We start from the raw sequence: 982,403 nt of genomic DNA, 5'->3' as shown, positions 1-982,403 counted from the left end.
AACGACACCCCTGTGATCTTATAACTTTGTAACCATTCTTAAATCCCATGCACACACACCCTAGTAAGATTTGACTCATGGTTAACACTGCAGTCTTATTCCCTACTTCTCATTCACTCTGATCTTGCAACACTAACATCCTTCCTGTCCTTTGTGTATTTCCTGTGTATGTCCTTGCAGTTCCCTAACTTAGTACAGTCTTTGTCAATTTCTCCCCCTATAATTAACTAATTTTTTTTTTTTTTAATAATTCCAGTGCTTCTTGAAGACTGTCCCATGTCCCCAATGTCCCTGGTCCCCACTGTCCCTGTTAATCTCAGAGACGGGGAAATGAGAGAGAGGAGAGAAAGCACCACTCCTCCACTCTTTATAAAGAGCTTCACCTGATGCTTTGCATAGTGCTCTGATGTGATGCTGGGCACACAAACCCATGTCCTCTCATGGTAGAGAGTGCTCTACCGAGTGAGATATGCTCTCGGTCCAGCTGACTTTTATTTACTCAAGTAACTGTTTATTCGCACTAATTTTTTTTTTAAGCCATTAGGCTTATCTCTGGGGCTCAGTGCCTGTGTGATGAATCTACCATTCCTGGTGATCTTTTTTTTTTTTTTTTTCCTTTCCTTCCTTCCTTCCTTCCTCCCTTCCTCCCTCCCATCCTTCCTTCCTTCCTTCCTTTCCTCCTTCCTTCCTTCCTTCCTTCCTTCTTTAGAGACAGAGAGAAATAGTGTGTGTGTGTGGGGGGGGGGGTTAGCATAATGGTTATGCAAAAAGACTCTTGCTGAGGTTATGAGTCCCAGGTGCAATCCTCCACACCACCTTAAACCAGAGCTGAGCAGTGTCTGGTAAAATAAATAAATAAATACTTTGGGAGAGAGAGACTCTCCTACAGCACTGCTCCACTACCTGTCAATGTTCCCCCTGTAGAACTGGGAACTAGGGTTTGAACCCAGGTCCTTGTGCATGGTAAAGTGTGTGTTCTACTGGGTATGCCACCTCCCACATCCCTTTTCTCATCTCTTGTTGTTGTTACTATCACCAGGGTTTCACCACTTCGTGCTGACTTTCTCAGAGAAAGGAAGGAAGACACCACCAGCTCAAGGCTTCCCTCAATACAGTGGTCAGGCTTGAGCCTGGTTCACACACATTTTGTTTAATGCTGCATCTCTCAACTGTGGCATCCTATGACTTAATGAAGGAATGAATGAATTTATTGTCCATCACTTGTCCGACATCAAGGAAGGTTGCCTGAATACATCCTTAACCTCTTGTCAAGAAAACCGATGGGCCCATCTTATGTATTTACTTATTTTATCAGAGCACTGCTCAGCTCTGGCTTCTAGTGGTATGGGCAATATAATTTGGGACTTGGGAACTTCAGGCATAAAAGACTTTTGGACACCCATTATGCCATCTTCCCAACCCTGGTGTGTCTTTTAATGTGCTTTGAATAGTACCCGTCTGCTGAGGGCTACCTAACCTGCTCTCTTTGCATAACCATTATGCTGTCTACCCCAGCCCACATACTCTTTGTTAAGAGAAATAGTGATTTATGATAACTTGTTGCCACATGTGTACATTTATATATATGATTTATTTTGAGTAAAGACAGAGATTGAGAGAAAAGGAGGAGGTAGAGAGGGGAAAGAGAGATACCTCCAGCGCTGCTTCATCACTCTTGAAGCTTCACCCCAGCAGGTAGGGTCATGGGATTTGATTCTAAGTCCTTGCACACTGTGATATATGCTCTGAACCAGAGGTGTCTACACCATACCCATCACTTTTTTTTTTTCTCCTCCTTAAATGTGACAGCAGAGCCTCTCTCTCAAATATGTCAGGCTAAGCAGTGTCCTTGACAACCTTTTTTTTTTTTTTAATTTTATTTATTCCCTTTTTGTTGCCCTTGTTTTATTGTTGTTGATGTTATTGGTGTCGTTGTTGTTGGATAGGATAGAGAGAAATGGAGAGATGAGGGGAAGACAGAGAGGGGGAGAGAAAGATAAACACCTGCAGACCTGCTTCACCACCTGTGAAGCAACTCCCCTGCAGGTGGGGAGCCAGGGGCTCGAACCAGCATCCTTACGCTAGTCCTTGTGCTTTGCGCCACGTGCGCTTAACCCGGCTTTGCTACCGCCCAACCCCCCGACAACCTTTTTTTTTTCTTTCTTTCTTGCTAGGGCTTCACTGTTCTAGGTTGACTTAGAAATAGACAGACAAATTGTGCTGCCAAGAACATATGTGTACACAGATCTTTTTGGATGGATGTGTTGAGTTCCTTAGGATATATCCCCAGGAGAGGAATTGCAGGGTCTTAAATGGGAAACTGGGGAATGTTATGCATGTACAAACTATTGTATTTACTGTTGAATGTAAAACATTAATTCCCCAATAAAGAAATAAATTAAAAAAAAAAAAAAAAACAGAAAAGAAATAGACAGAGAAAGCAGAGACTGCAGTCCTAAGCTTCATCCAGTGTAGTGGGGGAGTTGACTTGAACATGAGTTGTGTACATGCCAAAGCATGTGAGCTATTTTGCCAGCTCCAAACTTTCATTTTTTCCTTTAGACAGTAAGGAGAGAGGGAGAGACAGGGAGGAGAGGAACCCTAGCACCCTCTACTTACCATGAAGGACTCCCCAGAGGTGACCCATAGTGCTTCTGTGGGATGTGAAGGTTCAAGCCCAGTTCTCCCACACAGCTGGTATATGCTCTACTAAGTGAATTCTCTCTTGGCCCCTCTTAGTCTCCAGTTAAATCATTTTTGCTCCCCTTCCTTGGTAAAAGTTGAGGAAAATTTAAATGCTTACCCATACAATAAAATGATCATGGACTTTATTAGCTTATAGAAGTTGGTCAAAGAAGTACTTTTCACAACAGTTCAAATAACAGGGTGGAAACATTTCTTATTCTGTGTAATATCTGGCCAAAACAGTACTCGCTAGCCATATATGAACATTTAAATTAATTAAATTTCAGTAAAATTAGAAATTCAGTTCTTTAGTCACATTAACCCCATTCCTTATTAGCAAACAGTGCAGAAAAATAACCCTTTGCCTCATTCCAGTCAGTGCAGTTGAGCACTTTCAGAAGATGTTTGCTTAGCGCAGGCTGATGAAATTGGGAAGGAAGAAACTTTGATCCCTTCCCAGTTTGAAGTTTATCTCGTTGTCTCACCCAATCACAGGCCCTAGTGCAGAGGCCCATTGACTACTCTTTTTTTTAGATTTATTTATTAACTTGTGAGAGAAGGAATAAGAACCAAAGCATTACTTGGGCATATGTGTTGCAGGGACGGAACTCAGGACCCTGTGCTCTCAAGTCCAAAACTCTAGCCACTCTGCCACCTCCCAGGCTGAATCAACTAAGAGTTTTATATACCATTCCTTTTTTTTTCCCCTTTTTTTTCTACCTTCCCTTTATTCACTTCTGTCAGCAGCAGTAGCTTTCTCCTTGATGGCTTTATTTTTACCAAGAGTAAAATTTATTCATTCAGTGCAGTGACTGTGCTAGTGTGAGAACTGACTAATGAATCCAACTGAGTGAGATAGGTATCCACACATCAGTCACTGGTAGAGCAAGTTGTAGCTGAGATGACATGATTGACAGTCATGCCCAACAGAATGAGAAATTGCTATGATATCAGTGTCTCGAATTGAGTCTAAGTAGGCCAGGTACTTATAGTATTTGTCTACTTAAAGGTTTCTTTTAAAAAATATATTTATTTACTTATTTGGATAGAAACATAGATTGAGTGAAAAGGGGGAAATAGGAGAGAGAGAGACTTGCAGCGCTGCTCCAATGCTCATGAAGTATTCCGGCTGCGGGGGGCGGGCACGGGCTTGAAGTTGAGTCCTTGTGCGTTGTAACATATGCTCAGCTAGGTGCGCCACCATCTGCCCCCCTTAGTTATTCCTAGGAAGGCGTATAGGGCCGAACATGGAGTGAGAATGAATGGAGGAATATAAGGTAGATAACATAAGCCAAACCTGGAGCTTATTCACAGGGAGCAATGAGAAGCATGTGTATAGGACCAGCAAAACAGTTCACTTGGATAGGGTGCTGCTTTGTCAAGTCAGAACCCAGGTTCAAGCCCAACCCACATCACATTCCCAGTGTACATTTAGGTTATGTCTAAAGGCACTTAGAAGCATTTCTAGTCAGACTAGCACTTGGGTGGACATTAGCTAAACCCTGTGGAGTATTTCCTTTGAGGCTAGCCTTATCCTATGCTCAGTCAGTGCTATAGACGCTGTGAGGTGTTCATGCTGTATAAGCCATACCATTGACTTTAAGACATAAGCAGACAAGATATATCAAATTGAATTATATATATATATATATATATTTTTTTTTTTTTTAACCAGAGCACCACTCAGTTCTGATGCATGGTGGTACAGGGGTTTGAATTTGAGATTTTGGAGCCTCAGGCATGAAAATCTTTTTGCATAACCATTATGCTATCTCCCTAGCCCTCAAAGACTTGTTTGATTATAGCCCTTGATCTCTATTGTGTGAACTATCTCTAGGCCCATAAATAAAATTTTGGGGATAAGGAGGCAGAGTTGAGTATTTTTTACAAAGACTGGTCCATAGTGACTAAAGCATTTACTGTTTGGCCCTTTATAGAAGATTTATCAATGACTGATTTAGAACAAAGATTCTTACAAGGATCATTATGAAATCCTTTTCTTCCTGTCTCATGACTTGCTATTTAAATTGTTTTTGCAGTAGGTATCTGTCTTTTTTCTTTAGGCTGTTCATTGTGAATGTAAACCTAATTTTGTGTGTGTGTGTATTTTAAGCAGTGAATCAAGAGTGATGAATTCTCAGTATATTTTATCAAAAGCCTCTTGCCAGGTTATATTGATGAAGAGAAAACAGACATTATTTGGAAAGAAGCACTATCAGATTTTAATATAAGCTACTGGCCAGCACTCATCTTCACGAGGCCAGGCGGTGGTGCATTTGGTTGAGCGCACATATTACCATGTCCAAGAACAGAAGTTTGAGCCCCCGTTTCCCACCTGCACAGGGGAAGCCTCATGTACTTCCCCCACCCCTTTCAATTTCTCTCTGCCCTATCAAATAAAATTGAAAAAGGGGGAGTTGGGCAGTAGCACAGTGGGTTAAGCACAGGTGGCGCAAAGTGCAAGGACTGGCGTGGAGCAGCATAAGGATGCCGGTTCAAGCCTCTGGCTCCCCACCTGCAGGGGTATTGCTTCACAAGCGGTGAAGCAGGCCTATCCCCCAACTACAACAATAATACAAGGGCAATAAAAGGGAATAAATAAATAAATAAATATTTTTAAAAATTGAAAAAAGGGAGAGGAAGGAAGGAATACTAATCTTCACTGATACTTAGCATACCTCATTGGGTGAAGTTTTACCTGTTATTTAGATTCAAATGGAAAGTTGGAGGAGAAAGAAGAAACCACACTGTAAAGTAGCCACTTGCTAAAGCAGTAGTCAGGGTAGCCCCTTAAACTGGACATCGTCCTGAATGATTTAACTTATCTTGACAACCTGCAAGATACTGTTATTCTCATCTTCCACTTGAGAAACCCTGATGCACAGAAAGAATAACTTGTCCAAGGTGACACACACAGCTAGTCAATGAACGGATAAGCTGAATTCCAGTTAATCAGACTCAAGAATGCATGCTTTTTCTTTTTTTGCCTCCAGGGTTATCAATGGGGCTCCATGTCTGCACTGTGAATCCATTGCTCTTGGCAGCCATATTTTTTCCCCATTGTTATTGTTGTTGTTGCTGCTAGATAGGACAGAGAAATTGAGAGAGATGGGGAAGACAGAGAAGGGGGAGAGAAAGATAGACACCAGCTTCACTGCTTGTGAAGTGACCCTCTCCAGCAGGTGTAGAGCTGGGGCCTTGAACTGGAGTCCTTGAGCTTCGCACTATGCGCACTTAACCCTGTGTGCTATCATCTGGCTCCAAGAGTGCTCGCTTTTTTTTTTCCTTTTTTAATTTTCTTACATTTATTTTCCCTTTTGTTGCAGTTGTTTTTTATTGTTGTTATTGACGTTGCCAATAGGACAGAGAAATGGAGAGAGAAGGGGAAGACAGGGAGGGGGGGAGAGAAAGATAGACCCCTGCAGACCTGCTTCACCGCCTGTGAATTGATTCCCCTGCAGGTGGGGAGGCGGGGGCTCAAACCGGGATCTTACGCCAGGTCCTTGCACTTTGTGCCACATGTGCTTAACTCGCTATGCTACTGCCCGACTCCCAGAATACTTGCTTTTAAGGACTATATTGTGAGAGTTTGGGTGGTAGCACACATGGTTGAGCGCACATGTTGCAGTGCACAAGGACCTGGGTTCAAGTACTTGGTCCCCACCTGCAGGAGGGAGTTTGCAAGTGGTGAAGCAGTGCTGTAGGTGTCTCTCTCCCTCTATTATCCCCTTCCCTCTTGATTTCTGGCTGTCTCTATCAAATAAAGATAATTTTAAAAAATTAATAAAGGATTATATTGTGTTGCTTTTTAAGAATTATGATGATAGCTAACATTACCACTTATTGCAGGAAATGCCTTTTTCTTCTCCTTCCTTTTTATTTGCAACTTTGTTTGAGAGGACAGAAAGAAATTGAGAGGGAAGAAGGGTAGAGGGGAGAGAGAGAGAGGCAGACACTTGCAGAGAGACACCCGCAGCACTGCTTCATGGGTTGTGAAGCTTTCTCCTAGCAGGTCAGGACCAGCACTTTACCAGGTGTGTCACCACCCAGTCCCAGGAAAGGAAGTTTTCTAAGGTTATTTGTTAGCATATTTAAAGATGAGGAGATTGAAGCACTTGCCTTGAGGTGTAACAGGGCTACAGTGCTGGACTACAGTAGGACTTCTTCCTACTCAGTCTGACTCCAAATAACCTGTGCTCTTTTCTTTTTTTAAATATTAATTTATTCCCTTTTGTTGCCCTTGTTTTATTGTTTTAGTTATTGTTGTTGATGTCGTCGTTGTTGGATAGGACAGAGAGAAATGGAGAGAGGGAGGGGAAGACAGAGGGGGAGAAAAAGATAGACACCCACAGACCTGCTTCACCACCTGTGAAGTGACTCCCCTGCAGGTGGGGAGCCGGGGCTCAAACTGAGATCCTTACGCCTGTCCTTGCGCTTTGCGCCACGTGCGCTACCGCCCAACTCCTACAAAAGACTTTCATGCCTGAAGTTTGAGGTCCCAGGTTCAATTCCCATCAAATATCACTTCCTTGGCCTTTGAGATTGAGGAGCACTTCTTCCAGTTTCCTCTAAATATTCAACTGTCCCCAGGATGGGTTCTGTCAACCCCATGGGCTTTAGGTATCCTGAGTCATGACTGTGCCTACTATGGCCATCCTATCTCCCCAGCACTCAGCACAGGGCAGGGAAGATCAGAGCACCTTTCCTAGTGGGAGCTGGGCAGAGACACACTGGGTAGAGTGGACATGTCAGCTTGCACAAAGACCCTGGTTCAAGCCCTGGGTTCCCACCTGCAGGGGGAAAGCTTCATGGGCAGTGGAGCAGAGCTACAGGTATCTGTGTCTCTCCCCACTATATTTCTCTGTGTCTCGTCCTCTATCAAAAAGAAATAAAAAGGAAAAGAAATTTCTGTCAGGTGCCGGGCTAGCGTGGGGGTGACTCTTCCTGGGCGCGTACTCTCTGGGTTGGAGAGATGGTGACCGGAGCCAGCCTGGGCTGCTCCTCACTCAGCGATGCGAGAGAGATGACCCAGGAACAGAGCTGGTGGTGGCGAGGCGATTCAATCCCGTGCTCTTTTCTTTATCACTGCACTGAGCAGCTGTAGCATGTCTGTCTCCATTCTTGCTCATAATGAGAATTTGATACTTCTTGTGAGAACCACACAGCTAAGTGACAGGTCTAGGACAAATGTTCAAATGTGCAGTATTCTCCAGAGAACAACGTACTTATCAGCCATGGCTGCTCTGTATGTGCATATACACGAAACACAGTATCAACTACATGAGAACTAGGAAAGACCACTTTTTTTTTCTTGCCACTAGGCAAAAATCACTGGGACTCTATGGCTGCACTGCTTCACCACTGCCAGTGGCTTTTTTTTTTTTTTCCCCGTCTATTATTTTCTTTTTTTTAAGTTTTTTTTTGTTATCTTTATTTATTTTATTGGATAAAGAAAGCCAGAAATTGAGAGAGAGGGGGGTGATATTATAGAGAGAGAGAGAGACACCTGCAGCCCTGCATCACCACTCGTGAAGCTTCCCCCCTGCAGGTGGGGGCCGGGGGCTCAAACCTGGGTCCTTGCACACTGTAACGTGCTCAACCAGGTGTACCACTACCCGGCCCTCCCTCTATTATTTTCTGAGGTGAGAGAGACAATGGGAGGGAGATAGGCTGTACCACTGCTTTACTACTCATGAAACACACACACACTGAATTCCTATGTGCTAGTCAGAGGTACAAACTCAGGTCCTTATGCATGTCATTATATGTACTGACCACTCATGCAGAAAACTATTAGCTTCCGACAACATTTAAAATAGATACCACGCTTCATCTCACAGCAATAGCAAAAGGACAGACTGAAATTACTGTGGTAGTACAGTAAGGAGTGAAGACTCCATTTTTACATTTGTTCTCATTTCTCTTGATTATGATTGGTGCTATGTATATTCTGTGTTTGCATGCATAAAAATTTTAAAATTTCAACACTACCACTATAGCAAAAAATAAAATTGGGGCCATCGAGATAATTTGCTAGATAGAACAGCAGCATTCCTATGTTCACAGCCCAGGCGCAGCCTCAGCACCACAAGGAAGGTGCTGAGGCAACAGCCAAGTTCCAGTGCCGTGATGGTTTCCCTTCCTGTTTCCCTGTATCTCTTTTTGTCTCCCTATCTGAATGAAAATATGACCCAGGGTGATTACTCTGCAGTGTCTCCCTCTCTCTCTCTCTCTCTTATTTCTAGATGTTTGTTTTGTTCATTGATTTATTTGTTGGCTCTAGAGCTTCAACATTCTGGTCTGAGTTTTTTAGATAGAAGGAGCAGGGCAGAGAGAGAGAGAAGGGGAAAGAAACCCCAGCGCTGGGGAGTCGGGCTGTAGTGCAGCGGGCTAAGCGCAGGTGGCGCAAAGCACAAGGACCGGCATAAGGATCCCGGTTCGAACCCTGGCTCCCCACCTGCAGGGGAGTCGCTTCACAGGCGGTGAAGCAGGTCTGCAGGTGTCTATCTTTCTCTCCTCCTCTCTGTCTTCCCCTCCTCTCTCCATTTCTCTCTGTCCTATCCAACAACGACGACAACAACAATAATAACTACAACAATAAAACAACAAGGGCAACAAAAGGGAATAAATAAATAAAATAAATATAAAAAAAAAGAAACCCCAGCACTGAAGCTTCCTTCAATGCAGTGGGGACTGGGCTTGAGCCTGAGTCGTGCACGTGCTAAAACAGCACACTATCCAAGTGAGTTAGTTTTGCTGGCCCTAACTGATGTTTATAATGTCGGTTTTTTAGATTAACTGTAGACTTTGACTTTGTTACTGTGGTAGATTAAGAGAAACTTTTTTTATAGTTTGTTTTAAAGGACAGCCTAATTGTACCTCTTTCAAATGAATAATGTGATGATTTTTTTCCCCCTCTCAATGCATGCATGATTTCACTGCTCCCAGAATGACTCTTTTATTCAGATAGGAAGATGGAGCAGAGAGCCGGCTGGTGGCACATCTGATACAGCACATGTAATCTGCAGAGAAGAGTTCAGGTCCTGGGCCCCATAAGCTTCAGGAGTGATGAAGCAGTGCTACACATTTGTGTCTTTCCCCATCTCTATCTCTCCCTCCCCTCTCAATTTCTCTGTCTCTTTTCCAAAATAGTAAAACAAAATTTTAAAAAAGATGGGGGGCGGGGGAATCCCTGGCAGAGAGAAAAGGAAAGGGAAGGAGGGGAGGAAGGAGAGATAATAGCACTGAAACTTCCGCTGGTGTCTTAACATCTCCTGTGATATATTGGGGTTTGAACCTGAGTCGCACATGTGGCAACACACACACACTGCCTGATGAGCCCTCTTTCCAGCCCTACTGTCATGGTTTTTGAAGCACATTAGGTTCTACTTTTTAAGTTGGGAAATTGTCATGTCAGTTCTAACTTCCTATGTGAGGTGGTACAGTTTTTTTATTTTTGTTTTTACTCTGATCATCACCGCATACTTTTGTTTTGTTCTCCAGAGTTATTACTGGGACTCAGTACCAATACTACAAATCCACTGCTCCTGGAGGCCTTTTTTTTTTTTTTTTTAATTGGATAGAAGAGAAATTGAGAGAGGAAGGGAAGAAAAAGATGCCTGCAGACTTGCTTCACTGCTTGTGAAGCAACCCCTCTGTAGGGGGAGCCGGAGGCTCAAACTGGGACCATATATATATATATATATATATATTATTCCCTTTTGTTGCCCTTATAGTTATTATTGTTGCTGTTATTGATATCATTGTTGTTGATATCGTTGTTGGATAGGACAGAGAGAAATGGAGAGAGGAGGGGAAGACAGAGAGGGGGAGAGAAAGATAGACACCTGCAGACCTGCTTCACCACTTGTGAAGTGACTCCCCTGCAGGTGGGGAGCCGGGGCCTCAAACCGGGATTCTTATACCAGTCCTTGTGCTTTGCGCCATGTGTGCTTGACCTGCTGCGCTACTGCCGACTCCCAACCTCATATATTTTTTAATAGTGTCCTGTTGATTTGCTATGACTTTAATTCATTGATTTTTTTTTTGTCAATAAATCATTTAAGTCCATTCTACTTCTGTGACTAAACAAAAATTGTTATCTAAGCCATTATTGATGAATGCCGGGAAGATGGAGGAAATGTGCGAAGTTTTGAGTGGACAGTGCTAGATGTTGTCATTCTAACAATATCACCAAGAAGCAGGTGTGTTCCCACCCCCACCCCCCAATTTACAGATGAAGAGACTGAAGTTTAAGAGATAAACTTGCCCTTGGTCTCATAGCTAGTTACCAAGATGATTTGGATCTTACCAGTTAGACCTCGGAACTCATTTAGAGGTAGACATCAACAATTTAAAATGCTTTAATTTAAGATATCTACACAGAAAAAGTGATTCATAAGTATAAAGCTCAATGAGCTATCAAAAAGTATAGCAACAACTAATGGAAAAAAGATGGCCTCCAGGAGCAGTGGATTCATAGTGCAGGCACCAAGCCCTAGGGATAACTCTTGAGGCAAAAAAGAAAAAAAAAAAGTATAACATGAATGTCACCACTAGTAAGTTCAAGGATGTTGCCAGCATCCCATCAGGCACCTTCAAAACCCTTCCCAGTGACCACTCTCCTGCCATTCCTCTAACAGTAACCCTTAGCATGACCCCTGACACCATAGATTTGTTTTGCTTAAGTAATGGGAGTTTGAGAACAAAATTTAATGTTACTGGTAATTTTAAGCTCCTTAGATTTTTTTTTGTTGTTGTTACCACACCTAGAAATTGGTGACTTTTTTTTTTTAAAGAAGGCAGTCACCCCATTTCTTTCTTTCTTTTTTTTTTTTTTTTTGCCTCCAGGGTTATTGCTGGGGCTCAGTGCCTGCACCATGAATCCACTGCTCCTGGAGGCCATTTTTTTCCCCTTTTGTTGCCCTTGTTTTTGTAGCCTTGTTTTGGTTTTTATTGTTGTTGATGTCGTTCGTTGTTGGATAGGACAGAGAGAAATTGAGAGAGGAGGGGAAGACAGAGTGGGAGAGAAAGACAAAGACACCCGCAGACCTGCTTCATCACCTGTGAAGCTACTCCCCTGTATGTCAGGAGCCGGGGGCTTGAACCCGGGTCCTTATGCCAGTCCTTGCACTTTGCGCCACGTGCACTTAACCTGCTGCGCTACCGCCAACCCCCCGCCCATTTCTTTTTCTTTGCAGAAGAAAATAAGAAAAGCATTGTACCATCATATGAACTTCTTGTTTTGTATTAAATGCTTTCCTCTCTTGAGGTAAATGATTGTCATTTCTTGGCTTCTTAATCTGGGTCACAGTGAAGAACTCTTCAAAACCAGTGACCACTGTAAATGTATCATACAGAGGAAAAGCAGTGTTGAGTCCTCCCTAAGGGGCTTGCTATAATAGTAAATGCTACTGGCTAGGGTTTGAAAGTATAATAAGATTATTGTAAATACTACTTTATTTTAGCCAGTCTTTCTTCTTTTTTCCTTAAAATTTTATTTCAGAAGATAGGAAGTATGCCCGGAGATATTTTAAGCAAGAAAGTCAGCAGTTTTTGTGTCGGGGTAAATTTGATACCCTGTGAGTGAAAGAGTTATCTACAATAACTCCCATATCCCTTGTTCACTACTAATTTGCTTGTTGCACGAGGGACCTATGAGGAAAGAACATGGGCATGGCGAATTGGAGATACCCATAGGCCCTAGGGAGAAATGTCTGTTGGGCTAACAGGTAGGTGAGAGATTGGGGAATCAAAGGGTGGATCTGTGAGTTTTTGACTCCTAATTGTGGTGTCAACCATAATCCAAAGACCTGATGGCACCCTTCCCAGTAGAACATACAGTTGGAAAGAGGGACAACAGAATTGTCCTGGGGAGGGTCGGTAGTCAAAGATTGGGAAGGATACTATGTTCAAGTCCTAGTCCCCACCTACAAGGGGAAGCTTGGTGAGTGGTAAAGCAGTGCTGCAGGTGTGTTTCTTTCTCTCTCTCCTTCCCACCTCAACTTCTGTCTGTCCTGTTGAATTAAAAAAAAAAAAGAAAGAAAACAATGAAATTGGGGGAAGACAAGTGTTGTTTCTTAGAGGAGGGAAGGAAAACAACATAGATACATCTGCTATATGCTGTGTCATAGAGACTCAGGAAGGAAATTACTACCTGGTGTACTGGATTTCATCACTGTAAGAGGATTGTTAGGGGTAGGTGGAGGGAATGGCAGGGAAGTGGTGTGTTGGGTCTCTAGAAGCGAAAGGGCAGAGGCTGTTAGATATGTGGGAGAGTTCTGACAGACTTCACAGGTTTATGTGCTGATGACAACACAGTTTAAAGATACTGAAATTGCTGCTGAAGATATTATTGATAATTAAGCAAAAACATGAGGGGGTTGAAACAGGTGGGATAAACATAAGGATTAACTTTGGATAGAAGGGAGATATTTTAAAAGCTTGGGCTGGGAGCCAGCAAAATCCAGTAGCTCGCTTATATAGTAGGCTGCTTTGCCATGTGCATGACCCAGGTTCTAGCCTGCACCTCACCACATTGAGGGAAGCTTTAGTGCTGTGGTGTCTCTCTGCATCCCCCCCACCTTGCCTCTTTATATATAAGGACAAAAGTCAGATTGGAAGTACGTACTGGTGGAATGGAAGTTGTTGGCAATAGCTAAGTTTTCACCAGACATTGGCTGAGAATGAGGTAGGATGTGGCATGTTTGTCTGTCGGCATTGTCTAGAGAGAGGCAGGGTGAAGGATCAAAGCCCACAGCGGCGCTGTGATTCCATAATTACTGCCCTTCCATTATAGATACTGATTTTTTTTTTTCCTCCAGGGTTATTGCTGGGCTTGGTGCCTGCACCATGAATCCACTGCTCCTGGAGGCCATTTTTCCCCCCTTTTGTTGCCATTGTTGTAGCCTCGTTGTGGTTATTATTATTGCCATTGTTGATGTTGTTCGTTGTTGGATAGGACAGAGAGAAATGGAGAGAGGAGGGGAAGACAGAGGGGGAGAGAAAGATAGACACCTGCAGACCTGCTTCACCGCCTATGAAGCAACTCCCCTACAGGTGGGGAGCAGGGGGCTCGAACCGGGATCCTTACGCCGGTCCTTGCGCTTTGCGCCACATGCGCTTAACCCACTGCGCCACCGCCCAACCCCCTAGATACTGATTTTTATGGTTACACAAATCCCCACCATGACCCAAGTGAGTGAAGAAACAAATTTATTGACTGCTTCCATTCTCAGAGAAGCTTTACTTTGGAATCCAAAGTTAAATTTTCTGTATTTATAGAGTTCAATACCAGAGGAATAATTTTGCATTTTACTGTTGTGATTTTAATTACACTTAACGTTTCCCAGTAACTAAAAGATCTGAGAAAAATGGTTTGATTTTGTTTACCACTATGTATTGTTTGGCACCTAATAGACACCTGGTATATATGCTTATTGAATTTAGTGAGTCAGATCCAAAGCTTCTCTACCTTTTAAATCTGCTGCAGGACGCCTATGGAATATACTTGCTTCCTTCTGAACCATTATTAACTTCCTGGTTATTCCCTTAAGCAGAGCTGATGTTCAGGTAGTGTGAGGTAAGGGCCAGTGAGGTCACAGGTCCTGAAAATGAGATGGCCAGCTCCTAGCCCAGCTCTACTTCTTACCAGCTTCCTGACTTCTGGGTAAATTCTTCGTTTCTCTGTGCCCCAGTATTCTCATCTGTGAAGTATGACTATAGATCTTTGTGGAGTTGTCATGAAGATTGCATGAGAGCATTATTAGTGGAGACTTTGAGAACAGGATAGGTCAGATAGAAGAAGAATTACACTAGTGGCTAAAAAAAAAAAAAAAAAAAAAAAGCCACCCAGATGATTTTGATACTCCTCCCCGCCCAAGATTCCTGGTTTTACAGTACAGCATTTGCAGTGCAGGTGTCTGTCAGCATTTTATTTGTATTTACTTATTACCATGTATTACACACAAAGAAATTCCTACTAGGCTATGTGGGGTTTTTTTGTTTGTTGTTTTTCTCTAGCTCACTGGCACCCTAAAACAAAGCCATTCTTAGTTCTTGAGATATTTAAGGATTTATAGAAAAGTCACATGACTAGTCAATCCTTTAGGTATCTGATCTATGGGATATGTAACTAGTCTGCTTTTATACTTCCCGTTGTAAATGTGATTTCTTTTTGTTTTCCTTACAGAGGAGGTGGCCAAGTTGGAAAAGCACTTGATGCTTCTTCGACAAGAGTATGTCAGATTGCAGAAAAAGCTGGCAGAAACAGAGAAAAGATGCAGCCTTTTGGCTGCACAAGCAAACACGGAAAACAACAATGAATCCTTCATCAGCCGCCTGCTGACCATTGTCGCAGACCTCTTTGAGCAAGAGCAGTATAGGTGAGTTCTAGACAGAACCAGTTTGCAAAGCATACCTTTATTTTTTTACTCCCCTGACCACAGTGCAGTTTCTCCTCTTACTTTCTTTAAAAAAAATTTTTTTTTAATTTATTAGTGAGCGAGAAAGAACATCACTCTGGTAGATATGTTGCCAGGGATTGAACTCAGGACCTCATGCTTGAGAATCTAAAACTTCATCCACTGTGCCACCTCCCAGACCACACTCTTCGTTTGCCTTCTTCCCAAATTTATGTCCTGTAATCAAATCATTATCAAACTGTCAGTTCCTAGAATATAAACCCCCTGAATCCAAAATTTAATTAATCAATTAATTATGTTGGCATTGGGGCCTCCTACATGCTTAATTTCACCATTCCTCAGCAAATTTTGTCATTCTTTTTCTTTTCTGATAGAGACGGAGAAGGAGGGAGGGGGAAAGCACAGCACTGGAACTTCCTCTGGTGCTATGGCTTTCCCATGTGGTGCTGGGACTCAGACCTGGGCCACACACTTACTTGGCAAGGCACATGCCCTGCCAGGCGAGCCATTTTCCAGCCCCAGTTGAAACAGACTTTTGTTTCTTTGCTTTCCTATCTCATGTTGAAGCAAGATTTTGTCTCTTGTCTTCTCCTGTTTCTTGTTTTCTTTTTAGTACTGAACTGTGGGGGCCATGGTGATGGCACAGCTGTTGCAGGCAGGTTACATGTCCAGGGAGAGGTTACTTTCTCTTGTAATCTCTAAAGGAGTGTTGCAACTAGTGAGCAGTGTTGATGGTTAAGGTGGACTCTGGAGCCACAGAGCCTATATTCAGAGCTCAGCTGGCCACTCACTACCTCTATTTCCTGGAGTTGTCTAACCTGTGACATGGGGCTAATAATATACCTACTTGCCCTCAGGTTAGATGGAGGATTAAATTCATGCTTTAAGCAGCTGGAAGACTGTCAGTGCACCTGGCTCAGCATCACTTCTTTTCGAGTTGTTTCATTGCTTTTCTTTTCTTTTTCACCAGAGCACTGCAGCTCTGGCTTATGGTAGTGATGGCGATTGAACCTGGGAGTTTTGCTATCTCAGGTATGAAAATCTTTTTGCATAGCCATTATGCTGTCTCTCCAGGCCCCCTTTTCAAGTTTTTTTCACCGAGGCTTCATGCCTGCAGGATTCCACTACTCCCAGCAGAATCCCCACCCTTACCCCCTTCATCTTCACCACTCTAGACACTTCACGTGTTTGGTGCTCCCATGTGGTGGCCAGGGGCTCATGTCATTGTGCATAATGAGGTATATATTCTGCTGGGTGAGCTATTTCCCAGCCTCATTTTGTTTGTTTGTTTTGTTAATTTACCTTTACTGTGTTTGAATACAAAAGAGAAAAATAGTGGGAGTCGGGCAGTAGCGCAGCGGGTTAAGCACAGGTGGTGCAAAGTGCAAGGACCTGCTGGGCTCCTGGTTCGAGCCCCCGGCTCCACATCTGCAGGGGAGTCACTTCACAGGTGGTGAAGCAGGTCTGCAGCCATCTCTATGTCTCTCTTCCTCTCTGTCTCCCACTTCTCTCTCAATTTCTCTGTCTCTATCCAATAATAAATAAAATTTAAAAAAAGACATGAAAAAAGAGAAAAATAGTTTACCTAATATTCATGACTAGTAGTAGTAGTAATAGTAGTAGTAGTAGTAGGTATTATATTTACCAGAGCACTACTCAGCTCTGGTTTATGATGGTGCTGGGATTGACCTTATGACTTCAGAACCCCAGGCATGAAAGTTTCTTAGGGATTTTATAGAAACATATTTTTATTTATTGTTATTATTTTTAATAATTTATTTCTTTATTGGGGAATTAATGTTTTACATTCAACAGTAAATACAATAGTTTGTACATGCATAACATTCCCCAGATTCCCATTTAACAATACAACCCCCACTAGAAACATATTTTTAGGTCCAGGGATTAAACTCAGGACCTCATAAATTGGAGCTTGTGTTCACGACTGAGCTATATAACCAGCCCGGGAGCATTCCTTTTCATAATTTTATGGCTAAAAGTAAAGCTTAAGTCAGAGAGAGATTCAGTGAAATAGAATGCAAAACTGGCATATGTCAGCTCTTGAATTTCATCCCTTTTTCTTTTTTTTTTAAATATTTATTTATTATTGGATATGGAGAGAGGAGGGGGAGATAGAGAGGGAGAGAGACAGAGAGACACCTGCAGCCCTGCTTCTCCACTTACGAAGCTTTTCCCCTGCAGGTGGGGTGTAGGGGCTTTTTCTTTTCTTTTTTTTTTTATTTCCGTTTGTTGCCCTTGTTTTATTGTTGTAGTTATTATTGTTATCGTCATTGTTGGATAGGACAGAGAGAAATGGAGAGAGGAGGGGAAGACAGAGAGGAGGAGAGAAAGATAGACACCTGCAGACCTGCTTCACCGCCTGTGAAACGACTCCCCTGCAGGTGGGGAGCCGGGGGCTCGAACCAGGATCCTTACGCCACCACTGGTCCTTGCACTTTGCGCCACCTGCCATTTTCTTTTTAAAGATTAAATGAGATTCAGAAAGACCAGAGCACTGCTCAGCTTGTGGTGGTACTGAGGTTTGACCCTGGGACCTGAGAGTCTCAGGCAGGAAAACCTTTTGCTTATCCATTTTGCTATCTCCTCAACTCCTTTCCCTTCTCCTCCCCCACCCCTCCCCTCCCCTCCTCTCCCTTTCCTCTCCTGCCTCTCCCTTCCCCTTCCCATCTTGTCTTGCTCTCCCTCCCCTCCTCCTCTTTCTTCCCCCCACCAGAGCATTGTTGAGTTCTGGTTTATGGTGGTACTGGCAATTGAACCTGGGACTTTTGGTGCATGTGGCATGAAAGTCTTTTTTGCACAACCATTGTGCTGTCTCCCCTGCCCCCAGAATGCCATCCCATTCACTAATAATAAAGAAACCAGGCTGAGGAGCCAGTGTAGTGGTTAAACAAAAGACTTTCATGTATGAGACTCCGAGATCCCAGGCTTAATCCCCAGTAACCATATGTCAGAGCTGAGCAGCTCTCTGTTCTTGCTTTCTGTATCTCTCTCATTAAAATAATAAAAATATTAGAAAAAGTAATAATAATAAGTAAATCTTAAAAAATAAAATTCAAGGGAGTCGAGTGGGTTAAGCACAGGTGGCGCAAAACGCAAGAACTGGCGGAAGGATCCCGGTTCCAGCCTCTGGCTCCCTACCTGCACCTTCACAAGCAGTGAAGCAGGTCTGCAGGTGTCTATCTTTCTCTTGCTCTCTCTGTCTTCCCCTCCTTTCTCGATTTCTCTCTGTCCTATCCAACAACAGCAATAGCAACAACAATAATAACAAAGACGACGATAAACAAGGGCAACAAAAGGGGAAATTTTTTTTAATTAAAAAAATAAAATTCAGATTTGTGATTAAAACTTGTGCTTTGTAGCTAGCTTCTTGCTTTCATAACATTTAAAACTTTATCATAGGATATGATTTGAGATAATTTTTGATTTTTTTAATTAAATTTATTTGATAGGACAGAGAAATTGAGAGAGGAGAGGGAGAAAGAGAGAGGCCTGTAGTGCTGCTTCATTGCTAGTTGAGCAGGTGGGGATTAGGGACAGGAGTTTCATGTTCTGCTCCAAATAGAATCTCCATTCTATTTCTCCTTTACTGTTAATATTCTGCTACACTAGGAGTAGTTTATAATAATTTGAAATATTAAGTACTCTTCTGATTGAATATAGCTAGCTGCATCTTGGAATTTAGTTGAACAGACTATTTCAGGAGGTAGAATATGTTTGCATCGGCTGGGAGTGTGGATCGACCTGCGCCCATGTTCAGCGGGGAAGCAATTACAGAAGCCAGAAGCCAGACCTTCCACCATCTGCATCCCACAATGATCCTGGGTCCATACTCCCAGAGGGTTAGAGAATAGGAAAGCTATCAGGGGAGGGGATGGGATATGGAGTTTTGGTGGTGGGAATTGTGTGGAGTTGTACCCCTCCTATCCTATGGTTTTGTCAGTGTTTCCCTTTTATAAATAAAAATTTGAAAAAGACATAAAAATAAATATATTTAAAAAATGTCTACATCAAGCATTACTATTTAACTTCCTTTTTTTTTTTCTTTTGTGCAGTGCCAGGAAGAATGCAGAACCTTGCACATGCATGATAAGCATCACCGAACAGCCTCCCTAGGCCTGTTCCTTTCCTTTCTTATATTTGCCACCAGAATGTCACTTAGGCTTCACGCCTATGCAGTCCTACCACTCCTGGCAGGTTTTTGGCTTTTTCTTCTTTTTTCCAGATAGATGAGATGAGACACATGACTGTCGCACATGACTGCACTATTCATAGAGTTTCTCCTTTTCATGGTGCTCTCATGTAGTCATCAGGGGCTTGAGCCCAGGGCCTTGTACATGCTAAAGTACCTTGTACAGAGTGAGCTATCTCCTAGCTCCTATGATTCTTTATTTTAGATAGACAAAGGGTGGGGGTGAAGACAAATAAGAGGAAAGACACCACAACACTGGTTTGCCATCCCTGGAGTTCCCCAGGTGCCATCCACAGTGCTCCTGTGTGGTGCTGAGGCTCCAAGCGAGACGTAGGTTCTCTGATAAGGTATGGGCTCTCCTGGGTGAGCTCACTCATTACCACCTCCCTCACCCCCATTTACTGTTTTATTTTTTGTTTTTGGCCGCTAGGGTTTCTACTGCTTCTTGGGGGATTTTCATTTGAAAGTTAATCATGCTATTTCACTTGTCTATTTACCACCATAAGAATTCAGTTGAGAAAAAAAATAAAGAGTTCATTTGAGGTGCTGGAGAGAGAGAGCTCGCTGGATATGGTGCCTGCATTTCTGTGTGCAACCCAGGCTCAAGGCCGGTACTACATGGGAGTGCTGTGGCAAAGGAGGAAGCTTCAGTGCTGTTCTCTCTCTCTCTCTCTCTCTCTCTCTCTCTCTGTAGATAGATACATAGGAGTACAAAAGTGGCCAAAAGCAGTGATATTAGACATGTGTGAGGCCCAGGTCCAAAAAAAAAAAAAAATCCTACTAGTGAATGTCTTTGAAAGGAGACCATCTCATATGAGCTAAAGCTAGAAGTTAGGAATAGCAAACATGTTGGGACCAGGCAGTGGCATACCTGGTTAAATGCACATGTTGCCATGCATGAGGACCCAGGTTGGAGGCCCGGCTCCCCACCTGCTTGGAGATGTTTCATGAGCAGTAAAGCAGGTACTGCTGCTGTCTCTCCCTCCCCTTTCAATTTCTCTCTGCCTTCTCAAATAAAGGAAAGAAAAAAAAAAAAGGCCACCAGGAGCAGTGGATTTGTTATGCAGGCACCAAGCCCCAGCAATAATCCTGGTGTCAATGAAAAGAAAGAAAGAAAACATATCTAGAAACATATAAACATTATCTGTCAGAATTCAGTGCTTGCATAGAGAAAGAATCTTGCTGTTTATTTTTTCTTTTACAGATGCATAGTTGTTTTTTTTTTTTTAATTTGTGATGGTAAGATTACAGTATAATTCCACGCCATACTCACCACCAAGTCTCTGTGTCCCCACTCACCCGCCTCCCCAAGGTAACCACCATAGTTCTCACAGATCTTAGAAGCAGTTTGCTACAGATGCAAGTTCTTGAGTCAGTGCCCATATATTTATCAGCAATGGACTCTAGCTTTATCTAGTTATGGTGGCTTTTTCTTCTTACATCAATGAATATTTTTCTTCATCAGTGATCTGAAGATAAAAGTTGGGGGCAAACACATCCATGCCCATAAGTTCGTCCTGGCAGCCCGAAGTGACAGCTGGAGCCTGGCCAGTTTATCTTCCACTGAGGAGCTGGATCTGTCAGGTGAGCCTCTGAATGTCAGGGATGCAAAACTGGCAGTAAGAGACATCTCAGAAGATTATAGGGTATCATATTGAGGTATTTGCAGTTTAATAAAATTTGAACACACTTCTTGTCAGCTGATGGTGACTGTGTTCTAGTTAATTGTTAATGAATCAATAGATTGTACATTTTGGATGTTTAATATCAGGCTTATAAATATTTGGTTATCTACAATGTTCTTATAACAAATATCTGTCCAGAAATCATATTCACATAATAGTATGTTAGTACTATGGAAGGAATGTGCAGGAAACATTTTTCTCCCACTAACAAAGAAAGAAAGAAAGAAAGTAAAGAAATACCTTCTGTTCAGTTGCTTGAAATTTAATAATAATTGCCAAAATACTTTTTCTGGTGTCCAGGAACAGAATTTAGAAGTAAATAATCATTAAAGAATTAGAAAGCTGTGAAGATAGCATAGCGGTATGCTGAAAGAGTTTCATGCCAGAGTCAGCAAAGGTCCCACGTTCACTTCCCACAGCCATCATAGGGCAGAACTGACAAGTACTCTGGTAAAAAGAAATAAAAAATTATAAAATAGGGAGTCGGACGGTAGCACAGCAGGCTAAGTGCACATGGCACAAAGCACAAGGACTGACGTAAGGATCCCGGTTCGAACCCCCGGCTCCCCACCTGCAGGGGAGTTGCTTCAAAGGCAGTGAAGCAGGTCTGCAGGTGTCTATCTTTCTCTCCCCCCTCTCTGTCTTCCCCTCCTTTCTCCATTTCTCTCTGTCCTATCTAACAATGACGACAACATCAATAACAATAATAACTACAACAATGAAAAACAACAAGGGCAACAAAAGGGGAAATAAATAAATATTTTAAAAAGGTTTTTTAATTAAAAAAATTTTTTTTTAAGATATAGGCAGTGGCCCACCTGGTAGAGTGATAAAGTAGGCGTCAGTGTTGGTTAATTCCTGAACAGCTGCAAAGGTTAAGTAGGCTTTATGCATTTAGAGGAACAGATGTCTTAAGTTCTGCCACTGTGAATGAATTCACTTTCTGATAATTTCTAGCATTTAAGCTAAGATCTATAAGCCAGAGTTGTAAACACAGACATGCACATACGCACTCCTGCCTGTGACTACAGTACCCACTGGAGAAACAATTCTCACTGGAATAGCACCAGTGTACATGTCTAAAACCTTTCTGCCCAGCTTTTATTTATTAAAACAATCTTCTAAGGCCATATGTGCATCTTATATATGATATATGAGCCTGTGTGTAGCAGAATGGTGGATACCGTCTAAAACCTGTCACATTGTGAGGTGTTATGACAAAGTGCATGATAGGATCCTGATTGCATGACAGCCTGTTTACATAGAGTATAATATAAAAATTATGGAAACGGGAGTCAGGCGGTAGCGCAGTGGGTTAAGTACAGGTGGCGCAAAGCGCAAGGACCGGTGTAAAGATCAAGCTCCCGGCTCCCCACCTGCAGGAGAGTCGCTTCACAGGCAGTGAAGCAGGTCTATAGGTGTCTGTCTTTCTCTCCCCCTCTCTGTCTTCCCCTCCTCTCTCCATTTCTCTCTGTCCTATCCAACAACGAAGACAGACAGTAATAACTACAACAATAAAACAACAAGGGCAACAAAAAGGGAGTAAATAAATAAATAATATTTTTTAAAAAAATTATGGAAACCAGCTTTGTGAGAAAAAAAGCATGTCTATCACTGATAGCCACATTATCAAAAATTGATGATCTCAGTAGGTGTGAAGTTGGTGGACTTGGTACTCTTGCACATTACCAGTCACATTTGCAGTGGGAGTAGCATTTTTTTTTCTTTGCCTCCAAGCTTATTGCTGGGGCTCAGTGCCTACACCACGAATCCACTGCTCCTGGAGGCTGTTTTCTCCCCCTTTTGTTGCCCTTGTTTTATCTTTGTTGTAACTATTATTGTTGTTATTGCTGTAGTTGTTAGTAGATACCACAGAGAGAAATCAAGAGAGGAAGGGAAGAGAGAGAGCAGGAGAGAAAAATAGACACCAGCAGACCTGCTTCACCACCTGTGAAGCGACCCCTCTGCAGGTGGGGAGCCAGGGCGTCAGATCCTTACACTGGTCCTTGCGCTTTGCTCCATGTGTGCTTAACCCGCTGTGCTCTACCACCCAACTTCCGGGAGTGGCTCTTTAACCTCATCATCTTGCTGCTGTCAGATAGCTCACACAACATAACTTTATGTATAATCATGAAATACCGAGTGTAAGCAGCATGCACCAGTACAGTAAATGAGTAAAAGTGGGAGGGAAAAGTTGCTCCCTAGAAAAAATGAAAATTATCTAAGAACACAGAAACCTGCACTGAAGCATAAGGAGCCTAATTTAAATATTGAATTAAAATTTGCTTTTGCTGACATCTGTCATGGAGCCATATGGAACTGCCCACCTGTGACAACAATGGCCATGTAAATTAGTTCCCAATAAAATTATATATATATATATTGCTTTTAGTAGCTCAGGAGTTGGCACAGGAGATAGATAGATAGATAGATAGATAGATAGATAGATAGGTAGATAGATAGATAGATAGATAAAGCATTTATTTCTCAAGTGTGAAGTCTGAGTTTGATCCTTGGCATCACATGAGCCAGAGGGGTGCTCTGATTCTCTGTCCCACTCTCTCACCCACTGTACCATTTCCTGGGTCTCAGAATGTATATTCATAAAAGAGATTGATTTTCTTGAGTTTCACATTTTCTTTTGAAGTACTTGTGTACTTGATGTTTTTTCTTTTCGATAGAGGGTGAGAGACAGAGAAAAAAGGAGAGAGGCCTGTTCCACTCCAGATAACTAATAATCGCACCAGGTGGTGGCGCACCTATTTTGGTGCCCACGTGACGTGGCACACGTGATGTTGGGGATCGAACCTCATGCCTGAGAATCCTATGCTTTGTTCACTTGTGCCATTTTCTGGGTCACCTGACAAAAACTTTGAACAGTTTTTTGGTGTCAAGTGCTACGCAGACTATTTAATCACCGTTTTTAATAGCTGTGTAATATTTCAGTTAGTGGTGTGGACCATGATTTACTTTTATTAACCTCAAATTGTAGCGGTCTTCAAGAAGGGTTAAGGTTCTCTCTTTCTTTAAGCAGATGCCAACCCTGAGGTGACAATGACAATGCTTCGCTGGATCTATACGGATGAATTGGAGTTCCGAGAAGATGATGCATTCCTGACTGAGTTGATGAAACTAGCTAACCGTTTTCAGCTACAGCTCCTTAGGGAGAGGCAAGTCACAGCAGATAGATTCAAGCACCTCAGATGGTGGTGGCTGAGCTTTAATTATGCCAAGCTCTGGGAAAACAGCTTCTTCTGCTAATGTAAATAACTTTTGCAAGGTGTTCTTTTAAAGGTGCTACTGGGGAAGAGACTCTTACCTATCAGTTTATATTATGTGCTAATCCCTTAAACTAAACTTCACCAACACTTTCAGTTTCTCTTTTCTTTCAGTGGTTCATTCCCTGAGATTACATAACTGCATGGACTGATAAATTAGATTTGAAACATAGACAATTGTCCAAAACCCCTCAGATTTCCTATGCCATGTGCTTCAACATTTTTTTTCTGCTTTCTGTCATATGTGTACACACACATTCAGATAAAGTCCTTGGTTGTTTTTGTTGGGAACATATTAATGCTTATACAAACACTCAAAAATATGACTCATAAATCTCCTCTTAAAAATACTACAGTTGTTTATTTTTTGAGAGAAAGAGGGAGAAATCTAGGCCAGAGCCCTGCTCTGGCATTTGTGGTGCTTTGGACCAGTCCCAGAGTCTGACACATGCACGTTCTCCATTCTGTCTGCCGTGGCACCTCCCTGGTAGACTTCATAGCCTGCATTTCTGAGACCTCATTTCTGTTAAGTTGCTTTTTTTTTAAAAAAAAATTTAATATTTATTTCCTTTTGTTACCCTTGTTGTTTTATTGTTGTAGTTATTGTTGTTATTGATGTCATTGTTGCTGGATAGGACAGAGAGAAATGGAGAGAGGAGGAAAAGACGGGGGGGGGGAGAGGAAGTGAAGTGACTCCCCTGCAGGTGGGGAGCCAAGGGCTCGAACCAGGATCCTTACATCGGTCCTTGTGCTTTTCACCACCTGTGCTTAACCTGCTGTGCTACCACCCGACTCCCCAAGTTGCTTCTTTTTTTTTTTTTAGATTCCCAAGTTGGGCTTTAGAGCAACAGAAAACAAAATGTTCGCCACATGATGTCCAGCAAAATGCTCCTTTCTTTCTATTGGAGATGGTCGATGAAGTGACTTTTTCTATCTTTTATGCTCTGTTGGCTTCTTGAAGTAATGACTTTTCTACTTAGTGTTGGTTTCTGCCACCAAGAGGCATCCACCTGTTGTGTTGTGCTCAGAGCCTAGAGCAACCTTGCTACTTAGAGCTGCTTGCTCTGTTTTCACTGGGAGGTGGCGACTTCCCAGGGGAGGCTTACTGTGCCCCGTGTGAGTCACTACCCATAGGTTCTGCTATCTCCCTGTAATTAACGTGGGCTTGAATGAATTTTAATTTCTAGACCCCATAACTGAAAAATAGGTATCAGGACTAGCAATGTTATCTTTATGGTGGAGACCTTGAAGTTAGCTCTTTTGTTTGTCTGGGTGAGTTTCAACCATCTGAGGGTGAAATGAGAAAGACTTTAATTTGATCTCATGTAATTGATATCTTTTCTCTTTTCAGCTGTTCTGATCTTTCTCCCATTGATCTTACCAAACTTGTTCATAAATTAAATTGCCTTGATAAAAGTGCTAGGAACTTAGATTAACTTATATAAGTACAATCTGTGTAATTGATGTTTTAAATTAAAATGTTATTTATTAACTGATTAGACTTCATAACTATCAACACTGCCAGATGCTCACTTTGGACACAGGGACTAAGTTGTTATGTTACAGTTATGTTAAAAGCCTGGATGGCAGAGATAGGGGATGAGATTCAAGTGTTGATTTTTGTTTTCCCTTCAGGCTTATCGCTGGGGCTCAGTGCCTGCACTATGAATCCACTGCTCCTGGAGGCTGTTTTTTTTTTTTTCCCTTTTGTTGTCCTTATTTTATCATGGTTATTATTATTATTGTCATTGTTGTTGGATAGAACAGAGAAAAATTGAGAGGAGGGGAGGACAGATAGGGGAAGAGAAAGAGAAACACCTGCAAACCTGCTTCACTGCTAGTGAAGCAACCCCTTGCTTGTGGGGAGCTGGGGGCTCGAACTGGGATCTTTATGCCGGTCCCTGCGCTTTTTGTCATGTGTGCTTAACCCGCTGCTGCACTACCACCCGACTCCCAGTGTTAATTTATAAAATATTGCAAAGTCCCCTCTTGTGTCTACAGGAGAAATCACACGTGCAGATACATTTAAGACAGTGAGAGTGCGGTGACATAGATGTCTGCAGTTGAATAGGAAGCAGGTATGACTTGTTCTGTAGGCTGAGTTTTGATGGTTTGAGAATGCTGTGTACCAACTTGATGAAAAGGAAAATTGTTGATAAATATTGCCAGGAAAATACTCTTGTTTAAAATATTTATCTAATTTATGGTTGTCACTAGGGCACCATGCTTAATGCTTTGATGTCATAAACCAAGGTCAGAACTATTTGATGGAATATTTTGTGGTGAATAACTTGATGAAATATTTCTGAAGTGTGGTAGAGACTAATGGTGTAATGTACACATGCAACAGACACACCGAGCAGAGACTCAGAAATGTTAACATTGTCACTCATTATCCTAGTAAGGTATTAAGATACTGTGACTTGGGGCCAGGCGGTGGCACACCTAGTTAAGCATACACACTGTAGTATGCAAGGACCCAGGTTCAAGTTCCTGGTCCCCACTTGTAGTGGGAAGCTTCGTGAGTGGGACTGCAGCTGTTTCTCTGGCTCTTTCCCTCTCTGTCTCCCCCTCCCCTCTCAATTTCTCTCTCTCTTTATCAAAAATAAATAAATAAATAATTTGAAAAAAAGATACTGTAGTTTGATTTGAAAAAGCCCTGAGGGATTTGCTTCTTATACCTAGTAAGCTTTGTTACTTGGAAACAAAGCTTTTAAGTTTAGATCTTTGAATCAAATTGCCTGTGTTTACCACTAGGTGGAGAAATGACTCTGATTATTAATGGTTCTGCTCTAAGGTCTCATTTGTAAAGTTTTGAAACTTTCTCATTCATCTATCACAATTCCTACTTTCTCCCCCTCTCCCATTCCCATGTCTGTCTGTCTGTCTGTCTATCTCCTCCCCCATCTCCTCCTGTTACCTAAAATTTCAATAGTTAAGGCTGGACAATATTGATAGTCAGTTTCTCTTTCTCTCTCTCTCTCTCTTTCTCTTAACCAGAGCACTGCTCAGCTCTAGTGGTTTATGGTGATATGGGGGATTGAACCTGGGATTTTTGAGTCTCAGGCATGAGAGTTTGTTTGCATAACCATTATGCTACCTACCCACACCCAGTGTTTCTGATTGATAACGGAACTGAAACCGATTCCTATTATCTCTTCTTTGTCTTTCCTTAGTAAAGGGATTTCAGACCTTAGTGAAGGGGAAGAATAGGAGAAAAGTTTCCAGCTTATAGCATACCTATTCCGCACCTCATACTGTACGAAATATACATAACATTCCTTTAATAAAGGCTGCACAGAGAACTCTGTAATTTGGCCTCTAAAATCCAGTAGGCCTCAACCTCACAGTTCATTTTGCTCTTCTCAGTATATTCTGTCCTGATCAGAAAAAAGGTTTTTGTGGGTGCAGTAGGGCTGAAGAAGCAATGGTGGATTGTCAGGGACGACTGCTGATACCATGTATGTCTCTGTACTGCTTCTAGATGTGAACCCCAGCAGACAGAAGAGCCGAGCCCCAGACACCCCTCTTCCGTCATCTCTTCATCCTAGTTAACTCACTTGACTCAACTGTTTCTATACATGATGCATTTAAAATTTTTTTTATATTTATTTTCCCTTTTGTTGACCTTGTTGTTTTTTTAATTGTTGTTGTTATTGATGTCATCGTTAGATAGAAAGAGAGAAATGGAGAGAGGAGGGGAAGACAGAGAGGGGGAGAGAAAGATAGACTCTTGCAGACCTGCTTCACTGCCTGTGAAGTGACTCCCCTGCAGTTGGGGAGCCGGGGGCTCAAACGGGGATCCTTAGGTCCTTGTGCTTTGCACCACGTGCGCTTAACCCACTGTGCTACCACTAAATTTTTTTTATATTTATTTATTTTCCCTTTTGTTGCTCTTATTGTTGTAGCTGTTGTTGTTATTGATGTCGTTGTTAGATAGGACAGAGTGAAATGGAGAGAGGAGGGAAAACAAAGGAGGAGAGAAAGACAGACACCTGCAGACCTACTTCACCAACCTGTGAAGCGACTCTCCTGCAGGTGGGGAGCCGGGGGCTCGAACTGCGATCCTTCTGCCGGTCCCTGCGCCACCTGCGGTTAACCCGCTGAGCTACCGCCTGACTCCCCAGGGAAGCTCTTTAGGTTTGGGGCAGTGCTGTGTTGTGTTTCTGTCTCTCCAGGTTTCTCTCTCACACCCTGTCTCGCCACCTGAACTAAAAATAACAAAACCTGGGAGCAGTGGTGTCACACATGGTGAGACACCAGCACCATAGAGAAAGAAGACAAATATGATAGCTCAGCTGCAATTTGTTATCTATACATTTATAATTTATCCTTCAGTGTTTTGAGTTATAGCCCGTCACATACGCAGATAATTGCTTTGATTTGTTTATAAATTTATTTATAAATGTATTTGTCATCAATAATCTCTTTTAGATGTGAGAAAGGTGTTATGTCTCTGGTGAATGTCAGGAACTGTATTCGCTTCTATCAGACAGCAGAGGAACTGAACGCCAGCACACTGATGAACTACTGTGCAGAAATTATTGCAAGCCACTGGGTGAGTGAGAGCCCGAGGGGCGTGAACAAAGATCCCTCATTCAAAAGCAGGAAACCTGGTTCCATGGAAAGTTAGCTCTCTGACCCTTAGATTCCTTATTACAAAATCAAAGGCAAGTAGTTGATGAGATCTGTGAGAGGACTAGGGTTTTTTGTTGTTGTTGTTTGGTTGGCTGGCTTCTTTTTTTCTTTTAGTTTTTTTTTTTTTTAATCTTTATTGGATACAGACAGCTAGAAGTGGAGAGAGGGAAGTGGGAGATTGAGATGAAGAAAGACAGAGAGACACCTGCAGCATTGCTTCACCACTCACAAAGCTTCCCCCTGCAGGTGGACACTGGGGGCTCAAACCTGGGTCTTTGTACATTATAACATGGTGCACCACCACCTGGCCCCCGCGGATTGGCTTTTTTGTTGTTGTTGTTTTGGTTTTGCTTTTGGTCTATTAGCTATGGGACCATCAGCCCTGCTGTGCACAGCAGCACCTCTTCACGGCTCTCTCTTTTCTTGTCTTCTCCGTTGCACAGTGTGGAGAATATGGTTCATTTTCGTGTTGCCCTTCTAAGGTAGCTTTTGTCCATACAGAACAGTTTGCATTCCCTTGAGATGTTGTCTGTTTTATACTTAAAAAAAACTATCATTATATATTTTAATTTTTTAAGTATTTATTTATTTACTCCTTTTTGTTGCCCTTGTTTTATTGTTGTAGTTATTGTAGTTGTTATTGATGTTGTTGTTGAATAGGACAGAGAGAAATGGAGAGAGAAAGGGAAGACAGAGAAGGGGAGAGAAAGATAGACACCTGCAGACCTGCTTCACCGCCTGTGAAACGACTCCCCTGCAGGTGGGGAGCCGTTGGCTCGAACTGGAATCCTTATGCTGGTCCTTGCACTTTGCACCACCTGCGCTTAACCCGCTGCGCTACCGTCCCACTCCCTTTTTTATTGTTGTTGTTGTTGTAGTTATTATTGCTGTTGTTATTGATGTTGTCCTTGTTGGATAGGACAGAGAGAAATGGAGAGAGGAGGAGAAGACAGAGGGGGAGAGAAAGATAGACACCTGTAGACCTGCTTCACTGCTTGTGAAGCGACTCCCCTGCAGATGGGGAGCTGGGAGCTGGAACCAGGATCCTTAAGCCGGTCCTTGCACTTTGTGCCACCTGTGCTTGCTTAACCTGCTGCGCTACACCCGACTCCCAGTTATATGTTTTATGACAAAGCTTTTGCAGACTGATAACATCATGAGGAAGGGTGTCTTAAAGTACTGGATTTTAAAGAATTGAAACAGAATAATAACCTTTCTGACGTAAGAAATAGGAAGATAGGGATCTGCAGTAGTAGAGACCAGCAGTGACTTGATGGAGTGAATTGTTTGGGGAGTCTTGATTAATTCAGTCTTTACCATCTTGTAGGCTTGGACTTGGGGAGCAGGAAAGGTCTATATCCTCATGTGGAGGGGCCCTTGTTGCTTTGTTTTTGCTGGCTGTTAGTGTTACTTGTTTATGCGTTACCATCACACTGAGAAGCACAGTAGTCTTTAGTGGAGAGTATAGGCTTGGGAGGTGAACCTCTTGGCTCTGAGTCCCAACTTGGCAAGTTACTATAAACTCTTCATACTTTCTTCATCTATCAGATAGATGTAGTAGTACCTACCTTATGTGGTGTTTGTGAAAGTTAAAGGAACTGGGAAATCCTAAGCCCTTTCAAATAGGGCCTAGCAAGTCCGAACTGCTTAGTAAATATCACTTGTGTTGATTTGATTTTCTTTTTCACCGTTTCCTCAATCTTTAGGATGACTTACGGAAGGAGGACTTCAGCAGCATGAGTGCCCAGCTGTTATACAAAATGATCAAATCCAAGACTGAGTACCCATTACATAAAGCTATCAAAGTAGAGAGAGAAGATGTGGTCTTCCTTTATCTCATTGAAATGGATTCACAGGTATTATCACTGGTTTTTGTTTGTTTGTCTAGTGTGTGTGTGTGTGTGTGTTCCTGTTTTTCAGATCTTTTCCCCATATCTATACCTCTATCCTTATTTTCCCTCTATAATAATCCTCTCTTTCTTTCAAACTATCACTGGCACAGTTTTTATTTATTTTGGCATGTACAACATTTCTACTGGTCCTATGCTTTTCAAAAATTTTCCACCTTCTGCCTAATGCCCAATTCCAAAGCCTCATGTTTAGGGAGGTGGTACAGTAACCAATTTTCAGTTACCAAAATCTGTTTCAGTTTTCCCTTGCTGCTATAAAAATTATGATCATCCTGGTGATTCAGTGAAACAGTGTCTTACAGTAAGTTATTTATTTATTTAGTTAGTTATTTTTACCAGAGTACTACTTAGATCTTTTTTATGGTGGTGTGGGGGACTGAATCTGGGGTTTCAGAGCCTTAGGCATAGAGTCTGTAAAACTACTATGCTGTCAAAAACCATTCATAAGTTTTTTCCACCTTGGGGAGGAAGATAGCTCACTTAGTAATGCATATGCCTTACCATTTGTGAGGCCTAGTTACAATCTCGAGCACCACAAGGAAGCACTATGACACCAGAGGGAGATTTGTGGGTGGAGTGCTGTGGGGGTTCTCGCTATATACATTTGAAGAGAGGGAAGTAAATATATATATGAAAAGAATGAAAAAGTCAGCTGAGGAGCAGTGGGACCACCAAAAAAAAGAAAAGAAAAAAATTTTTTTGTTTGTTTGTTTTTCACATTGTTTTAGACTGAATGCCCAGTACAGACATTTCCTATTCAAAATCAAATTGGGCATCCTTCAGGCCTCCAACTCTTCTGCCATGCTTGGATGAGATACAGTGGCTCTGAACAGAAGGGAGTATAGAATGTTTTTTCCTTGTAGGTAGGAGACCTTTAATTGTTCTGAGGAATTAGATAGTCTTTGATGAAAATATTAGCTGTTTCCCTCAGGAACTGTGTATGTTCTTACAGCACAAACATTTGTATTCTCACCCCCCTTGGTCCTTGAATCAGCTTCCATGGTGTTTGTGTCTGCTGTGTGGTCTTTGTTAACTCTGTGCTCCATACACAGTATGTGTCCAGAGGTTGCCTACGAGACTTTTGTGAGTGCAGTTGAATGTGAGGAGTAAGAAGTGTTACAGCACTAAAATTTGACATTTGTATAAGAGATTATGTTTAGGGGTTAAGGTGGGGGAGATTAAAATTAGTACTGTTTTCTCCTGGATAAGTGCTAATGTACAAAATTATCTGTGCAGCTCCCTGGGAAGCTGAATGAAGTGGATCACAATGGAGATCTTGCTTTAGATTTGGCCCTTTCACGAAAACTAGAGAGCATCGCCTCCACACTGGTTAGCCACAAAGCTGACGTGGACATGCTAGACAAGAATGGCTGCAGCTTGTTGCATAAAGGAATCCAAAGAGGTAGGAAGAAGTTTTGCTTTTTTTGTTTGGTTTTGTTTTCCCTACAGGCAGCTTTGCTCTTGTCTTAAGTCATTTATGAAGACTCTGACCCTCTTCCAGAAATACCCAGATGCTTCTGGGTCTGTACTCATAGGTTATATGATTAGAACATGTGTCAGAGGAGGGACTGAAGAGCTGTTGCTGAGCCTTGTTGATAACTCTTCATAGTGTCGAGGTGTTAGGAAGAAAAACTAGAAAGATGGGAGTCAGGCAGTAGCGAGCGGGTTAAGCGCAGGTGGTGCAAAGTGCAAGAACCGGTGTAAGGATCCCAGTTCGAGCCCCGGATCCCCACCTGCAGGGGAGTCGCTTCACAGGCAGTGAAGCAGGTCTACTGGTGTCTGTCTTTCTCTCCCCCTCTCTGTCTTTCCCATCTCTCTCCATTTCTCTCTGTCCTATCCAACAACAACATCAATAACAACAACAATAAAAACTTGTAGTACAAGTTTTTTTACAACAGTAAAAAAAACAAGGGCAACAAAAGAGAAAAAAAAATGTATATATATATATATATATATATATATGTATTAGAAAGATGATACTTTCTCAGTTGCTTACAACCTTTTAGTTGTAAGCAATTGATGTGTTGTTTGTTCAGTATATCACTGAACCCAAGATCAAAACCCACTTTGACCTGTAAAGCTAATGTATTTGTCCCTTCATAGAAACACCATCCATTAACTAAAATGTGAGTTAATGTCATCAGGAATTGTGATGGGAAATCAGTTACAAGAAGAGGAAAAGTACCAGAACCATGAATGTTGAAGTATATTCATGGGTTCAGAACTTTCATCTTTACATACTCAGCTTCTGTTACAGCAAAGTGAAAAATTTGGAGGTGGCACAGTCGATCAAGAGTTGGACTCAAAGCCATGAGGTCTGGCATATGCCAGAGTGATGCTCTTAAGTTCTCCCCTCTCTGTCTCATTAATAAATACATTAAATAAAAGTTTGATTTTTGTCCTAGAAAAGTTACTGAAATTGTAGCTATATTTTGAGTACATTGTCATTATTTATAGGAAGAATATAGAAATAAATGAGGACAAAACATTATACACATACATATAAATATGTATATATATATATTTAATAATCTATACTTTTTTTCCTAAGAATGTATTTATTAATGAGAAAGATAGGAGAGAGAGAAAGAACCAGTCATCACTCTGGTACTCTGTGCTGCCTGGGATTAAACTTGGGACCTCATGCTTGAGAATCCAATGCTTTACCACTGCACCACCTCCCAGACCACTAGGCCTCTTTTCTGTTGGGGGAAAGAGACATCACAGCACTGAAACATGCTCCCTTGCTATTGCACCTCCCATGAGCCAAGGCAGGTACACTATCCGCTGAGCTATTGCTCCTACCATTTTAATCTTTTTTGTTGTCGCTTGGGCTTCATCACTCTAGGTCAGCTTTTTCAGATAGAAAGAGAAAGATGGGGACAGAGAGAAAGACACATCACCAAACCTTCCTTCAATGCTGTGAGGCCTAGAATTGAGCCTGGGTCACACACATGGGTCACACACATACAAGGTAGACTCCTTCTAGGTGAGTGAGCTTACCAACCACTTTTTTTTTCCTTTTTTTAAAGATTTCTTTCTTTCTTATTGAGGGGGATAGGAGAAAGAGGGAGAGAATATGAGGGAGAATGAGAGCAATCATCCTAGCACATGAGGCGCCAGGGGTTGAACTCAGGACCTCATGCTCCAGGGCCCATGACTTTATCCGTTGCACTATCTCCTGACCCCTCTCCACCCCACCAACATCACATTTTGTATCTTAATGAATTAATTTTTCAAGGGGAAAAGGTGCTGTACTTTTGTTTTTCTCTGACATTGCTAATTCTTAAATCCTGAGTGACTCCTGCTTGACTGTTTTTCAGTAGTCATTTTTGACAAAGTGAAAATATGTATAGAGGTAAAGTGATTGTGTGCATCGAAAGCTTTCAGAAATGTCAAGGCCTTAATATTAGAGAGGGGTAGATGCGTTGTCTGAAGTACTTGGCCATCACCATTTTTTGGTTTCCATGGAGATGTTAGAGATGAAGACTGTATTGGCTTCCCCACATCTTAATCATGCATGTTTATCCTTCCAATTATGCTTTATTGTACTACTATTGTCTTTGCTATACTTTGTGCCATTCACAAGTTACTTCTACTTGGTGGGGTGTAGTTATTTCAAATATGGCCCTATTGTAGCTGTGGCATTCCCCTTTTTGGTTAAAGGTTTTACTGTAAATATTCCTCTAAGCTATGTGTTAGGTTGTTCAATTTGCTGGCTGATAAAAAAGGAAAATTTTGTTCCCTAGGAAGGAAATCCTTAGAATATGTCAGTGTCAGGAGCAGATGCATTTTTCCCAGACAACACTTTGCATGGAACAGAGCCACCGAATGCTTAGCACTGGGTGTGTATCCAGTGGGGAAAGATTCCACCACACAGAGAATTATTTTTTCCCATACTGTTAGTGTCTGCAATGTTTATTTTGGAAACATTGTAATAAAAAAAAAAATTGCAGAACTATGTTCTTTCCTTTTAGGGAGTTAAATTCTTATGTTTCATGAACAAACATATTTGACAAGTTATTAAATATTTTGGTGATTGCTTAGTTACAAAAATTGGTGATGCATTTTTTGATGTTTATGTTCAGATGATTTAATCTTTTTTTAAAAAAAGATAGTCTTTTTTTTCTTTTTTCTTTTGGACAGAGACAGAAATTGAGAGAGATGGGGGGGATAGAAAAGGAGAGAGAGTTCAGCCACCAGGTTCCAGATGCCAGCATGATGCCAACCAGACTTCCCTGGACTGACGATCCCACCAATGTGTCCTGGAGCTCTGCTTCCCCAGAGATCCACCCTACTAGGGAAAGAGAGAGGCAGACCGGGACTATGGATCGACCAGTCAACACCCATGTTCAGCGGGGAAGCAATTACAGAAGCCAGACCTTCCACCTTCTGCAACCCACTATGACCTTGGGTCCTTATTCCCAGAGGGATAAAGAATGGGAAAGCTATCAGGGGAGGGGATGGGATATGGAGATCTGGTGATGGGAATTGTGTGGAGTTGTACCCCTCCTATCCTACAGTTTTGTTAATGTCTCCTTTTTTAAATAAATAAATAAAAGAAAAGGAGAGAGAAAGACATCTGCAGCCTTACTTCACCACACATGAAGCTGTCCCCCTGCAACTGGGGACAAGGGCTTAAACTGGGATCTTTGTGCACTATAATCTGTGCCCTCATGCAGGTGCGCCACCACCTGCCCCTCTGCATGATTTAGTCTTTAATTCTGAGTCTCAGAGGCCACAGAGCACCATAGCTGGAGGTCTGGTGCACCAGGATGTAGTTCTGGTTAATCCATCTGTACTTTGACCTTGAAGTCAGTCATTCTTGAGTCTCCTCCTCATCTGTAAAGGTGGGATCCTTTTTGCTTTACAAGTTATTGAGATAATGGGAAACAGAATTAGTGGATACCTCTTGGTAGAGTCAGACTGCAGCTCTTAGCTTGATCCTGAGTTGTAGCACCATAGCCAGTACCAATTCCTTTAAGGATTATTTTCACTGTTCCTTTTCCAGTTTGAGTTGTCAGCCTGTAGATCTGTCCAAATGATTAAATTGAGTTATGTACTAAAGATATCCACTTAAAGTGAACCTAAAGTAAGGTTAAACTTACTTATTTTAGAGAAAGAAAGTAAAAAGAGGGGGGCCAGGCAGTGGTGCACCAGGTTAAGCACACATAGTATGAAGTGCAAGGATCCCAGTTCACCATCCTGGTTCTCCACCTGTGAGGTGTGGGGGTGGGGTCAGAAGTGGTGAAGCAGGTCTGCAGATGTCTGTCTTTCTCTCTCCCTCTCTATCTTCCCCTCTCAATTTCTTTCTGTCCATTCCAAAAAAATCAAAGAAAAAAAAAAGCACTGAAGTAGGTCTGCAGGTGTCTTTCTCTTCTCTATCTATCCTTACCCTCTCAATTTCTCTCTGTCCTATCCAATAAAAAAATAGAAAAAATGGCCAACAGAAGCAGTGGATTCATAGTGCAGGCACCGAGCCCAAGCAATAAACCTGGAGGTAAAAAAAAAAAAAAAAAAAAAAGAGTAAGAGAGAGATCACAGCACCAAAGCTTCTTTCAATACAGTGGGACCTGGGCTCTAACCTGGGTCACAACTATGACAAAACAGCATACTATCCAGGGGAGCCTCTTCACCTGCCTGTAAGGTTTAAATTTAAGTCTAAGAGATTTGATCTGCTTCTGGACACCTGTTAAAATCTATAAATAAACAGTAATCAATCATCTTAGTAGCCAATTAAACCAGTCAGTTTGTGGGAAAAGTGAAATTAACAGCCGTTGTCTGTGAGTCCTAGGGGCAGAGGGATGACATCTCCTCTGCCCATATGCATCTAACCAAAAGGTAAATCAGTCCATCCTCCATCCTCTCTCTCTCTTTGCATAACCATAATTCTGCCTCCATGGCTTTTCTCTCTCTCTCTCTCTCCCTCCCTCGATCCCTCCCTCCCTTTTTTTCTTTCTTTTTTCTCATGATTTGGGCCCCCTTTTCACAAATTAGCTGACCATAGGTGTGGGGGTTTAGCTTTGGTATTCTTAATTAGTGAAGTGACATTCAGGTGAAGGAGCAAGACAAATGATAAGATGTCATACGTTAACCAGAATCTATTATTCATTTATTTACTTATTTATTTTAACTGCCACTGGATTTAATGCTGGATCTCAGTGCCTGCACAACAAATCCAGTACTTCTAGTGGTTGGTCATTTTTTTTTTTTTCTTCCTTTTTCCTTTTTTGATAGGACATAAATAAATTGAGAGGGGAGGAGGAGATAGAGAGGAGATACTTGTAGCACTGCTTTGCCACTTGTGAAGCTCCCCTCCCTCTCCACTGCAGATGGAGACTGGGGGCTTGAACTTCATTCCTCGCACACTGTAATGTGTACTCTAACCAGAACCTTTTAAATCAGAATATGTAATGATTCTGTGTTCTTTACTAATTAGTTGTTCCAGTGTGTCCACTGCAGTCACAGTTGTCTGTACCTCTTTGTTGCAGTTATTGCCATTACCTTTTTAAGGTAGCTACAGTGGTTTCTCCTGGAGACCAGCAGAATATCTCACTTGGTTAGTGTACCTAGAGTCAAGCCTGACCCACACCATTGAAGGCAGCTTTGGTGCTGTGTCCTCTCTGCCTTTCTGTCTCTTATCTTAAAAAATAAAATAATAAGGGGTCAGGTGGTAGCACAGCAGGTTAAGCACACATGGTGCAAAATGCAAGGACCTGCGTAAAGATCCCGGTTCGAGCCCCCATCTCCCCCACCTGCAGGGGGGTCCCTTCACAAGCCGTGAAGCAGGTCTGCAGGTGTCTATCTTTCTCTCTCCCTCTTTGCCTTCCCCTCCTCTCTTGGTTTCTTTCTGTCCTATCCAACAGCAATAGCAATGGCAATAATAACAACAACAACAAGAGCAACAAAATGGGAAAGGTGGCCTCCAGAAGCAGTGGATTCGTGGTGCAGGCACTGAGCCCCAGCAATAACCCTAAAAAATTATCTTGGGTGTCGGGCGGTAGCGCAGCGGCTTAAGCACAGGTGGTGCAAAGCGCAAGGACCGGCGTAAGGATCCCAGTTCGAGCCCCTGGCTCCCCATCTGCAGAGGAGTCGCTTCACAAGCGGTGAAGCAGGTCTGTAGGTGTCTATCTTTCTCTCCCCTTCTCTGTCTTCCCCACCTCTCTCCATTTCTCTCTGTCCTATCCAACAACATCAATAATAGCAACAAGGGCAACAAGGGCAACAAAAGGGAATAAATAAATAAATAATATATTAAAAAATTATCTTGGGTGTTATCATTTGTCACCATTTCTTTTGTTGTTTCTTTTAAGGAGATCTCTTCACTGCCACTTTCCTCATTAAGAATGGGGCCCTTGTCAATGCTGCTACATTGGGTGCCCAGGAGACACCATTGCACCTTGTGGCATTGTACAGTCCAAAGAAACACTCAGCAGATGTGATGTCTCAGATGGCACAGATTGCAGAGGCTCTCTTACAGGCTGGCGCAAACCCCAATATGCAAGATAGCAAGGGCAGGTAAGTTGGGTAGCAGCTAGACGGTTCTTAGTACTGTTACCGTAAAGTTATTTTATTGGACCACATAGTTGGCAGATAGGGACTTCATGGTCTTTGGTTTGACATTTCAGTTGATATTTTTGCATCATCATCATTGTCATCATCATTATTATTTTAGGTAGGGAAGAGATTGAGACAGTGAAAGAGACCACAGCACCAAAGCTTATGTCATGGTGGTGCGAGCAGGGCTCAAACATGGGTCATGTACACAGCAAAGCAGCGCGCTGCGCAAGTGAGCCATTTTACTGACACTTAGTAAGTTCTTTTCTTGTTTCTTCTTTTCTCTTCTTTTTTAAATTGAAGTCAAAAACTTTTTTTTAATGCAAAACAGGTACAGCCAAGAACCATGGGCATTTAAGAAAACTATTTCCATCTTGGGTAACAGAAGCCTTTCTATTTTTAAACAGTTTATGTCATCTTAGTCCATCTCACCCAAAGAAACCTTCCAACATCTTTGTTAGTGTTGTTTAGTTTCTTTTAGGAGGAGTTTGTTACTTATTGCTGCTGGAGCTTTGTGCTTGCATAATTCTATCACTCCCCAGAGGACTTCCCTCCCCTCAGTTATAGACAGAGAGAGACAGGCATCTATAGATAGGAGAGACACCACAGCGCCACTCCACCACATATGAAGTTCCCCTTTGTGCATGGTACTCCTGTGTGGTGTCAGGGGCTCAAACCCAGGTCCTTGCATATGGTACACTACATTCTACCAGGTGAGCTATCTCCCGCCTTCATAAATGTTTTTTCTGTGATGTCTAATTGTTAGAAATTTCTCTGTATTAAATCCAGTTTCTTCCTTGTAAATATTTCCAGTTTAGACAACTCTTAGTTTTTGAGCATCTTCTTTCACAGCACAGCCCTTTGCACACATGATAGTTGTTGGCTGGTTACTGTTTTCCTTTTTGCCTCTTCCCAGAAATACTTAGTTAAGGAGTTTGTATAATTACATAGTCTAAGATCTAAGACGGGGCCCAGGTAGTGGCGCACCTGGTTAAGCGCAGATACCACAATGCGCAATGAATGACTCAGGTTGAAGCCCCTGGTCCCCACCTGCAGGGGAGAAGCTTCATGAGTGGTGAAGCAGGACTGCAGGTGTCTCTCTGTCTCTTTCCTTCTCTATCTCCTCTGCCCCCTCAAGTTTTCTCTGTCTCTATCTAATAAGAAATAAATAAAAAAATTAAAAACGAGGGCAAAATATATGTGTATTTATAACAAATAAAATCTGAGAAAGGACTTGCTTTTGGGGGGATGGCAAAGGCACTGCAGGTGAGTTAAGTCACATGAATCACCAACAGCAGATGGAACCAACTTCAAACTGGACTCGCTCAGTATGTGTGTAAGAGAGCTTCTTACTAGGACCTGGGGGGGTGGCAGCACGGTTATGTAATAGAATTTCGTGTTTGAGGCTCTGAGGCCTCAGATTCCAAACTCTCCCCACCCACACCACCATAAACCGGAACTGACTAGCGCTGTGCTTTAAAAATTAAAGAAAAATGGGAGTCAGGTGGTAGCGCAGCAGGTTAAGTGCACGTGGCACAAAGCACAAGGACTGACTTAAGGATCCCATTTCCTGCCCCTGGCTCCCCACCTGCAAGGGAGTCACAAGCAGTGAAGCAGGTCTGCAGGTGTCTATCTTTCTCTCCCCCTCTCTGTCTTCCCCTCCTCTCTCCATTTCTCTCTGCCCTATCCAACAACGACAACATCAATAACTACAATAAAACAACAAGGGCAGCAAAAGGGAATAGATAAATAAATAAATACTTTTAAAAATTAAAGAACAATGAAAGAATTACTTACTGGGTGTCAGAGAGATAGGTAGGATGCTTTTTTTTTTTTTTTTGCCATGTTTGTGATCCAAGTTCAAGCTTTGGCTCCACACGAGAAGTCCCGTGGCATTGGGAGGAAGTTCCAGTGCTATGGTATTTCCCCCCCTCTCTATCTGAATTTTTATTTTAAATTTGTGATGGAGAAGGAGAATCAGAATGGGAGTTGGGCAGTAGCACAGCAGGTTAAGCGCATGTGGTGCAAAGCACAAGGGCTAGCGTAAGGATCCCGGTTCAAGCCCCTGGCTCCCCACCTGCAGGGGAGTCGCTTCACAAGCGGTGAAGCAGGTCTGCAGGTGTCTATCTTTCTTTCCCCTCTCTGTCTTCCCCTCTTCCCTCCATTTCTCTCTGTCCTATCCAACAACGATGACATCAATAACAACAGCAATAATAACTACAACAACAATGAAAAACAAAAGCAACAAAAGGGTAAATAAATAAATAAAATATATTTTAAAAAAAGAAGGAGAATCAGCACTGTTCTGAGTAGGGATGGAACTCAGGACCTTTCCTTATAAGTCCTATGCTCTATCTACTGAGCCATCTCCCCAGCTTCCAACTCAGTATTTATACCTTTTGCATGCCCTCACAAACAATAAGAATTCAGGGTTGGGATAGGTAGCATAATAGTTATACTAAGAGACTTTCATGCCTAAGGCTCCAAAGTACCAGGTTCAATCCCCTGCACCATCCTAAGTCAGAGCTGAGCAGTGCTCTGGTAAAAATAAATAAATAAATAAATAAAAATTCTGTGCTGTTGTCAGACTAGAATAACAAATTCATGCGATAAACTAATGAACTTTGACTATGAACTTTCACTGCCATCTGATAATCGCCTGACTTCCCAAAGCAGTTGCTGTCCAGCGTTGACTTCACTTCCTCTTTCTCTTGCAGGACACCCTTACACTTGTCTATCATGGCCCGGAACGAATATGTTTTCAGTCAGTTGCTGCAGTGTAAACAGTACGTAGGGAAACATGGAAAATGAAAAAGCAGTTGTGAGGGTGGGATTGTGAATGAAAAATATTTTTAAAATGTTTTTTTTTTGATGTTGTAAATTTTAATGAGTCTAAGTAAAATTAAAACTTTTTTTTCCAAAAAGTATAACAAGTAAAAATGAGGCAGTACAGACCTTCTGCAGATTGTTTACTGTCCACACTGCTTCCTTACTTCAGATTAGATTTAGAACTGAAAGATCATGAGGGCAGCACGGCTCTGTGGCTTGCGGTACAGTACATCACTGTGTCTTCCGACCAGTCTGTCAACCCCTTCGAAGACCTCCCTGTGGTAAACGGGACTTCATTTGATGAGAACAGCTTTGCCGCCAGACTTATTCAGCGTGGCAGCAACACAAATGCACCTGATACAGTAACAGGTAAAGCTTAAGTCCCTGGGAGATGATGTGCGGGCCTGGAGGCTCCTTCAGCTGTTGTGAAATAGCTCACTTGGATAATGCGCTGCTGCTTTGCCACGTACATTCACAGCCCACCTCTGAGCCTGACTCCGACTGCACTGGAGGAAGAAGGATCCGTGATGAATTTTTAATACTCTGTCTCTAGCTTAAAAACAAAACAAGTAGACAAAATACATTGTGTCAGTGTTTTAACCAAGCATTTAGAAGTGGAATGACTTACTGTTATGAGAATTATTTTTCATTTAATTTGAACTACAGTAAAAGCTCAAGTTATTATTTTCCAATCTTGTTTCAAATTTATTTATTGGAGAGAAACAAATTGAGAGGGAAGGAGAAGATAGGGAGAGAGAGAAAGAGACACTTGCAGTACTGCTTCATCGCTCAGAAGTGTCCTCTCTGCAGGTGGGGAGCAGGGCTTGAACCTTGGTCCTTGTGCTCTGTAATATGTGTAATATTTTTTTTATTTATTATCAGAGAGAGACAAATTAAGAGGGGTGGTTTGGGAGAAAGCGCAGTGGATAAGGCATTAGACTATCAAGCATGACATCCCAACTTTTAATTCTCAGCAGCACATGTGCAGAGTGGTGTCTGGTTTTCTCTCTCTCTTCTCCTTTCTCATTAATAAATAAATAAAATCTTTAAAAAAAGAAAAGAAATAAAAAAAGAAATTAAAAGGGGCGGAGGACGTAGAGGAGACACCTGCAGCTCTTCTTCATCATTTGTGAAGACTTCCCCCTACCAGGGGCTTGAACTTGGGTCCTGTGCACTGTAATGTGTGTGCTTAACCAGGTGCACCTCACCTGGCTCTGCTGGTTAAATGTTTTGAAGCACAAGAATGGAAAATAGACTAGGTGGTGGTACACTTAGTTGAGCTCTGAGCTTTCAGGATCAGCCCCCAGCACTGCCACAAACTAGATCTGGGCAGTGGTCTGATTTCAAAAAACAAAAAACAAAACAGGGTGGGGAGACATTTGTGTGTATCCAAAAAGGAAATTCCACTTGATAGAGAAAGATAGCCCCAGACTAGAAACTGTTTTGAGAAAAAAAGAAGTAAGATGACTTTTCTTTGTAAGATTCGTTTTTATAAAGGAACTATAATGCTAATCAAAACACTGCTATGCAGAAAACATATTTAAGATCCATTGAGCAACACTATATATTTTTTAAGACTGATTGATTAATGAGAGAGAGGACCCCAGGTTCAGCTGGCGTGTATCACTAGCACAGGCAATGCCTGGGGATTGAACTCAGAACCCCATGTTTGAGTGCCTAATGCTGTACCCACTACACCACTTTCCAGGCCAATCAATGAGTATTAAGCATAGTTTTCTCCTAGAATTTCAGTTAAGTCATAGTGTTTTCAAAATGGTCACCTAGCCCAATGATTTTCAGATAGGGACAACTCTCCCTTCCCTACTTGCCCCCCTCTCAGGGCATTTAGCAATAGCTATAGTTATTTTTCTAACTGAAGCCAGAGGTGTTGCTAAATGTTGTACAATGTGCTATACAGATCCCTCACCACAAAGAATTCCCTGGCCTGATATGTCCCCAATATGGAGACAAAACTTACCTCTGATCTTGGCCAGTGGTGGTGCGAGTGGCAAAGGTAGGGCACAGTGAGTGTCTGCGGCAGTCTAACCAGACCAGGTCTGTGCTCTGCCCAGGCTTATCCTTAATCTCTGTGTCCACATACAGAGAGTGCCCATGTAGAATTAACTGGCACCTACTTGACGTGTGGGCTTACCAGTTGTGAATTGTGTGTGAGGGTGTTGGGAGCTGGGGCGGTGGTGCCTGGGAAATGGCACAGTGGACAAAGCCTTGGACTTCTTTTTTTTTTTGCCTCCAGGGTTATTGCTGGGGCTCAGTGCCTTCACTATGAATCCACTGCTCCTGGAGGCCATTTTTTCCCTTTTGTTACCCTGGTTGTTTTTATCATTGTTGTGGTTATTATTATCGTTGCTATTGATGTCATTGTTGCTGGACAGGACAGAGAGAAATGGAGAGAGGAGGGGTAGACAGAGAGGGGGCGAGAAAGACAGACACCTGCAGACCTGCTTCACCGCCTGTGAAGCGACTCCCCTGCAGGTGGGGAGCCGGGGGCTCGAACTGGGATCCCTATGCCGGTCCCCGCGCCCTGCACCACCTGCGCTTAACCCACTGCACTACTGCCCGACCCCCAAGCCTTGGACTTCTAAGCATGAGGTTTTCAGTTTGACTTCTGGCATCCCATGTGCCAGCCACAGTGTGATCTGATTTTCTCCCCACCTTCCACCCCCTTCCCCCTCTTTCTTTTTGGTAGGACATAAAAATTGAGAGGGATAGGGGAGAGACAGTGAGAGGAAGAGAAACACCGGCAGCCCTGTTTTATCAATCATGAAGCTTCCCTTCTGCAAGTGGGGACTGTGTGCTTGAACTTGGGACCTTGTACGTGATAACCTGTGCTCTCAACAGAGTGTGTTACCACCTGCCCTTTCCCCATTAACAAATAAATCTTAAAAAAAAAAATTTTTTTTAAAAAAGACCATACTACTACAAATCAGAGTTGAGCAGTGCTCTGGCAAAAAAAAAAAAAAAAGAACAAAAGAAAAGTGAAGGGACCAGGTGGTGGCGCACCTGGTTGTGTGCATGTATTGCAATGTGCAAGAACCCAGGTTTGAGCCCCTGGTCCCCACCTGCAGGGGAGAAACTTTATGAGTGGTGAAGCAGGGCTGCAGGTGTCTCTCTACCTCTCTCCTTCTCTGTCACACCCCTACCTCTTGATTTCTGGCTGTCTGTATCCAATATATATATAAAGATAATAATAAATAAATAAAACTTTTTTTTTTTTTTAAAGTGAAGATGGGCCAGTATGGTACAGAGTAGAACTTGACCTCATGTTTATGCAAATGGAGATTGAATGTGCTCTTTTCTCCTAGAAAATTGCTTACTGCAGAGGGCAGCTGGAGCCGGAAATGAGGCAGCAGCTCTTTTTCTGGCAACCAACGGTGCCCATGTCAACCACAGAAACAAGTGGGTAAGTGTTACAAGGCAGCAAGGGGAACTGCTCTTGGTCTAAGGAAGAAATGGCAGGGGTAGTATGTAGCAGAAATAGATTATTGTTCTTCCAAGCTTTGTTAAAATAATGCATACTTTAAAAAAAAACTGGAAATTTTTTATCCTCAAATATTAGCTGATTGATGAATTCAACAACTGCTTCCTAAGCATGTATTATATGCTAGATCCTGAAGCAGATGTTACAGAATTCAGGACCTTGCAGGGATTAGCAGACATACTTCAAAACCTACCATAGTGGCATCTTCATTTCTTTTTTCTTACATTTCACATTTATGGAGTCTTTCCTAAGTGAATATTTATTTAGTCTGTATCATAGCAGACTTGACTATATGGCATTGTGGCTCTTTGGGGGTGGATGTTTGTGGGTTCATCAGGTTTCTCATTTCCCCTCCCTCCTTATGTGAGCTTAGGCAAGCTGCTTAACCCAAGCTTCAGTTTCCTCATCTGTAAAATGGGATTAATGTTGATTTTATAAAGTGTGATTAAGATGGAAAGAACTGAGATTTTTTTTAGTACTGACAGCAGACATTAGCTACTAAACAGTAGTTGCTTCACTTTGTTATTTTCAGACTAGGAGGAAATATTTATCTTTAAGATCACATTTACTTTACCAAATACATTTTGCTAGGAACCCTAAGAATTTTTTTTTTTTCAATTTTGATTCTCGATGGATTTAGAAGAGGTGTTTCTGACATTTATTAATGAATCCCTTATTTCAGGGTAAAGGATATTAAGATTTCAGTTTTAAGTAACCCATAAATAATAGAGTCAGTGTGGTCCAGGAGGTGGTGCAGTGATAAGGCTTATAACTCTCAAGGATGAGGTCCTCAGTTTGATCCCTGGCAGCACATGTGCCAGAGTGATGTCTGGTTCTTTCTCTCTTCTATCTTTCTCATTAATAAATAAATAAAATCTTTTTTTAAAATAATAATAATAGAGTCAGTATTAAGACCTTGCACATTTTATTTTATTTTATTTTAAATATTTTTCATGAGAAAGGAGAATAGAGAGAACCAGACATCACTCTGGTACATGGGTTGCCAGGAATTGAACTCGGGACCTCATGCTTGACTTGAGAGTCCAGTGCTTTATCCACTGCACCACCTCCCAGACCACTGATCAAAATTTTTACTGTGCAGTTAGGTTTGTCCTTCCTTCCTGCTTTCCTTCCTTCCTTCCTTCCTTCCTTCCTTCCTTCCTTTCTTCCTTTCTCCCTTTCTTTCCTGATAGAGAAAGCTAGAAGCATTACAGCACTGATTCAACATCATAGAACTCAACTTGGTTCTACCCTTGGTGCTTTCTTGTGGTGAGACTTGAACCCAGGGCCTCAAGAGCATTAAGACTCTACCACTCCCCCGCTCCGTGTTATTAATTTTTTAATGTAGGGGAAGGAGGTCTTGTTTACAGTTCAAAAATGAGCTCATATGCCAGTGGGTTTTAAAGAGAGAGATATGGTCAGATTTAGCAGTGCTCATCTCTTAAGACTGTGACTCTGAGCCTCTTACCTTTTCACAGTGTTCATTTTAGTGATAACTGGGAGATGTCTGTTATGATTGCTTAATAATAGTTTCATACTTAGCAAACTAATTACTAAAAAACTGAAGGCCATTTAAGATCATTAGAGGGTCCAGCAAGTAGTTCATCTAGTAGAGTGAACATCACCATGTTCAAGGACCCAAGTTCAAACTTTAGGCCACTTCATGAGCATGGAGTAATACTGTGGTGTCTCTCCTACTCTCTCACCACCCTCTGTCGGGGGGGGGGAGTGCCACCGGCAGCGGTGGAATTGTGCAGAAACCGAGCCTCTTTATTAACCCTGGTGGCAAAAAAAAATCATCATTGAAAATTATGAAGATGAGAAGCCAGAGTGTTTGGAGGGTACTGAAAAGACACTGGGAACAATAAAGATGATGACATAGGGGACTGACATGGAGAGGAGACAGGCAGGAGTGGAGGTCTGCTGGTGAGAGGATTAGCTAAAGGCTGTGACTGACAGTAGGAATGTGAGTTTTAGCACTTAGGCTGATAGCCCTTTGTAAAGGAAATTCCCAGTCTCTAGAAGTGCACCAACTTGGAGTATGTTTCTTTTCAGGGAGAAACCCCACTGCACACAGCCTGTCGACATGGCCTAGCCAACCTCACTGCAGAGCTTCTGCAGCAGGGTGCCAACCCAAACCTGCAGACAGATGAAGCTCTGCCCTTGCCAAAGGAGGCCGCATCCCTGGCCAGCTCAGTGGACAGCATCTATCTGCAGACACCACTGCACATGGCGATTGCCTATAATCATCCAGATGTGGTATCTGTCATCCTTGAGCAGAAAGGTAACACGGTGGAAATTATTCCTATTTTTACTCATGTTCTGATTCTTTAATTACAGAACTGATGTTTACTCCTTTGATGAATTGTCTTCTAAGAAGGAAGGAAGGGCCTTTGATGATCTAGGAGGAGGCTTAATGGCTAGAATATTGGACTTGGAACCATGAGTTTTGAAGTTCGGTCCCTGGCAACGCATGTACTAGAGTGATACTCTGGTTCCCCACCACCACATTATTATTTTTCTCTGTCTGTGTCTGTCTCTGTCTCTTCTCTCTCTCTCTCTTTCTCTTTCTCTCTCTGTCTCTGTGTGTGTATGTCTCAGTAATAAATAAATAAAATATTTTAAATTATCCTTTTAGGTCCAAGTAGGTGAGTATAGTCTGGCTATGTTTTTTCTTATGTACATTTTCAGGATAGGACCTTCCATTTCACCTATTGAATTAAGCTGTTATAACCTCTACTTCTCTTTTATTTGTGGTTCATTTTCCAAGTCCAAAGCCTTGCCTTGGTGTGAACACTTTATCCTATAGTCTTGTCAATATTTCCATGTTATAAATTAAAAAAAATAAATAACACCAGAGTAAGCCTCCAGTTTCAAGAAGAGTGTAAAAAGAACACAAATGGGAGTTGGGTGGTAGAGCAGCGGATTAAGCACAGGTGGCACAAAGTGCAAGGACCAGTGTATGGATCCCGGTTTGAGCCCCCGGCTCCCCACCTGCAGGGGGGTCGCTTAACAGGTGGTGAAATGTTGTTTTCGCCGGGCTGGCTTCACGGGCGGGTAACAGACGACCAGGGGCTCATGGTTGAACTGTAGGCAGTATCTCTTTATTCATGCAGGACGCAGCGCAATCTATACCGAGCTAAGCTAAACTAAACTCTACACTACAAACAATCTTGTCCTTATAAATATACTAGCCCAGTAGGGTGGGAACAGGATGCGACGCAGAGGGTGGAGAGAAAAGTGACTGGTGAAAATCAGGGTATGACAAGGAGAGGGGGCGGAGCAGGCAAGAATTCTACCACTGAACCACCAATGCCCTGGAGGGAAGGTGGTGCTTGTTAACAGAGGTTATGTAAATAGCATGAAGTGGTTATGTAAATAGAATAGTGTTAAGCAGGGGGGATTAAACTAATGAAACAGAAGGGGTTTTTAGAAGCATACCAACAGTGAAAGAGGTCTGCAGGTGTCTGTCTTTCTCTCCCCCTCTCTGTCTTCCCCTCCTCTCTCCATTTCTCTCTGTCCTATCCAACAACAATAATAACAGTAATAACTACAACAACAATAAAACAACAAGGGCAACAAAAGGGAATAAAATAAATACTTAAAAAAAAAAAGGACACAGATCTAAACATAAGACACCCTGGATTCTAGTTCCCAGTCTTCTGCTAACCATTGCATACTCTTTGGTTCTTCATTTCTTGGTCAGTAAAATAGAATACATAAGGAAAAAGAGAGAGAGAAATACCAACAACTGTGCTGTAGCAGATGCTCCATACTCTAGTGATTCCTTTCATCTGCCTCCAGGTGAGCCAGGAAAAAAAAAAAAAAAAAAAGGCCAGGGGAAGCCTCTGTAGTGGACAAGGCCAGTATCCCTATGTTTTCTTGTCTAGCCTCAAATTGGTTTTATTTTTACCTGCCTCCTTATTAAGAACAGCAGTTTTAACACTATGCTTGGGAAAGGAAGGAAATGGAATTTTGTTAGAATGTACCTTTGTCTTGGCATGTAGAAGCTTTATTATGGTAGGAATAATGTATTGGAAAACTTGTCCAAAGCATTGGCTTGTTAGGTTGGTTGGTTTGTGTTTTGTTTTGTTACCATGGTTATTACTAGGGCTCAGTATCTACATGACTCCATTTCCGGTGGGCTTTTTTTTTTTTTTTTTTTAGTTCCCCTCTTCCTAATAAAGACAAACAGGCAGAGAGAGAAGAGACATCTGTTGAATAGCTCAGCTGCTTCTGAAACTCTGTAACTCCCCCACTGCAGTGGGGACCAGGTGTTTGAACCCTAGTCCTCCAGTGTGGTGATGTGGGCTCTACATCTGAGCCACCATCCCACCTCTTCCAGGGCATTGTTATAAAAGTCTTTTCAATGGTTGATGCAGTGAGTATTTACATAGTAATTTTTGTTTGTCATGATTTAATGTTTTAAGCTTTAAAATAATTTTTTTTCCCTCCAGGGTTATTGCTGGGCTCGGTGCCTGCACCACGAATCCACTGCTCCTAGAGGCCATTTTTTCCTCCTTTTGTTGCCCTTGTTGTTGTAGCCTCGTTGTGGTTATTATTATTGCCATTGTTGATGTTGTTCGTTGTTGGATAGGACAGAGAGAAATGGAGAGAGGAAGGGAAGACAGAGAGGGGGAGAGACAGATAGACACCTGCAGACCTGCTTCACTGCCTGTGAAGTGACTCCCCTGCAGGTGGGGAGCCGGGGGCTCGAACCTGGATCCTTGAACTAGTCCTTGCACTTTGTGCCACGTGCGCTTCACCCACTGCGCCACCGCCCAATCCCCTAAAATAATTTTTAAAAGATTTAATTAATTTATTTATTTTGAAATATAGAGGGAAAGAAGCAGATAGAGGCCAGAACACTGCTTAGCTCTGGTTTTTGCTGGTGCTGGGGATTGAACCTCAGTAAAATAATTAATTTTAGCCCATAAACTTTGCCCCAAAATATCTTTGTTATTTTGGGGCCTCCACTTCCCACAGACTTATCAATTCTCAATGTAAAAATGATCACCTTGTGGCCAATCATTCAATTTGAAACTGAACTCTGATTCTTTTGAATATTTTAAATGTGATTCATGTGATGGTAAACTTATTGTTGTTTTCATTTTCAAAAATTTAGCTAATGCTCTCCATGCCACCAACAACTTGCAAATCATCCCAGACTTCAGCCTTAAGGATTCTCGAGACCAGACTGTTCTGGGCTTGGCATTATGGACTGGTAAGTCAGTGCCAGAGGCTGTTGACATCTGCAGACAGCTAGACCTCAGATAGGTTGGGGAGGGGGCAGGATATGGAGGGATGGAGATGTATGAAAGTGTTAGTGCTAATCATTTAGCTGTAAAAATAACCTTTCTGTTTGGGTTAACCCTGTAATACACAACAGGAAACTGCTGGCTTTGAGAAATTGAGAGCATGTGTTTGTTGTAGTAAGACATTGGGGACGGGGAAGCTTGGCACGCGTTGATCAGGGCTTGTCTGTTTCTCAGGCATGCATACTATCGCAGCCCAGCTGCTGGGCTCTGGGGCTTGCATCAACGACACCATGTCAGATGGGCAGACCTTGCTGCACATGGCCATGCAGCGGCAGGACAGCAAAAGCGCCCTCTTTCTGCTAGAGCACCAAGCAGACATAAATATCAGGTAGGTAGGAACACGACTACTCTACCACCACAAGGCCATATTTAATAGTTGGCTCAGAAGCATACCCTTGCGTATAAAAAGATTTTTGTTCCTTGGTAAGTAAAGGAAGCAATGATAAAAAAAGTACAAGCACTGTACTGTCTCTGAATATAAAGTGTTTTAAGTAGGAGTTTCAGTTATAATGAAGAGCATCCCAACATGAACTACCAGAAAGCCTTAAGGGGAAAAAATACTTACACTTCTACTGTTTTTTTTTTTTTTTTTCTCAGAGGTATTTATCTGGAGTGTCAAGTTGCTGTGAATGTGTGCATGGGTGAAAGCAGTATTTTACCAAGTGGATAGTTGAGGTGAAATTTTGTTAAGATAGTTTTAAAAGAGCACTAGGAAGAGTCAAAAACCCAAATGGTCTATAACCCTACACCCTGAAGTTGTGTTTCTCCATTGCTCAGCACGCCTCCTAATTAGGTGCCTACGAGGAGTTTTAAAAGAGCACACACGTTACAGTATACAAGGACACAGATGCAAGCCCCCCGTCCTCACCTACAGGAGGAAAGCTTCTGTCGCACACCCTCTCTATATCCCCCTTCCTCTCAATTCTGGCTGTCTTTATTATCAAATAAAGATAATTTTTTAAAGGTAGTTTTTTTAAAAAAAGATTCCCTTTTGTTGCCCTTGTTTTATTGTTGCAGTTATTATTGTTGTTGTTATTGATGTCGTCGTTGTTGGATAGGACAGAGAGAAATGGAGAGAGGAAGGGAAGACAGAGGGGGGAGAGAAAGATAGATGCCTGAAGCAACTCCCCTGCAGGTGGGGAGCCGGGGGGTTGAACCCAGGTCCTGACGCCAGTCCTTGTGCTTTGCGCCACCTGTGCTTAACCCACTGCCCTACTGCCCAACTCCCTAAAGATAGTCCTAAAAGCATGGCTTATGTCATCAGATGTCTCTATTCTAAGATGTTGGACTATTCATTTTCTAGGTTCAATAAAGTCAGACTGTACTTTAAAAAAGAGACAAAGCGGGAGTCGGGCTGCAGCGCAGCAGGTTAAGCGCAGGTGGCGCAAAGTGTAAGGACCGGCGTAAGGATCCCGGTTCAAGCCCCCAGCTCCCCACCTGCAGGGGAGTCACATCACAAGCGCTGAAGCAGGTCTGCAGGTGTCTATCTTTCTCTCCCCCTCTCTGTCTTCCCCTCCTCTCTCCATTTCTCTCTGTCCTATCCAACAACAATGACATCAATGGTGACTACAACAATAAAACAGCAAGGGCAACAAAAGGGAATAAGTAAGTAATAAAAAATAAAATAAAAAATAAATTAAAAAAAAGAGACAAAGCAAAAGGCATTGCCTGAGGGGCATCCCGTATACTAGGCACCAGCTACAAACATGCTTTTGCTGTGCTTGTCCTTGCAGAACTCGGGATGGGGAAACGGCTCTTCAGCTGGCCATCAGAAACCAGCTCCCACTTGTTGTGGATGCCATATGCACACGAGGAGCTGACATGTCTGTGCCAGATGAGAAGGGGAACCCTCCTCTGTGGCTTGCATTGGCAAGTAACCTGGAGGACATCGCATCCACTCTGGTGAGACAAGCTCAACGTAGGTCTCTATTTACACACCGGCGTATTTACACCAGGCCGGAATTTGTTACTGCCACAAGGGGCATGAAATGAGCTATGTAACAAAATAAACCAATGACGAGCATTTGAAAGTCACACTAAAGAATAGTATGGAAGTTCTTCACCAACACTTTTGTGTTAGACTGTCTTTGTCAAGAAAACTACCAAGTGGCCAGAGTTGAGACCTTTCTTCCGAGACGGGTAATGTGATATGGGCTGTGCTCACTGTCACCATAGTGATAAGTTCCTAAAGCTCAGGTTTGTCTCCCTTGCTCAGAAGGCAGAGGTAACCCTGCAAGTTCTTCTTTAACTTTCTGGAGGGCCTCAAATGTGAGGCTAAGGTATTTTGCACGTGAGAATTTGCGCCACATGCGCTTATCCCGCTGCGTTACCCTCCGACTCCCCGCACATGAGAATTTTGTCTAGTTATTGGGGTTACCTGTTAATGACAGATACAGTTTTGTTGTTGCTGCTGTTGAGCTTGTGAGTGTGTGTATGCACTTGTACTGGTCATAGCTCTCGAGGACACAGCTTCTGACGGTGCCCAAATCTGTTCCATAGAACCTGTTGTAAAACTTGCACAGAGATATTTTAACTTCATCTGTGTGTGTACAAATGAATCAGTGGTACAGATTCCTGTAACAGACAGATCTAATGATATGTTGAGAGCACAAAGATGATTATAAAAATGTTTGTCTTTGCTAGAAAATATATTGGGAATAACCTGTGTTTTTCTGTAGGTCAGACATGGTTGTGATGCCACTTGTTGGGGTCCAGGACCTAGTGGGTGCCTCCAGACACTCCTGCACAGGGCCATTGATGAAAACAATGAGTCCACTGCCTGCTTTCTTATTCGCAGGTGAGAGAGATCTAAGTATCTCTTTAAAATCATATTGTTTGGGGGGTCAGGCTGTAGCACAGCGGGTAAAGCACATATGGTGCGAAACTCAAGGACCAGTGTAAGGATCCCAGTTCAAGCCCCCGGCTCCCCACCTGCAGGGCGGGGGTCACTTCACAAGCAGTGAAGTAGGTCTGCAGGTGTCTATCTTTCTCTTCCCCTCCTTTCTCCATTTCTCTCTATCCTATTCAGCAACAATGACATCAATAACAACAATAATAATAACCACAACAATGATAAAAACAATGGCAACAAAAAGGAAAATACATAAATAAAATGCTATTTTTAAAAAATCATATTGCTTATTGCAAATTAGCTCTTATTTTAATCTGCCTACAGGCTTAACAAGCATAGGCTTGACATTCATTATTCAGGTTCATAGAGGTCACTGTTCTGTTATTTCAAGTTGGTTTATTTGTAAGGAGAGGGACTTGTGTACCAAAGAACTTCAGAGCTAAGCCACCTCCCTGCTTTGCCAGCCATATGGGCTCCATGGTCATATGAGATCAGTTCACACCTTGAAGTCGGGAAGTTGGAGTGGCCTCTGTAGAATCCTGTGAGATGCATGACTCATAACCTCCATGGCCCTCCACAGAGTGCAGCATCTGCGACAGGGAAGGCTAGTCAGGAGGCCTTTAAAATAAGTGGTTCCAGATGTTAGAATACATGTAGATGCCTCAAGGAGTTTTTAACAACTCTGATGCCCAAGCGGCCCTGAGGATAGTTGTAGGAGAGTTCATAAAAGTTGAACCAAAATACTAGTATTTGAGACCAAGGACAGCACCCCCTGCTAGATGTAGCTTTTGTTTTGGATTTTTTAGGTTAGATATAGCATGACTGTCAAAGTCTTCTTTTTATTTTTTCCCTCTCAGTGGCTGCAATGTAAATAGTCCCAGGCAACCGGGTGCTAATGGAGAAGGAGAGGAAGAGGCCAGAGATGGGCAGACCCCTTTGCATTTGGCAGCGTCTTGGGGACTGGAAGAGACAGTACAGTGTCTTCTGGAATTTGGTGCCAATGTAAATGCACAGGTACGGAGACTTGCTCTTTCCTGCAGAGACAGATGGTAACTCAAATTGGGGGAATTCCTCTTACGGCAAAGAACCTCCATTGCCTGGTAGATCCTCCATTCCTAGACCTCTGCCTTACCCATGGATAAAGGCACAAACAGATGAATATACAGCCCGCCTCGTAATGTGATGGCATCAGGGTGAGAGTTTTCTTCTTTGTGCCTTTTTCCTCTCTACAGCATGAAGAACACTTGTTCTACCTCTCTGTTCTTTTTTTGTTCTATTTTTCTCTGCCTTTTCTTATTATAGATTTCCATTGACGGTTTCCTTCTAGTTCCAAACTCAGTACTATGTATCAGAAAAGTATTCTGGGGGCCGGGCGGTAGCACACCACGTTTAGCGCACATGGCAAAAAGCTCAAGGACCTGTGTAAGGGTCCCGATTCGAGCCCCTGGATCCTCACCTGCAGGGGAGTCACTTCACAGATGGTGAAGCAGGTCTGCAGGTGTCTATCTTTCTGTTCCCCCCCCTCTGTCTTCCCGTCCTCCTCTCTTGATTTCTCTCTGTTCTATGCAATAACAACAATAATAATAACAAAAACAAGGGCAAAAAAAAATGGCTTCCAAGAGTAGTGGATTCATATACAGGTACCAAACCCCAGAGAGGCAAAAATGAAAGGAAGAAAGGAAGGAGGAGGGGGAGAGGGAGAGAGGGAGAAAGAAAGGAAGAAAGATATTCTGGGGGCCCAGGTGGTGGTGCACGTGGCTGAGTGCACATGTTACGGTGCACAAGCACCCAGATTCAGGTCTCTGGTCCCCTCCTACAGGGGGAAAGCTTCACAAATGGTGAAGCAGTGCTGCAGGTGTCTCTCTCCCTCTCTGTCATGCCCTTTCTCGATTTCTGGTTGTCTCTTTCCAATAAGTGAATAAAGATAATAAGAAATTTAAAAGAAAGTATTCTAGGTGGTAGGAGACAGCATAGTGGTTATGCAAAGAAACTCTCATGAATCCCCCACATCACCATAAACCAGAGCTGAGTAGTACTCTGGTAAACAACAACAACAAAAAAGTGGCAGAGAACCTAGTGGGGGCTGTATTGTTATATAGAAGACTGAGAAATGGGAGTCAGGGCGGTAACGCAGCGGGTCAAGCGCATGTGGTGCGAAGCGCAAGGACCAGCATAAGGATCCCGGTTCGAGCCCCCAGCTCTCCACCTGCAGGGGAGTCGCTTCACAGGCAGTGAAGCAGGTCTGCAGGTGTCTTATCTTTCCCTTCTGTGTCTTCCCCTCCTCTCTCCATTTCTATCTTATCCAACAAGGACATCAATAGCAACAACAATAATAACTACAACAATAATAAAAACAACAAGGGCAACAAAAAGGAATAAAGAAAAAGAAAGAAAACTTGGAAATATTATGCATGTACAAATTATTGTTTTTTACTCTTGACTATAAAACATTAATCCTCCAATGAAATTTTTAAAAAATCTACTGGCTCAACTGAGTACCCCCCTGAGTTATGTCTTCTTTGTTTTTCAACATTGTTGCCTATGAAAGTGTATGTATGATGCTCTGTAGCCACATGAGGGGTGCTATAACTTAGAGATGGGGTTGACTACAGATTTTCTGAACCAAGTATATTAGTTTTGAGCCTGCTGTCACCCCTGGGTCACTGATTGTGGTATAATGGGGAATGATGATCAGTAAATTCTGTCTGGCCCCTTTAGAAGCTGATTTCAAATATTGGGTGATAGTATTGATTTTCAATACCATGTTTGAAAAGTTATCCTAGGGAGTCGGGCAGTAGCACAGTGGGTTAAGCATACATGCAAGGACCGGCATAAGGATCCCACTTCAAGCCCCTGGCTTCCCACCTGCAGGGGGGTCATTTCACAGGCGGTGAAGCAGCTCTGCAGGTGTCTGTCTTTCTCTCCCCCTGTCTTCCCATCCTCTCTCCATTTCTCTCTCTCCTATCCAACAACAAGGGCAACAAAAGGAGAAAAAAATAGCCTCTAGTGGATTCATAGTGGAGGCACCAAGCCCCAGCAATAACCCTGGTGGCAAAAAAAGGAAAGTTATCCTAGTAGGGGTTGTGTAGTGTGGAAAACTGAGAAATGTTATCCATTTACGAACTATTTTTCTCTCTCTCTCTCCTGTCTCTTAATAAACAAATATATGTCTTAAAATAGAGTAAATGAAAGTCATCCCCCTTTTCACTTCCCTGAGTTTGGTCTTTTATTTGGATATTGAAGTGTTGGCCTTGCCTCCTTAGGATTCAGAAGGAAGAACCCCTGTCCATGTGGCCATCAGCAACCAACACAGTGTTATTATTCAGCTGTTGATATCTCACCCTGATATCCACCTGAATGTGCGAGACCGACAAGGCCTGACCCCTTTTGCCTGTGCCATGACTTACAAGAACAACAAGGCAGCTGAGGCCATCCTAAAACGAGAGCCTGGGGCTGCTGAACAGGTGAGTGAGGCCCAACCTTTTCTTTTCTTTTTTTTTTTTATTCCATAGGACAGAGAGAAATTGATTAGGGAGGTAGAGATACAGTGGGAGAGAGAAAGATAGACACCTGCAAACCTGCTTCACCACTTGTGAGGTGTCTCTGCGGCAGGTGGGGAGTGGAGGCTCAAATCCAAATCCTTCATGGGTCCTTGTGCATAGTACTGTGTGCACAGATGGCCCACTGTCTGGCCCTTCTTCTTTTTATTTTTATTATTAATACCTTTTTTTTTTTAATTGCCAGGGTTATTATTGCTGGTGCTAGGTGCAATCCACCACTGTTGGTGGCCATTAATTTTGTGTTTTTCTTATTTGATAGGACAGAGAGTAATTCAGAGGTGCTGGGGAGATAGAGAGGGAGAATGACAGAGACACCTGTCGCACTTGCTTCACTGCTCATGTGCACAGTGACACGTGCACTCAACGAGGTGTTTCACCACCCAGCCCCATCACCCAACATTTTCTGTGGTTCCCTGAGCATGGCAGAAGCTATTATATGGAGGCTAAAGAAATGTCACCAACTAAACGGGCCTCCTCTTTATAGATGTCTCTGTCTATGTCTTAAAGGTTTATTCAAGTGGGGTGGGGGCAAGAGTAGCCACAGAACATCACTCAGGCATCTGCAGTTTCAGGGACCAAACCGGGACTTCATGCTTTGAAGTCTGAAGTTCTGCTACAGAGATGTCCCCTCAACTCTAAGATGTTTGTTTTTTCAATTCAAATATGGCCACTCCGATGTCCTGTCATAGCAAGGCAGGATGGCCGAACGGTCTATGGCGCTGAGTTCAGATGTCCTGTCAGTGTTGGATGAGATTTGACTCCTCTGCCCTGTGTTTCAGATGCCCGGTGCTGCCGTATGTAGAAGGAAGTGGGAGCTGGCCAAACCCAGTAATAAGAATTCTGTGGCGCATGCAACTGAGCTCACTCTTTGCTTTGGCTTGGCTGTTTTTTACCTTAATAATGAATGTCTCTAAAACATGTAAATTGTACTAGAAGAGCTTTTGGTATGATATTGAGTCAACTTTCAGAGTGTTTTGGTGAAAATAATTTGTTGTCATTCAGCAGGCTTCGTTGTCCTTGTTCTCTGTTGGCTCATGACCAGTCTCTTCATGGTAACTTGTTGGTCTACAGCGACAGTTTCTGGGGGACAGCACAGTAGCAACTGTCCTGATTAAGTTAGTCCTACACAGACTTAACTAGCCAGCACTCAGAACATTGCCAAGATTTATCAAGAACCATTCATGAAAGTAAAATGGAAATTTGGAATGTAAATGCAGTAACGCTCTGGTGTGGTTGAAAACTATTGCTTTTGTTATTTTAGCTTCTCTATATCCCTTCATTTTTCTTAAGCATTTGTGTATTTTTTCTGTTGTTTATTTATTATTGGATAGAGACAGAGAGGAGTTGCGAGGGGAAGGGAGATAGAGAGGGAGAGAGACAGAGAGACCTGCAGCTCTACTTCACCGCTCGAGAAGCTTTCCCCCTGCAGGTGGGGACCACAGGCTTGAACCTGCAACCTTGAGCACTGCGATGTGTTCGCTTAACCAGGTGTGCCACTACCTGGCCCCACATTTGTGTATTTCTTAACTGTATAATTATTTTTTTAATTGGGAAGCTGATGGCACATGGGTACAACTTCCTATCTCGCCATAATAGATGTCTGTAAACACTCTCCCTCACCCCAAATTAGGTCCTTTTTGATCATCTTGTTCCAAGGCCTGAAAGCCCCTCCTCCTGCTCCCCTACCCGACCTCTTTCCCATAGTCCTTTGCCTTAGTGCAATACATCACCGGTCCAGGTTTTACTTTGTGTTTCCCCTTTCTGCTCTTGTTTCTTAAGTTCTGCCCATGACTAAAATCATCCCACATTCAGCCTTTCTCTTTCTGACTTATCTCACTTAACATGATGATTCCTTCAAGCGCCATCTGATAGGAAGTGAGGAAGGTGACTTCATGATTATGTAACTCAACTTTATCCTTGCTCAGAAAGTGTAAAATGTTGGATGTGAGGGTGATCTGGCTGCGACATCTGTCACCCCATTGATCGCCAGGGTTGATTTGGCTGATCTGGCTGGCTAGGCGGGTGTCCCCTTCCTCCCTCACTGCTCCATGTGTGTCCCTCCCGAAGCTGTGCACTCAGTCGAAGAGGATGGCCTTCCCCGAATAGAGATGGACCGGTCTTCGGTCGAGGGTATACGAGTAGCTACGCTCCCCTGCTAGAACCTCCAAACAGGCTCTCAGAAAGTGTGAAATGTTGAGGAGTAAAGATAGCGTCTCATATCCTCCCTCTTCCTGGTGTGTATCTGCACATGTGTGAATGTTCTGTTCTTTATTACATTAATATCTCTGTTACTTCTTTCTCACTGAGCACACATAGTTAGCTCTTGTTACTATAGTCTCATCTGTGGTTTGATTTGAGTGAGCTTTTTTGTCTGCTTTACATCAGTGTAACAAAGTGTGTGACGTGCTGTCCTAAGTTCATGAGAGCAGCATCTCCCATTGTGTACTAGTATCCTTTAACTTGGTGAAAGAGAAGACTTTGAAGAATTTGGACTGTCTAGAGTTGAGACTCTGGCTTGGCACCTGCAGCGTTAGGATGCTGAATGCTTATTTTAGCCAAAGCAATAAACTCCCAGCTCTGCTTTTCATCTTTGCCTTTCTCTGAATATCCCAATCTTTTGGTGCCTTCCTTTCCTTTTCCTCCAGGTTGTCTCTTTCTTGGCTTTCCAAATCCAGTTCTCTAGTAGAGCAACCCAAGGTAACTTGCATTAGTGCAGTGACTTCCTTTCCCTGACCATGTGGGTGTGACCAAGCGCATGTGGTCCTGTATGCAGATACAGAGCAGATCAGCTGTCTGGGTAGGCAAGCAGAGAGTAGCATTTATGTTAGTTTTTAAAAAATTATTATTATCTTTATTTATTGGGTAGATACAGCCAGAAATTGAGACACCTGCAGTACTGCTTCACCACTTGCAAAGACTCCCCCTCTGCAGGTGGGAACCAGGGGCTCAAACCCAGGTCCTTGAGCACTGTAACATGTGCGCTCAACCAGGTGCGCCACCACCAGGTCCCTTGATGTTAGTTTTTAAGTTCCTGCAGCCAAGGGAAGGATGACACTGTAACCTCTTACATGGTTACTGTAAATGGCTCAGGAGCCAGCCTTATTCTTATTTTGGGTTTCTTATTTTATTTGTGGAGCACAGGCCTCTCATTAGCTGCTTTGGGGACAACTTAAAAAGTACTTATTTGGAGGTCAGGTGGTAGCACAGTGGGTTAAGCGCACATGGCACATAGCACAAGGACCGGCCCAGGGATCCTGGGTCAAGCCCCCGGCTCCCCGCCTGCAGGGGAGTTGCTTCACAGGCAGTGAAGCAGGTCTGTAGGTGTCTACCTTTCTTTCCCCTTCTCTGTCTTCCCCTCCTCTCTCCTTTTCTCTCTGTCCTATCCAACAATAATGACATCATCATCAACAACAATAATAATAACCACAACAGCAACAAAAAGGGGAAAAAAACAGCCTCCAGGAGCAGCGGATTTGTAGTGTAGGCACCAAACCCCAGCAGTAACCCTGGAGGCAAATATATATATTTGTTAATGAGAAGAGAGATATAGAAAACAACAGAGCATCATTCTGGTACATATGATGTGGGAAAGTAAACTCAGGACCTCGTGCTTAAGAGTCCAACATTTTATCTACTGTGCCACCTCTCAGGTCATTTTGTGTCTATTTTTTCATTGAGTAAAAGAGAGGGGCAGCACAGCACTGGAGCTTCCTTTCACTTTCTGGCATTCTCATGGAGTGCCAGGACTTGACCCATGGCTAATTGCATGGTGATGCACGCCCCTACCCAGTGAGATACCTGTCAGTCCTTGGATTCTTACTTTGGTCCATTCATTGCCTTAGGTGGATAACAAGGGCCGGAATTTTCTTCACCTGGCAGTTCAGAACTCTGACATTGAAAGCGTCCTATTCCTGATCAGTGTCCAGGCTAATGTGAACTCCAGAGTCCAGGATGCTTCTAAGCTGACCCCTTTGCATCTTGCTGTCCAGGCAGGCTCAGAAATCATTGTCCGCAATCTGGTAAGTGCCACTGAGACATGACTGCTTGCAGCGTGGGGAAAGCCTGGTTACACAGAGCGTGTGCAGGAGTCCTTGAGCGTGAGCAGGACTCACGCAGGTGGCAGACACAGTGGGGATAGCAAGTGAAGGGGGATTAGTTTCTGGTGTCAGCAGGTTCTTCAAGTGAGCCATCCCTCTCTAATTCTCAAAACCACCCGGAGGCAATGTGGGGCATTTTCAACAGAAGAGACAAAGCTCAAGGTCAGAAAGAATCCACATCTCCCACTCCCCACCCCCTGAGATTGTCAGCTTCTCAATAGTATGGCTGGAATCTGAACTGTTCGTCTTTGGCTCTGGAGTCACCTTTGCCAATACAACATCGTGCCACCCAGCAGTGGAGAAATCTGAGCAAAGATGCAGAGAGTGGAAATTGCATATGGTGTGTCGAGTAGAAAAGTTTTCTTGGGCGCCGTTCGGTGGTGCAGTGGGTTAAGCGCACATAGTACAAAGCGCAAGGACCCATGCAAGGATCCTGGTTCCAGTGCCCGGCTCGCCACCTGCAGGGGGGTCACTCACAACCACTGAAGCAGGTCTGCAGGTGTCTATCTATCTCTCCTCTCTATCTCCCCCTCCCCTCTCAGTTTCTCTCTGTCCTATCTAATTTTTTTAAAAAATGTTTAACTTTGAATACAGAGTAGATGTGCCTAGTGCCTCTTACTCATTCATGCTCACTAGGGAGCTCACGTGTGCTCCCTTTGCTCCCTGCTTTGCCAGAAGGGCAGATTCTGTGGGTGTCAGAAGATGGGCGGGCTTGACCTGAATGAGATCTTAGCTGGTTGTGGTAGAGAGGATACTCATCTAGTCAACTTTAACAGCTTCTTGCAGGAGCCAAAGTGAATGAATTGACCAAGCACCGCCAGACGGCCCTCCATCTTGCTGCCCAGCAGGACCTGCCCACAATCTGTTCTGTTCTCTTGGAAAACGGAGTAGACTTTGCTGCTGTGGATGAGAATGGCAACAATGGTAAGCCCCAGTCATCCCTTTGTGGCCAGTACCTTAAGCAGGACTTTCACTGACCCTTTATATACGCTTCCCTCGAGGGATGATAGCTTTTTTGTTTTGCTTTCTTTTATTGTTGTTGTTCAGGGATGTTAGCTTTTACAGAAGCAAAGTTCTGACAGGAAATACCCTAAACCAGGCATCCAGCATGTCCTGAACAGCCTCCTGATCTGAGTGGCAACTCTGAAAGTCTAACGTGGCTTCTTGAGAAGCCGTTAATCTCCCCTGTAGATTAATTACAGAAGCATAAAGCAAACCATACAAGGTGGCTTTCGTGGCTCATTCTTGGTAGATGGTGAGGAAGGAAGAGGCTTTGTCAGCTCCCCTTGGCTGCACCACATTTAGAGAGAGTATCCTGAGGGTGAGAAGGAGTTGGGATATTCTGCATGTGCCTCGGGGCTTGCACAGTAAGAGGATTTACTCCCCAGCTCTCCATCTCGCTGTCATGCATGGGCGGCTGAACAACATCCGAGCCCTTCTGACTGAGTGCACTGTAGATGCTGAAGCCTTTAATCTGAGGTAAGTGTGTTCGCTCCTGAGCTGAGGCCAGGGTTGCCCCTTAGAGCTGGTGGCCTCTGGTAGCTCGCATCAGCCCCAAGTGCACACCGCAGAACATGCTACTGGGGCACTGGATCAACCTTCGGCGCCCTAGCTTTTTTCATTTTGAAAAGTCTCTGTTGGAAGATCTTTTTTTTTCTTTTGGCCTACTAAGCACTCTTTTATTTTATTATTGCCACCAGGACTATTGCTGGTGGTGCCTGCGCAATGAACCCACTGCTCCTGGCAGCCTTTCCTCCCTCCCCTCCCCTGCCCTTCCTTTGCCTTCCCCTCTCTTTTTACTAGATAGGATAGAGAGAAATTGAGAGGGGAGGGGGACAGAGAGAGGAAGAGAGAAAGAGAGACACCTGCAACACTGCTTCACTGCTTGTGAAGCTTCCCCTCTTCCCCCTGTAGGTGGGGAGTCAGAGCTTGAACCCAGGCCCTTGCACAGTCATGTGTGCTTGTCCCAGTGTTCCACTGCCTGGCCCCCACTAAGTGCTCTGTAGCTCCGTCAGAACTCAGAAAATTCCACTTATTTTCTGTAAAATATCTGGGGACATATATATGACTTTTCCAATGGTTTGTTTCCTCAGAGGCCAGTCGCCATTGCACATTTTGGGACAGTACGGCAAAGAGAATGCGGCAGCTGTCTTTGACCTCTTCGTAGAGTGCATGCCCGAGTATCCCCTGGATAAGCCAGATGCAGAAGGAAACACAGGTGTGTAATAAGGTATTGGTCCTGTCTCACACTGCTTACGTTTTGCAGAAACAAAATTCCAGACACACCTCATTATTTACTTTAAAAGTATTGGTGATTTAACAATAGTTCACAGATTATAAGATTACAGGGATATGGTGCCATGATGTAGCCAACACCAAAGTTTTGTGACACTCATCCCCCTACCACCATTCAGCACCACCACAAGAATTCTCACAAAGTCTTAGAGAAAGTTTGGTCACTTCTTTTGTTCGCAAGTGCATCTATTTTAATTCCCTGTATTCCACATGAATGAAACCATCCAGTAGTTATCTTTAACTTGCTTACTTCATTAAGTATAATCACCATCTATTTTGTCCTGAAGGACACAATATCATCTTTAATTTAATGCAGAGTGGTGTTCTCTTGAATATATACCCCATAACTACCACTACTACTACTTTTTTGTTGGGAGGTTAATGGCTTATGGTATGGTATCATGATATTTGGGTACAATTCTCATCTTATTGAGATAGGTATCTTGTAAAACAAATCTCACCCCCAAATTTAGTCCATCCTCCTGCCCCAGGACCTGAAAGCCCCTGTACCCTTACTCCTCTCCCTGTCCTCCTTCTCTTGTCCCATAACTTCTTTATCCAGTCTGCTGTCAGTGGACATTTAGGTTGCTTCCAACCCTTGGCACTTGTGGTTTAAGGAACTATGAACACAGGGTACGTGTGTCCCTTTGCGTTAGTGTTTTCATGTCCTTTGGTTATATGCCAAGGAGTGGCACTGCTGGAGCATGAGGTGATTCCATTTTTCTCTGAGGACTCTCCACACTGTTTATATTCTATAGAGTCTACACCAGTCTGCATCCCTCCCTGTGCTTTCATTTTCCAGTGCTGCTTTTAGCATACATGAAAGGAAATGCCAACTTGTGCCGCGCCATTGTTAGATCTGGGGCTCGTCTTGGAGTGAATAATAACCAGGGAGTCAACATTTTCAACTACCAAGTTGCCACCAAGCAACTTTTGTTTAGACTGTTAGGTAAGTTGGCTTGCTCTCTACTTGTACAGTGTAAGCAGTAGTGTTAACTATCTACTGAACTTGATGTCGCTGTCCAAAGTCACAAAGCTGGCTTGTGGCAGAGACAGTTCTCTTTCTTTCTTTCTCTCTTTCTTTCTTTCTTTCTTTCTTTCTTTCTTTCCTTTTTTTTCTTTTTTTTTTTATACCAGAGCACTGCTCAACTCTGGCTTATGGTGGTGCTAGGGAACCTGGGAGCGTCAGGTGTAAAGGTCATTGACATGACCATTATGCTGTCTCCCCAGCACAAGCATAGTACTTTTATGATATTTGGTTTACTCTTGGCCTTCAACTTCATTGGCCTTTAAGTGGGAGCCTATCACTGTACAGACAGACGGTGCCTGGGGAATGATTGACTCGTGTGCCGATCCTTCCCTTTGAGCTCAGTCTCCTGCTGTGTCCAGAGTACTCAGAACAGAGCCTGGCTTACAGTTATGTTCAGTAAAGAAAAACTAGTAGTTGTTACTATCTGCGTTGCTAACTCCCAGTCGGAATGCCTTGTAGCTTCTGCAGACTCAAACTCAACTCCTCACCTGCTTTGCTGGCGGTCCCACCAGACTCAGCCACTACATGCAGAAACCTGAGCGTCCATCACCTTCCCTTCCTCCTGCTGCCTCTCTCCCCCTCACAACCTCACTTCATTCACCAGATCTTGAAGTCGGCCTCCTTAATGTCTCCTGTACTTGGGTCTTTTCTTCCTTGTTCTTCTTACCATTTGACTCTTGTGTTTTTTCTCTCCATAGTAACTGTTCCTGACTACACACCACACAGATACTGTGCCATTTCTCTACTTTGAGGTTTTTGTTATTGCTTGTTTTTATTTCTTTCTTTATTTGCTTTTTGGTTTTAGATTTACCTTTATGAGAGTGAGAAGCCAGAGCACCACTTAGCATACGGAAGTGCCAGGGATTGAACCTGTGGCCTCCAGGCATGCAGGTCTTGCACTCTTTTAACACTGTGTTCTCTCTCACTACTTCATACACCATTTCCGTCTCTCCCAGCCTGCCTATCAGATGCTGGTTTTCATATTCTTTCTGTGATGCTTTCTGTAGTACAGCTAGAATGGTTTACCCCTTCATCCCTCAAGTCATTCTGTGGTGTGTTGCTTTCCTGTTTCCCGGCTTCCCCTTCTCTTTCACACTGACTACCTGACAGGAACTTGCCTTCCTTCTCATGCCTGTGTTCCAGATATGCTATCCAAGGAGCCTCCATGGTGTGATGGTTCCAACTGCTACGAGTGCACTGCCAAGTTTGGAGTCACAACTCGAAAACATCATTGGTAAGAGTCACTTACACGTAAGGAGCCAGGTACTGGCACACTCGGTAGAAGGCACACATTTCAGTGTTCAAGGACCTGGGTTCAAGCCCCTGGTCCCTACCCGCAGGGGGCAAGTTTCACAAGCGATGAAATGGTGCTTCAGGTCCTTTTTTCTTTCTTTTCTTTCTTTCTTTTGTTTTAATTTTTTTTTAATTTATTTTCTCTTTTGTTGCCCTTGTTTTTCATTGTTGTTGTAGTTATTATTGTTGTTATTGTACAGGACAGAGAGAAATGTAGAGAGGAGGGGAAGACAGAGGGGGAGAGAAAGATAGACACCTGCAGACCTGCTTCACCGCCTGTGAAGAGACTCCTCCCTTACAGGTGGGGAGCCGGGGGCTCGAACTGGGATCCTTAAGCTGGTCCTTGTGCTTTGTGCCACGTGCACTTAACCCGCTGTGCCTGACTCCCAAAGTCCTTCTCTTTCTCTTCTTCCTCTTCCTTTGCCCCCCCCATCTCCTCTATCCCTTTTAATTTCTCCGTCTCTTATCTATTTAAAAAGTAGTTTAAAAAAAAAAGACATACACATAAGCACCATCATTTCCCAGAGGACTGAGGGGATTGCCACTGACGCAGTGCTTCATTTTCCAGGCCTGTGCACTCTCACGGGTGGAACCTGACTGAATGGAGCAGTGAGCTCATCAGTGTGTGTCCCAGGGTTGTACTGAGAGATTGGGGTAGGAAGGGTGGGTGGAGACCAGTGACTTCCCTGCAGAGCGCTCCTCACTGGTTTCAGGCAGCCTGTCAGGACTTGCCTCATCTTCCCCAGGCTTCCTGTTTCAGTGGCTGAATTACTGTCCTCATTAGAAGTACACTTCTAGCCTGAGTACAGGCTTCTGGGTCAAAGAGCTGTTCCCATTTTAAAAACACATTTTTTTTTTTTTCCTCCAGAGTTATTGCTGGGGCTTGTTGTCAAATCCATTGCTCCTGGAAGCTTTTTTTTTCCCCCTTTTGTTGATCTTGTTGTTTTATCGTTGTTGTGGTTATTATCATTCTTAGTCATTGACGTCGTTGTTGGGATAGGACAGAGAGAAATAGAGGAGGGGAAGACAAAGGGGGAGAGAAAGACAGACACCTGCAGACCTGCTTCACTGCTTGTGAAGCGACTCCCCTGCAGTTGGGGAGCCGGGGGCTCAAACCAGAATCCTTAGGCCGGTCCTTGTGCTTTGCACTATGTGCACTTAATCCGCTGCGCTACCGCCCGACGCCCAAAACACAATTTTTTCACTATTGTTGAGTTGCTCTTGATCTTTTAAGAAATTTAAGAAAAGAGGGAAGTCAGGCGGTAGCACAGCAGGTTAAGTGCAGGTGGCGCAAAGCGTAAGGACCAGCGTGAGGATTCCAGTTCAAGCCCCGGCTCCCCACCCGCAGGAGAGTCGCTTCACAGGTGGTAAAGCAGGTCTGCAGGTGTTTGTCTTTCTCTCCCCCTCTGTCTTCCCCTCCTTTCTCTATTTCTCTCTGTCCTATCCAACAACAAAGACAACAATAACTACAACAATAAAAAAAAAAAGGCCAACAAAAGAGAATAAATATTAAAAAAAGAAAGAAATAGAAAAGAGCCTTCTCTAGCATCGCTTGAGCTTAACTGTTGACTAGAATTTTGCTGTCATGGACCAGCAGTTGTGCGCCTGTTGCTGTGACAGCTCTCTAGTGCCTTTCTCATGCTCCCTTTCTTTGCTTCCACAGTCGTCACTGCGGACGTCTTCTTTGCCACAAATGTTCGACCAAGGAGATTCCTATTATAAAATTTGATCTGAACAAGCCTGTGCGAGTTTGCAACATTTGCTTTGATGTACTAACTCTGGGAGGAGTCTCTTAGTGAGACCCCAAAATGTCCATACCATTTCCCTGGTCTCCCCAGCAGCTGCTCTGCTCACCAGCCTGACCCCACCCAGAGCAGGAGCTGGCAGTCTTCCTGCGGCAATAGACTGGAATAATTAAGGACCACGGTGTGATAGACCCCACGGGAATGATTCTGTATGATTGTCAGTGTGTCAGACTGCGACCAAGTTCACAGATCGGACCAGGCCATTTAGCCTAACTGGTAAATATGATAGGAATTAGGCTCTTTCTGCTAACAACATACAAGGACATAATCCAAAACCATTTTCCCTTTCCGTAGCTTAGTGTCCCTCTCAAGAGCATTCACAAAGTCTTCCCCTCTGGGCTGACTTACTAGGCAGAGCTGGTGTGTGGCTTGTCAATGAGAGCTGAGTTTACTCTGCGTAAGTGACTGTGGACTTTTCTGCACAGTGTTTTCATAAAGTGAATAGGATCCTCTTGCCCTGAATTTGTTTTGTTGTTATTGTAAAAGTGAAACTGTATTTTTCATCAGCTATCCCTTAAAAAAAAAAAAAAGTGAAATCTTTCTAAACAGGGTTCAAAGATGAGAGCTGAAAAACTGTGGCCTTAACAACTGAAAGCTTTACCAGTATTCATGTCACTCAGGTGTCAGGAGTGCAGTTTGGCAGCTTGACACCTCCTTGCAGCCGGTTCACTCTCATCTTGCTGTGTCCTGTCAGTCACTCTGCCGCTGGAAAGTGGTGGAGGAAATGCACTTTTCCTGTGCTGCACTTTCTGTAGAGTCACATTATTGTTGATTCCAATTTAAAAAACCATATTCAAAAACCACTCCCATGCATTTGAGTCTTAAACAAAAACAACTTCTGCAGACTGTCGTGTGTGGAGTAAGAGTCACACAAGCCAACTGATAAAAAGGGAAATCCCTCATGTCAAGCTGGGAAACCCCATCTCCTTGACTTGAATGCTTCCTGCTGAAATCTAGTTAGATACATTAGAGCTGTTGGTCCTTAGTCCCAGTCTCCTTAACATTCTGTCCTGCCCTATACAGTCAGCTATCCAAGGCCCTGGCCAAACATGTGTGATTCGGTTTTGGCCTTGTATGATGAACAAGGCCCCCAGAATTTGTTGGGCTTTAGTTGCTGCTAGTACTTATATATATTATCCCTGAGGTATTAAGCTTCTTCTCTTTTGAAAGTTTGGCCAGTTTTTTTTTTTTTTATTTTTTTATGCACATTTAAAAAGAAACTTCTAACACTGCTAAAAACAAACAAAAAACAAACCTGAGATGAACAGTGTGTTGTGCATTTATATTCTGAGATTAATGATCTCAGTCAGACATGCTGATTTTGCTTTCAGACATTTAATGACCACTACATTTGTTTTGCATTAATGAGGTATGGATATATGTGTAAAAGGGAATATATATATATATATATATATATATATATATATATATATATATATATATTTTGCAATAGCTTGTTTGTTTTAGATAGAGGTATGTTCTCAATGTTGCTGTAGACTTACTTTCTGTTGTCTAAATTTGTGTGTAAAATGAACTGGTAAACCAGAGTGTTACTTTTTTTTTTTCTCATATTTCTGTGATTTATAAGATATATGTTTTCTATGTTAATGAGCTTGTGTTCAATGTTTAAAAGAGAATTTTACCTAGAAGAGGTCCCCTGTCCCCTAAAATCAGTGAAGCATTTCATATCAAATTTTTATAGAAAAATAACACACTTGATCATGTGAGGTGTGTGGTCAGGTTTCAGTTTCTGTTGCCCGAATAGGGCTATAAAGAAGGTTGAACTTAGGTGATTCGATTCTGTAAATGGAAAGTGAGATCATTATGCTTCTGGTATGAATTGAGGTGATCGGTACTTTTATACTCAACATACATGGTAGAGAGAGGACAGGAACTTACAAGGATGACGCTGATGATGCCTTTGTCCTACCATACCAATTTAAGTCTTATCTCTTGATTGCACTTAAGATCATGTTTAAAATCTGTTAACTCAAGCTTCTGTTTCCAGAGACATGGGATAGTTATAGTACTGAGCAGTCATGATTGGTGGTACTATTTTTATTTTATTTTTTTGCCTCAAGGGTTATTGCTGGGGTTCGGTGCCTGCACTATGAATCCACTGCTCCTGGAGGCCATTTTTCCCATTTTGTTGCCCTTGTTATTGTTGCCACTGCTGCTGCTGTTATTGGATAGGACAGAGAGAAATGGAGAGAAAGATAGACACCTGCAGACCTGCTTCACCCCCCATGAAATGACTCCCCTGCAGGTGGGGAGCCAGGGGCATGATCTGCTACACTACCACCCGAGTCCCAGAACTATTGTTTTGAGTTGTACACTGGCTTCAGAGTGCATTCCCGTAGAGCTAGAAATGAAATGAATGAAATGAGCACCTTTCCATGATCTTATGAAATCTCCTTGACTTTGCTGATGCTCAATGGACTGCGCTCAGCAGATTCCTTGAGTGGCACCTGCCTTGGTGGGATTCCCCATGCAATGCCCTGGCTGGGACTGTACATGTTCAGTCTCCTTTGTGCTCTTCAAGCTGTCAAGACTTGACAAAAGAACTGCCTGGCTGTTCTTATTGCCATTTAATACATAGCTTAATACGAGTAGCAGAAGTTCATTTTTACTCATTCAGAAATTTGCCAAGTGTGAATGAGTAGACCAGGAAGACTAAACTTTATTGAAATAGAACTTGCTGCTTCAGTCACCATTGCTATATTGAACTAGCTTTTGATTGCTTCTTGCTTATCACCAGAATATACAGTGTATTCTTAACAGCCTTTTCTTTAAACAAAATGAAGGTACAAACCATGTGCTCCATATAAATCAAATGACTAAAACTAACTTGCTATGATCCTCTAACACAGGAGTTTCCCTTAAACATAAGTGCCTACATTTAGGACTTTTTAACTCTCACTTTTATCTTTTTGGTGGTGTCTTGCTGAATGATGTCTTAGAACGTGTGTTCCCTGTGGAGTTTGTTGCTTGTGCACTGTCAATCCCAATTACCAGTTGAGTAGAGGCTAGATTAGACTGCACAGCTCCCTTGCCATATTCTCTCCAGGAGTGGGGTCCATGAGACCATAGGTCCTCTACCTCAGAGCCCTGAGTCATTTCTGACCTCCCCATTCAGCTTCCTCACGCCTCTCCCTGAATGGGGTCCCTGCATGGAGATCAGCGTGCTTGTGGGTTCACCACTCCTCCCAATTCACATCCCACACCTGGTATATTGAATGATATTGTGCTAAGTTTATTTGATTTTTTTTAAACTTTATTTTATTTTAATGAAAGGGAGAGAGATGCAGAGAGAAAGACCAGACCACTGATCAGCTCTGGCTTATGGTGGTGCTGGAGATTGAACCTGGGAGCTCAGAACCTCAGCCATGAAAGTCTTTTGCATAACCATTATACTGTCTCCTTGGCCCAATACTGTACCAGTTTTTTCCAAAGGTATGGAGTAGAGGGAAAGTCTACAGTTAGAGAAGGTTGGTCACCATCTAGGTTTCTTTAATATAGAGAAAATAACACTATTGAACTATACAATGCATAGACCTCAAAGGCGAACCAACTCTCCAGGTGACAGTAGCATGAGCAAGTAAATAGTGTAGTATTTCCATGACAGACCTACTTGGAACTTACAGGTTGAATCTGTGAATGAACTCTTGAAACAAGCTTTCCTCCAGGACCTGGGATTGCTTCCCTCAAGACAAGCCCTGGAAGGAACTGGGCATGCAAGCCTAGTACCTCTTGATCTGAAGCACCAAAGCTCCTACCCCAGCAAGAAGAGCAAGCAGAAGGGAAACAGCTTTCTAAAGGGGTTTAGAAGACACATTCTTATTTTGCAGACGTGATTTAGTTAGAAATTGACTGACAAGATATAAACTAACAATTCCCAGAAATTATCATAATGCCTTAAAAGACTTTTCTTTGGAAGATCATGGCCTGTACAATTCCTTTTTGTGTGTGGCATAATAATATATTACCCTGTTACAACTGACAACATTGGTTTCTGTAGCTCGGGAATCTTGAGTAACTTGATGACTTGCCCTTTTTTGGCAAATGTATAGAGTTGGTTGTTACCAGCACTTACCTGTGTGATACCAAGAAGAGAGGCAGTAGCTGGGCAAAGACTAGAGGCACACATTTGGGCTGATCACCTGACTTCCAAACTGTTTGGGTGGTGCTCAGTATGGAGTGATGGCATCAAATAGGACCATAGCGCTTATCAGCATTGTTTCTTTGGAATCCGTGTAATGGAATGTATTTTTCAAATATTGATATTTGCATTTTCTGTAACAATTCCTTATAATAAAATGAGGTAAAATTGTGCATTTAAAGTGGAAACTTTAATAAGATGTTTGTAGTTACTTTTAATGCAAACATACCAGTAAGTATTAAAAACAATTGATTTTTAGAAACTCCTGACATGTAAGTTTTTTAACAACTGTCATCTAGAAAAGTTTGAATGTCCAACACTTATCAAAAACATTGTTGATAGCAGTTTTTAAAGTAGCTATTATATGCATAATAATAAAGCACATAATTTTTGTGCTTTGGGCTCATGGCAAACGTGTGATCACAACTGTAGTTTCAACCCACTGCAGTACTCAACCCACTGAAGTTCTTGAAAAGACCCTAAGAGTCGTCTAGTGACATTATAATTAATGCAACTCAAGAATATCTACCTGAGGCCTGGTGGTGACGCACCTAGTTGAGCACACATGTTACAGTGCACAAGAACCCGGGTTCAAGCCCCCAGCCCCCACCTGCAGGGGGAAAGCTTCACAAGTGGTGAAGCAGGACTGTAAGTGTCTCTCTGTCTTCACCCTCCTCTCAGTTTCTGGCTGTCTCTACCCAGTAGGTAAATATAGTTTTTTAAAAATCTTTTTTTTTTTTTTTAAAAAAGAATACCTATGAATTCTCTGCTGGTGGAGTCTGGCAAGCTCAGAGAATGCTAAAGTGTAGGGGCTTGAACGAAACTTTAGTGATCTATAAAGCCCTGTACAAATCATACTAATTGAATAGTTCATGTGGTAATCACACTTTTTTATCTAATGACTTTTTTTTTTTTTTTTACCAAAGCACTGATGAGCTCTGGCTTACGGTGGTTTGGGGGATTGAAACTGTTACTTCAGAGCCTCTGGCATGAGAGTCTCTGCATAAGCACTATGCTATCTATCCTCACCCTCTAATGTATTTTTTTTTAACTTATCTTCCACTCTACTTCTAGTTCAAACCAGCTGCAGTAATTTATCTCCTTTCTGATGGTGGTTTTCACTCATAGCTAATGGGCACTGTTAAACGCTTCCATGTAACAATCCCAAGTGATACTAATAGTTACTCTTGAGATGAACACTGGTCATAATGTATCATAACATATGCAGAGAAGGACCTAACAAATACCAGCTTTTGCTCTGCCAAAGAAGAGCCCTGGATTTTAGTTCTGTCTTAGCAATGATAAACTGGCAGTACTGTACAACGTTCCTAATTTCAGTGCCTTAGTTTCTTTATCTATAGAAAGAAGTGGCCGTGGTCTTTCATAGCTCACAGGATTGCCTTGAAGAAGGTATTTCCTTCCCGTCAACAATAAGTAGATGCTGATGTTTTTATGAGTCCCGTCCAAGAAGGACTGATGGATGCAATGTCTAGGGACTCTGTTAATAGTGCTCCTGGGGTGGGAGTTCATCCTTGGTCACTCTCTAAACAGGGCCACAGATAGTCCAACCTTAGCATGAGGTCCAGCTTTCAGATCACAGCTTTTCCTAGAGCAAAGCTAATGGGGTGGGGGGGTGGGGATTCTTACAAAGTCAATCCCTGGATTCTTTGGTTTTGGGGGGCTCTCAGAATTAAAAGGGAAACATTACAATGTCCTATCACATGCTGCAGGGCGGTCACCAGGCTTCACTTGAGCACTGTTCATTACAGAGAGCAGACTTAGGGGAAATGACCCATTCTGCCTGTGATGGCTGTTGTAGCCATTAGAAAAGGTAGCCCACTTTTTCTAGGCCATAAAATAGGACCCTCTCAAAACTGGTTTAGAGGTTAAATGAGAACATGGAAAATTCCCCTCCCAGCAGAGTTGTCCAACACTTATTACTGCTCAGTTTTCCTCCACCATTAAGTCTTAGTTGCCCAAGCTGAACTTCTGCGGCTCAGTTGCTCTATACTGCAGTACTCGATCCACTGAAGTTCTTGAAAAGACCCTAGGAGTCCTCTAGCGACATTATAATTAATGCAACTCAAGAATATCTACCTGGGGCCTGGTGGTGGCGCACCTGGTTGAGCACACATGTTACAGTGCACAAGGACCTGGGTTTGAGCCCCTGGTCCCACCTGCAGGGGGAAAGCTTCACAAGTGGTGAAACAGGGCTGTAGGTGTCTCTCTGTGACTTTACCAGTTCTTTTGAGTCTTGGTTGCCTCATCTCTAAAAGTAGACTTAATCTCTGTAACTACTATGTGCTAGTACTGTGGGTATGGGTTACAAAGCTAAGTGACTGACCCTCAGTCCCTGTCTTCAAAAGCAGCTCAATAGGAGAAGTGATGGGAAATTCCCATCTACAGAACCCTGGTAATGCTGTTTCAGAAGTGAGCACAGGGTGTTAACAGGAATGTGGTGGAAAATGTATCTAAATTCCACTTGTGAGCTGTGGTTAATGAAAACTTACAGGAAGTGCTGCCTGAGCTGTGTTTTGAGGAGATAAGAGGTGAGCAAACTGAGTGGAGGAAGAGACGTCATTCCAGGCAGGAGGAAGTGCTTGTGTGAAGACATCACATGCCTAATGCAGGAGCCAGAGTGTCAGTGGTGATGGACAGTGGCTGTGGGAGCTAGAAGAACCATAAGGAAGGTGGAGGTGAAATCTCAGGAGCCATCTGAATCAGACATACTTGGCAGCAGATGTAGGGTTAAGAGGAAATCACAGAGGGAGTCAGGTGGTAGCGCAGCGGGTTAAGCCCAGGTGGCGCAAAGCGCAAGGACCGCCATAAGGATCCCGGTTCCAGCCCCCGGCTCCCCACCTGCAGGGGAGTGGCTTCACAAGTGGTGAAGCAGGTCTGCAGGTGTCTTATCTTTCTTTCCCCCTTACTTCCCCTCCTCTCTCCATTTCTCTCTGTCCTATCCAACAACGACAACAATAAAAAAAGGGAAACAAAAGGGGATAAATATTTTTAAAAAGAGGGACACAGGAGCGCGTGGAAAAAGAGGCTTTCAGTGAGACCAAGAGCAGAGGGAGATGTGGGAAATCAAGAAAAAGCTAAGGACAGGCTTCATGGAGGCCCTCAAATACGGCAGGTCTAGCAGTTGAGAACTGAATGTCACTGTGGAACTTGCCAATATGGAAAGTATTCTGCTGTTAAGCAAATGGCAGAATCCAGTCAACTGTGTTGTATAGTGAATAGGAACTGGAGCAAACAGTGGGTACATGCAACTTTTTCAAAAAGCCTAGCTGGGACTGAAGAATGTGCTGTGTAGGAGAGGGCTTTATTTCTGATGTGATAAAATGAGTTTAATGCCTACTTCTAGATTAAAGAGTCAGGAGGTAGGAAGAGGTAGCACAGACAGAGGAGCCAGGCGGTCAGCACCTGGCTAAGTTCACACGTTACAGTGCCCAAGGACAAAGGCTCAAGCCCCTGGTCCCCCTGCTGGGGGCAGGCTTCATGACTGCTGGGGACAGGCTTCATGACTGGTGAAGCAGGATTGCAACTGTCTGTTTCTCTCCCTATTTCCGACTGGTGAAGCAGGACTGCAGCTGTCTGTTTCTCTCCCTATTTCCACCTACCTTCTCAATTTCTCTCTGCCTCTATCCAATAATAAATAAAATATATATTTAAAAAGAGCACATAAAGGGCAGATGAGGAAGATCCTGGAGTAGTAAAAGATGTAGAACAGGGTCCAGGTATAAGGAATAGCCAAGACTGACAGGGAATAGCCAATGAATCTGACATGCTAGCAAGACATAGTGAAAGAGAAAAGGAGAGTAAGAAAGGATAAGAGTTTAGAAAATCAGTGAAAGGGCTTGAGGAAAGGAGATAAAGGATAAAAGCTTTGGAGGGAAGACTACTAGTCTATAACTGAACCAGCTTTCATTTCTTTATGAAACAGAACACTCGACCCTAACTCACTGAGAATTCAAGAGGTAATAGGCATGGGATTGGTCATGTGTAGAGATTACAAATGGTGTTAGAGATAAAAAAACCACTGGGAAATTGACAAGTCCAGTCACTATTGATGCCGCTGGTACTGACATTTCCACCCTGCCCAAACTTTGATGTTATGCTAACCAGTTATTTTGCTAGAACTGTGAAACTACTGTTAGCTCAAAAGGCAGAGTCTCCCTTTGGATATAGAGCACTTTTGGTTTAAATGTTTTCAAAGAGAAACAGCATCCTTATTTGAAATAACTGCTTTTTCAAAAGCATCTAGATTCACTGCTTCCATGTAGGCATAAATTTATTGTCATCTCTCGTTGTTTTGGCCCAACTCAAATCGACTCAGTGTGGCTTCAGGTTCTAAATTCAAATTGCCTTAGATGGAGATCTTACATATAAAAACTGTTGTAAAAGCCAGGAGTCACAAGTTAGGCCACGGGGAACCTGGAACAGTTACGGTGTTTACTTATATGGCTTTTCTAGACGTGCCTGCTTGTTCTGAATTAGAAAGGGATTGTGTAGTCCCTTTCTGCCAGTGTCCCTGATGCACTGACAAGTTAGGGCCCAGGTTTCACCTCATCTGAGCAACCTGAAAATCCAAGAGGAGGAAGCTGTTAGAGCTCAAAGCTCTTTGCTTGTCTGAGTTAGTCATATTTAAGCCTACTAATATCTGAGGGCTCTGAGGGAGGCTAGCAAATGGATCTAGGGAAATAGTGGCAAAAACTGACAAATACGAGGTAGGTTGCCATTTCACCAGAATGGTGAACCCACAGTGAGGGGGGCACGAGTATAACCAAAGTCCTTCCAGGCCCTGCTACTTCAAGTCAGGAGCCATCACAGGGCAAAATTGAGGGCCTAGTAGCAGGGTTCTTCTCTTTGTGTCCTCCACACGTAGAGCACGTGTTTAGGGTGAGGAGAAGCACGTGACAGCTCGGGGCGAACAATCTGCATATTCCCTCAAGTTGGGGTGGTCCAAGTCTCCGCGATTTCTTTGTGTAGGGTCGCCTGGCTTCTGGTCACTAGGGGGCCCCGTTGTTTTCACACATACGCAGTGGGACTCCTCGGTACCTGGCTTATAGAGCTTCCTGGGGACGCCGATCCAGTCTCTGTCCACACCTCCACTAAGGACAGAAGGAAAGAGGAATTCGTAAAAGCATGAACCCACGAGTCTCTCTGGGAGGGGAGAGGAGAAAGCAGTGAGTCAGCCTGTATGAACAGTAGGAGTCATTCCACTTCGCTCCCCACTGTGCTACTTTCCCAGGCTGGTGGTCTACAGTGGCAGCCCCTGGACTTTCACATTCCCTCCTAACTGGCTTCAGCTTCTGCCAGCAGCAGAGTGCACGCACTGTATTCTCCTAGTCAGTCCCTGCCTTCCTAGAAGGTGGCACCACTCCCCTGCACTGGTGGCAACAGCTGTGACAGGATTTCCCCCAACTAGTCTATGAGCTTCTCAGAAGCAGTGTCTGGGTTTGGTACTTTTCTTCCTTCTCTACTAGATCCCAGGCAGGGAGGTCTAGGGACTCTGAGTGGGGCCAGGCAGCTGAAGCAGCCACCGAGGCCCTGATGGCTCGGCTTTGGCTGGGAGGCTTTTTCATAGGGTGCAGTTGCAGACTGTCATGCCTCTTAACACAGGCCCAGTCCTTGAAGTTGCCAGACTTCTGAGATGGAGGCTCAGACACTGGCCCAACATAACCTGACATAAGCTCCTACCCTGGGCCGGAGGACCTGTTAGGATACTGAGCTATATTTCCTGTAGATTCATAAGTCTTGCAAAAGGTACACAAGATCCTTGGAATGGATGTTCCATACACATTCCAGTACAGGAGAACAAGATTATTGCTGTCTGAGGAACCCTTGCGACTCAAAACCACTCTACTAGTAGCTTATTCAAAATCATGGCTGGAGTGGTCTGGGAGGTGGTGCAGTGGATAAAGCATTGGACTTACAAGTGTGAGGCTCTGAGTTCAATCCCTGGTAGCACATGTACCAGAGTGATGCTCTGGTTTCTTTTTTCTCTCTCCTATCTCTCTAGTAAATAAACAAAATATTTAAAATGATAAAAAACAAAAACAGCTGGACACTTCCTTTTAGTCAGCCATCTCATGATGAGTGATCCTTCCTGCACTCCTGGCCCGTCTTCAGGACTTCTTGTCCCAGTCTAATGGGAGATACATACGTGTAAGCAGAAAACAGTGAGCTGGGCTATGATACAACAGATAGGACCAAGCTGGTGGTGGGAGAGCTTTTGAGAAAGAACATAACAGCTCAGTTACGAAGCAAAGGTGAGGGCTATGGTGAGAGGAAGGGAGGCTCTCTCTGCCTGGGCTAAGTCAAGCATCTGGAAGCACACAGGTCAGAGTGTAGCAACAAACACATGTGCACTGTCCCATGATTCCATGTGCACTGTCCCAGACTCAATGCCTGGCACCACCAATAGTCAAGAGTAGCAGTGCTCTGGTCAATACACAGATAAATAAAAATAAGGGCCAGAGTGGTCATGCACCTGGTTGAGTGCCTATCTTTTTATTATTATTATTATTTTTTAAAAATATTCCCTTTTGTTGCCATTGTTCTTTTATTGTTATTGTTATTGTTATTATTGTTGTTGTTATTGATATCATCATCATTGTATAGGACAGAAAGAAATTGAGAGAGGAGGGGAAGACAGAGAGGGGGAGAGAAAGATAGACATCTGCAGACCTGCTTCACCACTTGTGAAGTGACTCCCCTGCAGGTGGGGAGCTGGGGGCTCGAACTGCGATCCTTAGGCCGGTCCTTGCACTTTGCGTCACCTGGGCGCTTTGCATCACCACTGTGCTACTGCCCGACTCCCTTTTTTTTAATTTTATTTATTCATGAGAAATGATAGGTGAGAGAGGCAAACGCTAGAAGAAGAAGAATAGGTGAGAGAAGGAACCGGACATGACTCTGGTACATGAACTCAGGACGTCATGCTTGAAAGTCCAATGCCTTATCCATTGCACCACCTCCCAGAACACAGAAACTCTTTTTTTTCCAGATACCTGATCAGCTCTGGTTTATGGTGGTGCTGGGGGATTAAACCTGGGACCTTGAAGCCTCAGGTATAATAATCACTTTGCATAACCATTACGCTGTCTTCCCAGCCCCAGTGCACATCTTATAATGTGCAAGGGCCCAGGTTCAAGCCTCCAGTCCCCACTTGCAGGGGAGAAGCTTTGGAGTGGTGAAACAATGCTGCAGGTGTTTTTCTCTCTCCTTATCTCCCCTTTTCCTCTCAATTTAGCTCTGTCTCTATCCAATAAATAATAAGGGCCAGGGATATAAAGTCATGGCAGTGCATCAGACTTGCATGCCTGAGGCCACAGGGGACTCTGATTCAACTTCCAACACCACCATGTGCCAGAGTTGAGCAGTGCTTTTGTCTCTTTCATATACTCACTCATTACATAATACACATAAATCTTTAAAAAATAAAAGCTCACATGCTTCCAGATATCCCCCTACTGGAGAAAGCATACCTCTGCCACACCAACTGCACTCAGGCTGTGTCCCATCAACACCCACTTTTGTTGTGCAGTGAGCAGAACAAGTTCTTAGAACTTACTCCACCCCCTTGTGGAGACTTGACACTGGACAAGTTGTGTCACTGCAAAAGTTGTGTACAGATGCTTTTATTTGTGGATTGTTTTTTTCCTGCTCTCTCTGCCCCTGCTCTACCTGGATTAAGGTGGAAGAGCTGTGTAATGGAGACACAGTGGCTAAACCTAAACAGAGCCACCAGCTTTGTCTATTTACTATCATTCCATAAAAGAACAGCTTCAGAAAGAGCAATGATTATGATCTCTAGCCATAGAAAAGGCAGATTTACTTGGCTAAATACTTTGGAAGTGGCCCTTCTCAAATTAGCTCATGACAAGGTTTCCCTGCCCCTCTGTGAGAGCTAAGGGCCTTTGAGACCTAATGCCCTTGAGGCTGGATGCCCCACTGGAGAAAGCAGGTTTGCAGTTTCTGCCTTCAACTTTCCCTTTACCAGAATTAAAGGGGACTTGAGGGGCTCAAGCTGCATTAGAGCTCAGTCGGGCCAGATCATCTTAAAGCAGGATTTTTTTCCCCCTTGGAGCATCTCCAAACCAACCTGGAATAATCCCCAGAGCATTTATTCATTCTAATATTCACTTCCTTTGTTCAGAAAAAGGCTTCTCTGTGTAGTTCATACTTACTAAAATCACTCCAAGTCTGTAGGATTTTCAAGATGCCACTTCCAGGGCATCACTGTAAGTGCCCTTGTACATCCCTAGCTCCTGTGGGCACTGCTGATTTGTACTGACAAGCAGGAAACTCGGCTCCTTGGGTGGATAAATGGGCCACAGAGAGCAAGAACTAGTATTTGTGCCTTCTTGATCCCAGAGGTTCTTCAGCAAGGTCTTTAGGGAATGAGAAAACAAAAAGAAAAAAACAAACAAAAAAAAAACACCCACCTACCACAAGTCTCAGCCCTAATATTCTCATTTAATTACCTAAAGTGAGATTCCACCATTCATAATGTTTCTTTTCTTTTAAGAATTTATTTATTTGGGAGTCAGGCAGTAGTGTAGCGGGTTAAGCACAGGTGGCGCAAAGCGCAAGGACCAGCATAAAGAACCTGGTTTGAGCCCCCAGCTTCCCACTTGCAGGGGAGTCGCTCCTCAAGTGGTGAAGCAGGTCTGCAAGTGTCTGTCTTTCTCTCCCCGTCTTTCCCTCTTCTCTCCATTTCTCTCTGTCCTATTCAACAACGATGACATCAATAACAACAACAATAAAACTACAACAATAAAACAAGGGCAACAAAAGGGAATAAAGAAAGAAAGAAATAAAGAAAATTTATTCATGAGAAAGACGGGAGAATGAACTAGATATCACTCTAGTGCATGTGCTGCCGGGATTGAACTCAGGACCTCGTGGTTGAGAATCCAATGCTTTATCCACTGCACCATCTCCCAGACCACCCACCATTCATGTTTAAGATTGCTCAGATGGCGCAGTTGGTAGAGCATGGGGCTTGCATGCCTGAGGCTCCTGGTTCAATCCCTGTTCCACATGTACTAACTGCAGTGGCGTTCTGTCTTTTATTCCTCCCCCTCTCGCTTCCTCTCTCTCAACTTTACCTCATATGAAATGTATAGAATAAAAAGGAAACTCTTCAGAAAGTTTTAGGTTTTAAGGTTGAAAATCACTGCCCCAAAATACATGTGTTTTGTGGAAAAAGTTCTCCTAACAGTTAATTTATGGTTTCAACAAATAAGATAGAAAAGATGACTTTGAGTTTGATTTGGGAAGGACAGAAAGGAGCAGAAGCTTATTTACCTCTTTTGGGAACACCAGAATCGGCTGCCCCTGGTTGAACTCCACTCAACATTGCATGGTGGAAACCTCTCCTTCTCCTTCAGTTTCTGCTTCTTTGCCTCCAAACTCTTGGTCATCATGGTTTCTACCTGGGTCAGTTCTGGAGTCGGCAGCCCATCCTCTCCGTAGAACCTTCCTATTACCTTTCCTGTGGTGACAGGGGAGCTGATGTTAGAGTAACAATAAGTAGATGCTTCTTATTTTCTTTTAGCATTTTATTCATTTATTTTTATTATTTATTGGAGACTTAAAGAAATCAAGAGGGAAGACACCTGTAGCACAGCTTCTCTGAGTGTGAAGCTTTCCCCCTGCAGGTGGGGACCAGGGGCTTGAATCTGAGTCCTTGTGCTTTGTAACATGTGCTCAAACCAGTGTGCCACCACCCAGCACCTAGATTCTTTTTCTTTTTTTAATATTTTTAACTATTTTTTATTTGGTAGGACAGAAATTGAGAAAGGCATGAAGACGGGGAGGTAGAGAGACCTACAGTACTGCTTCACCACTCATGAAGCTTCCTCCTTACAGGTGGGGAGCAAGAGATGAACAGGGTCCTGTGCATGGGAGCACATGCACTTAACCAGGGGCACCCAATTACTAGCTTCTTATTCTTAAGCAGTCGTAGGGCAATTTTCCAGGCTTTCTGATTTCAGTAGCTAGCTTGGTGCTTATAATTTATCAATATCTCAAACTGGAGGGGCTTGTGGTGCCTTCTATCCCAATTTATCTCTAGATATTACAAACGCTAGACAAAAGCAGCCCTGTCCTAATTGTAGAGCCCTTCAGTACAGAAACGATAAAATATTTCTGATTTCCAGATGCTAGCTCCCTGAGAGTGAATCACGAGTGACACATTCATTCATGCGTTACAGTGTTTGGGGCACATGGTGGGTATTCAATAAGTATTTGATGATAGTTTAGTGAATAATATTCTTTCTTTTTTAATGTTTTATTTCTTTTATTAGAAAGAGATGGGGGGGATGCCAGAACACTGCTCAGTTCTGGTTTATGGTGGTGCTGGGGACTGAACCTGGGACCTGGGAGCCTCAGGCGTGAGAGTTTTTTGCATGATCACTATGCTGTATATGCCCAGCTATAACTCATTTTTGAGCTTTTATTCAGTGTCAGCACTGTAATCATTTGTTAATTCTCACAAGTGTATGAAAGAGAACTCGCATTCGTAGGAGAGAGGCTGGGAGATTAAATAACTCTGGGAAGTCTTAAAATGCTAGTACTTGCACCTGGTCCCAAGATCCTTATCCCCCTTCCATTGTTTTCTGGTTTAGGATTTAGGTGAACAATTTAAAAAGTATCTATTTAGTGCCTAGAAACAGAAATCAAGAGGGAAATGGGGGGGGGGGGTAGAGGAAAAAGAGACAACTGCAGCACCACTGCACTGTTCTTAAAGCTTCTACCCTAGCACATAAGGACTAGGGGCTTAAACTCAGGTCCTTGTGCACAGTAACGTGTGCTTAACCAGCTGTGCCATTTGGTGGACACTGTTAAGTGTAAACTGGTTTATTTATTTGTAGCAAAGAGTATAGATTGGGGGGTCAGTAGCGCAGCAGGTTAATGGGGGGGTCGGTCAGTAGTGCAGCAGGTTAAACGCACATGACACAAAGTTCAAGGACCGGCAGAAGGATCCCGGTTTGAACCCCCACTCCCTACCTGCAGGGGGGTTGTTTCGCAGGTGGTGAAGCAGGTCTGCAGATGTCTACTTTTCTCTCCCCCTCTGCCTTCCCCTCCTCTATTTCTCTCTATCCTATCCAACAATAACGGCAGCAATAACAAAGTGGGGGGGGGGGTGGCCTCCAGGAGCAGTGGATTTGTAGTGCAGGCACTGAGTCCCAGCAATAACCCTGGAGGCAAGAAAAAAAAAGGACATATTTCTTTAGGAAGAGAAGTACAGGGGCCTGGTGGTGGTGCACCTGGTTAAGTGTACACATTACAGTGCACAAGGACCCAGGCTCAAGTTCCCTGTCTCCACCTGCAGGAGGAAAGCTTCATGAGTGGTGAAGCAGGGCTGCAGATGTCTCTCTGTCTCTCTCCATCTCTATCCCTCTCCCCTCTATATTTCTCTCTGTATCCTTATGCAGGTTCTTGCACTTTGCGCCACCTGCGCTTAACTCACTGCGCTACCACTCACCTCCCCAATAAAAATGTTTTTAAAAAAGAACTTGCGCGAGTTGGGCGGTAGCGCAGTGATTAAGTGCAGGTGGCGCAAAGCACAAGGACCGGCATAAGGGTCTCGGTTCAAGCCCCCGGCTCTCACCTGCAGGGGAGTCGCTTCACAAGCGGTGAAGCAGGTCTGCAGGTGTCTATCTTTCTCTCTCCCTGTCTCCCCCTCCTCTCTCCATTTCTCTCTGTCCTATCCAACAACAAAGCATCAGTAACAACAACAATGACTACAACAATAAAACAACAAGGGCAAAAACAAAGAGAAAATAAATAAATTTTAAAAAAGAAGAAGAACTTGAAGGGCCAGATGGTGGCACACCTGGTTGAGCATACATGTTACAGTGCACAAGGACCCAGGTTCAAGTCCCCGGTCCCCACCTGCAGGGGGAAAGCTTCACGAGTGGTGAAGCAGGGCTTCAAGTATCTCTCTGTCTTTCCCTCTCTATCTCCCCCTCTCTTCTGAATTTCTCTCTGTCACTATCCAGTAAATAAAAAGAAAAAATTTTTTAAAAAAGAACTTGCAATAAAAAAAGGAAAAAAGAAATACATACCAAAGGCAAATGTGAGTTTTTTTTTTTTTTCCTCCAGGGTTATTGCTGGGCTCGGTGCCTGCACCATGAATCCACCGCTCCTGGAGGCCATTTTTCCCCCTTTTTGTTGCCCTAGTTGTCGCAGCCTCGTTGCGGTTATTATTGCCATTGTTGACGTTGCTTTGTTGTTGGATAGGACAGAGAGAAATGGAGAGAGGAGGGGAAGACAGAGAGAGAGGGGAGAGAAAGATAGACACTTGCAGACCTGCTTCACCGCCCGTGAAGCGATTCCCCTGCAGGTGGGGAGCCGGGGGCTCCAACCGGGATCCTTACGCCGGTCCCTGCGCTTTGCGCCACGTGCGCTTAACCCACTGCGCCACCGCCCGACTCCCAAAATGTGAGTTTTATCTCAAGAAAAAGCCTAAATTAAAACTGTTCTTGGAGTAGAAGATTAAAAATTAAGTAAAGAAAGAAAAGCAGGGGAGAGGGCAGGAGGTCCCAAATTCAGTCCCTAGCATTAAATATGCCAGAGTGATACTCTGGTTCCTCTCTCTCTCTTTTTCTCCTTTTACCTCTCCTTCACTCTACTCTCTCAATGGTAAGAATAGATCTTTAAAGAAAAGGACACATATTTGTCAGAGTGTGGGCTTGACTTAAAGGAAAGCCTAAAATGGCTTTATTTTAAAATCCCTGTCAGAATTTCCTTTTAAGATTTGATTTATTTATTCATGAGAAAAATAGGAGGAGACAGAGAAAGAAATACAGCACTTTGGTACATGTGCTGCAGGGGCTTGAACTCAGGACCTCATGCTTGAGAGTCCAATGCTCTATCTACTGTGCCACCTCCTGGACGACCCTGTCAAAATTCTTTAAAATTTTATTTATTTATTTATTTTTGGGTAGAGGCAGAAAGTGAGAGGAGAGGAGGGGTAGGGGCGAAGAAGCGACCTACAACAGTATTTCAGTGTTGTGAAGCTTCTCCCTTGCGGGTGGGGACTGGGAGTTTGAACCTGGGTCCTTGCACACTGTAATGTCCACTCAGTCAAAAAAATACTCTAATTCTGTCCATTCCATTTCCATGGCTACCATCCTTCTAAACTATGGGCTAGGGTCAAAGAGCTATCCCACTGATAGGGCATGTGTCTCTTCATGTACCATTACCCAGGTCTGAGCCCCCCAGCACATGTGTCACTGAACCATAGGGAACCCATGGATATTGAAGCAGTGTTCTAATGTTTCCTTTGCACTCGATCTGAGGTAAAGAGAATTAAAAGATTGGTCTGGGAGTGGCTGAATCATGCATTCATGAGGCACCAGTACTGCAAAAAAAAAGTTTTAATTTAATTTAAAAATTAGGCCAGAGAGGTGGAATGGCAGTAGAGTGCATACATGAAGCCCTGGGTTTGATCTCCAGCACTGTATACACAAACTAAATCAAAAGCAGACATTCGGAGTAGTGAGAGAAGAAAAAGAAATCTCCCAATTTGGGCCTGTTCCAATGATGATGTAACACCAGTGTTTCTCAGGAAAATTCAAGTGGGGCTATAGACTGATGAGAAAACAGGCACTAACCACCCCAGTGTTTGCAAAAGTAACCTAGTGTGTAGCACCTAACATGTCCTTTTTTTGGTTATCACTGTTCTGGGCCAACTTTTTCAGATAGAGAGACGGAAAGACACTACAGCACTGCAGTTTCCTCCAATATGGTGAGGGCCTGAACTTAGGTCACACACATGCAAAGCAAGCATACTGCTGAGATGAGCTATCTTGTCAATACTGCTTTAACAGGCCTCTAGGACACCAATTGGAGTCTTCCATTTAAAAGTTGCCTTCCGGTAGTCGGGTGGTGGCGCAGTGGGTTAAGCGCACGTGGCACAAAGCGCAAGGACCAGCGGAAGGATCCTGGTTCAAGCCCCCGGGCTCCCCACCTGCAGGGGAGTCACTTCAAAGGCAGTGAAGCAGGTCTGCAGGTGTCTGTCGTTCTCTCCCCCTCTCTGTCTTTCCCTCCTCTCTCCATTTCTCTCTGTCCTATCTAACAACAATGATATCAATAACTACAATGTTAAACAACAAGGGCAACAAAAGAGAAAATAAATAAATATAAAATATAAATAAATAAATAAATAAATAAATAAATGTTGCCTTCCCTCTGTATCACCTAAAGTAGCAAGTGCAGTACCCTGCATATCTGGTTTAACAAACATTCGACTTGTATAGCTTCCATCTGGGAGGCAATTCCTTCAGGATAGACACAAGCTAAGACTTCAAGTTCTTCTGAGCTGTGTTGAAGCCAGATGCCTAGAGTTCAACAAGCTAGGAAAGCTGCCCGCTCTAGCTGGCTGCTCAAGGGTAATGCAGGCTTGGGGGCAACAAAGGCCAAAAAAAATGGTCATAAAATCCTCTCCCAATTAAGAATGAGAAAAACAAGTCCCCTAAACATCTTCTGGGATTCACTGTAAGTCTAAAGATTTATTTATTTATTTATGAGAGAGTGGAGAAAGGCAGAGGAAAGAGATAGCATATCAGAGCATCACTCTGGCACATGTGATGCCAGGGATTGAACTAGGAATCTAATGCCTGAGAATCCAACACTTTAACCATTGCACCACCTCCCAGGTCACTTACTACCATTGTAAACACCAGAGTTTGAGTGGAAAACCCATGGATGGTGGCTTTGGAGGTGGCACAGTAGATAAAGTGTTAAGACTCTCAAGAGTGAGGTCCCAACTTTGGTCCCCAGCACTGTGTATGCCAGTCCGGTTCTTTCTCTTCCTCTCTCACAAATAAGTAAAAAATAAGTCTTTTTGTTTTATTTTGTTTAGTTTAACCTCCAGTTATCACTGGAGCTCGGTGCCTGTACTACGAATCCACTGCTCCTGGTGGCCATTTTTCCCGTTTTGTAATGGATAGGACAGAGAGAAGTTGAGAGAGGAGGGGAGATAGAGAGAGAGCGAGACAGACACCTGCAGACCTGCTTCACCTCAGTGCCTGCTTGTGAAGTGACCCTCCTACAGGTAGGGAGCCAGGGGCTTGAACCGGGATCCTTGAGCAGGTCCTTGAACTTCATACTATGTGTACTTAACCCAGTGTACTACTGCCTGGCCCTCAATAAATAAATCTTTGAAAAAAATATGTGTGGAGGGGAGTAGGGTGGTAGCACAGTGGGTAAAACGCAGGTGGCACAAAGCCTAAGGACCAGTGTAAGGATCCCGGTTCGAGCCCCCGGCTCCCCACCTGCAGGGGAGTTGCTTTACAGGTGGTGAAGCAGGTCTGCAGGTGTCTATCTTTCTCTCCCCGTCTGTTTTCCCTCCTCTCTCCATTTCTCTCTGTCCCATCCAACAACAACAACAACAACAACTACAACAATAAAACAACAAGGGCAACAAAAGGGAATAAATAAATTTAAAAAATTAAAAAATATATATGTGGAAAAAAATCCATGGCTTGCTTGCTTTCTTCCTTTCTTTCTCCCTTCCTTCCTTCCTTCCTTTCCCTTTAGTCCGAATCCTCAAAGGAATCTAACCCCTTTAAAAAAGTTGTAAGAACATAGCATCTAAAGGCAATCTAAAAAACAAAACTGTATACATTCTACAAACATGACCTGTGGAGTGCCTACCAACAAATTCATAATTCTTCTCATAAAATGAAAGCCAGTTTCGAAGTGTCAGCATCTCGGAATATGACAGGTCAGATACATCATCCACAAGGCCTGCTTCAGAGTAGTCTCCTGTCACAAATGCTCTGGACGCGTCTCGGCCTGCAGAAGAGACATTTTCAATAGATTACATTGTAAAGAACTGATATTATACCAGTTTCCTCGTGATCAGGGAGATACATCTGGGATAAGTGCTATGCGATTCCTCTGACCATTTCCCACTGTTTAACCTCATGGAGTTAAAGTTTATTTTTGTCTTGTTAACTGAATTGTTTTTGTTTCTTTTTGACTTATTTACTTGTTATCAGAGAATAAGAGAGTTAAGATAATTTATTTTCCGGCAGCCAAGAAGATAAAGTGTTAGACCTGAGAACAGGAGCTCCTGAATTCAGTCAGGCACCACATATGCTGGAGTGATGCCCTTATTCTCTCTCATAAATAGTAGATCTTTTTAAAAAAAGAAGAGAAAGAATCTATTTTCTGGACTGGGGAGATAGCAGATTAGCAGCACACAGAACGTATATATGAGAAGTATCAGGTTGATTGCTTCTATTAACAATAGCCAAAGCTGAGTGGTACTCGGCTTTTTAAAAAAAAAAAAAAATCTGCCCACATACCTATGAACATCTAATCTTTGACAAAGGTGCCCGGACTATTAAATGGGGAAAGCAGAGTCTCTTCAACATGTGGTGTTAGAAAAACTGGGTTGAAACATGCAGAAGAATGAAACTGAACCACTATCTTTCACCAAACACAGAAGTAAATTCCAAGTGAATCAAGGACTTGGATTTAGACCAGAAACTATCAAATACTTATAGGAAAATATTGGCAGAATTCTTTTCCATCTAAATTCTGAAGGCATCTTCAGTGATATGAACCTAGTTACAAAGAAGACAAAAACAGAAAGAAGCCAATGGGACTGCCTCAAAAGCTTCTGCACAGCAAAAGAAACCACCACCCAAACAAAAAGACTCCCATGGAGTGGGAGAAGATCTTTACATGTCATACATCAGCCAAGACGATAGTAACCAAAATTTATATGGAGCGCACCAAACTCAGCAGCAACAACAAAAACAAACAAACAAACAAACAAAAATGACCTTATCCCAAAATAGGGAGAGGATATGAACAGAATATTCTCCACAGAAGAGATCCAAAAGAATCCCAGAAAACTTCACTTTTCTTTCTTTTTTTTTTTTTTTTAAAGATTTTATTTATTTATGAGAAAGATAGGAGGACAGAAAAAGAACCAGACATCACTCTGACACATGTGCTGCCAGGGATCGAACTTGGGACCTCATGCTAAAGAATCCAAAGCCTTATCTCTGTGCCACCTCCCGGATCACAAAACTTCACTTTTCAAATAACAGTATCTTCCTATTAATAGTAAGCAAGATGTAAGGAGATTATTAATTCTATGACCTAAAATCAGAAATTGACTTTTATGCTGATAATTAAATTTATCCAATGTAATGCACATTTTTGGTTTAAAGTATTTAATGTATTAGACAATAGAAGTCTGGAGGTAGAAAGCAAAAAAAAAAAAAAAAAAAGAGATCCAAAAGGCCAACAAACATGAAAAAATGCTCCAAGTCATTGATTATCAGAGAAATGCAAATAAAGACAACAATGAGATACCACTTCACTCCTGTGAGACTGTCATACATCAGAAAAGGTAACAGTAGCAAATGCTGGAGAGGGTGTGGGGACAAGGGAACCCTCCTGCACTGCTGGTGGTAATGTAAATTGGTCCAACCCCTGTGGAGAGCAGTCTGGAAAACTCTCAGAAGGCTAGAAGTGGACCTACCCTCTGACCCTGCAATTCCTCTCCTGGGGATATATCCTAAGGAACCAAACACACCCATTCAAAAAGATCTGTGTACACCTATGTTTACAGAAGCATAATTTGTAATAGCCAAAACCTGGAAGCAACCCAAGTGTCCAACAACAGATGAATGACTAAGTTGTGGTATAAATACACAATGGAATTCTACTCAGCTATTAAAAATGGTGAATTCACCTTCTTTACCCCATATTGGATAGAGCTTGAAGGAATCATGTTAAGTGAGATGTTAGAAACAAAAAGATGAATATTGGATGGTCTCATAGACAGAAGTTGAAAAACAAAACCAGAAGGGAAAACTCTAAGCAGAACTTGGACTGGAGTTGGTGTATTGCACCAAAGTAAAAGCCTCTGGGGTGGGGGTAAGGGTTCAGGTCCTGGATCATGATGGCAGAGGAGGGCCTAGTGGGGGTTGAATTATTATGTGGAAAACTGAGAAATGTTATACTTGTACAAACTACTGTATTTTACTGTCAACTGTAAACCATTAATCCCCCAATAAAGAAATTTTTTAAAAATCTATTTTCTGAGAAACATCTGGAAACACTCAAGGAAGCCTAATCCCTCTACCTTTGTGATAGAAACTCCTGATTCTTGGACATACATTTTTTGTATATATCTCATTCTTTTTCTTTTTAAGGACTTTAAGGGGGTTGAGCGAGCGGTAGCACACCCAACAAAGTGCACAAGGACCAGCTCAAAGATTCGATTCGAGTACTTGGCTCACCTCCTGCAAGGGGAAAACTTCATGAATGGTGAAGCAGCATAATCTGTAATAGCCAAAACCTGGAAGCAACCCAAGTGCCCAACAACAGATGAGTGGCTGAGAAAGCTGTAGTAAATATACTCAGTGGAATACTACTCACTATTAAGAATAATGAACCCACCTTCTCCAACCCATCCTGGATGGAGCTAAAAGGAATCATGTTGAGATAAGTCAGAAAGAGAAAGATGAATATGGGATGATTCCACTCATAAACAGAAGTTGAGTTTGAAGAATTGCACCAAAGTAAAAAAAAAAAAAATTCTGAAGGGAGGGGGAGGGTAGATTTTCAGCTCCACTATAGGGGTGGAGGTAGGGACACAGACCTTTAGTACCAGGAATGGTGTTAATATACACTCCTATTAACTTTACAGTCTTATAAATCACTAATCAATATGAGAAGAGAAAATAAATTGAATGTCTCAAAATTTTTCATGCATAGACCCCAGTTCTGGGTATATATTCCTTCAATCTAAGCACTTAAGATTTCAAATTGGTAACATGATTGAATTTTAACAGTGGGCTTTAATTGTTGATACACTTCTAATAATGACTTTTTAAAAAATACTAAATTACCTATAATCTTAAAAGTAGGGAGACAAGAAGCAACTGGTCTTTTTTTTTTAAATATTAATTTTATTTATTTATTCCCTTTTGTTGCCCTTGTTGTGGTTATTATTGTTGTTGTCGTTGTTGGATAGGACAGAGAGAAATGGAGAGAGGAGGGGAAGACAGAGAGGAGGAGAGAAAGACACCTGCAGACCTGCTTCACCGCCTGTGAAGCGACTCCCCTGCAGGTGGGGAGCCGGGGTTGGAACCAGGATCCTTATGCCGGTCCTTGTGCTTTGCGCCACCTGCGCTTAACCCGCTGCACTACAGCCTGACTCCCCAGCAACTGGTCTTATCAGTATATATGATAAAGTTAATTGTAAGTAGCATTAAATGACATAAATCATGGTAAGGTCTTATATGGTCCAGTAAATGCTAACCATGGGATTTTCGAAGTAAACCAAATTCCCAAATAACTAGGTTATGACAATAACTATCAAGGGTGTCGGGTGGTAGTGCAGCGGGTTAAGCGCACGTGATGCAAAGCTCAAGGACCGGCTTAAGGATCCCAGTTCGAGCCCCTGGCTCCCCACCTTCAGGGGAGTTGCTTCACAGGCGGTGAAGCAGGTCTGCTGGTGTCTGTCTTTCTCTCCCTCTCTCTGTCTTCTCCTCCTCTCTCCATTTCTCTCTGTCCTATGCAACAACGATGACATCAATAACAACAACAATAATAACTACAACAATAAAACAGCAAGGGCAACAAAAGGGAACAAATTAATTAATTTTTAAAAAGCAATAACTATCTATTGCCTTCTTAAACTCTAAGACAGCAGGAACCATCTCCATTCTCTATAAAACTTGTATTTCTCCCAGTCTTGGAACTTCTGGGGCTTGGCTCATTTTCCTGCATGCTTCTCTAGATCTGTACCATTTGATACTGCATTTGCTGATCTCAACCAAAGCAATGCAACCAGTACCACCTCACCATGTTTCATTGTGGACAGTGTCCAGAAACTCCAGGCAGGGCATGTCAACCTTTCATCTCCCTTACTTTGGTGAGACCTTTCCTAGCTCATCAGACTCCTTAATTCCATTTCAGGTGATGCACTTTCTAACGAAGCCACAGAACCTAGATATAGGCCAGGGCCCATGAGATAGGCACATGTGCACATGCTAGGGATAATAAGTTAGGGAAAATCTATTATACCTTAAAGTAAAAGCGCACAATAGTTTGCAGTGACTCAGTAAGTGCAGCAAGAAAGTAGAAAGACCTAAAAAAGACACCATAAAGTACTTAATCAGACAGTTTCTAATTAGACAGAGACACCCTCTTCACTGTCCTGTTTCACTTCTCTCAATCACTGTAAGGCTAACCTTGTCAGATGAAGTGACTACAAAAGTTGGATAAGGGCAAGAGACCACCACACTTTATTTATTTTCCCTTTTGTTGAACTTGTTTTTTTATTGTTGTTGTAGTTACTATTGTTGTTGTTGATGATGTCCTTGTTGTTGGATAGGACAGAGAGAAATGGAGAGAGGAAGGGAAGACAAGAGAGGGGAAGAGAAAGACAGACACCTGTAGAACTGCTTCACCGCCCATGAAGCGACTCCTCCATAGGTGGGGAGCTGGGGTCTCAAACCAGGATCCTTAAGCTGGTTCTTGAGCTTTGCATCATGTGCGCTTAACCCGCTGTGCAAGGCCCTACTCCCGACCGGCACACTAATGATGGCTCTTTTGGTCACTACCAGGCCATCTCTATTAAGGGAATCCTGGGATTCCTACACAGACATGATGGGCCTAGACCTCTTACAGATCCCTCCCTCCACCATCACTGGTCATCTCCATCAGGAACAGCATCGTGGACCCTCTTGTGGGGCTCTATAAGACCTTCCCCTCAATGTGGGTCAACATTGGTAGGGGCTGCCCCACTCTCCAAAGGCAGACTGGGTCAATACACTCTGCCACTTGAGAAAGATGGGCCCTGACATGAGTGCAGCCTAGAATGTTCCTAGCTATGACCACAGAAAAGGAGCTCAGACCTACAGGGTCGCAGAGGTTACACAGGCTCCTGTGCTGAGTATGGGCCATAGATGAGATCAATGGGGTTTATAGTTAATGGTATTTATATACTTTTCCCATAGCTGGGAGCTACTCTCTTCCCTGACCCAGCTTTCCAGTCCTATTTCCAAGTCTGACACCATGTCCTCAGACAGTAGTACCTTTAGCCCTCCTGCATGTTAGCTGTCGGGCTCAAGAAAAAATTAGTAAAGTCACGGGCCCCTTGGAATATACCTAAAATAGGCTTCCTAGCTTTTTCCAGAATGGAGACCCCAAATCTCATCTACTCTACTCTTAACTTTGGGATCCTGATTATTAAACAAGTTGTTCTGCTTTATACCTTAATGCTTTTAAGCCATCAAGTTGCAAATGCTACCATGATGCCAACCTGACTTTCCTGGGCAGACAAACTCACCAATGTGTCCTGGAACCTCATGTCTCTAGAGCCCTGCCCCGCTAGGGAAAGATAGAAACAGCCTGGGAGTATAGGCCAACCTGCCAAAGCCCATGTCCAATGAAGAAGCAATTACAGCAGCCAGACCTTCCTCCTTCTGTGCTCCATAATGATCCTGGGTCCATACTCCCACAGGGATAAAGAATAGGAAAGCTTCCAATGGAGGGGATGGGTCTTACAACTCTGGTGGTGGGAATTGTGTGGAATTGTACCCTTCTTATCCAACAGACTTGTCGGTCACAATTAAGTTAATAAGAAAAAATAATACTAACTGAACATACATGCCAGTACACCAGGGATGCACCTTGAAAATATGCTAAGTGGGAGTCGGGCATAGTGCAGCAGGTTAAGCGCACATGGCATGAAGCGCAGGGACCTGTGTAAGGATCCCGGTTCGAGCCCTGGACTCCCCACCTGCAGGGGAGTCGCTTCACGGGCAGTGAAGCAGGTCTGCAGGTGTCTATCTTTCTCTCTTCGTCTGTCTTCCCTTCCTCTCTCCCATTCATCTCTGTCCTGTCTAACAACAACAGCATCAATAACAACAATAATAAGTAACAACAACAATAAAAAAGGGCAACAAAAGGGAAAATAAATAAATACTTAAAATTAAAAAAAAAAAAAAGAACATATGCTAAGGGAAAGAAGCCAGACACAAAAGGCCACATGTACGGTTACACTTACAATGCCCAGAAAGGGGAAATCCTTTTGATTGCATGTGCATCCAGTCTCATACATGCTCAGCTTTGCCATTCCTTGACTGCTTTTCTTTCAGACAAAAAAGAGTCCACAGAAACGATATTTCCTTCAGTGCTGTGGCACTCCCATTTAGAGACTCAGACCTGGACCATGAGCATAGTATAGCACTTGCCCTACTGGTAAGCTATCTCTCTGGACCCAGAGGAACTCTTTCAAGACAGAAACGTCATTGACGGTTGCTAGCAGCCTCGGAGGTGACACACTGGATAAAGCATTAGTAGATTTTTTAATGTTTATCTTTTTAAAAAATGCATTTATTATTGGAGAGAGACAGAAATAGAGAGGAGAGGGAGATATAAAGAGGGAGAGACAGAGAGACACCTGTAGCTCTGCTTCACGACTTGTGAAGCTTTCCCCCTGCCGGTGGGGACCAGGGAGAAGCCTGAACCTAGGTCCTTGTGCATTATACTGTGTGCACTTAACCAGGTGCACCACTGCCTAGCCCTGTTAGTAGATTCTTGTAATGTGCACTCTACCAGGTGTGCCACCACCCAGCCTCTAGTTGCATTAGGAAACTTTTTAAAAACAGTATTTATTCCCTTTTGTTGCTCTTGTATTTTTTTTATTGTTGTAGTTATTGTTGTTGTTATTGATGTTGGATGGGATAGAGAGAAATGAGAGGGGAAGACAGAGAGGGGGAAAGATAGACACCTGCAGACCTGCTTCACTGCCTGTGAAGTGACCCCTCTGCAGGTGGGGAGCCGGAGGCTCGAATCAGGATCCTTATGTCAGTCCTTGCACTTTTCGCCACCTGTGTTTTAATCTGCTGCGCTACCACCCAACTCCCTGAATTAGTAGACTTTTAAACATGCATGAGGTCTAGAGTTTGTTGCCCCACATTGCATGTTCTAGTATGAGGCTCTGGTCCTCTCTCCTGCCCCATTAATAAAGAAACCGTTTTTTTCTTTTTTAAATTACTGATTGCTAGGAACTGAGGAGCAGGAAGGAAAGGGGCATGTATACTAATGAATAAAGGGTTACTTCTGTGGTGATGAAAGTGTTTTTTGATATTCTCTAAAAAACCACTCGTGGTCCGGGAGGTGGCGCAGTGGATGTAGCGTTGGACTCTCAAGCATGAGGTCCTGAGTTCAATCCCCGACAGCACGTGTACCAGAGTGATGTCTGGTTCTTTCTCTCTTTTCTTATCACTTCTCATGAATAAATAAAATATTAAAAAAAACAACAACACTGAATTGTGTCTTTTAAGGGAAGGATTTTGTATTTTGTAAACAGTAAGTTGAAAAAAACTGGTAAAAATATTAAATGAAAAAATAACTGAGGGGGCCAGGTGTGGTGCACCTGGTCAAGCGCACACGTTACAATGTGCAAGGATCCAGGTTCAAGGCCCTGGCCCCTTCCTACAGGGGAAATGCTTCGCGAGTGGTGAAGCAGGACTGCAGGTGTATCTTCTATCTCCCCCTTCTTGATTTCTGGCTGTCTCTATCCAATAAATAAATAGATGAAATAATAAATGAGTATTATCTGCTTCCCGACTAGACTGGGTAGTGGGAGCATGTTATAGACATCTCATACTACTCAGCACCTAGCACAAGGCAAGCTTACATGGTAGTGGACAATAAACAGATGTTGGATGAATACTAGGCACAAAGGAACTTTGTAGACAGTAGAGCACAATGGAAAAAGAAAAACCCTATACATGGAGCATTTATGCTCACACTTGTGCATTCACCTGGCAGGTAAAACAAAACAAAAATCCTTTTGATTCCTGCCCCAGACCATTTTCACACTCTCTGTGTGGGCACAGCTAAGCTGCCTCTTCTGATAAGACTGTTGAGGAGCTTGGCAACACCACTGAACTTAATTCCTTCCCTATTTAGCTTTGTGATGTCTTGCAGAAGACTTGGCAAGTGACACATATTCAAGGGCCAGATGCAGATTCCTCAGTCCCCCCTAAGATAATGACAAGCAGAGATGCATATTTAATATTAGTCAAACCACCCGCCTTAAGCTTGCATGGTATTTGGTTTCTCTTTTAGTCTGTGTGCAGGAGATGGTAAGGCATCATCTCTGAAGGTAACAGATCAGGTCCTAGTCCAGTCCTTCAGCACTTAGTTGTGAAGGCTTTAGACAAATCACATGCTTCAGCTGTAAAATATGGACAGCAGAATAAATGTTGGAAGACGTTCTTTGGGGCCTAGTATATGCACAGCTATGTTCCAAGTACTGAAAGACTTTAAAGGTGACCACACTTCTAGTCTGCATGATAACCTTAAGCTCTTTCAGACAGGCAGACAAATAGTTATACTAGATGTAAGAATAACTCCAACTAGAGCTGGGGAGACAGTATATTGGTTATGCAAACACCTTTTTTTTTTTTTGCAAAATATTTTCATACCTGAGGCTTCTAGGCTCCAGGTTCGATTCGTGGCACCACCAAAAGCCAGAATTGAGCAGTGCTCTGGTTTGTCTCTCTGTATATCTCTTTCTCAATAAAACATAAAAAAATAAAATAAACTCATACTAAATAACACTGCTTTAGGGGAAACAAGGGGTGAGGATAGGGGCAGAAAAGCTATTTCAGATTGGGGTTAATTAAAAGAGATGGCTGGAATAGAAAAGGGAAGACATAGATGAGCTATAAATGGAAAAAAAAAAAACGACAACTTTAATTCCACGAAGACGGTTATAAGAAGACTTATTTTGAAGAGGACGTGGAGCAATTGCAGCTCTAACTGGAATCGGGCCTCACATAATTCATGTATCTCAGTGGCTCTGAGAACCACGCAGTCTGGCACAAAAGCAGGACTCCCAGAGCTTCTGACAGTGAGTAATAGGGGAAGACAAGAGGAGGGGGGAGTGTTTCTCTCGGACCCGCGTCATGCACAACACTGGGGAATGACAGCGGGTGACAGAGGCCGGCAAATCTGGCTTTAATCGCGCGTGTCACACAGAGACAAGAAGGATGCTGAGCCCAGCCCCCCAACACTGGGCCGATCAACCGCGGCGGGGAATGAATGAACGAACGACGCCAGGGTGGCTGCCGGGCAGCATCGGAGCAGAAAAGGGCGTGAGCCGCCTCGCTAATACCTGCGAAGCCGCTATAGTGGGCCCCGGGCTCGTAGTGCCGTCGGCCCGAGGACACGTCGAAGACGCGGCCGAGCAACGCCAAGTAGAGGCCCGGGTCCCTCGGGCCGCCGCGGTAGCGGGCCAGCTCCTCGGGTATGAAAACGCGGATGTCAGCGTGGGGATTCCACCAGCCCAACAGCCGTGCCGCCATCGCTGCCGCCGCCGCCACGGCCAGGCTCAGCAAGAGCCAACGCCTGTCGAGCTTCCGCATTTAGACAGCCTCACCCCGTCAGACCTTCCGAAGCTGCCCCCTCCCAGTCCACAACCAAGATGGCGCAGACGCAGTCCGTGACGTCACAGGCGCGACGCTCGCGATCTCCCCTCCCCCCAACACTAGTCCGCTTATCATTAAGGGGACAAGGGAAGACTGAACGGGGAAAAGGCTGGACCCCCGACTCTTTCTCGTACTTTCCCATGATGCAGCCGAGAATGTGAAGCGGCGAAAGGCCTCCTTGGGTCGCAGGTTGTCAGCCCCCAACAATGACGGTAGCAAAGGGGACTGCGGGGTGACATTACGTCATGACAGATGCGCCCTCTTGGAAGTCCGGACGCCGCCGTTGAGCGGTTGTCTTGGTTAGCTGCCGTGAGCCGCCAGCGTCCGCTTGACGGCGTCTTTGCGACAGCAATCCTCGCTTGACGGTGAGGAAGCCGGAAGCCGCCGCTGCCGCCGTGGTCCCCTCCCCGTCCCCGCCCGCCGGGTGCTGTCTGAGGTTGACAGGTCGCGGCGGGGAGGCGGCAGCGGCGGCGGCGGCAGAGCCGGGCGCCGGAGACGAGAGACCCCCATGGGGAACTCGGCGAGTCACAGCAGTGAGGACGAAGCGGCGGCAGCCGGGGGCGAGGGCTGGGGTCCGCACCAAGACTGGGCTGCGGACTCCGGCACGACCTCCGGCCCCGGCCCTGCGGCGCCCGCGCTGCCGCCCGCCGCGGCGCTCCTGGAGCCGGCCCGGCTGCGAGAGGCGGCGGCTGCGCTGCGGCCCGTGCCGCCCTGCGAGTCCCTGGTGTCTCGGCACCACGGCGCGCTGCTGCGCTGGCTGGAGGAGCGGCTGGGCCGCGGCGAGGAGTCCGTCACCCTGGAACAGTTCCGGGAGCTGCTGGAGGCTCGCGGCGCCGGCTGCTCGGGCGAGCAGTTCGAGGAGGTCAGGGCTGCGTGGCGACTGCGGGGACGGGAGGTGTGGGGGGCCGGGGGGAGCAGGGCGGGCGCCCCCAAGGGCGTGAGGAAGTGGGTGGTGGCTGTGGACACCCAGGCGGGAACCCCCAGGGTCCGCTGGCTCTGAGAATATGGAAGCTCCGGGGAGCCGGAACCCACATGGGGCGCTTTGCAGCTTGTCCACTTTGGGATGATTCCTACGAGAATCCTCTTTACCCGCTGCTCCAAAGTGTGGAAAGCCTAGAATAGGTCGTCCTTGCTCTGAAGAACTGGACAAGCCCAGATTCTTTTGCATGTTGTTTCGGTTGGTACATGACGCCTGATCAATTGTTGTCTGGGCCTACCTTCCTCTTAATATGCTCCGGGTTAAGGGAGGGATTGAAGGGATCAAGGGGAGAGGAGAGGCTGAGAAAACATTTCTGTTTGGTTGACCAGTATTTTTACTATTATTATTATTATTTTAAATTATCTTTATTTATTTATTTATTGGATAGAAATAGTCAGAAATTGAGAGGGAGGGGGGAGAGAGAGAGGCACCTACAGACCAGCTTCACCACTTGCAAAGCTTTCCCGCTGCAGGTGGGGGCCGGGGGCTAGAACCCGGGTCCTTGTGCACTGTACCATGTGCACTCAACCAGGTGCGCCACCACCCGGCCCCCTTATTATTATTAATTATCTGTGCGCAACACCTTATGAATCCAGTGTGGGCATCTAACAGATGTGAGGACAGACTTACTGACATGGGGAAATACCCATCTTTTTTTTTATTTTATTTATTCCCTTTTGTTGCCCTTCTTGTTTTATTGTTGTAGTTGCTATTGTTGTCGTTATTGGATAGAACAGAGAGAAATGGAGAGAGGGGGAAAGAAAGACAGACACCTGCAGATCAGCTTCACCGCTTGTGAAGCGACTCTCCTGTAGGTGGGGAGCCAGGGGCTCGAACCGGGAACCTTAACGCTAGTTTTTGAGCTTTGCGCCACGTGCGCTTAACCAGCTGTGTTACCGTTCAGCTCCCAGAAATACCCATCTTAAAAGCTACTCTTGTCACACGAAAGCCACTTTTTCTAGAATACACTTTTGTTTTTAGGTTCATGAAGAGCCATGTTTTAGCTTCATTTACACTCTCAAAGAGCACAGAAAAAACAAAACAAAACAAAAAACCGGATAGGCAGATAACAGGTTTCCTTTGAATGCTTGGAATTCTAGTTTTGGGCATAATCAGCTTCACCTCTATTAAATCGTTTAGGGCAAATTATATGGCAGCAAGATGTTTTTCTTGGAATGAAATTATCTGTACTGCACAATTCATTTTGGACCAAAAAAGTTCTAAACCAGGGCCACCCAGTGCATTATTGGCAAAACAGAGGCTACTGAATATTTTTGGGTTTTGGTTGCTTTTGCACTGCACTCTCCTTCTTGGGACCTTATTCCTCTAGTTCAACATTATAATTTTAAAAAAGGTGCTTAGTTTGAGAAAAAATGAGTAAGCCACATAGACTCTTCAGTGTTAATGAAGGGAATGTATGTAAAGCAATAAACTAGAAGGTACTTGTAGTGCCATTAAAAGTGATGTGCGTGGTCCGGAAGGTGGCGCAGTGGATAAAGCAAGGGACTCTCAAGCATGAGGTTCTGAGTTCAGTTCCCGGCAGCACATGTACCAGAGTTATGTCTGGCTCTTTCTCTCTCTTCCTATGCTTCTCATTAATAAAAAATAAAAAAATCTTAAAAAAAAAAAGTAATGTGCATTTAAAAACCAAAGAGTTTTGAAAGATTTACTTATTAATGAGAGAGGACCATAATATCACCTTGGAGCGTACAATATGGAGATTGAACTCAGCATCCCCTGCTTTTAGGTCCAAAGCTTTAGTGACTATGCAACCTCTTGACCTGCATTTAAAAAATATTTTTGGGGCCCGGGTGGTGGCACATCAGGCCAAGCACACATAATGTGAAGCGCAAGGACCAGCGCCAAGGATCCCAGTTCTAGCCCTGGCTCCCCACCTGCAGGGGCAGTTGCTTAACAAGCAGTGAAGCAGGTCTGCAGGTGTCTTTCTCCTCCCTCTCTCTTGTTTTCCCCTCCTCTCTCAATTTGTCTCTGTCTTATCCAACAACAGAAGCAGCAACAACAACAGTAACAACATTGGAAACAAAAAATGGCCTCCAGGAGCAGTGGATTCATAGTGCGGGCACTGAGCCCTGGCAGTAATCCTGCAGGCAAAATAATAATATGTATATGTGTATACATATATACATTCTTGTATTTGACCAGAATTCTGATAATGTCTGTTATTTATATTTCCTTTATTTATTTCTTAATGAAGCCTAACCTTTTCATTAGAGAAAAAAGAGAAACAGAGAGAAAGAAGAGGCACTTTAGCAGTGCTCCACCATCCATGGAACTCCCCCAGTGCCATCCATCTTGCACCCATTTGGTGCCAGGGTCTCATGCTCTGCTGATTGCAGTAACTCCTGGTCCATACTTATATTTTAATTAAAAAAAAAAACAAAAAACTCTAAGACAGCCCAGTCCTTGAAAGTGTTAGTTGTATTAATTAGTGGAGGGTTTGCAGTTAAAAAAAAAAAAAGCAAGAGTACACATATTACCTTCCACTCTAGATGTAGGTGTGTTATAAGAAAATGAAGCAGTGCCATAAAGAACTGCAACTCTATTGACTAGGTAGGGTGTTTCAGAACAGACCAGAGGAAAATGGAGAGAGAAAGGTATTCACAGTGTGAAAGTGTCTGACATAGGAATAGAGTTACAGGTAGACTTTCCAGGAGTCCTGTAATGTAAGGCCAAGAAGTCCTTGAGGCGTAGTCCAGAAATCACTCAAGGACAATGACATTATTTATTTGTTCATTGAGCAAATATTTGTTTGGAATGTACTGAGTGCTAAGAATTTGAATGATTGTGTGGACTGTTTTAACCTAGCATTTCTAAGTTTAAGTACTAAAGGAAAATGTAAGAGGAATAATAGCAAGAGTATTTAACCTCATCTAGAGAAGTAAGATTTGTCTGAGAAAGTGAAATTTCAACTCAGATTTGAAAGATGAAAGCAGACAAAAAAGAAAGTCGTAGCAATGTTTCAGGTTAAGGGAATCACAAGCATAAGCCCAGACCTCAGAAGATGGAGAATCTGGAAGAATAGCAGAATGAATTGGGGTTAGAAAAACTGTTTCAAGAAACAAAAGTCCAGTGCAACTGTAGTTTAAACAGTTAAAAGCCTCTTATGTATGAAAAGCCCCCGATGAACAACACTGACAGTTTCACGGTGTTCAGGGACCTGGCTCCATCCATCTTGTGCTGTCATTCTTCCTAGGTATGATATCCAAATGATTCTTCAGAACTGTCACTTTTCGCAGTTGAACCAGCAAGGAAGGGAAGGAGAAAGTCCCCTTCTTTATCTCCCACTGACCCAGACCTAGTCAGATTGCTACACTTAGCTGCAAGGGAAACTGACATGGGAAACCCAAATTGGAGAAGAAGCATTATTAAAAAAATTAACCTATTTATTTGATATAAAATTGAAATAAATATAATAAGAGTTAGAGTTTCACATGAAAAAAGAGATGGTAAAGTATCATTCTGGCACATAAGGCAGTAGGGTTCAAATCAGGAGTCTTAGGCATGCAAGTCCTGCACTTTACCTGCTGAGCTATACCTTCCCCTCCCCATGTAATTGTCTTCCTATTGTAAAGGGGGTTTCACCAGTTTGAAGTAACTTTTTCAGATAGAAGAGAGAGAGACACTAGCACCAGAGCTTCTGCCAGTGTGGTGAAGGCTGGGCTTGAACCTGAGTCATGTGCATGGCAAAGTAGGACTCTCCTACTAGATGAGCTATCTTACTCTTCTGCTTCCCCATCACACATGTGTGTGAGTGAGTGAGTGAGTGAGTGAGTGAGTGAGTGTGTGTGTGTGTGTGTTTTCTTTAAGTCTACTTACATTTATTGGATTTAAGGTAAATAAGTCTAAGAGTCTGGTTGTTCAGTTTCTATTATCTTCTGATACTATATTGTGGTATTTTAATTTACTTGTAAGAGTTTTTTGTGATACACTAGAATATGTCTTTATGGTAGCAAATATAATGAGGAATTAGCTTCCCTTCATTCACTCATAAAGATGTTTGTATTTATTTATTTACTTTATGAGAGAGAGTAAGCAAGAGAAAACGAGACCAGACCACCCCTCTGGCATTACCATGGGGCCAGGATTGAACCTAGGGGCTTCATGCTTGCAAGTCCTGAATCCTGTCTGCTGAGCCACCTTCTTGCCTGCACTACATTCTCCCCCACCCCCATCAGAACACAGCTCAGCTTTGGTTTATGGTGGTGCCGGGAACTGAACCTGGGACTTTGGAGTCTCAGACATGAAAGTCTGTCTTGTAAACTGCTGTGCTTTCTTCCCGGCGTGCCCTCACTCATTTTTACGAGAGCTAGTGTGGTAGATCAGCTTGCCACTGGTGTACACTATTTGCTAGTACGTCGCCAAGAGTTTCCAAGCTGTATATATTCTTTAGTCTTCTAATTTGTATTGCAGTTCATGTCTGCCTGCCTTGTTCATATTACATCCCTGTGACTTCACTTTCTTGAGGTGATATCCTAAAGAAGTTCTTGGAGTTGAGCCATGGATCAAAGTCTGAAACATTATCATTTTATAACACACCTTTTCTCATAGTAGGTGTGGTCCAGGACCGAAGGACTCAGGCTTGACCACAGAGAGTAATATTTAATTTACTCCTGTAAATAAAAGGAATTAGTGTGAAAATTAAGTTCTTAATCAACAGTGGACATTAAAGAGTAGGTGGTTTTGTTCTTAATATGGTATACATCTATAAAATCATGTTGAATCTAGTGTAGAAAAAAGTACTGAATACAGGATGATAGCAGATGGCTTTTTTTTTTTTTTTTAAATCATCTTATGTATACAAATAATTTATTTTAAAAACTATTGCTGAGAATAGTTTCAATATAACTTGAGCATACAGCCTTTCACACTTCTGTTACTATCTCCTTTTTTACAGATTATTTTTATTGTGATTTATCATTTACAGTAAATACAGTTGTTGACACATGTATAAAGTTTCTCAATTTTAGCAGATATCCTTTTTAAATTTTTTTTAAAATTTATTTTATTTTCCTTTTTGTTGCACTAGTTGTTTTTATTGCTGTTGTAGTTATTATTGTTGTTGTTATTGATGTCGTTGTTGTTAGATAGGACAGAGAGAAATGGAGAGAAGACGGGAAGACAGAGAGGGGGAGAGAAAGATAGACACCTGCAGCCCTGCTCCACCGCTCATGAAGGTGGGGACCAGGGACTACAACCTTGCGCACTGCAATGTGTGCACTTAACCAGGTGCGCCACTGCCTGTCCCCCTCTCTTTTTTTTTTTTTTTTAATATTTATTCCCTTTTGTTGCCTTTGTTGCTTTTTATTGTTGTTATAGTTGTTGTTGTTATTGATGTCGTCATAGTTGGATAGGACAGAGAGAAATGGAGAGAGGAGGGGAAGACAGAGAGGAGGAGAGAAAGACAGACACCTGCAGACCTGCTTCACCGCCTGTGAAGCGACTCCCCTGCAGGTGGGGAGCCGGGGGCTCAAACTGGGATCCTTATGCCGGTCCTTGTGCTTTGTGCCACATGCGCTTAACCCACTGCGCTACAGCCCGACTCCTTCCTTTCTCTCTCTATTAGATAGAGACAGAGAGACAGAAGGGAGGGGGAGATAGAGACCGGGATTTGAACCCAGGTCCTTGTGCATTGTAACATATGTACTCAATTAGGTGCACCACTGGCCCCTGGTTAAGATATTTTAAGAGAGGCCCCGTGGTGGTGCACCCAGTAGAGCACACACATTCCAGTGCACAAGGACCCAGGTTTAAGCCCCTGGTCCCCACCTGCGGGGAGGAGGGGAAGCCTTACAAGTGGTGAAGCTAGTACTGCATCACTCCCCCCCTCTCTCTCTCTGCTTCTCTCTCTCTCTCTCTCTCTCTCTATATATATATATATATATATATATAGTCATATCCCCTTCTCCTTTCAGTTTCTCTCTGCCCTATGAAATAAGGGGGGAAAAAAGTAAATTAAAAACAGATATTTTAAGAGTGGTAAAGTAGTGCTTTATTAAAAAAAAAAAGTAGTGCTACAGGTATCTCTCCTCTATGTCTCTCTTCCTGTCTCTGTCTCTCACCCTCTATTTCTGAATGGTCCAAGGAGGAAGATTTCCATTCATTCTAGAGAAGAGAGATGCTCTCAGAAATGACCAGAAGACAAGAACTTCTGGTTAGCAGTGTGTGTTAGAGACTGGCAAAAGGGCTTACCTACTACACAGGCACTTACTGTCAAGATTTGTAGGTCCATTTAATATGAGTGTTTATATAAATACGGGATGATTAGCCCCACCTCCAATGTTCTTCATTGACCCTTGGTGCTGTCACTGTAGGATCTGAGCTCCTCTGCCTGCCTGGTCAGGCTCTACTCTGAGCTTGGTCAGTCTCTTCACCCCTCGCCCCTGCTGCCTTACCAGGCAAGTTGCAGTTCTTACAGTCTGTCAAACATTATATGTGCACAGTATCCATGCGCACACTGTGCCTCCTACCCAGGATGACCTCCTAGTACACACTCCTAGTTATTCATTAAAACTCAGTTCAAGGGTTGGTTTGTTCAGGGCCTTTTTCCCAAAATGTCCCTCCGCCTCCTGGGCTTCTGGCCTCTGGAGAGTATTATTATCTCATGGCTTAGTGATTGATAGCATGGGTCCTGAATCATAGGAGGGTTCAGAAAATCCAGTTTCCATTACTTACCAGCACTAAACATGTGACCTTGAACAAAATAATTACCCTTATTTTTTAAAAAAATATTTATTTATTCCCTTTTGTTGCCCTTGTTTTTTTTATTGTTGTTGTAGTTATTATTATTGATGTTGTCATTGTTGGATAGGACAGAGAGAAATGGATAGAGGAAGGGAAGACAGAGAGAGGGAGAGAAAGACACCTGCAGACCTGCTTCACTGCCTGTGAAGCGACTCCCTGCAGGTGGGGAGCCAGGGGCTCGAACCAGGATCCTTACACCCGTCCTTGTGCTTTGCACCACCTGCGCTTAACCCGCTGTGCTACCGACTCCCATGATTACCCTTCTTATCCCTCATTAGTAAAGTGGTAGGACCTACCTTTAGTATAAACAACCTGAGGGTTATTGCTGGGGATCGATGCCTGCACTACGAATCTACTGCTCCTGGAGGCCATTTTTCCCATTTTGTTGTCCTTGTTGTGGTTATTGTTGTCATAGCTGTTGTCATTGTTGGATAGGACAGAGAGAAACCAAGAGAGGAGGGAAAGACACAGAGGAGGAGAGAAAGACAGACACCTACAGACCTGCTTCACTGCTTGTGAAGCGACCCCCCCCCCAGGTGGGGAGCTGGGGACTCGAACCGGGATCCTTATGCTGGCCCTTGCACTTTGTGCCACATGCGCTTAACCCACTGCATTACCACCCAGCTCCCCCCCCTTTTTAAAAAAATTTTTTAATGCTCAGAAATTAAAAATATTTAATTTCTGAGCATTAGGAAATTATGTATTTAACAGCTGTTCTGATTTTTCTTATTGAAAGTGTTTTTGTTTGTGTTTGATAATTTGCTTGTTGTATCCATTAACTACTGACATATCAACAGTTTGTTTAAAATAGCAAGAATGTCACCTTTATTTTATAGTCTTGTTTATATGCAACTTTTGTTAACAAAAACAGAAGTTGTGGGAGCCAGGCGGTAGTACATCTGGTTAAGTGCACATAATTCTGTGTGTGAGGACCTGCAGGAGAACCCAGGTTTGAGCCCCGCTCTCCACCTGCTGTGGGGATGCTTCATGAGCTGTGAAGCAGGTCTGCAGGTGTTTTTCTCTCTCCCTCTCTTTCTCCCCTTCCCCTCTCAATTTCTCTCTGTCTTATCCAATAAAATAGAAAAAGAAAAAGAAAGAAAAGCTGGCTTCTGGTAGTGGTGTGTTCGTAGTGCTGTCAGTGAGCCCCAGCGATAATCCTGGAGGCAAAAAAACAAAACACAGACATTGTGTTAGAAATTGTGAACCAAACAGAACTTAAGATGCAGGTAGTACTTGAAATGCAGCTTTTTATTTTTTTTTCTTTCCAATCAGGGCTTTGATGTTCTGGGCTGACTTCTTTTTCAGACAGAGAAAATGGAGAGCCCTCCTGTTTCCCCAGTACAGTAATACTCCTGTTTGGTAACTGTGTGTGTGTGTGTGTGGGGGGGGGGTAACCTCGGTCTCACATTTGACAAGGCAGGTGCCTTCCCAGCTGAGCTGTCTTGCCGGCCCTGATGTGTATGTGTTGGTGTAAGTAGGACTTGATTACTGCCTTGAGATTTAGAGATGCAGAACCTTAGTTTTAAGGTTGATATTGAATTAATATGGGTAAGAAGTGCAGAAAACAAGTTTCGCAGATGGGGAAAAAGAAGTGACGTTAAAAGAGGTTTTAAGTATTTGGCCTCAGGTGGAGAGGAATCTCAGGGTGATCTGGTCGCAGGAGCATGGGAGTTTAGGTGAAAAGCAGCTCTGGAGTCTGACTAAAATCCTAGCTGCTCCACCTGGAGCAAGTTATGTGACTTTTCTACGCAGTGTAAAAGTAATAAGAATTTCTGTTACTGTGATGTGGAGTGATATAGTGCATGGTACCTGGAAGTTGGTGGGTATTCAAATAATAAATCAGAGCTCCCAAGCTGTATGTTGTTACTGAGTGAATGAGTTACAGCTGTACTAGTCCCCTCAGACCTTGAGTCACACAGATACTGTTTGCCGTAATGTACTATACTATGAAGAATTGGGGGTGTCAGGCGGTAGCTCAGCGGGTTAAGCACACGTGGCACGAAGCGCAGGGAACAGCATAAGGATCCCAGTTCGAGTACCTGGCTCCTCACCTGCAGGGGAGTCCCTTCACAGGCAGTGAAAAGCATGTCTGCAGGTGTCTTTCTTTCTCTCCCCCTCTGTCTTTCCCGCCTCTCTCCATTTCTCTCTGTCCTAATAAAAATGACATCAATAACAACAACAATAATAACTACAACAACAATAAAAACAACAATGGCAACAAAAGGGAAAATAAATAAATAAAATTAAAAAAAAAGAATTGGGAAGTAGTCATTAGCTGGTAGTGCACTATTTGCACCAAGGGGCCTCAGGGCAGATGGAAGCTATGCTTTTGTTCTACATCTCTCCATACTCATTGGCTTCACTTTTTATATTATGGTTGTATGTAACATTTCTTAATATTTAAAAAGTACTCTCATGGGGGCCTAGTTAAGTGCACATAGTAAAAATGACTCTTTATCTACAAAAGCAACATGTAGATGGCCACATCACCACTATTAGCATCTTGATATCCCTCAGGTTGTTTATACTGCATATATATGTATGTATATGATTTTATTTATGAGAGAGCAGAGAGAACCAGAGCATCACTCTGGCACATATGATGGCAGGGATCCACTCAGGACTTAATGCTGATGGGCGTCTAACACTTTAGCTACTGCTACCTCCCAGGCTGACATAGATTTACATACATGTGTATAAATGTATATATGTTAGAGAGAGACAGAGAGAGAAGGAGAAAATGAGACCATGGCATTGAAACTTCCTTCAGTGCAATGGAGGCTGGGCTTGAACCTCGAGGTGCACATGGTCAAAGAGTGAACTATCCACCAGCCCTTATGCATGAATTTTCATGCGAGAGTCTCCAAATTGCTTCAGTCTGGACTTGGTATTCTTTAGGTCACCTGTGTAGGGTAGGTATTATCGTGGAGTCTTCTTTACCCAGGGGATTCTCATTCTTTCTCTCTGTTGAATTTCTTCTCTTTTTGGCATATTCCTTCACCCTGGTAACTATATTTCCTAGTAGCTTTCTGAATAAAGAAGCATTCAGTAGATCATTTTTAAAGGCCCTTGTGTATATAAATAATGCCTTTACTCTCTCAAAGTTAATATTTTGGTTGAGTACTGGCCTCCAAGTTAGAAAGAACGCCCCCCCCCCCATAATATTGAAGGCATTGCCACCACTGCCTGTTAGCTTCCTACATAGCTGCTGAATCAGTTCTGTTGTGAATTTATGTGGAAACTATTTTCTCTGTTAAAGTTGAAACCTCTCATTTCATTAAGATGTACTTTTTTTTTTTTTGGGTTGCATTACGTTTATTTTCGGGTTTAATTTATCAAAATCTGTTCCCTCAAACCTGTTTTTTTTTTTAATTTCTTTATTGGGGAATTAATGTTTTACATTCAGCAGTAAATACAATAGTTTGTACATACATAACATTTCCCAGTTTCCCATATAACAGTACAACCCCCACTAGATCCTCTGTCATCCTTCTTGGATCTGTATTCTCCCCACCCACCTACCCCAGAGTCTTTTACTTTGGTGCAATACGTCAATTCCAGTTCAGGTTCTACTTGTGTTTTCTTTTCTGATCTTGTTTTTCAACTTCTGCCTGAGAGTGAGATCATCCCGTATTCATCCTTCTGTTTCTGACTTATTTCACTCAACATAAATTTTTCAAGGTCCATCCAAGATCGGCTGAAACCAGTGAAGTCACCATTTCTTATAGCTGAGTAGTATTCCATTGTATATATATATATATATACACCACAACTTGCTCAGCCACTCATCTGTTGTTGGACACCTGGGTTGCTTCCAGGTTTTGGCTATTACAAGTTGTGCTGCCAAGAACATATGTGTACACAGATCTTTTTGGATGGATATGTTGGGTTCCTTAGGATATATCCCCAGGAGAGGAATTGCAGGGTCATAGGGTAGCCTTCAGAGAGTTCTCCAGACTGTTCTCCACAGAGGTTGGACCAATTGACATTCCCACCAGCAGTGTAGGAGGGTTCCTTTGACCCCACACCCTCTCCAACATTTGCTGCTGTTACCTTTTCTGATGTATGACATTCTCACAGGAGTGAAGTTGTATCTTGCTGTTGTCTTTATTTGCATTTCTCTGACAGAGACTTGGAGCATTTTTTCATGTGTTTCTCGGCCTTTTGGATCTCTTCTGTGGTGAATATTCTGTCCATGTCCTCCCCCCATTTTTGCATGGGGTTATTTGTTGTCTTGCTTAGATTTGCAGGTTCTTTATATATTCTGTCTCTTGTCTGATATATGGCATGTAAAGATCTTCTCACATTCTGTGAGGGGTCTCTTGGTTTGGGTAGTAGTTTCTTTAGCTGTGCAGAAGCTTTTTAATGTTATGTAGTCCCATAGGTTTATGCTTGTCTTAGTCTTCTTTGTAATTGGATTCGTTTCATTGAAGATGTCTTTAAAATGTATGCGGAAAAGAGTTATGCCAATATTTTCCTCGAAGTATCTGATAGTTTGTGGTCTAACATTCAAGTCCTTGATCCATTTGGAATTTACTAAGATGTGCTTTTATGCGGTACCGCAGCAGGTTAAGTGCACATGGCACAAAGCTCAAGGACCGGTGTAAGGATCCCGGTTTGAGCCCCTGGCTCCCCACCTGCAGGGGAGTCACTTCATAGCTGGTGAAGCAGGTCTGCAGGTATCTATCTTTCTCTTCCCCTCTCTGTCTTCCCCTCCTCTCTCCATTTCTCTCTGTCCTATCCAACAATGACGACACAAATAACAACAACAATAATAACTACAACAACAATGAAAAACAACAAGGGCAACAAAAAGGGAAAACTATATATATATATAGTGCTTTTATCCATTGTAGAGGGTATCCAGTCTCTTCAATCTCAAAATTGCCATGCATAGTGCTCCCATGTGGTCAGATGTCATCTTAGCTCATGGGTGTGCTCTTTACCAGGTGAGCTATCATTTCCAGGCTCCAAGGAGCAGGAACTTTAAGAGGAAGAATTCCTAAGGAGAGCGGACAGACCATTTCTAAAGTATTTCAAAGTGAGGGGTATGAGTGTGTATATCAGCAGGAGTAAAGATGCTACTGATGAGGGAGGTTTAGACTTGGGTCAAGGGGAAAGTCTTTTTTTTTTTTTTTTTAAATATTTATTTATTTATTTCCTTTTGTTGCCCTTGTTGTCTCTTTTTATTGTTGTAGTTACTATTGTTGTCATCATTGTTGGACAGGACAGAGAGAAATGGAGAGAGGAGGGGAAGACAAAGAGGGGGAGAGAAAGACAGATACCTACTTCACCGCTCATGCAGCAACTGCCCTGCAGGTGGGAAGCCAGGGGCTCGAACCAGGATTCTTACTCTGGTCCTTGTGCTTTGAGCCACCTGCGCTTAACCCACTGCACTACCTCCCGACTCCTTTTTTTTTTTTAATTTTTTTTTTATTTAAGAAAGGATTAAAGGGGAAAGTCTTGTAATGAGAGGAAATGGGGCCAGAGATAGCAGAGAGCAGCACTGCAGGCTAGAGGAAAAAGTGGAACACTTTTTTATTGTTGCTGTACTTCAGTCTAGTGGGTTCTGTTCACATGTTACTTAAGGAAGGCAACAGACAGTGATTTGGCAACATTTTCTCCCTCTTTGAGATCAAGAAGCTCAGACTCTGGAGGCAAAGCAACATGTATAAAGTCTTATACCTGAGGGCGGAGGGTAGATAGCATAATGGTTATGCAAATAGACTTTTATGCCTGAGGCTCCAAAGTCCCAGGTTCAGTGTCCTGCACCTTCATAAACCAGAGCTGAGCAGTGATAAAAAAAAAAAAAAGGTCATATGCCTTATTAATAATAGAACAGTATTCAAAACTAAATTCTAAGTTGTACCAGTTCCATAGATGACCTAACATAGGCATGGATGAGTTAGGTTTTGGTTAAAGGTTAGTGGAGGTCTGGGAGGTAACACAGTAGATAAGGCATTGGACTCTCAAGCATGAGGTTAGTGGAAGTGGGCTATGAAGTAGTTAGACCAAGTGAGCTCTTGTGTCTGAAGAGTATTTACAAGAAAAAGCTGAGCTAGCAGCTGCTGGTGGGATAGAATAGTGGCAATGCTTAATGTCCTGAATTTGGTCTCTGGTAGTGCTTATACCAGTGTGAGTGCTGTGGTCACCTACTTTCTCATTCTTTTCCCTTCTCTTTAATTATATAAATAAGTAAGTGAGTAAACACACACACACACACACATATATTCCAACTAAACCCGGTATGCTAATTCTTTTGGATTTTTGTTTAGTAGTTGGCAAGTAGTAAGCAGTTTAAAATTCTTTTATTATTATTTATTTTCCCTTTTGTTGCTCTTGTCGTTTTATTGTTGTAGTAGTTATTGTTGTTGTTGATGTCATCGTTGTGAGATAGGACAGAGAGAAATGGAGAAGGGGAGAAAGAGAGACACCTGCAAACCTGCTTCACCACCTGTGAAGTGACTCGCCTACAGGTGGGGAGCCAGAGGCTTGAACCGGATCCTTATGCCAGTCTTTGAGCTTTGCGCCACCTGCACTTAACTTGCTGCACTACCGCTGGACCTCCTCAGTTTAAAAATTTTATGTTTGGCTCAGGAGATGGCACAGTGGATGAAGAAGCAATGAATTCTCAAGCATGAGGTCTCAAGTTCAAATCCTTGCATCACATGTGCCTGAGTGATACTCTGGTTCTCCCCCCCCAACTCCCTCATCTAAATACATAAATAAATATCATTTTAAAATTTGTATAGTGACTACTTCTGAAATCTTTTTGGGAAGGGGAACTATGCTTTTGCAATAGAGATAAAAATAAGCATGTATTAATTAATATATACAGTTCTGCAAAGAAAATGAACTATAATCCTGAATTTGTTCTTTGAATTATATGCATGCTCCCTGCAACAACAATAACGAATTTTCTTGCATCTCTTACCTTGTAGGCCTTTGCTCAATTTGATGCTGAGGGTGATGGTACAGTTGATGCTGAGAACATGTTGGAGGCCCTCAAGAATTCCAGTGGAGCTAATCTTCAGGGGGAGCTGAGCCACATCATCAGGCAGCTGCAGGCCTGTTCTCTTGTTCCAGGTAAGTCTCTCTGAGTGTTGAATGTGAAAGAGTGGCTTCAATGCTAAAAATGAATTTGTTGGAGTATAGCTTGTCATTAGGCACACAACTTAAAATATTATTTTGGGGCCAGGTGGTGGCACATCTGTCTGCGTGCACGCATTACAGTGCACAAGGACCTAGGTTCAAGCCCCTGATCCCTACCTGCATGGGGAAAGCTTCATGAGTGGTGAAGCAGGGCTATAGGTGTCTCTCTGTCCCTCTCCCTCTCTATTTCTCCCTCCCCTCCCAATTTATCTATCTCTATCCAATAATAAATAAATAAATAAATAAATATTTTTAAAAATAATTATTTTATCATAATCTCAGGACAGGTTACAACTTCTTCAGTTTTAAATAAGGATTAGTATTTTGGTGCCTACTCTCCCCACCCCCACCTAATTGTGTGTATTGAAGTCCCTTATAAGCTGTAAAATGCCACCAGAAATTGTGGCAAGAGAGTAATGATTTATCATTGTCATTGCTATGTAACGTAGTATGAAAGTAGTTTGCTTTACTCATGAATGTTATAAACTTTATTTCTAGCCCATATTCTCTATGTCAAACTCCTGTGAAAGCTTCTGGTTAATATTTAGATGCTTACATATTTTTATTTGATGCTTGGATTAAAACAAGTAATTATTATTCTAAGTTTTCCAACATTGTTACTCTGCAATGAAATTAGCTATTGCATTCAGACCACCTCTAGTTGACTGGGTTTCTATGTGGTGCTGGGGATCAGACCGACAGCCTCATACCTGTGGAGCGTGCATTCAACCACTGAGCTACATCCCCAGCACCAATGGTTATTTCTTAAAATTCTACTTAGATTTTTTTTTTCAATTTTTTAAATTTGTGATTAGTAGTGAGCTACAAGATTGTAAGATGATACAAAGTATAGTTCCATACCACACCTACCACTCCCACCTCCCTTCTGTTTTTTTTTTTTGCAAGTTCATGTGTATCTAGATTACACTTATGAGTGAAGCCGTCAGGTCATTGTTTTTCATTTCTCTACTGTTTTGTTAAGCATAATAATCTCTAGTTCCATCCATCTTGTCCCAGAGGATACAATGTTATCTTTTTTGATTGCGGAGTCATATTCCATGGAGTATATATCCCAAAACTTCTTTAGCCAGTCATCTGTTGATGGACATTTTGGCTCCTTCCACTCTCTGCTTTTGTCAGTAATGCAGTTAGGGACATAGGGGTACACATGTTCCATCAAATTAGTGATTCTGAATCTTCTAAATAAATGCCCAAGAGTGGTATTAATGAAGCAGAAGGCAATTTTTTTTCTTTTTTTCTTCTTACCAGAGCACTGCTCAGCTCTGGCTCATGGTGGTATGTGGGGGATTGACCTGGAACTTTGGAGCCTCAGGCATGAGAGTCTGTTTGCATAATCATCATGTTATGTCCCCCATAGTCATTCCATTTTTTTTTAAGTCCTCACCATACTGTCTTCCAAAGGGCCTGAACCAGTTTGCATTCCCACCACCTGTGTCCTCTCCAACACCTGACATTTCCTGGTCTGTTGACATAAGCCATTCTCACAGGTGTGAGATAGAATCTCAGTGCAGTTTTAATTTGCATTTCTCTAATGATAAATGAAATGGAGCATTTCTTCATATGTCTGTGGGCCATGTATATCTCTTCTTTAGAAAACTATATACTCTTTGGCTCAGTGACTGCTTTTAATACTGTCAATTCAGGTAGAACACTAGGGAGGGGGTGTGGAAACTATTGTGATGGGTTCTTCAAATACTAAAAGTGGATTCTGTCTGCTTAGGTTTCATAGACATATTTGCAGAGTCAAAAGAGGGCCTGGATGTCCACTCATCAGTGATTCTGCGCTTCCTGCATCGCAATCGAGCCTCTGGCATGAGCATCCCCTACCCCATGCTGGACCACTGCAGTAACATGTGCACCATGAGGGCTTCTGTTCTAAAGGAGTCTCTGGATCAACTGGTACAAAAAGAAAAAGGTGTGTGTCTATGGTGGTCGTTATGGTGGGGTGGTCCTTAAAATGTTTTATCATTTCTTTTTAGTGTAATTATAACTCAGGATAAGCCAGCCTTTCTTCCTTCATTTTTGAAAATAGAATAGTGGCCGGTTTATAAGTTAAAAATGTAATTTGCCTGCTCACCCTTCTGTTCATCTGTCCATCTTTCCTTCCCTCCCTCCACCCCACTCCTTCACTCAACTCCTCTTCTTACCTTCATCATCTTCTTCTTTTTACCATAAGGGTCACCCTTTGACTCAGTGCCAACAGGGATGAAAAATGGCCACCATCTTTTCCTTTTTCATTCTGTTTTATTTATTTATTTTAGATAAAGACAGGGAGAAGTTGAAAGGGAAAGGGATATAGAGAGAAAGACAGAGAGACTCCAAGAGCACCGCTTCACCCCTCGTGAAGCTTCCCCCTTGCAGGTGCAGAATAGGGGATTTACCCCAGGTCCTTGCACACTGTAGTGTAGATACACCACCACTTAGCCTCCTTTTTCATTCTTTTTCAGTAGAGACAGAGAGAAATAAGGGGGGGGGGAGAGAGTGGAGAGTGAGAGATAGACATTTGTAGCACTGCTCCACCACTTATGAAGCTTCCCCCTTCCTGGTAAGGTCCAGGGTTTGAACCCCTATTGTCATACAAGGCAGTGCATGTACTCTGCTGGGTGCACCACTCCCCTTCCCCCTTCCTTAATTTTTAGTTAATGAAAGAGTGTGTGTGAGAAAAAACTAGAGTGTCACTCTTGACATATCCTAAGCCAGGGATTGAACTGGAGCCTCATACCCAAGAATCTAATCCCTTATCCATTGTGCCACTTTCTGGGCCACCCATGGAAACTCTTTATAAGCAAGATATGATACTCAAAAACTACACACACACACACACACACACACACACAATAGACTGAAAAATTTTAAGTTCTCTATAGTAAAAAAAAAAATCACAAGGCAAGTCAAAAGGCAAATGGCAGTGTAGGGAACAAAATCCAGTTGAAAATGGAAGAGGGTGGGGCCAGTCTATATTCAGAAACACAAGTGGATTAAAACAAGTAACTTAAAAAAAATAGCATTCATTGGGTCAAGAAACAGCACACCTTATCATGAAAGAAACCCTAGATTTGAGTTCTGGCTCTAGAGGAACCTTATGCCTCCAAAAGAAGCTGTATGGAATGATAAACTGTATTATATGCCTGTCTATACCTCTCCTCTCACAATTTCTCTCTGTCCTATCCAATAAAATGGAAAACATGGCCTCTAGGAGCAAGGGGATTCTAGTATCAGCACTAAACCCCAGCAATAACCCCGGAGACAAAAACAAGAACGAGGAGGGGGAGAGGGAGGGGGTGAAGGACGAGGAGGAGGAGGAGGAGAAGAAGAATCAAACTATATGACATAATTTCTTTCTCTTGGAATGGTTTGCAATTTTATCAGTGATTTCAGTATAACATAATGGGTGCTCATGGAGCATTCTTTGGCCAAGATTTTCTTTTTATGGATTTTTAGGTGGAAGATTTTAAGGAACGTTAGCTTCTCTGTACCAAAATGCCAAGTATAGTCTGGTTGAGTATTTTTTTGGGGGGAAGGTATTTTTATTTTTATTTTTTTAAGAGAGAGAGACAGAGAGGAGCAGACTGACCACCATTGTCATATGTGGTGCCAGGGATTGAACTGGGGTCTCGTGTGCGCATGACATGTACTCTTCCTTCTGAGCCACCTTCTTGGCCATAGATACTTTAAATATTTTTTCCTTTGCGAAATAAATATATGGCATGTACCAAAATCTGCCTTTCTCTGCAGAAAGCCCTGGAGACCTAACTAGAAGCCCAGAGATGGATAAGCTCAAGTCAGTAGCAAAGTGCTATGCTTACATAGAAACATCATCCAACCCTGCAGATATTGACAAGATGACAAATGGAGAAACGTCATCCTACTGGCAGTCAGATGGCAGTGCCCGATCACACTGGATTCGGTGAGTAATAGAATATTAAATCTTGAGAAAAGGCCAAGAACGTCTCTTGCTTCCTTTCTCCTATGATTAATATATTAAAAGAAATATATACACATATATATTTTAAAACCTTTTAAAAAGATTTGTGTACACATTTACTAATGAGATAAAGAACCAGAGCATTACTCTGACATATATGGCACCAGGGTTTCAACTCAGGACCTTACAATGCAGGTCTTAAGGGCCTGCCACCTCCCTGGCCACCCTAGCTGTAAGTGATAACCTGTAAGAATAATTAAGGGCTATTGGGCCCAGCTGGTGGTGTACCTGGTTGAGTGCACGCATTACCATGATTAAGGGCCCAAGTTTAAGCCCTTGATCCCCACCTGCAGGGCAGGGGGAAGCTTTGCAAGTAGTGAAGCAGTGCTGCATATGTTTCTCTTTCACTCTGCCCCTTAATCTCCCACTTCTGTCTCAATTTCTCTCTGTCTGATTAAGTAAAAGAAAGGAATAAAAGGGGATGGGAAGTGACACAGTGAGTAGGGCGCTGAATTTGCAAATATGAGGTCCTGAGTTTGATCTCTCACATTTTACAGGCCAGAGTGATGCTCTGGTTCTCTATCTTGTGTTAATAAGTAAATAAATAAAGTAATTTTAAAAAAGGGAAGAAAGAAAGAAAAAATGACTGCCAAGAGCAAGTCAGTTCCTACCATTGCTGTCATGGGGGCACTGAGCCCCAGTGATAACAACCATTGTGGCAATAAAAGAAAAAATGGAAAAAAAAAAAAAGGACTGGGACTGGGGTCACTCATAGAGTGCACCTGTTACTATGCACAAGCACCCAGGCTCAAGTCCCCTGTCCTCACCTGTAGGTGGAAAGCTTCATAAGCAGTGCTGCAGGTATCTCTCTTCCTCTCTGTCGCTCTCTCCCTCTGTTTTCCCTTCTCTGTATCTATTTCTTATCCTCTGTCAAAAACAAACAAATAAGATAATTAAGTTCTGCAGCCTGGGATGCAGCACAGTGAATACTGTGTCGGACCCTCAAGCACGCAGTCTTGAGTTCAGTCTGTAGTGTTACAGGTGCTGGATTAATGGGCTGGTTTCCTCTCTCTTTCTCAGTCTCTCATTCTCTCTCTCTCTCATAAATAAAGAAATCTGAAAATTTAAAAAATAGTTAAGGGCTGGTAGAGAGCTCAACTAGTAGGACTTGTGCCCTGCCGTGAGCATCACTCTTGTCCGAGCCCTGCCACCACATGGAAATACCCTGGCACCAGGAGAAGCTTCAGTGCTGTGGTGTCTCTCCTTCTCTTACTCACAGTCTCTCTCTGTGTGAAATAAAAATAATGAAAAGGATGGCCTGGGAACCATGAAATAGCATATATGTAAGCCCCAAAGACATCAGTAAATCAAGTAAAAGAAATCAGGTAAAATCACATAATTTGGCACTTATATTCATACTCATGAATAATTACTAGGTATATTAATAGAGAAAGTAGCATGTGAGTAGTATTTTATGACACTAATTTTATATATTTTCCACTCAAGAACATTGGCACCACAAAGGAAAAGAGCCTTTAATTATGTCAGTGTGGTTTTACTTTCATTCTGTGCCGTGTTAATAATGACTCTAGGGCTTCATACAAATGCAGTGCCTCTGAGCTGCCTCTCTGGCCTAATTCTTTTTTTTTTTTTATATTTATTTATTTATTTTATTTATTCCCTTTTGTTGCCCTTGTTGTTTTATTGTTGTAGTTATTATTGTTGTTGATGTTGTCGTTGTTGGATAGAACAGAGAGAAGTAGAGAGAGGAAGGGAAGACAGAGAGGGAGAGAGAAAAATAGACACCTGCAGACCTGCTTCACTGTTTGTGAAGTGACTCCCCTACAGGTGGGGAGCCAGGGGCTCAAACCGGGATCCTTAGGCCAGTCCTTGTGCTTTGTGCCACATGCGCTTAACCCGCTTTGCTACCACCCGACTCCCTCTGGCCCAATTCTTTTTTTTTTCAGTCTTTTTAAAAATTTTTATTTATTCTTTTCTTTTCTTTTTTTATTATTTAAGAAAGGAGGCATTAACAAAACCATAGGATAAGAGGGGTACAGTTCCACATAATTCCCACCACCTGATCTCCATATCCCATCCCCTCCCCTGATAGCTTTCCCATTCTCTATCCCTCTGGGAGCATGGACTCAGGGTCGTTTTGGGTTGCAGAAGGTGGAAGGTCTGGCTTCTGTAATTGCTTCCCCACTGAACATGGGCATTGATTGGTCGATCCATACGCCCAGTCTGTCTGGCCCAATTCCTTTTTTTTTTTTTTTTCTTCTCCAGGGTTATTGCTGGGCTCGGTGCCTGCACCATGAATCCACCGCTCCTGGAGGCCATTTTTCCCCCTTTTTGTTGCCCTAGTTGTTGCAGCCTCGTTGCGATTATTATTGCCATTGTTGACGTTGCTTTGTTGTTGGATAGGACAGAGAGAAATGGAGAGAAGAAGGGGAAGACAGAGAGAGAGGGGGAGAGAAAGATAGACACCTGCATACCTGCTTCACCGCCTGTGAAGCGACTCCCCTGCAGGTGGGGAGCCGGGGGCTCGAACCGGGATCCTTACGTATGCTTAACCCACTGAGCCACCGCCCGACCCCCCTGGCCCAATTCTTAACCTATACTTTTTAGAGACAGAGAAGGACAAAGGGAGAGACACCAGAGCACTACTCCATTATCCATGGAGTTCCTTTGGTGCTTAATCTTGGGGAATCAGACTCAGGACCTCCAGCACCAAAGGCATGTGATATCATGCTAAGTCATATGTGAAGACAGCATATGCTGTCCTTCCAATCTTGCAATTTTACTTTTTTTTAAAAAGTTATTTATTTATTTTAATGAGGGAGAGATATAAAGAGAAAGACCCAGAGAAGGAGAGAGAGAGAGAGAGAGAGAGAGAGGTAGGCAGCCAGACAGATACACTGAACACTGTTCAGCTCTGGCTTATGGTAGTGCTGGTGATTCAGTCTAGGATTTTAGTAGAGCCTTTTGCATAACTATTATGCTGTCTCCCTAGCCTGTGATTGTATCTTTTAAGATTCTTTCTGCATATTAAAAAAATCAGTGTTTAGAAACTGAGGATGCAGTGACTGGTAGAACACATGTTTGCGTGTGTGAGGCCCTGAGCTTGATTTCCAGCACCAGCACCAGTGGGAAAAGATCAGCACGCAGCTGAGGCAACCAGCCTACAAGTGGCAATCGAGTGGTCAGGAATTCTGGTATTGGACTACCAGAACCACACTGATATTTCTAGAGGCCCTGAAGCTGCTATCTAAATTTTCACCTAGAGGCCAGGTGGTGGCGGACCTGACTGAGGGCACATGTTATAGTGTGTAAGAACACAGGTTCAGGCCCCCAGTCCCCACCTGCAGGGGGAAAGCTTTGCAAGTGGTGAAGCAGTGCTGTAGATGTCCCTCTGTCTCTGTCCCTGTCTACCCCCCCTTTCTTCTCAATTTCTGACTGTCTCTATACAGTAAATAAAGATAATACAAAAAATTAATAAAAATAAATTTTCACCTATTCTTCAGATAGTGGGCTTATTTCAGTTGATAGGAATAGAAGGAGCAGTCTTTATTTCACATATGTCATAAGCTATATGGCCTGTTAGTTATCTACCTAATATATAGATAAGGGAATGCATTCAGTTCTTTGGATACAGATTAGAATTTACTTCTTGCGAGATGATGTCTGGCAAGATACTCTCTGCCTGAACTAGTAACTTAAAAGAACATAAAAGATTAATCTTGAACTGAAAGGTATTTTACAAACTTGGGAATGCCATAGGACTTTGAAACTAATAGCCTACACTTTAGATTAGTTGCTATTAGGAAAACTAGACTTTGGGTATTAGATATAAGATACTGGACATAGAACTTGTTCTTGACCTGTATCGGCACTTGTAGTTTCTGCTTCTTGTGTTTTCCAGTTTAAAAATGAAGCCAGATGTTGTGCTTAGGCACCTGTCTATTGCAGTGGCTGCCACTGACCAGAGCTACATGCCACAGCAGGTGACAGTAGCCGTGGGGAGGAGTGCCGGCGACCTTCAGGAAGTCCGTGACGTGCACATTCCCAGCAATGTCACTGGCTATGTAACTCTGCTGGAAAATGCCAACATCAGTCAACTCTGTGAGTCAGCCAAGATTCATTTTGCTCTTTGAATTAAGGGAATTGGAATGGGAGGTAGGAGATAATATTTTTAGTAGGAAGAATGCTGAGATGGAGATGTGTTAACTTTTCTTTTTCTTTTAATATATTTTGCTGGTTTTACTCTAGCAGGAGAGAGAGAGAGAGATCATAAATTATGCTGAGAGAGACCAGAGCACTACTCAACTCTAGCTTGCAGGGGTGCTGGGAATTGAGCCTAGGACTTTAGAACCTCAGGCATGAAAGCCTTTTTAAAAAAATTTTTAAATTATTATTTATTTTCCCTTTTGTTGCCCTTGTTGTTTTTATTGTTGTATGTTGTTGTCGTCGTTGTTGGATAGGACAGAGAGAAATGGAGAGAGGAGGGGAAAACAGGGGGAGAGAAAGATAGACACCTGCAGACCTGCATCACCACCTGTGAAGTGACTCCCCTGCAGGTGGGGAGCCGGGGGCTCAAACCGGGATCCTTATTGCTGGTCCTTGTGTTTTGCACCACCTGCGCTTAACCTGCTGTGCTAATGCCCGATCCCCAAAAGTCTTTTTGTGTACATACATCATGCTATCTTCCCAGCCCTTATCTTTTGATATTTTTTCTTTAAAATTTGTTATCTTATTTGCTTTTTTATAATGCACATTATAAAAAACTTATAGAAAAACAGGAAAGTCTTGCTTCTAACTTAAAATATTTTATTTGGGACCAGGTGGTGGCACACTTGATTGATTTACACATGTTACCATGTGCAAGGGACCGAGTTTAAGCCCCTGGTCTCCACCTGCAGGGGAAAAACGTCACAAGCAGTAAAACAGTGCTGCAAGACTCTCTCTCTCTCTCCCCCCCTTCCATCTGAGTTTCTCTCACTAGTAAATTAATAAAGATAGAAAAATTTTAAATTATTTTTTATTATCATTATTGATTTGTTATCATTATTTGTTGGATAGAGACAGCCAGAAACTGAGAGGGGTGGGGAGATAGAGAGGGAGAGAGACAGTGGGACATTGCAACCCTGTTTCACCACTTGTGAAGCTTTCCCCCTGCAGGTGGGACCAGGGTCTTGAACCCAGGTCCTTGTGCACTGTAACATGTGCGCTTAACCAGGTGTGCCACCACCTGGCCCTTAGAAAGAAAATATTTTAAAATATTCTTTATTCTTGGGAAACTAAAAGAATGAAGACAAACAAATTGCTAAAAAATTATATAACCAAGGGATTGTCACTGACTACTTTGGTCTGGATCCTTCCAGACTTTTTCTGTGTTTGTGTATTTGTGTGCATATTTATGACTATAGACAAATACACATACACACATTTTTTTCCTTAGAAATAAGATTGTGTATCTGTATTATGTGCATATCCTTACTAAAATGATGATATTCTGTTCATATTCTTTTGTGATTCTTTAAAAGTTTCATCACCTTATATATTCATGTACACTTCATTTAGTGTTGTAAGCATGAGTCTAAATGTCAATTATACGTTTGTTCTTGGACATTTAGGCTGTATCCATTTTCATACTGCTATTAGCCTTGTGTCACACATAGTGTTTGGAAATAATCACAATTCTGTGATTTTTTTCCAGGCTTATTTCATTCAGGGAACTGGAATGCTTCATGTTCTATCTCATTTCTTCTAATACTTTCCTGGGTCAAAAGAAGTGTTCTTATTTTGCACAAAGGAACTGAGACCTAGGGAGGTAGATAGAGTCTTTGTGTCTTACCTCTAGGCCGTAGTTAAGCTTGTGGAGTAGAAGCTTCCTGTCTTAAACTATGGTGACCTTTTCTCTAAGTTGTGTCCTTTTTAACTTCTCATCTCCTCTCTAATCCAAATTAGAAATCGTAGCATCTCTTAAAAAGTGGGTCATGCCTATGTCATCTATTTGGATTTGGTTAGTATTAAGAGGATATGCTCACAATTGCTTTGGCCCACCACTGTTTTATAACTATCTAACTTAAGAACTCTAGGGAAAATTAAAAAAATAAAATCTGACTATATATTTAATCAGAACTTAAATAGTATTTTTGTGTTTATTTCCAAGACTCATAAATTCTTAAGAAGCTTTGTGATGTAAGATTTAAACCACCGGGAGTCGGGCTGTAGCGCAGCGGGTTAATCGCAGGTGGCGCAAAGCACAAGGACTGGCATAAGGATCCCTGTTCGAACCCCGGCTCCCCACCTGCAGGGCAGTCGCTTCACAGGTGGTGAAGCAGGTCTGCAGGTGTCTATCTTTCTCTCCTCCTCTCTATCTTCCCCTCCTCTCTCCATTTCTCTCTGTCCTATCCAACAATGACAACAACAATAAAACAACAAGGGCAACAAAAGGGAATAAATAAATAAAATAAATATTTTAAAAAAAAAGATTTAAACCACCTTTGGTTTTATACATTATTCTTATGACTTCTCTGAGTGGTCAACTTTTTTTTTTGACATGTTTATTATGTGCTAGTTCCATTGCTCACAGTATTTATGCCATCAAAGTATATCTTTAGAGTTTTCATTTCAAAATATGAACTTTTATTTTGCTTTTGGTTGGGAGCATAGCATTTGCTGAACTGTAAATCCAATACTAAATTTGTTGTCTGTGCTTGACAGATGTCCAGATTAACATAAAGCGTTGTTTTAGCGATGGATGTGACACTAGAATTCATGGTCTGAGGGCTGTTGGCTTTCAGAGAGTTAAGAAGTCTGGGGTATCAGTCTCAGATGCTTCTGCAATATGGTATTGGTCTCTGTTGACATCTCTGGTGACAGCTTCCATGGAGACAAATCCTGCCTTTGTCCAGACAGTGCTGCACAATACTCAGTAAGTAACTCTCTACTTTTCATGTTCCAGGATAAGTGTGTGTCCTCATTCTTCCCTAGCCCTTCATAACATGTCATTGGACAGCTTTTAGTCACTGATCATCACTGATTCTGGTCAATAGCTCAGCTCATATACATATCATTCACCTCAATAATTATTTCTATAAATGTAGGATTGAAAACAGTCTGCACTGAAACATCTAACCCTCACCCAACTCTACAGTGTTTATTCTAGTTGTTCTTTCACATATGGTACACAGAGGGAAGGAGACAAGTCAGAGCACCACTGTGGTATATTGGCACCAAGAATTGAACCAGGAACCCCCGGCCTGCAAGTCTGATGCTTTACTAGCTGAGTGATTTCCCTAGCTATAAGGACATTGTTGTTGACATTAAACTTGTTAGATGACTGCTTGTCCAGGGAAGGTAAAGCTCTTTGGGGATTCGGAAAGACAAATGTAAAGTTAAACAAATAACAACAAAAATAGACAGTAAGGTAGAAAGACCTACAACCAGGAATAGAGAAAATGATAGATATTTGTTTAAGAGAAAACAGAACTCATGATGGATCTCTAGAAAGCATAGATCTCAAGATGCCGTATATAAAATGAGTACTATGCCACAAACTCTTCTGTGCCACAAACTCTTCTGCCCCCGGGGCCAGTTTCTCAGAATGCTAGGGTTTCCTGTTAAATATATATACTTCTGCTCTTATTACCTAAAAAGAATGTATGATTCAGGAGAGTTAAATAAGTTTTTTTTTTCTTTACAGAGGAAAATAGAACTCTTGAAAGAAAGGAGAAAGAAATTTTACTGAACTACTTACTACTTGTGTCTCTTTTTAATTTTAATTTTATTTATTTATTATTGGATAGAGACAGAGAAATTGAGAGATGAGGAGGATGTAGAGAGGGAACGAGATAGAGAGACACCTGCAGCCCTGCTTCACCCCTTGTGAATCTTTCCCCTGCAGGTGGAGACCAGGGGCTTGAACCCAGGTCGTTGCGCACTGTTCTTCTTCTTCTAGCGTTTGCCCTTCTTCCGTAGCCAGTCAATAGCGTCAGGTTGAGCCTGATGTAAAGTTTCGAGACCTCCTTTTCTGTAAAGTGTGCACTTAACCAGGTGCATCACCTCCTGGCCCTACTACTTAGCATTTTGACTTGTAGGAAAAAATGACTAGTTTATATTGTGTGCCAGCTTCTCTGTAGGAACACCCTTATGAGGGATTAAAGCATGCCTCTACTAGTTTAGTTTTCTCTAATATGTCTGGGTTTATTCTGATTTCAGCTTTTTACTCTTCTAGGAAGGCACTGCAGCATATGCCTCCACTATCCCTTTCACCAGGATCTGCAGATTTTTCAACTTTCTTATCTCCCAATGTACTAGAGGAAGTAGACAGCTTCCTCATAAGGATAACTAGGTAAAATCAAGGTTGAGTATATCAATTCATCGAGGGCTTATGTGCTTCTTAAGTCTTCTTCTTCGTCCTTTTTTTTTTTGTCTTAAACTTTTAAAGATCACTCCTAAAAATAGTTCATTTTTAGCAGCTGAAGAGAGAATAAGGTAATAGTTTACTCATCTAAATGGCATTATCTAGTATTATCACCTGACCTCAGGGACTGGGGGTGAAGAGGGTGGAGTCCTCTGATTCATCTAGAGCATAAATCTCTTAAGTCCAAAGTGTAAGCCCTCGACCCAGTTCACTCATATTCCCAACCTGTGTTCTTACTCAGTGCCTGCTTTCCTGAAACACAGGTCTAATGAGCCTGATTGTCTTTAAAACTGGAAAAGGGCACTCTAATAGCTTGAGAATGATTACTTGATGTGGGGACAGTTAACTCTGTCTTCATGAGTCTTGAGGATATTACTATATTAGAGGACAAATCAGACCTTGAGCCATCTAGATGTTTTAAATGTTTTAGTTCTGTATGTTTACAAAGTCAGAGAAGTGTAAGTAGGGTAGAAATGTTTTGGGTGTTTTTGAAGGAATAAATCTTTTTCTGCTTAGCTGTGGTTTATGATGGGCTTGGGGATTAAACCAGGTACCTTTAGTTGACCAGGCGAGAAAGTCTTTTTGTGTAACCATTGCGCTGTCTCCCCAACCTTCCTTTGTGCTGCTGTTTTATTTCTTTTTGTCCCTGCTCCAGGCTAACTATTTCAAATAGAAAGATAGAGGCAGACAGATACAGAGAAAGACAACACAGCGCTAAAGTTTCTTTCAGTGCCCGGTTTGTGTACGTATCAAAGCAAGTGCATTGTCCAAGTGGGCTTTCTTGCTGGTCCAGAGGAATATACCATTAGCTCTCTGGCCAGTTCATTGCCCAAAGCTCTTTGTTAACAGGCTTACTACAGCAGCTTATTTATTTTTGATTTTTAGCAAATGACTTGTTAAGGTCGATGATACTAGTTTTATTTTTGGTTGTAACAATTGACTTAAGACTAATGGCACTAATATCATTTAATACTTTATAGATCACGGTTATCAAAGTGAGGATTTTACTTTCCTTTTCCTCAGAGTTGAATTAGTTTCTGAGTTTATATAAGGATTTTGAAAAAGTATTACTGTAAACATCTAGAAAGTATATGGTAGGTTGGTCTTACTTATGATGATCAATTACTTAGGGCTTGAGCCTCCTGGATTTTCTTATGATAAGCAAAAATATTTTTGTTTCTTATTTGTAGCTGCTGCTCTACTCCAGAGGTAGAGCTAACTCTCTTAGCTTTTGCACTAGCAAGAGGAAGTGTTGCCAAAGTGCTGAGCTCTCTGTGTACCGTCACCGACCACTTGGATACACACTATGATGCTTCATCTCTCATCTCATCCATGGCATCAGTCAGGCAGAACTTACTCTTGAAATATGGTAAGTGGCCTACCCACATGAATTATAAAATCATCAACATGGAATCATCTAGCATCTTCTTGACCTTTGGGGTCGTATGTGGGTTGTGGATGTTATAGTTATATCATATTCTTGGAGTTGCTTGGGAGAAGGAGGACGTTGGTTCATATATAGAAGTCATAGCAGGAGAGGGCCTGAGCTATACACAGCTATATTCCCAGAATTTACTACTTAATTCACTTAGCATTGTTGACCATCTAGTCAAAGGAGTCTTCAGTGAAGTATAGGGACATCTCACTACTTAGGCCAAGTAGACTGGAAGTTGAAGTCCTCATCCAGAGGAGGAAGGGAACAAACCCAATCACAGTGCAAAGGATTTTTGTCTTTGAATGTATTCCCATGGTGACTGCTCAGAAGGACGTATGTCACCCTAAAGTACATATGTTTAAATGTAAATATAATGAAATTGATTATTGGCTTAAACTTGGATCCTTACACCAGTCCTTGCGAAAACTGGTAAATTTTTAGTAAGCAGTCTGGGTAGCAAAGGGCACTCTTATTTCCTCTGATGAGTACACTAGTTTTCATTTTTCTTAGTACTTGTTAAAATTATCTCTTTTTGATTAGGTAAACCTCTTCAGTTGACTCTTCAAGCCTGTGATGTCAAAGGGAAGGAAGAGAAATCTGGACCTGAAAATCTCCTTGTTGAGCCATGGACAAGGGATGGTGAGTAGTGATCTGTCTGTTTTTAGTGAATGGAAAAGACCACAGCATGTCTACTGGACAGCTATGTGAAATTACACACACTGGTGTTTGAAATTTTCAGTTCTTACTTCAGAGGTCAGTCAGATGTCAGTGCTCCCTGGGTCACTGCTGTGGTTTCTTTATTACAGCACTATAATCTGTCTAGGTGACAGTCACCTAAACAACTCAGATATGTTGGAGAGCTTGCTGTTTTGAAAAGAAAGAACTATTCTTTTTGAAATATAAAGGTGACCATTTTTCAGGTCTTATGTTCAGATTGTCTTTCTGTTAAGGTATTTAGAAACTCAGTGGGTCAGTAGCATTGTGCTATTGAGACAGCATCTAGAAGGAAAGGTATTTCTTTCTCTGATGTATCTGGCATTTGCAGTGTGTAGGAGGAAGCCTCATTCCTTCTCTCATCTCACCAGGAAAATTGCTGATGTCATTCTTCACCTTTGCTTTAGGCTTATTTCCCCATCCGTGGGGGTGTTTGTGTCTCTTCCTTATCTATCTTGTTTGCTAGCCACCTAGTCTCATCCATATTATCTCCTTTTTACTTACTGTACTGATCTGAATTTTGCCAACTTGGAATTCATCAAGGAAGCAGAAAGTTCCAACAGTTGTCAGACATTGAAAGAAATTGACCTTACTGCTTTGGATGTAGTCTCTTTCTCCCTTCCTTCCTTCCTTCCTTCCTTCCTTCCTTCCTTCCTTCCTTCCTTCCTTCCTTTCTTTAATAATGATTGACAAAACCATACGATAAGAGGGGTACAATTCCCACCACCAGAGTTCCATATCCCACCCCTTTATTGAAAGCTTTCCTATTCCCTTTTTTAAAAAAATTTCTTTATTGGAGAATTAATGGTTTACAGTCAACAGTAATATAAAATACAGAAGTTTTTACATATGTAACATCTCAATTTTCCACATAACAATTCAAACCCCGGTAGGTACTCCTCTGCTTTTCAAGTCCTGAACCCTCTCCCTCACCCCAGAGTCTTTTACTTTGGTACAATACACCAATTCCAGTCCAGGTTCTGCTTTGTGTTTTCCTATTCTTTATCCCTCTGGAAGCATGGGCCCAGTATCATTATGGGGTGCAGAAGGTGGACGCTCTGGCTTCTGTAATTGCTTCTCCACTGGACGTGAGCATTGGCAGTTTGATCCATACCCCCAGCCTGTTTCTGTCTTTTCCTAGTGGGGCAGGGCTCTGGAGAAGTGGGGTTCCAGGACACATTGGTGAGGTCCTCTGCCCAGGGAAGTCAGGTTGGTGTCATGGTAGCATCTACATCTTGGTGGCTGAAAAAGCATTAAGATATAAAGCAGAACAAATTGTTTAATAACCAGGAACCTAAAGGTAAGAATAGAGCAGATGAGATTTGGGGTCTCCATTTTGGAAAAATCTAGTAGTTCTATTTTAGGTATATTCCAAGGGGCCCATAAGTTTACTGATTTTTGTCTGAGTCCAACAGCTAGCATGCATTGTCTGAGGAGATGGTATCAGAGTTGCAAATAGGACTAGAAAGTTAGGGGGAAATATATATCGTAAAGTAAAAATACACAATAGTTTCTAGTGACTCAGTAAGTAACAAGCAAGTAGAAAGTCCTAAAAAAAAAAAAAAGGCATCATAAAGTACATAATCAAATAGTTTATATTTAAACCTAGGTACCCTCCTCACCTACTTCCTATTTCACTTTCCTTGACAACTCCAGACAAAGTTAGGACTACAAAAGCTGAATAAAGGGAAGAGACCAGTATACTTTAATAATGGCTCTTTTGATTACTACCAGGCTACCCCATCACCTGGGGCCCTAGTCACAAGTCCCTGGATTCCCACATAGACATGATGGGCCTAGTGGAGATCCCTCTCCACTGTCACTGGTCATCTCCATCAGGAACAACGTAGTGGACCTTTTTGTAGGCCTCTACAGGATCTTGCCCTCAAGGTGGATCAACAGTGGTAGGGACTGCCCCATTCTTGGAAGGGAGGTTGGGCTAAATACTCTGCTACTCAAAGACGGATCCTGAAATGAGGACAGCCAATAATGTTCCTAGCTACGACCACAGAATGGGAGTTCAGACCTACAGGGATGCAGAGGTTACACAGGCTCCTGTGCTGAATATGGGCCCCAGATCAGATTGGTGGGGTTCACAGTTAATTATATTTACATACTTTTCCCATATTTGGGAGCTACTCTCTTCCCGGATGTAGTTTCTTTTTGACATTCCTCATGGTGACATAGTCCTTAGGCCTTAGTGGCTACCTCTTTTCTGTCTTATGTCATGAATTCATTCTTGAAAAAATTTTTCTTACCTGAGCACTGCTTAACTCAGGATTATGGTGGTACTGGGGATTGAGCCTGCTAACTTTGGTGCCTCAGGCATGGAAGTCCACTGTGTAAACCACTGTACTCCTTTCTCATCTTGCATGCATTCATCCTTAGCACCAGGGTAAGGCAAAAGGCCACTGGAAAAATGAACTTTTCTCAGTTGTGCTTCCTTTCCTCGATGATCCTTTAAACATTAGACTCTTGAGTCTGCTATAGCAGTTCACTCTTGAGTCTGCTATAGCAGTTCAATCTTTGCAAATATCTTTTTTTCATTTTCTTTCTTTCTTGCATGATGCTGGGACATCATACATGTATGATTCCATTGTTCTCATACTGATTTTTTCATTTTTTTATTGTTATTTTCGATAAAAGGAGGGAGGGTGGTAGAGATGTCCACCATTTATGGAGCATCCTCTGATGTCACGGTGCTCTCCCTGGCATCAGGTCAAAGGCTTTTTCTTCACTGTATCACCCACCTCCTGCATACATGGCAAAGCAGCACGCTATCCAAGTGAGCTATTTTGTATCTGTCTTTTTCTTCCTTTTCCTTTTTTTAAAAATATTTATTTATTTTTCCTTTTTGTTGCCTTGTTGTTTTATTGTTGTAGCTATTATTGATGTTGTCATTTGTTGGATAGGACAGAGAGAAATAGAGAGAGGAGAGGAAGAAGGGGGTGAGAAAGATAGACACCTTCATACCTGCTTCACCGCCTGTGAAGCAACTTCCCTGCAGGTGGGGAGCCGGGGGCTCTAACCGAGATCCTTATGCCTGTCCTTGGGTTTCGCGCAACATGTGCTTAGCCCGCTATGCTACTGCCTGACTCCTTCCTTTTTCTTTTTTTTACCAGTGCACTGCTCAGCTCTGACTTATGGTGGTGTGGGGGATTGAACCTGGGACTTGAGAGCCTCAGGGATGAAAGTCTCTTTGCATAACCATTATGCTATACCCTCACCCATTTTTTTTAATAAATTTTTTTATTATTTATTTATTCCCTTTTGTTGCCCTTGTTGTTTTATTGTTGTAGTTATTGTTGTTGTCGGATAGGAGAGAGAGAAATGGAGAGAGGAGGGGAAGACAGGGGGAGAGAAAGATACCTGCAGACCTGCTTCACTGCTTGTGAAGCAATTCACCTGCAGGTGGGGAGCTGGGGCCTCGAACCGGGATCCTTATGCCGGTCCTTGCACTTTGCGCCACGTGCACTTAACACGCTGCACTACCTCCTGACTCCCTGTTTTTTTGTTTTTTTTTAAGTACCCTTATTATTATCATCAGAGTCATCTCTTTTGCTTTATTTTATCATTTGTTTTTTTATGGTCATTTTTAAAAGCATGTCTCTCTTTTTCTTTCTTTCCACCATGGTGCTCACACGCTTCCACTGTTCCTAGTCATTAACCTTTTTCCTTTCTTTCTTCTTGGTAGAGGGTAAGAAACAGAGAGAAGGGGAGGCACCTGCAGCACTGCTCCACTGCTCATGAAGCGTCCCACCTGCAAGTGGATGTTGGGAGCTTGATCTCAGGTCTTCACACATGGTGACACATGTATGTTCTAGCCATGTGACCTACCACTATGCCTATATATATATATCTTAAGACTTTTTTTTTTGTCTTTTTTTGCTATCAGAATTTTTGCTGGGGCTTCATGCCTGCACACTGCCACCACTCCTGTTAGACTCTCCCCCACTCCCTTTTATTAGACTGATGGTGATCAGCAGACAGTTCCACTTTGCTATCCTGAAGTTCTTTCTCCATTTGATTACTGAGGCCTAAACACTGGCTCCTCATTCTTGCTAAACTGTGTGCTCTATGTGAAGAGCTGTGATCAGCCTCCTGGCTCTTTATTTGTTGATTGATTTGTTTATTCATGAGAGAGGGTAGAGGGATGGAGTGTGAACCAGCACATCATTCTAAAATATGCAATTCTGGAGATCAAACTCAGGACTTCATGTTTCCAAGTCTCACGCTTTACACACTGTGCCATGTCCCTGGCTGCCACAATTTTTATTTCTGTAGACAAGAATAGTTTGCATTACTACAGTTATTTTACCATTTATTGACAAAATAACTCAGAGACGATGAAAGATAAACCAAGGAGTCTTGTAGATAAAATACCCAATAATCTTTTTTTTTTTTTTTAATGTATTTCTCCTGAGGCTCTAAAATCCCAGATTCAGTCCCCAGTACCTACCACCACAAGCCAGATCTGAACAGTCCTTTGGTGAAAAAAAAAAACTATTATTTTTTTAACTTTATTTTATTTGGTAGAACAGAGAAAATTGAGAGAGAAGGGGGAGATAGAGAGGGATAGAGACAGAGAGACATCTACAGCCCTGCTTTACCACTTGTGAAACTTCTACTAGTGGGGAGTAGGGACTCAAACCCAGGTCCTTGTGTATGGTAATATGTGCACATAACCAGCCCCCTCCCCCCCAAAAAAATCTATTTAACTGAGAGAAGAAGAAAGAGAGAGAATTGGAGTATCACTCTGGCACAAGTGGGTCAAATTCTAGACTTCATGCTTCTTCTTCTTCTTCTTTTTTAATTATGCATTTGTTAATAAGAAAGAGGGAGAAGAGTAAAGAACCAGAGCCTCACTCTGGCACATGGGATGTCAGGGCTTGAACTTGGAACCTCATTCTTAAGAATCCAAGACTTTATTCTGTGTGCTACCTTTTGGCCACCCATGCTTTTAAGTCCAAAGCTCTAACAACTATACCAATGTTTGTTGTGCCCCAGTTATCCTTTTTTCTCATTTCAGGATCACAGTCTTTCCTGACAGAGTATTCTAGCAGCTATCTAATCCATCTCTCACTTTCTATATCTGTTTCCCTAGTCAGTCCAGTCAAATATCAGCCATAGTTATAGGAATGGTTTAAAAAGATGATTGATTGTTCTGTTCAGTCCTTTGTTTAGAATTGAAATCACAATAGTATAAACTTTTTTAAAATTACTTTTTATTATTTATTTTATTTTTGAGAGAGATGCAGAGAAAGAAGACACAGAGAGAAACACCAGAGCACTGCTCAGCTCTGGCTCATGGTGGTGCAGGGGATTGAACCTGGGACTTTGGAGCCTCAGGCATGAGAGTCTCTTTGCATAACCATTATGCTATCTACCCCTGCCCTATTATAAACTTTTAAAAATATATTTATTTATTGGTTAGAGACAGAGAAATTAAGAGAGGACAGAGAGAGAGAAAGGGGGACAGGTGGTAGCGCAGCGGGTTAAGCACACATAGCACAAAGTGCAAGGATTGGCATAAGGATCCCAGTTCAAGCAACTGGCTCTATACCTGCAGGAGGGTTGCTTTACAAGAGGTGAAGCAGGTCTGCAGGTGTCTTATCTTTCTTCCCCCTTCTCTGTCTTCCCCTCCTCTCTCCATTTCTCTTTGTACTATCCAACAACAACAGCAATAACAATAGTAACAACAAGGGCAACAAAGATGGGAAAACAATGACCTCCAGAAACAGTGGATTTGTGATGTAGTCACCGAGCCCCAGCAATAACCCTGGAGGCAGAAAATAAAACAAACCCAAAAACAGGATCCCGGCTCGATCCTCCAATTCCCCACCTGCAAGAAGGTCACTTCACAAGAAGTGAAGCAGGTCTGCAGTTGTCTATCTTTCTCTCCCCCTCTGTCTTTCCTTTCTCTCTAGATTTCTTTCTTTTTTTAATTATCTTTATTTATTTATTGGATAGAGACAGCCAGAAATCAAGAAGGAAGGGGAAATTAGAGAGGGAGAGAGGCAGGGAGACGCCTGTAGCCCTGCTTCACCACTCACAAAGCTTTCCCCCTACAGGTGGGGGCCAGGGGCTCAAACCTGGGTTCTTGGACACTGTAACATGTGTGTTCAACCAGGTGTGCCACCACCCAGCCCCTCCTCTCTCCATTTCTCTCTGTCCTATCCAACAACAAGGGCAACAAAATGGGAAAAATGGCCTCCAGGAACAGTGGATTTGTAGTGCAGGCACTGAGCCCCAGCAATAACCCAGGAGGAGAGAGAGAGAGAGAGAGAGAGAGAGAGAGAGGAGAGAGATATGCCTGCTTCACTATTTCACCATTGTGAAACTTTCTCCCTGCATGTGGAGAGCGTGGGCTTGAACCTGGATCCTTGCATATTGTAACATATGCACTCAACCTGGTGCACCACCAATAGGCCACAACTTTTTATTTCTGAGCGTGGGCTTGAACCTGGATCCTTGCATATTGTAACATATGCACTCAACCTGGTGCACCACCAATAGGCCACAACTTTTTATTTCTTTATTATTACTTTGTAGCAGAGCTAATGACTGGTAAGGTTTAGAGAATGATGCATAGAGGATGCTGTGCTAACCAGTGGTCCATTACCTAGGGCTTTACCAGTGGGATTCCATCTGTCCTGTGGAGATTTTTTTCTAATTATCATGAAAAGTTTCAGACAGAATAATTTCCTCCCCCACCCCCACCCCAAAGCATATAGTTTGCTTTTGTTTGTCTTACTTCTTAGGGTCATAGCAAAAGAGTCAATTATCCTAACTAATTTCCTTACTGGTAAATATGTTGTGTCTTTATGGAAAACATGCCACCAGCCTGTTTTCAATGGCCAGGAGCATTCAGTGCTTCCTAGTAGCATTAATGAGGCTGTGTATTTTAATGATCTTTTTCTTTTTGCAGGTTTTCTTACAGAGACTGGGAAAACCAGAGCAAGTACTATTTTTTCTACAGGAACTGAGTCTGCCTTCCAAGTTACACAAATCAGAATTAAGGTAATCAAATCAGAATTAAGGTAACCTTAATCTGTCTCCTATAGGCAACGATAATACTGTTGTTTATTTTTAAACAGTCTGAAGACAAGGAGCTAGCGCAGCTACCATGCATGAAATCCTGGATTTGAGCCCCACCACCTCATGGGAGTGTCATGGCACTGGGAGAAGCTCCAGGGGGGTGGTGGGGCAGTATTGTGGTGTCTATCTTTATTCCTGGTCTTTCTCTCGCTACATCTAAAATAAAATGAATGAAAATGCCAGCCTGGGAGCAGTGGAATTACGTGTTTACAGCCCAGGCACTAGAAGGGAAAAAAAAAAAAGATAGTCTTTTAGAGGCCCACATCATTGTTTTTTCATTAAACATTTAATGAGTATTTGCTGTGTGTAGAGAAGACAGGGATTCAAAGATAAATAGTTAAATTTGTGGATAGTAAAGATAAAAGGATTGAGAAAAGTAAAAAGCATCATTTTTGTAAAGTGGGTTAAGCTATTGAATTTTTTTTTGCCTCCAGGGTTATTGCTGGGGCTTGGTGCCTGCACCATGAATCCACTGCTCCTGGAGGCTGTTTTTTTTTACCTTTTGTTGCCCTTGTTGTTTATCGTTGTTGTGGTTATTATTATTGTTGTTACTGCTGTCGTCATTGTTTGATAGGACAGAGAGAAATGGAGAAGAGGGGAAGACAGGGGGAAAGAAAGACAGACACCTGTAGACCTGCTTCACTGCCTATGAAGCGACTCCCCTGCAGGTGGGGAGCTGGGGGCTCAAACCGGGATCCTTGTGCTGGTCCTTGTGAGTCGTGCCATGTGCGTTTAACCCGCTGTGCTAACACCCAGCCCCCTAATCTGTTGAATTTAACCATGTTATTGGGAGACAAAATGGCAGCAGAACCTTTGCTACTTTGGCTCTCTGTTCCAGGTTCGACGTGGGGGCATTGGTGCCCAGTGTGGATTGGTGTTTGCCTATAACTCATCTTCTGATAAATTTCATGCAGAAGAACATTTTAAAAGGTTTGAAAAATATGATAAATGGAAATTTCAGGAATTCAAGCAGTTTGTGAAAAGCAGGTAAGAAGAAAAATAAAAATCTTTGCAGTCAGTAAAATTTTAAAAAATATTTCTTTTTTCCCTTTTGTTGCCCTTGTTGTTTTATTGTTGTAGTTATTAATGTTGTTGGATAGGACAGAGAGAAATGGAGAGAGGAGGAGAAGACAGAAAAGGGGAGAGAAAGATAGACACCTGTATACCTGCTTCACCACTTGGGAAGCGACTCCCCTGCAGGTAGAGAGCCAGCAGCTTGAACCGGTATCTTTACACTGGTCCTTGCACTTTGCGCCACCTGCGCTTAACCCGCTGCGCTACCACCCACCTCCCTCAGTCAGTAAATTTTTATAAATTTCCTTACTGGTAAATATGTTGTGTCTTTATGAAGAATATGCCACCAGCCTGTTCTCAATGGCCAGGAGCATTCAGTGCTTCCTAGTGGCATTAATGAGGCTGTGTATTTTAATGTGTTTTTTTTTTTAATTTTCAATTTGCGATTAATAGTGAGTTATAAGATTGTAAGATTACAGGGTAGAGTTCCTTTTTTTAAAAAAAGACTTTTAATTTTAATTTATTTATTTTCCCTATTATTGCCCTTGTTTTAGTTATTGATGATGTCATTGTTAGATAGGACAGAGAGAAATGGAGAGAGGAGAAGACAGAGAGAGGGAGAGAAAGATAGACAGCTGCAGACCTGCTTCATCACCTGTGAAGCGACTCCCCTGCAGGTGGGGAGCCAGGGGCTCAAACAGGGATCCTTACACCAGTCCTTGCACTTTGTACCACGTGCACTTAACCCGCTGCACTATTGCCCGATTCCCAAGAGTTCCTTTTGTTGTTGTTTTACCAGAGCACTGCTCAGCTCTGGCTTATAGTGGCACTGGGGATTGAATGTGGCATCTTCGGTGCCTCAGGCATGAAAAACTTTTTGCATAATCACTATGCTGTCTTCCCGGTCCTTACAGGGTATAGTTCTACATCGCACCACCAAAATTCTGTGTCCCCATCCTCCCACCTACCAAAAACAACCACCATTGTTCTCACAAATCTTTAGAAACAGTTGGCTGGTTTTGAGTTTTTTGCAAGGTCATGTTTATCAGTTTTCTAGATTCCACATATGAGTGAAGCCATTCAGTAGTTGTCTTTTATCTCTCTACTTATTTCAACAAGCATAATCATGCCCATCTATTTTGTCCCAAAGGACACAATATAATCTCTTTTGATTGTAGAGGAGTTAATGACTCTTTCTTCATTCCTTCTGTGACCAGGTCACACATTTCAGTAATGTGTATAGTCATATTTGTCTGAGTTGTGGGCAGCTTAAGTCTGTGATTTTAACTGGTCTCTGAGAAATTTACCCATATCCAAACCACTCTCTTTGAATTTATGCTTTTGTCAAAAATATGTATTAGGTAGCCAGAGAGGTGGTGTAGTGGTAGAGTCCAGGACTTGCAAGCAAAGTTCAATCCCAAGCACCACATATTAACAGAATGTTGCTCTGGCTCATTCATTCTCTCTCTTGCTAGTGAAGAAATAAATCAGTCTTAAAGATATTTTATTAAACACCTGCTGTGTGTCAGCCTAAGTCTGGTGCTGAAGATAATGTAATGTGCAAATTAGTCTATGCCCAGCTCCATCGAACTTACTGTTTAACTCAGAAAGACAGATGATAAACTTTGCATTGTCACCATGCTATGAATGTTGGGCAGAAGTAAGGTGCTATGGGAGCAAATGGCAGCAGTCAGGAAAGGCTAAGTGTCATAGATGCTGAGAGCTGAATGATGAGTTAGACTATATTGCCCACTTGAAGTAGAATAAGTATTTTTTTAAATATTCTTTTTAAAAAATATTTATTTATTCCCTTTTGTTGCCCTTGTTTTATTGTTGTAGTTATTGTTGTTGTTATTCATGTTCTTGTTGGATAGAACAGAGAGAAATGGAGAGAGGAGGGAAAGACAGATGGGGAGAGAAAGATAGACACCTGCAGACCTGCTTCACCGCTTGTGAAGCGACTCCCCTGTAGGTGGGGAGCTGGGGGCTCGAACCGGTATCCCTACACTGGTCCTTTCACTTTGTGCCACCTGCGTTTAACCTGCTGCACTGCCACCTGACTCCCAGAATGAGTATTTTAAGGAATGAAATGGGAAGCTCTGAGACTTCAAAGCTGAAGCATGGCCTACTGAAGGAAGTGACAGGCTTCCTGTTGATAAAGCACACATGACACAGAGAGTTATAAGAGACATAAAAGGGAGCTAGAAAAGGCCCAAGTCCTCCAACGTCTGCCTTTTTTTTTTTTTCTTAAGATTATTTTTGGGAGTCGGGCTGTAGCGCAGCGGGTTAAGCGCAGGTGGCACTAAGCACAAGGACCCGCATAAGGATCCTGGTTCAAGCCCTGGCTCCCCACCTGCAGGGGTGTCACTTCACAAGCGGTGAAACAGGTCTGCAGGTGTCTAGCTTTCTCTCCCTCTCTCTGTCTTCCCCCTCCCCTCTCCATTTCTCTCTGTCCTATCCAACAACAATGACAACAATAATAATTACAACAATAAAACAACAAGGGCAACAAAAGGGAATAAATAAATAAAAATAAATATAAAAAAAAGATTATTTTTATGTGTGAGATACAACTAGACCACTGTTCTTCTCTGGCATATGCAATGTCAGGCATGGAGTCCAGGGCTCATGCATACAAGCTCTGTAGCTTACTGACTGAGTCACCTTCCCTGGTTGTTATTGGTGGTCTTTTTTTTTTCTTAATTTATTTCAGGGATTAGACTTTATAGTGAGGCAGGAGGGTGGACAGGGAATAAGGTGGAGTGTGCTGTTGAGGAATTTCAAGAAGAATGAGGAGAACTACTCAATAAGCCTGATTTGGTATATATTGATTTCTTCTCCATTCTGGAAATCAAAATGCTAGTGTGTATGTATCCTCCTCTTTCTCTTCCTCCTCCGCCTCCTTCTCCCCCTCCTCTTTCTTTATACACCAGAGCACTGCTCAGCTCTGGCTTATGGTGTAATAGGGGATTGAATCTGAGACTTAGAAACCATCTTCTTCTTTTTAACTGGGCAGTGGGGGTGAATGATAGTTTACAGTACAGTGTTGACACATGGGTACAATTTCTCATCCCCTTCACAGGCCTCTGCGAGACATTTCCACTTATCCAAAGAAGCAAACTTTTTCTTTATTTCCCAGGTTATATTTGGCACTGATAATAGTTCCCACATTACAGTTGAAGAGGCTGAGAAATGGGGAAGAAATTGCCACCAACCACTATATATTCAAAGAGGTACCAAGTGCCATACTCAGTATTGATTGTTAGTTGATAGGCCATATACAAGCTAAATGCTGCTAGGATGGTACCTTATTAACTTCTTGAGAAGTTTAGACATAGGAAAATATTTTGTGATTACTCTTGTATTTACAGGATTGGTTGCTCATCTGATGATCTTGGAGAAGATGATCCTATCGGATGGTTTGAACTGGAGGAAGAGTGGGATGAAGTAGACATTAAATTGCAGCAGTGCAGAATTGCCAAAGTAAGCATTAGTAACTTGTGGCCTTCATGGATATGCCTGCTCCCCTCTTTCCATTCTGTTTTCTTTGACTGGCTAGCCATGCCAGCACTGACCCTGGAAGTAAATCAAACATGATTGTGAACCCTGAGAAGTCCATAGTCTAATAGGAAAGACAGGTGTCTAAGGCTTTGAGAAAAGGTATTTATAGGAGGCCCAGAGGAAGAATATCCAACTGAGGCTGAAATTTATTAGGGGTCACTTCTCAGGAGAGACATTGTGATGTCAAATGCTGAACATGAATTACCATCATCAGGCTATGATATGTAGAGAGGGACATCTCAGACCAAGAGAGTAGCAAGCACACAGGTCTAGGTACAAAAGAAATGTGTTTTCATACTAATGAAAGAAACAGTGATTATCTGGCTACTTAATTTGTTTTTCCTCTAGTGTAAACGTTAGTAAGTTTAAATAAGACATATAACATCCTCAGGGTTATGCACAGTAGGTAAAATCAGTACATATTTGTATAGTTGAATAATGGATTCTGAAAGGAAGAGACAGATAATTGTCATAGAAGTTGGTCTTTGAAAATGACTTTAGGGGCCATCTGGTAGCACACCCTATTGAGCACACATATTAGCACTTGCAAGGCCCCTGGTCTCTACTGCAAGGGGGAAGCTGGTGGCAATAAAACAAAAAGGAAAAACAAAAAGAGTGGCTTTAGCTCTGAGCAGAAAAGACAGTTGTACTGGAGTCCCAGTGTTTAGGTTGCACATATTCCCTGGGTGGCTTTCAGATAGTTCCTTAGGGCATTGATTGTTTGCACCATATATCTGATTTCTTTTTTTTTTAAATATTTATTTTAGTTATTTATTCCCTTTTGTTGCCCTTGTTGCTTTATTGTTGTAGTTATTATTGTTGTTGTCGTTGTTGGATAGGACAGAGAGAAATGGAGAGAGGAGGGGAAGACAGAGGAGGAGAGAAAGACAGACACCTGCAGACCTGCTTCACCACCTGTGAAGCGACTCCCCTGCAGGTGGGGAGCCGGGGTTCGAACCGGGATCCTTATGCCAGTCCTTGTGCTTTGCGCCACCTGCGCTTAACCCTCTGCGCCACCTGCGCTTAACCCTCTGCGCTACAGCCCGACTCCCATATATCTGATTTCTGCTTCAAAATGATCGACTGTGCCACAGAGCAAACTTATTCTTCTTACTCATCCTCTCTTGACCTGCTTCTGCCTTTAAGAGGGATTGGTGCCATTTCTCTTCATGCAACATCCAGTCATAATTGATATTGTTCTTTTTGTTGTTGTTGTTGTTGTTGTTTCAGTGTTAGACATATTTTATGGTCCTAGTACTGGGCATAGTTATACCTAATAAATTATTTACATCTGCAGCAGGGAGGTAGCATTATCTGTGGAATCCAGGACTTGGAAACATGAGGTCCAAAGTTCAGTTGCTGATGCCACTTATGTCAGAATGGTACTCTGATTCTTCCTTCCTTCCTTCCTTCCTTCCTTCCTTCCTTCCTTCCTTCCTTTCTTCCTTTCTTTCTTTCTTAAATATTTTTATTTTATTTTAATGAGAGACTAGAACATTGCTCAATTCTGGCTTATAGTGGTACTGGGGATTGAACCTGGGACCTCAGAGCCTCAGGCTTAAAAGGCTCTTGCATTACCATTGCACTGTCTCCCTAGCCCTATTTTTCTTTTTAATAAATAAAAATAACCTACAGTAAAAATTAAATTATAGGACGGCCTTTACCTCCATTTAACTTATTCAGAGATTCTGAGTCCCTTTCTTTAACTCTCTCTTGTCCTTTTCAGTATTTGATGGTGAAGTTCCTCTGCACCCGTCAGGAGTCAGCAGAGCGCTTGGGAGTACAAGGTTTGAGTATCAGTGGGTATCTTCGGCCTGCAAGAACAGAAGCAGAACAGAGTGTGGTCTGCGCCCACTGCAGAAAGGATACAGAGGAGAGTGTCTGTGGGGCCACCCTACTCCTCAAGACCCTTCAGTTCATCCAGCAGCTCGCCCATGATCTGGTAGTGTTTCCTCTATTGTTAGACCTCATTCCTTTGGAAAACATAAATGACAGTTGTCAGGGAAGTAAACACCAAGCTCTGAAACCTGGCCCTGTTGAAACCATCTATGAATGAACACATCAGGCATCATCTGCTGTGATGATGGAAGGTCAAGGGGAGTGAGATGGTAGGCATGATGGCATCATCAGTGAAAGATTGTGTGGCACGTGGCCATTTTGTGAGGATCCCTGGATCGACCTACAGACAGGTCTTAAAGTATCAGTTGATTAACAGTAGAGTGGGGAGACAAAGCAAGCATATATGACTTGTGTCCCCTTAAATTCTGGCCAAATTGTAACTGAAATGTGGGTGGATTCTGATTATGCAGCGTGCCCCCAAAAGGTCAGGATTTGGATACAATTTTGTATTTCATATTGACTTCAATATTCAGTGCTAAAAACACAGTGACAACTAGCTTAGTGGGAGACTTATACCACTTGTACATTACCACAGAGAACATGGCTCTCTTCAGGTATTCAATAGCACCCTCTCATGTGGGTTACAGCAGTGTTCCCTCTTGGCCTTCATCCAGCTTCAGACCACACTTGGAGACTGGTGATTCAATTTATATATGACTTGTTTGGTCTTTGCTGTTCAAGGTCTCTTATAACAGCAGAAAATTGTAATTGAGATAAAGATGTTTAGTTAGGAGGGGAAGCTTATTTTTAGGCCAAATTGATATCTCAGTTCACATGTAGGGAAGGGTCAAAATAGATTATAATAGAATGCTAGACAGTGATCATTAAGTAAGACCCATTTATGTTCCATGACGTTTTTGAGATCAGAGAGCCTTCATAGATGTGTAAGTTATGTGTACACATTTATACACACACATGTATATGTGTACATGTATGTATACACATAAATACACTCATAGATTTATGTATACACACATAAACTTTAGAAATATTTTACACCAAAAAATGGTTAACAGAGAATTTTTAGTAGTTAAGAGTAAGTATCAGTTATATGAGAATTTTAGCCCTGTGGATTCACCTTGTCCCTTAAAGTAAGAAGTAAATGATCCATTATCATTGTTCTCTAAATACATTTTTCAACTTTATTTTTTCTGGTCTTTATAATTTTTTAGGTGCAGCAGAAGGAAAGTGGCTTAAAATATAAATCTTTTCTGGACTTCGCGGGTCTTGATTTGCAGATCTTCTGGAATTTTTACAATAAATTAAAGCAAAAGTAGGTCAGAATTTATTATAAGGTGATAAACACATAAGCAAAACTAAAGAAACTGAAATTTGCTATTCTAAATGGACAGTTTTTCCTCCTAATTGAAAAGAATCTTCCTATTAATTGATACTGTTTTGAGATATTTAATGATTATTAAAAGTAGCACTTCATATTTCTGTAAAATATTTGGGCAGTACTTTCACAAGGATTTTCTTACTTGATGATTGCGACAACCTTGTGAGCTAAGCAGGCCAGGTATTATAGTAATGTCTTCATTTTACAGATGCAGAAACAAAGTCAGAAATTCATTTCCTCCTTTCACGGTGGGCAGAGACAGGCAGGGTCTGATTTCCATTCCCTGTCTATTACAGTCTTCTTTTTATTCCACCTTTCTTCCTTATGATTGACATTCTTTTTTTTTTTAACTTAAATTTTTTTTTTTTTATTTAAGAAAGGATTAACAAAACCATAGGGTAGGAGGGGTACAACTCCACACAATTCCCACCACCCAATCTCCATATCCCACCCCCTCCCCCGATAGCTTTCCCATTCTCTATCCCTCTGGGAGCATGGACCCAGGGTCATTGAGGGTTGCAGAAGGTAGAAGGTCTGGCTTTTGTAATTGCTTCCCCGCTGAACATGGGCGTTGACTGGTCGGTCCATACTCCCAGTCTGCCTCTCTCTTTCCCTAGTAGGGTGGGTCTCTGGGGAAGCTGAGGTCCAGGACACATTGGTGGGGTCTTCAATCCAGGGAAGTCTGGCCGGCATCCTGATGGCATCTGGAACCTGGTGATTGAAAAGAGAGTTAACATACAAAGCCAAACAAATTGTTGAGCAATCATGGACCCAAAGCTTGGAATAGTGGAGAGGAAGTGTTAGGGAGGTACTCACTGCAAACTCTAGTATACTTTCAGGTATATATATTTGCAGTAGTTTATGGATACGTGTGAACATAAGCTCTCTCTCACAGAAACTGGTGTATATCTAGGTTTTGGGACTTTGTTAGAAAGTGAACCACCTGAGATGAAATTAGAGTGTACTATAAAAGGAAAGGTCTCACCCGAGTAATGAAGCTGAAGGGTTGTCATTCCACATGTGAAGTCTCTGGACACAGTCTGAGGTGAAGCATGTTGAGGTGGCAATCGTTGTGTTGGTTAGGTTGTGATCGGCGGATGCAATATTATTTGATATGGATTGGGAGAGGCATACGGGAAAGTGGGCCCTATCCAAGGGTTCCAGGACTGGGGGAAGTAGGGGCTCTATAGTGAAGATGTGAGGTTCCTGCTGTCTTAGGGTTCAAAAAGACAATCGATAGTTAATGTTATCATCACATTATTTGGTAATTGGGTTAACTTTGAAAAGTCCTTTTGTTAGAGTTTGCTGTACAGTACGATTGACATTCTTTTATGAAGCTTGCTGCCTAGAGGCAAATTCCTATTTAGAAAGATGTTAACACTTGCTTTTTATGCTCTCTGGTGTTCTTTTTCTGTAGTGCAAGGGAAGAATGCCTCTGTGCTCAGACCCTACTTCTACAACTCCTCCAGAGCTGCTTCTCAGTGCTGCAGGGAGGAGACACGCCAGCTGCCTCTGAGGGGTCAAAGACTCCAAGCCAGAATCCTGGACGGGTGGAGGCTGCCAAGGAGCTCTATACACACTTATGTGATGGTAGGCATTGGGTTTTTCTTCAGTGTGACCCTGTGCTAAGAGCTTGCAGGGACTTTACTGTAGACAATAAGGAGTCCTGTGATCATGTTATCTTTGAAAAGGAGTCCCTTCTTTGGAAAATGGGATATTGAGTCATCATCATTATTTCTACTTAAAAAAATTTTTTTTAAATATTTATTTATATTTATTTTTCCCTTTTTGTTGCCCTTGCTTTTTATTGTTGTTGTAGTTGTTGTTGATGTTGTCATTGTTAGATAGGACAGAGAGAAATGGACAGAAGAGGGGAAGACAGAGAAGGGGAGAGAAAGATAGACACCTGCAGACCTGCTTCACTGCCTGTGAAGCGACTCCTCTGCAGATGGGGAGCCAGGGGCTCAAACCGGGATCCTTATGCCAGTCCTTGCGCTTTGCGCCACGTGTGCTTAACCCGCTATACTACCACCCGACTCCCAACTTCTTTATTCTTTTATTTTAGAGAGAAGGAGAAAGAGGTAGGGAAGAGAAAAGTATATAGAAATAAGAGACACCTTTTACCATCCATGGAGCTCCCCTGATGCTGTCCATGGAACACCCATATGGGGCTCAAGCTTAAATTCAAGGCGTCAGATATAGTGGGGGACATACTCAGCTGGATGAGCTGCCTCCTTGCCCTTAAATCATTATTTTGAGGTTAGAAATTATTTTTTCATCAATGACTTTCTCCTGGCTTCTGATAAATAGTTCTGTTGTTTTGAGAGTAACTGCTATCCGATCATTCAGTTTTTATTTTCACTAAGTCATTGAGAGAAGGCTGATAAATTTGGGGGGGGGGGTCAGGTTCCAGTGATAAATTGAGGATAACACACATGTGATTGAAGTCTTTTTTAAGGCTAAGTTGTATGTCATAAGGACAGAGAAAGGTTGAAATAAAAACTAGTATAGAGGGTGGAGGAGATAGCATAGTGGTTATGTAAACTGACACTTATGTCTGAGGGTCCTAGGTTCAGTCCCCCACACCACCATAAGCCAGAACTGAGCAGTGCTCTGGCAAAAAAAAAAAAAAAAAAAAACACTATAAATAGTCTTTGTTTTTATTAGATTCAAACAAACAAAAACTAATTTTCTTACAGTATTTAGACTATATGTAAGTATTTGGTGCACTGGTATTAAGTACAAAATGGTTACTTAAATGATAAGTGTATTAAAGCTACACTTACACATGAAATGATGTGAAATGAATATAGTAAAGTTGACTCAATTGTTTTTTTTGTTGTTTGTTTGTTTGTTTTTGCAGTGGTAGACAGAGTGGATGGAGACTCTATTCCCATGGAAATGTTAAAACAAGAAGTCAGGAATACTCTTCTCAATGGAGCTGCCATCTTTTTTCCTGATCAACAGACCCGGAGGAACCACCTCTTCACCATGATGGTAATTATTTACATTAAAATTATGGATTCCACTCCTTAATACATAACATTTATTTTTGTTTTCTCTGAATACCTTATCAGTTTCAGTTATCCTAAGGTATGTATAATAGGTATGCAAAGCTTTGTGTGGGACACAGATCTGCAGAAATGACAGTATATTTAAGAGGGAGATAGCAGGTGTGAAAATCTCTATTCAATCATCTGTTGTTTCACAAAGGGACAGCTTACTTTCCTTCATCTTCTTGAGTTGCCTACAGCCAAGAATTATTTTTAACATTTTAACTTTCTAATTATGGGAAAACCAATCAAAAATCAAAAAGCAGATAACTAAACAGTAAACCTCTTGTCCCCTAAATGTACCCATACCTAATGTCAGCATTTATAAACTCAGGCTAATTTTGCTTCATCTGCAGTGAGTGTGATACAAAACTTCCTTAAGCCATTCCAAATATACATCAAAGTAAAACTTCAAAAATTTCAGTGATACAGTGATGGTAAGACACAGGGAAACAGAATACTAAGGGAAACTAGGCAAGTTATGTAAGAAAATAAAATTACAGGCCTATCATACTTTAAATAGGAAAAGTTCCAACTAGACGGTTGTGACCCAGTCTAGAATAATGTGAACAAAATTTTGACGGAGTTAGAATTAGCCTATCAGGAGTTGGGGTGGTAGCATAGCGGGTTAAGCACACGTGGCACGAAGTGCAAGGACTGACAGAAGGATCTCGGTTTAAGCCCCTGGCTCCCCACCTGCAGGGGAGTCACTTCACAAGTGGTGAAACAGGTCTGCAGGTGTCCACTATCTTTCTCTCTCCCTCTCTGTCTTCCCCTCCTCTCTCCATTTCTCTGTCCTTTCTAACAACAACAACATCAGTAATAACAATAATAGCTACAACAATAAAAAAGGACGACAAAAGGGAAAATAAATAAATATTTAAAAAATTAAAAAAAAAAAAAAAAGAATTAGCCTAGCAGCACAAGATGATCTAATGTTAGTACAGCTATGTGTTGTCTAACAATGGAGATACATTCTGAGGATGTTTTCGTAGGCAGTTTCATTACGGTGCAAGCATAGACTGTAGTTACACAAATGTAGGTTGTATGGCATACTACATACCAAAGCTATATGCTGAGGTCTGTTGGGACCACCATCATGCATGCTGTCTGTCACTGATTGAAATATACTGAAGCAGTACACGACTTTAAATCAGAACAAAATCATGTCAGTAAACACAGGAAAAATTAGCAAAATTAACTTTCTGATGAGATCAAAATGACAAAACCATTAGTGCATTTGAAATAAAAGGGAACTCCTTTAGTCTAGAGGAAAGCATGCATCCAAAACCTGCAAGTGATCAGTAACGGTGGGTCACTTTCAGAAGCATTCCTTTCAAAATGAGGACAAAAAAACAGGGATGTAACTTAGTATCACTGCTTTTCTTTTATATTGTATTGAAGGGCCTAGTCAATGCTATAGGACAAGTCAATGCTATAAAACAGAAATTTTATTTGTTTACTTAGCCTGTTGAAGCTTTGTGCCTCTGATCCCACTGATACTGATAGATGCTTGCTTTTCCCTTTTACTTTCAAAGAAAGAGAGGGACACCACAGTACCACTCCACCACTCATGAAGCTCCCCTGGTGTCTTATATGGTGTTCTCATGTGAGCTTGAACCCACATCCTCACACTTGGTAAAATGTGAGTTCTGTGGGGTGATCTACCTCCTGACCTTAAAAAAAAATTTTTTTAAATAGCAATTCGAAAGAATAAAACAAATAAGTTTTTATAAATGATATGATTATGGTTTGTCTGCTTGTATAGATAAGCAGTTAGTAGAATGAGTAATAAGAATCTTATAAAGTAGATAGAGCATTTTATTTATTTATTTTTATTGCGACCAGGATTGTCTCTAGGGCTCAGTACCACTCCCATTATTACCCCCCCGTTTCCCTTTCAATTATACTTGATAGGATAGAGAGAAATTGAGAGGGGAAAGGAGATAGAGAGGGAAGTGGAAAGGTAGATACCTGCATATATGCTTCACTGCTTGTGAAGCACCCCCCTGCAGGTGGAGAGCGGGGACTCGAACCTGGGTCCTTATGCGTGGTACTACATGTACTTAACCACCTGATAGAACATTTTATTTTTTAATGCACTAAATTATTTTTATTTGCTGGAAGACTGATTTATATAAGGAACAACATCTAACACCTTGATGAAATAATTAAGAATAGTAGTTAAATTTACCAATAACTACAATCTCAAGTGTGAAAATTAGTTGTATATTTTCCCCACCACAGTAAAATGTGCAAGTAGAGTACAAGAGAAAAGATGATATGAAGTATATTCTATTGCTCACAACTTTGAAGACAGTCAAACATCTATTATATAAGAAATAGTTGGGTTAAAACATTCAAAGAAAAGATCTTGGCAGAAAAGATTTCTGTTGCTTGCATCTTGGAGTGAGGGGTCACAACATGGGAGACTGGGCAAAGTGATTCCAGTTGGTTTCCCAGTATATGCAACATTTTAAAAGTGGCATATCTATATGCAGCAGTTGGCAAATGTAGTAAACGTACTCTGTCGTGTCTAGTGTCAAAGAACTGCTTTCAGACAATGACATCTGCCTCAAGCAAAAATTGTTCTATGTGCAAGTAGGTATTAGAGGACACTCTGAGCTGAGGGTAAGTGATTGAGGTGGAGGCCAAGTCATTAGGAAGGCCTCAGAGAAGAAGGGTCTTTGCAGTCTGCAAAATTTGCATATCAACTTGAAGGATCATTTACCACATTGTGCATTACGACCTTTTCTTTTTCCTTCACTGAGGTAATACTGGTTTATAAGACTGTATATATGGTTTTAGGAGTGAATTATACTGTCTGACAGGATCACTAGACTCTGGGCAGGACTCTGTTCTGCTTATTTTTTGGAAACTTTTATCAGGCAGCTGAGCAAATGATTTATTTGTTAATGTGTGTCCTACACAGGAAAATAGAAAGAGGACATAATATTTCTTGAATGATTGTGTGTGTGTGTGTGTGTGTGTGTGTGTGTGTGTGTGTGTGTGTGTGTGTGTGTGTGTGTTATTACAGCCACTTTTCCTTTGCCCATGTCTTCTGACATTAGTAGTAAGGGTTCTTTCTTTTTCTCATGTGAATAAATTAAATAGTACTGCTGTCATTTGTAGCCATCTCTTAATTTGTCCCATTCTCCTGTGCCAGGCAGAGGCCTTGGTCTTAAATTTTCTGAAAACCCCCCTTAGTGCCTTGCATAGCAGTAGTAGTTCAATATATAAGCAGCCCAGTAGCTTCATTCAGGGCTGTGGTTCATATAACTGCCACTGTAGGCTGTCCTTGCTTCTATCGAGAACTTAGATCCTGTTTAAAAACAAGCAGAAAGCTCACAAGAAAAGCACTTTGTCTCTGCTCTTTCCTCTTTTGATGGCATACTCAGTAACGAAAAACATTAATCTTCTTAAACATTTGCATATATATGGTGAGTCTGCATCCTCTTAGCACTAAGCCAGGTCTTCACTGCGTGCTGTGAGGGAGTCTGCTAATCTTGGCCATCTTCAAGTTTGGGAATAGTGGGTGGTGACATTTCATGTTGCTCTTGTCTCTGGAACATGGAATACATTTCTAAATGTCTAGTTTCTCTCTCTCTCTTTTTTTTTTTTAGAAGAATATCACTGACCAGGAACATAAGCAGTCCTTACAGCTCACTTTCCGATCACTGTGCACATATTTTAGGTAAGTTTACTAATTATTTTCATTTGATAAATATTTCAGATTTTTAGTTATTTTCTTTAGTTATCCCCTTCTTTTATGTACTATTACAGTAACTAAGTTCTCCTTCTGCTCAGCCATTTTCTAGAATAAGATTTCACTAATCACAGAAGTGACTAAAATAACAACAGAACAATAATCTTGTTAAGAACTTTATCCAAGTTCCAGTCATAATTTAGAATTGAACCCATTGATGATCTCTGAATATTTCAGTTTTGGAATTTGGGGTTCTGTGCTCCTAAAAACTCAGCTACATTAAAATTCACCTGTATAATCACAGAATTGTCCATTAGCCAAAATGTGTATATATTCTGATTACCAACAAAACTAGTGACTCTCTAGGTTGCAATTTTGGAGAGATAGGCTCTTGAAGAAGGGAGAAAACTAATAATACAAGTTACATTTCAAACCTAGTGCAGACTCAGAGGACTCTGTAAAATGTATTCAGAATTGAATGTCAAGAATAATGAAAGGACCAGGGCTGTCATATGAAGAATACATAAGATATAGGAAATCATTAACCTGGATTGTCAAATTAATCAGCTTGAAGTTAGGCCTGTTTCCTGTTGGTCTGGAAGGTGATTTATTTATGAGATTTGTTCTTTGAAACCTCTTCTAAGGGCTGAGGGATTTATGGCCTATACTTACCTAAGACTTGAGGGTAGATAGTGGTACAGCCACCTAGGACTATCACCTTTTTTTTTAAAAAAAAATATATATATATATTTTTTAATATTTATTTATTCCTTTTTGTTGCCCTTGTTTTTATTGTTGTAGTTATTATTGTTTTTGTTGTTATTGTTGTTGTTGGATAGGGCAGAGAGAAATAGAAAGAGGAGGGGAAGACAGAGAAGGGGAGAGAAAGACAGACACCTGCAGACCTGCTTCACCGCTTGTGAAGCGACTCCCCTGCAGGTGGGGAGCCAGGGGCTCAAACCGGGATCCTTATGCCGGTCCTTGTGTTTTGCGCCACCTGCGCTTAACCCACTGCTCTACCACCCGACTCCCGGACCATCGCCTTTTTTCTGACCCAAACTCATCATTCCCGTAGAAGTGACACTGAAATATTATGGTAGATCATTCCTTGGAGCATTTTAAGGTAGAAAGTACGAAAATCTCCTGAAGCATTGTGTCATGATTTTGTGTCCTTTTAGTGATAAGGATCCGGGAGGTCTTCTGCGTTTACCTGAGAAAGGTGATCTGGCTGACTTGAGCATCACTGAAGTACTGACGGTCATGAGCACCCTCCTTTCTGTTGCTGCCCGAGAGGTAACTGCTGGCTGCCACTGTTTTCTTTGCCTTGTTACCTTTAGGAACACATGATGCAGCCGGCATAGTGCCCTCCCTTTAGCCTTCACTTATAGTGAGAGTATAGCCTTGTTTCTGTGACCATTGCAGATGAGCACAAGGTTTTCCTGCCAGCTTTCCTTTGCCCTTCCTTCCTTCCTTCCTTCCTTCCTTCCTTCCTCCCTCCCTTCCTTCCTTTCTTTTTTTCTTACCTCCAGGGTTATTGCTGGGGCTCGGTGTCTGCACTACGAATCCACAGCTCTTTTTCCCTTTTATTCCCCTTGTTGTTTATCGTTGATGTTATTATTATTGTTGTTGTTATTGCTGTCATTGTTGTTGGTAGGACAGAGAGAAATGGAGAGAGGAGGGGAAGACAGAGAAGTGGAGAGAAAGATAGACAGGTCAAGAAGGATTCAGAGGACCTACTGGGGGTTGTATTGTTATATGGGAATCTGGGGAATTTTATGCATGTACAAACTATTGTACTTACTGTTAAATGTAAAACATTAATTTCCCAATAATAATTAAAAAAAAAAACTGACAATGGCAGAGGGTAGATAGCATAATGGTTATGGAAACAGAGTCTGATGCCTGAGGCTCCAAAGTCCCAGGTTCAATCCCCTGCACCACTATAAACCAAAATTGAACAGTGTTCTGGTTACAGAAAAAGAAAAAAAAAATACTGACAATGTTCTTGGTCTTTTTTGGCTATTACAAATTGTGCTGCCAAGAACGTATGTGTACACAGATCTTTTTGGATGGATGTGTTGGGTTCCTTAGGATATTTACTTAGGAAATTCCCAGGAGAGGAATTGCAGGGTCATAGGGTAGGTCCATTTCTAGCCTTCTGAGAGTTCTCCAGACTGTTCTACACATAGGCTGGACCAATTGACATTCCCACCAGCAGTGTAGGAGGGTTCCTTTGACCCCACACCCTCTCCAGCATTTGCTGCTGTTAACCTTTTCTGATGTATGACATTCTAACAGGAGTGAAATGGTATCTTGTTGTTGTCTTTATTTGCATTTCTCTGACAATCAGAGGCTTGGAGCATTTTTTCATGTGTTTCTCAGCCTTTTGGATCTCTTCTGTGGTGAATATTCTGTCCATGTCCTCCCCCCATTTTTGGATGGGGTTATTTGTTATCTTGTTGTTGAGTTTGGCAAGCTCTTTATATATGTTGGCTATTAAACTCTTGTCTGATATATGGCATGTAAGATCTTCTCCCATTCTGTGAGGGGTCTCTTGGTTTGGGTAGTGGTTTCTTTTGCTGTGAAGAAGCTTTTTAATGTTATGTAGTCCCATAGATTTATACTTGCCTTAGTCTAAGTATCTGATAGTTTGTGGTCTAACATCCAAGTCCTTGATCCACTTGGAATTTACTTTTGTATTTGGTGAAATACAGTGGTTCAGTTTCATTCTTCTGCATGTTTCAACCCATTGTTTCCAACATCATTTGTTGAAGAGACTCTGCTTTCCCCATTTAATGTCTGAGCACCTTTGTCAAAAATTAGATGTCCATAGGTGTGGGGGCTCACTTCTGGGCTCTCAATTCTATTCCACTGGTCAGTGTGTCTATTCATGTTCCAGTACCAAGCAGTTTTGATGACAATGCCCTATAATACAATTTGAGATCTGGGAGTGTGATGCCTCCAGTTCTGTTCTTTTTTCTCAAGATTGTTTTGGCAATTCTAGGTCTTTTCTGGTTCCAGATAAACATTTGTAGCATTTGTTCTATTCTCCTAAAAAATGTACTTGGGATCTTGATGGGGATAGTATTAAATTTGTAGATGGCTCTGGGTAGTATATTCATTTTGATGATGTTAATTCTTCCAACCCATGAACATGGAATATCTTTCCACTTCTTTGTGTCTTTTTCAGTTTCCTTGAGAAGTGACTCATAATTTTCAGTATAGAAGTCTTTCACTTCTTTGGTTAGATTTACTCCTAGATATTTTATTGTTTTAGTTGCTATAGTAAAAGGAATTGATTTCTGGATTTCAGTTTCTTCTAGCTTACTGTTTGCATAGAGTAATGCCACTGACTTTTGAATGTTAATTTTGTAGCCTGACACATTACTGTATTGCCTGATGATTTCCAAAAGCTTCTTGCTGGATTCCTTAAGTTTTTCTGTATATACTATCATGTCATCTGCAAATAGGGAGAGTTTGACTTCTTCTCTTCCAATCTGTATCCTTTAATTCCTTGCTCCTGCCTGATTGCTATGGCAAGAACTTCCAACACTATGTTGAATAGTAATAATGATAGTGGGCAGCTCTGTCTAGTACCTGATCTGAGTGGAAATGCTTTCAGTTTTTCTCCATTGACTATGATGTTGGCTGTAGGTTTGCTATATATAGACTCCACTATCTTCAGGAATTTTCCATCTATTCCCATTTTTTGTAGTGTTTTGATTATATAGGGATGTTGTATTTGTCAAAGGCTTTCTCTGCATCTATTGATATGACCATGTGGTTTTTGGTCTTGCTTTTGTTGATGTGGTGGATCACATTGATTGATTTATGCATATTAAACCAACCTTGCATGCCTGGGATAAACCCCACTTGGTCATGATGAACAATCTTTTTAATATAGTGCTGTATCCGGTTGGCTAGAATTTTGTTCAGTGTTTTAGCATCTGTGTTCATCACAGATATTGGTCTGTAGTTTTCTTTTTTGGTTGTGTCCCTGTCTGTTTTTTTGTATCAGAGTGATGTTAGCTTCATAGAAGCTGGCAGGGAGTATTCCAGTGTCTTCAATCTTCTGGAAGACTTTTAAAAGTAGAGGTATTAGTTCTTCTTTGAAGATTTTGTAGAATTCATTTGTAAAACCATCTGGTCCAGGACTTTTATTTTTGGGAAGATTTTTGATAACTGTTTCAATTTCATTAGCTGTGATGGGCCTGTTCATGTTATCCACTTCCTCTTTACTTAGTTTTGGAAGTTGGTAGGTATCTAGGAAATCGTCCATTTCTTCCAGGTTCTCTAGCTTGGTGGCATATAGTTGTTCATAGAAGCCTCACATGATATATTGAATTTCTGTGGTGTCTGTTGTGATATCTCCTCTTTCATTTACTATCCAATTTATTTGGGTCTTCTCCCTTTTTTGTTTTGTGAGTCTGGCTAAAGGTTTGTCGATTTTGTTTACTCTTTCATAGAACCAACATTTACTTTCGTTGATCTTTTGTATGGTTTTCTTATTCTCAGTGTTATTGATTTCTGCCCTAACTTTAGTGATTTCTGTCCTTCTCGTTGCTTTAGGGTTCCTTTGTTGTTCTTCTTCTAGGTCTTTAAGATGTGCAATCAGGCTGTTTATTTGTGCTTTTTCTTGTTTCCTAATGTGTGCTTGTATGGCTATGAACTTCCCTCTCAGTACTGCCTTAGCTGTGTCCCAAATATTTTGATAGCTTATGTCTTCATTTTCATTGAAGTCTTGAAACATTTTGATTTCTTCCTTTATTTCCTCTTTGACCCAGAGGTTGTTAAGAAGTGTATTGTTGAGCTTCCACATTTTGGGACTATTACTAATCTTTTGTTGATTGTTAAGTGTTAGTTTATTTCCACTGTGGTCTGAGAAGATGCTTGGGATGATTTCAATGCTCTTGAATTTGCTGATGCTGTGTTTGTGGCCTAACAATATGGTCCTTGAGAATGACCCATGTGGATTTGAGTAAAATGTGTATTCCAGTTTCTTGGGATGAACGACTCTGAAAATGTCCAATAGTTCTAGTTTATCTCTTCATTTAGCTCCCTTGTGTCTTTATTGATTTTCTGCCTGGATGATCTGTCAAGTTGAGAGAGTGGGGTGTTGAAGTCCCCTACTGTGACTGTGTTGCTGTTAATATATTGCTGTAGCTCTTTAAGTAGAAGCTGATGTATTTAGATGGCTTCTCATTGGGTGCATAGATGTTAATAATTGTTAAGTCCTCTTGATTGACTGTTCCTCTGAGCATTAAGTAGTGTCCATTCCTATCTTTTTTAATCTTATCTATTTTAAAGTCTGTCATGTCAGATATGAGAATAGCTGTTCCTGCCCTTTTTTGTGGGCCATTGGCTTGTATGATAGTTTTCCATCCTTTCACTTTAAGTCTGTGTTTGTCTTACTGAGTTAGGTGGGTTTCCTGTAGACAGCATATTGTTGGGTTGTATTTTCTGATCCATCTTCCTACTCTGTGTCTTTAAATAAGTGAATTCAGGCCATTGACATTTATTGATATCAAAGATTGAAGATATTTTAACACCATTCTTGTAGAGTTTTAGAGCGTTCTGATATATATGTCCTATTAATGATGGTCTGACTATTTATAGAAGACCTTTCAGAATTTCTTTCAGGGCAGGCTTGGTGATAGTTGATTCCTTCGACTGTTGCTTGTCTGAGAAGGTTTTGATTCCTCCATCTAGTCTGAATGACAGTCTAGCAGGATACAGTATTCTTGGTTGAAAGCCTTTCTCATTGAGCACTCGATAGATATCTTGCCATTCTCTTCTGGCCTGTAGTGTTAGTGTGGAGAAATCTGCTGCTAATCTTATGGGTTTTCCTCTGTAGGTGACTCTTTGTTTTTCTCTTGCAGCCTTCAGGATCCTTTCTTTATCCTTATTCCTTTCCATTCTAAATATGATGTGTCTTGGTGTCTTTAAGTCTGGGTTAGTTCTGTTTGGGACCCTCTGGGCTTCTTGAATTTTTATGTCTTTGATGTTGTCTAGACTAGAGAAGTTTTCAGCTATTATGGCCTAAAGAATGCTTTCTTCCTCTCCCTCTCTTTCTTCCTCTGGTAAGCCAATAATGCATATATTGTTTCTTTTGAAGTCATCCCATAGATCTGTGTTGTTGTTTTCAGCATCTCTCAATCTCTTTTTGAGATCTCTTACTTCTTTTTTAGTTGTCTCTAATTCGTCCTCAATCTTGCTAATTCTGTCTTCAGCCTCATTGATTCTATTTTTCTGCCCTCTACTGTTTTCTAGAGTTCATCTATTTTGTTACCCTGTTCTGATACTGTTTTAGCTTGTTCAGCTAGTTGTGTTCTTAGCTCAGCTATTTCAGCTTTCAGCTCTCTAATAACCTTGAGATAGTGTTTTCTTCCAGAGTCTCATTTGTTGTTCCTGTATTTCTGATTACAATTCTTTCAAACTCTTTACTCACTCCTGTGATTATTTCCTTAGCTAATGATTGGATGTTGAACTCGTTATTTTGTGCCTCACCCTTTGGGGGGTTTTTAGCTGGACTGTTGTCTTGGTTTATTTATTTTCAATATTTTTTCTTGTTGGTTTACCCATTTTATATATTGTTATAAGTTCCCTCTCAGTACTTTTCAAATTACTGATCACTATTTCCTGGATTGACTTGTGTCTAAGTAAAATAATTAAAGCGTTCATAGTGGTGGAAGTTAACAGTTGTTTCAATAGTCTTTTAATCCCTGAGTTGGAGCTCAGTGATTTAAAAGCCTCTTTTTTTTTTTTCTTCTCTGTAGGGTATGGGAGCCTGAGGGCTTCTAAACTATAAGTAGGCTTCTTAGCTTAATCACTGACTCCTGACCAAGAGATAAGGCAGGTTGTGGCAGAGATAGTCCAGTGGTTATGCAAAGAGACTTTCACAGCCCCACAGCTATGCCACTGAGGTATAGGTCTTCTCCTGAGTTTCCTGGTTGGATCTCTGTCCCCCAGTGTCCCTCCCTGCTGCTGCTCCAGATTCTGAGGGCAGTAGCAATGGAGACTCAGAGTTGCACTTGGTGAGTCTCCGGGGAGTCCTCTCCTCCCTTCAGCTGTCCCCTTTCTGGTGGAACAGACTGGAGGTGGTGTCTCAACTGATAAACTGCCGGACTGTTACCAGCCACTTAGTCTCTCCCTAGGCTCCTCTCTGTCACCAGCCACACGTGTTTGCACTCACCGGTGATTTGGGGGTTCCTGTAGTCGTTCTAGTCCTGTCTTGTTTTGGTCCCAGGTGGTCTTCTTTGGTATTCCTAGTTGATCTGGGAGAGGAGAGGAGGGGAGGGAAACAGATCTGCTTCTGCTCGTGGCCCCGCCTCCGGAAGTCTCTCCATTGTCAGTATTTTTGAAGTCACCCTACCCACATACATGCTTGACCATGCCTTACCCTACTTTTTTCCTAGCTCCAAGTAGCCACTTCTCTGAAGCCTGTATTCATAATTTCCAGTTTTAGTTATAATTGCACAGCTTGTTTGTTTTACACATTTTATCATGTATTTTATTTATTTCATGAGATGGAGCAGAGAGGGACCAGAGGTACCAGATACTTTGGTATCTGCAGAGGGTGGGGGCTTTGGGCTTGGGGGTCTCCTGCTTGAACATCCGGAGCTCTACCACTGTGCATTTTATCTACCACTGTGCATTTACACATTTTATCACGTATTTTATTTATTTCATGAGATGGAGCAGAGAGGGACCAGAAGTACCAGATACTTTGGTATCTGCAGAGGGTGGGGGCTTTGGGCTTGGGGGTCTCCTGCTTGAACATCCGGAGCTCTACCACTGTGCAACCCCAGGCTTATTGTTTTGCAAGGTTTTGACCTTTAACTGAATGATAGGGTTTATGATTTTCTGTGACGTGCTGTTTCACCCAATAGTGTTAAGATTCATTCATGTTGGGTTATGTGCTATGTTTTTTTTTTCACTGATGCATACTTTTCCCTCTCTATGACACAACATCAATTTTTTTTATTTTAAAGATTTTCTTAACATTTACTTATTTACTCCCTTTTGTTGCCTTTGTTTTATTATTGTGGTTATTGTTATTATTTTATTGTTGTGGTTATGTTGTTATTGATGTTGTCGTTGTTGGATAGGACAGAGAGAAATGGAGAGAAGAGGGGAAGACAGAGGGGGAGAGAAAGATAGACACCTACAGACCTGCTTCACCGCTTGTGCAGGTGGGAAGCTGGGTGCTTGAACCAGGATCCTTATGCTGGTCCTTGTGCTTTGCACCACATGCACTTAGCCCACTGTGCTACCACCAGACTCCTACAACTTATAACTTTTCACTCAGATCTGGTTTGTAGTGGTTCTGGGGATTGAACCTGGGACCTCTTGGTGTCAGACATGTAAATCTTATGTTTTAATATGTTAGGCTATCTTCCCAGCTCCCAATTTATCTGTTTTACTTTGCAGGGGTAGTTGAATTATTTCCACTTTGGAGTGATTATGTAGTAGTAATGATATGAGTTTATCTTGTGCAAGAGTTTATCCCTAGAGGTCAGGTGACTCTTCAGGAAAAAAGCCGAGAAGATAGAAGTTGACTAGAGGGATTCAGGCGGTAGCGCAGCTGGTTAAGCACACATGGTACAAAGCACAAGGACCGGTGGAAGGATCCTGATTCAAGAACTTTGGCTCCCCACCTGTAGGGGAGTCACTTCACAAGCAGGTCTGCAGGTGTCTGTCTTTCTCTCCCCCTCTCTGTCTCCCCATCTCCATTTCTCTCTGTCCTATCCAACAATGACGACATCAGCAACAACAATAATAATATCTACAACAAGGGCAACAAAAGGGAATAAATAAATAAATATTTAAAGAAACAACAACAATGGCAACAAAAAGGAATAAATAAATAAAGGTTTAAAAAAAGGTTTTAAAAAAGGTTGATGAGAGGCGCACAGGAATGAAGCGTTGGGTTTTTTTAAAATTTTTATTCGTGATTTAATATCAATTTACAAAACTATAAAATAACAGGGGTATAATTCCACAGTTTCCACCACCAAAGTTCTGTGGCCCCATTCCCTCCATTGAAAACTGCAGCATTTCTCCCAAGGTCACAGATAATGGGTTGACTATTATTTCCATAACTATCTATATTTACATATGTTTGCCCATTTTTTCCTATGGTCCTGCCTTCTTTTCCTTTCTAAGTCACACCTACACCTGTTACTACTGAATGTCCTTTCTTTTTTTTTCCTCTTCTCTCTCCAGGTCTGATGGAATTGAACTTCAGAGCCCTCTCATAATCTTCTCCTGATATTTCTTATTTTATTTTATTTTTTAAAATTTATTTTAAAAAGGAGACATTAACAAAACCATAGGATAAGAGGGGTACAACTCCACACAGTTCCCACCACCAGAATTCCGTATCCCATCCCTCCCCTGATAGCTTTCCTATTCTTTATCCCTCTGGGAGTATGGACCCAGGGTCATTGTGGGATGCAGAAGGTAGAAGTCTCACTTCTGTAATTGCTTCCCCACTGAACATGGGTGTTGACTGGTCAATACATGCTCTCAGTCTTCCCCTAATATTTCTCCCCCTCTGGGAGCATGGACCAAAATTCTTTATGGGGTGCAGAAGGTGGGAGTTCTGGCTATTGTAATTGCTTCTCCACTAGATATGGTTGTTGGCAGGTCAGTCCATACCCCCATCCTGTTTCTGTCTTTCCCTGGTGGAGTAGGCCTCTGGAGAGGTGAAGTCCCAGGGTCATATTGATGAGGTCTTCTGCCCAGGGAGGTCAGGATGGAATTATAGAAGCAACTGCAACTTGGTGGCTAAAAGGAAGCAAGATATAAAGCAGGACAAAGTGTTTAATAAACAGGAACCAGAAAGTTGCAATAGACCAGATGAGAATAGGGATCTTAGGGTGAATAGAAGCTTGACTTTAGTATTTTTTGCTTGAGCTTGATAGCTGACATGCAAGTGACCTAAAAATATTGTCTGAGAAGATGGTGCCAGAGTTGAGAACAGGGCTAGAAAGCTGGATTACTTCAGAGAGTAGCTATCAAACTTGAAGAAAGCACATAAATACAGTGAACTGTTTACCCCATCAGTCTGACCCAGTGCCCATTTATATTCACATTTAATATCAGTCTGAGCTCGCAGTTAGTTCATGGTCATAGCTGGGAACATTCTTGGCTGCACTCATTTCAGGACCAGTGTTCCTTCCTCTAGTGGCAGTGTAGAATGACCCATCTCCCCTTCAGAGAGTAGGGCAGTCCCTATCATTGCTACTTTATAGTGAGAGCAAAATGCTGGAGAGGCCCATAGAGGACTTTTGATGGTATTCCTAATGGATGCAACCAGTGACAGTGGACAGAGGGATCTATTAGAAGTCTATAATAAATCCCACATATTAGGATTCTGTGACTAGGGCTCCAGATGATGGGATCACCTGGAATTGACCAAAGGAATGAAGACTTTTTGTGTGTAGGGGCCAGGTGGTAGTATACCTGATTAAGCACACACATTATAGTGCACAAGGACCTGGGTTCAAGTCCTGGGTCCCTACCTGCAGGGGGAAAGCTTTTCAAATAATGAAACAGTGCTGCAGGTGTCTCTCTCCGTCTTTCTTCTCTATCCACCCCCTATAATTTCTCTCTGTCTCTATTCCAATAATATATATATATATATATATATATATATATATATATATATATATATATATATAAAGAGTTTTTGTTCTTTTGTTTTGTTTAAGGTAAGAGAAATTTGATTGATGGCTTAGGGGAAGGAGCCAAAGAGGAAAGGGATTTGAAGGAAAGAACAAGAGAATAGATCACCAGTAGATCAAAGCTTACAAGGGCCCCAAGAAATGACATGTAAAATAAAATCTTCTGTAAAGGCTCTGAAAAGTGAACTGGCAAGATAACTCACCTGGGAAGGCACCTGCTTTATCATGAGAATAACCCAAGTTTAAATTCAGTTCCCACAACACTGGGGGAAGCTTGGGTACTGTAGTGTCTTTCTCTTTGTGTGTCTCTCTCTCCTTATCTGAAAAAGTTAACGCACAGCAGTGAATTCCTAGTGTTGACCAAAAAAAGAAAAAGAGGATAAGAGAAAGATGTTTTCATATCATCATCTTCCTTATTCACTCCTGTGTCGAAAGCTCTCTCATGATTATTTCCTATTTCCCTAGACTGTTTTTGCTAATGACAACTACTCTTGTAGATAATATTTTTGACTGTTCTGTGAAAGACTTTGTTGTAAAGCTTTCTCTTTGTCTCCTCTTTTGTAGTGTGAACTCTTGATGCTTGATGGACTACAAGGGGATGTTGGCTTTGTGCTCTTCTCCCTGTTCTGGTCCGTCCAGGGCAGCCTACTTTCCTGGTGCTACCTGCAGCTGAAGGGCACAGACTCCGGAGCCAAAGATCTTGCTGTTGACCTCGTTGAGAAATGTGAGTTTCCATTCAAAATCCTTCAAGACAGACAGATATCTGGGTTTTGACTGTATGTGTACTCACTTCTTTAGTGTCTCATTTTCTGAATGTGCATATGGTTTTGTTACAGTCAGAACTATCTTTGGATTGTGTTTTCTTCTTAAAATAGAATTCTAGGGCTGACAAATAGCCCATTTGATAGTGTATTGCTTTACCATATGCATGCCCCAAGTTTGAGCCCACCCACCACTGTATTGAAAGAAACTGGTGCTGTTATTTTTTTAACTTTCTTTCTGCTTCTCTCTCTCTCTGTGTCTCTCTATATATACGTGTGTGTGTGTGTGTGTGTGTGTGTGTAATACAGTATTTCTGTTTGCTTATAGTTTTCTGTCAGAATGTGTAGCATGCCTAAGTAAATTTAATGTAGGGTTGGGTTATTTCACATCCTAAATATTGCCATAATAGTAATACAGCATTGTTATTTGACACCACAGTTTTTAGTAGAGTTGATCATCCTTGTTTTAATTAAGTTAACCCTCCTCATACCCCCTTCTTCTTCCTCCTTCTCCTCCTACTCGTTCCTCCTTTCTCTTTTAAGATTTATTTTATTATCCATGAGAAAGAGAACCAGAGCATAACTCTACACATGTGATGCCAAGGATCAAACTCAGGACATCGTGCTTGAGAGCCCAGTATCTTATCCATGGTGCCAACTCCCAGGCCACAACCCACAGAAATTTCTATTAAACGCAACAGGGTGTAAGAAATTATATGTGAAAAATTCAGTTCTGTCACACCTGGTCTCAGTAGCTGTTACAGAAATGTTCACACTATTGATCCCTGATACCTGAATGGCAAATTTCAGAATTAGCCCATTATGAAAAACAAACAAATGGAAAGGAGAAGAGACTGGCATCTGGATGAGTCCCCCATATAACTTCACTTTGACAAGTGATATCTTCACTCTACTGGAAAGTGGCAAGACAAAAACAAATGAAAAATCAACTAATTGCTTTAAAAGTAATCATTTACTGAGACTTGTACTGTTGTCCCCCTCCTAGAGGAAAGCATTTGTATGACTCTTTGATCTCATGCAATGTGGAATCCCTCCATAGCTTCTGTGACTTCCTCTAGCTTTGCCTTTGATAATCAAACAAGTAATATTTCTACCATGTTAAAATATTATTTTTCTATTTATGTTTTGATAGATGTGAGCCAATTTCTAGCAAGCATGAGAGTGATTTTGGAATCCCTTTTGTCACAATATAGTGGAAAAACCGTAGTAGAAAAATTATGTAATTCAGTGTTTTCAATGGCATCTCGTCAACTGGTAAGAAAACCGTTTATGGCAGGTGGAAGGGGGTTGGTGACCTGCAACTTGGGCAGACTGGGGTGCACACTAAGTGCTTTGTTCATCTTCCTTTAGGTGATCTTTCTGCTGGACTTTTGCACTTTAGATATTGCACATTGTACACTCTTGCGAGAGTTCAGTACAGTAACAGAATTATTGAAGAAGCTCTGCAGTGACCCTGAAGGAGGACTAAATAAGGTAATTAATTCAAGATGGTGTTTGAATCTTCTTTGTAGCCTTTCTTAGCACTGATCCAGCTCTACTTAATAAATCATGACACTGAAAACAGACACACACAAGTAAATTGCCTCTAAGTGGCTGGGCAGTGGCATACCTGGTTGAGAGCTCATATCACCACTCTCAGAGACCAGGGTTCAAAGCCCAGTATCTTATCCATGGTAACTTGTAGAGGAAAGCTTGACAAAGAGTAAAGCAGTGTTGCTGGTATCTCTCTTTCTCCCTCCCTCTCTCTCTTTCTCTTTTTCCCTCTCTCCCTCTCCTTCTCTTCCTCCTCCTCCTCTCCCTTCTTCTTCCCCTCTCTCTCTCCCTCCCCCTCCCCGTCCGACCTTCTTTATCTTTCTGTCTCTTAACCTTCTATCAAAAAAGAAAAATGGCTTCTGGGAGCAGTGGAGTTGTCCTGCAGGTATCTAGCTGTTGTTTTCGCCGGGCTGGCTTCACGGGCAGGTAACAGACGACCAGGGACTCATGGTTGAGCTGTAGGCAGTATCTCTTTATACATGCAGGACTCAGCGCAATCTATACCAAGCTAAGCTAAACTAAAACTAAAATGAACAATGTTGTCTTTATATATACTTCCCAAGTAGGGCATGAACAGGATGTGACATAGAGAGGGTGGAGAGAAAAATGACTGGTGAAAATCAGAGTGTGACAAGGAGAGGGGGCAGAGCAAAAACATATCATGAAACAGTGGGGATTGAACCAATGCCCTGGAGGGAGGGTGGTGCTTGTTAACAGCGGTTATGTAAATAGAATGAAGTGGTTATGTAAATAGAATAGTGGTAAGCAGGGGGGATTTAAACCAAATGAAACAGAAGTGGTTTTTAAAAGCATACCAACATCTAGCCTCACTGATAATCCTGGTGGCAAAAAAAGAAAAAAAAAGGCAAAAACTCAAAAAAGGAAAGGAAGGAAAAGGGAGGGTGGTTTCATATCTGTCAAGATCTCAAACCGGAGTTTCAGGCCTTTAAACTCTAATTCAGTTTATTTTCTATTGAAAAGCCATGCTGTCAATGGTTTGTAAGAAATAGTTCTGTCGGGAGTCGGGCGGTAGCGCAGTGGGTTAAGCGCACGTGGTGCAAAGCGCAACTACTGGCATTAAGGATCCCAGTTTGAGCCCTCAGCTCCTCACCTGCAGGGGAGTCGCTTCACAAGTGGTGAAGCAGATCTGCAGGTGTCTTTCTCTGCCCTTCTCTGTCTTCAACCTCCTCTCTCCATTTCTCTCTATCCTATCCAATGACAAATGGCATCAGTAACAACAACAATAATAACTACAACAATAAAAAAAAACAAGGGCAACAAAAGGGAAAAATAAAATATATAAAAAAAGAAATAGATCTGTCATAGTTTAAAAAAGAAGAAAGAAAAGAAATTGAAACCAGTTACTGTAGTATAATTCACATCTACTCTGCTCATTAAATGTATTTTCATATATATGGAGAGAGAGAGAAGAGAGAGAGGAGAGAGAGGGAGAGAGAGATTTGACCTTTGATGATTTATATGTAGTTGATTGTTAGAGACTGTCTAACTGGAGCCCTGAAGGAGAAATACAACGTATTACCTGTAGTGAACTATAAGTGATGAAAACCTTTCTCTCTTTGTTTGTTTGCATAGCTGGATGCTGAGACTTGGCAGCAGGAGCAGCCTGTGGTGTTGCATACATGGACTAAGGAATCTGCCCACAACTATGAAAATAATTGCCATGAAGTATCTGTCTTTGTTAGTCCAGGGGCAACCTATTTCGAGGTGGAATTTGATGACAGATGTGAAACTGAAAAAAGGTAAAGCTTACATGTCCTTTCCTCCCAAGTAACAAAGGATAAAAACTGAGAATCAAAACCTGGTGGGTGGTGCAGTGGATAATGCATGGAACATTCAAGATGAGGTCCTGACTTCTCTTCCTGGAATCACCCTGGAATCACACACGCGCGCCCCCCCCCCCACTAATAAGCCAGTAAATGAGAAATGGAAAATGATAGGAATTATACTTTCACAGGTACGACTATCTGGAATTTACTGACTCTAGAGGTGGGAAAACACGCTACGACACAGCAGTTGGCACTGATAAATGGCCCAAGGTGAGTGGGATCCCTGAAAAAAAAAAAAGCCAACTGTTACCTCAGCGCTTCTTTCTATCAGCTCTCAGAAAGCACTAGAAATACGGCCTTTGAAGGAAAACATTTATCATTTATATTAACTTTTTGTAGAAGGAAGGCTACCTCTCACAGTCCAGCAAGCTGCAGCCCATCAACTGTTTTGTAAGGACAGTTGTTTCAGAATACAGCCACTCCCATTTATGTGTCATTGACGGTTGCTTTAGCACTGCAGGGGCTAAACTGAAAACCTCTGATGGGTTGCAACTCAGACCACGTAACCCTGAACGTCTAATAATTTACTCTCTTTGTTTTCATAGGAGAGCTCTTGCCAACCTCTGGTTGTTTTACAGATTGTCCATTGTAATCCTTAGCATGTCCAGGAGTGCCGGACTCTGGTGATCAAAGCCAGGAGTCCACCTCGCAGCTAGTTCTGCGTGGTCTCTGGTGGTGTGTAGCTAAGTGTTCCTCGGGCTGTAGAGCTTCGCCCTCCTACCAGTGGTCTTGGTTAGGAACAAAGGAATGAGCAGGCATGACTTCTGGCTGAGTAGATAGTGGGTGGGTGGGCACCCATACTTGTCCAGCAATTGTCTGCTGATTTTGCTTCTTATAGTGTCTAGTTCCAAGTTTTTTGTTTTTAGTTACCCCCGTTGATACTTTCAATTGTTATAGACTGATGGTGAAATTTAACTTTTTTTTAGTGGCACTGGACCCTTGGACATATGTGATGCCACTGTTCTTGGGCCCATTCTTTAATTTTAGAGAGAGAGACAGACAGGAAGAAGAGATATAACAGCACTGTTTTGCCCTCCATGGAGTTTCTCCTGGTGCTATGGTACTCCTATATGGTACCAGGGTTTGAGCCCAGGGCCTTAAAGCCCTAAGTTTATTTTATTTATTTTATTTGAGTTATGAAGAACATGGTATTCCTAGGGTGTTGGTTCAGCTGTTAGACTACAGGAGTTACACACATGAAGCCCTGGATTCACTCAATACCTTGCCTGGCAAATGCTGGAGAAATACTCTGATTTTCCACCCTTCTTCTCTTTCTCTCATATAAATTAAGTAAATGAGCAGATCTTTAACAAAGGGGTGGGAAAGGAGGAACAAATCAATAGCCTGTTTGGTAGAGCATGCACAACAAGTTGTGGGATGCTCTGGGAAGCACCATAGATAATGTGATGTCTCTCTCTCTCTCTCTACCTTTCTCTCCTCTTATCTTAAAAAATAATAATAATAAACCAGCAGGAGGCCACTCAGAAGTATTACACATACATTAGTCCCTGGGCTCATTCCCTGGTGCTGCATAAGATAAAATTAAGATATCATGCTTATTACTGAGATGCTGCCTCCTCAAAGCTGTTTAACCATCTGACTTTTTTTGTTTATCTCTAGAAAGTGACCTTTAAGGCTGGTCCTCGGCTGCAGTTTCTCTTTCACTCAGACAGCAGTAACAACGAGTGGGGCTACAAATTCACTGTCGTTGCTTATGGCCTACCTGATGTTGCAGTGTCGTGGGGGTTGGATTTACAACTCCTTGTTTCCCGACTGATGGGACGCCTTGCTTCCCAATGCATGGCGCTCAAGTCCGTACATCGTAAGTTCAAACACTAGTCCCTTCCCTTCTTGTTACTGTCCCATTGAAAAGCAAGCTAGGGAGTCGGGCGGTAGTGCAATGGGTTAAGTGCACATGGCGTAAGGATGCTGGTTCGAGCCCCCTGCTCCCCACCTGCAGGGGAGTCGTTTCACAGGTGGTGAAGCAGGTCTGCAGGTGTCTTTCTCTCCCCATCTCTGTTTTCCCTTCCTCTCTCCATTTCTCTCTGTCCTATCCAACAACGACAACATCAGTAACAACAATAATAACTACAACAAGGGCAACAAAATTTTTTTAAAAAAGAAAAGCAAGCTATATGTGCTGTCTCTGTGAATTGTCTTCACATAATGACAGAGCAAAGCTGTTGACACAATTCTCTGTTTCTTCATTTAAAAAATATTTAATATTGATTTATTTTTATTTGACAAGACAGAGAAATTGAGAGAGGAGGGGAGCTAGGTAGAGACAGAGAGAGACCTTCAGTACTGTTCCACCACTCATGAAGCTTACTCCCTGCAGGTCGGGCCTGGGAGCTTGTGCCCACATCCTGTGCATGATAATGTGTGTGTTCATCTGAATGTAAAACCACCCAGGGCCTCAATTTCCTTTAAACTTAACTAGAACAAAATGTCAGTGATGCAGTTTTTATCGGGTCTTGGATCAGACTTAGAAACACTTCACAAAGGATGCTGTGGATGCACTGGTAGTACAAGTAGGGGACACTGGTATTTAGCAGTATTGTCATCATATTTTTTTGAAAATGAATTTTGGTACACTCTAACAAGAATCCAGAAATGTAGACTAAATTAATTTGGTGTCCATCAGCTGTATGAATATATAAACATGCCAGTGTGTATTCTGCCTTAAAATGATTTATTTCAACTTAGTTACTATACAAGAAATAAGACTTACATAATAAAACTTTCTCATATATTTTACTTACATAACATTTATTGAGTTCTTCTCATCATGAGAGTAAAATGTTACAGGAGATTACATATGGAGAAGAGCCAAAAAGAAAAGTCATCTTAATCTTCATACACAGAGAGAGTTATTATCATTTTTATTTCTACCTAAGCTTTTTTCTTATCTATTCATAAATACATATACAGCAAGTATTTAATTATGTCACAGTCTTAAGTTTGTAAACTATGAACATTTTCCATGACTAAACACTCCTAATTGATCTTTTCCAATGTTGTAGAGGTGGGTTACATTGTTTGTCAGCTTACTGTGCGTATTAATCATGTCAGGCATACCTGGGAACTCAAGCTGCTCCTAGAGTGGCAACGCTTTAGGGCTTTCTTATATTTGGGTTTATTTGTATTTATATGTTTATAAAGTATCACAATTATATTTTGGTAAACAAAAGTAAATTCCCTGTAAGTTTTAACATTGCCTAGGTTTTTGTTTGTTTGTTTGTTTTTGTCATTGTTTAAGGGAGAAATAGAATTCTCCTAAACGTTTCTGTTTTTCCAGAGTTAGGAAACAACATGGCAGTGTCACAGTCCAAAATGACATTAGTCCTAAACTCTCCTTTATGGAAACCTGTCTTCAGACACCAAATGTGTCCAGAGTTGGGAACAGAAGCAAGTTGGCCCACTCATCCATACCCAGATAGGAAAGAGGTAATTAATTACTCTTCTGTTTTCTTTCTGTTTGGAGTAAAAAATATGCGTTAATCTTTATTGCACTGAATTATAAACATTTGTGTTTATATCTTATCATGCCCACTAAACCGTTACTTTCTTGAGGGCAAAACCTACTCCTTGATGTCCTATGGGGCTGACGTGTCATGGGTGTTCAGAAATATTGCATGATTGACACTTCAGTGGAGTATAGTAAGCACTCATAAAAATCACTCCTGATGGGGTTATCAAACAAACAGAGTCTAAGTCTAGTGCCCACTGAATACTTTATGCTGTGCTTTTGGTTCTTCATGGAACTGTATCACATTATATAGGATTATACTATTTTATAAATTAAACAAGTTTGCCCAGTATATCTTTTCCATCTCTCCTTATCTATCTCTGTTCTGCTGCTTCTCTTCCCTACTTCTTCTTTCTCTCCTCCCTCGGTAGTTGAATATCATATCTAGGGGCCCGTCCTCAAGCTTCTAGTCTCCTTTACCTCTCTGTTAAGTTTGGTGCCTTCACCCTCTCTTCTTTTGACTACTTCTATGATAGTTCACCCTCTTTATTGACCTCTCTTAGTCCTCCTTTTCTAAAGCATAGACTTTATTTAGCCTTTCTCCCCTTCCCCAAAATCCACCAAGAATTCACCCTTTCTTCTCTCTTCTGCTGTCACATCTGTGAGAATAACTCCTAAATATCAAGTTTCCAGCTCTAACTTTTCTCCCAGGTTCCAGTCATGTATCTTTACCTTCCTAATAGGTGTTTCCATTTTAATATTCCAATTCCCTTTAACCCAAAAGTGTAAAACCAGAATGTCTCCCTGACTGCTCATTCCTGTTGCTGTCATTGTTAACCCCAAAGGCGTTGAGCCACTGTTCTGTTTTCCCTACCTTGTTTTCACCGTTCCTATCCAGTCAGCTGCAAGCCTTATGGCCTCTTCCTTGTTATGTTCATCTCTTTCCATTTCCTGTGTCTCCATCTTTATCCAGGCTTTCATCTTGCACTTGTGTTGTAACACTGGTACTTACCAAATTAAAAAAAAAAAAAAAAAGTCACTGCATTATCTTGTCATTCCACTGCCAAACACCATTAATGGCTCCCCATTGCCCACAGGGTGAAGTCTAAACTCCTCAGTGTGACAGTCAAGGCTCTCTACAGTCTCCTTTCACCTTACCTATCTGACTCTAGTTCCCACCACTCCCCAGCTGAGACTTCAGGCCAGGTCAGTCTCCCCACTGACTCTTAACTTCTGCTATTGGTTATGTTCCTCAGGGCCAAGCCTGCCCACTCTTCAGAATCCAGTCTAAAACTCATATCCTCCAGGAAGTTTTTCTTAATAACTTTAACCTGCTAGGAACTCTCTCCTGTGAATTCACAGCACTGGGTGTCCCTTCTAGACATTTGGCACTCGTAACCTTTTGCTTTGTGGTAGTGCTAGTTTTAATGCTTTTATTGTTTCATTTATGTTCATCTTTATTTTTTTTATACCTATATATTTGTCTGGTCTCCTTAGAATAGATTTAAACTTCCTGAGAATATTCACCGTGTTTCATACTTCTGCTTTGACCTATAGGTGTTCAGTAAACTTAGTTATTTGAATGACTGTATTAAACATGATACTTTTTTTTATTTGTTCCCAGGTTAAGAGCATCCCTGACGATCCCTGTCGCCATTTTCTTCTTGATTTTGCACAGTCAGATCCTGCCCAGAACTTCAGTGGGCCATTTTCAGAACTTTTCAAAGGATTCATACAGGCATGTAGAAAACAGGCCCCAAAGACAGATATAGTTGCTGGTTCCACTATTGATCAAGCTGTGAACGCCACCTTTGCTGCTCTGGTGTATCGCACTCCAGACTTATATGAGAAGCTGCAAAAATATGGTAACTTATATTACAGGGAATATTTTCAATCTGAAGATCAGTTGCTAAGTTTTAGGAAAATCTATCTTAACTGAAATTTTAAAAATATTTTGAAATATAAACATTTCTGCAACTATAGACTTCATCTTGTTAATCTTGTTTTGCCAAGCTTTAAGAAAATCTGTCTTATATGAAAATTTAAAAAGTATTTTGGCACACCTGGTCAAGCACACACATTATAGTGCACAAGGACCCAGGTTCAAGCCCCTGGTCACCACCTGCTGGGGGAAAGCTTCACGAGTGGTGAAGCAAGGCTGCAGGTCTCTCTCTCTGTCTCTTTCCCTCTCTATCTTCCCCTCCCCTCAATTTCTCTCTGTCTCTATCCCATAATAAATAAGTAAAATAAGAAAGAATATTTTGAAATATGAACATATTTCTATAGCTGTAGACATCTTCTTAGTACTGCGTTACCGGTCAGAAGATGCATGACTAATTTATAGTTAGCAGATTATGGCAAGTAACCTTGAGTATTCTAACTAGCAAACAATTTGTCTTTATCTAAAATTATTATGGAAAACTGCCAAAAAATTTAATGGAAAGAAACTTTGTTTTGGGTTCTAGTCCCAACAAAACAAACTAGGTGACTAGGCGTTGTGCAGCTTCAGGTCAGTGAGACCTTTCTGCACATCTATACCCATAAAATCAGTTCAGCTTGTATTACCTCTGAATCAAATTGTAACTTAAACCTCAGATACTTAGGTAATTTGAGCGTGCTAATAATTAAGGAGCAAAATGTAGGTATCAATGCCTTGAAGCTTCTTTGTATTTTCATCCCTGGTCAGCTTCCTTGGTTGATAGCCTGCTCCTTACCTCTTCTTTTCCTCATGTCCCTGAGGGATACCATCTCTGTGTATTACACCTGAAGCCCAACAGGACCCACAAGGAAAGAGAGTCCCTCTCTATCCAGAATCTTTCACAGGAGTTTCCCAAGCACTTTGGTAGGGTGCGTGTTGATTCCATGGTGCAGATGAAATGAGCGAGCATAGATGCTTCTTTCCGTTAGAGTAGGTGATTCACTGTCACTCATATATTTGTTGCCATTATTATTGTTACTATGTTTTTTTTTTAAATCCTTTAGCACTCACATTGCAGAGTTTCTTTTCCCATTTTTAAACCGTCTGGATTGCTTCCTCAAATCTTAATCTCTTAAGAAACTGCTCACTAAATAAAACCATATTGAGGCATGAGTGACTTACAGGAAAACTGCTCTATGGAAGAGTATATCTCTAATGGGGGCAAGGTGACCTGTCTAATTTCAAAAAATGATCAGTGTTTATTTCATAGTCAACTTTAGTTAGAGAGCTGAGCAGTCTTTGCTATCTGTGGAAACTTTCAGTAGAGGGATAAAAGCCTTGTAAGCTAAAAGCTGGTGTGGTGTGGTAGATACATTGGTCAAGGTGTGAAACTACTCCAGAAACTTAGATAGTTGTGTAAGCTGGTATTACTGCAATTAAAAAGAGCAAGCTGAGAATCAGAGTTTCCTGATGGGGATGATATCAATACAGTCTGTGCTGGAGAGGAGCATAACTAAAGAACTAGAAATATTTCCCTGACTTTTATTTTATTTAATTTATTTATTTATTTACTTATTGCCTACCATTCTTGCTTTGAAGGAGACAATTCATCTCAGTTCTCTCTATCTTGGCCTTCAAATTCTGTTTGTGAGTTCAAGATGGGTCCATTTTGGCAGTGTTCTTTTTCTAGCTAACTTATTCATCTTTGTCTGAAATTAGTTACCCTTTGTGCTAGAAATGTACAGGACAAGTTTTTTAGCAAGACTATAAACCACTTGAGGACAGTGACCATATATGTTTTTCTCACCATTGTGTTCCAGTGCCTGGTATGGAGTCCAGCACATTCCAAGTATTCAGAAGATATTCACTGCATTATGCTTTGGCTCAACAGAGATCCTTACACTGTTTATTCATGGGTTTTCTTAGGTGAAAAGGAGAGAGAAACCTTTACACAGCAAATGACTATTTTATTTTTCCAATTATAAATATAATGCCCATTCATGTAGGAACTTATAAAGTACAGAAATATTTAAAATAACTATTGACTGTAGTCTCACCACTTAGAAAAGGCTTCAGCATCTTTCTGTATATCGACCTATCCATTTCTCTGAGTGTGTGTGTGTACATGTACAAAAACACATCATGACTTTCCTGACATCGATATATATCACATTTTTAATATGCATACTGTCTTAAAAATAATTTTGCCCTTTTTATTTAGCATATACCATGAAGTTTTTCCCTATATACACAGTTGTTGTTGTTTTTTACACAAGTTTAATATTTTTTTATATTTTGCTTTTAGAATTTTACTCATTTCAATAGTATATTTATTTCATAAGTTGGTACTTTGGGAAAAATTTTTAAATAGCAGAGAACTCATTACAGGTATATGTGGCTTAACTGATAATCACTCTCTCCTCAAGTCTCTTTTACTAGTAGCAATATATAAGTTTTAAGGGAAGGCCTTTTTCTGTGTTTTAAGAAATGTAGAAACTACTTTGTGCTTAATGTTGCAGTATTAAACTGTGTTTAACTGAATGTATCTTCTTTTCTCCTTTCCCCAGTAAACAGTGGCGGCAAGATAGCCCTGAGTGAAGAGTTTGCACAAGTATATTCCTTAGCAGATGGGATTCGAATATGGATGGTAAGATATTCTTTTGCATGCAGCTTTTATTTATTTTTAGTTTCCCCACCATGATATCATGGAATTAAAGTAAATCATTCTTTTTTTTAATTTCTTTATTGGGGAATTAATGTTTTACATTCAACAGTAAATACAATAGTTTGTACATGCATAACATTTCCCAGTTTTCTATATAACAATACAACCCCCACTAGGTCCTCTGTCATCCTTCTTGGACCTGTATTCTTCCCCCCACACCACCCTAGAGTCTTTTACTTTGGTGCAATACACCATAAAGTAAATTGTTCTTATGCTTATAAGTTTAGGAATGTTTTTCAGAGCCATGTATAATTTCACCACTCTCAGTCTGCTTTTTCATTCAGAGAGAGAGAGTCAGAGAGGGAGAGGCACCATAGTACTTGAAGCTTCCTGTATTGTAGTACCACCTCCCATGTGGTCCCAACACTTGAACCTGGGCCATGTGTATGGTAAGACACATACCCTACTTGGTGAGCTCTCTCTTTGGTTCAGAATTTAAAAAAAAATTTTTTTTGAACTTTTTTTTCGGGGTGTCTCTCTCCTTCTCCGGCAGGGGAAAGGTAACAGGCTGGTTCTTTCTCGCTCATGACAGGGGTGACACAAAGTAAAAGACACCAGGGGACTCTTAGCGTGAATCTAGAATCTGAGTCCTTAGAGTCCCAGAATCCTAGAGTCCGTTTATTAGCAAAATTGACACGAGTTAAATAGAAAAGCAATGGAGGTAATTATTGTTGAAATATGACAGAAATTACAGGTTTCTTAACAGTCAGCATGCCCCTAAGGTAGGGGGCTGGTATGACAGGAATTGATGAGATACAAAACAGTTATTCTCCATGACACAAGCAACTTAATTATCCAAAGGTATTTGAGAGAAGCATAGGGGTTAAACTCGTAGGGTGAGACAGAGAGAAGATGAATATCAAAAGGCCATATAGTTTGGAATTTCTCTTGTCTGGAGTCTGAGGTGTGTGATGAAGTGTGTGATAAGGTGTGTTCTTCTGTGATCAGAAGGTGACTTTGAATAAGTGAATCTGCAGCCATGTGGCCTGTGGTTAATGGAGAGAAGTACTGGGGTATCTGTGGGCCTGAGAGTCAAGAAGGAAAGAACCAAGTCTGAGTTTCCCCCCTTATGTTCACCTCGGTTGAGAGAGATTTACCAAGAGGTTATCTTCTCAGACCTCCATCCAAAGATGGGGGTGGTTCTCCCTAAGCTCTATCAGGCTTACACATGTTCCCAACACTTTTTTTTTTTTTTTAGACTGATTGTTTATTTTACCAGAGTACTGGTCAGCTCTGGCTTATGGTGGTGCAGGGGATTGAACTGGGGACTTTGGAGCCTCAAGCATGAGAGTTTCTTTGCATAACTATTATGCTATCTACCCCCACCTAAATATTTTTAATCTTTATTTATTGGATAGAGACAGCTGGAAATCAAGAGTGAAGGGGATGACAGAGAAGAGAGAGAGAAAGAGGGAGAGAGACACACCTGCAACACTGCTTCTCTACTCGCAAAGCTTTTCCTTTGCAAGTTGGGACCAAGGGCTCAGACCTGGGTCCTTACACATTGTAACACGTGGACCCAACCAAGTGCACCATCACATAGCCCCTCAATTTTTTTTATTAGTTTATTTTTTATTTGATAAGATAGAAATTGAAAGGGTAAGGAGAGGCAGAGACACCTGCAAGTCTGCTCTGCTGCTCGTGAAGCTTCCCTTCAGTAGATGGGATTGGCGATACAGCATCAGGCAGATGTTATCTGCCTACAAGAAACACATATAGCAGTCGATGAAGTTGCTCGATTCACCATCAGTGGATTCGATTTAATATGCATTAATCTCCATCCTAAACACGGCCGAGCCATCTACGCCAAATCGTGTCTTGCGGACATTTACCATACGGCCTCTTCGACCTTCTACGACTCCATTACTATTGGAACTATTCAGCTCGTCAACGTATATAAGCCTCCCAGTGCCTCATGGGATAATGAGGTCCTGCCTAGCCCGAATCACCCAGCCGTTTACGTTGGAGACTTTAATAGTCATCACCAAGACTGGGGATATTCCTTCACTCGTGCTGACGGCTCTATCTTAGCCGACTGGGCTTCAGCGAATGACCTCTCCCTATTATACGATCCCAAACAGCCAGGCTCTTTTCACAGTGCTAGATGGAATAAAGACTTGTCACCCGACCTGTGCTGGATTATCACAGTCAACAGCCAAGCCTTTCCCGCTACGAGACAAGTTCTCAAGATCTTCCCGCACAGTCATCACCGCCCAGCTATCATCCACATTGGTCTCCAGCTCCCACTGATTCTGTGCTCGGAGAAACTAAGATGGAACTTTCGGAAAGCAAACTGGCGTCTGTTCAGTGATCTTACCAACAAATCTATTCCTGCAATTCCAATTAACTCTATCCCCTCTGAAGATTCCTACAGGCGCTTCCGCCAAGCCATCTTCAAAGCAGCTTCCCAAGCCATTCCTCGTGGGAGACGTGCTAACTATACGCCTTGTCTTGATGCTGAATGCGAGCAACTACTAAAGCAGTATGATGAGTCGGGCGACCCAGATGTGGCTGACCATCTCATTGCCTCCCTGGATGCAGCACGCCAAGCCCGCTGGCAACAACTCACGGAAAGTCTGAACTTCACCCACTCAAGTAGGAAGGCCGGGAAGCTTCTTCACAGACTGGGTGCCGGTAGCACCCACCTCCTGTCTCCCATCCTCCCGTATCTCCAAACTCAGTGGCCAGTCACCTAACTCAAGTTGGACGTGCTAAGATCGACCCAGTCTGGAAAAGAGAAATTTCCCATGAGTGGTCATCCCACTTCCGTTTATCTTGTCCATCTCCAAAACTCTCTCCCTTTACACTGTCTGAACTGGAAGACGCTTTGAAGAGGGTTAAACCGGGAACAGCTGCTGGCTGTGATAACATCACCCCGGAACTCATTCTTAACCTGGGTCCCGCGGCAAAGAAGTGGCTCACTTCATTCTTGTCCCACATCTTGGAATCTGAGTCTATGCCCAAAGTTTGGCGTCGTGCGAAGATTATAGCGGTTTTGAAACCAAAGAAAGACCCAACACTGGCCGCCAGCTATAGACCAATTTCTCTCCTCGCCGTGTGTTACAAACTCCTTGAGAGGCTGCTTCTGTCACGTATTTCTCATCTTACACAGAAATTCCTATCACCCGCCCAAGCTGGTTTCCGCCCAGGAAGATCTACCTGCGAACAAGCCCTGGCCCTCTCAACTTACATTGAAAATGGATTCCAGAAGAATTTAAAGACGGGTGCTGTCTTTGTTGATCTCACAGCAGCCTATGACACGGTCTGGCACCGTGGTCTCCTAGTCAAGATCTCAAGATGCCTGCCTCCATGGGTGGCCAACACTATATCGCTTCTTCTCCAAAACAGAAGATTCCGGGTGCATCTGGGTGACAAGTCTAGCAGATGGAGACTTGTCTCAAGTGACCTCCCCCAGGGCTCTGTTCTGGCTCCTATGCTATTTAATATTTACATCAATGACTTCCCAGAAACTTCTTCAAGGAAGTTCATCTACGCCGATGACATCTGCTGTGCAACTCAGGCATCCAAGTTCGACATCCTCGAGGAAACACTCACGAAAGACATGTCTCTGATATCTGATTACTGTAAAAAATGGCAACTAATCCCTAGCACTGCAAAAACGATATCATCTGTTTTCCATCTACACCATGCCTCGGCCTCGCGTGAGCTTAATGTGCAGCTTGGTGATACGAGAATCCGGCATGAAGCCCAGCCAGTCTATCTACTCTCGATCGCACTCTGTCATTTCACGAACATCTCATAAAAACTGCAGCAAAGGTGGGCGCGAGGAATAACATCATTGCAAGACTGGCCAGCTCCTCATGGGGCGCGAGCGCTTCCACACTACGATCATCATCTCTGGCATTATGCTATTCCACTGCAGAATACTGTGCCCCAGTATAGTTCCGTAGCCCCATGTCCACTTGGTCGATTCCAAATTATATTCCTCCATGAGGATAATTTCTGGAACCATCCGTTCCACCCCGGTTCCATGGCTGCCAGTTCTTAGCAACATCACCCCGCCAGATATTCGTCAGGATGCGGCATCATCTAAGTTCATTTCCCACGTCTACGCTCGACCGGACCTGCCAATATATGCGGATATCTTCGCCCACCCTGTCCAACGCTTGACGTCTCGTCACCCAATCTGGTCCCCTATGCCTACACTGAACTTCTCTGTTCCAGTCTCTTGGAAACAGAGTTGGCAGTCAGCTGAGGTAAAGAACAAACACCTCATCACAGACCCCTGCGAGCGTCAACCCGGCTTTGACCTAGCACATTATGATTGGGCCCTCCTCAATCGCTATCGAACAGGCCATGGCCGGTGCGCCGCTATGTTCCATCGCTGGGGAGCCAGAGACGACCCAAATTGCCCCTGCGGCTACAGACAGACTATGACCCACATAGTCAACGACTGCCACCTCTCCAGATTCAAAGGAGGTCTCAAAACTTTACATCAGGCTCAACCTGACGCTGTTGACTGACTACGGAAGAAGGGCAAACGCTAGAAGAAGTAGATGGGAGCTGGGGGAGTGAATCCAGGTCCTTACACCTGGCAGATGTACCCTCCACTAGGTGTGCCACTGCCCGGCTGAGCTGACTTTTCTTTAGTTTATTTTTTTATTAGTGATTTAATAATGATTAACAAGATTATAAGATAACAGGAGTACAGTTTTCACCAGTTCTATGTCCCTTCCCTGTATTTGGAAGCTTCCCTATTCTTTATCCCTTTGGGATTATGGACCAGAATTCTTTATGGTGTGCAAAAGGTGGGAGTTCTGACTTCTATAATTACTTCTCTGCTGGACATGGTCATTGGCAGGTGGATCCATACCCCCGCCTGTTTATATTTTTCCCTAGTGGTATAGGGCTCTGGGGAAGTGAGACTTTGGAATACATTGGTGAGATCATCTCTACCAGAGGTTATTTTTATTTTATTTTATTTTATTCATGATTTAATAATGATCAGCAAGGTTGTGGGATAAGAGGGGTACAATTCGTCACAATTCCCACCACCAGAGTTCTGTGTCCCATCCCCTCCATTGAAAGTTTTTCTATTTTTTTTTGGGGGGGGTTGGCTGCTTTTGTCTTGTTTTGTTTTATTTTTTAATTTTATTCGTGATTTAATATTGATTTACAAAACTACATATCAACAGAGGTATAAATCCACTTCATTCCCACCACCAGGGTTCTGAATTTTTAGTCTCCCCAATTCAAGCCACTGCAGTTCCCTTAGGCCGTAGACATGGGCCAGCCATCATCTCTACATTTGCCCCCCTTTTCACCTGATCCAATCCTTTTCCCCTCCAAGCCACTTATGACAATATTACTACTTCTATATGTCCATCTCCTTCTCCTCTCTCTCTGGTTGCTGATGGAACTGAAGTTCTGAGCCCTCTTATCTTCTTCCTCCTATCACTTCTCCCCCACTGGGAGTAGGGATCAAGGTTGTCTTTCGGGTGCGGAAGGCAGGAGTTCTGGCTTCTGTAATTGCTTCTCCAGTGAACATGGGTGTTGGCAGGTCGATCTATACCCCCAGCCTGTTTCTACCTTTCCCTAGTGGGCCAGAGCTCTGGAGAGGCGAGGTTCCAGGGCTCATTAGTGAGGTCATCTGCTCAGAGAAATCAGGATAGAATCATGGTAGCATCTGCAACTTGGTGTCTGCAAGGTGGCAGGACATAAACTGAGACAAAATGGTTAATGAACAGGAGCCAAAAATTAGGAACAGAGCAGATGAGATTAGGGACCTTAGGGTAGACGAAAGCTAGAAAGTCTGTCTTAGGCATGTTCCTGGGGGCACACAATTATGACAGTTTTGCTTGAGTTTGATAGCTAGCCTGAAGTTGAGTAAAAATATTGTCTGAGAAAAAGGTGTCATAGTATAGAAAAGGGCTAGAAAGTTAGATTACAGCAGTGAGGATCTACCATTCCTAAAAAAAAAAATCTGTCGATACAGTTATTTACCTCCATCTATGTGACCTAAGGCATGCATATATATATGTTTATATTTAGTGCCAGAGCCTGTGTAACCCCTGAGTCCCTATTATTCTGAGTTCGCAGCTCATGGTCACAGCTGGGAACATTGCAGACTGCACTCATTTCAGGACCAGTCTTCTTTGAGTGGCAGGGCAGAATACCCCATTCTGCCTTCAGAGACTGGGGCTTTCCCTACCATTGCTGCTTTATGGTGAGGGAAAGGTCCTGGGAGGGCCCACAAAAGGGCTTATGATGACTTTCCTGATGTAAGTGACCAATGGTGGTGGAGAGAGGAATCTGTTAGAGGTCTAGACCCATTATTTAAAAAAAAAAAAAAAAAAAAAAAAAAGCAAAATAGAAGGAGAAGAAAAGAAACTGAAACTTATTAGAATGGTAAGAGAAATCAAGAGTATGTTGACCACAAGAAACTAAGATAATAGCACAAATTTAAGAAAAGAGTACTTGATAAGTTCTTTTTTTTTTTTTATATTTATTTTATTTATTTATTCCCTTTTGTTGCCCTTGTTGTTGATAAGTTCTTAGACCACTAAATTCAGTTAAAAAGAAATTGGCTCTTCACAAGGTACATTACAGACTATTCTCCTGCTTAGCAAAGGATAAAACTGGGCAAGATGTTACCCTTCCTCTCTTAAGACCTTCTCCTATTATTTCATATGTGTCCTTCTGCCTAGACTGTCAGTACTGTGACTGTTGCTTGGGCAAATACAAGGGCGCTACCCTCATTCACCATAGAATAGAGTTCAGATTTTGGCTCAACCTCTGCAACAAACCTTGATAACAATCATCACTTCCTAGAGTTCAGCTTCTTTATGTGTATGAGGCTTGCTTTTGAAAGGAGCCCCTATGAAAGCAGTGTTCAAGAATCTTAGGGGCCAGGAGATAGCTCCTGGCCTTGTAGAGCACATACTTGACGATGAGTAAGGAACACTTCCAGGCCCATTCAGTGAAACAGTACTGTAGCGTCCCTCCCCCCCACCCCCACCCCCGACTTTCCTCTCTGTTTAGAAAGCAGGCAAGTGAGCAAACAAGCAAGCAAGCAAGCAAGAACCTACCAGGAGCAGTAGAATATGAAGGTGCAAAGCCTTAGTGAAATCCTGGCAAAAAAAAAAAAAAATCATGGGTACAAACTACTCCCAAGTACTGCACAGTTGAAAAGAAGGTAGTTTTATTATCCTCAAAACCTGAATTACTTCAAGTACAGACAAAAAACAGCTCAGGTGTGTTCTTACCAGCTAGACCATAATTAGAGCATTCTCCATACCCTCAGCATTGTGTACATTTGAAGTTGTTTACTGCGGCTGCCCTTGCTGCCCTTGTGTTCTCTGTCAGGACAGCATAATCATATGGCTCTATCTCCCCCCAGCTAGAGATGAAGCAGAAGTCCCTGATGAGTCTGGGGAGTGAGGCAGAAGAAAAACGTGGAACTGAAGCTACAGAGCTGAACCCTGAGAGCTTGGGTGAGTGTGCTGAGACTTCAGTTGCTGTTACTGGTACTGGCCCCTCTCTGTTCATGCCATAGAAAACCGAATGACCTCTCTTCTAGATTGTTTTCGTAAAACTGTTGATCTAAAGAAACTAACAAATGTTAAATGTAGTTTTCCAAGGGTATAGCAGAAGTAGAAAATCCAGAGAGGGATACATTTTATTGACATGGTCCATATAAAACATCTTGCTCATTATCTATAAAACATCTTGCTCACGATTTCTCATGATTTCTTTTTGAGATAGCAGGTCCTTCTGGAACTACATCTTTTACGTTTTTTTAAAGGGTGCTCACACTGAGTATTCTGTTATTTTATTCATTAGGCAGAGAGAAAGTGAAAGAGATCATAGCACCATAGCTTCCTTGTCGTATGCTTTACATTGGCTTGTTCTAGCCCTCCCCCTCCAAGAGAATTGGATGAGTCCTGTTAATTTCGCGGGCCTGCTTGGCCCCGCCCCAAGGGACCCTGGGAGAGGGTTCCGGAGTCCGAGAGTTCCTGAGTTCGAGAGTACGAGAGTGCGAGAGTGCGAGAGTTTCTGAGTTCGAGAGTAAGGGAGAGGGTTCCTGAGTTCCAGAGTAAAAGAGAGAGTGCTTGCGCCGCCGCAAAGAGACAGCAGAGTTCTGTTTGGTGATTAGTTTGTCTTAGTTTGTGAATCGTTGTTCCTGAATAAAGAAATACAGCTGCCCTGCCCAGCCGTTGTCTCCGCGTCTCTGTTACCCACCGTGAAGCTAGCAAGCCCGGCCAGAGCCTCTGAAAATTTTAACAACACTTCCTTCAGTGCGGTAAGGGCTGAGCTCAGAGTCGGATTGTGAGGCAGGTAGATAGCAGAATGTGTATGCGAAGTTGCAATGTGCACGTGGCAAAACTGCACACTGTCCATGGGAGCAATTCTGAAGCCCTGATTTATTAAAATTTATTTTTATTTGAGGGTTACTGTTATTTTAAAAAATGATGTCATGGTTATGTAATTTTAACTTTTTGATTGATTTTTTTCCACCAGGTTTATTGCTAGGTTTATACCTACTTGATGATTCTCTCATTCTTTGTGATCATATTTATCACCCCCTCACGTTTTTTTTTTCTTTTCTGAAAGTGAAAGAGGGAGAAAAAGAGGGGGGAGGGGGGAAAGTGATAGAAAAAAAGAAAGAAAAGGAAGGAAGGAAGAAAAGGATAAAGGAAGAAAGAAAGAAAGAAAGAAAGAAAGAAAGAAAGAAAGAAAGAAAGAAAGAAAGAAAGAAAGAAAGACCTGCAGGACTGCTCCACTGTTCATGCACTTTAATCCCTACAGTTGCGGGCTGGGGACTTAAACCCAAGTCCTCATACTTAGTGACGTGTGTGCTCTAGTGGGAGCACCACCACCTGGTCCCTAGGCATGAAAACCTTTTGCATAATCATTATGCTCTTTTCCCTGCCCAGATGAATAGTGTGATGCCTGGGATCTGTATGGAAATAATTTAGGGCGTGGGGAGCGAGTAGGGGTGAAACAAGATGGCTGTGTGTTTAATAATTCTTGAAACTGTGTAAAGGTATTTGTCTCTGTTTGGATTATCTGTACACAACCTTTTATAAAGTGTGCTGACAGTGCTGGAGAGAGAGATCTTGACTTATATAGTGAGATAACATTTGAGTCTATTCTGCCTGTAGATGTGTATATTATTGTGTTAATGGAAGTATTTTTCCCCCGAATTGTAAGGTTTAAATCTATTACATTCTCTCCAAAAGGAGGAAATAAGTTTAATTTGACTCCCTCCCATTATCTTCTTTGCATTTAGCAAAAGAATGTATTCAGAAGAGTCTTCTATTATTAAAATTTTTACCTGTGAGTTTAAGTTCAAAAGAAAACTGTGACAAGCTGGCTACTACAGATGAACCGGCTCATCTGCAACGACTTGACAGACGCCAGAGGACAAGCTCTGTGGTGGAAGAGCATTTCCAGGCCTCTGCCTCTCCCACTGAAACAGCTCCCCCTGCTGCAGGAGATGGGAGTCCTGGCTTGGATGCCCAGCCCAAACCACTGTCCAGTAGTGGTCCTCTTGCTGCAGATATGTCTTCTTCTGTAGCTGATGAGCCCTCATCACCTTCCACACCCTCCCGGAGGCCTCCCTTCACTCGAGGGAGACTCCGCCTGCTTTCCTTCCGATCCATGGAGGAGGCCAGACCAGTGCCCACAGTGAAAGAGAAATACCCTGTGCTGAAGGATGTCATGGACTTTATTAAGGACCAGTCACTCTCACATGAGAAGTAAGCTAGCACTTTCTTTTTATTTTTTCTTAAGTTTTATTTATTTATTTGTTTATTTTTCCTTTTTTGCCCTTGTTGTTTTCTATTGTTGTTGTAGTTATTGTTGTTGTTATTGATGTCATCATTGTTAGATAGGACAGAGAGAACTGGAGAGAGGAGGGGAAGACAGAGAGGGGGAGAGAAGGACACCTCCAGACCTGCTTCACCGCCTGTGAAGCGACTCTCCTGCAGGTGGGGAGCTGGGGGCTCGAACTGGGATCCTTACGCTGGTCCTTGCGCTTTGCACCACATGCGCTTAATCCGCTGCACTACCGTCCGCCTCCTAAGCCATCACTTTCTTTATTTAAGCTGTAGGTGCCCACTCTAGTCAGAGTCTTTATGTTCACATTAAAAATTAAACTGAAAGGTCATTATTTGTTATAGAATGTTCAAGAAGAGGGGGCCAGGCAGCAGCACATGGTGCGAAGCATAAGGACTGGTGTAACGATCCCAATTCAAGCCCCTGGCTCCCCACCTGACGAAAGGATCACTTCACAAGCAGTGAAGCAGATCTGCAGGTGTCTTTATCACCTCCTCTCTGCTTCCCCTCCTCTCTCGATTTCTCTGTCCTGTCCAACAACAATGGCAGCAGTGACAACAATAACAATAACAACAACAAAAGGCAACAAGGGCAACAAAAATGGGAAAAAATGGCTTCCAGGAGCAGTGGATTCGTAGTGCAGGCACTGAGCCCCAGCAGTAACCCCGGAGGCAAAAAAAAAAAAAAAAAAAGAAAGAAAGGAGAGAAAAGAATGTTCAAAAAGACAATTTGCTTTTTTTTTCCCCCCTAAAGATTTTACAAGATTTGAAACTGGGGAGATAATGCAGAGGTTGCAACCAGATTTGCATGGCTGAGGTCCTAGAGCTCCCTAGTTCAGTCCTCAACACCACCACATGCCAGAACTGAGCAGTGCCCTAGTCTTTCCGTCAAGGGAATTTTTTAAAGTATTTTTGCAAAGATTCTTTAAGATTTGTACATTGTAACATCTGTAAATTCCATCTCAATAATGTAGTTAGTATAAAAATAAAACATTTCATGGGCAAAATAGCATAGCAATTTACACAATAGACTTTAATGCATGTGGCACTGGAGGTCCCAGGTTCAATACCCAGCACCAACCACCATAAATCAGAGCTGAGCAGTGCTCTGATAAAAAGGGAAGAAAGAAGGAAGGAAGGAAGATTTCTTTTTAGTAGTTGCTACTTTTATGCTTACCTTATTTAAACTTAACATGGGAGAAATTTCAAAACTCAAAAATTCAAAACAAGATTTCAAAATTATTTGTCAGTGGGTCTCCATTTCTGGAAATATTGCATGACTTAATTGCTTATCATGCAAATTCATACTTTTTCTCTGTAAGAAAGTGGAGGTATCTGAAAGTTCATTTTGAACAAATTCATTTTTTGATATGGGTTATTGGGCCTTGGGATACTTGGTGTTAACTGACTCATTTTCCTACAGAATTATGATTACAGTAGTAAACAGATGCTGACATCCTTTCTGAATGCTGTTTCAAATACTTCAATAACATTTCCTTTTTATTAATATCGCATCAAATCCTGGTTGGATGGTATGTTTTCTTTCTGCCCAACTCAAGAGTTTTCTGGACATTCCTGACTTGAGTTCTGTTTCCAGTGTTGTGAAGGTTCTTTCCTTGAGGAAAGCACAAGCCCAAAATATCCTTGAAGCCCTGAGGATAATTCAATATTGTACAGAATCCCTTGGACAACCTCACTGCTTTCACCCACCTTACATACTTTTCCTGCTGGAACTTCTGACTTGCCAGAAAGAATTTACCAAGTAAGTACAAATTAGAGGTCTGTAAGGAGAACAAGTAGAGGCTATTTTCAGGATCTCCAGGACCAATGAAATAGCTCACTTGAATAGTGTGCTGATCCACCATGTGTACCACTCAGGTTTGAGTCTGGCCCCCACTGCAGCGAAGGAAGCTTTAGTGTGGTGGTCTCATTCACTCTAACTCTCTGCCTCTGACTTAAAGATATCCAAATGATCTTCTGTAATCAGTGATTTCCTTGTAGAATACAAATTGACATTTTTGGTTGATTTTTTTTTTTTCTCCTATATGAAGGACAAGTGGATTCTCTTTCAATAAGGACCAGAAACATGTTTATTCCACCTGATGAGTTTCTCATCTTTGTTTTGCCACATAGTGAGGATGGCATTCCCCACATACCCACACTCATAATTTGGCTCCCAAATGCTGTGAGCTAAATGTAGTGTCTGTTTATAGTAATGGTATAAATGTACACACCTCACAAGGTGTTCTAACATCTACTGAGTAAATATTCTTTGGATGTTTATTATGGTAAACAGTCTTCTAGGTGTTGTACATATAGCAATGAATTAAAAAAGGTCTGTGTTCTAATGGAGCTTATATTGAGGCAAGATAGGTAATTAAATTTATATCAGGTAGTGGCATTAGGTGGTCAGGGTAAAGTGGGCTGAAGAGTTCACATGTAGATCAAGACATAAATAACCAGCAGAGATTAGGAGAAAGACCACCAAAAGGAAATAACATAAAGAACCTAGGAAAATGTTTAAGTTTAATATGAACACACTATGACTTACATTTGTAAGAGATATAAGCTGTGAAAAGGAGTAGAAATAAGTGCTTTGATTTTTTTAATTATCTTTATTTATTTATTGCATAGAGACAGCCAGAAATTGAAAGGGAGAGGGGGTGATAGAGAGGGAGAAAGACAAAAAGATACTACAGCACTGCTTTACCACTTGCAAAGCTTTCATCCTACAAGTGGGGATCAGGAGCTTGAACCTGGGTCCTTGCACATTGTGACATGTACACTCAACCAGCTATGCCACCACCCAGCCCCAAGGAGTAGAAATAAGAAAAGCAGTTAGGAGTCTGTTGTAGTGGGACAGACGAGATGGCGGTTTAAACTAGGAGATGGAGAAAAAGGGGTTTAAACAAGATAGAGAAAAAGCGATGAAATTCACAATATATTTTAGAGGGAAAATTGTCAGAACTTACTTACAGATTAAATGTAGATGATAAATGAAAGAAAGGAACAATGGGGAAAGAAATTTCTAGGATATTGGCTTGAACAGTTAGGTAGATGGTGATGCATTCTAATGAGAGGAAGAGTATAGGAGAAATAAACTGGGGTGAAAGGGGCCAGCAAGTGGCTCTCTCAGTAGAGCGCACACGCTACCTTGTACAAGGTACTGGCTTTGAGCTCCCAAGGCACTGCATGGGAGCACCTGCTAAGGGGAAGCTTCACAAGAGTGGAGCAGTGTTGTGGCATCTTTCCCTCTCTTATCTCTCTAAGTCTTTCACCCTCTGTCAAAAAAAATGAGGTGAAAATTTCAAGTTTTCCCATTGAACTCCCTGGGTGGATAACCTTTCCGATGTGTCCTGGAACTTCACCTCTTCAGAGCGCTTCCTCACTAGGAAAAGGTAGAAACAGGCTGGAGGTATGGATCAGCGTGCCAACACCCATGTCCAGTAGAGAAGCAATTACAGAAGCCAGAACTGCCACCTTCTGCACCCCCAAAAGAATTTTGGTCCATATCCCCAGAGGGGGAGAAATGTTAGGGGAAGATGACCAGAGAGCTCTGAACCCACTTCGATCAGGACCCGGAGAGAGGAGGGGGAAAATAGGAAGGACACTCAGAAGTAGTCATATGTGCAGGTGTAATGAGAAAGGAAGAGGAGGCAGGACCATCGAAAAAATGGGCAAAGAGGCCAAGGGTTAGTGCACTGGATTAAGCCCACATGGCACAAAGTGCAAGGACTGGCGTAAGGATCCCAGTTCAAGCCTCTGGCTCCCCACCTTCAGGGGCTGGGGGTGGATTCTTCACAAGCAGTGAAGTAGATCTGTAGGTGTCTTTCTCTCCCATTCTGCCTTCCTCTCTCGAGTTCTCTCTGACCTATCCAACAATGACAGCAGTAAAAACAATAACAACAATGACGATGAGTAGTAAGGTCAACAAAAGGGGAAAATAGTCTCCAGGAGTAGTGGCTTCATAGTGCAGGCACCGAGTGCCAGTGATAACCCTGGAGACAAAAAAAAGAAAAAGAAAAAAAGAAAAGAAAAGAAAAATAAAAAAAGAAAAGAAAAAAATGGGCAGAAATATAAAAATAGAAAAGTTAAAAAATAGAAAAATAGAAAAGTTTTGCCTAGCCATATCAAATTAGTATTCCTTCCAAATAATAGTATCAAAAATATATAGAGATAAGCCTAAAGTTCTAGAAAGAAATCAGTACTAGGTATAGATTTTTTTTCTTCTTTAATTGTTAAGCAGTCTGAAGAGTTAAGTGAGGAGACCAAGAAGAAGTCACCGACTGAGTAGAACAAAATTCACAGAGTAGTAGTGTGATAGATGCCAAGAGTAGAGTGCGTCTCCGTCGGTAGGAAATACTAGTTTTGTCAAATCCTGATGTGAGTGGTTGAGTGAAATAAGAACACACTTAAGGACAGTCTGACTGGAGCTATGACGCTGAGCCCCCTTGGGCTGAGTTGAGAATAGAATGGAGGAGGCTGGTGATAATGGAGAGACTACAAATAATCCAATTTTCAAGAAAATTGCCTTAATTTGGGGCCGAAAAATAGGACAGTAATTGGAGGAGGCTGAAAGATTAACTGGAGCTTTTAAGAGATAGTAGAGTAGATTTGTCTCCTGGTGGGAATGAGTCATTAAGGAGGAAAACTTGATGCAGAGAGAAGCAACGATTATAACAGATGTATGAGTAGTGAAGTTGGCCTTTGATAGAATGCAATAGACTCTGGTGGCAGGAGGAGGCGCAGTGTGAATAGAACTGCGCAGTGTGAATAGAACTGCAAAGCGCCTGATTTGGTGGGACAAAGATGAAGGGATTCATGTGTGATCATTTCCATTTAAAAAGTAAACTAAACCAGTGGGGGAGGGGGAGTGGGGTTGTTTGGTGGCACATCTGGTTAAGCACACATGCTCCCATGCACAAGGACCCAGGTTCAAGGCCCCACTCTTGATCTGCAGGAGGAAAGGTTCATGAGTCTTGAAGCAGTGTTGCAGGTGTCTCTCTTCCTCTGTCTTCCTTCCCTTTCAATTTCTCTCTGTCCTGTCAAATAAGATAGGTAAATAAAATTTTTAAATGGGGTCTAGGTGAGGATAGTAGCAGATGGTAATGATGATGATTTTGTCACTCTGGGGCTATACTGATCCAGGCAGACATTTTCAGACCTAGAGACAGAAAGGAAAAGAGCTTCCTCCAGTGCAGTGGAGATGCATGGCAAAGCAGGCACACACAATCCAAGTAGATTGTTTTGCTGGCCTAGCAGTCACAATTTAAAGAGAAGTGGAAAAGATTTAAGATAGTGAATTGAGAATGCGTACTCACTTGCCTGACAATTTTTAGCGCCTATTTGAGAATTATGGCTTTGGATTTAGAGTGGCACTCGTTGGACCAGGGAGATATTCAGTGTTAGTACATGAGAATTTACATGTACTTCAATTCTGGAACCACTTAATGTAGCTTGCTTCTTTATCATGTAAAGAACAATGGGCAGAGTGCTGACCTGGTGTAGTGGCTCTACACGTGAACTCTGAGGCAGACAAGAGTTCAAACCCCATTCTTACCAGAAGCCAGTGGTTCACCCCTCTGGAGGGGGGGGAAACAATGGCAGGGCTGGGTGATAGCACACCTGGTTGACCACAAATGTTACAATGCACAAGGAACCAGGTTTAAACCCTTGGTCCCCACCTACAGGGGAAAAGCTTTGGGAGTGGTGAAGCAGTGCTGCAAGTGTCTCGGTCTCGCCCTCTCTATCTCCCCCTTCCCTCTTGATTTCTGACTGTATCTGTCCAATAAATAAATATAATAAAAGGAAAGAAGGAAAGAAAGAGAAAGGAAGAAAGGACACTGGCTATTAAGTTAGTGATTTTCTGGGAATTTAACTGGTGGTTTTCTCTTTTCTAGTTATTTTGGACACATGGAAGGCTGTGGTGCAGAACTACACAAAGAAATCCGAGACACTTACTATCAACTTGTTCTGTTTATGGTCAAGGCAATTAAAGAATCCAGTAGCATAAATGACAGGTACTGAATAACTTTTTAATTTCTAGAATAAAAATTTTTTTTGGTTATAAAAGAAATGCATGTTCAATGCTACAAGTATATAAATGCACAAAGAATAAAATACTACCTCTAATTTTAACATCTAGACCTAATGTTAGCATATCAATATAGTTTTTCCTAGCTCTTTTTTGTATGTAGTGCATACATTTTCTTAAAGGAGAATCTTGGTTTAAGAATTTGTAAATTTATTCTTTCTGATTTTGACATGTTATATGCAGCCTTAAAATGAACATAGGGGGCCAGATGGTAGTGCACTGGGTTAAGCACACATAGAACAAAGCCCAAGGACTGGCACAAGGATCCTAGTTTGAGCCTCCAACTCCTCACCTACAGGGGGGTCGCTTCATAAGCAGTAAAACAGGTCTGCAGGTGTCTATCTTTCTCTCCCCCCTCTCTGTCTTTCCCTCCTCTTTCAATTTCTCTCTGTCCTATCCAACAACAACGGCAACAACAACATCAACAACAATGGAAAAAAAGATGGCCTCCAGGAGCAGTGGATTCATAGTGCAGGCACCAAGCCCCAGTGATAACCCTGGAGACAAATAAAATAAAATTAAATTAAGATTAAAATAAAACTTGAACATAATTGGAGATAGTGCATTATGTTAGAACACAGGAGTTGCATGTCTGAGTGTGCAAAGGCTCCAGGTTTGATCGTTAGTACCTCAGTATGCCAGAGACAAGCAGTGCTGTGGCCTCTTTCTCTCTCTCTCTGTCTCTCTTTCTTTCTCTCTCATTCTCTCCCTTTGATGGAAAAAAACTTTAAATTAAAAAATAATAATAAATGAAAGGAAAAAACTAAATGCATGCTTCGTATGTATGAGACCCAGGGTTGTATCCCCAGCATCACAAAACACACATATGCACACACATGTGCACACATGTAACCCCCAAGGGGAAAAATAACACGTTGGTTATAAAATTATTTCCCAGACTTTTCCTTTGTAAATGTTTTAGATCGAAACCTTAAATCCTATAGCTATACTGTCGATCTAAATTATATGACTTTTACTGATTTGATATTACTAACTAATCAGGAAGTAGTTTCTGGTTGGCAGTCTTCCCTCATAAAACATCTCTTTTGGTAGTTCTGGCAGGATAGAAACCATACTTTGTACTTTAAAAATTATCTTATTTCAGCTCTCTTCTGAAGAGTGTTAGTATAGGAACCCAAGTTTAGCAGTCTTGAGTTTTTCCTCTGCTTTCCACCTACAAGTAAGGTCTCTGACTTAAATTGCTTCTGTTGTCTCCTTGGTGGTTAGCAACTTTGTAACTTTCTCCTTCCTGGCCTTTTTTTTTTTTTTTTTTTTTTTTAAGGAACTTGCTGCCTGCCTTATCCTGTGTGCAGACAGCAGTGCTTCATCTTCTGGATATGGGCTGGGAACCCAGTGATCTTGCTTTCTTTGTTGACATTCAGCTACCAGAACTTCTCATGAAAATGTCACAGGAAAATATCAGTGTCCATGACAGTGTGATCAGGTAAGGACACGGTCTTGCACTTTGTGGTTCCTAAGGCAGATGAGAATACAGTTCCAGATTATGTGTATCCCTCTTTTGTCATGTATTAGCTGGGTGACCTTTGGATACTTCTTTATCTAACTCTTCTATGCTTCATTTCTCTCCTTCATAGAGCTATACATAGTAGTAATATCTACCTTACAGGATGGTTGTGAAGAATTAATAAATTCTATTTCTACATGTTTAGCATTGTGTTAGGTCCATGGATACAGTGGTATTATAAATGCAAGTATGAAGATTTCTCTGTGTTATTGGAGATACCAGTATAACTTGTTGAATTATAGAATCCTTTCCATTTAAAAAAATTATCATGTCTGTTTATTGGTTAGAGATAGCCAGAAATTAAGAAGAATGGGGAGATAGAGAGGGAGAGAGACAGAGAGACCTGAACACTGCTTCACCACTTGTGAAGCTTTCCCCCTGCAGGTGGGGACTAGAGGCTTGAAACTGGGTCTTTGCACAGTGTAGCATTTGCACTCTACCAGGTGCACCACCACTAGGCCCCTATTTGTTTTGTTTAGTCTTATTTTTTTAAGGGGGGAGGGTTATATGACTGTGTGATTATAGTCATTATACCCCTTGCACATTATAAGGACTTAAGGAATGAGAAGGAAATAGTATACAAACTTTTTTTTTTTTTTAAGTTTTATATTTGTGTTGTCCCAAGGCTTTACAACTCTGGACCAACTTTTTCAAAAGAAAATCAGAGAAAGAGAGGGAAAGGCAACATAGAACCAATACTTCTCCCAGTCTGGTGGGGACTGGATTCAAATCTGGGTCAGTGTATGTAGAAGCAGGCACCCTCCCAGATGAGCTGCCTTATTGACCCTCTTTCTCTTTCTGAAAAGCAGGTTCTCTCCAACCTGCTCATCTCTGCCTGCCCATCAGCAACTTGAATGTGTGGAAGGGAGAGAATGGAAGGAGAACAGCTTGTCACTCTCTCAGAAGAGGTGCTCTGGGAAGATACAAGAGAGTTAAAGTTGTTTCCTTGTTTACCAACACCTAGTCATTGCCCTGCTGTCAGAAGGTTGTTGGTAGAGGGTGGAGACAGCTAAGAGTTAGTGGGTGTGGGATCCCTCTGCATGTTAATTTTTAAGTTTTGGGTTTTTTTTTAAGTTTTTCCTGTACCCCCCATGAAACAGTCCTTACAGATGAGGCTAAACTCTTTATTACCAACTTTTTATCATTATCATTTAGGGCACCTATTCCAGAACTAAATATGAGTAGACCTAAAGTCAGTTTGTTAGAATGCCTAAATGTATATTAATTAGTTGGTAGATATTTGCATTTGTTTTGAACAGATCCTTTTGTGTTTATAATTCTGGTTACTAAACAGATTGCAACTTACAATTTTGTAAATGAAAGGATGCTAAGAGATTACCTACCTGAAAAATCTTTATTTGAAGTGAAGAACTGAGGAATAGGACTGAATGCTGTCAAGGTCTTAAAACACCTAGCAGGAGATCTGAACCGTAGTGTTTCCTGACTCCCTTCTGCTGATTCCACTGCAATGTACCAAGCATTTCTAAATCTGACTTTTTTTTTTTTTTAATCATTTCATTTGGTCCCAGTTTCTGGCACATAATACATTTACCACCAGTGATTGTTGAATGAAATTATGCCAAGTAAGTATAACCTACCAGGCACTAGCTCCTCACTCATTATAGTTTACTCTGGAAAGAACTTTTTTTCCTTCCTACTACTATATCTTAAGCATCTAGTAAGTCCTGGAACTTTGAAAATCAAAATCAAATTGACCTCTTCCTCTCAGGAATTAAAAAAAAAAAAAAAAAAAAAACCTCCCCATATATGGGACTTAACCTGACAGTTTGCTGACCAGCACTTTCTCTGATTATTTGGAGAGTCATATCTTTCTCTCTTTATGTCCTTCTTTTAGCCAGTGGAGTGAGGAAGATGAGCTTGCTGATGCAAAGCAAAATTCAGAATGGATGGATGAATGTCAAGATGGCATGTTTGAGGCCTGGTATGAAAAAATAGCCCAAGAAGATCCAGAGAAGCAGAGGAAAGTAAGATCTCTCAACTTGAGTAATCTGAAATGACTTGCTAGGAGTTTGGAGAAAGTCCACCTGAGGTGGTGCCTGACTGAGAGGGCTCCAGGTGTCAGTCTGTACTTTAATAATCTGAACTTTGACTCCTGAAGCCGCAAATCTTGACTTGACCTCAGTCAGAGTGGTCTCTTCTGCAAAAATAAATCCATAAAAAAATGGGCTTGTGAGGTTTAAGTATGGTACAAAGTACTAGCTTGTTAATTTACAATGAAGGGCCAGCCAGTGGTGTGCCTGTTACAGTGCACATGCAAGCACCTGGGTTCAAGCTTCCAGTCCCCACCTGCATGGGGAAGAAGCTTCATGAGTGAGAAGGCAATGTTGCAGATGCCCCTATCTCCCTGCCCCTCAATTTTTCTGTCTCTGTCAACAAACAGAAGGAAAAAATTCAGCCACCAGGAGCAGTGAATTCACAGTGAAGGCACTGAGCCCCAGTGGTAACCCAGATGGCAAACAAACCAAAAATATGAATAAAATATATTTACAATGAGAAATAGAAGTGCTGAAACTCTGGGTTCGATATCTCTGCAGAATATGTTCTTTGCTTGTATGATGTGGGAAGCCATGTTTCTCTCTTTCTTTTTAAATTTACTTAATTGTTTAATTATTATTTTTGCCACCAAATTATCATTGGGGCTCAGTGCCTGCCTGTGTGATGATGACTTCACTATTCTAGCGACCTTTTTTTTCTCTTTCTTTTTTTTTTTTTTTTATAATCTAGATAAATAGAGAAGAGAAGGGGGGGAGATCTGGAGCATTGCTCCACTATTCATGAAGCTATACCCTACAGGTGGGTATAGTAACATGCACGCTCTTCCAGATAGGCCATTTCCTGGACCGACCGACCGACCTTCCTTCCTTCCTTCCTTCCTTCCTTCCTTCCTTCCTTCCTTCCTTCCTTCTTTCCTTTCTTTCTTTCTCTTTCTTTTTTAAAATAATGGTTTCTATTTGCTCTTGAGTAATCTTGGTTTATAAACCTGTAAATATTTTAGAAGTAAAATTTCTCACCTCCTCAAAATGTTTTACCCTCAGCCCTGACCCCAAAGTGCCGATATCTGTCTACCAAAGTTTATTAAATTCTTCTCTTTACCTGCAACCCCCTCCAAAATCTTCCTTGTTAACTTCAATTCTGTAGTTTGATTCCATGATACTTAGGTGGGACATACCAACTTGACCGTTGTAACCTTTTCTCTTGTAAATATCTTACTGGGAGTGATTCTATAGTTGTAAGTTAATTTGGCATGTTTTCTCTGTTCCACTATAGGTTGACTTAATCCCTTTGTTTTGTGGCATAAACTAGAAACTATACTACACCCTTGAGGTACTGTCCAGTAAAATAATTTGTTTTCTTTCCAGAAAGCTTTTCTTTGTGAATACTATCCTTGTCTAGCCAAGAATGTAAATCTAGATATTGTTCTTGGCTCCCTTTACTGACTCCCATACCCACGCAATCACCAAGGCCTTTCCCTCCTGCCTCAGTACCACTCAAGTCTGTCCTCTCAGCATCTCTTCCATCTCTTCTGTGCTCAGCCTAGCCCTAATCCCTGCTGTTGGTTTACTGGAACAGCTGCTGTCATGATCTCTCCCCAAATCGTACCTCTTTCATTCCACTTTTTACTCAGTCACTACAGGAACGTCAGAGTACTCAGGGTACTCAGATCTGGCCACATTACTCTTTCTTAAAGAGGGTTAATGACTCCTTCCCCCCCTTTTCTTTCTCCCCTCCTTCCTATGACTGATAATTCTTAGATTAGCAGCCTAAATTCTAAATGCTTCATGGTCTAATTTTCCTAAGTTCACCTGGTTATCCCGCACTCCCCCTCCCCATATTGTATTTTCTCTCTCACTTTTTTTTTTCCTGTTTTGAATTTCTTTTTTTTTATTATTTTTATTTTTATTTTTTTTATTTAAGAAAGGATTAATTAACAAAACCATAGGGTAGGAGGGGTACAATTCCACACAATTCCCACCACCCAATTTCCATATCCCATCCCCTCCCCTGATAGCTTTCCCATTCTCTATCCCTCTGGGAGCATGGACCCAGGGTCATTGTGGGTTGCAGAAGGTAGAAGGTCTGGCTTCTGTAATTGCTTCCCCGCTGAACATCAGTGTTGACTGGTCCATACTCCCAGTCTGCCTCTCTCTTTCCCTAGTAGGGTGGGTCTCTGGGGAAGCTGAGGTCCAGGACACATTGGTGGGGTCTTCAGTCTAGGGAAGCCTGGCCAGCATCCTGGTGGCATCTGGAACCTGGTGACTGAAAAGAGAGTTAACATACAAAGTCAAATAAATTGTTGAGCAATCATGGACCCAAAGCTTGGAATAGTGGAGAGGAAGTGTTAGGGGGGTACTCACTGCAAACTCTAGTGTGCTTCTGCTTTCAGGTATATATTTTGCAGTAGTTTACGGATACGTGTGAACATATGCTCTCTCTCACAGAAACTGGTGTATATCTAGGTTTTGGGACTTTGTTAGAAAGTGAACTACCTGAGATGAAATTAGAGTGTACTATAAAAGGAAAGGTCTCACCCGAGTAATGAAGTGAAGGGTTGTCATTCCACATGTGAAGTCTCTGGACACAGTCTGAGGTGAAGCATGTTGAGGTGGCAATCGTTGTGTTGGTTAGGTTGTGATCGGCAGATACAATATTATTTGATATGGATTGGGAGAGGCATACGGGAAAGTTGGCCCTATCCAAGGGTTCCAGGACTGGAGGAAGTAGGGGCTCTCTAGTGGAGATGTGAGGTTCCTGCTGTCTTAGGGTTCAAAAAGACAATCAATAGTTAATGTTATCATCACATTATTTGGTAATTGGGTTAACTTTGAAAAGTCCTTTTGTTAGGGTTTGCTGTACAGTACCCAGTATCTTGTATATAGCTGTGCTACTGGTTGCTTCTGATCTACTTGCTCTAGGCTTTTGAGAGAGTCTGCATATCAATTACACAGCCTATATATTGAAAAGATTCAGTTTGTGTTTTGAAAAACTTCGAGACATACAATTAATTTCCCCCTCTCGTATTAATTAACTAGTGATTTATATGATTACATTTTACTAGGAGTGTACATAAACACCATTCCCACCACCAAAAGACTGTGACCCATCCCTCCCACCCACTGCCACCTCCCACTGTCCCAGGAAGCTGCATGTCTACCCCTCACCACAGGGTTTTTACTTTGGTGCCCTACTTATAATTTGGTCAAGTCCTGCTTTTAGTTTCCCTTTCAGATCTTCTTACTCAACTTCTGTTGATGAGTGGGATCATCCCATACTCATCTTTATCTTTCTGACTTAGCTCACTGTTTTGAATTTCTTTACTGGGGGATTAGTGGTTTACAGTCGACAGTAAAATACAATAGCTTGTACATGCATAACATTTCCACATAACAGTTACAACCCCCCCCAGGTTGTTCCAGCACCTGAACACACACACACACTCACACACACACACACACACACACTCACACACACCCCAACTAGGTTGTTCCAGGGCCTTAATGCTCACACCCACCCCAGATTCTTTTACTTTGGTGCAGTACACCAACTCCAGTCCAAGTTCTTCTTAGTGTTTTTCCCTTTTGACCTTGTTTTTAACTTCCGTCTGAATAAGATCATCCCATATTCATCCTTTTGTTTCTGACGTATCTCACTTAACATGGTTCCTTCAAGCTCCATCCAAGATGGGGTGAAGAAGGTGAATTCACCAGTTTTAATAGCTGAATAGTATTCCATTGTGTATATATACCACAACTACTCAGTCACTCATCTGTTGTTGGACACCTGGGTTGCTTCCAGGTTTTGGCTATTAGAAATTGTACTACTATGAACATAGGTATACACAAATCTTTTTGAATAGGTAGGTTTGGTTCGTTAGGATATATACCCAGGAGAGGAAGAATTGCAGAGTCATAGGGTAGGTCCACTTCTAGCCTTCTGAGAGCTCTCTAGGCTGCTATAGAGGTTGGACCAATTGACATTCCCACCAATAGTGTATGTGGGAGGGGAGTTCCTTTGTCCCCACTATCTCTCCAGCATTTGTTGCTGCTACTTTTTCTGATGTATGACATTCTCACAGGAGTGAAGTGGTATCTCATTGTTGTCTTTATTTGCATTTCCCTGACAATGACTTGGAGCATTTTTTTTTTTCTCTGAAGGTACATTTTTTTTTAATATTTTAAGAGAGGATTAATGAACAAAAACATAAGGTAGGAGGGGTACAGCTCCACACAATTCCCACCACCCAATCTCCGTAACCCAACCCCTCCCATGATAGCTTTCCCATTCTCTAGCCCTCTGGGAGCATGGACCCAGAGTCGTTGAGGGTTGCAGAAGGTAGAAGGTCTGGCTTCTGTAATTGCTTCCCCGCTGAACATGGGCGTTGACTGGTCGGTCCATACTCCCAGTCTGCCTCTATCTTTCCCTAGTAAGGTGTGTCTCTGGGGAAGCTGAGCTCCAGGACACATTGGTGGGGTCTTCAGTCCAGGGAAGCCTGGCCAGCATCCTGGTGGCATCTGGAACCTGGTGATTGAAAAGAGAGTTAACATATGAAGCCAAACAATTTGTTGAGCAATCATGGATCCCAAGCTTGGAATAGTGGAGAGGAAGTGTTAGGGGGGTACTCACTGCAAACTCTAGTGTACTTCTGCTTTCAGGTATATATTTTGCAGTAGTTTATGGGTACGTGTGAACATAAGCTCGCTCTCACAGAAACTGGTGTATATCTAGGTTATGGGACTTTGTTAGAAAGTGAACTACCTGAGATGAAATTAGAGTGTACTATAAAAGGAAAGGTCTCACCCGAGTAATGAAGCTGAAGGGTTGTCATTCCACACGTGAAATCTCTGGACACAGTCTGAGGTGAAGCATGTTGAGGTGGCAATCGTTGCGTTGGTTAGGTTGTGATCGGCGGATGCAATATTATTTGGTTTGGATTGGGAGATGCATACGGGAAAGTGGGCCCTATCCAAGGGTTCTAGGACTGGAGGAAGTAGGGGCTCTCTAGTGGAGATGTGAGGTTCCTGCTGTCTTAGGGTTCAAAAAGACAATCGATAGTTAATGTTATCATCACATTATTTGGTAATTGGGTTAACTTTGAAAAGTCCTTTTGTTATGGTTTGCTGTAGGAGCATTTTTTTCATATGTTTATTGGCCTTTTGGTTCTCTTCTGTAGAGAATATTCTGTTCATATCCTCTCCCCATTTTTGGATGGGATCATTTGTTTTCTTGTTACTGAGTTTGGTGAGCTCTTTATATATTTTGGTTATCAGCCTCTTGTCTGATGTATGGCATGTAAAGATCTTCTCCCATTCTGTGGGAGGTCCCCCATACTGTATTTACTTACTGAAGTATTACCGTTTTCATGAACCATGTCTTGTTCCTTCTGCCTCCTATAAAATTTGGTGTTCCTTCTACATGGTTTGCCTACCATCCTTACTACTACTCAACTACTATGTACTGTCCAAAAGTAGGTCTTAATTGAAGAATTCTGGCCATTGGAAAACCTGATACCTATTGATATCCCTCCTTGGTGTGCTCTAGCCTCCAGGGTTATCCTGTAAAAGCCATTTTTGTCCTACTGTATGTTGCCATCTTTTTGAGGATATCGCTCACTAAATTCCTCAGCCTTCTCACGTTAGCAACTATTGGGTTGTTGGGAAAGTCATGACTTACTCTTTATGCAAAAGTGCATCATGACTTTCATGCCTGGTTTGTCTTAAGTCCCTACTGAATTGTATGGAGTGACTAATGGTAACAGCTGCACTACAGAATCTGTTGATTAATTGTGCTTATTTCATCTTACAGATGCATATGTTCATTGCTCGCTACTGCGACCTGTTAAACGTGGACATCTCTTGTGATGGGTGTGATGAGATCGCCCCTTGGCATCGCTACAGATGTCTGCAGTGCAGTGACATGGATCTCTGCAAAACCTGCTTCCTTGGTAAGCTTTGTGGACTGAGGTACAACACCCAAAAGTAATCTTTTTTTTTCCTTTTTCTATTTCTGTGTTCTTTTCATTTTTAGGCTCCCATTGTACTGAATAAGGACACCTCAGTGACCTGTTAGCAAATATGAATCTTATCTCCTCAACTAAATGATAATCTCTAGAACTCTGTCATCTAACATACTGCCCTCTTCCATTAGACCTAGGTGTCTAATAAATACTCAGGACCCATGGATGTTGAGTTCCAGGAAATTTCTTTTTCTCTCTGAATCATGTAGTATTTGTAAGTAGTAAAGTACTTACACATACAAATCAAACTTCAGAAGTTCTTGAATATTCTTAACTTGTGGTTGCTGAGGTAAAGCACACAACAGTGAAGCTGAATATTCTTTGTGCCCATGGCCTTATCACAAAGGGTGCAGTCCCTGCCCTGAAAGCATTTGAAATTTAGCAAGAGAGTAGGCATAACCACAAAAAGTATTTTCTGGTACCAGAATACCTGTATTGAGTTACAGGTGAGCAGTATGGGATATTCAGGGGAAAAAATCAGAAGTAGTAGCCAACAGTGTTGTAGAAAATCTTATGAAGGGGTATGATGTGGATTGGTCTTTAAAGAAAGCTGAAACTAGATGATGTTAAGGAAGCATTGGAGAGAGTGTTTCCAGCCAGGGCAGAGCAAGTGCAGGGATGGGGAATGAGTGCTGGCAGTGGGTGCAAACAGACGTACTCCATTGTCTGTCCAACTGAGTGATGGATTGAGACACACAAGTACCGTACTGTGGGGTTCCATAATGTGGGGCCATGAGATCAGAACAAGGTATGTGGAAAAGTTCATGGACAGAGGGGAAGGTTTTTAAGTAGAGCATTACTGTGATCAGATGATAGAGAAAGGTGGTTCTACAGAATCATTTCCTTTAGGAAATTGGTCACAGTAGTGACAAGAGGAGTAGGAGATCTGAGGGAATAGGAGCAAAAACTGAGGCACACTGTAAAAACCACCTCAGGTGGCACCACTTATGTAAAATGAGTCCCTTCAACTAGGTGTATTTTTTTTTTAACAGTGTGCACCCAGCTCCCAACTCCACTTACTTTGTTTACAGAGCATATTTTTTGAAATCTGTAAATGCCTCCAGTTCCCAAATTGGCATATGGACTTGCTACTGCAAAGAAGTGGTCATGGTGTGACTTCATATCCTCAGAGCCACCTGGGCTGAAGGCCCTTGTTTCTAGAGGAAGCCGGCAGCTCCTACTATCCTGAGCACTTAGTTGAGATTGGCCCTCACGTGAGGATCAGCTTAAGTTAGAAACTAGCCCTTCCACCTCACAGTGCTGTATTTTTTTCCTCAGGTGGGGTAAAGCCTGAGGGCCATGGGGATGACCATGAGATGGTGAACATGGAGTTTACTTGTGACCACTGCCAGGGTCTGATCATAGGCCGGAGGATGAATTGCAATGTATGCGATGATTTTGACCTTTGCTATGGATGCTACGCAGCCAAGAAATACTCCTATGGGTATGTCTCAGGTGACCTGTGTAGCCTTCATGTATTCCTTTGCTTTTACAAGGGAGTCTCTTACATTTAAGACATTTCTATTGTATTTGAAACCATTATCTTCCCACTCAAAAAAGAAAGAATTTCAAACATACCCACATGTAAGAGGACTAGTACAATGAACTTCTTTAATTTAATTACTCAGGTTCCAAACATAGAAAGATATTGCTTTGTGAGTTTAGTCATTTCTTTTTCCTTTGTTAAAAGAAACATGAAGGGAGTCGGGCTGTAGCGCAGCGGGTTAAGCGCAGATGGCGCAAAGCACAAGGACCGGCATAAGGATCCCGGTTCGAACCCCGGCTCCCCACATGCAGGGGAGTCGCTTCACAGGCGGTGAAGCAGGTCTGCAGGTGTCTATCTTTCTCTCCTCCTCTCTGTCTTCCCCTCCTCTCTCCATTTCTCTCTGTCCTATCCAACAACGACAACAACAATAATAACTACAACAATAAAACAACAAGGGCAACAAAAGGGAATAAATAAATAAAATAAATATTAAAAAAAAAAAGAAACATGAAGCATTGCAAAAGGAACACTGTTTCCTTGCACCAAAAAGAAAAGCCATGGAAATAGTAAAGGAATTCTTTCATGAGTAAACAAAGTGGCTTTTTTGTTGCTGTCCTTTCTTTGTTAACATATTTTAAAGCAAACTATAAGGATCAGGGAGATAATATAATGATTATACAAAAAGACACCTACTTAATGCTCCCAGGTTCAGTCCCTCACACCACCATAAACTAGAACTGAGCAGTTCTCTGGTAAATTAATAATAATAATAATAATAAGGAGAAGGAGAAGGAGAAGGAGAAATCAAATTACCGACTGGACCATTTCCTTCTTAGTACTTTATATTCATCTCTGAAAATTACCAACATTTTCTCACATTAGCGAAGTGTTCTTACAATATCAAGCAGAATTTCACCATAAAGAATTTTTACTGGGGGCAGGGTGGTGGCGCACCGGGTTAAGCACAGATAGTACGAAGCACTAGCCCCGCGCGCGAGGATCCCTGTTGGATCCTTTGGCTCCCCACCTGCAGGGGAGTTGCTTCACAAGCAGTAAAGCAGGTCTGCAGGTATCTTGCTGTCTCTCTCCCTCTTTGTCTTCCCTTCCCCTCTCAATTTTTCTCTGTCCTATCCAAAAAATTGAAAAAATGGCCACAGAAGCAGCGGATTCGTAGTGTGATGGTGCACAGGATTAAGCGCACATAATACAAAGCCCAAGGACCCGTGCAAGGGTCCCAGTCTAAGTCACCTTGGCTCCCCACCTGCGTGGTAGGGGCTTCACAAGCGGTGAAGCAGGTCTGCTGGTATCTATCTTTTCTCTCCCCTCTCAGTTTCTCTCTCTGTTCTTTTTAAACTTTTTTATATTTATTTCCTTTTGTTGCCCTTATTGTTTTATTGTTGTAGTTCTTATTGTTGTTGATGTTACTGTTGGATAGGACAGAGAGAATTGGAGAGAGGAGGGGAAGACAGAGAGGGGGAGAGAAAGATAGACACCTTCAGACCTACTTCACTGCCTGTGAAGCGACTCCCCTGCGGGTGGGGAGCTGGCGGCTCGAACCTGGATCCTTTGCCGTCCTTATGCTTTGCACCATGTGCGCTTAACCCGCTGTGCTACGGCCTGACTCCCAATTTCTCTCTGTTCTATCACAAAAAAAAAAAAAAGGAAGAGTTTTTTTTTTTACTTAGCTTGGTTTCTATAGAGAGTCTCCTGGGAGCTGTAAAACCCTGAAATGGCATCCACAGTATTGTTACTACCCATTTTTTCCGGAAAAAGAGCCTTTATCGTTCCTTGAATTTTCAGTAACCACAACCTAAAGGTAATGGATGCTTGGTCATGACCTCCATGCTTGGATGCTTCCCTGAAGACTTGAACTTTTTGGAGCTTGCAGAGACTTATGAGTTCTTCAATCTCTCTTGCCTTTGTAGCCATTTGCCTACCCACAGCATCACTGCCCATCCAATGGTGACCATTAGGATCAGTGACCGGCAGAGGCTCATCCAGCCCTACATTCACAACTACGCCTGGCTGCTCTTTGCTGGCCTGGCTCTCTATAGCGCCCACGTAGCCAGCGCAGAGGAAGTGGATGGCGAGAAGCTGGGTCCCCAGACCCGCAGCAGTGCTAACACCCTGAGGAGCCAGTGCATGCAGCTTGTTGGAGACTGTCTGATGAAGGCTCACCAGGGAAAAGGTAACTGTTACTCGTCACAGAAACCAAGTCAACCCTCAGTTGACTGTGAAGGAAAAGCCTCTAAAAACTGAAGTGCTATACTCAGTTTGAAAGCAATAAAATCTGGTTTTCTGTTGTGGAACTTCATTTTAAATTCAAAAATGCTTTTTGAGAAACACTGTTGGAATTAAAGTAGCACACAGTGTTCTATAAAATACACTCTCTGGGAGTCAGGCCGTAGCCCAGCAGGTTAAGCGCAAGTGCCATGAAGCGCAAGGACCGGCGGAAGAATCCCGTTTCAAGCCCCGGCCCCCCACCTGCAGGGGAGTCACTTCACAGGCAGCGAAGCAGGTCTGCAGGTGTCTTTCTCTCCCCTCTCTGTCTTCCCCCCCTCTCTCCATTTCTCTTTGTCTTATCTAACAACGACATCAGTAACAATAGCAATAGTAACTATATCAACAATAAAAAAACAAGGACAACAAAAAGAAAACTAAATAAATAAATAAAATTTTTTTAAAAATATTCTCTAAGGGGCTGGGCCGTAGTACACTTGGCTCAAAGCGCAAGGACTGGCGTAAGGATCCTGGTTAGAACCCCTGGCTCCCCACCTGCATGGGGGGTTGCTTCACAAGCGGTGAAGCAGGTCTGAAGGTGTCCGTCTTTCTTTCCCCCTCTCTGTCTCCCCTCCTCTCTCAATTTCTCCCTGTCCTATCTAACAAAAACAACAATGACAACAATAATAATAATGACAACAAGGGCAACAAAATGGGAAAAATGACTTCTAGGAGCAGTGGATTTGTAGTGCAGGCACTGAGCCCCAGCAATAACCCTGAAGGCAATATATGTATATATATATATATATATATATTTTTTTTTTTTTTTCTCTAAAATACTTACCTGAGGATGTAAAAAAGGGTCATCAGAATGCTCACTTGGATAGTGTGCTTGCTTTGTCATGGGCATGGCCCAGGTTCACGCCTAGCCCGCTCCCACTGAAGGATGCTTCTGTGCTATCTCTCTCTTTATTTCTCTATCTCTGTTTCTGTCTTTCTGTCTGAAAGGGTTTGATCTAGAGTGGTGAGGCCCCAGTGACCCCCCCAAAAAAAAAAAGAGAGAGAAAGAGAAAGAAAACAGAAAATGTACAAAATATTAATGTCTATAAATGGAACATTTGATATTTGAATTTACCAGGCAAAGTTTTGCTAAACTAGCACTGTTTTTTGTGTGTGTTTGTTTTTGGAAATGATTTTTACCAGATTGTTATTATTCACAGAGATACCCATTTCTTTTAACCTGGAGTATGAATCTACTTCTATACAACTATACTCCTTTTATTTTTCAGAAGGGGGTGGGGAGAGTAGCTCTACTCTGGTATATGTGGTAGTGGAGAGCAAACCTGGGCCCTCACGAACACAGTCACTGTACTATACCTACTGCACCATCCTCAGAACAAAACTGCATTTTTTGTTTTGTTTTGTTCTTTTAAGATTTATTAACTTCATGATAGAGAAATAGAGGGAAAGAGAAAGATCAGAGCACAGCCTCACTTCACTTGCAGTTGTGGGAATCCAACCTAGGGCCTCATGTACACAGTGCCTGCATTCTACCCACTGAGTCACCTTTCTGCCAGCACAGTTGGACTCTGGGTGAGAGCTATTCACAGCTGAAAATATCTACTTGATTTTGAATTTACTGAGTGTTTCCAAGGAGAGAAGAACTTGTCTATTAAACTTCTGAGACATTCAAGTTCCATTCATAACAGTGTACTTCCCATTTCTAGTAAGTAGGGAGATCCAGGCCTATGTCTGTAGCAGGTTGGTACTTAAAGCTAGTCTGTTCTCTGTGCTAGTGGGAACTTACAAATAATCTAGTTGTATGGGGTTCCTATAAATTTTCATTTTCTAAATAATTCCTGTTGTACTTTTTGTTTTCTGTTTTTAATAAAGATATCCCTCATTATCCAGATGTTTACTAAACTCAGGAGCTATGAATAGTCATGATGGGTGGTATTAAGTACTCTGAGTTTGTAGAGACCTCAGCCATGTTTTCATTTAGTGGCAAAGGGATTCATGGCATCTATAGGAAATAACCCTCATGATAAAACTTTTTAACCAAATCCTCTTATTTGCTTCCCATGTAGGTCTTAAAGCTCTAGCTCTTCTTGGTATATTGCCAGATGGTGACTCTACCCCAGAAAATCAGACCCTGCCAGTCACTGTACCCACCTCAAAATCAGAGGAACAGCTAGGGAAGAACACTGTCCAGGCTGCTGAGGAACCATCAGATACAGGCCCTTTAGTGCAGAGCAATGTAAGTAACAGTGGTGTAAATAACAACTGTGCAGAATCTCAGGTGACCTCTCAGAAAGAGCCATTCACTTGAGAACAGAGCTGACAGTTGAAGGGGATAAACGCAGCCCAGATTGCCTGGGTTCAGGTCCCTGCTCTGTCAGGCCTTGGGCATATTGCCATAGTCACTTCCCTTTAGTTTCTCACTGGTGAAAACCAGAGTGAGAATAATTATCTCATAGTGCTGTTCGGAGTTACATCACACATATTCAGTTAACATATGGAAAATACTAAAACCAGTATTGATATTAAATTACATAACAGTGTAAATTATTCCTGTCACATGCCTTTTGGTGGCTTTTATAAGGATTGAGCAAGATTATATACTTCAAGAGTTTAGTTCTTGGCCCATGGTAAACACCATGTGTGTCTGTTTTTATATTTGGTTAACAAATAGGTAATTCTGAGTATTTACTGATTATAATAGTTATGTTTATAATTGTTATGTAAAGAAAAGAAGAACCATTCTCAATCCAGGTATAATCTGTGGTAGTGACAGTATATGTTGTTCTGTGGAAGAAGGAGCACACCACCCCTTCTGTGATCCTGTCTCCAGTGACTGAGTGAATGCTAGAAATACTCCTTATTCTGTCTCAGGAGATACTAACCTTCCTGTCCTCTGTTGCTGTTATGTTAATTAGCTAGAAGCCCCCTCACCCCCCTCCGGTTTGGTGGTTGCCAGTAATTATTTAGAGGAAGATATAAGACAATAACCATAAAAAACAGCAAACATAAAAATTCTCTTTGTAACATTCAGCCAGAGAGCCAGCACAAAACAGGTAACATGACCTTCCAATCTATCTCTGAGGTGTAAACACCTCTGGCCAGCCATTCTGGCCTTCTCATGGAAGCATTAACTCCCAGTATATTAGGATGAGACAGAGAGAACACTTTAAGCAGAGACATCCAGGTTGGCAATCTTACCCCTTTTGAACCTGGGGATAATTATATCATTCTGTAAGCTCCTAGAATTTGCGCTCCCCACTTCATTTATTCATTTATTTATATCAGAATAGATTTGATGAAATGTTTTTTCAATGTATTAAAATCTATTAACTTTTTTTCTTCTTCTTTACCCTTTATCTCAAAGTCAGAGGGAATGAGTAGGAGGGAGGGAGGAGGGAAGGAGATAGAGAGAGAGAGAGAGAGAGAGAGAGAGAGCGCGAGCGCTGTAGCACTACTCCATTATTCATGGGGACTGGGGACTTGAATCCAGGTCCTGTGTATGGTTATTTGTGCACTCTATCAGGTGCACCAACTGACACCTTAAAATATATTGCTTTTTATGATTTATGTTGATGCTCAAGTTATTTCATGTTTGACCAGTAAAGGCTTCTGCTGGCAGTTTTTTTTGTCCTTTGGATGTCTCCATTGTTCTTCGAATACTTTACTAATTAAAAAAAATTGTTTGTTTGCTTGTTTGTTTATGAAGAGGAACCAGAGCCTCTCCTGGTCTAGGCAGTGCCATACTCCCATGTGTCTGCAATGTCCTGAGGCTAGTAATGAGGGCCCTTAGGTGTCAGATGGACTTGCTGAGCCTCTTTGGAATTTCTGTAGTAACAGGAAAGAAATCAAGTTTGAAGTTATTAGGCAGAACTTATATTGTCTTAGTGTCCATGTACCATAGAGTAGAGAGTATAATATCTGGGGTCTTTTTCAGAGAGTATAATTCAATAGCTCTTCAGTTTTTGGTCCTCTCCTCGGATAATTTTACAACTACTTTTTTCTTAAGATTGGTGCCAAGATTATAGCACCCAGAGAAGGAAGGATAAACAAACTGCCACTAAGAGATATCAGAATGTCTTGTATTTAACGTATTAACTGTATTTAACATTTCACTTTTTACTCCCAAATATACTGATTATCCCAAACTTCTTGAAGTTACAATGCCTCCACATGCACAAAAGACTTACTGCATTGCCCAAATCTCCCACGCAAGCCTATGTGACAACGAAGAAATGTAGCCTGAGAGCCCAAGGAGTACCAGTGACTTTTAGGTGACACTAAGGGACTCCTGAGGAAATTCAGCATGAGAATTGGCACCCAGCCACTAGAGGCAGCTTACCTTCAGACTCCTGAGCCCAGAAAACTCAGCTTCAGCACATGCCCCCCTAGTGAGCACCCCTTCTTGCCAAAGTGGAATTCTCAAAGATTTCAGCCAGCTTGGTGTTAGAAGGAAAACTATCCCCCCCCTTTTCCCTACAGAAAAATTTTCCATACTTCTGAAAGCTGACTGGAGTATATTAGAAGTTTTAATGGAACTATTGCTTGCACAGACAGACTCTGGCAGAACAGAAGTTGGAAGTTGTTTGAAAGGATGTGATGGAATGATTACTGTCTTTATTAGAGTGTGGGTTTAGTATACAAAATGAGTAACCTTTCTGTTGGAATCCAATAGTGTTTTAATCTATGAAGACTGAAGATTAAAAATGTTTTATTAATGAGTAAACTTTTGTTATATTTTAATTTTTACATTCATTGTTTTGTTTTCAGGAAAAGAGAGATATTCATAAGGATACTAGACCTTTGGACTATGAGCAGGGAAATAAGGCAGATGAAAGTGTCTCATTATCAAAGGATCCTTCAAGTCAGGCTGAAGTTACAGGGTCACCTGCAGACACTAGTGTACCTACAGGACTGACAGGTAACCACTATTTGACCACTACACAGATCACTTTCATCTTAAAATGCACATACAATTATCCCAGTTCTGTTTGTTGCGTACAATTTAAAACTGGCTGTTAATCAAAGGTGCATGGTTTCTCCAGTTTCTCAAATCTGATGGTGCTGATAACACTTCAGTGGCTATCATTTTACATTTTGCCCATATTTTTACCTTACTTACTCCCCAATTTACTGAGTCCCTTCTATGAATTTAAATACTGTGTTAAAAAGTAGACACGGGGGTCGGGCGGTGGCGCAGTGTGTTAAGTGCATGTGGTGCAATGCGCAAGGACCAGCATATGGATCCCAGTTCAAGCCCCCAGCTCCCCACCTGCAGAGGAGTCACTTCACAGGTGGTGAAGCAGGTCTGCAGATGTCTGTCTTTCTCTCCCCCTCTCTGTCTTCCCCTCTTCTCTCCATTTCTCTCTGTCCTGTCCAACAACGAACAACATCAACAATGGCAATAATAATAACTACAATGAGGCTACAACAACAAGGGCAACAAAAGGGGGAAAAAATGGCCTCCAGGAGCGGTGGATTCATGGTGCCGGCACGGGGCCCAGCAATAACCCTGGAGGGAAAAAAAAAAAGTAGACACAGTTGCATCTAAGGTGGACCCCACTAAAGTCTGGAGATGAAACAAAGGCAGCTCCTGCCTTCGTGGGACTCAGAGACTGGGATTGTGTAAGATAAAAATTCTGGTCACTAGTCTGAGGGGAAATGTGATTTAGTCCAGAAGAAAGATATGAATGGTGATAACTATCTATCTGGAACAGATTATAACCATAGAAAAGCTTTTAAAGAAAGGAATTTCAAGATACCTTGACTGTGGAGAAGGGCACTCAGGCAGAACAATGTGAGCAAAGACCCCAGGGTAGCAAAACTCCCAGGTGAACTCAGAGGCAAAGTCCTTTTGTCAGGTGTAGGGATGAATGGAGCACTAGAAGATGGAAGTGGAGGGGTGCCATGACGCTCTGCTGCAGAAGGCCTCTGGTGCCTGCCTGAGGACAGCAGAGCAAGACCAGAACTATGTTTCAGGGAGACTGATGGCTGGAGAGATAGTGGTGCTATGGGCTGAAGAGACTGAAAGCTCATCTCAGCTGCCTCCTTATGGGAGGCCAGGCAGACAGGTTCTTCCCCATAGACCTGCTCCGACAGAGGCAGAAGTGAGCGCCTGTCTATGGAGCCAGCTCTCAGAAGGGGCTGAAGTTCATCTCTTCAGAGTGCATTAGCTCTATGTTCCAGCTGAGTCTGAAACTCCACATCAGTACAGGTCATCCAGACCCACTCTAAGCTGTTTCTTCTGTGGCCACACATCCTGATTCACATGCAGTTGATTTGTTCATCAGGTATTTATCGGTTACCTGCTGTGCTCTAGGAACATGTAGATGCTTGAGACACACCACCACGCTTGTGTCTCCAAAAAGGGAAAAAGACCAAAAAAATTACAGTACAGATCAATGGTATGGTATGTTAAGAATTGATTAAATATTACTATGATCAGGGCTAAAGATCCAGTAAGTGCAGAATGAGTAGGGGAAATAGGCAGCTGAGCCCTCCATTTAAATAGTTTGATCAAGGTAGACTTCCTTGAGAAAGGGACATCTCAGCAAAGATGTGTTCGGCACCAGTTTTGAGTTTTAGTTTTACTCTGTGGCAGCACTAGAACATGGGAGTGGTTTACTTGCCTTTTCATTCATATATAGAACCTGCCAGAATCTGAACATTCTATGTTTTCATTCAGATGTTGAAAATCCAGAAGTGTCATCTCAGAAGCCCATTGAGGAGAAGGCTGAAGTCACTCCAAGCCCTGAACAGGTGTTTGCTGAGTGTTCCCAGAAGAGAATTTTGGGATTGCTAGCAGCCATGTTACCTCCCCTAAAGTCGGTGAGAGACAAATGGCACTTCTTTTCACACACCTCACAAGGAATGAGCCCCTACAGGGACATCTTCCTCACTCTTGTTAGACTCTGACACCCCTCAATCAAGATGCTTTCTTAACAATTGTTTTTACTTTCAATGATATTTGGTTGTTGTATAATAGATGTAGTGCCCTTCTCACATATCATATAGAACTAACAACTCAGAAATTACAATGTCAGGTGTACAGGGATATATGTACTAGTCTGCTTATGTGAGTGCTGTTTATAGTAATGTAGAGCTAGAAATATAGGAAGTGTCCGGCAGTAGAGAATCCATTATGTTTAAACTATAAAGTGTTATTGTGTGTAGTCACACAGAGATTAATGAGCTCTCTTCTGAGCCAGCAGAATAGTTCACTTGGACAGTGAGCTGCTTTTCCATGTGCGTGATCCAGGTCTGAGCCCAGCCCCCCACTGCACTGAAGGAAACTTTGGTCTGTGGTCTCTTTCTTTCAATCACTAGCTTAAAAAAGAAAACAGAAGAGGGAAAAAAGAATTTTCTTTTTATTAAATTGGGAAACAGTTTATTCTATTAATGGGGAAAAGTAAATTGCAGAATAGTATTTAGACAGGAAAAATAGAAGCTAGCTCACCTGGTAGAGCATGCGCTTGACCACGCATAAGACCCTTGGGTTCAAGCTCTAGCACCACAAGGGACACCAGGGACGACACTGGGGTGGTTCCACAGGTGCTAGTGTGGTACTAAGGTGTCTCTCCTTTCCCTCCCTCTGCCCTCTCTGTCTAAATACAGAGAATTTTTAAAAATTGAGGGCGGGGGGAAATAGCATAATAGTTATGCAAAAAGACTCTCATGCCTGAGGCTCCTAAGTCTCAGGTTCAGTCCCCCGCACCACCATAAGCCAGAGGTGAGCAGTGCTCTGGTGTTTCTGTCTGTCTCTCTGCATTTCTCTCAAAAATAAAATAAATAAAAATATTTTTTTAAAAAATTGAACCTAAGGGAGTTGGGCGGTAGCACAGCTGGTTAAACACGTGGTGCAAAGCGTGAGGACCGGCGTAAGGGTCCTGGTTCGAGCCCCCGGCTCCCCACCTGCAGGGGAGGGAGTTGCTTCACAGGCGGTGAAGCAGGTCTGCAGGTGTCTCTTTCTCTCCCCCTCTCTGCCTTCCACTCCTCTCTCTATTTCTCTCTGTCCTATCCAACAACGAATAACATCAACAATGGCAATAATAATAACCACAACGGGGCTACAACAACAAGGGCAACAAAAGGGGGAAAAAATAGCTTCCAGGAGTGGTGGATTCATGGTGCAGGCACCAAGCCCAGCAATAACCCTGGAGGAAAAGAAAAAAAAATTGAGCCAGAGATGCCTTTCAGTGGTATTGTGGTTTTATCCCCCAGTGTCTCATAGAAAAAAGCAAGAAAAATAACTATTTGAAAATTTAAATTTATTTTACTGTGTTACATGTAAATACGCATTGAGAAGAGTTAAAAACTATTCATAAAATTGTTAATTAACCCTTATCTTTTGAGCACTGGTAGAAACGTGGATTGTGAAGAAGTTTAACTTTGTTGAATTATTTGAATTCTGTATCCATTGATATATCAAGGAAAAAAAGTTAATTTTTTCAAGACAAAGGAAAATTAGAAGTGGAGTTGTAAGATGATACCTGGGAATGTTTATTTTTATGATTGTACATATTGCATTTATGAAAACCACTGCCTAATTCCTTTGGCACTGGATCAGATGTAAACAGTGCACAAAGGAGACACAGCACTTAGCTGGCCTGGTTTCCTGGGTTTTGTATTAAGCAGATTTTTCTCCTTCTCTTGGCAGGATCCCGCAGTCCCCCTGATAGATCTGGAGCATGTCCTCCCACTCATGTTCCAGGTTGTCATCTCTAACGCAGGCCACCTGAATGAAACCTACCACCTCACCTTGGGCCTTCTGGGCCAGTTAATCATCCGCCTTTTACCAGCAGAGGTAGATGCTGCAGTGATCAAGGTCCTGTCAGCCAAGCACAACCTGTTTGCAGCAGGGGACAATTCTAACATGCCAGATGGCTGGAAGACCACCCACCTGCTCTTTAGCCTGGGAGCTGTGTGCCTAGACAGGTAGGCACTCCCCACCCCCACCATCTGCCCCAATTTGGTGCTAATTTCTTTAAGTCAGAGACCTGGTTGTTGACTAATTTCAGTGCTGTTGTCTGGAAATCGTTGTTAGAATTAATCTTATTAACAGTACTGTTGGGGGAGTTGGGCGGCAGCACAGTGGGTTGAGTGCGCATGCACTGGCTTAAGGATCCCGGTTTGAGCCCCTGACTCCCCACTTGCAGGGGAGTCTCTTCACAGGCAGTGAAGCAGGTCTGTAGGTGTCTGTCTTTCTCTCCCCCTCTCTGTCTTCCCCTCCTCTCTCCGTCCTATCCAACAACAACAACTATAACAACTATAACAGTAAAACAACAAGGGCAACAATGGGAATTAAAAAAAACAGTACTGTCAACTGACACTAAGACTGTACATAAAGTCCATATTAAAATAGCTAGGCAGTCTGGACACTGCTGATTCATCTCTCTTATAATATATACTCAGCTTAGTTTTTTTTTTCTTGAGAACTGTAAGCATAGATTTTGGGAACAAAAAGCAAGAAACTAGATGTTTTCACTGTAAAACTAATAACCACAATACCAAAGTTGGAAAACAGAAATGATGAGAAAATAAAAAATCACACTGACTTACATATGTCTTTTTTTTTTAATTAAGTATCTGGTGTTTTAATACACTTCCCACCATTTTTTTCTATATATGAATGTGTATGTGTGATGACTTTTCATATATGTATTTTTTTATTGTTGTAGTTATTGTTGTTGTTATTGAGGTCATTGTTGTTAGGTAGGACAGAGAGAAATGGAGAGAGGAGGGGAGGGAAGACAGACAAGGGGAGAGAAAGATAGACACCTGCAGACCTGCTTCACCGCCTGTGAAACAACTCCCCTGCAGGTGGGGAGCCAGGTGTTCATACATGTATTTTAAAAACATTATTGTGGACTGATTACAAAACAGATCTGATGGTTCCCCCTCTCATCACTGTATGAAAAGCATCATCATCCATGTAGTTTTTAAAATAATTAACGAGTGGCTCCCTGACACACCTCGAGGCCTGCCTTGAGTATAGTGAGCTCTGCTGTGTTGATTTGGGAACCTGTGTGTTACCCCTAATGGCTCTCTTGTCTTCCAGCCGCGTGGGCTTGGACTGGGCATGCTCCATGGCAGAGATCCTGCGGTCACTTAACAGTGCCCCCCTGTGGCGTGATGTCATCGCCACCTTCACAGACCACTGCATTAAGCAACTGCCTTTCCAGCTGAAGCACACCAACATCTTCACTCTGCTTGTGCTGGTTGGCTTCCCCCAGGTACATCATTCCCAAAGTGTGGCTGCCCCTTCTCATCTTCATCACATCGTCTGTGTCTTGATAGCATGTAGTGTTTTATGTGTGTGTGTGTGTGTGTGTGTGTGTATATGTGCAAGTGTTTTAGTTTGCAGTTTTAGTTTTAGTCTTTGGAAGTTTGTTTTTTTTAATTAAGTTATGTAATTTGTTTTTGTAGTCTATTAACATACTCAGAATTGTGAAGTGTTTTTTCCTATTATTATTATTTTTAGCAATTTAACTATTTGATTTGTATTATTAGGTACTAGTTGGCTTTGAAACACAAACATCATGGTTTAATTGTTTTTCACTTTGGAATTCATCTTGACCTCATTTTTTTTTTAAATTTATTTACTGGGGGATTAATTTTTTACTGTTGACAGTAAATACAATAGTTTTACATTTGACCTCATTTATGTTTGTGTCTCTCGCTGGCTCGGACAAAGAGGACTGTAAAAAAGTGGCTTTATGCAGTGCTGTACCATGCCTGTGCCACGTCCTAGACTTAGAGTCGATAAGAAGCTTATTGTTGGGAGTCGAGTGGTAGCGCAGTGGGTTAAGCGCAGGTGGCGCAAAGCACAAGGACCGGCTTAAGGATCCCGGTTCGAGCCCCCAACTCCCCACCTGCAGGGGAGTCGCTTTACAGGCGGTGAAGCAGGTCTGCAGGTGTCTGTCTTTCTCTCCCCCTCTCTTTCTTCCCCTCCTCTCTCCATTTCTCTCTGTCCTATCCAACAACAATAATGTTGTTGATGACATCAACAGCAATAATAACTACAACAATAAAACAACAAGGGCAACAAAAGGGAATACATAAATGAATAATTTAAAAATTAAAAAAATAATAATAATAAAGCTTATTGTTATTTTTTTACCTTTTTAAAAATCTATTTATTTAATAATGATCAACAATACCATAGGATAAGAGGGGTATAATTCCACACAATTCTCAACAGCAGATTTCCATATCCCATCCTTATTTTTAAGTGCTTCATGAAATCAGGGGCATAAGCAAAAAAAAAAAAAAGACTGGACTTATGTCTAGTTAAGTGTACTTTTTCTATTATTTTTAATGTATTTATTTATAAAATGGAAACACTGACAAGACCACAAGACAAGAGGAGTACAATTCCCACCACCAGAGCTCCGTATCCCATCCTCTTCCCTGATAGCTTTCCTATTCTTTAAACCCATGGGAATATGGACCCAGGATCATCATGGGATGCAGAAGGTGGAAGGTCTGGCTTCTGTAATTCCTTCCCCACTGAACATGGGCGTAGACAGGTCGACCCATACTCCCAGCCTGCCTCTCTCTTTCCCTAGTGGGGCAGAGCTCTGAGGAAGCGGAGCTTCAGGGCACATTGGTGGGGTCATCTGTTCAGGGAAGTCTGGTTGGCATCATGGTAGCATCTGGAACCTGGTGGCCCAGGCAAAACTGAGGCTCTCTAAGTGCACTTTTGCTATTGAGTTACCTTTTTCTGTTTCTCTCTGTCACCTACTAGGTCCTCTGTGTGGGAACGCGCTGTGTTTATATGGATAACGCCAATGAACCACATAATGTGATCATCTTGAAGCATTTCACGGAGAAAAACAGGGCTGTGATAGTTGATGTCAAAACTCGGAAAAGGAAAACAGGTCCCAAGCATGATTATTATTTTTTTATAAGAGTGAAAGAACGTTTTCTAATCTCTTAAAAATCAAGATAGCTAGGTCCTTGCCCATGCATGCTCCTTGACTGAAGTAAAGGCACTGGCCTTGCCATTTTGTCCATGTACTTATATGACTGCGTGTCTATTAGATTTTGAATGTTGAATTTCTATATTTGTTGGTGTCATTGGTCTTCTGGTGGATAATTTAAACATATCACTGAATTAGGTGGCTGGCACCATGCATGTAAAATAACTTCAGATGGTTGTATTGATGTTCATGTTACTTTTAGGTTTGTCTCATAGATAGAAAGCTGAAAACACAATTAATGCCCTTCTAACTTACTTTGGTGGAATGCATGTACTGTGTTGTTTGGTGCAGTGTTTAATAGATGCCACTTAGTGAAGTTGTCAGTAGCATGTTCAGGTCTTCTGTGTGCTTCCTGGTTTTCTCCATTTGTTTATTTATTTTTGTATTTGTTTTATGAGAGAAAGAGATGCCAGTGTACCACTTTGCTCTGCATATGTGGTGCACTTGGTATCAAACCCAGGACCTACGTACAAGCCGTACACTCTACTGCTGAGCCACTCCTCCCACCTGATCACTCTCTCTTTTTTTCTTTTAAGATTTATTTACTTAATACGGGAAAGAAAAAGTGACAGAGTGGAGAGGCAGTACCCGTGCACTACTCAGCTCTTGCATAAGTGGTGCTAAAGATTGAACTTGTTAGCTCTGGGGCCTCGGGCATGCACACTGATGCTCCAATAGGCTGAGCTATCTCCCTAGTCCTGTTCTTTTAAGACTGCAATTTTGTTTTGTTTTTTAGTGAGAGAGTCCAGAGCACTTCTCTGTCATTTATATCTATAATATTCTATTTGTTTTTGCATTTCTTATTCTGATGTGGTACCAGGAGTCAAACCCAGGACTACTCACATGCAGGCATGCACTCCACTGTTAATCCACCTCCTGACCCACCAAGCCCCCACGTCACCCCCATTGCTGATTTTCTCTTTACTTTTTTTTTTTTCCCCCTCCAGGGTTATTGCTGGGCTCGGTGCCTGCACCATGAATCCACCGCTCCTGGAGGCCATTTTTCCCCCTTTCTGTTGCCCTAGTTGTTGCAGCCTCGTTGCGGTTATTATTGCCATTGTTAACGTTGCTTTGTTGTTGGATAGGACAGAGAGAAATGGAGAGAGGAGGGGAAGACAGAGAGAGAGGGGAGAGAAAGATAGACACCTGCAGACCTGCTTCACCGCCCGTGAAGTGACTCCCCTGCAGGTGGGGAGCCGGGGGCTCGAACCGGGATCCTTACGCCGGTCCCTGCACTTTGCGCCACGTGCGCTTAACCCACTGCGCCACCGCCCGACTCCCTTCTCTTTACTTTTTTAAACAATTACTGAGAGAGGAATTTTGAGGTCTTCAATTATAAGTATTAGTAATAAAAAAAAATACTCTAGAAGGAGTCGGGCGGTAGCACAGTAGGTTAAGCACATGTGGCACAAAGTGCGAGGACAGGCGTGAGGATCCTGGTTCGAGCCCCCAGCTCCTCCCTGCAGGGGAGTCGCTTCACAAGCGGTGAAGCAGGTCTGCAGGTGTCTATCTTTCTCTCCCCCTCTCTGTCTTCCCCTCCTCTCTCCATTTCTCTCTGTCCTGTCCAACAACGATATCAATAACAAGGGGAACAAAAAGGGAATAAATAAATAAATATTTAAAATTTTTAAAAATACTCTAGAGAGGCAGCACAAATATTAAAGTAGATTTAAGAATAAGAGCATTACCAGAGGGGCCTGGCGGTGTCGCAGTGAGTTAAGTGCACATAGCGCGAAGCCCAAGGACCCCGTAAGGATCCCGGTTAGAGTTTTCATCAGATGTTGAAAATTTTGACCATTATGTCTTTAAATAGATATACTTGAAGAATATTTGTCTTTCCACTGTAAGGGTGATTTATATATTTAATATATATAAGTATAGATGTGTTGTTATATATTAGATACATATTTTAAATCTCACAAATCAACATATACTTCTATCCATCTATATTTATACCCATACTTATATCTTTTAATCTCAGAAGCCACCATATACTTTTTTTTTTTATTGCTACCAGGATTATCATTGAGGTTTGGTGCCTACACTACAAATCCACCACTTCTGGTGGCCTTTTTTTTTTCTTTTTTCTTTTCCTTTTCATTATACATGATAGAACAGAGATAAATTAAAAGGAGAGGGGAGATAGAGAGGGAGAGAGAGAACGATGCCTGCAGACCTGCTTCACCACTCATTAAGCCCCCCCCCCCCCGCCCGCCCAGGTATAGAGCAGGGGTTCGAACTTGGGTCCTTGCACATGATAATATGTGTGCTTAACCTGGTGTGCTGCCTGCTGCCTGGCCCCATCATCATGTACTTCTACCCTTATAGTGGAAAGACAAAAATTCCTATATTCCTAGATTTGTTCTGCTCATTGGTAGTTCTTTCCTAGGTCACATCCGTGCAGATCAGTATTTAGCAAAAGACTCATACAGAATCCTCTTGGATATCCAAGAGGTCTCAACCTTCACCTTCTCTTTCTGTGCATCTCCCTTCTCTGTAATATTTTGTTCCTTAAGTTCTAGTTTCCTTGACTTCCTTTAACGCTGACCTCTGTCCCCACAATCTGTTGAGACTGCTGGGCTCAGCTTGGATTTCTCCTTGCTGCTCAGGGTCTCCAAATAACTGGAGCTCTTGGAGAGCTTACTTAACCTTTGTTCCCTTCTCTCAGGTATCATATTTCTGTACTACATACTGCTCAGTGTTGTAAATCATAATTCCGTAATTTTTTCCCCAATGTTCTGACTGTTAAAAGTAGAAGGGCAAATCTGATGCTTCTTACTCAGTTTTGTCTGGAAGCAGAAGTCTCTCGTGTATACAATTGTATTAACGTTTCTTCCACCAACTTTGGAAACAACCCGCTCATGCACAGTAGTAGAACATGAATTGCCTCTTCAGTTGCTTAGTGAATACGTCATCTGGTGCTATGTTTGTGCTCACTGGCAAGCTGACCTTTAATGACTAACATCAAAGCCAAGGAGATTTGTGTTTTGGGGTTTTCAGTTCTAGCTTCCATAAGGCGCATTACTAGGGAAGAAACTTAGCTGCAGGAAACACTAACTGTCCTTTCGGTGCCTTTCTCTTCCTGTTTGACATCATCCACTAGTGAAGGACTACCAGCTGATCCAGAAGGGTGGACAGGAATGCAGCAACTCTCAGGCCCAGCTGAGCCAATACTCCCAACACTTTGCCTTTATCGCCAGTCACCTTCTGCAGACCAGCATGGACAGCCATTGTCCTGAGGCAGTGGAAGCAACTTGGGTCCTGTCACTGGCCCTCAAAGGATTATATAAAACACTAAAGGTAACAGCTTCTTCCATTTGCTAGTGAATTTGGCTATGACTTAACAACTGCAAGAAATTAATTGAAGGAGACTCTTTGCCATGTTTATAGACGATTAGCCATGGGATCTTGATTATTTTTAGCAGTGCTTGGGACATTGAATGAACCTAATTTTAAGGAAGAAACAGAATTTCTGAGAATATGAAATCTATGTTGGTAGATAAGGATGGAGTCATCCATAGGGAAACTGAGCAGAGTGTAGCATGTAGGGGCAGAACAAAGTCCAGGTGCTGGAACAAGCATCATGGTCAGGGAGCAGACAATACTTTCAAGGCTTCGAGATAGTGTTCCAGAAGATGAGACCAACAGTTAGGCAGAGAGCCTGTAGTAACTTGTTAGACATGACTGGAGACTTGGATTGTCCTTTGAGGAACAGCAGGAAGCTTCTGAAAGAAAACAGACGAGAGGGACAAGAATTTCAGTTGTTATTGTAAGACTTAGCAAGTAGTATGTATTGGGCTTCAGAAAAATTGGTTAGGTAAATGATTTACAGAAAGTCTGGCTGGACTTGAGCTATGACTAAAATGCAGAGTTTCTTCCTTCCTGCTAACTAATGCTGGACCTTTCACCAGTAGGTGAGCTCGGGCTGCTAGCTAAACTTGAACTCTAACAGACTTGCAACTCCCCAAGGAACCTTGACTTTTTTCACTCTGAGACAGTTGCAAATCATTCTTTTTCTGTTTGGCAGTCCCACGGCTTTGAAGAGACTCATACTACTTTCCTTCAGACCGATCTGCTAAAACTGCTGGTAAAAAAGTGCAGCAAAGGAACCGGCTTCAGTAAAACGTGGCTCCTCCGGGATCTGGAAGTAAGTCAGTGCTGTGTGTGCACATCTGCTGCCAGGGAACAGGAAGAATCAGTTATTGCTGACTGTTCTCTGCGTACACATTCTGTGCAGTTGTTAAAATCATGTCTTACTGGGAGTTGGGCGGTAGCACAGAGGGTTAAGTGCGTGTGGCACGAAGTGCAAGGACTGGTGTAAGGATGCTGGTTCGAGCCCCCAGCTCCCCACCTGCAGGGGATTCGCTTCACAGGAGGTGAAGCAGGTCTGCAGGTGTCTATCTTTCTCCCCCCACCCCCTGTCTTCCCCTCCTCTCTCCATTTCTCTCTGTCCTGTCTGACGACATCAATAATAATAATAATAACTACAACAACAAAAAAACAAGGCAACAAAAGGGGAAATAAATATTAAAACATTATTTTTCCCACCAATGTGTCCTGGAGCTCAGCTTCCCCAGAGACACACCCTACTAGGGAAAGAGAGAGGCAGACTGGGGGTATGGACCGACCAGTCAACGCCCATGTTCAGCGGGGAAGCAATTACAGAAGCCAGACCTTCTACCTTCTGCAACCCTCAACGACCCTGGGTCTATGCTCCCAGAGGGATAGAGAATGGGAAAGCTACCATGGGAGGGGGTGGGTTATGGGGATTGGGTGGTGGGAATTGTGTGGAGTTGTACCCCTCCTACCTTATGCTTTTGTTCACTAATCCTTTCTTAAATAAAAAATTTTTTTAAAAAGTAAACATTACACATTTAAATAACAAAAAAAAACATTATTTTAAAAATTATGTCTTACTTTACCTTCCCCTTTGTAAATAGGAATTATGACACCTGTTCTCCCATCAGGGGAAATAAATACAATGTTTGTTCAAAGACATAGCAAGAGAACTATTTTATAGAAACAGATAGTCTACCATTATGTCATAGTAATGAAGCATGCTCTTGGATTCCTACTTCCTTCTAACATTCCTTTGAGCTAGAATTGCTTCCTACATTTGTCTTCACGTATGTGTATTGCATGTAAGATTATAGTCAGTAATTTTCATTTTATTACTATTCCTCCGATGTTGGGAAATTGTGCAGATGTGGTCAAGCTTGGCAGGGCTCACAAACCACCCTATTTCCATGCTAGTATTATTATCTACATGCCAATCTTCTGGTTTGTCTTACATATGATTAAAGGTCTCTCTCCTAAGTCCCCACAGGGTATTGCTAATTCCCGCCAATTGAATCCCTGGCAATGGTTGCTAGGGAGACCCCTACTATTTCCAGCCCCTCCCACTTATGGTATTGTAAAAGCCACTTCCGTTTCTGGTTTCTCTCTTCTTCCGTCCTGACCTAGAGGAGGTTAGGCCTGACCTAGAGGAGGTTAGGCGTGCAGACCAATAGGCGGACTCCGGCCATTGCAGTTGGCTCCACGTGGCTTAACCTGCTACACTCACGCAGACTCTGGGGTGCCCGCATGAATAAAGATTTGTATTGTTACCACCACGAGTTTGGTTCCTGGGTCATCTCTCCTGCTTAGTGAAAATTACTGTGGTGCCCTGTGGAGTTTCTGTGCCAAGTGTCTGCTTAGGGTCCAGAAAAGACCGCAGCTATGTGGGAGGTGGTGAACCAGCCTTTCTCAGTCTCACAGGGCCTTGAGACGAAATGGCTGTCATCAACTTCAGGATTACCTAAACAGCTTTTGGGCTCTTATTATTAGAACAATTTTAAATAAACTTTTTAATTATTTAAATAATAGAGCTACACTGCAGAAAAAAATTTTTAAATATCTAAAATTTCACGCCCCCCAAAAAACTACTACCAGCATTTTGTTTTCCTTATTCTTATTTCTCTTCTGGATCTATATATATGTTTAAGAGTATGTCATATATGTTTGTGTATATATTTACATACATATATGCATTTAGATCATACAATGAACCTAATATTTAAATTTAAACCACATAATGGCCATTTTCAAAACTACCATTTTTTAGAAACATTTATTTTATTTTAATGAGAGATAAATAGATCAAAGAACTGTTAAGCTCTGGTTTATGGTGGTCCTGAGTTTGCACCTGGGACTTTGAAGCCTCAAACATAAATGTCTTTTGCATAGACATTACACTGTCTTCCTAGCCCATAATTACCTTTTTTTTTTTAACTTTTTAAAAATATTTATTTATTCCCTTTTGTTGCCCTTGCTGTTTTTTTTTTTTTTATTGTTGTAGTTATTGTTGTTGTTGGAAAGGACACAGAAATGGAGAGAGAAGGGGAAGACAGAGAGGGGGAGAGATAGACACCTGCAGACCTGCTTCACTGATTGTGAAGAGAACCCCCTGCAGGTGGGGGGCCAGGGGCTTGACCCAGGATCCTTATGCCAGTCCTTGCACTTTGCACCATGTGTGCTTAACCCGCTGTGCTACTGCCTGACCCCCAACTTTTTTTTTTTTTAAGGAAATTTTGGTATCTGTTAAAAGCTTGGGTCAAGGGGCCAGGCAGTGAGTGGTACACTCAGTTGAACGAATGCACATGCTACAGTGCTTAAGGACCCAAGTTCAAACCCCCAGGTCCCACCTGTAGGGGGAAAGCTTTACTATAGCGGTGAAGCAGTACTGTATGTGTCTCCCTTTCTTGCTCCCTATATCCCCCTTCCCTCCTAATTTCTCTGTCTCTATCTAATAAAGGAGCATACACACAAGGAAAAAAAAAGATTAGATCAAATGTTTTCAGCCCTTCAGTTAGTTGTCTAAGATGTGTATAATCTTCTCACTCGCTAAATTTAACTCACATTTCTGCCCTGATTTTCATCTGTGTAGATTTTGTCCATCATGCTGTACTCCTCAAAAAAGGAAATCAGCACTTTGGCTGAGCATGGAGACCTGGAGCTAGATGAGCGAGGAGACCAAGAAGAGGAAACGGACCGGTCAGTCAGCAGCCCTAGTGACCCGGAGCAGAAAAAGCTAGACCCTCTTGAAAACCTGGATGAACCCACCCGAATCTGTTTCTTGGTATGCTTTTGGCTCATGGTTTTGAATGAGAAAAGAATAGATTCATTCTTTTGGGTTTTCACTGTGTTTCAGCTTCCATGTGAAAATGCTGTATGCAGTCTGATATCCTGAGAAGTTCACTTGCTGGCCGGGGACTTAGTTCAAGCTGTCAGAGGCCACAGGCTTTAATCCCTGGCACCACCTTGTGCCAGAGCTGAGACATGTTCCTCTCTTTCCCTTCTCTCTTACTACCCCAAATAAATAAATAGATCTCTTTTAAAAAGAAAGAAAAAGGAAGTTGGGCAGTAGCTCAGCGGGTTAAGCACATGTGCCGCAAAGTGCAAGGAGTAGCATAAGGATCCCGGTTTGAGCCCCCGGCTCCCCACCTGCAGGGAAGTCGCTTCACAAGCGGTAAAGCAGGTCTTCAGGTGTCTATCTTTCTCTCCCCCTCTCTGTTTTCCCTTCCTCTCTCCATTTCTCTCTGTCCTACCCAACAATGACGACATCAATAACAATAACAAGAACAATAAAACAACAATAAAAAGAAAAAAAAAAAACAAGGGCAACAAAAGGGAATAAATAAATATTTAAAAACTTTAAAAAAAAGAAAGATACTTCCTAAGGATTAAACCTGTGTTATATAGACTTGAACAATGAAAATGGAAAAGTCCTTATAACCATAGTTCTTAATTTTGGGGGGTCAGATTTCCCCAATTTTAGATTCTTTCTTCTATTAAATATATATTCTGGTATGAGTGTAAAGTGTTCTATGTCCTTTTCAAATCTTTTCATAAACTCCCAGATGTGTGGTCCTTTCCTCATAGTTTCTTGGTTTAAATTTATTTTATTACTTATTTATTTACTTATTTATTTATTTTTACCAGAGCACTACTCAGCTCTGGCTTATGGTGGTGCAGGGACTTTGGAGCCTCAGGCATGAGTCTGTTTGCATAACCATTATGCTATCTGCCCCTGCTCCACTTATTTAATTTTACTTATTTTATACGACAGAGAAACTAAGTAGAAAGGGGAGACAGAAAGGAGAGGAAGAGAGATACCTATAGCACAGCTTCACCACTAGTGAATCTTCCCCCCTGCCGGTGGGAATTAAGCTTGAATCTGGGTCCTTGCAATTGTAATCTGTGTGCTCAACCAGGTATACCACTGCCCAGCTCCTCTCATAGTTTCTTAGACATACTTTCTAACGTTTCCTGGGTAATCCACTCTCCCTTGGAATGGGAGAAAACAGACAAGGATTTGGACTTGAAAGAAATCTTAACTATATGAAGAATAATGGACTATGGGCTAGATGTCAGAAAAGCAGTAACTCAGCTCCTCAAGCACAGGACTGGAATGTATGAGGTTCTTGGTTTGATTCCTGGCACTGCATGTACCAGATTGGTGCTCTGGCTCCTCTCTCATGTGGAACTCACAACTCACTCACTCATTCTGTGTGTGTGTGTGTGTGTGTGTGTGTGTGTGTGTGTCTACTCTCTAGCTCGTATGAAATAAAGCAAATAAATCTTTAAAAAAATAAAAGAAGGGTTAGTACTACTTATATCCCAGCAAAATGACTATGAGGTAGTCTGGGAGTTGGCACAGTAGATAAAGTACTGGACTCTCAAGCATGAGATCCCAGGTTCAATCCCCAGCAGCACATGTACCAGAGTGATGTCTGGTTCTTTCTCTTCTAGCTTTCTCATTAATAAACCTTTTTTTTCCAAAATCTTTTTTTATCTTTATTTCATTTTTGTTTTTTTGCTTTTTATTTTTTTTATTTTTTATTTATAAAAATGAAATATTGACAAAACCATAGGATAAGAAGGGTATAACTCCACACAATTCCCACCACCAGATCTCCGTATCCCATCCCCTCCCCTGATAGCTTTCTTATTCTTTATCTCTCTAGGAGTATGGACCCAAGGTCACTGTTATTTATAAAAAGGAAACTGATAAAATCATAGGATAAGAGAAGTACTGCTCCACACAATTCCCACCACCAGAACTCTGTATCCCATCCCCTCCCCTGATAGCTTCCCTATTCTTTCACCCCATGGGAGCATGGACCCAGGGTCATTATGGGATGCAGAAGGTGGAAGGTCTGGCTTCTGTAATTCCTTCCCTGCTGAACATGAGCGTTGACAGGTCGATCCATACTCCCAACCTGTCTCTCTCTTTCCCTAGTGGGGCGGGCCTCTGGGGAAGTAGGGTTCCAGGACACATTGGTGGGGTCATCTGTCCAGGGAAGTCTGGTCGGCATCATGGTAGCATCTGGAACCTGGTGGCTGAAAAGAGAGGTAGCATTTAAAGCCAGACAAGTTGTTGACTAATCATGAACCTAGCTGGAATAGTGCAGATGAAGAGTTGGGGGTGTGAGTGGGGGAGTGTCTCCGTTTTGTACATAGCTAGTATTTTAGTTATATTCCAAAGGGCGTGTGGCTATACTAGTTTTTTTTTTTTCTCTGAGCCTGAAATCTGATATGCAGATGGATCCAAGTTATTGTCTGAGGAGATGATGTCATGGCTGGAAAAAGGACCAGAAACCTGGATCATGGAAGAGAGTAGCTCCCAGATATGAGAAAGGTGTATAAATATTGTTGACTATAAACCCCATTGATTTGATTTGATCTGATCTGATCTGGAGCCCATATTCAGCTTAGGAGCCTATGTAACCTCTGCATCCCTGTAGATCTGAGCTTACAATCTGTGGTCATGAGTAGGAATGTTCCAAGCTGCCCCAATTTTAGGACTCATCTTCTTCAGGTGGAACATAGAGTATGTTGTCCAGCCTCCCTTTGGAAGATGGAACATTCTCTACCATTGTTGATCCAAGTTGAGGGCAAGGTCCTATGGGGGCCTACAAAGGGGTCTATTGTGTTGTTCCTGATAGAGATGACTGGTAACATTAGGGAGAGGGATTTATTCAAGGTCCAGGTCCATCATGTCTGTTTGAGAATCTCAGGACTCCTTGATTAGGGCCCCAGCTGATGGGGTGGCCTGATAGTGACTAAAGAGTCATTGTTAAAGTATACCAGTCTCTTGCCCTTATTCAGCTTTTGCAGTCCTTGCTTTGATAAGGTCAGCTTTGGAGTAAGAGAAGTGTAATAGGAAGTAGGTGAGGAAGGTATCTAAGTCTAAGTAGACACTATTTCATTATGAACTTTATACTGACTCACTGCAGACTATTGTACTTTTGCTTTCAGGTATATATTTTGCTCTAATTTATGGATACATGTGAACCTATGTTCTATCTCATGGGACCTGGTCTATATCTAGGTTTTGGGACTTTGTTAGGAAGTGAGCCACCTGAAATGGAATTAGAGAATCCTATAAAAGGAAAGGTCTCACCCGAGTAATGAGGCTGAAGGGTTGATAATCCATGCCTGACATCTCTGGATACAGTCTGAAATGAAGCATGCTGAGGTGGTACACATTGTGTTGATTAGGTTGAGATCAGCAGATGCAGTATCATTTGGTATGACTTGAGAGAAGCATGCAGGAAAGTGAGCCCCACCCTAAAGGTTCCAGGACTGGGGGAAATACAGCCTTTATAGAGGAAGCGGGAGGTTCCTGCTGTCTTAGAGTTTAAGAAGGCAATAGATAATTATTGCTATAATCATATTATTTGGTAATTGGGTTAACTTTGAAAAATCCCTTTGTTAGGATTTGCTGTATCATATCAAAAGACTCAGCCTGTGGTCTGTACATTAAAAAGTTTGAGACATTCAATCAATTTTCCCCTCTCATATTAATTAAATAGTGATTTATATGACTACAAATTAGTAGGAGTGTACATAAACACCATTCCCACCACCAAAAGACTGTGTTCCATCCCATCTTCCCCCCGCCCCCTCCCCAGTGAAGCCAAACTTCCGCCCTCACCCTCATAAATAAAATCTTTAAAAAAAAATGCATATGAGACAATATCTGACAACAAATGCAATGTGGCAGATAATTGACTACTGACATTGTGTTTTACTGGCATATTTCCTTTTGTGTTTCAGTATTTTATTTTTCTTTGACTTTATAATAGTAGTACAGATTTTTTATAATCCATGTCTTCGGACTTAAAATTTTACATGTTTTTCTTAAGTATCCATAAGATGTTCTTATATCATAACCCATGGTAACTTTGGGAAATAGTCATTTTATCACTTGAGGATAAATTATTGATGTGTTGAAACTCCTTTTTTTTCACTCTTTCTTCCACTTCCTCCCCATGGCCTTCAGATGGCTCATGATGCTCTCAATGCCCCTTTGCATGTTCTCCGGGCCATATATGAACTGCAGATGAAAAGGACTGATTCTTTCTTCCTGGAAGTTCAGAAGAGGTGAGCACTAGTTAGATGCAGCTAGTTTGGCTGCAGAAGTGTGTGTGTGTATATGTGTGTTGGAGCAGGAGGGGGTGATAGTGTTTCTAGCTCCTATAAATGAGATCTAGAACAGAGGTCCCAAAAGATCAAGAAGCAGAAGTGGAACTAGTTTTTAGTTCTTCATAAAGGATATGAAAGCTGACTGATCTATATTTCATGGATTCTGTTTTCGTTGTATTGCATGTACCTTTAGAGAAAACTACATTTGCAAGTTGCCTCTTAGATTAATTTTACTATAGATCCAGAAATTAGGACAGACATTCAGAGTAGACTCTTCAGAGCATTGTTTTGTCTGTTCATTTGTTTTCAGTACTATATATTACTTTCCTATTTTCCCTCAAGAATTATTATAAACTTCACAGTGTTTGCTTTGTCTTGGCCAGGATATCTGGAGCTAGTTCTTAGACCTAGCCCTCAAACTTTGGTAGAACTTTACCTATCTGTAATCTAACCTCTTCCATCTCCCATATCCTAGTTTTGACTTTTGATTTTAATTAATTTAAATCTTTTAAATTAATTTATTTATTTGCCCTTTTGTTGCCCTTGTTTTTTATTGTTGTTGTAGTTATTGATGTCATCGTTGTTAGATAGGACAGAGAGAAATGGAGAGAGGAGGGGAAGATAGAGAGGGGGAGAGAAAGATAGACACCTACAGACCTGCTTCACTCCTGTGAAGTGACTCCCCTGCAGGTGGGGAGCTGGAGGCTCGAACCAGGTCCTTGCACTACGCGCCACGTGCGCTTAACCCACTGCACTACCACCCAACTCCCTTGATTTTAATTTATATTGAATCCTACCTTAAAGTTTTCATTTGTTGTTTTAGTTTCATATTTCTCTTTTCCCATATATATCTCTTGAATATTACCTTGATTAAAGCCCTTCTAAGATGAAGCAGGGCTGCATTAATGAGGGCATGGAAGTTTCCAAGCTACTGTAACTAAGAAACCCAGAGACACCATAGGTTAAGAAGCATTTGTTTTTCTCTCATGGCACAGCCTCAGAAGTGTGCTATAGTCCAGGGCGGATGAGCAGCTCCCGTGTTCCCAAGGGTGGTGTTCTCATCTGCGCAGTCAAAACTGGTTCACCCACACAACCTCTGTGTTCTAGGCAAGAGCAAAGGGGAGGGTGGGAGAGGGGGCAGAAGAATGCATCCCTATTCTCAGCACTTTTGAGTGAGCTCCAGCAGTGCTACATTTTGCTTCACTCGCCTCCTGCTGGCAAGCACTTAGTTGCATCCCTATGGCTTAGCTGCCAGGGGTAGGAAGGGGGGCTGGCCTCCAAGGGTGTCTTTAGCCGATTGTACATGTTGCTGAAGCTCCAGAAAGCTGCATGTAAAAGATAGGTGGGAGAATGGGTCCTGAGGGACAGCTTGCATTCTCCGTCCAAAGGGCATACATGCATACAGTTTGTGTGAATAAATAAATGTAGTGGATCTGTTTTCCAAAATAGACAGAGTCATAACGTAATTGAAAAATAGCAGGAAAATAACTCTGCCCAACATTTCTGATAAGTGTCATTGCAGGTTGACTCCTGCTTTTATATAACTTGTGTTCCCAACTTTATATTCATTTTCTTCAGGTTTGATGGAGATGAGCTCACCACAGATGAAAGGATACGGACTCTGGCTCAGAGGTGGCAGCCCAGTAGGAGTCTGAGACTGGACGAGCAGAATGCCAAAGCTGTGGATACAGACATGATTATCTTACCATGCTTGGTATGCCTCCTCCACCTTGGAAACAAAATGTCTGCCCCTAAGCCTCCCCTCACACACACACACACACCCCCGCCCCCGCCACCACCCCATAGTGAGAAGGGCAGGCTCTACAACAGTGGTGTTTGGCTTTGCAGTCCCGGCCAGCGCGCTGTGACCAAGCCACTGCAGAGTCAAGCCCCGTGACCCAGAAGTTGATCTCCAGCACTGAGAGTGAACTCCAGCAGAGCTATGCCAAACAGCGGCGCAGCAAGAGTGCCGTCCTCCTGCACAAGGAGCTGAACTGCAAGAGCAAGAGAGCTGTCCGGGACTACCTTTTCCGTGTGAATGAGGCCACAGCTGTCCTGTATGCTCGCCACGTGCTCGCATCCTTGCTCGCTGAATGGCCCACCCATGTGCCAGTGAGCGAGGACATCCTGGAGCTAAGTGGCCCTGCCCACATGACCTACATTTTGGATATGTTCATGCAGCTGGAAGAAAAGCACCAGTGGGAGAAGGTAACGAAGCAGGCAAAGCTGAACACTGGGCCAGTGTATCACCCTCTTCTCCCCTTCCACGCCCCGTGTTTGAGCAGGCTTCCCTACTTTCTGAGGGCCTTTCTAGAGTGAGGTTATTTATGAGACTCTCCAGCAAGTATATGAACGACAAACAACAAAAGCGGGGCAGGGTCGCTGCTAACATTTCCCAAAGAAATGTTAGCAGCGACCTAGAGCCAAGCTCACAGACTAGGGCCAGTGTTCAAATGGGATTTGAAATAATGATCACATGAAAGCCTTTAAAATTTTCCTTTTTTTGTTTCACACTTGCAAGTCTTTGCTAACCTGTTTCTTTCATGCCTCTTAGAGCCTTACATAATGCCAAGGTCAGAGGGCGAAGTTGGTTATGTCTCCATTGCCCGTGTCTGCAGAGCAGAGAGACTTGTAGGGAGGTGTGTTTCCTGTTGTGAACGGTCGCATCTAAAGACGTGTGTTCTTGATCAGACAGCACCAGCAGGTGTACTTTGTCACCTGCACTGTCACCCTGGGGGATTTTACTCATGGAGACGCCAAATTACTGGGCTCTGGTGATCACTCGGGTCTGTGCCGCGCTCCTGAGTCCAGTTCTCTAAAATTAAGTTTTTGTTTGATGGCCGGATGCCATTTTTTGTTTTGTTTGCAGATAAAACCTTCAGCTTATGCTTTTCAAGTGTTGTGTTAGCAAATCTTTTTCAGAACTAGAGGCACCCATTGTACCTCCTGAAGCACTCTGGGCATTTGTCCCATGCTACTGTGACTGTCTCTGTACTTTTCTCCCCCTGCTAGAGTCAGAACTCTTCAGGAACCAAGATCATTTCAGACTGATTCTGTTGGTTCTTTCAACCTCTGTGCTGTTCTGAAATGACTTCTGTGTCCGTATCTACAGTAAGGGCCCCTTCCAGTACAAGATGAGGGTGGGATCAGGGCTCAGGGCAATTAAGACTGATCCTTCAACCCTGCGTTTTAATAGGCTCTCCCTTCTTCCAGATGGGAAGGCAGCCCCTAACATCCCCTGCCTTGTGTCCCATTAGATCCTGCAGAAGGTGCTCCGAGGCTGCCGAGAGAGCATGCTGGGAACCATGGCCCTGGCTGCCTGTCAGTTCATGGAGGAGCCAGGAATGGAGGTGCAAGTGCGAGAGTCAAAGCACCCATATAACAACAACACCAACTTCGAGGTATGCTCCGGGGGTGACCGGGCTCACTCAGCCTCAAGGCACTCCGCGTCGCTACATAGCAAGGTCATCAGCTACCACTGCAGTTCCTTCCCCTCTGACAGTCCTGGGCAGCAAAGTGCATCTGTGGGAAGCTGTAGCCTGTCTCTGAAGCCAGGGCTTCTGCACGACCAGGTCTCTCCTTTCTCAACCTTTCTTGTTGTATAGGAAAAAAAAAAAAGGGGGGGTGGGGATAGGGAATGAGGCATCTGACCTTGGGAGTAGAAGGCTCCTGCAGCAAGTTCCTTAGAGTGGACCTGTGGCACCTTCGAGTGGTGAATCCAGGTTCAGTCCTCACTCTGCCCATGTTCTGATGACTGGGTTCACCTTGGATTTATTTATTTATTTATTTATTTTTGAGAGAGATGCATAGAGAGAGACAGAGAGAAACACTGCTCAGCTCTGGCTTATGGTGGTGCGGGGGATTGAACACCTGGGACCTCAGAGCCTCAGGCATGAGAGTCTGTTTGCATAACCATTATGCTGTCTCCTCCGCTGGGCTCACCTTATAGACTCTGTTTTGTTACACTTGCTGTTACTATGCAGAGCTGAAAAGCCTGATCTTTTCCGTTCTTGATTTTGTACTTGGACAGAGAGAAGTAGGAGTTTGGATGAGGCAGGGACGGTGTGGCCTCAGTTATTCTCACTGACTCAGTGCCACTTATGTTTCTGCAGCCCTCTTCAAAGTGTTGGAGTTAGAAGGACACATGTTTCTTTTTTTATGTATTGATTTTTTTTTAATTTTATTTATAAAATGGAAATATTGACAAGACTAGGATGAGAGGGGTACAGTTCCACACAATTCCCACCACCAGAACTCCATATACCATTCCCTCCCTGATAGCTTTCCTATTCTTTTTTTTTTAATATTTATTTACTCCCTTTTATTGCCCTTGTTGTTTTTTTGTTGTGGTGGTTATTATTGTTGTCGTCATTGTTGGATAGTACAGAGAGAAATGGAGAGAGGAAGGAAGACAGAGGGGGAGAGAAAGACACCTGCAAACCTGCTTCACCTGTGAAGCGACTCCCCTGCAGGTGAGGAGCCAGGGGCTTGAACCGGGATCTTTAAGCCTGTCCTTGTGCTTTGCACCAGGTACGCTTAAACCGCTGCATTACCACCTGACTCCCTAGCTTTCCTATTCTTTATCCTTCTGGGATTATGGACCCAGGATCATTATGGGGTGCAGAAGGCTTCTGTAATTGTTTCCTCACTGAACCTGGGCATTGGCAGGTCGATCCATACTCCCAGCCTGTCTGTCTCTTTCCCTAGTGGGACAGGGATCTAGGGAGGCAGGGCTGTAGGACACAGTGGTGGGATTGTCTGCCAAGGGAAGTCAGGTTGGCATCATGGTAGCATCTGGAACCTGGTGAGTTAAGATATAAAGCAGAACAAATTGTTGACTAATCATGAACCTAAAGGCAGGAATTTTGCAGATGCAGATTTGGGGTCTCCGTTTTGGAGAAAGCTAGTAGGTCTATTTTAGGTCTATTCCAAGGGCCCATGACTATACTAGTTTTTGCCTGAGCCTGTCATCTATTATGCAGGTGGACCCATGTTATTGTCTGGGGAGATGGTGTCATAGTTGTAAAAGGGACTAGAAAGCTGGAACAGGGAAGAGAGTAGCTCCCAAATATGGGAAATAAATATAAATATTATCAACTGTAAACCCCATTGATTTGATCTGGGGCCCATATTCAGCACAGGAGCCTATGTAACCTCTGCATCCCTGTACGTCTGAGCTCACATTCTGTGGTCATGGCTAGGAACATTCCAGGCTACACTAATTTCAAGATCCATTTTCCTCAGGTGGTAGAGTATGTTGTCCAGCCTCCATTCGGAGAATAGAATATTCCTTATCATTGTTGATCCACCTTTAGGGCAAGGTCCTATAGAGGCCCACAAAGTGGTCCATTATGTTGTTCCTGATGGAGATGACCAGTGACATTGGTGAGAGGGATCTGTTAGAGGTCTAGGCCCATCATGTCTGTGTCAGAATCCCAGGACTCCCTGACTAGGGCCCCAGGTGATGATGACAGAGAAGCTGCTATCTAGAAACTGGTTGTTACTCAACCAAGACTTTTTTTTTTTTTTTTTACATCGAACCTTGTAAGCCTTTTTTGTTTGTTTTCCTCCCCATGTTCCGGGGCTCTGTCATTCTTCTCCCCTCATGTGAGGCCACATCTAGTGAGCTACCAAGTTATGCCCCCCAAAAGGATCACTTTATCTTCTCTGCTGACCCCAGACTTTCTGCCTACCTCTGGGTTCCTGCAAGTGCTCCTTTCTGACTTCCCACCTCCCTCCTTGGTCCACACCAACTGTCAGAGTGATGCTTCAACAGCACAGACCTAGCCAAGACTTTTTCCTTTTGACATGATTTTCTTGGGCTCCCCCTGCTGTCCAGACAAAAACACCTCATTTTAGTACACAGACCACTGTCTATCCCTGCCAGCCTATCTATCTCCAGGGGCACATGTCACCCCATTCCCACACCCCAAGCAGAGTACAGCTTTTTACTCTAGACACCTTAAGCTCACTGACACCCCCCTGTGCACTCAGACTTCCCAGTACTGTCCCTCTACTTGAATGCACTAGCGCTTCCTCATACCTCCCACTCACCTTGCCTTGGGCCAGGCCTTCCTCACCCACAAGCTCCTCCTGCACAGCAGCTAGTGTATCCCTGCGCTGGGACCACAGACTCCTTCTCCAGGTGAATCCTGCTTCACATCTCGATGTGCATAGGTGTCCTTACTGTGTTTGCAGGTCTCTCTGAGCCCCCCAACCCAGCTAGACTGGGAGCTCATGTGAGGCCTGACTGGTCTCACTTATTCTTACACCCTCAGCTTCAGTTACAGGATTTGACACAAAGCAAGCCCTCCATGGCTAACCATGGCTGACCAATGACAATATGCTTTGCATATTTTGTTTCCCTTCCATAGGATAAAGTTCACATTCCTGGTGCAATCTACCTCTCAATCAAATTCGATTCTCAGTGCAATACGGAAGAAGGCTGCGATGAACTAGCCATGTCCAGCAGTAGTGACTTTCAGCAGGATCGTCACAACTTTAGTGGTTCTCAACAGAAATGGAAAGATTTTGAACTCCCAGGTAATACTTGGCTACATAGATACATGGCATTGCATATTTAAGCTTGAATACTGACAAGGGAAATTGCTGGATTTACAGGTGGGTAAATGTATGTAAGCAGAGACACCTCATTTGCCATTCCCTGTTGCTGCAGTGTCCTGACCTGTTTCTGATTCTTGTGTGACCCAGGAGATACTCTGTATTACCGCTTCACCTCAGACATGAGCAACACTGAGTGGGGCTACAAATTCACTGTGACGGCTGGACACCTGGGGCGGTTCCAGACAGGTGTGTGCTCTAGTCTTTCCAATCGTGTGCCCTCCCTGTCAGGAAAACTCTGGGGTATGGGTGCCATCACGCCGATGATCTTTGCTAAAGCCAAAAAGCAGGTACTTTTCTCTAAGACTTCCCCAAGCCCCATGTGTGTCCTTCTTAAAAATGCTACCGTTGGCTGTAAGTTGAATAGCCAGATAAAGAGCCGTGTGTTAGGACCTATGAAAGACACTTGTTCTCTTACAGTTTGCTAGGGTATTTTGCAAAAAGGCAGAACTTGAAAATGTGGTTCTTACATTACTTTTACAAAAGGCAAAACTTAAGTCTGTGTTTTGTGGGGGTGACAGGATTTGAAATTTTGAAGCAGATGTTATCAGAAGAAAGAGTTGTGCCGCACCTCCCATTGGCCAAAATTTGGGAGTGGCTGGTGGGTGTGGCCTGCCGCCAGACTGGTCATCAACGATTAAAAGCCATCCATCTGCTTCTGAGGATTGTTGGATGTTGTAGCCACAGGTAAGCATCCTCCTAGAAATGTCTCCTCTGGATGTCTGCACAGAGAGTCTCCCTTTTCTGTTGACTTTCACTCTCTTTATTGTCTTTGATGAAGTTTCTATAATATCTTCCAAATTATCAATCATTTCCTTAGTAGTAGTAGCAGTAGCAGCAGTAGTGTGTATTTTCGTTCTGTCTGGGAAATATTAGCCTTTCTTGACCTTGGAGTCATGAAGATACTGTCTAGTGATCTTCTAGAAGCTTGTTTTTCCTCTCACAGTTAGCTCTGTGGTCCATGTGGAATAAACTTTAGTGCATGCTATGTAGAGACGTCATTACTCTCTCTGGTGTGGGTCTCCATTTAACTTTAAAGATCACCTTTTCCTTCACCACATTCTAGTGTCATCTTTGTCACAAAGAAAGTGTCCTTCTATGTGTAGATCTGTTTCTGGGTTTTTTGTGGGTTTTTTTTTTTTGGTTCCACTGTTTGTTTTATTGATAGTTATCCTTGTGCCAGAACCATGCTGTCTTAAATGTAGTAACTTATATTGGTTTTTTTAGTCTTTTTAAATATTTTTTAATTGTCTTTATTTATTGGGTAGAGACAGCCAGAAATTGAGAGGGAATGAGGTGATACAGAGGGAAAGAGACAGAGAGACACCTTTTTTTTTTTTCACCATTTGGGTGAAATCTCAAATCTAGGTCCTTGTGCAGTGTAACATGTGCACTCAACCAGGTGCGCCACCACCCGGCCCTTGTAACTTAAATTGTTTGTTTTTTTGTTTGTTTATGAGAGTGAACAGGAGCATCACTGTACCATATGTGGTGCTTGGAGAACTCGGGACCTCGGGCGTGCAAGTCCTTCATTCTCCCACTGAACCACCTCCCTGCCTGCCTTAAATAGAGTAGCTTTAGAACAATTTTACATATTTAATAGCAGTTTGGTTATTTTCCTATTATTATTATTATTATTATTATTGTCACTGGAATTACACATTTAATAATCCCACTTCTTCTAGATGAGGACTCTACCTCCCCATTTTTTAGAAATTTGAGATGGAGACAGAAAGGAAGAAAGATACCAAAGCACTAATGCTAGGTATAATGCTTCCATGTGGTATCTAGGGGCTCGAACCCAGGTCTTCATGTGGTATAGTACACATTCTGCCAAAGGAACCATTTCTTTGTCCTTTCTTCTCTTTCTCCTTCTCCTATTGTATCTCTCTCTCTGTATTTTCTTTCTTTTTTTGTTTTGTTTTGTTTTGTTTTCATTTTACAGAGCCAAGGCTTCATCATGTGTGATTTCATCACTCTGAGGTCATTTTTGGTATTCAGACAATGGGATATACTTACCTTCTTGTTTTGATAAGAACACTTAAGTTCTAAATTTTACAGTAATTTTTAACACTGTTTTTGTTTTTCCACCAAGGTTATTAATGGGGTTTGGTGCCTGTACAATAAATCCACTGTTTCTGTTGGCCATTCCTCCTTTTTAAAAAAGTAATTAATTAATTTTTAATTTGATAGGGCAGAGAGAAATTGAGAGAGAAAGGTTGAGAGGGAGGGAGGGGAAGGGGAGAGAGAGAAACCTACATTTCTCCTTCACTACTCGTGAAGCTTCCCCCTGCAGGAGACCCAAGACTTGAACCCAGGTCTTGGATATATGCACCCAACTGGATGCACCACTGCCTGCCCCTTAAATTAATGCAGCATTACAGCTACCGGGACCGCGTTATACACCTCAGACCGTACTCATCTTATAGCTGACATTTTGTTTTTTACCAAAACTTTTACCTACCTCTCTCCATTTCCTCCACCCCTTGACCATTACTGTTTTACTCTGTTGCCATAAGTTTGAATTTTTTTTTATTCCACATATAAGTGACACTATGCAGTATTTGTCTTTCTCTGTTTAACTTACATGATAATTAACTTACTTTTTAAAAATATTTATTTATTCCCTTTTGTTGCCCTTGTTGTTTTTTATTGTTGTAGTTATTATTGTTGTTGTTATTAATGTAGTCATTGTTGAATAGGACAGAGAGAAATGGGGAGGCGGGGGGAAACAGGGGGAGAGAAAGATAGACACCTGCAGACCTGCTTTACCGCCGGTGAAGTGACTGGGCTTGAACTGGGATCCTTCCACCGGTCCTTGCGCTTTGTGCCACCTGCACTTGATAATTAACTTAACTTTGATAATGCTCTTATGGTTACCTACATTGTTAGGGAAAAAAAACAGGTTTTCCCTCTTCCTCATGGTTCAGTAACACACACACTTTAATCCATTCATCAATGGATAGACTCTTAGATTGTGTTCACATCTTAGCTACTCTGAATGCTTCAGTGAAATGAGAATACAGATACCTCTTTGAGAAATGATTTCATTTCCTTTAAATTTGTACCCAGAAGTGGGAATATTTGAACATTAACCAGGATCTTCTATTTTCAGTTTCTTGAGGAATGTTCATATTGTTTCCCATGGTGGCTATACAGTTTTACATTTCCATCAGCACTGTGCAAGGGCTCTCTTTTCTTCATATCCTTGTTAGCATTTGTTATCTCTTTATCTTTTTCTGATAGCCGTCCCCTAATATGTGCGGTGATGTCTTGTGGTTTCAGTTTGCATTTTGTGTTGAGCAACTTTTCATGAACCTGTTGGTACATAAAACTTCTTCTGACAGTTGTTCAGTCTCAGGACCCCTTGTATATCTTCTTTGGAAAAATGTCTGTTTGGGTCCTTTTTTAGGGTTGGTTTTTGCTATCGAATTGTATGAGTTCCTTGCATATTTTGCACATTAACCCTTCCTGAATATGTAGTTTGCAAAGTGTAACCTCCCTCCTAAGAGAAAGACATTAGTGTGGTCTCTGTGCAGGGAAGAAAACTGACAGAGACAAATGTTGCTATTTTGGTATGTTAGTTTACTGTTGTTTTAAATATAGTAACAGTGCAGTATGCAGATTTTTTTTTTACTTTTTAAATTTAGTTTTATATATGCAGTTGTGTATCTTTTTTTCACTTAACATTTATCTTGAAATGTTTCCACTGTCACTAAAGAGTCTTTGTAGCAACCATTTAAAGAGAATCATTATACTAACTACATATGAGAGTTTCACATGAGAAGCAGAGAAAAAGAGAGAGAGAAACCAGAGCACCACTCTGGTACTCGAACTGGGGAGCTCAGGCATGCAGATGGCTGCTCTGTCACTTGAACTGTTTGCCCAGCCGTTATGACAACCATTTTTTAAGATGTGCAGTTTATTTATGCGAATGTCCTTGGGGTTTCCTGTTTCGCTGGAGTCTGGTTTTGAAGTTTCGATTCTGCCTTTTTCCTTATTTACTGTTGGTGTATGTTGTTGGCTGTCTGAGGGGGCTGATGAGTAGGACTCCCTTCCAGTGACTTTACTAGGTCTGAGGGAAGTAAGAGTCAGGTCTGACATCTCTAAAAACACACTGCATTCTCCTTCTACAGTGACCTCTGTGACCTTGCACTACTGAAGCCCTTGTGGCAGCTCTTCACGCACATGGAGTACAGCCTGTTTGAGGACGTGACCCAGCCAGGCATCCTCCTCCCTCTGCACCGTGCCCTCACTGAGCTCTTCTTTGTCACCGAGAACCGTGCCCAGGTGAGGGCCCTGTGTCTCACCAGAGACCTTCGGATGCTGTGGCTCCCTCTGTTGCCAGACAGGAGGGCGGGACTCAGATTTCAGCCCCATTCCAAGCCCTGAGGTGTCTTTGGGTCCCAGCAGACCTGCACAGGGAGACAGACGGACGTGGCCTAGAGTCTCAGGGCCTCACCTCTCCCAGCCTGAGGAAGCCCTTAGGCCAGCATCAAGACTGCTTATTTTGTCAGGCCCAAAGCCAAAGGGAGAAAAAAAGTACCTTGGATCAGCCTTTGACAACAGTGAGTTTTGGAAAACAAGACGATGAGCTCTTTCTTCCTCTTCTTTTCCTCCTCCCTCAGCACAATAGACTCATTGAATGTGAAGGGTGAAAGAGTCCCTCAGAGTTCTTTAGCTTATCCCCTCATTTTACACAAAAGGGAACTGACCTGAGCAGGGGTCCCCTGCATGTCACCCTGTGAGTATGTGAGGACAGAACCCCCTGAAGCTGGGCACCTGACTCCTCCTAGTCCAGAGTCTGTCCACGACTCTCCGGTGAGGCGGTGCCAGGAGGTACCTGCAGCTGAGCAGCACTGTCCCCTGCTCAGGACTTCTGTGGTCACGGGTGAGTGTGTTAAAGGTGCACTGTGCTGTCTCCGCAGGAGCTCGGCTTGCTGCAGGACTACCTGCTGGCCTTAACCACTGAGGACCACCTTCTTCGCTGCGCAGCACAGGTATCTTCGCCCCCTTCCCTCCAAGGAGCTGACCCACTGGGGCCACCTCCCTGTGCCGGCTGTCCGCTCACTGTGGCCCAGACAAAGAGCCACTGTGTGGCCTGGGTCAGAATCCAGCAGGGTTTATACAAGCTCTGTTCCAGTTCAGTCACTTCCTTCTGGTGTCAGAGAGCAGTTATCCACATTGATCAGTGTCATTCAGGTTAAACTAGGGGGTTAGAAGACACTAGCAAGAATTTGTATCTTACAAGCCAAAACAACCGATGTCTTAATATTACAGTTTGGCTGATTCCTGAAGTTTCCATAGAGTTTGGTTTCAGATATTTTTGGATGTAACTTGCTTCCCTAGTTGGAAAACTCTACTTCTGACAATTTCGCAGTCTCAGGACTGCTTTACACTTTTAAATTACTGAGAACCCTAAAAAGCCTTAGTTCATGTGATTATATAGATATACACATTAGAATCTAAATTAGATTCAAATTTGAAAAAACGAAGTTAAAACAAGAATTTACAACCTGTTCATTTTAAGAGTATGGGTATGTATAAATTTATTAAAATGTATTTGTTGTTAATATAAATAATAAATAACATACTTTATGGAAAAGTGCTATAGTTTTCAAAACAAAATAATTATTGAAAGTGATAGCATTTAGTCGCATGGGGAGACAACATAATGGTTATGCAAAGGGACTTTCATGCCTGAGGCTCCAAGATAGGTCCAATTCTCAGCACCACCATATGCCTGAGCTGAGCAGTGCTCTGGTAAAAAAAAAAAAGTGATAAAATTATATTCCATTTTTGCAAATATCTTTAATGTCTGGCTTTAATAGAAAACAGCTGAATCATTTCTACTGCACTCGGCCACTACATTATCGCACATTAGTCACTGGAAGGGTCCACTATATCCTTCTAAGAGTATAAAAATGGGGAGTTGGGAGGTAGTACAGTGAGTTAAGCACAGATAGTTCAAAGCACAAGGACAGGTGTAAGGATCCTGGTTCAAGCCCCCGGCTCCCCACCTGCAGGGGAGTCGCTTCACAGGTGGTAAAGCAGGTCTGCAGGTGTCTATCTTTCTCTCCCCCTCTCTGTCTTCCCCTCCTCTCTCCATTTCTCTCTGTCCTATCCAACAACAACAATAAAGCAAGGGCAACAAAAAGAACTAAATAAATGTTACAAATATTTTTTTAAAAAAGTATAAAAATGAAAGGGCAAAGTAATGTTTTATGTTGAATGGCATAGAGGGTGAGGTTCAAGCCTCCTGGACAGACAGGCACAAAGGCTGAGAGGAGGGGAGGATTTGGCCAAGGTCACACTTTGAATAGGCATCTAACTGGAACCCCAAGCCAGAGCCCCCTGACATGTTTTCTTGGAGGATCTGAGTACCTGAAGAAGAGTTGTGTGAATTCTGTGAAAACCCACAGACAAATTTTGAGAAACAAATAACAATAGAAACAAACAAAAAATTTCCCTCTCCACCTAACAGTTAACAGTTAACTTACCAGCATTTCTCCACCTTAGCCTCATGACACAGTGAAGAGTTGAGATCTTAGCATTTTGGCACTGAAAGTTCAACACCTTGCTTCACGGGCTCCTCAGTTTTGCCTGTCCCCGTGTCCAGCCTCCTCACCTTCATTCTAATTCTCCCCAACTGCTGGGCCAACATTCTGCCCTTTCTCCTTATTTGCTACCTCTTCCGGCCTGGACACTTCCACTCCTACTGACCTGAGCAGGAGGACAGGTCTCAGCCTAGCTCTGGTGGCTTCTTCCTTTTGCATCTTTGTGCTGTTGCTTCCAGATCTCCAGCAGACAGCACCTCTGTGTCCACTGAGCCCCCTCAGTGTTACACCTGCCCCTCTTTTAGGGCAGCGGTGATGGGGAGTTTCATGTAGCCTCAGTAGCTTTTTAGCTCTTAATTTAGAATGTGGTCTTTTAGGTGAGGTTAGCCACATCTGGCCAGTGTCTATTTCCTCTCCCCCCTTCAGATGCTCAGATGAGGGTCTTGACATTGGTGATGACTTTGTTTTCCATCCACAGGCTCTACAGAATATTGCTGCTATCAGCCTGGCCATCAACTACCCCAACAAGGCAACCGGCCTCTGGAATGTTGAATGTTAGCCCTTGGTGTGTTGTTCATGGAACTACCTAATCTGTCCACAGGGATCTCAGAGCAGACATGTAGACTCATTCAGGAAAATTCCTGTGGTATCAGGTCCCTGCTCTCCTTGAGCTCCCACTCCCCCTCTTGATTAGAATGCCAAGCAGTCATGTCTCCAAGAACTCCTTGTGTCACAGGCTAGACACCTGCACATAGCACAGCATGTGAGGAGAAGTGAAGCAATACCGAGCTGGGTGGAAAGGGCAACAGAAGGCCCTTTGAGGCTCTTGCAGCCCCAGCTCTCTCCATGGTCAGTGCCTGCGGAAGCCACAGCCCTGGGACGAAGCTGGAAATGGCCTTGTTGAAATGTTTCACAGCCTGCACTTACCCTTTGGGTGGAGACAGTGTCTGCCCAAAGCCGTCTGCTCAGGAGACCTCCAACAGCAGCAGCAGAGACCTGGCCTAGGAGCTTATCTTCTGCTTTTGCTTGAGACTGAGTATTCCCAACCCAAACCAGTGAGAGCCCTGCCTAGCCACCAGCCGGCCCGCAGGCATTCAGCACAGGCCCAGGCGCTGTCCCAGAGAAGTCCTCATGAGAACAAGTGCCCTTGGGAGCAGTTAGCAGGCCACCATGCGTGTCTGCTCCTGCACTGGCTCCCAGCACATCCTTTTTTTTTTTTATCAGTTTTGTTTTAATATATTTTAATTCCCACCTCATGTTTTTAGAACAGAACCACAGTAATTCCCTTGAGAGGGCCTCCAGGGAATGACGGGGCCGGGTGGGGAGGGGTAGGCTGGTTTGTGTGGAAGTAGCAAAACTTAAGAAACACTCTTCAGCTTCTGTACCTAAAGACTTGAAGTTCTGTCAGAGGAGTTCTTATTTTAGATGTCAAAAACCCAAAACTAAAAAAAAAAAAAAACACCAACACACACAAACACGATTTTATTATTTGCTCCACAGTCACAGCAATTTGTCATGTCCACCTCTGGGTCTCCACACAGTCATTTGACTGTCACTTGTCTAGCAATAACTGCATTTGTTCTGGTGAATGCTGTTTTCCAGCTTTCTTTTTATGTTTGGAATCTTGCCCTGAAGTGCTGATTATCATTCTCTTTCCAAAGCCACACTTTGGAGTGTGGAGCTGGGTTGGCACGTGGGCTAAGTGTTGGCGCCGGGTCAGTTGGTGGGGGGCCCGTTAGTATGAGAAATGCTTGAAGTGGCTGCCACTTAAGGACAGGTATCTGGGCCCAAGCATGTCTCTCCACGTAGCGTGGAACCCAAGGAAGTCTCCTCTGGTCAGGGCCGAGTCAGTCAGATTGGCACGGCCATGGCCTCTGAAGTCCCCTCGGCAGTGTCTGCAGGGGTCTGGATTTCAGGCCCTCCCTGCACAAGCGCTTTTGCTTTCTGAGTCTGGAGGTCAAAGCTTAGTGACCTTCTGCAGCCCTAGAATGGGATTCTCAGCTATGCCCCAGGCAGCATGTGCAGCTGCCTTAGAAGGGAGAGTTCAGAGAGAAACATGTGGGTCCTGAAACACGGGCACCTAAAGCCCATCACCTTGCTAGCGATGAGACCTGCGCCTGGCCAGGCTTCCCGTTTGCTCTGTGGGGATAAAAGTAGACAGGCTCTGTCAGCTTGGTAGAAACCCCTTCTCCATCTTTTGCTCCGCTTCCTTCTCCAGAAAAAGCCCCATATTCTTTTACCACGCAGAACCGAACAGGTCTCACAGTAAGGAGGGAAATCAGAGAACAGGTGGGCTCCGTCCCTGGTGGACTGCACAGTAGCTAGACCATGAGATGGGGCAGCCCAGTGTTGAGCCCCCTTCATGTCTCCCACATCCCCTCCAGACCTCAGACCAACTCTGAGTAAAGCGGGACAGACGGATGAGGCAGGTGTCCTACCCCTCGTCACAGCCGCCACCAGCTTTGCTCAACTTTCTTCCCTCCGGAAGATAGACTGTAAATAAACGCTGGACTCCTCATACCTTCTCTCCATACACCACCCTGCTACTCTGGTCTCTGTGCACTTTGGTTTCTGTAGAACACGCCTAAGTTTTCCCCTCACACACAGCTGCTGCTCTCTCCTTCCTGGCACAGCCCCTCTGGCCTGGCATCCCTGCAAAACACCTCGCCACTGCTTCTAGCCACTAGGTGGCACTGCCGAGCCAGGCCCCTGCTACCCTGGCTCCCTCTGTTCCGGGTTCCTGCTCCCCAGCCAGGACCTACATTTGGGGGGGGGAAATGGATTTCCATCAAGACCAACATCCTTTTGATCCTTCTTAAGAGGCAGGACTGCCCAGAATGAGATACAACTGGCAGGAATAAAGATGTTGTGGAAACTTGTGCCTAATCTACAAAGAAAATCTATTCCAAATCCTATATATTGTACAGACACTGTTCCTAATGAGAGGAGTGACTTATTTTCATCATCGTTTTTAATTTGTTTTCTTACGGGTTTACGGTTTTCAATTTTTCTTATTGGTTGAAAGAAAGAATTTTGATTATATCAGCTGAGTGAGTTCAGCTTGTAAAAAGGATGTTAAGTTGTGGTAAAATATGCAAATGAAGAGAAATATATTGTACAAATTCTATATAAAATACAATTGTATGTTGTATTTGTTGGTTTGGTTTTTGCCTCCTTCCCTGAACTCTCCCTAGCTGCCTTGGGAAGATTTCTACCAAACTGCTGCAGTTTTTAGAATTTCAAGACTCAGGGTTGAAGATGTGTCGTTGCCGCTATTCCTCCCCGAAGCCTAGACTGCAGCCTGCACGAGAGGCAAGTCAGGCTGCTCCCTGGGCCTCTCCCTTCGGCACAGTTGTGCAGAGGTGTGAACACACTCACTGACCCCAGTCAGTGTCTGCTGCTCTCTTCCAGGAACTGGCTTCCTGCTCCTGATGAAACCCAGATCTGTTCTTAGGACTCTTGCTTCTTCCTCGATCTTCCACCCTCATGTCTCTGGTTTCCATTGGGCTGTTTCTTTTTCTTCTTTTCAGTTTTTTATCTTTATTTATTTATTGGATACAGATAGAGTCAGAAATAGAGAGGAAGAGAGAAAGAGAGACACCTGCAGCACGGCTTTACCACTCATGAAGCATTCCCCGTAGAGACGGTGAGCAGGGGCTCAAACCCAGGTCCGTGTACGTGGCGACTTGTGCACTCAGCCAGGTGTGCCACCACCTGGCCCCACCACTGGGTTGTTCTGGCCCCTTGTCCTCCACACAGCTGGTGCTGAGCACTGTCTCATGAATTAGAAGAGAGGCATTTCAGTGGAGGCGGGACTTAATAAAACTTGAGTCCCATTTGTTCCAGCCTGACAGCACCTGACACATCCTAATAACCCCAGACTGATTTCCAGAAGCCCTAGGCAGGAGTCTAGACCCACCCACAGACCCTACCATCCCTGAAGCCCAATAGAAAATAGTTCAGCAAGGGACTGACTCCACAGACATCCTTTAGGTCACACTGCCAACCACCCTCATCTCACCGTGTCACCTGAGCACACATGACCTTTCCTCTGAAAAGCGGGCTGGAGAGCCTGGCTATTTTGCTCTGACCCAGCCCTGGCCGCCTTAGCCTGACTAGGAAGCAGAAGCAGAGGTGCCTTGAATTACCTACCCGGCGAACCCACAAATTAACAGTAGAAGGTGACACAACTCAAAGACAACTTGATCTCAAGCTTGTTTGAATAGAAAGGAAAGAGTTCCACCAGGAGAACCTCCCGGTTTGGTAAAGAATGAGAAGCTGTGAGAGTTCAGCTAGGCACTGCACAGCAAGCGGCAGGACGGGACCAGCTCCGTTCTGATGCCGAATCCCAAAGCACTCACCAAAGTGCTTGTTCACAGGAGAAACAGCTCGCTTGGATGATGTGCTACTTTGCCATGTGTGTGGCACAGTTCTAGCCCGGCCCTCAACACATTATAGGAAACCTTTTTGTTTTCCCCCTTTACTGGGATTAATGGTTTGCGGTCAACAGTAAAATACAGTCGTTGGTACATGTGTAACATTTCTCAGTTTTGCACACGATACTCTAACCTCCTGCCTAGGGCCTGCTCCAAACATGTTCTGGGACCTGAACCCCAGAGTCCTTCACTTTGGTGCAATACACCGGGTCCAGCCCAATTTCCATTTTGTGTTTTCCCTTCGGTTCTTATTTTTCAACTTCTGTGAGTGGAATCATCCCATATTAATCCTTCTCTTTCTGGCTGGTCTCACTTAACATGATTCTGAAGGAAACTTGGGTACTGTTGTCTCTTTTACTCTTTGCTTCTCAAAAAAAAAAAAAAAAAAAGCTATTGGCTCTACAGATCTGCAGTATGCTAGCTACCCCACTAAAAATTCTTCTCTCAATATGCAAAAGACTTCTATGCCTGAGTGAGGCTCTAAGGTCCCAGGTTCAACCCCAGTACCACTATAAGCCAGAGTTAAGCAGTTCTGGGCTGTAGGTTTGTGTGTGTTTTCCCCTTCTCTCTTTCATTTTATAAAATTTTTAAAAATATTTTATTTTATTTATTCCCTTTTGTTGCACTTGTTGTTTTGTCGTAGTTGTTGTTGTTGTTGGATAGGACAGAGAGAAATGGAGAGAGGAGGGGAAGACAGAGAGAGGGGAGACAAAGACAGACACCTGCAGACCTGCTTCACAGTCTGTGAAGCGACTCCCCTGCAGGTGGGGAGCCAGGGCTTGAACCGGGATCCTTATGCCCCGGTCCTTGTGCTTTGTGCCACCTGCATTTAACCCATTGTGCTACAGCCCGACTCCCTATAAAATGTTTTTTTAAATAAAAATTGTAGCTATAGGGGGCCGAGTGGTAGCACAGTGGGTTAAGCACACATGGCGCAAAGTGCAAGGACTGGCGTAAGGATTCTGGTTTGAGCCCCCAGTTCCCCACTTGCAGGGGAGTCGCTTCACAGGCGGTGAAGCAGGTCTGCAGGTGTCTGTCTTTCTCTCCCCTTCTCTGTCTTCCCCTCCTCTCTCCATTTCTCTCTGTCCTGTCCAACAACGACGACAATGACAATACTAACAACAACGGCAAAAATGGGAAAAATAGCCTCCAGGAGCAGTGGATTCGGAGTACAGGCACCAAGCCCCAGCGATAACCCTGGAGGCAAATATATATATATTCCTAGAGCACACACATTACAATTCACAAGGACCAAGGCTCAAACCCCCAGTCTACACCTGCAGGGGGGAGGCTTCATAAGCAGTGAAACACTGCTACAGGCTCTCTCCCTCTCCACTTCCCCTTGTCCCTCCCAATTCCTCTGTCTTTATCCAAAATAAATAAAGTTGTTTTAAAAATCTCTCAAGCTGAGGAGATAGTGTAGCCCTAAGGCTCAGATACCCCTAGTTCAATTCCTAGCACCTCCATGAGCCAAGATCTAAGCAATACTCTGATCTCACTCTCATCAAAATAGATACATTAATGGGGGGGGGGGGTGGTAGTGCAGTGGGTTAAGCACACATGGTGCAAAGCACAGGGACCGGCGTAAGGATCCTGGTTTGAGCCCCCAGCTCCCCACCTGCAGGGGGGTCACTTCACAGGTGGTAAAGCAGGTCTGCAGGTGTCTATCTTTCTCTCCCCTTCTCTGTCTCCCCTCTTTCAATTTCTCTCTGTCCTATCCAACATCATCAATGGCAACAATAACAACAGCGACAATAGCAGTAATGACAGCAACAACAATAAGGACAACAAAAACGGGGAAAAAATTACTGGGGATGGGCGTTGGTATACCCAGTTAAGTGCACATACTACTACACAAAAGGATATGGTATGACCCAGGTTCAAACCCCCACTTCCCACCTGCAGGGAGAATGCTTCCCAAGTGATGAAAAGGGTCTGCAGGTGTCTTTCTCTCCCCCTCTCTGTCTCCCCATCCTCTCTGAGTTTCTCTCTGCCCTATGTAATTTATTAAAAAAAGGGGGGAGGGGGAATGGTTGCCAGAAGCTGTGGACTTGAGCCCCAGTGACTAGAGACCAAAAAAAAAAAAAAAGTCCCTAGGTTGAAATTAAATCTAAATCAAATCCTAAGTGTCTTTTGTAGCCCCTGCTGGTTAACTGCCTCTCCGGCACATGTCCTTTCTCTGCCAACGGAGTCCAGTTTCATTTACAGGGAATGACTCGAGCTCCTTCAGTCATCCTGAGTACTTGTGCCTAACGAAATATGTGTTTTTCTTATGACTTATCTATGTCATGAGACAGAGGGAGAGACCAGAGCACTGCTTGTATTTTAAATTTTTATTTATTTATTTGATAGGACAGAGAGAAATTGAGAGCGAAGGGGGATAGAGAGGAAGAAAGAGAAAGACACCTGCAGCCCTGCTTCACTGTTCATGAAGCTCCCCTCCCCTGCAGGCGGGGACTGTGGACAGAGCACTTTTCATTGTAGCAGTGCCAGTGATCACACCTGGGGCCAGGTGCATGGAAGTCTTATGTTCTCCCTTGGACTCACTTCCCCTCTACGGTTCTACCTTTCTTGAGTCTATCTTTCTCTCTCCCTCTCTGTCTTCCCCTCCTCTCTCAATTTCTCTCTGTCCTACCCAATAAAATGGAAAAAATGGCCACCAGGAGCAATGGATTTGTAATGCCAGCACCTAGCCCCATCGATAAGCATGGAGGAAAAAAAAAAAAAAAGCAAACCATCACCCAACACTTCACCTTCTCCTTTATGAAAGCCCAAGAGGAAGCAGAGCAGGGGAGCTGGGGGTGGGGGAGAGAATTGGGAGTGTGGGTGTGGGAGACAGACTGACTTGACCACTTGTGTACCCTAGAATCTAGCCTTGTCTGTGTAGTTGAAGTCAACAACTTCTCTTTTTAAATTTAGTTAGTTTGGAGTGGGTTTAACTTGTAACCACCTAAGTCCCAAGAATCTGGGACCACACCTCCGAAGGTCACATCTGGAACCTCAATGAGCATGAACCAAGCTGTGTATACAAGAATCCCAAGAAAGCAAAGTAACTGGGCAGTCACTGCAATTGGATGCCACTGTGACTTGACTTTTCTTGTTTTGGGAATTTTGACATATTTACTTTTCCATATGTGGCTCCTATTAATAGGCTGAGATAGAGAGCTGTGGCATTTTTAACGAACTGGAACCAAACTGTTGCCTAAATGTGGGTCACCAATTCTCCCTTCCAATAGCAACCTGACAACTAATACACACACACACACACACACACACACACACACACACACACACACACACATCTTGATAGTTCTAGGACTCATTCAGTACTCAAAAGGTATAAGGAGTCAGATGCTTATTCCCTCCCACACATACCTCCTCATGCCCATGTAAGCAAGGTTGTGGGTGTGTCAACATCAAGCTCTCTCGCCAAAGGGAGTGACAGGAACCAGAGCAAAATCCTTTCCTTAAAGCCTAGCAACAGGCTCTGCTTAATTCTCTTTTGCCAGATCTGGGCCGCATAGGTGTTCTGACTGCAGGAGGGACTGAATAAAAGAGGACTCAGGAAATAGAAATGAGATTCTCAGGAGGGACTTAAGCCCTCTTTTCTTCTCTTTCTGTTTTTCTTTCTTTGAGAAGAGAGGAGAGATAGAAAGGGAGAAAGATAGATACCTGCAAGGGGGCCGGGTGGTGGCACACCTTGTTGAGTGCACATTACAATGTACAAGGACATGGGTTCAAGCCCTCAGTCCCCCTGCAGGGGGGAAGCTTTGCGAGTGGTGAAATAGTGTTGCAGGTCTCTCTTAGTCTCTCTCTCTCTTTTTTTTTTAATATTTATTTATTTTCCCTTTTGTTGCTATTGTTTTTTTATTGTTGTTGTAGTTACTGCTATTATTGTTGATGTTGTCGTTGTTAGGGCAGAGAGAAATGGAGAGAGGAAGGGGAAGACAGAGAGGGAGAGAGAAAGACAGACACCTGCAGACCTGCTTCACCACCTGTGAAGCGACACCCCTGCAGGTGGGGAGCCGGGGGCTCGAACCGGGATCCTTATGCCAGTCCTTGTGCTTTGCGCCACCTACGCTTAACCTGCTGCACTACCACCCGACTCCCTCTCTCTCCCTTCCTATTACCTCCTCCCTTCTCGATTTCTGGCTATCTCTATCCAATAAATAAATAAAGATAATTAAAAATTTTTTAATATTTATTTTTTTGTTGCCCTTGTTGTTTTTATTGTTGTACTTATTATTGTTGTTGATGTCGTTGTTGTTGGATAGGACAGAGAGAAATGGAGAGAGGAGAAGACAGAGAGGGCGAGAGAAAGACAGACACCTGCAGACCTGCTTCACCGCCTGTGAAGCGACTCCCCTGCAAGTGGGGAGCCGGGGCTTGAACAATTTTTTAAAAAATTTTAAATACATACCTGCAGACTTGCTTCACCACTTGTGAGGGGCTAGAACCCGGGTCCTTGTACTTTGTACTATGTGTGCTTAACCAGCTGTGCCACTGCCCAGACCCCTGCTTTTTCTTTTTGATGAGAGCATTACTCAGCTTTAGGTCTTGGTAATAAGGGCCAGCTCAGGGAATGCTCATATGCAAGTTTTGTGCACTATTCTCCTGGCCCTTCTCCTTCCTTCCTTTCCTTTAATCCACTGTTCCTTCCTTCATTCTGCTATTTTTCTTTTATCAGAGAACTGCTCATCTCTGGCTTATGGTAGTGCCAGGAACTGAACCTGAGACCTCTGAACTCAGGCACACAAGTCCCTTGCACAAAGCACTGTGCTGTCTCCCTAACCTCTGACTCTCTTCTATTCAACGTGACTACTGACCACTGCAGATTACCCAGTAAAGTTTCCCGCTATCTAGCATGTGAGGAACAACATCTCCTCTGTTGAGATAACAAACATTTTCTGGCTGTGAGTCAATATAATGTTAAAAAAAAAAGAAAGAAAAGAAAAGAAAAGAAAAATCCAACTAGATCCGTGAGTTGGCAGGGTGTCATTGCAGACCTGCTGAGCAACGGAACATCACGACAACTGGGCAGACGGCTACTCAGGAGCCTCAGCCACTCAGCAGCTCTGCCAAGCAAGAGGACCCCAGCATGTGGCTGGCAGCATATACATTAGTGAGTATAGAAGTTTACCGTGCATAAGTGGAGCGAGGCATTCAAAGACAACCAGTGTGTAAAATAAAAAGGCTCAGTGGAAAAGAATAAGTCCACATCTATCTATCAAGCAGATACAAACAGAAAAATCAGGGTCAGTTGTACTAGACAATACTCAAGTGAAGACCAAAAAAAAAAAAAAAAAGTTAAACTGGGTCAAAAGTCATTTTATGTGCCAATACTTTCTGTGGATATGGAATGTAATTTGCAATTAAATACTAGCACTTTTCTATACCAAATCCCAGAAGAAATTACATAAGGCAAAAAAAAAAAATTGCTAACAATGTCTGGAGAATTGGGTTAACCCATCCTTCAGTGACTGGGCAGGTTATCTGAAAAAGAGAGCAGCAGGGTTATAATAATCTCATGACAAAGACCCCTTTTTGTTTGACCAACTAAGGAGGGGCTTTAGGAAAAGAGACAGTTGTCATAGGCCTGCCTTCTGTCCCTGTGGGTCCTTTTCCTGGAGGGGATGTCTCAGGGGTCCCTGTGAGCATGTCATGCTCCCTTTGTCTACCCGGCTGAGTTAGGACACGTTCTCATCTCTCTCTCTCTCTCTCTCTCTCTCTTCCTCCAGGGTTGTCACTGGGGCTCAGTGTTGGCACTATTGAATCCACCATGGCCATTTTTTTCCATTTTATTGGACAGGAAACTGAGAGGAGAGGGGAAAGAGAAAGATAGACACCCGTAGAACTGCTTCACTGCTTGTGAAGCATCCCCCTGCAGGTGGGGATCAGGGGCTCAAACCTGGATCCTTGCCTGGGTCCTTGCACTTTGTACTATGTGCGTTTAACTGAGTGCAGCACCACCTGCCCCCAACACAAATGCTCTCACGCTTTACAATGCAGCTGGGGCCAGCTGGGAAACTCATCAAGGCTTGTCAGATGATCAAGACAGGAGTCAGCTGAATCTGCCACCAGGTGATTGGCTGGCTCTTGTCATCAGTCGAGGGAGCTGCCATTGAAAGGACATGCCCTCCAGTACAGGTTGGCCTTTTGGGCTTCAGAGTGGGGAGGGAGGAAGAGCCTAGACCATTGTCAACAGCATCTCACCCCAGCTTCTGCTCCAATTCCTCACAGATTTTCAGACTTTCTTAAATGAATAGGCAGTGGATTGCCTGCTATCTAATGTGCTTTCATGGCACCTTATGCTTGCAAGTCTAGTGCTCTACCACTGAGCCACCTGTTTGGCCACTGAGCCATTTGTAAGTGTGGCGTATGTCTGTTTATGGGTGTGTATGCAAATTATATGCCCGCAGAAAAGACTTTCTTTTGCAATGCTCATGAAAAAGGCCCATGGATGGCCATTAGAGCAGATATGATGGGGAATGTGCCACTTCCCATATCCTTCTCTTTCTCTATCACTGAGACTTCACTACTCTGCGCTAATTTTTTTTTTAACCCCAGGGTTATTGCTGGGGCTCAGTGCCTGCATGAATCCACCGCTCCTGGTGGCCATCTTTTTTACATTGTTGTTGTTGCTGCTGCTGTTGGATAGGACAGAGAGAAATGGAGAGAGGAGGGGGAGACAAAGAGGGGGAGAGAAAGACAGACACCGGCAGACCTGCTTCACCACCTGTGAAGCGACTCCCCTGCAGGTGGGGAGCCGGGGGCTCAAACAGGGATCCTTGTGCAAGTCCTTACTCTTCACGCTATTGTGCGCTTAACCCAGTGTGCTGCCGCCCGGCCCCCTGGGCTAACTTTTTCAATATAGCAACAAAGACACCACAGCACAGAGGCTTTCTCCAATGTGGTGGAGGTCTAGGCTTGAACCTGGATCACTTATGGCAAAGCAATAAACAACAAGAAATTTTCATCTACCTAAAAATGCAAAAAAAAAAAAAAAAAAAAAGTTCACCTACTAGACTTGTAAAGATGACAATGACAGAGAAGCTGAGGTGGGAGTAGACACCAGTTCAGCAGATGGATGGTAGGACTCTCCCTGCCTACTGTCCCAAGTGGCCAAGGCCACACCGTCAGAGCCATAAAGGAGAGGGCCCTTTGCACCTGCTGTCTCCTTTCTAGAAATTCTTCCATAGAAGAATTAGCCAACAAGCCGAGATGTATCTTTGATGGCTCTAGAGACCTTGAAAACATTCACATGAGGGAATTCATGGCAATTAAATTAGGTACCTAAGACAATGATGCATGTATGTACACACACACACACACACACACACACACACACGTGCGTGTTCTGAAAACACACATTTTGGGGGTCGGGCGGTAGTGCAGTGGGTTAAATGCACATGGTGCAAAGCACAAGGACCGGCATAGGGATCCCAGTTCGAGCCCCCGGCTCCCCACCTGCAGGGGAGTTGCTTCACAGGCAGTGAAGCAGGTCTACAGGTGTCTATCTTTCTCTCCCCCCTCTCTGTCTTCCCCTCCTCTCTTGATTTCTCTCTGTCCTATCCAACAACAAGCAACATCAACAACAACAATAATAACCACAACAAGGCTACAACAACAAGGGCAACAAAAGGGGGGAAAAAGGCCTCCAGGAGCAGTGGATTCATGGTGCAGGCACTGAGCCCCAGCAATAACCCTGGAGGCAAAAAACAAAACAAAACAAAAACATTCTCAACATTTTACAAAGCCAAGACTTGTAAGTAATGCCAAACAATTCCATTTATGTAAGAAAACATAAATCTAACCTATTGGAAAGCCTGACAAAATGTGCAGTAAGATATTAGCATTGCTCATGACAGGCTCTGAAATTATGGAGGATTTTTCTCTCTGTTTATCTGTATTTTGAATTTTTCTTAAAGAATTGCAAGTACTTAAATAATAAAGAGGAAAATACTTTTTTTTTAGTGTTCTATTGTACGGGTTTGCTTTTACAGCGTTTGTTTTTCAATTGGTCATAGGGTTTGGCTTTCTGGGCTGCAGGCTGGACTGTGAGGCAGGTTTCCTGCTTGGGAAATTGTGTTTTTCCAGGTTGCCTTAGAGGCAGTGGGAGTTTGGAACAAACAGGAGCTGCGCTATCTCATGGGGCTCTGGCCCTAGGGAGCTCCCTGGGCCTGGGTCACCCTGCTTTACTGCCCAAAGAGCCCCACGTGGCAGCTTTGCCACTCTGGCCAGGCCGCAAACCTCACTGCACTCTGAACACCATGTGGGTCTATGCACTCAATTCTACTCATACTCAGGTGGCTGCAAAGTGAGCTTCTGTTGTCGCCAGTTTCCCTCCACCCCCTGCAGAGCACACACACACACACACACGCACACGCACACGCACACTGGGAGAGACACGTGACCCAGGCCTGGCCAATTCCAGCCTTCAGTCCCTGATGCTGTGATTGGGTCCCAGGTTGGGCAGATACCCCAACTGAATCCAGAGAAGCTCTGTCCCAAGACTTTTGCTACTACAATATAGGAAGAAAATTTCCCTTTTTTCTGGAGTTGCTGGAAGAAGGGAGTATTAGTCTGGAGCTGCAGCTGGCGCTTCTGCAGTCCTGTCAAGAGCCTTGTGAGAATACAGTCCTCAGATGTTTTGTCCCCTTGTATAGCTAGCTAGTTTGAGGCCAACTTAGCCCAGACTTTATGTCACCTGAGACAAGAGAGTCACATGTTTTCACCATCACTGGAAGATGAGTTTCTGTCAATTACAACCAAATGAAGTGGAACTAAACAACTCTAGAGCTAGAGGGCAAGGGCTGGTGAAGCCCAGGCACAGGGCAGAGACAAGGTAGAGCCCTTCTTGGCCCTTCAGCATCCACAGGCCAGTGAGGGAGTGTCATAATTAAACAAAAGAACTTTTGCTGCTGCATGTTGCGTAAGGAGCTGGCTGCATGGTGGCTGGGAGCGGGTTTAAACAATTCAAGGCTTGATTAGGGTGACACGGGTACAGGACAAATATCTAGGTACTCAAAACAAGCAGTTATCAGCTGGGGTAGAGAGCACACTAGGCCCATAAAGTTCATGAGTCAGTTACCAGAAGTTCAGCCTGTGTTCAGCTGTTCCCGTCATCAGCAGTCTGGCGGATCCTGGGAAGCCTCAGCTGGGGTCACCGTATCCCACAGAAAGAGCCGGGAAAATCAGGGGAAAGAGTCGGCCAGATCATGAGTAATCAGCAAGGTTGTAATTCACACGTGTCCAAGTCCAGAGGAAGGACCATGGTCCCGCCATCTCTCTGTCTAGAATCCGAATCCTGTGCGGCGGCTCTCAGACACTGCCTGCTGCCCCAGCATCCAGTCACCCCATGTACTCGGGCAAAGAAGGCCCGACTTCCGGCCACTTGCAAGTTCCATCAGGAACCATCTCCAGCCAATTATATTATACAACAAGGGAGGACGAGGCTTCTTCCCAGTGACTGTCCTCCCTGGTGGTCTCCCTCCAGCCAGCCCAATAAGTCAGTCCCCTGTGAACTTCCATCTAGAAATTTCTGCAGTTTGGGTCTATTTCCCATGCAAAGTCCCTCCATGGACAAAAGAACAAGATGTTAATGTCATATTCCTCCTTCCAAAGCACTTGACTTCAGGTTCCACATTTCCTACTGTCGCTCATGGTAGTCTACACTCTGTGATTCTGTGTTCCCTACCACTATGTCTTAACATCTAAAGAATGTTTTCTTGGGAGTCGGGCTGTAGCGCAGCGGGTTAAGCGCAGGTGGCGCAAAGCACAAGGACTGGCATAAGGATCCCGGTTCGAACCCCGGCTCCCCACCTGCAGGGGAATCGCTTCACAGGCGGTGAAGCAGGTCTGCAGGTGTCTGTCTTTCTCTCCTCCTCTCTGTCTTCCCCTCCTCTCTCCATTTGTCTCTGTCCTATCCAACAATGACAACAATAATAATAACTACAACAATAAAACAACAAGGGCAACAAAAGGGAATAAATAAATAAAATAAATATTTAAAAAAGAGAATGTTTTCTTTAAAAGTTATTTGAGTAAAAGTAAGATATACCCCCCACACATACTTAACCTGTGTTACTTTTGGAAATTAGAATCTTTTTTTTTTTTTATTTGAGAAAGGAGACATTAACAAGACCATAGGATAAGAGGGGTACAGTTCCACACAATTCCCACCACCCGATCTCCATATCCCATCCCCTCCCCTGGTAGCTTTCCCATTCTCTATCCCTCTGGGAGCATGGACCCAGGGTCGTTGTGGGTTGCAGAAGGTGGAAGGTCTGGCTTCTATAATTGCTTCCCCACTGTACATGGGCGTTGATTGCTCGATCCATACTCCCAGTCTGCCTATCTTTTTCCCTCTTATCATGTAGCTGACTTGTCATTTTTTTTTTTCCATTTTGTGGATTTCCCTTTCACTCTATAGTCACCCTGATAAACAAACATTTAAATATTTAAAAATCCAGTCCAGGAAGCTGGGCAGTAGTGCAATGGGTTAAGTGCACATGGCACAAAGCACAAGGACCAGAGTAAGGATCCCAGTTCGAGCCCCCAGCTCCTCACCTGCAGGGGGGTCGCTTCACAAGTGGTGAAGCAGGTCTGCAGGTGTCTATCTTTCTCTTCTCCTTTCTGTCTTCCCCTCCTCTCTCCATTTCTGTCTGTCTTACCCAACAACAACAGCAGCTATGACAACAATAACAGCTAAAACAAGTGCAACAACAAAGACAACAAAACGGAAAAAATGGCCTCCAGGAGCAGTGGATTCGTAGTGCAGGCACCGAGCCCCAACAATAACCCTGACGGCAAAAAAAATTAAAAAATAAAAAAATTAAAATCCAGCTCAGTCTATCTTTTTTGTGGTTTTCATGACATGGCTAAGAAACCACTCTCAGAATCAACATCATGAAGATTTACTTCTCCACTTTCTTCTAAGAATTTTATGGTTTTATGTCCTTGAGCATTTTGTGTTGGCTTTTTAATTTTTTATTAGTGATTTAATAATGATTAACAAGATTGTAAGATAACAGGGGTACAATTCCACACAGTTCTCACCACCCGCGTTCCATGTCCCATCTCCTCCATTGGAAGCTTTCAATTTTTTTCATTTCTTTATTTTCTTCAGTTTTTTTAAATTTTTATTTATAAAATGGAAATACTGATAAGACTATAGTATAAGAGAGATACATTTCCACATAATGCCCACCCCAGAGCTCCATATCTAATCCCTTCCCTTGATAGCTTCTCTATCCTTTATCCCTCTGGGAGTATGGACCCAGGATCATTATGGGATGCAGAAGGTGGGAGGTCTGGCTTCTGTAATTGCTTCCCCACTGAACATGAGCATTGGCAGGTCAATCCACACTCCCAGCCTGTCTCTCTCTCCCCAAAGTGGGATCTAGAGAGGGAGGGCACCAGGACACATGGTGGGGACACATGGTGGGGTCATCTGCCCAAGGAAGTCAGTTTGTCATCATGGTAGCATCTGGAACCTGGTGGCTGCAGACTTGCTTCACCACTGGTGAAACTTCCATAGTGAGGACTAGGGACTTCTTCAGTTTTGTGTTTTGTTTTGTTCTGTTTTGCCTCCGGGGTTATCGCCAGGGCTCAGTACCTGCACCATGAACCCACTGATCCTGGAGGTTATTTGTTCCCTTTTGTTGCCCTTGTTGTCTAACATTGTTATGGTTATTATTATTGTTGTTGCTGTTGATGTAATTGTTGGATAGCACAGAGAGAAATGGAGAGAGGAGGGGAAGACAGAGAGGAGGAAAGACAGACACCTGCAGACCTGTTTCACCACTTGTGAAGTGACCCCCCTGCAGGTGGGGAGCTGGGGGCTTGAACCGGGATCCTTACTCTGGTCCTTGTGCTTTGTGCCATGTGCACTCAACCCGCTGTGCTACTGCCCGACCCGCTGCAGTTGTGTTTTTATTGAAGGGATTTAACTAACTTGAAGAAAGACATGTTTTAGTCCTGTTCTGTCTAGAAACACGAGGGGCTATCTGGTGTAATTGCTTCTCCGATGGACATGGATGTAGGCAGGTTGATCCATACTCCCAGCCTGTGTCTATCTTTCCCTAGTGAGGTAGGGCTCTGGAGAGGAAAGGTTCAGGACATATTGGTGAGGTCTTCTTCATGGGGAGGGAGGTCATGGTGGCATCATGGTAGCATCTGAACCTTGGTGGCTGAAAATTGTTCAATAAACAGGATTATGTTGATTTTTATATATGATGTGAGGTAAGGGTTCACACATTCTTCTGCATGTGGATAGACTGATTCTAGCCACCCAGGCAGCTCCCAGAACACTGAAGAGAAGACACTCACATTTTGCAAAAGACAGTTTTGCTAAATGCCAGGATCAGTTCAGGACAAGATGGTTTGGATCTGGGAGGATCAGAGAAGACAGGCTGGGGATGGGACAGGAATATCACGAGTAAACACAGGACTAAAAGAGGAAGATGGGAGTCAGGTGGTAGCACAGCGGGTTAAGCGCACATGGCACAAAGCGCAAGGACCGGCAAGGATCCCGGTTCGAGCCCCCGGCTCCCCACCTGCAGGGGAGTCACTTCATAGGCGGTGAAGCAGGTCTACAGGTGTCTATCTTTCTCTCCCCCTTTCTGTCTTCCCCTCCACTCTCCATTTCTCTATGTCCTATCTAACAATGACAACATCAATAAAAATAATAACTATAATAACAATGAAAAACAACAAGGACAACAAGAGAGAAAATAAATTAAATATCAACAAAAAAAAAGAGGAAGACTTAGCAAGAAATGGGGTGGACGGGCACTGAAAGGAAAGGACAGGGATATGGAAGGGGAGAGAGCCCACCATTAGCCACAGTGAAGGGTCAGCTAACGTAGGGGCCTGAAGCTGAGAAGTGGGGCTAAGACAGGAGGCAGAGGAAGACCTGGCCCCAGGGATTCCTCACCCACTCTGCCTCTCCAGCACTGAGGATAAAGATACTCAGAATGAGACAAGGGCTTAAAGTGCATGAACAACAGTTATTAGTTCCTGGGAAGGAACATGCCATCCCTCACTTGAGAACAACAGGTGTTGAAGGGTACACGTCACCATGTGCGTAGCCCACGGACTGAGCCCACACGGCAGTACAATAGCACCCAGGAAAGCCCCACAGGTGGATACAATGCTGAGATATCTGTCTCTACCTCTCTATCTGAGGTGAAACTAATGGAGGAGATATATATATATACCCAGGATAGGCAAATCTGTAAGGTCCTAGCACCACAAAACAATATGGACCCTCTTCGGGCAGCATAGCACAGTGGTCAGGCTCAGGAATTCAGAGACCCACTTGTCAGAGTTCAGCTCCTGGATCCACTTAAAATAACTGCGATCTTAGCAAGCCACTTCCCCTCTAAACCTCTGGAGCTCAGATCAGAATAGGAAGACCTGGAATGGGATGGAGGGAGAGGGGGAGTAAAGTAATTCAAAATGCTCAGGTAATACCTAGCACATGCAAATATCAAGTATCAGCTAAAACCTTATGTCTGAGAAAAACTAGAGCTACCCAAAATGTCTAATCAGTCATTTTTAGAATCATTCTCATATTTACATTTATTTATTTTTAAATATTTATTTTTATTTATTTTCCCTTTTTTGCCCTTGTTGTTTATTATTGTTGTGGTTATTATTGTTGTTGTTGATGTCATCACTGTTGGATAAGACAGAGAGAAATAGAGAGATGGGGAAGACAGAGAGAGGGAGGAAGCTTTGTGTTGTCTTTATCTCTCTCTTTTCTTTTCTTTCCTTTTCACGTCTTTTTTAGAATTTTTATTGTCACCAGGGTCTTTACTGGGGCTTAGTGCCTGCACAACGAATCCACTGGCTTCCCCCCCATTCTCTTTATTTTTTTTATTTGATATGATAGAGAGCAATTGAAAGGGGAGGGGAAGATAGAGAGAAAAGACACCTGCAGCACTGTTTGATCACAGCTCATAAAGCTTCTCTCTACAGGTGGGGAGCTTGAATTCTGATCCTTGCACGTGGTGATATGTGTGCTTTACTTTAAGTCTGGCCCCTGTCTCTATCACTCTATCTGAAAAAAAATTGATCTAGAGGAGTGAAGTCCCAGTGACAACAAAATAATGTGTGAACCCCAGTGATAAAAAGGAGGATGGGAGTCAACAAAAATAAGAATATGATAGGAAGGTAGAGTGTATACCTGCATGAGCACAACATCCAGTAAAGCCTCGAAAGTCTAGGCATTTTAATTTAGGTCTGTTCCTGGCCCAGGACAAGGGGTGAGGGCAAAGGCCACGCTATTGGCTTGACCTGAGCACAGTTGGGCTGCACTTGGCTGAGAGCCTGCCCTGGCAGGAAGCATGTGCTGCCGGAGTCCCCGACCCTCGGCGTCCGGGGGCCTCCGGGTCAGGGCTGCCCGACTGCCTGTCTGAAGGCTCCCAGGCAGACCCTGTGTGAGTGTCAACTTTGGGAGTGTGACAGCTGCCACCAGGCTGGCCTGTGGCCCATCTTACTGCTCAGGAGTCGTCATAGTAGGGAGGAGACTTGCTCAGGGATCCTTGCATGTTGTTGGAGGTGGAGCCCCATTCTGCCCTGGGCTCTTGCACACACACATACACACACACACACACACACACACACACACACACACACACACACACACACCTGACACACACACACCTGACACACGCACAGGGGCCAGGGGCCAGGGGCTGGGAGCAGGAGCCATGAGAGTCCAGGCTGTCTGAGGTGAGCGTCTGTCCCACTCCTGTTGGAGAGTCACATCCTCTGTTTGGTTGTGGGTGTGGGCCTGAGGCACCTCCTTAGGGGGAAGCTGGCATTGTGTTCTCAATGGCCGGTTGTGGAAAAAGTCACACGCAGAGCACCAAGTAAACAGAGACGGACTGCTCCGCCGTCATGGGAACCACAGGGTGGAGGTGGCAGTGGAGGCCAGTGCGGGAGGCCATGCTTGGCCCAGGCTCACCCTGGAGCCAGGAATCACCAACACAGATCTGATGGCCTCAGAGGCGGCCTAAAGAGATCTAGGGTGGACGAGGTCATGTGGTGAGCAAGGTCAGCCTGCCAGAGAAACTGTGGGCAACAGCAGGAATTGCCTGGACCTTGGTCAAAGTCAATGTCTAGAAGGTGAAGGATGAAGGTTGAAATTCCATAATGCTCCTCGAAATGGCAGTTCACAAGAGCAAGGAGGCATCAGCTCCCAGGTGTCTCTGAGTGAGGCTCCACGATGTGCTTTGCACTGTTTCGTTGAGGCCCTTCACCCACCCTGAGAATCCCGTATGACTTGGGAGACACAGGCAGGTGGGGAGCTGGGCGCTCGAACCAGGATCCTTAGGCTGGTCCTTGCACTTTGTGCCACGTGTGCTTAACCTGCTTCGCTACCACCCAACTCCCTCTTTTCTTTTTTTTAAACAATTTTTAAAAATATTTTTATTCGGGGGTCGGGCGGTGGCGCAGTGGGTTAAGCGCATGCGGCGCAAAGCGCAGGGGCTGGCGTAAGGATCCCGGTTCAAGCCCCCGGCTCCCCACCTGCAGGGGAGTCGCTTCACAGGCGGTGAAGCAGGTCTGCAGGTGTCTATCTTTCTCTGCCCCTCTCTGTCTTCCCCTCCTCTCTCCATTTCTCTCTGTCCTATCCAACAACGAATAGCGTCAACAATGGCAATAATAATAACCACAACGAGGCTACAACAAGGGCAACAAAAGGGGGAAAAGATGGCCTCCAGGAGCTTTGGATTCATGGTGCAGGCACTGAGCCCATGGAGGGAAAAAAATATTTTTATTCATTTATTTTTGGGTAGAGGCAGAGAGAAATCGAGAGGAAGGGGGATATAGAGAGGGAGAGAATCAGAAAGACACCTGCAGCCCTACTTCACCACTCGTGAAGCTTTCCTCCTACAGGTGGAGACTAGGGGCTTGAACCCAGGTCCTTGTGCACTGTAATGTGTGTGCTCAATCAGGTGTGCCACCACCTGACCCCCAGGAGGAGGTTCTTGACCTGGACTTCCAGGTTCCTGGCTGCAGATCAGCCCTTTCTCCAGTGTCAGCACCTTGACTGTCCTTGGGAGGCCACCCTCTGCCCTTGTGCTATCTCTTCTCTCATCTCTGTCAGTGTCTCTTTCCCCACCACCGGGGACCCGTTGCTCCACGTAGTCAGTTAACTGGAGCATTACAAGGACTAGTTAAGGAACAGGCACAACACCCATGTTCCATGGAAGTGCCTACCAAGTGAGAGTCAAATCGGAGATTTTTGATCCAGCCACGTTCACAGCTTTGGACTTGTAAACATGAGTCCTGCAGGACTGGATATGCCAGAGTGTTGCTCCCCCCACCTCCCCACAAGTAAAACAAAATCTTTAGCAAGACGACAAGAGGTTTATATATATATATATTTATTTTCCCTTTTGTTGCCCTTTCATTGTTGTAGTTATTATTGCTGTTGTTGTTGATGTTGTCATTGTTGGGTAGGACAGAGAGAAATGGAGAGAGGAGGGGAAGACAGAGAGGGGGAGAGAAAGACAGACACCTGCAGACCTGCTTCACCGCCTGTGAAGCGACTCCCCTGCAGGTGGGGAGCCAAGGGCTCCAACTGGGATCCTTCTGATGCCATTTTGCCACCACGAGGTGAGACCTTCTGGAGACCTGAGCCACCACAAAAGAAGCAAAGCTCAGGGCAGAAGGGGGGAGGGGAGGGCCTAATGACATTACTTGAGAACACTTGATTAAGACATTTCTTCAAGAAAAGATTTATTTAGGGGGTCAGGTGTAGTGCAGTGGGTATGTGCATGTGGCACGAAGTGTAAGGACCGGAGTAAGGATCCCAGTTCGAGCCCCTGGCTTCACCTGCAGGGGAGTCGCTTCACAGGAGGTGTAACAGGTCAGCAGGTGTCTATCTTTCTCTCCCTTCTCTGTCTTCCTCTCCTCTCTCCATTTCTCTCTGTCCTAGCCAACAATAATAACTACCAACAATAAAACAAGGGCAACAAAAGGGAAAATAAATAATAATAATAATAATAAATTTTTTAAAGATTTATTTTATTTATTACATATGAGATCTAGAGCTTCACAAGAGACAGACATAGAGAGAGAGGGGTGAAGAGAGAGAGAGAGAGAGGGAGAGAGAGGGGGAGAGAGAGAGAGAGAGCAAGAGAGAATGAGAACCACTCCGGACAAACCAGGAGCCTCAGGTTTCTGAGTCCAGTTCAGTGCTATACCAGTGGAGCCTTCTCCCAACTGCTGATTCAGATATTTCTGAAAGCATCATGAACCTTGAAATTGTTATTAAATTGAGCCAATAATTCCCCCTTTTTTTGCCTCCTCCACAGTTATTGCTGGGGGTCAGTGCCAGCACTACTAATTCACTGCTCCTGGTGGCCATTTTTTCCATTTTATTGGATAGGACAGAGAGAAATTGAGAGAGAAGGGGGAGGTAGAGAGGAAGAGATAAAGACAGACACCTGCAGATCTGCTTCACTGCTTGTAAAGTGCCCCCCCCCGACTCCTGGCAGGTGGGGAACCAAATACTCGAACCAGGATCCTTGCACAGGTGCCTTGTGCTTAGTACTATGTGCGTTTAACCTGATGCACCACTGCCCGGCCCCCTCAATAATTTCTTCTTTGTACTCCAGTCCACTTAAACTGAGCTTCTGCATTCTGCAGTTGAGAGAGGCCTGACTTGTGCGTCTCATCCAGCTCAGCTCAGACACTGTTGGACCCCAGGGAACATTCTGAATGCCCCTCTCCTTTCCTCTACAGGGTCACAGGAATGACCCTGCAGGTGGGGAGCTGGGGGCTCGAACAGGGATCCTTACGCTGGAATACCTTATTTTTGGATAGAGACAGAAATTGAGAGAGCGAGAGAGGGAAGGAGGGAGGAATAGAGAGAGAGCTATATAGAGAGACTCAGAGTACTACTTCACCACTTGTGAAACTTTCCACTCTGCAGGTAGGGAGTGGGGCTTCCACCCGGATCCTTGCACACTGTGACGTGTGTACACTAACAGGAGTTCCATTAGTTAACAAGCGTGCCCCAAAGCCTACCAGAACGCCTGTCTCCTCCCAGTCCACACAGGTAAAGATGGGTATCATCATTCTCATTGACTTTTGTTAGCTTCCTAGGCATATAAGCCTGGAGGCATTAACATGTCCTTTATGGCAGGAGAGAAGCTCTGCTTTGCCCAGCACCCACCTGCTGTGTGAACATGAGGGGACAGACTGCCCCTCCGGCACGGTCAAGCCACACAGGAGTCTAGCAGGACCCATGTCTTCTCTCAGCCCCGACAGAACTTGGCTTCAGGGGTCAAGTTCCCACTGGGGGTTCATGGTTCATCTCACAGGGCCCACCTTTCATCAGGAGTGCAGTGCCTCCCCTCTTCATTGCTATTTATTTATTTTTATTGCTACCAGGGTTATCACTAAGTGTGTGTGGGGGGGTTTGGTGCCTGCACAATGAATCCACCACTCCTCCCAGCGGCCATTTTTTCCTTTTTGTTTTTTATTCTGATAGGTCAGAGAGAGGTTGAGAAGAGAAAGAAAGAGAGGGAGAGAGAAAAAGAGAGACAACTGCAAACCTACTTCACTTTGTGAAGCTTCCCCCCTGCAGGTGGGGATGTAGGGGCTCGAACCCAGGTCCTTACACATGTGTGCTTTTTACTGGGTGCACCACTGTGCCCACCCCCACCCCCTGTGATTGAGTGTAAGTGGCCCAAGATGTCAAGTTGTTCCACCCAGCTGCACTCACGCTTGGCTAGGAGGTTGCATGCAGTCTTTATAGGAAACAGCATTTGTTCATAAATTAAGACCATAATTAATCACTTGGGCTGTAAGTGAGCTGTGTCTCTCTCCCTTTTCCTTTCTTTGTTCTCCTTGGGAAACCTCTGGTGGGAGGGTCAGCCTCTTGGTCTGCTGGCCTCCCTCCAGCTATTCCATCCAACTCGGGCAACTGGCACCTCCAACATTTCTGATTCGAACACAAGGTAGGCTACACTCCTCGCTTCTTCCACCCATTGAAGTGGGAGGCATGAGGCAGAGATCCAGGAGGAGCAAAACCACCCTTGTGGCCCTCTTTGAAGGAGAGGAGAGCCAGATAGCATCAGTTCTCCTCTGACCAAGACCACTACCTTTCCTGCCAGGCCTGGGACAGGTCTTAGGAGCTGACACCCAAGGCCATCTTTATGCTCAAGGTCGTAAGACAAACTGAGAACAGCAGCTGCAGGGCTCCATCCCACTCCCCCACTGAGTGGAAAGACAGACAGAGTCTCCTACACCACCATCACCCTTCCTTCTTCTTGCCCACTCTGTCTACAGAGCACATAGAGATGAATAAGACATGGATGGTGACTTCTCTGTAAGACTTGTTACCATGTGCAAAGCATAATAAGGGTCAATATCATGAAACTCATTCAGCATGTTTATGAGAGAGAGAGAGAAGAGAGAGAGAGAGAGAAGCACCACTTGCTTATTCACATGTGGTGTCAAGGATTGAACGCCGGATCTCATTGGTACAAAGCACACATTCTACCTGCTAAACAACTTCTCCAGTCCCTAAATGAAGTACTTGTAACTTCTCTGTCAGATCAGAAAGTCTGCATGTAGATAATCCCAGGCTGGTGGTCCAGGAAGTGACACAGTAAATATAACACTGGACTCTCAAGCATGAAGTCCCAAATTCGACCCCTGGCAGCACATGTACCAGAATGATAGATATCAGGTTCATTCTCTCTATCTATCTATCTCTATCTCTCTCCTTCTCTATCTTCTTCATGAATAAAAATAAGACTTACAAAATAGATAATCCCAGACTTGTTAGAAGTTCATCAATGTTTCTTCCTCTAAATGCCTCTTACTGATTTGGGCATGTGGGCTTCACATTCTAAAGCTGAATGCCTCATGGCCACAAAATAGCTACCACTGCCTCAACATCATAACTCTTCACAGGCAGGAGATGGGAAAATCAAAGGCCTCATGCTCAGTATATTTAAAAAATATCTTTGTTTATTATTTTTTATTGAATAGAGACAGAGAGGAATTTAGAGGGGAGGGTAAACAGAGAAAGAGAGTCAGAAAGACACCTGCAGTCCTGTTTCACCACTGGTGAAGCTTTCCTCCTGCAGGTGGGGTCCAGACATTTGAACCTGGGTCCTTGCTCACCATAATGTGTGTGCTTAACCAGGTGAGCCACTGCCTCATCCCAGTGCTCAGTATTTTATTTGGGAAGCTCCCAGCAGACATCCCCTCATACTTCACTGGTCACAGGAGGCCAAAGGGTCATTTCTCAGCCATCTGAAAATAGGAACCTCAGTATCTCCAGCAAAGAGGAAGAACATGACTGTGATCGACTTCAGCCATTCATGATTCATGTCCCTGGCCCGGGCACTTTATTGCCTGTATCAAAGTCAAGGTTCTATTAGCAAAGGGGGGGGGGCGCTTATTGGGTAACCAGCTAACAATGCCTTATACTTTGGGGGTGACGTTTTGTATGCTCCATTGTTTTACAGCTTGAAGGTGTGTATCAACTCGGTGTGGAGCAAGTCTCTCCTTGCCGTTTTCCCCAATAACAGATGTTCACTTCCTGTGTCAGCACCACATGCAATGAAGGTATACACGTTTCTTTTAGATATAATGCTGTTGAACATCTAATAGACTACAACATGGTGTAAGCATGGCTTTTATATGTACTGGGAACCCCAAACGTTTGTGTGACTTGCTTTGCTGCAGTGGTCTGAACCCTCAATAGCTCTGTATCTGCCTGCATTTTCTCAGCAGCCTATCTGTCCCACTTCACAAACGATGAAAGACATTTAATGACTTGCCAAGACCATACAACTAGTAACTTATAGGAGTCTGATGCTCCTAAGAATGTGATTTCTTTTTTAAAAAAAATCTTTTTTTTGGTAAGATTCATTTTACTTACTTCTTATAAGGGAGAGTTTTACACAAGAGAGAATCCAGATCACCACTTTGGTGCATGCAGCACTAGGGCCTGAACCAGGAGCCTCAGGCAAGCAAGTTTTGAGAGCTATCAGCTAATATCTTCTTAGGCAACCCTAGGAGTGTTTTGTTTGTTTGTTTATTTGCTTGTTCTTTGTTTTTTTTCTTCCAGGGTTATTGCTGGGGCTCAGTACTGACACTACAAATCCTCTGCTTCTGGCAGCCATTTTTTCCACTTTATTGGAAAGGATAGAGAGAATTTGAGAGAGGAGGGAGAGATAAGAGCGGGAAAGAGGAAGAGAGACACCTGCAGACCTGCTTCACCACTTGTAACGTTTCCCCCCGCAGGTGGGGAGCCGGGGCTTGAACCGGGATCATTCTGTGGGTCCTTGTGCTTAGTTCTATGTGCGCTTCATTGGGTGTGCCCCCTAGCTCCAAGAGTGTGTTCTTAACCACTATATGTGTTTAGTACCCACTGCTCAAGGTACCCCCACCCTCACCTTGAACTTCCTAAGGGATGGGACCATGGTTTCTTCAGCTTTTTTTTTTTATTTTTTTAAAATATTTATTTCATTTATTTATTCCCTTTTGTTGCCCTTGTTGTTTTATTGTTGTAGTTATTATTGTTGTTGTCGTTGTTGGATAGGACAGAGAGAAATGGAGAGAGGAGGGGAAGACAGAGAGGAGGAGAGAAAGATAGACACCTGCAGACCTGCTTCACCGCCTGTGAAGCGACTCCCCTGCAGGTGGGGAGCCGGGGTTCGAACCGGGATCCTTATGCCGGTCCTTGTGCTTTGCGCCACCTGCGCTTAACCCGCTGCGCTACAGCCCGACTCCCCAGCTTTGTTTTTTAACAGTGTCTCTCAATCAACAGAAGCCCAAATGGTTTTGATACTTGCTGTTTTGTAATATGTTTTAATACTGAGCATGCAAGCTTGCCAATGCCACCTTTGAAAAATCTCCTCTGTATTGTTTTTCACTTCCCCATGCTGGGTTCCTGAAGTCCTGGGAAGAACTCCAACCTAAATATCACCCATGATGGAAATTTGAGGCAAGTAAAGGAGGGTGAAAGACTAATTGAGGCCCCGAAGAGTGTCAGTTCCTCATTAACTGTGGAGCCATGGAAAAATTCTTTGTCCCCGCCCATTGGCTTCTTGCCTCCAGGATCTGGGTGGGTATTGACCTTGGCTACTTTCCCAGCCAGGTCACAGACAGTCTGAGCAGAGCTGGAGAGTCCTGGAGAACCAGAGGCAGAACCAAGTTGGGTTGTTGGGAGTGGGCAGAAGACGGCCTAGAGCACTGCAAGTGTCTTGTGAGCCCACTGGGCCACTCTGCACACTGTCTCACTCGGCATTCACAGGGAGATGGGGGCCGGCACACACACTTGCATTTCATAGTTGAGAAAACCGGGTTCTGAGAGGTGAAGTCACTTGTCCAAGGTCACATGGTGGAGCTGAGATTTAAAACGAAAGCCTGTGGGGACTAGGTGGTGGCATACCCGGTTGAACACACATTGTTATGCACAAAGACACAGGTTCAAGCCTCCAGTTCCCACATGCAGGGCAATAGATTCACAAACTATGAAACAGTGCTACGGGTGTCTATCTCTCTCTCCCTCTGTCTCCACCTCCCCCTCAATTTCTCTCTGTCCTAGCAAATAAAAGAAGGGGGGAGGGGGAAATGGCTGCTGAGAGTGGTGGACTCATTGTGCAGGCACCAAACTCCAGTGATAACCTTGGCGGTAATAAAAACAAACAAATTAATAAAGCCCATGGACTTCCCCTGCAGGCTTCGCTACGCCAGGGACCTTGAAGAGATTGCTGAGAGGGGGCACACAAGTCGTGGCACACCTGGCTAAGTGCTCACATTACAATGCGCAAGGATGCAGGTTCAATCTTGCAGGGGGGATGTTTCACGAGTGGTGAGGCAGGGCTGCAGGTGTCTTTCTGTCTCTCTCCCTCTCTTTCTCCTCTTCCCCTTTCAATTTCTCTCTGTCTCTATCCAATAATAAATAAGTTAAAATATTAAAAAAAAGAAAGAGAGATTGTTGAGAGCATGTTGGGGACCCATACCCCAGGTAGGTCTCACCAGGTCTTGGGGGCAGAGCCACCGAGTGGGACCTGGGTGGGAGCCAGCCCTACAGACTGCAGCACCACACCCAGAGAACTTTCTGACCATAGCACCATGGCTAACGGTTTGAGTACTGAGGCCAGTGGTCAGGCTGAAGACCCTGCCTGCTCTCCCAGGCACCAACTGTGTGTGGCCTTTACCTCCCTGTACAAAGCTATCTCGTTGGGCCATGACAGGACCTGCTCAAATGACTGCTTATAAAGATGAATCATGCATCCAACCACTCAGTCAGTGCCTGCTGTGCTCTGTGACCTTGAACCCTCAGAACTGACAGTGCTGCTAGGAGGCACCAAAGATAGACCTCCCTTCAGATTCCATCCGTCCCTCTGCAGAGCAGTAGGCTGAGCCTGGAGGGCCTGGGCTGATTTGGGTGTGCAAATGAGGGCAGTGAGACCCCAGGGAATCAGAGGCAAATGGAGTCCAACTTGCAAATGAGGGCATTTCCATAGAGTGCCGCTGCTGGAAGGCAGGAGATGGAGTCCAGCTGCAGTGCCCCTCCCTGTCCCACCTCTCCATTCTGGGATTCTAGGCCTGCCCACACTCACCAGCCGGTCACCTGCAGGCCATCTGTCTGCTGGGCCTGGGCTGGGGCTCCTGTATGTCCGGGCCTCAGGGAGAGAGCACAGAGGACTAGAGGACACGCCAAGGTCACCCACAGGGCTTTCCTTGAAGCTGAGAGCATAGCCCATTCATCCTCGTAGAGGTTGGCCACTGCCCAGGCGTCAGGTGTCTTGGGCACTGTGCCCGGCTCTGCCACACTGGGGATCAGGGGCCTCTGCCAACTTCCTTAACCCCTCTGGGTTCCCGGGCCCCACCTGGGGACCTGGAAAGCACCCAGAGCTCTGGGCCGACCTGGCAGGGTGCAGTGCTAGGCTCTATGCCACAATGGCAGGATATCCCCAGGGAGCTGGGCTGATCGCCACATAGGGAACACCGGGGTGGAGACCTGGCAGCACTGCAGAGGCCCCAAAGGGCACTGAGGAGGGAAAGTCAGGACAGCTGGGCCTCGAGAGGGCCAGGAGTGGGCTAGGGTTGTCAAGGAGACTGTGACACAGGCATGGAGAGCCCACAGATGCTGACCTCAGTTTGGCTTCTGCCTCCAGCCTGGGAGCCATGGGAAGAACTCTATCTCTTGCCATTTTGTGAGGATTCTGCTTGACCCTCAGAGCTACAGGCCCACCCAGAGCAGAGGGGAGGGGACTTCCCAGACTCCCAGAGCAAAGGTGGTCCCAGGAGGCTTAGTCTTGACTGACAACTTGGCCAGAGGATATCTGGGTGAGACTGCGCCAGTTCTTGCATGGGGGGGGGGGGGGAGGGGCTCAACCTTGCCCTCAGGTGCCCCCAGGCCAAAGGCCTCTTCTCCATTCCAGGGAGCATGTCCCCAACTTCACATTCCCTTTCAAGCTGTGCCTCAGGCTCACAAGCCCAGTCAGGGAGAATAATTTACAAAGCAAATGGGAGGGATGTGTCTGATCTTCTCAGAACCCAACCATGAGTGGAGGCCTTGCAGGCAGGCCTGGCCTGGGATGACTGTCACCAGCCCCCCACCCTGCGCAGAAGATGCCCACACCCCCCCTCACTGGTTAGGGAGGTGCTAAGCCCCACCTAAGACCTACCAGACACTGTGACTGGGAAACCGCAAAGAGCTAGTGAGGACCTCAACAAGCAGTGTGACCCCAACAAACTCCAGTCCCCCCTGGGCCTTAAGCCCCAGCCATCCAATGGCAGTGTGGACAACAACGTAGCCCCCAATGGGAACGGCACAGCTCGTGCACATGGTGGGACTCATTCACAGACTTCTCTGCCTTTCCAGTGTTTGTATTCATTTCCTTTTCTTCCTTTATCACGTGGGCTAGAGCCCTCTCCTCTAGCTCATACTTCTCAGAGTCTAGTGCCAGACTGAACACAGGGCACTACATTTCAAAATGGTTGCTGTAGTGGCCCAGGAGGTGGTGCAGTGGGTAAAGAATTAAGACTCTAAGGGGGCTGGGTGGTGGCACACTGGGTTAAGTGCACATAGTGGGAAGTGCAGGAACCAGCATAAAGATCCTGGTGCAAGCCCCCCGGCTCCCCACCCCCACCAGCAGGAGGTGGCTTTACAAGCGGTGAAGCAGGCCTGAAGGCGTCCATCTTCCTCTTCTCCTCTCTGCCTTTCCCTCCTCTCTCAATTTTTCTCTGTGCTATCCAACAATAGAAATTGGAAAATGGCCACCAGGAGCAGTGGATTCATAGTGCAGGTACTGAGTCCCCAGGGGGGGAAAAAAAAATTAAGATTCTCAAGTAAGAGGTCCCAGATACAATCCCAGGCATCACATGTGCCAGAGTGATGCTGTGTTTTTATTTATTTATTTATTTATTTTCCCTTTTGTTGTCCTTGTTGTTTTATTGTCATCGTTTTTTTTTTAAATATTTTATTTATTTATTTATTCCCTTTTGTTGCCCTTGTTGTTTCATTGTTGTTGGATAGGACAGAGAGAAATGGAGAGAGGAGGGGAAGACAGAGAGGGGGAGAGAAAGGTAGACACCTGAAGACCTGCTTCACCGCCTGTGAAGTGACTCCCCTGCAGGTGGGGAGCCGGGGGCTCAAACTGGGATCCTTACACCGGTCCTTGCACTTTGTGCCATGTGTGCTTAACCCACTGCGCTACCGCCTGGCCCCCTTGTCATAGTTATTACAGTTGTTGTTATTGATGTCATTGTTGTTAGATAGGACAGAGAGAAATAGAGAGAGGAGGGGAAGACAGAGAAGGGGAGAGAAAGACAGACACCTGCAGACCTGCTTCACCTCCTGTGAAGTGACTCCCCTGTAGGTGGAGAGCCAGGGGCTCGAACTGGGATCCTTACACCGGTCCTTGTGCTTTGCGCCACATGCACTTAACCTGCTGCGCTACCGCCCGACTCCCAGATGCTCTGGGATTTTTGTTCTATCTCTCCATACTTTTTTGTCTCAAATTGAATAAATATTTTAAATTTAACTTCACTTTTCTTTTTTTTTTTTTTTCCTCTTTGAGGGTTTTCACTGGGACTTGGCAGTATGACTCCACTGCTCCTGGCGGCCATTTCCCCCCCATTTCATTGCATAGGATAGAGAGAAATTGAGAGAGGAGGAGGGAGATAGAGAGGAAGGAGAAAGACAGACACCTGCAGACCTGCTTCACCCTGCAGATGGGGAGCGTGGGCTCGAACCTGGATCCTTACACTTAGTACTATGTGTGCTTAACTGGGTGCACCACCACCCGGCCCCTAACTTCACTTTCTTTTTTACCAGAACACTGATCAGCCCTGGCATATGGTGGTATGGGGGTGGGGGGGAATAGGGGGAGATTAAATCTGGGACTTTGGAGCCTCAGTCATGAAATTTGTTTTTTGGGTTTTTTTGTATAACCATTATGTTATCTCCCCCTCTGAATTAAAAAAATCTTTAGAAAGAAAGAACAATATCAGAATTTTTAAAAAAAAAGTGGAGAGGGGAGGATGCCCCAGATGCAGTTGCAGCCTCAGGAGAATCCCCCAACCAGAGGCCACCTTTAAGATGGCTCTTGTGTACCTTGGAGGCCGGGCAGTGACTCAGATGCAGCTCCTACCTGGAAAGGATGCATGAGGCAGGTGCTGCAGATGCTACAGGTGGGCCAAGAAGGAGGAGCACACAAGTGCTGGACTACTGTGGAAGTGCAAGTTCACCAGCTCTTGAGGGGTCTAGGAGGACTTCTTGGAGAAGGCAGCATTTCTTTCTTTTTATTCATTTATTTTCCCTTTTGTTGCCCTTGTTGTTTTTTATTGTTGTTGTAGTTATTATTGTCATTTATGTCATTGTTGGATAGGACAGACGCTAGAAGAAGAAGAAGGACAGAGAGAAATGGAGAGAGGAGGGGAAGACAGAGAGGAGGAGAGAAAGATAGACACCTGCAGACCTGCTTCACCGCCTGTGCAGTGACTCCCCTGCAGGTGGGGTGCTGGGGTCTCCAACCAGGATCCTTGAGCTTTGCCCCACATGCGCTTAAACTGTTGCGCTACCGCCCGACTCCCTGAAGGCAGCATTTCAATCTGGTTTTGAAAAGTGAGGAGGGTTCAGATACATATACCAAGCAAACAAGTTTCCCAGCACAGCTAGCAGTATGGGGCAATGTTATTTTTTGCGGGCTGGCTTCACGGGCGGGTGGAAGGGAGGGAGGCAGGAACACTTGGGGAGGGAATGGAAGAGACAAAAAGGTCAAAAGAGGGCCAGGTGGTGGTATACCTGGTTAAGTGCACATATCACCCTGCGCAAAGACCTGGGTTCAAGCCCCCACTGTCCACCTGCAGGAAGAGCACTTCATGAGCAGTGAAGCAGGTCTGCAAGTGTCTATCTTTCTCTCTTCTGCTCTATCTCCCCTCTTCTTTCAATTTCTCTCTGTCCTGCCAAATAACATAGAAAGGAAAGAAGGGGGGGAGACAGGTCAGAGTAGCTCAGGAGAAGCCACATGGACAGGGGCATGAGAACAAGGCTGGTGAGCTGAGGTGCTTAATCTTGATTGGGGAGATCACAGGGAGCTATGACAGGCACTTAAACTGAAGATTAACAGCATAAGAGCCAGGTGGTGGCGTATCTGGCTGAGTGCACTTACTACCATGTGCTCAACCCCTGTTCCCATCTGCAGGGGGGAAGCTTCTTAAGGGGTGAAGCAGGTCAGCAGTTGTCTCTCTTTCTTTCTCCCTCTCTATTTCTCTCTCCTCTCTCAATTTCTCTCTGTCCTTTCCAATAAAACAAATAAAAAACATTTTAATATCCCATTTTTAAATGTTTTAATTTTTTTGTTGTTGTTTTTTTTGCCTCCAGGGTTATTGTGAGGGCTGGACTCCCTAAATGTTTTATTTTAATGACAGAAATACAGAGAGAAAGATCACAGCACTTCTCAGCTCTGGCTTATGGTAGTATTGGGGATTGAACCTGGGACCTCAGAGCCTCAGGCATAGAAATCTTTTGAAAAACCATTCTGGTGTCTCCCCAGCCCAAATAAAAAATGTTTTTAAAGATTTATAACGAGAAAAAAGAAAAAACAGAGGGAATAACGCATGACTGCTTTAGCCAGAGGCATGGTGTGTGCTTAACCGGGGACTGCTTCATGAGCAGTGAAGCAGGGCTGCAGGTGTCTCATTCTCTTCCCCTCTCTATCTCCCCTCCCCTCTCAATTTCTCTTTGTTCTGTCAAATGAAAAATAGAAGGAAAAAAATCCACAAACAAACAAGGAAAAAGTAGGCACCAGGAGCAGTGGATTCGTAGTACAGGCACCAAGTCCCAGAGATAACCCAGGTGGGGGAAAAAAAAAAAAGTCATGGTAGCAGCAACAAGAGAAGGCAGGTCTGGAAGGAGCAGGCCCACCCTCATGTGATGTGCTTACCCCTTTCTGAGGTCCAGAGGGTGTCTCTCTCTACCCTTGGGAGAGGACAACTTCCTCTCCTCAGCCTGGCCGGGGGAGATAAGGTGGCAAGGACAGGAAGTTGCCTCAGGGAGCTGAGGAGTGAGTAGCCCGGCCCAAGCCCCCCACACCTACCCAGTGCCGGGTGCCCCAAGAGAAATGAGTGCAGGGGGAATGGAGCCCAGGCTCCTGGAGCACAGATGAGTGGGCCCCAATCATCCTGAGCCTGCTCAAAGCCCTGGGTCCCTGCCCTGCCCCACTACTGGCATCTGGATTCCTGGTCTCTAGTCCTCGCAGGCAAGAGTACTTCTCACACACACACCTGGAAGCGGCTCAGAGTTTTCTTGCCTTAACTCAGTCATTCAAACTATCTCACTGAAGTGTCCTGGGAAGCAGGTGGCTAGGGGTGGGCGGGTCTGAGCACTCAAGGGTGTCTGCACACACGGAGAGAACCCCAGGGCATTGTCAGCCAGATGGGCCACCAGGCTGCAGATCTTAAAGACTAGTCAGAGCGGGCACTGAAAGCTGGCAGGGGCTCCAAGCAGAGAGGACAGCATGAGCAAAGATCAAGAGGTCAAGAGGCTTCCTTTGCTTATGCTGGAAATCAGCTGGGTGGTAACCGTGGGTGGCAGGAAGTGGTTAGAAGAGGAGAGGGGGCTGAAGGAGAGGCCTGGTAGGCTGTGGAGGCTGGACACCCCTCAAGGTTAACCCCAGGGTTAAGAGAGGTGAGGGGGTCCCCCATGTTAGAGCACAGGGAAGGCTAGACGTGCATTAGGCCTCAGTTCCCAGTGGGGCTTGGGACCAGGAGGGTGCCTCTAAGCTGAAAGGCTGAGATTAAAACCCAGAGAGAGAGAGAGAGAGAGAGAGAGAGAGAGAGAGAGTATTCTCAAGGTAGCAGCAGATAGGAAGGTTTCCCAGTCATAATAGCTTTCTCCCCATGCACAGCTCCAGAGGGCAGCTGTCAAAGCAGCAGGACTGGGGGCTAAGACAGTGGGTCCTCAAAACTGCTACTTGGGAAAGGAACAGCAGGGCCCAGGTGACCTTCATCGCCCCCAAGAAGAGGAAGTCAGGTTTCCGTTTGCATTTCTAGTCAAACCCATATACAAACCAAAGTGAGGTAATGTGTGTGTGTGTGGGGGGGGGCAACCATCCCCAGCCCACACCCACCCCCATCTCTAAGGACCACAGCTGCTTCAGCCTCTCCCACTGAGGACACTGACTAGACAGGTGGGGGAGAGGATGAGAGCTGAGGTCCAGAGATGGGCAGGCAGCTCTGAGGTGTCACAGCCAAGTCAACTTTGCACAGGCTGTTCATTCTCCTGTTCCTCCACATTTCAGCAGGAGGGTCACTTCTTCCAGGAAGTCTTCCCTGACCTGACTGGGAAAAGAGAACAGCTCCTCCACCCCCCACCCCCCCACACACACACTGTGTTCTCCCAGCACCTCTGTGCACTCTACGATCAGCTTCTGTGTGTGGGTACTGGACTAAACAACTTGTTCCTTCTCCACTGTGAGTGCCGAGGGAACAAAGACCATCTGGCCAGGGCCTGGCACTGTGCCTAGTGACTTCTGGGTCCTTGATGAATATTTTGGAAGGAAGGAAGAAGGGAAGAAGGAAGGATGAACCGCTGAGGTCTTCCCTGAGGTCTTGTTCAGAGCCAGTCAAAAGTGTGTGGGACGTGTGTGAGCACCCAGGGTTGGGGCGGCCTAGGGAATGAGTTTCCAGAGTGGGAAGAAATGTTTTTATTGTTGTTATCATGGGGGTGTCACTGCTCTGAGCTGCCTTTTTTCATATAGAAAGATACAGAGGGAGAGAAGGAAAGATACTGAAGTTTCCCTCAGTGTGTGTGTGTGTGGGGGGGGGTGCTGGGCTCCAACCTGGGTCCATGTGCATGGCAAAGCAGGCGCACTATGCAGGTGAGCTATCTTGCTGACCCAGTGCGGTGAGAAACTTTAGGGGGAGGAACCGGAAGAGCAGTCTAGGCCAGGGAACAGCATAAGCGAAGAGAATGTGCAAAGCCACTTTGGGGGATTTTTCAGGAGAGTGATTTGCCTGGATAAGTAGGGGTCAACTTTGAATACTAGATTGAAGAGATCGAAGCTCGTCGTGCCAGTAATAGGGAGCTCAGGAAGGTTCTTGACCAGAAGGATGAGAGGTGCACAGAGCGAAAAGCACAGGAGTGAAAGCACAGGCTGAGTCAGGCAAACTTGGTGTGTACAGGTGAGTCTGGAGGCCAGAAGGCCAGGGAGAAGGAGGCTGGGAAGGTTCTGCCTGAGAGAGGAGGTGGGGCCTGAGCTCAGGCAGTGCTGCCAACGTGAGGGTGGAGCCCACAGAGCACCCTTCTCAGCCTGGTCCAAGTTCTATTGACACTGAGCTTTTGGGGGGGGCACTTAGAGACTCATGTGGGGTGTTAGGAGACTCAGCTCTGGAAGCAGACTAGCCCAAGTCTGACTCTAAGCTGAGTGCCCTTGCAGAAGCCACCTAAACTCATGAAGTTTTCCAGAACCTTCCTTCATCTAGAAAAGGAGAACAGGTAGTTATAGGATTTGAAGGGCCCAGTGTAAAATGGATCTACGGGGAGCGGGGGGGAGTTCATCCCTATTTGTATGAGTTTATCTATGTAAAATGGATCTCTGATGAGGATCTCTTGTTAATGTCTTAGATGCATTCTAGATTGAGAAGCTCACACTATTTCCCATAATGAAAACCTTTCAAACATTTAATAATGCAACCTGAGGTGTTACACAATGGTCAGAGTGACAGACTTGCAAGCATGAGGTCCTGAGTTCAATCCCTGGCACTGCATGTGCCGAAGTGATATTCCGGTTCTCTCTCTCTCTCTCTCTCTCTCTCTGTCTCCTCTCTGTCTCTCTCCTCTCTCTCATAATTTTTTTTCCAGATAGAGATAAGGAGGGAAAGAAACCACAGCAATGAAGCTTCTACCAAGACAATGTGGGCCTGGTTCTAACCTGGGTTGGACACATGGCAAAGCAGTGCACTACCCAGGGAAGATACTGTGTTGGTCCAAAAATGAATCCTTTAAAGTAAATTAATAGGGAGGGGCTGAGTGGTGGCACGCACCTGGTTGAACGCACACATTACCATGCGCAGGGACCCAAGTTCGAGCCCCCGCTCCCTATCTTCAGGGCAGATGCTTCACAAGTGGTGAAGTAGGTCTGTGGGTGTCTCTCTTTCTCCACCTCTATCCCCCCAACCCTTCCAATTTCTCTCTGTCCTACTAAGTAAACCAGAAACAAATGGAATAGGGACCAGTGAAACAGCTCACCTTCTTAGCGCTGCTGCCTTGTCATATGCGTACATAGGTTCAAGCCCAGCTCTCACTGTATTGAAGGAAGCTTTGGTGTTGTGGTCTCCTCTACTCTTTCTGCCTCTATTTAAAATAAAGTAAAACAAAATAAGTAACGTGTTTAATAGGATGAATTTTAAAAGATTTAAAAATTTGTGACTCCATGTTAAAAAGAAAGTGCTAATTAAAGTTATTAAAACATAAAGACTTTTTAAAAAAATGTTGTTACTGTGTTAAGCCCATATGGTGATAATAATTTTAAAAATTTATTTGTTGGGAGTTGGGCGGTAGCGTGGCAGGTTAAGCGCATGTGGCACAAAGTGCAAGGACTGGCGTAAGGATCCCGGTTCGAGCCCCCGGCTCCCCACCTGCAGGGGGGGTCTCTTCACAAGTGGTGAAGCAGGTCTGCAGGTGTCTATCTTTCTCTCCTCTCTGTCTTCCCCTCCTCTCTCCATTTCTCTCTGTCTTATCTAACAACGACGACATCAGTAACAAGAACAACTACAACAACAATGAAAAACAACAAGGGCAACAAAAGGAAAATAAATATTTAAAAAAAATATTTATTTATTGCCACTAGGGTTATTATGGCTGGGGCTCGGTGCTGGCACTATGAGTTAATGGCTTCTGAAGGCCAATATTTTTTCTTCTTTTTATTTGATAGAGAGATAGAGAGGGAGAGAGATAGATACCTGAAGACCTGCTTCACCAATTGTAAAGCGTCCCTGCGATAGGTGGGAAGTGGAGGGTTCTCAAACCCATGTCCATGTGCACAGTAGTATGTGCGTTGAACTGGGTGTGCCACCACCCGGCCCCCGGAGGCTTTTTTTTCTTTTGTGGTCTTCCTCATAATTGGTCAAGATCATTTTTCATTTGCTATTTAAAATTCTAAGTAAAGAAAAATTCAGAGGCGGAGGGTAAATAGCATATGGTTATGCAAACAGACTCTCATGCCTGAGGCTCCAAAGTCCCAGGTTCAATCCCCTGCACCACCATAAGCAGAGCTGAACAGAGCTCTGGTTAAAAAAAAAAAGGAAAAAAAAAAGAAAAATTCAAATTAAAAATTTTAGCATATGTTTTACCATTCATTTTTATTTCATGCAACCCCAGTCGTAAATGCAAAACGAGAATTTCACTCATCTGTGTAGTCACTAAAATTTGTATTCCAAGGCTCACACATGCAAATGTGTCTAGTTTTGACCAGAACACTGGGGATCCTGCCCAACACTAGCCAAGTGTTTTCATTTCACTCAGTATGTGCTGGCTGGGGCTGTAAGATAAGGCCCAGTGTAAGGACAGCTGGGAAACCCTCATGCCCCCAATTCTGTATCCCAAACTAGCTGCTCCACAGCCCATGATGCAGTCCCTCCCCACAGCTGTTCCTACAATGATGCCAGAAACCATTCACTGCACATATACTACTTCTTTTTTTAAAATATTTATTTATTTCCTTTTGTTGCCCTTGTTTATTGTTGTAGTTATTGTTGTCATCGACATGGTCGTTGTTGGATAGAACAGAGAGAAATGGAGAGAGCAGGGTAAGACAGAGAAGGGGAGAGAAAGATAGACACCCGCAGACCTGCTTCACCGCCTGTGAAGCGACCCCCCTGCAGGTGGGGAGCCGGGGTCTGAACCAGGATCTCTATGCGGTTCCTTGTGCTTTGCGCCACGTGCGCTTAACCCGCTGCGCTACCTCCCGACTCCCACATGTACTACTTCTAAGCACTGTGCCTTATTAGCAAGTGAGTGGCCTGGAAGGTGGCACAGTGGATGATAAGATTTTGGACTCTCAAGCATGAGGTCCTGAGTTCAATTCCTGCCACCAGATGTACCAGAGTCATAATCTGTTCTCTCTCCTTAACAAATAAATAAATATATATTTTTTTAAAAAAAACATTAGCAAGCATCTGCAACAACCAGGTAAGACCTGAGTCTCCCCATTTTTGTTGCTCTTTTTTTTTTTTTTTTGCCTTCAGGGTTATTGCTGGGGTTCGGTGGCTGCACTCGAATCCACTGCTCCTGGAGGCCATTTTTCCCTTTTGTTGCCCTTGTTGTTTCTCGTTATTGTTGTTATAATTATTGTTGTTATTGTTGTTGGATAGGACTTCACCACTTGTGAAGCAACCCCACTGCAGGCGGGGAGCCAGGGGCTCGAACCAGGATCCTTGCACCATTCCTTGTGCTTTGTGCCATATGTGCTTAACCCGCTGCGCTACCGCCCGACCCCGTTTCTTTTTCTTTAGCTTCACTGCTGATCAAACTACCCTCATGGTGAGAAGGTGGCTGATGGCAGCATCAAGCTTACAATGCACAGCTTTACCACCACTTTGGGGGCCAAATAGGAAAGGTTTTGGTGACCTGGAAGGTGCATAGTGGCTAGACTGCTGGACTTTCAAGCGTGATTTCCTGAGTTTGATCCCTAACTTTGCATATCCCAGAGCAATACTATGGTTCTCCTTCTCTCTCTCTCTCCTTTAAAAAATTTTCATTTATGGGAGTCGGGCGGTAGCACAGTGGGTTAAGCGCATGTGGTGCAAAGCACAAGGGCCAGCATAAAGTTCCCGGTTCAAGCCCCTGGCTCCCCACCTGTAGGGGGTCGCTTTACAAATGGTGAAGCAGGTCTGCAGGTGTCTGTCTTTCTCTCTCCCTCTCTGTCTCCCCCTCCTCTCTCCATTTCTCTCTGTTCTATCCAACAACAACGACATCAACAACAACAATAATAACTACAACAATAAAAACAGGACAACAAAAAGGGAAAATAAATAAATATTAAAATTTTTTTCATTTATTTATATACATTATTTGCTTCATAATAGTGAGCACATATGAATCTTACCACACTTGTCACTTTTCTCATATATTCTTCAAATGTTAGAGACTTTTCACAATTCCAGTAGTCTCTAAGTACATTAAAAATCTGGCTATAAGACTGAGTCTGTACTAATACTCTACCTAATTGCCACCAAAGAGAAATTCAATAACTATATTGAGGTGATTTAATGTTAACTTTATTTTCTTTATCATTTTATCGAGGGCTCAATGGTCACAGTTCAGTGTTGGCACACAGGTAGTTTTCTCATCTCCCTGTGACAGGTGTCTACAAAACATTCTTACCACCAATTTGGGCCCATTTCCACCATTAGGCACCGTGACCCAACACCCTCTACCTCCTCCCACCCTTATTAATAAATCTTTGCTTTCAAAGAATATGTTTGCCCATCTTCCCAAAACAATCCAAGCCAACAGACTGACTCTGATCGGTGGACTTTTGGTTACATCTCACCTCAAACCGATCGATTTCTGTGGCCAGGAACTGTAGGTCCCTCTCTAGCCAGGAAGAGTCCTGGGTCTGCACCTGGATCTAGGAGTCAGAGTCAATTCTATGGGAAGCACAGGAGGTGCTGGGAAGGTTCCCAGACAAAAACAAAATAAAAAACAAGCAGGAGAATGCTGGCTTATAGCACCCCCTTCAATCCTAAGAGTAGGCTATGATAATTCAAATCCTATTTAGTTAAAGCTACCAGTTCAGACCTGCTCCTTCCTTCCTTCCTTCCTTCCTTCCTTCCTTCCTTCCTTCCTTCCTTTCTTTCTCCCCTTTCCTTTCTTTTCTTTCTTCCTTCCTTCCTTTTTTTTAATGTTTTTATTTATTATTGGATAGAGACAGAGAGGAACTGAGAGGGGAGGAGTAGACATAGGGGGAGAAAGCCAGAGAGACACCTGCAGCCCTGCTCCACCACTCGTGAAGCTTTCTCCCTGCAGATGGGGACCAGGGGCTTGAACCTGCAACCTTGTGCACCACAAGGTGTGCGCTTAGCCAGGTGTACTGCCACCTGGCCCCTTTCTTTCTTCCTTTCTCTCTCTCTTTCTTTCTTTCTCTCTATCTTCCTCTCTCTCTTTCTTTTAAAAGTTTTTTATCTTTATTTATTTATTGGATAGAGACAGCCAAAAATCAAGAGGGAAGGGGGTGATAGAGAGGGAGAGACAGAGAGACGCCTGCAACACTGCTTCACCACTTGGAAAGCTTTCCCCCTGCAGGTGGGGACTGGGGGTAGAAGCCAGGTCCTTACACATTATAACATGTGCGCTCAACCAGGTGTACCACCACATGGCCCCTTCTCTCTTTATTTTTTCAGAGCATAGCTAGACTTCACGTCTGAGTTTTCCCTGCAGTTAGATGTGCCCACAGGACTGGGTGCTACACGATGGAGTGTGACAGGGAATGATGCTGTCCCCTCCTGGAACTTGCGCCTATGTGAATGGACAGCCTGTACACTCTCTCATTCCATGGCTCAGGGCTGAGTGTGGAGAGAGGGAAGCCATGCTGAAAATGAAATGTCACAGTTGCTCAACAGAAGGATCCTCAAGCTCAGTGTCCCCAATTCCGCCAAGCAGAACACTTTTATGTGACGGGGTCTAGATTCAAAGTGGGGCCTCTCTGACTCTGCATAACACTTTGGCTGCAGAAGACAGAAACCTGCTCAAACTGTAATGAATGATGGAAGGTCCAAGGAAAGGGCTCAGAATTGTGCACTCTAGAATCTGGGGAGAGCCAAGGGCAACACACAGCGGAGGCGCTAGGCAGGTTGGCAGGTTGGCAGTCATCAGGCAGTTTTTGTCTCTGCATCTCTCTGACTTTCTCTGATGCTATGCGACTCCGTTTCCTGCTACATGTGGACTTGGTTTTCCTCCTCGTTCTCCCACTTTCATCTGAGGTGATGTTAAATGCTGGTAGTCTAATTCTGGCTTTGTTCTCTGGGTAGAATCTCTGGCTTAAGGGGGGTGGGTGGTGGCGCACCCAGTTAAGTGCACATAGTACAAAGGACCCACTCAAGGATCTGGGTTCAAGGGGCCCACTCCCCACCTCTAGGGGGGATGCTTCACAAGCAGTGAAGCAGGTCTGCAGGTGTCTATCTTTCTCTCTCTCTGTCTCTCCATCTCCCCTCCCCTCTCAATATCTCTCTGTCCTACTGCATAAAATAATTTTAAAAAATGGAAGGAGTCATGAGAAAGATAGGAGGAGAGAGAGAAAGAACCAGATATCACTCTGGTACATGTGCTGCCAGGGACTGAACTCAGTACCTCATGCTTGAGAATCCACCATGCTACCTCCCGGACCATGATTTCTCACGTTCAATTCAAGCTTTTTTTGTTGTTGTTGTTTGCAACAATGACTTACTAGTAAGTACTGTGATGGAGTTAAAAAAGTGAGGTTGGGTGGTGGCACACCTGTTTTGAGCACACATGTTGCAATGTGCAAGGACCCGGGTTCAAGCCCTTGGTCCCCACCTCCAGGGGGAAGCTTCATGAGTGGTAAAGCAGGGCTGCAGGTGTCTCTTTTTCTCTCTCCCTCTCTATCTCCCCCTACTCTCAATTTCTAGTTGTATCTATCCAATAAATAAAGATAACAAAAAAATAAAAAAGAAGAGCTGGGGTGGGGGCAGGCGATGGTGTACCTAGTAGACAGCACACATTACAGGGCTCCAGGACTCAGGTTCAAGCCCTTGGTCCACACCTGTGGGGGTGAGGAGCCCGGGAAGCTTCCCAAGCAGTGGACTAGTGCTGCAGGAGACCCCTTTTCTCCATCTCTCTATCTCCCTATCTCTCACTCTCTCTCAAAAAATAAAATAAAATGGCCACTGTGAACAGTGGAGTCATGCAGGAACTGAGTTCTAGTGATAACACTGGTGGCAAAAATAAAGAAAGAAATTTTTAGGAAGTTTCCATTGGAGGGGATGGGACACAAAACTGATGTTGGGGACTGTGTAGAAGTGTACCCCTGTTATCTTACAAACTCATTAATCATTATTAAATCACTAACCAAAATATTTTAATTTAAAAAGAAAGAGTTGGGGCTGGACTCCAAGCAAGCATAGAGCATAGAGCTCTCCATACGCGGCAGCTGGGAAACTGGGAGGACAGTTGTCCTTTGACCACATTGTCCCGGCCTCCAGCGACTTGACTGGGTGCAGACAGAGGCTGGGGGTGCGGGGATGCACAGAAAACTCTAGGTAACAAGCTGGAGTGTCAAGTGACAGCGTAGCTTCACTGGGAGCTCGGAGGGGTGTCCCAAGTTGGGCTGGCCAACAAGCCAACAGGTGGGAGCCAGTGTGGTGGTGGGCTGCTTGCCCTGCCTGTGGGGCTGAAGGCTGGGCGGAGTGGGCTGGAAAGAGAGAACACAGGCTGGGCTGCCAGAGCAAACAAGCAGGCCTCCTGGCCCTACCTTCAAGCAAACACCAACTGACAGTTGAGGGTGGGGTGAAGTGAGAAAGGCTGAGGTTAAGGTCCCCCGGGGCAAGCAGAAGGGAAGTCAGACCCCAGGATGTGGGAGAAGGGGAAGGAGTTCCCAACTGCCTGAATACCTAGGGCTGCCTGTCTCTGTGTGAGAGGCCTCTACTGGGGAGCTGGAGAGCTCTGTCCTCAATCCAGGCTTGAATGACATTTCTCCTGGCAACTCAGGGATGGGGTATTGTGGGTAGAAGAAAGAAAGGGAGGAAGAAAGAAGCAGAGATACTTGGAAATATTGCACTAGAGCTCTAAAGTGTCAAGCTGGAAGGAGCAGCCACCAGAAACCAGCATGCCCACATGTTACAATGAACAAGGACCTGGGTTCAAGCCCTCAGCCTCCACCTACAGGAGGAAGCCCCGCGAGCAGTGAAACAGTGCTGCAGGCGTCACTCTTTCTCCAACTCTCCATATTCCTTCTCAATTTCTGTCTCTCTACAAAAATAGATAGATAGATAGATAGTGGTGGTGTACGTAGTAGAGCACACATATTACTATGTATAAGGGCCCGAGTTCAAGCCCCCAGTCCCCACCTATAGGAGGAAAACTTCATGAGTGGTGAAGCAGTGCTGCAGGCGTCTCTCTGTCTCTCTCCCTCCCTATCTCCCCCTTCCTCTCGATTTCTGGCTGTCTCTATCAAAATAAATAGACAATTAAAAATAAAAATAGAATAAAGTAAAGTAAAACTATTCTATTAAAACAGATAGGTAGATAGATAGGATAAAGAATAGAAGCCAGCATTCCCCTACCTCCACAGAGCAGAGGAGACCCAGGAGTCAATATGTTTGATCCATCAAAAGCAACAGAGGGCTGGACCATTTGATTCAGGTGATTCTCACTGTCTGTGATGGAAGGGGCACAGGGGAGACAGAGGAAGGGCCCCCTATGCTGTCCTGGGAGGAAGAGATCAACAGGTGGGGGCACACATGGTGTCTGCAACAGGGTCAGGCTGGGAACTGTGTGTGTGTATTTCAGTGTGTGTACCCGCAGTTGCAGTATATGGAGAGATTTTTTTGGTCACAGAGGTGCATATTGGCTTCTAAGACTCTGTACAGCCATGAAAGATACAGAGGCTGGAGCTCTGGACAGCAGAGGCCAATTTGGTGGGGGACAGATGGACCATAGGGTAAGAGTAGGTATGTCTCTCAAGCTAAAGAGGGGTGCTGAGTAGGTTGATTTTTTAAAAAATTATTCAAGAGTGAGAGACAAAAACAAAGCAAAACACAAAAATTGGCATATGCCCTGTTGGGGAGCTTAAGAACCTTCTCAAGCAATCATGCAAGTCCTGTGCTCTCCCACGGAACCATCTCTCCCTGCAAACCGCCTCTGATCATCCTTGCGGTGAGTCTTGTCCGCTCTGCTTCTCCACATCTTCTGTCACTGACCTTCAGGCCTGAGCGGGCTGGAGTGCGGGTTGCTGGTTTTTCCCTTTCTGGGACTAGATCTCTCTCCCTGGGGGCCTGGCTAGAGGCCTCCACCCCAACCCCACCAGGGCTGTTCCATTTCCTGCTGCGGCGAGGGGGGAGTCAACAGGGCTGGTTCACTCTCTTATAGACAGGGGTTAGAGGGTTTGGCTGTGTTGGAGGAGGAATAACCAACCAACTGCTCATCACTGGACAGAGGGGAGAGAGAGAGAGACGAAAGAAAATACAGCTGTCAGAAGAAGAAAGCATCCAGCCATCTCTGGAGAAAGCAACCTTACTCACAGGCTTGGGAGTTCCCTCTGGACCCAGGGTCACATCTTGCACAATTCGGTCTGGAATATATGAAGTCTCTCCCTGCACATCTCCATTCACTAACCTCTCAGGACCCAGAAGGGCTCACCAGAAGGCAGCTCAGAGATCATCGTACCCTAGCGCAGCGCCCCGGAGTGTGCCCAAGAGCTAGGTGCTCCGGAGGCCCGCGGCCCCTGCCACCCGCCCCGCAGCGCGCTCCCCGCAGGCAGCCTCAGTTCCCCTTTCTGCAGAATGGGCTGTCGGCGCAGCCTCTGCGCCCCGGGCGCTGCGGGGGCGGGGCTGCGGCGGGCTCCGAGGGCGGCCGGAAGGGGTGTGAGTGCGGGGGCGGGCTCCGCGCCGCCCCGCCTCCGGGGAGGGAGCCCGGGGCGCAGCATCCTGGCGCGGGGCTCGGCCGCCGAGCCACAGCCGTCGGGGAAGGTCTCAGAGCGGTCATGGCCCTGCACCCCGCCCGCCCGGGCCCGCGCCCCCCGGGTCCGGCTCAGTAGCCCCGCGAAGAGGCGGCCTCGACGGTGCGGACGGTGCGGAAGGCCGGGCGGGCGGCATGGAGGCGGCGCACCTGCTCCCGGCCGCCGACGTGCTGCGCGGCTTCTCGGTGGCGGCCGAGGACGGCTTGAGCCCGGAGCAGGTGACCGCTGCTCGGGAGCGCTACGGCCTCAACGGTGAGAGCGCGCACGGCGGGGTGGGGGGGGGTGCACAGCGCGCCGCTGCCTCAGTTTCCCTCCCATCCCTCCCTATCCCCCCAGTTTCAGCCCCTGCAGGCGGGAGGGCGGGCAGGAAACGAGGGCTCCGGAAACGTCTTCAGATGCTCTTGTGGCTCCCCACGGGGCTGCGCTGCCACCTTCCCGGGGCTGGGCGGGTTCCGGGTTCCAGAGCCCGACTCCCCCGCCCCCCCCCCGAGGGCTCCTCCCCGCAGCCCCGGGAGCCGGGCACCCCGACCGGGCTTCCACCTGCAGCCCGGGCCGGTGCCCGCAGATGCTAGTCCTGGGGCACCCTGGGCAGGTGCACGCACCCGGGCCCGGCGGGCGGCTCTGAGGCTCAGCCTCGCAGCTGGCCCCGAGGACTCCACAAAGAAGGTGGTTTGTCGGCTGGCAGCCTCGGTGCCTCCACCCCCACCCCCAGGTCTTCCTCTTTCTGCAGCCCAAAGCGGATGTGGCTGGCGGGAGTCTGTGGGGGTTTTGAACTGCCGCTGGTGGGCCAGAGACCCACCTCCCCAGGGCTGGCCGTCCAGGCCTCACTCTAGAGAATTTCCTTGGGAGGCTTTCTCTCCCTCGGGGACCCGGAGCGATGCACGGAGAGGTATGGCTTCTTCCTGGGCTTCCAAGGAGCGTGGGAGCACCCATTTTGCCAAAAGGCCCAGCCCGTGTTTGGAGCTGTCCACTGGGCACATCTGAAGAGCCAGTGAGGAGGAAGAGGTAGAGAACCCTTCCCACCTACAAGTCTCTTCCAGGCACGACCTGCATCTCCCTTCTCCACCCGCAGGGCACCAGGGCATGTTAGGGGTTCAGAAAGCCCTGCCCTCTACATCCACCTAGTGTAGCCTGCACCTGCGAGCTTGCAGGACCGGGGCCTCACCCTCTGCCAGTCCCCTGACAGCCAGAAGGAAAGGTGTCCCGTTCTGTGTCTCTCAGCCTTTTGGCTTGCAAGTTAGGAAGAGCTGTCAGAGAGGGAGTTTTGGGTTTTGTATTAGCTTATGAAAACCACCTCTTATATAAATATTATCTTACTGGAGCAGAAATCCCTTTTCCCCAAAAAAGTTGCTTTCTATATTTAGATGAACTGTGGGAGGAACTAGGGAGATAAACATTATTTAACATCCCCCATTAGTGACTTGGCAGGGAGGGTGTCCTGCAAGAGAGAACAGGGCCACCCCCTCCACACACACACACACCCCGGGGTGGGGGTGGGCATCCAGTCTGGGGTGCTGTGGTTTCCTCTGTGCTGCTGTGGCTTCCAGCATGGTTCCCAGGCCTTGGCTCTAAACACCCCAATCTACGGACCCTGTGGGGGCTCCCCTTGCTCTCCTCATTGGTCCATCTTGACAAGTGGTAAAAGAAGAAAGCCTCTACTTCTCTCTCTGCGTTGTTGTGTTGTCTAGGTGGGGGGTGGGGGGGTTTTGGGGGTACCCTGGCTGCTGAGCGTCTTGAGGAGGAGGGTAAAGATACCTGTACGGTGTGAGGACTGAATGTGCCACGAAGCATGGTCCTCTGTGCTTAGGTAGTAGCAATAATAATAAGGTATTACTCACTGAGCACGTACTGTGTGCCAGGTACCGTGTGCCAGGTACCGTTCTCAGCATTTTTCACTTGTGATTTCATTGTGTGTGTCTCCCCCCTCCCACCACAAAGAAAAAGAAAAGAGAGCAGTGACAAACAACAAAGTCATCGCTGCTCCACAGGACGCTAGACAGATGCCTAAGGTCACATGTTCAGTGGTAAAACTGGCAGCCTGGGAGGTCGCTCAGTGGGCAGAGTGCAGGACTTGCATACATGAGGTCCCTGGTTCAATCCCAGACACTATATATGCCAGTCCAGTGGTCTGATCTTTCTTTCATAAGATACATGATTTTTTTTTTTTTTAAAGAAAATGGTAGAGCTGTAGCAAGCTTTGCTCTCCCTGTCTGTCAGGGGGCCACAGGCTTGTCAGGCTCCGGGTGCCTGGTGTGAGTCGCTGTGCTGGGAATTAGTGTCAGCTGGGCAGTAGCTGCTGTGGCTGTTTTCTTTGGAAGAATTCCAGGGCCCTGAAGTCTGTAGGTAAGGAAGAAGAGCCAGCTGCCCCTTCCTGCCCCTGCTGTTCTCCAGCTCCTGTAGGTGGGTGTCCTGTAGTTGCTATGGCACAGTCTTTGGGTTGGGACTGATGAAGTTTGGGTCTCCACCTCGGCCCCTTTGTAGCTGTGGGTGTTCACATCTGTCTGTCATGGGGCCGTGAGTATTCACATACGCCACCAGCCCTCTTGGTAGCAGAATAGACTGGGCAGGGCTCTGGGCTAGAAGCTGGTGGTGGGGTAGGTGGGACCTGCTGGTGGAGGGGAACACCCCAGGGACTAGTGTCCCTCTCACCACAGCAATCTGCACCTGTGAGGTTGTTAGTACTGGAAACCACAAGGAAGTCATTTGCTTAAGTACTGAAGTTCACACATTCTGCTAGGGAGGGTGGGGTGGAGGAAGAATAGGGTCCTGTCCTCCCATCTTCACACTCCTCTCCTTCCTTGGTGGGGGAAGCCTTAGCCGTGTTCAGTGTATGTGCCAGCAGAAAGCCTTCCCCACCACACCCGCCATACGTGAAGCACTGCTTGTTGAACCTGGCAGTGCAACTGTGTCCTCAGAGGCTCCACTGGGTCAGAGAAGGGGTGTGCCTGACTCAGTACATCCATAGCCCCCATTTTCCTTAGAGGCACGCACAGGGCTCAGCTTCCTCAGGGCATATGGAGGTGAGGAGGAACCTTCTACTTTTTTTTTTTTTTTTGCTTTTTCTCCAGGGCTATTGCTGGGACTCGGTGCCTGCACTACGATTCCACTGCCCCTGGAGGCCATTTCTTCTATTTTGTTGCCTTTGTTATTGTTGTTACTGTTATTGTTGGGGGCTGGCCGATAATGCACCAGATTAAGTTCACATGGTGCTGAAGCACAAGGACTAGTGTAAGGCTTCTGGTTTGAGACCCCAGTGGGGAGGTGAAGTAGGTCTGCAGGTGTCTATCTTTCTCTCCTCCTCTCTGTCTTCTCCTCCTCTCTTGATTTCTCTGTCCTATCCTATTTAGAAAAAGAAAGAAAGAGCCGCCAGGAGCAGTGGATTCATAGTGCAGGCACCAAGCCCCAGGGATAATTCTGGAGGGAAAAAAAAAAAAAAAAAAAGACCTGTTATAGCACTAACTTGCATGCCCGGGACCGCACCACCTTATAACAGAGGGGAGCTGCTCCAGTGCTTTGTTTCCCCCTGCCTCATCCTCTCTCATAATAAATACACCCTTGGTGTGGTCCGGGAGGTGGTGCAGTGATAAAGCTTTGGACTCTCAAGTATGAGGTCCCGAGTTTGATCCCTGGCAGCACATGTGCCAGAGTGATGTCTGGTTCTCTCTCTCCTCCTATGTGTCTCATAAATAAATAAAATCTTAAAAAAAATAAAAATAAATACACCCTTGGATCTCTTCTTAAATAAATAAATGGATTTTTGAATAAAAACGTGCACATGGGACAGCATTTAAAGTCTACAGAAAAGCTTCCTCAACTCGGTCACCAGCCACCGTTCCTGGGTCTGTGTCTCCTTCCCAGGTCTCCTGTGCGTGCCCTCACCCCAACAGTGAGTGATCTGAGTGGCAAGGAGTGGGATGTCAGTTCCCTCTCTTACTCTCTCTCTCTCTGCCTCCAGGGTTATCGCTGGGGCTCGGTGCCTGCACTACGAATCCACTGCTCTTGGCGGCCATTTTTTCCCGTGTTACTGGATAGGACTGAGAGAAATTGAAAGAGGAGAGAGAGAGACCTACAGACGTGCTTTGCTGCTGCTGCTGCATCTCCCCTGTGGGTGGGTAGTTGGGGTCTTGAACCTGGATCCTTGTGCGGGTCCTTGTGGTTAGTACTATGTGCTCTCGGCTGGGTGTGCCACTCCCTGGCCCCTGGATGTCAGTGCTCTCTTGCCCCCACTTTCCACTTGGCAAACCCTCGTGGAGACAGACGGTCCCATGTGGTATATCAGTGAGCTTCCCAGCTGACCCATTGTTTCACTCCACTTCTGATGGGTACTTGCTGTCCCAGCAGATACTATTACTAGCACTACTACACACACACACACACACACACACACACACACACGTTATGTTGCAGGGCATATCCGTGGACCCGTGTCATTCACCACACATGCAGATTTTGCCAAAGAACAAATTCCTAGAGGTGGAATTGCTAGGTTGAAGAGTGTGTACATTCAAATTTTGACAGCTGTTGCCGAATTGTTCTCCACTGACGTCGTGCCCGCTGGCCTGTCAGTCTCCCCACCGCCTCCCCCAATGCCATATTTTCAGACATGTTGGTCTCTGCCAAGCTGATAGGAAAATGTTTCAGTGTTTTCTCATCATTTGACTTTGCATCTTTTTTTTTTCTCTGCCTGCAGATCAGGTGATCTTTTAGTACATTTAGAATTCATTCTGTTTTCTAGTGTCTGGATGGGCTGCCCTCCACTTTTACTGGAAACAGGCTAAGGCAGGAGGCAGGGCATGGTTGTGGGTGCCCTGCCACATAACCACCTAAAAACTCCAGGGAGCTCAGTGATATGGGGTCATACCAGGTCCAAGAGATCTTTGGGGGTGGCCTCTGTTTAGGGGAGACGGGAAAGGGCCTGTGGTGGGATCTGGAGCCCATCTTCCTGGGCCTTGAGTGTCCGTCTGTGTTGTGGGTACAGTGGCCCCCGGGGTCCTGGGCGGGAGGAATGGTCCAGGTTTGGAGTGGTGCCAGGAGTGTCTGGGCTGCCAGGAGTGTCTCCTGCCCTCAACTCAGGCTCCATTTGGTCACTGGGACTGAGACATCCAGCTGAATAGCTTTCAGAAACCAGGCCAAGTGCGATGGGCACAGGCAGGAGTTTGGGGTGGCTGAACTGAGGCCCCAATTTTGGGCCTCAGTGTCTTCTGGAGAAGAGAAGGGGGAGCCTAACCCCCTGCAGGCCCCAGTGGGAGTTTCCTGAGTTTCCTGAGGCAAGTGCTCAGCCATGCAGCTGGGCAGACAGATGAGGAGCACACCCCCATCATCTAAGAGGTTTGAGCAAAGGTCCCTACAGAGCTGGGGTGCCCATCCTGTGGCCCCCTGCTGAGCAGGGCCAGGCTGTCCACTCCAGGAGGACCTTAGAGACCAAAGCAGGGCCAGGTGGGTCGGGTGGGGTCTACCCAGCCAGGGCCTCTCCCTGAGTCTGCAGGTGACGACTTAATTGCTCTGCAAATTTACCTTTGAGGAAGACCTTGGTGAGGACGTGCCTCTCCCAGCTGGAACTGACATTTAGAAGCTGAAATACCAGTTTCCAATGTTGTGAAAAGGAAGGAGTCCAGGGGGATTAGGAGAGCAGGTGGTGTGCGGAGCCTGGGGGGCAGCCCTGTCCCTGTCCCTCCTACTGCCCCCGCCCCTTCTCCTGGGCTCCAGGCTCAGTGCCCAAGACCCTGGCCTGAGCCACCGGCAACTGAGTAAACAGTTCTCGCAGGCTGTGTTTGCACCCGGGGATGACTCACCCCCTCCCCGCCCCGAGGTGCTCCGATCAGGTGTGGAGGCTCCTGGACTGATGAGTAGTGAGAGAAGGGGGGAGATGGGTGGATACAGAGACGGGGAAGGGTGCCTTGTACAGAAGAGATGAGGAAGGTAAAATCTTGGATAGGAAAAGATTTAGCAAGACCGAGACCAAGATGATGACCCAGGAGGTGGCATAGTGGATTAAGCATTGGACTCTCAAGCAGCATGTCCTGAGTTTGATCCCTGGCTTTGCATGTACCAGAGTGCTGCTCTGGTTCTCACTCGCCTCCTTCTCTTCTCTCTTAATTAATTAATTAAACAAGTAGATGGATAGATGGAGGCAATCCTGAGATGGCTTATTTGGCCAGCAGATGCAAAGAAGTTATGAGAATGATTATGGAAAGGCAGACGGACAGACCCAGGAAAATCTTGAAGGTGGTGCAAAGGCTGCTGTCTGTCCTGCAAGCCAGGGAGAACCAATGAAGTTCTGTGGGCAGGGCAGAGGCAGGGTCATTCATTTGTTCACAGATTTGTACCGAACATCTACGTGCCAAGAACTGTCCACGGCTGGGGACACTGCACTTTATCAAAGTCGGACTGTCATGGAGTTTGCATGTTAATAACTGTTGTTACAGGTGATGTTCACTGAACAGTAATGTGCCATGCATTATTTTATTTTCGTTTTTTACCAGAACACTACTCAGCTCTGGCATACAGTGATGCCAGGATTGAGTCTGGGCCCTAGAAGCCTCAGGCATGAAGGTCTTTTGCATAATCACCATGCTGTCTCCCTGGCCTCTGTTTGTAAACTCTGTTTGCATTGTAAACCCTTTAATCTTCACTGCAACCTTCTGAAGTAGTTACTGTTACTATCCCTACTTTTCAGGTGGGGAAATTGAGGCACAGAGGGCATTCATTCGGTGACATGTCCTTGATCTTAGGACTAATGAGAGAGAGCAGGGCTTGACCTTAAACCCTCTTGCTCAGAGTCTGCTTCCCTGATCACATCCCCCTGTGCCTTTCCCTCTTTCCTTGTGGTGCTACTACCACTGCTGAGCTCTCTCCTTGGCCCGATATTTATTTATTTATTATTTATTTATTTATTCTTTAATCAGAAAGTGAGGTTGAAGCCATAAAGCACTGCTCTGCCATCCATGGACTTCTTTCTGGACTTGTTTTGTCTTTGTTGCTCTTCTGTGATACCTAGGCTTGAACCCAGGGCCTCATGCATGCAAGGCAGGTGCCTTCCCACTGAGTCACCTCCCCAGCCTCGTATTCATTCCCTTTTGCCAACCCCAGGACCCACAGCCTGACCCTCAGGCACATCCAGTCCAGCCTCATGTCGGGCATTTGTGGGCTCATGCCAGCTGGTCTGGTAACAGTGACCAGAACAGGAGTCAGGTAGGAGAGGTGACCACATGAGAGGTTCTGACTAGAGCAGTGGAGGGTTTATGCCCCTGAGGCTGGTCCAGCTGGGGGTCTGGTGGGAGCAACTCCCTTTATTGCCTCTGCCAACACAGCCTGACAGACACAGTGTGAGCCAGAACCTAGGCAGTCTCTCTACTTAACAAATGGATATCTGGTACTACTGAGGACCCAGTGCTACCTGGTGATAGGAACCAGTACCTTCCAGAGATGTCAGGCAAGTGTGGAGAGGGGAGGGTTCTCTGCTTGGTTCTGGGACTCATATGAGGGAAGATTGGGTCACCTAGGGGCTTGGCAGTGTCTGAGTTTGAAGTTGAGCTAACTGGGGCAGGGTGGTGGCTGACCTGGTTAAGTACACATATTACCATGCACAAAGAGCCAGGTTCAAGCCCCCAGCTCTCACCTGTAGGGAGAAAGCTTCATGAGCAGTAAAGCAATGCTACAGGCATCTCCCTCTCTCTCTTTTCTCCCTCTCTCCCTCCTCCCTCTCTCTCTTTTTTCTTTTTTTTAAAAATATTTATTTATTCATTCCCTTTTTGTTGCCCTTGTTGTAGTTATTGTTATTGATGTCGTTGTTGTTGGATAGGATAGAGAGAAATGGAGAGAGGAGGGGAAGACAAGGGGAGAGAAAGATAGACACCTGCAGATCTGCTTCACTCTTGTGAAGTGACTCCCCTGCAGGTGGGGAGCTGGGGGCTCGAACTGGGATCCTTATGTCGTTGGTACTTGCACTTTGTGCCACCTGCGCTTAACCCACTGCGCTACTGCCCGACTCCCCTTCCTCCCTTTCTATCTCCCCATCCTCTCATTTTTTCCTCTGTTAAATAAAACAAGCAAATAAAGTGCAGTTGAGCCAACCTGAGCAGTCAGGGCCTCGTAACCCTAAAACTCGGCCTGTAAGACAGCAGGAGCTTCTGGATAGCAATGACTTTGAATGGTGGTACAGTAGTCAGGTGAACCCCACTGGTGAGAGGAGGGTGTCCAACTCAACAGTCAGCACATAAGATGCCATGTTTTCTTTTTTCAGGTGACCTTGTCTGGGGGTGATGGAACTACCAGGCTGGGAAAGCAGGAAAGCCCAGGACAACACAGGAGCCCAAATAGGGTGTTAAGAACCAGACAGCTTGAGTCTGAAATCCTTCCCTGCCACTTCCCAACTGTGGGATTGTGAGCTAGTTACTCAGCGTTTGTGTGCTTCCAGTGTCTGCTCTGTAATAGGCAATGAATGATGGTATCTTCCTTCCTGGGTGTTTGAGAATCCCAAGCAGGTAAAGTACCTGCAGAGTGAGCGTGGCAGGGAGCTCACTCAGCAGCCATCTTTCTGCTGTGATTGTCCTATTTGTGCAGAGCCTCCACCTGTGCTTGGCACATTCACCACCTTCCTTCCCACTTTGGCCTGGAGATAATATAAGTAAAGCTCCTGCCACGCTGCGTGGTGCATGGTGGGTGCTCAGTTAACGTGGCACCTGTGAATAGTGGGTGTGGTAGTCCTCCCTGAAGCCATGGGGGGCGGGTAATGCCCATTTGCAAATGAGACTCGGATCCACCAGGAGCCAGATGCCATGTGCCTAGGACCTGGTACAGGGATGGATGGAGGGACAGGATCCTGCTGTGACCTCATTACTGGCTGGACCCCAGTAGGCAGGGGAAGGTTAGGAGGAAAGGGTGAGAGCCTTGTGGCAGAAGCCAGGTCTAGAGAGAAAAAGCAGTCAGGGTCTGCTAGGTTATGCTGCAGTAATAGCCCCCAGATATCAGTGACTTCAAATAATGACGGTCATCTTTCACTCACACTGATGGCTATGGCAGGTCATCTGGGGACACTGTGTCTTCTGAACCACGTGATCCAGATGAACAGAACAGACGCCATCTCACAGCTTGCTGGTTGTCGGGGCAGAGGGACAGAGGGCTCCCGGCCTGAGCTGTCCTGCATGGCACTGCTAGTGGTCGCACTGGCCGGTGTCCTGTGAGAGACTCTCCCACTAGCGGTGTGATACCCCAGCCCAGAACTAACGAGGATCCTTCTTTCACAACTCTCACACGGGGAAGTGCAATCCTACCACTTGCCCACAAGATGGGGAGAATCACAAGTACGTGGGGAGCCACCGAAGTGTTGATCCCGGCTCAGGATGTGGGTCAGAGAGCAGAATGGTGACCTGGTTGGAAAGGAAATCTGAGACTTGCTTAGACAGTCAGAGGATGACTTGGGGCTGGAGGCAGTCTTACACGCTCTGCGGTATGTTTCCCAGCCTCAGGCCTCACCCTGCCCAGATAACATGCTCTAAGAAATACGGTAGCCAGGGGTCGGCTGGTTGAGCACACATGTTACAGTGCTCAAGGACCGAGGTTCAAGACCCGGGTCCCCACCTGCAGGGGGAAAGCTTCAGTCAGGAGTGGTGGAGCAGTGCTGCAGGTGTCTGCCTCTCTCCCTCTCTACCCCCCACTTCCCTCTCGATTTCTGGTTGTCTCTATCCAATAAGTTAATATAGATAATAAAAAGTTTTAAGGAAATATTGAAAGAAAGAAAGAAATACGATGGCCTAAGGGCTACACTACCTCTGCCTGGCAGAGGGAGGGTCAGGGAAGAGAGCAGGAGGAGTTCAGCTGAGACGGTCAGTTCTTCTTGTGAGAACCCTGATGGTAACCCGCAGAGGTAAGCTGCAGATTGCCATTAGGTCAGCACGACTATGTGCGGAGGCTGGGGCATGTCTGAGATGACCTCTAAAAGACCCTGTTTCATTGGAGAATTGGCCCAGAAATCAGGCCTGGTCCTCTCCCTGCCGCACCCCCCCCACACACACACACACACACACCCCGCCTTTCCTGTTCTCCTCAGCTAAATAGATCAGAAGGAAAAAGTCTGTTTGATTTTAATCTCAACGCAGGACACTGGAGATTACATTTTCCACGGAAAATGTCAGCCGTTGCCTAAAATAGGACTTTGGAGAAAATGCTAGAAAGTGTATTTTTAGGTTCTCTGTTCCCCTCCTAGATTCCTGCAGACCAGTGGGCTGCTTGCTGTGCTCCATGGTTCAGCTGCCAGGGACAGACCCCAGACTTTCCTGACAGGTGGCCTGGGGAGAGGACTCCACAGGGAGTAAATGCTTTTGAGCATTTGGACCAAAACATCTGGGCAGATGCTAGAACCTGTATCAGGAAGGTGGAGGAAGGGGGGGAGGGGGTGGCGAGTGCTCGTCCATTGGGCTTTAGGGTCTCCATTTACTCTCTCAGGGATGCCCGCACTGCTGGCCCAGACTGCCCTCTGAGTAGTAAGACGGGTCATTTGAGGCAGGGCTCAGGTAGACTGTGCACCAGAGGGGTCTCAGGCCTCAGGAGTCAGCATCCTCACCCTGTCTCTCTTTAGATTGTGGGAGGATGCAGAGACTTAAGGGACCTTAGCAGCCAGTTAGGCCTAGAAAAGCAGGTGTTTCCGAATAGGGCCAGTAGGTAGCTCAACTAGTAGAGCTCACTTACACTTCACCACGCACAAGGACATGGGTTCCAGCCCCAGCCGACCACATAGGAACACTGTGCTGGGGGGAGCTTCACAAGTCATGGAACAGTGCTGTGGTACCTCTCTCTTTTCTCTCTCTCTGGCTCTCACTGGGAATGGCACAGGTGGGAAGCCCCAGTGAAACCCTAGCAGGAAAAAATGGGGGGCTACAAGGAAAAGTAGGAGATAAAAATGGAACCCACTAAGTGACGAGCCCACAAAGTGATACTTGGAAACATTCTTCAGAGTGGTGTGTGTTTCTGGGACTGGTTGTGTAGGCATGGCAGGAGTGGTCCTTATTAAGCTTGTGGGGAGCTCAGTGCCTGGGCGGAGACTCAGCCTCTAGGAACCAAGCCCTGACTGGATTCTTCATTGCCCAGGCTGTGGGAGGCATACGGAGAGCTCCCTGCAGCTCTGAGAACTGGCTCTGCCTCAGACCCTGCGCGGTGATGCTGGGGCAGCAGGTGTGTCAGAGGCAGCCTGAATGAATGTGTGCTCTCAATTTGAGGGAAGATGACCCAGCCGTGGGGGTGGGAGACATTGACCAAAACCGTGTGACCGTCAGAAAGAGCAATGCAGAGTTTCTGTGAGAATGATAGACTCTGTGTGATCTCAGAGGTCCCTTCTCACCTCCAGGCCTCAGTTTCCCCTCTGCAGTGGGGAAGGGCCTGGGCTCGAAAGGGTTATTTTGCCTCTGGTCTGGTTTTATTGCAAGATGAACCAATTCACATCAAACCTGAGGAGGCGGAGGTGAAGGTGGAGGGACCACCTGGCCTCAGACCACCCACTTCATGGCTCAGAGAGCCATGGGCATGTGAGCAGGTCGTTGAGTTGTCTGAGTGTGCGTGGTAGTGGTGGTGGGGCTTTTCCGATGCGTCCGTGCCCCACAGTGTAACCCAGTGTCTCCTTTCTCCTCGTGGCTCCTGTGGCTTCCTGGACCCTACAGAACTCCCGACTGAGGAAGGTGAGACTTGGGGCAGGGCAGGCTGCATGGGCGTGGGACTGCATCCTGGGGCTACTCACTGTCAGAGCATGTCCCCCAGTAGGGAGGTCAGCTGAGCCCACATGTATTTCTCAGGGTCTCAGACTGTCCCTCTTCCAGCAAGAGGTGCGGGGGAGGGTGATCCCTGAGACTGTCCCGGCTCTGAATGGGCTCTGAATGGGGGGCCGGCTGGTCTGGGACCCAGGCCTCACACAGTGCTCCCATTCCCAGGGAAGCCCCTGTGGGAGCTGGTGCTGGAGCAATTTGAGGACCTGCTGGTGCGCATTCTGTTACTGGCCGCCCTGGTCTCCTTCGTAAGTAGGTGCTGCCCAGTGGGACTCCATCGCATGGCATTGGACAGCCTAGGCGGGGAAGCCAGGCTGGTACTGTAGAGCCCAGGGCCCCTGTCTGTTTCTGCCCTGCTCAGACTTCAGCTTCCCTTGCTTGAGTCTTTGCAGCCTCCACACCAATTTCTGGCTTCCATCTGGCCCCTGACCACCCTGCCTGTCAGAGTGAACTCACTTGCACAAGCCCACCCCTGTCCTCCCTGACTGAGTGCAGAGTTTCCTACCCTGAGTACTACTGACACTTGGGCCAGATTGGTCTTTGTGAACCAAAGATTGGTCTTGTCCTGTGAACTGTATGTAGCAGCATCCTTGGCCTCTTCTTACATGATGCCTATAAAGCTCTCCCACTGTGATCATCAAAAGTCTCCAGACCTTTCATAATCACCTCACTTGAAATCTCTTGCTGGGGCTCCCAGTATCCAGGCAAGCATGGGGCTTTAACCTGCTGCATCCTCCTCTAAGCTGCTACCACCGTTACTGCTCTCCTTTCGTTCCTGCTACCCACCCACACCATGGCCCCTAGGGACGGGGCAGATCAATGGGGAGGGAGGAAAATCATTAACATCAGTGACCAGGCAGCAGACACCCAAAGGGAAGTCAGAAAGTTGGCCCCCCTGAGGGTGGACATGATTCTACTCTTCTAACAAGACCCAGACGAAGATCACATCTTGGTGACTTGGCCTACCAGGTAGCAGGGGCCCTGGGTGGTATCAATTTGTTCCCCACCCCACATCCCCTTGGATGAAGGGTCCCAACTGCTGTGGCTGACTCTTTTGGTCACTCACAGTCCTTGTAAAAGTGGGGACTCTTTCAAAGGGAGAAAAAAAAATCTATCCATGCGGTGTCTAAAACAGCTGAGCTAAAAGGTGCTGCCACTCATGCCTGCATCATACAAGTGGATTCACAGGCCTTAGAAGGGAGGGACAGAGGGGCCAGGTGGTAGTGCAGCAGGTAAAGAACATAAGACACGAAGTGCAAGGAGTGGAGTAAGGATCCCGGTTCAAGCTCCCGACTCCCCACCTGCAGGGGAGTCACTTCATGTGTGGTGAAAAAGATCTGCAGGTGTCTATCTTTCTCTCCTCCTCTATGTCTTCCCTTCCTCTCTCGATTTCTCTCTGTCCTATCCAACAACAACAGCAGTGGCAACAATAACAACAACAAGGGCAACAAAATGGGAAAAATGGCCTCCAGGAGCAGTAGATTCGTAATGCACCAAGCCCCAGTGATAACCCTGGAGGCCAAAAAAAAAAAAGGGAGGGACAGGTACTCACAATGGCTCAGAGATGGAGCTGGGACTTAAACCTCTTGCCTGTCAGGCCTGGGCTCTCTCTGGACTGACACTTCTCTAGCCAGTAGGCCATGAACCTGAGTCTTCACCAGGACCACCTGGGTTTAAGAGAACAGACTCCTGGATCCCGGCCCTCTTTCCAACTCAGGACATCTAGAACTTGCTTTTCTGGCAAGTTATTAGGAATTACTGCTGTTGGCCTGGCACCACACTTTTTTTTTATGCTTGCATTTTATTTAGTTATTTTTTTGGACAGGGACAGAAAGAAATGGAGAGGGAGAGAAACAGAAACAGAGAGATACTTGCAGCCCTGCTCCACCATGCATGAAGCTTCCCCCCTGCAGGTAGGGACCGAGGACTTGAACCCCAGGTCCTTACTCATTATATAACATGCACTCATCCAAGTGTGCCACTGCCAGGCCTTCCTGGCATCAACTTAAAGAACCATACTAGATATGTTTGGGGACTCCCATTTTGCTGCATTTTCTTGTAGCTTTCTCTTTAGGTTAACACTTTGTACAGAAACAAATTAAAAAAAAAAAAAAAGAGGAGCCGGGCAGTGACACACCCGGTGAAGCACACGTAGTATGAAGTGCGAGGACCCAGGTTCGAGCTCCTGCTCCCCACTTGCAGGGGGTATGTTTCATGAGTGCTGAAGCAGGTCTGCAGTGTCTGTCTTTTTCTCTCCCTCTCTGTTTCCCTCTTCCCTTTCAATTTCTCTTTGTCCCATTGTATAAAATGGAAACAAATGGCCACCAGGAGCAGTGGATTCATAGTTCTGGCACTGAGCCCCAGTGATAACTCTAGAGGCAAAAAAAGAAAAGAAAAAAAAAAAAGAATCTCAGCTAGGCAGACAGCCACTAGCTCTGTGTGCTCAGCTAGCTTTTGTCACAACTGCCCAGGGGCCTGGAAAGTGGTCTGAGTGGAGGAGGGCTATAGCGCTGATGCCTGTGGAGGGCTGGGTCCTCTAAACCAGGGCCATTGCAGGGTAGCCTTCTCCCAAGGCCAGGCTGTCTCTCTCACTGCAGGAGAGCAGACAGGAAATCTGGGCTCCAAAGGCGACCCACAGAACAGCCCAAACTCACCAGCTCTGCTCTTCACAGGTCCTGGCATGGTTCGAGGAGGGCGAGGAGACCACCACAGCCTTTGTGGAGCCCTTCGTCATCATGCTGATCCTTGTGGCCAATGCCATTGTGGGTGTGTGGCAGGTGAGAGACTGGGGGCGGGGCTTGGGCCTCCCTGCTGCTAGGACCTCTGCTGGAGACTGGAGCCCTGCAGACCTCTCTGCTTCCAGCCTTCCTTCCAGTCGCTCTGAGGGGCTTACTTGCCAGGGCCAGTGGGGACAGACACCTTCCCCCTCCCCACTCGCCCGCTTTGTGCTGTGTAGGAGCGCAATGCTGAGAGCGCCATTGAGGCCCTGAAGGAGTATGAGCCCGAGATGGGCAAGGTGGTCCGCTCAGACCGCAGAGGCGTGCAGAGGATCCGCGCCCGGGACATCGTCCCCGGAGACATCGTGGAGGTGGCAGGTATGTGGGCATCTGTCTCCTCTCACTGGGTGCTGCTGCGGAGCCCAACCCTCAGTGTGCTGCCGTTTTTGTGACTGTATGTGCAGAGAGAGTGGCTCTTGGATCCCTCCAAAGCTCTTTGGACACAACCCCACTGGACAGAGACATGAGCCAAGGGTGTCACAGCTCATCCCTGACTCCCTGCTGGCCCAGCCTCGGCTCTTGGGGTCTCACCTGCTTTTCCCAGGGGATGAAACCCAAAGCCACACTCAGCCAAGCCATGTTTTGCCCACAGTGGGAGACAAAGTGCCGGCTGACCTACGCCTCATCGAGATCAAGTCCACCACGCTGAGGGTGGACCAGTCCATCCTGACAGGTGAGGCCGAGAAGCCAGGGCTGAGCAGGGTGCTGGGTCCAGGGGTAGGAGGGGGCCTCACATGGGGCTTCTCACTTCTGATTCCACAACCAGGTGAATCTGTGTCTGTGACCAAGCACACAGATGCTATTCCAGACCCAAGAGCTGTGAACCAGGACAAGAAGAACATGCTGTTTTCTGTAAGTCCTTAGAATGCTTGGGGCCTTGACCTAGATAGTGATTGTGAAAATAACAGCAGTTAGATCAGTCATCTAAAGCCATGTGGGGAGCCGGTGGTGACACACATGTTACAGTGCATAAAGATCCGGGTTCAAGCCCCCGGTCCCCACCTGTAGGGGGAAAGCTTTGCGAGTGGGAAAGCAGTGCTGCAAGTGTCTCTCTCTCTCTATCTCTCCTTTCCCTCTTGATTTCTGGCTGTTTCTATCCAGTAAATAAAGATAAATTTAAAAAAGTTCTAGCCCCCAGTCCCCACCTGCCGGGGGAAAGCTTTGCAAGTGGTGAAGCAGTGTAGAAGGTATCTCTGTATTGCCCCTTCCCTATCTCCCCTTTCCTTTTCGATTTCTGGCTGTCTCTATCCAATAAATAAAAGATAATACAAAAAAAAAAAAATGAAAGCCCTGTGGGGAAGGATCTTGTTGCTTATTGGCCATATATGCAAATACATGTTGGCCATATATGCAAACAGTGTGTTTAGTGAAGGCTGTGTGTCTAACACCGTCCTAAGCCCTTCATATCTATTTACTTAATCCTCATAATACCTCTGACATCAGCACTTTGATATCTACATTTTCTAATAAGGAAACAGTCACAGAGAGGCTACGAAGGTTGCCTGAGGTCACACAGCCCCTGAGGGGCAGAGCTAGGATCTAGCTGGCATTTGAACTCCAGAGCTTCTCCTCTTACCTGTTAGGCTTATCTGGCATTTTTCATTTGTCTGGAGAAGGGTAGAGATGACTCCTTTAGAGGATGGAGGGTTTCCACAGTGCTGAAGGATGGCAGGAATAGATGGAAATAACCAACCCTCAAGACAAAACACCAGGCTTTCCCCAAGCCCCATCACCCCATGGAGAATGATGGCCTTGGCTCTGCTGAGAGGGGTCTGCCCCTTACGGGCTCAGAGGGACTTAACTAGTGTTACCCACAGGCTGCCCAGCAAACGCCTGAAGGCAGGGCTGGCAAAACAGCTCACATGGATAGTGTGCTACCCAGGTTTGAGCCTGTTCCCCACCAAATTGAAGACGCTCCAGCGCTGTAGTCTCTGTCACTATCCTTACCTCGGTCTAAAAACAAATTAACAAACAGCCTGAATCCCAGCCTGCAGGTCTCTAAGAGGGACAAGCTGGTGGACAGGGGCCTAGGCACCAAATTTTAAGGGGCTAGAAGTGGGGCCGGGTGGTGGCGCACCTGGTTCAGTGCACATGTTACAATACACAAGGATCCGGGTTCGAGGCCCCAGTCCCCACCTGCAGGAGGAAAGTTTTGCAAGTGGTAAAGTAGTGTTGTAGGTGTCTCTCTGTCTTACTCCCTCTCTATCTCCCCCTTCCCTCTCAATTTCTGGCTGTCTCTATCAAATAAATAAAGATTAAAGATTTAAAGGGGGGGCCAGAAGTTCACTTTGCCCAAAAGTGAACAGAGGGGCCTGGTAGTGACGCACCTGGTAAAGCACAGGCGTTATGCCACACCAGGGCCCAGGTTCAGCCCCTTGGTTTCCACCTGCAGGGTGAGAGCTCCAGGGTTATCACTGGGACTCTGTGCCTGCACTGAAAATCCACTGCTCCTGGAGGCTATTTTCTCCCCATTTTGTTGCCCTTGTTATTGTTGTTTTTGTTATTGTTGCATTGTTGCTGTTGGATAGGACAGAGAGAAATGGAGAGAGGAGGGGAAGATGGAGAGAGTAAGATAGACACCTGCAGACCTGCTTCACCAATTGTGAAGAGTCCCTCCTCCCGGTGGGGAGCTGGGGGCTCAAACCGGGATACTTACACCAGTCCTTGTACTTCGTGCCATGTGCGCTTAACCTGGTGTGCTAACGGCAGGTGATTTTTATAGCTGCAGTCTCTGTAGTGAGGGTAGGGAAGAGAGGCTGAGGCCACCAGTGCCACCTTCTTGCCACCTTACCCATAATGCACCCCAACTCCAGGCTGCGGAGTTATTAGCCTTCTCAGAACAGCTGTGTCTTGGACTCTTTTGAACCACTTTACAGAAGAGAACACTGAGGCACAAGGTTGGGCATTTCAGTGCTGCCTTGAGAATGGGTGAACTTAAGCTCAACTTCTCTGGATTTTTTAAAATTTTATTTCTTTATTTATTGGATAGAGACCATCAGAAATCGAGAGGGAAGGGAGGGATAGAGAGGGTGAGAGACAGAGAGACACCTGCAGCACTGCTTCACCACTTGTGAAGCTTTCCCTGTGTGGGTGGGGACTGGGGGCTCGAACCTGGGTCCTTGCACACTGTAACATGTGCGCTCAACCAGGTGCGCCACCACCCGGCCTCTGGATTCTTTTATTTTTAAAATGTATTTGTTGGGGCTAGATGGTGGAGCACACTGTAGAGAGCACATGCATATGCAAGAATTAGGGTTCAATCCCCCGCTTCCCACCTGTTTGGGGGAAAGCTTCATAAGTGGTGAGGCAATGCTGCAAGTGTCTGTCTCTCCCTCTCTATTTTCCCCTCCGCTTTCAATTTACTTCTATCAAAAATAATGAAGCCAGTAAAGAGGTGAAAGACAGCTACATAATGGTTTCACTCATATGTAGAATGTAGAGAACTGAACATACAAATGTGAGAGAAAATGTCACTATATCTAAGACTGGGAGAACTGTAGTGGTTATCTGTGGGGATGGGGATGGGGTGTGGACACAGACATTTGGTGATGGGAGTGCTAAAAAAAAAGACTGTACTGTAAACCATTACTCACTAAAGTTCAAAAATTAAAAAGGAGTCGGGCAGTAGCGTGGCGGGTTAGGCGCACATGGCTCAAAGCACAAGGACCAGCCTAAGGATCCTGGTTCGAGCCCCCGGCTCCCCACCTGCAGGGAGTCGCTTCAGAGGTGATGAAGCAGGTCCGCAGGTATCTGTCTTTCTCTCCCCCTCTGTGTCTTCCCCTCCTCTCTCCATTTCTCTCTGTCCTATCCAACAACGACAACATCAATAACAACAACAGTAATAACTATAACAATAAAACAAAGGCAACAAAAGGGGATAAATAAATATTAAAACAAATTTTTTTAAAAGAAAGTTTAAAAAAGGGAGGGCAGGGGCGAGGTGGTGGCGCACCTGGTTGAGCGCACATGTTACAATGCGCAAGGACCTGGGTTTGAGTCCCCAACCCCCACTTGCAGGGGGAAAGCTTCACAAGTGGTGAAGCAGTGCTGCAGGTGTTTCTCTGTCTTTCACCCTCTCTATCCCTCCCTTTCCTCTCGATTTCTGACTGTCTCTATCCAATCAATAAATAAATATAATAAAAAAATTTTTTAAAAAGGGAGAGCAGCCACCTGGAACCATGGATTTGTCATGCAAGCACTTAGCCCCAGTGATAACACTGGTGACAATAAAATAAATGAAATGTATTTGTTGTTTTTTTAATATTTATGTATCTATTCCCTTTTGTTGCCCTTGTTTTTTTATTGTTGTAGTTATTATTATTTTTGTTATTGACGTCATTGTTGGATAGGGCAGAGAGAAATGGAGAGAGGAGGGGAAGAGAGAGAGGGGGGAGAGAAAGACAGATACCTGCAGACCTGCTTCACCGCCTGTGAAGTGACTCCTCTGCAGGTGGGGAGCTGGGGGCTCGAACTGGGGTCCTTACACCCGTCCTTGCGCTTTGCACCATGTGCGCTTAACCCGCTGCGCCACCACCCGACTCCCTGAAATGTATTTGTTTGCCTAAAGAGAGAGGGACAGAGACGAAAGCATCACTCAGCTCTGGTATATGCCGTGTTAAGTATCAAACATGGGGATCTTGGACATACACAGTCTTGTGCTCTACTATTGAGCAAGCTCCCTAGACCCGGATTCTTGAATAAACACCTATAGACTCTTTACCCGGGATCACTGTACTGATTTCTGAGTCACATTTTTGGTGGGTTGGTGAGGGATTGTGCAGGGCTTATTGTCATCATCAGCCCCAGGCCCCGTTACCAGGCATTGAGGATATGGGCTGAATCAGATTCCTGCTGTCAGCTCAGCTAACCCTTGGGGCCCAGGAACGACAGCAGTGACTCACTGATGCAGAACTCTATTCACTTACGTGACATGGAGAGAAAGCTAACAAGGCAGGCTGATGAGAGCTCACCCTGGTCTGAAGAAATCAGGGGTCCTGGGTCCTGGCTGTGGGGCCTTAGCAGCTCTTCTCTCATCTCTCATCTCTCCCTCTGCCAGGGCACCAACATTGCATCAGGCAAGGCTGTGGGCGTGGCAGTGGCCACAGGCCTGAGCACGGAGCTGGGGAAGATCCGGAGCCAGATGGCAGCGGTGGAACCAGAGCGGACACCTCTGCAGCGCAAACTGGATGAGTTTGGGCGGCAGTTGTCCCGAGCCATCTCTATCATCTGTGTGGCCGTCTGGGTCATCAATATCGGTCACTTTGCTGACCCGGCCCACGGCGGCTCCTGGCTCCGAGGCGCTGTGTACTACTTTAAGATCGCTGTGGCCCTGGCTGTAGCTGCCATCCCCGAGGGCCTTCCAGCCGTCATCACTACATGCCTTGCCCTGGGCACCCGGCGGATGGCACGGAAGAATGCCATCGTGCGCAGTCTACCCTCCGTGGAGACTCTAGGCTGCACCTCGGTCATCTGCTCGGACAAGACGGGCACGCTTACCACCAATCAGATGTCTGTCTGTCGGGTGAGTGACTGTGGCCAGCTTGGAGTCGTGGTGGTACTACTGTGTGACTGGGTAGCCTGGGCTCTCTCTGGATCTGACTCTGTTTTGACCAAGCATGGAGGAGAGAACCTGTGGACTGTCCCTTAGTAGTGAGGACAAACCAGATCCAGGCTTTCAGGGGACAGAGTGGACAACTGTTAGGTTTCAGCAAAGTTGCATGGCACCCATATGTCACTGCGAGTCCCTGGCCTACCCATGAGCCTCCATTTCTTCACCTGAAATTTGGAGATGCAAGCCCTGCTAGGTAAACCATAAAGAACACAGGAGGGAGTCAGATATAGCTTTGGCATGAAAGCCAACTTGGCCTTGGACTCAGCTCCTATCCTGCTCCATCATGACTCCACAGTTCATGCCTGTCACCAGATAGGCTGGGTCCAGTGGCCTGGGAAGGGCCAGGGCAGGAATTATTTATTCCCAGGCATTTGATCCCACATCCTGGGCCCGCTGCCTGCATGCTCCAGGGATTCTGACTGAAACCCCAGCAGTCCCATGGAGCACAGGGCCAGTGGGATGATGGCAAAGGCGGTGTTCCTCATCATTCTCTCCACCGCTACTCCCATAATCTGCTCGCTGAGGCTTGGAAGCCAAGGCTGCATATTTGAGATTTTATAGCCCCACAGAAGCCTATCAGAGGTGACTATGGGGTGGGGACACCAGTTAGTTTGACCTCCCACACAGCCCTGACTGCTAACAGCCTTACTGGGACTTACTTGATTGTGTCCCTTGACTAAACTAAAAATTTGAAAAAGCACATTATTGGGGGCCACCGAGGGGGTACTCCTGGTTGAGCACACATTACCGTGCACAAGGACTCAGGTTCAACCCCCTGGTTCCTACCTGCAGGAAAGAGGCTTCAGGAGCAGTGAAGGAGGGTTACAGGTGTCTCTTTTCCTCCTTATCTAGCTCCACCCCCGTCCCCTCTCATTTTCAAAGTGGAAAAATACAGCATAGGGAAGGTCCAGAGGCCTTACATCCTGCATGATGGGCTGAGAAACTGTGCAGCTGGGGGCAGGGGAGGTGCTGACCAGAGAGAACTGTGCTCATGAGGAGGAGGGCATTTACTGGGTAGAGACATTCACTGAGCACCTGCTGTGTGTTGGGCTGGACGCTGACTTAGAGTGCAGTGAGTCAGATTCAGAAGACTAGACTCTCCGAAGCACAGCTGACTGGCAGATAGAAATGGGCTTCCCTGGGAGGGATGAGCCCCCTCCCAGAGGTGCACAAGTCAGAGCCTGGTGGCTCAGCAGGTGGCCCGGCGGGCTCTGGGGGCAGGACCTCACTAAGGTAGGAGGCCTCTGTGGGTCAACATGGGGGTGGCTTGCTTTGCCCCTGGATAGGTCAGGAGCTCACCCCCTAGAGGGAAATTGGATGGGGAGGGAGAAACCGGGCTCAGGTGCCACTGTCACTCCACCTTCCCAGGGGAGAAACTCAGGTTCAGGTGCTCAGTTAGGGGTGGACAAAGAGACGGACAGAGCCCAGGCTGCTAGGACCAGATTTGCTGCCCAGCTTAGGGCTCCAGATGCCATTGCCCCCACAATGCTGAGGGGTCTGCTCAGGAGTTCAGAGCAAACTGACATACTTGGACTGCACGAGGTCGCATCACCTGCCGGGTCTGGACTCCTCTGAGACCCTGTAGGGAGGGGAGACCTCAGGCTGGCTCCCCAAGGAAGGAGGGGGGATCCGGACCCTCCTGAACATGCTCCTGTGCCCCCTGCCCCCCAGATGTTCGTGGTAGCAGAGGCGGAACCATGCTCCAGCCGTCTGCATGAGTTCACCATCTCGGGCACCACTTATACCCCGGAGGGTGACGTGTGAGTGTGGGCCTGGGGGCTCCGTTTCCTGGTGGGTGGGGCTACTCAGGGCAAGGGCGAGGGCGTGGGTAGGAGCGTGGCCAATGCCCCAGCACTGACGGCCTCCACTCGGCAGGCGGCAGGGGGAGCAGCCTGTGCGCTGTGGGCAGTTCGATGGGCTGGTGGAGCTGGCGACTATCTGCGCCTTGTGCAACGACTCCGCGCTAGACTACAACGAGGTGGGTCCCCGCTCCTCTCTTGACCTTTAGTTTCTAATCGCACTGGATAGCCCCCTTTTTCCAGAGTTGATGGCCCCTGGCCCTGTGGAGTACTGCACCCCAGGAGCACTGGCACCCGGGCTTGCTACCCAGCCCTGCTTCTCCTTACGCAGACTGGCTTCTGATCTCTACCTTAGGGTCTGGAGACTTTTGGGAACTGGAATGCAAGGGACTGCAGGGTGGGGTGCTTGCAGAGAGAGGCTTGGGGAAGGTAGCTGGGGAAGTAGCTTAGCACACAGAGCACAGGACGTGCACATGTGAAGACCTGGGTGTGACCCCCCAGCAACACATATGTGTGTGCTGGGGCTTCAGTCACTCTTTGTCGTGAGACTTGGGGGACATAAAGAGGGTGCTTCAAGCAAAAGAGGCTTACAGACGGTCGTGAACAGCTTAATGTGGTTTGGGCATTGAATGGCCAGCCCCTCAGCTGGAGAGTGAAATGAGAGCAGGAGAGTGCCCCCACCTGAGCGAGAAGGCGTGGCCAGACGGGAGCCACTAGGGTTTAGAGCAGGGGAAGGATATGCTCAGATCTGCATGTTCACAAAGTATCACCTAGGCTTCTGTGTGGACACTCGGCAGCCCTGTGTGGTTATCTAGTCCAGAGAGATGCTGGTCAAGCCCTGGTTGGAAGCTCAGAGAGAAGGGGAAAGGCATGGACTGGAGAGAGATTTTAGAGCCAAAATCCTGGTATTTAGTGGTTGTCTAGGTGTGAAAGAGGAAGAGGGGCTCGGTTACTGTCCTGACAATGTCACTAGAATATCAAATCTAGGGAGAGGAAGAGGTGGCCTGGGCTGCATTTGCACGTGGGACATGGGGTGCAGTAGAGAGGTTGTGTCTCAGGTGGGCCCTGGCAGTCATGAGCACATGAAAGGCAGTGAAGGCTGGGGACACAGATATGAAGCTTTAGGCAGAGGTGGAAGGGCAGGAGCAGGGCCCAACAGTCAGTGCTTAGAAAGGAGTTTGGGGGGGCCGGGTGGTGGTGCACCAGGTTAAGTGCACATAATGCAAAACACAAGGACTGCATATAGATCCCAGTTCAAGCCCCTGGCTCCCCACCTGTGGAGGGTCATTTCACAATCGGCGAAGCAGGTCTGCAGGTGTCTCTCTCTTCCTCTCTGTCTTCCCCTCCTCTCAATTTCTCTCTGTCCTATCTAACAACAGCAGCAACAACAACAATTAACAGCAACAATGGAAAAAAAGATGGCCTCTAGGAGCAGTGCATTAATAGTGTAGGTACTGAGCCCCAGTGATAACCTTGGAGACAAAAAAAAAAGTTTGGGGCCAGAAAAATTGTTCACTTGGATAGTGTACTGCTTTGCCAAGTACTCAGCCCAGGTTCAAACCTGGCCCCTGCTGTATTAAAGGAAGCCTTGGTGCTGTGTTCTCCTTCACTCTTTTCCTGTCTGCCTTCTCTGTCTCAATCTAAAAAAAGTAAAATGAAAAAGAAAAGAAAAGGGAATCTGATATAGCCCCAGTGGTGGTGCAGTGGATTGTGGATGGGACGTTGGACTCTCAAGCATGAGGTCCAGAGTTTGATTCCCAGCATTGTGTATGCCAGAGTGATGCTCTCGTTCCATCTCTCTCTTTCTCATATATAAATAGATCCTTAAAGAAAGGAGTCTGGTGACAGAGGGTGTTTGCAGAGTAAGGCAGAGGACAGAGAAGTAGGTGATCATTAATGGAAGAGGAGAAGAAAGGCTAGAAAGGGAGCGTTGTGCCAAACACCCCCCCAGACCACTAATGCCAGGCCCACTGGACTGAGAGAGGCCCCCAGACCTGATGCAAAAGAGGTTCAGTAATTGAGCAAAGGGAGCTTCAGGGGTCAGGAAGTGAGAGGTGAGGTTTGAGGTGCTCGCTCTGTCTCTCACTCTGTCCTCTGTGTTCCATTAGGCCAAGGGTGTGTATGAGAAGGTGGGAGAGGCAACGGAGACGGCTCTGACCTGCCTGGTGGAGAAGATGAATGTGTTCGACACTGATCTACAGGGCCTCTCCCGGGTGGAGCGAGCCAGTGCCTGCAACTCGGTAAGTGGGAAGGTGGGAAGAGTGGTGTCAGGCCACAGGCCCCTGGCTGGTGCTCTGGAGCATCGTGGAGAAAAGAGAGAGAGAAAAAAGGCTCTGGGGAGGCTTCTAGGAAGAGGAAGGACTTGAGATTCCCTAGGAAGAAGGTAATGTGGACAAGGGCTGGGAGTTGGAAGTGCACAACAGGTCAGGAAGCTTGGCATTTTGGGGACTGGAAGGGAGGTGGGGACTTGGAATGCCTGTGTCAGAGCGGGTAGCTGTCATCCAGGAGGGAGCAAGGGGCTTTACAGTGGGGTTGAGAAAGCCCTGAGGGTTAGTGGCTCTGCCCCTCACGTGCTGATCCATCTACCCGGGCCTGCAGGTCATCAAGCAGCTCATGCACAAGGGCTTCACCCTGGAGTTCTCACGTGACCGGAAGTCCATGTCGGTGTACTGCACACCCACCCGTCCCGACCCAGCAGCCCGGGGCAGCAAGATGTTTGTGAAGGTGGGTGGATCCCTGCACCCGGGGCCTTGCCTCCAGTTCTCTAAAAGGATCCCAGTTCAAGCCCCCGGCTCTCCACCTGCAGGGGAGTGGCTTCTCAAGCGGTGAAGCAGATATGCAGGTGTCTGTCTTTCTCCCTCTCTGTCTCCCTGGCCCCTCTCAATTTCTCTCTGTTCTATCAAAAAAGAAAAATATCAGGTGGGAAAAATGGCCACAGAAGTGGGGTTAGGTAGCATAATGGTTGTGCAAAGAGAATCTCATGCCTGAGGCTCTCAAGTCCCAGGTTCAATCCTCTGCCCCACCATAAACCAGAACTGATCAGTGCTCTGGTTTAAAAAAAAAAAAAAAAAAAGAGTGCGCAGGGCAAGAAGATGGCGTCTGCCACCCCATCATCCAGCGGCTGCAGAGCTGGGCTTCCGGGAAAGAACTGCAGGGGAAGCTGCAGCTGCAGTACCAGGAAATCGCCAAGTGGACGGACGCAGCCACCACCACGACCACCCATGCTCCCCGTGGACCCCAGCCACAAACTCTTCAACTACTGCTGCTCTCATGATGGCCGCCGGGAAGCCAGGCCGCCCTCCGTGCTCATGTCCACACAGAAGATGCTGATGGCCGGCACGTCGGCTGAGAGCCCCCATGGGGGCCGCCCAGAAGGCCCCCGTGACTCCAGCGCCCCCCCCATGAAGAAGTGGAAGTTGTCCTTGGACCAGCCTTACCTGTGACACAGCCCAGCCCCCACCAAGATCACTCACCTGCTTCCCAACTCCCCGGGGGAACGTGACCTAATTTATTACAAATATACTATCTCCTCTGGGGGGAAAAAAAAAGATTGCTGCAGGAGCAGTGGACTTGTGGTGTAGACACTGAGCCCCAGTGATAACCCTGGAGGCAAAAAAAAAAAGTAAAAGAGACAGAGGACAGAGACACCTGCAGCACTGCTTCACCACTCACAAAGCTTTCCCCCTGCAGGTGGGGACCGGGGGCTTGAGCTGTAGTGAGAGTGCTTAACCAGGTCCCTGTCTACAGAGCCTCCCTTCTGTCACAGCTTTAGAACCCGAAGCAGGAGTCACACAGCCCCATGTCACCTGCAGTGACAGCTTTAGCCCCTTTTGAAATGAGAAAACTCAGCTAGGAACTTGGGTCACTGTCAAAGCTTAATGTTTGGAGTGAATTTTGGTCCTCCAGGTAGGGCTGGTGAGGAAGCATTCAGAAAATATTCCTAGACCTGGAGTGAGGTTTGAGGCAAGACCTCAAGTCCATGGAGAAGCTTGCCATCCCAACCAAGGTCCCCTTCCCTGAGCCACCCCCCTCAGCATGCTTCTGTTTCTGGTCCCTCAGCTCAAGCCTCCTTCAGCACGGGGATCCTAGTAACATCCGGTTGGCAGGAGCCAGAGGCAGCAGGAGGGACTGCCATTCCCACTTACCCCCCAAAAAATGCTGCAGCAGACATCTTTTTTTTGTTTCAGGGTTATTGCTCGGGCTCAGTGTCTGCACCATGAATCCATTGCTCCTGGAGGCCTTTTTCCCCCCTTTTGTTGTCCTTGTTGTTTTAGCCTTGTTGTGGTTATTATTGTTGTTGTTGATGTCGTTTGGTGTTGGATAGGACAGAGAAATGGAGGGGAAGACAGAGAGGGGGAGAGAAAGATAGACACCTGCAGACCTGCTTCACTGCCTGTGAAGCGACTCCCCTGCAGGTGGGGAGCCGGGGGCTCAATCGGGATCCTCATGCCGGTCCTTGTGCTTTGCACCACATGCGATTAACCTGCTGTGCTACTGCCCGACCCCCTGCAGCAGACATCTTGAGCTGAACAGAGAAATGATACCACCCAAGGACACCATCGACCCTCCCCCCTCCCCCCCGCATTCTCATGGGGGTTTCTCACAGTGAACCCTGCTTGGCTCCCACTCTAGGCTTTCAGAGAATGGCTTCTGGCCCATGTCATGCTGTGTGTCCTATTGGGTGACTTCATTTGGACAAGAGGGAGAGGAGAGGTCCTGATTGATGGGTCTGCTTCCCTCTCTCTCTTCCTGCTGCAGGGGGCTCCTGAGAGTGTGATCGAGCGCTGCAGCTCAGTCCGGGTGGGGAGCCGCACAGTACCCCTGAATCCCACCTGCAGGGAGCAAATCCTGGCTAAGATCCGGGACTGGGGCTCAGGCTCAGACACACTGCGTTGTCTGGCACTGGCCACCCGGGATGCACCCCCAAAGAAGGAGGACATGCAGCTGGATGACTGCAGCAAGTTTGTGCAGTATGAGGTAGGTACGAGACAGGGCCCCAGGACCGGGAGTGGGGTGTGCCCACAACTGCTAGACAGGCAGCCCCAGGCCCCCAGCCCACGCTCATTCCCAGCCTGTCCCTGCAGATGGACCTGACCTTCGTGGGCTGTGTGGGCATGCTGGACCCCCCGCGGCCCGAGGTGGCCACTTGTATTGAGCGGTGCCGCCGGGCAGGCATCCGCGTCGTCATGATCACAGGCGACAACAAAGGCACAGCCGTGGCCATCTGCCGCCGGCTGGGAATCTTTGGGGCCACGGAGAACGTGGAGGGCAAGGCCTACACCGGCCGGGAATTCGATGACCTTAGTCCTGAGCAGCAGCGTCACGCCTGCCGTACTGCCCGGTGCTTCGCCAGGGTGGAGCCAGCACACAAGTCCCGTATCGTGGAGAACCTGCAGTCCTTTGATGAGATCACGGCCATGGTGAGACTACAGGGCAGAAACCCTGGGGGCGGGGAGGGGGGAAGCAGGGAGGCCTGTGAGGGGCAGTGGGGTGGGTAAAGGCACTTGCCACAGGTCTTGGAAAGAACATTTGTAGTCCCTGCCTCTGCTTCATTCAAGACATTTCTAGTGTGGTCCGGGAGGTGGCGCAGTGGATAAAGCATCGGACTCTCAAGCATGAGGTCCTGAGTTCAATCCCCGGCAGCACATGCATCAGAGTGATGTCTGGCTCTTTCTCTTTCCTCCTATGTTTCTCTTTAATAAATAAAATCTTTAGGGAGTCGGGCGGTAGCGCAGTGGGTTAAGCGCACATGGTGCAAAGCCCAAGGACCAGCATAAGGATCCCAGTTCGAGCCCCCAGCTCCCACCTGCAGGGGAGTCGCTTCACAAGCGGTGAAGTAGGTCTGCAAGTGTCTATCTTTCTTTCCCCCTCTCTGTCTTCCCCTCCTCTCTCCATTTCTCTCTGTCCTATGCAACAACGATGACAACAACAATAGCAATAATAACTACAACAATAAAAAAGAACGAGGGCAACAAAAGGGAAAATAAATATATAAAAAAATTAAAATAAAATAAAATCTTAAAAAAGACATTTCTGGCACATAAATTGAAAGAATTTTATAGTGAACACTTAAAGAATTCATCTGAATTCTACAGATACCATGGTTATATTTGCTTTATAACATACCTATCTATCCTAATCCAGCTTTTCATTTTTTTTCTTTTAACTGCCACTAGAGTTATTTGCTGGGGCTCAGTACCTGCATGATGAATCCACCACTATTAGTGACCATAATTTTTTCTTTAAATTTTTTTTTTTTTTTGGTAATAGAGACAGAAATTGAGAGGGAAGTGGGAGATCAAGAAGGAGAAAAGAAGAGAGACACTGCTTTACCACTTGTGAAGTTTCCCTCCTACAGGTGGGGACTAAGGGCTTGAACCCAGATCTTTGCACATGGTAACATGCTCTCAGTCAGGCGACTCCACTACCTCACCCTCATCTTTTCTTTTTTCTTATTGCCACCAAGGTTATTGATGGGGCTTGGTGTGTACACAATGAATTCACCACTCCCAGCTGCCATTTTTTTTCTTTAACTGTGAGTGTGTGTGTGTGTGTGTGTGTGTGTGTGTGTGTGTGTGTGTTTGTGTGAGGCGTAAGCCCAGGTCCTTGTGCATAGTGCTGTGCACACCCTAGTGGGTGCTCCACTGCCTGGTCCTCTGATCCATCTTTTCTTCCTTTTTTATGAATTTTATTAGTGGTTTAAAATTGATTTACAAAATTATAAGATAACAGAGCTATAATTCTGTACCATCCCCGCCACCAGAGAGCTCTGTATCCCACCCCCTCCATTGGAAGCTACAGCAGTTCTCCCAAGGACACAGATACGGGTTGACTATTGGGAGTCGGGCTGTAGCGCTGCGGGTTAAGCGCAGGTGGCGCAAAGCACAAGGACCGGCATAAGGATCCGGTTCGAACCCCAGCTCCCCACCTGCAGGGGAGTCGCTTCACAGGCGGTGAAGCAGGTCTGCAGGTGTCTGTCTTTCTCTCCTCCTCTCTGTCTTCCCCTCCCCTCTCCATTTCTCTCTGTCCTATCCAACAACGACAACAACAATAATAACTACAACAATAAAACAACAAGGGCAATAAAAGGGAATAAATTAAAAAAAGGGGTTGACTATTATTTCTACAACTGTCTGTTTATATTTATATACATTTGCCCATTTTTTTTTCTAGGGTTCTGCTTTCTCTTCCTTTCACATCTATACCTATTATTACTTCTGGGTGTCCCCCCCCCTTTTTTTTCCTCCGGGTCCTGATGGAATTGAAGTTCAGAACCCTTTGGTCATTTTCCCCTAATGTTTCTCCCTTCTGGCAGTATCAACCAAAAAAATTTTTTTTTGCTTCCAGAGTTACCGCTGGGGCTTGGCGCCAGTACTACCAATCCACTGCTCCTGCAGCCTTTCTTTCTTTCTCCCTCCCTTTCTTTCTTTCTTTCTTTCTTTCTTTCTTTCTTTCTTTCTTCTTTCCTTCCTTCCTTTCTTTCTTTCTTTCTTTCTTTCTATACTTTGGATAATACAGAGAGCAATTGAGAGGGCAGGGGGAGATAGGGAGGGAGAGAGAATGAACACTGTTTGTGAAATGACCCTCCCCCCTGCAGGTGGGAAGCCAGAGGCTCAAACTGGGATCCTTGCATTTAACCCGTGCACTGCCGAACAGCCTTCTAGACCAGAATTTTTTTTTTACTATCTTTATTTATTTATTGGCTAGAGACAGTCAGAAACTGAGAGGAAGGGGGAGACAGAGGGAAAGAGACAGAGAGACACCTGCAACCCTGCTTCACCACTCGCAAAGCTTTCCCCCTACTGGTGGGGAACGGGGGCTCGAACCTGGGTCCTTGTGTATTGCAACATGGGCACTCAACCAGGTATGCCACCACCCGGCCCCTAGACCAAAATTCTTTATAGGGTGCAGAAGATGGGAGTTCTGGCTTCTGTAATTGCTTCTTCACTGGACATAGATGTTGACAGCTAGATCCATACCCCCAGCTTGTTTCTATCTTTCCCTAGTGGGGTAGGGCTCTGGAGAGGTAGGGTTCTAGGACATATTGATGAGGTCATCTGCCCAGGAAGTTCAGGATGGAATTGTAGCAGCATCTGCAACTTGGTGGCTGAAAGGTGGTAAGATATAAAGCAGGAAAAAGTGATTAATGAATAGAAATAAAAAAGTAGGAATAGAGCAGATGAGATAGGGAATCTTAGGGTGGAAAGAAACTAGGATTATCTAGGTATGTTCCTAGGGGTCCATGACTTTAGTAGTTTTTGCTTGAGTTTGATAGATAACATGGAGCTAGACAAAAATAGTCTGGGAAGATGGTGTCAGAATTGACAGTAGGGTGCGAAAGTTGGATTAGGGCAGAGGGTAGCTTCCAAACTTGAAGAAAATCTATGAATAAAATCAACTGTTTACCCCATCCACCTGACCCAGGGCCCATATCTATTCATATTTAGCACAGGAGCCTGTGTAACGTCCGAGTCCCTGTCAGTCTGAGCTTGCAGTCTGTGGTCACAACTGGGAACATTCTAGGCTGCACTCATTTCAGGACCAGTCTTCCTCGAGTGGCAGAGTCGAGGGGCAGTCTCTACCATTGCTACTTTATAGGGAGTTTAATGCATCTTTTCTTAAAAGCATTTCCAAGCCAGTTGTAGACATCAGTGCACTTAACCCTCACATACTTTAGAATACATGTCATTAGCTAGAGAGCGGTTTGTGTTTGTGTCCTCTCACTGCTTGCTTTTTCCTTGTTATGTCACAATGTGCATTCAGCCTAATGTCTAATATGCCTGCCGTTCACATGACAAGTGCACACATTTTTGTCATCCAGACCCTTGCCAAGATGCAGCCCATCAGTCCATGAACTTCTCTCATACTCTTTCCCTACTAGGCCTCTCACCTATAGCTTCACCTATAGCTTCAGCTTCATCCCCCCCCCACATACACACACACATTTCTTTTTTTTTTTTTTTTTGCCTCCAAGGTTATCGTTGGGGCTCAGTGCCTGCACTACGAATCCACTGCTCCTGGAGGCCATTTTTCCCCCCATTTTGTTGTCCTTGTTGTTGCTTTTGTTGTAGTTGTTATTGTCATAGCTGTTGTTGTTGGATAGGACAGAGAGAAATCCAGAGAGGAGGGGAAGACAGAGAGGAGGAGGAGAGAAAGATAGATACCTGCAGACCTGCTTCACCGCTTGTGAAATGACCCCTCTGCAGATGGGGAGCCGGGGGCTCTAACCATGATCCTTACATCAGCCCTTGCGCTTTGGGCCACATGCGTTTAACCCACTGCACTACCTCCCAGCTCCCCCCCTTTTTTTTTTACCAGAACACTGATCAGCTCTGACTTTTGGTGGTTCATGGGACTGAATCTGGAACTTTGGGTTCTAAGAGCCATCTGAGAATCTCTTAGCATAACCATTATGCTATCTACTCCTGCCCCCCCCACACACATACACATTCCTCAATTGGGTTTGCCTCTACTGGATTTTCACATGACTGGAATCGTTTTTGTGTCTGGCTTCTTCTGATTTTATTCATGTTGCCGTAGTTATGAATAAATAAATAAATAGCTGCTTTTAAATTGTGGAGTCACACTGCATTCCATGACCACACAGTTCACTTATCCATTCACCTTAAGATGAGCATTTGGGGGAGCCAGGCAGGTGGTAGCATAGTGGGTTAAGTATACATAGTATAAAGCACAAGGATCCTGGTTTGAGCCCCCAGCTCTCTACCTGCAGTGGTTTGCTTCACAAGCAGTGAAGCAGGTCTGCAGGTGTCTGTCTTTCTGTCTCCCTCTCTTCCTCTCCCCGCTCAATTTCTCTCTGCCCTATCCAGCAACAACAATGGAAAAAAAGATGGCTTCTAGAAGCAGTGGATTCATAGTGCAGGCACTGAGCCCCAGCAATTAAAAAAAAAAATGAGCATTTGGTTTGGGCTTGGGCCCAATGTTTATTCCATTTCATTTTTTTGTTTACGGTGGCACTAGGGAATGAACCCATGTCCTCATGAATGTGTAATACCACCAAGTGACACCCCTGGCTCAATTTTCTTACTCTATTTTTAGTTTGAAAGAGAGGGAGAGACAGATAGATGGAGGAGAGACACCACTACACTTGTTCTGTCATCCATGGAGCTCCCTTAGTAATCCCATGTGGTGTCTGGGCTTGAGTTTTGGGCCTTAAAAAAACAACAAGGCATGCATTCCTTGAATCTCTCTCTCTCACTCTCTCTCTGTTTTTGCCTCCAGGGTTATTGCTGGGACTCCATGCCCGCACTAAGAATCCGCTGCTCCTGGAGGCTATTTTTTTCCTCTTTTGTTGCCCTTGTTGTTTTATTGTTGTTATTATTGTTGTGGTTATTGCTTTTGATGTTCTTGGATAGGACAAAGAAAAATAGAGAGAGAAGGGGAAGACAGGGAGAGAAAGATAGACACCTGCAGACCTGTTTCACTGCCTGTAAATTGACTCCCCTGCAGGTGGGGAACTGGGGGCTTGAACTGGGATCCTTACACCGGTCCTTGCGCTTCACACCATGTGCGTTTAACCCGCTGCACCACTGCCCAGCTGCCCCCCTTATTCTTTTGTTTTGTTTTGTTGCCTTTGTTTTTTTATAGTTGTTGTTGTTATTGATGTTGTTGTTGTTAGATAGGACAGAGAGAAATGGAGAGAGATGGGGAAGACAGAGACGGGGAGAGAAAGAGAGACACATGCAGACCTGCTTCACTGCCTGTAAATTGACTCCCCTGCAGGTGGGGAGCCGGGGGCTCGAACCGGGATCATTACACCGGTCCTGGTGTCTTGCACCACGTGCGCTTAACCTGCTGCGCTACCGCCTGATTCCTCTCTTTTATTCTTTTTTTTAAGTGGTTATTTATTTATTTATTTATTCCTTTTGTTGTTATTGATGTTGTCATTGTTGGATAGAACAGAGAGAAATAGAGAAAGGAGGGGAAGACAGAGGGGGAGAGAAAGATAGACACCTGCAGACCTTCACCACCTGTGAAGCGACACCCATGTAGGTGGGGAGCCGGGGGCTTGAACCGGGATCCTTACGCTGGTCCTTGCACTTTGCGCCACATGCGCTTAGCCCACTGTGCTACCGCCTGACTCCCTCCCCCCTGTTATTCTTTGTTGATTCATTCTTCACTAGCACTTTCTTGGTTCATGACCTCGACCTGACCCCTGACCTAATCCAGTCCTTAACCCTGATCTGTAGCAGAGTCCTTCTGTGGATTCTGAACAATTTAGACTTGGCTATAGCTATCATCTTGCTTTTCTGTCTTTACTCTGACTTGGTCCCTGGCCTTGACCGTCTCATTGTGCCTCACTTGATCCCTGACATGGACCTTGACTACAGCAACTCCAACTGCATCTGTGACATCACATCTGATGTGGACCGTGACCTTCGTCTGGCCTCTGTCTTTGTCTTGACCTCTACCTTAACCTCATTTTTCTCATCTTGAGTCTGAGCAGTCTTGACATCGACCTTCGCATCAGCCTTTGCCTTGATTGCAACACCTACCTGATCACAATCTTGACCTCATCGCTGACTTTGTCTTCACTCTGTTTCTAACCTCAGCCTCATCTTCTGCGCCCTGGCCGACCTGAGTCCCTCCTTGTTTTCCTCCTTTTCTCACCTTCCTGTCTCCATCTTGCCATCTTTGCTGATTTAGACTGGATCTTCTCCTCACCTTTTCCTTGTCTGCACTTCTTGCCTTCTCTTTACTCTCATCCACAGTCCAATTCTTTTTTTTTTAATTTTAAAATATTTTGTATTTACTTATTTATTGCCTTAAGGGTTATTGCTGGGGCTCGGTGCCTACACTACGAACCCACTGCTTCTGGAGGCCATTTTTCCCATTTTGTTGCCCTTGTTGTTGTTGTAGAGAACAGAGAGAAATCGAGAGAGGAGGGGGAAGAAGGAGGTGGGGAGAAAGATAGACACCCGCTTTACCACTTGTGAAGCAACCCCCCTGCAGGTGGGGAGCAAGGGGCTCGAGCCAGGATCCTTACTTTGGTCCTTGTGCTTCATGCCACATGCACTTAACCCACTGCGCTACTGTCCAGCCCCTATCTATCTTTCCTTTTTGGGTAGGACAGAGAGAAAATGATAGAGGAGGGGTAGGTAGGTAGGTAGATAGATAGATAGATAGATAGATAAAATGCAGACACCTGCAGACCTGCTTCACCACTTGTGAAGCATCCCCCCTGCAGGTGGGGAGCTGGGGGCTTAAACCCAGATTCTTGCACTGGTCCTAGCAATTAGTACTATTTGCACTTAACCAGGTACACCACCGCCTGGCCCCCAATATTTTGTTTATTTATATGATAAAGACAGGCAGACATTGAAAGGGGAAGAGAGATAGTAAGGGAGACAGAGAGACTCCTGCAGCCCTGCTTCACCATTTATGAAGCTTCCCCGCTGTAGATGGGGACCAGGGGCTTGAACAGCGTGCCACCACTAGGCTCCCCCCACAGCCCAGTTTCTAAGCTTACTCTTGACCTCGCTGTTCGTTTTATCCAGCCCTCTGCTTCCTTGGGACCATCCCTGAGCCTGAGGATAGGTGAAATTGATAAAAGTTGGGGGAATGTGGAAGAGAAATTTCTCAGGCACAATCCTCCTTTTCCTGCCCCCAGACTGGAGATGGGGTCAACGATGCCCCAGCCCTGAAGAAAGCGGAGATTGGCATTGCCATGGGCTCTGGCACCGCCGTGGCCAAATCAGCAGCAGAGATGGTGCTGTCAGATGACAACTTTGCCTCCATCGTGGCTGCAGTGGAGGAGGGCCGGGCCATCTACAGCAACATGAAGCAGTTTATCCGCTACCTCATCTCCTCCAACGTGGGCGAGGTGGTCTGGTGAGGCCCTACATCCCCTGCCCTCAGTCCTCTGGACCATCTCTGTCTCCCTGGGACGTGGGTGTGTTGTTCCCTGGATGAGACTGTGGGGATAGAGGGGCTGCACCCTGCCCTAGAGGGGGCCTTCCAGTGAACTGTCTCAGTGTGGGCAGGGATGGGGATACCTCAACTTCCTCCAGAGTCCCTAATGCACCCCAAGCCTCAAAGAGGAGGTGCCTGAAAAGGCCCCTGTATCCTTCTGGCCATATCACATCTTACTTTTTGAGCCACACAAGGAGAAATAGCCACCCCTCACACACACACACACACCTTTGGGCAGTAGTGTGCTTGTGTGTGTGTACATGTGCACAGGCGTGTGTGTCTGAGGGAGGGGTGTGTTCACGTGTGCGTGTGTGTTCTTGCACATCTTTGAGCATGTGTATAAGCCCAGAACCTTTGAGCCAACATGACACTGTGTCCACATGTAGGATTGCGTGAAAGTAATGCCCGTGGGGAATGGCAACATGTGTTTGCATGCACACATGTGGCTTATGCAGTTCTTCACTGGGGACAGATTGGGGAGGAAGGCTTGTGGCCTGAGCTAGATTTTACACACATCTGTGAACATTGTGTGTGTGTGTGTGTGTGTGTGTGTGTGTGTGTGTTTGTTTGTGTGTGTGTGTGTGTGTGTGTTAAAAAGGAGTTGTGGGAGTCGGGCGGTAATGCATTGGGTTAAGCACATGTGGCGCAAAGTGCAAGGACAGGCATAAGGATCCCAGTTCAAGCCCCCAGCTCCCCACCTGCAGGGGAATCGCTTCACAGGTGGTGAAGCAGGTCTGCGGGTATCTGTCTTTGCGGGTATCTTTCTCTCCCTCTAGTTATATCCTATTCTCTCTCAATTTTTGTCTTTATCAAATATATGTAAATGGGGGTCGGGCAGTAGCGCAGCGGGTTGAGCACATGTGGCACAAAGCTCAGGGACCGGCGTAGGGACCCTGGTTTGAGCTCACCTGCAGGGGAGTAACATCACAGGTGGTGAAGCAGATCTGCAGGTGTCTATCTTTCTCTCCCCCTCCTCTCTCCATGTCTCTCTGTCCTATCCAGAAATGACATCAATAACAACAACAATAATAACTACAACAACAATAAAAAAAGACAAGGGCAACAAAAGGGAAAGTAACTAAATAACTAACTAAATAAATAAGACATCAACAATAGCAATAATAACTACAACAAGGCTACAACATCAAGGGCAACAAAAGGGGGGAAATGGCCTCCAGGAGCAGTGGATTCATGGTGCAGGCACTGAGCCCCGGCAATAACCCTGGAGGAAAATAAATAAATAAATACCAAAATAAGTAAACAGGTGATGGATATATTTTTAAAAGAGTAGGTATGTCTGGGCTCCAGGGCTGGGGTGGTCCAGGCCACTGGTCTGTGTACTCACCCCTCACTCATGCTTGCACGGCACAACTAGCAGTACGTGGAGGGCAGTGGGCTGCCTCAGAGGTAGTGGGTGAGCTCCCAGCCTGGGGTATGAGCAGGAGCTAAGCCCTCCATTTACTGGGGCCTAGAACCCGTGACTCTGGTTCCAGCATCTTCCTCACGGCAATTCTGGGCCTGCCCGAAGCCTTGATCCCTGTGCAGCTTCTCTGGGTGAATCTGGTGACAGATGGCCTACCTGCCACAGCACTGGGCTTCAACCCTCCCGACCTGGACATCATGGAGAAGCTGCCCCGGAACCCACGAGAGGCCCTTATCAGTGGGTGGCTCTTCTTCCGCTATTTGGCAATTGGAGGTGAGTGGGCTGGAGGTGACACCCTTTAGTAGTGTTCTAAGGACTTCCTAAGACCCTTGCATCAGTTAAGCTTGCAAACTTGCAGACAATATGACACAGCCCACCTTACAGCAGAAGAAACCCCAGGCTCCTGTAACTGAAGAAATTAAGCCAGCCTTGTGTAGGGCTGGATCCAGGCTGTAGGCATTGTCAACATGTTTCAGCTTCATTGTTAGGCTGGTGCCCTCAGGGTGACAGAATGGCTGCCACAGCTCCACCCCTTATGCTTACTCATTTACATCCCCAAATATGTCCAAAAAGAGCTTTTTATCACAGTGCTTCCTCAACAGCATGATAAAATCTCAGATCTGCTCTCCTTGCCCCCAGCTTGGGTCACCAGTGGCACTGCAGATAGGTGGCTGCAAACGGTGTGACTATGCAGGGGAGGGGATGGTTCCCCCACAGAAGTAGAGGGAATGACAACAGAAGGGAAATGAATGGCTTCCCACCTTCCCTGCAGTATACGTAGGCCTGGCCACAGTGGCTGCCGCCACCTGGTGGTTCCTGTATGATGCCGATGGACCTCACATCACCTTCTACCAGCTGGTAAGCGAGGGGAGACTCAGGAGTTTATGTGTGTGTGTGTGTGTGTGTGTGTGTGTGTGTGTGTGTGTCACAAGTAGCTTGAATTGTGGTTGGGAGTTCCAGTAGTGCCAAACACCATGACTGGCCCGTCCCCACCCCACCCTCATGCAAATATATAGACTTCAGTGGCGTGACGGGCCAACCCCAGAAGCCATGAGAAGTTAACATAGCAGCGCAGCAACCCCTGCCCCTGGCCAGAGCAGAGTCTTTATCCTCTCCCACCATTAGTTGGAAGTGGGGACCAAAGGCCATAAGTTCCCAGAGGGTCTTAATTTTGTTGGGGAAACTCCAAACATTCTCAGCTCCGGAACACTGTGGTCTCAGAGATATGCACCTCTAAATAGGGAAGCTTCAGGCAGGGGGAGATGGGGAATCTCCTGGGCTCTCACCCAGTCCCCCGCAGCCAACGTGATTCTTGGAGAAGGAACCCACTGACCCCTGAAGTCGCCTGTCTGGCAGGTGCCTGCCTCTGTTGTGCCAGCTCTAGGAGTAAGTTAAGAGCTGCTCTCAGCTGAGGTCCATTAGTCTGTTTCTGTGACCAGCCAACGTATTCCTTTTCCTTGAAAGAGCCTTGGTGGCAGAACTGGCAAAGCCAGTTGTGGGGCCCTGGCCCTTTCTCCCATTTCTGGGAGTGTCAGGACTCAGCATCTCCTCGTGAGGGCTGGGTCAGCATCCCTCACACCCTTCCTGGGGAGGCTCAGACTTCTGGAATTCTGCAGCATCTACCTCTAATAGAGGCGGGTAGGTATGCTTTTTTATCCCACCCCGTTTTTTTAGCACGCCCCCGAGGCAGTAGTGCCTGAAGGCTGGTCCCCCTGCCCCCTAGGCCTGGGCTCCAAACTGAGGCTCTTCTGCTTACTTGGCATCTCAGGGAGCTGCAGAAGAGGGGGGATGTGAACTGTCTTTTCTGCCTTCTTCCTGTCCTGTCTCTGTTACTATCCTTGGTACTAAGACTCTCACATCTCCAGAGCCCTCCCCCCACCCTGTCCATCTTTCTTCTGAGCCCGGCTCACAGCCTCCTACCATCAGATATCCATTGCATTCACCAAGTTCACAGGCAAGCTTGTCGGTCTTTCTCCCATCCCGGTTCCTCTCCTCTGTCCCCATCTCAGTTGCTGCCTGCTGTCTTCCTGCTCAATCAAGCCAGACACATAGAGGAGCATGTTAGAGAGACACCCCAAGCCCACTGCCAGTTAAGGCCCAGAGCCCCTGGTGCCACCATGGCAGCTGTCCTGGCTTGAGAGGGGCCAGGTGGTGGCACACCTGGTTGAGCACACATGTTATAATGCGCAAGGACCTGGGTTCAAGCTCCCAGTCCCCGCCTGCAGGAGGAAAGCTTCATGAATAGTGAAGCAGGGCTGCAGGTGTCTCTCTATCTCCTCCTCCTTCTTGATTTCTGGCTGTCTTTACCCAATAAATAAAAATAGTTTAAAAAAATTAATGGCTTGAGAGGGAAAAAAAAAAGAAACATATACAAAAGATAAATAGGAAATGTGGGATAAAGGGATAAAAGGAAGGAAGGAGTGGGCAGAATGAAGCTTCACCTAAAGAAACAGCCCTCTGCCTCTTCATGGGACTCCCAGTAAACTCGAGGAAGGTCCAGGCCTGAGCCTGTCCTCTGTCAACATTTTGGAAGGCTAGATTCTGACCTGCAGCTAATGTGTGTAGGTAGCAGGTGCACAGTGGTGAGACCCAGAAGGTTTCAACTTACCAGGGTGTTTCTGTCAAAAGCATCAAGTCTAGTCTGCCTGGTAGACTGTGTTTTACCATGGTCAATTTCCCAGGTTAGACCCTGGTACCCCATAGGAACACCAGGGTGTCCAGGGAAGCTCCTTGGATGGTGGAGTGGTGCTGTGACGTCTCTCTTGTCTGTATGTCTGAAGCAAATTAAAAGGGCAGGGAAGAGTGCGTGCAAAGCTGTAGACAGGCAGAAACATCTGAATGTGACCTTAGTGGGCATCCTCTTCCCTGTGTACATGCATAAGGATCTAAGCGTGCCCTTCTGGCATGAGAGGGGTGTGTGTGTGTGTGTGTGTGTGTGTATGTATGTGTACTGTTTGTGTGTCCATGTGTAATAAGTCATTAGGATCTGGGGGAAAGGGCCTGAGAGCTGTGGCAGAACTAGCAGGACAATTTGACTCTCTTACTCGTGGGAATGTTTGAAGTTTAAGATGTTTTCCCTGTGCCATGGTCCTCGCCAAATAAAAACTTGTACCTTTGCCCCAAATACTAGAGTTTTGTTTTTAAGACATACCACCGCTGTCTTAAATGAGAAAGAGAAGCTCAATCTCTTTGTTACAGAAAGAAATCCAAGCCGCAGCCTTTCATAATTTCTCTCATCCAATCTGAGGAAAGGGAGAAGAGGCAGCAGCCTCTCCTCCAGACCCACAGTGTCCCCTCAGCCTTCTTCATGTTGCGTGGGGGAAAAGGGGGATGCTTTTCCTAGGCAGGAGGTCAGATGATGGCCATTTTATAAATTGCTTTATTTTTATTTATTTATTTTTTGCCTCCAGGGTTATTGCGGGGGCTCAGTGCCTGCACTACAAATCCACTGCTCCTGGAGGCTATTTTTTCCCATTTTGTTGCCCTTGTTGTTTTGCTTGTTGTAGTTGTTATTGTTGTCATAGCTGTTGTTGTTGGATAGGACAGAGAGAAATGGAGAGAGGAGGGGAAGACAGAGGGGGAGAGAAAGATAGACACCGGCAGACCTGCTTCACCACTTGTGAAGCGACCGCCTACAGGTGGGGAGCCAGGGGCTCCAACTGGGATCCTTATGCCGGTCCTTGCTCTTTGTGCCATGTGCACTTAACCCACTGCGCTACCGCCCGACTCCCATAAATTGCTTTTGCAGGGTTGTTTTCACAGCCTGTGGCCCCAGCTTCTAGACCCCGAGCTGAAAAGATCCCTGTGTTCAGATTAGACTCCTAAGGGCAGGTTTATATTATTGGAGGATGCAGCTTTTCAGCTGTGAGCATTCCTTATTGCCCTTTCTCACTGGGATACGGGAGAGGGTAAGACAGAAGTTCTCCTGCGTGTCCTCAGCCCAGCATCTTATCACAGCAGAATCTGTGAGGGAGGTTTATAAACAGGAAGGAAACTCCCTGGGCCTGCTAGGGTAAGGGCTGCTTCCTTTAGGGAGCCCCGAGGACTTCTTAGTGAACTTGTCACTGACAGTTGTCCTTGAGACAAGCAGTAGGCAGGTCTGGTGGGGCCTGAGTTCCATGACAGCTTGGTCGAAGGCATCTGTGGCCTACATCTGTTTACCCAGCAAAGGGGAATCCTACTCATGCATGTTGTTTTTAAGACACGCCACTGGTTTTGCTATTGGTTTGCATTATGCATTCATATGCTCTCAGATACTTGGCTACACACCTCCTCCTGTGCATCTTCAGGGTAACCCCTGGAACTTGGGGCCCCCTGTCATTCTCCCCAGCTTCATGCTTGCTGTTCTCTCCCCTCCCCCCTCTCTGCCTTTTAGGAGATAGGACAGAGAGAAATTGAGAGATCTGCTTCACTGTTTGTGAAGCGACTCCCCTGCAGGTGGAGACTAGGGCTTGAACCAGGATCCTTGTGCGAGTCCTTGCACTTTGTACCATGTGCACTTAACCCAGTGCACCACCGCTTGGTGCCCCTTGCTGTTTTCTCTCTACTGCACCAGAAAGACCCGCCCTTCTCCCTGACACACTGCAGCCCTGCAGCCTCCATTCTGGTTAATCACCTGCCCCTGGGCTTGCCCTGTGACAGTGCTTGGGTGGCTTGTTGTACTGAATCCCCAGATGTGGGGATAGAGGGTGGAGGGAGGGAGGCTCCCCAGTTTCCACACACTGCCCCCATCTCTGTACCTTCAGAGGAACTTCCTCAAGTGCTCGGAGGACAACCCGCTCTTTTCCGGCATTGACTGCGAGGTCTTTGAGTCCCGCTTCCCCACCACCATGGCCCTGTCTGTGCTGGTGACCATTGAGATGTGCAACGCGCTCAACAGGTGGGCTCTGGGATTGGAGAGGGGAGGCTGAGGGTCGGATGGATCCAGAAGAGAGTTCTGAGCATCAGTGGAGCCAGAATCGGGGCCCATAGGATTGGTGTCTGAAGACATAGAGGGGCCAGGATTAGGTCTGAGGGATGGAGCAGGGTCCTCTCATTAAAAGGTCCAAACCCCATGACAGGCCCCTAGGGGCTGAATGGACACAAGCAGTGACACCCCTGGTGGATGTAGAGCCTCCCAGGAGGGCCCCTCTGCTTGTCCACGTGGGTGGTGGAGGGGCGCCCACAGGAGGGCCTGCCCTGACCCCGGCTGAGATGAGTGCCCTGTGCCTTTGGCAGCGTGTCAGAGAACCAGTCACTGCTGCGCATGCCGCCCTGGCTCAACCCCTGGCTGCTGGCGGCAGTGGCCATGTCAATGGCGCTACACTTCCTCATCCTGCTCGTGCCACCCCTGCCTGTGAGTTACCCGCCCTCACTACCCTCCTCTGGCTCCTGGGGGAACGGGGTCTTAGTCCTCTGACCCTCCCTGGGCTGGTCACTGCATGGAGCCCAATCAGCATGGCAGGCAGTGTCCGAAGATGAGGGGTCTGTGTGTGTGTGTATATCCTCTTCCCAGGCCCAGGCCCTAGCCAGCCTCTCTTAGAAGCCCCGCACTTGGGGACCAGAAGAGATGGCCGTCCCTGGATGTGGGGCAGGAAGAAGGGCTACCTTCTCTCTTGGTGCAAACTCCCTCCCCCTCCCACAGGGCAGAAGGCAGGGGGGCCATTCAGGGACAGGAAAACTTGTGGATGAAGGTCTGGAGGTGGAGCCTCCAGTAGGCACCTTGGCCTTGCTTGTCACATCCGGGGTGACCTGGGTGAATGTCAGAGGTGCCGACACCTCATTAATCACACCTTCCTCTGCCCTCAAGCTCATTTTCCAGGTGACCCCACTGAGTGGGCGCCAGTGGGTGGTGGTGCTCCAGATTTCGTTGCCCGTCATCCTCCTGGATGAGGCCCTCAAGTACTTGTCCCGGCACCACATGGACGGTGAGTAGGGGGGACACAGCCCCCAGCCCTCCTCATCCCCCACCTGCTTCCCTGTCACCTCTGCTTCCAGGCTGCAGTGGGCCTGTGTCAGCTCCACTTCATCCCACTTCAGCCTCCATGTCTGCCCAGCCCAGGGGGATTCTCGTGGACACCAGCAGGGGCTCTGGAAGCGAGGGTCTTCAGGGCCTTGCGCTGCAGGGGCTAGAATCACTTTGCAGCTGGCGGGAGCACTACTCCCGCATCATGCCGCCTTGTTGGCCTCCCCTGCCTCCCTCCCTGCACAGCCAGGCCTCCTGTGCCCCCTGCTGGCCTCTGACTGCCCTGCACCTCACCCCTCTCTATCCAGGCATTCTCAGGACAGTTTCCCTGGCATGGAGTGGGCAGCCGCCGACCACCTCCTGGACCCCAGAACACACAGGGTTGGCCTCTTGGGTGTCACCTCGTGGGAGGACAGAGTGGGGAGCTTCTCTGTTGCTGAGTTCAGAGTTCTGTATCTTTCTTAACCAATGCTTTGGGGGTGGACAGTCTGGCAGGGGAGCAGACTGGGGCATAGCATCCACCCACTGCCCCTGCCAGGGGCCTCAGAGAGGAGATGAGAGGCATGTCTGCTGCCACATCCCCCAGAGAAGGAGGATGGATGCAGGGGCATGAGACTCCAGGTCCTGGGAGTGACCCCTCCTCCCCATGATCTCATCACTATGGTGGCTTCTGGGTTGGGCCCAGCAGTGGTTGGGATTGGGCAGCCTGGTGGGCCCTCGAGGGCCACCTCTGGCAGGAATGTGTCCCAACCCCAGGGGAGGGGAGCTATAAATAGATCACGTGCCTGTCGTTCCACAAGGCCGAGGAAATCGATGGCCCCCATCTCCCACACTGGCCAGCTCCCTCCCCAAGCCGCAAATATGCTGTCTTTTTTCTTTTTCTTTCTTATTTTTTTGTCACCAGGCCTGCACAATGAGTCCACTGCTTCCAGTGCCCACTTCTTTTTTTCTTTTTGATATAGAAAGAGAACTTGAGAAGGAAAAGAGAGATAGAAAGGGAGAGGGGAAGAAGCCCTGCTTCACCATTTGTGAAGCCTCTCCCTCGCAGGTGGGGACTGGGGGCTTCATCCCAGTTTCTTGTGCCTTGTCACATGTGCACTTCACTGGGTACACCACTGCCTGGCCCTGTCCTCTCTTTCTCTGTCTCTCTTTTAACAGCCCAAAATCAGTGTGTGGCTCCTCCTGGCTCACTCTCTAGGAATAGCCTGGAGAGATACAGAGGCTTCAAGAAATGGGTCTCTGCTGAAACTCCCATCCATGGAAGGCCAGGGTTTCCCCACCTCTGGCTGGAGCACAGGGGTGGCCTGTCAGGAAACCCACTGGCCTGTCTTGGGGAGGGATTTGTTTATTTCTCTTTTTATAGAGAAGCAGATATAGAGAGGGAGAGAGAGACAGAGAGACAGAGACCACAGCACTGCTCTACTGCTTGTGAAACTTCTCCTCTACCATGGTGCTCTCATGTACTACCTGCAGCTCTAACCCCAGTCCTCAGGCACAATTAAGCATACACTCTACCAGGTGAGCCTTCTGCCAACTCCCCAGATATTCAGTCTTGCCCACACTGACAGCCCTGGGGACATGAACATCTAGAGCAGAGTCTCTGACTTTCTCCAGAACCTTCCTGAGAAGCTACTGCTACCAAGGGGCTCTGCACATTTTCTTGAGAGAACTTAAGAGTGAAGAAAATAGTCCTGCTTGTGGCTAAACTGTCTGAGCCAGTGAGGAAGAGAACTGTGATTTGGGGGCCCCTCACCCCAGCAGGGGAGGTCAGCTTGGGAGGGCTGGATTTGGATGTTGCCTCCAGGAGAAGCAGGGCTGAGTGAAGTCTGTAAAGGAGAGTGAGGGCTGGAGAGCTAGCCCACTGGGTAAAGTCTTGCTGTGCACATGGTCCAGCCTTGGCACCATGTGGGAGGTGCTATGGACCCCAAAAAAGCTCTGGAGCTGTAGCATCTCTTTCCTGCCTCTATCTCTATCTGAGTAAAAAAAAAAAAAAAAAAAAGCAACCTGGGAGGGGTGGAATCATGCATGCATGAGGCCATGGTCCACTTGAAAAAATAGGGGTGAGGGTGGGAGCTGTGAAGAAAGAGCTGAGCATCTCTAGTGGAGCTGAGGCTCCATGCAGGATGGACAAGTGAGGCCAGAGTGTGGCAGGGTCTGGAAGTTCAGGCACTGGGCATTCATCCCCAGGTAACAGGGAGTCCAGAACAGGCATAAGCATGGGAGGGTCTGGGGTGGCCCAGGAGGACAGCTGAAGGGACGTGACTAAGGACAGGGAGTCTGGTGGGGGCGTGCTGAGCTCCTGTGAGGAGACGTTGTGTCCCGAACCATGAGCAGGTCCCGGGAATGTTTCCACCTCCCTCGTTAATCTGAGCTGCTGATCGTGGTCCAGAGAGGTTTATCTTGAAAGAGATCTGGGGTGATGGGGGGGGGGTTGCCCTCTGGCAGCCTGGACGGCAATGTCCCATGTGGCTGTAGTCCCTTGGGCCTCCTTAAAGCGTGTCGGGGCGGGAGTGAGAGAAGGGACCCTGTTACGTTCCCAAGCCAGCTGTGTGGCCTTTTAGGGAAATTTTTGCTGGGCTTGAAGCTCACGATTTCCCTCATGATTTACAAGGGAGAAATGCGGGTGCCAGGTTATCCCAAGGAGTGGGGGGATGTCATCCTTTTGCCCCACCTCCTGGCTCTGGCCAGGTGTGATTGAGCAGCTGTCAAACAGAGGCCTAGGACTCGGGGGAGGCCAGGGGAGGCCAGGCAGGACAGTTCTGGGAGAGTTCAGTGTGTGAGGGGACACACACTGAAGGAAATGGGAGGGGCAGGTGGCCAGTGTTGTAACGTGAGGCCAGGGTTGGAAGGATGATGGTGAAGTAGGATGGGGTGAGAGCAGCTCTCCTGGAGGCTTGGTGGGGGGAGTGGAAGGAGAAAGGGTAGGAGTGAAGCCTGCAGACCTAGGATGGGACAGGGGACAAGGATGCCCAGATCTTTGGGCCTTTTGATGCTGGGAAATAATGCTTCCAGCTAAGAGGAGAGGAGGATGTGCATGGGGTAGGGTCTGTATGGTGGGGACAAGTGGCATGCAGGAGGCTGCAGGGACATGCAGAGAGTTTCTCTGAGTGGCAGCTGGGGCTGAGGAGATTCTGAGACCTGGGGGAGAGATGCCTGAAGGGGTGAGGCTGTCCCGGGGCCACAACCAAGGAGGGGGCCTGAAGGAGGCAGTCTGGAGAGGGAGCAGCCTCTTAAGAGCAATCTGACAGTGCCCTTGGGTCTTTCTTCCAGAAGGAAAGGACCAGAAGTGAGTGTCGGGGGCAGAACGAAGTCTCCGGTGTGTAACTCAGACTGACGGTGCCCATGCGCTCACCCCCACCTGCCACTGCGCTCCCCGCTTGCTCACCTGGCCCAGCCCAGGTCTGCTACCCCCTCTACTGGCCTGCTCCTGGGCCTGGAGTGTGGGGGGGTCTCACCGCCACCTGACTGGGAGCTCTAGGATTTTCCTGAGAAGTTCTCCTGAAGCTCTGACCTGGGTCTGCAGCCCAGGAGGGGTCTGCCCAGGAGCCAGAGGTGGCAGCAGTTCCAGAGAACCTAGCCCTCCAGCCCTCCAGCCCTCCAGCCAGGAGCACATTCCAGAGCCTGCTTCCCTCGCCTAGAGGCTGGGTGTTTCCATGGTGATGGGGGGGAGGGAATTCTGGGGGCCACTCTGCTCTCTCTCACTTGTCTGGTCTGAGGCCTGGTCAGCACGGGTGGAAGGGGGCCATCTGGGCGCAGCTGTGCACACGGAAGGCATCAGCCCCTTCCACTCTGCTGTGCTTCCACAAAGTCGGCTCATGAGGGCTTGATCCTATTCCTGTTTACGTGTGGAGGGAGCTAAAGGGTCAGAGAGAGGGACACAGGCGAAGAGCAGGGCAGGGCAGCAACCCCTTTGGCTGGGTGACAGCCCTGCTGCCTGCCTCAGCTCTGGGTTCCCTCGCCAGTAGCCTGGCCTGCCAGGCAGAGGGGTGGATTTGCCCTGTGGGGCCCTGCCATCTGAGACCCCGACATCCCTGGCTGCCAGACCTCTATGGCCTTGTACCCTGATCCAGTGCAGGGTCATCTCAAGGCCGGCACTGCTGCATGGTTCTGAGTCCCAGGACTCTGGCCTCACTGCCCACTGCTCCATCCCACACACCAGTGAGCCGAAAAGCTATCACTGTGAGCAGCTCAGTCCCTGAGGACATTTCTTCTCTTCGTCTCCCCATCTCCTTAGAGGAACATGGGTCCCTTTAGATCAGGTCAGAGGGCAGGAGAGGAGTGTTCCATGAGCAGAAGTGTTCTCTTAACTCAGCATTTGCCCCTTTGGCAAAAATCAGCTTGGCAGAGAAGAAAACAGAGAATAGATGACCAAGCCTGCTCCTAGAATGTACAGAGTGATTATTTTACACGTAAGTCAGAGACCTACATCACATTCTGATCCCCAGAATCAAAGTCCCCCCAGACTTGCTCTGCAGACAAATGGCCTCTATGTTCTGTGCAAACCGCCCACCCCCCCCCCTTCTCTCTCCCCCTGGGTTCTGGAGAGGGGAGGGCTGAAGAGATTCTTTCATGCTGGGGGAGACGAGGTCTTGTGGCCCCCAAGGACAGCAGTTTGGTAGAAAAATAAAGGTTGAGTGCCTGGGGCAACAGAAGACCTGTCATGTCTGTTCCTGGGCTGTGGTCTCATCTCCCTTGCATGCCAACCTGGGCTCCCACACCAACAAGTCTGGGGCAGACCTGACATGTCCACATCATCTACTGGGAATCCTCTCCCCCCCCCCCGCCCTCCTGAGATGAGATTTGGTAGAGGCCACCCCTGCAGGATTGGCGGGGACGAGTTAGCCTGCATCACATGCAGACATTTGATAGTTTGTGTTGGTGTCCAAAGCCCTTTGCAAACATTAACATTCACATGGTCCCTCTATGGACACGGGCTGGGGTGGAGGGTCATGACTCAGCCTGGGGCTGGGCTAGGCCTGGAGCCTGACCATCCGGGGTCCCTTTACCTCACAGGAGGAACTGCCAGCCCTGGCTGATCTCCCTGAAGGTCCTCTCACTGTGTTTCCTGCTTCTCCTCAAACTCTGGGATCCCACTCACCACTTGCTTTTCTGAGTCCAGCTCAGCTGTGCTTCCCAAGACATTCCTCCACTAGCTGTCCAAGGGCCTTCTTTGCTGCCAAGTGATCCTGCCCTCAGGAGGGGGACTCTGGGAAGGGGACAGCCATGTGTCTCCATCTCCTTATTTCCCTTCTCCCGGGCTTGGAAAACACTCATCAAAGTGCTGCGTGCCACCCAGCTGCCCTGGGAAGGAGACTTGAGTCTTGCCAAGAAGCAGAGGGCCAGAGACAGAACCAGCTCTATCATTGGTGGAACCTCTTGTTCAAAGATAAAGAGTTTCCTAATGGGACTAGGGAGATAGCTCAGTGGTTATGCCAAAAGTCTTTCATGCCTGAGGCTCCCTGGCACCAGGTTTAATCCCCTAGCACCAACCATAAGCCAGAGCTGATCAGTGCTCTGGTTTCTCTCTGTGTGTATCTTTATCTCTCATTTAAATACCTAAATAAATAAATGAAATTTTGTAATAGTGCCAACAGAACATTAAACCAAAGACAGGATATTTCTAAAAAGTACAGAACTCTATGGGACTGTTTACATGCATCATCTGTGAAGCCGGCCGTGAGCAGTGCAAGCAGGGCCCGATCTAAGAGTCCCCAGGTCTTGGGGGAGGCAGGGAGGGCAGTAAAATTCTCCCTCCTACATGATTTTTTCTTTTTTAATAATAAATTCTCTTTAATATTTTTATTATCTTTACTTATTAGATAGGCACAGGCAGAAATTGAGAGGGGAGGGAAAGAAAAAAAGAGGCACGTGCAGCACTGCTTCACCACTCAAAAAGCTTTTCCCCTGCAGGTGGGGACTGGGGGCTTGAACCTGGGTCCTTGCACATTGCAACAGGTGCGCCAACACCCGACCTTCCTCCTACAAGATTTCCCAAAGTGATTGGGGAGCTGGCACTGGGCTTACATGCACAAGGACCCAAAGGTCCCAAGTTCAACCTCTGGCACTCCCAAATCCAGAATTGAACAGTGTTCTGATCTCTCTTCTTTGCTAGCTGGCATAAAAAAAATAATAGAACAGGGGAGTCGGGCGGTAGCGCAGTGGGTTAAGCGCACATGGCACGAAGCGCAAGGACCGGTGTAAGGATCCCGGTTCAAGCCCCCAGCTCCCTACATGCAGGGGAGTTGTTTCACAGGCAGTGAAGCAGGTCTGCAGGTGTCTTTCTCTTCCCCTCTGTCTTCCCCTCTTCTCTCCATTTCTCTGTCCTATCCAACAATGACAACATCAATAATAACTACAACAATAAAACAACAAGAGCCACAAAAGGGAATAAAATAAATTTTTTAAAATAAATAAAATGAAAGTTTGGGGAACTGGGGAGATAGTGCCATTAGAAGCACAGCAGACGAGCGTCAGGCGGTAGGTAGTTCAGTGGGTTAAGCGCACATGGTGCAAAGCTCAAGGACCGGCACAAGGATCCCAGTTCAAGCCACTGGCTCCCCAGCTACAGAAAGGTTGCTTCACAAGCGGTGAAGCAGATCTGCAGGTGTCTATCTTTCCTCCTCTCTGACTTCCCCTCTCTCAATTTCTCTCTGTCCTATCCAATGACAGCAATAACAACAATAATAATAACCGCAACAATGATAAACCAACCAGAGCAACAAAATGGAAAAAAAAATAGCCTCCAGGAGTAGTGGGTTCATAGTGCAGGCGCCGAGCCCCAGCAATAACCCTGGAGGCAAAACAAAAAAACCAGCAAACTTCTCATGCCCAGTGTACCAGAGTTCAATCCCCAGCATCACCATTAGCCAGAGTGCTTTGGTGACAAAAACAAAAACAACCATTCTTATCTCCCAGTGTTCTCAAGCAGTTGTGTGAGATGGGGTTGAGGCTCCCTCCATTTTACAGATGAAGAGCCTGTGGTCCTCAGAGTGTGACCATCTAGCTGGTCCAGTCATGGTGGACAGAGAGACTGAGAGCTCCGAGGGATATAGGGAGCTCTCGTGGGAGGGGGCAGCTTCAGCCTCACAGCAGCTGCTGGAGCTCACAGCGAGGTCTGGCTGCCTCCACCCCACCCAGGCTTGCCCAAGTCCAGCCTTGTCCAGTCCATAGCATGGAGTCCGGCAGGCCGAGATGGGGCAGCCAAGGTAAACAGATTTCCTACCTCGCAGCTGCTCGCCCAGGAGGGAATTCCGGGGTAAGTCCAGCTCAGACACACTTCTTGCTGGTGAGGGGACAGCAGCTGCCAAAATGCCTATGGCCTCCCCTGGCCCCTGAGGCCGGCATTTGGTGGCTCCACGTGCCCCATGCTGCAGCTCTCACAGGAGGAGGAGGAGGGACTCTCACAGAGCTGCATTGGGAAAAATGGAAAGTGAAGGTGCAAGTCTAAGTGAAGCCATTTACTTGCTGCAGTTACAGCGTGAGAACCCACATGTCTTTGTTGGGGAAGGATAAGCAGTGGTGGTATGTCCAAGCTGTGGAATAGCCCTCAGCAAGCAAAAGGAGCAAGTGGCCCACGTGTGCCACAGCATGGATAAAGCCACAGGACCCAGGTTCAAATCCCCAACCCCCATCTGCAGTAGGAAGGCTTCATGAGCTGTGAAGCAGTCCTGCAAGTGTGTCTTCTCTATCTTCCCCCCTTCTCTCTCAGTTTCTCTGTTCTATCAAATAAAAAGGAAAAAGGGGGGGTGACCATCATCACAGATTCATCATGCAGGCACCAAACCCTATCAATAACCCTGGTAACAATAAAAAAGTAATAGTAATAATAAATTCTTGTGCCAGGCCCCAGAAGACCTCATATTGAATGGCTTCATCTTTGTGAAGTTCTAGCAGAGACCAAACACATCTGTAGATCCATCATTGTCTCCGGAGTTGGGGGTGGGGTGGAGGTGTAGCGAGCGCTTGGGGAGAGACTGGCTGCAAGGGGGCAGGTGGGCATATTCCAGGGTGACAGGTTCAAGGAGGCGTGGTTTGAATATGTCAAAACTCATCAAGGTCTAGGAGATAATCTGGGAAGGGCACATGCTTTACAGTGTGTAAGGCCCAGGTTCAAGCCCTGGTACTACACAGGAAGTATAATGATTGTGTCACTTTTAAAAGATTTCTATAATTCAATAATCAGAGCATTACTCTGGAACATGGGATGCAGGGGATTGAACTCACAACCTCTTGCTTCCAAGTCTAATGTCTTATCCATAGTGCCATCTCCTGGCTCATGTCTGTCTCTTTCTTCTCTGCACAGAAGAAAGCAGTCCAGGAATGGTAAAATCACATAAGCGTGAAATCCCACCTGTGAGAGAAAGAAAAAAAAAAAAGTGGAGTCAGGGGTGTTACATCTGGTGGAGTGCACATGTTACAATGCACAAGGACCCGGGTTCAATCCCCTAGTCTCCACCTGTAGGAGGAAAGCTTCAGAAATGGTGAAGCAGTGCTGCAGGTGTCTCTCTGTCTTTCACCCTCTCTATCACCCCCTTCTCAATTTCTGGCTGTCTATCCAATAAATAAAGAAAACAATAAAAAAGAAAACTCACTAAACTAAAAATGGGTACATTTGATTATAAATCATACCTTAGACTGAAGAGGTGACTCAGTAATAAAGCGCCTGCCTGTGTGAAGCCCTGGGTTCCATCTCCAGAACCACATAAAAACAAAGACAAAAACAAATAGCACTTTATAAATGACTAAGCAGTAGCCCGGGAGGTGGCGCAGTGGATAAGGCATTGGACTCTCAAGCATGAGGTCCCAACTTCAATCCTCAGCAGCTCATGTACCAGAGTGATGTCTGGTTCTCTCTCCTATCATTTCTCATGAGTCAATAAATATAAAAAATTTAAAAAATGACCAGCAGTATTCTACCACCCCTGCCCCTCTGTCAAGTAAGTCCTGTCTCAGTGTAGCTTGACTTGGAAGGAAAAAAGTCAGGAGTCAGAGGAAGTGGGTGTACTGGCTCAGGATCATCAGGAAACGGGAGAAAGGTGTCTCCAAACAGATGCTCAGTGTCTGAGGGGCAGGGGCCTGGGCCAGGAGTCCTCATGTTCTAGGGGCAGGAGGTATACCATGGAGGAAGAACCATAATGGAAGGAGGATGACCAAGGAGTTGGGGCGCAGGGGTGTGTGAGGGTGGTCCAGTGGCTTGTAGTATGAGTAAGGTGTAGAAGAGGCTGGAGGTCTGGGCAGTGGGGGCAAGCAGGCTTGGTGAGCCTTGCTGAGGTCTCCCCTGAGACACCTGCCCCACTTCAAGCTCCCTTGACAGCTTCTGCTGGGCTGGCCAAGGGCTCTGCTCTGATGGTCTCTGAAGGACTGCCTGGCACTGGGTGGGTTTCTGGGCTCTGAGACAAGTCCAGAGGGTGTAAGGGGCCTGGACCGAACTCCTGTACATGCAGGAGTGGGCCTTAGTAACCTTGAGGCCCCGAGTGGCTAAAGAGACCCCTTGGAGCCTATGTTGTCCCCCTGAGGGATCAGACTAGCCTCCCAGATAGCCCAGGCCCCCTCCAAGCTCACGTAGCTGCTAAATTTAGCCAGAGAGAAAAGGCCGTCCTGGGGCTGAGTGCTTGGCAGCACTGTCTCGTCTCCCTACAAGGCCCTGCCCAGTACCCAAGCCGGCCACTCAGCCTTTGGGCATATAAGGCAGGCACGGTAACTTTAATGATGGAGTCCTGGGGTGGGCACTGGGTCAAGCTTTCAGACTTGGGGGAGCCTCCTGCCTGGCCACCAGCACATAGGGAAGATAACTTGTCCTGTGACCTTGGGAGGCTCCCAGAGCCTCAAGTTTCCTTATATGTAAAGTGGAAATTCACATGGGGCTGGGTTCTAGCATCAGTGACCTCTGAAAACCCTGACCTCTATCATGCCCATCCTTATCATCCCTTCCACCCCAAACTATCAAAGGTGTCTGTCCCTCAAATTCTGAAGTTGGGGCAAAGGGTACGGAAACCCGGGCCTCATATTGGAAAGATGTGTTTTAGTTAGCCCAGGAAGTGGTGCAGTGGATAAAGTCTCAGACTCTCAGGCATGAGGTGCTGAGTTCAAGCCCCAGTCTTGCACGTGTCAGAGTAGAGCTCTGGTTCTTCCCTCCTCCTCTCTCTCCAATTAATGAATAAACACAGTTTTTAACTGTGATTTAGAACCAGTGACAGATACCTTGGCCCTGCCAGTTGTCTATCTTGAAGAATTATTCACAATAAAATTAACTTGGGGAGAGAAATACAATTGTTTCCTTATTTGAGGGGTGGGGGTGAGGAGAAGACAGCCCACTTTGCATATGACACCATCCTTGGGTGAGCTGGTCCTCTTTGCCCTTTTGTTCCTGAGGAATCAAACCCACACTGTAACAGGAGCTCCGAGTAAGTCTGCCTGTCTGCCTGTCACCCAATCAGTCAGCAAGCCTGACTCGGAGGAGGACGACGATGATGATGATTACATGGGATGGTGCGATCAGGACAGACACAGAATGGAGAATGATCAACTGATTTCCTGCCCTCCCTCTCCCCTCTTTCCCTCCCTCCCTCTCCTCCTCCCTTCCTTCATCCCTCCTGCCCCCCATGCAGTGCTGTTGTCTGCCTTCACCCTGGGGGCACAGGGGAGGAAGAGGGTGATTCACTGATAGTTAGTATCCAAGTATCCACCCCACTCCCCCTCACAAACAGGTCATGTCCTAAGGCCTGCTACTCCAATAGCCATGCGGTCAGCAGTGAAGAGACAAGCCTTTTTATCTTAGGGTCAGGATGGGGTCAAAGAGACAAGGCCACGGCAGCCCTTGATTCCAGCATCTCTGGGTTTTTCCTTAGAAGAGCCCGTGATGTGGTTTCTGCCAACCCTTCTTGACAGTGGCGTCAGGCAGACAGCTGAGCCTGAGCTGGGCGGGAACTCCTCTACAGGGACTGTCTTCTGACCCTAGGAACTGGCCTGGGATGCTTCAGAGAAACATGGGCCTGCCCTGGGGGCGGGGGCAGCCCTGGCTGTCCAGGGAGCAGTTTTGCTCAGACAGGCTGTCGGGACTCATAGCCCAGGATCTGGCTGCCCACCCAAAGCCGCAGCCCAGCTGCAGGCCTGCCAGGAAGAAGCCTCTGGTCAGCCTTCACTGAGGATCAGTGTGACTGGGTGGGAGGTGGAAGCTCTGAAAACAGCCAGGATCCACCTCCCACCGCTGGGGGGGTGCTAGGCATCCAAGACACTCAGTCTGAGTTGTGGGATGGCCAGGGAAGCCTGACCTTCCATTGCCAGCCAGGGTGATCATGGGAGCTTCATTTCCCTCTCTGAGCTTGTGTCCTCATCTGCTAACTATGGAGGTGCACATAGAGAGGCTCCTCGGTTCTGGGATTCAGAGACCAAATGGGAGACCCCCACAACCCCAGCCTTCAGAGCCTGGGATAGGGTCAAGGGCAGGGACAGTGGAGGTCTGCCTCTAACCTCCAAATGGCCTCAAGTCTCTCCTCAGCATTGTAGGGATCCTCCCCCTCAGGCCCCTGCCTATGAGAAATGCTTCATTATCACCCCCACTTTACAGGTGACCAAGCAATCAGACAGGTGGGGCAACCTAGCAAGTGACAGAACCAGGGACACTGGTGGTGCAGGGTCAGGCACTGAGGAGCCCTATGACAAGGTGTTACAGCTGTCCACCCTAGCCTCCCTCTGCTGTGAGAAAGGGGAAACTGGTAGGACAGACAGGAGACACTGGCTCAAAGCGGTGGCTGATTGGACACAACAAGCAAGCTTGGAATCAGAGGACAAACGACAGGTGCTCTGCAGGGTGAGGGTGGGAGGAGCCCCGCCCAGCCGTAAAAAGCATCAAGCAATCAGACCAGAAGTGACCCCCTTGGCTGCAGGGCCTAAGTCCCAACCTGCGGACTGTGATAGATGGAGAGGGCTCTAGTCTGAAGCCTCTCTCTCTCTCTCTCTCTCTCTCTCTCTCTCTCTCTCTTTCTCTCTCTTTCCAGGGCCTAGCCTAATCCCCCAGCTCTGTCCTGCCAGGTTCCTGAGAGAGCCAATGACTTTATCTTTGTGATGGGTGGCCAGTGGTTTCCTGCCAACCGCTTCTGTTTCCGGAGGCTCAGCAGGGCCCAGGCGGAGCCAAGAGGGGCCCCACCAGCCCCGCCCCCAGCTATCTTTGGGAATTTATTTGTTCACAGGCAGCTGGCCCACAGACCATTGCCTGCCAGGAACCAAGATCAGCTTTGACTACCCCAGAATTCTCTCTCCCAACCCAAGTGCCTCCAACTGACCTCTGACTTCCAACCTCTAGTGGGGCCTGCCCTGCCCTGCTCTGCCCTTCCCAAGGAGCTGGGAGCCTCTAGGAGCTCTGTCAAAGCTCACTTCCAGAGCAGAGGCAGTGCAGGGGCTCAGTACTTGGTCCCGTCCTGGTCACCATGGCGCGGAGGTTCCAGGATGAGGTGGCCGCCTTCTTCTTTGAGTACGACACTCCCCGAATGGTGCTGGTCCGCAACAAGAAGGTGGGCATCATCTTCCGCCTGATCCAGCTCGCGGTTCTGGTCTACGTTGTGGGGTGAGTCTGGGACCCCACCCCTCCTCTCTTGCACTAGCCTCTCACTGCGAGGGAGCTCCGGCCTCTGGAATACCCCTCTGAGCCCCAGGAAGCTGGCTTTCTCTCCATGCGTTGTCTCCATCTGTGCCCTGTGGGAAATATAGAAGCCAGCTGTCACTTTTGAGATGGGGACACTGAGGCAGAGTGGGAACTGCTATCCTGGGTCATGTGGTGGTGGGCCAGTAGGATCTCTTCTTCCTCTTCCATCTCCTCCTCCCCCTCCCTCTCTCTCTTTTTTTCTTTTAGATTTAGATTTACTTAGTAGTGCGTGAAGAGAGAGAGCTAAAAGTGTCACTTTGGCACATGCAATAGTGGGAATCAAACTCAGGATGTCCCACTCGAGGGTCCAGTGCTTAATCCACTGTGCCACCTCCTGGGGTTTAGGGCCACTGGAGGTAACTAACTGTTCCCGCAAACACTTAGCTGCCTTGTAGGCTCGGGCTTCCTAGCCATAGTCAGAGTCCTTCTGTCTCAGAACTCCCAGCCAGATCAGGCCAAAAGGGTCTCGGCCCCGCCCGGGGTCTAAGAGCACTCACAGCCCTGGCCTGATTCCATTGTGTGATTCTGAGGACCCTGCCCCTCAGGTCTCCACATCTTCATTTTGTTGTGGGACCGACCAATCACAATAGCTGACTGGCAGGCTAATTAGGTGCCAGAGACTGTCCATATGGTCCTGTCCCCTCCCTGGTCACCAGAACCTCTGGCATCCTAAACAGGCTTCTCTTTGCTCAACTGGACTCCAAAGCCTCTTGAGTTGGTGGGGGGCGGTGCCCAAGCTTTCTGACACCTTTTGTCTCTGCCTCCTTCCTGCTCACAAACTATTTTTGACATCTGCAGTCTCATTGGAGCTTGTAAGGGAAACTGAGGCCTGGAGTTTTCCAGTCACATGGCAAGTTGGTAGCAAGCCCCAGTTAGAAGGGAGGCCTCCAGAATTCTCACCTGGACTCTGCCTTCTCTTTCCAGCCATCACAGGGGCTCTGTGTCACTTTCTGGTGGACGTGACAGTGAAAAGCCAGGTATAGCTCAGGCCTAAAACTCTGCCACTAGCCACACTGCTGACTTCCCAGGGAGCGAGATCTACCTGTCCTGGGCCCAGCTCGCCCCTTACATGAGGTGGCTGGGGGCATGCCCTCCTCACCGTGCCCTTTTTGACTTCCTGTTTCTGCCTTTGTGGGCAGCATTGGGAGTAGCACTGGGTCTCCAATGAGTTGGTCACAGACTAGCACTGGGAAAGGGATGGTCTACACCTCACTCCCGAGGCACTGTGCAAAACCTCAGTGATGGAGACCCCACTATCTCCTGCTCAGTCTTCAAATGCATCAAGAAGGTTCAGAGACAGGGAGCAGTTTAGCCTGGCTCACACCGCACCTGAGAGGCCAAACCAGGGTTTGGATGCAGCAATGTGGTTCCAGAGGCAGCCATGACATCCAGAAAAGGAAATAGTCTCAGGAACCTATAGGTACTGACTTGTCCAAAACACACAGTATGGGAGTTGAGGTAGTGCAGCGGCTTAAGTGCACATGGTGCAAAGTGCAAGGACCAGCATAAGGATCCCGGTTCGAGTCTCCGGCTCCCCACCTTCAGGGGAGTCCCTTCACAAGCAGTGAAGCAGTGAAACAGGTCTGCAGGTGACTATCTTTTCATACCCCTCTCTGTCTTCCCCTCCTCTCTCCATTTCTCTCTGTCCTATCCAACAACAGTAAAAAAAACAAGGGCAACCAAAAGGGAAAATAAATAAATATTTAACAATTTAGAAAAATAATAAAATAAGCAAAACATGCAGCAGAGTGGAGGAAGGCAGGGTCTTTGACCCCCACCCTTCCCCAAGTGGCTCATTCCAGTTCCTGCTTGGGCTGCTGCCCCTGCCTGTCTCTGGCGCCCTCGTCTGGTACTGCTTAGAGCTGCACTGACAGTTCCACTGAAAGTCTGCTGGGGCAAAGCCCTGTCCCAACCTGGACTTGGTCTCAGTACTTGAGGCCTCAGCTTCTTAATAGATCCGAGTGGCAGGTGTGGAAGAAATCCCCCTTAAGTTATTGCACAAAGGTGCAATTATTTGGTCTTCCCTAAGGAGGAGTGGACATTTTTTAAAAATATTTATTCATTAATGAGAGAGATACAGAGAGAACCAGAGCATCACTCCAGGATGGAGCCAAACGCAGGCCCTCATGCCTGAGTTTTATTCACTGTTCCAGCTCCCAGACTCCAGAAGGGGCTTTTCTTTAAGTACATCCCCACTCCTGAAGGCCCCCTCATCTGCCTCAATGTCTGGTCCTGTGGACAGTGCAGGGAGAAGAAGGCAACATGAGTCAAGAGCGATACTGCTGACCCCCAGAAACAGACATGGGTAGAGGTGGGCGGACACACAGACAAAAGCAGATGGACAAACATTGAAGAAGGGCCACACAAAGGAACTGAGAGACCTCTGAGAGATGAAGAGAGAAAGGTTACTGGGGCAGAGGTCAAGAGGCTGACCTGTTAAGAACCTGAGCAGATTCCAAGGAGGGAAACTGAGGTTGCAGTCTCTGTTGGTCACACTCTTCCAGAAAGCCCAAGATCGGCCAGGTGGTGGCGTATCCAATTAAATGTACATGTTACCATGTGCAAGGACCCAAGTTCAAGCCCCCAGGCCCCACCAGCAGAGGAAAAACTTCACAAGTGGTGGAGTAGCTGTGTGTGTGTCTCTCTCTCTCTTTCCCTCTCTATTCCACTTCCTTCTCAATTTCTCTGCTCAAACAAATTAAATAAAGTTGAAAATAGTAATAGTAGTAATACTAATAAACGAGAGGGCTGGACTACAGCATACCTGGTTAAATGCACAGGACCCATGTTTAACCCCCCAGGCCCCACCTACAAAGAGGAAACCATAAGCAGTGGAGCAGAGCTGCAGGTGTCTCTCTTTCCCTCTCCCTCTATCTCCCCCTTTCCTTTCAATTTCTCTATCTCTATGAAATATATTGATTAATTAATTAAAATAAATGACTCAGGAGCATATAGGGAAAGAGCAGATGAAAATAATAACTTACAAGCCAAGGCTCTCCAGAGGTTTCCAGAAACCATGCCCCCTCTGCTAGTTCCTGACCTTCTGACCTCCAGAATGAGACATAACTCTTGTGTCACTCAAGCCCCCCACACCCCCAAGGCTGACATAGCTAGTGGCAATCAGTGCTACACCCTCCCCCCCAAAAAAAGCCCAAGGTAAGTGGTAGGTGGATATGAGATCCTAGACTGAAGGAAGACATCACTCTTTGAAGCTCATATTGAATGGTTAATTAGCAGTGAGAGCTGGGAGATGAGGAATGCTCTGTGTTAGAGGTGTTTGGACAATAGGCTGTCACCATGGCCTAGCAGGGTCATACAAGAGATGCTCTAGGACATGTCCCCACACGGGGGGCTCTGGTTGGAGAAAGGGAAAAGGTGAGCTGGTTTTGGTACACAGGAAGGGATTTATGAAGGCTGCTTGGGAGAGAAGGCTTGAAAGACTTCCTGGAGGAGGTGACACAATGGTGAAACCGGCCTTAAGCAGACACCTAGCTGGGATCTGTAGGTCAGGTGGGTCTGTTCTTGGCTTTTCCTCAAGGCATCCCTGCAGCTCTTCTCACTTCAGTTTTCCTCCTCTTCCTGGTCCCCATAGAAATATCTGAAAGTCACAAGCTTTGAGATATCCAAATGAATCCTAGAGCAAACCTGTCAGGGATAAAGATAGATGTTTATGACTGCTGGGGATGTTTCTACAGCATACTCAGTGCCTACTCTGTGTCAGACTCTGTGGGATAGATGTAAACGGTGCACAGAGAGAGAGAATTTTGCTGAGCATCCATTAGCCAGAATTTTTGCTTCATAGTGACAGAAATTCAATTTGTTTGGAAGGCAAGTGGGACTATTGATTGTCTTATGTAACAAGAACAACAACAAAATCAAAGTGCTGGAAAATAGAAGCTAGTTCACCCTTTACTGTGCTCAAAGGCTCAGGTTCATGCCATGCACAAAGGAAGCTTCATGAGCAGTGGAACAGTGCTGTGGTGTCTCTCCCCTCTCAGCCTCTCTCCCTTTCCATCCCTGTTTCTCTCTGAGATTGAAAGGACAAAAAAGAGGAGTCGGGCAGTAGCGCAGCAGGTTAAGCGCAGGTGGCTCAAAGTGCAAGGACTGCCCTAAGGATCCTGCTTCGAGCCCCTGGCTCCCCACCTGGAGGGGAGTCACTTCACAGGAGGTGAAGCAGGTCTGCAGGTGTCTATCTTTCTCTCCCCCTCTCTGTCTTCCCCTCCTCTCTCCATTTCTCTCTGTCCTATCCAACAACATCAATAACAACAACAATAATAACTACAACAATAATAACTACAACAATAAAACAATAAGGGCAACAAAAGGGAATAAATAAATTTTTTTTTTAAAAAAAAAAGGACAAAAGGGAAAAATAATGGTTATACAACAAACTTTAATGCCAGAGACACCAGAGGTCCCAGGTTTAATCCCTCATACCACCATAAGCTGAGCAGTGCTCTGGAAAATAAATAAATAAATAAATAAATAAATAAATAAATAAAAATAAGGGCCAAGTTCACCTGTCTGAGTGCACATGCTACAGTGTGCAAGGACCCAGGTTTGAGCCCCCGGTACCCATCTGCAGGGGGGAACTTTCGCAAGTGGTGAAGCAGTGCTGCAGGTGTCTCTCTGTCTCTCTCCCTGTGTATCACCCCTTCCCTCTCAATTTCTGGCTGTCTTTATCCAATAAATAAAGATAATTAAAATTTTGATTTAAAAAGGAAACATTAAGTGAGATAAGCCAGAAAGAGAAGGATGAACACGGAATGGTCCCACTCACACACAAAAGTTGAAAAATAAGAACAGAGGGGGAAACACAAAGCAGAGCTTGGACTGGAGTTGGTGTACTGCGCCAAAGTGAAGAACTCAGGTGGAGGGAGTCAGGCGGTGGCGCAGTGGGATAAGCGCACGTGGTGCAAAGTGCAAGGGCCAGTGTAAGGATCCTGGTTCGAGCCCCTGGCTCCCCACCTGCAGGGGAGTCGCTTCACAAGCCGTGAAGCAGGTCTGCAGGTGTCTTATCTTTCTCTCCCTCTCTCTGTCGTCCCCTCCTCTCTGTATTTCTCTCTGTCCTATTCAACAACGATGACATTAATAACAACAATAACTACAACAACAAAGGTAACAAAAGGGAATAAATAAATAAAATAAAAAAAAAAGAACTCAGGTGGGAGGGGGAGTGAGGAGACCTAGAGGGGGGTTAGACTGTTATGTGGAAAACTGAGAAATATTACACATGTACCAACTACTGTATTTTACTGTCAGCTGTAAACCATTAATGCCCCCAGTATGAAAAAATACACTAAGAACTACAAAAAAAAAAAATCTCAATGCTTAATTAAAAAAAAATAGAAATAAATAAGCAGAAAGAAAGGCAAAGGATAATAAAGACTTTTCGGGGGGAAATGGCTGGTGGTGGCGCACCTGGTTGAGTGCACATGTTACAGTGTGCAAAGACCCAGGTTCAAGCCCCCACTCTCCAACTGCAGGGGGGTTGCTTCACAAATGGTGAAGCAGGTCTGCATGCCAGTCCCTGTTCAGGGCGCCATTTGCCGAACTAGCTTTGCAGGCAGGAGAGAGATGACCAGGGAGGGACTCATGGCTGAGCTGGGAAGCAGTATCTCGTTTATGAATCAGATACATCGCCTTTTATGCATCTTTTCACTGGAAGTGGCAAGGGAAAGGAAATGACTAGGAGAAGGGGCAGGGCAAAAAAAAGAGCGTGAACAGAACATAGAAAGCTTCCATCTAACCAGTGGGGATTAAACCAGTGCCCTGCAGGCAGGGCGGGACCCAGGTAAAAGAGTGATTATGTAAATAGACCACATCGTAAGTAATACAAGCCAACCTAATGTGATGATCAAAACAGGAGGTCTTATAAGCAGAATTTAGAAGCATACCAACATCTGCAGGTGTCTATCTTTCTCTCCCCCCTCTGTCTTCCCTTCCTCTCTTGATTTCTCTCTGTCCTATCCAGCAACAACAACAGCAACAATAATAACAACAACGATGAGCAACAAAAGGGATAAATAGCCTCCAGAAACAGTGGATTCATAGTGCAGACACTGAGCACCAGCAATAACCCTGAAGGGAAAAGAAACAAACGAAAAGAACACTCGGGAGCCAGGCAGTAGTTGGGCGGGTTAAGCGCAGGTGGCGCAAAGCGCAAGGACCGGTGTAAGGATCCCGGTTCGAGCCTCCAGCTCCCCACCTGCACAGGAGGTGAAGCAGGTCTGCAGGTGTCTTTCTCTCCCACTCTCTGTCTTCCCCTCCTCTCTCCATTTCTCTCTGTCCTATCCAACAATGACAACATCAATAACAACAACAATAATAACTACAATAATAAAACAACAAGGTCAACAAAAGAGAATAAATAAATAAATATTTTAAAAAAAAGGAGACAACGTGGTCATGTGAAGACCCAGCTTTGAGCCCGGCCCCCACAACACTGAAGGAAGCTTCAGTGCTGTGGTTTCTTTCACACTCTTTGCCTTCTGTCTCCATCTAAATTAAAAAAAATCAGTGTGGGCTGAGTCCTGCTTGGATCCTCCACAGTGAGGGAACGGGTGAAGCAAGCTTTGTGGGGAAATGAAGAGTTTGGGTTGTTCTCATGAGGGATCTCTGATGAAGCCAGCCAGCCTCCAGTTCCTCTTCTATGCTGTTTCTGCAGCGGAAGCTTCATTCCCAGGCAGGGCTCTATGCTCAGAGTGGCAAAGCAGCCAGCAACATCTCCAGGCTGGCACTGGTATCAGAGTCACACGCAGAGAGTTGGGGCACACTGAGGCTTCCATGGAGGAAGCAGACTCTTGAGCAGAAGCAGCGGATTCTTTTTCTTTTTTCTTTTTTTCTTTTTTTGCCTCCAGGGTTATTGCTGGGGCTCGGTGCTTGCACCACGAATCCACTGCTCCTGGAGACCATTTTCCCCCTTTTTGTTTTTCCCCCCCCCTTTTTGTTGCCCTTGTTGTTTTATCATTGTTGTGGTTATTGTTGTTGTTGTTGTTGCTGCTGTTGTTGGATAGGACAGAGAGAGATCAAGAGAGGAGGGGAGACAGAGAGAAAGACAGACACCTGCAGACCTGCTTCACCACCTGTGAAGCGACTCCCTTGCATGTGGGGAGCAAGGGGCTCGAACAGGGATCCTTCAGCCAGTCCTTGCGCTTTGCACCACGTGCGCTTAACCCGCTGCACTACCACCAACTCCCAAAACAGCAGATTCTAAGACCACTGCCCAAGGCTACTTTGATTACATCAATAGAAAGCCCTGTTTAGGGCTGCCCACTATCACCATTACTATTCAACATAGTGTTGGATGTTCTTGCCATAGCAATCAGGCAGGAGCAAGGAATTAAAGGGATACAGATAGGAAGAGAAGAAGTCAAACTCTCCCTGTTTGCAGATGACATGATAGTATACACAGAAAAACCTAAGGAATCCAGCAAGAAGCTTTTGGAAATCATCAGGCAATACAGTAAGGTGTCAGGCTACAAAATTAACATTCAAAAGTCAGTGGCAGGGTGTCAGGTGGTAGCGCAGCTGATTAAGCGCACGTGGCGCAAAACGCTAGGCCCGGAGTAAGGACCCCGGTTCGAGCCCTTGGCTCCCCAACTGCAGGAGAGTCACTTCAGAGGCGGTGAAGCAGGTCTGCAGGTGTCTATCTTTCTCTCCCCCTCTCTGTCTTTCCCTCCTTTCTCCATTTCTCTCTGTCCTATCCAACAATGAATGACATCAACAACAACAGTAATAACCATAACAAGGCTACAACAACAAGGGCAACAAAAAGGGGGGGGGGGAATGGCTTCCAGGAGCAGTGGATTCATGGTGCAGTCACTGAGCCCCAGCAATAACCCTGGAGGCAAAAAAAAAAGTCAGTGGGATTCCTTATGCAAACACTAAGAAGAACATGAAATCCAGAATTCAGTTCCTTTTACTATAGCAACAAAACAGTAAACTATCTAGGAATAAACCTAACCAAAGGAATGAAATACTTGTGTACTGAAAATTATGATTCACTACTCAAGGAAATTGAAAAAGACACAAAGAAGTGGAAAGATATTCCATGTTCATGGGTTGAAAGAATTTTAACATCATCAAAATGAATACACTACCTAGAGCCATCTACAAATTTAATGCTATCCCCATCAAAATCCCAACCAAATTTTTAGGAGAATAAAGCAAATCTACAAATGTTTATCTGGAACCAGAAAAGACCTAGAATTGCCAAAACAATCTTGAGAAGAAAGAACAGAACTGGTGGCATCACGCTCCCAGATCTCAAATTGTATTATAGGGCCATTGTCATCAAAACTGCTTGGTACTGGAACATGAATAGACACACTGACCAGTGTGTTGTATGCTTTACATTGGGTTCTAGTTCTCCCCCGCCAAAAGAATTAGATCAGTCCAGTTAATTTTGCGGGCCCGCTTGGCCCCGCCCCTAGGGACCCCGCCAGAGTTGAAGAGTTCCAGAGTTAGAGAGAGAGACCAGAGCACTGCTCAGCTCTTGCATATGGTGGTGCAGGGAATTGAACCTGGGACTTTGGAGCCTCAGGCATGAAAGTCTGTTTGCATAACCATTATGCTGTCTCCCCCGCAAAGAGTTCCAGAGCCAGTGGAATATAATTGAGAGCCCAGAAGTAAGCCCCCACACCTGTGGACATCTAATCTTTGACAAAGGTGCCCAGACTATTAAATGGGGAAAGCAGAGTCTCTTCAAATGGTGTTGGAAAAAATGGGTTGAAATATGCAGAAGAATGAAACTGAACCACTACATTTCACCAAATACAAAAGTAAATTCCAAGTGGATCAAGGACTTGGATGTTAGACCAGAAACTATCAGATACTTAGAGGAAAATATTGGCAGAACTCTTTTCCACATAAATTTTAAAGACATCTTCAGTAAAATGAATCCAATTACAAAGAAGACTAAGGCAAGCATAAATCTATGGGACTACATCAAATTAAAAAGCTTCTGGATGACAGAGGACCTGGTGGGGTTGTATTGTTATATGGAAAACTGAGAAATATTATGCATGTACAAACTATTGTACTTACTGTTGAGTGTAAAACATTAATTCCCCAATAAAGAAAAAAAAAAAAGCTTCTGCATAGCAAAAGAAACCACTACTCAAACCAAGAGACCCCTCACAGAATGGGAGAAGATCTTTACATGCCAAACATCAGACAAGAGGCTAATAACCAAAATATATGAAGAGCTTGCCAAACTCAACAACAAGACAACAAATAACCCCATCCAAAAATGGGGGGGGGGAGGACATGGACAGAATATTCACCACAGAAGAGATCCAAAAGGCCAAGAAACACATGAAAAATGCTCCAAGTCTTTGATTGTCAGAGAATTGCAAATAAAGACAACAATGAGAAACCACTTCACTCCTGTGAGAATGTCATACATCAGAAAAGGGAACAGCAGCAAATGCTGGAGAGGTTGCAGGGTCAAAGGAACCCTCCTACTGCTGGTGGGAATGTCAATTGGTCCAACCTCTGGGGAGAACAGTCTGGACAGCTCTCAAAAGGCTAGAAATGGACCTACCCTATGACCCTGCAATTCCTCTCCTGGGGATATATCCTAAGGAACCCAACACATTCATCCAAAAAGATCTGTGTACACATATGTTCTTGGCAGCACAATTTGTAATAGCCAAAACCTGGAAGCAACCCAGGTGTCCAACAACAGATGAGTGGCTGAGCAAGTTGTGGTATATATATATAATGGAATACTACTCAGCTATCAAAAATGGTGACTTCACCGTTTTTAGCTGATCTTGGATAGACCTTGAAAAATTAGTGTGAAAAAAAAAAAAGAAAAATTCATGTTAAGTGAAATAAGTCAGAAACAGAAGGATGAATATGGGATGATTTCACTCTCAGGCAGAAGTTGTAAAACAAGATCAGAAGAGAAAACACAGTAGAACCTGAACTGGAATTGGCGTATTGCACCAAAGTAAAAGACTCAGGGGTGGAGGTGGGGGGAATACCGGACCAAAAAGGATGCCAGAGGACCTAGTCGGGGTTGTATTGTTATATGGAAAACTGGGAAATGTTATGCATGTACAAACTATTGTATTTACTGTCGAATGTAACTCATTAATTCCCCAATAAAGAGATTTTTCTTAAAAAGAAAGCCCCGTTTATGCAGAGAGGAGGGGGGACGGTTGCGGCCAACTGCAGTTATTTTGAACTGAGACGTTAACCCTGGAAGTGAACCCTCTAGAAGTGAACCCTTGCTTGCCTCTACACCCCACCAGTTTGGTCCCCTCTGGGGCAGCACTCTCCTCTCTATAGAGTTCCAGCACAAATCCCAGGTCTGGCCCACCTTGGCTCCGGTTAGGTCACGTGCCTGACCCCGGGCCAATCACCGTTGGCCAAGGAAATAGAGCGCCCCAATTGGGTGTCCTGTCCTGGGTCCATCCTAGTGGTGGTGCTGCTGCTGAAAAACAGGATGGAATCAGAAGTCTTGGACTGGAAAAGATGAGTGAAGGAGTCATCTGGCCTAGCCTGAGGGAGTAGGCAAGGAGTCAGGGGAAAGAGGACTTGGAAGGCTGAGCCTCGTGGCCAAGCTGAGATTCATGGGCACTGGGAGGCCGTGGAAAGGGACATGTCAATAGCGGGGGAAAGGCCTGGGCCGTGCAGCTGCTGGGGTGGGAAGGCAGAGGTGCGACAGCCATGCAGAAGCAGCAGTGATACGAGGGGCCGATGAGGAATCTGCGCAGCTCAGCAGGTAGAGTGCTCGCCTTCCATGTGTGAGGCCCTGGTCCCCAACACCACGCGGGAAACCCTGAATGGTGGAGTGGTGCTTTCGAATCTCTCTTTCTCTTTTTCTCCCTCCCTCTCACCTTCTCAAAAAATATATAATACGGTCAGGGAGATGGTATAGTGAATTACACAATAGATTTTTCTTGCCTGAGGCTCTCAAGTTCAATCCCCAGCACCACTATAAGGCACAGCTGAACGGTGCTCTGACAATTCATTAACAAATTAAAATTTAAAAAGTATGGAACAGGGGGCTGAGCGGTAGTGCAGCGGATTAAGCGCACATGGCGCAAAGCGCAAGGAATGGTGAGAAGATCCAGGTTCGAGTCCCCTGTAAGGGTGTCGCTCCACAAGTGGTGAAACAGGTCTGTAGGTGTCTATCTTTTTAAAAAAAATTTTTTTAATATTTATTTATTCCCTTTTGTTGCCCCTGTTGTTTTATTGTTGTAGTTATTATTGTTGTTGTTATTGATGTCATCGTTGTCGGATAGGACAGAGAGAAATGGAGAGAGGAGGGGAAGACAGAGAGGGAGAGAAAGACAGACACCTGCAGACCTGCTTCACTGCCTGTGAAGTGACCCCCCACAGGTGGGGAGCCGGGGGCTTGAACAGGGATCCTTAGCCCGTCCTTGCGCTTTGCTCCACGTGCGCTTAACCAGCTGTGCTACCACCTGTAACAGGTGTCTTTCTCTCCCTTCTCTGTCTTCCCCTCCTCTCTCCATTTCTCTCTGTCCCATCCAACAGCGACAGCAATAACAATAATAATAACAGCGTTGATAAACATCAAGGGTAACAAAAAGGAAAAAATAGCCTCCAGGAGCAGTGGATTTGTAGTGCAGACATCGAGCCCCAGCAATAACCCTGGAGGCAAAAAAAAAAAAAAAAAAGTATAGAACAAAGATTGAGCCAGGGAAACAGTTCAATGGTATTGCAAATGCAGGGGTCCTCTGGTTTCAATCTCCCAAACCACTTAAAACACAAGGAAGAGGAGAGTTGGAAAGATAGCTCACCCAGGAGAATGCCTGCTGGAAGCTTCAGTGCTGTGGTATCTAATCTCTCTGTCTGAAAATGTTGGCCTAGAGTGGTGAAGCAAGAAAAATAAATAAGCAAGCAAGCAACAGTGGGCATGCAAGACAGAGGCTGTCTTCTGAGGTGGTGGTGGGGCACAGCTGGAGAGGCCTCTGCTCAGCTTCTGTCCTTCATTGCTGCAGGTGTACGTGTGCCCAGTACAGCCTGAATTTTCTGGCTTCTCAACTGAAGTGGGAAATTGGCATTTATGGGTTAAAGGAATTTTTTTAAGATAAAGAAATAGAGAAAGTGAAAGTGACCACAGCACTGAAGCTTCCTTCAATGTGATGGGGCCCAGGCTCAAACTGGGGTCATGTACAAGGCAACACTGTGATGATCCAAATCACAGGCCTCATTTATTTATTTGTTTATCTTTACCAGACCACTTCTTAGCTCTGGTTTATTTTGTGCATGAAAAATGTTTTATATAACCACTACACTGTCTCCCCTAGAAAGCTCTTGGTTTTAGAGATTGGCAACTACTTTTTAAAAAATAAGGGCCTGGGGGTGGGCTGGGGTGACAGCATAATGGTTATGCTGTATTGTATTTGGGACTTGGAGGTCCCAGGTTCAATCCCCAGCACCACCATAAGCCAGTGCTGAGCAGTGCAGTGGTCTTTGTCTCTATGTCTTCCTTTTTTTAATCTCTCTCATTAAAATAAATGATTAAAAAAAATAAGGGTGTGTGGTCCAGGAGGTGGCGCAATGGCTAAGACACTAGACTCTCAAGCATGAGGTCCTGAGTTCAATCCCTGGCAGCATATATACCAGAGTGATGTCTGGTTCTTTCTCTCTCTCCTATCTTTCTCATTAATAAATAAATAAAATATTTAAAAAAAATAATAAGGGTGTATATTGCACCAAAGTAAGGGACTCAGGTAGAGGAGAGGGTTCAGGTCCTGGAAGACAGAGGAGGACCTAGTGGGGTTTGAATTGTTACGTGGAAGGCTGGGAAATGTTACAAATGTTCAAACTATTGTGTTTTATTTTACTGTTGACTGTAAACCATTAATTCCCCAATAAAGGAATTGAAAAAATAAGGGGATGGGAGATACACACTTTCCTATGAGCAGGGACTAGGATTCAAGCACCTACATGGGGAAAGCTTCACAAGCAGTGACATGATGTTATGGTGTCTCTCTTCTCTCTGTCTCTCACCTTCTATCTGAAGAAAAATTTAAAAAGGAAAAGAATTCTAGGGGTAGTGGAACCATGCAGATATGAAAGCCAGAGTGATAACCCTGGTGGAAAAAAAGAAAACAGTCTAGGCCCGCATCATTGACCTGACAAGCCTGCAGGCTGCACGCTTATGAATCTCTGTGCCCCCCTCCAGCTTTGGACTCAGTCGGGTCTCACCCCTCACAAGGCTGCTGTGCCTCACAGTATGTGCCTGTGTCCACAGTTCCTGTGGCCTCCCAACCAGGCCAGAGCCACCCCCAGCACCTGCCTCAGTTACTCTGAGTCTCAGCCTCCTCATGGCGAGTCCTGTGGGGTCCTGAAATGAAGGGAGGACAGCAAGGCCAGAGTGGCCCAAAGAATTTGGGCATGTTGGAGTGAGAGGGTGTGAAGCTGTTACCTAGCCTTAGAGGCTCTGTGGTGAGAACACAGAGGAACAGGGTCCATGGGGACAGGAGAGCCACAAGCTGGTCCAGCTGAATTTTTTATTGAAAATGTAATTCACATGCCATGATTTTTACCCTTTCAAGATACACAGTTGGGTGATTTTCAGTACAGTCACTAAGTCATAGCAGCGTCACCAATATCCAGTTCCAGAACATTTTCACTATTCCTGATAGATACACTGTACCACTTAGCCATTCACTCCCCACGTCCCCTTCCCACACCCTACTTTGCCTTTCTGGACATCTCTTCAAAATAGATTTATTGGGGCCAAGTGGTGGCGCACCTGATTGCGTGCACACGCTACAATACACAAGGACCCGGGTTCAAAGCCCTGGTGCCCACCTGCAGGGGGGGAAGCTTCACAAGTGGTGAAGCAGTGCTGCAGATGTCTCTCTGTCTCTCTTGCTCTCTATCTCCCCCTTTCCTCTAGATTTATCTGTCTTTATCCAATAAATAAATAAAAGATTTTAAATATATATTTATAAATGGGAGCAACAGAAAGGGAGAGAGAACCAGAGTATCACTCTGGCACATTCTATGCCAGGGGTCAAACTTGGGACCTAGCACTCTACCCACTTAGCCACCTCCCAGGTTGCTTTTGGAATTTTTTTTTTCCTTCCGGAGCACTGGTTGCTCATAGCCTCAGGCATGAGACTTGTTTTGCACTACCATTATGCTGTCTCTCCAACCCACTTCTGGACATCAGAGATCAATAAAATCATAGACTAAATTTTCCTGCCTGGCTTCTTTCACTTAGTATAATGTCTGGAGGTCTACCCACATGGCTATAACGTGTCAGCAGTGCCTCATGCCTCTTGTGGCTGCATGCCGTTCCACAGTGTGGCTAGACCCACATTCTGTTTATTTCCTCCATCAGCCTTGTTGCCTCTTTTGGCTTATTCTGTACAATACTGCTGAAAACACTTGTGTACATTTTTGTGTGTGTATACGTATGTTTACATTTCTCTTGGAATAAATAGTCATGCATTGCTTAACAACATTTTGATCTGCAGCAGACTGTGTTCAGAATGGTGGTCCCAACAGGCTCTGCTACAGAGCTTAGGGGTATGACAGGTGACACCACCTGGGTCTGTATGAGGACACTCCAGTCTCAAAGCAATGAACTTTTCTGATTTGTAGATGCCAGATAACTTTGCCTTTATCAGAACGTGTTCTTACTGGTCTTGATTCTTCCTTCCTTTCTTTCTTTTTTTTAAATTTTTTTATTTTCTTTTTTGTTGCCCTTGTTGTTTTTATTGTTGTTGTATTTATTATTGTTGTTGATATCGTCATTGTTAGACAGGACAGAGAGAAATGGAGAGAGGAGGGGAAGGAAGACAGAGAGGGGGAGAGAAAGATAGACACCTGCAGGCCTGCTTCACCGCCTATGAAGCGACCCCCCTACCTGTGGGGAACTGGGGGCTCAAACTGGGATCCTTACCCCCAGTCCTTGTGCTTTGTGCCACCTGCGCTTAACCTGCTGTGCTACCACCTGACCCCCCACCCCTTTCTTTCTTTCTTCCTTTCTTTTTTTCTACCAGGATTACTGCAAGGGCCTGGAGCCTGCACAACAAATCCATTGCTCCTAGTAGCCCTATTTTTTTCTTCCTTTTGTTGTTGTTGTTTGTTTTTATAAAGACAGAGAGAAATTGAGAAGGGAAGGGGAGATAGAGAGGAAGGAAGAAATATACCTGAAGCAATGCTTTGGTGTGTGTATGTGTGTGAATATTCTCCCCTGCATGTGAGGACCAGGGGCTTGAATCCAGATCCTTGCATTTGATAACCTGTGCTCTCTACTGGGTACACCACTGCCTGGTTCTGTGTCATCGTTGTTAACTGGCATGTGGCTGTACCCAGGTGTGCAATTGTTGGATCAAGTGGTAATTGTGTGTTTAGCTGTTTGCAGAACGACCAGATCATTTTCCAAACTGTGAGGTGTCTGAGGCAGAGGGTCCAGCATGGGGAGGGAAGGCATGTCACCTGCAGTAGAGGGAAATTAGACTTTTTTTTTTTTTTTGTCCAGAGCACTGCTCAGCTCTGGCTTATGGTGGGGTCGGGAATTGAACCTGCAACTTAGGAGCCTCAGGCATGAGAGTCCTTTGCGTAATCATTATGCTATCTACCCTGACCCAGAGACATGGACATTTATATAGAGAAGTTCCTGGAGCACAGAAGTGAAGCTTGTTGTGTTCCCTTCTCCATTTTCAATGCCTAGCCTGGGGCTTGGTGCATAATAGAGACTTGTTAAGTAAATATTTGTTGGCTAAATGAACTTGTGGAACTGAGCATTGGCTGAGAATGCAGAACTGGAGATAGAGATCTGGGGACACGGTGTATCTGTGGCCTCTCACTGGGGTTCTGCTTGAGCTGAGAATAGAAGTTAGAGAGGATGGGGGCAGACAGATGGACATTTAGAGTGAAAGAGTAGAGACAGTGTGGGGGGGGTTAGTTGAGTATCTGCTTCTCTATGTCGGCCAAGCACTGCATTAACTTCCTTAAAGAGAACTCAAGAGAATTCCTTCCCCCTCTCCCCCCCAAAAAGGACAGACAAACAAACAAACAAAAATCACCTGGACTCTTCCTTCCTGGGACCCATCCAGCCCAGGGTCAAGTCCACAGGTGAGTCCCGCTTGTTTGCTGAACTAGCAATGTCCTTGTGGTGGGTGTGCCGTCACCTCTGCTTTCCTGAGAAAGTCAGAGCTCAGAGAGGTTTAGTCTTGCCACAGAGCTGGTGAGTGACAGTGCTCATGCCTGCACTTTGACCTGTGTGACCTAAGAGGTCACACTCCTGTGACCAGTTCTCACCTTGTGACCAGTTCCATGACAAGAGGCTGTTGAAGGAGAGAGACCCAGGACAAGGCTTAAGTGAGAATACAATGGAAAGAATAGAAAAAAAGAAATGATTATGTTTTTTGCCTCCAGGGTTACTATTGGAGCTCCCTGCCTTCACTACAAATCCACTGCTTCCTGGAGGCCATTCCCCTCCCCTTGTTGTTGGTGTTGGATAGGACAAAGAGAAATGGAGAGGAGGGGAAGACAGAGAGGGAGAGAGGGAGAGAGAAAGATAGACACCTATAGACCTGCTTCACTGCTTTCAAAGCAACCCTCCTTCAGGTGGGGAGCCAGGGACTCAAACTGGGATTCTGGTGCTGGTCCTTGCAATTTGTTCCATGTGCACTTAACCCAGTGCACTACCAACCAGCCCCCCCCCCCCCAAATTCTGGAGGTCTGGGCAGTGGCACACCCAGTTAAGGACACATATCACCATGAGCAAGGATCTGGGTTTGAGCCACCCCAACCCCCACAGTGCTTCATAAGCAGCGAAGCAGATCTGCAGGTGTCTTGTTTTTCTCTCTCCCTCTCTTTCCCCTCCTCTCAATTTCTCTGTCCTGCCAAAATAAATAAATAAATGAAAAAATGGCTGCTGGGAGGGGTGAATTCATAGTGTCAGCAACGAGCCCAGTGATAACCCTGGTGGCAATTTAAAAAATAAATAAAAGAAGAAGAGAAATTCTGGAAGGGGAGAGGCACTTTTTGAAGATGCCACTATCTGATATCAGGGCCCTTGGTGTTCTTCCTGGGGTGGTGGTCACAGACCAGGGAAGGGCCTGGAGTCATGGCCACCCTACCATCATCACTGTGGAGGTCCAACTAGACCTGACGTTTCCCTGTGAGTGACTCCCATGACTGACAGTCCCAAATCACTGTGTCCTTGGGCTCTGCTCCCTCCTGTTCCTGACTCTGGCAGACATGCTGACTCCAGACTGCTCATTTCAAGGGGTTGATTCTGGCATCTGCCTCCAGCTCAGGACAGACGCTCCCTTTTTTTTAGGCTTTTCCCTGTCTACATCGTAAGCGATTGGTTTGGGCAGACAGTCAAGTACTGGTGGAAAGTTAAGGTGAAGTTGCCCAGAGGGTGAGCAGTGACCTCTCCCTAGGGTATTGGCCAAAAGATGTATTGGTTGTCTCATCCCACCCCATCCCACCTCCTACATATAGTTCCCTTGAATGTGACCATGGAGCCAGAAGCCTTCCTGGAGGAAGAAATTTAAGGAGGGTGTGTATGGAGAGGGGTGCTGGGTGCTCCCACACTCGCTGATGGGGCTGAAGGTTCGCTGAAGGTTCTCTGCATGCTGAGGGCACATCGTCATGCCGCCGTCTGCTGCCATCAGGAACCTGCAGGGGGCAGCAGTGACCATGCTTAGGCGTAGGAGGCGCTGGCGTGGTTGGAGCATCAGGCTAGGAGAGGTACTTAAAAGAGGAGAGCCCCAAATGAGGTTAAATATTTAACTACTTGTACTGAGAGCTATTGTTTTTGTTTGGGGGTTCCATGGTGACTGGATGGAATCTTTAATCCATGTAGTTTTTTTTTTTCTATGGTTTAGTTTTTTGAACGTTTGCTTATAGTGTAGATCATCTTACCGAGAGTTGTACAAGCTTACGGGTGTGGTGTCAAAGCGGGTTTAAACCGCCTGAAGCATTATAAACATTCATTGCACAACTAGATTGTATAGGGCTGTTGACTGTGATGGGACGTGGGACTCGATGCATTAGTAGTGAGATCTGTTAAATCTCCGCTCCGTTCAATATGCACGAGATGAAAGAACATTAATGGTCTCTGGTGTTTTGGGGGGAGTGTCTTCCTTCATTAAATTTGGCCTTTTTGGATTGTTCAGTTTTGTTGTTGTTGTTGTTTTGTTTTTAAAGATTTTATTTACTTGTTAATGAGAAAGATAGGAGAGAGAGAAAGAACCAGACGTCACTCTGGTACATGTGCTGTCAGGATTGAACTCAGGACCTTGAGAGTCTAGTGCTTTAGCCACTGTGCTACCTCCTCGGCCACTGTTTTTGTTTGTTTTTACTAGAGCCTTACTCAACTCTGTCTTATGGTGGTGCTGGGGATTGAATCTGGGATCTCAGAGCTTCAGACACAAGAGTCATTTGCATAACCACTATGCTATCTCTCCTGCTGCAGTGCACTCTTGATAGTAAATTTTAAAAAATTCTTTTTTTAATATTTATTTATTTTCCCTTTTTTGTTGCCCTTGTTTTTTTTTTATTATTGTTGTAGTTATTGTTGTTATTGATGTTCTTGTAGTTGGATAGGACAGAGAGAAATGGAGAGAGGAGGGGAAGACAGAGAGGGGGAGAGAAAGATAGACACCTGCAGACCTGCTTCACCACCTGTGAAGCGACTCCCCTGCAGGTGGGGAGCTGGGGGCTCGAACCAGGATCCTTATGGTCCTTGCACTTTGCGCCACGTGCGCTTAACACACTGCGCTACAGCCCAACTCAGAAATTAAAGTTTCTTAAAGGAGAAAGAAAAAGGAAGGAAGGAAGGAAGGAAGAGAGGGGAGTGTGAAGGGAGAGGAGGGCTTGGATCAGCTGCTTTCCTGGGACCTGGAGCAGAGAAACAGTGTCCCAGGAAGTAACTAGTTGCGACTCCGAGACTGAGAGGCCAAGAGATTCTGTTACCACGTCAGAGCTCTGTGGCTAAGAGAGGGGCTTTAAGCTCTGCTTGGAGAGGTGATCTGAGGAGTGAAGGGGACATAGATAGACCTCTGTAGGCTTCGGAGACAGCGTAGTGGTTATTCAAATGAGTTCCATACCTGAGGCTCTGAGTTCTCAGGTTCAGTCCCCAGCACCACCATCAGTCAGAGCTGAACAGTGTTTGAATGAAACAAGTAAAAGTAAGTAAATAAATCATCACAGATCTGTCCTGAAGATATCCAGTTACTTTAATGGGGACACACAGAGTTACGCTGAATCTCCATGGAGTCTTTCCTGGAGACAGGGGACCACACCTTGGAAAGAAGTGTTATCCAGGATTCTCACTAGTAAAGAGCAGAAACCAGACCCAACCTGGCTTAAACAGAAGGGAAGCAGCCAGAAAGCATTCAGCTGGTAGAGCCCAGCCCGAGCCTCCTGGTTTGATTCTGGGTGCTGCCTGTAGCAGGCTGGTACACTGGCTTCTCTCTCATATGAAACTCTTTTTATTTCATATGAAATTAATTCAATCTTCAAAAGAGAGCAGTGGGGGTTAGGGAGTGGAGCACCTGATTAAGCACACGTTACCATATGCAAAGACCCAGGTTCAAGTCCCCAGTCACCAAGAGTGGTGAAGCAGTGCTGCATGTCTCTCTCCAGCTCTCCCTCTCTACCCATCTTCCCCTCAATTTCTCTCTGTCCTATCGAAAATAAGATAAATACAATTACAAAGAGAGGGGGTGGAACTTATCAGATGATATAATTTGAAATGTCCAGAAGTCAATTTTAATTTTTACTTTGTATTTATTAATGAGAGAAAGAGAGAACCAGAACATCACTCTGGCATGTATCAGCGGAAAGCCCAGCGGAAGGATCCCGTTTCGAGCCCCCGGCTCCCCACCTGCAGGGGAGTCGCTTCACAGGCGGTGAAGCAGGTCTGCAGGTGTCTGTCTTTCTCTCCCCCTCTCTGTCTTCCCCTCCTCTCTCCATTTCTCTCTGTCCTATCCAACAATGACAACAACAATAATAACTATAACAACAATAAAAAAACAAGGGCAACAAAAGGGAAAATAAATATAAAATTTTAAAAAAAAGATGATTTTAGGAGCAGAGAATGGCTCAGACATGCACCTGGGGAGGGAAGGGAATGAACTTGACTAGCTGGTGCTGAGAAGGAAAGCATGCCGCCCTTGGTGGGTTGTTCTCCTCCACCCCACCCCCACCCTACCCCTTCCAGGTGGGTGTTTGTCTACGAAAAGGGCTACCAGACCTCCAGTGGCCTCATCAGCAGTGTATCTGTGAAACTCAAGGGTCTGGCCGTGACGCAACTGCCAGGCCTAGGCCCTCAGGTGTGGGATGTAGCTGACTACGTCTTCCCGGCGCAGGTGAGCCAGCTGGGGTCCGTCTCCCACCCACAGGGTCTGGCCGAGAGCTGGCTGGGGCTCAGCACCATGGATTATGGGACCTGTACCGCTCCTTTTCCTCCAGAGAGCTAGGAGCCGGGGTTGGGTGGCAGCGCTCCTGGGTGAGCGCACCTGTTAACAGTGCACAAGGACCTAGGTTCAAGCCCCTGGTTCCCACCTGCAGGGGGAAAGCTTTGTAAGTGATGAAGCAGTATTGCAGGAGTTGCCTCTCTCTATATATATCTCTCCCTTCCCTCTTGATTTCTGACTGTCTTTATCCAGTAAATTAATAAAGACTAAAAAAAAAAAAAAAGAGCTAGGAGCAGAGTCCCTGGCCATGGGCAAGGGCCATCAGAGCTCTACTCTGGGAAAGATCTGCTCTCTCCTTGTTCCCCCTTTTCTGTCTCCACCTTTCCCTTACCTGTGGCTGCCAGATTAGGCTCTGCCCTGGCCCTGAGGCAACCAAGGGGCCTGAGGTCTCGCTTAGTTCCTAGGAGTGAATGAGGGACCAACACAGTCTCATACTGTCCCCTGAACTGACACTGCAGGGTGCAGAGTATCATGCCACACTGTCACGTGGATTCTAGGACCCTATGGAGGCATGCTTGGGCTCTTGGGGGCTCTTCTCCAACCCAGCTTGAAGCTCTGCCCCATCCTCCTTTCACCCCCCACTTCCAGGGTGACAACTCCTTTGTGGTCATGACCAATTTCATCGTGACGCCCCAGCAAGTTCAAGGCTACTGTGGTGAGGTGAGGACAGCTGCCTGTCCTCCTCTCCATGGACCTGCAAGGAAATGGGGAAGGAGACCCCCTTGGGCACCGGAGGGGAAGCCGGGTGGGTTTCCTATGAGGCCACAATGGGGGAGGGATATTCTGAGTGTAGATTCCCACATAGAAATGGTTCACGCTGGCAGAACCCTTCCTTCTAGGTGGGATGCTGAGCCTTGGTATCCGCCCACCCCCAGCTCTCAAACCCCCCACCACTGCCAGCTGGCATCAGCAACAGAGCCGCCCATGAGTCCAGAGTGGTTCTGGGAAAGGACTGAGGGAATAGCTTGTGAGCTAGGGCCACCCCAAGGGATCAAAGACTCTGCCCCCATGCCCAGGGGACAGGTAGGATGCTTGTCAAGATCCCACCCAGCAGCTGTCCCCTTTCCTAGAACCCAGAAGGGGGCACATGCAAGGATAACAGCAGCTGCACCCCTGGGAAGGCAGAAAGGAAGGCCCAAGGTGAGGCCAGCCTCTTGCCCCTCTGCAGCCCTGGACTCCGGGCTCCCCACCCCACCCCTGGCCCTCTGCACCCTCCCCCCTCCTGCTGCCTGGCCTAAGCCTGCCCTGGCACACCCAGCCACATGTCTGTCCCCAGACTACTCTTAGGTGTCCCATCACTGGAAGGGTGTGGTGCCCTTCAGGATTGGGGCCTGGGGGCCTCATCTACACCTCAAGCTTGAAGCGGGCTCCCAGGGGTTCCTCCCTCACTCTAGGCATCCGCACGGGCAAGTGTGTGGCCTTCAATGACACCGTGCAGACGTGTGAGATCTTTGGCTGGTGCCCCGTGGAGGTGGACGACAATGTCCCACGGTAACGGTCTGCTCTTCTCAGGAGATGGGACTCCAACCCGGACAGAAGGGGCATCTGAGTCCCGCTCTGGGAAGGATCTCCTCCCTCCCCACCCCCACCTCTCCCCATTTCTGACTCCACCTTTGGTCTGTAGCTCCCAGACTAAGATGTCCCCTGGCCCTGGCTCAAGTCAAGGGCCTGAATGTCCACATCACACAGTACTCACTCTCATTCCTGCATCCACCCGTGACTGCAGGAGGGTCTCATGGGTTCTCATCTCCACACATACACACACATGGTGCACAGCTCTGGCTGGCACCACAGGGGTCTCCGGGGAGGGGACTGTACATGAGTGTGGTCTCCTGCAGTCCCGCCCTTCTCCGAGAAGCCGAGAACTTCACTCTCTTCATCAAGAACAGCATCAGCTTCCCACGCTTCAGAGTCAACAGGTGCGTGGGCGACATGGCTGGGAGTGCACCCCAGGTCTCTTGGCTGCTCTCAGCTGTCGGTCTACCTCCTCTCCTGCCAATCTCACTCCAGAGACAGAAGCCCAGGCCGTGGGGTGGGCTGCCTACACTTTCTACACTGTGGAAGGGATGTTTCTAGAGCCCAGGAGGAAGCTCCAGAGGCCTGGAACTTGGCTGGCTCCCTCCAAGTTAGAGGATTCCCACGGCGCTGTCTTTCCATCCACACAGGCGCAACCTGGTAGAGGAGGTAGATGCCAACTACATGAAGACCTGCCTTTACCACAAGATCTTTCACCCGCTGTGCCCGGTGTTCAAGCTTGGCTATGTGGTACAAGAGTCAGGCCAGAATTTCAGTGCCCTGGCTGAGAAGGTAACATGCTAGGCTTGTGAGGAGGACTGGCCCGGGGAACTCTTCATGCCCACATGATCCCCCCCTGCCCAAGCCTTCCTGGTGTGAGTCAAATACATAGACACATCTCCCCCTGACTCTGTGTGTCCTTGGGGATCTGCCTCCTTGGCAGTGCCTGTCATGGGCCTGGCACAGAAGGGGTATCCAAGATTGGGTGGGTGTGTACTGATGCTACCACCTGGGCACCTGTTGAAGTCACACTGGCTTTTGACTTTTGAAGACTCACTTATTTATTTTATGTCTGTGAGAGAAAGACAAAAAAAAGATAGGCGGGAGATAGCTCACGTAGTAGAGTGCGTGTCTTACTGTGTGTGAGGTCTTAGGTTCAAGACCTGACACCATATGGGAACACCAGGGACAACACCAGGAGGAGCTCCCTGGATGGTGGAGTGATGCTGTTCTCTCTCTCTCTCCCTCTCTCTCTCTCTGACTCTCTCTCTCTGTCTCTCTGTCTCTCTCTCTCTCACACACATACACATACATACAGGAAAACTGGAATAGCTGGGGGAAACAGTTTAACTGATAGAACACAGGACTTGGTTTGATCTCCAGCTACTGGAGTAGTTCTCTGACTTCTCTCTCTCTCTCTTCTCTCACTTAATATAGAGACAGAGAAGGGAACCGGGCAGTGGTGCACCTCTTGAGCACACATGTTATAATGTGCAAGGAGCCAGGTTCAAGCCTCCATTCCCCACCTGCAGGGAGAAAGCTTTATGAATGGGGAAGCACTGATGCAGGTGTCTATTTCTCTTTCTCTCTCTCTTTCCCCTTCACTTTTGATTTCCCTCTGTCTCTGCCCAATAAGATAAATTAAATAAAAAAGTTTCCTTCAATGCAGTGTGGGGTGGTCTCGAACCTGGGTCACACACAAGGTAGAGCAACACACTATGGTTGTCTTGAGGGTCAAGTGAGTTCATTCCTGGGACACACCTGGGGACCACATGACACGGGTTCCCAAGTCATCTTTGTCCTTCTCTTGCAGTTTGGCTATCCAGGGGATGGAAACCAGTCCCTCCACACACAAACAAAAACGTTCATGCAGCCCAAAAGGTCATGCAGTGGATAAAGTGTTAGACTCATAAGCATGAATTCCTGAGTTTCATCCCCTGCATAACATGTGCTGGAGGGGTACTCTGTTCATTGCCAATCAATCAATCATCCATGTTTTTATAAATCTACTCATATTGTATTTGTCCACAACAGGGGCATCAAGCTTTTCTGCTTGCAGGGTCAGAGAATCCAGGCTTTCAGCCCTGCAGCAAGTATGTCTCTGTCCCAAAGCCCCAGTTAGCCATGGCAAGGCAAAAGCAGCCACACTGACACCATGTGGCACTTTCCAACCTTGGTTATATTTGCCAGCTCTCGGAGGGGGCTTCCACCATAACAACAAACCCCATCAGAAAGCTGACGGCTACACCTCCTTAAACCCCCCCCGCAGCCCCCACCCCTACTGAGATCTTCTCACCCAGCACCATCATCTACAAGTAGACATCCCACCCCCACCCATCATTCAGCTTCATGCAAGCACTGGGGACTTCCACCCGCCTTGCTCCTGAAAGCTTCTGCATTCTCAGGATTTCTCTTTCCAGCCCATGTCTTGATAAAAGGCCCACACTCTCATGAAGTTTACAGTCTTGGAGGAGATGAGCTAATTAATAAGCACACAACATAAAGATAGGATTTCAGGGGCTGGTCGGTGGCTTAACTGGTAGAGTGTACATATTACTGTGCTTGAGGATCTGGGTTCAAGTCCTTGACAACCACATGTCAGCACCTGCAAGGGGGAAGCAGGTGTCTCTCTGTCTCTCTCCCCTTCTATCTCCCTCTCCCCTCTTAATTTTTCTCTGTCTTTATCCAATAATAAATAAATAAGAACATCTCTAAGAGTTTTTATTTGTTTATTATTGGATAGAGGCAGACAGATATTGAGAGGAGAGGGGGAGGTAGAGATAGAAAGAGACAGAGACACCTGAAGCCCTGTTTCACCACTTGTGAAGCTTCTCCTTTGCAGGTGGGGTCAGGGGGCTTGAACTTGGGTCCTTTTGCACTGTAATATGTGCACTTAACCAGGTGCACCAGTGCCTAGCCCCTCCTCTCTATTTCTCCCCTGTCTCTCACCCTCTATCTAGAGGAAAGAAAAAAAATGACTACTAGACAAGGTGGAGTCGTACAGGCACTGAGTCACAGCAATAACCCTGGTGACAACAAAAGTAATCAAAAGATATGATTACAAAGTGACAAGTGCTCTCAGAGGAAACACAGAGCAGGACAAGAGGGAATAACCGCGACACTCTTCAGATTGGGGGTGGTGGTCAGGGAGGGTCTATCAGAGGAAGTGACCAAAGGAGGAGAAAGAGCCAACCTTGTGGAGAATCGCCGGTCAGTCCTGCAGGTGCAAAGGCCCTAAGGTAGGAAGAACTTGGTGTATTTAGGCTGGGTAGAGGCACACTCGGTTGAGTGACATGTTACCATGCACAAGGACCTAGGTTCAAGCCCCCAGTTCCCACCTGCTGGGGGGAAACATCACCGACAATGGTAAGACAGTGTTACAGGTGTCTCTTTCTCTATTTCCCCTTTCCTTCTCAATTTCTATCTCTAGCCAATATAATAAAAATAACTAAAAATAAATAAAATAAAGGACTTGGCATATTGTAGAAACAGAGCTGGAGTGTTGGGAAGGAGGTGAGGCCAGAGAAGCTGAGAGGACTGCCACACCAAAGCAGTTATCTGTGCCTCTTTTCTCAGACATACAAAAATGTTATTCCTGGTAGCAGGCAGGAATTGCTCTGTCCTGAAATCTGGGTCTTAAATGCCTGTGTCCCTGCCAGGGTGGGGTGGTGGGTATCACCATCGACTGGAACTGTGACCTGGACTGGCCCGTGCGACACTGCAAGCCCATCTATGAGTTCCACGGTTTGTATGAGGAGAAGAGTCTGTCTCGAGGCTTCAACTTCAGGTACCTGCCAGCCCCCAGCAATACACCCTTCCTTGGCGTCCCATGGGCTTGTCTACTCCCAGAACTGTTCAGAACCATGCAAGTGTCTCTGGACTCTGGAGACACTGGGTTGGGGGGTTTTGGGGACAGTGTGGGAACCTGGGCAGCTCCATCTTTCTGGGGGTGGTAGCCAGTTCAAGACAAGTCTTTGGAGGCCTGAGTCTCTTGCTACCACAACTTTCAGTTCCCTGCAGACCCATCTGGCCAGGACTAGCTGGGGAAATGGCTGATATCCAGAGTTACAACATTTTGGGGATGAGGATCCTGCTAGTGGTTCCTCCTCTGTATGATTGTGTGTGTGTGTGTGTGTGTGTGTGTGTGTGTGTAGGGGTGGGGTGGGGTGTTTGTGGGGCTGTAAGGGCTCCGGCATCCCTGATGCTTTAAGAACTCTGAACCCAAGATTCTTCTGCAACCCTCCATCACCCTCTGCTGAAACTTTACCCCTTCCCCAAGGTTTGCCAGGCACTTTGTGGAGAATGGAACCAACCACCGGCACCTCTTCAAGGTGTTTGGAATTCGATTTGATATCCTCGTGGATGGTAAGGTGAGTGTCTAGAATGTGGATCAGTCAGAGACTCATCAATCCTGTGAGTGTCCTATTGGGGGTCAAGTGACGTAGAGATAGGAAGATGGATGGGCTCCATTCTTCAATTTTACTTCTTCTTTTTTTAATTTTTATTTATTTATTTCCCTTTTGTTGCCCTTGTTTTTTTATTGTTGTAGTTATTATTATTGTTGTTGATGTTGTTGTTAGATAGGACAGAGAGAAATGGAGAGAGGAGGGGAAGACAGAGGGGGAGAGAAAGATAGACACCTGCAGATCTGCTTCACTGCCTGTGAAGCGACTCCCCCTGCAGGTGGGGAGCCGGGGGCTCGAACCTGGATCCTTACTCCGGTTCTTGTGCTTGGCGCCACGTACACTTAACCCGCTGCGCTACCGCCTGACTCCCCAATTTTACTTCTTTTTTTAAAAAATTTTTTAACCAGAGCACTATTCAGCTCTGGCTTATGGTGGTGTGGGATTGAACCTGGGACTTTGGAGCCTCTGACATGAGAGTGTGCTTGCATAACCATTATGCTATCTACCCTCCACCCCCCCCAATTTTATTTCTAATAACACAGGTGCATGGTGCCCTTGAGGGCAGGGGTTTCTAGTCTATGACCACATCTCTCCCACTACTACACTGCCCAAGGAGGCAGAGCTACACTGAAGCCCCAGAGGTGACGACTCGAAGTTGGGCTCCTAAGTAGAGCCAGAGTGGCAGGTAGCAGGTGGCGGGGTCAGCTAACAGTGTAGAGTGGGGACTTGTCTTATGATTTCTAAGAAAAGTCTTTCTTAGAAAAAGAGGAGTCAGGCAGTAGCACAGCAGGTTAAGTGCACTTGCTGCAAAGCGCAAGGACCAGCATAAGGATGCTGGTTCGAGCCCCCGGCTCCCCACCTGCAGGGGAGTCCCTTCACAAGCGGTGAAGCAAGTCTGCAGGTGTCTATCTTTCTCTCCCCCTCTCTGTATTCCCCTCCTCTCTCCATTTCTCTCTGTCCTGTCCAACAACAATAACATCAAGAACAACAACAATCATAACTACAAAAAAGGGCAAAAAAAGGGAATACATAAATATTCTTTAAAAAAAAGAAAGAAAAGAGAAGCCAGATGGTAGTGCATCTGGTTGAATTCACAAGTTACCAAGTGCAAGGACCCCGGTTCAAGCCCCCAGTCCCCACCTGCAGAGGGAAATCTTTGTGAGTGGTGAAGCAGTGATGCAGGTGTCTCTCTGTCTCTCTACCTCCCCCTCTATTTCTCTCTGTCTCTCTGTAATAAATAAGTGAAATACTTTAAAAATAAATATATATATTAAATGATTTAAAAAAGAAAGAATGTTAATGATAAAAACAAGAGAAGAGAGTACCAGAGCACCACTCAGGCCAGTGCAATGCTAGGGGTCAGACTCGGGACCTCGGGACCTCGTGCCCATGAGTCCAACACTTTACCCATTGTGCCACTTCCTAGGCTGCTAAGGAAAACCTTATTTTTTAAAAATATTTATTATTGGATTGAGGCAGAGAGAAATTGAGAGGGGAGGGAGACATAGGGAGGGAGAGAGGAAGGAGAGAGAGAGAGAGAGAGAGACCTGCAGCCCTGCTTCACTGCTTGTGAAGCTTTCCCTCTGCAGATGGGGACCAGGGGCTTGAACCTAGGTCCTTGCACATTTTAATGTGAGCACTTAACCAGATGTGCCACCACCTGGCTCCTAGGAAGGCCTTTCTAATTAAATCTCTTGTAATTATGGACCTTCTTCTGTCCTGGGTCCTGCCACCAGGCTGGCAAGTTTGACATCATTCCTACAATGACCACCATTGGCTCCGGGATTGGCATCTTTGGGGTGGTAAGTGCTGGGGTGATGGGGTCACTAAGTGGGGGATCATTTCCTCTTCTTCCAGTAACAGCAACAAATGTCTCACCCCAAAACTTGATCATAATAATTGCTCATCATAACTAGACCCATCCCACTACCCTAGACTCTGTCTGGGGAAACTGAGGCTCTGAGCTGGGACAGAACAGAGCTGGAATAGGATGGCTTAGGTTCCCTAAGGGATCTGTGGTGGCTCACCCCCCACTTCCAGGGTCTGGTCTGAACACAACACAATTCAGCCTGTTCCCCCACCCAAGTCACTAGGGGTTGAGGAAGGACATGGAGGGTTTTGTACTCAGTCTACCCCCATGTCCAAATGCCCCTTCCCCAGGCTACGGTTCTCTGTGACTTATTGCTGCTCCACATTCTGCCCAAAAGACACTACTACAAGCAAAAGAAATTCAAGTATGCAGAGGACATGGGGCCAAGGGCGGTAAGAGGACTCCCTGAACTGGATCCTTCAAAGGCCTCGGGTGCATGTCTGTGTTGGGGAACTAGCCACTCTGCCAGGGTTGACTGTTATCCCTCCTTACACAGGGTGAGTGTGACCCCGCAGCCACCAGCTCCACCCTTGGCCTGCAGGAGAACATGAAGATGTCTTGACCCTCAGCCTCCGACTCCTGACTGGATGCAGCATGAGGCTTCAGGCAGGGGTCTTCTGGGATCGCCGCCAGGGAGAGGGTTCTTCTCAGGAGTGCTCCTGCTCTGCCAGCCAGGCAGACACCTGGTTGTCAGCACCCAGAGTGGATTCATCCAGAGATCTCTGCAATTCAGAGCTCTGGCTCGCATCCTGCCATCCCATCCACCACCACCACCCCCTGCCCAAAGGTGTCTCACCCCAGCGGCAGCCACTCTGTGTCTGGAGAGGCTAGGTCTGGGTGAGGCCCCTCTCACACTCCTGACCCCCAGGTTTTATGCCTCTCTCTGGGTCCATAACCACCCCAACAGCCTCAGTGTCTTCCTGCTATGTTCGCCAATATGGCAGCCACTAGCCACACCGAAACTCATGAGACTCCAGTAAAAGTAAAGCATGGGCTTCTGAAACTTGTCAGGTTTCTGAACCCAGTCATGTTGCAACTATTTAAGTTGATGTACTTGGCTAGTGGCTGCCATCTTGGATAACTCAGTCAGACTTACTGAAATGCTTGGCTCCGGCCCCATCTTATTGGGAGATCTCTCTGGGAAGCCACCAACAGAGCAAATCCCTAGGCCCACTGCATGCCTCCTAAACCAGAATTTCCAAATTGGAATTGGCTATGTGATCTGCAGGTAATGCAAGCTCTCCAGGCTTGTAAGGATCTCAGCCTGGGCCTGCCTCATCCAGCAGATGCAGGCACTGAGCATGTGTGTGGTGTACTCGCCCAGGCCACATGGAGCCTCATGCACACACCCCCACCCCTCTGTGCACACTCATCAGCAAGTACATCCCCCTCCTGTCCACACTGTGTGTTTGAACAGCTTGGGCCCTGCAAACACAACCATCTGAACACTCCTACACCCCTAAGTGCAGACACCTGGTCCATGCCATGTCACTTTTAGGGAAATGCTTCTCCGCAAGTGTGTCAAGATGGAACTGCCCCTTCTAGTCCTGAATCGTTCCTTACTCAGCTACCTCCGGTCAGGGTGGCAGTCTTGGCCAAATTCTGGGCTTCCAGCCTACAGTCCCAGCTCCCAAGGCCCACTTGGCTCCATGTGAACACAAGGTCTGGGGAAAGTGAGGGGTGGAGCAGAATAAAAAGAATGAGGAGTGATGGTCTGGGAGGTGGAGCAGTGGATAAAGCATTGGACTTTCAAACATGGGGTCTTGAGATCAATCCCCAGCAGCACATGTACCAAAGTGATGTCTGGTTATTTCTCTCTCTCCTCCTATCTTTCTCATTAATAAATAAATAAAATCAAAAAAAAAAAGAAGAAGAAGAAGAATGTGGCCTTTCTGCCTCCTGCACTTTCTTCCTAGTTCTCTCTGAAGCTCAGCATCCCCATCTGTGAAATATAGGGCCGAACTAGGCTTTCTTTGAGCACTTTCTGGATCTGTCAGTGGGTAGTAGTGAGCTGACTCATGCCCTGGGCCCCGCAGGGTGAGCACTAGCAGTCAGTTTACCCCTGACCTAGCAGAGCTCCCAACTGTTGGCGCTCTTCCCAACCTCCTACAACTGTGAGGCTGACAATGGATAAGGCAGAAACCCTCAGGAGTGGTCTCCTAAAAGCCAGGGTGAAGAAGGGGCTGCCGTTTCAAACTGCCAAGGAGGGGGGGAGTCCTACAGAGGGGAGGAGGGTCTTGAATGTAAATAGTGTGGAAAGCTTCACCAGGGTCCTGCAGTGGGCACAGCCTCCTGCTCTGTCTAGAACTGTGGTGCCCAATAGCAATGAAGTATTTCTTTTTTTTTTTTTGCCTCCAGGGTTATTGCCGGGGCTCAGTGCCTGCACCACAAATCCACTGCTCCTGGAGACCATTTTTCCCCCTTTTTGTTGCCCTTGTTGTTTTATTGTTGTAGTTATTATTGTTGTCGTCATTGTTGGATAGGACAGAGAGAAATAGAGAGAGAAGGGGAAGACAGAGAGGGGGAAAGAAAGATAGACACCTGCAGACCTGCTTCACCACCTGTGAAGCAACTCCCCTGCAGGTGGGGAGCCAGGGACTCGAACTGGGATCCCTACGCTGGTCCTTGTACTTCGCGTCACACGCAGTTAACCCGCTGCGCTACCACCCGACTCCCAAAATAAGTATTTCTATCTATGCTACCCCATACCAGCATTCACTAACCACAGGAACACTTAAACTGAAGCTAGAGGAACTGAACAGTTTAATGTTTTTTTTAATTTTTTTTTTATTTGCCTCCAGAGTTATCACTGGAGCTCAGTGCCTGCACCACAAATCCACTGCTCCTGGAGGCCATTTTTTTTCCCCCACTTCTTTCCCATTTTTGTTGCCCTTGTTGTTGTTGTTGGATAGGACAAAGAGAAATGAAGAGAGGAGGGAAAACAGATTGGGGGGGGGAGATAGACACCAGTAGACCTGCTTGACTGCTTGTGAAGCAACCTCCCTGAAGGTGGGGAGCTGGGGGCTCGAACCAGGATCCTTACTCCAGTCCGTGCGCTTTGCTCTGCTACTGCCTGGCCCCCATCGTATATTTTTTAAAGATTTTTATTTATTTATGAGAAAGATAGGAGGAGAGAGAAAGAACCGGACATCACTCTGGCACATATGTTGCCGGGAATCGAACTCAGGACCTCATGCTTGAGAGTCCAAAGCTTTACCACTGTGCCACCTCCCGGACCACCGTATTCGTTTTTTAATTGCCCCCAGGGTTATTGCTGGAGCTTAGTGTCTAAAGGAGAAATCCACCACTGCTGGCAGCCATTTCTCCCTCACAAATGGAAGGCACCACTGAGCTATATTCTAGCCCCATTCTTCAGATTTCATAAGACAAAAACTCTTCCTTCACTTCTTTTTTCCAGGCCTCCCTGCCCCTTTGTACCTCCTGTCCCCTCCCCTCCTGAGTGAGCTGAAAAGGATTGCTGTTTGGAGCTAATCCTTCTCTCCAGATCACAGCCATCCCAGCAGAGGCTGCCTTGTCTACCCTACCATACTAGCTCCCTTCCTCTGCCTCCTCTTGGTCCAAGCTCCTCTGCCTGGCTCTTTCTTCACTACTGCCTTTCTGGAAAGACCTGTCTACACTGTGTCCCACCCTCTGCCATTGGCCTCCCTCCCCCACCCCAGCCCTACTTCTAGATAACCTGGGAATATTATCATGCGGCATCCTTGCTGCCAGATCCAAACATACTCTTCGGCCCACATCCTGCTTGACTTGTCCGTTTCTATAGACCAAGTGCTCCGCTTAGCAAGGTCTCCTTCCAGCAACTTCTAGAAGCAACCCTTTCTTGATTTTCCAGCCAACCTGGTATGCAGTGAAATGATGGGCTTTCGGAGACCAGGTGGTGGCACACCTGGTTGAGTGCACACATTACAATGCATAAGGACCTGGGGTTCAAGCCCCTGGTCCCTATCTGTAAGGGGGGAGCTTCACAAGTGGTGAAATAGTGTTGTAAGTCTCTCCTGCCCTCTCTCAACTTCTGTCTCTATCCAAAACAAAACAAAAAGATGTGCTTCAACTGCAGTTTTTCCAGGGATCACTGTGTGACCTTGGGCAAGTTAACTTACCAAACCTCATCTGTGATCAGGGATAATAATAGTCTCTAGTGAGTTTGAAGGACAAGGAGATAGGTGAATTGACCAGCACAGAGCTTGATGCAGTAGGGCTCTGCCCTTCTATTGTCTTCCATTTCAATGGCCAAGTCAGATATCTGTTCTCTCTCTTTTTTTTCCTAAGAAGTAGATTACTTGTTTATTATTGTTATTATCATTTTAAATGTTCTTTCTGATATTTTAAAAATCTCTTTTATTTGATAGGACAGAGAAATTTAGAAGGAAGAGGGAACTTAAGGAAGGAGAGACAGGGACACCTGCAGACCTGCTTCATTGCTTGTGAAGCTTTCCCCCCTGCAGTGGGAACTGGTGGTTTCCTTGTGCACCGCCCAACCCCCAGGTATCTGTTCTCTACCTTTTTTTTCCCCTTCCAATGTAGTTGATGGGGCTCAGTGCCTGCACTAAGAATGCACTGCTCTTGGTGGCCGTTTTTCATTTTTATTGGGTAGGACAGAGAGAAATTGAGAAGGAGGGGGACTTAGAGAAAGGCGGGAGTCGGGCTGTAGTGCAGCAGGTTAAGTGCACGTGGCACCAAGCACAAGGACCAGCGTAAGGATCCCGGTTCTAGACCCCAGCTCCTCACCTGCAGGGGAGTCACTTCACAGGTGGTGAAGCAGGTCTGCAGGTGTCTCTCTTTCTCTCCCCCTCCTCTATCCATTTCTCTCTTTCCTATCCAACAATGACATCAATAACAACAATAATAACTAAAACAATAAAAAAACAACAAGGGCAACAAAAGGGAAAATAAATAAATAAATAAATAAATAAATAGGAGAGAGACATCTGCAGACCTGCTTCACTTCTTGTGAAATGATTCCTTTGCAGGGGAGGAGCCAGTGGCTCGAACCGAGATTCTTGCTGGGGTCCTTGTGCTTTGTACTTTGTGCACTTAACCTGGTACGCCACCCTCTAGGCCCCATATGTGTTCTCTCTATGGTGATAGAACCCTTGGCTCTTGATTGGGCATGTGGTTGCCTAGAATGGACATGGCATTTCTCAACTTTCTCCTGCAACTGGGTCTGCTCCTGTGACTAAGTTATATCTAATAGGATGTAGGTGGAAGTGTCATATGACACCTTCTGGGAACCCTCCTTAAAAGAGAACTTGTGTAGTCCCTTTGCCCACTTCATTTTGGTCTCCATCACACTGCCTGGAACGCATATGTGATAGCTGGAGCTCTAGCCACCAGCCAGAACCATCAGGACAAGGTTGCTGCAGCAGTGAGTGGAAGGAAGTATTTCTGGGCTGTCTTTGTGGAGCAAAGCTGACATAACAGTCCAGGAATATCTCTCCAAAGGGTCTGATGTGGAATTTCTGTTACCTAAGTCAAAATTATTCTAACCCGGACAGAAATATTTCTGGGGAATTGGGCGGTAGCACCGCGGGTTAAGTGCACATGGCACAAAGTGCAAGGACCTGCATAAGGATCCCGGTTCGAGCCCCTGGCTCCCCACCTGCAGGGGAGTCGCTTCACAGGCAGTGAAGCCGGTCTGCAGGTGTCTATCTTTCTCTCCTCTCTGTCTTCCCCTCCTCTCTCCATTTCTCTCTGTCCTATCTAACAACAATGACATCAATAACAATAACAATAACTACAACAATAAAACAACAAGGGCAACAAAAGGGAAAATAAAGAAATAAATAGGGGCTGGATGGTGGCGCACCTTGTTGAGCACACATGTCACAATGCGCAAGGACCCGGGTTTGAGCCCCTAGTCCCCACCTGCAGGGGGAAAGCTTTGCAAGTGGTGAAGCAGTGTTGCAGGTGTCTCTCTGTTTCTCTCCCATCTCTACCACCCCCTTCCCTCTCAATTTCTGGCTGTCTCTATCCAATAAGTAAATAAAGATATTTAAAAAATTTTTTAAAAATATATTAAAAAATAATAAAAGAAGTATTCCCCCCTTAAAATAAATTATACTTCTTGTGTCCCCTGCAACCTTTGCTCTGAATCTTCTCTCCCTTTCCCATGGCTCAATGTATGACTATGGATACTTTTTAACTGTCTTCAAGACTGTGTCATTAGTTCAGGCCTGTCTCTTGAGCTCCAGCCCCACACATCCAACCACTCAATGACACTATCTAATAGCTGTTCATTGGACAAACACCTTTTGAGCACCTACATTGTTCACTGAGTGAATCAGGCAGAATCCCTGCCCTTAAGTAGCTCCTGGACCAGAGGGAGAACAAGCAAGAAAATGGATGCTGAAACATAAGGGCATCTTTAGAAGTTTCTCGTCTGTGCTAGGCATGAGGAAGTCACAGGAGAGGGGTCCTGAGAAGAAGCATTGAACAGAGCCTGGAGAGGAGTCAGAGAAGCAAGTTATTGAGACAGAAGAAAGCTTAATTGGATGTATTCTTAGGATACCAGTGTGCCATAGAAGGTTCCATAGATGGAACTGGCTAGTTAGACTTGTGTTTCTAAGATTCCTCTCACTGTGAAGTGGAGAAAGACTCACAGGGAGTGGAGCCCAAAGAAGAGGCTACTGCAGGTATCACGTCCAAGGTGATGGAAGCCTGAGCTAAGAGATGGATCCCAGGGATATTTAGAAGCCAGCAAGGTTAGGGCTTGGTGATGGACTGGTTGGGTCAGAAAAGGAGTAGGTTGTGGGGTGACTCCTGGGCTTCTCGGTTCAGATTAGAGATTAGGAAAGAGCAGGTCATGTTTGGGCGAGCCGTGGGTGTCTGTCTTAGGCAAGTGGTGGGGCGAGGTGCCAGAGGGCTCGCAGGTAGAACTTGCCAGGAAGTTGGCCAGGAGACAGGTGTGCTCTGGCACAGACTACGGGAGGATCAGCAAGTCCACTCCCTGTGCCTCAAGAAGGTCATTCTGCTCTGTTCACAGACCTTCCCCAAACACGAATCTGACAACGGCCCCAGCACTCTGTACTAAACCACTTCAAGTCTTTGCCCACCTCCAGCTAGCAGAAGGCAGAATACACACCCCTGAGCCTGCCACTCAAGGTCTTACTTCCCAGGCCTGGGCCCCTAGTCACATACCTCGCCTTGCCTCACCCCTAGAACTCATCGCGCCTCACCCCCAGGAGCTGGGGGGCGCTCATGCCTCTGGGGACAAAGGCTTTGGGGAGGCTTGCAGCCTTTGTGTCCTCCAGATGCGGCTAGAGGGCCCAGGCCGCAAGGGTTTCGGGGTGGGGGGACCCCAGGCAGCCAGCATCGCGGAGCCGGGGGCGTGACCAGACTGGGCCCGGCCGCAGGGGGAGGGTCCCCTCCAGAGCCACCGCCCGCCGCCGCCCCGCCCTCCCAGGCGCCGAGCGGGAGTCCGGGACTGTGATTGGGCGACGCTGGTGGGGGGGCCGGGCCTCCTGGCCAATGAGCGCGTGCCGGGAGCGGCGGCGGGCGGGGGAGTGAGAGCTGCCCGGAGCCGCGGCGCCGCCGGTCTGAGCTCGGCGATCTGGGCCCAGGCGAGGCGGGCGGAGCGGGGCGGGAGCGAGCCTGACCGCCCGCCGGGCCGCGAAGACTGTCTCCCCGCGCGGAGGTAGGGCGGCTGGGGGGCGGCTGAGGGCGGGCAGCGGGGCCTCCTGGCGAGGAGCAGGAGGGGACGAGCCGCCGGGAGAGAGGCACCGGCTGCGAGGCCGCGTCTACGAAGGCAGCAGGGACCCGGTGGGTGCAGGGATCCTCCCCCTGCTGTCCGCCCCGCGGGGTCTAGCCGAGCCCACCTCCCGGTGCACGGCGGCGGGAACCGCATCCCGGCGGGCGCCCGGGCATCTGCATCCCTTCCCAGCTCTGGTGGCCGGAATGCACCCGCAGCCCGCGCTCCACTCGCCTCCGCCCCGGCGCTGGGTGGGAGGGAGGCCGTGTCTGTGCAGAGTGGGCCCAGATGGGTGCACCCACGTGTGGCTTTGCGCGGAGCGCTCCTCCCACACGGCCCTTCCAGAGCTGGGGGATGGGAGAGGAGGCGGATGAATGGGACTGACGCGGCGCCGGGCTGGAGCTGCGCAGTCCTCCCGCGGCCGGGGCGGGGGCCGCGGGGTGGGCGGGTTCTGCGGCTGCTGCGGCCCAGGAGGCACCGAGGGTGCACACGTGCGCGGGGACCTGTGTGTGGTGTTTGGGGGCGGGTGTGCGAATGTCACGTGGGCACCGAAGTGTGCCGGTGTGTGTCTGTCTGGTGGTGGTGTGTGTGTGGGGGGGCTGCCTTACAGGATGGAGCGGTGTGTGTGGACGGGTCACGCGGACAGCGGCTTGCATCCGCCTGGAGAGGTGCGTGTGCATGGAGACGTCTTGAGGGCACAGGGGTGTGGAGAAAAGGTTGTGTCCCAGGTCCCACACCGTGCTTCTGTGAGGCAGGAGCACCCGGCTTGTGTCCTTGAGGATCCCTGGAAGATGCTCCAGCCTGCCCCGGGCTCCTTCATTCATGCTCAGGCAGGTGCAGCGCGCCTACAGATTGAATTCCAAACTGTATCCAAAGCCACAGACTGTGGGGACCCCTTGCCCCCACCTTGTTTTCCCACCAGCAGCCCTCACAGCAGTTACAAGGATTGTTTAAAACTTTACCCCACAAAGTTACTCTTAAAATCCCCCTTCTGGTGCTGGAGACCTCCTGATAACAGTCCACAAAGACCCCACCCCACAGGCAAGCCTTCAGTCGGAAACAGCTATCTGTGTTTCCTCTGAAGTCCCTACTTGAGTGGGGGCGGGGTGGGGGGGGGGCTGAACCGCCACCTCTTCCAGGGAACTGACCTTGAGACCAGGCACAGGAAATGACTGGACCTTCTCATCCAGACGTATGTCTACTCACCACTAAGCATTCCTGTCACATGCAACACCCTGTGCCAGAGACAATGACCTTCCTGCTCTTCGTCTTCTGGAGCCAATGCTGCCCTGGCTTTTGCAGTTGCTGACTGCTCTGCTTAAAGTGCTCTTTTCAGGTGTCCACACTGCTTGCTCCCTCACTTCTTTTAGATTTCTGCACAAACCTTGTATCAGAAAGGCCTTTCCTGTTCACACTGAATAAATGGCACTCCTGGCCCTTTACACTAATCCCCATTATACGATCCTACTTTTCTCCATGGCACATACGACTTGACATATCATCTATTAATCACAGCTTTCCTGTTTGTTGCTTCTTGCTCCCACTAGAAATCAAACTGTGCGACAGTAGAGACTTAGTCTGTTTGGCTCATAGAGAACTCCTTGCATGAATGAGTGATACTGGATTTGCATCCTAGGAGTCTTGGTCCTTGGCTTCACCCCAGCCTATAAGCTCTCAGTGTGAGGCTAGGTCTGCTGTTCATCTGTCCTACAGATTCCACTTTTCCTGGAAAGCTGGGTCTAGGGAAAACTGTGACCACATCAGCTTGTTAGAGTTATTCCCTCTAGCAATCAGTGTTGGGGATAGGATGGTGTTCTGGTGGGAGCCTAGAGGTGGAGGTACAGTAGGCACACCTGTGCAGTAGAAGTAATGGGCAAGGAAAGCAGAGAACAATATCTGAACTTTTTAAAAATATTTATTTATTCCTTTTTGTTGCCCTTGTTTTATTGTTGTAGTTATTGTTGTTATTGCTGTCATTGTTGTTGGATAGGAGAGGGAGAAATGGAGAGAGGAGGGGAAGACAGAGAGGAGAGAAAGATAGACACCTGTAGACCTGCTTCACCGCTTGTGAAGCGACTCCCCTGCAGGTGGGGAGCTGGGGGCTTGAACCAGGATCCTCACAGCGGTCCTTGCACTTTGTGTCACCTGCGCTCAACCCATTGCGCTACCGCCCAGCTCCCATATCTAGACTTTTTAAGGAGTTTCTGGCAGTGAGAAGAGCACCCAGCTCCCAGAGGAGGAGATGTCTGAGCTGTCCTCTGGCTACAAGGGAAAGGGAACCGTGTTACTGGCAGAAATCACAGCTTGTCCACTGGGCTGTCAGCAGAATAGAGTCTGCAGTTCAGAAAACTTTGAGGAGTGTGGTGCAGCCAGAGTAAAGTCAGCACCAGAGGGCCCAAAAGGAGAAGACCAAGGAGGCTAAGGAGGGCTCTTGGGTCTCTGGGCTGGGAGGGCTGGGGGAGTGACAGTCTTCTCTCTGTGATGGGGACAGAGGAGGCAGAACAGGCGGAGCTGAATGTGGGCACTGTAGCATCTGAGCCACTGAGGAACATGGAGGGGGAAGAGGCAGCCAGCTGAAGAGTTGGGCTGGAGGAGCAGATGTGGGTGTGGAGGGTGAGGAGGGACAGATGTAGGGATGAGGCCTGGAGATCTGTTGCTTGCATAGATGGGCTGGGATGCTGAACTGAGAGTGGCTGTGCTGAATTGGGCACAGAGCTCACCTTGGTGCTCAGGGCCTCCCTGGGGATGGTGGGAGGGGGGACCGTCCTCACAGCAGGAGTCTTCACGCATGACTTGTCACCAGACGGCTGGGCCTCCCTCGAGGGGACTGAGTCATCCTGGCGGGGGTGGGAGCCACAGAGGGCACCCGTTGCCAGGGCGGTCCAGACACTTGTCAGAAGCGTAAACACAGCTCCTGTGAGGCAACGCAGCAGGGATGTGGGGACCACCGTCTGTGTCTGCAGCAGGGTGTGTGTGTATGTAAACCTCCTCCCCTTTCAGCTTTCCCTCCTGACTAAGCCTCTTCTAGTTAGGACCACATGCTTTTTGCCTTGATGGCAGCTGGTCTCCTGCTGGATCTGACCCCAGGTTCCCAGGCTCCAGGAACTTCCAGTGAAACCCGAATGGTATCTGTAAGCATCCCAGCTGGAATGCTCAAACCAGCTTAGACGGATGAGAGCAGGCTTGGTCTTCCCTGGCCTGTCCTGGCCTGTTCTGTCCTGTCCCAAGGAACCCAGGTAACAAGATGTTCTGAGGAAGACACTAGGTCAAGTGAGTGTCTAGAGCCAGGGACCCAGCGCTCTGGGAAGTGACCGGACCCCTGGGGTGGTGGTGGGCACAGGCAGGAGGAAGAGGAGCTCACAGGGACTTGGGGTCTGTGCTTTGTAAATCTCACACTATGTTGGTGACTCCCTGCAGACACTCCCCTGCCCCATGTCAGCCGGGCACACACTGCATCTGGGTACACAAGTCCATCTCTTGCCTTCCATAACCTTTGGCATTGGCAGGACAGTGGCCATCTCTCCAGTTCACATAAGAGGAAACTGAGGCTGCAGGACACTTAATGGTACATGGGCGGCATTTGAGTCCCAGTCTGGGAGGACTATGGTCAGGGCGACTTTTTCCAGGAGGAAAAAAGGGAGGTCTGAGTCTGGTCATACTTGACTAGGCTGGTTCCTGGGAGACCCCCTGGACCTACAGGGGTCTGTGTGTTGCCCTGGACCTGAGTCCCAGCATGTCTGACTACCTTTTTTTTTTTTTTTTTGCTCTGCTATTTCTTTTTGAAAAAAAATTTTATGGGGGCTGAACAGTGGTGCACCTGATTAAGCATAAATATTACCAACTTCAAGGACCCAGGTTTGAACCCCCCAGCTTCCTTCCTGTAGGAGGGCTACTTAACAAGCAGGGAAACAGGTCTGCAGGTGTCTTTATTTCTCTCCCTGTGCTGTCCCCCCATCCCTCTCAATTCCTTATCTATCTTATCTAATAAAAATTAGAAAAATAAATAAATAAAAGGCCAGTGGGAACAGTGAATTCATAGTGCTGGCACTGAGCCCCAGCAATAATCCTGGTGGCAATAACAGAGAGAGACAGAGAAATTTATTTTTTATTGAGAGAGAAAGAGAGAGAGAAGTGGAACATCACTCTGGCATATGCAATGCCAGGGATCAAATTCTAGACTTTACACTTGAGAGTCCAAGGCTTTTTTTTTTTTCCTCCAGGGTTATTACTGGGCTCGGTTCCTGCACCATGAATCCACCGCTCCTGGAGGCCATCTTTTCCCCCTTTTGTTGCCCTTGTTGTTGTAGCCTTGTTGTGGTTATTATTACTACCATTGTTGATGTTGCTCATTGTTGGATAGGACAGAGAGAAATGGAGAGAGGAGGGGAAGACAGAGGGGGAGAGAAAGATAGACACCTGCAGACCTGCTTCACCGCCTGTGAAGCGACTCCCCTGCAAGTGGGGACCTGGGGGCTCCAACCGGGATCCTTACGGCAGTCCTTGTGCTTTGCGCCATGTGCACTTAACCCACTGCGCCACCGCCCGACCTCGAGAGTCCAAGGCTTTATCCATTGCACCACCTCCTGGGCCTCGCAGTGTCTATTTTCTGTGAAGCATCTGCTGAGACCCCAGCCAGGAAAAGGCCTTAAGCAATATCTTGCTTGAGCCCCGAGAGAGAGGTGCTTCTTGCCTAGTACATCCAGCCCAGCCCAGCACTTAGACACCAGTTAGTAGACAGGTGATTGACCAAGTGGGAAGTTCAAATTTGACCTGCAGGGGCTGGGTTCCTGAGGCCCTCAGAGGGTGCAGACCCTGTCCTTGTTCTGTGGTACATGAACACATGAAGACCTAAAGGCACATGAGTGCCCATGAGCACACACACATATGCAGGAATCACAGGGGTAATTGTTGCCTTCATGCAGATGTGCTCCTGTTTGTGGATGCAGAGACCCACCCTATCACTCCAGAGTTACAACCCCACTCTCACACACTCTCTAGACACATGCCGTCACATGCAGAGCCTTGGTGCCAGACCCTGTCGCCTGGACACAAGGCAGGAACCTGGGGCCTCCCGCACAGACATGCTTAGTCACCTAAGTTGATCCAGGTGGGAGGGAGGGTGAGGGCCTCACAGCCTCCATGTGCCTGCCTTGCTTCTATCTGGGCTATAACGCGTCCCAGGCAATCACAATAGTGGCACAACTGCTCACTTTTATGGGGCTCCCTGGGTGGTATTCCCCATGCTGAGTCTGGTATGAGCCTTCACTCTTTTGTTCTGCACAGCCACCCAGGGAGTGGGGCTGTGGCTGTCCCATTCTGCAGATGACAGAGACCACAGAAGCAAGGCCACCTATTCACAGGCTTGAGGCCAGGAAGGAGCAGGCCTGGGCAGCCTGGCCTCAGTCTGGGACTTCCTGTATGATCCCTGCCCCTTGCTGGCCTCACAGCCCCTGCCTGTGAAAAGGAGGAGGAGAGTTAAAGGGCAGTCAGTGACTTCTTGCTGGGAGAACAGCCTCAAGGGAAATCATATGCAAATCTTTGAAAAATATTTATTTATGTTCCCTTTTGTTGCCCTTGTTGTTTTATTATTGTTGTAGTTATTATTGTTGTTGTTATTGTTGTCATCATTGTTGGTTAGGACAGAGAGAAATGGAGAAAGGAGGGGAAGACAGAGAGGGGGAGAGAAAGATAGGCACCTGCAGACCTGCTTTACCACTTGTAAAGCAACTCCCCCTGTAGTGTGGTGCTGGAGGGTTTGAACAAGCATCCTTGTGCTTTGCACTATGTGAGTTAACCTGGTGTGCCACCGCCTGGCCCCCCTTCTCTCTTTCTTACTCATATATTTTTTAAATTACATATTTATTTTATCTAACGACCAATCTGGCATATATGGTGCTGGAGATCAAACTTGGGCCTTCACACATCCAGGCTCTACACCTCTTCCACTGGGCCTCCTCCCTGGCTACTAGCTCTAAGCTGGAATCTGGGGCAGTCCTGCACCCATATTGCAGATGGGGAGACTGAGACTGTGGGCCATGAAGAAGCTGCATGGGAGCTCCACAGTAAATTGATGGGCTGGTACTCACTTAGACTGCCGCAGTAGCTAGCGGACTCCCAAGTGTCCTATCTCCTCGAAGTCTGTCAAAGGCGACGGGGAGCCAGGGGTGACCCATGGGCTCAGAGCCACTGTGGGGACAGAGGAAGTTACCACTAAACAGGAAGGGCAGAGGGTCAGAAGTCCACTCACTTCCTTTGCCTGAGGAAATGCTGAGTTGGTTGGGGTGTGGGGTAGACAGGACCACTGCTCAGCCTGGGACAGAGGTGGATTCCCAGCTTGTATGTCAGAGTTCAGTCTGGGTTGTGGTTCAAGGTGAAGCTGGGACTGGAGGTTGGTTTGGGGTTGAAGCTGGGGTGAATTCTTGGCCTGGGGCCTGATTTGGGACTTGGGCTGCAATAAACTAGGGTAGAGATCAGGCCAGACCACAGGGAGCATCAGCCTGAGCTGACGTGACAAATGTTTTGACTGTGTGAATACACTGGAAGGGAGACACAGAAGATGTGGAATGGCCTTGATAGCTACCAAAGCAGTGTCCCCTCCCCTAGTGGGCCCTTTCCTATCCTGGAGCTTCTGCTAGAATGAGGAAGGGAAACTTGCCCTGTGGTCCTGGAGGGGCCTCCCTGGAGGGAGTGTCAGAAGATGGAGCCCCAAGAAGATCTTCCAAGAAGCAGTAAGAGGAATGGAGACTGGGGACCAGAAAATCAGAGGCCTCCCTTGAGGAAGTGAATGGGCCGGGTGTATCAGCAAGGCTTTAGGATTATAAACTGCCCAGCTCAGCTTCTAGGCATCAGTGTTGGAGTGTTCTGTTGTCAAGGGGTGGGACTGGTGAGTCACCAGGCTGTCTGCTGGATGGGGGCCTGGGCTGATCCCTCCCAGTGCTGCTGGGCTGCCAGTGTTCTGCCTGTGTCTGTCTGTCCTGACTCCAGGCTATCAAGGACTTCCTGCTTCCAGGGCAGATGTCACTGTGCATTTCATGGGCGGGGATCCCGAGGTCTAGAGGGCTGGTGGGCAGCAGGGCAGGAGGTGTCTTTGGAGTTCCTTCAGCTTTTTAAAAAAATTTTTTTTATTGTATTTATTTATTGGGTAGAGACAGCCAGAAATCAAGAGGGAAGGGGGTGATAGAGAGGGAGAGAGACAGAGATACACCTGCAACCCTGCTTCACCACTCAGAAAGCTTTCCCCCTGCAGGTGGGGACCGGGGGCTTGAACTTGGGTCCTTGCACACAATATGCGCTTAACCAGGTGCACCACCATCTGGCCCCCCTTCAGCTTTTTTGTTTTGTAAATATTTATTGCTTGGTAGGACAGAGAGAAATTGAGAAAGGGGAGATTGAGAAAGAGATACCTGCAGCATTGCTTCACCACTCGTGAGGTTTCCTTCCTGTAGGTGAGGTTCTGGAGCTTGAACCTGGGTCCTTGCTCATGGCAATGTGTGCGCTCAACCAGGTGTACCACCCCGCCCATCCTCCCATCCTTCAGCTTATAGGGACAGACCGGAGGCATCTGGTTGAGGAGAGGAGACTAGAAGCCTGGCTGCCTTGCTCTGTGGGCAAAGCCTTCTCTGCTCTTCCCTCAGCTTCCCCATACAGTGGCCCTGAGGACTCCCTGACTGTGATGATGGAGGGGGGCCCAGCTGTCTGCTGCCAGGACCCTCGGGCAGAGTTGGTGGAGCGAGTGGCAGCCATCGATGTGACCCGCTTGGAGGAGGTGGATGATGGCCCTGAGCCTGCCAGGAATGGTGTTGACCCTCCACCTCGGGCCAGAGCTGCCTCCATGATCCCCGACAGCACTTTAAGACCCGTCCCAGCTCGGCCTACCCTCTCAACCAGGAAGTTCTCCCTACAGGAGCGACCAGTGGGGAGCTGCCTAAAGGCCCAAGCTGGACCTTACGCCACTGGGCCTGCCAGCCACATCTCTCCACGGACCTGGCGGAGGCCTACCATCGAATCCCACCGTGTGGCCATTTCAGATGCAGAGGTGGGTGGGACAGGGTTGGGGGTGGTCACTGCTTGTGAGGGTCCCTCCCAGATATGTACATGTATTTATATAGGGCTTATCACTCACTGTTCCTGATGGCACTTTTCTTTTCCTCCCTTCCTTTCTTTCTCTCTTTTTTTTAGTAAGACAGAAATTGAGAGTGAAGGGAGAATAGGAACACACACACACACACACACACACACACACACACACACACACACACACACACACACTGTTTCACCATTTGGGAAGCTTGCCCCAACACATAGGTAAGTGACGGGTTTGAACCTGGCTCCTTATTCATGGTAACGTGCACTCAAAGCCGAGCACCCAAAATATTTCTACTAATTGAGAGGGAGGGAGGGAGGGAGGGAGAGAGAGAGAGAGAGATAGAGGGAGGGAGAGAGAGAGAGAGAGAGAGACACCACTCTGGCGCACATGCCAGGGATTGAACCTGAGATTTTTGGTTTGTGAAACATGAGCTCTACCCACTGAGCCACTCCCTGCCCTGGGATACCCACGAGCTTTTCAATAGTACTCATGAAAACTTCCTGCCACTAGCTATTCCTTGGCTTCTCAAACTCCAGAGCTGAAGGGCTCACGACTTTACCTCTTCCTACCCAGGGGAACTCCCATCTGCCTCCTGTCTGTCTCTCCATCTCTACCCGCCAGTCCAGGTGGAAGAAATAAGACCTGCCTTTGTCCCTGAGAATTGGAGATCTGGAAATAGTGTCCTCCTGCCCTATCTCTCCCCTGCCCCCAGCCCTGGCCCCCCAATCTTCCCATTCTTGAGCCCCCCACCTCTAATCCTGCCTCCTGGAGTCTGCTCTGACTCAGAAGCCAGGCTGCATGATCGCTTCCAGCCTCTGAGCTTCCACTGTCCTTGTCACTGAGATCTGGAAGTAAAGCCAAGTTCTGAGCTGTCTTCAGGCATCTGAAGCCAGGCTCTTTGGGCCTGAGCCAGGCTCTCAGACACTAGTCCACCAGCAGGCTCTTCCCTTTCTCACCCATGTCACCTAGACCTCCTCGTTCAGCTGCCTTTGGAAGTGCTTGCTCAGAGGGTCCTCGCAGATGAGGGTCTCCCAGGCCCCATTATCCAGCCAGGAGTCAGTGTATTTTCACACCACTCCCTGAGGAGCCTTGTCACGGCTTGGCATATATGAGTGCACACAGCACCCAAGGCTTTTTCTCGTTGCTTCCACTGACCTCTACACCACTGAGTCTTCTCATCCACGCTCCAAAGGTTATTGAAAGGACAGGGGAGATAACATAGTAGTTGTGCAAAAAGACTTTTATGTCTGAGGCACCAAAGGTGTCAGGCTCCGTTCTTAGCACCACCATAAGCCAGAGCTGAGCAATGCTTTGGTAAAATAAGTAATAGTAGGTGCCGGGTGGTGGTGCACCTGGTTAAGCACATGTATTACAGTGTGCAAGGACCCAGGTTCGAGCCCCCAGGCCCTACCTGCAGGGGGAAAGCTTTGCAAGTGGTGAAGCAGTGCTGCAGGTCTCTCTCTCTCTCTCTCTATCACCCACTTCTCTCTTGATTTTTGGCTGTCTCTATCCAATAAATAAAGATTAAAAAATTGAAAAGAAAAGTAATAGTAACAAACTTTAAGATCTGGGAGTGTGGGATTAGGGGGCAGGATTGGGCCCTAGCAGGGTTCTAAGATAGGAGCTTTGTTGGCCTTGGATCAAGCCTTACCAGATGCTCCTTCACACACGGTCCACCTCTTGTTCCCCCAGGACTGTGTGCAGCTGAACCAATATAAACTTCAGAGTGAGATCGGCAAGGTAGGACTAGGGTAGATGGGGCGGTGGGGCTTCTCTTGGGGCTGTGTGGAGCCGACTTGTCAGAACACCACATTCTCTTCTGGAATAATCCCTTCTCATCTGGGAGATGTAAGGCAGAGCCAGAAAGACTTCTTCCTCAGAGGGAGGGAGGGAGGTTGGTTTTGCCTTCTGCTAGAAATTTCCTGGGGCTGGGGTAACAGATGACTCCCCATTCCTGACTCTTCAGAGTTTTTAGTGGAAGATAAGAAGGGACTGGAAGGTGGGGAGAAGCTGGGTTGATCAAAGCCGAGACAGTCACCAGAGCACGAGTCCCTTCCCTGTCCTTCTGAAATGTATGCTACTGAGGTGGGGTGAGGGGAGGAGGGAGATGGAATGCAAGAGGACAGGGCTGGGTCTGTTGGGATGCCTCTCTCCTGGGGAAGATTGCCCAGCTTGGTGGGACTGACCAGTGCTTATTTTCAGGGTGCCTACGGTGTGGTGAGGTTGGCCTACAACGAAAGTGAAGATAGGCACTATGTGAGTTGGGAAAGGAGGGCAGCATTGCCCAACCAAGCCCTGGAAGCCTGGTTGGGGGGGAGGTGGCAGAAACTGGGGAGACAGAGGAAAAGACTGTCTCTACAGGAAGTGAGCTCCCTGTCTCTGAGGGTATGCAAAGGGAGTGCGCCTGGTGAGCCTGGGGATACTAAGCAAGCAGCCTTGGATGCCTCTGAGAGTAGAGCTCCAGGGAGGCCTGTGGGTGAGCGGGAGTTGGGCCACCTCCTAACCTAGCTGAACCACACCCTGGAAAGCCTTCTGGGCAGGTGGCAGGTGGCAGGTACCCAGTCTGCCTCTCAGGCCTTAGTCTGCTTGTACCCAGCCCATTCTCATTCTAGTGGCTCCACACAAGTGACCTTTCTTCCTTTTCTTTCCCCTTTTTAATATATATTTTGTTTTCACTAGTGACTTCATAGTGGTTTGATAAGATCATAAGATTATTAAAATATAGTTCATACTATACCCACCACCACAGTTCTGGTGTCCCAGCCCCAAGAATAGCCACCATAGTTCTTTTTGTTTAATTTTCTTTTCTTTCTTCCTTTCTTTTTATTTTTTGGCCTCCAGGGTTATTGCTGGGGTTCGGTGCTGGCACGCTGAATCCACAGTTGCTGGAGGCTATTTTTTCTATTTTATGCAATAGAAATTGAGTGAGGAGGGGGAGATAGAGAAGGAGAAAGAAAGACAGACACCTGCAGACCTGCTTCACTTCTCGTGTAGCGATACCCTCCTACCCCCTCTGCGGGTTTGAACGGGGGCTTGAACAGGGGTCCTTGTGCTTAGTACTATGTGTGTTTAACCAGATGTGCCACCGCCCAGACCACCACCATAGTTTTTACAGTTTTAGAGGCAGTTTGGCTACTACTGCTATTACTACTACTACTGCTATTACTGCTACTATTATAAGAATGAATGACATTTTTACTCCTTCCCCCTCAGGCAATGAAAGTTCTTTCCAAAAAGAAGTTACTGAAACAGTATGGCTTTCCACGTATGTATCTACCTGGCCCTGTGCTCTAGAGCACCTAGTGACAGAGGAGCAAGAGACCCCTGATCCTAGCTGGCTTTTGTTAGGGCTCTGTGGTGGGTGGGGTGGGGTTGTGAGGGGGACCAAGGCGTGATGGTGGGAATGTGCTTGGTGGACCTTGGAAAAAACTCGTGGGAGCTGATAATGGCAGGACCACAGAGAGGCCCAGCCTCCTGCTGCAGCTGGGGCTTAACCAACTTGCCTTCCTGGTCACAGGTCGCCCTCCACCGAGAGGTTCCCAGGCTGCTCAGGGGGGGCCAGCAAAACAGCTGCTGCCTCTGGATCGGGTGTACCAGGAGATCGCCATCCTGAAGAAGCTGGATCACCTGAACGTGGTCAAACTGATAGAGGTAGGTGGTGGCAGTGAGCAGGTGCAGCAGCGAGGGGGGCGGTTCTGAGGGTCCTCTGAGGTTGAGGCTGCCGGGTCTCTGAATGCAGGGCCAGGCTTGAGGTGGGACCTGCAGGTGTCAGTTCTGGTTGGCCTGCATGTTTTCAAGGTCCCACTGAATGTGCAGGGCTGCCCCAGAGACCAGAGATGAGCCTTCCATCACAACAGGAGGGGAACAGGGGTGCATGCTGTGTGGCGGGCCAGACTTGGGCTCAGTGACATCTGAGGCCTCATTTGTCTGGTGCCTGTACTGTCTGGGGTGGCTGCAGAGAATATTAGGGGTCCTGGGACTGGCAAGGACTGGGAGGTCTGGGGACCCCACACACATATACTCCCCAAGCCCCATCCACATGTCTACTCCTTCTGACCAGGTCCTGGATGACCCAGCGGAGGACAATCTCTATTTGGGTGAGTGACCCAGATATTTCCTAAAGCAGCTTACTTTCCCCGGGGGTGAATCTGAGGACACGCCAGGGACTTGCACACTGCCTACATGAACACACCAACCTCTGAGGGGCAGGGGGGAAATGCATGTTTCTATGCACTCGATTCCCTAGTCCAGCCCTGATGAGCAAGACTCAGAACATTCAAGTAGCTTCACAAATGTTCCCAGCCCCCACCTGCTGCCAGGTGACCCCGACGAGAGAGAGAGAAACAGAGAGGAGATGAGATAGATGCAGGAAGTAGGCTCTGTGATGTGGGTTCCCAGTCTCTGGCTGACAGTTCCTGTGCAGGTTTTATCAGTTGTAAATTGGGGATTATAATGGTGTCTACCTGGCAGGAGTAAATAAGCTATTACATGCAAGATGCATTTGTGCTGCTGCAGTGGTTTAAGTGGCCTGTGCCTGATTCAGGGATAAACCCAACAGCCCTCAGGAAATGGGGCAGAAGGAACAGTGGTTTTGGAATTAGCGGCCCAGCTCTTAGCCTCTACTCCCTCTCCTATCTACCTATCTGCTATGACTTTTAGGAAAATGTCTGCCCCTCCTCTGAGCCTCATTTTCCCACCCAACATCACACCCTGTAAAGGGAGGAGTTGTTGATGGTTCTCACCTGGCACCCACGAATCAGGTGAGGTAAATTCATAGTAGACCTCACTCTCACCCGTTCATTTGCTTTGATTCCAGGCCCCTCTCCTATCCCTTACATGTACCAGGGTGTCCCTCCCCTCTCCCATGTTCCAGAGGGGAAGGGACCTTGACAGAGCATACTTGGACAGTCTGGCTGCACCTTACCTACTTTTCTTTTCTTTTCTTTCAGTGTTTGACCTCCTGAGAAAGGGGTGAGTTCCCCATCCCATTCAGGCAGGTCAGGTCTAACCCAAGCCCTCTTTTTCATCCCTGTGTCCCTGGTCATGAGTCAGATACACTGGAAGAAAAATGAGGCCCAGGTGCTGCCCTGCAGAGCTGTGGTGGTGATGGTGGTTGGGGGGAGGGGGGTTGTATTGAGAGATAAAGAGAATAATGATTTGATGGTGGGGGTTGATAGCATAATGGCTGTGCAAAGAGACTCTCATACCTGAGGCTTAAAAGCCCCAGGTTCAGTCCCCCACGCCACCATAAGTCAGAGCTGATCAGTGCTCTGGATATATATATAATTTGAAAGGTGAGGGAGTCTGTGAGGCTGGAATAATCTGGGAGACCTCTAGAAAAGCAGATGGGTCGGGGTGGGAGCATGGGGGTGGGGTGGTGGTTGAGCACATGTTACCAGATTCAAGGACCCAGGTTCAAGGCCCTGTCTGCACTCTGGAGGGGACACCTTCATGAGTAGTGAAGCAGTGCTGCAGGTCTCTCATTCTCTCTCCCTATCTCCCCTGCTCCTTGCAGTTTCTCTCTGTCCTATCAAATAAATAAATAAATACCTAAAAAAGAAAGAAAGGGGAGTCGGGCAGTAGCTCACTGAGTTAAGTGCAGATGGCACGAAGTGCAAAGACTGGCTTAAGGATCCCGGTTCGTGCCCCCCCCCCCCCCCGCTCCCCACCTGCAGGGAAGTCACTTCACAGGCGGTGAAGCAGGTCTGCAGGTGTCTGTCTTTCTCTCCCCCATTCTGTCTTCCCCTCCTCTCTCCATTTCTCTCTGTCCTATCCAACAACAATGACAACATCAATAACAACAACTATAGTAACTACAACAACAATAAAAAGACTAGGGCAACAAAAGGGAAAATAAATAAATAAATATTTAAAGAGAGAAATAAAAAGAAAATTTGGGAGGTTTTGAGCCAGGCCTTAAAGAACTGGAAAGATTTTGGAAGCAGAATGAAGTTTTCTTCAGGTAAGGGTACAGAAGTGTCTCTCAGCTCTTAGCTGGAATCAGAGCTCTTTCAGCTGTATGAGTTCATGAATTAGGACTCAGTTTGTTTCCATTTACAGCAGGGGAAGCTGAGGTTCAGAGGGAGTAAGTGCCTGCCCTGGGCGACATCGTGATTGACCGATGAAATCTTGACTTCTAACTCCAGTCTGCCCTTTTTTTTTTTGGCCTGTTTGGGGCACTTGCAAAGCAGCAGACACAGAGCTGTAGGCCTGGGACTAGATTAGGTAGAGCAGAGGCCCCAACTAGAGGCTTTGAGGAGAGGTTGTGGCTTGTCTTCTTGCCTGGGCACTTTGCATAGATCCATTGGAGGGACGAAGGGCCAGGGAGTGGTGTCCCTCTATGACTCAGCTGCTTTTAAATTTTGGTTTTCTTTTTTTTTTTTTTTTTAAGTATTTATTTATCTATTCGTGAGAAAGACAGGAGGAGAGAAAGAACCATCCATCACTCTGGTACAAACTTGGATCAAACTTGGGACCTCATGGTTGAGAATCCAATGCTTTATCCACTGTGCCACCTCCCAGACCACAGTTTTCTTTCTTTTTACTGTGAAGCCAGAGCTATGCATGTGCAGTCCTCACTACCCCAGGATACACTTCCATTCAGATAGACACAGACAGAGAGAAACTCGACAGGACCAGAGTGTCGTCCAGTGCCATAGTACCTCCCGTGTAGTGCCAGGGCTCAAACCTGGACCAAGTACATGGTAAGCAGGATCCACTCCCTGGTGAAGTGTCTCTCAGGTCCTCCCCCACCCCAACCAATACTGATTTTTAAAGTTTTTATTTATCTTATTTTTAACCGGAGCATCACTCAGCTCTAGCTTATAATGGTGTTAGGAACCGAACCTGGAATATCAGAACCTCAGGCTTGGATGTCTTTTTTACATTACCATTATGCGATTTCCCCAGCTTTTAATTTTTTTTTAATCTTTATTTATTTGCTGGATAGAAACAGTCAGAAATTGAGAGAGAAGGAGTGATAGAGAGGGAGAGACACAGAGAGACACCTGCAGCACTGCTTCACCACTTGTGAAGCTTTCCCCCTGCAGATGGTGGCCAAGAGCTCAAACCTGGGTCTTTGCGCACTGTAACATGTGCCCTCAACCAGGTGCGCCACCACCTGGCCCCTCAGCTTTTAATTTTTTAAAAACTAAGACTTGTGTATTAACAAGAGAGAAAGGGTGAGGGGGCTAGATCATCGCTCTAGCATATTCAGAATGAATATGCTTACAACCCAGGGCTCCAGCCATGCTGCAGCCTCCAGGGCATGCAAACTTTCTTTCTTTCTTTTTTTTTTTAATGTTTATATATTTATTTCCTTTTTGTTTCCATTGTTGTTGTAGTTATTATTGTTTTTGGTGTCATCGTTTGTTGGATAGGACAGAAAGAAATGGAGAGAGGAGGGGAAGACAGAGAGGGGGAGAGAAAGATAGACACCTGCAGACCTGCTTCACCGCCTGTGAAGTGACCCCCCTGCAGGTGGGGAGCCAGGGGCTCAAACTGGGATCCTTACACCGGTCCTTGCGCTTTGCGCCACCTGCGTTTAACGCAAACTTTCTTTTTTAATGTGAGGAGGAAATTAGCTTGGGGCCTTACACATGTGTGATAACATCTGAGCAGCTTCCCTGGCCCAATTTTCTTTTTCTTTCTTTTTTTTAAAATTATTTTTTAATCTTTATTTTAATCTTTATTGGATAGAGACTGTCAGAAATCGAGAGGAAAGGGGGAAATAGAGAGGGAGAGAGACATCTGCAGCTCTGCTTCACCATGCATGAAGCTTCCCCACTAAGGCAGGGGCCAGGGGCTTGAGCCCAGATCCTTGTACATAGTAATGTGTATATTTTACCAGGTTATTCTTTCTTTCTTTTTTATTTGATATTTATTTATGTATTTATTTTTCCCTTTTGTTGCCCTTGTTGTTTTATTGTTGTAGTTATTATTGATGTTGTTGTTGTTGGATAGGACAGAGAGAAATGGAGAGAGGAGGGGAAGACAGAGAGGGGGAGAGAAAGATAGACACCTGCAGACCTGCTTCACCGCCTGTGAAGCGACTCCCCTGCAGGTGGGGAGCCGGGGGGCTCCAACCGAAATCCTTATGCTGGTCCTTGCACTTTGTGCCACCTGTGCTTAACCTGCTATGCTACTGCCCAACTCCCTTCATTCTTTTTTTTTTTTTTTAGGAGAGGGAGAGACAGAGGAGGAAGTATGGGGGGTTAGAGGGGAGGGAAGAGACATTATAATACTTCACTGCCATTCATGGAGCACCCTGACCATCCATACTGCTCCCATGTGGCTCTCTAACTCAAACCCCATGCACCACGATGTGTGCTCTCCACCCAGTGAGCTACCTACCAGCCCCTCCAAAGCTTTCTGATCTCTATTCAGAGTAAGAAATACAAGTTTTACATGGTCATCCCTGTTCGTAACTGAAACCAGTATTAGAAAACTGTATAGGGGGCCGGGCGGTGTGATACATCAGTTAAGTGCACATAGTACAAAGTGTAAGGACCCATGCAAGGATCCCGGTTCAAGCCCCCGGCTCCCCACCTGCAGGGGGATACCTCACAAGTGGTGAAGCAGGTCTGCAGGTTCTATCTTTCTCTCTCCCTCTCTATCTTCCCCTCCTCTCTCAGTTTCTCTGTCCTATCCAATGGAAGAAGAAATGGCTGCCAGGAGCAGTGGATTCATAGTACCTGCACGAGCCCCAGTGATAACCCTGGAGGCAAAATAAATAAATAAATAAATAAAGCTGTATATGTTCTTACCCTGTTTTATACTCTACTGGACTTAAAAAAAAAAAATCAGTTTTTCCATTGATTTCATGACCTATTGGTGCTACACCCATGGTTTGAAACAAAACAAAACAACAAAAAGCTACTCTGTCAGGACTCTTTGCAACTATTTGATTATGAATAATTAATTAAGTTTTTTTTTTTTTTTTAGTAGAAGGAAGATACTAGGCCAGTCAAAATCAACATAAAGCTAACTTGCAATCATGGATGATGGAAAAGGGTATTTGTGTCTGTGTGTTTTCAAATCTTTGTTAAGTAGGAGAGGCTAATAGCTTGGGCACTGGGCCCTGTTTGAACATAAGAGTACTAACCAGGGGACCCCGACGGGCCTGAATGGCCTAGGCCCTGCCCCTGCCCAGTAGTGTGCTGCCAGCCTCTGGACTGACCACTCCTCTCTCCTTCCCTCCCCTTAGGCCTGTCATGGAGGTGCCCTGTGATAAACCCTTGTCAGAGGAACAAGCTCGCCTCTACCTGCGGGACATCATCCTGGGTCTTGAGTATTGTGAGTAGGCGGGTGCTGACACCCTGGGGTGGACGGTGGCGCAGGAGGGGGCAGACTTCAGACTGAGCAGGCGCTGAACTGTTCCTGTCCGTCAACACTGATCTGCCAATCACCTTTAGCTGAGGGTGGGGTGTGGTCCTGTGGGTGGAGCCAAACCCTCCTGAACAGATTAGGACTGGTTTCTCTGTGAGTGATGCGAGATCTAGAGGGAGGATGGTAGTAGCTAGGCCTCAGTCTTGGGAATGCATGTATCCGTTCAGTCATTTCATTCCTTTCTTTGTATCTACTAAGTGCCTGCCGGCCCCTCCCACCCTAGGTGACCAAGACCTAGTAGTGACCTCAAGACTCTCACACCCTAAAAGGAGGGCCAGGAATCCTAATTAGCAGACAGCTAGTGCAGTACACTGCCTGCCTGGCAGGGGAGAGATGGGACACTAAGGTGAGCTTCTCAGAGAAGAGGCCACCTGTGGACAATGAGGCCTGCAGAATGAATAGGCGTGCACTGGCCAGGTTGGGGTTTTTGTCTTGTTTTTAATTTTGTCATCACTGGTGCTTTACTGCTGTGGGATAACTTTTGCAAACAGAGGAAGACAGAGACAGACAAAGAAGCAGAAAGAGAGAAGCAGACAGATTGGGGGGTGGGGGAGATAGACCACAGCACTGAAGCTTTCTTCAATGCAATGGGGGTGGGGTGGGGAGGCTGGGCTTGAACCTGGCTCACAAATGCAAAATAACACACTATCCAAGTGAGCTATTTTTTAAAAAAAATATCTTCACTGGGGGTTGGGCGGTAGTGCAGCGGGTTAATTGCACATGGCGCAAAGCCCAAGGACCAGTGTAAGGACCATAGTTTGAGCTCCCAGCTCCCCACCTGCAGGGGAGTAGCTTCACAGGCGGTGAAGCAGGTCTGCAGGTGTCTGTCTTTCTCCCCCCCCATCTTCCCCTCCTCTCTCCATTTCTCTCTGTCCTATCCAACAATGACGACATCAACAACAACAACAATAATAACTACAACAACAATAAAAAGACAACAAGGGCAACAAAAGGGAAAATAAATAAAATTAAAATAATTTTAAAATAAAAAAAAACATCTTCATTTATTTATTGGTAGAGACAGCCAGAAATTGAGAGGGAAGGGGGTGATAGAGAGGGAGTAAGGGATAGAGAGAGAAAGAGACCTGTAACACTGCTTCTTCACCACTTGCAAAGCTTTCCCCCTGCAGGTGAGGACAGGGGACTTGAACCCAGGTCCTTGTGCATTATAACATGCAACTCAACCAGGTGTGCCACCACCCAGCCCCCCCAAGTGAGCTCTTTTGCTCTTCCTCACTGGCCAGGTGTGAAGTAGGAGAGAGTATGAGAGAGCAGGCCAGATGGTGAGAAGCACAGAGGGCAGCGAGTGTGTCCTGACTGAGAATGAGAAGTCGAGTCTGGGTGAAGCGTAGGTGGGTGGGCGATAGTGAGAGAGGATACTGGGATTGCTGTGGGGGCTGCACTGTGAGGAGTGGAAATGCCGCCACAGCACCATCTGTAACATATCTTCTGTCGGCATCGTGAGCCCTCCAGCTTGTACTGGTAGTTGGGGAGGGTTTAATAGGATTTGCCTGCCTGCAGTTCTGCAGTGGTGGCTGCTAGGGCCACTGAGTGGAGAGGGGCCGGCTGGTTAGGGAGGAAACTTTCTGCAGCCCGAGTGACAGATGCAGCCTGGATTAAGGCAGGGGCAGTAGGGAGGAGCCCTGCAGCATGTGGGGTACCCAGCATTCAGTGGCTGACATGGGGAGAGGAGGTCCTGTAGACACCTGGGGGTCTATCCTGGGTTGGGGGGGCAGGGGTGTGTCATTTCTAGAGATGATAGAAGTGTTAGATGTCTCTGTCTTTAGAATTTAGGCTCACATCGTGACTTTTTCAGGAGTATATTCACTCTGTTTGAACAGACCCACATAGGTAGGAGCTTCGGGGGCAGAAAGCAGGTGTCAGTCTCCTTTGCACCATCCCGATACCTTGAGGGTGCTTTGTACTTTGAAGGTTGATGCTGTCTTTGTACAGCTGGGGAAACTTAACCACGGAGAAGAGAGGTCTTACCTAGCAAGTCAAGCTGGGAGATGGTGCAGTGCAGAAGTCATTGGACTCTCAAGCATGAGGTCCTGAGTTTGGTCCCTAGCACTACATGTACCAGAGCGATGCTCTGCTTTATGCTTTCCCCTTCCCTCTCTCAGAAAGAAAGGGAGGAAAGAAAGAAAGAAAGAAAGAAAGAAAGAAAGAAAGAAAGAAAGAAAGGAAGAAAGAGAAGACAGGAAGAAAGAGATGAAACAGGGGGTTGGGCGGTGGCGCAGTGGGTTAAGCGCATGTGGCGCAAAGCGCAGGGACGGGCGTAAGGATCCCGGTTCAAGCCCCTGGCTCCCCACCTGCAGGGGAGTCGCTTCACAGGTGGTGAAGCAGGTCTGCAGGTGTCTATCTTTCTCTCCTCCTCTCTGTCTTCCCCTCCTCTCTCCATTTCTCTCTGTCCTATCCAACAATGAACAACATCAACAATGGTAATAATAATAACCACAACGAGGCTACAACAAAAAGGGGGGAAAAATGGCCTCCAGGAGCGGTGGATTCATGGTGCAGGCACCGAGCCCAGCAATAACCCTGGAGGAAAAAAAAAAAAAACGAAAGAAAGAAAGAAAGAGAAGAAACAAAAACCCTATCCTGGACCTAAAGGTAGATAAAGGGGTCATTTTACCCTAGGTGTGGTTAATAACAGACACAAACCTCTACCAGCTGGCCTCCACCTGATTCCTGTCCTGGGACCTTCTCTTCAGCTGAGGACCTGTTGTCTCCTAGCTTCAACCCCTCCCCCCACCCACACAGAACAAACTTTTCCTCTCCGATTCTGGGGCAAAGCCTAGATTGGTTGCAGAGGCTAGACAGGCACTAAAGACCTGCCTTTGTGATTCTGGTCCCAAAAAGGGAGAGATGAGGCTACCTAGGATAGCTCTGTGGTTGGGGAAGTCCAGGCTTGATTCTTGGTAGACAGGGCAAGTGCAAAAATGCTTGAGAATGAGTTAGATCTAGATTATGTTTAGGGCTTGCTTGAGCCCCTGGTCCCCACCTACAGGAGGAAAGCTTTGTGTATGTTAAAGCAGTGTTGCAGGTGTCTCTCTGCCTCTTTCCCTATCACCCTCTTCCCTCTCAATTTCTGGCTGTCTTTATCCAATAGATAAATAAAGATAATAAAAAAATTTAAAATAGATTATGTAGGGGCTTGGTGGTGGCACACGTGGTTGAGCACACAAGGACCCAGGTTCGAGCCTCTAGTCCCCAACTGCAGGGGGAAAGCTTCACAAGTGGTGAAGTAGTGCTATAGATGTCTCTCTGTCTCTGTCTCTCTCTCTGTCTCTCTCCCTCTCTGTCACCCCCTTCCCTCTCAATTTCTGACTGTCTCTATCCAATAAATAAATAAAGATACTTTTTAAAAAGTTCATAAAAAATAGATTATGTATAGAAGTGAGCCCATGGGACATGCTGATGAAGTAAGTGTGTGTGTGTGTGTATACGTGTGTACACGAGAGGTGGGGGGATTGAGAATGATTCTGAGGTTTTGACCTAAGCAGCTGGGAATTTTCCATTAATCAAATTGGTAAGACTAGAGGAGGAGTAGGAATTTTCCCTCTCTTCCTCCCTCCCTTCCTGCCTTCCTGCCTTCCTTCCTGCCTTCCTGCCTTCCTTCCTGCCTTCCTGCCTTGTGTCTTCCCCACAGTGGTGCTGGTTGTGAAGCAGAGAAATTGAGTCTGAGTTAGAATCGTTAGTGAAAAATGTTAGGGTATATATTGAGATGTCTACTGGATATCCATCCATGTGGTGTAGGGGCCCAGAGGTTGAGCAGAAGGTCAGGGTTTGAAATAAGAATGCCAGCCCACTTCCAGTAATTCAAGGCCCCTGAGACTCAGTGCTCTGGTGGGTGCATGACATTAGCTTGTGTACACCCAGCACATAGGAGGCCATTACTATAGGGCTTTTCTCTCCTCTTCCCTCTCCTTTGTTCTTTTATTCCTCTTTCCTTTTCTATCCTTCCTCCTGTCCAACATCCTGGGGTCTGTTGGTCCAGGGAAGGAATTGCTGAGTGGAGAACCCATAAGTGGATGGCTATGGAGTGGGGTGAGTGCCCTGTCTCAGCTGGTCCTTCCCATGTTCATAGCCTGGGCTGTCTCTGCAGAAGCACTGAGTAGGAGGCAGGCTGAGCTCTCAGTCACCTGAACAAGACTAGCCCTTCCCCGGCCATGCTTACCGTACCTGTAATCCCAAGGCCTGCAACACCCAGAGTCCCTGGGGCTGAGACAGGACCTCTCCAGATTACCCTACAACTCCATGCTCACCCCAAGAACCAGGGCCGTGTCTAATTAGACCAGGTGGGAGCCATGCTGGGGAAAGGCTCTGAGTTCACTCACACGGGAAGGGCTGAGACGGCTCATGGAGAACACCACCCTCAGTGTCCTCTGAGTACTCCCCTTGGCAGCAAACACTTAAATGCCATGGAGAAAGCACGAGACACGGAGGCCAGAGACTTCTAAGAGTCCAGCCCTGCCTCTGCTGCTCGTAGCCCATGCTGGTCTCAGGGTCTTCACTGCACGGGGTGGGGGCAGGAACCTCCCGGGTCTTTTCTTGAGGGGCTCCAGGGATAAACATGTGCAGGGAATGGACCTTTTCTGTACACCCAGAGAGGAGTGGGATGCTGAGGGCAGGGCTGGGGGGTTCTTGAAACATCCCCCAGCTCCTCCCCTCAAGCTGCCTCTCTCCGCAGTGCACTACCAGAAGATTATCCACAGGGACATCAAGCCATCCAACCTGCTCTTGGGGGACGACGGGCATGTGAAGATTGCTGACTTCGGTGTCAGCAACCAGTTTGAAGGGAATGATGCTCAGTTATCCAGCACAGCCGGGACCCCAGCATTCATGGCTCCAGAGGCCATTTCTGATACTGGCCAGAGCTTCAGTGGGAAGGTGGGGCCTGGGGCCTGGGGCCTGGGCTGGGTTGGTGCTCTGGTGATCGCAAGCTCTGGTAGCTTGCAGTGTGTCTGGTTTCCAACTTGCTGGTGCCAGGATCTTTTGTGTCTAGGGAATGAGCTCTGAGCATGCTCTCCTTCTTCACGTTTGCCTCTTCCTGGAGTCCAGTGGGCTCCCCCTGGTCTTGACTCTGCAGCTATTTCCTTCCAGCAGCTCAGTGCTGACCTCTGGGCTGGACTGTGGAGCAGCCTTGCTGTCTGCTTTTCTGGAGGTGATGAAAACAGTAGGGGAGCTCATGGTTTTTTTGGGGGGAGGGGGGTTAATTGGAGGTCCCCCTCAGACTTTTTGGGAATGACAGAGTCTATGATTTTTTTTTTTCCTAGAGCAGGAGATATTTTCTTAGTGCAGGAGATTGAACCTGGGACCTCAAAGCCTCAGGCATGATAAACTCTCTGAATAACAGTTCTGTTATCTCCCCACCCATCTGTCCTGGAGCAGTTGAATTGCACTGACCTTGAAGAATGACTACTTCAGCAGAAAGTGGAACTCAGTGCCTAGGGAAGAGAACTGAGTTTGAGGGTGGGGGTAGATAGCATAATGGTTACGCAAACATACTCTCATGCTTGAGGCTCCATAGTCCCACGTTCAATCCCCTGCACCACCATAAGTCAAAGCTGAGCAGTGCTCTGGTTAAAAAAAATAATAATAAATTAAAAAAAGAAAATTGAGTGGGGTAGGAGACACAGTGGGACTTGGGTGTAGTTTAGAGGGCTCAGGAGTTTGGACTTTCTCCTAAGTGATGAAGGCAGGGGGCAGCACTTTCTGAGTAGAATGCTGTGGTGGGCACATGTGGGCAGGTGTATGTGCCCAGGCCTGTTCTTCCCTGTGGCATGGTGGCCACCTGCCAGTACCTCTACTAAGGATGTGATGGTTGAGAGGCATTTGGACTTGTGAATGGGTGTGGAGCTTAAGAAAGAGATCAGGGAATTTGTTAGAGATTTATTTCTAAGTCTGTATTTTGCTATAGTCTCAAATTTGCCCAAAACTTACATGGGTGTTAAAAAAAAATCCCTTGTATCTTATTACCCAGATTCACCAATTATTGTCATTTAATTCTATCTATCTTTTTATTGTCTATCCCTGTATTTATGTTTATATGTACTATGTATTTTCTTAAAAGATTTATTTTATTGATTGAGAAAGAATGAGAACCAGAGTATCACTCTGGTACATGTGATGCTGGGAATTGAAGTTGGGACCTCATGCTTGAAAGTCCAATGCTTGTTAACTGTGCTACCACCTAGGCTGAAGTTTTATATATATTTTTTGAACCATTCAAGAATGAAGTTGGGGGAGTCAGGCGGTAGCACAGCAGATTAAGCGGAGGTGGTGCAAAGCACAAGGACCGGCGTAAGGATACCCGTGCGAGCCCCCAGCTCCCCACCTGCAGGGAAGTCGCTTCACAAGCGGTGAAGCAGGTCTGCAGGTGTCTGTCTTTTTCTCCCTCTCTCTGTTTTCCCCTCCTCTCTCCATTTCTCTCTGTCCTGTCCAACAATGATGACAACAATAATGACCACAACAATAAAACAACAAGGGCAACAAAAGGGAATCAATCAATAAATAAATATTTTTAAAAAATTTAAAAAAAATGAAGTTGGAGACATTACCCTCCCTCATTAGTAATTATTTGAACAGATATGCTTTGAGAAGAAGGACATTCCCTTACATAGCCTTGGTATGATGATCACATTTAGATGAATTCATCATTGGTAACACACTGTCATCTAATTGACCTTTTCCAGATTTTGTCATTGTCCCACCACTGTCCTTTAAGACTTTTTCTTGGATCTGATCCAGAGTCTGTTACAGCATTTACTTTTCATCTTTCCTTGGGGTTCTTTCATCTCAGAATCTGAGAATCCTTGGCCTTCTGTTCTTTTTTTCTTGCTGCCAAGGTTCCATGCCTGCACAGTTCCACTGCTTCTGGTGGATTTTTTTTCTTTCTTTCAGATAGAGGGTGAAAGATAGGGAGAGAGTCAGAAAGAAGGAGACATCACAGCACTGCTTCACTGTTTGTGAAGATCCCCTTTTTATGGTGCTCTCCTGTGGTGGTTCAGGGCTTGGACCTGGTTCCTTACACAGTAAAGTGTATGCTCTAAGCCACCTATCAGCCCCTGGCTTTTCATTCTTTTCCTTCGATTTGTAGAGCACACAGCCCTGTATTTCTGAAGAGTGATGTCAGTTTACACTTGTCTAATATTGCTTGGTTGGATTCCAACAAAGCATCTGTGGCAGAAGTAGCCGGAGAGGAGGTTGGAGAATCACTCATGTGAGAGAGGAAAGGGATACCAGGAGAGGAGTGCGATGCCAGAGGGGGATATGTAGCGAGAGCACACGTTTGAGCCTATGTCATACGGGAACCCGGTGTCACTGTGGAGATGACCAAGGGCCAGCATGGCAGGGGTCGTCTCCAGTGTCAGGAAGAAGGTGGGTGGATGGTGGCATCTCCCGTGACTGTTAGGGATTGAATGAATAAATTCCTAAGCAAATCTGTTAAGGTTAAGTGGGTCTAAGTTCAATAGACACCACACATTCCTGGGGTGCATCTGAATCACAGGTAAAACAAAAGCACATGAAGAAAGTCTTTCTTATACTCATTGCATTGGAAATATATCTGGATTGGGACTGTCCCTAAGGGACTTGGAATCCCTGGAGATCAGGGACCATGTTCTTTTTTTTTTTTTTTTTAATTCTCTTTAAATTTTTAAAAATATTTTTATTTTTCCTTTTTTGTTGCCCTTGTTTTTTTTTTTTCATTGTTGTGGTTATTATTGTTGTTGTTGATGTCATGATTGTTAGATAGGACAGAGAGAAATGGAGAGAGGAGGGGAAGACAGAGATGGGGAGAGAAAGATAGACACCTGCAGGCCTGCTTCACTAACTGTGAAGCGATTCCCCTGCAGGTGGGTAGCCGGGGGCTCGAACTGGGATCCTTACGCCAGTCCTTGTGGTTTGCACCATGTGCGTTTAAACCGCTGCGCTACCGCCCGACTCCCAGGGACCATGTTCTTATCATCCTTGTGTTCCCAGTGCTCAGCACAGGAGCTGGAACAGGAGCAAGTGCCTGGGAGTGTGTGTTGAATGCATATCTTGCTCAGGAAGGAGGTTCCCTGTATGCCTTTTCTCACCTACCTCTGGAGCTGGGTGAGCAAGGTGTGTTGGCTGCTTTAGTGGAACTGACCAGAAATGTGTCTCTCTAGGCCTTGGATGTCTGGGCCACTGGAGTCACGCTGTACTGCTTTGTGTACGGGAAGGTGAGTGCTGGGTGGGCTGGCAGAATGCCATGTCCTCTTGTCCCTCTGAGAAGGAAGTCCTGATGCAGTAGACAGACTGAGAGAAGGTGTATTTGATGTTGACACCTCTCTCTCCTGCCCCTTAGTGCCATTCACTGTCACATGCACTCAGTTATTTAAAAAAACAAAAACATTTTTTAAACTTTATTTAATCTGATAGAACAAAGAGGAAATTGAGAGGGAGGGGGGAGGTAAAGAGGGGGAGACAGAGAGATAGATACCTGCAGCCCTGCTTCACCACTCGTGAAGCTTTCCCCCTATGGGTGGGGACCAGGGGCTTGAACCTGGGTCCTTGTGCACAGTAATACATGCACTTAACCAGGTGCACCACCACCCAGCCCCCATGCACTCTGTTGTTTATTCATTCATCAGACTGCGTTAACTCCTGCTGTAGGTCAGCCTTGGCCTTGGGGACACTAAACACTGACTTGGCCAAGATCCCTGTCCATGCTCCTACCTAGTGACTGCACTGAGAGACTGAAGGGAATCTCAGTGAACATGTCCGAAATTCTAGGTCCTGGGAGTAAAGGCCTTTCTGCAGGTGGCTGTGATGCAGGTATACCCAGCCTCAAAGTCTCCTGAGGGGCTCATTCATTCAGCCAGTGTGTGTGACAAGCACCTAGCAAGTTAGAATAAGAGAATAAGCATCTTTCTTCTCACAGGGAGCCCAGAGCTCCCACCCCAGGCCCCAGCAATAGATGGGCTGGTCACCCAGCAGGAGTTGAGCTCTCACCTGCGTTCTGCTTCTGCTTCTCCTCCTGCAGTGCCCATTCATTGATGACTACATCCTGGCCCTACACAAGAAGATCAAGAATGAGGCTGTGGTGTTTCCTGAAGAGTGAGTTCTCCATCAGGGGTCTACTGCTAGGGTGGGATGGCTTAGTTTCAGCAATAGTTCTTGCCCTTTGAGGTCCTGTATATCTGGAGGTGTGGGATTGCTGTTCCCAAGGGAAGGGTCTCTGAAATCTCTGACTTAGCTCTCCTGTCCAAATGGGCAGCCCCGAGCTGGCCAGGGGTGACCCCAGATCACACATTCTCCCTGCTTCTTCCTTGAAGGCCTCCATGGGCTGGTGATACCAACCAAAGGCTGATCCTGAACCAAAAGTGGGTACCCTTCCCTTTCCTCTTCCCCAAATGGAGTTGGGGAGCTTCAGGATACCACTGCCCTGCCCCAGTTCACAGATGGGAAAATGGAGACTGGAGGAAAGACATCAGTAATTCTGGGACTTGAAGCCGCTCCCTGCTCCCAGACCCTTGGGACAGGTCTCTGGACTAATGGCCTGTTTAGTTGTTCTGATAATGGTTGTTTGACCACCATGGACACTGGCCTGAGTCTCTTGGCTTCTCCTATTTGAGGATTCTTTTTTTTCTTTTTCTTTTCTTTTCTTTTTTTTTGCCTCCAGGGTTATTGCTGGCCCTCAGTGCCTGCACTATGAATCCACTGCTCCTGGAGGCCATTCTCCATTTTGTTGTCCTTGTTGTTGCCATTGTTGCCGCTGATGTTGTTGTTGGGTAGGACAGAGAGAAACTGAGAGGGGGGAGAAAAAGATAGACACCTGCAGACCTGCTTCACCAATTGTGAAGCGACCCCCCTGCAGGTGGGTGGGGGCAGGGGTCAGGATTCCTTTTTTCTTAAGATATATAATTATTGGGGGCAGAGTTAATAGTTGACAGTATAGTCATTGAAACATGAGTACAATTTCTCATCCTCCAGTGATAAGTGTCTGCAAAATACTGTCACCCCCAACTTGGGTCCTTTTCCACCACCGTGCACCAGGACCCCCACCCCTCCTTTCCCCTTCTTCCCTGGAGTCCTTCAACTTGGTACAAGGTATTTCAGAATTCTACCTTCTGCTCAGAGTACCTGGGGAAGATCAGAAATCAACTTGGGAGTAGGTCCTCAGTGACTCTGGTCCTCTGAAATCCTCTTCCATCTCTCTTAGTGCCACCCATCTTGGGCCTTAGCCTTGTCCAGCATCTTCTCTCCGCCCTCCTGCCAGCTCCCTCCAATCTAGCTCAAACACTCAGGCTGGTGTGGCCCATAAAGCACAACCAGTCTCACCAGTCTCCCACCTCATGCTTTCCCAAGGCCTCCTAGAGCCCACAGCCCACAACCCAACCCCTTGTCCTCTGCAGCCACCTTGTTGCCCTCCCCTGCAGAGCTAGGCAGCTGGATTGCAGTCTATCTCTGTCTTCTTTTTACCTCTTCTCATTTGAGGAGTTTAAAAAGGACTAAGTAGCTGGAGAGGGTGTGGGGTCAAAGGAACCCTCCTACACTGCTGGTGGGAATGTCAATTGGTCCAACCTCTGTGGAGAACAGTCTGGAGAACTCTCAGAAGGCTAGAAATGGACCTACCCTATGACCCTGCAATTCCTCTCCTGGGGATATATCCTAAGGAACCCAACACATCCATCCAAAAAGATCTGTGTACACATATGTTTTTGGCAGCACAATTTGTAATAGCCAAAACCTGGAAGCAACCCAGGTGTCCAACAACAGATGGGTGGCTGAGCAAGTTGTGTTATATATACACAATGGAATACTACTCAGCTGTAAAAAATGGTGACTTCACCGTTTTCAGCCGATCTTGGATGGACCTTGAAAAATTCATGTTAAGTGAAATAAGTCAGAAACAGAAGGATGAATATGGGATGATCTCACTCTCAGGCAGAAATTGAAAAACAAGATCAGAAAAAAAACACAAAAAAACACAAGTAGAACCTGAAATGGAATTGGCGTATCGCACCAAAATAAAAGACTCTGGGCTGGGCTGGGCTGGGGTGGGTGGGTGGGTGGGGAGAAAACAGGTCCAAGAAGGATGACAGAGGACCTAGTGGGGGTTGTATTGTTATATGGGAAACTGGGGAGTGTTATGCATGTACAAAGTATTGTATTTACTGTTGAATGTAAAATATTAATTTCCCAATAAAGAATTTTTTTTAAAAAGGACTAAGTAAGGCAGTTAGTCGGTAGCACAGCGGGTTAAGCGCATGTGGCGCAAAGTGCAAGGACCAGCGGAAGGATCCCGGTTGGAGCCCTCGGCTCCCCACCTGCAGGGGAGTTGCTTCACAGGTGGTGAAGCAGGTCTGCAGGTGTCTGCCTTTCTCTCCCCATCTCTGTCTTCTCCTCCTCTCTCCATTTCTCTCTGTCCTATCCAACAACAATGACATCAACAACAATAATAATAACTACAACGATAAAAGCAACAAGGGCAACAAAAGGGAAAATAAAAAAAAGTTTAAGGGAGTTGGGCTGTAGCGCAGCGGGTTAAGCGCAGGTGGCGCAAAGCACAAGGACCGGCATAAGGATCCCGGTTCGAGCCCCGGCTCCCCACCTGTAGGGGAGTCACTTCACAGGCGGTGAAGCAGGTCTGCAGGTGTCTATCTTTCTCTCCTCCTCTCTGTCTTCCCCTCCTCTCTCCATTTCTCTCTGTCCTATCCAACAATGACGACAACAACAATAATAACTACAACAATAAAACAACAAGGGCAACAAAAGGGAATAAATAACATAAAAAAAATTAAAAAATTTAAAAAATTTTAAAAAAGTTTAAAAACATTTTTTAAAAGGACTAGGTAATAACAACAACAATAATGATCACAACAAAGATAAAACAACAAGGGCAACAAAAGGGTAAAAAAAAAAAATGCCTCCAGGAGCAGTGGATTCATAGTGCAGGCACCAAGCCCCAGCAATAACCCTGGAGGCAAAAAAATAAAATATAAAAAATAAAAAAACAAGTATTTAGGACAACATACCAGGGACCAAGGTGATGGGTCCCAGAAGTTCCTGGGGTTCCTCCCTGATCTTGGGAGACAGGCATTCCAGGAGCATTGGGCAGTCCAAGAGGTGGTGCAGTGGATAAAGCATTGAGCTTAAATGCATAAGGTCCAGAGTTTGATTCCTTGGTGCCAGCACTATGAATCCACTGCTCCTGGAGGCCGTTTCCCCTGTTTTTATTGTATAGGATAGAGAGAAACTGAGAGGAGAGGGCAAGATGGAGAGAGAAAGATATAGACACTTGCAGACCTGCTTCCGCACTTGTGAAGCTTCCCTTCTGTAGGTGGGGAGTGTGGGGCTCGAACCTGGATCCTTGCACTTGGTACTATATATGCTTAACCAGGTGCGTCACCACCTGCCCCCAAATCTTTAAAAAAATAAATAATTTTAAAATGAGCATTGCTAGCAGCGAAGCCTAGAGTGTGGGCAGACAGCCTAGGCTCAGAAGGGCTGAGAGCTGCTTCCTCCTTGGAGTTTCTGGATAGCAGCCTCTAACTGGCCTGCTAAATTCTCTGGACCTTGGTTTCCTTTCTGTCAAATGAGAGTCTTCCCTGGCCACCTCAAAGGAGGAAAAAGGGGTAAGAGAGTGAATGTGTTGGACCTAGGAAGTGGTACAGTAGATGGCATGAGGTCCTGAGCTTACCCTCCTGTATAGCCAGCTCCACTCCCCCCCGCCCCCCGTGAATAAATCAATCTGAAGAGAAAGAAAGGAAGGGTGAGCCAGGCGGTGGCACACCTGGCTCTCTCCGTCTCTCTCCCTCTCTGTCTCTCCCCTCCTCTCAATTTCTTTATGTCTCTATCCAATAATAAATGAATAATATAAAGAGAGAGAGAGAAAAAGGAAGGAAGAGAGAAAGAAAGAAAGGAAGGAAGGAAGGAAGGAAGGAAGGAAGGAAGGAAGGGAGGGAGAAAGAAAAGGGTTGGGCGGTAGCGCAGCGGGTTAAGCACACGTAGGGCAAAGCACAAGGACCAGCGGAAGGATCCCGGTTCGAGCCCTCAGCTCCCCTCCTGCAGGGGAGTCACTTCACAGGCGGTGAAGCAGGTCTGCAGGTGTCTATCTTTCTCTCCCCCTCTCTCTCTGTCTTCCCCTCCTCTCTCCATTTCTCTCTGTCCTATCCAACAATGAATGACATCAACAACAACAATAATAACCACAACAAGGCTACAACAACAAGGGGGAAAAATGGCCTCCAGGAGCGGTGGATTTATGGTGCAGGCACCGAGCCTCAGCAATAACCCTGGAGGCAAAAAGAAAGAAAGAAAGAAAAATGGGAAGGAAGATCCCTTGTGTCCCCAAAGGTGACTCTTCTCAGCTGGTATCACCATCAGTGCCGCCCAAAGGAGTAGCTGCAGTTTCTGGGTCACTGGTTGTGGCCTCTGCCCTCCGAGGGAGACTGATGGTTTCCTGCTCAGGAAGGAAGGATATCTATATGTGTGTTCTGAATCTTTCCCTCCTGCTCTTCGAGATTGAGGGTGGTTGAGTCTCTGCTCTGGTGTATGCTAATCTGGGATCCCCTGGGCAGGGTTGGGGTATGTGGGACCAAAGGATACTAATCAACTGTCTCCCCCATCTTTTCTGTCCCCCTCTTTAGGCCAAAGGTCAGTGAGGAACTCAAAGACCTAATTCTGAAAATGCTAGACAAGAATCCCGAAACGAGGATCAGTGTGCCAGACATCAAGGTTGGGGATCCAGGGGTCTTGTGCTGGGTTGAGCTGGGCCATAACAAACAGGTGTCAGTTTCCCCTTCTGGAAAGCCCTATGCTGGGGCTTATGGGTATTGGGTTTGGTTGTGGGGTCTATGAGCTTCAAACCCTCTCAAAGTCCGTTTCTGACTTGGTGTCCCTCTGCCCATGGCCCTAACTCCTCCCTGCTCCCCTGGCCTTCACAGTTGCACCCCTGGGTGACCAAGAATGGGGAGGAGCCCTTGCCTTCAGAGGATGAGCACTGCAGCGTGGTGGAAGTGACAGAGGAGGAGGTGAAGAACTCAGTCAAGCTTATCCCCAGCTGGACCACGGTGGTAAGTTTGTGAGGGGCAGACGGCTGACTCGGGTGTATCAACTGGGCATTTGCTTTGTGCTGGGTCCTTGAGGAGGACAGAGAGCTGCTTGGTCAGCCAGCCTTAATGCCACTGCTGCTCCAGGGTGGGGGGATATATAAGATATATATATATATATATATATATACTGGTTTATGCAAACAGACTCTCATGTCTGAGTCTCTTAGGTCCCAGGTTCAATTCCCTGTACTACCATAAGCCAAGCTGGGTAGTGTTCTGGTAAGAAAGAAAGAAAGGAAGAGAGAAAGAAAGGAAGGAAGAGAGAAAGAAAGGAAGGAAGGAAGGAAGGGAGAGAAAGGGGGCTGGGTGGTGGAGTACTTGGTTGAACGCACATGTCGCAGTGCTCAAGGACCAGGGTTCGAACCCCTGGTCCTCACCTGCACGGGTAAAGCTTCACAAATGGTGAAGCAGGGCTGCAGGTGTTTCTCTGTCTCTCTTCCTCTCTATCTTCTTTTCCCTCTCCATTTCTGGCTCTGTCCAATAAATAAATAATTATAATAAAAATTTTTAAAAAGAAAGAAAGTAAAGAAAAGAAATATACTATCTTCCCTGGGTGTGAGCACTCTGCCATTCCATGCACTGAATTCTGTTTTGCAGGCACTGTTCTGGGTGTCAAGGACATGATGGTGGAAAGGCCCTGGATGCCTTTAACTGGGGTGTGGCCCCACTGCCCTCAGCTTATCAGACGCCATCCGTGTGCCCTTTCCCTTCTCACACTTTAGCTTTTCTCGGCTTCCTCTGGGCATCTTCCCCGTTAACCGTTGGAAGCTATTCATGTACCTTCCTTTTTTTTTTTTTTTTAAGTATTTATTTATTTATTTATTTATTTATTTATTTATTTATGAGAAAGATAGAAAGATAGGAGGAGAGAAAGAAAGAACCAGACATTAGGCTGGTACATGTGCTGCTAGGGATTGAACTCAGAACTTCATGCTTTATCCACTGTGCCACTTCCCAAACCACGTCATGTACCTTCTGATGGCTACTTGGGGATTTTTTTTTTTGCATTGTGGGGGGTGGGGTAACCATAGAGCGTAAGCTTGCCCTATGCTGAGATATTACAGAGGCAGCCAGGGTTAGTATAAGGCTGGAGAATGCCATGGCCCGTGCCCCTCATCAATGAATAGTAGTGATTGATTAAATGTGTGAGTGAGGGAATGGATGCGATGAATGAATAAGTGAAAGAACAAGTGAAGGTGCCCTTGACTATGCATGTGTGTGAATTAGTGTGGGCGGAGGACTGCCTGGAAGAGGGGGCGGTAAGAGCTGGCGTACCTTGCCTGTTGCCCTCCCAAGCGCACTTTTACTTTGCTCCCTGGGCAAGCACCCCAGACCATTGTGCACCTCTCTGCACCCCCTGGCTTAGCCTCCCCCACTCCACCTGCCCTGAGATTGCTGCAAGCTGTTTCCCCGGCCATGCTTCCCTGGCACAGCCCTCACTTCCAGCCTGTGGTTCTGACCCTTGACCCTTCTTGGCCCTTCCTGGTCTTCCCCTGACTCTGCCCATCACCCCAGCACTGGTTGCACTCAGCCTCTCAACATTCCTGAAATTCACCTTCCATGCTCTTGTCCCCTCTGCTTGGAATACTCTTCCTTTTTTGCAATTTCCTTTCTGCCCCTGGGCCAGTGTGCAAGTTTGTCTGAAAGCCCCAGGGGTCTGTGCTCTTCACCCTGATATGTCCTCCCCAGATCCTGGTTAAGTCCATGCTGAGAAAGCGTTCCTTTGGGAACCCATTTGAGTCCCAAGCACGGAGGGAAGAGAGATCCATGTCTGCACCAGGAAGCTTACTCTTGTAAGTATGAATGGACTACGGGTGCTCCCTGGGGTGGCAGAAGCCTGGGTGCAAGCTCTGACACACCTTCCCTCCCTGTCATCATCATCTGGAACCTCGAGACTCAGCTGAGTCTCAGAATGGGGCTCCTGAGCGTACTCAGCCCCTGGAAGCCTGATGGAGGTTTGCAGACAGCCTCATGTCTGCTTCTTCTGGAAGGCTGGCTGGCTCCTGGGTGGAGGAGGGCACTTTTTAAAATTTTTATTTATTTATTTATGTATTTATGTATTTATGTATTTTTGCCTCTAGGGCTATTGCTGGGTTTTGGTGCCTGCACTATGAGTCCACTGCTCCTGGAGGCCATTTTTTCCCATTTTGTTGCCCTTGTTGTTGTTATTGTTGCCACTGCTATTGGATAGGACAGAGAGAAATGGAGAGAGGAGGAGAGAAAAATAGACAGCTACAGACCTGCTTCACCGCTTGTGAAGTGACCCCCCTGCAGGCGGGGAGCCAGGGATTCAAACAGGGATCCTTACGCCGGTCCTTGCTCTTTGCATCATGTGCGCTTAACCCAGTACACTATCGCCTGGCCCCCCACTTTCTTTTTTTCTTTTTAGAGAGAGAAATAGAGAGAGGAGGAGAAGACAGAGAGGGAAGAAAAAGATAGACACCTGCAGACCTGCTTCACCGCTTGTGAAGCTACTCTCCTACAGATGGGGAGCTGGGGGCTCGAACCCCGATCCTTACTCTGGCCCTTATGCTTTGCGCCATATTTGCTTAACCTGCTGCACTACCACCCAGCACCCTACTTTCTTTTTTTTAAGATTTTTTTTTAAATTTATTGGGTTGTAGAAAAGTCATGATGTATTTTTCTTTTTTTTTTTAAATTATCTTTATTTATTGGATAGAGACAGGTAGAAATCAAGAGGAAAGGGGATGATAGGGAGGGAGAGAGACAGAGAGACACCTGCAGCCCTGCTTCACCACTTGTGAAGCTTTCCGCCTGCAGGTGGGAACCAGGGGATCAAACCTGGGTCCTTGCGCATTGTAACCAGTGCGCTCAACCAGTGCACCACCACCTGGCCCCATGATGTATTTTTCTATGTAAAAATGTGTTATGACTTTTTTAAGTTTTAAATTTATTTTAATTATTTTAGTTTTATTTATTTATTTTACATAGAGACAGAGAGAAATTGAGAGGGAAAGGGGAATCAGTGAAGGGGAGAGAGAGAGAAACCTGCAGCGCTGCTTCACCAATTGTGAAGCTTCCCCTGGGTCCTTGCACATTGCAGTGTATGCACTCAGCCAAGCGTACCACCACCTGGCTCCACGTCAGGACTTTTCCAGTGACCTGACATATATGAGAGAGTAAGGAGAAGAAATGAAACTGAGAGAGAGAGAGAGAAAGAGAACATGCAGTGCCCAGGGTTGAACTCGAGGCCTTATGCTTAAGAGTTAAGTACTTTCCACACCCCTTTGACCACTTCTGACTCTTCCTGGGCTGTGGGAGTGCTGGCTGCTTTTCTGAGTGAGCCCTGTAGCTCCTCTAGCCCTCTCTGAGTCCCTGTGTCTGGCCAGTACTTTCTAAGTGCTTGTCTGGTGGATAGGAGAGAGCAGACTGGCTGCTACATGAAGGTTCTCTCACTGGAGTCAGGCACCTGCCTTTATCTCTTTCCTGTCAAATCAAAGTGAGTTTGGGATGTCAACGAGGCCTCCTGGGGTGTACGCAGACCTGGAGAGAGACTGACATATGGGAGGGAGCCCCGGGCCACAGTGAGGTCCTGGGGAGGTTGCTCACTTCCTTTTAGCCTGAGAAAGGAACTGCAGGGAGTTGTGCCTTCCAGCTGGCTGTGTGAGTAGATGTGCTGCCCAGAGAGGTAAACCTTACTTAGTCCTGGGGCCTCCACCCCTTGGAAATGAACAGTCTCACTTGTGTTGTCCGGGGGCCCAGAATAATTTGCCTACTGGGAGGGAACTCCTTAGAAGTGCCAGGCCCGTAGGGAGTCGGGCTGTAGCGCAGCGGGTTAAGCGCAGGTGGCACAAAGCACAAGGACCGGCATAAGGATCCCGGTTCGAACCCCGGCTCCCCACCTGCAGGGGAGTCGCTTCACAGGCGGTGAAGCAGGTCTGCAGGTATCTATCTTTCTCTCCTCCTCTCTGTCTTCCCCTCCTCTGTCCATTTCTCTCTGTCCTATCCAATAACGACAACAACAATAATAACTACAACAATAAAACAAGGGCAACAAAAGGGAATAAATAAATAAAATAAATATTTAAAAAATGATAAAAAAAAAAAAAAAAGAAGTGCCAAGCCCCATTAGAATGGACGAGCTGGCGTTTACTCCCTCTGGAGGACATCTAGTCCTTCTTACAACAGATTCCCTGGCTGATGGGGGCCAGAGTACAGGCTGGGGTCTGCAAGAGGTCTTGACAATTCCCAGCTTTCATCTTCTTACTCTGCTGTCTGCAGTGCGACCTCCCCTAGGCCTGCAGGCCTCTGCTGCTGGAATTGGGCCTAGTGTACTGAATCACAGAGTAAAGCATCTCAATGGAGCTGCTTTTGTGAGAGTGGAAGCTGTTGTTAATCATTCCAGGAGAGCAGGCATAGCTCAGACTGACAAGGGAGCCTGAGCATCTGTGCCTGGAACTCAGCGCCCCCTACTGATAGGACAGGCCATTCACAGGTCAAAGATTCATAGCATCTACCACACTTGACCCAGGGCTGGGCACCAGAGATGCTGCTGAGTAAGTCATTGAACCTTAGAGGACACGTCATTGGGGACATGGGCCAGGTTCTCATCTGGATGGTGACAGAGTGGGGTCTTTATATTTTTCAACTGGGAGGGTGGGACACAGAACTCTGGTGGTGGTGTGGTGTGGAACCTGTAATCCTACTTATAACCCACTGTAATCACAAATAAAATTTAAAAAAATCCAGGAGCAGTCTGAGGGTCTGTGAAAGACCACAGCTGTCAGTGTCCACGTGCCTTCGTATGGGAATCTTCCTGAGCTCATGTTCTGACTCCTGACATCCCGGCACCTGTGTTCCCTGAACAGGAAAGAAGGCTCTGGTGAAGGGGGCAAGAGCCCAGAGCTCCCTGGAGTCCAGGAAGATGAGGCTGCATCCTGAGCTCCCGCATGCGCCGAGGGCCGCCTAGCAGCACGCTCATCTCGCGCCTCCAAAGGCCCACCGCCCTCATGCCGACAGCCGCCCCTGCAGGCAGGGGGCTGGGGACTGTGGCCCCTCTCCCGGCCCCCCTCCCCCTGTCGTGCTGCATGACCTCCACACGCGTGTCCAGGGACAGGATTGGAATATGTGTCATCTGGGATTGGGGGCGGGGGCAGGGCTCCTGTGTGGCCTCTTCCTCATCCTGGCTCTCCCTGGCAGGAAGCATCCTGTGGGGAAGCTGGGTGCCCATGGTGCCTTAGAAACCCCACTGGCTGATTGGCAAGGCCTAGAGACTAGAGGCAGGAAACCAAGATGACAGATGGAGGCCCAGATCACTACTAGTCGAAGAGACCTCCTTGCGGGGGGTGGGGGGGGTGGGGACTGAGTGGGCCTAGCTCACCTACCACACCCAGATGGAGAGGTGTACCTTGTCCACTTCAGGGGGTGCTCCCAGAGGTGTTACCTGTTGAGAGCACTGATTAGGAGACCTTGGATCCTGGGCCTCACTGGGGAGGGGCCAGCATAGGAGAATTCAGATTCCCTTGATGCTGTCTTTGGAAGCAAAAGGGGAGGGGAGAGTAAGGCCTTTGGGGGACTATCTGAAGACCTCTCCTACAGTTCAGGTGGTTCCCAGCACACCCCATCATTAGTTGGCAGCCAGGTGAACTGAACTGAACTTCCTGCATTGCATTTCCCACACAAACAAGCTGAAGTCAAACTGTGAGCAGAGGCCTTAACCAGGAGCACCAGAACTTTCCTGCCCATCTCCCTCCCTCCGTGGCTCCCCAGAGCTGTAGTTGCACAATAGACACCAAAGCAGACATGGTCCAAGGCCCTACGCTGGCAGGACGGTCACCTTGCATATGCTGGAATAACTGGAACCCGATCTCCTGACCTGCATTGGTCCTGCACATCCGGTCCGGCAAGCTGCCCTCACACTCCTACAGTTGAAAGACAAATTGCCCATTGTTGGGAGACAGCACTAGAAGCAGGATCCCAGTGGGGTCTGCATGTTGACAGGTGGCTGCAGAGAGTCAGGCCTTGATGGTCACACTCAGCCTGCTCAGAACTGGAGTGCTGGCACAGGCAGACACAACCATGCTGGGACAGACTCAGTCCTCTCTGGCTGACTGGCTTGGATACCCCACATGATCAAGAGATTATTCCCCCCTCCTCAAAGAATAACCAAGTAGGACTCAGGTACTAACCCCTCCCCTGCAAACCTGAGCTGCACAGGGAACTTTAGTTGCCAGAAGGGCTGTGCTCTGCAGGAGGATTTGTCAACGCTGAGGAGGAGGGCTGGGCTGGAGGAGGGCCTGGGTCCTGCACATCTCTGTGGCCGTGGGTGTCCGTCGCGCCTCCGCGCACACATGCGTGTGCGTGCCCATCTGCTGTCCACAGCACACCCGCATGCCTTGCACTGGCACATGCATCTGTACAACAGTTTCTGTGTCTATTTCAGGCTATGAGCAGAACGTGGCCCTTCGTCAGTGGGCCCACATCTCTCCCTGGCGCCTCTGCATTAAGGCATTGATAACCCAGGACTTAAAAGAAGAAAAAAATTAGGGACTGTTTTTAAGAACACTTTTTATAGAGTTCAAAAGAGGCAAGTCAAGCACTGGTCACAAGTCTGCGAGTGTTTCTTGAATAGCTCTGTGCAGGGGCTAGAGGGTGGGGGATAGGGGGTCTGTGTTGACTGGGTTGGCCCTGTCAGAACTCAAAAGGTGGACCCAGCTGTATCGGCTCGGTTGGAGCCCAGATGCCGGCCCCACCCCATCCTGAGGGTTGTGGTCAGCATCCTCGCTTTTCAGTGGTAGCACGAGGGATGAACAACTCCGTAAGAGTGTTTTGAAAATTAACTTCCCAGGAAGTGAGTTAAAAACAATAAAAGCCTGTTCTTGAGTTAAAAACTCTTCGCGTACACATCTTTGCATCTGGATGTTTGTTCTTTCTCACCAACGGAAATGGCTGGCTTTGCTACCTTTTCTGAAAGGGTCTGTGCAGGACAGTAGTGGGGGGAGCTCTAAGGGAGTTTTAGGAACCAGAGAGAGAAGAACTGATTCTGGATGGTGAGGGTCTACATTCCAGATAGTTGCTTGCGGAGACCCTGGGGCCTCTCCTTGGGAGGAATGGGGTATTTAGGGATCAGTGGGCTGCCCACAGATCATTCTGTCTGTTTTTGTTTGGGGGGGAGGGGGTCTTGGGGTTTTTTTTGTTTGTTTGTTTTTGCCTCCAGGGTTATCGCTGGGGCTTGGTGCGCTACAAATCAAATGACCGTTTTTTTTTCCATTTTGTTGTTATTGGATAGGGCAGAGATAAATCATGAGAAGACGGGAAGAGAGGGAGAGAGACAGCAAGACACTTGCAGACCTGCTTCACCACCTGTGAATCATCCCCCACCCCGCCCCCCGCAGGTGGGAAACCAGGGCCCAAACCTGGATCCCTGTGTGGGCCCTTGCACTTTGCACCATGTGTACTCAGCCCAGTGCACTACCACCCAGCCTCTGGTTTTGTTTTAAGATTTAATTACTGGGACCAGGTGGTGATGCACTTAATTGACCACACAGGCTATGGTCCGCAAGGAACCAGGATCAAGCCCCCCCTGCAGGAAAGAAGCTTCACTAGTGATGAAATAGCATTACAGATAGCTCTCTTTCTCCTTTTCTGTCTTCCCTTACTCTGTTTCTCTGTGTCCTATCAAATAAATAAAATAAAAAGATGTAATTATGTATAAGAAAGAGAGAGAATCAGAGCATTATTCTGGCGTACACTATGTCAAAGATCTAATTCGGGAGGCTCATGCTTGAAAGTCCAACACTTTATCCATTGTGCCACCCCTGGGCACCATTCTGTTTTAAGGGCCTTAAAGAGGCCAAAGTCTGGTTGTTGGGAACTGTTACCTTCTCTCATGGGGCCTCCTAGAAGTTTCTACAACATGGGCCTAGGGTGCTCTCTGTGCCCCTTTAGCCTTGGACACCAAGGAAAGCTTTTTGGCCCATCATAGCTGGTCTCTTCACAACCACAGTGAAGAGCTACGGCAGGTCAGGCAGCCTTGGGCTTGAACCCAAGCTTTGCCATTTCATACCTGTGGGATCTTTGGCTAGTCATTGCTAAGTCTTGGTTTCCTTTTCTGTAGATAGCAGATAATGTCAGCACCTCTTCCTGCAGTTTTTTGGGCTAAATGAAGTTCGCATGCACAGAGCTTGGTACAGAGCACTCAGCAAGTGAGACCTTCAAAGGCAAGACAGAACTTTTCTGCTTCTGGGCTGCCATAGGCAGGGAGTCTTGTGTGGCTGTTTTTGCCATCCCGTTTGGAAACTGGAAACTAAGCTAGGTGCTGCCCAACATGGGGATGAGATTTTCCATGTGAGAAGAGATGGGGGGGGGTGGAGAGCAATGGCACAGCTGGTTGAGTGCACATGCTACAATGCACAAGGACCCAGGTTCAAGCCCCTGGCCCTCACCTGCAGGGGGAAAGCTTTACAAGTGGTGAAACAGTGCTGCAGGTGTCTCTCTGTCTCTCTCCCTCTCTGTTTCTTCCCCTCTCAACTTCTGTCTCTACCCAAATAAATAAAATATTTAAAAAGAAGAGGAGGAGGAGGAGGAGGTGAAAGTCACACCTGCCTGCCTCTGGATCTTCCTGGAATGTTCCCAGGAGGAGTGCACCACCCCCTTTCTTTGCAGGAGAGGAGCTGGCAGCCAGGCAGACCTCCCCCCAAATGCCAAGACCAATAGCAAGACTCACTGCCCCCAGGAAGTGGTGCGGTGGATAAAGCATTAGAATCTCAAATTGGAGGTCCCAAGTTCAATCACACACACCAGAGTGATACTCCGGTTCTCTCTCTCAAGCAAACAGAAGGGCTGCATGGTCGCACACTTAGCAGAGTGCACATGTTACAATTAGCATGGACCCAGGTTCCCACCTGCAGGGGGGAAGTTTCAAGAGCTGCAAAGCAGTGCTGCAGGTGTCTCTCTTTCTCTCTCCTTCTCTTGCTCCTTCCCTATCAATTTCTGTCTGTTCCTATTCAATAAATAAAATATAAAAGAATGAAACAAACAGGTCTGAGGGCCAGCAGGATAGCTCACTTGGATAGTTTACTTGCTTTGTTGTGGGCGTGACCCAAGTTTGAGGCCAGCCCCCACCCCCCACTGCACTGAAGGATGCTTCAGTGCTGTGGTATGTCTGTCTCTTTATCTCTCTAACTGAAAAAGTCCAATTAGAGCAATGATGTCTCAATGATGATCAAACAAACAGCTCTCAGTCCCACTTCCCCCCTACCTACCACATGGCCCCTTAGTCTTAGACCTCACCACCTCTCACTGCCTCATGGCCTTGGTCCTCAGCCCTCTAAGCCATCTTTTTTTACGTTTTTTTTTTTTTTTTGTTATCTTTATTTATTGGATAGAGACAACCAGAAATTGAGAGGGAAGATGGTGATAGGGAGAGAGACAGAGAGACACCTGCAGCCCTACTTCACCACTCGTGAAGCTTCCCCCCTGCAGGTGGGGATCAGGGGCTCAAACCCAGGTCCTTGCGCACTGTAACGCGTGCTTAACCAGGTGTGCCACCACCTGGCCCCTTGTCACCGTCTTGAAGATGCCAGAGGAACCCCTGAGTACCTGCCTGCCCATATCCAACCCTCTCAGAAGACTTCTGTATTCCCCACAGTGGGAAGGGCCGGGGCTGGGGCGGAGAGAGCCTGTGGAGAGCCTCCTATTGTGTCACCCTGCAGAACAGGCTGGTCTGTCTCCCCTGTAGAACAGAGTCCTGGTCTCCCAGGGCTCCCTGCATAGCTTCAGCCTCCTGCTGGACAAGCATCCATGATTTATGTGACCATTTCCTGCCCCCTTCCTCACTCCTGGGGAATCTCAGTCGCATCAATGTCTTCAGCCAGGATGACTCAGCGGACAGTTTGTCCTCTTACCAGGTGGCTCACTACCTTGGCTTTGGGGCAGCCTCCTTACCCTCCTCACTGACCGACCCCCCCCCCCCCCCCCCCGTCCCCGCCAACATCTCCAAGTCACCTCCTGGCAAGCCCTGTAGTCTGGAGCCAGGGTCCCAACCTCACCTACAGACTGAGTCACTTTCAGAACTTTGTTGTTTCTAGGGCTATGCTGGTCTGAGAGAATTTATTTTATTTTGGATTGAGACAGAGGAAATTGAGAGGGAAGAGTAAGTGAGGGAGAGAGAGAGAGAGAGAGAGACGCCTGCAGCACTGCTCACTAAGATTCCCCCCTGCAGGTGGAGAAGGGGTGCTTGAACCTAGGTCCTTCTACACCATGTGTGTTCTCTACAAGGGAGTGTGCTACCTCCTGATCTCAAGCTCACTCTTTCTATCTTTTTTCTTCTTTTTTCTATCTTTCTTTTGGCTTTTTTCTTCTTCTTATCTTTCTTTTTAAAAAGATTTTATTTATTAATAAGAAAGATAGGAGAAGAGAGAGAGAAAGAAACAGACATCACTCTGGTACCTGTGCTGCCGGGAATTAAACTTGGGACCTCATGCTTGAGAGACCAATGCTTTATCCACTGTGCCACCTCCTGTTGTTAGAGTTTGGGGCACCAGCAGGCCAGGCTAGCTTCTCGGGCGGGTAACAGAGACGACCAGAGACACACGGCTGAGCTGAGAATGCAGTTTAATCTTGATTTACGAGCGGGCAAATCACCACACCATGTGCTTCTCCATCTTTCTCCTCCTCCCTGCGGCTGGGACTCTGGAAGTCCGTAGGGTTCTTGGGGCGGGGACAAGGGAGGCGCGAAACTAGCAGGGCTAAACCACAATCTCCCAGAGGTGGGGGGAAGGAGACCAAACCAATATGAAGCATACCAACAACCTCCCAAACCACCTTTCTTTCTTTTTCCTTTCCCCCCTTCTTCTTCAGATAGAAAGAAACAGAAACAAAGGAAGAGATGGAGAGACACCACAACATCCAAGTTTCCTCCAGTTCTGGGGTGGGGGAGTTGAGCTCAAACCGAGGTCATGTCTGTGACAAACCAGGCCCTCTATCCAGATGAGCTATCTTGCCAGCCCTCGTTCAGAACTTCTATTCTGTTACCCATTTCACCACAGTAGCAACACTGAAAGAGGGTCTGTCAGATCAGTGAAGGAAAAGACCTTCCCTCTCGGAGGGCATTCTTGTTGGATCGTCAATCAACCCCTCCCCTGACTCGAATCTCTGGCTTTTATGTCTGCTTCTGAGCCTGAAGATGAGTCCAGACCTCTCCTGGAGCTGTAACCCACATTTTCACCGCCATGGATTCTCCTCAGTCACTGCCCCACATTCCTGGCCTTGGAGGAGGCAGCCTCTCTGCCTTCACCCTCAGATGCCCTCTGCATGGGCTCCTTGTTCCCTATCACTATCTGGCTCACACTGTCCCATTTCTCCTGGCACCTGGCACTGTCCTCACCATGGTCCACACCAGTGGCAGATGCTGTCTTCATGGAGAGCCTCTGGACGCCCCAACCCTTTGGTCTCCCCTGTGACCCTTCCCCCATGGTCCAGGCACAAGTCTACACTGAAGAATAGAAGTAGATGAACCTACAAGCCCAGGAAAGGGTTGGTTGACCTTCACAGTTGGTCTCCACTGGGACAAATCCCTATGGCGTTGGCGCATTCACAGGAGAGGAGCCTCTAGTCATAGGTGTTACTCCTCCTTCAAGGCGACATGTACAGTATCTACCCACCTCCCAGGGAAACCCACCCACCCTAAAGCTGACAGAGGACCCCCAGTCCACTGTGATCTGCCTTCTCCCATTCTCAATCCTCCTATAGCGCTAGTTATCAGCCCAACTACCACCTGAATCTCCTAGGGAACTTAAAAAAAAGTGCGGGGGCCAGGCAGTACTGCAGAGGATTAAGCGCACACGGCGCAAAGCTTAAGAATCCTGGTTCGAGCCCCCGGCTCCCCACCTGTGGGGGGTGGTGGTCACTTTACAATTGGTGAAGCAGGTCTGCAGGTGTCTGTCATTCTCTCCCCCTGTCTTCCTCTCCTCTCTCCATTTCTCTCTGTCCTATCCAACAACAATGATAGCAAAAACAACAATAACAATTATAAACAACAAGGGCAACAAAAGGGGAAAAAAATAAGCCTCCAGGAGCAGTAGATTCATAGTGCAGACACAGTAACCTCAGCAGTAACCTTAGAGGCAACAAAACAAAACAAAAAACACAGATAGTACCTGGAATCCACCCTCATAGATTCTGATTTAATGTATCTGGGATGGAATTTGCATACCAGGGTTATTTATTTATTTTAATGATAGAAACACAGGGAGAGAGAAGAGAAAGACAGAGAACAGAGCACTGTTCACCTCTGATATGGTGATGCTGGGGATTGAACCTGGCACCACAGAGCCTCAGGCATGGAAGTTTTTTCTTTTTTTTTTTTTCTTTTTTTTTTTTAATTTTTTTTTTTAAATATTTATTTTATTTATTTATTCCCTTTTGTTGCCCTTGTTGTTTTATTGTTGTAGTTATTATTGTTGTTGTCATTGTTGGATAGGACAGAGAGAAATGGAGAGAGGGAGGGGAAGACAGAGAGGAGGAGAGAAAGATAGACACCTGCAGACCTGCTTCACCACCTGTGAAGCGACTCCCCTGCAGGTGCGGAGCCGGGGTTCGAACCGGATCCTTATGCTGGTCCTTGTGCTTTGCGCCACTTGCGCTTAGCCCGCTGCACTACAGCCCGACTCCCAGTTTTTTTCTTTTTAATGTTTATTTATTCCCTTTTGTTGCCTTGCTGTTTTACTGTTGTTGTTATTGATATTGTCGTTGTTGGATAGGACAGAGAGAAATGGAGGGAGGAAGGGAAGACAGAGTGGGGAAAAGGAAGATAGACACCTGCAGACCTGCTTCACTGCCTGTGAAGCGACTCCCCCGCAGACGGGGAGCTGGGGGCTCGAACAAGGACCCTTACGGTCCTTGCGCTTTGCAGCCACGTGCGCTTAACCTGCTGCGCTCCCGCCCCACTCCCAGGCATGAAAGTCTTTAGGGTAATGTGTACACTCTACCAAGTGAGTCACCACTCAGCCCCTGCTCTGTCATTTTATGTGATGCTGAGAATAGAACTGAGGGTCTCACAGCTGAAGGCATGCATTCTACTGCTGACTCACCTACTTGGCACTACAGCTTTGCTTTTCTGGTTAATAATAATAACAACAACATATATTAGGAGAGATAGCAAATGGTTATGCAAAAAGACTTTCATGCCTAAAGCTCTAAAGTCCCAAGTTTAAGCCTCAGTACCACTATCAGCCAGAATCGCCTAGGGAAGTGTGTCTCCTTACAACTGGCAGATAAATAAAATCTGGAGATCCAAGGCAGAGAATAGTAATTACAGACAACAACGCTGTATTATACACATAAAACTTGCTAAGAGACTAAATGATAATTTCCCCACCTTTAGAAGAAAGGGTAATTATGTAGCGAGACGGGGATGCTACCTGATGTTATAACAGCAATCATATCACAACACACATGAATGAAATCAGGGCGGTACAAGTTCAATTTACACAGTTTTATATGCTGATTCTATCTTGGTAAAATTAATTTAAAAAAATTCCAAAATCACTTAGGAAGCTAAAAGTGTTGCTTACTGTATGAGTCCAACTATATGACACCCTGGAAAAAGTAAAAGCTGGAGAGAATAAAGAGGTCAGGGCCTGGGTGGTGGTGTATATGGTTAAGTGCCCATGTTACCATGCACAAGGACCCAGGTTCAAGCCCCCAGTCCCCACCTGCAGGGAGGAAGCTTCATAAGTGGTGTTATAAGCAATGTTATAAGTGTCTATATCTCTCTTTCCTTCTCTATTCCCCTTCCCTCCAAATTTCTCTCTGTCCTATCAAATTAAGTAAAGTTTTAAAAAATATAAATGGGGAGTCAGGCAGTAGCACACGTGGCATGAAGTGCAAAGACCCGCGTAAGGATCCCGGTTCGAGTCCCCAGCTCCCCACCTACAGGAGAGTTGTTTCACAGGTGGTGAAGCAGGTCTGTAGGTGTCTATCTTTCTCTCCCCCTCTCTATCTTCCCCTCCTCTCTCCATTTCTCTCTGTCTTATTCAACAATGACAACATCAATAACAACAACAATAATAACCACAAAAATAAAACAAGGGCAACAAAAGGAAAAATAAACAAATAAGTAAATAAATATAAAAAAGAACAAATTAAAAAGAGAGAGACTAAAAAGGTCAATGGTTGTTAGAGGTTGAAGGGAGGGATGAGATGAGAAGAGATGAATAGGTGGAGCACAGGGGTTGGGGGCAATGAAACCATTCCGTTGGAAGAGGAATGGTGGGCACATGGCATTATACACAAAAAGACTAAACTGGGGGGCCAGGTGGTAGCGCAGCAGATGAAGCTCACATGGCACGAAGCACAAGGACTGGCATGAGGATCCTGGCTTGAGCCCCCCACTCCCCACCTGCAGTGTGGCCACTTCACAAGCAGTGAAGTAGGTCTGCAGGTATCTGTCTTTCTCTCCCCCTCTCTGTCTTCCCCTCCTCTCTCCATTTTCTCTCTGTCCTACCCAACAATGATGACATCATCATCATCAACAACAACAAAACAACAGAGGCAGCAAAAGGGAATAAATAAATAAATAAATAAAACTTAAAAAAAAAAAGGAGTGTAGTTGCACATTTGAATTAAGCTAACAGGGTCAGGTTGGCGAGTCAAGCACTTCAAAGAACTAGTCTTCCCACGGGTGATAGCCTAAGGTACATTCTGGACTCTGAGATCAGACTGCCTACACTCCAACCCCAGATTTCATTTCATTTCATTTCATTTCATTTCATTTCATTTCATTTCATTTCATTTCATTTCATTTCATTTCAATTTCATTGTTGGATAGAGACAGAAATCAGAAATTTAGAGGTAAGAGAAGGTAGAGCAGGGGAGGGAAGGAGGGAGATAGAGAGATAAATATAGAAAGAGACCTTTTAGCACTGCTTCATGGTTTGTGAAACTTCTCATCCTATAGTTAGGGACCCAGGGCTTCAACCTTGGCCCTTCTGCATTGTAACTTATGTGCTCTATTGTACATCCACTGCCTGACCCCCTTTTCCGTTGCCCCACTTGTTGTTTGTTTTTTTTTTAATTTTTTATATTTATTTATTTTCCCTTTTGTTGCCCTTGTTTTTCATAGTTGTTGTAGTTATTGTTGTTGTTACTGTACAGGACAGAGAGAAATGGAGAGAGGAGGGGAAGACAGAGAGGAGGAGAGAAAGATAGACACCTGCAGACCTGCTTCACCGCCTGTGAAGGATTACCTTACAGTTGGGGAGCCAGGGGCTTGAACCGGGATCCTTACACTGTGTTGTTTGTTTTTATGGCAGTGCCAGAGACTGAATTTGAGACCTCATAGCCTCATAGAAGAAAATCTCTTTTTTTTTCTTCTTTTAAATTTTTAAAAAATATTTATTTATTTCCTTTTGTTGCCCTTGTTTTATTGATGTCATTGTTGTTGGATAGGACAGAGAGAAACCGAGAGAGGAAGTGAAGACAGAGAGGGGGGGAGAGAAAGATAGACACCTGCAGACCTGCTTCACCGCCTTTGAAGTGACTCCCCTGCAGGTGGGGAGCCAGGGGTTGGAACCGGGATTCTTACTCCTTGCAGCCATGTGCGCTTAACCTGCTGTGCTACCCTCTGACTCCCCTTCTATTTTTTTTTTTTTTTAACCAGAGCACTGCTCAGCCCTGGTTTATGGTGGTGTGAGAGATTGAACCTAGGACTTTGGGGGCTCAGGCATGAGAGTCTCTTCGCATAACCTTTATGCTATGTAACCCCCCACCCCGAAAATATTTTTGCATAACTATTAAGTTATTTTCCCCACCCTGGGTTTTAAGCCTTGAACAACCTGTCATCTTAGAAAAATTTGTCTGCCTTACTTCCTGCATATGTGAAATGGGAGTAATAGTAAATAGTACATTCGTCTAGGATTGTTGCAAAGTTCAAGTGCTGGGGCCAGGTGGTGGCCCACCTGGTTAAGCACACACATAATAGTATGCAAGGACCCAAGTTCAAGCCCCTGGTCCCCACTTGCAGGGGGAAGCTTCATTAGTGGTGAAGCAGGGCTGCAGGTGTCTATCTCCCCCTCTCAATTTCTCTCTCTCTATCCAATAATAAATAAATAAATATATATATATTTAATAATGTATTTATTCTTTAGAAAGATAGGAGAGAAAGAACCAGACATCACTCTGGTACATGTGCTGCGGGGAATTGAACTCAGGACCTCATGCTTGAGAATCCAATGCTTTATCCACTGCGCCACCTCCCGAACCACATAAATAAAATATTAAAAAAAAAAAAAAAAGAGGGGAGTCTGGCGGTTGCACAGCAGGTTAAGTGCACGTGGCGCAAAGCACAAGGACCAGCATAAGGATCCTGGTTCAAACCCCGGCTCCCACCTGCAGGGGGAGTCTCTTTACAAGCGGTGAAGCAGGTCTGCAGGTGTCTTTTTCTCCCCCTCTCTGTCTTCCCCTCCTCTCTCCATTTCTCTCTGTCCTATCCAACTACAACAACATCAATAACAACAATAATAACTACAACAATAAAACAAGGACAACAAAAGGGAAAATAAATAAATATTAAAAAAGATTCAAGTGCTGTAGAGAACAGCAACTGGCACAGAGTGATCGTTCAGTAAAGTTATTTTTTATTAGTTTTCCTGCTCAAGGCGCAGCTATTTTCTGAATCCACTGACCAAACTCCCCCACGCTCCACTCCGTCCCTACTGGGCCAGTCACCTTCTGGGTTCCTCCGGCCGCCAGGGGGCGGCGGAACTCAGGCCGCCTTCTAGTCCAAGAAGGCGACGCTCTAGGTAGCGGCCGCGGTTGTTCTGTGGCCGGTGGCGGCGGCGCTCTAGCCGGCAAGAGTGTGGGGCGGACTCTCAGTGGTGCGGCCGGCTGGCGGCGATGGCGGCCGTACGGGGCCTGCGGGTGTCGGTGAAGGCAGAGGCCCCGGCGGGGCCGGCCCTGGGGCTCCCACTGCCGGAGACGGAGTCAGCTTTGGAACGTGGCGAGCCGGAGCCTATGGAGGTGGAGGAGGGCGAGTTGGAGATCGTGCCTGTGCGGCGCTCGCTGAAGGAGTTGATCCCGGTAGGGACGGGGTGGGGGGCGAGGGGCGAGCGGGTCGCGGGGCGAGCGGGCCGGAAGTGGAGGCGGGCGGGCGGCCGGGGGCGACCAGGACGCGGGGAGAGGGGAGCGATCGCCCGGCTGGTGCAGGGACAGCGGCTGGGGAGGACGCAGAGCTCCCGGAAATGGGTGTTGCGGGGCGGGGGTGGGGGGCTGTGCCCCTCGGAGCGGGTGTGAGCAAGGGGCGGGGCGGTGGGTCTGAGATGGAGGGGCAGCCCTGGGCGGGAAGAGAACCGGGAGCGGCGCCGCGAGGAACCGGCGGGTGGCGCCGGCAGCCGGGTCTCTCTCCTTGGCGTCCTGGCTCCCGAGCAGCCGGTGGCGGTGCAAACTGCTGCGGGGGGGCGGCGGGGGCTGGACTTGCGAGCAGCAGAACTCAGCGCTGCTGTTGTGACTTGCGGGGTCCCCATGTCCCCGCGCAACCCCACCGCTGGGTCGCACCCACCGTGGCCCCTGCCCCGCCCTCTGATGAGAAGCAGACAGCAGACGACCTGCAAGTGGTCGCTGGAGCTGGGTCTCATCCCGGTGGGCACGGCGAGAGATGTCTGAGCTTGTGGTCTGCTTGGTGGTCCTGTGTCTGCAGGACTAGGCTTTGTCTTGGATGGTTCCTTTCAGGTCAACTTAATTTCTCACCGAACGTGAATTTTTTGTGTTTGTTTTGTATTGTTTTGACCATGTCAATCAGTTTTTGCTTTTAAGCTGAAATTATGGAAAAAACGGTTAAGCTAGGGTAGTTGAAGATAGCAAACGGTGGCTCTGCTATCAGGGAACATGATGACTTTTTTTTTTTTTTTAAGTATACCATTGACTGCATCTTGTCATTGAAATGTCACTGCAATGGGGAAGTAGCTATTATTATCCCTTCATTCACTCGGTTCAATTGTATTTCTTGCCCTCACCATTGTCCGGGCAGCAGTCCTAGACCTTGATCAAGTTCAGACTCCCTCCTGGAGTTTTTTGTTGCATTTGAGAGAAACAGTAGACAAATACGCCCCGATAGTGGTAAGTGCTGTGAAGAACACAGCACACGTTATTGGGGTAGCAAGCAGACAGTAGGGACAATGGGCAGAGTGTGATAGGGTGGTCGGAGAAATCTGAGACAGTGACATTTAAAGCCCAAACAACAAAAAGGAACCAACCGCGCTTAGATTTAGAAGAGAGTGTGTTTCCAGTTGGGGCAACAGTAAACACAAAGGCTCTGAGATGGAAACAAGATTGTTTTGTTGGAGAAACAGAAAGTTCCCCAGATAGCACAAATGGGAGAGCAGTAAAAGAGGAAGGTTGGCAGATCCCACCAAAGAAAGCTAGATGAGAGAAGGCCAAAGAAATTCTACAGTGTGGGAGCTGGGCGGTGGCGCAGCCGGTTAAGCGCACATGGCAGAAAGCGCAAGGACTGGCATTAGGATCCCTGTTCTAGTCCCCGGCTCCCCACCTGCAGGGGAGTCGCTTCACAGGCGATGAAGCAGGCCTGCAGGTGTCTTTCTCTCCGCCTGTCTGTCTTCCCCTCCTCTCCCGATTTCTTTCTGTCCTATCCAACAACCACAGCAGTAACAGCAATGACGATAAACAACAAGGGCAACAAAAGGGGAAAAAATAAAGTAAAAAAATTCTACAGTGTCAAATAGTGTTTGTTAGAATTGCAACTTGAGCCATCTGTTTTCAAATTTCAGCCTCTTTCCTTGACACTGAGTTGGTATTTTTCCTAGGAGGTGAATCTGAACCTTCTGCGTTTTGGTGAAAACTTGTGGTCTGGCATGATGTCCAGTCTGGTTTGGGAAGATTAAGTGACTATCCTTCATGTTGGACATATTTCATACAATCCCTTAGATTTTTCTAAAGGATTTTAGGTTTCAGACAGGTTGTGATCTAGACAAGAGCCCTTTTAAGAGTGCTTGATTGCCACCACAGCGTCACTTAGGACAGGTTTGCTCATAATAAGAGGTTGTCAGATGGGGAAGGATTGCTGAAAAGAATGACTAAATGCAATCAGTCATAAGGTTGCTTTTGTTTGTTTGTTTTGTTTTTCTCATGAGTTTTACCTCAGTTACTGTCAGCATTTCTTTCCCTTCTCATTCTGTTAGGACACAAGCAGAAGATACGAAAACAAGGCTGGCAGCTTCATCACTGGAATTGATGTCACCTCCAAGGTAAGACAGACCAAGATTTATTTATTCATTTTGATAAATGAATGAACTTAATGAATTTAGTCCCTAGAACTTAGAGAACTGCATCTGCTCTTACTTTATTTTTTTGTTGTTGTTGTTATTGTTGAATTAGAAGTTTTAAATTTCAACAAGGGCAACAAAAGGGAAAAAGTGGCCTCCAGGAGCAGTAGACTCATAGTGCAAGCATCAAGCCCCAGCAATAACCCTGGAGGCAAAAAAAAAAAAGGAAATTTAAATTTAAGTTTTATCTTACACAATGATGCCCTTGTGCATCTGAAAATATCCTGCCAGTGTTTGTATAGTCTCAGATCCACAAAAGATAAAAATCACTGTACATACATGTTTGTGAAGTCTAGTTAACTATATGATTTTATTTTTTTCCCTTTTGTTGCCCTTTTTTGTTGTTGTTGTTGTAGTTGTTGTTATTGATGTCGTTGTTGCTGGATAGGACAGAGAGAAATGGAGAGAGGAGGGGAAGACAGAGGGGGAGAGAAAGATAGACACCTGCTGACCCTATTCACCGCTTGTGAAGAGAGATTCCCAGATAGTTGGGGAGCTGGGGACTCAAACTGGAATGCCTGTGCTGGTCCTTGTGCTTTGCTCCACGTGCACTTAATCCACTGTGCTACCGCCTGACTCCCTATCATTTTAACTTTTAAATTTTAACCGGAACACTGGTCAGCTTTGGCTTGTGGTGGTGCTAGGGATTGAATTTGGGCCATTGCCGCAGATCCTCAGGTTTTGCATGGCTGTTATGCTGTCGCCCTAGTCCAGTAGTACTGAGAAAAAGATTTGCATTGGGAGTGCCTTTTTTTCTCCCTTTCCTGTTCTGTATTTCTTTTCTTTTTTTTTTAATTAATTAATTAATTTATTCCCTTTTGTTGCCCTTGTTGTTTTATTGTTGTAGTTATTATTGATGTCGTTGTTGTTGGATAGGACAGAGAGAAATGGAGAGAGGAGGGGAAGACAGAGAGGGGGAGAGAAAGACAGACACCTACAGACCTGCTTCACCGCCTGTGAAGGGACCTGCCTGCAGGTGGGGAGCCGGGGCCTCGAACCGGGATCCTGACGCCGGTCCTTGAGCTTAGCGCCACCTGCGCTTAACCCACTGCGCTACAGCCCGACTCCCCTGTATTTCTTTTAAAACATTATTATTACTATTTTTTTATATGTATAAACTTTTTTTTTTTTTTTTTTTAAACCAGAGCACTGCTCAGCTCTGGCTTATGGTGGTTCTGGGGATTGAACTCGGAACTTTGAAGCCTCATACTTTAGAGTCTCTTTGCATAACCATTAAGCTATCTACCCCTGCCCCCAAAAAATGTATTTTCTTTTTTTAAAGCATTTATTTATTTATTTATTTTATTTTATTTTATTTTGTTGCCCTTGTTGTTTTTATTGTTGTAGTTATTATTGTTACTGATGTCGTTGTTGGATAGGACAGAGAGAAATGAAGAGAGGAGGGGAAGACAGAGAGGGAGAGAGAAAGATAGATACCTGCAGACCTGCTTCGCAGCTTGTGAAACGACTCCCCTGCAGGTGGGGAGCCTGGGGCTCGAACCCGGATCCTTTGAAAAATGTATTTTCTTAGTGATTTAATATTGGTTTATAAGATCATAAGATTACAGACGTATTTGTTCCATACTGCACCTACCACCATAGTTCTGTGCCCTTCCCCACCCCTCCCCCATCATTGTTTTCACAAACTCTTTGCTACAGTTTGGTTACTTTTTCCTTTTTTCACAAGTTCATGTGTTTCGATTTTTTTTTTTTCCTTCCACAGTTATAGCTGGGACTCAGTGCCTGCTTTACAAATCCACTGTTCCTGGTGGTCATTTTCCATTTTTATTGGATAGGACAGAGAGAAACTGAGAGGGGAGGGGTAGAGAAGGAGAAAGACATCTTCAGACCTGCTTCACCGAAGGCTTGTGAAGCGATGCCCCCTCCTCCGCCCCAGGGCTGGAGCCGGGATCCTTGTGCTTCATACTATATATGTTTAACCTGGTATGCCACCGCCTGACCCCTCGTTTCAATTCTTTATATTGCACATATGAATGAACGTATCTGGTAGTTACCTTTCAGAGAGATGTAGGTCATTTGGTAACAAACACTGACTAAGACTCCACCCCCCCATACACATACATTTTGGGAGTGTCTTTTTTTTTTCTTTTTTTAATGCTGTGCTCATTCTTAAAGACTGTGTATACTTTTTCCACAAGAAAAAAAATGTGAAAATTGCTGGGCACATAATAGGCTCTTAGTAAATATCCTTATTCTTTGATGAGGTTTAGAAAAATAGAATTTTCGGGGCCAGATGTTGATGCATCTGGTTGAGCATACATGTTGTACAAGAACCCAGGTTCAAGCCCCCAGTCCCCACCTGTGGGGAGAAAGCTTTGCAAGTGATGAAGCAGTGCTGCAGATGTCTCTTTCTCTTCCTCGCTATCATCCCTTCTGTCTTGATTTCTGGCTGTCTCTATCCAATAAATAAATAAAGATAATGGGAGTTGGGCGGTAGCGCAGTGGGTTAAGCGCAGGTGGCGCAAAACTCAAGGACCGCCAAAGGATCCAGGTTTGAGCCTCCGGCTCCCCACCTGCAGGGGAGTCGCTTCACAGGCAGTGAAGCAGGTCTGCAGGTGTCTTTCTCTCTCCTTTCTCCCTTACCCCCTTCTCTCCATTTCTCTCTGTTCTATCCAACAATGACGACATCAGTAACAACAACAGTAATAATAAGTACAATAGTAAAAAACAAGGGCAACAAAAGGAAAAATAAATAAATTTAAAAAATAAATAAATAGGGAGTCAGGCAGTAGCACAGCGGGATAAGCCCAGGTGGCGCAAAGCACAGGAACCGACCGATGTAAGGATCCCGGTTGGAGCCCCCGGCTCCCCACCTGCAAGGGAGTGGCTTCACAGATGGTGAAGCAGGTCTGCAAGTGTCTGTCTTTCTCTCCCCCCCTGTCCCCCCCTCCTCTCTCCATTTCTCTGTCCTATCTAAGAATGACAATATCAGTTACAACAACAATAACTACAACAATAAAACAATTAGGGCAACAAAAGGGAATAAATAAATATTATAAATAAATAAAGATAATAAAAAAAATTTTAAATGGAATTTTCCTGATCCTGTTGTTGTCTGACCTTTGAAGACCAAGTCAGCTGAATTATTTTCAGCACCTGAGAATATTGACTTTTAAAAACATATATAGTGGTCCAGGAGGTGGCGCAGTGATAAAGCTTTGGACTCTCAAACATGAGGTCCTGAGTTTGATCCCCGGCAGCACATGTGTCAGAGTGATGTCTGGTTCTTTCTCCTCCTGTCTTTCTCATAAATAAATAAATAAAATCTTTAAAAAAAACCAGATCTATAGGGAGCCGGGCTGTGGTGCACCAGGTGAGCGCACACATTACCAAGTGCATGGACGACCCAGCTTTGAGCTCCGGCTCCCTACCTACAGGGGGACACTTCACGAGTGGTGACACATGTCCGTAGGTGCTTATCTTTCTCCCTTTCTTTTTTTTTAATTTTTAAAAAATATTTATTTATTCCCTTTTGTTGCCCTTGTTGTTTTATTGTAGTTATTGTTGTTGTTGTTGGATAGGACAGAGAGAAGTGGAGAGAGGAAGGGAAGACAGGGGGAGAAAGACAGACACTTGTAGACCTGCCTCACCGCTTGTGAAGAGACTCCCCTGCAGGTGGGGAGCTGGGAGCTCGAACCGGGATCTTTACATCGGTTCTTGGGCTTTGTGCCACGTGCACATAACCCGCTGTGCTACCACTCCCTCTTTCTCCCTTTCTATCTGTCCCCCCCGTAATTTCTGTCTGTCTTATATAGACATATCATATAGAAAGACATCATATAGACATATCATGTAGAAAGAAAGAAGTGAAGGAGAAAATTGGTTACTAGGAGCGGTAGATTTGTAGTGCTGGCATGAAGCTCTAGTGACAATAAATAAATAAGATATATTTACATATTTTTAATAATATATTTGTATTTTATTAATTAAACAGAGCTCTTAATTAACTGTTAGCACTTGTTTATAGTGGTGCTGGGGACTAAACTTGGGGCCTCAGAACCTCAGGCATAAAAAGTGTATTGCCTTTTTTTCTTGTGATTGCTATTATCAGGAGTTGGGTGGTAGCACACCTGGCGTGAAGCGCATGGACCAGTGTAAGGATCCTGGTTCGAGACCTCGGCTCCCCACTTGGAAGGGTTTTTTTCTTCACAGGCGGTGAAGCAGGACTGCAGGTGTCTATCTTTCTCTCCCCCTCTCTGTCTTCCCTCCTCTCCATTTCTCTCTGTCCTATCCAATAGTGATGATGACGACAACAACAATAATAACTACAACAATAAAACAATGGGCAACAAAAGGGGAAATAGATCATAAAAAAATATCTTAAAAAAAGATTATCACCTTCATTGTAACTTCTTACAAAGTGAAATCTATTATTTTTTTTACAGCACTGCTTAGCTCTGGCTTATGGTAGTGTAGGGGATTGAATCTGGAACTTTGGAGGCTCAGAAATGAGTCTCTTTACATAACAATTATGCTATCTACCCCTAACCACTTATTATTTTTCTTATTATAAAGTCAGTCCATAGTTGCTGCTTTAGTTAGCTGTATCCAGTTTAGACATTCTTTCTGATTTTAGTTTGTACAATTAAGTTTGGAACAGAATTTTGAATTACAGCTATATTGCTATAGTTGGATGTGCTTAGTAAAGCTATATATATATATATATATATATATATATATATATATATGTCATACTCACATTTTTTATTTATTATATTTATTTTTTATTTTCCCTTTTGATGCCCTTGTTTTTTATTGTTGCTGTAGTTGTTGTTGTTATTGATGTCATCATTGTTAGATAGGACAGAGAGAAATAGGGAGGAGGGGAAGACTGAGAAGGGGAGAGAAATATAGACACCTGCAGACCTGTTTCACCGCTTGTAAAGTGACTCCCCTGCAGGTAGAGAGCCGGGGGCTCGAACTGGGATCCTTACGCCGGTCCTTGCACTTCACGCCTCGTGTGCTTAGCCTACTGCGCTACTGCCCAACTCCCCATACTCACATTTTTATATTTTACCTGCATTTTATTCAGTCTCAGATTGTTTCAAGGTCAAAAGAGTGAACTCATTATCTCAGACAAAAAAAAAGTTAAAAATAAAAAAATGTTTTTATTTTTATAATTGAATAGATTAAGATGATTTCTTCTTGACCCTGCAGATTACCATTATATGAGACAGATAAAGGATGAGAGGGTAGCAGGTCTGGAACTGGTACTTAAGTTGTTACTAGAGGAAGATAGATTAATTGTCTGCACTGGGAAGACTTCAGTGGAAAAAATCAACATAACAGAAGTGTTTCTGCTTTACCAGTCTCCACAAGCTCTCTGTAGCCAGCCCTTCAATTAGTGTGGTAAAGCCAGTATGCAATTAGCGCAGGACTCCTAGGAGATGACAGAAGCCCGCAGTTGGGCCTGGATTTATTTGAACTCTTGGGGGAGAAAAAAACTTAGGCAGCTAATTTTTTTTTCTTTTAGTGAAGCACCAATACTTTTTGTCACTTATAGATGAAAACTGGCAATTCTAGGGGCCAGGTGGTGGCACACCTGGTTGAGCGCACATGTTACAGTGCACAAAGACCCAGGTTCAAGCCCCCAGTCCCCACTTGCAGGGGGGGAATGCTTTGCAAGTGGTGAAGCAGTGTTGCAGGTGTCTCTCTGTCTCTCCCTATCACCCCCATCTCTCTAGATTTCTGACTTGTCTCTATCTAGTAAATAAAATAAAGATACTAATTAAAAACAAAAAACTGGCAATTCCATCGGCACGAGCCTAGAATAGAGAGAAGTTTTTCGTTGAATGTTATTTTTAAACTGGGGAAAAGCTTTGGGGATTGGACTGCTCAGGCAGACATAATGTGCAAGAATGTGATAGGTGTGATTACCATGTACACAGACATGTGAAATGGGAGTGTTGATGGGGCTCCTAGAAATAGCACTGAGATCAGAACATCTGTCCTCCTTTCTGGCTGAAGTACCTTCAGTAAGTCTTTATCTCTTTGTTTCTGTACCTGAAAAATTTGGGTGTTGAGATCATTCAGTTGTAATTTGTTCGTGATTGCTAGTACTAAATGAGATGCCAGAAGACCAAAGTGTTAATCATTACTCATTCAATAAACAAATAAATATTGTGTTTCTGCTATGCCCCAGACATAGTGACAGTCGCTGACTCATCTTGAAGATTACTGCCAATTATAAAGCTCTTAGTATATGCCCTCCTGGTAATTTATTGAATATCTAGTTCTTTGATAAAATTTTGAGAGGGACAGTGTTGCTTAATTTTTCCAACTGATTTTTAGGGTTGTCACTATTACAATATATGTTTGTGATTGAGATTTCTTTTATGTCTCATTTGACTTTTCCTATACCTTTTAGGAAGCAATTGAAAAGAAAGAACAACGAGCCAAGAGGTTCCATTTTCGATCTGAAGTAAATCTTGCCCAAAGAAATGTGGCCTTGGACCGAGACATGATGAAGAAAGGTATAGAGTGTTTTTGGAAGAATTAAAAAAAAAAAAAAAAAAAAAGATTTACTCATTTGTGGCCCAGGAGATAGTGCAGTGGATAAGTTGTTGAATTCTCAAATGAGATCCTGAGTTCTGTTCTCAGCATTGTGCCGACCAGAGTGATGCTCTGGTTCTCTTTTATTAAGAAAGCTTGAGAACCTGGGGGAGACAGCTGAATGGCAATGCAAAAAGACTAATGCCTGAGGCTCAGAGGTCCCAGATTCAGCCAGAGCTATGCAGTGCTCTGGTGTGTCTCTGTGTGTGTGTGTGTCATTCTCTCTGTATCATCCTCTCTGTATCTGTCTCTTTCATTAAAATAAATAAAAAAATATTTTTAAGACTTTATTTAATCTGATAGAACAGAGAGAAATTGAGGGGGCAGGGAGATAGAAAGACAAAGACACTTGTAGCACTGCTTCATCGCATTTGAAGCTTTCCCCCTGCAGGTGAGGGCCAGAAGCTTGAACCTGGGTCCTTGTGCATGGTAATATATGTACTTAACCAAGTGTGCCACCACCAGGCCCCAATAAATAAAATATATATATATATATATATATATATATTTGCCTCCAAGGTTACCGCTGGGGCTCGGGTCCTGCATCATGAATCCACTCACTGCTCCTGGAGGCTTTTTCCCCTTTTGTTGCCCATCATTGCTGTTATTATTATTGTTGTTGGATAGGACAGCGAGAACTGGAGAGAGGAGGGGAAGTCAGAGGGGGAGAGAAAGATAGATACCTGCAGACCTGTTTCACTGCCTGTGAAGTGACCCCCTGTAAGTGGAGAGCCGGGGGCTCAAACCAGGGTCCTTACGCCAGTCCTTGTGCTTCAGGCCATGTGCGCTTAACCTGCTGCGCTACCACCCAACTCCCCTCCACATACTTTCAATAGAAAATGGGTCTCAGATGATCTGTTAAAAGTTGAGTAGTATCTTAAATGTTAAAACTAGAAAAAAGAAAGAAAAAAAAACTCAGAGAAAATCTCCCATTTAGTGAAAAAGCTGAGATTAGAACTGATGTGTCTGTGTAGTCGTTCATGTTTTATGCTAAATGTAAGGGGAGCTAGTGAGAGAGCTCACCTGGGAAGGTGTCTGCTTTGCCATGCACGCAACCCAGGTTATTCAAGCCCTGGGGAAGCTTTGATGTTGTGGTACCTCTCTTTCCCTTTTTGTCTTCTCTTTCTTTCTTTTTTTTTTTTTTCCTTTTAAAAAAATTATCTTTATTTGTTGGATAGAGACAGCCAGAAATCATGACAGAAGGGGTGATAGAGAGGAAGAGAGACAGAGAGATACCAGCAGCACTGCTTCATTACTTGCAAAGCTTTCCCCCTGCAGGTGGGGATTGGTCCTTTCATACTGTAACATGTGAACTCAACCAGGTGAGCCACCACCTGGCTCTGTCTTCTCTCATTTAGCTGAAGGAAAAAAAAAAAAAATCACCCTGCAGCATTGAAGCCCTGTTTGATGATGATGATGATGATAGGTAGTAGAAATGAATCGCAGACTTTGGGATTGGTGAACAAAAACTATTAATACTTCTATTGATACAGGGTGTGGTTTCATTTCATTTTTTATTTTATTTATTTGATAGAGACAGAAATTTAGGGAGGGAAGGGGGAGATAGAGGACACCTGCAGCATTGATTCATGGCTTGTGAAGCTTCCTCCCTGCAGGTGGGGACTAGGGTCTTGAACCCAAGTCCTTGTGCATTGTAGCATGTCTGCTCAGCCAACTGTGCCACCACCTGACCCTTTACTAGATTCATTTATTTATGACAGAGAGAACCCAGGCATCACTCTGCCACATGTGATGTTGGGAGTTAAACCCAGGACCACCTGCTTGAGAGTCCAGTGTTTCATGTCCTAAGTACTCCCATTATTATCCTTTTTTGATTTTTTATTATTTAATAGAGACAGACAGAAGTTGGGGGGGTGAGTCGAGAAAAGGAGACACCCCTCAGTGAAGTGTTCCCCCTGTAGGTGGGGACCAGGGCACTTCCATTATCATGTAAATTCTTGTTTATTGTATTTTGGCATGCCAGGACTTCACACCTATGTGATTCTGCCACTTTCAGTGGACTCTTTGTTCCTTGTTATTATTATTATTTTTAATTTAAGATAGTAATAAAGAGAGAAAGAGTATGTGAGGCAGAGAGGAGGCGCCGTAGTTCCTTTAGTCCATGCTCCGCTGTCATGCTGAGGGCTTAAACTTCTAAGAATTTGCATCCTGCACCTTAGCCGGAATTACTACACAGCACTCTTTTTTTTTTTTTTTTTTAATTCTACTACACAGCATTCTGCCCCAGTTTTCAAAAGCAATTTATAAATAAAATGGAAAATTATGGGTGGGGGTATAGATAGCATAATGGTTATGCAAAGAGACTCTCATGCTTGAGGCTCAGAAGTCGAAGGTTCAATCCCCGCACCACAATAAGCCAGAGCTGTGCAGTGCTCTGGTGTTTCTCTTCTTCTTCTTCTAGCGTTTGCCCTTCTTCCGTAGCCAGTCAACAGCATCAGGTTGAGCCTGATGTAAAGTTTCAAGACCTCCTTTGAATCTGGAGAGGGGGCAGTCGTTGACTATGTGGGTCATAGTCTGTCTGGAGCCGCAGGGGCAGTTCGGGTCGTCTCTGGCTCCCCAGCGATGGAACATAGCGGCGCACAGGCCATGGCCTGTTCGATAGCGATTGAGGAGGGCCCAATCATAACGTGCCAGGTCAAAGCCGGGTTGATGCTTGCAGTGTTTCTCTGTGTCTTTCTCTCTCTGCATCTCTCTCAAAAATAAAATAAATAAAATATTTTTAAAAAGAAAAGAAAATCATCACTGTATTTTTTAGCAAGAATACAGGCATAGTTTTGCTAATAGTAATATAAATTTAATTTATTTACTTACTTATCTTACTGGAACACTGCTCACCTTTGTTATGTGGTGGTGCTGGGGAATGAACCTGGTACCTTAGAGCCTCAGGCATGAAAGCTTTTTTTTATATAATCATTATGCTATCTCCCCAGCCAATATAAATCCAGTATAAGAAATCTCTCCCTCTGTTGTATTTTGAAAAATCTGATATTTGTGAGGGCCTGAATAGGCAGCCCTCTGAATACAAAGTAAAAGTCTATACACTGTTCTTTGAGAGAGTCTCAAAAATTGCTTGGTTGGTAAAAGCATGTTGAATTAATGCAAGGATAGCTACTGGTACTGTTTGTTGGGAACTTGCTCTCCTAGCAGGCACGGTGTTAATTAGCATATTTCATGTGCCTTTCTTACTCATTTCTCCAGCTCTATGAGGAGTTTTTTTAATACTTATTTATTTTCCCTTTTGTTGTCCTTGTTGTTTTATTGTTGTAGTTATTATTGTTGTTATAGATGTCGTTGTTGGATAGGACAGAGAAATGGAGAGAGGAGAGGAGACAGAGGGGGAGAGAAAGATAGACACCTGCAGACCTGCTTCACCACTTGTGAAGCGACACCCCTGCAGATGGGGAGCTAGGGGCTCCAACCAGGATCCTTATGCTGGTCCTTGCTCTTTGTGCCATGTGCGCTTAACCCGCTGTGCTACAGCCCGACTCCCATGAGGAGTGATTTTTTCTCTTTCACAAAAGATGAAACCGATTTCAGAAGTTTAGTAAATTGCCCAGGATTACGTATCTAGTTGAAGCAGCGCCAAAATTTGAGCCAAGGTTTATATGACTAAAATCTTGCTCTTAGCTACTTTGCTCTCTTGCCTTCTAGTACATATGTTACTATAGAATCAGACGTTTTTTGTTTTTGTTGTCTCTGGGGTTGTTGCTGGGGCTGGTGCCTGCACTACGAATCCACTGCTCCTGTAGTTCATTTTCCCCATTTTGTTGCCTTTGTTGTTTATCGTGGTTATTATTGTTGTTGTTGGACAGGACAGAGAGAAATCGAGAGAGGAAGGGAAGACAGACAAGAAGAGAGAAAGATAGACATCTGCATTCCTGCTTCACCACTTGTGAACCGACCCCCCTGCAGGTGGGGAGCCAGGGGCTCGAACCGGGATCCTTATGCTGGTCCTTGAGCTTCGTGCCATGTGCGCTTAACCTGCTACGCTACTGCCCAGCCCCTGAGTCAGTCAGACCTTTTTAGTCCACCTCAGTAGACAGAGCTCAATTCTGGATTTTCTTGCATTATAAATTCACCTTGGAAATATGACCTTGCTTCCCTGGCAGGCTGTGTTATCAGGCATCTGGTTGAGTGGATTTCTGTTCTAGGAAAGTCTTGTGCGGTCAGGGACAGCTGCTCTGCTTGATGTTTACGTGTACAGCCTGGGCCCACTGTGTAGCTAGCTACATGAAAGCTCTACTTTTTTTTTTTTTTTTAACCAGAGCACTGCTCAGCTCTGGCTTATGGCCGTGTGGGGGATTGAACCTGGGACTTGAGAGCCTCAGGCATGAAAGTCTCTTTGCATAACCTTTGTGCTATACCCCCACCTGAAAGCTCTACTTTGAAAGCACCACAGTTTCACCACACATGTTTTCTGCTGGTCCTGTGAACATTCCTTGTGAAGTCTTGCATCTGATCTTATTCAAGCGCTGTGCTCTGCTGCTTTGTGCTCCCTGGCCTGACTTCTGCTTCAGGTATCATTCCTTCCACAAAACATCCCTGATAACCAACTTGGATGTGCACTCAGCTGGTTGCACCACCACCCAGCCCCTAAGCTCGTTAAAAAATATATATCTTTATTGGCTAGAGACGGCCAGAAATTGGGAGGATGGGGGAGATAGAGAGGGAGAGAGACAGAGAGACACCTGCAGCACTGCCTCACCACTCGTGAAGCTTTCCCCATGCAGGTGGAGGCCGGGGGCTCATTTGTTTTTAAGAAAAGTAATTTATAACAATGAAATATGCTTGGGGGTAATAGCCATTGAATTCTTGACAGAATTCTAAGAAGAGAGAGAAAATGGGATTTAGATAGGTTATACAGACCCTATTTTTATATTTATTTATTTTAACCGGAGCACTGCTCACCTCTGGTGTATGGTGGTTCAGGGGATTGAACCCGGACCTTCAGGGGTCTCAGGCATGCAAATCTGGTACACTACTACTGAGATATCTCCCTGACCCTAGCACCCCACCCTCCCCCCCTTTTTTTCTATATAGAGGATGGAGAGTTAGAGGGAAAGAGAGGAGAGACATGTCCCTGCTTGAGAAGCTCCCACCCCTGCAGGCACTCCCATGTGGTGATCCAGAGCTCAAACCCAGGTTCCGTGCATAGTACTGTATGTGCTCGGCAAGCCACCTGTTGCCTCTAGACAGGTACTTTTATTCTAGAAGATTTACTTACATATTGGTGAGGCTGAGAGGGGTAGGTAGGGAAGAGAACCGGAGTGTCCCACGGCACACATCATGCCAGATATTGAGCAGGGGACCCCATGCTCTTGAGTTCCGCATTTCATCCACTGTACCACCTCCTGTGCTCTAAAATTATTTCTGTATTTGTGTATTTAGTAATGGAAAAGATTAATTAGGGTAATGTTGTGGTGAAGAGATTAAGAATTTCCAGGCCCTGGGCAGAGGGTAGATAGCATAATGATTACGCAAAAAGACTCACATGCCTGAGGCTTCAAAAGTTCCAGGTAAAATCGCGCACACCACCATAAGCCAAAGCTGAACAGTGCTCTGGTTTAAAAAAAAAAAATTCCAGACCTCTAGGGCATGTGCTCAGATGCATATGTAGTGGACACTCAGTTTCCTATCAGCAGGGAGAGTGACTTCCTTTAGATACAGTGTGAACAGCTGGTACTGAAAGACTGATCTGGTGACTAAACTGCTACCTTGTTTCAGTGTGCATTTTTCTGATTTGGGGGAAGGTCAGCCACTTTTTCATTCCTTTGTTGACCTTTTGTGTAAATTGTCTGCTCATGTCTTTTGACCATTTTTCTTTTGGACTATTATTTTCTTATTGATTTGGAGGATTTCTTTACTCTAGCTTCATGTTTTGCTTTATTTATTTATTCTATTTTAGTGAGAGAGACTGGAGCACTTCTCAGCTCTGGTTCATAGTAATGTGGGGAATAGTAATGGGACCTTGGAGCCTCACGATTGAGAATCTTTTGCGTAACTATTACATATCTCTCCAGCCCCATCTTTTGCTTTATATCTAGCAATGCCTTTTTTTTTTTTTTTTTTTTTTTACACACCAGAGCACTGCTCAGGCTGGCTTACAGTTTCGGTGGTGGGGGAGGGATGATTGAACCTAGAACTTTAGAGCCTCAGGTGTAAGAGTCTGTTTGCATAACCATTATGCTGTCTATCCCCACAACACCATTTCTCTTTCAGCACTGTTTTATTGGACATTTCTTTTTTTATTTAATTTATTTATTATTGGATAGAGACAGAGAGAAACTGAGAGGGGAGGGAGAGAGACAGAGAGACACTTGCAGCTCTACTTCACCACTTGTGAAGCTTTCCCCTAGCAGGTGGGGACCAGGGACTTGAACCTGAGGCCTTGCACACTGTAGTGTGTGCACTTAACCAGGTGTGCCACCACCTGGCCCCTTGTACATTTCTTTTGCGTTACATTAAAAAAAATTTAGAGGGAGTCGGGCGGTAGCACAGTGGGTTAAGCGTACATGGCACAAAGCGCGAGGACCAGTGGAAGGATCCCAATTTGAACCCCCCGGCTCCCCACCTGCAGGGGAGTCACTTCACAAGTGGTAAAGCAGGTCTGCAGGTGTCTATCTTTCTCTCCCCCTCTGTCTTCCCCTCCTCTCTCCATTTTTCTCTGTCCTATCAAATGATGACACCACCACCAACAACAATAAAAACCAACAAGGACAACAAAAGGGAAAAATAAATATATAAAAAAAAATCTTTTTAGAATGTTTGTCAGGTTTGATGTATTCATGATGAATTCAATTGAATACCATTGAATTTGGTATTGCTTTATTGCAGGTTAATTGTGGGAGCAGTATCATATATTTTATCAATAGTATTTAATCTTTTCCAGTCTGATAAACCTAGTCTGAATTAAGTAATTTATTTGCTTAATGCTTTTGTTCACTGATAAAAAGTGAACTAGTTTAGCTTACTATTGTGTCTCATTTTCTTTTGAACTAATCACCATTTCTTTCACATGTTAATTTCTGAACACGTTAATATGAATGGTTATAAAGATGCTGATGTTATGCTCAGTAACGGATAGAAAAATTCAGTCATATTTTCTGTGTCTTTCTAGCTATCCCCAAAGTGAGACTGGAGACCATCTATATTTGTGGGGTAGATGAGATGAGTACCCAAGACATCTTTGCCTATTTTAAGGAATACCCTCCAGCTCACATCGAATGGCTAGATGATACCTCCTGTGAGTATCCCCAAATTTCTGTTCATTATGATTTTAAAAGAGTGATGGTGAATGATTATGACTTTGACTACTTGTTTACTCTTAGCATATATTGGGGGGGGGGGGAGGATTGGCTATTGATGAGAACCAGAATATCTTAACTAGTCCACTAGATAATTCCTCGTGAGTATTTAGAGGGTCAGGACTCTAGGAGGTGGTTGCTGGCATCTGGCTCTTTTGTACATAATTAAAGTCTCTTTTCACTGGTAATTTCCCAACAAAGGGGTGAATCCAATTGGATAACTTGGATTTGCATTTTCAGGGCTTTAAATTTTGTCAATTTTAGATTGCCTTGTAGCAGTTCAGAGGGCTGATGTATTAGTCATATAACTAGAACAGAACCCTCTCTCACCTTGCTTTGGACTTTTCTAGAATGTCACTGTATTGTTCTAACCTGTGAGCTATCCAGTTTGTGAACTGATTGTAATTTTTTTTTTTTTTTTTAAACCAGAGCACTGCTCAGCTCTGGTTTATTGTAATGGTTGAACCTGGGACTTTGGAGCCTCAGGCATAGAGTCTCTGCATAACCATCATGCTATCTACACCCCCCAACCCCCGCCCCTGATTGTAATTTTTAACTTAATTCCCTGTTCCAAGTCTGAATTGACCTCTCTTACCCACTTTGCTGGCTTCTTGTCTTGACTCACTTCTAGTCTATTTATTGCCAGTTTGCTGACTTACTAGATTGTACCCTAGATAGCAACCTGATTTCCCACTGCTTTGTTTAGATGTTGATTCAGTGTTTCCTTTGTTCAATGTTTTTAGTTAAAAAAAATATTTGATAGGGCAGAGAAATTGAGAGGGAGAGACAGGGCAAGAAAGAAAGACAGCTGTAGCACAGCTTCACCACTCGTGAAGCTTGCCCCCTGCAGGAGGGGACTGGGGGCTTGAACTCAGGTCCTTGAACATGGTAACATGTGCACTCAACCAGGTGTACTACTGCCCAGCTCAGTGTTTTCTTTGGAGAAAAAAGAAAAGAAAAAACATGTCTAATTAAATTCTTCGTTACACATTTTGCTTAACTTACACCATCCAAATCAGTGTTTGTAGACCTGTTTATATAAAAGGCCAAGTAGTAAATAATTTATGCTTTGCAGGCAAGTTTCTGTTACATCTTCTAAGTTCTGTCATTATAACCTGAAAGCAGCCATAGATAATGTACAGCTGAACAAGCCTTGCTGTTTCCTGTAGGACTCTTGAGAAAAATGGATGGTGAATGTGTAGTTTAGCATACCTGAATTATGTTTAAGTAAGGAGTCAGTTGGTAGCACATCTGCTAGAGTGCAGAGTGCGCAGGCTACAACTCACAAGGACACCGGTTCAAGCTCTGGTCTTTACTTGCAGGGAGGAAGCTTCACCAATGGTGAAGCAGTGCTACAGGTGTCTCCTTTTCTCTCTCCCTATTACCCCTCCCCTCCTAATTCCTCACTGTCTCGATCCAAAATACATAAAATAAAAATTAAAAAAATATTTTAAAAATCATGCTAAGTAAAACTGCTGCAAATATGAACAAATGACTAGCGCACTGGAATTGACCTGCAGGATAAACAGCTGACCCTTGAATAGTTTGGGGTTTGGATGTTTTAACCCCCCAAAGTGAAAATCTTAATTTTTAAAGTACTTTTATATGTTTTATGGTAGTGCTAGAGATTTAAATTGGAACTTTGGAGTCTCAGGTATGAAAATACTTTTGCGGGAGTCAGGTGGTAGCGCTGCGGGTTAAGCACACGTGGCATGGAGCGCAAGGACCAGCTTAAGAATCCGGGTTCTAGTCCTCGACTCCCCACCTGCAGGGGAGTGAAGCAGGTCTGCAGGTGTCTATCTTCCTCTCCTCCCTCTCTGTCTTCCCCATCTCTCTCCATTTCTCTCCGTCCTATCTAGCAACGATGACATCAATAACAACAATAATAACTACAACAATAAAAAAACAAACAAGGGGAGTCCAGCATAAGCGCACATGGCGCAAAGCACAAGGACTGGTGTAAGGATCCCAGTTCGAGCCCCCGGCTCCCCACCTGCAGGGGAGTCGCTTCACTAGTGGTGAAGCAGGTTGGCAGGTGTCTGTCTTTCTCTCTGTCTTCCCCCCCCTCTCCATTTCTCTCTCTCCTGTCCAACATCAATGACATCATCAACAATAACAACTACAACAACGATAAAAACAAGGGCAACAAAAAGGAAATTAAATAAATAAATAAATAAATAAATAAATAAATAAATAATTTTTTTAAAAAGTGATTTTGCAGAACCATTATGCTGTCTCCCCTGCTTTCAATTTGAAAACCTCTAGACCTTTATTTCCCAAACACAGTTCTTTTATTTAATTGTCTTTATAAGTGGATAGACACGGAGAAATTGAGAAGGAAGAGGGTGACAGAGAGGGAAAGAAATAGACACCTGCAGCTCTACTTCAGCATTTGTGAAGTTTTCCCCCTACAGGTGGGGACCAGGGGCTTGAACCCAGGGCCTTGTGCACTGTGATGTGTGCGCTTATCCAGGTATGCCACCTCCTGGTTCCTCCCAAACACAGTTTTAAATATAAATAGTTGTTTTATTTTCCTTTTTTCCCATAAGACCTTTTTTTCTTACTAAATATTTTCCTAAGGAAAATCAGGTTAGTTGGCTACTGTGAAGTGACTGTCTTACTTCCACTGTTTATATTCCATGGACGCTAGTGTCACCAGTACTTTATGGGCTGGGTGTGGGGAGGAGGCCATTTAGTAGTCTGAATGACTAGGCTTAGAATGTCTGGCTTTTCTACAAAGGCCAGTAGTATAAGGAATAATTCAAATGTATTTACCAGTTGTTGTTAAGACCTGCTAACATTTACTGCATTCAGAAATGTCTCCTCCTCTCTTCATGGGGTCTTTCATAATCTATACTTCAAAAATTAAATTAAGATTTTCACGTTGGGGGGTTAATACATCCAAACCTCAGAGCGTTCAAGGGTTATTACATCAGTGAAATTCTAGTACCACTTTGTATGCTCTTTCATGAATGGGTTTATGCATTTACAGATATGCTGTACCTAGAAGTGGCTTTAATAGTAAATATGATGCAGTCTCTACTTTGAAGAAACCTGTTATTTGGATGCAAGGTTATATTTTGTCATGCATTTTATTCTAGGCAATGTGGTTTGGCTGGATGAAATGACAGCCACACGAGCCCTGATCAACATGAGCTCTCTTCCAGCCGTGGATAAGACAAGAAGCAGAGATGTCAGTGAAGACAAGTCATCTGAGAAAAGTAAAAAAGGTGACTGGCCATAAAGATGAGTTTGGGGGCTCAAGGTTCTGTTCTTCACAAAGAACAGTTTGGGTCATGGTCACTTTGGGTTTCTGTGTAGGGTGTTATATTGCATCCCACTGTCAGTTATTTCTAAACTAAGCTCTGCTGTGTTGGGACATCAGTAAATGGAAGAAAATGTTGAACTTTAAAATTATATGAGATGGAGTTATGTTAAAATTTATCTTGTCCCTCACATTCCATTTCAGACAAGCAAGAAGATAGTTCTGATGATGAGGCCGAAGAAGGAGAAGTTGAAGATGAAAACACAAGTGATGTAGAGGTTAGTGGCAGAGCAAAGATATGTGTAAGAGTTTACAGGTAGAAGACCGCTTACTGTCTTTTTCTTCTTCACCAGGGCACAGCTGAGCTCTGACTGTTAGTGGGAGTAGGCATCAAACGTGGGCCCTTTTTGCATGCAAGTTCTTTGCATTATTACTATGCTATCTCCCTGACCCTCCTCCCTATCCCCTTCCTCCTCCTCCTTTTATATTTTTGAAATATTTTTCTTTCTTTCTTTTTAATCAAGACAGAAAAGTTGAAAGGGCAGGGGAGGGGGGGCGACAAAGAATTAGAGAGAAAGAGAGACACCAGCAACCAGCAGCCCTGCTTCACTGCTTGGGAGATTTCCCCTATGTAAGTGGGGACCAGGGACTTGAACCTGGGTCCTTGAACATCCGTTGGATGAATGTGCCACTGCCTGGACCTTTTTTCCACCAGGGTTATTGCTGAGTCTTGATGCCATTTTTCCTTTTTTGAGTATTTGATAGATAGAAGTTGAGAGGAAAGGAGGGAGATAGACATGGAGAGAGAAAGGGAGACATCTGTAGACCTACTTCACCACTTGTGCCTTTACTGTTTTTTTTTGTTTTGTTTTGTTTTTAACCAGAGCAGTGCCATTGAACCTGGGACTTTGGAGCCTCAGGCATGAGAGTCCTTGCATAACCATTATGCTATCTACGGCCAATCTACTGAAGTTTAAGCACTTAGTAAATTGAGTTCTTCCTCCATCTTTCATAGTAATACCTCTGAAGGCACTTCAGACGCTTGGTTTTAGGTCATTGTAGTTGTGTTAATGATTCATTTTATAGTCTACTTCTATATGAAAGAAAACATTCATATTGGGAAATGCTTTTAAGTGTTATCTAACAAGTTATATTATGAACAAGTAATGATATTTTCTTCTTGTCTCTTTTTTTTCTCTAAGTAATGATATTTCCTAATGAATTATGCACTTGTCGGAAGTATTAAACTATGTTCACTCAGGAAAATTTATTCATTGCCTGCCATGTACTGAAGTCTAGGTTCTGGAGAACATAGCATCAAGCAGACCAAAGTCCTTGCCCACTTGGAGCATACATTCTAGTGGGGAGACTGACAGTGCACAGATAAGTAGATACGTATCAGGAAATCTTGAGTACTGTGAAGAAAAGTAAAGAAAGGTAAGCAGACAGAATGATGCAGGCAGTCCTTTTAGTCTGAGGAGGATCTGTGACTTAGAAATTCTACAGGTGAACTAGTGCTGTAAAGCTGATGAGTATTATTCAAGAATACACATGAAAAAGGCTAATTTTTATATGAACATTCTCTTTTTTTCTTAAGTTGGACATGTTGTCTCAGGTAGAAGAGGAGTCCCTGCTCAGAAATGATCTTCGTCCAGCTAACAGACTTGCTAAAGGAAACAAGTTATTCATGAGATTTGCTACAAAAGGTAAACGTTTTTGATAATCGGTATTGACTTTTTTCTAACTATCCTTTTTATTTTTTATTATCACTAGAGTGTCACTGCTCTGTCAGCTTTTTAGATAGAGTCAGCAATGCCATAGCCCCGAGGACTCTCCCATGTGGTGTACCGGGGTCGCAGACATAACGCCCTCCTAGGTGAGCTGTCTCACCAGCTGATTTACATTTTTAAAGACTTAAAAAAAATTTTTTTTGAAGTTTTTTGTTTATTTAGTAAGGGCCAGAGAGAGAGAGAGAGAGACCAGAGCAGCACTTCGGTATGCGTGGTGCTGGGAGTAATTTTAAGCTACCACATCTGTAAGGAATGCTTTGTTCTGCTGAACCCACCTCTTCTGTTGCTGGTTTCTAATTTTATTTTTTTATTTTTATTTTTTATTTTATTTTTATTTAAGAAAGGATTAATTAACAAAACCATAGGGTAGGAGGGGTACAACTCTACACAATTCCCACCACCCTATCTCCATATCCCACCCCCTCCCCTGATAGCTTTCCCATTCTCTATCCCTCTGGGAGCATGGACCCAGGGTCATTGTGGGGTGCAGAAGGTAGAAGGTGTGGCTTCTGTAATTGCTTCCCCGCTGAACATGGGCGTTGACTGGTCGGTCCATACTCCCAGTCTGCCTCTCTCTTTCCCTAGTAGGGTGGGTCTCTGGGGAAGCTGAGCTCCAGGACACATTGGTGGGGTCTTCAATCCAGGGAAGCCTGGCCAGCATCCTGATGGCATCTGGAACCTGGTGACTGAAAAGAGAGTTAACATACGAAGCCAAACAAATTGTTGAGCAATCATGGACCCAAAGCTCGGAATAGTGGAGAGGAAGTGTTAGGGAGGTACTCACTGCAAACTCTAGTGTACTTCTGCTTTCAGGTATATATTTTGCAGTAGTTTATAGATACGTGTGAAGATATGCTCTCTCTCACAGAAACTGGTGTATATCTAGGTTTTGGGACTTTGTTAGAAAGTGAACCACCTGAGATGAAATTAGAGTATACTATGAAAGGAAAGATCTCATCCGAGTAATGAAGCTGAAGGGTTGTCATTCCACATGTGAAGTCTCTGGACACAGTCTGAAGTGAAGCATGTTGAGATGGCAATCGTTGCGTTGGTGGTTTCTAATTTTAAATGAAGCAATTTATGATTGTGCAGCATCTTCCTTTGAATTGGAAGTTAGATCAAGTAATCTCAGAGCCCCTTCAAGTCATAATGTTCTGTATGTATGAAATGACATGGAGCTTCTGGCTGTGAAAGTGAGTATTATTAATTAGTGTGTTAGTTGAGAGAACATCAGTAGACTGTCTTATTTTAATTTTATTTATTACTAAATAAAGACAGAGATAAATTGAGACGAGGGGAGAGAGAGGGAGAAAGACAGAGACACCTGCAGCCCTGCAACGTGTGTGCAACGAGGTGCACTCCCACCCGGCCCCTCAATGGAAGGTCTTCATCTTTCACATTGTTACTATTTTTTTAAGTTCCCTTTTTAAAAAAAATTTCTTTAAAAAAATTTTTTTTATATTTATTTATTTCCTTTTGTTGCCCTTATTGTTTTATTGTTGTAGTTATTATTGTTGTCATTGATGTTGTTGTTGGATAAGAGAGAGAAATGGAGAGAGATGGGGAAGATAGAGAGAGAGGGGGAGAGAAAGACCTGCTTCACCACTTGTGAAGCGACTCCCCTGCAGGTGGGGAGCTGGGGTCTCACACCGGGATCCTTACACCAGTTGTTGTGCTTCGTACCACTTCTGCTTAACCTGCTGCGCTACCGCCCAACTCCCTAAATTCCCTTTCTTTTTAAATTTTATTTCACTTTGTTTTTAAAGAATTTATTTATGTTTATTTGACCACAGCACTGCTCAGCTCTGTCTTATGGTGGTACAGGGGATTGAACCTGGGGCTTTGGTGCCTTGGGCATGAGAGTCTCTTTGCATAACCATTATGCTATCTACCCCCGCCCTTATTTTACTTTTTTAAAATCTTTATTCATTGGATAGAGACAGCTAGAAATTGAGAGGGATGGGGGTGATAGAGAGGAAGAGAGACAGAGACACCTGTAGCCCTGCTTCACCACTGTGAAGCTTTGCTCCTGCAGGTGGGTTCAGGGGCTCAAACCGGGATCCTTATGCCGGTCCTTGTGCTCTGTGCCATGTGTGCTTAACCCGCTGCACTACCACCTGACTCCCCTCCCCTCTTGATTTCTAGCTGCCTCTATCCAATAAATAAAGATAAAAAATAAAGTGATGCCTTTTTCAGAAAAAAAATACAGAGAATATAGTGGTACCAATTTCAAGAAAAAAGGATCTATCGTCTAGGAAATGTTAGGAATCTATCTTCTTTGAATTGGCAGCAGATGGTAGAAGGAGAAGAGATGCTAAGTGGCGATTGGCAAGACAAGTGATGCCAGAGAAGGCAGCTTTCTCTGCCTTTCAGCTTATCAACAGGATACTTTTCACTGGGTGATGAGATTAAGAGAGCAAAGGTCAGTCTATCTTGGCGTTACTCTTGATCGCACTCTGTCATTTCACGAACATCTTATAAAAACTGCAGCAAAGGTGGGCGCGAGGAATAACATCATTGCAAGACTGGCCAGCTCCTCATGGGGCGCGAGCGCTTCCACACTACGATCATCATCTCTGGTATTATGCTATTCCACTGCAGAATACTGTGCCCCAGTATGGTTCCGTAACCCCCCATGTCCACTTGGTCGATTCCAAATTATATTCCTCCATGAGGATAATTTCTGGAACCATCCGTTTCACCCCGGTTCCATGGCTGCCAGTTCTTAGCAACATCGCCCCGCCAGATATTCGTCGGGATGTGGCATCATCTAAGTTCATTTCCCACGTCTACGCTCGACCGGACCTGCCAATCTACGCGGATATCTTCGCCCACCCTGTCCAACACTTGACGCCTCGTCACCCAATCTGGTCCCCTACGCCTACACTGAACTTCTCTGTTCCAGTCTCTTGGAAACAGAGCTGGCAGTCAGCTGAGGTAAAGAACAAACACTTCATCACAGACCCCTGCAAGCGTCAACCCGGCTTTGACCTAGCACGTTATGATTGGGCCCTCCTCAATCGCTATCGAACAGGCCATGGCCTGTGCACCGCTATGTTCCATCGCTGGGGAGCCAGAGACGACCCGAACTGCCCCTGCGGCTCCAGACAGACTATGACCCACATAGTCAACGACTGCCACCTCTCCAGATTCAAAGGAGGTCTCGAAACTTTACATCAGGCTCAACCTGATGCTGTTGACTGGCTACGAAAGAAGGGCAAATGCTAGAAGAAGTCATGAATTGGTATAGAATCAGCAGTTGGTGGGCGGAGGGTAGATAGCATAATGGTTATGCAAATAGACTCTTATGCCTGAGGCTTCAGAGTCCCAGGTTCTGTCCCCTGCACCACCATAAGCCAGAGCTCAACAGTCCTCTGGTTAGGAAAAAAAAAAAATCAGCAGTTGGTATATAGTAATGTTGTCCAAGCCTTTAGTTTTATTGTTTTTTTTTTAATATTTTATTTTATTTATTCCCTTTTGTTGCCCTTGTTGTCTTATTGTTGTAGTTATTATTGTTGTTGTCGTTGTTGGATAGGACAGAGAGAAACGGAGAGAGGAGGGGAAGACAGAGGGGGAGAGAAAGATAGACACCTGCAGACCTGCTTCACCGCCTGTGAAGCAACTCCCCTGCAGGTGGGGAGCCGGGGTTCGAACCGGGATCCTTATGCCGGTTCTTGTGCTTTGCGCCACCTGCGCTTAACCCGCTGCGCTACAGCCCGACTCCCTAGTTTTATTGTTAATGCAGCTGTCATGGCATCCCACCACCCCAGCTAAACCTCATGGGTCCATAGTTTGTGTTAACTAAAATAATATTGCTTTGCACATGCCAAACTCACAATGTGAAAAGCAAAGGTCATAGTAAATGGTACCCATTATCTGATAACCCTTCGTACTGTGCAGGCAAGAAAGTAATGGCAAGATTTAAAAAGACACATTTTCACAAAAATCTTACAACTTCCAAGATAAAATGCCAAGACCACCGATTCTCCCTACTACATGTGACCTAGTGGTGAACCTCTCACATAAATTAAGGTCCTGACAAGGTGGGAATGTCAATTCCCTACGGTTTTTTAAACACTAATTTATAGTGTCAACTCTGTTCCCAGTGCTGTTCTGCATGTGAGGAGATGGCATCAAATATCATATTTGCTGTCGCTGGCATCAAATATATATTCTAGAGGGGAGAGACAGTCAGCAAACAAACAGAAAACAGGCTGACATTCTTAAGAGTGGTAAAGAGGAATAAAGCAGGGAGTCGGACAGTAGCATAGTGAGTTAAGCACAGGTGGTATAAAGCTCACGGACCAGAGGAAGGATCCCAGTTCGAGCCCCTGGTTCCCCACCTGTAGGGGAGTCTCTTCACAGGCGGTGAAGCAGGTCTGCAGGTGTCTCTCTGTCTCTCTCCCACTCTGTCTGCCCCATCTCTCTCCATTTCTCTTTGTCCTATCCAACAACGATGACATCAATAACAATAATAACTACAACAATAAAACAAGGGCAACAAAAGGGAATAAATAAATATTTTTTTAAAAGCTTCTTTAAAAAAAAGGAATAAAGCAGGGTATGAGAGAGAAAAAAGTGAGTATTAGCTTTTTGGTATGCTTCTGTGATTTCTGACTATGGTTATTATTTATTTAAGATATTTATTTATTTATTTATGAGGAAGATAGGAGGAGAGAAAAAGAACCAGACATCCCTCTGGCACATGTGCTACTGGGGATTGAACTCAGAACCTCATGCTTGAGAGGACAATGCTTTAATTCACTGCACCACCTCCTGGACCACTGGTTATTTTTTATTCAGACTGTTTTGGCACATGTATTTTTAAGCCAGTTTAATTATCTGGATTCTGAAAACTTTAAACTTCATTACTTTCTGGACAAATGCAAGTGCTGTTTAGTTCTGGCTTATAGTGCAGGGGACTGATCTTGGGATTTTGGAGCCTCAGGCATGCAAATCTCTTTGTATAGTGATTATGCTATCTCCCCCATGTTCTGTATAATATATACATTGAGGATTAATTGGAAAGACAGAAAGATAGCATAATGGTTATGAAAAAGACTTTAGTACCCAAGGCATTATCATAAACCAGAGAGAGCTGAGCCGTGCCGTAGTTAAAATACATGTATGGGAGCCGGGCGGTAGCACAGCAAGTTAAGCACATGGACCATTGTTAGGATCCCTGTTCGAGCCCCCGGCTCCCCATTTGTAGGGGGAGTCGCTTCACAAGTGGTGAAGCAGGTCTGCAGGTGTCTGTCTTTCTCTCCCCCTCTCTGTCTTCCCCTCCTCACTCCATTTCTCTCTGTCCTATCCAACAACAACAAGGGCAACAAAAGGGAAAAATGGCCTCCAAGAGCAGTGTATTCATAGTCCAGGCACTGAGTCCCAGCTTTGACCCTGGAGGCAAATAATAATAATAATTATATGTCTGTGTGTGTGTGTGTGTGTGTGTGTGTGTGTGTGTGTGTGTGTGTGTGTGTGTGTGTGTTGAGGACCATCAAACCTTCACCCCTGAGTACTTCAACATGCATTTCTGAAATACATATATAAAAAGACTTTCATGCCAGGAGTAGGGCAGTAGCGCAACGGGTTGAGCACATGTGGCACAAAGCACAAGGACCGGCATAAGGATTCCAGTTTGAGCCCCCAGCTCCCCACCTGTAGGGGAGTCATTTCACAGGTGGTGAAGCAGATCTGCAGGTGTCTGTCTTTCTCTCTGTCTTCCCCTCCTCTCTCCATTTTCTCTCAGTCCTATCCAACAACAGTAATAACTACGACAATAAGACAATAAGGGCAACAAAAGGGAATAAATAAATAAATATTAAAAAAAAAAAAAGACTAATGCCTAGGGCACCAAAGGTCCTAAGTTCAATTCACAAGACCACCATAACCCAGAGCTGAGCCATGTTCTGGTAAAAAAATATGTTGATAAAATATTACTACCTGATTTTTAGTTCACATTTAGATTCCAGTAATTTCCTCTCTCTGTTACATTAAAACTGCCTGACAGAAGGTGAGTGCTATTAGTGCTTGCTGTAGCAGTTATGATAACTAAGCTCATTTGGATAATGTGCTGCTTTGCCTTGGAGCCAGGTTTCAGTTGACCCCCTCTGCACTGGAGGCGGAAGTTTTGGTGCTCTGGTCTCTTTCACTACCTCTCTCTGTCTCTTCATCTCTGTTTCTATCTGAACAAAAAGAAAACAACTCAAATTTTAATTCTTTTGTTCTCTTCCATTAATTGAGGATTGAGCACTTAAGTACCCTTTCACTGATTAACCTCTGTGAACATACTACTCTTTTGTTTGCCTTGGCTGAGATATATATATATATATATATATATATATTTTTTTTTTTTTTTGCCTCCAGGGTTATTACTGGCGCTTAGTACCTGCACTGTGAATCCACTGCTTCTGGAGGCTATTTTTTCCCCTTTTGTTGCCCTTTTTTTTTTTTTTTTTATCATTTTTGTTGTTGTTTTGCTGCTGTTGTTGGATAGGACAGAGAGAAATTGAGAAAGGAGGGGAAGACAGAGAGGGGGAGAGAAAGACATCTGCAGATCTGCTTCACCGCCTGTGAAGTGACTCCACCTACAGGCCTACAGGTGGGGAGCCGGGGGCTAGAACCAGGATCTTTGTGCCGGTCCTTGCGGTTCCTGTCATGTGAGCTTCTTGCCGGCCCCCAACATTTCTATTTTCTTTTTATATATATATATTTTTAATATTTATTCCCTTTTGTTGCCTTTGTTGTTGTTGTAGTAGTTATTCTTATTGCCATCATTGTTGGATAGACGGAGAGAAATTGAGAGAGGAGGGGAAGACAGGGAGGGTGAGAGAAAGATAGACACCTGCAGACCTGCTTCACTGCTTGTGAAGCGACTCCCCTGCAGGTGGGGAGCCAGGGACTTGAACCGGGATCCTTATAGCGGTCCTTGTACTTTGCGCCACGTGCATTTAACCAACTGCGCTACTGCCCAACTCCCAACATTTCTATTTTCTTAAAAGGGTTATTGCTGGGACTCAGTGCCTGCATGACAGATTCACTGTTTCCAGTGGAAATTTCTTTCTTTTTCTCTCTTTTTTTCTTTCTCTTTTATTTGATAGGACAGAGGAGTTGAGGGGTTAGATAGAGATGGGGCTTGAACCTGGGTCCTTCACACATGATAATATGCTCAACTGAGTGCACCACCACCCAGCCTCCTATTTATTTTTTAAAGAGAAAGAGGAGAAAGAGAGTCGTGGGCCAGGCAGTGGTACACTGGGTTAAGCACACATAGTATGAAGTGCAAGGACCCCCACAAGGATCTTGGTTTGAGCCCCTGGCTCCCCACCTGCTGGGGCCACTTCACAAGCAGTGAAGATGGTCTGCAGGTGTCTCTCTCTCCCCTTCTGTATCTTCTCCTCCCCTCTCAATTTCTCTGTCTTACCTAGTAAAACAGAAAAAATGGCCACCAGGAGCAGTGGATTCGTAGTGCCAGCACTGAGCCCCAGAGATAAGAGATAGTGAGCAAGAGAGAGAGAAAGGGAGAGTCAGAGCACCACCCTGGGAATATATTATATTGGGGATCGAGCTCAAGAACCTTATGCTTGAGAGAGTCCAGTACTTAATCCGCTGTACCAACTCCTGGGCCACTGTCTAAAACGTGTAAAGATGATAGGCTTATTTTATACAGCCCCTCAGTTTGGGTTTGTCTTTGCCTCATTAATTAGGATTATTGATTTTATACAGGAATGCCATAGAAGTTTTGTATCATTTTCATTCCTGTGCATTATACCAGCAAGCACATAATACTTTGTTGTTGGGGGTCAGGTGGTAGAGTACCTGGTTGAGCGCACATTCCAATATATAAGGACCCAGGTTCAAGTCCCTGGTCCCCACCTGCAGCGAAGGAAGCTTCATAGGCAGTGAAGCAGGGCTGTAAGTGTCTCTCTTTCTGTCTCCCCTTCTGCTCTCAATTTCTCTCTATCGAATAAATAAAAATGTTTTTTAAATACTTGTTTGTTTTTATTTTTATATTTATTTATTTATTTATTTCCTCCATGGTTGTTGCTGGGCTCGGTGCCTGCACCATGAATCCACCGCTCCTGGAGGCCATTTTTTCCCCCTTTTGTTGCCCTTGTTGTTGTAGCCTCGTTGTGGTTATTATTATTACCATTGTTGATGTTGTTCGTTGTTGGATAGGACAGAGAGAAATGGAGAGAGGAGGGGAAGACAGAGAGGGGGAGAGAAAGACAGACACCTGCAGACCTGCTTCACCGCCTGTGAAGCGACTCCCCTGCAGGTGGGGAGCCGGGGGCTCAAACCGGGATCCTTATGCCGGTCCCTGCGCCTTGCGCCACATGCACTTAACCCACTGTGCCACCTCCAGACCCCCACTTGTTTGTTTTTAAATAATTAATTATTAATGAGATAGAGAGAAAGAGAAAAGCAGAGCATGACTTTGGTACATGTAGTGCTGGGACTCAAACTAGGGCCCCCATTCTTGCAAGCCCTGTACTGTACTGCTTCGCCACCTCCCTCACAATGTTAACGTCTGGAATGCTGGCTTTTTTTTTTTTTTTTCTACCAGAACACTGTTCAGTTCTGGCTTATGGTGGTGTGGGGGATTGAACCTGGGATGCTGGGTCCTCAGGCATGAGTCTGTTTGCATAACCATTACGCTTGGAACGTTGACTTTTATCACTATTTTTGATAATTGTCAGGTTTTTCCACTTGTGAAGTTACTGTTTTTGCACTTGAAATAGATTTATCAAGAGGTACTTTAGGGATATGTAACCTGATGCTCACCAAACACTCAATAGTAGCTTTAATGGCGCTGATAGTTTTTAAAGTACTTTTAAATGTTTCTTTATTTGTTATTAGTGGAGGAAGGGAGAGCCACAACATCACTCTGGCCTGGCACATGGGATGCCAGGGACTGAATGTGGAACCTCCTGCCTGAGAGTCCATTCAGTGCTTCATTCACTGTGCCACCTCCTGAGCCCAGCGGTGATCTTAAAACTCCACTTCTTCAGTTGGCAGTTTGCTGTAAGCAAGGGTTACACATATTTGCTTTTAGACTCATGCGGTCTGACTATTCAGCGATTTATGAGCCGTTATTATCATTCAGTTAATCAGTTGTCAAGTTTGGTGAGTATAGAGCTCAACTTTGCCTCCCTGATTCTTTGAGCACTTGCTTACTTTATGGCATACAGAACATCTAGTGGTTTTTTTTGTTTGTTTTTTTTTTTTTCAGATTCAACTTGAACTTTTTCTGCCCCAGATTTGGAATCTCTTTGGCTCTGTAATAGTCTTTAACCCTGACTGTTGTTGGAATACTGTCATTCAGCAATGAGTATTATCTTGAGGGATAGTAAAAGTGTCACCTCTTTAAGAAAGCCTTGATTGCTAAATAACTGTAATGACTAAAGCTCTCATGCCTCTTGTTTACTTTTTGTAGTATTTCCACTCTCTCCCTCCTTCTATTTTCTTTTTCTCTCTTCTCCTCTCTTCTCCTCCCCCTCTCCCTCCCTCTCCTCCTCCCTCTTCTCCTCCTTCGTTCTTTGGAGAGGTAGCAGCGTAGCAGTACTGAAGCTTTCCCCAGTGCCATGGAGACGGGGACTCAAACCTAGTGGCATGCATGACCTTTGCAGATGAGCTGTCCTTCCAGCCCCTCTCAACTCCTTTAAGCAGTTTAACCTCTTTTATTTCTGCTTTGCTCACCCCCCTCCACACTGCTCTGCCCTAGCAGGCACTTGATAAAAGTTGATAAAGTGCTTGTTGGCACACTATGCCAGTTTGATCTCAGCTATGGAGAACATTCCCTATTTTATTTTATTTTAACCAGAAAACACCTAAAATTGCCAAAAAACCATCTTGAGGAAAAGAAACAGAAATGGAGGCATCACACTCCCAGATCTCAAACTTTTATTTTATTTTATTTTTTGCCCTCCCCACCCATTCATCAATGCTATGTCTTCACACTCATAGAAAATCCTTGTTAACTATGGTAATTACTTTTTAGATGACAAAAAGGAACTTGGAGCAGCCAGAAGAAGTCAGTATTACATGAAATATGGAAATCCAAATTATGGAGGCATGAAAGGAATTCTTAGTAATTCTTGGTGAGTCTAAACCCTTAAAATATAATATAATATACCTTAAACGTAATCCTTCAGTTGGTGTTCTACAGTGGAATGTCAACATAATGTGTGAAATTCAGGGAAGACCCGAAGGAAGAAGTCAAGGTTCTTGGCTGTGGTAAATGTGTGAGATTGCTGAGTTTGAGTTTCACCGTGAATGTTTTTTGTTTCATGTTTAACATTGCATCAATGTGTAATTGAAATTTACTAGTGGGTTTCAAGATCTTTTCTATTGGTTTCTGATTATGTGCTTATTTTGGCAATCTTTCAGGAAGCGGAGATATCATTCCCGTCGCATTCAGCGGGATGTGATCAAGAAGCGAGCCCTGATTGGGGACGATCTCGGCTTGGCGTCCTATAAGCACCGACATTCCGGTAGTTGCCTGCTCAGCTCTCGGGTAGACACATGTTTGGCTCCCGAAATCGTATTTTTATTCTAATACAGTCTTTTTAAGGTTCCAAACTTTATCATCCTCTCTTCCTTGCCCTCACCCTCTGCCAACATATAGGAAAGTAAGTCAAGTCACGATTAATTTTAAATTGCCCATACAAAAAGGGTCAAATGACTTTTTTATAAGAGCTATTCTAACAAAACAGGCAAAATGTGAGAGGGGAAAATGAAAACTTTTCTTAGGAATCTCATTTTCCTACTAGTAATATTAAAAACTGCATGAAAAAAATCAAAATTATTTCATCAGATGAACTGACTTTATTGTTCCTTTGTCTGATAATGAAAACGTGCTTTTGTATCTAGTGTTTCACGCTTACTGCCTTAGAAAAGTGGGATATCATGACTTGGGTTAACATTTAATTTCCCCTCCCTCCCCCTCTCCTCTCCTCTCGTCTCCTCTCCTTTCCTCTCCTCTCCTCTCCTCCCCTTCCCTCCCTTCCCCTCCCTCCCCTCCCCTTCCTTTCCATTATCTTGTATATATATTTTCAACTTAAACCTAATCTGTGGTGCGCTCTGTAGAAGTAGCCAAGTTGGTGGGCAAATACGGGATAATTTGCATAAAAACTTAAAGAGTAACAAGAGCAGAACAAAGTGAATTATATCTTTAATGCTTATGTCCAAATAGTATATTTAAAATCTCCATTTTATACTACACACACTTAAAAATATGTCTGTCTGTCTGTCTTTATTTATTAATGAGAGAGCACCAGAGCAGTAGTTCTGCACAGGTAATGCACTTGAACTCAGAACCTCATGCGGGAGAATCCACTGCTGCATCCACTCTGCCCCCTCCCGAGCCTCAGTGCACATACTTGTCTGTTACACAGTTCTACTATGCCAGTTTCAGATACTTTAAGATTTGTTTTTTATGTTTATTTATTGATTTATTTATTGGATAGAGACATAATAAGGAAGAGGGAGAAAGTCAACTGCATCACTTGTGAGACTCTCTGCAGGTGGGGACGGGGCTTGAACATATATTGTGTATATGTTGTAATTATAAATATGGTAACACCCCCCCCCCCAAATTTAGTAATTAACGTGAGAGAAAGAGAGAAGGAGAAAGAACCAGAGTATCACTGTGACATGTGTGATGCCAGAGATTGAACTCTGGACCTCATGCCTATGACTCTGACCATTCATTATACCACATCCCAGGTCACAGCCGTAAGATATTTTTTTTTGTCATAAATCTTTATTCATACTGACACTAGTTACTTCTAATTCTAACCCTCTGGTCTCATTGGTTTCATTTTATATTTTTTGCCTTTTTAGAATAAATGCTTAAATTGAAGTAGGCATCTACTTTATATTCTGCTTCCTCTTAACATAAGTGTTTTTTTTTTTCATGAGCTTTGAGTTAGAGTTGAATTTTATTGTTCATGGTGTTTATAAGGTCACCATGATACAATTTTCTTCAGTTGCTTGATACGTGTTTCTGTTTTTTTTTATCTACTTTTTTTCAATATTTATCATTTTTAAATTTGACAGGACAGAAAGAAATTGAGAGGAAGAGAAGTTAGGGAAAGAGAGGGAGAGGGACAAAGACACCTGCATCACTATTTCACTGATTATGAAGTCCTCCTCCTCCAGGTGAGGACTGAGGGCTTGAACCCGGGTTCAAAAATGCCTTTTTTTTTTTTTTTTTTTTTTTACCTTTTAAGAGAGAGGCAGAGAATGAAAGAGACCACAGCACTGAAGCTTTCTTTAATGTGTCAGACATGAACCTGGGTCGTGCACGTGGCAAAGAAGCACACTGTCCTGATGAATGTGTTTTTGTTTAAAGACGCCGACACATATTGTTGGGTTTTGTTTTGTTTTATTTTTAAAGATTTTATTTATTTCTGAGAAAGATAGGAGAGAGAAAGAACCAGACATCACTCGGGCACATGTGCTGCCGGGGATCGAACTCGGGACCTCATGCCTGAGAGTCCAAAGCTTTTATCACTGCGCCACCTCCCGGACCACCATTATTGGTTTTTTAAAGTTGGACTCAAGGCCAACAGTGCTAAAACTCATGCCTGAACAGAGCTAATCTTAACATATTTTTCTGAAAGGTGTGCGATAGCCTCCTTGTGCTCAGGAACACTGGATGGTTTGGGGCATTATTCTAGGGGGCCATTTTAAACCTTGATACCGTTATCAGAAGCTGCAAAAATGTGAAAAGCCTGACACTAAGTAGATTGCAAAAATGACACTTGTTTACCATATGAGAAATGAAGCAAAGAGGGAGGGTACTGCCTTGTTTGACCTCCATGCATGTCTTGGTGACTCAGAGTTTTTTGCCTCTCTGCACATGTCAATAAATGACCATGAAAATGCTATGGCTTGATTTTGGGGTTGCAAATAAACTGGGAAAATCCATAAGTGCGAAATCTGTGACTAATAAGTGTCAGCAGGAGTTAGATAATTTTAAAATGTTCGGTCAGGCTGAGATGATTCTCTATTAAGCGAGCACTATTTTAGATGAATGTTCTGGTAAAATCTCGGGAATGGGAACCTCCACTTTTAAAAAGGTCGCAGATAGTGCTCGCTTCGGCTGCACATATACTAAGAAGGTCACAGATGTAGAATAGAAAATCACACGTCTTAGTGCTTTTCCTAATGTTTTTTGATTAAATTCTTAGGACTAGTTAATGTTCCCGAGGAGCCTATTGAAGAGGAGGAAGAGGAAGAGGAGGAGGAGGAGGACCAGGACATGGATGCAGATGACAGGGTGGTGGTAGAGTACCATGAGGAACTCCCAGCTCTCAGGCAGACCAGGGAGAGGAGTGCATCAAGGAGGTCCAGTGCTAGCAGCTCCGACTCTGATGAAATGGACTATGATCTAGAATTGAAAATGATTTCTACTCCTTCCCCAAAGAAAAGCATGAAGATGACGATGTATGCAGATGAAGTAGAGTCTCAGTTAAAAAACATCAGGTAAACATACCTGTAAAAGTATCAGTGATAACTTTTTATTTTAAACATTAAGTACTAGCTTCCTCTCAGTTCATGATAATTTTATAATCCTTTATGTATTATAATTTCGGTCCTGTGCACACTATCCAAGTACATGATATTGCCAGCTCTTGTAGAGTTTGGATAAGAATATCTTTATCTTTAAATATACAGGAAGTGATCTTTGTTTAAAAAAAAAAAAAAACGGGGTCGGGCGGTGGCACAGTGGGTTAAGTGCATGTGGTGCAAAGTGCAGGGACCAGTGGAAGGATCCTGGTTTGAGCCCCCGACTCCCCACCTGCAGGGGAGTCGCTTCACAGGCGGTGAAGCAGGTCTGCAGGTGTCTATCTTTCTCTCCCCCTCTCTGTCTTCCCCTCCTCTCTCCATTTCTCTCTGTCCTATCCAACAATGAACAACATCAACAATGGCAATAATAATAACCACAACGAGGCTACAACAACAAGGGCAACAAAAAGGGGGAAGAAATAGCTTCCAGGAACGGTGGATTCATGGTGGAGGCACCGAGCCCAGCAATAACCCTGGAGGAAAAAAAAAAACAACAACAAGGAAACTGAATCAGGTGGTGGCACAGCTAATAAAATGCACAAGGACCCAGGTTCAAGCCCCAGTCCCCATCTGCAGGGAAAAGCTACACAAGCGGTGAAATAGTGCTACAGATGTCTCTGTTTCTTTCCCCCTTTTACTCTTGAATCCTCTGTCTCTGTCAGTAAACAAAAATGAAATATTAAAAAACAAAACAAGAAAACTGTAAGTAATTTAGCGAAGATCACTTCCACTCTCTTTCATCCTGTCTTACATAAGGCAACGACTATTGTCAGCTAGGTGAATAAGCTTCCCTATGACTGTAGGCATATATTTAATACATGGAAAAATTACTATATTTGTTAAATTTGAAGTTGTGCTGTTTAAATTATTTTTGCTGTATGCTTTATTTCATTTAATATATTATAGACACCTGATAAATTTTCACTATATGCTTGAAAGTATGACTTATATAACCAAACCCATATTGACTAACCTTTAGGGTTCTATTTTTTGTTGTCACTGGATCTTCACCACTCCAGACCAATGTTTTCAGGGAGAAAGACACCATGCCACCACAACTTGCTCCAGCATGGTGGGGGCCAGGCTTGAACCTCGGTGGTGTGCATGACTAAGCAAATGTACTAACCGAGTGCACTGTCTTGTCACACGTTAGGTTTCTATTTTCTTTTTTCTTTTCTTTTCTTCTCTTTTGTTTATTTTTTAATCTTTATTTATTTATTGGATAGAGACAGCCAGAAATCAAGAGGGAAGGGGATGATAGAGAGGGAGAGACAGAGAGACACCTGCAGCCCTGATTCGCCACTCGCAAAGCTTTCCCCATGCAGGTGGGGACCGGGGGCTTGAACCCGGGTCCTTGCGCATTGCAACATATGTTCTCAACCTGGTGTGCCACTGCCCGGCCCCTTTTTTTTTTTTTTAATACTTAATTTCCCTTTCGTTGCCCTTGTTGTAGTTATTGTTGTTGTTGTTATTGATATTGTCATTGTTGGATAGGACAGAGAGAAATGGAGAGGGGAGGGGAAGACAGAGGAGGAGAGAAAGATAGACACCTGCAGACCTGCTTTACCGCCTGTGAAGTGACTCTCCTGTAGTTGGGGAGCCAGGGGCTCGAACCGGGATCCTTAGGGCAGTCCTTGCACTTTGTGCCACCTGTGCTTAACCTGCTGCGCTATCACCCAACTCCCACATATAATCATTTTAATGTACATTTCTTTGATGACTGGTGAAGAGGAGTGGGTGCATAGCACATGCTCAACTCAAATGGTAGGAGTCTTGGAGTGCTCTCTTTAAGTGTTCTTCCCTTTGTTTTTTTAAACTTTCTTATCATTTTATTCTGTAAGACAGAAATTAAGAGGGATGGGGAGATAGGTAGAGAGAAAGACACCTGCAGATGTGCTTTACCACTTGTGAGGCATCCCTGCTACAGGTGGGGAGCGGGGCTCAAACCCAGGTCCTTGAGCGCAGTACTTACTGTGTGCTTTTGATCTGGTGTGCCAGCACTCGGCCCCTCTTTCTTTTATTTTTTATATCTATTTATTCCCTTTTGCTGACCTTGTTTTTTTATTGTTGTTGATGTCGTCATTGTTGGATAGGACAGAGAGAAATGGAGAGAGGAGGGGAGAGAAAGATAGACACCTGCAGACCTGCTTCACCGCCTGTGAAGTGACTCCCCTGCTGGTGGGGAGCCGGGGGCTTGAACTGGGATTCTTACGCCAGTTCTTGAGCTTCGTGTCTTTCTTTTATTTTTAAGCCAGAGCACTACTCTCAGCTCTGACTTTTGGCAGTGTGGGAATCGTCCTGGGACCTCAGAGTCTCAGACATAGACGGTCCATGTTGAACTGCTTTCTGTCTCCCCACATCTTCTTTAAGTGCTCTTGATAGTGCTTTTGTTGAATGGGAAGAACAACAACAAAAAGCAATTGGACCTTGTTTACTTGTTACTTTTAGTTTTTTTGATGCACTTGCTGATTGTAAATGCTGCCAGATTTATGCTAGTTTCTAGAATGTAACAGATCTCTTCAACAGATAAATCACCATTTGAAGAATAGAATTGTAGGCTCTGTGTGTCTTAAAGTCACATAAGGGGCTGGGTGGCAAACGCTAGAAGAAGAAGAAGGGGCTGGGTGGTGGTGCAGCCATTTAAGCAGGCATAGTACAAAGCACAAGGACCCGTGCAAGGATCTAGGTTTGAACCCTCTGGCTCCCCACCTGCAGGGGGGACATTTCATGAGCAGCAAAGTAGGCGTGCAGGTGTCTGTCTCTCTTCTTCTCTGTCTCCCCATCTCTCTCAATTTCTCTTTGTCCTATTAATAAAATGAAAAAAAAAAAAGGCCACTAGGAACAGTGGATTCATAGTGCCAGCACCGAATTCCAGAGATAACCCTGGAGCCAAAAAAAAAAAAGTTACATAAATTAAGTTAAAGAGATGAAAGACAACTGCTAGATGGTTTCACTCATGTGGAATCTAGAGATGTGATACAGATGAACTTCAAAAAAACAAAAACCGAAGAAGCAGGCAAACTGTTTCTAAGACTTACAAAAACTGTGGTGGTCGGTGTGGTATGTAACTATGCACTATAATCTTATAATCTATTATAAGATACGTGTGTGTAACATACGTTGTGTGTGACATATGTACACACACCACGCATTTTCTATCCAGGAAAACTGGGAAATCTGCTTGTCCCAACCAGTCTTTTTATAGCAAACAGGCTGATCATCCTATAGTTTTGAAGTTCATTAACAGGCTTCCCCCTTCCAACTTTTTTTTTTTTTTTTTAAGGAACTCCATGAAGGCAGATACTGTATCTACAAGCAATATAAAAAACCGAATTGGTAACAAATTACCAGCTGAGAAATTTGCAGATGTTCGACATCTATTAGATGAAAAACGCCAGCACACACGGCCACGGCTCCAAGGCAGCAATACTAAATCAGGTATTATCATCCAGTTGAGTTTCTGGACTCCATTCTGAGCTCCAGAAAGTAAATTGGAGTAGGGATAAGTCCTTAGATAAAATACTGCCGTTTGTGGGTTAAATTATTCTCATTTATCTCTTCTAAATTTTGGGTTAGGTGTTAAGACATTGAAATTAATAGAATACTACTTTTCCCCCCCTTTTAATTTGATAAGACAAGGAGAAATTGGAGGAGGACGGAGATTGGATACAGAAAGGGAGAGAGAAAAGACACCTGCAGTGCTGTTTAAGCCCGGCTTTATGACGACGCTTAACTGAGTTCGATAGTGCTTGGCCCCTGTCATTGTTGTATTTTATATGTAAGATAATAGGGGAATTCGGATTGTCGGGTGTTGTATAAATGTTGATCTAGGTACTTTGTGTCAGGTACTTGACCATGCCACTTATATGCCAAGCCCAGAGCTAGGTGCAGGGAGTGTATGATACCATTGGAGAAGTTGAAAGTCATCGACAGATTCAGGTGGGAAAAAATCAGTGCACACACGTCCAGCTAATTCTGCCTAGAAGTAGAATGGAGCAAGTGCTCTAAAAGACTGGTCGGCTAAAGGCTGTGGGTGCAGAGAGGAGGCAGAACTAGTTCGGAGATGGTGAGAGGCTTCTTAGAGAAAGTGCTGGTAGTGTGAACCTTTAGACAAGGAATAAAATCTCAATAGGGAAACCTAGTTCTTTGAAGTGGGAAGTAGTGTGATTTATTTATTTAGTTAGTTATTTATTTTTCTTTTTGCCTCCAGGGTTATCACTAGGGCTTATTTTATGTTTTTAATCAGAGCATTGTTCAGCTCTGGCTTATGGTGGTGTGAGGGCATTGAAACTAGATCTTTAGGGGGCCGGGCAGTAGCATACCAGATTAAGCACGCATAGTACAAAGCACGAGGACCTGCACAAGGATCCTGGTTCGAGCCCCTGGCTCCCCTCCTCTCCTCTCTGTCATGTCTAATAAAATGAAAAAAAAAAAAAAAAAAAAGGGAGGGAGTTAGGCAGTAGCACAGCGGGTTAAGAGCAGGTGGTGCAAAGCTCAAGGACCAGTTCAAGGATCCTGGTTCGAGCTCCCAGCTCCCCACCTGCAGGGGAGTCGCTTCACAGGCGGTGAAGCAGGTCTGCAGGTGTCTTTCTGTCCTCCACTCTCTTCCCCTCCTCTCTCCATTTCTCTCTGTGCTATGTAACAGTGACAACATCAGTAACAACAATAATAACTATAACAACAACGAAAAACAACATGGGCAACAAAAAGGAAAATAAATAAATATTAAAATAATAATAATAATAATAATAATAAAAGGCCTGCAGGAACAGTGGATTTGTAGTGCCAGCATGAGCCCCAGTGATAACACTGGAGACAAACAAAAATAAGAAAAAAAGCAACTAGATCTTTTAAAAATTTATTTTCTCTTTTGTTGCTCTTGTTGTTTTATTGTTGTAGTTATTATTGTTGTTATTGATGTTATTTTTGGATAGGACAGAGGGGGAGAGAAAGACACCTGCAGACCTGCTTCACCGCCTGTGAAGCAACTCCCCTGCAGGTGGGGAGCCGGGGGCTCGAACCAGGATCCTTACTCTGGTCCTTGCGCTTTGTGCCACATGCTCTTAACCCGCTGCGCTACCGCCAGACTCCTGAAACTAGAGCTTTTATTTATTTATTTATTTATTTATAATTTATTTATTTTCCCTTTTGTTGCCCTTCTTGTTTTATTATTGTAGTTATTATTGTCGTTGTTATTGATGTCGTTGTTGTTAGCTAGGACAGAGAGAAATGGAGAGAGGAGGGGAAGACGGGGAGGGAAAGATAGACACCTGCAGACCTGCTTCACTGCTTGTGAAGCGACTCTCTGCAGGTGGGGAGCTTGGGGCTCGAACCAGGATCCTTCCTCCAGTCCTTGTGCTTTGCACCAAGTGTGCCTAACCCATTGTGGTATCGCCCGAGCCTTGGCCATGAGATTCTTTTTGCATAACCATTATGCTATCTCCTCTGCCCTTGACTTTCCATTTTAGAAAGATAACTTGGGAGGCTGAGGAGATAGTATAATGGTTATTGCAAAAAAAACTTATGTGCCAGAGATGAGCTGTGCTCTGGTGTGAAACAAAAAGGATACCTTGGGGATTGGATAGGGTTGGATAGACAGTTAAATAAAGGACAGGCCATGTTTAGTAGAGAGAGAATGAACTAGAAAGTCAGGTCTTGTGAGGCCTAAAAGGAAGGGAGGAAAGGGTAGAAAGCTAAGAGACTGGAGGAGGGCATGCTGCTTTCAGATAGAATAGGCAAAATGAGGAAAGCCCTAACACTGTGACATGATAATTGAGAGATAGTTTTGTTTTTGCTGTTACTATTGTTGCAACCTAGGAGAACAAGCAGATTTGGGGGAGGGGGATTCAAGAAAAAGTAAATTTGGTTTGGCACCTTGATTCTTTTTTTTTTTTTTCTATTTCATTATATTTACTGTTAAATGAAGTAAGTTTATTGAGGACTTACATGTCAAAGGTTAACATATGCCCTTCAGGGAGTTACTGTTAAAACATCTGGTAGCTAAAGCATTTGTAAATAATTCAGTCTGCTTAGACAAGCAATAACAACAAACCTAGTTGATTTTGCACCCAGAAATTCCTTTCCAGAACAATCAGCTGAAACTTTTCCATGTGAACACTTTCTTCATCCGAATGTTTGTAGAGGAATCTACAATGATCACTTAGGAAAAAAGCTTTCAGAAACCTGATGTATGTTGGTTATATTCTTACTTGGGGCAAGTCAGCACCTGTTCCTTTGGAGATTTCAGGTTGCCAGTAGATGTCAAAGGATACCCTTATTACAGCAGTACTTTTCTTTCTTTCTTTTTTTTTTTTTTTTTTTACCAGAGCATTGTTCATCTCTGGCTTATGGTGGTACGGGGGACTTAGGAATTTGGGACTTAGGAGCCTGAGGCACGAGAGTCTTGTTTGCATAACCATTATGCTATCTACCCTCTGCCCTTCTTTCTTTTTTTCTAGATGTACGCCAGCGATTAGGAAAAAGACCACATTCTCCAGAAAAGTCTTTTAGTAGTAATGCAGTGGTTCGAAGAGAGCCCTTTTCTGACGTGCACAGTAGGCTCGGTGTTCCCAGGCAAGACATTAAAGGCCTCTACTCTGATACCCGGGAAAAGAAATCAGGTTGGTGGCATGTAAAGATGACGGGGTTGGGAGCTGGGTACAGACACAGTGCAGCTTAGAAATGTTTGCTTAGGAAGCAGGACATACATAGCTCATACCAAAAAGAAATTATTTTCCTCTTCCACGATAATCTTTGTTGTAATAATAACAGCATGGAGATTTTAGGGGGGGGGGGAGCCACATCCTTGGTTGTTTATATTTAGCACAAAGACTTTTTAGTTTTATGTGTTCTTTGTCTTTGCCCATATCCATAACTATTTTTCTTTTTTTTTTAATATTTACTTATTTTCCCTTTTGTTGCCCTTTTTTTTTTTTAATTTTTGTTGTAGTTATTGATGTAGTCATTGTTAGATAGGACAGAGAGAAGTGGAGGGGGGAGATAGTGAGGGGGAGAGAAAGACACCTGCAGACCTGCTTCACCACTTGTGAAGTGACTCCCCTGCAGGTGGGGAACTGGGGGCTCAAACAAGGATCCTTAGGCTGGTCCTTGCACTTTGCGCACGTGCACTTAACCCACTCCAGTACCACCCAACTCCCATCTGTAACTATTTTTTTTTTAAGATTTACTTATTAATGAGAGAAAGAACGAGAACCAGAATATCACTGTCATGTGTGATAACAGGAATTAAACTCATGCATGGACCTTATGCTACATCCCAGACCATCTTAACTTGTTTTATTATATAACATTTTATTATAATCATTTTTCTGTGTTATATTATTGATGAAACTTTTAATTATCTCAAAGTGTGGCTATGCAACAAAGTTCTAAATCCTTTTTCTCTGTTGCTAGAAGTTAATGAAATATATTAAAAAATCAGTGGGAAGTGGCAGAGTCTTGACAGTTAACAGGTCTAGTCATTTGCAGAGCCCTCTGTAGTATTATGTCCTGAAGAGATCTGGGAATGACTGGCCCCTGGCACATAGGATGATAGTAGGAATAGCACAAATAGCCTCCCAGGTGGTTTTTGATGTAATCCACATGCCCTGCAACTGGGAACCACCTATTAGATCCAGGCCCCTGAGGTGCAGGTAAGGGAACTCGAGCCAGTGAAACAAGACGGCTGCCTGTCCAAAGGCTGCGAATGGATGCAATTGACATGTCCACCCACCGTCCACTCCCCCATCTCAGTGTTTCCTACACATCAGGTGCTGACAGTATCCCCTGCTCTTAAGTGCTACCCTATTTCTAAGCATTGACTACCCAACTGAAATGCCTTCTCACTTAAAACAGGTAGTTTATGGACTCGCTTAGGATCTGCACCCAAGACCAAAGAAAAGAGCATGAAGAAAGTGGATCACAGGGTGCCTGGCACTGAGGAAGATGACTCCGAGCTGCAAAGGGCATGGGGGGCTCTGATTAAGGAGAAAGAACAGTCTCGCCAAAAGAAGAGCCGGTTAGATAACTTACCCTCTCTCCAGATTGAAGTTAGTAGGGAAAGCAGCTCTGGTTCAGAGACAGAGCCTTGATACCCTTGGCGCTAATGGCAGCTGCCCGGAAGCCTGACACTTGTGTGCAGGGTGGGGCGCACGGTAGGAACCTTCCCCTGCAGGAGTTGGCGCTTCTCCCGCACTTACCACGCAATCACCCTCAACTCTTGCTACTTCAGCAAGACATCTTAAGAATGTGATGTGTTTTGAAGGGCATCTATATCTTTTGCTGCAATTCTAGTTCTGGGCCCTCAATTCTCTCCCCACCACCCTACCAGCTTTACCCTTTGAGGAGCAGGCAGCCCTCCAGGTTTTGTAGATGTTTTTCTTAATATTTTTAACATTGTGTCTTTTAAAAGAAATGTTTTACACAGTTCATCCAAAGAGCAGAGAACTGAACTTCTCACTATTGCCTTGGCCCTGACAGCTGTTACCAGCACCCTTTCCCCACGAAAAGTCAATTCCCAGGTGCTTACTGGACAGCCTTCGAGGGGAAAGATGAGGGGAGCTGCCAGCTCAGCCTTCCAGGGCCCTCGTGTGGGGGTCGAAACTCATGGACCTGACCTCAGAGGTGCACCAGTTCTGCCCAGGTAGATAAGAGACCAGCGTGCTTCCGTTCCTCCCTGGGGATTTCTGTTAGGGACCTCTTGCTAACAATCAGCTTGAAGTGAAGATCCAGTTCAGTGCTGTGGGATTTTTTTAAGGAACAGAAAACAAAAACTAACAACTGTGACTTCTGGATTTGTGTGGGATGGACTTTTGTGCTAGGGAGGGGTAGGGTCATGAGTTAATGTTGAACAATTTTTTAAATCTGTATTATGTTTAAAAAATTAATGATTCTAAATTTTAAATTTTTAATTTTTATATGTGAAAATTCTTCCTGTTGGCTCCAAGGAAGCTCAAGTGATGTCTTCTTACGTGCTGTTAAATATATATTATATACTTTGGAAGAAGGCAAAGAGAGGAGTCTCATTATTTTTAAATGATCCTAATTGTATAGTCTCTGTCGTACATAAGAGTTCTACTTGCTTCTTGATCACTGTAGAGAAAAAGTCCATCCATCTCAGATGGGTCTAAGATGGATGTTGTTAATTATCACTTTAGAAGTGATGTATTGATATTTATTCTGTCCCCAAGTTCTGGCACCTGAAGATATCTTTTAAAAGGTACCAAATAAGATAATTGGCATACCATTTTTACTTCATTTCTAAACCCTTTGTTGATTATTTTGCCATGAAAGGTAATAGATTTGTCTTCCTGCCTCATTTTTATTCTGAAGTATTTGATGTTTGCATTCCTCTCTAGGCTTAAAAATTGTGCTTCTGTTTGATTTGCTACAACTTGGAGGGGTATGAAGCAGTAAACCTTTATCCCTTTTAGGATGTCATAACTCCTCACTGTCTGGAGTGTTTTAGAACCCAGGGCATCCCTGGATTCTGACAGTACTCACCAGTACCTAGCTAGCAGGCACATAGTTGACTACTCAGTGGTGCTGCTGAACTCAGAACGCAGAGCATGTTAATAAAGTAATGGACAGTGAGACTTGAGAGTGGCAAGATGAGCTGTGTTGCTTGTATTTTGTTAATCTTTCTATCCTTCCCTTTCAGCAGGAGCATGTAGCCCTATGTTTCAGCTTCCTAATAGGATTTTAGGAAATGAGCGGTTGCGGTTCTAGTTTCTCTGCCAACTGAGACCTAAAGGTTCTTGCTCTCTCTGCCCTGTGAAACACACAGCTGAGATCTTGCCAGAGCTTGGGATTGATAGAAGTACAAGGTCCTGACAATCAAGCATCCTAGATGCCAGCCTCTGACTCTTCTCCATGGACCTCGGTCTTGGTATCCCCCACTGAGCAAGTGAATGGGCTGGTACCAGAGGCTTCTGACTTTGTTGGTGCTTCTCGGTTCAACTCTTTTCAAAGCTATAGCTGTAGTGGGCTGCTGGCACTCGTTACTGTTGCAGGTAGTGGTAAGGTCAAGGAGACAACTGAAGGAAGGCATGCCGGAAGTTCTAGACAGGGACTTGTCCCCATCCTGTTACAACCTCTGAGCTTACTAGTGGCTCAAAGATCTTGTGGTCAAGGTCCCAACTGATGCTGTCTTTCCAGTATTCAGACTAGACTTTCCTGGTCTGACCCTTTCCCACCATTAGTTCAGCTGCATCAGTCCTAGTTTTTTAACCCTCCCTGGTCTCTTGCTAGAGATCAAGGAACACTTTCTGGAAGGGTAGTGGTACGTAGTCAAAACTGGGTCTTTGACCTAGCCAAGAAAAACGCCCACTTCATCAGCCCTGGATTCTTGCAAACACACAGAACCTAGAGAAGTCTCTTTAAAAATTTCAAGTCTCTTTCCCAGAGTTATTGAACTTAGCCTGTCTCTTTCCAGCTGCACTGGGGCGCCCAGATCTTGTAGCATTTTCATGTGTGCCACGAGTGTCAAGACCTTTTCTTCGGAGTACAGGGGTGAGGATGGACAGTCCCCTGTCAGGTCAGCATGCTTTATCCAGGGTGTTCTTTCATGTATGTGGGCAGCAGGGCAGGGATACACTGTTGAGTCTTCTGTGAGGTTTGAAGTGCATTTTTGCTGCTTGATAACAGTTAACAGATACCTCAGTTTCTAGTCCTCACTCTTCCTTATAGATAGGTGCCAGCTACCTGGGAGAACATGTGAGCACATCATTAGACATCAGTTTTCTGGGAGTTGGGCTGTAGCGCAGCAGGTTAAGCGCAGGTGGCGCAAAGCACAAGGACCGGCATAAGGATCCCGGTTCGAACCCTGGCTCCCCACCTGCAGGGGAGTCGCTTCACAGGCGGTGAAGCAGGTCTGCAGGTGTCTATCTTTCTCTCCTCCTCTCTGTCTTCCCCTCCTCTCTCCATTTCTCTCTGTCCTATCCAACAACGACAACAACAATATTAACTACAACAATAAAAATAAAATAAAAAAACAAGGGTGACATCAGTTTTCCTGCCCTGGACTATTCTAGTCCAATCTCAGAGATCCCTCCTAAATAAGTCCAGCCACTGTCATCTCCCTCTCCATCCCCGTGGCGGCCCCTGGCCTGGTCTCTAACACATCTTTCTGTCCTTCCCCATTCTGATGTTGCAACTGGGATGATTGTTGTTGTTGCTGTTGCTGTTGCTGCTGCTGCTGCTGCTGCTGCTGCTGCTAGCAGCCTTATTGAGATATAATCCATATAGTACACAGCTCACCTCTTTAAAGCGGACAGACACTTTAGGGCCAGTGAAATAACTCGCTTGGAACATACACTTTTCTGTCACATGTGCAGCCCAGGTTTGAACCTGGCCCCCACCACATAGTTTACACATAGGTGTGCAGCTGTCACCACAGTCAATATTAGAACATTGTCATCACCTGGTAGAAGCCCACTAGCAGTCACTCCCCAGTTTCTCTTCCCTCTGACAATCACTGCTTCTTGTTTGGATTTGCCTACTATGAACAGTTCATAAGGTTAGAATCATAGACTTTGTGACTGGTTTGACTAAACATATTTTGGGAGGCCATCACTACATTTCTTTTTATGGCCAAATACTGTTCTGTTGTATGCATAGGTCATTTTTGTCTGTGAAAGTTGGGTTGTTTCTACTTTTTAACTGTTATGAGTAGTGCTGCTATGAGCATTCACATACATCTTTTTGCATGGACGTATAGTATTTGTTGCTTTTGGATTAAATACCTGGGAGTGGAATTGGTGGGTCATACGGTGACTCTTACTTTCTGCAATACTGCCAGACCATTTCCCATTTGACAACATATTTGCCATTCTACTCAGCTCTGTGTGAAGGTTCTGGTTTTCCACATCAGCACTTGCTGATTTTCCTGTGTGACTTGGTATCATTATGGTTTTGATTTGTATTTCCTAATAACAAATGGTGTGGGGCATCTTTTTAGATACCTCCTGAAACTTCACCATTGTCCTTAGAATAAGTTTGGAGCTCCTTTGATAGTGTACAAGGCTGATCAGATTCTAGCCTCTGGCAGTATCTCTAGTCTGTCTTTCTCATCTTCCCCTATGGTCTGCTTACTAGTTCTCTAGACCTGTCTTACTCTCAGTGGTCTTCCAGATTCTGTTCAGATCTATTCCTCTACCTAGTGAGACCCCCTACCCCCTCTTTCCATCTACCTCAGCCTTGCCTGTTTTCCCTCCTCATGCTCAAGACCCCCTCTAGAAGGCAATCCCCACTTACCTTCATTTCCAGCTTCCAGAGCCAGGCTGTGGGGCCCTGCTCTGTGCCCCACAGCATTACTGTGAAGTAATCTTGACTTAGTCCAGAGTTAGGATATAAAATTGTGTCTGAGATCAAAATTGAATGTAGTCAAAATTCCTCTAGACAACCCTGAGAAAGATGCTGTGTTGAAGACCAGTATCAAAGTCCAGCAGAGTTGGACTCAGAACATAGTTTCTTTGAGCACTAGGTAAAGTATATGACCTGGAGTTAGGACCATCTTACAGAGAACCACTTATTTTAGGTGTTGGGATCATACCTAGGCAAGCTGACTCTTTAAGAGGCTCTCAGGGACTGAGACAGGCTACAGGAGCAGCAGAGGCACAGACTCATCGTGGACCCTCGTCTGTCTGCTCAGTGAGTGGAAGGGCTGGTGACTTAGTATATCTGTGTCCCCCCCCCTTCTTTCAGATGTTCCATAGAAATAATATTATGTTTGCTTGAGTGACGTGTGTGATGCCAAATGTGTTTTTTCACACACACCCCAAGCCACCACACCTGTACACTGGATTGTCATTCTTGCTGTCCTTCTATCCTTTTGCTAGACTGTAAGCTCTCTAAGAGCAGGAGCCAGGTCTAGCTTTTTCATGGGGATCTCTCTAGTCCAGGCACCATGCCTAGCCACTGGCAGGTTCTCTGTAAACGTGATGAATGTGTGTGACTCTGCCAGCTGCAGGAATAGCCCCGTTCTCTGAATGAGAGCCCTTTGACACAGCGTGTCTCATTTTTCTGCCTGGTAAGACAACATCTGATTTTCACGTTTCATTTTCCCTTGTAGCCTGTGGGCTCCTCACTAGGTGTGTTATCTCTGTAGCCCCTCGCCAGCCCAGTCCAGAGTAAGTACCTAGATGGTTTTCAGGTAAATGAAAGAGTTATGGTAACCCAGCCCAGTCCTGGCACTTTTATCAGCAGGCAAGTCTTAATTTTAGGTGAGACCACCAGATTTTAAAAAGTACAATTATTCTGAAGTGTATAAACTAACATATGAAAAGTTTCATTAATTAGACCAGAATAAAATTCTAATTTTGATGATCTAGCCATATCTGGGCGGAGGTTTAACCAGCTATATAAGGAACTTGCTGGATAATCATATAGATAATTCAGGTAGAGGTGTGTGTGTGTGTGTGTGTGTGTGTGTGTGTGTGTGTGTGTGTGTTGTGTGTGTGTGTGGATCCGAGGACACCATGCCTGGCAACTGGCGTGTGATGAATGTGTGACGCTGCCAGCTGTAGGAATGGCTCCATTCTCTGAATGAGAGTCTTTTTACAAACCAGTTCTCATTTTTCTGCCTTGTACGACAACACTTGATTTTCATGTTTTGTTTCTCTGCTCTTGATTTGACATTTTCCCCATTCATATAGAGAGAAATATCATGGCACCAGGGCTTCCCCATGGTCCTGTGGGACTCCCATGTGGTGCTGCGACTCAAACCTGGACCACGGCCATAGCAAAGCATGTGCCCTAATCTGGTGAGCTATCTTTCCAGCCCCCAGAAAACTCTTTCAGAAAAGATTCATCTTATTATTATTTTATTATTTAAGATTTACTTATTTATTAGTCAGAGATTGTGGGACAGAGAGAGCCAGAGGGATTAGAATCAGGACCTCATGCTTGAGGGTCTGACACTGTATTCACTGAGCCACCTCCCAGGCCACACTGAGCTAGTTCTTAGCTTCTTGTCCTGTTGGTAAGGAAAGTAAGAGTTGTTGAGAGAAAGCACAGAGACACAGAACTCATTGCTAGCAGTAGCTCCTTCACTTGCAACATTCCAGCTCTCTTACCCAGCAAATTTTAAAGTTATGTTGGAGTGCTGATAAGTGGTATGGGATAATGTTAACAGCAAGTCATGGCTTTGCAACTGATTGGCACACAAATAAGTTTGGTCTGTAAGTATTTCTTTTTAAATCTTAGGTAGCAAGAAGCCAACTAGAAGTTTAAATACTTTCTTTTCAAAACTAAAAGGACAGTGCTTTTGATAATCTTGAGAACAGTGCATTTCAATGCAGGCTATTGCTACACAATCTGATCAAGAGTAAACTAGAGGGAGTTGGATGGTAGCGCAGTGGGTGGTGCAAAGCGCAAGGACCCAGCGTAAGAATCCCGGTTGGAGCCCCCGGCTCCCCACCTGCAATGGAGTCACTTCACAGGCGGTGAAGCAGGTCTGCAGGTGTCTGTCTTTCTCTCCCCTCTCTGTCTTCCCCTCCTCTCTCCATTTCTCTCTGTCCTATCCAACAATGATGACATGAATAACTACAACAATAAAAAAAGGACAACAAAAGGGCATAAATAAATAAAAACAAAAAAAGAGTAAACTAGAATTTTCTTACATATTTATAAAACAAATCTTAGAGAAAGAAAGTACTAGCATTAAGGGGGGTGGGGGGTGGGGCTGGGCGGTAGTGCAGCCGGTTAATCACATATGGCACAAAGCTCAAGGACCAGCATAAGGATCCTGGTTTGAGTCCCCAGCTCCCTACCTTCAGGGGGTCACTTCACAAGAGGTAAAGCAGATCTGCAGGTGTCTGCCTTTCTCCCCTCTCTGTCTTCCTGTCCTCTATCGATTTCTTTCTGTCTTATCCAACAACAATGACAGCAATAACAACAACGATAAACAGCAAGGGCAACAAAAGGGAGAAAATAGCCTCCAGGAGCAGTGGATTCGTAGTGCAGGCACGGAGCCCCAGTGATAACCCTGGAGACAAAAAATAAAAAGAGCAACAATAACAACAACTTTGGAGAAATTAGGGGAATGCTAATTCAAAAGCCTATTACAAATGATTGTGAAGTGGGCCGGGTGGTGATGCACCCAGTTGAGCGCACATGTTACAGTGCACAAGGACCCAGGTTCGAGCCCCCAGTCCCCACCTGCAGGAGGAAAGCTTTTCGAGTGGCGAAGCAGGGCTGCAGGTATCTCTCTCCCTCTCTACCACCCTCTTCCCTCTTGATTTCTGGCTGTCTCAATCTAATAAATAAGTAGAAATTTTAAAAAATAGTTGTGATGCTTTCGAGTGGGGCTGTGCTGTACTATAAATACAGCTGGACACTGTGGGTGTTATTTAACTTAGCAGTGTCAATACATGGCTCGAAAACCCCTCTTTGGATGAACAAAATACCTCAGTAGCTGAGGATTTATGTCACTTTATATTGTCATTCTCATACTAGTGAGAGGAGACCCACATGATTGGAAGGTGAGGAAACAGGTTTTATTTATTTATTTTTGCCTCCAGGGTTATCACTGGGGCTCGGTGCCTGCACTACAAATGCAATGCTCCTGGTGACCATTTTTATTTTATTTTATTTTATTTTATTTATTTGTGACAGAACAGAGAGAAATTGAGAGGGTAGGGGAAGATAGGGAGAGAGAAAGATAGATACCTGCAGACCTGCTTCACTACTTGTGAAGCAAACCCCCCCCCCCAGCAAGTAGGGAGCCAAGAGCTCAAACCTGGATCCTTGCACAGGTCCTTGTGCATCATACTACGTGTGCTCTTAACCCATTGTGCCACCACCCAGCTCCAGAAACAGGTTTTACATCTGCACTGGATCTGTGTGTTTAAGTCTGTGGTGCGTTCCCTCCTTTTCATTGGTAAGAGTTGCTCAAAGGACCAAGGACCTGTGTAGATGAGAAAGTACTTGTAGCTCAGGTAGGTTATCTTTCATTGAAAGTGAAAAAGGACAGTAGCTGGATCTGAGACCCTGGGGATTCATTCTACTTCGCTTGCAAACTGGAAAAGACCAAGCTAAGTCCTTCTCTCTGTTTCAAATGAAGACCTCCATTGAGATGATCTCCAAGTCTCCCCCTAGTGCCAGTGTAAGTTCTAAGCTAGTTGCTGTATTTTCCCTAGGGAAGATCAAGAGTGTAAGTTGGGGAGTCGGGCGGTAACGCAATGGGTTAAGTGCATGTGGCGCAAATTGCAGGGACCAGTGTAAAGATCCTGGTTCGAACCCCCGGCTCCCTACCTGCAGGGGAGTCGCTTCTTCACAAGCGGTGAAGCAGGTCTGCAGGTGTCTGTCTTTCTCTCCCCCTCTCTGTCTTCCCCTCCTCTCTCCATTTCTCTGTCCTATCCAACAACCACAACATTAATAACTACAACAATAAAACAACAAGGGCAACAAAATGAATAAATAAATAAATAATTTTTAAAAAGAAAATGATTTATTAAAAAAATTTAAAAAGAGTGATAAAGTTTTGGACTCTCAAGCATGAGGTCCCGAGTTCGATCCCCAGCAGCACATGTGCCAGAGTGATGTCTGGTTCTTTCTCTCTCCTCCTATCTTTCTCATAAATAAATAAAATCTTTAAAAAAAAAAAAAAAGAGTGTGAGTTGGACAGGAGAGAGCTGAAGCAAACAAGAAGCATGCTCCTTGGGCAAATAGGTCTCATGACCCAGTGAGCCCCTCCTTAGTCTCTTGAAGGACAAAGATGTTTGTTGTTGTTTTTATTTGTTTTTGCCTTTGTCCCCTCCCTACTAAGCTCCCCTTCTCAAAATCCCTCATACAGACACTTCACTTGGGAGATATTTTAGAAGACAGCACAGTGCATTAGCTGGTTTGGGCTGTCATAACTGAAATCCATAGACTGAGTGTTTAAGCAACAGAAATTTATTTTCTCCTAGTCTGGAAGCCAGAAGTCCTAGCCCAATGTGACAGTACAGTTGGGTTCTGGTAAGGCTGCTCTTCCTAGCTTGTAGACAGGTATCTCTCTGTGTGCTTATATGGCCTCTCTGTGACACATGCATGTGGAGAAAGAGTTCTTTCTCTTCTTCTTTTTACTCCATCAAGCCTAAAGGATTGGGGTCAGTTGTCTCCTAAAAGCTTTATCACCGTGACAGCAGCATCCTTTTTTTTTTTTTTAATTATAAAAAATTTGTTTTTTAATCACTGGCAACTGCACGATAGAAAAGTGAGCCATCTTGTTGGCCTGCATCTTTTTTTTTTTTTTCTCTATCCCTTTGAGTGGAACTCTGCTCAACTCTGATTTATGGTGGTTTCAGAGACTGAAGCTGGGACCACCAGTTTCTCAGGCAAGTGAATGATTGTTATCTCCCAGTAAGCCCTATCTCCAAACAAGTCACCTGGGGGGAGGGATAGACACAGTTCATCAATAGCATGTAGCAGTACAAGGATCCTAGTGTGCGTGGGTTGAGGTCTGTTTGTTGTTGTTTGTTTTTAGAAATTCAAGAACAGAGGAATTTAGAGCCACTAATCTGAAGGCTGTGGGGTTTGTAGTGGTCCAGTCTTTGCTCTGAGAAAAAGACCTATGTGCATGTTTTCCACCTTTCACTCATTAGCCAGGTTGCCTGGGACAGCCTCAACTTCCTTTCCTGGAGCCAGAATCCTCATCTGGGAAGTGGGGATGACTGAGTGTCCTGGAGGGTCAGAAGAGGGCTCACAGGTAGGGCCTGTGGCACAGACAGTGGTGCTCCCTCCTGAGGCTCCATCAGTCATCAGGATGACTGCTCTGCAGTCTTCTAACATCCTTTGTCAGCTCTGTCCCCTGCTGCAGACTTGTAGTCCAAGTAATGTCCCCACTTTTTAAATTTCTTCTTCCCAATTTCCTCTTTGCAGCTTCCTAGGACTAAGAAGCCCAGTGGAAAATTACAAGTATTTCCTGCCCCTTGAGCCTCTGGGACAGGGCAGCCAGTGAGCACGGGCATCGGTGCTTTTGACTCACTCCTTTTACAGCCTGCTAGGCCTGTCTTCTGTATCTTGTAACTTTTTGAACTTAAAAGAAGAAAAAAATTAGATGATTATGTTCGAAGAGCTTCAAGGACAAAACAATGTAACATTTGGCCAGTTTATTATTCACTCCCCTCCCCCGTGAGTCCCCATTTCTGAGACATCAACTATTCAAATTATGCCCCTTCCTTGTAAATATTGGGTTGTCAGAAGAATCACGATGCATTTGTGTATACAAAAACATAGAAAAATTTGTTGTGTTGTGACTTTTCTGACAACCCGACCCGATTCATCAGTGCATTTCCTTAGGTCTAGGACATTTGTATGATCCTCATATAATGAACAGAAAGTGTGTAACTTTTTTTTCCTAGTCGGCATACCTGTGTCAGTTTTGCCAACTGTCCAGTGTCTCTGAATTTATTTGTATTGTGATGTAATTAACATATAATGCATTAGTTTCAGGTACACAATTTGTATATGTTGTGAAATGATCAGCACAATATGTCCAGTTAATGTCTGTTATCACATATAGCTGTAAGATTTTTTTCCCCCTGGTCATGGTTTTTTATGCAATGCTGATTGTCAAATCTAGGGCTTTCTACATGAATGACACTAAGTCACTTTTCTAACTGAATTTTTATTGTGTATTTTGTGAGCAAAAGAAGAAAAGTGAAAAGACTGTTCACCACGCATGAAACTCCATTCGTCTCTGTCCTTGGTGCTCTTACAGTGTCAGGGCTCTAACGTAGGGCCTCACGCATGTCACCTCCCAGGCTTCTTTCTAAACGTTCATTATTTTTTAGTGTGCATCCAGGGAATGAACTCAGGGCCTTGTGCATGGACAGCACTGCTGAGTAGCATCCCCAGCCCAGATTTCTATTCAACTTTTAAAGAGAAAGGGTAGAAAAGGGGTGAGAGAAAAAGAAACACCACAGTACTGCTCCACCATCCATGGAGCCCACTCAGTGCCGTCTCTGGCATACACATATGGTGATGGGGCTTGAACCCAGGGCCTCATGCTCTCTACTAGGTGAGCTATCTCCCAGCCCCCAATAATACTTCTTAAAGCAGTTTTCTTTTTCTCTAGGATCCAATCCAAGGTTATGTACTTTTAGTTCTTTTAATCTGGAATAATTCCTTAGCTTTCTTTTTTGTGTCTTTCATGCTCTTCATGCTTTATGCTGTAGAATGCCCTGCAAGTTGATTCCTTTAATAGGGGTTTACAATGAGCTAGGGTGGTCAGGGAAATAACTCAAACAGTAGAGCATCAGTCTTCCATGCCTGAGGTTTCCAGTTCAAACCCCGGTGCCGCATGTACAAGAATGGTGTAGTGCTGGCTTGTCTCTCCTTTCTCTGTCTCATGTGAAGCACTCTTACATGTAATAAATAAGTCTTAAAAATAAACTGTATTAGGAAGCTGTCGTCACATTCTTTTGGATACATAGGTACTTGGTGAACACCCACCCACTCTGCCTCAGCACGAGGTGCTGTGAGGAGGACCATTACATCAGCCTGTTCTGCCCTCCAGACCTTCAGTTAGGGTCTGTGAGGAAAGCGCAGGCAGTCAGATGGATTTGAAAGGCCCCTTGTGCTCATGATTCGGATCTGCTGTACTGCCCCTGACAGGATTGGAAAAATACTTTTCAGGCGGATGTAGGGTGAGTCAGCATTCTGGAAGCCCCCAAAGATGCAAAATATGACCCTATACCTGGTCCCCCACCAAGCCGTCAACTTTTCCTAACCATTCTGAGATGTCCCAACATTCACTCTCTAAACAGAAGCCTTGCTCCTGTCAGAAGTCTCGAGTGAGCTGCAAACCTGGGACCTAGCCTTGGGCTGCGCTATACTTCACCTCTGAGCCTCACGCCTCTGCCAGCCACCCCTGGAATGCCAAGCAAGAGTGAAGAAGGCCTGAGTTACCTAGTCCTGGAATAGCGGGAAAAGACTGCCCCACCTGCCTATGGCAAAGTTAAAGCCATTTGTGCTGGTCTCCATCGTGATCCAGCAGACCTAGTTAGTGCCTTGCTTTTGCAGGCTGTTGGAATGCAGTGGGAGATGGGAATTGTCACACTGTTCAACCCTGCAACATCAGGGTTCTCACTGGTTGTAAATACTGTCAGGCCAAAATACTACCTAGGCAAAAAATTTTTTTTTTCTTTTTTAATTTTTTTATTGGGGGATTAATGTTTTACGTACAACTTTAAATACAATAGTTTGTACATGCATAACATTTCCCAGTTTTCCACATAACTATACAACCCCCACTAGGTCCTCTGTCATCCTTTTTGGACCTGTACACCCCCAACCCCCCAGCCCTGGAGTCTTTTACTTTGGTGCAATACGCTAACTCCAGTTCAGGTTCTACTTGTGTTTTCTTTTCTGATCTTGTTTTTCAACTTCTGCCTGAGAGAGAGATCATCCCATATTCATCCTTCTGTTTCTGACTTATTTCACTTAACATGATTTCTTCAAGCTCCATCCAAGATGGGCTGAAAACAGTGAAGTCACCATTTTTTACAGCTGAGTAGTATTCCATTGTGTATATACACCACAACTTGCTCAGCCACTCATCTGCTGTTGGACACCTGGGTTGCTTCCAGGTTTTGGCTATTACAAATTGTGCTGCTAAGAACACATGTGTACACAGATCTTTTTGGATGGGTGTGTTGGGTTCCTTAGGATATATCTCCAGGAAAGGAATTGCAGGGTCATAGGGTAGGTCCATTTCTAGTCTTCTGAGAGTTCTCCAGACTGCTCTCCACAGAGGTTGGACCAATTTACATTCCCACTGGTGGTGCAGGAGGGTTCCTTTGACCCTATGACCTCTCCAGCATTTGCTGCTGCTGCCTTTTCTGATATATGATATTCTCACAGGAGTTCTGTCTCTTTCTATATGAAAATTTCAGCCAAAAGAAGTGGTGCACCTGGTTGAGCACACGGCAAAAATGTTTTTAAGTGTTATCAGATCATTACAAAATGTAACCAAGCAAGCTTTCAATGTAAGAAACAAAATCAGGGGCCAGGCAGTGACGCACCTGGTTGAGTGTTCACATCACAGTGCACCAGCACCTGGGTTCAAGCCCCTGATCCCCATCTGCGTGGGGGAAACTTCATGAGTGGTGAAGCAGGTCTGTAGGTGTCTCTCTTCTCTCTATACCCCCCTCCTCTCTCAATTTCTCTGTCACTAATAACAAACAAGAAACAAAATCAGGTTGATTTTTTTCCCCCCATGGACAGTCTTCTTCTTCTAGCGTTTGCCCTTCTTCCGTAGCCAGTCAACAGCGTCAGGTTGAAAGCTGTCAGGAGCTGCTTGTTGCTGGCTTTGAAAGTGACTGGGATCCATGTGGATTCAGTCGGCTAGGAAGAATCGTCAGTTTCCCCAATGAATGGGTACTCATGGGATGCACCACGAGAAGGTCGGTCCAATGCATCCCACCATGGACAGTAAGCCAGCACCATTGTCTGCTGCGTAGCAACATACAAGAACACTTCAGCCCATCGCCCCGGGGCTTACAGACCCTCCTGTGGAAGACAGAATCTTCTACCTTTTGGAATGTAAATGAAAATTAAATAAAAATTAAAGTTCTGCTCCTTGGTTGCACTGGTGACGTTTTAGGGTCTCAGTTGCCACATGTGGCTGACGGCATCCATGTTAGCACAGATCCAGGTCACCAGAGTTCTGCTTAACTTCCAGCCACCGGGGAAGAGAAGCAACTTGCCCTTCTGGGACACACTAAGCCATAAAGGGAAAACTGGACAGATTGTGAAGTTAGTATTTTAAAAATGACTGCAAAACTGGCAGTATATTCTCTGGGGTGCCTGGATTAGATCAGAAGTGGGATTTCTTTTCTTTTTTTAATTTTTTTTCCCTTCAGGGTTATTGCTGAGACTTGGTGCCGGCACCATGAATCCTGGAGGTCATTTCCCCCCCCCCCCATTTTTGTTGTCCTTGTTGATATTATTGTTATTGTTGCTATTGCTGTTGTTGTTGGGTAGGACAGAGAGAAGTCAAGAGAGGAGGGGAGAGAAGATAGACACCTACAGACCTGTTTCATCACCTGTGAAGCGACTCCATTGCAGGTGGGGAGCCAGAGGCTCGAACTGGGATCCTTAACGCCGGTCCTTGCGCTTTGCATGCACCACGTGCGCTTTACCCACTGCACTACCATCCAACCCCCTAAATAATGGTTTTATTTTATTATTTTTTATATTTTATTTTATTTTATTTATTCCCTTTTGTTGCCCTTGTTATTTTATTGTTGTAGTTATTATTGATGTCGTTGTTGTTGGATAGGACAGAGAGAAATGGAGAGGGGAGGGGAAGACAGAGAGGGGGAGAGAAAGACAGACACCTGCAGACCTGCTTCACCGCCTGTGAAGGGATCTGCCTGCAGGTGGGGAGCCGGGGGCTCGAACTGGGATCCTGACGCCGGTCCTTGAGCTTAGCGCCACCTGTGCTTAACCCGTTGTGCTACAGCCCGACTCCCAATAATGATTTTATTTTAATGAGATACAAAGAGAAAGACAGACCAGAGTGCTGCTCAGATCTGGCTTATGGTGGTGCCAGGGATTGAACCTGGGACTTCAGCCTTAGGCATGCATAACCATTATGCTATCTCCCCACCTTATTTAAGTTCTGTTTATTTATTGGAGGGGTGGGGAAAAACCAGAGCATCACTGGCATATACAATGCTGTGAACTGAACTCAGGACCTCACGCCTGAGAGTCCAGCTCTTTATCCACTATACCATTTCCCAGGCAGCATGGAACTAAGTTCCTGATGGTGGGAGTGCTTTCTTTCTTTTTAAATATTCCCTTTTGTTGCCCTTGTTTTATTGTTATAGTTATTATTGTTGTTATTGATGTCGTTGTTGGATAGGACAGGGAGAAGTGGAGAGAGAAGGGGAAGACGGGGAGAGAACAACACCTGCAGACCTGCTTCACCGCTTGTGAAGCAACTGGTGGGAATATTTTCTACGGGAGGGACCTCACTACTGAGGCAACTGTCACCAGTGACCTGGGACTGAGATGTCTGGTGGAGGTACTGGGACAGGAGAGGAGACTGGGACTCACGGTGTTAGACAACAGCAGGATTAAAATTCTCGGACTTAAAACATCTGCTTCTTAGGACACCCAGCACTGTTGTCATGAGGTAAGTGTCAGAGACCACTCGAGACCAGTTCAGTCAAATTTGAAAGTCTTCATTAAACCGGCTGGTGACTACACTCACAGCTGAAAGCACTGCTCAGAGTGCAGTTCTGAGTTGAGTGTTGCACAATCATTTGTAGGGTATAGGGTAGGTGCAGAAAGCAAGCTAGGTTACAGACGCCCAACATGTGGTTAGGGTAGTCTGTTACTGTGGTCAGGCGACTCGTTATGGAAACAATTTCAGAACACTAAGATCTACTTCTTGCTGGCAAATAAAGCCAATGCACAAGGTCAGGTTAAGGTTAAGATGGAGTCAGTCATGCTAAAGAAGTGGGGACCCTGTCACATTCCCCACTGGTTTTAGGAAAATGAGTCAAATTGTGGACTCATCTATAGAAAGCTGACTATATTGTCTCCATAATACCATGACTTTGGCCATTTTAACTGATATATTTAACTAAGCAATTGAGAATATAGGGTCTCATTAAGAGGGCTAATAGGATAAAGATTAGGGGGCCCGAGATGGCTGTCAGCAGGGTAGTTAACCAACGTCTAGTCTTTATTGTTTTTAAGCTACCTGTACACCTGTTACCTCTCACTTGTGCACATTTTTACCAGTATGGGAAGCTCTTATGTCTGAGAAACGCACTTTGGCATGTCACAGTACTGTCTGTGTTCCCCAGCTTCAGCCTGTTCATTCCCTGAACTCAACATTTCCCCATCCATGAGTATAGACCAGAATTCGTTTGGGGTGCTGAAGGACAAGAGTTTCGAACTTCTGTAACTACTTCCTGCTGAGATGGACGGTAGAGAGGTCGAGCTATACTCCAAGACACACCTGTTCTTTCCCTAATCTTTTTTTTTTTTTTCCCAGTAAGATAGGGCTCTGAAGAGATGAGGTATCTGGATGGGGTTTCTGGATACTTCACCATGTAGTCATTTGTGCAGGGAGGATGGGCTCATGGAGCATCTGAAACTTGATGTCTGAAAGATGGCAAGGTATACAAATGTTAGAACCAACAAGGATGAGAAACCTGGGGTGAGAGGAAGATAGGATGAAACGTTTCTAGGAGACTAAGACTAGCTATTACCATAAGGGAAGCCTGGAACGTACCTGGGAGGATGGCATTAGAGTGTGGGACATGAGGGCAGAGAGAATGGCTTTCATATTTAAAGAAGGCATATATATATAAATATACACACACACATATAATTAACTGTGTATCACATCAATCTGGCCTGGGGCCTATGTTAATATTTAAGGAACCTGTATGACCTCTGGGTCTTTGTCAGTTTAAGCTCGCACTATGGTCACAGCTGGGACCATGTCCAGATGTTGCAGTGCCAGCATTCCTCAGATGACAGAGTAGAATGACCCAGTCTCTCTTTGGAGAGCGGGGCAGTCTTTACCAGTGTCATTTTTCAGTGAGGACAAGGTCCTGAAAGGCCTGCAATAGGGCAGATAGAGACATCCCTGAGGGAAATGACCTGTGATGGCAGACAGAGGGATCTCTTGCAGGTCTGGGCCCATATAGGGAACTTAAAGTTCTATGACTAGGTCCCCAGGTGATGAGGTGGACTGACATTGGCCAAAACAGCCAGTCCTAGGTGAGCCTGTCTTTTTTTTTTTTAATGTATTTATTTCCTTTTGTTGCCCTTGTTTTATTGTAGTAGTTATTGTTATTGTTGTCATGTTGGATAGGACAGAGAGAAATGGAGAGAGGAGAGGAAGACAGAGAGGGGAGAGAAAGACACCTGCAGACCTGCTCCACCGCTTGTGAAGCGACACCCCTGCGGGTGGGTAGCTGGGGGCTCTAACTGGGATCCTTAAGCTGGTCCTTGCCCTTGGCGCCACGTGCATTTAACCTGCTGCTCTACTGCCCAACCAGTCTTTTGTCACCATCCAGTCTGTGTAACCCCTCTTCTGTCTTAATAAAATTGAGCTTTCTCCCATTTGTTAAGGTCTTGAAGGCCACCTACTATTTAATAACCAAATAACCATTATATATTTTGTTGGCCTTAAATCTAAGCTGATATACTTAAGAAACCCAACATTAGTCAACAACTTGCTTTATATGTTAACTCTCTTTTCAGCTACCAGGTTCCAGATGCTACCATGATGGCCAGCCATACTTCCTTGGACAGACAACCCCACCAATATGTCCTAGAGCTTGATACCCAGAACCGCGCCCCACTAGGGAAAGAGAGAGGCAGGCTAATAGTATGGATTGACCCATGTTCAGTGGGGAAGCAATTACAGAAGGCAGACCTTCTGCATCCCACAATGACCTTGTCCATACTCCCAGAGGGTTAAAGAATAGGAAAGCTATCAGGGGAAGGGATGGGATACGTAGTTCTGGTGGTGGGAATTGTGTGGAGTTGTACCCCTCTTATCCTTTGGTTTTTGTCAGTGTTTCCTTTTTATAAATTAAAAAAAAAAAACCAACATTTGAACTTATTAAGTATATTTACTGAAAATTCTAGTTATTTAGACTAAATAAACTATTGTCAGAAAATTTTTAAAATATTTATTTTCACTTTTGTTGCCTTTGTTGCTTTTATAGTTATACTTATTATTGTTGTTGTTATTAATGTCATCGTTGTTGGATAGGACAGAGAGGAGGAGAGAAAGACACCTGCAGACCTGCTTCACCGCCTGTGAAGCAACTCCCCTGCAGGTGGGGAGCCAGAGGCTCGAACCGGGATCCTTAAGCCAGCCCTTGCACTTTGCACCATGTGCGCTTAACCTAAATAATTAATTTTTGTCCATTGAAAATGTACCAAACATTAAATCTTTTATCAGATCAGAAATACATGTACCATCTTAATTTATCATGAATAAATCTTTGATAGTGTCTTGAAAACAGAGCACTTTGAGTTAGACACTGGAGATAACCAGATAACTCATATAACATGGATGTGAACAGCAATGTTATAACAAGAATTTTAATCAAACTATTGTAAAAAAAACCTTAAAACTTCATGTTGAGATAAAAATACAGAGAGGAAGCTAGATAGCTGCTCAGTTCTGCCCCAAGGCTGTGCTGAGTATCAAGCCTGACCCTGAGAGCCTCAGGTATGAAATTTACCTGTTCAGCCATTTTGTTATTCCCCAGTCCCATTATGACAATCTCAGATTTGGTCTGGTTAACCTCTAGGTCTGTCTCTTTAACATTACAATCTTAAAATACTTTATAAAGATTTGTATATCCATCATCTTTTTATTGTCTTTAGCCTGATCCACATATCTAGATTTAAAGGCTTGCCTTAATTATCTTTGCTGTTTTAAGTTTTACCCATATTTTAGTTTAGTAAGATTCCAATACATGTAAGGTGGGAAGCTTTCAATTAAAAGAAAACAAATTGGGGGTCAGGGCAGTAGCACAGCGGGTTAAGCGCACATGGCGCAAAGTGCAAGGACCGGCATAAGGATCTCAGATCCCCTGGCTCCCCACCTGGAGGGGAGTCGCTTCACAGGCAGTGAGGCAGGTCTGCAGGTGTCTATCTTTCTCTCCCCCTGTCTTCCTCTCGTCTCTCCATTTCTCTCTGTCCTATTCAACAAAGAGCGACATCAACAACAACAAGGACAACAAAAGGGGAAAAATGGCCTCCAGGAGCAATGGATTTATGGTGCAGCAACGGAGCCCCAGCAATAACCCTGGAGGCAAAAAATAATCTTAAAAATAGCTAACTTGAGAGTCAGGCAGTAGCACAGTGGGTTAAGCGCACATGGCACCAAGCGCAAGGACTGGCATAACGATCCCAGTTCGAGCCCCAGCTCCCCACCTGCAGGGGGATCACTTCACAGGTGGTGAAGCAGGTGTCTATCTTTCTCTCCTCCTCTCTGTCTTCCCCTCCTCCCATTTCTCTCTGTCCTATCCAACAACTACGATATCAGTAACAACAAGAACTACAACAACAGTGAAAAACCAACAAGGGCAATAAAATAAAAAAATAATAATAATAATAATAAATATTTTTTAAAAATAGCTTACTTGACTTTGTGTAGCAACTCTATATCAGAAACTCCAAGCCATGTGGAGTTAAAGAATATTGATTTCAACTTAGTCTTTTCTCTAAAACTTTTAATAAGCTCAAGTTACTTTGAGAGTTAAGGTACATGACTGTTACAATCTTTCTCAGAAGTTTCTTAGTGCCAAGCTGCGGATTAATTTTCCACAGTTTCAGAATAATCTCAGGCCCTCAAATTAATTCTGTACTCACTTACCTAATTAGATATACATACATATATAATTTGATTCCACAATTTGAGCATGAAGAATGATCACACACAAGATAAACATTTCAGAGAATTTGGCATCTATTTTAAACATTGTTTTTACCTACATTGACAAATTTTACCTTTATATGACCTCAAAGGAGCAGTGCTGGAACTGTTTTTACTTTCTGTACACCTCTTTCTTTTTTTTATATATATATTTTATTTAATTTATTTATTCCCTTTTGTTGCCCTTGTTTTTTTTTTATTGTTGTAGTTATTGTTGTTGTTGTCGTTGTTGGATAGGACAGAGAGATGGACAGAGGAGGGGAAGACAGACAGGGGGAGAGAAAGAGAGACACCTGCAGACCTGCTTCACCGCCTGTGAAGCGACTCCCCTGCAGGTGGGGAGCCGGGGTTCGAACCGGGATCCTTATGCTGGTCCTTGTGCTTTGCGCCACCTGCGCTTAACCCGCTGCGCTACAGCCCGACTCCCACACCTCTTTCATTGTAGCTGCCAGAGAGGGCTTGTCGCCAGGTCACCGTCCCCTCTCTTTAGAGAGCAAAGGCTAGTAGTGGTTTGCTAAAAGCTTACCTGGGGGAGTGCTCTTAAGGATAATAGAGAACCATTTAAAATTGTCACTGAAGTGGTTAAGTTTAAAAGTGAAGCCCAGTTATATTTTATGCAGTGTGTATTGTATTAAGTCACCAGGACATTTACCAAAATGGTCTATGTAATCTTAGCATAAAACAAAAGTAGGATTTTAAACATTTTTCATTTACTCACAATCACTCACACACACCAAAAGTTAATAACGTTTCTTTAGGGAGTTGGGCAGTAGCGCAGCAGGTTATGCACATGTGGCGCAAAGTGCAAGGATCAGCGTAAGGATCCTGGTTCGAGCCCCTGGCTTCCCACCTGCAAGGGAGTTGCTTCACAGGAGGCGAAGCAGGTCTGCAGGTGTCTATCTTTCTCTCCCCCTCTCTGTCTTCCCCTCCTCTCTCCATTTCTCCCTGTCCTGTCTAACATCATCTGTGCAGTGCTGTTAGCTGTTGAGTGCAGTCACCAGCCGGCTTAATAAAGACACTCAAATTTGACTGAACTGGTCTTGGGTGGTATCTGACAATTGCCCCACAACACTGTTACTGGACCAAAGCTCAGTTCACACAGTTCTACAAAAGTGTGGATGGGGGGGGGGGCAGGTGGAGGCACACCTGGTTGAGCACACATGTTACAATGCTCAAGAACCCAGGTTTGAGCCCCTGTCCCCACCTATAGTGGGAAAACTTTGCAAGTGGTAAAGCAGTGTTGTGTCTAGCTGTCTCTCTTCCTCTCTATAAACCCCTTCCCTCTCAATTTCTGGCTATCCAGTAAACAAAGATAATTTAAAAAAAACGATTTTAGGGAGTCGGGCGGTGGCACAGTGGGTTAAGCGCACGTGGCGCAAAGCGCAGGGACCGGCGTAAGGATCCCGGTTCGAGCCCCCGGCTCCCCACCTGCAGGGGAGTCGCTTCACAGGCGGTGAAGCAGGTCTGCAGGTGTCTATCTTTCTTTCCCCTCTCTCTCTGTCTTCCCCTCCTCTCTCCATTTCTCTCTGTCCTATCCAACAACAAAGCAATGTCAACAATGGCAATAATAACCGCAACGAGGCTGCAACAACTAGGGCAACAAAAAGGAGGAAAAATGGCCTCCAGGAGCGGTGGATTCATGGTGCAGGCACCGAGCCCAGCAATAACCCTGGAGGAAAAAAAAAAAAAAAGATTTTAAGTGGGTAATGGAGTTGGGCTAACCATTGTCCCAAAACTCCCGGGTCCTGCCCACAACTGCTGAGGGAGTCATACATTCAACTATATGAGGGGGAGTGTTGATGTCTGAAAGTGTCTGTCTGGGGCTGGGCAGATGGCATAATGGTTATGCAAAAAACTTATAATGCCTGTGGCTCCACGTTCGTTCAATCCCTGGCACCACTATAAACCACAGCTGAGCCAAGTTTCTAGTAAATAAAGGGGGGACAAATGAAAGTGGATCTTGTCAGCGTCTGTCCCCGCCTCCTGCTGATTGATCTGAGGGGAAGCTGAACAAGCCAGGCCCCTGCTGCTGCCTCTGCTCCAGCTACGATGTGGCTCTTCCACGTTTTGCTCTGCATGACCAGTAAGTCAGTCTCACTCCCTGTCCTGTGGGGCTGCTCTGCTGTGAGCACAACCTTTGTCTGTCTGGCTGGCTGACTGGCTGACTGATTGAAGGCTAGAGGTCAGATACTGTGTGGAAATTTATCCAGGGAAGAGTTCTTGCTTCAAGAGTCAGACCATAAACTTGCTGAGCAACTTCTGAGAGTCTTTGGCAGTGTTGACAGTCTGTGACATCAGGCTCTAGCTGGCTTCTTCCCACTGTACTCCTGGGCAGGTCTTTAGGTTTATGTCCAGCTGGTTCTTAGCACAGAGGATCACAGTGCTTACTCCCTCTTAGCAGAGCACCCTTCTGTTAACAGCCAGAGTTCAGCTGATGAGGATGAGGCCCCTGTGAGAATTCGAGTGCTGATGAGGTCGTGGGGGCTTCAGGCTGTGCGGTGGAGTGAATGCCCTGGGGGGTGGGGGGCCTGCTTCCTGTTCCTGATATTAGGGCCGGTGTGAGAGCCTGTGTAGGGAGGGGGAGGTCAAGGCATCTCCCACAGTCTAAGGGGGAGGTCAAGGCATCTCCACACACTTTGCCTTTGAACCTCCCATGGCAGGCACTTGGAGCAAGCCAAGCCATGAGCTTGTATCTACCCCTAGTGTCCCAGGGACCTCCTGTCCTGGTCAGAAGCTTGGTAGGAGGATGAGGCAGACATTAGGAAGGTAGGTTCTTACTCTTCCTGGGAGCATAGTTCTCCCTGAAGTGTGAGCCAGGACTGACAAGTAGACATCAGTGTCTAGAAGCTGAATTCATGTGGGAAGAGAAGTCAGGGCTAGCATTTACCATGCCAGCTCACCCAGGAGGCAAGCCACACAGGCATAGGCAGGCAGCATAATGGTTATGCAAAAGATTTTAAATCCTGTGGCTCTGTGGTCCCAGGTTCAATTCCTGGTACCACTATAAACCAGAGCTGAGCAAGCGTTCGGTAAATAAAGAAGAGCTGGGGGTGGATGGGTGGATGAAACATTTTGATATTTTATATTTTAAAGAAATCAAAATAGCCGTAAAGGGGGCCGGGCAGTAGAGCAGCGGGTTAAACACACAGGGAGCAAAGCACAAGGACCGGTGCAGGGATCCCAGTTTGAGCCCCAGGCTCCCCCACCTGCAGGGGGGGGAATCACTTCACAATTGGTGAAGCAGGTCTGCAGGTGTCTATCTTTCTCTCCCCTTGTCTGTCTTCCCCTCCTCTCTTGATTTCTGTCTGTCCTATACAACAATGATAGCAGTAACAAAAATAATAACAACAATCATAAGGGCAACAATAGGGGAAAAAATGGCCTCCAGGAGCAGTGGATTCGTAGTGCAGGCACTACTGAGTCCCAGCCCTAGAGGCAAAAAAAAAAAAAAATCAAAGGAAAATCAAGCCTTTGTTGAACTTCCTTTTCCTTGAGAGCTCGTTTTGGAGGTTCTAGCAGGGGAGCGCAGCTACTCCTATACCCTTGACCGGTCTGTCTCTATTTGGGGAAGGCTGTCCTCTTCAACCCAGTGCACAGCTTCGGGAGGGACGCACATAGAGCAGTGAGGGAGGAAGGGGACACCCGCCTAGCCAGCCAGATCAGCTGAATCAACCCTGGCGATCAGTGGGGTGACAGATGTCGCAGCCAGATCGCCCTCACATCCTGAACTTCCTTTTCTTTATGTAATTGTTTGGCCTCATCTTTTCACCTGGTTACACATGGAGAGTGGAAAGGGTCTTCAACTTTTGATGGCTTATAATTCTTCATCATCATGCATATCTGCAAAGATGCTCAGAGGAGTCTGGGTCCACACCTCCCAGTGATCGAGGTCCCAAGAGTGATGGTGGTTGTCCAGGATTGTTGGAAGCAGGGCTCACACCCAGTCTCTCCTGCCTCCTGTCTGTAGACCACTCCACGACCTGGAACATTAACCCTTAGCATCATCTTGTCAGTGTCTCCTGTGGCCTCTGGAATGATGAGTCATCAACCCAGCACCTTTCTTTTCTTTCTTTCTTTTTAAAAAATATTTATTTATTTATTCCCTTTTGTTGCCCTTGTTGTCTTATTGTTGTAATAATATTTATTATTATTATTATTTGCCTTCAGGGTTATTTCAGGGGCTTGGTGCTTGCACCATGAATCCTCTGCTCCTGGAGGCGATTTTTCCCATGGTTGTTGCCCTTTTTTTAAATTTAATTTTATTATTGTTATTGTTGTTATAGCTGTTGCTATTGGATAGGACAGAGAGAAATCGAGAGAGGAGGGAAAGATAGAGGGGGGAGAGAAAGATAGACACCTGCAGACCTGCTTCACCAAATGTGAAGCGACCCCCCTGCAGGTGGGGAGCCAGGGGTTCGAACCAGCATCCTTATGCCTGTCCTTGCGCCTTGCACCATGTGCTCTTAACCCACTGCACTACTGCCTGGCCCCCTATTATTATTGTTGTTATTGTTGTTAGATAGGACAGAGAGAAATGGAGAGAGGAGGGGAAGACAGAGAGGGAGAGAAAGATAGACACCTGCAGACCTGCTTCACCGCTTGTGAAGCGATTCCCCTGCAGGTGAGGTGCTGGGGGCTCAAACGAGGATCCTTATGCAGGTCCTTGCGCTTTGTGCCACATGCATTTAACCCACTGTGCTACTGCCCGACTCCCCCCAGCACCCTTTCAACAGATAACATTCATTAAACCCCTTCCACAACCTCAGCTCTCTCCAAGCTGGTGGAGAACAGGGAGCAAGATGGAGTGGGCTTGCCTAAGCTAGGGGAAGGGGGCTAGAACAGGACTGTTACTGATTTGGAGTCTGGACTGCAGGGAGGATTGAGACTGCTGTCAGTTCTGCTTTAAGCTGTGAGGCTGCTGAGTCTTAAAGTGTGTGTGTGTGTGTGGGGGGGGGTTTCAATAAAGTGAAAAGTAAATGCCAAGGAAGGTATGATCAGGCTGGTCTGTGCTTCTCTAGAGAGAGAATGTAGAGCCAACACCCATCCTTTCCAGGCCCCCACTGTGGTGCTGTCCACGTTTCATAGGTGTGAACAGATACATGAACATCAGTTGTCCAAGAGAAACCCTGGAGCTGGAAACTGGGAGTGAGCATGAATCACCCCTGTGCTGGGCCCCCATGAGGAGCAGGCCACACATAGTCCCTCCTCGAGCCCCCGACAGTTCTGAGTCTTCCTGCGAGGCTGAGTTCTCCCTGATGAGTGAGCCAGGACCAGCAAGTGGACATCTGGAAGGGGATCTATGCTGGGAGAGGAGTCAGGGCTAGCATTTGCCATGGGCCAGTTCACCCATGTGGGCCCTTCTCATACATGGGATCGAGAAAGAGCATCGCAGCTAGCTGTCATGTGTCAGCCAAGTGCAGTGTTTGTGGGCAGGTTGGAAGGCCCAAAGTAGAGCACTAAGGAAGTCTGGACCCGAGGCCACAGGGAGCCACAGATAGTGCTGAAGAGGGCCATCAAAGTGAAGCTTACAAGTTGTGTGAAAGGTGGATTTCTGGAGAAAGAAGTGGAGTGACCAATGAGGAGATTGCTATCCTGGTCCAGTCCAGGGGTGCTGGCACAGGTGGGCATGGGGAGGGGGAGGAACTCAGGAGAGCTGTCAGAAAAAAGAAAACGTGGAGGTAGCATGATATCCACCACTTGATCTATTGGCATTGTTCTTTTTTTTTTTAACCTGTTTTATTATTTTTTTTAATTTTTATTAGAGACAGCCAGAAATCAAGAGGAAGGGGGTGGGAGAGAGGGAGAGAGACAGAGACACCCGCAGCCCTGCTTTACCACTTGTGAAGCTTCCCCCCACAGGTGGGGACTGGGGACTTGAACCTGGGTTCTTGAGCATTGTAATAGGTGTGCTCAACCAGCTGTGCCACCACCTGGCCCTGGCATTGTTCTTAAACTGAAGTGTGAGGGCCAGACTTGGATGTCCCTAATTCAGGGGCCAAGGCTGAACTGTTCCACAGTACAGATACTCACAGCTGCCTTTGGAACATGACACTCAGGCCCTAAGTGTTTTGTTTTTAATTAATTAATTAATTAATTAAGATACTGTGAGAAAGAAACAGACACACCAGAGTACTCATCTGCTGTGGTTTATGGTGGTGGGAATTAAACCTGGGACCTCAGAGTCTCAGGCATGAAAGTCTTCTGCATAACTATTATGCTGACTTCCCAGTATTTTCTGGGTGTTTTGGGTGGGCCTGGGTATCAGGAAAAGAAAGTGTAGTTTTCTCACTAGTTCCTTGAATATAAATTTGGTCAAACCAGATAGGGGTAGATAGTTATAATGGTTATGCAAAGAGACTGTCATACCTGAGTCTCCAAAGTCTCTGGTTCAATCTCCCGCAGCACCATAAACCAGAGCTGAGCACTACCCTGGTAAATAAATAAATAAATAAATAAATAATAAAACCAAATAAATTTGGTCAAACCTCCATCCCTTTGGGCTTCAGTTTGCTTAAATGGGAATAGTGCTATGAAAGAGCAATTTCTGGGGATCAGGCAGCACAGCGGGTTAGGGCTAAGTGCACATGGCTGGGGGCAAGGACCAGCATAATTTGAGCCCCCAGCTCCCCACCTGCAGTGAAGCAGGTCTGCAGGTGTCTGTCTTTCTCTTTCCCTCTTTGTCTCCCCCTCCTCTCTCAATTTCTCTCTGTCCTATCCAACAACAATGACATCAATAACAACAACAATAATAACCACAACAGTGATAAAACAACAAGGGAAAAAAATGGCTTCCAGGAGCAGTGGATTCATGGTGCAGGCACCGAGCCCCAGCAATAACCCTGGAGGCAAAATAAATAAATAAATAAATAAAATAAAGAAAGAAAGAAAAAGAAAAAACAGGTTTTTTTTAAGTTTTATTTTGTATTTATTTATTGGATAGAGGCAACTAGATATCTGGAGGGAAGAGGGGGGGTAGAGAGACACCTGCAACACTGTCTCACCACTAGTAGAGTTTTACCCCCAGCAAACAGACTGGGGGCTCAAACTCTGGTCCTTGCACATTGTAATATGTGCACTTAACCAGGTGTGCCACCACCCAGCCCCATGAAAATATATTTAAGATACTCAGTCAGATGGGAGCTAAGGGGTTAAGGGGGGAAGCAGTGGTGGCTGACAGGATGGAGGAGGGTCTTAGGGTGACTCAGCAGGCCCAAGTGCTGAGAACAGTTTGGGGAGGATGGCCCTGTGGGTGATGTGGTGTTAGGAGCTCATGTCTGATGAACGGGAGGGATGCTTGGGATGAAAGGCAAGGCTGTCTGAGAGAACGTGACAGGCTCTCTCTTGCGGTTAGCACAATCTAACCTAATCAGCGCCCACGCACTGAGCCTCCGGTGTGTCATCAGACCCCGGCTGGGCACTGCCCCTGTGATCTGCCCCACCCCACCCCACCCCAATCCACCCCACTCCACCCCTGCCTCTGAATCATAGCTGGGGAAAGTGGGCCAAGAGCCTTCAGTGAGTGGACAGCAAAGCAGGAATTTGTACTCCCTCTGAGACTCATGCTATTTGGGCGGAGTCTTGAGGGGATGTGGGGTGGAATACTCCATTTACAACAGCCTGAGCAAAGCTTAGGCGCCTGCTGGGTTCTTGCCTGGCAGACCCTGGACACTGGCTGGCTGGCTCTCAGGGTTGGTGCTGGTGACTGGGAAAGCACAGTGAATATAGTGCCCACCCACCGCCACCCCCGCTATGGAACTCATCCCACCCCATGACCTGTGCCCACACAGGAGCTTCTCGCTGACCTAACCGCCAACTCTGTCAGTGTCTAGCACAGAAAAGAGCCATGCCCAGCTCCTGGGGGTCAACCCCACTTTCCGTGTCTGTAGCCACTTGCTGCCTCCCCCTTTTTTTCTTTTCTTGTGCCTCCAGAGTTATCACTGGGGCTTGGTGCCTGCACCACAAATCTACTGCTCCTGGAGACCATCTTTTTTCTTTTTCTTTTCTTTTTTTTTATATTTTATTCCTTTATTAATGAGAAAGATAGGAAGAGAGATAGAAAGAACCAGATATTACTCTGGTCCATGTGCTGTCAGGGATTGTATTTGGGACCTCATGGTTGAGAATCCAGTGCTTTATCCATTGCACCACCTCCCGGACCATGGACATCTTTTTTCCATTGTTATCATTGTTACTGTTGTTGCTGGAGAAATTAAGAGAGGAGGGGAAAATGGAGAAGGGGAGAGAAAGACGCCTGCAGACCTGCTTCACCGCACATGAAGCAACCCCGCTGTGGGTGTGGAGAGGGGCTCAAACTGGGATCCCTCTGCCCATCCTTGTACTTCGCACAATGTGCACCTAACCCAGTGTGCTACCGCCTAGCCCCCCCCTTTTTTTTTTCCAGAGCACTATTCAGCTCTGGTTTATGGTGGTTCAGGGGATTGAACCTGAGACTTTGTAACCTCAGGCATAACATTCTGTTTTCATAACCAGCATGCTATGTCTCCCCCTCCCAACCTCCAACTTTTGACGGAAGCTTTGGAATTGGGCCGACAAATAATGGGCCATAAATATTCAGTTTACTGGTGGACCCCCATAAATCACTTTGTCCAAGTCTCAACTCTCAACATGGAGCCTAAAAGGCAGCAGGTTCTAGGGGTGGGGTGGGGTGAGGTGGGGTGCAACTGGGACTGTCTTTGCCCCTTTTCTGCCCTTCAGGGATATTGAACCAAGATCTCTGTTGAACAAAACAAAAAATGGGGTGGTGGCGAGGGAGACAGAAAACTCTGAGACTACTCTGACATTTCCAGGACACTTCTTCTGGGCCTGGGCTGCTTTGGGCTTGTGGTTAGGGGTTTCGTAGATGACTCAGATCATGCTTTGGGGGTAACAGCCTTTATCGCAAATCTCTGACCCAGACAGGATTTAGTCAGAGCCAGACAGCCAGACAGAGGACCCACTTCTTCTTTTTCTAGCGTTTGCCCTTCTTCCGTAGCTAGTCAACAGCCTCAGGTTGAGCCTGATGTAAAGATTCGAGACCTCCTTTGAATCTGGAGAGGTGGCAGTCATCTGAGTTACCCCAGCACAGAGAATGCGTGAGCAGATCTCTAAGGGAGGGAACATAGCAGGACAAGTGAGGATGGCAGGCTGGGTGGGTGGGGGGGACTTGCACCCAGACCCAAGATAAGAAGTATTCAAGAGTGGGGTGTGGAAGAGCCTGGGGCCCAGGGCAGATTAAGAAGAGGCTGCATTAGGCGGACAGGGAGGTGTGTCCAGGAAAGGAGATTCTTCTGCTTGCCTGTTTGTTTATGAGCGGGGAGAGAAAACAAGAGCACCACTCTGGCACAGGTGATGCTGGGGTGCAACTTGAGATGTCAGGCCGAGAACTCAGAGCATTATCCACTGCCATGCTTCCTGTCCACCCTAGATACTTTTATGAGAGAGAGTTCAGAGCACTGCTCAGCTCTGGAATGTGGTAGCACTGGGGATTGAAGCTGAAACCTCTGGGTTCTCAGGCAGAAAAGTCTCTTCTGCTGGTGCTATCTCCCCAGCCCCAAGACTACTTGTCTCAAAAGTTTCAAATCATGCCATTCAGTTATACAGACATTAGAATGGGAATAGGGGGTGGGGAAGAATGCCTTCTGTTCATCTCCTTTTCTTTTTTTCCTCCAGGGTTATCTGGGCTCGGTGCCTGCACCATGAATCCACCGCTCCTGGAGGCCATTTTTCCCCCCTTTTGTTGCCCTTGTTATTGTAGCCTTGTTGTGGTTATTATTATTATTACCATTGTTGATGTTGTTCGTTGTTGGATAGGACAGAGAGAAATGGAGAGAGGAGGGGAAGACAAGAGGGGGAGAGAAAGACAGACACCCGCAGACCTGCTTCACTGCCTGTGAAGCGACTCCCCTGCAGGTGGGGAGCCGGGGGCTCGAACCGGGATCTCTCCGCCGGTCCCTGCACTTTGTGCCACGTGCACTTAACCCACTGTGCCACCACCTGACCCCCATTCATCTCTTATGTTAGTTTGCTTCTAGGCAGTTTGCAAATCTCCAGCCTTACCCCTAACCAAGAAGCATAGGGCTGGATGGGGGAAGTGCCCGGGAGCTTGAATTCAAACTCGCTGCCATCCTTGTCTAACCTCTGATCATAGAGGATAGGGCTATCCATTTCCAGCCAGGGTTATTAATTATTATTTTTTAATTTTTTAATAATTTATTTCTTTATTGGGGAATTAATGTTTTACATTCAACAGTAAATGCAATAGTTTGTACATGCATAACATTCCCCAGATTCCCATTTAACAATACAACCCCCACTATGTCATTCATCATCCTTCATGGACCTGTATTCTCCCCATCCACCCACCTACCCCAGAGTCTTTTACTTTGGTGTAATACTCCAATTCCATTTCAGGTTCGACTTGTGTTTTCTTTTCTAATCTTGTTTTTCAACTTCGGGCTGAGAGTGAGATCATCCCATATTCATCCTTCTGTTTCTGACTTATTTCACTCAACATGATTTTTTCAAGGTCCATCCAAGATCGGCTGAAAACGGTGAAGTCACCATTTCTTATAGCTGAGTAGTATTCCATTGTATATATATATATACACCACAACTTGTTCAGCCACTCATCTGTTGTTGGACACCTGGGTTGCTTCCAGGTTTTGGCTATTACAAATTGTGCTGCCAAGAGCATATGTGTACACAGATCTTTTTGGATGGATGTGTTGGGTTCCTTAGGATATATCCCCAGGAGAGGAATTGCAGGGTCATAGGGTAGGTCCATTTCTAGCCTTCTGAGAGTTCTCCAGACTGTTCTCCACAGAGGTTGGACCCATTTACATTCCCACCAGCAGAGCAGGAGGGTTCCTTTGACCCCCACACCCTCTCCAGCATTTGCTGCTGTTACCTTTTCTGATGTATGACATTCTCACAGGAGTGAAGTGATATCTCATTGTTGTCTTGATTTGCATTTCTCTGACAATCAGAGACTTGGAGCATTTTTTCATGTGTTTCTCAGCCTTTTGGATCTCTTCTGTGGTGAATATTCTGTACAAGTCCTCCCCCCATTTTTGGATGGGGTTATTTGTTGTCTTGTTGTTGAGTCTGGCAAGCTCTTTATATATGTTGGTTATTAAACTCTTATCTGATGTATGGCATGTAAAGATCTTCTCCCATTCTGTGAGGGGTCTCTTGGTTTGGGTAGTGGTTTCTTTTGCTGTGAAGAAGCTTTTTAATTTGATGTAGTCCCATAGGTTTATACTTGCCTTAGTCTTCCTTGTAATTGGATTCGTTTCATTGAAAATGTCTTTAAAATTTATGTGGAAAAAAGTTCTGCCAATATTTTCCTCTAAGTATCTGATAGTTTCTGGTCTAACATCCAAGTCCTTGATCCACTTGGAATTTACTTTTGTATTTGGTGAAATACAGTGATTCAGTTTCATTCTTCTGCATGTTTCAACCCATTGTTTCCAACACCATTTGTTGAAGAGACTCTGCTTTCCCCATGTAATAGTCTGGGCCCCTTTGTCAAAGATTAGATGTCCATACGTGTGGGGCCTCAGTTCTGGGCTCTCAATTCTATTCCACTGGTCAGTGTGTCTGTTCATGTTCCAGTACCAAGCAGTTTTGATGACAATGGCCCTATAATACAGTTTGAGATCTGGGAGTGTGATGCCTCCGGTTCTATTCTTTTTTCTCAAGATTGTTCTGGCAATTCTAGGTCTTTTCTGGTTCCAGATATATTTTTTAATTTAAAAAAAATATTTATTTATTCCCTTTTGTTGCCCTTGTTGCTTTTATTGTTGTAGTTGTTATTGATGTCATCATTGTCAGATAGGACAGAGAGAAATGGAGAGAGGAGGGAAAGACAGAGAGGAGGGGAGAAAGATAAGATACCTGCAGACCTGCTTCACCGCCTGTGAAGCGACTCCATTGCAGGTGGGGAGCCGGGGGCTCGAACTGGGATCCTTAAGCCGGTCCTTGCGCTTTGTGCCACCTGCACTTAACCCATTGCGCTACCGCCTGACTCCCATTAATTATTATTTTTTATACCAGAGCACAACTCTGGTTTATGGTGATGCACGGGACTGTACCTGGGACATTAGTGCCTCGGGCGGGAGCTTCTTTTGCATGACTGTTATGCTATCTCTCCTGCCTCTTCCAGGGGTCTTGATCTGGAACCCCTGAGCATCCACAGGTGGGCCTTAGGAGATTTGTTTGTTTAATATATTATTATTATTATTATTATTATTATTATTATTATTATTGCCTCCAGAGTTATTGCTGAGGCTCGGTGCCTACACCAAGAATCCACTGCTCCTGGAGGTTTTTTTTTTCCTCTTTTTTGCCCTTGTTTTATTATTTTTGTGGTTATTATTTTTGTTGTTATTATTATTTTGTGTTATTATTTATTATTGTTGGATAGGACAGAGAGAAGTGGAAAGAAGAGGGAAAGATAGAGGGGGGAGAGAAAGACAGACACCTGCAGACCTGCTTCACTGCTTGTAAAGTGACCCTCCTACAGGTGGGGAGCTGGGGGCTTGAACTGGGATCCCTGTGCCTGTCCTTGTGCTTCACACCATGTGCACTACCTTATTATCTTTATTTGTTGGATAGAGACAGCCAGAAACTGAGAGGGAAGGGGGAGATAGAAAGGGAGAGAGACAAAGAGATACCTGCAGCCGTGTGTCACCACTCGCAAAGCTTTCCCCCTGCAGGTGGGGGCTGGGGGCTTGAACCCCGGGTCCTTGTGCATTGTAATGTATATACTCAACCAAGTGCACCACCACCCAGCCCTGGCCTTAGAGGATTTGTTAGCCCCTTCATGTGTCTAGCTGCTGAGTTGGGACACCATGGCACATCAGACTGGGCAAACAAGATGAATTGTAAGGCGATTTATAGTAAGAATACAGATGTTTTCATACATGCTTTTTTCTTTTTTTTTCCCCACCAAGGTTATCGCTGGGGTTCGGTGCCTGCACTATGAATCCACTGCTCCTGGTGGCCATTTTTTCTTTTTTCCTTTTCTATTTTTATTTGACAGGACAGAGAGAAATTGAGAGGGAAAAGAAGAGAGAGAGAGGGAGAGGAAAAGATAGACACCTGAAGAGCTGCTTCACCGTTCATGAAGCTTTCCCCCGAAGGTGGGGGGAACAGGGGCTTGAACCCAGGTCCTTGCACTTAACCAGGGGCGACACTGCCTGGCCCCCTCATACGTGCTTAAAATTTTTTTTATTGTCTTTATTTATTTATTGGATAGAGACTGCCAGAAATTGAGAGGGAAGGGTAATAGAGAAGGGAGAGAGACACCTGCCACACTGCTTCCCCACTTGCAAAGCTTTCCCCATTCAGGTGGGGGCCGGGGCTGGAACCCGGGTCGTTGCCCATTACAACATGTGCACTCAACCAGGTGTGCCACCACCTGGCCCCTATGTTTTTTTTTTTTTTTTTTTTTTAATGAACACGCGAGCATGTTTCTGTTGGATAGAGTCTTAAGAGTGGAATTGCTAGAGAATGACTTTTACAGATTTAGTTGATCCTGACAAATGGATGTTGCCAGTTTACATCCTCACCAGCAGCAACATTTAGGAACTGTAGTTACACTATGGCATTGAAATTGTCTTTTTTTTTTTTAAAGAGTATATTTATTTCCTTTTGTTGCCCTTGTTGTTTTATTGTTGTAGTTATTGTTGTTGATGATATCATTGTTCCTGGATAGGACAGAGAGAAATGGAGAGAAGAGGGGAAGACAGAGAGGGGGAGAAAGACACCTAGCCCCCTGAAATTTTCTTTTTATTTTAGCTGTTTTGGTGGTGGTGTCAAATCTGTCTTGTTCTGAAGTCTAGTGAGTACCTTGTGTGCTGAGTACCTCCTTGATTGATGGCCATTTGAATCCTCTTAAGATGTCCCTTGATAGGGGTCAGGGCAGTAGCTCAGCAAGTTAAGTGCACATGTCACGAAGCTGGCGTAAGAATCCCTATTTGAGTCCCCGGTTCCCCACCTGTAGGAGGGTCGCTTCATGAGCGGTGAAGCAGGACTGCAGGTGTCTTATCTTTCTCTCCCCCTCTCTGTCTTCTCCTCCTCTCTCCATTTCTCTCTGTCCTATCCAACAACGACATCAATAACAACAATAATAATAACAACAGTGATAAAAAAAACAACAACCAGGGCAACAAAAGGGGGGAGAAAGCCTCCAGGAGCAGTGGATTCTTGGTGAAGGCACCAAGCCTCAGCAATAATCCTGGAGGCAAAAAAAAAAAAAAAGAAAAAAGATGCCCCTTGATACTCTGATGAGACACATTATCAAGGATTGTGTATTTTATAATATGTAATGAGACATCTGTGTTGTAAATATCTTTTCTAGCTTCTTTCTTAAAAAAAGAAATATGAACTATCAGGTGAAATGTTCTATGAAATAAAAAAAAAGTCCTTAAAAAGTAATAAAGGGTGGTTCAGGAGGTGGCACAGTGGATAAAGTGTTGGACTTTCAAGCATGAGGTCCAGAGTTCAGTCCCCTGCAGCACATGTACCAGAGTGATGTCTGGTTTTTTTCTCTCTCTCCTCCTACTTTCTCATTAATAAATAAAATCTTTTTAAAAAAAAAGTAATAAAGGTAAAAAAAAATAATAAAAGAGTGTGTGTGTATGGGGGGGGAGATAGCATAATGGTTATGCTGAAAAGCCTTTTCATCCCTGAAGCTCCCAAATCCCAGGTTCAATCCCCAGCACCAAAGTAAATCAGAACCAGACAGGGTGGGGGAGATTATGCAGAGACTCATGCCTGAGGCTTCAAGGTCTTAACTTAAATCCCCCACACCACCATAAACAGGAACTGAGTGATTGTCCCTTAAAACAAACAATGATCAATGCTGCTCTGGTAAAAAAAAAAATGCACACATACTAAAAAGAGGAGGCCATTCAGTGAAGTTGAGCATGAATGAGTTCCTGGATTTACTTCCTGGCGCCATGTAAGGGGGTGGGGGAGAGCTTCTTTGTTTCTTTTCCTGATTTTAATGGCAAAGATTTCAGTAGCGCATCATTAAGAGCCATATCTCGGGGGGTCAGATGGTAGCTCAGTGGGTTAAGTGCACATGGCACAAAGAGCAAGGACAGGCTAGGGTGGGGGTATAGCATAATGGTTATGCAAAGAGACTTTCATGCCTGAGGCTCTCAAGTCCTAGGTTCAATCCCCCACCGCCATAAGCCAGAGCTGAGTAGTACTCTGGTTAAAAAAAAAAAAAAAAAAAGAGCAAGGGCTGGCTTTAAGATCCCTGTTGGAGGTTGCTTCACAATTGGTGAAGCAGGTCTGCAGGTGTCTTTCTCTTCCCCTCATTTCTCTCTGTCCTGTCGAGCAACAACAGCATCAGTGCTACAATAACAATAATGACAAGAAGGGCAACAAAATGGGAAAAAATATCCTCCAGGAACAATGGATTCGTAGTGCAGGCACCGAGCCCTAACGATAACCCTGGAGGCAAAAAAAAAAAAGTCGGTTGGACCAGAGCTCCTGCTTTACTGAGCACTGCCCTTACTGCATTGGAGGCCGCTTCAGAGTTGTTTGTTTGTTTGTTTTTTCCTCTCTCTGTATCTGAAAAAGTGAGGCCCAAGTGATGACAATGTTGAGGGAACATTCAGGACCCTCCCTTTTTTTTCTTTTCTAAGTTTACATGCACGGAACTGGGATGCACGCTACACATTTCTAGCATATAGCTTGTTCTCAGCTGAATTTGCACTGGTAAAGCAGAAATATGGTTGGTGAAGGTAGTGAAGGGTTCCCCTTACCTTTTTTTTTTTTTTTTTTTTTTGCACCATATGGAGGGGGAGGAGTTTACTCCATCGGGCCAATGAAAAGTGAGCTCCCATGTGACCTAACAGCAGTGCATTAACTGCGGATTTTGAACAAGGCGGTGTCTTCGGACTTTGGTCTTTGACCTTGGGTTCTAGCCTTTTTTTTTTTTTATTTAAATATTTATTCCCTTTTGTTGCCCCCCTTTTTTTTTTTTAAATTGTAGTTATTGTCGTCGTTGTTGGATAGGACAGAGAGAAATGGAGAGAGGAGGGGAAGACAGAGAGGGGGAGAGAAAAGTAGACACCTGTAGACCTGCTTCACCGCTTGTGAAGCAACTCCCAGGCAGGTGGGGAGCTGGGGGATTGAACCGATATCCTTACTCAGGTCCTTGCGCTTTGTGCCAAATGCGCTTAACCCGCTGCGCTACCGCCCGACTCCCCTAACCTGGGTTTTGGGCTCACAAACCCTCAGGTAACAAGCTTTCCTCTTAACCTTAATTTGCATGGCTAATAAAATAATTTAGAAATCAAACACCTGAACGCGTGTCCCTCGAAATTATTTTTCATCGAAACTGTGGCAGATCCAGGGGACCTTGCTTGACCACGGGTGACCATGTATGCCCCCCTGCCCCAGCCAACAACAAGAAGAAATAAAACAAGCGAACACCACAGCAATGATGGCTGAAGAGTTTTTGTGAATATTCTTGATCAGATTAAAGAAACCCCTGTTGAACCTACCATCTTGGGACTGTCCACTCCAAGCTCTGCAGTGTACTTGTTCCACTTTGCTAAGAGACCTGGCTGTTTTCTCCCTTGCGAACAGCCTACTCCACATTTCTTTAGGGGAGACCATCTATAACTAACCTGCCCTCGGGCAAGTAAGTCCTTGCTGCTGACAACCTTTTGAAAAAATTCTCTTCTATTCTTAATTTTCATGTTTTTATTGTTTGCTTTTAAATATTTATATACTATTGGATAGAGACAGAGAAATTGAGAGGGGAGGAGGTGCTAGAGAGGGAAAGAGACAGAGAGACACCTGCAGTCCTGCTTCACCACTGGTGAAGCTTTCTTCCTGCAGGTGGGGACCAGGGACTTGAACCTGGGTCCTTGCACACTGTAATGTGTGTGCTTAACCGGTGTTCCACCACCTGGCCCATTCTTTTTTTTTTTTTTTTTTTTTTTTACAAAACAGAAAAAGACCAAAAAAGCTGCCAGGAGCAGTGGACGAGTGCTGGCACCATACCCCAGTGATAACACTAATTGCTATAAAAAAAAAAAAAAATCTGGGGCAAGGGAAGACAGCAGAAAGGTTATGCAAAAGACTTTCAGGCCTGAGGCTCTAATGGCCTAGCTTCAATCCTTTGTACATTGCTTCAGAGCTGAGCAGTGCTCTGATAATAAAGAAAGAAAAAAAAAAAAACCTTAATGATTGGCAATTTTATGACTCCAAAAAGAATACACTGCTGGGGGCAGAGATAGATAACATAATGCTTGTGCAAAGAGACTCCCATGCCTGAGGCTCTGAAGCCCCAGGTTCAATCCCCAGGACCACTATAAGCCAGAGCTGATCAGTCCCCACCTGTAGGGGGAAAGCTTCAAGAGTGGTGAAACAGGGCTGCGGGTGTCTCTCTTTCTCCCTCTCTATCTCCACCTCCCCTCTCAATTTCTTTCTGTCTCTAAAAATAAAAATTTAAAATAAAACTTAAAAAAAAAGAATATAATACTGGTCCTCAACTAATGGAACATTATTTTAAAAATAATAATTGTTGTTGCAGCGGTCTGGTGTCGGGCTGCACCACGGAGAAGAGAGCGGACGTCCAGAGCAAAGGGGTACACAAATCTTTATTATAGGATGGGGTTGGAGGTTTGGTTCAGACCACGTGGAGCCAGCCAGCAATGGCCGACCACGGGGGGGGGGGGGGGGGGGATGGGGGGGGCAGGGAGCGAGACCTCAGAGAGGGAGAGCAGAGAGCCCAGAGAGAGCGAGGGGAGGGGTGAGGGGGCTTTTTATTGGGCGACAACCAGGGGTACCGTGTAGGGCCAGGACTGGTTGAAAGGGGGCATTCTAGGATTTAGCAGGGCATAGAAAAACCTGGGGGTGGAGCCAGGATTGGTTGAAAGGGGGCACTCTAGGATTTAGTGGGGCATAGAAAAACCTGGGGGCGGAGACTGCATCAGAATAAGTCCTCAGCAACATCTCCTCCTATCCCTTTATATCTAAATGGACACAGTAAAGAAAAATGGAGCAGGCTTAAATGTTTTAGAGGAATGCCATGCTCAGGTGGGAAGATGTAGGACTTTCTGTGGAGGAGGGAAGGCTTAAATGGCTGCCAACCTTGTGAGATTTATGCGTCCTCCTGTGCTCAACCCCTCTTTAGAGAGAGAGACTTACCTGGAGAGACTCATCTCATAGGTTTAAGCGCAGCCTGCTCAACCATCTCTTCACAATATCTCTACATCTTTTCTATCTTTCTACCTAGTAATAGCATAAGATGTACAAAGTCTATAAAAGACTATCATGGGGCAGAAACCTTTTGGGCATAAGCCTAAATGATATAACAAAATAGGAAGGGACAAGTAGGGGAGAAGTAAAAGCCAGTGTGGTGTGAAGGGAAGGATTGGTGTGTAAAGGAGCATTCCCTGTTTGGGTGGGGAAAGGGGCAAGGGTACATAATGAGGGGGAGGCGGGAGGCATGACCCACCAAACAGAGGGGCTATTTGGCATTGTATAGTCCTCAAGGCAACAGTCTGTAAAGTCTATGAATTACTCAGGATCAGTCTATGAAAAACCAGCAGCGTGAAGGGAAATAAGCTGCTTCAAAATTGTGTAAAAATGTATATAGGGTATGGCTGGGGGACCGGCTCAGCGGCAGAGCGGCAGACAAAGAGAAACGGAGAGGAGGGGAAGACAGAGAGGGGGAGAGGTAGCAAAAATGGCTGCCTCATGCAGTAACCTTTCCTGCGTCTGAACACCGGAGTGAAGCGCTGGCAAGAGAGCAAGGTGCGGAAGAAGAAAGGCTTTTATAGGAGCAGCTTTTGCAAGAATGGGAAGGGGGAGGAGTAACCATAGCACTCCAGGATAGGATAATAACTCTCGTGAGAATGGGAGGGGGGAGGAGTAACCAAAACACTCCAAATATTGCGGGGATGTAGACAATGCCCTGAGGGCACAACATGGCTGAACAGGCACTCCGAGAATGTCCCAACTCTTGCGGGAACTAGCAGTAGCCTGAGGGGACAACATGGCAGATGTGACTGCATCGGCACAATTTCCCAGCTGTCCAACCTCTGTGGAGAACAGTCTGGAGAACTCTCAGAAGGCTAGAAATGGACCTACCCTATGATCCTGCAATTCCTCTCCTGTGGATATATCCTAAGGAACTCAACACATCCATCCAAAAAGATCTGTGTACACATATGTTCTTGGCAGCACAACTTGTAATAGCCAAAACCTGGAAGCAACCCAGGTGTCCAACAACAGATGAGTGGCTGAGCAAGTTGTGGTCTATATACACAATGGAATACTACTCAGCTGTAAAAAATGGTGACTTCACCGTTTTCAGCCGATCTTGGATGGACCTTGAAAAGATCATGTTGAGTGAAATAAGTCAGAAACAGAAGGATGAATATGGGATGATCTCACTCTCAGGCAGAAGTTGAAAAACAAGATCAGAAAAGAAAACACAAGTAGAACCTGAAATGGAATTGGCATATTGCACCCAAGTAAAAGACTGTGGGGTGGGTAGGTGGGGAGAATACAGGTCCATGAAGGATGATAAATGACATAGTGGGGGTTGTATTGTTAAATGGGAAACTGGGGAATGTTATGCATGTACAAACTATTGTATTTACTGTTGAATGGAAAACATTAATTCCCCAATAAAGAAATAAATTAAAAAAAATAATAATAAATTGGCCTTCCCCATGCTTAGGTTGGAGAAGCACTGTAGTAAACCGTTTCATTGCAGAGAATTTTCCAACAATTCTTAACAACTGTTTAGTTTCCCCCAAATAAGGGTCAGATGATGGCGCACCTGGTTAAGTAAGCACACTAGTCCCCCCATTCCAGCCCCCCCAAAAAACAAGACCTCAGCTCTTTCCCCTCCACTTCCTAGTTCCTCCTGTTTTGTTGTTTATTTTGTGTTTATTCCCACCAGGGTGCTCACTGGAGCTGGGTGCCTTAACACTCTGGGTACCTTTTGAGAGAGAGAAAGAAAAAGGCAGAAATTGAAAACTAAGTGAGAGATAAGAGACTCCTGCAGCTCTGCTTCACCGCTACTGGAGCTTCCCCCCTGCAGGTGGGGGGACTGGGGGCTTGAACCCTGCTCCTTGCCCATGGCTAACAATGTGGACTCTACCAGGTGCGCCACCACCCGGCCCCTCTCCCATGTCAGGAAACACAACTCACCTGGCCCATTCTTGTCAATTTTTTTTAATTCTTAAATTTATTTATTTATTTATTTATTTATGAGAAAGATAGCAGGAGACAGAACCAGACATACCTCTGGTACATGTGCTGCCAGGGATTGAACTCAAGACCTCATGCTTGAGTGTTCAATGCTTTATCCACTGTGCCACCTCCCAGACCACACTTAAAATTTTTTTTAATTAATTAATTAATTTTTTGCCTCCAGGGTTATCGTTGGGGCTTGGTGCCTGCACTACGAATCCACTGCTTCCGGAGGCCATTTCCCCCATTTTGTTGCCCTAGTTGTCACCCTTATTGTTGTTGTTATTGTAGTTATAGCTGCTGTTGTTGGGTAGGACAGAGAAAAAATGAGAGAGGAGGGGAAGACAGAGAGGGGGAGAGAAAGACACCTGTGAAGCAACCCCCCCTACAGGTGGTGGGGAGCCAGGGGCTTGAACTGGGATCCTTATGACGGTCCTTGTGCTTAGTGCCATGTGCGCTTAACCTGGTGTACAACTTACTGCCTGGCCCCCTTTTTGTCAGGTTTTAATATCAGTGTTATGCTGCCCCACAGATGATCAGAAAATATCCTCTCTGAAAAAGTTTGTGTAGGATTAATATTTCATCCTTAAATATTTGGAAGAATTTGCAAGTGAAGTCATTTGGGTTCACCTGGAGCTCTTAAGTTTTTTTTTTTAATGATCCATTAATTTCCTTTTATATGGAATTATTCTAGTTGTGCTTTCTCTGCCCAATTTTGGTATTTCAAAATTTAGTGTTTTAAGGAATTTGTACATTTTATTTATGTTGTCAAATTTGCTGGGACACAGTTGTATATACCACCCTCATTTCTTTTTTTATTTTGTTTATTTTATTTATTAATGAGAAACATAGAAGGAGAGAGAAAGAACTAGGCATCACCTTGGTACATGTGCTGCCGGGGATTGAACTCTGGACCTCATGCTTGAAAGTCTGTTGCTTTATCCACTGCACCACCTCCCAGACCACAACCCAACCCTCTGATTTCTTAAGTTTCTTAGGCTCTATCCTGATGTTATCTTTTTTATTTGTACTGGTAGAATGTGTGTGTGTGTGTGTGTGTGTGTGTATTTTCTTGATTGGTGTTGCTAAAAGGTATGTTTTACTAACCTTTTATAAAAGCAAACTTTAGCTTTCTTGATTTTCTCTCCTATAGGGTAGTTTGCTAACTCTTTGATATATTTTCACATTTTTACTCCTTGATGTACTTTCTTTGAATTTGGTTAATGATTCTATTGGCTTCTTGAGATGGAAACTTAAATTATGTTTAGTCTTTCTTATTTTTAAAAATGTGTATGTTTGTGTGTGTACTTCTCCTCCAAACTCTGTTTTGACTACACCCCACAGATTTTCATTCACTATATCTTATTCTTATTCAGTTCAGATGTTTTAAGGTTTTCACCGTTAATGCATTTTTGATGCTAGTTTATTTTTATTTATTTATTTATTTTTATTAGAAGTGCATTGTTTAACAGGCTGGGAGGTAACACAGTGGGTAGAGTGCTTGGCCTACTAGCTTGATGCACTTTATGTATATTCAGTCGCTTGCAATGCATGTGCCAGAGTGATGCTGTGTTTCATGAATATATAAACAAACAAACAAACAAATCCTTTGGGTCAGAAGCTAACTCACATGCCAGAGTGCACACTTCACCATCACGAGAACCTGAGTCATAGCCCCGTATGTTCCTGTAGGAACATCGTACAAAGGGAAAGCTTCACAAATGGTGCTTCAGTGTCTCTTCCCCTTCTGTCTGGAAAAAAGGAGGCGTGGTGTGCACCATCAGGAGCTGGGAAACTGGGTGAAGCACAAGCAAAGACCTGGCAGCAAAATAATTAAAAATATTTTTAAATATTTTTATTATTAAATAAAAATTATTTATAAATATAAATATAAATATAAATATTTTAATAATTAAAAATATTTTTAAAAAGAAGTGCATTGGATTGTTTCTAGTTTCTTCTTGGTATTGATTTCTAGTTTAATTCCTCTAATGTCAGAGAACATAGCTAAATTAAAAAGAAAACAATACATATCTCAAGGGTTAACCCACTGTGCTACCACCCAATCCCCTATTTTATTTTATTTTCATTTGATAGGACAGATAGAAATTGAGAGGGGATAGGAAGTAGTCATGGAAAAAGACAGAGACACCTGCAGTCCCTGCTTCCCCTGGCAGGGAGGTGGGGAGGAGGGGCTTAAACCTGAGTCCTCATGTATAGTGATGTGTGTGCTTAACCAGTTGTACCACCACCCTGACCCATAAATTTTATTTCTTTAAATGCTGTATTAATCTTTTTTAATTTTTTAAATGCTGTAATAAATTTCCCAATCTATGACTAGATTATGACTTAGCACAGCCTCTATGGGGCTAATTTATCAATATTAGGTTCCCTCCAAATTTCTTTTTCTTTCTTTCTTTTTTTTTTCTTGCCTCCAGTACTGGGGCCTGGTACCTGCAATATGAATTCACTGCTCCTGTGGCCTTTTTTTTTTTTTTTTTGTTATAGGAAAGAGAGAAATTGAGAGGGTAGGAGAAGATAGAGAGGGTAGGAGAAGATAGAAAGGGAGGGAGAAAGACAGACACCTGCAGGCCTGCTTCACCACTTCCACTTTAACTGGGATCCTTGTACTGTGTGCACTTAACTCGCTCGCTGCGCCACCACCTGACGCCCATTTTTTCTTTCTTTTTTTTTTTTTTAATTAGATAGGGCTGAGAGAAATTAAGAGGTGAGGAGGAGCTAGAGAATGATTGAGAGAGACCTGCAGATCTCTTCACTGCTTGAGAAGTTCGTCATCCCTCTCACCCCCACCCCATAGGGAGCAGGAACTCAAATCCAGGTCCTTGCACATGGTAAAGAGTACATAACCCAGGGGTGCCACCAACAAGTTGCCCACATCCCATTTTTAAAAGGTTCATCTAATTATAAATGAAGGAGAGGGGATGAGGGAGAACCAGAGGATCACCCTTAATCATGATATGCCAGGTATTGAACCCAGGACCTCAGATCTGAGAGTTCAATGCCTCATCTACTGCACCACTTCCCAGGCTGCCCCAAAATATTTTAATGAAGAATTTCAAATAGGGGTTGGGTGGTGGTGCACCTGGTTGAGTGAACATGTTACAGTGCACAAGGACCTAGGTTTGAGCCCCAGGACCCCACCTGCAGGGGGAAAGCTTCACAAGTGGTGAAGCAGGGCTGCGGGTGTCTCTCTGTCTCTTTCCTTGTCTATCCTTGTCCTCTTGATTTCTGGTTGTCTCTATCCAAATAAATAAATATAATTTAAAAATAATTGCAAACATACAGAAAAGTAAAAATAAAAGTTTATACCTCACTTAGATTTTACAAATGTCATGATTTTGTTACAGTTGCATCATTACACAGGTTACATATAGAAGCATTTATGTTATGTTATATGACATATGGGACATTGATATATTTATGCATCAAACCACCTTTTATTGTGCTGCATTTCAAAGTCAATAACAGAATCAGTGTAGTTTATCCCTAAATATTTTAGTGTATGTATCAACTAGAGTTTGCTGTTTTTTTATGGTTTATTTTCTTTTGATAGAAAATTTACGTGCAGTGAAATGGCCTTTTTTTTTTAAACAAGTGAACCACTTGACTTATTATTATTATTTATTCCCTTTTTTGTTGCCCTTGTTGTTTTATTGTTGTAGTTATTATTATTGTTGTGATTGATGTCGTCCTTGTTGGATAGGACAGAGAGATATGGAGAAAGGAGGAGAAGACAGAGGGGAAGAGAAAGATAGACACCTGCAGACGTTCTTCACTGCCTGTGAAGCGACTCCCCAGCAGGTGGGGATCCGGGGGCTCGAACCACTTGATTTATTATTAATTAACTAATTAATTAATTCCCTTTTGTTGCCCTTGTTTTTATTGTTGTAGTTATTGTTGTTGATATCGTTTGTTGTTGGATAGGACAGAGACAAATGGAGAGAGGAGGGGAAGACAGAGAGGGGGAGAGAAAGATAGACACTTGCAGATCTGCTTCACCGCCTGTGAAGTGACTCCCCTGCAGGTGAGGAGCCGAGGGGCTCTAACCGGGATCCTTAACATAGGTCCTTGTGCTTTGCGCCACGTGCGCTTAACCCGCTGCGCTACCGCCCAACTCTGAATTTTTTATTTTTTTACGCATACATCTTAGTAATGGAAACTCTTATCATGATATAAGTTATTCACACCATAACACTGAGATACTACTTCACACTTATGAGAATATCATACACCAGAGGGGACAGAAACAAGTGTTGCAGAGGATGTGGGACGAGAGGGGAAGAAAGAATCCTTCTACATTGCTGGTGGGAAAGTAAATTGGTTCAAGCCCTGTGGAAAACAGTCTGGAGATTTCTCGAAACACTGGAAATGGTCTTGTCCTATGATCCAGCAATTCTTCTCTTAGGAACTGTCCAAAGAAAATAGGGACCTGGGGGAGTCGGGCGATAGCGCGGCGGGTTAAGGCAGGTAGCGCAAAGCGCAAGGACCCTTGTTAAGGATCCCGGTTTGAGGCTCCCCCCACACACACACCTGCAGGGGAGTCCCTTCACAGGCGGTGAAGTAGATCTGCTGGTGTCTTTCTCTCCCCCTCTCTGTTTTCTCCTCCTCTTTCCATTTCTCTCTATCCTACCCAACAATGATGAAATCAATAAAACAACAAGGGCAACAAAAGGGAATAAATAAGTAATAAATATTTTTTAAAATCATAAAAAAAAATAAAATAGGAACCAGGTAGTGGTGCACCTGGTTGGGCGCACATGTTGCAATGCTCAAGGACCTGGGTTTGAGTTCCCAGTCCTTACCTGCATGGGGAAAACTTTGTGAGCAGTGTGCCAGGTGTCTCTGTCCCTCTCCTTTCTCTATCACCCTCTTTCCTCTCAATTTCTGGCTGTCTCTATCCAATAAATAAATAAAAGTAATAAAAAAAATTAAACAGTCACTACCAAAGAGATCTTCATACACCTATGTTCATGGCGGCACTATTCGTAATAGCCCAAACATGGAGGCGACACAGACGGACAGCAATAGATAAGTAGTTGAGAAAAATTGTTGGGGGCTGGGTGGTAGTGCAGCGGGTTGAGATCACATGGCACAAAGTGCAAGGACTGGCTTAAGGATGCTGGTTAGAGCCCCTGGCCCCCCACCTGCAGGGGAGTCACTTCACAAGCAGTGAAGCAGGTCTGCAGGTGTCTTTCTCTCCTCCTCTCTGTCTTCTCATCCTCTCTCTCGATTTCTCTCTGTCCTGTCCAGCAACAGCTATAACAATAACAACCACAAGGGCAACAAAATAGGAAAAATAGCCTCCAGGAGCAGTGGATTCATAGTTACTTGTAGCGATAACCCTGGAGGCAAAAAAAAAATTGTGGTATATATATGTATATAACTCAGCTATCAAAAGGTGGAATTATCTCCTTTGCCTCCTCTTGGGTAGAATGTAAGGAATCATATTAAGTGAGATCATTCAGAAAGAGATACCAAATGATCTTACTTATAGGTGGAACTTAAGAAAAACATTTAGGGGTGGAGGGTAGATAGCATAATGGTTATGCAAACAGACTCTCATGCCTGAGACTCCAACGGCCCAGGTTCAATCCTCCGAACCACCATAAGCCAGAACTGATAAAAAAAAAAAAGAAAAAAGGAAAAGAAAAAAAGAAAAACATTTAGAGTGAAACTTGGACTATGCATGGTCTTTTGCAGCAAGGTGAGGAGCAGGGAGAGGAAGAGGTTTGAGGAAGTGTTGGGGAGGAGCAGGGAGAGGAAGAAGTGTGAGTGGGTGTTGGGGACCCAATCCACAATGCAGAAGGACGCAAGTTAGTGGTGGGAGTGGTGTGCAGATAGCTATCACAGAAATATAAGATGCTATACCCCACTAACTGACTTCCCTGGGCAGCTGACCTCACCATTGAGGTCCTGGAACCCCACCTCCCGGGAGCCCTGCCCCACTAGGGAAAGATAGAAATAGGCTGGGAGTATGGGTCTGCCTGCCAACATCCATGTCCAGTGGAGAAGCAATGACAGAAGCCAGACTTTCCACCTTTTGCACCCCATAAAGATTCTGGGTCCATACTCCCAGAGGGATAAAGAATAGGGAAGCTTCCAATGGAGGAGATGGGATATGGAACTCTCCCTGGTGGTGGAAACTGTGTGGAATTTACCCCTCTTATCCTACAATCTCATCAATCATTATTAAATCACTATTAAAAAATAGATCTCTAAAAAAGAAAGAAAGAAAGAAAGAAACTAGGCCAGGGGTAGATAGCATAGTGGTTATGCAAAAACTGTCATGCCTGAGGCTCTGAAATTGCAGTCTCAATCTACCGCACTACCATAAGCCAGAGCTGAGCAGTGCTCTGGTAAAAAAAAAGAAAGAAAGAAAGAAAGAGAGAAAGAAAAAAGAAATTGTACCCATATGATAATAACTGTTTTTTTAAAAAGAGGGTGGGGTAGAGAGCATAATGGTTATGCAAAGAGACTCTCATGCCTGAGGCTCCAAAGTCCCAGGTTCAATCCCCTGCACACCATAAATCAGAGCTGAGCAGTGCCCTGGTAAAGAGGTGGGGGGGGGGAATTGAGAGACCTGAAGCACTGCTTCACTATTTTGCAGGTGTCTCTCTGTCTCTCTCTCTCCCTCTTGTATTCTGGCTGTCTCTATCAAATAAATAAAGATAATTTTTTTATTATTTATTTTCCTTTTTGTTGCCCTTGTTGTTTTGTAGCTGTAGTTGTTGTTGTTGTTGATGTCATCGTTGTTGGATAGGACAGAAAGAAATGGAGAGAGGAGGGAAAGACAGAGAGGGGGAGAGAAAAATACATACCTGCAGACCTGCTTCACCACCTGTGAAGCGACACCCCTACAGGTGGGGAGCTGGGGGCTCGAACCAGGATCCTTACGTCAGTCCTTATGCTTTGCGCCACCTGCATTTAATCCGCCATGCTACCGCCCAACTCCCATAAAGATAATTTTTAAAAAATGATGGGGAGTTGGGCAATAGCACAGTGGGTTAAGCGCAGGTGGCGCAAAGCATAAGGATCCCGGTTCAAGCCCTCAGCTCCCCACCTGCAGGAGAGTCGTTTCACAAGTGGTGAAGCAGGTCTGCAGGTGTCTATCTTTCTCTCCTCCTGTCTTCCCCTCCTCTCTCCATTTCTCTCTGTCCTATCCAACAACAACGACATCAACAACAATAATAATAACTACAACAACAAGGGCAACAAAAGGAAATAAATAAATATTTTTAAAAAAATGATGATAGACTATAGTTTATTGCAGCAGCTCTATTGCCTCTACAGCTGGAAATCCAGAGGGCAGGGGGAGCCAGAGAGGGAGAGAGAGAGAGAGAGAGAGAGACTGTAGCCCTGCTTCACCACTCACAAAACTTTCCCGCTACAGGTGGGAACCGGGGGCTTGGAACTGGGTCCTTGTACATTGTAACATGAATGCTCAACCAAGTGCACCACCACCTGGTCCCCCAATTTTTTTTCTTCTACTGGTTAATTTTCCTGATTTTTGAGCATCTAGATAGAATTTTACAGTAGATACTCTCTCTTTTTTTTTTTCTAGAGCACTGCTCAGCTCTGGCTTATGGTGGTGCAGAGGATTGAACCTGGTACTTGGGAGCTTCACGCATGACAGTCTTTTTGCATAACCATTATGCTACCTGCCCCCACCCAGTAGATTTTATTTATTTATTTATTTATCTATTTATTATTGGATAGAGACAGAGAGAAATTGAAAGGGGGAGAGATAGAGAGGAAAAGAGACAGAGAAACACCTGTAGCCCTACTTTACCACCCGTAGAGATTTCCCCCTGAAGGTGAGGACCGGGGACTTGAACCCAGGTCCTTGGACACTGTAATGTGTGCCATTCAACAGGTGCACCACCGCCTTGTCTCCCAGCAGATACTCTTAAGAGTCTTACACTTGGGAGTTGGGCGATGGCACAGCGAGTTAAGCACAGGTGACGCAAAGCTCAAGGACCGGCAGAAGGATCCGGTTCAAGCCCCCAGCTCCCCACCTGCAGGCGAGTCACTTCACAGGCGGTGAAGCAGCTCTGCAGATGTCTATCTTTCTCTCCCCTCTCTGTTTTCTCCTCCTGTCTCCATTTCTCTCTGTCCTATCCAACAACGACGACATCAATAACAACAATAAAACAAGGGCAATAAAAGGGAAAATAAATAATTTTTTTTTTTTAAAAAAAGAGTCTTACACTCAGCTTTTTCTTTCTCTTTCTTTCTTTCTTTCTTTCTTTTTTTTTTAAGATATACCCATCTGAAAACAAGGGCAACAAAAGGGAATAAATAAATAAATAAATATTAAAGAAAGATTTTATCCATCTGGCTGTGTATGCCACTTGTCTCTTCTTTTTACTCTAAGCGATATGCATTGTTATCACTGATCACACAGAGGTTAGTTCATCACTCCCATCGCTGATGAACATTTGTGCTGTTCCCGGTTTCACACTATTGCAAATGAAGTGACTATATATGCAGGTGTTTTTGAGCAACCCCCCCTTTTTTTTAAATCTTTAAAATGTTTGTATTATCTTTATTTATTGGATAGAAACAGCCAGAAATTGAGAGGGAAGGGGGGGTGTAGAGGGGGAAAGTGAGAAAGACACCTGCAGCCCTGCTTCACCACTTGTGCAGCTTTCCTCTTGCAGGTGGGGGCTGGGGGCTCGAACCTGGGTCCTTGCGCACTGTAACATGTGCACTCTACCAGGCATGCCACCACCTGGCCCTGAGCAACCCTCTTCTTTTGGTTGCTAGATGGGGACATATAAGCACAATGTAGAGGCAGAACCTCTCCCTTGACCTCCCAGTCTACTTTACTTTTGATACAAGAAACGGGGGTGAGTGTGTGCTCTGTGATAGGTAGAGTTAGAGGTGTAAGATGAGAAATGTACTTCTGGGGGAAAGTCTGGGAGGGCTTCCTGTAGTAGGGGACCTTGGTGCTATCACAGCTTGCTCTAGAAGGAGGACCAGAGGTTCTGGATCGGATTGCCTGGGAACAAAGATCCCTGGAAGTCGTGCTTTCCTCTTTAAAATGGGGGACAGGGACACTATGGAATTTGATGGCATAAAGGGTGTTCACGGCACCGTCATGGGGCCTCTTGTGGTAAATGCATCTCCTTTCTCCACAGGCCTGGCTCCTCTGGTGGCCTTCAATGTCGATCTGGTGCATTCCTGGCTGACACCCCAGGATGCGCCTTTTGTGCTCAGCTCCCTCCTCCACCAAGACTCCAGCACCAACCAGACCTGGTGAGTGGGGCCCAGGAGACGGCAGTGTGGGGACTGAGGGGCCTCTGAAAAGCCTGAGGAGGCCCCAGAGTAGGTCCTGGCTCCTCACCCTCACAGTCTGAGGAGAATCGCCTCCTTTCATTTTCAGAAGGGTAGTGAAAAAAGGAAGAGGGAGGTGAGGCTGTAAGTGTGGGACCAGTCTGCCCACCTCCGTCCCATCCCTCTCTCAAACCCAGCCTTGCCCTACACAGGCAGGTGGGTGAGGGATAGCATAAAAACCATTCCCCTCCTCCTCCTCCTCCTTCTTTAATTAGTATCTATTTTTTAAAAAATTCTATTGGGAGTCAGGCAGTAGCGCAGGGGGTTAAGCGCACGTGGTGCTCAGCGCAAGGTCCTGGTTCGAGCCCCCGGCTCCCCACCTGCAGGGGAGTCGCTTCACAGGTGGTGAAGCAGGTCTGCAGGTGTCTGTCTTTCTCTCCCCCTCTCTGTCTTCCCCTCCTCTCTCCATTTCTCTCTGTTGTATCCAACAATGACGACACCAATAACAACAACAGTCAAGGGCAACAAAAGGGAATACATAAATAAATTAATTAATATTTTTAAAAATCTACTATTTATTAGACACACACAACAAAGCACTGCTCAGCTCTGCCTTATGTTTCTGCAAGGGATTGAACCTGGGGTCTCAGAGCCTCAGGCATGAAAAGTCTTTTGCAAAACCATTTGATATCTCCCCTGCCTTTTTAAAATAGTAATTTATAATAACAGAGCATTGGATGGTGTATTGCACCAAAGTAATGGACTCTTAGACTGGGGGTAGGGGTGGGGAGCAGGTGGATTTCAGGTCCTGGCACATAATGGTGGAGAAGGACCTAGTCTGGGGGTGGGAGTGTTTTGCAGAAAATGAGACATTTTATACGTGTATCAAAAAGTGTATTTATTGTGGTCCAGGAGGTGGCACAGTGATAAAGCTTTGGACTCTCAAGCATGAGGTCCTGAGTTCGATCCCCGGCAGCACATGTGCCAGAGTGATGTCTGGTTCTTTCTCTCTCCTCCTTTCTCATAAATAAATAAAAAGTCTTAAAAAGGTGCATTTATTATAAAACATTATTCACCCCAATAAAAATAAATTAATAATAATAAAAGAATATTGGAGACACTACATGCTAGGAGACAGCAGGAGACACAAACTCAGGGGGAGGAACAGAGGGAAGCAAGCTTAGGGTCAAACCACTAGTTTAGATCAAGAGCCTTCCCAGGGGGTTAAAGAACAGGAAAGCTATCAGGGGAGGGATGGGATACGGAGTTCTGGTGGTGGGAATTGTATCCCTCTTATCCTATGGTTTTGTCAGTGTTTCCATTTTATAAGCAAATTAATTTAAAAGAGAGAGAGAGCAAGAGAGAGAGAGCCTTTCAGGAGACTGTAGAACCGGTCTTTGTTGCAGCAGTGAGCTTTCTTTGAAGGTGACAGAACAGGCAGTGATGGGCCTGGGGACCCACCTGGCCCTCCCACCTTCCTGTCCTTACACAGCAGTGGGGTGCAGGGTGATCTGGGGGCTTGACATCCTCAGCTGCCACAATGGACTTGGAGAGACCCCTGCTGGGAGCGTTAGTGGCCTTGCTGGCTCCTTTCTGAAGTTGCTGGGCAAAGTTTCAGAGTTTCCTGGTGAGATGGGCATCTGTGAGGGAACAGGCCTTGGGGTTTCCATCTCCCTGAGTCCTGATATGGGTCTGTAGCCTCCCACCCTCCAGGAAGCTCAGTTGCCCTCAGAGCAGGTGCATGTGCCTCTGCTGAAAGCTTTTAGCAAGTTGAGTTTATTTAAAGAATTTATTTATTCACGAGAAAAATAGGAAGAGAGAAAGAACCAGACATCACTCTGGTACATGTGCTGCCAGGGACTGAACTTGGGACCTCATGGTTGAGAGTCCAATGCATTATCCACTGCTCTTGTGTCCTTTATAAAATTCACATGTGATGGTAGTATAGGCATTTTGGAATCTGTTTAAGAATAGGTGGAGAATGAGATGTACTGGTGTGTCTATCTTGGGGAAGTGTGGACAAGTACCCCCCCCTTTGGCAACAGTCCTTCTGTTAATCAATATTCCCTCCATGAAATGATACTGAAATTGGAGCTGAGGGGGGCAAAAAAAATAGGCCTTATTAGCCAGTGTTCAGAACAACTCCCCACTGTATTTCTAGCAGGGCCTCAAGCATCAGCCACAATTGCTTGTCTTTGCAGTGGGCTGGTTATTAATGGATTTAAAAGGATGACCACAAAGCTTCTTTGAGGTAAAGCACATAGTAGATTTAGTGCAGCTTCTGGCCTAACTAAAGCCTCATAAACATCGCCTTGTACTTCATTTATTTACTTGTAACACCTCGGGGAATAAACTCAAAGACTTGTGCATGCACACCACCACTTGAGCAGTTTCCCTCAGATGATTTTTTTTCCTCCTTCATTTTGTTTTATTTTATTTTATTTTTTTTTTACCAGAGCGCTGCTCAGCTCTGGCTTTTGGTACTGCTGGGGATTGACGGAACCTAGAATTTTAGAGCTTTAGACAAGAAAACCTTTTGCATAAATCATTATACAAAATCCCCAGTCTTCATTCTTTATTTTAGAGAGGAAAAGGAGAGTGGTCTGAGATGTGGCACAGTGGATAAAGCATGGACTCTCAAGTATGAAGTCTTGAGTTCAGTCCCCAGAAGTACATGTACCAGAGTAATAGCTGGTTCTTTCTTTTAAAATCTTTAAAGGGGGGGCAGGTGGTGGCACAGCTGGTTATATACACACACTATAGTCCACAAGGACCCAGGTTCAAGCCCCTGGTCCCCACCTGTTGGGGAAAAGCTTCATGAGTGGTGAATCAGGGCTGCAGGTGTCTCTCTCCTTCTGTGTCTCCTCCTCTCTCATTTTTCCTCTGTCTCTATTCAGTAATAAATAAAATAAAGTAAACAATTAAGAGTGAGAGGAGAAAGTAAGGAAAGGAGAGGCAGATAGAAATAAAGTAAACATTTAAGAGTGAGAGGAGAAAGTAAGGAAAGGAGAGGCAGATAGAAAGAGAGGGGGACAGCATAACAGTGCTCCAAATCATGGGTGCTTACTGGTGCTGTCGATGGTCCTCCATCTTGTGCCCAATAGGGTGGTGTCCTATCCAGTAGCTATCTCCTGAGCCTTACTTTGACTTTTAAAAAAAATTATATTAAAAAAAAATTAAAAATTAAAAAATTAAAAAAATTGTATTTATCGGATAGAGACAGCCAGAAGTTGAAAGGGAAGGGTGTGATAGAGAGGGAGAGAAACAGAGAGACACCTGCAGCCCTGCTTCTCCACTTGTGAAGCTTTCCCCCTGCAGGTGGGGACCAGGGGCTCGAACCTGGGTCCTTGTGCACTGCAATGTGTGTGCTTAACCAAGCGTGTCACCACCTTCCCCCCTTTTTTTTTTAACCAGAGCACTATTTTTTTTTTTTAACCAGAGCACTATTCATCTCTGTCTTATTTATTTATTTTTTTTCTTTCCTCCTCCAGGGTTATTGCTCGGCTCGGTGCCTGCACCATGAATCCACCGCTCCTGGAGGCCATTTTCTCCCCCTTTTGTTGCCCTTGTTGTAGCTTCGTTGTGGTTATTATTATTGCCCTTGTTGACGCAATTCGTTGTTGGATAGGACAGAGAGAAATGGAGAGAGGAGGGGAAGACAGAGAAGGGGAGAGAAAGATAGACACCTGCAGACCTGCTTCACTGCCTGTGAAGCGACTCCCCTGCAGGTGGGGAGCCGGGGGCTCGAACCGGGAGCCTTACGCCGGTCCCTGCGCTTTGTGCCACATGCGCTTAACCCACTGCGCCACCGCCCGACCCCCTCATCTCTGTCTTATGGTGGTGCTTGAACCTGGGACTTCGGAGCCACAGGGTAGATAGCATAACCATTATGCTATCTACCCTCTGCCGCCTGAGCCTTACTTTGTATTTTGAAACTATACCCAGTAGAAAAACATACTGTTATATGACAACATACTGCTGGGAGGATGTGGTAAGACAGGAACTTGTGGGATGTGCATTGGCCTGACCACCTTGGAGAACGGTTTTGCCTTATCTGGTAAGGTGGAGGCTGCACAGGACCTTTGATTCAGCGATTCTGTTTCCAGATACCAGCTCTAGACAGATGCTCAAGCACATGTAAAGGTGTTAGCGGCAGCATTGTTTAGAATAGTGGAAGGTTGACAGTGTTCCTCATTAGCAAAATGGATGAAACAAAGTGTGAATCGTGGGGCACAAGGCGACAAGCAGGTAAAATGAGTGTAGTGGTTAGGCTGGATGGTTCCTGAAGCATCCAGAAAGTTGACGAGACAGTTTAGCTTAACTTGTCACTTCTCATTTAATCACTCTATTTAATCTCGATGAAAGCTGAGGGTTGTGTGTTTCCGCAACCCACAACAACCCTGGGTCCATACTCCCAGAGTGATAGAGAATGGGAAAGCTATAAGGGGAGGGGATGGGATATGGAGTTCTGGTGGTGGGAATTGTGTGGAGTTGTACCCCTCTTATCCTATGATTTTGTTAATATCTCCTTTTTAAAACAAATAAATAAATAAATAAATGACATTTTTAAAAAGGAGGGTTGTGTAAATTTTTTAAAGAATTTAAAAATTATATTTACTTTCCCTTTTGTTGCCATTATTGTTGTAGTTATTGTTGTTGTTATTGATGTCGCTGTTGTTGGATAGGACAGAGAGAAATGGAGAGAGATGGGGAAGATAGAGAGGGGAGAGAAAGATAGGCACCTGCAGACCTGCTTCACCGCCTGTGAAGTGACTCCCCTGCAGGCGGGGAGCCGGGGGCTCGAACCGGGATCCTTACGCTGGCCCTTGTGCTTTGCACCACGTGCACTTAACTCACTCCGGTTGTGTGAGTTTATAACTCATTCCATTAAAAAAGCTTCAGCAGCCAAAAAAGGAAAGAAAGAGAGAGAGAAAGAGAGAGAAAGGAATGAAGGAAGAGAAAGAAGGCAAGTTGTACGGCTCATATATAGGCTAGTCACTCACTCGATATAACGTCTACTCTGAGCACCTGCTGGGTACCAGACCCTGAGGGCACAGCCGAGTGCAAAGCAGACAAAAGCTGTCCTGCTCAGGGGAGACAAGTGAAAAAGATAAGCTTTGTGTGAGATGTGATAACGAAGGAGTCCTGATGGAGAAGCCTGTCTTTCTAGAGTCAAGGGCGTTGATATCTGACATTTTCCCCCAGTGTACTATGCTATCACCCAAATGACTATTTTCTTCTTCTCCTTCTTCTCCTTCTCCTTCTTCTTCTATCTTTATTTACTTTATAGAGACAGCCAGAAATTGAGAGGGAAGGAGGAGATCAAGAGGGAGAGACACCTGCAGCACTGCTTCACCACTTGCAAAGCTTTCTCCCTGCAGGTGGGGACCTGGACTTGAACCTGGGTCTTTGCGCATTGTAACGTGTGCACTAAACTAGGTGTGCCACCACCCAGCCCCATATATATTTAAAAAATAATAATAATTTATTTATTCCCTTTTGTTGCCCTTGTTTTTTTTTAATTGTTGTAGTTATTATTGATGTCATCGTTGTTGGATAGGACAGAGAGAAACGGAGAGAGGAGGGGAAGACAGATCTGCTGCACCGCCTGTGAAGTAACTCCCCTGCAGGTGGGGAGTTGGGGGCTTGAACCGGGATCCTTATGCTGGTCCTTGCGCTTTGCGCCACCTGCGCTTAACCCACTATGCTACTGCCCGACTCCTCTGACCCCATATTTTATAAGATCTATTCTTTTTTTTTTTTTGCCTCCAGGGTTATCACTGGGGCTCAGTGCCTGTATTAGGAATCCACTGCTCCTGGTGGCCATTTTTTCCTTTTTTATTTTTTATTGGATAGGACAGAGAGAAATTAAGAGAGGATGGGGAGATAGGAGGGAGAAAGATAGACACCACCTGCTTTGCTGCTTGTGAAGCAACCCTCCTGCAGGTGAGAAGTTGGGGCCTCCCACTGGGATCCTTGCACTGGTCCTTGCACTACGTACTGGTCCTTGTACTATGTGCACTTAACCTAGTGTGCCACCACCCGGCATCCCTAAGATCTATTCTTTTCATTTTGTCTAAGAAAGAAAAGCCAAACTAGTCACTTTGGAACACACAGTGCCCAAGATTAAGCCACAAACTTCAGGCATGCCAGTCCTTTGCTCTGCTGGCTGACTTATCCCCACACTCTGCCCAAAAGACTTTTAGCTTTAGAGTTACTTTGTTTGGAAGCCAGGACCCAGTCAAGATTCATGTGATGAGTATTGTTCAGCCTTTTGAGTTTTTTTTTCTCCTCTTTTCTCTTTCTTCCTTCCTTCCTTTCTCTTTCTTTCTTTCTCTCTCTCTCTCTGTCTCTCCCTTTCTTTCTTTGTTTCTTTCACCAGAGCACTGCTCAACTCTGGTTTATGGTGGTGCTTGGGATTGAACCTGGGACTTTGGAGCCTTAGGCATGAAAGTCTTTTGCATAACTATTATGCAATCCACCCTGGATTCTTTTTTTAAAATATTTATTTATTTATTTATTTTCCCTTTTGTTGCCCTTTTTTATTATTGTAGTTATTATTGTTGTTGATATTGATGTCGATATTGTTGGATAGGACAGAGAGAAATGGAGAGTGGAGGGGAAGACAGAGAGGGGGAGAGAAAGATAGACACCTGCAGACCTACTTTACCGCCTGTGAAGTGACTCTCCTGTGGGTGGGGAGCCAGAGGCTCGAACTGGGATCTTTATGCCGGTCCTTGCACTTGGTGCCATGTGCACTTAACCCACTGCACTACCGCCCGACTCCCCACCCCAGATTGTTTTTCTCTTTTAATTTCAGATAGAGACAGAAAAAAGAGGGAGAAATAAATAAGGAGTGACACCATAACTGCTTCTACTATGTTGTTAAAATTTTCTGAGGCTCTTGTCGGGCTGGCTTGCTTCACGGTGGTGAACAGAGACGCGGAGACAACGGCTGGGCAGGGAAGCTGTATTTCTTTATTCAGGAACAACGATTCACAAATTAAGACAAACTAATCACCAAACAGAACTCTGCTGTCTCTTTGTGGCGGCACAAGCACTCCCTCTTACTCTCGAACTCAGGAACTCTCCAACTCTGGAACTCTGGAACTCTCTTACTGGGGAACCCTCTGAAACTCTGGCACTCTCGAACTCAGGAACCCTCTTTCTTACTCTCGAACTCAGAAACTCTCGCACCCTCGCACTCTCGAACTCCGGAACTCTGTCTAACTCAGGAACTCAGGAACTCTGGCTAACTCTGGCACTCTCGAACTCAGGAACCCTCTCCCTTACTCTCGAACTCAGACACTCTCTAACTCAGGAACTCAAGAACTCTCGGACTCCGGAACCCTCTCCCAGGGTCCCTTGGGGCGGGGCCAAGCAGGCCCGCGAAATTAACAGGACTCATCCAATTCTCTTGGAGGGGGAGGGCTAGAACAAGCCAATGTAAAGCATACGACAATTCCCCCTTTTCTTTTTAACTAAATGACTATAGTATCAAGGGTGTGGGGTGAACAGAAACATATATAACCAAAACCAGCATGTTGCCAAGGGAAGGCCTGAGGGGGCCATATCTGAAAAAAAAAAACATTTCTTGCCTCTGGGGGGCTACTTGCCTCGATGGGCATTTGCATGGGGGCGGGGAACGGCCTAGGGTCCCAAAGGCAGCTGGCTGCAACTTACTTACTATGAAACAAAACTTGTTATTAGCATATCTACTGCACGATCTAACATTTCTAATAGAGAAGGAATTTGAGACTTTTACATATCAACAACGTCTTTTAACCTTTTGTTACACCCATTCAAGATGGAGACACACCCTAGGTGTGGGCCGGAGAGGAAACCTCAGGCATGAGAATAATTAGCATAGCCATTGTGCGATCTACCATTTCTAATAGAGAAGGTAGTGTTTTACATATCAACAAGTCTATTTAACCTTTTGTTTAGACCAACTTAGTTGAAATATATTGATTGTTAACTAATTTTTACCTCAGACTTTAAATGTAAGTTAATTTTTATCTTTATGAGAATTACGTTGAAAACCTTTTTCATTTATCTTTGACTAGTAAGAATTTAGCCTTAAAGCTACTGTTTACCAAACTTTAAACATACACATAAACATAGTCATTAATACACGAGGAGAGAAACCTTTGTTACGAAGACATGTCATTTTAAACACGAATTTAAATCTATATTGTCTTAGTTGTTGGGGGGGGGGTTCACCATCCGGAGGTGGCTTCCCGTGCAGCTCCACTTCTAGGAATTGCAGGTTGCGATCTCTGCACAAATCTCTGCGTACTCCAGCTTGTCTGCCTTCAGGCCAGACCGGCAGCTGGAGATCTCGTGTGCCCAGTTTCGGCAGGGAGCCCGGGGGTCCGGGAGGCCCGGGATGGTTCCAGAATTCATAGAAAGAGGGCAGGCAGGCCATCTTTGTAGAAGGCGTGAGCCTAGGTGCCCAGGGGTGGCGGCCATGATAGGCCGCCGCGGCCCTGCCCCATGGCCCTGCCATGTCTGCTGCCCTGCTCGAAGTGGCCGAGCAGCGTGGAGGGATCACGCGTCCAGTGCCCTGCACCACGCGGTGGAGAGCCGGCTCCTGTGGGCTGGCCTCAGGCTCCAGCATGTTGGCATCGGGCTCCAGCATGTTGGCCTCAGGCTCCAGCATGTTGGCATCGGGCTCCAGCATGTTGGCATCGGGCTCTAGCGTGCTGGCATCGGGCTCTTGCATGGTGGCGTAGGCCTCCTGCGGGCTGCGGGGCTGCGGGGTTGCTGGCGTGGTGCGCGGGGTTGTCTGGGCGCAGCCGGCTGGCTGGCTGTTTAACCAGGTGGAAACGGCAGCTCCGTGCCTCGCCTCCCGCCCGCTGGCTCTTCCCGCTGGCTGTTCTGAGTTCGCCCGAGCGAGTGGAAACCACAGAGTGGTCCAGAGATAAATGTTCCAGAAACAGCAAAACAGTCTCGTGAAGAAAGAGCAGAGGCCTTTGGAGATCTCTTCACAAGCAGAAGAGAAGGCCATCGTGCATAGGTAGCCAAATTGTCTTTACTTATCTGAGAGATGCGCAGGTCAGGTCCACGTGGGCGCCATTTGTTGTTAAAATTTCTGAGGCTCTTGCCGGGCTGGCTTGCTTCACGGGCGGGTAACAGAGACGCGGAGACAACGGCTGGGCAGGGCAGCTGTATTTCTTTATTCAGGAACAACGATTCACAAATTAAGACAAACTAATCACCAAACAGAACTCTGCTGTCTCTTTGCGGCAGCACAAGCACTCCCTCTTACTCTCGAACTCAGGAACTCTCCAACTCTGGAACTCTAGAACTCTCTTACTGGGGAACCCTCTGAAACTCTGGCACTCTCGAACTCAGGAACCCTCTTTCTTACTCTCGAACTCAGAAACTCTCGCACCCTCGCACTCTCGAACTCCGGAACTCAGGAACTCTGTCGAACTCAGGAACTCAGGAACTCTGGCTAACTCTGGCACTCTCGAACTCAGGAACCCTCTCCCTTACTCTCGAACTCAGACACTCTCTAACTCAGGAACTCAAGAACTCTCGGACTCCGGAACCCTCTCCCAGGGTCCCTTGGGGCGGGGCCAAGCAGGCCCGTGAAATTAACAGGACTCATCCAGTTCTCTTGGAGGGGGAGGGCTAGAACAAGCCAATGTAAAGCATACGACACTACTATTCATGAAACTTCCCCTGGTGCCACACATGATACTCCCATGTGATGACTGGGATTTAAACCTGAATTCTTCTGCAAGGCAAAAATGTGTACTCTGCGAGGAGAGCTGTCTCCTGACCCCTCTCCCCCCTTTTGCCATGATGATCATAGTGATTTTTCTCAGGCCCTGCTCTGGGCTGTTTCCCTCCTAAACCCCACAGCTTCATGTCAGATCCATAGTCAAGGGTTTCTTGCAAATCAAGCACACGTGAGTCATGAACCTGGGGCCCAGACAGACTTAGGGCAGAGCTAGGTGGGTTCTCAGGGGTCCTGACTCCCACATCTCTCTGGGTTAAGCAGAGCAGTAATACAATGGACTAGTCCTTTTTTTTTTTTTTTTTTTAATAAATTGCCATTAGGGTTATTGTTAGGCCTCAGTGCTGGCACATAAATCCACAACTCCTGAAGGCCATTTTTTCTTTTATTTCTTTTTTTTTTTTTTTTTTTTTTTTAGTTTCTATTTTTTCATTTGTTAGGACAAATAGAAATTGAGTGTGGAGAGTGCCGGGGCTGGGTGGTGGCACACCTGGTTGAGCACACATGTGACGATGCGCAAGGACCCAGGTTCCCCCCCATGCAGGAGGGCAACTTCATGAGTGGTGAAACAGTGCTGCAGGTGTCTCTCTCCCTTCTTCTTCTTCTTCTTTTTTTTTTTTTTTTTTAATATTTATTATCTTTAGATTTTGGATAGTGACAGTAAGAAATCAAGAGGGAAGTGGGTGATAGAGAGGGAGATAGAGAGACACCTGCAACACCGCTTTACCACTTGCAAAGCTTTCTGTCTGCAGGTGGGGACCGGGGCTTGAACCTGGGTCCTTGCGCACTGTAACGTGCTCTCAACCAGGTGCGCCACCACCCCGCCCTGTCTCTTTCCCTCTCTATCTCCCTTCCCTCTCGATGTCTGACTGTCTCAATAAATAAATAAAGATAATAAATAAATAAATGCCTTAAAAAGAGAGAGAGAGGGAGAGGGAAGGGTGAGGGAGGGAGGGAGGGAGGGAGGGAGAGACCTGCAGATCTGCTTCACTATTCATGAAGGGCATCCTCTACAGGTGGGGAAAAAGGCTCAGTCAACCCTGGGTCCTTGAGCACATGATACCATGTGCATTTAATTGGGTGTGCCACCCCTGGCTCCTGACTAGCACTTTTTTTTTTTAAAATGGAAGAGAATTTATATCTTTTGTATTCACTGGCAAAGAATACAAGATTGTCAAATTAATTGTCTTATATTTCCTAAAATACCAAATATCTACCATAATTATAACATTTTTTCTGATTTTTTTTATTGGGGAATTAATGTTTTACATTTAACAGTAAGTACAATAGTTTGTACATGCATAACATTCCCCAGTTTCCCATATAACAACCCCCACTAGGTCCTCTGAATCCTTCTTGGACCTGTATTCTCCCCCACCCCCACCCCAGAGTCTTACTTTGGTATGCGACTAGCACTTTTTAAAGAACTAATTTTTTTTTTTTTTTTTTTTAACCAGAACATTGCTCAGCTCTGGCTTATGGTGGTGGGGAGGATTGAACCTGGGACTTTGGAGCCTCAGGCATGAGAATCTCTTTGCATAACCATTATGCTATCTACCTTCCGCCCAAGAACTAATTTTTAATGAATGTTTATTTATTCATTAATGAGAGAAAGAGGAGAACCAGAGCATCACTCTGGCACATGTGGTGCCAGGGATCTAATACGGAACCTCATGTTTCTAGTTCCAATGCTCTGGCCACTCTGCCATCTCCCAGCTCACTGGAGAAAGGCTCTGTCACCTGGGCACTGAGGGTTAGGAAGCCAGAAAGTTGCGCTTTTTTTTTTTTCCCTGTTGAGTACGTTTAATTTGACAACAATTCTGAGTGGAAAATATTGTTATTGCTGTTTAACAGTGAGGAAACTAGGACTTGGAGAATTTACATAACTAATTTGGGCATATTTTGCCAGAAAGTTTTAAAGCAGGAATGGGCAGTGAGAAGGTTGCTAAGTACTTTTTGGGCTACAGGGAGATGAACTAAAAACCAGTATCTGTTGTGATCTGCATGCAGATCAAGGAAAGAATAGTGTCAGCCCCTGTTGGTCTGGGCACTTTCTAGGCCCAGCCCCTGGCAGTTAACTCACCACTGCTCTGACCTCTGTCTCATGACCTGGCTCACCTGTTCTGGAACTTTCTTTCTTTTTTTAAGCATTTTATTTCTTTTTTAAAAAATATTTATTTATTTATTTTCCCTTTTGTTGCCCTTGTTGTTTAACATTGTTGTGGTTATTGATGTGGTTGTTGTTGGATAGGACAGAGAGAAATGGAGAGAGGAGGGGAAGACAGAGAGGGGGAGAGAAAGATAGACACCTACAGACCTGCTTCACCGCTTGTGAAGCAACTCCCCTGCAGATGGGGATCCGGGGGCTCGAATTAAGATCCTTACGCCAGTCCTTGCATTCTTTCTTTCTTTTTTTTTAAAGAATTTATTTATGGGTGGTGCGGGAGGTGGCACAGTGGCTAAGGCACTAGACTCTCAAGCATGAGGTCCTTAGTTTGATCCCCGGCAGCACATATACCAGAGTGATGGTTGGTTCTTTCTCTTCTCCTATCTTTCTCATGAATAAATAAAGAAATTCTTTAAAAAGAAAAGAATTTATTTATGAGAGTCAGGTGGTAGTGCAGCGAGTTAATCGCAGGTGGCACAAAGCACAAGGACTGGCATAAGGATCCCAGTTTGAGCCCCCCAGCTCCCCACCTGCAGGGGAGTCGCTTCACAGGCGGTGAAGCAGGTCTGCAGGTGTCTGTCTTTCTCTCCCCCTCTCTGTCTTCCCTTCCTCTCTCCATTTCTCTCTGTCCTATCCAACAACAATGACATCAATAACAACAATAAGTACAACAATAAACAAGGGCAACAAAAGGGAATAAATAAATAAATAAACAACTAAATATAGAAAAAAGAAAAAATATTAAAAAAAGAATTTATTTATTTATTCATGAGAAAGATAGGAGGAGAGAGAGAACCAGACATCACTCTGGTACATGTGCTGCTGGGGATTGAACTCGCGATTTCATGATTGAGAATCCAGTGCTTTTATCCACTGCGTCATCTCCCGGACCACTTCTGGAGCTTTCTATAGAGATGCATACAGCCTATGCTCTGCCAACTCGGCTTCTCTCCCTCAACCTACGGTTTAGAGGTTCCATCCCTGGTGCTGTCCAAGGCAATGGTTTTCAATCTCTTTGACAGAGTTTTCATTGTTGGAGAGTGCTGACATTTGAATAGTTTCTTTGGGCTGTTATAAACCACACAGTTGTTTGGCCTGGAAGGTAGAGCAGTGGATTAAGTGTTGTGTTCTTAAGCAAGAGACTCTGGGTTCAATCCCAGGCATGGAATATGCCAGAGTGATGCTCTGGTTCTCTCTCTCTCTCTCCTTCTTATCCTTTATCCTCCTTTCTTTCTCATAAATAAATAATTTTTTAGGGAAAATTGCACTGCATGTCTCTTTTCATCAGATACATATCTAGGAGTGGAATGGCTGGATCAGGCATCATGTCTGCATTTACTTTTTTTTTTTTTTTGTACTGTGTGAGCTCTGCATGTTCACTGAGCTGTTTGTCTGGCCCCCTCACCAATACCCCAGCAGATGAGCCCTGCCCCAGCTCCAGGCTCCCCATAAACTCTAATACCCTGCCTTTGCCCCCAGAAACCAAGTGGAGAGGCCTTTCTGGAAGGGGGGCGAGCTCGCTGCCCCTGAGCTGGTTCTCCCTCCAGGAGAGGCCTTTCTGGATGAGAGGAGTTTGCAGTCCTCCACCCCATCCCCAGAAGACTCTAGGGGGGGTGGAGCAGCCTGGAAGGGTTGGTGAAAACCCCCCAGAAACAGAAGAAGCAGAGAGGTGCTCAGCTCACAGGTTTGCTGCTGAGGAGGATGTGGTGGGAGGCACTTCTGGGTTCCCGCCACAGAGGACAGAGACCATGGGCCTCTGCAAAGGGCAGGAAGTGCTGTAGACCACCCAGGCCACAGAGAGGAGTGGCGGACACCCTGTTTGAGGATGGTGGCCTTCACCCTCACACGCAATTTCTCGCTAAGTCAGAGGGGCCAGGACTGCAGCGGGGGTTGGAGTGGAGCATAAAGGAGGCTTGGGAATGACTGAGAAGAGGCAGATGGGCTACACTCAGTTCAGGGATTCATAGGACCCTGACGGCCATTAGCTGGTATCGGGTCCCATTACTACTTAGTTACTTTAACAGTTGTTCAATAGACAAACCTAGAGAGCGAGAGTCAAGGTGGGGAGGTGAAAGTTGTAGGCCACACGTGGCCTTGGGGGTGGTGCAGTGAATAGAGCATTAGACTCTCAAAGCACGAGGTCCTGAGTTCAGTCCTCAGCATTGCATGTACCAGAGTGATGCTCTCTGATGGTTCTCTCTCTGCTCATAAGTCAATACATATTTTTTAAACATTGTGGACAGGGGCCAGGTGGTGTCACACCTAGTTGAGCACACATGTTACAATGGATAAGGCCCTGGGTTTATCACCCTGGTACCCACCTATGGGGGAAAACTTCGAGTGATGCAGCACTGCTGCAGTTCTCTCTCTCTCTCCTCCAGTCTCCCCCTTCCCTATCAATTTCTGTTTGTCATTATCAAATAAATAAATAAAATATAAAACAATGTTGTGGATAGTAGAGACATGTCAGACTAGACCCCAGGTCATAGCATTACATGACTAATAGGAATAGTGACCTTGGATTGTGCAGTGCACATCCTGTGCAGCTGTACATGGTAGTATCTCAGGAACTTGGAGGGGGGTCAAGTTGTTCCTTTTGGAGTGGCTTCTTGAGAAGCCAGTATTTGGGATGTCTGTTGTGTAGAAGGAGGCAGGCCTTTGGAGAAAAGAGAACTGGAACTATTCTGAAACATGATGCAGAGTTCAGTTTTGAGCTCAATTTTTTTTTTTTTTTTTTTTTTTTTACCATGTGTGCCACCACCTGCTCAAATGCTGAGCTCACTTCTATAGGAGTGCAAGCAGTGACGTGCTGGACCCAGGACCGAGGTTTGGGCAGAAGAGGGGCCTGGGGAGAGTCAGAGCTTCTGAGGAACTGACCCAATTTGGGGGCTCAGCTGCAAAGCTCACAGAGCTCAGCTGTACCTGGCCTTCCGCCTCTCAGCCCTGCCCCAGATTTGCCCCCTCACTGCTGCCTGGGGTGTCACTCAGCTGTCACTCAACAAGTATTTACTGAGCACCTACATTGTATCAGATGCTGTTCCAAGCCCTGGGAATAACACAACAAACCAGACAAAACAAGATTTCTGAGAACTTGCAGGCTAGTGAGGGAGAGAGACAATAGGCATGTAAGCAAAATAGCAACAAGTGACAGATTCGGAGAAGGAAATAAGACACAGTGGAGAAAAAGTAAAAAGTAGAATAACTGGGCTGTGAGGTGAATTGGCTGGAGAAAGCTTCTTTTTTTTTTTTTTTAAGTATTTTATTTATTTTTGAGAGAGATGCAGAGAGAGAAAGACACAGAGAAACACCAGAGCACTGCTCAGCTCTGGCTTATGGTAGTGTGGGGGATTGAACCTGGGACTTCAGAGCCTCAGGCATGACAGTCTCTTTGCTTAACCACTGTGCTATCTACCTCTGCCCTGGAGAAAGTTTTTATGAAACAGAGACATTAGTAAAGCTGAAGAAGGATGAGCCATCCTTGGTGAGGCAAGAGTTCCAGGCAGATGGCACCACAAGGAGGAGGAGGAGGGGGAGGGGGAGGGGGAGGGGGAGGGGGAGGAGGAGGAGGAGGAGGAGGAGGAGGAGAGTTTGCAGCAGGAAAGAGCTGGGGATGGTCTAGGAACAGAAGACAAGGAGTGGAGCTGGAGTCTGGAAAGCAAGTGGGGGAAGAGGAAAGGGGGGAGGGGAAAGAAAGGGGGAGGGGTTGGGGAGGGATTATAGCGTGCCAGGCTGGGGAGCTGCAGCAGGGAATGTGAACCAGTATTCCTCCTGGGAGGCTGCTGAGGCAGGAGAAAGACTGGTTGGTATGAGTTACAAAAGCAAAGTTCAAACACAAAGCAGTCCTGGGGGTATTGCTATAGGCCAAGCAAAAGGATTGCGGGGGTGGGGTGGGATGGGGTGGGGTGGGGAAGATGCACTCAAACTATAAATTGGAGGAAGAACACATCAGGTTTGCCGGTGACTTTGGAGTGGGGGCTGGAGAGATAGATGAAGCAAGGATGCTCCAGGCTTTGGCATTTCCTGGTCCGATGGGGAAATGGAAAAGCACAGGTCAGAAGATCAAGGCCACACGTTCTGTTTCAGACATTCTGACTGAGGTGCATATTAGAGAGTAGATAATTGGTTCTTGTGTAAGCTTCCTATTGTTGTGGTAACAGACTGGCGCCCAGCTTAAGGGCTTCTACTAACACAAATCCCCTTGCTCTTCTGGAGGTTGAATCAAGGTGTCCGAAGGGCTGTGCTTCTATGGGCAGCTCTATGGGACGATCTGTTTTTGTGTCTTTTTCCATTTCTAGAAGTCACCTCCTTTCCTTGGCTCAATGACACCTCTTCTATATGTGTACAGAGAAAGAAACTGGGGAGAGAAACAGTCTGACAGACTCAGTGGCAGGATTTGATCTCAGGACCTCAGGCTTGCAAGTCGAGTATTAACTACTGTGCCACCTCCCAGGTTATATACTGTCTTTATTATATACTTTTATTTTATTTTTTAAATATTTATTTATTCCCTTTTGTTGCCCTTGTTGCTTTATAGTCGAAGTTATTATTGTAGTTGTTATTGATGTCATTGTTGTTGGATAGGACAGAGAAAAATGGAGAGAGGAGGGGAAGACAGAGAGGGGGAGAGAAAGATAGACACCTGCAGGCCTGCTTCACCGCCTGTGAAGCGACTCCCCTGCAGGTGGGGCGCTAGGGCTCTTACTGGGATCCTTACTCCAGCCCTTGCGCTTTGTACCACGTTCGCTTAACCCGCTGTGTTACCGCCCAACTCCCATTTATCTTTATTTTAAATTTAAAGAGAAAGATAGACACCTGAAGATCTGCTTCCCCATTTGTGAAGTGACCCCCCTGCAGGTGGGGAGCCAGGAGTTCGAACTGGGATCCTTGCTTGGGTCTTTACATTTCATAGTTTGTGTGCTTACCCCTGTGTGCTACAGCCCGGCCCCCATGATGTTTTCTTAAAGCATAGTCATGATAGAGGAGGAAATGAAGACAGAACCTTATTCTGCCCCTCAACCCACTGTAGCTGCATAGTGACCTTTCAAAAGTCCAGGTTAACCATAGGCTTCCCGTTTACAGAGTCCTCTGTAGGTTCCTATTGTCTGAAGAATGTAGATCTTGAACCTGGTTCTCTCTCTGTCACCAAGCAGCCTCTGGACGTCTTCCTCAGTATTTTCTATACACAGTCCCCAGAATGAGGCATTCCCTCCTTCTCTTTTCTTTCTTTCTTTTTTTAAAATTTATTTTTTATTTAAGAAAGGATAAATTAACAAAACCATAGGGTAGAAGGGGTACAACTCCACACAATTCCCACCACCCAATCTCCATATCCCATCCCCTCCCCTGATAGCTTTCCCATTCTCTATCCCTCTGGGAGCATGGACCCAGGGTCGTTGTGGGTTGCAGAAGGTGGAAGGTCTGGCTTCTGTAATTGCTTCCCCACTGAACATGGACGTTGACTGGTTGGTCCATATTCCCTCCTTTTCTGAGTGCAGCTCAGGCCTCTTGAAGAAAGGGAAATAGTGAGAATGTTCAGGTTAACATTAACCTCTCTGTTGCCTCCTTGGACCTGGGGTTGGGGTTTAGGGGTACAAAATGACCTTTAGGAATCACATCTCCTAAGGTTGCCTTTCAGACTGAGGCACTCACCACCCCAAGACTCTGGTTCTAATAGACTGAGGGCATCTGGGTACCATTCTGCTCTTCTCAGGAAATACTGTCACTGAGGCTAAGTAGGACAGGCCCGTTGGTGGCTGCTAGGCTGCACTGTCCCATGAAAATTGCTTTCTGTGGTCCGGGAGGTGGCGCAGTGGTAAAGCTTTGGACTCTCAAGCATGAGGTCCCGAGTTCGATCCCTGGCAGCACATGTGCCAGAGTGATGTCTGGTTCTTTCTCTCTCCTCCTATCTTTCTCATAAATAAATAAAATCTTTTAAAAAATTCAAAAATTAAAAAAACAGAGCTCTCCCCTACTCCCTTATTATTATTATTATATTTTTTATTATTTTTTTTACCAGAGCACTACTCAACTGCTTTTTTTTAAAAGAATTTATTTATTTATTCATGAGAAAGATAGGAGGAAAGATAGAAAGAACCAGACATCACTCTGGTACATGTGCTGCCAGGGTTTGAACTCAGGACCTCATGCTTGAAAGCCCAATGCTTTATCCACTGCACCACCTCCGGATCACTCATCTCTGCTTTATAGTGGTGTGGGGGGTTGAATTTGGGACTTTGTAGCTTCAGGCATGAGTCTTTTTGCATAACCACTATGCTATTTACCCCCACCCTCTCCTGCTCCCTAACAGCCACCAGAGAGCAGAGAGACTTTATTTTCATTTATTTATTGTGACCAGAGGACTGCTCATCTCTGGCCTCTGGTGGTACCAGGGATTGAATCTGGGACTTAGGAGATTCAGGCATGGAGGTCTACTGCATAAATCACTGTGCTGTCTCCCCAGTCCCAGACTTGATTTACCAGCAGTACTGCCCCTCTCTGCCTCTCCCTCTCCCATCTCTCTCCCCCAACCCCATGGCCCAGCAGGCGGAAATAATACAGTTAAATATTTCTTGCCTGGAGCCACAAGAAGGTAGAAGCTAAACAAAGGTCTTCTGTATAACACAGAATCTATTGTCCTGGGTTAGGAGTGGGCCTGGCTCCCCCAGGTCTGGGACTCCTCCATAGTTTCCCAGTGGGCCTGTGGACCTGGAATGGGAAGGCTTGTGGGAAGGTGGAGAGGAGAGGATTGTCAACTCCATTCTGCTGCCTGTCCTCCCTCTCAGGCTCCTGGTCACCAGTCCCAGAACCAACAGGACAGTGAAGCTCCTGCATAAGTGCTTCCTTGTCCAGAATAAGATGAGCTGCCAATCAGTGGGTAAGTCAACCCGACTCTGAGGAGTGCTCCCAGGACCAGCTTTCTAGGAATCCTACTCACCATCCTGATGATTCAACCCCAGTCCCTCTGGCCTAGACTCCACTACCACCACTACCCACAGCAAGCTTCCAACTGATGCTCGGGCTCATCCTAACCCAACCTGAAGCCCCAATCCTGATAACAAAAATTGTCCTGAGTGTCACCAAATGCCTGGCACTCTACCAAGTACTTCCATTGCTTTTAATCCTCAAAAAACACACCATTTAACAGAAGAGGGTGCTACAGTTCAGTGAAGCCCTTTGGTTACCTGTATGACTAAGGTTATCTACCGCTGGCACCATGACTGGAGAATCCAACCTGTTCAGCTGACTCCATGTCCATGGAATCCAGCCCTATTACGACATCTGGGTCTAGTCATCCCAGTGTCCAACACAGGGCCTGACATCTGTCAGGCACTCAGTAAACATTATCTGGGGGCCGGGTGGTAGCACACCTGGTTGAGTGCACACATTACAATGCAAAAGGACCCAGATTCAAGCCCACAGTTCCCCCCTGCAGGAGGAAAGCTTTTCGAGTGGTGAAGCAAGTGTCTCTCTTACTCTCTCCTTCTCTATCCTCTCCTACCATCTCAATTTCTCTATCTCTAGCCAATAAATAAAGTTAATTTAAAAATAAATAAGTAAATGCTATCTGGGTGAACAAAAGGATGAATGGACCACACTCACTCATGAACCAGACTTCACCCACCCCACAGAACCCCACTCAAGGCCCACATCTGCTGATGGGCACTCTGCCATGTGAATCAGAGTTCTTGTGTCTGTGAGAGGTGCTGTGTTGAAGAGCCTCAGTCTCAGCCTCAGAAGGGGACATAGTCCAGCAGGTGACTGGTAGCCTGTGGTTCACAACTGGGACAGTCTCCTGAGACTCACAATGGGAAGTACAGAAGAAGGGGTGTGGACAGTAGATTCCTGGCCAGGGGTCTTTGACACTGGAGGGTTCAACAGTCGATGGTCCAGTCCCTCCGCATCTTGCACACCTCCTGCACCATACATGCCCACCAGCTAGTGCTGTTGTCCCCTCCTGTCCCATCAGACCAGGGGATCCTGGAGCAAAACCACCAGACCTAAGTTACTGCTGAATTCCCATCATCCATTGAGACCAGGCAAGCAGCTGACATTACAGAACAACTGATGAGCAAATCAATGATTGGGGACAGCACTTTGCCCTTGGTGCTGAGGCAGGAGAATGACATGGTGTGAGTTATAAGAGCAAATTGTGAAAGCAAAACTATGGGAACATAGGCACTAGGGAAAGATAGAAACAGGCTGGGAGTATGGATCAACCTGCCAATGTCCATGCCTAGTAGAGAGGCAATTACAGAAACCAGACCTCCCACCTTCTGCACCCCATAAAGATCTTTGGTCCATCTTCCCAGAGGGAGAGAATGTGAGAGGAAGATAACCAGAGGGTGCTGAACTCCAGTTCCATCAGGACCCAGAGAAAGATGAGGGGAAAAAAAGGGGGGGGCATTGGGGCCAGGTGGTGGCGCACCTGGTTGAGTGCACATGATACAATGTGCAAGGACCCAGGTTCGAGCTCCCAGTCCCCACCTGCAGGGGGGAAGCTTCACAAGTGGTGGTGTCTCTCTGCCTCTCTCCTATCTTCCCTCCCCTCTCAATCTCTGTCTCTAGCCAATAAATAAGTAAAGATAATTTTAAAAAAATTAAAAAGGGGTGTGAGTGGGGAGAGACACTCTGAAGTAGTAGAATGACTTATAAAGGAAGATATGGCAGGACCACAGTAAATATATATAAATATAGATAGATAGTTATAGAAATAATAGTCGACCCATATATGTGATCTTGGGAGAACTAATTCAGTTTCCAAAAAAGGAAATGGGGACACTGAACTCTGGAGATGGGAATAGTGTAGAATTATACCCATTATCTTATAATTTTGTAAATCAATATTAAATCACTTATTAATGATTTAATTCTATTAACTATTAACTTAAAAAGAAAACTACATCACAGGAGGTTATTTCTAGGATTAGGCAAGATGATGGCATCAGGGAAAATAGTGCAGGCCTGTTCTTTTAAAAATTTTTTTTTCTTTGACTACAAATTAATAGGAGTAGTCATAAACACCATTCCCACCGCCAAAAGATTGTGTCCTATCCTCCCCCCCCCCCCCCCCATGAAGCTGAACATCCACCCTCACCCTCCACCCAGGGTTTTTACTTTGGTGCCCTGCCCCTGTTTTGAGTTTCCCTTTCTGCAGGCCTGTTCTTAAAGGAGCCCATCCAGAGTCTAGATCCTGCTCTGAGGGCCAACTGTGGAGCCTTGGCCAAACTGGCCTTGTGTCCTCTGACCTTGGCTCCAGGGTTGTCTCCCAGCAAGCCTCCCTCCCTCCTTCCCTGCTCTTAATTGTTTCAGAGCATGGCACCATCCCAAAAGGGAGGCACCGAGGAGTGACAGTTGTCCGGAACCAGCATGGTGTTTTGGTGAGTGTGTGTGGCTGGGGGAGGAGGGTGCAGGGGGCTCCATACAGGCTGGAGCTGAGCCCTGTGCCTACTTGTCTTGACACCAGTCCTGACCGGCATATTGTTCTCTAAGTTGAGCCCAGTTGTTTCTCTGGTGCTAATTCCAGGGCTGACCATGGCCCTGACCACCTAGACTGATGCCAGGGTGGACCCAAGTACTCCCTGTGGCCCAGGTGTTAGCCCCACCCACTCTTGTCTGGTGAGCTGTCAGCAAGCTGATTCTCTGTTCCCTACCTGGCTGAGGTATTTGATTCTGGGATGATGGTGATAGTGGTGACCTAGTGTTTCTCATCCCTCCCCAAACCCCATCTCTCCCAGATGTGCACTCAGCTGCTGAACCGCCGGTCTCCCAGCCTCAACTTAGAACTCACAGGCACCTGCAGCCTACTGGCACCAGACCTCCGTGTCCAGGCCCAGGTTTATTTCTCTAACCTTGGTAAGGATCATATACTCACTGGCCTTGGGACAGCTCTGATGAAATAATCTTGAATCTCTAAAAGGAGGTACTATGATGATCCGGAAGGTGGCACAGTGGCTAAAGCACTGGACTCTCAAGCATGAGGTCCTGAGTTCAATCCCCGGCAGCACATGTGCCAGAGTGATGTCTGGTTCTTTCTCTCTCTCTCTTATCTTTCTCATTAATAAATAAATAAAATATTAAAAAAAATAAAAAGGAGGTACTATGATCCAAGGGGACACAGCCCAGGAAGGGCAAGGCAGAAATCAGGGCAGGGCACCTGACTCTGAGCTCTCCCTTTTGTGTTTGTTAAAGAAAATCTCCTGACTCCCAGTGTGAGCACAAAGGCTGGAGAATGCAGCAGCAGCAAGGCAGGCGGCACAGAGAACACAGCCAGATGGCGTCGGGCTCTAACAACAGAAGAGGAGGAAGAATTGGTAGAGGAAGGAAAGGACACAGGTGAGGCAAGGCCGATCTGCGGTGTTCCCAGAGGCTGCCAGACTGACCCCTAGGATGGGGAGGTGTGCCCAGGTTTGGGAGGTGGGGAGCAGTAGCTGGATTCTACAGGCCTGGTTGGTCAATCCCAGCTCTGTATCCCAGATTTCCTTTCTTTCTTTTTTTTTTTTTTTTTGCCTCCAGGGTTATTGCTGGGGCTCAGTGCCTGCACCATGAATCCACTGCTCTTGGAGGCCATTTCCCCCCCTTTTGTTGCCCTTCTTGTTGTAGCCTTGTTGTAGTTATTATTGTTGTGGTTATTGATGTTGTCGTTGTTGGATAGGACAGAGAGAAATGGGGAGAGGAGGGAAAGACAGAGAGGGGGAGAGAAAGACAGACACCTGCAGACCTGCTTCACCGCTTGTGAAGTGACGCCCCTGCAGGTGGGCAGCCGGGGCCTCGAATTGGGATCCTTACGCTGGTCCTTGTGCTTTGCGCCACGTGCGCTTAACCCGTTGTGCTACTGCCCGACCAGCCCAGTTTTCCATATGGAGAAATCGAGGCCCAGAGAGCAGGCGTGATGGCAGGGATCTGTACTACAAACCAGATGGTGAATGGGTTCTGGCTCTCTGCCTCTCAAAGGGGCTCTTACCAACTCAGCCACTGAGTTGAGTCCTTGGGGAGTGAATGGGGCAGGTGCCCTAGAGGACAGAATGTGCGGGCCTCACTTTTTCCCCCAAATGTTATGCTCACCTTTTGTTTTCTTCATTAAAAAAATTTTTTTTAAAGATTTTATTTATTTATTAATGGAAAGATAGGAGAGAGAGAGAAAGAACCAGACATCACTCTGGTATATATGCTGCAGGGATTAAATTTAGGACCTCATGCTTGAGAGTCTAGTGCCATTACGCCACCTCCTGGACCACTTTTTTCTTTTTTTTTTTTTTAATAAGATTTATTTGTTTATGAGAAAATGGGAGAGAAAACCAGAGCATCACTTTGGCACACAGGATGCCAGAGATCAAGCTCAAGACTTCATGCTTGAGAACCCAATCAATGTTTTATCTACTCTCCTGGGCCACTTAAAAAAAAAAATTATTTATTTATTTATTCCCTTTTGTTGCCCTTGTTGTTTTACTGTTGTAGTTATTATTGTTGTGGTTATTGATGTTGTCCTTGTTGGATAGGACAGAGAGAAATGGAGAGAGGATGGGAAGACAGAGGGGGGGAGAGAAAGACACCTGCAGACCTGCTTCACCGCCTGTGAAGCGACTCCCCTGCAGGTGGGGAGCTGGGGGCTCGAACTGGGATCCTTATGCCCCCCCCTTTTTTTTTTTGTACCAGAGCACTGTTCAGTTCTGGCTTATGGTGGTGCAGGGGATTGAACCTGGGACTTTGGAGCCTCAGGCATGAGAGTCGTTGCATAACCATTATGCTATCTACCCCTGCCCACTTTTCTTTTTTCTTTTATATTTTATATTATCTTTATTTATTTATTTACTGGCTAGAGACAGAAATTGAGAGGGAAGGGGGTTATAAAAAGGGAGAGAGGGGAGTTGGGTGGTAGTGCAGTGGGTTAAGCGCACGTGGCGCAAAGCACAAGGACCGGCGTAAGGATCCCGGTTCGAGACCCCGGCTCCCCACCTGCAGGGGAGTCGCTTCACAGGTAGTGAAGCAGGTCTGCAGGTGTCTATCTTTCTCTACCCTTCTCTGTCTTCCCCTCCTCTATTTCTTTCTGTCCTGTCCAACAGCGACGACATCAATATCAACAACAATAATAACTATTATAACTATTATAACAATGAAAAACAACAAGGGCAACAAAAGGGAAAATAAATTAATTAATATAAAAAAATTTAAAAAGAAAAGAAAAATAAAGGGAGAGAGAAAGGGCCAGGTGGTGTTGCACCTGGTTGAGCGCACATGTCACAGTGCACAAGGATCTGGGTTCAAGTCTCTGGTCCCACCTGCAGGGGAGACACTTCACAAGTGGTGAAGCAGGGCTGCAGGTGTCTCTCTGTCTGTCTTTCTATTTCCCCCTCCCTTCTCGATTTCTGGCTGTCTCTATCCAATAAATAAATAAAGATAATTTTTTAAAAACCCATCAAAATTAAAAAAATAAAAGAGAGAGGGAGAGAGACCAAGAGACACTTATAACACTGCTTCATCACTTGTAAAGCTTTCTTTCAGCAGGTGAGGACTGCGGGCTCAAACCATGTCCTTGAACATTATAACGTGTGTGTTGGCCCCCACTTCTTTCCAATCCTTTCTTTCTTTCTTTCTTTCTTTCTTTCTTTCTTTCTTTCTTTCTTTCTTTCCCAAGTGCTGGGGTTTCACACATAAGTGATACCACCATACTGAGTCAATATTTCATTATTTATTATTTACTTTTCTTTATTATTATTATTTTTTTTTGTCACAGCACTGCTCAGCTCTGGCTGATGGTGGTGTGAGGGATTGAACCCAGGACTTTGGAGCCTCAGGCATGAGATACTCTTTGTATAACCATTATGCTATCTACCCACCGCCCTATTTACTTAATTTTACTAGAACACTATTCTGCTCTGGCTACTGGTGGTACAGGGAATTGAATCTGGGTCTTGGAGCCTCATGCCTGAAAGTCTTTTTGCATAACCATTATGCTATCTCCCTTCTACTCATTATTTATTTTAGAGAGGAAGAGAGAGAAAAGGAAGGAGAGAGGGGGAGAGATAGACATGGAGCGAGGCGACATGCCTCTACACTGCACCATCTGTGGAGCTCCCCCAGCACTGTTCATGGGTACCAAAACTCAGACCTAGAGCCTCGTGCATGGTAAAGCATGAGCTTTTCCAAGTGAGCTATCTCCCAAACCCATAAGCCTACTAGTGACCTGGTTCTGTCACCTCCACTCCAATGTCTCCCATCTTGACCCAGGCACCGAAATCGCCATCGTCCTGGATGGCTCAGGAAGCATCAACTCCACAGACTTCCAGAAGGCCAAAGACTTCATCTCCAACATGATAAGAAACTTCTCTGACAAGTGCTTCGAGGTGGGCTTTCATAACAGACATATGGGCTCTATCAGTCGTTATTGCTATGTAACACCTCACCTTGGCCATTAATGTGCTGCAGGCATCTGCTGGCTGACTAGGACTGAAAGCTTAAGGGGCGGCAGGAATTGAACCTGGAACTTTTGGAGCCTCAGGCATGAGAGTCTGTTTGCATAACCATTGTGCTATCTCCCCTGTCCCACATGTACTTTTTTTCCTTTTGTTGCCCTTGTTGTTTATCGTTGTTATTGTTGGATAGGACAGAGAGAAATGGAGAGAGGAGGGGAAGACAGAGAAGGGGAGAGAAAGACAGACACCTGCAGACCTGCTTCACCACCTGTGAAGCGACTCTCCTGCAGGTGGGGAGCCCGGGGCTTGAACTGGGATCCTTATGCCCGTCCTTGCACTTTGCACCACGTGCACTTAACCTGCTGCGCTACTGCCCAGCCCTCCCACATGTACCTTTTTGTCACTGCCACATTCCAGGTGAGCTAGACCCAAGGCATACAAGCACCACCTGTGTCTCTAACCCCCACAACACTATCTATGGGGTTGTCTGTTGGCCAAACCCATAGTTAGTGTTGTGGGGGGACAATGCAGGGCCATGGATTCAAGACGAAGTTTGATTTGCTGGGAGTCATTGCCAAATACACCTTCCCTTTCTCCCTGCTTCTCTCTCTCTCTTTTTTAACATTTCCGGAGTAGTCTACTCTTTCACTGCTTCCAGATTTGTTGTTGTTGTTGGAGGAGGGGTGGAAGGGGTTTAGGGCAGAGGATCTTTTTTTTTTTAAATTTTTTTATTTAAGAAAGGATTAATTAACAAAACCATAGGGTAGGAAGGGTACAACTCCACACAATTCCCACCGCCAAATCTCCATATCCCACCCCCTCCCCAGTAGCTTTCCCATTCTCTATCCCTCTGGGAGTATGGACCCAGGGTCATTGAGGGTTGCAGAAGGTGGAAGGTCTGGCTTCTGTAATTGCTTCCCCGCTGAACCTGGGCGTTGACTGGTCGGTCCATACTCCCAGTAGGGCAGAGGATCTTAAGGGAAGGTGTGGCCTTGGGGTCGGGGACTTTACCAACCTTCTCCCCTATGTCAATCCCTCCCCTCCAGTGCCGCTTTGCCCTGGTGCAGTATGGGGATGTGATCCAGACTGAGTTTGACCTTGAGTACAGCCAGAATATCAAGGCTTCCCTCGACAAAGTCCAGAGCATCATTCAAGTGGGACATGTCACCAAGACTGCCTCGGCCATGCAGCATGTCCTGTGAGTATGAGGGCCTCAGGGATTACCTGAGGGCCTGCTAAGTGTCCACTAGAGGCCCTGCACAGAGGCTCCAAGGGACCTCGGACAAGGTGGCGAGAAGGACCGTGAAGAGCACAGACTGGGAGCCAGCTCCTCCTGAGCTCCCAGGGAAGTGTAAGGTCTTTCCACCCAGCCTGGGCTGGGGCTGGGGGGGGGGGGAGGGCGATATCCTAGCACTGCCCTCTGACAATTCTTTCTGAAAAGTCCTCTTATGAACAGCAGAGGTTATAGGGATGAACTCAGTGACTGTACTAGATTCACAGTTTATTTTTCTGCCTTGGTCAAACTGCCTGACCTCTCTGGGCTTCCATTTCCTCACTTTTAAAATGGGAATAGGGTGAACCAGGAGGTGGCTTTGGATTTAGAAGTGTGAGGTCCTGAATTCAATGCCCCTGACACTGAGTATGCCAGAGTACTGTTTCTCCCTCTCTCTCTTATAAAATAAATAAAAACAAATATTTTAACAAACAAACAAACAAACAAAACCTCTTGGATGGGGGAGATAGCATAATGGTTATGCAAAGAGACTCTCACGCTTGAGGCTTCAATGTCTTAGGTTCAATCTTTCTGCACCACTAAAAACCAGAGCTGAGCAGTGCTCTGGTAAAATAAAAATAAATAAATAAATTAATTAAATAAATAAATATAAATTAAATTAAATAAATATAAATTAAATAAAAGGGAATAAAGGAAACCTCTTATTTAAAAAATGTGGTTATGGGGCTGGGTTGTGGCTGGCGCACATGGTTGAATGCACATGTTACAATGAGCAAGGACCTGGTTGGAGCCCCCGTCCCCACCTGCAGGAGGAAAGCTTTGTGAGTGATGAAGCAGGGCTGCAGGTGTCTCTCAATCTCGCCCCCTTCCCTCTTGATTTCTGTCTGTCTCTATCCAATAAATAATGATAATAAAAAATAAAAAAAACTATATTTATAAAAAAAATAATAACTGTGGTTGTCAGGGGCTGGCGAGATAACTTACCTGGGAGGGAGCCTGCTTTCGCATGCAGATGACCATATTTGAGCTCTCATATACCTCAGGAAAGTACCATATTGCTGGGGGAAGCTTCAGTGTTGTATCTCTCCCACTGTCTTACTTTTTTTTTTTTTTTATTGATTCATGAGAAATGATAGGAGAGAAAGATCCAGACATCACTCTGGTACATGTGCTGCCGGGGATTGAACTCTGAATCTCATGCTTGAGAGTTCAATGCCTTATCCACTGCACCACCACCCAGACCACTGTCTTACTATCATTTTCTGTCTAAAAAAGTCAGCCCGGAGTGCTGAAGCCCTGATGAGGACAAAGACAAACCAACAGACAGGCAAAATGAGAATAGGGACCAGGAGATAGTAGAGCACAAAATTTATCACGTACAATGGCTCGGGTTCTAGCCCCCGGTCAGCACATGGTAGCACCATGCACAAGGGAAGCAGTACTGTGGTGCCTTTCCTCCCCTTTCTGTCTCTCTGTCCTTCTCTATCTCTCCCTGTCTCTAGCCCTCTATATAATAAAAAGAAATAAATAAATATGGAAGGAAAGAAAGAAAGAGAAAAAGAAAGAAAGAAAAAAGTGTCAGGTGGTGGCACAGCTGGTTGAGTGCACATGTTAAAATGTACGATGAACCAGGTTCAAGCCCCTGGTCCCCAACTACAGGGTGAAAGCTTCACAAGTGGCGAAGCAGGGCTGCGGGTGTCTCTCTGTCTCTCTTCTTCGATATCTCCCCCCTCCATTTATGACTATCCAATAAATAAATAAAGATACTAAAAAGGAAAGAAAAAAAAGAAAAGAAAGAGGAAGGGAAGGAAAGAAAATAGATGAAGAAGAAAAAGAAGAAGGAGGAGCAGGAGAAGGACTCCTCTGAGAGCAGCAGTATCATGCAGTATCATGCAGGTGTGGAGTCCCAGCAGAAACCCTGGTAGCAAAAGAAAATAAAACAAGAATAATAATAGCACTCCTGGGAGTGCAAAGCGCAAGGACCTGGGGAAAGATCCCGGTTCTAGCCCTGGCTCCCCACCTGCAGGGGTGTCGCTTCATGGGCGGTGAAGCAGATCTGCAGGTGTCTATCTTTCTCTCCCCCTCTCTGTCTTCCCTTCCTCTCTCCATTTCTCTCTGTCCTATCTTACAATGACAACATCAACAACAACAACAATAATAATAACTACAGCAACAATGAAAAACAACAAGGGCAACAAAAGGGAAAATAAGTAAATAAGTAAAAAAAATAATAATAATAAAATAAAATAATAGCACTCCCTTTAAGGGAATTTGTGAGGATTAACTGAATTAAAATCTGTACAAACTTGACCTGGAAGTGCTAGGTATGCTAGGTAAATATTATCCGGTGTCTTCAATGTCATTATTTTCTCTGCACGCACACGCCCACGCCCACGCCCACGCACGCAGACGCACACACCGCACAGAACAGAATCGAAAGTTGTCCCGCACTTTCTGTTGGGAGCAGATGAAGGCTGAGTGCACATGTGTTGCAGCCCCGTCTTTCCAGATTGTGTTGTGTGTCATGGGGGGCACTGCCATGCCTTTTTGGGTCTTTGTTTTCCCAAGATGACTCCTTAACCCTTTCTAATTCATATATACATAGTTTTTTTTTTTTTTTTGCATTTTTTTTCCCCTCCAGGGTTATTGCTGGGCTCAGTGCCTGCACCATGAATCCACCGCTCCTGGAGGCCATTTTTTCCCCTTTTGTTGCAGCCTGGTTGTGGTTATTATTATTGCCATTGTTGATGCTGTTCGTTGTTGGATAGGACAGAGAGAAATGGAGAGAGGAGGGGAAGACAGAGGGGGAGAGAAAGCTAGACACCTGCAGACCTGCTTCACCGCCCGTGAAGCGACTCCCCTGCAGGCGGGGAGCCAGGCCGGGGGCTCGAACAGGGATCCTTACATCGGTCCTTGCGAGTTTTGTTTGTTTTTTAATGAAAGAAAGATACGGAGAGGAAGAGACAAGAGTTGGAACCTTGTGCTTGAGACTCCAGTGCTTTATCAACGCGTACCTTCTTTTACTACCATCGGACTCACATGACTTGGAGGCTGGAAGACTATATAATCCCACAAGGCCTGATGTATTTACTGTTTGCTACTTCTGCTTGATTTTATTTGAGAATTATTTTATTTCTGTTCACATTACTGAGGTTGTAAACTAAGCTTTATATATATATAATTTTATTTGGCCTCCAGGATTATTGCTGGGTCTCAATGCCAGCACTATGAATCCACTGCTCTTGTGGCCATTTTTAAAAGTTTTTTTTTTTAATAGGACAGAGAGTTGAGAGGGGGAGGGAAAGATATAGAGGGAAAGAGAGCAAGACATCTGCAGACCTGCTTAACCTCTTGTGAAGCAACCCTCCTGCAAGTGGGGACCTGGGAGCTCAAACTGGGATCCTTGGCTAAGTCCTTGAGCTTTGTATTATGTGCACTTAACCTAGTGCACCAGTGCCAAGACCCCATAAACTAAGTTTTTGATGTGGGATGATTTCAATCAGTTTGTCCCCAAATCTATGGGCTAAAAGCAATGCAGATCCGAATTTCAGTGCATCATTTACTATTCTGAAACCCCAATGTTTAATTTCTCAGAAGTTCAGCCTGTTCTTGGTAAAAGGGGACTCACCAGCCTCACAGGGGTAGGTGTGTAAGGTACACAGCCCAGTGCTTGATTTCTGAAATACTGTAAAGCCTTTCTCCCAGAGACGTTTGCTTCTAAGAAGGAACGGCTCCAGCTGGCCGGGCTGGCTTCACGGTGGTGAACAGAGACGCGGAGACAACGGCTGGGCAGGGCAGCTGTATTTCTTTATTCCGGAACAACGATTCACAAACTAAGACAAACTAATCACCAAACAGAACTCTGCTGTCTCTTTGCGGCGGCGCAAGCACTCTCTCTTTTACTCTGGAACTCAGGAACCCTCTCCCTTACTCTCGAACTCAGAAACTCTCGCACTCTCGAACTCCGGAACTCAGGAACTCTGTCTCTCTGGCACTCTCTCTTACTCTGTAACCCTGAAACTCTCGAACTCGAACTCTCGTACTCGGGAACCCTCTGAAACTCTGGCACACTGGAACTCTCTCTTACTCTGTAACCCTCAAACTCTCGAACTCTGGAACTCAGGAACTCTCGGACTCATGAACTCAGGAACCCTCCCTCAGGGTTCCTTGGGGCGGGGCCAAGCAGGCCCGCGAAATTAATTGGACTGATCCAATTCTCTTGGTTTGGGGAGGGCTAGAACAAACCAATGTAACGCATACGACAAAGGATAAACTGAAAAATTGGCCAAGATGAGGCAATTAAACCTCACTATCATATCAGTGAGTAAAATCTCCCCAAAGCTCAGCCATTCCTTTGGTAAAGAACTCTCATTTCAGGGCTGGGGAGGGTGGTAGCTTAGTGGGCTAAGCGCGCATGGGGCAAAGCTCAAGGATGGGCATAAGGTTCCGGGTTCGAACTCCCGGCTCCCCACCTGCAGGGGAGTCACTTCACAGGCGGTGAAGCAGGTCTGCAGGTGTCTATCTTTCTCTCCCCCTCTCAGTCTTCCCCTCCTCTCTCCATTTCTCTCTGTCCTATCCAACAACAACAATAATAACAACAACAACAAACAACAAGGACAACAAAAGGGAAAAAAATGGCCTCCAGGAGCAGTGCATTCATAGTGCAGGCACTGATCCCCAGTGATAACTGTGAAAGCAAAAAAAAAAAAAGGACTAGTCAACAAATGTACTATAATATAAACCATCAATTCTTCAATAAAATGATTTTTTTAAAAAAGGAATTCTCATTTCCTTTCCAACTAGAGACAACATCTTCACGCCAAGCCACGGCTCCAGAAGAGAAGCCTCCAAAGTCATGGTGGTGCTCACCGACGGAGACATCTTCATGGATCCCCTCGACCTCACGACTGTTATCAACTCCCCCAAGATGAAAGACATTGAGCGTTTTGCGATCGGGGTAAGAACCAGGAGCCCCAACGCCTCTCCTGAAATGGCTGAACAGTCTGAGGCAGGAACGGGCTCCTGCAGGCACTTTGCCCAGACCTTGCTCTGCTCACATGTACTCCCCAAGCCTATCTCCTCCTGCTTTCATGTCCTGTGTTGTCCTCACCAGTGCTGAGGAGTGGAGTGCAGTGGACACACTGGGAGTCAACAGGGAGGTGACAGGGTAGGCTCCTGAGGAGCTGTTGCCAGGTTAGGGACCTGGGCAGACAGGCAGTGCTCTGCAAGATGAGGAGAGACACCCTGTGCAGATGGGAGAAGGAGCCTATGCTTCAGGAAGACACAGATAGCTGGCGGCCCAGAGTGCACCAGTGGGCAGAAGAACAGGGGCCAGGGACTGGAGGCGCATGGTGAGGAGGAGCCTGGAGAGCACAGGGGAGGGGCCTCTGCTCTTTCCTTGTACCTGGAGAGTCCCAGCAGCTTGGGAACCTGCCACCCCTCAGGATGCTGACCTGCTGACCCCGGGCCTTTGTGCAGGTGGGGGACGTGTTTCAAAAGGAAAAGACAGAGAAGGAGCTGAAGCTGATTGCCTCAGACCCTGATGAGACCCACGCCTTCAGGGTGACCAACTACATGGCACTGGACGGGCTGCTGGACAAACTGCAGCAGAAGATCATGCGTACAGAAGGTGAGAGCCCCAGGCCCCTGGTCACTCAGGGGATGGCTGCCTCAGCTTTCAGCAGGAGGCCCTCACTTTCTGCTCCCACCCTGTTCTGCCTCTGGGCAGCTCCCATCACCTCTCTGAGTCTTAGCCATTCCGTCTCTGAAAAGGGCAACAATATCCTCAGCTTTCTTCCCTTCCCCCAAAATTCTATGAAATTGATCAGCTGAGCTGGTACTGGAAAAATAAGGTTGAGTGGAGTGGCCTGGGAGGTGTAGTAACAATAGAATCCTGGACTTGCAAGTATGAGGTGCTGAGAAAATTAATCTTAAAAACAAATAACGGGGTAGTCTGGGAGGTAGTGCAGTGGATAAAGCACTGGGGTCCCGAGTTCAATCCCCAGCAGCACATGTACCAGAATGATGTCTGATTCATTTTCTCCTCCTGTCTTTCTCATAAATAAGTAAAAGAAAAACCAAAACAGAACAAATAACAGGCAGGAGCAGTGGTTCACCATTGAAATAAACATGGTCTATCTAGGTTCTAACCCCAACATCCACTTGAGCAGTGCTATGGCAATGGAGGAAGCCTGAGCTGGGTTTCTTGGTTTCTAGGCACTGTCGGGGATGTCCCCCACTACCTGCTGGCACAGATTGGCTTCAGTGCCCAATTCCTGGATAAGGTATGTAGGTGACAAGCACCAGGTAGGCTCGTCATAGGGGAGGGATCCCAGGCACCACCAGGACGCGCAGGACTCTGCCCTGCTATGCTTCAGAAGGAGTCTTATAGTACAGGAAAAGAGACAGGAAATAAAAGAAAAAGATGAAGAAAAACACTTCAGTTTCCTCCTCCAGATTTGACCTTTGAATATACAGGAGAATGATTGGTTTTCCTTTTCTTTTTTTCTCAAATCTTCTTTTTTAAATATTTATTTATTTCCTATTGTTGCCTTGGTTGTTTTATTGTTGTAGCTATTACTGTTGTTGTTGTTAGATAGGACAGAGAGAAATGGAGAGAGGAGGGGAAGATAGAGAGGGGGAGAGAAAGATAAACACCTGCAGCCCTGCTTCACCGCCTGTGAAGTGACTCCCCTGCAGGTGGAGAGCCGGGGCCTCGAACTGGGATCCTTACGCCGGTCCTTGCGCTCTGCGCCACGTGCGCTTAACCCGCTGCGCTACTGCTCGACTCCCTCTAATAAATCTTTTTTAACCTTTTATTTATTTATTATTGGACAGAAACAGAGAGAAATTGAAAAGGGAGGGAGAGATAGAGAGGAAAAGAGACAGAGACACCTGCATCCCTGCTTTACCACTTGTGAAGCTTTCCCCCTGCAGGTGGGGACCAGGAGCTTTAACCCAGGTCCTTACACACTGTAATGTGAGCACTTAACCAGGTGTACTACCACCTGGCCCCTTGATTTTTTTTTTCTAAGATGATTTTGTTCTGTGCACTCTAGGATGGTGGCAAAGAGAGCATAGTGATTATGCAAAAAGACTCTCATGCCTGAGGCTCTGAGATCCCGAATTCAGTCCCTAGGATTGACATAAGCCAGAGCTGAGTAGTGCTCTGATTAAAAAAATAAACAAAAAGGGCGCCAGGTGGGCATCATGCAGAGGACATGAGTGCTCCCTTCAGCTGTGCTTTGTGGCATGTTTACATCTGAGCCCAGGCTGTCTTTCTGCCCTGAGGGTGGCTGGTACTGAAGAGATCTGCTCTGTCAGACCTAGGAACAAGAAGGTAGGGTTCCAGTCTTTGCTGGTATTTCTGGCTGGACTGGTGTGAGGGTACTAAACTCTCCCCTGCCCCCAGCAAGGTCGACCAGGCAGGTGGGCAGACCCATGGTGGGGCTGACGGGCTGGGTCCTTCCAGCTCAGGTGGCCTCTGGCCCTGCTCTGCTGCAGGGACAGGCGCTACTCGGTGGCGTTGGTGCCTTCGACTGGTCAGGGGGCGTGCTGCTCTACGACTTTCACAGCTGCCGGGGCCGGTTCCTGAACCAGACCATGAAGGAGGCCCACACCGCGCCTTACAGCTACCTGGGTGAGGGGGCAGGCCGGGATGCGGGGTGCGTGTTAAGACTGCACTAGGCTTCCTCTAGAGCGTCTGCTCAGTCACATGGACTCTGAAGATGGGATCCCCATGGCTGAGAAGGGGAGAACCCGGGTGGAAACAGGGCTGGTTCATAGCAGAAGTGCCAGGTGACCCCACACAGCCCTTAGGGAGGTGGGTGGGACACTGCGACTTGTAATAGTGGTTGGTGTGTGACCCTTCACTGCTTGGTTCTCCTAGACTTGAGTATGTGTGTGTGCATGAGAGTGTTTTGAGTAAAGCTGCACATCTGATAATATGAGGTGAGACACTTACGTGTCGGTGCTGATGGTAGGTGAGTGGGAGCACGGGCTGGTGAAGATTCAAGAAAGAGGTGAGACAGCACACACACACACACACACACACACACACACACACCTCTGAAGACTTGGTTGCGAGGGTGGATGTGCAAAGCTGTAGCCCAGTGGGAACTCCCATTCATTCAACCCCCTTCCCCAGGATATGCTGTGGCTGTGATCCACAAGGTTGATGGCTTCTCCTATGTGGCTGGGGCCCCACGGCACAATCAGCAGCAGGGGGCTGTGTTTGCCCTCCAGAAGGATAGTGGGGACAACTTCATGCCAGCGCTGAAGGGAGAGCAGGTACCTGCCAGGGAAGGACCCCGTCCTCTATTATTGTGTAGGGGGGTGGGGCCTGGAGGTCCCTTGTGGGGCATGAGCCTAGCTTGGGCAGAACTCCTTGTATCTGACTGCCAGCTGGCTCCTCCATGTGGAGCTGGAACGGCTCAGTCTCCTCGATTCCTCTGGTGAAAATCAATCCAGAGGGACCGCATTTGGAGGACCAGGAAGAGCAGGAGCAGGGAGGGGACCTTGTTCAGGCGCAGCAGTGGGAGGAGAGGCCCTCCGAGTTGCTCTCTGTGAGCTGAGTTCCTCCTGGGCTGCAGATGGGGTCCTATTTTGGCTCTGTGCTGTGTGCTGTGGACATCAACATGAATGGCAAGACGGACTTCCTGCTGGTGGCGGCTCCATTTTACCACTTTCATGGAGAGGAAGGCAAAGTCTACGTGTATCGGCTGAACAAGCAGGTGGGAGCCTCCTTCTCAAGCTAGTGGAGGCTGTGGCTACCTGGCCTGGAACAGGGGGGACAGGACTGGAGGGTCTAACCTCACACAGCACAGGAAGGCAATGCTAGAAAGGGGGGTGGGCTGGGAAGGTGGTGACTGATGGGGATGTTGCTCCCCTCCCTATCACTTTTTAATCTTTTTCTTTATTTATTAATAAGAAAGACGGGAGAGAGAGAAAGAACTAGACATCACGCTGGTACATGTGTTACTTGTTGCCAGAGGTTGAACTCAAGACCTTATGCTGGAGAGTCCAATGCCTTATCTACTGCACCACCCCCCGGGCCACCCGTCCCTATTATCTCATTGTACTGTTCCCACTTGTCATCCTGACAACACCCCACATAGCTGAGCAGACAAGAGAGCACTTTCTGTGCTGGTTCCTCCCTGTAACCAAGGAAGGTAGCTGTCACTTCCATGTTGCAGATGGGGGAACTGAGGCTCAGGGATGTTGAGACATGTTCAAGTTCACTTGAAAGGTGGTAGCAGAGCCAAGGCTAGAATGTAGGCCTCCCAATAGCCTGTCCAGGTCCCCCTAACTGAGAAGAGAGAAAGTCAACTTCTGAGCCCTGAGCTCTCAATAGAAGGCAGGCAAAGTTGGGGGACTTTGCCCCCTTTGTGACCTTGGGAAGTTCTCTTGCCTACTCTGAGCCTCAGTTTCCCTGGTAGAGAATCAGAATCCACACAACCAGTGTGCATGCCTCCTTGGGCGGGTAGTGAGGAGGGCACGCCACAGTCCTGTGTCTTGAGGGCTGAAGTTGTTCATTTGCTTCACAGAATGGTTCCTTCTCCTTGGCATTTGAACTGAGAGGGCATCCAGGGTTCACCAATGCCCGGTTTGGCTTTGCCATGGCGACTGTGGGAGACATCAATCAGGATAAGCTCACAGATGTAGCCATCGGGGCCCCCTTGGAGGGTCTTAGGGCAGAAGATGGTACCAGCTTTGGCAGCGTGTACATCTATAATGGGCAGCAGGATGGCCTCTCTCCCTACCCCTCACAGGTGATCTACGGGACTCTCTCCTGCCTCTGCTCTGAGGCTCTGACCTTGCCCCAAATGTGATGACCTGAGCACTGAGTCCTAAGTGCTGGGCAGGTCAAAGGGTTGGGTATGTCTTTTGAAGGACAGGAAACACTCAGGCCTGTGGAAGTTTCCAGGGTGGGGTCTCACGCAGATGCTTGGCTGGAGGGGGTGTGGGGAAGAAAGTTATGGCATTACCCATCTGCCCACCTCCTTCCCTGAATGAGTGAGCCTCCTTTGGTATTCCTGACCATGGACCTGCTTCAGCTTCCCCTTCTCTGTCCCTTCTCCAGCTCGTCTCCCAGCCCAACCCAGCCCAACACCTTCAAGCCCCTGCCATCCAGGTCTCCATGGCCAACCTCTCGTGCTCTGCAGCTCTTTTTTTTTTTTTTAATTTTTTAATATTTATTTATTTATTCCCTTTTGTTGCCCTTGTTATTTTATTGTTGTGGTTATTATTGTTGTTGTCATCATTGTTGGATAGGACAGAGAGAAATGGAGAGAGGAGGGGAAGACAGAGAGGGGGTGTGAAAGACAGACACCTGCAGACCTGCTTCACCGCCTGTGAAGCGACTCCCCTGCAGGTGGGGAGCCGGGGTTCGAACGGGGAGCCAGGGCTCGAACCGGGATCCTTACACTGGTCCTTGTGCTTTGCGCCACCTGCGCTTAACCCGCTGTGCTACAGCCTGACTCCCGCTCTGCAGCTTTTATGGGCATTTTCACCCACCTCCAACTCTGATTTCTTTCCTGAGCTTCAGTCCCATATCTAGTGGTTTCCTGTGCTCACCTGGACGCCCCATGCATCTCACTTAAAAATTTTTGTTGTTGTTGTTGTTGTTTATTTATTGATTTGATAGAAGTAGAGAGATATTGGGAGTCGGGCGGTAGCGCAGCAGGTTAAGCGCAGGTGGTGCGAAGCACAAGGACCGGTGTAAGGATCCTGGTTCGAGCCCCCGGCTCCCCACCTGCAGGGGAGTGGCTTCACAGGTGGTGAAGCAGGTCTACAGGTGTCTCTCTTTCCCCCTCTCTGTCTTTCCCTCCTCTCTCCATTTCTCTCTGTCCTATCTAACAAAGATGACATCAATAACAACAACAATAACAACTACAACAACAATAAAAAACAAGAGAAACAAAAGGGAAAATAAATAAATAAATATTAAAAAAGGAAATAGATATCAAGAGGGAGAGAGGGGTGGTAGAGAGGGAGAGAAAAAGAGAGACACCTGCAGCACTGCTTTACTGCTTATTAAGTTTCCCCCCTGAAAGTGGGGACTGGGGGCTTGAACCTGGGTCCCTGAGCATTATAACACATAGCTCTAGCAGGTGTGCCATCACCTGGCCCCACATTTCACCTTTATGCTGCCCAATATCAAGCATCCCCTTCTCCAGACCTGCCACTTCTTAGAGTTCTTTATCCACCTCACTCTCACCCCCATCAGGAACCTGAGACGGTCTTGGTGTAGTGTCAGCCCGCTCATCCCACTGGTTCCACTTCTGTCCCAGCCCATCCCTCCCCTCCGTCTCCATTTCCGCCATCTGAGCCCCAGCTCTCCTTGTCATCACCCCCATAGACATTCCATCCTGCCCAGAGCCTGTTCCCTCCCTATCTTCCACCCTGTGTCTATAGTAGTGGCATTAAAATGTAATTCTGGGAGGGGGCCAAGTGGTGGCACACCTGGTTGTGCACACACATTACAGTGCTCAAGGCCCTGGGTTCTAAGCCCCAGTCTCCACCTGTGCGGGGAAGCTTCATGAGTAGTGAAGCAGTGATGCAGGTGCCTCTCTGTATATATACCTCCCCCTCTCAATTTCTATCTGTCTCTATCCAAAATAAATAAATAAATAAATATTAAAAATATGTAATGCTGTGGGTCAGGGATATGCCTCACATATAGGAGGTCCTGAGTTTATCTCTAGTACCACAAAAATCTATTTTTAATTAAAAAATGTATTTATTTATTCCCTTTTGTTGCCTTTATCATTGTAGTTGTTGTTGTTGTTGTTGGATAAGACAGAGAAAAATGGAGAGAGGAGAGGAAGACAGAGACAGGGAGGGAAAGATAGACACCTGCAGACCAGCGTTGCAGCCTGTGAAGCAACTCCCCTGCAAGTGGGGAGCCGGGGGCTCGAACCGGGGTCCTTATGCCAGTCCTTGTGCTTTGCGCCACGTGCACTTAACCCTCTGGGTTACCACCCGACTCCCCACAAAAATATTTTAAGCACTTATTTTTACTTGTATGTTATGACATATAAATTGTTTACTGTATACTATATACTAAATATTATATTTTAGAAGGAAAGAGAGAGGCGCCAGAGCACTACACCTGGTACAGGTGGTACTAGGGATTGGAGCAGGAGCCTCAGGCATGCAAGTTCTAGCCTTTATCAGTTTAGCTATTTCCCTAGGCAAAAAAATAAATTTAAAATACATAATGTAATTTTGATTAGACATACCCATCCAAGACCCACATTAGGTCTTTTTTTTAATGTTTATTTATTTATTTTACCTTTTGTTGTCCTTGTTTTTTTTTTTTATCATTGTTGTAGTTATTGTTGTTATTGATATCGTCATTGTTGGATAGGACAGAGAGAAATGGAGAAAGCAGGGAAAGACAGAGAGGAGGAGAGAAAGAGAGACACCTGCAGACCTGCTTCACCACCTGTGAAGCGACTCCCCTGCAGGTGGGGAGCTGGGGCTTGAACCGGGATCCTTACGCTGGTCCTTGTGCTTTGTGCCACCTGTGCTTAACCTGCTACGCTACCGCCCCACCCCCTAGGTCTTCTTTTAAAAATATTTATTTGAAATTTAGTTTATTAAATCATATATATATACATACATACACACACATATAAATAAATAAATATTATGGGGGGAGAGGGAGAGAGAGACAATCATATGAGGCAGAGAGGAGAAAGACAAGTCAGAACATCACTCTGGTGTTTTCAGTGGAAGAAATCGAACCAGTTCTGCTCAGGCATGAAATCCTCTTGATCAAATTATCAGTTGAAGTAATTTCCTGGCCATTTATTTATTTATTTTAATGAGAGAGAGAGAGAGAGATAGAGAGAGACACCAAAGCAATGTTCAGCTCTGGTTTGTGCTGGCGCCAGTGATTGACTCTGGGCCATCTGAGGCCTCAGGCATGGAAATTTGGTGCCCAAACCACTGTGCATCTCCCCAGGCCCCACAATGGGTCTTTTTGCAACCAAAGCCCCACCTGTCCCCATTGTGCTGCTCTTCTCCACACTTTCTTTCTTGGCTCTTCCTTATCAAGTCACAGACTCAGTTCAAAGCCTCTTCCCTGGGAAATCTTGCAATTCTCTCTTCCAATTCCCAGATTGCAGGGTTCCTTAAAGTGGGATGGGGGAAGAGCATTAACTAATCTGCTGATCTGAATCAAACAGAAAAGATTCCCCTTGTCCTCTCCTAACATCTTGGCTCTCTTCCCCCACAGAGGATCAGAGCCTCTGCAGTGGCCCCGGGACTACGTTACTTCGGTGTGTCCATGGATGGTGGCTTAGATTTCAGCGGTGACGACCTGGCTGATATTACTGTGGGCACTCTGGGCCGGGCAGCTGTGCTCTGGTAGGGGTCTGTCTTGCATTCTGGTCCCAGGCCCCAGTCTCACTCAGTTTCCCTGACTTACATGACCATGTGGGGTTAAGTGCAGTGGTGAAGGGATCTGGACTACACATCTGGGTTTGACCTCTGCTCTCAGCTGACTGTGTGCCCTTGGCAAATTATTGAAAATTCTAAGTTTGGGAATTCTAATTCCCAAAGAGACTCTCTCACCCCAAGGATCCAAAGTTCTGGGCTCAATTCAGCTTCTCTGCCAAGCTGGGCAGCACTGCTGGGCCCTGTGAGTTTCTTTTTTTTTCTTTCTTTTTTTTAAAATATATTTTATTTTATTTATTTATTCCCTTTTGTTGCCCTTGTTTTATTGTTGTAGTTATTCTTGATGTCGTTGTTGTTGGATAGGACAGAGAGAAATGGAGAGGGGAGGGGAAGACAGAGAGGGGGAGAGAAAGACAGACACCTGCAGACCTGCTTCACCGCCTGTGAAGGGACCTGCCTGCAGGTGGGGAGCCGGGGGCTCGAACCGGGATCCTGACGCCGGTCCTTGAGCTTGGCACCACCTGCGCTTAACCCGCTGCGCTACAGCCTGACTCCCACCCTGTGAGTTTCTAAACAAGTCCTGTTTATAGTCTGTAGGTTCTGAGGCAGTTATCCACCATGTTCTCATCAGGAGAATAATATGGAAGGCTCCCACTATACAGACCCACTGCTAGGCCACTGAGGTGTAGATATTCTCCTAAGTTTCCTGTTCAGTTCTCTGTTTCCAGATGTCAGCACAGGGCCTCCCCACTGCTGCTCCAGCCTCTGAGGGCAGTAGCAATGGAGACTCACAGTTGCATCTACATATGGGAGCATTAATGTTGCCTAACTCAGAGTAATAAGGATTAACTGAGAGAATATATGTGCAGTACTTAGCACAGTACGTGTGATGGCTGTTAGCCTCTGTCTTCCTAGTTTCAGAACTTCTGTAGCTAAGCGAAAGATCGAGTCCATGGCCAGAAATCACCTGTCTCCCTGTGCTTTCCCTGTTAGGTCCAGACTTGACTGCCCACTTAGCATCACACTTGGCTGTTGCTCATAGGCACCATCAATTACCATGTCTGAAAATGGGCCTATTAACCTCACCCACCTCTGCCCCTCCCCAGCCTTGATTCCTCTGTGTCCTCTCTTTGCTACTCCCACTGAGTTTTTGTTGGCTCTACCTCCAAAATGGCTCCCGGTCCAAGATGCTGTTATCTCTCTGGACCTCTACCATAGCATTCTTCCCTGCTTCCACTCCCCACTCTTCACACAGCAGTTTAAAACTCTGTCATAGCTTCCACTTAGAGTAAAAATTGGAATTCCGTAGAATAGCCAACTCTTTCCATGGCCTGCCCTCCACTCGTTGTGTGCCAGTCATATGCCAGACTTTCTGTTCCTCAAACAAGCCAAGTACATCTCTATCATAGGCCCTTTGGGTTCCCCTAGACATTCTCATTACTTTTTTTTTCTTGTTAACAGGACTTAACTTCAGTGTCTCCCTATCAGTAAGTCCATTCCTGGCCACTCTACCAGTCTCAGTTGCCTTATCCTGTTTTATTTTATCTAAATTTTTATTTATTGTTTTTATATATTTTTTAATTAAAAATTTTTATTTATAAAATGGAAATATTGACAAGACTATAGAATAAGAGGGGTACATTTCCACACAACTCCCACCCCCAGAGTTCCATGTCCAATCCCCTCCCCTGATAGCTTCCCAATTCTTTATCCTTCTGGGAGTATGGACCCAGGGTCATTATGAGGTGCAGAAGGTGCAAGGTCTGGCTTCTGTAATTGCTTCTCCGATGAACATGGGCATTGGCAGGTCGATCCATACTCCCAGCCTGTCTCTCTCTTTCCCTAGTGGGGCAGGGATCTGGGGAGGCAGGGCTGGGCTCCAAGACACATGGTGGGTTGCCGAAGGAAGTCAGGTTGGCATCATATTAGCATCTGGAACCTGGTGGCTGAAAAAGAGTTAAGATACAATGCAGAACAAATTGTTGACTAATCATGAACCCAAAGGCAGGAATACTGCAGATGAAGATTTGGGGTCTCTGTTTTGGAAAAAGATAGTAGGTCTGTTTTAGGTATATTCCAGAGAGCCCATGACTTTACTAGTTTTTGCCTTTGCTTGACAGCTAATATACAGGTGGACCCATGTTATTATCTGGGGAGATGGTGTCATAGTTGGAAAAAGGTGTTTTTTAAATTTTTATTTATTGTTAATAGATAGAAATCAAGAGGGGATGGGGAGATAGAGAGATAGACACCTACAGCACTGCTTCACCATTTGTGAAACTTCCCCTTACAAGTGAGACCAGAGGCTTGAACCTGGGTCCTTGCTCATGACAATATATGTGCTCAGCCAGATGTGCCACTGTTCACCACCCTCTCCCCTTTTTTTTTTTTTTCTTTTTTTGCCTCCAGGGTTATTGCAGGGGCTTGGTTCCTACAACATGAATCCACTGCTCCTGGAGGCTACTTTTTCCCCTTTTGTTGCCCTTTTTGTTGTTGTGGTGGTGGTGGTTGTTATTATTGTTGTTATTGCTGTTGTCATTGTTGGATAGGACAGAGAGAAATGGGGGGGAATACAGAAAGGAGGAGAGAAAGATAGACACCAGCAGACATGCTTCACTACTTGTGAAGCAACCCCCTCCCTTTCAGGTGGGGGCCGGGGGCTCAAACCGGTATTCTTATGCGGTCCTTGCGCTTCACGCCATGTGTGCTTAACCCACTGCGCTACCGTCCGACCACCCCCCCCCCCGGTTTTATCTTTATCATAGCATTACCAGTACATAGAGCTTTCCTGTTTCTTCCTCTTTGTTTGTTTGCTTGTCTGATTTCCTATGAGACAAAGACTTGTCTTTCTCCTACCATCTCCTGAAGACTCAGAATAGCACTTGGCATATTAGAGTTACTCAATAAATATTCACTGAATGAATGAGCCGGTTAAGCAATGACCCAGAAGTCCTACAGTCACTTCTCACAGATCCTTTCACTGTCCTGTTCAGCTCAAGACCTGTGGTTCGCCTGAATGTGTCCATGATCTTCACTCCCCGAGCACTACCCCTCGGCTTCAACAGCAGTATCAGTGTGAAGTTGTGCTTTGAAACCAGCTCTGCCACCACAGCTGCCAACTCAGGTGACTGGCAACCAGGTCCACTGGCAGCCAAGCTGACCCACCTAGGACTGTGGTCACACCTTGTCAGCTTCAGATGGGGGCAGGGAAGAGGACTGGGGGTGGGGGGAGGAACATTATGAGGTCCTGGGACTTGAAATGGTCCTTTGTCTCTGAGTTCTGTTGAATGTGTGCGAGCTGCCCCCAGAAAACTCTAGGAGGGATTTCTCTTTGACCGTGTTGGGACTAGAGACATTAAGCTCCTTCCTCAAGGTTGAAGGGTTGAGTTTCAGAAAGAAGACTCAGAAAAAAGGCAGATGTGTCTCTCCTGTGCCTCCGCTATACATGTGGCAGGGCATCCTGCCAAATGCCCTTTCTCTCCCTTCCCCAGTTGCATCTTCTCTTTCTTTCTTTCCTCCTCATTATGGCTCCCTGGCCAAGGCAGAGTTGGAAAACCTGTTGGAGATCTACCCTTTTGTCCTACACCCTTACCTGGCACTGGCTGGGAGACTTGCCAGAAGGCGGGGGGTAGGGGGTAGTTGTGGGTAGGAGGAGGCGACTTTCATAGCCCAGGTACTTTTTGCTGCCAATCCAAGAACTGCCCTTCCAAAAAAATAGTGCCAAGGTTTAACCTGTCAGCAACAGTCCTGGAGCTGCTTCTCTGTTTCTCACGAGTCAGAATGCACTCTCCCAGGTGGGGTGGCTTTACCACAGAAGAAGAACATTATCGAATGGGAAGAAAACAACAGGCTGGTTGGTTTTAGCTGACTAGGCTGCAGGAGTCTAAACACTGGCTACAGATTGGCTGTGTGATGCTGCCCAGGTAGCTCTCTCTCCGATTCCTGGTTTCTGTTCTGAGTGGGAACAGGGAACCTCTGAAGTGCTTCCAACTCTGTTAGCCTCAGGTTTAACTCTGTGACTTTTTTCCTGTTATTCCCCCATTCTCTCTATCTTCTCTCTCTGACTCTCCTCTAAATCCTCCTGCCCCTAGGGAAGGGTGGCTCAGCCCTGGGAGGGGATGGGCTGGGGAGGGTGCAGCTCTGACTTTGGGACCAGGACACTTCTTCTAGTGTTTGCCCTTCTTCCGTAGCCAGTCAACAACGTCAGGTTGAAAGCTGTCAGGAGCTGCTTGTTGCTGGCTTTGAAAGTGACTGGGATCCATGTGGATTCAGTCGGCTAGAAAGGATCGTCAGTTTCCCCAATGAATGGGTACTCACGGGATGCACCACGGGAAGGTCGATCCAATGCATCCCACCAGGACACTGAGAGATCCTAGCTAAATTCCTTGCGGGGGCTGGGGGGGGGGGCAGACGATAGTGCACCTGGTTAAGCGCAGACATCACAGTGCACAGGGACCTCGGTTCAAGCCCCTGGTCCCCACTTAGAGGGAAAAAAAGCTTCACGAGTGGTGAAGCAGGGCTGTAGGTGTCTCTCTGTCTCTCTCCCTCTCTATCTTCCCCTCCCCTCTCAATTTCTCTCTGTCTCTATCCAGTAAATAAATAAATAAAAATAAATAAAAAGTTCTAAAAAAAATGCCAGGAGACCATGAGAAAAGTTTTTTTGAAATGAAGCAACATCTGAGGCATCCAGTCCCAGCAAGTAATTAGGTGGGGTAGGGGAACCTCTGGCTGGCAGAGTCGGGGAGACTCCATCTGGGACTTGCCCATCCCGGCTGCGCCAGGATAGTCTCGGTTTCCTTCTCAGGCTTCAGATACACAGCTCTGAACTTCACAGTGGATGTGGATTTCAAGCAACAGAGGAAAAGACTGCAGTGTTCAGATGAGAGGACTTGCCAAAGCAAATCTAGGGAGTGGCGCAGTGGGCCTCAACTTTGTGCATCCTTCCTGCTCGTTCCCACAGAGGGGGAGGTAAGTGGAGGATTCTAGCTGATTATCCACAGTGCCCTGCACTGTTGAGAGAAGATCTGAGGTTCTGCAATCTGGGAGATGGAGCAGTGGGTGGAGTGTTGGGCTCCTCACAGAGCATGCGCCAAAGTGATGCTGTTCTTTTTCTCTCACATACATACATACATACATACACACATACATACACATACACACACATACATACATACACGCATACATACATATACATACACACATACATACATACATACATAATTTTTTAAAGATCTGAGGTATGTGCAATGAAGGATGCCTACCCATAGCTACAAATTAGGCAATTAAAAAATCATAAAAGACATAAAATAACCACATCTTGGCATGAGAGATGGAATTAGTTATGTCAGAAACTCAAGTCAAATAAACCTACTGAAATTGAACACTATATCTTTGAGCTTCTTAGAAGCTGGAAAAAAAGGGAAATATTCAAACCACTGACAGTTTCTTGGTAATAAATTAGAATAACGTTCTCCTTTCTCCTTGTCATCTAATATTACCTGATAACAACAGTGAAGCTAAGGGTCACTTTTGTGTAATCAATATCAGAAAAAGTGAATCAGAGGGAATAGAAGTATAAAGTGATCATTCATGATTAAGCACTATTCTGTCTCTCTTTCTCTCTTTTGTTTACAAATTAATCCTTTTAAATACTTTTTCAAAGATTTTTTATTTTTATTTTTTAAATATTTATTTACCCTTTTGTTGCCCTTGTTGTTTTATTGTGGTAGTTATTATTGTTATTGATGTTGATGTTGTTGTTGTTGTTGGATAGGACAGAAATGGAGAGAGGAGGGGAAGACAGAGAGAGGGAGGGAAAGATAGACACCTGCAGACCTGCTTCACCGCCTGTGAAGCGACTCCCCTGCAGGTGGGGAGCCGGGGGCTCTAACCCGGATCCTTATGCCAGTCCTTGTGCTTTGCGTCACCTGCACTTAACCCGCTGTGCTACTGCCCGACCCACTTTTCAAAGATGTTATCTATTTATTAAGACAAGACAGAGTAGGAGATAGATAGATGATAGATAGATAGATAGATAGATAGATAGATAGATAGATAGATAGATCACAAACCAAAGCATCACTCTGGCACATGGGACGATGAGATGATGAGAACTGAACACAGGACCTCCCTCTTTTTTTAAAAAAAAAATTGTTTTTAATTATCTTTATTTACTTATTGGATATAGGCCGCCAGAAATTGAGAGGAAGGGGGAGATAGTGTGTGAGAGAGATAGAGAGACACCTGCAGCCCTGCTTCACCATTCGCAAAGCTTTCTCCCTGCAGGTGGGGGCAGGGCACTTGAACCTGGGTCCTTGCTCATTGTAACATGTGAGCCCAACCAGTGCACCACCACCTGGTCCACCCTTCTACTCCTCTTCCTCCTCCTCTTCCCTCTTTTCCTCCCTCCTTCTCCTCCCTCCTCCCCCCTCCTGCTCCTCCCTCCTTCTGTTCCTTCCTCCTTCCTCCTCCTCTTCTCCCTCCTTCTTTTTCCACAGGAGGAGCCACTAGCCCAGCCAGACCTTGTTCTCCTTCTTTTTCCAATTTCTCCTTCCTCTTCCTCTTCTTCTTCTTCTTTTTTAATATTTTATTTCATTTATTGTAATGAGAAAGATACAGAGAGACAGAGACACCAGAACACTGCTCAGTTCTGGCTTATGGTGGGGCTGGGGATTGAACCTGGGACCTCAGAGCCTCAGGCTTGAAAGGCTTTTGCATAACCATTATGCTGTCTCCCCAGCCCCACTTCTTCTTCTAAGATTTTATTTATATATGAGAAAGATAAGAGAGAGAGAAAGGACCAGATATCACTCTGTACATGTGCTACTGGGGATTGAACTCAGGACCTGGTGCTTGAGAGTCCAAATTTTTTTTTAATTTTCCCTTTTGTTGCCTTTGTTTTTCACTGTTGTAGTTATTATTGCTGTTGTTACTGATGTCATCATTGTTAGATAGGACAGAGAGAAATGGAGAGAGGAGACGACAGAGAGGAGGAGAGAAAGATAGACACCTGCAGACCTGCTTCACTGCCTGTGAAGCAACTCCTCTGCAGGTGGGGAGCCAGGAGCTCGAAACAGGATCCTTACGCTGGTCCTTGTGCTTTGTGCCACCTGCGCTTAACCCACTGCGCCCGACTCCCGAGAATCCAATGCTTTATCCACTGTGCCACCTCCCAGACCACCAGGACCTTATTCATTCAAGTTCAGCACCTTATTCACTGTACCACCTTCCTGCCCCCCCTTCCTGAAAGTTATCATCCATAAAACTACTGACAAAGTTACTTAATGATATGAAAAAAAAATTGTCAGGACTTAGAATTTGTAAGGAACTAGAACTTTGGATCTCTAAGGATCTTTTATTCCAATAAATTCATAAATTCTGCAATTGATCATACATCTGTTCCTGTACCTGTTCTGACTGTCAGTTTCATTCAGATAGGATTTCTAGCAAAACTAATGTTTCCTTGAATTAAAGTACAACTACATTTTCCACCTGGAATCATGACCCCTTATTCATGTGTTCAAATCTCCCTCATGACAAAAAGACATAGACAACAACAACAACAACAACAACAACAACAACAACAAAAAGGCAATGAGGGCTGTGGAGATAGCATACAGGTTCTGCAGAAGACTTTCATCCCTGAGGCTCTGAGGTCCCAGGTTCAATCCCAGCACCAACATAAGCCAGAGTTGAGCAGTACTCTATTCTCCTCTCTCTCTCTAAAAATAATAATAATAATAATAATAATAATAAACAAGGGGTTGAGTGGTGGCACACCTGATTGAGCATGTATATTACAATGCACAAGGACCCTGGTTCAAACCCCTGGTCCCCACCTGCAGGGGGAAAGCTTTACAAGTGGTGAAGCAGTGCTGCAGGTGTCTCTCTGTCTCTCTTCCTCTCTTTCTCCCCATTCCTCTCAATTCCTGGCTGTCTCTAGCCAATAAATAAATAAAGATAATAAAAATATCTTAAATAATAATAATAGTAAATAAAATACTAAAGAGAGAGAGAGAGGCCAGGTGGTGGCACACCTGGTTAAGCATACATATTACAATGCACAAGGACCCAGATTCAAGCCCCTGGTCCCCACTTGTAGGGAGAAAGCTTCTTGAGTGATGAAGCAGGGCTGCAGGTGTCTCTCTGTCTCGTTCCCTTTCTCTATCTCCCCCTTATATCTCAATTTCTCTCTGTCTCTATCCAATAATAAATAAATAAAAAGATTTAAAAAAGAAATTAAGGAGGCAGGGATTATGGTTATGCAAATAATAAAAATGGTTATGCAAAGAGAGTGTCATGCCTGAGGCTCCAAAGTCCCAGGTTTAACCCCCTGCACCACTATAAACTAGAGCTGAGCAGTGTTCTGGTAAAAAGGGGAAAAATTTTTAAAAAGAAAATAAGATAAAAAAAGAATGGCAAATGATAGCCTCCTTATTTTCAGTTTTTATCTTTTTAATATGTTCTTCATGTTTCTTTGAGAAAGAGCTCTGTAACCTGTCTTTTGTGTCTCCCATTTGTCCTCTGAACTCCAAGTCAGTTATTTATTTATTTTTCTTTCTTTAATTTTTTATTATCTTTATTTATTTATTGGATAGAGACAGCCAAAAATCGAGAGGGAAGTGGGTGATAGAAAGAGAGAGAGAGAGAGAGACTCCGCAGCCCTGCTTCATCACTCACAAAGCTTTCCCCTTGCAAGTGAGGAGGGGGGAGCTTGAACCCAGGTCCTTGCACACTGTAATGTGTGCAGTGCACTCAACCAGATGCACCTCCACCCAACCCCTTTATTTAAATTTCTTTATTGGAAAATTAATGGTTTATAGTCAACAGTAAAATAAAATACAATCATATGTACATGTGTAGCATTTCTCAGTTTTCCACATCACAATTCAAACCCCACCAGGTCCTCCTCTGACTTCCAGGACTTGCCAAGTCTGACCTGATGGTCAGAATTATTTTATGCATTAGGTTGAAACCATAAGGAGTTAACTCTGAATTCATAGCAGATCAAGGGAAATTCTTCCAATGCTCTTGGCAACTCGGTCAAAGGAAGCTTTTCTTTTCTTTTCTTTTTAAATATTTATTTTAGATAGAAATTGAGAAAAGAGGGGGAAATAGACAGAAAGAGACAGAGAGACACCTGTAGCCGTACTTCAGCATTTGTGAAGCTTTCTCTCTGCAGGTAGGGACCAGAGACTTGAACTTGCTTCCTCGTGCACTTTAATGTGTGTACTTAACCAGGTGCACCACTGCCTGGCCCCAGAAGTTTTTCTTCAACTTGGGTAATTTGGAAGACACTTAAGATTTCTGGCTCATCATTTTTGCCTGCTTGTTATTATGACTGCCTCAATGTTAAGAATATTCTTGCATTTCCTGCCCCTGTATCTAACTCCAATCTTGTATTCCTTGGGGACTCTGCAGCTCTGTGAGGAGGACCGCTTCTCCAACATCAGCATCAATGTCAGCTACCAACTCCAGACTCCTGAGGACTGGAGGGGCCATCTCCACCCTGTCCTGGACTTCTACACAAAGCCCTTCACCACTTTCCAGGTGATTCTGCCCATAGCTATGACCAGACCCTCTGGAGAACTAAATCTCCCCTCTACCTGCCACCACTCCCCCCCACAAACCCCCCCCCCCCGCCACGGAGTTCCCACTCCCCTGACTTCAAAGACTGTTGATGTCAGGACAGTCTTCAAGTTAGCATCTGTGTGCCTCACTGTACAGAGGAAACCAGAGGTACGAGATGGGGCTAAGTTGCCCAGGCTCACAGGTCTCCCATCTATCTCCACAGCTAGTTCCTTTTCATTTACCAATGTTTCTGATTATGGTGTGATGGGGTACAGTATGGGGACTGAACTGGGACTCTCCTGCCTAGTACCCTCAGCATGTCTGCCTACCCAGATCCTGCCTAGGGCCTCAGGTGAATGTCTGGCTCACCTAACCTGCACCTTAAACAGCAGGGAATGCCACAAGAAACCCTTCTCATAGTTAAGGAAAATCAGAAGTGGGGAAGGAGTTTGGAATGATACTCTGGTTCTCTTTTTCCTCCTCCTCTAACAAATAAATAGATGAATCTTTATTTTAAAAAATCTCTTTTTTAAAAAATATATTTGTTTACTTATTATTGAATAGAGACAGAAATTGAGAGCGGAGTGGGAGATAGAAGAGTGAGAGTAAGAGAGACAGCTGCAGTCCTCCTTCACCATTCATGAAGTTTTTCCCCTGCAGGTTGGGACTAGAGGGGATAGGACAGAGAGAAATTGAGAGGGAAGGGGGAGATAGAGAGGGAGAGAGACAGAGAGATACTTGCAGACCTGCTTTACCGCTTGTGAAGCGAACCCCCCCCCCCCCCGCAGTTGGGGAGCTGGGGGCTGGAACCCGGATGCTTGCCCAGGTCAGTGCTCTTCATATGTGCGTTTAACCTGGTGCCACTGCCCGACCCCCAATACATCCTTATTTTTAAAAAACTATGATCTTTATTTATTAGATAGAGACAGCCAGAAATCAAGAGGAGAGCGGGGAGATAGAGAGACAGACACCAGCAGCTGTGCTTCACCACTTGTGAAGCTTTCCCCCTGCAGGTGGGGACTGGGAGTGGAGGAGCTCAAACCCAAGTCCTTGCACATTGTAACATGTGCACTCAACCAGGTGCACCACCACCCAGCCCCTAGATACATCTTTAAAAGCAAACAGACAAGCATTGCTTTTCTAAACTACAGACCCAGCCAGATAGAGCTTCAGGCTCTGACTTCTGAAAACTGGATGACCTTTCTCCAGGAAGAAGTTACTTTTTAGCTCTGAGCTCTCATTTTAGCTCCAGGCTAGTACAGTTCTTGCATGTTAAATTGGGTGGGGAGTATAGCATAATGGTTATGCCTGAGGCTCCAAAGTCCCAGGTTCAATCCCCCCACACCACCATAAACCAGAGATGAGTAATGCTCTGGTTTAAAAAAGAAAAAGACGGGAGTCGGGTGGTGGTAGCACAGCGGATTAAGCGCAAGGGCCTGGCTTAAGGATCCCGGTTCAAGCCCCGAGCTCCCCACCTGAAGGGGGGGTCTCTTCACAAGCGGTGAAGCAGGTCTGCAGGTGTCTTTCACTCCCCCTCTCTGTCTTCCCCTCCTCTCTCTATTTCTCTCTGTCCTCTCCAACAACAATGACATCAATAACAACAACAATAACTACAACAATAAAACAAGGGCAACAAAAGGGAATAAATAAATATTAACAAAATTTTTTTTTAAAAAGGGGGGAAGGGAAGGGAACCAGGCAGTAGCCCAGCAGTGGGTAATGCGCACATGGTGCAAAGCACAAGGACCTGCGTATGGGTCCCAGTTTGACTCCCCAGCTTCCCACGTATGGGGTCCACTTCACAAGCAGTAAAGCCAGTCTGCAGGTGTCTATCTGCCTTCCCCTCCCCTTCTCTCTGTCATATCCAACAATAACAAGGGCAACAAAATGGGAAAAAATGGCCTCTAGGAGCAGTGGATTCCTTGTGCAGGCACTGAGCCCCAGCAATAACCCTGGAGGCAAAAGGAAAGAAACTGATCATTAGCTACTAAGGAGGTAACTACAGAGACTCCTCAGTTAAGTAATAGCTGACTTTGTATCCCTCATAATAAAAATAGACCAACTCCTTTAGATAGTTTAATTTTTCAGTCTGAACTGGGACATTTCAACTTTGCACTTTTTGTCCCCAGTGTGATTTTTTTTTCCTGAACTAGTTTGCTTTAGTGTAGGCAGGATTACATGGAGGAGTATTTTGCTTATCAAAGAGACTAGCCTTGGGGACAGAGGATCTTGAAGGATTGGGCCTTGACAGTATTTGATTGGGCATCCTCTATGCTCTGTGTTCCTTCCTCTATGCAGAGACTCAGGGAAGGCAAAAATGGTTATTCCTCCCCAAATGTCCAAGCTGCAGTTATTATTGCTTAATTTTCTTGGTGCGACTCTGACAGGAACTCCCACCACTTGAGCAAAGTCATTGCATTTTCCCCTCAGTTAGAGAGCTGACTCAAGGCGTGTCTGTGTTGTGTTGCCAAACACACTCTCCACCCCTGTCTTCACAGGACATGTCTAATCATACCATCTATATGTATTTTTTTCCTTCTTGTTTACTTTTTTCCCATTTTGTTGCCCTTGTTGTCATTTTTGTCATTATTGTTGTTGTTGGATAAGACAGAGAGAAATCGAGAGAGGAGGGGAAGATAGAGGGAGAGAAAGAGAGACACCTGCAGACCTGCTTCACTGCTTGTGAAGTGACCCCTTGCATGTGGGGAGCCGGGGGCTTGAACCCTGCCTACACTGCCACAGCCACAATTGTCTTGATCATGTTGGTAAGAGACATGCCTGTCTACTCTTCACCTGTCTGTAACTGTACACTCTAGAGTCAGAGGAAGACAGGCAGATCCTAGAGAGAAGACCATGATGCAAGACTGGCAGGGATTATAGATACCTAGGCTAATCCTGTCCCTCTTTTGTCTGATTCCAGCTGCCTTTCGAGAAAGACTGTAAGAACAAGCTGTTTTGTGTTGCTGAGCTACAGTTGGCCACTACTATTTCTCAGTGAGTTGGATCTTTTCACCAAAGTCTTTGTAATTCACTTCCCCTGGAAGACACACCTGAGCAAATACTCAGGGTCAGTTGCTCACTGCCTCTCTCTCTTTCCCTGATAGCCTGTAAAGGGCTTTTGCTTTTATTATCTCATGAGAGAACAGATTCAGTACTTGAGAGTCTGCATATATATAATGTGGGGAAGGGGAAAAGGGTTGTGACAAAGGTTATTTGATGGACTTGAGCCCAGGTATCGTGACATTCTAGACAGTGCTGTTTTCATAGCCCAAGATCTCTTGCTCTTGTAATCACTTTAACTAGAAGTAACCTCTTCCTTGGTTCACTTTTTAGCCCAACTAAGTAACTTCACTAAGTATTTATGAAGTATCTATTCTATGCCAAGCAGTCTAGGTGCTAGAAATATATTGGCAGACAACCCACAAAATCCCTATTCTTCTGGAAGTTTTAGGGGATGATAACATTCTGTTGATGAGATGTATTGAGAGTTTTCAAAATAAGGCAAGAAAAGTGGGGAGGAGTGCTGATGCTGAGGAATTATTCTGATGCAGTCTCTCACTCTCTCCTCCTATACCTCTCATAAGTAAACAAACAAACAAACAAACAAACAAATAAGTAAAAAGAGAGAAGCCTAGGAAGTCTTTCAAGATTCCAGTGTGAGCATCTTGGTTTGTGCTATCCAATACAGAATCCACTGGTCACATGCAGATGTAAATTTAAGCTATTTATAATGAAATAACGAGGCGGGGGGTCTGGCCACCAGTGGTTCACTGGGTTAAGCGCACATAGTACTAAGGGCAAGGACCTGCACAAGGATCCTGGTTTGAGCCCCTGGCTATCCACCTACAGGGAGCCACTTTACAAGTGGTGAAGGCAGGTCTGCAGGTGTCTCTCTTTCTCTTTTATTTTTTAATTTTTATTATCATTATTTATTTGATAGAGGAAGCCAGAAATCAAGAGGAAGAGATAAGGAGAGAGACAGAGAGACACCTGTATCCCTGCTCTACCGTTTGTGGAGCTTTTCCCCTGCAGGTGGGGACTGGGGGCTCGAACCTGGGTCCTTGCGCACTGTAATGTGTGTGTTCAACCAGATGCGCCACCACCTGCCCTCCCCTTTTTAATATTTATTTATTTTCCCTTTTTTGTTGCCCTTGTTGTTTTTCATTGCTGTTGTAGTTGTTATTGATGTCATTGTTGTTGGACAGGACAGAGAGAAATGGAGAGAGGAGGGGAAGACAGAGAGGGGGAGAGAAAGATAGACCCCTGCAGACCTGCTTCATCGCCTGTGCAGTGACTCCTCTGCAGGTGGGGATCCGGGGGCTCGAACCAGGATCTTTATGCCAGTCCTTGCGCTTTGTGCCACCTGCGCTTAACCCGCTGTGCTACTGCCTGACTCCCCCCTCCCTTTTTTTTTTTTTTTAACCAGAGTACTGCTTAGCCCTGGCTTATGGTGGTATGGAGGATTGAACCTGGGACTTTGGAAACTCAGACATGAGAGTCTCTTTGTATAATCATTATGCTATTTACCCCCACCTGCTGTCTCTCTTTCTCTCTCCCTCTCTCCCTCCTCCTCTCTCAGTTTCTCTCTGTCCTATCCAATAAAATGGGAAAAATGGCTCCAGGAGTAGTGCATTCGTAGTGTTGGCATGGAGTCTCAGAGATAACCCTGGAGGCAAAATATAAAATAAAATAAAATGATGATATAAGTTAAATTTTTACTTTCTTTTTTTTTAATTATCTTTATAGATAGAGATTATCTTGGATAGAGCAAGTCAGAAATTGAGGGGAGATTGGGGAGATAAAAGAGGAAAAGAGACAGAGAGACACCTGCAGCACTGCTTCAGCATTTGCAAAGCTTTCCCATTGCAGGTGAGGACTGGGGTCTCAAACCCAGATCCTTGTGCATTTCATTATAACATGTGCACTCAACCAGGTGTACCTGGCCCCAAATTTTAACTTCCTAAGTAAGTTACATTAGGCACAGATGGCTTGTGCTATCCAACAGCACATATACAGACTTTTTTTTTTTTTTAATCACTGTGACCATTCTGAAACTACACTACATTCGAATGGCGGAGATGCCAAGAACTAGAAGTAGGCAAGTGCTTGGAAGAATCGTTGTGGAAGGCAGGAGTGCGGATGAAGAGATAAGTTTGGAGTTGGTCATGTTTTGGTCCTAAAATTCCCTCCCAGACTATGTAGTGCTGTGTGTGTCATTTGGGACTGAAGACCAGTGAAGGGAGTGGTCATCAGTGGGAAGTATGCCCCTCTCTTGTAAACTCTCTCATAGACATTTGCAAGACTTGTGCTTCAGTCATGGATGCTTTAGCACGGCCCATCTCAATCATTAAAGATCCTATTCTAATCAAAGCAAAGGACTCTGGGAAGGAGAGGAGGGAGGGAAGGAAGGAAATTTTGAGAGCCTAGTGCATAGTAAAATAATATGCATATGTCAGTGACTGCACTGTAAAGCATTAGCCCCCGTAAATTAAAAAAGAAAGAAAGAGAGAAAGAAAGAAGAAAAACTGTGGAGATAGCATAAAGGTTCTTAATACTTTCACGCCTGAGGCTCTGAGGTTCTAGGCTTGATCCCCAGTACATCATAAGCCAGAGCTGAGTAGGGCTTTAGTGTTTTTTTTCCTCTCTCTTTCTTTCTCCCTCTCCCTCTCTTTTTATATTTCTCCCTGTATCTCTCTTTCATTAAAATAAAATAAATTAAAAATTAAAAAAAAAAACACCTGTAGTCCAGGAGGTGGCACAGTGGCTGAGGCACTGGACTCTCAAGCATGAGGTCCTGAGTTCAATCCCAGGTAGCACATGTACCAGGGTGATGTCTGGTTTTTTCTCTCCTCCTAGCTTCCTCATTAATAAATAAATAAGGGAGTCTGGTGGTAGCGCAGCGGGTTAAGCGCAGGTGGCGCAAAGCACAAGGACTGGCTTAAGGATCCTGGTTCGAGGCCCCAGCTCCCCACCTGCAGGGGAGTTGCCTCATAGGTGGTGAAGCAGGTAGGCAGGTGTCTGTCTTTCTCTCCCCCCTCTGTCTTCCCCTCCTCTCTCCATTTCTCTCTGTCAACAACATTTCTCTCCATTTCTGTCTGTCAACAACATTTCTCTCTCCAACAATGATGACATCAACAACAACAATAATAACTACAACAATAAAACAATAAGGGCAACAAAAGGGAATAAATATTAAAAATAATTAAAAATAAATAAAACCTTTTAAAAATAAAAACACCTAAAATAAAAAATATCCTATTCAAGATTTTTGAGTACTGGAGAAATGCAGCCTAGCATGCAGACACAGCTGTTTCTAACAGGGAATTAATTGTAACCAACCTCCATCTCCCCAACCAACTCCTTGCCAAACAGATACAGCACAGTGGCCTTGAATCACCTGCTAGTGTAACATGGTAAGCAGTCTTTCCTTAAAATAAAATAACTGGGAGTCGGGCTGTAGCGCAGCGGGTTAAGCGTAGGTGGCGCAAAGCACAAGGACCAGCATAAGGATCCCGGTTCGAACTCCGGCTCCTATCCAACAACGACAACAACAATAATAACTACAACAATAAAACAAGGGCAACAAAAGGGAATAAATAAAATAAATATTTAAAAAATAATAATAAAATAAAATAACCATCTAGGTCTTTTTTTTTCATTTCTTTATTGGGGGATTAATGTTTTACAGTCGACAGTAAATACAGTTGTTTGTACATGCATAACATTTCTCAGTTTTTCACACAACAATACAACCTTCACTAGGTCCTCTGCCATCCAGGACCTGAATTCTCCCCCTACTCCCAACCCAGAGTCTTTTACTTTGGTGCAATTTTTTTTTTAAGATTTTATTTATTTATGAGAAAGATAGGAGGAGAGAGCTCTCCTCTCCTCTCCCGGATCAACTAGGAATACCAAAGGAGACCACCCGGACCGAAACAAGACAGGACTAGAATGACCACAGAAACCCAGTAAATCACCCGTGAGTACAAACACGCGTGGCTGGTGACAGAGAGGAGAGAGGGGCCTAAGGAGAGATTAAGTGACTGCTAACAGTTCGACAGTTTGTCAGTGGAGACACCACCTCCAGTCTGCTCCACCAACAAGGGGACAGCTGAAGGGAGGAAAGGACTCCCCAGAGACTCACCAAGTACAACTCTGAGTCTCCATTGCTACTACCCTCAGAATCTGGAGCAGCAACAGGGAGGGACACCAGGGCACAGAGATCTAACCGAGAAACTCAGGAGAAGACCTATACCTCAGTGGCATAGCTGAAGGACTGTGAAAGTCTCTTTGCATAACCACTGGATTATCTCTGCCACACCCTGCTTTATCTCTTGGTCAGGAGTCATTGATTAAGCCAAGAAGCCTATTGATAGTTTAAAAGCCCTCAGGCTACCATAGCCTACAGGGGGAAAAAAAAAGGCTTTTACACCACTGAACTCCAACTCAGGGATTGAAAAAACTGTTAACTTATATAAAATGGTTAAAACAACAAGAAAAAATAATGGAGACTCGAACCAGGACAAGAGTCCAGCTAAAAGTCCTCCAGAGGGCGAAGCACAAAACAACGAGTTCAACATCCAAACATTAGCTAAGGAAATAATAACAGGAGTGAGTAAAGAATTTGAAAAAATTGTAATCAGAACTGCAGGAACAACAAATGAGAATATGGAAGAAAATTCTAATAATCTCATGGTTATTAGAGAGCTGAAAGCTGAAATTGCTGAGCTAAGAAGGCAACTAGCTGAACAAGCTAAAACAGTATCAGAGCAGGGCAACAAAATAGATGAACTCCAGAAAGCAGTAGAGGGCAGAGAGAATAGAATCAATGAGGCTGAAGACAGAATTAGCAAGATTGAGGATGAATTAGAGACAACTAAAAAAGAAGTAAGAGATCTCAAAAAGAGATTAAGAGATGCTGAAAACAACAACAGAGTCCTATGGGATGACTTCAAAAGAAACAATATACGCATTATTGGCTTACCAGAGGAAGAAAGAGAAGGGGAGGAAGAAAGCGTTCTCCAGGCCATAATAGCTGAAAATTTCTCTAGTCTAGACAACACCAAAGACATAAAGATTCAAGAAGCCCAGAGGGTCCCAAACAGAATTAACCCAGACCTAAAGACACCAAGACATGTCATACTTAGATTGGAAAGGAATAAGGATAAAGAAAGGATCCTCAAGGCTGCAAGAGAAAAACAAAGAGTCACCTACAAAGGAAAACCCATAAGATTAGCAGCAGACTTCTCCATACAAACACTACAGGCCAGAAGAGAATGGCAAGATATCTATCGAGTGCTCAATGAGAAAGGCTTTCAGCCAAGAATACTATATCCTGCTAGATTGTCATTCAGACTAGATGGAAGCATCAAAACCTTCTCAGACAAGCAACAGTTGAAGGAAGCAACCATCACCAAGCCTGCCTTGAAAGAAGTTCTGAAAGGTTTCCTATAAACAACCAGACCACCACAAATAGAACATATATCAAAACACTCTAAAACTCTACAAGAATGGCGTTAAAATATCTTCAATCTTTGATATCAATAAATGTGAATGGCCTGAATTCACCTATTAAAAGACACAGAGTAGGAAGATGGATCAGAAAACACAACCCAACAATATGTTGTCTACAGGAAACTCACCTAACACAACAAGACAAACACAGACTTAAAGTGAAAGGATGGAAAACTATCATTCAAGCCAATGGCCCACAAAAAAGGGCAGGAACAGCTATTCTCATATCTGACATGATAGACTTTAAAATACATAAGATTAAAAAAGATAGGAATGGACACTACTTAATGCTCAGAGGATCAGTCAATCAAGAGGACTTAACAATTATTAATATCTATGCACCCAATGAGAAGCCATCTAAATACATCAAACTTCTACTGAAAGAGCTACAGCAATATATTAACAGTAACACAATCATAGTAGGGGACTTCAACACCCCACTATCTCAACTTGACAGATCATCCAGGAAGAAAATCAGTAAAGACATAAGGGAGCTAAATGAAGAGATAGATAAACTAGAACTATTGGACATTTTCAGAGTCATTCATCCCAAGAAACTGGAATACACATTTTACTCAAATCCACATGGATCATTCTCAAGGATAGACCATATGTTGGACCACAAAGACAGCATCAGCCTATTCAAGAGCACTGAAATCATCCCAAGCATCTTCTCAGACCACAGTGGAATTAAACTAACACTTAACAATCAACAAAAGATTAGTAACAGTGCCAAAATGTGGAAGCTCAACAGTACACTTCTTAACAACTTCTGGGTCAAAGAGGAAATCAAGGAAGAAATCAAAATGTTTCGAGAGTTCAATGAAAATGAAGACACAAGCTATCAAAATATTTGGGACACAGCTAAAGCAGTCCTAAGAGGGAAGTTCATAGCTATACAAGCACACATTAGGAAACAAGAAAAGGCACAAATAAACAGCCTGATTGCACATCTTAAAGACCTAGAAGAAGAACAACAAAGGAACCCTAAAGCAACCAGAAGGACAGAAATTACTAAAGTTAGGGCAGAAATAAATAACATTGAGAATAGGAAAACCATACAAAAGATCAATGAAAGTAAATGTTGGTTCTTCGAAAGAGTAAACAAAATCGACAAACCTTTAGCCAGACTCACAAAACAAAAAAGGGAGAAGACCCAAATAAATCAGATAGTAAATGAAAGAGGAGATATCACAACAGACACTGCAGAAATTCAACATATCATGCGAGGCTTCTGTGAACAACTATATGCCACCAAGTTAGAGAACCTGGAAGAAATGAATGATTTCCTAGATACCTACCAACTTCCAAAACTAAGTAAAGAGGAAGTGGATAACATGAACAGGCCCATCACAGCTAATGAAATTGAAACAGTTATCAAAAATCTTCCCAAAAATAAAAGTCCTGGACCAGATGGTTTTACAAATGAATTCTACAAAACTTTCAAAGAAGAACTAATACCTCTACTTTTAAAAGTCTTCCAGAAGATTGAAGACACTGGAATACTCCCTGCCAGCTTCTATGAAGCCAACATCACCCTGATACCAAAAGCAGACAGGGACACAACCAAAAAAGAAAACTACAGACCAATATCTCTGATGAACATAGATGCGAAAATATTGAACAAAATTCTAGCCAACCGGATACAGCAGTATATCAAAAAGATTGTTCATCATGACCAAGTGGGGTTTATCCCAGGCATGCAAGGTTGGTTTAATATACGTAAATCAATCAATGTGATCCACCACATCAACAAAAGCAAGACCAAAAACCACATGGTCATATCAATAGATGCAGAGAAAGCCTTTGACAAAATACAACATCCCTTTATGATCAAAACACTACAAAAAATAGGAATAGATGGAAAATTCCTGAAGATAGTGGAGTCTATATATAGCAAACCTACAGCCAACATCATACTCAATGGTGAAAAACTGGAAGCATTTCCCCTTAGATCAGGTACTAGACAGGGCTGCCCACTATCACCATTACTATTCAACATAGTGTTGGAAGTTCTTGCCATAGCAATCAGGCAGGAGCAAGGAATTAAAGGAATACAGATTGGAAGAGAAGAAGTCAAACTCTCCTTATTTGCAGATGACATGATAGTATACATGGAAAAACCTAAGGAATCTAGCAAGAAGCTTTTGGAAATCATCAGGCAATACAGTAATGTGTCAGGCTATAAAATTAACATTCAAAAGTCAGTGGCATTCCTCTATGCAAACACTAAGTTAGAAGAAATTGAAATCCAGAAATCAGTTCCTTTTTCTATAGCAACAAAAACAATAAAATATCTAGGAATAAACCTAACCAAAGAAGTGAAAGACTTGTATACTGAAAATTATGAGTCACTACTCAAAGAAATTGAAAAAGACACAAAGAAGTGGAAAGATATTCCATGCTCATGGGTTGGAAGAATTAACATCATCAAAATGAATATATTACCCAGAGCCATCTACAAATTTAATGCTATCCCCATCAAGATCCCAAGCACATTTTTTAGGAGAATAGAACAAATGCTACAAATGTTTATCTGGAACCAGAAAAGACCTAGAATTGCCAAAACAATCTTGAGAAAAAAGAACAGAACCGGAGGCATCACACTGCCAGATCTCAAACTGTATTATAGGGCCATTGTCATCAAAACTGCTTGGTACTGGAACATGAACAGACACACTGACCAGTGGAATAGAATTGAGAGCCCAGAAATGAGGCCCCACACCTATGGACATCTAATCTTTGACAAAGGGGCCCAGACTATTACATGGGGAAAGCAGAGTCTCTTCAACAAATGGTGTTGGAAACAATGGGTTGAAACATGCAGAAGAATGAAGCTGAATCACTGTATTTCACCAAATACAAAAGTAAATTCCAAGTGGATCAAGGACTTGGATGTTAGACCAGAAACTATCAGATACTTAGAGGAAAATATTGGAAGAACTTTTTTCCGCATAAATTTTAAAGACATTTTCAATTAAACGAATCCAATTACAAGGAAGACTAAGGCAAGTATAAACCTATGGGACTACATCAAATTAAAAAGCTTCTTCACAGCAAAAGAAACCACTACCCAAATCAAGAGACCCCTCACAGAATGGGAGAAGATCTTTACATGCCATACATCAGATAAGAGTTTAATAACCAACATATATAAAGAGCTTACCAGACTCAACAACAAGACAACAAATAACCCCATCCAAAAATGGGGGGAGGAATTGGACAGAATATTCACCACAGAAGAGATCCAAAAGGCCGAGAAACACATGAAAAAATGCTCCAAGTCTCTGATTGTCAGAGAAATGCAAATCAAGACAACAATGAGATATCACTTCACTCCTGTGAGAATGTCACACATCAGAAAAGGTAACAGCAGCAAATGCTGGAGAGGATGTGGGGTCAAATGAACCCTCCTGCACTGCTGGTGGGAATGTCAATTGGTCCAACCTCTGTGGAGAACAGTCTGGAGAACTCTCAGAAGGCTAGAAATGGACCTACCCTATGACCCTGCAATTACCCTCCTGGGGATATATCCTAAGGAACCCAACACATCCATCTAAAAAGATCTGTGTACACATATGTTCTTGGCAGCACAATTTGTAATAGCCAAAACCTGGAAGCAACCCAGGTGTCCAACAACAGATGAGTGGCTGAGCAAGTTGTGGTATATATACACAATGGAATACTACTCAGCTGTAAAAAATGGTGACTTCACCGTTTTCAGCCGATCTTGGATGGACCTTGAAAAAATCATGTTGAGTGAAATAAGTCAGAAACAGAAGGATGAATATGGGATGATCTCACTCTCAGCCCGAAGTTGAAAAACAAGATTAGAAAAGAAAACACAAGTTGAACCTGAAATGGAATTGGAGTATTACACCAAAGTAAAAGACTCTGGGGTGGGTGGGTGGGTGGGGAGAATACAGGTCCATGAAAAATGATGAATGAAATAGTGGGGGTTGTATTGCTAAATGGGAATCTGGGGAATGTTATGCATGTAAAAAAAAAAAAAAGAAGATGTAGAAACGCAAAGCAGAAATTGACTGAGTTTGGAGTATGGCACCAAAGTAAGAAAGCAGAAGTATACTAGAGTTTGCAGTGAGTACCTCCCTAATACTTCCTCTCCACTTTTCCAAGCTTTGGGTCCATGATTGCTCAACAATTTGTTTGGCTTTGTATGTTAACTCTCTTTTCAGTCACCAGGTTCCAGGTGTCATCAGGATGCCGGCCAGACTTCCCTGGATTGAAGACCCCACCAATGTGTCCTGGAGCTCAGCTTCCCCAGAGACCCATCCTACTAGGGAAAGAGAGAGGCAGACTGGGAGTATGGACCGACCAGTCAACGCCCATGTTCAGCGAGGAAGCAATTACAGAAGCCAGACCTTCTACCTTCTGCAACCCTCAATGACCCTGGGTCCATGCTCCCAGAGGGATAGAGAATGGGAAAGCTATCGGGGGGAGGGGGTGGGATATGGAGATTGGGCGGTGGGAATTGTGTGGAGTTGTACCCCTCCTACCCTATGGTTTTGTTAATTAATCCTTTCTTAAATAAAAAAAATAAATAAAAAAGAAAAAAAAAAAAAAAAAGATAGGAGGAGAGAGAAAGAACCAGACATCACTCTGGCACATGTGCTGCTAGGGATCAAACTCGGGACCTCATGCTTGAGAGTCCAAAGCTTTACCACTGCGCCACCTCCTGGACTATGGTGCAATTTTTTTTAAAACTTTTATGTTGACATGGCTTTCATAAAGTCTAAGGAAAACTACAGACCTTTGTGCCAAGAAGGCTATATAGGCTTGCATAAATGTTTGTATTCAGGGTTCTCTGAAATAACAGGTGAAGGACTCTTAAATATTCCAGCGACTCTTAGATCTGTCCTCTGGAACTAGAACAATACACCCAAACGACATTTTAACATTTCTGTCTTTCTGTCCAACGGATACTGCTCATTGTGCCCCCAGACTGAACTCATTGGTCTCTTTCACCCTCTTTTTTCTCTCTTCTTCACGAATAACAGCACTTAATCATTCAAGCTGGAAAGTCAGACTTATCCATGATTTCATTCTCTCTCTCTTTTATAAATCTTTTTTTTTAATTTTTTTTTTGAGAGAGATGCAGATAGAGACAGAGAGAAACACCAGAGCACTGCTCAGCTCTGGCTTATGGTGGTGCAGGGGATTGAAACTGGGACTTTGGAGCCTCAGGCATGAGAGTCTGTTTGCATAACCATTATGCTATCTACCCCTGCCCTATGATTTCACTCTATCTTTTTTTTTTTTTTTGCCTCCAAGGTTATTGGCTGGGGTGTGATGCTGGCATTAGAGATTCACTGCTCCTGGCAGGCATTTTTTTTCTACTTTATGGGATAGAACAGAGAGAAATTGAGAGAAGAGGGGGAGACAGAAAGGGGGAGAGAAAGACACCTGCAGACCTGCTTCACCACTTGTGAAGCATCCCCCCTGCAGGTAGGGAGCCCGGAGCTCGAACCCAGATCCTTGCGAGGGTCCTTGTGTTTAGTATTATATGTGCTTTACTGGGTAAACCACCGCCCAGCCCCTAGTCTCTTTAAACATTTTTTGTTTGTTTTAAATATTTTTCCTATTTTTTAAATTTTTATTTATTTATTATTGGATAGAGACAGAAAAATTGAGAGGCGAGAGGGAGATAGAGGGAAAGAGACAGAGAGTCACCACTGCTTCACCACTCGTGAAACTCTTCCCCTGCAAGTGGGGGCCAGGGGTTTGAACCCAGATCCTTGCACACTGTATTGAAACATTTTAAAATAGTTTTTATTTATTTATTTATCTATTTATTTTTGGATAGGACAGAGAGAAATTGAGAGAAAAGAAGATAGGGAGAGAGAAAGACACCTGCAGGCTTGATTCACCGCTTGTGAAGCGACCCTCCTGCAGGCAGGGAGCCGGGGGATCGAACTGGGATCCTTGCGCTTCATATTATGTGCTCTTAACCCAGTGTGCCACCACCTGGCCCCAAATAATTTTTATTTTAATGAGAGAGAGAGAGAGAGAGAGCCAGTGCACTATTCCTGTATATGTGGTGCTGAAATTGAACTTGGGACCTCACACAGGTGAATTCCATTCTCTTTTTTTGTCTGCTGTACATTTTTACCACCTCTGGTTTCTACCCTGTATCTCTATCTCCATGACTGTTTTATTTCAGGTAGGTACCATCTCTCAGATGGATTTCCATAACAGTCCATGTCTTTGTTTACTCTCTCCAATCAAACTACCCTCTTTTCAACTATGACTGAAAACAAAACAACAAAATATAGCACATTACTTCTCAGAACTGCACGTTCTATCTTCCAGTGTTTCAGATGGTTAATACATTTGCTTTGTGCTAATACTTTCCTGTAGATTTCAGTTATGGAGAGTGATGGGACCAGATGGCGGTGCACCTGGTTGAGCACACATGTTACAGTGCTCAAGGACCCAGGTTCAAGTCCCTGGTTCCCATCTGCAGGGGGAGAGCTTCACAAGTGGTGAAGCTGTGCTGCAGGTGTCTCTCTATCTCCCCTTCCTTTTAATTTCTAGCTATCTCTGTCCTGTAAATAGATTTTTAAAAGTGTTACAGTTATGGAGAGTGATTCTACAGTAGGGAGCCCCACAGGACCTCAGTTCTCCCAGATCTCCAAGTCTTCTCTTCTCCAGCCTGAGAAGATTCACACCTTTAAATCGGGAGCAGCTGAATCATTTTGTGGTTGGGAAAACCGAGATCAAAGGACAGTTTTTTTTTTTAATTATATGTTTTGTTTTTTTTTTTTTCTTTTTCACCGTTGATCTCCAGTGTTAAGGAGAGTGGCACAGAGAACATATTCCATAGTTATATGGAGATCTGATATGGATGCATTTCTGTAATAAAGTACCTAGCCTAGGAGCACGGTGAACTGGCAGAGAGAATTTAGATTCAAATTACTGTTGAGGCTCCTAAGCTTCCAATTAATAAACTTCCCTTGGCTCATGCGTCCTTCTCTATGAAATGGACCGTGACTGCACTGTTACATAGGGTTATTATGAGGCTTAGTTGAGCACAGTCCCTGGCATGTGCTTAGCCCTAAATAAATAGTGACTGTTGTGATCATCTCACACAGTGACTGAGGTGAGTATGGGAATCCAGGTGGTTTTTCTCAGTTGAGGACCGGAGTTTAGGTTAAATATATTCTTTAGGCAATTTACCTAAGAAATCAGTTAAAGTATACCATCATATTGCATCAGGATTTTTATAGACTAATGAAACTGGTAACATACATGCATGTGCGTGTGCTACCTTGTTGTGCAGGGAAGAACTGGTTGTGGGTCTCACCAAGGAGCTGACCGTGAACATTTCCCTAACTAACTCTGGGGAAGATTCCTACCTCACCGACATGGCTTTGAGTTACCCCAGAAACTTGCTCTTTAACAGGATACAAAAGGTAATTCTTTTCTCTTTCTTTTTTCTTTTTCTTTTTTTTTTTTTTAACCAGAGCACTTCTCAGCTCTGGCTTATGGTGGTGCAGGGGATTGAACCTGGAAATTCAGAACCTCAAGCATGATAGTCTCTTTGCATAACCATTATACTATCTACCCCTGCCCACAAAAGGTAACTCTGATGACAGTTTCTATGGGCTCCATCCCTTCTGACTTACCTATTTTATTTGAGATTTCCACCTAACTGGGCTCCCTACCTCTGGTAGCAACCTAGTCTACTCAGCAAACACTCGTTAGCTAGATGAATCCTCTCTGGTGCAACTATATGGTTGAATAATGCCATTGTACCATTTTGTTGAACAAATCTTTTCCTGCCTGTAATCTTTCTTCCCCACTCTGGGGATAATTATTTTCCTGATTTAAGTTGAATTAATTACTTTATTATCTGCAGTCTTTCTTAACCAGAGTTCTGAGATATAATCTGTAATAAATTAGCTTGAACTGGTAAGTAAAAAAATCTTCCCTGGCATTCATCACAGTGTCACAGACACAACGCCAGCTGCAACAGACCAAGAAACAGTGTTTCAGGACTGGGTGGTGGCACACTTGGTTGCCATACACGTTTACATATGCAAGGATCCATGTTTAAACCCCTGGCCCCACCTGTAGTGGGGAAGCTTTATGAGTGCTGAAACAGTGCTGTAGATGTCTTTCTTTCTTTCTTTTTAAAAATATTTATTCATTTATTTATTCCCTTTTGTTGCCCTTGTTTTTATTGTTGTAGTTATTATTTTTGTTGTTATTGATGTCGTCGTTGTTGGATAGGACAAAGAGAAATCGAGAGAAGAGGGGAAGACAGAGAGGGGGAGAGAAAGATAGACACCTGCAGAGCTGCTTCACTGCTTATGAAGCAACGCCCCTGCAGGTAGGGAGCCAGGGGCTCGATCCGGGATCCTTTTGCAGGTCCTTCTGCTTTGTGCCACGTGCGCTTAACCCACTGCACTACCACCCGCTTCCTGATATCTTCCTTTCTTTCTACCTTTCTCTTTCCCTTTCCCCTCTCAATTTCTCTCTGTCCTATCAAATATATATAAAAAATAAATTAAATTTTAAAAAAGAAAGTGTTTTTCTCAAGGACCCTTTGCAGCTTTAAAGAATCCCGAGATACACAGAGATTTTGCGCTCTAAAATAATAAGTGATCAAAAATTTTGCTATTTGAAACCATATCCACAGGCATGAAACCATTTCACTCTCGTCAGAGAATCTAAGTCATTTTGACAAAGAGGGGCAGACTCTGGCTCTATTTGATGTATGGAGCTTCAGATAGTGTTTCTGAGCACAACTTTTCACATCTGTCTTTTTAAAAGATTTAATTAATTAGTTAATTTTAAATATTTATTTCCTTTTTGTTGCCCTTGTTGTTTTTATTGTTGTTGTAGTTATTGTTGTTGTTATTGATGTTGTCGTTGTTGGATAGGACAGAGAGAAATGAGAGGAGGGGAAGACAGAGGGGGAGAAAGACAGACACCCTGTATCACCATAAGCCAGAGTTGATCAGTGTTGTGGTAAAACAAACAAACAAACAAACAACAGCAACAAAAAAAACCACCACTTTGTTCAACTGAAATCCTCCCTTCCTCATAAAATGTTAACAATGTGGGAGTCAGAAGGTTAAGCGCAGGTGGCGCAAAGTGCAAGGACCAGCATAAGGATTCCGTTTCGAGCCCCCGGCTCCCTACCTGCAGAGGAGTCGCTTCACAGGTGGTGAAACAGGTCTGCAGGTGTCTATCTTTCTCTCCTCCTCTCTCTATTTCTCTCTGTCCTGTCTAATAACGAGGACATCAATAACAACAATAAAACAACAAGGGCAACAAAAGGGAATAAATAAATATTTTTTAAAATGTTAATAATGTATATAATTCCCTGTTAGATAAGATGCACCACAGTGCAGTTTTCCTCATCACATTACAAGTTTGACTTTGTCAAACTTTGTAAAACTACAGATGTGTCCTTGATGGTCTTAGGCTGCTGAGTCTAGCACAGTATCCATTATAGAAAAAGGGTGAAATTCATTTCTAAGTATCTCAAATGATGTGCTACTAGTATACCTAGTATGTAACTAGTGATATATCCGCATCTCAGAATGGTCCATTGGCATTGGTCCCATACCCAGGTCCAGTGGTTTTTTTTCCCTGTGAAGACTACAGATGCCTGCTGGTTGGAATTCTCTATCGCTTTTTCTCTGTACCACTTTCACAGAACGACTCCCTGGGCCCTGTATGTAAATTCCTAACCATCTACTAGAAAATCCTTCTGTTCTGTTTGTGAGCAAGACAGGAACCAAGCCTGATTCATGTGTGTTTCAGTCACTAGCATGCTGGCATGTGAAGAAAATCGTTTTCTGAACTGGTGTGAGGAAACAGGAAGCACCTCCTCATTTTCCTATTTTAATAGTGTCTTCTGTCTGAACAGCCTCCTTCTCTAAATATTCAGTGCAATGATCCTAAGCCAACAGCTTCTGTTGTGGAGATGAACTGCATGATTGGTCACCCCATATTCAAGAAGTCATCCGTAAGTCTACTTTAATTAGATGATTCTTACCACTAAGAGTGGGTGTCCTTTACATCCCAACCCCCTTTGAATCTCTCAGTTGTGGTTTGATGATGGTTCTTAGAACTGCCAAGTCGGATGTGAACATAGGATGGGCTAGAGGATACAGCTGCAGGCAAACTGTCGACTGTATAGTGAAGTGCATGGGGGGTGTTACAGAAGGAACATCAGACCCAGTCCTTAGCCCTAAATTGAGTTTCTGTCTTGTCAGTGGTGATTTTTGTGCAACGGGAAATCTCTGGTTTCCTTCACTGTGTTAGATAAAAGGAGAGTTATGCTGCCCGCCTTGCCTATTCATCCTTGGCATTGTGAGGGTTACTTGAAATTATGGGTGCAGAAGTATGCTTTGCTACAAAAATAAGAGGTGCTAAGCGCAAGGTGCTACAAAAATATGAGGTACTAAGGGTAAGGACACACACAAGGATCCCATTTGGAGTTCCCAGCTCCCCACTTGCAGAGGGGTCGCTTCAACAAGCGGTGAAGCAGGTCTGCAGGTGTTTATCTTTCTCTCCCCCTCTCTATCTTCCCCTCAATTTCTCTGTCTTATCCTATGAAGAGTGGAAAAAATGGCCTGCAGGAGCAGTGGATTTGTAGTGCCAGCACCCAGCCCCAGCAATAACACTGGAGGCAAAAAAAAAAAAAAGATGAGATGAAGAATACAAATTATGTTTCCCATGTCAGGAAGCAGTTTGAGATGTAAGTGCTTTAGAAAGAATCATGGGGGATGGGTGGTGGCACATCTGGTGGTTGAGGGCCTGGGTTTGAGCCCCTAGTTCCCACCTACAGGGGGAAAGCTTTGCAAGTGGTGAAGCAGTGCTGCAGGTGACTGTACCCCCTTCCCTCTTGATATCTGGCTGTCTCTGTCCAATAGATAATTAAAAAAATAAATTAAAAAAGAGGTATCTTGTGATCCTTGTTTGTTCTTTGATTTTGGTTTAAACAGGCGAATGTTTTAGTAGTTTGGCAGCTGGAAGAGAATGCCGTTCCAAACAAGATAGCCAACATCACTGTGATGGTCACCAAGTAAGTAAGCGCCTGTCACTATACAAGAAGGGGAACTTTAGTGACTCCCTCAGGAAGCTCCTACCCCTGCAGTGTCTTTCCCTTTCCTGTATCAAGGTATCTGCAATGTCCTTTCATTGACAAAGTAAAGCCATGGTATAGTCCGGTACACTGAGCCTTGGACTGGAGTTCTAATTCTGGCTCAACTAACTTCAGAGAAGCTCTGCCATCGGTAAAACTTCCATATGTTTGAGGGTGTGCCGAAGTATGCTGTTGGGATTTCTCAGTGGGGAGGGTTCTGTGTCTGTGCCTCCACCCCCAAATGCCTAGAGGTTTTTTTTTTTTTTTTTTTTTTTTTTGCCACCAAGGTTATTGCTGGGGCTCAGTGTCTGCACAACTCTAGTTTCCTGGTGGCTACTTTTTTTCCCCTCTTTTGATAGAGGGTGAGAGACAGAGATAGAGAGGGAGAGAAAAGGGGGTGGGGAAGTTAGCATAATGGTTGTGCAAAAAGACTCTCATGCCTGAGGCTCCAAAGTCTCAGGTTCAATCCCCCATACCACCATAAACCAGAGCTGATTAGTGAAGTGGTGAAAAACAGAGAGATATCTTTAGCACTGCCCTGGAGATATTTTTGATTGTCATGAGTTAGAAGTACTACATGAAGTCCTGAGTTCAATCCCAGCAGCACATGGACCAGAACGATGCCTGGTTCTTTCTCTCCTCCTATCTTTCTCATTAATAAATAAGCAAAAATCTTAAAAAACAACAATTATTATTATTGTTTTTTAATCAAGGCACTGCTCAGCTTTGCCTTATGGTGATGTTGGGAATTAAACCTGATCATCTTCAGTGCCTCAGGCATGGATGGCTTTTTGCATAACTGTTATACTAACACCCCAGCCCAAGAGTTACTTTTCATTATTATGACTTTGGCTAATACCAAGTTTCAGATATTCAACATAATATTTCAACTTTTGTTTATGCTATAGGGTGATCAGAACCTGCAGTTTAGATTCCACCCATCACCATTTAATTGATCTCCTTTGCCCATTTCATTCACCCCACAATTCAAGAGTCTTATCTTACTGCTGATACTGGGAAGCCAAAATGTGGGCTGGAACACAAGTCATCTGTGCTATGGGGCAGGGGAGATACAGCATAACTGCTATGCAAAGAGACTCATGCCCTAGGCTCCAAAGTCCCAGGTTCAAACCCTCACCCCCACTACCATAAGCCAGAGCTGAGCAGTCAGTGCTCTGGTAAAAATAATAATAATAAAATAAGCTGTGCTATGAACTGACATTCTGGTTTCCTAGTTCCAACGAAAGAAGGTCTTTGGCCAGAAAGCACCACACTCTTCGATTCAAGCATGCCTTTATTGCACTTCTTCCCAAGTAAGTAGTTTCAAGGAGCTAATGTCTGTGGGACAGTGTGAGGCATTCTCTTCAGTGAATAGTGTGTGTTTGTGTGTAGTATGAATGTGAGAACTGCCTTTCACTGGAGAAGGCTGCTTACAGTCCGGACTATTGGGCATTAACAGTTGGGTCCTAGAAACACAATCATGGTCATCAAGGAGGAACAGTGCCAATCAATGTGATACTAAGGAGGGAGGAGAGTGGTCCAGGAGGTGGTGCAGTGGATAAAGTATTGGACTCTCAAGCACAGGTCTCAAGTTCAATCCCTGGCAACACATGTACCAGAGTGATATCTGGTTCTTTTTCTATCTCTATCTCCTCCTATCTTTCCCATTAATACATAAGTATTCAGAAGATGCCATCTGATCCCAACTACAGTCACCACTTACACATTTAAAAAAAAGATTTCTATGTGCATACACACAGGGGGAGGGAGAGAGAGCTACTAGCACATCACTTGGACGTTAACAGTGCTGGATCTTATTGAACCTGGGGTCCCACATATGTAAGTCCTGAGCTCTACCCGTGAGTCAGACGTCCACCATCCTCTTTACATTGACATTCAGCTTTGGTTACTCTTAAGGACCTGGTGCTCTCTCTTCTACTATATCCAGCTGGCAATATTCAGGTTTGTTTAAAGTGAAAAGAGGGCTCTGAGGCCCAACACATATCCTTTCATTTACAGGCCATCTGTCATGTATATGAAGACAAGCCAGTTTTCTGGCCACAAAGAATTTGTCTTTAACGTAAGTGCCTCGTGCTCATCATTGCAAAGCTACCTGTTGGCAAGGCATCACCAGCTTTGACTTCCCACTGATTTGACTTTGCAGATACATGGAGAAAATCTCTTTGGAGCTAAATTCCAGCTGCAAATTTGTGTTCCTACCAATTTACAAGGTTTCAAGATCATGAAAGTGAAGAACCTGACACAGATACAGGTACTTACAAGCGGATCTTTACTTTTACACATTTTTTTTTCCCAGTGACTAAATTCCCAAGGGCATAAAAACTGGACTGCTACAAAGAGTAAAAAATTAGATTAACCTGAGAACATACTGGGAGTAAACCAGCAGTCACATTGAGAAAGAATATCAACCACTTAGCATTTAAAATAGGGGTGGAGAACCTTTTTTCTGGCAAGGACCTTTTGGATTTTTTTTTTAAGATTTTATTATTTATTCATGAGAAATAATAGGAGAGAGAGAAAGAACCCGACATTACTCTGGTACATGTATGGCCGGGGATTGAACTTGGGACCTCATGCTTGAGAACCCAAAGCCTTATCCACTGCGCCACCTCCTGGACCACAAGACCTTTTGGATTTTTATGACATAATCTGCTAGCTATACAAAATTAACTTAATGGTTCCCAAAGCTGGACTAACAATCCAACACCCACAGCAACAGGCTCTCATCAGTGTGACTGCCTGGACATTCCTAAAATGTTACTATTGCTCAGACTACATAAAGTGCCATGGCTCAATAAGGAAAGTACAGAATCTGAGCAACAGACTGTTGTTAACAGGAAGAGGGTTTACATAGTGCACACTGTCTGTTCCCATGAGTCATTTATTTTTTTAAGAACAGTGAGTAGTAGGTTTAAACATTTCACCAAACATTTCAGTTTCCACTTGGAAGCAAAATTCTTGTTTAAAGAGCTGATTAGCAATATTAGGAATGGGAATTCCACCCTGCGGAAGGCGAGTGAAGGTGGGCACTGGGGACCCTGGGACAGGTGCTTTCTCAAGGGAAGTGAGGCGCCTTGGGTTTACTTAAACAGACTGTGCTGGCAGAGCAGGTCAGTGGCAGAGCTGAAGTTCAGCATTGTCTTATGGAAATACTCAATCTTTCTTTTCATTTGCTTCAAGGCAGGAGTGTTAGCCTTTTTCTTAAAAGTCATTTGATTCAGAATCTTGTCTGTGAGGTAATGTAGCCAGAGCACGTTACTGTAAGGGTGGTAGTCGCCCCAGCGGTTGTTGCTCTCCTTCCTCATTAGCCTGTAGACCTCGAACTGGTAGTCGCCTTCACCTGTGAATAGGTCCTCGTCCTTGGAAATATCGCAGAAAATCACAATCCCATCCCGCTCCAGGCGCGACAGGGTGTAGTCGATGATGTTGACTTGTAGTCCGTGGGTGGGGATAGTGCTCGTCTCCCCATTGAGGGTGTACTGGAGCTCTTTGAAGCTGGTCTTCTTTAAAAGTATGTTCCCCCAGTGCAAGTCTCGGTGTTCAAAGTGCAGTGCCGCCTCTGCCACAGCGAGGGATGCGGTGATCTGGTGGAGAATGCTCTTTGCCGTGGACAGAGAATTTAACTTTGTTCTCATTTGTTCTAAATCAGTCCCCCCAAACTCAAATTCCAGCACAATGAAGAGCTGGTCTTCCTTAAAAAAGTCAGGGCGGTCATTTGCAGACCCTTTGGTTGAATCATAGTGATCCCAGGCTCTGAGGAGCAAGGGAGGGTAAGACCCTTGAACACAATGCACTGAGTGCAGCCCAATAAAGCCTTCTGTGCGGTGGCAGGCATCGTCAGACAAGAGGCTCAGCTCTTTGGAGATGATGATCTCTGGCAGAATTTCCTCAAAGGTTTTCTGATGGGCTCCATTGACTAAATCCGCTCCTTCAATAGCGATGATTTTTAGGGCTACGGGTGTGTGATTATCAGTAATCTCAAACACTTCACCAAACACACCTTCCCCAATCTTTTTACAATGTTCCAGTTTTTCTGTAGAAAAATAATAGCTGAAGGGGACAGGACCTTCCTGGTTGCATTCCCCATACACCTTGACAGCGTCCAGTGTCTTTTTATCCGCAAGGTGTGCTGTCTTCGAGGGGGTGAGCAAATACATGGAAGATGAGCGCCAAGGGGACAGAGCACTGCTGGTTCTGTTCATGACAGGAGTGCTACACGCTTCTGACAGGAGGGACCGAGCGAGAGAACTGGCAATAGTATTGCTGCTGCACACTTCTGACACCTCGGTTATGATCTTCTTCTTGTGCAAACTGAAGGAGGCCCTGGTTTTGGTCCAAGAGCAGGCATTCTGCAAACGGGTCAGGTCCTGGGTGAGGCGTGACTGGTTTTCTCCTATTTTGCCTCTTTTGTGCCGGTGGTCATGGAGCCGGGACGTGCCCCCTGTCTCCCGACGCTTCCTTTTCCAGCGTGTCCCAGCTGCCTCTGGCCTGCTGGTCTCGCAAGCACCGTCCTCCCGGCCTGTCTGGCCAGACGCAGTCTCTAGACGAGACCCTCGGTCTGCGGTCCTGCTGCTGCTCCAGTCGCCCGGCACACCCGGGCTCTCCAACCTCCTTCCCCACCGCCGCCTTTCGCAGCAGGAGCCCGTCACTTCCTTCCCATCGGCCCCAAACTCAGGGTCCTCGGGGCTCCCCGAGTCTGCTGGGCCAAAGAGAACTGACCTGAGGCTGGCGCCGGCGGCCAAGCGGGCGAACCTGCGGGCGCAGGGGCGAGGCGACCGGTCCCGCGTGGCCGCCGGGGAGCGCACGTCGCTCGGACTCTCGGCCGCCGCATCTCCTGGCCCTGGTGACCCGGCGCCGGGGGAGGCCAGAGGGCTGAAGAGGGAGGCGCTGGTGCCCAGCTCGCTGCCGTCCCCGGGCTGCCTGCACCCGCGGAGGTCCGGGCCGAGGCGGCCCGCGATGCTGGCGGGGAAGGGCGGCAGGTGCAGGGGCCCCAGGGGCCCGCAGGGGGTGCTGCACTTCTGCGGGGGCCGAGCTCGCAGCCTCAGGTGTCTGGGGGTCGTGGCGGGGCTCGGCGGGTCGTGTCCCGGGGCTGCGAACTGGCTCGGCCGCCCGCGCCTTCTGGTCACGATCTGGCTCGGCGGGGCCGCGGCGACCCGGCGCCCTGCGCCCTTGCGCCGCTTTCCCACCGGGCTGCCCTCGAAGTCGGGGTCGTCGGGGTCGTCGGGGTCGTCGGAAGCGACCAACAGCGAGGGGCCGCTGGCGTCGCTGCTACTGCTACTGCTGAAGAAACGTCTCCGATCTTTCGGGGAGAACCAGTGTGCGGCTGCCCGGCCTGGCCGCCGCGGCGTCTCCCGGCCGCCCGCAGCTCCATACGTTCGGAAGAGCCGGCTCCCGGGTCCCGGGAGTGACGCCGCCATGCTCGGCACCCGCCAGCCAGTTCAAACGCAAACACCGCGAGACTTCCTCCGGGCGCCCACAGGCGCCGGGTCCTAGCGCCCGGGAACGCGCGCGTGCGCACTACGGCGGGTCTCGCGAGAACGCGGAGAGGCGGGGTGGCCCTGTTAATATGGCTTCCTCAAGGGCTCCCGGGAATGGCTGTCGTTGCAGGCTACCACGGTATGCACGCGGCGTGACGAGGACTCCTGTGGGAGCGAGCCGGTGCAGGTGAGCGTTGCGACCCCGAGGCGGCTGGGGGGTTGGGGTGGGAGAGCCTGAAGCAGGGCGAGAGAGGCCGGGAAGGGAAGTTCCCGAGGCCTGCGCCTAAAAGCACTTGCCTAGAAGCCAGGACTGGATCCTCCGTAGCTTCTCCATTGGGTGACATTTGCCGGGCGAGCGCCGACACGACACACACCCTCAGCTGTGGGACCTTAAGGTGCTCTGGGTGTCAAGTCTTAACGTTTCCAGCTGTGCCACTACATTTTGCAACTTTGCCAGCAGGGGCCGGGCAGTGGCGCGCCTGGTTAAGCACACCCAGCAAGCACCATGTGCAAGGACCCAGGTTCAAGCCCCGGGTCCCCACCTGCAGGGGGAAAGCTTCACAAGTGGTGAAGTAGAGCTGCAGGTGTCTGTCAGTTTCTCTCCTGCTCTCTTGTCTCCTCCTCCCCTCTCAATTCCTGTCTGTCTCTATCCAATAATAAGTAAAGAAAAATGTTTAAAAATACTTATCTAGGGAGTCGGGCTGTAGCGCAGCGGGTTAAGCGCTTGTGGCGCAAAGCGCAGGGACTGACGAAAGGATCCCGGTTCGAGCCCCCGGCTCCCCACCTGCAGGGATCCCGGTTCGAGCCCCCGGCTCCCCACCTGCAGGGGAGTCGCTTCACAGGCGGTGAAGCAGGTCTGCAGGTGTCTGTCTTTCTCTCCCCCTCTCTGTCTTCACCTCCTCTCTCCATTTCTCTCTGTCCTATCCAACGACGACGACATCAACAACAACAATAAGTAAAACAATAAACAAGGGCAACAAAAGGGAATACATAAAATAAATATTTAAAAAAATACTTCTCTAGCATGTGGACAAATGGCATTCCGTGACCTGTACCATCGCGGCGGATAAAGAAAATGTAACCGTGGCTGCCGAGCTCTCCCCGAATGGGCTTAAGCAGGTACTGAGATCTGGTTGGTGATCTGCCCCTGGGGAGGACCACCACCTCCCAAAATAACATAGGTCTTTTGATTCACCTTCTGACCCAGGCTGCACCTTCCCCAAATGCTTGGAATAATTTACCAGCTACTTGCTAGGAATTACTTGTGTGACCTCTAGCATTTCTGTGCCCTCGTATCTATTCACGATCTATTTCAAACTCATTCATCTCTCCGCAGCTCTCCTGCGACTGCGGTTGTAGTTCAGGCTACCATCTCTTGCTATGTCCTCTACAAACATTCTTTTTTTAATTTTACTTTTATTTATTTATTTTAAATTTTTTACTGCCAGGGTTATTGCTGGGACTCGGTGCCTGCACTACGAATCCACTGCTCCTGGAGGTCATTTTCCCCTTTTGTTGTGGTTTATCGTGGTGGTTGTTATTGCTGTTGTTGTTATTGATGTCGTTGTTGGATATGACAGAAAAGGAGAGAAGAAAGGAAGACAGAGGGGGAGAGAAAGATAGACACCTGCAGACCTGCTTCACCGCCTGTGAAGCGACTCCCCTGCAGGTGGGGAGCCGAGGACTCAAACCCGGATCCTTATGCCGGTCCTTGTGCTTTGCTCCACGTGCGCTTAACCTGCTGCGCTACCGCTTGGCTCGCCACAGTCAGCTTTTTAAAAAACTCATTATACACTTGCCTACTTTTTAAAATTTTAACTTTATTAATTTATCAATGAGAGGGATAGGAAGAAAGAGAGAGAACCAGACATCACTCTGGTATATGTACTGCCGGGGATTGAACTCAGGACCTCTTACTTGAGAGTCCCACGCTCCATCCACTGCGCCACCTCCCGGACCACACGCTTGTCCACTTTCAAGGGGTGGAGGTGGGTGGTTATTTGAATCCATTTAATAAAACCATACTTTTTTCAGTGGGTTGCTTGGCACTTCATAATCTGGTTTCTTCATATTCTTCAGCTTTATGTTCTGTTCTCTGTTCCTTCAGTTTGCTTCTTCTTCTTCTAGTGTTTGCCCTTCTTCCGTAGCCAGCGTCAGGTTGAGCCTGATGTAAAGCTTCGAGACCTCCTTTGAATCTGGAGAGGTGGCAGTCGTTGACTATGTGGGTCATAGTCTGTCTGGAGCCGCAGGGGCAGTTCGGGTTGTCTCTGGCTCCCCTTCAGTTTGCTGTTACTGCTCTAACCACAGGACCTTTGTACTTGTTCTTCCTTTGGGGGAAAATTGTATATAAGAGTGGTTTCTTCTATATTAATTCAAATGTTATCTTAAAAACAAAAAGTGGGGAGTCAGGCGGTAGCACAGCAGGTTAAGCGCAGGTGGCATAAAGCACAAGGACCAGCATAAGGATCCCAGTTCGAGCCCCGGCTCCCCACCTGCAGGGGAGTCACTTCACAGGCGGTGAAGCAGGTCTGCAGGTGTCTATCTTTCTCTCCCCCTCTCTGTCTTCCCCTCCTCTCTCCATTTCTCTCTGTCCTATCCAACAACAACGACATCAACAATAACTACAACAATAAAACAAGGGCAACAAAAGAGAATAAATTAAAAAAAAAAAAAAGTATTGCACCAAGGTAGGAGAGGAACTTTCAGGCCCTTGTACACGAAGGTGGAGGAGGACCTAGGCTGAGGGTGAGAGAGTTTTGCAGAAAACTGAGAAATTTTACACATGTACCAACAATTGTATTTACTATAAACTATTAATTATGTTTCATCCCCTCCCCCCCTTATCTTATAGCTACAAACAGAGGTAACTGAACTGCAGATCCTTGCTGAGATATCTTTCAACAGATCTCTGTATGAGGGGCTGAATGCAGAGAACCACAGAACTAAGGTAAGTCCCGGCTGTTTCTAGGTAGTCCTGGGGAAACTGCACCTGACAGGCTGTATTCTGTTGTTGTCGTCCCCTTTCTGTTTATCATTCATTATTATTATCATTATTTTTACCCAGAGTACTGCTCAGCTCTGGCTTATGGCTGTGCTAAGGACTGAACATGGGACCTTGAAGCCTCAGGCATCGAAGGCTCTGCATAATCATTATGCTATCTCCCCAGCACGAGAATTTAATTTTATTTATCGTCTCTTTAGAGAGATGTAGTATCCTCTGGAAGGACTGGGGAGCTAGAATAATGGTTCTGCAAAAGGCTTTCATGCCTGAGGTGCTGAGGTGGGAAAGCTTCAAGAGTGGTGAAGAGGGGGGCTGAGTGGTGGCGTAGCTGACTGAGCGCCCTTATTACAATGCACAAGGACCCGGGTTCGAGCCCCCGGCCTTGAGCCCCCGGCCCTTACCTATAGAGGGAAAACTTCACGAGTGGTGAAGCAGGGCTGCAGGTGTCTCTCTGTCTCTCTCCTTCTCTGTCACCCTCTTCCCTCTTGATTTATTTCTGGCTGTCTCTATCCAACAAAGATAGTAAAAAAAAAAAAAAAATTTTTTTTAAAGAGTGGTGATGAGGCCTGCAGGTATCTCTTTGTCTCTTCCCTCTGTCTCCCCCTTCCCTTTCAGTTTCTCTCTCTGTCCAATAATAAAAGGTTTAGTTTTTAAGAAAAAAAAAATATTCAGAAGACTAAAGTTTTTAAAAGAGAGGGATGTAGTACCAGTGCTTAGTTACAATATTTTAAATATTTGAAATTTTTCTTCTTATGTTTTTTTACCAGAACATTGCACAGCTCTGGCTTAGAGTGGTGTGGTGGATTGAACCTGGGACTTAAGAGCCTCTGGCCTGAAAGTCTTTTTAAAAGTTACAATTAATTAATTAATTAATCTATTTATTTTTTGCCCTCAGGGTTATTGCTGGGGCTCAGTGCCAGCACCATGAATCCACTGCTGCTGGAGGCCTTTTTTTTTTTTTTTCTCATTTTGTTGTCTTTGTTGTTGCCCTTGTTGTTGTCCTTACTGTTCTTGCCATTGCTGCTGCTGTTATTAGAACAGACAGAAATCAAGAGAGGAGGAGAAGACACCTGCAGACCTGCTTCACCACTTGTGAAGTGATGAAGTCCTAATGCCAGTCCTTGCACTTAACCCACTGTGCTACCGCCCGACCCCCCCCCTTTTAAATTTATTAATGAGCGGGATAGAGAGAAAGATCCAGAAGACATCACTCTGGTACATATGGTGCTGGGGATCAAACAAGATCTCATGCTTAAGAGTCCAGTGCTTTATCCACCTTGCAGATCACAGTTTTGGGATTTTTTTGTTTGTTTGCTTGCTTTTTTATCAGAGCACTACTCAACTCTGGCTTATGGTGGTGCATGGGGTTGAACCTGAGACACTGGAGCCTTGAGTAGGAGAGTCTCTGCATAACTATAATTCTGCCTTACCCCCCCCAGGTCTTTTGCATAACCATTATGCTATCTCCCCAGCTGAATTGTAGTTTCAAAACAGTATTCACGAATGCATAATTCTTTTGCAAATTTTAGACCTAGCACTAGAATTCTTAGGACACATTTTATAGAAATATGACAAGTCAAACTTAAATTTTTTTTTTAATTATTATCCTTATTTAGTGGGTAGAGACAGCTAGAAATCGAGAAGGAAGGGGGAGACAGAGAGGGGAAAAGACAGACATCTGCAGCCTTGCTTTACCACTCACAAGGCTTCCCCCCTGCAGGTGGGGACTTGGGGCTGGAACCTGGGTCCTTATGCATTGTAATGTATGCGCTTAGCCAGGTGTGCTACCACTGGCTCCTCAAACTCACATTTGTGATATGTGTGGTGAATAGTCCTGTGTGTGTTACTCTGAGAGTCATTCATGCTGATACTCACCCACATGTGCTGCTGGCTTTTTAGTGATTATCCATCCAGGAGTCAGGAGAGGAAATGTCCGGAGAGTGAGGCTGAATTGCTAAATTCTGTGGAGGAGGAGAAAGGAGCAGTTCACTAACCATGTCAGATATTTTAACATTCTTAAAAAATGTTTTATATAGAAAATGATCTGAAAGAAATAAAAGGTTCCATTATTCCACTGCCCTGATTTAACAAAAAGTAGTGAGAAAATTTGGGCCATGCAGGAAGCTACCAAATGAAACGTTTCCCTCTCTCCCAGCGTCTACAACCTTAGCTCCGTCTTCCAAAGGAGCTTACTGTTGACATGTCTTTATATGTTTTTGGAAAAGTCATGCCATTTTCCCATGACTGACAAAACAGCTCCCTTGGGTGGTGTGCTCCTTTGTCTTGTGCATGACCGAGCTTTGAACCTGGTGATTCTTTTTTTTTTTCAATATTTATTTATTCATTTTTTTCCTTTTTGTTGCCCTTGTTTTATTGTTACAGTTATTATTGTTGTTGTCATTGTTGGATAGGACAGAGAAATGGAAAGAGGAGGGGAAGACAGAGAAGGGGAGAGAAAGATAGACACCTGCAGTCCTGCTTCACCGCCTGTGAAGCGACTCCCCTGCAGGTGGGGAGCCGGGGGCTTGAACCAGGATCTTTACGCTGGTTCTTGTGCTTTGCACCACCTGCGCTTAACTGCTGCACTACCATGGGCTGGTGACTCTTAAGCTCCTTACCAGCAGAACCAGAAACCAGAAGTCTCAGTAGATTATTGTAGATATTGTATCAAGAACTTTTATATTTATTGCTTTATTTTATCATTTTAAAATTAATTTAAAATTAATGGTTTGCAGTAATTAAACCATATTATATTACTGTTTAGTTTTTTACTTTAATGCCACCAGTTTTTTTTTTTTTTTTAAGATTTATTTTATTTATTATATATGAGAGCGAGAAACCAGAGTACCACTCTGACACATTCAGTGGAAACTTCAGGCATGCAAGTCCGGTGCTCTGTCATCTGACCCACTTCCCCAGCTACAGTAGCCAGTCCTGATTAATATACTGAATGTTGCAACTTTTTCCTGTTTTGCTGCTTAAAATAATGTGGAATTTTTTTTCTCTCCCCTCCCCACTTTTGTTGCCCTTCTGCTATTATTGTTGGACAGGACAGAGAAATGGAGAGAGGGGGGAGACAGAGAAGAGGAAAGAAAGACAGACACCTGCAGACCTGCTTCACTGCCTGTGAAGCACAACCCCCCACAGGCTCTAACTAGGATCTTTATGCCTACCTGTCCTTGCACATCGTGTCACATGCGCTTAACCTGCTGCGCTACCACACAGCCCCCGAACTTCTTTTTTCTTTTTTTTTTAATTATCTTTATTTATTTATTGGATAGAGACAGCCACAAATTGAGAGGAGGAGGAGAGAGAGAGAGAGAGACAAAGAGACACCTGCAGCCCTGCTTCACCACTCGTAAAGCTTACCCCCTGCAGGTGGGAACTGGCTCGAACCTGGGTCCTTGTGCAGTGTAATACGTGCGCTCAACCAGGTGCACCACCACCCGGCCCCCCAAACTTCTTTTTCCTCGTTTACTTTATCTGACCTGTCGGATGATGTCTTTGTTTTGCTCTAGATCTTTGTCATTTTCCTGCCAGGAGATGTGCTCCTTCCTTTGCCTCTCATCATTGGAAGCAGTGTTGGTGGCTTTTTGGTCTTGATTTTGATCATAGTCATCTTATTCAAGGTTAGTGCCACTTGTGTTCATGAAGGCTAGAGGTCCCTGGGATAGAGCAGCTGCTGTGGCCTAGTGGCTGCTTTGCCCTCGTTATTTTAATGCAGTGCCTGGGGAGTTGGGGCTGGAGCAGGGCTGTATGTACGCGCTATACCGTATACTGCAAAGCTACTTCCCTGGCCCAACTTTTATTCTCTATTTTTGAGGGGCTAGAAGGAGATACCAGAGCACCTGCTTTCCATCAGTGGTATTCCCTTTGCAGTCTCTGGGGCCTCCATGCTGTGCAGGGCGTGGGGGCAGGGCTCGTGCCTGATAAAGCGTGCACTTGACTGCGTACGCTTACGTCAGGTGAGGGAAACTGAGCAACACCAGAGCACGGCTCTACCGTTTACGGAGTTCTGACTCGCTTTGTCTTTTGCTCTTATGCAGTGCTGGGAATTGAACCCAGGGCCTCACACATGGAAGATATACACTCTACCCACTGACCCTCCCCTCTGGTCCCTACATTCCCCTTTTTCCTTAACATACCTGTTTATGCAAATGAGCAAGCTTCTGTATGAAATTTTGTTTTTTTTTTTTTTTTTTTTTTTTTCTTTCGAGCACAAAGCTTGCAAATCCAAGACCTGGAGGTCCCAGGTTCAAGTCCCATACCACCTTGTGGCAGAGATGAGCAGTGTGCTTCTCTCTCTGTCTCTCTGTCTCTCTCTCTCTCTCTGTCTCATAAAAACAACTAAACAAAAGTTGTGTTTTTTCCCAGCTTGCTTTCCATGATCCTGAAGCTCACTGGGAAATCCCACACCTTAAAGTGCTGAACTCCCAAATTAGGAATATTCTCATCTCATCTGACACCGTGGGGCCACACTGGCTCTGTCCTCACCCTCCCTCACCTGCTGGTGCTCTAGGCAGACACTCCAGGGACAGACCCAGATAATCCCAACTCCGAGATGAACCGTCATGTATTAATATTTTCACACCACTTAGCTCTCATTAAAATGTACTTTACTGAACTTAATATGTGATTTCAAATGACACAACATATTAAGTGCTTAATATACTAGAAATTATGAAACTATTATAGTCAGTGCCATATGAAATAATTAGACTGAATGAAACTTTTTTAAGTTTTATTTATTTAAATATTTATTTTATTTATTTATTCCCTTTTGTTGCCCTTGTTGTTCCATTGCTGTAGTTATTATTGTTGTTGTCGTTGTTGGACAGGACAGAGAGAAATGGAGAGAGGAGGGGAAGACAGAGAGGGGGAGAGAAAGACAGACACCTGCAGACCTGCTTCACCGCCTGGGAAGCGACTCCCCTGCAGGTGGGGAGCCGGGGGCTCAAAACTGGGATCCTTGGGCCGGTCCTTGCGCTTTGCACCACCTGCGCTACTGCCCAACTCCCAATAAAATAATTTTAAAGTAATAAAATAAAATAAATAAAATGATTGGGTTGTGGAGGTAGGTAGCTTAGTGGTTGTACCTACTGGAGGCTCTGAGTTCCCAAGTTCAATCCCCAGCACCACCAGCACTCAAAGATGAGGCATGCCCTGCACTCTCTCTTGCTCATTAAAATAAATTAAGTATTAAAATATAATGATTAAATTAGGAGATGGTGTACACATGGAAGACCTTGAGTTCATTCCTTGAAATAAAATAATAAGATCATTTATTTAGTTAGTTAGTTAAATTTCAACTTGGCAACAAAGTATCTTCTGGCAAAAATCAATGTTTTGTTTCAGTGATGGGACTCCTTCCTCCAATCACTTAGTCCTCCCCAAGCCAGGCTCTAGAGGACAAGCCCTGCCACCCATCCTGCCAGGTCCCCTCCCCGAAGCGGGCACACACAGCACACAGGGCACTGGCTGACTTTCTCTTTAAAGATGCCGGTTTCTGGAGGTTGCTGAGGGGACCCCGGCAGAGACTTAAGCTCCTTTAAGACAATCTCAGCTGAAGTCCTTCCTCTCACTTGGGCTGCAAAAGTTTCATTCCGGGAGTCGGGCGGTAGCGCAGCGGGTTAAGCGCAGGTGGCGCAAAGCACAAGGACCGGCATAAGGATCCCGGTTCGAGCCCCGGCTCCCCAACTGTATGAAATTTTGAAAAACTCGAGGTATTACAATGTAGAGAAATTTTCTTGAAACAGATCTGATTGTTGGCCTCTAGTTTAAAATCCTTTCCTTTTCCTGTTCAGCCTTTTTTTTTTTTTTTTTTTTGCCTCCAGGGTTATTGCTGGAGCTTGGTGCCTGCACTATGAATCCACTGCTCCTGGAGGCCATTTTGCCCCCATTTTTGTTGCCCTTATTGTTGTTGCTATTATTGCTGTTGTTGTTGCTGGATAGGACAGAGAGAAATTGAGAGAGAAGGGAAAGACAGAGGGGGGAGAGAAAGACAGACACCTGCAGACCTGCTTCACCACTTGTGAAGGGACCCCCCCTTGCAGGTGGGGAGCCGGAGGCTTGGAACTGGGTTCCTTGCACTTCATGCCATGTGCGCTTAACCTGCTGTGCTACCCCTCGACCCGCCAGACTCTTACTGCTATTCAAATCCTCCACTGCAGCCTTATCCTTCACTATTCTTCTTTTTCCTTCTTTCCTTTCTTCTATTCCTTCCTTTCTTTTTCTTTCTTTCACCAGCTCTGGTTTATGTTGGTGTGGGGGATTGAACCTAGGACTTTGGAGCTTCAGATATGAAAGTCTCTTTTTTTTTTAATTTTTTGGTGTTTATTTATTTTCCCTTTTGTTGCCCTTGTTTTTTTACTGTTGTTGTAGTTATTGTTGTTGTTATTGATGTTGTCATTAGATAGGACAGAGAGAAGTGGAGAGAAGAGGGTAAGACAGAGGGGGAGAGAAAGATAGACACCTGCAGGTAGGGAGCCGGGGGCTCGAACTGGGATCCTTAAGCCGGTCCTTGCGCTTTATGCCACTTGTGCCTTACACTTTGTGCCACGTGCGCTTAACCCACTGCACTACCGCCGGACTCCCTGAGAGTCTGCATATCCATTATGCTATCTACCCCCCAACCAAGTTTTCTTTTGTTCTATGAACATGTTACGCTGTTCCCTAAATTGGCTTATATCTCTGTTTGTTAGATGCAGTGAAGCTGTTTCCCCCACACCCCCAATCTCTTTAGCCAAATGCTCTTCTCCATTTTGCCATCTTGCTCATACTCTTCCCTTCCAACTCAGCCCCGAGATTCCCGAGTGCTCTGAGCTCTGTGTTCTTTCTGTGAGCTCCCCTCTGGAAATCCTTCTGAGTGGCAGTTGTCACACTGTTATATAATTCTTTCTCTTTCTGCTAAATTGTGAATTTCATGACATAGTAGCCAGTGCTTGACCTCTTTATCCTTATAGTCAGAAGCTGAAGACTCTCACATAAGTAAGATCCAGCACTACTAGTTTATATAATGCTTTGCAGAATTAAGTTAAAAAAAAAGTTAGAACTGGAGAGTTAACTCAGCAGTAGAATTAATGTCTTGCAGGTGTAGGGCCCTGTTTTGATACCTGGCACTGTATAAAAGGATGGAGCAGTGCTCTGGCGTTTCTCTGTCTCTTTCCCTCTCTCAGTGAAAAAAAATACACATATGTAAGTACTTAAAAAATGGTCGAAGTTTTCTGTAGGCTCAAAGGAAAGTGGAAAGTCACTTTTGGGAATGAGGCAGTGCCTCACTGGGTAGAGTGCATATATTACCATGCATAAGGACATAGGTTCAAGTCCCTGGTTCCCACCTGCAGCTGCGGGGCAGGGGAAGCTTTATGAACAGTGCTGCCTTTCTTCCCTACCACTTTCTCCCTCCGTCCTCTCACACTGTCAAAGAAAAGAAAATTTAAAAATGGCCACCAGGAATGGTTAGAGTTACTGTGTAGGGACTGAGCCCCAGTGATAACTCTGGTGATAATAAAGAGGAAGAAAGTCACTTCTGCTTGGGGGAGCGTGTCACTGGGCTGGAATATCAGTGAGGTTCCGAGGACACCTGAAGCAGAAGAGTGTAGCGCTGTTTCAGCAACATCCAGATAAACAGTTGTATAGCTTAGGTTTATAATTGGGCTTCCGGGAGTCAGGCAGTAGTGCAGCGGGTTAAGTGCAGGTGGCACAAGTAGCGCAAAGCTCAAGGACTGGCTTAAAGAAAGATCTTGGTTCGAGCCCCTGGCTCTCCACCTCAGGGGGGTCACTTCACAGGCAGTGCAGCAGATTTGCTGCAGGTGTCTGTCTTTCTCCACCTCTGTCTTCCCCTCCTCTCTCCATTTCTCTCTGTCCTATCCAACAATGACGACAACAAGTAACTACAACAATAAAACAATAAGGGTAACAAAAGAATAAATAAATATTGTAATTGGGCTTCCCCTTCCTTTGTTTTAGTGTGGCTCTCTCTCTCTTTTTTTTCTTTCAGTGTGGCTTTTTTAAAAGAAGATACCAACAACTGAACTTGGACAGCATACGGAAGAACCAACTGGAACTGGACAATCTGTACAAAGACAATGAAAAGGATGAGCTTCCTCGTCCAGTAGAAGAAAGTATCAGCCAGCCCTCCCACCTCTAGACATTCGGTGTTACGCTGGCCACTTTGTCCTTTGTTATGATCTAGACTGAATCTAAAAAATTATTTGAAGAATATTGTTTTCTTTCATACGTTTTCCCCAAAATGTCTTGTACCCTGTGCAAAAAAAGGAACTTTGGAAACATTTGGTATTAAATAACCTTAAAGTCTTATATATAGATGTGCCTTTATGTGCTAAAAACCTTTACATTTTATATGCAAATATAATATACTGTTGCTATGCTTCTAATTCTTCTAAAACCCCTTCTGTTTCATTGGTTTAATCCCCCCTGCTTAACACTGGATTCTATTTACATAACCACTGTTAACTAAACACCACCCTGCCTGCAGAGCATTGGTTCAATCCCCACTGGTTCAGGATGTCTTTTTGCTCCGCCCCCTCTCCTAGTACACCCTGATTTCCACCAGTCTTTTTTCGCTCCACCCTCTCTATGTCACATCCTGTTTCCACCCTACTTGGCGAGTATATATAAGGACAGGATTGTGACTAGAGATACTGCTTCCCAGCTCAGCCATGAGTCCCTGGTCTTCTGTCTCGCCCGGCAATATACTCTGTTTTTCTTCCTCCAAGAAGAGGCTATACAGCTTGTATCAACCTTATTTGCCTAAGACTTTCTTCTTCTTTTTCTTACCTTCTTCCCTCCCTTCCTTCTTCCCTTTCTTCCTTTCTTTTTCCAGAACATTTGTCTGGCTATTGACAGTACTGCAGATTGAGAAAGACACCTGCAGACCAGCGTCACCGCTTGTGAAGTGACTCCCCCCAGCACCCCCCCACACACACAGTTGGGGAGCTATCTCCCCAGCTCCTAACATTGTTTTTTTTTTCCTCTCTTGACATTTCTGTTGATGTCTCTCATGATACTATTCTGTGAATTAGATCTGGGGGGGACAGTGGTCGAAGCAATTTCTAGTCTGACATTTTTAATATTCTAGCATGTTGCCTACTACTTCAAATCAGGCCACAATAGAGGATCCATAGAACAGATGTGAAAGGTAGAATAAAGGAAGCCAACAGCACGATCAGTGAAGGAGAGGAGAACCAGGACTTTGTTCTGAATTTTCATTTCTGTGGAACATGTCTGTATGAACATGTGCATTTAAAACACTCTGCCAACTCTAATCTGGCCTCCTGCTTACGGTTACCCAGAGAGCAATTGCCCATAGAAGAAAGAACTGACCTGAGAGTTTGTGAGCACAGAGATTAGGACCTAGTTTTTTTTATTTAAAAAAAAATTTTTTTTTTTTTTTCAGAATACAGATCCATGAAAAATGATGAATGAAATAGTGGGGGTTGTATTGTTAAATGGGAATCTGGGGAATGTTATGCATGTAAAAAAAAAAAAAAAGAAGAAGTAGAAACGCAAAGCAGAAATTGACTGAGTTTGGAGTATGGCACCAAAGTAAGAAAGCAGAAGTACACTAGAGTTTGCAGTGAGTACCTCCCTAATACTTCCTCTCCACTTTTCCAAGCTTTGGGTCCATGATTGCTCAACAATTTGTTTGGCTTTGTATGTTAACTCTCTTTTCAGTCACCAGGTTCCAGGTGTCATCAGGATGCCGGCCAGACTTCCCTGGATTGAAGACCCCACCAATATGTCCTGGAGCTCAGCTTCCCCAGAGACCCACCCTACTAGGGAAAGAGAGAGGCAGACTGGGAGTATGGACCGACCAGTCAACGTCCATGTTCAGCGGGGAAGCAATTACAGAAGCCAGACCTTCTACCTTCTGCAACCCACAATGACCCTGGGTCCATGCTCCCAGAGGGATAGAGAATGGGAAAGCTATCGGGGGAGGGGGTGGGATATGGAGATTGGGTGGTGGGAATTGTGTGGAGTTGTACCCCTCCTACCCTATGGTTTGTTAATTAATCCTTTCTTAAATAAAAAAGAAAAAAAAATTTTTTCAGTTCTCAGGTGAGGGAGATAGCATAATAGTTATACAAAAATATATTCATGCCTGAGGCTCCAGAGTCCCAGGTTCAATCCCCACACCACCGTAAGCCAGAGGTGAGCAGTGCTCTGATGTACTTTTTGTGCATGTGCCCTCTCTCTCATTAAAATAAATAAAATATATACTTAAAAGAAATGTTTATACTCCTACTGTTAAGAATGGTATTTGGAGGAGTTGGGCGGTAGCGCAGTGAGTTAAGTGCAGGTGGCACAAAGCACAAGGACCAGCATAAGGATACCACTTTGAGCCCCCAGCTCTCCACCTGCAGGGGAGTCGCTTCACAAGGGGTGAAGCAGGTCTGCAGTTGTCTATCTTTCTCTTTCCCCCTCTCTGTCTTTCCCTCCTCTCTCCATTTCTCTCTGTCCTATCCAACAATGACGACATCAATAACAACAAGGGCAACAAAAGGGAATAAGTAAATATTTAAAAAAAAATGCTATTTGGTTTCACTGGCTATAAAAGTCATTGCAGGGGCTGGGTGGTGGTGCACCTGGTTGAGTGCACATGTTACAATGTGCAAGGACCCGGGTTTGAGCCCCCAGTTACCTACTGTCTTCATGGGGAAAGCTTTGCTAGTGGTGAAGCAGTGCTGCAAGTGTTTTTAGTCTCTCTCCCTTTTTATCACCCCCTTCCCTCTTGATTTCTGATTGTCTCTATCGAATAAAATAAAGATAATAATAAAAAAGTCATTGCGGGGGGCTGGGTGTGTGGGTGTGTAGCACACCTGGTCGAGTGCTCATGCTATGATACACAAGGACCTGGGTTTAAGCCCCCAGTCCCCACCTGCAGGGAAAAGCTTCATGTGCCGTGAATCAGTGTTGTAGGTGTCTCTCTTTGTCTCTCCCAGTTTTCCCCTCCCTCTCAATTTCTGTCTCTCAAATCTATATACATTTTTGAAGTAATTGCAAGAGAAAAAAGTTCAACAGTTTGAACATAATATAGAAAGCAAGGCTTTATCTAATTCTGATACTTTCATATGTTTGTATAACTTTTTATTATCTTTTATTTATTTATTGGCTAGAGACAGCCGGAAATCAAGAGGGAAGGGAGTGACAGAAGGAAATTCAGAGAAACACCTGCAACAGTGCTTCGCCACTCGTGAAGCTTTCCAGGTGGGGGCCAGGGGCTCAAACCTGATTCCTTGCACATTATAACGTGCAGTCAACCAGGTGATCACCTGGCCCCAATTATTATGTTTTTAAAGATGTCTTTTTTTTTTTTTTTTTAATGAGAAAGGAGTGAGAGAACCAGACGTCACTGTGGTATATGAGCTGCCAGGAATCGAACTTAGGATCTCGTGCTTGAGAGTCTAATGCTTTATCCACTGTGCTACCTCCAGGGGCACAAGATGTATCCACTTATTTAATGACAGAAAAATAAGTTGATCTCCCCTAGTTTCCCCAGGTCCAGCTTTGAGAACTGAGTAATGACTTTCCCCACCAATTAAAATGTGACTCATGGGGCAGGGGTAGATAGCATAATGGTTATGCAAACAGACTCCCATGCCTGAGGCTCCAAGGTCCCAGGTTCAATCCCCTGCACCACCATAAGCCAGAGCTAAGCAGTGCTCTGGTTAAAAAAAAAAAAAAAAATGTGACTCATGAGCTGCTGAGGGACTCAGAAATGCTTTCCCCAGAGAGGAGCATCTTTTTTCCCACTGACTTGTTGAGTTATCAATAATGCATCAACAACTTCTTAAATGGGCTAGTAATATCTATTAATAGAATATGCTTATCCTAGCAAGACTACCACTGCAGAAGAAAAATTAACAGAACAGAGAAACTGCTTTGTGGTACACATTATGAAGCTCTTTCTACCCCATGCCTTTCCCTTCGTTGTCTTTTCTGGGTCACCATTCCTGTAGGTCATCATTTGTGCTCTAGGACAGACTCAAATCTTTAATCTCTAGACGACAAAGAGGCTCATTTCTTTGGGGGTGGGAAATAAAACCACCGTGTTCACTATGGATAAATAACTTCTGAGCCTTAATTCCAAGAAGCATATCATTTTGTGAGATCTGTGTCTTTTAAGATTTATTTACCCGAGAGAGTGAGAGAGAGCAGAGAAAGATAGCATCACTGTGGCTTATGCAATGCTGGGGCTGAAATTCAGGACCCTGTGGTGGATATGGTATTAGATAAGGTGCTACCGTGTTTGCTCTTTATTAAATAAAAAAAAAAAAATTTAAAAGAGAGAGGGAGAAAAAAGAATGGAAACTTACGCTAGTACAAAGTGTAAGGATCCAGGTTTGAGCCCCCGGCTCCCCACTTGTAAGAGGGTCACTTCACAAGCGGTGAAACAGGTCTGCAGATGTCTGTCTTTCTCTCCCCCTCTCTGTTTCCCCTTCCCCTCTCAATTTCTCTCTGTCCTATCCAAAAAAATAAAGGGGGGGAGCTGATCAGTGACACAGCAGGTTAAGTGCACGTGGCGTAAAGTGCATAGACTGGCATCAGGATCCCGATTTGAGCCCCTGGCTCCCCACCTGGAGGGGGTTTGCTTCATAGGCAGTGAAGCAGGTCTACAGATGTATGTCTTTCTCTCCCTCTCTCTGTCTACCCTTCCTCTCTCTGTTTCTCTCTGTCCTAGCCAACAACAATGATTACGATAAACAACAAGAGCAACAAAAGTAAAAAAAATCAGAAATAGATGGCCACGAGGAGCAGGTATCGAGCCCCAGTGATAACCCTGGAGGCAAATAAATAAATAAACCTGTTTCCTCTCCTGCCAGTCATGTGGGTCTCCTCCCCTCACGAGTATGAGACAAGAATGGTGATATAAAGTGACACAAAGCCTCAGCTACTGAGGTGTTCTGTTCATCCAAAGAGGGGCTCTCGAGCCATGTATTGACACTGCTAAGTTAAAGACCTCCCACACTGTCCAGCTGTATTTATAGTACAGCACAGCCCCGATAGAAAACTTCACAATCATTTGTTTTTTTGTGTTGTTTAAAATTTTTTCTTATTTATTTATTTATTTATTGGGTTGAGACAGCCAGAAATCGAGAAGGAAGGAGTGATAGGGAGAGAGAAAGACAGACACCTGCAGCCCTGCTTCACCACTCACAAAGCTTTTGCCCTTCAGGTGGGGACCGGGGGCTTGAACCCGGGTCCTTGTGCATTGTAGCGTGTGCTTAACCAGGTGCACCACCACCCGGCCCTCAATAAAGGAACAAATCTTAAAAAAAAAAAAAAAAAAGTTGGTACGTCTTAGGAGCGAGTGAGATGAGTTGAAAAGAAAACAGTCCATTATACTTCCCACCACATCATTATGGGCATCTTGAGCCATGGAGAATGGCTCACTCACTCTTAGATGGAGCACACTGAGTAACGAGGCACCATGTGGATTCCTTCCTGTGGGGGAGGAAGGAGCAGGAAAGTATAAAGGGGAGAAGCCATTTCACCTGAGCAGAACAAGTGAGAAGCTTAAGTATTTGCTGTGGTAATTCGGATGAAGATCTTTTGAGCAGTGCCTTCCTGGACTGCAAGACTGTTCTACTCAGAGCACCTCTCAGAAACAGTGAATGGTCTGGGCCTGGTAGTGACGCACCTGGCTAAGCAGTGTACACGCATTGCAGTGCACGAGGGACCCAGGTTGAAGCCCCCAGTTCCCATCTGTAGTAGAGGAACTTTATGAGTGATGAAACAGTGCTGCATGTGTCCCTCTCACTTTCCCTCTCTTAATTAAAAAATAAATAAATGAGGGAGTCGGGCCATAGCGCAGCAGGTTAAGCATATGGCGCAAAGCCCAAGGACCGGCGTAAGGATCCTGGTTCCAGCCACCGGCTCCCCACCTGCAAGGGAGTCGCTTCACAAGCGGTGGAGCAGGTCTGCAGGTGTCTATCTTTCTCTCCCCCTGTGTCTTCCCCTCCTCTCTCCATTTCTCTCTATCCTATGTAACAACAACAACATCAATAACTACAACAATGAAACAACAAGGGCAACAAAAGGGAATAAATAAATATTTAAAATAAAAACAGTGGGCAGTTTTTTTTTCTCAAGTGGATAATTCATTGTGGTTTTTGGAACATCTCTAACTTGTTAATACAGATGTAAGAAAATTAAGTATAATAAAGCCCTCTTCCAAAAAAAATTAAAAATAAAGCCCTCTTCCATTCTTTATTTTTTTAATGGGGACCCCAAACTTCATCTGTTCTTACTTTTAGGTTCCTGATTTTTAAAAAATATTTATTATCATTATTTGTTTATTATTATTTTATTTTTTTCCCACCTGCAGGGGGAAAGCTTTGTGAGTGGTAAAACAGGGCTACAGGTGTCTCTCTTTTTCCCTATCTCCCCATTCCCTCTTGATTTCTAGCTTTCTCTACCTAGTTCTTCTAGCGTTTGCCCTTCTTCCGTAGCCAGTCAACAGCGTCAGGTTGAGCCTGATGTAAAGTTTCGAGACCTCCTTTGAATCTGGAGAGGTGGCAGTCGTTGACTATGTGGGTCATAGTCTGTCTGGAGCCGCAGGGGCAGTTCGGGTCGTCTCTGGCTCCCCAGCGATGGAACATAGCGGCGCACCGGCCATGGCCTGTTCGATAGCGATTGAGGAGGGCCCAATCATAACGTGCTAGGTCAAAGCCGGGTTGATGCTTGCAGGGGTCTGGGATGAGGTGTTTGTTCTTTACCTCAGCTGACTGCCAACTCTGTTTCCAAGAGTCTGGAACAGAGAAGTTCAGTGTAGGCGTAGGGGACCAGATTGGGTGACGAGACGTCAAGCGTTGGACAGGGTGGGCGAAGATATCCGAGTATATTGGCATAATGGTTATGCAAACAGACTCTCATGCCTGAGGCTCCAATCCCAGATTCAATACCCCTGTACCACCAGAAGCCAGAGCAGAATAGTGCTCTAGTTAAAAAAAAAAAATTTTGTGGTCCGGCAGGTGGTGCAGTGGATAAAGCTTTGGACTCAAGCATGAGGTCCTGAGTTCAATCCCTGGCAGCACATGTACCAGAGTGATGGCTGGTTCTTTCTCTCTCCTATCTTTCTCATTAATAATAAAATCTTTAAAAATAAATAAATAAATCTTAAAAAAAAACTGCAGTCAGGCAGCAGCGCCCCTCCCTCACCCTTCTCCCATCTTTTATGCCTGACGCAGAGCTGTCTCCTCCACCCCTGGGCTGGGCTTCAGAGCTCACAATCTCCCCGTTGTCTAAATAAGGAAAGGAAGAGAGTCTGAGGGTCTCTGCTGGAGGATTAGCAAGCACTAAAAATAACTATTATCTGACCTAAAGAATACAGAACTAAGCCTCCACACCTATGGACATCTAATCTTTGACAAAGGGGCCCAGAATATTAAATGGGGAAAGCAGAGTCTCTTCAACAAATGGTGTTGGAAACAATGGGTTGAAATATGCAGAAGAATGAAACTGAACCACTGTATTTCACCAAATACAAAAATAAATTCCAAGTGGATCAAGGACTTGGATGTTAGACCACAAACTATCAGATACTTAGAGGAAAATATTGGCAGAACTCTTTTCTGCATAAATTTTAAAGACATCTTCAGTGAAACGAATCCAATTACAAAGAAGACTAAGGCAAGTATAAACCTATGGGACTACATCAAATTAAAAAGCTTCTTCACATCAAAAGAAACCACTACCCAAAGAAAGAGACCCCTCACAGAATGGGAGAAGATCTTTACTTGCCATACATCAGACAAGAGTTTAATAACCAACATATATAAAGAGCTTGCCAGACTCAACAACAAGACAACAAATAACCCCATCCAAAAATGGGGAGAGGACATGGACAGAATATTCACCACAGAAGAGATCCAAAAGGCCGAGAAACACATGAAAAAATGCTCCAAGTCTCTGATTGTCAGAGAAATGCAAATCAAGACAACAATGAGATACCACTTCACTCCTGTGAGAATGTCATACATCAGAAAAGGGAACAGCAGCAAATGCTGGAAAGGGTGTGGGGTCAGAGGAACCCTCCTACACTGCTGGTGGGAATGTCAGTTGGTCCAACCTCTGTGGAGAACAGTCTGGAGAACTCTCAGAAGGCTAGAAATGGACCTACCCTATGACCCTGCAATTCCTCTCTTGGGGATATATCCTAAGGAACCCAACACATCCATCCAAAAAGATCTGTGTACACATATGTTCTTGGCAGCACAATTTGTAATAGCCAAAACCTGGAAGCAACCCAGGTGTCCAACAACAGATGAGTGGCTGAGCAAGTTGTGGTATATATACACAATGGAATACTACTCAGCTGTAAAAAATGGTGACTTCACCGTTTTCAGCCTATCTTGGATGGACCTTGAAAAAATTCATGTTAAGTAAAATAAATCAGAAACAGAAGGATAAATATGGGATGATCTCACTCTCAGGCAGAAGTTGAAAAACAAGATCAGAAAAAAAAAAAAAAAAAAAAACTAACACACAAGTCGAACCTGAAATGGAATTGGCGTATCGCACCAAAGTGAAAGACTCTGGGGTGGGTGGGTGGGGAGAATACAGGTCCAAGAAGGATGACAGAGGGGGTTGTATTGTTATATGGGAAACTGGGGAATGTTGTGCATGTACAAACTATTGTATTTACTGTTGAATGTAAAACATTAATTCCCCAATAAAGAAATTTTTAAAAAGCCGGAAAAAAAAAAAGAATACAGAACTAGTGAGCACAGGTGGCTTTAGATAACAATTTATATAAAAAAAAATTGAGGGGGTACTAAACAATTGTTCTATTCATGTTCCTTTGAAGAAAAGAGCTAACCATCTCTCACATATGGTGGCAGGGATCTAACAGGGGCCTCCTGTATGCAAAACATGCTTTACCTACTTGGCTACCTCCTGAGCCACAGTTTTTCTTGAAAAATAAACAGGAAAGGGGCCGGGTGGTGGCAGACTTGGTTGAGTGCACTTGTTACAATGCACAAGGACCTGGGTTTGAGCCTTCAGTCCCCACCTGTAGTGGAAAGTTTTGCAAGTGGTGAAGCAGTGCTGCAGGTGTCTCTTTTTATCTCCTTTATCACCCCCTCCCCTCTCAATTTCTAGCTGTCCCTATCCAATAAATAAATAAAGATAATTTAAAAAGAAGAAAAATAAACAGGGAAAAAAGGGAAGAAAAAGAAACTTAACACATGAAAAAAGGGAGAAATAAGATAGAAAGTAATTAGGTGGGGGCCGGGCAGTAGCGCAGTAGGTTAAGCACACATGGCGCTAACCTAAGTGCAAGGGCCAGCGCAAGGCTCTTGGCTCGAGCCCCCGGCTTCCCACCGTCAGGTGTGCAGGTGTCTATCTTTCTCTCTCCCTCTCTGTCTTCCCCTTCTCTCTACATTTCTCTCTGTCCTATCCAACAACAATGACAACAATATTAACAACAACAAGATGAAAACAAAGGCATCAAGCCCCCGCAATAACCCTGGAGGCAAAAAAAAAAAAGTAATTAGGGAGCTGGGCAGTGTCACACCTGACTGAGAGCGTATATTACCATGAACAAGGACCCAGGTTCAAGGCCCCAGTCTCCACCTGCAGGTAGAAAACTTTGTAAGCAATGAAGCAGTGCTGCATGTGTGTCTCTCTGTGTCTTCCTCTTCCCTTTTGATTTCTGTCTCTACCCAATAAACAAATGAAGAAGGAGAAGGAGAAGAAAGAGAAGAAGGAAGAGGAGAAGAAAGTGATTAGGATAAGAGCTACTTTGGGTGGTGGTTGGTAATAAGGAAGTGACTTTTGAATTGAAGCTGATTAAAGACTACATGTCAGTTTGAGAGCAAAATACAGATTTCCAGACCTCCTAGAGTTAACAAAAACAGTAGAGGCGGGGCTGGGTGGTGGCTTACATTACCATATGCAATAAAGACTTGGGTTCAAGCCCCCAGTCCCTGCCCATAAGGGGGATACTGCCACCTCTCCAGATTCAAAGGAGGTCTCGAAACTTTACATCAGGCTCAACCTGACGCTGTTGACTGGCTACGGAAGAAGGGCAAACGCTAGAAGAAGAAGAAGGGGGATACTTCAAGAGTGGTAAAACAGGTCTGCAGATCTCTCTCTCCTCTTTCTGTCTCCTTTTCCCCTCTCAATTTCTGTCTGTCCTATCTAATAAGAATATGAAAAAAAAAAAAAAGGCAGGCATAATGGTTATCAAAGAGACTCTCATGCCAGAGGCCCCAAAATCCTAGGTTCAATCCCTTGCACCAGCAGCTGAGCAGTGCTCTGGTTAAAAATAAAAATTTAGGGCCTGGGTGGTGGTGCACTTGGTTGAGCACACATGTCACAGTGCTCAAGGACCGAGGTTCAAGCCCCGGGTACCCACCTGCAGGGGGAAAGCTTTGCAAGTGGTGAAGCAGGGCTGCAGGTGTCTATCTCTCTCCCTCTCTATCCCCCCCCCTTACTTCTTGATTTCTGGCTGTCTCTATACAATAAATAAAGATAATAAAACAAAAAAATTAAAAGGAATTTAAGAATTTTAAAAAAAATAAGAAAAAGTTTGCCAGGAGTGGTAAATTCATGAGCTCCAGAGATAATCCTGGTGGCAGTAAAACAACAAAGAAACAAAAACCAGTAGGGACAGGGCCCAGGAATATGTATTTTTTTCTTCCAAATGATTCAGGGCACACTAAAACCAGACACCAACTGCTCTAGCACTTTTACTTTCAGAATCACACCTGTCAAACTTTAGGGGTTGCTTCCAATTCCCAAATTGGGCAGGTGGGGGAGGGCTCTTCTTATGCCTGTGTGAGGGCCAGGGCTAGAGCAGGGGCCAGAGGAGTAGGACTATTTCTGGTCAGGTGGAAGGAAGATAAGATACAGGAAGTGAGTGTGCAAAACACAGACGCACACACACCAAGACCTACCTCTCTGGCTGTCACATTCTAAAACTAATCTCCAAGATGACCTTCTGGGGGCTAGGCTGTGGTAAACCTGGTTACGCAGACCCAGGTCTAAGCCCCTGGTCCCCACCTGCAAGGAGAAAGCTTCATGAGTGGTGAAACAGGGTTGCAAGTGTCTGTCTCTTTTCCTCCCTATTTTCCCTCTCCTCTCAATTTCACTCGTCTCTATTCAGTAAGTTTAAAAAAAAAAAAAAAAAAAAGACGACCTTCCCTTAGCCAAGCACTGAACCCTCTCCTATTCTCAGTGAGAATGTGAGGATTGCCATTTTAGCAGTCAGAACGGGGACTAATCACTTACTTAGGGTACATTGCTAACAATTGTTGCTGGCCCTCTGTCCAGATGTATTTATGATCCTGGGCCTTGGGTCCATGTGTCCACAGAATGACAGCGGACACTGAGAACCACAGGATCTAATCAGAGGAGTCCTCAGCTTCTCCCAGCCTGTGTGGCCACGGCCCAGGACTCCCCTGAGAATTACAAGTCAAGAACCCCGTTGTGTTCATTTATAAATGTTCATTATTCTCTTCTTCTCCACTACCCAGCTGTCAGCCCGTTTCCCACTTACTTGTTAGCTAGAACTCTGGAGTTTCCTTGGGAGCAGGGACAGGGGATTTTACTTTGTCCACAGCCTGCTGGCCCCTCTTCTCTCAGCCGCGGTCCTGCGGGCTCCGGACCTGTTAGTCCAAGCCAGCAGCCCTGGTGTCACCATCAGGGTCGGAGGAAGAGGTGGCAGCAAGGTCGCAGTCCGACAGCGGCCGCCCAGCCCCGCGCGCTCCGGGCCCCCGCGTCGCCCGCCCCGCCTGCCGGTTGGAGCCGCGCCCCCTCCGGGCCCGCAGTGCGGAGGTCCGGACGCCGCAGCCCGGCAGGCGCCGGCTCCCGGCCACCGGCTCGCCCAGGGCAGGCGGGCGACACCATGGGGCAGGCGATCTGTAAGGAGCTCTGGGAGTCGCTGCTTGACTACAAGACCGAGAAGTACGTCGTGACCCACAACAGGAAGGTGGGCCTGCTCTACAGGCTGGTGCAGCTCTCCATCCTGATGTACCTGTTGGTGTGAGTTCTTGGGGGGCGGAGAGGGGGGCTTCCGGAGGGAGGAGGCTCTGCGATGAGGAGTCGCAGCTTAGGGTTCAGGAAACTGACTTCAGTGCCCTCGTGACCCTGCTTTGGGAGGAAGCCCTCTTTGCTCCCATAGGCGTAAGGGGCAAGGAACCCTCCACTACCCCCTCCCCTCATCAGCTCTGGCGATGATAACACGTGGGTAGGGCCTTTTCTCTTCCTTGATTCCCTCATTTCCCTCAATAAATCTTGCAGTTAGTTTAGGTCCTATTATTTTGTTTTAATATTTATTTCTTTTTGAATTTCTTTTGGGGGGATTAATGGTTTACAGTCCACAGTAAAATACAATAGTTTCTATATGTGTTACATTTCCCAGTTTTCCACGTAACAGTTCAATCGCCACTAGGTCCTCCTCTGCCATCATGTTCCAGGACCTAAACCCCCCCCATCCCCACCCCTAGAGTCTTTTACTTTGGTGCAGTATATTTATTTATTTATTTATTTATGTGGGCAATAACTCCCTCCAGGGCTCCCACAGTGGGAGCCCCAAGTATTTGGGTGATGGCAAGGGGGCAGGAATACAGCTGTGTCCTGGGAGTGTCCCTGGGCCTGGGCCTGGGCCTGGTGCTGGCCCAGGAATCTGGTCGGTTATTTATAATCACTGAGCTCAGCGCCAAGCTCTGAGCTGGAACAACTCATCAGTCTGGTGTGTTCCAAACTCTTTTTGACCAGAGCACCCCACCCGTGGATGGCCTCTTGCATATCTAGCCTGGGGTCCTGGTGACACTGAGAACCACAGGATCTAATCAGAGGAGTCCTCAGCTTCTCCCAGCCTGTGTGGCCACGGCCCAGGACTCCCCTGAGAATTACAAGTCAAGAACCCCGTTGTGTTCATTTATAAACATCTATCCCCAACCTGGTTCCTGTCTGCCTCTTCATCCCTCCCTCCACACACACCTGGCAGGTGCTGGGCCATCAGCTGAAGGGGCAGCTAGATACATGGGTTTGCTCAGAGGGGACTCTGGAAGGAAGATATGACATCAGACCACTGAAGTGCAGATGTCTTTTTATTTATTTATTTATTTATTTATTTATTTAGAGATTTTATGAGCAGGGGAAACAGCTTAATGGTTCCACAAAAGACTTTCGTGCCTGAGGCTCTGAGGTCCTAGGCTCTATCCCCAGCACCACCATAAGCCATACCTAAGCAGTGATCTCTTGGGGCCTCTCTCTCTCTCTCTTTCATTAAAATGAAGTAAATAAAATAAAGGTTTTATCAGACTGACACGAGAGCACATCACTTTGAAGTATGTGATGACAGTAATCAAACCTTGAATCTGACCTAGTGTTCCACATTGAACCACCTTCCTGGTTGCTAGATGTGCTTCTTCTTTATTTATTTGTTAAATTTTTTTATTATCTTTATTTATTTATTGGATAGAGACAGCCAGAAATCAAGAGGGAAGGGGGTGATAAAGAGGGAGAGAGAGGGCAGGAGTAGACAGCATAATGGTTATGCAAACAGACTTTTATGCCTGAGGCTACAAGGTCCCAGGTTCAGTTCCCTCACCACCATAAAAGCCGAGGGTCGGGTGGTAGCATAGCAGGTTAAATGCAAGTGGTGCAAAGTGCAAGGAACAGCCTAAGGATCCCTGTTCGAGCCCCTGGCTCCCCACCTGCAGGGGAGTCGCTTCACAGGCGACTCCCCCCTCTATCTTCCCCTCCTCTCTCCATTTCTCTCTGTCCTATCTAACAATGACTATGTCAATAACAATATAACAACAATGAAAAACAAGGACAAAAAAAGAGAAAATAAATAAAATATTTAAAATAAATAAATAAAATTTAAGAAAAGCTTTCTCCCTGTAGGTTGGGATAGGGGACTCAAACCCGGGTCCCTGCACATTATAACATGTGCACTCAACCAGGTCTGCCACCACCACCTGGCTCCACTTCTTCTTTTATTTACTTTTTTTTTTTTTTTTACCAGAGCACTGCTCAGTTTTGGCTTATGGTGGTGTGGGGGACTGAACTGGGGACTTTGGAGCCTCAGGCACAAGAGCCTCTTTGCATAATCATTATGCTATCTACCCTCCGCCCTTTATTTCATTTTATTCTAATGAGAGAAATATAGACAAGAGCACTGCTCACCTCTGATTTATGGTGGTGCTAACCTGGGAACTCAGAGCTTCAGGAATGAAAGTCTTTTGTATAACCATTATGCTATCTCCCCAGCGCAGTAGATGTGCTTCTTTTATGCCTTCAGTAAATGTAAGTTGAGTCTCCCTGGTCCCTGAGGGGAGGGCTGCCATGACCTCACTGCATTCTCTTCTGGAAGCCCGGCATTCCTTGCACTTCAGCTGTCAGGCAGCTGGTTGTCTCCTGCCTGAGGGCCTTTCACATGCTCACTCTCATTTCTGTGGTTGGTGCCCTCTTACCTCGAAGATCTAGGCTTTCAGATTATACCCTCTTGCCATTGTCCTCTGCATTTCCACAACATAATCTATGCTTTTTGGGGGAGACCCATGAGGTCGATGCCCACCTGCTGACCCCCTCCTGACAGCTGGGTCTTCCTGGTGAAGAAGGGTTACCAGGTCACCGACACCTCCATGGAGAGCAGCATCATCACCAAAGTCAAGGGTGTGGCCTTCACGAACACCTCGGAGTTTGGGGAGCAGATCTGGGATGTTGCTGATTACGTCATCCCACCCCAGGTTTGAGTCCCACCCAGTACTGGGGCCCAGGGTGACAGGGTATGGGTGAGGAAGAAGGGTCGCATGGGTCCTCTGCTCACTGTCCCCTTGGCTCCGGACTGCCGCCAGGACCACACTCCACATCAAACTGTTGCCTTTCCCCACTGTTTATGGGAACACTCTGTTGCTAACTAACTCTGAGTCTGTTGAGCCCGCATGGGGCGCAGAGTATGCAGGGCAGCGGACATCAGATTGCCTGGTGCAGAGAACCCCTCCCTCAGAATAGTCACTGTGACTGCGAACAGCTCTCTGACCTGTCCACTGGGGATAGTCCCAATTCCCTCAACACCCCCTAGTGACTCCCAGTTCTTGTCAGTATCTGGAGAGGAGGGCACCCCAAAAGGCACAAAGTTCCTCACCTCCTTTGTGCTTCCTCAGGGAGAGAATATCTTCTTCATTGTCACCAACCTGGTTGTGACCCCTAACCAGCGGCGGGCCACCTGTGCTGAGGTTTGATTTGGCGTGGGGAGGTGGGGAGGGTGGGACAACCACCAATAGTGGTTGGGGTCTACCCTCTCCAAAGGCCTCCTGAAATGTAGGCCTTGGTGTTTGTATCTGCATGCTTTGGGAAGAGAAGCAAGTTCTCAAAGGGTGTGACCCCAGGCAAGGGAGGAACCCCTGTCCTCATCCCTAGAGTGCGGCCTGCAGGGGAACCCCACCCAGGCATGTTCTCTCCTGGCAGAGTGACAGAATCCCCCAAGCCTGGTGCTATGAAGACTCTGACTGCCCTCCTGGGGAGCCTGTTCTGACTGGCAATGGTGAGGCCTGCAGTGGTCTGGGCTGGGGGGAGAGGGAGACTTGGAAGCAGTGAGACCCCTGGCATTGTCCCTGCCCCACCCATGCAGGAGTGAGGACTGGCCGCTGCCTGCGATCAAAGAATATGATGGGCATCTGTGAGATCTACGCCTGGTGCCCAGTGGAGACAAAGTCCAGGCCAATGTGAGTGGTCGTGGTCTAGGGACCCTGCAGGCTTATCCACTTCTGGGCAATGGGACCCAGCCTGATGGTGGCTCCTGCCCACATCAGAATCCTCACTCACATCAGAATCCTGTTAGGCCACCCTACCAGGTACACATGAAGTGTCCCCCAGTGGACTGGCTGGCCTCGGCCCTAACGCAGGTCTTGCAGGGGTAGATAGCATAGTGGTTATGAAAGCAGATTCTTATTCCTGAGGTTCCAAAGTCCCGGGTTCAATTCTCTGCACTACCATAAACTAGAGATGAGCAGTGCTCCAGTAAAAACAACAGCAAAGAGCCACTCCAGGGTGCCGGGTGGTGGTGCACCAGGTTAAGCTTGAAGCACAGGGACCGGTGCAAGGATCCCCTTTTGAGCCCCCATCTCTCCACCTGCAGGGGGGTCACTTCACAAGCGCTTATGAAGCACTGAAGCAGGTGTCTTTCTCTCCCCCTCTGTCTTCCCCTCCTCCCTTGATTTCTCTCTGTCCTATCCAACAACAACAGCAACAAAAATGTAAAAAAAATGGCCATCAGGAGCAGTGGATTTGTAGTGCAGGCACCAAGCCCCAGCTGGTGGGAAGAAAGAAAGAAAGAAGCAAAGAAACAAAGAAAAAGGAAGAGAAATCAAACCAGGGACTGGTGGTGGCAAACCTGACTGAGCCACATATTATAGTTATAATGTGTAAAGACCTGGGTTCGAGTCTGCAGGGGGAAAGCTTTGCGAGTGGTGAAGCAATGTTCAGGTGTCTGTCTTTCTCCCTTTTTAACTTCCCCTCCCGTCTTGATTTCTGGCTCTGTCTATCTCATAAATAAAGATAATAAAGACTAAAAAAAAAAAAACAAACAAACTTAGAAACAAAAGCAAACCAAACAAAAGAGAAGCATCCTAACACAGGTGTCTGGGAAGGACCAGAGGGGCAGGGCAGCGCCTCTTGGACAGGCTCTCCTGGCTTGATTTTCAGGAAGCCACTCCTGGGCGCAGCTGAAAACTTTACTGTTTACATAAGGAACTTCATTCATTTTCCCAGATTCAACTTCTCCAAGTATGTGGGGCTTGGCTACTGGGGACCCAGGGGTGGGGCCTGAGCTGGCTCTCTGCTGTGCATGGGCCCATTGCATGGTGAGTCTATGGCGTTGGTGTGAATGAACCACTGGGTGACGCAGGGTACCCCTGCACACTGCTGTGCGGTGGGCTTTGTCTCTGGATGAAGTTGGATGTAAGGGGGGCTTGGGTAGGGGTGGGAGGGTAGTTGGGGCCAAAGTCAGAGACTCAGTTTGGATGGGGGGAGGGGCCCACTGACTCTGGGCAAAGAATAGAAATTCTCACCTGCGTTTCACTGATTGTTCGTGGCCTCTCCTCAGGAGTAATGTGCTGAACAGCAGAGACAGAGCTTTCCTGAAATCCTGTCAGTTTGGTCCAGAGAACCTCTACTGCCCCATCTTCCAACTGGGGTACATAGTCAACTCGACAGGGAGCAACTTCCAGGAGCTCGCTGCGAAGGTGGGTGGTGTGTCTCAGTGAGCTTTCCCTGGGGCCCACTTGCTCGGCTCTGCAGTGCAATGAGGGGAAGGCAGAGGGCCCATGGCATGGGCTGGGCTTTGCAGCCACCTGCCCCACAGACAGACAGTTATTGATTTTATTTTATTTTATTTTTTAAAAAAGATTTTATTTAATCATGAGAAAGATAGCAGGAGAGAGAGAATGAACCAGACATCACTCTGGCATATGTGCTGCTGGGGATTGAACTCAGGACCTCTTGCTTGAGAGTTCGATGCTTTATCCACTGTGCCACCTCCCAGACCACCTTTATTTTATTTATTTTTATTTTATTTATTTATTTATTTTGTTGCCCTTGTTGTTTTGTTGTTGTAGTTATTATTGATGTCATTGTTGTTGGATAGGAAAGAGAGAAATGGAGAGAGGAGGGGAAGACAGAGGGGGAGAGAAAGACAGACACCTGCAGACCTGCTTCACCACCTGTGAAGTGACTCCCCTGCAGGTGGGGAGCCGGGGGCTCGAACCGGGATCCTTCTGCTGGTCCTTGTGCTTAGCGCCACCTGCGCTTAACCCGCTGCGCTACCACCCGGCTCCCACCTTTATTTTATTTTTAAAAGAATTTTTTAAAAGATTTTATTTATTTTATTAATGAGAAAGATAGAAGGAGAGAGAGAAAGAGCCAGACATCACTCTGGTATATGTGCTGTTGGGGATTGAACTCAGGACCTCATGCTAGAGAGTCTAGTTCCTTAACCACTGTGCCACCTCCCGGACCACTTAAAAGAATTTTTTAGGAGGTTGGGCGGTAGTGCAGTGGGATAAGCACATGTGGCACAAAACGCAAGAACCGGCGTACTGATCCTGGTTCGAGCCCCCAGCTCCCCACCTGCAGGGGAGTCGCTTCACAGGTGGTGAAGCAGGTCTGCAGGTATCTATCTTTCTCTCCCCCTCTCTGTCTTCCCATCCTCTCTCCATTTCTCTCTGTCTTAACAACGACGACATCAACAACAACAATAATAACCACAACAAGGCTACAACAACAAGGACAACAAAAGGGGCCTCCAGGAGCAGTGGATTCATGATGCAGGCACTGAGCCCCAGCAATAACCCTGGAGGCAAAAAAAAGAATTTAAAATTTTAAAAAAATATTTATTTATTCCCTTTGTTGCCCTTGTTTTATTGTTGATGTTATTGATGTCGTTGTTGGAGAGGACAGAGAGAAATGGAGAGAGGAGGGGAAAACAGAGAGGGGGAGAGAAAGATAGACACTTGCAGACCTGCCTCACCACCTATGAAGCAACCCCCCTGCAGGTGGGGAGCCGGGAGCTTGAACGGGGATCATTATGCTGGTCCTTGTGCTTTGTGCCACCTGTGCTTAACCCACTGCACTACTGCCCGACTCCCCCCCAAAAAAGAATTTTTTTAAAGAATATGAGTTGGGGCCAGGTGTTGGTGCACCCAGTTGAGTGCACATGTTACAATGTTCAAGGACTCAGGTTCAAGCCACCAGTCCCCACCTGCTGAGGGAAAGCTTTACAAGCGGTGAAGCAGGGCTGGAGGTATCTCTATGTCTCTCCCTCTCTATCTCTGCCTCCCCTCTCAATTTCTGGCTGTCTCTATCCAATAAGATCAAGATATAAAATAAAAAAGAATATTCTTTTATTTTTATTTTAATTTTTCAGAAAGTCTTTTTTTTTTGTATTTATTATTGGATAGAGACAGAGAATTTGAGAAAGTAGCAGGAGACAGGGAGAGAGACAGAAGGGGGTAGATAGCATAATGGTTATGCAAACAGACTCTCATGCCTGAGGCTCCAAAGTCCCACATTCAATCCCTTGGCCCACCATAAACCAGAGCTGAGCAGTGCTCTAAGTAAAAAAAGAGAGAGAGAGAAAAAAAAAAGGAAGAAAAAAGAGAGTGAAAAACTGAGAAATGTTATGCATGTATAAACTATTGTATTGACTGTCGACTGTAAAACATTAGGGCAGGGGCAGATAACATAATGGTTATGCAAAGAGACTCTCATGCCTGAGTCTTTGAAGTTCAATCCCCCCACCACCACCATAAACCAGAGCTGAGCAGTGCTCTGGTAAATAATAATAATAATAATAATCCCCCAATAAAGAAATTAAAAATAATAATAAAAAAAGAAAAAAGATAGAGAGAGAGAGGCAGAGAGACACCTGCAGCCTTGCTTCACCACTTGTGAAGTTTTCCCCTTACAGGGGGCCCCGACTAGGAACTTGAACATGGGTCCTTGTACACTGTAATGTGTATGTTTAACCAGGTGTGCCACTGCCTGGCTCCAAAGAATATTCTTCTAAATGAAACACACACACACGCACACGCACACGCACACACACACACACACCAGAACACTGCTTAGATCTGGCTTATGATGGTGCCAGGAGTTGAACCTGGAACCTCACAGCCTCAGGCATGGAAGTCTTTCATGACCATTACGCCATCTCCCCAGCCTGAGGCAACTCTTTTCAGCATTCACTGACACAGTGGGCTGTGTCTACTCTGGCTGCTGGCACTGCTATTTGATTCTTCTTTTCTTCCTTTCTTTCTTTTTAAAAATATTTAATTTATTTATTAATGAAAAAGAAGGAGAGAAAGAGAGAGGGAAGGAGAGTGAAGGGAAGAACCAGACATCACTCTGGTACATGTGCGGCATGGACTGAATTTGGGTCCTCATGCTTGAGTCCAGTGCTTTATACTGCACCACCTCCTGGACCATCTTTCTTTTTCTTTTTTCTTTTCTTTTTTTTAATTAATTTATTATTGGATAGAGACAGAGAGAACTTGAGAAGGGAGGGAGACATAGGGAAAGAGACAGACAGACACTTGCAGCACAGCTTCACCAATTGTGAAGCTTTCTCCCTGTAGGGAGGGACCAGGGGCTTGGCACTTAATGTTGCTATGAAAAAAGCTTCTGGATTTATTGAATTTCAAGTCCACAATGTCGTTGTCTTGGCAGGGACCAGACCAAATGATTTCACCAGCTGTAGAGCTGGATATTCCTCATCCTTGCTCTAGTCCAGTGCTCAGTGGAGCTCGAGGCTCCAGCTCTTGCTCAAACACAGCCTCTGTCCAGCCCATAAAGAACTGTGTCCCTGAGTCCGGCAGTAGCACAGCAGGTTAAGCACACGTGCCACGGGAAACGTAAGGATCCCGGTTCGAGCCCCCGGCTCCCCACCTTCAGGGCAGTCGCTTCACAGGCAGTGAAGCAGGTCTGCAGGTGTCTGTCTTTCTCTCTCCTACCCGTCTTCCCCTCTTCTATTTCTCCCAGTCCTATCTAACAACGATGACATCAATAACAACAACGATGACAATAAAGAAACAAGGGGGAGTCGGCGGTAGCGCAGTGGGTTAAGCGCATATGGCGCAATGCACAAGGACCAGCCTAAGGATCCAGGTTCGAGCCCCCCCTCCAGGTCCGAGCCCCCCCCCCCCCCCCCGCTTCCCACCTGCAGGGGAGTCACTTCACAGGCGGTAAAGCAGGTCTGCAGATGTCTTTCTTTCTCTCCCTTTCTCTGTCTTCCCCATCCTCTCTCCATTTCTCTGTCTTATCTAACAACGATGACATCAATAACAATAATAATAACTACAACAACAATAATAAAGACAACAAGGGCAACAAAAGGGAAAATAAATAAATAAAACAAAAAAAATCAGTCTTAAAAAAGGAACAATAAGGGCAACAAAAAGGGAAAATAAATAAATAAATATAAGAAAAAATTAAAAAAAGAACTATGTCCATAAAGAACTATCCTCTTGGGCCAGGTGGTGGCGCACCTGTTTGAGCTCACGTTACAATACACAAGGACCCAGATTCCTGCCCCTGGTCCCCACCTGCAGGGGGAAAGCTTTTTGAGTGGTGAAGCAATGCTGCAAGACTCTCTCTTCCTATCTCCCCCTTCCCACTCGATTTCTTTTTTTTTTTAATTTTAAAAAAGAATTTATTTATTTATTTTAAAAATATTTTATTTATTTTATTTTTGAGAGACATGCAGAGAGAAAGACACAGAGAAACACCAGAGCACTGCTCAGCTCTGGCTTATGGTGGTGCGGGGGATTGAACCTGGGGTTTCAGAGCCTCAGGCATGACAGTCTCTTTGCATAACCACTATGCTGTCTACCCCTGCCCTCAATTTCTTTTTTTTTAAAAATTTTTAAAAACATTTATTTATTCCATTTTGTTGCCCTTGTTGTTTTATTGTTGTAGTTATTGTTGTTGTTGTTGGATAGGACAGAGAGAAATAGAGAGAGGAGAGGAAGACAGAGAGGGGGGAGAGAAAGACAAGACACCTGCAAACCTGCTTTACCACCTGTGAAGCGACTCCCTTGCAAGTGGGGAGCCGGGGGCTCAAACCGGGATCCTTACGCCGGTCCTTGTGCTTTGCGCTTAACGCACTGCGCTACCACCCCAGCTCCCTTTTCTCCCTTTCTACCACCCCCTTCCCTCTCAATTTCTTTCTTTTTAAAAAAATATTTTATTTATTTATGAGAAAGACAGGAGGAGAAAGAACCAGACATCACTCTGGTACATGTGCTGCGGGGGATTGAACTCGGGACCTCATGCTTGAGAGTCCAAAGTTTTATCACTGTGCCACCTCCCGGACCACCCCTCTCAATTTCTGACAGTCTCTATCCAACAAATAAATAAAGATAATTAAAAAAAAAAAAAAAAAAGAACTCTCCTTGGGCAGGGGTAGATAGCATAATGGTTATGCAAACAGATTCTCATGCCTGAGGCTCCAAGGTTCAATCCCCTGCACCGCCATAAAACCAGAGCTGAGCAGTGCTCTGGCTTCTTCTTCTAGCGTTTGCCCTTCTTCCGTAGCCAGTCAACAGCGTCAGGTTGAGCCTGATGTAAAGTTTCGAGACCTCCTTTGAATCTGGAGAGGTGGCAGTCGTTGACTATGTGGGTCATAGTCTGTCTGTAGCCGCAGGGGCAGTTCGGGTCGTCTCTGGCTCCCCAGCGGTGGAACATAGCGGCGCACCGGCCATGGCCTGTTCCATAGCTAAAAAAAAAGAGCTCTCCTCTTAAGGCTGGGGGATGGCTCAGCTGGTAGAGCAGCGGGTTTGCATGCCTGAAGTTCCTGCTTTGATCCCCAGCACTGCATGCTCTACACTGATGCCCTGCTTCCTTCTCTGTTTTACATCAAACATTTGAATGTAATAAATAATACATCTTTTACAAAAGATCTTATTTATCTATTAATGAGAAATATAGGAGAGAGAGAAATAACCAGACATCGCTGTGGTACATGTGCGGCCAGGGATAGAACTTGGGGCCTCATGCTTGAGAGTCCAGTGTTTTGTCCATTGTGCCACCTCCCAGACCACAATAATAAATCTCTTTTTTTTTTTTTCCTCCAGGGTTATTGCTGGGGCTTGGTGCCTACACCATGAATACACTCCTTCTGGAGGCTATTTTTTCCCTTTTTGTTGCCCTTGTTGTTTTATCACTGTTGTGGTTATTATTACTATTTTTAAAATATTTATTTATTTATTTTCCCTTTTGTTGCCCTTATTTTTCATTGTTGTTCTTGTTATTGAAGTTGTCCTTGTTGGATAGGACAGAGAGAAATGGAGAGAGGAGGGGAAGACAGAGAGGGGAAGAGAAAGACACCTGCAGATCTGCTTCACCGCCTGTGAAGCGACTCCCCTGCAGGTGGGGAGCTGGGGACTCGAACCAGGATCCTTATGCCAGTCCTTGTGCTTTGCGCCACGTGCGCTTAAGCCGCTGCTCTATGGCTGGACTCAAGGTTATTATTATTGTTGTTACTGAGGTTGTTGTTGGATAGGACAGAGAGATATGGAGAGAGGAAGGGAAGACAGAGAGGGGGAGAGAAAGATAGACACCTGCAGACCTGCTTCACCGCTTGTGAAGGGAACCCCCTGCAGGTGGGGAGCCAGGGGCTTGAACCGGAATCCTTACTCCAGTCCTTGTGCTTTGTGTGATGTGTGCTTAACCTGCTGTGCTACTGCCCGACCCCCCAATAATAAATCTTTTTTTTAATTGTTTTCCTTTTCTCTTATTTTATTTATTTTTTTAATACTTATTTATTCCCTTTTGTTGCCCTTGTTGTTATTGTTGTTGTTGTTGGATAGGACAGAGAGAAAGCACAAGGACTGGTGTAAGGATCCCGGTTCAAGCTGCTGGCTCCCCACCTGCAGGGAAGTCACTTCACAGGTGGTGATGCAGGTCTGCAGGTGTCTGTCTTTCTCTCCTCCTCTCTGTCTTCCCCTCCTCTCTCCATTTCTGTCCTATCCAACAACAACAACATCAATAATAACTACAACAATAAAACAACAAGGGCAACAAAAGGGAATAAATAAGTATAAAAAAATCTTAAAAAGAAAAAAAGAACTACCCATCTCCAGAATGTTCTGTTCACCAATACTTGTCTCTTTTCATCAAGGGAGGTGTGATAGGAATTCAGATAATGTGGGACTGCGATCTTGACAAAGCTGCCTCTAAGTGCCATCCTCAATATAACTTTCGTCGACTGGATGACACATTTTCAGGAGAATCTATTTCCTCTGGGTACAACTTCAGGTAATTGGGGCTGACCTGCTGCCTTGTGGACCCTGGTCGCACCTTGTGTCTTTTCCGGGGGTGAAACATCAGGATGACACTCTGCCTAAGGGTGGAGGTGGGTGTCAGAGCAGAAAGTGCAGGAAGGCGGCAGCAGCATGGTCTCTGGGCTAGGAGTGGAGGTCAGCCCCTGCCCTGAGCTCAATGAGAAGCAAGCTTTGGCTTCTCTACTGTCAATGCTCTGGTGGTCGGGGTTGGCCAGTGCGGAGTGGGGAATCCCTTGTCTCTTGGGGAATGTCTGGCAAGGACTCAAAGACCAGGGTGGATTTTTAATGTCAGGAAGAGGGTCTGTGATCACCCCTGGGGCTTCTGAGTCCCCTGTCCTTCGGGTGCTTATGAATCCCCCAAGTGGTGAGTCTGTGCTGCCACACGGAGAAGGCTCAAGAGGCGAGGTTTCCACGACTCCTTCAGGTTCGCCAGGTATTACCATGATGCAGCTGGGGTGGAGTTCCGCACTCTGTTGAAAGTCTATGGGATCCGCTTTGTTGTCATGGTGAATGGCAAGGTACAGGGGGGTTTCTCCTGTTCCGAGGCTGGGCGGTGGGGAGGGGTGGAATATGGGGTGTGAGGTGGGCTGGATGTCCCTCTGCCCACCTGCTTCACACACCGTTTGTTCTCCAGGCAGGGAAGTTTGGCATCATTCCAACAGGCATCAATGTGGCCTCTGGGTTGGCGCTCATGGGTATTGTGAGTATCTCTCCTGCCTTTCCCTCTTCCCTCTGGGCTGCAGTAGGGGAAAGCAGATCCCACAGAACTGTCCCCAGGCCCCAGGAAGAAGACCTGTGAGATCAGCAGTGATGTGGGTCAAGAGAGCCTTCTGGACTTTCCTCCTTGGTGGCGGTAACGCCCTGAGTGTCCTTCCCAAAGACAGTGAGGCATCTATCTGCCTGTTGCTCTGGAGCTAGGGGTGGGGCTGGGAACCTGGGTCAGCCCCTGAACTGAAATCTCACCCTCCTTACTAATTAAAAAGTGGCAGGAAAAAAAAAAAAGCACTTTACAGGTAAACTGCAGCCCTGTTGACATTTAAGTCCGTGTGTGTGTGTGTGTGTGTGTGTGTGTGTGTGTGTATTGTAGGGTAAACCCCCATTCCCTGCCCACCAGATGCCAACAACAATTGCTCCCCAGTTGTCGAGAGAGGGCTTGGGTCATCACAACCAGGGAGCAAAATCACCCCTGGTTGAGAACAGTCAGGTAAAAAGATAAAGGAGGTGGGTAGGCATTGGTGTACCTGGTTAAGCACACACATTACAAAACACAATGGCCCAAGTTCAATCCCCTGGTCCCCACCTGCAGAGCGAAAGCTTCACGAGTGATGAAGCAGGGGTGCAACTGTCTCTGACTCTTTCCCTCTATTTCCCCCTCCCTCACCCCTTCTCAAGTTCTCTCTGTCTAATAATAATAATAATAATAATAATAATAATAATATAAATGAGAGAGAGAAGTCAATGTAGTCCTTCCTCATATCTTTCCCTTTAGCTGGGCTCAAAGAAGTGGAGGTGAGGGCGGGGGTAGATAGCATAATGCAAAGAGACTCTTGTGTCTGAGGCACTGAAATTTCATCAGATTCAATCCCCCGCATCACCATAAGCCAGAGTTGAGTAGTGCTCTGGTACAATAAAATAAAATAAAATAAAATAAGTTAAAAGAAAAAAAAGAAGAGGAGGTGGTATCTGGAGGGCAGATCAAAATTTCCACCGAATTTCTGCCATGCCCCTTTGCTCTTCTGAGATGTTCTAAAGACATGGGCCAGGAGCTGGGCGGTAGCGCAGCGAGTTAAGCGCAGGTGGTGCTAAGTGCAAGAACAGGCATGAGGATCCTGGTTCGAGCCCCCGGTTCGAGCCCCCGGCTCCCCACCTGCATGGGAGTCGCTTCACAGGCAGTGAAGCAGATCTGCAGGTGTCTTTCTCTCCTCCTCTCTTTCTTCCCCTCCTCTCTCTATTTCTCTCTGTCCTATCCAACAACGATGACATCAACTACAACAATAATAAAAAAAGACAAGGGCAACAAAAGGGAAGATAAATAAATAAAATTACAAAAAAATAATAAAATAAAAAAAATAAAGAGGGGATGGATGTTCTGTTCCCAACAAGACCTTGCTAAGGTTTCTAACAGCTTATTCCTTCTTTTCTTTGTTCCGTAGTGGCTACATCAGCCCTACTGGAAGCTTCTTGGAGGGCCTAGGATGAACTTTTTATTGATACAAGGAGAACCTTTTTCTTTCTTTTTTTTTAATAATTTATTTCTTTATTGGGAAATTAATGCTTTACATTCAACAGTAAATACAATAGTTTGTGCATGCATAACATTCCCCAGATTCCCATTTAACAATACAACCCCCACTATGTCATTCATCATCTTTCATGGACCTGTATTCTCCCCACCCACCCACCCACCCCAGAGTCTTTTACTTTGGTGTAATACTCCAATTCCATTTCAGGTTCAACTTGTGTTTTCTTTTCTAATCTTGTTTTTCAACTTCGGGCTGAGAGTGAGATCATCCCATATTCATCCTTCTGTTTCTGACTTATTTCACTCAACATGATTTTTTCAAGGTCCATCCAAGATCGGCTGAAAACGGTGAAGTCACCATTTTTTACAGCTGAGTAGTATTCCATTGTGTATATATACCACAACTTGCTCAGCCACTCATCTGTTGTTGGACACCTGGGTTGCTTCCAGGTTTTGGCTATTACAAATTGTGCTGCCAAGAACATATGTGTACACAGATCTTTTTGGATGGATGTGTTGGGTTCCTTAGGATATATCCCCAGGAGGGGAATTGCAGGGTCATAGGGTAGGTCCATTTCTAGCCTTCTGAGAGTTCTCCAGACTGTTCTCCACAGAGGTTGGACCAACTGACATTCCCACCAGCAGTGTAGGAGGGTTCCTCTGACCCCACACCCTTTCCAGCACTTGCTGCTGTTACCTTTTCTGATGTATGACATTCTCACAGGAGTGAAGTGGTATCTCATTGTTGTCTTTATTTGCATTTCTCTGACAATCAGAGACTTGGAGCATTTTTTCATGTGTTTCTCGGCCTTTTGGATCTCTTCTGTGGTGAATATTCTGTCCATGTCCTCCCCCCATTTTTGGATGGGGTTATTTGTTGTCTTGTTGTTGAGTCTGGCAAGCTCTTTATATATGTTGGTTATCAAACTTGAGAACCTTTTTCTTAACAGGACTTAAAGAGGCCATGTGTGAGCCCCAAATGATTCTACTTAACTGATAACAGCTACTGTTGGGGAATGCTTTATGTTTGCATATTACCTTCCTTAGAGAGGGGCTACCTTCAGCCATCAGTGTGGGTTAAATTAGAACAAGGGCCAATGGGGAAGTGGCAGAGGAGTATTTGGGCATGAGAGAACTCTGTGTGGAATGAGAATCGATAAGCACTAATTTTGGCATGGGAAAAAAAAAAGAGGTGTGTGGAGCCTAACCTCGGAGGACCACGGAGGACCAGAATCTTTTTTTTTTTTTTTTTTTACCAGAACACTGTTCAGTTCTGGCTTATGGTTGTGCGGGGGGATTGAGCCTGGGACTTTGGTGCCTCAGGCATGAGAGTCTCTTTGTATAACCATTAAGCTATCTACTCCCACCCTGAATCTTTTTTTTTTTTTTTATTTTCCCTTTTGCTGCCCTTGTTGGTATTTTATTGTTGTTGTAATTATTGTTATTGATGATGCTGTCGTTGTTAGATAGGACAGAGAGAGAAATGGGGAGAGAAGGGGAAAGCAGTGAGGAGGAGAGAAAGATTGACACCTGCAGACCTGCTTCACCGCCTTTGAAGCGACTTCCCTGCAGGTGGGGAGCTGGAGGCTTCAACAGGGTGCTTCCGCTTCGTGCCATGTGCACTTAACCCACTGCGCCATCGCCCGACCCCCCTGGCTTAGAATCTTTACCTTGGTGGGCAAGGAAGATATTATAACATAATGGCTATGTGAAGAGACTAGACTCTTGCCTGAGGCTGCAAAGTCCCTGGCTCAATCCTCCACACCAATTGGAGCTGAGCAGTGCTCTGGTTTAAAAGGAAGGAAGGAAAGAAAGGAAGGAAGAAAGGGAGAAAGAAAGAAAGAAAGAAAGAAAGAAAGAAAGAAAGAAAGAAAGAAAGAAACCTTTACCTTGGTTTCATGTTGATGTTCAGTGTTGGGTTGTGGAGGCTGGACTGAATCATGGGGACCTCCTCAGAAGGGTCAGGGGAGGTGAAATGAATTTAAGTACACATCCCTACTCCACTCACCCCTCCCTCAATCTCAAGAGAACCCCTCCTACCTCTTGTGCTATGGGGTGGTCTCGCCCTCTAGTGGAGGAGACTGGCATTTGTACAAAACATATCCTTGGGTGGTAGCGCAGCGGGTTAAGCGCACGTGGTGCAAAGCGCAAGGACTGGCATGACTGTCCTGGTTCGAGCTCCAGGCTCCCCACCAGCAGGGGAGTTGCTTCACAGGCGGAGAAGCAGGTCTGCAGGTGTCTATCTTTCTCTTCCCCTCTCTGTCTTCCCCTCCTCTCTCTATTTCTCTCTGTCCTATCCAACAATGATGACATCAACAACAATAACTACAACAAGAATAAAATAAAATAAAAAAACAACAAGGACAACAAAAGAGAGAGAGAAAAAAAAGGCATACCCTTGGCTGAGCAAACGTAAACTGTCATCAGGATAGGTTTAGTTCATCTGGCTCTGGCCTTATCATCATTCCTTGATCACTGCCGTAGTGTTGCCTTTCTTTCTTTTTATTTTATTTTATTTTTATTTTTTAACCAGAGCACTCACTGTTCAGCTCTGGTTTATGGTGGTGCAGGGGATTGAACCTGGGACTTTGGCGCCTCAAGCATGAGAGTCTGTTTGCATAACCATTATGCTATCTACCCTCCGCCCAGTTGCCTTTCTTTTTTAACATTTTATTTATTTATTTATTTATTGAGAGAGACCCCGACCAATCAGAACAGTACTCCAGTACAAGCAGTGCTAGGCTAGAACTGAGAACCTCAGGCTTGCAAGTCTCACACTCCACTAGTTGAGGTATTTCCCTGGCTGCTGTAGTGTCCTTCCATTCCCTCCCTCACACGAATTCCCAGAGGGATCTTTCTAAAATGCAACTCTTCTAACTGGGTCCTGCAAGGTCTTTCACTGTCTCCTATTGAAGGATTAGGGCCAGTGCCTGGAAGACATTCAGAAATTTCAGGCTGGTACTCACCAGCCACTCTGTAACTTCCCCTTGAAGGCTCTGTGGAATTTTCCACACATGACCAGCTTACTTCTACCCCTGTAACACCCTTCCCAAGTCTTTTTGTCTTGCCTTTTATAAATTCTTCCTTATTATTATTATCATCATCATCATCATCATTATTATAATCTTCATTGGATGGAGACAGTCAGAAATTGAGAGGGAAGCAGGAGACAGAGGAAGAAAGAAATAGAGACACCTGCAGCACAGTTTCACCGCTTACAAAGCTTTCCCCCTTGCAGGTGGGGACTGGGGGCTCAAACCTGGATCCCTGTGCATTGTAACATGTGCGCTCAACCAGGTGCACCCCACTTGGTCTGCTATTATAAATTCCTTTTCAAAAAATTATTTATTGGGCAGGGGTAGATGGCATACTTATGCAAAAAGACTCTCCTGCCTGAGGTTCCAAAGTCTCAGGTTTATCCCTTGTACCTCCATAAGCCAGAGCTGAGCAGTGCTCTGGTGTGAAAAAAAAAAAAAAAAAGAAAAAAGAAAAAAGAATCATTTATTTTGAAGAGACACCTGCAACACTGTTTCACCACTTGTAAAGCCCCCCCCACACACACTGCATGTGGGGACCAGGGGCTTGAATTTTGTCCTTGAGTAGTGTGTAGACTCCCTAGATACACCACTGCCAGGCACCAACCTTCTCTAAATTCCTCTTTAGGAACTCAGGCTAGATGTTCCTCTCTAGGGCTCTCTGATCCCCTTGCTCCTAGCCACACAGACTATGCTGCTCTGTCATATTTTGCATGCCTGTCTTCTGCCCCAGAGGAAGAGTCCCTGGAAGGTCACACTGTTTTAATCCCTCCTGCACCTCAGTGCAGTAACTGGCATGAGGCGAGCACTCGAGAAGTCGAAGCTATGGTTCGCTGGGATCAAGGCAGTGTGCGGTGCTTGACCTGAGGGATGGGATGGACTCCAGGCTGACTTGGTTTCTACCAGGAAACTGCTTTTGTGGCTTCAGACAAAGGTGCCTCTTTCTGAGCACCATCTGTGGAGTGGAGTAGTGATGCCCCGCTTAGCGGATGCTGCAGAATCCAACAGGGAGTAGTGCTAGTGGCTGAGTACTTCCTGTGATCACGGCTAAGTTTCTGACTCAGAGATTCCCCAACTCTTTTGCAGGCATCTTTCTTCTGCGACCTGATACTGGTCAACTTCATAAAAAAGAGTGACTTTTACCGCAACAAGAAGTATGAGGAAGTGAGGTCAGTAATTCTTCCTTAGCACCGGCCTAGGGGAGCCCCTCACTTAGCTTCCCTCTCTAGAGCTTAGAATCTTTATAGTGATTTCACACTGGAGCTTGGAGCATGGGCACTGGGCTGAACTACGGGGACTTCCCATGGGAGGTTTGGGGAAGTTTGAAATATTCTCTTTTGGGGAGGCTAGGTGGTGGCTCACTTGGTTGAGTGTGCATATTACCAAGTGCGAGGATCCGGGTTTAAGCCCGGCTCCCCACCTGCAAGGGGGGGGTCCACTTCACAAGTGGTGAAGCAGGTCTGTGGGTATCTCTCTCAAAAAAAAAAAAAAAGGAAAAAATGGCTACTGGGAATGATGAATTTGTAGTGCTGGCACCAAGCCCTGATGACAAAAAAAAAAAAAAAAAGAAAGTTTTTTTTTTTTAATCTTGAGAGGACAGAGACAAATTGAGAGGGAAAGGAGACATAGAGAGGGAGAAAAAAATACCTGCAGACTTATTTCACCGCTTGTGAAGCTTCCTCCCGCAGGTGGGGAGCAGGGGCTCAAACTCAGGTCCTTGCCTGCGGTAATGTACATGCTCAACCTGGTGCACCGCTGCTCCACCTGTCTGAAATATTCTAACCATAAATCTGACAGAGTTGGCTTCACCTCAGAGCAGCTGGCAGAAGAAAAAGACACCAAATTCCACAGGCAGGAGACATTTTCCAGGCCTCACTCTGCCTCTGTCTCCTCTTGTCGCTTTGGACAAGTCCTAACATCCCCTGGAACTCAGAGTTCTACAAGAGAGTGGGTAACACATAGTAATTTCTACTTTCAGATTCTTGGACTTAGAGATGCTGATGGTCTGCTGGGATTGAGGGGTGTGGGAGTGGCAAGAGAAGGAAGAAATAGATTTCTATTTTCACTACAGGGCTCTATTTCCAGGCTGTCCTGGACTGTGTCAGAAAGTGAGTGTTAAAAAACAAACAGACAAACAAACAAAAAACAAAAAACAACAGGAAGTCGGGCGCTAGTGTAGCGGGTTGAGTGCCTGTGCCACAAAGTGCAAGGACCGGCATAAGGATCACGGTTTGAGTCCCTGGCTTCCCACCTGCTGGGGAGTCGCTTCACCGGTGGTGAAGCAGGTCTGCAGGTGTCTTTCTCTCCCCCTCTCTGTCTTCCCCTCCTCTCTCCATTTCTCTCTGTCCTATCCAACAACGACATCAGTAACAACAACAGTAATAACTACAACAATAAAAAACAAGGGCAACAAAAGGAAAAATAAATAAATTTTTAAAAAATGGGGGGCTGGGCGGTAGTGCAGCGGGTTAAGTGCGCAAGGACCAGCTTAAAGACCCTGGTTCGAGCCCCCAGCTCCTCACCTGCAGGGGGATCGCTTCGCGAGTGGCGAGTGGTGAAGCAGGTCTGCAAGTGTCTATCTTTCTCTCCTGTCTGTCTTGTCTTCCCTTCCTCTCTCGATTTCTCTCAGTCCTATAAACAACAACAACAGCTGTAACAACAATAACAGTAACAACCACAACAAGGGCAATGAAATGGAAAAATAGCCTCCAGGAGCAGTGGATTCATAGTGCTAGCACTGAACCCCAGTGATAACCCTGGAGGCAAAAAAAAAAAAACCCAAAACAAATGGGAGTCTGGTGGTAGCACAGGAAGGTGCAAAGTGCAAGAATCCCAATTTGAGCTCTCGGCTCCCCACCTGCAGGGGGTTCACTTCAAAAGCGGTGAAGCAGGTCTGCAGATGTCTTTCTCTCCCCCTCTGTCTCCCCTCTTCTCTCTATTTCTGTCTTATCCAAAAACAATGGCAACAATAACAATAATCGCAACAACAAGGGCAACAAAATGGGAAAAAATGGTCTCCAGGAGCAGTGGATTCGTAGTGCAGGCACCAAGCCCCAGCGATAACCCTGGAGGCAAAAACAAAACAAAACTATAACAACAAAACAACTAGGGGCCTGGTACACATTACAGTGCACAAGGACCCAGGTTCCAGCCCCTGGTCCCCACCTGCAGGGGGAAAGCTTCACGAGTGGTAGAGCTGCAGGTGTCTCTCTGTTTCTCTCCTCAATCTCTCCCTCCCTTCTCAATTTCTCTCTGTCTTTGTCCAATAATAATAATAATAAACAGGGAGTTAGGTGGTAATGCAGTGGTTAAGAACAGGTGGCACAAAGCGTAAGGACCACCTTAAGGATCCCGGTTCGAGCCCCCAGCTCCCCACCTGCAGGGGAGTTGCTTCACAAGCGGTGAAGCAGGTCTGCAGGTGTCTATCTTTCCCCCCCTCTGTCTTCCCCTCCTCTCTCCATTTCTCTCTGTCCTATCCAACAATAATGACATCAATAACAATAACAACTACAAAAATTAAAAAAACAAGGGCAACGAAAGGGAATAAATAAATATTAAAAAATAATAAATAACAACAACAAATAGGGGCTAGGTGGTGGTGCACCTGGTTAAGCACACACATTACAGTGTTCAAGGACCCAAGTTCAAACCTGGTCCCCACCTGCAGGGGGAAGCTTTTATGAGTGGTGTAGCAGGGCTGCAAGTGTCTCTCTGTCTCTTTCCCTCTTGCTCTCCCCTCCCCTCTCAAATTCTGTCTCTGTCCAATAATAAATAATAAATAAAAATATTAAAGAAACAAAACAGAGGCCAGGTGGTGCACCTTGTTGACTGCACATGTCACGGTGCTCAAAGTCTCGGGATTCAAGCCTCCGGTTCCCTCCTGCAGGGACAGCTTTGTGAGCAGTGAAGCAGGGCTGCAGGTATCTCTCTGTCTCTCGCCCTCTCTATTTTCCCCTTCACTCTAGATTTCTGGCTGTCTCTATCCAATAAATAGAAAAGATAATTAAAAAAAATAAAAACAAAAAAAAAACAAAAACAATCAAACAAAAAAAGCAAGGGTGAGGCAGGTAGCATAATAGTTCTCCGAAAAGGCTCTCCTGCCTGAGATTCTAAAGTCCCAGGCACAATCCCCTACACCACCACAAGCCAGAGCACTCACCAATGAGCCGTGCTTGGGTAAAAAAAGAAAAAAAAAAGGGGGACTGGGTGGTGGAGCATCTGGTTGAGCTCACGTATTACAATGTGCAAAGACCCGGGTTCTAGTCCCTGGTCCCCCCACCTGCAGGGGGAAAACTTTGCGAGTGGTGAGCAGGGCTGCAGGGGTCTCTCTGTTTCCCTCCCTGTCACCCCTTCCCTCTTGACTTCTGGCTGTGTTTATTCAATAAATAAAGAGAATAAAAGATGGGGCTGGCGCGGCGGCACACCTGATTGAGTGCAGATCTCACTGCATAAGGACCAGGGTTGGAGCCCTCAGTCCCCACCTGCAGAGGGAAAGTTTTGCAAGTGGTGAAGCAGGGCTGCAGGTGTTTCTCTGTCTCTCTCCCTCTTCCTCTCAGTTTCCGACTGTCTCTATCCAATAACTTAATAAAGCTAATACAAATTAAAAAATAATAAAAAATAAAAATAAATAAACAAAATAATAGAGTATGTGTATTTAAAGCATCAGATCAGGACTTGGGTGGTAGCGCAGTGGGTTAAGCACATGTAGTGCAAAACTGCAAGGACCAGCACAAGGATCCCGGTTCGAGCCCCCGGCTCTCCACCTGCAGGGGAATCGCTTCACAGACAGTGAAGCAGGTCTGCAGGTGTCTTTCTCCCCCTCTCTCCATTTCTCTCTGTCCTATCCAATAACAACATCAATAATAACAACAGTAATAACTACAACAATAAAAAACAAGGGCAACAAAAGGGAAAATAAATATATATATAAGCATCAGATCACAGTACATAGAACATAGCAACAGAATGTAAATTATAAAGCACATAAATACATAGCAGAACTTAATACATAGTATTCACAGAACACGGAAGCAGAACTTAAGTGGGACAACCTGGTGTCTGTGGGGATATAGGAAGGGGAGAGGGATCCTGATTCTGGCCCTGGAGACTTTCTGGAGTGCTGGGACCAGGATGCTGGCCTCTGGAGCACCTTTCAGACTCACCACAACCTGGCACAGTGAGCCAGCCTGTGTCCCTGGGCTAGTTTGGATCCTAGTCCTGAGAGCTGATCTCTTCCGCTGGAGGAAGCACAGAGGTGCCTCCTGCACAGGCTGCCTCGTCCCACAGGGGAGGCAGGTTTGACTCTTAAAAGTTCAGGAATAATTTGCTGTGTTCAGCCACTGACCAAAGATTCTCAATAGGTTGGCAGAGTCTTTGCAACAGGACCTGGCTACAGAGGCCAAGGACTCAGCAGAGCAGCCAGAGACACAGGATGGAAACAGTGATGAGAAGAGGAACGGCTGTGAGTGTTCGCAGCTCCTTCTGTCCAACAGGTGAGGGGGGGCTGCTGGGCAGAGCACCAGTGAGACTGGGTCTCACCAAGGTGTCCAGCGGGCCAATTTGTTTTCTCTTCCACAGTGGCCTGGCCATACAGGAGGCAGGCTCTTCAGGCCCCAGCAGAGCCCTGGATTCTGGCTAAATTTAGAGGGGCGGGGGAGGGATACTGTTAGTGTTTTAGTTTCTCCATAATTCCCAGGAACTCCTCAACACCCCTAAATAAACAAACCAGTAACAACGCTCTTATTCTGCCTGGCACAGCTCCGAGCTCTTTGTATACTAACACATTTTTTATCAGATTTTATTTATGTATTATTGAGAAAGATATGGAGGAGAGAGAAAGAACCAGACATCACTCTGGCACATGTGCTGCCGGGGATTGAACTCAGGACCTCATGCTTGAGAGTCCAAAGCCTTATCACTGCGCCACCTCCTGGACCACACTAACACGTTTCTAACAACACTGTGAGCTGGACACGAATATCCCTGTCCTATTAAGGAGGTCAGTGCACAGAAAGGCCAAGTAACTCACTCAAGTCATACAGCTAATCAATGGCAGAGCTGGGAGTTGAGTCTAGAAAGTCTCTATAGAGAACACAGTTCTAGAACCTGGTGGTGGTGCACCGGGTTAAGTTCACATGGTGCTAAGTGCAAGAAGTTGAGCAAGGATCCGGGTTCAGAGTCCCTGACTCCCCACCTGCAGGGGGTTGCTCCACAAGCCGTGAAGCAGGTCTGCAGGTGTCTGTCTTTCTCTCTTCTTCTCTATCTTCCCTTCCCCTCTCAATTTTTCTCTGTCCTATCCAAAAAAATGGCCACAGGAAAAGTGGATTTGTAGTGCTGGCTTGAGCCCTGGAGGCAAAAATAAATAAATAAATAAATAAATAAATATGAAAGAGAGAGAGAACACAATTCTGGGACTGGGTGGTGGCACACCTGGTTGAGCACATATGTCACAATGCTCCAAGACCAGGGTTCAGGCCCCCAGTCCCCACCTGCAGCGAAAAAGATTTGCAGGTGGTGAAGCAGTGCTTCAGGTCTCTCTCTCTCTCTCTCTATATATATATATATATATCCTCCTACCTTCTAGATTTCTGGCTGTCTCTAGCCAATAAATAAAGATAATAAACAACAAAACAAAAATAGAGATAGAACACAATTCTGGTGGTCTGGTGGCTCAGTGGCTAAGGAACTGGACTCTCAGGATAAGGTCCTGAGTTCAATCCCTGGCAGCATATGTACCAGAGTGATGATGTCTGGCTCTTTCTCTCCTCCTATCTTTCTCATTAATTAATAAATAAAATCTTAAAAAAAAAAACACAATTAAGAAAAAAAAAAAAGTTCTGTAACAGGTTACTGTCTTAAAAGCCACACCTACCCAAGCACCTAAGCTTCTCTTCCAGGGGAGATGATGGAGCTGTCCTAGCTGTAGGGGTGATGGCTGTGCTCACAGGCAGCCTAAAGACTGCAATTTCCTGAGGCACTGCCTAGGAGCCTGGGTGGCCTAGTGTGGGGAGGGAGCCTCAGGCTAGGTTAGAAGGCTGGCCTTTAGCTCTGCTCTGTCTCTGCCTTCCTGTGGTGCATGGCCAAGACTGCTGCTGCTGCTGCTGCTGCTGCTGCTGCTGCTGCTGCTGCTGGTGTGAGCAGCAGATTACAGTATGAATGGGAAATCCTGATTTCTGTGGGCAGACAAGGAGGGGCAAGGGATTCTGACCCAGCCCTTGGGGGCTTTGAAGGAGCTGCTATCAGGACAGGGAATTGCAGGTGATGAAGTTTGGGCCGCCCAAGCCACTGGCCTGGATTGAACCCCAACCCTGAACTGGCAACCGGAAGTTAGGCTTCTGTGACTTCTTTTGTAAACATCGCAGGAGTTTGCTGACTAAGAGCAAACTTTCCTCCAACCCCCAGCTTTTATCTTTGCTGAGGCAGGGATTGCCAAACTCCTGGTGAGTGCTGAACCTGGAGAAGGTGGAGTAAGATATAGATGAGGAAATGGATACAAGGAGGCCCAGAAGGCCAGGGGTCTGTTGGGGGTGGACCTAGCTGGCATGTGGCAGCCTTCAGTGTGTTTTCATCACTTCCTGGGGGTGGGGTGGGGGTGTGGTCTCAGCCTTTTTCGCCTGTGAGAGCTTGGCTGTTCTGCTGCTTTGCGCTGGGTTAGCTCTAGAAGCCTCCAGCTGGGCATCTACAGTTGTCTGGGCTGCAGCCAGAAACACAGCAGAAGGCTCCTTTGGAATGCTCTGCCTGCCTGCATCAAGCGGCTGCTGGGGGTGGTCTCCTTGGGGAGGCTACTCCTCTCCAGAGGGTTCCCAACCTTCCTGTGTCCCCTTTGTGTGTCTTTTCCCCCTCCCACGCAGGTCTGGAGACTCAAAGAATGTAAATGTGAATGTGGAACAGATGCAGAACCTGCAGCCAGTGGAGGTACAGCCGGAAGTGCTGGATGGGAGCTGAGCTGATGAAGATGTTGGGGGCACAACTGTCTGCAGCTCTGACCAGGGAACAGTCGTCTTGTCTGCTTGAGACAGGGATTCCAGGCACAGCGCTCTCTCTTGCACTTGGGAGCTTGCTCTAAGTTTTTTGTTGCACAGGAGGGCAAGCCTCCCAGTGGCCAGTGTGGCTCTGTTTTGGAAGGGAACCTAGGGATGGGGGTGGTGGTGGGGTGGGGTGTGGGGGTGGTGGTGAGGTGAGGCCACGGGCCTGGGTGATTCTAGTGTTTTCATTTTTGCTTAGTACCTAGCCAGATATTCATGCATTCATTCATGCAGCAAACATTTCTGATGTCTGCTTGTTGGGCTGGGCCCAATCACAGTAGTTGAAGGAGACACCTGCTCCCTCATGGAGAGAATACCCTCCAGCGCCAACAGACCTCACAGCCAGGCCCAGGCAACAGAGCCTAGGTCTTCCTCTGGCCTGCGGCTGAGGCTCCCTCCCTAAGTCCCTACAGAGAATGGAATCTTTTCTTAATTTTTTAAAATTATCTTTACCGTTAAAAATTGAGAGGGGAAAGGGAGGTAGGGAGGGAGAGATACCTGCAGCTTTGCTTTACCACTTGTGAAGCTTTCCCCTTGCAGGTGGGGACCAGGGGCTTGAACCCAGGTCCTTGCGCATTGTAACACGTGCGTTCAACCAGGTGCGTCACATCCACAGGCACTGTTTTGCCCAGGTAGGAGATGCATTTGCCTGAGTGGCACTGGTTCTTTTGTGAGGCTGGGTATATCTTCTGTTCAGCTGCCCTCTCTCTCTGCTCAAAGGCCGAGTCTGAAGGATTAGTGAGACATTGGTAGAACTTGGAGCTAGTGCGGCCTCTACCCACTCCAGCATGCAGAACGCCGCCACTTTCTGCTCTAAGTGGCTGAAGAACTACAATGAGCATCATTTGGAACTTGTTAGAACTGTAGCCCCAGGCTCCTCCCTTGACCTCTAATATCAGAACCTGGGTTCAACATCCCCCAGGTGATCCTGCTGTGAGCTTAACGCTGTATGCCACCTCTGGGCCCCCACATTAAGCTGTATTTAAATTTTAAATATCTTATTTATTTTGTAAATAGAGGCAGAGTGGAAGAGAACACAACACCAGTGCTTCTTTTGATGGGGTGGGGGCTACGCTTCCACCTGGGTCACACACATGGCAAAGCCGTGTACTATCCATGTGAGCTAGTAAACTGTCTCCAGTGAAATTATTTTTAGTAAGTAAGAATTAAATAGGTCAAGGGGCTAGTGGAGTAGGTCCCCTGGGAGGCTGCTTGCTTTGCCATGCACGGTGGCACCTCATGGGAGCACTAGGACACCCACCGAAGGACGACTCGGCCATGGCCTTGCTCTCTCTCTTCCTATCTGAAAAAAATCAGCCTAGAGTGATGAAGGCAAGATGACAACAAAAGAATTAAATTATTCAAAGTTTAAAAGGTGCAGAAGCATAGAAGTGAAAAGCTTCCCTTTGACCCATTTCCTGCGGCAACCTTTGTTACTCGTTCCAAGAAATCCCATTTTGCTGAGAGTCCTACAGATCATTTTTGCCCTTCTTTGAGACACAAACTTTTCCTGAAACCTGCAGGTGAGGCCAAGTCTCTGTTAGAAAGGGACATGCTGGAATACGCTAAATACTTGGTGAGGGGAGCAGCTAGGTCCTTTTTCCCTCTTGAACTGTGTGGGGAAGTCCTGTGTGAACAGACAAGCATGGTTCCCGGACTGGAATCCTGCAGCAACCAGTGTTGCTTTGGCTGCCTGGTAACCTGTCAGTGGACCAACCTGCTCTCTCTCCTGGTGAAAAATCTGGGTGCCCTGCCATGGTGCTTCACTTTCTCACTAAAGTCAACCCTTGACATGTGCTTTTTATTTACTAATTTATTTTTGGATAGAGACAAATTGAGAGGGAGGTAAAAAGGGAGACATAAAGGGCCAGGTGGTGGTGGTACACCTGGTTGAGTGCACAAGGACCCAGGTTCAAGCTCCTGGACCCCACCTGTGCTGAAGCAGGTGTCTTTCTCTTTCCCTATCTGCCCCTACCCTCTTGATTTCTGGTTCTCTATCCAGTAAACATAGTTAAAAAACAAAAAAGGGAGACAGAGAGACCCCAGAAGCCCTGCTTATGAAACTTCTTCACTGCATGTAGGGGCCAGAGGCTTGAACCCAGGACCTTGTGCATGGTGACACGTGTGTTCACCCAGGTTCACCACCACCAGATCCTAAAGCCAACCCTTCGATTTGATGATGGAGTACATTTACTTTTTTTTTTTTTTTTTTAAGATTTTATACTTTTTTTATCTTTATCTATTGGATAAAGACAGAAATCAAGAAGAGGGAGGGGGTGATATAGAGAGACACCTGCAGCCCTGCTTCACCACTCATAAAGCTTACCCCCTGCAGGTGGGGACGGGGGGGGGGGGGGCTCGAACCCAGGTCCTTGCACATTGTAATACATGAGCTTAGCCAGGTGTGCCACCACCAGGCCCCCGTACATTTACTTCTTAATGTATGCAAGGAAAAAGGGCAGGGGTCATGGCTGATTGGGAGCTGGGATAGTTTCTTTTAACCTGTTTCTAGAAAATTCTTGGTAACAGTCAATAATCTAAGGAGTCCTAGTCTCTGCTTTATAGTGGAAGTGAGGATGTCTTCTTTACCAGTCAGTAGAAACTTATTAAGTCCTACTGTGTCAGGTGTTAGATGAAATGCTGACACTGAGTATGACACAGTGGTAACCAACACAGAAAGTCTGAGTGTTCTGTCTGATGGGGATCTGAACCTTAATCAGTCCTGACACACAGTCACAAACCAGGGTGCTTTGAGAATATTCAGTGAACAGAGATCAGGTTTCCTCAAGGAAGTGACACATTTAAGTGGAAATCTGAAAATGTATTAGCAGTCTAGGTGTGGAGCTTGGGGTAGAGGTGTGGAGGCATTCCTGCTAAGGGAACCATGTGTCCAAGAAACACCTGGATATTCTGAGAAGAAATTGAGAATCTGAATGAAGATAGTGTGAATGCAGCTGCTTTTTTTTTTTTTCTTTTTTTGCTTATGGTGGTCCAAGGAATTGAAGCTGGGGCTTTGGAGCCTCAGATTACATAACTGTGGTCTGGGAGATGGTACAGGTGGTATAGTGATAAAGCTTTGGACTCTCAAGCATGAGGTCCCGAGTTCGATCCCTGGCAGCACATGTGCCAGAGTGATGTCTGGTTCTTTCTCTCCTATCTTTCTCATTAATAAATAAATAAAATCTAAAAAAAAAAAAAAAAAAGAGACTCTACATAGCCATTATGGAATCTTTACCTACCCCCAGGCTTTTTCTTCAAGTTGTCTAAGGGTTGCATATCAAACTTTCCTACTATAGAGGTCTTACTCAACCTAACTGTTCTAAGTCCAGCAAAATCTTCCAGGTGAACCATTAATCCCTCAATAAAGAAAAAAAAAAAAAAAGGTGGTCCAGGAGGTGGCACAGTGCATAAGGCTTTGGACTCTTAAGCACCAGGTCTCTAGTTCAGTCCCTGGCAGCACATGTACCTGAATGATGTCAGCTTCTTGCTCTTTCCACTTATCTCCTTTATAAATGAAATCTTAAAAGAAAAAAAATCTTCCAGGTGGTCCGGAGTCTTATGATTAGGAAAGCCTTAGTAAGCCCCTTAGTTCTGGAGAGTGTTGCAGACTGTCAGTTTCCTTGTTTTTTCTTTCCCCCACCAGAGCTCTGGCTTAAGGTGGTGTGGAGGATTGAATTTGGGACTTTGGAGCCTCAGGTGAGTCTCTCTGCATAACCATTATGTTGTCTCCACCACCACCCCCTTTTTTTTTTTTTTTTTTTTCAAAAGTGAGAGGCTGGGGAAATAGCAATAGCCATGTAAAAGACTTCCATGCCTGAGGCTCTGAGGTCCCAGGTTCAATCCCCAGCAACATAAGCTAGAGCTAAGCAGTGCTCTGGTCCATCTCATTAAAATAAAAAATGTCAAACTTGGGTGCTGGCTGTTCCATCAGGAAGCCAAGGGTCGGCCTCTTCCACACTGGCCTTATAGGACCACATGAATTGTCTGTGCTCATGTTCAGGCCCTGGACTAAGCCACCTACTTTGTTTTCTCCATGAATTATCCCATGTCTCGGGAATACTAGAAATTTGTAAACCGGTGCTAACAATATGACCTCGTGGGGACCAAAGATGAGACACAAGCGCCCTCTCCTCCTAATTAATGCAGGCCCATCAGGACTGACCAGCCACAGCTCCTTTTTTACAGGCTAACCACTCAAAGAGGAACCAAAAAGGGGGAATATGACTTAAGGTAACTCTAGCACCCCAGCTAAGGACTACAGTGCTCTGGAGAGTCCTTGGGATGATCCACTTGGCTCCACCCTACACCCTCCTTCTAAGAATTACAGCTTTCCTTGCACATACTGGATCCAAGAATACTCTCTCTCCAAAGACATAGCTTCCTGTAGTGGCTTTCCGTTAGCCCAGCACATAGGAAGGAAAGACTAAAGGGGGGAGGAGCGGGAGGTGGCAAAAGTCTTCTGGGACCTGCCTAAATCACCTATATTCTCTGATGTTTTTATTTGGCTATGAAGCAATAAAACATGTTCACTTTAAAGGTGTCCTGACTTTCTCCTCCACCTCTCTTCATGGTCACCACAAATACTGAAGGAAAGTGGAAGGTAAGGCCAAGAGACAAACACAAAAAGCAGTTAGTGAGCCATGTACTAAGTTCTGTGTTGTCCTGCAAAGAAGTTTAAGTGAAAAGGAGCTCAAATGAGCAAACACTGGGACCAGCTTTTACAGTTTTACAGCTCACGGGGATAGTGTGCTGCTTTGTCATGTGCACCATTCAGGTCTGAGCCCAGCACCCACCAAATCGAAGGAAGCTTTGGTGTTCATGGTCTTGGTCAGTTCTGGTATCTGTTTGCTAGCTTCTTTATCATGAGCTTTCTGTATGAAAAAACAAAACACCTAAAACTATTAGACAAACATTGATGACCAGAAGGCACTGATGAAACCAGTACTTTTCATTCAATGAGTATAATCTGGAATCCCATTCTCTTTCTCTAGCTTATCTTAAAGTTTTTTTTTTTTTTAAATTATTTATTCTCTCTTGTTGCCCTTGTTTTACTATTGTAGTTAGTATTGTTGTTAATGATGTCATCATTGTTGGATAGGACAGAGAAATGGAGAGAGGGGAAGAGAAAGGACAAGACACCTGCAGACCTGCTTCACTGCCTGTGAAGCGACTCCCCTGTAGGGGAGGAGCCGGGGCTCGAACTGGGATCCTTTTCGGTCCTTGAGCTTTGCGCCACCTGCACTTAACCCGCTGCGCTACCACCCGAGTCCCTCCAACTTATTATTAAAGTCTTATAAAGTCTCTCAGAAATTCTGTATTTGACATTGACTGCAACTTTTTAAATGAGCCTTGACTGCCTAACAATAGAGGAATGATTCAGTAAACCTGCTCTTTGGCTGCATTCCACCCTCAATCGCCAAACTTCCTCTCTACTTCTACTGAGGAGTGAACTCTTCCTGCTCAGGACTAGGGGAAGCGAGGAGAATATAGGCCATGAATGTGAGAACTGTTTTTCCTCCCAGAGCATGAACACGAGAGCATGCATGACTTCACTGCTCCTGGGCTGACTTTCATTCTTTTTTTAAAATTATCTGTATGTATTGGATAGAGACAGCCAGAAATCAAGAGGGATGGGGGAGACCGAGAAGACACCTGCAACACTGCTTCGCCACTCGCAAAGCTTTCCCCCTGCAGGTGGGGGACCAGGGTCTCAAACACGCGTCCTTGCGCATTGTAATACATGCGCTCAACCAGGTGCGCCACCACCCAGCCCCTGACTTTCATTTTTTAAATTTCAGACAGATAACACAGTACTGGAGCATTCCCCAGTGTACTACTCCCATGTTGTTCTGGGAGTCAAATCTGGGCTGCTTGCATGGCAAGGCATGTGCCTTAGCAGGAAGCTATCTTGATCTGCTGGATTGTTAGAGAAAGTCATTAACGTATTTTTCTAGGCAAAAGTGCATCATGACTTTTCTGACAAGCCAGTGTCTTCTAGCCTGAATGTAAGCACCTCCAATTACACTCAAAAATAGCCTTCAAAGAAGGGCTTCAGGTCACTGGGAGGAGGTAGAGCTTCAGTCTCAGCTGTTTCTTGGTTTCTATGCAAGTATGTGGTTCAGAACTCAAAATGGGACCCGTTTTCCTTTACAGAACACTGGCCACTTACTGCGTATAGCAGCTTCAGATGCACATTTGATCTAAAATATTTCTTTGCAAAAAGTCAAATGTCGGGAGTCCGGCGGTAGCGCAGTGGGTAGCCAAGGACTGGCAGAAGGATCCTAATTCGAGCCCCCGGCTCCCCACCGGCAGGGGAGTCACTTCACAAGTGGTGAAGCAGGTTTGCAGGTGTCTTTCTCTCCCCCTCTCTGTCTTCCCCTCCTCTCTCCATTTCTCTCTGTCCTACCCAACAACGATGACATCAATAACCACAACAATAACTACAACAATAAAACAAGGGCAACGAAAGGGAATAAATATTTTTACCACCAATAACCAAATCTGATCACATCACTCTTGACTAAAACAAAAACTTCCTCCAGTTGTTCTTAGGGTTTAAGGCCAAAATTCAGGTCATGGTTGCTGTGAATACAGGGCCAAACTCTTTCCTGCCAATGGCCCTCACATATAGTTTCTTGCAGACAACCCTTGCCCCACATCTGCCTTTGGATCACAAATGTGATTTCCTCCAAGAACCCTTCATTTATTCCAACCTCCTAACCTGAGTTAGGTTTGGAACTCCTGTGGACTGTTCTCCATTTCTCGAATTCTAATTTAAATATCTGTGAAGTCAGGTAGTTCTGGTCTTTCTACTTAAGCCTACAAACTGCACAAGGAATATCCTCATTAATATAACTTGTATGAACTATTCTTCAGTTAGTAGTATACATTTTATTCTAAGATAAACCGTTGGGCACAAAAGGATCAAGGAATAGTTTACAGAGGCATTTGCAAGTGTTCAGCTTAAACGGCAGTCTGTTTTAATTTTCACTAGATGTATTTTAGAAAAAAAAAAGAGCTTCTTGAGTTTATTCTTTTAAATGGAAGGCAGCTGTAATGAGGTGAAAGGGAACTGAAACGCCACGATTCATACCTGAAAGGAGTGGTTAGTAGGAGAGAAGGCAAGGCTATGAAAACAACCTCTAAATGATTACTGCAAGAGGCATTAACAGGTCCTCAGTTGGCTGTCTTTTCTAGTTTATGCTTCTTCTCCACCGGGTATTAGCCTAGGTCTCCGAGTCACCAACGGAGAGTCAGACCTATAACTGTAAGAATATTTCTTAAATTAAATGAAACGAAGGGTGTAAAAGGTGCAAGGAACAACGCCCGGCACACAGGGCAAACTGGATATTATAACTGTAATTCTTTTTTTTATAAAAAATATTTATTCCCTTTTGTTGCCCTTGCTGTTTTATTGTTGTAGTTATTGTCGTCGTTGTTGGATAGGACAGAGCGAAATGGAGAGAGGACGGGAAGACAGAGAGGGGGAGAGAAAGATAGACACCTGCAGACCTGCTTCACCGCCTGTGAAGTGACTCCCCTGCAGGTGGGGAGCTGGGGGCTGGAACCGGGATCCTTACGCCGGTCCTTGCGCTTTGCATCACCTGCGCTACTGCCCGACTCCCAACTGTAATTCCTCTGATGTCAAATCCCTTCTTTAGGTCTCAACCACACTTCCCTGGATGGCATTCTATATAAACGCAAGAAAATGACAGATGCCCATGACGCCTAGTCCCAGCTCCGAAGAATCAAAACTTGTCGCTCTTTGAACCCACCACTGCAAGGCCAAGAAGTCCGTGCCAGGTGCATAACCCTGAAGCATTCCTTAAGATAGGGGGGAGAAAGAAAGAAAGAAAGAAAGAAAGAAAGAAAGAAAGAAAGAAAGAGAGAGTCTCACGCCTCATCCATCCGAAGGTGATCATATAGGCTCAGAGATAAACGATAACACTACAGAGCAAGCCTCAAAATGCCACAGTTTTTAAGAACGACGTCCATTTCTGGCAATCAACAATAGTCTTCCCGATTTTTTTTTTTTTTTTGTCTTTCTTTGCTCTTTTTCTTTCTCCTCCAGGTCGTGGCGGCCCCGCTTCAGTAGACGTGCACCATGCCATAGAGGAACGTCCAGAACAGGACGTAGGTGAAGAGGCCCCCGATGAGCCCTCCCGTAAACAGCGGTCTCCGCGACTTAAAATACTTGTTCCACCTCCTTCCCGCCTTCAGGATCAGGAGCAGCGACAGCAGGATGGAGGCCAGCAGGTAGAAGATGAAGCCGTACAGGCCGGTGAGGCCGAGGATGCCGGCCGTGGCCCCCGACAGCGCCGACACCGACGTCCGGCAGTAATCCAGGACCGCGGCGTTGCCCCGCACGGCGGCCTCGCTGATGAACGGCGGCCCTTCCCGCTTGGCCACCACGGCGGCGGCCATCGCACCCGCCCGGGCTGGGCCTCGGCCTCGTGGAAGCAGCCGGAGCTGCGGAGAAAAAGCCCAGTTACCAGCGGAGTCCCGGAGCTCGGGGACGCGGGTTCACGCCGCCCCTCCCCCTGGGGCTTGCTCGCTACACTCCGGAGTCTCCCGACCTTCCAAAAAAAAAGAAAAGGCGCTCATAGGGCTGAGGTCTCAAGCCGGTTGGTGAAGAGGGTCGCACCTCTGCATTCCCGGTTCAGAAACCCAGTTAGTTAGTTACCTGGACTAAAGCGAGACCGACGGCCGCTTCCCGTCCTCCTCAAACAGAGCGGGAGAGAGATTCCCGCGGCGCCATCTTGCGCTGGAAGCGGCTGGGAGGAGCTATGCGGCGCATGCGCAGAGAGCTCGCTCCCGCCCCGCCTCCCGGTCGCCTGCGTCGCCGGTGCCCCGCTTTTCTACGCTCCCTCAGGGACTTCCGAAAGCGGCACATCGCTCCGGCCGCTGATTGGCCGAGATGGTTAATTATTCATGAGGGGCGGGCCTAACCGGGTAGCCTTTGTTAAGCGGGGAGGGCGCGGTCCTGGGAGCCACAGTCACTGCGAGCTTCTCTGGCGGAGCTTGGCTGCTGCACTGGAGTCGACATGTCCTACATCCCGGGCCAGCCGGTCACAGCTGTGGTGGTGAGTGCGCTCGCGCGGCCTCCTCCTCTCTGGCTCGTGCCCACTTTGCAGAGCGGTAGACTGACACTCACCCCCGTCCCCCCCCAGAAGTTGACAAAAAAGCCTCGAACCCGGGGCCCCTACAAAGCGGCGTCTTGGGCTCGGGTCTATGCTCTGCAGGAGGGCGCCCTGGTTCCCCCACCCCACCGCACCCCCCGGGCCGTTATGCCTCTGGAGACCCCGGACCTGTGCACGGAGGCCCCCGCGCTAGGCTCCTTGCAGCTGGCTGGGGCGGGAAGGCCTGACCACGGGAGTCCGGGGAGTCCCCCCCCTTTCCTGGCCCTTGTCCCCGCGGGGCGGCCTGGGGGGGCGGGCACCGACCCCCTCATCGGTGAGTCACAGTCTCTGGAATGAGGAAGCGCTTCCTCCGCTCCAGCAGGCGCCGCCGCCCGGGGCGAGAAGAGGGGGGCGCAGGGGCCTCACCCAGCACTACCCCTCGCCCCTCCCGTCCTGTCCCGCCTCCTCCGACCCTCCTATACCACCGATCGCGTTCTGCAAGATCCCATTCTGCGCCTAACTTTCGCCGGGTCCCCAGCCCCGTGTGTGTGGGGTGGAGTGGTGCTCAGGGAGGTTGCAAAATCCAGGTCTTCTCCCGACAGTGGGGACCTGAAAAGATCCTGTGGGGGGTGTCAGCCCCCCTCTCGGCTTGTCTTAGGTGTCAGATGCTATTCGAATAGGCAGAGGGAGCCCCGGACAGGACCCAGCTGCCCCCAAGTGTCACAGCTGCAGTACCCCTGCGCCCCAGGCCAACTCCACTCGTATTGGTGGGGAAACTGAGCCTCCAGGCTGACTTCTGGGCTGGCCCTCTGGACAGACCCAGGCTTCCAAGCAATGCCTGCCTGGCGAGTAGGGTGGAAATCCCAGCCCTGGGGCCACGACACTCTGGCTGCCCTGCATTGGATCTCAGCTTGAAGACCTGGAGGGTCAGGTGATGGCAGTGGTGTGAGGGTGAGTTTGGAGCACCAGTTGAGGGCTGGGCTAGAGGATAAGCCTGCAGGATGTGCTGACAGCTGTTTGAAGCTTTACTCTGGCCCCAGCCCAGCCTGACTTTACCAGATCCCTAGCTGCCCTGCAGGGAAGGGTCAGGTTTGCTCCTGGGTGAGTAATTAATGAGGGACAGTAAACTGCCTAACCTCACCCAGCGAGACAGTGGCAGGGCCTTGTCTCTCCTTGCCCAGGAACTTGTGCTCTTTGACCTACAGGGTGGAGTAGAGGTGTGTCAGTGTTGGAGGGGTGCGAGGCTGGCTTGGGGGAGTTCTCACACGTTGGTGCATGAGGAGCCAGGTCTAGTGGGCCTTTAAAAAGGTCGTAGACTTGCTGCTCCCCTTGCATTTCACGGCTGGTCTCTGGGATTTCCACATACACCAAAACAAAACAAAAAACCTAGGACTATGACTGGCCAATTCTTTTAAAACTAGGAACAGGTCTGAACATGGCGTGCAGGCTCTGATAAAGGTGGCATGTGGGGGCCGGGTAGTGGTACACTTGGTTGAGCGCACATGTTACAATACACAAGGACCCAGGTTCAAGTCCCCACCTGCAGGGGAAAAGCTTTTGCGAGTGGTGAAGCAGGGTTGAAGGTGTCTTTCTGTCTCTCTCTCGTCCCATTCTCCTTTGATTTCTTGCTGTCTCTATCCAATAAATAAGTAAACATAAAATTTTTTAAAAAGGTGTGTGAGGGTGACTTTGGAGCACCAGCTGAGGACTGGGCTAGGATATACTGCAGGATCTGCTGACAGCTGTTTTAAGTGAGGCTTTGGGGAGTCTCTGCTGTCTCCCCTGTAGTTAACAATGTTTGTTTGTGGCCAGCAGTGTTTTTTTCTTTGTTTAACTATTTAATTTGATAGGGCAGAGAGAAATTGAGAGGGAGAGGGGATAGAGAGGGCAAGAGAGAGACAGACACATACAGCACTGCTTCACTGCTTGTGGAACTTTCCCTCTGCAAGGTAAGGACCGGGGGCTTGAACCCAGGTCCTTGCAAATGGTAACATGCACTTAACCATATGGGCCACCACTTGGCACACTAGCAATGGTGTTTTAACACACGGAGACTTGAGAGAATAAGCCGACAGGCAGTGAAGTTATAGAAAAGGTTACTGTTTATAGGAATAGGTAGTCATCAAGGGAGATGACAGACACGGGCAAAGGACCAGTTACCAATTAATTGATGGGAAGGACCTGTGTTTCTGCCTATAATCCTCAGGGCTACATGCCTTCTGAGGTTGCTACACACACCTAGCCACCCTTTCCTGCTTTATCTTACAATGGAGACAGGGTTCTTTTCTATTAAAAGTCTCCATCAGTGGTGGTTTGAAGCCTGTGGGGACTTCTCTGTCAAAAGTCCTAAGGTGGACAGCGAGCTTCATTGTTTCCATCACGTGACTTCTTCCCTGTACTGACAAGGGTTGGTCATGTAACTAACTGTAAATACATTTCTGTTTAGCTTTGTTTGCTTAATTTTGCTCACTTACTCCACGTGCCTGGCCAGTCATGTTTATATATTTACTGCCAGAGCAGTCAATTCTGAGGATGTTAAACTGTTTTGGCTCTATAATTTGCTTCCTGGGTATTTGGCTGGATGGTCTCTGGCACTCCAATAAGAAATGTTTCTTCCTCGAGCACCCCATCAGAAATGTTTGTGTTTAGCCAGGCCAGGTGGCCGGATGTGTCCCTTGACTTCCTCCACTGTGAGATGTCTGATCCCCCAACTCCTGCACCAGTAGGCCTAGAATCAAGGCCAGGTGGCCCAACTCCCAGTTGTTTCAAGATCTAGTGCAAATGGCCCCCTCCCCCCTTTTTTATTCTTTTTTTTTTTTTTTAAAGTACAGTCACCTACCCAGTGTTTTATTTTATTTACGTATTCCCTCTTGTTGCCCTTGTTGTTTTATTGTTGTAGTTATCATTGCTGTCGTTGTTGTTGGATAGGACAGAGAGAAATGGAGAGAGAAGGGGAGAGAAAGATAGACACCTGCAGACCTGCTTCACCTCTTGTGAAGCAACTCCCCTGCAGGTGGGGAGTCGGGGCTCGAACCGGGATCCTTATGCTTGTGCTTTGCGCCACCTGCGCTTAACCCGCTGTGCTACAGTCCGACTCCCTCCCTTTTTTATTCTTTTGGTGAAACCCCTCAGGTTCTGGTCAGGTTGCTTTTTTTTTTTTTTTTCCCCTTCATGTTAAAACTCTAAATTTGTAGCCCAGGAGGTGGCGTAGTAGATAAGCATTGGACTCTCAAGGTCCCAAGTTCAGTCACCAGCATTGTGTGTGTCACAGTGGCCTTTCCCTCTTTCCTATTAATCTTAAAAAAAAAAAATTAGAAAAACTCTCAACTTCTGGGTTTGGTTTCTAGCTCTGGTGATTGGAGGTACCGGCGGAGAGCTTTGAAGCTAGCTTGGCACTGCTTCCAGAACATGATGGGGTTCCCTAGGACTTGTCTCTTACACCCTCTGTACTCATGAGAGTGGGGCCTGTCCATTAGGTCCACTCCCACGGGGCTGCACACATGGTGTTTCTGACCTGGCCACAGCCTCACACTTTCAGCCCAACCAGTTCTGGTCCTGCCATGCACTGCTGCCAAGGACGTGTTTCCACAGCACGTTCAAGTCTCTGCTGCTCCTCTTCCCTGGGCCAAGGATCACCCTTTCACTCCTTGCTGTGCAAGTTTGAGCTCCACTTTTTCTGCCCTGTCCTTACAGAGCTGGCTCAGTTGAGCCAGAGCTTCCTCAGCAAGGTGCCTGCATTTTCTTGCGACTGATTCCTCCTGGTCCTCCCACAGCAGCTACAGCTTCCTGGCTATTGGGTCAGGAGGACCTTAGAGCACATGTTTGCTAGACTGGTGCCTGAGACCGACAGATGGTGGACAGGTTGGGGCAGAAGGCTATGCAGGCAGGTTGATGTGCTGAGTTTTAGTTCAACACTATTGACCAGCTGGATTCCTGTAGAGGGCCCTGGGCCTCACCCTTTTTGCAGGGCTCTGAGCTGGCCCAGTGCCTTTAGAGTGCTGCTGGGTATAAACCAGATTTATTGTTTTTTAAAACTATTGTCACCCTGGGGCTTCCACGACTGTACTCTGTATCTACTGCTCCTGGTGGCCATTTTTTCCTTTAATAGGGCAGAGAGAAATTGAGAGAGAGAAAGAACCAGACATTACTCTGGTACATGTGCTGCTGGGAATTGAACTTGGGACCTCATGGTTAAGAATCCTCTACTTTATTACAGAAGCCAGACCTTCTACCTTCTGCAACCCTCAATGACCCTGGGTCCATGCTCCCAGAGGGATAGAGAATGGGAAAGCTATCAGGGGAGGGGGTGGGTTATGGAGATTGGGTGGTGGGAATTGTGTGGAGTTATACCCCTCCTACCTTATGGTTTTGTTAATTAATCCTTTCTTAATAATAATTTAAAAAAATCCTCTGCTTTATCCACTGCACCACCTCTGATTTCTTTAAACTTATCCATTCTAACTTTTCTTTTCCTTTGCCAGCAAAGAGTTGAAATTCACAAACTACGACAAGGTGAGAACTTAATCCTGGGCTTCAGTATTGGAGGTGGAATCGACCAGGATCCCTCCCAGAATCCTTTTTCAGAAGATAAGACAGATAAGGTGAGGGCCCTAGGATGTCTCTGTGGGACGCAGGGGCTTGAGATGGTGGGCATCTCCCTGGCTCTTATGGAAGGGACCTTAAACAGATGGTCCAATAAATGATCCAGTGGGAGTAGTAGGGGGTAGCAGTGGGTCTCCCAGGCTGAGGAGGGCTTGATCCGACGAGCTCAGGAGGCCAGCAGCAGGGCTGGAGCATCTATGGGTCAGTCTAGCTTTCGGGGCAGGAACAGACAGGTAGCATGCTCGGCTGGCCTTTGTTTCTTGCTTAAGGGTCCAGGGCAGTGATCTCAAGGCTTGAATGGGGCTCTCTCTTTTCAGGGCATTTATGTCACACGGATATCTGAAGGAGGTCCTGCTGAAATTGCTGGGCTACAGATTGGAGACAAGATCATGCAGGTAATGGATGTCTCAAAAGAGAAAGACAAGGCTGAAACACTTGGGGTGGGGGAATTGATCCTGCCTTAGAGACTCACCAAAAGCCACATTGAAGGCCATGGTGACATTGCCCCTAGAGGGAAATTTCAGCTTGGGGGCCCCCACCACCCACTCCCCACACCGCCACTTCCCACCATCCAGCCTTACCTTCCAGATCGCAGAGGGTGGAGAGCTGAGGTGGGTTGTTCTCTTCCTGGGCCAGGTGAACGGCTGGGACATGACCATGGTCACACACGACCAGGCCCGGAAGAGACTCACCAAGCGTTCAGAGGAGGTGGTGCGCCTGCTGGTGACTCGGCAGTCGCTGCAGAAGGCCGTGCAGCAGTCCATGCTCTCCTAGCAGTCTGCCACCATCCCCGACAGCTGCCCACCCACCTCTTTGTACAGTGACACCATTCCTATGTTCTTCTGCTCCTCATCTTGGCTTCTGCTGAATGCTGGCCCCAGAGGCCTGACCCAGCCTTTTCCCCCTCTCACACTACTGGTCTGAGCTGAGCTTCTGGGACCAGCTCTCTCCCTTGGACACTGAGGATTAGTAACAAGGGCCTGGAGCTGAGTTGTCGTCAGTCTGTAGTGACCACAGGCTTGGCCTCCAGACCCTGCTGTCTGGTCACAGCAGTGTCCAGGCTACAGGAGGCTCCACTTCCTGAAAGTGACTGCCAAGCTGGAAAAGTCCAGGTGGGACCAGGCTTCCCCACTTATCCCTTGCTGCACAATTTCTTTGTTCTTCCCGTCATTGCCTAGAGGGACTAGAAAGGTTTGTCTGGAAGGAAGCCAGTCAGGTTCACTGTTCACTCCATCAAACTCCTATTCCCCTGAGGGGGTGCTGGCTTCCTCAGGGTTCACCTGCTTCTAAGCTTTAGATGCATTGAAGACTGACATTTTGGGGCAGTTCTTGGGACTGCTATTCTTTCCTATGCCTATGGGTTTAACTTTTGTATTTTTGTAATCACAACTTTGATACAATGTGTTTTTATCTTACTATTTGGAGCTGCCAGTTCTACTTTGGACTTTCTCTAATTCATAAACAAGTAAAATGAGCTTTACCTTGGTTACTGTGGAAATAAGAGCTTGGAAGCTCTCCCACACCCGCCATCCTGTGCCCAATAAAGAGTGGAATAACAAGGAGTGTTGGCTGATGTGGGGTAGGGATAGCTGGGGTGGAGAGTTTTGGTTGGAAGGCTGCTTGTTCTAGCCCCTGCCACCCTGGTTTGAAGGCCAGCTCTCCCTGCACCTACCTGACCATGCCTGAGCAGAGCCACACCGGAGAACCTTCACTGGAACCTGGGCCAGAGAGCTCCCGACGCCCCACCCAGGGGAACCTCATGGACACCCAGTGGTTCACAGAAGAAACACCCACTCTTAGATGCTTTTAAGAGTGCTCACGTTGATCAGTCAGAAGGCAACCCCAAATGTTTCCAAGGACTTGAATCTGATAATTAAACTGGAGGCACTGGAGCTTCAGCCTGGCCCAGTGCTGGCTGCATTACCAGCTCTGGGAATCCTCCCCTCCCTCACTCAAGGATCCACACAGTACTGCCAAAGCCAAATCTGTTTCTGAAGTCTCTTTAAGACCCCCTTCCCCCTCCCCCCTCTGCCTCAGCACCATTCAATTCGGGTTTATGGTGGTATGGAGGATTGAACCTGGGACTTTGGAAACTCAGGCATGAAAACCTTTTGCATAGCCATTATTATGCTGCTCCCAGCAACACACAGGTATGTGGGCTTGGTCAGGTTGCAATCTGATTTAAGACTTGTGGAAGAGTGGATAATAGACACTGCCCCTGCCCCTATGCCCAGTGGTAGTAAGTCTTACACACTTTACTTAGACCAACTTCACAGTGCAGTTTGAGCAGTGTGCCCTTGACAATGCAGACGTGCTGTGTGGGACCTACCTGGTTCTTAGTAGGCATCTTGCAGGAAGTGCCAGTGTGGCACATGGCCACCACGAGAGCAGCAGGCTTCACAAGCCTGAGGGTTTCTTTACACCAAGTAGTTACAGCCATCCCCCTAAGCACTGGGTTCTGAAGGTCAGCATACTACCCCCTGCATCTGACCAATGGTCACTGTACAGAAACAAGTCAAGGTTTAATGAGGGGTATAGGCTACTTAGCCCTTGCAGGAAAAAAAAAAATGGGTTGACAAATTCAAGGCTTGTACAAGGCACATCCTGGGACCTGTCATTCTTGCCACTGGAAGGACAAGTGCTTGGATGGGAGGGATTTGGGTTTGGGGTTGGGCCCATGGGAGTTGTGTAGAGTGGTCTCAAGTCCTTACCTGAAGCTCCAGAACAGACACAAATTTGAGTCTCAGAGCTGGGGGAGGTGAGGGAAGCTACTCACCCTGTGGCAGGTCTGATAGGCCTCTAAGGCACAGAGTGATGTGTGTGCGTAAGGGTGTCCTCACTGCAGGTGTAGGATAAAGGGCAGGTGGAGGGGTTCACATGGGGCCTCTGGTGCTGGAAAAGTGGAGGGAGGCAGAAGGCAGAGGAAAGCGAGCCATTCACTTTCAAAACATCCCTCCAAAAAAGTCCAGGAGGGATTAGTGTGATAGAGACGCAGAGGGCACTGGATGCAAGCCTAGTTCAGAACCCATCCTGATCACCTTGAGTCTGACTACTGTCTCTGCTGTGTCCTGGCCTGTCCTGAGCTTGCAGGCCTTGGAAGCTGAGTTATAGGAAGGTGACAGCCCAGGAAATGAGCCCCAAGGCCTAACCCCGAAGTTGTAGTATCCCACCACCAGCACCTCTCAGTCCATTAGGCATAGCACCTGACTGCTTAGTCTCTGGAGACACAGCAGTAGAGGCAAAGTGTCCTTGGCTCTCCCAGCTCCAAGGTCAGTCCTTCAAGCTGCTCCCAGAAACACTGGTTGCTTAGGGCAAGGCCTTCGGCTCCAGACTTGGCTCACAATCCTGCCTGGGGTGGGTGGCTCCCAGAACCTGTGCGTGCTGCTTGAAGCCTTAAAGAAAATAGAGATGTGGCATCAAGATGTCCGGCCAGAAGGACTAAGGCCTCTGGGGAGACTGGAGGAGCCAGCAGTCTTCTGGCTTTCAGTCTCCCAGACCAGTTATGTGTCAGTCCCAGAGGGAGGCTCCTGCCTGGCCCGGGAGAGTCCTAGAGGAAGACAGGCTGGTTTTTGTTTTAAGACTATTTTGGTCTTGAGGAAGAGAGCGTCTCCACTGTCAGCACACAAGGCCAGCCAGTCCTGTGCTCCCGACTGCTTTTCCAGCCTTCCTGGTCGAACCTTCCCCACCAGAGGATGAACTGGGCTGTTACACAGGGTCCTAGGGTCCTAGTTCATCTGCTCATACCCTGGTTTCTTTCTGTATAAGCAGAAGTGCTGGATGAAGAAGATGACATCGAAGAAGATGGAGAAGAGGCCGAGTCCAAACTTGGTCGGGTCTCCAAATATCAGGGTCCATTGGTCTGTTAGCCACCAGAGGGGGACAGAATTCAGCGTCAGATTGGCTGTTCCCAAGCAACTAAAGCATATGGGGCCATGGGGTAGGAGTGGGGAGGGCATGTACCCAGGAAACCACAGATCCTCTAGCTGCAAAAGTCCTGTGGTGGGACGGGGAAGAGGTGCCCTGAGAGCTGACCCCACCCTGTGCCTCCAGCCCACTGGTGGGCAGGCAGCCTCCAGGCTGACTCACCATTGTTGTACGACTGCAGGAACATCTGGAGGAGGCTGAAGCTGCCCCCAGTGAAGTCCAGAAGCACATTGCCAATGCTCCAGCCCTCGGTGCTCTTGTAGCGGAAGTTCATATAGGCCTGGGCCAGACAGACAAAGAGATGGAGGGTGGTAAGGGGGCTGGGAGCTGACTCATGCACCTCATGACTGTCACTCCAAACAAGGGTGGCTCTGATAGCACCCACTCATGTGCCAGGGTCTCGGCTCCATGGAACACAATGACCTTTAGGCTTTGACAAGCCCTGGCAGAAGCAGTGTGTGCATGCAGTAAGCGGGCCCTCCTCCTCCTCCTCCTCCCTGCACCTCACAACTCCAGCCAAGGGATGGCGAGGTGCTGCCCTTCCAGTTTCATTCTGCTCTGTTCTGGAACAAAATCCTCATCTCAGACTTCTACCTCTGGGCAAACTGCTGTCCTTCCTAAGACATGGACTACAAGGTTCCCCCGGTGCTGGGGATACTGAAAAGGGGGGTTCTCCATGGAGAACTGGGTGGTCGGAGGCGGCATTAATGAAATCCTAGGTTAATGGGTAGAGTCTGCAGGTCTGTAGCTATTTTACACTTGACTCTGTCCCTGCCATTCAGGCTATAAGAGAAGCTGTGCTTGATTCTAAGCCCCCAGATCTGAATAGGACCGATCAAATAATCCAGGTAGGTGCTGAGGGCCAGTGAGTACTATGCACAGGACCACTGAAGAAAACTCTGGACAGGTGGAGGCTCCCTTCTCCCACTTAATCTTTCCTTGTTATTCCCTTGCTGCTGCTTAGGGATAATCGTGGCAATGTAGGGAGTAGGGGAGGTGGAATTGGGTGAGGTGTAAGAGGGAGAAGCCAAGGGATAGAGGAGCATAACCCTTGGCTCTCAGAACTAAGCCTGAGCTCAGAGATGTCTCCATGGATTTACTGATTTATTTACTGATTTATTTATTTTACTAGAGCACTGCTCAGTTCTGGCTTAGGGAGGTGCAGAGGGTTAAACCTGGCATATGAGTCTTGTTTCATAACCATTATGTTGTCTCCCTTACCCTCCACTGACTTCCTACATGAGTCCTGGTTAGGGAAAGAGCAGGCGGCAGTCACAGCCTGCTGGGTTTTCCTACTGTGGCCAGAGGCTGCCCCACGGGAGCAGGGCCTAAGAACTGCCCCTCAGTCCCACCCCCATTATGCTAATGGTCATCATGTGAACAGGTAGGCAGGCCCTGGGAAGTACCTGTGGAAAATACTTGATCAGCGTTACTGCGAGCTTAATGTAGGAGAAGCAGAAGAGAAACTGCAGCCACGTGGTTGCCCCGACTGCGGCCACGATCATGGTGATGAGTGCAAACATCCAGGCGAGCACCAGGAAGCCAGTAGCAGGCCAGGACACGCGCTGGTCCCCTCGCTGAGTATGAGGACAGGAGGGAAGGAGGCCCATGGGGTGGCGGAGAGATAGCCCCTGGCACCAGCCACGCTCCTTTCACTTTTCAGGGGTTCGGTGTCAATCTTCTATGAGCTTTCCAGAAGCAAAGACTGCTGGGAATATGACCCCAACATCCTGGAGGTCTGACACTTCATCCCAACCCAGGCTCCTGTGATCCAGATAGAATTCTACCACCTCTGGAATCTGTATGCCACCCCCACCTCTCCTCCCAAGCTTCAGAGTCAGGGGTAAGAAAACCTAGAAAGTTTGTGGAGGTGGGGGCAGGCAGTCCCTGGCTGCTCTTACATGTACAAATGGAACTGCCTGAAGGAAGTGGTGCACTCACAGGGAAGTATAAGAAGTGTGTGTGTTGGGAAGCTCCTGCTTCTGAAACACTACCAGCTCTCTGGCAACAGGGCCATAGCTGGGAGTAGGGAATCCAGGAACCCTCTTCCCCTACTGGCTCCCCACACCTGTCTGCTCACGGTGTCCATCTGCCTGGCCTTCATGGTCCTGTCCTCCAGCTGGGGGATGCCCCACCCTGGCTCTCTTCCCTACTATCATGGGGACATCTCTCTGTCATCCCACTTCCTCAATGTCCTCCTTCCTGCTGGGCCAGGGACTCGATAAGCAGCCTCCTTGTGTCCCTCATCCTAGACCTTGGGCTCCTAGACAGGGTGTCCCATGTGCCCAGCATAAGGTCTAACCTGCTGTGTCCATAGCAGTAGGTAGACACAGAATGAGCACAAATATCTCCTTTCTGTGTCTTCTAGAAGGGCAGGTATGGGTGGCACAGGATGGCAGGTGTTGGCCAGGGTATATACAGTGGAGCAGGTGCCAACAAGCCCATGTCTCACCTCATACAGGAAGCACTGAACTAAGACCACCAGGGTGAGGACAACTGCATGCAGGCTGAAGAAGACATCGTTCGTGTCCACGGGGTTCACTCCATTGGGATGTTGAAGGAGGAACTGCTCCTGTCAGATGGGGGAAGAGGCTGGGGTGTGAGGGGTGACTAGGCCCCCAAGGAGCCAGGGCTGGGCCATAGCTGGTGGGCAGTTCCATATACCTGGATGTAGGGCACCCAGAGGAGGCCAATGTTGAACACGCTGTAGGCCACGAAGCCTGTCAGGTTCAGGGCCACGAAATCAAAGCTCAGACCGATGACACTGTGGGGGTGGAGAGACAGAGCACAGCAGAGGTGAGGAGGGGAGACAGATAAGACCCGGTTTCCCCATGGAGAGCACTGTCCTTTGATCCCTCTCTATAAATGATTGATGACACCCAATCCTATGTTCTTAAGCAGTGGTTTCCTCATCTCACCTCCCAAGATGCCTTCTACCTCCCTCAAGTCCATGGGGGAAGACTGACTGTACTTCTGCAAAATGCAGTCTCTCCTTCCATGGATCCCAGCTTGGCACTCTCCTAAGGTGTGACAGCTGGAGAGTGTGTGTCCCTGTTGCATGAAGCTGTACCTCCCAGACCTACTTTCTTTATTCATTTTACCACAGCACTGTTCAGCTCTGGCTTATGGAGGTGCTGGGGACTGAACCTGGGACTCTGGAACCTCAGACATGACAGTTTTTTTGCATAACCAGTATCCTATCACCCCAGTCCCTGGCCTACTTTAAACTGGAGATCTAGTTGGGGGGGTGGATGGCCAAGTAGTTATTCAGAAGACTGTCATATCTGAGGCGAGTCCCAGGCTTAAGAGCTGAGCAGTATTCTGGTAAAAATAGATAAATCAAATCAATGGCTAAGGTTGAAGGATCCCACTCTGGCACCACGGCATGACTGGACACTATTTCCCGGCACTGGATGGACCAAACACAGAGCAGTTTTGGTGGGCTCCACACCCCCACAGTCTATTCTCCATATCACTGAGAAGCCTATTTTGTTGTTCTCATGGGGGAAGGGCTGGACTGGGCAAACAACCAAATAAATGCCCAGCACTGCAAGTTCTAACAAGGCTCCAAGTGCCTTGGGACAACTCTCTAGAAAGGTCAGGAATAGAGGAGCAGAGGGGGTTGGTCTGAACATAAGACACCCCCAGCCTTGCTGGAATGCCTGACATATGCTCCCCCTCCCCGCCTTCCTATGATCTGCACCCAAAGCTCAGTGGGTTACCTTTTCCGCCTCCAGTTCTTGATCACCTGAGGATAGAAGGAGATGGACCAGGCCACAAAGTAGATCCACCCAATCACCTGGTTGATGATGTTAATTGTGTGACTTCGGGCCACCAAGAAGATTATCCTAGGGCTAGAAGGAATATAGAGAGTGGGGTGGGCAGGGACCAGGCTTCTGGAAGAAATATCAGCACCAACACCCCCACTCCCCACCCCCTTGTCGGGCAAGGCCCGTGTTGACAGCAGCCAGCCTACCCAGTCTGGTTGGAATGATTTCTGTGCAGGTAAACGGTAACTTGTCCAACATTTTGAGATACCACTTGGAAAGAGGAAGCTGTGACTCCGGGAGGCACCACAACCTGTTAGGAAAACTGAATTAGATCTAGTGGCCTCACTGAATACCCAGCTCCAGGCTGCATACTAGGGACTAGGGAGCCGTTGGCCCTCAGCCCCTGCCTTTAGAGCTTGCCAACAGAAAGGAGAGAGGCGAGACTAGTCTGCCAAAAATAACCCTGCCCTGAAGCTCTCTCCCCCCTGGCTTGTCTCCCAGGGAAGAGAGAATGGCTGTCTTCTCACTAGCCATGCCCTTTTGGGTGAGTTCATCAAGCTCTGCTCTCAGTCTGTTCATCTCTAAAATGGGAGAACAAAAGTGTCCACCCTGCAGGCTTGTTGTGAACAACACAATGTCCATGAAGCTTAATCGATTGCTCCTGGTGGACTATTATTATTATTTTAAATTTGTTATCTTTATTTATTTATCTGGTATAAAGAGCCAGAAATCAAGAGGGAAGGGGCAACAGAGAGGGAGAAGAGTGGCCAGGTGGTAGCGCACCGGTTAAGTGCACAAAGTACAAAGTGCAAGGACCAGAGCAAGGATTCCAGTTTAAGCTCCTGGCTCCCCACCTGTGGGGTGGTGGTGGTGGTGGTGTCACTTTTCACAAGCGATGAAGTGGGTCTAGAGGTGTCTATCTTTCTCTCCCCTTCTCTAAGTTACTGTCTGTTCTATCCAATAATAATAAAAAAAAAAAAAAAAAAGGAAAAAATGGCCTTCAGGAGCAGTGGATTCATAGTGCTGGCACTGAGCCCCCTGGAAACAAAGGAAAAAAAGAGAGAGAGAGAGAGAGAGAGAGAGGGACAGAGACAAAGAGACACCTGCAGCACTGCTTCACCACACGCAAAGCTTTCCCCCTGCAGGTGGAGGTTGTGGGCTCGAACCTGGGTCCTTGTGCATTGTTAACATGTGCACTCAACCAAGTGTGCCTCCACCTGGATCCTACTATTGTCTTTTTAAGATAGAGCTAGAGAAAGAGAGACAGAGAGAAACAGAAATACCACAGCACTGCTTATGAAGCTGCCCCTGGCATGATGAGTGGCCAGGTACTCATGTGATGGCCAGGTACTCAAAGCCAGGTCCTTGCACATGGTAAGGTGTGTTCTTTACTGAACGAGCTCTCCCCCAGCCCTGTTGCTTATGTTAAACAGAACATCCTGGCAATGTCTTTTCCCAAAAATTGTTGAATACTTATTAAGTTCCCTCTGGAACGAGGCAGGAAATAGAGCAATCAGAAATTGATCACAGAGGGGTTGTATTGTTAGGTGGAAAACTGGGAAGTGTTATGCATGTACAAACTACTGTATTTTATTATTGACTGCAAACCATTAATCCCCCAATAAGGAAATCAATAATAACAAAAAAGAAATTGACCACATGAGGCAGAACAAAGTCATAACTATCACCACATTTAGGCCCACAAAATATAGCACTTTTACTGAGTGCCTGGTATAATCCCACTATTTTATATATATATATTTTTTTGTTGTTTATATTTTTAAAACTATTTTATATTTGTTACCTCTTTGAATCCTCACAACCCATCAGCAGTCATCAACCTTATGTGTACAAATGAAGTAAAGCTTTTTGCCCTAGGCTTGCAGACAAGTATTATAAGATCCCCTGTCCCCAAGTTCTAGCCAGTATTTTCCAAAGGCTAGGTTGCTGACAGGGTAGAGCTAGCTACAGAGGCTTCAGTAAATGTGATCTGATTCCCAGCACTGAATTAAAAACAAAACTAAACTCTAACATTTGTGCAGAAAACTGTATCCAGCACCCAGGCCAGGAAACAGCATTTTCAACATCCCAGAAACTCTGTCCTGCTCTCCTCTAGTATCACCTGGCGTCCCCCCCACCCCATTCTGACTGACACCGTGGTTCCACTTTGTCTCTGTCTGCACTTTATGCACAAGAAACTGTACAGTTAAGGCTCTGACTGATTGTCACTTATTTTAAGAAGATAAGTGGTCAGGAGGCAGCTCAGTGAATAGTGTTGGGCTTTCAAGGCTGAAGGCCGCAGTTCAATCCCTGTACCACATGTGCCACAGTGATACTTTGGTTCTGCCCACCTCTGCCCCCTGTCTCTCATGGCACATATTACCATGAGCAAGAATCTGGGTCTGTGCTCTGAGCACATGGGAACACCTACAGGGGGATGTTTCATAAGTGGCGGAGTGATACTATGATGTCTCTCCTTCCCTTTCTCTCACCTTCTATTTAGAGGAAAGAGAGGGAAAAAAAAAAGGTTGCCAGGAGTTGGTGGAGTCATACAGATACTCAGACCCTTTGACAATTCTGGTGAGAAAAAAAAAGACAAAAGATAATACATTCATTTAGATATTTGGCCCCAAATTAGGTGATCATCATCCATTCCTCAGACTCTACATTTGATCTGTGGATCAAGCTAGACCTCGGAATTGAGTGCCAGAACCTGATGTTATCCCAGCAGGCTTTTCCTACCCCACGAGGTCTCATATCCTAGGGGAAGCTAATGAGGTGTTCGCCATGGATGAGTCACCTCTCACACAAGATGCTTCATCTGGTCAGGTGTCAATACCGTCTGATTGCCAGGGGCTCAGGGCCAGTTTGTGGCTCATCGCTACAACCAGAACCTCACGGTGTGCTGCATGGATATCAATTTCATTCCTGTTTTCATCCTGTCTTTTTTTTTTTTTAATTTTTGTCTTTTATTTATTGGATAGAGACAGTCGGAAATCGAGAGGGAAGGGGAGATAAGAGAGGGAGAGAGACAGAGAGACACCTGCAGCCCTGCTTCACCACTTGTGAAGCTTCCCCCCTGCAGGTGGGGACCAGGGGCTCGAACCTGGGTCCTTGCACACTGTAACATGTGCGCTCAACCAGGTGCACCACCTGGCCCCCATGCTTTTTTTTTTTTAAATGCATTTAGAAATAATTATTATTTTAAAGATAGAGACAAAAAAGTAGAGGGGCAGAGAGAAAGAGACAGTGAAAGAGACCAGCATATCAGTGGGGTTCGGCCTTGAGCCTGGGTCATGCACAAGGCAAAGCAGCATGCTGTCCAAGTGAACTATTTCAATGGTCCGTATTATTATTAATTTATTTTTTGGATTACTTATGAGACAAAGTTTCACATGAAGAAGACAGATGAGAGAAAGAAGCCGGAGAACACTCTGGAACATGTTGTGCTAAGAATTGAACCAGAAACCTCAGGCATCCAAGCCCAACGTTCTACCAGTTGAGCCATTTTTTCCAGTCACTGCATTTTATTACTTGAATCACAGGACAGTGAGAGAAGCTGGTATCTACAGCACCAGGCGCTGAACTCAGGGCGTCAGAGTGCAAGTCCTGTGCTCTGCCAGCTGAGATATTGTCTAGCCATCTTAATCCTTGTTTACTTTCTACATCACTGTCTCCCTTATTGATGCTTTTTATCTAGTTGATAGGTAATGGTAATTGGTAATCTGAATATTGGCAGATAAACACACAGATACGAAGGTGAGGGAGATAGCAGAATCATACTTTCATGCCTGAGGCTCTGAGGTCCCAGGTTCAGTTCTCACTCCTCACCTCTCATGCTCTTATCCTCCACAAGCCACAGCTGTGCAGTGCTCTGGTAGAACACACACACACACACACACACACACACACACACACACACACACACACACTTGAAGATCCACATCATCTGACACGTAGACTTTTAATAGCAGGCTTGGGATGATCCCAAGACTCTGCATTCCCTCCCTCACTTTCTCACTCTCTTTCTCTCATCAGCTCAGGTTTGTGGTGGTACTAGAAATTAAATCTGGGACCATCAAGCCTCAGGCATCAAAGCCTGTTGTATAAGCCACTATGCTACCTTCCCCAGCAAAGATTCTGCATTTTCCCCCTTTTTTTTCTTCTTTTTTTGCCTCCAGGCTTATTGTTGGGGCTCTGTACCTATACTATGAATTCACTGCTCTTGGAGGCCATTTTTTCCCATTTTGTTGCCCTTGTTGTTGTTGTTACTGTTGGATAGGACAGAGAGAAATGGAGAGAGGAGGGGAAGACAGAGAGGGGGAGAGAAAGACAGACACCTGCAGACCTGCTTCACTACTTGTGAAGCAAACCCCTCCCCTTCAGGTGGGGAGCCGGGGGCTCAAACCAGGATTCTTACGCTGGTCCTTGCGCTTCGCACCATATGTGCTTAACCTACTGTGCTACTGCCTGACCCCCAGATTCTGCATTTCTAACAGATGTTCAGGTAGGGATAATGCTAATGGTTCATAGCCTTTGAGTAGCATGGTGTAGAAAACCATCTTAGGAAGACCTTGAGGGGGTTGAACTGTCATGTGGAAAATTGAGAAATGTTATACATGTACAAACTACTGTATTTTACTATTAACTATGAAAGATTAATCCCTTAATAAAGGGAAAAAGAAACATCTTTTTTTTATATATATATTCTCAGAACCACTTTGCCTCAGACTTATTGTCATTACTTTCCAAATTTTATCACTATGGTATAACACACCCAGCCTCAAAGAAAGCCACAAGACCAAAGTCTGAGGTTTCTAGAATGGCAGGGATATCGTATGGTATAAAGACAAGGTGGTATTTTCACAAGCTGTTAATGCAGATGTGTTACCCAGATGTTCTCCACCTCTCATCCAAGATTTATCACTTACCTCATCAGGAAGCTCAATGATAGTGACATTTTTTGAACGGAACGTGATTTCAAAAGTGATCACCAAGGTTTCATTTAAGGGTTGCCTGTGGAGGAGAAGAGTCTGGTCACTTGCTGAGAAAGGGGTGAAGACCTCAACCCACACTCAGTAATTCACATGGAGCCTATCATTTCTCAAGCAATTATGGTGGGAAAGTGCTCTGTGCTTGGCCCTCAGGGATAGGAAGGGGAGTCCCTGCTCTTCAGGAGTTTTCTGTGAGGAGATAAATCTTCCCCTGGGGAGGGTGAGAAACTGGCTATGAGTCACAACTGAGGTGTCTGGAAGCTGACAGGACCATGGCATCTTCTTTGTGGGAAAGGCTTCCTAGAGACTTCAGGTCTAAGCACAGAGTCGTGTGTCCTGGGAAAGGCTGGAGATTAATCTGGGAGCTTTCCACAAGGTCCTCACATCTGGTCTTAGAAGCCTTGAACCAATTTGGAAGGCAGTGGAAAGTCACTCAAAGGTTCTGGAGAGAAGGCAAAGTCATGAAGAAGGCATACATCCTAGAGTCCAAGGTACTGATGTGCAAAGGTGGCAACAGCTGAGGGACAGAACACAGAACTGCTAGGAAGCCTTGGTCTCAAAACTTTTTTTTTTTAACACTTATTTATTTTCCCTTTTGTTGCCCTTGTTGTTTTTCATTGTTGTAGTTATTATTGTTGTTGTTATTGATGTTGTTGTTGTTGAATAGGACAGAGAGAAATGGAGAGAGGAGGGGAAGACAGAGGGGGAAAGACAGATACCTGCAGACCTGCTTCATCTCCTGTTAAGTGACTCCCCTGCAGGTGGGGAGCTGGGGGCTTGAACCAGGATCCTTACACCGGTCCTTGCGCTCTGCGCCACCTGTGCTTAACCACTGAGCTACCGCCTGACCCCCAAAACTTTGGTTTGAGCTCAAACTTCCCCAGAGAGGTGAAGGAAGAAGTGTAAAGAGAAAAAGACAGTGTTCTAGATCTTTATCTTAGGAATCTTCATGGTTGGAAGGTAGGAGGAGGGCAAAGCAGCTAAGGAGACAGAAGAGGCAGGTTCTCTGGCATAGTCTGGACTAGGTCTGCACCCTCATGTCTGCACCAGCAGAGAGACTAAGAGTTGACAAAGACTCAGAAGAGGCTAAGTGGGGATGGCCTATGACTAGGAGTCACTTCTGCTTCTGGACAGCTCTGAAGAGCTGCTGAGGAGCTCAGCATGTTGCCCCTGACCTGCAGGTTGCCCTTCAAATGTTTAGAGCCTTGGCAGGTGCTACTTGGACGTCTGATTACTGATCACTTAAGGACGGGTTTCAATTTAGGGAAAGGTACACATCTCAGGAAAGAAGCCCTCTTCTTCTTCCTTCTGTCAGAAACAAGGTTCAGTATTGGGAGGAGAGGGATTTTGGGACATCCATCTGAAGCTGAGAACTAGTGCCTGTTTATATGACTTGTCTTAAAGTGTAAAGGAATGCATGTCACTTTTAAAATATGAACAGAGGAGCCAGGAGTCATCATTGACCCAGACAAGTAGAAGGAAGAGCTGAGCCTGGGGTCTTACCGAAGGATGATGCTGACATTGGTTGAGCTTCCGTTTTCCAGCTTCACGGTGGAAGGAACAGCGAGGTTGTCCATGGCCTCTGGAAAGACCCAAAACAATGATGTGAATCATTAGCTCAGAGAATTCAGACTCATGAGAAGAAACTGGAACAAAAGCCCTTGATATCTGAACACGAGTCCTGATCATGACCTCCTGGGTAAAGACGTGGAGGTCTAGAGAGGTGAAGTGGTGGGTGTGAAAATTTTAGGCCTCATCTTGCTCTTCTCCCTCCCATCACCATAGAGACAGAGGGAGACAAGGCTGAGCAGTACGAGCCTTCTCCCCCAGATACACTGAAGGGTTTTGAGGGGCTGTGGTTGGGTCACTTGGAGACAGCTTTAGAACTGTGGAATTCAAAAGTCCTCTTTGGGCTCCTGCACTAACCCAGTCCATTTCAGTCACAGGTCCCCTTCCTGGGGTTGCCTGTGCTGGAGACTGTGTGGGGGTGGGGTGGGGGTGGGGTGGGATAATGGTAAACAACACATACTATTTCACTATCAGAAATTTCTCCTTAACTTTTTAAAAGTATTTATTTCCTTTTTGTTGCCCTTGTTGTTTTTATTGTTGTTGTAGTTATTGTTAATGTCATCGTTGTTGGATAGGACAGAGAGAAATGGAGAGAGGAGGGGAAGACAGAGAGGGGGAGAGAAAGATAGACACCTGCAGTCCTGCTTCACCGCCTGTGAAATGACTCCCCTGCAGGTGGGGAGCCGGGGGGCTCGAACCGGGATCTTTATGCCAGTCCTTGCTTTTGCGCCACGTGCGCTTGACCCGCTGCACTACCGCCCGACTCCTTAACTTTAAGGTGTTAACTTAGAATAAGACAAAAAGACTTCTGGGGTGTGTTGGAAACAGACTGGGAAATACCAAACACTCCAGAGAAACTTTGCTCTGGGGAAGGAGTATCTGGATACTACAAGAGCAATGGATTCCTCATGAAGGCACATGATCCCCAGTGGTAACCCTGGTGATAATTAGGAAGGGAAGAGAGGAAGGAGTAAATAAAAGATAGAGAGACTCTGAAGGCTAATCATAGTTAAGGTTTTTGCAAAGCAAAAGAGAAGACAGGGCAGAATAAGGTTCAAAATCCAATTCTAGTTTTCCAGATTCTTCTCATTCTCCTTTTTTTTAATGCCAGAGCAATGCTCACTCTAGCTTATGGTTGTGCTGGGATTAAATCTGGGACTCGGGAGTCAGCTGGTAGCACAGTGGGTTAAGTGCAGGTGGCACAAAGTGCAAGGACTGGCTTAAGGATCCTGGTTTGAGCCCTCGGCTCCCCACCTGCAGGTGGTTCACTTCACAAGCAGTGAAGCAGGTCTGCAGGTGTCTATCTTTCTCTCCCCCTGTCTTCCCTTCCTCTCTCCATTTCTCCTGTCCTATCCAACAATGATGACATCAATAACAACAACGATAACTACAACAATAAAACAACAAGGGCAACAAAAGGGAATAAATAAATAAATATTAAAAAAAAATCTGGGACTTCAGAGCCTCAGGCATGGAAGTCTATTGCCTAACAATTATGCTGATTTCCGTAGGCCTTGAGTTAAATGTGCAAGGACCCTGGTTTGAGCCCCCGGTCCCCACCTGCAAGGGGAAAACTTCACGAGTGGTGAAGCAGGGCTGCAGGTGTCTCTCTGTCTCTCTCCCTCTCTATCACCCCTTTCTCTCTCTATTTCTGGCTGTCTCTATCCAATAAATAAAGATAATAAAAAGATTTCATTTATTTATTAATGAGAAGGATAGGAGGAGAGGGAGAAAGAACCAGACATTACTCTGGTACATGTGCTGCTGGGGACTGAACACAGGACCTCATGCTTGAGAGTCCAATGTTTTATCCACTGCACCACCTCCCAGACCATGAGTTACTTCTTAATTGTATGGTAGCTTCTACTCTTTCCTCATGGCAGTCAGGCAAGGAGGTGAAATGACAAAGTGGGGAAGGGATCCTATGTATCCTTTGTTACTTTCTAGCTCACGACAGTGGGGAAGGCACTGGACCCACGCTTCCCTGCATTATAATCCAAAGGGTGCTGGCTGCATACTTTTTCCTTCACAGGACAATGTGTTAGCATTATGAAGAGAGCTTTTCTAAAATATGTTAGTGTGGAATTGGAGTATTGCACCAAAGTAAAAGACTCTGGGGTGAGAATACAGGTCCATGAAAGATGATGAATGACATAGTGGGGGTTGTATTGTTAAATGGGAATCTGGGGAATGTTATGCATGTACAAACTATTGTATTTACTGTTGAATGTAAAACATTAATTCCCCAATAAAGAAATAAATTATTTAAAAAAAAATATGTTAGTGTGGCTTACTTGCACACTCAGGACTTAGTCTCAAGAGTAGGATCCAGCAAGCTGAATGGGGGTTTGCAGTACTTTATGTACTGACCCACAATGAACTCCAAGATCCAAAAGACCTTTTCTATACTTGGACATTGCTTAACCACAAGGTGTGGCTAGAGGAGAATGAGTGATTGTTAAACCTGGAAGAGCTGGTCAGATGATCCCTGTTTTCTCAGAGATTTGAGAGGTCAGATAACTTAAGGTGCAGCTACTGCTGCTGACTTCTGGGAAGCTTTGACACGACTTGCGTTTACACAAGGCACATTTGAAAATCAAGATGTCTGATTTCTGATGATAGCTAAAGCCAAAGATCAAAATGATGGGACGCCTAGGGGTGTTTCAGTATGGATACCTTTACCTAGAAAGGACTTCCGCAATGTTTTAGGTAGTGGGATAATTGCTAGAATGATTTAAGCCTCCAGGGGCTCTGTTTTGAAGGTCATGTCTCACAAGGATGTGCAATCCCTGAGCTGATTTTCAGATTTTCAATAATCATCAGTCTGTATTCTTGGAGGCCTTTAGTCCTCCTTGGCCTGTGGCTGTGTGCTGTTCCTCAGTCCTGTAAGGAAGTTTTTTTTTCCCCTCTGCTTTTTCTTCTGTATTCCAGAGCACTGCTCAGCCCTGGCTTACGGTGGTGCAGGGGATTGAACCTGGGCCTTTGGAGCCTCAGACATGAGAGTCTCTATGCCTGGCAGAACTAGGTGCAACAATGCAGCCAACTAATTGAATTCTGTAGGATCTCTCATGACTCAGAACTCTCCCTGTGATGTTAATGCCCCAGGAACACCTGGCACACTTTATAGATAACAGCTCAGATTGCTGGTGCTTCAGATGGGCATTTATGGAAAATACAGTGAGTGCTACAGACAAAGCAATAAGGGCCCCAGAACATAAGGGCAATTGTTTGTGGAAACATCTGGCTCCTTGTAAAACTCCTGAACCTCATCCCTGGGTCTGTAATCAATTAATTAACTTATTTATATTTATGTAGTTATTTATTGGATAGAGAGAAATTGAAGGCAGGGTAGATAGCATAATGGTTATGCAAAGAGACTCATGTCTGAGGCTCCAAAGTCCCAGGTTCAATCTCCTGTACCACTACAAGCCAGAGCTGAGCAGTGCTCTGGTAAAAATCAATCAATCAATCAATAAATATAAAAAAGAGAGAAATTGAGAGGGAAGGGGATGTAGAGAGGGAGAAAGACACTTGCAGCACTGCTTCACTGCTCATGAAGTTTCCCCTCAGCAGGTGGGAGGCTGGGGGCTTGAACCTGGGCCCTTGCTCATTGTAATGTGTGCTCTTTAAGGGTCTCTGTCACTGCCTGGTACCCTCTGGGTCTGTTTTTACCAAAGGGCAGGCAAGTAAATGAGTTCTGGGTTGTTCTAAACTCTTGAACTACAGGTCAGACTTTCTCTATAATACCATCTTCCCCCCCCCAAAAAAAAATTGATAACTCATTTCTAAACTTACCACAGTTCTCTATGACCTTCAGAGGGAAAAGAATAAAAACAATCAGCCAACTCCTTGCCATGTTCCTCAATTTCAAAGAACTAGGAAGAAAAAAAGCAAGAAAAAGTTCAGGTTAAAGTCGAACCCATTAAGTTTCAGGGGGGAAACCAGCTGGAACCATGGCATGAACAGCACTTAAGAGACTTCACTTCACACCTGTGACCTCATGGGCTTTGCATCATCAGCCGACAGCAGGAGCCCCCAAGAAAGGCTTATCTTTCTTTGCGATATGGGGAAAGGAGCTCATAAAGGTTAAATGGGTTGCGAAAGGTCTCAGTCTGAGGAAGTGAATAGGCTCTTTTTTTTAAACTTCTTTTTTCATTTTTAAATTTTTTTATTATTTATTTATTTGTTATTGGATAGAGACAGAGAGAAATTGAGAGAAAGGGGAGTTAGAGAGGAAGAGAGACACCTGCAGACCTGCTTCACCGCCTGTGAAGCGACTCCCCTGCAGGTGGGGAGCTGGGGACTTGAACTGGGATTCTAACAGGTCCCTGCGCTTTGCGCCACGTGCGCTTAACCCGCTGTGCTATAGCCCGACTCCCCGAATAGGCTCTTTTTATAACTGCTTCTTGATCCTTAATTGACAGTAAAAGAAAAGTACAGTTTTTTTTTGTTATTTATTTGTTCATTAATTTTTGCATGCCCAAGGTTGCAGGTTCTATCCCCAGCACTACATGTACTAGAGTGTGCTCTACCTTCTCTTCCTGTATCTCTGGCTTATGTGAAACTCTTATAAGTAATAAACTAAATAATTCTTGGGTGGGGGTAGATAGCATAATGGTTATGCAAAGAGACTCTCATGCCTGAGAGTCCCAGGTTCAATCCCCCCGCACCATCATAAGCCAGAGCTGAGCAGTGCTCTGGTAAAAAAAAAAAAGAGTGGGGGGTTGGGGCGGTAGTGCAGTGGATTAAGCGCAAGTGGCGCCAGTGTAAGGATCCCGGTTCAAGCCCCCGGCTCCCCACCTGCAGGGGAGTCACTTCACAGGTGGTGAAGCAGGTCTGCAGGTGTGTTTGTCTTTCCCATTTTCTGTCTTCCCCTTCTCTCTCCTTTTCTATCTGTCCTATTCAACAAGGAATAACACCAACAATAACAATAATAACCACAAGGCTACAACAACAAGGACAACAAAAGGGGGAAAAATGGCCTCCAGGAGCAGTGGCTTCATGGTGCAGTCACTGAGCCCCAGCAATAACCCTGGAGGCAAAAAAAAAAAGGGTGCTGTTCAGCACACAAGAGCAGTCAGTCATAAGAGCCAAAGAGATGGCATACAAAGCAGGTCCTTTGCAGCCCTCCAAAGGGTCACAGTAAAGAGAATACAGAGTTTGTCAGGGGTATTCAAATATCATGGTAGTGGTGGTATGATAAAAGAAAAAAAAAATCTGTGTATGTAGGAAAAGCATAAGGATTAAGGAAAAAGACTTTCATACCTGAGACTCGAAAGTCCCAGGTTTAATTTCCCCAAACCACCATAAGCCAAGCTGAGCAGTGCTCTGGGCTACCTCCATATCTCTCATTAAAAGAAACAAAAATATATCTTATTTGTTACTTCTTTTTATTTATTAGATAGGACAGAGGAAATTGACAGGGCAACAAGATACAGAGAGGGAGAGACAAAAAGAGACACCCACAGACCTGTTTAACCACTTGTAAAGCTTCTCCCCTGTAGGTGGGGAGCTGGAGGCTTGAAACTGTTGGCACATGGTAACATGTGTGCCCAACCAAGTGATACACACACACACACACACACACACACACACACACACACACACACACACATATATATATACATACATACATATATGGAACAACAAAAAGTTGATTGGAAACAAAAAACGGCTGATTGGATAGTGAGAGACCTAGGATTGAGCCTGCTCCTCCCCGCAACTGAAGGGAGCTTCTTTCTGTTGTTTTTCCCCTCACCCCCATTCTCTGATTTAAAAAGAAAATTATTTATTCCCTTTTGTTGCCCTTGTTGTTTTATTGTTGTAGTTATTATTGCTGTTGTTACTGATGTCATTGTTGGATAAGACAGAGAGAAATGGAGAGAGGGTGAGAGAAAGATAGACACCTGCAGACCTGACACCTGCAGACCTGCTTCACCGCTTGTGAAGCCACTCTACGGCTGGTGGGGAGCCGGGGGCTGGAACCAGGATCCTTACGCCGGTCCTTGCGCTTTGCACCACCTGCGCTTAACCCGCTGCACTACCGCCCGACTCCCCATTGTCTGATTTTTAAATTTATCTGTTTATCAGAGCGCTATTCAGTTCTTGCTTATGGTGGTGCTAGGAACTGAACCTGGGATCTTTGGTGCCTCAGGCATTAAAGTCTATTTGCATGATCATTATACCATTTCCCCAGCCCCTCGGTCTCTTAATCAGAAAATAATTCAACCTCGAAGAGGCCCCCGAGATGACGAAAAAAAAAAGTTGAGAAATGGGGGCAGGGCGGTTACGCAGCGGGTTAAGCGCACATGGCTTAAGGCGCAAGGACCAACGTAAGGATCCTGGTTCGAGCCCCTGGCTCCCCACCTGCAGGGGGTTCGCCTCACAAGCGGTGAAGCAGGTCTGCAAGTGTCTATCTTTCTCTCCCCCTCCTCTCTCCATTTCTCTCTGTCCTATCCAACAACACTGACAGCAATAAGAACAACAATAACAATAACAACGAGGGCAACAAAAGGAAAAAAATAGCCTCCAGGAGCAGTGGATTTGTAGTGCAGGTACTAAGTCCCAGCAATAACCTTGGAGGCAAATAAATAAACAAAGTTGAAAAATTATAATGTAAAGTGAGAGGGGTTGCAGATGTAGTTCCGTGGCTGTGTGCATTTTTTTTTTGCATATATGATGTTCTGAGTTTGATCCTCCAAGGCACCACCGCCTCCCAAATAATAAAAGCAAAGTGATCGTCACTGTCGTCTAGGCACCTAGAAAACTCTCACAATGCACAGACTATTTTCCTCATCAGTTGTAAAAAAGGCCGGCTCCCGAGGTCCTCCCTTAAAGTCCAAGATGGCAGGGTGGGGTCTCGTCCTGACAGTCCCGGTGAGCCCAGTGTGGCGCTTAGTTTGCCAGCAGGAGCTCCTGGAACTCTCACCTGGCTGCTTCCCCTCTCTACAGCAAGCTGCCAAACGCCGCAAGCCACATTCAGGAAACTAAGCAGAAAGTGGGGAGGAGACCCGACCTGCACTGGGATACAGCCACCCGCGCCCGTGTCTCTGCTCACCACCAGCAGAAGTCTTCAATCTGGAAGGCTGTCCGGTGACAAGAGGCCAGGACTAGTGACAGGGGACGGGACCTTGGAGCGGATGCTGGAGAGCAGCAGGTTGTCCAGCCAACTTGCAGTACCAGTCACTGGGCCTCTGGGATATGAGGAGGGACTGTTGGGGTCGCCCGGGCCAGCTCGACTCTCTCGGGTTCAAGCTCTCCAACACTCAAGAGCTAAGTTGCAGCTGCAAGAGTGGACCAGCTTCTCCAGCCTGCACAGACTTTGTATGAAGGCGGGCCAGAAGTCACCTGACCCTAGTCACCGGACTCGCCCTGTGCACTCTGGGAGTTGTAGTTTTCATTCTCCTGGCGGGACGCAATCCACTCTTTGGTTAACTCGGCCTCAGCAGCTAGCCCGAGTTCGGAACCTTAACTGCACCGAGGGCCTGGCCCTCCAGGTCCCGCCTTCTGTGGTCTTTCAACCAATAGCAGAGCCTCACCACAAGGGTGTACGCGGAACTTCGTCCCCTCCACCAATGGGAAGACGAGAAGCCGCCCTATTGAGTGTGGCTTTAAAGAGTACGAGCAGGCCGTCATGCTGAGTGTGACACAGGAGTGCCACGCGAGGCCCCACCTCTGTTCGGGTCAAGTGGACCGCATCCGCTGCAGTTGAGAGCTGCTGAGTGTCCAGCCGTCATGTCTGCGCCGTCTGTCAGTCTCGGCATCGACCTGGGCACCACGTCTGTGAAGGCGGCATTAGTGGAGGCCGCGCCCGGTGAACCCTCGGGGTTTGTTGTACTGGCGAGCTGTGCCCGGGCTACCCGGGCCGAGGCCGCAGCCCAGATCGCGGCCGTCGGGCCCCAGGTGAGGCAGCGCCTCCTCCAGGAGCTTCCCGACCACCCTCTTCTCTACGGAGGTCTCCCTTCCCTTAGACGGGTCTCCCTCCTCCTCCAGCCAGTTTGATCTTCGCCAGTCTGCTGCAACTCTCCCTTGCTCAGACCTTGTCCTAGGAGCTTTCCTACCAGTCTTGGCACTTTTCTTTCTTTCTTTTTTAAAAAAAAAATTTGTTTATTTTTATTTTTATTTGTTTACCAGAGCACTGCTCAGTTCTGGCTTGTGGTGGTGCAAGGGATAAAACCTGGGCCTCTGGAGCCTCAAGCATGAGATTCTCTTTATCCCCGCCCCCAATCTACACTTAAATTTTTTTTACTGTATTTATTTATTAGCCAGAAATCAAGAGGAAAGGGGGTGATAGAGAGGGAGAGAGAGAAAGACACTTGCAGCACTGCTTCATTACTCACAAAGAATTTCCCCGTGCAGGTGGGGACCGGAGGCTTGAACCCGGGTCCTTGCACACTGTAACATGTGCGCTCAACCAGGTGCACCACCACCTGGCCCCTCTTCCTCACTTTCCGACCTTTTCTCAGAGATTGGCCTGTGGCTCTGTATGCCCAAGCTCTCTGCCTTTTAAAACTAATTTTATTTTGCTGTACCCTGATCCAGCATGAATTGCTTTCTTGTCTAATGCAGTCATCACAGGCTGTCTGCTTATTTTTGCAGCTATCAGATACTCTCGACACTTTATAATTTATGCTCAAGTTTGCTCCCTAGGGTTGAGTCTGGCTCTTCCTAGGAAAGAATACAGAATCGGGAGTCCCTTGCCACTCCCTGCTTGTCACACCTGCTCCTTACACTGTGGGTGTTCTAAAGTCCAGAATTCAGTTTGTTCACAGGGCAGAGTCCGGAGTTTCTTCGCAAATTAGATGCAGAATCAGGCCTCACTGATTGCTCCCACTCCACAGGAGCAGAATGTGGACTGAGGAACTCAAAATACTTGATCAGCAAAGGTACCTTCAAGTCAGCAACCTTGGTACCTTGGAGGAAAGCTGTCACGACACATAGAAAGACACTGAAATACAATCAGGGAAAAGATCAGATTGGTAATTTTCCTTTGCAATTACTATTTTGTGAACTCTACAAGATAAAATTGGAGAGTTTCATCTGGGGAAGTTGGTTTGGAAAAGACTATCAGTTCTCAGAGCTGGGTTCCATTAATTCTCTGGGAAAAAGTAGCTCTATGTCCAGTTACTTGAACATATAATCTAAAGGAATTTGCTGTTTAATCTCATGGCTTTAAAAAAAAATTTTTTTTTATCTCAACGTGTTCTTTTCCAAGTTAAAACAGGTGACCTCCAGGACCCCTTCCAGTCACTAACTTTCATTTTTTCTGACCCAAACCCCACTCTCAAGATCTTCGTCTCTTCACAAGCCCTTGTCACATTTCTTGTCTCCGTTCTTCAGAGTTCAGAGTACGTCTTGCTCAGGAGTGTTACAGAGGGTAGAGATTCCATGTACACTGACATTTCCACAGTCTTTCAATATTTGGTTGGGGCACCTGGGTATTTTGTAATGATTGTGTCATTCTCTGGACTATGTATGACACAGGAAAATCAACTCTAACCATGTAGGAACAAGCAACAAAGCCCACAGGGAGTAGGTTTAGGGAGTGCCTTTTTGGTTTTGAGATAGAGCCACTTCTTGAGAACCAGTTCCTCGGCTTCTCGCCATATTCAGCTGGCTGTTATGTGTTTCCATAGGACAGCGTTTACTCCTGCACATCTGGTTTACAGGAGGCTAGTAATAACCTTCCTCGTGTCCTCTGTATGTCATGTTCTGGGACAAACAGCATTGTTGTAATGTTCTGTAGCAGGGGTTCTCAACCTTGACACTTGCTGTTTTGGGCCTTAATTCTTTGTAGAATGTTTATTAGCAGCATCCTTGGCTTCTAACCTACTACGTAGATACTGGTAGACCCTCCCTTTCTAGTTAAGGAACACCAAAATGTCTTCATCTTACCAAATATTGCCTGGAGGAACAGAAATCACCACTGGTATGAGAACCGCTAATCTATATCCAACATCCAGGTGCAAGGGTAGATAGCAGGTGGGGTGGGGGCTCTGCCTTTCCTGCCAGCTTCCTCCCTGCCAGCTGTGTTCCCTCCTCTCTACCCTAACACTTTGCCTCATGACAGACCCTCCTTACAGCATGGCCTTTCTGTGTGCCGTGACGTGTTTACTCAGCCAGGTGCACCACCACCCATCTCCTTAATATTATTACTATTATTTTAATTTCTTTTCCACCCCTAAAAAAATCTCTGTGAAGCTTATACTATTGTATATAAATCTGAAAACAGAGCTTTGATACTTTCCCATTCAAGAAAGCTCCATAGTAGCCTTTAGGAAAAGCCCCGGCGTAAGGATCTGGGTTCAAGCCCCTGGCTCCCCACCTGCAGGGGAGTTGCTTCACAGGCAGTGAAGCAGGTCTGTAGGTGTCTATCTTTCTCTCCCCCTCTGTCTCCACCACCTCTCTCCATTTCTCTTTGTCCTGTATAACAATGACAACATCAATAACAACAACAACAATAACTACAACAATAAAACAACAAGGGCAACAAAAGGGAATAAATAAATAAATAAATATTAAAAAAAAGAAAAGACAGAAACATAAAAAAAGAAAAAAAAAAAGCCCCTTCCTCAGCCTTATCTGCCACTACCCTCTTGCACAGTTGGGTTTTCTCTGGGATTCCTCTTTGTCTGCCTTCCATAGGTGAGTTCTCGTTTCCATCTTCAGGGCCTGACCCTCCTGGCATTTGGGAAATGTTTTACAGGTGGATGAACTAAAAGCCTAAATAGAAGCACATATCAGGGCTCATCCTAAGGTGCTTTTGTCCCTGAAGCTTTACTGGGCTCTGCCTTTCCTGCCAGTCTCCTCCCTGCTATGTTCCCTCTTCCCTACCCTAACACTTTGCCTTGTGAAAGACCCTCCTTACAGCATGGCCTTCCTTCTGTTCACTTGGACTTCCGGTTAGGTTGTCAGTTTCTTTAGGGAAAGGGCAGTAGTGCTTTTGTCAGCTGAAACTGCTCCATGGTGGAAAGCAGAACCCGGGCCATTTGTCCACTGCAGGGGTACCTCACTTGTGAAGGGAGGGTGTGGAATGCTGCTATCACTGTCCTACTCCAAGCCTTGCTAGGGGTGGCACAGAGTCCGCAATTCCCACAGCTCATTCCTTAAGCCACACAGTGGGTTGTAAAAGTGCTCCCAGGTGGAATTTACTGGGCAGTCACCACCTAGAAAAATCCCTTGCCGCCTTAGCCTGCCTGTATGCCCTTGCCCAACGTGTCCTGTTCTGTTCCCAGGGCCAAGAGCAAGATGTGGAGAGAATCATCCAAGCCCTACATGAGTGCCTAGCTGCCCTTCCCCGGCAGCAGCTCCGGAAAGTCTGTGGCATTGGAGTGTCAGGACAGATGCATGGAATCATGTTCTGGAAGACAGGCCAAGGTCTGCTGGGCTCCAGGTTAATCGGATGTTGTTAACAGTGACTGTGGAACAGGATTAGTGCTGTAAGGGTCAGGTTATCCTTCAGAGGAAATAAAATGACCCATGCTGTCTCTCTCTTCTATTTCTCCTGCTCAGCTCTGACTTATGATAGTGCTGGGGGGATTGAACCTGCGACTTTAGAAACTCAGGCATGAATGTCTCTTTGCATAACCATTATGCTATCTACCACCCTTCCTCTCCTACTATATGTACATTCTACATTGTGCAAGTGTGTCACAAATCAATCATGGAGAGGAGTTAAAAGAAAAGTCCTGGGGTCAGATGGTGGAGTATCCAGTTGAGCATATACTTTCCCATACGCAAGGGCCTGGGTTCAAGCCTTTGGTCCCCACCTGCAGAAGGGAAGCTTCACAAGTGGTGGATTAATACTGCATGTGTCTCTCTCTACTCTCTCTCTCCTTCTCCCCCTCACTTGCTCTCTGTCCTATAAAATTTAAAGAGAGAGGAGGAGAACAAGTTCTGAAAAATTCTCAGCAGATTCAGTGGCATGACTTTCTCACAGTTTCCTCTTTACTTATGTCAGGGGCTCAGAGCATCTGTGCTGGCAACCAAGAGGTCAGTATACCTGTAGGAGGTACCAAGAAACTAGAAACTTGAATTTGGGCAGAGTTTTTATTGTTGAGATAATCAAAGACCTTTGTGGTTATTTATTATTTATTTATTCCCTTTTGTTGCCCTTGTTGTTTTTATTGTAATTATTATTGTTGTTGTTGATGTCGTTGTTGTTGGATAGGACAGAGAGAAATGGAGAGAGGAGGGGAAGACAGAGAGGGGGAGAGAAAGATAGACACCTGCAGACCTGCTTCACTGCCTGTGAAGTGACTCCCCTGCAGGTGGGGAGCCGGGGACTTGAACTGGGATCCTTACGCTGGTCCTTGCGCTTTGTGCCACATGCACTTAACCTGCTGCTCTACCGCCTGACTCCCATATTTGTGGTTTTTAAATTATAGGGTAGGGCTGGGGAAATAGCACAGTAGATATGCAAAAAGACTCTCATGCTTGAGGCACCAAAGATCCCAGGTTCAATCCCCAGTACCACCATAAGAGTACCACCAGAGTTGAGCAGTGCTCTGTTAAAAATTAAGTGACTGATTAACTAGATAATTCTAGGGTGTATTTTATTATTTTTTTCCTGCATTAGCTTCTTGGGGCTTTATGCCTATATGATTCCGTCACTCCCAGTAGACTGTCTTTTCCCACCTCAAATAGAGGTGAAAGACAGAAAAAAAGGAGACAGAGAAGGGAGATACTAAAGCACTACTCTAGTGTTTTTTTAAACTTTTTTTTTTTAGATTAAAAAATATTTATTCCTTTTTGTTGCCCTGTTTTTATTGCTATTATTGTTGTTGCTATTGATGTCATCATTGTTGGATAGGACAGAGTGAAATGGAGAGAGGAGGGGAAGACAGGGGGGAAAGACAGACAGACAGACAGATACCTGCAGCCCTGCTTCACTGTTTGTGAAGCGACTCCCCTGCAGGTGGGGAGTGGGGGACTTGAACCAGTATCCTTATGCCAATCTTTGTGCTTTGCACCATGTGCACTTAACCTGCTGCACTACTGTGCGACTCCCTTTTTTTTAAAAAAAAACAAAAAAACTTTGAAACATTTTTATTTTCCACCAGATTACTGCTCAACTCTGGTTTCTAGTGATGCTGGAGATGGAACCTGGTCAAAGCCTCAGTATGAAAGAAAGACTTTTGAGGTGTATCCTTTTTTGGGGGGTGGGTCATTGTCAGGGCTTAACTAATCTGTGCTGACTCTTCTTTAATTCCCTTTTTTGATGAAAGACAAGAGAGACAGAGAGGGAGAGACAGAGAGAAGGAAAGATATTTGTAGCACTGCTTCGCCACTCTTCAAGCTTCCTCCTACCTATAGGCGGGATGGGCTGATTTTTTCCCTTCTAACTAGAGAGAGAGAGAGAAGGAAGGAAGAAAGGAAAGCCATCACAATACTGAAGTTTCTCTCAGTGTTGTGTGAGCCAGGTGTCTGAATCAAGGTCACGACCAGCTTGATGAAGTCGTCACCAGGTGAGCTGTCTTACCAGCTGGGCTGTGTCTTATTTACTAGCTGAGGTGCTAGACAGTGAATTGATTGTCTTCTCTCAGAAGGTCTGTCACAGTGTAGGGAGGTGGCCCGCTCCGTTTAGCCTCCAGGAGAACTGAATCAGTAAAGCAGAAGCAAACACTATGTGCCAGGTGCTGGGCGAAGGGTACTACATCAAATTTTCCCAGCAAGCTTATGGTGTAGGTTCCTACCACTCCACTGTGCAGATGAGAAGCTGAGGTGTAGGGTTATAGTAATATGCTCGTAGAGCAGCAAGTGGAAACTCCAGCTTTGAGCCAGGTCTGTCTGCTATCAGATACTGAGCTTTCTTAGAGTCCACAGGCAGAGCCACTACTCCAGCCTGGCCGTGTGCAATATTGAGTTTTCAAAAGCCTCTGGGCAGACAGAACTACAGAAAGACACAATGACTCACCGATAGGATGCACTTCCTGAGAGCATGTTAGCTTTCTTCTTCTTCTTTTTAAGATTTCTTTATATTTCTTTCTTTTTTTTCCCTTTTGTTGCCCTTGTTGTTTTTTATTGTTGTTGTAGTTATTATTGTTGTTGATGATGTCGTCGTTGTTGGATAGGACAGAGAGAAATGATGCCGTTGTTGTTGGATAGGACAGAGAAATGGAGAGAGGAGGGGAAGACAGAGGGGGGAGAGAAAGATAGACACCTGCAGACCTGCTTCACCACCTGTGAAGCGACTCCTCAGCAGGTGGGGAGCCAGGGGCTCGAACCAGAATCCTTATGCTGGTCCTTGCACCACGTGTGCTTAACCCGCTGTGCTACTGCCCGACTCCCACATGTTAGCTTTTTGTAAGAAGTTGTAAGCTCCCCTTACTCTAGAACTTTTAAAAAATATTTATTTACTTATTCCCTTTTTGTTGTGCTTATTGTTTTATTGTTCTAGTTATTATTGTTGTTATCATTGTTAGATAGGACAGAGAGAAATGGAGAGAGGAGGGGAAGACAGAGGGGGAGAGGAAGATAGACACCTGCAGACCTGCTTCACTGCTTGTGAAGCGACTCCCCTGCAGGAGGGGAGCTGCACTTTGTGCCACCTGCGCTTAACCTGCTGCGCTACCGCCCGACTCCCTATAGAACTTTTTTTAATTATAGAAAACTTTATGTAAACACAAATGTAAGAGTAGTATTAAAAATATTTACTTATTATCAAAAGAGAGATCCACTGCGCCACCTCCCAGGCCCTGCAAAAGAGAGATCAGGAGGAAGAACTGGAACATCACTCTGGCACAGGTGATACCAGGGGTCAAACTCAGGACCTCATGCTTTCAAAAAGCTCCAGCCCCTGTGTCATGTCCTGGGCTACAGGAGAGTAGTATTATGAACATCCACATTCCTGTATCTAACAATGTATCACCATTTGACTGCAGGTGTTCTAGGTAGGATTTGCTTGTCTATTTTGGGGGCTGAAGTCAAGAAGATAATGAACATTGAGTTCACCGTTCTGCCTGGGGAATCAGTGATTCTGTGTGCCCTGAGCCAAGTGAGTGGTGACTTGCTTGTCAGTCACGAGACTGGGGCCTGGTGGTATCTCCTCAGATCAGCCTCTAGGGTGGACCTGGGTAACTGGAGAAACAGAATAATTGCTTCTTATTTCCTCCCTCTTGACTGTCTCTTCTCAGGCCTGCTGGGACCACAGAAACTGTTTGGTTCTGAACAGAAGCAGAAGGCTGATTAGGGTGTTAGAGCTGACCTCTCAGAGGGAGTCTAAGTTGTAAAAGCTTTTTAAACTCCTTAATTTTGCATTAATGACAATAAATGTCCTTTTAATACTAAAACCTTTCCCGAAGAGGACAGTAGAGGTCTAATGATTGTGGTCTGGTTGCACGCCTTCCTTCGTGCCCGTCTCCCGGACTCTGTAACAACCACACAAGCCGTCATCCACCTCACTGGAGAGAACTGCTTAATATTTCATTGAGCCAGCTTGCTTGCCTTCTTGTTTTGTTTTCTGTTTCTGGGAAGGAGGAAAGCCACTGCTTGATGATGATTATGATGCTTGCTTAATAGAGTTGAGTGAAGTCCTATTTAGGATCAAGTTGTTCTGATTTTAATGATTGTTTGAATTTAGATCGGTTTCAGTACTTACAATATGTAAGACTCTGCCCCATGGGAGACATAGCATTGAACAGACAAACCTGCTATCTTCCAGGGCACATTCAACACAGTCTACATAAATGGCACCAGTAATCAGAGCAAAACTAAGTGCTTTAGCGAGAGCACAGACCAGTTAGAGTAGAGGAGAGGGAGTGACTAGTGTCTTCTGGGAGACTTGTGGTTATGCCTGTTTCCAGACTCTATTTTCAGACTCAGTAAGAGCTGGAGGGAAGTGAGGAGCATAAAACAAAGCTAACAGACAAGTAGCAGTCTGGGGAGAAGATACATCCAGTGCATAATAGATGAAGAATGGATATGAGCACACAGAAAGAACTACTAATCAAGAAAGGACAAATGGCACTGTGAAAAAGTAGGCAAAGGGTCAGGACAAGCCATTTCTGGAAGAAGAAATACAGAGGACTAATAACCATAAGAGAAAGTCCTCAGTATTATTAGTAGTTGGAGAAGTGCAGATAAAAGCAATGTGAAATCATTTTGTACCCACTGGATTGCAATATATATATGTCAAAGTTTGATAGTGTAAAGAATTGGGGGCCTGGGCAGTGGCATACTCAGTTAAGGGCACATAGTATGAAGTGCAAGGATCCGGGTTCAAACCCCAGCTCTCTACCTGCAGGGGGTACTCCTCAACAAACAGCAAAGCAGGTCTGCAGGTGTCTATCATTCTGTCTCTCTTCTCCTCTCAAATTCTCTTTGTCTTATTAAATAAAATGGAAAAAGTGGCTGCCAGGAGCAGTGAATTTCCCAGTGATAACCCTGGAGGCAAAAAAAAAAAAAAAAAAAAGTCAAGAATTGGCAAGAGGAGTGTAGAATAGATTTTTTTTTTTAATTAAATTTTTTTAAAAATTTCTTTATTGGGGAATTAATGTTTTATATTCAACAGTAAATACAATAGTTTGTACATGCATAACATTCCCCAGTTTTCCATATAACAATACAACCCCCGCTAGGTCCTCTGTCATCCTTCTTGGATCTGTATTTTTTGGTGCAATATGCCAATTCCATTTCAGGTTCTACTTGTGTTTTTTTTTTTTTTTTTTCTGATCTTCTTTTTCAACTTCTGCCTGAGAGTGAGATCATCCCATACTCATTCTTCTGTTTCTGACTTATTTCACTTAACATGAATTTTTCAGGGTCCATCCAAGATCGGCTGAAAACGGTGAAGTTACCTTTTTTTTTTTTTATATAGCTGAGTAGTATTCCATTGTATATATATATATACCACAACTTGTTCAGCCACTCATCTGTTGTTGGATACCTGGGTTGCTTCCAGGTTTTGGCTATTACAAATTGTGCTGCCAAGAACATATGTGTACACAGATCTTTTTGGATGGATGTGTTGGGTTCCTTAGGATATATCCCCAGGAGGGGAATTGCAGGATCATAGGGTAGGTCCATTTCTAGCTTTCTGAGAGTTCTCCAGACTATTCTCCACAGAGGTTAGACCAATTGACATTCCCACCAGCAGTGCAGGAGGGTTCCTTTGACCCCACACCCTCTCCAGCATCTGCTGCTATTACCTTTTCTGATGTATGACATTCTCACAGGAGTGAAGTGGTATCTCATTGTTGTCTTTATTTGCATTTCTCTGACAATCAGAGACTTGGAGCATTTTTTCATGTGTTTCTCAGCTTTTTGGATCTCTTCTGTGGTGAATATTCTGTCCATGTCCTCCTGCCATTTTTGGATGGGGTTATTTTTTATCTTGTAAAAAATTAAAAAAAAAAATTGTTTATTCCCTTTTGTTGCCCTTGTTGTTTTATTGTTGTAGTTATTATTGTTGTTGTCGTTGTTGGATGGGACAGAGAGAAATGGAGAGAGGAGGGGAAGACAGAGAGAAGGAGAGGAAGATAGACACCTGCAGACCTGCTTCACCACTTGGGAAGTGACTCCCCTGCAGGTGGGGAGCCAGGGGTGGAGAATTGGTTTTATTAGATGCCATTGCTGATAGTGTAAATTTGCACAGCTGTTTTGGAGAGAAATTCAATGGGACCTATTAAAATTAAGAAACTGCCAAGGACCTATTTGCATTACTTTGCAGATGGTAATATGTGTACTCTACTGCATTTCCACCACCCAACCTATAAAACTTACTCACTTCTTTTTTAATAGTTATTTATTTTTATTTCATTTGATAGGATAGAGAGAAATTAGGAGGGTAAGGGGAGACAGGGAGAAAAGGAGAGAGGAAGAGAGACACCTATATCCCTGTTCCACTCTTCTTCAAGTGTTCCCCCTGCAGGTGGGGGGCTGGGGACTTGAACATGGCAATGTATATGCTGAACAAGGCGTGCCAACTTACTCATTTCTCAGTGAGAGGGGGAGAGAGAGCTCACATGAGAGAGTGCCAGAACATTACTTGGGCATATACACAGCTGGGGCTTAATCGCAGAAGAATTATCAGGATAGGCAGACAAAAAATTTAAAATCAGTGACCCTGGAGGTGGTTCAGTGGATGAAGCATTGGACTCTCAAGTATGAGGTCCTGAGTTTGATCCCCAGCATCACATGTGCCAGAGAGATGCTCTTTTTTTTTCTTTCTCTGTCATTAATAAAATAAATAACTTAGTCTTTTTTCTTTGTTAAATGGTGAGGAGTTATGTTTATTTCTTATTAATGGGTTTCAGTTTGATTCCTACCAGGCCTGAACCCAGTAAATTAGTCTTTAAAAAGGAATTAAAAAAAAGTTTTTATTTATATTATCTTTATTTATTGGATAGAGACAGTCAGAAATCGAGAGGGTAGGGGAGATAGAGAGGGAGAAAGAGAGACACCTGCAGCCCTGCTTCACCACTTGCAAAGCTTTCCTTCTATTTAAAAAAAATTTTTTTTACATTTATTTATTTATTTATTTATTTATTTTCCCTTTTGTTGCCCTTGTTGTTTATCGTTGTTGTTGTTATTGCTGTCGTTGTTGGACAGGACAGAGAGAAATGGAGAGAGGAGGGGAAGACAGAGAGGGGGAGAGAAAGATAGACACCTGCAGACCTGCTTTACTGCCTGTGAAGCAACTCCCCTGCAGGTGGAGAGCTGGGGGCTCGAACCTGGATCCTTATGCCGATCTTTGTGCTTTGCGCCACCTGCGCTTAACCCGCTGAGCTATGCCTGACTCCCAAAGCTTTCCTTTTGTAGGTGGGGACTGGGGGCTCGAACCCTGGTCTTTGTGCACTGTAACATGTGCGCTCAACCAGGTGCACCACCACCCGGTCCCTAAAAAGGAATTAAAAATTTTTTGATATGAACATTAAAAGTCATAAGAAGAAGGATGTTAATAAGGAAACAGTAAGTGAATATAAAAAGAATCAAGCATAAATATTAGGTATGAATCAATATAGCTGTTGAAATAAAGCACTAATATTTGGAATTATACCAGACTGATCAGAACACTGAAGATTCAGATAGAAGCACTACCATCTGAATAAAAGGAGACCCAGGAAGGGAACAAAACAAATGTGGTGGTTAAGCACACGTGGTGCAAAGCACAAGGAATGGTCTAAGGATCCCGGTTCAAGCCCCCGGCTCCCCACCTGCAGGGGAGTTGCTTCACAGGCGGTGAACAATAAGAAAACAACAAGGGCAACAAGGGAATAAATAAATATAAAATATATTTTTTTATGTTTCTGTCTTTTCTTTTTTTAATATTTATTTATTTATTTATTCCCTTTTGTTGCCCTTGTTGTTTTATTGTTATAGTTATTACTATTGTTGTTATTGATGTCGTCATTATTGGATAGGACAGAGAGAAATGGAGAGAGGAAGGGGAGATAGAGACGGGGAGAGAAAGATAGACACCTGCAGACCTGCTTCATCGCTTGTGAAGTGACTCCCTTGCGGGTGGGGAGCCAGGGGTTTGAACTGGGATCCTTACCCAGGTCCTTGCACTTTGTGCCATGTGCTCTTAACCCACTGTGCTACCACTCGACCCCCAAATCTTTTAAAAATATTTTATGGGACCGGGTGGTGGTGCACCTGGTTGAATGCACATATGACAATGTGCAAGGACCCGGGTTCAAGCCCTCAGTCCTCACCTGCAGGGGGAAAGCTTTGTAGTGCTGAAATAATGTTGCAGGTGTCTCTCTATTACCTCCTTCCCTCTGTATTTCTGGCTGTCTCTATCCAATAAATAAAATAAAGATAATAAAAAAAGCCTTTAAAATATTTTCTGTTTTAATTAGTGAAAGTAAAAGAACAAGAGGTTTAAGAGCAGAGAGACGTGCAGAAGATGTTTCCAGAGATAATAAACTAGCGCTGGGGAGATAGCATAATGGTTATCCCCTAGATGGTTAGTCATAGTGGCTCACCCCAAGACATTCATGCCTGAGGCTCTAACGTCTCAGGTTCAATACCCAGCATAAACTACCATAAACCAGAGTTGAGCAGTTCTTCGGTAAAAATAAGTAAATGAAAAAAAAAAAAAGTGAAATAAAGGTATGTGGTGAGACCTTAGTACATTTGATGCCTAAAAGTCAGTTAGTAGTCAGGAAACTAGTTGAGCTGGTAGAGTGCAGGACTTGTATACCGAAGACTCTTAGCTTGAGTCCAAGTGCCAGGTGTGCAGACGTGGTCCTCTGGCTTTCCTCTGTCTCTCTCTAGTTCTCTCATGAGTAAAACAATAAACAAACAAACAAACAAACAAAAACCCACAACCTTAAAACTAACTAGCTAAGACCAAAGGAAAAGAAGAAACTTGTCTAGATAGTATCATGACGAGGGGTGGAAGATACAGAGACATGGAAAGTTGAGACTGTGTCAATCTTCTGATCTGATGGGGTGGGGGATATACAGTATTGACTTTAAAAATTGGGTAAAAAGAACTCTAGAAGAGGGTCAGGGAGACAGCTCAGTTTATTAGACATACAGCTTGTATGGGGTCCCGTCCCTGGTTCTACCTTGTTCCAGAGTTGAGCAGTGCTCTTGTCTCTCTCTTTCTCTTCTGTCATAAAAATAAATAAATAAATAAGGGCAGGGGTAGATAGCATAATGGTTATGCAAACAGACTCTCATGCCTAAGGCTCCAAAGTCCCAGGTTCAATCCCCTGCACTGCCATAAACCAGAGCTGAGCAGTGCTCTGGTAAAAATAAATAAATAAATAAATAAATAAATAAATAAATAAATAAATAGGACCAAGAAGTCATCTCAGTGTGGCCACAGGGTTTGGCTGTGCAACCATCTTCTGGCTTTTGAAAAATAGGTATGGACAACTGTTTGGGTAAATGTGCAGGGGAGGGTGGGCTGGGCACTGTACTTCGAGCCACTGGGCATCATGCCACTTGAGGACTGTCCTGAATCACTGGACTTTTAAACGTGAGGTTCCAAGTTTCATTCCCAGCACTCTTCCCTCTCCCCCACCTCCCAACCTCCTCCTCCTCCTTCTCTCCCTCTTCTCCCTCCTTTCTCTATCTTTCTCATACATAAATGTGTCTCAAAAAATATCATCTGAAAACAAGCACTGAAGAAACAGGGAGTAAGTGCGGTGCCTGGGGCCACACAGCTGTTGGTGGTCAGTCTAGGCGGCACCGTCCTGGGGCAGGTGTTCTGCCTTGTGTCAGTGATGAAGTCAGCTGTAACTTCACTAGCAGAGTAGAGTAGTCTTAAGATCATGATCGTGCTGGTCAAGTGCTCTTTGCTCTGTTTTGGTAATTTCCTTTTTATTCCAGGCTGTGAATGGACAGAGGGAGGAGTGAACCCCGTGTTTGAACCCAGAGCTGTGAGCCACCTGGTAACATGGCAGGATGGGCGGTGTAGCAGTGGGTTCCTGGCTTCTCTGCCCCGGCCACAGTCTCATATCAGTGTGGCCACAGGGTTTGGCTGTGCAACCATCTTCTGGCTTTTGAAAAATAGGTATGGACAACTGTTTGGGTAATAAATGAGGGTGGGCTGGGCACTGTACATCAAGCCACTGAGCATCATGCCACTTGAGGACTGTCCTGCAGGGAGTGTGGCCTGGCATAGGGTACAGTGATAAGAAGTAGATTTGGTCTAGAACTGCTCCATTTCACAGAGATTTCTTTACTGGTTATCCCATTCTAAGCCAGAGAGAGGAAAGGAGGACACAGAGGGCAAGCAACCTGCCAAGGTTCATGTAACGAGTTCATGGTGAGGGCAGGGCTGCTGAGAATAGGCGGTGCCCTGCTCTCTCAGGCACAGTGCTTTGTCTCCTGGCGCTACTCTTCAAGACCAACTGTGGCCACTCTTGCCTGGAGTAACTAGAGGTCCTCACTTTGAGAAGTCCAGCTGTAGTGTGTGGGGCTCTGGCTGCCTCCTAACTGTGCCATGTCTGGTTAGGTACAGTACATACATTGAAGTCAACGTCAGAACATTTTGAACTATTTGTGGGGTTTTTTGTTTTTTGTTTTTGGTATGGAAAACAGCCCAGAATTCCTGAAGTCCTACAATGCAGCTGGCACCATCCATGACTATGTAGTCGCTATGCTGTGTGGTTTGCCAAAACCCCTGATGTCTGACCAGAACGCTGCTAGCTGGGGATATTTCAACACCCAGAGTCAAAGCTGGAACTTGGAGATGTGAGTATAACATTGCAGGCTGGCTCCGGCATGAAGTAAAGAATCTCTAGAGCAAGAGCTTCCATGGGACCTTCACCTCTGGGAATGGGAGAGGATTCCTAGAGGCTAGAAGCTAAATCCCAGCACCCACCTGCCTGTTCTGGTCACTGTTGGTGGGTGGGTTAAAAGAGCACCACTCACTTCACACGGCCCTACTTTTCCTCCACAGCCATCCGGACCTAGGGTGGGCGCCCTGGTTCTCAACAACCCCAGGCCCAGCCTACAGATACAAAGAACAGCTTTCATTCTTTAATATATTTAAAAAATAAGATCAAGAAATGGAAGTTGTAGACCCGATGATATGCCTTTTAAATTATCTTTTAAACAATCATTTACCTTTTCAGGTCCAGAAGTCCAATCCTCTGTATGTTCACTTTCTTCAGGGCCTAAATTCTGTAATAAGACAAAAAGCACCTGGTAGTTCAGGTAAAAAAGACTTTGTAGCATGTTTTATCAATGGACAGTCTCATGTTCACTAACCCTGAGTGATGAATGCATTTGTATTTAGGAGACCTGTGGATTTGAGTTTGGTTTAGTCTATACTAACCAGCTATGACTTTGTGTTGAAACCGCACTCCCTCCCTTTTCAGAGTATGTTTCCTCAAACAGAAGGAACTGGACATCATTGGTAACTGGTTCTTGTCTAATCCTTCCTAGTCATCCCTGTGTAAGCTGCTTTTTTTTTTTTTTTAACATTTTTTATTATCTTCATTTATTTATTGGATAGAGACAGTCAGAAATCGAGAGGGAAGGGGGAGATAGAGGGCTCGGGAGAGAGAGAGAGAGAGAGAGAGAGAGAGACCTGCAGACCTGCTCTACCACTCACAAAGCTTTCCCCTTGCAGATGGGGACCAGGTGCTTAAACCTGGGTTCTTACACATTGTAACATGTACACTCAACCAGGTGCACCACTGCCCGGTCCCTGTAAACTGTTTTTTTTTTTTTTTCCTTCTGTGTAAGGTCAAACTTTTCATACTATGTGCGCTTAACCCAGTGTGCCACTGCCCAGTTCTAGGCCATACTTTTCAAAGTCATTATCTATTCTTAAAAAACAGGGAGCCGGGCAGTGGTGTAGTGGGTTAAGCGCACGTGGAGGAAAGCTCATGGACCGGCATCAGGATCCCTGAAAGCACACGGACCAGCTTCAGAATCTCCGGTTCCCCACCTGCAGGGGGTTCGCTTCACAGGCAGTGAAGCAGGTCTGCAGGTGTCTATCTTTCTCGCTCCTTTTCTGTCTTCCCCTCCTCTCTCAATTTCTCTCTGTCCTGTCCAACAACGACAGCAATAACTAACAATAACAAAAACAATGACAATAAACAACAAGGGCAACAAAAGGGAATAAATAAAGTTTTAATAAAATGAAGCAAAGCAAAGCAAAACAAAAGAAACTCAAGCCTCTGACTCATGATTAAAAAAAACACACACACACACACACACAAAAAACCAACAACAATATCCCAAAGAAATCCTGTAAGAAAACAGTGGATTCTAGCCTCCCTCCCTTCTTCTACTTATTTATTGCCATCATATTTTCTTGATAAAGACAGGGAGAAACTTAGAGGGGAGGAGGAGGTGGAAAAGGAGAGAGAGAGAGAGAGAGAGAGAGAGAGACCTGAAGCACTGCTTCATGGCTTCTGAACGTCCTCTACTCACACACACACAGGTGGGGACTGGGGACTTGAACCTAGGTCCTTGCACATGGTAATGTGTTCCCTCTTTTGGGTGTGCCTTGTCCCGTATTCTCCTTTTTTGAATGTGCATCCTACAGTGATTTTCATTTTATTTATTTATTTTTTAAACATTCAAATCATTTTATCTGGGAGATAATGGTTTACATTACAGTTCTTGACACATGGGCACAATTTCTTTTCTTTTCTTTTTTTTTTTTTTTTACCAGAGCACTGCTCAGCTCTGGTTTATGTAGTGCAGGGGGATTGAACCTGGAACTTTGGAGGCTCAGCATGAGAGTCTCTTTGCATAACCATTATTGCTATCTACTCATACCCTTCGAGTGCTTTTCTTTGTTGAGTTTTCTGGAACCAGCAAAACCCAGAAAACAGAGGACTGGCTAAATACAATACCTATTTTTGTTTTGCAGACTGAGAGCCTCAGGCTTTCCCATCCATCTGCTCCCAGACATTAGGGAGCCTGGCAGTGTTGCTGGCAGAACTTCCCTTTCCTGGTTTGAAATCCCCAAGGGGACACCAGTGGGCGTGGCTTTGGGTGACTTACAGTCTTCTGTCTACTCCTGTATGGCACACAGAACAGATGCAGGTAAGTCTTTCTCTTCTGTTTTTATCTGGGTCCTGTAAACCCCAGCTCTGCATGAGGGTCCAAGGAGCACATAACAACTAGTAGCCGCAACATCCTGCTATTAGTATTTTTATCCCTATTATTATTATCTTAAAATATTTATCAATGAAGGAGGAGGAGCAGGAGGAGAAGAGAGTGAGAGTCAGAGCATCAGTCTAGCACATGTGGTGTTGGGAATGGAACTTAGGACTTCATGCTTGAGAGCCCAGTGCTTTGCTCCCCAGCTACCTCCCAGGTCTTAACTGTTAATATTTTATAAATTTTTGTTTATTTTTTAAATTAAATTTATTTTTTTAAAAAATATATTTTTTAATTTTAACTTTATTTTTGAGAGAGATGAAGAGAGAGAGAAACACACACAGAGAGAAACACCAGAGCACAGCTCAGCTCTGGCTTATGGTGGTGCGGGGGATTGAACCTGGGACTTGGGAGCCTCAGGCATGAGAGTCTGTTTGCATAACCATTATGCTGTCTCCCCCGCACAAATTTTTGTTTATTTAATTTATATTCATTTATTATTGGATAGAGACAGAGAGAAATTGAGAAGGAAGGGGGGAGATAGAGAGGGAGAGAGACAGAGAGACACCCACAGCCTTCTCCACTCATGAAGCTTTCCCCCTACAGGTGGGGGCCGGGGTCTTGAACCTAGGTCCTTGAGCACTATAGTATGTGTGCTTAACCAGATGTGCCACTGCCTAGCCCCTTCAATCATTATTTCGTTATAATGAAAAACATACTGATTCCTAAGGAAGAGCCAGAGCTCAAGGAGCTTCTAACCCTGTGTGGTCAGCTTTTGACTGTACCTTTCCTCTAGCGCCAGGTGAGGGGAATGCTTTTGTCTAGGTGGCTGGTTTTTGTGTGACTCCACAACCCACCGCCCTAGACAGATAAGCAGATGAGGGTTTTACCTTTGTGTGTTTGTCAGTGAAAGTTCTGTCTGATCGGATTAGAAGTGCATACTCTTCTGTATTGAGGACTAAGAGTCAGAGCAGGTAGAGGCAGGAGTCCAGAGCAGAGTTGGAAATACGTGTTAAGGGGCAGATAGTAAATAGTTTAGACTTTGAGGACCACATAATTTCTTTCTTTCTTTTTAAAAAATATTTATTTATTTATTTTCCCTTTTGTTGCCCTTGTTATTTTTTATTGTTGTTGTAGTTATTGTTGTTGTTGTTATTGATGTCACTGTTGTTAGATAGGACAGAGAGAAATCAAGAGAGGAGGGGAAGACAGAGGGGGAGAGAAAGACAGACATCTGCAGACCTGCTTCACTGCCTGTGAAGCGACTCCCCTGCAGGTGAGGAGCCGGGGGCTCAAACTGAGATCCTTAGGCTGGTTCTTGTGCTTTGTGCCACACGTGCTTAACCCGCTGCTACTGCCCTACTCCCAGGACCACATTATTTCTATTTACTTACTTACTTACATATTATTGGATAGAGACATGAAGAAATTGAGAGAGAAGGGGATGATAGAAAGGGAGAGAAAGACACCTACAGCACTGCTTCACCGCTTGTGAAGCTTTCCTCCTACAGGTGGGGACCAGGGGCTTGAAGCCAGGTCCTTGTGCACTGTAACATGCACACTCGACCAAGTGTTCTACTTCCTGGCCTCTGTTTCTGTCTTAACTACTTAACGCTGCTATTAGGACATGAAAGTATCTATAGCCAACACAAAGGAATAGGTGTAACTATGTGCCAAGGAAACATGATTTGCAGATGTGGGCGTGTGAATTTCACATCATTTTCATGTGTTGAGAAAATCTACTTTTGGTTGCTTTTCAGCCATTTAAAAATGTCAATCTATCTTCTGAGAATGTAAAATGATGCAGTCCCTTTGGAGAAACATCTGGCAGGTCCTCAGTGGTTAACTATGCAGCTACAGTTTTCCTTGAGGTACACACCCAAGAAGACTGAAGATGTGTGCTAAAGCTTGGACACAGCTGCTCCCAGCAGCATGATTCCTAACAGTCAAAAAGTTGAGATATCTCAGAGTCCATCAACTGATAATGAAAAAGTGTAGTATAACTACATACATAGAAAGTAGTAACCAAGTGCTGATAAATCATGCTGTGTGAGGGGCCAGGTGGCAGTGCACCTGGTTGAGTGGACACATTATAATGCGCAAGGACCCAGGTTCAAGCCCCCAGTTCCCATCTGCAGAGGGAAAGCTTCACGAGTGGTGAAGCAGGGCTGCAGGTGTCTCTGTCTCTTTCCTTCTCTGTCTTACCCTCCCCTCTCAGTTTTTCCTTGTCTTATCCAATAATAAATTAAAAAAAAAATTTTAATGGCAAACCATGTGAATCAAAATGAGAAAAAAAATAAAAGAACCTTATGTTATCAACACCCCCCCCACTCCATTTTTTCTTACCTGAGTTTTTGTCATAATCTAAAATAAGGGTAAGTGTGAACTTAAACCCCTGTTGACATGTAATTTTGTAAAAAAAATAAATAAATAAAAATAAAAAATAAAGGCCTCCCCCTCCCCCCCCCAAAAAAAAAAGTGTCATGATACTTGTCTCACAAGGCAGTTGTGTAAAATGAGTCTGTCTTTTTCCTTCTACCTGGTAGTTTTCTCCTCCATTCTCCGATTCCAGTTTGGGGTCGGTGGTCTGTGCTCAGTTGTGCCATGACCATGGGCAAAGTCAGTCAGTTTCCCCTGAGAGGCCAGGTGAAGGGCATACTGCTTCTGGTTTGCAGTCATGGTAAAAGCTTGATGCGGCATTAACGAAACCTTATTGTGTTTCCGAGACTTCTTTTCACTTTCCTTGCTTCTGACCCCACTGAAGGTGGGGAAGTGGAATGGCAGCCTCAGTTGGTTTGACCCACAATATACTGAGAAGACTTTTTTGGCCTGACATCATGAGATGGAGGAAGAGATTTGTGGAATGACACACAGGCTGTAGTCTTGATCTAGAGGTGTGATCCAAGACAGAAGTTCTAGTGACTAGTCTCCAAAGTCACACATTATTATTTCTTTTTTTTCAATATTTGTTTATTCCCTTTTGTTGTCCTTGTTTTATTGTTGTAATTATTGTTGATGTCGTTGGATAGGACAGAAAGAAATGGAGAGAGGATGGGGAAGACAGAGAGAGGGAGAGAAAGATAGACACCTGCAGACCTACTTCACCGCTTGTGAAGCGACTCCCCAGCTGGTGGGGAGCCGGGGGCTCGAACCGGGATCCTTATGCTGGTCCTTGCGCTTTGCGCCACCTGCGTTTAACCCGCTGCGCCACCGCCTGACTCCCACATTATTTTTTTATTCTCTTCATTAGAAGCAAGTCATAGGCCACTCCCTAGAAGAGGAGGGAACTAGGCGTTACCTCTTTGAGTTCTCCCCTTGCCCGGTTGTGATTTAGGACTTCTGAGTTAACCCAACGGGCCTAACATCTGCCTTCTCTGGACCCCAGTTCTCAACATCAGCACTTCAGTTCAGCTGGCCGCCTCCATGCCTTCGGGATTCCAGCCAGTGCAGATTCCAGACCCTGCAGCTCCCGTCGCTTACTTCCCGTACTTTGACAGGACCTACTTGGCGGTGGCGGCGTCTCTCAATGGAGGCAATGTGCTGGCCACGTTTGTCCACATGCTGGTCCAGTGGATGGCGGATCTAGGTATGGTGGAGCCCTACCGTGCTGTGTTCTCTGTTCTTCTGTCTGTGTGGTAGTGTCGTAGAGCTGAACATGCTGTTGTTGATGTCTCAGGCCCAGTCAGGGTCCAGAGCATTTCTTCCATCCTTTAGGAATCTGGGCTTGTAGTTATTTTATTTTATTTCATTTTAATTTAAATTTCCCAGAGCTCTGGTTTGTGGTGGTGCTGAGGATTGAACCTAGGAATTTGTAGCCTCAGGCATGAGAATGTCTTCATAACCATTATGCTATCTACCCCTACAGTCTTGTTCTGCTGAGCTGCCATCACCACTACTACTTCTATTATTATTTTTATTCCAAGAGACACTTTGCCCCTACACTATCACCCCCTTCCCTATCAATTTCTCACTGTCTCTATCCAGCAAATAAATTAAGATAAAAAATTTAAAAAAGTATTTATTATTGGCCAGAGACAGAGAGAAACAGAAGGAAGAGGGAGATGGAGATGGAGAGGGAGAGGGGAGAGAGAGGGCAAGAGGGAGGGAGGAAGTGAGAGAGAGAGAGAGAGAAAGAGAGAGAGAGAGAGAGAGAGAGACTGACCTACAGTCCTGCTTCACCTCTTGGAAGCTTCCCCACTGCAGATGGGGACTGGAGGGTTGAGCCTGTGTCCTTGCTCACTGTAATGTATGCACTGCTCAGACCCATACATATATATATATATATAATATATATTTAAAGATTTGTTTATTATCAGAAAGAGGGGAGGCAGAGAATGAGAGAAGAACACTACCCTGGCACATGTGACACCAGGAATCAAACTTGGAACCTCATGTTTTTTTTTTTTTAATATTTATTTTATTTATTTATTCCCTTTTGTTGCCCTTGTTGTTTTATTGTTGTAGTTATTATTGTTGTTGTCGTTGTTGGATAGGACAGAGAGAAATGGAGAGAGGAGGGGAAGACAGAGAGGAGGAGAGAAAGACAGACACCTGCAGACCTGCTTCACTGCCTGTGAAGCGACTCCCCTGCAGGTGGGGAGCCGGGGTTCGAACCGGCATCCTTATGCCGGTCCTTGTGCTTTGCGCCACCTGCGCTTAACCCGCTGCGCTACAGCCCGACTCCCGGAACCTCATGTTTTTAATTCTCTTTTTTTTTTTTGTAATTTTTTTTGTATTTATTTATTTTCCTTTTTTTTGCCCTTGTTTTTTATTGTTGTTATTATTGTTGTTGTTGTTGTCGTTGTTGGATAGGACAGAGAGAAATGGAGAGAGGAGGGGAAGACAGATAAGGGGAGAGAAAGAGAGACATCTGCAGACCTGCTTCACTGCCTGTGAAGCGACTCCCCTGCAGGTGGGGAGCCGGGGGCTAGAACCGGGATCCTTCCGCCAGTATCTTATTTTTAATTCTAACCCTATAGTCACTGTGCCACTGCCCTAAGCCACAAGTAGTGGTAACTCTTAGCAGCTGTTGTGCTTAAAGAGAATTAACTTTAATCATTATTTTGGTTTGGGGATCAGCTTTTACCTGGAACAATGTGTAGTGGTGAGAACATTGTTTAGGAAGGTTGGAAGGAACTGGCTGGTGCAACCCACAGGCATGGATCTGAGGGCACTGAAGCATTTGGGCTTGTGGTCTTAGCTCTTTCTGCCTCCTTGCCCAGACAAATGGGCAGTGTGGAGGTCAGCAGGCTCTGCAGACCTTCTGGAGCCTTGCCTCCCCCTGGGTTTTGTATCCTCTGGAAATGTGAACTGAGCAGGAATTTCGGTATGAAGGGGCAGGCAGGCTATACTGGCTGACTGGACTCATACTCAGTAATTGAGATGCTTTTTTTTGCCCTTTCTTGGTGCTTTCTTGACCTTCTGAGGTACCCTGGTCCTGCTGGACTCCAGTCTTTATTGCTTGGAACCTGTTCACAAAGCTTTTATTTCTTGAGTATCTTCCTCTACCAAATTCAGTCTGTACTTTTTTCCCTGCTACTCTGATGTCAGTTTTCACTCTGTATCTGCCTCCAAATAGGTGTCGAATTCTCTTGTTCATTGTTGTTACCTCTCCTGTGCTTTTTATCCTTGTCACTTATTTTTGTAATTTTTCTTTTGATATGTTATCATTATTAATTAATTTATTTTTAGTTATACAGGTAGATAGTAATAGGATACAGAAAGACACACATAGAGAGAAGGTGAGAGAGAAAGAAATAAAGAAGTGGGGAGTCGGGCGGTAGCACAGTGGATTAAGCACACGTGGTGCAAAGCACAAGGACCGGCATAAGGATCCCGGTTCAAGCCCCCGACTCCCCACCTACAGGGGAGTCGCTTTGCAAGTGGTGAAGCAGGTCTGCAGGTGTCTATCTTTCCCTCCCCCTCTATGTCTTCCCCTCCTCTCTCCATTTCTCTCTATCCTATCCAACAACGATGACAACTATTACAATGACTACAACGATAACACAAGGGCACAAAAGGGAATAAATAAAAAAATATTAAAAAAAGAAATAAAGAAGTGAAAAGATATTGTATTTACTGTTGAATGTAAAACATTAATTCCCCAATAAAGAAATTAAAAAAAAAAAAAGAAGTGAAAAGAGACCACAGTACTAAAGCTTCCTTCAGTGAGCTATTTTTTTTTCCACCCCTCTTCTGATATTTTAATAGGATTTCTAGAGGAAGACAAAAGCTACTTATATTTATTCTGCCACTGGAAAAGCTTGCTGGGTCTGGGGCGGAATGAAATTAGCTAGACTGTGTGAGTTCTGAAGCCTGGAGGCAGCCAGGGGTCACTTCTATTTGGAAAGGAAAAACTGCCTCATCCTACTGCCCTCCTAGAGCTCTGGGTTGTCTCAGCCTGCAGCAAGGAGGTTTATGAGCTCATACTGCAGTGTCTTCTCTTATTTCTGGCAGGGTTGGAGACCGAAGAGTCCACTGTGTATTCACGGATGATCCAGGCAGCTACACAGCAAAAAGACACCTGCTTAACCATCACACCAACAGTTTTGGGGGAGAGACACCTACCAGACCAGCTGGCTTCAGTGACCAGAATCTCTTCTTCTGACCTCTCCTTGGGACATGTGACTCGGGCCCTCTGTAGAGGCATTGTACAGAACCTGCACTCAATGCTTTCATTTCACCAGCTCAAAGAGTGGGGTGTGGAGCGGGTGATCGGGAGTGGGAGTGCGCTGTCCAGGAATGAGGTGCTGAAGCAGGAGGTGCAGAGGGCTTTCCCTTTCCCAGTGTCATTTGGGCAGGATGCGGATGCGGCGGTGGGGGCAGCTCTTGTCATTCTCCAGAGAGACTTCAACCAGAAGGAACCTTAAGCAGCAAAAATTTCACCTGAAGGATAACTGCCAATTTTTATCAAGTCAAAATTTCTGACATGATCTGGGGCCATCCTTAAGCTCTGTTGGTAACTTTTAAACAATGCCTGTGTGAGGATACCATCTGGAGTAAGAACCTACCTTTAGGAAACACTTTATTAATTTACCTAGAAGTTGCCACCCAGATCCCAAATCAGTTCCTCCTGAAAGAGACTCAACTGAGAGCTGGTTGCAAATGTCAATGTAGAAAAGGAAAGAAGAAGAAAAAGAGAGAATGGAAGAAAAGGAACAGCATCCTGGCCAGCAGACTCATTTATGATTCACTTGTGATTCAACTGTAGACAAAGAAAAATAAACGTAAACTTCAGATACTGAAAATCTGGTGTCTGTGGACTCCAAGTAAGAAAAGAAGAACTGGGGAGTCGGGCTGTAGCGCAGCGGGTTAAGCGCAGGTGGCGCAAAGCCCAAGGACCGGCATAAGGATCCCGGTTCGAACCCCGGCTCCCCACCTGCAGGGGAGTTGCTTCACAGGCGGTGAAGCAGGTCTGCAGGTGTCTATCTTTCTCTCCTCCTCTCTGTCTTCCCCTCCTCTCTCCATTTCTCTCTGTCCTATCCAACAACGATGACAACAACAATAATAACTACAACAATAAAACAACAAGGGCAACAAAAGGGAATAAATAAATAAAATAAAATATTAAAAAAAAAGTTAAAAAAAAAAAAAAGAAAAGAAGAACTGCTCCCACTCCACACTCAGCTTTTAGGTGGATTATTTTTAGGGACATTAAGCCCAGGCTTGGGTCACAGGGTCTGTTAGAAAAGTCTTTTTTTTTTTTTTTTTTTTTTTTAAGTAAATAGTATCGTGTGGCTCTGAGGTCCCGTGGCCAATCTTGTTTTCTCCTGGCCATATGTGATGCTTAGCTTGGGTAAGGAAAGACCCAAGATCCAGGAACCAGGCTGGCTCAGGGGAAGAGGAAGAGGAAGATGCTGACCTGGCATATCTACTTTTTTTGCTTCCCATCTCAAGGAGAGTCTGCTGCACTGGGACTGCGCGAGGCCCTCACAACACAACTGACTTGAAGGCATATAATAGTGAAGAGAAGGTGGGTGGCATGACCGGCAAGGAGGCTGCCACCATTCACGCACGTTGTTCCCAAGAGTCTGACCAGGTCCCAGCAGGAGCCTTTTTCAAGTGTGCTTGCAACATGTTTTTGCTCCACATCCCTGGAAAGACTTCCAAGGGAAGGAATACAGTCAGAAATGTTTCTACCAGAGGGGATGGCCCATCTAATTAGAGAAGACACATTATCCCCAGCTCTTCTTTCAGTTGGTGTGGGCCTAGCTGGTACATCTGGCATTCCTGGTGTGCCGAAAAAGCCTCATTTGAGCCCATTTTTCCTCAAGTGACCCTAGGCATGACCAAGGAATGGCTTGCAGGAAGGAGTCACCACCATTGCAAGTGCTTCTAGACTCCTGAGGGAGATCCCAGGCACAGGCAGGCCTGACTCCAAGGCACCTGGACAAGCCATGGCTATTGGGGAAGCAGGTTTTTAAAAATTTTTAATAAATTATCAAGATTATCAAAAACGTTTTGATTAACATACCTGATTTTACTGATTAAATTTCAGATGCCAAAGATCTTTCCAAAGCCTCATTGTTTTATTTTTTTACTTTTATTTATAAAAAGGAAACACTGACAAAAACCATAGGATAAGAGGGGTACAACTCCACAGAGTTCCCACCACCAGAGCTCTGTATCCCACTCCCTCCCCTGATAGCTTTCCCATTCTTTATCCCTCTGGGAGTATGGACCCAGGGTCATTATGGGGTGCAGAAGGTGGAAGGTCTGGCTTCTGTAATTGCTTCCCTGCTGAACATGGGTGTTGACAGGTGGATCCATACTCCCAGCCTGTTTCTCTCTTTCCCTAGTGGGGCAGGGTCTCTGGGGAAGCAGGGCTCCAGGACACATTGATGGGGTCGCCTGCCCAGGGAAATCAGGTTGGCTTCATGGTAGCATCTGGAACCTGGTGGCTGAAAAAAGAGTTAACATATAAAGCCAGACAAATTATTGATTAATCATGAACCTAAAGGCTGGAATATTACAGATGAAGATTTGGAGGTCTCCATTTTGGAGATAGCTAATAGGCCTGTTTTAGTCATATTCCAAAGGACCCATGACTAAACTAGTTTTTTCCTGAGCCTGATATCTGATACACAGGTGGACCCAAGTTATTGTCTGGGGACATGATATCATGGCTGGAAAAAGAGCTAGAACACTACATCAGGGAAGAGAGTAGTTCCCAAATATGGGAAAGGTGTCTAAATACTGTTGACTATCCTTGTTGCTTTATTAAAGCACACCATTCTGCTCTGAGAAGAGCAGAATGTTTAAGTGGCAGCACAGCTGCACAGCTGATTGGCCCTGGATGAAGCATCATTTGTGGGTTGTCCTGTAGAAGAGCCTCACCCCATGGTTCTACCTGTCATTGCAGATTACTCAGGAAAGCCATAACATTTTCTCTAAGCCAGAAGTTCAGACACTAGCATTTTTGAGTCCTTGGGGAAGGCTCTGTAGAGGCCAATTGATGATAACTGTGCATCAGGAAGAACTAGTTTCTGACTTCCGATACACAGCCTGTCTTGCAGTCTCAGGTGCTATGGATGAAATCTGCAAACACAGAAATTGGATGGGAGTGGCCGAGGAGGTGACACAACAGATAAAATGTTAGACCTGGGGAGTCAGGCGGTAGCACAGCAGGTTAAGCACAGGTGGCACAAAACACAAGGACCAGCATAAGGACCCCACCTGCAGGGGAGTTGCTTCACAGGTGGTGAAGCAGGTCTGCAGGTGTCTATCTTTCTCTCCCCCTCTATCTTCCCCTCCTCTCTCCATTTCTCTCTGTCCTATCCAACAACGACAACATCAATAACAACAACAGTAATAATATAACAAACAACAAGGGCAACAAAAGGGAATAAATAAATAAATATTAAAAAATAAAATTTAAAAAAAAGTTAGACCCTCAGGCATGAGGTCCTGAGTTTGTTCCCTGGCACCACATGTGCCAGAGTGATGATTTGCTTCTCTTTTCTCATTAATAAATAAATATATATTTTTAAAGCAGCTACACTGGAGTCCTGCAAGCACAGCAGCCCATCTCTGTCCAGCATAGTGCTGGAACTCTGTCCCCTTTCCCAAGCATAGTTCCATTCTCCCTCTGAGACCGAGCCTTGCCTAGTCCAAGCTCGTCAGTTAATAGTCCTGCTGTTTCTATGAGCCTCTGTAGGGAGATTGAGTACAGCTTCCAGGATATCATTTCTCTAGTCACAAACATCTTAGGAGGGGGGCTATCAGTAAATTGAGACCCACCTGTTCCTCACTTGAGGGGCTGGACTCCTGTGCTGGCAGTTGGAGCTGTCTGCCCATATCCTGGCCTCACGAGCACATGGCAGGCTTGTATTCTCCCGGCTGGCTTGCTTTGACCAATACAATGAACAGAAATGTGTCATTTCTGGGCAGAAAAAGATTCTAAAGAGGAGCAAGTGTGAGAATTTCCACATTCCTTTTCCTTTGCCACAGTGACTGGTAGTGTCTCAGAGAGTGGAGCCTATCAACTCGGGTCCCACATAATGGCACGTGGACAGAGCCCTCGGCAGCCAGCGAGTGACCCATAGGATGACTGCAACGTAGACCTGTGATGTCCAAAGTCGCTGAGATCTGGGAGTCGCTTGTTACCACAGAACTTAGTTCATCCTGACTACTGAAGCCAACATAGGGACGATGCTCAAGAAGCCTCAACTGTGTGCAGTACAAACCCAAAGAAGTTGTGATGATTATGCATCTCCCAAGGTGGTTGTCTGTTAGGCAAGGCGACATATGGTTGAATTTACCCACATGTCCAGAAGGAGGAGCAATTCATTTATCAGGGACATGACATCACATCCCCAGGGAGTTTCAATCCATTTATCTAACAACAAAGCATTTTAAATATATATATATATATATATATATATATATATAATTTAATCTCTTAAATATTTATTTTCCCTTTTGTTGCCCTTGTTTTATTGTTGTAGTTATTACTGTTGTTGTTCATTTAATCTTTTAATGAGAAAGAGACATACACAGAGAAAGACCAGAACACTGTTCAACTCAGGCCTATGTTGGTGCTGGAGATTGAACCTGGCACTTTGGAGTCTCAGGTATCAGTCTTTTGCATAACCACTATGCTGTCTCAGCCCACTTCACATTCTTTTTGAGCACTGACTCTGTAGGAGCTGATCGAAATGTTTTTGTCTGTTCATTTTTAAAATATTTATTTATTTATTCCCTTTTGTTCCCTTGCTGTTTTATTGTTGTAGTTATTATTATTGTTTTTGTTGATGTCATCATTGTTGGATAGGACAGAGAGAAATGGAGAGAGGAGGGGAAGACAGAGATGGGGAGAGAAAGATAGACACCTGCAGACCTGTTTCGCTGCTTGTAAAGTGACTCCCCTGCAGTTGGGGAGCCAGGGGCTGGAACCCCCCTGCCGGTCCTTGTGCTTTGCGCCACCTGTGCTTAACCCGCTGTGATACCGCCCAACTCCCTTGTCTGTTCATTTGATCTGGACAATAATCCTAGGCAAGAGGGACTGTCATCTTCACTTCAGCTTACTTTTAAAATTTTTATATTTATTTCTTGAATTGATAGGACAGAGAAATTGAGATGGAGTGTGGGAGATAGGGAGAGAGAGAAAGAGATACAGCGCTGCTTCACTGCTTATGAAGCTTGCCCCCAGCGGGTGGGGTCAGGGCCTTGAATCCAGGTCCTTGCACATGGTAAGGTGTGCTTTCAACCAGGTGCACCATTGCTCAGCTTACTTAAGATCAAAGTGTGAGGGTTCAATCCCCAGAGCCCACTTGCTTTGATATTGTAGGCTGTGATATCAAGTTAAGCTAGCTGACATAGTGAGCCTGCAGAATGATGAATTGTCTGGTGTGAACTGGGTGCAGGGAAGACTGAAGTGCATCACAGGAGTGGTGGCTGGAAATGTTGACAGTGCTGGAAAGGGGTTGAGATGTCATTCTTAGGGATCTGAGCTCCCCTCAGCAGGCAGTGGAGTAGAGGATTGAGCCTTCACGAGTTTCAGTGCTTTAACTGGCATGTGTGTGGGGTATGGATTCCGGATTGGAGATGGGTAGAATAGGAAGTGGGGGCCCAGTCAGGGAGAAAATAGCCCGTGAGAGATAAGACAGCTTGGGCTTGAGGAATGAACACCAGTCCTTCAGCTCACTCCCCTGACCCCTGCCACACACACATCTCAGATTATACCCAGTCTTTCTCTTTCTTTCTTTCTTTCTTTTTTTTTTTTTTCTGGTGTTACCCTGTCTTGTACATGCGTACTGCTTTTATACTTGCTTGTACGTGATTTTACTACTATGAGGTGACTTTTTTTTAACCTTTTGTTATTTATTGTTTTTTGAAAGAGATGGAAACTGAAAGGGGAAGACAGAGATAGATAGATAGATAGATAGATAGATAGATAGATAGATAGAAAGATCTGCAGCACTGCTTCACCACTCATGAAGCTTCCCCTCTGCCAGTGGGGAGCAGGGTTTGCTCATGGTAACATGTGTGATCTACTGGGCTCACTACTATGGTTGCACTGGCACTGAAAGCTGCTCAGAGGTCACTGTTGGCATGAACCTCGCACACACCTGTTACCATTTACCCATCCTGCAAGTGTGAGAGTGAGAAAGCATGCAGCTCTCTCTCCCTCATCCACCCTGAGCTTCTTGAAGGTAGAGACCATTTTGTCCACCCCACTCACTGTTGTGGGTTTGCAAAGTGCACAGCAGGCCCCAGGGAAAGAGGCAGGGTCACACTTGACCTTTTCCCTCAGCCATGGCTAGTGGGACAGCCACATCTTTAAAGTAAGAGAATCTTGGTGCTGAGATGCTTACTTGTGTGACTCATGAACCATTAAGCAAATCCTTTTTTTTTCTTCATTAAAAAACAATTACTCAGAACCTCAAGCTAATGGCCGGATGTAACTCAGCAGTCATCAGATATGCTTCTCATCCTGAGAGAATGACAGTGAGAGCTCAAGCCTGCCCAGAGCATTACCAGTGCACAGAGCACATCCACACCCAGCCTCTTCATCAATCCCCACAAAAGCCTGACAAGGCCATCTGGACAGGTGCTCTTGCCTTATTTAATTTATTTTGGTGGATGAGGAAGTAGGTCCAGAGTTTAAATTGTCCACATGAAGACAGGCAGCTAGTGTCAGGCAATCTATCTCTGCTCTACCCACCCCACCCCACTCCACCCCCATTCTCTGCCCACACTCCTGATCCATCAAGCATTTTCTTGCTGCCAATTCCTGCGTTGGTTATTTTTTTTTTAACTTTTTAATTTTATTACATTTATTTTCCCTTTTGTTGTCCTCATTGTTTTTATTGTTGCTGTTGTTATTGATGTCATTGTTGTTGGGTAGGACAGAGAGAAATGGAGAGGGGAGAGGAAGACAGAGAGAGGGAGAGAAAGACATCTGCAGACCTTCTTCACCACCTGTGAAGTGACTCCCCTGCAGGTGGGGAGCTGGGGCCTTGAACCTACTTTGGTTCTTTAGAACAATGCTCAGCCCTCTGGTGCTGCTCATCTGTCAGACTGCAGGCTCTGTCTACTTCTAGGGCTGGACGACCCCTCTTACTGACCCCTGCTGCCCACAGGTGCTGGGCTAGCTTTGCGGGCAGGAGAGAGATGACTAGGGACTCATGGCTGAGCTGGGAATGCAGTTCAATCTTTACTGAGCGGGAATGCAGTGCAATCTATCTAATCTCTATTCATTAGAAAATCCTGTCCTTTATATCTCCTGAGGCGGAAGTGTCAGGTTGGAAGAAGAAGTATGTAGGATAGGGGGTGGGGAGAAGGAAAAAGCGTGTGCAGAAGTATTAAGCTTCCACCTAACCAGTGGGGATTAAACCAATGCCCTGAAGTCAGGGCGGGTCTCAGGTAAAGCAGTGATTATGTAAATAGACCACAGTGTAAAGCAATACAAGCGAACCTAACGTGATGATCAAAACAGAAGGGGTCTTAGAAGCAGAATTAGAAGCAGACCAACACATAGGAACTGGTCTTTTAGATTGCTGTGGGAACTCAGTGAGACTAATTCATAGACAAAATAAAGGAAAGAGAGTAGTTCTCTTTTGGGTTTGCTGTTTGCCATCTTTAAAATCTGGGAGCAAGACATAAACATCAGAGAAGCAGAATCCTAATACAGGCTCAGGAGAAGACTTGGGGGTCATTTTCTTGGGGAGGGTGTGGCTGAGAGGATCCTGCAGAGTTGTATCCACTCTCCCCATGGTTGGGGCCTACACTTCTTGGCTTGTGTCTGAACTTCCTCAAGGTGCCAGGTTGATGGTTCCTGAACTTGGTCACCAGGACTTTTCAGCATATGAAAATTTGCTACTTTTTAAGCTTTGTCAGGATGCCTACCTTCAAATCCTTGAGGAGCACTGATGATGACAATGAATTTATCTCTTGACCTTGACCTGGCAACGTCAAGGGCTCAACGTCAATGTCAAGTGCTCAGTGTAAGTGAGCAGGCCCCTCCTCTCACAAACACCGGTGGTGATATTCAAGGGAGAACTGTGGCTTTCACTCAATGCTAATGGCTTTATGTCTGTCGCACCAGACTTGTTCCAGTCGTAAGCTGGCGTGTCCTCCAGCTGCCTTTTATCCCCATCAGACCTGAGTTTGGAGAAGTATTCCTCTCCCAGATCCTCCAAATCATAATTAAAACATGATCTACTTATAAGAAATCTTAATGGGTACATCATCACATAAATCTGAGAACAACCTGTTTCAGATAATGACCCAGAAAACCACACAGATGTCTGTGTCCATGCCACCTGTTCATGAGTCTTGGGAGAACCACAGTGAGCCAGGTGCTGTTCAGATAAAGCCAGGCCAGTAAATATTTACAGTGTGCTCCTCAGGGCAAAAGGGTGGAAGTAGGTTTAGAGAAGGGGAGTGGAGGCCAGGAGAGCTCTATCTTACCCAGGACCCACTAAAACTGGTGAGGCAATCGTCACACACCCCAAGAGGTAAATGTCAGTAGGACACTTGTGGCTTCATGGAGCTTGTGTGTGTGTGTGTGTGTGTGTGTGTGTGTGTGCCAGGGGGAGGGGATGGTTAATAGAGTCTGTGGAAGCATCACTTTCTCATCTGCAAAAAGGGGACAAAGTAGTGCTCACCTGGGACAACCATGAAGGTCTGACGAGAGGGTGTGATATGGTGCCTCCCAGAGTCTGGCACGCTGTATGTGCTCAGCAAATAGTTACTGCCTCTGTTGCTGCCAGTGTGATCATGTGTGCCCACTGACACAGGAAGGCAGATGCCGACATCTCTGTGGGAGTTTAGAGGTGTGTGTTAGGCTGGGGCCCTTGAGGAGGGGTGAGGAGAAGGCTCTTTGGAGGAGGTGGAGTTTCAGTGAAAGAATCTCCCCAAGCATAGTTCTCACCTGCCATCAGAGAGTTGAAGATGGGTTCAATGGGGTCAGGGAGATAGTACATAGTTCATGCAACAGATTTTCATGCTTAAAGTTCAGAGGTTCTGGGTTTAGTCTCTGGCACCACTATAAGCCTAAGTGGAGCAGTGCTCTGGTCAAAACAATAATGATAACAATAACAACAATATGGGATATTGTACCATCAGTCCAAGCTCTTGGGGCTGCAGGAGGAAACTGTGGAAGGAAGAAGCACAGTAGTGTGTCTAGGTGACAGGAGAAAGTAAGCCACAGTGGGGGAGATTCTGGGATGGTGAGCTTCATGTGCTAGGATGGGGGAGGGGATCCATTGGATTCATATTCGAGGGCTTTTGGCAGGGAGGTGTGGGAGAGCTAGGATGGAGAAAGATAGCACTTTGGGAGCCGGGCGGTGGTGCAGCGGGTTAAACGCACATGGCGGAAAGTGCACAGACCAGCATCAGGATCCCAGGTTTGATCCCCCAGCTCCCTATCTGCAGGGGGTTCGCTTCACAAGTGTTGAAGCAGGTCTGCAGGTGTCTGTCTTCCTCTTCCCTTCTCTGTCTTCCCTATCTCTCTCCATTTCTCTCTGTCCTATCCAACAACTACAACAGCAATAGCAACATCAATACTAACAACAACAACAATAAACAACAAGGGCAACAAAAGGAAGAAAAAAGATAACACTTCTGGAGCCTTAGGTGAGAAGAAGGGTGTACTGGCTTCAAAGAGTGAACACAAGCCTCAGAAATGGAATCCCAACAGCCGGGACAGGGAAGAAGAGGGCAGAGATGAGAAAACACATTACAGTGGTCCAGGAGGTGGCACAGTGGATAAAGTGTTGGACTCTCAAGCATGAGGTCCTCAGTTCAATCCCCAGCAGCACATGTGCCAGAGTGACATCTGGTTCTTTCTCTCTTCCTATCCTTCTCATTAGTAAATAAATAAAACATTAAAATATAAAAAAGAACACACATCACATTGCTGACTCCAAGATAGCTGGCATCTTTCCAGACAGGGATGTTCAGGGGAGGTAAATGTGGAGGGAAGAGACCTCTCAGGATGTGCTGGGGAGCAGGGGTTTGCTGTTTTCACCTGGAGATTCAGAGAGGCTGGGATGCAGGTAAAAGTGAGGCTCTGAGGACAGGGTCCTGCGGGGTGCCTGTGAGTAGGGAAGAGGCCATCAGGAAGAGTGAGGGATTGTCAGAGAAGGAGGAGACTGCGCCACGTGCACTTAACCCACTGCGCTACCGCCCGACTCCCACCTTATCTTTCTTTTTTTTTTATTCTCTGGTTCTCCAAGGAAACTTGGTTGAGAAAGGCTAGCACTTTGAAGACCCCCCAGCTTGTTTTTCTTTTTTTCTTCTCTTCTGTTCTCTTCTCTCTCTCTCTCTTTATCAGAGTTTATCAGTTCTGGCTTATGGTGATGCAGAGGATTGAACCTGGGACTTTGGAGCCTCTGGTGTGAGAGTCTCTTTACATAACCATTATGCTATCTACCCCTGCCCCCACCTCAGTTGTTATTATTTAATTTTTTATTTTTTATTATCTTTACTTATTTGTTTATTGGATAGAGGTAGCCAGAAATTGAGAGGGAAGGGGTTGATAGAGAGAAAGAGAAAAAGAGAGACACCTGCCACACTGCTTCACCACTTGCAAAGCTTTCCCTCTGCAGGTGGGGAACAGGGGCTTCAACCTGGGTCCTTGTGCGTTGTAACATGTGCTACTCAACCAAGTGTGCCACTACCTGGCCCCCCAAATTTTAAATTATCTTTGTTTACTTATTGATAGAGACATCCAGAAATAGAGAGGGAAGGAGGAGATATATATACAGAGAGAGTCAGAGAGACACCTGCAGCACTGTTTTAGCACTTGGAAAGCTTTTTCCCTGCAGGTGGGAACTGGGGGCTTGAACCCACCACCTCAATTATTATTATTTTTTGATGCTAGAGTTATTGCAGCTCCACCACTCACAGAATCTTTTTTGTTTTTTCTTTTAGGGCAAGAGACAGAGAGAGATAGTTAGGAGGAGAGAGAGACAGAGACAGAGACAGAGAGGGAAGGAAAGGCAAGACAGCACCGCTACACCATTTGTGAAGCTATCCTTAAACAGGTGGATTTGAAGCTAGGTCCTAGTGCATGGTAACAAGTGTACTCTACTGGGTGAAATATGGCTGCTGATGTACAGTAAATGAGCGGTCCAAGAGAAATGGAGTCTCTCAAGGTCACACAGAGCTGGTGGCAAAGCCAAAAAAAGACCCTAAATTCCAGGCCAGGGCTGAGTGACACCACTCCCATTTCTTTTGCAGGTTAGGAAAGGTGCAATCCTAGGCTGCTGGGTTCTATTGCTTGGGTTTGAAAATGTTTTTTGTTGAGCAGCCTCCTCCACAACTTTCTTTCCGAGGTGGTGGGCTTGGGAGGACGGAGCAGCAGTGCTCTCCTTCTTTAAGCTCCGAGGTCACAGCTCTGGTTGGTTCTGGGCTGTGTGTGGCTAAGTGCACTGAGTGAGGCCCTGGCATGACTGGAGGAGGGGCAGCGGCTAAGTGGTTTCTGAAAAAGGACAAAAATGATGGGAAAAACCCTGGGATCCTTTGGGAATCAGAGCCGCAGCAAGATCAGCTGCTGCCCTTTGTTGAAAACGTTTTCTTGAGTGCCAGTGTGCCCACAGTCCATCCCTGTCTGCTCAGCGTTGGCAGCCCTGGGAGGGGCCGAGGACTCTACCTGAAGTTGGGGAGGCAACACTTCTCTTCACATCAGCCAGCCCGAGTCTCCCTTCAAGTTGGACCTTTGAATTCACTGGCTCCCGCTGGGGCTGGGGCGTGCCTGTGGCTAGCTGGTGAGTTCACTTTTACTGTTTGGTGGTCAGCGCAGATGTTAGCTTTTACAACATACTCTCAAAACCGGACTCTGGGTGAGCACGGACCCTGCAGCTGGCATTTCAAGGCTCCAGTTACCCCACCTGGTGATGTCAATGTGAAACCGGTGTTCACTTGGCCCAACCTGATTGCTAGCACTTGGTATGTCATGGTGGAGGATGCTACTGTCAATGTCTTTTTATTCGTGCCAGAGTCAGGCTAGGGCTCGGAGGCTGTGGCTGCTCATTTGTGGCTGGAGGTTGCAGTTTTTGTCCTTTCTGGAGTGGAGGACTATCAGGTGAGGGGCAGGAACTCCTGGGTTTCTTGTCCAGGTTTCACTCTCCATTTTGGGGAGAGTTCTTCTGGCTCTTCCTCCATGGGTTGGTAAGCCCTCTGTTCTCCATCTTTCGTTAGAAGGTTCTAGGTAAGCTGAGGGGATGGGAACAATGAGGGCTGGCTCCTAGGTCAGCTCCCAAGAGCCTGGATGGAGCAGAAAGCAAGAGAGCCACACCCTCGGACATCTCACCTGGACTGTGGGGAGAGAGAAGCCTTCTCCCAGGTGACAGGCAGTGTCTCTTTTTGCTCTGGAGCTGAGAAAGGCCAAGAGGCTAAGGCCGGCAAAATAGTTCACCCGGAGGGCAAGCTGACTTGTCATGTGTGTGATCTGGGTTCAAGCCTTGGCTCCCATGACCTCAGAGGAGGTGCTGTGGTTGCCTTCATTCTCTCTCTCTCAGCCTCTTTGTGTCTGTCTTTATCAGAAAAATAGTTATCCTGAATCAGTGAAGCTCTGATGAAAGAAAAAAAAAAATAGAAAGAAAGACTCAGAGGTCAAACCAAGTGTCTTTCAGGCAGAGTCTTTTCTCAGGACTGTCCTTCAGTTCAGCTTGATGAGCCTGTGGATCTTGCAAAAACCATTGTTTCTGTCAGAAAACCCAAGTCATGGTTAGAACTTTTATGGCTACAGAATGTTTGGCTGTGACAGGTGCATTGCTGTGGAGCTCATGTGCTGAATATGGCCCAGGTCTGGCAGAGGCAGACTATCCTGTCTTTATTCCTCTTCCCAGAGCAAGTGGCCTCTTAGTCGCCATCTCATCCTTTTCCCTGGGAGAAGTTTAGTTTCTTTTAATTTTTGTTATTATTTTTATTTATTTATTGGATAGAGACAGTCATAAATGGAGAAAGAAGGTGGTGGTAGAGAGGGAGAGAGACAGAGAGATACCTGCAACACTGCACAAAGCTTTCTCCCTACAGGTGGGGACTAGGGGGCTCAAACCTGGGTCCTTGTGCATTGTAACATGTGCATTCAACCAGGTGAGCCACCACCCGGCTCCCAAGAAGTTTAGTTTCCAGTAGTGAATTCGGTGTGGGCTGTGCAGTACAGATTCAAAGTCTGTTGACGGACAGTATGATGGCACTGCGTGGGTTGCTTCATGTTTACTGGGTTTGGCTTTTGCTTGGACCATCAGACGAGGAGGCAAAAGAACATCACTGGAAGGTTCTCCAAGGTTCTTGCTATAAGAAACGTTCTTTTGCTGGCTGATCAATAAGAGTTCCTAGTTAGGGAGCAGGCTTGTTCTTGGTTTTGCACTCAGACTTGTCCAAGGGGACTGCTGACATTGCTAGGAGAACCAGGCATGGCATATGGCCAGAATTTAATTTAAACTTTCTTGGGGGTTTTGAACTTCCCAGGATGGTTGTTTGTGTAGGAGAGTAAAAGCTAAAAGAAAGAGCTTCTGATTGGGAGATCATTCTCCATGCCTGCCTGGACTCAGTGCTGGGGGTGGGGTTGGTCTGATCCAGATGTGAGGCCCTTGGCATGATGTCTGGGACAGTCTAGGCCCTGTATATTACAGAGAGGCGGAATGATGGAGCTGCAGTGGAGATGGGCTTCCTGGGGTCAACAATGGTCTGTACCTCAGCTTTCGTGTCTGTAAATATTTGCGTCTTAGAGATGTTGTGAGGAGGGAGTGAGTGCATACAGGATGCAAAGAGTTCTTGCCTTTACACGCAGCTGCTCAGATACATCAGTTCTCTTCCTTCTCATTAGCCTGTTGTGCCTTCAGATACTGGCAGGCTCCCCAGACTGTGAAGAGCCCTTGATAAGAAGTATTTTCTCAAAGTGTTAGACTAGCATCTAGTCGCAGAAGTTTCTTCCTGCTACCCATGTGAGAGCGTCCACATCCTGTTCCCTGGCACTTATTGATGACAGACATCTGGTCCAGACCCCACCACCTGTCTTCCAGTCCCACTTGCTTCCTTTTCATCAGCATCTCTGGGGATTTCCACCCTTTTGCCAAGCCTATGCCCTCTTCCAGACCCAGCTCATCTGTTACCTCCTCCGCATTGAGGTGCTTAGTAGACTCAAGAGATGGGTGCTGGGTGATAGGATAAATGAACAGGTGGGAGACAGGTTTTTCTGTGGCACGAATACTTTCTCCTACAGGGGATTCCTTCCAGTGGACAAATTAGTAAAAAACCCAGCCCTTCTAAAAACAGAACACCAGGCAGGAAGTGAAACAAGCCAACAGCCAGCACCTGTCCTGTTCACAGGATGTGAAGTGGCGAGACTGTTTCACTGTCTTCCTATGGATCTGGGCTTCAGATCGTAACTGAGTTATTGCTGTGGTTCAGTCAAGTGCTCTGAGTTTTTACTACCTTACAATTCACTTGAGCAGTGCAGGCCTTGGAAAGCCTTCTATTGCTCCTGTAGCCACTACTTGGAATCTTGCCACTGCTGGAGCTCTCATCTCCCTAATTTCCTAAGGAAATGGGGATGGAAAGGATCTGTATCTGATCTCTTACATTGCTCCCAAGGTAACCAGCACATTTTCTTTTGCCTCCAGGGTTATCACTGGGACCAGTGTCTGCACTACGAATCTACTGCTCCTAGAGGCCATTTTTTCCGTTGTTGTTGGATGGGACAGAAAAAAATCGAGAGAGGAGGGGAAGATAGAGGGTGGAGAAAAAGATAGCACCTGCAGACCTGCTTTACCACCTGTGAAGCAACTCCCCTGCAGGTGGGGAGTCGGGGGGCTCCAACAGGGATCCTTACACCTGTCCTTGCGCTTTGCTCCATGTGCACTTAACCTTCCGCGCTACTGCCCAACCCCCATTATTTTACTTTTATTTTGTATTATTTACCAGCGTACTGTGGGTGGTGTGGGGGAATTGAACTGAGACTATGGAGCCTTAGGCACGAAAGTCTTTGCATAGCCATTATGCTACCTAACCCCACCCATGAATAATATTTCTATAAACATAGGAGGGCACTATCTTTATATGATTTTTCCTTTTTTTTGTTCCCACTCCCTGCCCCCACCTCCCCCTACCCCTGTGAAGCTGAACATCCACCCTCACCCTCCACCCAGAGATTGCCTTTTCCAGAGTGTGACTTGTAGATTATGCAGACTTGCAGCTTGACTTTTTTTTTTTTTTTTTTTGCATCCAGGGTTATCACTGGGACTCGGTGCCTGCAGTACAAATCCACAGCTCCTGGAGGCTATTTTTCCCTTTTGTTGCCCTTGTTGTTTATCATTGTTGTTATTATTATTGTTGTTGTTGGATAGGACAGAGAGAAATGGAGAGAGGAGGGGAAGACAGAGAGGGAGAGAGAAAGATAGACACTGCAGACCTGCTTCACCACCTGTGAAGCGACCCCCCCCCCCCTTCAGGTGGGGAGCCAGGGCTTCGAACTGGGATCTTTTGGCCAGTCCTTGTGCTTTGCGCCACCGCCCAGCTCCCCACCCAGAGATTCCTCCTTTGGTACCATACTCGAAACTCAGTCAGATTCTGCTTTGAGCTTCTCTTTCTGTTCTTCTTTCTCAACTTCTGTTAATGAGTGGGATCATCTTATACTCGTTTTTGTCTTTCTGACTTATTTCACTTAACATAATTCCTTCCAGATAAAAATTTTTCTTCTCCCCCTCCCCCCACCAGAGCATTGCTCAGCTCTGGTTTATTGTGATGCTGGTTATTGAACATGGGACTTTGGAGTCTCAGGCATGAAAATCTTTTGCATAACAATTATGGTATCTCCCCAGCCTTCCCACTAAAAAAAATTTTTTTATTAGTGATTTAAAAAATGGTTGACAAGATTATGAGATAAGAGGGATATAAGTCCATACAATTCCCAACACCAGAGTTCTGTATCCCATCTCCTCCATTGGAAGATTTCCTATTCTTTATCTTTCTGGAAGTATGGCCCAAAGACCTTTACGGGGTGCTGAAGATTGGAGGTCCGGTTTCTGTAGTTGCCTCTCCACTGGACATGGGTGTTGACAGTTCAATCCATAGCCCCAGTCTGTTTCTTTTTTCTTTCTTTTTTTTTTATTCTTTTTTTTTAAAAATATTTTATTAATGAGAAAAATAGGGAAGAAACAGAGAAAGAACCAGACGTCATTCTGGTACATGTGCTGCCGGGAATCGAACTCAGGACTTCCTGCTTGAGAGTCCAGTGCTTTATCTACTGTGCCACCTACTGGACCACTATTATTTTATTTTCTATTTAATTTATTTATAAAATAAAAATGAGAAAATATTGACAAAACCATAGAATAAGAGGGGCAACATTCCACACATTTCCCACCACTAGAGTTCCATAGCCCATTCCCTCCACTGGAAGCTTTTCTATTCTTTATCTCTCTGGAGCATGGAACCAGGGCCATTATGGGGTGCAATAGGTGGGAGGTCTGGCTTCTGTAATTGCTTCTCCGTTGGATGTGGGCATTGGCAGTTCGATCCATATTCCCAGCCTGTCCCTATCTTTCCCCAGTGGGGCAGGGCTCTGGAGAGGTGAGGTTCCAGGGTGCACTGGTGGTAACATCTGCAACTTGGAGTTTGGAACCTGTATTTTTTTGCTTCTCCTTTCTGGTGGGACTCAGTTCAGCAGTTTTTGTAAGGTGGGGTTGATTGTGGCAAATTCCTTTAGTTCTTGAATATTTGAGAAAACTTTTATTTCTCCCTAATATTTGAAGGATAAATATTATCCTTCAAATGGCTGCAATTCCCTTTCCTTTAGAACTTTGAATATGCCATTCCACTCTCTCCTTGTTTCTGGAGTTTGTGAGGAGAAATCTGATGAAAGTCATAATTCTGCCTTTGTATGTAACTTTTTTCCTTTCCCTAGCAGCCCCAAGTAGCTTTTCTAATATATATATATATATATATTAGAAGGTTGGGGGAGAATGAATCATAGTAGCATTCTGGCTCATGTAATTCCTGGAATTGAACTTAGGACCTCAAGACCTCATGCTTAAGAGTCCAATGCTGGGAAAGGGTAGGTGTTCAACTTCACTGGGGGGGGGGGGAGGGTGGCGCAGGGAGAAGGAACATAGACCTTTGGTGGTGGAAAAAAAAGAGAGGGAATGGAGTGGTAGCACAGCGGGTTAAGCACACATGGTGCAAAGCGCAAAGACTCGCATAAGGATCCCAGTTTGAGCCCCTGGATCCCTACCTATAAGGGAGTCACTTCATAAGCGGTGAAGCAGGTCTGCAGGTGTCTATCTTTCTCTCCCCCTCTGTCTTCCCCTCCTCTCTCCATTTCTCTCTGTCCTTTCTAACAACAACGACATCAGTAATAAAAACAATATACAACAACAATTAAAAACAGCAACAACAAGGGCAACAAAAGGGAAAATAAATAAATATAAAATAAAAAAAATCTTAAAAAAAAAGTCCAATGCTTTATCTATTGCACCATCTGCTGGTTTGCACATATTAGCGTCTTCATATTCTTTTTTTTTTTAATTTAAGAAAGGATTAATTAACAAAACCATAGGGTAGGAGGGGTACAACTCCACACAATTCCCACCACCCAATTTCCATAACCCACCCCCTCCCCTGATAGCTTTCCCACTCGCTATCCCTCTGAGAGCATGGACCCAGGGTCTTTGTGGGTTGTAGAAGGTGGAAGGTCTGGCTTCTGTAATTGCTTCCCCGCTGAACATGGGCGTTGACTGGCCGGTCCATACACCCAGTCTGCCTCTGTCTTTCCCTAGTAGGGTGGGTCTCTGGGGAAGCGGAGCTCCAGGACACATTGGTGGGGTCTTCAATCCAGGGAAGCCTGGCCGGCATCCTGATGACATCTGGAACCTGGTGACTGAAAAGAGAGTTAACATACAAAGGCAAACAAATTGTTGAGCAATCATGGACCCAAAGCTTGGAATAGTGGAGAGGAAGTGTTAGGGGGGTACTCACTGCAAACTCTAGTGTACTTCTGCTTTCAGGTATATATTTTGCAGTAGTTTATGGATACGTGTGAACATATGCTCTCTCTCATAGAAACTGGTGTATATCTAGGTTTTGGGACTTTGTTAGAAACTGAACCACCTGAGATGAAATTAGAGTGTACTATGAAAGGAAAGGTCTCACCTGAGTAATGAAGCTGAAGGGTTGTCATTCCACACGTGAAGTTTCTGGACACAGTCTGAAGTGAAGCATGTTGAGGTGGCCATCGTTGCATTGATTAGGTTGTGATCGGCAGATGCAATATTATTTGATATGGGTTGTGAGAGGCATATGGGAAAGTGGGCCCTATCCAAGGGTTCCAGGACTGGGGGTAGTAGAGGCTCTATAGTGGAGATGTGAGGTTCCTGCTGTCTTAGGGTTCAAAAAGACAATTGATAGTTAATGTTATCATCACATTATTTGGTAATTGGGTTAACTTTGAAAAGTCCTTTTGATAGGGTTTGCTGTACAGTACCCAGTATCTTGTATATAGCTGTGCTATTGGTTGCTTCTGATCTACTTGGTCTAGGCAGCGTCTTCATATTCTTCAGATAAAAAACTTGGCTTGGTATTGCTGGGTTGTATGGTACTTCCATTTAAATTTTTTTCTATTTTAATATTTAATGTATGTTATTTGTTTTATTTTAATAAGAGAGACATTAGAGCCCTGCTCAGCTCTGGCTTCTGGTGGTGTCAAGGATTGAACCTAGTGTCTTAAGAGCTTTAAGGAGCCAGGTGGTGGTGCACCTGGTTGAGCGCACATGTTACAATGTGCAAGGAACCAGGTTTGAATCCCCAGTTCCCACTTGCAGGGGGAAAGCTTCACAAGTGGTGAAGCAGTGCTGCAAGTGTCTGTCTCTCACTCTCTCTATCCCTCCCTTCCCTCTCAATTCCTGACTGTCTCTATCCAATAAATGAATAAATAAAGATAATAAAAAAATAATTTAAAAAAAGAGCTTCAGGTAGGAATGTCTTTTTGCAGAGCCACTGTACTGTCTTCCCAGCCCACATTCTATTTCGATTTTTAAAAGAAATCTCCAGGGGCTGGGAAGTGGTGTATGTGGTTAAGCATACATATCACCATGTGCAAAAACCTGGGTTTGAGCTCCTGCTCCCCACCTGGATGGGGGACATTTTACAAGTGGTGAAGCAGGTCTGTAGGTGTCTATCTCTCGCCCTATCTTTCCCCTCTTAATTTCTCTCTGTCTTATTAGCTAATATAGAAAGAAAAGAAAAAAAAAAGAGGGGGGGAATGGCTTCTGGGAGCAGTGGATATGTAGTGCTAGCACTGAGCCCCAGCGATATCCGTGCTGGTAATAAAAAAACAAAGCAAACAAACAAACAAACAAACAAAAACCCCCCCACTTAATATGACATCCCAGAGATGCTGCACCAGTTTACATCACCAGCAATAGTGTATGAAGGTTTCTTTTTTTCCCCACATCTATTCCAACACTTGTTGCTTTTAGCCTTTTTTTTTTAAAAAAAAAATTTATTTATTTATTCCCTTTTGCTGCCCTTGTTGTTTAATTGTTGTAGTTATTGTTGTTGTTATTGATGTCGTTGTTGGATAGGACAGAGAGAAATGGAGAGAGGAGGGGAAGACAGAGAGGGGGAGACAAACATAGACACCTGCAGATCTGCTTCACCGCCTGAGAAGTGACTCCCCTGCAGGTGGGGAGCTGGGATGTTAAGTGCATGTGGCGCAAAGCACAAGGACCGGCATAAGGATCCTGGTTTGAGCCTCTGGCTCCCCACCCGCAGGGGAGTCGCTTCACAAGTGGTGAAGTAGTGAAGTAAGTCTGCAGGTGTTTTTCTCTTCCCTTCCTCTCTCCATTTCTCTCTGTCCTATCCAACAACGACGACAACAATAATAACTACAACAATAAAACAAGGGCAACATAAGAGAATAAATAAATATTTGCAAATTTTTTTAAAAAAAGTGTCTATTCAAAATCTCCTACTTTTTTAATTGGGTTGTTTGTTGTTGAGTTGTATAAGTTATTTATATAATTTGGATACTAACCCTCTGTTAGATGTAGGGTGTGCAAACACCTTCTCCTAGTTAGTAGTCTGTCTTTTCATTTTTGCGGTAGCTTCTTTTGCTGTACAAAATCAGTGCATATTTTCTTTATTTTTTGAAAGAGCTTTATCAGCTTTGGGTGTTGGAGGAAGTCACAGTATGGGGGAGAAGCAGTGACAGAGGGACAGGTGGACACTGAGCTGGGCCACTTTGGGTGAGCACCTGTGTAGGGATTAGGGAACTTTGTAGAGGAAGTGACATGAGTACAGGCCCTTAGGTGGAGATGATAACTGAAAGGTCCTAAGATTTGGACAAGAGGAGAAGGGCAGGGGAGGCACCCCAAAACGGAGGTGTCATGAAGGCAAAGGCCCCTGAGTAATGGGAAAGCCCTGTAAGTGAGAATTCCTAGGCAAGGCGGGGGGTAGACAGCAGCGGATATAGCAACACCGGATTAGGTCATATATGCCAGCACTAGCCTCCTCCTTAGCTTAGGTGTTTTGGGTCTTCCCCACCCCCCCACCAACCCAAGAGCATCACTTTTGGCGGGCGTTGAACCTGGGGCCTCTGGGGTCTCAGGCATGAAAGTCTTTCTGCATAGCTATTATGTTATCGCCTCAGCCCATGTTTGAGTTTAGATGACCCATCAGCCTCCCAAAACTTAAAATATGAGAGTCCAGCACCAGGATGCTTAAGACGTACTCATTTTTGTGAGATAAATCAAAAAGAGGAGGACAAATATCAAATGATCTCACTTACTAGCAGGACTTAAAGCAGGGATGGGGAGGAAGAACACAAAGTGAAACATGGACCGGGCATGGTGTATTGCATGAAAGCAAACAACTCTGGGGAGGGAGGACAGGAAGAAAACTTTGGGGGTCTATTACATAATGAAATTGTATGCACATGTCAACTATTGCACTGTAAAGCACTCACCCCTTCAATAAAGACAAATGGTGCTCTGGTAAATAAATAAATTTATTAAAAAAAGATATACTCATTTCATGAAAATCACAAAATGTACAAAAAAATTCCCTACAAGCAGTATTTGTAGCCGCAGACTGAAGAGTTAAGGCCGGGCAGTACATGGTGGATACTGGAGATACTTGGTACAGCTGGGACATGCAGTGAGTGTGCAGTACAACCTGCAGGTCCCTGCCAGTCAGTTGCCTTGATCCTGGAGGTGCAGATTGCTGGCTTTTGGGGGCTGAGCCATCTTCATTACTGAGTTACACCTGAAGGCTTAACCAGTGGCAACTACTCCTGTTTTGCTCTTCGTTCTCACCAGGGAAGCAGTATATTGTTTTTCATCCCTCTTTATCTATGAAGAATCCGAGGCCCAGAGAAGAGCAGTGGCCTGTCCAAGTTTCTCTAGGCCTGACTGCTTGAGACTGGAAGCTTGCCCACACTGCAGGCTGATGCCTATGGAGTTGCTTGGTCTACTCACCCCCTGGGCCTCTGGGGATGTAATTTTCATTCATAGGGACTGGGTGGGGGCAGCAGCTGTTCGACCTCTTGGGTGTTGACCTCAAGGGGGTCTTTGAAGGGAAGCAGGTGGGGGCTAGGATGATGTGTTTCAGCTGGGAGCAAATGCCATCTCTGTAACTGCCCACAGGTTGCCTCTCGGGACACAGAGGATCTGGCAAGGATGAAGAAATGGGGGAATTCAGAGTCAGGAGAGTCTGAGGACCCACCCCAAGAGGACTCCTGTCAAGACCCCCTGGATGGAGACCCTGACTTCAGCACAGGTCCAGCCCAGCCCCAAGTTCTCCCCACAACCAAGAGACGCAACCGGCTCTTTGGGAAATGTGACTCAGAGGAGGTGTCCCCCACAGACTGTTCTTATGAGGCAGGCGAGCTGGTCTCCTGCCCAGCCATCACAATCAGTCCTGTTGTCATCATCCAGAGGCCTGGGGATGTCCCCAACTGTACTCGGTAAGCTGTCTCTGGACCACAGTCCTCCCTTCTTACCAGGAGCCAGACTGCCTCAGATGCCTGAGTTCCCAGCCCTGAAGATGACTGACAGTGGTAGGGGCTTGAATCTGGGGAGTCTGAGAGGCCATCTGGTCCAGCACCTGCATTCACAGGACCTTTAGGAGGCAGATGTCGGCATCTGTGCTAATCCTAGCTGCCAATGATCTTGAGGTCTCCAGGCCTTGATAATATATATTTTTAAATTTCTTTATTGGGGAATTAATGTTTTACATTCGACATTAAGTACAATAGTTTGTACATGCATAACACTTCCCAGTTTTCCCTATAACAATACAGCCCCCACTAGGTCCTCTGCCATCCATTTTGGACCTGTATTCTCCCCCCCCCCCCCCACCTCACAGTCCTTTACTTTGGTGCAACTTGCCAATTCCAGTTCAGGTTCTACTTGTGTTTTCTCTTCTAATCTTGTTTTGCCTTGATAATATTTTTTGCAGAACTGGGGCCTTACACATGTTTGATGTCTCCATTATTGGGCCACTTTTTTATTCAGAGAGGAAGAGAGGAAGAGGAAATGTGAAGTACACACACACACACACACACACACACACACACACACCCCTATCTAAGCACCACAGCTTCCCTGGTGCTGTATTCCCATTCCATGTGGTGTAAGGGCTTGGACCTGGGCCACACATATGGCAAAGAATGCACCATACCTGGTGAGCTATCTCTCCAGCCCACCTCTGATAATCAGACTTTAAGTTGCAAAGCTCAAAGCCAGGATGCTTGTAGACAGAGAGTACAAAACAGCTCCACTGAAGAGCCCATAAGCCCTTCTTCCTCCAGGGAGGACACTTAGACTGGCTGACCTCTGGGGCAGTATCAAATGCTTTCTCACTAAGCAGGAGCCATGCAAAGTCCTGCTCCTAGCCCCCTCCAGGCCATTGCCTCCAGAGCCCCTAGCTCCCAGGCAGGCAGAGAGACCAGTGACCTAGGTGCAAGGAAATGGTAGCGGTGAAGACTTTCTAGATGTCCTCAGACATGCAGGGACAAAATGGGGGTGCACACACCCTTTTGTTTACTGGATGATCTTCTGGACAGAAGGGTGGGTGTTGGGTCATGCTTTCCCTCCTCTCGACTGGTCTTGGGGTTTCCCTGTGCTATCTGACCAACTCTGAAGGCTTCTGGGATTCAGGGAGGCCAGAGTGTGAGCTGATGGAGTTTTCTGCCCCACAGGCAGCTGTCCAAGGATTCTATCCCCATAGGGAACAAGAAGAACCTCAAGCTCTATGATCGCAGGAAGATCTTTGAAGCTGTGGCTCAAAATAACTGTGAGGAGCTGGAGAACCTGCTGCTGTATCTGCAGAAGAGCAAGAAGCACCTCATGGACAGCGAGTTTAAAGGTCACCTGGAGAGGGTGGGGGTCTCTGGGAGCCAGGGGCAGTGCCTGTTCTGACCTGATTTATCTTGCAGATCCGGAGACAGGGAAGACCTGTCTGCTGAAAGCCATGCTCAACCTGCATGACGGGCAGAATGACACCATCCCCCTGCTCCTGGAGATCGCCCGGCAGACTGACAGTCTGAAGGAGCTTGTCAATGCCAGCTATACCGACAGCTACTACAAGGGTGAGGGGGCTACAAGCACACCTGGATGGACCAGGGAGGGCACTGCTGTGCCTGGGGAAGCTTTTTTTAAAAAAAATATTTATTTATTTATTCCCATTTGTTGCCCTAGTTGTTTTATTGTTGTAGTTATTATTGTTGTCGTTGTTGTTGTATGGGACAGAGAGAAATGGAGAGGGGGTAGAGAGAGAGGGGGAGAAAAAGATAGACATCTACAGACCTGCTTCACCGCCTGTGAAGCTACTCCTCTGCAGGTGGGGAGCCGGAGGCTCGAACCGGGATCCTTAGCAGGTCCTTGCGCTTCGCACCACATGCGCTTAACCCACTGTGCTACCACCTGACTCCCCCAGGGAAACTTCTGACCCTGCAGCCACCAGAGACATCTCCTGATGCTGGAGGAGGGGAAGGGGTCTGACTCTTGGTCCCTCCCCTCTGTGAGCTTTATGTCCCTTGACCCATTATATCACAGCCTCTTTCAGACCCCAGACTCCTCTCTCTGTTACCGTTCATCACTCTTGGGTGATTTTTTTTTTTTTAAGAGCACTGCTCAGCTCTGGCTTGTGGTGGTGTGGGGGATTGAACATAGAACTATGAAACTTCAGGCATGAGATTCTCTTTGCATAACCATTATGCTATCTTGGGTGATTTTGACTGCCCCAGATCCCAGTCTGATGTCTTTTATTTCCAGGAGTCTCTACTTATACTGTAAGAGTTTCCCAGAACCCATACCTTGGGGGTCCTCCCTGGCCTCCTACAGAGGAGGTGCATATTCCACCACAGCCTCTCCCCACCATCTATCTGCTCTCCCTCCCCCATGTGTGAGCACACCTCCAACATCAGGCATTCTCCACAGGCCAGACGGCGCTGCACATTGCCATCGAGAGGCGGAACATGACCCTGGTGACCCTCCTGGTGGAGAATGGGGCAGATGTCCAGGCCGCGGCCAATGGTGACTTTTTTAAGCAAACAAAAGGACGGCCTGGCTTCTACTTTGGTAGGGAGACCACATGGCAGACACTTGGCTTTTTGGTGATAGTGAAGGTGGGATTCAGGGTAGAGACAGAGGGAGCTGGAGGCTGGGTGGCTTAGGGACCAAATCCCCCAGGTCCAGCTTGTGCCCACATTGTCTGCAGGTGAGCTGCCCCTCTCCCTGGCTGCGTGCACCAACCAACTGGGCATCGTGAAGTTCCTGCTGCAGAACTCCTGGCAGCCGGCCGATATCAGTGCCAGGGACTCAGTGGGCAACACAGTGCTGCACGCCCTGGTGGAGGTGGCTGACAACACGGTTGACAACACTAAGTTTGTGACAAGCATGTACAATGAGATTCTGATCCTGGGGGCCAAGCTCCACCCGACACTGAAGCTGGAAGAGCTGACCAACAAGAAGGGGCTGACGCCACTGGCCCTGGCTGCCAGGAGTGGAAAGATTGGGGTAGGCAGGGGACTTTGTGCTCGAGCTAGGGGGGTCCACCCCAGAGGGCTCTGTGGGACTGGGCTGGTTGCCTCACTTGGCTACTCCCTACTGTGCAGAGCCTGCTGAGCACCAGCCTGAAGGGACACTGTAGGAAGCCAGGGAAACCTGAGGTGCTTGTGGAACCGGCATCCCTGTGACCATTTCTAGTTCCCTGCTCTGAGCATCACCAGTGAGAGAGGATGGGTTGAGCTGTAGGTGAAATGGACATCTTTTTTTTCCTTAGCAGACAGGACTTGTGGGTGATAGGAAGGATTCTAAGAAGGAAAATTTGGGGGTAGACCCCAGGCAAAATGGAGGCAGGTGGATGCTGGGTATGGAAGGCCAGTGGTGGAGATGGGCAGTCAGACATTGTGAGCACCAGGAAATTTGGGAAGCTCATCTCTGTTCAGACTAAGCCTCTGAGGATGAGGAGCCTGGTTTGCTAATTTTGGTTTTATTTTTTGGTTTTTCCTTTAAAATTTCTTCTGGTGGGAGTTTTTCTTTACTTTTTTTTTTTTTTTTTTTTTTTTACCAGAGCACTGCTCAGCTCTGGTTTATGGTGGTGTGGGGGATTGAACCTGGGACTTTGGAGCCTCAGACATGAGTCACTTTGCATAACCATTATGCTATCTACCCCTGCCCTGATGGGAATTTTTCTAGGATGGACTATGGCAGTCTTTCACTGTGAGATGAGGGAACTGGTTGGGGCAGGTATGAGGGGGTGATGGGTTTGAAGTGACTGAAGCTGGCCTCTGAGGTATCACCCACGTTGATCTTGAGGATGGTAAGGTCACTGGGTACGTGGTGGGGGTGGGTGACTCACGTGGAGATTGACAAGATGTCTTATAGGACTGGCAAGTAGAGTTGTTCTCTGAGCAGAGCTGGTGGCCTGATGGGCGCTGGACTGACCTCTAACAGGCTCTTGTATGGGGGTGGGCATGGGGGGCAGGTCTTGGCTTATATCCTGCAGAGGGAGATCCAGGAACCTGAGTGCAGGCACCTATCCAGGAAGTTTACCGAGTGGGCCTATGGGCCGGTGCATTCCTCACTCTACGACCTGTCCTGTATAGACACTTGCGAGAAGAACTCGGTGCTGGAGGTGATTGCCTACAGCAGCAGCGACACACCTGTGAGTGGAACCAGAGCCAGGACCCACTTCAGGGGCAGGGGCTCCCATCTCTGGACCCCAGCCCCCAGCCCATGTCCCTGGCCAGCTTTGCTTGTCCTCTCATTAATGAGAACCTGCTGCCCGGGCCTAGGCCCTGCAGCCTCATCTCCTAGTCATCCCCACTGAATGCTTTCCTCCGGCAGGCACGCCGTGCTTGACGCGATTCCACAGCGGTGCCAGTACTCCAGAAGTACACAGAAAAACGGGAACCTTCGTTCTGTGTCTTATTTACAAATAAGCACAGTTTCATTCTGTTTGCATCCATGGGCTCATACTGCACATAGTTCACAATAGTTTCTTCACTTAATGGCATATCTGGATTTAATATATATATACATATATATATATATATATATATATATGTAATTTTTTTTTTGCTTCCAGGGTTATTACTGGGGCTCAGTGCCTGCACCATGAATCCACCGCTCCTGGAGGCCATTCCCCCCATCCTTTTGTTGCCCTTGTTGTTGTAGCCTTGTTGTGGTTATTGTTGTTGTTGATGTCGTTCCTTGTTGGATAGGACAGAGAGAAATGGAGAGAGAAAGGGAAGACAGAGAGGAGGAGAGAAAGACAGACACCTGCAGACCTGCTTCACCGCCTGTGAAGTGACTCCCCTGCAGGTGGGGAGCAGGGGCTCGAACTGGGATTCTTTTTTTTTTTTTTAAATAATTTATTTCTCTATTGGGGAATTAATGCTTTACATTCAACAGTAAATACAATAGTTTGAACATGCATAACATTCCCCAGATTCCCATTTAACAATACAACCCCCACTATTTCATTCATCATTTTTCATGGACCTGTATTCTCCCCACCCACCCACCCACCCCAGAGTCTTTTACTTTGGTGTAATACTCCAATTCCATTTCAGGTTCGACATGTGTTTTCTTTTCTGGTCTTGTTTTTCAACTTCAGCCTGAGAGTGAGATCATCCCATATTCATCCTTCTGTTTCTGACTTATTTCACTCAACATGATTTTTTCAAGGTCCATCCAAGAACGGCTGAAAACGGTGAAGTCACCATTTTTTACAGCTGAGTAGTATTCTGTGTATATAGACCACAAATTGCTCAGCCACTCATCTGTTGTTGGACACCTGGGTTCCTTCCAGGTTTCGGCTATTACAAATTGTGCCACCAAGAACATATGTGTACACAGATCTTTTTGGATGGATGTGTTGGGTTCCTTAGGATATATCCCCAGGAGGGGAATTGCAGGGTCATAGGGTAGGTCCATTTCTAGCCTTCTGAGAGTTCTCCAGACTGTTCTCCACAGAGGTTGGACCAATTTACATTCCCACCAGCAGTGCAGGAGGGTTCCTTTGACCCCACACCCTCTCCAGCATTTGCTGCTGTTACCTTTTCTGATGTATGACATTCTCACAGGAGTGAAGTGATATCTTATTGTTGTCTTGATTTGCATTTCTCTGACAATCAGAGACTTGGAGCATTTTTTCATGTGTTTCTCGGCCTTTTGGATCTCTTCTGTGGTGAATATTCTGTCCAAGTCCTCCCCCCATTTTTGGATAGGGTTATTTGTTGTCTTGTTGTTGAGTCTGGCAAGCTCTTTATATATATTGGTTATTAAACTCTTATCTGATGTATGACATGTAAAGATCTTCTTCCATTCTGTGAGGGGTCTCTTGGTTTGGGTAGTGGTTTCTTTTGCTGTGAAGAAGCTTTTTAATTTGATGTAGTCCCATAGGTTTATACTTGCCTTAGTCTTCCTTGTAATTGGATTCGTTTCATTGAAAATGTCTTTAAAATTTATGCGGAAAAAAGTTCTACCAATATTTTCCTCTAAGTATCTGATACTTTGTGGTCTAACATCCAAGTCCACTTGGAATTTACTTTTGTATTTGGTGAAATACAGTGATTCAGTTTCATTCTTCTGCATGTTTCAACCCATTGTTTCCAACACCATTTGTTGAAGAGACTCTGCTTTCCCCATGTAATAGTCTGGGCCCCTTTGTCAAAGATTAGATGTCCATAGGTGTGGGGCCTCATTTCTGGGCTCTCAATTCTATTCCACTGGTCAGTGTGTCTAATCATGTTCCAGTACCAAGCAGTTTTGATGACAATGGCCCTATAATACAGTTTGAGATCTGGGAGTGTGATGCCTCCAGTTCTGTTCTTTTTTCTCAAGATTGTTTTGGCAATTCTAGGTCTTTTCTGGTTCCAGATAAACATTTGTAGCATTTTTTCTATTCTCCTAAAAAATGTGCTTGGGATCTTGATGGGGATAGCATTAAATTTGTAGATGGCTCTGGGTAATATATTCATTTTGATGATGTTAATTCTTCCAACCCATGAACATGGAACATCTTCCCACTTCTTTGTGTCTTTTTCAATTTCTTTGAGTAGTGACTCATAATTTTCAGTATACAAGTCTTTCACTTCTTTGGTTAGGTTTACTCCTAGATATTTTATTGTTTTTGTTGCTATAGAAAAAGGAACTGATTTCTGGATTTCAATTTCTTCTAACTTAGTGTTTGCATAGAGGAATGCCACTGACTTTTGAATGTTAATTTTATAGCCTGACACCTTACTATATTGCCTGATGATTTCCAAAAGCTTCTTGCTGGATTCCTTAGGTTTTTCCATGTATACTATCATGTCATCTGCAAATAAGGAGAGTTTGACTTCTTCTCTTCCAATCTGTATGCCTTGAATTCCTTGCTCCTGCCTGATTGCTATGGCAAGAACTTCCAACACTATGTTGAATAGTAATGGTGATAGTGGGCAGCCCTGTCTAGTACCTGATCTGAGGGGAAATGCTTCCAGTTTTTCACCATTGAGTATGATGTTGGCTGTAGGTTTGCTATATATAGACTCCACTATCTTGAGGAATTTTCCATCTCTTCCCATTTTTTTGTAGTGTTTTGATCATAAAGGGATGTTGTATTTTGTCAAAGGCTTTCTCTGCATCTATTGATATGACCATGTGGTTTTTGGTCTTGCTTTTGTTGATGTGGTGGATCACATTGATTGATTTACGTATATTAAACCAACCTTGCATGCCTGGGATAAACCCCACTTAGTCATGATGAACAATCTTTTTGATATACTGCTGTATCTGGTTGGCTAGAATTTTTTTCAATATTTTCGCATATATGTTCATCAGAGATATTGGTCTGTAGTTTTCTTTTTTGGTTGTGTCCCTGTCTGCTTTTGGTATCAGGGTGATGTTGGCTTCATAGAAGCTGGCAGGGAGTATTCCAGTGTCTTCAATCTTCTGGAAGACTTTTAAAAGTAGAGGTATTCGTTCTTCTTTGAAAGTTTTGTAGAATTCATTTGTAAAACCATCTGGTCCAGGACTTTTATTTGTGGGGAGATTTTTGATAACTGTTTCAATTTTATTAGCTGTGATGGGCCTGTTCATGTTATCCACTTCCTCTTTACTTAGTTTTGGAAGTTGGTAGGTATCTAGAAAATCATTCATTTCTTCCAGGCTCTCTAGCTTGGTGGCATATAGTTGTTCATAGTCGAACCGGGATTCTTACTGCTGGTCTTTGTGCTTTGCAACAGGTGCGTTTAACCCGCTGCGCTACCGCCCGACACCCCCATATATTTAATTTTTTATATTTATTTATTTATTTTCCTTTTTGTTGCCCTTGTTGATGTAGTTATTACTGTTGTTGTTATTGATGTTGTTGTTGTTGGATAGGACAGAGAGAAATGGAGAGAGGAAGGGAAGACAGAGAGGGGGAGATAATGAGAGACACCTGCAGACCTGCTTCACTGCCGGAGAAGTGACTCCCCTGCAGGTGGGGAGCTGGGGATTTGAACCCGGATCTTTAGTTGTCCCTTGTGCTTTGCGCCATATGGGCTAAACCCACTGCTACTGCCTAACCCTCTGATTTTTTTTGAAAGAGTAAAGATCTATTTTATTTTAACATTTTATCCATTTAATTAAAATGTTTTAATTTATTTGATAGGACAGAGAGAAACAGAGGGGAAGAGGAGCTAGAGAGAGAGGAACCTGCAGAGCTGCTTCGCAGCTTACGAAGCTCTTGCTGATCACTTGATAACAGTACTGGTGGTCTACTTTATTAAAAGAAATCTGCTGCGTAGCATTACACAGTAGGAATTGGGAGTTAAATGGTTATAGAAGAACATTTGAGGGAGTCGGGCAGTAGCACAGTGGGTTAAGTGCACGTGGTGCAAAGCACAAGGACTGGCTTAAGGATCCCAGTTCGAGCCCCCAGCTCCCCACCTGCAGGGGAGTCACTTCACAAGCGGTGAAGCAGGTCTGCAGGTGTCTGTCTTTCTCTTCCCCTCCTCTCTCCATTTCTCTCTGTCCTATCCAACAACGACAACAACAATAAAACAACAAAGGCAACAAAAGGGAAAATAAATAAATAAATAAATGTTCAGAAGAACATTTGAGTTATTTCTAGGTGTTTTTTTCCTCCCCAGAGCACTGCTCCTCTCTGGCTTTGTGTGGTTCAGGGGATTCAACCCGAGATTTTGGAGCTTCAGGCATAAGAGTTTTTTTGCATAACCATTATGCTATCTACCCCTGTCCAGTATTTTTTTTTTCAGTGTCAGTGCAGCGGGCCACTTATCAGATGGAGATGGGGGGGGCATGGACTGGGGTTCTCACACAATGGCAACGTGTGCTCTACCAGGTGAGCGTCACCTGGCCCCTTTTGGGCAATTCTTATCAGCCCTTAGGAGCCAAGGGTACTTTGGGCCCCTTGTCTAATTTCACCCCTTGGTCACTGAGGGTACTGAGGCTGGGTGGGTGGGAGTGTCGTGTGCTGAGTCTGCCTGGGCCTGTGCCCAGAAGTGGGTCTGAGGAATACCACAGGCTGGTGTGAGTGTGTGAGGGGTTTCCCAGTAGGGGACTGAGCCTCATCTCTCTTTGTTCCTTCAGAATCGCCATGACATGCTTTTGGTGGAGCCGCTGAATCGACTCCTGCAGGACAAGTGGGACCGACTCGTGAAGCGCATCTTCTACTTCAACTTCTTCGTCTACTGCTTGTACATGATCATCTTTACCGCAGCTGCCTACTACAGGCCCGTGGAAGGCCTGGTGCGGCCCTGAGTTAAGGGCTTAGTGGGGGGAGAGAAGAGGGAGGTGGGCGTTTCTATAAGACCCCAAAAGTAGGTCAGGACCTGGGTGGCTGGAGAGATGAGAACTACCTGGGAATCCTTTTAAAAAGAAAGAAGGAAAGATCCTCTTAAAAAGAGAGAAATAGGAAGTCGGGTATAGCTCACTGGGTTAAGGGCACAGGGAGCAAAGCACAAGGACCGGTGTAAGGTGTAAGGATCCCGGTTTGAGCCCCCAGTTCCCTACCTGCAGGGGAGTCACTTCACAGTGAAGCAGCGGTGGAGCAGGTCTGCAGGTGTCTATCTTTCTCTCCCCCTCTGTCTTCCCTTCCTCTCTCCATTTCTTTCTGTCCTATCCAACAACGACAACATCAATAAAAATAACAATAAAACAACAAGGGCAATAAAAGGGGGGAAGAAGCAAAAGTTAAAAAAAAAGAGAGAGGATCTGAGAGAGAAGATAGGAGTGAGAGGAATAGGGGGAGGGAGAAGGAGAGAGATAGAGAGCGAGAGAGGGAGAAAAAGCTGCAGCACTGCTTCACCACTTGTGAAGCTTTCCTCCACGCAGGAGAGACCAGAGGCTTGACCCTAGGTCCTTCCACATGGTATGGTGTGTGCTAAATTTACCTGGAGTGCCACCACCTGGCTCTAGAGCTCCTTCTCTGGCCGAGTTCAGGCTTCCCTCTTTCACACTGGCTGGCTGGGTGCCCTTCCCTCTCCTGTTCTCACCTTCACTCCTCAACCTCCTGGGTCTTCAGGGATGTACTGAGAATAGAAGGGGAGTACTAGTTTAGAGAGGATGAAGGAATTAGGAGTCTGGATTCAGCTCTCCCCAGGGCTGGGTGTGTGCAAGGTCATGGATGGTCTAGGTTCAGAACTTGCTTGCCCTCTTTGGCTCACTCTATTGCTCATGATTTGTACCCTGGACGCAGACTTTTCAGAAATTCTTTGATGTCATCCACTAGATCTGCTTAAAGTCAGATTTGTTTACTCTCTCAGTAACCATGGATTCCCCTGAATGTCTAAACTGAGTCTTTTCCATTCAATACTAAGCAGTTACATTTGCTGTTTTTTTTTTTTCTAAAGTGCCTGGCTTATAAATTTGATTAAAAACAAAACAGAAACAAAAAACAACAAAGCTCAACTTCCCAGGTGACTTCTTTTTAAGAGAAACATGTTTAGACAGGCTAGGAAACTAGTGCTTGGGCAATACCAGTGGGAGGCAGAGAGGAAAGCCACGCTTGGAAGTGGTGACTGGATTGCACGTGTGGGATGTTTCTCCCTCCACCAGCTGTAAGCATTCCTGACGGTCCCAGGAGAGCAGGGGCTCTACATGGGTTGTGGGAGCAGAGGAAAGAATAGCAGACCCATTGGTCACCCCCCTGTGCCACTTCTCTCTCTCCTGCCTACCTGGGAGATAAGGACACTGTTAAAAACATCCTCCTGGTCACTGGAGGCTGCTGCTTTGGGAATCATGTATAGAAGGACCTCTTTGTAGGTGTCCCCTTTATTTATTTATAAATGTATTACCTTTATTTGTGTGTGTCTTTCTCTTTCTCCTGGTGGAGGCTAAGCATTTTGGGTAGGGTTGGGTCTTAATCCCAGGGTTTAACACCTGGGATCAGTTTGTTGAATGAATGAATAAGCAAGTGAACTCAGCCACTGATGTCTTTATACCTTGCAGCCTCCCTATAGGCTGAAGCACACCATTGGAGACTATTTCCGAGTCACTGGAGAGATTCTTTCTGTGTCTGGGGGAGTCTACTTCTTTCTCCGAGGGGTAAGTGAGCCTGTCCACACTGGGTGTTTCCACTGTCAACCAAACAACAAGCCAAGAGACTGATTGGATACCCATTTAATCCATCCAACACTGAATGCCCTGTGTGAGTTGTTGACAGGTGCATAGTTGAGGAGGAGGCCTCTCCAGGCACTTATAGTTGGGAGGTGGGGGTATGCTCATGGGGCCCCCACAGACCTGGGGGAGTCATGCAGAAAGACAGTCAGGGCTCTCTCTCTCTTCTGCAATATTTATATACTGAAGTGGAGTAAGAATGTAAGGGTCACAGCTGGTGGTTGTTTAATTGAGATGGTAAAAGCTCAGGACAGTGTACAAACTATCGTATTTACTGTCAAATGTAAAACATTAATCCCCCAATAAAGGAAAAGAAAGTTAACAACAGGGTGGGGGTAGATAGCATAATGGTCAAGCAAAGAGATTCTCGTGCCTGAGGCTCTAAAGTTCCACCAGGTTCAATTCCCCTACACCATCATAAACCAGAGCTGAGTAGTGCTCTGATAATATATATATATATATATATATATATATATATATATATATATATATATATATATATTCAGAGCAGTGAAAGGAATCTATACATGCACTGGAACTACTATTTTTGTTAATACTGGTGTTTCACTGCTCTAGTGCTGACCTTTCTTCCAAAAAGACAGAGAAAAAGACACCATTGCACTGAAGCTCCCTTAAATGTGTGTATGTTTGTGGTGGGGGGTAGGGTGGGGTGGGCTCCAACTTGGGCTGTGTACTGGATGCAAAGCAATCACACGATTCAACTGAGCGATCTTGCTGGCTCCTGGAACCATTTTTAACTGAACACTCATGTGCATTCCTTGACCATTCTTTGAATATATGCATTGTCTTTCCAGGTGAGAACATAGTTCCAGGTATAAAGTGATCTGAATACAAAATTTAATATTGGGCAGATTAGGTAGCATAATGGTTATGCAAAGAGTCTCTCATGCCTGAAGCATGACAAAATCTAAGATCTTATACTTTTTCTCCTCTAATCCTTTATTTTATTTTATTATTTTTTATTTTTTTACCAGAGCACTGTTCAGCTCATGGTGGTGCAGTGGATTGAACCTGGGACTTCCAGATCCTCAGGCATGAGAGTCTTTGCATAACCACTATGCCATCTACCCCCACCCTAATTCTTTTTTTTTTTTTAAAGCTAAATATTCTTTTTTTTTAGTATCTTGTTTTTATGGAGTCTTTCCAAATTGTTGGACTGTTTTTGTAGGAACAACAGTCTTTATGTTTGTGTTCAATATACAATATACATATATATCACTTGAGCTTGGTGCCAGCACTGCAAATCCACTGCTCCTGGTGGCCATTTTTTCCCCCATTTTATTGGATAGAACAGAGAGAAATTGAGAGGGAAGAGGAGACAGAGAGGGAGAGAGGAAGATAGACACCTGCAGACCTGCTTCATCGCTTGTGAAGTATCCCCCCTGCAGGTGGGGAGCAGGGGCTCAAACATGGATCCTTGAGTGGGTCCTTGAGCTTACTAGTGCACTTAACCAGGTGCACCACCACCTGGCCTCCTTCATAGTCTATTTTATCATAAAGTACAAAGCTACATTAGCTATCACTGTGGGCAGAAAGCACTCTTGGCTAATACAGAATTAACCTGTGGGAGGGAGTGGAACATGTGGGTGTTCTGGAGAGTTCAGTGGGTACTAGGCAGAGGTCAGAATGTTTTCAGGGAGCAGAGTGCACTGGTTCACCTGGTGAGTCAGTCTGGGTAAAAGAACTTATAAGACAATACACACTTTTTAGATTTATTTACTTTATAAGGGAGAGAAATCAGAGCACTGCCCAATGCTGGTATATGCAGCACCTGGAATCAAACCTGGGACCTGCTTGCCATTCTTGTGCTCTGCCACACAGCCACCTACCCAGCTGTAGTAATTTCCTTTTAACCAGAGCACTGCTCAGCTCTGGTTTATGGTGGTGTGGGGGATTGAACTTGTGACTTTGGAGCCTCAGGCATGAAAGTCTCTTTGTATAACCATTATGATATCTACTCCTGCCCCAGTCATTTCTTTTTCTTCCTTCCTTCCTTCCTTCCTTCCTTCCTTCCTTCCTTCCTTCCTTCCTTCCATCCTTCCTTCCTTCCCCTTCCTTCCTTCCTTCCTCCCTTCCTTCCTTCCTTCCTTCCTTCCTTCCTTCCATCCTTCCTTCCTTCCCCTTCCTTCCTTCCTTCCTTCCTTCCTTCCTTCCTTCCTTCCTTCCTTCCTTCCATCCTTCCTTCCTTCCTACCTTCCTTCCTTCCTTCCTTCCTTCCTTCCTTCCATCCTTCCTTCCTTCCCCTTCCTTCCTTCCTTCCTTCCTTCCTTCCTTCCTTCCTTCCTTCCATCCTTCCTTCCATCCTTCCTTCCTTCCTTCCTTCCCTTCCTTTTCTCTCCCTTTCTCTCTCTTTCTTTTTTTAAAAACCATTTTATTTAAATTTATTTATTTATTGATAAAGACAGCAAAATTTAGAGTGGAGGAGGAGATAGACAGCCTGTGTATCACTGCTTCACCACTTAAGAAACTTCCCTCTGCGGGTGGGACCTGGGGCTTGAACCAATGTCTTTATGCACTATAACATGTATACTGAGCCAGGGGTGCCACCATCCCAGTCCCTGTAAGTTCTTAAAGAAAAGTAGGGGTGAATGCACATACTTCCCTACACTACTATAGAAGCACAGGAATCACTAACACTTTGGTGATTTTCCTTCCTGTCTTTGCTTCTAGGCATAGTCATTTCATGTCATATTACAAAACAACAAACAAACAAACAAACAAAAAACCTCTTCTTTTTTAAAAATTTATTTATGAAATGAAAATATTGAGAAGACCATAGGATAAGAGTGGTTCAATTCCACATAATTCCCACCACCAGAACTCTGAATCCCATCCCCTCCCCTTGATAGCTTTCTTATTTTTTATCCCTCTGGGAGTATGGACCCAGGATCATTATGAGGTACAAAAGGTGGAAGGTCTGGCTTTTGTAATTGCTTCTCCACTGAACATGGACGTTGGCAGGTCAATCCATACTCCCAGGCTGTTTCTTTCCTTAGTAGGGCCAAGCTCTGGAGAGGTGAGGTTCTAGGATATATTGATGAGGTCATCTGCCCAGAGAAGTCAGGTTGGCATTATGCTAGCATCTGGAACTTGGTGGCTGAAAATCATCAAGATATAAAGCAGAACAAATTGTTGACTAATCATGAACCTAAAGACAAGAATATTGCAGATGAAGATTTGGGGCCTCCATTTTGGAAAAAGCATGTAGGCTTATTTTAGGTATATTCCAAGGGTCTCGTGACTTTACTAATTTTTGCCTGAGCTTAATAGTTAACAGGCAGGTGGATCAAAGGTATTGTCTGAGGAGATGATGTTAGAATTGAGAAAAAGACTAGAAAACTGGATCAGAGAAGAGAATAGCTCCAAAACACGGGAAAAGTATATAAATATTGTTAACTTTAAACCCCATCTATTTGATCTGGGGCCCATATTCAGCACAGGAGCCTGTGTAATCTCTGCATCCCTCTCAGTCTGAGCTCCCATTCTGTGGTCATAGCTAGGAACATTCTAGGCTGCACTAAAAATTCTCTTCTGGGGAGTCAGGTGGTAGTGCAGTGGGCTAAGCGCAGGTGGCGCGAAGTGCAAGGACCGGTGTGAGGATCCCGGTTTGAGAGCCTGGCTCCCCACCTGCAGGAGAATCACTTCACAATCGGTGAAGCAAGTTTGCAGGTGTCTGTCTTTCTCTCCCCCTCTCTGTCTTCCCCTCCTCTCTCCATTTCTCTCTGTCCTATCCAACAACAACGCCATCAGTAACAACAATAATAACTACAACAATAAAATAACAAGGGTAACAAAAGGGAATAAGTAAATAAATAAATATAAAATATTAAAAAAATTCTCTTTTGACAGATTCACACATTTTCCCATTAGCCTGCTCACACTGTTTTACTTGCCTTATGATCTCTGCAGTGTCCTTGAGAGCTACCATTGAAGGAACATTCTGGGTACTCTATGTGTAGCCACTTCTAAGCTTTCTTGGGATTTTGTCCTGTTTGCCTGCAGATTCAGTATTTCCTGCAGAGGCGGCCATCATTGAAGACCTTATTCGTGGACAGCTACAGTGAGATGCTTTTGTAAGTGCCATTTTGATTTTTATGCCTCAGAAGCAGATAGCATCTTTTGGTCCAATTCTGAGTTGACAGAAATCAGTTCTCTCTCTCTCTCTCTCTCTCTCTCTCCCTATATATATATATATTCTGGACCTGGAACATAGCAGGAACCCACAAACATCTTGAATGAATGATGGCAGGCACACAATAAATTGGGTGGGAAAGCGAATCCTAAGGTTCAAGTTGTGTCAGATCTGTACCAGGTGTTTGAGAATGACAGAGCTGCTCCACAGCTAATGTGCTTTAGAGCCTGAGTTAGATGTAATCTTGTTGATTTCCCACCACCTGCTGGCATATACTGAGTTGGCATGGGACACCAGTAATGAAATAGGCTAGTTTCTGCCTACACAGTCATCAGCCTTTTCAGGCCAGGGTTATCCACCATGGTACTAGGGACATTTTGGATTTCATAATTATTATTTGTTGTTGTGTGTATCTGACTTGTGTATTACAAAATGTTTAGCATCATCCTTGGCCACTAGATGCCAGTGGTTGTTATCCTCCAAGGTGTGTGTGTGTGTGTGTGTGTGTGTGTGTGTGTGTGTGTGTGCTGGGGCTTGCCTGATTCCATGAGTCCTGGTGTATTCTGTGGCCCCCCTCTTTTTTTGCTTGAGAGGGAGGGAGAGAGCAAAGGAGTGACACCACCATACCTGTAACATATGGTGTTCATATGTGTTGCCCAGGGGCTCAAACCTGCATCATTGTAAAGTGTGCGCATTTTCTTGGACTTCTACTCTCCAGTTTTGATAATCATAATTATCTTCAGGTGTCACTGAATGCCATTACTTGGGTGTGTGTTCAAAATCACCTTCGCTGAGAACCCCTGCTTTTGGGGGAGACATGTAAACAAAAACATGGTTGTGACCCTGAAGGTTGCACAGCTGGTAGAGTGTTTGACTTACACACATCGGATCCTGGGTTTGATCCCAGGCATAACATTTGCCTGGGTCTCTTGCCCTCTCTCTCTCTTTCATAAATAAATGAATGAAAAAGAAGTTTTTAAAAATCAGTGTGGGTATTACAGGGAATCTTCCCTCTTTTGAAAAATATGCCGGGACCTCTAAATTGCAGGTAGTGTGCCACAGGGACTTTCAGAGGAGCAAGGGTCCTTCTGCTCTGCACATGGCCTCTACTCTGACTTCCAGATTTCCCTCATTCCTGAGACCTGCTTCTTCGTTCCTAGAAAATAAAAGGAGTTGATTTTTTTTTAAATAGTGTCCAACAACTAATGTTCTTTTAAAAAATTTTTAAAAAATTTATTTGTTATTGGATAGAGACAGAAATTGAGAGAAGGGGGAGATAGAGAGGAAGAGAGACAGAGAGACACCTGCAGACCTGTTTCACTGCCTGTGAAGCAACTCCCCTGCGTGGAGGGGGGAAGCTGGGGGCTTGAACCGGGATCCTTAAGCAGGTCCTTGCACTTTGTGCCACATGCGCTTAACCCGCTGCATTACCACCTGACTCCCAAAGGAGTTGATTTTTCTTGCAAGTGTAGCTAGTTTGTTCCTGGGACTCACAACCCACACACCTTTTCTTTCTCTTTCTTTCTTTCTTTCTTTCTTTCTTTCTTTCTTTCTTTCTTTCTTTCTTTCTTTCTTTCTTCCTTTCTTCCTCCCTCTCTTTCTTTCTTTCTTTCTTTCTTTCTTTCTTTTTTACTGTAATTAAAATTTGAGTTACTCACCTATTAACCCTAAAGGGTAAACTCAAAGTCAGGGTCTAGAGGTTTGCTGATTCGTTGTACTAAGAGAGACACCTTTCTCTTACACAGTGTTAAGCCAATAAACTCAGTTCTGCAAGAGGAAGACCTGTTGTGGGAATGTACACACACACACACACACACACACATACAAATAGGTAAATATCTAGAGCACTAATAAGCTTACAGCCAATAAGTTCAAGCTCCACCCCTTTTCATTCCCTGCAACCCTCTTTCCTAGCGACAGTAACTTTGCATTCTTAGAGGTCTTCCGTCTGACATAGACTTATTTGGTAGATGAGGGTGTAGCATCCTTATACTGCCTTTTTTCCCACTTCCCCCACTCCGGCCTTCCAATGTGACTTGTAAGAATTTTTGTCTTATTCAGTACTTGGTATTTACACTCTTTGTCTCTGCAAGTAGGATTCCTAGTTGAGCTTCTCAATATACAATGACCTTCTTTTCCCTTTTTGTTTCTTTTCTTCTTTTTTAAAAGATTTAAAAAAATGTTTATTTATGTTTGCCCTTTTTGTTGCCCTTGTTGTTTTTATTGTTGTTGTAGTTATTATTGTTGTTGATGTCATCGTTGTTGGATAGGACAGAGAGAAATGGAGAGAGGAAGGGAAGAGAAAGACAGTCACCTGTAGATGTGCTTCACAACCTGTGAAGCGACTCCTCTGCAGGTGGGGAGCTGGGAGCTGGAACTGGGATCCTCATGCAGGTCCTTGTGCTTTGCTCCAGATGCACTTAAACCGTGGCGCTACCGCCCAACTCCTCCTTTTTGTTTCTCTTAATGTTAGTAATTACCTTGCTTTCACTGGCTTAGTTTTCTTTGTACCCATGGCTGATTCTTCCCAAAGCCTCTTCACTATAATTTTCTTCAAAATCAATATTAAAAATTGCATAATCAGGCATCCATTTTAAAAAAAGAATTTATTTATTTATTTATGAGAAAGATAGGAGGAGAGAAAGAACCAGACATCACTCTGGTATATGTGCTGCTGGGGATCGAACTTGGGACCTCATGGTTGAGAAACCAATGCTTCATCCGCTGTGCCACCTCCCAGGTCACCATTTTTTTTTTCTAGAAGCATTTCCTCCTGGAGCACTGCCCCCTCTTTTCAGCAAGCTGGTGCCCCTCATTGTTTAGTGCCTATCCTGGGACTTCTCTTAGTTCTACACCTCAAGTTTGCATGGCTTTCCTTCAGGGTCAGGGGTCCTATCTCTTTCTGTTTCTCTTCCTTTGTTTTATTTGAGCACACCCTTCAGTACTGCCACCGATTGAGGAAGGTAGTATAATGGTAGAGGGCACAGTGATGCTGGCTTTCATGGTGCCTGATTCTTAGTTTATGTAACTCCTTAGAGATGCCTTTCACTTTTCTTCTAAGTTGGTGCTCTTATTTATTTTTAATCTTATGTCTTTATTTTTTATGTTTTACTTCCCTTTTTATTGGGGGGTATTCTTTTCTTTTTCTTTTCTTTTTTAAAAAATTTTTTATTTAAGAAAGGATTAATGAACAAAAACATAAGGTAGGAGGGGTACAACTCCGCACAATTCCCACCACCCAATCTCCATAACCCACCCCCTCCCATGATAGCTTTCCCATTCTCTAGCCCTCTGGGAGCATGGACCCAGGGTCACTGTGGGTTGCAGAAGGTAGAAGGTGTGGCTTCTGTAATTGCTTCCCCGCTGAATATGGGCATTGACTGGTCGGTCCATACTCCCAGTCTGCCTCTATCTTTCCCTAGTAGGGTGGGTCTCTGGGGAAGCTGAGCTCCAGGACACATTGGTGGGGTCTTCAGTCCAGGGAAGCCTGGCCAGCATCCTGGTGGCATCTGGAACCTGGTGATTGAAAAGAGAGTTAACATACGAAGCCAAACAATTTGTTGAGCCATTTCTTTTCTTTTTCAACTCCAGGGTTATATCTGGGGCTTGGTGCTTGCAATATGAATTCACTGCCTACTGCTCCCAGCAGCCATTTTTTTCTTTTTCTTTCTTTCTTTTTTCTTTCTCTCTATTTTATTGGCTAGGACAGAGAAAAATTGGGGTGGGGGGTGCAGACAGAGAGGGAGAGCAAAAAAATAGATACCTGCAGACCTGTAAATGCATAGAGGGTGGGGGGTGGGCTATAACCCGAGTCTTTGCACATAATAACATGTGCTCTTGCTTGGGAGGCCTGACACTGAGCAAATGCAGCCCCAAGGATTTGGCTACTGAATATAACAACAGGGAGCAAATCAAATACTTCAGGGTTAATTTTCATGGAGCCATGGATGACTACACATCCACCATACAAGTCCAACCCACTTTTGAAGTCCCCTGTTACCACTGAGGGCTGATACTGTACAGACTGGGATGGTTTGATGATGCGTTGGAAAACTTCAAGAAGGTACTAAACTTAAATACTGGCTTTCACGATGCTATGTTGAGTTTAAGACAGATTAGTCTAAACAAAGAAGAAGAAAAAAAGAAATTATTGAAGAAAATGGAAATGTAATTGAAATATCAAGTCATAATTGAAATATTTGAAATGTAATTGAAATATAGAGCCTTATTCCTTGTACCTAGTCTTCTCAAATTTAAAGTACATATTGAATTATTTTGACTTATATGTAAGATAAATGGAAGGTTTAGTGATAAAAATTGAAGTACTTAATGCTAATTTAAAAGTGGGAAACTTGAATAAGCATGCTTTTAAAAAAGGGTAGATCAAAATATCAGTGTCTGTTGTTAAAGTTTTGGGGGCTCCAGCTGACCGGGCTAGTGTCGCGGTGGTAGACAGAGACAGACTGGGGACACATGGTTGGGCTGAGAAGCTGCAGTTTAATCTTTATTCACGAATGGGCAAATCACCGCACCATGTGCTTCCCCCATCATTCTCCCTCTGCTGCTGCTGCTGGGACTCTGGGCGTCCTTAGCATACAGGGCGGGGAGAAAGAGGGGCGTGAAACTAGAAAGGGCCAAACCATTTCTCTCAGAGGTAGGGGGAAGGGGACCAAACCAATATGAAGAATACCAACAAGTGTCTAATTGTATATGGTCACAGTAAAATATTTGAAGAAATATGTGGATTCTGTCTGCCTCAGGGCCCACAGGCCAAGCCACTACACCGGCTCAGCACTCTGCAGAAATGTGTTGATTTCTTCAGTGAAACCATTTTTATTGGTATTTTCATTCTGTTGTTTATTCAAAAATGTTATATCTACAGAAAATTCAAAGCATAATTTAATAAGTACTTATCAGAGTTGTTACATTGCCTTTTAACATTTAAATATATAACTTTTTATTATTTGTGATTTAATAATGATTAATAAGATTGTAAGATAACAGGGGTAGAATTCCATATAATTCCCACCGCCAGAGTTCCATAGCCCATCCCCTCCATTGGAAACTTCCTTATTCTTTATCCCTCTGGGAGTATGGACCAATATTCTTTATGGGGTGCAGAAGGTGGGAGGTCTGGCTTCTGTAATTGCTTTTTCCCTGGACATGGGTGTTGGTGGGTGGATCCAAACACCCAGCATGTTTCTATCTTTCCCTAGTGGGGCAGGGCTCTGGGGAGGGGAGTTCCTGGACACAATGACTTTTTATTGCTGCACTGGGAAATAAGTTGCAATTATCATCAGGCTCCACCCTGAATATCTCTGTCTGCGTCCATGGAGCTGTAACCCTATATGGCCACATTCCCGTTACATTCCCTAATAAAATTAATCATTTCATATTAAAAAAATATGTGCTCTTAACTTGGTGACCATATCTGGCCAGCCTCCTCCCTTGCCACCAAAAAAAAAAAAGAATATTCCATTTATTATTTATAATACTGGGTCTTTTTAAAAATTTTTTATTTGAAAGAGAGAGAGACAGAGACCAGAGCACTGCTCAGCTCTAGTTTATAGTGGTGCTGAACCTGGGGATTGAACCTGGGACCTCAGAGCTTTAGACATGAAAGTCTTTTGCAGAACCATCATGCTGTCTCCATAGCCATTGGATCCTTGTTTCATGGCTGCAGTAATTTTCTTTGAATCTCTAGGTCTATGAACATAATTTTATTTCACAAATTTTTCTTCCTTGTGAATTGTGCTTTTCCAAGTTGTCATTTCTCATTTGTCTGTTTTGTTTATTCTTTCATGCTAGAGGCTATCCTTAGGATATATAGAAATCTTTGATGTCTGATCATGATTACAGTGACAGACTGAAAAACTAGTTGGAAGCTCTTAATGTGTGAATGGGCCTTATCAATTTTGAGTGTCACTTTAGCCTGGTCTAGATAAACTATTTATTAGAGGATATCCATAGTTTCTCTGTTTAGTTCTTTTTGGGCTTGCCAAGTGTCACATAGGAAGTCTTTCCAGTCCTCTACCTTGGTGGGAGAAGTCTGGCTGCCAGCTTTCTGAGAGCTGAGCATTAAATCACATAATCTGGGGCCAGGTGGTGGCACATGTGGTTGAGCACACATTACAGTACACAAGGACCTGGATTCAAGTCCCCGGTCCTCACCTGCAGGAGTGAGGGAGCTTCACAAGCAGTGGGGCAGGGCTGCAGGTCTCTCCCTCTCTGTCCCCTGCTCCTCTCAATTTCTGTCTCTATCCAGTAATTAAAAAAAAATCACATAATCTGATTTTGGTGAAAATCAGTGCTTTCAATGATGCTTGATGAAACTGGGTTCATAGGTCCACCATCTAATCCTCTTCAGAGACAAAGCCTTCCTTATTTTTGGTCTCTAGCTCCCCTCCAGGGTCCCTATGCCTTAGTGACTTCTTGATGAAAAGAGTTGGTTCTATTTAGAGGTGTAATTACCTGGGCTTTGGTATACACTGCATCAAATGTGTTTAAAACATAGTTTCACATTGACAAAAAAAGTTTGCTCTCAGTTTTCTCTTAATTTTTTAAAATTACATTTGTTTATTGGATAGAGATAACCAGAAATTGAGAGGGGAAGGAGAGATAGTGTGGAAGAGAGATGGAGAGACACCTTGCAACACTGCTTTACCACTTGCAAAGCTTTCTCCCTGCAAGTGGGGACCAGGGGCTTGAACCTGGGTCCTCACACATTGTAATGTGTGTGCTTAACTAGGTCACCACCACCTGTCTCCCCTACTGTATGTGGTTTTCCCACAGATGGGAGGTAAAGTGGTCTGTACTGTTGGGCTCTGGAGAGGAGACCATGATGTATGGCTGAAGATGGGACCATTCAGCAGACCATATGCTAAAATGGCCTAGACGTGCTCTGTCCTGTGAAAGGTTCCCCCTTGGGAACCTCACAGGTCCTCCACAGGACTAAGGAGCAGAGGGGCATTTTTCTGGACTGTATTCCTGAGTTTGAAGATATGACCTGCAAACTTTATGCTTTTTAAAAAAATATTTATTTATTATTAGAGAGAGACAGAGAGAAATTGAGGGGGTGGAGATAGAAAGAGTGAGAGACAAAGAGAGAGACAGAGAAATACCTTCAGCCTTGCTTCACCACTCATGAAGCTTTCCCGCTACAGGTGGGGACCAGGGGCTCAAACCTGGGTCCTTGCCCATGGTAACATGTGTACTCAACCAGGTGTGCCACCACGTGGCCCCCAGACTCTATGGTTTTTTAGGAGAGCACATCCTGCCCTTATTCACAGGCTGAGGCCTGCTAGGTTTCTATTGTCCAGTAAGACTGCTGTTCCTGGGAACTGAGCAGGCAGGTTGCTGGGGGCTAAAGCAGTGTTTCTTAGTATTTAATTACTGTCTTTTAAGACATTTTCCCCTACTTGCCCCTATCATGAAATCTATTATTTATTATAAGTTTTTTGTTATTATGATAGATGTTGGGACCATGTGTAAGCCTGATAGAGCTTAGGGAGAACCACCTCCATCCTTGGATGGAGGTCTGAGAAGATAACCTCTTGGTAAGTCTCTCTCAATCGAGGTGAGCATAAGGGGGGAAACTCAGACTTGGTTCTTTCCTTCTTGACTCTCAGGCCCACAGAAACCCCAGTACTTCCCTCCATTAACTGCAGGCCACATGGCCACAGATTCACTTATTCAAAGTCACCTTCTGATCACAGAAGAACACACCTTATCACACACTTCATCACACACCTCAGACCCCAGACAAGAGAAATTCCAAACTATATGGCTTTTTGATATTCATCTTCTCTCTGTCTCACCCTACGGGTTTAACCCCTATGCTTCTCTCAGATACCTTTGGATAATTAAGTGGCTTGTGTCATGGAGAATAACTGTCTTGTATCTCGTCAATTCCTGTCATACCAGCCCCCTACCTTAGGGGCATGCTGACCGTTAAGAAACCTGTAATTTCTGTCATATTTCAACAATAATTAACTTCATTGCTTTTCTATTTAACTCATGTCCACTTTGCTAATAAATGGACTCTAGGATTCTGGGATTCTAGGACTCAGATTCTAGGCACGCTAAGAGTCCCCTGGTGTCTTTTACTTCATGTCACCCCTGTTGTGAGCGAGAAAGAACCAGCCCGTTACCTTTCCCCTGGAGACCACCCTGCCAGAGAGGGAGAGAGATACCCTGAAAGATAGAGACCAAAATAGGGAGCAATGAAGAGAGAGAGAGAGGGGCCAGGAAAAAGAGAAGCACCTGTAACTCACTCCACTGCTTATAATGCTTCCCCCAGCAGGTGAGACCTGGGGTCTCAAACCTGGGTCCTCATGAATGTTGACTTATGTACTTTACTGGTTGTGCCACCACCCTCATGAAATCTAATACTGCAAATAGATGGTTTATTTATTTATTTATATATTTTTTGCCTTCAGGGTTATCTCTGGGGCTTGATGCTGATACTATGAATCCACTGCTCCTGGTGGCCATTTTTTCCATTTCTTATTGGATAGGACAGAAATAGAGAGAGGAGGGAAGAGAGAGAGAGAGAGAGAGAGAGAGAGATATCTGCACAACTGCTTCACTGCTTGTGAAGCATCCCCTCTGCAGCTGAGGAGCAGGGACTCAAATCCAGTCCTTGATGTTAGTATTATGTGTGCTTAACCGGGTGTGCCACCACCTGGCCCCTTGTATAGATATTTATGTACTGTATTTACATCTGTGCCTTGTAGAGAAAATACAATTTTGCACCCCTGCTCTACCTTGCTCTCACTAAAAATCATGGACTCGGGAGGCGAGGTAGCCAGACCAGCACCTACTATGGCTTGTGGTCTCTGAGGAGAGAACCAGGAAGCTGAGGTCTTCTTTGTGGGGTTGTCAGGCCTCCTGGTCTCTCTGAGGCAGAGCTTCTTGTCTCTTTACCCTCAGCTTCGTGCAGTCGTTGTTCATGCTGGGAACTGTGGTACTGTACTTCAGTCATCGCAAGGAGTATGTGGCCTCCATGGTGTTCTCCCTGGCCCTAGGCTGGACCAATATGCTCTACTACACTCGAGGCTTCCAGCAGATGGGCATCTATGCTGTCATGATTGAGAAGGTGGGTGTCAGTGCTCAGGAGATTCCCAGAGCCTGTCAGCCTCATGTCTGTGTGGAATACAATGCCAGAAATCTTTCCATTCCCTGTATTGTCTGGGTACAAATATGCTGGTTTAGCTCAGGATCCACTTTCCCATCAAATTCCTGAACAATCGGACAGTTTGGCCTTGATTCAGGTTTGAAGACTCCCCTGAAACTCCCCTGAAACAGCATTCCCATCCTCAACAAAGACCATGGAGGGTTAAGGGGAACTGGGAGGACTCCCTCATGATGCCTGAGCTGAAAACCACTAAGCCAAGCCTCTCCTGCATGGTCTCTGGTTCTACTTGGGTTCCATATTCACCCCTAAGAGCCCTTTGAGGGTTCTTCTCTTGCCCCTGTCTAGGCCAGGACTAGGTCTGATAAGTATGTTTTGTTTTTTTAAAGATTAAAAAAAATATTTATTTATTTTCCCTTTTGTTGCCCTTGTTTTACTGTTATATTAGATATTATAGTTGTTATATATAGATATTATATATATAACTATAATATCTATATATATTGTATATAGATATTATAGTTGTTATTGATGTTGTTGTTGTTGGATAGGACAGAGAAATGGAGAGAGGAGGGGAAGACAGAGAGGGGGAGAGAAAGACAAGACACCTGCAGACCTGCTTCACTGCTTGTGAAGCGACTTCCTGCAGGTGGGGAGCTGGGGGCTTGAACCTGGATCCTTATGCCGGTCCTTACGCTTTGCACTATGTGTGCTTAGTCTGCTGTATTATAGCCTGACTCCCGATAAGTATGTTTTTTTCCTGCAGATGATCCTGAGAGACCTGTGTCGCTTCATGTTTGTCTACCTCGTTTTCTTGTTTGGGTTTTCCACAGGTAATGGGCTTGGTCACGGCTGATGGGAGGGAAGGACCCCTGTTCACCTCAACTTCCTTAGGACTCTGCAGAGGAGTTGGTTGGGCAGGGGCCCACTGGGTGTGTGTCTGAGGTGACAGAAAGGATGGGCAAAGGACACACTAAAATGAGTGAGAGAATATGACAATATGATTCATAAACTGTTGAGAAGTAATTTTTGAGGGATAAAGTGCAGTTTGCTTTTAGGACAGTGGACATTTGGGCTGAGGTGTTTTTTTTTTTAATTTTGATAGAATTTCAGAAGTATTTCAAAGAGAGTACCATGTTTTTCTATACTCCTTACCTCAATATTCCCAATTAAAAAAAATCATAGGTTTTAAAATCACCTTCTCTGTACATATACTTGAGACTTAAAAATTCTGTTTGTAGTGCCAGGGAGTTTACTTGGCAGTAGAGTGCATGCCTTGTAGGTGTGAGCCCCGAGTTCCATCTCTAGTACCACATATAAGGGTATTGCTCTGCCTTCTCTTTCTCATATGAGACCCTCAGGAGGAGCTAGCATAATGGTTATGAGAAAGACTTTCCTGTCTGAGGTTTCTAAGTCCCAGGTTCAATCCCTTATGTCCCTTATGCCATTACACTACTATAAACCAGAGCTGAGCAGTGATCTACTAAAAAAAAAGGAAGGAAGAAAGGAAAGAAAACTCTTTCTCACATGATTTAGATAATAAAATATACCTTAAAAAAAGAAAAAAAAAACCAAGTAAAGCCAGGTGATGGCACACCCAGCAGAACACACACATCATTTTGTATGAGGACAAGGGTCCAAGCCCTGTTCCCCACCTGCAGGGAAAGAGTCTCATGAGTGTTGGAGCAGTGCTGTAGGTCTCTCTCTCTCTTCCCTCCTCCCTATTTTCTCTGTTGTTAAATAAACAAATAAATAAACAAACAGACAAATGCCACCAAGAGGGATAGATTCATCTTGCAGATACTAGCTCCAGCAATAACTCTGGTGGCCAGAAAAACCAACCAACCAACCAACCAAACAAACAAACAAAAATAACTTGTTTGAAAATCAGTTGCAGAGAAAGACTAGTTATCTCTGGGTAAAGTGTGTATTTCCTAAAAACAAACATATTCAGTTACATGAATATATTAATAGTATATTAACAAAACTGCTCGCTCCTTTGGGCTTGGCGGCTTGAGAGCGCGGAGCGCCGTGGTGGGCGGGGTCACAGTCGCTGCGGGGCCAGGCTTTGGGGAAGTCCCTTCTTCTCTTTGACTGCGTGCTGGTGGAGAGAAGTGTGGCTGAAACTGTGACCAAAGGAGGCATCATGCTTCCGGAGAAGTCTCAGGGGAAGGTGTTGCAGGCGACGACCTTGGCGGTTGTCAGCTCCGGCTCAAAAGGAAAGACTGGAGAAATTCAACCAGTTAGTGTGAAAGTTGGAGACAAAGTTCTTCTGCCAGAATATGGAGGCACCAAAGTGGTTCTAGATGACAAGGATTATTTCTTATTTTGAGATGGTGATATTCTTGGAAAGTCTGTAGACTGAAATCACTGTTCAAGTGGCATCATATGAAGCTGCTTCATTCCACTGAAGTTGAACTCTTTCATCATGTAAATAATTTCCATGTCTCTTTCATAATAAACTAGTGATATCCAAACTAAAAAAAAAGTATATTAACAAAACCAGGGAAGCAATACAAACCTTCTTGGGGCCAGGTGGTATTGCATCTGAGTGAGCACATACATATATTACCATATGCAAAGGACCCAGGTTCAATCCCTGCTCCCCACCTATGGGGGTGGGGATGCTTCACAGATCGTGAAGCAGGTCTTTAGGAATCCCTATTTCTCGCTCTCTACCCTCTCTCTCAGTTTCTCTCTGTCCTATCAAATTAGAAAAAAAAAAAAGAGGCAAATACCAATTTTGTAGAAATCTTACCATTTATTAATAATGTCTTTATAGAAATGTGCCCCTGCCCCACTCCTGATCATGCACTACATCCAGTTGCCATGACAATTTAGTCTCCTTCAGTCTGGAACAGTTTCTTAGTCTTTCCTTGTCTTTTTGACTTTAGCAGTTACAATGTTCGCATTGTAAACTCACCCCTGTCCCTGCCCTATCTCCTGCTTTGGAATCTCTGCAAGTGTTGGGCAGGCTTTTCTGGAGCTTTGTCAGACATGAGTCCATGTGGGTTCTTTAGAGCCCTCCTGCTTCTCAGCAGCCACAGAAAGGAATTAGGTCAAAGGGATTATGCAGCCTAATGAATATGCAAGAACTGTGGCCACAGTTGCTACAGGCTTCATGGTTTTGGAGAGCATATCCTGAGAAGTGTAGAATTCTGGCAGTGATCATTCTGCCCTGGGCTGCTCAGGCCCCAGGGATCTATCTCATCGAGGCATGGGCAGAGGGGGTACCCGTGACTGACTGTGTAGGTGTGGCTCCGGGGTTGAGCTGTGAGATCAAGTAGGTTGTGCACTGCACAAAAGTGGCAGTATGGGGGACAAAATTGATAAAGTGCACAAGTCTCCATGTGTAAGGACCTGGGTTCAAACCCTGGGTCCCCACTTGCAAAGGAGAAACTTCATGAGTGGTGAAACAGTACTGCAGTTATCTTCCCCCTCTCCTTCCCTATTTCCTCTCTATCATAATAAAGAAATAAAAAGGAAAAAATTGGCCACTGGGAGTGAGCGGTGGACTTGTACAGGCAGCTAGCCTCTCCTTGATGGTAAAGCAAATGAAAGAAAGGAGGCCATCCCCACATTGTACATACAGTTTTTCATATTTATTTTAACATTTTCCCCTAGCAGCTGATGATATAGTTCTTGTTGTACCCAAATACATATTATGAAAAGCTTCTGGTAGTTTTGAAGGGCATTTCAACAGATAAACAAAGAAACAAGATAGCAATATGCTGCAGACTCCTCCTGGGGCAGGGGGTGTGTATGCTGAGGGGCTCAGGGTCCTCGTCTCAGTTCAGTCACACCCCTCCCACTCCATGCCATGCAGCGGTGGTGACACTGATTGAGGATGGGAAGAATAACTCTGCGCCTGCTGAGCCCTTGTTGCACAGGTCTCGAGGGCCTGGCTGCAGGCCATCTGATAGCTCCTACAATAGCCTGTACTCCACGTGTCTGGAGCTGTTCAAGTTCACCATTGGCATGGGTGACCTGGAGTTCACTGAGAACTATGACTTCAAGGCTGTCTTCATCATTCTGCTCCTGGCTTACGTGATTCTCACCTACATCCTCCTGCTCAACATGCTCATTGCCCTCATGGGAGAGACTGTCAACAAGATTGCACAAGAGAGCAAGAACATCTGGAAGCTGCAGGTGGGTCCCCGGCAGCTGATGTGATGTGTGCGGCAGGAGGGCGGTGGATGTCTTTGGGTATGTCTTAAGACATACCCAAACCGGGAGTCAGGCGGTAGCGCAGTGGGTTAAGCAAATGTGGCACAAAGCGCAAGGACGGGCGTAAGAATCCCTGTTCGAACCCTCAGTTCCCCACCTGCAGGAAAGTTGCCTCACAAATTTCACAAGTGGTAAAGCAAAGCTGCATATGTCTCTCTTTCTTTCTCCCTCTCTATCTCCCTTTTTCTTCTCAGTTTCTCTCTGTCTCTATTTTTAATTAATTTTAAGTTATATTTATTTATTAAATAGAGATAGCCAGAAATTGAGGGGGAAGGGGTGATAGAGAGGGAGAGAGACACAGAGAGACACCTGCAGCCCTGCTTCACCACTTGCAAAGCTTTCCCCTTGCAGGTGGGGACCAAGGGCTCGAGCTCAGGTCCTTGCACATTATAACATATGTGCTCGGGGCCACATGGTGGTGCACCTGGCTGAGGGCACATGTTACAATGTGCAAGTACCCAGGTTCAAGCCCCCGGTTCCCAGTGCTGCAGGCATCTCTGTGTCTCTCACCCTTTCTATTTTTCCCTCCCTCTCAATTTCTGGCTGTTTCTATTTAAAAAATACAAATAATTAATAAAAATGAAATCTGGGGTTTTTATAAAAAACAAAACAAACAAACAAACAAACAAAAAACATATGCTCAACTAGGTCCACCACCACCTGGTCCCTTCTTTCTGTCTCTATCCAAAATCATCATCATCATCATCATCATCATCATCATCATCATCATCATCAAGTAATTGTGTTTAAGACAACTAGTTAGCAGTCCAGTCAGGATTCAGCCCAGGGTTTTAATGTTCAGGTCCTGCTCTTAGTGTGCTATTGTCTCTTCTGGGGCTGGGAGACTCCACATCAGACCTGGCAGCAGCAGTAATGCCTGGGCAGGCCTGGCAGAGGTTGGGCTGAGACTGTTCTGTGAAGTGAGCACTAGGTAGATTTCAGAAACAAGCCTGGTATGGCAAACTCTGGAAGTCCAGCTGGGAGGTGCTGAGGTGAAGAGATACCCTGCAGAGGCTGATGTTAGCAGCCAGGGGCTACTTGTAACTCAACTCCTTGTCTTCCCACAGAGAGCCATCACCATCCTGGACACAGAGAAAAGCTTCCTTAAGTGTATGAGGAAGGCCTTCCGCTCAGGGAAGCTATTGCAGGTGGGGTACACTCCCGATGGCAAAGATGACTACCGGTGGTGCTTCAGGTAATGCTTGTCAGGAGGCAAAGCTTTGGGGAGCTCAGGGGTTCAGCTATTAGTACCTGGGCTAAGGATAGGGCTTGGGTTAGAGTTGGGTTGGCGTTAGGGTTATGACAGGGTTCAGGGCAGGGTTAGGGCTGAGTTAGGGCTTGTGTTCGGTTGGGATTGGGATGTGGGTTGCCCCCTACTTGGCACCAGTTGTGAGTACAGAGGGCATCATAGTTCAGTGCAGGAATTGGGGATCTACCTGGAGCTAACTGTGAGTACAGTGACCTTCCTCATGTAGTATGGGATCTGTTAGAGTCAGCTCAGGTATAAATAAGTGTTTCTGGGTTTAGTACTGGCATGTAAGACCCACCTGCAGGTCTGTAGACTACCCAAGGGCTTGATCTGAGCACGATGGGCCCATTCTTGACAAAGACAGTCTACTGCTTAATAAGCTTGCCAGCAGGTTTCATCCACTGTAAGGCCAGAACTCAAATCTAATATTTAAAGTCTCCAGGCTCTAGGGGGTGGTTAGAGGATACATATTCAGAGATGGGGTCTGAAGAATCCTTTCTCTATCGTTTTCTCCCTGTCTTGGTCTGTGGGCTTCTTGGGACTGGCCAATGGGGCCAAGCCTTTGATGTGAAAAGCTAGAGATGGCTCTTAGGTTACCAGCTCCATGTTCTTTCCCTGCAGGGTGGATGAGGTGAACTGGACCACCTGGAACACCAACGTGGGGATCATCAATGAAGATCCAGGCAACTGTGAAGGCATCAAACGCACCCTGAGCTTCTCCCTGCGGTCAGGCAGAGGTGAGGTAGGAAGGGAGTAGTGCTGTGGCATGAAGGTGGCTGGGTGCTGGGCAGGCAAGGTCCTGAGGTTCCCTAATCACCCTGGGGTCTGGGTGCTGAAACAACCCAGCAGCTCCCTGCATGTGAGCATTCCTGAGTACTCTCCTGGGTTCTTACGGACACCTCCACAGTTCCATGTGTCTGTGCTTGCCAGTTCTGCCAGCACCCCTGACCCAGGCAGCTGTCTGTAGTGCTCCAGATAATCAGCTCATCCCATAGTCACTCACCTCAGTCAGCTGGCTTGGTAGGCTGCCCCGTGTTCTCTGCCACGTTCCTCACACTTGTTGTGTGTACTGAGCTTAGTGATGGTTTCAAATGGACACCTGGCATTTGGCTTGTGTGGGCACATCTGACAGAGGAAGATTTATTCATTTTTTATATATATTTATTTTCCCTTTTTTGTTGCCCTTGTTGTTTTCTATTGTTGTTGTAGTTATTATTGTTATTATAGATGTTGTTGTTGTTAGATAGGACAGAGAGAAATGGAGAGAGAAGGAGAAGACAGAGAGGGGGAGAGAAAGATAGACACCTGCAGACCTGCTTCACCACCTATGAAGTGACTCCCCTGCAGGTGGGGAGCTGGGGGCTCGAACCCAGAACGGTGGTCCTTGCGCTTTGTGCCACATGCGCTTAGCCCATTGAGCTACCGCCGACTCCCTATTCATTTGTTTTTGTGAGAGAAAGAACACCACTCAGCTCTGGCATATGATAGTGCAGCGTATGGAACTTGGGGTCTCAGGTTTGCAAGTCCCTGTGATTTGGAATAAAACTCCAAAACAAACTCCAGCTTTGGAATAGAAAAGCCCTGAGGAAAATAATTTCCAAAATAAATAAACAAACAAATAAATAATCAATCCTTTAGGTGATTGTGGTAAGTGAAATAAAAGGTGAAAGACAACAGCTGAGTTGTTTTACTTATGTGTGGAATATGGATAACTATAGCAAATGATCTTGAAAAAAAAATCAATAGGTACCAAATTGTCTCTTAGATTTTGTGACAACTATGGTAAAGTAGTGTGTGCATGTGTGCATGTGCGTGTGCGTGCGTGTTTTGGGGGTGGGGCAGGTGACAGGAACTTTGGTGGCTGGTGTGGTGAGTTTCGCATGCATATATATGGGTATGAAACCATAACCCTCAAATCTCATAATTTTGTAAACCAATGCTAAATAACTAAGAATAAAGATTATTAAAACAGAAAACATTTAACAGGTGATGGCCAGTGCCTGGGGAGATAACTCAGCAATAGAATTCCTGGCTTGCACACATGACTTTCTCGGTTTGATTCCTATCACTACATAGGCCAGGGTGGTGTTTTGGTTCTCGCTCTCTCCTGCTCTTTCTCTCTCTTTAAATATTTATTTATTAATTAGAGAGATAGATAGATAGATAGATAGAGAGCGAGTGAGTGAGAGAGAGAAAGAACCAGACATCACTCTGGTATATGTGTTGCTGGGGATTGAACTCAGGACCTCATGCTTGAAAGTCCAGTGCTTTTTCCACTGCACCACCTCCCAGACCAAAGTTTATCTTTCTCTCTACCTCAATTTTATCTCATTAAAATAAATAAGTAAATCTTGAAAAATTGATAAAATCATTAATATTTAATAGTAGACATTAGATTAAAGGCCCAATTGATGACATTTAATTAAGAATTAAAGCAGATCTAGTTTTACATTACAAATATTGTGCTACTTGATTTTTAGAAGTTCTTTCTTTTCTTTTTTTTAGCTAGAGCACTTCTTCTCTGATTTTATGGTAAAGCCAAGGATTGAACCTGGGACCTTAGAGCTTCAGGCATGAAAGACATTTTGTGGGACCCGGTGGTGGTGCACCTGGTTGAGCGCACATGTCACAGTGCTCAAGGACTGGGTTTCGAGCCCCCAGTCCCCACCTGCAGAGGGAAAGCTTTGCAAGTGGTGAAGCAGTGCAGCAGGTGTCTCTCTTTCTCTCTCCCTCTCTATCTCCCCTACCCTCTCGATTTCTGGTTGTCTCTATCAAATAAATAAAGATAATAAAAAGATTAAAAAAAGAAAGACTTTTTGTATAACAATTAGACTCTCTTCCTGGTTCTCTTTTTGGTTTTTTCCAACAGTTTCTTACCTTCTGTTGCTACCTAACTGTTCTTCATTCAAATCCAATTTTCTTTTGGTTCCTTGAACATATGGTAATATCTGTTTTTCCCCCTCTTTTTAATTATTTATAAAATGGAGCCATTGACAAGACCATAGGATAAAAGGGGTACATTTCCATACATTGCCCACTCCCAGAGCTCCATATCCAATTCCCTCCTCTGATAGCTTCCCTATTCTTTATCCTTTTGGGAGTATGAACCTAGGATCATTGTGGGATGCAGAAGGTGGAAGGTCTGGCTTCTGTAATTGCTTCCCCGCTGAACATGGACGTTGGCAGGTCGATCCACACTCTCAGCCTGTCTCTCTCCCTAGTGGGGCAGGGATCTGGCTGTTTTAAATTTTACACCTGTAGAGTCAGCAAGGTAGCTTACCTGGAAGAGTGCCTACTTTGTCATGTGCATAATCCACCTTTGTGTCTGGATACCATGACACTGAGGGGAAGCTTCAATGGTAGCTTTCCTTCTCTCTTATCTCTCTTTCTAGCTGAAAAATTTAGCCTGGAATGGTGAAGCCCCAGTGGCAATAAAAACATTTTCTACCTGCTAAGTATAATATCTGGGCCATTTTGGAATCAATTTCTTTTTCTTTTTTTAAAATTATTTTTATTTACTTATTGGATAGAGGCAGCCAGAAGTCAAAGGGGAAGGGGGAGATAGAGAGGGAGAGAGACAGAGAGACACCTGCAGCCCTGCTTCACTGTTTGCAGTTTTCCTGCAGGTGGGGACTAGGGCTTGAATCTGGGTCCTTGCACATTGTAACATGTGCTCTCAACCAGGTGCACCACCACCCAGCCCCTGGAATCAATTTCTATCAACTGTTCTGTCCTTCTTCTTCTTCTTCTTCTTCTTCTTCTTCTTCTTCTTCTTCTTCTTCTTCTTCTTCTTCTTCTTCTTCTTTTTTTTTTTTTAAGATTTTACATATTTATTAATGAGAAACATAGGAGGAGAGAGAAAGAACCAGACATCACTCTGGTACATGTGCTGCCAGGGATTAAACTCAGGACCTCATGCTTGAGAGTCTGATGCTTTATCCACTGTGCTACCTCCCAGATCACCTACTCCTTCTTCAACTATGAAAATTTGAAGCAATTTTCCCTGTTTCTTGACATATCTTATAACTAGTAAAATTTTTGGCTTTTTTTTTTTTTTTTTTAAATCTCAGATAGAGACAGAGAGGCAAAGACAGGAAAAGAGTGAAAGAGACCACAGCACGGAAGTTTCCTTCAGTGCAGTAAAGGACTAGGCTTGAAGCTGGTTTGTGTACAGGGCAAAGCAGCAAACTGTCCAAGTGAGCTATTTCGCCTGCCTATAACTAGTAAAATTTACTAGACACTGTAGGTATTGTGGAAATATGTTGTAGGGACTCTGAATTGGAATTAAACATTTTTTATTCATTTTTATTTTATTGGATAGAGACAGAGAGAAGTAGAGAGGGAAAGGAGAGGTGGGGAGAGAGAAAGATAGACACTTGCAGCACACCTTCAACTGCCTGTGAAGCTTTCCCCCCTGCAGGTGGAGACTGGGGGCTTGAACCCAGGTCCTTGTGTATAGAAATATGTGCATTTAAGCAGGTGTGCCATTACCCAGCGTCAGATAAAATAATTTTTTTTATGTAGTGTCAGGGGTTGAACCTCTTCCCTTGCACATGTGCAATACCAATAATGCAAGTGAGGGTGGGGTGGAGGAAGATAATTTAAGAGTTTTTGGAGTGGATGAGGCTCCTTGCGAGCGGAGAGGGAAAAGGCATTGATTTATGTGCCTCAGGCAATACCCCTAGGGCCCCCCTTTTTTTTAATTGGATAGAGACAGCCAGAATCAAGATGGAAGTGGGTGATAGAGAAACAGAGAGACTTCTGCAGCCCTGCTTCACCACTTGCCATGTTTTCCCCCTGCAGACTGGGGGCTTGAACCTGGGTCCTTGCACACTGTAATGTGTGCACTCAACCAGGTGTGCCAGCAGCTGCCCCCCTTCCCCCTTTTTTTAACTTGGAGTTTTATTTTATTGTAAGGAACAATTGACAGTAATTTTTCTGGATAGTTTTCTACTTGGATTTTTTTTTATTTTTAAAATTTTATTAGTGATTTAATAATGATTGACAAGATTGTGGGATAAAAGGGGTATAATTCCATACAATTCCTGCCATCAGAGTTTCGTATCCTATCCCCTCCATTGGAAACTTCCCTACTTTTTATCCCTCTGGGAGTATGGACCCAGGGTCATTATGGGGCACAGAAAGTGGAAAGTCTGGCTTCTGTAATTGCTTCTCTGCTGGACATGGATGTTGGCAGGTTGACCCATACCTCCAGCCTGTTTCTGTCTTTCCCTAGTGGGATAGGGCTCTGGAGAGGTGAGACTTTGGGGTACATTGGTGAGCTTATCTGCCCAGGGAAGTCAGGATGGCATCCTAGTAGCATCTGGAATTTGGTGACTGAAAGGTGGTGAGATATAAAGCAGGATAAATTGTTCAATAAACAGGAAACCAAAGGTAGGAATTGAGCAGATGAAAGAAGCTGGAAAGTCTGTTTTAGGTATATTCCAAGGGGCTCATGACTCTGGTAATTTTTGCCTGAGCCTGACACTTAACGTGCAGGTGAACCAGAAATATAGTCTGGGAAGATGGTGTCAGAGTTTAGAATAGGGCTAGAAAGCTGGATTAGGGCAGAGAACAACTCCCAAACACGAAGAAACCCAGGACTCCTTTTATCTGGTGGTTGGGGGGCTCAGCAAATCAATGTTTATGCTGACTTTGCTGCATTAAAGGTAGTGACGATGATGATGTTTCCTTTAGTTTCAGGGAGAAACTGGAAGAACTTTGCCCTGGTTCCCCTTTTAAGAGATACAAGCACTCGAGAAAGGCACCCTGCCCAGCCTGAAGAGGTTCCTCTGAGACACTTTGCAGGGTCCCTCAAGCCAGAGGATGCTGAAATCTTCAAGGACCCTGCTGCTCTAGGGGAGAAGTGAGTGTGTCTACTCTGCTGGACCTTATGACACCGCACTGCTGCAGGGGGCCCTTGGGGATCCCAGTCACTCTCTCAGCTGCCTGTTTCCATCTGTGTCTCCCTAGCACGTCCCTCCAGCCCGCTGGACAGGCTGTACAAGGCTCTGCTGATGCACATGAAGAGGTATTCGTTCAACCCATTCATTCATCTGCCCCCAGGAAGGAATCACCTAACAGAAAATGACTTTGCTTTCAAGTCTGTACTGACTTTATTAAACCACCAATTATTATTATTCTCATCCGCAATGAGAAATCTCTAGTTGGACAAACATGGTGTCCTGTTTTCTTTGATTTTTCTGTGAGTGGAAGCTCAGTGAAATCCAGGAAGATACCTTGTAGAACAAAACACTTCCTTTGCTGTAAGATGCTGAGGCCCTTCCTCTCAATATTGAGTTTACCGGCCAGGTGGTGGCTCACCTGGCTAAGTGCACATGTTACAATGCGTGAGGATCTGGGTTCAAGCCCCCAGTCCCCACATGCAAGGGAAAAGCTTTGCAAGTGGTGAAGCAGTGCTGCAGGTATCTCTTTCTCTCCTCTATCACTCCCATCCCTCTTGATTTCTGACTGTCTCTATCCAATAAATAAATAAAGGTTAAAAAAAATTGAGCTGAACCCATCAGCTTTCCAAGGCGGAGCAGGCCCGGTGAATGACGGTGTCATTAACACTTCAAAGAAAGCAGATGAAGCTGTTTGCAACTCCCAGTTCTGCTGAAACCAGATTTTTCCAGAGTGACTTCATTCTTTGGTGTGACATCACTGTTCTGAAAAAACATTAGTTCTATTGCTGTTCAAATAAAAGTACAGAACCACATCCCAGAGACACCGGGCAAGAATTTTTTAATGAGCTCTCATTTGTAGTGAAGATATAGTCCTGTCTGACACATGGTTCTGCTTCCCTAAAGTGTTCTTTTTTTTTTTTAAATAAATTTTTAAAAATTCTTTTTTGTATTTATTTATTTATTTTCCCTTTTGTTGTCCTTGTTTTTTTATTGTTGTTGCAGTTATTGTTGTTTTTGATGTCGTTGCTGTTATTGATGTCGTTGTTGTTGGATAGGACAGAGAGAAATGGAGAGAGGAGGGGAAGACAGAGAGGGGGAGAGAAAGACACCTGCAGACCTGCTTCATCACCTATGAAGCAACTCCCCTACAGGCGGGGAGCCGGGGCTCAAACCAGGGTCCTTACAGACAGTCCTTGTGCTTCGCGCCACGTGCGCTTAACCCGCTGTGCTACCCCTCGACTCCCCACTAAAGTGTTCTAACTCCTGCATTCATTCATGTCTTGTCACCCATCAGATTAACAAATAAATAAACTGTATCAACTGTGAACTCTGTGTATGTCACTGAGCTGATGTAATTAATTGTCTTCCTGTGAAATTTGTGTGTTTACTACTTCATATAGCTAGGAGGCTCCGGCCAGCCAACCTTTAGTTGTTATCCACAGAGCAGGGCTCGTGTTCATGTATATACCTAATGCACTCAGGAAACTATGGGGCATGGGACAAATTTGACTTGTCCCCTGTTTTGTTTTGTCTTTTTAATTTTTTTTCTTTTTTTAGATAGAGACATGGGGGTAGGGTGGGGGAGTAGAGATAGTCATACATCACAGCACAAAGATTCCTTCAGTTTAGTGGGGGCTGGACTTAAACCTTGGTAGCACACAAGGCAAAGCAACACACTATTCAAGTGAACAATTCCAGTGGCCATGCCTCTTTTTTTTTTTTAAAGGATTTTACTTATTTCTTTACTTATTTATTTTGCCTCCAGGGTTATTGCTGGAGCTTGGTGCTGGCACTGCAAATCCACTGCTTCTGGTGGCTCCTCCCTCATTTTATTGGATAGGACAGAGAGAAATTGAGAGAGGAGAGGGAGCTAGAGAGAGAGAAAGAGAGACACCCGTAGACCTGCTTCACTGCTCGTGAAGTGTCTCTCTTGCAGGTTGGGAGCTGAGGGCTAGAACTGGGATCCTTGTGCAGGGTCCTTGTGCTTCATACTATGTAGGCTTAACCCAGTATGCTACCACCTGGCCTTCCTCCTGTTTTTGTAAACAAGCTATTATTGGATCACAGTATTGTCATTCGTTGCTGTACTTTTTATTACTTTTTTAATTAGTGATTTCATATTGATTTACAAAACTACAAGATAACAGGGGTATGGCTCTGCACCATTCCCACCACCAGAGTCCTGAATCCCCAGTCCCTCTGTTGTAAGCTACAGCAGTTCTCCTGAGGTTGCAGATATGGATTAATTATATTTCTACAACTATCTGTTTATATTTGTGTATATTTGCCACCCCCCCCTTTTTTCCCCCTATGGTCCCACCTTCTTGTCCTTTCCAAGTCACACATACACCTATTATTACATCCAAATGTCCCTCCCTTTTTCCTCTTCTCTCTCTGGGTCCTGATAGAGTTGGAGTTCAGAGTCCGCTGGTCATCTTCCCCTTATCATTTATCCTTCATTGGGAGTATGGATGAAAATTATTTTGGGGGTGCAGGAGGTGAGTGTTCTGGCTTCTATAATTGCTTCTTCGCTGGATATGGGTGTTGGCAGGTTGTTCCATACTCCCAACCTGTTTCTATCTTTCCCAAGCAGTGTAGGGCTCTGAAGCAGTGAGATTCCAAGACACACTGGTGAGGTCACCTGCCCAGGGAAGTCAGAATGGAATCATGGTAGTGTCTACAACTTGGTGGCTGAAAGGTGGCAGGAAAAAAAGTGGGACAGATTGATTAATGAACAGGAAACAAAAAGTTGAGCAGATGGGAACAGGAATCTTATGGTGGAAAGAAGCTAGAAAGTCCATTTTAACCATGTTCCTAGGGTTCCACGACTATTGTAGTTTTTTGCTTGAGTGTGATAGCTAACATGGAGTTAGACAAAAGGATCATCTGAGAAGATGGTATCAGAGTAGAGAAAAGGGCTAGGAAGTTGGTAGAAAGTAGCTCCCAATGTTGAAAAAAGAAAACCCTATGAATAAAATTGTTTACGCCATCCACCTGACCCAGAGCCCATGTATCTCTATATTTAGCACAGGAGCCTGTGTAACCTCCGAGTCCCTGTTGGTTTGAGCTCACAATTCATGGCCACAGCTGGGAACATTCTAGGTTGCACTCATTTCTGGATCAATGTTACTTGAGTGGCCATCGCTGTATTTTATAGGGTGACTTCCATGCTACAGTGCAGTTTTGAGAGGCTCCAACAGAGACTGAATAACCTGCAAAGCCTATATGTAGTAGCTGGCCCTTTACAGAAAAATTTGTTTACATGTGTGTGTGTGTGTGTGTGTGTGTGTGTGTGTGTGTGTGTGTGTGTAACAGAATTCAAGAAACAACAATGCAGAGGAGAGCTCTGTTGCAGACATTAGCGGGGTTGTGCTAGTATCTGTTGATTGAGTGTAGAGATGAGCTGCCCAGTCACGGGACTGGCAGGTGCTGGTTCTTGATAGCATGGATGACATTAGCTAAGGCTAGGGCTTCAGCCCTACTGTGAGAGAGGGGTCTGGAGGAAGTGTTGGGCTCCCTCCTCCATGTTCCTCAGCATCATCTCTGCCTCCACAAGAGGTCTGACAGGGGCATGAGCTTGACTGTTTAGGTGGCTGGGTATGAAGTGAGCGATAGCCAGACCACAGCAGTTGAACACAGAGGAGGATCACTCCCAGCTGCGTGTCTGGGTGTTTATGCAGAGGACTTGCCATGGTTATCCTGCCAGCCTCTTCAGAGCACATGAAGAGCTATTATTAGTTCCATTTTATAGATAAGAACACTGGGGCTGGGACAGTTAGTGGGGTTCCATAGCCGGTAAGCAGCACTATCTGTGTTTGATCTTAAATCCAGATCTCTGCTTCAGGGAAAGATTGCTTGGCTGACCGTGGACTGGGACATGCCAGCCCACCCCCAGATGAGAAGGGAAGAGAACTTTAACATTTTTTGCACATTTTATTTTAATTTCTATTATACTTAACAAAGAGACAATCACAGGGGAAGGGAGAATGAGAGGGAGAGAGAAAGATGGGAATCTGCAGATCTGCTTCACCACTTGTGAAGCACCCCCCTGCAGGTGGGGAACTGGGGCTTGAACCTGGGCCCTTGCAAATGGTAATGTGTGCACTTAACTGGGTTTGCCACTGCCTGGGCCCTGCTATTATTATTATTATTATTATTAGTTTTACCAGAGCACTGCTCAGCTCTGGCTTACAGTGGTGCTGGGGATTGAACCTGGTACTTTTGGTGTCTCAGGCATGATAGTCTTTTTGCATAACTGTTATGTTATCTCCCTAGCCCTGAAAAGAACTTCCTTTCACAGTCTGTAGACTCCCTGCTTTACAGCAGTCTTTCTTCAGATGTTGTTGTATAGGTAGATGCCAGTTGAGTTTCTGTAGCCTTAGAACTTAGAGCTGGAGGGACACGCCTGCCACCAGCTCATGATTTTTTTACTTCGTCTTCATCATTCTCACATTATCTTTCTCTATCCCCATGTCTGTCCACTCATCATCTGGAGACAGGATGAACTGCAGCCCAGAATCTCTGATGGGATGGTGCCTGGCTTTCGGAGCCCAGGGGGCACATGACTAGTTGGCTCAGACAGACTCTCTTTGACCACTGTCAGGGCGGCTCTGCTTAGGCCCTAGCTCTGCTGACTCTGGGTCCCCAGTCCTTCCTCACTGCATCCAGGAGGTATAATTCTAAGAGCAGATCAAGGAGTCAGCCCCTACCTGCCTGCACCCACCCCAGAGAGGTCTCCTTTCTCTCCTCTCTCACTGGGCAGACCCACCAAGTCTAATAGTCTGTAGATGTGTGTGTGTGTGTGTGTGTGTGTGTGTGTGTGTGTGTGTGTGTGTGTGTTTGCCCACTCATTAGGTCTCTTCTGGGGTGCCTTATAACTCACAGCAAGCTATCACAGAGGCTTCTGCTCTGACCTTAGCCTTCTGAGATGGGGGCATATGTGGGCTCTCTGAAATTCAGGCTTTTTGGCAGTAGGATTGGGGCAGAGCCACCCAGAGGAAGCCCTTCCCCTCTGCCTGCATCCCACACATGGCCCCATCTCTGTTATGGACTCCCCCCCCCACCCCGCCTCAATACCCAGTCAGTTTGAAAATCCTTTCCTGGGAGTCATGTTCCTTGGGTTCTGCTTGTTCCTGGGCTGCTTGGGAAAAAGCTGAGACCACTGACTAAGGGGGGGGGAGACACACATTATAGCTCATGGCTGCACCCAGGGATCAGGGACTGGACTGTGGAGGGCAATTTATTAAGCCTTCTAGCTTCTAGGCACCTAGTCATTGGGGTAGCTGTCAATGGTTATTAAAGGTTGCTTGTAGGGGTCAAGGGTTGCTGACTTGGTTGAGGACACACATGACCATGCTCAAGGGTTCAGGTTCAAGCTCCCAATCCTCATCTGCAGGGGGAAGCATTGTGAGTGGTGAAACAGGGCTGCAGGTGTCTCTCTTTCTGTCTCTCCATCTTCCCTGTCCCGTTCAATTTCTCTGTCCTATCAAAATAAAAGGGGTGGGGGAGGGCTAATGGGAATGGTGGATTCACAGTGCAAGCACCAAACCATAGCAGTCACCCTGATGGCAATATGAAAAAAAGGGGTGGTGGTGGTGGTGGTGGTGGTGAACCCAGTTAAGCATACACATTATTATTTTCAAGGAGCTGAGTTCAAGCCCCTTGGACCCCACCTTCAGGAGGAAAGCTTCATGAGTAGTGAAGAAGGGTTGCAGGTTTCCATCTTTCTCCCTCTCACACTCCTCGCTTTCTTAATTTTTCTTTGTCCTATCAAGTAAAAAGATAATAAAAATAAGATCATTCATATACTGGGTTTCAGGCGTGGTAGAAAGAAGTGGGGGTCCTGGCCCTCTGCACTTTGCAGGCCCCAAAGTCAGGGCAAGAATCCCACCAGGGCTAGTGGCAGCTGGAGTCCAGACAGGCAGGGATGCCACTTTTCATTTGGAGTTGGCTCACTGCCCCGCCTGACCACGTTGATGACAGCATCCCAGCAGAGTCCCTTGCTCTGTGCCCTGTAACGCTGAGCCAGCACAGCTCTTTGTGACTCAGAATCAGGGCTGATTCAGAGGCCTGGGGCCCATGCTTGCAGCTTCTCTCTGATGTTCCACTGACTTCACAGGCTGCCCACGCTTGTCTCCACTCCTTGAACACGTTGGCTTCAAATCTCTGTTCATGTGGGTCTCCTCATGTGGACTAACTTCTTCTCTCTCAAGTCTAACCCAAATACTCCCTTTTTCCTGAACCAACTCCCACGGCCCCGTTGGTGTGGGTCTATCCCTTGTTGGGGTCCCTGGCTGAGTCCATCTCCCCCCACTGCCTCACAAGCTCTTTGAAGGTGAGGCCACCTTCTGGAGTTTTGAGTTCCACACAGACTCCTTGATTTCCTGCTTGGGCCTCCCACTGTGGGCTTTCATGTTGGATTCAATGGAGTTACATGGAGATCTTCCCTAGGAGCTGGAGCTGCCATTTCTATGAGTTTGGGGTGGCATGGGGGGCAGTACTAGGCAGTGGTTCCTCTTTCTCATATAGTGTGGGGGGGTGGTGGGGGGGTGGGAGGGCACAGTATGAGCCATGGGGTGGCAGACTGGGGTCTTTTAAACCACACTTGAGAAAATGTGCTAACACAAGACAAAACATGGACACTGAAGTTTGGAGTCAGCCTCAGCCTCAGGGTTCTAAGGTAAGCAGACACAAGCTAGGAGGGAGGGACTGAGTCACAGGGGCAATTACCTGAGTAACAGAGGGAGGACGATGCTTTGCTGGAGGCGCAGAGGGTCCTCATACAGTTTTCATGTTGTGTGGAAACTTTACCTCTCCTATCCCCTGACTTCCTCCCTTGCCCACACATGAGGTCTGCTGAGTATGAAGTCAGGCTTTCTTCCTTCCTTCCTTCCTTCCTTCCTTCCTTCCTTCCTTCCTTCCTTCCTTCCTTTTTCTCTCACCATCCCTCCTCCTCTTCTTTTATTATTATTTATTTATTTTTAAATTTCTTTATGGGAGGATTAATGGTTTGTAGTCAATAGTAAAATACAATAGTTTGTACATAAATAATATTTCCACATAACAATACAACCCCTGATAGGTCCTCTTCTGCCATCGTGTTTCAAGAACTGAACCCTCCACCCCCACCCCAGAGTCTTTTACTTTGGTGCAATACACCGATTCTAGTCCAAGTTCTGCTTAGTGTTTTCCCTTCTGATCTTATTTCTCAACTTCTGCCTAGGAATGAGATCATCCTATATTCATCATTCTATTTCTGACTTATCTCACTTAATACGATTTCTACATTTTCAGATGGGCTGAAAATGGTGAAATCACCATTTTTTAGGACAAGAGGGGTACAACTCCAAACAATTCCCACCACCAGAACTCTGTATCCCCTCCCCTACCTTGAAAGCTTTCCTATTATTTAACCCTCTGGGAGCATGGACCCAAGGTCATTGTGGGATGCAGAAGGTGGAAGGTCTGGCTTCTGTAATTGCTTCCCCGCTGAAAATGGGCATTGACAGGTTGATCCATACTCCCAGCCTGCTTCTCTCTTTCCCTAGTGGGGTGGGGTTCTGGGGAATCAGAGCTTCAGGACACATTGTTGGGGTTGTCTGTCCAGAGAAGTTTGTTAGGCATCATGCTAGCATCTGGAACCTGGTGGCTGAAAAGAGAGTTAACATGTAAAGCCAAACAAGTTGTTGGCTAATCATGAACCTAAAGGCTGGAGTAGTGCAGATGAAGAGTTGGGGCGGGGGGTCTCCATTTTGTAGATAGCTAGTAGGCATATTTTAGTTATATTCCAAAGGGCCTGTGGCTATACTAGTTTTTTTTTTCCCCTGAGCCTGAAATCTGATATGCAGGTGGATCCTAGTTATTGTCTGGGGAGATGATGTCATGGATAGAAAAAGGACCAGAAAGCTGGATCAGGGAAGAGAGTAGCTCCCAAATATGGGAAAGGTGTATACATATTGTTGACTGTAAACCCTATCGATTTGATCTGATTTGGTTCCCATATTAAGCTTAGGAGCCTATGTGACCTCTTCATTCCCTTAAATCTGAGCTCACATTCTGTGGTCATCAGTAGGAACGTTCCAAGCTGCCCCAATCTTCCTTGGGTGTAGCATAGAGTATGTTGTCCAGTCTCCCATTCAGAGGATGGAACATTATCTACCGTTGTTGATCCAAGTTGAGGGCAAGGTCCTATGGGGGCCCACAAAGGGGTCTGTTTTGTTGTTCCTGAAAAATCACCATTTTAAATAGCTGAGTAGTATTCCATTGTGTATATATACCACAACTTGCTCAGCCACTCATCTGTTGTTGGACACCTGGGCTGCTTCCAGTTTTGGCTATTACAAATTGTGCTACTATGAACATATGTGTACATAGATCTTTTTGGATGGGTATATTGGCTCCCTAGGATATATCCCCAGAAAAGAATTGTGGGGTCATAGGGTAGGTCCATTTCTAGCCTTCTGAGTTCTCCAGACTGCTCCCCACAGGGGTTGGACCAATTTACATTCCTACCAGCAGTACAGGAGGGTTCCTTTGTCCACACAACCTCTCCAGCATTTGCTGCTGTTACCTTTTCTGATGTATGACATTCTCACAGTAGTGAAGTGGTATCTCATTGTTGTCTTTATTTGCATTTCTCTGACAACCAATGACTTGGAACATTTTTTCATATGTCTGTTGTATGTTTAGATCTCTTCTATGGTGAATATTCTGTTCACATCCTCTCCCCATTTGTTTTCTTGTTGAGTGTGGCAAGTTCTTTATATGTATTGGTTATCAGCCTCTTTCTTGTCTGATGCATGACATGTAAAGATCTTCTCTCACTCTGTGTTCTCTGGTTTGGGTGCTGGTTTCATTTACTGTGTGGAATCTTTTTTTTTTTATTGTTGTTATTGATGTCGTTGCTGTTGGATGAGAGAGAAATGAAGAAAAGAGAAGACAGAGAAGGGGAGAGAAAGATAGACACCTGCAGACCTGCTTCATCAATTGTGAAGCAACTCCCTGCAGGTGGGGAGCCGGGGGCTTGAACCAGGATCCTTACACTGGTCCTTGCACTTTGTGCCACGTGTGCTTAACCTGTTGCACTACCACCCAACTCCCTGCTGTGAAGACTCTTTTTAATTTGATATAGTCTCAGTAGATTATTTTTGTTTTAGTCTTCTTTGTAATCGCATTCGTTTCATTAAAGATGCCTTTAAAATTTAGATGAAAAGAATTCTCGGGATACAGAGTTCTGGTGGTAGGAATTGTGTGAAGCTGTACCCCTCTTATCCTATGGTTTAGTCAATGTTTCCTTTTTATAAATAAAAAATAAAATAAAATAAAATAAAAAAGAAAAGGATTCTGGCAATATTTTCCTATGAGTATTTGATAGTTTCTGGTCTAGTATCCAAGTCCTTGATGGAATTTACTTTTGTGTTTGGTGAAATACAGTGGTTCAGTTTCATTCTTCTGCACGTTTCAACCCATGTTTTCTAACACCATTTGTTGAGGAGACTCTGCTTCCCCCATTTAATAGTCTGGGCCCCTTTGTCAAAGATTAGGTGTCCATAGGAGTGGGGGCTCTTCTTTTTTTGATAATCACAGAGATACAGAAGCAGAGAAAGGAAGTGAAGCAAAGCAGTGCACTATCCAAGTGTGCTAGATCACCAGTCCTTCCCTTCCCTTCTCTTCCCTTCCCTTCCCTTCCCTTCCCTTCCCTTCCCTTCCCTTCCTTTCCCTTCTCTCCCCTTCCCTTCCCTTCCCTTCCCTTCCCTTCCCTTCCCTTCTCTCCCCTCCCCTTCCCTTCCCTTCCCTTCCCTTCCCTTCCCTTCCCTTCCCTTCCCTTCCCTCCCCTTCCCTTCCCTTCCCTTCCCTCCCCTTCCCTTCCCTTCCCTTCCCTTCCCTTCCCTTCCCTTCCCTTCCCTACCTTCCCTTCCCTTCCCTTCCCTTCCCTTCCCTTCCCTTCCCTCCTCTTTCCTCCCCATATAAATATATATATCAATTTTTATTATATATATTTATTGGATAGAAACAGCCATAAATCGAGAGGAATGGGGACATAGGGAGAGACATGAAAGTCTCTAAGTATTAAGGTATTTCTCCAGTCCAAAGTCAGGCTTTCTTTCTTTTTATTTCTGACACCAGGGTCTAATGCATGCACGATGCCAGAACTCCCAGGCTGATTTTTCACTCTTTGAAAAATCCTATTCAATTTTAACTTTTATTCACTTCGGATAGACACACAGGGAGAACAGACAGAACAGGGAGTGTCACCACCTCACCGGAGCTTTTCCCAGTGCCATGGCACTTCTAGGTGATGTTGGAGCTTGGAACCCTGCTGTGGGTATGGAAGGTATGCACCCCACTGGCTGAGCTAGCTTCTGCCCCTCACTGAAGCCAGGTTTTCTGCCCTTTACTGGCCACAGGTGCCAATGGCTCACATTTTAGAAGCCTCCTGTCTTTCTCTAGACCTAGCAGGCTGTGATGCTGAGGGGTAGAGGGGCTGGCCCTCCCTGGAAGTTGGGGAAGTCTCTGGCACATCTGTCATTGATGCTGTTTCTGTCAGCAGACTTCCTGTTCTGTACCAGTCCTGTCTTGCCCTGTGGGAACAGGCGTGCTATTCTTGAGTGATAAGGAGACAGGCAGGAACACCCCAGTGTTGCTCTACCCCCTCCTCAGCTGCGACTGGGCTGGGGGAAAGGGCACAGTCTTGCTGATGTGCTGGCCTGGAAGCAAGTGGCCCAGTCAGCCAATTGCCACAGCAAAATCAGTAGTTGACAGCTGTCATGTTTACTGTGTTCTGCACTCTGGGTCTCCCACTGACCCCTCCTATGCATTCTCTCCATTCTATGCATCTCTCCACACATGTATGCATCGTGTTCTCTCTTTTAGGTCCCTTGGTGGCTCTCCCAGAAAGATTGATTATGTGTATTGACAGCGAACTTTCTCTTTCTCCAAGGGAACTTGATCCTAGACTGTGAAGGTGAAATACTAGTCTTGGGGTTGGGTGCTTTGGGGTCAGGCAGGTCAACCCTCGACTGTGATCTTGTCTCCCAGGGCTCAGGGCAAAGCACAGGACTGTTCACTAGGACTTCCCACCAGCTCCATCTCTTTGAGGCCTCACAACTTCCTTGGGAAGTTGGTATCAGGATTTCCATTTCCCAGCTGGGGAAACTGAGGACCGTAATAGGAAGCATCACATACAAGGGAGGGAAGAGCTAGGGTTGGAACATCAGCCTACTTATCCCTGCTTCTCTTGGCTGGTTGGGGTGAGGCTGCCTTGTGGGTGTAGGGGTGAGTCAGGCAGGGCACGTGGGCAGGTGGGCGGGCACTGCAGCTGGGGCCAGTGGGCGTGGCCTGCCTGGCGCCTAGGGCAGGTAGCCCAGCCAGTTCTGCCTCTGACGCTTCATTCCAGCCATCCTTGTGCCTGAGATGAGAGCCTCCTGCCAACTCAACCACTGTCCCGACGGGGGGCCTTGGGCCAGGGACATGTGGTGACTTCAGAGCAAGGGCAGTCACAGCCACCTGGCCATCTAGACCTCACCAGGTGAGTCCTGGACACCAAGGACAATTAGTGGCCTCTGAGGTCCGAGGAGCCCAGAGTGAGCACCTTAGCCATCCTCTGAGCCTTAGCTCCCTGAACCTTTGGGTCTGGGGAGTGTTGGCAGGGAGCTTGGGCCTCTAGCAGGGGAAACAGAGGTAGGGGCCAGACTTTTTTGGGGGCTATAGGAGTGCCAGAGCACAGTTTCTGACAGAGCCAGAAATCTTTCTTTTGAGTTTGAGGAGTTTTGGAGTGTGAGGTAAGGAATGGGAAGGATAGCACACAGCCCAGGGAGCTGGTAAGGCTCTCCCTCCATTCCTCATGGGCCCCGGGGGCACAGTGTGAGGGAAGTACATGGCAAGATGAGCTGCTTCCAGGGCTTCCGAGGGATGGGACCAGGCATCTTCCAGGAGCTGACCCAGCTGACCCCTGTGCCCCTCCACCCTGGGCCTTGTCTGTCTCTCAAGAGAAGCCATTCCAGACAGTGTCCAGGCTTGAGGTATAGGGCATTCCAATTCCAGGCCTTGAGAGAGTGCAACAGGTGAGAACTCGGGGTTTACAGGTGACTCAGGGAGCTAATTATAGTTGCTGCAACCTCAGCCCAGAGTTTTTCTGACACTCCTGCTCCGGCTGCCCAAGACAGCCCTGCACTAGAGGCTCTGGGCAGAGGGGACAGAACAGCCAGCTGTCTTGGCTCAGGGCTCTAGGTCCTTGGAGAACATTCAGGTCTTTCCTCAGAAGGGTAAACAGAGGCCCCAGGAGGAGTCAGACATGCCCTATGTCCCTCTCATTCCCTAAGCTTGATCCCCCTCTTTTTATTTTTGCCTCCAGGGTTATTGCTGGGGCTCAGTGCCAGCACTACAAATCCACTGCTCCTGGTAGTCATTCCCCTGCCCCACCCCCCATTTTATTGGCTAGGACAGAGAGAAATTGAGAGGGGAGGAGAAGATAGAGGAGAGAGAAAGATAGATACCTGCAGACCTGCTTCACCACCTGTGAAGCGTCCCTCAGGCAGGTGGGGAGTTGGGAGCTCGAACCGAGATCCTTCTGTAGGTCCTTGAGCAGTGTGCCCTTAACCGGGTTGCCACCATCCATTGTCTACTCTGTGTTTTGGGCTGGGGAAGGTAGTACGGCCACCCGGTCTCATTAACTGTTACTGACATGGGCAGAGACCTGGCCTCTCATGGTTCCCTGTCTAGGGGCTGCTCTGCCTGTCTGGCCTTGAGGGTCCTCCTTGAAGCTCCCAGCCTCAAGATGCCTGAGCTCCAGGACTGAAGGCCTCCCCTGGATGACTCTGTCTTCCAAAGCTGCTTCTTTTTTTAGTGGAGGAGGGAGATTTCCCAGCCTTGTTCCAGTCCAGTGACAACCTGATCAGTCACTTCCTCCAGGAAGCCTTCCTATCACTGTGGTCCCAGCTCTACCCTACATGTCTGGGCTCTTTTTGAAAGACATCTATCCTCTACCCTCCACTTCTGTAACTCTTGAGGGGAGTGGGAGGGTTGGAGGACTCAAGTTGAGAATGGTCCCCTATTAACTGCAGTGTCTGTCACCTCCTGTGTGCCCATCCTTCCCTTCTGTCTGCCTCATCCTGTGCAGCCACCATTTCCCATCTCAGTGACCCACACAACTTCTTCCTGCCCTTTCCTCTCAACTCCCAGTAAGATGACTATCTCCTGAAACCTTCTCCTCCAAGCCCCCATGCTCATTGCCCTGTTGGGGTCAGCCGTGACTCCAGGCCTAATCTACTTCCAGCCTCACTTCCACTGCTTCTGACAGATAACCCTGCTCTCCAGCTACATTGCTTCTGTCTCTTAATAGAACTTCTTTTTGTAAAAAAATTCTTTTAAATATTTATTTATTTTCCCTTTTGTTGCCCTTGTTATTTTTTATTGTTGTTGTAGTTATTATTGTTGTTACTGATGTCATCGTTGTTACATAGGACAGAGAGAAATGGAGAGAGGAGGGGAATAGAAAGAGGGGGAGAGAAAGATAGACACCAGCAGACCTGCTTCACTGCCTGTGAAGTGACTCCCCTGCAAGTAGAGAGATAGGCGCTCGAACCAGGATCCTTATGCCAGTCCTTGCACTTCACACCACGTGCGCTTAACCCGCTGCGCTACCACCCGACTCCCAGAATTTCTTTTTTAAAGTCCCCTCCCCACCCCAGCCCAGAGTTATCTCTGGGGCTCAGTGCCTGCACAACAAATGTACTGTTCCTGGTGGCCATTGTCTTCTCTTTTTTTTTCTTTTCTTTATTTGATAAGACAGAAAAATTGAGAGGGGAGGGGAGGATAGAGAAGTACAGAGACAGAGAGATATATGTAGCACTTGCTTCACTGCTTGTGAAGCATCCTTCCTGCAGGTTGGGAGTGGGAGATTGAACCTGGTTCTTTGCACATGGTAACATGTGCGCTTAATCTGGTGCACCACTGCTCGGCCCCCAGGTTTGTTTGTTTACCTATGTATTTATTTTTTAATTTTTATTAGTTATTTAATAATGATTAACAATACTATAAGATAACAGGGGTACAATTACAGTTCAGACCACCAGAGTTCTATGTCCCATCCTCTCCAATGGAAGCTTCCCTATTCTTTATCCCTTTGGGAATATGGACCAAAATTCTTTATAGGGTGCAGAAGATGGGATCTGGTTTCTGGAATTGCTTCTCTGCTGGACATGGACAATAGCACATCAATCCATACCCCCAGCCTGTTTTCTATCTTTCCCTAGTTGGGACCTATGTATTTATTATTAAAGAGGGAGAGAATGAGAGGGAGTGAGGGAGTGAGGAAGAAAGGGGGGAGGGAGAGGGGTAGGGAGAGGGAGAAGGAAAGAAAGAGACTAGAGTACTGCTCAGTTCTGACATAAGGGGCTAAGCTCTGAGGACTTCAGGCTGCAGGTCTGGTGCCCTAATGCTGGGTTATCTCCCTGGCCCTTGATGAACATTCTGCTAATTAAAAAAAAAACATGTTTGCATCTATTTATGTATTACCAAAGCATTGTTCAGCTCTGGCTTATGGTGTTGAACCTGGCACCTTGGAGCTTCAGGCATGAGCCTTCTGCATAACCACTGTGCTGTCTCCTGGGCCCTTGATGAGCTCTCTGATCCTGATCAGGCTGTCCCTTCTGCCTGGGTTTCCTTTTTTCTACATAGGAGACTCAGAAGACATGGCAACCTCTCTTCCCAGTCTCTTTTTGAGCCCAGTGTGGGGTGCAGCCTGTTCTCAGCATCAGTAAATCAGGCCTGGACTGAGGAGCTTCCTCTGCTTTCGGGATAGGGGCTGAGCTGCTCCCTCTGGGTGAAGAGGGAGTCCAGTAGACAGACAGCCATGAAGATAGCTGCACTTAGCTTTGGGTAGGGGAGAGAGATAACCAGCATGTTAGCTGCTGAGATCACCAAGTTGCTGAGAGACCTCAAACCAGAGAGGCCCGAGGTTGTATTAGTAGGAACACAGTGTCTGGGGCCAAAGGTGGTGACTGTCTTACATTGTTGAGGATAGTCCTGAGCATGAAACATGACACAGGTCTTGAGAAATCAGAGCTAATTATTTTTTAAAAAATATTTATTTATTCTCCTTTGTTGCTCTTGTTATTTTATTGTTGTAATTATTATTGTTGTTATTGATGTCATTGTTATTGGACAGGACAGAGAGAAATGGAGAGAGGAGATGAAGACAGAGGGGGAGAGAAAGACAGACACCTGCAGACCTGCTTTACCACTTGTGAAGTGACTCCCCTACAGGTGGGGAGCGGGGGGCTAGAACCAGGATCCTTTGCACCACTTGCACTTAACCCTCTGAGCTACTGCCCGACTCCATCAGACCTAATTCTTAGGATTGCATCTGGAGATTGGTGGCACTGGAGATGGGTTGTGGGAGACGCCATGGACACATGGTCCCTTACCTGGAGGCTCCTCTAGGGCTTACAAGAGCAGAAGAGCAAGAGAGGGAGCAGGGCTGAAGCTTCAGGAAGAGTCTCCCTGTTTCTGAGAAGGGCTGGCTACCCTTCTCAGAGTGCAAGCTTCCTGTGTTAAGAGGTGTGAGCGAAGGCCACGGGGTATCCATGAAGCTCCTTGGATCTCCTTCATGCGCCCTCACCCTGAGCATCTGTACTGTGCTTGTGTTCCAGCCATGAACGCCCACCCCAAGGAGATGATGCCCCTGATGGGTAGGAGGGCTGCTGTCCCCAGCGGGAACCCTGCTGTCCTGCAGGAGAAGAGGCCTGCAGAACTCACTCCCACCAAGAAGAGGTAAGGCTAGCTAGCCCAGGGCTGGGCTCTGTGCAGCCAGGGGGCCTCTGGGAGTCCTTGCTTGGGGGTAAACCCAAGATTCTGCTTCATCTGGGATGTCCTGGTGTCCAACCAGGTATGGCTGGTGGGGTGTGGGGGAATAACATTGCATATGGGGGTGGGCATGCATGGTGGGGTGGCCAGTATGACAAGAACAATCAGGGAGGCCTTCCTGGGGGGCCCCAGGACACTGAGGCAGTCACATTCAAGAAGGTCCTTGGGGGAGGCGAGGGGTGGTTGGAGTCATCCTTGAGACAAGGAGCAGGGAGGCGGGTGACAATCCCAGGCAGGTAGACCAGAGCCTGAGTATGTCTTTCATGAGCACTGGCGCCCAAGCCCATTCTTATGCCCTCTAACCCTGGCTGGGCAATGGAATCACCAGAAATGAATGACACCAACTCAGGATGACGGTTGACGAGGGATCAGCCTACAAAGTGCTCGTCATTGTGCCTGTCATGCACCTGTGTCCAGCACCTGTTAGGCTTGAAGGGTTTTGTTACCTCAAGTTTCATCATCATCATCGCCGTCAGTATTATCCCTCCGTGGGGCTCCTGGGGGCCAGGCAGGGCTGGCATGGTTATCAGCACTTCCTGGTTTGGGACATGAGATCAAGGAAATGACTTCTCCTGGGTCACAAATGACCTGAGCTGCCTCCATTGCCATCCCTCCAGCACCCTTGCTCAGTACCCCTCAAGCCTGTGTGCTGCCCCCCCCCCCCAAGTTGCACTTTCTTGGGTTTGGGATGAGACTCTCCCTTCCCCAGCACAGACTGGCCCACTTGCCCTGCTTCCTCTGCCTCTGTCCCCAGCCCCATCTTGAATCAGATGTGAGCTTAACATGTTTCTTTTTCTTTTCTTTTCTTTTCTTTTCTTTTCTTTTCTTTTCTTTTCTCTTCTCTTCTCTTCTATTATCTTCTTTCCTTTTTTCTTCTTTTCTGTTCCTTTCTTTCCTCTTCCTTTCCTTCCTTCCTTTCTTTCCATTTAATTTTTTGTTATTCTTATTTATTTGTTAGAAATTTAGAGGGAAGAGGGAGATAGAGAGGAAGAGAGACAGAGAGACACCTGCAGCACTGTTTCACCACTCACAAAGCTTCCCTCTGCAGGTGAGGACAGGGGGCTTGAACCTGGGTCCTTGTGCACTGTAATGTGTGCTCAACCAAGTGTGCCACCACCTGGCCCCTGACACATTCCTTTTTATTAGTTTGAATAATGCTCATCAGGGTCTTCTGGACACCCAACCTGGTGACATTAGGACACAGGAAGAATGCCATTTCTGCACAGTCTGGTGAAAAGGCTACTGGGAAAGATGTGGGGTGTGACCCGGAGAGAGGCTGAACTCATTAAGGCAGGCCTTTCTTCTCCTGTGTGGGCAGTCCTAAGGCACCTCCTGGAGGAGGTGGTATTAGAGCATGTGGGCTTGCTCTGGGTCCCCCTCCCCCCTGGCCAGTTGAGGTGAGGGTCAGAGAGTCCCACTGGGAGTCCTGGGGTTAGCTCTGTGTGTTGAGGGTGAAGTGTGCAGAGAGACAGGACAGTCAGCTCTGGTAAAGCCTCAGTGGGGCCATTCATTTATTGAAAGAGAAAGCAAATACATATACCCACTACCCAGGTAGAAGGTCAAGGTCATCATTAACCCAAACACAGAGCAACACAATGCATAGCTGCATTTTGACCTACAAACTATTTGATCACAAGTGAAGAATTACCAAACCATACAAGGTTTGATCACAAGCTTCACAATGCATATTTCCCCAGGAGTAAATTACAGACACTTCAGGGTAAATTACAGGCACCTCAGAGGAAGGGGGAGGTGGAAGGGACAGTTGAGCAAGAATGTATATGGTGGCTTTCAAGTTAGGCCAGGCCAGACACAATGTACAGTAATCATGGTCTTTTTTTTTTTAATATTTATTTTATTTATTTATTCCCTTTTGTTGCCCTTGTTGTTTTATTGTTGTAGTTATTATTGTTGTTGTCATTGTTGGATAGGACAGAGAGAAATGGAGAGAGGAGGGGAAGACAGAGAGGAAGAGAGAAAGATAGACACCTGCAGACCTGCTTCACCGCCTGTGAAGCGACTCCCCTGCAGGTGGGGAGCCGGGGCTCGAACCGGGATCCTTATGCCGGTCCTTGTGCTTTGCGCCACCTGTGCTTAACCCGCTGCGCTACAGCCCGACTCCCGGTCTTGGTTTAAGGGGAGAGGAGAGGCATGTACAGAAAGGTAGCCCCCATTCCAGAGAAGCCATCCATCATTAATTCAGGAGGTCAGGGAAACCTGCCCTTGTCTCAATCTGAAGGGAGAGTTAGGGGTCAACCCACTTGGACCTCATGGAAACAATGGCCTGGACTTCCTGGGACAGTGGGCCCCATCCTCCAATAAGAGCAGATGATGGAAGGTGAAGAGGAAAGGAGAGGACATCTTAGACCTCTTCTCTGGGTACAGGGACTGGAGGAGTCCCATGTAGCTGAAGTGTGTGAAGTGTGGAAAGAGCTTTAGGTGGAAAGATGAGTCTTACTGGGACTACACCAAGGGTTGGGAAAGGAGCCTGGACAAGCCTGTGGGCAGGCAGAGAGCTATGGAGGCATTCTGTGTGAGATGGAAGGCATGGAATGATTTGCAGTTTGGAAAGAACACTCTGAGTGATTGGAGGAGGCTGAGGGCAGAGTGGTGGAGGGAAGTCTGTTGGTGAGCCCAAATGAGGTCTGATCTTGATGGTAAGGGATGAATAAGAGCAGGCCAGAGCCAGAGATATTAGGGTCCTGGGGTCCACAGCATGAAGTAGGGGAGGTGTAGGATCAGGAAGTATAAGAGACATGCCCTTCTGCTAGTGAGGGGAGTTGGAGGATGATGGGCCACTGTTACCATGGTCATGTCAGCAAGGATGAGCCAAGTTTTTTTAATTTTTTGTATTATCTTCATTTATTTATTGGATAGTGACAGTCAGAAATTGATAAAGAAAGGGGGTGATAGAGAGAAAGAGAGACAGAGAGACACCTGCAGCACTGCTTCACCACTTGCAAAGCTTTCCCTCTGCAGGTGGGGACCGGGTCCTTGTGCATTGTAACATTTGCACTCAACCAGGTACGCCACCACCTGGCCTCCTAAGCCAAGTTCTAGTGCACAGTGTTATCTGAGAGATTCCAAGGGACATCTAGATGGCTGTTTTTTTTTTTTTCCATTTTTTATTGTACTATTTTTTTATTGGGGAATTAATGTTTTACATTCAACAGTAAGTACAATAGTTTGTACATGCATAACATTCCCCAGTTTCCCATATAATAATACAACCCCCACTAGGTCCTCTGAATCTTTCTTGGACCTGTATTCTCCCCACCCACCCACCCCAGAGTCTTTTACTTTGGTGCGATACGCCAATTCCATTTCAGGTTCTACTTGTGTTTTCTTTTCTGATCTTGTTTTTCAACTTCTGATGGCTGTTTTTTTTTAAATATTTAATTTATTTATTAATGAGAAAGATAGGAGGAGAGAGAGAAAGAACCAGACATCACTCTGGTACATGTGCTGCTGGGGATTGAACTCAGGATCTCACACTTGAGAGTCCAGTGCTTTATCCACTGCACCACCTCCCGGACCACATAGATGGCTGTTCTGTCCTGGAAGTAGGGAGGGTTCTCATTCACCTCAGAAATCAGGGAACTCTTCTTCTTTCTTTCTTCCTTCTTTCCTTCCTTTCTTTTGAGTATGGACCCAGGATCATTGTGGGGTGCAGAAGGTGGAAGGTCTGGCTTCTAACTGCTTCTCTCCTGAACATGGGCATTGTCAGGTCTATCTATATTCCCAACCTATCTCTCTCTTTCCCTAGTGGGGTAGGGATCTGGGGAAGGCAGGGTTCCAGGACACATGGTGGGGTCCTCTGCCCAAGGAAGTTGGGTTGGCATCATGGTATCATCTGGAATCTGGTGACTGAAGAAGAGTTAAGATTTAATGCAGAACAAATTGTTGACTAATCATGAACCTAAAGGCATGAATATTGCAGACAAAGATTGGGGTCTCCGTTTTGGAAAAAGTTAGTAGGTCTGTTTTAGGTATATTCCAGAGGGCTCATGCCCGAGTCTGACAGCTAATATGCAGGTGGACCCAGGTGTTGTTTGGGGAGATGGTGCCATAGTTGGAAAAAGGACTAGAAAGCTGGATCAGGGAAGACAGTAGCTCCCAAATATGGGGAAAGTATATAAATATTATTAACTGTAAACTCCACCGGTTTGATCTGGGCCCATATTCAGCACAGGAGCCTATGTAACCTCTGCATCCCTGTAGGTCTGAGCTCACATTCTGTGGTCATGGCTAGGAACATTCCAGGCTGCACTAATTTCAGGACCCATCTTCTTTGGGTAGAGTATGTTGTCTAACCTCCCTTCAGAGAGTGGAACATTCCCTACCATTGTTGATCCACATTGAGGCAGAGTTTTATAGGGGCCCACAACGGGGTCCACTATGTTGTTCCTGATGGAGATGACCTGTGACAAGTAGCAAGAAGGATCTATTAGAGGTCCAGGCCCATCATGTCTGTGTGGGAGCCCAAGGTCTCCCTGAGTAGGGCCCAGCTGATGGGGTGTCCTGGTTGTGACTAAGAGTCATCATTGGAGTCTGCCAGTCTCTTGCCCCATTTCAGCTTTTGTAGTCCTCCTCTCCTCCTTTCTAGGAATACTTTGAAGGCCTCCATCTGTCTAACTCCTTCTCCTCAGGCAAATAGTTTAGACAGCGATCTCAGAATTGAATAGAGGACCCAGGCCTAGAAAAAGAAAATGAAAAACTACAAGTAAATAAAGGTATCTTCACCACTAAGGGAATAGGTATTAGAGGTAGAATTGAAAGCACCAAGAAGTCTAGAGTGGGGAGAGTTTTTTGGACCAGGAATTTAAAAAAAAAAATAACCATCATGCCATGAGCCACACGTAACTACCACGGTGATTTTACTGGCTCACCTGTGATAGAGATACAGACAAATGAAGACTATGGAGATGTCTGTGGAGTTCAGACCTCTTAGGCATTTCTTAGGACAAAACAGGCAAGACAGGTTCCCCAGTCCTGGGGCAGCTTAGAGGTATTTCTGTGCTACCCCGCACCCATTCTCCTCCTATTTTTCTTTTCCTATTCTTCCTCTTCCATCTCTGTCACCACTTCCTCCTCCTCTTTCTCCTCCTCTTTCTCATTCTTCCCTTCCTCCTCCTCTTCTTCCCTCTCTCTTGTTTTTAAAATCACTTTATTGAGGAAACACTGACTTGTGGGAGAGGCTAGTTAGCATAATGGTTATGCAAAGAGACTGCCATGCCTAAGGCTCCAAAGTTCCAAATTCAACCCCCATACCACTATAAGCCAGAGCTGAGGGGGGGGGACAGACCCTAACTTGCAGGACTATTGTCATAGGGGCACAGTTTCATGTATCCCCAAGACAGGTATCAGCACACCTCACTCTCCACCAAATTATCATCTCCCTTCACTGTTGAGCACTGAGCCCCAGCACCACCAACACCCTGCCCCTTCAGCTGCTCTTTCAAAGACAGAGAGAAGTGGTGAGCTCACTTGCTCACCTGAGGCAACAATACCCAGGTGATGCCCTTTGGTCTGGGTAAGGGCCACATAAAAACTAGCATCTGTTCCAGATAAGGAGACAGGATGTCACATGACTGAGACCTTGCCATCAGTCTGTGATGGTGGGTGAGCTGGGCAGGTGCAGTCAAAAGTAGGGCAGGTGTGTGATTGGCTTTTATGGTCTAGTAGCACCCTGTCCCAGGGGTAAGATCCTTGCCACAGTCAGGTCCTTCCCAGCCATAGAATCTCTTTCTCAGGCTCAGCCCTTACCTTCCTTTCACAGAGGCATTCTTTCCCAGTTGACCTCTCTCTGTTTCCAAATATTTTATTTTATTTTTAGGTTTAAAAATTTTTTTTATTATCTTTATTGGACAGAGTCAACCAGAAATTGAGAGGGAAGGAGGATGATAGAGAGGGAGAGAGGGAGAGAGACATCTGCAGCACTGCCTCACCACTAGAAAAGCTATCCCCATTGCAGGTGGGGACTGGGGATTTGATCCTGGGTCCTTGTGCATTGTAACATGTACGCTCAACCAGTGCACCACCACCCAGCTCCTTTTATTTTATTTTTAAAAATTTATTTTACCAAGCAACAGGTCTCCTTCAAAATCCCACTCTTAAGACACAGAGGTTCCCCCACCCCCTTGACAGAAAGAACCTTCTCTTCCCTTTAGCTCTTATAGCCCAGTTCTAAAAAAAAAAAAAAAAAAAAAAAGACCCAGGTGGTTGCTTGGTTACTGGTTTTGGTCAGACCACTGCTCAGCTCTGGCTTTTGGTGGTGTCAGGGTAGACGGAATCTGGGACCTCTCACATGCAAACCTTCTGCACAAGCTCTGTGATATCACCCCAGCTGATGTGGTTGTTGGGATGATGTCTTCACTCTGGTTGTTAATTTGGAGGATAGAATCCTCTCAATTGTCCCATCTCTTCTGCCTCTCAAATTCCCTACAGAGAACATTAGTAGTTTTAGAGTAAGTGGGTGACTCAATGAAGGAAGCAGTGGGTGAGCTAAGTCAGGAGCCTGGTGGTTCAGTGCAGACCCTCAGCATGGGCGAGGTGACTCCACAGTGAGTTGAAGAAATTCTTCTTCCTACGGGTTCTCAGTCTTCAGGCCCAATGTAGATAGATGCTCTCATGATCTGATTTCTGGGCTCTCGGAGGAGGGGAGGGAGAGGAATGGGGAAGCTTCTGTGGAAGACTGGAAAGGATTGATGAGGATCTGGGAAACTGAGAACCCTCTGGGCGTCAATAGAGGGATGTAGCACCCCAACATTTAGAGTCCAAGGCTGTATTCGTCTGTTTATTGGCCAATCCACTGATCTCTTCATTTAGCATTGATATTCCTACTCCATTTCTCATTGCTCAGTGTGTATCACTTCACCTAGCCTTCCTTATAGCTATCTATCCATGCATGCAGACATGCATTCATCCTTCCATGCATCCACCACCCAACCATCCATTCATCCATCCAGGTATCTATTTATCCATCTGCTCTCTCACCTGCTTATTTGTTCAATATAAAACCAACCATTATTCCCTCTCACTGCTTCACCACTGTGCAAAACAGTTTCCTGGGATTTCTGTCTTGACAAGGCTTCAGCCTGGCTTCTGTCCGCTCAGGTTCTTCCTGCTCTACACCAGGTATTTGCAGCCTCTGTGCTTGCCAAGCAAAGTGATCAGAAGTGATTGAGTGTGGGGTAGGGACTGCTCTGAATATCCTGACTCCAGCCCTTCCCTTCTCCCCCCAGAGCCAGGAAAGGTCCTTGTGTATCTCTTGCAGTCTATGACTCTTCCCCAGGAAGGGTTCTTGCTTCAGACCTGAGGCCTGAGGGGCAGAAGAGAGTGATGGGAGAATTTAGCTCCCATTATTGTGCCCCCAGCTCTGGTGAACCCTTTGCACCCAGAAGTAGTTGCATACAAGAACCTAACTGGTCTGCTTCCAGTTAGACCACATCAGTAGAGAGAGAGATCCCCGGCCTATCAGTTCAGCATTTCTGGTCATGAGTCATCCAGACCTGACTTTGAATCTGGACATTGTCACCTGCCTGTTGTGTGACCGTGAGCAAGTTGTCTGACCTATGGGCTTCCACTTGTCTACCAGTGAAGTGTGGATAATGGCAGTGCCCACTCCTAAGGGCAGCTGTGATTGTGAAGTGAGGCCATGAGTGTGGAGTCCAGCAGGGAGCATTCCTGGTGAGTGGGTACTCTGGGCAGCTGTTCTAATGGCCTTTTGCAGAACCATTATGCTCTCTCCCCAGCCCTGAAATCCCTCATTAGGGCTCTAGGCCCCCTGGATCCATGTTGTTTTCTGCAGGCTCCCCTTCTAGTCCATATGCAATCGTGTTTCATCAAACTGGCATGCCCCAGTTCTAATGGTCTTGCTTGGGTCTTCTCCCAGTGCATACTTCTTCCTGGAGATAGAAGGCTTTGAACCCAACCCCACCGTGGCCAAGACCTCTCCCCCTGTCTTCTCTAAGCCCATGGATTCCAACATCCGGCAGTGGTGAGTGGTTCCCTCAAACCCCCTACCTCAACCTCCCTCCCCAGTTCTCAGCTCCAGTAAGCAGACAGTGATGGGTCCTGGACCACATAGTCTGTTCTGAAACTTGTCCCTGTCTCTTCAGCATCTCTGGTAACTGTGATGACATGGACTCTCCACAGTCTCCTCAGGATGATGTGACAGAAACTCCATCCAATCCCAATAGTCCCAGGTAAACCTGGCCTTCCTTCTTCCAACATGCCTGGAGAGGAAGGTGCCCAAGGACCAGAAAGAGAAAAGTGGCTCCACACCTGGTTGCTGGGACAGATGTCTGTCTGGTTTGGCCTGTGGTTGTGGCTGGTAGACATTTTGGGGAGTGAGAAGAATGATACATTTTACCAACTATAAAAACAATACCTATGCATTAGAAAACATGGGAACAATAGCATGCAACAGAATGAGAATTTAATAAACCACCAAATGTGTAAATGAAGATACACATAAACCATTAAACATAAGCATGCATTTTGCAGAAGGATACACATAACCATGGCTACCTATTTTAAGTATGGAATGGAGGGCAAGGATTAAAATATTTTTTTCAGAGGGCACGGGAGATAGTAAAGAGATACTCATGTCTGGGGCTCCAAAGTTCCTGGTTCAAGCAAAAAAGACTTTCATGCCTGAGGTTCCAGGCTCCCAAATTCAATTCCTTGAGCTAGTATAAGCTAGAGCTGAGTAACTCTCTAGTCAAAACTGAAAAACAAAACACATACAAATTCCAATTAACACTAAATATGAAAGGGAAATCTGCCGCTTCAGCTCATATTTTCAGGTTGATCATGACAGTCAGACGCATAGGCTCCCTGATCATTGCTGTGTGTCCAAATGCAATGACTTTGATGAAACACGATTGCATATGGACTAGAAGGGGAGCCTGCAGAAAACAACATGGATCCAGGGGGCCTAGAGCCCTAATGAGGGATTTCAGGGCTGGGGAGAGAGCATAATGGTTCTGCAAAAGACCTTGATGTCTGAGACGCTGAGCTCCCAGGCTCAATCCCCAGCACTGCCATAAACCAGAGTTGAGCAGTGCTCTGACAAAAAAAAAAAAAAAAAAAAAAAAAAAATCCCACTACGAAACCAAACCCAAACTAAACAAAACATGTGGAAATTTTGGGGGTAGCAGTGTCCTCTGGGCACAGTGGTTCTAGTGTGGGTAAGGGGGGGCCCTGGGTATGGTGGTGCCCATATGGTGAGTTGGAAACTTTCCTGGTCTCAGTGCAAACTTGGCCAAGGAAGAGCAGAGGAGAAAAAAGAAACGGCTGAAGAAGCGCATCTTTGCAGCTGTGTCCGAGGGCTCCGTGGAGGAGCTGCTGGAGCTGCTGGTGGAGCTGCAGGAGCTTTGCAAGCGGCGCCACGGCATGGATGTGCCTGGTCAGTGCTGGGCCCTGGCAGGGATGGTCCAGCTTGGTGCTTTCTGTCTCTTCTTCCTTCCTGCCAGCTTTCTTCCCTACTTCCAACTAGTTACATCCTTGGCTGGATGGATTTTGAACATGACTGTGAGGGTAATGGGGAGCTATAGAAGGATTTGGAGAGATGGGAGGGGGTCATGGTTTGGATACTTTGTGGAGCATGAGGTTCAGTTGGAGATGGAGAGCTGACACCTCAACAGTGGAGCGGGGGAGGGAATAGTGGTCTTAGTAGGTCTAACATTTGTGGGAAGTACAGAGGAAGGAGTCCAGAGTGGGGCCACAGATGATCTGTGGATGGTAGCGCCTGAACTGTCTAAGGGATATGGGACATAAGAGGTTGAGAGGGAGGTGATGGGCTCTATTTGTAGGAGAGAAAGTTTGAAGATTTCACAGTGTCAGTTCTGAGGTGGGCAACGGGAAGTCATACAGTGGGTGAGCCTGACTCTAGCCAGGGAGAGGGTGCAGAAGGCACGGAGTAAAGGTTTCAGGGTTGCAGAGAAGGAGGAGGAAGAGCTGGGGAGGTTGAAGGTGGGATATCAACAAGGGTAGAGCTGCGTCCTGAGGTCTGGGCCAGCAACCCCCATGCCCTGGCCTGTCCTTCATCTGGGAGAGCCAAGCATAGTAGGGAGGGGTCCACTTCTGCATCTCCTCCTGTAACCACACCTGCAGACTTCCTCATGCACAAGCTGACAGCTTCAGACACAGGGAAGACCTGCCTGATGAAGGCCTTGTTAAACATCAACCCCAACACCAAGGAGATCGTGCGGATCCTGCTGGCCTTTGCAGAGGAGAACGACATCCTGGACAGGTTCATCAATGCTGAGTACACAGAGGAGGCCTACGAAGGTATCCTGCCTGTGGGAAGGGTCCCAGGGAGGGCCGAGGGTCGTGCTGTGCAGAGGCATCACCATCACTGAAAGCTCAAAGTACTCAGTGTGGTGCCAGGCACACATTCCATCCTTCTGCCAATAATTTTGAGCACTGACCACATGGTGGGTACATGGGTCACAGTGCTAATCAGAGATAAAAGCCACTGCTTTGGGGACCAGACGGTGAAGCACCGAGTTAAGCACACATAGTGTAAAGCCTAAGGACCAGCACAATGATCTTGGTTCAAGCCCCCTGGTTCCCCACCTGTGTGTGGGGGGGTCACTTCACAAGCACTGAAGCAGGTCTGCAGGTGTCTATCTTGCTCTGTCCCCCTCTCTGTCTTCCTCTCCTCTCTAAATTCCTCTCTGTCCTATTTAACAGCAGCAGCAGCAGCAATAATGGAAAAAAAAAAAAAAAAAACGATGGCCTCCAGGAGCAGTGCAGTGCAGGCACCGAGCCCCAGCAGTAACCCTGCAGGCAAAAACCAAACCAAAACAAAACAAAAACCCACTACTCTAAAAGAGCTAGTCTTTAGACATTCAGATAAATTTGGAAGGTGACTGGGGATAGGCAACAGTAGAGTGGATAGTCGGGCGGGTGACTTCTGACCTGAGGCAGATACAGTGAGAAGGATACAGAACAACCCAAACATAAGAGATGTAAGTGGAAATGAACTTGGCATATCTAAGCATAAAAGAGAAGGCTGGGGAGGAGATGAACTAAGTAGGGCCAGCCTGGGGCAACTATCAATATCATTGTCTTTATTGTTATCTGCTCCATTTGGGTCTGAATTTTGTACCTGCTCTCTCATATGGGCTGCAGAGGGGACAGTGAGACCAAATCTAGAATGGTGTTTCCCTTACTCAGGAAATCTACTATGAATAATGAGTAAGGTGTGTCCTCACTTCAGTTTTTTGGGATTATTTGAGTTTTTTGAGTCAATAAACACCCAGATAGATTGATATGAGGTCTTTGTGGAAATGGTTGACTTAAGAATGCATAAATGAGGGAATCAGGTGGTAAAGCAGCGGGTTAAGCGCATGTGGTGCAAAGCGCAAGGACTGGTCTAAGGATCCTGGTTCGAGCCCCTGGCACCCTACCTGCAGGGGAGTCTCTTCACAAGTAGTGAAGCAGGTCTGTAGGTGTCTATCTTTCTCTCCTCCTCTGTCTTCCCCACCTCTCTCCATTTCTCTCTATCCTACCCAACAACAATGACATCATCATCAACAACAATAATAACTACAAAAATAAAAACAACAAGGGCAACAAAAGGGAATAAATAAATAAATATTAAAAAAAAGAAAGATTGGGCAGGGGTAGATAGCATAATGGTTATGCAAAGAGACTCTCATTCCTGAGGCTCTAAAGTCCCAGGTTCAATCCCCTGCACTACCATAAGCCAGAGCTGAGCAGTGCTCTGGTAAAAAAAAAAAAAAAAATTACATAAATGAGTGGCCCAGGGAAATAGGTCAACTGGTAGAGTACAGGACTTCCATGCCTGAGGCTTCTGGTTCAGTTCCAAGCCCAAACATCTTAAGCACTTCTTTTTTTTTTTTAATTTATTTTCTTTATTGGGGAATTAATGTTTTATATTCAATGGTAAATACAATAATTTGTACATGCATAACATTTATCAGTTTTCCATATAACAATACAACCCCCACTAGGTCCTCTGTCATCCTTCTTGGACCTGTATCCCCCCGGCTGAACCCCAGAGTCTTTTACTTTGGAAGCACTTAATTCTTTAATTCATCAGAAGTTTGTTTATTTTACTTTTATATCTTTGAATTACCTTTGTTTATTGGAAAGAGACAGCCAGAAATCAAGAGGGTAGGGGGAGACAGAGAGGGAAAGAGAGAGACACCTGCAGCACTGCTTCACCACTTGCAAAGCTTGCTCCCTGCAGGTGGGAACCGGGACCTCAAACCCAGGTCCTTGCATATTGTAACATGTGTGCTCAACCAGGTGTGTCATCACCCAGCCCCAGAAGTTTGTCTTAATGTATGGTCTTTGGAAAATGCGACCTTAGTGGGACATCTGGAGAACTCACACCTCACCCCATACCCATTCCCGCAGACCATCTTTCCTCTAAGAATCATAGACTTCACCGTCTCTTTCCCCACTGGCTTATGGTCCTCAGAAGCCTAGGCTCCTTCTGAACTCACCCTCCAATTGTGCTGTCAGTGTGAGCACAAAACAGCGAAACTCGGGTCCTTATTTCTAAGTCTTATGATGCCCCATGGCTCTTCTGATAAAGTTCCAACCTCTTAACTTGGGGTACGAAGCATGAGATGGCCCTATTCTAGCTAATCTCACAGGGCCCAAGCTCAGAAATCACTTCCAGGAAGCTCACTGTGACCCATTTCAACTGTGTTTAGAAGCCTTGCTCTGGCTATGACACCTCCTGCACCACCCAGCTTGATACCATTTAATTCCCAGTGGGGCTGAGCTTTTAGAGGGAGAGAATTAAAATTGCATCTCCTGCACCACTCTCTCCTGAAACTAGAACTGCCAACACTGAACACGCACTTCATAAATATTCCTTGAGTCCCTACAAGGATGGCGTTGGGGGTCCTTGGTTGCTGGGTGACAGAGACCTTACAGGCAGCCCTTATTTCACCATTGCTTGGTGGAGGGTGTGACAGCCCTAGGGAAGAGACCCAGAGGTGTGTCAGGTGGGTTCCAGATACCGAGCCTCACCTCCAGACACCCCCCACCCCACTCAGGGCAGACTGCGCTCAACATCGCCATCGAGCGGCGGCAGGGAGACATCACAGCAGTGCTCATAGCCGCAGGAGCCGATGTCAACGCCCACGCCAAGGGCATCTTCTTCAACCCCAATTCTCTGCATGAAGGCTTCTACTTTGGTGAGTGTCCTGCCTCCGCTGGGGGCGAGGTCCAGGAGGAGGGTGGAGGGAGTTGTCCCTTAGAGCAGTTCAGCCTTCACAGCCTCTGCCTAAAATAAAATAGGCTTGGGAGGGATGTTGGGGGACTCCCCCGGGATCCCCCATTGGGTTCTCAGACACATCTGTGGCCAAGGAGGTGGGGGGACAGAGCCTGGACCAAGGAACAGGTAGGCCAGATATACTGGAACAACAGCCCTGGCTGCCCAGAGAGGGAGGGGCTGAGAGTGGAGAGCAGGGAGTGTCACCTGGTGGTCTCACAGGGCACAGAGGCACCCACCTGAGGTTCCCCCCACTCAGTTCCTCTGTAGGGAACAGAGGTCAAGACAGAGACCAAGCAGGGGGCCCTATTTTACTAGGAGAGGAGATTGATTGTGCAAAGAGGAATGACTTGCCCCAGTGTTGTAAGAAGTTGGTGTAGATGTCCAAGTTGTCAGCTCTCACTTCTGACCCTAGTGCCTCTCAAGACTGTACTGTTGAAGGACAGGAGGTACCTGGAGGTACCTGGAGGGTACTGCCCAGAAAATGGGAGTGGTGACAGGTGTGATTTGGAAAGGTAGGGGTGGGGCTTGGGTGTTAAAAAGCTAGACCTGTGGGCTTTGCTCACTCTGCCTGTCCAGGTCATCAAGTGAATACTAGTTCTTCTGTTCTCTTTCTCTCTCTCTCTCTCTCTCTCTCCCTATGTATTTCTTTTTTATGTCCTAACGTGAATGTCCTCAATTTTCCCAAATAAAATTTAAAATTCCTGAAAACCATGCTCTCTCCTCAATTCTTTGTTGAGATAATGTGTGATGAACTTTTTAAATGTTGAGGAAACAAGTGTCGCCCCCCCCCCCCCCATAACAGTACATGGAGTCAAGACCCGGAAGACAGCAGTGCTCATAGTGGGGCCATGGAGATAGTTGAGCAACAGAACACGAAACTTGCATGCCTGGAGTCCCAGAATCTGTCATATAGGGAGCTGAGTGATGAACTAGTACTCTCCCATGCCCCACCCAAATCTCATGAAATGTTCAAAGTAGATCAGTGAGCAAAGCAAAGATCTCTGTACTATTTGAACTTAAATTCTTGATATGAAAGAGAGCACCAACCAGAAACACAGGTCTCAGCTTTTAATAGGTCAGTGAGGCTCAGCTACTGAAAAGGTGGTATCTGACCAAATACTTGAAGGATTGATGTAGACAGTTAAGAAAGAGCACTAGAGGCAGAGGTACTAGCCTGTGCAAAGATCCTAAGGCAGGAAAAGACCCAGTGTGTTTGAGGGCAAGGAAGAAAGACACTGTGGCTGCGAGGAGTAGTGTGGTGATGATGTGGATTGCTGATGGAACTTGGCTAAGGTGGGACTTATGTGTCAACAGGCTGGCTGCTATGCTAAGGGCAGCACTGGAAGACCAAGTGAGAGCAGGGAGACCAGCTAGTAGGCCATTGCAGTGACCCATGTCCAGACTCCCCCTTGCATAAAGGGAGAGGGACAGTCCTGGGGTTTGGGGAGGTTCACTTGTGATCCAGGAAAGACCAACCCTCAGTGCCCGCTCTACTCCAGGTGAGACACCCCTGGCCCTGGCAGCTTGCACCAACCAACCCGAGATTGTGCAGCTGCTGATGGAGAACGAGCAGACAGATATCACCTCACAGGACTCCCGGGGAAACAATATCCTCCACGCCCTAGTGACCGTGGCCGAGGACTTCAAGACACAGAACGACTTTGTGAAGCGCATGTATGACATGATCCTGCTGAGGAGTGGCAACTGGGAGCTGGAGACCATGAGGAACAAGGATGGCCTCACCCCCCTGCAGCTGGCTGCCAAGATGGGCAAGGCCGAGGTGAGGCCCAGGGTGGGCAGGAGGCAGGGGGTCCACTTCTGAGTGACCACACAGAGCCAGTTTGATGCAGCATGTGTTCCCATCTCCTGCCCAGGAAGCCTCTTGCTGGGGCCAGAGTGGGTGGGGGGTGAGGGTTAGGGACCCTGAAGCCTGTAGGGTCACCACATCTCACATGTTTTATGTCTGGGATGTCTGCATGGGGAGGCCCCCAAGTAGACACAGAGTATCCAACTCCTTGGCCCCTTCAGCCCTTCCTGTGCACAGGAGCCCCAGAATGATGACCCGGGGTCCGAACCAGTGAGCTGCTGTGCTCTGACTCAGTCACGACTCCAGTCTGTCTACCAGGTGGACACTGAGCTGAGTCTCTGGCAGAATAGACTTTGTGGCTTCTTGAGGTCCTCTGTGCACTGGTGTGATGTGGCAGAGGAGCTCAAGGCTTGACCTGTGAGCCTTGGTGAAGACCCGGCTGAGGTGAACTCATATCACTGTCAGACTATAGTCAATAGCTTGGGATGGTATTAAGGTTGGGGCAGGTTTGGGGCTCAGTCTGCAAGCCCTGACAAGGAACTGTGGCCCCCCGGAGGCTGCAGGGGCACTCCTGGACAGGGATGGGGAGCTACTGAGCAGTCATAGCAGTGATGACCTCAGGGCAGCTGAGTGGGGACTTGGGTACCCTGGAGGCATTGGGTTCTGTCCCAGCAGCCAGAGCCGGAGCCTATAAGGGTCCTTTTTGTTCTTGCACCAAGTGAGGGGGTGATGGAGAATGGCTTTGACAGATGAGGGATTGTGTGCCTGCCTCTTTCCCCGCTCCTGACACCCCCGGGAATGCAGCTGGCTGGGGACTGTGCAGAGAGTCACCGTGACTGCGGGCCCAGCTTCCTCCAGTGGCCTCTGCCCTCCATGTAGCACACGCCTGCCCTGGGAGAGAGTCTTAGGTTCAAGCCTCTTGCATGAAGCATGGCCAACAGGCCCTTTGTTCTCTCCAGAATCAGGTGTCCTCATAACCAGTCTTAGGGAGGCTCATGCACCCTTCCTGGTCCTTCTCTCCTGCATTCAGTGTTGTCTGGGAATCCTTTCTGCCAAGCCAGACCCTAAACTGGGAATGGAGATTCTTGAAAACCTAGGACACAGCTCCTAGGGGCTCTTCGAGATTACCCTTCCCTCACCAAGCTGAGATGAGACAGGAGTCCCACTGGGCAGGACCCTCAGACTGGCCTCCCTCAGACTGTCCTCTTGGGTCTGGGATGGATGCCAGAGTACCTGGGCCCTCATCCTAGAGGAACTCAGGGCTCACGTTGTGGGCAGCAACAAGTCGTGGCCCTTGTCTTGCCTATGCTCTGGAACCCCGCAAGCTTTACTAAATAGAAGTGCCTACTTCCCACCTCCAGACATCTGGATTGAATGAATGAGTAGCTTGGGACTTTAAAATGTCCCCAGAGACTCTAATACGCAGCAGAGTTTGAGGATCACTGACCCTGAGAGTAGGTTCCATTGCCTCTCTCTCACTGGGGTCCTCTTTTTTATTTTATTGGGGTCCTCTTTTTTATTTATTTATCTACCTTTTTTTTTTCAGATTACTACTCAGCTCTGGTTTATTTATAGTGGTGCTGGGGATTAAACCTGTGATCTCTGGTGCTTCAGGCATAGAATCTTTGTGCATAACCATTACACTACTTCCCCAGGCCCTGATGTGGTCTTGATTAAGGGAACAGGGAGCTGGAAATACTTATGGTTTCTTTTCACATCTGTGCCAAGTAAAAGTCACCTCTCAAAGTTGTTTGCTTTTGGATTCTTCATGGAACAGGGTCCCAGCTGGCACGAGGATTTGCCACTGGCATGTATAGATTTCCATAGCAGGCAAAGGGCCTTTATACCCTGGGATTCTGTGGTGCACACAGTCCCCAGTGAGATGGGCAGAACAGAGCTGGTCACCCATTCAGTACTGTGTGTGTGTGTGTGTGTGTGTGTGTGTGTGAGAGAGAGAGAGAGAGAGAGAGAGAGAGAGGGAGAGAGGATTTGGTACAGAGGGAGGAGGACCCCATCTGTTCTTGGTGGGAACACCTTCCTGGCCCTGTAGGTTTCAAACCCTGCTTTTTGGCTGATGGTTGATCTCTTCCTGTCCCCAGATCCTGAAGTACATTCTTAGTCGTGAGATAAAAGAGAAGCCACTCCGGAGCCTGTCCAGAAAGTTCACTGATTGGGCATATGGGCCTGTGTCATCCTCACTCTATGACCTCACCAATGTGGACACCACAACAGACAATTCTGTGCTGGAAATTATCGTTTACAACACCAACATTGATGTGAGTCTTCCGGCTGGGCTGGGGAGGGTGGTATCTCAGACCAGGGGCTCAGGGGACACTGGCAGGGCCCTGTGACACTACATGCATACTGCTTCAGATCAGAGGATCTGAAAGAGTAGGGCCAGAGGCCAGGCAGTGGTGCACCCAGTTAAATGCACATAGTACGAAGCATAAGGAGCTGCTTGAGGATCCAGGTTCAAGCCCCCCATCTCCACCTGTAGGGAGGACACTGGATGATCAGTGAAGTAGGTCTCAGGTGTCTCTCTCCCTCCCTATGGCCCCCTCCCCTTCTCAATTTCTCTCTATCCTATCTAATAAAATGGAAAAAAATAAGGCCACCAGGAGTAGTGGATTCATAGTGCTACCACCGAGTCCCAGCCATAACCCTAGTGGCAAAAAAAAAAAAAAAGTATGGCTTAGGGCAGGGGCTGGACCCACTTGCTCCTAGTGGACCTCCTAGTGTGGGGGAGCCTCCTGGCTCCAGAAAGCCTGGCAGTGCAGGTGGAAGGTTGGTTTCTCCCATCCAAGTACTAACCAGGCCTGACCCTGCTTAGCTTCCAAGATCAGACGAGATCACGTATGTTCAGGATGGTATGGCCGTAGACGGAAGGTTGGTTTCTGTTGAGCTTCTCCATTTTGTTTTTATTTGTTTATTTGTTTTGTCCCGACACCTCCTCCTGGCTTGGTATGGTCAGGCTTATAAGGGCATATAGCAGTGGAGGCCATGCTGGGTCCAGAGCGACAGCCATACTTCCCCACTCCCTACTAGCCTTCAATCTCCCCTGGAGATCTCCTCCCACCCGGGAACACCAGCACTGGGAAGCAGCCTCAGCAGTGGAAATTACCCTGCTGGCATTTCCAGCCCAACCAGTCCATTGGATGTAATGATTGGCCTCTGCTGCCTGGGCCAGCGCTGACTCAGAGCTTCCTAGGGAAGGAGGACCCTTTGCAAAGCTCCCCTCCCTCGCCCCCAGATCCCTGGTGACTAGTCATGTCCTCCAACCCCCTACCCCTGCCAGAACCGGCACGAGATGCTGACCCTGGAGCCCCTGCACACGCTGCTGCATATGAAGTGGAAGAAGTTTGCCAAGTACATGTTCTTCCTGTCCTTCTGCTTTTATTTCTTCTACAACATCACTCTGACGCTGGTCTCTTACTACCGCCCCAGGGAGGAGGAGGTACGTGTGTCCCTGGGTCCCTGGGGTGGGGGGTGGAGGGGCAATGAGGTGGGTCAGAGCTGCTGGAGCTCAGCACTGCTTCATGGTCAGATGGAGAAACCAGGGTTCAGAACTTGATAGGGTACTCCCTCCCTCCCTCTCCCCCCATTGTTGCCTTTCACAGTTTCTTTCTTTCTTTTTAAATTTTTTTTTTAATTTATAAAATGGAGATATTATAAGACCATAGAATAAGAGTGGTGCATTTCTACACAATTCCTACCACCAGAACACCCTATCCCCTTCCCTCCCTTGATAGCTTTCCTATTCTTTATCCCTCTGGGAGTATGGACCCAGGATCATTATAGGCAAAAACTAGTAAAGCCATAGGCCCCTTGGAATATACCTTGACAGTTTCTAACACTCTAAATGTGTCTGCAGGGCTCAGGTGAGCCAAGCCCATGGCACTCAGTACCAGCCTGACCCATTTTTAGAGACGCAGGCTTCATTTGGCCTCTCTGTTTAAATTGGGCCTGACTGGGGATGTCTGGCATGAGGGCCACAGGGACTATGTGGGGAGAGGGGGAAGGCACTTGACAAGCCTCCCCACCACCATGGGCCTCACTTTCCCATCTGTTACACAGGGCAGTCTTGCTTTCATTTACATGTTACGAGGCTCTGTGAGTGTGGCTATGTAACCAGCTAGCTGTGGGATCTTTCCATAAAATTGGAGTAAGACGTTCCAGAGGCAGAATTTAAAGGATGAATTTATTGGGAGAAATCTTAGGAGGAAATGCAAAGTCAGTGCTCTGGCTGCTCCCTTAGTGGGAAGCAGCACTGGGCCAGCTGTTAGGCAGGGCTTGAATAGGAACTTGAAATAGCTGCGTTTCTTAGATATGATATTCTCCCTCCCTTCTACCAGTCACCACATTAACAGACCTGTTATATAGATTGTAAAGGTCTATTTGAGCGGCCAGGCAGTAGCGCAGGAGATTAAGTGCACATGGCACGAAGCGCAAGGACCAGCACAAGGATCCCAGTTTGAGCCCCTCGCTCCCCACCTATAGGGGAGTCGCTTGACAATTGGTGAAGCAGGTCTGTAGGTGTCTGTCTTGTTCCACCCCTCTCTGTCTTCCCCTCCTCTCTCCATTTCTCTCTGTCCTATCCAACAACAATAACAATAATAACAACAAGGGCAACAAGAATGGGGGGAAAAAGCAGCTTCTAGGAGCAGTGGATTCATAGTGCAGGCACCAAGTCCCAGCGATAACCCTGGAGGCAAAAAATAAATAAATTAATTAATTAAACAAACGAAGGTCTATCTGTGGCTAGAAATACCTAGTTTTTTTCTAGTTTCTTCAGGTTTTGTAGTTTTTTTAAAAATGTAATTGTCCTTGTAAATTTGGAGAAAAACAAGATGTTTAAGAGGTGAATCTTCATCAATATTCCTCCTGTTGCTGCTACTGCTGCTGCAGATGGTGTGTCTGTGTGTGTGTATGCGCGTGGGTGAGAGAGCAACGTTGTTTTTCTCTTCTTTCTTTCTTTCCTTCTTTCTTTCTTTCTCCCCTTGTTGTTTTATTATTGTTGTTACTGATGTCGTTGTTGGATAGGACAGAAAGAAATGGAGAGAGGAGGGGAAGACAGAGAGGGGGAGAGAAAGACCTGCAGACCTGTTTCACTGCTTATGAAGCGACTCCTCCGCAGGTGGGGAGCCAGGGACTCGAACCAGGATCCTTACCGTCCTTGCTCTTTGTGCCACCTGCACTTAACCTGCTGCACTAGCACCCGATCCCCCCCACCTTTTTCTTTCTTTCTTTCTTTCTTTCTTCTTCTTCTTCTTCTTTTTTTTATTTACAGCAGCTGCTTCTGCTGTTGTCTGTTCCCTTGAAGGGCGAGGCTCAGAAGGCAAGCTTCCATATACATGATCTTTACTCCTGACTCACAAAAAGATTTTTTCTTCTTTTATATAATAATACTGCACTTTTATGTTTCCCATCTGGCCTCAGATATGGATGAGTTCTGGGATGGCCAGATGGCATGAAGTGTGAGAGGTTACTGACATGGAGTGCACCATGCTTCTCACTGTTAGGTTTCTGGGTTCCCAGTGTATGTGGGACAGAAGTGGCTGCCATTGTCTCTCTTGCCCTGTACAGGGACCGGGCTCCAGCCTCTGGTCCAGCAGGGGGGTCAGCTCTGTCTGTATGAAGTATGGCCCCTCTTTAGCTGCGGCCACTTCCACCTTCCTTACCACGCCCCACCCATCCACTCTTCTTTCTCCATCACAGGCCCTCCCACACCCTTTGGCACTGACACACAAGATGGGGTGGCTGCAGCTCCTAGGAAGGATGTTTGTGCTTATTTGGGCCATGTGCATTTCTGTGAAAGAGGTAAGTGAGCCACCATGGCCTTCCAGATGGGCCTGTGTGGGAGAGGGCGGGGGGGCGAGGGGGGCAGTAGGCCTGGTTTCCACCCCCCTGCTCTGCCATCACTGCTGGGGGGCTTAGTGGAGGTATTTCATTTCTGAGCTTTACATTTTCTTCCATATATCCATCCATTCTTCCCTCTTTCTTTCTCTTTTTATCTTTCTTTATTTATTGGATAGGGACAACCAGAAATTGAGAGAGTGGGGGAAAATAGAGGAACAGAGAGACACCTGTGACACTACTTTGCCACTTGCAAACTTTCCCCCTGCAGGTGGGGACTGGGAGCGTGAACCTGGGTCCCTGTGCACTGTAATATGTGCTCAACCAGGTGTGCCACCACCTGGCCCCTGAGCATTGCATGCTCTACTTTCAAAATGGGAATAAATATATAGGCAGCCACTCATCCTACTCAATTCTTCTGTTTATCCCCTCCATCCACCCTCTCCCTCTCCCTCTCCTTCTCCCTCTCCCCACCCTCTCCTTCATGTTAATCTTTTCTATGTATTTTAAAAATAAATAAAACCAGGGGCCAGGCAGGGGTGCGCCCAGTTGAGCACACACATTACCATGCGTGAGGACCTGGGTTTGAGCCCTCCAGGCTTCACCTACAAGGGGGAAGAAAGTAGAGGGAGAGGGAGAGGGAGAGGGAGAGGGAGAGGGAGAGGGAGAGGGAGAGGGAGAGGGAGAGAGAGAGGGAGAGAGAGAGAGAGAGAGAGAGAGAGAGAGGGAACTAGAGCATCACTTTGGTACATGTGATGTCAGGGACCAAACTCAGAACTTTGTTTTTAACTCCAACACTCTAGCCACTGCACCACCTCTCAGACTATAGTCCTTCCATCTTCCATCCTACTAACTTTCTGTTTATTCACTGATCAATTAGTTGCCTATCCACCCATCCATCCATCATTCATGCATCTAACAAATCAATATTCTGACCACCTTCTATAAGTGGGACTTTGAGGCAATTGGTAGGGATGGAGCAAATCTGCCTTTTTAATTATTATTTTTATTTTTTTCAATGCTTATTTCTGCTCTAATTTTTGTTATTTCACTCCTTTTGTTTCTTCTGCTCTTTTTCTAAACACTTCAAGTGTGAAGTCAGATGGTTTATTTTAGTTTTTTCTTGTTTTTTGGTGTGCCTTTTTAATATTTATTTATTTTTGCCTCTAGGATTATTGCTGGGGCTTGGTGCTGGCACTACAAATCCACTGCTCCTGGCACCCATTTTTTAATTGAATACAACAGAGAGAATTTGAGAGTAGGGATATATATATATATATATATATATATATATATATATAGAGAGAGAGAGAGAGAGAGAGAGAGAGAGGAGGGAGGGAAGGAGAAAGATAGACACCTGCAGACCTGATTCACTGCTTATGAAGCGACCTCCCCAGTAGGTGGGGAATGGGAGCTCGAACCCGGATCCTTGTATGGTTCCTTGTTCTTCGACTAACTGGGTGCAGCACTGCCCACCACCACTTCCTTAATTCTGCCTGTTTTGAACTTTCAGTCTGGCAGGAGATTTCCTGTGGACACAGACATATAAACTTTAAGACAGATTGTGTAAAGGGCCCGCACTAAGTGTAGTGCTCAGAGAAGAGAGATGACTTATCTGGGGGTAGAAGAATGAGATGGGGTTTGCAGACAGAGGTGGCACTTACTTTAGGAGGGCAGGATGGGCATGAGGACAGCAAGGAAAACATTACTCCAGGGCAGGCATGGGCAACAGCATGAACCAAGTCTCAGATTGGAGAGCCGAGGTGAGCGGTAACTCAATAGCTGTACAGTTACACAGCTGCTCTGTGAATTCTGGGGTGAGGATGGGTGTAAGAGAGCTGCAAGATGTGTGTGGGAGGTATTCACTCTCACCTAGGAATTGCCTTTGTCCCCCACATGGAGCTCCCCTTCCATATCCTTCATCTGGCTTCACATACCCCCCCCCCCCCCCCCACACACACACACACTGACTCTCAGCCCTGGGGAAATGCCTGCGTCCTCAGATCCTCCAGTGAGGGTGTGAAGAGCATGCAGCTAGCAAGCCACCTGCCCTGCTTTCTTCCTTTTTCTCCCTTTCTCTCTATTTCTTTTTCCTTACCTCCCTTCCACCCCCCCCCTTTTTTTTTCTTTTTTAATAGAGCATTGTTCAGCTCTGACTTATGGTGTTGCGGGGGATTGAACCTGGGCCTTTGGAGCCTCAGGCATGGGAGTTTGTTTGCATAACCATTATGCTATCTACCCTCTGCCCAAAACTCCCCCCCCTTTTGCTTCCAGTGTTATTGCTGGGGCTCAGTGCCAGCACTATGAATCCACTGCTGCCAGTCGCCATTTTTTTTTCCTTTTTCTTATTTTATTTGATAGGACAGAGAGAAATTTTTCTTTCTTCCTTCCTCTCTCTCTCTCTCTCTCTCTCTCTCTTTTTCCTCCCTTTCTTTGTTTTCTGGTCTGGACCATTTTACTATGTCATACTCATCTGTCTATATGCACAGAAGTATTAATGTCACATGTTATATTTAAACTATATGACTACTCCCATTATATATTTTGAATCACTTTATTCAAGGGAATAATGGTCTACAAGATAGTTGTCAAATGGGCACAGTTTCTAACCTCCCTGGGATCAGTGACTACTAAACCATTCTCACCATTTATACCTTCTTCCATCACGGAGCACTGGATCTCCAGGGCCCTCTCAGCTTCCTCCCACCTCTCTCATTTAGAGTCCCTGGTTCTGCAACACGACTTCCCTCTCCCCTTTGACCACAGGGCATTGCCATCTTCCTGCTGAGACCATCAGATCTGCAGTCTATCCTCTCTGATGCCTGGTTTCACTTTGTCTTGTAAGTAGATCCATCCTCGTGACTAACACCTCACAGGGCAGGGCTAAAGGCCTGCTTGGTAGCTTCTGGGTTCCTCTGGAATAGCCACCCTGCTGTGTCACTATATCCCAGTCATTGTGCCATAGTCATATGGCTGCAGACCTCCTCTCTCCCTAGCGGGAGAGGCACATAGATGTCCATGAGAGACGTCTAGGACAGCGTCCACCAGCTGGGTGTAGTCATGATTGGCACCTTACTGTCCCCTCGCCCCAGAACCCCTGGCAGCAGGCAGCATGGAGCAGACATGAAGAAGCATAGCCATGCTTTTGCTTTTTTAGGAAGGAACATCCCAGGCAAGTTCTTCCTAGTTGCATGGGGTCCAGAAGTCACCATCTCAGAACCCTGCAGATCAGGGCTGGAAGGTACTTGAGAAATTATTGCGTCTCATCTATAGGAATGAAAATTGAGGCACAAATTGAGGAAGTGAGTCATTCTCAGTTACGCGGAGCTGCAGGGGTGTTGAAGCCTGCCCCAGACTCTCAGTCTCTTCACACCAAGCTAATACAGGATTGGCTACCATATACCCTAGCCAGAAAGCCCAGCTCAACAGCCTCTTCTGAATGAGTTCACATGTGGCTGACAACCAAGGCTCCTGTAACCTCTGACTGTAAAGGAACAGAGGCTGATTCAGTACCACTGCCATGGAAATGGGGCAGAAGATGTTGACTCCTAAGTTCTGTAGATGCCACCCAAACCCCTCCTCTGAGCCTAGAGCCTAGGTCTATGGGACCTTGAATCTTGGCCCAGTGACTTCAAATACTTTCAGAGGCATAAAGCAAATTCTTTATCCCCAGTGGGAAAGTGGGGTGCCCAGATACTGCAGTAAAAGTACTGCCAAGTTAGGCACTATCCCATGATGCCAATCATATACATCTGTCACCTTGGAGAAAGTATGACAAGTTTAGAAAAAAATGCATTTATATGGTCATTGGATTTAGTGCAGATAGAAGACACCAGTGCACTGTCCTGCTCTTCTGCTTCTGAGCTGCTTTGTTAGTGCAGAGGAAGGTGCAAGTTCACTTCCTCACTTCAGTCTCAAAACTATCAATCATTCAAAGGCTTGCTCCAGCCCCTCCCTTCCATGCACACACAAGAAAAATACGGCTGCTCACAGCCCAGCTGTAGCCAACAATTGTGTAACTGAGGGTTCTTTGATGCTACAAGCAGGGGGAGGATTCTTACCCAGCTGCCCAGCTGCCATGCTGTTTCAGAGTAGATTTTGATTTTCTATACTCTGTTCTTAAGTTTTTTTTTTTTTTCCAGTAGTGGTAAAAGTATGTTCTATGTGAAAGTGGCCATCCTAACCATTGGAAAGTATACTGCTAAGGACAGTTCTGCTAAGGACAATCAAATTATTGTGCAATGCCCCAGAATTTTTTCATTTTGAAAAGTTGAAACTCCATGCCCGTTAGATAGTTCTCTGTTCCCCCCCCTCCCTCAGCCCTGAGTAAAACACCCTTCCTCTTTCTGTTTCTCTGAGTTCAATGATTGTAGGTAACTCATAACTGTAGTGGAACTACATGGTGTTTTTTTGAGATTGCCTCTCTTTTTTAATGTTTTATTTATTTATTATTGTATAGAGACAGAGAGAAGTTGAGAGGGAAAGATAGAGAGGGAGACAGAGAGACACCTGCAGCCCTGCTTCACCACTTGTGAAGTTTTCCCCCTGTAGGTGGGGACCCGGGGCTTGAACCTGGATCCTTGTGCACTGTAATGTGTGCACTTAACCAAGTACGCCACTGCCTGGCCCCCAAGATTGCCTCTTTTCCCTTAGAGTATATCATATATATATTTTTAATAAAGGATGCAAAAGCAGTTTTGGGGAAACTTGAATTATAAGTAAGGATATTGACTGCTATTGTTATTTTTGTTAAAAATGAGACCATCCATTTCATTTTCAGTGGGGAACCTCCATGGCTTTCTGATTCCTTTGGAATTAAAACTGATGTGGGTGACCTAAAACTATAGCCTCCTGTCTTATACCAAGGTCTTGTGAACCAATTGTCCAGGGACTCTAGGCATCTGTATTTTTTTTTTTATTTTAAAGTTTTTTTTAATTCCTTTTAGTTGCTTTTGTTGTTTTATTGTTGTAGTTATTATTGTTGTTGTTATTGATATCGTTATTATTGGATAGGACAGAGAGAAACGGAGAGAGGAGGGGAAGACAGAGAGGGGGAGAGAAAGATAGACACCTGCAGTCCTGCTTCACCACTTGTGAAGTGACTCCCCTGTAGGTGGGGAGCTGGGAGCTTGAACCAGGATCCTTATGCTGATCCTTGTGCTTTGCGCCACATATGCTTAACCTGCTGCACTATCACCCAACTCCCACATCTACATTTTTTAAAAGTCCCCATCAGCTGTATGAGCAGCTACAGCCAAAGCCACATGTAGGTTGCAGCCAGCCAACTTCTGGCCCCCGTGTGATCTGGTGATGCAGTCCTCAGGTTGGATTCTAGACCAGTCGACTGAAGGCAACCTTAGTTGTCTTTTCAGCATCAGCCACCGAGAAGACTGTTTGGGTTTTAAGGGGCCATAGAAGATTTGACTATCTCTGTCTTGATGCTGAGGAGAATTAAGTAAGGCCCTTGTCTCCTGTGTCTCCTGAACAGTTTTGTCCAAGCTGTGCTTGTGATACTGTCTGTCTTCTTGTACTTGTTTGCCTACAAAGAGTACCTCGCCTGCCTGGTGCTGGCCATGGCCCTGGGCTGGGCGAACATGCTCTACTACACGCGGGGATTCCAGTCCATGGGCATGTACAGCGTCATGATCCAGAAGGTGCGTCAGGGGATGCCAGGTCTTTGCCTTTGGCCAGGTTTTAAGTGTACAGACCTTAAAATATACAAACTTGTTGAGTACCAGGGGAGGGGTGCATTTTGTGAAGCAAATATTTCCACCATGGCCCCGGAGGTGGCGCAGTGGATAAAGCATCGCACTCTCAAGCAGACCATGTACCAGAGTGATGTCCGTTTTTTTCTCTCTCTCCTTCTATCTTTCTCATTAATAAATAAATAAAATCTTAAAAAAAGGAGTCAGGCGGTAGCACAGCGGGTTAAGCGCACGTGGCACAAAGCACAAGGCCTGGCTCAAGGATCTTGGATGGAGCCCCTGGCTCCCCACCTGCAGGGGAGTCGCTTTACAGGCGGTGAAGCAGGTCTGCAGGTGTCTATCTTTCTCTCTCCCACTCTGTCTTCCCCTCCTCTCTCCACCTCTCCCTGTCCTATCTAACAGTGACATAAATAACAATAATAATAACTAAAACAACAAGGGCAACAAAAGGGAGAATAAATTAATATAAAAATTTTTAAAAATCTTAAAAAAAAAGAAAAGAAAATATTTCCACCCCCAGTCAGTGGTGTGATGGTAAATATTTATTTATTTATTTATTGCCATCAGGGTTGTCACTTGGGCGTGGTTGTCACTATGAATCCACTGCTTCTGGTGGCCATTTTATTTCCTTTTTATTCCTTTCTTTTCTTTTTACTTGATAGGGCAGAGAGAAATTGAGAGGGGATGGGAAATAGAGAGGGAGAAAGAGACACCTGCAGCTCTGCTTCACTGCTTGTGAAGCTTCCCTCCTGCAGGTGGGGAGAAAGGGCTCAAACACAGTATGGTGCTTGAGTATGGTAATGGGTGTGCTTAACTGGGCCATGATCACCTCGTGGGCGATGATCACCTCGTCCCACACTGGTAAATATTTAACAACCAGCTTTCTGGGAAACACACACACACACACACACACACACACACACACACACACACACACACACTTTTATCATCAATTTTACCATATAAGAGGATGTGCGGCACACACTTAACAAATAATAGTAAAATCTAAAATAAAATTGGTTGTTGAGTCTGGTAGAATCAGTTTTTAATTTTTTTTTTTTGGTTGGGCTCTTGTATCTGTTGCCAGCTTATGGTTGCAGCTGATTAATGAATGCTGTGCCAACAGAAATGTTGACTGATATTTTTCTTTACTTTAAAGTAAGATGGAAGAGAATCAGTGAAGATTTAATGTTAGAACTGCACTTATCTGTCAGTAATATGAGCCACTTATTTGATGAACTAGATCATAATTTTTCAAATATTATAAGAATATTTCCTTAATATGTTTGTGGTACTCACAGTGTCACAGCTAGAGAGAAGACATATGTCAAAGTTTAATTTGCCTGAACATTTTCTACATCACTGTTTTAGAGCTAGAGCTAGACAATCAACAAAACAAAATCAACAAAACAACAAAACAATCAGTCTCTGGTTGGTAGCACCTACTAATTTCCATGTTGGAAATACTGCTATTGTGGCAACTTCCAGCTACCAACATAACTCAACTGAACCCAAGTTGGAAAGAGATGGGCATCATTATGAAGTATTTCTACCATGCCTGTTACTGACTTTAACCCCAAAAGTATTGAAAGTTGTTAAATGTAGTGAAATAAGATATATTTTGAATATTTAGTTTTCAACACAGTCTGATTTTGAATTTATATATCATGTAATTTTTTTTATAATGGCTGTGTTGAACACCCAGTAAAAAAAATAATGAGGAGCTGGGTGGTGGTGCACTTGGTTGAGTGCACATGTTACAGTGCGCAAGGACCCAGGTTCAAGATCCTGTTTCCTACCTGCAAGGGGAAAGCTTTGTGAGTGGTGAAGCAGGGCTGCAGATGTCTCTCTGTCTCTCTCCCTTTCTATCTCCCCCTCCCCCCTCTATTTCTGACAATCTCTCTCCAATAAATAAACAAAATAATCATTTAAAAATGAATGAAAATATGACAGCTCTTGTGAACTGCTATGCTCCACCACACCACTGCCTCCGGGAAGAATGAAGATTCCAGATGTGACGCTCAGAAAAAGATGCCAGGGAGACTCATCAGGGACACAGAGAGAATGAGTTCCGGGGGGGAGAGGGAGGGAGTGTGGTGGTAAGAAGATAGCAGGGACAGATGAGAAGGCAGGAGCTGGGGCATAGAGTTAAGCTTCGGAACATCCAGGGACTTAGTTAAGAGGATAGGAGAGTGGACTGAGTGAAAGAATAGTCAAGGTGGGGGCGTGGGAGAGGGTCAGAAACAATAAAAAGAGACCAACCTCCGTTGAATATGTGCTCAAACCTTACTTGGATGGTGTTTCTGTCTTTGCAGGTCATTTTGCATGATGTTCTGAAGTTCTTGTTTGTATATATTGTGTTCTTGCTTGGATTTGGAGTAGGTAATTGATTTATAATAATAGCTCCACATTGGTAAAGAAAGCACTTTCCACGGGTGCCAGAATGGTGAAAACACAAAGCAGTATCAGCAACAATTACAACAGCTATCACTGGAGACACTGTCGCACTTAGCACTTCTAAGCGTCTTCAGGGAAGACTTCAAATATTGATGGGAGTGGGTGGGCATGATCGCCCATGATCATAAGCTAAGTGAAACTTAGAAAATGCAGGATTTGCCAGGTGGCGGTACACCTGGTTAAGTGCACACATTACAGTGCGCAAGGGCGCCTTTCAAGCCCCTGGTCCCCATCTGCAGGAAAGCAGCTTTACAAAAGTAGTGAGGAAAGGCTGCAGGTGTCTCTCTTTCCCTCTCTATTTCCTCCTTCTCTCTCATTGTCTCTCTGTCTCTATTCAATAAAATGAAATAAAACGGGGAGTCGGGCGGTAGCGCAGTGGGTTAACCACACGTGGTGCGAAGCACAAGGACCGGCATAAGAATCCTGGTTCAAGCTCCCAGCTCCCCACCTTCAGGGGAGTCGCTTGACAAGCGGTGAAGCAGGTCTGCAGGTGTCTATCTTTCTCTCCCCTTCTCTGTGTCCCCTCCTCTCTCCATTTCTTTCTGTCCTATCCAACAACAACGACATCAACAAAACAACAAGGGCAACAAAAGGGAATAAATAAATAAATATTTAAAAAAGGGTTGTTAAAAAATGAAATAAAATAAAAATAAAAAATGCAAGATTTGAATCAGCCCTGCTACTCTAACCCATGCACACTACGTGGTGGTGTGTTGTTGTTGCTGGTGGTGGTGATGGTGGTATGTGTACAAGTATTCATGAACTTATATAGTTAGCCATGCCGAGAGGCTGAAGAAAATACCCTGTTATGTCCTCCCAGCCCTGGCCTCACTGATAGAGAAGTGTTCTAAGGACGACAAGGACTGTACCTCCTATGGCAGCTTCAGTGACGCAGTGCTGGAACTCTTCAAGCTCACCATAGGTCTGGGTGACCTGAACATCCAGCAGAACTCCAAGTACCCCATCCTCTTCCTGTTCCTGCTTATCACTTACGTCATTCTCACCTTCGTCCTCCTCCTCAACATGCTCATTGCCCTGATGGGAGAGACTGTGGAGAATGTCTCTAAGGAGAGTGAGCGCATCTGGCGCCTCCAGGTGAGCTGGGCTGGGGGGGCTTCCACAGGGACTCAGTTCAGTGCATAGTATTGACAAACCATCTGCACTGGTAGAGTGTGAGCAGGACCAGGGAATCTGCATTATTTTTTATTTTATTTTATTTCACATTTTATTTTTATACCAGAGCACTCTGCTCAACTCTGGCTGATGGTGGTTCAGGGGATTGAACCTGGGACTGAAGCCTCAGGCATGAGAGTCTCTTTGCATAGTCATTATACTATCTACCCTTGCCCCTGGAATCTGCATTCTCTTGTTGTGCTTAGCCAGTCTTGAGGAAGACTTAGTCTGGGTTCATTGAGTCTGTAAGAGTTAGTGCTACATATAAGAGGAACTCAGGCTCATTGGGTTATACGATTCATGGACATACATGACCTCAGGATGTGTTAAGAAGAGCTAGGGGTTGGGAGCTGGGCAGTAGCACACTGGGTTAATCGCACATGGTGCTCAAGGACCAGTGTAAGGATCCCAGTTCGAGCCCCCGGCTCCCCACCTGCAGGTGTCTATCTTTTTCTCCACCTCTGTGTCTTCCCCTCCTCTTTCAATTTCTCTCTGTTCTATCCAACAACAACAACAACAACAACAACATTGGGGAAAAAAAGATGGCCTCCAGGAGTAGTGGATTTGTAGTGCAGGCACCGAGCTCCAACAATAATTTTGGAGGCAAAAGAAGAAGAAGAAGAAGAAGGAGAAGGAGAAGGAGAAGGAGAAGGAGAAGGAGAAGGAGGAGAAGAAGAAGGGCTAAGGGTGGAGGTTAAGTGAATAAAGTGTTGGGCTCTCAGGAAGAGCATAGGGTGTAGCACAAAGGAGGTGATATTTTTTCCTTCTGTACACTGGCCTTGACATTCCCCACATGCTGTGGATCTCATATGCTGAGGAGATAGTAACGTACAGCATGAATCTGGAGGTAGTCGCCAGGCTTGTGAGAAGAATGGAAACTATGCTTTTCTAGAAATGGATTTGGAGCTAGAGTTGAAGAAGGTGAGAATGCCTTCAAATGTTGACAGTTACTCATGAAAGAGGGAACAGCTTTCTCCCGTGGTCCCGAAAGGTAGAACAGAGGTATATGGGGGCAACTCCCCAGAGAAAGCTGTGATTTGACACAAGTGAGCCCAATATCTTCTTAATGAGCCAGATATACACAGATGATCGATCACTAGAAACTCAGCAAGGTTCCTTCCTGGTGCCAGGGGCCAAGTATAGGCCAGAGAAAGGAAAGAAGAATGTAGGTGGCAGTGGTGAGGCAGATAGGACATTCTCCATTTATCAGGAAGGACATTTTTAATTGGACTGCTGATAACACTTAGGAGAGACTGGGCATATCACCATAAGGAAAGCTGCGAGATTTCAGGCTGGGTTGGAGTAGTACTGCCTGATGTCTGAACCTCCTTCCTCTATGAGACCATGGGATCTAAACAGGTTCAGATAGGGAACTTCTGGACTCCCAGGAGCATTGTCCATGTCCATGTAGAGCAACGTAAAATGCCTCTTCCTGAGTAGGTATGTTTTCATTTTTTTGAATTCTGCACTTTAGCTAAATCCACACTTAGTATGCAGTGGGGGTGGAGCGAGCTGCCTGGTGGTGTCTTGAGTGCTTGCTGAGCCGGTGCTCATGTATCTGTGAGTGCTGCACATACTTGTCTGTGTCCGTATTCATGCGTGCACTGTATGTGTGTGTGTGCAAGCACGCACACGCGTGCACACTTCTGGGTTAGCTCCTCAGTTACATACTTAGGCTCATTTATGTTCCCAGCGAGCCAGGACCATCTTGGAGTTTGAGAAAATGTTACCAGAGTGGCTGAGGAGCAGATTCCGGATGGGTGAGCTGTGCAAAGTGGCAGAGGAGGATTTCCGACTGTGTTTGCGGTATGATGGGCCCGATGTGCTTGGCTGTCATTAGATGGCTAAAGATTGCTGAGTCTGGGCATGTTAGAGGAACAGTGCTAACAGCTGCTTGTCCTATTCCAGCTGTGGTCGGTTCTGACCACTCAGAACACGGCATTTGCCTTTAAAAAGGACCTCTGGCCCTGGGATGAGATTTCCCTGAACTTCAGGAGAAAAGGGGGCTTAGTAGAGCAGGCCTCTTCGCTGCCTTTCTGGATGGGCTGTCATGACCTTTCCCCTTCCAGTGTCTGGGTTAGAACAGATCTGCCATGGGCCGGGTGGTGGCACACATAGTAGCACCAAGTGTAAGGATCAGTGCAAGGATCTGGGTTCAAGTCCCTGGCTCCCCACCCACAGGGGGGAAGCTTCACAAGTGGTGAAGCAGGTCTTCAGGAGTCCATCTTTCTCTCTCCCTTTCTATCTCCCCCTCCTCTCTCAACTTCTCTCTGTCCTATCCAATAAAATGGGAAAAATGGCTACCAGGAGCGGTGGATTTGGGATAACCCTGGGGGGGGGGGGAAAAGAAAGAAATGATTTGCCAGTTTCTCTCTCATTGTCCTTCTGTCTCCCCCACATTTTTTAAAAATATATTTTATTTTATGTGTTGTATTTTACTTATTTATTTGAGAGAGAGACACAGATAGAGACACAGAGAGAAACACTAGAGCACTGCTCAGCTCTGGTTTATTGTGGTGTGGGGGATTGAACCTGGGACTTTGGAGCCTCAGGCATAAGAATCTGTTTGGAAAATCTCATGACTGTCTTTTCTGATGTCTACCATCTGATCCCCAGCTCTCTAGCACAGGCATACTTCTCTGATTGAATTCTCTTCACTGCCTGGAAACCGTATCCTCATATCAGCTCTGATTTTGACACCTTGATTCTAGAATTGTTCTTGAAATATAAGCTAAATTATTGAGCCTAGTGGCAGCCCATCACTTTACACACTGTCAACTCATAGTGGGGTTTGAGTCTTAGTCACCTTCATATAGTGAAGTCTAACTCTAGATGAATCTCTGAGTTTAATCCTCATGACCTCACACCTTTTCAGTCTGGGCCTTTCGTTCCTTCCCTGCTCCCCTTGGGCCCTTTCTCACTAGCTAAACACAGTTTGTAACATTTTTTAATTATCTTTATTTGTTTATTGGATAGAGACAGTTAGGAATCAAGAGGGAAGGGAAGAGATAGAGAGGGTGAAAGACAGAGAGACACCTGCAGCACTGCTTCACCACTTGTGAAGCTTTCCCCCTACAGGTGGGGACTGGGGGCTCGAACCTTGGTCCTTGCGCATTGTAACAGTTAAACACAGTTTGAAGAAGCACACGTTACACTGTTCTGAGCTTCTGGGTTCTACATTCCTGTGGCCCAGGCAGGTTTCACATCCTAGGACAACCCCAATGTGGCGTTTTTGATGTAGTAAATGAGCATCCATTGTGAGGTCATGAGAATGATTCCCCCATTCACAGGATCAACGAGGTGAAGTGGACGGAATGGAAAACACACGTCTCCTTCCTCAATGAAGACCCAGGGCCTGTGAGGCGAACAGGTACCTATGCTGTCAGGAAACATGATGCCCACTCCTGTCTGACCGTGTTACTATGATGCAAATCAAGTCTGAGGGCCTTGAGCTTCCTTATCTGTAATATGGGATGACTGAATTAAATGACTTCTCAGGGCCCTTCCAGTTCAAACATTTTATAATCCTAATTGAAATAACTTCCAGAAATCAGGTGTATAGAAGTACATCTTATTGAGTACTGTATATCTAAAACAGCATTTTTTTTTTAAAAGCAGATTCCAACAAAATCCAAGACTCTTCCAGGAGCAACAGCAAAACCACCCTTAATGCATTTGACGAAATAGAAGAATTTCCAGAAACTTCGGTGTAAAAACCGAACCCAGAGTTGGTTTGTGGCCTGATAAGCATTGCTGGGTGCTGCAGGCTGAGTCCTGGACTCTACTAAGGAGGGCTCTGCAGAGCAAAGGAGCTTGGCTCCACCCACGGAGACAGGAGCGCACCCTATGCTGAGTAGGTGGCTCAGGCCTGAGGCAGTCCTCAGTTTGTCTGAGTGGGAGACACTTGGCAAAGAGCGTGAGTGAACTCAAGGTCGGTAACCCTGAGCCTGGGAGGCCCTAAAATCCCAGCTGACATTCTTGAGTCACCCACTGCAGATCTGCTTGGCTGGGAGGGAAAAGCAGCAGCAGGCCAGAAGCAGGGGCAGGGACTTACGGGGGAGAGAAATCTCACTTCCTGCCACCATCTCTTTGACTTTCATTCACTATGTCCCCTGCTGTGACAGGGGCTCCTGATTCAAAGAACTCTTGGTCTCATCTCAGAGCCCACAGGAGACTGAACTAAATCACATATCCTGGAGGAGGAGGGGCTTGAGCTATGGAAATCCCTTTCTGGAACCTGCAGAGAACAGGAAATCACTTCTGGAATGTGTACTCTTGGCACCCCAGGACTCAAACTGTCTCAGACTGAGAGACTTTTTATTTTATTTTAATTTTTTAGTAGCATAATTAGCATAGGGTTTTAATTTTCAGTAGAGAAAAGACATTTCACTTTTGAGTGGCAGTTACTTCAGAGGAAGTATGTGATTTTTCAAAGCTGAGACAGAGATTTTGGGATCTGGGACTAGATGTAAGTATTATATACTTAGCCTTAGGGCATTGAGAGGAAGGACAAAAAAAGCTTTTCTTTCTAAACCCATAAGTCCACAGGAGACAGACCAGGCAGGCTGCCGGGCCACTGTGATCTGGGTGAAAGATCTTGGCTCTTTTCCTTGTCCTGGTCATGTTATAGTGTACATCTCTGCAATAGGACTCTGACTTCATCTGCAACAGGAATAGCAGCTGCGTTATTTATATGGTCTCACATATCACAAGTTACTGTTATGTGGCAATATTTCTCACTGGAGGAATTTAACAAAATGACCTGAAATGCTCAGGTATTAAATAATCTTGTTAACTGTGAATTTTGTAGCTAAAGAGGTATAGGAGAGAGAAGCACTTGGGGCTGATTTTTAGATTCTCACCCCTTGATCCCCTCCCCCCCCGAAATGACAGAGTCAGTTTAGGGGCAGAGATGAAGTACATCTAGGAGGAAAAGTCTGTATTACTGGAGCCTAAACCACCAGAAATCTATCCTGCCTGGCCTATCTGGTAAGAGGGTTCAAGTGGGAATTTTTGAGGTGGCATTATAAAGTGATTGACCATAAAAGCTAAATGACAACAAAGATAAAATTGGCCTTTAGTTAGCTTAGCAATCGACTAATCTGATTTGCGGGTAGGCCACATAGTCCACTCTGCATTGTTCCATGTACCAGCTTGGCTAGGTGGGGAGAAACATAACCTTGCTGCCTTTTGAGGGAGCTGGGTGTCAAAGAAACTGTCTGAGAATTTAATAATCTGCAGCATTCCCTGCATTCCCAGCTGACCCAGGGAGCCAACCTGTGGCCAGACTAAAATCAGGCATGGTAGGGGAGAAAGGGACTACGCATGTCCTTCGCAGAAGCAGAGACTTGGGGAGGGGTGGTGGTGGTGGTTTTCCTTGGAGTCAGGATTAATAAATATGTCTCAGATTGACAGAATTAGTACTGAGGATTATAAATTTTAGTGAGAAAGATTTTGGTTCAATTCAACCCAGGAGCTGGTAAGCACTTCTTAGAGCTATCATCGAAGATGGCAACTAGGTGAACTCCAAGGCTCCCTTTAGTCTGGAGATTCTGCACAGCAATGTCTGTCTGTGGGTTTATCCTGAACAGATTTCTTGGTGTGAAGGGCAGTCATCTGCATCCATGCTGGCACTAGAACACCATGAACCTAAGAATTCCAGAATAGTTTTGATTCAGATATGAATGGAATAAAGCTGCCGGGCTCTCCATTACCTTCTTGAATAAGATTCAGGCAATTAAACCAATAGAAAGCAGGAGCTTTGACAATCTTCATCTTCTTCCATCCAGGGAAAGCTGCTTAATGAATCTGTTTGGAATACGTTAGGACCATTATGCTAGACATTCTTCCCAAGTGTGGTATACCCCTATATGCTTTCAGCCTGTAAGGTCTGAACATAGGTAGTTTTCCCAAAGCAGAGGGATAATGAGTCAAAGAACATTGATTTAAAGGGACCAGTTTCCTAATGTTAGACCTAGAGACCAAAGCCCAGAAAGGAAGATGAACTGTGTAGGCTACAACTTCAGAATTGTTGAAACAAAAATATGCTGATACCTGGACTATAGATATCTACTTGAATCATTATTTGTTTATTTATTTTAAAGATTTATCTATGGAGGTTAGGTGATGGCATACCTGATTGAGTGTACATATTAACAGGCACATGGACCAGGGTTTGAGCCCCAGCTCCCCACTTGCAACAGGGGATGCTTTACAAGCAGTGAAGTAGGGCTACCCTCTCTCTCAATTTCTAAGTATTTTTCTTCCTACTTTATTTAATAGGACAAAGAGAGAAATTGAGAGAGGAGGGGTAGATAGGGAGAGAAAGATAAGACACCTTCAGGCCTACTTCACCACTCATGAAGCATCTGCCTCTGCAGGTGGAGAGCAGGGGCATGAACCCAGGTCCTTGTGCTTAATACTATGTGTGGGTAACCTGGTGCGCCACCACCTGGCCCCCTCCCCTCTTAGTTTCTCTCTGGCCTATCCAAACAAAATAGAAAGAAAAAGGATTCATTAATGAGAGAGAACCAGAGCATCACTCTGGCACATGCAATGCTGGGGATTGAGTGTTGGAGCTCATGCTTGAGAGTCCAGCACTTTATCCACTGCAACACATCCTGAACCACACACTTTTTTTTTTTAATTCAGTGAAATTAACATTGCTTAGTCATGAGACTAAGGATTTCTGCTCAGATTATGATCTCTATCACAGGTTTAAAACAAAAGGGTGCAAAACCACACACACACACGCACACACACACTGGATCTATGAATGTGCATGATGATACACAGAATCTTTAATTGCATCAGGACATCTTAAGACTTCACAATTTACATTTCTGCAATGCAAGGTAAAATCGCTTTCCAGGGAAGGAATCTCCCATGCTCAGATAGTAGTTTTGGCTCCAATTTCCCTCTTGCTAAACTCAGCTCCAGGAATAGTTCTAGACACTATGTACTGGAGTAACGTGGTGCTTATCTTCCTCTATGGGATGAGGGAGGTGTAAGAGATTATACTGTGAAGTCATTAAGCTCTTAATAGGTTCCTGCCTGAGAGAGCCCAGTATTATTGGCGTTCCTTTTCTCCCTCAAGGCCCAGTGAACTGTGTCCTCTGCTCTGGAAAGGGCCCAGTAGATGGGCTGTCAACCAGGCTTCTAAGTCATACTTGATTTTTTTACATTGATATACATGTGTTTACTGTGATCTTTGTCTCAGACCCAGAGTTCTCACCTTGTTCTCAATGAATGTGTAAGGTCCTTATAAATTCTAATTTATGTACTTGTCCACAGTGTTGTGCATATATATGAAATTCTGTGTTCAAGTCATGGGGTAAGAATTTTTATGCCATTGAAATGCTTTTGTGATTTCTAATAAATATTTATTATATCTTGTTATGATTATGCTTTATCCTTAGCCTTTGTAAGAGAACTGACTGTCTTGGGATTAAGAAAGCTTAGAATGTTTGTTAAGGTACATAGATAAAGGTAAGGTCACTTTTTGGACCTGAAGCATTGTTATTGGTCCTGCCTTCGGAACAAAGCCTGCACAGTCAGTCACATTGACTGACTCCACTGAACCTACCACTCCTACCACTCCATCTGAACTACTCAGCAACACTGAAAAGTAGTCTGAGTAAAGAAGACTCAGGGCTAACATGACATGCCCAAGGAATCACAGAAGAAAAGGTTATTATTCCCACCACACCAACTCCCCTTCCCTAGCACCCAGGGCAGAGCTCTAGTTATCATGTCTTGTTGGCTTTCAACTTATTTTTCTTTCTTATCTACTTATTTATTTATTGGACAGAGACAGCCAGAAATCAAGAGGGCAGGGAGTGATAGAAAGGGAGAGAGACAGAGAGACAGGACACCTGCAGCTCTACTTCACCACTGGCAAAGTTTTCCCTCTGCAGGTGGGGACTGACTTATTTTTCCACGGATATAAAACCATGGCTCTATCTGGGGGGTCAAAAAGTATAATACCTTCTTGTCAACCTCACAGGATCTTTGTGAAAAATTAATAAGGGAACAAATATAAAATATATGGGGCTGGAGTTCTATCTCTAGCATCACTATAAACCAGAAATGAGTAGTGCATTGATATATATGTGCAGATAAGCTTGTTACCACTATTACCCAACTCATATGTATAAACATTTCTAAAGTTATTTTTGTGTTACAGTGTAAGAATGGCAGTTCTCAATTTGAATGTCAAGAGACTGTTGTGTCTAGATGGGTTGACTTGTAGTTTATTAATAAGTAATTTGCTGCATTTGGTAAATTATTTACTTAATACAAATGATTCCTAGAATGAAATCACTCACTAAGATGTGTTTTCTTGAGTGGCAAAGTAACTGAATTGGACAGGTTACACATTACAAGTGAAATGGACATCAGTCTGTAATCTAAGAATATGTCATCCATTGGGACATTCTGGATGCATGGTTAGTAAAATGAAAGGGTACTGGGGTTCTGGTGCCTGAAGGCAGAGAAACGGACCTAAGTTTGGAATGGCACTGTTCTGCAGACACCTATATGGGGAGATGACAGATAGTACTCATGTGCCAACAGCGATACTGGGAAACATTGACAGTCCCCTCCCCCCAGTAGAATGATAAAAGAAAAAAGAACAGAACTTCCATTTTAGAATCTATTCTAGGAGTAGAATGTGTAGATTCACAGGTATGAATATTTATTTAATTAATTAATTTATTTATTCTTTGGATCATCACCAAGGCTTCACTGGTCTGGGATGACTTTTTCAGATATGTATTGGGTTGTTGGAAAAGTTGTGATGTATTTTTCTATGCAAAAATGTGTCATGCCTTTTCCAACAACCCAGTATAGAGAAAGACAGAAACAAACAAGCAGAGAGAGAGAGAGAAGGAGAAATTTTAGCATTGAGTGTCCTCCAATGCTGTGGGAACTGGGCTTAAACTTGGGTTGCACACATAGCAAAGCAGCATACTAGCCAAGTGAGCTGTTTTTCTGACCTTATTCAGTATTTTTTTTTTTTTGCTGAAAAAATTACCTTCCAAAAGATATTTTAAGAAGTTTATTTATTTGAATAGAGGGTGAGAGAGATAGATAGTTAGAGAAGAGAGACAGCTTCAGCATTGCTTCCGTTCTAGTGTAATTTTTCCCCCTGTGGGTGGAGGTTGGGGACTTGAACTTGGGTCCTTATGCATGGTACCTCATGCTTTACCAAGTGTGCCACCACTCCATTCTGAAAAGATATATATATATATATATATATATGCTTTGAAGTGGAATGGTTTTCTTTTTTTTAACAGCTTCTTTAAATTTTTAAAAATGAACCCACCTTCTCTGACCCATCTTGGACAGAGCTAGAAGGAATTATGTTAAGTGAACTAAGTCAGAAAGATAAAGATGAGTATGGGATGATCCCACTCATCAACAGAAGCTGACTTAGAAGATCTGAAAGGGAAACTAAAAGCAGGACCTGATCAAATTGTAAGTAGGGCACCAAAGTAAAAACCCAGTGGTGAGGGGTAGACATGTAGCTTCCTGGGCCAGTGGGGGGTGGGAGTGGGCGGGAGGGATGGGTCACAGTCCTTTGGTGGTGGGAATGGTGTTTATGTACACTCCTAGCAAAATGTAGACATATAAATCAGTAGTTAATTAATATGAGAGGGGGAAATCAATTGTATGTCTCAAAGTTTCTCAAAACACAAACTGAATCTTTTTAATATATAGGCTATGTATTTGATATACGGACTCTCTCAAAAGCCTAGACCAAGTAGATTAGAAGCTTCCAATAGCACAGCTATATACAAGATACTGGGTACTGTACAGCAAACCATAACAAAGGGACTTTTCAAAGTTAACCCAATTAACAAATAATGTGATGATAATATTAACTATTGATTGTCTTTTTGAACCCTAAGACAGCAGGAACCTCACATCTTCACTATAGAGCCCCTACTTCCCCCAGTCCTGGAACCCTTGGATAGGGCCCACTTTCCCGTATACATCTCCCAATCCAAACCAAATAATATTGCATCCGCCGATCACAACCTAACCAAAGCAACGATTGCCATCTCAACATGCTTCACCTCAGACTGTATCCAGAGACTTCACGTGTGGAATGACAACCCTTCAGCTTCATTACTCGGGTGAGACCTTTCCTTTAATAGTACACTCTAATTTAATCTCAGGTAGTTCACTTTCTAACAAAGTCCCAAAACCTAGATATACACCAGTTTCTGTGAGAGAGAGCTTATGTGCACATGTATCCATAAACTACTGCAAAATATATACCTGAAAGCAGGATTACACTAGAGTTTGCAGTGAGTACCTCCCTAACACTTCCTCTCCACTATTCCAAGCTTGGGATCCATGATTGCTCAACAAATTGTTTGGCTTCATATGTTAACTCTCTTTTCAATCACCAGGTTCCAGATGCCACCAGGATGCTGGCTAGGCTTCCCTGGATTGAAGACCCCACCAATGTGTCCTGGAGCTCAGCTTCCCCAGAGACACACCCTACTAGGGAAAGAGAGAGGCAGACTGGGGGTATGGACCGACCAGTCAACGCCCATGTTCAGCGGGGAAGCAACTACAGAAGCCAGACCTTCTACCTTCTGCAACCCTCAACGACCCTGGGTCCATGCTCCCAGAGGGATAGAGAATGGGAAAGCTACCATGGGAGGGAGTGGGTTATGGGGATCAGGTGGTGGGAATTGTGTGGAGTTGTACCCCTCCTACCTTATGCTTTTGTTCACTAATCCTTTCTTAAATAAAAAATTAAAAAAAAATCATTTATTTATTTATTTTGAATAGAGACAGACAGAAATTGTGAGGGAAGGGGGAAATAGAATGGGAGAGACAGAGAGAGATCTGCAGACCTGCTTTACTGGACGTGAAGCTTTCTCCTTGCAGGTGGGGACCAGGGGCTTGAACCCGGATCCTTGCGTACTGTAATGTGTGAGCTTAACCAGGTGCACCACCTCTTGGCCCCCAGGCTTTCTATTTATTAAGGTCTTTCATAGTCACCTTGTTTTTAAATTTTTTTTATTATCTTTTTATTTATTGGGTAGAGACAGCCAAAAATCGAGAGGGAAGGGGGTGATAGAAAGGAAGAGCGACAGAGAGACACTTGCAACCCTGCTTCACCACTTGCAAAGCTTTCCCCCACAGGTGGGAACCAGGGGCTTGAACACAGATCCTTACGCATTGTAACGTGATCTCAACCAGGTGCTCTACCACTCGGCCCCTCGCTATCACTCTTAACAAACAGCATTGTTTATTGATGAATGTTGTAGTTCTCTGTAATAGGCGGGGAAATCAAAACTTGTAGAGATGGAATGGGAGGTAAAAAAAATCACAATGCTTCTTCTTGGGTCAGGGACCTTGGTTTTCTGAAGTTAACCAGTAGGTGGTAATCTAGCTGTGCCAATATACTTGTATAACACTGTGGTCTAACGTAGTATAAATCACTTTTAAGAATAACCTAGGTAAAAGGAATGTAGGGGTGTGGTAGGGTTCCAAGGAGACAGAACAATTTGGGAAATGACCCCCAAGGCTGTAGGGATCATAGAGTGTTTGAGAATGGAGGAATCTGTGTATCCAAGTAGCTGGGAGTAAGAGAGCAAATTAGGCTACGGAGTTGGGCTGTAGCGCAGCAGGTTAAGCGCGGGTGGCGCAAAGCGCAAGGACCAGTGTAAGGGTGAAGCAGGTCTGCAGGTGTCTATCTTTCTCTCCCCCTCTCTGTCTTCCCCTCCTCTCTCCATTTCTCTCTGTCCTATCCAACAACAATGACATCAATGGTGACTACAACAATAAAACAGCAAAGGCAACAAAAGGGAATAAATAAAAAAAAAGACTTTGTTAAAAAAAAAGAAATTAGGCTACAGAGGCGGGCAGAGCTATCTGGGGACTGAGATTTCAAACAAGGGTTAGGGGAAGCCACTAAAATCTTATGAAGGGGCTTTTATCAGATGTCAGCATTTTCCCATTTTACTTGCAAACCGAAGTGTCTCCCCCTCACCCTGCCATCCACTGTGACATAGTAACAGTCTGAAGAATGTGGAGGGAAGTTTTGGGTTTCACTTGGGAGTGATGGGAATACTCAGCGGGTGGCTGGGAGTGAAGGAACCGGGTGGGGTATGAAGACATTTCAATGGAGAAGGGATGTTTGAGGCACTTACTCATTCAACTAACCTTTATCTTAGTAGGTTGTAGACACTGAAAAGGAGACTGTTAATGTCCTTAAAGTGGGATAGAAAAAGAGTGGCAAAGAGACAAGCCAAGATGAAAGGAAAGTTGAGTTGCAATTTGAAGGGACTTTAAGAGCTAGTCAGGATGAGATCTGAGTATGTGTGAGGGGGGGAAGGATAGATCTAAGATGGAGAAAATTCTAGGTGGGAAGGATCAATGTGAGTGAAGGAGGATGGGAACAAAAAGACAAAGCAGCCTGGGTTAGAAAGGACACAACAGGAGATGAGTCTAAAGAGGCTGTGGGGGAGGGAAGGGTAGACCATAAAGGGCATTTTGCCTTTGCAATAAACATCTGAAATTGAATAATTTATCAAGTACATATTCTGCACGAGGCACTGTGCTCACATACACTAACCTATCGAATCCTTAAGATTATGTCAGGATAAGGTCACTTTTATTACGGTCACCCCTAATTTATAGATGAGAAAATTGAACCATAGACTATTAGAAGTAACAAAATTATTAAGATTAAGCTGAGAATGACAGAAGCCACACAGCAATGTTATACATTTTTTATTAACAATTTCATCTTATTAGAACTCTGAAGACTATAGATATCAAGTTGGATAAAATTAGACTTAAACAACAAACAAACCAAAATTGGTCTAAATTGCACATTATAAATTTTGTGAGTAATTGAAATTTGATGGAAGAACAAAGTATTTTTATGAAAACATATGTTTGAAAAAATTGGATTAGAAAAATTGAAACACAAGAGGATCGATCATTTGTAAGAAAGTTTGGTAAGACTTGCTATGCATAAAAATTGATAAATTATACAGTTACTACAGATTTTAGAATGATATTACTCCAGTGAAAATAATTTTGATAAAATTCAGAAATAAATGCTGAGAGATTTATACACAGTTTTGTTATGCTGTGTATTGAATATGTAATAAAAAATGATCTTAATGGAGTTCACTCCAGTAGAAAGAGTCTGAGAGGTGGCCCAGTGGTAGAGCACATGGCTTTCATGCACAAGGCCCTGAACTTGATCTCTGGCACTGCATGAAGTGATGTAGTGCTTTGGTCTTGCTTCTTTCTATTAAAAAATATTGTAAAGAAAACAAAGACAGCTTATTTGATTAACATCTTCCTCTTAGCTCTCCCAAGTTGGGAAGGAACTTTAAGGATAAAAAATGTTAGAAACAAGTGCACATGCCAGAGGAGAGGCGCTCTGTGTGACAAATGGAGCATTTAGAGTTTACTGACTTATTCATAATGCTGCCTTAGAGTCAGTCTTCATTTTGTAAATTCACATTTCATCTTCTAAAGAGCATTTTCAAATCTATTAATCTCACAACTATTAATAAAGCTTGTAGATTGAGTAATGAATATATTATCACTCAAATATAAAATAGCTAAGCATTTAAAAATAGCAAAACCTGCACCATTAGCATCTAGTCATCTGTACATGACTTGAAAACATCCATTATCTATTTTTATGGTGAAATTAATAATTTTTTACATAAAGTATTTCAATTAAAAATCTAATTTAGATTTAAGGACTATTGAGAATGTTAATCTATCAAAACATGATGTACAAAAAACAATAAAGAAATGAGATACATTTCCTTGCATAATCCACATAAATCATTTTTTCTTTAGAACATTCATTAATTTCTTTCTTTCTTTCAGAAACTTAGTTAAGTGTCCTAAGGCACTGAGCGAGGTGTTACAGTTATCGAGTTGAATAAGGAAGGCTCAGTCCTGCTCTTCTGGAGCTTACAAACTGGTAGAGCTTTACAAAATATTGCATAGTCATGAACTAGAAGTGATTTCTAATGTAAAGTGATTTCTAATGCAGGTCGAGTAATGAATATATCACTCAAATACAAATAGCTAAGCACTTAAAAATAGCAAAATCGGCACCATTAGCGTAAAGTGGAGTGAATACTCTTTGCGTTGAGTGTTAATTTAGTTGTTTTTGCAAAAGCTTCTTTCTTTTCATAATATGCAGCCTCGTTTACAAACACTGGGTACACGATACAGTCTCCACCCAATGGAATAGTCTTTCCATCAAGCGTTAAAAACACGGGATCCCCAGGGCGCAATGGTTTCCAATCTTGATCCTCTCAGGAGACAATTAAAACACATCAGTTACATTTGCATTCTCTCCTACTCTACATACTTTATGTGAAGAGCTAGACATCCCTTTAAAAGAGATACATGAGAGGGGCCAGGTGGTGGTGCACCTGGTTGAGTGGATATGTTACAATGCACAAGGACCCAGGTTCAAGCTTTCGGTCCCCACCTGCAGGGCGAAAGCCTTGTGAGTGGTGAAGCAGGGCAGCAGGTGTCTCTCTGTCTCTCTCCCTCTCTATCTCCCCCTTCCCTCTTGATTTCTGAGTGTCTCTATTCAATAAATAAAATAAAGATAAAAAATTAAGAAAAGAGAGGTACTTTAAGAGGCATATGATTGTCTGACTAAAGATTAAACAATTTTGGCAGCTGTTTTAAGGGTTTCTTTAATTTTTAATACTAGTACAGGTAATTAGTTTGCCTCAGTCCAAGTTTGCCTTCATATTATTGCCAAAAGAGATTCATACTATAAAATGGATCACCAACTATGTCCCTGTCTAAGTGTATATTCTATCTTATCCTAGCTGAAGTTAAGCTTTCTTTTCCAGAAAAACTCAGGAAATAAGTTCTTCTCTGGGGTGGGGGGTGGAGGGGAAGGAAAGAGATTCTGATATTTTGCTCTAAACGATTCACTGGTGACTACAGGCAGCATCATGGCCAAGTACAAACAAGGTTGGCTCTGGAGAAGTCGCCGAGAGCTAGCTAGTGTAGGAAGGCTGGAGGGCTGGGTGGTGGTGCACCAGGTAAGCACACATGTCACCATGTGCAAGGACCCTGGTTCAAGCCCCACACGCAGAAGGGAAACTTCACAAGCAGTGATGTAGTTCTTCAAGTATTTCTTTGTCTCTCTTTTTCCATCTATCCCCCTTCCCTATCAGTTTCTCTCTGTCCTGTAGAGAACATGTTCACTAATATTTCTCCAGAATCAACAGAAGATACACTCAACAAATATCTACTGAGTGAGGAGGGTCTTAGTACCTAACCTACACTACAAAGTTTTTGAGAACATCATATATATATATATATATATATATATATATATATATATATATATATATAAGTTCTAGTCAAAGGTAGGAAACCACTGTTTTGAATATTTTAAAAAAGTAGCAAAATGTCAACAAGGGCAACAAAAGGGAATAAATAAATAGTTTTTTAAAAAGTAGCAAAATGTTACCTGCAGATTAGGGTGGATAACAGCAATAATTTCTCCATTTTCATTCCTGGGATAATCAACTTTCTCTATTATCTTATAGACTTCGATAGCACATGGAGGAAATTCTTTTCCTAGGGAGAAAGAATATATACAAATACTACCGTGATGCTGGCCTGACTTCCCTGGGCAGACAACCCCACCAATGTGTTCTGGAGCTCTGCCTTCCCAGATCCTCTGCCCCACTAGGGAAAGAGAGAGACAGGCTGGGAGTATGGATCAACTTGCCAACACCCATGTTCAGTGGGGAAGCAAATATAGAAGCCAGACTTCCCACCTTCTGCACTCCACAATGACCGTGGTTCCATACTCCCAGAGGGATAAAGAATAATAGGAAAGCTTTCAAGGGAGGGGACTGGATACAGAGTTCTGGTGGTGGGAACTGTGTGGAATTGTACCCCTCTTATTCTATGGTCTTATCAATATTTCCATTTTATAAATAGAAAAGTAAAAAAGAATATATACAAATAACTGGAAAGATCTCCTGAAAATGGGAGCTGACATGCTAAGAAGTTGAGAATAACCACTAGCAAAGGGCTAGGGAGATAGCATCATGGTCATGTAAAAGATGTTCATGCCTGAAGATCTGAGGTCTCAGGTTCAATCCCCAGAATCACCATAAGACAGAACTAAGCAGTGCTGTGGTCACTCTCTATTAATGTGTGTGTGTGTGTGTGTGTGTGTGTGTGTGTGTATAAACAAAAAAAAGAGAAATAAAAGTTTTAAGGAGCACATACTACATTAGTTAAGAAGGTTCATAAAGAGTCTGGGCAGTGGTGAACCTGGTTGAGTGTACACATTACAGTGCATAAGGACTTGGGTTCAAGTCCCCATCAACACCTGCAAGGGGTGAAGCTTCATGAGTGGTAAAGAAATGCTACAGGTGTCTCTTTCTCCCTTTCTACTTCTCCCTTCCCTCTCAATTCCCATCTGTCACTATCTAAAATACACAAATAAACAAGTAAACTTAAAAAAAAGAATGTTCATAAACAACATGAAGCCAGAGATGCTCTTGAATGATTCCCCCATCACATTGTCCTCAAGTACAATGACAGACAAAAGTGGGAATGCAAACTAGTGTAGCCCCTCTGGAAGACAGTACAGAGTCTTTATGACCTCACTAAATGTGCCCCAAGTCTCACCTCTCCAGATCCCTACCCACTAAGCAAAGAAAGAAATAGGCTGGAGGTATGGCCAGCCTGCCAACATCCATGTCCAATGGAGGGAATGGGATATGGAACTCTGGTGGTGGGAACTGTATGGAATTGTATCCCTGATATCTTACAATCCTGCTAATCATTATTAAATCACTAATAAAAACAAACAAAAACAATCTTTAAAGAAATAAAAGGAGAAATGCCTTATCATTCAGCAATACCACTCCTCTGCAAATATCCAAAGGACATGGAAACAGTAATTCAAAGGATATATGCATTCGTATGTTCATAGTTGCACTTATTTACAGAAAATAGCTCAAACATGGAAGCAAAAAAATACTCAAAGTTAAATGACTGGATAAGGAAGTTATGGAATATATATTTAATGAAATACAACTTTAAAATAAAAAATACAATTTTTTAATTTGGGACAAAGCAGACTTTACTATGCTGATTGAAGTAAGAGGTAAAGGACAACAGATATTTTTCACTTACATGTGGAATATGGATGACGAGTCCATGTGAACTTTCTAAACCATGCTAATGAGACTGTCTCTCAGACTGTCTAAGAACTATAGTGGTTATAGGTGTGGAATTGTATCCCTGAAATTACATAATTTGTAAAACACTCATGACAAGGTACACACCTATCCAATGTGCTCTCTCTCTCTGGCCCTTGAATAGAAATTTAAAAAGCACTTAATAATATAAGCGTGGTAAATTTGACTTAGGTTCCAATTTCTATTTCAGTGCCTGGTGACTAGGTTATTACATGTGTCTATCTCATCTCCATTTTTTCTATTTATACAGACCCCCTCCCTTCTGTACTAACAAGTAAGGCAATAACACTTGCCCATATCTTACCTGTATTGAACTTCTGTATAAAATCAAGAGCGTGCTTAATGATTTTTCTCATCTGATCCAAAATATCAGCTCTCAGAACCCCTTGAGGCTGAGGACCAACTTCTATACCTAGGTTTAGAGGGGAGAGAGTCACATTTGTTTAAGTATTAGAACATATTATAAAATTAAGAATTTAATTTTGCAGGACCTGGGACCTCATCATTAAAATTTATTAAGAAGGTGGATCATAAAGCAACATGGAAAACATCTGAGACATAATGAGACAAAAAAGTAGAATATTTACACGAGCAAATTATAGAGTGAATAAAGATTGGGAAATAAAATGGAAAAAAATCAAAGAGTTGCATTAGGGTAATAAGGTCTTGGGATATTTTTATTTCTTTTTTTTCTTTTAAGATTTCATTTATTTATTCATGAAGATGGAAGGATACATATATATATATATATATATATATAGAGAGAGAGAGAGAGAGAGAGAGAGACGGAGAGAGAGAGAGAGAGAGGGAGAGAAAGAGAAAGAGAGAGAAAGAACCAGACATCACTCTGGTACATGTGCTTCTGGGGATTGAACTCAGGACCTCATGCTTGAGAATCCAAAGCTTCATCCACTGTGCCACCTCTCGGGCCACAGGATATTTTTCTTTAAATATCTTTCAACAGTGTAAAAATACGTAAACATCTTAATATAGTAAGAGGGATAGACATATATGTCATAAAATAATAAATGGCCACAAAGAGAAACATCCACAGACCTCAGATTTAGTTTTAGCATAAAGAAATACACATTTAGTTACAGAAATCTAGATTATAGAACATGGATGAAAATTTATGTGATTCTAAGGTAGCATTCTTGCCCTTAATGCAGCAAGACCTCCTGACATAATAGTGCAAGGTTTAATTTATTTTATAAAACCAATGTTCATTTATTTTTTCTTATCCCAATGAAAACATTCCTTAATTATTAGGCTTATTTCCTATGACTGTGAAGCATCCATCCTTAGATTTTCCAGGTATTTTATAAATAAAAAGTATTTCATGATTTTTTTCTCTAATCATTTATCTAATTCCTTTCCTCCAGCCCAAGTTTTTCCCACACAGTCATCCCTCCAGTCACTTTCTCTATTTATCAAACTATTTACCAGGTAAACAACTCATCACTACTTTTCCCACTCAGTTCATATACATTATTTTCCATGTACCCTATTTTCACCTACTTTGGCATTTCTCAATCCACAAAATCTTACTATACTCTCTTTAATTTTCTGGTATTTATTCTTTGTACTTAGTTTTCTTGTAAAAATATTTGACACATCTTTAAATGTATGGCATTAGTAAGTATCAGTGCAAAAATATTTGCACAAATGTGTAAAAATATATTCATGGATGCATACTGTAGAAGAGATTGTTGGTGTTCTTACTTAAAACATGTACCATTACATCCTTTCTAATACAGCCCTGATTTTAGTTGGGTATGCAAGCTTCAAGGTAGGTGAATCTTTCTCTAGCTTAGAGGTTGGAGGGGATAGTTTAAATCAACCATGGTAATCCCATTACCCAAGTGATTGATTTGAATAGTTATTTGATCCAGTTGTGATCAAGGGAACTATAACAAATATCTATGAATTTGAATCTCTTCCTTCAACTAGATATTATCACATTGGCATAGAGTTGAACTGCAGAGAGAGAGAGAGAGACAGAAGGGGGAGAGGGATGAGGTGAAGGAGAGTGATGAGGGAGATGTACAGGGAAAAGGAAAGGGACAGGGAGAGGGAGAGGGGAGGGGGAAAGGATGGGGAGGGGGACAGAGAGACTACTAAGAAGATTCTCAGAATGACTTATTGTAAGTCTGAGATTGGATATAATAAATTGTTTCTTTCTAGGGATAAACTTTACCTGGAATGATCCTGCTATGTTTTAGTAGTTTTGGCTATCGAATGTAAAGATGATTTTTAGAGGTGCTTAGTAGAAGTTAAAGCTAGATTTTAAGGGGCAATGGTCAAAGATATAACACAAAATATGATTAAAAGTGAGTTCCTCACTATTCTAAATTCTTTTAACCCCAGGGAAAGCATGGTAGAAATATATCCCAAATAAGATAGCACAGTTGAGAGGGAAACATGCAAGATCTATTTTTTAAAAAATATTTTATTTATTTCTGAGAAAGATAGGAGGAGAGAGAAAGAACCAGACATCACTCTGGCACATGTGCTGCCAGGGAGCAAACTTGGGACCTCATGCTTGAGAGTGCAAAGCTTTATCACCACGCCACCTCCCGGACCACAAGATCTAATTGCTTATGATGACAGTACTCCTTCATTTAAAGATATGGTGCTTTGTATAACTGTGCGTCTGTGAAGCTGTACTCTATAAACTGATAGGATTATAAACCAGTGGTACACCATTTACAAAATACAAAAAGAAAAAGACCTTAAAATGTGGCTCTATTTTTAAGGGTCTAACACATCAGTAGTTATTTGCTCAGACTAAGAGCAGCATTGTTAGATAAATAGCAGTTATTGAGACTGTGCTTTCAAAATTTAGAAATCTTATGCTTTTATATGGTATTACACATAAAAGAAATAGGATCTTTATTTTTTATTGTTATTTCAAATAGTTATTTATACTTGTATATTTAGCTTGCCCAAACTGATCCCCTGCCTATGCACCAAAATTATCAATAGTTAATCAGAATATTCTTAAGTTTGCATATACTGTTTGACAACTTACTTTTTCTTTAAAAGAGATGCCACTTTAATCCTGAGACTGTCATATATCAGAAACAATAGTAACAACACATATTGGAGAGGCCGCAGGGGTAAAGGAACCCTCCTACACTGCTGGTGGGAATGTCAGTTGGTTCAGCCCCTGTGCAGAGCAGTCTGGAGAACTCTCAGAAGGCTAGATGTGACTTACCGTGTGGCCCTGCAGTTTCTCTCCTGAGGATACATCCTAAGGAAACACACACATCTATCCAAAGAGATCTGTGTTAACCTTTGTTCATAGCAACACAACTTACAATAATCAAAATGTGGAAGCTGCCTAGGTGTCCAGCAACAGATGAGTGGCTGAGGAAGTTGTGGTATATATACACAGTGGAATACTACTCAGTTATTAAGAATGATGTCACCTCATCATGAATGGAACTTGAAGGAGTCATGCTAAGTGAGACAAGCAGCAAAGGGATGAACTCAGCTCATAGGCAGAACTTAAGAAACAAGAACAGAAAGGGGAAACACAAAATAGAACTTGGACTGGTGGTATATTGCACCTAAGCAAAGAACTCTGGGGAAGGAGGGCAGAAAGGGGGTTGTGGGGAAGTGAGTTTTCAGGCTCCTGTAGATGATGACGGACCTAATTTGGGAGGAGAGTGTTTTGCAGACATATATCTTGATGAGATAAGAAATTGTACCCATGTGCCAATAACTGTTCTGTAGACCATTAACTTCCCAATAAAAAAATAAAGAAAAAGAAAAGAGATTCTAATGCTATAGTAAAAAAGCTTCAGGAAGAATGTTTCAAAATGCAAAAAACCATTTTTTCCCCCCTCAGAGTTTCATCTAGGGCATATTTTGTTTGGAGGCAATAATGGGAAATGTGACTTACCAACAGGATACTTGGCTATAGAACGCGTGGTTGCATATTTGAGGGAAGGATGCTCAGTAAGATAAACATAGCAGGGTAATGGAGCCAAAGAAGTCTGGAGAGAATGTAAAACATCTTTATGTCAAGACTATATGCTTATCCTTTTTGCTGCTAGCGAGTCGATAATACCTTCAATATGTTTTACTTAACCAACAAAGTCTAGTTTTATGAAGCACACTCTAAAACCCTGTTATTGTTAATAACTTTGAAAACACACTCTAAAATGCCATGTTATGATAGCTTTGAAAACATATAAATGAATTATAAATAAAATTGAGTTATGCATAGCTTTCTGGGTAAAATATATATTAAACAGACCTTGAGAACCACAATCAAAGGAAATGAAATAAGTTTTCCTTCTGAATAGACGTGTTTATTTTTGTTTTCATCACTGTTTACAGTTACATTTTAGCTTAGTATTAGTCTCTTAAAGAGTTCTACTTTGAGGAGTCCGGTGGTAGCGCATCACGTTAAGTGCAGGTGGCACAAAGCACAAAGACTGGCGGAAGGATCCCAGGGTTCGAGCCTCCGGCTCCCCACCTGCAAAGGAGTCGCTTCACAAGCGGTGAAGCAGGTCTGCAGGTGTCTGTCTTTCTCTACCTGTCTCTGTCTTTCCCCTCCTCTCTCCATTTCTCTCTGTCCTATACAACGACATCAATAACAACAACAACAATAACTACAACAATTAAAACAACAAGGGTAACAAAAAGGAATAAATCAATAAATTAAAAATCTTTTTTTTTAAAAAAAGAGTTCTACTTTTATCCCTGTGGCCGAAGTCTCTAGAGATGTCGAATGAGTCCTTACTTTTCACTTATCTAACTGGGAATTTAAGACAGGCTTCTTAGTTTTGATGATCCTGTCAAGTGCGCTACTTCCGTGCCTGTCAACCAAAGCATTCAGATGTTCCTTTGTATTCTTTGAGCAACAAAGAATAGTTATATTATGATCTACCAGATATACTACCACCTATTATTCAAAATAGATGTTCTAAGCTTGTTCAAAACTCCTGGGAGAGAAAAAATAATGGACCTTTTTTTCTTTACAAAAAATGACCTTTATTATCTGTTAGTCATTAGCCTAAATACATATTTATCTGTTAGTAATTTAAGGCTTTTAACAGCTATATATAATATTATTATGCAAATTTTATAAAACGAGGAAAGCAAAACATGTGGAGTAGCTTAGATAAAATCAGGTTTTAAAACGAGGTTTTTCTGGTAAAACTCTTTTTCTCTAAATTATACACAATCTCTAGAAATATAGATAATTGTTACAGAGAAATAAACACAAGATTCATTATTTATAATTTTTACTTGTTATTTTCTAGCAATTTTTCCCCCTCTAGATATAGGTGCTGTGGATACCTGGATTTGTCCAGATTTCTGATCCTTAAAATGATTCACTGTATGAAGTACTTAAAGATCAGATGTGTCTTGTGGTATCTGAATTCATGAGGAAAAAGCAATGACTAAAGTCAGCCTTGTTATCACTGGCCTTTAGTCAACATTAAATAGCTTTTTATAATGCTCCCTAAAACTGTAATTTAACTATCTTCATGACTCCATTACATTTTCTCCATTAACTTTACTCAGTTTTAGTAAATTGCCTATGATTTGTTGGCCTTCTGGATAAACTATAATGTTATAGACACAAATTCACAAGTGTCTTATTTGACTTATTGTTTTCCTCATGTCTTCTCCTCCTCCTCCCTACAACACTGCTTCTATTCTGGTGCTTCCCACTTCTCCATCTCTCTTGCACACACCCTTTTTAACCCTTTTATAGACTTTACATCTATAATTTACTTGGAAGCACAGGTATTATGCTACTTTATAAATTACTAACATCAACATTACCTTAATATAATGAAACATCTGAATTAAAAAGTTATTCCTGGAGTCTTCAAGAATAAGAGTGCACCCCATGTTAGCAGTAGTGTTGTGAAGGTCAAAAATGATGTCGCAGAAATCTTCACTGTCTTTTGGACCAAATAAATGATTTATTTCTTGAGCCCTTCTTACTTCATATGGCAAATCCTCTAACATTTCTTTGCTATTAATAGCAGAAAGAAAAAAACATTGACATTTGTAGCTAAGATAACATTAAACACACAGGTAGAACCCATACCTGAGGTACTAGTTATTAAAATTTTAATTTGAAAAAAATCTCAAGGGAGGTGGGATTATTTGAAAAGTCTATAAAATGAGAAGTTGCATAATTTTAATTTTTTAAATTTGATTCTATATAGTGGTACATTGACGAGCTTGCAAATAAGAGTTCATTTGTGTTATAGAAAGGACATTTCAAGCAGAATTTTACACTTAACTTCAACCTTAAGCAAAAATGTATTAGTGATTTAATAGTGGTTTAAAGATTATAAAATTATAGGGATATGGTACCATATGCCCATCAACAAAGTTTTGAGCCCCTTCTCCCCCCAGCATAGTTAGCACAGATTTAAAAATATATATATCTTATTTAATCAGAAAACTGCTTTTAGGTCCTTAGAGTTTCAGGCAGGCAAGTATTTTTTGCATAGCCATTATGCAATTTCCTTGACTCCAGGAAGTTTTAGAAATAGACTGGCTACTTCTTTTTCTTTTCTTTCTTTCTCCCCTGTCCCAAGTTCACATGTTTCAATCTCCAAATTCCACATATTCTGGTAGCAGTCTTCACCTTCTTATTTAACCTTAAGCAAAATTCATCCATTAATTCAATCAACAATTCTTTATGGGAACTGGGCTACTATGGCCAGTTCATCAAATACACATTTTATTTGCACTCTAGTTAGTTCTAATGCTCAAACTGTTAAACTGAGGTGCTAATTTAGTCCAACTAGGGTTTTTTTTTGAAATTTATTTATTTATTCTAGATTGAGGTGTGTGGTGTGTGTGTGTGGGGGGGGGGACTAAGGGGAGGCTACCAGAGCACTGCTTGGCTTTGAAATAAGGTGGTGTCAGGAATTGAACCTATGGCCTCTGGGATCTCAGACATGCTGTTACTCTTGAAGGCTGAGCTATCTCCCTAGCCAGTTTGTACCTGGGCAAGTTCTAGCTAAAAGACAGTAAGAAGATGGAGAAGCTGCTTTTGACTATGACATAAAGACCAAAAGAATAAATGCTTCATGCTAAGGACAGTGCAGTAGGAAGACAGGATCCTGATATCTTTGGGCCTCTGCACCAGCCCTGCACTTCTTACTTCTTACTTATGACAAAAGAAATCCTTGCCGGTTAAGCTAATGTGTTCAGGTTTCTATTATATAAATTAAAAATAGTTCCTCATAGAGATATTTACATTTCAAAACTTTAATTCATTAATAAAGCTCATCAGACCCTTCTACCACCAACTGACTTGCTTCTGATTCTCCTCCCCTATGAATAACTCAGTTGCTCAGTCAAGGCATGAAGTCTTGAAAGATAATGGGCATTGAAAGAGTTCCAAGGAATGAAACTGAATGAACAGGTGAAGGCAAAATCCTCAAGGCCCCCGTTCTCTCTTTAATTTTGTTAGTGATTTAATATTGATTTACAAAATTACAAGAGAACAAGGGTGTAGTTTCGCATGGTTCCCACCACTAGAGTTTCTGTATCCCCATTCCTTCCATTGGAAGCTACAGCAGTTCTTCTAAGGTTGCAGATATAGGTCAAATATTATTTCCACAATTAGCTGCCTATATCTTTATATCATGTGCCCATTTTTTTCTATGGTCCATCTTTTCCTTTCCAAGTCACATCTACACCTATTAACACTTCCAATTGGTTCTTCCTTTCTCCTCTTCTTTCTCTAGATCCTGATGGAGTTGAGTTCAGAGCCCTCTGGTCATCTTCCCCCTATAATTTCTCCGCTTCTGGGATTATTAACCAAAATTCTTTTTCAGGTGCAGAAGGCAGGAGGTCTGGCTTCTGTAATTGCTTCTTTGCTGGACATAGGCATTGGCAGGTCAATCCATACTCCCAGATTGTTTCTATCTTTTCCTTGTGGGGTAGGTGAGGCTCCAGGAAGTATAGATGACAAATATGTTTCTTTAACGATGCTATTTTAAGGGTCAGGGAGATAATGTAATGTTTATGGGAAAGATTTTCATGCCTGAGGCTCCCAAGTTCCAGGCTCAGTCCCTGACACCACCATATGACAGACTTGAGCAATGCCCTGGTTAAAAAAATAATAATAATAAAAATAAATACCTAAAGATGTGATTTTAAAAAATAAAACCTTTACTATTTACTGTCCCAGTCTGTGTAGAATACATTTCACAATAAGCTAAGAATATTCTAGCACTTTAAAATAGTTTATAAAATACCACATGAACCCTCAGTTTAGATAATTATAGATTTCATTATGGAGTAGAACTAAAAGTGAAAGTGATCATATTCACAATAGCAGCTATGTGTACGGACACTGGTATGATAGCCATTTAAATATATGTTTTCTATCACACAGCACTTTTCAACCACATGTAAACACACCACTAAGTAGAGACTTACCCAAGATTTTCAAGGTCAAAAACTCGATTCAGGTCACAATCAATGTATCTGGTACACTTCTTCACTGCTCTTGGGTTGGTAATAAACGGCTTTACTTCCAGTCCTGTTCTCTGAATCTCAGCACCATTCTCTAGCCAGTGCTTAACTAGATATACCCCTGTTAGTTCATTGCCATGAGTTCCTCCGAAGATAGCAACCTTTTTTATAGTATCTTCAGAAACACGGTAAGAAGTCATTTTGTCAAGTAGTTGTATCTGATTTCTGCAATTTGGGAGAGGTTCAAGAAACTTAATTTCTTAAAAAAGACTTAGAAATTTAAGTCTAAAGGAGACTTTCACCAAAGTGCAAAGTGCAGAGTTCTCTTGGAACATGCTTGATTTTTCTGTTACAAGTTCTGAGTCCTGTACAGTATGTGGACACTCCTTTTTTTTTTTAAGCCCTACCCTTTACCATATTTGGATTAAAGTATGCAAACATCAACTGGAAATATTGCTGTTTACTTTAACTTCTAACTCCCTCAAATGGTCAGTAGATCTAAGTGCAGTAATAAATCAGCCTCTCATACTGATATAAAAATTCTGTTTTTCTTTCCATTAGAACGTCATCGAATGGTGTCTTCATAACTATTTACAGTAGTAGAAATTTTATACCTTTCTAATGCTTAATATATAAAATATAAAGAAGTGACCCACTATATGCACATTATTATTCAATATTTACATTTTCTTGTACATTTCAAAGCATTTTTCTAAAACAAGTTCACGTACTTTTTATTATTTGATACCATTTGAATTTCATCTATTTATTAATTAGATTTTTTTTTCATTGCTGGGACCTCACCTTTTGTAGTGAGACACCAGAGCACTGAAGTTTTTTCCCAACAGGGTGGTGGCTGGGCTCTAACCTGGGTGGTGCTCATAGCAAAGCAGGTGTACTATCAAAATGAGTTAATTTGCCAGCTCCTATCTCTTTTATTTTATTTTTATTATTTTTCCACCAGTATTATCACTGGGGCTCCACTTTCGAACTAGTCACTAATTCTCCACTCCTGAGGTACTTTTCATTATTTTTATTTTATGTTTTTAAGATTTAGATGCAGTGAGAAATAGAGAGGGAGAAAGAAGTAGAGAGGGAGAGAGAGAGAGAGAGAGAGAGAGAGGAGAGAGGGGCCGGGTGGTGGTGGACCTGGTTGAGTGCACATGCTCAAGGACCCAGGTTCGAGCCCAGGTCCCCACCTGCAGGGGGTAAGTTTTGCAAGTGGTGAAGCAGGGCTGCGGGTATCTCTCTGACTCTCTCCCTCTCTATCTCCCACTTCCCACTGGATTTCTGATGGTCTCTATCCAATAAATAAATAAATAAATAAATAAATAAATAAATAAGTAAAAATAAATTTAAGGGAGTTGGATGGTAGCGCGGCAGGTTAAGTGTACATGGTGTGACACGCAAGGACCGGTATAAGGAACCCAGTTCGAGCCCCCAGCTTCCCACCTGCAGGGGGGTCGCTTCACGGGCGGTGAAGCAGGTCTGCAGGTGTGTCTCTCTTTCTCTCCCCCTCTCTGTCTTACCCACTTCTCTCTGTCCTATCTAACAATGATGACATCAATAACTACAACAATAATAACTACAACAACAATAAAACAACAAGGGCAACAAAAGGGAAAAATAAATAACTATTAAAAAAATAATGAAAAAATATTTAAGAAAAGAGATAGAGGAGAGACACACTGCTTCACTGCTCCATTGTTCATGAAGTCTCCCCTTTGCAGGTGCTCCCATATGGTGGTAGGGGGCTTGGACCTGGGTCCTTATGCATGACCAAGTGTGCCCTCTACTGAAGGAGCTGTTTTCCCAATCTCTGAATCTCACTATTTTAAGTAGCCACAGACAGAGATCTCCTCTGGAGCCAGAGCTACCTTTGTCAGAGTGCTTTTTTTTAATGGTAGCACCAAATTAATAACCGTGAGGACTTTAAAATTGTTTTAATTGGTTACATGTGGGAGAAAGTTTCACATGAGGCAGAGAACAGGGGAGAGAGAAACCAGAGCCCCACTTCCATACATGCAGTGCCAGGGATCAAACTGCGAACCTCGGGCACGAAAGTCCAGTGCTCTTCCAGTTGAGCTATTTTTTCCAGCTTCTCATCTTTAAGAATTAAAACTTCCTTTGGAAAATGTTTCATTTCATTTTCATGAAATCTTTTTGCTAATTCAGTGCTGACTTCCTTAGAAATGCTCCTTAGTTTTTGCCTTAATACTAAAGGAGAAATAATAGCTAGTAATAAAAGTTTTTGTAATGCTTGAAATTGTCTTGGGGCATGTTATATATATATGAATTACATCATATTAACTTCTATAAACTTATGGGCAGCAGAGAATCTTTCTATGAAAGAAAATGACCCAGAAGACTAAGATGAATTCTTTGGAGAAATAAAGCAGAGCTAAAATTGACTTGATTTCATGTTCAGTCATCCATAAAGTAAAAAAAAAAAAAGCTCAAGTACTAGAAATACTATGTACTGGTAATGCTAGATTTTAATTATTATTATTTTACTTACTGGATGGAGACAGCTAGAAATTGAGGGGTAAGGGGTAGTAGAGAGGAAGAGAAATAGAGAGACACCTGCAGCCCTGCTTTACCATTTGCAAAGCTTTCCCCCTGCAGGTGGGGACTGGGCTCTAACCCAGGCCCTTGTGCATTGTAACATGTGTGCTTATCCATGTGTGCCCCCACCCAGCCACCTAGATTTCTTGATAGAGACACACAAAAGTAATTCATAAATATTTTAGAGTATTTTAATTTGTACAGCTTCACCCTCATTGTCTCAGTTTACTCATATAACTGCTTTGTAAGACATTGAGACCCTCCATTGCAAGGTTAAGGAAAGAGGATAAGCAACTTGGGTAAGGTTAGAGCTACCGAAAGAAAAGCAGGCCCAGAATTCAGGTTTTGTGATTCTAAGTCTAGTGTTTTTCAGAGGAATACAAAGTATTCCCTGTTATTTTTTTTGCCTCCCACAAAGTTCTGACTTTGCCATTTTAAAATTCACATAAACAGCCATCACACTGTCCTCAGGAAGCAAGCAAACATAGGAATAAAATAAATGATGAAAATATAAAACCTGAGTTCCTTATACTACCTAATTAACCAACTGCTGTGTTGAGAAACAATTAAGAGGTAAAGCAAAATGATGAAAATCTACATTTACAGATCAAAATTACTGTTCTAGTATAAGAAAACTCCATCTAGCCTTTGACTTCCCACTCACAGCCATGGACACTGAACACTTGACCACAGAGAAAACACGCAGAAATGTAAACACATGCTAGTTATCTTGCTTGCTTTGGTTTTAAAAACAGTTGCCAGGACGAATTATTAACACTTGGTTATGCTTTCTTTCTTTTCTGTTGATTTGTTCTATCCTTTGCCCTAGTCTCTTTGGAAATGCTGCTTCAGTTAGCTAGCTGTAGCTGGCACAAGTAACTTGCATTTCGAAGCTTGTTTTAAAGAATTTTAACAGACCAGCACTTTGAGGCACACTGAATGTTTATAAAGTAAAGTTTCCCTTGCATGTCCTAATGAGTAACTTTTTTGAGCGTTAATGAATTGCAGTCCTTCTGTCCTATACTTACCTTGTTTCTTGTTGGATAGTTTGTCTTCTGTGGAAAGCTTAGTTCGGCAAAAAGGAGAGCATTTCCTTAGAACTTGAGCAACAGAAGCTTTTCGTCCTCTTATCCCAAGTTAACTTCTGAAACAGTTTTAACTCCCTGCTTTCCAAAATACACTTTTTTCCCCCCCTAAGTATCGGAAAGGCCTGGAGATTGGAAGTTTAAGTCCAAGGCGCAAGCAGATTAGATTTATTGTGATTTTTTAAAAATCCATTTAGCTAGTTCTTTTCTAATATTTCAGGATTAAGAGCACATAGGGTAAAATCTTTCCTAGATGTTATTATGTGACTAGTAGGCCAAGTATTTAGCATTTTGAAGTACTAAAGAAGTCTAGCAACTTCTATTACTATAAATGTCTTCTGGAACTGGTGGGGCCTGATTTATTTGTAGAATGATATTGTTTTACACAAAGGAAAGCAACGTTTTCATAGTCATGGCTATTTAGTAGATTGATGCCTGGAAATCTGTGGGAGGCAAAGTTCAGGTAGACTGTTCCTGAGACAGTGTGACTGAGGGACAAAGGGGCCTCTTCTCCAGGGTTGTACACAAAATGTGGCTGTCCAGCAGTCATGGAATCCCACTACTCTCACACTGATTTTCTCCTCTTCGCATGGTCAAATTTCTGCCATCTATCCTGATCAAATTTTCAGGTGGAAATAAATGACAAGAACAAGAAAGGAAACAGGAACGGCTGGTCAACACTTCACAGTGCTTATGCTTGCATTTCTTACAGATATAGCATAGGATGAGGCTTGAAGTAGTTTGAGAGATTTATTCATTCTATTTCTTTAGTTTCTGTGCTTCACTGTTGTGGATCAACTTTCTGAGAGAAGGAGAAAGGAGAAACCACAATACCAAAGCTTCCGCCCAGTGCAGTGTGGACCAGGGCTCTATCCTGGTTCAAGCACCGGGCAAAACCTTCCAGTTGAGTTATCAGTCCAAAGAAATTTGATTTTGGTGGGTTCAAGTCCCCAGTCTTTACCAACAAAGGGAAAGCTTCGTCTATGGCCATACCACCCGAAACATGCCTGATCTCGTCTGATCTCGGAAGGGAAAGCTTCAACAGTGGTGAAACAGTGCTGTAGATGTTTCTCTTTTTGTCTCCTTATCCCCCTTTCCCTCTTAGTTTCTATCTCTAGCCAAAAAAGAAAAAAAAAAAGTCACTTGGAACAGAGGACTCCCTGTGTAAGCATCAAGTCCTGGTAATAATTCTGGTGACAGTGATAATGATAATAGTAACAGCAAATTTTGGAAAACTTCCCCATAAACTTGGATCCTTTCCCCAATTATGTAATTATTTGTCTTATAGATCAGAGATGTTCTCTCACTCTCTAATCTAGTCTGGAAGAAGGGCAGAAGCAGTGATGGCCTTTACTGCGGGTACCGCAGAGAGCTGTTTTTCAGCGCAGATCACATGGAGAATCTGCCTCTGAAGCTGACTGACAGCACACCGCAGGGAGATTTTCCTCTGAGAGCTGTGCAGCACCTTACACTGAGGTTGTGTCAGAAAAGGTTTTCCACCATTTCCCTCCAGACCTGGCCCCCTACAATTGAACATCTGTGCGCACCCCCTACTCATTCTTTAACACGTCCAGGGCAAGCAATTAAATACTACTAGTGTATTCTACTGAGGGAAATGTTGAAGTCATATATAAAGTTACTTGCAAGTATTTGTGCCAGGTTTTTACGACATCTACGACTTTCACAGCTTAATGCACACCCCTCCATCTTCTGGTGTTTGTGTAACCCTGAAAGCTTTAAGCCTTTTCTTTCTCTCTTTCTTTCTTTCCTTCTTTCCTTCCTTTTCTTTATTTTTATTTCTGGAAAATATTTAATTTTTTATTAGTGATTTAATACTGATTTATAAAATTATATGATAACAGTGTTCCCACCACCAGAGTTCTGTGTCCCCATCTCCCTCCAATGGAAACTGTAACAGATCTCCCCATGTCACATTATATGGGCTGATTCCTTTTTTTAAATATTTATTTATTTATTCCCTTTTGTTGCCCTTATTGTTTTATTATTGTAGTCGTCGTTGTTGGATAGGACAGAGAGAAATGGAGAGAGGAGGGGAAGACAGAGAGGGGGAGAGAAAGACAGATACCTGCTTCACGCTTGTGAACTGGCTCCCCTGCAGGTGAGGAGCCGGGGGGCTCAAACCCGGATCCTTACGCCGGTCCTTGTGCTTTGTGCTACGTGCGCTCAACCCGCTGCGCTACCGCCCGACTCCCTATGGGCTGATTCTTTATCTATCTATATCTATATCTATCTATTGCTCCACATCTACCTCTGCCCATCTCATGGTCCTCATATTCCCACATTCCCAACTGATTCATTAGCTTTTTTTTTTTTTTTTTTTTCATTTTATTCGATAGGACAGAGAGAAATTCAGTGGAGGGAGAGGTAGAGAGAGAGAGAAAGAGAAGACACTTGCAGATCTGTTTCACTGCAGGTGAAGAATTCTCCCTGCAGGTGGGGAGGGAGGAGGTCGAACCTGGGTCTTTGCGGGGAGCTAATTCTGGGTCAACGCCAACAAAGTGTTTTCCTGCACCCTGGGTGTGCCTGGGCTTCTTGTTCACCGATTCCCCATTTACAATGTACATCTAGAGGGGGTTGAAAACACAAAACTGAGGCAGGGGTAGATAGCATAATGGTTATGCAAAGAGACTCCCATGCCTGAGGCTCCAAAGTCCCAGGTTCAATCCTCTGCACCACCATAAACCAGAGCTGAGCAGTGCTCTGGTAAACAAACAAACAAAAAACACAAAAATGTCGCCCCCAGCCTCACCCCGGCCGGCCTGCCCGACGGCTCTCCGCGAATCCAGGCCTCAGTTTCCCCGCCAGCTAACCAGCGACTTCGACCCTCCCACCCACGCCGCCATATTGATGTGATTCAGAAAGCCACGGCGCAAAGCCCCCTGGGAGCTGGTTCTGAGTCTTTGTCTCGCAGGCCCCGCGCAGGGCACCTGCGGATTCCCACCAACCCACCTAGCACCTCGGTCAGGAGCCTGGGTGTGGGGAGACCGCCAGGCCTGGACACTCTCCCGATGATGCAGATGACTGGGCAGGAACCCACGGCAGGCTTCTTTTTCAGAGCCATCATTGGGTTGCATGACGTAGGAAAGAGAAAAGCGCTTTAGTAGCGGTCAGGTTTGGGGGAGAATGGTCAAGTGGACAAGTCATTTTTTTTTTTTTTTCCTTTTTTTACTCTGAGGAAACATCGCCAGCCAGGCTTCATCGCGAGAGTTGGGAGGCATAGCGCCTGCGCAGTGGGTTGTAGAACAAAATGCGCATGCGCGCAACTTGACTTCGTGCCCCCCCCCCCCCTCCCCGGCAGCGACTAGGCGAGAAGGTCAGTGGTAGCTGACTGGGTTGTGTAAGTGACGGTTGGTCAGTTAGAGGTGAGGATCCTGTGGGTTCAAGTTGCTGATGGTGTTTGCAAGGCGACCTGAGAAGTCAAGGAGTGTGCGCTAGCCCTCGGCCCCAAACTGCCTTCAGTCCCTGGGTCAGGAGAGATCTGGTGAGGAGACAGCACCGGATCACGGCGCCTCGAGGCCCTCCTGGTGCTGGAGGCAGCACCCTGCGCCGTGCGCGTGCATACAGACCTGTGTGCGCATGTGCAGCATGTGTGCCTCGGGCTACTGCGATGCTGCAACGTTAATGGTCGCCGGAAGGCGGCTCCACTGGCTCCCTGCTCGGGTGCGGGTGGCAGTTGCTTGTGCTCTTGCTATTTATTTGGTTTTGTGTGATACCCAGGTCCTTTGTGAGGCCCTTTAGGTTGGGCGTGGACGTGCCGCCACATTTCTGTGTAAGAAAAGGAGCGTCAGTTGTGCTTGGTGACTAGAATGCCGCCGAGAGTATTTTATTTTTTTCCCCAAAATTACGTCTGACTTCAAACCCAAGAAAGGAACAGAGAGATGAGGCAGTCTCTTGCCTCCCGTTTCCCGTTTTCTTTCTTTTTCTTTTCTTCTTTAAAGAAGATTTTGTATTGTCTTTATCCTTTGGATAGAGACAGCCAGAAATCAAGAGATAGAAGGGGGAGATAGAGAGACAGAGACACACCTGCAGACCTGCTTCTCCGCTCACAAAGCTTTCCCCCCTGCAGGTGGGGACCAGGGGCTCGAACCTGGGTCCTCGCGCGTTGTGACACGTGCATTCAACCAGGTGCACCACCATCAGGCACCCCAAGTTTGATTTCTTCCTTTTCTTTTTCCTTTCTCTTTCCTTCCTTCCCATTTTCCTTCCTCCCTTCTTCCCTCCCTCCCTTCCTTCCTTTCTTCTTTTAACTGAATACACTGACCTTCAAGTCACCAAGTTTGATTTCTTTCAGTGAGTTCAGGACATGAAGGCCCACTGCAGAATGCCTTGCATTATTAGTATTTTATAATTCTTATTTATAAAAAGGAAACACTGACAAAAACCTTAGGATAAGAGGGGTACAACTCCACACAATTCCCACCACCAGAACTCCGTGTCCCCTCCCCTGATAGCTTTCCTATTCTTTATCCCTCTGGGAGCATGGACCCAGGGTCATTGTGGGTTGCAGAAGGTGGGAGGTCTGGCTTCTGTAATTGCTTCTCCACTGAACATGGGCGTTGACGGGTGGATCCATACTCCCAGCCTGTCTCTCTCTTTCCCTAGTGGGGCAGGGGTCTGGGGAAGCGGAGCTCCAGGACACATTGGTGGGGTTGTCTGTCCAGGGAAGTCTGGTTGGCATCATGCTAGCATCTGGAACCTGGTGGCAGAAAAAAGAGTTAAGGTATAAAGCCAAAAAAATAGCTGACTAAATGCTTTGCATTATTACTTGAGTGAGCTCAGGTCTTCCCTGCTCCCTGGTTAGTGAACTTGGGAGCAGACATGATCTCCTTTGGTTAGGTGGTGGTTGCCTTTCCATGTGGTAGGTGTGGGATTAAATGGGAAGTGAGAGTCTGGGAAATATCTCTCTTTGGACAGTGTATTGCTTTGCCATGTGTGTAACCCAGGTTGGAGCCGGACCCCTGTTGCATTCAAGGAAGATTCTACTCTTTGGTGGCTCCCTCCAACATTTCGTCTCTTAAAAAAGAATGGAATTAAAATATATTAGGCTACATGGAGAAAGCTATTAACAGTAGTTCTGTTGTTGCAAAAGAAAAAAAATGGAGTGGAAACTTACTACAGTTATTATGCATATTAAGTGAGGTCTTTGGTATTCTATAGCTGAGGGAACCCAAACCAGTGGGCCAAAACAAAATGATCTGCATAGTAATTTTAGTTAAGACATAGCATATTTTCAAGTAACTTGTTCATTTGTGTATGTTTCCGCCCTGTCTTGTAAGCTGGTGTGTCAGTGGTGTAGCTCATGTCCCTTTTTGTAGATTAGTTCAGAAAAATTCTCACTGTGGGTGCTTGAATCAAATAAATTTTATAGATGGGAAAAAAAAGACTATGTATGTTTATGATCCAAGGGTATAGCTGTTGTGTATGTATGTGTATGTGATTCATCTTCAGAAAGCAAAGGGTTCAGTTTAAATCACTAGCAGGGTTGAAACCACAGTTTAAAACCACAGTTTTAGTAACTTTGAGGATGATAGTTTGGTTTTGTTGTTGATTCAAGATGTTACAAATTTTTTTCTTTGAAAGTTTAGCCTGATAATCTCATGCTGTAAATTTGGAGTGCTACAGAAAAAGTTACAGAAGGGAAATGAAGAGAAGCCTAAATGACACTTCAGCTCGAAGTACAGCAGGTATTCAGCAACTTCTATAAAAAATTTCCTGTGTTCTGTATATGTGATGTATAGTTGATGATGGAATGAACTTTTCAAAATATTGAACCTACCACATAGTATCTGTACTTTTTAGATCCCAGGAAATCAAGTTTCTTAAGTAAAGTATTTAGATCTGAGGAAGTATGTTAAGGCAAAACATTCAGTGACAGAGGTGAGAGTAAATCAAACTTTCTGGGTTCAAGTTGGAGTTCTTTCTACACTCCCTATGTGCTTGAGTACTGTGTTTTTAAGATGAACACAAAGACATAGATTTATTTGTATAAATATGTATTTAAAGTAAGCTTATGCCTTAAAGTATTTTCAGAAGCACTTCTGCCTCTCTTGCAACTTCTGCTGCTTATGCTTTCTCAGTTTATTTAAGGATAGAGGACAAGAATAAAGAGAACCAAGGGAATAATAACAATGCATAGTAAAGATGCAATAACTGTTGTTTGTGTGCTATAGATATTAATTATGTGCAGTCATTGATTTTATTACACAGCCTTCTAAGATAAATGTTGTTGTTGCACAAAGATGTTGAATAACTTAAGAAGTTGCAGCACTGCACACAGATCTGTTTGGATGAGTGTGTTTGTTTCCTTAGGATATATCCCTAGAAGAGGAATTCTGGGTCATTGGGTAGGTTCATTTCTAGCCTTCTGAGAGTTATTTTGTTTGATACATGACATGTAAAGATCATCTTCCATTCTGTAAGGAGTCTCTCAGTTTGAGTGGTGATTCCTTCAGCCATGCACAAGCTTTCCAGTTTTATGTAGTTCATAGCAGAGCAATTTCCAAGCCCAAATTTGGAAACAACGTAGGTGTTCAACAACAGATGAGTGTGTAAAAACATTGTGTGATCCAGTTGTGTGGGCCCATATTCCCAGAGGGATAAAGAATAAGAAAGCTATCAAGGGAGGGGAATGGGATATGGAGTTCTGGTGGTGGGAATTGTGTGGAAATGTACCCGTCTTATCCTATGGTCTTGTCAGTATTTACATTTTATAAATAAAAATTAAAACAAGAAACAATTTTCCAAAAATTGGAAAAAAGAAGTTGTGTGATATATATGAATATATCCATCCATCCCAGCTATTAAGAATGATGAAGTCAACTTCTTCACATCATCTTGAATGGAGCTTAAATAAATCACATTGTGAGATCAGCCAGAAAGAGAAGGATGAATATGGGATGATCTCCCTCATGGGCAGAAGCTGAGAAATAAGAACAGGAAGGGGAAACACAAAGTAGAACTTGGGCTGGCTTTGGTATATTGCACCAAGGCAAAGTACTCTGAAGAGAGTGGGGATAAAGGGGTTTTCAGGTCCTGGTGCATGATGGTGGGGGGGACCTAGGCTGGGGGTGAGACATTATAGCCATAGGTCAACAATTGTACTTACTGTAAACCACTAATCCCAATAAAAAGGAAACATTTTCCCTGCCCCCCCCCCCCAAAAAAAAAAAGAAGGAAAGAAAGAGGAAAATCACAGAGTCAGAGACATACCTCAGCTTGCCACATGTGCAGCACAGGGCCAAGCACTGGCATCATAAGGAGGAACTGTGCCACTGGAGGAAGCTCCATTGCTGTGGTGTCTGTTCTCTGCATCTCTGTGTCTGTCTGGATGAAAAGGTGGCTTGGAGTGGTAAAATCGTACATGTTCTAGCTCCACAAAAGTATAAAATAAAATAAAATTGAAAAAACAACACAACTAGGATTTGAAGCTTGGCATTTAATTCCCGAATCCAGGTTAAGAATTGTGTTTTACGGTTTCTCAGTATATGTCATGCTGAAACAGCCAGTCTAAGGAATGTGTCCAGCTTTAGGCTTTGAAATTATAACTCAGATTTACTTTGAAGTTGTAACTCAGATCCAGGCAGTCTAACTCCAGAACCTATATCACTTCCCCAGCCTTTCATACAAGAGTTAGCACAGTCTTTAGCTTCCATAATGTGAGAGTTGACAAACCTACTGGAGTATGTTATAGAACAGCAAGAGAGCTGATCTGAGCTTTTGGGAGCTTAAGCCCTATGTAGTTTCTTCCACTGTAGTAATGTGCTAGCTCTCTGAGTCTTTTTTCCCACTGAGTTCCTGTCTAGTTTTAGTGATTATAAAGTCTGACTTTTGGTTATGACCTGATGTCCAAAGTCTGCCATCTGGAGGGCTTGGTGGTTATGTTCTCATTTGGATCATATATTGTTATTCTAAGGCATCTCTCTTTTTTAAAATTGTTTTTGGTAAAAATTATCTACAGAAAATGTGCATTACACATACCTGGAGTGTTTATTAAAATTTCCTAGTGTTGGCTTACAAACCAAATCTTTTGGAATATGATCATTTGGGTCTAGCATGTTGAGCACATTTCCAGACAAATAGTAGTTAAATTAGCAAGTTGCCTGGAAAAGTGTGCTATCATAATGCAAACAGTGGTTAGAGTTTTGGAAGGCATAGGTCAAACTCTAGGTCTCCCTTGCTTGTATTTGAATGGTCCTCACTAGTTGCCATGGTAATAGGCAAACAGAAGGCATTTAGGAAAACATTGAATTTGGGAAGAATTGGGTCATGTGGATACGGATGAAAATTATTTTAATTTTTTATTATCTTTATTTATTGGATAGTGACAGCCAGAAATCAAGAGGGAAGAGGATGATAAGAGAGGGAGAGAGAGAGAGACACCTGCAGCACTGTTTCACCACTTACAAAGCTTTCCCCCTGCAGGAGGGGACCGGGGGCTTTAACCTGGGTCCTTGTGCATGGTCACATGTGGGCTCAATCAGGTACACCACCACCCGGCCCCAATGAAAAGTATTTTAAAACCAGAGTAATTCAAGAAATGTTAAGGTAGCACAAAAAACTTTTAGAGAGATAAGTAAAGCTCTTCAGGGTCTTTAAAGACTAAAAATTAAGTCAAAGATGTAGAAATATATCCATAACAAACATTTAAGAGTAGTTAAATTCAAGTTATGTATTATTACATTGCTAGTATTTATTATATAACTAGGTCTGTTTGCCTTTTAAGTAATAATTTGTTGGAATATTCAATTTAGGTTGTTTGCCTGTACCATTGTTCAACCAGAAAAAAAGGAATAGACAGCCATTAACTTCTAACCCACTTAAAAATGATCCAGGTATCAGTGCTACTTTGGAAAGTTATGATTTCCCTCCTCTACCAACAGGTAAGATGCTGAATAAGGCAAATATTTTCAGAAATTATGACATAGGATAATAGGAAATTACTATCTCAGTTTTATGTAATAGAAATAGAAAGTTCACTTTTTCTTTTTGGCTGTCCAGATATAGGGATTTTACTAGATTATTACTGAACATTCCAGTATAGTAATTTTGAGTTTCCTTATATCCTTTATTTGGAGACATTGTTGTAATGAGGTTTTAACCTATATTGTAAATATTTTTTTGTCTTTTAGTGCACATATTGGGACTTTGACATTAGATGATTATAATAGAGAAATTCACACTGCCTAAGGAATAGGGATGAATATGTATGGGAACACAGGAAGGATGGAAAAATGTAGATCTTAGGAAGAGTTGAAGTCCAGATTTCTAGTGTCTTTTTCCACTTATAGCATTTTTTACTTGTTTCATTTGTTGACTTTGCTCTCTTAACCATTTCTCTTCCTTATAACTTTGTCTAGCATATGAACTGAACTGTCTTTGCTGGGAGTTAGCATCTTTTTACTTCTAGCTTTCAGAACACTTTGATTATCCTCTGTGTCTTTTGACTCAGACTCTGGAGACACAGAGTCTCTGGTTCAGTTCATCATTATAACTTTATTGTGGAAATGTTGATTTATAATCTGTTGTCAGAGTGGCACACAATTTCACATCTCTCCAGGATAGGTGTCAGCACAGTTCACATTCTACCAAAGTGTCAACGTATCCTTTAAAATTTAGGTTACTAAGGACTGGAGATAACATAGTGGTTCTGCAAAGAGACTTTCATGCCTGAGGCTCCAAAGCCCCAAATTTAATTCTCTGTACCACTGTAAACCAGAGCAGTACTCTGAAAAAAAAATTAGGTCACTAATAACCCCAATTTTTTTCATTAGTTATTTAATGCTGGTTTACAAATTTGTAAGATAATGGGTATAATTCCACACGGTTGTTCTGTGTCCTCATTCCCTCCATCAGAAACAGCAGCAGTTCTCCCAAAATGACTATTATTTCTATAACTATATGCATTTGCCCATTTTTTTCTATGGTCCTATCTTCTTTTCCTTTCTAAGTCACACCTATACCCATCACTACTTCCGAATGTTCTTCCTTTTATTCCTCTTCTCTCTCTGAGTCCTGATGGAGTTAGATTTCAGAGCCCTCTGGTCATCTTCCTCTAAAATTTCTCTCCCTCTGGGAGTATGGATCAAAATTCTTTATGGGGTGCAGAAGCTGGGAGTTCTGGCTTCTGTAATGACTGCTCTATTGGACATGGGCATTGGCAGGTCAGTCCACACCTCCACCCTGTAAAAGCCCAATTTAACCTCTTGGCTATGATACTTGGAGACCTTAATGTTTGTTGATTTTTCTGGAAGAACATGCGGACAAGCAGATATTCTGCAGTGTACTTGGTGCATACTTATATATGTTGTTTTGGGCACACTTAAATATTTAATGAGACATTATACAACTAGAAATTTAAAACATAGCTTCAACCCCCTCCATGTTCTATCTGATGGGGGAAGATTCATAAGCTCTGAAGCAGTGATATAGATCACCCCTTCTATCTCCTCTTCCTCTCTTGAGTTTTCTCTATCCTATCAAAGGGTGGGGGGAGAAGGGCAGAGAGAATGGTCTATGGAAATGGTAAAATGATGGATTTGTCATGCAGGCACTGAGCCCCAGCAATAACCATGTGCATGATGGTGGAAAAGGACCTTAGTTGGGGGTGTTTTGCAGTTGCCTATCACAGGGAAATGGAAATTGTACACATGTGTCAACAACTGTACTGCAAACCATGAGCTTTCCAATACAGTGTTAAAAATTTATACTTCTGAATTTACAATATTTTGTTTTTCTTCCAGATTTGAAGTATTTTGTATTTTCATTTTCTTGTGGATAAAGTGAAAAAATTTACAAGGACCTTTTTCTTTTCTTTTCTTTTTTTGAGAGAGAGAGCAGATAAAGAGTTTAATCGAGGAGGTTAGGAGTAGCAGACTCCATGGCGGGTTAGGGGCCTGAGAGTGGCGAGCTGTATGCACCCAGAGTAGGTTGGGGGAATTTTTACATTGTTCAGGACTTGTTTGCTTTTGGTCTGGACATCAGTACTGTTTCAATTCTGGTTGAAGATGTTTGATGTAATCAGGATCACAAGGACATTGCTAAGTCATAATTTATCTGGGCATTCTTTGCCATTAAAAAATATCTGGAGGCTGGGTGGTAACGCACCAGGTTAAGCACACATGGCACAAAGCACAAGGGCCACATTAGGATCCTGGTTTGAGCCCCCCCACTCCCCACCTGCAGGGGAGTTGCTTCACAAGTGGTGAAGCAGGTCTGCAGGTATCTGTCTTTCTCTCCCCTCTCTACCTCCCCTTCCTCTCTCCATTTCTCTCTGTCCTATCCAACAACGATGACATCAATAATAACAATAATAACCACAACAATGATAAAAAACAAGGGCAATAAAAGTGAAAAAAATAGCCTCTAAGAGCAGTGGATTTGTGGTACAGACACTGAGCCCCAGCAATAGCCCTAGAAGCAAAAAAGAAAAGTGCCAGATTATATCATTCATAGTAAGAATTGATGAATTTTATGTTTCATGTCACATACACACCATGTTCTGATTTTTGCTAGGGATTGGGATCAAAAAAGTTTAAAGAAGTTCTGGTTAGGTGGAAAATATAAGTATTAGAACTTTTGTTTCCCCTAAAATGCAGTGGGATAAACATGTCTGTAAAAATAGCAAGAAAGACTGCAATAAATTTTTACACTGAAGTAATTTTAAAGAAAAAGTTTATATCTTCAAACTTTCTTTTTCTAGTTTTAACTATTTAAATAGAGTATAAAGTAGTAATTTAAAATGCTACCCCTCTTACTTTTATCTATGTTATATCTTTTGAGATTGGGCCTGGGACATTATGAATCCTGAGGTACCTCCTTTAAAGGAAGCAGTGAACACAGGGTATGTGAAAAAATATGTACCAAATGATTATGTATGTCTGTTACTGACTGCTGTTATTCTATATGTGTGTTTTACATTTATTAGCTTAGAAATAAACTATTACTTAATAAGTTTTTTTTTCAAAGGCAAATAGCACATTCAGTTGCTCATCCCCTGAGAAGTCAAGATACTGCTTTGAAGTCTATTCAGTCAAGTACTGAAAAAGGCAAGAGTGGTTGCCGGTGAGTCTACTTAAGATTGCTCACTTAGTTTTTCTTCTGCCCCCTTATGTATCCCCTTCTTCACCCTTCTCTCCTTTCTTAAAATTGTATTTCAAAAGTTTCAATTCTTATTAAATAACTATAGTAGTATTAGCTGCATTCTATAAAAGTTAAGAAAATATGCTATATAAATTGGTTATTTGGTAGTAATTATGTTTCCAGTGAAGTCTTCATATTATAATAATAATATTTACTTCCATGAATTTATGATTTTGTCATTACTGTTAGTTGACAAAACATAAAGAGTCAAGAAAACCTTTTTTTTTCTTTTTTTTTTTTTTTGGCACTGAGGAATGAGATCAGGGTCTCCCACATGTCACTATTTAAATTTAATAATTAAAAAATTAATGACATTAAAATTAGTTTACAAAATTATAAAATTTCATATTAATTTCACATAATAGTTTCACATTATGCATGTATTTGTACAACTCACAAAATTTCTTTGGTACCCTCACTCTTCCCTCCCATAACCACCATTGTTTTTTTTCTTTTTGCAAAGTCTAAAAGATAGTTTGATTACTCTTTTTGCATGTTTGTTATTTTCACTTTTTAAAATTTATTTTACCTAGTGTAGTCACTTACAGTTCCATTTATTTTATTTTATTTTTTAATTTAAAAAATTTTTATTTATAAAAAAGAAAACATTGACAAAAACCATAGGATAAGAGGGGTACAACTCCACACAGTTCCCACCACCAGAACTCTGTATTCCCTCCCTTCCCCGATAGCTTTCCTATTCTTTATCATTCTGGGAGTATGGACCCAGGGTCATTATGGGGTGCAGAAGGTGGAAGGTCTGACTTCTGTAATTGCTTTCCTGGTGAATATGGGCATTGGCAGTTCGATCCATACTCCCAGCCTGTCTCTCTCTTTCCATAGTGGGGTGGGGCTCTGGGGAAGCAGGGCTCCAGGACACATTGGTGGGGTTGTCTGCCCAGGGAAGCCCAGTTGGCATCATGGTAGCATCTGGAACCTTGTGGCTTAGTTCCATTTATTTTATCCTGAACAATACAATATCACCTTTTTAAAATTAGAGAGTAGCATTCCACTGAATGTATATTTCATACCAGCTTTATCTAGCCATTTGTTAATAGGTATTTACTTTGACTTCATATTTTGGCTATTGTGAATAGTACAGCAATGAACATAGGGATGTATATTTCCTTCGAAATTAGTGTCTTCATGTTTTTTGGGTATATTTCTAGGAATGGTATTGACAGGTCATAAAATACTTCATTTTATTTACTTATTTATTTAGTTTGTCTATTGCTGCTGGAACTTCACTACTCTGAGTTGACTTTTTCAGACAGAAAAATAGAGAGGGAATCATGTTGTTTAGTTTACATATGTTTGATATTTTCATATTGTGGTGGTTTTATTGCATTGTATTTTTATGATTTAGAAAGGACAATTTTTTTTAATGATTTCAGTCTTCATATTTACATTAAAACTGCTTTTGTTTCCCACCATCTGGTCAACCCTCAGTAATGTTCTATGTACTCTTGAGGGGAATGTATATTTCTTTTGGGGTGGAAGTTTCTGATTATGTCTGTTAAGTCTTTCTCATATATTGCTTCATTTGGCTCTACTATTTCTTTGTTGATATTATTTCTGTCCAGATGATAATGTCTCTTGCCATAAGTGACATGCTAAGATTCTCTACTATTACTGTGTTGTCATAAATATATCAGTTGAGGTCAGTAGTACTTATTTTGTATATCTATGTGCACATGTGTTGGGTACATATATATTTATGATAGTTTATCTCAAAGTTCATTTCTAAAAGCAGTGCACTGCTCATAAGGCATTGAATCTGAGACGTTGGAGCCTCAGACATAAAAATCTTGTGTTTAACCACTAATGCAATTTTTTATTGTTGATTTTATTAAATATAAATAAAAGTTAATACTGTTTTTTTCCTTAAATCTAATAAATCTACAGAGATGGCAACAAAAATACTGGCTTGAAAACCTGGGATAGAAATGATTTTAGACCTCAGTGTACAAGAACAAACCTAGTTGCAAATGATGGAATAAACCCCTGTCCAAGGAATTTTGGATTTCAGCAACAGGAGCAATCAAGACTATCTGAACCTCCTAAGTTGTCTCACCAGAGAGAAACTAAAGTACTCCAACTAATACAATCATCAAAAACATCTGGCTCCACAATGAGAAGTCTAGATAAAAACAGTGCATTCCAGGCAATTAAGCCAGATTTTCAGCAAAATCAGTACAAGAAAAAAGTGCTGAGTGTTACTGCAGAAAAAGACACTGTCCAGGTAAATTTAAATATTATTTACATTTTATATTTACATTTAAATATAAAATAAATATTAACTTATTTTTAGAATACCTTATTAGTGATTTATAAGACTATAATAAGATCATAGATGTAGAGTGCCCTACCATTCCCACCACCCAATAATAACTTCCATAGTTCTCGCAAGGCCTTAGATGGGTTGACTGCTTTTTTTTTTTTTTTTTTGCCTCCAGGTTATTGCTGGGACTTGGTGCCTGCACTATGAATTCACTGCTCCTGGAGGCTGTTTTTCCCTTTTTGTTGCCCTTGTTGTTTATTGTTTGTTGTTGTTAATTGCTTTTGTTGTTGTATAAGGCAGAGAGAAATTGAGAGATGAGGGGAAGACAGAGGGGAAGAGACAGACACCTGCAGACCTGATTCACTGCTTGTGAATTGACCACCCTGCAGGTGGGGAGCCAGGTGCTCAAACCAGGATCCTTGAGCTGGTCCTTACGCTTCGCATATATGCACTTAACCCTTTGTGCTACCACCTGGCCCCCAGTTAACTGCTTTTCCCCTGAGTTCGTGTGTTTGAGTTGTCTATATTCCATGTATGAGTGAAACCATCCAGTAGTTGTCCTTCACTTTCTTACTTCATTGAGCATTATCACCTCCAGTTCCATCCATTTTGTCTCAAAGGATATAATTATATCATCTCTTTTAATAGCTTAGTAGTGGTCCATTGAGTATATGTTCCATAATGTCTTTATCCATCATCTGTTACGGGCATTTAGGTTGCATCCATATATTGGGTATTGTGAATAATGCAGATGTGAACATGGAGGTGCATATGTCCCTTCAGATTAATATTTTTATGTTTTGGTTATATACCTGTGAGTGGTATTGCTGGATCATTGCTGGATCATGAGGTATTTCCTTTTAAATTTATTTAAGGATCCTCCATACTCTTCACAATGGCTGCACCAGTTTGCATTTCCACAAAAATATAATAGAATTTCTCTTTACAAAAACAGATAGATTAGATTTGAATTAGACAATAGTTAGATGACCTCTGCTCTATAATCTATTCCTGTTTTACTTTTACAGCCTCATATTCTGTGTTTCACTAATTCTTTTTTTTATTTTTTAGTTATTGTTGTTGTTGTTGGATAGGACAGAGAGAAATGGAGAGAGGAGGGGAAGACAGAGAGGAGAGAAAGGCAGACACCTGTAGACCTGCTTCACCGCTTGTGAAGCGACTCCCCTGCAGGTGGGGAGCCGGGGCTCGAACTGGGATCCTTACTCCAGTCCTTGTGCTTTGCGCCACCTGCGCTTAACCCGCTGCTCTACAGCCCGACTCCCTCACTAATTCTTCAGTGCTCTGGCTATTTGAGATTATTCACAATTCTTTTTTAAAAAAATATTTATTTATTTATTCTCTTGTTGGCCTTGTTTTATTGTTGTAGTTATTGTTGTTGTTATTGATGTCATCGTTGGATTGGACAGAGAGATATCAAGAGAGGAGAGGAAGACAGAGAGGGGGAGAAAGATAGACACCTGCAGACATGCTTCACTGCCTGTGAAGCAACTCCGATGCAGGTGGGGAGCCGGGGAATCGAACTGGGATCCTTAAATTGGTCCTTGGACTTCGTGCCACATGCGCTTAATCCGCTGCACTACCTCCCGACTCCCTCACAATTCTTTAAACATGATATGTGCTGTGATATCACTGTGCTTTTGTTTATAGTCTTCTCTGTACCTGTATCTTAGTCTCACTTCCACTCTTCATTGCTTGGACTGTTTTTCTTTGTAAATGTATTTGTGTGCGTGCACACACACACATATGTACTAGTTTACTATCTTTTCTCTCTTGCCTCCTGAACAAAATAGATTATTTACAGTTTCCCCTTTTCAGTGCTCTGGAAGAGTGATTAAACCTAGTAAAGAACTATAGAAATGGTCCTTGAAGGTATAGTGCATTTCATACTGGAATCTCTTTTTTATCTTTCTTATTTTCTTTTATAATTTTATTGGGGGGGTTAATGGTTTGTAGTACATTTATTGAGACATAAGAACATTTTCTCATCTCCCTGTAAGTTAGGGTTCAGAGTGTTTTCAGTATTTCTCTTAACATATTTTATGTATTTGTCTATTGTAATGATCTAGAGTCTTTACTTAGTAAGAGTATGATGAGAAAATGAAAGTTATTTCTAATGCTTTGTTTTAATTTTTCCAAAAGGAAACCCCATTGTACCAGTTACAATTTAAGGAAAAAGATAATTCTTTAAGAATTATATCTGCAGTTATTGAAAGCATGAAGTACTGGCATGAGCATGCACAGAGAACCATACTTCTTTTTGAAATTTTGGGTAGGCATATATATAACCATCAAGTACTTAAGTAATAACTATTTGGATAATAGTTTTAAATGCCAACACCTAGGGGGGTTTAAATAAAAAGCAGGGAGCCAGGCAGTGGTGTACCTGGTTAAGCACACATAGGACTAAGTGCAAGGACTTGCTCAAGGATCTGGATTCGAGCCCCTAGATCCCCACCTGCAGGGGGAATGCTTCACAGGCAGCAAAGTAGGTCTGCAAGTGTCTTTTTCCCTCTCTATTTCTCCATCTTCTCGCAACTTTTCCCTCTCCTAGCCAATAAAATGGAAAAGATGGCTGCCAGAAGCAGTGGATTCCTAGTGCTGGCACTGAGCCCCATTGGTAAACCTGTAGGAAAAAAAAAATCTGCCAGTATGTATTACGGACTATAGGAGTTTCATTAGTTTCTGATCTGTCATTTATTTATGTGACTTAAAATGTAATTGATTATTAATGGTTATTAATTTTTCTGATTTGTAGTGTTAAATTTGCAAAGATCCTTACAAGTAATCTGACTTAATTCTTGAAGTAGCTGAGGAAATAATTAAAATAGACTTAACTATGTGATATCAAGTCATCACAGTATCCATGTGAGTGATTCTGGCAGTTTGGAGCAGATATATTTCTAAAACTCAAAAACAGCAAAATCACAGAAACCAACAGAAATTCCTCTAGAATCTAAATCTCCTTCTCAACTTAGTGCTCTTTACTACTATATTACACTAAATTCAGCTAATAATTTGTATATAAATTAAATCATGTTTTAAATACTCTGAAAAATGTTTGTAAAGGATTATTTACTGATATGAATCCCACAATTAATTTTATAAATTAATATTTAAAAGGAGAAGTTTGCATAATGTTTCTAGAATTTGATTTTACCTGGAATAGAGATAAACTAGTAAGAAATGATAACCAAAACATTTCTTTCTATAAATAGATAATTAGAATTAGGAAATATTCCAAATATACAGGAAATGTTTAAAATGCGCGCACATTCCTGTTTCAGGTGTATTGGCAGCACCCATCCATTTTTCTTCTCTAGAAATAATCCTGTGGCATCTTTGCTACCTACACTTTAAACTTACACATATGTGAGTTTGTCTGTCAGACTTAAATCTTGCATTTTCATTCAGTATTGTGCTTTTGAGATTTAGCCATTTTTCTGTGCTGTGATAGTGCTGACTTCATCCTGAGTCTCCAATTGTGATCTCTTCATCACCTCTGATTCTATCACTATGATTATTTTAAGTTTTTTGGTTTTTTGTTTTTGCCTCCAGGGTTATTGCTGGGGCTCAGTGCCTGTGCCACAAATCCACTGCTCCTGCAGGCCATTTCCCCCCTTTTTGTTGCCCTTGTTTTTTGTTTTTTTTAAATTGTTGTTGGGGTTATTATTGTTGATATTGATGTCCTTGTTGTTGGATAGGGCAGAGAGAAATGGAGAGAGGAAGGGAAGACAGAGGGGGAGAGAAAGATAGACACCTGCAGACCTGCTTCACCACCTGTGAAGCAACCTCCCATGAAGTGACCCCCCTGTAGGTGGGGAGCCAGGGGCTTGAACCAAAATCCTTACACCTGTCCTCGCACTTCGTGCCATGTGCACTTAGCCCACTGCACTATTGCCCAACCCCTGATTATTCAAGTTCTAGGCTTCTCATATCTTTATAACATACTGTGACATTCTCCAATAATCATTTAGTTGCTTTTTCTAGAAACCAGCAAATAACCTCTTACATCTTGTTTCTGGCTGGTTAACAAGGCCATCATTGTGACTGAATTCTGTAGTTAGGGAAGTCAACTTCAGGTGACTCCTAGATCTGGGTATGGGAACAAATCTCATTCAAATTACATGGCTAAGAATAGCATAGGAGAGGTTTCCTAAATGAAAAGTTAAGTATTATTCAGTGAAGTAAAGGCTGACCTCAAATTAACAGATGTTCATTACATTAAAGGAATGACTAATTCTGTCACCTGATAACATTTTTTTGAGATAAACATGAATTATTGGACTGTCATAAAAGTCATAACATTTTCTATGCAAAAATGCATCATCACTTTTCTGACAACCTGATATCACTTGCATTTTATAGTTGAAGCATTTGAAAAAATAATGTGTTCATTTTAGTTGAAGAGTTGGAACTCAAATGCATTGCTTCTTATTCAAACACAGTGACTTTTTCATTAAATTATGGTGCTTGTTATACATGTGTATTTATTATTATTATAATATAGTAGAATAATCTGGAGAAGTAAGCACTCTTTAGAAAAAAATTTTAGATAGCCAACTACTGAAGATTAGATGAACTTTATCATTAAGATATTCCTAAATTCCAGAGGGCCAGAGATTTTATTTTCTTTTGTATAAGACAGTTTGTAAATATCTCTTAAAATGTTTTCTTTATTATTGCATATATAAAACTATGCATGATTAATGTAGGAATAGTTATTTGAGTATTCTTTTTGTTTTTCTTGAATTTTACTGATACTGACCCTTCTACTCCCATCTTAATGTTTCTCAGCTGTTCTTGATTCAGCCGTTATACCTGGTCCAAGTTATTCAAAGACTTTTGTTATGAGAGATGGAAAAAGTACTCTGCCTTGTGTATTTTATGAAATAGTGAGTATTAGTTTAAATATTCTTTCAAAGTTTATGCCAATAAAGCATACAAATGTAAGCTATTTACATTATAGTAGAAATTCTATTGATAATTTAGTATTACTTTTAATGTTTTGTTTGGTTTTAATTCTGATATTAAAGTTGTTTATTACATGTAATTGGAGAGCCTATTATGTGCCAAATGTTTTGATAAATGCAAGTAACAAGGTAGAATCTAAATGGTAAATATCTCCTTCAAAGAGTTCTATCATTTCAGCTAGAAAAAAGATAAATATCCTGTGGCATGGTGTGATAGGAAAGAAATATGACAGGCTATTGTGGTCATAGGAGGACTAGAACAGAGCAGGGCAGAGTTATTGAAGACTGTGATAACCAATCTTTTCTTTTTTAAATTTTATTTTTATTATATTTTTATTTATTTTATTTTTAAAATTTTTTAATTAAAAAAAAATTTTTTAAAATTTATTTTATTTTATTTATTTATTCCCTTTTGTTACCCTTGTTGTTTTATTGTTGTAGTTATTATTGATGTCATTGTTGTTGGATAGGACAGAGAGAAATGGAGAGAGGAGGGGAAGACAGAGAGGGGGAGAGAAAGACAGACACCTGCAGACCTGCTTCACCGCCTGTGAAGGGACCTGCCTGCAGGTGGGGAGCCGGGGGCTCTAACTGGATCCTGACGCCGGGCCTTGAGCTTAGCGCCACCTGCGCTTAACCCGCTGTGCTACAGCCCGACTCCCAAATTTAAAAATTTTTTTTACCTGAGCACTGCTCAGCTATGGCTTGTGATGGTACTGGGGATTGAGCCTGGGAGCTCAGAGCCTCAGGCATGAGAGTCTGTTTGCATAACCATTACATGATTTCCCCTACCCATGATGAGTCTTTTTCTCAGACATTGAGGGACTACTAAATTAAGCGGAAGTATGCTTAAGAATGGAAAGGGATGGAGAGGAATGCGTTCTAAGCATGGGAGCAGCACGGGCAAAGGCAGGAAGCTGAAAGGCTGTGTTGTACACTCTAGTACTAGAGTGTCGAGCTAGTGACAGGAGTAAGGTTAGCCATTTTCAAATTGCAGGGCAGAGACTGGAATATAGGAAAGAGACTTTTGACAAAAAATGCTGCAGGTAACAGAGCAGATTGAGGATCACAAAGAATTCTGGAAACTTAATAACAGGTGCATACTTTGGTGCTACAGGATAACTCGCCTGGTAGAGTGTGCACTCCAGTATGCAAAAATCTAGGTTTCAGCCCCTGACCACTGCATGGGAGAACCATGCAGGGTGCTAGAGCTGCTTCAGTACTTCTCTTTTTTTCTCTTATTTATTTATTTATTTGTTTATTTATTTATTTATTTATTTTCCTCCAGGGTTATTGCTGGGCTTGGTGCCTGCACCATGAATCCACCGCTCCTGGAGGCCATTTTTTTCCCTTTTGTTGCCCTTGTTGTAGCCTCATTGTGGTTACTATTATTGCCATTGTTTGATGTTGTTCGTTGTTGGATAGGACAGAGAGAAATGGAGAGAGGAGGGGAAGACAGAGGGGGAGAGAAAGATAGACACCTGCAGACCTGCTTCACCGCCTGTGAAGCGACTCCCCTGCAGGTGGGGAGCTGGGGGTTCGAACCGGGATCCTTACACGGTCCTTACACTTTGCACCACGTGCGCTTAACCCACTGCGCCACCGCCGGACCCCCATTTTTTCTCTTTTTTTAAAAAAAGTCTACTAGTAGTTGTGGAATCCTTCAAGGGTTAAAACCCTGGATAGAAAAAATGTAACATAGTGAAATGTTTGCTCACAGTTCTGTAAAAAAAAAAAAACCCAAACTTGGATTCCAATTTTTATTCCACTCTACTTAATCATTATGACTTTGAATAACTTGCCTAAACTTCACAAACTTCAGGTTTTTTTAACCTGTAAAATAATCTAATGAATTCTGACTTTGGTAGGTTGTTTTGGAGATTAAGTGGTAAGACATGATCATATAGTATATGATCAAGAAATAATTGCCATGCTATTTGGTAACACCCTGATTCCTTTTTTTTCTTTTTGGTTTTTAACAGTCTTCTTAAATTGAATTAAAATCAGGAAAATGTGCAAATCATACTAGTACAATTCTATGCAGTATCACAAATGAGAATCACCTAGTATCCTCCTTACTACCTGTCTTCCACCTTCTTACTTTAATGTCTTAAGTTAATTGTAACTTTGAACTTTATGATATACTTTTATGTATAATTTTAATCAACACAATATTTGTTGTTGCACATAGTACAGTTTTTTTTATTCTGTTGCTGAATATACCACAGTTTAGTTTTCTGTTCTACTGTTGGACTTCTGGTTTGCTTTCAGACTTTTCTTTGCTCTATAAAAATTCTAGTATATGTATTTTGGTGTGCATACACATGGATTTCTACTGAGTACATACAAGTCAGATTGCTGGATCAGCATGCATATGTATATTCTAATAGGGTAGTTACTGTCAATGAATTTCTTTTTTATAATTACTTGAATTTTTTTATTAATAGTATGTTACAAGATTGTAAGATTACAGTGTATGCCTATATTACACCTACCACCAAAGTTCCAATGAATTTCTAATTTACCACTCCCAGAGCAGGAGACTTGTAGTTTCTATCCATTCCTATCAACATTTAGTACTCTCAGCCTTTTAAATTTTAGCAGATAAATTCAGTGTTATCTTCCTGTCATCCTTTTCCAGGACCTGTATTCTCCCCACCCATGCACCCCAGTCTTTTACTTTGGTGCAATATACCAGTTCCAGTTCAGGTTCTACTTGTGTTTGCTCTTCTGATCTTGTTTTTCAACTTCTGCCTGAGAGTGAGATCATCCCACATTCATCCTTCTGTTTCTGATTTATTTTGCTTAACATGATTTCTTGAAGCTCCATCCAAGATGGGCTGAAAATGGTGAAATCACCATTTTCAATACCTGAGTAGTATTCCATTGGGTATATATATATATATATATATCACAACTTGCTCAGCCACTCATCTGTTGTTGGATACCTGGGTTGCTTCCAGGTTTTGGCTATTACAAATTGTGCTGCTATGAACATAGGTATACACCAATCTTTTTGGATGGGTGTGTTGGGTTCCTTAAAATACATCCCCAGGAGAGGAATTACAGGGTCATAGGGTAGGTCCATTTCTAGCCTTCTGAGAGTTCTCCAGACTGCTCTCCACAGGGATTGGACCAATTTACATTCCCACCAGCAGTGCAGGAGGTTCCTTTGTCCATACAGCCTCTCCAGCATGGAATCACTCATATTTTTAAATAGCAGCAACTTCCTACTTTATTAAGAAAATGTACTCAACTGAAGGCTTTCTTTCTTCTATGACAGAACATCTGTATATACTTTCGTATCATGATCTTGTCTTCAACTGGGGCCTCAGATCAAGGAAGGTAGTTAATAGCGGTTTAGGGTGATCATATCTAGTTGACCATATTGTTACTTGAAAATTGAAATTCAGATGAAGTAATAACAACTTTATTGATATTTATTTATTTTTAAAATAGGATCGTGAACTTCCAAGACTGATTAGAGGACGAGTTCATAGATGTGTTGGAAACTATGACCAGAAAAAGAATATTTTCAAATGTGTTTCTGTCAGACCAGCATCTGTTGCTGAACAAAAAACTTTTCAAGCATTTGTCAAAATTGGAGATGCTGAGATGAAATACTGTGCCAAAGTAATGAATGAAATGTAAATGGTGTTGAAGGAAGTTTAACTGTAACCAAGCATTTTTATTACTGTTTAAGTGACCATATTCATAGTTTTATAGCTCTTGTTTTTCACTTGTTTGATTAAAATATTTAAATCTTTTAAACATAGAAAGACTGTTTTTATAAAAATAGTATATTTGTTAAAATTTAGTAGCCATATCAGACAAAAATGTTCAGTACAATAGGAACAGATAATAATACATCTGAGCAACCTTAATATTAATGGGGGCATTAAGAGACCCATTAAGAGTCCCACTGGGGTTTTGCAGAGGAGCTGCTGGTAGAACGCATATTCTAAGGTATGCAATGACCCAGGCTTAACCCTGGGCCCCTGTTGTAGGAGGGAAGCTTCATGAGCAATGAAACAGTGATACAGTTGTCTCCATTTTCCTATCTTTTGTCTGTTCCCTCTCAATTTCTTTCTGTCTCTATCTAAAAAAAAAATTTTAAAAAGAAAAAAAAGGCTTCCAGGGACAGTGGATTCATTGCACAGGCACTGAGCCTCAGCAATAGCTCTGGTGGCACATGATGATTGATGATGATGATAGAGACATTCCCACTAAAGTCCAGGATTATAAAAGGGTGCCCAGTGTCTTAGTTACTGAACATTACACTGGTACTGCTAATCTATGCAGTTCATTTAACAATTTTAAATATTTAGGAAACATAAATTTGTTTAGGTGATGGAGGAGACAGTACTTACCAAAGTAACACAAATCTTATGTAAACAACTCCCATGACTAAGACTGCAAGGCCCTAGATCTAATCTGTAGTACCACCATAAGCTAGAGCTGAACAGTGCTATGGGCTCTCCCTTAAGCATTCAAACTCATTAAATAAATAAATAAATGAAGTATTAAAATAAGTAAATGGACTCATCTACTTAAAAAAAAAAAAGAATAAACCTAAGTTGGTGGTAGGATTGGTGTCCTAACACAGAAGGATGAGAAGTTGTAGCAATGTGACAACTGCTTTGCAAATAATTATTTACCTAATAAAATATACAAAAATAAAGGTGGGGGTATATCTTGGAAGATAGACTATAGGAGAATGTAGAGGAGTAAGTTCTTCTCTAGCTTTACAGCTATTCAGTGCGGGGGGCCAGTTGGGAGATAACATCCAGAAGGACTGGCACACACTCCTACAGACCATGGTGTGTAGTGTGGACCAGAACCTCATGTAAGGTTCTGTTCCTCCCATAACCATGATCTACAAGTCCAGCCATCCAGGGGTGGTAGCAGGACTGGATTCTTTCTTTAATAAATACTGTGTTCATAAAATATTTTACTCTACAATTTTGAACTGTTCTGGTTTAGACAACTTGTATTCTGTGTTCACATGAGTTGCCCCACCAAAACAGACGGTGACAAAGATTTGCAAGTAGTTTATTTAAGAAGACCTCATGGGGAGGATTGCTGGATAAAGAAGTGAAAATAAGGAAGGCGGGAAAGTCAGCACTGGAGTTGTTTACTCAGTTGGCTACCACTAGAGGGAGCAAGACCCGAAGAAATACTTACTAGGACCGTGAGTGGAAACAGGCAAAGCTTATCTATACTCATTAGGCCCTAGCACCTATTCTTTGAGGATTGGTCAACTTTTCTCCACTTCCAGGTTGTGTAAGTGAGTGTTTAACTGGCTCACCATGGAATAAGAGAAACCCAGTTACAAGTTATCTGAGGCAGACACAACAGGATTGGACCCCAAAGCAGCCAGATTGTCTCTGTGTGAAGGTGGTTGAAGTCTACACAGAACTGGTTAACTGGAGTAGTGACTGGAATAAAAGAGGCTACCTGAGAGACTGAGTGTGCACAGGAAGGGTATGATACAGCTCCAAAGATGAACTACTTCGACCAAGATTTCTTCAAAGGTTCTACACTCCGGAAACTGAAACTGCTACTTGCCCCCTTTAGGCTTTAGTCATAGTATATGTGTTAATCAAATTGAGAACACATTTTGGGTTCTTTATATCACTGAACCGACAGGAAGATGAAAAGACTGACCGTACTGTGTGGGATAATGCAAATCCAGATTAGCAAAAGAAGTGTGCATTTTTTTCAATGAAGTTAGGAAAGCCAACAGCATATATCCAGGAGATTCATTGGGTACTCCATAAAAACAGCCAGTGGAGAGCCATAGCAACCCAATAAAGACCTTAACCAAGGATTCAAAGGAAGCTGAGTGTAAAGAGCCCCCTTCCAGCTGAAGTGCTGATCAAAGGAGTGTGGAGTAAGCATTGAAGACGGTAAATGTGAGATAAGGCTGTGTGATCAACAGCAAGATAAAGAGCTGGGAGGCCGGGTGGTGGTGCACCTGGTTAGGCGCACGCAGTACAGTGCACAAGGACCTGAGTTCAAGCCCCTGAGAGGCTGAGTGGTGGTGCACCTGGTTAGGCGCACACAGTACAGTGCACAAGGACCCGAGTTGAAGCCGCTGAGAGGCTGAGTGGTGGTGCACCTGGTTAGGCGCACACAGTACAGTGCATAAGGACCCGAGTTGAAGCCCCTGGCCCACACCTGCGGGGATAGCTTCACAAGTGGTGAAGCTGGGCTGCAGATGTCTCTCTGTCTCCCTCACTCTGTCTCCCTCTTCCCTCTCAATCTCACTGTCTCCAATAATAACTTCTAAAAAATTTAAAAAGGCTTTAAAAAAAGCTGGAAATTAGGAGGTAATCTGACTCTTGTGGGAGGTGGTAGGGGTAGCCGAGTGCTAGTAAGATTTTCTTCAGTGTGGTCAGGGAGGTGGCACAATTGATAGGGAATTGGACTTTGCAGCTTGAGGTCCCAAGTTCTGGCATTGCATGCATATGGTTTTCTTTCTCACTCTCTTTTATTAATTGATAAAGTTCTGCCTATGAGGGAGATTATCCCATATTCATACTTGTTTTTCTGGCTTATCTCATTTCATATGATACCTTTAAGTTCCATCCAAGATGTGACAAAGAAGATGATCTTAACATTTTTAACAGCTGTATAGTATTCTGTAGTTGGTTTTTTTTTTTTTTTTTTTGCCTCCAGGGTTATTGCTGGGGCTTGGTGCCTGCACTGCAAATCCATTACTCCAGAGGCCATTTTTTTTCCATTTTGTTGCCCTTGTTGTTGTGTTTATTGTTATTGTTGCATTGCTGTTGTTGTTGGATAGGACAGAGAGAAACCAAGAGAGGAGGGGAATACAGAGGGGGGAGAGAAAGATAAGACACCTGCAGACTTGCTTCACTGCTTGTGAAGTGAACCCTCCCCACCCCCCCGCAAGGGAGGAGCCGAGGGTTTGAACCGGGATTCTTACTCCGGTCCTTGCGTTTTACTCCATGTGCACTTAACTCGCTGCGCTACTGCCCGGCCCCCTACATAGCATATTTTTACCACACTTTTTTTTTCTTGGAGTCCTATCATTCAATCTAGAATGTAATCATGCAAAAACTTCCACAAGGTTTTCTTCAGTTAAGTAGCTGTACTTCAATGAGTGTAACATCCAGGTTTCCTTTTTAATTTTTTTAATCTTTATTTTTTTGGATAGAAACAGCTAGAAATTGAGACGGGGAGATAGAGATGGAGAGAGATGGAGAGACACCTGCGGCCCTGCTTCACCACTTGTGAAGCTTTCCCCCTGCAGGGGGGCATCGGGGGCTCCAACCTGGGTCTTTGTGCAGTGTAATACGTGCGCTCAACCAGGTGCGCCACCACCTGGCCCACCAGGTTTCCTTTTTAACCTGGGCCTGAGGAAGGAGTGAATATTATTTAGCAGAGTTGATATTTTTTCTTATTTCAATCCTTTCTATCTAGTTGTATATGATCTGGTCCTAGAGAGCTTTCTAACTGCAAGTGTACCTATCCTTTTGGGATATGTTTATGGGGAGCTTGGTCACAGAAATCGATTATGTCACCTGGGGAATACTGCTAAAAAATGTGTTTTTCATAGTGGTACCCTAGCCCTAAGACTGTAATAGTTTGCTCTTGCTCACTGAATAAAATCTACATTCCCAATATATCTTAGGAATTCACTTAAAACATTTTTTTATTGGGGAATTAATGTTTTACATTCAACAGTAAATACAATAGTTTATACATGCACAACATTTCCCAGTTTTCCATCTAACACCCCCCACTAGGTCCTCTGTCATCCTTCTTGGATCTGTATTCTCCCCACCCACCCACCCCAGTGTCTTTTACCTTGGTGCAATACGCCAATTCCAGTTCAGGTTCTACTTGTGTTTGCTCTTCTGATCTTGTTTTTCAACTTCTGCCTGAGAGTGAGATCATCCCATATTCATCCTTCTGTTTCTGACTTACTTCACTTAACATGAATTTTTCAAGGTCCATCCAAGATCGGCTGAAAATGGTGAAGTCACCATTTTTTATAGCTGAGTAGTATTCCATGTGTATATATACCACAACTTGCTCAGCCACTCATCTGTTGTTGGACACCTGGGATGGTTCCAGGCTTTGGCTATTAAAAATTGTGTTGCCAAGAACATATGTGTGCACAGATCTTTTTGGATGGGTGTGTTGTGTTCCTTAGGATATATCCCCAGGAGAGGAATTGCAGGATCATAGGCTAGGTCTATTTCTAGCCTCCTGAGAGTTCTCCAGACTGTTCTCCCCAGAGGTTGGACTAATTGACATTCCCACCAGCAGTGCAGGAGGGTTCCTTTGAGGCCACAACCTCTCTAGCATCTGCTGCTGTTACCTTTTCTGATGTCTGATATTCTCACAGGAGTGAAGTGATATCTCATTGTCTTTATTTGCATTTCCCTGACAATCAGAGACTTGGAGCATTTTTTCATGTGTTTCTTGGCCTTTTGGATCTCTTCTGTGGTGAATATTCTGTCCATGTCTTCCCCCAATTTTTGGATGGGGTTATTTGTTTTCTTGTTATTGAGTTTGGCAAGCTCTTTGTATATTCTGGTTATTAGCCTCTTGTCTGATGTATGGCATGTAAAGATCATCTCTGATTCTGTGAGGGGTCTCTTGGTTTGGGTAATGGTTTCTTTTGCTGTGCAGAAGCTTTTTAATTTGATGTAGTCCCTTAAGTTTATGCTTACCTTAGTCTTCTTTGTAATTGAATTCGTTTCATTGAAGATGTCTTTAACATTTATGCGGAAAAGAGTTCTGCCAATATTTTCCTCTAAGTATTTGTTAGTTTCTGGTCTAACATCCAAGTTCTTGATCCACTTGGAATTTACTTTTGTATTTGGTGAAATATAGTGGTTCAGTTTCATTCTTCTGTATATTTCAATCCAGTTTTCCAACACCATTTGTTGAAGAGACTCTGCTTTCCCCATTGAATAGTCTGGGCACCTTTGTCAAAGATTAGATGTACATAGGTGTGGGGCTTACTTCTGGGCTCTCAATTCTATTCCACTGGTCAGTGTGTCTATTCATGTTCCAGTACCAAGCAGTTTTGATGACAATGGCCCTATAATACAATTTGAGATCTGGGAGTGTGATGCCTCCAGTTCTGTTCTTTCTTCTCAAGATTGTTTTGGCAATTCTAGATCTTTTCTGGTTCCAGATAAACATTTGTAGCATTTTTTCTATTCTCCTAAAAAATGTGGTTGGGATCTTGATGGGGATAGCATTAAATTTATATATGGCTCTGGGTAGTATATTCATTTTGATGATGTTAATTCTTTCAACCCATGAACATGAATATCTTTCCACTTCTTTGTGTCTTTTTCAATTTCATTGAGTATTGACTCACAATTTTCAGTATACAAGACTTTGGTTAGGTTTATTCCTAGATATTTTATTGTTTTTGTTGCTATAGTAAAAGGAATTGATTTCTGGATTTCAATTTCTTCTAACTTAGTGTTTGCATAGAGGAATGCCACTGACTTTTGAATATTAATTTTGTAGCCTGACACCTTACTGTATTTCCTGATGATTTCCAAAACCTTCTTGATAGATTCCTTAGGTTTTTCTATGTATACTATCATGTCATCTGCAAATAGGGAGAGTTTGCCTTCTTCTCTTCCAATCGTATGCCTTTAATTCCTTGCTCCTGCCTGATTGCTTTGGCAAGAACTTCCAACACTATGTTGAATAGTAATGGTGATAGTGGGCAGCCCTATTTAGTACCTAATCTGAGGGGAAATGCTTGCAGTTTTTCACCATTGAGTATGATGTTGGCTGTTGGTTTGCTATATATAGACTCCATTATCTTCAGGAATTTTCCATCTACATTTTTTGTAATGCTTTGATCATAAATGGGTGTTGTATTTTGTCAAAGGCTTTTTCTGAATCTATTGATATGACCATGTGGTTTTTGGTCTTGCTTTTATTGATGTGGCGGATCACATTGATTGATTTACGTATATTAAACCAACCTTGCATCCCTGGGATAAAGCCCACTTGGTCATGATGAACAATCTTTTTAATATATTGCTGTATCCAGTTGGCTAGAATTTTGTTCAATACTTTAGCATCTATGTTCATCAGAGATATTGGTCTGTAGTTTTCGTTTTTGGTTATGTCCGTGTTTGCTTTTGGTATCAAAGTGATGTTGGCTTCATAGAAGCTGGAAGGGAGTATTGCAAAGTCTTCAATCTTCTGGAATACTTTTAAAAGTAGAGGTATTAGTTCTTATATGAAGGTCGTGTAGAATTCATTTGTAAAACCATCTGGTCCAGGACTTTTATTTTTGGGAAGATTTTTGATAACTGTTTCAATTTCATTAGCTGTGATGGGCCTGTTCATGTTATCTACTTCCTCTTTACTTAGTTTTGGAAGTTGGTAGGTATCTAGGAAATCATCCATTTCTTCCAGGTTTTCTAGCTTGGTGGCATATAGTTGTTCATAGATGCCTCACATCATATGTTGAATTTCTGTGGTGTCTGTTGTGATATCTCCTCTTATCTATGATCCGATTTACTTGGGTCTTCTCCCTTTTTTGTTTTGTGAGTCTGGCTAAAGGTTTGTCGATTTTGTTCACTCTTTCAAGAACCAACATTTACTTTCCTTCATCTTTTGTATGGTTTTCTTATTTTTAATGTTATTTATTTCTGCCCTAACTTTAATGATTTCTGTCCTTCTATTTGCTTTAGGATTCCTTTGTTATTGTTCTTCTAAGTCTTTAAGATGTGCAATCAGGCTGTTTATTTGTGCTTTTTCTTGTTTCCTAATGTGTGCTTGTATGGCTATGAACTTCCCTCTCAATACTACCTTAGCTGTGTCCCAAATATTTTGATAGCTTTTGTCTTCATTTTCATTGAACTCTCGAAACATTTTGATTTCTTCCTTTATTTCCTCTTTAACCTAGTAGTTGTTAAGTAGTGTACTGTTGAGCTTCCACATTTTGGTACTCTTATTAATCTTTTGTTGATTGTTAAGTGTTAGATTAATTCCACTGTGGACGGAGAAGATGCTTGATATGATTTCAATGCTCTTGAATTTGCTGATGCTGTCTTTGTGACCTAACATATGGTCTATCCTTGAGAATGACCCATGTGGATTTGAGTAAAATGTGTATTCCAGTTTCTTGGGATGGATGACTCTGAAAATGTCCAATAGTTCTAGTTTATCTATCTCCTCATTTAGCTCCCTTGTGTCTTTATTGATTTTTCTGCCTGGATGATCTATGGAGTTGGGATAGTGGGGTGTTGAAGTCCCCTACTATGACTGTGTTGCTGTTAATATATTGCTGTAGCTCTTTCTGTAGATGTTTGATGTATTTAGATGGATTCTCATTTGGTCTATAGATATTAATAGTTGTTAAGTCCTTTTGATTGACTGATCCTCTGAGCATTAAGTAGTGTCCATTTCTATCTTTTTAAATTTTATCTATTTTAATGTCTATCATGTCAGATATGAGAATAGCTGTTCCCACCCTTTTTTTGGGCCATTGGCCTGTATCATAGTTATCCATCCTTTCACTTTGAGTCTGTGTTTGTCTTGTTGAGTTAGGTGGGTTTCCTATACACAGCATATTGTTGAGTTGTGTTTTCTGATCCATCTTTCTTTGTGTTTTTTAATATGTGAATTCAGGCCATTGAAATTTATTGATATCAAAGATTGAAGATATTTTAACGCCATTCTTGTAGAGTTTTAGAGTGTTCTGATATATGTCCTATTTATGGTGGCCTAACTGTTTTTAGGAGACCTTTGAGAACTTCTTTCAGGGCAGGCTTGGTGATAGTTGATTCCTTCAACTGTTGCTTGTCTGAGAATGTTTTTATGCCTCCATCTAGTCTGAACGACAGTCTAGCAGGATACAGTATTCTTGGTTGAAAGCCTTTCTTATTGAGCACTCAATATATATCTTGCCATTCTCTTCTGGCCTGTAGTGTTTGTGTGGAGAAGTCTGCTGCTAATCTTATGAGTTTTCCTCTAGATGACTCTTTGTTTTTCTCTTGCAGCCTTCAGGATCCTTTATTTATCCTTATTCCTTTCCATTCTAAATATGATGTGTCTTGGTGTCTTTAAGTCTGGGTTAATTCTGTTTGGGACCCTCTAGGCTTCTTGAAACCTTATGTCTTTGATGTTGTCTCGACTAGAGAGTTTCTCAGTTATTATGGCCTGAAGAATGCTTTCTTCCCCTCCCTCTCTTTCTTCCTCTGGTAAGCCAATAATGCATATATTGTTACTTTTGAAGTCATCCCATAGGTCTCTGTTGTTGTTTCAGTATCTCTTAATCTCTTTTTGAGGTCTCTTACTTCTTTCTTAGTTGTCTCTAATTTGTTCTCGATCTTGCTAATTCTGTCTTCAGCCTCATTGATTCTATTCTCTCTTCCTTCTACTGGTTTCTGGAGTTGATCTATTTTGTTACCCTATTCTGATACTGTTTTAGTTTGTTCAGCTAGTTGTGTTCTTAGCTTAGCTATTTCAGCTTTCAGCTCTCTAGTAACCTTGAGATAATTAGTGTTTTCTTCCAGGGCCTCATTTGTTATTTCTTCATTTCTGATGACAATTCTTTCAAACTCTTTACTCACTCCTGTGATTATTTCCTTAACTAGTGTTTGGATGTTGATCTCATTATTTTGTGCTTCAACTTTTTGGGGGCTTTTAGCTGGACTCTTGTCCTGGTTCATTTCTCCATTATTTCTTCTTGTTGGTTTACCCATTTTATATGTTATGTTATGAGGTCCCTCTCTCAGTACTTTTCAAATTACTGATCTCAATTGCCTGGATTGACTTGTCTCTAAGTAAGGTAATTAAAGGGTTCACAGTTGTGGAAGTTAACAGTTGTTTCAATAGTATTTTAATCTGTGAGTAAAAGTTCAGTGGCCTAAAAGCCTCTTTTGTGCTTTTTCTTCCCTGTAGGCTATGGGAGCCTGAGGGCTTTTAAACTATAAGTAGGCTTCTTAGCTTAATCACTGACTCCTGACCAAGAGATAAAGCAGGGTGGGGCAGAGATAATCCAGTGGTTATGCAAAGAGACTTTCACAGCCCCACCGCTATACCACCGAGGTATAGATCTTCTCTTGAGTTTCCTGGTTAGTTCTCTGTGCCCTGGTATCAGCACAAGGCCTCCCTGCCGCTGCTCCAGATTCCAAGGGTAGTAGCAATGGAGACTCACAGTTGCACTTGGGGAGTCCTCTCCTCCCTTCAGCTGTCCCCTTGTTAGTGAAACAGACTGGAGGTGATGTCTCAACTGATAAACTTCCAGAGTGTTACCAGCCACTTAATCTTTTCCTAAGCTCTTCTCTGTCCATGAGTCACATGTGTTTGCACTCACTGCTGATGTGTTGGGTTCCTGAAGTCGTTCTAGTCCTGTCTTGTTTTGGTCCCAGGTGGTCTCTTTTGGTTTTCCTACTTGATCCTGGAAAGGAGAGGAGAGGAGAGGAGAAAAACCCATCTGCTGTACATTTTTTTTTTTTTAGTGCCTTCTCCAATCACTTCCATCACCTACCTCCCCAAATACAAGGCCCATTCTCACAGAACTATAGTTCCTAAACAGTGATTAAAGTATTCATTCATAAACTTTTTTTCTTTTTTTCTTTCTTTTTTTTTTTGCCTCCAGGGTGATCACTGGAGCTCAGTGCCTGCACTACATATCCCGGTTGCCATATTTTCTCTTCTTTTGTTTTCTTCTCATTTATTTTCTTTTCCTTTCTTCTCTTTTCTTTTTTTCCTTTCTTTTCTTTTTCTTTCTTTTCTTTTTTTTTTTGATAGGTCATCGAGAAATTGAGAGAGGAGGGGGAGACAGAGAGGGAGACAAAGACATGTGCAGGCCTGATTCACAGCTTGTGAAGTGTCTCCCCTGCAGGTGAGGTGCTGGAAGCTCGAACCTGGATCCTTGCACAGGTCCTTGCACTTCTTACTGTGTGCACTTCACCGAATGCACCAACCCATAAACTTTTTTTTTTTTTTTTTACCACCACCTACCCCATAATATGATCATGTATGATCAGTGACTATAATCACTCACCACTCCAGGGCTCTTGAGATAAATTTGTCCTGGGTAAAGGGAGATAATCACAATGTTTTCAATGAATTCCTCCGGGATATGAACTCCTTTGAGACCCAGGGCCCCTCAGGCTCAGGGATGTCTGGAGTGGGCGTTGTGAGAAAGACGCTGAAGGTACAGGAGATCAGCACAGTTCTTCCACATGCCTCGGTGAATAAAATCGGCCAAGGTTTGGGGTCAGGGGCCTGGAGGTAACCCTCACACACTACCTTGACCAGAGTGACTGGGCTTGAACCTGAAGCTCTGGAATCCTCAAGTTGGATGATACTCAGCTGGAATTTTTTTCAGATAGGATAATCTTTGTTTTCACTTTTCTGTCTTCCAAGATTTTCTCAAATTTTACCGATAGTTTGATGAATGTGCAATAGCTACAATTTTTTTAGATTAATAACAGCATTTATAAATACTCCCACAAAATTGTGTCATTTTGACCTGAAACATCTCAGGTAGGCATTCTAATGCAGAGGTTCTTAACTCTTGACTATGTATTAGGGACTTAAGGGGATTTAAAATACTATGGGATTCTGAGATTCTGACTATTTGGAGGGAGAGACCAGCAAACTGCACTTAAAAATCTGTACTTACTATGTGAAGTATGGTCCACAGATCTATAGAATGGATGTTACCAAATCTAAAATACATACTTCTTTTTTAAAATTATCTTTATTTGTTTATTGGATGAAGATAGACAGAAATTCAGAGGAAGGGAGAGACAGAGAGACACTGCAGCCCTGCTTCACCACTTGCAAAGGTGGGGACTAGGGCTTCAAGCCTGGGAGACATACTTCTAAAATGTAGAATTGTAGTCATTGCAACAGACCTACTATATTAAAATAAGCGTTTAACAGGGCCCCTAGCTAGTTCACAGGTGAGTTAAAATGTATAAACACAGTACTTGGTGATTATTCAGTCCGGTCCAGTCTAGACTGAGAACTACTGATTCACTAGAGGGATACCAGGCACCATTAATGAAGCAGCCGGAGGCCTGATCAGTGGTCGTATCTGTGAGTGCTGGCTCCTCGGTTTGAGATTACTAATGAGACTCTTGACACCAGAAATAGGCCCCACCTGTTTCTCTGGGTAGTGGAATTCTGAGAGATTCATTTATTAGAGCTTCCTTTGATGCTTATTCTCTGCTGTATTAATATCAAGTTTAGTCCATATGTAAAATTTATCAGTGCATCTCATCCAGTAACATCGGCAGTTGTTACTGGACTGACTACTTAAGGGAGACTTAACATAATTATTTTAATGCTTTTCCTTAGCTTACTTAGTCAGCACTAAGACAGTCTCTGAGAATGGTTGTCTGGAAAAGAAGAGAAGCATTTCTTCAGGGGCAGAAATTATCCTTATTTCTTCCTTTTGACTCCCAAATGAGTGGAATTTATCAGATTAATTTTTTTTTTCATAGTAACACCTCTGATTTCTGGGGATCTCAGTATAAGGAAGACAGTGACCATGTGGATGCGTATGTATACTGGATGTTTTGGGCTAAAGAGCAGTGCTGTTGAGGTAGTCTACATTTTCTGTGAATTTGAGGTTCATTTGGGAGCTTAGTTATAAGGTGTTAAAAACTAGTGAGTTTTTTAATTGTGATTTTTTATTTATAAAATGGAAACACTGACAAGACCATAGGATAAGAAGGGTATAATTCCATACAATTCCCACCACCAGAACTCCATATCCCATCCCCTCCCCTGATAGCTTTCCTATTATTTATCCCTCTGGAAATATGGGCCCTGGGTCATTATGGGGTGCAGAAGGTGGAAGGTCTGGCTTCTGTAATTGCTTTCCTACTGAACATGGGCATTGACAGGTCGATCCTGCGTTTGCCCTGCAGGTGGGAACCAGGGAGCTGGAACCCAGGTCCTTGTGTATTGTAGCATGCACTTAACCAGGTGTGCCACTACCTGCCCCACACAAGATATTCTTTATAACCAGAGCACTGCTCAGCTCTGGCTTATGGTGGTGCAGGGGATTGAACCTGGGACTTCAGAGCCTCAGAGTCTGTTTACATAACCATTATGCTATTTACTCCCACCCTATGTTCTTCCTTTTTTTTTTTTTTTTTTTTACACTCCAGTGTCATTGCTGGGGCTTGGTGCCTGCACTATAAATCCACTGCTCCTTGCTGCCATATTTTTAATTGTTGCTGTTGTTATTGTTGTTGGATAGGACAGAGAGAAATCAAGAGAGACAGAGAAGGGGAGAGAAAGATAGACTCTGCAGACCTGCTTCACTGCCTGTGAAGTGACTCCCCTGCAGGTGGGGAGCCAGGATCCTTGCACCAGTTCCTACATGGATTTTTTTTTTTTTACTCAGGCTTGTAATTGCCACTATTATTTTTCTCCTAAACATACAGGACACAGAACATGACCAGAAGAAACCAAACTATCGTCTCAGAGTTCCTTCTCCTGGGCCTTCCCATTGAGCCAGGGCAGCAGAACCTATTTTATCTCCTTTTCCTGGCCATGTATCTTATCACTGTCCTTGGGAACCTCCTCATAATTTTCCTGATTCAACTGGATTCTAACCTCCACACACCCATGTATCTATTTCTCAGCAATTTGTCCTTTTCAGATATCTGCTTTTCTTCTGTGACAATACCCAAGCTGTTGCAAAACTTGCTGAGTCAAGTCCCATCCATCCCCTATGCTGACTGCCTGACCCAGATGTACTTCTTCTTGTTTTTTTCAGACCTTGAGAGCTTCCTCCTTGTGGCCATGGCCTATGACCGCTATGTGGCCATCTGCTTCCCTCTGCACTACACCACCATCATGAGTCCAAAGTTCTGCCTCTTCCTGGTGGTGCTGTCCTGGGTGCTGACCACATTCCATGCCATGCTGCACACCCTGCTCATGGCCCGATTGTGGTTTTGTGAGGACAATGTCATTCCCCACTTTTTCTGTGATATGTCTGCTCTCCTGAAGCTGGCCTGCTCTGACACTCAAGTTAATGAGCTGGTGATTTTGATCATGGGAGGGCTCATTCTTGTCATCCCATTCCTCCTCATCCTCATGTCCTATGCACGAATTGTCTCCTCCATTCTCAGAGTCCCTTCTGCTCGGGGCATTTGCAAAGCCTTCTCCACCTGTGGCTCCCACCTCTCTGTAGTGTCATTGTTCTATGGGACAGTTATTGGTCTTTATTTGTGTCCTTCAAGCAATAATTCAGCTGTGAAGGAGACTGTCATGGCCATGATGTACACTGTGGTGACCCCCATGCTGAACCCCTTCATCTACAGTCTGAGGAACAGAGACATGAAAGGAGCACTGGGAAAAGTCTTCAGCAAAAAGAAAATTCCCTTATATATATGATAGTAAGGTTTGAATTTATATGATTTATCCAGTAGTTATATTGATATTAACATTTAAGACTTCTTTTTTCCAGCATTCAACTTTCTGTTAAATAGCATGCTAAATAACCGTCAAATAAGCTAAAAGAAATGAAGTTAAGAAGATAGGTAATTGAAGAAAAGGAGCTTGGTTATTTTCTAAGAAGGTATTATTATTATTTTATTATCACCAGCATTATCACTGGTGCTTCTCTTTTTTAAATTTTTTTCAAAATTATCTTTATTTATTTGTTGGATAGAGGCCGTCAGAAATCGAGAGGGGAGGAAAGATAGAGACAGAGAGAGACAGAGACACCTGCAGCACTGCTTCACCATTCACAAAGCTTTCCCTCTGCAGGTGGGGACCAGGGGCTCAAACCTGGGTGCACTGTATATATGCGTTCAACCAGCTGCACCACCACCTGACCCCAGTTTTTCCATTTTTTAACTTTCTATTTTTATTTGATAGGACAGAGAATAAATGAGAGGGGAAATGGAGACAGGGAGGGGAAAGATAGATACCTGCAGACCTGCCTCACTGTTCATGAAGCTCCCCCCACTCCTGCAGGTGGAGAGCAGGGGCTCAAACCTGAGTCCTTGTATGTGTGTGCTCACTCAGGTGTGCCACCTCCCAGTCCCTTCTAACAGGGTTTTTATATTATTCCCAGATATCCATAAATAAGTTTAATATTAAAACTTTTAACTGATTTTCTGACTCTAGTTGTTAAGCAACTAATTTACCTCATTTTTTCCCCAAATAAAACTCTGATTTAAATACTTTGTCTCTCACATGTCAGCAAATGAAAGCTCAAACATATGATTCTTCTGTTTACTTCTGCAAATTTGGACTTTTCATTATTGAATATCCTTTACTTCATTCTGGGCAAAAGATAGATTATATATCTCTTACCTTTCCCCCTATGATATATTTTCATGTCTTCATTGTCCTTTGAACTTGACCTGAGCCTTCAGGGAATGTTCTAGCCACATTGCTGAAGTAGTTTAGTTTGGGCTCATGTCTGGGTCCCTGAAGGCTACTCTGTTAGGTGTGGGGAAGGAGCCCAGTGACTGCTTAATAAATAGTGTGTGTCCCTCTTCTGCTTTTCATTTATCAACAGCTGTAGTCATTGTAAGCCATTAACACGTCAATAAAAAAGTAAAAATAATTTGAGCTTTTCATATCTTTCAAACGTCTGTTTTGTGTTCCATTTATGCTGTCTGTTGTGGTGTAAATGACTTGAAACACTGCACACATTTAAAGTGTACCTCTTTTTTTTTAAATTACAATAAGTACTTTTACTTATTTTTAATTTTTACTTATGAAAAGGAAACATTGACTAAACCATATTTATACCCCTTTCCTATATTAGGGAGCTACTCTCTTGCCTAATCCAGCTTTCTGGCCCTTTTTCCAGCCATGACATCATCTCCCCAGACTATAACTTGGATCTACCTGCATATCAGATTTCAGGCTCAGGGGAAAAAAAGAAAAAGAAAAAAAACTAGTATAGCCACAGGCCCTTTGGAATATAATTAAATATGTCTACTAGCTATCTACAAAATGGAGACCTCCCAACTCTTTATCTGCACTAAAGTGTACCTCTTGATGAGTTCAGACATACGTATACATAGGGATATTGTCCACATAGTTAAGGTATGAAAAATCTCCATTACTCCCAAGGGTTTCCTTTTGCTTTCTGTGATTTTTCTTTGTAAGTGTGCATGAATATTTAATGAGTCTAAACTTTTTAACATCTTTTGGATCACACAATACTAGATTATTAGCTTTAGATACTACATTACACAACAGATGTCTAGAATATACTTTGCATGTCAGACAACCTTTATACCTATTGAAAAGCAATTCTATGTCTCTTCCTCTTCTTGTGGCCCTTGACAGTCAATAATTTCTTTGTGATTCTGATCATATTAGACTGCCGGGCTAGCATGGGGATGATTCTTTCTGGGCATGCACTCTCTAGGTTGGAGAGAACGCTACCGGAGCCAGCCTGGGCTGCTTCTCACTCAGCGACGCAAGGGAGATAACTCATGAACAGAGCTTGTGGCGGTGAGGCAATTCGATTCTTTATTGATCAGGGAGCCCAGGCTTTTAAAGGTTGGACCTGAAAGTGGCAAGTCAGAAACGGAAATGGCTTGACATGGTTTGGAAAGGGGCGGAGAAAGGCAAAAGGGGGCTGGGAAAGGTAACTTCCTTAGCAGCTGTTGCGAGGGTTTTAACTGGTAGGATGAATAATAATACCCTGCAGGCAGGGAGAGTCTTGAGGGTAGAAAGAAGATAGATCAAAGGAATGGAATGGGTGGGGATCTTTCAGGCAAAACAAAGACTATGTAGATAATAAGGGAGCAGGCCATAGTATCAGGAATGCAGGGTGCTTTGTGATGCAGGGAGTCTGATAAGACAGGGAAAACCTTTGGGGTTACTCCTGTCCCTCCTTGCTCAACCTCACAGTAGAGAGACTGACAAGATAGATGCACTCCTCAGGTCAAGCCCTGTCAGGCTCTACCACATCCTCACAATTTCCCGACATTAGACAATGCCTATAAGTAGGATAATTCACTCTGTCCTTCTGTTGCTGAGTTATTTCACTTATCATAAGATCTCCTGGGCTTGTCTATGCTGTCATATGTTATCTAATTTTTTAAAAAAATTTTTTATTTAAGAAAGGATTAATGAACAAAACCATAAGGTAGGAGGGGTACAACTCCACACAATTCCCACCACCCAATCTCCATAACCCACCCCCTCCCCTGATAGCTTTCCCATTCTCTATCCCTCTGGGAGCATGGACCCAGGGTCATTGAGGGTTGCAGAAGGTAGAAGGTCTGGCTTCTGTAATTGCTTCCCCGCTGAACATGGGCGTTGACTGGTCGGTCCATACTCCCAGTCTGCCTCTCTCTTTCCCTAGTAGGGTGTGTCTCTGGGGAAGCAGAGCTCCAGGACACATTGGTGGGGTCTTCAATCCAGGGAAGCCTGGTGGTTCACTTTCTAACAAAGCCCCATAACCTAGATATACACCAGTTTCTGTGAGAGAGAGCTTATGTTCACACATATCCATAAACTACTGCAAAATATATACCTGAAAGCAGAAGTACACTAGAGTTTGCAGTGAGTACCTCCCTAACACTTCCTCTCCACTATTCCAAGCTTTGGATCCATGATTGCTCAACAATTTGTTTGGCTTTGTATGTTAACTCTCTTTTCAATCACCAGGTTCCAGATCTAATTTTTTATTTGTGATTATAGTGGATTGTATGGTTTCAGGGAATAGTTCCACACCATATCCACCACCAAAGTTCTGTGTCCCTGCCCTCCCACCACCAAAGTTCTGTGTCCCTGCCCTCCCACCAAAAGATAACCACCATAGTTTTCCTAAGTCTTAGAAACAGTTTACTTCTATTTTTTCAAGTTCATGTGTACTGGTTCTCCAAATTCTACATATGAATGAAACTAATGGGTAGTTCTCTTTTATCTCTTTACTTATTTCACTAAGCATAACCACCTCCAGATCCATCTGTTTTGTCCAAAAGGATACAATTTCATCGTTTTTTATTGTAAAGTATTTCATAAAGTATATATCCCATAATTTCTTTAGCCAGTCTTCTGTTGATTGGTATTTAGGCTGCTTCCAGCCTTTGGGCACTGTTAATAATGTAGCTATGAATATGAATGTACATATATCCCTTTGGATAAATGTTTGCATGACCTTTGGATAAATGTGTAACAATGGTATTTCTGAGTATAAGATATGTATAAGATAATTCCATTTTTATTTATTTTTTAAAGGATAGCATGACATAATATTTATTATACAATCCTGTAAAGTACATATAGTATAGATACTGTAAGGATCAATAATAAATTAAATTTTATTTAATTGTCATGCCAGAAAACAAATACTCTGCTATTTATGTATCATTTTTGCATATTTCACTAACTCATTCTACAACAAATATAAGTAAACCACAATCACCTTTCTTCTGTATAGCTGTAATAGTTTTCCAGCTGATACATGTACACTTGCTCTTGTCCTTGTTCATTCTCCAATATGTAACTAGACATATATTTTTTTCTTTTTTATTAGTGATTTAATATTGACATATGAAACTGTAAGACAACAAGTGTCTAATCCCATATAGTTCTGTGTCCCATCCCCTCCATTAGAAACTGTAGTAGTTTTCCCAAGGTCACTGATATGGGCTTGTTGGGTAGTATGCCACCTCCCCCTGGCTTCTGCTTAACCATATGCCTATATAGGGATTTACTGATCCAAAGCTTTGGTCTATTTACATAAATCACTTTTACATAAAGCACTCCAGGGCATTGGTGGTTCAGTGATAGGATTCTCGCCTGCTCCACCCCCTCCTTGTCACGCCCTGATCCCTTCTTTGTCACACCCTGATTTTCACCAGTCACTTTTCTCTCCACCCTCTCTATATCACATCCTGTTTCCACCCTACTTGGAGAGTATAAAAACAGCTGCTCTTCTGATTAAAGACACTTGGAAACTGCTTTCCGGCTCCGAGAGTTCCAGAGTGTATCTCCTGCGGAAGTTGGTGCAGCACGAGTTCCTGATCCCTCTCCCACACAGCAGCCTAGATCAGCTCCAGTTGAGTTCTCTCCAACCCAGAGAGCACTAGCTCGGGAAGAAGTACCCTCAGGCTATCCCAGCATGGGCTGATTCTGTAACTATCTATTTGTATATATATATATATTCTCCACCCTTTTTTCTTTTTCAATTTCTTTTAAAAAAGATTTTATTTATTTATTTATTAATAAGAAAGGAGGAGAGAGAGAAAGAACCAGATATCACTCTGGTACATGTGCTGCTGGGGGTTGAACTTGGCACCTCATGCTTGAAAATCCAGTGTTTTATCTATTGCGCCACCTCCTGGACTACCTTTTTAAAATTTCTTTATTGGATTAGTGTTTTACAGTCAACAGTAAATACAATAATTTGTATATGAATAACATTTTCTAGTTATCTGCGTAACATTACAGCCCCCACTAGGTTCTCTGCCATCATATTCCAGGATCTGAAGCCTTCCCCCAACCCACCCAGAGTCTTTTTTTAAAAAAATTTTTATTAGTGATTTAATAATAGTTTATAAAAATCACAAGATTACAGGTGTATAGTTCTATACTACATCTACAACCATAGTTCTGTGCCCTCACTTCCCCACATATGGGCTCTCCTCCTCTCCCACAAAGGTGACCACCATAGTTTTCACAAAATCTTAGCAATAGTATGACTAATTTTTTCTCCTTTTTAACAAGCTTGTGTGTTTAAATTCCTTTATTTATTTATTTATTGAGGAATTACTGTTTTGTGTTTAAATTCTTCATATTGCACATATAGGTGGAGCCAACCAGTAATTGTCTTTCAGAGAAATGCAGGTCATTTGGTAACAAGTATCAACTATAGCAACAAGAGTCGTTGAATACAAATATCTAATTAAAGAATTTCAAAGTATTATATCTGATAAAAGGTATGAAAAAAGTGATAAGAAAGATTTTAAAAGTGCCAGAGAGAAAATGACATAACTTCAAAAGGCATAGAGGAATCTATGCATGATTGCTCCTTTATTTTTCGAATGATAGTTTTGCAGGGTAAAATATGCATGGCTGGTAGTTGTTATATTTATTTATTTCATTTTGTTGCCCTTGTTGTTTTATTGTTGTAATTATTATTGTTGTTGTTGGATAGGAAAGAGAGAAATAGAGAGGGGAAGACAGAGAGGGGGAGAGAAAGACAGACACCTGCAGACCTGCTTCACCGCTTGTGAAGCAACTCCCCTGCAGGTGGGGGGCTTGAACTGGGATCCTTACACTGGTCCCTGTGCTTTGTGCCACCTGCGCTTAACCCACTCCACTACCGCCCAACTCCCTAGTGGTTGTATTTTAAATAATTCATATACCACTTTACTCACTTCTGGCCTCCATGGTTCTTGCAGAAAAATATGATGTAAGTCTGACTATATGCCTTTATAAGTCACTCCCAGAGTCTTTTACTTTGGTATAATACACCAATTCCAGTATAGGTTCGACTTAGTGTTTTCCCTTCTGATCTTGTTTTTCAGCTTCTGCCTGTGAGTAAGATCATTCTATATTCATCCTTCTGTTTCTGACTTATCTCACTTAACATGATTCCTTCAAGCTTCATCCAAGATGGGCTGAAAATAGTGAAATCACCATTTTTAATAGTTGAGTAGTATTCCATTGTGTATATATACCACAACTTGCTCAGCCACTCATCTGTTGTTGGACAGCTGGGTTGCTTCCAGGTTTTGGCTATTACAAATTATTCTGCTATGAACATAGGTATATACAGATCTTTTTGGATGTGTGTGTTGTGTTCCTTAGGATAGATCCCCAGGAAAGGAATTGCAGGACCATAGGGTAGGTCCATTTCTAGCCTCCTGAGAATTCTCCAGACTGCTCTCCACAGTGTTGGATCAATTTATATTCCCACCAGTAGTGCAGGAGGATTCCTGTGTCCCAGCAACCTACCCAGCATTTGTTGCTGCTACGTTTTCTGATGTGTGACATTCTCACAGAAGTGAAGTGGCATCTCATTGTTGTCTTTATTTTGCATTTCTCTGACAATCAATGACTAGGAACATTTTTTGGCATGTTTTTTGGCTTTTCAGATCTCTTCTATGATGAATATTCTGTTCATACCCTCTCCTCATTTTTGGATGGGGTCATTTATTTTCTTTTTGAGTTTGGTTGTTAGACTCTTGTCTGATGTATGGCATGTAAAAATATTCTCCCATTCTGTGAGAGGTCTCTTTGTCATTTCTTTTGCTGTGCAGAATCTTTTAAAAAATATTTATTTATTTATTCCCTTTTGTTGGCCTTGTTGTTTTATTGTTGTAGTTATTATTGTTGTTGTTATTGATGTCGTCATTGTTGGATAGGACAGAGAGAAATGGAGAGAGGAGGGGAAGACAGAGAGAGGGAGAGAAACATAGTCACCTGCAGACCTGCTTCACCACTTGTGAAGTGACTCCCCTGCAGGTGGGAAACCAGGGGCACGAACTGTTATCTTTACACCAGTCCTTGCACTTTCTGCCATGTGCTACCACCCGACTCCTGTGCAGAATCTTTTTAATTTGATGTATTCCCATTGGTTTATTCTTGTCTTAGACTTCTTTGTAATTGGATTCGTTTCACTGAAGATGTCTTTAAAATGTATGTGGAAAAGAGTTCTTCAAATATTTTCCTCTAAGTATTTGATAGTTTCTGGTCTAATATCCAAGTCCTTGATCCACTTTGAATTTACTTTTGTGTTTGGTAAACTATAGTGTTTCAGTTTCATTCTTCTGCATGTTTCAACCCACCTTTGTCAAAGATTAGATTTTATAGGTGTGGGGACTTACTTCTGGGCTCTAAATTTTATTCCACAGGTCAGTATGTCAGTTTATGTTTTACCAAGCAGTTTTGATTACAATGGTGCTTTTTTTTTTTTTTCCTTTTCACTCCAGGATTATCGCTGGGCCTCAGTGCCAGCACTATAACCCCATGGCTTCTGGCGGCCATTTTTCTATTTTTGTTGTATAGGACAGACAGAAATGGAGAGGGAGGAGAGGAACACCTGTAGACATGTTTCACTGCTTATGAAGTGAGCCACCTTCAGGGGGGGAGTGGTTTGGGGGGGTTCAAACAGGATCCTTATGTATATCCTTGTGCTTTGTACTATGTGCACTTAACCCAGTGCACAACTGCCTGGCCCCTTTCCCCCACTTTTTCAGTGATCCTATCTTCACTTCCTTTCTAGTTCACCCTACACACCTACTACTGGCTTCCTCTGCTATTTTCCAGACTTGTTTCCCTATTACTGCTGGAATAAAAACAAGATTCCTGGTGACAAAGACTTTGGGTCCTGGTGAAATGGGGGTACAGAGCCCTCTCATTTCCTTTCCTTATTGTTTACCCTTCTGGGAGTATGGGCCAAAACTCTTTTGGGTGTAGAGGGTGGGAGTTCGGGCTTCTATAATTGCTTCTCTGCTGGACATGGACGTTGGCAGGTTGATCTATACCCAAAGTGTTTCTATCTTTCCATAGTTGGGTAAGGTTCTGGAGAGGTGAAGTTCCAGGAAGCATTTGGGAGGTCATTTGCCTGGGGAGATCAGGATGAAATCATAGTAGCATATGGAACTTCATGGCTGAAATGCAGGGCAAAATGTTTAAAAAACAGAAACCATAAAGTAGGAATAGAGTAGATAAAAGTAGGGAACTTAGGGTGGAAGGAAGCTAGGAAGTCTATTTTAGGAATCTTCCTAGGAGCTTATGTCTTAGCAATCTTTGCTTGAACATGATAGCTAACATGGTAGTGGACTAGTAATATTGTCTGGGAAGACGTTGTCAGAGTAGACAGTAGAACTAAGAAGCAGGATTAGGATAGAGAGTTGCTTGCAAACTTGAAGTGTTGTTAAAATTTGTAGGCTCTTGCCGGGCCGGCTAGCTTCACGGGCGGGTAACAGAGACGCGGAGACAACGGCTGGGCAGGGAAGCTGTATTTCTTTATTCAGGAACAACGATTCACAAACTAAGACAAACTAATCACCAAACAGAACTCGGCTGTCTCTTTGCGTTGGCGCAAGCACTCTTTCTTTTCTCTGGAACTCAGGAACCCTCTCCCTTACTCTCGAACTCAGAAACTCTCGCACTCTCGCACTCTCGAACTCAGGAACTCAGGAACTCTCGGACTCAGGAACCCTCTCTCGGGGTTCCTTGGGGCGGGGCCAAGCAGGCCCGCGAAATTAATAGGACTGATCCAATTCTCTTGGCGGGGGGAGGGCTAGAACAAACCAATGTAAAGCATACGACATTGAAGAAAATATATAAATGCAATTAGCTATTTACTACACTGATCTAACATGGGGGCCATATGTGAGTCCCTATCAGAGCTCACAGTCCTTAGTCACAGCTTGTGACATTCTAGGCTGTACTCACTTCAGAACCAGTCTTCCTGAGTGGCAGAGGATGACCCAGCCTCCCTTCAGAGAGTGGGGTAGATTCTACCATTGCTAATTCATAGTGAGGGTATGGTTCTAAAGAAGCCCACAAAAGGGCTTATTATGATATCCCCAATGGATGTAACTAATGATGGTAGAGAGAGGGATCTATTAGAGGACTAGGCCCATATTATCTATGGGGGAATCTAAGGATTCCATGTCTAGGGTCCCAGTTGATGGGTGACCTTATAGTGACCAAAAAGGACATTGTTAAGTGAGCCAGTCTCTTGCCCTTATCCAGCTTTTGCAATACCATCTTCATATGACAAGCTTAGACTTTCTCCTAGTCATTAAAGCATTGTGTGTCATTTGTCGAATTCAAACCAGTATTAGGTTAGTAGGATCTGGCTTCCAATTGGGGAGGAAATAGACGTAGGATTTGTTTTTAAGAGTTTTATTGGTGATTTAATACTGATAAACAAGTTTGTAAAATGACAGGGATACAATTCCACACAGTTCCCACCAACATCCCCTCCATTGGAATCTTCCCTGTTCTTCATTCCTCTCTGGGAGTATAACCAAAATTATGGGGTGCAGAAGGTGGAAGGTCTGTCATGCACTAAATTAGTGCTAGGTATGCTACATAATGATTCAATATTTACATTTAGAAGGGATCACAGTGGATTTATATTCTTAGCAGTTTTTCAAATTTGCAATATAGCATTATTGTCATTATACCCTATTCTGGAGGTTATATGCCAGTGACTGATTTATCTTATCAATGCTCCTTGATAACATTCACTTTTTTTTGCCCATTCCCTATCTCCCTCTCCTCTGTTAGTCACCAGTCTGTTGCTGTATCTGTTATTGGAGCACTACTGAGCAGTAGTTTATAATGATGTCTAGGATTGAAACTAGACCCTCAAAACCTCAGGCATGAAAGTCTTTTTCATATCCATTATGCTGTTTCCTTGGCCCTTTTTATTTTTTATTAGTAATTTACAAAATTACAAGATAACAGAAGTAGAATTCCACACTATTCCCACCACAATAATTCTGTGTCCTCATTTATTCCATTGGAAATTGCAGTGATTCTCCCGTGGTCACAGATATGCATTGACTAGATATTATTTCTAGAACTATCTATCTATCTATTCCATTTTTTCTATGATCCTACGTTCTCTTCAATTTTAAGTCACAGCTACACCTATTACTACTTTCAAATGTCTTTCCTTTTTTTCCTCTTCTTTCTCTGGGTGCTGATGGAATTGGGTTTCAGAGCCCTCTTTTCATTTGCCCCTAACAACTCTCCCTATCTGGGAGTATGGATAAATGTTCTGTTTGGGGTGCAAAAAGTATGAGTTTGGGAGGCGGGGCTATGGACCAGCAGCAGCTGTGTTTCTCTCCAGGTCAATTAGGAAAACTAAAAGAGACCACCCGGGACCAAAACAAGACAGGACTAGGACAACTTCAAGAACCCACCAAATCACTGGTGAATGCAAACACATGTGGCTCATGGACAGAGAGGAGCCTAGGGAGAGATTAAGTGGCTGGTAACAATCTGTCAGTTTATCATTGAGACATCACTTCCAGTCTGTTTCACCAACAAGGGGATGGCAGAAGGGAGGAGAGGACTCCCCTGAGACTCACCAAGTGCAACTGTGATTCTTCATTGTTGCTGCCATCAGAATCTGGAGCAGTGGCACGGAGGCCCTGTGCTGACACCAGGGGACAGAGAACTAACCAGGAAACTCAGGAGAAGATCTATACCTCAGTAGCCTAGTGGTGGGGCTGTGAAAGTCTCTTTGCATAACCACTGGATTATCTCTGCCCCACCCTGCTTTATCTCTTGGTCAGGAGTCAGTGATTAAGCTAAGAAGCCTACTTATAGTTTAAAAGCCCTCAGGCTCCCATAGCCTACAGGGAAGAAAAAGCACAAAAGAGGCTTTTAGGCTACTGAACTTTAACTCACAGATTAAAATACTATTGAGGGGTCGGGCGGTGGTGCAGTGGGTTAAGCGCATGTGGCACAAAGCGCAGGGACCGGAGTAAGGATCCCGGTTCGAGCCCCCGGCTCCCCACCTGCAGGGGAGTCGTTTCACAGGCGGTGAAGCAGGTCTGCAGGTGTCTATCTTTCTCTCCCCTTCTCTGTCTTCCCCTCCTCTCTCCATTTCTCTCTGTCCTATCCAACAACGAATTGTGTCAACAGGGCAATAATAATAACCACAACGAAGCTACAACAAGGGAAACAAAAGGGGAAAAAAATACTATTGAAACAACTGTTAACTTCCACAACTGTGAACCCTTTAATTACCTTACTTAGAGACAAGTCAATCCAGGCAATTGAGATCAGTAATTTGAAAAGTACTGAGAGAGGGACCTCATAACATAACATATAAAATGGGTAAACCAACAAGAAGAAATAATGGAGAAATGAACCAGGACAAGAGTCCAGCTAAAAGCCCCCAAAAAGTTGAAGCACAAAATAATGAGATCAACATCCAAACACTAGTTAAGGAAATAATCACAGGAGTGAGTAAAGAGTTTGAAAGAATTATCATCAGAGATGCAGAAACTGGGAAATGTTATGCATGTACAAACTATTGTATTTACTTTTGAATGTAAAACATTAATTCCCCAATAAAGAAATTAAAAAAAATAAGAGCTTTCAAAACTCAACAACAAGAAAACAAATAAACCCATCCAAAAATGGAGGGAGGACATAGACAGAATATTCATCACAGAAGAGAACCAAAAGGCCAAGAAACACATGAAAAATACTCCAAGTCTTTGATTGCCAGAGAAATGCAAATAAAGACAACAATGAGATACCACTTCACTCCTGTGAGAATGTCATACATCAGAAAAGGTAACAGCAGAGGATGCTAGAGAGGTTGTGGGGTCAAAGGAACCCTCCTGCACTGCTGGTGGGAATTTCAATTGGTCCAACCTCTGTGGAGAACAGTCTGGAGAACTCTCAGAAGACTAGAAATGGACCTATGATCCTGTAATTCCTCTCCTGGGGATATATCCTAAGGAACCCAACACACACATCCAAAAAGATCTGTGCACACATATGTTCTTAGCAGCACAATTTGTAATAGCCAAAACCTGGAAGGAAGCAACCCAGCTGTCCAACAACAGATGAGTGGCTGAGCAAGTTGTGGTATATATACACGATGGAATACTACTCAGCTACAAAAAATGGTGACTTCACTGTTTTCCACCCATCTTGTATGGACCTTGAAAAATTCATGTTAAGTGAAATAAGTCAGAAACAGAAGGATGAATATGAGATGTTCTCACTCTTAGGCAGAAGTTGAAAAACAAGATCAGAAGAGCAAACACAAGTAGAACCTGAACTGGAATTGGTGTATTGCACCGAAGTAAAAGACTCTGGGGTGGGTGGGTAGGGAGAATACAGGTCTAATAAGGATGACAGAGGACCTATTGGGAGTTTTATTGTTATATGGAAAACTGATAAATGTTATGCATGTACAAACTATTGTAATACTTTCGAATGTAAAACATTAATTCCACAAGAAAAAAATAAAAAAAAGAAAGTATGAGTTCTGGCTTCTTTAATTACTTCTCTATTGGACATGAGCATTGATAGGTATATTTGTATCCCCAGGCTTTTTCTATTTTTCCTTAGTAGGGTAGGCCTCTGGAAAGGTGAGGTTCCTGGCACATTGGTGAGGTCACCTGCCCATGGAGTTCAGGATGGAATCATAGCAGCATCTGCAACTAGGTGTCTGAAGGGCAGTAAGTTATGAGGCAGAACAAATATCTAATAAATAGGAACCAGAAAGAAGGAATAGAGCAGGTAAGAATAATGATTTTAGGGTGGATAGAAAGTAAGAAGGCTATTCGAAGTATGTTACTTGAGGCCCATGATTTTAGTGATATTTGCCTGAGCTTGAGCTTGAAAGTTAACATGGAAGTGGGCTAAAAATATTGTCTGAGAAGATGTAGTCAGAGATGACAGAAGGCCTAGAAAGCAGGTTAAGGGGAACCAATAGCTACCAAACGTGAAGAAGATCTATGAAAAAAATGAACTTTTTACCCCACCAGCCTGACCCAGGGCCCTTATAAATTTGTATTTAGCCACTGTTATATATATTTGTATTTAGCCAAGAAGCTCCACTGCTTAAGTAAGCATGTGCCGAATAGAATGTTATTTCCATAGTAGTAGCAACCATGGAAATAAAGATCAGAAATAAAACTTTTCATTTGTTTGTTTAATTTTTTTCTTTTGATAGAGCCACAGAGGTGGAGAGAAGGGAGAGAGCGAAGGACACTGCAGCACAGGAGCTTCCTCCAGTATGGTGGGGGCTGGTCGGGCTTCCTCCAGTATGGTGGGGGCTGGTCGGGCTTCCTCCAGTATGGTGGGGGCTGGTCGGGCTTCCTCCAGCATGGTGGGGGCTGGTCGGGCTTCCTCCAGTATGGTGGGGGCTGGTCGGGCCTCCTCCAGTATGGTGGGGCTGGTCGGGCTTCCTCCAGTATGGTGGGGGCTGGTCGGGCCTCCTCCAGTATGCTGGGGGCTGGTCGGGCTTCCTCCAGTATGGTGGGGGCTGGTCGGGCCTCCTCCAGTATGGTGGGGCTGGTCGGGCCTCCTCCAGTATGGTGGGGCTGGTCGGGCCTCCTCCAGTATGGTGGGGGCTGGTCGGGCCTCCTCCAGTATGGTGGGGCTGGTCGGGCCTCCTCCAGTATGGTGGTGGCTGGTCGGGCCTCCTCCAGCATGGTGGGGCTGGTCGGGCTTCCTCCAGTATGGTGGGGGCTGGTCGGTCCTCCTCCAGTATGGTGGGGCTGGTCGGGCCTCCTCCAGTATGGTGGGGCTGGTCGGGCTTCCTCCAGTATGGTGGGGCTGGTCGGGCCTCCTCCAGTATGGTGGGGCTGGTCGGGCCTCCTCCAGTATGGTGGGGCTGGTCGGGCCTCCTCCAGTATGGTGGGGCTGGTCGGGCCTCCTCCAGTATGGTGGGGCTGGTCGGGCCTCCTCCAGTATGGTGGGGGCTGGTCGGGCCTCCTCCAGTATGGTGGGGCTGGTCGGGCCTCCTCCATTATGGTGGGGGCTGGTCGGGCCTCCTCCAGTATGGTGGGGCTGGTCGGGCCTCCTCCAGTAAGGTGGGGGCTGGTCGGGCTTCCTCCAGTATGGTGGGGCTGGTCGGGCCTCCTCCAGCATGGTGGGGCTGGTCGGGCCTCCTCCAGTATGGTGGGGCTGGTCGGGCCTCCTCCATTATGGTGGGGGCTGGTCGGGCCTCCTCCAGTATGGTGGGGCTGGTCGGGCCTCCTCCAGTAAGGTGGGGGCTGGTCGGGCTTCCTCCAGTATGGTGGGGCTGGTCGGGCCTCCTCCAGCATGGTGGGGCTGGTCGGGCCTCCTCCAGTATGGTGGGGCTGGTCGGGCCTCCTCCAGTATGGTGGGGGCTGGTCGGGCTTCCTCCAGTATGGTGGGGCTGGTCGGGCCTCCTCCAGCATGGTGGGGCTGGTCGGGCCTCCTCCAGTATGGTGGGGCTGGTCGGGCCTCCTCCAGTATGGTGGGGGCTGGTCGGGCCTCCTCCAGTATGGTGGGGCTGGTCGGGCCTCCTCCAGTATGGTGGGGGCTGGTCGGGCCTCCTCCAGTATGGTGGGGGCTGGTCGGGCTTCCTCCAGTATGGTGGGGGCTGGTCGGGCCTCCTCCAGTATGGTGGGGGCTGGTCGGGCCTCCTCCAGTATGGTGGGGGCTGGTCGGGCTTCCTCCAGTATGTGGGGCTGGTCGGGCTTCCTCCAGTATGTGGGGCTGGTCGGGCTTCCTCCAGTATGGTGGGTCTGGTCGGGCCTCCTCCAGTATGGTGGGGCTGGTCGGGCCTCCTCCATTATGGTGGGGGCTGGTCGGGCCTCCTCCAGTATGGTGGGGCTGGTCGGGCCTCCTCCAGTAAGATGGGGGCTGGTCGGGCTTCCTCCAGTATGGTGGGGCTGGTCGGGCCTCCTCCAGCATGGTGGGGCTGGTCGGGCCTCCTCCAGTATGGTGGGGCTGGTCGGGCCTCCTCCAGTATGGTGGGGGCTGGTCGGGCTTCCTCCAGTATGGTGGGGCTGGTCGGGCCTCCTCCAGCATGGTGGGGCTGGTCGGGCCTCCTCCAGTATGGTGGGGCTGGTCGGGCCTCCTCCAGTATGGTGGGGGCTGGTCGGGCCTCCTCCAGTATGGTGGGGCTGGTCGGGCCTCCTCCAGTATGGTGGGGGCTGGTCGGGCCTCCTCCAGTATGGTGGGGGCTGGTCGGGCTTCCTCCAGTATGGTGGGGGCTGGTCGGGCCTCCTCCAGTATGGTGGGGGCTGGTCGGGCCTCCTCCAGTATGGTGGGGGCTGGTCGGGCTTCCTCCAGTATGTGGGGCTGGTCGGGCTTCCTCCAGTATGTGGGGCTGGTCGGGCTTCCTCCAGTATGGTGGGGCTGGTCGGGCCTCCTCCAGTATGGTGGGGGCTGGTCGGGCCTCCTCCAGTATGGTGGGGGCTGGTCGGGCTTCCTCCAGTATGGTGGGGGCTGGTCGGGCCTCCTCCAGTATGGTGGGGGCTGGTCGGGCCTCCTCCAGTATGGTGGGGGCTGGTCGGGCTTCCTCCAGTATGTGGGGCTGGTCGGGCTTCCTCCAGTATGTGGGGCTGGTCGGGCTTCCTCCAGTATGGTGGGGCTGGTCGGGCCTCCTCCAGTATGGTGGGGGCTGGTCGGGCCTCCTCCAGTATGGTGGGGGCTGGTCGGGCTTCCTCCAGTATGGTGGGGGCTGGTCGGGCCTCCTCCAGTATGGTGGGGCTGGTCGGGCCTCCTCCAGTATGGTGGGGCTGGTCGGGCCTCCTCCAGTATGGTGGGGCTGGTCGGGCCTCCTCCAGTATGGTGGGGCTGGTCGGGCCTCCTCCAGTATGGTGGGGCTGGTCGGGCCTCCTCCAGTATGGTGGGGGCTGGTCGGGCCTCCTCCAGCATGGTGGGGGCTGGTCGGGCCTCCTCCAGTATGGTGGGGCTGGTCGGGCCTCCTCCAGTATGGTGGGGCTGGTCGGGCTTCCTCCAGTATGGTGGGGGCTGGTCGGGCCTCCTCCAGTATGGTGGGGCTGGTCGGGCCTCTTCCAGTATAGTGGTGGCTGGTCGGGCCTCCTCCAGCATGGTGGGGCTGGTCGGGCTTCCTCCAGTATGGTGGGGGCTGGTCGGTCCTCCTCCAGTATGGTGGGGCTGGTCGGGCCTCCTCCAGTATGGTGGGGCTGGTCGGGCTTCCTCCAGCATGGTGGGGCTGGTCGGGCTTCCTCCAGTATGGTGGGTCTGGTCGGGCTTCCTCCAGTATGGTGGGGCTGGTCGGGCCTCCTCCAGTATGGTGGGGCTGGTCGGGCCTCCTCCAGTATGGTGGGGCTGGTCGGGCCTCCTCCAGTATGGTGGGGCTGGTCGGGCCTCCTCCAGTATGGTGGGGCTGGTCGGGCCTCCTCCAGTATGGTGGGGCTGGTCGGGCCTCCTCCAGTATGGTGGGGGCTGGTCGGGCCTCCTCCAGTATGGTGGGGGCTGGTCGGGCCTCCTCCAGTATGGTGGGGGCTGGTCAGGCTTCCTCCAGTATGGTGCGGGCTGGTCGGGCCTCCTCCAGTATGGTGGGGGCTGGTCGGGCTTCCTCCAGTATGGTGGGGCTGGTCGGGCCTCCTCCAGTATGGTGGGGGCTGGTCGGGCCTCCTCCAGTATGGTGGGGCTGGTCGGGCCTCCTCCATTATGGTGGGGGCTGGTCGGGCCTCCTCCAGTATGGTGGGGCTGGTCGGGCCTCCTCCAGTAAGGTGGGGGCTGGTCGGGCTTCCTCCAGTATGGTGGGGCTGGTCGGGCCTCCTCCAGCATGGTGGGGCTGGTCGGGCCTCCTCCAGTATGGTGGGGGCTGGTCGGGCTTTCTCCAGTATGTGGGGCTGGTCGGGCTTCCTCCAGTATGTGGGGCTGGTCGGGCTTCCTCCAGTATGGTGGGGCTGGTCGGGCCTCCTCCAGTATGGTGGGGGCTGGTCGGGCCTCCTCCAGCATGGTGGGGCTGGTCAGGCTTCCTCCAGTATGGTGGGGGCTGGTCGGGCTTCCTCCAGTATGGTGGGGGCTGGTCGGGCCTCCTCCAGTATGGTGGGGCTGGTCGGGCTTCCTCCAGTATGGTGGGGGCTGGTCGGGCCTCCTCCAGTATGGTGGGGCTGGTCGGGCCTCCTCCAGTATGGTGGGGGCTGGTCGGGCCTCTTCCAGTATGGTGGGCCTGGTCGGGCTTCCTCCAGTATGGTGGGGCTGGTCGGGCCTCCTCCAGTATGGTGGGGCTGGTCGGGCTTCCTCCAGTATGGTGGGGCTGGTCGGGCTTCCTCCAGTATGGTGGGGGCTGGTCGGGCCTCCTCCAGTATGGTGGGGCTGGTCGGGCCTCTTCCAGTATGGTGGTGGCTGGTCGGGCCTCCTCCAGCATGGTGGGGCTGGTCGGGCTTCCTCCAGTATGGTGGGGGCTGGTCGGTCCTCCTCCAGTATGGTGGGGCTGGTCGGGCCTCCTCCAGTATGGTGGGGCTGGTCGGGCCTCCTCCAGTATGGTGGGGCTGGTCGGGCTTCCTCCAGTATGGTGGGTCTGGTCGGGCCTCCTCCAGTATGGTGGGGCTGGTCGGGCTTCCTCCACTATGGTGGGGCTGGTCGGGCCTCCTCCAGTATGGTGGGTCTGGTCGGGCCTCCTCCAGTATGGTGGGTCTGGTCGGGCTTCCTCCAGTATGGTGGGGCTGGTCGGGCCTCCTCCAGTATGGTGGGGGCTGGTCGGGCCTCCTCCAGTATGGTGGGGCTGGTCGGGCCTCCTCCAGTATGGTGGGGGCTGGTCGGGCCTCCTCCAGTATGGTGGGGCTGGTCGGGCCTCCTCCAGTATGGTGGGGGCTGGTCGGGCCTCCTCCAGTATGTTGGGGCTGGTCGGGCCTCCTCCAGTATGGTGGGGCTGGTCGGGCCTCCTCCAGTATGGTGGGGGCTGGTCGGGCCTCCTCCAGTATGGTGGGGCTGGTCGGGCCTCCTCCAGTATGGTGGGGGCTGGTCGGGCCTCCTCCAGTATGGTGGGGGCTGGTCGGGCTTCCTCCAGTATGGTGGGGGCTGGTCGGGCCTCCTCCAGTATGGTGGGGGCTGGTCAGGCTTCCTCCAGTATGGTGCGGGCTGGTCGGGCCTCCTCCAGTATGGTGGGGGCTGGTCGGGCCTCCTCCAGTATGGTGGGGCTGGTCGGGCTTCCTCCAGTATGTGGGGCTGGTCGGGCTTCCTCCAGTATGGTGGGGCTGGTCGGGCCTCCTCCAGTATGGTGGGGCCTGGTCGGGCCTCCTCCAGTATGGTGGGGCTGGTCGGGCCTCCTCCAGTATGGTGGGGGCTGGTCGGGCTTCCTCCAATATGGTGGGGCTGGTCGGGCCTCCTCCAGCATGGTGGGGCTGGTCGGGCCTCCTCCAGTATGGTGGGGCTGGTCGGGCCTCCTCCAGTATGGTGGGGGCTGGTCGGGCTTCCTCCAGTATGGTGGGGCTGGTCGGGCCTCCTCCAGCATGGTGGGGCTGGTCGGGCCTCCTCCAGTATGGTGGGGCTGGTCGGGCCTCCTCCAGTATGGTGGGGGCTGGTCGGGCCTCCTCCAGTATGGTGGGGCTGGTCGGGCCTCCTCCAGTATGGTGGGGGCTGGTCGGGCCTCCTCCAGTATGGTGGGGGCTGGTCGGGCTTCCTCCAGTATGGTGGGGGCTGGTCGGGCCTCCTCCAGTATGGTGGGGGCTGGTCGGGCCTCCTCCAGTATGGTGGGGGCTGGTCGGGCTTCCTCCAGTATGTGGGGCTGGTCGGGCTTCCTCCAGTATGTGGGGCTGGTCGGGCTTCCTCCAGTATGGTGGGGCTGGTCGGGCCTCCTCCAGTATGGTGGGGGCTGGTCGGGCCTCCTCCAGTATGGTGGGGGCTGGTCGGGCTTCCTCCAGTATGGTGGGGGCTGGTCGGGCCTCCTCCAGTATGGTGGGGGCTGGTCGGGCCTCCTCCAGTATGGTGGGGGCTGGTCGGGCTTCCTCCAGTATGTGGGGCTGGTCGGGCTTCCTCCAGTATGTGGGGCTGGTCGGGCTTCCTCCAGTATGGTGGGGCTGGTCGGGCCTCCTCCAGTATGGTGGGGGCTGGTCGGGCCTCCTCCAGTATGGTGGGGGCTGGTCGGGCTTCCTCCAGTATGGTGGGGGCTGGTCGGGCCTCCTCCAGTATGGTGGGGCTGGTCGGGCCTCCTAAAGTATTGTGGGGCTGGTCGGGCCTCCTCCAGTATGGTGGGGCTGGTCGGGCCTCCTCCAGTATGGTGGGGCTGGTCGGGCCTCCTCCAGTATGGTGGGGCTGGTCGGGCCTCCTCCAGTATGGTGGGGGCTGGTCGGGCCTCCTCCAGCATGGTGGGGGCTGGTCGGGCCTCCTCCAGTATGGTGGGGCTGGTCGGGCCTCCTCCAGTATGGTGGGGCTGGTCGGGCTTCCTCCAGTATGGTGGGGGCTGGTCGGGCCTCCTCCAGTATGGTGGGGCTGGTCGGGCCTCTTCCAGTATAGTGGTGGCTGGTCGGGCCTCCTCCAGCATGGTGGGGCTGGTCGGGCTTCCTCCAGTATGGTGGGGGCTGGTCGGTCCTCCTCCAGTATGGTGGGGCTGGTCGGGCCTCCTCCAGTATGGTGGGGCTGGTCGGGCTTCCTCCAGCATGGTGGGGCTGGTCGGGCTTCCTCCAGTATGGTGGGTCTGGTCGGGCTTCCTCCAGTATGGTGGGGCTGGTCGGGCCTCCTCCAGTATGGTGGGGCTGGTCGGGCCTCCTCCAGTATGGTGGGGCTGGTCGGGCCTCCTCCAGTATGGTGGGGCTGGTCGGGCCTCCTCCAGTATGGTGGGGCTGGTCGGGCCTCCTCCAGTATGGTGGGGCTGGTCGGGCCTCCTCCAGTATGGTGGGGGCTGGTCGGGCCTCCTCCAGTATGGTGGGGGCTGGTCGGGCCTCCTCCAGTATGGTGGGGGCTGGTCAGGCTTCCTCCAGTATGGTGCGGGCTGGTCGGGCCTCCTCCAGTATGGTGGGGGCTGGTCGGGCTTCCTCCAGTATGGTGGGGCTGGTCGGGCCTCCTCCAGTATGGTGGGGCTGGTCGGGCCTCCTCCAGTATGGTGGGGGCTGGTCGGGCCTCCTCCAGTATGGTGGGGCTGGTCGGGCCTCCTCCAGTATGGTGGGGGCTGGTCGGGCCTCCTCCAGTATGGTGGGGGCTGGTCGGGCCTCCTCCAGTATGGTGGGGGCTGGTCGGGCTTCCTCCAGTATGGTGCGGGCTGGTCGGGCCTCCTCCAGTATGGTGGGGGCTGGTCGGGCCTCCTCCAGTATGGTGGGGCTGGTCGGGCTTCCTCCAGTATGTGGGGCTGGTCGGGCTTCCTCCAGTATGGTGGGGCTGGTCGGGCCTCCTCCAGTATGGTGGGGCCTGGTCGGGCCTCCTCCAGTATGGTGGGGCTGGTCGGGCCTCCTCCAGTATGGTGGGGGCTGGTCGGGCTTCCTCCAGTATGGTGGGGCTGGTCGGGCCTCCTCCAGCATGGTGGGGCTGGTCGGGCCTCCTCCAGTATGGTGGGGGCTGGTCGGGCTTCCTCCAGTATGGTGGGGGCTGGTCGGGCTTCCTCCAGTATGGTGGGGCTGGTCAGGCCTCCTCCAGCATGGTGGGGCTGGTCGGGCCTCCTCCAGTATGGTGGGGCTGGTCGGGCCTCCTCCAGTATGGTGGGGGCTGGTCGGGCCTCCTCCAGTATGGTGGGGCTGGTCGGGCCTCCTCCAGTATGGTGGGGCTGGTCGGGCTTCCTCCAGTATGGTGGGGCTGGTCGGGCTTCCTCCAGTATGGTGGGGCTGGTCGGGCCTCCTTCAGTATGGTGGGGCTGGTCGGTCTTCCTCCAGTATGGTGGGGCTGGTCGGGCCTCCTCCAGTATGGTGGGGGCTGGTCGGGCCTCCTCCAGTATGGTGGGGCTGGTCGGGCCTCCTCCATTATGGTGGGGGCTGGTCGGGCCTCCTCCAGTATGGTGGGGCTGGTCGGGCCTCCTCCAGTAAGGTGGGGGCTGGTCGGGCTTCCTCCAGTATGGTGGGGCTGGTCGGGCCTCCTCCAGCATGGTGGGGCTGGTCGGGCCTCCTCCAGTATGGTGGGGGCTGGTCGGGCTTTCTCCAGTATGTGGGGCTGGTCGGGCTTCCTCCAGTATGTGGGGCTGGTCGGGCTTCCTCCAGTATGGTGGGGCTGGTCGGGCCTCCTCCAGTATGGTGGGGGCTGGTCGGGCCTCCTCCAGCATGGTGGGGCTGGTCAGGCTTCCTCCAGTATGGTGGGGGCTGGTCGGGCTTCCTCCAGTATGGTGGGGGCTGGTCGGGCCTCCTCCAGTATGGTGGGGCTGGTCGGGCTTCCTCCAGTATGGTGGGGGCTGGTCGGGCCTCCTCCAGTATGGTGGGGCTGGTCGGGCCTCCTCCAGTATGGTGGGGGCTGGTCGGGCCTCTTCCAGTATGGTGGGCCTGGTCGGGCTTCCTCCAGTATGGTGGGGCTGGTCGGGCCTCCTCCAGTATGGTGGGGCTGGTCGGGCTTCCTCCAGTATGGTGGGGCTGGTCGGGCTTCCTCCAGTATGGTGGGGGCTGGTCGGGCCTCCTCCAGTATGGTGGGGCTGGTCGGGCCTCTTCCAGTATGGTGGTGGCTGGTCGGGCCTCCTCCAGCATGGTGGGGCTGGTCGGGCTTCCTCCAGTATGGTGGGGGCTGGTCGGTCCTCCTCCAGTATGGTAGGGCTGGTCGGGCCTCCTCCAGTATGGTGGGGCTGGTCGGGCTTCCTCCAGCATGGTGGGGCTGGTCGGGCTTCCTCCAGTATGGTGGGTCTGGTCGGGCCTCCTCCAGTATGGTGGGGCTGGTCGGGCTTCCTCCACTATGGTGGGGCTGGTCGGGCCTCCTCCAGTATGGTGGGTCTGGTCGGGCCTCCTCCAGTATGGTGGGTCTGGTCGGGCTTCCTCCAGTATGGTGGGGCTGGTCGGGCCTCCTCCAGTATGGTGGGGGCTGGTCGGGCCTCCTCCAGTATGGTGGGGCTGGTCGGGCCTCCTCCAGTATGGTGGGGGCTGGTCGGGCCTCCTCCAGTATGGTGGGACTGGTCGGGCCTCCTCCAGTATGGTGGGGGCTGGTCGGGCCTCCTCCAGTATGTTGGGGCTGGTCGGGCCTCCTCCAGTATGGTGGGGCTGGTCGGGCCTCCTCCAGTATGGTGGGGGCTGGTCGGGCCTCCTCCAGTATGGTGGGGCTGGTCGGGCCTCCTCCAGTATGGTGGGGGCTGGTCGGGCCTCCTCCAGTATGGTGGGGGCTGGTCGGGCTTCCTCCAGTATGGTGGGGGCTGGTCGGGCCTCCTCCAGTATGGTGGGGGCTGGTCAGGCTTCCTCCAGTATGGTGCGGGCTGGTCGGGCCTCCTCCAGTATGGTGGGGGCTGGTCGGGCCTCCTCCAGTATGGTGGGGCTGGTCGGGCTTCCTCCAGTATGTGGGGCTGGTCGGGCTTCCTCCAGTATGGTGGGGCTGGTCGGGCCTCCTCCAGTATGGTGGGGCCTGGTCGGGCCTCCTCCAGTATGGTGGGGCTGGTCGGGCCTCCTCCAGTATGGTGGGGGCTGGTCGGGCTTCCTCCAATATGGTGGGGCTGGTCGGGCCTCCTCCAGCATGGTGGGGCTGGTCGGGCCTCCTCCAGTATGGTGGGGGCTGGTCGGGCTTCCTCCAGTATGGTGGGGGCTGGTCGGGCTTCCTCCAGTATGGTGGGGCTGGTCAGGCCTCCTCCAGCATGGTGGGGCTGGTCGGGCCTCCTCCAGTATGGTGGGGCTGGTCGGGCCTCCTCCAGTATGGTGGGGGCTGGTCGGGCCTCCTCCAGTATGGTGGGGCTGGTCGGGCCTCCTCCAGTATGGTGGGGGCTGGTCGGGCCTCCTCCAGTATGGTGGGGGCTGGTCGGGCTTCCTCCAGTATGGTGGGGGCTGGTCGGGCTTCCTCCAGTATGGTGGGGGCTGGTCGGGCCTCCTCCAGTATGGTGGGGGCTGGTTGGGCTTCCTCCAGTATGGTGGGGGCTGGTCGGGCCTCCTCCAGTATGGTGGGGGCTGGTCGGGCCTCCTCCAGTATGGTGGGGCTGGTCGGGCTTCCTCCAGTATGTGGGGCTGGTCGGGCCTCCTCCAGTATGGTGGGGCTGGTCGGGCCTCCTCCAGTATGGTGGGGGCTGGTCGGGCCTCCTCCAGCATGGTGGGGCTGGTCGGGCTTCCTCCAGTATGGTGGGGGCTGGTCGGTCCTCCTCCAGTATGGTGGGGCTGGTCGGGCTTCCTCCAGTATGGTGGGGCTGGTCAGGCTTCCTCCAGTATGGTGGGGCTGGTCGGGCCTCCTCCAGTACGGTGGGGCTGGTCGGGCTTCCTCCAGTATGGTGGGGGCTGGTCGGGCTTCCTCCAGTATGGTGGGGGCTGGTCGGGCCTCCTCCAGTATGGTGGGGCTGGTCGGGCTTCCTCCAGTATGGTGGGGGCTGGTCGGGCGTCCTCCAGTATGGTGGGGCTGGTCGGGCCTCCTCCAGTATGGTGGGGGCTGGTCGGGCCTCTTCCAGTATGGTGGGGCTGGTCGGGCCTCCTCCAGTATGGTGGGGCTGGTCGGGCTTCCTCCAGTATGGTGGGGCTGGTCGGGCCTCCTCCAGTATGGTGGGGCTGGTCGGGCTTCCTCCATTATGGTGGGGCTGGTCGGGCTTCCTCCAGTATGGTGGGGGCTGGTCGGGCCTCCTCCAGTATGGTGGGGCTGGTCGGGCCTCCTCCAGTATGGTGGGGGTTGGTCGGGCCTCCTCCAGCATGGTTGGGCTGGTCGGGCTTCCTCCAGTATGGTGGGGGCTGGTCGGTCCTCCTCCAGTATGGTGGGGCTGGTCGGGCCTCCTGCAGTATGGTGGGGCTGGTCGGGCTTCCTCCAGTATGGTGGGGCTGGTCGGGCTTCCTCCAGTATGGTGGGTCTGGTCGGGCCTCCTCCAGTATGGTGGGGCTGGTCGGGCTTCCTCCAGTATGGTGGGGCTGGTCGGGCCTCCTCCAGTATGGTGGGGGCTGGTCGGGCCTCCTCCAGTATGGTGGGGCTGGTCGGGCCTCCTCCAGTATGGTGGGGGCTGGTCGGGCCTCCTCCAGTATGGTGGGGCTGGTCGGGCCTCCTCCAGTATGGTGGGGCTGGTCGGGCCTCCTCCAGTATGGTGGGGCTGGTCGGGCCTCCTCCAGTATGGTGGGGGCTGGTCGGGCTTCCTCCAGTATGGTGGGGGCTGGTCGGGCCTCCGCCAGTATGGTGGGGGCTGCTCGGGCTTCCTCCAGCATGGTGGGACTGGTCGGGCTTCCTCCAGTATGGTGGGGCTGGTCGGGCTTCCTCCAGTATGGTGGGGGCTGGTCGGGCCTCCTCCAGTATGGTGGGGCTGGTCGGGCCTCCTCCAGTATGGTGGTGGCTGGTCGGGCCTCCTCCAGCATGGTGGAGCTGGTCGGGCCTCCTCCAGTATGGTGGGGGCTGGTCGGGCCTCCTCCAGTATGGTGGGGGCTGGTCGGGCCTCCTCCAGTATGGTGGGGGCTGGTCGGGCCTCCTCCAGTATGGTGGGGGCTGGTCGGGCCTCCTCCAGTATGGTGGGGGCTGGTCGGGCTTCCTCCAGTATGTGGGGCTGGTCGGGCTTCCTCCAGTATGGTGGGGCTGGTGGCTTCCTCCAGTATGGTGGGGGCTGGTCGGGCTTCCTCCAGTATGGTGGGGCTGGTCGGGCTTCCTCCAGTATGGTGGGGGCTGGTCGGGCTTCCTCCAGTATGTGGGGCTGGTCGGGCTTCCTCCAGTATGCTGGGGCTGGTCGGGCTTCCTCCAGTATGGTGGGGGCTGGTCGGGCTTCCTCCAGTATGTGGGGCTGGTCGGGCTTCCTCCAGTATGGTGGGGCTGGTCGGGCTTCCTCCAGTATGGTGGGGCTGGTCGGCCTCCTCCAGTATGGTGGGGGCTGGTCGGGCTTCCTCCAGTATGGTGGGGCTGGTCGGGCTTCCTCCAGTATGGTGGGGCTGGTCGGGCTTCCTCCAGTATGGTGGGGCTGGTCGGGCTTCCTTCAGTATTGTGGGGCTGGTCTCAAACCTGGGTCACACACAGAGCAAAGCAGCATGCTACCCGAACACACTACTTCACCAGCTCCAAAAGCATTTTATCATAAAAACTTGGTTAAATAATCCATTAAAATTTGATCAATGTGAATATTCACTGAATCAGAGCATGGGGATATAATCACAATATTAGAAATAAAAGTGAAAAGAAAGCTGAAGAAATTAGTAGAACAGAAGACATAATGGTTAGATATAATGATGTTCATGATTGGATGACTCAGTAATGTTAAGGTGTTGAATCTTCACACTGATTTAGAGATTCAATGAAGTCTTCAGAACTGGTGACTACAGCTGTGGCTGTAAGAGAGATGAGCTTAGAAAACTGAAATTAGTAAACAAGAAGTGTCTGTAATTCTCAAAGGAGGATTAATCTTAGCAGGGGCTACACAGTGGGTTTTTTTTGTATAATTGGAAGGTGAGCCTCCTGCCTACACAGTTTATGGTTCTTATGTAAGTAGTCTTTCTCTCAAAGAGCATCATTGTAGTTCTGTAAGGGGATGATTGTGTTGATTATCTAGGAAAAACTGGTTTGCTTCACACAACAAGAGCAGAAAGGACCTTATTTGGAATTCTGGAGGAATTATCTGGGAACCAATTAGTATTTTCATTTCATTTATTTAAATGTTTATAAAAGCCATAGTAAGTCAATGAAAACAAACCAATGAGATTGAAGAGTCTCCATGAATTGTGTTTTGTATTATGTGACTATGAGATACACTTGTGAATTCAGCTGAGAACATGACACAGATAGTCAAAGAAAAACTTGTAGCAGTAACTCTGGTCATTGATAAATTTCAGGATAAGGAAGAATACAAAACTAGGAGGTTGTCTGGCTTGTGTAGAGAATAGTAGAGGTTATGGTGGTGGTGAGGTGATGTTAAAATATCCTAAAGAAGTGAGGAGTTTGACTTACATCAGTGGTACACAAAACTGGATTTATTTTCTTTCTTGGCTTGAAGAAGGATTGAACATGATTCAGTGGAATTTGTGTTTTCTCTTATCTGTATCTTTTCTGTATATTCACACATAGTTGGTTTTGGGTATCTGATCCCTCTTAACTACTAGTATGCCTGTCACCTTGGTATCTACTTATGGGGAATTGGGCTCAACCCTGAGACTCTTTCTAAAACATGTATGTGACTTTCATGGTGGCACCCTGATCCAAAGGTCATGATAGATGATTTTCCTCCACAGAGTAAGTGTCCTATCCTCCTGAGACATGTTAGGATATTCATAGTCTGGTCTCTACATATTATTTTTGTGCCTTCTCTTGTCATGTTTCCCACTGTCCATCCCCAAACAGTGATGAAGCATCCATACATGTGCTTCTCACTATAACCACCTTCCCTAGGTTATAATAAGGTGTGATCATGACTGTAATCACTTACTACTGAAGAACTCTGAGCAAATTTGTTCTAGAGAGGTCCTTGGCAATTGCCTTGTTCTTAATGAGTTCCTGTATGATCTGGACTCCTTTGGGATCCAAGGCCCCTTAGGCCCAGGGCTGTGTAGAATGGGAGATTTGAGGAGGGATGTCACAAATAGAGGTGGCCACTACAGGGACTGTTTTCCTATATTCCTCATTGAATAAAGTGTCAGATTTGATATTAGGGCCCTGGAGTCACACTCAGACACACTAGGTAAGTTTGGCAGAGGATAACTGAGCTGTTCTTTTAGTGTCCTTACAACCTGAAGATCTTGAGTTCCCAAATTGTAAGATATCCTGCATGCTTTTCTTTCTTTCTTTTTTTTTCTCTCTCTCTCTTTCTTTTTTTGTAGGACAAACCTCCTCTTCTACACTAAACTGCTTCCCAAGACTTCCTCACAATCTAGGAATGTTCTGATTAATGTTCATGAGTACAACCTTTTCAAATTGATTATAGCATTTATAAATATCACTACCCTGTCAGTCATCTTCACAGTCCATATCATTTTAATGTTATCAAAGCTTTTTTTAAAAAAATTCTTTATTGGGGAATTAATGTTTTTTAATTTCTTTTTGGTGAATTAATATTTTACATTTGACAGTAAATACAATAGTTTGTACATGCATAACATCTCCCAGTTTTCCACATAATAATACAACCCCCACTAGGTCCTCTGTCATCCTTTATGGACCTGTGTTCTCCCCGCCACACACCCCAGAGTGTTTTACTTTGGTGCAATATGCCAACTCCAGTTCAGGTTCTACTTGTGTTTTCTCTTCTGATCTTGTTTTTCAACTTCTGCCTGAGAGTAAGATCATTCCATATTCATCTTTCTGTTTCTGACTTATTTCACTTAACATGAATTTTTCAAGGTCCATCCAAGGTCGGCTGAAAACAGTGGTCACCATTTTTAGTTGAAGTAGGTTTTCATGCAGTATTTCTGAACATTTTTTGTTTTAGAATCACCGTAATTTATTTACTGCTCATCTCTTGATGATGATGTAGGACTTTCTGAGGCTCAGGAATGAGAGTCTCTTTGCATGACCATATGCTATTTATTCCCCAGAAACATCTTATTGTAAAACAACTTTTCTAAGAGTCTATGCTTATATTTATCTGAGTAAAGGGGATAGTAATCTTTATATTTGTTACTCACTGTGTAGTCCTTGAAATACAGAATAGGCATCACTTGGACGCTAGTTAAAATATTGACATTGGCCTTTTGGCTGTGGTCAGTGTTTAGTAAAGTTGAGTTTATTTGCATGGTCATTATATTTGAGAAGGACTACCTTCAGTAAAACTTAAGTGTAGTCAAGGTCAGGAATGATTATCTTAATGAACTATTACCTTCATCATTATTGCAGCATCTGCAAGTCCTGGTCACTGGTGGTTGACGGCTGGTCATGCTCCTGACACCAGAGGTACTTGTCTAGTCCAGAGTCAAGGTTCTGAGAAAGCAGGTGTCTGATTTCTCTGGGTTTCTTGCCACACTATAATGCCTATGTCTACTTATGTCTAGATATAAATTTCTTATTGTATCTCTAAATATAAATTTCATCAGCAGGGTGAAAATCTCAGCAGGGGGAGTCAGTTATGTCTGGCTAATGAGGAATGTGTCTCCATCCATTGATTCTTTTCTGCTTTCTTCACAAGTTGGAAACACACTGAAAGAATATTAAGTCATGGTTCTGAGGAAACAGAGTCAACAGAAGTTATTTGGTTTTTTTTTTTTTTTTGATTCTTTGCCTCCAGGATTATCTCTGGGGCTTGGTTCCTGCACCACGAATACACTGCTCCTGGAGGCATTCACAACCCCCCCCCATTTTTGTTGCCTTTGTTGCTATTATTGATATTGTTGCTATTGCTGTTGTTGTTGGATAGGACAGAGAAAAATGGAGACAGGAGGGGAAGACAGAGGATGGAAGAGAAAGATAGACACCTGTAGACCTGCTTCACTGTCCGTGAAGCGACACTCTGAGGTGGGGAGCTGGGGGACTCGAACTGGAATCCTTGTGCTGGTCCTTGCGCTTTATGCCATGTGCACTTAACCTGCTGCGCTACCGCCTGGCCCCTAGTAGAAGTTACATTTCTATCAGTATTATGACCTGTTTTCTTTGTGCTCACATATCTCTATACACATGTATTTATATGATTTATATTATTTCTATTAGTAAGAACACAAGTGTTTCTGAAATAGCTTAGTATTTTCTGGGAGTACATACTACAACAAATTTCATAGTAAAACAGCAAATTTACTGTTGAATGATTGAAGGAAGTCAGCACTACTATGGGAGAATATATTGACTTAAAGATGTTTTTTCAGCCTTTAAAGTTAGAGCAAATTATGCTTCAGCCTGAAAGAAACCAATAATAATTTCTGAAACATCAGATATATCACAGCACCATTGCAAGTGCTGGTACTTCTGCAGTCATGAAGGCAGACATGAGCACTCTGGAATGGAGCTCACAGTCTGGTAGAGCAGACAGCTGTAAAGCTATAGCCCCCAAGGCTTCATGCTGTGGATCAAGTACATGATTCTGTTTAAACCCTGGTGGTTTCTCACCTGGTTTAAGAGAAAGGGTAGGTTCAGTTGAGTAAGTGATAGAACTTAGAGTAAAGTTATGCTTAAAGTCAGGTGTTAATGGACACTTATTTCTTGAAAGATTCTGGATACAGAACATGACAGGAAGAAACCAAAGTGTCGTCTCTGAGTTCCTCCTCTTGGGCTTACCCCTGGATCCAGACCAGCAGCCTCTGTGCTATGTCCTGTTCCTGGCCATGTATCTTGCCACCGTCCTGGGAAACCTGCTCATCATCATGCTCATTCGCCTAGACCCCCACCTCCACACACCCATGTATATGTTCCTCAGCAATCTGTCTTTCTCAGACCTCTGCTTTTCCTCTGTCACGATGCCCAAATTGCTGCACAACATGCAGTGCCAGGTTCCATTCATCCCCTATGCTGACTGCCTGACCCAGATGTACTTTTTCTTATTTTTTGGCGACCTGGAGAGCTTTCTCCTTGTGGCCATGGCCTATGACCGCTATGTGGCCATCTGCTTCCCTCTGCACTACACCACCATCATGAGCCCAAAGTTCTGCCTCTCCCTGGTGGTGCTGTCCTGGGTGCTGACCACATTCCATGCCATGCTGCACACCTTGCTCATGGCCCAATTGTGGTTTTGTGAGGACAATGTCATTCCCCACTTTTTCTGTGATATGTCTGCTCTCCTGAAGCTGGCCTGCTCTGACACTCAAGTTAATGAGCTGGTGATTTTGATCATGGGAGGGCTCATTCTTGTCATCCCATTCCTCCTCATCCTCATGTCCTATGCACGAATTGTATCCTCCATTATCAAGGTTCCTTCTGCTCGGGGCATTCGCAAGGCCTTCTCCACCTGTGGCTCCCACCTCTGTGTAGTGTCACTGTTCTATGGGACACTTATTGGTCTCTATTTGTGCCCTTCAAGCAATAATTCAGCTGTGAAGGAGACTGTCATGGCCATGATGTACACTGTGGTGACCCCCATGCTGAATCCCTTCATCTACAGCCTGAGGAACAGAGACATGAAAGGAGCACTGGGAAGAGTCTTCCGCAAAAATGTATCTTCATTTCATCTGTAATTGTAAAACTTGAGATTTTTACATAATTAATGCATTAGGTGGACATCCTGGCATTAATATTGGTATTGTCTTGTTTTTATCTTTTTAGCATTATTTTAGTGTAATAGATATGTCTTGAAAAAGTTAAAGTGAAGAAATACTGTGAAATAGAAAAGGGTAACTTTTAGCCTGCAAGTAGGGTCTTTCTTTTTGTTATTAGCAAGTACCCTGAAGAAGTCTATTTTAAAACTTATAATGGAATTTATGATTCCAGTTGCTAACAAGTTTATCATGTGCTAATTCTTCCTTCCATCCCATCCTTCCCCCTTAAGTTCTCCTTTCCTCTTTTTTTCTTTCCTTATGATTATCATTATTATTTCTTACTGAGCTGATGCCTCACTCATGAAGTTTGTCTTTCCAGCTTAATATATATATATGGCATTCACAGAGAAAGAGGGAGCATAGTTTGGAGTCTCCCCAGTGTCATGACACTCGTATGATGCCAGGGCTTGAATCTGGTCTGTGGCCATGGCAATGCACATGCCCTACCTGATGGCTGTCTCTCTGGCCCTGTGATCAATGCTTTTAGCCAAAACCTTTCTTTAAACAAAAATCTCTCTCTCATATTGATTTTAAATAAAACTTAAGCATCTCACTTCTCTGTTTCTTACATTGAACTCTCATTCCTGAATACAAATTCTTTCCTTATCTTTTCATAAACAAGAACACCCATCAGCCTATTCCTGAACAAACTCTTCAGATACATTTTTATTCCTTCATTGTCTTATTGACTGACCTGAGCCTCCTTACCTGCTTGGCTAAAGTAGTGTAGCTTGTCTCTAACTGGACACTAACTGTCATCTGGGTCCCCAAAAGTCACTCTGTCAGGTATGGGGAGGAACCCTAAGACTGGCTAGTGGCTTAGGTCCCCTTCCAACTTGATATTTGGATTATATCCAGAAAGTTAATACCCTTGGTTTTTTTTTTTTTTATTTATTGAGGGGATTAATGGTTTATAGTCAATAGTAAAATACAGGAGTTTGTACATGTGAAACATTTCTCAGATTTCCACATAACAGGTTCACCCCTTTTAGGTCTGCCTCTGCCATCATGTCCAAGTACCTGTACACCCGCCCTCCACCCCAGAGTCTTTTACTTTCGAGTAATACACCAATCCTAGTCCAAGTTCTGCTTTGTTTTTTCTTGTTAATACCCTTGATCTTATTTATGCTCTTGTCATGGTTTCACAAAGTAATCTTCTCACCATTTTAAATATTGAAAGTATGAAATTTGATGACTTAAAAGGTCCCTGAATGGACTTTCAGCTTTTGAAAGATCTCATCTCACCTATCCTTAGGGATCATTTCTCTCCTCAGAAATAAGTATATTGACATTCATTTTTTGCAGTCCTACTTTCACACATGTCATTGTCTAAGCTTCCAATTTAAGCTCATTTATTTTCCTTAGTGTCTTCTATAAGTTTTATGGTATAGGTATGCCTTCTTCATGTTCTCTGAACTTGTTTATCTATATTAGAGGTTTATTAATTTATTTTAGTAAGAGACTATGACAGAGACACAGTAAGAGAAAGAGATCCAGAGCATCACTCTAGCATAGGACATGTAAGGGGTCAAATCAGGTACTTCTTGCATACACGTCTGAAGTTCAGCTACTGAGCATTTTCCCTAGCTATAAGCTCCATAATTTTAACATGCAAAATCTGAATTCTTTATATATATATAAATTCTTTATATATATAAAATATATAAATTCTCTCTCTCTCTCTCTCTCTATATATATATATATATATATATATTTTATTTTTACTGGATCTGGATTATAGTGTTGTAGGGGACTGAACCTGGAACTTTGGAGCCTCAGACATGAGAGTCTGTTTGCATAAGCATTATGTTATCTGCCCCTTTGTCCTTAAATTTCTTCTAAAATCTTTTTTGGTTTTATGCTCCATTTCTTCTCTTGACTTTCTTGACATATACATGATATACTTCATATGCATATAGGCACATACTTGACACATAGATCTTGATTACTGTGACCATCTCACTATAGTCAAAGCAGTGAACAGTATCCATCACCCTAAGGATTTCTTTGTGGTCTTGTGTTTTTTTTCTTTTGATATGTGTGAGTTCTACTTTCTGAGAGTGACTGAGCTGTTCTATACTCCCCAAAACAGTGGCAAATGTTGCTTTTTATACTGTATCTACAACCTGTGTCATCTAGGACATGGACTTATTTTTCAAAAAATGATTTTAATTTGTTTGTTGCATAAGACTGATAAGGAATTTTAAGATACATTGCACTTTGTCAGAAAAATTTTCCAGTTCACTGAAATATTCAAATTTTTTATGACATCGCTTATAATTTCCTTTTATTGTTTATATTCTTTCAGTTTTCTTAATGATCATTTAACAATAGTGATACTGATACTGATATTTGTGAGCTTTTTATTTTCTTTTATTATTTTATTGGGGGGATGAGGTTAATGGTTTTATTCACTTAAGCAAGTATGAAACTATCTCGGGGAGTTGGGTGGTAGCACATCAGGTTAAGCACAGGTGGCGCAAAGCACATGGACCAGTGTAAGGATCACAGCTGGAGCACCTGGCTCCCCACCTGCAGGGGAGTCGCTTCACAAGAGGGGAAGCAGGTCTGCATGTGTCTATCTTTCTCTCTCCCCCCTCTCTTCTCCTCCTCTCTTGATTTCTCTCTGTCCTATCCAACAACAATAACATCAATAACAACAACAACAAGGGTAGCAAAAGGCAATAAATAAATAAATATTAAAAAAAGAAACAGTATCTCGCTGTGGTTTGATTTGCTTTTCTTTATGATTTATCGAGTTAAGCACTTTTTAAAAGTACTTTTAATCTACTCAAGACCTTTGCCTATTTTTCATAATGTCATTGTTTTTAAATTTTATTTTAAGTAGAGCTGTATATATTTTGGATACATGGAAAATGAATATTGTCCATATTCTATAGGATACCATTTTACTCTGCTTGTTGTGGACTTTGTTGTGCAGAAGGCTTAAGTTTGACATCATATCAAAAAGAATTAAACACCTAAGCATAAATGGAACCAAAGTGGGAGAATTGCATATGAAAACTTTAAAAAACTCATCAGAGAGATGGAGACACAAATAAGCTGTCAGGAGAGGTTTTTTAATGCGGCCTAGAAAGTTCCTAGCTATGACCACAGAATATGAGCTCAGACCTACAGGGATACAGAGATTACTCAGGCGTCTAAAATGAATATGGGCCCCAGATCAAATCAATGGAGTTTACAGTTAATGGTATTTATATACTTTTCTCATATTGGGAGCTACTCTCTTCCCTGATCCAACTTTCTAGTTTTATTTCCAAGTCTGACACAGTCTCCCCAGACAATACCTTTGGTCCACCTACATGTTAGCTGTAGGGATCAAGGAAAAATTAGTTACTTCTTTTTTAATGTTTTTATTGGATTAATGGTTAATAATCAACCGTAAATACAGTTGTTGGTACATGTGTGAAATTTCTCAGTTTTCTGCAAAACACTCTAATCCTTTCATAGATCCTCCTCCACCATCATGTACCAGGACCTAGATATAGTTACCTCTTCTTGTTGGATTTATCCTTTAGCCATCCTTATCATGATAAACGCCATATATGACTAAGATATGGTTTTGTCATTGGGTTTCATCAAAACCCAATGAAAGAAAACTGAATGCTTTCCTCCTAAAGTCCAGAACTAGGTAAATATCTCCATTCTCACTGCTATGAATCAACATGGTTCTGGAAGTCCTGGCCAGTACAGTCATGCAACAAAGAGATAAAATGAATCCTTTTTGGAAAGAAATGAAAACATCACTATTTGATGATGCATTAATAAGATAACTAGAGAATCCACCAAAGAATAACTTGAAACCGTCAATACAGTCAAGTATCATGATACCAAATTGATAGACGGTGACCAGATATTGGGATACCAGGTTAAGCACACACATTACAGTACACAAGGACCCAGGTTCAAGCTCCTGGTCCCCACCTGAACGGAAAAGCTTCACAAGTGGTGAAACAGTGCTGCAAGTGTCTCTCTCTTTCCTCCTCTTTCTTTTTTTTTAAATTTTTTTTATTTTTTTTAAATTTTTTATTTAAGAAAGGATTAGTGAACAAAAGCATAAGGTAGGAGGGGTACAACTCCACACAATTCCCACCACCCAATCCCCATAACCCACCCCCTCCCATGATAGCCTTCCCATTCTCTAGCCCTCTGGGAGCATGGACCCAGGGTCGTTGAGGGTTGCAGAAGGTAGAGGGTCTGGCTTCTGTAATTGCTTCCCCGCTGAACATGGGCGTTGACTGGTCGGTCCATACTCCCAGTCTGCCTCTCTCTTTCCCTAGTAAGGTGTGTCTCTGGGGAAGCTGAGCTCCAGGACACATTGGTGGGGTCTTCAATCCAGGGAAGCCTAGCCAGCATCCTGGTGGCATCTGGAACCTGGTGATTGAAAAGAGAGTTAACATATGAAGCCAAACAATTTGTTGAGCAATCATGGATCCCAAGCTTGGAATAGTGGAGAGGAAGTGTTAGGGAGGTACTCACTGCAAACTCTAGTGTAATCCTGCTTTCAGGTATATATTTTGCAGTAGTTTATGGATACGTGTGCACATATGCTCTCTCTCACAGAAACTGGTGTATGTCTAGGTTATGGGACTTTGTTAGAAAGTGAACTACCTGAGATGAAATTAGAGTGTACTATAAAAGGAAAGGTCTCACCCGAGTAATGAAGCTGAAGGGTTGTCATTCCACACGTGAAGTCTCTGGATACACTCTGAGGTGAAGCATGTTGAGATGGCAATCGTTGCTTTGGTTAGGTTGTGATCGGCGGATGCAATATTATTTGGTTTGGATTGGGAGATGCATACGGGAAAGTGAGCCCTATCCAAGGGTGCCAGGACTGGGGGAAGTAGGGGCTCTATAGTGAAGATGTGAGGTTCCTGCTGTCTTAGGGTTCAAAAAGACAATCAATAGTTAATATTATCATCACATTATTTGTTAATTGGGTTAACTTTGAAAAGTCCCTTTGTTATGGTTTGCTGTACAGTACCCAGTATCTTGTATATAGCTGTGCTATTGGAAGCTTCTAATCTACTTGGTCTAGGCTTTTGAGAGAGTCCGCATATCAAATACGTAGCCTATCTATTAAAAAGATTCAGTTTGTCTTTTGAGAACCTTTGAGACATACAATTGATTTCCCCCTCTCATATTAATTAACTACTGATTTATATGTCTACATTTTGCTAGGAGTGTACATAAACACCATTCCCATCACCAAAGGACCGTGACCCATCCCTCCCGCCCACTCCCACCCCCCACTGGCCCAGGAAGCTGCATGTCTACCCCTCACCACTGGGCTTTTACTTTGGTGCCCTACTTACAATTTGATCAGGTCCTGCTTTTAGTTTCCCTTTCAGATCTTCTAAGTCAGCTTCTGTTGATGAGTGGGATCATCCCATACTCATCTTTAACTTTCTGACTTAGTTCACTTAACATAATTCCTTCTAGCTCTGTCCAAGATGGGTCAGAGAAGGTGGGTTCATTGTTCTTGATAGCTGCATATTTCCTCCTCTTTCTTTCCCTCCTTTCTTAATTTCTTTCTTCTGTATCCAATAATAAATATATATAAAATAGTGATATGTAAGTTATGACATATCTTTAAAATTAATGAGTCAAGGAAAAGGTAATTTAAGAAGCATACCCATTTATAATTAAACAATGGAAAAAAGATGAAATACCTTGGAGTGAATCTAACCAAGGAGATGAAAGATCTATACAATTAAGACTATAGGACATTGTGAAAAACAAGAGAGGGTAAGGCCAGGCAGTGGCACACTTAGTTAAGCACGCACATTATAGTGTTCAAGGATCCAGGTTCAAGCCCCTGGTCCCCACCTGCAGGGGAAAGCTTCACGAGTGGTGAAGCAGGACTGCAGGTGTCTCTCTGTCTCTCCCTCTCTATCTTCCCCGTCAGTTTCTCTTTGTCTCTATACAAAAAGAAAGGAAGGAAGGAAGGAAGAAAGAAAGAGAGGGTAACTAACACAAGAAATGAAAAAAAAAACTCTTGTTCATGTGATGGAAAAATAAATATTATTAAAATGGACATCCTACCAAATGAAATCGATAGTGTCAAGGCAATCCCTATAACAATTCCAATGAAATCCTTGAATGAAATGGAAAAACTTGTACAAAAATTGTGTAATCACACACACACACACACAAAATCACAAATAATCAAACACTCTTGAGGGGGTAGAAATGGAGGCACCATGTTCCCCAGCTTCCGTTTATATTACAAAGCAGCAGTAATCAAAACAGTGTGGTACTGGAACAAAAAGGACACTTAAACCTATTATACAGAATAGAGTCCAGAAATAAATCCACATATTTACAGACACTTAATGTATAATAAAGGGGTCAAAACCATTCAGTGTGGAAGAAGGTCTCTTCAATAATGGTGTTGGGAAAACTGGATAGTCACATGAGAAAAGTAAACCTAGGCCACTGATTAACACCACACATCAAAATTAATTAAAACTGAATTTAAAACACCTGATTATTTGACTAGAAACTTTAAAAAAGAAAAAAAAACAGAGAACATTAATGAAACACTTTGAGATTTTAACATCAAAGATGTATTTGACTAGAAACTTCAAAAAAGAAAAAAAAACAATATTAGTGAAACACTCTGAGATTTTAATATCAAAGATGTATTTGGAAATTCCACTCCATGGCAAGTGAAAATAAAAAAAAGATTAAATAAATGGGACTTTGGACAGAGAGACATCATAAAGTTTATGCCCAAGGCTCCTGAGGCTCCAGGTTCAATACTTAGCACTATCAGAAGCCAAAGCTGAGCAGTGCTCTGATGAATCTGTTTTTCTCTCTGTATCTTTCATTACAATAAAATAAATCAAATATTTTTTAAAACTTTGGTAAATGGGACTACATCAAACTGAAGAAAGCTTCTACCTATCTAAAAGAAAATTCCACAAGGATTAAAAAAGAGGGTGGGAGACTCAGTAATTGGAATTTAGTTGTGTATCATATATGTGGAAAGGGATTGATTTCAAACATATATAAAGAAATGATTCAGCTCAACATTAACAACAATAAGGAACACATTCAAAAGTGGACAAAAGATCTAGGTATACAGTCTTTTTTATTATTTAATTTTTTATTTTAAAAAGGAGACATTAATAATATCGTAGGATAGGAGGGGTACAACTCCACACAATTCCCACCACCAGATCTCCATATCCCACCCCCTCCCCTGATAGCTTTCCCATTCTCTATCCCTCTGGGAGTATGGACCCAGGGTCGTTGTGGGTTGCAGAAGGTGGAAGGTCTGGCTTCTGTAGTTGCTTCCCTGATGAACATGGGCATTGATTGGTCTATCCATACTCCCAGTCTGCCTCTCTCTTTCCCTAGTAAGGTGGGTATCTGGGGAAGTGGAGCTCCAGGACACATTGGTGGGTTTGTCTGTCCAGGGTAGTCTGAAAAGAAGTAAGGATAAACTGTGTCCCATACCCACCACCCCCCGTACAGTCCTATTAAAGTGTAAACATATAAACCACTATTTAATTAATATGAGAGGCAAAAAACTGATATGTCTAGAACTTCTTAAAACACAGACTGAGTCTTTTTAATACATAGGCTGTCTTTGATATGTTGTCTCTCCCAAAAGCCTAGACCAGGGAGAACAGAAGCAACTGGTAGCACAACTATATACAAGATGCTGGGTATCATACCCCAAACCCTACCAAAGGGACTTTCCAAAGTTAACCCTATCACCAAATAATGTGACAATAACAATAACTATCCATTGTCTTCTTGAACCCTAAGACAGCAGGAACCTCACATTTCCACTAGAGAGCCTCTATTTCCCCCAGTCCTGGAACCTTGGGGTGGGGCCTTTCCCAGGAGTCTTTCCCAGGCGGGGTGAGGCTCTGATTGGTCAGATATTTGTCACTCCAATTGAGCTTGAGCTAGTTAGAAAGAAAAAAAAAAAAAGGAGAATCAGAAAGTAAAAGGATTGGAATCACGCCCCTGATGAGCCAGGAAACTTGGTAAAGGAAAAAGCTCAGCGGGGAGCCTGCTAGTAGCAGCTGGCCAGCCCCTGGAGTACAGTGGGGGAGAAGGGTGCAATTCAGAAATACTAAAACATTTCCTTTCTTTATTCTCTGTTTTCTAAATTGAGCTATAGTCACCTCCTTGGTGTCACACTTAGGATCCCTATTCACTGTCCTGCTGACGACCAGGTATTCTACCCTTTCCAGCAGTTGTTGTCAGAGCTCACACCAGCAGCTGCCTCCAAGTCACCACCTTGGCTTTGCCCTCCCCCCCCTTATTGTTGTTCTTATTGCTGTTGTTGTTGGATAGGACAGAGAGAAATCAAGAGAGGAGGGGAAAGCAGGGGAGAGAAAGATAGACACCTGCAGACCTGACTCACCACTTGTGAGGTGAGCCCCCCTGCAGGTGGGAAGCCGGGGCTCAAATCACGATCCTTATGCTGGTCCTTGCACTTTGTGCCATGTGTGCTTAACCTATTGTGCTACTGACTGACCCCCTAAAACTTTTTTGTTGCATAGACTATAGCTCTGAGTATATATTCCTTCAACCTAAGCACTTAAGACTTCAAATTAGTAATCATATTGGATTTTAACAGTGGGCTCAAATTGTTAATACATTTCTAATAATGACTTTTTCTTTGAAATATTAAATCTCCTAAAAGCTTAGACTAGGGAGAACAGAAGCAAATGGTGGTATCCCTTTATAAGATATAGCTATAAGTAAATAGCATAAAAGGGTTAGGGTTAGCTGCGGTTACAGACAGACTATGACCCACATAGTCAACGACTGCCACCTCTCCAGATTCAAAGGAGGACTTGAAACTTTACATCAGGCTCAACCTGACGCTGTTGACTGGCTACGGAAGAAGGGCAAACGCTAGAAGAAGAAGCATAAAAGGGCACACATTTTGGTGAGGTATTGTATGCTACAGCAAATCCTAACAGTGGGATTTTCAAGGTTAACCCAATTGCCAAATGATTTGGATATAGCTATAGCTATCTATTACTTTCTTTTTTAAAATTTTTTTATATTTATTTTATTTATTTTTTCCCTTTTGTTGCCCTTGTTGTTTTATTGTTGTAGTTATTATTGTTGTTGTTGTTGTTGTTGGATAGGACAGAGAGAAATGGAGAGAGGGAAGGGAAGACAGAGAGGAGGAGAGCAAGATAGACACCTGCAGACCAGCTTCACCGCCTGTGAAGCGACTCCCCTGCAGGTGGGGAGCCGGGGCTCGAACCGGGATCATTATGCCGGTCTTTGTGCTTTGCGCCACCTGCGCTTACCCCGCTGTACTACAGCCCAACTCCCCTATTACTTTCTTAAACCGTAAGAAAGCAGGAACCTTCTCCTTTCTCTATAAAGCCCATATTCTCCTAGTCCTGAAACCTCTAGGGTGGGGCTCACTTTCCTGCATGCTTCTCTCAGTTCACACCAACTAGTACTGCACCTGCTGATCCCAGCCCAATCAATGCAACCAGAACCACCTCAGCATGTTTCACTTCGGACTGCATCCAAAGAGGCTGGGCATGGGATGTCAATCCACCAGCTTCATTACTCTGTTAAGACATTTCCTAGCTCATAAGACTCCTTAAATTCATTTCAGGTAGTGCGCTTCTTAACAAACCTCAAAACCTAGATATAGACTAGGTTCCATGAGATGAGGCATATATATATATATATACAGAAGTTGGGGGAAGACATATACCTTAAAGCATAAGTGCACAGTAGTTTACAGTGAGTCAATAAATGTAGCAAGCAAGCAGAAAGACCTAAAAAAAAACACCATAAAGTACCTAATGAAGTAGTTTCTACTTAGACCTAGATATTCTCCTCACCTACTTCCTATTCCACATCCCTCAATCACTCCAAAATTAACCTTGTCAGACAAAGTAAGGACTACAAAAGCTGACTAAGGGAAAGAGACTGGCATACTTTAATGATGACTCTTTAGTCACTACCATACCGTCCCATTACCTGAGGCCCAAGTCAGGTCGTCCCGGGATTCCCACACAGACATGATGGACCTAGATCTCTAACCAATACCTCTCACAACTGTCACTGGTTATCTCCATCAAGAACAACATAATGGACCCCTCTGTGGGCCCCTATCAAACCTGGCCCTCAATGTGGATCGACAATGGTAGGGAATGTTCCATTCTCTGAAGGATAGCATACTCTGCCTATCACCCAAGGATGATGGTTTTGGAAATAGGCGCAGCCTGGAATGTTCCTGGAATGACCATGGACTGCAAACTCAGACCTACAGGGATGCAGAGGTTACACAGGCTCCTGTGCTGAATACGGGCCCCAGATCAAACTGGTGGGGGTTTACAGTTAATGTTTATGTACTTTTCCCATATTTGGGAGCTAGTCTTTTCCCTGATCCAGCTTTCTGGTTGTTGTTTTTTTAAACTATGACACAATCCCCCCAGACAATAACTTATGTCTCCTGCATATTAGATGACAGGCGCAGGTAAAACTAGTAAAGTCATGGGCCCCTTGGAACATCCTACAATAGACCTACCATTTTCAGCAAATTAGTTGCTGAATGAAAGAAAAAGATGGAATCTTGACCTCCTCAATAACAATTGATACTAAAACCAAACATCTTAAGAATTCCATGTTTCTCTTTATCATACACAATGACACTTCTAGAGTCTCAATAACAACATATGTCTCTTTAAGAGATAGTACAGAGTTAAGGTGCAGACTTGCACAGTCAGACAGCCCTAGGTTTGAGACCCATCTCTGTCAAGAAGAGCTTTAAAGGCCTGAGCTATTTATCTAACTTTTCCGAACCTCAAAGAACATTCATAGAAATAATATTGGTTGCCCCACAGAACTCTGTGACAACTTTAATTGAGGAAGTACATATGAAAGTCTTTGCACTGTACTCAGTTTACATCCAAATTTTTGTTAGTAGTTTTTTCTAAATTGCTCTTGTATACTCCATGTTTAGTTTCTGTGTACTTCTGTATGTTGGGTTTTTTTTTTTTTTTTTTGCTCATTCTCTCTCATTCTCTTTTTAATGTCATGAGATCCTGTCCTCTTGCCGGTCACCATGTTGCTACTCTTGTCTACTGTGTTTTCTACAACCTCATACATTCTGAGCTAGTCAGGGACAACTCTTTAATCACTATACCATAATATAACCTGAACAGTTGTTGATAATACTGAAACACAGGGCTGGGTGGTGGCACACCTGGCTGAGCATACATGTTATAATGTGCACGGACCCACGTTCAAGCCCTGGCCCCCACCTGCAGGGGAAAATTTCACAAGTGGTGAAATAGTGCTGCAGGTCTCTCTCTGTCTTTCTCTCTCTCTCTCTTTCTCTCTCTCTCTGTCTCTCCCTCTATATCTACCCTTCCCTCTCCATTTCTGTCTCTATCTAATAAGTAACAGGCAAAATTAAATTTTAAAGAAGACTGAAACACTTCTATAGCATATCAGTAATACATATCATGTCCTGGGTCGTCAGAGTAGTTCCTTCTGCCCCAACCCCCTCCTTGGAATCCTTGGATCTCTATCTAGACCAGTAATTAAAGGGACACTATCTGGCACAGTACAGGCCTCCTACCTGTTCAAGCTCTAATATCCACGCCTATCAGTGGTTCCAGGCTTTACAACTCCAGCATCCAGCAGCCATAAATGAAGTTCCTATTAAATGCCACATTCTCTATCTTGGCAGATGTGAGTCTTCTCACACCACAGCCTTCAGCAGTTGCCTATGGATCCAGGTACCTGGGGGAACAAGACAGCCGTCACTGAGTTCATTCTTCTTGGCTTAACAGAGAACACAAGACTGCACTACATTCTTTTTGTTGTCTTCCTCTTTGCATATGTAGTCACAGTCGGAGGCAACCTGAGCATCCTGGCAGCCATCTTTGTGGAACCCAAGCTCCACATTCCTATGTATTACTTCCTGGGGAACCTGTCTCTATTGGACATAGGATGCATCACTGTCACTGTCCCTTCAATGTTGGCTTGCCTCCTGGCACACCAGTGCAGGGTTCCATGTGCTGCTTGCATTTCACAGCTCTTCTTTTTCCACCTGCTGGCTGGTGTGGACTGTCACCTCTTGACGGCCATGGCCTATGATAGATACCTGGCCATCTGCGAGCCCCTCACCTACAGCACCCGCATGAGTCGTGAAGTCCAGGGTGTGTTGGTGGGCATTTGTTGCACCATCTCCTTCGTCAATGCTCTGACTCACACAGTGGCAGTGTCCATGCTCAGCTTCTGTGGCCCCAATGTGGTCAACCACTTCTACTGTGATCTCCCACCCCTTTTCCAGCTTTCCTGCTCCAGCATTTACCTCAATGGGCAGCTGTTGTTTGTGGGGGCCACCTTCATGGGGGTGATCCCCATGATCCTTATCTCAGTGTCCTATGCGCATGTGGCAGCTGCAGTGCTAAGGATCCGCTCAGCTGAGGGCAGGAAGAAGGCCTTCTCCACCTGTGGCTTCCACCTCACTGTGGTCTGTATCTTTTATGGAACTGGCTTCTTCAGTTATATGCACCTGGGCTCAGTCTCAGCCTCAGACAAGGACAAAGGAATTGGAATCCTTAATACCATCCTCTGCCCCATGCTGAACCCAGTCATCTACAGCCTCCGGAACCCCGATGTTCAGGGTGCCCTGAGGAGGGTGCTCACAGGGAAGAGACCCCAGGAGTGAGAAGCAGGAATATCGTGAGAGCCTTCCCTCATAGAACAATGCTCCCCCTTCACCCCCACCCTCAACCCACACATACTTTCTGAAGCTGAAGACCTGCACGTGGGCAGGGGGAATTTTCTGGACTGGGTTGACTGATGGGAGGAAAGTGGGTAGCCAGTGTGGGCCAGCATACAATTTGGTTTGCTGTGGATTGAGAAGAAAAGCTTCTAATGTTCAGGGACAAAAGTATTTATATTGCTGACAGAAGATATACTGAAGACAGAAGGAGGGGGGGATGCAGTAGATCAGAAAATGGGACACAAATTGACTTTTAAATTATTTTAGGACTAAAGTCTGTTCTACTAAAATATTTTCAATGTTAATTAAATCTAGTTCTTTTCCTCCCCATTTAAATATATTTTTATTTACTATTGGGTACAAACAAAACAAAATTGAAAAGGGAAGGGGAGATAGGGAGAGAGACAGAAGGACACCTCCAGCCGTGCTTCACCAGTTGTGAAGCTTTCCCCCAGGGGCTTGAACACTTGCGCACTCTAATGTGTGTGCTTAACCCGGTGCACCACTGCCTGCCCCCTTATCCCCATTTTTAAAGATATAGTTTATACTACTATATCGCATCTTGATTTTTCTCTTTACATTTTATTTTATTTATAAAGAGGAAGCACTGACAAAACCATAGGATAAGAGTAGAACAACGCCACAGAAATCCCACCACCTAAACTCCGTATCCCATCCCCTCCTTTGATAGATTTTCTATTCTTTAACCTTCTGGGAGTATGGACCCAGGGTCATTGTGGGATGCAGAAGGTGGAAGGTCTGGCTTCTTTTATTTTTTTTCTTTTTTCTTTTTTATTTAAGAAAGGATTAATTAACAAAACCATAGGGTAGGAGGGGTACAACTCCACACAATTCCCACCACCCAATCTCCATATCCCACCCCCTCCCCTGATAGCTTTCCCATTCTCTAGCCCTCTGGGAGCATGGACCCAGGGTCATTGTGGGTTGCAGAAGGCAGAAGGTCTGGCTTCTTTAATTGCTTCCCCGCTGAACATGGGCATTGACTGGTCAGTCCATACTCCCAGTCTGCCTCTCTCTTTCCCTAGTAGGGTGTGTCTCTGGGGAAGCGGAGCTCCAGGACACATTGGTGGGGTCTTCAGTCCAGGGAAGCGAGGCTGGCATCCTGATGACATCTGGAACCTGGTGACTGAAAAGAGAGTTAACATACGAAGCCAAACAAATTGTTGAACAATCATGGACCTAAAGGCTGGAATAGTGTAGATGAAGTGTTGGGGGGGTACTCACTGCAGACTCTTGTGTACTTCTGCTTTCAGGTATATATTTTTCCCTGGTTTATAGGCACGTGTGAACATATGCTCTATCTCAGGTGACATGGTTTATATCTAGGTTTTGGGACTTTGTTAGGAAGTGAACCACCTGAGATAGAATTAGAGTATACTATGAAAGGAAAGGTCTCACCCAAGTAATGAAGCTGAAGGGTTGTCATTCCACACCTGAAGTCTCTGGACACAGGCTGAAGTGAAGGATGTTGGGGTGGCACTCGTTGCATTGATTAGGTTGCGATCCGTGGATGAAATATTATTTGGTATGAATTGAGAGAAGCATGTAGGAAAGTGGGCCCCCACCCTAAGTTTCCAGGACTGGGGAAAATATAGGCTCTGCAGTGGAAATGTGAGTTTCCTGCTGTCTTTGGGTTCAAGAAGACAATGGATAGTTATTGTTATCATCTCATATTTGGTAATTGGGTTAACTTTGAAAAGTTCCTTTGTTAGCAAACCCATCCTCTTCTTGGTTGTAGCCTTACACTACACAAACTTTCCAAGCATTAAGTCATTTATCTATAAAATTGACTTCTTTGGGGCCTCTTTATGTTCACCAACTACATGATAAATACTCAGAACTACATGTGATGCCAAAACACAGGGTAAACAAGGCACTTTGAACAATTAACTGGGCAGGCAATTAAGTCAAGAATAAGCTATAAACCCAGAAACATTTCAGGCACAGTAAGTCTCTGATGGGTAAAAGCCAGCTCTTAGGCTTAGCAGCTGGAGAGATTGGGGGTGGGGCAGCAGTAAGTCAGGCAGAGATCTAAAGGCCTGAGAGGTAATAATGACTGACATAGAAAGCAATGAGATTGGAAAATAATCTTGGAACACTAGTCAGAAAATATTTGACCTTGTCTCCAAGTTTGTGAGTTATAGGGAGACAATGAAATCAGGGGTCTTAAAGGCTCCAGATCTTTATTTGATTTTTACAGGAATCTATCTAGCCAGGGTATAAGGAAAAGTACATGCAAAGCAAGTGTCTTTTGTGTGCTAGGCAGCAAATGAGAAGGCTATACTCCCCTTGGCATTAGGTCAGCTATGGTCAAGTGAAGACAGTGCTGAGCTGAGAAGTCAGGAGACGTGCCTTCTCACCTAACAATGAAACTTGCTTATTGTGTGACACTGGGCAGGTCAGTTCCTCCCTATGGGCCCAAATTTCTCACCTATGAAATGGTAGTCATAACATGCATTTCAAATGGTTTTCAAAGATGGAATGAAATGATAGGCTGAATTACTGAAGGAATAGGTACAGTGTTAGGGGTCAGGTGATGGGTGACATGCCAGGTTGAGCACACACATCACCATGCACAAGATGCCAGACTCAAATCCCCACTTCCCACGTGAAGAGGGGAAGCTTCACAAGTGGTGAAGCAGTGATGCAGGTGTCTACCTCCTCTCCTTTCTCAATTTCTTTCTTTTCCTATCAGGTAAACAGAAGAAGAAGAAAAAAAAAAGTGGTGGATTCACAGGCATCAAAATTCAATGATAACACTGGTGGCAAATAAAATATATAAATAAGTAATAAAGTGTTATGAGGAAATTGTAGAAACACACATTGGGTTTTAAGTAGAAGATGTCATATTCCACTCCCCACCACCCCGCCCTGAGTCCCAGCCTTCCCAACCTGTGTTAAGCCATCTGTACAGCACTGGTTTGCACTTCCTTTGAATAAACTATTGAAGGACTCAGACCTCTGATAACTCATGAACACTGGAAGGGGAGTGATTAAGCCAAGAGGGTCCCAAAACAATTCAGTGTCTTTTGATCTGTTTAAGTAGAGGCAAGTAATTGATCAACTTTGCTGACTTCCCTAGCTTGGGCAGGTCCCCAGAAGGCACAGCCACCAAGCAACTGTTCTAACCAAGGTTCCCAAAGAGACAACCAGAGCCAAGATATCAGAAACAAGTCTTCAAAAGCTCCACAAACAAAATCCTCTAATTAGCTCCCAAATGAGAGTTGAAGAGAATGCGGCTAGGGGGAGTTGGGGTTTGCTGATTGTCTTCTGTGTCTCTGCTAATAAGGCTTAAGGGACGAGATATTCAGAAAAGATTTACTTTCTTCTTGGGTCCTTTAGTCAAAGAGAAAGTAGACCTTTGAGAGTAGAGAGGAGGCCAATTAGAGGTGCCTTCAATAGCAGTGTTAGCAAGACTCATTAGCAAACATTTGTGAGTCTGAGTGGAGGGAAGTTTAGTTCAAGAAACAAACTGCCTGTTTCAGTGTCTCAGCCTTCCTGCAGACACTGGCCTCTCATTTCTTCACTTTTTGTTAGATTCTTGACATTTGTGTTTTTCACTGCCCTTTACTCTCCAACTCTCCCAGCCCACCTCCCATCACTTCCTGGTTTTTCCAATCCTAAGTCAAAGAAATGCACCTGATTTCTTGTTTCTAACAGCTCTGCCTTCTTATAATTGCATCATGCTTTCTTCAGTCAACCTCCTACCTGACTCTTTAGGTTGCTTCCAGGTTTTCACTACTAAAAGCAAGACTCTTAAAATGTGTTTGCATAACTATTTCCTTGAATGGACCATAGGCAGAGAAATGTTTTCAATGTTTTTATGAAGATTAATAAATTATTTGGTTAGGCTTATTCTTAGATATTTTATTGTTTTTATTGCTATAGTAAAAGGAATTGATTTCTGGATTTCAACTTCTTCTAACTTAGTGTTTGCATAGAGGAATGGCACTGACTTTTGAATGTTAATTTTGTAGCCTGACACCTTACTGTATTGCCTGATGATTTCCAAGCTTCTTTCTGGATTCCTTAGGTTTTTCTTTGTATACTATCATGTCATCAGCAAATTGGGAGAGTTTGACTTCTTCTCTTCCAATCTATATGCCTTTAACTCCTTGCTCCTGCCTGATTGTTATGGCAAGAACTTTTTTTTTTATTTAAGAAAGGATTAATTAATGAAACCATAGGATAGGAGGGATACAACTCCACACATTTCCCACCACCTAATCTCCATATCCCACCCCCTCCCCTGATAGCTTTCCCACTCTCTATCCCTGTGGGAGCATGGACCCAGGGTCATTGTGGGTTGTAGAAGGTGGAAGGTCTGGCTTCTGTAATTGTCACAGACATGAGAGTCTCTTTAAATAAACATTATATTGTCTGCCCCTACCCTTTGTTCTTAAATTTCTTCCAAAACTGCTTTTGGTTTTATGCTCCATTTTTCTCTTGACTTTATTGACATATATAGGATATTTTTCATATGCATATAGGCACATACTTAATACATAGATCTTGATTACTGTGACCATCTCACTACAGTCAAAGCGGTAACCAGTATACATCACCCTAAGGATTTCTTTGTGGTCTTGTATTTTTTCTTTTGATATGTATTAGATCTACTTCCTGAGAGTGACTGAGCTGTTCTATACTCCCCAAAACAGTGGCAAATGTTGCTTTTTATACTACAGATACAACCTGTGTCATATACAACCTGTGTCATCTAGGATGTGCACTTGTTTTTCAAAAAATGATTTTAATTTATTTGTTGCATAAAACTGATCAGGAGTTTTTAGATACATTGCACTTTGTCAGAAACTTTTCCAGTTCACCGAATATTCAAATTTTTTATGACATTACAATTCCCTTTTATTGTTTATGTACTTTTAGTTTTTTTCTTTTTTATTTAAGAAAGGATTAATTAACAAAACCATAGGGTAGGAGGGGTACAATTCCACACAATTCCCACCACCCAATCTCCATATCCCACCCCGGCCCCTGATAGCTTTCCCACTCTCTATCCCTGTGGGAGCATGGACCCAGGGTCATTGTGGGTTGTAGAAGGTGGAAGGTCTGGCTTCTGTAATTGCTTCCCCACTGAACATGGGCATTGACTAGTCAGTCCATAATCCCAGTCTGCCTCTCTCTTTCCCCAGTAGGGTGGGTCTCTGGGGAAGTGGAGCTCCAGGACACATTGGTGGGGTCTTCAGTCCAGGGAAGCCTGGCTGGCATCGTGATGACATCTGGAACCTGGTGACTGAAAAGAGAGCTAACATACAAAGCCAAACAAATTGTTGAGCAATCATGGACCCAAAGCTTGGAATAGTGGAGAGGAAGTGTTAGGGGGGTACTCACTGCAAACTCTAGTGTACTTCTGCTTTCAGGTATATATTTTGCAGTAGTTTATAGATACGTGTGAACATATGCTCTCTCTCACAGAAACTGGTGTATATCTGGGTTTTGGGACTTTGTTAGAAAGTGAGCCACCTGAGATGGAATTAGAGTATACTATGAAAGGAAAGGTCTCACCCGAGTAATGAAGCTGAAGGGTTATCATTCCACACGTGAAGTCTCTGGACAGAGTCTGATGTGAAGCATGTTGAGGTGGCAATCGTTGCGTTGATTAGGTTGTGATCGGCAGATGCAATATTATTTGATATGGATTGGGAGAGGCATACGGGAAAGTGGGCCCTATCCAAGGGTTCCAGGACTGGGGGAAGTAGAGGCTCTATAGTGGAGATGTGAGGTTCCTGCTGTAATTTGGCAGGTCCTGCTTTAGTTTCCCTTTCTGATCTTCTTCCTCAACTTCTGTTGATGAGTGGGATCATCCCATACTCATCTTTATCTTTCTGACTTAGCTCACTTAACATAATTTCTTCTAGCTCTGTCCAAGATGGGTCAGAGAAGGTGGGTTCATTGTTCTTGATAGCTGCCTAGTATTCCATTGTGTATATATACCACAGCTTTCTCAGCCACTCATCTGTTGTTGGGCACCTGGGTTGCTTCCAGGTTTTAGCTATTATGAATTGTGCTGCTATGAACATAAGAGTACACACCTCTTTTTGGTTGGGTGTTATGGAGTCCTTGGGGTATAACCCCAGGAGAGGAATTACTGGAGCATATGGAAGGTCCATGTCTAGCCTTCTGAGAGTTTTCCAGACTGCTCTCTACAGAGGCTGGACCAATTTACATTCCCACCAGCAATGTAAAAGGGTTCCTCTGTCCCCACAACCTCTCCAGCATTTGTTTTTCCTGTCCTTTTTGATGTATGCCATTCTTACAGGAGTGAGGTGGTATCTTAGTGTTGTCTTAATTTGCATTTCTCTGACAATCAGTGACCTAGAGCAGTTTTTCATATATTTACTAGCCTTTTGGATCTCCTCTGTAGTGAATTTTTTGTTCATATCCTCTGCCCATTTTTGGATGGGGTCATTTGCTTTTTTGGTGCTAAGTTTGCTGAGTTCTTTATATATTTTGGTGATTAGTTTCTTGTCTGATGTCTGGCATGTGAAGATCTTCTCCCATTCTGTGAGGGGTCTCTTTGTTTGTTTAATAGTTTCTTTGGATGTGCAGAAGCTTTTCAATTTGATGTAGTCCCATTGGTTTATTTCTGCTTTAGTCTTCCTTGCAGTTGGGTTTGATTCATCAAAGATGTCCTTGAGGTGTAGGTGGGAAAGTGTTTTACCAATGTTTTCCTCTAATTATTTGATTGTTTCTGGTATGACATCTAGCATTCCCCCTCAGATTGGGGACTAGACAGGGCTGTCCACCGTCACCATTACTCTTCAACATAGTATTGGAAGTTCTTGCCATAGCAATCAGGCAAGAGAAAGAAATCAAAGGAATACAGATTGGAAGGGAAGAAGTCAAGCTCTCACTATTTGCAGATGATATGATAGTATACATAGAAAAACCTAAAGAATCCAGCAGAAAACTACTGGAAGTTATTAGGCAATATAGCAAGGTATCAGGCTACAAAATCAATGTACAAAAATCAGTGGCATTTCTTTATGCAAACACTAAATCTGAAAAAGAAGACATCCAGAAATCACTCCCATTTACTGTTTCAGCAAAATCAGTCAAATACCTAGGAATAAAGTTGACCAAAGAAGTGAAAGAATTGTATACTGAAAACTATGAGTCACCACTCAAGGAAATAGAAACCGATACCAAGAAATGGAAAGATATCCCATGCTTATGGATTGGAAGGATAAATATCATCAAAATGAATATTCTCCCCAGAGCCATATACAAATTTAATGCACTACCCATCAAAGTTCCACCAAGCTTCCTTAAGAGAATAGAACAAACACTACAATCATTTATCTGGAACCTGAAAACACCTAGAATTGCCAAAACCATCTTGAGGAAAAGAAACAGAAATGGAGGCATCACACTCGCAGACCTTAAACTTGTTGTTGTGCGCTGCAAGAAGAGAGAGAGGAGGTCCAGAGTGAAGAGGGTACACAAATCTTTATTTGCGCTTTCACCTCAGAGTTGGGTGCTAGAGAAGCAGGTTGGGCCACGTGGAGGTAGCGAAAATGTCCACCTCATGCAGTAACCTTTCCTGCGTCTGAACACCGGAGTGAAGCGCTGGCAAGAGAGCGAGGTGCAGAAGAAGGGCTTTTATAGGAGTAGCTTTCTCGAGAATGGGATGGGGGAGGAGTAACCACAGCACTCCAGGATAGGATAATAACTCTCCAGAGAATGGGAGGGGGGAGGAGTAACCAAAGCACTTCAACTACGGCGGGGAAATGGACAATGCCCTGAGGGCACAATGTGGTGGAACAGGCACTCCGAGAGGACAACATGGCAGATGTGACTGCACAATTTCCCAGCATAAACTATGTTATAAAGCCATCATCCTTAAAACAGCATGGTACTGGAACAAAAATAGGCACACAGACCAGTGGAACAGAATTGAAAGCCCAGAAATAAATCCCCACACCTATGGACATCTAATCTTTGATAAGGGGGCCCAAAGGATTAAATGGAAAAAGGAGGCTCTCTTCAATAAATGGTGCTGGGAAAACTGGGTTGTAACATGCAGAAGAATGAAATTGAATAACTTAATCTCACCAGAAACAAAAATCAACTCAAAATGGATCAAAGTACTTTTAGTTTTTTAAATGATCATTTGACAATAGTGATACTGATATTTGTGAGCTTTTTATTTTCTTTTATTATTTTGTTGGAGGGATGAAGTTAATGGTTTTATTCACTTAAGCAAGTACAAAACACTATCTCAGGGAGTCGGGCGGTAGCACAGCAGGTTAAGCACAGGTGGTGCAAAGCTCAAGGACCTGCAAAAGGATCCTGGTTGGAGCCCCTGGATCTCCACCTACAGGGGACTCCCTTCACAAGTGGTGAGCAGGTTGCAGGTGTCTATCTTTCTGTCTCCCACTCTGTCTTCTCTTCCTCTCTTGATTTCTCTCTGTCCTATCCAACAACAATGACATCAATAGCAACAACAACAAGGGTAACAAAAGGCAATAAATAAATAAATATTTTTAAAAAAGAAACAGTATCTCGCTGTGGTTTGGTTTGCTTTTCTTTATGATTTATTAAGTGAAGCACTTTTTAAATGTATTTTTAATCTACTCAAGACCTTTGCCTGTTTTTCATAATGTCATTGTTTTTAAAATTTATTTTAAGTAGAGCTGTATATGTTTTGGATATATGGAAAACGAATATTGTCCATATTCTTTTTTTTTTTTTTTGATTTTGCCAATGAGTTTATTTTCTTTTTTTTTTATTTATTTTTAAATTTTTTATTTAAGAAAGGATTAGTGAACAAAAGCATAAGGTAGGAGGGGTACAACTCCACACAATTCCCACCACCCAATCCCCATAACCCACCCCCTCCCATGATAGCTTTCCCATTCTCTAGCCCTCTGGGAGCATGGACCCAGGGTCGTTGAGGGTTGCAGAAGGTAGAAGGTCTGGCTTCTGTAATTGCTTCCCCGCTGAACATGGGCGTTGACTGGTCGGTCCATACCCCCAGTCTGCCTCTCTCTTTCCCTAGTAGGGTGTGTCTCTGGGGAAGCTGAGCTCCAGGACACATTGGTGGGGTCTTCAATCCAGGGAAGCCAAATATTGTCCATATTCTATAGGATGCCATTTTACTCTGCTTATTTTTCACTTTGTTGTGCAGAAGCCTTAAATTTGATATCATATCAAAAATAATTAAACACCCAGGCATAAACATAACCAAAGTGGGAGAATTGCATATGAAAACTGTAAAAAACTCATCAGAGAGGTGGAGACACAAATAATCTGTCAGAAGAGGTTTTTTTAGTGCAGCCTAGAATGTTCCTAGCTATGACATCAGAATGTGAGCTCAGACCTACAGGGATACAGAGATTACACAGGCTTCTACACTGAATATGGGCCCCAGATCAAATTGATGGGGTTTATAGTTAACGGTATTTATATACATTTTCCATATTGGGATCTACTCTCTTCCCTGATCCAACTTTCTAGTTTATTTCCAATTCTGACACACTCTCCCCAGACAATACCTTTGGTCCACCTACATGTTAGCTGTAGGGATCAAGGAAAAATTAGTTACTTCTTTTTTAATGTTTTTATTGGATTCAAAGGAGGTCTCGAAACTTTACATCAGGCTCAACCTGATGCTGTTGACTGGCTACGGAAGAAGGGCAAACGCTAGAAGAAGAAGAATTGGATTAATGGTTTATAATCATTAATAAATACAGTTGTTTTACAGTAAATACAGTTGTTGGTACATGTGTAAAATTTCTCATTTTTATGTAAAACACTCTAATCCCTTCATAGATTCTCCTCCACCATCATGCATCAGGACCTAGATACAGTTACCTCTTTTTGTTGGATTTATCCTTTAGCCATCCTCATCATGACAAAACTATGGGTTTGTCATTGGGTTTCATCAAAACCCAATGAAAGAAAACTGAATGCTTTCCTCCTAAACTAGAATTAGGTAAAGATTTCCATTCTGGAAGTCAGATGGTAGCACCTCGGGTTAAGTGCACATGGCGCCAAGCGCACATGGCACCAAGCACAAAGACCAGAATAAGGATCCAGGTTGGAGCCCTGGATCCCCACCTACAGGGGAGTCACTTCACAGGCTGTGAAGTATATCTGCAGGTGTCTATCTTTCTCTCCCCTTTTCTGTCTTCCCCTCCTCTCTCCATTTCTCTCTGTCCTATCCAACAACAAAGACATCAATAACAACAACAATAATTACAACAACAATAAAAAACAAAGGCAACAAAAGGTAAAATAAATAGATAAAAAAATATTTAAGAAAATCAACATGGTTCAGGAAGTCCTGGCCAGTAGAGTCATGTAAGAAAGAGATAAAATGAATCCTTTTTGGAAAGAAATGAAAATACCACTATTTAATGATGCATTAATAACATAACTAGAGAATCCACCAAAGAACTACTTGAAACCACCAATACAGTCAAGTATCATGATACCAAATTGATAGACGGGGGGACCAGACATTGGCATACGAGGTTAAGCACACACATTACAGTACACAAGGACCCAGCTTCAAGCTCCTGGTCCCCACCTGTAGGGGAAAAGCTTCACAAGTGGTGAAAGAGTGCTGCAGGTGTCTCTCCATCTCTTTCCTCTTCTTTCTTTCCCTCCTTTCTCAATTTCTTTCTGTCTGTATCCAATAGTAAATAATTAAAATAAATAAAATAATTAAATGTAAGTTGTGGCATATCTTTATAAAATTAATGAGCCAGAGGAAAAGGTAATTTAAGAAGCATACCCATTTACAATTAAACAATGGCAAAAAGATGAATCACCTCGGAGTGAATCTAACCAAGGAGATGAAAGATCTATACAATGAGGACTACAGGACATTGTGAAAAGAAAGAGAGGGTAACACAAGAAAAGAAAAAAAAAACTCTTGTTCATGTGTAGGAAGAATAAATATTATTAAAGTGGACATGCTACCAAAAGAAATCGAAAGTGTCAAAGCAATCCCTATAACAATTCCAATGAAATCCTTGAATGAAATTGAAAAACTTGTACCGAAATTTGTGTGGAATCACACGCACACACACACAAAAAAAATCACAAATAATCAAAAACTCTGAGGGAATAAAGACGGAGGTGCCATGTTCCCTAGCTTCAGTTTATACTACAAAGCAGCAGTAATCAAAACAGTGTGGTACTGGAACAAAAAAGGACATTTAAACCTATTATACAGAATAGAGTCCAGAAAGAAATCTACATATTTATAGACACTTAATATATAATAAAGGGGTCAAAACCATTCAGTGTGGAAGAAGGTCTCTTTAATAATGGTGTTGGGAAAACTGGATAGTCACCTGAGAAAAGTAAACCTAGGCTATTGATTAACACCATGCATCAAAATTAATTAAAATCGAATTAAAAACACCTGATTATTTGATGAGAAACTTCAAAAAAGAAAAAAAACAGAGAATACTAGTGAAACATTTTGAGATTTTACCATCAAAGATGTATGTGGAAATTCAGCTCCATGGCAAGTAAAAATAAAAAAGATTAAATAAATGGGACTTTGGATAGGGAGACATCATAAAGTTTATGCCCAAGGCTCTGAGTACTATCAGAAGCCAAAGCTGAGCAGTTAAAGAACTGTCAATTTGTCTGTCTTCTTCTCTGTATCTTTCATTATAATAAAATATATGCAATATTTTTAAAAACCTTAGTAAATGGGACTACATCAAACTGAAGAAAGCTTCTACCTATCTGAAAGAAAATTCCATAAGGATTAAAAAAGAGGGGAGGGGGACTCAGTAGTTGGAATTTAGTTGCATATCATATATGTGGCAAGGGATTTATTTCAAACATATATAAAGAAATCATTCAGCTAAACAATAACGACAACAAGGAACACATTCAAAAGTGGACAAAAGATCTAGGTGTACAGTCTTTTAAAGAAGACATACAGATGGCCTACAGGAATATGGAAAATGTTTCACTTCAATCATCACTAGAGAAATGCAAATTAAAAACACATTGAGATTCCACCTCACACCTGTGAGAATGGCTTACATCCACAAAACAAGAAATGATAAGTGTTGGCAAAAACTGAAGTAAAAGGCAGTCTGTTGCACTGTTGAGAATGAAAATTGGTAAAGCCCCCCATGGAAAACAGTATGGAGGGGCCTTTAATAAGCAAAGATAACAGTATCTTATGATCTAGAAATGCTTCTTCGAGGCATAGACTCAAATGAAATGAAAACACTAATCTGAAAGATCGTGTGTGCCCCTATGTTCATAGCAGCCTACATGTCTGTTAACAGATGACTGACTAGAGAAGTAGTATAAAATGAAGTACTACTCTACAATTAAAAAAAAAAAAAACAGAAGCTGTAGTGTCTTTCAGGATTAAATGGTGGCTGGAGGTAAAGCTAGTAATGAATTTAAAGACAACTACTAGATCATTTTGATTATATATAGGATATAGGGATTTGAAACTTATAGATTTATTTTAAAAAGTAGCCAAAGCTATCTTTGTAAAGTGTGTGGGTTATTATTGGAGGCTAGAGGGTGGCACAGGACTTTGGTGGTGAGTGCAGTGTGGAACTCTACTCCTGTGATGTTCTGATACTGTAAACCATTATCACATCACTGATGCAGATTAGAAACAATTAAAACATTGAAAAATATGAAGTTAAATAATTTTAGAGTGTGGGCAGTAGGTTCTTTTTGCGACTAAGGCTACACTTGTAAAAACTCGATAATCTGTGAAAGAGGAAGATGTGGAGTCCTGATCACTTTACATCAGAATGTCGTATCTACTAAGTAAAAGGAAACACAAAACATGATTAAAAGAAACCTCACTGTGTGAAACTTCAAAAGCCATTTAATTGGGTTGTATTCCAAACAACAGTTTTGTGGACATGTCTTTTATCACATTGCTATCAAGTGCTGCTTTGCTATCAAAAAGATTTACTATCCTGGCAGGGGAGATACCATGATCATGAAGGTTGCTTTTGCAAGGTAAGGCTTCTGCACTGCACTCCAGATGTATTGACTGACATCTGTGATTTCCCCAAATCTTGGGAACTCAACTGCATAATTTGTGGTCATGGAAGACTGCACTTATGCTTTCACCTGGGAAAAGTATTTACACATGATGTTTAAAGGTATCTGACAAAGGTTAAAAATGATGCAGAGGAAGATAGTTTTTTTTTTAAACAACAATATATAGCTGTCAATTCATATTTCACAGTCTGGTCTCTTAAAATGGATAACAAACCTGAACATATACAGGATTACTGAAAACGGTTGTCATGACACCCAGTTCATGGAGTTATGAAGGCCCAGAACTGGAGCAAGGAGCATATGAAGCAGAACTGAATTGAAGTGCTATGAGGCTGCACCCACTGAAGCTAGCTGAAATCAGTTCAGCTGTTTACTGAAGCTGTAGCTGGGATAAGCTGAGAGACTGGTAGCTTGCAACTATTATGAGAAAAAGAATTTACTTTGGGCTTTTTAGGATTTGGTCATCTTCAAGATGAGTAGTTGTCCACATGACCTACCTAATCCTAGTTTTATATAGATACCATTCTGGATTCAATCTATTGGGTTGTTGTATCTGTTGGGTTGTTGGAAAAGTCATGCCAGAGCTTTTCTACATTTTTCCAAAGCAAGAATACTTCAGAACATTTCTGACACCCCAATAGATAGTCTTAATTCAAGAACATTAACTCAAGTCTATAGGACTAGGGCAAGTTGAGAGCAAGGAAACCAGATAGAATGAGGTGAGGCGTGAGGATATGGCCAGTGGCATGAGTCTGTGGAAGAATTCCCAATAAGCAAAATGTGGAAAGGGGCAAAGGAATGTTTATTTGGAAATCCACTGACCAGAGAGGTACAATGGACAGACGGCAAAGAGAAACCAACTCTTTTTTTTTTTAAAGAACTTTAAAAAATTTTTTAATTTATTTACTCCCTTTTGTTGCCCTTGTTGTAGTCACTGTTGGATAGGACAGAGAGAAATGGAGACAGGAGAGGAAGACAGAGAGGAGGAGAGAAAGATAGACACCTGCAGACCTGCTTCACCGCGTGTGAAGCGACTCCCCTGCAGGTGGGGAGCCGGGGTTTGAACCGGGATCCTTATGCCGGTCCTTGTGCTTTGCGCCACCTGCGCTTAACCCGCTGTGCTACAGTCCAACTCCCGAGAAACCAACTCTTAAGAGGCATAGGATGTGAGGGCCATATGGCTGCATTATCTGTCACTCTGTTGATTGTCAAGGTAAATTGGGCTTATCAGGTTGGCTAGGTGGGTGTCCCCTTCCTTTTTCACTGCTCCATGTGCGGCCCTCTCAAAGCAGCATGCTCAAAGAGGACAGCCTTCCCCGAGGGTATACAAGTAGCTTCACTCCACTGCTAGAACCTCCAAACTCTGATGAGTCCAAGAGAACATGGTGTTTTTATATAAAATTGTATTGCTAGTTTACAGTGGGATTTTGATGAATTTTTCATTCAATTACTGGGTAAAGACAGAGAGAAATCAAGAAGTAAGGGGGAGATGGATAGGGAGAGAGACATAGAGATACCTGCAGTACTGTTTCACTGCTTAGCAAGCTTCCCTCCTGCAAGTGAGGACTGGGGGCTTGAACATGTATGTTCAACCAGGTGTGCCTCTGCCTGCTGGGATTTTTTTTTTTTAAAAACACTAATTGGGAGTCGGGCGGTAGCGCAGCGGTCAAGCGTAGGTGGCGCTAAGCACAAGGACCGGCATAAGGGTCTTGGTTCAAGCCCCCGGCTCCCCACCTGCAGGGGAGTCGCTTCACAAGCGGTGAAGCAGGTCTGCAGGTGTCTGTCTTTCTCTCTCCTTGTCTCCCCCTCCTCTCTCCATTTCTCTCTGTCCTATCCAACAATGAAGGCATCAATAACAACAACAATAATGACTACAACAATAAAACAACAAGGGCAAAAACAAAGGGAAACTAAATAAATAAATATTAAAAAAAACATTTATTTACTTATTTATTTCCTTTTGTTGCCCTTATTGTTTTATTGTTGTAGTTACTATTGTTGATGTTGTTGTTGTTGTTGGATAGGACAGAAAGAAATGGAGAGAGGAGGGGAAGACAGAGACGGGGAGAGAAAAACACCTGTAGACCTGCTTAACCATCTGTGATCGATTCCCCTGCAGGTGGGGCCTGGTGGGATTTTCATCTGTTTTCTTGATTTTAATTTTACAAGTCATCGATTCCATGATTGGGATCCATATCTTCTTTTTTTTAAGATGAGAGATACTCACAGAGAGAGGCAGAGACAATGACAAAGACTGTCGGACCAGAGTCATACTAAGCTCCATCTTTGGAGGAATAAGCTGAATATTTTGGTGTTGGAGATTGAACCTGCGACCTCACAGTCTCAGGCATAAAAACCTTTTGCGTAACCATTATGTTGTTTCCCCAGCATCCGGGATCCACTTCTTTAAAGATGATGATGAGTAGGGCACCAAAGTAAAAATCTCTAGGTGGAGGGTGAGGATAGATGTTAAGCTTCACTGGACGGGGGGATTGGACACAGACCTTTGCGGCTGGGAATGGTGTTAATACACACTCCTATTAATTTATAGTCTCACAAATTACTATTCAATTTATAAGAGGGAAAAATGGATCAAATATCTAATTTTTTTTTGTCTACTGGGTTATCCCTGGGGCTCAATGCCTGCACTACAAATCCATTGCACCTGGAGGCTATTTTTTCATTTTTGTTTATCGTTTATTATTATTGTTGTTCTTATTGCTGTTGTTGGAGGATAAGACAGAGAGAAATCAAGAGAGGAGGGGAAGATGGGGGAGAGAAAGACACCTGCAGACCTGATTCACCACTTGTAAAGCGACCCTCTGCAGGTGGGGAGCTAGGGCTCAAACCAAGATCCTTATGCTAGTCCTTGCACTTTGTGCCATGTGTGCTTAACCTGCTGTGCTACTGCCTGACCCCCTAAAACTTTTTGTTGCATAGACTATAGCTCTGAGTATATATTCCTTCAACCTAAGCACTTAAGACTTCAAATTAGTAATCAAATTGAATTTTAACAGTGGGTTCAGATTGTTAATACATTTCTAATAATGACTTGTTCTTTGAAATATTCACTCTCCTAAAAGCTTAGACCAAGGAGAACAGAAGCAAATGGTGGTGTCCTTTATAAGATATAGCTATAAGTAAATAGAATAAAAGGGCATACATTTTGGTGAGGTGTTGTATGCTACAGCAAATCCTAACAGTGGGATTTTCAAAGTTAACCCAGTTGCCAAATTATTTGGATATAGCTGTAACTAGCTATTACTTTCTTAAACCCTAAGAAAGCAGGAACCTTTCCCTTTCTCTATAAAGCCCATATTTCTTCCAGTCCTGAAACCTCTAGGGTGGGGCTCACTTTCCTACATGTTTCTCTCAGTTCATACCAACTAGTACTGCACCTGCTGATCCCAGCCCAATCAATGCAACCAGTACCACCTCAGTATGTTTCACTTCGGACTGCATCCAGAGACACTGGGCATGGAATGTCAACCCACCAGCTTCATTACTCTGTTAAGACCTTTCCTTGCTCATAAGACTCCTTAAATTCATTTCAGGTAGTGCACTTATTAACAAACCTCAAAATCTAGATATAGACTAGGGCCCATGAGATAAGGCATATGTATATATATGTGTGTACAGAAGTTGGAGGAAGACATATACCTTAAGGCATAAGTGCACAGTAGTTTACAGTGAGTCAATAAATGTAGTAAGCAAGCAGAAAGACCTAAAAAGACACCATAAATTACCTAATGAAATAGTTTCTACTTAGACTAGATATTCTCCTCACCTACTTCCTATCCCACATCCCTCAATCATCCAAATTTAACCTTGTCAGACAAAGTAAGGACTACAAAAGCTGAATAAGAGCAAGAGACTGTCATACTTTAATGATGACTCTTTAGTCACAAACAGGCCATCCCATCACCTGGGGCCCTAGTCAGGGAGTCCCGGGATGATGGACCTAGATCTCTAACAAACCCCTTTCACCTCTGTCACTGGTCATCTCCATCAAGAACAACATAATGGGCCCCTCTGTGGGCCCTTATCAGACCTGGCCCTCAATGTGCATCAACAATGGTAAGGAACGTTCCATTCTCCGAAGGGAGGTTGGATAGCATGCTCTACCTATCACCTGAGGATGGTTGGTCCTGAAATTGACGCAACCTGGAATGTTCCTAGTCATGACCTTGTTATGTGAACTCAAATATACAGGGATGCAGAGGTTACATAGGCTCCTGTGCTGAATACGGGCCTCAGATCAAACTGGTGGGGGTTTACAGTTAACAATATTTATATACTTTCCCCTTATTTGGTAGCTACTCTCTTCTCTGATCCAGCTTTCTGGTTTCTTTTTTTTTTTCATACTATGACACCATCCCCTCAGACAATCACTTAGGTCTCCTGCATATTAGATGGCAGGCGCAGGTAAAACCTTGTATAGTCATGGGCCCCTTGAATATCCTACAATAGACCTACTAGCTTTTTCCAAAATGGAGACCCTAAATCTTCATCCGTAGTATTCCAGCCTTTAGGTTCATGATTAGTCAACAATTTTCTCTGCTTTTTATGTTAACTCTTTGTCAGCCCCCAGGTTCGAGATGCTACCATGATGCCAACTGGACTCCCAGGGCAGGCATCCCCACCACTGTGTTCTGTAACCCTGCTTCCCTAGAGCTGTGCCCCATTAGGGAAAGACAGAGACAGGCTGGGAGTATGGATCAACTTGACAACGCCCATGTTCAGCGGGGAAGCAATTAAAGAAGTCAGACCTTCCACCTTCTGCTCCCCATAGTGCCTCTGAGTCCATATTCCCAGAGAGTTAAGGAATAGGAGAGCTATCAAGGGAAGGGATAGCATACGGAGTTCTGGTGGTGGGAACTGTGTGTAATTGTACCTCTCTTTTCCTATGGTCTTGTCAGTGTTTCCATTTTATAAATAAAAATTTAAAAATTAAAAAAAAAAAGACTCAAAAGAAGATGAAGACATTTGTTCTTAGTATTCTGCTTGGTTGGATATACATTGTAAAACTAAGACATAAAAATGAAAGAGAAAATAGGACATACTGTAAATGTATACCAGGACAACAAGGCATGAGAACGTAAAAACAGAATTACCTGGAAGTGTGTAGTCAGTCCTAATGTTGCACCAGAGAATACAATACACACAAACTGTATTGGAAGGGGAAAGGAATAGCAAAAGACCTTCGGATGTCTATGTTCAATACATGGGTAAACCTCAATGAATAGTCATACTCCACTGTGCTCTCCACCAATATGTTGTGATTAACTGCAGAATAGAAAGGTTGGAAACTAGGAGACAGTATGATATTTTGGGGAGAGGTAGATATAACAGCAGTAGCAGAATGCTTTTAAGGGTTTTCCCAGACAGTTAAGGAACTATACTTACCTCAGTGATATGCATATAAGTTATATTTAATTTAATTTAATTTTACTTTACTTTTTGCCACCAGGGTTATCACAGGGGCTGGGTTGCCAGCACTATGAATCCACAAGTCCTAGTGGTCATTTATCCCCTTCCTTTTCCCTTCTTTCTTTCTTTCTTTCTTTCATTCTTTCTTTCTTTCTCTCTTTCTTTCTTTCTTTCTCTCTTGCTTTCTTTCTCTTTCTTTCTTTTCTTTCTTTCTTTCTTTCTTTCTCTCTTTTTTATTTGATAAGATAGAGAGAAATTGAGAGGACAGAGGGAGTTAGAGGGGGAGAAAGATAGACACCTGCAGGCCTTTCTCACCATTTGTGAAACATCCTCCCTGCAGGTGGGAAGTGAGGACTCAAACATGGGACCTTGAGCATAGTAAGGTGTGTGCTCAACCAAATGTGCCACCACCCAGCCCCTATTTTTTTCTATCTTGGTTTAAGAAGGATTTAATGACTTGGGAGAGTTTCTCTTATATTGCCATCCATTCTATATACCTGCATTTGCTTATGGCATAGATAACAGGTCATTTTAAAATGCAGTTTTATCTATACCCTGGGATATAGTGTAGGCTATTGGATTGTAGTGAGAGATTCTGCCACACTGGAATATTATGCAAATGTATTTTCTTGGAACATGGCACAAATACCATTGATAGTTTCTCATTGACCAAGGAGCAGAACAGTCTTCCATAGTCTTAAAATAGTCTAGGATACTCATTCTTGTCCCTACTTGTATGTATGGTTTCTCCAATGTTCTATCATCCCTCAAAATGTAGGATCCATCCACATAAAGACTAGTGTCAATTCATTTTAAACAATGATTAATGTCCATACATAAGCTCTCCACCCCATCTTCCTCCAAAGTATATTCAGATGTGATCAGTGACTGCATTAACTCACAGTTCTAGGCCTCTGAGACAATTTGTCCAAGATAAGTCCTAAGTAATTACGTTACTTTTAATGAGTTCCTCTAGGATCTGGACTCCTCTGGGATCCAGGGTCCCTTAGGTCCAGGGCTATGTAGAATGGGAGAGGTGAGGAAGCATGTCATAGATAAAGGTGATGACTAAATGCCTGCTTTAGTGAAAAAAGGGGTTCGGGACTTGGGGGTCAGGGCTCTGGAATCACCCTTAGACACACTGGGTAAGTTGGGTAGAGGGTGATCGAGCTCTTTCCTTAGTATCCTCCCAACCTGAAGGTATGGATTTCCTAAGCTGTATAATGTTCTGCAGAAGCTTTTTAGTCAGGATAGCCCTACTCTCCCCTTTCTACTAGCAAGACTTCTCCATGCACTAGGACTATTTTGATTAACATTCACCAGTACAACCTTTTAATCAGCAATACATTCATGAATACGCCTACTCTGAAATACACTCTCATAAGATTGTGTAATTTCAACATAGTGAACTCTTAAAGTAGGCTTTTATGATCTTTGTAGTTTAGAATCCCCTGAAGAGGAGGAAAGAGGTGCCAGGGTGTTGGAGGTTGGCTTTGAGGTTCTGGTGCAAAAGGATCTAAGTTGTGAGTGACAGTGCTTTGCAGACACTTACCATGGAGAGATGGGAAACTGATGTCAATAATGCTACTGTAATTATCCATGAACCTTCCAGTAAAGATTTTTTAAAAAGTTGCAGAATATTTTCAAAGGGGTAGATAGCAAAATGGCTATGCAAAGAGTCTCTCATGTCTGAGGCTCCACAGTCCCAGGTTCAGTTCCCTGCACTGCCATAAACCAGTGCTGAGCAGTGCTCTGCTTAAAAGAAAAAAGAAAAATACATATTTAATATGCATATTTACAAACTGTATAATGTTGGCAAGAGAAAGGAGCTACCAAAAAGATAGTCTCAGACTTATGGATGGAGCACCCGAGTCCCTTTATTGATATGGAAAGCCAGTGCAATAGGGACTAAAGGAATGACTGCATAAATTATGAATTATGATGGGATCTTATCTAAAGCAAGGGATTTTTGGAGTGTCTTGATGATTATGTGCTAAAGAACAAAGAAAACACATAATTTTTTTCATTGCTGAGATCCTGATTATAGAGAATTGCAGTAATCATTATGATGATAGTAATATAATGTATTCTTTCGGAATTCTTAATAGATCATGTATCATAGAAATATATTCTTTTTGAAAATCAAGTTTCAGTGAACACTTTAACATCGTCCTAAAAACACTGGACTCAACATGTCAAGAAGGAATCAAATATCCTCTCAGAATTCATCCTTCTAGGACTGCCCATCCAACCAGAGCAGCAGCCTCTGTTCTCTGTCCTGTTCCTGGCCATGTATCTTACCACAGTCCTGGGAAACATGCTCATCTTTATGCTCATTCGCCTAGACCCCCACCACTACAAGCCCATGTATATGTTTCTCAGCAATCTGTCTTTCTCAGACCTCTGCTTTTCCTCTGTCACGATGCCCAAATTGCTGCACGACATGCAGTGCCAGGTCCCATCCACCCCTATGCTGAATGCCTGACCCAGATATACTTCTTTCTGTTTTTGGTGACCTGGAGAGCTTTCTCCTTGTGGCCATGGCCTATGACCGCTATGTGGCCATCTGCTTCCCTCTGCACTACACCACCATCATGAGCCCAAAGCTCTGCCTCTCCCTGTTGGTGCTGTCCTGGGTGCTGACCACATTCCATGCCATGCTGCACACCCTGCTCATGGCCAGATTGTGGTTTTGTGAGGACAATGTCATTTCCCACTTTTTCTGTGATCTGTCTGCTCTCCTGAAGCTGGCCTCCTCTGACACTCAAGTCAATGAATTTGTGATCCTATTTATTGGAGGGCTTGTTGTTGTTGTCCCATTACTCCTCATCATCATGTCCTATGTACAAATTGTGTCCTCCAATCTCAGAGTCCCTTCTTCTCGGGGCATCTGTAAGGCCTTCTCCAACTGTGGCTCTCACCTCACTGTGGTGTCACTGTTCTTTGGAACAATTATTGGTCTCTATTTATGTCCATCAGCTAACAATTCAGCTGTGAAGGAGACTGTCATTGCCATGACCATGGAATGTGAACTCAGACCTACAGGGTTGCAGTGGTTACACAGGCTCCTGTGCTAAATATGGGCCTCAGATGAAACTGGTGGGGGTTTGCAGTTAACAATATTTATATACTTTCCCCATAGTAGGGAGCTACTCTCTTCCCTGATCCAGCTTTCTGTTTTTTTTTCCAAACTATGACACCATCCTCACAGACAATAACTTATGTCACCTGCATATTAGATGGCAGGCTTAGGCAAAACCTTGTAAAGTCATGGGCTCCTTGGAACATCCTACAATAGACCTACCACTTTCAGCAAATTAAGTGCTGAATGAAAGAAAAAGATGGAATCTTGACCTCTTCAATATCAATTGATACCAAAACCAAACATCATAAGAATTCCATGTTTCTCTTTATCATACACAATGACACTTCTAGAGTCTCAATAACAACATATGTCTCTTTAAGAGATAGTACAGAGTTAAGGTGCAGACTTGCAAGTCAGACAGCCCTAGGTTTGAGACCCATCTCTGTCAAGAAGAGCTTTAAAAGCCTGAGCTATTTATCTAACTTTTCCAAACCTCAAAGAACATTCATAGAAGTAATATTGGTTTCCCCACAGAACTCTGTGACAACTTTAATTGAGGAAGTACATATGAAAGTCTTAGCACTGTACTCAGCTTACATCTAAATTGTTAGTAGTTTTTTAAAATTGCTCTTGTATATTCCATGTTTAGTTTCTGTGTACTTATATATGTTGGTTTTTTTTTTTTTTGCTCATTCTCTCTCATTCTCTTTTTAATGTCATGAGATCCTGTCCTCTTGCTGGTCACCATGCTGCTACTCTTCTCTACTGTGTTTTCTACAACCTCATACATTCTGAGCTAGTCAGGGACAACTCTTTAATCACTATACCGTAATATAACCTGAATAGTTGTTGATAATACTGAAACACAGGGCTAGGTGGTGGCACACCTGGCTGAGCATACATGCTATAATGTGCAGGGACCCAGGTTCAAGCCCTGGCCCCCACTTGCAGGGGAAAAGTTTCACTAGTGGTGAAATAGTGCTGCAGGTCTCTCTCTCTCTCTGTCTATCTCTCTCTCCCTCTATATGTACGCCTTCCCTCTCCACTTCTCTCTGTCTCTATCTAATATGTAACAAGCAAAATTAAATTTAAAGAAGACTGAAACACTTCTATAGCATATCAGTAATACATATCATGTCCTGGGTCATCAGAGTAGTTTCTTCTGCCCCAACACCCTCCTTGGAACCCCTTGGATCTCTATCTAAACCAGTAATTAAAGGGACACTATCTGGCACAGTACAGGCCTCCTACCTGTTCAAGCTCTAATATCCATGCCTATCAGTGGTTCCAGGCTTTACAACTCTGGCATCCAGCAGCCAGAAACGAAGTTCCTATTAAATGCCACATTCTCTATCTTGGCAGATGTGAGTCTTCTCACACCACAGCCTTCAGCAGTTGCCTATGGATCCAGGTACCTGGGGGAACAAGACAGCCGTCACTGAGTTCATTCTTCTTGGCTTAACAGAGAACACAAGACTGCACTACATTCTTTTTGTTGTCTTCCTCTTTGCATATGTAGTCACAGTTGGAGGCAACTTGAGCATCCTGGCAGCCATCTTTGTGGAACCCAAGCTCCACACTCCTATGTATTACTTCCTGGGGAACCTGTCTCTGTTGGACATAGGATGCATCACTGTCACTGTCCCTCCAATGTTGGCTTGCCTCCTGGCACACCAGTGCAGGGTTCCATATGCTGCTTGCATTTCACAGCTCTTCTTTTTCCACCTGCTGGCTGGTGTGGACTGTCACCTCTTGACGGCCATGGCCTACGATCGATACCTGGCCATCTGTCAGCCCCTCACCTACAGCACCCGCATGAGTCGTGAAGTCCAGGGTGTGTTGGTGGGCATTTGTTGCACCATCTCCTTCGTCAATGCTCTGACTCACACAGTGGCAGTGTCCATGCTCAGCTTCTGTGGCCCCAATGTGGTCAACCACTTTTACTGTGATCTCCCACCCCTTTTCCAGCTTTCCTGCTCCAGCATTTACCTCAATGGGCAGCTATTGTTTGTGGGGGCCACCTTCATGGGGGTGATCCCTATGATCCTTATCTCAGTGTCCTATGCGCATGTGGCAGCTGCAGTGCTAAGGATCCGCTCAGCTGAGGGCAGGAAGAAGGCCTTCTCCACCTGTGGCTCCCACCTCACTGTGGTCTGTATCTTTTATGGAACTGGCTTCTTCAGTTATATGCGCCTGGGCTCAGTCTCAGCCTCAGACAAGGACAAAGGAATTGGAATCCTCAATACCATCCTCAGCCCCATGCTGAACCCAGTCATCTACAGCCTCCGGAACCCCGATGTTCAGGGTGCCCTGAGGAGGGTGCTCACAGGGAAGAGACCCCAGGAGTGAGAAGCAGGAACATCGTGAGAGCCTTCCCTCATAGAACAATGCTCCCCCTTCACCCCCACCCTCAACCCACACATACTTTCTGAAGCTGAAGACTTGCACGTGGGCAGGGAGAATTTTCTGGACTGGGTTGACTCATGGGAGGAAAGTGGGTAGCCAGTGTGGGCCAGCATACAATCTGGTTTGCTGTGGATTGAGAAGAAAAGCTACTAATGTTCAGGAACAAGAGTATGTAAATACCTGACAGAAGATATACTGAAGACAGAAGGGGGGGGACGCAGTAGATCAGAAAATGGGACACAAGTTGACTTTTAAATTATTTTAGGACTAAAGTCTGTTCTACTAAAATATTTTCAATGTTAATTAAATCTAGTTCTTTTCCTCCCCATTTAAATATATTTTTACTTACTATTTGATACAAACAAAACAAAATTGAAAGGGAAGGGGAGATAGAGAGGGAGAGAGACAGAAGGACACCTCCAGCCCTGCTTCACCACTTGTGAAGCTTTCCCCCTGTAATGTGTGTGCTTTTCCTGGTGCACCACTGCCTGCCCCCTTATCCCCATTTTTTAAGATATAGTTTTACTACTATATTGCATCTTGATTTTTTTTTACATTTTATTTTATTAATAAAAAGGAAGCACTGACAAAACCATAGGATAAGAGTAGTACAACTCCACAGAAATCCCACCACCTAAAGTCCGTATCCCACCCCCTCCTTTGATAGATTTTCTATTCTTTAACCCTCTGGGAGTATGGACCCAGGGTCATTGTGGGATGGAGAAGGTGGAAGGTCTGGCTTCTTTAATTGCTTCCCTGCTGATCATGGGTGTTGACAGGTTGATCCATACTCCCAGCCTGTCTCTCTCTTTCCTGAGTGGAGTGGTGCTCTGGGAATTCAGAGCTCCTGTATACATTGGTGAGGTTGTCTATACGGGAAGTCTGGTTGGCATCATGCTAGCATCTGGAACCTGGTGGCTAAAAAGAGAGTTAACATATAGAGCCAAATTGTTGACTAATCATGAACCTAAAGGCTGGACTAGTGCAGATGAAGAGTTGGTGAGGGGAGTGTCTCCATTTTGTAGATAGTTAGTAGGCATATTTTAATTATATTCCAAAGGGCCTGTGGCTATACTAGTTTGATTTTAAAAGAGTTTCTTCAAGATATTGAGAAATAAGATTTTGAAATCCAGTCAGGGTCCACGAACCCTAGAAGCAGTATGTTAGGAGCTGTCAGAGCATCTTAGCAACATCTTTAGAGCAACTTTTCAAGTACCTGTCCCTCTTCAGTCTGTACCGGAGACACCCAACTACATGTCACCACATATAGACACCCACTTCTCTCTGTTTTTGGATGTCTCTATCTATAAATAAAGTCTAAAAAAAAGGGGGGCTGCACCATTTAAAAAAAAAGAATGAAAGAAATCTCTCATTCTTGCAAAGAATTTGAAATAGATCAGTTAGAAAAATCTGGTTCTAGAAAACAAGGGTTTAAAACCCAACAATATCCAAAGACTGGGACTCTTTCCACTTTGAGCATATTACCGTGGTGGGTGATAATATGAGCTGAGCAAAGTGTTTTCCTTTCTTTTTTTTCTGAAATAGTTTTCATCTCTGCTTTGCAAATGTGAGCAACTCAAGTTTCATGTAAATGTTTTTAGCATAAAGTTGTTTTTAAATAAAGAATGGACATACTGACATAAGTATGAAACATGAAGATGTATAGATATATTACTAAATTTATAAAGTGATGATAATGTCATATATATTTGAGTCCAGGTTCAGTCACCAGCATTACCACATGTCACAGCTAAGAAGTGCTCTGGTCTTGGGAGTCGGGCTGTAGTGCAGCGGGTTAAGCGCAGGTGGCACAAAGCACAAGGACCGGCATAAGGATCCCGGTTCGAACCCTGGCTCCCCACCTTCAGGGGAGTTGCTTCACAGGCGGTGAAGCCGGTCTGCAGGTGTCTATCTTTCTCTCCTCCTCTCTGTCTTCCCCTCCTCTCTCCATTTCTCTCTGTCCTATCCAACAACGACAACAACAATAATAACTACAACAATAAAACAACAAGGGCAACAAAAGGGAATAAATAAATAAAATAAATATTAAAAAAAAGTTTAAAAAAAAAGAAGTGCTCTGGTCCCTTCCTCTCCCCACCCTCTGTTTCTCTTGCTTATGAAAATAAATAAATATTTAAAATAAATAAAATACATGTTCTCATTTGAATATTGCACCTGCACAGCTACGTATCACCCACAACCAGGACAAGTGTTACAGAGTAAAAAGGCGAGTTTTGACCATCTTCATTTTGTAGATAAAAATTACATAAGTACAGATTAAATATATGATGTTTCAAAGGCTGTAAATTTAGTATCTAGGGAAGTTTCGAAGCACTTCACCTTCCTCCTGCCTGTCTCTAGTAAATCAGTAAAGAATTCAGAATCTAACAGTGCTACTGATTAAGGTGCAATGGGTCTAAAGAATGGGGGGGAAGTACAGTTAAGTGAAGAGCCTTAGAAGGACATTGGGACACACAGGATTCAAACCCATCCTCTTCTTGGTTGTAGCCTTACACTACACCAACTTTCCAAGCATTAAGTCATTTATCTATAAAACTGACTTCTTTGGGGCCTCTTTATGTTCACCTACTACATGATAAATACTCAGAACTACATGTGATGCCAAAACACAGGGTAAACAAGGCACTTTGAACAATTAACTGGGCAGGCAATTAAGTCAAGAATAAGCTATAAACCCAGAAACATTTCAGGCACAGTAAGTCTCTGATGGGTAAAAGCCAGCTCTTAGGCTTAGCAGCTGGAGAGATTGGGGGTGGGGCAGCAGTAAGTCAGGCAGAGATCTAAAGGCCTGAGAGGTAATAATGACTGACATAGAAAGCAATGAGATTGGAAAATAATCTTGGAACACTAGTCAGAAAATATTTGACCTTGTCTCCAAGTTTGTGAGTTATAGGGAGACAATGAAATCAGGGGTCTTAAAGGCTCCAGATCTTTATTTCATTTTTACAGGAATCTATCTAGCCAGGGTATAAGGAAAAGTACATGCAAAGCAAGTGTCTTTTGTGTGCTAGGCAGCAAATGAGAAGCCTATACTCCCCTTGGCATTAGATCAGCTATGGTCAAGTGAAGACAGTGCTGAGCTGAGAAGTCAGGAGATGTGCCTTCTCACCTAACAATGAAACTTGCTTATTGTGTGACACTGGGCAGGTCAGTTCCTCCCTATGGGCCCAAATTTCTCACCTATGAAATGGTAGTCATAATGTGCATTTCAAATGATTTTCAAAGATGGAATGAAATGATAGGCTGAATTACTGAAGGAATAGGTACAGTGTTAGGGGTCAGGTGGTGGGTGACATGCCAGGTTGAGCACACACATCACCATGCACTGTTGGTATGCATGAGACCCCTTCTGTTTCATTTGGTTTAAATTCCCCCTGCTTAACACTATTCTATTTATATAACCACTGTTAACAAGCACCTCCCTCCAGGGCATTGGTTCAATCCCCACTGTTTCATGATATGTTTTTGCTCCACCCCCCCTCCTTGTCACACCCTGATCCCCTCTTTGTCACACTCTGATTTTCGCCAGTCACTTTTCTCTCCACCCTCTCTACGTCACATCTTGTTTCCACCCTACTTGGGAAGTATATATAAAGACAGCATTGTGAGTTTTAGAGTACTGTACTGTACTGTACTTTGAGTTTAACTTAGCTCGTCTTAGATTGTGCTGCGTCCTGCATGAATAAAGAGATACTGCCTACAGCTCAACTATGAGTCCCTGGTCGTCTGTTACCTGCCCGTGAAGCCAGCCCGGCAAAAACAACCTAACCCGTCGAAAACAACAATGCACAAGATGCCAGGCTCAAATCCCCACTTTCCACCTGAAGGCGAGAAGCTTCATAAGTAGTGAAGCAGTGATGTAGGTGTCTATCTCCTTTCCTCTCTCTTAATTTCTTTCTTGTCCTATCAGGTAAAAAGAAGAAGAAGAAGAAGAAGAAGAAGAAGAAGAAGAAGGAGAAGGAGAAGGAGAAGGAGAAGGAGAAGGAGAAGGAGAAGGAGAAGAAGAAGAAGAAGAAGAAAGGAGAATGAGGAGGAGGAGGAGGAGGAGAAGACTGCTGGAAGTGGTGCATCAAAACCCAGTGATAACACTGCTGGCAATAAAAATAGGTAAATAAGTAATAACGTGTGATGAGGAAATTGTAAAAAACCCACATTGGGTTTTAAGTAGGAGATGTCATATTCCACCCCCCCCCCCACCCTGAGTCCCAGCCTTCCCAACCTGTGTTAAGCCATCTGTACAGCACTGGTTTGCACTTTCTTTGAATGAACTAGTGAAGGACTCAGACCTCTGGTAACTCATGAACACTGGAAGGGGGAGTGATTAAGCCAAGAGGGTCCCAAAACAATTCAGTGTCTTTTGATCTGTTTAAGTAGAGGCAAGTAATTGATCAACTTTGCTGACTTCCCTAGCTTGGGCAGATCCCCAGAAGGCACAGCCACCAAGCAACTGTTCTAACCAAGGTTCCCAAAGAGACAACCAGAGCCAAGATATCAGAAACAAGTCTTCAAAAGTTCCACAAACAAAATCCTCTAATTAGCTCCCAAATGAGAGTTGAAGAGAATGCGGCTAGGGGGAGTTGGGGTTTGCTGATTGTCTTCTGTGTCTCTGCTAATAAGGCTTAAGGGACGAGATATTCAGAAAAGATTTACCTTCTTCTTGGGTCCTTTAGTCAAAGAGAAAGTAGACCTTTGAGAGTAGAGAGGAGGCCAATTAGAGGTGCCTTCAATAGCAGTGTTAGCAAGACTCATTAGCAAACATTTGTGAGTCTGAGTGGAGGGAAGTTTAGTTCAAGAAACAAACTGCCTGTTTCAGTGTCTCAGCCTCCCTGCAGACACTGGCCTCTCATTTCTTCACTTTTTGTTAGATTCTTGACATTTGTGTTTTTCACTGCCCTTTACTCTCCAACTCTCCCAGCCCACCTCCCATCACTTCCTGGTTTTTCCAGTCCTACATTAAATAAATGCACCTGATTTCTTGTTTCTAACAGCTCTGCCTTCTCATAATTGCATCATGCTTTCTTCAGTCAACTTCCTACCTTACTCTTTAGGTTGCTTCCAGGTTTTCACTACTAAAAGCAAGACTCTTAAAACGTGTTTGCAAACTCTAGTGTACTTCTGCTTTCAGGTATATATTTTGCAGTAGTTTATGGATACGTGTGAACATAAGCTCTCTCTCACAGAAACTGGTGTATATCTAGGTTTTGGGACTTTGTTAGAAAGTGAACCACCTGAGATGAAATTAGAGTGTGCTATAAAAGGAAAGGTCTCACACGAGTAATGAAGCTGAAGGGTTGTCATTCCACACGTGAAGTCTCTGGACACAGTCTGATGTGAAGCATGTTGAGGTGGCAATCGTTGCGTTGGTTAGGTTGTGATCGGCGGATGCAATATTATTTGGTATGGATTGGGAGACGCATACTGGAAAGTGGGCCCTATCCAAGGGTTCCAGGACTGGGGGAAGTAGGGGCTCTATAGTGGAGATGTGAGGTTCCTGCTGTCTTAGGGTTCAAAAAGACAATCGATAGTTAATGTTATCATCACATTATTTGGTAATAGGGTTAACTTTGAAAAGTCCTTTTGTTAGGGTTTGCTGTACAGTATCCAGTATCTTGTATATAGCTGTGCTATTGGATGCTTCTAATCTACTTGGTCTAGGCTTTTGAGAGAGTCCGCATATCAAATACACAGCCTATATATTAAAAATATTCAGTTTGTGTTTTGAGAAACTTTGAGACATACAACTGATTTTCCCCCTCTCATATTAATTAACTACTGATTTATATGTCTACATTTTGCTAGGAGTGTACATAAACACCATTTCCACCACCAAAAGACTGTAACCCATCCCTCCCACCCACTCCCACCCCCCACTGTCCCAGGAAGCTGCATGTCTACCCCTCACCACAGGGTTTTTACTTTGGTGCCCTACTTACAATTTGATCAGGTCCTGCTTTTAGTTTCCCTTTCAGATCTTCTTACTCAACTTCTGTTGATGAGTGGGATCATCCCATACTCATCTTTATCTTTCTTAGTTCACTTAACATAATTCCTTCTAGCTCTGTCCAAGATGGGTCAGAGAAGGTGGGTTCATTGTTCTTGATAGCTGCATAGTATTCCATTGTGTATATATACCACAGCTTTCTCAGCCACTCATCTGTTGTTGGGCACCTGGGTTGCTTCCAGGTTTTAGCAGTGAATACCTCCCTAACACTTCCTCTCCACTATTCCAAGCTTGGGATCCATGATTGCTCAACAATTTGGCTTCGTATGTTAACTCTCTTTTCAATCACCAGGTTCCAGATGCCACCAGTATGCTGGCCCGGCTTCCCTGGATTGAAACCCCACCAATGTGTCCTGGAGCTCAGCTTCCCCAGAGACACACCTTACTAGGGAAAGAGAGAGGCAGACTGGGAGTATGGACCGACCAGTCAACGCCCATGTTCAGCGGGGAAGCAATTACAGAAGCCAGACCTTCTACCCTCTGCAACCCACAATGACCCTGGGTCCATGCTCCCAGAGGGCTAGAGAATGGGAAAGCTATCATGGGAGGGGGTGGGTTATGGAGATTGGGTGGTGGGAATTGTGTGGAGTTGTACCCCTCCTACCTTATGGTTTTGTTAATTAATCCTTTCTTAAATAAAAAATTTAAAAAAATGTGTTTGCATAACTATTTCCTTGAATGGACTATAGGCAGAGAAATGTTTTCAATGCTTTTATGAAGATTAATAAATTATCAACTAGATAGATAACATTATTTTACCTCCCTTTTGGATCAATTTGAAAGAGTACTTTCCTAAACTAGTTGACTCTAGATATTATTTTTTAAAAGTTTCAGCTGCCAAGGCAATATTTCAGCTGGTGCAGTGCAAAGCTTACATGCTTTAGTACTTTGTTCTCTCTCTTTACTGCTCTTATGTGAAACCCCCTATCTCCTATGAAATGAATAAAATAACTCTTTAAAATGAATATAATAATGAAAATTATTCACAAGGTGATAATTTCCCATTAGTATATTAGTTTGCATTTCTTTGCTTCTAAAGAGGCTAAATTTTTCTTTTTTATATTAATATAAGTATTAATTAATTTTGCCTCCAGGGTTATTTTTGAGGCTCAGTGCCTATACTATGAATCCACTTCTCCTGGCGCCATCTTTTATTCCATTGTTGCTGTTATTGTTGCTGTTGGATAGGACAGAGAAATTGACAGAGAGTTGGCAAGAAAGATGGACACATGAAGATCTTCTTCACTAAGATGCTAAGTGACCCCCCTTCATATGGGGAGCTGGGGGCTTGAACCTGGATCCTTCAGCCAGCCCTTGTGCTTCATATAATCTGCGCTTAACCCAGTATGCTATCCTTAATGTATGCTACAAATGTTCTCCTTATTTATATTTGTCTCTCATTAATGATAATGATTCCTTTAACATGCAGACTTGATTTTCCATATTCAGTATATAAATATCTTAATTTATGGCTTTATCTTTGTTGCCAGGCTTGAAATTCTTCTCCACAGCTCAATATTTTGTAACTATTTTATACTGCCCATTTTTTTTTACATTTTTCTGTTGTCACCAGGGTTTTATTTTCCATGTTTCAGATAGATAGAGAGAGAGAACACAGGAAGATAAGAAAGTGTACCTATGCAGCAATAGTCTTATAAATGTTTATTTCCAGAATAAAACAGGAGAGAGAGAGAGAGAAAGATGTATAGGGAAAGAAGAGGAGGAGGAAGGAGAAGAGGAGGAGGAAAGATACTACAGCATCAAAGTCTCCTCCATTACAGTGGCGGTCAGGCTCATATCTGGATATTTTACACATTTTATATCTTTATGCTTAACATTTATCTTACTGTATGGTGTAGCCATTAGATACAAGTAATCTGCCTGAAGGAGAGACACCACTGCCCCAGACTCTCCCTAGCATGTGGTGACCCCATGAAGTACCTAGAGACTCACACCTGGGTTGTGCATATGCCAGCAGCACAGGACTGATGTGAGAGACCCAGCTGGCATTCCTTTTTCCCCCTGCCATAGGGGTTTTGTTATTAACTATTGTTTAAAAAAGAAATATTTTAATTATCTTTATTTTTACTGTATAGAGACAGCTAGAAATTGAGAGGGTAGGGGGTGATAGAGAGAGAGAGAGAGAAAGAGAGAGAGAGAGAGAGAGAGACTCCTTCCCCCATCCTACCAGGGCTTTTGCTCGAGCTTCATACTTGCCTGATTCCATACCTACTCACTTGACTCTTCTTCTTTAAGATGATGTGAAATAGAGAAAAGGATAGACAGCCACAGATACGATGGCACTGTTCCCCCACTCATGAGCCTTCTTTCCCCTTTTCAAGATGCTCCTGTGGGGTGGCTGGAGGCTCAAACCTGGGTTCTTGTACATAGGAAAGTATGCACTCCACTGGGTGAGCTATCTATCACCTGAACCCCTACCTGCCTAATTTTAAACATTTTAACCCACATCTTAATATCATGGAAAACCAAAGAGAGAATTAATAAAAGTATTTTGCTGACGTGACTACCAGGAAAAACATAATTTTAAGCAGCTTAAAACAACTCATTTAATTTGTCCTCCTGAGGGTCAAGAATCTGAGAATGTGGTAACTTGGTTGTGATCCAGGGTCTTTCATGAGGTTTTAGTCAATCCCTGATGACTGAATTTACAGTCTCTGAACGCACAAAGTACCAAGCGCAAGGACAGGCACAAGGATCCTAGGTTCCAGCCCCTGGCTGCAGGGTGGTTGCTTCAAAAGCAGTGAAGCAGGGCTGCAGGCGTCTTTCTTTCCCTCTCTGTCTTCCCCTCCTCTCTTTATTTCTCTCTGTCCTATCCAACAACAGCAGCAGCAGGAACAACAATAACAATAACAACAACAACAACAATAAGAAAAGATGGCGCCAGAAGCAGCGGTTTCATAGTGTAGGCACTGAGCCCCAGAGGTAACCCTGGAGGCAAAAAAAAAAAAGTCTCAGTTTTCCTCTGCCTCTTATAACAGTCTGTCTTGGCTCTGACCCTCAAGTAAACTGAAGAGAAACAGGAAAACAAGGAAGAAGAAAAGTTTCCCAAAGTCAGGCAAAAGGAAACAATGCAAAAGACAGATGGAGAAGTAGAATGATAAATTCCCTGGGAAGCTGTAGGTACAGTCAACTCATAAAAGGATTTCTTAACTCTAATACTCGTTAAAAAGAAAGGTACAATGCCGGGATAGCCTGAGGGTACTTCCTCTCGAGCTAGTGCTCTCTGGGTTGGAGAGAACTCAACTGGAGCCAATCTAGGCTGCTGCGTGGGAGATGGATCAGGAACTCATGCAGCACTAACTTTGCAGGAGATACACTCTGGAACTCTCGGAGCCAGAAAGCAATTTCCAAGTGTCTTTAATCAGATGAGCAGCTGTTTTTATACTCTCCAAGTAGGGTGGAAACAGGATGTGATATAGAGAGGGTGGAGAGAAAAGTGACTGGTGAAAATCAGAGTGTGACAAGGAGGGGGCGGAGCAGGCGAGAATCCTATCACTGAACCACCAATGCCCTAGAGGGAGTGCTTTATGTAAAAGTGATTTATGTAAATAGACCAAGCTTTGAATGGGATTAAATCTATCCCTATATAGGCATATGGTTAAGCAGAAGCCAGGGGGAGCTGGCATACTATCCAACATCTCCTTCTTTCTTTTTAACTATTTGTCATAGTATCAGGAGTGTGGGGCACTTTGTGAGGCAGGGAGACTGATAAGAGGCACACCTTTTTGGGGTTCTACTGTACCTCCTTGCTCAACCTCTCTGTGGAGAGAGAGACTAACAGGATTGACACACCCCTCAGGCTCAAGCCCTTCCAAGCTCAATCATATCCTCACAATTCACCAACATCTCCCTCTTACTTAATGGCCATATATAACTGGGTCAATGTCTGTAAAAGGCTTCATCTCTGTCAGGGGAATAGCAGTGTAGGGATGAACAGAAACCTGTTGGGAAGTAAGCAGAATGATAGTGTGTAAGTGTCTTCAAAAAGAACTAGCACAAGACAGGGAGGGATAAGTAAGAGTAGCAAGAGACAGAGTGAGCCTGATGGGTGGAGGAGTGGGGGCCTGATAACCCGAGGGGCTAGAGGGGTGATCTGGCATTGCAAAATCCCGAGTCAGCTGGCGGAATGTTCTATGAACTGCTACAGTCATTCTTCAAGAAGTCCAGCATTATAAAGGGAGTGTCCAGCAAGTTCTATAGAAGCATCAGTCCAATGTCAACGGCCAGGAATTAAATGCCACACGTCTATCTTGATGGAGGAGGACAGCCACTGGAACTTTTCTTCTCTATAGAGAGTGACCTGGAACCGCCAAAACATGATGGGCGAAACAGAAGCAGGAAGAGCAGACACCAATGGTTGAGAAAAGGGCAGTAGGAAAGTCTTGTCCTTTGGAGTCTGTGAATCAGGTTCTCCAGATCGTGTCAGGTCACATCATGGGTTTCAGGGGATGGCTGTAATTGTGGGTGATGTCAGAGGTCAGGGGTCCAAGATGGATTTCTGGGGATTCTATATGAGCAGATGCTTCTTTATGCAAAGGCTTGTCATAGCTGTAGCCAATTACTTATGAAAAAACTTTGTAACAAATTAGAAGTTTACTACAATTGATAACTCAATGATTATAATTGGTTTAGGTATCTTTATAATTTCGTGTAAAGGTCATCTTATGTGACCTCATGTAGCAGTCTCTATATAGCAAAATTTTCATACCAAATTTAAGTCACATATATTGATTCTTAACTATTTTTACATTGGGTTTTTAAGCAAACTCAGGTTACTAGAGTTAACACATTTTAGTGACAATTTTTTTTTTGGTACATTTACAATATCAGATTGATGCCAAATTTGTTGTGGATTAATTTCCACAAGATAGCTTACAGGACATTTTTGGGGGCCCTCCAAAAATGTCCTGTATAGAGGATTTGTATTTTAACTTAGGAGATGATGAATTGTCACATTGAATATTTAGAGTTTTACCTTAAACACTCAGTTACTTTAATGAATTGATTTTACCTCTTCTAGTAAGAATGAAGCTTCGAAGTTAGAATTTAACTGTTAAGTTAATGTTTACCAAACTTGAAACACGCATATTAAACATATAGTTTATAACACACAGGAGAAGAAAAACTTGTAAATAAGACATATCATTTCAAATGCGAATTTAGATCTACTGTCATAGTTGAACCATCTTTACTCACACAGTTTAAGACTAAACATTTCATATTTATATCAAGACTTAAAAAATCAAAAAGAGGAATGAACAATTTTTGGACTGTTTCTGGACGTCTCCAGGAACCATGGCTGCGTCCAGCCATTTTATATAAAGTCAGTTAACTTTCAGAGTACTCTGAGCACAATGGGTCGTACAAAATTTTTGGTCACTCAACTCACTCAATTTTTTTTTTCACTCACTCACTCACTCACAAAACACAACTGGCCAGTCATAGCATAAGACATTCGGGGGGGGGGAGTTCTGTGAATCAGATTTTTTTTTTGATTCTGCCATGCTGTATTATGGATCCTGGGGTGCATCCTGCAGCCAGTCCTCTTGCAGCCAGTCTTCTTGCAGTGTTTCTTGTTCTTCAGGGATATCAGCGCCATCATGTGGGTATTGCTGGACATGGCGGGCAGGAACCCAAACAGGCTTGGAGTAATTTTGTGGAAAATGCATGCGAAACCCCTCCCCATAGTCAACAGGGGGTCAGGTCCTTTCCAAATTTTATCAAGTGGGTCTTTCCATTTGACTTTAATAGCTGGGAGGGTGGGTGGTGTTTGCCAATGAAGAATAATAGGAGGTTGGTCTGAGTTTTTGTAAATACTAAAGAGATTTAATGTAGTTAAGGCTTTTGCCAGCTGGATATTAGGGGGGTACATTTCTCCTTTTTCTTTATTTAATTGAGCCTTAAGAGTTTGATGGGCCCTCTCAACAATGCCTTGTCCCTGTGGATTATACGGAATGCCTGTAGTATGAGTAATGTTCCAGAGGGAACAAAAATCTTTAAATTGTTTGCTGGTAAAAGCAGGACCATTATCCATTTTAAGTTGAAGAGGTAAGCCCATTACAACAAAACAGGAGAGCATATGGCTTATAAGCTTTTTTGAGTTTTCTCCAGTCTGAGCTGTAGCCCACATAAACTTAGAGAAGGTATCAATTGAGACGAACACATATTTTTGTTTGCCAAAGTTAGGTATGTGGGTAACATCAGTTTGCCAAAGAGCGTTGGCTTTTAAACCTCGAGGATTAACCCCCAGAGTCTGAATAGCAGGTGTTTTGATTAGACCTGCACAGGAGGAACATGTAGCAAGAATACATTTTAACTGTGGCAGAGGAATATCAGGAAATTGAGCTCGAAGACCTTTAAGATTAACATGGGTTAGGGAATGAAAATCAGCAGGATTAGAGACAGAGGCTAGGAGAATTCCTGTGGAGGCAAGGTGGTCGGCTGCAGCATTCCCTTCGGACAGGGGACCAGGAAGAGGGCTGTGGGAACGTAGGTGCTGAACATACAGTGGTTGGGTTCGAGAACAGAGCATAGAGGAAATCTGAATTAAAAGAGGAGAAAGTGGGTTGTCATCAATTCTTACATAAGATTGAGCAAGCCATGGAAGTAAGTTAATAGTATACACACTGTCAGAAAAAAGGTTGAAGAATTCTGGTACAACTTTTAATGCAAGGAAAACAGCATAAAGTTCTTTGTACTGAGGGGAATTGTCAGGAAGTTCAGTAAAGAGAGGTTTGGGGTATTGCTGGTCTGGATAATATATAATGGCAGCAGCTCCCTTTTTTCCACCATCAGTGAACACTGTAGGAGCAGAGGGGATGGGATCTCGAGAGAAAAGTTTAGATACTAGTAGAGGCAACAGAGGTAAAGAAGCTATCAAATTATTAGAGGGAAAATGATTATCTAGTTGTCCTGGAAAACCCATTAAACTTATGGCAAAACGAGAATGGTGGCGTATGAGCCATTCTGTATCTGTGAGAGAAAAGGGAAGAATGATTGAATCTGGTTCCCTTCCTAAGACCTGAACTGATCTTTTTCTTCCTTGGCGAACCATAAATGCTAAGGCATCAATCTTGGTAAGGAGTCTTGGAGATCTGCCTACTGGCATATGAAGCCATTCGAGAACGCCATGTTTCTGCCACAATGCCCCCACTACCATGGGTGGAGTTAAAGATTAGAAGATTTACTGGAGAGGAGGGGGAGAACTGAACGAGGTGCATGTCCTGGAGAGCCTGGTTAACTTTTTCCAGTGCCAAGGAGGCTTCTGGGGTTAACATACGCTTTGAGGAGGGCTGTTTGTTTCCTTTTAACAGATCAAACAGTGGTTGCAGGCAGCTTGTAGGCAGATAAAGATACTGCCTAAGCCAATTCAAATTTCCAAGAAAACTTTGTAAAGAAGCAAGAGTGAGATTAGAAGGAAAAGTAACACAAAGTTTTAAAGGATGAATCTGCGTTAGGGAAATCTCTGAGCCTAAGAAAGATATTGGAGGGATTAGCTGTATCTTCTCAGGAGCTACATTAAGTCCACTTCTTTTTAAGGCAGGGATTAGAAAATCACGTAGGGTGGAGAGATCTGTATCTAATTCTCCCCATATTAACATGTCATCCATATAATGAAAAACCTTAAGGCCCTTATGAATATATGGAAAAAGGGCAGATTTAACAGCCTCTTGACAAATAGTAGGACTATTATCCATGCCCTGGGGCAGTACCACCCATTCAAATCTATCAGCAGGGCTGGCATTATTAATAGAAGGAACAGAGAAAGCAAAACGTTTACAATCTTGTGGGTGTAAGGGAATAGAGAAAAAACAATCCTGTATATCAATAGCTATGATTGGAATTCCTGTGGGAATCGCGGAAGCAAGAGGCAAACCCCTTTGGGGGGAGCCCCAAACCTGCATGGTTTTATTAACCGCACAAAGATCTTGGAGGAGGCACCATTTTCCTGAGCGCTTTTTAATCACAAAGACTGGAGTATTCCATGGGCTCCGAGAATGACGAATGTTTCCCAAAGATAACTGCTCTTGGACAAGTTCTTTTAAAATTTCTAGCTTCTCCCTAGGCAAAGGCCACTGTTCCACCCAGACAGGCTCATTAGAAAGCCAATCTAAGTGGGGAGTTCTGTTACGAACAGTGGCAGTTAGTATTGGGGGTGCTGGTTGGGTCTAGCAGTCTCACAGGAGTGAGTGTGGTGTCCTGCAGAGGTGTCTGAGGATATCACTACATCTAAAGATTCCAGCAAGTCTCTTCCCAATAAATTGGTGCTTATATCAGCTATTAAAGGCTGAAAGCATCCGGTAGTCCCTTCTGGATCTTCCCACACAAGGGAATCTCATGTGCGGAATGCCTGAGTCAATCCTCCAACACCATGTAAGTGTGGTCCTGGGAGGAGTTCCCAACTCTGGGGAACCTCTGCTTGTCTTAATATTGTTTTATCTGCTACTGTGTCAATCAAACACTTAAAAGGAATATTACCAACCTTTACTGTCAAAGTTGGGTGACCCCTTTCTAAAACAGGGGTGGTCCATAAAATCTCAGGCTCTGAATTCAAGCTGTTCTCTTGCTCCAGCCGGTTATTTCTATGCTGGAAGTTCCCACATACTGCAGGTTCCTCCTTCTGCTCACCCTCTGTTATTGTTACTTGGCGTGGTGGGTGTAGCGACGGATTGGGTCCCAAGCTGGGCTTCTGTTTGTGGAAGAAGGGTACAGCACCAAGTGGGCGACCTGCTTCCTTCCCTCTTGGGGGCGGGGCTAAGGGAAGCCCCACACCTAGTTTAAATCCCTGTTTACATTTGGCAGAGGAGTGCCTTTGCTATGGGACCTTGACCAACAATCTCTCCTCCAGTGAAATCCTTTCTGGCATCTGGGACAAGGCATTCGTGGTCTCTGATTCCCTGTCTGGAGGCGGGGTTGCCCTGACTGGAGGCGGGATCGCGGTCTATTTTCTGGACATTGGTTGCGCCAATGCCCTTGGCGACCGCACTGAAAGCAAGCCCCTTTTTGCTTATGCAAGGTAGCTGCATAGACCTGTAACATAGGTCCTTGAAAAGAGCTTGATCTGAGATCCTGTGTAGCTAGAATCCAAGTATCTGGGTGTTCGTTTTTAAGAGTGATACAGGCCTGTCAAAAATGCCGAAGCATTCCATCCCAGACTATGGATTGCAGGAGGAGAAAACGAGCGTCAGGATTATAAGTCTTCCTTTCCAAACTCTACTGGACCCTGGCAATGAATTTAGGGAGGGATTTATCAGGTTCTTGTTGAAGGGAGAGAATGGGGGCTGAGGCCGCTCCCATGGGTGGTGTTAATCGCTCCCATGCTTTTAATGCACACAGGCGTACCTGATCAAAATACCCCAGTGGAAACTTGGCTTCCGCCTGTTGAATCCCTGTTTCTAATTGGCCTGTTCCAAACAATGCATCAAAATTACCCTCTGGCTGATTTTGAATATTTTTCCACGATTGTTGTAAACATTCGTCACGAATGAATGCCTCCCATTGCAGGAAGAGGGGGCCTGGGAGTGTAGCGCGAGTTACATCCCTCCAATCTTGGGGGGTATTAAGGTTCTGAAGCAGGCCTTGTAAAATGGACCTGGTCCATGGGGCATGAATACCATCATCCTTGATATCCTGGCATAGTTCCTTCAGGTCTGTGGCGGAATATGGATACCAGGCCTGAGGTTTTTGTCTATTGGGGGCAACATTGACCGCAAATGTGTGGACTTGCTCTGATAAGCATGTAGCGGTAGGAGGAGTCACCAAAGTGGAAGCTTCTGGACAAGCGGCCTAAGAAGTGGTTTTGGAGGCTACAGGAGAATTCGGACATGTGTCTGTCAAAACAGGGGTGGGCGAAGAAGCACCCGTGGAGGCAGCAGGAGGTTCCGGACACGTGTCTGCCAAAATGGGGGTGGCGAAGAAGTGGTTGTGGAGTCCAATGAAGAATTTGGACATGTGTCTGCCAAAATAGGGGCCTCAGGGCAAGATGCCAAAATAGGGGCCTCAGGGCAAGATGCAGAGGAATTAGGGTGGGTCAAGATCACGACAGGCCTTTGCTTCTTCTTGTTTTTAAGGTGCTGGTTAAGTTCTATGATCACTTCCTTTATCTCTTGGACCTCAGCCTCTAGGTCCTTAAGCCTTCTGAGAGGTTGCCCTATATATCCCTTAAAAGCTGCTATGATGATCAACAGGATATAAGGTGCAGCCCCAAGAAAAATGTCCCAGATATATAAAAATTGTATACTGGAAAAGAATGCAGAATTTGGAAAAGATTTTCCATGGTGGAGAGATCTCAGGAAAACAATAAGAAAGAAAAAAAATCACAGTGTCTTAACACAATATTGCAGATACCCAAAAGGTGTGTACTTATCTTAGGATGCCTTCTTGTAAATCTGCTGCTTATGTGTCCCTGTTCAGGCGCCAGATGCTGGATAGCCTGAGGGTACTTCTTCCCGAGCTAGTGCTCTCTGGGTTGGAGAGAACTCAACTGGAGCCGATCCAGGCTGCTGCGTGGGAGAGGGATCAGGAACTCATGCAGCACTAACTTCGCAGGAGATACACTCTGGAACTCTTGGAGCCAGAAAGCAATTTACAAGTGTCTTTAATCAGAAGAGCAGCTGTTTTTATACTCTCCAAGTAGGGTGGAAACAGGATGTGATATAGAGAGGGTGGAGAGAAAAGTGACTGGTGAAAATCAGAGTGTGACAAGGAGGGGGCGGAGCAGGCGAGAATCCTATCACTGAACCACCAATGCCCTGGAGGGAGTGCTTTATGTAAAAGTGATTTATGTAAATAGACCAAAGCTTTGAATGGGATTAAATCTATCCCTATATAGGCATATGGTTAAGCAGAAGCCAGGGGGAGCTGGCATACTATCCAACAGTACAAGAGAAAAGAGTTCATGTATTTATAGATGGGAATTCAGGATCTAACAAAACTCTTTTGTTTGGGGTTGGGTTACAGGTCATCCTGACATCAGCCCTAACAGAATGGTGACCTAGAATTGACAAATTGGATTGAGCACAAGGTAATTAACCCTTAGCACTCTGTTCACAGGAAGTCTTTTGCAAAAAGCAGTTAAAACTTTAAAGCTGAATTTGCAAAGAAAGGACATTTATCTGGAAATTACCAGATTTCCCCACCCTGCACCCCAATTCCTCTGTGGCTTTTGTCTCAGGGCAAACAGCAGGATTTCAAACTCTTTACAAGCTTTGTTGTGGGAGGAAATGCATGGAAAGTCCATCAAGATCCAGGAGGCCAGGAAAACTGGCAGACTCAAGTTCACTCCTGTTTGCTTTGGAATCCATCTCCTGGATTACCAGACCCTCCAGTTTACAAATAAATATTCCAGTATAAATATTCCCTGCCACAAAGAAAGAGGGAAGGAGATTTGAGCAGGGGCTCCTGCTTCATTGCTTTCAGCGATAAGACACAGCCTACCCTTTCTGCAAACACTGGCTTCTGACATTTTTGTCATTTTTGCATATATGACCAACTTGCATTCCTGCCACCTCACCCATTTTCATTGAGATATTGTTGACATATAGTCAACATATACAGTTTTATGTAATCACTTTTTTATTATTGTTACTTTGTTTTGTTTTCTGTCAAGGATATTTAGAATTTCTTTTTTTATCTTTACAACATTTTTAATATTTTTTTTACAATTTGTTTTTTATATTTACAATTTTGACAGTTTCTTTTTTATATTTACAATTTTTTATTTACAATTTTTTCTTTTTATATTTTTACAAAGAGTATTAATACAGGAATAAAAAAGGATATTGTGTCCTTTGGGATAAAGTGGACAGAATTGGAGATTATGCTCAGTGAAGCATATAAGGCTGTGAAGGACAACTACAGAATGGTTTCACTCATAGAGGGAATATAGAGATTGAATATATAAATGTGGAAAAAAACATACATAAACCTATTTTTAAGACTGTGGGAGAACTATAGTGGTTATCTATGGGCTGGGGAGTGGGGATACAGACCTCTGGTGATGGGAGTAGTTAAAAAATTAAAATAAATGTAGTCACTTTTTAATAATCAGCTGATTCAGGTGGCAGTTGGTGTTCTTATGATTTAGAGACGCAGCTAAAACTGCCTTGAATGTTCAAAGACTACAATCAGGCTCAGTAATAAGTCCTCCACAAAACATCTGAGACTTACTGGAAGATATTTCTAAAACCTGACTTCCCTTAAAGTCCTATTTCTTAAGTGTGCCTAGCCTGTACTCAACTCAAGAAAATACGCATAGCAACCCAGGACTCTTCCTGACACTGCACCCCTAATTCTTATCTTTGACTGAAAATAAAACTTGTTTATTCACCTTTCATTGTATAGATTTATTTATTTGCCATCAGGGCTACAGCTGGGACTCCATGCTTCCACAATTTCTTGGCTCTCATTTTATTTTATTTTATATAGATGGCAAGAGACACAGAGGAAGAGATAAGAGAAAGAGGCAGAGAATGAAGATCTAGAAGGAATTATGTTAGTGAGGTAAATCAGAAGGACAAAGGAGTATAGGTTGACCCCACTCATAAACAGAAGCTGAGAAGGAAGAACAGTCCAGGAAAAGCAAAGTAGAATTTGACTGAGTTTGGAGTACTATTTCACCAAAGTCAAAACCTTTTGGTGAAGGGTGAGGGTAGATTTTCAGCTTCACTATAGGGGAGTGGGGGTGGGGAAACAGACCTTTGGTGGTAGGAATGGTGTTAATATACACTCCTATTAACTTATAATCTTATAAATCACGATCTAATCAATATGAGAGGGGAAAATAGATTGATAGTCTTGAACTTTTTGATGCATAGACCCCAGTTCTGAGTATACATTCCACCAATCTAAGATTTCACTTAAGGTTTCAAGTTGGTAACCTGACTGAAACTTAACAGTGGACTTAAATTGTTTACACATTTCAAAAAGTGACCATTTTAGATATTAAATCACCTAGTCTTAGACCAGGGAGACCAGAATCAATTGGTTGTGCCACTATATAGATACAGCTATATGTAAATAGCATTAAATGGCATAAACCATGGTAAGGTCTAATAAGATACAGCAAATCCTAACCATGGGATTTTCAAAGTAAACCAAATTCCCAAATAACTTGGTTACAATAATAACTATCTGTTGCCTTCTTAAACTCTAAGAAAGCAGGAACCTTCCCCATTTTTGACAACATTCACTCTTTTTGCCCATTTTTTAATTTTTTAAAAAATTATTATTATCTTTATTTATTGGATAGAGACAGCCAGAAATTGAGAGGGTAGGGGGAGAGAGAGACAGAGAAAGGAAGAGAGACACCTGCAGCCCTGCTTCCTCCTGCAGGTGGGGATCAGTGGCTTGAACTTGAGTACTTGAGCATTACAACATGTGCATTCAACCAGGTTAACATGGAAATGGGCTAAAAATATTGTCTTGGAAGATGTAGTCAGAGATGAGAAAAGGGATATATAAAGCTGGTTTAGGGCAATGAGTAGCTCCCAAACTTGATTATTCAATCTGTGAGTAAAATTGATCTTTTACTCCATCAGCCTGACCCAGGGCCCTTATCTATTTGTATTTAGCCATCATTAACATGCTCAGAAGCTCCACTGCTCATCTTTTGCCTAGACATTTATTTATTTTTTTAGTGATTTAATAATGACTGAATAGATTGTGGGATAAGAGGGGTACAATTCCGTATGATTTCCACCATCAGAGTTCCCTATTCCATCCTGTTCATTGAAAGCTTCCCTATTCTTTATCCCTCTGGGAGTATGGACCAAAGATTTTTATGGGGTGCAGAAGGTGGAAAGTCTGGCTTCTGTAATTGCTTCTCTGTTCCACATGTACATTGTCAGGTCGATCCATACCTCCAGCCTGTGTCTATCTTATCCTAGTGGGGCAGGACTCTGGGGAAGTAAAGTTCCAGGACACATTGGTGAGGTCATCTGCTCAGGAAAGTCAAGTTGGCATCATGGTAGTATCTGCAAGTTGGTGGCTGACAAGCATTAATATACAAAGCAGAACAAATTGTTCAATTATCAGAAACCTGAAGGTAAGAAGATAGCAGATGAAATTTGGGTTCTTCATGTTGGAAGAAGCTAAGAAGTCTATTTTAGGTTTATTCAAAGGGCCCATGACTTTAGTAGTTTTTGCCTGAGCCCAATAGCTAACATGCAGATGGCCTAAAAGTATTGTCTGAAAAAATGGTGTCAGAATTGGAAATAGCACTAGAGAGCTGGATCAGGACAGACAGTAGCTCCCAAATATGGGAAAGTATATAAACTGTAAACATTTAATTTTAATCAGGCATCATTCATAATAATTAGTCTTGGTAAACTAGTTCAGTTCTTCTTGGTGAGGTTGTAGAGAAAACATGAAATATTAGTGGGTCTTACGTAACCAAGCTATTGAAAAGGACTTCATCTTTAATAACTACCTAGTATTATACCCCTCCACCCACACATGCACTGCCCCGTCACGATCACCAGGGAGCCTGACATGGTCATCTCCTCTGGACCTGCATTCAGACTTCAAGGAAGCTGGGCAGGAGGACAAGAATGGGTCGACACATTCTCCCCCCGTTATTGCTACAAATAATTATACTGTCATAATTGATTAATAGTGCTTTGGCAGTGCTTGGTGGGAATAGAGAGTCAGAAGCACCCCCTCTCCCTTACACAGGGGCATATTTGAAAGTTACATTATGAAAGTGGGGAAGGTGGGTCAACATAGATGGACAAAAGAAGTCATGTTATGACTTGCCCCTCAAAGAAAGAATGCAGAGATTGAGGCCTCCCTGGTACAAGTTGACAGTCTATCAGTCTATCTTGGCATTACTCTCGATCACACTCTGTCATTTCACGAACATCTCATAAAAACTGCAGCAAAGGTGGGCTCGAGGAATAACATCATTGCAAGACTGGCCAGCTCCTCATGGGGCGCGAGCGCTTCCACACTACGATCATCATCTCTGGCATTATGCTATTCCACTGCAGAATACTGTGCCCCAGTATGGTTCCGTAGCCCCCATGTCCACTTGGTCGATTCCAAATTATATTCCTCCATGAGGATAATTTCTGGAACCATCCGTTCCACCCCGGTTCCATGGCTGCCAGTTCTTAGCAACATCGCCCCGCCAGATAATCGTCAGGATGCAACATCATCTAAGTTCATTTCCCACATCTACGCTCGACCGGACCTGCCAATATACGCGAATATCTTCGCCCACCCTGTCCAACGCTTGACGTCTCGTCACCCAATCTGGTCCCCTACGCCTACACTGAACTTCTCTGTTCCAGTCTCTTGGAAACAGAGCTGGCAGTCAGCTGAGGTAAAGAACAAACACCTCATCACAGACCCCTGCAAGCGCCAACCCGGCTTTGATCTAGCACCTTATGATTGGGCCCTCCTCAATCGCTATCAAACAGGCTATGGCCGGTGCGCCGCTATGTTCCATCGCTGGGGAGCCAGAGACGACCCGAACTGCCCCTGCGGCTACAGACAGACTATGACCCACATAGTCAACAACTGCCACCTCTCCAGATTCAAAGGAGGTCTCGAAACTTTACATCAGGCTCAACCTGACGCTATTGACTGGCTACGGAAGAAGGGCAAATGCTAGAAGAAGACTACTACAAATCTACGTGGTTCTGGAATCCTGGCCAGTACAGTCATGCAACAAAGAGATAAAATGAACCCTTTTTGGAAAGAAATGAAAATATCACTATTTGATGATGCATTAATAACATAACTAAAGAATCCATCAAAGAACTACTTGAAACCACCAATACAGTCAAATATAATGATACCAAATAGATAGACAGGGAGCAGACATTGGCATACCAGGTTAAGTACATGAGGACCCATGTTCAAGCTCCTGGTCTCCACCTGCAGGGGAAAAGCTTCACAAGTGGTGAAAAAGTGCTGCAGTTGTCTCCATCTCTTTCCTCCTCTTTCTTTCCCTCCTTACTCAATTTCTTTCTGTCTGTATCCAATAGTAAATACATTAAAATAAATAAAATAATTAAGTGTAAGTTGTGGCATATCTTTATAAAATTAATGAGCCAGAGGAAAACGTAATTTAAGAAGCATAACCATTTACAATTAAACAATGGCAAAAAGATGAAACACCTCAGAGTGAATCTGACCAAGGAGATGAAAGATCTATACAATGAGGACTACAAGACATTGTGAAAAGAAAGAGAGGGTAACACAAGAAAAGAAAAAAATCTCTTGTTCATGTGTAGGAAGAATAAATATTATTAAAATGGACATCCTACCAAAAGAAATTGATAGTTTCAAAGCAATCCCTATAAAAATCCCAATGAAATCCTTGAATGAAATTGAAAGACTTCCACAAAAATTTGTATGGAGTCAAAAACAAAAAAAAAAAAAACCACACAAATAATCAAACACTCTTGAGGGGATAAAAATGATGGTGTGATGTTCCCCAGCTTCAGTTTATACTACAAAGCAGCAGTAATTAAAACAGTGTGGTACTGGAACAAAAAGGACACTCAAACCTATTATACAGAGTAGAGTCCAGAAATAAATCACATATTTACAGACACTTAGTATATAATAAAGGGGTCAAAACCATTCAGTGTGGAAGAAGGTCTCTTCAATAATGGTGTTGGGAAAACTGGATAGTCACATGAGAAAAGTAAGCCTAGGCCACTGATTAACACCATGCACAAAATTAATTAACAATGAATTTAAAACACCTGATTATTTGACTAGAAACTTTAAAAAAGGAAAAAAAACAGAACATTACCATCAAACATTTATTTGGAAATTCAACTCCATGGCAAGTGAAAATAAGAAAGATTAAATAAATGGGACTTAGGACAGGGAGACATCATAAAGTTTATGCCCAAGGCTCCTGAGGCTCCAGGTTCAATCCTTAGCAGTATCAGAAGCCAAAGCTGAGCAGTGCTCTGACCAATCTGTCTTTCTCTCTGTATATTTCATTACAATAAAATTAATGAAATATTTTTTAAAACTTTAGTAAATGGGACTACATCAAATTGAAGAAAGCTTCTACCTATCTAAAAGAAAATTCCACAAGGATTTAAAAAAAGGGGGGGACTCAGTAGTTGGAATTTAGTTGCATATCATATATGTGGTAAGGGATTGATTTCAAACATATATAAATAAATCATTCAGCTAAACAATAACAACAACAACAAACATATTAAAAAGTGGACAAAAGATATAGGCATACAGTCTTTTAAAGAAAACATATAGATGGCCTACAGGAATATGGAAAATATTTCACTTTCATCATCACTAGAGAAGTGCTAATTAAAAACACACTGAGATTCCACCTCACACCTGTGAGAATGGCTTACATCCACAAAACAAGAAATGATAAGTGTGGCAAGAACTGATGTAAAAGGCAGTCTGTTGCACTGTTGGGAATGAAAATTGGTGAAGCCCCTATGAAAAACAATATGGAGGGGCCTTTAACAAAGATAATAGTATCTTATGATCTAGAAATGCTACTCCGAGGCATATACTCAAGTGAAATGAAAACACTAATCTGAAAGAACGTGTGTGCCCCTATATTCATAGCAACCTAATGTCTGTCAACAGATGACTGACTAGAGAAGTAGTATAAAATGAAGTACTACTCTACAGTTAAAAAAAACCTGAAGCTGTAGTGTCTTTCAGGATTAAATGGATGGAGCTGGAGGTAAAGTTAGTAAGGAATTTAAAGACAACTACTAGATCATTTCGCTTATATGTAGGATATAGGGATTTGAAACTCATAGATTTATTTTTAAAAAAGTAGCCAAAGCTGTCTTTGTAAAGTGTGTGGGTTATTATTGGAGGTTGGAGGTTGGCACAGAACTTTGGTGGTGAGTGCAATGTGGAACTATACTCCTGTAATGTTATAAACCATTATCAAGTCACTGATGCAAATTAGAAATTATTATAACATTGAAAAGGATGAAGTTAAATAATTTTAGAGGTTCTTTTTGTGACTAAGGCCACACTTGGAAAAACTCAATATTCCATGAAAGAGGAAGGTGTAGAGTCGTGATCAATTTACATCATAATGATCATATCTACTAAGTAAAAGGAAACAAGATGAAAAGAAACCTCACTGTGTGAAACTTCAAAATCCATTTAATTGGATTGTATTGCAAAAATCAGTTTGTGGACATGTATTTTATTATATTGCTATCAAGTGCTGCTTTGCTATCAAAATATTTACTTACCTGGAAGGGGATCATTGTTGGGAAATTGTGCAAATGTGGTTGAACATTGGCAGGGGCCACAAACCACCATATTTCCATGCAAGTATTATTATTTACATACCAATCTTCTGCTTTGTCTAAGAAATTACTAAATGTCTCCCCAACATGTTATCCTCTCAGGGTATTGCTAATTCCCGCCAGTTAAAACCATTGCAACAGTTGCTAAGGACGCTTCCACCTTCCCAGCATGCCTTTTGACTCTCTCCACCCCCTTTCCTAGCCATCTACATCCCGACTTGCCACTTCTGGTTTTACCCTATAAATCCACTTCCATTTCTGGTTTCTCTTGCTTCCTCTCCCTCTCTTTTCTCTCCCCCATCCCAACCTGGAGAAGGTTCTGGTGTACAGAATAGGAGGAGGCCATTGCGGTTTGTTGCCACGTGGCCTAACCAGCTGTGCTCACATCCGACTCTGTTGGGACACTCCTTCATCAATAAAGAATTGTATTATGATGCCGCCACGAGTCCCTGGATCCTCTCTCCCACCCGCAATGCTAGCCCGGCAATTATAAAGGTTGTTTTTGCAGGGTAAGGCTTCTGCATTGCACTCCAGATGTATTGACTGACCCCTGTAATTTCCCCAAATCTTGGGAACTCAACTGCATAATTTGTGGTCATGGAAGACTGCACTTATGCTGTCACCTGGGAAAAATATTTACACATGATGTTTAAAGGTATCTGACAAAGGTTAAAAATGATGCAGAGGAAAATAGTTTTTTTTAAATAACAATATAGAGTTGTCAATTCATATTTCACAGTCTAGTCTCTTAAATGGATAACAAACCTGAACATATACATGATTACTGAAAAAGGATTATCATGACATCCAGTTTCATGGAGTTGTGAAGGCCCAGAACTGGAGCAAGGAGCATATGAAGCAGAACTGAGGTGAGGTGCTATGAGGCGGCACCCATTGAAGCTAGCTGAAATCAGTTCAGAGCTGTTTACTGAAGCTGTAGCTGGGATAAGCTGAGAGACGGGTAGCTTGCAACTATTATGAGAAAAGGAATTCACTTTGAACTTTTTGGGATTTGGTCACCTTCAAGATGAGTAATTGTCCACATGACCTACCAAATCCTAATTTTATATAGAGACCATTCTGGGTTCAATCTATTGGGTTGTTGTATCTGTTGGGTTGTTGGAAAACTCATGTCAGACTTTTTCTACATTTTTCCAAAGCAAGAATGCTTCAGAGCATTTCTGACAACCCAATAGATAGTCTTAATTCAAGAACATTATCTCAAGGCTATAGCACTAGGGCAAGTTCAGAGCAAGGAAACCAGATAGAAGGAGGTGAGGCATGAGGATATGGCCAGTGGCATGAGTCTGTGGAAGAATTCCCGATAAGCAAAGTGTGGAAAGGGGCAAAGGAATGTTTATTTGCAAATTCACTGACCAGAGAGGTACAATGAACAGAGGGCAAAGAGAAACCAACTCTCATGAGGCAGAGGATGTGAGGGCCATGTAGCTGTGTTATCTATCACTCCATTGACTGCCAAGGTTAATAAGGATGATCTGGTTGGCAAGGTGGGTGTCCCCTTCCTCCCTCACTGCTCCATGTGTGTCCCTCCCAAAGCTGTGTGCTCAGTCAAAGAAGACAGCTTTTCCTGAATAGAGACAGACCATTCTTCAGTGGAGGGTATACAAACAGCTGCATTTCCCTGCTAGAACCTCCAAACTCTGATGAGGCAGAGAGAACATGGTGTTTTTATATAAAATTGTATTGCTGGTTTACAGTGGGATTTTGATGAATTTTTAATTCAATTACTGGATAAAGACAGAAAGGAATCAATAAGCAAGGGGGATATGGGTAGGGAGAGAGACATAGAGATACCTGCAGTACTGCTTCACTGCTTAGCAAGCTTCCCTCCTGCAGGTGAGGACTGGGGCCTTGAACATGTATATTCAACCAGGTGTGCCTCCGCCTGGTGGGATTTTTTTTTTAAAAGCATTTATTTACTTATTTATTTATTTCCTTTTGTTGCCCTTATTATTTTATTGTTGTAGTTATTGTTGTTGATGTTGTTGTTGTTGGATAGGACAGAGAGAAATGGAGAGAGGAGGGAAAGACAGAGACGGAGAGAGAAAAACACCTGTAGACCTGCTTAACCACCTGTGAAGCGACTCCCCTGCAGGTGGGGCCTGGTGGGATTTTCATCTGTTTTCTTGCTTTTAATTTTACAAGTCATCGATTCCATGATTGGGATCCATATCTACTTTTTTTTTAAGATGAGAGATACTCACAGAGAGAGGCAGAGACAATGACAAAGACTGTCGGACCAGAGTCATACTAAGCTCCATCTTATGGAGGAATAAGCTGAATATTTTGGTGCTGGAGATTGAACCTGCGACCTCACAGTCTCAGGCATAAAAACCTTTTGCGTAACCATTATGTTGTTTCCCCAGCCTCAGGGATCCACTTCTTTAAAGATGATGATGAGTAGGGCACCAAAGTAAAAATCTCTGGGTGGAGGGTGAGGATAGATGTTAAGCTTCACTGGAGGGGGGGGATGGGACACAGACCTTTGATGGTGGGAATGGTGTTAATACACACTCCTATTAACTTATAACTCACAACTTACTATTCAATTTATAAGAGGGGAAAAATGGATTAAATATCTAAAACTTTTTTTTTTTTGCCTCTAGGGTTATCCTGGGGCTCAGTGTCTGCACTATGAATCCATTGCACCTGGAGGCTATTTTTTCCCTTTTTGTTTATTGTTGTTGTTATTATTATTGTTGTTCTTATTGCTGTTGTTGTTGGATAGGACAGAGAGAAATCAAGATAGGAGTGGGAAAACTGGGGAGAGAAAGATAGACACCTATAGACCTGATTCACCGCTTGTGAAGCAACCCCCCTGCAGGTGGGGAGCCAGGGCTCAAACCAGGATCCTTATGCCGGTCCTTGCACTTTGTGCCATGTGCGCTTAACCTGCTGTGAGACTGCCCGACCCCTAAAACTTTTTGTTGCATAGACTATAGCTCTGAGTATATATTCCTTCAACCTAAGTGCTTAAGACTTTAAATTAGTAATCAAATTGAATTTTAACAGTGGGCTCAAATTGTTAATACATTTCTAATAATGACTTGTTCTTTGAAATATTCACTCTCCTAAAAGCTTAGACCAGGAGAACAGAAGCAAATGGTGGTATCCCTTTATAAGATACAGCTATAAGTAAATAGCAAAAAAGGGCATACATTTTGGTGAGGTGTTGTAAGCTACAGCAAATCCTAACAGTGGGATTTTCAAAGTTAACCCAATTGCCAAATTATTTGTATATAGCTATAGCTATCTATTACTTTCCTAAACCCTAAGAAAGCAAAACCCAGGGGAGTCGGGCTGTAGCGCAGCAGGTTAAGCGCAGGTGGCGCAAAGCACAAGAACCGGCAGAAGGATCCCGGTTCGAACCCCGGCTCCCCACCTGCAGGGGAGTCGCTTCACAGGCGGTGAAGCAGGTCTGCAGGTGTCTATCTTTCTCTCCTCCTCTCTGTCTTCCCCTCCTCTCTCCATTTCTCTCTGTCCTATCCAACAACGACAACAACAATAATAACTACAATGATAAAACAACAAGGGCAACAAAAGGGAATAAATAAATAAAATATTTAAAAAAAAAAAAAAAAGAAAGCAAAACCTTCCCCTTTCTCTATAAAGCCCATATTTCTCCCATTTCTGAAACCTCTAGGGTGGGGCTTACTTTCCTGCATGCTTCTCTTAGTTCATACCAATTGCTACTACTCCTGCTGATCTCAGCCCAATCAATGCAACCAGTACCACCTCAGCATGTTTCACTTCAGACTGCATCCAGAGACGTCTGGCATGGAGTGTCAATCCACCAGCTTCCTTACTCTGTTAAGACCTTTCCTAGCTCATAAGACTCCTTAAATTCATTTTGGGTGGTGCACTTCTTAACAAACCTCAAAACCTAGATATAGACTAGGGCCCATGAGATAAAATATATATATATATATATATATATATATATATATATACAGAAGTTGGTGGAAGAGATACACCTTAAAACAAAAGTGTACAGTAGTTTACAGTGAGTCAATAAATGTAGTAAGTAAGCAGAAAGACCTAAAAAGACACCATAAAGTACTTAATGAAGTAGTTTCTACTTAGTCCTAGGTATCCTCCTCACCTACTTCCTATTCCACATCTCCAATCACTCTAAAGCTAACCTTGTCAGACAAAGTAAGGACTACAAAAGCTGAATATGGGCAAGAGACTGGCATACTTTAATGATGACTCTTTAGTCACTACCAGGCCATGCCATCACCTGGGGCCCTAGTCAGGGAGTCCCGTGATTCCCACAGACATGATGGACCTAGATCTCTAACCAATCCCTCTCACCACTGTCACTGGTGATCTCCTTCAAGAACAACATAATGGACCCCTCTGTGGGCCCTTATCAAACCTGGCCCTCAATGTGGATCGATAATGGTAGGGAATGTTCCATTCTCCGAAAAGAGGATGGATAACATACTCTGCCTACCACCTGAGGATGATTGGTCCTGAAATTGGTGCAGCCTGGAATGTTCCTAGCCATGACCAGGGAATGTGAACTCAGACCTACAGGGATGCAGAGGTTACATAGGTTCCTGTGCTGAATACGGGCCTCTGATCAAACTCTGGTGGTGCGAACTTTATGGGATTATACCCTTATTATCTTACAATTTTATAAGTCAATATTAATATTAATACCACTAATAAAAAATAAATAAATAATGTTCAGTATTATGTGTATGTTATAAAAGGAATAAATAATGAAAAGGCTTGCAATGCTAAAATAAATATAATCAAGTGTTAATATTTCTATATACTTCCTGTATTATGTTCTCCTTATGCCAAAAAAGTATATTTTGACAAAATTTTTATGCATGAGTGTGTTTGGATGGTTGGATGATGAAAAGTAAGGCAGTAGGCAAATGATAGATGATAGATAGATAGTTCTCTGTGTCCCCTCTACAAAGACTATGCCTCTCATGTAAATGGGCCTTTGCCCACACTACTATCATTGCACAAATCCTACTCCTCCTATCCTGTTCCATTTAATCAGTTGCCAAGAAGTACTCACCAGACAGGAAAGTCATAGGCACAACTTTATTCTAGAGCCATAGGTCTGATTTGTAGCCACATATGTCTGAGGTTTTTCTTCCTGGCAAGGAGACTAATGGTTAAGGGCACACCTGATAATGTTCCAACCTCCAATGTGAAGGAGTTGTCATATTCTACCAGTTCACCTCTTGCAGTGATAGAACTAAGACACATGGGGTAGGGTGGGGGAGAAGGGGAATGGGGGGAGGGCAGACAAATGACTTGCCCAGGGTCCCACAGCTAGGCAGGGCTGGAGCAAATCATTCTTTTCCAAAATTTCTCAGACATTTCTCAGAGGCAACACCCCATAGATGTTGAGCAAAGTTTTAAAATGAATTAATAGTCAAGATGGAGATTATCGTACCCTGCTATGTGGTTACCAGCTCTGCAAGCATTCAAAGATATGCACCTACAGGGAGAGCAGATAAGAGAAATTTGGGAGAAATTAGTCCAACCTGAGAGTTAGACTAGCTTCTCCTGACCCAGAAGAGCTGCTTTGCGAGGTCAGTAAAGAGGACAGAGCAGTCTAAGGGCTTCAGAGCAAGGAGAAGAAGTCATCTTGCCTTGGCACCACCAGAGGTGAGGTCCTGGCATCCTCAACCCAGACCAGGGAGTAACAGAACAATGTTCAGGTCCAGCAAATGTGTTCAGGTCCACTATCACTGTCCTCGAGTGAATCTCTTAGTAACTATCCCCTTCTCGCTCCCTCCAATTCTGGGTTAGGTGAGTCGAGGACTCAGGGAAGCAGTTATGGGGCCCATGCTGGTACACTAGAAGCCTAAAGGTCCTCAGCCCCACAGTTTCTCTTATCACATCAGGAGCTGAAGAAAGATCTCTTCCTTCACACAGTGATTTTGCATCTTTAGGAGTTACTGTTGCTGCTCAGAATGAGAAAAGCCAGGGGAAAGAGATGCAGGGTCTCCTGTCCATGTAACTTTTAACAAATCCTGACTCCTTTCACTGAAAATGATCCCTTAGAAGAGGACAGAAGAATGATCACATCCTCTGAGCTCAGTAGGTAGACACCTGTGACACTGCTCAGAAAAACTTCTATCATAATTCTGGGTTCCCAGACCCCATTTTTCTGCTCAGTCTTTCTACCCAGGTAGGAGAAAATAAGCCATGCTGGTTAAAGGCTAAGGTGTCTCACGAGGGCACCAGAGTGCCCCAAGGAGTTTCCTGGCTAATTAATTAGTGGGTGACCCCCTCTGCTCCCAGCCTGCATACTGCCCTTGACTACTGAGGTAGAGGTTCCTTTCCAGGGCATATGTTCCTTGTGTGGTGTGGAGGCCAGAACCATTCTATGCTCACAGGTGAGCCATCAAGCAGGAGATTTGCTGGCGCAGAGCACAACAGTCAATGACAGAAAAGGATGGTGCAAGGGAGCAAGATACATGAGAAGTCACCATCAACCAAGGTGTAGCCGACAGCACAGGGAAGTGGGTGGAACCACAGGTAAGACACAGCGGCCTGAATGTGCAGCCTGACTCTCCCTAAATTAAGTGAAGGGCTGCAGGCACAGTGTCCTCTGGATCTTGCTTCCCTTTTGCAACATGGTGTTGGATGAGATGGTATCTTAGAATCACTGCCAGTTGCTGTGATTGGCAGATAGGCAGGTGAAGCCTTTGATGGTGTCTGAATGGCCTGTCTGCCTGAGACTGAAGTGCCTGCCTCACACAGATAGATACGCTAGGCAAAAGAGCTGAGTAAACTGTTAGTGAGTAGAGGTGACAGAGAAGTCCTTGGAATAGAAAGCTAGTTGGGTCTAGGAAGAGAAGGGTCTAGGAAGCCCAGCAAGAGACTGCTCCTGAATAATTGGTTAGACCCCTACGGAGTGTAGAGTGTCGGGAGTCAGAAATAGCTTCTCTACCTGCCACTACCCACTTTCCTCTCAGTTGAGCCAGACAGAAACCTAAGAGCAAAAAGAGAGCATGAGGAGTTGGTGTGTTGATGTCCAGGCATTTGTTTGTAGACTCCCATGTGAGGTGCAGCACATCTGGAAGAGTTTAGGGACTTCTCTTTATTTGTGCCTTGGAAATGGTGTTTGTGCGGTGCGTGTGCATGTGTGTGTGCATGTGTGTGTGTGTGTGTAGGGATCTGTGTTTGGGTCTGCACAATGAATGTATATTTTCTCTAGTGCATGGGTCTCTGTGTGTCTACACCAGTGTACAAATAACCACAAGCATATGTGTATGTGTACCCACTTCCTAGGGCAGTACCCTCCAGTCCTAGCAGGGATGTGTGTATATCTCTGGCAAGTCTGTGAGGATATGTGTGTGCCTATAGGTTGGTTTGTGTCTCTCTATCCTTAAGTGTGTTGGTGCCTCTGAATGTCTACTACAATGGCAACCTCTCCCCCAGAGGATTTAAGACAGCAAGTTCCCTGGGATAAAGGGCTTCTGACCTTAGATTCCACGTATCCCTGCTAAATAGATCCTCCTTATCCATTCCAGGGAAGACAGCTATCATACCTGGGTCTCAGGAAAGAAGGTTGAATCGACAACAGCAGCTAGGCACCCAGGAAACCAAGTTCTCTGCCAGACTTCCAGGAAAAGATGACAGAAACTCAGTCAACAAGTTTCCCCTCCCTGCAAATGTTTAGGGGTTGGAGCAGGGAGAGTGATTGGCAATCAGCAACATCTAATATATATGGCATTATTTCACTTCTCTACAGTGTACCATGGAACTTCCCTTTACAGAATCCCCTTTACAGAATGCTAGTCTATTCCTCGTACAACAAAGAGACTGACAGGGCAGTCAGCTGAGTGGGAGGACCATGGTTCAGGAATTTCCCCAGACCCTCATAACTCTAGCCTTCACTCTCTCTAAGACTACAGTGCCAGGACACGGGAAACGTGCTAAAGTCTCCAGGTGACAATGGATGGCGATGCAACTGTTCTTAAGACTGGGGATCTCTGGCCAGGAGGGAGACCAGCCCACAAACTCTGCACAGTGCTAGGTCTGGCATGCTACTCTCCAGGTAAGAGAATCTATAATTTTTCTGCTCTCTTCTTGCCTTGTGTTCTATCTTCCCACCTCAACTTTACTTTGCCTGACAGCAATGGGAGGAAAAGGTTACATGTGTTACTTTTCTCCACTTCACAAAACACACCTCTGCATCTGGTTATCTCTTACTTATCCTACTAAGCCCGGCCCAAACTTCACCTCTTTTTTTCCATCTTCCCCAAATTAGATAGAGTAAATCACTCCTGCTTAGTTCATATATTCAGTGCCACTGTCATATTAAGTATGGTAGAGGCCAAGAACAATAGCTGATCTACCTCGATATACCCAAGCTTAATACAGTGCCTGACCCAAAGAAGCCATTCAATAAACAGGCATAAAAGTGTGGAGGTGGGCTGTAGTACTGCCTTCAGGGAACTCCACACAATTAACCCCAACTAGAGCGCTATATCCAAGTCCCATGAAGAAAAACATTATCAAAGCATGGGGTGACTCAGAATGGAAAATTAGATCCATTAAGAAAGAATGTGAAGTGGGGCTGGGAGGGAGCACATCTGGTTGAGTGCACACATTACAATCCTCAGCTCACACCTACAGGGCGGAAGCTTCACAAGTGTTGAAGCAGCTGTGTTGCAGGTTTCTCTCTTTCTCTACTGCCCCTTCCCCAGCACCCTCAATTTCTCTCTGTCCTATCAACTAAATAAATAATTTTTTAAAAGACAAAAGAGCAGGGACTGTATTTGAAGAAAGGAAGAATGTAAAGCACCAGAGTTATTTGGATTGAAAACAAAGAAGAGTTAGCAGACTTCTATAGAATTACTATCTTCACTACTGTGTAAAAAGCTATAGAGAAAGCAGATTTGGTGTGTTGACCCAATGGTCAAAACTGGGATCACTTGTAGAGTTATAAGGGAGTGGATTTCAGATGAAATTGAAAAAACATGCCTAAAAATCTAGAGATGTCCAGCAGTGGAATGGATTCCCAATAGCATCAGGGAATATATATTTGACCTTTTTATTTAATTTATTTATAAAATAAAAATATAAAATACCAACAAAAACATAGGGTAAGAGGGGTAAAATTCCACACATTTCCCACCGCCTGCGCATCAGAAGTAGAGGAAAGGGAAGTCATGTCTATTGAACACCCACTTTCTCCTGCATGCTTATTTACAATTATCTCACATAATATCAACAGCCAACCACATAGGTTGGATGAGATCTCCACTTTATCAATATGAGAACAGACATGAATTAAAATCATATCTATGTTTACACAGCCCATCATGATTAAAACCCAGAAGGTTGTGATTCAAGTCAGTGACCTTTTTCTGTACTTCCCACAACTACAGGGAGGTCGGGCGGCTCTGAGAGGAGAATCCTGTACTGAGAAAGAGAATGGATTGCTGAGGTGCTGAAGTGTTTACTCTTCAACAACACAGCTCTACACTGGGGGAATGAGTGGGTTTGGCACAAGAAGATGATTTCCCTGGGACAGTCAATGGATAATAGTGGCAGAAAAGCAGGAAAGCAGCCAGGTGGTGGCACACCTGGTTGAGCACACATGCTACAATGCTCAGGGATCTAGGTTCAAGCCTCTGGTCCCCACCTACAAGGGGAAAGCTTTGCAAGGAGTAAAGCAGGGCTGCAGTTGCCTTTCTGTCTCTCCCTATCTCCACCACCTTCATTTCTAACGGTCTCTATATAATAAATAAATAGAGATAATAAGAATTTTTAAAAGAAAGAAAAGTAGGAAATGAAAAAACAGGAGTTGCCCTGAACTTCTCCTTGGATGTGACAGGAATAGGCATTGAAATCTATCATCTCTTTCAGATTTCCTTTACCTTTCCTTCTGTTTTCTTTCTTTCTTTCTTTCTTTCTTTCTTTCTTTCTTTTTTTTTTTTTGTTAACCAGAGCACTGTTCAGCTCTGGCTTATGGTGGTGTGGGGGACTGAACCTGGGACTTTGGAGCCTCAGGCATGAGAGTCTGTTTGCATAACCATTATGCTATCTACCCTCCGCTTTCCTTCTCTTTTCACTCAGTGCTTTTTAACAAGCTTCATTCAACAAGTATTTATTGTGTACAAATAGCTGTGCTTGATTCTGAGATGTAGTTTCTTTCAATAAGGAAGACCCTGCTGAGAGTCTATTTAACTTACTCTTTGGTTATCACCAAAGGCTGGCCCTCTTTCCTAGCAAAATGGAAACAGGTTAGCCTACTACTAGAACAGGTTAGGCTATTTCTAGAAGCTTTGGAGCAACAAGAGAAAGGAGTGACAACTGAAGTTGGGGGGGGAGAGTGTTCTTCAAAGATCTTTCACAGGGAGATAAGAAATTGTAGCCATGTGTCAACAACTGTAATGAAAACCATTAACCCCTTCCCCAAATGATTTGTTTAAAAAATGTCACTGGGTGAGTAAAGTGGTTTTCAAATCATTTTAACAGACAGAACATTTAAAATATTACAACATGCACTAGTCCACCTGTTGGTGCTGGAATTTAGACCTGCCACCTCTCTCTCTCTCTTCCCTCAGCACCCCTCTTTGTCTGAGCACTCCATGGCCCTGGCCAACCTCACGTCCTCTCGGGAATTCCTCCTCCTCGGCCTGATGGATGGAACAGACATCCATCCGCTGTTGTTCCTGCTTTTCCTTGGTGTCTACCTGCTCAATGCTCTGGGTAACCTAAGCATGGTGGTGCTGGTGAGATCTGACACGGCTCTTCACTCTCCCATGTACTACTTCTTGGGGCATCTGAGTCTCGTGGATGTTTGCTTTACCACTGTCACGGTGCCCAGACTGCTAGCCGGTCTGCTCCACCCAGGCCAGGCAGTGTCTTTCCAGGGATGCTTTGCCCAGATGTACTTCTTCGTGGCATTGGGCATCACCGAGAGCTACCTGCTGGCAGCTATGTCCTATGACCGAGCGGTGGCGGTCTGCCGCCCTCTGCACTACGGTGCTGTCATGACTTCAGGACGCTGCGCTGCGCTGGTGGCGGCCTCCTGGCTGCTGGCGCACCTGCACTCGCTGCTGCACACGCTGCTCATCTCCGCGCTCTCCTACCCGCGCTCAGCCCACGTGCGCCACTTCTTTTGTGATATGACTGTGATGCTGAGCTTGGCGATCTCGGACACGTCTGCCGCAGAGACTGCCATCTTCTCGGAGGGCCTGGCCGTGGTGCTGACTCCACTGCTCCTCGTGTCCCTCTCCTACGCCCGCATCCTCGTGGCGGTGCTGGGCGTGCGGTCTGCAGGAGGCCGGCGTCGCGCCTTCTCCACCTGCGGGGCCCACCTGGTCGTGGTGTCCCTGTTCTTCGGCTCAGTCCTCTCTGTCTACTTCCGGCCATCCTCTGCCTACTCAGCCCGCTATGACCGCCTGGCCAGCGTGGTCTATGCAGTCATCACACCGACCTTGAACCCTTTCATTTACAGTCTTCGCAACAAAGAGGTCAAGGGCGCCCTGAGAAAGGGGCTCCGATGGAGGGCTGCGCCCCAGGAAGTGTGAGAAAAGATCTAGAATCACTGACCTTTAACAAGGAATGATCACAGAAGAACTTACCTCCTGATAATTTCCTTAAGTATAATCATGTTTATCCTACAGTGTCTGTTTTCTTGTTCAATAAAAATTTAAACCGGAAGCAAATGTATGACAGTGTTTCTTCATAGAAATGGGAATACAGTAATAAACTAAATTCATCTTTTATCTTAAATCATATATTGCTTTTCTTTTGAGGAAAGAACTGATGTCTTCTCAGGGCATCTGACACTGCTGATTGTCATCGACTCAGCCATGCCTTCCATCTGGTTCTGGACTCTGACTTTAGCTACTACTACAGGACCTCCTCACTCATCACCCTGACAACCTCAGGAGACATAATGGCTCTCAAATCTAGCATACTGCCTGGGCTCCAGCATATATAAGAAATTTCTACATATTCATGGATAAACACATTTGAGAAAATTTGTCTCTGTGCATGTGGAAGTTGCATGGGTATTTTAGGCATTTTCCTAGATCAGCACTGCCATGATGTGACTGCTGCAAGGTAGATTATTCTACAAGTTGCTTCTTCTAAGAATATCTCTCTGGAATCTGGCAGTAGCACCATGGGTTAAGCACAGGTGGCTAGAAGCACAAGGACTAGCATATATATCCCGGTCCGAGCCCCGGCTCCCCACCTGCAGGGGAGTCGCTTCATAGGTAGTGAAGCTGGTCTGCAGGTGTCTATCTTTCTCTCCCCCTCTCTGTCTTCCCCTCCTCTCTCCATTTCTCTCTGTCCTATCTAACAACAACAACAACAATAACTACAAGTGCAACAAAAGGGAATATAAATATAGTTTAGAATACCTCTCAAAAAATAGGGAAAAATCACTTTGTCTTCCACTACCTCAAACTATTCAAGAGATTCTATATTCCCTCTCAGGGATGTTTGGAGATAAATTATCTATACTCTCATTACAAGCACTACTATCATTTTTTAAAGCTTTGACCTAGCACGTTATGATTGGGCTCTCCTCAATCGCTATCAAACAGGCCATGGCCGGTGCGCCGCTATGTTCTATCGCTGGGGAGCCAGAGACGACCCGAACTGCCCCTGTGGCTACAGACAGACTATGACCCACATAGTCAATGACTGCCACCTCTCCAGATTCAAAGGAGGTCTCAAAACTTTACATCAGGCTCAACCTGATGCTGTTGACTGGCTACGGAAGAAGGGCAAACGCTAGAAGAAGAAGTGACTTACTATTTATTAACAAAATTATAAGATAACAGGGGTATAATTAGGCATTGCTCCAACCACCAGAGTTCTGCACCCCCATTCTCTCCACTGGCAGCTATAGTAGTTCTCCCAAGGTTGCAATATGGGTTGGCTATTATTTCTGTAACTATCTATTTATAGATGTATACATTTGTCATTTTATTTAATTTATTTGTAAAATAAAAAAATTGAGGGAGTCAAGCGGTAGCACAGCAGGTTAAGTGCACATGGCACAAAGCTCAAGGACGGGGTAAGGATCCCAGTTCAAGCTCCCAGCTCCCCACCTGTAAAGAAGTTGCTTCACAGGCCGTGAAGCAGGTCTGTAGGTGTCTTTCTTTCCCCCTCTCCATCTTCTCCTTCTCTCCCCATTTCTTTCTGTCTTATCCAACAATGACGACAACAATAACTCCAATAAAACAAGGGCAACAAAAGGGAATAAATAAATAAATACTTTAAAATAAATGAATTAATATATAAATAGAAAACATCAACAAAACCATAGGATTAGAGGGGTAAAAATCCACACATTTCCCACCACCAGAGTTCTATATCCCATCCCTACCACTGGAAGCTTTCCTATTCTTTATCTCTCTGGGAGTATGGACCCAGGATCATTATGGGGTGCAGAAGGTGGAAGGTCTGGCATCTGTAATTGCTTATCCACTGAACATGGGTGTTGGCAGGTTGATCCATACTCTCAGCCTGTTTCTGTCTCTCCCTAGTGGGGCAAGGCTCTGGAGAGATGAGGTTCCAGGGTACATTGGTGAGATCGTCTGCCCAGGGAAGTCAGGTTGGTGTCATGGTAGCATCTGCAAATTGGTACCAGAGTACTGGAGCTGAAGGGTTGATATTGCAGGTCTGTCACCTTTGGACACAGTCCAAAGTGAAACATGTAGAGGTGGTACTGGTTGCATTGATTAGGCTGAGATGAGTAGATGCAGTATTAATTGGTATGGGTCAAGAGAAGCCTGCTGGAAAATGAGCCACACCCCAGAGGTTCCAGGATTTGGAGAAATACGGGTTTTATAGAGAAAGGGAAGGATTCCTGCTGTCATAGGGTTTAAGAATATTTGCCCTTTTTAAATTTTCTATGGCCCTGCCTTTTCTTCCTCTCTGAGTCACGCCTTTACGCATTACTACTTTTGAATGTTGTTCCTTTTTTCCTCTTCTCTCTCCGGGTTCTGATGGAGTTGGAGTGCAGAGCCCTCTGGTCATCTTCCCCCTATCATTTCTCTCCCACTGGGAGTATGGACCAAAATTCTTTATGGGGTGCAGAAAGTGGGAATTCTGTCTTCTGTAATTGCTTCTCTGCTAGACATGGGTGTTGGCAGGTCACTCCATACCACCATCCTGAGAAACACTATTATATAATATTCTTGAAATAGTGTTTAGCTATAGCAATGAGGAAGACATTACAGAACTAGACAAATTTAAAGGAATATGATGATATATACATATATCTATATCAATGCTTATGTTATCTTTGACTGCATATCAAGATGTTTATTTGAAAATTATTATAAAATAGTGAGAGATTTAACTGGTGCAAATTATACATACAAAATAAGCAATATATTTGTGTACAAAATGTTACCTGTCCATAAGTAAAGTAATAAACACACACACACTTTTTTTTTGCCTCCAGGGTTATCGCTGGGGCTCAGTACCTGCACCATGAATCCACTGCTCCTGGAGACCGTTTTTTTCCCCTTTTGTTGCCTTTGTTGTCTTATCATTGTTGTGATTATTATTGTTGTTGTTGTTGCTGTCATTGTATAGGATAGAGAGAAATAGAGAGAGGAAGGGAGACAGAGAGGGGGAGAGAAAGATAGACACCTGAAGATCTGCTTCACTACCTGTGAGGCGACTCCCCTACAGGTGGGAGTCGGGGGCTCGAACCGGGATCCTTAGCGGTCCTTGAACATCGCGCCACCTGCGCTTAACCCACTGCATTACCGACTGACTGTCCCACACACACGTTTTTTTTTTTTTAATTTAAGAAAGGAGACATTAACAAAACCACAGAATAAGAGGGGTACAATTCCTCACAATTCCCATAACCCGATCTCCATATCCCATCCCCTCCCCTGATAGCCTTCCCATTCTCTATCCCTCTGGGAGCATGAATCCAGGGTCGCTGTGGGTTGCAGAGGGTGGAAGGTCTGGCTTCTGTAATTGCTTCCCCGCTGAACATGGGCTTTTTAATGTACAATATACCTATGACTAGATGCAAAAAACATAATGAGCTAATTAAGAAATACAGAATTATACAAGCAAAACCTGAGCACATGGAAAGCTACTTATAGTCTGTAACATAACTGCATAAATAGCCAGTTGTTTACAAGTCTATAGTATAATTTAAATTCAGTTAATCTCACAATAGTTTTTCTTTTTGGAATTTAACAAAATATCTCTGAAAGGGTCAATGTGTTAGCCAAGTTCTGAAAGATGCATATTAAAGAGGTCTTGTCACTGAAGACATTTTAAGTGTATCATTATGAAGGGTATATTTAATGCAAACACAAAACCAGGACATTATCACTAGAATACAGTTCAGAAATAGATTAAAGTATGCATAAATAGTGATTATGAAGGTAGCTTTCTACTTGAGTGAAGATGGGAGGACTGTCTTTCTGGATTAAGTGAAAAAGTGAAAAATGGGGGGCCAGGTAGTGGAGCACCCAGTTGAGCACACATGTTACAGTGCACAAAGTCCCAGGTTCAAGCCCCTGCCCCCCACCAGCAGAGAGAAAGCTTCACAAGTGGTGAATCAGGGCTGCAGGTGTCTCTCTCTGTCTCTCTCCCTCTCTATCACCCCTTCCCTCTCGATTTCTGGCTGTCTCTATCCAAATAAATAAATAAAGATTTTTTTTAAAGTGAAAAATGGTAATTACCCTTAAACCAAATTCCCAGAGAATAAAAAACAGATTTCACTCAGGGTGAGAACTTATGAAACAAGAGCAGAAAGGGGAAAACACAAAGTAAAACCTGGACTGGTGGTGTATTGCACCAAAGCAAAGGACTCTGGGGAAAGAGGACAGAACGCTGTTGGGAGGGTGAGGGAGAGCTTTCATGTCCCGTTACAGGGTGGTGGACATAATCGGGGAGTGAGAGTGTTTTGCCGACACCTATCTCAGTGAGTTGAGAATTGTACCCATGTGCCAACAGCTGTACTATAGACCATTATCCTTCCCTCCTCCCAAAAAATAAATAAAGGAAAACAAATTAACAAAGAGAAATGTAGAAAGTAAAGCTGAATGAAAATTAGGAAAAATAATGGCATGATACAACTTTGGGGTAGACAGACTAATCATATCAAAGAAAAACATATCTGGGGCCAGGTAGTAGCGCACTAGCGCACCAGGTTAAACACACACAGTGTGAGGCACAAGGTCTGCTCAGGGATCCCAGCTGGGGTTGGGGTAGGGCGGCAGCAACCTCCCCTCCTGTAGGGGGGCTTGCTTTGCAAGCCGTGAAGCAGGTCTTCAGGTGTCTTTCTCTCCCCTTGTCTACCTCTCCTCTCTTAGTTACACTCTGTCCTACTCAACAACCTGCCTGTGAAGTGACTCCTCTGCAGGTGGGGAGCCAAGGGACTCGAACCGGGATCCTTACACCAGTCCTTGCGCTTTGCGCCACCTGTGCTTAACCCACTGTGCTACCGCCTGACTCCCGTGCAATAAGTTCTAAGCAAGGTTGTGTTCGTGCATACACTGAAGTGCACAAGGACTTGAGTTCAAGCCTCTAGTCCTCACCTGAAGGGGAAAGCTTCACAAGTGGTGAAATAGTCCTGCAGATGTCTCTCTCTCCTCAGGCAAGATGGGATGTGTTCAGGGTGGTATGGCCACAGTCTCTCTCCTTCTCTATTTCCCTTTTCTCTCTCAATTTCTCTGTCTCTAGCCAACGTAAATAAATAAAATCCATGCTTAGCAAAGAACATGAACAACTAATATACCAAAGGAAAAGTGGCTAGTAAATGGAAAGAGATGTTGAAGCTCACTGTCCACATAGAAAAATTCAATTTAAAAAATAGTAAAGTGTCTGCGGCGGTGACTCAGTGGTAGTGAAGAAATCACATGAGGCTGTCCCAAGTTTACCACCCCCCCAGGAGTACAGATGCTGGATTAATTACCTGGGTTCTTTTTTGCTTTCACTAAGAAAATAAGTTTATATTTAAAAAGCAAAATGGTATATTTTCTTTGGGGGATGGTAGTCAGGTTGGTTAATATTATGAAAACAAAATTCTCATAGTTAGGAACCTTATGAGAAAAATGTACAAATTTACCTAAGTAAAATTTCCTTGAAATCAATTTGACAACCTTTTCACAGTTATAAAATATATTCATATTCTTTGACCTGGTATATTCATTTCTAAGAATATATCCATACAAAGCATAAAATATCTGTAGATCACTAACTAGGTCCATACTCCCAGAGGGATAAAGAATAGGAAAGCTTTCAAGGGAGGGGAGGGGATACAGAATTCTGGTGGTGGGAATTGTGCCCCTCTTAACCTATGGTCTTGTCAATATTTCCATTTCATAAGTGAAAAATTAAAAAACCTACAGATCAGGGAAAATGTTTAAATATTACTCAAAGTAACAAAAAACTGAAAATGACCCCATTGCCCATTAGAAACACATTATTTAATTAAATTATGATAGAGTTCAAGAGATATCTCACTGGGCAGAGCATGTGCCTTGCTACATGTGTGGCCCAGGTTCAAAGCTCAGCACCACACAGGAGTGATACCATGGCACTGGAGAAAGTTCCATTACTGAAGTGTCTCTCCCTCTCTGTTTCTCTACCTGAGTGAAAAAAGAAACCCAGAATTGGTGAAGTGGTATATGCACTAGGCTCTGGCTCTGAAATATATAATCAATTACTTCAATATACAATGACAAATGCATCCATTCAACAAAATGCTCTATTGCTCCTGAAAGACTTAAATGTACTTATACTAAATAATGAATCCAAAATACATGTAAGTGTAAATAATAGGAAAAATGTCATGTGTAACTATTTATCTATTATATGGCATGTTAGTCTGTGCACAGAAAATATCTGGGAGAATATTTTCCAATATTTGTGGTAGAGTCATCATAGGGGAAGGAATAGAAGCAGAAATGTGTGGGAACCTGAATACTCTACAGTATTTCCTTGTTGTTTGTATTCCACAAATATTGTTCTATGAGAATCTATTATCTTCATACTCAGTGGAGCTTTTGAAGAAAAATTAAGTCAGAGTTGTCATTATTGAAAAGATTACTTTTAAAATGTGGAACTTTTGAGGGATAAATTTATTTTACAAAACAGAGGAATAATTCCAATCAAAACAATAAGTATTTACTCTATATCTAGCATTTTCAAGGTTCTGATTTAAGCACTGTAGAAATTAGAGACCACCATCTTCAAGATACATACATTTGATAACAAAATAAAGAATTAAATAACTTCAGTATGATTTCCACAAGGAAAAAAAAATCTACCTAGGAGGTAAAAATAAATTCTAGTTTTTATGTTACTACTTGTATTTCTTTAGAATATATATATATATATATATATATATATATGTATATATATAATAATCCACAGCAACTTTGTGGTCTATGTCATATCATATGATTTAAATCTGAAAATAAATTCTTATCCAAAGTATAGACCTTTTTAGATAAAGGCAGAGAAAGAGAGAGTGAAAAAGACCACAACACAAAAGTTTCCTTTAATATGTTAGGGGCCAGACTTGAATGGAAGTCACACACGTGGTAAAGCAGCACACTATTTAAATAAGCTATTTCACTAGCTTCTAAAATATACATCTTTTTAAAGAAGTTATTTGTTACTAACTAAAAAATATTGGTAGTTAAAGAGGAAAGATAATTTTAGAATATGATCTTATAATCAATCAATCAATCAATATCTGAAAATAAGAACCAACTAGTTTAACAAGAGGAAAAATGACCCTGGAGAATGAAAATGACAAGAGTCTGTACATAGTAAATGGGAAGATACTTTTCACTGCAAAGATTTTGATAGAAGCAAAGCACTGATATAGTTTAGACAAGTAGATTTATTTAATAAGATAATAGGAGGCACTATACATTCTTTGAGTACAATAGACACCAACATTACAGGAGCATTTCTTCAACGTAGAATAATAACCATCGAGTGTTCAATATATGTCAACCAAGACACAGTGGTAAATCAAAGAGGTACAATGGTTTTTCCAGTTGTGGCTCCTGGGAGGAGAGGGGCCACTGGTGTGGTAGGTATGGTTACCATTGTTAGGGGTTTAGGGCATCATGAGAGGCGACAGAGGCCGCTGTAGATGCAGGCGCTTCAGGTCCAGGGGTGGCCCAGGAGGAGGGTTCAGGCCCTTTGTGCCCCACATCCCATATGATTTCTATTTGTGTGAGCTGACCTTCCCCATGGTCAAGCCAGCACCCGATGAAACATCCTTCCGTGAGGCCTTGCTGAAGAGAAATCAGGACCTGGCTCCTTCTTCTTCTTCTAGCGTTTGCCCTTCTTCCATAGCCAGTCAACAGGTCAGGTTGAAAGCTGTCAGGAGTTGCTTGTTGCTGGCTTTGAAAGTGACTGGGATCCATGTGGATTCAGTCGGCTAGGAAGGATCGTGAGTACCCATTCATTGGGGAAACTGACAATCCTTCCTAGCCGACCTGGCTCCTAATTCTGCTGAACAGGCCTCTATCCTCTCTCTGGTGACAAAAATAAACAATGTGATTGACAATTTGATTGTGGCTCCAGCATCGTTTGAAGTGCAAATTGAAGAAGTTTGACAGGTTGGGTCAGATAAAAAGGGAACAATGACTATAGGACACAATGTGGCTGACCTGGTGGTGATCCTAAAGATTCTGCCAACATTGGAAGCTGTTGCTGCCTTAGGAAACAAAGTTGTGGAAAGCCTTAGAGCACAGGATCCTTCTGAAGTTTTGATCATGTTGACCAATGAGACCGACTTTGAGATTAGCTCTTCAGATGCTACAGTGAAGATTCTCATTACAACAGTACCACCCAATCTCCAAAAACTGGCCCCAGAACTCCATTTGGATATCAAAGTGTTGCAGAGTGCCTCAGCAGCTATCCAGCATGCCCGCTGGTTTGACGAAAATGCTTCTCAGTCCACAGCTAAAGTTCTCATCAGACGGCTGAAGGACCTGAGAATTCATTTTCCTGGTTTTGAGCCCCTCACACCCTGGATCCTTGACCTACTTGGACATTATGCTGTGATGAACAACCCCACTAGGCAGCCTTTGGCCTTAAATGTGGCATACAGGCACTGCCTGCAGATTCTGGCTGCAAGGCTGTTCCTGCCAGGGTCAGTAGATACTGTTGACCCCTGTGAGAGTGGCAACTTCAGAGTACACACAGTGATGACCCTAGAGCAGCAGGACATGGTCTGTTACACAGCTCAGACTCTGGTCCAGATCCTCTCACATGGTAGCTTTAGAAAGATCCTTGGCCAGGAGGGTGATGCCAATTATCTTGCTTCTGAAATATCTACCTGGGATGGGGTGATAGTAATTCCTTCACAAAAGGCATATGAGAAGCCACCAGAGAAGAAGGAAGGAGAGGAAGAGGAGGAGAATACAGAAGACCACCTTGAGTAGAAGAGGAGGAGAGCATGGAGACTCAGGAGTGATTGCCCTTCTCTTCAACCTCTTTCTTACCCAAGAAGACTGAAGCTTTAGCTAACCACCACTGGGATGTTTGTGGCATGGTGGCATTTCTGAGGAATGAGGGTGGGGTGGGGACAGTGAGGAAAGTGAAAACTATAGAAGGGAGTATTATTCCACTGAGTTCTGAGACTCCATGACAGCTTCCTAGAAGTTTCCCAGATGAAAATAGGTCTAGTTTTTATGCCATCTGCCTATATGGAAGCAGGATACCAACTGTTGCTAGTATTTTAGAGTCCCCTGAACATGGAAACTTCTCTCAACCAGTACTTTGTTGTTGGAAATGCTGTGACTTTTAGTGCCTGGAAATTAATTTTTCTTTTTTCTAAGAAAAAAATATTAAAGTAATACCTAGTAGGGCTCTTAGCCTTGTTTTTACTTGAAAAAAAAAAAGAGGTACAATGGACTTTTTACTAGTGACATTTGGAAAGCCCCTCCTGAAAGTGTGTGTGATGGAGGCTGAAGGAGCAGTGCTGAAGTTAGGTTTCACTAGAATATTCAGAATACAATTCATTATGATTGTTATACCTACTGTTTGAAATCATACTTTAATCTTTACACTCACTGTCCCAGAGAAAACTGAACAGTCTGCTTTGAAAAAACTCTTCTCAAAGCTCCTTTTATGTCCTGATTCCTCAGGCTATAAATAAAGGGGTTCAGCATGGGAGTCACCACAGTGTACATAACAGCCATGACAGTCTCCTTGACAGTAGAGTTGCTAGATGAAGGGCACAAATAGAGACCAAAGATTGTCCCATAGAAGAGAGACACAACAGAGAGGTGGGAGCCACAGGTGGAGAAGGCCTTGCGGATGCCTCTGGCTGAAGGAACCTTGAGGATGGAGGAGACAATTCGTACATAGGATGAAAAGATTAATAGAAATGGAACAACAATGACAAGTCCTCCCAAGATAAATATCACCATTTCATTTATCTGAATGTCAGAGCAGGCCAACCTCAGCAGAGCTGACATGTCACAGAAAAAATGGGGAACCACATTATCAGCACAGAAAGATAACCGAGCCATGAGCAGAGTATGCAACAAAGAAATGAAAGTGGTCAGCACCCAGGACAGCACCACCAGGGAGAGGCAGAGCTTTGGGCTCATGATGGTGGTGTAGTGCAGAGGGAAGCAGATAGCCACATAGCGGTCATAGGCCATGACCACAAGGAGAAAGCTCTCCACATCTGCAAAAAACAGGAAGAAGTACATCTGGGTCAGGCAGCCAGCATAGGGGATGGAAGGGACTTGACTCTGCATGTCCTGCAACAATTTGGGAATAGTCACAGAGGAAAAACAGAGGTCAGAGAAAGACAGGTTGCTGAGAAACATATACATGGGCGTGTGGAGGTGGGAGTCCAAGTAGATGAGGATGATGATGAGCAGGTTTCCCAGGAAGGTGGTAAGATACATGGCGAGGAAGAGGGCATAGAACAAGTCTCGCTGATCTGGTTCAATGGGCAGGCCCAGGAGAAGGAATTCAGAGATGACAGTTTGGTTTCCCATGTTCATGTTGCTTTCTCATTTTACCCTTTAAAAATAAAAAAATTTCCATAAACGTAAGAGCCTATGCATACACATATGCATGTACATTGCAAATATTTAAGCATGCTTTAAAGTAAAATGCCAATGAATTATAAATTTTATGTTCAGTACTTTATTTGTTATCCCCCAAATAAATGAACAAATACAAGTGTTTATAAAATACATATGAAGCCTGCATATGTATAGAAATATCTCTGCAAATCCATATGAAATTAGTCATATTCAATCATACTCCAGAGTTCTATAAGAATTCCTGTAATTATACCATGAATAGTGTCAGATCAGTGTGATTTATTATTAGGTAGGAAGCAGTCAAATAAAATAACTTTTGTAGGGGCCAGCTGGTGGAGCACTTGGTTGAGCCCACATGTTATAATGCAAAAGGACATGGGTTTGAGCCCTGGTTCCCACTTGCAAGGGGAAAGCTTTGCATGTGGTGAAGCAGTGCTGCAGGTGTCTCTCTGTCTCTCTTCCTCTCTATTTCTCCTTTCCCTCTCAATTTCTGATTGTTTCTGTCCAATAAATAAAGATAATAAAAATTAAAAAATAAAAATTACCTCTAGTATTCCTTTAACATGGGTATGTAAATAATATATGAACCACAAAACTAGTTGTCATCCTTTATTACTAATGAACAATAATAATAGTGATGATGACAGTTATAGTGGTCAGAATACTAATAATGATGTTGATGGGTGATAGAGATAATCAGGCCACAGAAACATTTGTCAGTATTTGCTTTTGCCAAATACAGGAATAAATGTTTAATATGAACTGAATTCACTTCTCATGGCAATATTATGAGACAAGTGCTTTTAGTTTTACTTTTTAGATTAAAAATTGAGATTATACTTGTTAAGTAACTTGTTCATAGTGCTACAACTTTTAACCAAAGACCAGGAACTGAAGCTAAACATTTTAACTTTAGAACTAAACATTAAACCAAAGATGCTTCCAGAACTGCTTATATACTGCAAGTTAGTGTGTATTATCTAGAAAAAATGACTTACGGGTGGGGAGCACAGACAGAATTGAACCCAAAAAGATGCTTTGAAGCGAATCTAACCAAGGAGGAAACTGTTAAAAGAAGTAGAGGATGACACAAAGAAATGGAATAATATCCATTGTTTATGGATTGGAAGAGTAAATATTATCAAAATGACCATCCTTCAAAAGCAATCTGTAGGGAGTCAGGCGGTAGCGCAGAGGGTTAAGCGCAAGGACCAGCGTAAGGATCCCGGTTTGAGGCCCTGTCTCCCCACCTGAAGGGGAGTCTCTTCACAAGTGGCTTTCTCTGCCCCTGTCTGTCTTCCCCCCTCTCCATTTCTCTCTGTCCTATCCAACAATGAGAACATCAATAACAACAATAATAACAACAACAGTAAAACAACAAGGGCAACAAAAGGGAATAAATAAATATTTTTTAAAAAGCAATTTGTAGAACCACTTTATCTCACCAGAAACAAAAATCAACTCCAAATGGATCAAAGACCTAGATGTCAGACCAGAAACATCAAATACTTAGAGGAAAACATTGGTAAAACACTTTCCCACCTACACCTCAAGGACATCTTTGATGAATCAAACCCAATTGTAAGGAAGACTAAAGCAGAAACAAACCAATGGGACTACATCAAATTGAAAAGCTTCTGCACATCCAAAGAAACTATTAATCAAACAAAGAGACCCCTCACAGAATGGGAGAAGATCTTCACATGCCATACATCAGACAAGAAACTAATCACCAAAATATATAAAGAGCTCAGCAAACTTAGCACCAAAAAAGCAAATGACCCCATCCAAAAATGGGCAGAGGATATGAACAAAACATTCACTACAGAGGAGATTTAAAAGGCTAACAAACATATGAAAAACTGCTCTAGGTCACTGATTGTCAGAGAAATGCAAATTAAGACAACCACCTCACTCCTGTAAGAACGGCATACATCAAAAAGGACAGCAGCAACAAATGCTGGAGAGGTTGTTGGGGACAGAGGAACCGTTCCTTTTACATTGCTGGTGGGAATGTAAATTGGTACAGCCTCTGTGGAGAGCAGTCTGGAAAACTCTCAGAAGGCTAGACATGGACCTTCCATATGCTCCAGTAATTCCTCTCCTGGGGTTATACCCCAAGGACTCCATAACACCCAACCAAAAAGAGATGTGTACTCCTATGTTCATAGCAGCACAATTCATAATAGCTAAAACCTGGAAGCAACCCAGGTGCCCAACAACAGATGAGTGTCTGAGAAAGCTGTGGTATATATACACAATGGAATACTAGGCAGCTATCAAGAACAATGAACCCACTTTCTCTGACCCATCTTGGACAGAGCTAGAAGGAATTATGTTAGGTGAGCTAAGTCAGAAAGATAAAGATGAGTATGGGATGATCCCACTCATCAACAGAAGTTGAGTAAGAAGATCTGAAAGGGAAACTAAAAGCAGGACCTGACCAAATTGTAAGTAGGGCACCAAAGTAAAAACCCTGTGGTGAGGGGTAGACATGCAGCTTCCTGGGACAGTGGGGGGTGGGAATGGGTGGGAGGGATGGGTCACAGTCTTTTGGTGGTGGGAATGGTATTTATGTACACTCCTAGTAAAATGTAGTCATATAAATCACTAGTTAATTAATACGAGAGGGGGAAAATTAATTGTATGTCTTGAAGTTTTTCAAAACACAAACTGAATCTTTTCAATATATAGGCTGTGTAATTGATATGTTGACTCTGTCAAAAGCCTAGACCAAGTAGATCAGAAGCAACCAATAGCACAGCTATATACAAGATACTGGGTACTGTACAACAAACCCTAACAAAAGGACTTTTCAAAGTTAACCCAATTACCAAATAATGTGATGATAACATTAACTATTGATTGTCTTTTTGAACGCTCAGACAGCAGGAACCTCACATCTCCACTACAGAGCCCCTACTTCCCCCAGTCCTGGAACTATTGGATAGGGTCCACTTTCCCGTATGCTTCTCCCAATCCATATCAAATAATATTGCATCTGCCGATCATAACCTAAACAACACAACGATTGCCACCTCAACATGCTTCACTTCAGACTCTGTCCAGAGACTTCACATGTGGAAAGACAACCCTTCAGCTTCATTACTCAGGTGAGACCTTTCCTTTCATAGTATATTCTAATTCCATCTCAGGTGGTTCACTTTCTAACAAAGTCCCAAAACCTAGATGTACACCATTTTCTGTGAGAGAGAGCATATGTTCACACGTATCCGTAAACTACTGCAAAATATATACCTGAAAGCAGAAGTACACTAGAGTTTGCAGTGAGTACCCCCCTAACACTTCCTTTCCACTATTCCAAGCTTTGGGTCCATGATTGCTCAACAATTTGTTTGGCTTCTTATGTTAACTCTCTTTTCAGTCACCAGGTTCCAGATGTCATCAGGATGCCGGCCAGGCTTCCCTAGACTGAAGACCCCACCAATGTGTCCTGGAGCTCTGCTTCCCCAGAGACCCACCCTACTAGGGAAAGAGAGAGGCAGACTGGGAGTATGGACTGACCAGTCAATGCCCATGTTCAGCGGGGAAGCAATTACAGAAGCCAGACCTTCTACCTTCTGCATCCCACAGTGACCCTGGGTCCATGTTCCCAGAGGGATAGAGAATGGGAAAGCTATCAGGGGAGGGGGTGGGATATGGAGATTGGGTGGTGGGAATTGTGTGGAATTATACCCCTCCTACCCTGTGGTTTTGTTAATTAATCCTTTCTTAAATAAAAAAAATTTTTTAAAGGTAAAAAAAAATAAAAAGCAATTTGTAGATTCAACACAATCTCAATCAAAAGTTAATGAAATAACATTCTTGAAGAAAATTGAATAAATTATCCAAAACTTTGTGTGGAAGCACAAAAATCCTCAAACATATAAAACACTCTTGGGAGGTGAAATGGAGGCATTATATTCCCTGACTTCAGTTTATACTATACACAAAGCAATAGTAATTAAAACAGTGTCATCTTAGAGTGGGGGAGATAGCATAATCATTAGGCAAAGAGAGTCTCATGCCTGAGGATCCAAAGTCCCAGATTCAATTGCCTGCACCGCTATAAGCTGAGCAGTGTTCTGGGGAAAAAAAGAGAGAGAAAGGAAGAAAGAAAGAAAGAAAGAAAGAAAGGAAGAAAGCCTTGGGGGGGGGGTTGAATCCAGAATTCTGCTGGGGGAGAAGACTGGGCAGCTGATGATTTGTATCAAGGGTGAGAACTTCAACTTCAATTAACCCATACCTATGACCATGGCAGAACTGTGGTGGTTAGTTACTGTTGGAGGGGGGTAGGGGTACAGGATTTTGGTGGTGGAAGTGGTATGGAATTATACTCCTATTATAATCTTGTAAATCACTATTAAATCATAAGTAAAAAATATTTTTAAAAAGGAAAAAAGTGGGCAAAAGATTTGAGATAACCATTTTCTAAAGAAGACATATGAATCAATGTTCCCCTTCTTAATAATGACAGAAACAGAAATCAAAAGCACAATGAACAGCTTACAACAACAAATCAAAAACTGACAGGTGTTCCTGAGGATGTGGAGAAAAAGGAACTCCAGTACTTTGTTAGTGAGAATGAAACTGGTGCATCCTCTATGGAAAGCGAGACAGAGAGTTTTCAAACAAATCAAATACAAATACCGTATGGTCTAGCAATATCATTACTTGGTATATATCCAAATAACACGAAAATGCTGAGAGGAAAACAAAATTTCACAGAAACTTTAGTCATAGCATCTAGTATTGAGAGACTCAAGTGTATTATCAACAGAAGACAGGATAAGCAAATTATGCCATATTCATTTAAATGATGTGCCATGTAGCAACAACAACAACAAAAGAGTTAACTATGGTTCAGATAACTGTACCAGGCAATCTAAAAGATCAGCATTAAAGAATTACAAATGATGTCAAAATGATTCATGATGTTGTGTACATTTACTAAAATGTTATTTTCAACATGTAATATTTCTCAGCTTGAAGTAGTCACAGTCATGTGCTCAGTAATTACATGTGGCTGGTGGCTACCACATTG

The 982,403-nt window shown here is 44.9% G+C and overlaps 26 protein-coding genes, 1 long non-coding RNA gene, 1 other non-coding gene and 3 pseudogenes across 55 annotated transcripts; 24 read left to right on the top strand and 7 right to left on the bottom strand.

Moving 5' to 3' along the window:
* Positions 1-10,121: 10,121 nt before the first annotated feature.
* Positions 10,122-471,085, bottom strand: LOC132542034 (uncharacterized). The gene is made up of 2 exons (XR_009553167.1): positions 471,003-471,085; positions 10,122-10,338 (listed from the first exon to the last, which is right to left on the bottom strand). It is a non-coding gene; the product is annotated as an uncharacterized LOC132542034 (long non-coding RNA).
* ANKFY1 (ankyrin repeat and FYVE domain containing 1) lies at positions 14,880-71,294 on the top strand. Its single transcript, XM_060204168.1, has 24 exons — positions 14,880-15,068; positions 20,783-20,901; positions 24,037-24,172; positions 28,715-28,838; positions 30,625-30,774; positions 32,065-32,230; positions 38,142-38,346; positions 41,103-41,171; positions 41,384-41,583; positions 44,538-44,635; positions 46,769-46,997; positions 49,839-49,937; positions 50,206-50,359; positions 51,765-51,933; positions 52,710-52,828; positions 53,740-53,896; positions 56,146-56,346; positions 60,285-60,461; positions 61,316-61,463; positions 61,928-62,018; positions 62,633-62,757; positions 63,637-63,783; positions 65,008-65,098; positions 66,821-71,294. The coding sequence occupies exons 1-24, from the start codon at positions 14,905-14,907 to the stop codon at positions 66,951-66,953; spliced, it is 3,471 nt and encodes a 1,156-aa protein (XP_060060151.1). The 5' UTR covers positions 14,880-14,904; the 3' UTR covers positions 66,954-71,294.
* On the bottom strand, positions 75,383-96,617 carry LOC103113485 (neuferricin). The gene is made up of 4 exons (XM_007523043.3): positions 96,308-96,617; positions 86,797-86,937; positions 80,437-80,623; positions 75,383-76,232 (listed from the first exon to the last, which is right to left on the bottom strand). The coding sequence occupies exons 1-4, from the start codon at positions 96,555-96,557 to the stop codon at positions 76,016-76,018; spliced, it is 795 nt and encodes a 264-aa protein (XP_007523105.1). The 5' UTR covers positions 96,558-96,617; the 3' UTR covers positions 75,383-76,015.
* Positions 96,757-239,615, top strand: ZZEF1 (zinc finger ZZ-type and EF-hand domain containing 1). 3 transcript variants are annotated; one of them, XM_016187808.2, is made up of 55 exons: positions 96,757-97,482; positions 111,303-111,447; positions 113,255-113,449; positions 115,270-115,441; positions 119,382-119,581; positions 122,186-122,396; positions 123,699-123,815; positions 125,078-125,256; positions 125,863-125,961; positions 132,965-133,056; positions 133,973-134,121; positions 137,520-137,631; positions 139,436-139,651; positions 140,781-140,881; positions 142,365-142,537; positions 143,811-143,944; positions 147,624-147,694; positions 148,885-148,999; positions 158,959-159,118; positions 160,309-160,430; positions 160,527-160,649; positions 162,303-162,469; positions 162,685-162,766; positions 164,177-164,378; positions 165,855-166,003; positions 167,650-167,890; positions 170,511-170,590; positions 178,029-178,122; positions 179,922-180,390; positions 182,066-182,230; positions 186,369-186,488; positions 187,845-188,006; positions 189,943-190,072; positions 195,909-196,047; positions 197,398-197,563; positions 199,531-199,793; positions 201,913-202,082; positions 204,614-204,764; positions 206,529-206,671; positions 208,500-208,777; positions 209,901-210,075; positions 211,590-211,722; positions 214,928-215,124; positions 215,852-215,971; positions 218,750-218,941; positions 223,151-223,251; positions 224,872-225,007; positions 225,142-225,501; positions 226,551-226,694; positions 229,668-229,836; positions 230,005-230,103; positions 230,436-230,601; positions 234,051-234,204; positions 234,843-234,914; positions 236,950-239,615. In XM_016187808.2, exons 1-55 carry the CDS (start codon positions 97,129-97,131, stop codon positions 237,028-237,030), a joined length of 8,910 nt encoding a protein of 2,969 aa, XP_016043294.1. In that variant the 5' UTR covers positions 96,757-97,128; the 3' UTR covers positions 237,031-239,615. The 3 variants fall into 3 exon arrangements, with proteins under 3 accessions (XP_016043294.1, XP_060060149.1, XP_060060150.1); XM_060204166.1 differs by lacking the exons at positions 230,436-230,601; positions 234,051-234,204; positions 234,843-234,914; positions 236,950-239,615 and having other exon boundaries at positions 229,970-230,104; XM_060204167.1 differs by lacking the exons at positions 96,757-97,482; positions 111,303-111,447; positions 113,255-113,449; ... (4 more) ...; positions 125,078-125,256; positions 125,863-125,961 and adding an exon at positions 129,825-129,849.
* ATP2A3 (ATPase sarcoplasmic/endoplasmic reticulum Ca2+ transporting 3) lies at positions 281,061-327,992 on the top strand. 5 transcript variants are annotated; one of them, XM_060204170.1, is made up of 22 exons: positions 281,061-281,352; positions 292,752-292,769; positions 293,019-293,101; positions 295,526-295,630; positions 295,810-295,948; positions 296,223-296,303; positions 296,397-296,482; positions 300,687-301,151; positions 302,913-303,001; positions 303,117-303,219; positions 305,149-305,280; positions 305,639-305,764; positions 307,799-308,017; positions 308,125-308,460; positions 315,672-315,892; positions 317,467-317,669; positions 318,169-318,254; positions 322,142-322,275; positions 322,614-322,731; positions 323,185-323,302; positions 323,649-323,721; positions 326,614-327,992. In XM_060204170.1, the coding sequence occupies exons 1-22, from the start codon at positions 281,235-281,237 to the stop codon at positions 326,672-326,674; spliced, it is 3,114 nt and encodes a 1,037-aa protein (XP_060060153.1). In that variant the 5' UTR covers positions 281,061-281,234; the 3' UTR covers positions 326,675-327,992. The 5 variants fall into 5 exon arrangements, with proteins under 5 accessions (XP_060060153.1, XP_016043286.1, XP_007521135.1 ...); XM_016187800.2 differs by having other exon boundaries at positions 326,611-327,992; XM_007521073.3 differs by lacking the exon at positions 323,649-323,721.
* LOC103111720 (NADH dehydrogenase [ubiquinone] 1 alpha subcomplex subunit 7) lies at positions 306,127-306,575 on the top strand. The gene is given in 3 exon segments (XM_016187805.1): positions 306,127-306,145; positions 306,148-306,233; positions 306,235-306,575. Coding segments are annotated over 3 exon segments (348 nt in total). The 5' UTR covers positions 306,127-306,132; the 3' UTR covers positions 306,484-306,575.
* On the top strand, positions 335,215-366,303 carry P2RX1 (purinergic receptor P2X 1). Of its 3 annotated transcripts, XM_007523020.3 has the most exons (12): positions 335,229-335,902; positions 356,163-356,310; positions 357,007-357,078; positions 357,489-357,558; positions 357,813-357,909; positions 358,257-358,337; positions 358,584-358,725; positions 361,593-361,720; positions 362,213-362,303; positions 364,076-364,141; positions 364,500-364,601; positions 364,706-366,303. In XM_007523020.3, exons 1-12 carry the CDS (start codon positions 335,766-335,768, stop codon positions 364,769-364,771), a joined length of 1,200 nt encoding a protein of 399 aa, XP_007523082.1. In that variant the 5' UTR covers positions 335,229-335,765; the 3' UTR covers positions 364,772-366,303. The 3 variants fall into 3 exon arrangements, 2 of the variants coding, with proteins under 2 accessions (XP_060060148.1, XP_007523082.1); XM_060204165.1 differs by lacking the exons at positions 364,076-364,141; positions 364,500-364,601; positions 364,706-366,303 and adding an exon at positions 362,882-363,785 and having other exon boundaries at positions 335,218-335,902; XR_009553164.1 differs by lacking the exons at positions 364,076-364,141; positions 364,500-364,601; positions 364,706-366,303 and adding an exon at positions 362,882-362,905 and having other exon boundaries at positions 335,215-335,902; positions 361,593-362,303.
* CAMKK1 (calcium/calmodulin dependent protein kinase kinase 1) lies at positions 371,589-410,346 on the top strand. 4 transcript variants are annotated; one of them, XM_060204176.1, is made up of 17 exons: positions 371,589-371,863; positions 372,673-372,751; positions 379,821-379,952; positions 381,696-381,743; positions 382,206-382,259; positions 383,217-383,268; positions 383,521-383,654; positions 384,064-384,100; positions 384,953-384,974; positions 389,209-389,297; positions 394,084-394,283; positions 397,547-397,600; positions 398,404-398,477; positions 403,013-403,100; positions 403,310-403,438; positions 405,167-405,270; positions 408,307-410,346. In XM_060204176.1, the coding sequence occupies exons 2-17, from the start codon at positions 372,740-372,742 to the stop codon at positions 408,377-408,379; spliced, it is 1,302 nt and encodes a 433-aa protein (XP_060060159.1). In that variant the 5' UTR covers positions 371,589-371,863; positions 372,673-372,739; the 3' UTR covers positions 408,380-410,346. The 4 variants fall into 4 exon arrangements, with proteins under 4 accessions (XP_060060159.1, XP_007521106.1, XP_060060156.1 ...); XM_060204173.1 differs by having other exon boundaries at positions 371,739-371,863; positions 379,552-379,952; XM_060204175.1 differs by lacking the exon at positions 371,589-371,863 and adding an exon at positions 372,437-372,585.
* Positions 420,323-474,689, top strand: NCBP3 (nuclear cap binding subunit 3). 2 transcript variants are annotated; one of them, XR_009553166.1, is made up of 16 exons: positions 420,323-420,517; positions 422,632-422,697; positions 429,164-429,269; positions 436,487-436,612; positions 439,775-439,903; positions 440,143-440,216; positions 441,536-441,644; positions 451,729-451,828; positions 452,118-452,221; positions 454,925-455,219; positions 458,587-458,741; positions 461,762-461,923; positions 463,158-463,320; positions 463,782-463,944; positions 465,736-465,837; positions 473,163-474,689. XR_009553166.1 is itself a non-coding variant. In XM_060204172.1 (14 exons), exons 1-14 carry the CDS (start codon positions 420,335-420,337, stop codon positions 463,915-463,917), a joined length of 1,908 nt encoding a protein of 635 aa, XP_060060155.1. In that variant the 5' UTR covers positions 420,323-420,334; the 3' UTR covers positions 463,918-464,619. The 2 variants fall into 2 exon arrangements, 1 of the variants encoding a protein (XP_060060155.1); XM_060204172.1 differs by lacking the exons at positions 465,736-465,837; positions 473,163-474,689 and having other exon boundaries at positions 463,782-464,619.
* Positions 463,808-583,929, top strand: ITGAE (integrin subunit alpha E). Its single transcript, XM_060204169.1, has 27 exons — positions 463,808-463,944; positions 465,736-465,837; positions 512,106-512,223; positions 530,939-531,030; positions 533,466-533,533; positions 533,891-534,008; positions 534,345-534,488; positions 537,381-537,496; positions 538,612-538,763; positions 543,603-543,756; positions 544,278-544,428; positions 545,016-545,083; positions 546,303-546,438; positions 546,946-547,088; positions 547,391-547,531; positions 548,345-548,569; positions 552,043-552,173; positions 555,197-555,327; positions 557,008-557,171; positions 561,624-561,752; positions 564,694-564,767; positions 577,588-577,720; positions 580,189-580,287; positions 581,270-581,349; positions 582,645-582,722; positions 583,429-583,489; positions 583,574-583,929. The coding sequence occupies exons 1-27, from the start codon at positions 463,908-463,910 to the stop codon at positions 583,727-583,729; spliced, it is 3,201 nt and encodes a 1,066-aa protein (XP_060060152.1). The 5' UTR covers positions 463,808-463,907; the 3' UTR covers positions 583,730-583,929.
* A 368-nt stretch (positions 583,930-584,297) lies between these two features.
* On the bottom strand, positions 584,298-586,847 carry HASPIN (histone H3 associated protein kinase). Its single transcript, XM_007521022.2, has one exon. It carries the CDS (start codon positions 586,845-586,847, stop codon positions 584,511-584,513), a length of 2,337 nt encoding a protein of 778 aa, XP_007521084.1. The 3' UTR covers positions 584,298-584,510.
* On the top strand, positions 586,846-598,227 carry LOC132542126 (integrin alpha-E-like). The gene is made up of 6 exons (XM_060204901.1): positions 586,846-586,909; positions 586,994-587,094; positions 587,931-588,026; positions 589,759-589,854; positions 593,427-593,537; positions 597,908-598,227. The coding sequence occupies exons 1-6, from the start codon at positions 586,846-586,848 to the stop codon at positions 598,055-598,057; spliced, it is 618 nt and encodes a 205-aa protein (XP_060060884.1). The 3' UTR covers positions 598,058-598,227.
* Positions 598,228-609,459: 11,232 nt separating this feature from the next.
* Positions 609,460-635,122, top strand: P2RX5 (purinergic receptor P2X 5). 6 transcript variants are annotated; one of them, XM_060204181.1, is made up of 14 exons: positions 609,460-609,918; positions 612,485-612,635; positions 613,053-613,124; positions 613,357-613,432; positions 613,520-613,613; positions 614,593-614,673; positions 614,993-615,131; positions 621,563-621,699; positions 622,150-622,243; positions 622,360-622,425; positions 628,089-628,171; positions 632,363-632,494; positions 634,404-634,468; positions 634,853-635,122. In XM_060204181.1, the coding sequence occupies exons 1-13, from the start codon at positions 609,782-609,784 to the stop codon at positions 634,417-634,419; spliced, it is 1,278 nt and encodes a 425-aa protein (XP_060060164.1). In that variant the 5' UTR covers positions 609,460-609,781; the 3' UTR covers positions 634,420-634,468; positions 634,853-635,122. The 6 variants fall into 6 exon arrangements, with proteins under 6 accessions (XP_060060164.1, XP_060060166.1, XP_060060167.1 ...); XM_060204183.1 differs by lacking the exon at positions 634,404-634,468 and having other exon boundaries at positions 609,460-609,840; XM_060204184.1 differs by lacking the exon at positions 634,404-634,468 and having other exon boundaries at positions 609,460-609,865.
* A 6,772-nt stretch (positions 635,123-641,894) lies between these two features.
* EMC6 (ER membrane protein complex subunit 6) lies at positions 641,895-643,842 on the bottom strand. Its single transcript, XM_007521013.3, has 2 exons — positions 643,710-643,842; positions 641,895-643,495 (listed from the first exon to the last, which is right to left on the bottom strand). Exon 2 carries the CDS (start codon positions 643,448-643,450, stop codon positions 643,115-643,117), a length of 336 nt encoding a protein of 111 aa, XP_007521075.1. The 5' UTR covers positions 643,451-643,495; positions 643,710-643,842; the 3' UTR covers positions 641,895-643,114.
* A 109-nt stretch (positions 643,843-643,951) lies between these two features.
* TAX1BP3 (Tax1 binding protein 3) lies at positions 643,952-650,306 on the top strand. The gene is made up of 4 exons (XM_007520996.3): positions 643,952-644,109; positions 648,627-648,746; positions 649,065-649,142; positions 649,384-650,306. The coding sequence occupies exons 1-4, from the start codon at positions 644,071-644,073 to the stop codon at positions 649,519-649,521; spliced, it is 375 nt and encodes a 124-aa protein (XP_007521058.1). The 5' UTR covers positions 643,952-644,070; the 3' UTR covers positions 649,522-650,306.
* Positions 650,307-651,250: 944 nt separating this feature from the next.
* Positions 651,251-670,401, bottom strand: CTNS (cystinosin, lysosomal cystine transporter). The gene is made up of 12 exons (XM_007520986.3): positions 670,062-670,401; positions 666,800-666,879; positions 662,939-663,017; positions 661,373-661,457; positions 656,648-656,751; positions 656,394-656,525; positions 655,336-655,435; positions 655,124-655,243; positions 654,078-654,248; positions 652,834-652,951; positions 652,492-652,606; positions 651,251-652,139 (listed from the first exon to the last, which is right to left on the bottom strand). The coding sequence occupies exons 2-12, from the start codon at positions 666,858-666,860 to the stop codon at positions 652,085-652,087; spliced, it is 1,140 nt and encodes a 379-aa protein (XP_007521048.2). The 5' UTR covers positions 666,861-666,879; positions 670,062-670,401; the 3' UTR covers positions 651,251-652,084.
* Positions 670,402-670,574: 173 nt separating this feature from the next.
* Positions 670,575-696,035, top strand: SHPK (sedoheptulokinase). Of its 3 annotated transcripts, XM_007520971.3 has the most exons (7): positions 670,581-670,906; positions 674,239-674,380; positions 684,290-684,473; positions 685,004-685,156; positions 687,294-687,469; positions 690,912-691,112; positions 693,983-696,035. In XM_007520971.3, exons 1-7 carry the CDS (start codon positions 670,739-670,741, stop codon positions 694,393-694,395), a joined length of 1,437 nt encoding a protein of 478 aa, XP_007521033.1. In that variant the 5' UTR covers positions 670,581-670,738; the 3' UTR covers positions 694,396-696,035. The 3 variants fall into 3 exon arrangements, with proteins under 3 accessions (XP_060060146.1, XP_060060147.1, XP_007521033.1); XM_060204163.1 differs by lacking the exon at positions 685,004-685,156 and having other exon boundaries at positions 670,575-670,906; XM_060204164.1 differs by lacking the exon at positions 690,912-691,112 and having other exon boundaries at positions 670,577-670,906.
* A 19,008-nt stretch (positions 696,036-715,043) lies between these two features.
* TRPV1 (transient receptor potential cation channel subfamily V member 1) lies at positions 715,044-753,627 on the top strand. Its single transcript, XM_060204162.1, has 15 exons — positions 715,044-715,940; positions 717,177-717,343; positions 717,414-717,566; positions 718,417-718,557; positions 718,697-719,019; positions 719,966-720,145; positions 725,062-725,220; positions 726,922-727,017; positions 731,113-731,183; positions 740,174-740,339; positions 741,142-741,208; positions 744,202-744,524; positions 745,670-745,797; positions 746,473-746,588; positions 751,549-753,627. Exons 1-15 carry the CDS (start codon positions 715,654-715,656, stop codon positions 751,719-751,721), a joined length of 2,550 nt encoding a protein of 849 aa, XP_060060145.1. The 5' UTR covers positions 715,044-715,653; the 3' UTR covers positions 751,722-753,627.
* LOC103113285 (10 kDa heat shock protein, mitochondrial-like) lies at positions 741,376-743,355 on the top strand (annotated as a pseudogene).
* Positions 753,628-762,982: 9,355 nt separating the features above from the next.
* TRPV3 (transient receptor potential cation channel subfamily V member 3) lies at positions 762,983-805,281 on the top strand. 5 transcript variants are annotated; one of them, XM_007520960.2, is made up of 18 exons: positions 762,983-763,284; positions 767,408-767,528; positions 775,516-775,620; positions 775,742-775,828; positions 776,879-777,033; positions 777,741-777,917; positions 780,668-780,808; positions 782,388-782,668; positions 784,795-784,971; positions 785,991-786,149; positions 788,411-788,512; positions 791,315-791,388; positions 794,037-794,202; positions 796,569-796,635; positions 797,531-797,805; positions 799,577-799,689; positions 801,174-801,253; positions 801,502-805,281. In XM_007520960.2, exons 2-18 carry the CDS (start codon positions 767,410-767,412, stop codon positions 801,594-801,596), a joined length of 2,373 nt encoding a protein of 790 aa, XP_007521022.1. In that variant the 5' UTR covers positions 762,983-763,284; positions 767,408-767,409; the 3' UTR covers positions 801,597-805,281. The 5 variants fall into 5 exon arrangements, with proteins under 5 accessions (XP_007521022.1, XP_060060141.1, XP_060060142.1 ...); XM_060204158.1 differs by having other exon boundaries at positions 763,140-763,284; positions 801,499-805,281; XM_060204159.1 differs by lacking the exon at positions 796,569-796,635 and adding an exon at positions 791,706-791,789 and having other exon boundaries at positions 763,140-763,284; positions 794,096-794,202; positions 801,499-805,281.
* Positions 805,282-810,624: 5,343 nt separating this feature from the next.
* On the bottom strand, positions 810,625-827,322 carry ASPA (aspartoacylase). Of its 2 annotated transcripts, XM_007522976.3 has the most exons (7): positions 827,201-827,322; positions 823,572-823,832; positions 820,944-821,139; positions 819,046-819,139; positions 815,443-815,550; positions 813,386-813,495; positions 810,625-812,198 (listed from the first exon to the last, which is right to left on the bottom strand). In XM_007522976.3, the coding sequence occupies exons 2-7, from the start codon at positions 823,805-823,807 to the stop codon at positions 812,001-812,003; spliced, it is 942 nt and encodes a 313-aa protein (XP_007523038.1). In that variant the 5' UTR covers positions 823,808-823,832; positions 827,201-827,322; the 3' UTR covers positions 810,625-812,000. The 2 variants fall into 2 exon arrangements, with proteins under 2 accessions (XP_007523038.1, XP_060060168.1); XM_060204185.1 differs by lacking the exon at positions 827,201-827,322 and having other exon boundaries at positions 823,572-823,962.
* A 3,077-nt stretch (positions 827,323-830,399) lies between these two features.
* On the top strand, positions 830,400-850,459 carry SPATA22 (spermatogenesis associated 22). Of its 4 annotated transcripts, none has more exons than XM_060202457.1 (9): positions 830,400-830,759; positions 832,864-832,962; positions 836,029-836,157; positions 839,057-839,117; positions 839,243-839,338; positions 841,322-841,658; positions 843,858-843,987; positions 846,513-846,610; positions 850,148-850,459. In XM_060202457.1, the coding sequence occupies exons 2-9, from the start codon at positions 832,920-832,922 to the stop codon at positions 850,337-850,339; spliced, it is 1,086 nt and encodes a 361-aa protein (XP_060058440.1). In that variant the 5' UTR covers positions 830,400-830,759; positions 832,864-832,919; the 3' UTR covers positions 850,340-850,459. The 4 variants fall into 4 exon arrangements, with proteins under 4 accessions (XP_060058440.1, XP_060058441.1, XP_060058442.1 ...); XM_060202458.1 differs by having other exon boundaries at positions 832,859-832,962; XM_060202459.1 differs by lacking the exon at positions 830,400-830,759 and adding an exon at positions 833,078-833,155 and having other exon boundaries at positions 832,918-832,962.
* A 12,282-nt stretch (positions 850,460-862,741) lies between these two features.
* Positions 862,742-864,073, top strand: LOC103111621 (olfactory receptor-like protein DTMT). The gene has a single exon (XM_007520929.2). The coding sequence runs from the start codon at positions 863,129-863,131 to the stop codon at positions 864,071-864,073; it is 945 nt and encodes a 314-aa protein (XP_007520991.1). The 5' UTR covers positions 862,742-863,128.
* Positions 864,074-890,660: 26,587 nt separating this feature from the next.
* Positions 890,661-894,180, top strand: LOC103113426 (olfactory receptor 1E5-like). The gene is made up of 2 exons (XM_007522965.1): positions 890,661-890,675; positions 893,233-894,180. The coding sequence occupies exons 1-2, from the start codon at positions 890,661-890,663 to the stop codon at positions 894,178-894,180; spliced, it is 963 nt and encodes a 320-aa protein (XP_007523027.1).
* Positions 894,181-906,007: 11,827 nt separating this feature from the next.
* LOC132541746 (olfactory receptor 3A10-like) lies at positions 906,008-906,967 on the top strand. Its single transcript, XM_060202456.1, has one exon. It carries the CDS (start codon positions 906,020-906,022, stop codon positions 906,965-906,967), a length of 948 nt encoding a protein of 315 aa, XP_060058439.1. The 5' UTR covers positions 906,008-906,019.
* Positions 906,968-919,981: 13,014 nt separating this feature from the next.
* LOC132542152 (U1 spliceosomal RNA) lies at positions 919,982-920,149 on the top strand. The gene has a single exon (XR_009553278.1). It is a non-coding gene; the product is annotated as a U1 spliceosomal RNA (small nuclear RNA).
* A 1,105-nt stretch (positions 920,150-921,254) lies between these two features.
* Positions 921,255-929,930, top strand: LOC103113415 (olfactory receptor 1E5-like; annotated as a pseudogene).
* Positions 929,931-929,981: 51 nt separating this feature from the next.
* On the top strand, positions 929,982-930,941 carry LOC103113409 (olfactory receptor 3A10). Its single transcript, XM_007522944.3, has one exon. It carries the CDS (start codon positions 929,994-929,996, stop codon positions 930,939-930,941), a length of 948 nt encoding a protein of 315 aa, XP_007523006.2. The 5' UTR covers positions 929,982-929,993.
* A 34,973-nt stretch (positions 930,942-965,914) lies between these two features.
* On the top strand, positions 965,915-966,859 carry LOC103113399 (olfactory receptor 1L6). The gene has a single exon (XM_007522932.1). The coding sequence runs from the start codon at positions 965,915-965,917 to the stop codon at positions 966,857-966,859; it is 945 nt and encodes a 314-aa protein (XP_007522994.1).
* Positions 966,860-974,410: 7,551 nt separating this feature from the next.
* On the top strand, positions 974,411-976,178 carry LOC103111613 (interleukin enhancer-binding factor 2-like; annotated as a pseudogene).
* A 185-nt stretch (positions 976,179-976,363) lies between these two features.
* LOC103113389 (olfactory receptor-like protein DTMT) lies at positions 976,364-977,314 on the bottom strand. The gene has a single exon (XM_007522922.2). The coding sequence runs from the start codon at positions 977,312-977,314 to the stop codon at positions 976,364-976,366; it is 951 nt and encodes a 316-aa protein (XP_007522984.1).
* Between the last annotated feature and the right edge of the window lie 5,089 nt (positions 977,315-982,403).

Source organism: Erinaceus europaeus, chromosome 12 (genome assembly GCF_950295315.1).
Source record: "Erinaceus europaeus chromosome 12, mEriEur2.1, whole genome shotgun sequence".
In the NCBI taxonomy this organism is placed as follows: Eukaryota; Metazoa; Chordata; class Mammalia; order Eulipotyphla; family Erinaceidae; genus Erinaceus; species Erinaceus europaeus.
The sequence above is the reverse complement of the archived record's forward strand: the minus strand, read 5'-3'. Positions and strand labels throughout refer to the sequence as shown.

Coding starts and splice junctions, on each gene's coding strand:
- SHPK (XM_007520971.3), top strand. CDS start 670,739: ATGTCTGCGCCGTCTGTCAGTCTCGGCATCGACCTGGGCACCACGTCT. Junction 670,907..674,238: donor TCGCGGCCGTCGGGCCCCAG/GTGAGGCAGCGC, acceptor TTCTGTTCCCAG/GGCCAAGAGCAAGATGTGGA. Junction 687,470..690,911: donor GGCACACAGAACAGATGCAG/GTAAGTCTTTCT, acceptor TCTGGACCCCAG/TTCTCAACATCAGCACTTCA.
- CAMKK1 (XM_060204173.1), top strand. CDS start 372,709: ATGCTCCAGCCTGCCCCGGGCTCCTTCATTCATGCTCAGGCAG. Junction 372,752..379,551: donor CTTCATTCATGCTCAGGCAG/GTGCAGCGCGCC, acceptor CTCTTCCCTCAG/CTTCCCCATACAGTGGCCCT. Junction 384,975..389,208: donor TTTGACCTCCTGAGAAAGGG/GTGAGTTCCCCA, acceptor CCCTCCCCTTAG/GCCTGTCATGGAGGTGCCCT.
- HASPIN (XM_007521022.2), bottom strand. CDS start 586,847: ATGGCGGCGTCACTCCCGGGACCCGGGAGCCGGCTCTTCCGAACGTAT.
- TAX1BP3 (XM_007520996.3), top strand. CDS start 644,071: ATGTCCTACATCCCGGGCCAGCCGGTCACAGCTGTGGTG. Junction 644,110..648,626: donor AGCCGGTCACAGCTGTGGTG/GTGAGTGCGCTC, acceptor TTCCTTTGCCAG/CAAAGAGTTGAAATTCACAA. Junction 649,143..649,383: donor TTGGAGACAAGATCATGCAG/GTAATGGATGTC, acceptor TTCCTGGGCCAG/GTGAACGGCTGGGACATGAC.
- LOC103111621 (XM_007520929.2), top strand. CDS start 863,129: ATGACCAGAAGAAACCAAACTATCGTCTCAGAGTTCCTTCTCCTGGGC.
- CTNS (XM_007520986.3), bottom strand. CDS start 666,860: ATGGCAAGGAGTTGGCTGATTGTTTTTATTCTTTTCCCTCTGAAGGTC. Junction 656,526..656,647: donor AATCATTCCAACCAGACTGG/GTAGGCTGGCTG, acceptor TATTCCTTCTAG/CCCTAGGATAATCTTCTTGG. Junction 654,249..655,123: donor TTCAGTGCTTCCTGTATGAG/GTGAGACATGGG, acceptor CCTCATACTCAG/CGAGGGGACCAGCGCGTGTC.
- SPATA22 (XM_060202457.1), top strand. CDS start 832,920: ATGAAGAGAAGCCTAAATGACACTTCAGCTCGAAGTACAGCAG. Junction 832,963..836,028: donor TTCAGCTCGAAGTACAGCAG/GTATTCAGCAAC, acceptor TATTCAATTTAG/GTTGTTTGCCTGTACCATTG. Junction 839,339..841,321: donor AAAGGCAAGAGTGGTTGCCG/GTGAGTCTACTT, acceptor ATAAATCTACAG/AGATGGCAACAAAAATACTG.
- TRPV1 (XM_060204162.1), top strand. CDS start 715,654: ATGAAGAAATGGGGGAATTCAGAGTCAGGAGAGTCTGAGGACCCACCC. Junction 740,340..741,141: donor ATGCTGTCATGATTGAGAAG/GTGGGTGTCAGT, acceptor TTTTTCCTGCAG/ATGATCCTGAGAGACCTGTG. Junction 744,525..745,669: donor AGAACATCTGGAAGCTGCAG/GTGGGTCCCCGG, acceptor GTCTTCCCACAG/AGAGCCATCACCATCCTGGA.
- LOC103113409 (XM_007522944.3), top strand. CDS start 929,994: ATGGATCCAGGTACCTGGGGGAACAAGACAGCCGTCACTGAGTTCATT.
- LOC103113485 (XM_007523043.3), bottom strand. CDS start 96,557: ATGCGGAAGCTCGACAGGCGTTGGCTCTTGCTGAGCCTGGCCGTGGCG. Junction 80,624..86,796: donor GAAGAATTATGAATTTGTTG/GTAGGCACTCCA, acceptor CTGTCACCACAG/GAAAGGTAATAGGAAGGTTC. Junction 76,233..80,436: donor TTCTGGTGTTCCCAAAAGAG/GTAAATAAGCTT, acceptor TTCTGTCCTTAG/TGGAGGTGTGGACAGAGACT.
- ITGAE (XM_060204169.1), top strand. CDS start 463,908: ATGGACCTGACCTCAGAGGTGCACCAGTTCTGCCCAG. Junction 531,031..533,465: donor GATGAGCTGCCAATCAGTGG/GTAAGTCAACCC, acceptor TAATTGTTTCAG/AGCATGGCACCATCCCAAAA. Junction 561,753..564,693: donor AGCCCTTCACCACTTTCCAG/GTGATTCTGCCC, acceptor GTCTGATTCCAG/CTGCCTTTCGAGAAAGACTG.
- EMC6 (XM_007521013.3), bottom strand. CDS start 643,450: ATGGCCGCCGCCGTGGTGGCCAAGCGGGAAGGGCCGCCGTTCATCAGC.
- ATP2A3 (XM_016187800.2), top strand. CDS start 281,235: ATGGAGGCGGCGCACCTGCTCCCGGCCGCCGACGTGCTGCGCGGCTTC. Junction 296,483..300,686: donor AGAAGAACATGCTGTTTTCT/GTAAGTCCTTAG, acceptor TCCCTCTGCCAG/GGCACCAACATTGCATCAGG. Junction 322,276..322,613: donor ATGTGCAACGCGCTCAACAG/GTGGGCTCTGGG, acceptor TGCCTTTGGCAG/CGTGTCAGAGAACCAGTCAC.
- P2RX1 (XM_007523020.3), top strand. CDS start 335,766: ATGGCGCGGAGGTTCCAGGATGAGGTGGCCGCCTTCTTCTTTGAGTAC. Junction 357,559..357,812: donor GGCAGAAAGGAAGGCCCAAG/GTGAGGCCAGCC, acceptor CCCTCACTCTAG/GCATCCGCACGGGCAAGTGT. Junction 361,721..362,212: donor TCTCGAGGCTTCAACTTCAG/GTACCTGCCAGC, acceptor CCCTTCCCCAAG/GTTTGCCAGGCACTTTGTGG.
- LOC103113389 (XM_007522922.2), bottom strand. CDS start 977,314: ATGAACATGGGAAACCAAACTGTCATCTCTGAATTCCTTCTCCTGGGC.
- LOC103113399 (XM_007522932.1), top strand. CDS start 965,915: ATGGCCCTGGCCAACCTCACGTCCTCTCGGGAATTCCTCCTCCTCGGC.
- LOC132541746 (XM_060202456.1), top strand. CDS start 906,020: ATGGATCCAGGTACCTGGGGGAACAAGACAGCCGTCACTGAGTTCATT.
- ANKFY1 (XM_060204168.1), top strand. CDS start 14,905: ATGCTTCTTCGACAAGAGTATGTCAGATTGCAGAAAAAGCTGGCAGAA. Junction 24,173..28,714: donor CTACAGCTCCTTAGGGAGAG/GCAAGTCACAGC, acceptor AATCTCTTTTAG/ATGTGAGAAAGGTGTTATGT. Junction 63,784..65,007: donor ACTTTTGTTTAGACTGTTAG/GTAAGTTGGCTT, acceptor CCTGTGTTCCAG/ATATGCTATCCAAGGAGCCT.
- TRPV3 (XM_060204158.1), top strand. CDS start 767,410: ATGAACGCCCACCCCAAGGAGATGATGCCCCTGATGGGTAGGAGGGCT. Junction 784,972..785,990: donor TTTACAACACCAACATTGAT/GTGAGTCTTCCG, acceptor TACCCCTGCCAG/AACCGGCACGAGATGCTGAC. Junction 791,389..794,036: donor GCCTGGTTTCACTTTGTCTT/GTAAGTAGATCC, acceptor TCTCCTGAACAG/TTTTGTCCAAGCTGTGCTTG.
- ZZEF1 (XM_016187808.2), top strand. CDS start 97,129: ATGGGGAACTCGGCGAGTCACAGCAGTGAGGACGAAGCGGCGGCAGCC. Junction 164,379..165,854: donor GGCGCTCAAGTCCGTACATC/GTAAGTTCAAAC, acceptor CTGTTTTTCCAG/AGTTAGGAAACAACATGGCA. Junction 225,008..225,141: donor TGATTATCTTACCATGCTTG/GTATGCCTCCTC, acceptor TTGGCTTTGCAG/TCCCGGCCAGCGCGCTGTGA.
- ASPA (XM_007522976.3), bottom strand. CDS start 823,807: ATGACTTCTTACCGTGTTTCTGAAGATACTATAAAAAAGGTTGCTATC. Junction 815,551..819,045: donor TATAGCCAAGTATCCTGTTG/GTAAGTCACATT, acceptor CTCTAAACCTAG/GTATAGAAGTTGGTCCTCAG. Junction 812,199..813,385: donor TTATCCACCCTAATCTGCAG/GTAACATTTTGC, acceptor GTCTCCTGAGAG/GATCAAGATTGGAAACCATT.
- NCBP3 (XM_060204172.1), top strand. CDS start 420,335: ATGGCGGCCGTACGGGGCCTGCGGGTGTCGGTGAAGGCAGAGGCCCCG. Junction 420,518..422,631: donor CGCTGAAGGAGTTGATCCCG/GTAGGGACGGGG, acceptor TCATTCTGTTAG/GACACAAGCAGAAGATACGA. Junction 458,742..461,761: donor AGGCAGCAATACTAAATCAG/GTATTATCATCC, acceptor CTTTTTTTCTAG/ATGTACGCCAGCGATTAGGA.
- P2RX5 (XM_060204178.1), top strand. CDS start 609,782: ATGGGGCAGGCGATCTGTAAGGAGCTCTGGGAGTCGCTGCTTGACTAC. Junction 613,125..613,356: donor GGCGGGCCACCTGTGCTGAG/GTTTGATTTGGC, acceptor CTCTCCTGGCAG/AGTGACAGAATCCCCCAAGC. Junction 613,433..613,519: donor GCCTGTTCTGACTGGCAATG/GTGAGGCCTGCA, acceptor CCACCCATGCAG/GAGTGAGGACTGGCCGCTGC.
- LOC132542126 (XM_060204901.1), top strand. CDS start 586,846: ATGCTCGGCACCCGCCAGCCAGTTCAAACGCAAACACCGCGAGACTTC. Junction 587,095..587,930: donor GTGGGAGCGAGCCGGTGCAG/GTGAGCGTTGCG, acceptor ATACTTCTCTAG/CATGTGGACAAATGGCATTC. Junction 593,538..597,907: donor TCATAGTCATCTTATTCAAG/GTTAGTGCCACT, acceptor TTTTTCTTTCAG/TGTGGCTTTTTTAAAAGAAG.